We start from the raw sequence: 1,093,305 nt of genomic DNA, 5'->3' as shown, positions 1-1,093,305 counted from the left end.
AAGAGGAAGAGTTCACTCTCCCTAGGGCATCTGCCCACGTCCCCTCTTCGATCTCCTCTCCCAACTCCTCCTCCCACTTACCTTTCAACTCCACCACCGAGGCCTCCTCCTCCTCCTGCATCACCTGGTAAGTTTCCGAGATCTTCCCCACTCCAACCCACCCCCCTGAGAACACCCTATCCTGTACTGTGCGTGGCAGCAGCCGCGGGAATTCCACCACTTGCCGCCTGGCAAACACCCTTACCTGTAAATATCTGAATGTGTTCCCCGGGGGGAGCCCATACTTCTCCTCCAGCTCACCCAGGCTCGCGAACTTCCCGTCCACAAACAGGTCCCCCAACCTTCTTATCCCTGCCCTGTGCCACCCCGAAAACCCTCCATCTATTCTCCCTGGGACAAACCGGTGGTTCCCCTGTATTGGGGTCCACACCGAGGCCCCAACCTCCCCCCTGTGCCACCTCCACTGGCCCCAGATAGAATTTCATAGAATTTACAGTGCAGAAGGAGGCCATTCGGCCCGTCAAGTCTGCACCGGCTCTTGGAAAGAGCACCCTACCCAAGGCCAACACTTCCGCCCTATCCCCATAACCCAGTAACCCCACCCAACACTAAGGGAAATTTTGGGCACTAAGGGCAATTTATCATGGCCAATCCACCTAACCTGCACATCTTTGGACTGTGGGAGGAAACCGGAGTGCCCGGAGGAAACCCACGCACACATGGGGAGGATGTGCAGACTCCGCACAGACAGTGACCCAAGCCGGAATCGAACCTGGGACCCTGGAGCTGTGAAGCAATTGTGCTATCCACAATGCTACCGTGCTGCCCAATTGATTTTGAGGGTAGCCGCCACCACCGGGCTCGTGGTATACTTCTTTGGAGGGAACGGCAGCGTCGCTGTTGCCAGCGCCTCCAGACTCGTACCCTCACAAGACGCCGTCTCCAGCCTCTTCCATGCAGCCCCCTCCCCACCCATCACCCACTTACGCACCATCGCCGCATTGGCGGCCCAGTAGTACCCACAGAAGTTGGGCAGTGCCAGCCCCCCCCATCCTACTCCGCTCCAGGAACACCCTTCTCTCCCTCGGAGGTCCACGCGCCCACACAAACCCCGTTATGCTCCTGTTGACCCGCCCAAAGAAGGCCCTCGGGATAAAAATGGGGAGGCACTGGAACAGGAACAAAAACCTTGGGAGCACCGTCGTCTTGACTGACTGCACCCTACACGCCAGGGACAGCGGTAGCGTGTCCCACCTCTTGAACCCCTCCTCCATTTGCTCCACTAGCATCATGAAATTAAGTCTATGCAGGGCCCCCCAGCTCCTGGCCACCTGGACCCCCAAATACCTGAAGCTCCTCTCCGCCCTTTTTAGTGGGAGCTCGCCAATCCCCCTCTCCTGGTCCCCTGGGTGAACCACGAACAACTCGCTCTTCCCCATGTTGAGCTTGTACCCTGAGAAATCCCCGAACTCCCTGAGGATCCTCATTACCTCCGGCAATCCCCCCACCGGGTCCGCCACATATAGCAGCAAGTCGTCCGCATAGAGCGACACCCTATGCTCCTCCCCGCCCCGCACCAACCCCCTCCAGTTCCTCGACTCCCTCAGTGCCATAGCCAGGGGTTCAATCGCCAGTGCGAAGAGCAGGGGGGACAAGGGACACCCCGCCTCGTCTCTCGGTGCAACCGAAAGTACTCGGACCTCCTCTTGTTCGTGGCCACACTCGCCATCGGGACCTCGTACAACAACCTAACCCACCTAACAAACCCCTCCCCAAACCCAAACCTCTTCAGCACCTCCCACAAGTACCCCCACTCTAACCTATCGAAGGCTTTCTCAGTGTCCATCGCCACCACTATCTCCGCCTCCCCCTCCCTCGCCGGCATCATAATCACGTTCAGGAGCCTCCGCACATTCGCGTTCAACTGCCTCCCCTTCACAAACCCCGTCTGGTCTTCATGGATGATCTGCGGCACACAATCCTCAATTCTCGTGGCTAAGACCTTCGCCAGCACCTTGGCATCTACATTTAACAGTGAAATCGGCCTGTAAGACCCACACTGCAGGGGATCCTTGTCCCGCTTCAGGATCAAGGAGATCAGTGCCCTGGACATCGTCGGGGGCAAAGCCCCCACATCCCTTGCCTCATTGAAGGTCCTAACTAGCAATGGGCCCAACAGGTCCACATATGTCTTGTAGAATTCGACCAGGAAACCGTCCGGCCCCGGTGCCTTCCCTGACTGCATGCTCCCTATCCCTTTGGCCAGTTCTTCCAGCCCAATCGGGGCCCCCAATCCCACCGCCAGTCCCTCCTCCACCTTTGGAAACCTCAATTGGTCCAGAAAGCGGCCCATCCCTCCCTCCTCCCGTGGGGCCTCGGACCAATACAATTCCTCATAAAAGTCCCTGAAGACCCCATTGATGCCAACCCCACTCCGCACCACACTCCCTCCCCTGTCCTTAACTCCCCTGATCTCCCTTGCTGCGTCCCGCTTCCGAAGCTGATGCGCCAGCATCCGGCTTGCCTTTTCCCCATACTCATAAATCGCCCCCTGGGCCTTCCTCCACTGCACCTCCACCTTCCTGGTGGTCAACAGGTCGAATTCGGCCTGGAGGCTATGCCTCTTCCTCAGCAGTCGCTCCTCCGGCACCTCCGCATACCTCCTGTCTACCCTCACCATCTCCCCCACCAGCCTCTCCCTCTCCCTCTGTTCTCTCCTCTCCTTGTGGGCCCTAATGGAAATCAGCTCTCCCCTAACTACCGCCTTCAGCGCCTCCCATACCATCCCCACTCGGACCTCCCCGTTATCATTGGCCTCCAGGTATCTCTCTATGCTTCCTCGGACCCGCTCACTCACCTCCTCGTCCGCCAACAGCCCCACCTCCAAGCGCCACAACGGGCACTGGTCCCTCTCCTCCCCCAGCTCTAGGTCTACCCTATGCGGGGCGTGATCCGAAATGGCTATCGCCGAGTACTCGGTATCCTCTACTCTCGCTATCAGTGCCCTACTCATGATAAAGAAGTCGATCCGAGAGTAAGCCTTCTGGACATGTGAGAAGAATGAAAATTCCCTAGCCCCCGGCCTTGCAAATCTCTAAGGGTCCACCCCTCCCATCTGGTCCATAAACCCCCTCAGCACCCTAGCCGCCACCGGCTTCCTACCCGTCCGAGACCTGGAGCGAACCAGTGCCGGATCCTTCACCGTGTTAAAGTCCCCCCCCCCCCCATTATCATGCCCCCAAGTCCGGGATCCGACCCAACATGCGCCGCATAAAACCCGCATCGTCCCAGTTCGGGGCATACACATTGACCAGCACCACCCTCTCCCCTTGCAGCTTACCACTTACCATCACGTACCTGCCGCCATTGTCTGTCACAATGCTCGACGTCTCGAACTACACCCTCTTTCCCACCAAGGTCGCCACCCCCCGATTTTTGGCATCCAACCCTGAGTGAAACACCTGACCTACCCACCCCTTCCTCAATCTTACCTGGTCTGCCACCTTCAGGTGTGTCTCCTGGAGCATGACCACATCCGCCCTGAGCCCCTTCAGGTGCGCGAACACCCGGGCCCGCTTGACCGGCCCGTTCAGTCCCCTTACATTCCAGTTATCAGCTGGACCGGGGGGCCACCCGCCCCCCTACCCCGCCGACTAACCATAACCCCTCCTTGGCCAGCCACGCGCCCGCACCCCACGCCCGACCCGTTCCCCACGGCGGCAGACCCCCGTCCCAACCCCCTCTACTTGCTCCAGCTCCCCCTTGACCATAGCAGCAGCAATCCGGTTCCCCCCATCCACCCCACTCCCAACCCCCACCCCCCTCCCCCCCCCAGCTAGGACCCCTCCTAGCTGCTTTACTCCCCCCATTGCACTCCCACAAGTCAGCTGACTCCTGCTGACCCCGGCCACTCCCTGCCTCTCCTTCGACTCCTCCCATTGTGGGACATATCTTCCTCCTCCATTATCCATCCACAGGCTCGCCGCCTCCCCCTTCCATTCTAAGCGCGGGAAACAACCCTCGCTTCCCCGCCCTGGCCCCGCCCCCTACAGGCCTTCAGCGCGGGAAAAAGCCCGGCCTTTCCACCTGCCCGGCCCCGCCACCCCTGTCGCCGTTCCTTTTACAGGCCCAGTCCCCTCACCCCTGACTCGGGCCTCAGCGTCCCCCGCGGGCCGCATCCCCCCTACCGGCCATCCACCCCTACTCCACTACTTACCTCCCTCCAAGAGCCCTCCTGACAGACCCAACCAAAACAGTGCCCAACCCACCCTCACCACCCTCATCGAACCAAACAGAAATAAGGGCAAAGAACCCCCCCTCAAAGTATAACACACCAACAGCAATCCCCAACCACCTATCCTGACCCTCAGTCTGTGTCCAGCTTCTCGACCTGAACAAAGGCCCACGCCTCCTCCGGAGACTCAAAATAATGGTGCCGGTCCTTGTAGGTAACCCACAATCGCGCCGGCTGCAACATGCCAAACTTCACCCCCTTCCTGTGCAGCACTGCCTTCGCCCGGTTGTACCCGGTCCTCTTCTTCGCCACCTCCGCACTCCAGTCCTGAACCTCCGGGTTCTCCCACCTGCTGCTCCTCTCTTTCTTGGCCCACCTGAGCACGCACTCCCGAACAGCGAACCGATGGAACCGCACCAGCACCGCCCACAGCGGCTCGTTAGCCTTGGGCCTCCTCGCCAGCACTATTCCCTGGAAGGACCCCGCTCCCATCAGCGAGTTTAGCATGGTGACCACATAGGCCCCCACGTCCGACCCCTCCAGCCCCTCCGGGAGGTCCAGAATCCGCAAATTCTTCCGCCTCGACCGATTCTCCATCTCCTCAAACCGTTTCTGACATTTCTTGTGGAGCGCCTCGTGCGCCTCCACCTTTACCGCAAGGCCTAAGATCTCGTCCTCATTGTCGGAGACCTTTTGTCGGACCTCGCGGATCGCCACCCCCTGGGCCGTCTGTGTCTCTAGCAGCTTATCGATGGAAGCCTTCATCGGCTCCAGCAGGTCCGCTTTAATCTCCCTGAAGCAGCGCTGGATAACCTCCTGTTGCTCCTGCGCCCACTGCATCCACGCTGCCTGGTCCCCGCCCACCGCCATCTTGCTCTTCTTCCCTCGCACCTTCTTTGGGTCCACCACCACCTTTTTTAGTCGCCCCGCTCCTGGTCCAAGCCTTACACCGTCGGGGGAATGTTGCAATCTTCTTCCCACACCGGGAAACGTCGGAAAAGTGCCGTTGGGGGCCCTGAAAAGAACCCCAAAAGTCCATTTTTAGCGGGAGCTGCCGAATGTGCGACTTAGCTCCGCATAGCCGCAACCGGAAGTCCATGGCAGAACAGACTTGATAGGCTGAATGGCCTACTTCTGCTCCTATATCTTATGAACTTATGAAGAGATCCCTTTTGTCTCTAATGGGATCTAGTCCACCTCTTACTGCCCACTTATTCTTGACATGGCAGTATGTTCCAATGTGGCACATTCACAGAGAAACACCCCGTATCACTGAAAATTGCAGTAGAGGAAAAAACATTTCTATCTTTCTTAATATATATTTAATTCCCCACCCCCAATCTTATCCACCTTTCCTTCACCTTTCTCCTCTTTGCTTTCCACTTCCCCTCCCCCCACATCTACAGTTCACCCTCTGATGTTAGTTTCTCTGCTGTTTGGCCTTTCACATCTTTTGTTCTCTCTGGGGACTGCCATTAGCACTCATTCTGTCACCCTTGCTGTCTGTGGCTATTAGCACCCGGTTTTCCCTGGGTTTCTGTGGCTATGACTCATCTTTCATTCTCACTCCACAGTATAAATATTCCCCACTTTCTCTGTCTGTTAGCTTTGACAAAGGGTCATCGGACTCAAAACGTCAGCTCTTTTCTCTCCCTACAGATGCTGCTCTTTTCTCTCCCTACAGATGCTGCCAGACCTGCTGAGATTTTCCAGCATTTTCTCTTTCATTTCAGATTCCAGCATTCGCAGTAATTTGCTTTTATTTAGTTAGCTCAGTTGGTTGGACGTCTGGTTCGTGATTTGGAGCGTGGGTTCGATTACCATATTGACTGAATTTATTCATGAAGGCCCCACTGGCACAACCTTTTTAAAAATAAATTTAGAGTGCCCAATTCATTTTTTCCAATTAAGGGGCAATTTAGCCTGGTCAATCCACCTAACCTGCACATATTTGGGTTGTGGGGTGTCATGTGAGGGTACCTTTAAGACATGGATGTTTAAGCAATGTATCTTTAAGAAAACAGTGATGTCAGAGAGTGGGTGGGGCTGAGGTCAGGTCAGCCATTTTGCAGTTTAGTTTTGCAGTTTTCAGGAAGAAAGCAAGGCGCTGGAGCTGAAGTCAGCCAAGCTAATATATCTCTGCCATTCTACAGAAAATATATATATCCTTTAACCTGATGTGATACTGTTTAAAAGTGTTAAGTCTCTTGGAAGTTTGAAGGAACATTTTAAGGAGTCATTTACTGTTGCAATATTTTCTGAGTTATTTTTGAAGTAAGGGGTGTTAAGAGATCCAATGTTTATTTAAGATGTTAAGTTGAGTTAATGGAATAAACAGTGTTTTGTGTTTAAAAACCCACGTGTCCATAATTTAAATGCCACACCGAGGGAACAAGCCGTGTGCTTGGAAAAGCAACAAATCCATTAAAGGGAGAGGTTGCTTGAACTCCATGATACATTTTGGGGTTCTGAAAACAACTCACCCATAACAGGGGGTGAGACACACGCAAACACGGGGAGAATATGCAAACTCCACACGGACAGTGACCCAGAGCCGGGATCGGACCTGAGACCTCAGCGCCGTGAGGCAGCAGTGCTAACCACTGCGCCACCGTGCTGCCCTCCCAACGTCTCAAACTTGACCCTCACCTGAGGGGTATATTTTTTTAAAATTCATTTACGGGATGTGGGCGTCGCTGGTTAGCCCAGCATTTATTGCCCATCCCTAGTTGCCCTACAGAAGTTGGTGGTGAGCTGCCTTCTTGAGCCGCCACAGTCCTTGAGATGGTAGGTACACCCACTGTGCTGGTGGGAGGGAGTTCGAGGATTTTGACCCAGCGACAGTGAAAGGACGGCAATATATTTCCAAGTCAGAGTGGTGAGTGACTTGGAGGAGAACCTCCAGGTAGTGGGTTTCCCAGGTATCTGCTGCTGTCTGAGGAACCATGTGAGTTACTGCAGTGCATCTTGTAGATGGTACACTCGGCTGCCACTGTTCGTCTGTGGTGGAGCGTTTTAATGTTTGTGGAAGGGGGAGCAATCAAGCGGGGCTGCTTTGTCCTGGATGGTCGAGCTTCGTGAGTGTTGTTGGAGCTGCATTCATCCAGGCAAGTGGAGAGTATTCCATTACACATTTGACTTGTGCCTTGTAGATGTTGGACAGGCTTTGGGGAGTCAGGAGGTGAGTTACTCGCCCTAGGATTCCTAGCCTTTGATCCGCACTGGAACTACACTATTAATATGGCTAGTCCAGTTCATTTTCTGATCAATGGTAACCCCCAGGGTGTTGATTGTGAGGGATTCAGCAATGGTAATGGGTGGCACGATAACAGTGGTTAGCACTGTTGCATCGCAGCACCAGGGACCCGGGTTCGATTCCCAGCTTGGGTCACTGTGCGGAGTCTGCATGTTCTCCCCGTGTTTGCGTGGGTTTCCTCTGGGCACTCCGATTTCCTCCCACAAGTCTCAAAAGACGTGCTTGTTAGGTAAATTGGAGTTCTAAATTCTCCTTCAGTGTACCCGAACAGGCGCCGTAATGTGGTGACTAGGGGATTTTCATAGTAACCTCATTGCAGTGTTAATGTAAGCCTACAGAGGGCAGTAGAGCAGAGCTGCTGATTGGCTGTTGCGGGGGAAATTTGCATACGTCCGTGTGTTCACCCTAACTTGAAGGTGTACCTCAGCAAGAGACCCTAGCTGTTCAAGTGAAGACAAGCATCCAGCAGAGGGCAGTAGAGCGGAGTTGCTGATTGGCTGTTGCGGGGGAAATTTTCATACATCCGTGTGCTCACCCTAACTTGAAGGTGCACCTCAGCAAGTGACCCTAGCTGTTCGAGTGAAGCCAATCATCCAGCAGAGGGCAGCAGAGCGGAGCTGCTAATTGGCTGTTGCAGGGGAAATTTGCATACGTCCGTGTGCTCACCCTAACTTGAAGGTGGTTTGTGGAGGAGCTGTTGTCAAGTGACACTTAAACCCAAAACATTTCTTCAGTGTTTCCCTCCCTACCCCCTCCTCTAACCAAAAAAAAACAACAACCGCTGTTAAGATCAAGAGGAAGGCTCGAGGGCAGGTAGAAGTCGAAAGAAGTTGAACCGTGACATCACAGCCTGCAGGTAAGGGACTGGCTGGTGACTGGTAAGTAGTTTTTCTTTTATCTTCCCTCAGGTTCACTCCGCAGAGGTTGCGGAGTGAGTGCTTGCTGAGAAGGGGAGTGAATAACAGGTAAGCTCTTTCTTTCTTTTTCTTGTTCTATCTAGAGGGGATGGCAGGGAAGGTAGTGCAATGTTCCTCCTGCAGAATGTTTGAGGTGAGGGACGCCGTCATTGTCCCTGCTGATTTCATCTGTGGGAAGTGCACCCATCTCCAGCTCCTCAGAAACCGCGTTAGGGAACTGGAGCTGGAGCTGGATGTACTTCGGATCATTCGGGAGGCAGAGGTGGTCATAGATAGAAGCTTCAGTGATGTAGTTACTCCGAAGAATAAAGATAGATGGGTGATGGTGAGAGGGGCTGGGAGGAAGCAGTCAGTACAGGGATCCCCTGTGGTCGTTCCACTTAGTAACAAGTATACCGCTTTGGATACTGTTGGGGGGGGGGGACTTACCAGGGGTAAGCCATGGGGTACAGGTCTCTGGCACAGAGTCTGTCCCTGTTGCTCAGAAGGGAAGGGGGGAGAGGAGTAGAGCATTAGTCATTGGAGACTCCATAGTTAGGGGGATAGATAGGAGATTCTGTGGGAACGAGAGAGACTCGCGGTTGGTGTGTTGCCTCCCAGGTGCCAGGGTGCGTGATGTCTCACATCATGTTTTCGGGATCCTTAAGGGGGAGGGGGTGCAGCCCCAAGTCATGGTCCACATAGGTACCAACGACATAGGTAGGAAAAGGGATGGGGATGTAAAGCAGGAATTCAGGGAGCTAGGGTGGAAACTTAGATCTAGGACAAACAGAGTTATTATCTCTGGGTTGTTACCCGTGCCACGTGATAGCGAGATGAGGAATAGGGAGAGAGAGCAGTTGAACACATGGCTACATGGTGCAGGAGGAGGGTTTCAGCTTTCTGGATAATTGGGGCTCATTCTGGGGTTGGTGGGACCTCTACAAACGGGATGGTCTATACCTGGACCAGAGCGGTACCAATATCCTGGGGAGGAAATTTGCTAATGCTCTTCGGGAGAGTTTAAACTAGTTCAGCAGGGGCTTGGGAACCTGAATTGTAGCTCCCGTATACAGGAGGTTGAGAGTAGTGAGGTCATGAGTAAGGTTTCAAAGTTGCAGGAGTGTACCGGCAGGCAGGAACGTGGTTTAAAGTGTGTCTTCTTCAATGCCAGGAGCATCCAGAATAAGGTGGGTGAACTTGCTGCATGGGTTGGTACCTGGGACTTCGATATTGTGGCCATTTTGGAGACATGGATAGAGCAAGGACAGGAATGGTTGTTGCAGGTGCTGGGGTTTAGATATTTCAGTAAGCTCAGGGAAGGTGGTAAAAGAGGGGGAGGGGTGGCATTGTTAGTCAAGGACAGTATTACTGTGGCAGAAAGGATGTTTGATGAGGACTCGTCTATTGAGGTAGTATGGGCTGAGGTTAGAAACAGGAAAGCAGAGGTCACCCTGATAGGGGTTTTCTATAGGCCTCTGAAAAGTTCCAGAGATGTAGAGGAAAGGATTGCAAAGATGATTCTGGATAGGAGCGAAAGCAACACGGTAGTTGTTATGGGGGACTTTAACTTTCCAAATATTGACTGGAAACGCTATAGTTCGAGTACTTTAGATGGGTCTGTTTTTGTCCAATGTGTGCAGGAGCGTTTCCTGACACAGTATGTAGATAGGCCAACGAGAGGCGAGGCCATATTGGATTTGGTACTGGGTAATGAACCAGGACAGGTGTTAGATTTGGAGGTAGGTGAGCACTTTGGTGATAGTGACCACAATTCGATTAAGTTTACTTTAGTGATGGAAAGGGATAGGTATATACCGCAGGGCAAGAGTTATATCTGGGGGAAAGGCAATTATGATGCGATGAGGCAAGACTTAGGATGCATCGGATGGAGAGGAAAACTGCAGGGGATGGGCACAATGGAAATGTGGAGCTTGTTCAAGGAACAGCTACTGCGTGTCCTTGATAAGTATGTACCTGTCAGGCAGGAAGGAAGTGGTCGAGCAAGGGAACTGTGGTTTACTAAAGCAGTCGAAACACTTGTAAAGAGGAAGAAGGAGGCTTATGTAAAGATGAGACATGAAGGTTCAGTCAGGGCGTTCGAGAGTTACAAGTTAGCTAGGAAGGACCTAAAGAGAGAGCTAAGAAGAGCCAGGAGGAGACATGAGAAGTCTTTGGCAGGTAGGATCAATGATAACCCTAAAGCTTTCTATCGATATGTCAGGAATAAACGAATGACTCGGGTAAGAGTAGGGCCAGTCAAGGACAGTAGTGGGAAGTTGTGCTTGGAGTCCGAGGAGATAGGAGAGGTGCTAAATGAATATTTTTCGTCAGTATTCACACAGGAAAAATACAATGTTGTCGAGGAGAATACTGAGATTCAGGCTACTAGACTAGAAGGGCTTGAGGTTCATAAGGATGAGGTGTTAGCAATTCTGGAAAGTGTGAAAATAGATAAGTCCCCTGGGCCGGATGGGATTTATCCTAGAATTCTCTGGGAAGCTAGGGAGGAGATTGCTGAGCCTTTGGCTTTGATCTTTAAGTCATCTTTGTCTACAGGAATAGTGCCAGAAGACTGGAGGATAGCAAATGTTGTCCCCTTGTTCAAGAAGGGGAGTAGAGACAACCCTGGTAACTATAGACCAGTGAGCCTTACTTCTGTTGTGGGCAAAATCTTGGAAAGATTTATAAGAGATAGGATGTATAATCATCTGGAAAGGAATAATTTGATTAGAGATAGTCTACACGGTTTTTTGAAGGGTAGGTCGTGCCTCACAAACCTTATTGAGTTCTTTGAGAAGGTGACTAAACAGGTGGATGAGGGTAAAGCAGTTGATGTGGTGTATATGGATTTCAGTAAAACGTTTGATAAGGTTCCCCACGGTAGGCTACTGCAGAAAATATGGAGGCATGGGATTCAGGGTGATTTAGCAGTTTGGATCAGAAATTGGCTAGCTGGAAGAGACAAAGGGTGGTGGTTGATGGGAAATGTTCAGACTGGAGTCCAGTTACTAGTGGTGTACAACAAGGATCTGTTTTGGGGCCACTGCTGTTTGTCATTTTTATAAATGACCTGGAGGAGGGCGTAGAAGGATGGGTGAGTAAATTTGCAGATGACACTAAAGTCGGTGGAGTGGTGGACAGTGCGGAAGGACGTTACAAGTTACAGAGGGACATAGATAAGCTGCAGCGCTGGGCTGAGAGGTGGAAAATGGAGTTTAATGCAGAAAAGTGTGAGGTGATTCATTTTTGAAGGAATAACAGGAAGACAGAGTACTGGGCTAATGGTAAGATTCTTGGCAGTGTGGATGAGCAGAGAGATCTCGGTGTCCATGTACATAGATCCCTGAAAGTTGCCACCCAGGTTGAGAGGGTTGTTAAGACGGCGTACGGTGTGTTAGATTTTATTGGTAGAGGGATTGAGTTTCGGAGCCATGAGGTCATGTTGTAGCTGTACAAAACTCTGGTGCGGCCGCATTTGGAGTATTGCGTGCAATTCTGGTCGCCGCATTATAGGAAGGATGTGGAAGCATTGGAAAGGGTGCAGAGGAGATTTACCAGAATGTTGCCTGGTATGGAGGGAAGATCTTATGAGGAAAGGCTGAGGGACTTGAGGCTGTTTTTATTAGAGAGAAGAAGGTTAAGAGGTGACTTAATTGAGGCATACAAGATGATCAGAGGATTGGATAGGGTGGACAGTGAGAGCCTTTTTCCTCAGATGGTGCTGTCTGGCATGAGGGGACATAGCTTTAAATTGAGGGGAGATAGATATAGGACAGATGTCAGAGGTAGGTTCTTTACTCAGAGAGTAGTGAGCGCGTGGAATGCCCTGCCTGCAACAGTAGTGGACTCGCCAACACTAAGGGCATTCAAATGGTCATTGGATAGACATATGTGTGGTGTTGGGTGCTCTGAGGTACAGACGAACCAACACGGTTGTGATTGGTACAACGCAGTTTTATTCCAACTAGTTATTTACACATCTGACTTGGTACTCAGCACGTGGTGACTGTGTGAGTGTCTTGTTAATGAGGTCCTGGCCTTGTCCTGTCTCCAGATGGACTGGCCAGCAGGTGTCGTGTTTCTTGTCTTATACTGTGTCTGCTCTTGTCTGTGATTGGCTGTCGTGTTATGTGTGCTGATTGGTCTGTTGGTCTGTCTATCAAGATGTGTGTGTTGTGATGTGTGTTTGAATATCATGACAATATGGACAATAAGGGAATAGTGTAGATGGGCTTTAGAGTGGTTTCACAGGTCGGCGCAACATCGAGGGCTGAAGGGCCTGTACTGCGCTGTAATGTTCTATGTACAGATAACACTAATAAAGATTGATTGGATTTGGATTTTGTTTATTGTCACGTGTACCGAGGTACAGTGAAAAGTATTTTTCTGCGAGCAGTTCAACAGATCATTATGTACATGAAAAGAAAAGAAAATCAAAGAAAATACATAATAGGACAACACAATGTAACTGCATAACCATCGGCATCGGATGAAGCATACAGGGGTTGTGTTAATGAGGTCAGTCCATAAGAGGGTCATTTAGGAGTCTGGTAACAGTGGATTGATTGATTGAATGTCATGGGGTGGTGGTTAGATCCTCTCTTGTAGGAGATGGACATTGCCTGGCACTTGTGTGGCACGAATGTAACTTGCCACTCGTCAGCCCAAGCCTGGATATTGTCCAGGTCTTGCTGCATTTGGACACCGACTGCTTCACTATCTGAGGAGTCACGAATGGTGCTGAACATTTGTGCAGTCATCCGCAAACATCCCCACGTCTGACCTTATGATGGAAGGGAGGTCATTACTGAAGCAGCTGAAGATGGTTGGGCCTGGGATACAATCCTGAGGAATTCCTGCAGTGATATCCTGGAGCGGAGATGATTGATCTCCAACCACCACAACCAACTTCCTTTGTGCCGGGTATGACTCCAACCAGTGACTGCTTGTGTGGAGTCTGCATGTTCTCCCCGTGTCTGCGTGGGTTTCCTCCGGGTGCTCCGGTTTCCTCCCACAGTCCAAACATGTGCCGGTTAGGTGGAGTGGCCAGGATAGATTGCCCTTAGTGTCCTAAAGGTTAGATGGGGACAGTGGGTTGCGGGGATAAGGTGGAGGTGTGGGCTTGGGTAGGGTGCTCTTTCCAAGGGCCGGTGCAGACTCAATGAGCCAAATGGCCTCCTTCTGCACTGTAAATTCTATGATTCTATGATAACAGACACAAAAACAGACACAAAACTGGACAATCACCGCAGGTTTGACAGCATCTGTGGAGAGAGAAAGAAGGGAGCTAATGTTTCGAGTCCGGATGACTCTTTGTCAAAGCCAGGAACATTTCAACGGAAATGTCCGTAATCACATGAATTTTACATAGCTGCAAGCAGACTCGAGTTGGAGCATTCTCCCTCCTGCTCGCAGCACCACTGACCGGACTGATTAAGAGCACGTTGGATCAGCTCCATTGCAAACGGAAAATCAGAGATTTGCAACTAAAGACCAGCCCGAGGATCTTATATTATAGAATCATAGAATTTACACTGCAGAAGGAGGCCATTTGGCCCATCGAGTGTGCACCAGCCCTTAGGAAAGAGCACCCTATTTAAATCCACAGCTCCACCTTATTCCCGTAACCCAGCAAATCCACCCAACCTTTTTGACACGAAGGGCAATTTAGCATGGCCAATCCACCTAACTGCACATCTTTGGACTGTGGGAGGAAACCGGAGCACCCGGAGGAAACCCACGCACACACGGGGACAATGTGCAGACTCCACACAGACAGTGACCCAAGCCTGGAATTGAACCTGGGTCCCTGGAGCTGTGAAACAACTGTGCTAACCACTGTGCTACCCCACTGAAGGGGAGGGATCCATGGTTCCAGTAGCTCTGAACAATTAACAAAATTCACATTCTAATAAAACCCTGATTACATTAAGTTTCTTAAAATGCTTCGCCATTTCACAGAGCAGAGAAAAGACAGGAGCTCTACTAATCGCTTATTGCCACAAGTCGACTTCAATAAAGTTACTGTGAAAAACCCCTAGTCACCACATTCCGGCGCCTGTTCGGGGAGGCCGGTACGGTAATTGAACCCGCGCTGCTCGCCTTGTTCTCCATTACAGACCAGCTGTTTAGCCCAGCTCCATTCCCCATCAAAATTTACTTGCTGGAATGAAACAATGTCAAACCAACTGTGGGAGAACATCACTACAGTCCGTCAACGTGAGGATAAATACAAATATATCCAGAAGTGAACCAGATTCCTCATGCTCCACTGCTATCTTAAATAGTCGCACCTCCCAATGTGAAGCAATGCAATGTTTTCCCATTGCTCACTCCATATATCAATGTTGAGCTGAGTATAGTTTGCTCTGCCTTTAGATCCCATATAGCACAAGGCATGTTCTCCCCCAGTAATCCAGTCCAAGTAGCTATTATTTTATCTTAGGAGCTGCTTTATGAAGTTTACATTTTATTGTTACATTTCAGATGAGCCTCAATCCTCAGGTGAAATAAATTCCGCTCTTTAATTCCTCCTGGCCACAGACACTGAAGACAAACATTGTCAAGCTCAGGGGAAATGCAGAACGGTTCTGGGAGCACCCCAACCCCATGGCCACTGTGCTTATCATAGAATTTACAGTCCAGAAGGAGGCCATTCAGCCCATCGAGTCTGCACCGGCCCCTGGAAAGAGCACCCCACTTAAGCCCACACTTCCACCCTAGCCCCGCAACCCAGCAACCCCCCACCCCCAACCATTTTTTGGACACCCAAGGGCAATGCAGCCAGGCCGATCCACCCAACAGTGCTTCCTGCACTGCGGCGATTAGTCTTTCCCCAGCTCGCGGGCCCGCTTTGTTGCAGCTTCGACAGCATTCATTACAGTGCAGCGCAGGTTTCCCTTCTCCAGCTCATACAGGCCGTGGATGGTTGTCCCTCCTGGTGTGCAGACATCATTCTTCAGTTTTCCTGGGTGTTCCCCTGTCTCCAACATCATTTTCGCAGCTCCCTAAGGAAAAGATACCAGACAAATAGAAGAAAATAAACTATTAAACTATATTTTATCACAACTATACTTTATGGCTCTGTCTGTATTTTCAGTGGAAACTATGCAAACATATCACACTAGAATGATGGAATAATATTTCTAACAGAATATTATTTCAATGGAGATAGCCTATAGAATGCTGCAGTGCAGAGGGATCTGGGTGTCTGTGCTTAACACCTGCATATGGGCAGCTGATTTCAAACCTGCTGCACGTGCTGCTTTAAAAAAATGTTTTGTTCATTTACGGGATGTGGAACATAGAACAGTGCAGAAGGAGGCCATTTAGCCCAGCGAGTCTGCACCGACCCACTTAAGCCCTCACTTCCACCCTATCCCCGTAACCCAATAACCCCTCCTAACCTTTTTGGACACTAAGGGCAATTTATCACGGCCAATCCACCTAACCTGCACGTCTTTGGACTGTGGGAGGAAACCGGAGCACCCGGAGGAAACCCACGCAGACACGGGGAGAACGTGCGGACTCCGCACAGACAGTGACCCAGCGGATAATCGAACCTGGGACCCTGGCGCTGTGAAGCCACAGAGCTATCCACTTGTGCCACTGTGCTGCCCTTTAGGCCAGCATTTATTGCCCATCCCTGGTTGCCCGTCAGAAGGTGGTGGCGAACTGCCTTCTTGCAGTCCTTCAGGTATAGGTACACCCACTGTGCTGTTAGGGAGGGAGGTCCAGGATGTTGCCCCAGTGACAGTGAAGGAACGGCGATATATTTCCAATCCAGGGTGGTGAGAGGACCTCCAAGTGGTGGTGTTCCCAGGTATCTGCTCCACTTGTCCTTCTAGATGGTAGTGGTTGTGGGTTTGGAAGGTGCAGCTTAAGGAACCTTGGTGAGTTCCTGCAGTCCACCTGCCACTGTTCGTCGGTGGCGGAGAGATTGAATATTTGTGGAAGGGGGAAACAATCAAGCGGGGCTGATTTGTCCTGGTTGATTTCGAGCTTCTTGAGTGTTGTTGGAGCTGCACTCATCCAGGCAAGTGGAGAGTATTCCATTACACTCCTGACAACCTTGTAGATGGTTGATGGGGGGGGGGGGGGGGGGGGGGGGGAATCAGGAGGTGAATTGCTCGCTGTAGGATTCCTAGCCTTTGTCCTGCCCTGGTACCCACAGTATTAATGTGGCTGGCCCAGTTCAGTTTCTGATCAATGGTAACCCCCAGGATGTTGATTGTGGGGATTCAGCAATGGTAATGCTATTGAATATCAACGGGCGAGGGTTAGATCCTCTCTTGTAGGAGATGGTCATTGCCTGGCACTTGTGTGGCACGATTGTAACTTGCCACTTGCCAGCCCAAGCCTGGCTATTGTCCAGGACTTGCTGCATTGGGACACCGACTGCTTCATTATCTGAGGAGCGCAAATGTTGTTAAACATTGTGCAATCATCCGCACACACCCCCACTTCTGACCTTATGATGGAAAACAGGTCATAGAGGTTTACAGCATGGAAACAGGCCCTTCAGCCCAACTTGTCCATGCCGCCCAGTTTTTATCACTGTCATTGATGAAGCAGCTCAAGATGGTTGGGCCGAGGACACGCCCCTGAGGAACTCCTGGAGTGAAGTCCCGGAGCTGAGACGATTGATCTCCAACCACCACAACCATCTTCCTTTATTTTTCATAAAATCCCTACAATGCAGAAGGAGGCCATACGGCCCATCGAGTCCGCACCGACCCCTGAAATGAGCACTCTATTCATATCCAATTCCCCTCTATTCCCGTGCCCTAAACTGCACATCAAGGGGCAATCTATCATGGCCAGTCCACCTAACCTGCACAATTTTCGAATTTGGGAGGAAACCGGAGCACCCGGAGGAAACCCACGCAGACACGGGGGGAACGTGCAGATTCCACACAGTCACCTGAGGTGGGAATCGAACCCGGGTCCTTGGCGCTGTGCGGCAGCAGTGCTAACCGCTGTGCCGCTGTGACGTGTTTGGTCCTTGGCAAGACCACAATTGCAGTGCAAAGTACAATTCTGGTTGCCACATTATATTTTTTAAAATACAGGCTTTGGAGAGGCACATGAAAGATTTACAGAAATTGTGTGAAGAATGTGAGGTTCTGTCTTTCTGGAGAGGATTAATCGCTTAGGTGCCTTGTCTTAAGGAGAGAAGGCTGATAGAGGTGTTTAAAATTCTGGAAAGATTTGATCGAATGGAAACTGAGTATGGGGAAGAGCAAAACTAGAGACCATAAATAAAGGATAGTCACCCAGAAATCCAATAGGGGACTCAGAGTGGTGAGAATGTGAACTCGCTGCCGCAGGGTGTGACGGAGGTGAATAGTATAGATACGTTTAAGGGGGAATTGTGGGAGGAAACCGGAGCACCCGGAGGAAACCCACGCAGACACAGGGAGAACGTGCAGACTCCGCACAGACAGTGACCCGAGCCAGAATTGAACCCGGGTCCCTGTTGCTGTGAAGCAGCAGTGATAACCACTGCAGCTGGTTTAGCACACTGGGCTAAATCGCCGGCTTTGAAAGCAGTCCAAGGCAGGCCAGCAGCACGGTTCAGTTCCCGTACCAGCCTCCCCGAACAGGTGCCGGAATGTGGCGACTAGGGGCTTTTCACAGTAACTTCATTTGAAGCCTACTTGTGACAATAAGCCATTTTCATTTTCTTTTCCGTGCCGCCCTCCAAGCCGATAAGTTTATCGACATTTTGTTTCTCCCTTCAGGTTTTCTCCCCTCCTTTCCAAAAGTTAGAAACTCAAACTGGGGTAAAGTAAAGTCTTCACAGTGCCAGACAACTCACTCACTTCACATACCTTCTGCTGCCCCACCCAGCTGGACACTCTTTCTATGCAAGTCTGAAAGGTGAGTGATATTGGACTGCAGGGGCATCACAGTTTAAACCCCTTTCTGTCCTCCCAAGCTAAGGGGAATTGCATTTTGATCCGGAGCAACCGATATTCCATCCAAACCAAGGACCATTGAGACTATTGTAGCACCCGACCAGCGAGATCAAGTAACTCTGTACAGACTAATAACTGAACCCAGGCTGCTATCTTGTTTATGTAAGTCATAGCAAGCTATGAATATACTCACTAACTTGAGGGAGGAGTCAACTCAACTTCAAAAATGACTAAAGAAGTGTCACCTACCAGCAGCGTGTGTGCTACAAGTTTCTTTGACAAGTTATATGGCATTCCCATTTTGACACCTCCCTCTGCCAGAGCTTCAGCAAACAGGTAAACCTATGGAACGAGAAAGAGGAAACTTGCATGAATGTAGCACCTTTTACAACCTCATATCGTCCAATTGTTCTTTACAGCCAATGAAGTCACAACCACAAGAGTCCCAGAGGACCATAGGCTGTTCTCCCCTTTGAGAGAGAGCTGACGGGTGGTGGTTTAACCCGAGGGCCACCACACCTCAGGCGAAGGACCAGGTTGAGAAGGTGGGGCCTTCATGGTAACCTCAGCAGGTGGGGGAATTGAACCCACGCTGTTGCCGTCACTCTGCACCAGCTATCCAGTCAACGGAGGTAACCAACGTCCCAGCCAATGAAGTAGTCTTAAGTATAATGTAATGCAGGAAGTGCAGCAGCCAATTTGTGCACAGCAAGCTCCCACAAACAGCAATGTGATAATGACCAGATAATCTTTTTTTTTTGAAGATGTTGATCAAAGGATAAATATTTGCCAGGTATTTGAGGGAGCTCCCCTGCTGTGTGCTGAAATAGCGCTTCTGTAATGGGGAAGGGAGGAAAGAAATTGCTTGCAGTTATCTCTACCAAATAGCTGGCATAGGCGCAGTGGGCTGAATGGCCTCCTCCTGTTCTCCTTGTTCTGCTCCTTTCCCAAGACACCTTAATCTTCCTTGAATACGCTCTATACAAAGCTCGATCACCACATCACACCAAACAAGTGCCACCTGCAACCTCTTTCCATATCAGTGTCAATTATTGGATACTTAACATCAATGAGTCATCTAATTGGAATATCTCTCAACCCGTTCCTTAATAGTCTCCCTTGCTTGGAGAGAAAAAAAAATATTTGGTAAATATTGGTTTCCCCAGAAAAAAGAAAATTACAAGAAACTCAAATACACACACAATTTTCCCCCTTATTTTTTCATTTTTCTGGAAGGAAAAAAAAGTCACAGGAACAAGCACCCTTCGTGGCAATATCCCCTCTTTTCGTAAAACAATCGGACAATTGATAGCTACTGTCGACCCATTTAATTTTTGCTATCTCCCCTCTGTCCAACATCTGCTTCAAACGTGCGATGTCTATCCTTAACCTTTTCTCATTCACACTTTTGTCGAGTGCACATTTTCCCACAGGGATTTATTGTCAATGTGACACTCAATGGGTATGTTACCCAAATCCCAAAATTTCTGTCAATGTCTGGGATATATAAAAAGCCATATCCACCGCCTCTACAAGGCTTAATGTCTCAGCAGCCAAAGTGCTGTTAACCACTCTTTATTTTCTTTGTTTCCCACACAAGAGGGCAACATTTACCATTGTTCCCCAAAAGGAAAATTATAAAACCTCCTGTGCTTGAAACCCCATCACATAAATTTGCATAGGACGCATCACTATAAACTATGAGTTTCAAGTGCCTAAGATCACCTAAAACCGGTAACCTTAAAACACACTCCTGCATTTTTAGTTTGACCAACGCTTTATTTGCTCTCATTATGTCTTCCACTTTCGGATCGTTAATTTTTGTACTCAACTCTAAGACATCAAAACTAGCATTCAGTCTAGTCTGTCTACCTAACCAATTCAGTTGCCCAATTAAACTTTGCAGTTGCTCTTTTTCCATCTTTGAAACCATTGCGTTTTTTTGTGAAACTCGGCCATGACTAATTGATATTGCGCTGATGCTTTCCAAATAAGATTGCTGACATAAAGTTGCCCCTAACTTAGTCTGTCCGATTTCCAGTCCAATATATTTAAATGCTCCGGAAGCCTGACTTCCAACACTGAATTCTTTCCTCAACACAGAGATTAAAATAGCTTCGAAATCACTAGACCCAGCCCACAAAAAATCATCGACATGCATCATAAAGATGCCAGAAAGATTTCCTTTATAGTGCCAATAAAACATTGCCAGATCTGCTTTCAACTGGCAACAGCCTAACTTTAACAAAACTGACCTTACCGAAAAATACCAGACTCTAGATGCATCATTTAAACCACAGACACATTTGTTCAACTTCCAGAGTACCCCTTCTGTGTTAGCTGCCTCTTTAGTAGGATGGAGAAAAATGTCTCTCTGAAGCTGTGCCCCCGCAAAAAGGCAGCTTTTATATCTATAGATTTGCATTCCCATGCCTTTGTGGCTAATAGAGCCAAGAAGATCTTTAAAATAACCTTTCCTGCTGTAGGTGAATCTACCCTTAAATCCTGATCTTCTAAGTTTTCTTCAAATCCCCTTGCCACAAGCCTGCCCTTTGCCTTATAAGTTCCATCCGGAAGAACCTTTTCCGTGCAAATCCATCTGTCGGATAGAGCTCTTTGTCCCCTATCCGGTACTTCTGTGTACATAGAACATACAGTGCAGAAGGAGGCCATTCGGCCCATCAAGTCTGCACCGACCCACTTAAACCCACACTTCCACCCTATCCCCGTAAAATGAACGTGTTGCCGTGATTTCTGTTTATTTTCCAAGTCCTGCCGATTTTCCTTACAAAGGCATTTTTTAGAGAAATTGAAGGAATGATTACCTCGTTCATATGGGGAGGGAAGGTGGCCAGAGTTAGAAAGGTACTGCTACAGAGGGGAAGGCAGGCAGGGGGTTTGCGTCTTCCGAACCTGATGTGTTACTACTGGGCGGTGAATGTGGAGAAGGTGCGGAGCTGGGTCAGAGGGGTTGTTTCCCAGTGGGTCAGAATGGAGGAGAGTTTGTGCAGGGGGTCGGGATTGAAAGCACTAGCAACAGCGCCGCTCCCGATGGCCCTGGGGAAATACTCAGGGAGTCGGGTAATAATGGCTTCATTGAAAATCTAGAGGCAGTTTCGCCAACACTTCAAGTTGGGGGCAGGGTCAAGGGAAATGCCGATTCGGGCGTACCACAGATTTGAGCCAGAGAATTGGGAATGAAATTTTCGGAAATGGGAGGAGAAGGGGATTAAGACATTAAAAGATTTGTTTCTTTGGGGTCGGTTTGCAGGATTGAAGGAGCTTGGAGCGAAGTATGGACTGGAGTAGGGGGAAATGTTTATATAAATGGAGGTTCGAGACTTTGCCAGGAAGGAGATACATAGTGTCCCAGTAGAGCCGGCCTCCACATTGCTGGAGGAGGCGCTGACGACAGGGGGTCTGGAGAAGGGGGTAGTGTCAGCGGTTTATGGAGCTATGCTGGAAGAGGAGGAGGCACCACTGGAAGGGATCAAAGCAAAGTGGGAGGAAGAGTTGGGAGAGGATATGGAGGAGGGGTACTGGTGTGAGGTGCTCCGGATGCTCCAGAGAGTGAACGCCTCCACCTCGTGCATGAGGTTGGGGCTGATACAGCTGAAGGTGATATATAGAGCACACCTCACAAGGGCGAGGATGAGCCAGCTCTTTGAGGGGGTAGAAGATGTGTGTAAACGTTGCGGGAGGGGGGGCACAAATCACGTTCATATGTTTTGATCTTGTCCAAAGCTGGAGGATTACTGGAAGAAGGTTTTTAGGGTAATTTCTAAAGTGGTGCACGTGAAACTGGACCCGGGCCCGTGGGAGGCCATATTTGGGTTGTCGGACCAGCCGGGGTTGGAAACGGGTGCGGAAGCAGATATTGTAGCCTTCGCCTCATTAATCGCCCAAAGGCGGATCCTGTTGGGATGGAGATCAACCTCTCCACCCTGCGCCCTGGCATGGCGGGAGGACCTGCTGGAATTCTTGACTCTTGAGAAGGTCAAATTTGAACTGAGGGGAAGGATGGAGGGGTTCTACAATTCATGGGCGTTATTCATTATGCAATTTCAAGAATTGGATAACATTGAACATTAGTGGGGGGGGGGGGATTTGGAGGGTTGGGGAAGGGGGACTGTGTTATACGTTTTGCTGCTGTTGTATAAAGAGTCAAAGGTTCTGCTCCTTTTCCACAAACACCTTTAATTTACTTCAACAGACTCTGCACAAAACTCTAACATCACATCACCTGACACAAAGGCCACCTGAAGCCTCTTTACATATCAGTGTCAATTATTGGATACTTAACATAAACGAGACAACTAATTGGAATGTCTCTTAACCCATTTTTTTTCCCTTCCCCCCCCCAACCCATTTCTTAACAGTCTCCCCTTCCTTGGAGAAAAAAAAAAATTTGGTGAAAACAAAATTACAAGAAACTCAAAAACACACGTGCAATTTCCCCCTTTCTTTTTTTTTCATTTTTGAAGATTAAAAAAAACAGTCACAGAAACAGGCACCCTTCATTAACAATATCCAAAAGTTTCTGTGAGCTAGCCCCTCTTTTTGTAAAATAGTCTGACAATTGATAGCTACTGACGACCCATTTAATTTTTGCTATCTCCCCTCTGTCCAACATCAGCTTCAAACTTGTGATGTCTATCCTTAACCTTTTTTCATTGACACTTTTTGTAGAGTGCACATTTTCCCACAGGGATTTATTGTCAATGTGACATTCAATAGGTATATTACCCAAACCCACTAATGCCAAAATTTCTGTCGCTATCTGAGATATATAAAAGGCCATATCCACTGCCTCTACAAGGCTTAACATCTTAGCAGCCAAAGTGTTTTTGACCACTCTCATTATTTTCTTTGTTTCCCACACAAGAGTGCAACATTTACCATTGTTCCCCAAAAGGAAAATTCTAAAACCTCCTGCGCTTGAAACCCCATCACATAAATTTACATAGGGCGCATCACTATAAACTATGAGTTTCAAGTGCCTAAGGTCACCTAAAACCGGGAACCTCAAAACACACTCCTGCATTTTTAGTTTGACCAACGCTTTATTTGCTCTTATTAGGTCTTCCACTTTGGGATCATTCATTTTTGTACTCAACTCTAAGACACCAAAACTCACGTCCGGTCTAGCCTGTCTACCTAACCAATTCAGTTGCCCAATTAAACTTTGCAGTTGCTCTTTTTCCATCTTTGAAACCATTGCATTTTTTTGTGAAACCCGGCCACGACTAATTGATATTGGGCTGATGCTTTCCAAATAAGATTGCTGACGTAAAGTTGCCCCTAACTTAGTCTGTCCGATTTCCAGTCCAATATATTTAAATGCATCGGAAGCCTGACTTCCAACCCTGAATTCTTTCCTCAACCCAGAGATTACAATAGCTTCAAAATCACTAGTCCCACCCCACAAAAAATCATCGACATGCATCATAAAGATGCCAGAAAGATTTCCTTTGTAGTGCCAGTAAAACATTGCAGGATCTGCTTTCAACTGGCAACAGCCTAACTTTAACAAAACTGACCTGACCGAAAAATACCAGACTCTAGACGCATCATTCAATCCATATACACATTTGTTCAACTTCCAGAGTACCCCTTCTGTGTTAGCTGCCTCTTTAGTAGGATGGAGAAAAATGTCTCTCTGGAGCTAATTCCCCCTGCAAGAAGGCAGCTTTTATATCTATAGATTTGCATTCCCATGCCTTTGTGGCTAATAGAGCCAAGGAGATCTTTAAAATAACCTTTCCTGCTGTAGGTGAATCTACCCTTAAATCCTGATCTTCTAAGTTTTCTTCAAATCCCCTCGCCACAAGCCTGCCCTTTTGCCGTATAAGTTCCATCCGGAAGAACCTTTTCCGTGCAAATCCATCTGTGAGATAGAGCTCTTTGTCCCCTATCCGGTACTTCCATGTATACCCCAAATCCACTCCAACAATGCAGTTCTTGCTGTTTGGCATCTTTGATAACTTTTTCATCTAACTTATTGGAAGCCACCAAAATCTCACGTGCATGTGGGCTTCTACTCCTATTAGTCTTACTCATGTTCCGAGACTTGATAAACTACGTACCTTCTCCCGCCTGGTATCTTGTTCTGTACTGCTACTGCTTGATCTTTCCCTTCTGCTGTGGGATGTCCTTTCAATAGTTCTCGACCTTTTCCTGCGGACCTGTTCACTATCCGATGTACTATCTGAACTGGCACTGCGTTTCTGTGCCCTCCATTTTTGAACTTCGTGTTCCCAATCCATTGTCTTGACTCCCTCCCCTGAATGCTGTACATTCAACCAATGTTTATACTTTCCAGTGGCCTTCCCTGCTCTACTAATAACAGTTGCATCCTGCCATTGACGAGACCCTTCAGGCAAGTATGTCACTTTTGTACCAACTTTTGGCAGTTGTCCTTTCGGAAAAATGACCTGTTCTAAATCATCAGAAGTGTTGTGTTCCTCTACAGAAACCCTGTCTGTATCAGTTAACTGGTCCTCATAGTTCTGTAACACGTGCGTACCAGATGACCCTGGTTCCTCGTCATGTCTGTCTGTTCTGTCTAAATTTGAAAATTTGTAATCTGTACCCATTATCCTTGATGAATGTACTCTAACAGTCTGATTGCCATGTTGCAAAATAATTGTTTTGCCATCTATGCCTATGATCTTCCCTGGGCCTTTCCATTAATTAAAACTGTCTCTCTTATAGTATACTATGTCTCCTTGCTGAAAAACGGTATTTGATGGCTATACATTATGCCTTAAAGCTCTGCGAATTCTTTCAGAGGCGTCTGCTTCCAAAAAAGCTTTTCTACTGTAGAGCTAATTATAGTCCCTTCCCAAGCTGGAAGCTGGTCATCCAAAATGGACGGAATTTTAGGATTTCTACCAAACACGGATTGATAGAGACTATAGCCCCCAACCATCTGCAACAAATTCTTTGCATGTACCGCCCATGCTAAGGCTGAAATTGACTTGCAATTTCATCTATCTGCCAACATTTCCAGAGCATGTCATCTAGTACAGCATGGTTTCTTTCACACACACCATTACTAAATGGACTTTCCCCAACCATATTCATAACTGTGATATTCACGTTTTCACACATATCCCTAAACTCATCATTAGCAAATTCTCCCCTGTTGCCCATAAGGAATTTTGCCGGTGGGCCCATTCCTGTCCCTATCCATTTTTCCACAATCTGATCCAGGATTACTCTCTTGTTTTCACTTCGTACAATGGTTGATTGACTAAATCTGGTCGCTAAATCTACAAAATGCAAAATAAATATATTGTTAGCTTTATCCCAGATCTTAAGATTCATGGCCACAATGTCGTTAAAATCCCTGGCCAAAGGTAGGGTTACTAGCAGTCATGATGGTGTCCTTCTGTACTTCCTACAAACCTCACAGCGATCACTAACCTGTTCTATCAGTTTAGTATAGTCTTCATCCCTTACCCGTGCATCCTTCAATAAATTTTTCAGCCTCCGAGGAGACGGATGTGCAAATTGCCGATGCAGTTTTAATACAACAATCTTTTATCAGCTAAAGTCCCATTTCCAGCTGCCAATAACCCATCCTTAACAACTGCACCAGAAATATTATTTGTCAGTAATGGAATACAATAGTGTCCCGACTGTGTAAATTGTAAGTCCACCGTTTTTCAACAACAGTTGCCTTATCATGTTCCATATCCAGTTTAATGTGTGCTTTCTTCATCGACGGTCTGCTCAGAAGCAAAGGTATCTCATTTGATACATCTGTGCTAATGAAATGATTCACTCCGGCAATATTGCAAGGGATCACCACTCTTTTCAGCGACTTCAGAGTATTATCATCCCCAAACCTGAAACTTGTGGAACTTTCAAATTCCTTAACCTTGTTACGATTTTCAGCATTCAAAGAGTCCAGGTAACATTTTAACCAGTCAATTCCACACACAGTAGATGTGCAGCCACTGTCCAATACAGCACAATTTTCTTCTAAAATTTAGAGTACCCAATTATTTTTTTTCCAATTAAGGGCCAATTTAGCGTGGCCAATCCACCTACCCTGCACATCTTTGTGTTGTGGGGGCGAAACCCACGCAGACACGGGGAGAATGTGCAAACTCCACACGGACAGTGACCCAGGGCCGGGAGTCGAACCCGGGTCCTCAGCGCCGCAGTCCCAGTGCTAACCACTGCGCCACATGCCACCCAATACAGCACATTTGAAGGATTCGGCAACCAACACTCTCATTACCAGAGTAAAACTGCTCGTTAATAGGACAATGCCTTCTTACTGGTCACAAACTTTTTCTCTTCCAATTCTTCGATGTCATGTGCAGCTTCAAACACTCTATTATAACCTGTTGGACAGTTTATAGCAGAATGGTATTGAGAGTCACACTGAAAACATCAAATTATCGTACCCCGGGCATTTCTGGGGTTTATTTTCCTATTACCATTCTCCATGTCCCTCGTCCTGTTACAGGTTTTAAATGGGTTTCTGTCCTCAATTTCTGAGTCCCGATCTCCTTCCATTCTCTCGTAACCTGCTTGTCGCTGTACGATCTCACCATCCTGTCAGTAGTGTATCTTCCATAGTCTGCTTTATTGCTGACTGACCCATTTGTGTCATAAGAGCCAGAGGAATGAAATGTTTCCCCAGAAACTTCTTTAAGGCTTCTATCATCTGATCGAATAAGGTATGATTATCTGCAAACTTAATTCATGTCAAAACCAGGAGCCTATCCATATTGGTCACTCTAGCACAGACTTTTGTAGTCTGCTAAATTCCATTATATAGTCCTCAATCAGTGGGCAGCACGGTAGCACAAGTGGCTAGCACTGTGGCTTCACAGCGCCAGGGTCCCAGGTTCGATTCCCGGCTTGGGTTACTGTCTGTGCGGAGTCTGCCCGTTCTCCCCGTGTCTGCGTGGGTTTCCTCCGGGTGCTCCGGTTTCCTCCCACAGTCCAAAGACGTGCAGGTTAGGTGGATTGGCCATGCCCTTAGTGTCAAAAAACGTTGGGAGGGGTTATTGGGTTACGGGGATAGGGTGGAAGTGAGGGCTTAAGTGGGTCGGTGCAGACTCGATGGGCCGAATGGCCTCCTTCTGCACTGTATGTTCTCAGTTCGAATAGCGATATCCTCTGTTTTCCGAAATCTATCAAATTCTGACCAGGCTTCATACACACTTAACAAGTCATCTTTTCGATGAATCTTACCCTTAAAACGCAATAGGGTCTCCAGACCTTCTTCTGAGTCTAACTGTTCCAATTCCAGTTCAGAAAACACTTTGCTTTGGATTTACTCTCATAGGGTAGAGAAAGAGCCAATGCCATACCTTGTTTCCTCTTTCCCAAGGCCACGTAACAACTGCACTTCCCCATTGGTCATACCTTTCAGAAAATAATGGTGGATAGCCATATCAGGACATCTTTATTCTAGGTTCAGCCATCTGTATATTTTTTTCTTCTTCTGGAAAAGCTGTATCTTTCAACACTTTACATTTGCACAGTGACCATCCTCTGCTACCACTGTGAGCTTCTGGCTGCTGTTCAGTAAGGAGTCAAGAGTACTGCTCCTTTCCCAAGGCACCTCTATTTTCCTTGAACACTCTCTATACAAAGCTCGATCACCACATCACACCAAACAAGTGCCACCTGCAACCTCTTTACATATCAGTGTCAATTATTGGATACTTAACATCAATGAGACATCTAATTGGAATGTCTCTTAACCCATTTCTTAACACTCCTCATTCCATAGTTACAATTCCTGATCACCATCCAGCGAATGCAGATTTCAGATTAAAGCGATTTGGTATTGCTGTGACGCTTTTTGAAGGGTACTCAGCCGGTTGAGTCCTGTGTTTCTTCGCAGCCTTCAACACTGTAGTGATCTGTACATCTGTACATACATCTGCACATACACCAGGGACTACAGACAGATGTAACAGCCACAGCATCACTAGAGGGCAGCATCAGAGACGGGTACAAACAACAAAGAACACGGAACAAAGAAATGTACAGCACAGGAACAGGCCCTTCGTCCCTCCAAGCCCGTGCCGACCATGCTGCCCGACTAAACTACAATCTTCTACACTTCCTGGGTCCGTATCCCTCTATTCCCATCCTATTCATGTATTTGTAAAGATGCCCCTTAAATGTCACTATCGTCCCTGCTTCCACCAACTCCTCCGGTAGCGAGTTCCAGGCACCCACTACCCTCTGCGTAAAAAACTTGCCTCGTACATCTGCTCTAAACCTTGCCCCTCTCACCTTAAACCTATGCCCCCTCGTAATTGACCCCTCTACCCTGGGGAAAAGCCTCTGACTATCCACTCTTGTCTATGCCCCTCATACTTTTGAAGACCTCTATCAGGTCGCCCCTCAACCTCCGTCGTTCCAGTGAGAACAAACCGAGTTTATTCAACCGCTCCTCATAGCTAATGCCCTCCATACCAGGCAACATTCTGGTAAATCTCTTCTGCACCCTCTCTAAAGCCTCCACATCCTTCTGGTAGTGTGGCGACCAGAATTGAACACTATACTCCAAGTGTGGCCTAACTAAGGTTCTATGCAGCTGCAACATGACTTGCCAATTCTTATACTCAATGCCCCGGCCAATGAAGGCAAGCATGCCGTATGCCTTCTTGACTACCTTCTCCACCTGTGTTGCCCCTTTCAGTGACCTGTGGACCTGTACTCCTAGATCTCTCTGACTTTCAATACTCTTGAGGGTTCTACCATTCACTGTATATTCCCTACCTGCATTAGACATTCCAAAATGCATTACCTCACATTTGTCCGGATTAAACTCCATCTGCCATCTCTCCGCCCAAGTCTCCAAACAATCTAAATCCTGCTGTATCCTCTGACAGTCCTCATCGCTATCCACAATTCCACTAACCTTTGTGTCGTCTGCAAACTTACTAATCAGACCAGTTACATTTTCCTCCAAATCATTTATATATACTACAAACAGCAAAGGTCCCAGCACTGATCCCTGCGGAACACCACTAGTCATAGTCCTCCAATTAGAAAAGCACCCTTCCATTGCTACTCTCTGCCTTCTATGACCTAGCCAGTTCTGTATCCACCTTGCCAGCTCATCCCTGATCCCGTGTGACTTCATCTTTTGTACTAGTCTACCATGAGGGACCTTGTCAAAGGCCTTACTGAAGTCCATATAGACAACATCCACTGCCCTACCTGCATCAATCATCTTTGTGACCTCCTCGAAAAACTCTATCAAGTTAGTGAGACACGACCTCCCCTTCACAAAACCATGCTGCCTCTCACTAATACGTCCATTTGCTTCCAAATGGGAGTAGATCCTGTCTCGAAGAATTCTCTCCAGTAATTTCCCTACCACTGAAGAAAGGCTCACCGGCCTGTAGTTCCCTGGATTATCCTTGCTACTCTTCTTAAACAGATGAACAACATTGGCTATTCTCCAGTCCTCCGGGACATCACCTGAAGACAGTGAGGATACAAAGATTTCTGTCAAGGCCTCAGCAATTTCCTCTCCAGCCTCCTTCAGTATTCTGGGGTAGATCCCATCAAGCCCTGGGGACTTATCTACCGTAATATTTTTTAAGCCGCCCAACACCTCGTCTTTTTGGATCTCAATGTGACCCAGGCTATCTACACACCCTTCTCCAGACTCAACATCTACCAATTCCTTCTCTTCGGTGAATACTGATGCAAAGTATTCATTTAGTACCTCGCCCATTTCCTCTGTCTCCACACATAGATTCCCTTGCCTATCCTTCAGTGGGCCAACCCTTTCCCTGGCTACCCTCTTGCTTTTTATGTACGTGTAAAAAGCCTTGGGATTTTCCTTAACCCTATTTGCCAATGACTTTTCGTGACCCCTTCTAGCCCTCCTGACTCCTTGCTTAAGTTCCTTCCTACTTTCCTTATATTCCACACAGGCTAGGTTCTTCAGTTCCTGCCTAATATTGTTATAATTAGCCTTCCCCCAATTTAGCACATTCACCCTAGGACCACTCTTATCCTTGTCCAGCAACACTATAAAACTTACTGAATTGTGGTCACTGTTCCCGAAATGCTCCCCTACTGAAACTTCTACCACGTGGCTGGGCTCATTCCCCAATACCAGGTCCAGTACCGCCCCTTCCCTAGTTGGACTGTCTACATACTGTTTTAAGAAGCCCTCCTGGATGCTCCTTACAAACTCTGCCCCTTCTAAGCCCCTAGCACTAAGTGAGTCCCAGTCAATATTGGGGAAGTTGAAGTCTCCCATCACCACAACCCTGTTGTTTTTACTGTTTTCCAAAATCTGTCTACCTATCTGCTCCTCTATCTCCCGCTGGCTGTTGGGAGGCCTGTAGTAAACCCCCAACATTGTGACTGCACCCTTCTTATTCCTGATCTCTACCCATATAGCCTCACTGCCCTCTGAGGTGACCTCCCGTAGTACAGCTGTGATATCCTCCCTAACCAGTAGCGCAACTCCGCCACCCCTTTTACATCCCCCTCTATCCCACCTGAAACATCTAAATCCTGGAACGTTTAGCTGCCAATCCTGCCCTTCCCTCAACCAGGTCTCTGTCATGGCAACAACATCATAGTTCCGAGTACTAATCCAAGCTCTAAGTTCATCTGCCTTACCCGTAATGAGTCCTGTGTTTCTTCGCAGCCTTCAACACTGTAGTGATCTGTACATACATCTGCACATACACCAACTACAGACAGATGTAACAGCCACAGCATCACTAGAGGGCAGGTTCAGAGACGGGTATAAAGGGTCCAGTCCAAGGGAGGATCCGCCTCTTTCAGAAGCACAGGGTTAGTGAGCAGCAGCAGACAGAGACAGCTCAGCATAGGCAGTTTACATTAGCTTCACTGGTCATACCTCTTGACTGTATTATATCTAGTTAAGCTCTGGAAACAGAACGAACCTACTGAATAAAGTATTTGTGTCAACTGGAAGTCTACAATCTTTATTCAGACTTAGAGAATAACATAAACAACCGCGCAACCTCAAACAAACCATTGTTTGCAGCAAACTACCCAGCCTTCAGAACAGTGACCACGACACCACACAACCCTGCCATGGCAACCTCTGCAAGACGCGCCAGATCATCAACATGGATACCACCATTACACGTGAGAACACCACCCACCAGGTACGAGATACATACTCGTGCAACTCGGCCAACGTTGTCTACCTCATACGCTGCAGGAAAGGATGTCCCGAAGCGTGGTACAATGGCGAAACCATGCAGACGCTGCGACAAAGGATGGACAGACATCGCGTGACCATCGCCAGGCAGGAATGTTCCCTTCCAGTCGGGGAACACTTCAGCAGTCAAGGGCATTCAGCCTCTGACCTTCGGGTAAGCGTTCTCCAAGGTGGCCTTCAGGACGCGCGACAATTCAGAGTCGCCGAGCTGAGCAGAAACTGGTAGCCAAGTTCCACACGCATGAGTGCGGCCTCAACCGGGACCTTGGATTCATGTCTCATTACATTCACTCCCCCCACCATCTGGCCTGGGCTTGCGAAATCTTACCAACTGTCCTGGCTTGAGACAATTCACACCTCTTTAACCTGTGATTATCCCTCTCTCCAGTTGCTCCGTCTGGACCTGTAAAGACTTAATTACCTGCAAATACTCACATTCAAAGTATCGTCTGGCATCATTGACTTTGTCTATATATGTGGTTGTGCTCCAAAAGCTAGTGTTATCCTTTGCACACAGTGACCAGGCAATGTCACATCAGCTGCTGTGTTTAGCTGCAGCCCATTGAGGAGTACAAAAACAGATGTATTCCCTTATCTGCAATAATACCTACATATGCCACTCCGCTCCCACTGATCCCAGTGTGGATGTCCATGTAAGATTCCGGAGTTTCTTCACACAGTCCACAGGCAGCTAGAAGGCTTTTGAGGAAAGCGGCTTCCTGAGTGCCAGCGTTGCTTCCACGGCAGAACACCATTGAACCTTGCTGCACCGTGCACGGGAGGTTTGGCATCATTCGCAACACCTTGGTCCCAGCAGGCAGGAACTGAGAAGAGAGTCACAGGTCAGAGTATGAGAATTACTGCAAGCAAACAAAACGGGTTAAAGGGACATGGGGGACAGGTCAGGAGGGAGGTGGATGGGGCAGCACGGCGGCTCAGTGGTTAGCACTGCTGCCTCACGGCGCCAAGGTCCCAGGTTCGATCCCGGCTCTGGGTCACTGTCCGTGTGGAGTTTGCACATTCTCCCCGTGTTTGCGTGGGTTTCGCCCCCCACATGCCATAGATTTGCAGGGTAGGTAGATTGGCCGCGCTAAATTGCCCCTTAATTGGAAAAAAGTAATTGGGTACTCTAAATTTATTTTTAAAGAAGGAGGGAGGTGGATGCGAGACCAGGAAGAGATCAGCCGTGATCTGATTGAATGATGGAGCAGGCTCGAAGGGCTGAATTGCCGACTTCTGCTCCTAATTCCTCTCTTCCTATGAATGTAAAGTCATTACAGCAAGAGGATGCCATCCAGCCGATTGAGCCCATGCACTTTGTGGTTCGCAGTGTTGCTTCACAGCGCTAGGGTCCCAGGTTCGATTCCCGGCTTGGGTCACTGTCTGTGCGGAGTCTGCATGTTCTCCCCGTGTCTGCGTGGGTTTCCTCCGGGTGCTCCGGTTTCCTCCCAAACAACGGGCTCCTTAGGTGAATTGGACATTCTGAATTCTCCCTCTGTGTACCCGAACAGGCACCGGAGTGTGGCGACGAGGGGATTTTCACAGTAACTTCATTGCAGTGTTAATGTAAGCCAAAGATTATTAAATTATAAATAAATCCAAGAGTTTAATTCATATGTGTACATTTTATGAAGCTATTGTACATTTGCAGTGCAGGGTGTTTATGGGAGTTTGTTTTCTTAGTAATGGAAGTTGAAGGGGTTGAGGTAATATGCTGGTTCTGCAGAGATCAGATGGGTCTGAGATTCAGGTCTGTCGAATCATAGTCTTCAGTCATTCTTCTATTACAGGTGGAAGCCACATTTTTCTGACTGATACGTGACCTCCGGGTGAGGGTTGTAGGCAGAGTTTACACTGCAAACAGTAAAGGAAATAGCTGGTAGCAATGGTTAGTTGCACAGGCCTCATGCCATTCAGTGAGCAGGCGCAGCAAGCATTAGATCGGTGGCTTCAGATCTGTAAGGCCAGTCAGGGTATTTATGGTCTCTCAGACTATTGTTGTCAAGAACTGAATGTAGGGCAGTGACGAGAATGCCATCAAGACAGAATCAGGCGGAACGAAAGGAGGAGATATTCAAACAGGTGACCAAATATTTGGTCAATGAGGTAGACTTGAGGGAGCATCTTAAAGGAGATGATACGAGGGAGAAGAGGAGAGGCTTAGGGTGGAGATTCCAGAGCTTTGGGCCTGGATAGCTGGAGACCGGTCTGACGATGGTGGAGTAGCTGGAGTCCGGTCTGACGATGGAGGAGTAGCTGGAGTCCGGTCTGACGATGGAGGAGTAGCTGGAGTCTGGTCTGACGATGGAGGAGTAGCTGGAGTCCGGTCTGACGATGGAGGAGTAGCTGGAGTCCGGTCTGACGATGGAGGAGTAGCTGGAGTCTGGTCTGACGATGGTGAAGTAGCTGGAGTCCCGTCTGACGATGGAGGAGTAGCTGGAGTCCGGTCTGACGATGGTGGAGTAGCTGGAGTCTGGTCTGACGATGGTGGAGTAGCTGGAGTCCGGTCTGACGATGGTGGAGTAGCTGGAGTCTGGTCTGACGATGGTGGAGTAGCTGGAGACCGGTCTGACGATGGTGGAGTAGCTGGAGTCTGGTCTGACGATGGAGGAGTAGCTGGAGTCCGGTCTGACGATGGTGGAGTAGCTGGAGACCGGTCTGATGATGGAGGAGTAGCTGGAGTCCGGTCTGACGATGGAGGAGTAGCTGGAGTCCGGTCTGACGATGGAGGAGTAGCTGGAGACCGGTCTGACGATGGAGGAGTAGCTGGAGTCCGGTCTGACGATGGAGGAGTAGCTGGAGTCCGGTCTGACGATGGTGGAGTAGCTGGAGACCGGTCTGACGATGGTGGAGTAGCTGGAGTCCGGTCTGATGATGGTGGAGTAGCTGGAGTCCGGTCTGACGATGGTGGAGTAGCTGGAGACCGGTCTGACGATGGAGGAGTAGCTGGAGTCCGGTCTGACGATGGTGGAGTAGCTGGAGACCGGTCTGATGATGGAGGAGTAGCTGGAGTCCGGTCTGTCGATGGTGGAGTAGCTGGAGACCGGTCTGACGATGGAGGAGTAGCTGGAGTCCGGTCTGACGATGGTGGAGTAGCTGGAGTCTGGTCTGACGATGGAGGAGTAGCTGGAGTCCGGTCTGACGATGGAGGAGTAGCTGGAGACCGGTCTGACGATGGTGGAGTAGCTGGAGACCGGTCTGATGATGGAGGAGTAGCTGGAGTCCGGTCTGTCGATGGTGGAGTAGCTGGAGACCGGTCTGACGATGGAGGAGTAGCTGGAGTCCGGTCTGACGATGGTGGAGTAGCTGGAGTCTGGTCTGACGATGGAGGAGTAGCTGGAGTCCGGTCTGACGATGGTGGAGTAGCTGGAGACCGGTCTGACGATGGAGGAGTAGCTGGAGTCCGGTCTGATGATGGAGGAGTAGCTGGAGTCCCGTCTGACGATGGAGGAGTAGCTGGAGTCCGGTCTGACGATGGAGGAGTAGCTGGAGTCCGGTCTGACGATGGTGGAGTAGCTGGAGTCCGGTCTGACGATGGTGGAGTAGCTGGAGACCGGTCTGACGATGGTGGAGTAGCTGGAGTCCGGTCTGACGATGGTGGAGTAGCTGGAGTCCGGTCTGACGATGGAGGAGTAGCTGGAGTCCGGTCTGACGATGGAGGAGTAGCTGGAGTCCGGTCTGACGATGGAGGAGTAGCTGGAGTCCGGTCTGACGATGGAGGAGTAGCTGGAGTCCGGTCTGACGATGGAGGAGTAGCTGGAGTCCGGTCTGACGATGGTGCAGTAGCTGGAGTCCGGTCTGACGATGGTGGAGTAGCTGGAGTCCGGTCTGACGATGGAGGAGTAGCTGGAGTCCGGTCTGACGATGGAGGAGTAGCTGGAGTCCGGTCTGACGATGGAGGAGTAGCCGGAGTCCGGTCTGACGATGGAGGAGTAGCTGGAGTCCGGTCTGACGATGGTGGAGTAGCCGGAGTCCGGTCTGACGATGGTGGAGTAGCTGGGGTCCGGTCTGACGATGGTGGAGTAGCTGGAGACCGGTCTGACGATGGTGGAGTAGCTGGAGTCCGGTCTGACGATGGAGGAGTAGCTGGAGTCCGGTCTGACGATGGAGGAGTAGCTGGAGACCGGTCTGACGATGGAGGGGTAGCTGGAGTCCGGTCTGACGATGGAGGAGTAGCTGGAGTCCGGTCTGACGATGGAGGAGTAGCTGGAGTCCGGTCTGACGATGGAGGAGTAGCTGGAGTCCGGTCTGACGATGGAGGAGTAGCTGGAGACCGGTCTGACGATGGTGAAGTAGCTGGAGACCGGTCTGACGATGGAGGAGTAGCTGGAGTCCGGTCTGACGATGGTGGAGTAGCTGGAGTCCGGTCTGACGATGGAGGAGTAGCTGGAGTCCGGTCTGACGATGGTGGAGTAGCTGGAGTCCGGTCTGACGATGGAGGAGTAGCTGGAGTCTGGTCTGACGATGGAGGAGTAGCTGGAGACCGGTCTGACGATGGAGGAGTAGCTGGAGTCCGGTCTGACGATGGAGGAGTAGCTGGAGTCTGGTCTGACGATGGAGGAGTAGCTGGAGACCGGTCTGACGATGGTGGAGTAGCTGGAGACCGGTCTGACGATGGAGGAGTAGCTGGAGTCCGGTCTGACGATGGAGGAGTAGCTGGAGTCCGGTCTGACGATGGAGGAGTAGCTGGAGTCCGGTCTGACGATGGTGGAGTAGCTGGAGTCCGGTCTGACGATGGAGGAGTAGCTGGAGTCCGGTCTGACGATGGAGGAGTAGCTGGAGTCCGGTCTGACGATGGAGGGGTAGCTGGAGACCGGTCTGACGATGGAGGAGTAGCTGGAGTCCGGTCTGACGATGGTGGAGTAGCTGGAGTCCGGTCTGACGATGGAGGAGTAGCTGGAGTCCGGTCTGACGATGGTGGAGTAGCTGGAGTCCGGTCTGACGATGGTGCAGTAGCTGGAGACCGGTCTGACGATGGAGGAGTAGCTGGAGTCCGGTCTGACGATGGAGGAGTAGCTGGAGTCCGGTCTGACGATGGTGGAGTAGCTGGAGTCTGGTCTGACGATGGAGGGGTAGCTGGAGATCGGTCTGACGATGGAGGAGTAGCTGGAGTCCGGTCTGACGATGGAGGAGTAGCTGGAGACCGGTCTGACGATGGAGGAGTAGCTGGAGTCCCGTCTGACGATGGTGAAGTAGCTGGAGACCGGTCTGACGATGGAGGAGTAGCTGGAGTCCGGTCTGACGATGGAGGAGTAGCTGGAGTCCGGTCTGACGATGGAGGAGTAGCTGGAGACCGGTCTGACGATGGAGGAGTAGCTGGAGTCCCGTCTGACGATGGTGAAGTAGCTGGAGACCGGTCTGACGATGGTGGAGTAGCTGGAGTCTGGTCTGACGATGGAGGGGTAGCTGGAGACCGGTCTGACGATGGAGGAGTAGCTGGAGTCCGGTCTGACGATGGAGGAGTAGCTGGAGTCTGGTCTGACGATGGAGGAGTAGCTGGAGACCGGTCTGACGATGGTGGAGTAGCTGGAGTCCGGTCTGACGATGGAGGAGTAGCTGGAGTCCGGTCTGACGATGGAGGAGTAGCTGGAGTCCGGTCTGACGATGGAGGAGTAGCTGGAGTCCGCGGAGTCTGACGATGGTGGAGTAGCTGGAGACCGGTCTGACGATGGTGGAGTAGCTGGAGACCGGTCTGACGATGGTGAAGTAGCTGGAGACCGGTCTGACGATGGAGGAGTAGCTGGAGACCGGTCTGACGATGGTGGAGTAGCTGGAGTCCGGTCTGACGATGGTGGAGTAGCTGGAGTCAATCATTCGGTGGAGGGTTGAAGTAAAGGAGTAAGGGGGGGGGTTGGGGTACAGGAGTAAGGGGGGGTTGGGGTACAGGAGTAAAGGGGTTGGGGTACAGGAGTAAGGGGGAATTGGGGTACAGGAGTAAGGGGGGTTGGTGTACAGGAGTAAGGGGGGTTGGGGTACAGGGGTAAGGGGTTTGGAGGACAGGAGTAACGGGGTTGGAGGATGGGAGTAACGGGGCTGGGGTACAGGAGTAAGGGGGTTAGGATTTAGGAGTAAGGGGGTTGGAGGACGGGAATAACGGGGCTGGGGTACAGGAGTAAGGAGGTTGGGGTACAGGAGTAAGGGGGTTGGAGGACGGGAATAACGGGGCTGGGGTACAGGAGTAAGGAGGTTGGGGTACAGGAGTAAGGAGGTTGGGGTATAGGAGTAAGGGGGTTGGAGTGCAGGAGTGAGGGGGTTGGAGTACAGGAGTAAGGGGGTTGAGGTACAGGAGTAAGGGGGTTGAGGTACAGGAGTAAGGGGGTTGGGGTACAGGAGTAAGGGGGTTGGGGTACAGGAGTAAGGGGGTTGGGGTACAGGAGTAAGGGGGTTGGGGTACAGGAGTAAGGGGGTTGGGGTACAGGAGTAAGGGGGTTGGGATACAGGAGTAAGGAGGTTGGAGTACAGGAGTAATGGGGTTGCAGTACAGGAGTAACGGGGCTGGGGTGCAGGAGTAAGGGGGTTGGTTTGCAGGAGTAAGGGGGTTGGGGTACATGAGTAAGGAGGTTGGGGTACAGGAGTAAGGGGGTTGGGGTACAGTAGTAAGGAGGTTGGGGTACAGGAGTAAAGAGGTTGGGGTACAGGAGTAAGGAGGTTGGAGTACAGGTGTAACGGGGTTTGGAGCACAGGAGTAAGGGGGTTGAGGTACAGGAGTAAGGGGGTTGAGGTACAGGAGTAAGGGGGTTGAGGTACAGGAGTAAGGGGGCTGGGGTACAGGAGTAAGGGGGCTGGGGTACAGGAGTAAGGGGGCTGGGGTACAGGAGTAAGGGGGTTGGGGTACAGGAGTAACGGTGCTGGGGTACAGGAATAACGGGGCTGGGGTACAGGAGTAAGGGGGTTGGGGTACAGGAGTCAGGGGGTTGGAGTACAGGAGTAACGGTGCTGGGGTACAGGATTAAGGGGGTTGAGGTACAGGAGTAAGCGGGTTGGGGTACAGGAGTAACGGGTTTGGAGTACAGGAGTAAGGGGTTTGGAGTATAGCAGTAAGGGGATTGAGGTACAGGAGTAAGGGGATTGGAGTACAGCAGTAAGGGGGTTGGAGTACAGCAGTAAGGGGGTTGGGGTACAGGAGTAACGGTGCTGGGGTACAGGAGTAACGGGGTTTGGAGTACAGGAATAAGGGGTTTGGAGGACAGCAGTAAGGGGATTGAGGTACAGGAGTAAGGGGGATGGAGTACAGGAGTAAGGGGGTTGGAGTACAGGAGTAACGGGGCTGGGGTACAGATGTAAGGGGGTTGGGGTACAGGAGTAAGGGGGTAGGAGTACAGGAGTAAGGGGGTAGGAGTACAGGAGTAAGGGGGTAGGAGTACAGGAGTAATGGGGTTGGAGTACAGGAGTAACGGTGCTGGGGTACAGGAGTAAGGGGGGTTGGGGTACAGGAGTAAGGGGGGTTGGGGTACAGGAGTAAGGGGGGTTGGGGTACAGGAGTAAGGGGGGTTGGGGTACAGGAGTAAGGGGTTGGGGTACAGGAGTAACGGTGCTGGGGTACAGGAGTAACGGTGCTGGGGTACAGGAGTAAGGGGGTTGGAGCACAGGAGTAAGGGGGTTGGGGTACAGAAGTAAGGGGGTTGGGGTACAGGAGTAATTGGGTTGGAGTACAGGAGTAAGGGGGTTGGGGTACTGGAGTAAGGGGGTTGGGGTACTGGAGTAAGGGGGTTGGGGTACTGGAGTAAGGGGGCTGGGGTACAGGAGTAAGGGGTTTGGAGCACAGGAGTAAGGGGGTTGGGGTACAGGAGTAAGGGGGTTGGAGTTCAGGAGTAAGGGGTTTGGAGTATAGCAGTAAGGGGATTGAGGTACAGGAGTAAGGGGATTGGAGTACAGCAGTAAGGGGGTTGGAGTACAGCAGTAAGGGGGTTGGGGTACAGGAGTAACGGTGCTGGGGTACAGGAGTAACGGGGTTTGGAGTACAGGAATAAGGGGTTTGGAGGACAGCAGTAAGGGGATTGAGGTACAGGAGTAAGGGGGTTGGAGTACAGGAGTAAGGGGGTTGGAGTACAGGAGTAACGGGGCTGGGGTACAGATGTAAGGGGGTTGGGGTACAGGAGTAAGGGGGTAGGAGTACAGGAGTAAGGGGGTAGGAGTACAGGAGTAAGGGGGTAGGAGTACAGGAGTAATGGGGTTGGAGTACAGGAGTAACGGTGCTGGGGTACAGGAGTAAGGGGGGTTGGGGTACAGGAGTAAGGGGGGTTGGGGTACAGGAGTAAGGGGGGTTGGGGTACAGGAGTAAGGGGGGTTGGGGTACAGGAGTAAGGGGGTTGGGGTACAGGAGTAAGGGGGTTGGGGTACAGGAGTAACGGTGCTGGGGTACAGGAGTAAGGGGTTTGGAGCACAGGAGTAAGGGGGTTGGGGTACAGAAGTAAGGGGGTTGGGGTACAGGAGTAATTGGGTTGGAGTACAGGAGTAAGGGGGTTGGGGTACTGGAGTAAGGGGGTTGGGGTACTGGACTAAGGGGGTTGGGGTACAGGAGTAAGGGGGTTGGAGTACAGGTGTAACGGTGCTGGGGTACAGGAGTAAGGGGTTTGGAGCACAGGAGTAAGGGGGTTGGGGTACAGGAGTAAGGGGGTTGGAGTTCAGGAGTAAGGGGGGTTGGGGTACAGGAGTAAGGGGGGTTGGAGTACAGGAGTAAGGGGGTTGGGGTACAGGAGTAAGGGGGTTGGGGTACAGGAGTAAGGGGGTTGGAGTACAGGTGTAATGGTGCTGGGGTACAGGAGTAAGGGGTTTGGAGCACAGGAGTAAGGGGGTTGGGGTACAGGAGTAAGGGGGTAGGAGTACAGGAGTAATGGGGTTGGAGTTCAGGAGTAAGGGGGGTTGGGGTACAGGAGTAAGGGGGGTTGGGGTACAGGAGTAAGGGGGGTTGGAGTACAGGAGTAAGGGGGGTTGGGGTACAGGATTAAGGGGTTTGAGGTAGAGGAGTAAGGGGGGTTGGGGTACTGGAGTAAGGGGGCTTGGAGTACAGGAGTAAGGAGGGTTGGGGTACAGGATTAAGGGGGTTGAGGTAGAGGAGTAAGGGGGTTGGGGTACAGGATTAAGGGGGTTGAGGTAGAGGAGTAAGGGGGTTGGGGTACAGGAGTAAGGGGGCTTGGAGTACAGGAGTAAGGGGGCTTGGAGTACAGGAGTAAGGAGGGTTGGGGTACAGGATTAAGGGGGTTGAGGTAGAGGAGTAAGGGGGTTGGAGGACAGGAGTAAGGAAGCCTTGCTGCAATTATTCCGGGCTTTGATAAGACCACATACTGTTCTGTGTACTGTGAGCAATGTTGGTATCTGTTCCTTAGGAAGGATATACCTGCCTGAGAAGAGGTGCAGCAAAGGTTCACTACACCATGATTCCTGGTCTGAGAGGGTATTTCTATGAAGGGAGATTACAAAGAATGGACCTATACATTTTGGAGTTGAGAGGAACACGAGAATGAGGCCTCCAAGGAGGGACAGATGCCTCGAGGTTGTGTCCCTGGCTGGAAAATCTAGAAATAGGGCTTATAGCCTCAGGATAAAGGGACAGCCATTCAGGGCTGAGGTAATGAGAGGTGCCCCAGTGGGTAGCGAACGTTTGTAAATGTCCATTCCAGAGGAAAGTTCAATTGTTGAAAATATTCAGGATGCAGACTGATGGATAGAGGGGAAAACAAAATTGCACAGACTATTCCGTGTGTTGTCTTACTAAAGCTCTGAAGAACTGCAGCAAGGCCTCCTTAGCCTTGCACTCCAAACTCCTTGTAATAAATGTCAATGTACTATTTGCCTTCTTTGCTTGCTGTATGTAGGACAGCACGATGGCGCAGTGGGTTAGCCCTGTAGTCTCACGGCGCCGAGGTCGCATGGTCGATCCCGGCTCTGGGTCACTGTCCGTGTGGAGTTTGCACATTCTCCCCTCGTTTGCGTGGGTTTCACAACACAAACATGTGCAAGGTAGGTGGATTGAACATGCTAAATTGCCCCTTAATTGGAAAAAAATGAATTGGGTACTCTAAAAATGTATTTTTAAAAAATTGACTTGCTGTACATAAAACTCGCACGAAATTAAGAGATATGGTGAATGGACAGGAGGATGGAGTTGGGATCAAGGGTCAGCCATGATTGGACTGAATGATGGAGCAGGCTGAAAGAGCCTTATGGCTAATAGGCAGTTCTCTCAGAAACCGTGGTCCATTAATTAAGATGACACTCGTACAATAGATAAAAATCGTCTTAGCTGCCGACTTCCACCCTAGCAGAAATCTCCGCCTGGTGATCAATGAGGTGAAGGCCAGGGCATCCGCCCCCTTACCTGTCCAGAGTTCTGACACCCTGAAGACTGCCACAGAGGGCTCCATCTCGACCCCCACCACCCTGGACATAGCCTCAAAAAAAGCTGTCCAGAACTCCTAGAGTCTGGGGCAGGGCCGGAACTTGTGGGCATGATTGGCTGGGTTCCCCTGACACCTCTCGCCCTTGTCTTTCACCTCCGGGAAGAGCCTGCTCATAGTCTTGGCGAGGTCTGCTCTGTGCTCTACCTTTAGCGACACCAGGCTTGGCCCGGCCCAGGAGGAGGTGGAGTTGACTCTGTGCAGTGCCTCGATTCAGAGTCCTCCCCCTGTCCCCATTTCCTCCCCCCACTTCTGTCTGGTCTCGTCCTGTGTGGTCCTGACCTTTTCTATAAGTCATCTGTAGATGTCACCACATTTGTCGTCAACTAACCAGTCCAGCCCCATCATTGTGTCCAGGAATGTGTGTCTGGGTCTCTGGGGAAACATTTTTTTCTTACTTAATAAAGGATATGAATGTATTAGAAGCAGTTGAGAGAGCTCTTTCAGAGAGCCAGTGTAGACTTGATGGGCCGAATGGCCTCGGTCTGCATTGTAAAGATCCTGTGATTCTGAGACAAGGTTGACCTGAATGATAGCTGGGATGGGGAGCTTATTTTATGAGGAAAGTTTGGACAGGGTGGGCCTGTATTCATTGGAGTTTAGAAGAATGAGGGGTGACCTTATTGAAACATACAAGATCCTGAGGGAAGTTTACAGGTTGGTTGCTGAGAGGACCTTTCCCTGTGTGGGAGACTAGAACCAGGGGACACAGTTTAAAATAAGGGGCCTCCCATTAAAGACGGAGATTAGGAGAAACACTTTTTCCCCTCAGAAGATAATGAATCTTTGGAACGCTTGTCAATAATAATAATCTTTATTGTCACAAGTAGGCTTACATTAACACTGCAATGAAGTTACTGTGCAACGCCCCTAGTTTCCACATTCCGGCGCCTGTTCGGGTACACTTAGGGGAGAATTCAGAATGTCCAATTCACCTAACCAGTGACCCAAGCCAGGAATCGAGCCTGGGACTCTGGAGCTGTGAAGCAACAGTGCCAACCATTGTGCTACCTTGCTGCCCCAGGGAGCAGGGGAGGCAGGGCCAATGAACAATTTTAAAGCAGAGGTAGATAGATTCTTTTGTAACCAGCGAGTCAAAGATTATCGGGGTAGACGGTGCGTGGAATTGAGGCTACGATCAAATCAGCCACGATCTTATTAAATGGCAGACTTGAGGTCAAATGGCTTCTGCTCCTAATTCATACGTTCATATATACTCCTCTCAGACCTCATATAAAAGGGTCACATGAATAATTGCAGATGGTCAAGGTACTGGAGTGGGATTAGCTAACGCGACACCAGTAAAAAGTGCGCAGAGGTGAAAATCCTGGAAAAGCTCCCCTCGAAACAATCACTCGCAGCGCCTTCCTTCCTCCACCAGAGGCCCAGCGACTTACTTTTTCAAGTGTTTCTACGGTAACCCCAGCTGCCACAGAGACGATGAGGTGTGTTGGTGTGACAAAGGGAGAAATGTCACTCAGGACTTGAGTCAGGATGTGAGGCTTGACGCTGAGGAAGACGACCTTGCAGTTCTCCAGCACCGAGCTATTGCAGTGCGTCGTCTTCATCCCAGCTTCCTGTAGAGCAAGGCACAAGAGGGACTGGAGGAAATCCAGATCGAGGAAAGACCATTCGAAGAGCAATCCTGCATAACCCATTCTACTCTGGACTTTACCTCAGGAAATTGAAAAGAGAAAATGCTGAAAAACTCAGCGGATCAGGCAGCATCCGTGGAGAGAGAAAATAGGATTAATGTTTCGAGTCAGATATAACTCTTCAACTCTGATGTGGAGATGGATTGGATTGGATTGGATCTGTTTATTGTCACGTGTACCGAGGTACAGTGAAAAGTATTTTTCTGCGAGCAGCTCAACAGATCATTAAATACATGGGAAGAAAAGGGAATAAAAGAAAATACATAATAGGGCAACACTAGGTACACAATGTAACTACGTAAGCACTGGCATCGGATGAAGCATACAGGGTGTAGTGTTAATGAGGTCAGTCCATAAGAGGGTCATTTAGGAGTCTGGTGACAGTGGGGAAGAAGCTGTTTTTGAGTCTGTTCGTGTGTGTTCTCAGACTTTTGTATCTCCTGCCCGATGGAAGAAGTTGGAAGAGTGAGTAAGCCGGGTGGGAGGGATCTTTGATCATGCTGCCCGCTTTCCCCAGGCAGCGGGAGGTGTAGATGGAGTCAATGGATGGGAGGCAGGTTCGTGTGATGGACTGGGCTGTGTTCACGACTCTCTGAAGTTTCTTGTGGTCCTCGGCCGAGCAGTTGCCATACCAGGCTGTGATGCAGCCAGACAGGATGCTTTCTATGGTGCACCTGTAAAAGTTGGTAAGGTTCAATGTGGACATGCCGAATTTCCTTAGTTTCCTGAGGAAGTATAGGCGCTGTTGTGCTTTCTTGGTGGTAGCGTCGACGTGGGTGGACCAGGACAGATTTTGAGATGTGCACTCCTAGGAATTTGAAACTGCTAACCATCTCCACCTCGACCCCGTTGATGTGGACAGGGGTGTGTACAGTACTTTGCTTCCTTAAGTCAATGATCAGCTCTTTAGTTTTGCTGGCATTGAGGGAGGGATTGTTGTCGCTACACCACTCTACTAGGTTCTCTATCTCCCGCCTGTATTCTGACTCGTCGTTATTCGAGATCCAGCCCACTATAGTCGTATCGTCAGCAAACTTGTAGATGGAGTTGGAACCAAATTTTGCCACGCAGTCGTGTGTGTACAGGGAGTAGAGTAGGGGGCTAAGTACGCAGCCTTGCGGGGCCCCGGTGTTGAGGACTATTGTGGAGGAGGTGTTGTTGTTCATTCTTACTGATTGTGGTCTGTTGGTCAGAAAATCGAGGATCCAGTTGCAGAATGGGGAGCCAAGTCCTAAGTTTTGGAGCTTTGAAATGAGCTTGGCTGGGATTATGGTATTGAAGGCGGAGCTGTAGTCAATAAATAGGAGTCTGATGTAGGAATCCTTGTTGTCGAGATGCTCTAGGGATGAATGTAGGGCCAGAGAAATGGCGTCTGATGTGGACCGGTTGCAGCGGTATGCGAATTGCAGTGGATCAAGGCATTCTGGGAGAATGGAGGTGATGCGCTTCATGATCAACCTCTCGAAGCACTTCATTACGACTGAAGTCAGGGCCACTGGTTGGTAGTCATTGAGGCACGTTGCCTGGTTCTTCTTTGGTACCGGTATGATGGTGGTCTTCGTGAAGCAGGTGGGGACCTCGGAGTGGAGTAGGGACAGGTTAAAGATGTCCGCGAATACCTCTGCCAGCTGGTCCGCGCAGGCTCTGAGTGCACGACCAGGGATCCCGTCCGGGCCCGTCGCTTTCCGAGGGTTCACTTTCAGGCAGGCCGATCTGACTTCGGAAGCTGTGATGGTGGGTATGGGTGAATTATGGGCTGCTGGGGCACTCGCCAGCGGATTGTTGGTTACCTTCTCGAACCGAGCATACAATGCATTGAGTTCATCGGGGAGGGGTGCGCTGCTGCCAGAGATACTGTTCGGCTTTGCTTTGTAGCCCGTTATGTTGTTTAGTCCTTGCCACAACCGCCGAGAGTCTGTCTGTGACTCTAGCTTGGTTTGATATTCTCTCTTGGCATTCCGGATGGCTTTGCGGAGGTCGTACCTGGATTTCTTGTATAGAACATAGAACATAGAACAATACAGCGCAGTACAGGGCCTTCGGCCCACGATGTTGCACCGAAACAAAAGCCATCTAACCTACACTATGCCCTTATCATCCATATGTTTATCCAATAAACTTTTAAATGCCCTCAATGTTGGCGAGTTCACTACTGTAGTTCAGAATGGGGTTCAGTCACAAGTGGAGTACCACAAGGATCTGTTCTGGGGCCGTTGCTGTTTGTCATTTTTATCAATGACCTAGAGGAAGGCGCAGAAGGGTGGGTGAGTAAATTTGCAGACGATACTAAAGTCGGTGGTGTTGTCGATAGTGTGGAAGGAAGTAGCAGGTTACAGAGGGATATAGATAAGCTGCAGAGCTGGGCTGAGAGGTGGCAAATGGAGTTTAATGTAGAGAAGTGTGAGGTGATTCACTTTGGAACGAATAACAGGAATACGGAATATTTGGCGAATGGTAAAGTTCTTGGAAGTGTGGATGAGCAGAGGGATCTAGGTGTCCATGTACATAGATCCCTGAAAGTTGCCACCCAGGTTGATAGGGTGGTGAAGAAGGCCTATGGAGTGTTGGCCTTTATTGGTAGAGGGATTGAGTTCCGGAGTCAGGAGGTCATGTTGCAGCTGTACAGAACTCTGGTACGGCCGCATTTGGAGTATTGCGTACAGTTCTGGTCACCGCATTATAGGAAGGACGTGGAGGCTTTGGAGCGGGTGCAGAGGAGATTTACCAGGATGTTGCCTGGTATGGAGGGAAAATCTTATGAGGAAAGGCTGATGGACTTGAGGTTGTTTTCGTTGGAGAGAAGAAGGTTAAGAGGAGACTTAATAGAGGCATACAAAATGATCAGGGGGTTGGATAGGGTGGACAGTGAGAGCCTTCTCCCGCGGATGGAAATGGCTGGCACGAGGGGACATAACTTTAAACTGAGGGGTAATAGATATAGGACAGAGGTCAGAGGTAGGTTCTTTACGCAAAGAGTAGTGAGGCCGTGGAATGCCCTACCTGCTATAGGTCAGGGTCGTCTGCCTTGAACGCCTCAGACCTGTCATTCAGTAGGGAGTCAATCTCTCGATTGAGCCATGGTTTCCGGTTGGGGAACATACGTACTGCTTTCTTCGGCACGCAGTCGTCCACACATTTGCTGATGAAGTCTGTGACGGTGGTGGCATACTCATTTAAGTTGGTCGCTGAGTTCTTAAATATGGACCAGTCCACTGTCTCTAAGCAGTCACATGCTGGCGATGGACTGGGGTGAGCACAGTATGAAGTCTCACAACACCAGGTTAAAGTCCAACAGGTTTGCTTCAAACACTAGCTTTCGGAGCACTGCTCCTTCCTCAGGTGAATGAAGAGGTATGTTCCAGAAACATATATATATAGGCAGATTCAAAGATGCAAGGCATTGCCAGGGGATACCGAGGCCAATTTTTGCCAATAATTGTATCTGGAACCTAGTCTAATGATGACCAGGTAACTATTGTCGAACAAACCCAACTGGTTCCTTCACGGGGCAGCATGGGGGCGCAGTTATTAGCACTGCTGCCTGACAGCGCCAGGGATCCAGGTTCGATTCCGACATCGGATGACTGTCTGTTCGGAGTCTGCACGTTCTCCACGTGTCCGCGTGGGTTTCCTCCGGATGCTCCGGTTTCCTCCCACAGTCCAAAGATGTGCAGGTTAGGTGGATTGCCCATGATAAATTGCCCTTAGTGACCAAAAAGAGTAGGAGGGGTGATTGGGTTACAGGGATAGGGTGGAAGTGAGGGCTTAAGTGGGTCGGTGCAGACTCGATGGGCCGACTGGCCTCCTTCTGCACTGTATGTTCTCCCTGTGTCTGCGAGGGTTTCCTCCGGGTGCTCCGGTTTCCTACCACAGTCTAAAGACGTGCAGGTTAGGTGGATTGGCCATGCTAAATTGCCCCTTAGTGTCCAAAGGCTAAGAGGGGAGTGGGCCAAGGTACAGTGCTCCTTCAGAGGGCCGGTGTAGATTTGATGGGCCCAATGGCCTCCATCCTGCAATGAAGGGATTCTATTAAATCTGCCAACTTTTCCAGGTCTAGCCTACATGTGACTCCAGACCCACAACAGTGACTCTTAAATGCCACTAAGCTCAATGCAATCAGGAATGGAAAATATATGCTGACGCAATCATCAGCCACATACCACGAAGGAATAAAAACAATTCTGTGTTTTAAAAATTCATTTACGGGATGTGGGCGTCGCTGGTTAGGCCCAGCATTTAATGCCCATCCCTAGTTGCCCTTCAGAAGATGGTAGCGAGCTGCCTTCTTTAACCGTTGCAGTCTTGAGGGGTAGGTACAGCCACTGTGCTGTTAGGGAGGGAGTTCCAGGATTTTGACCCAGTGGAAGTGAAAGAACGGCGATATATTTCTCAGCCAGGCTGGTGAGTGACTAGGAGGGGAACCTCTAGTTGGTGGGGTTCCCAGGTATCTGCTACCCCTGTCCTTCTAGATGGTAGTGGTCACAGGTTTGGAAGGTGCTGCCTAAGGAACCTTGGTGAGTTACTGCAGTGCATCTTGTCGATGGGACACACATGGCTGCCACTGTGCGTCAGTGGTGGAGAGAATGTTTCCTTTTTTAAAAAATATATTTATTCAAATTTTTCAACAAATTTTCAACAAACCCCCCCCCCCCCAACAAAAAGAAAGAAACAAGAACACAACAATCAGAAATTATACATTGGATTTCCCCCATATACAATAACCCCCCATGTAACATTTAAAAACACAAATATGGAAAAAAACCTAGAACGGTCCAGTGCTGGGTCCAGCACCGTGTTGAAGTCCACCCCCATTATCAAGCTTCCTACCTCCAGATCCGGAATCCGACCCAGCATGCGTTTCATAATTCCGGCATCATCCCAAGTCGGGGCATATACGTTCACCAGTACCACCCGCACCCCCTGCAACCTACCACTCACCATCACATATCGACCTCCATTATCCACTACAATATTCAGTGCCTCGAACATCACCCGCTTCCCCACCAGTATTGCAACCCTTCTGTTCTTCACATCCAGCCCCGAATGAAAGACCTGCCCGACCCATCCCTTTCTCAGCCTAACCTGATCTGCCACCTTCAGATGTGTCTCCTGGAGCATGACCACGTCTGCCTTCAATCCCTTTAAGTGCGCGAACACCCGGGCCCTCTTGACCGGCCCGTTCAGGCCCCTCACATTCCAAGTTATCAGCGGATCGGGGGGCTACGCCCCCCCCCCCCCACCCCCCCAACCCCGACTAGCCATCTCCTTTTCTAGGCCAGCCACGTGCCGCACCTCCTGCACCCTCCAGTCCCCCAGGCGGCAGACCCCCGTCCCGACTACCTCTCTACTTCCAGCTCCCCTTTGGCCAATGCAGCAGCAACCCAGTTCACCCCCTCCCCCCCCCCCCCCCGCTAGATCCTCATATAGCCATTTTGCTCCCCCCATGACACTCCCGTAAGTCAGCTGACTCCTGCTGACCCCGGCCTCTCCCGCCATTCCATCAACCCCCCAGTGTGAGAATCCCCCCACCCCTTGGCAGCCAGTGCGCGCTCCTCTCCAGCACCACCCTTCCCCCCCCCCCCGGCCCTGCCCCAATCCTTCCCTAACGCGGGAAAAAGCCCGCGCTTCCCTGAGCCGGCCCCGCCCCCTCTGGCCTTACCTTTTTGCGGCCTTACCCCAACTCCCCATCCCCGGGCCTCCACCACCCCCCCCTCTTCCTCCGTGGGGGCCTGCCCCTCCCACACCGACGCCCACACTCTCCCACAGCCCCCACATCAAATCCATTCACCCATCCCCACCCAGCACTCAAACAAAAAGAACATTCCCCAACACAGTAAACACAGAAAACATCCCCCCCACGACAAACCCTCAATTTGAGTCCAACTTTTCAGTCTGTATAAAGTTCCATGCCTCATCAGGCGTTTCAAAATAGTGGTGCCGATCTTGGAACGTGACCCACAATCGCGCTGGCTGCAGCATCCCGAACCTCACCCCCTTCCGATGGAGCACCGCCTTAGCCCGGTTGAAACCAGCCCTCTTCTTAGCCACCTCCGCACTCCAGTCCTGGTAAATTCGGATCTCCGTGTTCTCCCACCTGCTGCTCCGTTCTTTTTTGGCCCATCTCAGGACACACTCTCTGTCCATAAAGCGGTGGAACCTCACCACTACAGCCCTTGGCGGCTCGTTGGCTTTGGGTCTCCTTGCCAGGACCCAATGAGCCCCATCCAGTTCCAGGGGCCTCGGGAAAGCTCCCGCGCCCATCAGCGAATTGAGCATCGTGCTCATATATGCCCCGGCATCGGGCGCCTCCACTCCTTCAGGGAGACCCAGAATCCGAAGATTCTTCCTCCTCGACCTATACTCCAGGTCCTCGAATTTGTCCGCCCACCTCTTGTGCAGCGCCTCGTGCGCCTCCACCTTCACCGCCAGACCCAAGATCTCGTCCTCGTTCTCCGAGGCTTTTTGCCGCACCTCCCGGATCGCCAACTCTTGGGCCTTCTGGGTCTCCACAAGCTTCTCAATCGCCGCCTTCATTGGCGCCAGCATTTCTGTCCTCAGCTCCTCAAAGCAGTGTTTAAGAAACTCCTGCTGCTCCTGCGACCACTGCGCCCACGCTGCTTGGTCTCCACCCGCCGCCATCTTGCTTTTCCTCCCTCGCACTTTTCACTGCACCAGGATCACTTTTTAACCGCTCCATTCCTGGTCCAGTCCATATAATGTCGGGGGAACGTTGCTGTCACCTTCCCACACTGGAAGCCGTCGAACAATTGCCGTTGGGGCCCCTCTGAAGAGCCCAAAAGTCCGTTCCCGGCGGGAGCTGCTGAACGTGCGACCTACCTAGGCATAGCCGCAACCGGAAGTCGGGGGGAACGTTTCTGGAAGCCGTAGCAATCAAGCGGGCTGTCTCTCCTGGATGGTGTTGAGCTTCTTGAGCTGCACTCATCCAGGCAAGTGGAGAGTATTCCATCACATGCCTGACTTGTGCATCGTAGATGGTGGACAGGCTTGGGGGGGGGGGGGGGGAAGAGTTACTCACTGCTCGATTCCATCTGCCAATCCTCTCTAACCTCGTTCTCTCGCCATCTAGATTCTCACAGCTATAATCCGGACACTGCACCTTACCTTGAATTTGTAAACATTGTTGTTTGATGGAGCTGAAGCCATTATTTTTTCAGGTTTCACATTTCCTAAGAAACAGAAAAGATATTTTGCTTTAGAATTGGGATTGTTGCCCCATTGAATTGTGCAGCTTACTCACCTCCTCCGAGCCCTGGTAACACACCAGGCTGCCAGCATGCTGCTGTTGTTATCTGGAGGAGCAGGGCAGAGACTGCACGCTCTTAATAACAGCAGGATAGACACAGGCTCGAAATAGGAACGGAGCTTTTCCTCCCGGTTCGATAGCACTGATGAAGGAGGCTGGTTTGGAAAATAATCACCAACATTGGCTGGTTGGGCCGAATGGCCTGTTCTTCTTTTTCCTTGTATTCTTTCCTGGGATGTGGGTGTCACTGGCACGGCCAGCATTTCTGTCCCATCCATTAACTGAGTGGCTTCCTCAGCCATTTCAGAGGGCAGTTAAGAGACAAGCAAGTCGGATGTAGGCCAGGCCGGGTAAGGCCGACATTAGTGAACGCCGGGGCATTGAGTACAGGAGTTGGGAAATTATGTTGCAGTTATATAAAACCTTGGTTAGGCCGCATTTGGAGTATTGCGTGCAGTTCTGGTCACCGCATTATCAGAAGGACGTGGAAGCTTTGGAGAGAGTGCAAAGAGGGTTCACCAGGATGTTGCCTGGTCTCGAGGGTGTTGGCTATGAGGAGAGGTTGAATAAACTAGGATTGTTTTCACTGGAAAGACGGAGGCTGAGGGGAAATCGGATAGAGGTCTACAAAATTATGAGAGACATAGACAGGGTGGATAGTCAGAGGCTTTATCCAAGGCAGGAAGTGACAATTACAAGGTTTAAGGTGACAGGGGGAATGATTAAGGGCGATTTGCCGGGTAAGTGGTTGGTGCAAGAAATGTGCTGCCAGAGGATGTGGTGGAAACAGGCACATTAGCAACATTTAAGAGGCATCTGGATGGGTACAATACGGACCGAGTAAGAGCAGAAGGGTTTCTTTTCCAGTTAGGGCATCATGATCAGCACAGGTTTGGAGGGCCGAAGGGCCTGTTCCTGTCCTGTACTTTTCTTGGTTCTTTGACACCCAGGTCTCGTTGCACTTCCCCTTTTCCTAAACTGCCACTATTCAGATAATAATCTGCCTTCCTCATATTTACCCACATTATATTGCATTTGCCAACAATTTGCCCACTGAGTCAGCCTGTCCAAGTCACCCTGCAGCCTCTTTGTATCCTCCTCACAGCACACACTGCCACCCAGCTTAGTGTGGTCTGTAAATTTGGAGATATTGCCTGCAATTCCTTCGTTCAAATCAGTAATGTATATTGTGAACGGCTGGGGTCGCAGTACTGAACCCTATGGTACCCTAGACACCGCATCGCAGCACCCCCCCCCCCCCCCCACCCCCGACCCACACTAAACCCAGCCTCCTGCCCCAGCCCAAACCCAGACATATTTCCCCCCCCCCCAAACCCACACATCCCCCCAAACCCAGACACATCCCACCAAACCCAGACACATTTCCTCCCCCCCCCCCCCCCCCCCCCACACCAAGACACATTCCCCTCACAATTGCCAGGCACCAATGTGTCTCTAACCCACTTTCCTGAGGAATCTAACAGAAGGCGGTGAGGGGTGTGAGGTTAGCAACGTCGCATCGGGGCCGCCGCCGTTACCTGACTCCAAGATGCCCACGGCAATTCCGAAAGCCATTTTCCCTCCGCCGATAAAGCCCACGCCTCCCTCTCCCTCCATGGCAGCAGGGTCAGCACAGGCTGATGTGGAGATGCCGGCGTTGGACTGGGGTGGGCTCAGTAAGAAGTCTCACACCAGGTTAAAGTCCAACAGGTTTATTTGGAGCCACCAGCTTTCCGAGCGCAGCTCCTTCCTCAGGTGAATGATGATGGCGAAAGTTAGTGATTCCAAATAAACCTGTTGGACTTTAACCTGGTCTGAGCTCTGACTGAGCACAGGCTGGAGCGGAGGTGGCCCACCATAAAACACCTGGAGTTCAGGCAGCTGGACAACCATGAAGCAGCGTCACCCTGGGGACAGAGTCAGGGGACAGAGAAGGGCTGGGGGGGGAGGGGGGGGGGGAAAGGACAGAGCCGGACTGGGGTCATGTTGGGTGTTCCGCTATACAGACGAACCAACACGGTTGCAGATGGTACAACTCTGTTTTATTACTATCAATAACAACATCTGTAAACTTATGACTGTGGTTCGTTCTTTACCCTTTAACCTGTGGACCCAGCCCTAACACTATCTTAGAGAGGCACTCAGCACATGGTGTATGTCTGAGTGGCTTGCTGTGAGCTCTGTGCCCTGAGCTGTCTCCTGCTGGAATGAGCGGGAACTGTGGTGTTCCCCGTTTTATAGTGCGTGTGCTCTTGCTTGTGATTGGCTGTGATGTTGGATGTGTGTTGATTGGTCCGTTGATCTGTCCATCAGTGTGTATGTGTGTTTGCACCATGATGTTTATCTGAATATCATGACACCCCCCTTTTTTACAAGAATATGTGCCTATGTGGTAATAAATATAGATGTGTACTGAGTGCAGCTGAATGTGTACGTGCAATATCTACATGTACATGAGGCTAAACTATATACATAGGAAGGTGTCAGATGCAACATAGCAACGAGGTTGTACCAAAAACAAAACAAGTGCAATCATCAAACATCAAAAACAAACTCCTGTAACGACAAAAAGAGAAACATATTACATTGTGGCATAACACTTTAGTGAGTCCAATGTTCAAACAGGCTCATAGGTCCAACCTAGTAGGTGGGCGACGAATTTGGGTTGACCGCCTCAAGGGTGGGTCAGGATCCACCGGCTGAGGAATGGGCCTGGCCACAGGCGACAGAGGAATAGGCATGGTGGCAGGAAGCTCCACAAAGTCGACATCAGGAACAGGAGGGCGTTGCACCGGTGTATGATCACGTAGCGAGCGCGGAAACAGGCGAAGAGCCCGGCGATTACGCCGGCGAATGGAGCCATCAGGCATGCGAACCAGGAACGAGCGGGGAGCCACGTGTCGGAGAACTTCGCCAGTTGCCAACCAGCCACACTCTGGTAGGTGGATGCGGACGTTGTCTCCAGGCGCCAAGGCAGGAAGATCAGTTGCCCTAGTGTCATGTGCCACATTCTGCTGAGCACGCTGCTGTTGCATCCTTTGTAGTACTGGAGCATGGTCGGGTGTAGGAACAAGAATGGATGGCACACTGGTCCTGAGGGCGCGACCCATCAACAGCTGGGCTGGTGAGAGGCCAGTGGATAGCGGGGCCGAGCGATAGGCCAGCAGGGCTAAGCAATCCGATCCGGCAGCAGCAGCCTTGCAGAGGAGCCGCTTGACAATATGGACGCCCTTTTCCGCCTTGCCATTTGACTGGGGATGCAGAGGGCTGGATGTCACGTGTGTGAAGCCATGCGAAGCAGCAAAAGAAGACCATTCTTGGCTTGCAAAACAGGGCCCATTGTCCGACATGACAGTAAGTGGAATGCCGTGGCGAGCGAAGGTTTCTCTGCATGTCCTGATGACAGCGGAAGATGTCAAATCGTGCAGGCGTATGATCTCCGGATAATTGGAAAAATAGTCAATTATGATGACGTAGTCCCTGCAGAGCGCATGAACGAGGTCCACACCCACCTTCGCCCAGGGGGACGTGACCAACTCATGGGGCTGAAGCGTCTCAGCGGGTTGCGCCGGCTGAAACCTTTGGCAGTTGGGCAGTTGAGCACCATGTTGGCAATGTCATCGCTGATGCCCGGCCAGTATACAGCTTCTCGGGCCCTCCGCCTCCACTTCTCAACCCCGAGATGGCCTTCGTGTAATTGTTCGAGGACCAGCCTGTGCATGCTGTGTGGAATCATAATCCGGTCCAACTTTAGGAGGACACCGTCAATGACGGCCAAGTCGTCCCGGACATTGTAGAATTGTGGGCCTGTCCTTTGAGCCACCCTCCCGTCATGTGGCGCATCACACGTTGTAGAAGGGGGTCAGCCGCAGTCTCCCGACGAATACGGGCCAGACTTGCATCATTAGCTGGCAGGTTGGCCGATGTGAAGGCCACATGCGCTTCGACCTGACATACGAACCCCTCCGAATCGGGCAGTGTGCTCACTGCTCTGGACAGGGCATCCGCGATGATGAGGTCTTTTCCCGGGGTGTAGACCAGTTGGAAGTCGTACCTCCGGAACTTGAGCAGAATGCGCTGGAGGCGAGGGGTCATCTCATTTAGGTCCTTTTGTATGATGCTGACCAGGGGGCGATGATCGGTTTCCACGGTGAACTGAGGGAGTCCATACATGTAGTCATGGAACTTATCTATGCCGGTTAACAAACCCAGGCACTCCTTCTCGATCTGCGCATAGCGCTGTTCTGTGGGGGTCATGGCCTGCGAGGCATAGGCGACCGGGGCCCATGACGCAGTGTCGTCTTGTTGCAGGAGTACCGCCCCAATGCCGGACTGGCTGGCATCAGTTGAGATCTTCGTATCCCGAGAGGTGTCGAAGAACGGCAATACCGGGGCTGTGGTGAGCTTAATCTTGAGCTCCTCCCATTCCTTCTGGTGTGCGGGCAGCCACTGGAACTCTGTGGTCTTCTTCACTAGGTGGCGAAGAGCCGTTGTGTGGGAGGCAAGGTTGGGAATGAACTTCCCCAGGAAGTTGACCATCCTGAGAAAGCGTAGCACTGCTTTCTTGTCTGCCGGCTGCGGCATGACTGTAATGGCGCTCACTTTGTCTGCATCCGGACGCACTCCTGACCGGGATATGTGGTCCCCCAGAAACTTTAGCTCAGTTTGGCCAAAGGAACACTTGGCTCGGTTGAGGTGCAGGCTGTGTTCTCGTATCCGCGCAAAGACACGCTGGAGACGACGGATGTGCCTACTGTGGTGTGGTGGACCAGATGATGAGGTCGTCAACATAGGCGCGCACCCCTTCGATGCCCTCCATCATCTGTTCCATGATTCTATGAAATACCTCGGATGCCGAGATGATGCCAAACGGCATTCTGTTCTAGCAGTACCTGCCGAAAGGAATGTTGAAGGTGCACAGCTTCCTGCTGGACTGATCCAGTTGAATCTGCCAAAAACCCTTTGAGGCATCAAGCTTTGTAAAAATTTTAGCCTGGGCCATTTCGCTCGTGATCTCTTCCCGTTTGGGTATGGGGTAGTGTTCCCTCATGATGTTGTTGTTCAGGTCTTTCGGGTCGATGCAGATCCCGAGTTCGCCAGAGGGCTTTTTAATGCACACCATGGAGCTGACCCATGGCGTGGGCTCCGTGACACGGGAAAGCACTCCTTGGTCCTGGAGATCCTGCAGCTGCATGCGGTCTTCGAGTGGTGCTGGGACTTTACGAGGTGCGTGAATAACCGGGATGGCGTCCGGTTTGAGCCATATTCTGTAAGTGTAGGGCAGTGTGCCCATGCCCTCGAAAGCCTCCTGGTTGTGGGCGAGGAGCGAGTGGAGCTGTGCCCTAAATTCTGCATCCGGGAAGTCGGACGTGCCTTCAGGAGACAGAGTGTGTACCTGCTGAACGAGGTGGAGGATCTTGCACGTCTGTGCGCCTAGCAGGGAGTCCTTCGATGATCCAACTATCTCAAAGGACAGTGTGGCTGTGTATGCATTGTGTGTGACCTCGAGCTGGCAGGATCCCATGGCCGGGATAACATTTCCGCTGTAATCGACCATTTGACAGCGGGATGGCCGAATCGGTGGTCTGACCTTCAAGGCGTAGAAGGCTGACCATGCTATAAGGTTGGTGGAGGCACCAGTGTCTAGACGGAATGTGATTGGTGACGGTTGACCGTTAGGGTGGCACACCATTCATCACCCGGATTAACGCTGTTCAGTGGCATCGGCTGGTGGGTCCTGCTTGGGGACATCTGGTTCCTGTCAATGACCGCGACGCAGAAGGCTTCCCGGTCGTCGGTATCACCGGTCTGTACATCGTCAGGGTATGACTCGGTGTATGGAGGCTGAATGGCCCGCACGTCCCTGCGAGGCTGGCAGAATTGGGGAGCATTGGCAGGTTGAGCTGCTCGATAGCAGGCAGCGTAGTGGCCCATCTTGCCACAGCGGAGGCATTGTCGATTCTTTGCTGGACATTGCCGCTTTAAAATGTGCGGATCCACAGTTGCCGCATGTCGTGACGTCATGGCGTTCGTTGCGCCACTGCGCATGCGCAGTATGGTCCTGCGTAGAGCGCGCCTGCGCATCACGTCCCTCTGCGTCGACGTCTCTTTTGGCGCGTACAAGCGCGGGAGGCCGCGGAAAGCGCGCGAAATGGCAGCCCTCGTCCGGGCCGCGGGCTGGGAGGAACTCGATCGACTGGACCCGCTCGGCCTCGTAGGACCCCTGCCGTGCCGATTCGGCCACCTGGAATTGGGAGTACCGGCTGGTCGCGTTTTCATGGAAGACGCAGGTCTCGATGGCGGTGGCTAAGGTGAGGCTCTTAATTTTGAGGAGCTGCTGGCGTAGGATGCCCGAGGTGACCCCAAAAATTATCTGGTCCCGAATCATGGAATCGAAGGTGGCCTCATAACCGCAGGACTGTGCGAGGATACGGAGGTGTCAGGAAAGATTGAAAAGGCTCATCCTTACCCTGCAGGCGCTGCTGGAAGAGGTACCTCTCGAAGCTCTCGTTCACCTCGATGCTGAAGTGCTGTTCGAGTAAGAAGGACCGTCTTGTACTTCGTCTTGTCCTCACCGTCTGCGAACACCAGGGAGTTGTAGATGTGGATGGCGTGTTGCCCCGCCGTGGAGAGGAGGAGGGCGATTTTCCTGGTGTCCGATGCATTCTCCCTTTCTGTGGCTTCTAGGAAGAACTGGAAGCGCTGTTTAAACAGCTTCCAGTTTGCGCCAAGATTTCCAGCGATTCGGAGCGTCTGCGGCGGGCTGGTGTCCATGGCGCAGGATGGTGGATCCCTGAAGATGTGCAGGTAGGTCTCACAGTTGCTGGGTTCCAATCCTGGTACTATGTCGTGTTGGGTGTTCCGCTATACAGATGAACCAACACGGTTGCAGATGGTACAACTCTGTTTTATTACTATCAATAACAACATCTGTAATCTTATGACTGTGGTTCGTTCTTAACCCTTTAACCTGTGGACCCAGCCCTAACACTATCTTAGAGAGGCACTCAGAACATGGTGTATGTCTGAGTGGCTTGCTGTGAGCTCTGTGCTCTGAGCTGTCTCCTGCTGGAATGAGCGGGAACTGTGGTGTTCCCCGTTTTATAGTGCGTGTGCTCTTGCTTGTGATTGGCTGTGATGTTGCGTGTGTGTTGATTGGTCCGTTGATCTGTCCATCAGTGTGTATGTGTGTTTGCACCATGATGTTTATCTGAATATCATGACAGGAGGGACAGAGCAGGGCTGGGGGGCAGAGCCAGGTTTGGGAGACGGGACGGACAGAGAAGGGCTGGGGGGGGGGGGTGAAAGAGAGACAGAGAGCAGCTGCAGGGGGGGGGGGGGGAGAGAAAAACAGAGCCGGGCTGGGGGAGGGGCAGAGCCGGGTTTTGAGGTTTTTTTTTTGGGGGGGGGAGGAGACGAGACGATGAAGGGGGACGACAGAGCAGGGCGAGGGGGACAGAGCCGGGTTTTGAGGTGGGGGGAACAGAGCAGGGTTGGGGAGGGCGGGGGAGGGGGGGGAAACAGAGCCGGGCTGGGAAAGGGGCTGAGCCGTGACCCGGCGGACACTGACCCGGCCAAGACCCGGCGGACACTGACCCGGCCGTGGCCCCGCGGACACTGACCCGGCCGTGGCCCCGCGGACTCGGGGACACAGGACCCTGGCCCCGCGGACACGGGACCCCGGCCCCGCGGACACGGGACCCCGGCCCCGCGGACACGGGACCCCGGCCCCGCGGACACGGACCCTGGCCCCGCGGACACGGACCCTGGCCCCGCGGACACGGGACCCCGGCCCCGCGGACACGGGACCCCGGCCCCGCGGACACGGACCCTGGCCCCGCAGACACGGACACTCGCACCCTCCTTTCAAGATGAGCACAGTTGACGAGAGGTGTTGCTGTTTATCTGGTTATGAACATGGCGGTCAATGTTGTCACCTTCCTTAATCCTAATTATGTTTATTTTAGAGTCGCCAGGTATCTCTCGATACCGCCACAAGTTTCAAACCCAAATACTGATCAAAGAGCCAATACACCAGTTAGTTCGTTCAAAGTCAATACTATTTATTTACACACACAGTAAGATCTACTCATGCACAACAATACTACAAACTAAACTATCTCTATCGCTAACGCCTATACTTAACTTTGGGTGTCCACTTAGTCAGAGGAACAATGGCCGTTGTTCGGATCGTAGGCTGTTGGGTTCGAAGAGATACAGAACAGCTAAGGTCGTCCGTCTGGTAGCGAGCGTTGACCTTGAACTTATTTGCTTCTGGTGATGCTGGTGGACGGGTCTCTCCGCTTTGAGAGCCAAATCCAAGAGAGCGAATCTCTCGTGGGGGGTTCCTTCTTATACTTGGAAGGGCTTCGCGCGCTTTTAGGCGGGCCTTAAACTTGGTTCCGACCCCGGGGATCACTGTTATCGATCTTGACCAATAAAGGGGTGGGTGCCCTGATGCCTGGGCGTGTCTCAGGTGGCCGTTGGCCTGGCTTTGTTTGTGCTTTTCGGTTGGGGAACTGGCGCCGGGGTGTCTGCAATAGTATCGGTTACCTGAGTGTCATTCCTTTGTTTCCCGGAGATGGGCCTTCAATATGCTCATTGACCCATAGTTTCAATTCAGTCTGGGAGCTGTTTCCCAAATATACATTCAGGCTCTGTGCCTGCTTGTTTTCTAGCATTGTCCACAGTTCCCTACATGCTTTGCGAGCGTCCATTTCGTATTCTGGAAGTGGCCATCCCAGATGGCTACACTGGTTTGTGTCGGAAGGCCGGAGGCTGGAGCCGTGTTTGCTGGACAGCTGTCACCAGGCGGTAAGGGGGAGCGGGCCCGGCATTTACAACTTGCACAAACTGTTCACCCAAGTCAAACTAGAAAGAAAATTCTTCAGCATTCCTTTATTTTATTTCAATTCAGCAAAAGATTTCAGCAACATGTCATATGGAAACAGAAAGTGGAAAAAAGGATGTGGTGAGTTTATCAATTGCAAATCCTACCAGCTCCTGTTAGGTGATGGGAGCCTCTCCCCAGTGCTTGCAGGGCTTGGAGTGGAGTGGCCACTCTCTGATGGTGAGTATTTTATACTCTCGGGAGTTCACCATGAACAACACAAGAGCAGTAATGGCACAAACCAATCTGCAGCAAATGGAATGGGACCTTCATTCGGAATCTTCAATCAACTTGAAACCAAATGATTTGGGGGGTGTCTTCCCTCCATTTTACAACAGATTCAACAGAAACAAAACCAGAAAATACTGGACAATCGCCACAGGTTTGACAGCATCTGTGGAGGGAGAAAGAAGAGAGCTAACGTAGAGTCTGGAGAGATTTGCAACTACAGACCAGCCCGAGGACTGCTACGCCGCAGACTTCAAATCTTGAATCGACTGAAGGGGAGGGGGACCCTGGTTCCCTAAACAATGAACAAAATTCACATTCTTATAACAGAAAAACCTCGAGTACGTTAAGTTTCTTAAAATGCTTTGACATTTCACAGAACAGCGAAAAGACAGAAGCTCCCTTCCCCATCAAAATTTGTTTGCTGGAATGAAACAATGTCAAACCAACTGTGGGGGAACATCACTACAGTCCGTCAACGTGAGGATAAATACAAATATATCCAGAAGTGAACCAGATTCCTCATGCTCCACTGCTATCTTCAATAGTCGCACCTCCCAATGTGAAAATTCAAACCCATTGCTCACTTGAATATAGTTTGCTCTGCCCATTGACGGTAAAGCACAAGGCATGTTCTCCCCCAGTAATCCAGTCCAAGTAGCTATTATTTTATCTCAGGAGCTGCTTTATGAAGTTTACATTTTATTGTTACATTTCAGATGAGCCCCAATCCTCAGGTGAAATAAATTCTGCTTGTTAATTCCTCCTGGCCACAGACACTGAAGACAAACATTGTCAAGCTCAGGGGAAATGCAGAACGGTTCTGGGAGCACCCCAACCCCATGGCCACTGTGCTTATCATAGAATTTACAGTGCAGAAGGAGGCCATTCAGCCCATCGAGTCTGCACCGGCCCCTGGAAAGAGCACCCCACACTTCCACCCAAGCCCCGCAACCCAGCAACCCCCCACCCCCAACCATTTTTTGGACACCCAAGGGCAATGCAGCCAGGCCGATCCACCCAACAGTGCTTCCTGCACTGCGGCGATTAGTCTTTCCCCAGCTCGCGGGCCCGCTTTGTTGCAGCTTCGACAGCATTCATTACAGTGCAGCGCAGGTTTCCCTTCTCCAGCTCATACAGGCCGTGGATGGTTGTCCCTCCTGGTGTGCAGACATCATTCTTCAGTTTTCCTGGGTGTTCCCCTGTCTCCAAGATCATTTTCGCAGCTCCCTAAGGAAAAGATACATGAAAAATTAAACTATATCTATCTCTCTCTCTGAAATGAAATGAAAATCGCTTATTGTCACAAGTAGGCTTCAAATGAAGTTACTGTGAAAAGCCCCTCGCTCGCTCTCTGCCTCTCTCGCTCTCTGCCTCTCTCGCTCTCTGCCTCTCTCGCTCTCTGCCTCTCTCGCTCTCTGCCTCTCTCGCTCTCTGCCTCTCTCGCTCTCTGCCTCTCTCGCTCTCTGCCTCTCTCGCTCTGCGTCTCGGCACGTTGGCGTCTCACAGATTTTCCCTCTCTGTTCTGATGGAGAGCCAAACAGACTCGAAGCTTTAACTCTCCCTACAGATGCTGCCAGACCTGCTGAGTTTTTGCAGCATTTTCGGTTTGTCTCTCTCGTCTGCAGCAAGGAGGGATTGTCTCTCTCAGCACTCCCTAGGGGTGTCCCTTTCCCTCTCGGCCCCCCGTCAGCTCTACAGTATTTTGCAGCTCCAAGCCGATACGTTTATCGACATTTTGTTTCTCCCTTCAGGTTTTCTCCCCTCCTTTCCAAAAGTTACAAACTCAAATTGGGGTAAAGTAAAGTCTCCACAGTGCCAGACAACTCACTCACTTCACATACCTTCTGCTGCCCCACCCAGCTGGACACTCTTTCTATGCAAGTCTGAAAGGTGAGTGATATTGGACTGCAGGGGCATCACAGTTTAAACCCCTTTCTGTCCTCCCAAGCTAAGGGGAATTGCATTTTGATCCGGAGCAACCGATATTCCATCCAAACCAAGGACCATTGAGACTATTGTAGCACCCGACCAGCGAGATCAAGTAACTCTGTACAGACTAATAACTGAACCCAGGCTGCTATCTTGTTTATGTAAGTCATAGCAAGCTATGAATATACTCACTAACTTGAGGGAGAAGTCAACTCAACTTCAAAAATGACTAAAGATGTCTCACCTACCAGCAGCGTGTGTGCTACAAGTTTCTTTGACAAGTCATATGGCATTCCCATTTTGACACCTCCCTCTGCCAGAGCTTCAGCAAACAGATAAACCTATGGAACGAGAAAGAGGAAACTTGCATGAACATAGCACCTTTTACAACCTCATATCCATAAGACCATAAGACATAGGAGCGGAAGGCCATTCGGCCCATCGAGTCCACTCCACCATTCAATCATGGCTGATTTCAACTCCATTTACCCGCTCTCTCTCCATAGCCCTCAATTCTTCGAGAAATCAAGAATTTATCAACTTCTGTCTTAAAGACACTCAACGTCCCGGCCTCCACCGCCCTCTGTGGCAATGAATTCCACAGACCCACCACTCTCTGGCTGAAGAAATTTCTCCTCATCTCTGTTCTAAAGTGACTCCCTTTTATCCTAAGGCTGTGCCCCCGGGTCCTAGTCTCCCCTGCTAATGGAAACAACTTCCCTACGTCCACCCTATCTAAGCCATTCATTATCTTGTAAGTTTCTATTAGATCTCCCCTCAACCTCCTAAACTCCAATGAATATAATCCCAGGATCCTCAGACGTTCATCGTATGTTAGGCCTACCACTCCTGGGATCATCCGTGTGAATCTCCGCTGGACCCGCTCCAGTGCCAGTATGTCCTTCCTGAGGTGGGGGGCCCAAAATTGCTCACAGTATTCTAAATGGGGCCTAACTAATGCTTTATAAAGCTTCAGAAGTACATCCCTGCTTTTATATTCCAAGCCTCTTGAGATGAATGACAACATTGCATTTGCTTTCTTAATTACGGACTCAACCTGCACGTTTACCTTTAGAGAATCCTGGACTAGGACTCCCAAGTCCCATTGCACTTCACCATTATGAATTTTGTCACCGTTTAGAAAATAGTCCATGCCTCTATTCTTTTTTCCAAAGTGCAAGACCTCGCACTTGCCCACGTTGAATTTCATCAACCATTTCTTGGGCCACTCTCCTAAACTGTCTAAATCTTTCTGCAGCCTCCCCACCTCCTCCATACTACCTGCCCCTCCACCTATCTTTGTATCATCGGCAAATTTAGCCAGAATGCCCCCAGTCCCGTCATCTAGATCGTTAATATATAAAGAGAACAGCTGTGGCCCCAACACTGAACCCTGCGGGACACCACTCGTCACCGGTTGCCATTCCGAAAAAGAACCTTTTATCCCAACTCTCGGCCTTCTGCTTGACAGCCAATCGTCAATCCATGTTAGTACCTTGCCTCGAATACCATGGGCCCTTATTTTACTCAGCAGTCTCCCGTGAGGCACCTTATCAAAGGCCTTTTGGAAGTCAAGATAGATAACATCCATTGGCTCTCCTTGGTCTAACCTATTTGTTATCTCTTCAAAGAACTCTAACAGGTTTGTCAGGCACGACCTCCCCTTACTAAATCCATGCTGACTTGTCCTAATCCAACCCTGCACTTCCAATTGTTCTTTACAGCCAATGAAGTCACAACCACAAGAGTCCCAGAGGACCACAGGCTGTTCTCCCCTTTGAGAGAGAGCTGACCGGTGGTGGTTTAACCCGAGGGCCACCACACCTCAGGCGAAGGACCAGGTTGAGAAGGTGGGGCCTTCATGGTAACCTCAGCAGGTGCGGGAATTGAACCCACGCTGTTGCCGTCACTCTGCACCAGCTATCCAGCCAGCACACTGGGCTAAATCGCTGGCTTTGAAAGCAGACCAAGGCAGGCCAGCAGCACGGTTCAATTCCCATACCAGCCGCCCCGAACAGGCGCCGGAATGTGGCGACTAGGTGCTTTTCACAGTAACTTCATTGAAGCCTACTTGTGACAATAAGCGATTTTCATTTCATTTCATTTCAACTGAGGTAACCAACGTCCCAGCCAATGAAGTATTCTTAAGTACAATGAAATGCAAGGGCAGCACGGTGGCACAATGGTTAGCACTGCAGTCTCATGGCGCCGAGGTCCCAGGTTCGAATCCCGGCCCTGGGTCACTGTCCATGTGGAGTTTGCACATTCTCCCCGTGTTTGCATGGGTTTCGCCCTCACAAAGCAAAGATGTGCAGGGTAGGTGCATTGGACACGCTAAATCGCCCCTTGATTGGAAAAAATGAATTGGGTACTCTAAATTTCAAAAAATTAGAAATAAAAGTATAATGTAATGCAGGAATTGCAACAGCCAATTTGTGCACAGCAAGCTCCCACAAACAGCAATGTGATAAATGACCAGATAATCTTTTTTTTGGTGAAGATGTTGGTCAGAGGATAAATATCTGCCAGGTATCTGTTGGGAGCTCCCCTGCTCTCTGTTGAAATTGCGCTCCTGTCATAAGGAAGGGAGGAAAGAAATCGCTTGCGGTTAGCTCTACCAAATAGCTGGCATAGGCGCACTGGGCCGAATGGCCCTCTCCTGTCCTCCTCATTTCATAGTTCCATTTCCCGATTACCATCCAAGCTCATTCAGATTGAAGTGATTTGGCTTTGCTGTGACGCTTCCTGAAGTTGAATTACTGGCACTCATTTTTAATACCAGAGGACATCCAGTCCTCTAGCAAAGGCTCAACAGTTTAAGGAGATGAGAAGCCCGAGTCATTGAGATTTTACAGCATGAAAGAAGCCTCCTCAGCCTTCTCTGCTCTAAGGAAAACTACGCCAGCCTAACCAGTCTCTCTCTCTTATCCTTTGCAGTGACCAGGCAATGTCACATCAGCTGCTGTGTTTAGCTGCAGCCCATTGAGGAGTACAAAAACAGATGTATTCCCTTGTCTGCAATAATACCTACATATGCCACTCCGCTCCCACTGATCCCAGTGTGGATGTCGATGTAAGATTCCGGAGTTTCTTCACACAGTCCACAGGCAGCTAGAAGGCTTTTGAGGAAAGCGGCTTCCTGAGTGCCAGCGTTGCTTCCACGGCAGAACACCATTGAACCTTGCTGCACCGTGCACGGGAGGTTTGGCATCATTCGCAACACCTTGGTCCCAGCAGGCAGGAACTGAGAAGAGAGTCACAGGTCAGAGTATGAGAATTACTGCAAGCAAACAAAACGGGTTAAAGGGACATGGGGGACAGGTCAGGAGGGAGGTGGATTTGAGACCAGGAAGAGATCAGCCATCATCTGATTGAATGGCGGAGCAGTCTCGAAGGGCTGAATTGCCGACTTCTGCACCTAATTCCTATGGATGTAAAGTCATTACACACAGGAGGATGCCATTCAGCCCATTGAGTCCATGCCCTTTGTTAAAATATATCCAAGATGGATGGATGGATTTGTTAATTGTCACGTGCACCGAGGTACAGTAAAAAGTATTTTTCTGCGAGCAGCCAAACAGATCATTTAGTACATGGAAAGAAAATTAAGGACAAAGAAAATACATAATAGGGCAACACATGGTCCGCAATGTAAAAACATAAGACACCGGCATCGGATGAAGCATACAGGAGGGAAATATTAATCAGGTCAGTCCATAAGAGGGCCGTTTAGGAGTCTGGTAACAGTGGGGAAGAAGCTGTTTTTGAGTCTGTTTGTGAGTGTTCTCAGACTTTTGTATCTGCTGTCCGATGGAAAAAGTTGGAAGAGTGAGTAAGCCGGGTGGGAGGGGTCTTTGATTGTGCTGCCTGCTTTATATTGATACGTGTATATTTTATGAAGCTATTGTACATTTGCAGTGCAGGGTGTTTATGGGAGTTTGTTTTCTTAGCAATGGAAGTTGAAGGGGTTGAGGTAATATGCTGGTTCTGCAGAGATCAGACGGATCTGTGATCAGGGTCTGTCTGTTCACAGTCAGGTTGATGACGGTGGTGGTGGAGTTGGGTCTGTAAGGCCAGTCAGGGTATTTATGGTCTCTCAGACTATTGTTGTCAAAAACAATGTAGGGACTTCCGGTTGCGGCGATGACCAGCTAAGCCGCACGTTTCGGCACCCCCCCGTCTCAACGGACTTTTGGGCTCTTATCGGGAGCCCCAACGGAAATTTTTTGCGACCAAACCCAGTGTGAGGTGACAAAGGAAGGAGTCCCCCCCGGGTGTGGATGGAAAGGAGCGGCAGTAGTGGCCAGATTGCGGAGGATCCTTTGGAGCAGCGGCAAAGAGAAGAGAAGGGAGAAGCAAGATGGCGGCCGAGGGAGCCCAGATGGTATGGGGCCCGGAACAACAGGAGTTCCTCCGCCGATGTGTGGAGGAGCTCAAGAAAGAGGTGCTGGCGCTGATGTTACTGGCAATCGAGGGACTAAAGGAAACACAAAAGGTCCAGGCGATGGAGCTCCGTGGAGTGAAGGCAAAGGCAGCCGAGAACGAAGACAAGATACAGGGCCTGGTGGTAAAAACGGAGACGCACGAGGCACTACACAAGAGGTGCATAGAAAGGCTGGAAGCCCTGGAGAACAGCGAGAGGAGGAAGAACCTACGGATTTTAGGTCTCCCCGAAGGACAGAGGGAGCTGATGGAGGGGCGTATGTGAGTACGATGCTCCATACTCTAATGGGAGCTGAGGCCCCAACGGGCCCCCTGGAAGTGGAGAGTGCGTACCAGGTCCTCGTGAGAAGACCAAAGGCAGGGGAAACACCAAGAGCAATAGTGGTGAAGTTCCATCGCTACAGGGACAGGGAGATGGTCCTGAGCTGGGCTAAGAAGACACGGAGTAGTAAGTGGGAGAACGCGGTGATACGAGTGTATCAAGACTGGAGTGTGGAGGTGGCGAGAAGGAGGGCGAGTTTCAACCGGGCCAAGGCGGTGCTCCATAGGAAGAAAGTCAAATTTGGGATGCTGCAAATGTAAAGTGGGGAGAGGGGAGGGCTAATGTATAACAATGTTGGACGGGGAATTTTTCTCCCCCCGATGGGGGGGGGGGAACATGAAGAAATGTGGGCGCCGGTGGAAAAGGGGACAGGGAAGGGGAATGAGGGAACTGCGCCACTAGGGGCGGGGCCGAGAGGAAGGCGCGGGTATTTTCCCGCGCTATGGAAACTATGGCGGAAAAAGGGCGCAGGAAGGAAGGGAGCCTCACACGCAGGGAGGTCAAAGGATGAACGGGGGAAGTCGAGGTCAGCCAGAGTTAGCTGACTTCCGGAAGCAATATGGGGGGAGTAATCAAACTAGAGGGGGATCGGGGGGGGGGGGGGGGGGGGGAGAATGGGGGGAAGGATTAACTGGGTTGCTGCTGCTGAGGGTAAGGGGGAGCTGATACGAGACAAGGTGGTCGGGATGGGAGGGCGCCGTCTGGGGGACAGACGGGTGCGTGAGACCTGGGTGAGGAGATGGGTTAAAAAAGGGGATGGCTAGTCGACGAGGGGTGGGGGGGTAAATGGCCCCCCCCAACCTGGCTGATCATGTGGAATGAGAGAGATTTAAATGGGCCGATTAAGTGTGCAAACACCCTTGCCCTCTTAAAGAGACTGAAGGCGGACGTAGTTATGCTCCAGGAGACGCACCTGAAGTTGGCGGATCAGGTTAGACTAAGGAAAGGATGGGTGGGACAGGTATTCCACTCAGGGTTGGACGCGAAAAACAGAGTGGTGGCAATACTGGTGGGGAAACGTGTATCGTTCGAGGCTAAGACCATAGTGGTGGATAGTGGGGGCAGGTATGTAATGGTGACTGGCAGATTGCAGGGTGAGGCGGTTGTGCTGGTGAACGTATATGCCCCGAACTGGGATGACGCGGGATTCATGAAGCAAATGCTGGGACGTATCCCGGACCTGGAGGTGGGAAACTTGTTAATGGGGTGGGGGGGGGACTTTAACACAGTGCTGGACCCAGGGCTGGACCGGTCCAGATCCAGGACCGGGAGAAGGCCGGCAGCGGCCAAGGTGCTTAAGGGATTCATGGAGCAAATGGGGGGAGTAGATCCGTGGAGATTCGCCAGACCGATGGGTAAAGAGTTTTCCTTTTTCTCCCACAACCACAAGGTATATTCCCGGATAGACTTTTTTGTTTTGGGAAGGGCACTGATCACGAAAGTGGCAGGAACGGAGTACTCGGCCATAGCCGTTTAAGATCACGCCCCGCATAACACCACTACTCGGGAAAGGAGGGAGAGAGAAAACAGGGAACTACAGGGAACTACAAGTCAGTTAGCCTAAAATCAGTTGTCAGTAATACACTAGAATCCATTATTAGGGAGTGGTTACAGAGCGGTTGGAAAGTCATAGTATAATGATAGTAAAATAGCTGCAAGTTTAGCTCAGTGGGCTAGACAGCTGGCCTGTGATGCAGAACAAGGCCAGCAGCGCGGGTTCAATTCCCGTACCAGCTGAGAATTCTGATTCTCCCTCTGTGTACCCGAACAGGTAACGGAATGTGGAGACTAGGGGCTTTTCAGAGTAACTTCATTGCAGTGTTAATGTAACACTGCCTACTTGTGACAATAAAAAAGGTTATTTATTTTAATCAGGCAAAGTTAACATAATGTAATTACAGGGAAATCATGTTGAACAAATCTATTCAGAGTTTTTTTTAAAGGATGTGTCTGGCTGTGTACGGAAACATGTAGACGCACTGTATTTGGATTTTGTTTTCAAATTTAAGAGTACCCAATTATTTTTTTTCCCAATTAAGGGGCAATTTAGCGTGTTACTGAGGGGAGTGTACCCTCTTTCTCCAACGCAAAATTAGTGTTTGTACCGTTTGGCCGTGTATATATTTTTTACTGTTTTAATAAAAAGATATGGTCAATCCGCCTCGAGTGGCGGCAGCTGCTCTCTCGGTCTCTGTCGCTGCTGCTCTTTCCAGTGCTGGTTGCTGCTGAATTGCCTGGAGGGAGAGAGGAGAGCAGGAAGGAAGGAAAAACACCAACAGGAAGGAGGCTGCAATAACAAGGTGGGAGTAAAGCCCCTTTGGGCGGTTTGTTTGCTGGCTCCCTCCCAGGCTGAGGGCCCGGTCCTGCCCAGTTCTCCCAACTGTCAGGCCTTCCTCGTTCCATCTGGTGAGCTTGTTCCGGGACGGGGAGAGAGAGTGATTGCTGGGCCCCTCCCGGGCTGAAGACCCCTTACACCAGCAGGGAGGAGATCGGTTCCATTGGGTGGTCGTTCCAGGGTAGCACAGACTGTATTTTGTTGAGCCCGACTTGGGCCGAAGATTTTTTTCAAACCAGCATCACTTCCCTCAGTGTGGTGACCCAGGGTGGGAGCACGGACTGTGTTTTTTGCTGGGCCCCCCCTTCTGGGCTGAAGATCCCCCACCCTCCAGCTTCACCCGTGGTCTCAGGAGTCTCTCATCTCAGGCACCATTCCATCTACGGTGCCCCACCCTCCTGTGTTGCTGACCTCCTCCAACAGGGCTCCTTGTTCTCTCTTCCCTTCCTTGCCTCACCCCCACGTATACCTTCCTATGGGGGGGGGGGTACGTCAGTCCACCTCGCTCTTCCCCTGACACCCCCATTCCCACCATCTATTTTGTCAATTAATTCCAGCGCGACCAAGCCCGCATTGGGGTGGGCGTGGCACTTGCCCTGTGGCCACTCCACCTACGGCAGTAGCGGGGCCGACCAGAGCCACCTATGCGGGGGTGGTAGCGTCCTCGGCCTCCACTACTCCCGCAGCCCCGCCACCTTTCCGGTTGCTGACCCGAAAGCTGAGCGTAAAGTGCTACGCTCACCCCACCGTCACCACAGAGGCGTGCGTTCGCGCGATGGCCGGGGCCGCCTGCCCCTCGGCCATTCTGGCCGCCTCGCGAATGTGCGGGAAAGTCATGTTCTTCCTGAGGGCCGTTCACCTCGACCTTGAAAAGGGGCTCGCAGTGGGCGGGACCTACGTGGCAGTGGACGCTCTTGAGGCCACCGCCGAGGGATATGCTCTCCAATGTCCCGCCCTGACTCCCTACGGGGCTCCTCCTCCCCCACCTCCAACTACTGGGGGAGGCTCGTTCTGAGGTAGCGGCGCTCCCTCTCGGCCTGAAGGGCGCCCCCCTCAGGCACATCTACGCCTTCCGGCGGCAGGCTTCCATCCACCTGGCCCGGGAGGGTGTATTAGAGGGGGGATTAGAGGTCTCCCATCTTCCCCCCCCCCCCCCCCAAACAGCACGGGCCAGGTCCAAGCGAGACCCCGGAGGGCTCGATCCGCCCAGCGCCATTTTGCACTCCAGAGGCGTTCCTTTTCGCAACGCCGGAGGGCTGTGGCGGCTCCCTGACCTCGGGGTTATTGGACGGTGGTGGCGAGGAGAGACCTCCCCCTCTCCATCCCAGCCTCCGACGCCGAGCATCCCCATCTCCAGTTTCTGGAACTGTTCCCGGGTCTATGCGGTGGCCCGGCGTTGCAAGAGGAGGGGGGGGGGATCTGAGCTGCCACCTCCCTCTGGCCTGATACGATTAGAGGAGTCTGTGAGGAACCCGCCTGTCGACGATCTGGGGGGTGAGATCGAGGCAGACCCGGGGCTGGTTGGCGGGACCACGCCGTCCGCCACATTCAATGTGGTGGAGGACTCGGTCCCAGACGGCGACCGGAGGATGACTGTTGCTCAGTGGGCGGCACGGGGGTTGATTTGGGGGTCCATCTGCAGCGAGACGGTGGACTCCCTCGTGGCCGACACCGAGTCCCCCCATATCCCGAGGGGAACTCCGGGATCTTCTGTGTGCAAACCACGATCGCCGAAAACCGAGTGCTGCTCGCCCTCGACCGGTGGTCAGGCTTGGCGCTGCTCATCCGGTCTTCCCTCGCCTACGTTAAAGAGGCGGGAGACGCGGACGCCTCCGAGTAGTGCTGGCAGAAATCTTTCCTCGTCGGACTCCTGAGGGAGCAGAGGGGCCTGCACTCCTCTGCTCCTTCCGAGCACCGAACGGTGAAGGTAGCACTTTACTACTGACATGGAGGTGACCATAGCCAGCCTCAACATTAACGCAGCAGGGACGTGCGGAACTTCTCGGTCCTCTGGGATGGGAAGTATGCGCCGTGCGTGCTGCAAGAAACCAACACCGCTTCGGGAGACAAAGCCACATGACTCCTGGAGTGGCGGGGGGGGGGGGGTCTACATGAGTCACCTAACCTCATCTTGGCATCATCGCCACGGGCGAGTGCATCACCCTGGGGGGGGTTACAAAGGACCGCCTTGGTACCCAGTGCAGCTCTCGTGCGGTGGTGAAGTTAAGGAACCTGGTCGGGTTCTTTGGCTCGGCGGACTCTCCATCCTGACTCCAGCGGCTTCACTTTTTGTGACGCCTGGGGTTGGAGTGTCTAGAACCGACCGCCTGTACATTTCAAGGGCGTACCTGCCCCTTGTCCCGTCAGCCTCTGTGCAGCAGGTGCCGTGCTCGGACCACCGTCTGGTGTGGGCGGGGCTCGCCCTGTCTCACGCTCAGTCGCGGTCCGCGTACTGGCATTTTAACAACCTGCTGCTGGAAGACGAGCGGTCCCTGGGCTCGTTTCGTCACTTCTGGACCGGCTGGAGGAGGAAGCAGGGAGGCTTCCCCTCCTTGAGGTTATGGTGGGACGTGGGCAAGACTCACGTGCGTACCTTCTGTCAGGAATATGCGAGGGGGTTGACAAAGAGGTGGAAATCCAGGGTTGAGGAGTTGGAGAAGGAGGTGCTCGACCTGAAGTCCCATCTCGGTTAGCCCGATGAGGACCCAGCCCTGTGGCTGGCAGAGAGAAGGGCGCGCTGCGGGACCTGCAACTTGTCGGGTCCCGGTGCGCGTAAGTGAGGTCGCGGATCCAGATCCTCATGGACATGGACCCTTCTTCTACTCGCTGGAAAAAAGGCGCGGGGTCAGTCAGCAGCTCCTTACGCTGCTCGCCGCCGTCGGGTCCCTTGTCTCGGATCTACAGGAGGTTCGGGCCCGAATTCAAAACAGCGCCCCCTTCTCTCCGGACCCGTCCAGCCAGGATGCTGGCAGAGTTTTGTGGCAGGACCTGCCGCAGGTTGGCCTGGAGGGCGCGGGGAAGCTTGATGCCCCTAGTAGCCTGGGCGAGCTGACCAGCGCCCTCGACAGCCTGTCCAGGGCTGGACGTGCTGTTCTTCAGGGCGTTCTAGGACGTCCTGGGGGGGTGACTATGCGAGGGTCTTGGGCGAAAGTATCACGACCGGGGAGATGCCCCTCTCATGGCTCAGAGCCACCATTACCTTGCTGCCAACGAGTGGGGAAGGATCTCCGCATCTTCAAAACTGGTGTCCAGTCTCCCTCAGCACGGATTACAATATTTTCGCCAAGGCGGTCTGTTAGCCCCTTGGCACCGTGCTGGACCACATGACCGGTCCTACATGGTCCCGGGCCACACGATCCACAACAACATCCATCTGGTTCGGGACTTGGGTCCATCATTCCCAGGGGGCTGGTATGTTGAGCGCCTTCCTGTCCCTTGATCAGGAGAAGGCGTTCGACAGGGTGGAGCACAAATATTTATTCAGGACTCTGCAACCATTCGGTTCGGGATGCAATTTTGTCGCTTGGATCCGACTTCAGTACACTGCCGCAGAGTGTCTCGCTAAGGTTAACGGGTTCCTGACAGCGCCCCTTCACTTGGGAGAGGAGTGCGTCAGGGCTGCCCCTTGTCTGGCCAACTTTATTCTGTTTGCGTGGAGTCTTTCCTGCGCCTCCTGCAGAGGAGGTCGTCCGTGCTGGTTCTGCGCGAGCCGGACGTGAGGGTGGTCCTCTCGGCGTACGCTGATGACGTGCTCCTCATGTTCACTGACCCCGGTGAGCTATGGAGGATGCGAGAGTGCCAAATATGTACTCCGACCCGTCCTCTGCCAGGATCAACTGGGCCAAATGTTCCGGACTCCTGGTCGGTCCGTGGCAGATGGACCCACTCCCAGAGGAGCTCAGGCCTTTTCACCTGGAGCAGGACCAGCCTCCTCTACTTGGGAGTCATCTTTGCCCGTCAGAGGAAGCCTGGCCACTGGCCACGAACTGGGAGGAGCTGGAGGCCAAGGTCACCGATTGCTTGAGACGCTGGACAGAACTGCTCCGAGTGCTGTCTTACAAGGGTCGAATTCTCGTCATAAACCAGCTGATAGCCTCCATGTTGTGGTACCGGCTGGTCACTTTGACCCCCCCCACTCCCCCCCCCCCTCCCCGACTTGTCACAAAGATCCAGAGAATGCCAGGCAATGGCCATCTCTGACAAGAGAGACTCTAACCACTGCCCCATGACATTCAATGGCATTCCCATTGCTGAATCCCCCACAAACAAAATCCTGGGGGTTACCATTGATCAGAAACTGAACTGGACTCGCCACATTAATACTGTGGCTACCAGGACAGGTCAAAGGCTAGGAATCCTTCGGCGACTAACTCACCTCTTGACCTCCCCCAAAGCCTGTCCACTATCTACAAGGCACAAGCCGGAATACTCTCCACTAACTTGGATGAGAGCAGCTTCAAAAACATTAAGACACTCGACACTGTCCAGGACAAAGCATCCCCGCTTGATTGCTCCCCCTTCCACAAACATTCAAACCCTCCACCGCAGACTAACAGTGGCAGCCGTGTGTACCATCTACAAGTTGCACTGCAGTATCTCACCAAGGTTCCTTAGACAGCACCTTCCAAACCCACAACTACTACCATCTAGAAGGACAAGAGCAGCAGATACCTGGGAACTCCACCACACGAGATTCCCCTCCAAGTCACTCACCAGTCTGACTTGGAAATATATCGCCGTTCCTTCACTGTGCCTGGGCAAAATCCTGGAACGCCCTCCCGAACAGCACAGTGGGTGTACCTACACCACATGGAGTCAAGAAGGCAACTCACCACCACCTTCTGAAGGGCAACTAGGGATGGGCAATAAATGCTGGCCTAACCAGCGACGCCCACATCCCGTGAATGAATTTTAAAAATTACTGCTACCTGTGAATTTACAGTAGATTTTCACAGAGTGCTACAGTGCAGAAGAGGCCCTTCGGCCCATCGAGTCTGCACCGACGCATGAAAGGCCCTGACCTGCCCACCTAATCCCACTTACAAGCACTTGGCCCATAGCCTTGAATGTTATGGTGTGCCAAGTATTCATCCAGGTACTTTTTAAAGGATGTGAGGCAACCTGCCTCTACCACCCCCCCAGGCAGTACATTGCAGACCCCCCCCCCGCCATTCAACTGCTTGTCTGGTCTCTGTGCAGAGATCCTGGCTGTATCTCGAAGAGAGTTCTCAAATTGGGCTTTTACTAGCCATTCAGACAGAGGATTAAACTATTACAGTCCTGGTGGGAGAATCTGATCGCAGCCTTTCACAGGTCTGGCTACTGCCTGCAGTCTTTTAAACAGGTCTGGCTGGGAGCCTCTTAGATACTTGGCAGAGAGAGATCCTTAAAGCTGCTTCAGGCCTGAATCTTTCACAGAACTGACATAATCCCTGTTGCCTCACGGCGCCGAGGTCCCAGGTTCGATCCCGGCTCTGGGTCACTGTCCGTGTGGAGTTTGCACATTCTCCCCCGTGTCTGCGTGGGTTTCGCCCCCACAACCCAAAAGATGTGCAGGGTAGGTCGATTGGCCACACTAAATTGCCCCTTCATTGGAAAAAATGAATTGGGTACTCTAAATTAAAAAAAAAGAACTGACAAAATGGGGCCTGCTTCTCCTGTTCCAGAAGTTTCTGAAAAGCTCCACCAATCCCAAACGAGAAGCCGAGGTCCGGATTTCAAACAAGCTGATTGGCTACTTGCCAAGTCCATCAACATGACATCACTGGCTACGCCAGAGCATACTGAGCCGGTGGGGAATCTGCTGGATCAGTCCACATAGAAGCTTGCAGCAGGGGTTTGCAGTTCAAAACCAAAAGTCGGTGATTTTAAAACCAGCCAGCAGGGCAGACATTAAACGAGAAACACGAAACAGATCAGGATTCAGAAAGTTCCTTACAATTGGTTAAATAACAGAAAACAGAGAATGGGAATAACTGTCAATTTGTTTATCAGGCTGTTACTAGTGGAATGATGCGAGGAACAGTGCTGGGGTCTCAGCTTTTTACAATCTATATTAATAATTTAGATGGAGAAGGGACTGAGTGGAATGTGTCTGGGTTTTCCTGTCTGTGAAATGATAGACAGGCTAAGTGAGTAGGCAACAAGCTGGCAGATGGGAATACAATGTTGTGAAATGTGAGGTTATTCGCTTTATTGGTAAGATTAGAATATCAGAATAAATGGTGAGATTTATGGGGTCCTGACCTTTTCTTTAAGTTGTCTGTAGATGTCACCACATTTGTCGTCACCTAACCAGTCCAGCCCCAACATTGCGTCCAGGAATGTGTGTCTGGGTCTCTCGGGAAACACTTTTGACTTACTTAATAATGGCTACGAATGTATTAGAAGCAGTTGAGAGCTCTTTCATAGAGCCAACGTAGACTTGATGGGCCGAATGGCCTCGGTCTGCATTGTAAAGATCCTGTGATTCTGAGAGAAGGTTGGCCTCAATGATAGCTGGGATGGGGAGCTTATTTTATGAGGAAAGGTTGGGCCTGTACCCAATGGGAGTTTAGAAGAATGAGGGGTGACCTTATGAGGACTGTCGGAGGATACAGCAAGATTTAGATTGTCTGGAGACTTGGGCGGAGAGATGGCAGATGGAGTTTAATCCGGACAAATGTGAGGTAATGCATTTTGGAAGGTCTAATGCAGGTAGGGAATATACAGTGAATGGTAGAACCCTCAAGAGTATTGAAAGCCAAAGAGATCTAGGAGTACAGGTCCACAGGTCATTGAAAGGGGCAACACAGGTGGAGAAGGTAGTCAAGAAGGCATACGGCGAAGGTAACAAGGGACTTTCGTTATTTGGGGATCCAGATAGCCAAGAATTGGGGCACATTGCATAGGTTAAATTTAACGCGGTTGGTGGAACGGATGGAGGAGGACTTTAAGAGATGGGACATGGTGTCCCTGTCATTGGCAGGGAGGGTGCAGGCGGTTAAAATGGTAGTCCTCCCAAGATTCCTCTTTGTGTTTCAGTGCCTCCCGGTGGTGATCACGAAGGCTTTTTTCAAAAGGATTGAGAAGAGTATCATGAGTTTTGTGTGGGCCGGGAAGACCCCAAGAGTGAGGAAGGGATTTTTGCAGCGTAGTAGGGATAGTGGGGGGCTGGCACTACCGAGCCTGAGTGAGTACTACTGGGCCGCCAATATCTCAATGGTATGTAAGTGGATGGGAGAAGAGGAGGGAGCGGCGTGGAAGAGATTGGAGAGGGCGTCCTGCAGGGGGACTAGCCTACAAGCTATGGTGACGGCGCCGTTGCCGTTCTCACCGAAGAAATACACCACAAGCCCGGTGGTGGTGGCTACTTTGAAAATTTGGGGGCAGTGGAGACGGCATAGGGGAAAGACGGGAGCCTTGGTGGGGTCCCCGATAAGAAATAATCATAGGTTTGCTCCGGGGAGAATGGATGGGGGATTTGGAATATGGCAAAGAGCAGGAGTAACACAATTGAAAGATCTGTTTGTGGATGGGAAGTTTGCAAGTCTGGGAGCGCTGACCGAGAAATATGGGTTGCCCCAAGGGAATGCATTCCGGTATATGCAACTGAGGGCTTTTGCGAGGCAACAGGTGAGGGAATTCCCGCAGCTCCCGACGCAGGAGGTGCAGGACAGAGTGATCTCAAAGACATGGGTGGGGGACGGTAAGGTGTCAGATATATACAGGGAGATGAGGGACGAGGGGGAGATCATGGTAGATGAGCTGAAAGAGAAATGGAAAGAAGAGCTGGGGGAGGAGATTGAGGAGGGGCTGTGGGCTGATGCCCTACATAGGGCAAACTCATCGTCCTCGTGTGCCAGGCTAAGCCTGATACAATTTAAGGTGTTACACAGGGCGCATATGACTGGAGCACGGCTCAGTAAATTTTTGGGGGTAGAAGATAGGTGTGCGAGATGCTCGAGAAGACCAGCGAATCACACCCACATGTTCTGGTCATGTCCGGCACTACAGGGGTTTTGGGTGGGGGTGACAAAGGTGCTTTCGAAAGTAGTGGGGGTCCGGGTCGAACCAAGCTGGGGGTTGGCTATATTTGGGGTTGCAGAAGAGCCGGGAGTGCAGGAGGCGAGAGAGGCTGATGTTTTGGCCTTTGCGTCCCTAGTAGCCCGGCGCAGGATACTGTTGATGTGGAAGGAAGCCAAGCCCCCGGGGGTGGAGACCTGGATAAATGACATGGCAGGGTTTATAAAGCTGGAAAGGATTAAGTTCGTCCTAAGGGGATCGGCTCAAGGGTTCACCAGGCGGTGGCAACCGTTCGTCGAATACCTCACAGAAAGATAGAGGGAGTGGAAAAGAAGACAGCAGCAGCAGCAGCCCCGGGGGGGGGGGGGGGGGGGGGGGGGGACCAGAAGGACTCTCAGGGTTGTTAATATATATGTATAATATGTATAGGTTGTTGTTATCGATAATTGTATATTGGACTGTTAAATCATATTTTTGGAGAGTGTATATCTGAGACAAGGCAGTTGCCATTTAGTTTTCGTTTTTGTTATATATTATTTATTTTTTGTTTATAAAACAGGCCATTGTTATTTGTACTGTTATATTACTGTGTAAAGGATACACAATGTACGGTGATAGTTGGCCAAAAATTTTCAATAAAATATTTTTTTTTTTTTAAAAAGGCATACGGCATGCTTGCCTTCATTGGCCGGGGCATTGAGTATAAGAATTGGCAAGTCATGTTGCAGCTGTATAGAACCTTAGTTAGGCCACACTTGGAGTATAGTGTTCAATTCTGGTCGCCACACTACCAGAAGGATGTGGAGGCTTTAGAGAGGGTGCAGAAGAGATTTACCAGAATGTTGCCTGGTATGGAGGGCATAAGCTATGAGGAGCGATTGAATAAACTCGGTTTGTTCTCACTGGAACGAAGGAGGTTGAGGGGAGACCTGATAGAGGTATACAAAATTATGAGGGGCATAGATAGAGTGGATAGTCAGAGGCTTTTCCCCAGGGTAGAGGGGTCAATTACTAGGGGGCATAGGTTTAAGGTGAGAGGGGCAAGGTTTAGAGTAGATGTACGAGGCAAGTTTTTTTACGCAGAGGGTAGTGGGTGCCTGGAACTCACTACCGGAGGTGGTGGTGGAAGCAGGGACGATAGGGACATTTAAGGGGCATCTTGACAAATACATGAATAGGATGGGAATAGAAGGATACGGACCCAGGAAGTGTAGAAGATTGTAGTTTAGTCGGGCAGCATGGTCGGCACGGGCTTGGAGGGCCGAAGGGCCTGTTCCTGTGCTGTACATTTCTTTGTTCTTTGTTATTGAAACATACAGGATACTGAGAGAACTTGACAGGGTGGATGCTGAGAGGACCTTGCCCTGTGTGGGAGAGACTAGAACCAGGGGGACACAGTTTAAAATAAGGGGCCTCCTGTTTAAGACGGAGATGAGAAGAAACATTTTTTCCTCTCAGAAGGCCATGAATCTTTGGAACTCTCTTCCCCAGGGAGCAGGGGAGGCAGGGCCAATGAAGAATTTTAAAGCAGAGGTAGATAGATTCTTTGGTAACCAGCGAGTCAAAGATTATCGGGGTAGACGGTGTGTGGAATTGAGGCTACGATCAGATCAGCCACGATCTTATTGAATGGCAGACTTGAGGTCAAATGGCTTCTGCTCCTAATTCATACGTTCATATATACTCCTCTCAGACCTTATATAAAAGGGTCACATGAATAATTGCAGATGGTCAAGGTACTGGAGTGGGATTAGCTAACGCGACACCAGTAAAAAGTGCGCAGAGGTGAAAATCCTGGAAAAGCTCCCCTCGAAACAATCACTCGCAGCGATTCCTCCACCAGAGGCCCAGCGACTTACTTTTTCAAGTGTTTCTACGGTAACCCCAGCTGCCACAGAGACGATGAGGTGTGCTGGTGTGACAAAGGGAGAAATGTCACTCAGGACTTGAGTCAGGATGTGAGGCTTGACGCTGAGGAAGACGACCTTGCAGTTCTCCAGCACCGAGCTATTGCAGTGCGTCGTCTTCATCCCAGCTTCCTGTAGAGCAAGGCACAAGAGGGACTGGAGGAAATCCAGATCGAGGAAAGACCATTCAAAGAGCAATCCTGCATAACCCATTCTACTCTGGACTTTACCTCAGGAAATCGAAAAGAGAAAATGCTGAAAAACTCAGCGGATCAGGCAGCATCCGTGGAGAGAGAAAATAGGATTAATGTTTCGAGTCAGATATAACTCTTCAGCTCTGAAGATGGATCATATGGACTCGAAACGTTACCTCTTGTTTTTCTCTCCACAGATGCTGCCAGACTCGTTGAGTTTATCCAGCATTTTCAGGTTTTATTCCAGTTTTCCAGCAACCGCAGTATTTTGCTTCTATTTTACCTCAGGGAATTCTGTTGAGTTTCTTGTTTCTGCTTTAGAAGCTGAAGGAAATCTCCCATTGGCAGGCTTTGTATTGTCACTGAATGTCTTCACTTCCTGCCCCCACGCCCCGACCCTCTCCCAGGTACATTTACAACTTGGGCAGAGTGAATGATGCTAGACTATTCAGCTGTGAGTCACTTCACAACCTGAGCATGATTAGATCCCCACGTCAAGAGATCCTGCTGGATGGCGATTAAAGGCAGGATTTTCTTTCTCTCTGGCCCAGGAGATGGCCCAAATATCCTGGGGGGGGGAAGATTTGTTAGTGCTCTTTGGGGGGGTTTAAACTAATGCAGCAGGGGCATGGGAACCTGGATTGTAGTTTTAGGGTAAGGGAGAATGAGAGTATAGAGGTCAGGAGCACAGATTTGACGTCGCAGGGGGGGGGGCCAGTGTTCAGGTAGGTGGTTTGAAGTGTGTCTACTTCAATGCCAGGAGTATACGAAACAAGGTAGGGGAACTGGCAGCATGGGTTGGTACCTGGGACTTCGATGTTGTGGCCATTTCGGAGACATGGATAGAGCAGGGACAGGAATGGATGTTGCAGGTTCCGGGGTTTAGGTGTTTTAGTAAGCTCAGAGAAGGAGGCAAAAGAGGGGGAGGTGTGGCGCTGCTAGTCAAGAGCAGTATTACGGTGGCGGAGAGGATGCTAGATGGGGACTCTTCTTCCGAGGTAGTATGGGCTGAAGTTAGAAACAGGAAAGGAGAGGTCACCCTGTTGGGAGTTTTTTATAGGCCTCCTAATAGTTCTAGGGATGTAGAGGAAAGGATGGCGAAGATGATTCTGGATAAGAGCGAAAGTAACAGGGTAGTTATTATGGGAGACTTTAACTTTCCAAATATTGACTGGAAAAGATATAGTTCGAGTGCAATAGATGGGTCGTTTTTTGTACAGTGTGTGCAGGAGGGTTTCCTGAAACAATATGTTGACAGGCCAACAAGAGGCGAGGCCACGTTGGATTTGGTTTTGGGTAATGAACCAGGCCAGGTGTTGGATTTGGAGGTAGAAGAGCACTTTGGGGACAGTGACCACAATTCGGTGACGTTTACGTTAATGATGGAAAGGGATAAGTATACACCGCAGGGCAAGAGTTATAGCTGGGGGAAGGGCAATTATGATGCCATTAGACGTGACTTGGGGGGGATAAGGTGGAGAAGTAGGCTGCAAGTGTTGGGCACACTGGATAAGTGGGGCTTGTTCAAGGATCAGCTACTGCGTGTTCTTGATAAGTATGTACCGGTCAGGCAGGGAGGAAGGCGTCGAGCGAGGGAACCGTGGTTTACCAAGGAAGTGGAATCTCTTGTTAAGAGGAAGAAGGAGGCCTATGTGAAGATGAGGTGTGAAGTTTCGGTTGGGGCGATGGATAGTTACAAGGTAGCGAGGAAGGATCTAAAGAGAGAGCTAAGATGAGCAAGGAGGGGACACGAGAAGTATTTGGCAGGAAGGATCAAGGAAAACCCAAAAGCTTTCTATAGGCATGTCAGGAATAAGCGAATGACTAGGGAAAGAGTAGGACCAGTCAAGGACAGGGATGGGAAATTGTGTGTGGAGTCTGAAGAGATAGGCGAGATACTAAATGAGTATTTTTCGTCAGTATTCACTCAGGAAAAAGATAATGTTGTGGAGGAGAATGCTGAGCCCCAGGCTAATAGAATAGATGGCATTGAGGTACGTAGGGAAGAGGTGTTGGCAATTCTGGACAGGCTGAAAATAGATAAGTCCCCGGGACCTGATGGGATTTATCCTAGGATTCTCTGGGAGGCCAGGGAAGAGATTGCTGGACCTTTGGCTTTGATTTTTATGTCATCATTGGCTACAGGAATAGTGCCAGAGGACTGGAGGACAGCAAATGTGGTCCCTTTGTTCAAAAAGGGGAGCAGAGACAACCCCGGCAACTATAGACCGGTGAGCCTCACGTCTGTAGTGGGTAAAGTCTTGGAGGGGATTATAAGAGAAAAGGTTTATAATCATCTAGATAGGAATAATATGATCAGGGATAGTCAGCATGGCTTTGTGAAGGGTAGGTCATGCCTCACAAACCTTATTGAGTTCTTTGAGAAGGTGACTGAACAGGTAGACGAGGGTAGAGCAGTTGATGTGGTGTATATGGATTTCAGCAAAGCGTTTGATAAGGTTCCCCACGGTAGGCTATTGCAGAAAACACGGAGGCTGGGGATTGAGGGTGATTTAGAGATGTGGATCAGAAATTGGCTAGCTGAAAGAAGTGGTGGTTGGTTGATGGGAAATGTTCAGAATGGAGTACAGTCACAAGTGGAGTACCACAAGGATCTGTTCTGGGGCCGTTGCTGTTTGTCATTTTTATCAATGACCTAGAGGAAGGCGCAGAAGGGTGGGTGAGTAAATTTGCAGACGATACTAAAGTCGGTGGTGTTGTCGATAGTGTGGAAGGATGTAGCAGGTTACAGAGGGATATAGATAAGCTGCAGAGCTGGGCTGAGAGGTGGCAAATGGAGTTTAATGTAGAGAAGTGTGAGGTGATTCACTTTGGAAGGAATAACAGGAATGCGGAATATTTGGCTCATGGTAAAGTTCTTGAAAGTGTGGATGAGCAGAGGGATCTAGGTGTCCATGTACATAGATCCCTGAAAGTTGCCACCCAGGTTGATAGGGTTGTGAAGAAGGCCTATGGAGTGTTGGCCTTTATTGGTAGAGGGACTGAGTTCCGGAGTCAGGAGGTCATGTTGCAGCTGTACAGAACTCTGGTTCGGCCGCATTTGGAGTATTGCGTACAGTTCTGGTCACCGCATTATAGGAAGGACGTGGAGGCTTTGGAGCGGGTGCAGAGGAGATTTACCAGGATGTTGCCTGGTATGGAGGGAAAATTTTATGAGGAAAGGCTGATGGACTTGAGGTTGTTTTCGTTGGAGAGAAGAAGGTTAAGAGGAGACTTAATAGAGGCATACAAAATGATCAGGGGGTTGGATAGGGTGGACAGTGAGAGCCTTCTCCCGCGGATGGAAATGGCTGGCACGAGGGGACATAGCTTTAAACTGAGGGGTAATAGATATAGGACAGAGGTCAGAGGTAGGTTCTTTACGCAAAGAGTAGTGAGGCCGTGGAATGCCCTACCTGCTACAGTAGTGAACTCGCCAACATTGAGGGCATTTAAAAGTTTATTGGATAAACATATGGATGATAATGGCATAGTGTAGGTTAGATGGCTTTTGTTTCGGTGCAACATGGTGGGCCGAAGGGCCTGTACTGCGCTGTATTGTGCTATGTTCTATACCGAGGCCGATTTTTGCCCACTAATTGTATCTGGAACCTACCTCCACCCCTGACAACAGAAGGTAACTGATGAAGCCAATCGGGGAGCAGGGACTCTGAGATATTCCTTTATCACTTAGGAGACTGGCTTGGTGGTATTGTCATTGGACTGGTGAGAGACACAGGCTAATGCTCTGGGAACCTGGTTTCGAATCCCACCATAACCGATGACAAAATTTGAATTCAATGAAAATCTGGAATTAAAAGTCTAATGATGACCAGGAAACCTTTGATGAATAAACCCAACTGGTTCACTAATGGGGCAGCACAGTGGCGCAGCGATTAGCACTGCTGCCTCACAGCGCCTAGCACTGCTGCCTTACAGTGCCAGGGACCCGGCTTGAGTCACTCTCTGTGTGGAGTTTGCACGTTCTCCCTGTGTGTTTACTCCGGGTGCTCCGGTTTCCTCCCACAGTCTAAAGATGTGCAGGTTAGGTGGATTGGCCGTGCTAAATTGCCCGTTAAGTGTCCAAAGGCTAGGAGGGGAGTGGGCCAAGGTACAGTGCTCCTTCAGAGGGCCAGTGCAGACTTCATGGGCTGAATGGCCTCCTTCTGCACGGTAATGATTCTATGAAATCTGTCAACATTTCCAGGTCTAGCCTACATGTGACTCCAGACCCACAACAATGACTCTTAAATGCCACTAAGCTCAATGCAATTAGGTATGGCAAATATGCTGACGCAGCCATCAGCGCCACATACCATGAATGAATAAAAACAATTCTGTGTTTTAAAAATTCATTTACGGCATATGGGCGTCGCTGGTTAGGCCAGCATTTATTGCCCATCCCTAGTTGCCCTTTAGAAGGTGATAGTGAGCTGCCTTAATGAGTACTTTGCACCGGTATTCACCAAGGAGAGGGACATGATGGATGTTAAGGCTAGGGATGGATGTTTAAATACTCTAGGTCAAGTTGACATAAGGAAGGGGGACGTTTTGGGTATTCTAAAAGGCATTAAGGTGGACAAGTCCCCATGTCCGGATGGGATCTATCCCAGGTTACTGAGGGAAGCGAGGGACGAAACAGCTGGGGCCTTAGCAGATATCTTTGCAGCATCCTTGAGCACGGGTGATGTCCCGGAGGACTGGAGAATTGCTAATGTTGTCCCTTTATTTAAGAAGGGTAGCAGGGATAATCCAGGGAATTATAGACCTGTGAGCTTGATGTTAGTGGTAGGCAAACTGTTGGAGAAGATACTGAGGGCTAGGATCTATTCACATTTGGAAGAAAATAGAGTTATCAGTGATAGGCAGCATGGTTTTGTGCAGGGAAGGTCATGTCTTACAAACCTAATAGAATTCTTTGAGGAAGTGACAAAGTTAATTGATGAGGGAAGGGCTGTAGATGTCATATACATGGACTGCAGTAAGGCGTTTGATAAAGTTTCCCATGGCAGGCTGATGGAAAAAGTGAAGTCATTTGGGGTTCAGGGTGTACTAGCTAGATGGATAAAGAACTGGCTGGGCAACAGGAGACAGAGAGTAGTGGTGGAAGGGAGTGTCTCAAAATGGAGAAAGGTGACCAGTGGTGTTCCACAAGGATCCGTGCTCGGACCACTGTTGTTTGTGATATACATAAATGATCTGGACGAAGGTATAGGTGGTCTGATTAGCAAGTTTGCAGATGATACGAAGATTGGTGGAGTTGCAGATAGCGAGGAGGACTGTCAGAGAATACAGCAAATTATAGATAGATTGGAGAGCTGGGCAGAGAAATGGCAGATGAAGTTCAATCCAGGCAAATGCGAGGTGATGCATTTTGGAAGATCTAATTCAAGAGAAGACTATACGGTCAATCGAAGAGTCCTGGGAAAAATTGATGTACAGAGAGATCTGGGAGTTCAAGTCCATTGTACCCTGAAGGTGGCAACGCAGGTCGATAGAGTGGTCAAGAAGGCATACACCATGCTTGCCTTCATTGGACGGGGTATTGAGTACAAGAGTCAGCAGGTCGTTACAGTTGTATAGGACTTTGGTTAGGCCACATTTGGAATACTGCGTGCAGTTCTGGTCGCCACATTATCAGACGGATGTGGATGCTTTGGAGAGGGTGCAGAGGAGGTTCACCAGGATATTGCCTGGTATGGAGGGTGCTAGCTATGAAGAAAGGTTGAGTAGATTAGGATTGTTTTCGTTGGAAAGAAGGAGGTTGAGGGGGGAGCTGATTGAGGTCTACAAAATCATGAGAGGTATGGACAGGGTGGATAGCAACAAGCTTTTTCCAAGAGTGGGGGTGTCAATTACAAGGGGTCATGATTTCAAGGTGAGAGGGGGAAAGTTTAAGGGAGATGTGCATGGAAAGTTTTTTTACGCAGAGGGTGGTGGGTGCCTGGAACGCTTTGCCAGCGGAGGTGGTAGAGGCGGGCACGATAGCATCATTTAAGATACATCTAGACAGATATATGAACGGGCGGGGAACAGAGGGAAGTAGACCCTTGGAAAATAGGCAACAGGTTTAGATAAAGGATCTGGATTGGCGCAGGCTGGGAGGGCCGAAAGGCCTGTTCCTGTGCTGTAAATTTTCTTTGTTCTTTAACCGCTGCAGTCTTGAGGGGTAGGTGCACCCACTGTGCTGTTAGGGAGGGAGTTCCAGGATTTTGAGCCACTGGCAGTGAAAGAATGGCGATATATTTCTAAGCCAGACTGGTGAGTGTCACAAGTAGACTTGCATTAACACTGCAATGATGTTATTGTGAAAAGCCCGTAGTCGCCATACTCTAGCGCCTGTTCGGGTACACTGAGGGAGAATTTAGAGTGTCCAATTCACCTAACAGCACATCTTTGGGGACTTGTGGGAGGAAACCGGAGCACCTGGAGGAAACCCTCGCAGACATGGGAGAACGTGCAGATTCCGCACAGACAGTAACCCAAACTGGGAATCGAACCTGGGTGGTGGGGTTCCAGGTAACTGCGGCCCTTGTCCTTCCAGATGGTAATGGTCACAGGTTTGGAAGATGCTGCCTAAGGAACCATGGCGAGTTACTGCAGTGCATCTTGTGAATGGGACACACATTGCTGCCACTGTGCGTCAGTGGTGGGGTGAGTGAATGTCTGTGGAAGCGATAGCAATCAAGCGGGGCTGCTCTGTCCTGGGTGGTGTTGAGCTTTTTGAGCGTTGTTGGAGCTGCGCTCATCCAGGCAAGTGGAGAGTATTCTATCACGCGCCCGAGTTGTGCCTCGTAGATGGTGGACAGGCGATTTTTTTGGGGGGGGGGGGGGGGGGGGTCAGGTTGTGAGTTACTCACTGCACAATTCCATCTGCCAATCCTCTCTAACCTCGTTCTCTCACCATCTAGATTCACACAGCTATAATCTGGACACTGCACCTTACCTTGAATTTGTAAACATTGTTGTTTGATGGAGCCGAAGCCATTATTTTTTCAGGTTTCACATTTCCTAAGAAACAGAAAAGATATTTTGCTTTAGAATTGGGATTGTTGCCCCATTGCATTGTGCAGCTTACTCACCTCCTCCGAGCCCTGGTAACACACCAGGCTGCCAGCATGCTGCTGTTGTTATCTGGAGGAGCAGGGCAGAGACTGCACGCTCTTAATAACAGCAGGATAGACACAGGCTCGAAATAGGAACGGAGCTTTTCCTCCCGGTTCGATAGCACGGATGAAGGAGGCTGGTTTGGAAAATAATCACCAACATTGGCTGGTTGGGCCGAATGGCCTGTTCTTCTTTATCCTTGTATTCTTTCCTGGGATGTGGGTGTCACTGGCACGGCCAGCATTTCTTTCCCATCCATTAACTGAGTGGCTTCCTCAGCCATTTCAGAGGGCAGTTAAGAGACAAGCAAGTCGGATGTAGGCCAGGCCGGGTAAGGCCGACATTAGTGAACGCCGGGGCATTGAGTACAGGAGTTGGGAAATTATGTTGTAGTTATATAAAACCTTGGTTAGGCCGCATTTGGAGTATTGCGTGCAGTTCTGGTCACCGCATTATCAGAAGGACGTGGAAGCTTTGGAGAGAGTGCAAAGAGGGTTCACCAGGATGTTGCCTGGTCTCGAGGGTGTTGGCTATGAGGAGAGGTTGAATAAACTAGGATTGTTTTCACTGGAAAGACAGAGGCTGAGGGGAGACCTGATAGAGGTCTACAAAATTATGAGAGACATAGACAGGGTGGATAGTCAGAGGCTTTATCCAAGGCAGGAAGTGACAATTACAAGGTTCAAGGTGACAGGGGGAAAGTTTAAGGGAGATGTGCGGGGTAAGTGGTGGGTGCCAGAGGACGTGGTGGAAACAGGCGTATTAGTAACATTTCAGAGGCATCTGGATGGGTACATGAATAGAGAGGAAATAGAGGGATACGGACCGAGTAAGGGCAGAAGTTTTTTTTTTCCAGTTACGGCACAGGTTTGGAGGGCCGAAGGGCCTGTTCCTGTCCTGTACTTTTCTTTGTTCTTTGACACCCAGGTCTCGTTGCACTTCCCCTTTTCGTAATCTGCCACTATTCAGATAATAATCTGCCATCCTATTTTTGCCACCAAAGTGGACAACCTCACATTTACCCACATTATATTGCATTTGCCAAGTATTTGCCCACTCAGCCAGCCTGTCCAAGTCACCCTGCAGCCTCTTTGCATCCTCCTCACAGCACACATTGCCACTCAGCTTAGTGCTGTCTGTAAATTTGGAGATATTGAAATGAAATGAAAATGAAAATCGCTTATTGTCACAAGTAGTCTTCAAATGAAGTTACTGTGAAAAGCCCCAGACATATCCCCCCCAACCCAGACACATCCCCCCCCCAACCCAGACACATCCCCCCCCCCAACCCAGACACATCCCCCCCCCCAACCCAGACACATCCCCCCCCCCAACCCAGACACATCCCCCCCCCAACCCAGACACATCCCCCCCCCCAAACCCAGACACATCCCCCCCCCAACCCAGACACACCCCCCCCCAACCCAGACACATTCCCCCACAACCCAGACACATTCCCCCACAACCCAGACACATTCCCCCACAACCCCCAAACACACACAACCCCCAGACCCAGACACATTCCCCTCCCCAAACCCAGACACATTCCCCTCCCCAAACCCAGATACATTCCCCTCCCAAACCCAGACACATTCCCCTCCCCTAACCCAGACACATTCCCCTCCCCTAACCCAGACACATTCCCCTCCCCTAACCCAGACACATTCCCTTCCCCCAAAAACCAGACATATTCCCCCCAAACCCAGACACACACAACCCCCAGACACATTCCCCTCCCCAAACCCAGACACATTCCCTTCCCCCAAAACCCAGACATATTCCCCCCAAACCCAGACACACACAACCCCCAAACCCAGACACACACAACCCCCAAACACACACAACCCCCAAACATTCCAAACCCAGACACACAACCCCCAAACCCAGACACATCCCCCCAAAACCCAGACACATTCCCCCAAAACCCAGACACATTCCCCCACAACCCCCAAACACACACAACCCCCAAACATTCCAAACCCAGACACATTCCCCCCCAAACCCAGACACACACAACCCCCAAACCCAGGCACATTCTCCCCCAAACCCAGACACCCCCCCCCCCCAAACCCAGACACCCCCCCCCCCCCCCAAACCCAGACACATTCCCCTCACAATTGCCAGGCACCAATGTGTCTCTAACCCACTTTCCTGAGGAATCTAACAGAAGGCGGTGAGGGGTGTGAGGTTTGCAACGTCGCATCGGGGCCGCCGCCCTTACCGGACTCCAAGATGCCCACGGCAATTCCGAAAGCCATTTTCCCTCCGCCGATAAAGCCCACGCCTCCCTCTCCCTCCATGGCAGCAGGGTCAGCACAGGCTGACGTGGAGGCGGCCCAGCAGAAAGCAGCCCGTGTTCCGGCAGCTGGACAACCATGAGGCACCCGGGGGCGGGGCGCTTCACAACGGGCGCGGCCTGGCTGCTGAACCCAAATAAGCTGCCATTATTGGTCAGGGGGGGGGTTGTCCCAGCTCAAACTCCCCAACATCAATCCTCCCACAGCAGGCGGGACGGGGTTTAAAACTCTTTAAAAATGGGGAGCACACAGTGTTCAGACACATCCCCTGGTGAAGGAGGTTTGAGAGCTGCCAGCAAGGGCTGGGCAATGTTGTGAGGATGTTAAACACGCATTTAAAACACAGGAGCTTCCTTTGGTGCTGGGGGAGGATGGCCCCCCAATTCAGACTCACCTTGGAGCAAAGTGGGAAAGATACAGAGCAGCAGGATTGGGAGGAAATGGCAGCGATGCTGGAATTGTCCCGTAGTTAATAATAATCTTTACTCGTGTCACAAGTCGGCTTACATTAACCCTGCAATGAAGTTACTGTGAAACGCCCCTCGTCGCCACACTCCGGCGCCTGTTCGGGGACACTTGAGGGAGAATTCAGAATGTCCAATTCACCTCACAGCGCGTCTTTCGGGACTTGTGGGAGGAAACCCACGCAGACACGGGGAGAACGTGCAGACTCCACACAGACCGTGACCCCCCCCCCCCCCCCCCCCCCCCAAAGCCAGAAATCGACCCTGCAGCTGTAAGACCATAAGACATAGGAGCAGAATTAGACCATCGGCCCAAAGAGTCTGCTCCGCCGTTCAATCACGGCTGATATTTTCTCATCCCCATTCTCCTGCCTTCTCCCCATAACCCCTGATCCCCTTATTAATCAAGAACCTATCTATCTCAGTGATTTGGCCTCCACAGCCTTCTGCGGCAAAGAGTTCCACAGATTCACCACCCTCTGGCTGAAGAAATTCCTCCTCATCTCTGTTTTAAAGTATTGTCCCTTTAGTCTGAGACTGTGTCCTCTGCTTCTAGTTTCTCCTACAAGTGGAAACATCCTCTCCATGTCCAGTAGGCCTCGCAGTATCTTGTAAGTTTCAATAAGAACCTCCTCATCCTTCTAAACTCCAACGAGTACAGACCCAGAGTCCTCGACTGTTCCTCTTACGACAAGCTGTTCATTCCAGGGATCATTCTTGTGAACTTCCTTTGGACCCTTTCCAAGGACAGAACATCCTTCCTTAGATACGGGGACCAATCTGCTCACTGTGAATCAACAGTGCTACCCACTGTGCTACTATGCTGCCCATGGTGCACCATTGCTAATGGTGGGCTTTAATAATGCAAAGTGGGCTGGGGGTTGAGCCGGGCCGGGCTGGGAAAGAGCCGGGCAGGCCTGGGGGCAGAGCCTGGACAGAGCCGGGTTGGGGGCAGAGCCGAGCCGGCTGGGGGCAGAGCTGGGCTGGGGGCAGAGCTGGGCTGTGGGCAGAGCCGGGCCGGGGACAGAGCCGGGCTGGGGGCAGAGCCGGGACAGAGCCAGGCTGGGGGCAGCGCCGGGCTGTGGGCAGAGCTGGGCTGGGGGCAGAGCTGGGCTGGGGGCAGAGCCGGGCTGGGGGCAGAGCCGGGCCGGGGGCAGCCTAGCCGGGTCGGGGGCAGAGCCGGGACAGAGCCAGGCTGTGGGCAGAGCCGGGCTGGGGGCAGAGCCGGGCTGGGGGCAGAGCCGGGCTGGGGGCAGAGCCGGGCTGGGGGCAGAGCCGGGTCGGGGGCAGAGCCGGGCTGGGGGCAGAGCTGGGCTGGGGGCAGAGCCGGGGTGGGGGCAGAGCCGGGCTGGGGACAGAGCCGGGCTGTGGGCAGAGCCGGGCTGGGGGCAGCGCCGGGCTGTGGGCAGAGCTGGGCTGGGGGCAGAGCCGGGGTGGGGGCAGAGCCGGGCTGGGGACAGAGCCGGGCTGGGGGCAGAGCCGGGCCGGGGACAGAGCTGGGCTGGGGGCAGAGCCGGGACAGAGCCGGGCCGGGGACAGTGCCGGGCTGGGGACAGTGCCGGGCTGGGGGCAGAGCCGGGCTGGGGGCAGAGCCGGGCTGGGGGCAGAGCCGGGACAGAGCCGGGCCGGGGACAGAGCCGGGCCGGGGGCAGAGCCGGGCTGGGGGCAGAGCTGGGCTGGGGGCAGAGCCGCGCTGGGGGCAGAGCTGGGCTGGGGGCAGAGCCGCGCTGGGGGCAGAGCCGGGCTGGGGGCAGAGCCGGGCTGGGGGCAGAGCTGGGCCGGGGGCAGAGCCGGGACAGAGCCGGGCCGGGGGCAGAGCCGGGCTGGGGGCAGAGCCGGGCTGGGGGCAGAGCTGGGCTGGGGGCAGAGCCGCGCTGGGGGCAGAGCCGGGCTGGGGGCAGAGCCGCGCTGGGGGCAGAGCTGGGCTGGGGGCAGAGCCGCGCTGGGGGCAGAGCCGCGCTGGGGGCAGAGCCGGGCTGGGGGCAGAGCCGGGTCGGGGACAGAGCCGGGCTGGGGGCAGAGCCGGGCTGGGGGCAGAGCCGGGCTGGGGGCAGAGCCGGGCTGGGGACAGAGCCGGGCTGGGGGCAGAGCCGGGCCGGGGGCAGAGCCGGGCTGGGGACAGAGCCGGGCTGTGGGCAGAGCCGGGCTGGGGACAGAGCCGGGCTGGGGGCAGAGCCGGGCTGGGGGCAGAGCCGGGACAGAGCCGGGCTGGGGGCAGAGCTGGGCTGTGGGCAGAGCCGGGCTGGGGACAGAGCCGGGCTGGGGGCAGAGCCGGGCTGGGGGCAGAGCCGGGACAGAGCCGGGCTGGGGGCAGAGCCGGGCTGGGGGCAGAGCCGGGCTGTGGGCAGAGCCGGGCTGGGGACAGAGCCGGGCTGGGGGCAGAGCCGGGCTGGGGGCAGAGCCGGGACAGAGCCGGGCTGGGGGCAGAGCCGGGCTGGGGGCAGAGCCGGGCTGGGGACAGAGCCGGGTCGGGGACAGAGCCGGGCCGGGGACAGAGCCGGGCCGGGGACAGAGCCGGGCTGGGGACAGAGCCGGGCTGGGGACAGAGCCGGGCTGGGGGCAGAGCCGGGACAGAGCCGGGCTGGGGACAGAGCCGGGCTGGGGACAGAGCCGGGCTGGGGGCAGAGCCGGGCCGGGGACAGAGCCGGGCTGGGGGCAGAGCTGGGCCGGGGGCAGAGCCGGGACAGAGCCGGGCCGGGGACAGAGCCGGGCCGGGGGCAGAGCCGGGCTGTGGGCAGAGCCGGGCCGGGGACAGAGCCGGGCCGGGGACAGAGCCGGGACAGAGCCGGGCCGGGGGCAGAGCCGGGCCGGGGACAGAGCCGGGCCGGGGACAGAGCCGGGCTGGGGGCAGAGCCGGGCTGGGGGCAGAGCCGGGCTGGGGGCAGAGCCGGGCTGGGGGCAGAGCCGGGCCGGGGACAGAGCCGCGCTGGGGGCTGAGCCGGGCTGGGGGCAGCCTAGCCGGGCTGGGGGCAGAGCCGGGCTGGGGGCAGAGCAGGGCTGGGGGCAGAGCCGGGCTGGGGGCAGAGCCGGGCTGGGGACAGAGCAGGGCTGGGGGCAGAGCCGGGCTGGGGGCAGAGCCGGGCTGGGGGCAGAGCAGGGCTGGGGGCAGAGCCGGGCTGGGGGCAGAGCTGGGCTGGGGGCAGAGCCGGGCCGGGGGCAGAGCCGGGCCGGGGACAGAGCCGGGACAGAGCCGGGCCGGGGACAGAGCCGGGCTGGGGGCAGAGCCGGGCCGGGGGCAGAGCCGGGCCGGGGACAGAGCCGGGCTGGGGGCAGAGCCGGGCTGGGGGCAGAGCCGCGCTGGGGGCAGAGCCGCGCTGGGGGCAGAGCTGGGCTGGGGGCTGAGCTGGGCCGGGGGCAGAGCCGGGCTGGGGGCAGAGCCGGGCTGGGGGCAGAGCCGGGCTGGGGGCAGAGCCGGGCCGGGGGCAGAGCCGGGCTGGGGGCAGAGCCGGGCTGGGGACAGAGCCGGGCTGGGGGCTGAGCCGGGTCGGGGACAGAGCCGGGCTGGGGGCAGAGCCGGGCCGGGGACAGAGCCGGGCTGGGGGCTGAGCCGGGCTGGGGGCAGAGCCGGGCTGGGGGCAGAGCCGGGCTGGGGGCAGAGCCGGGCTGGGGGCAGAGCCGGGCTGGGGGCAGAGCCGGGCTGGGGACAGAGCCGGGCTGGGGGCTGAGCCGGGCTGGGGGCTGAGCCGGGCTGGGGGCAGAGCCGGGCTGGGGGCAGAGCCGGGCTGGGGGCTGAGCCGGGCTGGGGGCTGAGCCGGGCTGGGGGCTGAGCCGGGCTGGGGGCTGAGCTGGGCCGGGGGCAGAGCCGGGCTGGGGACAGAGCCTAGCCGGGCCGGGGACAGAGCCGGGCTGGGGGCTGAGCCGGGCCGGGGGCAGAGCCGGGCTGGGGGCTGAGCTGGGCCGGGGGCAGCCTAGCCGGCTGGGGGCACAGCTGCTGATGGCCGTACATTATGCCTTCAAGCTCTGCGAATTCTTTCAGAGACTTCTGCTTCCAAAAAGGCTTTTCTACTGCTATGTAATGCATTTAAATGTTCAGCAAAACCAGAGCTAATTGTAGTCCCCTCCCAAGCTGGAGGCTGGTCATCCAAAATGGACGGAATTTTAGGATTTCTACCAAACACTAATTGATAGGGACTATAGCCCCCAACCATCTGCAATGAATTCTTTGCATGTACTGCCCATGCCAAAGCTGAATTTAGCCTGCAATTCGGTCTATCTGCCAAAATTTTCCGGAGCATGTCATCGATGACAGCATGGTTTCTTTCACAGACACCATTACTAAATGGGCTTTCCGCAGCCGTATTCATAACTCTGATATTCATGTTTTCACACATATCCCTAAACTCATCATTCGCAAATTCTCCTCCATTGGCCATAAGGAATTTTGCCGGTGGAATTACTCTCTTTTCTTTACTTCGTACAATGGTTGATTGACTAAATATGGTTGCTAAATCTCCAAAATGCAAATTAAATATATTATTGGCTTTATCCCAGATCTTAAGGTCCAGAGCCACAATGTCGTTAAAATCTCTGGCCAAAGGTAAAGTTACTATCGGTCATGCTGGTGTCCTTCCGTACTTCCTACAAACTTCACAGTGATCACTAACCTGTTCTATCAGTTTAGTATAGTCTTCATCCCTTACCCCTCCTTTAATAAATTTTTCAGCCTCCGAGGAGACGGATGTGCAAATTGCCTATGCAGTTTTAATACCGGTAGCACCATCGATCACACACGAGGCGAGACGTAAAGAACTTCAATCGAGGCTTTATTGAGCAGACTTGTTCAGGCTCGTTCCCCCAGCAGCTCACTCACAGAATGCAGCTGCGGGGATTAAACCCAGGTTCTTATACCCCTCCTATCTGGGTGGAGCCCAGTAGGTGGAGGATCCAATCGGGATCCAGCATCTGTCCTCCAATAGCTCCTCGGCATTCCTGGTGTACCGTATTACCCCTAATACATACCACCACATTCTCCCCTTGTTAAAAAAGAACCCGGCGGGGTGGTGGGTGGTATGGTGGGAGGGGTTTACAGGGTCGGTGCCTTAACCATTGAACTATATACAATCCTGCCGCTTTTACTGGGCCACCGAATTATTCACATTTTACCCGATTAGCAGCGTTAACTATTTACAACAATGCCGCTTTACTGGGCCACTGAATTATTTACATCTTAAGTCGATTCGATGAGTCGAGATGGTGCTCTGGTCGCCCTTTCCGATCGTCTCAGCCCGGGTGGTGGTGGTGCTGGCTCGGGTCCGGTCGACTCTGGGAGCATCGCGCTGTCCCCTTCTGTTTCCTTACTCCTGGACGGGCCTGGGGGGGAGGACCGATCCCCCCGGGAAGGGGGTGGCTGTGGGGTGCACCGGCGGGAGTGAGGGGGAGGTGATTTGTGTTGGGGGGGGGGGGCGGGGGGGAAGCTCCGGCGGGCGCCAGGTCCCACAGAGAGACCGTGTCCTGTCGGCCGTCTGGGTACGCCACGTAGGCGTACTGCGGGTTTGCGTGGAGTAGATGTACCTTTTCCACCAGTGGGTCTGATTTGTGCGCCCGCACATGTTTCCGGAGCAGGATGGGTCCCGGGGCCGCCAGCCAGGTCGGAAGTGACGTTCCAGAAGCGGACCTCCTAGAGAAGACAAGGAGGTGCTCGTGAGGCGTTTGGTTAGTGGTGGTACACAGCAGGGACCGGATAGAATGAAGTGCATCCGGGAGGAATTCCTGCCAGCGGGAAATTGGGAGACTCCTAGACCGTAGGGCCAGTAGGACGGTCTTCCAGACCGTTCCGTTCTCCCTCTCTACCTGCCCGTTCCCCCGGGGGTTGTAGCTGGTCGTCCTGCTCGAGGCTATGCCCTTGCTGAGCAGGAATTGACGCAGCTCGTCATTCATGAAGGAGGACCCCCTGTCGCTATGGATGTAGGCGGGGAAACTGAACAGGGTAAAGATGGTGCCGAGGGCTTTAATGACCGTGGCCGCGGTCATGTCGTGGCAGGGGATGGCGAAGGGGAAGCGGGAGTATTCGTCAACGATGTTAAGAAAGTACGTGTTGCGATCGGTGGAGGGGAGGGGGCCTTTGAAATCCAAACTGAGGCGTTCAAAGGGACGGGAAGCCTTTATCAGGTGCGCTCTATCTGGCCTGAAAAAATGCGGTGTGCATTCTGCGCAGATTTGGCAGTTCCTGGTGACTGTTCGGACGTCCTCGACGGAGTAAGGGAGGTTGTGAGCCTTTATGAAGTGGTAGAAACGAGTGACCCCCGGGTGGCAGAGGTCCTCGTGGAGGGCTTGGAGACGGTCCACTTGTGCGTTGGCACAAGTGCCGCGAGATAGGGCATCGGACGGCTCGTTCAGCTTTCCGGGACGGTACAAGATCTCGTAGTTGTAGGTGGAGAGTTCGATCCTCCACCGCAGGATCTTGTCGTTTTTTATCTTGCCCCGCTGTGCATTATCGAACATGAAGGCTACCGACCGTTGGTCAGTGAGGAGAGTGAATCTCCTACCGGCCAGGTAATGCCTCCAATGTCGCACAGCTTCCACTATGGCTTGGGCCTCCTTTTCTACTGAGGAGTGGCGAATTTCTGAAGCGTGTAGGGTCCGGGAGAAAAAGGCCACGGGTCTGCCTGCTTGGTTGAGCGTGGCCGCCAGAGCGACGTCGGACGCGTCGCTCTCGACTTGGAAGGGGAGGGACTCGTCGATGGCGCGCATCGTGGCCTTTGCGATATCCGCTTTGATGCTGCTGAAGGCCTGGCGGGCCTCTGTCGACAGGGGAAAAGTAGTGGACTGGATTAGTGGGCGGGCCTTGTCTGCATACTGGGGGACCCACTGGGCATAATAAGAAAAGAAGCCCAGGCAGCGTTTCAGGGCTTTGGTACAGTGGGGGAGAGGGAACTCCATGAGGGGGCGCATGCGTTCGGGGTCGGGGCCTATCACTCCATTACGCACTACGTAGCCCAGGATGGCTAGACGGTCGGTGCTAAACACGCATTTTTCCTCGTTGTAGGTGAGGTTGAGGGCATTAGCGGTCTGGAGGAATTTGCGGAGGTTGGCGTCGTGGTCCTGTTGGTCGTGGCTGCAGATGGTGACGTTGTCGAGATACGGGAACGTGGCCCGTAAACCGTGCTGGTCGACCATTCGGTCCGTCTCTCATTGGAAGACCGAGACTCCGTTCGTGACGCCGAATGGAACCCTTAAGAAGTGGTATAGCCGCCCGTCTGCTTCGAAGGCAGTGTACTTGCGGTCACCGGGGCGAATGGAGAGCTGGTGGTAGGCGGACTTAAGGTCCACGGTGGAGAAGACCTTGTACTGTGCAATCCGATTGACCATGTCGGATATGCGGGGAAGAGGGTACGCATCTAGCTGCGTGTACCTGTTGATGGTCTGACTGTAGTCTACGACCATCCTTTGCTTCTCCCCTGTCTTCACTACTACCACCTGGGCTCTCCAGGGACTATTGCTGGCCTGGATTATGCCTTCCTTCAGCAGCCGCTGTACTTCAGACCTGATAAACGTCCGGTCCTGGGTGCTGTACCGTCTGCTCCTAGTGGCGACGGGTTTGCAATCCGGGGTGAGGTTCGCAAACAGGGAGGGCGGTTCGACCTTGAGTGTCGCGAGGCCGCAGATAGTCAGTGGGGGTATAGGGCTGCCAAATTTGAATGTTAAGCTCTGGAGGTTGCATTGGAAGTCCAACCCCAGGAGGGTGGGAGGGCAGAGGTGGGGAAGGACATACAGCCGGTAATTTTTGAACTCTCTCCCCTGCACCGTTAGGTTTGCGATGCAGAACCCTTTGATTTCAACGGAGTGGGACCCGGCCGCCAGGAAAATGTTTTGGGTGCTTGGCCGGATTACAAGGGAACAGCGTTTTACCGTGTCCGGGTGAATAAAACTCTCCGTGCTCCCCGAGTCGATCAAACACGGCGTTTCGTGGCCGTTCACCAGCACCTTTGTCGTTGTCGTCTGGAGCGTCCGGGGCCGCGACTGGTCGAGGGTCACCAATGCCAAACGTGGTTGGTGTATCAGACCGTTGTCTTCAGGCAGTGTGGAGCCATCCACGCTGGGGTCCTTGCCTGTCAGCCAAGATGGCGGCGTCCATGGACCGCACGCGGTCGGGAGTGGACAAAATGGCCGCTCCCATGAGTCGCACGCGGCCGTGGGTGGCCAAAATGGCCGTTCCCATGAGTCGCACGCGGCCGGGGGTGGACAATATGGCCGCTCCCATGGATCGCACGCGGCCTGTGGGTAGGAAGATGGCGGCGCCCGTCCCCCCCTCGTGGTGTCCGGGGTCCAAAATGGCGGCGCCCGTTGGCCGCCCGTGGGTCGCTGGGAGAGTTGAGCATGTGGTCCCATTTGTTCCCCGGAGATAGCGGCGACCCCACGGGACTGGCACACCGCTGCGTAGTGCCCCTTTTTACCGCAGCTTTTGCAGGTGGCCGAGCGGGCCGGGCAGCCCTGGCGGGGGTGTTTTGACTGCCCACAAAAGTAGCAGCGGGGCCCCCCCGGGTGGTCTGGGATTCTGGCTGCGCACGCTTGCGGAGGGGTTGGGGTTGCCGGGGGGTCGGTCGCGGCGGGGGTCCACGGAGCCCAAGGGGCTGCAGCGCGGTCGGGGGCATAGGCGCGGGCGTTTTGGGAGGCCACGTCAAGGGAGGCTGCGAGGGCCTGTGCCTCTGAGTCCGAGAGAGTCTTTCTCTAAAAGTCTCTGGCGAATTTGCGACGATGCCAAACCTGCTACGTAAGCATCTCTGATCAGGAGGTCCGTATGTTCATTCGCCGTAACCGCTGGGCAGTTGCAGTTTCGTCCCAGGATCGTTAGAGCGTTGAAGAAATCGTCTAGCGATTCCCCGGGGATTTGTCGTCTCGACGCGAGCTGGTAGCGTGCGTACACCTGGTTGACGGGCTTAATGTAGATCTCCTTCAGCAAGTTGAGCGCTGCTGGGAATTCTTCCACGCCCTCGATGAGTGAGTAGATTTCGGGACTCACCCTGGAATGCAGGACCTGCATCTTCTGGCATTCTGTGAGTGAGCTGCTGGGGGAACGTGTCTGAACAAGTCTGCTCAATAAATTGTAGCACCATCGATCACACACGAGGCGAGACGTAAAGAACTTCAATCGAGGCTTTATTGAGCAGACTTGTTCAGACACGTTCCCCCAGCAGCTCACTCACAGAATGCAGCTGCGGGTATTAAACCCAGGTTCTTATACCCCTCCTATCTGTGTGGAGCCCAGTAGGTGGAGGATCCAATCGGGATCCAGCATCTGTCCTCCAATAGCTCCTCGTCATTCCTGGTGTACCGTATTACCCCTAATACATACCACCACATTACCACAAGCTTTTTATCAGCTAAAGTCCCATTTTCAACTGCCATTAACACATCCTTAACCACTCTACTTGAAATATTATTTGTCAGTAATGGAATACAATAGTGTATATCCAGTTTCATATGTGCTTTCTTCATCGACGGTCTGCTCAGAAGCAAAGGTATCTCACTTGATCCAACATCCGTGCTAATGAAATGATTCACTCCGGCAATATTGCAAGGGATCACCACTCTTTTCAGCGGCTTCAGAGTATTATCATCCCTAAACATGAAACTCGTGGAACTTTCAAATTCCTTAACCTTGATACGATTTTCAGCATTCAAGGATTCCAGGTAACATTTTAACCAGTCAATTCCACACACAGTAGATGTGCAGCCACTGTCCAATACAGCACAGTTGAAGGATTCTGCAACCAACACCCTCATTACCGGCGAAAAACTGTGTGTTAGAACATAAGAACATAAGAACTAGGAGCAGGAGTAGGCCATCTGGCCCCTCGAGCCTGCTCCGCCATTCAATGAGATCATGGCTGATATTTTGTGGACTCAGCTCCACTTTCCGGCCCGAACACCATAACCCTTAATCCCTTTATTCTTCAAAAAACTATCTATCTTTATCTTAAAAACATTTAATGAAGGAGCCTCTACTGCTTCACTGGGCAAGGAATTCCATAGATTCACAACCCTTTGGGTGAAGAAGTTCCTCCTAAACTCAGTCCTAAATCTACTTCCCCTTATTTTGAGGCTATGCCCCCTAGTTCTGCTTTCACCCGCCAGTGGAAACAACCTGCCCGCATCTATCCTATCTATTCCCTTCATAATCTTATATGTTTCTATAAGATCCCCCCTCATCCTCCTAAATTCCAACGAGTACAGTCCCAGTCTACTCAACCTCTCCTCGTAATCCAACCCCTTCAGCTCTGGGATTAACCTAGTGAATCTCCTCTGCACACCCTCCAGTGCCAGTACGTCCTTTCTCAAGTAAGGAGACCAAAACTGAACACAATACTCCAGGTGTGGCCTCACTAACACCTTATACAATTGCAGCATAACCTCCCTAGTCTTAAACTCCATCCCTCTAGTAATGAAGGACAAAATTCCATTTGCCTTCTTAATCACCTGTTGCACCTGAAAACCAACTTTCTGCGACTCATGCACGAGCACACCCAGGTCTCTCTGCACAGCAGCATGTTTTAATATTTTATCATTTAAATAATAATCCCTTTTGCCGTTATTCTTACCAAAATGGATAACCTCACATTTGTCAACATTGTATTCCATCTGCCAGACCCTAGCCCATTCACTTAGCCTGTCCAAATCCCTCTGCAGACTTCCAGTATCCTCTGCACTTTTTGCTTTACCACTTATCTTAGTGTCGTCTGCAAACTTGGACACATTGCCCTTGGTCCCCAACTCCAAATCATCTATGTAAATTGTGAACAGTTGTGGGCCCAACACTGATCCCTGAGGGACACCACTAGCTACTGATTGCCAACCAGAGAAACACCCATTAATCCCCACTCTTTGCTTTCTATTAATTAACCAATCCTCTATCCATGCTCCTACTTTCCCCTTAATGCCATGCATCTTTATCTTATGCAACAACCTTTTGTGTGGCACCTTGTCAAAGGCTTTCTGGAAATCCAGATATACCACATCCATTGGCTCCCCGTTATCTACCGCACTGTTAATGTCCTCAAAAAATTCCACTAAATTAGTTAGGCACGACCTGCCCTTTATGAACCCATGCTGCGCCTGTCCAATGGGACAATTTCCATCCAGATGCCTCGCTATTTCTTCCTTGATGATAGATTCCAGCATCTTCCCTACTACCGAAGTTAAGCTCACTGGCCTATCATTACCCACTTTCTGCCTACCTCCATTTTTAAACAGTGGTGTCACGTTTGCTAATTTCCAATTCGCCGGGACCACCCCAGAGTCTAGTGAATTTTGGTAAATTATCACTAGTGCATTTGCAATTTCCCACGCCATCTCTTTTAGCACTCTGGGATGCATTCCATCAGGGCCAGGAGACTTGTCTACCTTTAGCCCCATTAGCTTGCCCATCACTACCTCCTTGGTGATATCAATCCTCTCAAGGTCCTCACCTGTCATAGCCTCATTTCCATCAGTCACTGGCATGTTATTTGTGTCTTCCACTGTGAAGACCGACCCAAAAAACCTGTTCAGTTCCTCAGCCATTTCCTCATCTCCCATTATTAAATCTCCCTTCTCATCCTCTAAAGGACCAATATTTACCTTAGCCACTCTTTTTTGTTTTATGTATTTGTAGAAACTTTTACTATCTGTTTTTATATTCTGAGCAAGTTTACTCTCATAATCTATCTTACTCTTCTTTATAGCTTTTTTAGTAGCTTTCTGTTGCCCCCTAAAGATTTCCCAGTCCTCTAGTCTCCCACTGATCTTTGCTACTTTGTATGTTTTTTCCTTCAATTTGATACTCTCCCTTATTTCCTTCGATATCCACGGTCGATTTTCCCTCTTTTTAACCGTCCTTCCTTTTTGTTGGTATAAACCTTTGCTGGGCACTGTGAAAAATCACTTGGAAGGTTCTCCACTGTTCCTCAACTGTTTCACCATAAAGTCTTTGCTCCCAGTCTACCTTAGCTAGTTCTTCTCTCATCCCATTGTAATCTCCTTTGTTTAAGCACAAAACACTAGTGCTTGATTTTACCTTCTCACCCTCCATCTGTATTTTAAATTCCACCATATTGTGATCGCTCCTTCCGAGAGGATCCCTAACTATGAGATCCTGAATCAATCCTGTCTCATTACACAGGACCAGATCTAGGACCGCTTGTTCCCTCGTAGGTTCCATTACATACTGTTCGAGGAAACTATCGCGGATACATTCTATAAACTCCTCCTCAAGGCTGCCTTGACCGACCTGGTTAAACCAATCAACATGTAGATTAAAATCCCCCATGATAACTGCTGTACCATTTCTACATGCATCTGTTATTTCTTTGTTTATTGCCTGCCCCACCATAATGTTACTATTTGGTGGCCTATAGATTACTCCTATCAGTGACTTTTTCGCCTTACTATTCCTGATTTCCACCCAAATGGATTCAACCTTATCCTCCATAGCACCGATGTCATCCCTTACTGTTGCCCGGATGTCATCCTTAAATAACAGAGCTACACCACCTCCCTTACCATCCACTCTGTCCTTCCGAAAAGTTTGATACCCTCGGATATTTAACTCCCAGTCGTGACCATCCTTTAACCATGTTTCAGTAATGGCCACTAAATCATAGTCATTCACGATGATTTGCGCCATCAACTCATTTGCCTTATTCCGAATACTACGAGCATTCAGGTAAAGTACACTTATGTTGGCTTTTTTACCTCTGTTCTTAATCTTAACACCTCGATCAGTAACCTCTCCTAAGTTATATTTCCTCTTAACCTTTCTCCTAATTTTCCTTGTCGTCGAACCCACATCTTCCTGTAACAACCTGCCGCATCGCTTACCAATAATGTTTTCACTTCCCGTTTTATTTCTTTTAGTATTCCTGGTCCTATTCACTGAGCTCCCCTCAGTCACTGTACCTTGTACTGTCGCCCTTTTTGATTTTTGACTCTGGCTTCTCTGCCTTACACTTTCCCCCTTACTGCCTTTTATTTCTGTCCCTGTTTTACTACCTTCCAACTTCCTGCATCGGTTCCCATCCCCCTGCCACATTAGTTTAAACTCTCCCCAACAGCTCTAGCAAACACCCCCCCTAGGACATCGGTTCCAGTCCTGCCCAGGTGCAGACCGTCCGGTTTGTACTGGTCCCACCTCCCCCAGAATCGGTTCCAATGTCCCAGGAATTTGAATCCCTCCCTCTTGCACCATCTCTCGAGCCACGTATTCATCCTCTCTATCCTGACATTCCTACTCTGACTAGCTCGTGGCACTGGTAGCAATCCTGAGATTACTACCTTTGAGGTCCTACTTTTTAGTTAAACTCCTAGCTCCCTAAATTCAGCTTGTAGGACCTCGTCCCGTTTTTTACCTATATCGTTGGTGCCTACGTGCACCACGACAGCTGGCTGTTCACCCTCCCCCCCCCCAGAATGTTGATAGGACAATGCCTTCTTTCTGCTCACTATCGTTTTCCTCTTCTGACTCTTCCGTGTCATGTGTCTGGGGTGGAGTGGGGTGGGAGTTTGGGGGCGGGGGAGGTGAGGGGTGCGGGGGGGGGGGTTGGGAATGAGCCGGGTGTGGGTGTTGGGAGTCAGCCGGATGTGGATGTGGGTGTTGGGAATGAATCATGTGTGGATGTGGGTGTTGGAAATGAGCCGGATGTGGGTGTGCGTGTTGGGAATGAGCCAGGTGTGGGTGTAGATGACTTCCGGTTGCGGCTATGCCTAGGTAGGTCGCACATTCGGCAGCTCCCACCGGGAACGGACTTTTGGGCTCTTCAGAGGGGCCCCAATGGCAATTGTTCGACGGCTTCCAGTGTGGGAAGGTGACAGCAAGGTCCCCCCGACATTATATGGATTGGACCAGGAATGGAGCGGTTAAAAAAAGTGATCCTGGTGCAGCGAAAGGTGCGAGGGAGGAAAAGCAAGATGGTGGCGGGTGGAGACCAAGCAGCGTGGGCGCAGTGGTCGCAGGAGCAGCAGGAGTTTCTTAAACGCTGCTTTGAGGAGCTGAGGACAGAAATGCTGGCGCCAATGAAGGCGGCGATTGAGAAGCTTGTGGAGACCCAGAAGGGCCAAGGGGCGGCGATCCGGGAGGTGCGTCAAAAAGCCTCGGAGAACGAGGACGAGATCTTGGGCCTGGCGGTGATGGTGGAGGCGCACAAGGCGCTGCACAAGAGGTGGGCGGAAAAATTCGAGGACCTGGAGAATAGGTCGAGGAGGAAGAATCTTCGGATTCTGGGTCTCCCTGAAGGAGTGGAGGGGCCCGATGCCGAGGCATATATGAGCACGATGCTCAATTCGCTGATGGGCACAGGAGCTTTCCCGAGGCCCCAGGAGCTGGATGGGGCTCATCGGGTCCTGGCGAAGAGACCCAAAGCCAAGGGCTGTAGTGGTGAGGTTCCACCGCTTTATGGACAGAGAGTGTGTCATGAGATGGGCCAAAAAAGAGCAGAGCAGCAGGTGGGAGAACACGGAGGTCCAAATTTACCAGGACTGGAGTGCGGAGGTGGCTAAGAAGAAGGCTGGTTTCAACCGGGCTAAGGCAGTGCTCCATCGGAAGGGGGTGAGGTTCGGGATGCTGCAGCCAGCGCGATTGTGGGTCACGTTCCAAGATCGGCACCACTATTTTGAAACGCCTGAAGAGGCATGGAACTTTATACAGACTGAAAAGTTGGACTGAAATTGAGGGTTTGTCATGGGGGGGATGTTTACTGTGTTTACTGCGTTTGGGGAATGTTCTTTTTGTTTTGGTACTGGGTGGGGATGGGTGAATGGATTTGATGTGGGGGCTGTGGGAGAGTGTGGGCGTCGGTGTTGGAGGGGCAGGGCCCCACGGAGGAAGAGGGAGAGGTGAGGCCCAGGGATGGGGAGTTGGGGTAAGGCCGCAAAAAGGAGCTGCGCCAGAGGGGGTGGAGCCGGCTCAGGAAAGCGCGGGCTCTTTCCCACGTTAGGGAAGGATGGGGGTGGGGCCGGGGGGGGGGGGGGGGGCGCGGTGCTGGAGAGGAGCGCACACTGACTGCCAAGGGGTCGATGGAATGGCGGGAGAGGCCGGGGTCAGCAGGAGTCAGCTGACTTACGGGAGTGTCATGGGGGGAGCAAAATGGCTAGATGAGGATCTAGCGGGGTGGGGGGGGGGGGGGTGGGCAGGGGGGGAACTGGGTTGCTGCTGCATTGGCCAAAGGGGAGCTGGAAGTAGGAGAGCTAGTCGGGGCGGGGGTCCGCCGCCTGGGGGACTGGAGGCTCCGGGAGGCGCGGGCACGTGGCTGGCCTAGAAAAGGAGATGGCTAGTCGGCAGGGGGAGGGTGGGCGAGTAGCCCCCCAATCCGGCTGATAACTTGGAATGTGAGGGGCCTGAACGGGCCGGTCAAGAGGGCCCGGGTGTTCGCGCACTTAAAGGGACTGAAGGCAGACGTGGTCATGCTCCAGGAGACACATCTGAAGGTGGCAGATCAGGTTAGGCTGAGAAAGGGATGGGTCGGGCAGGTCTTTCATTCAGGGCTGGATGTGAAGAACAGAAGGGTTGCAATACTGGTGGGAAAACGGGTGTCGTTCGAGGCACTAAATATTGTAGTGGATAATAGAGGTCGATATGTGACGGTGAGTGGTAGGTTGCAGGGGGCACGGGTGGTACTGGTGAACGTATATGCCCCGAATTGGGATGATGCCGGATTTATGAAACGCATGCTGGGTCGGATTCCGGATCTGGAGGTAGGAAGCTTGATAATGGGGGTGGACTTCAACACGTTGCTGGACCCAGCACTGGACCGTTCTAGGTCCAGGACGGGTAAGAGGCCGGCTGCGGCCAAGGTGCTCAGGGGGTTTATGGACCAGATGGGGGGAGTGGATCCGTGGAGGTTTGCGAGGCCGCTGGCCAGGGAATTTTCCTTCTTTTCCCACGTCCATAGAGCCTACTCCCAGATAGATTTTTTCATTTTGAGTAGGGCGCTAATCCCGAAAGTGGAGGGAACGGAATATTCGTCCATAGCCATCTCGGACCACGCCCCGCGTTGGGTGGAGCTGGAGTTGGGGAGGAGAGGGACCAGCGTCCGCTGTGGCGCCTCGATGTGGGACTGTTGGCGGATGAAGGGGTGTGCGGGCGGGCGCAGGGGTGTATTGAAAGATATCTGGAGGCCAACGACAACGGGGAGGTACAGGTGGGGGTAGTCTGGGAGGCGTTGAAGGTGGTGGTCAGGGGAGAGCTAATCTCCATTAGGGCCCACAGGGAGAAGAGAGAGGGGAGGGAGAGGGAGAGGTTGGTGGGGGAGATTTTAAGGGTGGACAGGAGGTATGCAGAGGCCCCCGAGGAGGGGCTACTTGGGGAGCGACAGAACCTCCAGACGGAATTCGACCTGTTGACCACGGGGAAAGCAGAGGCACAGTGGAGGAAAGCGCAGGGGGCGACGTATGAGTATGGGGAGAGGGCGAGTCGGATACTGGCACATCGGCTTCGTGAGAAGGAGGCAGCGAGGGAGATTGGTGGAGTTAAGGATAGAGGGGGGAATACGGTGCGGAGTGCGGTGAGAATAAACTAGGTATTTAGGGACTTCTATGGGGATCTGTACAGGTCTGAGCCCCCAGCAGGGGAGGAGGGGATGCGACAATTCCTAGATCAGCTGAGGTTCCCGAGGGTGGAGGTGGAGGTGGCTGATTTGGGGGTGCCGATTGGGCTGAAGGAGCTGGTTAAAGGATTGGGGAGCATGCAGGCGGGGAAGGCCCCGGGGCCGGATGGGTTCCCGGTTGAATTCTACAGGAAATCCGTGGACCTGCTGGGCCCGTTGCTAGTGAGGACTTTTAATAAGGCGAGGGAGGGGGGGACCTTGCCCCCGACAACGTCTAGGGCGCTGATTTCTTTGATCTTGAAGCGGGACAAGGATCCATTGCAATGTGGGTCGTATAGACCGATCTCGCTCCTCAATGTTGACGCTACGTTGCTGGCGAAGGTGCTGGCTACGAGAATTGAGGACTGTGTCCCGGGGGTGATTCATGAGGACCAGACGGGATTTGTGAAGGGTAGGCAGCTAAATACAAATGTGCGGAGGCTCCTCAATGTGATTATGATGCCCTCGGTGGAGGGGGAAGCGGAGGTAGTGGCAGCTATGGACGCGGAGAAGGCCTTTGACCGGGTGGAGTGGGAGTATCTTTGGGAAGTGTTGCGGAGGTTTGGGTTCGGGGAGGGGTTCATCAGTTGGGTCAGGCTGCTATACAGAGCCCCAGTGGCGAGTGTGGCTACGAATCAGCGGAGGTCGGAGTACTTTCGGCTGTCCAGGGGGACGAGGCAGGGGTGCCCCTTGTCCCCCTTGTTGTTTGCACTGGCAATTGAGCCGCTGGCCATGGCACTGAGGGAGTCCAGGAAATGGAGGGGACTGGTCCATGGGGGAGCAGAACACTGGGTGTCATTGTATGCTGACGACCTATTGCTGTATGTGGCGGATCCAGTGGAGGGGATGGTGGAGGTCATGCGGATCCTTAGCGAGTTTGGGAACTTTTCGGGGTATAAACTCAACGTAGGGAAGAGTGAGCTCTTTGTGGTGCATTCAGGGGACCAGGGAAGGGGGATAGACGAGCTTCCGCTGAAGAGGGCGGAAAGGAGCTGTCGGTACCTTGGGATCCAAGTAGCGAGGAGTTGGGGGGCCCTGCACAAGCTCAATTTGACGCGGTTGGCGGAGCAGATGGAGGAGGATTTTAAAAGATGGGATATGCTGCCACTCTTGCTAGCGGGTAGGGTGCAGTCGGTCAAAATGACGGTCCTCCCGTGGTTTCATAGAACATAGAACATTACAGCGCAGTACAGGCCCTTCGGCCCTCGATGTTGCGCCGACCTGTGAAACCACTCTAAAGCCCATTTACACTATTCCCTTATCGTCCATATGTCTATCCAATGACCATTTGAATGCCCTTAGTGTTGGCGAGTCCACTACTGTTGCAGGCAGGGCATTCCACGCCCTTACTATTCTCTGAGTAAAGAACCGACCTCTGACATCTGTCTTATATCTATCTCCCCTCAATTTAAAGCTATGTCTCCTCGTGCTAGACATCACCATCCGAGGAAAAAGGCTCTCACTGTCCACCCTATCCAATTCTCTGATCATCTTGTATGCCTCAATTAAGTCACCTCTTAACCTTCTTCTCTCTAACGAAAACAGCCTCAAGTCCCTCAGCCTTTCCTCATAAGATCTTCCCTCCATACCAGGCAACATTCTGGTAAATCTCCTCTGCACCCTTTCCAATGCTTCCACATCCTTCCTATAATGCGGCGACCAGAATTGCACGCAATACTCCAAATGCAGCCGCACCAGAGTTTTGTACAGCTGCAGCATGACCTCATGGCTCCGAAAGTCGTTTCTCTTTGTGTTCCAGTGCCTTCCCATTATGATCCCCAAGGCCTTTTTCAAACAGGTAAGCAGGGATTTGTGTGGGCGAATAAGACCCCGAGGGTGAAGAGAGTGTTTCTGGAGCGTAGCAGGGACAGGGGGGGCTGGCGCTGCCGAATTTGTGCGGCTATTATTGGGCAGCCAATGTGACGATGATCCGTAAGAGGGTAATGGAGGGAGAGTGGGCGACGTGGAAGAGGCTAGAGATGGCGTCCTGTGTGGGCACGAGCCTGAGGGCGCTGGTGACGGCACCGCTGCCGCTCTCGCCGACAAGGTACACCACGAGTCTGGTGGTGGCGGCGACGCTGAAGATCTGGGGGCAGTGGAGGCGACACAGGGGCGAGGTGGGAGCCTCGGTTTGGTCCCCGATTCGGGAGAATCATCAGTTTGTCCCGGGAAGGATGGATGGGGGGTTTCGGAGCTGGCATCGGGCAGGGATTAGAAGAATGTGGGACGTGTTCATCGATGGGACGTTTGTGAGCCTAGGGGAGCTGGAGGAGAAGTTTGGGCTACCCCCGGGAAACGCTTTTAGGTACATGCAAGTGAGGGCGTTTGTGAGGCAGCAGGTGAGGGAATTACCGCTGCTTCCGGCACGTGGGATTCAGGACAGGGTGATTTTGGGTGTATGGGTTGGAGAAGGCAAGGTTTCGGCGATTTACCAGGAGCTGCAGGAAGAGGAGGAGGCCTCGGTGGAGGAGTTAAAGGGCAAGTGGGAGGAGGAGCTTGGGGAGGAGATAGATGAGGGTCTGTGGGCTGATGCCCTGAGTAGGGTTAATTCTTCCTCCTCTTGCGCCAGGCTCAGCCTAATACAGTTCAAAGTTACTCACAGAGCGCATATGACAGGGGCGAGGTTGAGTAGATTCTTTGGGGTGGAGGACAGATGTGGGAGGTGCTTGGGGAGCCCAGCAAATCACGTCCATATGTTCTGGTCGTGCCCTGCGCTGGATGGGTTTTGGAGGAGTTTTGCGAGGTCTATGTCCAAGGTAGTGAACGCCCGGGTCAAGCCGAGCTGGGGATTGGCATTATTTGGGGCAACGGACGAGCCGGGAGTGCAGGAGGCGAAAGAGGCTGGTATTCTGGCCTTTGCGTCCCTGGTAGCCCGGCGGGGGATTTTGCTACTATGGAAAGATGCGAAGCCCCCTAGTGTGGAAGCTTGGATCAATGACATGGCAGGGTTCATCAAGCTGGAGAGGATAAAGTTTGCCTTGTGAGGGTCTGTGCAAGGGTTCCTCAGGCGATGGCAACCGTACCTAGACTATCTCGCGGAGCGTTAGGAGGTCAGCAGCAGCCCAAGGGGAGGGGGAGGAGAGAGGGGGGTTTCTTTTGGGGTGGCGTTTGGGTGAAGGTGGTTTTTTTCCCCCTATTTGTGTTTTTAAATGTTATGTGGGGGGTTATTGTATATGGGGGAAATCCAATGTATAATTTCTGATTGTAGTGTTCTTGTTTCTTTCTTTTTGTTGGAGGGGGGTTTTGTTGAAAATTTGTTGAAAAATTTGAATAAATATATATATTTTTTAAAAGGTGTGGGTGTAGATGTTGGGAATGAGGCAGGTGTGAATGTGGGTGTTGGGAATGAGCCAGGTGTGGGTGTTGGGAATGAGCAGGGTGTGGTTGTGGGTGTTGGGAATGAGCCGGGTGTGGGTGTAGATGTTGGGAATGAGCCTGATGTGGGTGTTGGGAATGAGCCGGGTGTGGGTGTGGGTGTTGGGAATGAGCCGGGTGTGGGTGTAGATGTTGGGAATGAGCCAAGTGTTGGTGTGGAAGTTGGGAATGAGCTGGGTGTGGGTGTGGGAGTTGGGAATGAACCAGGTGTGGGTGTGCGTGTTGGGAATGAGCCAGGTGTGGGTGTGGATGTTGGGAATGAGCTGGGTGTGGGTGTGGGTATTGGGAATGAGCCGGGTGTGGGTGTGGGTATTGGGAATGAGCCGGGTGTGGGTGTGGGAGTTGGGAATGAGCTGGGTATGGATGTGGGTGTTGGGAATGAGCCGGGTGTGGATGTGGGAGTTGGGAATGAGCTGGGTATGGATGTGGGTGTTGGGAATGAGCCGGGTGTGGATGTGCATTTTGGGAATGAGCCAAGTGTTGGTGTTGGGAATGAACCAGGTGTGGGTGTGCGTGTTGGGAATGAGCTGGGTGTGGGTGTGGGTATTGGGAATGAGCCGGGTGTGGGTGTTGGGAATGAACCAGGTGTGGGTGTGCGTGTTGGGAATGAGCTGGGTGTGGGTGTGGGTATTGGGAATGAGCCGGGTGTGGGTGTAGATGTTGGGAATGAGCCAAGTGTTGGTGTGGAAGTTGGGAATGAGCTGGGTGTGGGTGTGGGAGTTGGGAATGAACCAGGTGTGGGTGTGCGTGTTGGGAATGAGCTGGGTGTGGGTGTGGGTATTGGGAATGAGCCGGGTGTGGGTGTGGGAGTTGGGAATGAGCCGGGTGTGGATGTGGGTGTTGGGAATGAGCCGGGTGTGGATGTAGATGTTGGGAATGAGCCGGGTGTGGGTGTGGGTGTTGGGAATGAGCCTGATGTGGGTGTGGATGTTGGGAATGAGCCAGGTGTGGGTGTTGGGAATGAGCCGTGTGTGGGTGTGGATGTTGGGAAGAGCCTGATGTGGGTGTGGATGTTGGGAATGAGCCAGGTGTGGGTGTGGATGTTGGGAATGAGCCAGGTGTGGGTGTTGGGAATGAGCCAGGTGTGGGTGTGGATGTTGGGAATGAGCCAGGTGTGGGTGTTGGGAATGAGCCATGTGTGGGTGTGCGTGTTGGGAATGAGCCGGGTGTGAGTGTGCGTGTTGGGAATGAGCCATGTGTGGGTGTGCGTGTTGGGAATGAGCCAGGTGTGGGTGTTGGGAATGAGCCTGATGTGGGTGTGCATGTTGGGAACGAGCTGTGTGTGGGTGTGCGTGTTGGGAATGAGCCGGGTGTGGGTGTAGATGTTGGGAATGAGCCGTGTGTGGGTGTGCGTGTTGGGAATGAGCCGTGTGTGGGTGTGCGTGTTGGGAATGAGCCGGGTGTGGGTGTAGATGTTGGGAATGAGCCTGATGTGGGTGTGCGTGTTGGGAATGAGCCGTGTGTGAGTGTGCGTGTTGGGAATGAGCCGGGTGTGGGTGTAGGTGTTGGGAATGAGCCGGGTATGGATGTTGGGAATGAAACGGGTGTTGGGAATGAGCCATGTGTGGGTGTTGGGAATGAGCCAGGCTGGGGGAGGAGCTGAGCCAGGGAGGGGGAGGGGTGGAGCCGTTGAGGGGGGAGGGGCTGAGCCAGGGAGGGGAGAGGGAGGGGCTGAGCTGGGGAGGGGTTGAGTTGAGGGGGAGGGGCTGAGTATGGGAGGGGGGGGCTGAGCCGTTGAGGGGGGAGGGGCTGAGCCAGGGAGGGGAGAGGGAGGGGCTGAGCTGGGGAGGGGCTGAGCCAGGGAGGGTGAGGGGCTGAGCCAGGTAGGGTGAGGGGCTGAGCCGGGGAGGGGGAGGGGCTGAGCCGGGGAGGGGCTGAGCCGGGGAGGGGGAGGGGCTGAGCCGGGGAGGGGGAGGGGCTGAGCCGGGGAGGGTTGAGGGGCTGAACCGGGGAGGGGGATGGGCTGAGCCTGGGAGGGGGGGATGGGCTGAGCCTGGGAGGGGCTGTGCCTGGGAGGGGGAGGGCCTGTGCCTGGGAGGGGGGAGGGCCTGTGCCTGGGAGGGGGGAGGGGCTGTGCCTGGGAGGGGGGAGGGGCTGTGCCTGGGAGGGGGGAGGGGCTGAGCCTGAGAGGGGGGAGGGGCTGAGCCTGGGAGGGGGGAGCCGCTGAGGGTGAGGGGCTGAGCCTGGGAGGGGTAGGGGCTGAGCCAGGGAGGGGTAGGGGCTGAGCCGGGGAGGGGGATGGGCTGCCCCTGGGAGGGGGATGGGCTGAGCCTGGGAGGGGGGAGGGGCTGAGCCTGGGAGGGGGGAGGGGCTGAGCCTGGGAGGGGCTGAGCCTGGGAGGGGGAGGGGCTGAGCCTGGGAGGGGGAGGGGCTGAGCCAGGGAGGGGCTTAGCCGGGGAGGGGGTGGGCTGAGACAGGGAGGGGGGGGCTGAGACAGGGAGGGGGGGGGCTGAGACAGGGAGGGGGGAGGGGCTGAGACAGGGAGGGGGGAGGGGCTGAGCCAGGGAGGGGGAGGGGCTGAGCCAGGGAGGGGGAGGGGCTGAACCAGGGAGGGGGATGGGCTGAGCCGGGGAGGGGGAGGGGCTGAGTCAGGGAGGGGGAAGGGCTGAGTCAGGGAGGGGCTGAGCTGGGGAGGGGGAGGGGCTGAGCTGGGAGGGGGAGGGGCTGAGTCAGGGAGGGGGAGGGGCTGAGTCAGGGAGGGAGAGGGGCTGAGTCGGGGAGGGGGCATGGGCTGAGCCTGGGAGGGGGGGATGGGCTGAGCTGGGGATGGGCTGAGCCTGGGAGGGTGGATGGGCTGAGCCTGGGAGGGGGAGGGGGAGGGGCTGAGCCTGGGAGGGGGGATGGGCTGAGCCTGGGAGGGGGGAGGGGCTGAGCCTGGGAGGGGGGAGGGGCTGAGCCTGGGAGGGGGGAGGGGCTGAGCCTGGGAGGGGGGAGGGGCTGAGCCAGAGGGGGGGAGGGGCTGATCCTGGGAGGGGCTGATCCTGGGAGGGGGGAGGGGCTGATCCTGGGAGGGGGGAGGGGCTGATCCTGGGAGGGGCTGAGCCTGGGTGGGGGGAGAGGCTGAGCCAGGGAGGGGGGAGAGGCTGAGCCAGGGAGGGTGGAGGGGCTGAGCCAGGGAGGGTGGAGGGGCTGAGCCTGGGAGGGGGGAGGGGCTGAGCCAGAGGGGGGGAGGGGCTGATCCTGGGAGGGGCTGATCCTGGGAGGGGGGAGGGGCTGATCCTGGGAGGGGGGAGGGGCTGATCCTGGGAGGGGCTGAGCCTGGGTGGGGGGAGAGGCTGAGCCAGGGAGGGGGGAGAGGCTGAGCCAGGGAGGGTGGAGGGGCTGAGCCAGGGAGGGTGGAGGGGCTGAGCCAGGGAGGGGGGAGGGGCTGAGCCAGGGAGGGGGGAGGTGACTGAGCCAGGGAGGGGGGGGGTGACTGAGCCAGGGAGGGGGAGGGGCTGAGCCGGGGACTGTTGGGGCTCAGTGACCGTTTCGGTCGCCGCTTTCCGGCCTCGGCAGCATTTTGCTTCAGTGGGCGGGGCTTGTCCTGAGCGCCCGGCCGAGCTGATTGGCCGCTTCCCTTAAACAGGGGAGTGCGCGCGGCGGATTCAAACCTGGAAACGGTGCAACCGCCAGAGACTGACCCGGCTGTGACCCCGAACCCGCGGACACTGAGCCCCCCGCGGACACTGACCCCCGGCCGCCCTCCGCCATGCCGGGCGGGCCCCGGCTCCTCCTGCTCCTCGCGGTCTCCTGCCTGGCCGCCGGCCGCTGCTGGGCTGTTTTCGGTTGGTTCCGCCGCCAGGAGGGAGCCGGGGCCCCGGGCAGCTGCCCCTCCCCGGGAGGCCGGCTCGCCGCCGCCGGGCCCTCGCACCCTCCTTTCGAGATGAGCGCGGTGGACGAGAGGTTTGTGTCGGAAGGCCGGAGGCTGGAGCTGAGTCTGCTGGACAGCTGTCACCAGGCGGTAAGGGGGAGCCGGCCGGCATTTCCAACTTGCACAAACTGTTGGCGACGTTTAAGAAAGTACTTGCATTTGTATAGCGCCTCTCAGAAGCTGGCGCCTAACTACAGGGACGAGGGCAGCAGATACCTGGGGACCCCACCACCTGGAGGTTCCCCTCCCAGTCACTCACTATCCTGACTTGCAAATACATCGCTGTTCCCTCACTGTCACTGAGTCAAAACCCTGGCACTCCCTCCCTGACAGCACAGTGGGTGTACCTACACCACATGGACTGCAGCGGTTCAAGATGACAACTCACCACCACCTTAAAGCTGCCTTCTTCATTGGTCATAGCTTCCAATTCTGACAAGTTGGACCATGCCTGAAGAATTCACTCCCCTGTGTCTCCACTGGCGCTTTTTGTGTTTGACATTTCCAGCATTGGTCGCCATTGCCTTTTTTCTGTTTGAACTGTGCTAATTTAGGAATGAGATTTCTGTGGTACAGGACCAGGGAATAATAATAATCTTTAATGTCACAATGTACGCTTACATTTACACTGTAATGAAGTTAGTGTGAAAATCCCCGAGTCGCCACACTCCGGCGCCTGTTCGGGTACACTGAGGCAGAATTCAGAATGTCCAAATTGCCTAACAGCACGCCTCTCGGGACTTGTGGGAGGAAACCGCAGCACCCGGAGACCCACGCAGACACGGGTAGAACGTGAAGATTCCGCACAGACAGTGACCCAAGCCGGGAATCGAACCTGGGACCCTGGAGCTGTGAAGCATCAGTGCTACCCAATGTGCTGCCCATGCAGTGCCTTACAATATTTCAATTAGATCACAGCAGATCTGTAACAAATTTGTCCTCCGCCATAAAATCATATTCCTCCTCTATGTCCTTAACTAACAAAAATCTAACCGTCTCTGTCTTGAAAGACCCAGCTCCCACGACTTTTTGTGCAGAATGAGTATAACTAAGGAGGTTGCAGGATCTAAGAGAAACCTGGGGGTATATGTGGATAAGTTATTGAAGTTGAAAGAACGGTGTTTGTGAGGGATTTCCTCCTGGTGACTCATAGAATCCCTACAGTGTACCCTACAGTGCTCTGCTTTCTTCCTACAGCCCAAAGATGTGCGGGTTAGGTGGGGTTACAGGGATAAGGCAGGGGAGTGGACCTAAGTGGAGAGCTCTTTTGGAGGATCGTACAGACTTGATGGGCCAAATGGCCGCCTCCTGCATTGTAGCGATGTATGGAAGAGGAGGGAGAGTGGTTCATGAAGTGTACTGTATCACACGCTTCATTAATAGGGACATAAATACTAAAGCAAGGGGGTTGTTGAACTTCTGCAAACACTGGTTTGGCCTGAGTATCATGGCCAGTTCTGGATGCCACACTTTAGGAAAGATATGAAGACATTAGAGACGGTGCAGAAAAGATTCATGAGAATGGTTCCAGGAATGAGCACTTTTAGTTACGGAGATTGGAGAAGTTGGCACTGCCTTCCCTAGAGAAAGTTGAGAGGAGATTTGACCAAGGTGTTCAAAATCCGAAGGAGCCCGGTCAGAGTAGATAGAGAGAAACTGTCCCCATTGATGGAAGGAAGGATGGATAAGGCACAGATTTAAGGTAATTAGCAAAAGAAGCAATGGTGAAATTAGGACATTTGTTTTCACAGCGAGTGTTTAGGATTTGGAATGTGCTGCCTGAGAGTGGTAAAGGCAAGATTAATCCAGGTATTCAAAAGGGAGTTGGTTTATTGTGTAAAGTGAGCATGTGCAGGGCTTATGGGGAGAAGGCAGGAGTATGGCACCATGTCTATTTCTCACTCTGAGAGCCAGTGTAGATACAATGGGCTGAACAGCCTGCTTCTCCACTAAAACAATTCTTTGAAAATGATCTTTCCGATTCCACTTCTAAATTGTTCAGCTCCAATTTTCAGATTCTAACCTCTTGTTCTGGATTCTTGTGAGATAAATTTGTTTCTCTCTATCTACCCATACTTAAATGATTTAAACACCTTGATTAAATCATCCCTCAACCTTTTAAAGCTTTCATACAAACGAAGATAAGAACTAATTGGATATTGCAGCAGATATAACATTGAATCTCTCTGTGGTAATGTGGGGTTGACTGTGTACATGATAATTTTGGCTCATTGTTCTTTCGGGAGAAATGAAATAGTAAAGGAAGCTTCACTCTAAATCTAACCACGCTACAGCTGATCTGTAAAACCGTTAGCTGGCATTAAATGGAAACTGTTCTTTTCCTCAAGGCTACCAGCCTGACCTTAAGTACAAAATAAAATCAAAATTGAAGCTGGAACCTACCTCTCATAACTGGTTACAACACAGAAGGTGTACATTTGGCCCTTTTGTGTATGTGCTAGCTCTCTGAAGAAGTAATCCGCCTAGTTCCACTTCTCCCCGTAGCCTGCACATTCTTATTTTTCAGATAAGTCTCATTCCCCTTTGAATGCTTTGATTGACCCAGGTTCCACCACATTGAGGCAGTGCATTCCAGATCCTAACCACAGGGGTTAGCTGATTTACCTCATTGCTTCTATTGGTAACCACCTTTAAACTTGTGCCACGTGGTTCTCAATTCATTGGATTTGGGTAACCTGCAACAACCAACTCCACCACTACAACTCCACCGACCTCCGTGCCATCGGCAAACTTACTAACCCACCCTTCCACTTCCTCATCCCAAGTCATTTATAAAAACCACAAAGAGCAGAGGTCCCAGAATAGATCCCTGTGGCACACCAACCTCCAGGCGATATACTTTCCATCCACTACCACTTGCTGTCTTTTTTCGGCAAGCCAATTCTGTATCCAGACAGCCAAATGTCCCTGTATCCCATGCCCCCTGACTTTCTGAATGAGCCTACCATGGGAAAAATTATCAAATGCCTTACTGAAATCCATATACACCACATCCACTGCCTGACCTTCATCAGTGTGTCTCGTCACATCCTCACATAACTCAATGAGGCTTGTGAGGCATGACCTGCCCCTCATAAAACCATGCTGACTACCATTTTTCTAAATAATCATAAATCACATCACAATCCTTTCCAGTATTTTGCTCACCACAGACGTAAGACTGACTGGTCTGTAATTCCCAGGGATTTCCCTATTCCCTTTCTTGAACAGGGGAACAACATTCGCCTCCCTCCAATCATCCTGTACTACTCCAGTGAAGATCATCGCCAACGACGCAGCAATCTCCTCTCTCGCTTTCCGGAGCAACCTTGGGTATATCCCGTCTGGCCCAGGGGACTTGTCTATCTTGATGATTTTCAGCACATCCTCCTTCTTAATGTTAACCTGTTCAAGCCTATTAACTTGGTTCACGCTGTTCTCACGAGCAACAAGATCCCTCTCTAGTGATTACTGAAGCAAAATATTATTTGGGGCTTCCCCTACGTCCTCAGACTCTCGGCACAAGTTCCCTCCACTATCCCTAATCGGCCCTACTCACTCTCATCATCCTCTTATTTCTCACATAAGTGTAGAACACCTTGGGGTTTTCCCTAATCCTTCCCGCCAGGGCTTCTTTATGTCCCCTTCTAGCTCTCCTAAGTCCATTTTTGAGTTCCTCCCTGGGTACCTTGTAACCCTCTGGAACTGTGCCAGATCCTTGCTTCCTCAACCTTACGTAAGCTTCCTTCTTCCTCTTGACTAGAAGCTCCACTTCTCTTGTCATCCAAGGCTCCTTCACCTTACCATTCCTTCCATGTCTCGGACAAAACTATCCAGCCCTCGCAGCAAGTGCTCCTTAAACAACCCCTACATTACTGTTGTGCATTTCCCTGAGAACATCTGTTCCCAATTTATGCTCCTCAGCTCCTGTCTAATAGCAGTATAATTTCCCCTCCCCCAATTAAATACCTTTCAATACTGTGTGTTCCAATCCCTCGCCATGACTATGGTCAAGGAGTTGTGGTCACTGTCACCAAAATGCTCTCCCATCGAGACATTTGGTTCGTTGCCAAGCACCAAATCCAATGTGGCCTATTGAGTCAGGAATCCTTCCTGGACACACCTGACAAAATCTGCTCCAACCAAATTATTTGCACTAAGGAGGTTCCAGTCAATATTAGGGAAGTTGAAGTCACCCATGACAACAACTCTGTTACTTCTGCACCTTTCCAAGATCTGTTGCTATGGGGGTGGGGGGTGGGGGGGGTCTATGGAAAACTCCCAATAAAGTGACTGCTCCTTTCTTGTTTCTGACTTCCACCCATACTGACTCAGTAGACAAACCATCCTCGACTACTTCCTTTTCTGCAGCTGTGATGCACTCTCTAATTAACCGTGCCACGCCCCCTCCTCTTTTACCTCCTTTCCTATTCTTAAAACATCTAAACCCCGGAACATCTAGCAACCATTCCTGCTCCTGTGAAATCCATGTCTCCGTAATGGCCACAGCATCGTAGTTCCAAGTACTCACCATGCTCTTAAGTTCATCTCCCTTATTCCTGACACTTCTTGCATTGAAACAGACACACTTTAACCCATCCCACTGAGTGCAACTTTGTCCTATCAACTGTCTATCCTTCCTCACAGACTCGCTGCATACTATTTCTGTCCGTTCAACAGCTATCCTATCCTCTGATCCGTAGCTCTGGTTCCCATACCCCTGCCAAACTAGTTTAAACCCTCCCGAAGAGTTCTAGAAAACCTCCCACCCAGGATATTGGTGCCCCTCCCGTTTAGGTGCAACCCATCCTTCATGTTCAGGTCCCACCTTCCCCAGAAGGTATCCCAATGATCTACATATCTGAAGCCTTCCCTCCTGCACCAGCCCTATAGTCATGTATTCAGCTGCACTCGCTCTCTGCTCCTTGCCTCACTAGCACGTGGCACCGGTAGCAATCCTGAGATTAGGGTTGGGGTTGGATAGGGTGGACAGTGAGAGCCTTCTCCCACGGATGGATATGGCTGGCACGAGGGGACATAACTTTAAACTGAGGGGTAATAGATATAGGACAGAGGTCAGAGGTAGGTTCTTTACGCAAAGAGTAGTGAGGCCGTGGAATGCCCTACCTGCTACAGTGGTGAACTCGCCAACATTGAGGGCATTTAAAAGTTTATTGGATAAACATATGGATGATAATGGCATAGTGTAGGTTGGATGGCTTTTGTTTCGGTGCAACATCGTGGGCCGAAGGGCCTGTACTGCGCTGTATTGTTCTATGTTCTATGTTCTATTACTACTCTGCTCTTCCAACCTAACTCCCTAAAATCAGTTTTTAGATCCTCATCCCTTTTCTTAGCTATGTCGTTGGTGCCAATGTGCACCACAACTTCTGGTTGCTCCCCTCCCCCTTAAGAATCCTGTAAAGTCGATCTGAGACATCCCTGACCTTGGCACCTGGGAGGCAACATACCTTCCGGGAGACTCGTTCGCGACCACAGAATCTCCTATCCGTTCCCCTAATCACTGAGTCTTCTATCACTATCGCTTTTCTATTCTTCCCCTTCCCTTCTGAACCACAGAGCCAGGCTCAGCGCCATTGACCTGGCAGGTCCCGTCCCCCCAACAGCATCCAAAATGGTATACTTGTTTTGTTTGGAAGGGGAACAGAGGGGATCCCTGTTAATTAATACATTATCTGGAACACCTTTATCCTACGCAGCAGCCTTTTGTGCAGCAGCTTGTCGAATGCCTTCTGGAAATCCAGATACAACATATCCACCGGTTCCCCGTTTTTCCCACGCTCGTAATGTCCTCAAAGAATCCCACTAAATGAGCCAAACATGACCTGCCTTTCATGAACCCATGCTGTGTCTGCCCAATGGGACAATTTCTATCCAGATGTCTTGCTATTTCTTCCTTAATGATAGATTCACACATTTACCCCACTACAGAAGTTAAGCTAACCAGCCTATAGTTGCCTGCCTTTTGTCCACCCTTTTTAAACAGTGGTGTCACATTTGCTGTTTACCAATCTGCCGAACCTCCCCAGAGTCCAGCGAATTTTGGTAAATTAACATGAGCACATTTACTATTTCCCCCGCCACCTTTTTTAGTACCCTGGGATACATTCCATCAGGGCCAGGAGACTTGTCTATCTTTTGCCCCATTAGTTTGCCCAACTCGTTCTATGTTCTACCTCCTTAGTGATAATGATCGTTTCTAGGTCCTCACCTGCCATGGCCTCCTTGCCAACAATTATTGGCATGTTATTTGTGTCCTTTAAAGATTTCCCAATCCTCTGGTTTCCCACTAATATCTGCCACTTTGTATGCATTTTCTTTCAATTTGATACCCTCCTTTATTTCCTTCGATATCCATGGCTGATTATACATTTTCCTACAGTCCTTCCTTTTTACTGGTGTACATACTTTTGCTGAGCACTGTGAAAACTCTCTTTTAAAATCCTCCACTGTTCCCCAATTGTCCTACCATAAAGTCTTTGCTCCTAGTCTACCCTAGCCAACTCCTCCCTCTGCCCAAACCCCAAAAGGTTTGGATTGGATTTGTTTATTGTCACGTGTACCGAAGTACAGTGAAAAGTATTTTTCTGCGAGCGGCTCAAACAGATCATTTAGTTCATGAAAATAAAATAAAAAGAAAAGACATAAAATACATAGAAACCGGTATTGGGTGATGCGTACAGGAATGTAGTATTAATCAGATCAGTCCATAAGAGGGTCGTTTAGGAGTCTGGTAACAGCTGGGGAAAAGCCGTTTTTGAACCAGTTCGAGCGTGTTCTCTGACTTTTGTATCCTGCCCGATGGAGGAAGTTGGCTGAGAGAGGTCTTTGATTATGCTGCCCGCTTTCCCCAGGCAGCAGGAGGTGTAGAGTGGAAACACTAAACAGCTGCCAAAACAATTTTTGCAATGAGGTACTCTGAAATTGGAAAATGACCGCTTGACAAATTATGATTTTTATAATAGAGTAAATTATAGAATCCCTAGAGTGCAAAAGGAGGCCATTCGGCCTATCGAGTCTGCACCCACCCTTCGAATGAGCACTCTGCCCATTTACATAGTCCATACCCACCTATCCCTGTAATCCCTTAATCTAACCTGCACATCCCTGGACACTAAGGGGCAATTTAGCATGGCCAATCCACCTAACCTGCACATCTTTGGACTGTGGGAGGAAACCCAGCACCTGAAGGAAACCCACGCTGACACGGGGAGAATGTGCAGACTCCGCACAGACAGTAACCCCAGGCTGGAATTGAACTCGGGTCCCTGGAGCTGTGAGGTGGCATTGCTAACCACTGTGCTGCCCATGTGTATTAAAATCACGAAACTAAAATAAAATTACACACAGACACAAACAATAGCTTCACACAGTTAACAGTACTTTAAAACCGTTCCAAAATTATCTTGGCTTAACCTACATTGGAGCTAACCCCGTCTTTTCTGATGGCAATGGTTCTTCTAGATTTTTAAATCTATAGTATTCCAGTAACTTTACCACACAATGGCCTGTTGCTCTTGAAGTGTTCTGAGGATGGTAGCACACTGGTTCTCCAGGTACGGCCTCTTCCATTCTGTCTTGGATATTACCAGCTTCCACACTGTCCTCTGGGAGAGCTGACCAGTTACTACACTGTCTTCTGGGAGATCTAGCAGCTACTCCCACTGAAGTTAAAAACTCACCACTATTCTTAGAAGTCCCCCTAAACCAAAAAGGGTCAATAAGACATTCTAAATGGTGAACAGGGATTCTCACTCCCTGACTCCTATGCAGACTTCGGTGGGTGCTATACAGGTCAAACTATATTTTCAAGTTATCCCCCGGTATAACCCATATCTTCATAGAAGATTTCATCTACTTACCACTTAGTCGCATCGATCCTGGGTCCCGCGTTGCTAACTAAGTAAAGTAGACTTTGTAACCCCTGGGAAATGCCTTTAGATATATGCAGGTGAGGGCTTTTGTGAGGCGACAGGTGAGGGAATTCCCATTGCTCCCGGCACAAGAAATTCAAGACAGGGTGATCTCGGGCGCATGGGTCGAGGAGGGCAAGGTGTCGGCAATACACCAGGAGATGAAAGAAGGGGAAGCGCTGGTAGAAGAGTTGAAGGGTAAATGGGAGGAGGAACTGGGGGAGGAGATCGAGGAAGGTCTGTGAGCTGATGCCCTGGGTAGGGTTAATTCCTCCTCCTCGTGTGCCAGGCTCAGCCTGATACAATTTAAGGTTGTTCACAGAGCTCACTTGACGGGGGCGAGGTTGAGCAGGTTCTTTGGGGTGGAGGACAGATGTGGAAGGTGCTGAGGGAGCCCGGCGAACCATGTCCATATGTTTTGGTCATGCCCGGCACTGGAGGGGTTCTGGAGAGGAGTGGCGGGAGCAATATCTCAGGTGGTGAAAGTCCGGGTCAAGCCAAGCTGGGGGCTAGCAATATTCAGTAGTGGACGAACCGGGAGTGCAGGAGGCGAAAGAGGCCGGTATCCTGGTCTTTGCGTCCCTAGTAGCCCGGCGAAGAATCTTGCTAATGTGGAAGGAGGCGAAGCCCCCCAGCGTGGAGGCCAGGATAAACGATATGGCTGGGTTCTGTGCAGGGGTTCTACAGGCGGTGGCAACCGTTCCTAGACTATCTCGCGGAGCGTTAGAGGAAGGTCGGTCAGCAGCAGCAGCAACCTGGTGGGGGTGGGGGGGGAGCTGCCTGGGGGGCTGGATGAGCAAGAAATAACATGTAGAGTCAGGGAAACTGGCACGTACGGGAGAGAGCCAGTGTACAAAGCTACGTAATTATACTATTTTGACATGTATATATCTTGCTCCGCTTGATTTCTCGTTTTTTTTTTTGTTACGGGGGGGGGGGTTATTGTTTGTAAGGGAGAAAAATTGTGTTAAAAACTTTAATAAATATATATTATTTTTAAAAAGTAGACTTTGTAATAACCACTATTTCAGGTTAAAACTTTTAAGTTATTTTATTATTATATTTTTTCTTTTAAAAGATGCAATCACTGTCTTTACAGAAAAGTAAAAAGATCTTGCTTCTGGATTCTCCTGGTTGGTTGAAGAGACCTTCAGGTCCACCTTGACAATCACTTTTCTTTAGCTTTTGGTCTTCCTCAGATGGATTCACTGTTCTGCTCGGTTGCTATGCTCTGTCTTTCCCATGTACCGAGCTATGTGAGCTGGCTCTGAGCTGACTCTACTGGCTGTCCCTTTTCTTAGGGTTTATATATCTTTCTAACTGTTATTAAGTTTTTATGACTTTATTGTAAAGTAACTTTTATTTTACTTCTGATTGTAAAAGGTACCTTTAATCTAAATTTTTCTAACACGACTAAGTATTCATTTTGAGCGTGACCTCATCTCATAGATCTTTGATTACACTGTATCCTTTGTGATGTTCAAAAATGCTTTGATTTCAAAGTGGTGTGATCTTTGATTCCTGTCATTTTTATAGTTTTATTATTATCAAATTGTGTCCCCAGCTCATAATTTTGACTTTGATTTGGGTCTAATTTGTGTTCTCATAGACACGTTGTCTCCAGCTTTTTTTTACTTTATCTGATGTCAGCAGAACTTCACACCTAAACATTTGTCACCTAATTCAACTGAAAACCTCATCCATTCTTTTCCATCTGCTTACTTACATAGAGCTAACTTCAAACGGAGGTGCGAAACATTGCTTTTAGCTGTATACTAAAATTCACTCGATTGTGTCCTGAAAGACCTGCTTGTTTTGTTTGCTAAGCCTGTTTGATAAAAGCTATCTGCATTTCACAGCCCTCTCCTGCAGCTGCTGTTAACCCTTTGTGGGATTTTTCCCTACATTCCCTCATGCACTCTTAGATCAGGTATTGCCAGACTTCCATGTTTCAAATGACATACCTTTTCATATTTTCAATTACACCACACACGGGCTTCAGTGTTTTCTTAAATGTGTTCCTTCCCTTTGATCTCTTTAGCCTTTATTGTTTCATACAATCTCAGCAGTTCAATTTTCTCAGAACTTACCAAACTCCTTTCTTTTACTTTATAGCTCCTATATTTCTTGCCCTATCTTTGCCTCACTGTGGGCAGCGCGGTAACACAGTGATTAGTACTATGGCTTCACAGCGCCAGGGTCCCAGGTTCGATTCCTGGCTTGGGTCACTCTCTGTCCACTTATCCAACCAACCTGTCTATGGCCCTTTGAAGTTCTGCGCTATCCTCTTCACAGTTCACAATGCTTCCACAAACATTGAAATTGTGCCCCTTTGACCAAGATCTAAGCCATTAATCATAGAATCTTCGAATTTGCAGTGCAGAAGGAGGCTGTTTGGCCCATTGAGTCGCACCGGCCCTTGGAAAGAGCCCCCCACCTAAGCCCACACCTCCTCCCTATCCCCACCTAAACGTTTTGGACACCAAGGGCAATTTTGCATGGCCAATCCATCTAACCTGCACATCTTTGGACTTGTGGGAGGAAACTGGAGCACCCGGAGGAAACCCACACAGACACGGGGAGAACGTGCAGAGTCCACACAGACAGTGACCCAAGCCGGGAATCGACTTGGGTCACTCTGTGCAGAGTCTGCACATTCCATATCGGGAAGAACAAGGGTCCCAACACTGACCCCCAGTGAGACTCTGCTATAAGCCTCCATCCAGTCTAGAAAAAAAAAGCATGTTCTCTTTTTCCATCGTATCCTTGGATGTGTCTCATGCAGTCTTTGTGCTTATCAATTTTAAGTACAGTCAGCCTTTTCAGTACCTCCTCCTTATCAGTTTTAAATCCTTTAAATGTCCTTTTTCTCCATGACCTGGGTAGCAGCATCTTCCCGAGTAAAGATTGGTGCAAAATATTCATTTAATACATCAGCTTTGCCCCTTGCCTCCATGTGCAAATTCCCTTTTGGATCTGACTCCGCCCCACTGCTCTTGCCACCTTTTACTATTTATATTCGTGGAGACTTTTGGGTTTCTTTTTTAGGTTTGGCTATAAATCTCCTCTTCTACTCTCTCTTGTTCCTCTTTTTGGCTTTTTCAATTGCATTGAATTTCAGTTCTATATTCAGTCTGCTTCTTGATTGCCTCATGCACCCTGTCATAAGCACACTTTTTATCTTCTTTCCCTTGCTCTCTTTTGTCATCCGGGGAGCTCTAGATTAGTTTGTCCTACCATTCCATTTTGTGGAAATATACTGTGACTGCTTGAACACACTCTCTTCTTTTAAAGACAGTCCATTGCTGAGTTCCAGTCATGCCTGCCAACCCTTGGTTCTGACTCAAATTGAAATAATTCTTAACACATTGAAGTTGGCTTTCCCCCACAGTTAATTATTCTCACTCTGGATTGTTTGTTGACCTTTTCCAAAGCCAACATAAACTTTATGACACAATGGTAGGTTATTCTAATTGTAATACCTGGTTTTTAAATAGTTTTTAAATTTGTGGTCTGGCAGGTTAGCTTGGACAAGTGGAATGTACATCCTATGGTATGTGGGAAGTCACGGACTCTCCGTTTGTCCAGCCGAGCACATCTGCAGGAAGTCTCACCACTTCAGAACCTTGAGCTCTGGGCTTTGGGAGTGGTGGCTAGAATCACCATTGTGCCTCATGAGACAAAGAGCCACGTAGATAGCACATGAGGGACGTGGTCACACTGCAGGTTAGAGCATATATGGAGAGAGGGATTGGGTGACAACCAGGCAGTCTGGAAAAAAACAGGCAGATAATTGGTTTTCTATTTTGGATACTGGGGAGGACGATGGTTCCTTGGGACAGTGCAGCCAGAGGCACGACTGTGGCATCACAAGTGGCTCAGTTGCACTGGCGAGGAGTCACAGGGCAATAAAGATCAGGATTTCATAGTCAAGGGATCAGACAAATGTTTTTGTGTCAGTAAACGTGACTCCAGAATGGTGTGGGTGCAGAACATCTTCTAGGGGAGGGTGAACAGCCAATGGTTTGGTCCACACTGGTACCAATAATATAGGTAGGAAGAGGAATGAGGTCCCGAGAGCACACGGAACAAACGCAGAGGAAACCCATGCCGCCACGGGGAGAACGTGCAAGCTCCACACACGTGGCCCAAGGCGGATATTGAACACGGGTCCCTGGCGCTGTGAGGCAACAGTGACAACCACTGGCATTGTGCCGCCCGGACGGACTGTGTGGAGTTTGCATGTTCTCCCCGTGTTTCGCGTGGGCTTCCTCCAGGAGCTCTGGTTTCCTCCCACAGTCCAAAGATATGCAGGTTAGGTGGTTTGGCCATGATTTTTATAAAAAGTGTCTCATTGTGTCCTGGGGTGTGCAGGAGAATGGGCCTAGTCAGAGGGTCGGTGCAGACTTTATGGGCTGAATGGCCTCCTTCTGCACTGTAGAAATTCTAAATTCGATTCTCAATCATTTGATGCAGTTTTAAAGTTAAATGAGGAGTTTGTTTTTGGTCAAATGTAGGATCCCTGTCCAATGACTGACTGTTGTATAAGGTAGTATTTACACATTGATCAGGTGCAATGAACTTAACCAGTCTGCTTCGGTATGTTCATATATTGATGGTAATGTGATCTAAGGTGAAAGTGATGCACCAGGCTACAGCACCTGCCTTTAGCTAAAGGTATCATATGGCGGAACATGAGCCTCACAAGTCAAGTGGTTAAAAGAGAAAAGTAAAGCTTGAATACTCGGGGAGTAAATAAACAGAGCATTTTGGAGAAGATCGGTTAACGTGTGGACCCTTTGTAAGATTTGGTTGCAGGGTTTTACTGCCTCTCCGCTGGGCCGGTATTTTAGGATTGCTAAAATTCCTTCTGGTGTCCTTGAGCTAGGAAGTGGGGAGAATCTGCGAACATTACAGTTCCTGATGACTTTAGCAAGTGCATGAACGGGATCTACTTGGTTGTGATACTCCTACAGGTGAAAGTCTGTTATCACTGGGTTCATTTGATTGCAGCAGTGCGAGAAAGGCCAATTGTATATGATGTGTTGCCCTATTATGTATTTTCTTTTATTCCCTTTTCTTCCCATGTATTTAATGATCTGTTGAGCTGCTCGCAGAAAAATACTTTTCACTGTACCTCGGTACACGTGACAAACAAATCCAGTCCAATCCAAATTGGCCCATGTTACCTGTGCCAGCTCTGAACAACAATTCCGGAATTGTACCCATCATAGCCCAGAATACAGGGACTGTTCGGAGTTTGTTGACGTGTTATCATGACTGGGCTCTGAATATTTAGAGATTGACTTTAGCAGGACTCCATTAGAGCCCTCTTCCCTCTGCTTCCAGTAACGTGATCTGACATCATTGATGAGAAAGAAAATAAAAATCCTGCTCCAGTGTCCAGTTTGAAATTCATCTTCCAGGCATTAACCATTATTTCTGCATGCCAGAAAGGCACTTGTGGCTCTGCCACTTCATACAAGAAGAATATGTCCTATTCAATATCAGGCATTTTTCGGACACTTGTAGATTGGAATGGTCTGTATGTCTTTACATTTTTGACCTGAAAATTGAACTTTCTGCTGCTGCAGCATAGTGTTTTAAAGTCTTGTGGCCAGAGCAGCACTTGGCATTAATGGCTGGACAGGCTTCGCATCAGAGATGTATTCCTACTCCAGATGGGACAATGGTACCAACCGTGTCCTCTTTAAACTGGCTCTGTTTTCTGGCAGGTGTGCTGATAGCCCTATGGTTTATGAATTGGACCAAGTCAGTGGCCTGCCCCCGAATTCAGAAGCCGCCCTGGTGTTCACTGAATCAGCGATGCCAGTTTCTCTAGTGCATGGCTTTTCTGAAGATCTCAACAAGGTTAAGGGACTCTGTATAAGGCCTTACCTGTTGATTCACTTATTTCCTATTTCTTAGCCATTATCATTTTTGACCCATGGATCTTTAATGAACATATTAAGTCGAACAGAGGAAGTTGCAAAAGCCTGAGTTCACTGTGCTATGAAGATTTAGATTTTGAATAGAAGAACTCCGACTTTATGGCACCCGAGAAATTGGAGGGATTTGGTTTGATTGGTTGGCTGGTAGCCAATGGGGGATGTGGTGGCATGGTGGTTTTGTCACTGGATTGGTAATCCACGACCTAGGATAATCTGGGGAGCCGGGTTTGAATCCCACCACGGCAGGTGATGGAATTTAAACTCAATAAAATATCCGGAATTAAAGGTGAATGATGACCATGAAACAATATTCCCGCAATAGTACTGAAAACTTGGGCTCCAGGACTTGCCGTACCCCTAGCCAAACTGTCCCAGTACAGCTACAACACTGGCATCTACCCGGCAATGTGGAAAATTGCCCAGGTGTGCCTGTACACAGGAAACCGGACAAATCCAACCCAGCCAATTACCGCCTCATCAGTCTACTCTCCATCATCAGCAAAGTGATGGAAGGAGTCATCAACAGTGCTATCAAGCGGCACTTACTCAGTAATAACCTGCTCACTGATGCTCAGTTTGGGTTCTGCCAGGGTCACTCAGCTCCTGACCTTATTACAGCCTTGGTTCAAACATGGACAAAAGAGCTGAATGCCAGAGGTGAGGTGAGAGTGACTGCCCTTGACATGAAATGAAAATCGCTTATTGTCACAAGTAGGCTTCAAATGAAGTTACTGTGAAAAGCCCCGAGTTGCCACATTCTGGTGTCTGTTCGGGGAGGGTGGCATGGGAATTGAACCCGCGCTGCTGGCCTTGTTCTGCTTTACAAGCCAGCTGTTTAGCCCACTGTGCTAAACCAGCCCCATCAGGGCAGCATTTGACCGAGCATGGCATCAAGGAGCCCTAGCTAAACTGGAGTCAATGGGAAGCAGGGGGGAAAACTCGCCGCTGGTAGGAGTCAAACTGGCAGTTGATAGTTGTGGTGGTTGGAGGTCAATCATCTCCGCTCCAGGACATCACGGTAGGATTTACTCAGGCCCAACCACCTTTAGCTGCTTCATCAATTACCTCCCTTCCATCATAAGGTCCGAAGTGGGGATGTTTGTGCAGTTGTTCAGCACCATTTGCGGCGACTCAGATAATGAAGCAGTCCATGTAAAATGTACCAAAATCCAGACTTGGGCTGACAAGTGGCAAGTTACATTCGCGTCATGCAAGTGCCAGGCAATGACCATCTCCTACAAGGGAGGATCTAACCACCACCCCTTGATATTCAATGGCATTACCATCGCTGAATTCCCCCACAATCAATATCATGGGGGTTACCATTGATCAGAAATTGAACTGGACCAGCCATATTAATACTATGGTTATCAGGGCAGGACAAAGGCTAGGAATCCTACGGCGAGTAATTCACCTCCTGACAACCCACCCCAAAAAAGCCTGTCAACCATCTACAAGACACAAGTCAGGAGTGTGATGGAATACTCTCCACTTGTCTGGATGAGTGCAGCTCCAACAACACCAAGAAGCTTACCACCATTCAGGACAAAGCAGCCCGCTTGATTTGCTCCTCACACAGACATTCAAACCCTCCACCACTGATGATCAGTGACAGCTGTGTGTACCATCTACAAGATGCACTGCAGTAACTCACCAAGGTTCCTTAGACAGCGCCTTCCAAACTAGAGGCCACCACCATCTAGAAGGACAAGAGCAGCAGATACCTGGGAACCCCACCTCCAAGTCACTCACCAACCTGACTTGGAAATATATTGCATTCCTTCATTGTGGCTTGGGCAACATCCTGGAACTCCCTCCCTAACAGCACAGTGGGTGTACCTACACCTCAAGGACTGCAGCAGTTCAAGAAGGAAGCTGACCACCACCTACTTAAGGGCAGCTATGGATGGGCAATTTTTAACTTTGTGTGTGTGTGTATGTATATAGAGGGTGGGTGAGTTAAAAGTGAGTATTTGCAGCCTATTTAATTATAATTATTGTTATTGATAAAAATTGCGTTTAAATTTACAAACCTGGTGACTAGCTATTGGTCAGCCAAAGATTTGGGGTCTTTTTTAAAGCAGTTGAGAGTTAATTTCAATGGTGTTGCAACTCCATGTCAACTGGGGCTGAAATTGACTGCACAGTAGGCCAGGGTGCAGTTACATTGAGCATAGGTTAGACTTTCTTCATAGCTCTGTGCACTTGTAGTCTGTTGTCATGGGACTCGGGTAGCAATTGCTGCTGTGGGTGTTCCTCAAGTGTGTTCAGCTGGGTGAATGACCTTCACTTTTCTTCCCTTTTGGGTCTACTGGGATCCCTAGAAAAGCTGTTTGCAGACTGCTGCCACCATGTGTTACCTGTATTATCACGATTGGTCTCTGGGTGCCTTTGATAGAGACCTGGAAACCATGTTGTTGTAAATAAGTGAATACATTGATTATTTCCAAAGAAGGACTCCATTTGAGCCTTCTTCCCTTGGGTTCTAGTTGGGTGTCATCTGACATCACTAATGATGCACTGTAACTATTGCTATTAACCTTTTATACTGCAGCAGGCACTCAAAAAAGAAATCCTGAATAATTCTCTTTTAGCGTGCCTTTCACCTGTCGGCAGTGCTGTTTTGAAGTGTTGCATGTGTGTGTGTCATGTCACAGCACTCGCTGATATCCAACATGAAGAACAGTATTAGTTACTCCTTTGGATTTGAAAACAGTAACTTTATTAAATTTTCCCTGCTCAACCAAATTGAGAGACATTTGGAGGACATTATTTGAAAACAAGTTGTGTTCCCACAGAGGCAGATGAAATTTTGATACCGGTCCTAGGTACTGGGGCTGGTTTAGCACAGCGGACTAAACAGCTGGCTTGTAATGCAGAACAAGCAGTGCGGGTTCAATTCCCGTACCGGCCTCCCCGAACAGGCGCCGGAATGTGGCGACTAGGGGCTTTTTGCAGCAACTTTATTGAAGCCTACTTGTGACAATAAGCGATTATTATAATGCACCTCGAAGGTAGGTTTCTTACGACAATATTTAAGATGAAATTGGGAGGAGTAGGCCATTTGGCCCATCAAATCCGCTCTGCCATTCAATTAGATTATGGCTGATGATCTACCTCAATAGTGTTTCCTGTGTTATCCCCATCCCTTGATGTCATTAGTATCCAGAAATCTATAATAATAATCTTTATTATTGTCACAAGTAGACTTACATTAACACTGAAATGAAGCTACTGTGAAAATTGCTTTATGTCTGAACATGCTCAATGGTTTGAGCTTCCACAGCCCTGTGGGGTAGCGAATCTCAAACATATCCCACTCTCTGAATGGAGAAATTCCTCCTCATCTCAGTCCTAAATAGCCTGACCCTTATTCTACAACTGTCACTCTATTCTAGACCCACCAGCCAGGGCAAACATCTACATCTACCCTGTCAGTAAGATCACCTCTCATTCTTTGGAACTCCTCTGGAGAATATATGCCTAGTTACCTCGATCTCTCATTCAAGACAGTTCAGGATCTCCTGAGCTAAAGTGCTGTGTGCAGGTGGAGATGCTTGAGCCGGTAAAGCAATATTTGTTTTTTCTCATGGGAGATGGCACTACAAGCTGTTTGCAGATTTGGCAGTCTACAGGAGGAATGGATATGACATTACTAAACCTAATTGAAGATGTGGACAAGTTTCTGTTCCTTGTAGTTCTGCTACCCTGTGATGCGGACATATTTACCTGGAAAGCAATCAGACAAACATAGAAATTAGAAGCAAGAGGATGCCATTCTGTCCTCGAGCCTGCTCCGCCATTGATTATGATCATAGCTGATCATCAAGTTCAATATCCTGATGCCGCCTTTCTCTCTCCCCTACCCCCCAATTTCCTTGATCCCTTTAGCCCCAAGAGCTATATCTAATTCCTTCTTGAAATTACGCAACGTTTTGGCCTCAACCACTTCCTGTGGTAGTGAATTCGACAGATTCACCATTCTCTGGGTTAAGAAATTTCTCCTCACCTCAGTCCAAACAGGTTTACCCCTTATTCTCAAACTATGATCCTAGTTCTGGACTCCCCCACCATCGGGAACATTCTTTCTGAATCTACTCTGTCTTCTCCTGAATTTTATACGGTATGATCAGATCCCCTTTCGCTCTTCTAGTCTCTCCTCATATGTCAGTCCCGCCATCCCAGGAATCCTGCACTCCTCCATAAGAACATCCTTCCTCAGAAAATCTTTAAACTGTGGAACCATCTTGATGGTTTCACTGTTTGCTTGGTATAAATTGAGAACACAACTTAGACAGCTTTAACTAGACAATAAGGCTCATAGATAATATTAATTATAATAATAATCACTTATTGTCACAAGTAGGCTTCAATTAAGTTAAAAAGCCTCTAGTCGCCACATTCCGGCGCCTGCTCGGGGAGGCCGGTACGGGCATTGCAAGCCAGCTATTTAGCCCGCTGTGCTAAACCAGCTCGAGCTGGTAAGATACAACAGCATACACCAGTGCGGAATACAGTGGCCGATGTAATTTCATGTAAAATCTTTGCAAATAACTCATTAGTAAAATCACGTGTATTGAATTAAACATGGGCTATTAGCAATCACACATGTTAAAACAACAAGCATTTAACATCCATTTCTGTAATAACCGATCACGGATCTAGAAATGTAGTAATTCTCTTGAGCCAAATTTGATGAATTGAAATCTGTTTTCCCAGTTCTAGAATTCTTTTATATTTACTAACTGTTCTATGGATGGTGGAATTATGCTTTAGAATAGAGTCCCTTTTGCAGCTTATGAATAGGAAATCCTCTCCAATGCTAGATGTCATACTGAGCCCTAAAGAGGACTACTGTCCTGGTTTGGTTTCCTGCCTGCTGACCTGCTTGCTCGCAGCCAGTTAAAAAAGCTGCAATTGATCTCTCAAGCTAGGGTACACAAGACAAAAACGATTTTAGCAGTCCTGTTAGGTTAAAAAGTGGGTGGTTGTTGAGGCTATTGTTTGAGAACTTTCAGCCCTTGTAGCGCCCATCCCCCGATGTGAGATGATGCCTTCAATGCATGTCTAATTAAGCCTCAATAATCATCATTATTAGTGTCACAAGGAGGCTTGCATAACACTGCAATGAAGTTACTGTGAAAACACCTGGTCACCTCATTCCGAACAGCCAACGGAGTGTGGCGACTAGGGAATTTTCACAGTAACTTCATTGCAGTGTTAATGAAAGCCTACTTGTGACACTAATAAAGGTTATTATATGCATTTCTAAGTAACTTGTATTGATTGAGGGATAAATATTGGCCAATACTTAGAATTCTCTATCCCAGAGGACCGATTGTAAGATGTTTGAGCATTTAAGGAATATAGAGAAAGGGAAATATAGAGATGTAGAAGTTTAGCCATGGTCTTATTGAATGGTGGAACAAGCTTGGTGGGTTGTATGGCCTGTACTCCTCTTATTTCTTGTCTTGCAGTAAGATGCAGGAGAACGTCTTACTCTTCTGCATTGGGATTTGTTTATCCACCTGAACCTCTGTTTAACATCTCATCGTCTCATGTGAAAGATGTTGCAAGTGTGGATGCTGTTTGTGCTACCTTCCTGTGAAGACATTATCAATCACTTCAACAATGAAGGGTGTCAACTGCTACCCGAGTACACCTTGGTCTTTGATAATGTTCAAAGGTAGAGAGCCATAATATGTTTTCCTCCTCCATCTCTATACTAGCCCTCGGAGTGGCTGTGGGGGGAATGAGACGGTCACACACCACCTTGTGGAATGTGCCTTTGCAAAGAAGGTCTGGAGAGAGATGCAGTGGTATGTGTCAAGGTTTATCCCGAACAGATCTGTGACACAGGACTCTGTGCTCTACGGACTGTTTCCAGGGACACACACCGAGACAAACATCAACTGCTGCTGGAAGGCCATCAACTCGGTGAAAGACGCGCTTTGGTCTGCCCGAAACTTGCTGATCTTCCAGTGCAAAGAATTGTCCTCGACTGAGTGTTGCAGACTGGCACATTCCAAGGTCCAGGCCTACGTGCTGAGGGACGCACTCAAGCTTGGGGCAGCTGCCGCCAAGGCGCAATGGAGAAAGACCACTGTGTAAGGTCTTGCCAGCAAATGTACACCGAGGGGCGTGAAACAGTGTAAACCCCCCTCGGTCTGGGCCACCAACACTCCACTGTATAAAACAAACATGACAATGTAAATATTTAAGAAGGAATTGGAATGTAAAGACTGATATGTGTATAATATCAAAATTAAATGGAGGAAAGTCAAGGCAATGTGTAACTCTGCCGGAAATGTACAGTCAAGACCATTTGAAATGTTGATATGATAAATTTTATGAATAAAGTATATTTTTTGAATAAAACAAAAAAAAATCTCTATACTAGCACTGCAGTCAGTGATACACCAATGTGAGGCTTTTAACTGCGATGTCTGAAGTCTATATAGCTTGCACTGTGTCATTATCAGAAGACCATTGTTGGAGCTTCTGTCTTACTCCTGTCCGCCTACAATGAAGGCAGTTGCTGAAATCTTTTTTCCCCCTCTTTCTTTAGGTAATTGCTCAGCTAAAGTCCTCTTGCATTGACCTTTCAGAAGAGGAGCTTGCCAAACTTGGGGTGACCTTATTCAACTGTCAAGCAGCTGCTGAACATCGTCTAACTTACCCATGCACTGCAGACATGGTAATTCTTTCGGTGATTTTTATTTCTCACGCGGTTGGGAGGAGGAAAAACGGCCATCAAAATAGTCTAGTCTGAGGGTGGCATGTGGCGCAGTGGTTAGCACTGGGTCAGCGGTGCTGAGGACCCAGGTTCGAATCCCGGCCCTGGGTCACTGTTTGTGTGGAGTTTGCACATTCTCCCCATGTCTGCATGGGTTTCACCCCCACAACCCAAAGATGTGCTGGGGGGGGGGCAGGCAGGACGGGGGAGGGGGGAGTCACCACTTAGTACCATAGAAATGATCTTTTTGTAGAATATGAGCTTAATTTTTTAATTAATTTATGAGACATGAGCAATGCTGGGCCAGCATTTATTGCCCATTCCAACTGCCTGGCATTTCAGAGAGCATTTGTGAGCCAACTCAATTGCTGTGGATCTGGAATCACATGTAGGCCAGACCAGGTAAGGAAGGCAGACTTTCTTCCCTAAAGGACATTAGAACCAGATGGGTTTTTATAACCATTGATGGTGATTTTGTGGTCATCATTAGACTTTTAATTCACCATCGCCATGGTGAGATTTGAAATGGGTCCCCAGATCTTCTGGGTCTCTGGATTACTAATCCAGTGACAATGCCACTGCCTCCCCTAAATGCTGTATTCAGCCCTCTTAAATGCTGCAGTCAGTCCTCAACCCTGACTTAATTTAGTGGTGGCCCCTGCAAATTTTGGTTATTTATCTTCATTTTGTTTTGCCAACCCTCCTTTGCAGCCTTGTATTTTGCAGACTTCCTGTGGCTTGTGTCTAGTCTTTTGTGAATAGCCAGGAGGGGCCTATTCTGTAATGTTAATTTTCCCTTCTCTTTGTGATGGCACAACACACACTACCTCAGTATTTTATGTACATTCAGATAAAATGGCTGAAGATGATTGGAGTATTTGATGCAGGAAAAGAGCCTGATTGTGTATGTCACATATATATCTGTTATTAATGTAATGCTTTATTCTTCCCCTCATGCCCCGTTGACCCCAAGACATTAGCTGAATGTACAGCAGATATGGACCCTGATACCTGGAATGCGTACCACATAGTCAGTAACCGGGCACGTTCTGTGTGCTATGCCACACGACAGCAGGATTTCAAACGGAGGACTGAGGTGACTGTGAATTCGCTGGTGGTTTCAGCTTCCAGTCAGTTGGAAGCCATGAAAATGCTGAAGGTAATTGTGTTCTCCCTGCACTCTCTGTAACCATTCCACAGCGAAGCATTTGGAGCATTTTTCTACCTCAGGTGGCATAATATTGGAATCAGAAGATTGATTTGAACCGGCTGTAACTGTTTTAAATCATTTGGCTCAATTGATTGAACTTTGGTAGATTTTTGGGCCTGTGGGAGAGTATCGCTCTGATTAGTTAAAATGCTAACCAATAGTTTCCCAGAAATGAATGGATCTTACTGGCTGTCTGTAACCACATATTATCCGGAGCCACGAAGACTGTACCCTTTACAGAGGAGTGACATCTCTTGTTGGCTATAACTCATACATCGAAAACACAGTGCAGAAGGAGGCCATTCAGCCCATCGAGTCTGCACTGACCCACTTAAGCCCTCACTTCCACCCTATCCCTGTAACCCAATAACCCCTCCTAACATTTTTGGACACTAAGGGCAATTTATCATGGCCAATCCACCTAACCTGCACGTCTTTGGACTGTGGGAGTAAACCGGAGCACCCGTGGGAAACCCACGCAGACACGGGGAGAATGTGCAGACGCTGCACAAAGTGACCCAGCAGGGAATCGAACCTGGGACCCTGGCGCTGTGAAGCCACAGTGCTATCCACTTGTGCTACTGTGCTGCCCTCATGGCCTGCCTCCTGCATTGTACTTTGCTAGTGACCTTCAATAATAAGAGTAGGAGGGGGGGGTGAGCATAGTGGCAATATCACTGACCATGGGTTCAAACCCCACCACAGTATCTAGAGGAACTTAAATTCAATTAAAGCTAGTCTCCGTGACCGTGACCATTGTTACCAATTGTAAAATTCTATCAGGATCACTTGTGTGCATCCATTAGGGAAGGGATTCCAGACCTACACTAATATGGCTGACTCTTAGCTATTCACATTTCATATTAATGATTTGGACAAGGGAACTAAATGTAATATCTCCACATTTGCAGATGATGCAAAGTTGGGTGGGAGGGCGAACTATGAGGCGCATGCAGAGATGCTTCAGCGGGATTTGGACAGATTGCATGAGTGGGCATATGTACGGCAGATGCAGTATAATGTGGATAAATGTGAGGTTGAGTAGGCATATGCATGGCAGATGCAGTATAACATGGATAAATGTGAAGTTATCCACTTTGGTAGTAAAAATAGGAAGGCAGATTATTATATGAATGGGTATAATTTGAGAGGGGTGGATACTCAGCGAGACCTTGGTGTCCCCGTGCATCAGTCGCTGAAAGTAAGCGTGCAGGTACAGCAGGCAGTAAAGAAGGCAAATGGGATGTTGGCCTTCATAGCGAGAGGATTTGAGTATAGGAACAGGGATGTTTTACTGCATTTGTATAGGGCATTGGCCAGACCACAGAGTATTGTGTGCAGTTTTGGTGTCCTTATCTGAGGAGGGAGTGCAGTGAAGGTTTATCAGACTGATTCCTGGGATGGTAGGATTGTCATGAGGAGAGATTGTCAGTTAAGAGTTTAGGAGAGTGAGAGGGGATCTCATAGAAACTTATAAAATTCTAACAGGATTAGATTCAGAAAGAATGTTCCTGCCCGATGGTGGGTATTTCCAGAACTAGGGTCATAGTTTGAGGATAAGGGGTAAACCTAGGACTGGGGTGAGGAGAAATGTCTTCACCCAGAGAGTGGTGAATCTGTGGAATTCATTATCACTGAAAGCAGTTGAGGCCAAAACATTGTGTAACTTCAAGAAAGAATTAGATATAGTTCTTGGGGCTAAAGGGATCAAGGGATATGGGGGAAGGCGAAATTAGGGTATAATCTTGATGATCAGCCATGATCATAATGAATGGCGGAGCAGGCTCGAAGGGCTGAATGGCCTCCTCCTATTATCTATGTATGTTTTGATGCATGTCTGCCACTCCGTTCAATGGCAGTTAGGGGTGGGCAACCCATACTGGCCTTGCCATGGGTGATGTCCACATTCAATGAAAGAACAAATAAAAAGTTCATCTTTTTCATAGAATGGACAAAAAGAACTACGAGATCTGACTGCTTCGTCACTGGAGAAGGTGGTCAAGAGTCAAAATGAGTTGCTGGAGCAGCAGGAGCAGCTTCAGGATGGGCAGCAAGATCTGGAGTCCTCCATTAATGGAAACCTGGAGAAGTTGGCCAAGGAAAAGGAGCTCATTGCTAGTGGACACCAGCAAGTTGCCAGATTGATTGAGGGCATCACGTTAACAATGGGTAAGATAACCCTTCTAACCTAGTTCACTCCCAACTATTACAGAGGACTATGGACGTTTAGCTGTTGAATATATTAAAATTTGTGCACTTGCATCTGTGGGATGTGAAGATAGGGCAGGAAAGTGAGTGCAGGTAGATTAGCTGTGATCTTTTTCATGCCAGAGGGTAGCTTTTCTTATCCAAAGATCTACTGTATTCAGAAAAAAAATTCCAGAGACACTCTGGTCAACAGCATCTTTGGAGAGAGAAATAGTTTCAATTTGTTGACCTTCATGTTTCATAATTTAGCTGAGCTCCTCGAGTGGAGGAAACAGTTTATTCAGAATTCCTAAACATTACTATTTTTTCTGAAAGGTTGAAAGTAACATATTTGTGTAAATTATACTGTAACCACGTTTATATTTGTTTGCAATTTTGATTTTGCTGTTATATCATTTTATATTAATGTCTTAAATAGCAAAGAACTGACATACAATTAACTGTGCAGAGTTGCATGATACAGCATAGTATCATTGACTCCCTACAGTGCAGAAGGAGGTCATTCGGCCCATCAAGTCCACACCAACCATTCGAATGAGCACTCAGACCATTTACAAGTCTCCACCCTGCCCTATCCCTGTAATCCCATAACCTAACCTGCACTTCATGGGGCAATTTAGCACGGCCAATCCACCTAACCCGCACGTCTCTTGGACTATGGGAGGAAACCAGAGCACCCGGAGAAAACCCACGCAGACACGGGAGAATGTACAAACTCCACCTGAGGCTGGAATTAAACCCATGTCCCTGGCACTGTGAGGCAGCAGTGCTAACCACTGGGCCACCGTGCTGCTGCATGTTTATATGGTGGTAGTAATTGAATTGTGCATATAGAACATAGAACAGTACAGCACAGCGTGGTAGTCACCACTAACTGTATTAGATGTATATTAGATGTAGTACGGTAAGACTCCTGTACTAGCGGTACAGGGGTAAATCCCTGCCTGCTGGCTCCGCCCAGTAGGTGGCGTATAAATGTGTGTGCTCGCCGGAGCTGCTCCCATTCTGGCAGCAGCTACAGGAGGCCACACATCTTTGCTCAATAAAGCCTCGATTATTCACTACTCTCGTCTTTGTAGTAATTGATAGTGCATCAATTTATTGAGCAAAGATTTTAAAACGATGGAACTTCGCATCAAGCCTGATCGTCCACAGCTGAACCCTCAAGCAGCCACCGCTACGTCCGCCTTTGACCACTGGCTAGCCTGCTTCGAAAGCTATCTCCGAACATCCGCTGAAGAACACTCGGACACACAGAAGCTCCAGGTCCTTTATTCACGGGTGAGCCCTGACATTTTTCCCCTCATCCGGGATGCGTCCACTTACTCTGCAGCAATGGAGCTCCTGAAAGGACATTACGTTCGGCCGGTCAACAAACTATACGCCAGGCACCTCCTGTCCATAGACAGCAACTCCCCGGTGCGTCCCTAGACGATGTGCCCTGCACATCCTGGCGAGGAACTGTGACTGCCAGGCAGTTTCGGCAATCGAGCATACAGAATTTTTAATCAGAGACGCTTTTGTTACGGGCATGGGGTCGGCATACATCCGCCAGCGCCTATTGGAGGGGGGTACGCTCGATCTTGCGGGGACCAGGCATCTCCTGAACTCGTTAGCAGTGGCCTCCCGTAACGTCCAGTCGTACGCCCCCGACCGCACGGCACACTCATGGGCATCGCGGGCCCCACCAGCTACCAACCCCAGTCCACCGCAAGCCTATGCCGCGTGGCAGCCAGCCAACCCCGGGGGGCCCAAATGCTACTTCTGCGGGCAGAACAAACGCCCCCGGCAGCGCCGCCCGGCGCGGAGTGCAACCTGCAACGGCTGCGGAAAGAAGGGATGTTTTGCTGCTGTGTGCCAGGCCCGGTCGGTTGCCACTATTCCTAGGCCCAGCGTTCCTACACTTCCCCCCCCCCCCCAAAACGTGCGGCCCGTGGGCGGCACCACCTTCTTTTCCGCAGCACACGTGCGGCCCGTGGGCGGCGCCATCTTCTCCGCAGACCACGTGCGGCCCGTGGGCACCGCCATCTTCCCCGCAGGCCACGTGCGGCCCGTGGGCACCGCCATCATTAAGGCTGCCCGCCATGTGCGCCCCATGGGTGCTGCCATCTTCGGCGCCATTTTGGACGGCGCCACAGGACCGTTGCTCATCGGGAAGTTCGTCTGGCCACTCATCGCCTACCACCACTGCTCGCCAGCCAGGGGCCTTCTAGCATCAGCCGCAGCTCGCCTCGATCACCCTCGCCCAGTCCCGGCCTCACAACCTCGTAACCGCAACGACAACGGTGAAAATCGATGGGCACAAGACTTCCTGCCTTTTTGACTCCGGGAGCACGGTGTCTCGGTCTCCCAACATGAGATGGACCGAATGGTTGATCGGTACGGACTGCGGGCCACCTTCCCGTACCTAGACAACGTCACCATCTGCGGCCACGATCAGCAGGACCACAACGCTAACCTTCGCAAACATGTGCTGACCCAGAAGTCGGCCCCGTTGGTCGAAAGAGTCCAACTATTGTACGTGAATCCGCAGTACGCCTACGTGGCGCACCCCGACGGGCGGCAGGATACAGTCTCCTTCCGGGACCTGGCACCGCTTGATCCCGCCCACCACCCGACCCCCCCCCCCCCCCCCCCCCCCCCCCCCCCCCCCGGTTGCCCCAGTGCCACTCGCCCTCCCCCAGCACACCTCACTGCAGCCCCCGCCCCAGGAGGATCCGTCATCCCACTGGTTCCACTCGGGGGCGATGAAGACGAGGACAACACGCTCCCAGGTGACCAAGTCGGCGCCTGCATTGCCAGCGGGACCAAGGCGATCACAGCAGAGGATCAAGGCCCCCGACAGACTGAACTTGTAAATTTTGACTGAACTTGTACATTTTTCAACCACCCCGGCAGGACTCTTTTTTTTTTTTTTTTTTTTTTTAACAGGGGGTGAATGTGGTAGTCACCACTAACTGTATTAGATGTATATTAGATGTAGTACAGTAAGACTCCTGGACTAGAGATACATGGGTAAATCGCTGCCTGCTGGTTCCGCCCAGTAGGCGGCGTATAAATGTGTGTGCTCGCCGGTGCTGCAGCCATTCTGGTAGCAGCTACAGGAGGCACCACATCTTTGCTCAATAAAGCCTCGATTATTCACTACTCTCGTCTTTGTAGTAATTGGTAGTGCATCACACAATACAGGCCCTTCAGCCCACGATGTTGTGCCGACCATTTATCCTAATCTAAGATCAACCTAACCTACACCCCTTCAATTTACTGCTGTCCATGTGTCTGTCTAAGAGTCGCTTAAATGTCCCTAATGACTCTGACTCCACCACCTCTGCTGGCAGTGCATTCCACGCACCCACCACTCTCTGTGTAAAGAACCTACCTCTGACATCTCCCCTATACCTTCCTCCAATCACCTTAAAATTATGTCCCCTCGTGACATTAGGTTTATGTATTATTTTTAAGTTTTGATTCAGTTCTTATGTCAGTGTATTAAAGTGAATAATTAGCAATAAAGTTTCATTTTCTACACTTCATGGTTAGTTGAAAAGGATGCAGCGAAAGGAAGAACTTGGATTTTTCAAAATCCTTGCTTCCTGACTTCTCCACAGCCAACAAGTTATGGGGCTAGGGTGGAGGTGTGGACCTTGGGTAGGGTGCTCTTTCCAAGAGCCGGTGCAGACTCGATGGGCCGAATGGCCTCCTCCTGCACTGTAAATTCTATGGAAACAAGTGCTGATCCATGTTACAGTTGTGTAGAGAAATGAGCTAGCCACTGCACAGGACATTTTCCATTTTCTTTTTGCAAAAAAAAATACTTTATTCATAAAATATCTAAATGAAACAAAATTACAAAACAGTTCAAATTGTCATGACAGGAAAGGGCAATGATATTCTCCTTCTCTACAGAGATCAAGATGCACTTTGGGGTGCTTCAATATAGTAATAAGAACATTCAATATTTTCTGTTCCATTTAAATACAATCTCTGTGAGGTGCTTCAACACAGTTACAATTTACATTATACAGTTAGGATTAAGCTTACAGTAAGAAGGGTTCTGCCGTTACCACCACCTCGATGTACGTTGGCTGAGAGGCCTTGCACAGTGACTGTTAATCTTTTTTTTGAATTCAATAAAAATCTGGAATTGGAAGTCCAGTGATGATCATGAAACCATTATCGATGTTTGTAAAAAAACTATCTGGTTCACTAATATCCTTCAGGGAGGGAAATCTGCCGTGCTTACCTGGTCTGGCCAACATGTGACTCCAGACCCACAGCAATGTGGTTGATTCTTAACTGCCCCTCAAGGGCAATTAGGGATGGGCAATAATGTCGGCACAGCCTGCGATGCCCACATCCCATGAACGAATAAAAAAAACAAAATAAAGTTACAAATCCAATGCACAGAGTGGACAAGGCAAGCCCTTAGTCCATCTCCTTGCTTGCTCCAAAAAACAATTCAAAGTGAAACCAATTCATGGTCTTCACAAGAGAGACATACAAGACCCAAGCTGATGAGAAAAGGAATCGCACCTCATCTTGGGCTTGATCGTAGCCAAAAGGCTGAGTGCTTTGACTGAAAAACGAATGGGAGGGATATTGGTTTAGACTTATTTGAAAGATGATACCTCTGATAGGCGGCATTCTCATCACTTTATAATCGGGTTGGCAGGGGGAGGGGTGTTGAGAAATTGTAATCAGAAGTGTAAATTCTTTTTAAAAGTTTCCAATTGGGCAATTTAGTGTGGCCAAACCACCACCCTGCACGTCTTTGGGTTGTGGGGGTGAGACCCACGCAGACACGGGGAATGTGCAAACTCCACACTGACAGTGACCCGGGGCCGGGATCGAACCCGGGTCCTTGGCACTGTAAGGCAGCAGTGCTAAATTGCCCCTTAATTGGAAATTAAAAAAAACTAATCAATCCAATAGGAATTCTGGCACAAATTTCCCAGTGGTGAAAATGTGGAGCTCACTACCACATGGTGTTGTTGAAGAGACTAGCACCGATACATTTCAGAGGAAGCTCATTAACCAGATAAAGGGAGTTGGGTGAGGATGAGTTCAATAAGCTTTGCTTTATCTATATATTTTAGAAAATGTCAGTAGCCAATTGGCGCATCAGAACTCTGAGCTGCAGGAAGGACATCGGGCAATTCTAACTGATCTGCTGGAGGTCCGGGCACGTGCTCATCAGGTGTACACCAAGCTGGGTAAGTTAGCTTTTGCTTTTGGACTGATGGAACCTGTGGATGATTACTCTACTGTCTTTCTAAAATGTTAGATATGGGGAAGATGTAGGACATTAAATGAGGGCAGTTGCAGATGTTCATTCAGTAGGCTGCTTTGTCAGATACTACATCAGTATTCACAGCATCAACTCGTTACTAAATCTGCCATTTCTACCTGGTCTGGCGTACCTGTGACTCCAGATCCAAGCTGTGAGATTCATTCTTAACTGCCTCTCTGAAGTGTCCTCTATTCCAGGGCGGTCAAAGATGGGAACCTAATGCTGGCCTTGCCTGTGATAATAAATACATTTCCCTGTCCAGCTGCCATTGCAGACTGTGAATGATAAAAGGAAAACTACAAATGGAATGTCAAATACACATAGAAAAAGTCACTCAGCAACTGGGAGCAAATGGGTTGACTTGAGACTTCAGTCTGTGTCTGCACCTTTTTGGTTTGAGATAAAAGAAACGGTTAAGCTCCACCCTCCCAAATATGGTCAAAAACCAGATCCGAGACAGATCTTGGAATTGCTGCAAGTCTCTAATTGCTGTTCCTTTCTGGAGTCTCCATTCAAGAGCACTTCTTTTAAAACTTATGCATGGTCTTAAAGTGCGAGTACTTTGCCTGCTTTAGCGAACAAAGTTACTGTCTGATCTTCAACAGCAAACACCCAATCAACTAAACAACTAGGTAAGAATATCAGTCATATGCTGATGTAAGACCGGGTAGTATCCCACTGCATGTGGGATGGGTCACTTTAAATATTAAAGTGCTGAAGAAACTAGGGAAATCTTTGAAGATTTCCGATTTGGCTGACAGCCCTCTTGTACATCAGTGCTATGTAATAGGTTCTAAAAATCTACAAAATGGGTCATGGTCCAGAGACTTCACTGTGCACCAATTCAGAAGCACTGGAGGAAGAAATGCTAATGGTCACGGACCTCTCATTGAATGATAGAACAGTATAGCACAGAAAGGGCCATTTGACACACGAGGCTGTATCAGTTTTTCCCGTGTTTTCCCCATTTGAGAATGGATCTAAAATGGAACAATATATTGCAGATTCGAACCTGGCGTTATTTTCCGCTCACCAGTCCCAGACTGCCATTTATTACGATCAGTTGATGGAAAAGCTGCAGAAGATGAACCAGACTGTGGGCATGGTGATGAACATGATTGATCACCTTGAATTAGGAGTAAGTCAGAGACTGAACAGCATTCAGCATTTCCTGAGTTGGACAGGTAAGGAGCTGATTGAAACTTTTTGTGGACTCTTTACTTCAGTAACCCTTGAGGGTGCAACTGCTCATGTGAAGATTTTTAATCTTATTTGTGTGAACAAAGGATGCGATTCTCCGTGGGTTTTACAGAGAGTTTCCCACTGACTCTGCTGGGGAGTTCCCCGCCGCCCCGCCGGCGAGTTCCCCGCCGCCCCGCCGGCGAGTTCCCCGCCGCCCCGCCGGCGAGTTCCCCGCCGCCCCGCCGGCGAGTGCCCCGCCGCCCCGCCGGCGAGTTCCCCGCCGCCCCGCCGGCGAGTTCCCCGCCGCCCCGCCGGCGAGTTCCCCGCCGCCCCGCCGGCGAGTTCCCCGCCGCCCCGCCGGCGAGTTCCCCGCCGCCCCGCCGGCGAGTTCCCCGCCGCCCCGCCGGCGAGTTCCCCGCCGCCCCGCCGGCGAGTGCCCCGCCGGCGAGTGCCCCGCCGGCGAGTGCCCCGCCGGCGAGTGCCCCGCCGGCGAGTGCCCCGCCGGCGAGTGCCCCGCCGGCGAGTGCCCCGCCGGCGAGTGCCCCGCCGGCGAGTGCCCCGCCGGCGAGTGCCCCGCCGGCGAGTGCCCCGCCGGCGAGTGCCCCGCCGGCGAGTGCCCCGCCGCCCCGCCGCCGAGTGCCCCGCCGCCGAGTGCCCCGCCGCCCCGCCGCCGAGTGCCCCGCCGCCGAGTGCCCCGCCGCCCCGCCGGCGAGTGCCCCGCCGGCGAGTGCCCCGCCGCCCCGCCGGCGAGTTCCCCGCCGCCGAGTGCCCCGCCGCCCCGCCGGCGAGTTCCCCGCCGCCCCGCCGGCGAGTTCCCCGCCGCCCCGCCGGCGAGTGCCCCGCCGCCCCGCCGGCGAGTGCCCCGCCGCCCCGCCGCCGAGTGCCCCGCCGCCGAGTGCCCCGCCGCCCCGCCGGCGAGTGCCCCGCCGCCGAGTGCCCCGCCGCCCCGCCGGCGAGTGCCCCGCCGCCGAGTGCCCCGCCGCCCCGCCGGCGAGTGCCCCGCCGGCGAGTGCCCCGCCGCCGAGTGCCCCGCCGCCGAGTGCCCCGCCGCCCCGCCGGCGAGTGCCCCGCCGCCCCGCCGGCGAGTTCCCCGCCGCCCCGCCGGCGAGCGCCCCGCCGGCGAGTTCCCCGCCGCCCCGCCGGCGAGTTCCCCGCCGCCCCGCCGGCGAGTTCCCCGCCGCCCCGCCGGCGAGTTCCCCGCCGGCGAGTGCCCCGCCGGCGAGTGCCCCGCCGGCGAGTTCCCCGCCGCCCCGCCGGCGAGTGCCCCGCCGGCGAGTGCCCCGCCGCCCCGCCGCCGAGTGCCCCGCCGCCCCGCCGGCGAGTGCCCCGCCGCCGAGTGCCCCGCCGCCCCGCCGGCGAGTGCCCCGCCGCCGAGTGCCCCGCCGCCCCGCCGGCGAGTGCCCCGCCGCCGAGTGCCCCGCCGCCCCGCCGCCGAGTGCCCCGCCGCCCCGCCGCCGAGTGCCCCGCCGCCGAGTGCCCCGCCGCCGAGTGCCCCGCCGCCCCGCCGCCGAGTGCCCCGCCGCCGAGTGCCCCGCCGCCCCGCCGCCGAGTGCCCCGCCGCCCCGCCGCCGAGTGCCCCGCCGCCCCGCCGCCGAGTGCCCCGCCGCCCCGCCGCCGAGTGCCCCGCCGCCCCGCCGCCGAGTGCCCCGCCGCCCCGCCGCCGAGTGCCCCGCCGCCCCGCCGCCGAGTGCCCCGCCGCCGAGTGCCCCGCCGCCCCGCCGCCGAGTGCCCCGCCGCCCCGCCGCCGAGTGCCCCGCCGCCCCGCCGCCGAGTGCCCCGCCGCCCCGCCGCCGAGTGCCCCGCCGCCCCGCCGCCGAGTGCCCCGCCGCCGAGTGCCCCGCCGCCCCGCCGCCGAGTGCCCCGCCGCCCCGCCGCCGAGTGCCCCGCCGCCCCTCCGCCCCGCCGCCGAGTGCCCCGCCGCCCCGCCGCCGAGTGCCCCGCCGCCCCGCCGCCGAGTGCCCCGCCGCCCCGCCGCCGAGTGCCCCGCCGCCCCGCCGCCGAGTGCCCCGCCGCCGAGTGCCCCGCCGCCCCGCCGCCGAGTGCCCCGCCGCCCCGCCGCCGAGTGCCCCGCCGCCCCGCCGCCGAGTGCCCCGCCGCCCCGCCGCCGAGTGCCCCGCCGCCCCGCCGCCGAGTGCCCCGCCGCCCCGCCGCCGAGTGCCCCGCCGCCGAGTGCCCCGCCGCCCCGCCGCCGAGTGCCCCGCCGCCGAGTGCCCCGCCGCCCCGCCGCCGAGTGCCCCGCCGCCGAGTGCCCCGCCGCCCCGCCGCCGAGTGCCCCGCCGCCCCGCCGCCGAGTGCCCCGCCGCCCCGCCGCCGAGTGCCCCGCCGCCCCGCCGCCGAGTGCCCCGCCGCCGAGTGCCCCGCCGCCCCGCCGCCGAGTGCCCCCGCCGCCCCGCCGCCGAGTGCCCCGCCGCCCCGCCGCCGAGTGCCCCGCCGCCCCGCCGCCGAGTGCCCCGCCGCCCCGCCGCCGAGTGCCCCGCCGCCCCGCCGCCGAGTGCCCCGCCGCCCCGCCGCCGAGTGCCCCGCCGCCCCGCCGCCGAGTGCCCCGCCGCCCCGCCGCCGAGTGCCCCGCCGCCCCGCCGCCGAGTGCCCCGCCGCCCCGCCGCCGAGTGCCCCGCCGCCCCGCCGCCGAGTGCCCCGCCGCCCCGCCGCCGAGTGCCCCGCCGCCCCGCCGCCGAGTGCCCCGCCGCCCCGCCGGCGAGTGCCCCGCCGGCGAGTGCCCCGCCGGCGAGTGCCCCGCCGGCGAGTGCCCCGCCGCCCCGCCGCCGAGTGCCCCGCCGGCGAGTGCCCCGCCGGCGAGTGCCCCGCCGGCGAGTGCCCCGCCGGCGAGTGCCCCGCCGGCGAGTGCCCCGCCGGCGAGTGCCCCGCCGGCGCGTGCCCCGCCGGCGCGTGCCCCGCCGGCGCGTGCCCCGCCGGCGCGTGCCCCGCCGGCGCGTGCCCCGCCGGCGCGTGCCCCGCCGGCGCGTGCCCCGCCGGCGCGTGCCCCGCCGGCGCGTGCCCCGCCGGCGCGTGCCCCGCCGGCGCGTGCCCCGCCGGCGCGTGCCCCGCCGGCGCGTGCCCCGCCGGCGCGTGCCCCGCCGGCGCGTGCCCCGCCGGCGCGTGCCCCGCCGGCGCGTGCCCCGCCGGCGCGTGCCCCGCCGGCGCGTGCCCCGCCGGCGCGTGCCCCGCCGGCGCGTGCCCCGCCGGCGCGTGCCCCGCCGGCGCGTGCCCCGCCGGCGCGTGCCCCGCCGGCGCGTGCCCCGCCGGCGCGTGCCCCGCCGGCGCGTGCCCCGCCGGCGCGTGCCCCGCCGGCGCGTGCCCCGCCGGCGCGTGCCCCGCCGGCGCGTGCCCCGCCGGCGCGTGCCCCGCCGGCGCGTGCCCCGCCGGCGCGTGCCCCGCCGGCGCGTGCCCCGCCGGCGCGTGCCCCGCCGGCGCGTGCCCCGCCGGCGCGTGCCCCGCCGGCGCGTGCCCCGCCGGCGCGTGCCCCGCCGGCGCGTGCCCCGCCGGCGCGTGCCCCGCCGGCGCGTGCCCCGCCGGCGCGTGCCCCGCCGGCGCGTGCCCCGCCGGCGCGTGCCCCGCCGGCGCGTGCCCCGCCGGCGCGTGCCCCGCCGGCGCGTGCCCCGCCGGCGCGTGCCCCGCCGGCGCGTGCCCCGCCGGCGCGTGCCCCGCCGGCGCGTGCCCCGCCGGCGCGTGCCCCGCCGGCGCGTGCCCCGCCGGCGCGTGCCCCGCCGGCGCGTGCCCCGCCGGCGCGTGCCCCGCCGGCGCGTGCCCCGCCGGCGCGTGCCCCGCCGGCGCGTGCCCCGCCGGCGCGTGCCCCGCCGCCATTCAATGACACTTTGTCACTTCTTTGAGCCCTGGGATGTTTCTCACCGGTTTAGCCCACACTTGGAATTTCTTTTAGCACTGGGGAGCTCAACTCCGAGATCGGGCTGCCATTTTGAAAGGGTGCCCTGATCTCTAAGTGAGCTTGTGGGACCCCAAGACCCCCCCCCCACCCATGGGCAATGTCACCCCCTGCACACGTGGACACTATCCCACAGCCCCCAAGTGAGGACACACTGCTATGGGGTGCCTGAGGGTCCTCCTCTCCAGGGTCCCCCCACACCCCCCCCCCCCAAAAGCTCCCGGCGGCCCCGATTTACCTGCTCTGCACTATCCCACCCTCATTTCATGGGCATGGCCCCCCCTTAGTCCCTGACCCTTAGCAGTACCACACTGGCACCCATGCAATGCTCCTGCCAGCTTGGCAGTGTCATGAAATGAAATGAAAAATGAAATGAAAATCGCTTATTGTCACAAGTAGGCTTCAAATGAAGTTACTGTGAAAAGCCCGTAGTCGCCACATTCCGGCGTCTGTCCGGGGAGGGTGGTACGGGAATTGAACCACGCTGCTGCCTGCCTTGGTCTGCTTTAAAAGCTAGCTATTTAGCCCTGTGCTAAACCAGCCCCAGTGGTCATCTGTCCACTGGCAGCACCAGGGTGCCAGCTGGGCAGTGCCAAGGTGCCTACGTTCCAGGAGGAGGGCCATAAAGACCTAGGGGTCTTCAATGGCCCAGGAGATCACCCCCCACCCCCGGGTGCCGTTCCGCGTGGTCCACGTTTGTGTGGACCGGCACTGATCGCCCGGCTGCAGCCTCCCTGGGGAGGCCGGAGAAGCGAGGGAGGCCGGTCGATCCTGGACAGGTTTACGACCTACTTCCCCAAGCGTCATTTGGTCCGGCCCTTTTTGAGAGGAGTTCTGACTCTGACATCTCGCGAGGAGTGGTGCCTGTCGGGAGTCCGCTGGAGACCTATCCTGGGATTCTCCGGCCGGGTTGTGCTCTCACTGAGCGCAACATGGCAAGAGAATCGCACCCAAAGTCTTATCAGAATAGCTCCATGAATAGAATTACTGATCATTTATCCCAATGTTGTTTGTGGAAGGGATGTACTGTTGCGCTTGCCTGCATAAGTTGTTTAAGATGTGATGGGGTATTATTCATATAAATTGGCTTCTGGTGGAGATGCATAATGGGATGTTTGAAGCCAAGTGAAGATGAATTAGTGGCCAATTGATATAAATTCCCTGAATAACACAGTTATAATTGGAGCTTGCACTTGTAATAAAAGTGAACCCTCAGGCCAGCAGTGGGACTCCACTTGGAGTGCCTATTGGGCTAAATTTACATAGGAAGCTTCTATTTTATAAATGTGAACATGAATTATTGTGGGAACATTTTCCAGAAAAATGTGTAACTGTAAAATGTCTAATTGTTTTATTTACTGTTGATTTGCAAATGGGGGAGTGTGTGTTTTGAATATTGCCAGTCTACATTCCCTAACCTGCAACATGCGCTATAGCTAGGGACCCAATTCCACACTTCGGATCCTCTGAGTCTGCTATCCTGAGGTATAAGGCACTCCACCACGCACATCCAGAAATAAGTTGTCGGATGTTTGTGTGTATGCATTTTGGAACGCTGGAAGCACCTAACAATTCTAGTCCCTCCTATACAGTCTGCCAGCTTCTTTTTTTTTTATTAAATATTTTATTGAAAATTTTTGGTCAACCAACACAGTACATTGTGCATCCTTTACACAATATTATAACAACACAAATAACAATGACCTATTTTATAAACAAAAAATGAATAAATAATAAATAACAAAAATGAAAACTAGCCCTAATTGGCAACTGCCTTGTCACAAGTAACACTCTCCAAAAATATAATTTAACAGTCCAATATATAATTATCTGTAGCAACGACCTATACATACTATACAGTATATATTAACAACCCTGAGAGTCCTTCTGGTTCCCCCTCCCCCTCCCCCCCCCCCCCCCCCCCCCCCCCCCCCCCCCCCCCCCGATCCTGGGCTGCTGCTGCCTTCTTTTTCCCATTCCGTCTATCTTTCTGCGAGGTATTCGACGAACGGTTGCCACCGCCTGGTGAACCCTTGAGCCGACCCCCTTAGGACGAACTTAATCCGCTCTAGCTTTATAAACCCCGCCATGTCATTTATCCAGGTCTCCACCCCCGGGGGCTTGGCTTCTTTCCACATTAGCAATATCCTGCGCCGGGCTACTAGGGACGCAAAGGCCAAAACATCGGCCTCTCTCGCCTCCTGCACTCCCGGCTCTTGTGCAACCCCAAATATAGGCAACCCCCAGCTTGGTTCGACCCGGACTCCTACTACTTTTGAAAGCACCTTTGTCACCCCCATCCAAAACCCCTGTAGTGCCGGGCATGACCAAAACATATGGGTATGATTCGCTGGGCTTCTCGAGCACCTCGCACACCTATCCTCCACCCCAAAAAATTTACTGAGCCGTGCTCCAGTCATATGTGCCCTGTGTAATACCTTAAACTGAATCAGGCTTAGCCTGGCACACGAGGACAACGAGTTTACCCTGCTTAGGGCATCTGCCCACAGCCCCTCCTCGATCTCCTCCCCCAGCTCTTCTTCCCATTTCCCTTTTAGTTCATCTACCATAGTCTCCCCTTCGTCCATCATTTCCCTATATATATCTGACACCTTACCATCCCCCACCCATGTCTTTGAGATCACTCTGTCCTGCACCTCTTGTGTCGGGAGCTGCGGGAATTCCCTCACCTGTTGCCTCGCAAAAGCCCTCAGTTGCATATACCTGAATGCATTCCCTTGGGGCAACCCATATTTCTCGGTCAGCGCTCCCAGACTCGCGAACTTCCCATCCACAAACAGATCTTTCAGTTGCGTTATTCCTGCTCTTTGCCACATTCCATATCCCCCATCCATTCCTCCCGGGGCAAACCTATGGTTGTTTCTTATCGGGGACCCCCCCAAGGATCCAGTCTTTCCCCTATGCCGCCTCCACTGTCCCCAAATCTTCAGTGTAGCCACCACCACCGGGCTTGTGGCGTAGTTCCTCGGTGAGAACGGCAATGGGGCTGTCACCATAGCCTGTAGGCTAGTCCCCCTACAGGACGCCCTCTCTAATCTCTTCCACGCCGCTCCCTCCTCCTCTCCCATCCACTTACTCACCATTGAAATATTAGCGGCCCAATAATACTCACTTAGGCTCGGTAGTGCCAGCCCCCCCCTATCCCTGCTACGCTGTAAGAATCCCTTCCTCACTCTCGGGGTCTTCCCGGCCCACACAAAACCCATGATGCTCTTTTCAATCCTTTTAAAAAAAGCCTTCGTGATCACCACCGGGAGGCACTGAAACACAAAGAGGAATCTCGGGAGGACCACCATCTTAACCGCCTGCACCCTCCCTGCCATTGACAGGGATACCATATCCCATCTCTTGAAATCCTCCTCCATCTGTTCCACCAACCGCGTTAAATTTAACCTATGCAATGTGCCCCAATTCTTAGCTATCTGGATCCCCAGGTAACGAAAGTCCCTTGTTACCTTCCTCAGCGGTAGGTCCTCTATTTCTCTACTCTGCTCCCCTGGATGCACCACAAACAACTCACTTTTCCCCATGTTCAATTTATACCCTGAAAAATCCCCAAACTCCCCAAGTATCCGCATTATTTCTGGCATCCCCTCCGCCGGGTCCGCCACATATAGTAGCAAATCGTCCGCATACAAAGATACCCGGTGCTCTTCTCCTCCCCTAAGTACTCCCCTCCACTTCTTGGAACCCCTCAACGCTATCGCCAGGGGCTCAATCGCCAGTGCAAACAATAATGGGGACAGAGGGCATCCCTGCCTTGTCCCTCTATGGAGCCGAAAATATGCAGATCCCCGTCCATTCGTGACCACGCTCGCCACTGGGGCCCTATACAACAGCTGCACCCATCTAACATACCCCTCTCCAAAACCAAATCTCCTCAACACCTCCCACAAATAATCCCACTCCACTCTATCAAATGCTTTCTCGGCATCCATCGCCACTACTATCTCCGTTTCTCCCTCTGGTGGGGCCATCATCATTACCCCTAACAACCTCCGTATATTCGTGTTCAGCTGTCTCCCCTTCACAAACACAGTTTGGTCCTCGTGGACCACCCCCGGGACACATTCCTCTATTCTCATTGCCATTACCTTGGCCAGGATCTTGGCATCTACATTTAGGAGGAAAATAGGTCTATAGGACCCGCATTGTAGCGGGTCCTTTTCCTTCTTTAAGAGAAGCGATATCGTTGCTTCAGACATAGTCGGGGGCAGTTGTCCCCTTTCCTTTGCCTCATTAAAGGTCCTCGTCAGTACCGGGGCGAGCAAGTCCACATATTTTCTATAGAATTCGACTGGGAATCCATCCGGTCCCGGGGCCTTTCCCGCCTGCATGCTCCTAATTCCTTTCACCACTTCTTCTACTTCGATCTGTGCTCCCAGTCCCACCCTTTCCTGCTCTTCCACCTTGGGAAATTCCAGCCGATCCAAAAAGCCCATCATTCTCTCCCTCCCATCCGGGGGTTGAGCTTCATATAATTTTTTATAAAATGTCTTGAACACTCCATTCACTCTCTCCGCTCCCCGCTCCATCTCTCCTTCCTCATCCCTCACTCCCCCTATTTCCCTCGCTGCTCCCCTTTTCCTCAATTGGTGTGCCAGCAACCTGCTCGCCTTCTCCCCATATTCGTACTGTACACCCTGTGCCTTCCTCCATTGTGCCTCTGCAGTGCCTGTAGTCAGCAAGTCAAATTCTACATGTAGCCTTTGCCTTTCCCTGTACAGTCCCTCCTCCGGTGCTTCCGCATATTGTCTGTCCACCCTCAAAAGTTCTTGCAGCAACCGCTCCCGTTCCTTACTCTCCTGCTTCCCTTTATGTGCCCTTATTGATATCAGCTCCCCTCTAACCACCGCCTTCAATGCCTCCCAGACCACTCCCACCTGGACCTCCCCATTATCATTGAGTTCCAAGTACTTTTCAATGCACCCCCCTCACCCTTAGACACACCCCCTCATCTGCCATTAGTCCCATGTTCATTCTCCAGGGTGGGCGCCCTCCTGTTTCCTCCCCTATCTCCAAGTCCACCCAGTGTGGAGCGTGATCCGAAATGGCTATAGCCGTATACTCCGTTCCCCTCACCTTCGGGATCAATGCCCTACCCAGCACAAAAAAGTCTATTCGCGAGTAGACTTTATGGACATAGGAGATAAACGAGAACTCCTTACTCCTAGGTCTGCTAAATCTCCACGGGTCTACCCCTCCCATCTGCTCCATAAAATCTTTAAGTACCTTGGCTGCTGCCGGCCTCCTTCCAGTCCTGGACTTCGACCTATCCAGCCCTGGTTCCAACACCGTATTAAAATCTCCCCCCATTATCAGCTTTCCCATCTCTAGGTCCGGGATGCGTCCTAGCATCCGCCTCATAAAATTGGCACATCCCAGTTCGGGGCATATACGTTTACCAAAACCACCGTCTCCCCCTGTAGTTTGCCACTCACCATCACGTATCTGCCCCCGTTATCCGCCACTATAGTCTTTGCCTCGAACATTACCCGCTTCCCCACTAATATAGCCACCCCCCTGTTTTTCGCATCTAGCCCCGAATGGAACACCTGCCCCACCCATCCTTTGCGTAGCCTAACCTGGTCTATCAGTTTCAGGTGCGTTTCCTGTAACATAACCACATCTGCCTTAAGTTTCTTAAGGTGTGCGAGTACCCGTGCCCTCTTTATCGGCCCGTTCAGCCCTCTCACGTTCCACGTGATCAGCCGAGTTTGGGGGCTTCCTACCCCCCCCCCCCCCCCCCCCCCCCTTGTCGATTAGCCATCACCTTTTTCCAGCTCCTCACCCGGTTCCCACGCAGCTGTATCTCCCCCAGGCGGTGCCCCCCCCGCCCATCCTCTCCCATACCAGCTCCCCCCTCTCCTCAGCAGCAGCAACCCAGTAATTCCCCCCTCCCACCCCCCCCCCCCCCCCCCGCTAGCGTAATTACTCCCCCCATATTGCTCCCAGAAGTCAGCAAACTCTGGCTGACCTCGGCTTCCCCCGTGACCTCGGCTCGCACCGTGCGACGCCCCCTCCTTCCTGCTTCTCTATTCCCGCCATGATTATCATAGCACGGGAACCAAGCCCGCGCTTCTCCCTTGGCCCCGCCCCCAATGGCCAACGCCCCATCTCCTCCACCTCCCCTCCTCCCCCCATCACCACCTGTGGGAGAGAGAAAAGTTACCACATCGCAGGATTAGTACATAAAACCCCTCTTTGCCCCCCACATTCGCCCCACCACTTTGTTCGAACGTTCTTTTTAATAACCCGCTCATTCCAGTTTTTCTTCCACAATAAAAGTCCACGCTTCATCCGCCGTCTCAAAGTAGTGGTGCCTCCCTCGATATGTGACCCACAGTCTTGCCGGTTGCAGCATTCCAAATTTTATCATCTTTTTAAGAAGCACCGCCTTGGCCCGATTAAAGCTCGCCCTCCTTCTCGCCACCTCCGCACTCCAGTCTTGATAAACGCGGATCACCGCGTTCTCCCATTTACTGCTCCGAGTTTTCTTCGCCCATCTAAGGACCATTTCTCTATCCTTAAAACGGAGGAATCTCACCACTATGGCTCTGGGAATTTCTCCTGCTCTCGGTCCTCGCGCCATCACTCGGTATGCTCCCTCCACCTCCAACGGACCCGCCGGGGCCTCCGCTCCCATTAACGAGTGCAGCATCGTGCTCACATATGCCCCGACGTCCGCTCCCTCCACACCTTCAGGAAGACCAAGAATCCTCAGGTTGTTCCTCCTTGCGTTGTTTTCCAGTGCCTCCAACCTTTCTCCACACCGTTTCTGATGTGCCTCCTGCGTCTCCGTCTTCACCACCAGGCCCTGTATATCGTCCTCATTCTCGGCTGCCTTTGCCTTCACGACCCGAAGCTCCCGCTCCTGGGTCTTTTGTTCCTCCTTTAGCCCTTCGATCGCCTGTAGTATCGGGGCCAACAGCTCTTTCTTCATTTCCTTTTTGATCTCTTCCACACAGCATTTCAAGAACTCTTGTTGTTCAGGGCCCCATGTTAAACTGCCACCTTCCGGCGCCATCTTGGTTTTTGCTTGCCTTCCTTGCCGCTGTTCTAAAGGATCCACTGCAATCTGGCCACTCTCTCCTCCTTTTTCCATCCGTATCCAGGGGGGATTCCCTTCTGGTTTACCGCAGTGTTTTTAGCCGTCAAAATTGCCGTTGGGGCTCTTATCAAGAGCCCAAAAGTCCGTTTCACAGGGAGCTGCCGAAACGTGCGACTCAGCTGGTCATCGCCGCACCCGGAAGTCTCAGTCTGCCAGCTTCTAATCAGTCAGTTGTATTAATCCAGCAAATACCAGGGACTGTTCATGGTCCCCATATTCTGCATGACTCTTATCTCTTTCCTTGATGCTCCAAATGAACAGCCCAGTGCTGTCATAAAAATGTTGCATGTGTGATTGTATTATGTTGCTCAGCTAAGATTGTAATTCTTTAGTTAGATTTTTGGATTGCAGTGACTTATTATAGACCAGTAAGTAACCTACTTTTTTAGTTGTAACGAATTTACTTTGCTGTACTGAATTTGTAATTGCAGGAAACAACCTTCATGTGATCTACACGTGTACAGTACATGTCAGCTATTTTCTGGTTGCTGCTCTCATCATGACATTCTTGCAAACTCCAGGTTTCTCCCGAGCTGTGTTGTTGATTCTGGTGGTGTTGAACGCTCTGTCTCAGTTTAACCACTGTGCCTCCATGGACTTCAAGTGTCTCAGTCTCTTTCTATTTATGACTGTAATTGGTAAGTTGGGGGGGGGGGGGGGTACAGACGGATAACCATTTATCACGTAAAAAACCTGAAAAGGAGATGGGATTGTGACTCTAGTTTGAAAATTCAACCCCATTTAATCTCGATGGATAATGCTTCCATTTCATGAACAGATGTAAATGTAAATTAGGGAAGTGGGGTTAGAATAATTGCGGCACGGTAGCACAGTGGTTAGCACTGCTGCTTCACAGCTCCGGGGACCCGGGTTCGATTCCCGGCTTGGGTCACTGCCTGTGCAGAGTCTGCACGTTCTCCCCCTGTCTGCGTGGGTTTCCTCTCACAAGTCCCGAAAGACGTGCTTGCTGGGTGAATTGGGCATTCTGAATTCTCCCTAGGGGCTTTTCACAGTAACTTCATTGCAGTGTTAATGTAAGCCTACTTGTGACACTAATAAAGATTATTATTATAATTACTTAATTCTATTGTTTATGTCTTTTAGTTTAAAACTTGAGGTCAGTTCACATACAAGAAATGAACTCTCTGCTCCAAAAGTAGGTACAAATGTGAGGGGGAAAGTGTTTCTCCATCAGTATTCCACTTGTTTTTAAAAGAAAAATAATCACGCATTTGTATTTGTTGGAATTGTGGCACAGTGGTTATCACAGCTGCATCACAGCACCAGGGACCTGGGTTTAATTCCAGCCTTGAGTGACTGTCCTGTGTGGAGTTTGTACTTTCTCCCCGTGTCTGCGTGGGTGTCCTCCGGGTGCTCCGGTTTCTTCCCACAGTCCAAAGATGTACAGGTTAGGTGGGGTTACGGGGTTAGGAGTCGGCCTAGGAAGGGTCCTCTTGACCTCCTGTTGCACTGCAGGGACTCTGTGGCAAATGGATCACTTCAGAATTCTGATAGTTACCTATTGAGAGGGAAGGTAAAGAGGAAAATAAAACTGGCAAAGAGAGAATATGAGAATTAAATGGCAATTAACATAAAAAGGAATCCAAGATTCTCCTACTAGCATGCAACTGTAAGGGGCAGATGGATTTTTCTTTTTCCTTTTTATAGTAGAATTTTGTTTGTTTAAAAAGGTGGTTCTTTCTATTTATCTTTTGTTTAGGTAACTGGATGTTGATTAACTACCTTAGTTTCTGGAAGAGAAAGGTTCTACAAGGTCGCCCATCTACTCCTGTTATTGTGCCGTCAAACTTCTACAACTCTCAGACTGGGTTTCGCACCTCCACACCCGAGAGGTATGGATTGGACTTTATCCCTTCCTTTTTCTCTCTCCTATACCACAGGCTTGCAAGAGCTTATCGTTGACCATCAGCTGCTAAGCCATTCAGATCAGGGTAGTCTCTGGTTTAGTCCTTGTCGATGACGTTAGTTAATCTGAGGTGGACAATAGCGGGAATACATTAAATATTCCTTTGTTAGGACTGGGGTAAAAAGGCTAGGATATTGTTGCTGTCTAGTGATTCTTGCTAGTTGGATTTGTTTATTGTCACGTGTACCGAAGTACAGTGAAAAGTATTTTTCTGCGAGCAGCTCAACAGATCACTAAGTACATGGGAAGAAAAGAAAAAGAAAACACGTAATGGGCAACACAAGGTATACAATGTAACTACACTGACATCGAGTGAAGCATACAGGGGTGTAGTGTTAATCAGGTCAGTCCATAAGGGGGTCATTTAAGAGTCCGCTAACAGCGGGGAAGAAGCTGTTTTTGAATCTGATCGTGCGTGTTCTCAGACTGTATCTCCTGCCCGTTGGAAGAGTGAGTAAGCCGGGTGGGAGGGATCTTTGATTATGCTGCCCGCTTTCCCCAGGCAGCCGGAGGTGTAGATGGAGTCAATGGATGGGAGGCAGGTTCATGTGATGGACTGGGCTGTGTTCACGACTCTCTGAAGTTTCTTGTAATCTTGAGCCGAGCAGTTGCCATACCAGGCTGTTTATGCTGACCTATGGGGGACTGGTTTTATATTTCTTTTGACTATTTAAATGAACTATGATCTGTGATCTATGAACTTGTGTTTGGTGACGTGCACAAGAATACTCAATAAGACGTTTGTTTTCCAGAAAGCATGACATCCTCAGCTTGGAGGAAGAACTTGAGAAACTAGAATGTGATGGCTTGCCAGGTAAATATTTGTTGCAAACAAGTTAGAAGTTTAAACCCGGAGGAAACCATGTGTTGTTTAGAAAGTGAAATTGTCACTTTATGTTGCCACTGAGGAGGAATATGAGAGCACTGGGTTTTTGGTGGTGATTTGAGAAGGAGAGTTATGTGTCAACAATGCAAGAATGAAAACTGACTTCCCCACCCAGGATTGCAAATGTTACTGAGGTCTCCCCATAGAGAGGAATAGAAAATGTCGACAGATGGATTCCTCAAAGGGTAGGTGGGAAGAGAAGCCATGGCAGAAGATGTGCTGGCTGTGATGGGATGGTATAAATGCAATCAAATAAGGGTGCTACAGAAGTGAACCTTTTACGGTGGAGTCATTGACTCAGGAGGGGAAAGGAGAATAATGCAGCAGTCATGGTGGATGTCATTGGTGACTTAACCGCTGTGATCTCTTTGTTCTTTGGACTAAGTGCAAACTGGGTGTAAGTGATGGGGAGGTGAACATAGCTAGGTGGTCACAACGTTCAAACATATTAGAGGAACAGCAGGTTCTGAGTAGCAGTTAGAATTAGGATTTAGAGGGTGGGTGGGGAAGCACTGACTGTTTTGAAAGATGGGTAACAGTGACTGGCTAAAGGGAAGAGTTACAAATTATTCAGATTTTGACCAAGAAAATATGTCATAGTTACAGTTCTAAACTGTTTGTGACTTGGGTTAAACCTGTTTGATTATGAGAGCTCGACAGGAGCCAGACCAGAGGGTTTAGTAATTACAGGAAGGATGCAAGGACATGCTTTGATGTAGCGCATACATCACATCGGTGCTTCACCCACGTGAATTTCTTGGGTACATGGTGACTGGACTATGTATTGTAAACGGGGAACTATCAGTTAATTGGCTCTGCCAATATTTGTAACTGGAAACTGAGATTAGGCTAACTTACGATAGGAGAGAACATGATTCAACAATTGTATTTCTCCTCCCTTAATTAAAAGTAAATAAGACTTGACTCGGTTTGAGGTACATGGCATAATTGATATTGAAATACTGGCTTTTTTTCACAGATTTAAATTTCCAGTAATATTTGCGTTTAATAATCACGCCACCAGGACAAAACCCGACACTTCTAAATTTAGAGTATACAATTATTTTTTTTCCAGTGACAATTTAGCGTGGCCAATCCACCTACCCTGTACATCTTTTGGGTTGTGGGGGTGAGACCCACGCAGACATGGGGAGAATATGCAAACTCCACACGGACAATGCCTGGAGCTGGAATCAAACCCGGGTCTTTGGCGGCGTGAGGCAGCAGTGCAAACCACTACGCCACCGTGCCGCCCTTAAAACCTGACACTCAGTAAGTGAATTTATAAAGGATTCCTTTCCCGCACCCCTCAGCATATCCATAAAAAAACGCATTGTAGGAGCTGCTTTATTGAAGGAGCTGCTTTATTTCGATAATGGATCTTCCATGGTTGCATATTCCAGGTTGGTAATTCCAGTCACATGCAGATCTAGCCCACAGTAGTTTGGTACCATTGGACCTGTCTGGTTTTATTTTAAAAAAACATAGCATTGTGTTATAACAGTGTTGTGCAAAGGTGCATAGTACCAGAGGCAAGGTTGTGTGTGGTGGGGGAATGGAAAATTTCAGTTGAATTAGTGGTTGTGATCCTAAGCTTGGGTTTTAAAGGCCTGAAGCTGCAAGAGATGAGGAGTTCCACAATCTTTGTGGGGGGATAAATGTGTAGAATCAATTATGGCCGTGTTCTTCAAACTCGGGGGCACGACCCGTGGGTGGGTCGCGGAGCCGTCCTTTGCGGCGATCCCGATCGCTCGAATCCCAGCGCAGCAGCCGGCTTTTAATAACGCCGGCTGCAAGCCACCTCTAAAATGGCCACGAACATGTAAAAACAAATTCAGCCGCATTGCGCATGCGCACAGATGATCGGGCGCGCATGCGCAGTGCGGCCGCTAATTTTTTAACAGGTCGCAGCTTTTTGTTTTCATAGATTATCATAGAATTTACAGTGCAGAAGGAGGCCATTCGACCTGCACCGGCTCTTGGAAAGAGCACCCTACCCAAGGTCAACACCTCCACCCTATCCCCATAACCCAGTAACCCCACCCAACACTAAGGGCAATTTTGGACACTAAGGGTAATTTATCATGGCCAATCCACCTAACCTGCACATCTTTGGACTCTAGGAGGAAACTGGAGCACCCGGAGGAAACCCACGCAGACACGGGGAGGATGTGCAGACTCCGCACAGACAGCGACCCAAGCCGGAATCGAACCTGGGACCCTGGAGCTGTGAAGCAATTGTGCTATCCACAATGCTACCGTGCTGGGTTTTATTCATTTCAGGGGGGGTTTTATTCATTTATTTTATTCATTTTATTTTTTTTTTTTACAAATTCCGGGGGGGGATTTTATTCATCATTTAATTTTTTTTTTCATTTATTTTATTCATTTAAAAAAAAATTGTTTTTTACAAGTTCGGGGGGGGTTTTATTTGCTAAAATTTTACGGAAGAAAATGCAGAACTTTGGACAGATGGAAACTCCATACTTTCCGACACCGGAAGGCTTCACCTTCATTCAACAGGTTCCAAGGTTCCATTGGAGGAGCGTGTACGAGGGCCAAAGGGACCCAAAACCATTTCCTCCATTTTTATCAGCAGCAATATACAGGGAGTCTGTTAATGATTTCTCCGCCCTCCTCATTGGGGAAGCGCATACTCCCACAGGATTGTGGGATTGTCATTAGTCCCCAGCCAATGGTAAGCAGGCAGGTTATAAAATCCTTCCCCCACAAAGTCCAAGGAATCCACCGAAGACCCTGGCGAAGGAGGGCGTCGGACTCGTTTTGCCGCAGGCCGGACACCATTTGCACGAGGCGCTGAATCGGGCGGCGTGTAACGAGACGGAGACCGGCGCTTCCGTGATGAACGGCGTAACGGTTGTACATCCACGGCCCATGGGTCTGAGGATTCCCCCTCTGATGCATCCTGTGTCTCCATCTCGGAGTCAGAGTCTGCTGCCTCTGTCATCTCGGCGTCTCTATCTCCACACGGTTCTGTAACGACCTGCGCAGGCTTTGAGTGAGGCACCAGAGGAAGATTGTGAGGACTACTTTCCATTGTCTCTGGTCTCTGCGGCTGTAGAAATGAACTCTGGGGGCGGGGAATCTCTGGAAGGGATAGTCTTCTGGACCGAACGTGGTCTACATGTTTGCGCTGGAGATGACCCTGTGCTTGCACCTGGTAAGATATAGGGCCCGTTTGGCGGAAGATTACACCAGGGACCCACTGGGCACCACCACCAAAATTGCGAACCAACACTGGGTCACCGGGCACAAACTGCCGAATCGGCCGATGCCGAGAAAACCCCTGTCCCTGCCGTTCTTGTGTGTGGCGTATTTTTGCGCCAATGTCCGGGAAAACCATACTAAGGCGGGTGCAAACTCTCCGGCCCATTAGGAGGTCTGCGGGAGCTACCCCAGTCACCGCATGGGGGGTGGTCCTATACGAAAACAAAAAGCGAGCCAGTCTCGTGTCCATTGACCCGGAAGACTGCTTCTTTAGGCCTCGTTTGATTGTCTGCACTGCGCGCTCCGCCAGCCCATTTGAAGCCGGGTGGTAAGGGGCAGTGCGGATATGGCGTATGACGTTCATCTTCATGAACCTCGCAAACTCCTCACTGGTGAATGGAATGCCGTTATCTGTGACCAGCACCTCGGGGAGGCCATGTATACTAAAAGACAAACTCATCTTCTCAATTGTTGCGCAGGACGTTGTGTCTAGCATCTTGTGCACCTCTAGCCATTTAGACTGGGCGTCGATTAATAAAAGGAACATGGATCCATGAAAGGGCCGGCGAAATCCGCATGCAAACGCGCCCAAGGCCGCCCTGGCCATTCCCAGTGATGTAGGGGCGTGGCCGGCGGAAGCTTCTGATGCTCCTGACAAATGGAGCAGTTTTGGGCCACCTTTTCAATATCGGCGTCGAGGCCTGGCCACCAAACATAACTCCGGGCCAACATTTTCATTTTGGTCACACCTGGATGCCCATTGTGCAAGTCTCTCAGTATCAGCTCCTGTCCTTTTTCCGGGACAATCACACGCGTCCCCCACAAGAGGATGCCGTCTTCCACGCTGAATTCTGACAGCTTGGAGGAAAATGCCCGCAACTCGCCTGGGAGCTGTCTATGCTGCCCACCATACAGGACTATGTGCCGAACCTTTGACAGGACTGGCTCCGTCTGGGTCCACTCACGGATCTGTGATGCCGTGACAGACAAGGTGTCCACAAGGTTTAGGGTTGCAACCACCTCACTGGTCGTGGGGGTCGACATGGGGCAGGTCGATAAAGGCAATCGGCTCAGTGCGGCTCAGTGCGTCGGCATTCACTATCTGCGTTCCTGGTTTGTGCTCCAGAGAATACTCATATGCAGCGAGCAACAAAGCCCAGTGCTGGATCCGTGCGGAAGCAATGGGTGGTATTGGCTTATCCTCTCTGAAAAGTCCCAGCAGAGGCTTATGATCAGTCACGATAGTGAAGTGGCGGCCATACACGTACTGGTGGAAACGTTTCACCACAAAGACCACTGCCAGGCCCTCCTTCTCGATCTGCGCGTACTTTTTTTCCGCTGCAATCAAATGTGCGAGAGGCGAAAGCTATCGGCCGCTCGGCCCCGTCCTCCATCTTGTGGGACAGGACAGCCCCAATACCATATGGGGATGCATCAAATGTGATGAGCAAAGGCTTTCCAGGATCATAGTGGGTTAGTAACCCAGACGACGACAATTGTTGTTTTACCCGCCGGAAAGCGGTTTCTTGCGGCTGACCCCAAACCCAGGTGTGATTTTTCTTTAGCAGAAGATGCAACGGGGCCAGCAAAGTTGCCAGATTGGGGAGGAACTTCCCATAATAGTTTACGAGGCCGAGAAAAGAACGAAGATGCGAAGTGTCAGTCGGGGCGGGGGCCTGTTGAATCGCGCGCACCTTCTCTGCGACGTGGTGCAAACCTTCGCGGTCCACCCGATAACCCAGGTAGACTACTTCCTTCGCCTGAAAGACGCACTTTGTGCGACGTAAACGGACTCCAGCCTCTGAAAAGCGTCTAAGGACAGCCTCCAGACTTTCCAAATGTTCCTGCTCCGACGTCCCTGTGATCAAAACGTCATCTAAGTAGACAGCGACACACGGTAAACCTCTCAAAATGCCCTCCATAACGCGTTGAAAAATAACGCAGGCAGAGGATACTCCAAAGAGCAAACGTGTATATTCATACAGGCCCCGGTGTGTATAATCATTACATATGGTCGGGAGGCAGGGTCCAGCTCCAACTGTAGGTAGGCGTGACTCATATCTAATTTTGTGAACGAGAGTCCACCTGCAAGCTTTGCGTAGAGATCCTCTATGCGAGGCATTGGATATCGGTCGAGTTGGGAAGCTGTATTCACTAAGTTTATAGTCGCCGCACAAGCGAACTGTGGCATCTGGCTTCATTACAGGTACAATTGGTGCTGCACAGTCAGTGAAATGGACGGGCCTGATAAAACCCAAAGTTTCCAAACGAGTGAGCTCCCCTTCTACCTTCTCGAGCAAAGCGCAAGGCGCGCTCGGAAATAGTGCGGCATGGCTCCTGGTTCGACTTGGATACGGGCTACGGCCCCTTTTATTTTCCCCAAACCGGGCTGGAATACATCTGGGTATCGCCCTAGCACCTCAGTCAACCCTCCAGAAACTGTTTGGGGGATGTGCTGCCACTGCAACCGCAAATGGCGCAACCAGTCCCAACCCAACAGGCTGGGTCCATGGCCGCGCACCACGATAAGTGGGAAACGCCCCTCCTGGCGTCCATAAACAACAGGGGTCATCGTAGTTCCTGCAATGTCCAATGGTTCCCCCGTGTAGGTGGCAAACCTGGCCTGTGTGTCAGTTAATGTAAGGGTCTGTATATCCTGCTTGATGCGGTCGAATGTCCTCTGGGCGATCACGGAGACCGCTGCGCCACTGTCCAACTCCATCTCAAGCGGGTGACCATTGACCCGTACGGTCACCTTAATGGGGGCCACACGGGGAGCTGCCATACAATGCAGCTGCAGGCAGTCGTCCTCCGTCTCCACGTCCTCAGGGGTAGTCACCGCAGATTCATCCACATGGAAGGTACGGGCCCTGGGCTGGTCCCAGTTTCGGTCGGAACGACGGCGCCTCTGGCGCCCCCAGGACCGGCGTCCGCGATGGGGTCGGCGCCTACAAGTCTGACACGGACATGGCTCCTCATCCATTGGTTCTGGAGAAGGCTCCCTTCGGGGTGGAATGTCCGACAGCCACTGGCGTCGATCCAGACATCGCCTCGCCCAAGGTACCGCAGGCGTGCGGGGGGACGTTTTCGGACGGAAGGGGTTGCGCCCCAAGACATGCACTTCCATTCCCTGTAGCTCCTGTACTCCTCGCTCTGCCCTCTCTCGGGACAATACTATTTGAATGGCCTGTTGAAAAGTCAATGTTGGCTCAGCTAACAACTTTCTCTGGGTGGCCGCATTGTTAATACCGCAAACGGTCGCGTAACATTTCTGACAAGGTCTCACCATAGTCATGGTACCCCGCAATCCTGCGTAGCCTGGATAGAAAGTCGGCAAGGGATTCTCCTGGGGTCCTCTCAGCCGTATTAAACCGGTAACGTTGGACTATCGTGGACGAGGTTGGGTTAAAATGCTGGCCCACTAAATTCACAAGTTCATCAAACGTTTTGGAGTCCGGCGCAGCTGGGTACGTAAGGCTTCTAATCACCCCAAACAGGTGAGCAATATGACCACCTGGCGCTCGTGTTCGGTGATATTGTTTACCCGGAAATAGTAACGCATCCGTTGTGCATACTGGTTCCAGCTTTCCAGCGCAGCATCAAAAACATCCAAACGTCCGTACAGAGGCATGGTATAATAGAAAACAACTTCCAACCTGTATCCAACAAAAATCCAGGGAGGTGGCTTCAGCAGTGTAGACAGCTATTCACTTTTACCTTCGTCGCCAGTTTTGTGAGTGCCATGAAGAATCCAGCACGAGTTTCAAGGATACAAAGAAATAACATTTATTTACAATAACATAATATATATATATATATATATATATATATATGTTATTGTAAATAAATGTTATTTCGTTGTATCCTTGAAACTCGTGCTGGATTCTTCATGGCACTCACAAAACTAGCGACGAAGGTTTAAAATATGTCTACTAGTTCACAATTCTTCTACAATTGTGAACGGTTTCTCCCAAAATTGTCTTTCTACACGCCTCAAGGCATTCAAAATCATGTCTATAATTTATTTAAAGAGAACAACCCCAGTTTCTCCAATCTGTCCAAGTGCCTCATCCCTGGAACTATTCTTCTAAATCTATTCTGCAGCCCCTCTAATATTTGTGCATCCTTCCAAAGCAGGCTGAGAGTGGATTCAAGCACTGCCTCAGCTGACTCTGCATCCTGTTGGTCAGTGGATGGTGTAGGCAGCAAGGTGCCTCAGTGAACACAGCACAACCTCTCTGGGACAATGCTTCGAGAACTTTCTTGAACTTTGGCCTTTCCGTCTGGAGTGTTCATTGATTGGAGTTGGAAACCGTATGAAATATGTATCTCTTGTATTCCCCCGAAACTACTTCAGACAGAGAAGGCAGGAACATGTTGAAGTTGGAAGGACTAACTTTTTTTTCTCCTGTTTCAGATAACTATGGTTTGAGGAATGCAGATTTTATCAGAAGTAGCCCTGTGATAGAGACTCCAGCCCAGGCATCATCTCACACTGCCACTCCATTGGAATATGTCTCCAAAACTCCGATAAGCTCCATGCCCATCTTGAAGAAAAGACTGGGATTGACCAACTCTGCTCGTTGGGAGGTCACTCAGCGAAATGTATGTTTATCTTTAAAAATCCATAAATCTAGCTGTTTGGGAGCAAGGTGTTTAGTTTACTCTATCCACACTTGCATCACCTAGAACCTGAATTTAAAATCTAACTCCAAATGATTAGAGGGACATTTCTGCCTCATGGTGATTGGGTTGTCTACCTCTCCCTTTACTGTTTGTCTAGATTCACAGAAAATGCTTGTTTTTTTTCCAGCTAAGGCCCCGAACTGTACTGATGCAATCTGATACATTGAGAGACTAAAAAAGGTTTTGCACTATCCAGCACAGGCTGTAACTGAATATGTCAATTTCAACGTCAATTTGCTGCAGCAAAATGTCTTCAGGTTCCTGCTTCCTGATGCTTACCTCTGCTACCCTGTTGAATGATCATTTAGACAACTTACCAAGCGAACTGTGGCACAAAGCAATTTCAGTTGTAGTTTTATGTTTCATCCCTGTCCCGACTGTTAGCAAGTCTCCATCAGCTCACATCTGTTAAAATCCATTATTAAGGAAGTAATAACAGGACGTTTAGAAAGTCAAACTGCGTTCCACCAAAGTTCTCTGAACTGATTCGCATTTATATTCTTTCTTAAAATAACCAGACCAAAACTGGATATGGTACTCCAGGCGTGATATCTTAGTTGTTCCTTACTCCAGTTTATTGATACATTTGTATTGTGTCTTTGATCCCTGGTTTAGATTGTTGTGGAAGGGGCTTCCCTGAATCCCAGTGCCTGCGTGTGTGAAGCTGAAACCTTCACTCTCAATCACTCTGCTGCCAGCAGTGGGTGAGTATCCCAGCGTGGAATGCAAAGTGCCATGGAGGAAAAGGGAGATTTCAAACCAGCAGCTAAGCAAAGTAGATGAAGTCAGAAAAATTAGAATGTGGCAAAACTACAGAGGGGAAGTAGAGAAAATTAATAGGGAATGTTAATAACTGATTTTAGTAGGTAATTGATGCACAAGATGGGAATACACTTGGTGCTAAGTGATGACAAGGCAAAGAAAGCAGTAGGGTCTTGGCAATAGGGACATGGGATACAAGAGGAGGTCCTTCGAACCTGTTCCCCATTCAGTAAGATCATGGCAGATCTGGTTATAGTCGCCACTCCACCTTTCGGTCCGCCTAACATAACCCTTAACTCCCTTCTCCAACTCTACCTTAATGACGCAGCCTCCATTGCTGTCTGGGAAGAAAATTCCAAAGACCAACAACCTTCAGAGAAAGAAAATTATTCCTCCTCTCTCTCTTTAAAGGGCTTATTCTTTTAAAAAAAAATGTCCCCTCGTCTCATCTCGCCGACAAGAGGAAACGTCCTCTTAGCTACCCTATCAAATCCCTCAGGATTTGAATCTTTCAATAAGATCACATATCATTTTTCTAAACTCCAATGGATATAGGCCCAGTCTGTTCAACCTTTCCTCATAAGGCAACCCGTCCATCCCAGGAATGAGTCGAGTGAACTGCTTCTAAAACAAATCTATTATTTTTCAACGAAGAAGGCCAAAATTGTAAACCGTATTCCAGATGTGGTCTCACTAAGGCCTTGTACATCTACAGCAAAACTTCCCTACTTTTATATTCCAGTTCCCTTGCAATAAATGCCAACAATCTATTTATCTTCTAATCACTTGCTGTAACTTTTTTGTGATTTCAAAGTGATAACCAGATACACTGGAACTGCAGTGGAGAAGATCAACAACATCTGGCCAGCTGCAGTGTTCAAAAACTCAATGCATTGTTCAACTTTTCTCATCACACACCTGTACAGTCCAAACCGGCTGTGAAGCACTCTGGGCTAACTTAGGTTCTGAAGGACACTGTATAAAAGTTATTATTTCTTTCCCTGACCTCTGCCCCCACCCCCAACACCACCACTTTTTTTTCTTCTACTGGAAACCATCTGTTCACCGTTCCAATTTTTTATCCAATTAAGGGACAATTTAGTGTGGCTAATCCACCTAACCTGCACATCTTTGGGTTGTGGGGGTGAAACCCACGCAAACATGGGGAGAATGTGCAAACGCCACACGGACAGTGAGCCAGGGTCGGGATTCGAACCCGGGTCCTCGGCGCCGCAGTCCCAGTGCTATCCACTGCGCAACATGCCACCCAGTGTTTGGATAATCCTGGGGGGAGAATAGAAAAGGTGCTTTGTAAATTCACTAGGATTTTGCTGTGGATATATTTGAGAAGCCATTGCAGCTGAAAAGTTGAGGGCTGACCTGAATGAGCTCTTCACAATTACAAGGCAAATATTGATCATAAGATATAGGAGCAGAATTAGGCCACTCGGCCCATCGAGTCTGCTCCGCCATTCAATCATGGCGATATTTTTCTCATCCACATTCTACTGCCTTCTCCCCATAACCCCTGATCCCTTTATTAATCAAGAACCTATCTATTTCTGTCTTAAAGACACTCAGTGATTTGGCCTCCACAGCCTTCTGCAGCAAAGAGCTCCACAGATTCACCACCCTCTGGCTGAAGAAATTCCTCTTCATCTCTGTTTTAAATGATCGTTCCTTTAGTCTGAGATGGTGTCCTCTGCTTCTCGTTTTATCTTCAAGTGGAAACATCCTCTCCACGTCCACTCTATCCAGGCCTCGCAGCATCTTGTAAGTTTCAATAAGATCCCCCCTCATCCTTCTAAATTCCCAACGAGTACAGATCCAGAGTCCTCAACCGTTCCTCATACGACAAACTCTTCATTCCAGGGATCATTCTTGTGAACCTCCTCTGGCCCCTTTCCAAGGCCAGCACACCCTTCCTTAGATACGGGGCCCAAAACTGCTCACAATACTCCAAAAGCGGTCTAACCAGAGCCCCAGCAGTACATCCCTCGTTTTGTATTCTAGCCCCCTCAACATGAATGATAACACTGCATTTGCCTTCCTAACTGCCGACTGAACCTGCACATTAACGTTATGATAATCGTGAACAAGGACTCCCAAGTCTCTTTGTGCTTCTGATTTCCTAAGCATCTCCCCGTTTAGAAAATAGTCTCTGCCTCCATTCCTTCCTTCCAAAGTGCATAATCTCACACTTTTCCACATTGTATTCCATCTGCCACTTCTTTACCCAGTCTCCCAGCCTGTCCAAATCCTTCTGCAGCCCCCTTACTGCCTCAATACTACCTGTCCCTCTACAGATCTTTGTATCATCTGCAAACTTAGCAACAGTGCCTTCAGTTATTTCCTCCAGATTATTAATGTATATTGTGAAAAGTTGTGGTCCCAGCACAGACCCCTGAGGCACACCACTAGTCGCAGGCTGCCATCCTGAAAAAGACCCCCTTATCCCCACTCTCTGCCTTCTGACAGTCAGCCAATCCTCTATCCATGCCAGGATCTTACCCTTAACACTATGGGCTCTTAACTTATTTAACAGTCTCCTATGCGGCACCTTGTCAAAGGCCTTCTGGAAATCTAAATAAACCACGTCCACTGGTTCTCCTTTGTCTAACTTCCTTGTTACCTACTGAAAGATCAGTTTGTTTGCCCTGGTTAATGAGGAGGTAATTTAGCATCGATTTAAGATCAACTCTGTTATAAGTGTTTACGATAAGACTGCCTGATTTGTTTAACCACTTCTGGTGAAGAGGGTCTATTTTAAAAGGCTGAAAATAGGTGTGAGTTGGGTTTTTTGAGGTGGAAGAAATAATTTATTTTTGTTTGAAAACCCCTATTCTGCTGTTTTATTCTGTGACAAGGACTATTCACGTCCAGATGTGATTGTGCCCAGATGAACAGGCTGCTGCTGTACTTGTAGGTCAGTGCCCTCTGGTGGCAAATGAGCATCACATAGACTGCATTTATTCCCAATCCCTTTCTGGTTTCCCCACTTTTGGACTTCTGATATCATGCCATGACGTGAGATCTGTGGTATCGTGGATACTGTACTATATTGTTAAATCAATTTCCCTTTCTCAACAAATGAATGGGCAATTAAAATGTAGTTAACAATGCAACTAACCTTTTTGTTTCCCCCCCCTTTCGATGTTAGATCTCTATCACAAAGGCAACCCTGTTGCGGCATCACAAAGACTGGTCAACCATGCCGAAATAAAGCAGTTACTGGTCAGGAATTCTGTCGAGTCCACAGTTCAGGGCAGACTTCATAACAGTTAAATCTACTTCAGTCTAAATCACTGTTGCTCAGTTAAGAGTATTGATGCTGTTTTAAATTTGGTTAATTTAATATTCCTGTATTTGTAACTACTTGGTTTTTAAACTGGTTTGGCATAAATGGGGAGAAATCTCTGACTCTGGGTACATGTGTCCGATTAGACACATTCCAGATTCTTCATGGTTCATTGTTCCATAACCCTGTCCAAATTGTGCAGATTCAGCACAACTGTTTGGAACCAGGCAACAGAAATATATATGGCTGTGTCACTTCATAGAGAGCTGGTAACTCGACCCGTCTGTTTCCAACTGAGTTTGACATTAGACTGTCCGCCCCCTCTCCGCCAGCAGACCAGCCGTGTGTTTTCAGCATTTTCGTTGATTTTAATCTTCTTTTTTATTGAAACATGAAATGGTTATTTTTCTTTAAGGTGTCATGTTGAATTGTGCATATGTGATGACTGATTCTTGCCCCTGGGAATGTGGTTACTAACAACAAGTGAGCTGCTGCCAGTATGTAATCCCGTTTGTATTTTGAAGGTATTTGGAAACCAGTGTTGTTGGATTCTGGCTGTGAACAAATACAGCTCCCAGTGAAATGAGAGTTGTAGAAGATCTGTACGAAACTCCCAGAAAGCCTGGGTCTTGGATAAGGGGTTTGGGATGAGAAAAGCAGCTGGGCAAGAGTGTGTGTTTACATGAACAGCCACTTCCGAGTTTTTATTTTGTATTCCTGTTTTACCATCGGACCCCTTCCTCTTTTTTTCTGAGGCCTCTGAGATTTATAGTAATTTGCACATTTGTGTGTGTTAGCAAAATGGACCTAGTTGGCACAGCAGGGTCCTTTTTGACGAGCAATTTATTTTGTGTAATCTTTTTTCCAGAACTCTGTCCGTTGGAACAGTGCAGTAACTGATCCTTTTGCTGCTAAACCAATTCTCTGCTCTGCTACCTGTTCTGTATTTAATGAAGACTGCTTGCTCTTGTAACATTCATTCCATTTGCTTTGACCATTATCTACCTCCAGTGTTACTTTCCTTTCCCGCACTCCTGATCATTCGTGTACTTGTGTCTGCAGCACTGGTGGGCATATTCAGTCTCCTCTGTAAATTTCTATCTGATTGTAGTCAGAATCCTCTGCGTGGATATTGGCAATGACATCTGACATGGATGGACGGGGGTGTTTTGTTATAATGTTGTGCAATAGCTCAATTTAAGGTAACATTGAGAATCAGGTTGGACTGGAAATACCTCCTTAAATACATAACTCGGTCTTCAGGCCGCCTCACCACTTGAGCACAATCTGAGTCTACGCTACAGAAAACCGTGTGGTTTAACCTTAGCAGCAGGCAGGTATTAAAGAGGAGGGCTTTGTACTCTTGCAATGCATTTTATTGAGTGTTTTGTTTAGGTAGTGGTCACCTAAAGAATGAAAGGTCATTGATATTCAAACGTGTGGACCAGTCCAGACCTGCAAGTCCTGGCAATTTGACCTATGATATGCAGGTTAACCTAGTTCTCTGACTTAATCAGGTCAAATAAGTTCCTTGGGGCTGGAAATGTATTCCTGCTCAGTAATCAAGATTAGCACTAAGATCTGATTGCATATTCAAATTGCTGATAGGATCATCTCGCTGCTAACCCCAGGCTGATGTTAAATGAGAACTTGATTTTAATCTTTTTTGTGAGCCATAAGATTCCTTGATGTTGAATCTTTTTTAAAAAGTTACAAATACACAAACTTGGCGTGCGCCGGTATTAAATCACTCCTACTCAAAATATGTAATATCCATTCAAGCTGAATCGTTTGCAAATGTGTTGTTTGCCGGTTTATGCAGTGGAACACTATCTGCTCACTAAATCTGTTCGGATGGATGTAATGAGTTATATACTGGCTGCCCACATTACTCTGGGATGGGCTGAACGCTCTATGCAATCTAGCTCTGCTGCCTTCTGCCCAGTTATAGGATGGTCAATTTTTTCAAGCTGAGGAAAGGATATTCGGAAGACGGGTGATCTGCAGGATAGATCTGCTTATGTAACTTTGATTTTGTCATGCTCCATTGACGCAGTCACCTACCTCTGGTGTAAAATCTGAACTTGTGACCTTGCACAGACACAAATGACTCATTTTGGTGTCTCTGGTTTCCTTTGGGTTTTCTGTGGTGTATTAACATCCAAGTCATTATTTGGACAGAAATGAAAGATTGTTTCGGCAATCGTGGGTAATCTGGTATTAATGTGAGGTTTTTTTATTCGAAAAAGCCAGTTTTCAGGTTTTGTTTACTTTTCCCAAGTAAATATGATGAACACTAATTGTTTTCTGAAGCATGTTACTGCACTGCATTGTGATATAATGTGAAGCCCCTTTTGAAATGATAGAACTCTGGTTTTTACCCCAACTATGTGAAGTTCAAGAATCCCACACCTTCCTGACGTGTTTTGTTTGGGTCTGCTGCTAGTTGCATCATAACACTAAATGTCTTATTTTGAATTGTTGGCTGAATAAATATCAATATTTCCCATGACTCCAACACTTTGGAAATATGGCCGTGACTAGAATTCCCTGCTGATGGTTACTGTTAATCACTGTTCTAATGTAATGTGTGTTTGGGGTCAGGGCATAACCAAGACTATTTAACATTTTAATCTTGTAAATTTTTTATTCAATAAATATATTTGGATTTCCAAAACTGGTTGATGGATTTAATTTCAGTCTCTCCCTTTACCTGACCGCTATTTGAAGGATGTCTTTCCACCATCTCCTTTGCTGGTCTTCATTTCAGTGCAGTTCCGGGGGAGTGCCGCACAGCTGCCGGGAGAAGTACGGCTGGCAGGGGGAGTGCTGCACGGTTGGAGGTGCCGGAAGGAGTGCTGCACGGTTGGAGGTTCCGGGAGGAGTGCTGCACGGTTGGAGGTTCCGGGAGGAGTGCTGCACGGTTGGCGGTGCCGGGAGATGTGCTGCACGGTTCGAGGTGCCGGGGGGTGTGCTGCACGGTTGGCGGTGCCGGGGGGAGTGCTGCACGGTTCGAGGTGCCGGGGGGTGTGCTGCACGGTTGGCGGTGCCCGGGGGGGGGGGGGGGGGGGGAGTGCTGCATGGTTGGAGGTGCTGGGGGGGAGTGCTGCACGGTTGGAGGTGCTGGGGGGAGTGCTGCACGGTTGGCGGTGCCCGGGGGGGGGGGGGGGGGGAGTGCTGCATGGTTGGAGGTGCTGGGGGGAGTGCTGCACGGTTGGAGGTGCTGGGGGGAGTGCTGCACGGTTCGAGGTGCCGGGAGATGTGCTGCACGGTTCGAGGTGCCGGGGGTGTGTGCTGCACGGTTGGAGGTGCTGGGGGGGGGGGGGGGAGTGCTGCATGGTTGGAGGTGCTGGGGGGAGTGCTGCACGGTTCGAGGTGCCGGGAGATGTGCTGCACGGTTCGAGGTGCCGGGGGGAGTGCTGCACGGTTGGAGGTGCTGGGGGGTGTGCTGCACGGTTCGAGGTGCTGGGGGGAGTGCTGCACGGTTGGAGGTGCTGGGGGGAGTGCTGTATGGTTCGAGGTGCCGGGAGATATGCTGCATGGTTGGAGGTGCTGGGGGGAGTGCTGCACGGTTCGAGGTGCCGGGGGGAGTGCTGCACGGTTGGAGGTGCTGGGGGGTGTGCTGCACGGTTGGAGGTGCCGGGGGGGTGTGCTGCACGGTTGGAGGTGCTGGGGGGGGAGTGCTGCACGGTTCGAGGTGCCGGGGGGAGTGCTGCACGGTTGGAGGTGCTGGGGGGTGTGCTGCACGGTTCGAGGTGCTGGGGGGAGTGCTGCACGGTTGGAGGTGCCGGGGGGAGTGCTGCACGGTTGGAGGTATCATTTGTCTGCCCCTGGATGGGAGGTTTTCTGACATTTACAAGGAACTCATGGAGTCAGAGGAGACGCAGACAGAGGAGTTAGGAGGAGAGATAGAGGCTGGGGAGTTTGTGACCTGGAGAATATTCATCTAAAAAAGGATAAATTGATCAAAATCTCATTCCTGTTTGTGGGAGCTAGTTGTGTGTAGTTTAAGCTTGGCAATTAAACAACAAATAATTACAGCTGTTTGTAGCACAGTAAGATTGTGTAATAACCGAGTTATAGTTGCGGAGGGCACTTTTTTTTTTTGTTCTGTTGCTACTCTTTATCCCCTATTTCTGAGGCCCAACCACCTTCAGCCGCTTCATCAATGATCTTTCCTCCTGATGAAGTGGGGACGGTTGCATGTTCAGCCCTAATCTCTGAAAAGAAATGGGGTGAGGTTCGGTGAACCAAAAGAGAAAATGCTGGAAAATCTTGGCAGGTCTGGCAGCATCTGTAAGGAGAGAAAAGAGCTAACGTTTCGAGTCCAGATGACCGTTTGTCAAGTCTAAAAGGTATAGAAAGTGGGAGACATTTATACTGCAGGGTGGGGGGGATGAAAGATGAATGATAGCCACAGAAACCAAGGGAAGAGAGTGCTAATGGCAGTCCCCAGAGAGAATGAAAGGTGCAAAAAGCCAAGCGGCAGAGACACTGAAATCAGAAGGTAAACTGTGACAGATGGAGATGGGGGGTGGGGGGGGACATGGGTGGGAGAGAGATAAAATGAGAAAAAGGGGGAAGTAAAGGTAAGATGGGGAAAAGAGTGGAAGGGAGCTAAAAAAACCCTATTGTTCGGTAAAACCTGGGCGGCTGCCCAGTACAGGCAGTTCCGTTTCTATAGTAACTGCCAGTCTAGGTTGAGATGCAGGTGTCGATAACTCAGAAAATGGGCAAGCGATGGTATGGGAAATTCACTACGATATATTTAAATACATATCTCTCTCAAATTGATGGACAGGCACTTTGGCCGAATTGAGTGAATTATAAATTAGTTAAAGCCAATCACAGATATAAAGAAGGCGAAACCTTAATCTTAATCACTTGGGATGGAAAAATCCATTCTGGAATCAATCGATCTCTTTCTGAAACCTATTTTCTTGGCTTGCTTTTGCTAAATCGGCATCTTTCTTTTTTTTAAATAAAGATTTTATTGAGGTATTTATGGTTTTACAACAACAACAAAATAAACAATGTACATGAAATTATAAACATAGTGCAAAAGCCATCTTCCTCCCTTACAGGTCCCACCTTTGCTCGTGTAGACATCTGGGATGGCCACTTCCAACTAGGTACAGAGAAAAAAATGAAATGAAATTAAAATTGCTTATTGTCCCAAGTAGGCTTCAAATGAAGTTACTGTGAAAAGCCCCTAGTAACCACATTCCGGCACCTGTTCGGGGAGGCTGGTACGGGAATTGAACCCTGCCTTAAAAGCTAGCGATTTAGCCCAGTGTGCTAAACCAGCCCCATAGAAACTCACAAAGCCTAGCGAGTAAAATGGACAAGCCAAGACTCGGGCAGGCTCTGAGCCCGAAATGCATATTTGTGAGCAAGAAGTCCAGACGGTATCGAAACTCCGTCCAATTAGCATTTTAATGGGGCCGATTAGCATTTGATGGCCCATCTTCACCAAGACAAAGGACTGGTACTCGAGCAACGTGGACAGTTCCATTTTGGCGCCACTCCCTGTTCAAGGGAAACACAAACAACGGGTTCAGTGACCGCTTGGGACACGCCCAGCCATCCAGATCCCCGCCCACTTATTGGTTAAGGAATCGAACAGAGTGATCAGGGATCACCCAATTAGTGGGACCCAAACCGGAGGACTGCCCAAAAGAGCGCGAAAACCCCCCAAGTATAAGAAGAAGAGTCCGCCACGTGTTCGCTCTCTCTTGGTCCTGGTCCCCGGTCACGGCCATCTCCAAGTGCAGCAACACCAGAAGCAAGTACAAGTTCAACGCTCGCTACCAGACGGATGAGCCCAGCTGAGCAGCAGTTACTCCTTCGAACCCGATAGATCCAGAATTGAACAGCGGCCACTGTTTCCTGACCTAAGCCGGGTGCTCGAAGTTAAGTACAGGCTGTCTTGGTCAATATGTGTAGTTAACTAGTAGTGTTTATGTTGCATGACTAATTGTGTGTAAAAGTACCCTTGAACTAACTAACTGGTGTTTGGCTCTTTGATCGATATCCGGTTGAAACTTGTGGTGGTATCATTCGATACCTGACGACTCTAAGCATTAGGACATAGATAACATAGAAAGTAGGGCAAATTCACTCATTGCCATAAGTGAAACAGAGCCACAGAAAGGACAGAGAAAAGAGTATAGGAAAGAAAGCACAACACTAACCCCCAACTCTAAACTAAGCTAACCCCACACCCCCCCCCCCTTCTGCTGACAGTTAATTTTCCCCAAAGAAGTCGACGAACGGCTGCCACCTCCGGGCGAACCCTAACATTGACCCTCTCGAGGCGAACTTGATTTTCTCCAGACAGAGAAAGCTAGCCATGTCAGATAGCCAGAAAACTGGCCAAATTCCCCCAGAATCCTCATAATTTCTTCCATCCCTTCTAGTGGGTCCGAAACATACAGGAGCAGGTCGTCTGTATAAAGCGAGACGCTATCCTCCCCGACCAGCCCCTTGAGGCTGTCAGCACAATTGCCAGCGGATCTATGGCCAACGCGAATAGCAGTGGGGAGAGGGGGCATCCCTGTCTCTTCCCCGATGCAGCCTGAAATAGCCCGATGTTGACCTGTTCGCCTGTACACTCGCCACGGGAGCCTGATGCAGCAACCTGACCCAGTCAATGAAGCCCCGTCCAAATCCGAACCGTCCCAGTACCTCCCACAGATATTCCCATTCCACCCGATCAAAAGCCTTCTTTGCGTCCATTGCGACCACTACCTCCACGTCCCCACCTTCTGGGGGCATCATAATCACATTTAACAACCTTCTTATGTTGTCCGCCAACTGCCTACCTTTAACAAATTCCGTCTGGTCCTCCCAATCACGTCCTGAACACAGTCTTCATTGATAGACGACAAGATTTTGGCCAACAGTTTGCCGTCTACATTTAGTAGGGAGTCGGCCTGTAGGACCCGCATAGCTCCGGGTCCTTATCCCGCTTCAGGATCAATGAGATAGTGGCCTGTGACATCGTCGGGGGAAGCACCCCACGTACCCTTGCCTCATTGAATGTCCTCATCAACAGCGGCCCCAATATCCCAGAGAACTTTTTATAGAACTCCACTGGGTACCCGTCCGGCCCGGGGCTTTACCCGACTGCATGGCCTTCAGACCGTCTGCTATTTCCTCCAACCCCCTATCCACCTTCGGGAACTTCAGCCCCCCTAAAAAGTGTCTCATCCCCTCCGGCCCAGCTGGGGGTTCCGACTCATGCAACCTACTGTAAAACTCCTTGAATGCCTTATTAACCCCTGCTGAGTCTCCGACCAGGTTCCTGTCCTTTACTTTCCCTATCTCCCTGGCTGCCTCTCTCTTGCTAAGCTGCTGCGCAAGCATTCTGCTGGCCTTCTCTCCATGCTCATAAATCGCCCCCCTCGCCTTCCTCAGCTGCTCCACCACCCTCCCTGTGGTTAACAAGCCAAACTCCGACTGTAGCTTCCGTCGCTCCCTTAGAAGACCTGCATCTGGGCCTCCGCATACCTCCTGTTGACCTGCAATATCTCCTTTATCAGTTGGTCCATCTCTGCTCTGTCTACCTTCTCCCTGTGGGCCCGCATTGAGATCAGCTCCTCTCTAACCACCGCCTTCAATGCCTCCCAGACCACCGCTGCCGAAACGTCACCTGTGTCGTTGACTTCCAGGTAGTTCTGGATACATTTCCTCAGCCGCCCACACACCTCTTCGTCAGCTAAAAGTCCCACGTCCAGCCTCCAGTGTGGGCACTGACTACTGTCCTTGCTAACCTGCAGGTCAATCCAGTGCGGGGCATGATCTGAGATTGTGATCGCCGAATACCCAGTGGCCACAACCCCGTCAGTAGAGCCCTGTTCAAAATTTAAAAAGTCAATCCGGGAGTACACTTTATGCACATGTGAGTAGAAGGAGAACTCCTTCACTCTCCACCGCCCAAATCTCCACGATCCACCCCCCCACCCCCAACCCATTTGCTCCATAAACCCCTTTAGCTCCTTCGCCATTGCTGGCACCCTGCCTGTCCTTGAGCTCGACCGGTCTAGCCCAGGGTCGATGACTGTGTTGAAGTCCCCTCCCATGACCAACGTATACGAATTCAGGTCCGGGATCTTCCCCAACATCCTCTTTATAAACTCCACATCATCCCAATTTGGCACATACATATTCACTAGTACCACCGACAGCCCCTCCAGTTTACCACTGACCATAATGAACCGCTCTCCCACATCCAAAACTATTCTTCCCGCCTCAAATACCACTCGCTTATTAATCAGGATCGCGACCCCTCTAGTCTTCGAGTCCAGCCCCGAGTGAAAAACCTGTCCGACCCATCCATTCCTTAATCTAATCTGATCAGTTACTTTAAGGTGCATCTCCTGTAACATTACCACATCCGCCTTCAGTCCCCTCAGATGCACGAACACGCATGCCCTCTTAGTCGGCCCATTAAGCCCTCTCACATTCCATGTGATCAGCCTAGTTGGAGGGCTTATCGCCGCCCCCCCCCCCCCCCCCCCCCCCTTCGCCGATCAGCCATCACCTTTCTTGGGCCAGTCTCCAGCCCAAGCCCCACGCATCCGCCGGCCCGCCCCCATGCAGCCTCTGCCCCCGACCTCCTTTCTGTCCCACAGCAAATGTCCCTCCCCGTCAGCAGAACATTCCCCCCAGTGTAACAGCACTATGTAAACCAACCCCTTCAACAAGCCTAACATCTGCTCACCCCCCCCCATGACACTTCCGTGAGCTAGCCTGCCCAGCCAGCTGGTGACTCCCGCCCATGGCGCCAGCCCTTCTCCCACCTATTGTTCCCTCCCCCTCTCGGACACATATTTAAAAGAAAAGCAATCCCAACACAATTGCCCGAAGAAAAACATGGAAAACAAAGAAAAGATCAAACGGAAGATCCAACATCTAACAACCACACTTCCATCCACCATCAGTGCAAATGTAAACTTTAACTCACTCAGCTCTGCAACCACGTGATAGCGAGGCTAGGAATAGGGAGAGAGTGCAGTTGAACACGTGGCTGCAGGAATGGTGTAGGAGGGAGGGCTTCAGGTATTTGGATAATTGGAGCGCATTCTGGGGAAGGTGGGACCTGTACAAGCAGGACGGGTTGCATCTGAACCAGAGGGGCACCAATATCCTGGGAGGGAGGTTTGCTAGTACTCTTCGGGAGGGTTTAAACGAACTTGGCAGGGGAATGGGAACCGGATTTGTAGTCCAGCAACTAAGGTAGCCGATATTCAGGACGCCAAAGCATGTAATGAGGCAGTGGGGAAGGGAACACTGACAAAGGAGAGTATTTGCAGGCACGGAGATGGGTTGAAGTGTGTATACTTCAACGCAAGAAGCATCAGGAATAAGGTGGGTGAACTTAAGGCATGGATCTGTACTTGGGACTACGATGTGGTGGCCATCACGGAAACTTGGATAGAAGAGGGGCAGAAATGGTTGTTGGAGGTCCCTGGGTATAGATGTTTCAATAAGATTAGGGAGGGTGGTAAAAGAGGTGGGGGGGTGGCATTATTAATTAGAGATAGTATAACAGCTGCAGAAAGGCAGTTCGAGGAGTATCACCCTATTGAGGTAGTATGGGTTGAAGTCAGAAATAGGAAAGGAGCAGTCACCTTGTTAGGAGTTTTCTATAGGCCCCCCAATAGTAGCAGAGATGTGGAGGAACAGATTGGGAAACAGATTTTGGAAAGGTGCAGAAGTCATAGGGTAGTAGTCATGGGCGACTTTAACTTCCCAAATATTGAGTGGAAACTCTTTAGATCAAATAGTTTGGATGGGGTGGTGTTTGTGCAGTGTGTCCAGGAAGCTTTTCTAACACAGTATGTAGATTGTCCAACCAGAGGAGGGGCAATATTAGATTTAGTACTGGGTAATGAACCAGGGCAAGTGATAGATTTGTTAGTGGGGGAGCATTTTGGAGATAGTGACCACAATTCTGTGACTTTCACTTTAGTAATGGAGAAGGATAGGTACGTGCAACAGGGCAAGGTTTACAATTGGGGGAAGGGTAAATACGATGTTGTCAGACAAGAATTGAAGTGCATAAGTTGGGAACATAGGCTGGCAGGGAAGGACACAAGTGAAATGTGGAACTTGTTCAAGGAACAGGTGCTACGTGTCCTTGATATGTATGTCCCTGTCAGGCAGGGAAGAGATGGTCGAGTGAGGGAACCATGGTTGACAAGAGAGGTTGAATGTCTTGTTAAGAGGAAAAAGGAGACTTATGTAAGGCTGAGGAAACAAGGTTCAGACAGGGCATTGGAGGGATACAAGATAGCCAGGAGGGAACTGAAGAAAGGGATTAGGAGAGCTAAGAGAGGGCATGAACAATCTTTGGCGGGTAGGATCAAGGAAAACCCTAAGGCCTTTTACACATATGTGAGAAATATGAGAATGACTAGAGCGAGGGTAGGTCCGATCAAGGACAGTAGCGGGAGATTGTGTATTGAGTCTGAAGAGATAGGAGAGGTCTTGAATGAGTACTTTTCTTCTGTATTTACAAGTGAGAGGGGTGATATTGTTGGAGAGGACAGTGTGAAACAGATTGGTAAGCTCGAGGAAATACTTGTTAGGAAGGAAGATGTGTTGGGCATTTTGAAAAACTTGAGGATAGACAAGAGCCCCGGGCCTGACGGGATATATCCAAGGATTCTATGGGAAGCAAGAGATGAAATTGCAGAGCCGTTGGCAATTATCTTTTCGTCCTCACTGTCAACAGGGGTGGTACCAGGGGATTGGAGAGTGGCGAATGTCGTGCCCCTGTTCAAAAAAGGAACTAGGGATAACCCTGGGAATTACAGGCCAGTTAGTCTTACTTCGGTGGTAGGCAAAGTAATGGAAAGGGTACTGAAGGATAGGATTTCTGAGCATCTGGAAAGACACTGCTTGATTAGGGATAGTCAGCACGGATTTGTGAGGGGTAGGTCTTGCCTTACAAATCTTATTGAATTCTTTGAGGAGGTGACCAAGCATGTGGATGAAGGTAAAGCAGTGGATGTAGTGTACATGGATTTTAGTAAGGCATTTGATAAAGTTCCCCATGGTAGGCTTCTGCACAAAGTAAGGAGGCATGGGATAGTGGGAAATTTGGCCAGTTGGATAACGAACTGGCTAACCGATAGAAGTCAGAGAGTGGTGGTGGATGGCAAATATTCAGCCTGGATCCCAGTTACCAGTGGTGTACCGCAGGGATCAGTTCTGGGTCCTCTGCTGTTTGTGATTTTTATTAATGACTTGGATGAGGGAGTTGAAGGGTGGGTCAGTAAATTTGCAGACGATACGAAGATTGGTGGAGTTGTGGATAGTAAGGAGGGCTGTTGTCGGCTGCAAAGAGACATAGATAGGATGCAGAGCTGGGCTGAGAAGTGGCAGATGGAGTTTAACCCTGAAAAGTGTGAGGTTGTCCATTTTGGAAGGACAAATATGAATGCGGAATACAGGGTTAACGGTAGAGTTCTTGGCATTGTGGAGGAGCAGAGAGACCTTGGGGTCTATGTTCATACATCTTTGAAAGTTGCCACTCAAGTGGATAGAGCTGTGAAGAAGGCCTATGGTGTGCTCGCGTTCATTAACAGAGGGATTGAATTTAAGAGCCGTGAGGTGATGATGCAGCTGTACAAAACTTTGGTAAGGCCACATTTGGAGTACTGTGTACAGTTCTGGTCGCCTCATTTTAGGAAGGATGTGGAAGCTCTGGAAAAGGTGCAAAGAAGATTTACCAGGATGTTGCCTGGAATGGAGAGTAGGTCTTACGAGGAAAGGTTGAGGGTGCTAGGCCTTTTCTCATTAGAGCGGAGAAGGATGAGGGGCGACTTGATAGAGGTTTATAAGATGATCAGGGGAATAGATAGAGTAGACAGTCAGAGACTTTTTCCCCAGGTGGAACACACCATTACAAGGGGACATAAATTTAAGGTGAAAGGTGGAAGATATAGGAGGGATATCAGAGGTAGGTTCTTTACCCAGAGAGTAGTGGGGGCATGGAATGCACTGCCTGTGGAAGTAGTTGAGTCGGAAACATTAGGGACCTTCAAGCAGCTGTTGGATAGGTACATGGATTATGGTAAAATGATATAGTGTAGATTTATTTGTTCTTAAGGGCAGCATTGTGGATAGCACAATTGCTTCACAGATCCATGGTCCCAGGTTCGATTCCGGCTTGGGTCATTGTCTGTGCGGAGTCTGCACGTCCTCCCCGTGTCTGCGTGGGTTTCCTCCGGGTGCTCCGGTTTCCTCCCACAGTCCAAAGATGTGCGGGTTAGGTGAATTGGCCAATGATAAATTGCCCTTAATGTCCAAATTGCCCTTGGTGTTGGGTGGAGGTGTTGAGTTTGGGTAGGGTGCTCTTTCCAAGAGCTGGTGCAGACTCGGGGGGCCGAATGGCCTCCTTCTGCACTGTAAATTCAATGATAATCTATGATTAATCTAGGACAAAGGTTCGGCACAACATCGTGGGCCGAAGGGCCTGTTCTGTGCTGTATTTTCTATGTTCTATGTTATGTTAAGCCCTAAATCAATAAGAAGGCATTCCAGATAACGTCCAAAAAAACAAGAAACTTTTTAAACATGAGCACTGCAGCAAAGTTCACAGACCTCAGTCCACCACCAGTCCTTTCCTTCTAGCGAAGTCCATCGCTTCCTCAGGCGATTCAAATTTAATTCAAAATTAAAATGTTGCTCCTCATACGTGACCCAAAGACTGGCCGGATCCAGCAGTCCAAACTTCACCTTTTTCCTGAAAAGGGTCGACTTTATCTGATTGAACCCTGCTCTTCTCCTGGTCACTCCGCATTCCCATCCTGATAGATCCGCAGGATACTGTGCTCCCATTTACACCTCCGTGTCTGCCTGGCCCACTGTAAAATACGCTCCTTGTCCAGGTACCTGTAGAATCTCACCACCATTGCCCTTGGGGAGTCCCCCACTCGCAGCTTTCTCGCGAGTGCTCTGTGAGTCCTATCCACCTCCAAGGGTCGGGAAAACGTCCCATCCCCCAGTAACTTCTCAAACATGCCCGTTATGTATGCCCCAGCGTCCGCTCCTTCGGACCCCTCTGGGAAACCAACGATCCTTGGGCTCTGCCGGCGGGACCTATTTGCTAGGTCCTCCACCTTCTCCAGGAGCCTTTTCTGCTGGTCTCTCAGCATCCCCACCTCCAACTCCACCGCTGTTTGATGTTCCTCCTGCTCATCCAGCGCCGCCTTTACTTTCTGGATCACCCGGTCTTGGGCATCCACTCTCAGTTCCAGCCGCGCAATCGATTCTTTAATCGTGTCCAAGCATTCCTGTTTCTGCTTGGCGGAACCCTCCTGAATAAACTACATCAGCGGCTCCGTCGACCGCTGGGTCGTCGAGCCAGGACTCCGGTCCTCCGCCATGCTTTCGCCCGCTGCAGCTTCCGCTCAAGCCTTCTCTGTTCGTCTATTTCTTCCTTTGCGAGCACTTCTAGTCCCCCTCTCCATGCACTGAAGTAGGAATCCAACTGCCTCCACCATCAATTTACTGAATCAAGTCCGATAAAAAAATCGGGGGGAAAAGGTCCAAAGGTCCGACCCGAGTGGGAGCCCCAAATGTGTGACCTACTCCTTCATCGCCGCCACCGGAGGTGCCATCTTTCTTTTGACTCAGTCTTTTTATGCTGTGTATTATGATTTGAATAATTACCACGATTTGTATTTTAAACTCGACCACTGTATTCGCTAAAGACAATCAATCTGACAAGCTTGCGGGCTGGTCGGAATTCTCTTAAAGTTGTATTGAAAATCAAGTTACCAGTGAGCACCACAAGCTGACAAATAAAGTTCCAGTGGACTTTGCCAAAAAGCACAGACTTGATCTCTGTTATTTGGGAACTGAGAAGGGATAACGGATATCCAGGGTTCCGAATAGACACACAGATCCATCAGAGAGTTAAAATAAAATGGAATTAAAACAAAGAGGTCGACGTGGGGTAGAGCTATTCATCTGAAGTTGTTGAATTCGATGTTGAAACCGGAAGGCTGTAGCGTGCCGAACCGGAAGATGAGAAGCCGTTCCTCCAGTTTGCGTTGAGCTTGGATTGGATTTGTTTATTGCCACATGTACCAAAGTACAGTGAAAAGTATTTTTCTGCGAGGAGCTCATAGATCATTAAGTACATGAAAATAAAATGAAAGAAAATACATAATAGGGCAACACATGGTATACAAATGTAAATATAGACACCGGCATCTGGTGAAGCATACAGGGGTGTAGTATTAATCAGGTCAGTCCATAAGAGGGTCATTTAGGAGTCTGGTAACCGCAGGGAAGAAGCTGTTTTTGAAACTGTTCGTGCGTGTTCTCAGACTTTTGTATCTCCTGCCCGATGGAAGAAGTTGGAAGAGTGAGTAAGTCGGGTGGGAGGGGTCTTTGATTATGCTGCCCGCTTTCCCCAGGCAGCGAGAGGTGTAGATGGAGTCAATGGATGGGAGGCAGGTTCGTGTGATGGACTGGGCGGGGTTCACGATTCTCTGAAGTTTCTTGCGGTCCTGGGCCGAGCAGTTGCCATACCAGGCTGTGATGCAGCCAGATAGGATGCTTTCTATGGTGCATCTGTAAAAGTTAGTAAGAGTTAATGTGGACATGACGAATTTCCTTAGTTTCCTGAGGAAGTATAGACGTTGTTGTGCTTTCTTGGTGGGCGTCGACGTGGGTGGACCAGGACAGATTTTTGGTGATGTGCACCCCTAGGAATTTGAAGCTGAAAACCATCTCCACCGTGGCCCCATTGATGCTGACAGGGGTGTGTACAGTACTTTGCTTCGTGAAGTCAATGACCAGCTCTTTAGTTTTGCTGGCATTGAGGGAGAGATTGTTGTCATTGCACCACTCTACTAGGTTCTCAATCGCCCTCCTGTATTCTGACTCGTCGTTATTCGAGATCCGGCTCACTATGGTCGTGTCATCAGCAAACATGTAGATGGAGTTGGAACCAAATTTTGCCACGCAATCGTGTGTGTACAGGGAGTAGAGTAGGGGGGTAAGTACGCAGCCTTGCGGGGCCCCGGTATTGAGGACTATTGTGGAGGAGGTGTTACAAAGAACAAAGAAAAGTACAGCACAGGAACCGGCTCTTTGGCCCTCCAAGCCTGTGCCGACCATGTTGCCCGTCTAGCATTGTAGGCAGCACGGTAGCATTGTGGATAGCACAATTGCTTCACAGCTCCAGGGTCCCAGGTTCGATTCCGGCTTGGGTCACTGTCTGTGCGGAGTCTGCACATCCTCTCCGTGTGTGCGTGGGTTTCCTCTGGGTGCTCCGGTTTCCTCCCACAGTCCAAAGATGTGCAGGTTAGGTGGATTGGCCATGCTAAAATTGCCCTTAGTGTCCAAAATTGCCCTTAGTGTTGGGTGGGGTTACTGGGTTATGGGGATAGGGTGGAGGTGTTGACCTTGGGTAGGGTGCTCTTTCCAAGAGCCGGTGCAGACTCGATGGGCCGAATGGCCTCCTTCTGCACTGTAAATTCTATGATCTATGATTCTAAACTAAAAACTTCTCCACTTCCTGGGTCCGTATCCCTCTATTCCCATCCTATTCATGTATTTGTCAAGATGCCCCTTAAATGTCACTATCGTCCCTGCTTCCACCACCTCCTCCGGCAGCGAGTTCAAAGAAACCAAAGTGTTCCTGTGCCAAAGTGTTGTTGTTTATTCTTGCTGATTGTGGTCTGTGGGTTAGAAAGTCGAGGATCCAATTGCAGAGTGAGGAGCCAAGTCCTAGGTTTTGGAGCTTTGATATGAGCTTGGCTGCCATTATGGTGTTGAAGGCGGAGCTGTAGTCAATAAATAGGAGTCCTTGTTGTCAAGATGCTCTAGGATGAGTGTAGGGCCAGGAAGATGGCGTCTGCTGTGGACCGGTTGCGGCGGTATGCGAATTGCAGTCGATCAAGGGAGTATGGAGTTGATGTGCTTCATAACCAACCCATCAAAGCACTTCATTCCGACTGATGTCAGGGCCACCGGATGGTAGTCATTGAGGCAAGTTGCCTGGTTCTTCTTTGGCACTGGTGTGATGGTGGTCTTCTTGAAGCAGGTGGGGATCTCGGAGCGGAGTAGGGACAGGTTAAAGATGTCCACAAACACATCTTCCAGCTGGTCCGTGCAGGCTCTGAGTGCACAACCAGGGATCCCTGGTCAAAGTTCAACAGGTTTGTTTGGAATCACTAGCTTTCGGAGTACAGCACCTTCCATCAGGTGAATGAAGAGATGGGTTCCACAACCACATATATAGACAAAGTCAATGATGCAAGACGATACTTTGAATGTGAGTCTTTGCAGGTAATGAAGTCTTTACAGGTCCAGACGGAGCGACTGGAGAGAGGGATAATCACAGGTTAAAGAGGTGTGAATTGTCTCAAGCCAGGACAGTTGGTAGAATTTCTCAAGCCAAGACCAGATGGTGGGGAGTGAATGTAATGAGAATGAATCCAAGGTCCCGGTTGAGGCCGTAGTTATGCTTGCGGAACTTGGCTATCAGTTTCTGCTCAGCGACTCTGCGTTGCTGCGAGTCCTGAAGGCCACCTTGGAGAACGCTTAGCCGGAGATCAGAGACTGAAGACCCTTGATTGCTGAAGTGTTCCCCAATTGGAAGGGAACATTCCTGCCTGGCAGTTCATAGACTTTACAGTGCAGATGGAGGCCATTCGGCTCATCGAGTCTTCACCGGCCCTTGGAAAGAGCACCCTACTCAAGCCCATGCCTCTACCCTATCTCTGTAACCCAGTTATCCCACTTAACCTTTTTGAACACTTAAGGGCAATTTAGCATGGCCAATCCATCTAACCTGCACATCTTTGGACTGTGGGAGGAAACCGGAGCATCCAGAGGAAAACCACGCAGACACGGAGAGAACGTGCAGACTCCGCACAGACAGTGACCCAGCGGGGAATCGAACCTGGAGCTGTGAAGCAACTGTGCTAACCACCGTGCTTCCCTATTGTTGTGCGATGTCCGTTCATCCATTATCGCAGCGCCTGCATTGGTCTCGCCAATGTACCATACCTTGGGACATCCTTTCCTGGTAGAGTAAATGGGTGCTGCTGGAACTTAGTGGTGCAGCTGAAGATTCAAAGTTTCTTAACCTCTCCTGCCCTCTGGTTTCCTCTCTCTCAAAGCTGTCCCTGTCCACAGTTTCATTTCGTCCTTCACATCATTCGTGCATTCAGGACCCCGACCTCAACGCTGCTTGCCATTTTAACAAAAGACCCTGCTCCCATGCCCACGTCTGTCCTTGGCCTGCTGCAATGTTCTATGAAACGTCAGCTCTTTTCTCTCCCTACAGATGCTGCCAGACCTGCTGAGATTTTCCAGCATTTTCTCTTTTGGTTTCAGATTCCAGCATCCACAGTACTTGGCTCGGGAGAGTCAGATCACCTATCTTGTTGAATGGAGGAGCAGACTCAAGGGCCAAGTGACCTACTCCTAATTTTTGATTTCCACTCTCACCTTCTCCTCGAGCAATGCGGGCTGGACTTGGGACCGGTTTAGCTCAGTGGGCTGGACAGCTGGTTTGTGATGCTGAGCAAGGCCAGCAGCGCAGGTTCAATTCCTGTACTGGCTGAGGTTATTCATGACCGGGGTGATCCTTGGGTTAAGTCACCCCCAAGGGGAAAATAGTCTGATTGTTTGGGACAGTGGCGACTTTACAGTTGCCTTATGATGCTCTCCACTCAGACTGACTGTCCCAAAATATTTCACCAGGTCAGAGTTGATGCTATTTAAACTCTTCCCACAATTTATATGTCAAAGTTTGTTGGAATATAGAGAGAAGGAAACCAGACGACAGGAGAGGTTAAGAAACTCTGAATCTGCAGCTGCATCAGTTCAGTTCCAATTCAGCAGCAAAGTAGAGATAATGGACAATAGATCAGTTCAGGATTGACACCTCATGTAGTCCTGCTGTGCCTTAAACAGGCAGGTCACCACCCCCCGCCTGTAAAATTGCGTCCTCTGCCTGAAGGCAGGTTGTTGGCTCAGCTCCCATAAGACATAGGAGCAGAATTAGGCCACTCGGCCCATTGAGTCTGCTCCGTCATTCAATCATGGCTGATATCGGGTAGCACAATTGCTTCACAGCACCAGGTCCGATTCCTGGCTTGGGTCACTGTCTGTGCAGAGTCAGTACGTTCTCCCCGTGTGTGCGTGGGTTTCCTCCCACAGTCCAAAGATGTGCAGGTTAGGTGGATTGGCCATGATAAATTGCCCTTTGTGTCCAAAATTGCCCTTAGTATTGGGTGGGGTTACTGGGTTATGGGAATGGGGTGAAGGTGTGGGCTTGGATAGGGTGCTCTTTTCAAGAGCCGGTGTAGACTCGATGAGCCGAATGGCCTTCTTCTGCGCTGTAAATTCTATGATCTATGATATTTTTCTCATCCCCATTCTCCTGCCTTCTCCCCTTATTGAAATGAAATGAAATGAAAATCACTTGTCACAAGTAGGCTTCAAATTAAGTTACTGTGAAAAGCCCCTAGTCGCCACATTCCGGCGCCTGTTCGGGGAGGCTGGTACGGGAATTGAACCGCGCTGCTGGCCTGCCTCGGTCTGCTTTAAAAGCCAGCGATTTAGCCCAGAGTGCTGAACCTATCTATCTCTGTCTTAAAAGACACTCAGTAATTTTGGCCTCCACAGCCTTCTGCGGCAAAGAGTTCCACAGGTTCACCACCCTCTGGTTGAAGAAATTCCTCATCTCCGTTTTAAAGGTTTGTCCCTTTAGTGTGAGATTATCATAGAATTTACAGTGCAGAAGGAGGCCATTCGGCCCATCAAGTCTGCACCGGCTCTTGGAAAGAACACCCTTCCCAAGCCCACACCTTCACCCTATCCCCATAACCCAGTAACCCGACCCAACACTAAGGGCAAAGACCTACTGTTACAATTCCAGCTGATGCTACTGGTCAGCTCCCAGAGTGTAACCTGGCGGGATCATCCATGGAGGAAAGTTACTGAACACATTCACAGGAGGCTGCTAGTGCACTTTTAAAACAAGGAAATGTTTATTAAGCAAGAATGAAGTACATTACACCAGACAAAAAGGTTGGAAACATTTTAATTAGTAAATTTGACTAATAAATAGTCAAATCACAATCTAATCTTGATGCTTGAAGAGCTCTGATAGATTACCGATTCATTGTTTTATTCATGGTTTTAGGTGTTAATAAGCTAAAGAGTGAAATTATTAGAAATGCCTCCTTGACTGATAATGAATCAACTATTTGAACTTTTAGTGTCTTGTCTGTGGAAATTTAGACATTGTTTAAATTGAATGTTTAATGTAATGAATAGACTATTGTATTTCAGTGCATTTAGCAATAAGAATGTATCAACTAATTAGTTACAGCAAGGTCTGTGGCCAGTGGTGGCATGAGAAACCTATTTCCATAAGACTGCATACGTAGATGCAGAACTAACTTTGATAGACATCAGTCAATCTTAAGTAATGGCCAATGTTTGATTAATAAATCATCTATTTGAACAAATCAGGTCTCAACTGAGAATTAGAAGCTGATGAAAGTAAATGAGGGATTAGACCATAGATAAGGATTCCCTTAAAAGTAAAACCTCGTGGGCGAGGTTCTGTTCCTGGATTCCTGCCTTCCAGAATCATCTATTTGTTTGTGTTTAAAGTAATTTCTTTATGCTTTTGTGTTTAATGCTTTTCTTTGCCAGGTATTTGATTAATAGAACAGTACAGCACAGTACAGGCCCTTCAGCCCACGACGTTGTGCCGACCATTTATCCTAATCTAAGATCAACCTAACCTACACCCCTTCAATTTACTGCTGTCCATGTGTCCGCATAAGAGTTGCTCAAATGTCCCAAATGACTGACTCCACCACCTCTGCTGGCCGTGCATTCCACACACCCACCACTCTGTGTAAAGAACCTTCCTCAAATCACCTTAAAATGATGTCCCCCTCGTGACATTAAGTTTATGTATTTTAAAGTTTTGATTCAGTTCTTACGTCAGTGTATTAAAGTGAATAATTAGCAATAAAGTTTCATTTTCTACACCTCCAATCAACCAAACAATCAATTTTTAGTAGAAGAAGGTAAAACAAGAATCCTGACAAACTCTCCTTGGAAGTCTTTTTCCAAATAATGCTTCACTCACTCTTCAAGAAGAATCCACCTGCCAGGGTTTCAATTTCTTTCTTTATATATAAATTTAGAGTAGCCAATTATTTTTTTTTCCTATTAAGGGGCAATTTAGCGCGGCCAATCCACCTGACCAGCTCATCTTTGGGTTGTGGGGGTGAAACCCACGCAGAGATGGGGAGAATGTGCAAACTCCACACGGACCCAGGGCCGGGATCCGAACCCGGGTCCTCAGCACGGCAGTCCCAATGCCAACCATTGTGCCACGTGCCACATTGTGTCACTCTGGCTGCCTCATGCAAAAGACCCCAAACTGGAAGCAGCACAAACTGCACATCCGGCCAATTTATGTCTGGCACAAACACCGAACCCTCGAGGCTTGCTGGCAGTTTCTGATTTAAAGGTATTTCTTTAGGGTTTGCCACACTCGCTCTTCCTGTGCCAATCTTTTCATTTGCCAAAATCTTCCTTCAATTTTCATGCCATCTGCCATTATTCTATTCCTCTTTAATCGTTCCCTGCAGTCCATTTCCTCTAAGATTTGCCTTGCCCAGCCTCTCTGCAGTTCAGCATTGGGCTGATGAGGGGTGAGGTAGCTTTTGCCAAGCCAGTTCCCTGGTCCCCCACCATCATTAGTTAACATTTTGTGAGATAACTTTCCCCGCTTGCTGCAGCAGTCTCTCAGTCCTTGTCAGCTACAGCACCACTCTGGCTGTACACAAATCATTATTCCTTACACGCAACAGCCCAAATCTGCCAAAAGACAATATACTGCAGAGCACAGGAGCTGAATTGCAGAATGATCCAACACAGGAGATGTTTCACCCCACCGGCTCCTATCCTGTTAATCTTACAACTCTTCCACTTTCATCTTCTCCAATTAAGGGACAATTTAGCATGGCCAATCCACCCTCCCCTGCATATCTTTTTGTGTTGTGGGGGTGAGACCGCAGCAGACACGGAGCGAATGTGCAAACTCCACATGGACAGTGACCCAGGGCCACGATCAAACCCAGGTCCTCGGTGCCGTGAGGCAGCAGGGCCCACCCTGTGTTTCCACTTTGATAAAGCTAGTTTTAGGAGACTCCCTTCCTGACCACCACATTCCCCCCTCCTCGCCACCAGCAAGTAAAGTGGAAAAAAACAGGTTTGATGTCAAACAGCTGTGTGTTTAATATTTAAATCACCCATTACAAAATAAAATCACCCGGTACAAAGTAATATTATACATCTTTTCATTATTTACCAAAGCTTATTTTCCCATTATGTAACTGAAAAACCCGCAGTGTCTGCTGATGCAATTGCGAAAATAGCCTCTTTTTAAAGAATCCTGCATCCACTCCCACTGGCCCTCAGCCTGGATTGCTCATTCCCCTGCGAGAAGCTGGAGGCTGGAATGGAAGGTAGTGTGGCACAGCGTGTTGCCCACATGGGGAGCCTCAGCACCAGGCTGGTAAGTGGCAAAGGTCCCTGGGAGAAGATGCAGGAGACACTGCTCGCCATCAGAGGTCAACAAAAAATAATCACTACCAACCAATGCCCCATAACCCACAAATGAAAACGTTTTTTTGAGTTAGAGAGTGGGGAAACAGTGTTTTAGAACATCGCAACCGACAATAATGTGGACATAGGACTCATCTGTTGTGACAAAAGAGTGGGTTTTAGCAAACTAAATGGGGAATGGCTGAGGGGGAATTCTTGTTTCCTGCCCGACGTCAAGACGATTGTGGACATAACCCACCGGGAGTTCACACACACAACCTACTCCAGCTTGCTGGGAATTGGTTCACTGCACTAGTATCTCAGCCCTACCACACGACAGGGACATCGGACACAGATCATTGAAAACATTCCGTTCAAGGACTGCAACGCACCAAATGGTGTCATTTGCCACTTTTTATTTTCTTTAACATTAGCCATAACGGATTTACTATTAACAGGAACTTCCAAACCCCAGCCAGACACAAATTATTTTGCAGCAATGAGTACAGTGTGGAGAGCGGGCCCGATGAGGGAACTAGCAAAAGATGTTCACGTGAGGGAGAGGATCCAGACACACTCACTGGCACATAAAACATGGTGACACCACACAAGATTGATCTCGGCGCAGCCGGCCTCTCCAACACCAGCGGGCTTGGTGTTCCTCAGTTAATAGGAATTCTACCGGGATATGTAGTGAATGGGGCTGTGACCTCTCTTGCAGTTGAATATCCAAAGTCATTCCATGTCTCGCACAAGGTAAGGTGGGCCTTTTGAGCCCACAAGACCACCTGAACAATCTCCACTGACACAGACACAGGGAGACAATCAGAAAATGCGGGGGGGGGAGGCGGCGTCGAGTGGGGGCTGGGGGGGCGGAAGTTGAATGAGAGATGGGGGTAAGGTTTTTTTGATTGGCGATTGACGCTGACAACCTGAGTAAGTTAATCACAGAGAAATCTATGGTGAACTGTCCCTCGGAGATGCACAACTGCAGCGAGATGGAGCAGGAGGATGAGGCACCCTGGACCACCTTGGAGGGTGGAGGTGGCTGCCTCAATTCAGCACAGCGAGCCCCTGCTGCAACCAGGCAGTGTGCTGAACAAGAGGCTCCCAGCAGCAGGGAGTGCCAAATCACAGGGTCAGGATGTGGGTTTGGCTTCTCCCTCTGAATTAGACCCGCAGACCCATTGCTACATTATATAACACATCTACTTCAAACCCATCAATCACCATGTGCACATGCTCGACCGTCCCACAGACTCATCGACAGCCCCTCGCCGCGCTCATTTCCTCGCCTGGTCAGAATTGGCCACAAACCAATCGCAGGTCTCCTTGACAGCTGAAACAAATTAAAACCTGACCTGTTATTCACTCTGTTTTTAAAATGCTAGTTCACAATCTGCCACTTTTGGGAGCGAGACAAGATTTTTTAAAATGTAGATTCGGCTGGTAAATATGCAGCTGTAAACCCACACAATGCAAAACAAGTGCGGAGCATTCAGCATTAATCTTCGGAAACACATCATATCCCAGGATCATCTGTAGACCTGACTGGGGTGACACATTAGTGAACCCAGTTGGGCTTTTGAGATACTCCTGCTGTTTTTAAAAAATAAATTTAAAGTATCCAGTTCGTTTTCCCCCCCCAATTAAGGAGCAATTTAGCGTGGCCAATCCACCTCCCCTACACATCTTTGGGTTGTGAGAGTGAGACCATATTGTGTGATCTCCTTATCGGAAAAAGGATGTTCTTACTCCAGAGGGAGTGAAGTGAAGGTTTACCAGTCTGATTCCTGGGACTGACGCACGAGGGGAGATTGAATCCGTTCGGATTATATTTGCTGGAGTTTATAAGAATAAGAAGGGATCTCATAGAAACCTAGAAAATTCTAACAGGATTAGACAGGGTAGATGCAGGAAGGACGTTCCCGATGATGGGGGAATTCCAGAACCAGGAGTCACGGCCTGAGGATACAGGGTAGACCATTTAGGACAGAGATGAGGAGAAATTTCTTCACCCAGAGAGTGGTCGACATGTGGAGCTCTCTACCACAGAAAGCAATTGAGGCCAAAATGTTTCCAAGGAGTTAGATATAGCACTTGGGGCAAAGGAAATCAAAGAATATGGGGGAAATCAGGAACAGGTTACTGAGTTGGATGATCAGCCATGATCATAATGAATGGCCAGGCGGGCTCGAAGGGCCGAATGGCCTCCTCCTGCTCCAATTTCTATGTTTAATAGGAGGAAGCTAACATGGTACCATTGTTCAAGAAGGAAAGTAGGGAAAAACAGGTCATTACAGATCAAAGAGTCCAACATCAATGGTAGGGAATTTATTGGAGAAAAACTGAAGGACAGAATCTGAGGGCTTGGAGAGGCATGGATTAATAAAGCTTAGTCAGCATGGCTTTGTCAAGGGGAGGTCATGTCTAACAAATTTGATTGAAGGTCCCGCATGGAAGACCGATCAAGAGGATAAGAGCCCATGGGATCCAGAGCAATTTGGCAAATTGGATCCAAAATGGACTTTGTGGCAGAAGACAGAGGGTGATGGTTGGAGGTTGTTTTCGAGCCTGGAAGCCTGTGTCCCGTGGTGTACCGCAGGGATCGGTGCTGGGTCCCTCGCTGTTTACGGTGTACATTAATGATCTGGATGAGACCGTGGCCGATATGATCAGTGAGTAAGTAGTGGTGTGGTAAGTAGCGAGGAGGAATAATAATAATCTTTATTGTCACAAGTAGGCTTACATTAACACTGCAATGAAGTTACTGTGAAAATCCCCTAGTCGCCACATTCCGGCGCCTGTTCGGGTGCACAGAGGGAGAATTCAGAATGTCCAAATTACCGAACCAAATTACAAGTCTTTCGGGACTTGTGGGAGGAAACCGGAGCACCCGGAGGAGACGCACGCAGACATGGGGAGAACGTGCAGACTCTGCACAGACAGTGACCCAAGCCGGGAATTGAACCTGGGACCCTGGCGCTGTGAAGCCATAGTGCTAAACACTAGGCTACCGTGCTGTCTTAGATTAGGCCTTATATTACAGAACGATATAGACAGGCTGGTGAGATGCACAGAACAATGGCAAATGGCACCCTGGAAAGGTAAGGATATACACAATGAACGGTAGTGTGCTAGGGAGTACAGAGGACCAGGGAACCTTTGTGCGTATGTCCATTGGTCCCTCACGGCAGCAGGACAGGTAGAAAAGGTGGTTAAGAAAGCTTATGGGGTACTTGCCTTTATTAGCCAAGGCATAGAATATAAGAGCAGGGAGGTTATGATGGAGCTGTATAAAACGCTGGTTAGGCCACTGCGAGAATACTGTGTGCAGTTCTGGTCACACTATAGGAAGGATGTGATTGCACTAGAAAGGGTGCAGAGGAGATTCACCAGGATGTAGCCTGGGTTGGAGCATATCTAGAGGAGTAACTACTTCTCCCAAAGGGTGGTGAATCTGTGGAATTCACTACCCCAGTGTGCAGTGGATGCTGGGACGGTGAGCAAATTTGAGGAGATAAGACAGGTTTTTAATTAGGAATGGGTTGAAGGGTTACGGAGGACGGGCAGGATGGTGGAGATGAGGCCAAGATGAGATCAGCCATGAACGCATTGAACGGTGGAGCGGGCTCGAGAGGCGAAATTACCTTCTCCTGCTCCAGGTTCTTATGTTCTAAGAAAGAACTATTCTGTCTAATTCCACCTTCCAGCTCTTGGTCTGTAGCCCTGTAGGTAACAAACACAAATCTGGTGTTCTTGATTAATAAGGGGAATTCTTGAACAATAAGGGGATCAGGGTTTATGGTGAGAAGGCAGGAGAATGGAGATGAGAAACATATCAGCCATGATCGAATGGTGGAGCAGACTCGATGGGCTGAATGGCCTAATTCTGCTCCTAGGGCTTATGGTCTTATAATAATAATCTTTATTGTCACAAGTAGGCTTATGTTAACACTGCAACAAAGTTACTGTGAAAAGCCACAAGTGTTGCCTCTAGTGGGAGAATCTAGAACTAGGGGTCACTGTTTAAAAGTAGGGTCGCCCAATTACGACAGAGATGAGGAGAATTATTTTTCTGAGGATTGAGTGTCTCTGGAACTCTCTTCCTCAAAGGGCAATGGAAGCAGAACCTTTGAATATTTTTAAGGCAGAGCTGGATAGATTCTTGATAACAAGGGGGGGTGAAAGGTTATCAGTGGGGGGGGGGGGGGGAGGGGAAGGCAGGATGTAATTTGAGGCTACAATCAGATTAGTCACGATCGTATCAAATGGCGGAGCAAGTTCGAGGGGCTGAATGGTCTACTGCTCCTTGATACGTTTGTAAATCTCCTTTTTAAAAAATATATATTTTTATTAAGGTAGTTTGTAAATGTCCTTAAAACAGCACCTTCCAAAACCACGACCATTGCCATCTAGAAGAGGAGCAGATACCTGGGAACCCCACCACCTGGAGGTTCCCCTCCCAGTCACTCCCCATCCTGACTTGGATAAATATCGACCGTTCCTTCACTGTCGCTGGGGCAACATCCTAGAACTCCCTCCCTAACAGCACAGCGGGTGGACCTACACCTCAGGGACTGCAGGGGTTCAGGAAGGCAGCTCACCACCACCATCTCAGGGGGCAATTAGAGATGGGCAATAAATGCTGGTCTAACCAGCGATGCCTACATCCCGTGAATGAATAAAACAAATGTCTGAAGTTGGCTGACTGCAGGAAGGTGGGGGTCAGTGCTGGGCATAATTGTACGGCCTGGGTTTGAGGAAGAAACCCGAATGGGAGGTTGGAGTGTGTAACGCACAGAGACTCACCTTGGCTGAAGGGAGTGAATTTGAAGTCTGGCAGGTATTTCCTCAACTTGCTGTTACTGGCCGTCTTCTTGTATTGCCCATCAGATTTACTTGTGTCAAACTTGATGCTCAATATTAAGGAAAGAGAGAGAGAGAGAGAGAGAGAGAGAGAGAAAGCTTGTACAACATCCTTGGCTGCAGGCAGCTTTAACGATCCTAATGGACATCCATCACTCTCTCACACATACACACTGACACATGTACAAACACACACACAGTGACACATACACATACGGACACGCACAGTGAGACACACACACAGTGAAACATTCACACATAGTGACATTGTGACTGACGCACGCACAGTGACTGACACACAGACAGACAGAGACACTCAAAGACAGACAGAGACACACATACCCAGGCATAGAGAGACACATACCCAGACATAGAGAGACACATACACAAAGAGAGACACACACACAGATAAAGAGAGACACACACACAGACAAAGAGAGACACACACACAGACAAAAAGAGAGACACACACACAGACAGACAGAGAGACACACACAGACAGACAGAGACACAGACAGACAGAGACACAGACAGACAGAGACACACCGACAGAGACACACCGACAGAGAGACACCGACAGAGAGACACCGACAGAGAGACACACTCACAGACAGAGACACACACAGACAGACAGAGACACATAGAACATAGAACAATACAGTGCAGTACAGGCCCTTCGGCCCACGATGTTGCACCGAAACAAAAGCCATCTAACCTACACTATGCCATTATCATCCATATGTTTATCCAATAAACTTTTAAATGCCCTCAATGTTGGCGATTTACACACACACACACACACACAGACAGAGACACACACACACAGACAGAGACACACACACACAGACACACCGACAGAGAGACACCGACAGAGAGACACACTCACAGACAGAGACACACACAGACAGACAGAGACACACACAGACAGACAGAGACACACACAGACACAGACAGGGACACACACACACACAGACAGGGACACACACACACACAGAGACACACACAGACAGACAGAGACACACACAGACAGACAGTGAGAGACACACACACAGACAGAGAGACACAGACAGAGACACACACACACACAGACAGACAGACACACACACAGACATAGACAGACACACACCCAGACATAGACAGACACATACCCAGACATAGAGACAGAGAGACACACACTCAGACAGAGACACACACACAGACAGAGACACATGCCCAGACATAGAAAGATACCCACCCAGACATAGAGACACACAGCCAGACATACAGAGACACCCACCCAGACATAGAGAGATGCATACCCAGACAGAGAGACACACAGACAGACAGAGACACACACGCAGACAGAGACACACACAGACAGACAGAGACACACACAGACAGACAGAGACACACACAGACAGACAGAGACACACACAGACAGACAGAGACACACACAGACAGACAGAGACACACACGCAGACAGAGACACACGCCCAGACATAGAAAGACACCCACCCAGACATAGAGACACACAGCCAGACATACAGAGACACACAGCCAGACATACAGAGACACCCACCCAGACATAGAGAGATGCATACCCAGACAGAGAGACACACACGCAGACAGAGACACACACGCAGACAGAGACACACACGCAGACAGAGACACACAGACAGACAGAGACACACACAGACAGACAGAGACACACACAGACAGACAGAGACACACACGCAGACAGAGACACACACTCAGACAGAGACACACACTCAGACAGAGACACACGCCCAGACATAGAAAGACACCCACCCAGACATAGAGACACACAGCCAGACATACAGAGACACCCACCCAGACATAGAGAGATGCATACCCAGACAGAGAGACACACAGACAGACAGAGACACACACGCAGACAGAGACACACACAGACAGACAGAGACACACACAGACAGACAGAGACACACACAGACAGACAGAGACACACACGCAGACAGAGACACACGCCCAGACATAGAAAGACACCCACCCAGACATAGAGACACACAGCCAGACATACAGAGACACACAGCCAGACATACAGAGACACCCACCCAGACATAGAGAGATGCATACCCAGACAGAGAGACACACAGACAGACAGAGACACACACGCAGACAGAGACACACACGCAGACAGAGACACACACGCAGACAGAGACACACAGACAGACAGAGACACACACAGACAGACAGAGACACACACAGACAGACAGAGACACACACGCAGACAGAGACACACACTCAGACAGAGACACACACTCAGACAGAGACACACGCCCAGACATAGAAAGACACCCACCCAGACATAGAGACACACAGCCAGACATACAGAGACACCCACCCAGACATAGAGAGATGCATACCCAGACAGAGAGAGAGACACACAGACAGAGACACACACAGACAGACAGAGACACACACGCAGACAGAGACACACACGCAGACAGAGACACACACGCAGACACAGACAGAGAGACACACACACACACACACAGAGACACACACACACACACACACAGACAGAGAGACACACACACAGATAGAGACAGAGACACATACAGACAGACAGAGATACACACAGACAGACTCAAACGCAGACAGAGACACACACGCAGACAGAGACACACGCATACAGAGACACACGCATACAGAGACACACGCATACAGAGACACACACAGACATAGAGAGACACACACAGACATAGAGAGACACACACAGACATAGAGAGACACACACAGACATAGAGAGACACAGACATAGAGAGAGACACACAAACATAGAGAGACACACACAAACATAGAGAGACACACAGACATAGAGAGACACACACAGACATAGAGAGACACACACAGACAGAGACACTCACAAAATACAGCGAGACCACTATTAGCTGCAGCCCTGGCTAAGTTGCAGTGGCCCAATGAGGAGTTCCCTGCAGCTGGGAACTCGCCAAAAGATTAATTTGCAGACCGTTGCATACGTGATGGGCACAGGCCGACGGGTGAAGGACACAGACCGTCACATGCGTGAAGGATACAGGCAGTCATACATGTGAAGGATACAGGCAGTCGTACATGTGAAGGATACAGACAATCATACATATGAAGGATTCAGACAGTCATACATGTGAAGGATACAACGAGCTCCCCTTTGAACCCCATGGCTGCCACAATGCTCTCTGCTGCCTCTTTAATGGACACTTCATCTTCCTCTCCCACTGAGGGCAGATAAAGAGAAACATTATCCTCACAGGAACCTGTGTGACACTGCCTCCACCACACTGTCAGACAGTGCATTCCAGACCCCAACCACTCGCTGTGTGACCCTGCCTCCAACACACTGTCAGACAGTGCATTCCAGACCCCAACCACTCGCTGTGTGACACTGCCTCCACCACACTCTCAGACAGTGCATTCCAGATCCTAACCACTCGCAGTGTGACCCTGCCTCCACCACACTGTCAGACAGTGCATTCCAGACCCCAACCACTCGCTGTGTGACACTGCCTCCACCACACTCTCAGACAGTGCATTCCAGACCCCAACCACTCGCTGTGTGACACTGCCTCCACCACACTCTCAGACAGTGCATTCCAGATCCTAACTACTCGCTGTGTGACCCTGCCTCCACCACACTGTCAGACAGTGCATTCCAGACCCGAACCACTCGCTGTGTGACCCTGCCTCCACCACACTCTCAGGCTGTGCATTCCAGACCCTAACCACTCGCTGTGTGAATGTGCCTCCACCACACTCTCAGACAGTGCATTCCAGACCCTAACCACTCGCTGTGTGACCCTGCCTCCACCACACTGTCAGACAGTGCATTCCAGACCCAAACCACTCGCTGTGTGACCCTGCCTCCACCACACTCTCAGACAGTGCATTCCAGATCGTAACCACTCGCTGTGTGAATCTGCCTCCACCACACTCTCAGACAGTGCATTCCAGATCCTAACCACTCACTGTGGTGACCCTGCCTCCACCACACTCTCAGACAGTGCATTCCAGACCCTAACCACTCGCTGTGTGAATCTGCCTCCACCACACTCTCAGACTGTGCGTTCCAGACCCTAACCACTCGCTGTGTGACCCTGCCTCCACCACACTGTCAGACTGTGCATTCCAGACCCTAACCACTCCCTGCGTGACCCTGCCTCCACCAGACTCTCAGACAGTGCATTCCAGATCCTAACCACTCGCTGTGTGAATCTGCCTCCACCAGACTCTCAGACAGTGCATTCCAGACCCTAACCACTCCCTGCGTGACCCTGCCTCCACCACAATGTCAGACAGTGCATTCCAGACCCTAACCACTCGCTGTGTGACCCTGCCTCCACCACACTCTCAGACAGTGCATTCCAGACCCTAACCACTCCCTGCGTGACCCTGCCTCCACCACAATGTCAGACAGCGCATTCCAGACCCTAACCACTCGCTGTGTGAATCTGCCTCCACCACACTCTCAGACAGTGCATTCCAGACCCTAACCACTCACTGCATGAAATCGTTTTTAAAATGGAGAAGAGGAGCTGGAAACATTCTCAAGAATGAGAATAGATACAGAGTAAAGCTCCCTCTTCACTGTCCCCATCAAACACTCCCAGGACAGGTACTGCACGGGGTTAGATACAGAGTAAAACTCCCTCTACACTGTCCCCATCAAACACTCCCAGGACAGGTACAGCACGGAGTTAGATACAGAGCAAAACTCCCTCTACACTGTCCCCATCAAACACTCCCAGGACAGGTACAGCACGGGGTTAGATACAGAGGAAAGCTCCCTCTACACTGTCCCCATCAAACACTCCCAGGACAGGTACAGTGCAGAGTTAGATACAGAGTAGACCTCTCTCTACACTGTCCCCATCAAACACTCCCAGGACAGGTACAGTGTAGAGTTAGATACAGAGTACACCTCTCTCTACACAGTCCCCATCAAATACTCCTGGGACAGTTACAGCACGGGGTTAGATACACAGTAAAGCTTCCCCTACACTGTCCCCATCAATCACTCCCAGGGCAGGTACACCACAGATTTAGATACGGAGTAAAGCTCCCTTTACACTGTCCCCATCAAACACTCCCAGGACAGGTTCAGCATGGGGTTAGATACAGAGTAAGCTCCCTCGGCACTGTCCCCATCAATCATTCCCAGGACAGAGCAAAGCTCCCTCTACACTGTCCCCATCAAACATTCCCAGGACAGGTACAGCACGGAGTTAGATACTGAGTAAAGCTCCCTCTACACTGTCCCCATCAAACATTCCCAGGACAGGTACAGCACGGAGTTAGATACTGAGTAAAGCTCCCTCTACACTGTCCCCATCAAACACTCCCAGGACAGGTACAGCACGGGGTTAGATACAGAGTAAAGCTCCCTCTATACATCCCCATCAAACACTCCCAGGACAGGTACTGCACGGGGTTAGATACAGAGTAAAGCTCCCTCTACACTGTCCCCATCAAACACTCCCAGGACAGGTACAGCACAGGGTTGGATACAGAGTAAAGCTCCCTCTACACTGTCCCCATCAAACACTCCCAGGACAGGTACAGCACGGGGTTAGATACAGAGTAAAGCTCCCTCTACACTGTCCCCATCAAACACTCCCAGGACAGGTACAGCACGGGGTTAGATACAGAGTAAAACTTCCTCTACACTGTCCCCATCCAGCACTCCCAGGACAGATACAGTGCAGAGTTAGATGCAGAGTTCACCTCTCTCTACACTGTCCCCATCAAATATTCCCAGGACAGGTACAGCATGGGGTTAGATACAGAGTAAAACTCCCTCTACACAGTCCCCATCAAATACTCCCGGGACAGTTACAGCACGGGGTTAGATACACAGTAAAGCTTCCCCTACACTGTCCCCATCAATCACTCCCAGGGCAGGTACACCACAGATTTAGATACAGAGTAAAGCTCCCTTTACACTGTCCCCATCAAACACTCCCAGGACAGGTTCAGCATGGGGTTAGATACAGAGTAAAGCACCATCTATTCTGTTCCCATCAAACATTCCCAGGACAGGTACAGCACGGGATTAGATACAGAGTTAGCTCCCTCGGCACTGTCCCCATCAATCATTCCGAGGACAGAGCAAAGCTCCCTCTACACTGTCCCCATCAAACATTCCCAGGACAGGTACAGCACGGAGTTAGATACTGAGTAAAGCTCCCTCTACACTGTCCCCATCAAACACTCCCAGGACAGGTACAGCACGGGGTTAGATACAGAGTCAAGCTCCCTCTACACTGTCCCCATCAAACACTCCCAGGACAGGTACAGCACGGGGTTAGATACAGAGTAAAACTCCCTCTACACTGTCCCCATCAAACACTCCCAGGACAGGTACAGCACGAGGTTAGATACAGAGTAAAACTCCCTCTACACTGTCCCCATCAAACACTCCCAGGACAAGTACAGCGCAGGGTTAGATACAGAGTAAAGCTCCCTCTACACTGTCCCCATCAAACACTCCCAGGACAGGTACAGCACAGGGTTAGATACAGAGTAAAGCTCCCTCTACACTGTCCCCATCAAACACTCCCAGGACAGGTACAGCACGGGGTAGATACAGAGTAAGCTCCCTCTACACTGTCCCCATCAAACGGACACCTTATTCACTGAGATAGGTAAAGCTGGTGGCAGAGGGAGGTGTGAGTTCAGAGGGGTTTTAAGTCAGTAACTGTCCCCCCTCCTCAAACACAATTAGCATTTATATAGTGCCACTGATGTAGTAAATCACCCAACAGGCTGTAACCAGACAAACAAACCATTCTCACCCGAGAGGATGATGGGTTCAATCTCCTTATATTCTCTCAACACCCAGATGAAAAGCCTGGCCAGATCCTGCAAAACAAAGTCAGTGTTATTAGGTCCAGTCACAAAGCTCTATTGTCTATGCCCTGTCTTGGCTGTTCCTCACGGCACGGTGGCACAGTGGTTAGCACTGCTGCATCACGGCACATTGGCAGTGGTTAGCACTACTGCCTCACGGCACGGTGGCACAGTGGTTAGCACTGCTGCCTCACGGCACAGTGACACAGTGGTTAGCATTGCTGCCTCACGGCACGTTGGCAGTGGTTAGCACTGCTGCCCCACAGCATGGTGGCACAGTGGTTAGCACTGCTGCAACACGGCACGTTGGCAGTGGTTAGCACTGCTGCCCCACAGCATGGTGGCACAGTGGTTAGCACTGTGGTTAGCACTGCTGCAACACGGCACGTTGGCAGTGGTTAGCACTGCTGTGGCACGGCACGGTGGCACAGTGGTTAGCACTGCTGCAACACGGCACGGTGGCACAGTGGTTAGCACTGCTGCATCATGGCGCGTTGACAGTGGTTAGCACTGCTGTCGCACGGCATGGCGGTCCAGTGGTTAGCACTAATACCTCATGGCACAGTGGTTAGCACTGCTGCCTCACAGCAGTGGTAAGCACCGCTGCCTCATGCACATCGGTTAGCACCGCTGCCCCACAGCATGGTGGCACAGTGGCTAGCACTGCTGCCTCAGCACAGTGGTTAGCACTACTGCATCACGGCACGGTGGCACAGTGGTTAGCACTGCTGCCTCACGGCACAGTGGTTAGCACTGCTGCCTCACGGCACAGTGGTTAGCACTGCTGCATCACAGCACAGTGGTTAGCACTGCTGCCTCGCGGCACAGTGGTTAGCACTGCTGCCTCGCGGCACGGTGGAATAGTGGCTAGCATTGTTGCCTCAGTCCAAAGATGTGCAAAGTCACTCACCACCCTGACTTATATCACGGTACCCCCTTCCTAACAGCACAGTGGGTGTACCTACACCTCAGGGACCGCAGCGGTTCAAGAAGGCAGCTCACCACCACCTTCGGAAGGGCAACTAGCGATGGGCAATAAATGCCGGCCTAACCAGCGACTCCCACATCCCGTAAATGAATAAAGAAAGAAAAAGGTTTGGTGGATTGGCCGTAATAAAATGCCCCTAGGTGGGATTGCCGGGATAGGGCAGGGGGGTCTGTGTAGGGTGCACTTTCAGAGGGTTGGTGCAGATTCGATTCTATGATACTTACCCTCATATCCTGGGAATGGGATGGTGCAATCCAGATCCGCCCCCCCCCCCCCCCCCCAAGCCCGTGAGCAGACCGAGGCAGGTCCAGCCCTGTGTCTGAGGTAACCACTGCCTCCACACAACTCAAAATGAAGTTGCCACTGGAGCAGTTCTGGATGGGGACAGGGATTATAGAAGATAAGAATCTTCAGAGAGAGGGGTCACATACCCGGTGATCTCCTGAACTGGGGGTGCCTGGCAGAGAAATTTTCCCCAAGTATTTTGACCCATATTCGGGAGGTAGATGTGTGGAGGCATGGGGAAGGGAGAGGGATAGGGATAGGGTGGATACTACGTCCAGTCCAGGCTTCTGGAGATCCAGCCAGCCCGGGCCTGCCGGCCTCCAGCCAGCCCGGGCCTGCCGGCCTCCAGCCAGCCCGGGCCTGCCGGCCTCCAGCCAGCCCGGGCCTGCCGGCCTCCAGCCAGCCCGGGCCTGCCGGCCTCCAGCCAGCCCGGGCCTGCCGGCCTCCAGCCAGCCCGGGCCTGCCGGCCTCCAGCCAGCCCGGGCCTGCCGGCCTCCAGCCAGCCCGGGCCTGCCGGCCTCCAGCCAGCCCGGGCCTGCCGGCCTCCAGCCAGCCCGGGCCTGCCGGCCTCCAGCCAGCCCGGGCCTGCCGACCTCCAGCCAGCCCGGCACTGCCGGCCACGCCAACCCGGGCCTGCCGACCTCCAGCCAGCCCGGCACTGCCGACCTCCAGCCAGCCCGGCACTGCCGACCTCCAGCCAGCCCGGCACTGCCGACCTCCAGCCAGCCCGGCACTGCCGACCTCCAGCCAGCCCGGGCCTGCCGACCTCCAGCCAGCCCGGCACTGCCGGCCACGCCAACCCGGGCCTGCCGACCTCCAGCCAGCCCGGGCCTGCCGACCTCCAGCCAGCCCGGGCCTGCCGACTTCCAGCCAGCCCGGCACTGCCGACCTCCAGCCAGCCCGGCACTGCCGACCTCCAGCCAGCCCGACACTGCCGACCTCCAGCCAGCCCGGGCCTGCCGACCTCCAGCCAGCCCGGCACTGCCAACCTCCAGCCAGCCCGGCACTGCAGATCTCCAGCCAGCCCGGCACTGCAGATCTCCAGCCAGCCCGGCACTGCAGACCTCCAGCCAGCCCGGCACTGCCGACCTCCAGCCAGCCCGGCACTGCCGACCTCCAGCCAGCCCGGCACTGCCGACCTCCAGCCAGCCCGGCACTGCCGACCTCCAGCCAGCCCGGCACTGCCGACCTCCAGCCAGCCCGGCACTGCCGACCTCCAGCCAGCCCGGCACTGCCGACCTCCAGCCAGCCCGGCACTGCCGACCTCCAGCCAGCCCGGCACTGCCGACCTCCAGCCAGCCCGGCACTGCCAGCCACTAGCCAGAGACTGGAGGTAGATTTGACAGTTCCAGATGAGCAGTGGCCACTCCACGATGGGATCCACAGCACAGAAACAAACCGAGTGCCAAGGATTAGCTGAGATACGTACCAGAGAGAAGATGAACTGTCTCCTGGGATTCCCCGATCCCCACACTGCCAGCGATGTGCCGTTTCCTGGGGGTAGGAATCAAGTGAAACGGAAAGAGGTCAGTAACTTAACTCTGAGTGAAGCTGCAACACATCCTACTTAATGACCTCAATGAGGGAGCACACCTCCGTTCACCTATCCCCCCCGCCCCCCCCCCCCCCCCCCCGGTGCTCACTAACCTGAACTGACTCCCAATCCCAATCAAACCCTGCTCCCTGATGCTGTGAGGCAGCAGTGCTAACAACTCTGTCACCCCAACTTGACTCTACCCCAGAAAGTAGGAGAGCTATTGTTGGCTGGGAGAGTGGTAGGCCGGCTGCGATACTCAAGGGGCACGCTTTATGAAAATGGGAGTTTTGTGAGAACTACGAAGAATTCAGCACAACTTTGTAGAGTCAGAAAGAAAATAACTTTATTTACAATAATATACACACAGCAGCAGTACTTCACACTGCTTCCTTCTCCAGCCGGCACCACACTGGCCAGCTCTATTTATACAGTGCAACTATTAATGATTTCCCCCCCCTCACCTCATTGGTGGTGCACGATTGGGCCTCGCTTCATAAATTAATTTGCACTAATCTGGTTGATAGTGTCAAATCAGACTGGGGGGGGGGGGATAACCTCCCCCTAACCATGGTGGGTAGCGTTCAGGTTATTATAATTAACGTGCTCCCGACATTTTTGTTTCTCTTTCAATGTCTCCCCATTTTTCTCCCCAAATCCTTTTTTGTTAAAGTCAACAAATTAACATCTTCCTTTATCTGGGCGGGTAGGAGCCCAAAGTCTGTGGGGCTTTGCTCCAAAGAGACAGACAGTCATGGGGCCTGGCCTGGCCAATAAACCAATTTATTGGTTTACTTTTGGGTAGCCAATATTCAGATATTGTTGTGGTTTACTGATCCTGGTTCCATACAGAGGCAAACTCCTGCTCGGTTTCTAGCTTTCACGCTATAGTAACCGCACCGTTGTCTTTCTCTTCAGTGGGATTTTCCTTGAACCCAGTGGTGTCTCCACCCCGACAATTAGCAGCAGTTCAGGCAGCATTTCAAGCTCCCCGTCTTTGCTGGGCCCCATCTGCAACAACCACCTTTTTCTGCCAGCAGGTTTGGACTGGACATTTAAGTCTCGGGAGGGGCAGGGTGTGGGGAGGTTTGGAGACCTGTTCGTGGAAGAGAGATTTGCCAGTTTTCAGGAGTTGGCTGAGAAATTCCAGCTGCCTGGTTCCAGCCTTATCAAAATCACAAAGCTTTGGGCAAGGCTTTCCCCTCCTTTCCCTTGGCGCCACCACCTTGAAGAAGATTTTGTCTTTGGCCGGGTCTGACAGGGGGACTATTTTGGACATACATGTCCGTATCCTCTCAGCAGAGCCAGCTCCATTGAGTGAGGTGAAGGCGAAATGGGAGGGTGAGTTGGGTCCCATTCTTGATGGTGAGGTGTGGAGTGCGGCCCTTCTCAGGGTCAACGCTACGTCTTCAAGTGCTCGACTAAGTTTGATTCAATTCAAGGTTTTTGCACAAGACGCACCTGACTAAAGCGAGGATGAGCCGGATTCTTCTCCGAGGTGGAGGATAAGCTGCTCTCGGGTGGCAGGCTAACCACACTCGTACGTTCTGGTCTTGTCCCAAGTTGTTAAGCTTCTGGGCCTCTTTCTTTAACACCATGTCGGAGATACTCTGTGTTGATTTGGATCCAGGTCCGTTGGTGGCCATATTTGGGGTGTCGGATTCTACCGGTGCTTCAGTCTGGGGTGAAGACGGATGTCCTCGCCTCCGCCTCGTTGATAGCCGGGAGGTAAGTCCTGCTTGGGTGGAGATTTCCACCCCGCCTGGTGCCGCGGCCTGGTTGGGTGACCTCGTGTCTTTTCTACATTTGAAGTCGGTCGAGTCCACAAGCAGAGGGTCGGTAGAAGGATTCGTCCCAACACGGCAGCCACTCATTTCCTTTTTTTTTAAGGAGATAGACCCGTCAGCTGCAGGGGGGTTAGTTTAGTTTTTGTATTAAAGTTAATTAGTGCCTTTTTGTCTAGTTCTTCCTTTGTGTTTTTCTGTTTGATTGTTTCGGGTGGTTTTGTTGAATATAAATTTTTTTAATAAACATATTTTTTTGAAAGGTACTGAAGCTGGCAGAGTAGATGTTGAGTACGTGTTTCTTCTTTTGGGGGAATCTAGCACGCAGTGGGGGGGAGGGGGGGGGGGAAGAGTTTAAAAACAAAGGGACAAAGGGTCTCCATTTATGATGGGGATGAGGATGAATTGCCTTCCTCAGGGAGTTGTTGTTACTCTCGGCCAATTCTCGGCCCCAGAGAGCAGTGGAAGTTTGGTCACTGAATATATTCAAGCTCGAGTTAGGCAGATTTTTGATCGACAAGAGAGTAAGGGATAACGGGAAAGAGACAGGAAAGTGGAATGACGACCAGAATCAGATCTGCCATGATTTTATTGAATGGCAGAGCAGCTCGATGGGCCGAATGGCCTACTCCTATTTCTCTTACAAATCTCGGGTTTTAATCGCTCCATCACCGGTGGCCATGCCTTCAAGCTGCCTACGTCCGAAGCTCTGGGAATTTCCTCCCTAAACCTCTTTAAACTCTACCCCATACCTGCTCCAATGTCACATGGCTCAGTGTCACTTAATCTTTTATAATTTTAGAGTACCCAATTCATTTTTTCCAATGAAGGGGCAATTTAGCGTGGCCAATCCACCTAGCCTGCCCATCTTTGGGCTGTGGGGGCGAAACCCACGCAAACACGGGGAGAATGTGCAAACTCCACACGGACAGTGACCCAGAGCCGGGATCGAACCTGGGACCTCGGCGCCATGAGGCAGCAGTGCTAACCACTGTGCCACCGTGCTGCCCTCAGTGTCACTGAGAAACACATCGAGTCAAATTAAAACTGGAAGAGGTTTCATGAGATCACGGGAAAAGGGCCTCGAGGAAATATTACAGGCACTAGATCATCACCCCCATCCACTACCTTTAACATTCAATCCCTCCACCACCAATGTACAGTAGCAGCCGTGTGTACCGCCTGCAAGATGCAGCAACTTCAACAGCACCTTCCAAATCCGCAGCCATCTTCCATCTAGAAGGAAAAAAGCAGCAGATACCTGGGAACCCCACCACCTGGAGTCACTCACAATCCGACTCGGAAATATATCGCCGTTCCTTCACTGTCACTGGGGCAAAATCCTGGAACTCCCTCCCTAACAGCACTGTGGGTGTGCCTACACCACATGGACTGCAGCGATTCAAGAAGGCAGCTCACCACCACCTTCTTTAGGGCAGCATGGTAGCACAGTGGTTAGCACTATTGCTTCACAGCTCCAGGGTCTCGGGTTCGATTCCCGTCTTGGGACACTGTCTGTGCGGAGTCTGCACGTTCTTCCAGTGTCTGTGTGTGTTTCCTCCGGGTGCTCCTGTTTCCTCCCACAGTCCAAGATGTGCAGGTTAGGTGGACTGCTATGCTAAATTGGTCTTAGTGTCCATAAAAAGGTTAGGTGGGATTACGGGGATAGGGTGGAGATGTGGGCTTGAATCGGGTGCTCTTTCCAAGGGCTGGTGCAGACTCGATGGGCCAAATGGCCTCCGTCTGCACTGTAAATTCTATGATTCTCAAGGACGTTTAGGGATCGGAAATAAAAATGCTGGCTTAGCCAGTGACACCCACATCCCGCATAATAACTTTTTAAAAAAGTGTTACAATTTAACACAGTCACTCGACCAAGAATGAAGAACAGGAGACTCAACTCTGCGCCAGGTACGTCTTGTGGATAAGTCCTGGCAAAACGTGCCCGTCCTCGATATTAAAATTATCGTGCATTCCAAACACATTGGTGGGAATTACCGCTGTGAACATCCGTCCATGTTGTTCAGAGTAAGCGCTGGGACAGAGAAGGAATGAGTTTAGTGACAAATCCACAGCCGAGATAAGGCAACACCACCTCCAGTTCTGCAGAGATTGAGGCTCCACATATGAAATGAAAATCACTTATTGTCACAAGTAGCCTTCAAATGAAGTTACATATGTCAGCACCTGCCATGGGAGGAGGAGGGGGAGGAAGAGGAGTGAAATGAAGTACAAACAAAGAGGATGCTCCGAGCATTTTAACAAAAGACCCTGCTCCCATGACCACATGTCTGTCCTTGGCCTGCTGCAATGTTCCACTGAAGCTCAATGCAAACTGAAGCAACAACATCTCATCTTCCGGTTAGGCACGCCACAGCCTTCCGGTCTCAACATCGAATTCAACAACTTCAGATGATCAGCTCGACCCCACCTCGACCCATTTGTTTTCATTTCATTTTAACTGTCTTTTACCATTTCTGTCTTTCTTAATATACATTTAATTCCCCCCCGCCCCCCAATCTTATCCACCTTTCCTTCACCTTTCTCCTCTTTGCTTTCCACTTCCCCTCCCCCACATCTACAGTTCACCCTCTGATGGTAGTTTCTCTGCGGTTTGGCCTTTCACATCTTTTGTTCTCTCTGGGGACTGCCATTAGCACTCTTTCCCCTTGGTTCCTGTGGCCATTAGCACCCGGTTTTCCCTGGGTTTCTGTGGCTATGACTCATCTTTCATTCTCACTCCACAGTATAAATATTTCCCACTTTCTCTGTCTGTTAGCTTTGACAAAGGGTCATCGGACTCGAAACGTTAGCTCTTTTCTCTCCCTACAGATGCTGCCAGACTTGCTGAGATTTTCCAGCATTTTCTCTTTCGTTTCAAGGAGGATGCTCACCGGTTCTGAATGTCGATCATTCGCTTTGCATACGAATACCCAAAGTTGGAACTGTGTGGGGGTCCGTTGTGGATCTACAAGAAACACAAGAGGATTCAAAAATATATTACATTTCTATCTCCCCTCCAAGTCCAAATCCTGGATGGAGTCGTCAGCAAGATTCTGTCTCTCGCTGTAATCATATCCCAGATAAATTCTGACTGCGGCACAGCTAGCTAGACTCTGAACATGGCGTAGACATTACCTGCCGTTTGAGTGCAGCTTTGTCGGCAGCCATGAGACAGAATCAGAGTTGTTAGAACACATTCAGTCCGCCACATTTGTACTTAATAACAACTGGCTGATCAAATCAAACAGCAATTTTCTTTTTTTGTTTTAATAGATTTAGAGTACCCAATTCATTTTTTTCCAATTAAGGGGCAATTTAGCGTGTTCAATCGACCTACCTTGCACATCTTTGGGTTGTGGGGGCGGAACCCACGCAAACACGGGGAGAACGTGCAAACTCCACACGGACAGTGACCCAGAGCCAGGATTGAACCTGGGACCTCAGCGCCGTGACAAACAGCAATTTTCTTAAGTAGTTTGTAACAGACTATACTCAACCAGCCCCCCGCTTGCAAAACCCAAAATAAAACGTCTACTGTTAAATGTCATTCTCCATGCGGCATGGTGGCGCAGTGGTTAGCACTGCATCCTCACAGCACTGAGGACCCGGGTTCAATCCCGGCCCCGGGTCACTGTCCGTGTGGAGTTTGCACATTCTCCCAGTGTCTGCATGGGTCTCACCCCCACAACCCAAAGGTGTGCAGGGCAGGTGGATTGGCCATGTTAAATTGCCCCTTAATTGGAAAGAAACTAAAATATGATTCTCTAATTGGGCAGCACTTGTTGAACAACCCTGAGTGCATTAATATCAACAGCCCATTTAAGGTAAAATCAAATTACTGCGGATGCTGGAATCTGAAACCAAAAGAGAAAATGCTGGAAAACCTCAGCAGGTCTGGCAGCATCTGTAGGGAGTCCAGGTGACTCAAAACGTTAGCTCTTTTCACTCCATACACATGCTGCCAGACCTGCTGACATTTTCCACCATTTTCTCTTTTGGCCCATTTAAGGTAATCAGTCCAGTTCATAACATGGCTCATTTACGCTTGCTAGAAACAACATCAAATCATGCAGAGAGACCCGTTCTCTGCAAACAAAAGGAACATGTTCAAGCCTTGTGCCTCTTTTGAATTATCAAAGAGCTTGGGGAACCTATAGTTTGCTATTGCTTTCTCCAAGGCGACACCTCAGCCAATCAGAGACGACTTGCTAACCAACTATTCTCCTTTTGTCCTGTCGTATATTGTGGTGATTGTTTGAAATTCGGCTTTCTTGTATTTGTCCTGGTGAGTGAGATGAAAAGCTTCACTGCTCTGTTTTCAGCAACACCTCGATTAAATCTCCCCTTAATCTTCAAAGCTCAAAGGAGAATAATTTCTGCTTCACCAATCTCTCCACACAAGACCTGTATAAATCCCAAAGTCCGGCTTGGAAATCCTGTCCGGCCACCACCTTCAGTGAAATGCTTCAGCCCCAAATCTGCGCCTCCCTGTACCTGGAGCACAATGTGAACCTGTAAACTCCTGACGGAACTGGATCAATCCCGGGGACAAAAGGTGGTGTCCTCGGAGGAGAGATAAGAGTAAAAAAGGCCGATACTCTCTGGAGTTTAGAATAACAGGAGGTAATTCCATTCAGGTTCTAATGGGGCTTGACAGAATAGACACAGGTCTATTCAGCTGGGACATCTAGAACTAGGGGTCAGCACCTTCAAATAAGGGGATGGCCGTGTTGGACTGAGGCGAGGAGAAATTTCTTTATTTAAAGGGGTGTGAATCTCGAGTTCCCGACCCCAGAGAGCTGTGAATGTTCAGTTATTAAATAACGAAAAGACTGAGATTGATAGATTTTTGAGTACAGAGAGAGTGAAGTTATATGTGGATTGTGCGGGAAGGTACTGATCTTACTGAATAGTGGGGCAGGTTTGATGGGCTGAATGGCCGACTGCTGTTCCTGCTTCTTTTGTCATTACAGAACAAAGAGCAAAGAAAAGTACAGCATAGGAACAGGCCCTTCGGCCCTCCAAGCCCGTGCCGACCATGCTGCCCGACTAAACTAAAATCTTTTACACTTCCTGGGTCCGTATCCCTCTATTCATGTATTTGTTAAGATGCCCCTTAAAGGACTTCCGGGTGCGGCGATGACCAGCTGAGTCGCACGTTTCGGCAGCTCCCGGTGAAACGGACTTTTGGGCTCTTGATAGGAGCCCCAACGGCAATTTTGACGGCTAAAAACACTGTGCGGTAAACCAGAAGGGAATCCCCCCTGGATACGGATGAAAAAAGGAGGAGAAAGTGGCCGGATTGCAGTGGATCCTTTAGAACAGCGGCAAGGAAGGCAAGCAAAAACCAAGATGGCGTCGGAAGGTGGCAGTTTAACATGGGGCCCTGAACAACAAGAGTTCTTGAAATGCTGTGTGGAAGAGCTCAAAAAGGAAATGAAGAAAGAGCTGTTGGCCCCGATACTACAGGCGATCGAAGGGCTAAAGGAGGAGCAAAAGACCCAGGAGCGGGAGCTTCGGGTCGTGAAGGCAAAGGCAGCCGAGAATGAGGACGACATACAGGGCCTGGTGGTGAAGACGGAGACGCATGAGGCACATCAGAAACGATGTGTGGAAAGGTTGGAGGCACTGGAGAACAACGCAAGGAGGAACAACCTGAGGATTCTTGGTCTTCCTGAAGGTGCGGAGGGAGGGGACGTCAGGGCATATGTGAGCACGATGCTGCACTCGTTAATGGGAGCGGAGGCCCCGGCGGGTCCGTTGGAGGTGGAGGGAGCATACCGAGTGATGGCGCGAGGACCGAGAGCAGGAGAAATTCCCAGAGCCATAGTGGTGAGATTCCTCCGGTTTAAGGATAGAGAAATGGTCCTTAGATGGGCAAAGAAAACTCGGAGCAGTAAATGGGAGAACGCGGTGATCCGCGTTTATCAAGACTGGAGTGCGGAGGTGGCGAGAAGGAGGGCGAGCTTTAATCGGGCCAAGGCGGTGCTTCATAAAAAGAAGATAAAATTTGGAATGCTGCAACCGGCAAGACTGTGGGTCACATATCGAGGGAGGCACCACTACTTTGAGACGGCGGATGAAGCGTGGACTTTTATTGTGGAAGAAAAACTGGAATGAGCGGGTTATTAAAAAGAACGTTTGAACAAAGTGGTGGGGCGAATGTGGGGGGCGAAGAGGGGGGTTAAAAAGGGGGGAAAGAGGAGTTTTATGTACTAATCCTGCGATGTGGTAACTTTTCTCTCTTCCACAGGTGGTGATGGGGGGAGGAGGGGAGGTGGAGGAGATGGGGCGTTGGCCATTGGGGGCGGGGCCAAGGGAGAAGCACGGGCTTGGTTCCCGCGCTATGATAATCATGGCGGGAATAGAGAAGCAGGAAGGAGGGGGCGTCGCACGGTGCGAGCCGAGGTCACGGGGGGAAGCCGAGGTCGGCCAGAGTTTGCTGACTTCTGGGAGCAACATGGGGGGAGTAATTACGCTAGCGGGGGATCTAGCGGGGGGGGGGTGGGAGGGGGGAATTACTGGGCTGCTGCTGCTGGGGAGAGGGGGGAGCTGGTATGGGAGGAGATGGGCGGGGGGGCACCGCCTGGGGGAGATACAGCTGCGTGGGAACCGGGTGAGGAGCTGGAAAAAGGGGATGGCTAATCGACAAGGGGGGGGGTGGTAGGAAGCCCCCCAACCCGGCTGATCACGTGGAATGTGAGAGGGCTGAACGGGCCAATAAAGAGGGCACGGGTACTCGCACACCTTAAGAAACTTAAGGCAGATGTGGTTATGTTACAGGAAACGCACCTGAAACTGATAGACCAGGTTAGGCTACGCAAAGGATGGGTGGGGCAGGTGTTCCATTCGGGGCTAGATGCGAAAAACAGGGGGGTGGCTATATTCGTGGGGAAGCGGGTAATGTTCGAGGCAAAGACTATAGTGGCGGATAACGGGGGCAGATACGTGATGGTGAGTGGCAAACTACAGGGGGAGACGGTGGTTTTGGTAAACGTATATGCCCCGAACTGGGATGATGCCAATTTTATGAGGCTGATGCTAGGACGCATTCCTAGCATCGGGCCTAGAGATGGGAAAGCTGATAATGGGGGGAGATTTTAATACGGTGTTGGAACCAGGGCTGGATAGGTCGAAGTCCAGGACTGGAAGGAGGCTGGCAGCAGCCAAGGTACTTAAAGATTTTATGGAGCAGATGGGAGGTGTAGACCCGTGGAGATTTAGCAGACCTAGGAGTAAGGAGTTCTCGTTTTTCTCCTATGTCCATAAAGTCTACTCGCGAATAGACTTTTTTGTGCTGGGAAGGGCGTTGATCCCGAAGGTGAGGGGAACGGAGTATACGGCTATAGCCATTTCGGATCACGCTCCACACTGGGTAGACTTGGAGATAGGGGAGGAAACAGGAGGGCGCCCACCCTGGAGAATGGACATGGGACTAATGGCAGATGAGGGGGTGTGTCTAAGGGTGAGGGGGTGCATTGAAAAGTACTTGGAACTCAATGATAATGGGGAGGTCCAGGTGGGAGTGGTCTGGGAGGCGTTGAAGGCGGTGGTTAGAGGGGAGCTGATATCAATAAGGGCACATAAAGGGAAGCAGGAGAGTAAGGAACGGGAGCGGTTGCTGCAAGAACTTTTGAGGGTGGACAGACAATATGCGGAAGCACCGGAGGAGGGACTGTACAGGGAAAGGCAAAGGCTACATGTAGAATTTGACTTGCTGACTACGGGCACTGCAGAGGCACAATGGAGGAAGGCACAGGGTGTACAGTACGAATATGGGGAGAAGGCGAGCAGGTTGCTGGCACACCAATTGAGGAAAAGGGGAGCAGCGAGGGAAATAGGGGGAGTGAGGGATGAGGAAGGAGAGATGGAGCGGGGAGCGGAGAGAGTGAATGGAGTGTTCAAGACATTTTATAAAAAATTATATGAAGCGCAACCCCCGGATGGGAGGGAGAGAATGATGGGCTTTTTGGATCGGCTGGAATTTCCCAAGGTGGAAGAGCAGGAAAGGGTGGGACTGGGAGCACAGATCGAGGTAGAAGAAGTGGTGAAAGGAATTAGGAGCATGCAGGCGGGAAAGGCCCCGGGACCGGATGGATTCCCAGTCGAATTCTATAGAAAATATGTGGACTTGCTCGCCCCGGTATTGACGAGGACCTTTAATGAGGCAAAGGAAAGGGGACAACTGCCCCCGACTAGGTCTGAAGCAACGATATCGCTTCTCTTAAAGAAGGAAAAGGACCCGCTACAATGTGGGTCCTATAGACCTATTTCCCTCCTAAATGTAGATGCCAAGATCCTGGCCAAGGTAATGGCAATGAGAATAGAGGAATGTGTCCCGGGGGTGGTCCACGAGGACCAAACTGGGTTTGTGAAGGGGAGACAGCTGAACACGAATATACGGAGGCTGTTAGGGGTAATGATGATGGCCCCACCAGAGGGGGAAACGGAGATAGTAGTGGCGATGGATGCCGAGAAAGCATTTGATAGAGTGGAGTGGGATTATTTGTGGGAGGTATTGAGGAGATTTGGTTTTGGAGAGGGGTATGTTAGATGGGTGCAGCTGTTGTATAGGGCCCCGATGGTGAGCGTGGTCACGAATGGACAGGGATCTGCATATTTTCGGCTCCATAGAGGGACAAGGCAGGGATGCCCTCTGTCCCCATTATTGTATGCACTGGCGATTGAGCCCCTGGCGATAGCGTTGAGGGGTTCCAAGAAGTGGAGGGGAGTACTTAGAGGAGGAGAAGAACACCGGGTATCTTTGTATGCGGACGATTTGCTACTATACGTGGCGAACCCGGCGGAGGGGATGCCAGAAATAATGCGGATACTTGGGGAGTTTGGGGATTTTTCAGGGTATAAATTGAACATGGGGAAAAGTGAGTTGTTGGTGGTGCATCCAGGGGAGCAGAGTAGAGAAATAGAGGACCTACCGTTGAGGAAGGTAACAAGGGACTTTCGTTACCTGGGGATCCAGATAGCCAAGAATTGGGGCACATTGCATAGGTTAAATTTAACGCGGTTGGTGGAACAAATGGAGGAGGATTTCAAGAGATGGGATATGGTATCCCTGTCACTGGCAGGGAGGGTGCAGGCGGTTAAGATGGTGGTCCTCCCGAGATTCCTCTTTGTGTTTCAGTGCCTCCCGGTGGTGATCACGAAGGCTTTTTTTAAAAGGATTGAAAAGAGCATCATGGGTTTTGTGTGGGCCGGGAAGACCCCGAGAGTGAGGAAGGGATTCTTACAGCGTAGCAGGGATAGGGGGGGGGCTGGCACTACCGAGCCTAAGTGAGTATTATTGGGCCGCTAATATTTCAATGGTGAGTAAGTGGATGGGAGAGGAGGAGGGAGCGGCGTGGAAGAGATTAGAGAGGGCGTCCTGTAGGGGGACTAGCCTACAGGCTATGGTGACAGCCCCATTGCCGTTCTCACCGAGGAACTACACCACAAGCCCGGTGGTGGTGGCTACACTGAAGATTTGGGGACAGTGGAGACGACATAGGGGAAAGACTGGAGCCTTGGGGGGGTCCCCGATAAGAAACAACCATAGGTTTGCCCCGGGGGGAATGGATGGGGGATATGGAATGTGGCAAAGAGCAGGAATAACGCAACTGAAAGATCTGTTTGTGGATGGGAAGTTCGCGAGTCTGGGAGCGCTGACCGAGAAATATGGGTTGCCCCAAGGGAATGCATTCAGGTATATGCAACTGAGGGCTTTTGCGAGGCAACAGGTGAGGGAATTCCCGCAGCTCCCGACACAAGAGGTGCAGGACAGAGTGATCTCAAAGACATGGGTGGGGGATGGTAAGGTGTCAGATATATATAGGGAAATGAGAGACGAAGGGGAGACTATGGTAGAAGAACTAAAAGGGAAATGGGAAGAAGAGCTGGGGGAGGAGATCGAGGAGGGGCTGTGGGCAGATGCCCTAAGCAGGGTAAATTCGTCGTCCTCATGTGCCAGGCTAAGCCTGATTCAGTTTAAGGTATTACACAGGGCGCATATGACTGGAGCACGGCTCAGTAAATTTTTTGGGGTGGAGGATAGGTGTGCGAGGTGCTCGAGAAGCCCAGCGAATCATACCCATATGTTTTGGTCATGCCCGGCACTACAGGGGTTTTGGATGGGGGTGACAAAGGTGCTTTCAAAAGTAGTGGGGGTCCGGGTCGAACCAAGCTGGGGGTTGGCTATATTTGGGGTTGCACAAGAGCCGGGAGTGCAGGAGGCGAGAGAGGCCGATGTTTTGGCCTTTGCGTCCCTAGTAGCCCGGCGCAGGACATTGTTAATGTGGAAAGAAGCCAAGCCCCCGGGGGTGGAGACCTGGATAAATGACATGGCAGGGTTTATAAAGCTAGAGCGGATTAAGTTCGTTCTAAGGGGGTCGGCTCAAGGGTTCACCAGGCGGTGGCAACCGTTCGTCGAATACCTCGCAGAAAGATAGATGGAATTGAAAAAAGAAGGCAGCAGCAGCAGCCCAGGATCGGGGTTGGGGGGGGGGGGGGGGGGGGGAAAGAGGAGGAACCAGAAGGACTCTCAGGGTTGTTAATATATACTGTATAATATGTATAGGTCGTTGCTACAGATAATTATATATTGGACTGTTAAATTATATTTTTGGAGAGTGTTACTTGTGATAAGGCAGTTGCCAATTAGGGTTAGTTTTCATTTTTGTTATTTATTATTTATTCATTTTTTTTTGTTTTTTGTTTATAAAATAGGTCATTGTTATTTGTGTTGTTATAATATTGTGTAAAGGATGCACAATGTACTGTGTTGGTTGACCAAAAATTTTCAATAAAATATTTGTAAAAAAAAAAAAAGATGCCCCTTAAACGTCACTATCGTCCCTGCTTCCACCACCTCCTCCGGCAGCGAGTTCCAGGCACCCACTACCCACTGTGTAAAAAAACTTGCCTCGTACATCTCCTTTAAACCTATGCCCCCTAGTAATTGACCCCTCTACCCTGGGGAAAAGCCTCTGACTATCCACTCTGTCTATGCGCCTCATAATTTTGTAGACCTTGTGCAAGGTAGGTGGAGTGAACACGCTAAATTGCCCCTTAATTGGAAAAAATGAATTGGGTACTCTAAATTTTTTTTTTTTTTTTTTTAATAAAATTTGTAGACCTCTATCAGGTCGCCCCTCAACCTCCGTCGTTCCAGTGAGAACAAACCGAGTTTATTCAACCGCTCTTCATAGCTAAAGCCTCCACATCCTTCTGGTAGTGTGGCAACCAGAATTGTGAGCAATATTCCAGGTGCGGCCGTACCAAGGTTCTATACAATTGCAGCATGATTTGCCAGTTTTTATACTCGATGTCCCGTCCAATGAAGGCAAGCATTCCGTATGCTTTCTTTACTACCTTGTCCACTTGTGTTGCCAACTTCAACGATCTGTGGACCTGCACACCCAGATCTCTCCGATGTTCTATATGAGTTTCGCCATTTACGGTATATTTCCCGTTAGACCTACCAAAATGCATGACCTCACATTCGTCCGGATTAAACACCATTTGCCATTTCTCTGCCCAAGTCTCCAACCTATCTATGTCCTGCTATATCCCCTGACAATCCTCAACATTATCTGCCACTCCACCAACTTGGGTGTCATCCGTGAACTTACTAATCAGACCGGCTACGCTTTCCTCCAGATCGTTTATGTACACTACAAACAACAGAGGCCCAATCCCTGTGGAACATCACTAGTCACAACCTTCCATTCAGAAAAACACAGCCTTGCATTCAGAAAAACCACAGCCAACCACATTGCTGTGAGTCGGGAGTCTCATGGAGGCCAGACCAGGTAAGGACGGCAGATTTCCTTCCCGAAGGGGTATGAGTGAACCTGATGGGTTTTACAATAATCGAGTCTCTTAATCCTTCTTCGGTGATCACTCGCTAACGAGTGTGACTGTCCACCTAAGAAACTCGGTGTTACTGGTCATGGGTTCTGTGAGTTCTTGCATGGTTGATCAGTCCGATCTTAGAGCTGCAACTTTGACCACACACTTGGCAGGAGTCTCCAGGAGGCAGGATCAGTCACTGAACTTTAGATCGCTGGCGTTCCCTTCTCAGACTCCATTTCCGGGCCTCCTCTTGATGTCGGGTGGCCTTGAAGAATTGTGTTCCTTCAGTCAGGAGGTTCTTCCAAATAGGCCTCTTCTGAGCAAGGGTCTCCCAGGCCTTGACATCTACGTTGCATTTCTTGCCTTCAGGGTGTCTTTGAAGCGCTTCCTTTGTCCTCCTCTTGTTCAGGATCGTTCCTGGGCTGATTTAGCACACTGGGCTAAATAGCTGGCTTTTAAAGCAGACCAGGGCAGGCCAACAGTACGGTTCAATTCCCGTACCAGCCTCCCCGAACAGGTGCCAGAATGTGGCGACGAGGGGCTTTTCACAGTAACTTCATTTGAATCCTACTTGTGACAATAAGCGATTTTCATTTCATTTTCATTCCTTGAGTTGGGCAAAGATGAAGTTCTTTGGCAGTCAGGGCTGTGACATCCTAACCACACAGCCGGCCCAGCGGAGTTGGTTTCATGGCCTCGACGCTGGTGCTATTGGCAGCTTCAAGGACACTGATGTCAGTACACCTCACAGCTGACGCGGGGACTCCGTCTCAATCAGCGTTGATGGTACCTCTCCAGGGTCTGGAGGTGGCGTCGGTACGTAGTCCAGGTTTCTGAGCTGTACAGAGTGGAACGCAGGGATGAAGCTTGAATCACTTTCATATTACAGCCAGTAAGTTGCAAAAAAACAACTAATATTCTGCAGGGAAGGAAATCTGCCATCATTACCTGGTCTGGCCGACATGTGACTCCAGTCTTATACAGGGAAACCGTGGTTGGGAAAGTAATACTGAACCTGCTAATAAACTGTACACCTCATGGTGGAGATACAACAGAGCTTGGTGTTTGATTTGGAATTCGGCAACAGTGTTGAAATGTTGCCATTCAGCCCCTCAAGCCTCTTCTGCCATTCAATCAGATCATGACTGATCTGTATTTTAGTTCTATATACCCACCTTTGAGGCATGTCATTTGAGGGGAAGGAAGGGGGAAACAGAGGAAAAATGAGGGGAAAAAGAGGAAGAGGGAGGGTCTCACCATAGTTTCATCCACAGGGTAGGTGGTCTTGTCTGGGAAGATGCAGGTGGAGAGGCAGGAGATGACCTTTGTGACCCCGTGCTCATGAGCGGAGTGCAGCACATTATCGTTAATGTGAACATTCTTCCTCTGAAAAACACAACACATAAATCACCAGCAACCACCCAACAAACTCTCCAAATTGAAATGAAATGAAAATCGCTTATTGTCACAAGTAGGCTTCAAATGAAGTTACTGTGAAAAGCCCCTAGTCGCCACATTCTGGCGCCTGTTCGGGGAGGCTGGTACGGGAATTGAACCGTGTTGCTGGCCTGCCTTGGTCTGCTTTCAAAGCCAGCTCTTTAGCCCTGTGCTAAACCACCCGTCTCACCGATTCCCCATCTCACTGATTCTCCCCCTGACAGTATCCTGTACCGACTGTCTCGGAACTCCCTGCCTCTCCCTCTCTGATTCCCGACAGTATCCTGTACCGACTGTATCCGAACTCCCCGTCTCTCCCTCACTGATTCCTGACAGTATCCTGTACCGACTGTATCCGAACTCCCTGTCGCTCCCTCTCTGATTCCCGACAGTATCCTGTACCGACTGTATCCGAACTCCCTGTCGCTCCCTCTCTGATTCCCGACAGTATCCTGTACCGACTGTATCCGAACTCCCTGTCGCTCCCTCTCTGATTCTCCCGACAGTATCCTGTACCGACTGTATCCAAACTCCCTGTCGCTCCCTCACTGATTCCCCGACAGTATCCTGTACCGACTGTATCCAAACTCCCTGTCGCTCCCTCACTGATTCCCCGACAGAATCCTGTACCGACTGTATCCGAACTCCTTGTCGCTCCCTCTCTGATTCTCCCGACAGTATCCTGTACCGACTGTCTCGGAACTCCCTGCCTCTCCCTCACTGATTCCCGACAGTATCCTGTACCGACTGTATCTGAACTCCCCGTCGCTCCCTCACTGATTCCCGACAGTATCCTGTACCGACTGTATCCGAACTCCTTGTCGCTCCCTCAATGATTCCCAACAGTATCCTGTACCCACTGTGTGCAAACTCCCTGCCTCTCCCTCACTGATTCTCCCCTGACAGTATCCTGTACCGACTGTCTCGGAACTCCCCGTCTCTCCCTCACTGATTCTCCCCTGACAGTATCCTGTACCGACTGTATCCGAACTCCCTGCCTCTCCCTCACTGATTCTCCCGACAGTATCCTGTACCGACTGTATCCGAACTCCCTGCCTCTCCCTCACTGATTCCCGACAGTATCCTGTACCGACTGTATCCGAACTCCCCGTCTCTCCCTCAATGATTCCCCGACAGTATCCTGTACCGACTGTATCCGAACTCCTTGTCGCTCCCTCAATGATTCCCAACAGTATCCTGTACCCACTGTGTGCAAACTCCCTGCCTCTCCCTCACTGATTCTCCAGACAGTACCCTGTACCGACTGTATCCGAACTCTCCGTCTCTCTCTCAATGATTCCCCGACAGTATCCTGTACCGACTGTATCCGAACTCCGCCTGTCCCTCACTGATTCTCCCGACAGTATCCTGTACCGACTGTCTCGGAACTCCCTGTCTCTCCCTCACTGATTCTCCGACAGTATCCTGTACCGACTGTATCCGAACTCCTTGTCGCTCCCTCAATGATTCCCAACAGTATCCTGTACCCACTGTGTGCAAACTCCCTGTCTCTCCCTCACTGATTCTCCGACAGTATCCTGTACCGACTGTATCCGAACTCTCCGTCTCTCTCTCAATGATTCCCCGACAGTATCCTGTACCGACTGTATCCGAACTGAGTCTGTCCCTCACTGATTCTCCCGACAGTATCCTGTACCGACTGTATCCAAACTCCCTGTCTCTCACTCACTGATTCCCCGACAGTATCCTGTACCGACTGTATCCGAACTTAGTCTGTCCCTCACTGATTCCCGACAGTATCCTGTACCGACTGTATCCGAACTCCCTGTCGATCCCTCACTGATTCCCCGACAGTATCCTGTACCGGCTGTATCCGAACTCTGTCTCTCCCTCACTGATTCTCCCGACAGTATCCTGTACCGACTGTATCCGAACTCCCCGTCGCTCCCTCACTGATTCCCCGACAGTATCCTGTACCGACTGTATCCGAACTCCCTGACTCTCCCTCACTGATTCTCCGACAGTATCCTGTACCGACTGTATCCGAACTCCCTGACTCTCCCTCACTGATTCCCCGACAGTATCCTGTACCGACTGTATCCGAACTCCCTGTCTCTCCCTCACTGATTCTCCGACAGTATCCTGTACCGACTGTATCCGAACTCCCTGACTCTCCCTCACTGATTCTCCGACAGTATCCTGTACCGACTGTATCCGAACACCGTCTCTCCCTCACTGATTCAAAGAACAAAGAAATGTACAGCACAGGAACAGGCCCTTCGGCCCTCCAAGCCCGTGCCGACCATACTGCCCGACTAAACTACAATCTTCTACACTTCCTGGGTCCGTATCCTTCTATTCCCATCCTATTCATATATTTGTCAAGATGCCCCTTAAATGTCCCTATCGTCCCTGCTTCCACTACCTCCTCCAGTAGTGAGTTCCAGGCACCCACTACCCTCTGCGTAAAAAACTTGCCCCGTACATCTACTCTAAACCTTGCCCCTCTCACCTTAAACCTATGCCCCCTAGTAATTGACCCCTCTACCCTGGGGAAAAGCCTCTGACTATCCACTCTGTCTATGCCCCTCATAATTTTGTATACCTCTATCAGGTCGCCCCTCAACCTCCTTCGTTCCAGTGAGAACAAACCGAGTTTATTCAATCGCTCCTCATAGCTTATGCCCTCCATACCAGGCAACATTCTGGTAAATCTCTTCTGCACCCTCTCTAAAGCCTCCACATCCTTCTGGTAGTGTGGCGACCAAAATTGAACACTATTCCCCGACAGTATCCTGTACCGACTGTCTCGGAACTCCCCGTCTCTCCCTCACTGATTCTCCCCTGACAGTATTCTGTACCGACTGTATCCGAACTCCGTCTCTCCCTCACTGATTCTCCCCTGACAGTATCCTGTACCGACTGTATCCGAATTCCGTCTCTCCCTCGCTGATTCTCCGACAGTATCCTGTACCGACTGTCTCGGAACTCCGTTGCTCCCTCACTGATTCTCCCGACAGTATCCTGTACCGACTGTATCGAACTCAGTCTGTCCCTCACTGATTCTCCCCTGACAGTATCCTGTACCGACTGTATCCGAACTCCGTCTGTCCCTCACCGATTCCCTGACAGTATCCTGTACCGACTGTATCGGAACTCCCATCTCTCCCTCACTGATTCCCCGACAGTATCCTGTACCGACTGTCTCGGAACTCCGTCTGTCCCTCACTGATTCTCCCCCGACAGTATCCTGTTCCGACTGTATCCGAACTCCCCCTCGCTCCCTCACTGATTCTCCCGACAGTGATCTGTACCGACTGTCTCGGAACTCACTGATTCTCCCTCACCGATTCCCTGACAGTATTCTGTACCGACTGTATCCAAACTCCCTGTCTCTCCCTCACTGATTCTCCCCCGACAGTATCCTGTACCCATTGTCTCGGAACTCCCTGTCGCTCCCTCACTGATTCTCCCCTGACAGTATCCTGTACCCACTGTGTGCAAACTCCAGTCTCTTCCTCACTGATTCCCTCCCGACAGTATCCTGTACCGACTGTCTCCCCCTCCAAACTCCCCCTCGCTCCCACACTCAGTATGCTGCACTAATTGTCTCTCCCTCGCTGGTTCTCCCCGGCCAGCACCATCTCCTCATTGAAGGGGAGTTTCGAGCAGTACTGTCCATTCCTCTTTGCTGCTTGCTGGTGAAACGGGGTTTGGAAACGGACCCAGTCACAGTTAAACTGAGCAGGCTGATAATTCATCCCCATAAGCCATCCCCATTTACATTAACCCGGAGATGGTTAAGCTGCAGTGATTCCCTCCAGACAGTATCCTGCCCATTCCGCAGCCCCCTGTAACACCCCCACTGCTTCCACAGCCTGGATTAGCTCATCAGAACAAGAATTCGATTCAGTCCATTCCAGAGTGCCTCAATCATAGAATAGTACATCACAGCTGACCTTTCAGTCCATCGAGTCTGTGCTGGCCCTTTTGAAGAGCAATCTAGTTAATCCCATTCCCCCACATTTACCCGACACTTTCTTCCTCTCGAGTATTTATCCAGTTCCTTTTTGAAAGCTTCTTTTAAATCTGTATCTACCGCCCTCTCAGGCTCTGCATTCCAAATCTTGACCACTGATTATGCAAAAAATATTTCCTGGAGCAGCCTTTGGCTCTTTTGACAATCGGTGTCCCTCTGTTTATTGACCGCCGAGCTGACTGAAATCAGTTTTTCTTATTTCATCCAGCTGAACTCTTCATGATTTCAAGCAGCTGAATGGAATGGCCCCTGCACCGTCGCTGTCTGAAGGAGTACAGCCCCGGCTACTCCAGTCTCGCCCGCATAACTAGAATCTTCATTCCCGGGAATCTCGCCACCCCCTTCTCCAAGGTCTTCACAAAGTGTGGTGCCCGCATTTGGCCACAGGTGCACCAAGCTGGGGCGGGAGGAAGTTCATTCGCACGCCATCAATCGTCTGTTATCCTGCCCACAGTATTCGATCAGACACCGTCACTCACCCAGAAATCCAGGTTGTACTTCATGTTCCGGAAGAGTCCGCCCACCATGGCTGCTAGGTGAATGACGTGGGTGGGCTGGTATCGGTCAAACACGGCTTTGGTTTCTGCAGCATCCCTGACAGGAAACAAAAGATTTTTCATTTCTATATCACCTCCCTCCTCCAGATATCTAAATGCTCTTTACAGTCAACGAGACTCCTTCGCGTTCTAAGTGTCCCCCCCGTTACAATGTAGGAAATGCGGTAGCCAATTTCCACACAGCAAGTTCCCACACACAGCACCTTTGAAAACATCTATTAAAAGGCAACTGAAGGCGGACGTGGCCATGTTGCAGGAGGCACATTTGAAGATGGGTGATCAGATTAGGTTAAGGGAGGGATGTGTTGGACAGATGTTCCATTCGGGGTTAGACTTTAAAAAGAGGGGTGTGGCGATCTTGGTTAAATAAGCGGGTGGCATTCGAGGTGGGGAATATAGAAGCGGACCCGGGGGTTATGGTTAGTGGGAAGCTGGAGGGAATGGCTGTGGTATTGGTAAATAAATGTGCCCCGAACCAGGATGACGTTGAGTTTGTGAGATGGGTACTGGGGAAGATCCTGGACCTAGATTCACATCGACTGATTAAGGGGACGATTTCAATACGGTCCTGGATCAAGGCTGGTCCGGTCGAGTTCTAGGTCTGGGAAGGTATCAGCTACGGCAAAGGAGCTTTGAGGGTTCATGGAGCGTATAGAGGGGGGTTGATCCGTAGAGATTCGGGAGGCAGAGGAGTAAGGAGTTTTTCTTCTACTCCCGTGTGAATAAGATGTATTTCGAGGAATTGGTGGAGGTTAGGGAGCCCCAATTGCGCTTGGGTAGGTTATAGACGGGTTGGGGCGATGCAATCATGCAAAGCCCCGGGACCTGACGGATACCCGGTTGAGTCCTATAAAAAGTTTTCCGGGATGCTGGGGTCACTACTGGTAAAGGCATTTAATGAGTCAAAGGAGCTGGGAGTGCTCCCCCCGATGTTATCGCAGGCATCGATCTCCCTTATTCTGTAACGGAATAAGGATCCGGAGAGCTGTGGGTCGTACAGACCAATCTCCCTGCTAAATGTGGATGCTGCTGGCAAAGATCTTGGCCACACATATAGAGGATTGTGCTCCGGGGGTAATAGGGGAGAACCAGACGGGATTTGTGAAGGGACGATACCTGACGTCCAACATTAGGCGGCTCTTTAATGTAATAATGATGCCTGCGGAGGGGCGCGAGGTCGAGGTGGTGGTGGCCATGGGTGCAGAGAAGGGCTTTGATCGGGTGGAATGGAAGTATTTGCGGGAGATCCTGGGAAGGTTTGGGTTTGGGCAGGGATTTGTGGATTGGGTCTGGTTGCTATATTAGGCGCCGGTTGCAAATGTAAGGACAAACTGGGTTCGATCAGTGTATTTTAGTCTGTGTCGGGGGACGAGACAGGGGTGTCCACTCTCCCCACTACTGTTTGCCCTGGCCAAAGAGCCTTTGGCAATGGCTCTTAGGGCATCAAACATTTGGAGGGGGATAGTGAGAGAGGGGGTGCAACTTAGGGTCTCACTCTACACGGATGATTTACTCCTTTATATAACAGACCCATTGGGGGGGAATTGCAGGAATTATGGGAATACTGGAGGAAATTGGCCAGTTCTCAGGTTACAAACTGAATATGGGCAAGAGTGAGGCTTTTGCGATCCAGGCAAGGGGGCAGGAGAGGAGACTGAGGGAGATACCGTTCAAAATGGAAGGAGTTTTAGGTACCTGAGGATTCAGGTGGCAAGGGACTGGGGTCAGCTTCATAAACTAAACTTGGGCATGGTGATTGAACCAATGAAAGGGGACTTCCGTAGGTGGGACGTGTGCCCGCTGTCATTGGCGGGGAGGGTACAGACTGTGAAAATGACAGTCCTCCCGAGATTGCTGTTCGTGTGTCAATCTACATTCCTAACGCATTTTTTAGGAAGATGAATGTGGCGATCTCGGGTTTTATATGGACCGGGAAAGCCCCGCGGGTGAAGAAGGTCCTACTTGAGCGGGGAGGGGGCCTTGGTCCTTCCAAACTTTATTAACTATTACTGGGCGGCTAATATATCGATGGGTAGTGAGGGAGGGGGAGTGGAGGCGGCATCTTGCAAGGGCACGAGTCTGAAGACATTGTTTTGCCAGCTCGGTACTTCACAAGCCATGTGGTAGTGGCAACCCTGAGAGTGTGGGGGCAATGGAGGCAGCACAGGAGACTGGAGGGGGCGTCGGTATGGTCACTGATCTGTGACAATCATCGGTTCACTCCAGGGGGCTGGACGGGGGCTTTAGGAGGTGGCACCGGGCAGGGATCGAGAGATTTGAGGATCTCTTCATTGAGGAGGGTTTCCCAAGCCTGGAGGAGCGAGGGTTGCCAGGGGGAATGGGTTCTGGTACTTGCAAGTGTGGGATTTTGTCCGGAGGCAGGCCCCAGGCTACCCTCGTCTCCCACTAAGGGGAGGCTACAGGATAAGGTGATGTCAAAAACAGGCGTTGGGGAGGGTCTCGGAAATATATAAGGAACTGATGGAGTGGGAAGGAATTCCAATCGGGGAGGTGACGAGGAAGTGGGAGGAAGAGTTGGGAGGGGAGTTGGAAGTCGGGCTATGGGCAAAGGCCCTGAGGAGAGTCAATGCACCATCGTCGTGTGCCAGGCTCAGCCTGATCCAGTTCAAGGTGGTCCACAGGGCTCGTATGACTGTGGCCCGGATGAGCAAGTTTTTTGAGGAGGTGGAGGACAGGTGTGGGCGGTGTGGGGGAGGCCCTGCGAACCATGTGCAGATGTTCTGGGCATTTCCGAGGCCGAGGGGATTTTGGCAGGGATTTTCAGATGTCATGTCAGAGGTCCTGGAAGGGAGGGTGACTCCGAGTCCAGAGGTGGCAATATTTGGAGTGTTGGAAGATCTGGGAGCCCTGGAGGCCCAGAGACAGATTTTGTTGGGGTAGAGGGACTCGGAGCCTCCAAAGTCGGGTGTTTGGGTCAGTGACATGGCAGGGTTTCTTAGGCTAGAGAAAGCAAAGGGATACGGCAGCATTGAAAGGCAGCTATTTGGGTAAACGATACCCTGAGATGACGGGAAGGGACAGTGTGTGCAAACATTTTTAAAAAGCAGAAAATAGCTTTGGAGGGTGAAATAACGGTAACAAGGCAAAATTAATTGGTCTTTACTTAAATACCTGCCGCATTTGATGCAAAAATGAATGAATTAACGGCACAAATTGAGTTGTTTGGGTTGGATCTTATAGTCATTACAGACATGGTTAAAAGGAGAACAAAGCAGGGAACTAAATAGTCAGGTGTCGGTGACTTTGTGTCAGGAAAGGGTGGTGGTAGTACGAGATGGGTGTAAGTACGATAGCAAGAAATGATCTTGGGTTGGAAGATATCGAATCCATACGGGTGGAGGTAAGAAATAACAATGGGATATAGACACTGCTGGGAGTAGTCTATTGGCCCATGAACAGTAGTTATACTGTAAGACGGAGAATAAATAAAGAGATAATAAAGGCATGTAAAAAAGACAGTACTTTAATCATGGGTGACTTCAATCTTCATGTGGATTGGGAAAATCAGATCGGCAGAGGTAACTATGAGGAAGAATTCATGGAGTGTATTCAGGACAGTTTCCGAGAACAATATGTTGTGGAAACAACTAGAAATCAGGCTATTTTGGATCTGGTAATGTTTATTGAGGCAGGTTTAATAAACAATCTCAGAGTAAAAGATCCCCTAGGAAACAGTGATCATAACATGGTAGAATTTAGCAATAAATACATAACAATCACTGGGGAAAAAGTACCAGGGAAACTAATGGGGCTAAAGGCTGATGTATCCTCTGGACCCGATGGGTTCCATCCCAGGATATTAAAGGAAGTAGCCACAGAGAGAGTGGATGCACTGGCAACAATCTTCTGAGAATCCTTAGATTCTGTAAAAGTCTCAGAGGATTGGAAAATTGCCAATTCAAATAGAGAGACAAAAACACAATTAGGCCAATTAGCTTTTCGTCGGTCATTGAGAAAATGTGAGGGTCCATTATAAAGTACGTAATAGCAGAGCATTTAGAAATGCATAATATAATCATGCAGACTCCATGAAGGGGAAATCAAGTCCGACCCACTGATTAGAATTCTTTGAGGCGGTAACGAGCAGGATAAAGGGGAACCAGTGGATATAATATATTCGGATTTACAAAAAGCATTCGATAAGGTACCACACAAAAGGCTACTTAACAAGGTAAAGAGCCCGTGGTGTTGGGGGTAATATATCAGCATGGAGAGAGGATTGGCTAACTGATAGAATGCAGAGAGTTGGAATATGAGGGGTATTTTCAGGATAGCAACCGATATCTAGTGGAGTTCCAACAGGGATGAGTGCTGGGGCCAGAATTATTTACAATATATATCAGTGACTTGGACGAGGGAAATGAATGCACTATTGCCAAGTTTGTGATTGATACAAAAGTAGATGGGAAAGCAAGGGGTGAGGATGACACAGTCTTCAGATGGATATAGACCGCTTAACCGAGTGGGCAAAAACTTGGCAGATATAATGTAGGAAAATGTAAAGTTTTGTACTTTGGTAGGAAGAATAAAAGAGCTGAATATTATCTGAATGGAATAAGGCTGCAGGAAGCTGCAGCACAGAGGGATCTGGGGGTCCTCATATGTATTTACAAAGGGAAGGCAAAGGGAACGTTAGTCTTTATTTCAAAGGGAATAGAGTATAAAAATCGGGAAGTCCTGCTAAAACTATACAAGACACTAGTTAGACGTCACCTGGAATACTGTGAACAGTTTGGGTCCCTTATCTAAGGAAAGATATACTGGCATTGGAGGCAGTCCAGAGAGGGTTCACTAGGTTGATGAAATGAAAATCGCTTATTGTCACAAGTAGGCTTCAAATGAAGTTACTTTGAAAAGCCCCTAGTTCGGGAAGGCTGGTAATCCCAGGTATGGAGGGATTTTCTTATGAGAGGGTGAGTAGGTAGCACAGTGGTTAGCACTATTATGTCACAGCGCCAGGGTCCTAGGTTCGATTCTTGGCTTGGGTCACTGTATGTGCAGAGTCTGCACGTTCTCCCCGGTGTCGGCGTGGGTTTCCTCCGGGTGCTCCGGTTTCCTCTCATAAGTCCTGAAAGACGTGCTGTTCGGTGAATTGGACATTCCGAATTCTCAGTGTACCCGAACAGGCGCCGGAATGTGGCGACTCGGGGCTTTTCACAGTAACTTCATTGCAGTGTTAATGTAAGCCTACTTGTGACAATAAAGATTATTTAAAAATTATTAGGTTAGGACTGTACTCATTGGAGTTTAGCAGAATGAGAGGTGACCTTATTGAGTGCTCGTCAGGGCCGGTGCAAACCCGATGGGCTGAATGGCCTCCTTCTGCATTGTAAATTCCATGATTCTATGAGACATATCGGATTCTCAGGGGGTTTGACAGGGTCGATGCTGAGAGGTCGTTTCCCCTTGTGGGAGAGTCTAGAACCAGAGGGCACAATCTCAGAGTAAAGGTTCACCCATTTAAGACAGAGATGAGGAGGAATTTCTTCTCTCAGAGGGGAGTGAGTCTGTGGAATTCTGTACCGCAGAGAGCTGTCGAGACTGGGATGTTAAGTATGTTCAAGGCATGATCAGCCATGATCTCACTGAATGGCAGAGCAGACTTGATGGGCTGAATGGCCTATTTCTGCTCCTGCATCTTATGGTCTTATGCTCCTTCAGTAGTGAAGCAACGATAATGCAGCACTCCCTGGGTACTGACCATCCATCAGTGCAACGGTCCTTCAGTAATCCATTGATAAGTAGAAAACAATTGGAAATAATTTTGGGAACCACAGACCGCGTACGAGGCGGCTAATCAGCTGCTGGAGGCTCGTCCACCATTCTGAGAACACTGGTCATCTGTAACCTATCTCTGTGTAACTGCCTTTCCACAGAGGGACTCACGTCAAATCAGCATCTTTTGAAGACAGGAAGATCCACTCCTCCTCGGCTTGGCCCGCACCCTCCTTCACCACCTGCTCAATGGCTCTGCCAACCAGCCCCGAGCCCCCGGTCACCAGGATCCGTTTGCTCTTGGCCCCCATCCTCGCACCGTCTGCCATCACTGCAATTCCAAAAACATGACTGAGTGTGAGTGTGAGAGTGAGTGTGAGTGTGAGTGAGCGTGTGTGTGTGTGAGAGAGTGTGTGTGTGAGAGAGTGAGAGTGTGTGTGTGTGTGGGTGTGAGAGTGTGTGTGTGTGTGTGAGAGTGTGTGAGTGTGTGTGTGTGAGAGTGAGTGGGTGTGAGAGTGAGTGAGTGAGTGAGTGTGTGTGTGGGTGTGAGAGTGTGTGTGTGTGAGTGTGAGAGAGTGTGAGTGAGTGTGTGTGAGAGTGAGTGAGTGAGAGTGAGTGAGTGAGTATGTGTGAGTGAATGTGTGTGTCTGTGAATGAGTGTGAGCGAATGTGTGTGAGTGAATGTGTGTGAGTGAATGTGTGTGTGTCTGTGAGTGAGTGTGAGCGAATGTGTGTGTGTGAGTGTGAGCGAATGTGAGTGACTGAGAGAGAGAGAGAGAGAGAGAGAGAGAGAGTGAGTGAGTGAGTGTGTCTGTGTGAGTAAGTGTGTGTCTGTGTGAGTGAGTGTGAGCTCACGGCTGCACAGATCACCCCGCCCCCCCCGGTCACCCACAACAGCACCAATTTAAACAGACCAGCATTCGATAACCATCGCCTCACAACATCCCAAACATCTTCCCAGACAATGAGGTGTTTTTGAGGGCTAGTCACTCTTGTAATGTGGGAAACGCTGCAGTTGCTTTGTGCAGAGTAAGATCCCAGCAACAGCAATGTGATAATGTCGAGAATTTATTTGTGTCATTGGTCAAGCGATAAATATCTGGACACCAAGCCTCCCCTCCCTTACTATCCCCTCCATGCTTCCTCATTCCTCCACCCTCCATCTCTCACATCCCCTCCCTTCACATCCCACCCTCCCTCCTCCATAGCCCCCTCACTCTCTCTCTTATACCATCCTCCTCCCTTCTTCATAGAATCTGTACATTGCAGGAGACCATTTGGCCCATCAAAACTGACCCTGAAACAGCACGCCACTCAGGCTCACTCCCCCACTCTAACCTTGTTACCTCACCTATCCTGTGAACACCAAAGGGCAATATATTTCTCATGGCCAATCCACCTAACCTGCACATCTTTGGACTGTGGGATGAAACCGGAGGACCCGGAGGAAACCCACACAGACACGGGGAGAACACAATCACCTAAGGTCAGAGTCGAGCCCGTGTCCCTGCCGCTGAGGCAAGAGTGCTAATCACTGTGCCAACGTGCCACCCAAACCCCCCCCTCCCTCAAACACCCCGCCCTCCCAACCTCCATCATCCTCCCTCCCAACCCCCTGCATCCCTCATACACCCCTCTTCCTCAAATGCCCCTCACTGCCTCATGCACCTTCCTTCATAGCCCCTCCTTCCATCCTATCTTCCCCCACCCAACTATCCTACATAGCACAGCATCCCTACAGTGCAAAATCAGCCCATCAAGTTGGCACCATCCCTCTGACAGAGCACCCTACCTAGATCCACTGCCCCACCCTATCCCTGTTACACCTAACCTTTGGGCACTAAGGGCAATTTATCACGACCAATCCACCTAACCTGCACATCTTTGGACTGTGGGAGGAAACCGGAGCACCCGGAGGAAACCCACGCACACACGGGGAGAAAGTGCAAACTCCACCCAATGTAGGAATTGAACCGGGATCCCCTGGTGCTGTGAGGTAGCAGTGCTAACCGCTGTGCCAGCTCAAAAGCCCTCATTGCCTCCCTCCCACATTCCCCCTCTGACCCTCACTCACAACCCCCATCTCCTCCCTCACCCCTCCTCCCTCACACCTCTCCCCCCACATCGCCTCCCTCACGCCTCCCACATCTCCTCCCTCACATCTCTCCCCATCTCCTCCCTCACCTCTCCTCCCTCACGCCCCTCATCTCCTGCCTCACCCCCCACATTTCCTCCCTCAGACCCCCATCCTTTCCTCCCTCCCATTCCCCTCACTCCCTTATCCCCCTCATTCCCTTCCCTCATCCAAAACCAATGCCCACCCTCCATCCCACCTCATTCGTGCCCTCCCCTCACTCACCTTCCATCCACCTCCCTCCCTCATCCCTTCTGTCTCCCTCTCCCTCATTCCCCTCATACCCTCTCTCCTCACCAACAGACCGCAATCTGTCAGGATAGGTAACAGCACCTCCTCCACAATAGTCCTCAACACCGAGGCCCCGCAAGGATGTGTGCTCAGTCCTCTACTGTACTCCCTATACGGCTGTGTGGAGAGATTTAACTCCAATTCAATCTATAAGCTTGCAGATGATACGACTGTGGTGGGTCTTATCTCAAACAATGACAAATCATACTACAGAAGGGAGATAGATCACTTGGTTGCATGGTGTACCGAAAACAACCTCTCTCTAAATGTTGGAAAGACTAAGGAACTGATCATCGACTTCAGGAAACATAGCACGAGTCGTCCCCCCCCCGCATCAATGGCTCCGAAGTGGAGATGGTCGACAGCTTTAAGTTCCTGGAGGTCACCGTCACCAACAGCCTGCCCTGTTCCACTCACGTTAATACAACAGTCAAGAAAGCCCAACAATGTCTCTACTTCCTACGGAAGCTAAAGAAATTTGTCACGTCTGCATCGACTCTCCCAAACTTCCACAGATGTGCCATAGAGATCATCCTATCCGGCATCGCAGCCTGGTATGGCAACTGCTCGGTCCAAGATCGCAAGAAACTGCAGAGTGTGATGAACTCAGCCCAATGCATCACACAAGCTTGCCATCCCCACATTGATTCTGTATACACCTCCCGCTGCCTCAGGAAGGCAGACTGCATTGTCAGAGACCCCTCCCACGCAGGCTTTGCCCTCTTCCGGACCCTTCCATCAGGCAGAAGGTACAGAAGTCTGAAGACCTGCACATTCAGACATAGGAACAGCTTCGTCCCCACAGCTACAAGACTCCTCAACGACTCCCCCTCGGACTGATCTGTTTCTTGTAAGAACACGATTCACAACGCTCTATGCTGCTCTTGTTTGGCCCCTTGTTCTGCACTGTAATCAATCACTATTTGTTGATGCACTACTGTCAATGTTCTGTCGATTATTGTTTTGTTTACTTTGTATGTTCCCTTGGCCGCCAAAAAATACTTTTCACGGGCAGCACGGTGGCGCAGTGGGTTAGCCCTGTTGCCTCACGGCACCAAGGCCCCAGGTTCGATTCCGGCTCTGGTTCACTGTCCGTGTTTGCGTGGGTTACGTCCCCACAACCCAAAGATGTGCAGGCTAGGTGGATTAGCCACACTAAATTGCCCATTAATTGGAGAAAATGAATTGGGTACTCTAAATTTATTTTAAAAATACTTTTCACTGTACTTCGGTACATGTGACAATAAATATCAATATATATATCGTACCCTCTCTCCTTCCCCTCCTACCCTCTCTCATCCCCCTCGTACCCTCTCCCCCCCTCCTACCCTCTCTCCTTCCCCCCCCCCTCCTACCCTCTCTCCTTCCCCCCCCCCTCCTACCCTCTCTCATCCCCCTCGTACCCTCTCCCCCCCCCCTCCTACCCTCTCTCCTTTCCCCCCCCCTCCTACCCTCTCTCATCCCCCTCGTACCCTCTCCCCCCCTCCCTCCTTCCCCCCCCCTCCTACCCTCTCTCCTTCCCCCCCCCTCCTCCTACCCCCCCCCTCCTACCCTCTCTCCTTCCCCCCCCCCTCCTACCCTCTCTCCATCCCCCCCCCTCCTACCCTCTCTCCACCCCCCCTACCCTCTCTCCACCCCCCCCTACCCTCTCTCCACCCCCCCCTACCCTCTCTCCACCCCCCCCTACCCTCTCTCCACCCCCCCCTACCCTCTCTCCACCCCCCCCTACCCTCTCTCCACCCCCCCCACCCTCTCTCCACCCCCCCCACCCTCTCTCCACCCCCCCTACCCTCTCTCCACCCCCCCCCCCACCCTCTCTCCACCCCCCCCTACCCTCTCTCCACCCCCCCCTCCTACCCTCTCTCCATCCCCCCCCCCTCCTACCCCCTCTCCTTCCCCCTCCTCCCCTCCTACCCTCTCTCCTTCCCCCTCCTCCCCTCCTACCCTCTCTCCTTCCCTCTCCCTCCTTCATACTCCATACCTCTCTCTGTCTCTGTCTGTCTGTCACCGAAGTCCGTTTTTCTTCCTCTTCCTCGGTTCCAGCGTGTCACGGATGAGCGTCCGGGTCAAAGGTGAGACTCGGTGCGCGCGGGGCGGGACGGGGGCGGGGCAGAGAGAGAGAGAGAGAGGGTCCGCGCATGCGCAACGACGCGGTGCCCCTTGGGAGTTGGAGTTTTCGGATTAGAAAATTACCACAGGAATTATCCCCCCCCAAAAAAACCACCAGCTCCTGACTGAGGATAAAGAGACAGGTTCAAAATATTATAAACTTACATTTCTATGTTCAAAATGTTATCATTTGAAAGTGGAAGATATTATTGACTGACAATGATTTGCCTTGAACAGGCCAGGGTGGGGATTTCTTGTCAGGATTTTCACACTGAGCCTCCCTCACTTCCACTGATTTGCCTCTTTACATTTTTCGGAGAAATGAAATAATTCTCTGTAAATCTGAACAAGACCTGCAAGTGGCAGTGTGGCTGCAATCAAACCAGGTCTCAGTCCTTCTTCCAGCGCAAGCTGTCGATTTACAAAGTGACCATGGACGACCCAGAGGCACTGACTCACATTCAGGCTCAGCCAAGCTCCGAATCGCAAAGCACAGGGGGCCATTCAGCCCATCGCTCCTGTGCTGGTTCTTTGAAAGAGCTATTGTATCAGTCCTCGTCAACTCAAATTTTGATTTAACATTTCTTTTCTTTAAATAAATTTAGAGTTCCCAATTCATTTTTCCCAATTAAGGGGCAATTTAGCGTGGCCAATCCACCTAGCCTGCACACCTGTGGGTTGGGGGGGGGGGGGATCGAAACCCACGCAACCACGGGGGATGTGCAAACTCCACACGGACAGTGGCCCAGAGCTGGGATCGAACCTGGGACCTCGGCGCCGTGAGGCAGCAGTGCTAACCACTGCACCACCGTACTGCCACGTGATTTAACATTTCTACTCACTCTGAGTCCACCCCCTTCTCAGTGTGTTCCAGATAGTCATCTAGCTTTTACAGCATGGAAAGAGGCCCTTCTGCCCATCCTGTCGGTGCCAGTCATCAAATACCTATCTAATCCCATTTTCCAGCACTCGACCCGTAGCTCTGTATGCTATGGCGTTTCAAGAGCTCATCTAAATATTCCTTAAATGTTGTGAGGGTTCTCTAAACCTCCTGTCCCTTACCTTAAATCTCTACCTCCCGGTTAGTGACTCCTTTGCTAAGGGGAAAAGTTCCTTCCTACCTACCCTATCTATGTCCTTCATAATCTTATACACCCCAATCAGGTCTCCCCCTCAACCTTCCCTGCTCTAAGGAAAACAGCCCCAGCCCTAACCAGTCTCTCTTGTCTTGATAGCTGAAATGCTGCAGCCCAGGCACATCCTGGTGAATCTTCTCTGCACTCTCTCCAGTGCAATCACATCCTCCCTGTAGTATGGTGACCAGAACTGTACACAGTATTCTAGCTGTGGCCTGAGTGTTTTATACAGCTCCATCATAACCGCATTGCTCTTATATTCTATGCCTCAGCTAATAAAGGCATGTAACCCATATGACTTCTTGACCGCCTTATCCATCTGTCCTGCTGCCTCCTGGGACCAATGGACACGCACCCCAAGGTCCCTGTGGTCCCCTGTACTTCCTCGGATCCTACCGTTCATTGTGTACTCCCTTGCCTTGTCAGTCCTCCCAAATACATTATCTCACACTTTTCAGGGTTAAATTCCATTTGCCACTGTTCTGCCCCTCTAACAAGCCCATCTATATCATCCTGTAATCTAAGGCCTTCATCCTTACTATTTACCATACCACCAATTTTTGTGTCATCTGCGAACTTGCTGATCATATCTCCTGTGGTGATTTGCATCAATGTAAATACATGTAGGCTAGCTAGAGGGAGCACCAGAAACATCACACACACACTCAACCAATAGATCAGTTAGATAGGACACAACCAATGGATATTCACGATACACACAGAGGTGACACCACCACAAGAGGGCATGACACTAACCCATATATAAAGGACACCACACACATGATCTGCCTCTTTCCAGTGGAGACAGTCAGTGAGTACAGAGACAGGGTTGATTCAATATCACTCCCACCATGTGGATTGCAGCAACTGGTTAGTCAGTCTGAGTAGCTATAGTAGGATTAGCAGTAGTGTCGAACCCGAGTAATAGAAGTGTAAATAGTTGAATAAACGTGTTGAAGTTATCTCCACGTCTGAACCTTTTTTGTCAAGTGCACCACAAGGAAGCCGCTTATGTTACACCTAGAACATAACAAATCATCTCCAACCATCTAGATCATTAGTGTACACTACAAACAGCAAGGGACCCAGCACTGATCCCTGCAGAACACCACTAGACACAGGCTTCCAGTCACAAAAACAACCATTGACCATCACCCTCTGCTTCCTGCCATATAGCCAATTTTGGATCCAATTTTCCAAGTTGCCCTGGATTCCCATGGGTTCTTATTTTCTTGATCAGTCTCCCGTGTGGTACTTTGTCAAAAGCCTTACTGAAGTCCATGTCGATTACATCAACTACACTGCCCTCATCTACACACCTAGTCTCCTCCTTGAGAAATTCAATCAAATTTGTAAGACATGGATGTCTCTCTGGCAAAGGCACGCTGACTACCCTTGATGAATCCTTGCCTCTCCAAGTGGAGATTAATTCTATCCCTCACAATTTTTAAACATACTTTCTGTCGTGGGAGTTCTCAAGACCTTTGAGGGGTTTCGGAAGCAGTGACCGATCAATCTTTATTGCACCAACGTTGGAAGAACTCACACTTTGGTCTTTCGCCCAAATGAGTTCTAAGTTATTGACAAGTTACACATGTTTTCGTACCTTCACAGTCCGTTGTGAACACACGAGATTGAATCAGTTCCATCATTTCATTATTGTATTATCGATATCTACGGGAAGGAAATGGCAGAGTGTGTTTTCGCAAGGAGGACCTTCTTACTCTATCTCAAGTTATCCAATCTGCAAACCACCATATATGGGAACTGTCCCAATCCCTGTTTCTGTCTGTTGCCATGGGTGTTGGAGTTATTGCCTGGCCTCCCCAGGTGTGCTTGCAAACTCAGAGCTTGCTGGACTTATTGTTGGACTTGGGTTTCATGATTAGAGCTGGACTGCTTGATGTAATCAATCCGTGTAATCTCATTAACCGCGTTGGTCATTCCACGCCTGAGGTTCCTGGCAGCATAACCTCGTTAACTGTTTTACTCCTTCCGGGTCTGCAGCCCGCAGCAAACTTTTAAACCAAGTGAGCTATAATGTCGAACTATGATCCATGATGTGCCTCGCGAATTGCAACATTTCCCCACCACCGATGTTAGACTCAGTGGCCTGTAATTACCTGTTTATTCCAACTTCTCTCCTTGAATAAAAGGTAAAGTTGCCATAGTCCCAGATGACCATAGGCTGCTTTCCCCTTTGAGGGGGAGAGCTTACTGGTGGTGACCACAGAATAATGGAATAATGGCACCAGATTAGCGGTCCTCCATCCTGAGTGCGAGGGTGAACTGGTTTGCTCGCTGTGTTCTAGGGTGGCTTTTAATCCTTCAGTTTCTAAGTTGCTGGCAGGGCGGACAAATCAGAGCCCCCCCCCCCCCCCCCCACCCCGCTGGCAGCGATATGTCGTGGGACCCATCGCTTAAAGTTTATTTTCCGAAGTCCCAGACTATAAGGCGGAGGAAGCTGCCACTGTCGTCGGCTGCTTCAACGCCTCTTTTCCCGCCCGACATCAGCCTTTGCTGATATTCGGGAAAGTCCCGGCCAATGTTCCACTTCAGTCACAATGGAGTGTTTTGAGGTTGTGGGAACTGGAAGCAGACTCAGCACACAGCAAGATCCCCAAAACAGCAATGAGCTAAAAGACCAGTCCATCTATGTTAACTGATCAAGACCATATCCGCAGAGAGAAGGGGAGCTAATGTTTTGACTCTGTATGACTCTTCATCAGAGCTACAGAGAGGGGGAAATGTGATGGGTTTTATACTGCTTAAGAGGGGTGGAGCACGTTGAACAACACAGGTCAGGGATAGGTGGGAGCTAGGAGAGAGTTGACAAAGAGAATGTTAAAGACTAAAGAAGGTGCTGATAGTGGCATAAAGGTTTAAGATAGCAGAACATGTCATTGGCAGAACAAGGGTCAGCTCTCTGTGAAAGCAAAACTTAGGAACAAGTGACAGACGGCCCAGTGGGGGAGTGGAGGAGATTGGGGCAAGGAAATTGGATTTTAAAATGGGGTCAAGGTGGAGGAAGGAGTTTATGGTCTGAAGTTGTTGCATTCAATGTTAACTCCGGAAGTCTGTAAAGTGCCTACTCGGAAGCTGAGGTGCTGTTCCTCCAGAGAATGGAGATGGATTGGTTTATCACTTCATTAACAACTGGTACTGAGGCCAGTCAAACATCCTGGGGGTTGATTCAGCACATGGCAGGGGCAGAGAATGGGATCGATTGTCATTATTTAGATAAACTACTGCAGCAAAACTGTAACATTGACTTCTGGCCTGTTTGGTTTGGAACACGTTTCCATGTGGTTTTATGAGAGTTGTGTAATCATCAACCTGCAATTGCATTTTAAAAAATGCTTAAAGTTACAAAGCCAATGTTCAGAGTGGATGGGGGAAACCCTTAGTCCATCTCATTATTTGCTCCAAAGAACAATTCAAGTTCAAATTGAATCCAATTCATGGTCTCCACAAGAGAGACATACAAGGTCACAGCTGACGAGAAAAGGAATCCTTTTTTTCATCTTGGGCTTGATCTGAGCCAAAGGGCAGAGAGTAACGGCAACTCGCTATTGTGTAGGACTTGCAAAATATGACCCATCCCGAGGTGTTCAGTAGGAGCATTATTAAACGTTTGACATTGAGAACAGAAGGATGTATTAGAATAGGCAGAACAACGACATCGGTTTCGAGAAACAACCTAAAGGAGGAGGGAGAGAAGGGGAGAAAGGAGGAGGGAGGGAGGGAGGGAAGGAGGGTGAAGGATGGAGGGAAGGATGGAGGGAGTAGGGAGAAGGAGGGTGTGAGGGAGAAAGAGATGAAGAGAGGGCTGGAGAAGGTGAGAGAGATAGGGAGAGTTGCCTGAAGGATGTTATAGAGATAGAATAGAATAGAATAGAATGTACAGTGCAGAAGGAGGCCATTCGGCCCATCGAGTCTGCACCGGCTCTTGGAAAGAGCACCCCACCCAAGGTCAACACCTCCACCCTATCCCCATAACCCAGTAACCCCACCCAACACTAAGGGCAATTTTGGATACTAAGGGCAATTTATCATGGCCAATCCACCTAACCTGCACATCTTTGGACTGTGGGAGGAAACCGGAGCACCCGGAGGAAACCCACGCACACACGGGGAGGATGTGCAGATTCCGCACAGACAGTGACTCAAGCCGGAATCGAACCGGGGACCCTGGAGCTGTGAAGCAATTGTGCTGTCCACAATGCTACCGTGCTGCGTGATAGGGAGGGTTGGAGGGGTTGAAGGATGTTACAGAGGTTACAGAGATAGGGAGAGTTGTAGGAGGTTACAGAGACAGGGAGGGTTGTAGGGGTTGGAGGAGGTTACAGAGATAGGGAGAGTTGTAGGGGTTGGAGGAGGTTACAGAGATAGGGAGGGTTGTAGGGGTTGGAGGAGGTTACAGAGATAGGGAGGGTTGTAGGAGTTTACAGAGATAGGGAGGGTTGTAGGGGTTGGAGGAGGTTACAGAGATAGGGAGGGTTGTAGGGGTTGGAGGAGGTTACAGAGATATGGAGGGTTGTATGGGCTGGAGGAGGTTACAGAGATAGGGAGGGTTGGAGGGGTTGGAGAAGGTTACAGAGATAGGGAGGGTTATCAGGCCAGTGAAGGTGAGAGAGGTAGGGAGGGTTGTCAGGCTGGTGGAGGTGACAGAGGTAAGGAGGGTTGTCAGGCTGGAGGAGGTTAGAGATGGAGAGGGTTATAGGGACTGAAGGAGGTTACAGAGGTAGGGAGGATTGTAGGTGCTGGAGGAGGTTACAGAAATAGGGAGGGTTATCAGGCTGGTGGAGGTGATAGAGCTAGGGAGGGTTGTAGCGAGAGGAGTGTGGGGGGGCAGTGGGGATGGTTACAGAGAGTGAGGGGAGAGGGAGTGATTGTTATCAGCCTTTGTGTCAGATTTCTAGCCTCTGGGTTATTTTACTCGGGTTATTAAGTCAATGTAATAGGGAGCTGATTTGAGGCAAATTGGTCGATTGTTTTGTTCATTATCCATGGGGGTTTGTGCAATCCAGGTTCGGAGATTGAGATTTGTGGTAGTACCAGGTATTGCGGTACCTGAGAGGCTGATGACCATTGGTTAGACCCAGGAGTCTACCATTGGCTGTATTATGTAGCTCCGCCCTGAAGGCGGGGTATAAGAGATGATGCCAGCCCAGCAGCCTTCACTTTCTGTATCGAAGCTGCTGGGGAAAAGGTTCTAGCAGATTAAAGCCTTCAGTTATGGAATCACTTCGTCTTGAGTGTAATTGATTGCGCATCAGTTTAATCTGCTACAACTTAAGTTGGAAGGATGGATCTCCGAATCAAACCGGAGTGCCTCCAGCTCAGCCCCCACGCGGATAACTCTGCTGCTATTTTTCAACACTGGCTGGCGTGCTTTAAGGGCTACCTCGACACGGCCGTAGGCAGCCCCACGGAAGGACAGAAGATGCATCTCCTGCGCTCCCGGGTCAGCCCTGGGATCTACCCACCTTATCGAGGAGGTGGAGAACTATGCTACCACTATCGAACTGCTAGAAGGACATTACATCCGTCTGCAAACCAGGTCTACGCTCGTCACCTGCTTGCGACTAGGCAGCAAAGCCCCGAGGAAACGTTGGAAGATTTCTACCGGGCGCTACTGGTGCTGTGCCGAAACTGTGGCTGCCCGCAAGTTTCGGGAAGCGAGCACACGGAACTTTTATTCAGGGATGCCTTCGTTGCAGGTATGAGCTCCCCCGATATCCGCCGAAGACTCCTAGAAAGGGACACTCTGGGACTTACAGAGGCACGGGCCCTGGCAGGGTCCATGGACGTTGCCTACAAAAACGTGCTGTCTTTTGCACCCGACCGCACGGCAGCCCCTTGGGCTGCGTGGCACCCCACAGCGGCAGCCCCTCAGACCTTCCCCCTGACCCCGCAAGCCTGCGCAGCGAGACGGCCCGCTAACGCCGCCGGGCCCCGCTGTTTCTTCTGCGGGCAGGCGAACCATCCCCGCTCGTGCTGCCCGGCCCGCACCGCCACCTGCAAGGGGTGCGGCAAGAAGGGCCACTTTGTGGGGGTCTGCCAGGCCCGCGCCGTGGCCGCGGTCTCCAGCGACTATGGACCACCGCGGCAACCCCCCCTTCAGTCCCTGACCGGCCAGCGCTCACCGCCACCCCCCTATCCTAGCGCCACGTGCGACCCACGGGCGCGGCCATCTTGCCCCCCGGACTCCACGCTGGACGGGTGGGCGCCGCCATTTTGTCCGTCGCCGCCGCCATCTTCTTCATCCCCAGACACCATGTGCGACCCATGGGTGACGCCATCTTGGTTGGGGCCCCAGGCCCCCAGCACGGCCGGCTACACGCTGCCCGATCAGAACTCGCAACTGCTTCATCTGGCCTCGGTGACACTGGACCAAAGTCGACCCCGGACACTCGCAACGGCTACAACGACGGTCCTCATCAACGGCCACGAGACATCGTGCCTGATTGACTCTGGGAGCACGGAAAGCTTTGTTCACCCTGACACGGTAAGGCGCTGTTCACTTGTAACCCACCCTGTAAATCAAAGGATCTCCCTGGCCTCCGGGTCACACTCAGTGGAGCTACAGGGGTTCTGCCTAGCAAACCTCACTGTCCAAGGCAGGAAATTCAACAATTTCCGCCTGTACGTCCTGCCGCACCTCTGCGCAGCCACCCTCCTTGGGCTGGATTTCCAGTGCCATTTGCAAAGCCTGACTTTTAAATTCGGCGGCCCTATACCCCCCCTTACTGTCTGCGGCCTCGCGACCCTTAAGGACGACCCGCCTTCCCTGTTTGCGAACCTTACCCCGGATTGCAAACCCGTCGCCACCAGGAGCAGACGGTACAGTGCCCAGGACCGGACCTTCAACAGGTCAGAGGTCCAAAGGCTGCTGGGGGAAGGGGTCATCGAATTGAGCAACAGTCCCTGGAGAGCTCAAGTAGTGGTGGTAAAGACCGGGGAGAAGCATAGGATGGTCATAGACTACAGCCAGGCCATCAACAGGTTTACGTAGCAAGATGTGTACCCTCTCCCCCGTATAACCGACCTGGTAAACAGGATCGCACAATACAAGGTCTTCTCCACGGTGGACCTCAAGTCTGCCTACCACCAGCTACCCCTCCGCACTAGTGACCGCAAGTACACTGCCTTCTAAGCAGATGGGCGGTTCCCTTTGGTGTCACTAATGGGGTCTCAGTCTTCCAGCGAGAGATGGACCGAATGGTTGACCGATACGGCTTACGCGCAGCGTTCCCGTATCTGGATAACGTCACCATCTGCAGCCATGACCAGCAGGGCCACGTCACCAACCTCCGCAAATTCCTCCAGACCGCGAAAATCCTTAACCTGACATACAATAAGGATAAATGCGTGTTTAGCACCGACCGTCTAGCCATTCTAGGCTACGTAGTGCGAAGTGGAGTCATAGGCCCCGACCCTGAGCGCATGCGCCCCCTTATGGAGTTCCCCCTCCCTCACTGCCCCAAGGCCCTGAAGAGCTGCCTCGGGTTCTTCAGCTATTATGCACAGTGGGTCCCCAATTACGCAGACAAAGCCCGACCCATGATCCAGTCCTCAACCTTCCCCCTGTCGACGGAGGCCCGCCAGGCCTTCTGCGACATCAAAGCAGACATTGCAAAGGCCACGATGCGTGGCATCGACAAGTCCTTCCCCTTCCAGGTCGAGAGCGATGCGTCCGACGTAGCTCTGGCCGCCACCCTCAACCAAGCGGGCAGGCCCGTGGCTTTCTTCTCCCGTACCCTCCATGCTTCCGAAATTCGCCACTCCTCGGTCGAAAAAGAAGCACAAGCCATAGTTGAAGCTGTGAGACATTGGAGGCATTACCTGGCCGGCTGGAGATTCACTCTCCTCACGGACCAACGGTCGGTTGCCTTCATGTTCGATAATGCACAGCGGGGCAAGATTAAAAACGACAAGATCTTGCGGTGGAGGATAGAACTCTCCACCTTCAACTACAAGATCTTGTACCGTCTGGGGAAGCTGAACGAGCCTCCTGATGCCACTGCACAAGTGGACCGCCTCCGAGCCCTCCACGAGGACCTCTGCCACCCGGGGGTCACTCGTTTTTTCCATTTCGTCAACACCCGCAACCTGCCCTACTCCATCGAGGAGGTCAGGTCCGTCACCAGGGACTGCCAAATCTGCACGGAGTGCAAACCGCACTTCTACCGGCCAGAGAGGGCGCACCTGATAAAGGCTTCCCGTCCCTTTGAATGCCTCAGCATGGACTTCAAAGGCCCCCTCCCCTCCACCGACCGCAACACGTACTTCCTGAACGTGATTGACGAATACTCCCGGTTCCCATTCGCCATCCCCTGCCCAGACATGACCACGACCACCGTCATCAAGGCCCTCCAGGGTATCTTTACACTGTTCGGGTTCCCCACGTACATACACAGTGATAGGGGGTCCTCCTTTATGAGCGACGAACTGCGTCAATTCCTGCTCAGCAAGGGCATTGCCTCGAGCAGGACGACCAGTTACAACCCCCGGGGAAACGGGCAGGTAGAGAGGGAGAACAGAACGGTCTGGAAGACGGTTCTACTGGCCCTACGGTCCAGGAATCTCCCGGTCTCCCGCTGGCAAGAGGTCCTCCCGATGGCCCTCCACGCCATCCGGTTGCTGCTCTGTCCAACCACAAATCAGACACCTCATGAACGTCTCCTTGTTTTCCCCAGTAAGTCCACCTCCGGGATTTTGCTCCCAACCTGGCTAGCGACACCCGGACCCATCCTGCTTCGGAAGCACATGCGGGCACACAAGTCGGACCCGTTGGTCGAGGGGGTCCACCTGCTGCACGCTAACCCCCAGTACGCCTACGTGGTATTCCCTGACGGCCGGCAAGACACAGTCTGCCTTCGGGACCTGGCGCCCGCCAGAACCCCACGCACCCGAACCACTGCCCCCACCCCCACCTCACCTCACTGGAGGGTCAGTACTCCCGCAGCTCCTGCCTAGGCCCGACCACCCACCGATGCCCCCTACAGGTGCCCCCCCTCCCTGTCAATCCTTTGCCCCTACCGCGCCACCTAGGGGTGACGAAGCTGCCAGGGAGGACGACACCACGCTCCCAGAGTCGCAACCGCCGGGACCCTCGTCAGAATCACCGCCGAAGCCCAGACGCTCCAGAAGGACGACCAGGCCGCCCGATCGACTGATTGCTGCACTATGAACACTTTGTACATATCCTCGTCATCACGGTACCTCCATACCTGGTCATACCATGCTAAAGGCGACTATTAACGCTGGCCACCACCACCACCGGGCTCTTTTTTAACAGGGGGTGAATGTGGTAGTACCAGGTATTGTGGTACCCGAGAGGCTGATGACCATTGGTTAGACCCAGGAGTCTACCATTGGCTGTATTACATAGCTCCGCCCTGAAGGCGGGGTATAAGAGATGGTGCCATCCCAGCAGCCTTCACTTTCTGTATCGAAGCTGCTGGGGAAAAGGTTCTAGTAGATTAAAGCCTTCAGTTATGGAATCACTTCGTCTTGAGTGTAATTGATTGCGCATCAAGATTAACTTTGATTTTCTGACTGCAGGTCGATGAGCTGCTGCCTGGTGTTTTCCAGTCAGCTTAAGGACAGAATAGGCTATTTTTCGGGGCACCTTTTCTCACCCTTTCCCCATGGTGGGTGAGCAGAGTGGATCCTGAGGAGGGCTGCTTGATCATGAAGAAAGTTGTCGAAACTCCTCTGTTGATGGAATCAATGATGGAATCAAACTCCACCGCCTATGTACTGGTCTGATGCTCAGGCCTTCCAGATCTTACGGCCCTGTCACCACTACCTCTCGCCGATCACTGCAGGGCTTGTCTGTGTGTGTGGGGGGGGGGGTTCCGTAGATACCTGGGGCGGGACATCTTTTAATGTGGGTTTGCCGTTGCACATCAGCAGGCGCCCCAGAGGGTGGGTCCAGTTCCAGTGGCCCAGGAATCTCGATAACTGGGAATCTCCCTATCCCTACCCCCAGGGTAGAGGGGTCAATTACTAGGGGGCATAGGTTTAGGGTGAGAGGGGCACGGTTTAGAGGAGATGTACGAGGCAAAAACTTTTTACACAGAGGGTAGTGGGTGCCTGGAACTCGCTACCGGAGGAGGTGGTGGAAGCAGGGACGAAAGTGACATTTAAGGGGCATCTTGACAAATACATGAATAGGATGGGAATAGAACATAGAACATAGAAAATACAGCACAGAACAGGCCCTTCGGCCCACGATGTTGCGCCGAACCTTTGTCCTAGATTAATCATAGATTATCATTGAATTTACAGTGCAGAAGGAGGCCATTCGGCCCTTTGAGTCTGCACCAGCTCTTGGAAAGAGCACCCTACCCAAACTCAACACCTCCACCCAACACCAAGGGCAATTTGGACATTAAGGGCAATTTATCATTGGCCAATTCACCTAACCCGCACATCTTTGGACTGTGGGAGGAAACCGGAGCACCCGGAGGAAACCCACGCAGACACGGGTAGGACGTGCAGACTCCGCACAGACAATGACCCAAGCCGGAATCGAACCTGGGACCATGGATCTGTGAAGCAATTGTGCTATCCACAATGCTACCGTGCTGCCCTTAAGAACAAATAAATCTACACTATATCATTTTCCCGTAATCCATGTACCTATCCAACAGCTGCTTGAAGGTCCCTAATGTTTCCGACTCAAGTACTTCCACAGGCAGTGCATTCCATGCCCCCACTACTCTCTGGGTAAAGAACCTACCTCTGATATCCCTCCTATATCTTCCACCTTTCACCTTAAATTTATGTCCCCTTGTAATGGTGTGTTCCACCTGGGGAAAAAGTCTCTAACTGTCTACTCTATCTATTCCCCTGATCATCTTATAAACCTCTATCAAGTCGCCCCTCATCCTTCTCCGCTCTAATGAGAAAAGGCCTAGCACCCTCAACCTTTCCTCGTAAGACCTACTCTCCATTCCAGGCAACATCCTGGTAAATCTTCTTTGCACCTTTTCCAGAGCTTCCACATCCTTCCTAAAATGAGGCGACCAGAACTGTACACAGTACTCCAAATGTGGCCTTACCAAAGTTTTGTACAGCTGCATCATCACCTCACGGCTCTTAAATTCAATCCCTCTGTTAATGAACGCGAGCACACCATAGGCCTTCTTCACAGCTCTATCCACTTGAGTGGCAACTTTCAAAGATGTATGAACATAGACCCCAAGGTCTCTCTGCTCCTCCACAATGCCAAGAACTCTACCGTTAACCCTGTATTCCGCATTCATATTTGTCCTTCCAAAATGGACAACCTCACACTTTTCAGGGTTAAACTCCATCTGCCACTTCTCAGCCCAGCTCTGCATCCTATCTATGTCTCTTTGCAGCCGACAACAGCCCTCCTTACTATCCACAACTCCACCAATCTTCGTATCGTCTGCAAATTTACTGACCCACCCTTCAACTCCCTCATCCAAGTCATTAATGAAAATCACAAACAGCAGAGGACCCAGAACTGATCCCTGCGGTACACCACTGGTAACTGGGATCCAGGCTGAATATTTGCCATCCACCACCACTCTCTGACTTCTATCAGTTAGCCAGTTCGTTATCCAACTGGCCAAATTTCCCACTATCCCATGCCTCCTTACTTTGTGCAGAAGCCTACCATGGGGAACTTTATCAAATGCCTTACTAAAATCCATGTACACTACATCCACTGCTTTACCTTCATCCACATGCTTGGTCACCTCCTCAAAGAATTCAATAAGATTTGTAAGGCAAGACCTACCCCTCACAAATCCGTGCTGACTATCCCTAATCAAGCAGTGTCTTTCCAGATGCTCAGAAATCCTATCCTTCAGTACCCTTTCCATTACTTTGCCTACCACCAAAGTAAGACTAACTGGCCTGTAATTCCCAGGGTTATCCCTAGTTCCTTTTTTGAACAGGGGCACGACATTCGCCACTCTCCAATCCCCTGGTACCACCCCTGTTGACAGTGAGGACGAAAAGATAATTGCCAACGGCTCTGCAATTTCATCTCTTGCTTCCCATAGAATCCTTGGACATATCCCGTCAGGCCCGGGGGACTTGTCTATCCTCAAGTTTTTCAAAATGCCCAACACATCTTCCTTCCTAACAAGTATTTCCTCGAGCTTACCAATCTGTTTCACACTGTCCTCTCCAACAATATTGCCCCTCTCATTTGTAAATACAGAAGAAAAGTACTCATTCAAGACCTCTCCTATCTCTTCAGACTCAATACACAATCTCCCGCTACTGTCCTTGATCGGACCTACCCTCGCTCTAGTCATTCTCATATTTCTCACATATGTGTAAAAGGCCTTGGGGTTTTCCTTGATCCTACCCGCCAAAGATTGTTCATGCCCTCTCTTAGCTCTCCTAATCCCTTTCTTCAGTTCCCTCCTGGCTATCTTGTATCCCTCCAATGCCCTGTCTGAACCTTGTTTCCTCAGCCTTACATAAGTCACCTTTTTTCTCTTAACAAGACATTCAACCTCTCTTGTCAACCATGGTTCCCTCACTCGACCATCTCTTCCCTACCTGACAGGGACATACATATCAAGGACACGTAGCACCTGTTCCTTGAACAAGTTCCACATTTCACTTGTGTCCTTCCCTGCCAGCCTATGTTCCCAACTTATGCACTTCAATTCTTGTCTGACAACATCGTATTTACCCTTCCCCCAATTGTAAACCTTGCCCTGTTGCACGTACCTATCCCTCTCCATTACTAAAGTGAAAGTCACAGAATTGTGGTCACTATCTCCAAAATGCTCCCCCACTAACAAATCTATCACTTGCCCTGGTTCATTACCCAGTACTAAATCCAATATTGCCCCTCCTCTGGTCGGACAATCTACATACTGTGTTAGAAAAGCTTCCTGGACACACTGCACAAACACCACCCCATCCAAACTATTTGATCTAAAGAGTTTCCACTCAATATTTGGGAAGTTAAAGTCACCCATGACTACTACCCTATGACTTCTGCACCTTTCCAAAATCTGTTTCCCAATCTGTTCCTCCACATCTCTGCTACTATTGGGGGGCCTATAGAAAACTCCTAACAAGGTGACTGCTCCTTTCCTATTTCTGACTTCAACCCATACTACCTCAATAGGGTGATACTTCTCGAACGGCCTTTCTGCAGCTGTTATACTATCTCTAATTAATAATGCCACCCCCCCACCTCTTTTACCACCCTCCCTAATCTTATTGAAACATCTATAACCAGGGACCTCCAACAACCATTTCTGCCCCTCTTCTCTCCAAGTTTCCGTGATGGCCACCACATCGTAGTCCCAAGTACCGATCCATGCCTTAAGTTCACCCACCTTATTCCTGATGCTTCTTGCGTTGAAGTATACACACTTCAACCCATCTCCGTGCCTGCAAATACTCTCCTTTGTCAGTGTTCCCTTCCCCACTGCCTCATTACATGCTTTGGCGTCCTGAATATCAGCTACCTTAGTTGCTGGACTACAAATCCGGTTCGCATTCCCCTGCCAAATTAGTTTAAACCCTCCCGAAGAGTACTAGCAAACCTCCCTCCCAGGATATTGGTGTCCCTCTGGTTCAGATGCAACCAGTCCTGCTTGTACAGGTCCCACCTTCCCCAGAATGCGCTCCAATTATCCAAATACCTGAATAGAGGGATACGGACCCAAGGAAGTGTAGAAGATTTTAGTTTAGACGGGCAGCATGGCTGGCACAGGCTTGGAGGGCCGAAGGGCCTGTTCCTGTGCTGTACATTTCTTTGTTCTTTGCCGCAGCCTTCATCTACCATCACAGCCGTCGATACCGTAGGACTATCTCCCACCTGATTCGCCATTGAAGACTTGTTTTGGGTTGTGCTTTGCTTGGTTCCTCCCCTCTGATCTGACCGTCATGGGGATCCTGCCAGCAGCTTTAGACTCCCAACGGTATTGTTCTCAGGGCCTAGGCTCTCCAGCATGGCAAAGCGGCAATCGAATGAAATACCCATAAGCAACACTGGGGTTAAATTGAACATGGGGACCTCACGGCCAACTGTGATGAAGTGTTCATCAGCGGTCAGCGAAACGGCCTTCATTTTCCATTGCCAATAGTTTTACATCCGATAAACAGAAACGTTGGCAGAAAGTTACACAAAGAGAACCACAATCTTTTATCACGTCCCAATGAGTTTTCTCCAGGGTTTGCACACAGCAAGTGTCCTGGAGATTGATCTTCAATTCCTGAAAATTCCAGGCCAACCCTGCAGGGATTCGACTCTGGCGCCAGGGGCTGACCTCTGACCTTGTTCAGCAGCCTATAGTCAGCGGGCAAATTAGATTCCTGGGATATGTGTGAGATGTGACACTGGAGCCCGGAGACAATTGCAACGTGCAGTTGACAACTTTACATTGAAGAGTTTGGGCCTTGAATCTTGTCTGCATCTTCACCCCTCTCTTCCTCTCCTAGATGGGTGTGGGGGGTTGGGGGGGGGGGGGAGGGAGTGTAGGAGAGGAGTGGAGCTAATAATAATAATATTTTGCTGTTTTCCTCCCATTTGCTCCCCTCCTGAGGCCATCACCTTCCTCCTGAGCTCGAGGAACATTCGCTGACTTTTCACACTCATAAATAACACCCAACTGAAGCTTGAAGAGATTTGAATCATTGAAAGAAAGTCACAGTCTGTGGAATAAACGGATCACTGATAGCACCGCCGTGAAGTCGGCTGAGTGACAGGAAACAGAGGCGGATGGTGGACTGTTGGTTTTGGTATAAAGTGGGATCTCCAGTGGTCGTTGCTGAGGCACCTTCTTCTCTCGATCCATATTAATGACCCAGACTTCCAGGGGCACAATGTCAATATTGCAAAGCACTGTGAACGGTGAGGAGGACAGCGAGAGACTTCAAGTGGAGACGGACAGGGTGGTGAAAGGGGCGGGCGCGTGGCAGAGTAAATTTAACACAAAGAAACGTGAAGAGATTCATCTTGATGGGAAGAATGAGGAGAAACAATAAAAACCAAAGGGGTTGCTGCAGCAGAGGGTGCTGGGGTATACCATCGAAGGTGGCACGACAGGGTGAGAAAGTGGTTTATGAGGGTCACAGGATCTTTGGCTTTGTCAGTAGAGTACAAAGACAAAGGAGTTAGGATGAACCTGTATAAAACACCAGTTTGACCCCAACTGGAGTATTGTGTCCAGTTCTCGGCGCCGCTCCTGCGGGAGAATGTGAAGGTAATGGAGAGAGTGGGGAAAAGATTCACCAAAATGGTTCCAGGGGTGAGAAACTTCAGTCGCTTAGATGGATTAGAGAAGCTGGTTGTGTTTTTCGGAGCGAAGAGAAGGTTGCGAGATTTGATAGAGGTGTTCAAAATTATGAAGGGTTTGGACACAGTAGTCAGAGAATCAATAGAATCCGCACAGTGCAGGAGGAGGCCATTTGGCCCATCGCATCTGCACCAACCATTTGAAAGACTACCCTACACAGACCCAATCTCCGCCCTATCCCTGCAACCCCACCTAATCTTTGGACACTGAGGGACAATTTAGCCTGGCCAATCCACCTAACCTGTACATCTTTGGACTGTGGGAGGAAACCGGAGCACCCGGTGGAAACCCACGCACACACGGGGATAACGTGCGAACTCCACACAGGTAGTCGGGGAGAAACTGTTCCCATTTGTGACAGGATTGAGTTCCAGAGGACAAGGATTAAAGTAATTGCCAAAAGAAGCAATGGTGGCATGAGGAGAGATGTATTTCCGCAGTGAGTGGTTAAGGTTTTGATGTAGTTCAGGTTGAGTTGCTTGGTACGTGTGAGGGTCAGAATCTGCGCTGGAGTCCCCACTGTAACACGAGGACAACCTTTCTTCAGGATGTTTTCATCCTTTTTGATCGACAACCTCCGCCGCCTTCATGTTTGGCATCCTCAAAGAATCTCTCGTATTCTTTGCTGATTTGGAAAGTCAGTTCCCTTGTCACACATGACAAGAAGGGAACCTGTCCATCAACCTCCTCGAACTGTAGCAAAGGACAAATACAGCAGACTTCCCCATTCCAGATTTAGCCTGATGTCCGCTCTGAGAATTGCCTGAGGAATCCTCTCATGTTGAACTTCTGAAAGAGAGCTGTGAATGGAGACATATGAACCCTTCACATCTTCCTTCGTAGAAGCTGCTGCTGGCTCTGCTGTGGTCTGGTTTTCATCATCCTCTTGGCATGTGAGAGTACCTTTAAGAAATGGGTGTTTATAAATGGGTGTGTATATAAGTATCTATAGTGAGAGTATCTATAAGAAATGGGTGTTTACTACTGCAGTGATGTCAGAGAGTGGGTGGAGCTGGGCTGCCTGTCAGCTTTTTACTTTCATTTTAGGCTGTTTGCTGCAGGGTGTGGTTTAGTTTTGTTTTCAGAGCTGGATAGCTGCAGTCACAGCCAGAAGATGTATTCGAGTCTCTCTCCGTAATCTAAAGACTGTAAATCGATCCTGGTGATTTAGAACTAATAACAGTAGTGACTTTAACCTGATGTGCTTCTGGTAAAAGGTGTTTTAAGTCTCATGGATGTTGAAAGGAAAGCTTAAACGTTTACTTAGTGTTGTATTATTTGGAGGTTGTATTTGAATTGATGGTTGCTAAGAGGTTCACTGAATGTTTTAAAAAGGTTAACTTGAGTTCATAGAATAAACATTGTTTTGCTTTAAAAAATACTTTTCCATTTCTGCTCTACCACACCTGTAGAGTGGGCCATGTGCTCCCCATACCACAATCTAGTAAAAGTTGAGGTTTAGGTGAACTCCATGATACACTTTGGGGTTCTCTAAACCCTGGCCCATAACACACTTCACAATCCAACAGCTCATTCCCAACATTGTTCTCTGCCACCTTGTCTGACTGCCGGCTCCTCTGCCGCTATGTTTGAATGTGCTGTCTGAGAGTGTGGTGGAGGCTTTCATTTGAAGCTTTCAAATTTCCGATGAGATAGGAGAGGTGCTAAATGAATATTTTTCGTCAGTATTCACACAGGAAAAAGACAATGTTGTCGAGGAGAATACTGAGATTCAGGCTACTAGACTAGAAGGGCTTGAGATTCATAAGGAGGAGGTGTTAACAATTCTGGAAAGTGTGAAAATAGATAAGTCCCCTGGGCCGGATGGGATTTATCCGAGGATTCTCTGGGAAGCTAGGGAGGAGATTGCTGAGCCTTTGGCTTTGATCTTTAAGTCATCTTTGCCTACAGGAATAGTGCCAGAAGACTGGAGGATAGCAAATGTTGTCCCCTTGTTCAAGAAAGGGAGTAGAGAAAACCCTGGTAACTATAGACCAGTGAGCCTTACTTCTGTTGTGGGCAAAATCTTGGAAAGGTTTATAAGAGATAGGGTGTATAATCATCTGGAAAGGAATAATTTGATTAGACATAGTCAACACGGTTTTGCGAAGGGTGGGTTGTGCCTCACAAACCTTATTGAGTTCTTTGAGAAGGTGACCAAACAGGTGGATGAGGGTAAAGCAGTTGATGTGGTGTATATGGATTTCAGTAAAGCATTTGATAAGGTTCCCCACGGTAGGCTACTGCAGAAAATACGAAGCATGGGATTCAGGGTGATTTCGCAGTTTGGATCAGAAATTGGCTAGCTGGAAGAAGACAAAGGGTGGTGGTTGATTGGAAGTGTTCAGACTGGAGTCCAGTTACTAGTGGTGTACCACAAGGATCTGTTTTGGGGCCACTGCTGTTTGTCATTTTTATAAATGACCTGGAGGAGGGCGTAGAAGGATGGGTGAGTAAATTTGCAGATGACACTAAAGTCGGTGGCGTTGTGGACAGTGCGGAAGGATGTTACAAGTTACAGAGGGACATAGATAAGCTGCAGCGCTGGGCTGAGAGGTGGCAAATGGAGTTTAATGCAGAAAAGTGTGAGGTGATTCATTTTGGAAAGAATAACAGGAAGACAGAGTACTGGGCTAATGGTAAGGGGCGTCATTCTCCGCCGGCGGGAGTCTCCGTTTTGCCGGCGCCGGGGGGTTTCCCGACGGCGTGGGGCTGCCCCACAATGGGAAACCCCATTGACCGGCCGGTGTTACGGAGACTCCCACCGGCCGGTCGGGGCAGAAATGTGGCGGGGCGGGTAGGAGAATTTCGCCCAAGATTCTTGGCAGTGTGGATGAGCAGAGAGATCTCGGTGTCCATGTACATAGATCCCTGAAAGTTGCCACTCAGGTTGAAAGGGTTGTTAAGAAGGCGTACGGTGTGTTCGCTTTTATTGGTAGAGGGATTGAGTTTCGGAGCCATGAGGTCATGTTGCAGCTGTACAAAACTCTGGTGCGGCCGCATTTGGAGTATTGCGTGCAATTCTGGTCGCCGCATTATAGGAAGGATGTGGAAGCATTGGCAAGGGTGCAGAGGAGATTTACCAGAATGTTGCCTGGTATGGAGGCAAGATCTTATGAGGAAAGGCTGAGGGACTTGAGGCTGTTTTCGTTAGAGAGAAGAAGGTTAAGAGGTGACTTAATTGAGGCATACAAGATGATCAGAGGATTGGATAGGGTGGACAGTGAGAGCCTTTTTCCTCGGATGGTGATGTCTAGCACGAGGGGACATAGCTTTAAATTGAGGGGAGATAGATATAAGACAGATGTCAGAGGTAGGTTCTTTACTCAGAGAGTAGTAAGGGCGTGGAATGCCCTGCCTGCAAGAATAGTGGACTCGCCAACACTAAGGGCATTCAAATGGTCATTGGATAGACGTATGGACGATAAGGGAATAGTGTAAATGGGCTTTAGAGTGGTTTCACAGGTCGGCGCAATATCGAGGGCCGAAGGGCCTGTACTGCGCTGTAATGTTCTATGTAAAAGAGAATTAGGTAACTGTCAGATGGGAACACATTTGAAAGGTTAAGAGGAAGTGGCACTTGGTGCATTGCTCATGCAGAGAACTGGCATGGGCTTGATGGGTTGAATAACCATTCTATAACGAGAGAGAGAGAGATAGGGAGAAAGAGAAAGAGAGAGAGAGAGAGAGTGTGTGTGTGTGTAAGGGAGAAAAAAACAGAAATAGATGGAAAAGGAGTGAGAGAGATGGAGAGATAGGGACAATAAAAGAGAGAACAAAGAAAGGGAAGTTGTGTGAAGTCTCACTCTAGGGCACATAATCCAGTTGTCCCTCCCAGGGTACTACTGAGGGAGTGCTGCACTGTCAAAAACGCTGACTTTTAGATGAATTGTAAAACAGAGGCCCTGTCTGCTCTCTCAGCTGGATGTACACAATCCCATGGTGGTATTTTAAAGAGCAGGAACGTTCTCCCCGTTGTCCAGGTCAGTATTTAGCCCTCAATCAAAATGACAAAAGCAGACTATTTACCATTTATCTCCTTGCTGCTGTGTGCTGTGCACAGGTTGATTGCTGCAATTCCTAAATGACAACTTCAGAAAAGTACATGCTTGGCTGTAAAGCACTTTGAATGTGATGTGTTGCTGAGGGTTACAGAAATACCAGTTGTTGCAATGTAAAGTTGCCCTGTTGACCAATCAATCACCAGAGATGTGAGCTAGTAAACCAGCAAGAGGTGCAAATGCAACCAGGCAAGTTCCGTAACACCCCACAGTGCCGGCGAGAATCGAGACTTCCCTCAGTTTGGGAATGAAAGCTGAGGTGTGAATTATTTTAATTATACTACATGTCTCACTAATCACTCCAACACTTAATTCATTGCAAAATCCACAGGACACGATGTTAAGCTTGCTGCCAAACGCCACAGTCCAAAGTTGTCATAATACCTCATTATCTATTCACAATATGTTAACATTGTTCCACAGATGTCTTGCCGGCCCATAGCACACAGCTATCATTACTTTTTCTTAAAATTTAGAGTACCCAATTATTTTTTTCCAATTAAGGGGCAATTTAGCGAGGCCAATCCACCTAACCTGCACATCTTTGGGTTGTGGGGGCGAAACCCACGCAAACAGAGAATGTGCAAACTCCACATGGCGGCACAGTTGCACAGTGGTTAGCACTGTTGCTTCTCAGCGCCAGGGTCCCAGGTTCGATTCCCGGCTTGGGTCACTGTCTGTGCGGAGTCTGCACGTTCTCCCCGTGTCGGCGTGGGTTTCCTCCGGGTGCTCCGGTTTCCTCCGACAAGTCCTGAAAGACGTGCTGTTAGGTGAATAGGACATTCTGAATTCTCCCTCTGTGTACCCGAACAGGCGCCGGAGTGTGGCGACTAGGGGCTTTTCACAGTAATTTCATTGCGGTGTTAATAGGATCATAGAATTTACAGTGCAGAAGGAGGCCATCTGGACCATCGAGTCTGCACCGGCTCTTGGAAAGAGCACCCTACCCAAGCCCACACTTCCAACCTATCCCCGTAACCCAGTAACCCCATCTAACACACTACGGGCAATTTATCATGGCCAATCCACCTAACCTGCACATCTTTGGACTGTGGGAGGAAACCGGAGCACCCGGAGGAAACCCACGCAGTCACGGGGTGAACATGCAGACTCCACACAGACAGTGACCCGAGCCGGGAATCGAACCTGGGACCTCAGCGCCGTGAGGCAGCAGTGCTAACCAGTGCACCACCGTGCAGCCCACCATGGAATCATTATTTGTCCAACACTTCAGTTTAGGAAAGTTGTGAAGGTCCCTGAGAGGGTGCAGAGGGATTTACCAGAATGGTTCCATGGATTGGAGGAGTTTGGGATGGGGTGTGTGGTTTGGCTACAAAGGTACGTTGGAGAAGTCGGAATTGAGGCTTCCGGTTGCGGCTATGCGGAGCTAAGTCGTACGTTCGGCAGCTCCTGCTAAAAACAGACTTTTGGGCTCATTTTAGGGCCCGTAACGGCGCTTGTTCGACGTTTCCCAGTGTGGGAAGGGGACAGCAACATTCCCCCGATAGTGTACGGATTGGACCAGGAGCGGGGCGATTAAAAAAGTGGCATTGAAGCAAAGAAAGGTGCGAGGGAGGAGGACCAAGATGGCGGCGGGCGGAGACCAGGCAGCGTGGAGGCAGTGGGCGCAAGAGCAGCAGGAGCTTCTCTGGCGCTGTTTTAAGGAACTGAAAGCAGAGCTGCTGGAGCCGATGAAGGCGTCAATCGATAAGCTGCTAGAGACCCAGACGGCCCAAGGGGCGGCGATCCGGGAGGTCCGGCAGAAGGTCTCGGAGAACGAGGACGAGATCCTGGGCCTGGCGGTGAAGGCGGAGGCACACGAGGCGCTCCACAAGAAATGGCAGGCGAGGTTCGAGGAGATGGAGAACCGGTCGAGGTGGAAAAACCTGCGGGTCCTGGGTCTTCCAGAGGGGCTGGAGGGATCGGACACGGGGGCCTACGTGGTCACCACGCTGAATTCGCTGATGGGAGCGGGGGCCTTTCAGGGGCCCTTGGAGCTGGAGGGGGCCCACCGGGTGCTGGCGAGGAGGCCCAAGCCCAGCGAGCCGCCGCGGGCGGTGCTGATGCAGTTCCACCGGTTTGCTGATCGAGAATGTGTGTTAAGGTGGGCCAAGAAGAAGCGGAGCAGCAGGTGGGAGAACGCGGAGGTCCGGATCTACCAGGATTGGAGCGCGGAGGTGACGAGGAAGAGGGCCGGTTACAACCGGGCGAAGGCAGTGCTGCACAGGAAGGGGGTGAAGTTCGGTATGCTGCAGCCGGCGCGTCTGTGGGTCACCTATAAGGACCGACACCACTATTTCGAGTCCCCGGAGGAGGCGTGGGCCTTTGTTCAGGCCAAAAAACTGGACTCAGACTAAGGGTCGGGGATGAGGGGCCGCGGTGGAGGAAGGGTTGGGGATTGTTGGGTTGTGTTTCGAGGGGGGGTTCTTTGTTTTTTGGGAGTTGATTGGGCATTGTTTTAATTAGGCCCGCCGGGCGGGCTCGTGGGGGGGGGATAGGTAAACTGCTTGGGGCGGTTAATGGTCGGTAGGGGAGATGGGGCCCCGCAAGGGGGGGGGGGGAGAGGCTTGAGTTGGGGGTAGTGGGACCGGGCGAGTGGAAAGCGTGAGCTTTTTTCTCCCGCGTTTAGGTCTGAAGGGGCGGGGCCAGAGCTGGGAAGCGCGGGCTTTTTCTCAAGCGCTGGGAGTGGAATGGATGAGATCCCGCTGGTGGACAGAGGGGGGGGGGGAAGTTCCACACTGGGGGGGGGTCGATGGAGCGGCAGGAGTGGCCGGGGTCAGCAGACTTACAGGAGTGAAATGGGGGGAGCAATGTAGCTAGGGGGACCTAGCTGGGGCGGGGGGAAGGGCCGGGTTGCTGCTGGAATGGCCAAGGGGGAGCTGGAGTTGGTAGAGGAGGTCGGGGCAGGGGTCTGCCTCTGTGGGGAACGGGTCGTGCAGGGGGCGCGGGCACATGGCTGGCCTAGGAAGGGTTATGGCTAGTCGGCGGGTTGAGCAGCCCCTGATCCGGCTGATAACTGGAATGTAAGGGGACTGAATGGGCCGGTCAAGCGGGCCGGGTGTTCGCGCACCTGAAGGGGCTGAAGGTGGATGTGGCTATGCTTCAGGAGACGCACCTGAGGGTGGCGGATCAGGCAAGGTTGAGAAAGGGGTGGGTAGGGCAGGTGTTTCATTCGGGTTTGGATGCAAAAAATCGGGGGGTGGCGATCTTGGTGGGGAAGAGAGTGTCGTTCGAGGCGTCGAGCATTGTGGCAGACAATGGCGGTAGGTATGTGATGGTAAGTGGCAGGCTGCAGGGGGAGCGGGTGGTGTTGGTCAATGTATACGCCCGAATTGGGACGATGCGGGGTTCATGCGGCGTATGCTGGGCCGGGTTCCGGACCTGGAGACAGGGGGCCTGATAATGGGGAGAGATTTCAACACGGTGCTGGACCCGGCATTGGATCGCTCTAGGTCTAGGACGGGCAGGAGGCCGGCGGCAGCCAAGGTGCTGAGGGGGTTCATGGACCAGATGGGAGGGGTGAATCCATGGAGGTTTGCGAGGCCGGGGGCCAGGGAATTTTCATTCTTCTCCCATGTTCACAAGGCCTACTCCCGGATTGACTTTTTTGTCATGAGCAGGGCGCTGATTCCGAGGGTGGAGGATACGGAGTACTCGGCGATAGCCATTTCTGATCATGCTCCGCACTGGGTGGACCTCGAGTTGGGGGAGGAGAGGGACCAGCGCCCGCTGTTGCGCCTAGAGGTGGGGTTGCTGACGGACGAGGAGGTGAGCGGGCGGGTCCGGAAGTGTATAGAGAGGTACCTGGAGGCTAATGACAATGGGGAGGTGCAAGTAGGGGTGGTCTGCGAGGCGCTGAAGGTGGTGGTCAGAGGAGAGCTGATCTCCATTAGGGAACACAAGGAGAGGGGGGGAGAAGAGGGGGAGAAGTTGGTGGTGGAGATGGTGAGGGTGGATAGGAGGTACACGGAGGCCCCGGAGGAGGGATTGCTTAGGGAGCGGCGTAGCCTCCAGGCTGAGTTCGATTTGTTGACCACCAGGAAGGCGGAGGCGCAGTGGTGGAAGGCGCAGGGGGCGGTATATGAATACGGAGAAAAGGCGAGTCGGATGCTGGCGCACCAGCTTCGGAAGCGAGAGGCAGCTAGGGAGATCGGGGGAGTTAGGGATGGAGGAGGGATCACGGTGCGAAGTGCGGTGGGTATCAATGGGATCTTCAGGGACTTCAACGAGGAACTGTACAGGTCAGAGCCCCCACTGGAAGAGGGAGGGATGGGTCGCTTCCTGGACTGGCTGAGGTTTCTGAGGGTGGAGGAGGGGCAGGTGGCAGGGTTGGGGGCGCCGGTTGGGTTGGAGGAGTTGGTCAAAGGGATAGGGAACATGCAGGCGGGGAAGGCACCGGGGCCGGATGGGTTCCCGGTTGAATTTTACAAGAAGTATGTGGACCTGCTGGGCCTGCTGTTGGTAAGGACCTTTAATGAGGCAAGGGAAGGGGGGGCACTGCCCCCAACGATGTCTAGAGCGCTGATTTCCCTGATCCTGAAGCAGGACAAGGATCCCCTACAGTGTGGGTCATACAGGCCGATCTCACTCTTAAATGTAGACGCGAAGTTACTGGCAAAGATTTTGGCCATGAGGATAGAGGACTGGGTGCCGCAGGTCATACACGAGGATCAGACGGGGTTCGTGAAAGGGAGGCAGTTGAACACCAATGTACGGAGGCTCTTGAATGTTATAATGATGCCGGCGATGGAAGGGGAGGCGGAGATAGTGGCGACGATGGATGCGGAGAAGGCCTTTGATAGGGTGGAGTGGGGGTACATGTGGGAGGTGTTGAAAAGGTTCGGGTTCGGGGAGGGGTTCGTCAGGTGGGTGAAGCTGCTGTATGAGGCCCCGGTGGCGAGTGTGGCCACGAACAGAAGGAGGTCAGAGTATTTCCGGCTACACCGGGGGACGAGGCAGGGGTGTCACCTGTCCCCCCTGCTCTTTGCACTGGTGATTGAACCCCTGGCCATGGCGTTGAGGGAGTCGAGGAACTGGAGGGGGCTGGTGCGGGGTGGGGAGGAGCATCGGGTGTCGCTCTATGCGGATGATTTGCTACTATATGTGGCAGACCCGGTGGGGGGAATGCCGGAGGTGATGAGGATCCTTAGGGAGTTTGGAGATTTCTCCGGGTACAAGCTTAATATGGGGAAGAGCGAGTTGTTCGTAGTGCACCCGGGGGACCAGGAGAGGGGGATTGGTGAGCTCCCGCTAAAAAGGGCGGCGAGGAGTTTCAGGTACCTGGGGGTCCAGGTGGCTAGGAGCTGGGGGGGGCCCTACATAAGCTTAACTTCACGAGGCTGGTGGAGCAGATGGAGGAGGAGTTTAAGAGGTGGGACGTGCTGCCACTCTCCCTGGCGGGTAGAGTGCAGTCAGTTAAAATGACGGTGCTCCCGAGGTTTTTGTTCCTGTTCCAATGCCTCCCCATCCTGATCCCCAGGGCCTTCTTCAGGCGGGTTAACAGGAGCGTTATGGGGTTTGTATGGGCGCAGAAGACCCCGAGGGTGAGAAGGGTGTTCCTGGAGCAGTGCAGGGATGGAGGGGGGGGGGGGGGGGGGGGGGGGGGGGTTGGCGCTGCCTAACCTCTGTGGGTATTATTGGGCCGCCAACGTGACAATGGTGCGTAAGTGGGTGATGGAGGGGGCTGAGGCAGCATGGAAGAGGCTGGAGATGGCGTCCTGTGTGGGCACGAGCCTGGAGGCACTGGTGACGGCGCCGCTGCCGCTTTCTCCAACGAGGTACACACGAGCCCGGTGGTGGCAGCTACCCTCAAAATTTGGGGGCAATGGAGACGTCACAGGGCGGAGGTGGGGGCCTCGGTGTGGTCCCCGATTCGGGGGAATCACCGGTTTGTCCCGGGGAGGATGGACGGAGGGTTTCTGAGCTGGCACAGGGTAGGTATTAGAAGGATGGGGGACCTGTTTGTGGACGGGAAGTTCTCGAGCCTGGGTGAGCTGGAGGAGAAGTTTGGGCACCCCTGGGGAACACCTTCAGATATATGCAGGTAAGGGCGTTTGTTCGGCGGCAGGTGGTGGAGTTCCCACGGCTGCCGCCACGCAGAGTCCAGGACAGGGTGCTGTCGGGGGGGTGGGTTGGAGAGGGAAGAATCTCGGCAATGTATCAGGTGATGCAGGAGGAGGAGGAGGCCTCGGTGGAGGAGCTAAAGGGTAAGTGGGAGAAGGAGTTGGGTGAGGAGATTGACAAGGGGATGTGGGCGGATGCCCTGGGGAGGGTGAACTCTTCCTCCTCTTGTGCGAGACTTAGCTTCATACAATTTAAGGTGCTGCATAGGGCTCACATGACCGGGGCAAGGATAAGCCGGTTCTTTGGGTGCGAGGACAGGTGTGTTAGGTGCTCAGGGAGCCCAGCAAACCACACCCACATGTTCTGGGCCTGCCCAGCACTGGAGGACTTTTGGAAGGGTGTCGCGAGGACGGTGTAGAGGGTGGTAGGTTCCAGGGTCAAGCCGGGCTGGGGGCTCGCAATATTTGGGGTGGCAGAGGAGCCGGGAGTGCAGGAGGCGAGAGGCCGGTATTCTGGCCTTTGCGTCCCTGGTAGCCCGGCGGAGGATTCTTCTTCAGTGGAAGGATGCGAGGCCCCCAAGCGTGGAATACTGGATCAGCGATATGGCGGGGTTTATTAAATTGGAGAGGGTGAAATTCGCCTTATGGGGATCGGTACAAGGGTTTTTCAGGCGGTGGCAACTGTTCCTAGACTTCCTGGCAGAACGTTAGAAGATGGTCAGCAGCGGCAGCAACTGGGGGGGGGGGTTGGTTCGTTTTTCTTGAGTGGGTGTGCATTTTTGCCTTTGTGTTGATGATGGCTGTTAATTTATTATTTATGTATTGGGGGGGGGGGGGGGGGTTCTTTTCTTTCTGTATTTTGTTGTTGATATTTTGTGAAAATTTGAATAAATATTTTTTTTAAAAATAGTCGGAATTGTAGTCCTTGTGGCGAAGGGGATTAGATTTCGATTTATTGTCACGTGTACCGAGGTACAGTGAAAAGTATTGTCCTGCGTACAGTCCATGCACATCGTTCCATACATAAAAAACATAAAACACACAATAAATACACAATGTAAATACATAGACATCGTGTGAAGCATACAGAGTGTAGTGCTACAACAGTAGAGAGGATGCGTAGAGAGATCAGTTCAGTCCACAAGGAGTCTGGTAACAGTGGGGAAGAAGCTGTTTTTGAATCTTTTGGTGCGTGTTCTCAGACTTCTGGATCTTCGGAGATTATAGAGGGGCACAAGATTGACCAATTTGAATAAGGTAGAATAAAATAAAATGCTGTCAGCATTAGCTGTGGCACAAGGTCTAAAGGACACAAATTTTATGTTTTGGGGAAGAGATGCAGGGAGAGTTTGGGGAAGAACCTTTTTTTCACAGTGAGTGGTAATGACCTGGAACTCGCTGCTGACCAGGGGAGTGGAAACAGAGATGATGAATGATTTCTGAAGGTAATTGGATGGGCCCTTGAAAGAAATTAACTTGCGGGTTGGTGAAGCTGAAACCGAAACACAGAGCTTTTCTTTAGTGAGAATTTATTGACCTGTTCAGCCTCTCAGCTCTCCTCACACACAGCCCAGTGTCCCAGCCACCCCCTATGTATAGGCTCTTTTGATAAAGCAAAAATCAATGAATTAGACAAAAGATGCAAAATTGAAATGTGTGGTGGGGCACTGTAACGTCTCTCTATTTGTACTCTATTAGTAAACAAATAACAATAAATTAAATTAAAAATTATTAATGAGAGGGGCTGGAAGCTCCTTGGTGGGCACTGGAACAAAAAAAATCAAACCTTCAAAGGAAGCGTAGTGGCGGACACTACGTGCACCCTCTCCAGGTCCACTGGCCACGGACAGAGCTACAGTAGAGGGGCAGACAATTGAGTCAGGCAGCCCCCCCTACTCCACCCGCTGCCAGGACCTGTTAATGTCCACCTTGGCCAGATCCCCCATTTATACTCTTTTGATCAGAATAAAAAACATATAAATTAAATAAAAATGACAGAGGGAGATAGCCCCTAGAGGACCCTGTAACTAAAACAAAGCATCAAAGGAAATTTAACTAATTAAACCAAAATGTCATTATCTGGGTGATGATGCACCTCAGCCCCTGCGGCACCCAGTGGTCATGGAAGGTTCTCCTATCTATATGTGCTCAGACAATTATCTCCATCACCTGTCTCTCTAAACCGTAGCAATGAAAGTGACATTGACCAACTTTAACAAAGTAATTGACAAGTGTGATGAAAATGTAATCATCTTAATATTCATGAGGATATTGTGTTGGTCTGTGGAAATGCCGTGTGTGTGTGTGCCCGTGGCCAATTTAATTAAGCTGGGGACTGCGTCTATGAAATTAAGAACATCAAAGGGGCTAGGTGTAAAAGCAAGCATTTGAAGTGGAGATGACCAAGTTAAGATGTGCGACAATAAATACATGGGTAAAAATTTTGCATGAGGGGGATAAGGAAGGTTTGTTTGCATTGAGCTGTTAACTTGCACTAAAAGGGAACTAAAAGGTTTTACAACTTAAAAAAAATAAATTTAGAGTATCCAATTTTTTCTTTCTAATTAAGGGGCAATTTAGTGTGGCCAATCTACCTACCCTGCTCGTCTTTGGCTTTGTGGGGTTGTGCAAACTCCACTTGGGACCCGGGCCGGGATCAAACCCGGGTCTTTGGCACTGTGAGGCAGCAGTGCCAACCACTGCGCCACTATGCCACCCAAAAGATTTTACAACTTGAGGAAAGGTCAGAAATAAACTTAGGAAAGGTTATTACATTTTATTTGACCCAAGATTGGGGGCAATAGAGAACAGGAAAGATTTTTATATTTTGAAGACAATTAAGTTCAGAGAGGTGTTGTCATGGTTTTCAAGACAAAAGTGAAAAAATATATTTTAAGAGAGGCTGGAAACCATGCTGGGGGGAGTGGCCATGTCAGATCCTGCAGTGTGTTGTGCTGGGACAGATCTCTGAAAAGAAGTACAGTGAGCAGTTTGCAGCCAACCCAGATAAGCTCCCGTTGTTTTCTAAAGCAGGATTTTGTTCTAAAGCTCTTGGAATCCTCTACAGCGGAGTGAGAGAAAGGGAGAAGCCCTGTGACATATCCTCCTATAGCAACAGTAGGCGCCTTGTAATAATATTACTGGAATCTTTATAAGTAAATATATTTTGGCAAAATGTTGCGTAAGACTAATTTTAACTGTGTAATTGTAATCTTGTGTGTTTAAGTTTTCTTGTATTAGTTTTAATTTACTATTTTAAATCTGCAAAAGAGTTCTAGGAATTTCTTTACTGTTGACTTCTGTACATATATCTTCTCGTAATAAAACACAAAATGAAAATTGTTGTGATAGTTTGCCAGGTTTACTTTTGGGATTTGGTTGGTACAGCACATCCCACATTCTAACATAAGATATTAACATGCAGAAGGGGGTTTATTGGAATATGGGAAACGGAGAGGAGAAAAAGAGAAATATAGGGGAAAGGGGGTTTCAGAGATACGAGAGAATCAAGGGGAAGGCACTTTGATTTGACCTTTTTTGGGGACCCGTATGATGAAAAAAAACAAGCCATGTTATATTGTTTGTTCACAGTGGTAACTGAGGGGCTCCCACCTGGAGTATGCTAGTATTACGAACATGGCTGTGTAAGCAGATGTTATGCGTGGTGGCACAGTGAACAGTGAAGTGTAAAGTGAATTGCTACATGAATTGCTCCCTCTGGAAGCTTCCCAGTCGATAAACCTGTGATCTTGGGCTCAGCACTTAGTGGCACTTAAAAAGTTTGTTTGCTTTACAAATCTTCACACTCTCGGTGAATGGTGTGGGGGGGGTGTTGGAAGCATGTTGCAGGAAGGTTAACAACCTTGTCTCAACACTGACTGCTCCGTCTGTAACCAACAAATCCTTGAGGGAGACTTGAATCAGAGACCTTTGAGTTCGCAGACAGGAATACGACCAACTGAGCTGCTCCAGAAGTGATAAAACTGGGATCTGGAATGTCCTCTCACCCTTTTCCATTCTAAGGATGAGAAATATAAAATCGATACAGAAATGAGACGGACCAGAATAAGGAAATGAGCAAAGTTTTCCATAACTTTTTTATTCATTATTCACACAACATGGAGTCTCTACATTTCCATGCGTTTTAATTACAGAGTTAGGCTGACATTGCACACCCTTTTATTCCCTGCAGCCCTTTCTAGCCTGGGCACTCAGGTAGAGCTGCAAAGGTTGAAGGTCAGAAATTTGTGTACAAACATCCGTCTCCGTCAACACAAAGGAAAACTGATGTTAATTGTGTTTTAAAACCTCTGGAGTCATTCATCCCACCTCCCTCTGTATCTGTGAACAGCTTCTCAAATCACCAGCCGATTTCTCACTGGTTCAATAAATAATAAATCTCAGTTCTTCAAAGTCAACATATAAAAACCAGAGAAACTTTACAGCAAAAAAGGAACAACAGGAAATTTACAAAGGTACGTGTATAATCTTGTTTAAAAATAAATTCCCTAACATGCAGGTCATTGTTTTCTGTGCTACATGAGGGTTAGAGCAAGGGATTCTCCCCCCCGCCCCAGCTGCCCTCACATTATTTAACGGGATTATTTGTAGTGTGTGCGATGGGCAGATGGTTTAGTTGTTTCAGTCAATGTGAAACCAAGAGGGGCCATTGATGTAATTTATAAAAAAAACAGCTGACACGTCACGGTACCCAGGAACCGCCCCTTCCATTCTGAGCTGGTCACCCCACACCAGAAAGATATTTTTAAAAAATCCCCATTGGCTATCTTTGTGCTGATGGCCATTTCGTTTTTCAGTGCACAGTGTATACAAAATGAATTGTTCACAGATTCAACGCCTGCACAGTTTACCTGTACAATAATCAGGTGAAAATTGGAAGTCGCCGCAGTCCCAGAGGGCCATAGGCTGCTTAGAGAGCGTGGACTGGTGGCGATTTAACCCGAGGGTCACCATACCTCAGGCGAGGGGCAAGGTTGAGAAGGCGGGGCATTCATGGATAACCTCAGCCGGTACGGGATTTGGACCCGTGCTGTTGGCGTTGCTCGGCATCCCGAACCAGCGGCCCAGCCAACTGAGCTAACCCACCGCCATCAAGTAGCGGGTGGCTGACAGCAGGTCGGGAGACATGAACTCAAACCTTCAGCGATCGTGGAAGGGGCCATCCCACCATGGTGAAATGTGAGCTGCTTACCATGGTCAAACAGGAGCCCGCCATCCCCTCCAACCACTTTAAAACACACACAAAAACATTCACACTTCAATGATAAAAGTTTTTTTTTTCCATCTTAAAAATAACATTCTTCAAACTTCCCTCACTGTTAGGAGGTCACAGCAGCACAGTTGAAAGGGTGATAAGCAACATCACGTGTTCAGTTACTGTAGCAAATGCCCCTTGTGCAATAAAACGTTTAAACATAGCATTTCTTTAACATCTTTTCAAATAAATCTTACTTCTGCACCCACTTGCTGTCAACGATTTTGGTGGTCATTTCCTGTGCCCACATTGATAATGGGAATTACTGATGTGAACCTGCCTTGCTGTAACTGTGTTCCTGCTGCAGGATCTGATTACAGCGATAAATTCACACCGGCTGTTTCCAATATCAATGTAGTCGTAGAAATTTGTAATGAAAATAGAATGGGGGGGGGGGGGGGGGGGGGGCGGAAGAAAAATGTGACAATGGGCTGGGGACGGAATTGTGTCTGCGTGGCTGGGCCAATTATCTCTCTCCCTAATCTATTTCACCCAAAGTCCACCCAAAGTTTGCCGCAGACAACTAATATTCTCCCTGGAAATTGTTTGTGAGAAACAATTGTTACAATTTGTGGATTCGGACAAAGTATCACATGTCGTGAAGATAGATTTCGCAAGATTGAGAGGCATTTCTCTAATCTCTTATCTTTCATTAGACCCCCATTAGATCCCAGAACTACAGGAATGATGGACATCGAGAGAACACAAAGCCACATAGAGAGTCGTCACTGGCTATTGTGTAGTCACCAGCAGAGTAACGTTTGCCTAGTGATTTGCAAGCAGTTACACATTGAGGGCACAATTTATTTTTTAAAAAATCAAGAGTCCATTCTGGGTGGGATTAGCAGGGTTCCCAGTGCCAGCTAACAGCACTTTGTTGCTATTTTGGCCGCAGGCAGGAATGCCGCCCCAAGGCCGCACTTAGCGTAATTTGCTGCCCTGACGAGCTGAGTTTCTCAGTGCAGGAAGAGATGGATCCCCCCCGCCCCACCCGATGCGACCGCCAGACCTCCCAACGCAGCTGAGAGGGTCCTCGGTCATCCACACCCCACCTCATGTGGGCATGGCATCCAGGGGCCCGATCTCCGGCGTGGGAATAATGCCAGTGTGGCACTGCCAACCTGGGCACTCTGGCAGTGCCATGGTGGCACCCTGGTGATACTGCCAGGGTTCCAGGCTGGCAGCGCTAAGGTGGCCTGGTGGCACTTGCAGTGCCAGCGTGCCAACCTGGCTAGAGGCGACCACCCGGGGGCCTCCGATCGCCTGGGAGATTGAACCTGCCCGGCTGGGGCATTCTCGATTGTTGATTGAAAAGGTTGCCTTTCTTTTCTACCAGCTCTCCCCCACCCCAATTCGTCCCCTTCAACAAATTCCATCCCCATTTGTAATATTTGGACTCAGCGAAACACAAGGTGGTTTTCTAGAAACTAGCATGTTTCCCCTGGCATTATGGTGAGCTAGAAATAATACAAGAACAGGATGTTAACTCAGGACAACGATGCCAGTCCAGGTACATGGATCAACTGGGAATGGGGAGCAGCCTGGGGTCTTGCAGGACTGCTACGGAGTCCCAGTAAATACTGAAAGAGACACTCTCGGGACATTCGGAATCGATTTGTGCGAAAGGAATTTTGAAATTTGGGGATAGGGAAGTTTCAAGATCTGGGAGCGCTGGGAGGCCAGCCACTGGGATCAGGGAAGAATGGGAAGGGATGTGGAATTAGTCAGTATGAGGGAGGAAATATTAAAATCTGGGGAGTGGCACTGCAGACTGATGGAAGGGGTGTTGGGGGCCGTAGGACCGGGCTGCTGCTTTCAGAGCATGAGGGGTGGACCAAGAATGGCACCCAAACATCTGTTGGTCCACTTTTGTTCCTTTTAGATCCTAACCCTGTTCTGTGTTTCCACCTGTTGCCCTCCCCCCCCTCCCCCCCCCCCCCCCCCCCCCCCCCCCCCCCCCCCTCCCCCACAACCCACACCATTCAGATTCTCTATTCAATACCTTTCCCCATCATCAGCCAGCTCCTACCCTACAGCATTTAAGTGTGAATATTTAAGTTTAAACTTGCCGCTTCTTAAAATGGAGGAATGGAATATCACAAGCAATTTCCTGACTGAGTCCTGGTCTGCTCTGGAAATAGTGTAAAGTTTATTGAAGCATTAGTGAGTTTACTGACTCAGACAGTTTTTAACAATCACCTAATAAAACACCCAAGAGTTCATAATCTACGGAGTTACTGAAGATTCAATCTTCAGACATGTTTCCGCGAAGATAATTTTGAACTGAATTTTCAATATTCCATTCACGCCAATCCACTGGCTGTGAACAGTCTCCCCTTCTTTCCAATCATCAACAAAGAAACCACAACTTGAGTTGTTTTGGTCCATACAGGCTGTTAATAAATTGATAGAAATGCTGGGCCTGATTGAAATAACAGTTCGAAAGACTCAATCTCCAGTTTGTACTGAGGTCATTCAGACAAAGCCATGAAACTGAAATACTCACAGTGAGGGAAGGAGGCCCCTCACACACTCTCATTAATGATGTCAGGGCCGTAAACTGAGATATTCTGTAAACTGTTGGTGCTTGGACCGCACAAGGGCGGGCGGAAGCTTTGTGCAACTTTCCTGAGCGAAACATTTCCAGTCAAAGCCCAGGCTTTTGAAGAATACCCAAAAACCTTCAAGTAAAAACATCAAGGAAGCACGTAGCAATTCATAGCCAATATGCAAGAGAAATATGTTTACGTTGGGAACTGTCATAAAGGTCAGTTCTCAGGGCATAAGCACTAAATATTAAATGGCAAACTTTCTTTTTTAAAGACTATTTTGTATTTGTAAAAAAAATGGAATTTTTGGAGTGTAAAAGGGGTTATGGTTAATACTGAGCAAGGCGAAAACAATATAATGTTAATAGTGTAAACAGCATTGATAAGTGTGCGGTGATGGAATTTGGTCAGAGGATACAGTTGTTAGAAATATAGATTTCCGATAGTGCAGAAGGAGGCCATTCGGGCCATCAAGTCTGCACTGACCCTCTGAAAGAGCACCCTATATAGGCTCACTCCCCTACACTATCCCCCATAACCCCACTTAACCTGCACACCTTTGGACCCTAAGGAGCAATTGATCATGGCCAATCCACCTAACCTGCACACCTTTGGACTGTGGGAGGAAACCAGAGCACCCGGAGGAAACCCACATAGATAGTCACCCAAGGCTGGAATCAAACTGGGTCTCTGGTGCTGTGAGGCAGCAGTGCAAACCACTGTGTCACCGTGCTGCCCTGAAGGAAGCTATTTACTCCCTCTGTAAAATAAGGTTAATTGGGGCAAAGGGATCTAGACTTACCAATCAGTCAAAGTAGCAACATAGGTTAACTGGGTCTTAAAAATACACAGCCCTGAAGTTCATTTTTAGAGAAATAGAATTGAAAAGCAGTAAAGTTATATTGTAGAAAACCTTGATTTGACTACACTTGGAGTACTTTCCAGAGTTCTAGTCTCCGTGTTACAAAAGGAACATAGAGGCTTTGGAGAAAGTACAAGAAAGATATACAAGGATGAAATGAAATGAAAATCGCTTATTGTCACAAGTAGGCTTCAAATGAATTTACTGTGAAAAGCCCCGAGTCGCCACATTCCGGCGCCTGTTCGGGGAGGGTGGCATGGGAATTGAACTGTGCTGCTGGCCTGCCTTGGTCTGCTTTCAAAGCCATCAATTTAGCCCTGTGCTAAACAGCCCCTGATACCAGAGCTGAGAGATTCTAAACATCAGGAAAGATTCAACAGGCAGACTTTCTTTTCTCTCGAAAAAAGAAGGTTGAGGGAGAGCCAAAAAGAGGTAATTAAAATTACGAAGGCTGTGGAGGTGGTGGTGGTGGTGGGGGTGGGGGGGGGGGGGGGGGCACAGCGGGGTTGACACACAGATGATATATCTACTTGCGCGGGAGTCTACAACTAGTTGTAATAAGATAGTCAATAATAAATTCAGGAGCAACCTCTTTATTTAGTGAATGTTTAGAAAGTGGAATTTGCTACCGTGAGGTGTGGTTGAGGCTAATACCAGAGGGAGGCGGTAGCACAGTGGTATTGTCACTACACTAGTGGTCCAGGGTAATGCTCCAGGGACCCGGGTTCAAATCCCACCACAGCAGATTCAATGAAAGTCTAATGAGGAACCATCTACATTTTAGCTTTTATTGGTAGAGGGATTGAGTTTCGGAGCCTTGAGGTCATGTTGCAGCTGTACAAAACTCTGGTGCGGCCGCATTTGGAGTATTGCGTACAGTTCTGGTCACCGCATTATAGGAAGGATGTGGAAGCATTGGAAAGGGTGCAGAGGAGATTTACCAGAATCTTGCCTGGTATGGAGGGAAGATCTCATGAGGAAAGGCTGAGGGACTTGAGGCTGTTTTCGTTAGAGAGAAGGTTAAGAGGTGACTTAATTGATGATCAGAGGATTAGATAGTGTGGACAGTGAGAGCCTTTTTCCTCGGATGGTGATGTCGAGCACGAGGGGACATAGCTTTAAATTGAGGGGTAATAGATATAGGACAGATGTCAGAGGTAGGTTCTTTACTTAGAGAGTAGTAAGGGCGTGGAATGCCCTGCCTGCAACAGTAGTGGACTCGCCAACATTAAGGGCATTTAAATGGTCATTGGATAAACATATGGATGATAAGGGAATAGTGTAGATGGGCTTTAGAGTGGTTTCAAAGGTCGGCGCAACATTGAGGGCCAAAGGGTCTGTACTGCGCTGTAATGTTCTACGTTCTATGTGACTCCAGTCCCACAGCAACTCTTAAACACACTCACTTGAAAGGGCAAAAAGGGATGGACAACCCATGAAAGGAAAAAAATACCATCGGCCCATTTAAGAGGAAGTTAGATTAAACGTAAAGGAGGCAGAATAGAAGGATCTACAGGCAGGATCAGATGAAGGAAGGTGGGAAGGTGCTTAATACAGAGCATAGAGGTGGAGCAAATAGTCTGTTTCTGTGCTGTAAATTCCAGATAAACTGTGTGCACCAGCGGTTTATAAGCAAAATACCGTGGATGCTGGAATCGGAAACAAGGGCAGAGGATTCACCCGTAAGGAGAGAAAGCAGCGTCAATCTTTCGAGTCCTTTTGGCTCCTCGTCAGAACATAGTTTATTTACTGTATCTGATATGAATCCTCAATCATTGTTACTTAATACGTTAAATAATTATTGACTGATTCATTTCCATGTCATTGAGTGTAATAATTCTGTTTTATGTCCTTTACCAGTTTAGAAAGCCACCACCTCTTTGTCCCATGTTAATCTTTAATCTTACTCTTTATAAAATATGTCATAGTAACATGCGCGTAGTCACACTACTGCGATTAATGATCAAGCTGTCGGGGTTCATACTGTGGAATGGTACTTTTAATCACTGAATCATGCATAGATGGTTTAAAAAATATCTGGACTATGTACAGAGGTGTAGTTTTCCTGCATTAGAACATCAACAACACTTTAAAAGTATTGCATTGACTGTAAGGTGCTTTGGGACATTGCAAGGTCTTTAAGATTGACTGAACAGATCCAATATTTACAGGTGGACAAGGAATGATGAGCCTTAATTTCCTTTGTAAAATATTTGATGCTTTCTCTCCTTTCAGACTTTCTCCAGATCTTGCAAACCATCTCAGTCTCGTGTCATGCCTTGCTGAGCGTGTCATGTTAGCACAGGAGCTTCTCCTTGGGCACCTTGTCAGCATTTTTCCCCATAACAGGATTGCCTCCTGTATTTATACGGTGCCTTCTGATGCTTGAAGATGTCCCAAAGTGCTTCCCGAACCCCCCCCTCCACACAAAAAAACACGTGCTGAGGCTAGGGTGCAGAATTTCATGTGTTGAACCCGTCCCTCATTTATCTGAAGCAAGAGCACTCTGATCCAGATGTTACCTCACCGGAGAAACATCTGGATTCCATACACGCCGTGCAAAAGGGATTGGGCAAAGTACAGTTAATGAACTTCTGCCATGCTGGACTGGAGTCACGAAAATATCTCCTAAAGCAGAATCTAGTCAACCTTTGACTGAAGCTCTCTCAAAGATACCTAGAACGAAGAAAAGATCTTCACTGGTATCACCAAAACTGTGCAGGTAACAAAAGACTCCAAACCGGCTTAACTTTTTCACATGGCTGAGCTTCAGAGAAAAAACAAAACACAGAGTTGGAGAAAATTGCCACACTAGAATTACAAAATGCTGCTTAAGACAATCTTCCTGATGAAGAATCTCACCTAAAGTGTAGTGCCTGAATGGAAGATGTCTCGACCACTAGATGCAAATGTGAAAACTCTCTTCATACCCTTAAATACTCACCTCAAATTTAAATTGACCCAAATTACATTGTGGGCAGCAAATTTCCTGAATTGTTAAACTTTATAATTGGGTTGAATCTTGCAACCCGGGGTTGCTGATTTTCAATCATGCAGTATTAACTTTTAAAAATCTGTGAAGCCTCTATGGTCAGTCAACCTAATTTGTCTGGTATTGTGTTCATCCATGAAGTGTTTATAAAAGGGCAGCACGGTAGCAGAGTGGATAGCACAATTGCTTCACAGCTCCAGGGTCCCAGGTTCGATTCCCCGCTGGGTCACTGTCTGTGTGGAGTCTGCACATTCTCCCCGTGTGTGCGTGGGTTTCCTCCGGGTGCCCCGGTTTCCTCCCACAGTCCAAAGATGTGCAGGTTAGGTGGGTTGGCCACGATAAATTGCCCTTGGTGTCCAAAATTGCCCTTAGTGTTGTGTGGCGTTACTGGGTTATGGGGATAGGGTGGAGGTGTTGACCTTGGGTAGGGTGCTCTTTCCAAGAGCCGGTGCAGACTCGATGGGCCAGATGGCCTCCTTCTGCACTGTAAATTCTATGGATTGTGGGAGTAATTACAGAGGGAAATAATCGCATTGAACGGTCCAGGCTGTCACCTGTAAGAGGAAAGCTTTAACCAATTATGATCTCACTTATATATAGAGAGAGAGAGAGAGAGAGTGGGAGAAAACATTATGCTGTAATTACTGTCAAGCATGTTTAAAAGAGAAACAAAACACACACGTGTGCAATTGGTGAATGAAAGGGACACATGCATTCTAATAGAATCTTCCCCCAAGTTTTTACTCTGAAGCTGCCACAGGTTTTAGCTCAACATTATTTGAATATGCTGCCAGTGGAAAAAATAATATTGAAAAAGATGCTGGCTGCTGCCTCGAGAATGAGAAGGTCGATTTTACAGCACAGAACACACTTCTATTCAGTGAAGGGTCGACTCCGGATTACACTTACTAAAGGAAAGCGAGGAGGATTGGGATGGGAGAGGAGATTAAACGATATCATTCCACCCCAGCCCTAATGGTCAGGAGAACAGCTGGGGTTGTTTGCCTTTACATCGGGTTTTCTGTCAAAGCTTCAGTGTGTTTAGAAAAGGCCAATTTGATACGGGTCAGGTTTCTGACCCTCTATTCCCACTCATGCCAAATGTGAACAGCCTGACTCTTGTGACCTTGGACCATGAGAAAGACTCAAATCCTCAAACATTAAACACACTCAAGGCGGCACAGAGCCCACTAGGTGCCAGCTGTGTAACTGCCCACAGCTGCACGGTCAGCAGGTCTAGTGGAGAGTTTCCTGGACGGGGATAGCTGGAAGTAATTTTGTGAAGATGAAGGATGAGTTATCAACAATCTTGCAACAAGGGGAAAACTCCTAAGATGTTACATTCTATCCCCTTTTCTGGTTCCGTCAGGAACCTGGACAATAAGTCAAGATTTGTGGAAGAAAATCGAGGCTGTTGAAATGTGGACGCTGAGATGTGAGCTGAAAGTTCACAGCAGACAAATGGAGAGGTGCGTGAAATTGCAGGAAAACGGGCAGCACGGTGGCGCAGTGGTTAGCACAGCTGCCTCACGGCGCCGAGATCCCAGGTTCGCTCCCGGCTCTGGGTTACTGTCCGTGTGGAGTTTGCACATTCTCCCCGTGTTTACGTGGGTTTTTCCCCCACAACCCAAAAGATGTGCAAGGTAGGTGGATTGGCCATGCTAAATTGCCCCTTAATTGGAAAAAATGAATTGGGTACTCTAAATTTATAAAAAGAAGAAAAAAAAAAAATTGCAGGAAATTCTAAAAATTGACATCCAGCCAAGAAAATGTCGGCATTTCAGCCATTTGATCTGAGCTGAGAAGATACAGAGATCTTTCCCAGAGGGCACAGTGGAGGGCAGCAGAAAGAGGGATCGGCCCAGGCGTAGTTGGATGAGGGACATCACAGAGCGGATGGAGACGAGCGATGGTGAATGTGTGAGGAAGGTGTAAGATAGACGAGTGTGACATACCATGACAGCTGATCTCCTGGCAGGAGCAGCAGCAGCAATTGTGCACTGCTATACCCCACAGAACACACTGAAATATTGATCAAAATGTAGGACAGAGAGGAGAACATGGGACAGGGATTATCCTTGCACGTCTCCAGTTGTGATTGTTCAGCTGTAGCGCAACCTGCACCTGTCGATTAAATCACTGCGTTGCTGCTTGCTTCTAATCAAAGACTATGGATCATGCATGTTGGGCTGAATGGTCTCCTCCTGTAGTCATAACTTGTGCACCTTTCAATGTGCATATGAATGTGCGTCATTCCCTCACAAACCCACAGAGTGTGAAGTGCTGGCGCTGTTATGTGATGGGGGAATGGAGCTGCCAATGGGGAAATCACTGGATGAGAAAGCTTGGAAGATAGGCAAATGATTTCACCATTAAATATATGAGTCAGATTTCCATGGAGCAATCGCCAATGTAATGTGCGCCTTTCTGATATGAAGGCTGAATGGTCACGCGTTACCCCAATGGACCCCAGAACACAGGGCGCCATTCAGAAAAATCCGAAGGAGAGTAAAATAACCCACTGCCTGAACCTGAGCGGTTATAAAAGAAACATTTGCTCAATTGAATTCACTTTCAGGTTTAGTGAAGGACATGGACAACTGGGCAAAGCTCACTGTGCAAAAAACAAAGAGGACTGAATGGATTTGGTAGGGTGGACACAGAGCCCTACCCTCATTGTTATACTTCCTCTGCACTCACTTTGCAGAACAGACACAGCCAGAGCCTAAATACACCAGATCCTAACTGGGTCTTTACAAATCCAGAATTAGTAGGTTTTATTTACAAGGTAAAAAGTTGTCAGACCATGCAGCACAGCCTTAGAAGGTCTAACAGGTGTGCTCATTAACAGCTGTCATCTGTGCAAGACCTTTAAGGTTAGGCCCACAAATCTCTGCATCACCATTAATCGATGGGAGTTGGTTGTCAAAGCAGCCATCAGGCTCTCTTGGAAAGACCAGTCATCGAGCCTGGATTGTGCACTGTAAACAAGACTAAACCTGACAAAATCAACTCAAAACAATGTCACCTGAGCTCAGGCTTAGTCACATGTCTTCCCAGCTGAGGCAGTTCACTATCAGCTCAAAGGAGAAACTGGAAGCTAATTGTAACATCCTGACGGCCACAGTGAAAAACAGGAGTCAACTCAGCTCAGGCTGGGGGGATGGAGGGGGGGGGGGGGGGGGATGGAGGGGGGGGGGGGGGGGGGGATGGAGGGGGGGGGGGGGGGGATGGAGGGGGGGGGGGGGGGGGGATGGAGGGGGGGGGGGGGGATGGAGGGGGGGGGGGGGGATGGAGGGGGGGGGGGGATGGAGGGGGGGGGGGATGGGGGGATGGAGGGGGGGGGGATGGGGGGATGGAGGGGGGGGGGGATGGAGGGGGGGGGGGATGGAGGGGGGGGGGATGGGGGGATGGAGGGGGGGGGGGATGGAGGGGGGGGGGATGGAGGGGGGGGGGATGGAGGGGGGGGGGATGGAGGGGGGGGGATGGAGGGGGGGGGGATGGAGGGGGGGGGAGATGGAGGGGGGGGAGATGGAGGGGGGGGGGATGGAGGGGGGGGGGATGGAGGGGGGGGGGATGGAGGGGGGGGGGGGGGATGGAGGGGGGGGGAGGGATGGAGGGGGGGGGGGAGGGATGGGGGGGGGGGAGATGGAGGGGGGGGGGGAGGATGGAGGGGGGGGGGGAGGATGGGGGGGGGGATGGAGGGGGGGGGATGGAGGGGGGGGGGGATGGAGGGGGGGGGGGATGGAGGGGGGGGGGATGGAGGGGGGGGGGGAGGATGGAGGGGGGGGGGAGGATGGAGGGGGGGGGGGGGATGGAGGGGGGGGGGGGATGGAGGGGGGGGGGGGATGGAGGGGGGGGGGGGGGATGGAGGGGGGGGGGGTGGATGGAGGGGGGGGGGATGGAGGGGGGGGGGATGGAGGGGGGGGGGGGATGGAGGGGGGGGGATGGAGGGGGGGGGGGGATGGAGGGGGGGGGGATGGGGATGGGGGGGGGGGGATGGAGGGGGGGGGATGGAGGGGGGGGGGGGATGGAGGGGGGGGGGGGATGGAGGGGGGGGGGGGGATGGAGGGGGGGGGGGATGATGGAGGAGGGGGGGGGGATGGAGGGGGGGGGGAGATGGAGGAGGGGGGGGAGATGGAGGAGGGGGGGATGGAGGGGGGGGGGATGGAGGAGGGGGGGGGATGGAGGAGGGGGGGGATGGGGGGGGATGGGGGGGGGAGATGGAGGGGGGGGGGGATGGAGGGGGGGGGGATGGAGGGGGGGGGGGGATGGAGGGGGGGGGGGGATGGAGGGGGGGGGGGGATGGAGGGGGGGGGGGGATGGAGGGGGGGGGGGGATGGAGGGGGGGGGGATGGAGGGGGGGGGATGGAGGGGGGGGGGGATGGAGGGGGGGGGGGATGGAGGGGGGGGGGGATGGAGGGGGGGGGATGGAGGGGGGGGGGATGGAGGGGGGGGGATGGGGGGGGGGATGGAGGGGGGGGGGATGGAGGGGGGGGGATGGAGGGGGGGATGGAGGGGGGGGGGATGGAGGGGGCATGAGGCAGAAAGGCAGGAATGGGGAGTGGGGGAGTGGGGGAAATGGGGAGTGGGGGAAATGGGGAGTGGGGGAAATGGGGATGGGGGAAATGGGGATGGGGGAAATGGGGATGGGGAGGGGGGGAAACGGGGATGGGGAGGGGGGGAAACGGGGATGGGGAGGGGGGGAAACGGGGATGGGGAGGGGGGGAAACGGGGATGGGGAGGGGGGGAAACGGGGATGGGGAGGGGGGGAAACGGGGATGGGGAGGGGGGGAAACGGGGATGGGGAGGGGGGGAAACGGGGATGGGGAGGGGGGGAAACGGGGATGGGGAGGGGGGGAAACGGGGATGGGGAGGGGGGGAAACGGGGATGGGGAGGGGGGGAAACGGGGATGGGGAGGGGGGGAAACGGGGATGGGGAGGGGGGGGAAACGGGGATGGGGAGGGGGGGAAACGGGGATGGGGAGGGGGGGAAACGGGGATGGGGAGGGGGGGGAAACGGGGATGGGGAGGGGGGGAAACGGGGATGGGGAGGGGGGGAAACGGGGATGGGGAGGGGGGGAAACGGGGATGGGGAGGGGGGGGAAACGGGGATGGGGAGGGGGGGAAACGGGGATGTGGAGGGGGGGAAACGGGGATGGGGGGGGGAAACGGGGATGGGGAGGGGGGGAAACGGGGATGGGGAGGGGGGGGAAACGGGGATGGGGAGGGGGGGGAAACGGGGATGGGGAGGGGGGGAAACGGGGATGGGGAGGGGGGGAAACGGGGATGGGGAGGGGGGGAAACGGGGATGGGGAGGGGGGGAACGGGGATGGGGAGGGGGGGAAACGGGGATGGGGGAAACGGGGATGGGGAGGGGGGGAAACGGGGATGGGGGAAACGGGGATGGGGAGGGGGGGAAACGGGGATGGGGAGGGGGGGAAACGGGGATGGGGAGGGGGGAAACGGGGATGGGGAGGGGGGAAACGGGGATGGGGAGGGGGGGAAACGGGGATGGGGAGGGGGGGAAACGGGGAGGGGGGGAAACGGGGATGGGGAGGGGGGGAAACGGGGATGGGGAGGGGGGGAAACGGGGATGGGGAGGGGGGGAAACGGGGATGGGGAGGGGGGAAACGGGGATGGGGAGGGGGGGAATCGGGGATGGGGAGGGGGGGAAACGGGGATGGGGAGGGGGGGAAACGGGGATGGGGAGGGGGGGAAACGGGGATGGGGAGGGGGGGAAACGGGGATGGGGAGGGGGGAAACGGGGATGGGGGGAAACGGGGATGGGGAGGGGGGGAAACGGGGATGGGGAGGGGGGGAAACGGGGATGGGGAGGGGGGGGAAACGGGGATGGGGAGGGGGGGAGATGGGGAGGGGGGGAAACGGGGATGGGGAGGGGAGGAAACGGGGATGGGGAGGGGGGGAAACGGGGATGGGGAGGGGGGGAAACGGGGATGGGGAGGGGGGGAAACGGGGATGGGGAGGGGGGGAAACGGGGATGGGGAGGGGGGGGAAACGGGGATGGGGAGGGGGGGAAACGGGGATGGGGAGGGGGGGAAACGGGGATGGGGAGGGGGGGGAAACGGGGATGGGGAGGGGGGGAAAGGGGGATGGGGAGGGGGGGAAACGGGGATGGGGAGGGGGGGAAACGGGGATGGGGAGGGGGGGAAACGGGGATGGGGAGGGGGGAAACGGGGATGGGGAGGGGGGGAAACGGGGATGGGGAGGGGGGGAAACGGGGATGGGGAGGGGGGGTAACGGGGATGGGGAGGGGGGGTAACGGGGATGGGGAGGGGGGGTAACGTGGATGGGGAGGGGGGGTAACGGGGATGGGGAGGGGGGTAACGGGGATGGGGAGGGGGGTAACGGGGATGGGGAGGGGGGTAACGGGGATGGGGAGGGGGGGTAACGGGGATGGGGAGGGGGGTAACGGGGATGGGGAGGGGGGTAACGGGGATGGGGAGGGGGGTAACGGGGATGGGGATAACGGGGATGGGGAGGGGGGGTAACGGGGATGGGGAGGGGGGGTAACGGGGATGGGGAGGGGGGTAACGGGGATGGGGAGGGGGGAAACGGGGATGGGGAGGGGGGGAAACGGGGATGGGGAGTGGGGTAACGGGGTGGGGAGTGGGGTAACGGGGTGGGGAGTGGGGTAACGGGGTGGGGAGTGGAGTAACAGGGTGGGGAGTGCGGTAACGGGGTGGGGAGTGGGGTAACGGGGTGGGGAGTGGGGAAACGGAGTGGGGTAACGGGGTGGGGATTGGGGGAAATGGGGATGGGAAGTGGGGTAACGGGTGGGGAGTGGGGTAACGGGGTGGGGAGTGGGGTAACGGGGTGGGGAGTGGGGTTATGGGGTGGGGAGGGAGGGGGGTGGGGAGTGGGGTAACGGGGTGGGGAGTGGGGTAACGGGGTGGGGAGTGGGGTAACGGGGTGGGGAGTGGGGAAACGGGGTGGGGAGTGGGGAAACGGGGTGGGGAAACGGGGGTGGGGAGTGGGGAAATGGGGTGGTGGGTACAGGTGGAAGGAATCACTTTACAAATCAAATATTTGGATGAAAGGGAAAACCTGTTCGTGGAGGTGGCACCGGGACTGAAAGCAAAAACAGAATAAAGTTACCCAATTAAATGTTTAAAAGCCTAAAACTTGTCTGAGGAAGGCAAAGCTGCGGATGTTTCACAGTCCAGAGGGTCCTGGACTAAGCCTGGAATTAAGGGGCAACCTCAGGATCAGTCCTGACGTCCGCATTGTGGACAGTGGGATTATGTATCAGCCAGGAATCAAGCACAACCTCACACCAATCTGTGGCACTGTCTCCAGTGTCGGGGCAATTCCATACCTTTACGTATACACACACACATCTTATTACGCTTAGATTGGCGAGCAGTCATCCTCCTGAAGTAGAACCTGTTCAGAGTGTGCGTTTAGGCTCCATGAAGGCTCTGGGCTTGCCCTTTATCCATTTAAGTCTATTCATGCTTTTACCAACTATCCAAGTCAATCTGTCAATTCTCAGTATCAGCCTCTGGTTGCAAGCTAGGGTGCTGCCTAATCTAGGATTTATTTAAAGTTAGGCAGTGATCCAGAATTGTCCAGGCAGGTTCTTGAGTTTATGTCAATTCGTATTTCAGGTCTTTTTAGCAAAGAGCTCGTTATGATTTGATACAGGGAGGAGATCGCAGTTCAGCATCTTTTAAAAAGAGAGTTCAGTATAGGTTACAGCAAGCTAATGAGTTAAACACCCACTTTTACAAAGTCAGATTCTGGGATTTTCCACCCAGCGCCTTGGGTCGGAGTAAAAAACATGCAGGCTCGCTCAAAAGGATTAACCTTGAAAACCCCTAAAGCGGGCAGCTGGATTAGAACACTCAATTCTAGGCAACCAGACTGATAAGAGTTAGCACCAAAGTGGGGCAATTCTACACTGCCCTCGGACACGGAAGGGAACTGAATTGGGAAAAACAAATTGCAGGTCACTTGGAGAGTCTAAAAACGGAGCCGTTCCTTTAAAAAAAAATAAAACGCAGATATACTGTGTGTCTTTCACGCAAAAATTAAAATGGTTCAGGTTTGGCGGAAGTTTGGTTAAAGTCCACAGCAAGGTACTGTAGAACGGTGAGGAGTGAGAGAAAAATAAACTGTTATGAGGATGTCTCGCCCAAATGGAGGGTGTCCTTTGTTTCGTTTTTTAATTTAGCCCTGTATAATTAAATGCTATAAAAATAAAGTTACTTTATAAACAGGTTTAAAAACCCAAGTACGCATGCTAAACGAAAAAAATAAACTATTAGTAAACTGTGCCACAGGTGGGGATGGACCTGGATGTGAATGTCGTTCAGAGCAGACAAAAAAGCAGCATCAAAATTTACATATAATACTTTTTTCTTGTTTTTTTTTTCCCTTCTTATTTTTTTTTTAGAATGTAGACAACACCAACCAGCAAGGGACTGGCAAAAAGATCTCAAATCGGTATAAACAAATGTAGACACAAAAGCTTCACTTTTTTTTTTGTACAAGGCTTATCTTTGTATTTTCTGTCCGTTAGATTCTTTCCTCCACTGCCTTTCAATTGTTTCCCGGGAAACTCTCCCTGGCTATAGCACGTCGTCCATGAAGCTGGTGTCCAGGTGCTGGATCAGCACTCGCAGGAAGGACATCTCTTTCCGCGTGTTCTCGAATATGATCCGGGGGTTATCAGACTGGCAGCGGAGGCAGTTGGGGGCCATGACCATGGCAAGGTTGTTGACGTCCATCTTGGTAACAGAGACGTTGGCTGGTTGGACGAAGATCTAATTGGAGGGGGTCAAAAAAAAAAAAAAGGAGAAAACGCAATGAACGTTTCTGTTCAACCCACGTGTCTCAGGGTGCACTTGGCCTCGATTAAGATGGGGGGGGGGGGGTTTGGGGGGTGAAGAGGAGGAAGTGGACTTTACATCGCAATTCTTTTCCTCTCTCCGATCCTCATCTAAGCACACTGACTGTGTAGACACAGGAGGAGGCTGGTCAGCCATTGCAGTCTACACTCCAGTGCAGGACTGAGGGTGTGCGGCACTGGTGGAGGTGCTGTTTTTAAGATATTAGATAGAAATCCGGGTCCTGGAGTAGGCCATTCCATCAGATCATGGATGATCTGCATCTCAACTCCATTTACTCATCCTGCTTCTGTAATCCTTAATGCCTTCCAGAAATCTATTAAACTCCAGATTTGGAATATTTAATTGAGCCCGAGTGTCAACAGCTTTTTAGGGGAACAGATTCCAAATTTCCATTACCCTATGTGGAAGAACGGCTTCCTGACATTGGGCGTGATTCTCCGGCTGCGTTGTGTTCTCGCTTGATCACAACGACAGACTCCGCGCCTCCCGGGATTCTCCGGAGTCCCGCGGAATGTCGGAATCGGAACCCCACCCCAAATGTGCGGGGCCAAATGACACGCGCAGAATTAGGTCGTAAACCTACTTGCGACCTCCCTGTGCAGGATCCACCGGCCTCCCTCGATTCTTCCCTGGCTGCAGCTGGGCGCCGATCAGTGCTGATCCACACAAACGTGGACCAGGCGGAACGGCACCCAGGGGCGGGGGGTCTCCCGGGCCATTGGAGACCGCAGGGTGGTCAGGGTAAGTGCAGGAAGGCTCCCTTCCCTTTCCCTGGAATGTGGGTTCCTTGGTACTGCCCAGCTGGTACCTTGGTACTGCCACCCAAGGTGCTCAAGCCAGCAGGAACACTTCCAAGCCAGCAGGAACACTGCCTCGGTGCCAAGGGCCAGGGGCGAGGGGGGCCATGCCCAAGAAATGAGGGTGGCGGGGGGGTTTGAGGGTGGGGAAGTGCAGGTCGGGTAAGTAGGGGCCTATGGGAGGTTGGGTGGGTGATGGGTGGGGATCTTAGAAGGGAGAGGGGGCTTGGGGGCACCTGAAGAGGAGGGACCCCCAGGGACCCCATAGCGGGGTATCCTCACTTGGGGGTTGTGGGATAGTGTCCATGTGTGTGGAAGATGACATTTCTCATGGGTTAGGGACCCACAAGCTCCCTTAGAGATTGGGGCACCCTTTCAAAATGGCAGCCTGATCTCAGACTTCAGCTCCCCAGTGCAAAAAAGTTTTTAAAGTGTGGGCTAAACCGGTGAGAAACTCCCCAGGGCCTAAAAAAGTGATGATGAAGTGTCATTGAATAGCGGTGGGGAACTCGCCGGCACAGCCGGCAGGAATCTCCCTGAAAGACCCGCCATAAATTAACTTGGAAAGTTTTGGGGGGATCGCGCCAATTATCTCTGAATGGCCGTGCTCTAATTTTAAGGTAACATCCTAGTGTTCTTGGTTCCTGAGCCAGAGGAAATATTTTAACTTAGCCTACCCCAGCAACTTGTTTAATCATCTGAAAGACCTCAATCACATCACCCCACAATCTCATCTCCACGCGAAGATACGAGCCTAGCCCATGCCTTTTTAGCTGCAGAGTCATTGTGGCGAATCTGCGCTGAATCTCTTCCAGATGTTCCCAATGGTGTCTGAGCAGTGCTGGGAATCGAACCTGGAGCTGTGAAGTAACAGTGCTAACCACTGTGCTACCGTGCTGCCCACACTTGGGAGGGTATCTGAAGAGTTTGAGGGCACAACAGGTCATTTGAACATTATTGAGGTGTTGTTAACTTATCTTTAATTTACAGCCCAGAAATAAACCATTCAGCACAACCCGTCAATGCTGGTGTTTATGCTACATGAGCCTCCCTTCCCAGACTTTATCTCACCCGAACATCACATCCATTCATTCACCAAAGTTTCCCTTAAATGCATCAACTTACGCTTGTGCTTGCCTTCAATGCATATTAATGAGATGCAAACGTGTGAGGCTTGCACGCACTTATTCGGCCGAAATAAACCGGGCACATCAAACGCTGATTGGCATCGCTGGAATTGACCGGAATGTAAATGGGAAATAGTTATGGCTTTCTGGTTGATACAAGAAGTGGGCATGGGAATAGTCTGTAGCAATGACTGTACCTGTAGAAAGCGGATGAGGTAGCCGAGTACCAGCCGGTTGAGCTTGGGTAGGGAGTGGACGACTGCGATCGCTGCCTCTGGATTTTCGTAATGGGTGATGGACTGCTCGTAAAACTCGTGAGGGATGAGTGGGTCCTCGAGCTCACGGTACCATAATTTCAACAACGAGGCTGTCAGGAGTGTGGAAAGCGGGAAAAGGAGAATGAGAAAAACATCCATTTTAATCTGATGACAATTAGCTGAATCCAAACTCTGGTCTTATGTATGGTGAGTTATCAACTTTTAAAACTTTGGGCATGATTTTCTGGTGATACAATCCAATCGGGAACTAATCATAAAATTTGAACATTGAAAAGAATACAAATTTGGTCAGGTCTAAATGGCCAAATAGGCCCAAGTTTGTTACAATGTGGGCTTGCTCCTAAATGCCCTCTCCTGCTCTCATGGCAAAATGTGATTCCACAGCTCAGTTTACAATTGCTGGGAGCTGGAACCAAAGTTCTGATGAGAAATTGACCTGAAACATTAACTCTGTTCCTCTCTTCACTGATCTTGTCTGACCTGCTCAGTATTTCCAGCATTCTCGGTTTGCAGTATTTTCTGTTTCTGTTATCCAACACTTTACCAACCTGAATTCTCTACTAGCCAGAATTTCTGTCCAGTCTGTTTTTTGACTGGTAATGCTTTCCCATCCCTCAGAAGCTGACGCCAGCGATTGTTCCCCGCCAGTCTCACTGACACTCAAACGCTAAAAGCTGTCAAACTCACGGGTAGTTGTTAACGGCAGCCTGCCCTCACTCTCATCTCATTCTCCCACAGCTCTGCAACACCATGTTCCCTTGGCGTCACTCTCTCGAATCGCGTGCTCCTCCACCTCTTGCGAGACCTCAACACCCACATCACAAGGTGGCACGGTGGCGCCATGGTTTGCACTGCTGCTTCATGGTGCTGAGGACCCAGGTTCGATCCCTGCCCCGGGTCACTGTCCGTGTAGAGTTTGCACATTCTCCCCGTTTTTGCGTGGGTCTCACCCCCACAACCCAAAGATGTGTAGGTGAATTGGCCATGCTAAATAATAATAATCTTTATTACTGTCACAAGTAGGCTTACATTAACACCACAATCAAGTTACTATGAAAATCCCCTAGTCGCCACATTCCGATGCCTGTTCGGGTACACAGAGGGGGAATTCGGAATGTCCAATTCACCTAACAAGCACGTCTTTCAGGACTTGTGGGAGGAAACCGGAGCACCCGGAGGAAACCCACGCAGACACGGGGAGAACGTGCAGACTCCGTACAGACAGTGACCCAAGCCGAGAATCGAACCTGGGACCCTGGAGCTGTGAAGCAACAGTGCTAACCACTGTGCTACCATGCTGCCCAATTGCCCCTTAATGGAGAAAAAAATAGAAATAATTGGGAACTCTAAGTTAAAAAAATTACCCACATCACCGTGATCACCCAAGAGCTTTCTGATTGGTTGAAAGCGTGGAACTCTCAGGTGACCAGCATTTCTCTTGCATGGTGGATAACAGAAATGTTATCACATTTGGCTTCGGAGATATAATATGATGAAGAGAAAACAATCCTCCCACTGATGCATACCGGATAGGACAAAAGATGCTTCTCACTTCAGAATAGGACTAAACATTCCACACACTTCCAAATCTAATAGTAATTTGTACAGCCTCTCTGAAGTTGTAAAATACATTCAGTTGCTTCACAGGAGTGTAGTCAGATAAATAATTGACACAAAGAAGCAGGCATTAGGGCAGTAACAGATTGCATTATTGTACAGAATTATTCACAAATAGAATTATTTCTAAAAAGAAAACGTTATATGATATTGACCAGCCTGGGGGATTTTAGCCTGCCCAACATTAACTCTAGTAGTCATAGTGTAAAACGTTTAGAGGGAGAGGAATTCTTAAAATGCATCCAGGAGAACTATTTTAGCCAGTACGTAGAAGGTCCTTCAAGAGAGAAGCTGGTCCTGGACTTAATTTTAGGAAACTAAGCCAGGCAAGTGGTTGAAGTATCAGTGGGGGAACATTTTGCAGACAGTGATCATGACTCGGTTAGATTCAAGATTGCTATGGAAAAGGACAAGGATGAACCTGAAATCAAAGTTCTAAACTGGGGGAAGGTCGATTTTAATAAGATCAGTTTTGATTTGGCCAGAGTGGACTGGAAGCAGACACTGTAAGGTAAATCTGTGACAGAACAGTGGGACACATTGGAGAAGGAAATAGGGACACTACAGGGCCAACATGTTACAATCAATAAAAAAGGTGGGGCCAACAAATCCAGTGAATCCTGGATATTGAGGGACATACAGAATTGGACAAGGAGAAAAAGGGAGGCTTATGGCAGATATCAAGGGCTCAAAACAGCAGACACCCAAGAGGCATATAGAATGTGTAAAAGGTAACTTAAAAGAGCCAAAGGGGCCATGAAAGGTTCCTGGCAGGTAAAATAAAGGAAAATCCAAAGTTGTTCTTCAAGTATAAGTTAAGGATAAAAGGATAACTAGGGAAAGAGTAGGGCGCCTTAAGGACCACGGTGGAAATTTGTGTGTGGATTGGAGGACGTATGTAGTGTTCTAAATGAATACTTTGTGTAAGTGTTCACTCGTGAAAGCGCCAATGTGGGTATAGAAATCAGGGAGAAGGACAGTGATAAAATTAAAGATATTAACATAGGACAGAGAGGAGCCTCGGAGTGGTCTGTCATGCTTAAAAGTAGGCAAATCTTCAGGGCCAGAAATGTATCCCAGGCTGCTGAGTGAGGCAGGGAGGAAATACCATGGGTGCTGGTAATAATTTTCAATTCCTCCCTGGCTACAGGAGAGACGCTGGCGGACTGGAGGATAGTCAATGTGGTACCATTATTCAAGAAGGGAGGAAGGGATAAAGCAGGAAACTACAGGCCAGTCAGTCTAACCTCAGCGGTGGGGAAACTATTGGAAGCAATTCAGAGAGACAGAATTAATCTGCGTTTGGAGAGGCAGCGATTAATCAAGATCAGCCAGGAAGGTTTTGTCTGACCAACTTGACTGAATTTTTCGGAGAGGTGACCAGGTGTATAGATGAGGGTATTTGATGTAGTCTACTTGGACTTCAGCCAGGCTTGTGATAAGGACCCACATGGGAGACTGATGGCGAAGGTAAGAGCCCATGGGATCCAAAGAAATTTGGCAAATTGGATCCAGAATTGGCTGAGGGGCAGGAAGCAGAGGGTGATGGTCGAGGGGTGTATTTCTGACTGGAAGCCCCTGTCCAGCCGGGTCCCGCAGGGATCAGTGTTGGGCCCTGGCTGTTTGTGATTTATATAAATAACTTAGGAATGAATAAAGGAGCGTTAATCAGTAAATTCGCGGGTGATACGGAAATTGGTGGGGTGGTAAATAGTGAGGTGGATAGCCTTCGATTACAAGAGAATTTTTAAAAATTCATTCATGGGACGCCAGGAAGACATTCAAGATCTGTGAAAACATCTTTGTAATCTGATCAGCAGGCCATTGCTTGGTGCCAAGTGAAACACAGCAAACCTTTTCTGTGAGGCTGAAGGTCACTACTCCAAGAGTTTTATGTGTTTCACCTGAGACGAGGGGATTTTGTTTCGTGTTGACTATCTGGAACTGTAGATCTTCTTTCTTCCTGTTGTAATGGCACTCAGCTCAGTTCATCCACTTGGAGTCAGCAACGCTCCATCACATGCTAATGAGCGGAGTGGGATCAGTGTTGAGGTCTTAACTATTTACAATCTTGGATGACAGGATCAAATGTGCAGCAGCTAAATTTGCTGATGACACAAAGATAGGAAGCAAAGAGTCCTGAAAGGGATGCGGTCAGGTTAAGTGAGTGGGCAAACGTTTGGCATATAGAGCATAAATTGGGAAAAGGGGAAATGCTGGAAAATCTCAGCAGGTCTGGCAGTATCTGGAGGGAGAGAAAAGAACTAACGTTTCGAGTCCAATTGACCCTTTGTCAAAGCAATTTAAAGAACGTTCACTTGACTGATTCCTGGAATGAGGGTGTTGTCTTGTGAGGAAAGGTTGGACAGGCAGCGCCTGTATCCTTTGGAGTTTAGAAGATCGAGAAGTGATTTTATTGAAACTATTCCAGATCGTGAGGGGACTTGATAGGATGGACGCTGAAAGGATGTTTTCCCTTGTGGAAGAGACAAGAATTTGGGGATACCATATAAAAACAAGGGGTGGCATTCTCCGTCGGCTAACGCCGAAATCGAGAAAGGCGATTGGGTGGAGAATCGGTTTTGACGCCAGAATCGTGGCGGACGGCGGGTTCACGCCAAATCGCAATTCTCCGGTTCGGCGACAGCGGCGTCAATGCAATCCACTCTGCAGGTACAGTAAACGGCGTTGGCATATCATTAGCAGGCCTGACCTGGTATTCTCCGGGGCCTCCGCGTTCCACCTCCTCCACCGGGGGGAATCCCGATGGAGAGGTTCACTGGTGCTTTCAAAAATCGCGAAACAGGCGCCGTGGCTGCTGAGGGGGAGAGAGGGGGTGCGTAAAGTGTCCAACATCGCCAGTTGTGCCACTGGTCAGGGGGTTTCTGCCAGGGTCCGGGGGAGTAGCGGGCGGTGGCCAGGAGTTGGGCTGTGGGATTGGGGTGGATGGGCACGGAACATCTTTGCCACAGCTGGCAAGGCAGCCATGTGGCTGCGCACGCTGCTGACTGCCCACTATGAGCTTAGTGCCATGGGTCCTATGGGTGCCCCCCTACGCCACCCCTCCTAGGTACCTTCTGGCCCCAGCCGACCCATCAACGGGATGGGCGCGCTCCAGTGTAACCAGTGCCATCTTGTTGGCTGGGATGTGTATGTGCGTGTGGGGAGTGGAGTGCTAATGTGTGGCTGCAGCTTGTCAATCTCTCGAGTGCCAATCCCAACCCCAGCGAATCCGACGGCATTTTCCACTGGAATGAATTATGTTGCACGCCGGTGCTAGCCCCTGAACGGTCAGTGAATTGGTCCAAGTGTGCCGCCTGTTTTGCTCTTCCAGAACTCCACAAATCCGGCAAAGGTATTTCCCATTTAAAATGGAGATGAAGGGAAATTCTCTCTCTCAAAGTGTTGTGAATCTGTGGAACTCTCTTCTATCCAATCTCTTCTCCAGAAAGTGGTGGCGGCAGGGTCATCAAATATTTAACGGCGGAATTAAGGCAAAATCTTGATTGACAAGGGAATCAAGAGCTTTTAAAAATGTTTTGATTGCCTTATGCTTTATACTCTGTACAATAGACAAGGGTAAGTGGGTCGGGTACAATAGACGAGGACCTTCCATTGGTATGCCCCCGCACCCCGGATCGAGAGTTACGGGGGAGGGATAGGAAAGTGGAATCAAGGCTACAATCAAATCAGCCAGGACCTGATTGGATGGCAGAGCAGGCCCGAGGGGCTGAATCGCCGACTCATGCTCCTAATTTCCATTGTACTCTTGTAACTGCTTGTATTTAAGTTTAAAACTCTCATCTTAGACTCACTCTTCTCACCCTCAAACTGATTGTCTTGTGCTGGGAAGGTTTGGACTGCCTCTCAGCACAGTGCAAACCCTCATCGATTCTCCCATCAGTGCGCCAGAGTTTTCTCACAGTCAAACAGATTTCTGGAGAATTAGTTTCGCTTCCCTCAGCAGATGTGTCCTCACAGCTGGACCTCTTGTTCTATCTGTGGTGCGATCATCCGTGTCGGATGGTCCAGTTCGACCTCTCAATGCAGTCAGCTACTGATCAATATTCTCCCCCTTTTCCTGAGAGCTGGTGTTGAACACAAACTGATCACAAATCTCATAATTCTGCCATTGAAACCTTTAGTTTATTCTCAAATTCCCTTTCAACTCCAGAGGAAGGGGTACTGGGATATTCAGAGTCACACTAAGTTACCCAGTAGTCGATGTGCTGTACAAAGTTGAGGACTGACGTTTTAATTGCTCTTTTAAAATCCACTCAATTTAAATGCGACGGAAGATTCTGGAAGAATCTGTTCCTTTGAAAGAGCAACACTGGTGACAGTGAGTGGTCTCCTCACAGAGGGGGTTGGGGAGGAGAAAGATAGCCAGGTGTGTGGGAGCGACTCTGCTCTGGCCTGGCCCAGGAGAGAACCCCCCCCCTCCCCCCCTCGGCTGGCCCGGGTCCCCGCTGGGCCGGGAAACCCCCCCCCCCCCACAACCAGGACGGGAGACACCCCATCCCCCCTGTGCCGGGAGAGACTCCCTCCTCTTGCTGGGCCGGGAGACACCCCTGCCCCCCCACCCCCCACCGGGACGGAGAGACTCGCTCCCCTCGCTGGGCTGGGAGACCCCCCCCCAAACCGGGACGGGAGACACCCCATCCCCCCTGTGCCGGGAGACACTCGCTCCCCTCGCTGGGCCGGGAGAGACTCGCTTCCCTCGCTGGGCCGGGAGAGACTCGCTCCCCTCGCTGGGCTGGGAGAGACTCGCTCCCCCCGCTGGGCCGGGAGATACTCGCACCCCTCGCTGGGTTGGGAGAGACTCGCTCCCCTCGCTGGGATGGGAGAGACTCGCTCCCCTCGCTGGGATGGGAGAGACTCGCTCCCCTCGCTGGGCCGGGAGAGACTCGCTCCCCTCGCTGGGCCGGGAGTGACTCGCTCCCCTCGCTGGGTTGGGAGAGACTCGCTCCCCTCGCTGGGTTGGGAGAGACTCGCTCCCCTCGCTGGGCCGGGAGGGATTCGCTCCCCTCGCTGGGCTGGGAGAGCCTCGCTCCCCTCGCTGGGCCGGGAGAGCCTCGCTCCCCTCGCTGGGCTGGCATGGCAGAGATTCGCCCCAGTGCTGGGCCGGGAGTGACTCAGCCCGAGCTGGGAGAGAAACTCGGCCACTGTTGGACTGGGAGAGATATTCGCAGATCCTGCTGGTCTGGAAGATACTGGGCCCGTGGCGGTCTGGAAGATACTCGCCCCCGAGCCGGTCTGGAAGATACTCGCCCCCGTGCCGGGCTGGAAGATACTCGCCCCCGTGCCGGGCTGGAAGATACTCGCCCCCGTGCCGGGCTGGAAGATACTCGCCCCCGTGCCGGGCTGGAAGATACTCGCCCCCGTGCCGGGCTGGAAGATACTCGCCCCCGTGCCGGGCTGGAAGATACTCGCCCCCGTGCCGGGCTGGAAGATACTCGCCCCCGTGCCGGGCTGGAAGATACTCGCCCCCCGTGCCGGGCTGGAAGATACTCGCCCCCGTGCCGGGCTGGAAGATACTCGCCCCCGTGCCGGTCTGGAAGATACTCGCCCCCGTGCCGGTCTGGAAGATACTCGCCCCCGTGCCGGTCTGGAAGATACCCGCCCCCGTGCCAGGCTGCAAGATACTCGCCCCTTGCCAGGCTGGAAGATACTCGCCCCATGCGGGACTGGAAGATACTCGCCCCGTGACGGGCTGGAAGATACTCGCCCCATGCGGAGTTGGAAGATACTCGCCCCCTGCGGAACTGGAAGATACTTGCCCCGTGCAGGGCTGGAAGATACTTGCCCTGTGCAGGGCTGGAAGATACTCGTCCCGTGCCAGGCTGGAAGATACACGCCCCGTGCGGGACTGCAAGATACTCGCCCCGTGCCAGGTGAGAAGATACTCGCACCGTGCTGGTCTGGAAGATACTCGCCCAGTGCCGGGCTGGTCCAGAGTCGGACAGGAAGATACTCGCCCCATGCAGGGCTGGAAGATAACCGGCCAATGCAGGGCTGGAAGATACCCGCCCCATGCAGGGCTGGAAGATAACCGGCCAATGCAGGGCTGGAAGATACCCGCCCCATGCAGGGCTGGAAGATACCCGCCCCATGCAGGGCTGGAAGATACCCGTCCCATGAAGGGTTGGAAGGTACTTTCCCCCTGCAGGGCTGCATGTACTGGGCTGGAAGATACTCGCCCTGTACTGGGCTGGAAGATACTCGCCCCGTGCCTGGCGGGAAGGGAAAGTACTCGCCACTGAACTGCCGGTCCTGGAGAGACTGGCCCGGTGCCGGTCCTGGAGAGACTGGCCCGGTGCCGGTCCGGGAGAGACTGGCCCGGTGCCGGTCCGGGAGAGACTGGCCCGGTGCCGGTCCGGGAGAGACTGGCCCGGTGCCGGTCCGGGAGTGACTGGCCCGGTGCCGGTCCGGGAGAGACTGGCCCGGTGCCGGTCCGGGAGTGACTGGCCCGGTGCCGGTCCGGGAGAGACTGGCCCGGTGCCGGTCCGGGAGAGACTGGCCCGGTGCCGGTCCGGGAGTGACTGGCCCGGTGCCGGTCCGGGAGAGACTGGCCCGGTGCCGGTCCGGGAGAGACTGGCCCGGTGCCGGTCCGGGAGAGACTGGCCCGGTGCCGGTCCGGGAGAGACTGGCCCGGTGCCGGTCCGGGAGAGACTGGCCCGGTGCCGGTCCGGGAGAGACTGGCCCGGTGCCGGTCCGGGAGAGACTGGCCCGGTGCCGGTCCGGGAGTGACTGGCCCGGTGCCGGTCCGGGAGAGACTGGCCCGGTGCCGGTCCGGGAGAGACTGGCCCGGTGCCGGTCCGGGAGAGACTGGCCCGGTGCCGGTCCGGGAGAGACTGGCCCGGTGCCGGTCCGGGAGAGACTGGCCCGGTGCCGGTCCGGGAGAGACTGGCCTGGTGCCGGTCCGGGAGAGACTGGCCCGGTGCCGGTCCGGGAGAGACTGGCCCGGTGCCGGTCCGGGAGTGACTGGCCCGGTGCCGGTCCGGGAGAGACTGGCCCGGTGCCGGTCCGGGAGTGACTGGCCCGGTGCCGGTCCGGGAGAGACTGGCCCGGTGCCGGTCCGGGAGAGACTGGCCCGGTGCCGGTCCGGGAGAGACTGGCCCGGTGCCGGTCCGGGAGTGACTGGCCCGGTGCCGGTCCGGGAGAGACTGGCCCGGTGCCGGTCCGGGAGAGACTGGCCCGGTGCCGGTCCGGGAGAGACTGGCCCGGTGCCGGTCCGGGAGAGACTGGCCCGGTGCCGGTCCGGGAGAGACTGGCCCGGTGCCGGTCCGGGAGTGACTGGCCCGGTGCCGGTCCGGGAGAGACTGGCCCGGTGCCGGTCCGGGAGAGACTGGCCCGGTGCCGGTCCGGGAGAGACTGGCCCGGTGCCGGTCCGGGAGAGACTGGCCCGGTGCCGGTCCGGGAGAGACTGGCCCGGTGCCGGTCCGGGAGAGACTGGCCAGGTGCCGGTCCGGGAGAGACTGGCCCGGTGCCGGTCCGGGAGAGACTGGCCCGGTGCCGGTCCGGGAGATACTGGCCCGGTGCCGGTCCGGGAGAGACTGGCCCGGTGCCGGTCCGGGAGTGACTGGCCCGGTGCCGGTCCGGGAGAGACTGGCCCGGTGCCGGTCCGGGAGAGACTGGCCCGGTGCCGGTCCGGGAGAGACTGGCCCGGTGCCGGTCCGGGAGAGACTGGCCCGGTGACGGTCCGGGAGAGACTGGCCCGGTGCCGGTCCGGGAGAGACTGGCCCGGTGCCGGTCCGGGAGAGACTGGCCCGGTGCCGGTCCGGGAGTGACTGGCCCGGTGCCGGTCCGGGAGAGACTGGCCCGGTGCCGGTCCGGGAGAGACTGGCCCGGTGCCGGTCCTGGAGAGACTGGCCCGGTGCCGGTCCGGGAGAGACTGGCCCGGTGCCGGTCCGGGAGAGACTGGCCCGGTGCCGGTCCTGGAGAGACTGGCCCGGTGCCGGTCCGGGAGAGACTGGCCCGGTGCCGGTCCGGGAGAGACTGGCCCGGTGCCGGTCCGGGAGAGACTGGCCCGGTGCCGGTCCGGGAGAGACTGGCCCGGTGCCGGTCCGGAAGTGACTGGCCCGGTGCCGGTCCGGGAGAGACTGACCCGGTGCCGGTCCGGGAGTGACTGGCCCGGTGCCGGTCCGGGAGAGACTGGCCCGGTGCCGGTCCGGGAGAGACTGGCCCGGTGCCGGTCCGGTAGTGACTGGCCCGGTGCCGGTCCGGGAGAGACTGGCCCGGTGCCGGTCCGGGAAAGACTGGCCCGGTGCCGGTCCGGGAGAGACTGGCCCGGTGCCGGTCCGGGAGAGACTGGCCCGGTGCCGGTCCGGGAGAGACCGGCCCGGTGCCGGTCCGGGAGAGACTGGCCCGGTGCCGGTCCGGGAGAGACTGGCCCGGTGCCGGTCCGGGAGAGACTGGCCCGGTGCCGGTCCGGGAGTGACTGGCCCGGTGCCGGTCCGGGAGAGACTGGCCCGGTGCCGGTCCGGGAGAGACTGGCCCGGTGCCGGTCCGGGAGAGACTGGCCCGGTGCCGGTCCGGGAGAGACTGGCCCGGTGCCGGTCCGGGAGAGACTGGCCCGGTGCCGGTCCGGGAGAGACTGGCCCGGTGCCGGTCCGGGAGAGACTGGCCCGGTGCCGGTCCGGGAGAGACTGGCCCGGTGCCGGTCCGGGAGAGACTGGCCCGGTGCCGGTCCGGGATAGAGGTTATTTTTCTTTTTTAAATAAATTTAGGGTACCCAATTCATTTTTTCCAATTAAGGGGCAATTTAGCGCGGCCAATCCACCCACCCTGCACAGCTTTGGGTGGTGGGGGTGAGACCCACGCAGACACGGGGAGAATGTGCAAACTCCACACGGACAGTGACCAGGAGCTGGGATCGAACCCTGGTCCTCGATGCCATGAGGCAGCAGTGCTAACCACTGCACCACCGAGCGCCCTGGGCCAGGCGAGAGTCAGGGAGTGACCCAAGCCATCACACTCTGGCCCACTCACACTCTAATGTTGGTATTAATTGCTCTTTTTGAAATTATGTATTACTTTGACGGGGTTTTATTTTTGCTCACCAAGTGGTTTATTTCCTTTGTACCTCAACTTTATTTTATGTTGTGCCCACCCTCAACTTTCTCAAATTTGCTTGTTGGCCCCGTGAGGGAGAAGGACATGGAAATGTGGCTCTCAAGTGAAAGGTTGGACAAGCCTGATCGAGAAGTTCAGACAATTCAACAATGCAACCAGGTACGAATAAGCAAATTGAACTGACATGCTCCTCATAAAAAGAATTACCAGGAAAAGTCCTTGAAGAGGAATAACTCCCAACAACTTTAGAGTCAAATTATGAACTGTTTTCCTTCAAAAAGGTGCTGTGGCAGCAAAACAGACAATTCAGATACCAAAAGCCCTGGGCGCGATTCACCGATCGCGGGACTAAGTGTCCGCACTGTCATGACGGCGCGAAACGAGCGCGGGCAGTAGCGATTCTGGCCCCCACAGGGTGTCAGCACGGCGCTGGAGTGGTTCATGCCGCTCCAGCCTTACATTGTGGCACGGACTGGGGGCGGCGCCAACCCGCGCATGCACAGTAGCGAAGCGGCAACCAACGCATGCGCGGTAGACTCACGGAACACTCTGGTCCCGGGATTCTGGGGCCGGAAGCGCAACAAAGTAGGCCAGTGGGGGGGGGGGGGGGGGGGGGGGGGGGGGAAGAGGCCGGCCCGCTGAACGCTGAGCCCCGATCGTGGGCCAGACCCCATCGGAGGCCCCCTGAGGACGGAGCCCCCCTCCCCCCCAAGCCACCTTCGCGCAGAGTTCCCGCCGGCAGCGATCAGGTGTGGACGGCGCCGGCGGGCCTCTGCTTTTTCCGCTCGGCCGCTCGGCACATCTGGGCCAGAGAATCGGCGGCCCGGCGGTGTGCAGCGGCCCTCGACCGGCGCCGCGCCAGAGCAAACAGCGCCGATTCTCCGCACCTCGGGGAATCGCGCGCCGGAGTCGGGGCGTGGTGATTCTCCGGCCCGGCGCGGGGCTGGGAGAATCCCGCCCCCTGACTTTTAACCAAGTTCCATTTTAAAACCACCATTTCAAACTAATGGTGGTTAGCACTGCTGCCTCACAGCGGCAGCTACCTGGGTTCGATCCCGGCCTTGGGTGACTGTGTGGTGTCTGCACTCTCTCCCCGTGTCTGCGTGGGTTTCCTCCGGGTACTCCGGTTTCCTCCCACAGTCCAAAGATGTGCGGGTTAGGTGGGGTTACGGGGTTAGGGGAGGGGGTAGGGGAGGGGGTCTGGGTGGGTGCGCGTTCAGGGGTCGATGCAGACCCGATGGGCTTCTTTGGCCATACTGTCTTTTGAGATGTTTTGTGATCAGAAAGGGATGCTTTATAAATGCAAGCTATTCTTTTTCCTCCCAGCCTGCTTGCTTTTCTGTCTCGAACCCAAAGTACTGATTCCAATTGTTTCAGTCCTACTCCCCCTACATCCCAGAGGACTAGCCGGTTTAGCTCAGTTGGCTAGACGGCTGGTTTGTGATGCGGAGAGATGCCAATGGCTGGTTCAATTCCTGAACCGGCTGAGGTTATTCCCCGCCTTCTCAACCTTGCCCCTCGCCTGAGGTGTGATGACACTCAGGTTAAATCACCACCAGTCAGCTCTCAAAGGGGAGAGTAGCCTCTGCTACAATTAGAATCAGTCAGAGATGGAAATACAAGCAGGCAGTCCTACTGCAGCCAGTTAACTCTGTCCGAGATGCACATGAACGATACAAACTCAGCAGAACGGGGAAGATAAATCTGCAGATTTGCTACACCGCAGCACTAGTACTGTCACCAGGAGACGTAACACAAAAGGGGGAGCCAATCTTTTCTGGCACCCAAAGGGTTATTTCGGAAGAGAGCACGAGTGGCACGGCAGGAAATCTAATCAGCTTCCGAACAAGTTGCAGCATTACAGTATGGCTGCCTCATCTCTTCTTGAAACTCCTGCTGCACTAATAATGTCTCACGGGACAGTGTGCGCCAAAAGGTGCTTTATATTAAATTTGTTACAATTACGGCAAAGAACAGCCCTTGTATATAGCGCATCACTTTGAGCAGAGGAATAGCAATATTATAATGCATCATTTCATCACAGCTCTCTGCTCTCATCTTCTGTCGGGTGACATGAAAGTGCACATCCCAATGGCCTTCTCGCTTTTAGAGCTGTTCCTGGCGTGTCGATGATTGTCAGCACTGCAGTCTATTCTTGAAGGCACAATCTGTTCTCTCTCGCTGCAATTTGCTCCCCTCCCCTGGTATCAATACAATGACTTTCTTGTTAAGACACAGACCCCATGGACATTCCAGTGCCACACTCAACTCGCTGCTCTTCTGGCAGGAAGCGCCTCCTGAGTGTCCGATTAAGGAGGCACCACAATTGAGCTCAGCTCTGCCCCTTATGCTGGGAGTCAGTGATCGGGAGTCAGAGGAGGGCTGGTTCAGCTCCCTTAAATCTGGGACCTTTCTGATCAGTTTGGTTAGACAGCAAGGGAAGCGGGAAGAAAACCTGATTGATTTAACTGACATTGCCAAAAGAAGAAGACAAATCTGTTGCGTTTAGTTCTGTGCCGGCTTCCAGAGTGGAGGGAAGCGACGTGAGGGGGAAAGAATGATGGTGGGAAGCCTTACTGTTCTGAGCCTAAGAGTCCTTAACCAAGCTAAACAAGATGCAATTGCACAGACCCAGAAGCTGGAGGTTTACTTCTCAGGAGTAATAAGGTGGGACGGGGAATGGGTAAGGCACAACAGCCCCCCTCGTGCAAAGCCAGGAAATCCCCATTCCAACATGCCAGTGAATACAGTGAAGGATGTCTGTACTGGGACAGTAAAACCTCTGACCAGCAAGTGGCATTACCTGGAACATGAGGGTCTGTCAGCCCTTCCGGGATGACCCACTGATCCACTTGAAGCTTGAGGGCGTTGACCTCGTCGATGTCCCCGGGGACTCTGCGGAGACACAGAAGGAGCACACAGCAGCAGTCAATGTTATTCAGGCTCATTTGTCAGCGGCCAGCCCAGTCCACTAACCTGTCTCTGTCTCCGTGCTGTGCTTCAAACTATCCATCTTGTAAGCAACTGACCCTCCTCCCTCCCCCTATTTCTGCCTGCCAAATGAAACAAGTTTCAGAGTCATGGCTTTGTGCGGCCATGATTAACAGGAGACTAATGAGGCCAATAGGCCAGGCCAGAGCTGAGCAATGTAAAGCTACAGACAAACAAACAGGACAACAGATGCACGTTTGAGGCAATTTTCCTTCTTTACAAACCTCCAATGCTGTGGGATTGAGCTGCCCAGCTTCTGGTACTGCAGACCTCCTGGATCTCCGGGAATTAAAGACCAAGCTCCAGGATTTTTCCGAGAGCAGCACTCAGGAGAAAAGGCACAGGAGCTTTAAGAAGTGATCCCTCCCTTTTTGTGAAAATTAAATGTCTTGCTTATAAAAAGCACTGGAGGTTGGGAAGAGGCCACCGTGTCAGGAAAAGGAAAGTCTGCTCCTTTTCCAGGGGATGAAAGATGCGGAGACAGGATGGACATATCGAGTGACCAAAGCTGGGAACCTGGGGGTGAGGAGGTTGGAGACAAGAATTCAGATGATGAAACCTTGGGAATACACTCAACCCCTGTTGACAATTGACCAAGAGACACTTCATTGCCTGAGAAAGATATTGGAACTTGTGGGATAAACAGAAATGGTTTGAAAATACATTTTCAAAGTTATTGGGAAAGTGTTAGATTGACAAATTGGACAACCAAGTACTCAATTTTCTTTATAAGTTCTGTCTGCCTGGATCTGTTCAATCAGTGGGCAGTATTCTTCACCTTGTGTAGTTGACCTCACAATTCGGGCCAATGGGTGACTGTTCTTTGTTTCCTCCGTCCCTTCTTAGTTTCCTATTCCCTCCCTCCTTTCCTGACTCTTTCTGCGGGACGGTTTCACGGCAGGCAGTAATCCTGAAAACCGGCAGTGAAGTGACATTAACTGTGAGCATGATTTCACCAAGGTTTATTAGATGATTAAAGAAACGGGATGTGTCCGCGCAGAAAGTATCAACTAAATAAGGTGGGAGTGGGGGAGAATCGTGATCGCAACCACAAATTCGGCAAGGCCAGATCTAGGTCAGCTGTCGGGAGGAGGATCTTTTCCCAGGGAATAGTGGAAGTCTCGAACAGGTTGCAAGTTTATGTGGCGAACGTTCATTCACTAAATTGCCTCAAGAGGGAACTGCAACAGTTTTTGGCAGAGGCTGGCATCACCGCATACTAACGGCATGTGCCATGTAACAGTAATCAGGACCAGGCTGAACTCTAGGCAAGCTTTCATTGCCCAAGGGGGTTTGGAGAGGAATTTTCACTGAAGCCAGAGCTTTGATATTGCTTTTCTAACAAGAATACACGGTTTTCAGATAAGGTTGGGCAGCATCTGGATTACACACAAGCCTCCAGAGTTGTGTGGGAGATGTGGGATGAAGCAGTCTGCCAGTATCATATGTTCCCACCAGGGTTCTCTATGCTCCATCGTTTAAGGCTGGGTTAGACAAACGTTTGGTCTGTTAGGGAATCAAGGGAGCAGCCAGGAACGTGGAGTTGAAGCCCAAGATCAACGGTCACCATATTGAATAGCGGTCGAGGGTTCTACCTTGGCTCCTATTCCTTGTGTTTTATGTTTGCCTGATCAATGAGCAGGGCCATCCTGGCCTGACCTGATTACACACAACATGCACACAGACATTCACACAAACTAACTTTTCATCAAGGACGAGAGGAATCAGCTTGGGCTGATAGGTGGTACGTAACATTTGCGGCACACAAGTGGCAGGCAATGACCATTGCCAACAGGAGCTATTTAAATAATCTTCCCATGACATTCAATGGCATTACCATCACTGAATCCTCCATTACCACCATCCTTGGGGTTACCATTGACCAGACGCTGAGCTGGCTAGCCATATAAATACTGTGGCTACAAGAGTAGGTCAGAGGCCGGGAATTCTGTGACGAGTAACTCACCTCCAGACTCCCCAAAGCCTGTCCACCATCTACAAGGCTCAAGAGTGTAAGTCATGACGGCACGGTAGCATAGTGGTTAGCACTGCTGCTTCACAGCGCCAGGGTCCCAGGTTTGATTTCCGGCTTGGGTCACTGTCTGTGCGGAGTCTGCATGTTCTCCCCGTGTCTGCGTGGGTTTCCTCCGGGTGCTCCGGTTTTCTCCCACAAGTCACAAAAGACGTGTTGGTAGGTGATTGGATATTCTGAATTCTCCCTCAGTGTATCCGGAAACAGGCGCCGGAATGTGGCGACTAGGGGATTTTCACAGTAACTTCATTGCAGTGTTAATGTAAGCCTACTTGTGACAATAATAAAGATTATTATTAATGGAATACTCTCCACTTGCCTGGATGAATGCAGCTTCAACAACACCCAAGGGGCTTGACACCATCCACGTCAAAGCAGCCCGCTGACTCGGCACCCCATCCACCACCTTCAACATCCATTCCCTCCACCACCGATGCACAGTAACAGCTGTGTGTAGCATCTACAAGAATCACTGTGGGAACTCACCAAGGCTCCTTCGACAGCACCTTCGGAGCCTGCGACCTCTACCATCTAGAAGGACAAGGGCAGCAGGCATGTGCAAACCACACCACCTGCAAGATCTCCCCCAAGCCACTCAATACCCTGACTGGGAAATAAATCGCAGTTCCTCCACTGTTGCTGGCCCCAAATCCTGAAACTCGCTCCCTCACAGCACTGTGGGTGTATCGACAGCGCATGGTCTGCAATAGTTTGGAGGCTGCTCACCACGACCTTCTCAAGGGCAATAAATGCTGGCCTAACCTGTGTTGCTCAAAACCCGTGAAAGGAAAAAAGCCTGGCTTATTGTTTAAACATTTTTCTACCTTTCCCCAATCCAGTCTTTAACATAGGGATAGTGAGGTCCATTACAAGTACAAAGACCTAGACGAGTTATGAGGATGAAAGATGATAAAAATGCATTTGGCATGATTTGAGAATGCAAGATTCCCTCTTATAAATCTTGACTTTTTCTATTATTTACTTGAACATTCACAAATCTTTTGATAAAGATCACAAGAAAGGCACAAAATGAGGACATAACATTGAAGGTGGATAAATAGATGTGGAAAATAACAGACAATAGAAGGTGGAAAGCCAATTTGATCGGTGCTGGGTGGAGTGCACTGATTGACCTCGATACAGAAGCCAATTATAAGCTTTCTAACACCAAAGGAGAGAAGGGACGATATCTGAGACAAAGGATGCAGCGATGGATTTAATGAAGATTGAGACTGATTACATGATTAGCAGGACAAATGACATTGAAAATTTAATGAGAAATGGAAAGTATTTTTTTCCATCAAGCTATTAAACTAAATTGAATGTCAAGAAATGGCAGACTTGCTAAATAATTACTTTGTAATAATAATCTTTATTATTGACACAAGTAGGCTTACATTAACACTGTGATGAGGTTACTGTGAAAAGCCCCTAGTCGCCACATTCCGGCGCCTGTACGGGTACAGAGGGAGAATTCAGAATGTCCAAATTACTTGACAAGCACGTCTTTCGGGACTTGTTGGAGGAAACCGGAGCACCCGGAGGAAACCCACGCAGGCACAGGGAGAAAGTGCAGATTCCGTACAGAGAGTGACCCGTTCCGGGAATCGAACCTGGGTCTCTAGCGCTGTGAAGCAAGAATGCTAACCACTGTGCTACCGTGTTGCAGTCTTCACAGTGGATGGAGAAGATAAATACCAGAGATGTGGGTAAAACTGGAAGGAAATCAAGGAGAGAATCCTACAAGATTGAATACAAGTTTAAAAAAGGTAGTGGAGAAAATAATCCGACTGATAATTGACAAGACCCCAGGACCTGATGGTGACTACCACAGGACATTAACGCAGGTGAGAAACTGTGGCTGTGTTAGTGCTGATCCACTAAGCTCTCTCGATTCAGGAATTCTCTCCTTGGATTCGGAAATCACTGATCACAGGGCGGCACGGTGGCGCAGTGGTTAGCACTGCTGCCTCAGGGTGATGAGGAGCCAGGTCCGATCCCAACCCCGGGTCACTGTCCATGTGGAGTTTGCACATTCTCCCATTGTCTGTGTGGGCTTCACCCCCACAACCCAATGATGGAAAGGAAAGGTGGATCGGCCACGCTAAATTGCCCTTAATTGGAAAAAAGAATTGGGCACTTTAAATTTATTTAAAAACAAGAAAAGCACAGATCACACTTTAAAAAATGATTTCATGGCATGTGGGCGTCACTGGCGAGGTCAGCATTTATTGCACATCTTTAAATAACCTGAATAGATTGGTGGTGAGCTGCCTTCTTGAACCGCTGCAGTCCATGTGGTGGAGGCACACCCAATGTGCTCTTAGGGAGTTCCAGGATTTTGACCCAACAACAGTGAAGGAACAGCCGATATATTTCCAAGTAAGGCTGGTGTTGTTCTGGAGGAGAACCTCCAGGTGGCAGTGTTCCCCCGCCTATCCCCTACCCCCAAGAACGTTGATAGTTTGGGATTTAGCAATGGTAATGTCACTGACTGTCAAGGGGAGATGATCATTGTTGTGTTGTGTGAATGTTATAAGCCACTGAACAGCCCAAGCCTGAATGTTGTCCAGGTCTTGCTGCATTTGGATACAGACTGCTTCAGTATGTGAGGAGTGGCGAATGCTGCTGAACATTGTGCAGTCATCAGCAAATATCCCCACTTCTGACCTGATGATGGAAGGGAGGTCACTAATCAAACAGCCTTTTACACTCCTGCAGTGATGCCCTGGGGCTGAGATGGTTGGCTTCCGACAACCACAACCATCTTCCTTTGTGCTAGGTATGACTCCAACCAGTTGAGGGATTTCCTTCAATTGTGTTGGGGCTCCGGGGTCAAATGATGCCTGGATGTCAGGGACTGTTGCTCTCACCTCACCTTGTTAATTCATCTCTATTGTCCATGTTTGGACCAAAGCTGTAATGAGTCGGAACTGAATGATCCTGCTGGAACCTAAAATGAGCATTTGCAAGTAGGTTATTGCTGTGCAAGTCCCACATAATAGCATTGTTGACCACAGCTTCTATCACTTTGCTCATGATTGTGTAGACTGACAGTAATTAGCCGAATGGACTTCTCCTGTTTTTTGTGGACAGGACATATTTGGTCAATTTTACACATTGTCAGGTAGATCATAGAATTTACAGTGCAGAAGGAGGCCATTTGGCCCATCGAGTCTGCCCAGGCCCTTGGAAAGAGCACCCTACCTAAGCCCATACCTCCACCCGATGCCCACACATCCACCCTATCCCCGTAAATTCACCTCACCATTTTTGGACACTAAGGGTAATTTAGCATAGCCAATCCACCTTAGCCGGCACGTCTTTGGACTGTGGGAGGAAACCGGAGCACCCGGAGGAAACCCACGCAGACTCGGGGAGAACGTGCAGACCCCTCACAGACAGTAACCCAAGCCGGGAATCGAACCTGGGACTCTGGAGCTGTGAAGCAACAGTGCTAACCACTGTGCTACCATGCTGCCCATGCCGGTGTTGTTCTTGTATTGGAACATTTTGGCTAGGGGCAGGGCTGGTTCTGGAGCAAATGTCTTCGGTACTTTGTTGGGATGTTATCAGGTTGCATAGCTTTTGTTTTACCCAATGCCTTCAGTTATTTCTTGATGTCAACTGGAGTGAATCAAATTGACATCTGTGGTACTGGGGACCTCAGAAGGTGGCTAAGATGGATCATCCACCCAGCACGTCTGACTGAAGGTGGTTGCAAATGCGTCAGCCTGCTCTTTTGCTCTCCTGTACTGGGCTCCCACACAATTGAGGACGGAGATGTTTGCGGAGCCTCCTCCTCCAGTTAGTTGTTTTCATGGCTGGGTGTGGCAGGACAGACAGCTTGGTGAGAGAAAGGAGCTTTGGTGTGCGACATAATATACATGCATAGTTCTGGTTAATATTGGGACCAGTAAGGAGAGCTTGGAGAAATCAAACCTTCAGATGACCAAGATGTGGCGGAGGGTTTCAGCTGCAGTGGAATGAGAAATGTTGAACAAAGATAATGGTGATTACGATGTGGGCTTTGAGATTCAGCTCTCAGGAGTCGAAAAAGATACCAAGTTCAGACTTGAGAAAGAATGGAGCACCTTTAACGAACGGCAAATAGGGTGGCTTCAATCTTGCTGACATTACATTGGAGAAGGGTTTTTAATGATGTTGGCCAAGTAGTGATTGTGGATTTAAGAAGGCAGGAAAGTAGCGCTCGGTGGCCTGAAAGCTGACTGACCATTGTTAAGTAATGGGTTAAGAGACATTCCAATTAGGCGGCGGGGGCGGGGCGGGGGGGTGGGGGTTCACCCAAGATGACTGAAGTGAAGGGGTCAAAAACAATTGTGGAAAATACCTTAGAACAGAATCCTGGGCAATGCCAAGAAGGTGGATCTCCCAGAGGGGAGAAGATGGGACAGAAGTCTGACTGACAATGAATGACTTTTGGAAGAGAAAGGTTTCAGGGGTGGGAGGAAATTTGCTTTGCAGGTGAAGAATTGTGGCCTTTGCAGTTGCCAAGGTCGTGGGGTTTGAAGTTCAGCTCAGGCTCTAACAGGATGATGTGGTTCAAAGCAGCTAGCTTTGTTGATGATTCACTGCGCTGGTGTCTCTCTCATGATGAACTGCCCCAATAATCCCTCCAGCATATTAATATTACATGTGGGTGCTTTAATGAAATGACACAGCTATAAATGAAAGTGAAAGCACACATTTTGCAATCCTATCAATCTGTCACCCACCAGTGGCTTTCTGACCCATCATTTGTGGAAAGGCACATTTGTTTTCTCTTCCCTGTCAGCTTGATTTAATTGGTAGCAAGAACTCCCGCCCTATAAACCAAGAATTCAAGGGATGTGCAGGGTGTGTCTGCGTGCCCAGGAATACCTCTGAAGTACAAGTTGCACTCTAACTGTTGAGCACATAACCTGGGCTGGAAATCATCACGGTCACTTTCAGCACAGAAAACGGCCTTTTCGTTCATTGTGCCAATGCCATCCCTTGAAAAGAGCTATCGAAGGAGCCCCCAATCTTGTCCTGCAAAAGTTAAGTTGAAAAGGCGTGTGTGCGGCACGCATGTGTGCGGCTGTGTGGTTTGACTAGCCTGAGAAAAGGGCTGCCGAAACTGTGCCTCTTGTAGTCTTCCATCATTTATAAAACAATGCGCTCTAAAGATAGTCATTGTGTGAAGCATGTTGAGACAACATATGCTGCCTATTATGCAGAACACAATGTCATCATAACTTCCTGAAATCAGAATTAGATTTGTTAAGCAGATCCGGGACATTTTGTACATCAGGGATCTGTCCGTGATGAATGCTTTGTTGGAAAGGGCAGTCACCGCTTGTGGTGCACTATGGGCTCTTCCTTACCCCATTCTCTCAATTGCTTCTAATCTCTGACAAGCTCAAGTCAATTCCAATTAATTTCTTCAATCAGTCAATGAATGTCTTCAGCTTTATCTACACCAATAGATGAAAAGGTGTTGGGAGGAGGCTTGTGTGGAATATAAATGATCAGTTGTGACTTAGGGTCTGTTCCTGTGCTGCAGACTTGGTGTTATTCATCAAAGCTTAACGACGTTTTTTTGGTATTGAAGAAAGGAGTTTCTGTAGCTCCACTTGGTGGGATCCAGAGGAGATTCACAAGAATGATCCCTGGAATGAAGAGCTTCTCATATGAGGAGTGGTTGAGAATTCTGGGTCTGTACTCGTTGGAGTTTAGAAGGATGAGGGGGATCCCACTGAAACTTGCAGGATACTGCGAGGCCTGGATAGAATGGACGTGGAGAGAATGTTTCCACGTGTAGGAAAAATTAGAACCAGTGGGCTCAGCCTCAGACTAAAAGGACGATCGTTTAAAACTGAGATGAGGAGGAATTTCTTCAGCCAGAGGATGGTGAATCTGTGGAACTCTTTGCCGCAGAAGGCTGAGGAGGCCAAATCACTGAGTGTCTTTAAGACAGAGATAGATAGGTTCTTGATTAAGAAGGGCAGGAGGATGGAGATGGGAAACATTATCAGCCATGATTGAATGGCGGAGCAGACATGATGGGCTGAATGGCCTAATTCTGCTCCGATATCTTATGGATTACCAAATTTGACCAGGGCCATTGCTCCGTTCCAGCCTACAATCCCTGCTGTGTGTGAGGAAGACATTGAGAACATTGTCACTGGAACGGCGGAAGTTGAGGGGTGAACCGATAGATGTCTACAAGATTACGAGGGGCATGGACAGAGTGGATAGTCAGAGGCTTTTTTGCTGGGTGGAAGAGTCAATTACTCGGGGGCATAGGTTTAAGGTGCGAGGGGCAAGGTTTAAAGAAGATGTACTAGGCAGGTTTTTTATACAGAAGGTGGTGGGAGCCTGGAACTCGCTGCCGGGGGAGGTAATGGAAGCAGATACGACAGTGACTTTTAAAGGGCGCCTTGACAAATACATGAATAGGATGGGAATAGAGGGATATGGTCCCTGGAAGGGGAGGGGGTTTACGTTCAGACGGGCAGCATGGTCGGTGCAGACTTGGAGGTTCCTGTGCTGTAATTTTCTTTGTTGTATGTATTTCATATGATGCCTCACATTGTCAGAGAGCCTGACTTTGCAGTCCACAGACACCAGGGTAGCCCAAGTCAAATTTGATACAGGTCACCCACGTACGGTGGGAAAAGCTCAAGGGACTCCTCCACCTGTTCCTAAGTTCCACTTGCCCAGTGTATTGGAATGTGGTATGTGTGAATCGTATCCAACCAAAGGATTGACAATAACCTGATTCAATAAACTGTCAGGTCAGCAAGTGTTACCTGAAGATGCCCTCAGTCTGTGCTCCATTGAGTTTCAACACTTCCTCCGAGAGTCTGGTTTGGACCCATGGCAACTGTCGGTCTGGATAGTGCTCATGTTGCATGTTCATGATCTCGTCCAGGGAGCTACCAAACATGGACGGGCAGAAAACAGCATTTGTGGCATGCCTGATCTCGTCTGTGCTGGGTTTCCGTAGTCCCTGTTTGGATAACAAGAGGAAAAGACATTGTTCCTTTGTCTCTTTCAATATACTCCTTCCATTCCAACACTCCAATTTGAAGCAATGACCACAAGGACAGGCAGCATCTGATCAAGGATCTCACCCTCAACTCACAATCAAATTGTCAGAACTGACAGCAGAGAGACAGATCATTCAACTCAACTAATCTCTCTTGATATTTATCCTCAACAAAAACCTCCTCTCAACATATTTCCCTCAACTTATTAGCATAACCTTCTATTCCTTTCTCTTTCATGTATTTATCTATCTACGTCCTCAATGCGTATGTGCTATTCATCTCAACTGCAGCATGTGGCTCTCATGTCTGGGTAGACTGGTTTCTTCTGAATTCTGTATTGCATTTTTTATTCCTACACCAATAGAAACAGGCACCCTGGGGCCGATTCTCCGAGCCCTGTGCCGGGCCGGAGAATCGCCGCAACCGCGCAACGACGCCGGTGCGCGATTCTCTGAGGAGCGGAGAATCGCCGCCATTTGCACCGGGGCGTTTGACGCGGCGCCGGAGGCCGCCGATTCTCCAGCCCGGATGGGCCGAGTGGCTGCGCAGATACGACAGCGTCCCGCCGGCGCCGTTCACCCCTGGTCACTGCCGGCGGGAACTCTGCGTGAAGGTCGGGGGGGGGGACGGGACTCCGTCCCGGGGGGTGGGGGCTCTGATGGAGTCTGGCCCGCGATCGGGGCCCACCGATCGGCGGGCCGGCCTCTCCCCCCCCTGGGGCCTACTTTCCTGCGCGGCCGGCCCCTGAACACCGAAGCCATGTTGAGTCGGGGCCGGCACGGGTAAGAAGTCCCCCGCGCATGCGCAGGTTGGCGCGGCGCCCATTTGGTGCCGGGAAGAGAGGCTGGAGCGGCGTGAACCGCTCCAGCGCCGTGCTGGACCCCTGTGGGAGCCAGAATCGGTCGTCCCCGTGCCCATTTTGAGTCATCGTGAAATGCGACGGCGTTCACGACGGCGCGAACACGTGGGCTCCATTTGGGAGAATCGCCCCCCCCCCATGTTAGCTAACCCACACCCAAGCTGTAACAAACTGGAACAGCAATGCTGCTGCCTCACTGTGCTGTAACAATCTGGAACAGCAATGCTGCTGCCTCACTGTGCTGTAACAAACTGGAACAGCAATGCTGCTGTCTCACTGTGCTGTAACAAACTGGAACAGCAATGCTGCTGTCTCACTGTGCTGTAACAAACTGGAACTGCAATGCTGCTGTCTCACTGTGCTGTAACAAACTGGAACAGCAATGCTGCTGTCTCACTGTGCTGTAACAAACTGGAACAGCAATGCTGCTGTCTCACTGCTGTAACAAACTGGAACAGCAATGCTGCTGCCTCACTGTGCTGTAACAATCTGGAACAGCAATGCTGCTGCCTCACTGTGCTGTAACAAACTGGAACAGCAATGCTGCCTCACTGTGCTGTAACAAACTGGAACAGCAATGCTGCCTCACTGTGCCGTAACAGACTGGGACAGCAATGCTGCTGTCTCACTGTGCTGTAACAAACTGGAATAGCAATGCTGCTGCCTCACTGTGCTGTAACAATCTGGAACAGCAATGCTGCTGCCTCACTGTGCTGTAACAAACTGGAACAGCAATGCTGCCTCACTGTGCTGTAACAAACTGGAACAGCAATGCTACCTCACTGCGCTGTAACAGACTGGGACAGCAATGCTGCTGTCTCACTGTGCTGTAACAAACTGGAACAGCAATGCTGCTGCCTCACTGTGCTGTAACAAACCGGAACAACAATGATGCTGTCTCACTGTGCTGTAACAAACTGGAACAGCAATGCTGCTGTCTCACTGTGCTGTAACAAACTGGAACAGCAATGCTGCTGTCTCACTGTGCTGTAACAAACTGGGACAGCAATGCTGCTGTCTCACTGTGCTGTAACAAACTGGAACAGCAATGCTGCTGTCTCACTGTGCTGTAACAAACTGGAACAGCAATGCTACTGTCTCACTGTGCTGTAACAAACTGGAACAGCAATGCTACTGTCTCACTGTGCTGTAACAAACTGGAACAGTAATGCTGCTGTCTCACTGTGCTGTACCAAACTGGAACAGCAATGCTGCTGTCTCACTGTGCTGTAACAAACTGGAACAGCAATGCTGCCGTCTCACTGTGCTGTACAAACTGGAACAGCAAAGCTGCTGCCTCACTGTGCTGTAACAAACTGGAACAGCAATGCTGCTGTCTCACTGTGCTGTAACAAACTGGAACAGCAATGCTGCTGTCTCACTGTGCTGTAACAAACTGGAACAGCAATGCTGCTGTCTCACTGTGCTGTAACAAACTGGAACAGCAATGCTGCTGTCTCACTGTGCTGTAACAAACTGGAACTGCAATGCTGCTGCCTCACTGTGCTGTAACAAACTGGAACAGCAATGCTGCTGTCTCGCTGTGCTGTAACAAACTGGAACAGCAATGCTGCTGTCTCACTGTGCTGTAACAAACTGGAACAGCAATGCTGCTGTGTCACTGTGCTGTAACAAACTGGAACAGCAATGCTGCTGCCTCACTGTGCTGTAACAAACTGGAACAGCAATGCTGCTGTCTCACTGTGCTGTAACAAACTGGAACAGCAATGCTGCTGTCTCACTGTGCTGTAACAAACTGGAACAGCAATGCTGCTGTCTCACTGTGCTGTAACAAACTGGAACTGCAATGCTGCTGTCTCACTGTGCTGTAACAAACTGGAACAGCAATGCTGCTGTCTCACTGTGCTGTAACAAACTGGAACAGCAATGCTGCTGTCTCACTGCTGTAACAAACTGGAACAGCAATGCTGCTGCCTCACTGTGCTGTAACAAACTGGAACTGCAATGCTGCTGTCTCACTGTGCTGTAACAAACTGGAACAACAATGCTGCTGTCTCACTGTGCTGTAACAAACTGAAACAGCAATGCTGCTGTCTCACTGTGCTGTAACAAACTGGAACAGCAATGCTGCTGTCTCACTGTGCTGCAGGGGCGGATCTACTATGAAACTAATGAAGCTTAAGCTTCAGGGCCCCTAATCCTGGAGGGGCCCCAGAAGCGACTTTAGTCCACATTGCTTAAAAATTTTGGGTCTACTGTCTGAGAAGGGGTTTTAAAAAAATAATAATGTTAATAATATAGCGTAATTCAATACAAAATAATAGCTAAAATAAAAATTTAAAGGTTTTTAAAGTATCATGTTGGCTAGCCGTAAAAGAAAAACATTCAAATTAAGGATGTTTCATTCTAAATATATTTAATATAAAATAATTATAAATAATTCAAAACACTATTAACATGTATGACAGAAATACAAACACTAGATGACGTGTCGTAACAAAAAAGGGGAGCCGTTGAAAAGGCAATCACATTGCTAACGTGGATTTTCAATGTGATAGCACTCATGATAGCGATCTAGACAAGAATTGTTTTCAATAAAGTGTTCATAAGGATACAATAAATGTTATATTTAGAAAAGGTAAGTAATAAAAGTGAAATAGTGTCAGATTACCCTAAGCCTATTGTTTTTATGAAGAGGTGAACGGAAGGTAGGCTACGACCACATAGCCTAGGCTAATACTATATTACAAGTATTTATTAAAAAGTAATAAAAGGGTGAATTTGTGTTAAATTACAGGTGTTTATTATGAAAAGTGTTCAAATAATGGTAAACTTGTGTTACATTACCTCAGCCTATGAGTTTTGGTGGCCTAGTCTTGCCTAACTTAGTCTAGCCTAGCGTAGGCTAGCTTGAACATAGCCTAGCTTAGCCTATTTAGCTTATTTATTATAAATCTTAAAAAATTGCGCTTTACTTTCTGAGAAGGGGTTTAAAATAAAACCTTTCTCAGAAAGTAGACCTAATTTTTTTTCCTTTCAAAGCATGCGACAACAGTCGCACAACTCAAATTGATTCATTTTTTGTTGCATATATTTCAACAACCCCAAAGTTTGAGAGTCAGCAGCACAGACGTTGTAAAGGTGGAGTGTCGCGGTAAGTTGGCTGTTCTGCTGTGGCGAATGTAATTTTTTCCCCTTTTTAACAGAGGTCAAGACCCTAGAGGAATAACAATGAGTTCACAAAAGTACTTAAGTGGATACCAAAAACGCAAACTCAATGAAAAGCGATCTGACAAAATTTCTAAATGTCAAAAACTAACAAACAATTTTACAATGTCAAGTTTGTCAACACCTACAGTTGAAACAAGGCTAACAAACACCATTGAAGCCAGTGATAGTGCACAAACCGTGGGAGCTCTTTCTAGCAATATTCAACACACTGTTGATGCTTTTGATACAGATGACGATCACAGTGGTCAACATGAAAGTACCGCGGAACAAGCAGAGACTGCGCAGAAACATGAACCAGGAAGCAAATTCAGTGATTCCAAAGAATACAGTGACCTCGAAAACTGGCCCATAACAGTTGATAATGATTTCATACAGAATTGTTTAATGCAAGACATAGGTTTTTTTTCAAAATAAAAAACCAGATGATGTATATACCGAATCAAGCAGGGTTTACAAGGAGCAAAACAGAAGTTTCTCAAACAAATATTTTGAAAGAAGATTGAAAAATGGCCAGACTGTGATGAGATCCTGGTTAATTTACTCAAAGAGCAAAGGCTGTATATACTGTTTTGTTTTTAAAATCTTTTCTAAATGCCAAACATCACTTGCAACAGGTGGGTTTTCTGACTGGATGAATGTACTCAGAACTCTGGAGAATCATGAAGACAGCATGGAACATAAGAGGTCGATGTTGTGTTGGAAAACAAGAAAGTCAAATAAAAATACTGTGGATCAGCAACTTGAAGAACAGATGAGAAAAACCATACAGTACTATTTTGAAGTACTGAAAAGAGTTGCCGCTGTTATAAAGTTTTAAAGTGAAAGAGGTCTGGCATTTAGAGGTCATGAGGAGAAGTGGGGCTCAGCAAATAATGGAAACTTCATGGGGGCCATTGAACTTATTCAACCCATTTTTACATGAACATTTTGAGAAATGTAAAAATGAAAAAGTAAATGCTACTTACCTATCCAAACCCGTGTATGAAGAATTGATAGAAATCATGGGAAAACATGTGCAAGGTGAAATTGTGAATCAAATCAACAACCTAGACACCAAATACTACTCTATTATTGTTGACCACGCCTGACCTGACACATGTTGACCAGCTGGTAATTGTGGTTTGATACTGCTATAATGGAAAACCCTGCGAGAGATTTTTTACATTTTTACCGGTAAAAAACCATTCATCCACAACCTTGTTCAACAAAATAGAACAAGTCCTGGGTGAACATAAGCTTTCACTTGAAAATATCCGTGGTCAGTTCTATGATGATGCATCTAACATGAAGGGCTCGGAGAAAGGACTGCAAGCACTTTTTAAGAACATTAACAGGTACGCAGACTATGTACCATGTGCAGTCCATTCACTTAACCTTGTTGGAGAAAAGGCAGTGTCTACTGTACCTGAAGTTGTTGACTATTTTGGTATTTTGCAGGAGCTGTATGTTTTCTTTTCTGGATCTCCACGAAGATGGGGGATTTTAAACACACAGGGCAATCTACATTTTTCTCTAAAGAACTCAAGTGTAATTAGATGGTCTGGACACTGTGAAGCAGTCCGGGCAATTAAAAATGGATATATGGGTATTTTACAAACTCTCAAACATATTTTTGAAGACTCAGAAGAGAAGCCTGAATGTAAACGAGATGCAAAGAATTTATACCACAAGTTGGTAAAGCTGGAATATGCTATTTCAACAGTTGTTTGGGAAGAAGTGCTGGAGCGTTTCAACAAAACAAGTAAGAAACTCCAAACCCCTGGTATTGATGTATTTGAAGGTTATCTTCTGCTATCATCTTTACTTTCGTTTGTTAAAGAACTCAGAGAAAATTCAGCCGATAGGATTGCACACTATGAATCAGAAGCAAAAGGTTTGTGTGAAGATATCACCTCAAGTTATTCTGATGCTTCCAAACGCATTGTTACAAGGACATTTTCAGAAGGAACAAGTGGTATTGCTTCTTTGAGAGGAGCTGACAAATTTAGGACAGAAGTTCTATATCAACTCTATGACTGATTGATAATCCAGGTACGCAAGTGGATTGACCCATATGAGCAGATTGCAAAAAAGTTCAAGTTCCTCTCAGAATTGGTGAACAATTCTGAAATTGATGAGGACAGTATTAAACTTATAATTTTGTATTACAAAGATGATATTGACCACAAATTAGTAAACGAGTGTTATCAGTTCAAAGAATATTTGCACCTTAGGAAATCCCAGGACACAGAAGAAAACACGCCCTCTAAAATGCAACGCGCAGAAGTTCTTCAGCTTATTTGTGAGCAACGCCAAATTGAAGTGTTCCCCAATATTACTACTGCGCTTAAGCTGTACTTGACAATGCCTATCACGAGCTGTGAAGCAGAAAGGAATTTTTCAAAGCTATCCTTTATAAAGAAGAAATTTCGGTCCACCATGACTGAAGAGCGCTTAAATTCTTTATGCATATTGTCTCTAGAAAATGACATTGCAAGGAAGGTCTCATATGACAAAACTGTACGTGAATATGTTGTTAGAAAAAACTGAAAAAAGAGTATTTTATAAAATGTGCTTCATGTAGTATGTATTCTCATAGGTTTCTAAAATAAAAGATTATATTGACTGTGGTTTTCTATGTTTTATTTCATCATTCTATGATGCATCATGCATGTATATAACATTTCCCGAATTTTCATCCCCCATAACTCGAAAACTATAAGGCAGAGGAAATTTTATTCACACCAGTGACTTTGACATGTGAGATAATCCAGTACAGCAATTTTAATCAAAATCTGAGATGTAGTGGTTAAATGTTTAAACAATTTGTGGTGATCTGTCGTGGATCAACCCCATTGAAGAAGATAACAGTGGTTACCCAGACCTCGTTGCTGGTTGCGAAGGGGCCACCGCAACAGTTCAAGCTTCAGGGCCACAAAAATGTAGGTCCGCCATTGCTGTGCTGTAACAAACTGGGACTGCAATGCTGCCGTCTCACTGTGCTGTAACAAACTGGAACTGCAATGCTGCTGTCTCACTGTGCTGTAACAAACTGGGACTGCAATGCTGCTGCCTCACTGTGCTGTAACAAACTGGAACAGCAATGCTGCTGTCTCACTGTGCTAACAAACTGGAACAGCAATGCTGCTGTCTCACTGTGCTGTAACAAACCGGAACAGCAATGCTGCTGCCTCACTGTGATGTAACAAACTGGAACAGGAATGCTGCTGTCTCACTGTGCTGTAACAAACTGGAACAGCAATGCTGCTGTCTCACTGTGATGTAACAAACTGGAACTGCAATGCTGTCTCACTGTGATGTAACAAACTGGAACAGCAATGCTGTCTCACTGTGCTGTAACAAACTGGAACAGAAATGCTGTCTCACTGTGCTGTAACAAACTGGAACAACAATGCTGCTGTCTCACTGTGATGTAACAAACTGGAACAGCAATGGTGCTGTCTCACTGTGCTGTAACAAACTGGAACAACAATGCTGTCTCACTGTGCTGTAACAAACTGGAACTGCAATGCTGCGGTCTCACTGTGCTGTAACAAACTTGGAACAGCAATGCTGTCTCACTGTGCTGTGACAAACTGGAACAGCAATGCTGCTGTCTCACTGTGCTGTAACAAACTGGAACAACAATGCTGTCTCGCTGTGCTGTAACAAACTGGAACTGCAATGCTGCTGCCTCACTGTGCTGTAACAAACTGGAACAACAATGCTGTCTCGCTGTGCTGTAACAAACTGGAACAGCAATGCTGCTGTCTCACTGTGCTGTAACAAACAGGGACAGCAATGCTGCTGTCTCACTGTGCTGTAACAAACTGGAACAGCAATGCTGCTGTCTAACTGTGCTGTAACAATCTGGAACAGCAATGCTGCTGTCTCACTGTGCTGTAACAAACTGGAACAGCAATGCTGCCGTCTCACTGTGCTCTAACAAACTGGAACAACAATGCTGTCTCACTGTGCTGTAACAAACTGGAACAGCAATGCTGCTGTCTCGCTGTACTGTAACAAACTGGAACAGCAATGCTGCTGCCTCACTGTGCTGTAACAAACTGGAACAGCAATGCTGCTGCCTCACTGTGCTGTAACAAACTGGAACAGCAATGATGCTGTCTCACTGTGCTGTAACAAACTGGGACAGCAATGCTGCTGTCTCACTGTGCTGTAACAAACTGGACCAACAATGCTGCTATCTCACTGTGCTGTAACAGACTGGAACAGCAATGCTGCTGTCTCACTGTGCTGTAACAAACTGGAACAGCAATGCTGCTGTCTCACTGTGCTGTAACAAACTGGAACAACAACGCTGTCTCACTGTGCTGTAACAAACTGGAACAACAATGCTGCTGTCTCACTGCGCTGTAACAAACTGGAACAGCAATGCTGCTGTCTCACTGTGCTGTAACAAACTGGAACAGCAATGCTGCTGTCTCACTGTGCTGTACCAAACTGGAACAGCAATGCTGCTGTCTCACTGTGCTGTAACAAACTGGAACAACAATGCTGCTGCCTCACTGTGCTGTAAAAAACTGAACAGCAATGCTGCTGCCTCACTGTGCTGTAACAAACTGGAACAGCAATGCTGCCGTCTCACTGTGCTGTAACAAACTGGAACTGCAATGCTGCTGTCTCACTGTGATGTAACAAACTGGAACAGCAATGCTGCTGTCTCACTGTGATGTAACAAACTGGAACAGCAATGCTGCTGTCTCACTGTGCTGTAACAAACTGGAACTGCAATGCTGCTGTCTCACTGTGCTGTAACAAACTACAACAGTAATGCTGCTGTCTCACTGTGATGTAACAAACTGGAACTGCAATGCTGCTATCTCAATCTGGTGTAACAAACTGGAACAGCAATGCTGCTGTCTCACTGTGCTGTAACAAACTACAACAGTAATGCTGCTGTCTCACTCTGGTGTAACAAACTGGAACAGCAAAGCTGCTGCCTCACTGTGCTGTAACAAACTGGAACAGCAATGCTGCTGCCTCACTGTGCTGTAACAAACTGGAACAGCAATGCTGCTGTTCGATTTCAGTCGATTTCGGCGGCGTGAGAACAGCTGGTGAGTGGTGAGTCAGTTTCAGCGGGAGCATTGCGGAAGGAGGTTGCTGGGAGGTAAGTCAACCTTTAAAAGCACTTGTCTTTGCAGGGGCAGGCCAGTCGATTTCAGCGGCGTGAGAACAGCTGGTGAGTGGTGAGTCAGTTTCAGCGGGAGCATTGCGGAAGGAGGTTGCTGGGAGGTAAGTCAACCTTTAAAAGCACTTGTCTTTGCAGGGGCAGGCCAGTCGATTTCGGCGGCGTGAGAACAGCTGGTGAGTGGTGAGTCAGTTTCAGCGGGAGCATTGCGGAAGGAGGTTGCTGGGAGGTAAGTCAACCTTTAAAAGCACTTGTCTTTGCAGGGGCAGGCCAGTCGATTTCGGTGGCGTGAGAACAGCTGGTGAGTGGTGAGTCAGTTTCAGCGGGAGCATTGCGGAAGGAGGTTGCTGGGAGGTAAGTCAACCTTTATAAGCACTTGTCTTTGCAGGGGCAGGCCAGTCGATTTCGGCGGCGTGAGAACAGCTGGTGAGTGGTGAGTCAGTTTCAGAGGGAGCATTGAGGAAGGAGGTTGCTGGGAGGTAAGTCAACCTTTAAAAGCACTTGTCTTTGCAGGGGCAGGCCAGTCGATTTCGGCGGCGTGAGAACAGCTGGTGAGTGGTGAGTCAGTTTCAGCGGGAGCATTGCGGAAGGAGGTTGCTGGGAGGTAAGTCAACCTTTAAAAGCACTTGTCTTTGCAGGGGCAGGCCAGTCGATTTCGGCGGCGTGAGAACAGCTGGTGAGTGGTGAGTCAGTTTCAGCGGGAGCATTGCGGAAGGAGGTTGCTGGGAGGTAAGTCAACCTTTAAAAACACTTGTCTTTGCAGGGGCAGGCCAGTCGATTTCGGCGGCGTGAGAACAGCTGGTGAGTGGTGAGTCAGTTTCAGCGGGAGCATTGCGGAAGGAGGTTGCTGGGAGGTAAGTCAACCTTTAAAAGCACTTGTCTTTGCAGGGGCAGGCCAGTCGATTTCGGCGGCGTGAGAACAGCTGGTGAGTGGTGAGTCAGTTTCAGCGGGAGCATTGCGGAAGGAGGTTGCTGGGAGGTAAGTCAACCTTTAAAAGCACTTGTCTTTGCAGGGGCAGGCCAGTCGATTTCGGCGGCGTGAGAACAGCTGGTGAGTGGTGAGTCAGTTTCAGAGGGAGCATTGAGGAAGGAGGTTGCTGGGAGGTAAGTCAACCTTTAAAAGCACTTGTCTTTGCAGGGGCAGGCCAGTCGATTTCGGCGGCGTGAGAACAGCTGGTGAGTGGTGAGTCAGTTTCAGCGGGAGCATTGCGGAAGGAGGTTGCTGGGAGGTAAGTCAACCTTTAAAAGCACTTGTCTTTGCAGGGGCAGGCCAGTCGATTTCAGCGGCGTGAGAACAGCTGGTGAGTGGTGAGTCAGTTTCAGCGGGAGCATTGCGGAAGGAGGTTGCTGGGAGGTAAGTCAACCTTTAAAAGCACTTGTCTTTGCAGGGGCAGGCCAGTCGATTTCGGCGGCGTGAGAACAGCTGGTGAGTGGTGAGTCAGTTTCAGCGGGAGCATTGCGGAAGGAGGTTGCTGGGAGGTAAGTCAACCTTTAAAAGCACTTGTCTTTGCAGGGGCAGGCCAGTCGATTTCGGCGGCGTGAGAACAGCTGGTGAGTGGTGAGTCAGTTTCAGCGGGAGCATTGCGGAAGGAGGTTGCTGGGAGGTAAGTCAACCTTTAAAAGCACTTGTCTTTGCAGGGGCAGGCCAGTCGATTTCGGCGGCGTGAGAACAGCTGGTGAGTGGTGAGTCAGTTTCAGCGGGAGCATTGCGGAAGGAGGTTGCTGGGAGGTAAGTCAACCTTTAAAAACACTTGTCTTTGCAGGGGCAGGCCAGTCGATTTCGGCGGCGTGAGAACAGCTGGTGAGTGGTGAGTCAGTTTCAGCGGGAGCATTGCGGAAGGAGGTTGCTGGGAGGTAAGTCAACCTTTAAAAGCACTTGTCTTTGCAGGGGCAGGCCAGTCGATTTCGGCGGCGTGAGAACAGCTGGTGAGTGGTGAGTCAGTTTCAGCGGGAGCATTGCGGAAGGAGGTTGCTGGGAGGTAAGTCAACCTTTAAAAACACTTGTCTTTGCAGGGGCAGGCCAGTCGATTTCGGCGGCGTGAGAACAGCTGGTGAGTGGTGAGTCAGTTTCAGCGGGAGCATTGCGGAAGGAGGTTGCTGGGAGGTAAGTCAACCTTTAAAAGCACTTGTCTTTGCAGGGGCAGGCCAGTCGATTTCGGCGGCGTGAGAACAGCTGGTGAGTGGTGAGTCAGTTTCAGCGGGAGCATTGCGGAAGGAGGTTGCTGGGAGGTAAGTCAACCTTTAAAAGCACTTGTCTTTGCAGGGGCAGGCCAGTCAATTTCGGCGGCGTGAGAACAGCTGGTGAGTGGTGAGTCAGTTTCAGCGGGAGCATTGCGGAAGGAGGTTGCTGGGAGGTAAGTCAACCTTTAAAAGCACTTGTCTTTGCAGGGGCAGGCCAGTCGATTTCGGCGGCGTGAGAACAGCTGGCTGGTTAGTCAATTTCAGCAGGAGCTGAGAATTTTTTATTTATTTTTTATTTTAAATTAGTTTTTTAGGTGGGAACAGGAAGTCGACCTGCGGACGTCTGGGAAGACCCTCCCCAATAAATTCTGGTGGAGAGGAAACCCGAGACACTACACGTGTAGTGTCTCCCACCCGCCCTCCTCCTCTAACCTAATAATAAAACCCATTGGTCTGAGGTAAGTGCCATATTTTATTATATTATTATTATTTTTTAGCCAGATCTTGGTAGAAAGTTAGAGGAATGGCAGGGAAGGGAGTGCAATGTTCCTCCTGCAGGATGTTTGAGGTGAGGGATGCAGTTAGTGTCCCTGCTGATTTTACCTGCAGGAAGTGCTGCCATCTCCAGCTCCTCCAAGACCGAGTTAGGGAACTGGAGCTGGAGTTGGAAGAACTTCGGATCATTCGGGAGGCAGAAGGGGTCATAGATAGCAGCTTCAGGGAATTAGTTACACCAAAGATTGGAGATAGGTGGGTAACTGTAAGAGGGACTGGGAAAAAACAGTCAGTGCAGGGATCCCCTGCGGTCGTACCCCTGAGAAACAAGTATACCGCTTTGGATACTTGTGGGGGGGACGACTTACCAGGGGTAAGCCATGGGGTACGGGCCTCTGGCACGGAGTCTGTCCCTGTTGCTCAGAAGGGAAGGGGGGAGAGGAGCAGAGCATTAGTAATTGGGGACTCTATAGTCAGGGGCACAGATAGGAGATTTTGTGGGAGCGTGAGAGACTCACGTTTGGTATGTTGCCTCCCAGGTGCAAGGGTACGTGATGTCTCGGATCGTGGTTTCCGGGTCCTTAGGGGGGAGGGGGAGCAGCCCCAAGTCGTGGTCCACATTGGCACCAACGACATAGGTAGGAAAGGGGACAAGGATGTCAGGCAGGCTTTCAGGGAGCTAGGATGGAAGCTCAGAACTAGAACAAACAGAGTTGTTGTCTCTGGGTTGTTGCCCGTGCCACGTGATAGTGAGATGAGGAATAAGGAGAGAGAGCATTTAAACACGTGGCTACAGGGATGGTGCAGGCGGGAGGGATTCAGATTTTTGGATAACTGGGGCTCTTTCTGGGGAAGGTGGGACCTCTACAGACAGGATGGTCTACATCTGAACCTGAGGGGCACAAATATCCTGGGGGGGAGATTTGTTAGTGCTCTTTGGGGGGGTTTAAACTAATGCAGCAGGGGCATGGGAACCTGGATTGTAGTTTTCGGGTAAGGGAGAATGAGAGTATAGAGGTCAGGAGCACAGATTTGACATCGCAGGAGGGGGCCAGTGTTCAGGTAGGTGGTTTGAAGTGTGTCTACTTCAATGCCAGGAGTATACGAAACAAGGTAGGGGAACTGGCAGCGTGGGTTGGTACCTGGGACTTCGATGTTGTGGCCATTTCGGAGACATGGATAGAGCAGGGACAGGAATGGATGTTGCAGGTTCCGGGGTTTAGGTGTTTTAGTAAGCTCAGAGAAGGAGGCAAAAGAGGGGGAGGTGTGGCGCTGCTAGTCAAGAGCAGTATTACGGTGGCGGAGAGGATGCTAGATGGGGACTCTTCTGCCGAGGTAGTATGGGCTGAAGTTAGAAACAGGAAAGGAGAGGTCACCCTGTTGGGAGTTTTTTATAGGCCTCCTAATAGTTCTAGGGATGTAGAGGAAAGGATGGCGAAGATGATTCTGGATATGAGCGAAAGTAACAGGGTAGTTATTATGGGAGATTTTAACTTTCCAAATATTGACTGGAAAAGATATAGTTTGAGTACAATAGATGGGTCGTTTTTTGTACAGTGTGTGCAGGAGGGTTTCCTGAAACAATATGTTGACAGGCCAACAAGAGGCGAGGCCACGTTGGATTTGGTTTTGGGTAATGAACCAGGCCAGGTGTTGGATTTGGAGGTAGGAGAGCACTTTGGGGACAGTGACCACAATTCGGTGACGTTTACGTTAATGATGGAAAGGGATAAGTATACACCGCAGGGCAAGAGTTATAGCTGGGGGAAGGGCAATTATGATGCCATTAGACGTGACTTGGGGGGGGATAAGGTGGAGAAGTAGGCTGCAAGTGTTGGGCACACTGGATAAGTGGGGCTTGTTCAAGGATCAGCTACTGCGTGTTCTTGATAAGTATGTACCGGTCAGACAGGGAGGAAGGCATCGAGCGAGGGAACCGTGGTTTACCAAGGAAGTGGAATCTCTTGTTAAGAGGAAGAAGGAGGCCTATGTGAAGATGAAGTGTGAAGTTTCGGTTGGGGCGATGGATAGTTACAAGGTAGCGAGGAAGGATCTAAAGAGAGAGCTAAGACGAGCAAGGAGGGGACATGAGAAGTATTTGGCAGGAAGGATCAAGGAAAACCCAAAAGCTTTCTATAGGTATGTCAGGAATAAGCGAATGACTAGGGAAAGAGTAGGACCAGTCAAGGACAGGGATGGGAAATTGTGTGTGGAGTCTGAAGAGATAGGCGAGATACTAAATGAATATTTTTCGTCAGTATTCACTCAGGAAAAAGATAATGTTGTGGAGGAGAATGCTGAGCCCCAGGCTAATAGAATAGATGGCATTGAGGTAGGTAGGGAAGAGGTGTTGGCAATTCTGGACAGGCTGAAAATAGATAAGTCCCCGGGACCTGATGGGATTTATCCTAGGATTCTATGGGAGGCCAGGGAAGAGATTGCTGGACCTTTGGCTTTGATTTTTATGTCATCATTGGCTACAGGAATAGTGCCAGAGGACTGGAGGACAGCAAATGTGGTCCCTTTGTTCAAAAAGGGGAGCAGAGACAACCCCGGCAACTATAGGCCGGTGAGCCTCACGTCTGTAGTGGGTAAAGTCTTGGAGGGGATTATAAGAGACAAGATTTAAAATCATCTAGATAGGAATAATATGATCAGGGATAGTCAGCATGGCTTTGTGAAGGGTAGGTCATGCCTCACAAACCTTATTGAGTTCTTTGCGAAGGTGACTGAACAGGTAGACGAGGGTAGAGCAGTTGATGTGGTGTATATGGATTTCAGCAAAGCGTTTGATAAGGTTCCCCACGGTAGGCTATTGCAAAAATACGGAGGCTGGGGATTGAGGGTGATTTAGAGATGTGGATCAGAAATTGGCTAGCTGAAAGAAGACAGAGGGTGGTGGTTGATGGGAAATGTTCAGAATGGAGTACAGTCACAAGTGGAGTACCACAAGGGTCTGTTCTGGGGCCGTTGCTGTTTGTCATTTTTATCAATGACCTAGAGGAAGGCGCAGAAGGGTGGGTGAGTAAATTTGCAGACGATACTAAAGTCGGTGGTGTTGTCGATAGTGTGGAAGGATGTAGCAGATTACAGAGGGATATAGATAAGCTGCAGAGCTGGGCCGAGAGGTGGCAAATGGAGTTTAATGTAGAGAAGTGTGAGGTGATTCACTTTGGAAGGAATAACAGGAATGCGGAATATTTGGCTAATGGTAAAGTTCTTGAAAGTGTGGATGAGCAGAGGGATCTAGGTGTCCATGTACATAGATCCCTGAAAGTTGCCACCCAGGTTGATAGGGTTGTGAAGAAGGCCTATGGAGTGTTGGCCTTTATTGGTAGAGGGATTGAGTTCCGGAGTCGGGAGGTCATGTTGCAGCTGTACAGAACTCTGGTACGGCCGCATTTGGAGTATTGCGTTCAGTTCTGGTCACCGCATTATAGGAAGGACGTGGAGGCTTTGGAGCGGGTGCAGAGGAGATTTACCAGGATGTTGCCTGGTATGGAGGGAAAATCTTATGAGGAAAGGCTGATGGACTTGAGGTTGTTTTCGTTGGAGAGAAGAAGGTTAAGAGGAGACTTAATAGAGGCATACAAAATGATCAGGGGGTTGGATAGGGTGGACAGTGAGAGCCTTCTCCCGCGGATGGATATGGCTGGCACGAGGGGACATAACTTTAAACTGAGGGGTAATAGATATAGGACAGAGGTCAGAGGTAGGTTCTTTACGCAAAGAGTAGTGAGGCCATGGAATGCCCTACCTGCTACAGTGGTGAACTCGCCAACATTGAGGGCATTTAAAAGTTTATTGGATAAACATATGGATGATAATGGCATAGTGTAGGTTGGATGGCTTTTGTTTCGGTGCAACATCGTGGGCCGAAGGGCCTGTACTGCGCTGTATTGTTCTATGTTCTATGTTCTATGGAACAGCAATGCTGCGGTCTCACTGTGCTGTAACAAACTGGAACAGCAATGCTGTCTCACTGTGCTGTAACAAACTGGAACAGCAATGCTGCTGTCTCACTGTGCTGTGACAAACTGGAACTGCAATGCTGCTGTCTCACTGTGCTGTAACAAACTGGAACAGCAATGCTGCCTCACTGTGCTGTAACAAACTGGAACAGCAATGCTGCTGTCTCACTGTGCTGTAACAAACTGGAACAGCAATGCTGCTGCCTCACTGTGCTGTAACAAACTGGGACAGCAATGCTGCTGGCTCACTGTGCTGTAACAAACTGGAACAGCAATGCTGCTGCCTCACTGTGCTGTAACAAACCGGAACAACAATGATGCTGTCTCACTGTGCTGTAACAAACTGGAACAGCAATGCTGCTGTCTCACTGTGCTGTAACAAACTGGAACAGCAATGCTGCTGTCTCACTGTGCTGTAACAAACTGGAACAGCAATGCTGCTGTCTCACTGTGCTGTAACAAACTGGAACAGCAATGCTGCTGTCTCGCTGTGCTGTAACAAACTGGAACAGCAATGCTGCCGTCTCACTGTGCTGTAACAAACTGGAACAGCAATGCTGCTGTCTCACTGTGCTGTAACAAACTGGAACTGCAATGCTGCTGTCTCACTGTGCTGTAACAAACTGGAACAACAATGCTGCCGTCTCACTGTGCTGTAACAAACTGGAACAGCAATGCTGCTGTCTCACTGTGCTGCAGGGGCGGATCTACTATGAAACTAATGAAGCTTAAGCTTCAGGGCCCCTAATCCTGGAGGGGCCCCAGAAGCGACTTTAGTCCACATTGCTTAAAAATTTTGGGTCTACTGTCTGAGAAGGGGTTTTAAAAAAATAATAATGTTAATAATATAGCGTAATTCAATACAAAATAATAGCTAAAATAAAAATTAAAAGGTTTTTAAAGTATCATGTTGGCTAGCCGTAAAAGAAAAACATTCAAATTAAGGATGTTTCATTCTAAATATATTTAATATAAAATAATTATAAATAATTCAAAACACTATTAACATGTATGACAGAAATACAAACACTAGATGACGTGTCGTAACAAAAAAGGGGAGCCGTTGAAAAGGCAATCACATTGCTAACGTGGATTTTCAATGTGATAGCACTCATGATAGCGATCTAGACAAGAATTGTTTTCAATAAAGTGTTCATAAGGATACAATAAATGTTATATTTAGAAAAGGTAAGTAATAAAAGTGAAATAGTGTCAGATTACCCTAAGCCTATTGTTTTTATGAAGAGGTGAACGGAAGGTAGGCTACGACCACATAGCCTAGGCTAATACTATATTACAAGTATTTATTAAAAAGTAATAAAAGGGTGAATTTGTGTTAAATTACAGGTGTTTATTATGAAAAGTGTTCAAATAATGGTAAACTTGTGTTACATTACCTCAGCCTATGAGTTTTGGTGGCCTAGTCTTGCCTAACTTAGTCTAGCCTAGCGTAGGCTAGCTTGAACATAGCCTAGCTTAGCCTATTTAGCTTATTTATTATAAATCTTAAAAAATTGCGCTTTACTTTCTGAGAAGGGGTTTAAAATAAAACCTTTCTCAGAAAGTAGACCTAATTTTTTTTCCTTTCAAAGCATGCGACAACAGTCGCACAACTCAAATTGATTCATTTTTTGTTGCATATATTTCAACAACCCCAAAGTTTGAGAGTCAGCAGCACAGACGTTGTAAAGGTGGAGTGTCGCGGTAAGTTGGCTGTTCTGCTGTGGCGAATGTAATTTTTTCCCCTTTTTAACAGAGGTCAAGACCCTAGAGGAATAACAATGAGTTCACAAAAGTACTTAAGTGGATACCAAAAACGCAAACTCAATGAAAAGCGATCTGACAAAATTTCTAAATGTCAAAAACTAACAAACAATTTTACAATGTCAAGTTTGTCAACACCTACAGTTGAAACAAGGCTAACAAACACCATTGAAGCCAGTGATAGTGCACAAACCGTGGGAGCTCTTTCTAGCAATATTCAACACACTGTTGATGCTTTTGATACAGATGACGATCACAGTGGTCAACATGAAAGTACCGCGGAACAAGCAGAGACTGCGCAGAAACATGAACCAGGAAGCAAATTCAGTGATTCCAAAGAATACAGTGACCTCGAAAACTGGCCCATAACAGTTGATAATGATTTCATACAGAATTGTTTAATGCAAGACATAGGTTTTTTTTCAAAATAAAAAACCAGATGATGTATATACCGAATCAAGCAGGGTTTACAAGGAGCAAAACAGAAGTTTCTCAAACAAATATTTTGAAAGAAGATTGAAAAATGGCCAGACTGTGATGAGATCCTGGTTAATTTACTCAAAGAGCAAAGGCTGTATATACTGTTTTGTTTTTAAAATCTTTTCTAAATGCCAAACATCACTTGCAACAGGTGGGTTTTCTGACTGGATGAATGTACTCAGAACTCTGGAGAATCATGAAGACAGCATGGAACATAAGAGGTCGATGTTGTGTTGGAAAACAAGAAAGTCAAATAAAAATACTGTGGATCAGCAACTTGAAGAACAGATGAGAAAAACCATACAGTACTATTTTGAAGTACTGAAAAGAGTTGCCGCTGTTATAAAGTTTTAAAGTGAAAGAGGTCTGGCATTTAGAGGTCATGAGGAGAAGTGGGGCTCAGCAAATAATGGAAACTTCATGGGGGCCATTGAACTTATTCAACCCATTTTTACATGAACATTTTGAGAAATGTAAAAATGAAAAAGTAAATGCTACTTACCTATCCAAACCCGTGTATGAAGAATTGATAGAAATCATGGGAAAACATGTGCAAGGTGAAATTGTGAATCAAATCAACAACCTAGACACCAAATACTACTCTATTATTGTTGACCACGCCTGACCTGACACATGTTGACCAGCTGGTAATTGTGGTTTGATACTGCTATAATGGAAAACCCTGCGAGAGATTTTTTACATTTTTACCGGTAAAAAACCATTCATCCACAACCTTGTTCAACAAAATAGAACAAGTCCTGGGTGAACATAAGCTTTCACTTGAAAATATCCGTGGTCAGTTCTATGATAATGCATCTAACATGAAGGGCTCGGAGAAAGGACTGCAAGCACTTTTTAAGAACATTAACAGGTACGCAGACTATGTACCATGTGCAGTCCATTCACTTAACCTTGTTGGAGAAAAGGCAGTGTCTACTGTACCTGAAGTTGTTGACTATTTTGGTATTTTGCAGGAGCTGTATGTTTTCTTTTCTGGATCTCCACGAAGATGGGGGATTTTAAACACACAGGGCAATCTACATTTTTCTCTAAAGAACTCAAGTGTAATTAGATGGTCTGGACACTGTGAAGCAGCCCGGGCAATTAAAAATGGATATATGGGTATTTTACAAACTCTCAAACATATTTTTGAAGACTCAGAAGAGAAGCCTGAATGTAAACGAGATGCAAAGAATTTATACCACCAGTTGGTGAAGCTGGAATATGCTATTTCAACAGTTGTTTGGGAAGAAGTGCTGGAGCGTTTCAACAAAACAAGTAAGAAACTCCAAACCCCTGGTATTGATGTATTTGAAGGTTATCTTCTGCTATCATCTTTACTTTCGTTTGTTAAAGAACTCAGAGAAAATTCAGCCGATAGGATTGCACACTATGAATCAGAAGCAAAAGGTTTGTGTGAAGATATCACCTCAAGTTATTCTGATGCTTCCAAACGCATTGTTACAAGGACATTTTCAGAAGGAACAAGTGGTATTGCTTCTTTGAGAGGAGCTGACAAATTTAGGACAGAAGTTCTATATCAACTCTATGACTGATTGATAATCCAGGTACGCAAGTGGATTGACCCATATGAGCAGATTGCAAAAAAGTTCAAGTTCCTCTCAGAATTGGTGAACAATTCTGAAATTGATGAGGACAGTATTAAACTTATAATTTTGTATTACAAAGATGATATTGACCACAAATTAGTAAACGAGTGTTATCAGTTCAAAGAATATTTGCACCTGAGGAAATCCCAGGACACAGAAGAAAACACGCCCTCTAAAATGCAACGCGCAGAAGTTCTTCAGCTTATTTGTGAGCAACGCCAAATTGAAGTGTTCCCCAATATTACTACTGCGCTTAAGCTGTACTTGACAATGCCTATCACGAGCTGTGAAGCAGAAAGGAATTTTTCAAAGCTATCCTTTATAAAGAAGAAATTTCGGTCCACCATGACTGAAGAGCGCTTAAATTCTTTATGCATATTGTCTCTAGAAAATGACATTGCAAGGAAGGTCTCATATGACAAAACTGTACGTGAATATGTTGCGAGAAAAAACAGAAAAAAGAGTATTTTATAAAATGTGCTTCATGTAGTATGTATTCTCATAGGTTTCTAAAATAAAAGATTATATTGACTGTGGTTTTCTATGTTTTATTTCATCATTCTATGATGCATCATGCATGTATATAACATTTCCCGAATTTTCATCCCCCCATAACTCTAAAACTATAAGGCAGAGGAAATTTTCATTCACACCAGTGACTTTGACATGTGAGATAATCCAGTACAGCAATTTTAATCAAAATCTGAGATGTAGTGGTTAAATGTTTAAACAATTTGTGGTGATCTGTCGTGGATCAACCCCATTGAAGAAGATAACAGTGGTTACCCAGACCTCGTTGCTGGTTGCGAAGGGGCCCCCGCAACAGTTCAAGCTTCAGGGCCACAAAAATGTAGGTCCGCCATTGCTGTGCTGTAACAAACTGGGACTGCAATGCTGCCGTCTCACTGTGCTGTAACAAACTGGAACTGCAATGCTGCTGTCTCACTGTGCTGTAACAAACTGGAACTGCAATGCTGCTGCCTCACTGTGCTGTAAAAAACTGGAACAGCAATGCTGCTGTCTCACTGTGCTAACAAACTGGAACAGCAATGCTGCTGTCTCACTGTGCTGTAACAAACTGGAACAGCAATGCTGCTGCCTCACTGTGCTGTAACAAACTGGAATAGCAATGCTGCTGTCTCACTGTGCTGTAACAAACTGGGACTGCAATGCTGCTGCCTCACTGAGCTGTAACAAACTGGAACAGCAATGCTGCTGTCTCACTGTGCTGTAACAAACTGGAACAGCAATGCTGCTGTCTCGCTGTGCTGTAACAAACTGGGACTGCAATGCTGCTGCCTCACTGTGCTGTAACAAACTGGAATAGCAATTCTGCTGTCTCACTGTGCTGTAACAAACTGGAACAGCAATGCTGCTGTCTCACTGTGCTGTAACAAACTGGAACAGCAATGCTGCTGTCTCACTGTGCTGTAACTAACTGGAACAGCAATGCTGCTGTCTCACTGTGCTGTAACAAACTGGGACTGGAATGGTGCTGTCTCACTGTGCTGTAACAAACTGGAACAGTAATGCTGCTGTCTCATTGTGCTGTAACAAACTGGGACAGCAATGCTGTCTCACTGTGCTGTAACAAACTGGAACAACAATGCTGTCTTACTGTGCAGCAACAAACTGGAACAGTAATGCTGCTGTCTCATTGTGCTGTAACAAACTGGGACAGCAATGCTGCTGTCTCGCTGTGCTGTAACAAACTGGAACAGCAATGCTGCCGTCTCACTGTGCTGTAACAAACTGGAACAGCAATGCTGTCTCGCTGTGTTGTAACAACTGGAACAGTATTGCTTTGTCCTCATGCTGTAACAAGGCTCGTGTTTTTATACTCTGCGGATCAAGAAATTTGATGTCATGATAAAAGCGTGGTATTATTGGTATTACGGTACCTGATCGGCTGAAGCACCATTGGTGGAAACTGTATGCTTTCTTTTGGTTAGAATGTATGATAGCTCCTCCCTGCTAGACGGGGTATAAGAGCTTGTGGTGCCCCAGCAGCCTTCATTCTGTACCTGAGCTGCTGGGGGAAACATTTAGCTTATTAAAGCCTTCAGTTGGACTACAACCTCGCTTTAGTGGTCATTGATCGTGCATCAATTTAATAAGCTAGTTTTTTTAAGAAGAAAGGATGGAGCTCCGAATCAAGCTCCGGAGTGTCTGCAACTAAGCCCCCACGCAGCGAACTCAGCGGCAATCTTTAAGCACTGGCTGGAGTGTTTTAAAGGGTATCTCGCGACGGCCGACAACACACCCAAGGGAGAGCAGAAACTGCACGTCCTGCACTCAAGGGTGAGCCCGGAGATTTACACCCTCATCAAGGAAGCGGAAGACTTCGATGCAGCAATAGAGCTGCTAAAAGGACACTATATTCGCCCGGTAAACCAGGTCTACACCCGGCACCTGCTTGTAACAAGGCGACAAACCCCTGGGGAATCGCTGGAGCAATTCTACCGTGCACTCCTGGTGTTGGGAAGAAGCTGCAGCTGCCCGCAAGGTTTGGTGAGCGATCACAAGGAACTCTTAGTCCGGGCCGCTTTCGTGGCAGGTATGCAATCTTCACAAATCCGCCAGCGTCTGTTAGAAAAGGACACCCTGGGTCTCAGGGAGGCACGGGTCCTTGCAGGCTCCCTGGACATGGTCTCCAGGAATGCCCGCGCTTACATTCCTGACCGCGCGGCAGCCCCCTGGGCAGCATGGAACCCCTCCGCGGCCGACCCCGAGACTTCCCCCATTCCCCCACAGGCCTGCGCTGCAAGGTGGCCTTGCAGCCCCAAGGGGCTCTGCTGCTACTTTTGCGGGCAGGCCAAGCATCCCCACCAGCGCTGCCCAGCCCGCGCTTCCAACTGCAAGGGATGCGGCAAATAGGGCCATTTCGAGGGGGTATGCCAGGCCCGTGCGGTTGCCGCGGTATCCGACGGCGAATGCGGACCGCAACCACAAACTTCTCCACGGGCCCCATGCGGCCAGCGGTCGACGCCATCTTCATATTCCGGGGCCACGTGCGGACCCCGGGCGCCGCCATCTTGTTCCGCGGACGCCACGTTGGAGGGATGGGCGCCACCATTTTGTGCACCCCCAGCCATGCGTGACCAATGGGAATCGCCATCTTGGATGAATCCCCAGGACCCCAGCTCGGCTGACCACGCACTGCCCGAAGAGAACTCTCAACTGCTGCGGTTAGCCTCGGTGACTCTGGATAAGTCTCGGCCTCGAACACTCTCAACTGCTACGACGACCGTATTCATCAACGAGCAGGAGACGTCCAGCTTAATCGACTCTGGGAGCACGGAGAGCTTCATACACCCTGACACGGTAAGGCTCTGTTCTCTCCTCATCCACCCCATTAATCAAAAAATCTCCCTGGCTTCCGGTTCCCACTCAGTGGAGATAAAGGGGTTTTGTGTAGCAAACCTCACAGTCCAGGGAAGGGTTCAAAAATTTCCGTCTCTACGTCCTTCCCCACCTCTGCGCGGCTACACTCCTGGGTTTAGACTTCCAGTGTAACCTTCAAAGTCTGACCTTCAAATTCGGCGGCCCTATACTCCCCCTTACTGTCTGCGGCCTCGTGACCCTTAAGGTCGACCCGCCTTCCCTGTTTGCGGACCTCACCCCGGATTGCAAACCCGTCACCACCAGGAGCAGACGCTACAGTGCCCAGGACCGAATCTTTATTACGTCAGAGGTCCAAAGGCTACTGAGGGAAGGGGTCATTGAAGCCAGTAACAGCCCCTGGAGAGCCCAAGTAGTGGTGGTAAAGACCGGGGAGAAGCATCGGATGGTCATCGACTACAGTCAGACCATCAACAGGTTTACGCAGCTGGATGCGTACCATCTCCCCCGTATATCCGACCTGGTAAACAGGATTGCGCATTATAAGGTGTTCTCCACGGTGGATCTCAAGTCCGCCTACTATCAGCTCCCCATCCGTACTAGTGACCGCAAATACACTGCCTTAGATGCAGATGGGCGGCTCTGTCAATTCTTAAGAGTTCCCTTCGGTGTCACCAACGGGGTCTCGGTCTTCCAGCGCGAGATGGACCGAATGGTTGACCGGTACGGTTTACGGGCAACATTCCCGTATCTCAATAATGTCACTATTTGCGGCCATGACCAGCAGGACCACGACACCAACCACCGAAAATTTCTCCAGACCGCTAAAATCCTTAACCTTACATACAACAAGGATAAATGCGTGTTTAGCACCGACCGCCTAGCCATCCTCGGCTACGTATTTGATGTAATGATAAAAGTGTGGTATTATAGGTATTACGGTACCTGATAGGCTAAAGCATCATTGGTGGAAACTGTATGCTTTCTATTGGTTAGAATGTATGATTGCTCCGCCCTGCTAGGCGGGGTATAAGAACCCGTGCCGCCCCAGCAGCCTTCATTCTGTACCTGAGCTGCTGGGGGAAACATCTAGCTTATTAAAGCCTTCAGTTGGAGTACAACCTCGCTTTAGTGGTCATTGACCGTGCATCAAAAAGTACATCTTTAAAATACACTGTCTGATGCACATCGCAATTGTTAGATATCTGTAAGTACACTTGAGACTAGAACCCAATCTCTATCAAAGAGCAAAAACCATTCTTTCTGATTTACGACTTTGTCACAAGGTCCTGACTTACTGTCTGGTAAAATACTGAAGTGATAAATCGGGGGGGGGGGGGGGGGTCACAGAGCCTGCAAAGAAATAAATGGTTTCTTCAGTTTATTAATCCACAGGAGCTGTCTGTGTCTCCCCACTACCCCTACTGTCTCCAAGGAAATACTGCAGTCCTTTATTAATCATTCCTCCTCTTTGCTGTGCATCAACGAAGGTCCCATCTTCCTGTAAACACCAGGGATGGTGCAAAGCAAACCAGGCTTAGTGATTAGATGACAAAGTATGGATTTTTAGAAAGGGAGGAATAAATATGGGAGGTGCGGAGTTCCAGAGATTTGAATTTCTAGGAAAGAATAAGAGTAGGAAGTTCAACGATTTTGGATTTGGACACAGTTAATGGAAGTGTGGGGGGGGGGCTGCTGTAGCTGATGAGGAAGAAGAACAGCAAATTCAGAAGATCAACGACCCTAGCATTTGGTTGATGTTTGCACATATCCTTCCAGCCTTTGACTGAATGATGGTTTTACTCCGCTGTTCCAGTGTTCACTGTGGGAGGAGTTTTGTTTTGTTTTTAAAATTCCTTTCGCGATGTGAGCATCGTTGGCTCGGCCAGCATTTATTGCCCGCCTCTAATTGCCCTTGAGAAGGTGGGGGTGAGCTGCCATTCTGAATCACCGCAGTCCCGGAGGTGTAGGTACAGCCACAGTGCTGTTAGGGAGGGTGTTCCAGGATGCGCGCCAGCCTCAATGGCAGCCTCCCCAAATCTGCTTCCTTCTCCAGGGTTTCACCAGAGAAATCCCACTCTTACTCCCATTCCATTTGTACCAAGCTTCCTCAGCAGCTCCATTATTCTCCCCACACGAGCCCGAGGGTCTGAAACGTATAGCAACAAGTCGTCCGCATAAAGGGACACCCTATGTTCCTTACCCCTCCTCTCCATATCCCTCCACCTGCCTGACGATGTAAGCAAAATGGCCAGTGGCTTAATCGCCAGTGCAAACAATAACAGGGACAGCGGATATCATTGCCTTGTGCCCCTATGCAACTGGAAGTACCCTGAACTCACCACGTTGGTTCAGACACTGCTGAGGGGCACTATATACACCAGTCTCACCCAGTAGATAAATGTTGGCGCAAACCCAAATCGCTTCACAATCTCGAAGAGGTACCTCCAACTCCACTCCACCCGATCAAATGCGTCCATGGAGATTACTGTGATGATAAGTAGATTGTCATCTGTATTATCATCTGCATGTAAATAATAATATATGTAATATAGGAACTTCCGGGTGCGGCGATGACCAGTTAAGTCGCACGTTTTGGCACCTCCCGTCATAATGGACTTTTGGGCTCTTTACCGGAGCCCCAACGGCAATTTTCGAAGGCTAGACCCACTGTGAGGCGACATAGAAGGGAGTCCCCCCCGGATGTGAATGGACAGAAGAGATAATAGTGGCCAGATTGCGGAGGATCCTCTGGAGCAGCGGCAAAGAAGGGAAGTGAGAAGCAAGATGGCGGCGGAGGGAGGCCAGTTGGTATGGGGCCTGGAACAGCAGGAGTTCCTCCGGCGATGTGTGGAGGAGCTCAAGAAGGATGTGCTGGCGCCGATGCTGCAGGCGATTGAGGGGTTAAAGGAGGCGCAGAAGACCCAAGAGATGGAGCTCCGTGGAGTGAAGGCAAAAGCTGCCGAAAATGAGGACGAGATACAGGGCTTGGTGGTGAAGACGGAGACGCACGAGGCACTGCATAAGAGGTGTATGGACAGACTGGAAGCCCTGGAAAATAGCTCGAGGAGGAAGAACTTAAGAATCTTGGGTCTTCCCGAAGGGGCAGAGGGAGCGGACGTTGGGGCGTACGTGAGCGTGATGCTCCATACCTTAATGGGAGCTGAGGCCCCGACGGGCCCCCTGGAAGTGGAGGTAGCGTATCGAATCCTCGTGAGAAGACCAAAGGCAGGAGAAATACCTCGAGCAATAGTGGTGAGGTTCCACCGCTACAAGGACAGGGAGATGGTCCTGAGATGGGCGAAAAAGACACGGAGCAGCAGGTGGGAGAACGTGACGATCCGCGTGTACCAGGATTGGAGTGCGGAGGTGGCGAGAATGAGGGCGAGTTTCAATCGGGCCAAGGCGGTGCTCCACAAGAGGAAAGTGAAGTTTGAAATGTTGCAGCCGGCAAGACTGTGGGTTACACACCAGGGTAAACACCACTACTTCGAGACGGCAGACGAGGCGTGGACATTTATTGAAGAGGAGAAGTTGGACTAGATTGGGGAAAGAGTGTTTGAAATGAAGTAGTGAGGTGGTGGCAAGGGACTGTGAATCAGATGGGGGAAAATTTTCTTTCCCCTCGAAGGGGGGGGGACACAAAGAAATGTGGGCACCGGTGGGGAAGGGGAGGGGGAAGGAGAGAGGGAGCTGCGCCATCAGGGGCGGGGCCGAGAGGGAAGCGCGGGCTTTGTCCCCGCGCTATGGAAATTGTGGCGGGAAAAGGGGGGGACAGGAAGGAGGGGGCCTCACATGATGGGAGGCTAAGGATAAACGGGGGAAGCCGAGGTCAGCCAGAGTTTGCTGACTTCCGGAAGCAATATGGGGGGAGCAACTAAGCTAGAGAGGGATCTAGCGGGGGGGGGGGGGGGGTTTAACTGGGTTGCTGCTGCTAAGGGGAAGGGGGAGCTGTTACGGGATGGGATTGTCCGGACGGGAGGGCGCCGTTGGGGGGATAAGCGGGTGCGTGGGAACCGGGTGAGGAGCTGGTCTAAAAAAGGGGATGGCTAGTCGACGAGGGGGGAAGGGTAAAGAGCCCCCCAACCCGGTTGATCACGTGGAACGTGAGAGGGTTGAATGGGCCGATTAAGAGGGCAAGGGTACTTGCGCACCTAAAGAAGCTAAAGGCAGACGTGGTCATGCTTCAGGAGACGCACCTGAAACTGGCGGATCAGGTCAGATTAAGGAAAGGATGGGTGGGACAGGTATTCCGCTCGGGCTTGGATGCGAAAAATAGAGGGGTGGCAATATTGGTGGGGAAACAGGTATTGTTTGAGGCGAAGAACATAGTGGCGGACAGTGGGGGTAGATACGTGATGGTGAGTGGCAGACTGCAAGGTGAGGCGGTGGTGCTGGTGAATGTATATGCCCCGAACTGGGATGACGCGAACTTTATGAAGCGTATGTTGGGGCGCATCCCGGACCTGGAGATGGGAAAGTTGGTAATGGGGCGGGGGGGACTTCAACACGGTGCTGGACCCAGGGCTGGACCGGTCCAGATCTAGGACCGGGAGGAGGCCGGCAGCGGCCAAGGTGCTTAAGGGATTTATGGAGCAGATGGGAGGAGTGGATCCCTGGAGATTTACTAGGCCAAGGAGTAAAGAGTTTTCCTTCTTCTCCCATGTCCACAAAGTGTACTCCCGGATAGACTTCTTTGTCCTGGGAAGGGCGCTGATCCCGAAGGTGGCAGGAACGGAGTATTCGGCTATAGCCATTTCAGATCATGCCCCACATTGGGTAGATCTGGAAGTAGGAGAGGAAAAGGAACAGCGCCCACTCTGGAGATTAGATATGGGACTGTTGGCAGACGAGGGGGTATGTGTAAGGGTGAGGGGATGTATTGAAAGGTACCTAGAGATTAATGATGACGGAGAGGTCCAGGTGGGAGAGGTCTGGGAGGCGCTGAAGGCGGTGGTTAGAGGGGAGTTGATCTCCATAAGGGCCCATAAAGGGAAACATGAGGGTAAAGAAAGGGAGAGATTGTTGAGGGAGATTTTGAGGGTGGATAGGCAATATGCGGAGGCTCCAGAGGAAGGGCTATACAGGGAAAGACGGAGATTGCACACGGACTTTGACTTGTTGACCACGGGTAAGGCGGAGGCACAATGGAGGAAGGTACAGGGAGTGCAGCATGAATATGGAGAGAAGGCGAGCCGGCTGCTGCCCCAACAACTTAGGCAGAGGGGGGTGGCGAGAGAGATCGGAGGGGTTAGAGACGAGGAGGGAAAGATGGAACGGGGAGCGGAGAGGATGAACGGGGTGTTTAAGGTATTTTACGAGAGGCTATATAAGGCTCAACCCCCGGAAGGGAAAGAGGGAATGATGCGTTTCCTAGACCAGCTGGAGTTCCCGAAGGTTGAGGAACAGGAGATGACAGGACTGGGAGCGCAGATTGAGGTGGAGGAGGTGGTAAAAGGAATTGGGAACATGCAGGCAGGGAAGGCCCCGGGACCAGATGGGTTCCCGGTGGAGTTCTATAGGAAATACGTGGACCTGCTGGCCCCACTTCTAACGAGAACCTTTAATGAGGCTAGGGAAAGGGGGACACTACCCCCGACGATGTCGGAGGCGACGATATAGCTGATCCTGAAAAGAGACAAAGACCCGCTGCAGTGTGGGTCATACAGGCCTATCTCCCTCTTGAACGTAGATGCCAAGCTTTTGGCCAAGGTGATGGCGACGAGGATAGAGGACTGTGTCCCTGGGGTGGTGCATGATGATCAAACGGGGTTTGTTAAAGGGAGGCAATTGAATTCTAATATACGGAGGCTGCTGGGGGTGATGATGATGCCCCCACCGGAGGGGGAGGCGGAGATAGTGGTGGCGATGGATGCAGAGAAAGCATTCGATAGAGTGGAGTGGGACTACCTGTGGGAAGTACTGAGGAGATTTGGATTTGGAGAGGGGTTCATTAGATGGGTTCAGCTCCTGTACAGGGCCCCGGTGGCAAGTGTGATTACAAATAGGCAACGATCTGACTACTTCCGACTGTATAGGGGTACGAGACAGGGATGTCCCCTGTCCCCGTTACTGTTTGCGTTGGCAATTGAGCCATTGGCCATAGCGCTGAGGGGCTCTAGGAAGTGGAGGGGGTACTTAGAGGAGGAGAAGAGCATCGGGTGTCATTATACGCAGATGATTTGTTGTTGTATGTCGCGGACGCAGTGGAGGGGATGCCTGAGATAATGCAGACTCTCAGGGAGTTTGGAGAATTTTCAGGATATAAATTGAATACGGGGAAGAGTGAACTGTTTGTGATGCACCCCGGGGAACAGGGCAGGGGAATAGACGATTTACCGTTGAGGAGGGTAACAAGGGATTTCCGGTATTTGGGGATCCAGGTGGCCAGGAACTGGGGAACCTTGCATAAGCTTAACTTGGCACGACTGGTAGAGCAGATGGAAGAGGACTTTAGGAGGTGGGACATGGCGCCCCTGTCATTGGTGGGCAGGGTGCAGGCGGTTAAAATGGTGGTCCTTCCGAGGTTTCTTTTTGTGTTCCAGTGCCTCCCTGTACTGATTACAAAGGCCTTTTTTAAGAAGGTGGACAAGAGTATTATGAGCTTTGTGTGGGCTGGAGGGACCCCAAGAGTAAAGAGGGGGTTCCTGCAGTGTAGTAGGGACTGAGGGGGACTGGCACTGCCGAGTCTAAGTGATTATTATTGGGCCGCCAACGTGTCAATGATATGTAAGTGGATGAGGGAGGGGCAAGGAGCGGCGTGGAAAAGACTGGAGTTGGCGTCCTGTAGGGGAACTAGCCTAAAAGCACTGGCGATAGCGCCGTTGTCGTTCTCCCCGAAAAAATACACCACAAACCCAGTGGTGGTGGCAACTCTGAAAATTTGGGGGCAGCGGAGACGACATAAGGGAGTGACGGGTGCCTCAGTGTGGTCCCCGATAAGGAACAACCATAGGTTCGTCCTGGGAAGGATAGATGGGGGATTTAAATCTTGGCAGCGAGCAGGAATTGTGAAATTGAAGGACTTGTTCTTAGACGGGACGTTCGCGAGTCTGGGAGCACTGACAGAAAAATATGGGTTGCCACCTGGGAATGCATTTCGCTATATGCAAGTGAGGGCATTTGTGAGGCAACAGGTGAGGGAATTTCCGCAGCTCCCGGCGCAAGAGATCCAGGACAGAGTGATTTCGGGGGCATGGATGGGTGATGGTAGGGTGTCAGATATATATAGGGAAATGAGAGACGAGGGGGAGACGATGGTAGAGGAGCTGAAGGAAAAATGGGAGGAGGAGCTGGGGGAAGAGATTGAGGAGGGGCTGGGGGCAGATGCCCTAAGTAGGGTAAACTCTTCGTCCTCATGTGCCAGGCTCAGCCTGATACAATTCAAGGTTCTACACAGGGCGCATATGACTGGAGCAAGGCTGAGTAGATTTTTTGGAGTGGAGGATAGGTGCGGGAGATGTGCGGGAAGCCCGGCGAACCACACCCACATGTTCTGGTCATGTCCGGTATTGCATGGGTTCTGGGTGGGTGTGGCAAAAGTGATTTCAAAGGTGGTGGGGGTCCGGGTCGAACCAGGCTGGGGGTTGGCTATATTTGGGGTTGCAGATGAGCCGGGAGTGCAGGAGGCGAGAGAGGCCGATGTTTTGGCCTTTGCCTCCCTAGTAGCCCAGCAAAGAATTCTACTTATGTGGAAAGAAGCTAAACCCCCGGGCGTGGAGGCCTGGATAAACGTCATGGCAGGGTTCATAAAATTGGAGCGGATAAAGTACGCACTAAGAGGTTCGGCTCAAGGGTTCACCAGGCGGTGGCAACCGTTCCTCGACTATCTCGCAGAGCGATAAGGGTAAATAGGAAAGGTAGCAGCAGCAACCCAGGGGGGGAGGGGGAGGACTCATTTTGGCCCTCAGGGGTTTTATGTGTGTGTTTATATATTAGTTATTTATATTAGATGTTACGAAGTTACTATTTTAGTTACTATTTTTGTTGTTTCTTATTTTGTTGTTGGCAGTTGCCGTTAGTTAGCATATTATTTATTTCAAAAACGATCAATGTATATATTATTACAAAGTTGTAAAATGGGAAATTTTTGTTTTTGTTTGATCGAAAAACTTTAATAAAATATATATTTTTAAAAAATGTAATATATGTATAACTGTTGTAGTTTCAGCATCCGGCCACCAGGTGGTGAGAGAGTATGCAATCACGTGACCCGGACACACCATGTGTTCCAGGAGAAGGTGTTGGTAAGGAGTTTGTAGCAGCGGCATATTAGAGTAGCTCTGTAGTTTCTTTGTGTAAGTTAGTGTTGGACCATTATTTTCAACTGTATTAATCTTAGAAATTTTAGTAATTTGTTTTTGTAGTTGATTCACCTGAGGAAGGAGCAGTGCTCCGAAAGCTAGTGATTTGAAACAAACCTGTTGGACTTTAATCTGGTGTTGTAGGACTTCTTACTGTGCTCACCCCAGTCCAACTCCGGCATCTCCATATCATGTTTTTGTAGTGTTAGTAATAAATAACTTTGTTTATAAAATAAAGTCTAATGTTCTTTGTTCACACTACAATATCAAGATTCAACATCAACCCAATCAAAGAACATTCAGATTACCTCTGGAACAGTCCCCAAGCAGGGCGACAGGACCACATTTAAAAGTCTCCTGATATTGGCTGACAACGGTCGGTCCTTGACAAACCCCCTCTCAGAGATCACCTTCGGCAAGCACCCTTCCCGACGCTGCGCCAACACCTTAGCTATACCTTTGCCTCGGTATTCAACAGTCAGATCGGCCAGTAAGACCCAAACTCCTTCTTCGCCAACGTGGCTGGCAACACCCCATGAGACAAAGAGTTATTAAACATCCCAATAAGCGTGGCGTCAACAAGGCCGCAAACTGTTTAGACAATTCCACCAGGAAACCATCCAGCCCCGGTGCCTTCCCCAACTGCATGGAACAAATACAGTCCATAATCTCCTCCAACCCCAGCGGTTTCCCTCAGCTCCTGCCTCCTCGCCCTGTACACTACCGGGAAGTCCAATCCTTCCAAAAACTGCTCCACCCCCAAGTCATCCTCCAAAGGAACAGATTTGTACAGCCTCCGGTAGAAAGCTTCAAACGCCCCATTAATCCTATCTGGAGCAGTAACCAGCCCTCCTTCTTCGTCCTTAACTTGGGCTATCTCCCACACAGCAACCTCAACTGGTGAGCTAATAACCGACTTGGGGCTCGACCTATTCATCCCTGGGTTGAATACACAATTGAAATCTCCCCCCATGATCAATTGATGCGAATCTAGCTCGGAATGGCCACCAACACCGTCTTAATAAAGTGCGCGTCATCCAAATTCTGTGCATATATGTTCATTAAGACCACCGGCCAACACACCACTCACTATCACGCATCTCCCCCCAGGGTCCGCCAAAATACTGGCTGCTAAAGGCATCCTGCTGTTAATCAACACTGTCACACCCTCATCCTCGCATTACAAATAGAGGGGAGAACTTGCCTTACCCATTCATTTAAAAAAAAAAAAAAATTATTCTCCTTTTTCATATTTTCTCCCAAATTTACACCCAACAATAAACAATACCGAATGCAATGTCAATCCCCATATCAATAGCAACGATCCCATTCTCCCACCAAACCCCCCAAAATTAGCCCGCATGTTCACATAAACAAATGACAAAAAGGAATCAGGAATCACCCATAGTCATCATTAACACATACAGTTCCCCTCCCACCAACCCTCCCCCCCCCCCCCCCCCCCCCCCCCCCCCCCACACTAATGTTCGATGTGATCCAATTCTCGAAAGTGCATAATGAATAACGCCCATGAATTGTAGAATCCCTCCATCCTTCCCCTCAGTTCAAATTTGACCTTTTCAAGAGTCAAGAATTCCAGCAGGTCCTCCCGCCATGCCAGGGCACAGGGTGGAGAGGTTGATCTCCACCCTAACAGGCGAATCGCCTTCGGGCGATCAACGAGGCGAAGGCTACAACATCTGCCTCCACACCTGTTTCCAACCCCGGCTTGTCCGACACCCCGAATATGGCCTCCCGAGGGCCCGGGTCCAGTTTCACATGCACCACTTTAGAGATTACCCTAATACCTCCTTCCAGTAATCCTCCAGCTTTGGACAGGACCAAAACTTATGAACGTGGTTTGCGGGGGCCCCCCCGCAACGTTCACGCACATCTTCTACTCCTTCAAAGAGCCGGCTCATCCTCGCCCTTGTAAGGTGCGCTCTCTCTACCATCTTCAGATTCATCAGCCCCAACCTTGCACACGAGGTGGAGGCATTCACCCTCCGGAGCACCTCACACCAGAACCCCTCCACCATACCCTCTCCCAACTCTTCCTCCCACTTTGTCTTGATCCCTTCCAGCGGGGCCTTCTCTTCTTCCAAAATAGCCCTGTAAACCTCCGATACTACCTCCTTCTCCAGTCCTCCTGTCGTCAGCACCTTCTCCAGCAATGTGAAAGCCGGCTCCACTGGGAGCTCTGTATCTCCTTTCTGGCAAAGGAACCTGTGGGTCCGTGCATGCGCGCAACGGCCGGCGCAGGTCTGTGCATGCACGTGACGGCCGTCTCCGCGCCGACACAAGCGCGTTGTTGCCATCTCCATGCTGCCGCGGAATGTTCTGACAAACTAATTTGTCAGGGGGATGGGAAAACGAGCTGTAGTCCAGAAGCCAGTGTTGAGAGTAGTGAGGTACTGAGGAGGGTAGCAAGGTCGCAGGCGTGCACCGGTAGACAGGAAGGTGGGTTAAAGTGTGTCTACTTCAATGCAAGGAGCATCCGGAATAAGGTAGGTGAACTTGGAGCGTGGATTGGTACCTGGGACTACGGTGTTGTGAGCATTACGGAGACATGGTTAGAACAGGGACAGGAATGGTTGTTGGAAGTTTCGGGGTATAGATGTTTCAGTAAGAGTAGGGAAGGTGGTAAAAGAGGTGGAGGAGTAGCATTGTTCATCAAGGATAGTTTAATAGCTGCAGAAAGGCAGTTCGAGGGGAATCTACCTACTGAGGTAATATGGGATGAAGTTAGAAATAGGAAAGGAGCGGTCACGTTGTTAGGAGTTTTCTATAGGCCCCCAAATAGTAATAGAGATGTGGAGGAAGAAATTGCAAAACAGATTATGGATAGGTGTGAGGTCTCAGGGTAGTTGTCATGGGTAACTTTAATTTTCCAAATATTGATTGGAACCTCTATATGTCGAACAGTTCAGATGGGGCAGTTTTTGTACAGTGTGTGCAGGAGGGTTAGGCCAACAAGAGGTGGGGCCACATTGGATTTGGTACTGGGTAATGAACCGGGCCAAGTGTTAGATTTGTTTGTGGGAGAGCACTTTGGAGATAGTGATCTCAATTTGGTGTCTTTCACTATTGCAATGGAGAGGGATAGGGCCATATGGCAGGGCAAGATTTATAATTGGGGGAGAGGTAAATATGATGCGATTAGGCAAGAATTAGGGAGCATAAGATGGGAACAGAAACTGTCAGGGAAAGGCACAAATGAAAAGTAGAGCTTGTTCAAGGAACAAATACTGCGTATCCTTGATAGATATGTCCCTGTCAGGCAGGGGGGAAATAGCCGTGTGAGGGAACCATGGTTCACAAAAGAGGTTTAATGTCTTGTCAAGAGGAAAATGGAAGCGTATGTAAGGATGAGAAAACAAAGTTCAGTTGGGTCGCTTGAGGGTTACAAGGTAGCAAGGAATGAGATTTTAAAAAGGGCTTAGGAGAGCTAGGAGGGGGCATGAGAAGTCCTTGGCGGGTCGGATAAAGGAAAACCCCAAGGCTTTTTACTCTTATGTGAGAAATAAAAGAATGACCAGGATGAGGGTAGGGCCGGTCAAGGACAGTAGTGGGAACTTGTGCATGGAGTCAGAAGAGATAGGAGAGGCGTTGAATGAATACTTTTCTTCAATGTTCACCAAGGAGAGGGGCCATGTTTTTGAGGATGAGAGTGTGATACAGGCGAGTAGGCTGGAGGAGGTAGATGTGCTGAGGAAGAATGTATTAGCAATTTTGAAAAACCTTAGGGTCGACAAGTCCCCTGGGCCAGATGGGATATATCCTAGGATTCTTTGGGAGGCAAAGGATGTGATTGCAGAGCTTTTGGCTTTGATCTTTGGGTCCTCACTGTCCACGGGGTTAGTGCCAGAGGACTGGAGAGTGGCGAATGTTGTTCCTCTGTTCAAGAAAGGGAATAGGAATGACCCTGGTAATTATAGGCCGGTTAGTCTTACTTCGGTGGTCGGTAAGTTAATGGAAAAGATCCTGAAGGATAGGATTTATGACCATTTGGAAAGATGCAGCTTAATCCGGGATAGTCAACGTGGATTCGTGAAGGGTAAGTCTTGCCTCACAAATTTGACTGAATTCTTTGAGGAGCTCACTAGGTGTGTAGATGAAGGTAGAGCAGTTGATGTCGTATACATGGATTTTAGTAAGGCGTTTGATAAGGTTCCCCATGGTCGGCTCATGAAGAAAATAAAGAGGTTTGTGGGATAGAGGGAAATTTGGCCAATTGGATAAGTAACTGGCTATCACATAGAAGACAGAGGGTGGTGGTGGATGGAAAATGTTCAGGCTGGAGCCCAGACACCAGCGGTGTACCACAGGGATCAGTGCTGGGTCCTCTGCTATTTGTGATTTTTATCAATGACTTGGAGGAGGGGGCTGAAGGGTGGGTCAGTAAATTTGCTGATGACACCAAGATTGGCGGAGTAATGGATGAGGTGGAGGGCTGTTGTAGGCTGCAAAGAGACATTGATAGGATGCAGAGCTGGGCCGAAAAATGGCAGATAAAGAGTTTAACCCTGATAAGTGCGAGGTGATTCATTTTGGTAGGAAAAATTTGAATGCGGATTACAGGGTCAACGGCAGGGTTCTGAGGAATGTGGAGGAACAGAGAGATCTTGGGGTTCGTGTCCACAGATCTCTGAAGGTTGCCACTCAAGTGGACAGAGCCGTGAAGAAGGCCTATAATGTGTTAGCATTTATTAACAGGGGGCTTGAGTTTAAGAGCCGTGGGGTTATGCTGCAACTGTACATGACCCTGGTGAGACCACATTTGGAGTATTGTGTGCCGTTCTGGTCACCTCACTATCGGAAGGATGTGGAAGCATTGGAAAGGGTGCAAAGGAGATTTACCAGGATGCTGCCTGGTTTGGAGGATAGGTCTTATGAGGAAAGGTTGAGGGAGCTAGGGCTTTTCTCTTTGGACCGGAGGAGGACAAGAGGCGACTTAATAGAGGTTTATAAGATAGATAGAGTGGAGGTTCAGAGACTATTTCCTCGGGTGGATGTAGCTGTTACAAGGGGGCATAACTATAAGGTTCATGGTGGAAGATATAGGAGTGATGTCCGAGGTAGGTTCTTTACTCAGAGAGTGGTTAGGGTGTGGAATGGACTGCCTGCTGTGATAGTGGAGTCGGACACTTTAGGAACTTTCAAGCGGTTATTGGATAGGCCAATGGAGCACACCAGAATGACAAGGAGTGGGATAGCTTGATCTTGGTTTCGGACAAGGCTCGGCACAACATCGAGGGCCGAAGGGCCTGTTCTGTGCTGTACTGTTCTATGTTACATGTCGGCGACCGAACAGTGGGCCCGTGCGGAATGAGGTAGGCCTCCTCCAGATCACGGCCGCCCGCCGATTGGAAGCCCCTGATCGCGGGCCTGGACCCAGTGGTTGCCCCCCCTCCGCCCCCCCGGAGTCAGATCCCCCCACCCTCCCACCAGGATGCCCACATCGGCTGCTGGTCCGGGCTCCCGCCAGGTGGTACCAGGTTCGAACCACGCCGACGGGACTCGGCAAGAGTTCGGCCCATCGCTCGCGGAGAATTGCCGCGGGGGCATATTTCAGCGACCGCATGGGTGCGATTGGCCGGAGAATCCCCCTACTGATTCTCCGGCCTGGCGCGGGCTCGGAGAATCCCGGCACTGAACTTTTAATTGCCATCCGATACCAGGGTGAAAATTAGGAAATGATACAAAAGATTCAGTTTGGCTGCATCAACATGTCAATCCATTTTCCGAAGCTCAGAAACACTCCCAGCCATCTGTTTGAAACGCGTTGTGGTGCAATGTTTAGTCTCAAATGCAGAAACACTTAGCCTAAGGTCAGGCAGAGCAGAAGCAGCAATCAGTTCACACATCAACAAGTAGGTGGGGATGCAAGTCTGCTGGGCTTTCTGCTGGTGGGGGATGCAAGGGGCCCACGGAGTGTCTTTCTGTGCTGCTGCATGAAGCAGGATTTAATAAGAAATTCCATACCAGTAGTTATGTTTCAAATGAAAGCCCCTCCGAAAGAGGGAAACGCTTCAAAAACCAGCAGGTGGTAAAGATCATTGAAAACCAAGCCAGGAGAGGTGATCACTGACTGAGATCAGCAGTTGGCAGAGTTGTGTGGAATCCTACCTCGAGTCTAGGGAGAACGCAGCCACCGAAGATGCTCCAGGCAATGTAGAAAACCTGCCCCTCATGGCAGAGCTGGATATTGAGGAGCGCAGCAAAGCTACTGACTTGCTTGCCACGGTCAAAGCTCCAGGTGTTGATACTACACCGCCTGAACTTATCAAGCACAGGAAACGGGCACTCCTGCAGCGTCTGGCAGGAGCTGCAAGAGAGCAAACAATCGATCTCAACCAGGCTTCAATCACGTGCCCAGAGGCAGTCTATTTCAGTCTGGGGAAAATTGTTCGCCTGCCGAAGTTGTTCAGTGTAACTTCCTCTTTCCATGTCAATATGATGGGCAAGTCAGCTGTGACGGGGCGACATCAGAACCATTTGAAATTGGCAGCGGGGTCAAACAGGGTCGTGTTCTGGCATAATCTGCCTTCAGGTCATCTAGGCAGGATGTCTGTTTACATACCAGAACTGTTGGAAAGCTGTCCAGCTTTTCTCACCTGAGATCCAAGACAAAGATATACCAAATACTGGTCAGAGAGTTGCTCTACGCTGACAGTGTGACACTAACTTTCCATACTGGGGAATGTCCGTTGCAGCAAATGGACAGACTCTCTCACACCTGGAAAGAGTTTTGTTTGTGCATCAGAATGAGGATGACAAATGCCATTGCCCAGGATGTTGCGAAAGCTGGTAGATGGCAGTATGGCAACGTGACACTGGGGGTTGCTGAGAGCTTCAAATATCTAGGCTCTGCAATTACCGGCAATCTGCCACTTGATGCTGAAATCAGCACATGCATCACAAAAGCTCCAGCTGTTATGTCCAAGCTGAGTAAGAGAGTGTGGAACAACAGCAAGAACATCAAACTGCCACTCTACCAAGTCTGTGTCCTCACCTACACTCATCTACAGACCTGACAACATGTGCTAGGCAGGAGAAAAGGCTGAACAATTTCCACCGTTGCAGATTCAGGTGTATCCCCAGCACCTCTTGGCAGGACAAGATCACTAACTCAGAGGTCCTGCACCGTGTTAATTCCATCCGCATTCACACGTTGCGAAGGCAAAATGTCTGTGCTGGCTCTGTGTCCCATCCCCCCTCCCCAAGGACATCAGTCCCAGTCCTGCCCAGGTGTAACCTGTCCAGTTTGTACACCTCTCACCTCCCCCAGAACCGGTCCCAATGCCCCAGTCGTGTTAAAATATGGGCGGTTGCCACAATATAAAAGACCAAATTCTCATTTGGATGAACTTGAATGTCTCAAATATTTGCAATGCATTTTCCAGTCTCCAGTTAAGCTGCCGGGATGTATAATGTGGGATTAAGTGAAGTTGTTCACTGAGGCAGGAAGAGTAAAAAAGCAGAGTATTACTTAACTGGAGAATGACGGCAGAATGCCGAGGTAGATTGACTCTCTTGCCTAACAAGATCCTAAGGCTCTTGTGGGCAGATAGAGAACGTGGAACTCAACACAAACAGATCAGCCCTGTCTTAATGAATGGTGGAAATGAGGGGCTGAATGGCCTACATCTGCTCCTTTTTCATATGTTCATATTAGTATGAAGTTTTTTTGTATGTTCATATTAGTATGAAGTTTTAATGGCAGGGATTAATCTCACAGGGTAATAGAAATATATATTTTCCAACCACAGGATAGGTGAACTGGCCATGCTAAACTGCCCCTCAATTGGAATAAAAGAATTGGCTACTCTAAATTTAAATATTTTTTTTAAATTCTGGCATTGACTGAGAAAGAGAGTTTTTGAGGACTAGGATCTGAAACCTGAGACTAAGGTCATGCTTTACAGGGAGCTGCCATTGCCACAGTTATGGAGGCTTCAGAGACGGGCTCTCTGTCAGCACCTCAAAGTGCTGGACAAATACTACCAGTGGTGTCTTCATAAGATCCAACAAACCCAACACTCAACAGCAGCATCCACTCCGGAGAAACTTGCCCAGCACAAAGTTGTGAAAAATTTAAAAAACAGCTCCGACACATCGTTTGTACGCAGAACACCAGACTCCTGAAGCAACCCTGTCCTGCTGTGGGATTGTTCACTCTGTGAACCCTGTCCCTGTCCTACTGTGGGACCCCTCACTCTGTGAGCCCTGTCCCTGTCCTACTGTGGGACTGCTCACTCTGTGAGCCCTGTCCCTGTCCTGTGGGACTGCTCACTCTGTGAACCCTGTCCCTGTCCTACTGTGGGACCCCTCACTCTGTGAGCCCTGTCCCTGTCCTACTGTGGGACTGCTCACTCTGTGAGCCCTGTCCCTGTCCCGCTGTGGGACTGCTCACTCTGTGAGCCCTGTCCCTGTCCTGTGGGACTGCTCACTCTGTGAGCCCTGTCCCTGTCCTACTGTGGGACCCCTCACTCTGTGAACCCTGTCCCTGTCCTACTGTGGGACTGCTCACTCTGTGAACCCTGTCCCTGTCCTACTGTGGGACCCCTCACTCTGTGAGCCCTGTCCCTGTCCTACTGTGGGACTGCTCACTCTGTGAGCCCTGTCCCTGTCCTGTGGGACTGCTCACTCTGTGAACCCTGTCCCTGTCCTACTGTGGGACCCCTCACTCTGTGAGCCCTGTCCCTGTCCTACTGTGGGACTGCCCACTCTGTGAGCCCTGTCCCTGTCCCGCTGTGGGACTGCTCACTCTGTGAGCCCTGTCCCTGTCCTGTGGGACTGCTCACTCTGTGAGCCCTGTCCCTATCCTACTGTGGGACCCCTCACTCTGTGAACCCTGTCCCTGTCCTACTGTGGGACTGCTCACTCTGTGAACCCTGTCCCTGTCCTACTGTGGGACCCCTCACTCTGTGAACCCTGTCCCTGTCCTACTGTGGGACTGCTCACTCTGTGAGCCCTGTCCCTGTCCTACTGTGGGACTGCTCACTCTGTGAGCCCTGTCCCTGTCCTACTGTGGGACTGCTCACTCTGTGAGCCCTGTCCCTGTCCTACTGTGGGACCCCTCACTCTGTGAACCCTGTCCCTGTCCTGCTGTGGGACTGCTCACTCTGTGAGCCCTGTCCCTGTCCTACTGTGGGACTGCTCACTCTGTGAGCCCTGTCCCTGTCCTACTGTGGGACTGTTCACTCTGTGAACCCTGTCCCTGTCCTACTGTGGGACTGCTCACTCTGTGAGCCCTGTCCCTGTCCTACTGTGGGACTGCTCACGCTATGAAACCTGTCCTGCTGTGGGACTGCTCACTCTGTGAACCCTGTCCCTGTCCCGCTGTGGGACTGCTCACTCTGTGAGCCCTGTCCCTGTCCTGCTGTGGGATTGTTCACTCTGTGAACCCTGTCCCTGTCCTACTGTGGGACCCCTCACTCTGTGAGCCCTGTCCCTGTCCTACTGTGGGACCCCTCACTCTGTGAGCCCTGTCCCTGTCCTACTGTGGGACTGCTCACTCTGTGAGCCCTGTCCCTGTCCTACTGTGGGACTGTTCACTCTGTGAACCCTGTCCCTGTCCTACTGTGGGACCCCTCACTCTGTGAACCCAGTCCCTGTCCTACTGTGGGACCCCTCACTCTGTGAGCCCTGTCCCTGTCCTGCTGTGGGACTGCTCACTCTGTGAGCCCTGTCCCTGTCCTACTGTCGGACTGCTCACTCTGTGAGCCCTGTCCCTGTCCTACTGTGGGACCCCTCACTCTGTGAGCCCTGTCCCTGTCCTACTGTGGGACTGCTCACTCTGTGAGCCCTGTCCCTGTCCTACTGTGGGACTGCTCACTCTGTGAGCCCTGTCCCTGTCCTGTGGGACTGTTCACTCTGTGAAACCTGCCCTACTGTGGGACTGCTCACTCTGTGAACCCTGTCCCTGTCCTACTGTGGGACCCCTCACTCTGTGAGCCCTGTCCCTGTCCTACTGTGGGACTGCTCACTCTGTGAGCCCTGTCCCTGTCCTGTGGGACTGTTCACTCTGTGAAACCTGCCCTACTGTGGGACTGCTCACTCTGTGAACCCTGTCCCTGTCCTACTGTGGGACCCCTCACTCTGTGAGCCCTGTCCCTGTCCTACTGTGGGACTGCTCACTCTGTGAGCCCTGTCCCTGTCCTGTGGGACTGTTCACTCTGTGAAACCTGCCCTACTGTGGGACTGCTCACTCTGTGAACCCTGTCCCTGTCCTACTGTCAGACTGCTCACTCTGTGAGCCCTGTCCCTGTCCTACTGTCAGACTGCTCACTCTGTGAAACCTGTCCTACTGTGGGACTGCTCACTCTGTGAGCCCTGTCCCTGTCCTACTGTGGGACTGCTCACTCTGTGAGCCCTGCCCTACTGTGGGACTGCTCACTCTGTCAGCCCTGTCCCTGTCCCGCTGTGGGACTGCTCACTCTGTGAGCCCTGTCCCTGTCCTACTGTGGGACTGCTCACTCTGTGAGCCCTGTCCCTGTCCTACTGTAGGACTGCTCACTCTGTGAGCCCTGTCCCTGTCCTACTGTGGGACCCCTCACTCTGTGAGCCCTGTCCCTGTCCTACTGTGGGGCTGCTCACTCTGTGAGCCCTGTCCCTGTCCTACTGTGGGACTGCTCACTCTGTGAGCCCTGTCCCTGTCCTGTGGGATTGCTCACTCTATGAAACCTGTCCTGCTGTGGGACTGCTCACTCTGTGAACCCTGTCCCTGTCCTGCTGTGGGACTGCTCACTCTGTGAACCCTGTCCCTGTCCCGCTGTGGGACTGCTCACTCTGTGAACCCTGTCCCTGTCCTATTGCTCACTCTGTGAGCCCTGTCCCTGTCCTGCTGTGGGACCCCTCACTCTGTGAACCCTGTCCCTGTCCTGTGGGACTGCTCACTCTGTCACCCCTGTCCGACTGTGGGACTGCTCACTGCGAACCTTGTCCCTGTCCTGCTGTGGGACTGCTCACTCTGTGAGCCCTGTCCCTGTCCTGCTGTGGGACCCCTCACTCTGTGAACCCTGTCCCTGTCCTGTGGGACTGCTCACTCTGTCACCCCTGTCCGACTGTGGGACTGCTCACTGTGAACCTTGTCCCTGTCCTGCTGTGGGACCCCTCACTCTGTGAGCCCTGTCCCTGTCCCGCTGTGGGACTGCTCACTCTGTGAGCCCTGTCCCTGTCCTGCTGTGAGCTCTGGGTCTGGGTTCACTGAGTGAGCAGTTCCACAGCGGGACAGGGACAGGGCTCACAGAGTGAGCAGTCCCACAGTAGGTAATGCTCTGGGGTCCCGGGTTCGAATCCCACCATGGGAAATGGTGGAATTTGAATTCAACAGAAATCTGGAATTAAAAGTCTAAAGATGACCATGAAACCATTGTCGATTGTTGTAAAAACCCACCTGGCTCACTCATGTCCTTTAGGGAAGGAAATCTGCCGTCCTTCCCTGGTCTGGCCTACATGTGACTCCAGTTGACTCTGAAATGCCCCCAGGGATGGACAAGAAATGCTGGCCCGGCCAGCGACTGCCCCGCCCCGGCCCCGCCCCGGCCAGCGACTGCCCCGCCCCGGCCAGCGACGGCCCTGCCCCGGCCAGCGACGGCCCCGCCCCGGCCAGCGACGGCCCCGCCCCGGCCAGCGACTGCCCCGCCCCGGCCCGCGACGGCCCCGCCCCGGCCAGCGACAGCCCCGCCCAGCGACGGCCCCGCCCCGGCCAGCGACGGCCCCGCCCCGGCCAGCGACGGCCCCGCCCCGGCCAGCGACGGCCCCGCCCCGGCCAGCGACTGCCCCGCCCCGGCCCGCGACGGCCCCGCCCCGGCCCGCGACGGCCCCGCCCCGGCCAGCGACGGCCCCGCCCCGGCCAGCGACGGCCCCACCCCGGCCAGCGACGGCCCCGCCCCGGCCAGCGACGGCCCCGCCCCGGCCAGCGACGGCCCCGCCCCGGCCAGCGACGGCCCCGCCCCGGCCAGCGACGGCCCCGCCCCGGCCAGCGATGGCCACATCCCGAGAACAATTGAAGAATTTGGATTTAAGGATTCTCATCCTTATTCTCAAACCCCTTCACGGCCTCGCCAATCCCAGGTCTGTAACCTCCCCCAAACCCACAACCCTCTGGGATTATGGTGCTCCTCTAATTCTGTCCTCTTGAGCAGCTCTGATTTTACTTGCTTCAGCGTTTGTGGCCATTCCTTCGTCTTCCCATCTTTGTTCTCTGGATATCTGAACCAAAGAGAATGTGGCTGTCTGTCCGGAAAGTACGGAATGATCCATCATTCATGTAAATGGCCATCCACGACTCATTTGGCTGCTGTGAATTGATCCTCCTTTGAAATGCTTTTATTAGAAAAATGACCCAGAGATGCCTATCTCTGGGCGACACGGTAGCACAGTGGTTAGCACTGTTGCTTCACAACGGGTTCGATTCCCGTCTTGGGTCACTGTCTGTGCGGAGTCTGCACATCCTCCCCATGTCTGCGTGCGTTTCCTCCGGGTGCTCCAGTTTCCTCCTACAAGAAGGTCGTGCAGTGCTGGTCCGAGGAAACAGAAGAGCTCTTACGTGACTGCTTAGAGACAGTGGACTGGTCCATATTTAAGAACTCAGCGACCAACTTAAATGAGTATGCCACCACCGTCACAGACTTCATCAGCAAATGTGTGGACGACTGCGTGCCAAAGAAAGCAGTACGTATGTTCCCCAACTGGAAACCATGGCTCAATCGTGAGATTGACTCCCTACTGAAGGACAGATACAAAGAACAAAGAACGGTACAGCACAGGAACAGGCCCGTCGGCCCTCCAAGCCCGTGCCGACCATGCTGCCCGACTAAACTACAATCTTCTACACTTCCTGGGTCCGTATCCTTCTATTCCCATCCTATTAATTAATTTGTCAAGTTGCCCCTTAAATGTCACTATCGTCCCTGCTTCCACCACCTCCTCCGGTAGCGGGTTCCAGGCACCCACTACCCTTTGCGTAAAAAACCTGCCTCGTACATCTACTCTAAACCTTGCCCCTCGCACCTTAAACCTATGCCCCCTAGTAATTGACCCCTCTACCCTGGGGAAAAGCCTCTGACTATCCACTCTGTCTATGCCCCTCATAATTTTGTAGACCTCTATCAGGTCACCCCTCAACCTCCGTCGTTCCAGTGAGAACAAACAGAGTTTATTCAACAGATCTGAGGCATTTAAGTCAGACGACCCTGACCTATACAAGAAATCCAGGTACGACCTCCGCAAAGCCATCCGAGATGCCAAGAGAGAATATCAAACCAAACTAGAGTCACAGACAGACTCTCGGCGGTTGTGGCAAGGACTAAACAACATAACGGCCTACAAAGCTAAGCCGAGCAGTATCTCCGGCAGCAGCGCACCCCTCCCCGATGAACTCAATGCATTCTATGCTCGGTTCGAGCAGGTAACCAACAGCGAGTGCCCCAGCAGCCAATAACTCACCCATACCCACCATCACAGCTTCCGAAGTCAGATCGGCCTTCCTGAAAGTGAACCCTCGGAAGACGACGGGCCCAGACAGGATCCCTGGTCGTGCACTCAAGAGCCTGGGCGGACCAGCTGGCAGAGGTATTCACGGACATCTCTAACCTGTCCCTACTCCACTCCGAGGTCCCCATCTGCTTCAAGAAGACCACCATCATACCGGTATCAAAGAAGAACCAGGCAACGTGCCTCAATGACCTCCGTCCGGTGGCCCTGACTTCAGTCGTAATGAAGTGCTTCGAGAGGTTGATCATGAAGCGCATCAACTCCATACTCCCAGAATGCCTTGATCCACTGCAATTCGCAGACCATCATAACCGGTCCACAGCAGACACCATTTCCCTGGCCCTACACTCATCCCTAGAGCATCTCGACGACAAGGACTCCTACATCAGATTCCTATTTATTGACTACAGCTCTGCCTTCAACACCATAATCCCAGCCAAGCTCATATCAAAGCTCCAAAACCTAGGACTTGGCTCCCCACTCTGCAACTGGATCCTCGATTTTCTGACCAACAGACCACAATCAGTAAGAATGAACAACAACACCTCCTCCACAATAGTCCTCAACACCGGGGCCCCGCAAGGCTGCGTACTTAGCCCCCTACTCTACTCACTGTACACACACGATTGCGTGGCAAAATTTGGCTCCAACTCCATCTACAAGTTTGCCGACGATACGGCGATAGTGGGCCGGATCTCGAATAACGACGAGTCAGAACCTAGATAGAGATAGAGAACCTAGTGGAGTGGTGCAGCGACAACAATCTCTCCCTCAATGCCAGCAAAACTAAAGAGCTGGTAATTGACTTCAGGAAGCAAAGTACTGTACACACCCCTGTCAGCATCAACGGGGCCGAGGTGGAGATGGTTTGCAGTTTCAAATTCCTAGGGGTGCACATCTCCAAAAATCTGTCCTGGTCCACCCACGTCGACGCGACCACCAAGAAAGCACAACAGCGCCTATACTTCCTCAGGAAACTAAGGAAATTCGGCATGTCCACATTAATCCTTACCAACTTTTACAGATGCGCCATAGAAAGCATCCTATCGGGCTGCATCACAGCCTGGTATGGCAACTGCTCTGCCCAGGACCGCAAGAAACTTCAGAGAGTCGTGAACCCCGCCCAGTCCATCACACAAACCTGCCTCCAATCCATTGACTCCATCTACACCTCCCGCTGCCTGGGGAAAGCGGGCAGCATAATCAAAGATCCCTCCCACCCGGCTTACTCACTCTTCCAACTTCTTCCATCAGGCAGGAGATACAGGAGTCTAGAACACGCATGAACAGACTCAAAAACAGCTTCTTCCCCACTGTTAGCAGACTCCTAAATGACCCTCTTATGGACAGACCTGATTAACACTACACCCTGTATGCTTCATCCGATGCCGGTGCTTATGTAGTTACATTGTGTACCTAGTGTTGCCCTATTATGTATTTTCTTTTATTCCCTTTTCTTCCCATGTACTTAATGATCTGTTGAGCTGCTCGCAGAAAAATACTTTTCACTGTACCTCGGTACACGTGACAATAAACAAAGCCAATCCAATCCAATCCAGTCCAAAGGTATGCCGGTTGGGTGGATTGGCCGTGCTAAATTGTCCTTGGTGTCCAAAAAAGGTTAGGTGGGGCTACGGGGATAGGGTTCTCTTTACAAGGGCTGGTGCCGACTCGCTGGGCCGAATGGCCTCCTTCCGCACTGTAAATTCTATGAGCTATCATTCCACCTCTGGATAAGTTCCATAGCTGCTGCAGCTCGGGAACAGTAATAGATGGGCCAAAGGAGTCAGGGGCGAATGGAAAGAACTGACAGGAATAAAAAGGCGCTCTGAAATAACCTGAATTGCACCAATCCCCAACACAGGAGGGATATTTACAGTGGCTGAGGAGAGGTCCGTGATTAAAGGCTGTCACAAGGAACCAGTGAGAACTGAAAATAAACCTGAAGGAAGGAAGGAAGTAACCTTTCCCCCAGCTCCATTAATTACCTCAAGGTATTCGGAACGGTGCGATGGATTGTGATTGCCTCAACCACTGTTTATGTACACAGTCACAAAGGTACCCCTCAGTTAACCTTCCCCACAAGGAGGAAAAGGCTGCGTCTGAAATCAGCCAAGCTCTACTCTCGGATGCAGTCATCTGGAGGCATGCACACATGAAAAATATTGTGTAGTTCTTGTACAACAAAGATCTCCCAAATTACCCAAGAGTGACATAATAGGTTTATAATGAGAACAATTTATGAAAAATTCTTTACTATTGGCAGGAGCTATGGATTCTATATATCATTTTCTGTAGCACAGCTGGCACTGATTAAATACTGAGTGCGCCACAATGACTGCCTTGTGATATATATACTCCCTGAGCAGTAATTCTAGGTGTAGTTGTGTATGAACACCAGTCTGGCTGCAGCAGAAATGTTTAAGCCGTACGACAGGACAGTGATTTCGACAGCGATGAGATATATTCCCTCTCTTACTGGGTTACAAGGGCGCTGATTGAAAAGGGATTTGAGCAGCTATAGAGATAGTGGGAAAAAGGACAACTTTGATATTCCATGTGGGGCACTTCATCAGAGCCGTTCTGAGGTCTGGCCAGGAGTTCCACCTGGAAGACTAATGCTTTCATTGACCCACTGGGCCTTTCTGGCAAGAGCGGTTTATGTTTTCATCTTTCCAGCAGTTTTTCTTTCCATCTCATTCCAGCTCCCAGCAGGTGCAAAACAAAATCTGGGACAAGACTGGCCATGTTACTGAGCAGCCTTGGCATCGCACGTGCACATCTAAATACTTCTTAAATGTTATGAGGGTCTCTGCCTCCAGCACCCTTTCCAGCAGCGAGTTCCAGACTCCCACCACCCTCTGGATGAAAAGGTTTCCCCTCACATCCTCTCTAAACCTCCTGCCTCTTCCCTAAAATCCCTGCCCCCTGGTCATTGATCCCTCCACCAAGGGGAAAAGTTTCTTCCTGTGTACTCTACCTATGTCCCTCATAATTTTATACACCTCAACCATGTCCCCCCTCAGTCTCCTCTGTTCCAAGGAAAATAACCCCAGTCTATCCAATCTTGCTTCATAGCTAACACTCTCCAGCCCAGACGACATCCTGATAAATCTCCTCTGCACCCTTTCCAGTGCTATCTGGTTTTATACAGGTCTAGCATAACCCTGCTCTTAAACTCTATGCCTCGGCTAATAAAGGCAAGTACACCATAGGCCTTCTTAATCACTTCGTCCACCTGCCCTTCTACCTTAAGGGACCGGTGTACATGCACACCAAGACCCCTCTGATCCTCGGTGCTTCCCAGGGTCCTGTCGTTGATCATGTATTCCCTTGCCTTGAAAAATGAAATGAAAATCGCTTGTCACATGTAGGCTTCAAATGAAGTTACTGTGAAAAGCCCCTAGTCGCCACATTCCGGCGCCTGTTCCTTGTTGTCCTGCCCAAGTGCATCACCTCACACTTATCCGGATTGAATTACATTTGCCGCTGATCAGCCCATCTGACCAGCCCGTCTATATCCTCCTGTAATCGAAGGCCATCCTCCTCACTATTTACCACCACACCAATTTTTGTATCACCCGCAGACTTACTGATCAACCCTCCTACATTCAAGTCTAAATCATTTCCATAAACCACAAACAGCCAGGGCTCGAACACTGATCCCTGCGGGACCCCACTGGACAGGGGCTTCCAGTCAGAAATCACCCTTTGACCCTCTGCTTCCTGCCACTCAGCCAATTCTGAATCCAATTTGACAAATTCCTTTGAACCCTTGGGCTCTTACCTTCGCCATGAGTCTCCCATGTGGGACCGAATGGGGGGCTAGCATCCCGGCAGCGTAGAGCTCCCAGCTCTAGTTGCCGATACGACCTGGAGCATTGCCAGGTCTGCGGCCTTGCATGCACACTGCAGCTGCCGTGCCGCGCTTCATGGCGGACGCAAACCCGGACCTCAAAATTAGTCCCCTCAACCCTTCGGCTGCTTGTGCGTCCCGGACCCCCCCCCCCCACCCCCCCCACAGTGCCCCCAGACCCGAATGAAGCCCACCCTGCCCGCGGATTGGTCGTCCTCTGACTGTGGCGGCGCTGGGCTGAGTCTGCAGCCACCATGCTGAGTTCATGACGGGTGAGACCACACGTGTCCCACGCCATCGGGAACTCGGCCGGTCGGGGACGGAGCATCGCAGGGCGGGCCTCAGGCAATGGCCTGAGGGCGTGGATACAGCGGCGGCGTACTCCTAGAGAATGCTGCTTTTCAGGGGGCGGAGCATCGGAAAAGCAGCGCCACTCCCGATTTTGGCGTCATCGGGGACTCTCCGCCCCCTCGCCGAACGCGATTTTGGGGTTCGGAGAATCCAGCCCCCTACCTCCATCCTCCAGATCCACACACAAGTTTCCACTGTGGTCCTTAAGGGTCCCGACTCTTTCCCTCGTTATCCTTTTACCTTTAATGTACTTGTAAAATTCGAGAAGCCCAGCGAATCACACCCACATGTTCTGGTCATGTCCGGCACTACAGGGGTTCTGGGTGGGGGTGACAAAGGTGCTTTCAAAAGTAGTGGGGGTCCAGGTCGAACCAAGCTGGGGGTTGGCTATATTTGGGGTTGCACAAGAGCCGGGAGTGCAGGAGGCGAGAGAGGCCGATGTTTTGGCCTTTGCGTCCCTAGTAGCCCGGCGCAGGATACTGTTGATGTGGAAGGAAGCCAAGCCCCCGGGGGTGGAGACCTGGATAAATGACATGGCAGGGTTTATAAAGCTGGAACGGATTAAGTTCGTCCTAAGGGGATCGGCTCAAGGGTTCACCAGGCGGTGGCAACCGTTCGTCGAATACCTCACAGAAAGATAGAGGGAATGGAAAAGGCGGCGGCAGCAGCAGCAGCCCGGGGGGGGGGGGGGAGGAACCAGAAGGACTCTCAGGGTTGTTAATATATATGTATAATATGTATAGGTCGTTGCTATAAATAATTGTATATTGGACTGTTTAATCATATTTTTGGAGAGTGTTTATCTGAGACAAGGCAGTTGCCATTTAGTTTTAGTTATATATTATTTATTCTTTGTTTATAAAACAGGTCATTGTTATTTATACTGTTATATTATTGTGTAAGGGATACACAATGTACTGTGATGGTTGACCAAAAATTTTCAATAAAATATTTTTTTAAAAAAAATGTTCTTGTAAAACAATTTAGGATTTATTTTATCCTTTCATGTCCCCTTTTTGCTCTCCTAATTTCCTTTTTAAGTTCCCTCTTGCACATTCCACACGCCTCTGGTGCATCTGCTGTTTTGAGCCCTCGATATCTGCCATAAGCCTTCCTTTTCCCCCTGATCCAATGCTGTATACCCCTCGATATCCAGGATTCACTGGATTTGTTGGTCACACGCTTTTTCTTTATTGGAACATGTTGGCCCTGCACTCTCCCTATTTCCGTCTTTAATGTGTCCCACTGATCTGTCACAGATTTACCTAAACGTGTCTGCTCCCAGTCCACTCTGGCCAAATCAGACCTGATCTTATTAAAATCGGCCTTCCCCAGTTTAGAACTTTGATCTCAGGCCCATCCTTTTCCATGACAATCTTGAATCTAACAGAGTTATGATCACTGTCTGCAAAACGCTGCCACATTGATATTTCTTTTTAAAAAAATGTATTTTATTGTAAACATGTATCAAAACAGGTTACAGCAAATAAACACGCCGGGAAGCATATTTCCCAGCAATCAACTATACTATTCCCCCCCGCGACGAACAGCTCCTCAAACACGGTCACAAACATCCCCCACCTTTTCTCAAGCCCAACTGCAGAGTCCCTGAACTCATACTTTATCTTCTCTAACCGCAGGAAGTCGCACAGGGTACCCAACCAAGCCGCTACCCCCGGTGGCGATGCCGGCCGCCACTCCAGTAAAATTCGCCCCTGTGCAATCAGAGAGGTGAAGGCCACGACATCGGTCTTCCTCCTCTCCATGAGCTCCGGCTTCTCTGATACCCCAAATATCGCCACCAAAGTGTCCAGGTCCACCTCCTCCTCCGCTATCCTGGCTAAGACCGCGAACACTCCCGCCCAGAATCTTCCCAATTTTTCGCAACCCCAAAACATGTGCGCGTGATTTGCTGACCCCCACCCACACCTCTCATCTGCTACCCCCTGGAAGAACCCACTCATTCTCGCCCGAGTCATATGCACCCTGTGCACCACCTTAAACTGTGTCAGGCTCATCCTTGCACAAGAGGAGGTCCCGTTTACCCTTCGCAGTGCCTCACTCCATACTCCCCAATTGATCTCCCCTCCCAACTCCGCTTCCCATTTCTCCTTGATCTTCCCTAACCACTCGCCTCCCAGCTCCCCCAGCACTTGTATATATCTCCAATTCTTCCCTCCCCTTCCACATCCTGAAGCTCCAGCAGGGTGTATCCCGGCAATCTAGGGAGCCTCCTCCAGAACTTTCGCGCAAAGACCCTAACCTGCAGATACCTGAACTCCCTCCCCTCGGCAGCTCAAACCTCTCCCTTAGCTCCTCCTGACTGGTGAACCCTTTCTCCAAATACAGATCCCTCACCTAGACCAGCCCCACTTTCCTCCACCTCCTGTACACACTATCCCCTTCACCTCCTGTAAATACTATCTCCCTCCACCTCCTGTATACACTCTCTTCCTCCACCTCCTGTATACACTCTCTTCCTCCACCTCTTGTACACACTATCTCTCACCTCCTGTATGTCATGATATTCAGGTAAACATCATAGCACATACATACATACATACTGATGGACAGATCAACGGACCAATCAACACACACAACACAACGGCCAATCACAGACAAGAGCATACACAGTACAAAACAGGGAACATGACACTTCCCGGGCACTCGAGCAGGAGACGGCTCAGGGCACAGAGCTCATTACAAGCCACTCAGACATCCACCATGTGCTGAGTGCCACTACACGATAGAATTAGGAATAGGTCCACAGAATCAAGGGTCATGATTGAACCTCAGTAAACAGTTTATCAGTGTAAATAGATGTTTGAAATAAAACTGCGTTGTACCATTCGCAACCGTGTTGGTTCGTCTATGTAGCAGAGCACCCAACACTTCATAGTACCAGGAGTGAATTTGGTACCTACCTACAAATCCTCCGGAATCTGCCATCCTGCACCATGGACACTGTCAACACACCGCAGCCGCTGCAAGTCGCTGGAAACCTCGGCGTTAATTGGAAGCTGTTCAAACAGTGCTTCCAGCTCTTTCTGGAAGCCAACGAAAAGGAAAGCGCCTCGGACACCAGAAAGATCGCCATCCTCCTCACCATGGCAGGTCAACACGCCATCCATGTATACAACTCCCTGGTGTTCGCGGAAGGCGAGGACAAGACCAAATACAAGACGGTCCTTCTCAAGCTCGACCAACACTTCAACGTCGAGGTCAAGACCATAAGACATAGGAGCGGAAAGCCATTCGGCCCACCGAGTCCACTCCACCATTCAATCATGGCTGATTTCAACTCCATTTATCCGCTCTCTCTCCATAGTCCTTAATTCCTCGAGAAATCAAGAATTTATCAACTTCTGTATTAAAGACACTCAACGTCCCGGCCTCCACCGCCCTCTGTGGCAATGAATTCCACAGACCCACCACTCTCTGGCTGAAGAAATTTCTCCTCATCTCTATTCTAAAGTGACTCCTTTTTATTCAAAGGCTGTGCCCCCGGGTCCTAGTCTCCCCTGTTAATGGAAACAACTTCCCTACATCCACCCTATCTAAGCCATTCATTATCTTGTAAGTTTCTATTAGATCTCCCCTCAACCTCCTAAACTCCAATGAATATAATCCCAGGATCCTCAGATGTTCATCGTATGTTAGGCCTACCATTCCTGGGATCATCCGTGTGAATCTCCGCTGGACCCGCTCCAGTGCCAGTATGTCCTTCCTGAGGTGTGGGGCCCAAAATTGCTCACAGTATTCTAAATGGGGCCTAACTAATGCTTTATAAAGCTTCAGAAGTACATCCCTGCTTTTATATTCCAAGCCTCTTGAGATGAATGACAACATTGCATTTGCTTTCTTAATTACGGACTCAACCTGCAAGTTTACCTTTAGAGAATTCTGGACTAGGACTCCCAAGTCCCTTTGCACTTCAGCATTATGAATTTTGTCACCGTTTAGAAAATAGTCCACGCCTCTATTCTTTTTTCCAAAGTGCAAGACCTCGCACTTGCCCACGTTGAATTTCATCAGCCATTTCTTGGACCACTCTCCTAAACTGTCTAAATCTTTCTGTAGCCTCCCCACCTCCTCCATACTACCTGCCCCTCCACCTATCTTTGTATCATCGGCAAACTTAGCCAGAATGCCCCCAGTCCCGTCATCTAGATCATTAATATATAAAGAGAACAGCTGTGGCCCCAACACTGAACCCTGCGGGACACCAGTCGTCACCGGTTGCCATTCCAAAAAAGAACCTTTTATCCCAACTCTCTGCCTTCTGCCTGACAGCCAATCGTCAATCCATGTTAGTACCTTGCCTCGAACACCATGTGCACTTATTTTACTCAGCAGTCTCCCGTGAGGCACCTTATCAAAGGCCTTTTGGAAGTCAAGGTAGATAACATCCATTGGCTCTCCTTGGTCTAACTTATTTGTTATCTCTTCAACGAGAGCTTCGAGAGGTATCTCTTCCAGCAGCGCCTGCAAGGTAAGGATGAGACCTTTCAGTCATTCCTTACGCATCTCCGCATCCTCGCGCAGTCCTGCGGTTACGACACCACCTCCGATTCCATGATTCGGGACCAGATCGTTTTTGGGGTCACCTCGGGCACCCTACGCCAGCTGCTCTTAAAAATAAAAGGCCTCACCTTAGCCTCCGCAATCGAAGCCTGTGTCCTGCACGAAAAAGCGACTCGCCGCTATACCCAATTTCAGGCGGCCGAATCGGCGCGGCAGGGGTCCTACGCGGCCAGATTGGCGAGGCAGGCGCCCTACGAGGCCGAACGGGTCCAGGCGATCGAGTTCCTCCCGGCCCGCGGCCCGGATGAGGGCGGCCATTTTGCACGCTTTTCGAGTCCTCCTGCACTTGTGCACGCCAAAAACTACAGCAACACTGAGGGACGTGATGCGTAGGCGCGCTCAACGCAAGACCGAACTGCGCATGCGCAGTGGCGGAACGAACGCCATGACGGCAACTGTGGATCCGCACATTTAAAGCGGCAATGTCCCACAAGGACCCGACAATGCCTCCCCTGTGGCAAGGTGGGCCACTATGCTGCTTGCTGTCGAGCAGCTCAACCTGTCAATGTTCCCCAACTCCGACAACCTCGCAGGGACGTGCGGACCATTCAGCCTCCTTATTACGAGCCGTGCCCAGACGATATCCAGACCAGTGACACAGACAACCGGGACGCCTTCCGTGTTGCGGTCATTGATGGGAACCGAATGTCTCCAGCCAGGACCCACCAGCCAGTGCCAGTTAACACGATCAATCCGGGTGATGAATGGTGTGCCACCCTAACGGTCAACCCGAATTCGTCGCCCACCTACTAGACTACACTTATGAGACTGATTGTACATTGAACTCATACTACCACTGTATTAATATGTTTCTGTTCTTATTGTTACAGGAATTTGTTTTGTCGTTCCACATTGCCCCGTTCTTTGTTTATGGTACAACCTCGTTGTTATGTCGCACCCGACATCGCCCCTTGTATATAGTTTAGCCCCATGTACATGCTGTAAATGTTGCACACACACACATTTAGCTACACTCAGTACACATCTCTATTTCTGACCACGTAGGCACATGTTCTTGTAAAAAAGGGGGGATGTCATGATATTCAGGTAAACATCATAGCACATACATACACATACTGATGGACAGATCAACAGACCAATCAACACACGCAACACAACAGCCAATCACAGACAAGAGCATACACAGTACAAAACAGGGAACACAACACTTCCTGGGCACTCGAGCAGGAGACGGATCAGGGCAGAGCTCATTATAAGCCACTCAGACATCCACCATGTGCTGAGTGCCACTACATGATAGAATTAGGAATAGGTCCACAGAATCAAGGGTCATGATTGAACTTCATTAAACAGTTTACCAGTGTAAATAGATGTTTGAAATAAAATTGCGTTGTACCATTCGCAACCGTGTTGGTTCGTCTGTGTAGCAGGTTCAGGTGCAAATGGTTGATTTTGTAAAGGTCCCACTCTCCCCAAAAACAGTCCCAATGTCCCGGAAATCTAAAGCCCTCTTTCCTGCACCACCTCTCCAGCCACACATTCATCTGGACTAACCTCCCATGTCTATACTCACAAGCATGGAGCACCGGAAGTAATCCAGAGATTACTTCCTGCTGGGTCCTGTTTTTTAATCTACTTCCTAGCTCTCTAAATTTTGCTTGCAGGACCTCATCCCTTTTTCTGTCTATATCGTGGGTATCAATGTGTAACACGATATCTGTCTGTTTGCCCTCCCCCTTCAGTATGCTCTGCAGGCGCTCAGTGACACCCCTAACCCTGGCACCAGGGAGGCAGTATACCATCCTGGAGTCTCTTTTGCAGTCATAGAAACACCTCTCTGTTCCCCTTACAATTAAATCCCAAACCACTACAGCCCTGCTGTTCTTTCTCCTCCCCTCTTGTGCAGCAAACCCACCCATGGTGCCAGGAAGTTGGCTGCCACTGCTTTTCCCGGCACAGTCATCTCTCCCAAAAGTATCCAACGCGGTATGCCTGTTAGAAAGGGGGATGGCCACAGGGGACTCCTGCACTACCTGCCTTCCTCTACTCTGCCTGCTGGTCACCCATGCCCTTTCTGCCTGTTCAATCCTCATCTGTGGTGTGACCACCTCACTGAGTGTGCTCTCCACAACTTGCTCAGCATCACGGATACTCCACAGTAAATCCACCCTCCGTTCCAGCTCCAAAATGCGGTTAACCAGTAGCTGCAGTTAGACACACTTCCTGCACACGTCACCAGGGACAACTGAAGCTTCCGTAGCGCAGGAGGAGCATATCACGGGTGCGAGCTCTCCTGCCACGACTACCCTTAAGCCCCTCAATTTAATCATTTAACAAAACCTAAGCTATATAAGAACACTATTTATTTACCTCCCCGAGGCCTACTTTGTTTACTTATATTACTTTAATATAATGACTGAGCACTGTTAGTAAAACTGGAGTAATGAGAATCAGGGGGAAACCTTTGGCTTTGGGACTTTGACTAGTTCACCTTGGACAGGCAAAGGTACATGGAGAAGACAAACCAATGGACTCTCCCACGGCTCAGCACCAACCCTGTTCAACTTGTACACAAATATTCTCCCAAAAACTACCTCCCAAAAATTTGTATTTGTCGATGACATCTGCCCCAAAGCTCAAGCTCCCACCTTCGATACCTTGGTCTGGACTCTAAACGAGCACTTGTCAAAACTTGAACAATACTGCAACACACGGCGACTCAAGTCAGGCCTTGCAAAAACAGTATCCAGCTTAACCCATCTTCACAAAGCAAAAGCCAATAACGAGCTTAACATCAAAACGAATGGCGACAAGTTAAAGCACCTCCTAATTCCAACATACCTCGGAGTGACCCTCGATAGGACACTGACCTTCCGGGAACATCGAAAAACAACTGCAGCCAAGCTCAAGCCCAGAAACAACTTGCCAAACTAGCCGACATTCATTCGCAGAATACTGCGTCCCCTCACCTACCCCTTCATGCTGATCTATTCAGTCCACCCAGAAGACTCCCACAAGAAGGCTGATGTGGAAAAACCCTCAGTGTAAATTCCACCTGGACAAACAAATGCTGCCTGGTTTCAACCTGCTAAGGAAAGAGTGGTCCACCCTTAACAGGAAACAGTTTGACTTAGGGACTTTGCATTCGCTAAATAAAATACTAGGAAACCTCTCCACTGATTGGAAACAAACCTGGCATAAAGGAAGATGGTTATGGTTGTTGGAAGCTAATCATCTCACCACTGCAGGAGTTCCTCAGGTTAGTGTCCTGAGCCCAACCATCTTCAGCTGCTTCATCAAACAAGCTCAGAAGTGGAGATGTCTGTTAGTGATCAACAATATTCAGGACCATTTGCGATTCCTCGGATACTGAAGCAGCCCACGTGCATATGCCGCAAGACCTGGAGAATATCAAGGCTTGGGCTGACAAATGGCAAGGTAACATTCGCGCCAAACAAGTGCCAGACGATACATCTTCAACTAGTGAAATATAACCATCTCCCCTTGACATTCAATGGCATTACCTTCACTGAATCCCCCACTATCAACGTCCTGGGGAGGGTTACCATTGACTACAAACTGAATTGGACTAGCCATATAAATACCGTGGCTACAAGAGCAGGTCGGAAGCGGGGAATTCTGACGAGAGTAGCTCCTGACTCCCCAATGTCTGTCCACTATCAACAAGTCACAAGTTAGGAGTGTGCTGAAATACTCTTCACTTCTCTGGATGAGTGCAGCTCCAACAATACCTTTGACGCCCTCCTGGACAAGGTAGCCCGCTTGACTGGCACACCTGACACCACCTTTACCATTCACTCCCCCCACCACTGACGCACAGTGGCAGCCGTGTGTACCATCTACAAGATGCACTGCAGGAACTCGGCAAGCCTCTTTGAACAGCATCTTCCAAACCCACGACCACTACCATCTAGAAGGACAAGAGTAGCAGACACCCCATACTGCAACTTCCTGTCCAAGAACACACCATCCTGACTTGGAAATATATTGCCACTGCTTCACTGTCATTGGGTTAAATCCTAGAATTCCCTCCCTAACAGCACTGAGGATGTACCTACACCACGTGGACTGGAGTGGTTCAAGAAGGCAGCTCACGCCACCTTCTTCAGGATAATTAGGAATGGGCAATAAATGCTGGCCGAGACAACGACACTCACGTCCCCTGAACGAATATAATCAAAAAGAGTCAATGAGGTACTTGTTAAAATATTAGTCATTGTCGTAATACAGGAAATGCTGCAGCTTATTTCTGCATAGCAAGATCCCGCAAACAGCAAATGATCATCATCTGCAAATTACATCCCTGTGAAACTGCAGAAGTGGCATGATGCTCGTTTATCCTACAGTGCGAATGTCATTGCTTATAAACAGCACCAAGTACACTGGCATTCAGCAAAATAACCCAAACCAAGTCCCAACGCTATCAGCTTGGCAAGAAGTCACCCGTTGACTGAAGTGCTAATAAGATGTGCAGAGTCCCAGGATGGATTAATCACGCAGCTGTTTTTGTGATGTTGACTGAGTGGCAGGAATACTGGGCCAGAACATTGGGAAGAAAACCCCGACACTTTGAAATAATACAGTCACCTCAGGGGGCAGGTAAGGCCTCAATTTAACACCTCATAGAAACTAGGAGTAGGAGTTGGCCATTCGGCCCTTCGAGCTTGCTCCGCCACTCAATGTGATCATCTGAAACGGTACAACGTTCCCCCGTACTGCACTGAAGTGTCAGCCTTGATTTTTGTACTCAAATCCTGGAGTGGGTCTTGGACCCACAACCTCCAGAGATGACTGTGCCACCAAGTGATTGTTCAATTAGACCGGGCTAATCTGTACCTCAATTCAATTTGCCCCATATTCCTGACACCATTACCGTACACAAATATAGAAATCTTAGTCTTGAATGCTCCAGCATCCATGTGGGGAGAATTGTGAAAAGTGCTTCCTGATTTAGCTCCATGGATAAAATTGTGACCCCTTATTCTCAATTCCTCCACTAAAAGAAAAGGTTTCTCTGAGGTTTCTCAAATCCGTTCAACATTTTAACAGCTCAATCGGTTAACTCTTGGAAGCTTCGCACCCAAAGGAAACACATGATACAACCTGTCCTCTGAATTTAACCCTCGAAGCCTGAATGGACCTTCTGCTTATGTTTCTCCTCCCAAGTGCCCTTAGTGTTGGGTCGGGTTATTGGGTTATGGGGATAGGGTGGAGGTGTGGACCTTGGGTTGGGTGCTCTTTCCAAGAGCCGGTGCAGACTCGATGGGCCGAATGACCTCCTTCTGCACTGTAAATTCTATGATTCTATGTAGGGGAACGGAGGTTCATTGCAGCAACCTAATTGTTGTTGAGCTGAGACCGTCACAAGTGATTAATCCATCCTGGGACTTCCTGCTCTGCACACCTTATTAGCACTTCAGTCAACGGGTGACTTCTTGCCAAGCTGATAGCGTTGGGACTTGGTTCGGGTTATTTCGCTGAATGCCAGTGTACTTGGTGCTGTTTATAAGCAATGACATTCGCACTGTAGGATAAATGAGCATCATGCCACTTCTGCAGTTTCACAGGGATGTAATTTGCAGCTGATTACAAGGAAATTGTGTGGCCGCTCAGACAACCTGCTTATTAGCAAACAGTCAGCACATCTGCCCCAGCCAGTGAAATGGTTGCAGTGCAAATAAGATACAGCTGGGATAACAGGAGGCTGCCCTCAAATCCATTTACATACCATGACCTATACTGACAGAGTAAAAACACAACATCCGCTAAATATTCCGTTCGGAGTACCACCTTCAGTGACGTGTGCTGCTTCTCTCTCAATCTACGGAACGGTGGCATGTCACCATCGTCAGCTTGAGGAACACACGTCAGGCTGATGTGCCGGGATCTGCTGCCCCCGAGTTAAGAATTAGGGGTGGGTGGAGTAGCCAGCCCATGATCCCAGTAGCTGCCCCGGAACAGTTTAATCGTGGGAGCCACCATGCTGTTTGAGGCCCGACACAACGCAAACATGCTGCTGACTTAATCTTAATATATTGTCGGGAAACTGAGCTTTTGGCTCTCACCTCACTCAGTCACCTCGCACGCCACGTTGCCCACACTCGCAGCCTCCATAAGATTCCCCCATGTCTCCATTTATAAATTCAACAATCTATATATTTTCACTGAACAATTCTCATCACTTGTCTTGCCACTTTCAGTGTCCATTTATACAATTAATTCCTCCTGCGATGTATTAAGTATATCCAGCGTATGGTTACATTGGGCGGGATTCTCTGACCCAGCGGGGGGTCGGAGAATCGCCAGGGGACGGTGTGAATCCTGCCCCGTCGCTCTGACGCCAGCTGCCAAATTCTCCGGCGCCAGTTTTTGGGCGGGGATCGCGCCGGTCAGGGGGCCCCCGGTGATTCTCCGGGCCCCGATGGGCCGAGCGGCTGCCCGTTTCCGGCCAGTCCCGCTGGCATGGATTAGACCAGGTCCGTACTGGCGGGACCTGACTTTGAGGGCGGCCTGCGGAGTCCTCGGGGGAGATCCGGCACCGGCGGGGGTGCCCCACGGTGGCTTGGTCCACGACTGGGGCCCACCGATCTGCGGGCGTGCCTGTGCCGTGGGGGCACTCTTTCCCTCCGCGCCGGCCTCTGTGAAGCTCCGCGATGCCCGGCGCGGAGAAGAAACCCCCAGCGCATGCGCAGGAAACACGCCAGCGGTTCTGCGCATGCGCCAGAACACGCTGGTGCTCCTGCGCATGCACCAACCCCCGCCGGCCGGCGGAGGCCCTTCGACGGCGGTTGACGCGGCGCCAACCACTCCAGCGCCGCCTAGCCCCCGGAGGTGCAGAGGATTCCGCACCTTCCGGGTGGCCCGACGCCGGAGTGGTTCACGACACTCCTTGACGCTGATACGGCCCGCCCCGCCGGTTCTCGGAGAATCCCGCCCATTAATTCTTGCTTGTAGAGGTGAACGGAGTGCGTTCGATGCATAAAAATCATTTATGTAATCTATGTAGCAAGAATCAAATCCACAACTTTCTGTAGTGTTGGATGACCAAGTTATTCTAGTTTGTACACACTGGACTTGCAGAATAAAGGAAGAACTTCACATTGTCAGTTTAGAAGCTTGACTTTCTGGACTGCCGCACTCTCTCGCTAGACCAGTATTTTTAAAACTTTATTTCCGGGGACCCATTTTTACCAACCGTCCAACCTTCGGGACCCAATCCGACTGACCTTTGCGACCCACGCCGGCCAACCTGCGCGACCCACGCCGGCCAACCTGCGCGACCCACGCCGGCCAACCTGCGCGACCCACGCCGGCCAACCTGCGCGACCCACGCCGGCCAATCTGCGCGACCCACGCCGGCCAATCTGCGCGACCCACCATTTTCTCTGACCTTGTTTGTTGCTGACAAAAATGGAAGAAATGGTTTTGGGTCCCTTTGGCCCCCCGAACTTGAAAAAAAAAGGCTGCGACCATATTTTTAAAAAATGCGGCCGTACTGCGCATGCGTACGGATGATCGGGCACGCATGCGCAGTACGGCCATGTTCTTTTAAAAAATCTGTTCCTGGCCATTTTGAAGGCCGCTCGCAGCTGGCCTTATTAAAAGCCGGCTGCTGCGGCTGTTGCGCACGGATTTGCGTGATCGGAATTGCTGCGGCAGACGGCTCCGCGACCCTCCCGACACCCCCCCCCCCCCGCCCCCCCGAGTTTGACAATGCCTGCCTAAATGCCTAAAGAATGGTCACACGAAATAACAAACAAGAGCAGCAGAACAGATTACACGTTCAAAAAGAAATCAAAGCCCAGATGAATCTCTCACTCTCCTCCCATTCCCACTACGTGAGATTAGGGATAGGATGTCAAATGACGTGTCACTGTCCTGGACAGTCTGTAGCCAGGTCTCCTCAATCACACCTGGCTACTTCCAGACTAAGTCCTTGCTCCATATCACCAATCTGATTTCTTTTTGAACGAGTGCGGAACAAATCAAAGCTTTTGACATCAAATTCCATTTTTGATTTTTCTGCTCAGTGTCACCAACTTGCATTTAAATGTTGGCGTGGTAATATAGAAGGTGAACATTGCTGAAAAGATACATCGTAAGAAGACCAATGTCAGGGGGAAACGTCAAAGCTTTTCGTCTTGCACACTGGCACGGAAATTCATTTGCCAAATTACTAATTGGTGGATAGGCAGAACGTCTTTTTGGGATTTCAATGCCAGTGTGATCCTGGGTCTGTAGGTCCTAAAGCCTGGTGCATAATATCAAACATCATGTCCTGGCCGCTGTTCGCGATAGGCAAAGCGCAGACCATTCCCAACCAGCCCGTGCTGGCAAAACTCAAAACGCAATGTCCAACATTAGATATGATTCTGCGATTGGTCGACATTTGCTAAATAATCCTGAGTGCAAAGAATTACACCGACAATCAATTTAAGATCATCAGTTGGGCCCACAGTGTGGTGCATTGGCATGCACTGGAAGCCACATATATTAATACACGGGGCCCTGTCCTTTTGAGACAGAAAGAACATGTACGCACATTACACCTGTTTCAGCTAAACAAAATTAAATGACAGCCATTCGCTGACCCCTAGAGCAATGCCTTGACCAATTATAGCCAAGTCGACTGGTTTAAATTTTGAACAAGGCTTAACGTTTACCTTACAGTCATCATAAACTGGTGCATTCTCCATGGCAATGGACTAAGCAGAGTCCACTTGCCAATCAATCAGCACTCTCTTCTCATACAGTACAAATTGTTGTTTTCCCCTGACATTTAGGGGCTCGTTTAGCACAGTGGGCTAAACAGCTGGCTTGTAATTCAGAACAAGGCCAGCAGCGCGGGTTCAATGCTCGTACCGGCCTCCCCGAATGTGGCGACTAGGGGCTTTTCACAGTAACTTCATTGAAGCTTACTTGTGACAATAAGCGATTATTATTATTATTACATTGGTCTTCTTATGCTGTATCCTGAAGTGTGCAAGACAAAAAGCTTGCCCATGTCTCTTTTTTAAGTGGAATGTAGTAAAACGTTGCGAGGTGCTTCACAGGAGCAGTATCAAATAAAAATAAAATTACACCAAGGCAAAGGAGATGACAATGGGATCAATGGCCAAAAGCTAGAGAAAAGAAATAGGTTTAAAGGATGACTTAAAGAAGGAGGGCAGCTCAGGGAAGGAATTTTAGGGGCTGCTGAAACTATGACTCCCAATAGTGGGAGAAGGAAATTGGGAATGTGCAAGTGGCTCCTTCAAAAGGAAACTGCCATTCGACGCTCGTTTAAACAGGCCACTAACTTCAATTCTGTCCTAATGATTTTATTGATCTTTTCTATCCTCCAACACTCCCTGGAAGCTGTTGGCTTCATGCTGCACTAATGTGATTGACTAGTTGGCATTTAATAAAAGGTGCAAAGTGGTGGCAATCTGAAATAAGAATACTGGAAATAAACAAGCCAGTTAGTATCTGTAAGGAGAAAAGACAGGCTCTTACATCGACGAGACCCTCCATCGCGTTGTGTGGCACTGCCACCGTGCTAAATGGGATATATTCATAACAGATCTAGCAACTGGGTATCCATGAGGTGCTGAGGGCCATCAGCAGCAGCAGAGTTGTATTCAACCACAATCTGTAACCTCAGGGCCCGCCATATTCCCCACGCTACCATTATCACCAAGCCAGGGGATCAACCCTGGTTCAATGAAGAATGTGGGAGAGCATGGCAGGAGCAGCACCAGGCATACCTAAATATGAGGTGTCAACCTGGTGAAGCTACAACACAGGACTACTTGTGTGTCACACAGCATAAGCAGCAAGTAATAGACAGAGCTAAGCGATTGCACAACAAACTTATTAGATCGAAGTTCTGCAGAGCTGCCACATCCAGACGTGAATGATGGTGGACAATTAAACAATGCACTGGAGGAGATTCGAAAAACATCCCTATCCTTAAATATGGGGATCCGAGCACATCAGTGCAAAGATAAGGTTGACTCATTTGCAACGGTCTGAAGTGCCGAGTGGGTGATCCAACTCGGCCTTCCCCAGCGGAGCCCAGCATCACAGACGTCACTCTTCTGCCAATTAGATTCAACCACAAAATCAAGAAAAGCCGACTGAAGCATTAGATACTGCAAAGGCTATGGGCTCTGAGAATATTCCGACAATAGTACTGAAGACTTGTGCTCCAGAACTTGCTACGCCGCTAGCCAATTACAACGGAAGCATCTACCCAGCAACTTTCCAGCTATGTCCTGTACATAAGAAACTGGACAAATCTAACCTGGTCAATTACTGCCCCATCAGTCTAAGCCCAATCATCAATGGAGTGATGCAATGCTATAACGGGTCACCTCTTAAGCAATAGCCTGCACACTGAACTCAGTTTGGGGATGCATTTCAGTTTTTCAGCTGACCTCCCATCTAGGACCGTGTGAGCCATGTCTCATGCTGTGGGCGAGAATTAATCCCTCTGCTACAGTGTGGGGCATTTTCTCTTTAGCTACACGGTAAACTACCATGTAAGAGGCTAATTGTGCTTTGTCACTCAATGTTACATTTCTGGTTAGGACTTCAGTTGACGATTTCAGTTCTCACTGTATCCTTTGGAAAAAAAAAATCAGGAGGTTTGTACTTGAACTCGCCATGTCTTCAAATGTCTTTGAAGTTTTGAGGGTTTTAAATTTTCATTTGCTAGTACTTCCCTGCATATAACACGGAGGGCGGTTTAGCTCAGTTGGTTAGACAGCTGGTTGTGATGCAGAGCGAGGCCAGCAGCGTGGGTTCAGTTCCCTGACCGGCTGAGGTTATTCATGAGGTTATCCACCTGGCACCTCACCTGAGGTGTGGTGATCCTCGGGTTAAATCAGCACCAGTCAGCTCTCTCCCCTCAAAGGGGAAAGCAGCCGATGGTCATCTGGGACTATGGTAACTTTAATTATTTTTACTTTTGCATATAACACATATGGGGCGTGATTCTCCGTCGGCGTGATTCTCCATTTTGCCTGCGCCCAGGGGGTTTCCGGACACCGTGGGGCTGCCCCACAATGGGAAACCCCATTGACTGGCCGGCGTAACGGAGAATCCCGCCGGCCGGTCGGGGCAGAAATGTGGCGGGGTGGAGAATCCAGCCCATGGGCTTTGCATCCTGATTTGCACTAGCACAATTAACAAAGCCATACCTCAAGAAATCATCTTTACACTGCTTTGTTCCTGATTTCAATGTCTTCTTAATCAGCTGTTCACCAGAGCGCTGGAGCTCTGTATACAGATCACACTAACAATATGCTGCCGTTGACTCTCCTGCGCAGCTCACACGAGCACTGGTTTGTCCTGCTGTGGACTCCCCTGAGCAACTCACACTAGCACTGCACTGTCCTGCATGAACTCCCCTGAGCCGTGGACTCCTCCAGTAGATTCAGTTGTGAGATCCTGGCCTGTTTGTGTCTCTGGCCTTCTCTTCCTTATAACAAAATGACCCATCCCTCAGTTCTTCAGTCTTGTTGCCTTGCTTGCTCACAGCTACAAAATGGAGGAATCTCCCCTCCGTGATTTTGTGCCAAAAGCACGGACATACAGGGTGTGGTGACGTCAGTGTACGTGTCGAGTGCATGACCTGTTGCCGCATCTGTACCTGAGCCACATGGACTGCAGAGGTTTAAGAAAGCAGCTCAGCACCACCTTCTCAAGGGCAATTAGGATGGGTAGAAAAATGCTGGCCTAGCCACATCCATGAATAAATAAAAAGGTCTCCGGGATTGTCCACATCTCTCATATACCAATAACTGCTCCTAACATTTGAAGGTCTGGACTTCAGTATGACCCCATCCTCACTTAGAAATACCATAATGGTAACAGCCCTGCTCTAAACTCAGACAAATAAAAAATGAATTCTGATTTCAACACGACAGATTGTCAAAAATCGGTTGTTATAAAGGCTGCTGATTCTAAAAGTATACAGCAGAATAGTGGGCTCCCAAGCCATACTAAGGAATTCATTTAGTCAATAAACTATATTACTAATCAAAGAACTAGATGTTCTGTGTGCATTATTACCACAGCCACAACACAGAACATAACACTGAGGAGCCACGAATGGGGCTGAACCTTGTGCAAGCGAACATTCCCACATTTGACCTTATGATGGAGGGAAGGTCATTGATGAAGCAGCTGAAGGTGGTTGGGCCGAGGACACTATCCTGAAGGACTGGGCAATTTGAAGGGTTCAAAATCTTGTTAAGTCAAGATAAAGATAGAAAAGCTGTTCCCACTGGTGAAAGGATGGAAAACCAGAGGATACTGACTTAAGGTGAATGACAAAGAACCAATGGTGACCTGTGTCATGTGAGTGCCCCTTTAAAAAAGGTTTGGTCTTACCACATGACCTGTAGCACGGCTTCAGTGATGTCATTTGTGGGTGGAGCTGGGCTGTGGCTGTCACAGGAGAGGAGGTTTAGTTCTTTGGGTTTCAGTTTCGGTTTGTTGCTTGGGCTGCAGAAGAAGAAAGCAGTGGTTTCCCTGTTTTATTTTAAAGCTGTTCCAGGGAACTGAAGGCATATTAGGTGGGGCAAACTGCCTTGGTAACTTTAAAGATAGAATTGCCTTCCGGAAGGAGTTTTGAATCTGCTGGTTGGAACTGGATCTGAATCTCAGGGAACGGATCCGTCCCATTCAAGTGAGATTACAGTGTGCTGGGCCACGCCCTTGAAAGGGTTTTGGTTTATTGGATTTTGTATTGAATTGGAACAGCTAAGGGGGAATTCATTAAGAGTTATACACCCAGATTACTGTAGCTGTTGTGTGTTGTTTCATGTTTGTAATTGACAACAAATTCTTGTTTTATATATGTTAACTACATTCTTATAATAAACTTTGTTTTGATAAAAGGGCCTAGGAAGTCTGATGAATCACACTAAAGTGAAGGCCTGTGCTCATCCTAGCCAAATTCAACATAAAAGGTATAGGTCAGATGAACTTCAGAATACACTTTGGAGTTTCTAAGCCCTGGCCGATAATACTGGAATAAAAGTTTTATTACACAGCGAGTGGTTAGGGTCTGGAATGCACTGTCTGAGAGTGTGGTGGAGGCAGGGTCACACAGCGAGTGGTTAGGATCTGGAATGCATTGCCTGAGAGTGTGGTGGAGGCAGATTCAATCGAGGGATTCAAAGGGATAAGCAACTGAAGAGAAATAAATTACAAGGCCACGGGGAAAGGGCAGAGACGTAGGACTCGATGAGTAGATCTTGCAGAGATCTGGCATGTACACATTGGATTGATTGGCCTCCTGTGCTGTACACATATTGTGATTGGAGTACTGGAATTTTGGAAAAACTGCAGCTGCAGAGGCAGTTAATTGAGGAAGCATTGAAACTAGCACAAAACTGTCCAAAGCCAAATCTTAGAAGCTGATAAATGGAACTGAAGTAACTGTGAACATATAGGGCGCGATTCTCCGAGTCCCGCGTCGGGCCGGAGAATTGGCACCATTTTCGCCGGTGCGTTTGATGTGGCGCCGGCCGCGGGCCACTGGAATCGGAGGGGCCGCCGAGGGATGGGCCGAGCGGAAAAAGCAGAGTCCTGCCGGTGCTGTTCATCCCTGGTCGCTGCCGGCGAGAACTCTGCGCGAAGGGTCGGGGGGCGGCCTGTGAGGCGGGGAAAAGCGCTCCTTCACTGGGGGGGGCCTCCGATGGGGTCTGGCCCGCGATCGAGGCCCATCGATCGGCGGGCCGGAACTCTCCCCCCCCCCCCGGGCCTACTTTGTTGCGCGGACAGCCCCATAACCCCTATGCCATGTTGCGTCGGGGCAGGCACGCTGAAGAAGTCCCCCGCGCATGCGCGGGTTGGTGTGGCGCCCATTTGGCGCCGGGAAGGGAGGCTGGAGCAGCGTGAACCGCTCCAGCGCCATGCTGGCCCCCTGTAGGGGACAGAATCAGTCGTTCCTGTGCCCTGTCCCTGTGCTCGTGAAACGCGACGGCGTTAACACATTGTCTCCATTTTGGAGAATCGCCCCCAATATCAAGACTAACAGGAAAACACTTTCAGAGGGCGGCAAAACCAGGGGCGGGATTCTTCACGATCGGCGCGATAGCCCCACGCCGGCGTCAAAAACGTGCAAATAAGTGCAAAGAGGGGACTATGCACGTTCGCTGTGCGGAGTCTGCACGTTCTCCCCGTGTCTGCGTGGGTTTCCTCCGGGTTCTCAAGTTTCCTCCCACGGTCCTAAGACGTGCAGGTGAGGTGGATTGGCCATGATAAATTGCCCTTAGTGACCAAAAAGGTTGGAGGTGTTATTGGGTTACGGGGATAGGGTGGAAGTGAGGGCTTAAGTGGGTTGGTGCATCCTCGATGGGCTGAATGGCCTCCCTCTGCACTGTATGTTCTATCTTTGGGTTGTGGGGTCAAACCCATGAAGGCATGGGGAGAATGTGCAAACTCCACACGGACAGTGACCCAGGGCTGGGATTCGAACCCGGGACCTCAGTGCCGTAGTCCCAGTGCTAACCACTGCACCACGTGCCGTCCCTCTTTGCACTTATTTGATGCAAATGTTACCCGCCTCCTCAACTCAAGCCTGAATGTTAACTAGACCTTGTTGCAAGATGCTATGGGCTTGTTCATTATCAGGGTTGCGAATGGAAGTGGTCACTGTAGAATAGTTGGCAAATAACCTTCTGATGAAGGGAAGTCATTGATGAAGCAGTTGAATGTGATTGAGCTGTGACTCTGCCCTGAGGCACCCCTGCTATGGCGCTCTATATTAATCATGAGCCCCTGTGCTTGGGAGCACAACATTAAACACCAAGTAAAACTTTTCATTTGTAGCAACATGTTATTTAGTCTAATGCCTCCGGGCAGAGTGTGAGTCCTATATTTAGCACAGCAGTGAAGCTGAACTAGAACCAGTAACAGGATGACAAGGAACAAAATCAGGCACAGATGTGGCACACTGCTAGCTTCCAGAAGAAACTCAACCCAGAAGATCAGAAAGCTAATTCGCCAAAGAACCAGGTTCTACCCAATTAACATTGTTTACTTGAATACGAACTATTGAGCTAGCCTTAACAAATCACGCAACAACCGTGAAACTTTAAATCGTTTTGCGAATAACTATAACCTTGCTGTGATGTAGCTGAGATACAGTGATATTCTTAAATTACTTTGGCATATGCAATGTGGACAATGATCTGAATACTTAACAAAAATGCCTGCTATAAACCAACGTTTATCTTTACTATGACATATTAGTCGTGTTAATTTGGACCTGTGAGTACATTAGTAGTAGCTGTAACATCTGTCTCTACCATTCTCATTGATATCTGTCAAAAAGGAGTTTTCACTGGGGCTGTACTCAGATTCTATGTTGATTGTCACAGAGTGTAACTATTAAACAACTTTGGTTACAGGTTCAGCACAAACACTGATCACTTTATGAGATTGGCAAAGTCATTGATGAAGTTGCCTCGAGTCTCAAGTACTTACCATAGGTACTCCTGCAGTGACAGAGCGATGGTTCAGGGCCAAGTTAAACTGGGTATTGTATAAACCATGGGGCGGGATTCCCCAGCCCAATGTTGCGGCAGGTTTGCATGTGGTGGGGCTAGCTTGCTGTCAGCAGGATCTTCCAGGCCTGCTGATGCTGTTGCCGTTTTACATTCCTTGCCAGTTCTGCCGTCAGGCAGAAAAGGGGCAGGAGAAGGCTATTTGGCCCTTTGAGCCTGCTCTGCCATTCATTATGATCATGGCTGACCATTCAACTCAATAGCCCAGTCCCGTTTTCCCCCATATCCTTTGATCACCTTCGCCCCAAGTGCTATATCTAACTGCTTCTTGAAAACATGCAATGTTCTGACCTCAACTACTTCCCGAGGTAAAGAATTCCACAGGCTCACCACTCTCTGGATGAAGAAATTTCTCCTCATCTCTGCCCTAAATGGTCTACCCCATATCCTCAGACTGTGACCCCTGGTTCTGGACACACCAACCATCGGGAACGTCCTTCCTGCATCTACCATGTCCAGTCCTGTTAGAATTTTCTTGGTTTCTACGAGATCCCCCCTCATTCTTCTGAACTCCAGCAAATAAATCCTAACCAGCTCAATCTGTCCTCAGACGTCCATCCTGCCATCTCAGGCAGTCTGGTAAACCTTGGCTGCAATCCCTCTGGTGTAAGAACATCTGTCCTCAGATAAGGAGACGAAAGCCGCACACAATATTCCAGGTGTGGCCTCACCAAGGCCCTGTATAATTGCAGCAACACATCCCTGCTCCTGCACTCAAATCCACTCGCTATAAAGGCCAACATACCATTTGCCTTCTTTACTGCCTACTGCACGTGCATGTTTACCTTCAGTGACTGATATAAGAGGACACCCAGGCCTCTTTGCACATACTCCTCTCCTAATTTATGGCCATTCAGATAATAGTCTGCCGTCCCCTTTTTGCTGCCCAAAGTGGATAACCTCGCATTTGTCCACATTATACTGCATCTGCCATTCATTTGCCCAATCACTCAACTTGTCCAAATCACGTTGAAGGATCTCTGTATCCTCCTCACAGCTCACGCTCCCACCCAACTTTGTATCATTTGCAAATTTGGAAATATTACATTTAAGTCATTAATATATATATACTGTGAATAGCTAGGGTCCAAGCACCGATCCCTGCGGTACCCCACTAGTCACTGCCTGCCAATTCGTAAAAGACCCATTAATTCCTACTGTTTCCTGTCTGCCAACCAGTTTTCGATCCATCTCAATACACTACCCCAATACCATGCGCTTTAATTTTACACACTAACCTCTTATGTGGGACTTTGTCGAAAGCCTTCTGAAAGTCCAAATAAACCACATCCACTGGCTCCTCCTCATCAATTCTGCTAGATACATACTCGCAGAATTCTAGTAGATTTCTCAAGCATGATTTCCCTTTCATAAATCCATGCTGACTCTGTCCGATCCTGCCACTGTTTTCCAACTGCTCTGCTATAAAATCTTTGAGAATGGATTCTATAATTTTCCCCACTGCCGACGGCTGAGCTTACTAGTCTATAATTCCCTGTTTTCTCTCTACCCTCTGTAGGAACTGTTCAGAGTCCATAGAATCTTCGAAGATGACCACCAATGCATTCACTATTTCTAGAGCCAGCTCCGTAAGAACTCTGGGATGTAGACTATCAGGCCTTGGGGATTTATCAGCCTTCAGTAGGAGGTGCCATCTTTCAGACGAGAGATGAAACTCCGTCAGTCCTTCAGAGAGGATTATAAAGATCCCATGACATTATTTCATAAAGTAGAGCAGGAATGTTTATCCTGGTGTCCTGGGCTCCCTCAACCAGCATCATTCAAACAGATGACCTGTTTGTGGGACCTTGATATTTGCAAATTAGCCACTGCATTTCCGACATAATAACTGACTATGCTGAAAAAAGTATTTAATTGGCTGTAAGGGTCATATATTTGTGTTGCTTTGGATATCGTGTTTTGGTGATGCGTGTCCATTTATAACCGGCACTGTTCCAGTTTGCAATATTGTGCTTGACCAGTCACATTCTCCAACGAGTTTTTAAACTTTAATTTTTTCTTTTTCTTTTCAAGGTATGCAAAACAGAAAGGGTAAAGATGCTCACAAATTATGATGTAACTACATGGAATATTGAAGGTTCCAAGAGCATATTGAATTTACACATGACATTGTCTACCGTCTACGCAGCTATCTTACAATAGAGATGGGTGACTGAATAATGGGCAGCAGGGCAGCACAGTGGTTAGCACTGTTGCTTCACAGCGCCAGAGACCCAAGTTCGATTCCGGCTTGGGTCACTGTCTGTGCGGAGTCTGCACATTCTCCTCGTGTCTCCGTGGGTTTCCTCCGGGTGCTCCGGTTTCCTCCCACAAGTCCCGAAAGTCGTGCTTGTTAGGTCAACTGAAGATTCTGAATTCTCCCTCTGTGTACCCAAACAGGCGCCTGTGTGGCGCGACTAGGGGCTTTTCACAGTAACTTCATTGCAGGGTTAATGTAAGCCTACTTGTGACACTAATAAAGATTATTACTGTGTCGTGTACCATGATTCAAATAAAGTGAAAGGTTAGGTTAGGTGTAGAGTGAGAGGGGTCAAGAAAAATATTGTAAACTGTAACAGTTGAGTTAGTCACTCGCGATGCCAATAATAAATGGGGCCCCATCGCCAAAATGTGAACTCCGAAGCAACCAGAATCCTGGGATGCAGTGATTGGGAAATTGGACTGAAATCAATCATGGTAAAACAGTGGGGACAATTACACAGGTACAGGTGATAGCGGATCCTGGGGCATAAACATATTTTTTACAAACACAGCAATAGAGCTAGTTAAAATATCAGTCCAGGGCTGTCAACGCTTCAGAATTGCCCTGAAGTCGGCAGGAATTGCAGACTGATCTCCTGGACAAGTTTGCAAGTAAATCTGGGAGGAAAAAAGGATATTAAAAAGATTGCATGCATTTTACTAGGATGCTACCGGGACTTGATGGTTTGAGTTATAAGGGGAGGCTGGATACACTGGGACTTTTTTCCCTGGAGCGTAGGCTTAGAGGTGATCTTATAGAGGTCTATGAAATAATGAGGGGCATAGAGGTAGATAGTCAACATCTTTTCCCAAAGGTAGGGGAGTCTAAAACAAGAGGGCATATGTTTAAATAGAGAGGGGAGAGATACAAAATGGGCCAGAGGGGCAATTGTTTCACACAGAAGGTGTCTAAAACGAGCTGCCAGAGGCAGTAGCAGAGGCGGGTGCAATTTTGTCTTTTAAAAGCATTTAGACAGTTATATGGGAAAGCTGGGTATAGAGGGATATGGGCCAAATGCAGGCAATTGGGACTAGCTTAGTGGTAAAAACTGGGTGGCATGGACAAGTTGGGGCGAAGGGCCTGTTTTCATGCTGTAAACCTCCATTGTACTTGTACAATTTTATGTATCAGTTACAAAAATCTATAGCAATGGTCGGGAGGATTTGATTTATTGTCACGCGTACCAAGGTACAGTGAAAAGTATCGTTCTGTGTATTGTCCAGACAGATCGTTCCAGACATGAAAAACATAGGACATACATAACTACACAATGTAAATACATAGACATCAGGTCAATACATATAGGGGCTGGTTTAGCACAGTGAGCTAAATCGCTGGCTTGTAATGCAAAACACAGCCAATAGCGCGGATTCAATTCCCGTACCAGCTTCCCCGAACAGGCGCCGGAATGTGGCGACTAGGGGCTTTTCACAGTAACTTCATTGAAGCCTACATGAAAATGAAATGAAAATGAAAATCGCTTATTGTCACAAGTCGGCTTCAAATGAAGTTACTGTGAAAAGCCCCTAGTCACCACATTCCGGCGCCTGTTCGGGGAGGCTGGTACGGGAATTGAACCATGCTGCTGGCCTGCCTTGGTCTGCTTTCAAAGCCAGCGATTTAGCCCTGTGCTAAACCAGCCCCTATGTGACATGTGACAATAAGTGATTATTATTATATTATTATACGGAGTGCAGTACTATTCAGTAGAGAAGATGTGTGAAGAGATCAGTTCAGTCCATATGAGAGTCACTCAGAAGTCTGGTAACAGCGGGGAACAAGCGTGTTCTCAGAGTTTTGTATCTCCTGTCCGATGGGAGAGGATGGAAAAGAGAATAACCCGGTGGTGTAGGCTGTTTGTCTGGGTGGGGTGTTAGAGATCTTGGGATGAACTCTCCATGATGAAAACACATCCTAGGGGCTGGTTTTGCACAGTGGGCTAAACAGCTGGCTTGTAATGCAGAACAAGGCCAGCAGCGCAGGTTCAATTCCCGTACCAGCCTCCCCGAACAGGCGCCGGAATGTGGCGACTAGGGGATTTTCACAGTAACTTTATCGAAGCCTTCTTGTGAGAATAAGCGATTATTGTTATTATTATTATTATTACATCCAGAGTTGGTGGCTATGTCAGTCTGCCAGGGCTACATTTCATTCATTAGAAAATAGTCCGTGGTTCATGGACATGCACAGTCTCCATTAGTCTGTACACTGGGAATGTGTTCTGTAAAGTCATCCATGGTGAGGCTCTTGTGTCCAGATTTTGAAGAGTGTGTAGCAGTGTAAGGCAGTGGGGAGAGGTCAGGGTAATGCCCTGGGCACCCAGATTCAAATCCCACGGAAGATCGAGAAATTTGAATTCAATAAAAAATCTGGAATTAAAATCCCATCTGTTTCATTAATGTCCTTGAGGGAAGGAAATCTGCCGTCCTCACCTGGTATACTTGTGACCCCAGACCCACAGCAATGTGGCTGTCTCGTAAATGACTTCTGAATGAATGAATGAAAATCGCTTATTGTCACAAGTAGGCTTCAATGAAGTTACTGTGAAAAGCCCCTAGTCGCCACATTCCGGCGCCTGTTCGGGGAGGCTGATATGGGAATTGAACCGTGCTGTTGGCCTGCCTTGGTCGGCTTTGAAAGCCAGCGATTTAGCCCTGTGCTAAACAGCCAAGGGGCCTATCAAACCACTCAGTTCAAGGGCAATTAGGGATGGGCAACAAGTGCTGGCCCAGCCAGCGACACCCACATCCCCCGAACCAATATATTCTTAAAAAGGCACAGCACAAACTTTCGACAATGCTAATCCCAAATGCCAATTGATAACGGGGCTTTGCTCAATTTAGCTTAAGCAGTGTGCGCATCAAACAGCTCATGGAGGTGCTGGACGACACATTCACACCAACAATCTGGGCCATATAAGAATTAATCCCCCAGTGTCGGGTTACAAGACACCAGTTTGAACAATTCAAATGCTGGAGGCCTCAGGTGAACATTGAGAACAAAACACTCAACCTGAAGCGTAGTTGCACTGCAATGTTGATCAACCATTCGCAGACTAACTTGACATCAGAATGTGGAGATGCCGGCGTTGGACTGGGGTGAGCACAGTATGAAGTCTGACAACACCAGGTTAAAGTCCAACAGGTTTGTTTCAAACACTAGCTTTCAGAGCACTGCTCCTTCCTCAGGTGAACCCGAGGAAGGAGCAGTGCTCCGAAAGCTAGTGTTTGAAACAAACCTGTTGGACTTTAACTTGGTTGATATACTTCAATTCACCGAGAGGCAGAGAGAGCGAGTGAACATTAGGCTTTATTAGTCATGAACTTGCCTAGCCAGAGTCGGTTGTACAGATGAATGCCGCCCACAGGCAGCCGGTCTATATATGGCCCCGGTGAGGGCGGAGCCAGAGGCGGAGCCCACCGGGGTTACAGTACGGTACCTGGAAGCAGCTCGTATTACCACTTCCAGGTCATGGGTCATAGGTTACAGTATCATGCATGCATTAGGTGAATACATTCACCACATTCACCCCCTGTTAAAAAATCAAGTCCAGCGGGGGTGACGTGGAATCATTACATATTCAGTCTATCTGGAGGCCAGATCGTTCTCTTCGACCTCCTGAGCTCTGGCGGTGCGGCGGGCACAGTTGTTGCAGGTGGTGATTCCAGGGGCGTTGTGTCTGGAGCTTGAGCCTCAGTCCGGCGTGTCGGAGGCGGTTGGGGTGTGGGGGTAGGCAGGGGGGGTGATGGGTAGCGACTGTGTCGGCGCGGGACAATACAGGAGACCCAGGGGAGTGTACGGGATGCTGAGGGTGGCGGCGGGCAGCGGGGCACGTTGGTAGGGGAACCAGCTGGCGCCAGGTCCCATAGGGAGTCCGTATCTTGCCGTCCGTCCTGGTGCGCAATGTAGGCGTACTGGGGGTTGGCGTGGAGCAGCTGGACCCTCTCGACCAGGGGGTCGGTCTTAAGGCTCATGTGCCTCCGGAGAAGGACTGGTCCTGGAGTTGTCAGCCAAGATGGAAGCGAGACCCCGGAGATGGACTTCCTAGGGAAGATAAAGAAACGATCGTGAGGGGTCTTGTTCTTGGCTGTGCAGAGGAGTGATCTGATGGAGTGGAGGGCGTCGGGGAGGACCTCCTGCCAGCGAGGGATCGGGAGACTTCTAGACCTGAGGGCCAGAAGAACGGCCTTCCATACCGTTGCGTTCTCCCTTTCTACCTGCCCGTTTCTCTGCGGGTTTTAATTCGAGGCGATGCCTTTGCTGAGCAGGTACTGACGTAGCTCATCGCTCATGAACGATGTGCCCCGGTCGCTGTGGACGTACGCAGGGAAACCGAACAGTGTGAAGATGCTGTGCAGTGCCTTTATTACAGTGGCCTAGGTCACGTCGGGGCAGGGGACAGCGAAGGGGAAGCGGGAGTACTCATCGATGATGGTGAGGAAGTATATATTACGGTTGGTGGAGAGGAGGGGCCCTTTGAAGTCAATGCTTAGGCGCTCAAAGGGCCGGGAGGCCTTACCAGGCGGGCCTTGTCTGACCGGTAGAAGTGCGGTTTGCACGCCACGCAGGCCTGGCAGTCCCTGGTCATTGCCTTGACCTCCTCGGTGGAGAAGGGCAGATTGTGGGCCTTAATGAAGTGGGTAAGCCGGGTGACCCTCGGGTGACAGAGGTCATTGTGGATAGCCCAAAGTCGGTCATCTTGCGCGCTGGCGCATGTGCCGCGGGACAGGGCATCTGGGGGCTCGTTGAGCTTCCCAGGACGATACTTGATATCGTAATTGTAGGTGGAGAGTTCGATCCTCCACCTCAAGATTTTGTCATTTTTTATTTTGCCCCGTTGTGCGTTGTCAAACATGAAGGCGACCGACCGCTGGTCGGTGACGAGGGTGAACCTCCTACCGGCTAGGTAGTGCCTCCAGTGCCGCACGGCTTCCACTATGGCTTGTGGTTCCTTCTCGACCGAGGGGTGTCGAATTTCAGAAGCGTGGAGGGTCCTAGAGAAGAATGCTACAGGTCTGCCCGCCTGGATGAGTGTGGCGGCCAGTGCGACGTCTGACGCATCGCTGTCTACCTGAAAGGGGATGGACTCATCCCCCGCATTGCAGCCTTGGTGATGTCGGCCTTGATGCGGCTGAAGGCCGAGCGGGCCTCATCCGTCAGGGGAAAAGTGGTGGTTTGAATAAGTGGGCGGGCTTTGTCCGCATAGTTGGGGACCCACTGGGCAGAGATGAGAACAGCCCCAGGCATCGTTTTAGGGCCTTGAGGCTGTGGGGAGGGGGGAGTTCTGTGAGGGGGCACAAAGGGTTGGGGTCGGGCCCTAGGACTCCCTTCTCCATGACGTAGCCGAGGATGGCCAGTTGGGTAGTGCGGAAGATGCACTTTCTTTGTTGTATGGAAGGTTGAGGGATTGGGCGGCCTGGAGCAAACTCTGAAGGTTGGCGTCATGGTCCTGCTGATCATGGCCGCAGATGGTCACATTGTCCAAGTACGGGTATGTAGCCCGCAAACCGTACTGGTCCACCATTCGGTCCATCATTCTCTGAAAGACCGAGACCCCATTAGTGACGCCGAAGGGGACCCTGAGGAAGTGAAAGAGTCGGCCGGCTGCTTCAAAGGCAGCGTAGTGGCGCTCTTCCGGGCGGATTGGGAGCTGGTGGTAGGCCGACTTCAGATCGACCATTGAGAACACACGGTACTGCGTGATCTGGTTGGCCATCTCCGCTATGCGGGGGAGGGGGTACGCATCCAGTTGCGTGAACCGGTTAATTGCCTGGCTGTAGTCCACAACCATCCGATTCTTTTCCCCAGTCCGGACGACCAACACTTGCGCTCTCCAGGGGCTGTTGCTGGCTTTTTTTACATAGATTACATAGAACATACAGTGCAGAAGGAGGCCATTCGGCCCATCGAGTCTGCACCGACCCACATTAATCCCTCACTTCCACCTTATCCCCGCAACCCAATAACCCCTCCCAACCCGTATGGACACTACGGGTAATTTAGCATGGCCAATCCACCTAACCTGCACGTCTTTGGACTGTGGGAGGAAACCGGAGCACCCGGAGGAAACCCACGTGGACACGGGGAGAACGTGCAAACTCCGCACAGACAGTGACCCAGCGGGGAATCGAACCTGGGACCCTGGCGCTGTGAAGCCACAGTGCTAATCACTTGTGCTACCGTGCTGCCCCTTTGATGATCCCTTCACTCAACAGTCACTGGACCTCTGACTTGATAAACATCATGTCTAGCGAACTGTACCGCCTGCTCCTGGTGGCGATGGGCTTACAGTCAGGAGTGAGGTTCGCAAAGAGTGAATGGGGGGAGGAGACCTTGAGGGTCGCGAGGCTGCACACCATGAGGGAGGGGGCAAGGGTCCGCCGAACTGTAAGGTCAGGCTTCGGTGATTACATTGAAAGTCCAATCCGAGCAATAGGGGGGGAGGACTTAGAGCTTAAAACGAGCGTACTCTGCGCCCTGCATCGCGAGATTGGCGATACAGTACCCCCGGATCTGAACCGAATGGGACCCGGAGGCAAGGGAGATTGTTTGGGAGGCTGGGTAGGTGTGGAAGGAGCAGCGCCTTACCGCGTCGGGGTGGACAAAGCTCTCCGTGCTCCCGGAGTCGAAAAGACAGGGGGTCTCGTGCCCTTTGACCCGGACGACCATCATGGAATTCTTCAGCTGTTTCGGCTGCGACTGGTCGAGAATGACTGCGCCCAGCTGCGGGTAGCCTGTGTGGTCGGTGGAATCACAAGGGGCGGCCCCCATGAGTCGCACGTGTCGGACTGGGGCGAAGATGTCGTGTCGGTGCCGGAGCCGAAGGCCAAGATGGCGGCCCCCATGAGTCGCACGTGTCGGTCGGTGTTGGGGCCGGCGACCAAGATGTCGGCCCCCACGAGTCTCACGATGCTGATGACGCATCTGACGGGGGCGTTCCGGGCTGGCACGCAGCCACATTGCGGGGTCTGTGGGGCTGCGAGTCCATGGGTCGGGCCTGGTGCGTTTTCGATTTCCGAGCCTTAGGTCGGCCCAAACAGACTCTAGCAAAGTGCCCCTTTCCCCCACAGTCGCTGCACCTCGTTGTGCGGGCTGGGCAATTCTGCCGGGGTGTTGTCCCTGGCCGCAGAAGTAGCACTGTGGTTCCCCGGGCTGGGCTGGCAGCCGCGCAGCCATGAGGGTCGCGATGAGGGTGTCCATGAGGGGTTCGCCAGGCCCACGGGGAACGCACTGAGGTTCTGGTAGGCCACCTCTAGCGAGGTAGCTAGCTTTACCGTGTCCCGCAGGTCGGAGGTCCCATTTTCCTGCAGGCGCTGCCTGATGTAGTTCAAGTGGACCCCCGCCACAAAGGTGTCCCATATCTGTGAGTTCATGTGTTCCACCGGCGTCACATCTCGATAGCTACAGTTCCTCGCGAGTAGAGTCAGGGTTTCCAGATACTCGTCCAGCGATTCTCCGGAGCGTTGACGGCGAGTGGTGAGGAGGTGTCTGACGAACACCTCATTTACGGGCTTCACGAAGTGTGCCTTGAGGGTTGCAACCACCGCCTCGTACGTGGCCACTTTCTCAATCATTACTGAAATTCGAAGGCTCACCCGAGCATGGAGGAGTCGCAGCTTGAGGGTCTCCGTGGGAGGCGTTGTGGAGGAGTCGAGGTAGGCTTTGAAGCATCAAAGCCAATGTTCGAATATGTCCTTGGCTTCGGACGCGCGGGCATAGAGTTCGAGCCTGTCTGGCTTTAGAGCGGCTTCCATAGTGCTGTCTATGACTAATAAATTGATATACCTTCAATTCACCAAGAGGCAGAGAGAGCGAGTGAACATTAGGCTTTATTAGTCATGAACTTGCCTAGCCAGAGTCAGTTGTACAGATGAATGCCGCCCACAGGCGGCCGGTCTATATATGGCCCCGGTGAGGACGGAGCCATATATAGACCGGCCGCCGGTACCTGGAAGCAGCTCGTATTACCACTTCCAGGTCATGGGTCATAGGTTACAGTATCATGCATGCATTAGGTGAATACATTCACCACACTGGTGTTGTAAGACTTCTTACTGTTGACATCAGAAAAAATAGGAATGTCCAAAATGGTGGCTGCCTCATTGTCATTTCAAACAAACCTGACACCCATGTTTAAACTCGGTCTCTTCAGATATCTTATAAAGATGTCACAACAGAATTTCTATTTTAAACACATTTTTTCCTCCTGCAAACTATCAGACGTTTAAAACCCAAACTGGAGTGGTAACCAAACATTATCCCCTGATATAATAATGGCTTTCCTGTAACCGTGGTGTCCATCACAGTCCTTTTCCTGGGCTTCAGAATTTAAACCAATGACTCCTTGACAAAATGTAGCCGACAATCTTCTATAGTTTACATTTCAATGTGCATTTTTCAGCATCCTTCGCGTCCAAAGGCCACCCCAGAACACTTTACAATTACTTCAGTATTGCTTAAAGTACAGCCACTGTTGTAACAGAGGAAATGTAGCCGCCAATTTTCACACAGCAAGCTCCCAGAAACAGATAATGACCAGGCAATCTGCTTATTTGCTGTTGTTGATTGTGGGTATTAGGCAGAATTTAAAGATCACACACCCAAGCCTTGACAGAGGTGAGAGTGTTACCCATTGAACTAAGGCTGACACCATGTGGACAACAGATGAATCGGAACAGTGCTGACATTGTTGACATTTAGAGGCCTTGTTATAATGTTTCACTAATTTCCAAATGTGGAGTGGTACTTGGGCACAGGGTCTTAGTCATGGATGATTTAAGAACAAGATTCTTTCTACCATTATAGTTCAGCACAGTGGACCCAAGAGCAATAAAACAGAATTTATGGACTAGGAGGAGTTTATTCAGCCTACTGTACCTGTGCCGTTTTCTGAAGGAGTTATCCAACTGGTCCCAATGTCCTGTCTCATAATCCTCACCATCTTTTGTATAATAATAATATTTATTGTCACAAGTAGGCTTACATTAACACTGCAAGGAAGAGGTTGTGGAAGGCGCTACAGGGGCCGATTTAGCACACTGGGCTAAATCGCTGGGTTTAAAGCAGGCCAGCAACACGGTTCAATTCCCGTACCAGCCTCCCCAAACAGGCACCGGAATGTGGCGACTAGGGGCTTTTCACAGTAACTTCATTGAAGCCTACTTGTGACAATAAGCGATTTTCATTTTTCAGTTACTGTGAAAAGCCCCTCGTCGCCTGTCCGGGTACACTGAGGGAGATTCAGAATGTACAATTCACCAAACAGCACGTCTTTTGGGACTTGTGGGAGGAAACCAGAGAACCCAGACATCTCAGTGTTGAACACTTCTATTCGATCTCCTCTCAATCTTCCTTGTTCTAATAAAAAGATCCCAGTATCTTTAGTTTTCACCTTGAATTAAAACCTTCCGACCTGCAAATTAACTGGTCGTTATCCGACTGAGTTCACGGGCCCTCACTGTGTACAAATGGACTGCCATGTTTGCCAACATAACAACATTGACTATTTTGCATTAAAATATAAACATAAGAAACGGGAGCTAGGATTTGACATGTGAGCCTGCTCTGCCATTTACCCAACTTCATGGCTGGCCTCAGCACTACTTTCCAATCCAGTCCCATTTACCTCAATTTTCCTCCAAGTTCAAACATGTATCAATCTCAGTCTTGAAAAAGTAAAAGTTGTAAAAAGTGGCATACAGCATGACAATGTCAATATTTCAGTCATTTGATCAGAGCTAAGAAACTACCGGGATCTCTCCTGGAGGACAAAGTGGAGGGCAGCAGAAAGCTGGACCGGCCGAGGCGTAGGTGGGTGATGGATGCCACAGAGTGGTTAAGACTATCTACAGTGGATGTGCGCAGATGCGGCAAGACAGACAAGTGTGACATACCATGACAGCTGACCTGGTTAGAGTAGCTACATGGAGCACCAGCAGCCTTGAATATACTCAATCACTGAGCATCCTTGTCTTCTCAGGCAGACAAATCCAAAGATATACGGTGAAGAAATTTCTCCTCATCTCAGTTCTAAATGACAGGTTCCTTACCCTGAGACTATTACTGCGAGTTTGTTACTGTGAGTTCTAGACTATTTAGTCAGGGGGGGAAACAACTCTCCGCATCTACCTTGCCAAATCCTCTCAGAAGCTTCTGTGTTTCAATGAGATTGCCTCTCACTCTTCTAAACTCCAGAGAGCATTGGCCAATCCTACTCAATCCCACTGCAAAAGAAACGCACAGTTAAAGATCATTGAGATTTACTAAGGATGTGAGAGTTACTGCATAAAAGGAATTTATATCTTTCCTTCCCCCAGTATTGATTTATTATGAAATGAGGCTGCATTAATTAGCTATGTTGTGGTTAGGAAGGCCACTTGGGTATATCCTGCTCCTTGAACTTCAATAGTGGGCGGCACGGTGGCACAGTGGTTAGCACTGCTGCCTCACAGCACCAGGGACCCGGGTTTGATTCCGGCCTCGGGTGACTGTCTGTGTGGAGTTTGCAGGTTCTCCCCGTGTCTGCGTAGGTTTCTTCCAGGTGCTCCGGTTTCCTCTGTTGCTAACTTTTGTCTTAGTTTAATTGCTCTGTTTTATTACCTTTGCTCGAGTCGCCAGGTATCTTTATGATACCGCCACGTGGTTCAAGTCCGAGTAATGATCAATAATCCAATACACCGCTTAGTAAGATTTAAATCAAAGCACATTTATTATACACAGTAATCGCTACTCATGTACAAATTCTACGTCTAAACTACTTCTACAGCTAACAGGCCAATACTTAACTTGGAACTGGCCCACCAGGTCAGGGAAACAAATGGCCTTTTGTTCGGGTTCTGATCCTGCGGGATTCGAAGTTGGTACAGATCGGTAGCTAGGAGCGCCTATCTCGTAGCGAACGTTGAAGTAAGACTTACTGGATATCGGCGGCGGCTGAACCGGTCACTGTCAAGGGTTGGTTCGTGTTGCTGAGTGACCCGGTCAAGAAGAATGATTTGAACTTGGGGCTTAATTCGTATAGTCCCCAGGGGCTTCCCGCCTTTCGGGGAAGACCCTGTACCTGGTTCCAAGTGATTGGACTTTGTCCCAATCACTTGGTTCGATTGTCTCCAATGCTGGAGCGGTTCCCTGATCGATGGGCGGTCCTGAGGTGGTCGTTCACCTCCCATTGTGTAGGCTTCTGCTGGCGCCGAAGAGTCTGGTTTTGCTTTATGTGTCTAAATGTTGCTTATTGTTCCCGGGGATTGCTCATTAATATGCAGATAGCTGGTGTTTTGTTATGCTGATGGTTGCTGGTATCAATCTTGTCTGGCCTTTCCAGAGGTAAATACACAGTCAACCTGCAGGTGCTCGTTTGTGTCCTGTTGGCTGACTTTCCCATCAGCCTTTGCCCTTCGCCATTTTAAATCGGGAGTTAGCCATTTTAACTGGCTACACCTCCCCAGTCCAAAGATGTGCAGGTGAGAGGGCAGCACGGTGGTTCAGTGGTTAACACTGCAGTCTCACAGCGACTAGGTCCCAGGTTCGATCCCGGCTCTAGGTCACTGTCCATGTGGAGTTTGCACATTCTCCCCGTGTCTGCGTGGGTTTCGCCCCCACAACACAAAGATGTGTAAGGTACGTGGATTGAACATGCAAAATTGCCCCTTAATTGGAAAAAATGAATTGGGTACTCTAAAATGGAAAAAAAAGATGTGCAGGTGAGGTGGATTGGCCATGCTAAATTGCCCCTTAGTGTCCAAAAGATATGCATGTTCGGTGGGGTTATGGGGTTAGTGGTGGGAGAGTGGCCCTTGGCATGGTGCTTTTTCAATGTAGGTATAGGCTCGATGGGCCGAATGGCCTCCTTATGCACTGTAGGAATTCTATGGAACATGCAGATTCAATCATGCTGGCGTGGGACTGGAGTCATATATTGGCCAGACTGGGTAAGGAGGGCAGATTTCCTTCCCTAAAAGATGAAAGGCACCAAGGACCATAGGCTTCTCCCCGCCCTTTGAGAGCGGGAGCTGACTGGTGGTGATTTAATATGAGGGTCACCACAGATTAGTCGAGGGGATGAGGTTGAGAAGGCGGGACCTTCATGGTAACTTCGGCTGGTACAGGAATTGAACCCGCGCTGCTGGCATCGCTCCGCGTCACAAACCAGTCGTCCAACCAACTGAGCTAACCATCATCCTCCCTATAAAATACTGGTGAGCTAGATGGATTTTTACAACAATCAAACACCTTCATGGGCACATTCACTGATACCAGTTTTGTTCTATTGCCAGGTTATTTAGAATTTGAATTGAGTTGTGTTCTCGGAGTTATTGCTCTCCTACGATAAACGGTAACCACCACAGTATTTCATCTTTTAGATGTGCATCATAAAGATAGTGAGCATGCCCAAGAAGTTGCAACAAGCAAAAGGAGGAAAATTAAACAGTAGAAATGAAACCTAATAAACAACTGTTTGGAAACCCTGGGCTACGGTGGGGGGAGGGTGTGTGTGAAATCCAGCCTCCTTTGACCCGGAGTCGCAACACAATTGAATCAACCAATAACTCTTAGAAAATACCCAAAGTCTTTGGCCCTTGGCTGCCCAATAATTACAGTCACCGGGTTTGTAAACGTGAACACAATTACTGTTTATTTATAACAAGAACTATGAAGAAATATGCAGCAAATACAACTGGTCAACTATTATCTATTTCCTAATCCCCCACTTTAACTTACTTACACGCACACACGCATGACAAACAAACACAGAAAAAATAATAAGCAGAAGTAAAACATTGTGAGAGTTACTGCATAAAAGGAATTTAGATCTTTCCTTCCCCCAGTATTGATTTATTATGAAATGAGGCTGCATTAATTAGCTATGTTGTGCTTAGGAAGGCCACTTGGGTATATCCTGCTCCTTGAACTTCAATAGTGGGCGGCATGGTGGCACAGTGGTTTGCACTGCTGCCTCATGGCGCCGAGGTCCCGGGTTTGATCCCGGCTCTGCGTCACTGTCTGTGTGGAGTTTGCACATTCTCCCCGTGTTTGCGTGGGTCTCGCCCCCACAACCCAAAGAAGTGCAGGTTAGGTGGATTGGCTAAAATTGCCTCTTAATTGGAAAAAAAGAATTGGGGGTTGTAATTTTTTATAAAAAAGATAAGAGTGTTTTTTTCAGATGGTTATTTCCAGCACACGGTCCTTCAAACCACGCTTTCAGGTCGCGATTTCTGCTTTAGAGAGAGAGAGAGAGAGAAAGATGCTATATAAACGTAATTTATTTCTCTAGAAATCATCCCAGCCAGACAAGATCCAATCACCACCTGTTACGGGGCAGAATACGGCCTTTTGGCCAATTCATTGGTCACTACCAACCAATCGAACCGAGTCCCACCCCTCTCTTTGGTGTCACAAAGTCTGAGTTTTGCTGTCCAAAGCTAGTAGAATGTTCTCTTTTGTAACATTTGATTTTCCAATTTCCCTTGCTCGACTTAAAGATACATGTCCATTCAGCATCCATGGATAAAAATGATAACAGCAAAACTAAAGAAGGGGGAAAAAAGGGAATCAACAGGAAGGGCCCCGACAAAATTCTTGCAGATTTCAGCTGGAACATTGGGCGGAATTCTCCCCCCCCCCACGCTGGATGGGAGAATCGTCAGGGCACTGCGCGAGTCCCGCCACGCCGCCCCGGCACCCGCACGCGATTCTCCCCCCCCCCCCCCCAACCGGTGCGGCGAGAATCACGACTGGCCGCTGGGAGAATCACCGCTCGCCGTTTGTAACGGGCGAGCGGCGATTCCCCGGCCCGGATGGGACGAGTGGCCTGCCCAACACGACGGCTTCCCACCGGCGCCGTCCACACCTGGTCGCTGCCGGCAGGAACAGCGCGGGAACGCTGGGGTGGGGGGGAGGAGTGGCCTGTGGGGGGGGGGGTGGTGTTCCTGCACCGGGGGCGGCCTCAAAAGGTGTGTGGCCGCGATCGGTGCCCACCGATCGGCGGGCCGACCCCTCTGAAGGAGGACCTCCTTTCCTCCGCCGCCCCGCAAGATCCATCTGACATCTTCTTGCGGGGCGGCCTCGGGGAGGACAGCAACCGTGCATGCGCGGGTTGGTGCCGCCCAATCTGCGCATGCGCGGGTGATGTCATTTACGCGGCGCCGGGCGCGTCATTTACACGGCGCCCCTTTTACGCGGCACCAAGGGGGTTGGGAGCGGCCTCCGACGCCGGAGTGAAACACTCCGGTTTTCAGTCCGGCGTCGGGACTTAGTCTCCCGACGGGAGAATTGCACCCATACTCTTTTAAGTAAAATAACAAAGCCCATTTCTTGAAACCTGCATCCTCATGGCTTCTCTGGGCGAACTAGTTCCAGCTGGAGCTGAAACTGAGGATAACTCTGTGGCGCTGGGAACAGATTAACAATGTCCGAAACTCATTTCACTTCAGACTCCAGTCAGCAGAAACAGAGAAGACTTTGATCCTCTCTGTGCAAGCTGATTTCTGAGGTGAAGTTTTCACAGGACTTCAACTGGGGGATAAATTAAAAACAGAACAAAGTATTTGGCTGGGAAAACACACCTGGCAGGCATTAAGCTGATAATGAAATGCACACACACACAGATCCTTGATCAATAATTCTTCTCAGCATAAATGCAACCTGGTCAAAAATACAATTACAGGTCATCGGAGAATTAATTTCACAGATTCACAGCAAACTCTGCTGGAGCCCAGATAAGAAAGTGGATCAGGCTCTCCACTGCCTGGTTTGCTGCAGTTTCCTCCGTCCCCATAGAGCTCATAAACTGGCCACTGCAGGAGAAGATGCTTCACTGGTGGGAGAGTTCAAAACTTGGGGTCTTAAATGTAAGACAGTCACTAATAAATCCAGTGAGGCATGCAGGGGAAATGTCTTCATGTAGAGACTGTCAAGAATGAGGAACACACTGCTACAGAGAGTAGTAGAGGCATGGAAGCATTTGAGAGGAAGCTAGATAAGCTGATCTTTAATCAGCAAAGGAATCAAGGGGATAAGGCATGATCCCATTGAATGGCGCAGCAGACGCGATGCGCCGAATGACCAACTTATGCTCCCACCTATCATCACAGAACCTTAAGTGCCGAAGGAGGCTATTCGACTTATCGAGTCTGTGCTGGCTTTCTGAAAATGCATTCTACCTAGTTCCACTGCCCAGCCTCGTCTCCGTAACCTTGCACATTCTCTCTTTTCAGATAACTATCCAATTCTCCTTTGAATACCTCGATCACATGTGCCCCCACCACCCTTTCAAAGGTTGTTCCAGACTCCAAAAACCCTCTGGGTGAAAATTGTTTTCTTCACATCACTTCTCATCTTTTTTGCCAATTACTGTGACTATGTACACTCTACTCCTTGATGCTGTCTTGCGTGGGAATATTTAACCATTTAACCTGTCCATACTCCTCAGGATATTGAATATCTTGTGGGTGAGTCCAGAACCAGAGGCTGGTAAATTTAAAATTAGGGGTCGCCCTTAAGGGCAGAGATGAAGAGAATGAATTTCTCTCAGGGGGTTTGTGCGGCTGTCTGCCTCAGAAGGCGAATGGTTTTATAAACACACACGGAGGAAAGAAACATGCTATGCTAATGGGGTTAAATGAAGAGAGGCTTAATGATGGAGCATAATCACCCTCATTGGACCTGGTTCCTGCGCTATGTTTTCTATTTGCATTAATACTGGATTATGCAAATGTGCGTGTGATACCTGTTGGAGTGGCATATCAATTACCGTGAAGAAAATATTATTTTTATATTTTGGGGTTTAGTGTGTTATTCTGTGAAGCAGGCTTGGTGGGGCTGTGTGCATGTGACTAATTTGATTAATCTGAAGACAGTTGGCCTGCAGGTTTTGAACATCAAACGGTCTAGGCGTGAAAGGCAGGCATTTGAAGTGAATAGCGCCGAGTTGGATATTCTGCAGGTAAATTTGATGGATGGAAATTTGCATTAGGAGATAAAGAAGGCCTGTTGTGTACAGGTGTTACATTTCAAAGGGAAGTAAAAATGTAAAACGGGGTTTACAACTGGGTAATGGCAATAAATAAATAAAGCAAAGTTATTCAATTTTACGTCACCTGCAAATGGTTGCCATAAGGAGAACAAAAAAGATTTTTAGATCTTGGGAAAGATAAATTTCAAAGAAGGATGAGGACAATGGGAATAGGTGAAAGAGAAAAGAAGTTAAAGAGAGGTTGAGCGGCCATGTAAGACCTCCTGGAGTGTTCTCTGTGTTGGGACAGAACTGTGAAAAGAAGCAAAGTGAAGCAGTTTCCGCAAAGTTTCTGTCTGTTGCTTTAGGAAACAGGTTAGGAGGGAGAGAAACCCTGGGATAACTCTTCCCGACAGCAACAATGGGTGCACCTTGTGGTAACATCACTGGATTTTTAATAGAATAAATATCTAAACGTTTGTTGCCTAAAGTGGTGTTTTTTAGTGAGTGTGACATGTGACTCCGCACTGTCTGTGCGGAGTCTGCACGTTCTCCCCGTGTCTGCGTGGGTTTCCTCCGGGTGCTCCGGTTTCCTCCCACAGTCCAAAGTTGTGCAGGTTAGGCAGATTACCCATGATAAATTGCCCTTAGTGTCCAAAAAGGTTAGGTGAGGTTATGGGGGTAGGGTGGAGGTGTGGGCTTAAGTAGGGTGCTCTTTCCAAGGGCCGGTGCTGACTTGGTGGGCCGAATGGTCTCCTTTTGCACTGTAAATTCTATGATTCTATGACCACCGAAATAGGAATCATTTGGGGAGAATGCCCTGTTAGGCTAATTTTAACAATGTAAATATAACATTGTGTGTCTAAATTTTTATTTTATTAATAAGTGGTTTAATTTGCTATTTAAAATCTCCAAAAGTATTACTGGAATTTGTGGCTTTTGGCTTCGTAGTACAATACATATAGAAAATAGTTGTGATAGCTTGCCAAGTTTCCTTTTGGGACTTGGTTTGCAGGCACTTAACGCCCGTTGGATCATAACATGACATATTAGATTTACAGGCTAAAATAGTCAAGATATTTATTTATAACGAAATAGAAATAGAAAGCACAAAGCTTGATGAATATTAACAGCACAAATGTAAACATATCGAGCAAGATTTTTGTTTTGGTCGGGGCCCTGGTATCGGGATCATTTCCAGGTTCCGGCTTCTCAGGGCATGGGCTGGTGTGATTTTTGTTAAGGTTGGCAAAATTAATGGCCGGAAGGTTTTCTCACTGTCCAATTAAGAATGGTGGGTGGGCTCCCAACTTTAGAGGGCCAATAGAAGACTCTTCAGCAGTGGGAAAGCTGCCGTCTGCCACTGAAGCTTCGGTGCAAGAGGGTGTCTCAAAGACTTTTAAATTCTTTGAGAATAACAATGGTCGCAGCTGCAGACATAGGCCGTCCTGTGAAAGAGTTTACAGCGATGACAGTGGGAATGGCGGGGGGCAGTAAAGTGCCTAAGGAGCACCTGTACCCCCAGGTCTACCCCAGGGACAGCACATCCTTTCGGTCCCCAGAACAGGAGAATTCCAGTCAGTATAGGAGAGGAACCTATATTGGTTACCTGTTGCTTGCGGGTGGCTGCACATCTCCTCCTGAAAAATGCCTGGAAGTGGGATTGTGCTGGGAAATTCTGGGCACATCCATTCCTGCCAGTGTCCCATGACTCCGCTTAGTTTCTAGTGAAGATGTCTAATTGTCCTGTCTGTTTCAAAACACAAAGTTCTGATTCCTGGAAGAGCAAATTCAGTGTCTTTCTCTTCTGATACCACTTTAGGAACCAGTGAATCATAATATAAACCATTAATTTTGCTCATTGGGAGAAGAAAATGAGCCTTCCAGCTGTTCAAAATTGTCAGCATTTTGTTTCAATGTCCCACTGTTAAGCGCTCAATGCCTTTCAAGATAAGGTTCCCAATGACAATACAATTCTTAACCACAGACCACATTCAACGACTCCAACATTTCAATAAGCAAAAGTGAGCTTGATTGGTTTCACAAGAACAATCAACAGGGAAACATTTGAGCCTGCGAGAATCACTCAATAAATAGGTTTTACATTTACAATAGATAAACCATTAACTCATTCAAGAATTACATTAATGCACCCATAAGCAATTTGAATTCACAAACTACTCTATTTAAGAACCTTTAAGCCACAGTCATTATATTTGAAGATGCTACCTATATTTTACCACGGGGGCCGGTTTAGCTCACTTGGCTGGACAGCTGGTTCGTGATGCAGAGTGAGGCGAACAGCGAGGGTTCAATTCCCGTACCGGCTGAGGTTATTCATGAAGGCCCCACCTTCTCAGCCTTGCCCCTTGCCTGAGGTGTGGTGACCCTCAGGTTAAATCACCACCAGTCAGCTCTCCCCCCTCAAAGGAGAAAACAGCCGATGGTTATCTGGGACTGTGGTGACTTTACTATATTCTATTTACGATATTCACAACAGGTACACTGACTCCAAAAACAACGTTTTGTCTATTTTTTACTGATACAGAATCTCTCAATGGACTTCACATGTCACGAAGGGCAGTTTTATACGTGTTGGAGCACAGGAGCAGGAGGGAGACATTGACCTCCTTCTATTCTGCCATTCAATTGAGACCACAAACTGATCTGTGACCTAATTCTGGTGCCTCATATCACCTTTGGCTAACAGTTTTAAAATTTATAATTCATCGAGCATCATTTGCAGGAGAGAGTTTCTAACTTCTATCACCCTATGTGTGAAGAAGAAAATTCTCCTTTCACTCTTGGAAGAGTTTGTTCCATTTTAATTCCTCTCTATCTACCTTATTTGTCCCCCTTGATACCGTGACAACTTCAATCAAATCACCTTTTAACCTCCTCCATTCTGGGCAGCTTGTTTAATTGCCTCCCGTATTTTGACCCTGCGCGTCCAGGCGTTACTTTAGTAAATTTACACCGCACTCCCTCCAAGGCCATTATAACCTTCTGAAGTTTTGGTTCCCAGAACTGCTCATAATATTCCCAGTGTGGTATGCAGGTACAGTTAGAAGTTATTATGAGAGAGGCTATGCTTCAGTTATACAGGGCATTGGTGAGATCACATCTGGATGAGATCACATCTGGAGAATTGTGTACAGAAATAGTCTCCTTATTTAAGGAAGAAAGTAAATGTATTGGAAGAAGTTCAGAGGTTTACTAGACTATTACTAGGAATGGGAGAGTTGTCTTATGACAAAAGGTTGGACAGGATAGCAGTATATCCGCTGGAGTTTAGAACATTAAGAGGCGATTTGAGTTTTTTAAATGACATTATTAGTGTCAAACGTAGGCTTACATTAACACTGCAATGAAGTTACTGTGAGGTTAGTCGCCACTCTTTGGCGCCTGTTCGGTTACACGGAGGGAGAATTCAGAATAAATTCACCTAACAAGCACGTTTTTCGGGACTTGTGGGAGGAAACCGGAGCATCCGGATGAAACCCACGCAGAGACGAGGAAAACGTGCAGACTCCGCACAGACAGTAACCAAAGCTGGGAATCGAACTCTGGTCCCTGGCGCTGTGAAGCAACAATGCTAACTACCGTGCCACCCAGAGATCCACTCGTCGATCAAAACCTTTCAGGATTTTAAATGCCTCTATTGGGTCACCCATCAGTCCGCTATTTTCAAGAGTGAAGAGACCCAGCATGACAATCCTTTTCCTGATGAGCACCCTTGTAAATCACTGCACCCTCTCCCGTGCCTCAATATCATTTTCGTAATATAGTGCCCTGAATTTAAATTGTTTTAAAGTCATTTATGGGGTGTGGGCGTCGCTGGTTAGGCCAGCATTTATTGCCCATCTCTAGTTGCCCTCCAGAAGGTGGTGGTGAGTTGCCTTCTTGAACCGATGTAGTCCCTGAAGTGTAGGCTGTTAGGGCTTCCTGGCGTGTTCCAGGATTTTGACCCAGTGACAGTGAAGGAACAGCGATATATTTCCAAGTCAGGATGGTGAGTGACTTGCAGGGAATCTCCAGGTGGTGGGGGTTCCCAGGTATCTGCTGCTCTTGTCCTTCCAGATGGTAGTGGTCGTGGGTTTGGAAGGTGCTGTCGAAGGAACCTTGGTGAGTTACTGCAACACCTCAACACCCAAAGGGTTGTGAATCTATGGAATTCCTTGCCCAGTGAAGCAGTAGAGGCTCCTTCATTAAATGTTTTTAAGATAAAGATAGATAGTTTTTTGAAGAATAAAGGGATTAAGGGTTATGGTGTTCGGGCCGGAAAGTGGAGCTGAGTCCACAAAAGATCAGCTATGATCTCATTGAATGGTGGAACAGGCTCGAGGGGCCAGATGGCCTACTCCTGCTCCTAGTTCTTATGTTCTTACAACAAGGATACTATTTAAATTGTGAGACTGCTGTTCATTGACTACAACAACGTCTTCAACAACATTATGCCGACAAGGCTAATAACCAAACTCTGTAATCTTGGACTTGACTTCCTCACCAACTGACCGCAATCTGTCAGGAAAAGGCAACAGCACCTCCTCCACAATAGTCCTCAACACTGGAGCCCCGCAAGGATGTGTGCTCAGTCCTCTACTGTACTCCCTATACACACACGGCTGTGTGGCAAGATTTAACCCCAACTCAATCTATAAGATGATACAACTGTGGTGGGTCGTATCTCAAACAACAACGAATCAGACTACAGGAGGGAGATAAATCTCTTGGTTGCATGGTGTACCAAAAACAACCTCTCTCTAAATGTCGGAAAGACCAAGGAACTGATCATCGACTTCAGGAAGCACAGCACGACACACACTCCCGTCTGCATCATTGGCTCTGAAGTGGAGATGGTTGATAGCTTTAAGTTCCCGGGGGTCACCATCGCCAACAGTCTGTCCTGGTCCACTCACGTTGATGCAACAGTCAAGAAAGCCCAACAACGTCTCTACTTCCTACGGAAGCTAAAGAAATTCAGCATTTCTGCATCGACTCTCTCAAACTTTGACAGATGTGCCATAGAGAGTATCCTATCCGGCTGCATCACTGCTTGGTATGGCAACTGCTCGGCCCAAGAAACTGCAGAATGTGGTGAACTCAGCCCCCACACAAGCTTGCCACCCGGACATTGATTCTGTCTACACCTCCCGCTGCCTCAGGAAGGCAGACAGCATTATCAGAGACCCCTCCCACCCAGGCTTTGCCTTCTTCCAGACCCTTCCAACAGGCAGAAGATACAGAAGTCTGAAGACCCGCACGTCCAGACATAGGAATAGCATCTTTCCCACAGCTACTAGACTCAACGACTCTCCCTCGGACTGATCTGTTCCCGGTAAGAACACTATTCATGACTTCATGAAATGCTCATGTATTTGCTTTGTTTGGCCCCTTGTTCCGCTCTGTAACCAATTACTGTTTGTCGATGTACCATTTGTCAATGTACTCTGTCGATTATTCTTTTTGTTGTCTACTATGTAAGTACTGTGTACATTCCCTTGGCCGCAGAAAAATGTTTTTCACTGTACTTCGGTACATGTGACAATAAATAAATCAAATCAAATCAATGCACCTTGTAGATGGTACACACAGCTACCACTGTTCGTCGGTGGTGGAGGGTTTGAATGTTTGTGGAAGGGGGAGCAATCGAGCGGGCTGCTTTGTCCTGGATGGTGTCGAGCTTCTTGCGTTGTTGGAGCTGCACTCATCAAGGCAAGTGGAGAGTATTCCATTACACTCCTGACTTGAGCCTTGTGAACAGGCATTGGGAGGTCAGGAGGCGAGTTACTTGCCGTGGCATTCCTAGTCTTTGACCTGCTCTGGTAGCCACAGTGTTAATGTGGCTAGTCCAGTTCAGTTTCTGATTAATGGTAATCCCCAGGATGCTGATTGTGGGGGAATCAGCGATGATAATGCCATTGAATATCAACATTAGTAAAGCTCGGGGCGGCACATGGCGCAGTGGTTAGCATTGCTGCCTACAGCGCTGAGGATCCGGGTTCGAATCCCGGCCCTGGGTCACTGTCTGTGTGGAGTTTGCACATTCTCCCCATGTCTGCGTGGGTTTCATCCCACAACCCAAAGATGTGCTGGTTAGGTGGATTGTCCAAGCTAAATTGCCCCTTAATTGGAAAAAAAAATAATTGGGTACTCTAAATTCATTAAAAAAACCATTAGTAAAGCTCCTGGATAGTGATGCTTATCGGGAGGTTGTTTGGGTATTGGAGGTGTTCATCGTCTAGCACAATGTGGCATGAGTGATCAGAGACAGTTGTCAATTCAAGACTGTGTGCTGGGCAGGCTGAAATGGGCTGTCCCATTATTGCGGCAGTTTTGAATGGAGCTGAACAATGTCGAATCACCAAGAGACAATCCCAATCTCGACAGGTGAAAGAAGACGAATATTTGAGGCTGTGATGATTTGTCTCTGCAAACCACCGCGATTCACCCCGTGCCAGCTGTGACTCCAGCCTTTGCTGGTTCTTCCTCCTGAACTCAAGCCTTGTTCGAGCTACTTGATGCCACTCAAGATGCCAGCCAATACCATCAAAACCAGATTCTCTGACCATTTGATTAATTTGCTATTTGTGTGGGCAAACTGGGAAGACATTTACTGACATTCCAACAGTGACTGCACAATAAAAGCAATCCATTGAAATGCTTTGTGACCCCTGAGAATGTGAAAGGCAATTATATTGTTTTATTTATTGTTTTACGGTCCTTTAGAAAGTAAGTAGTTAGTCTCCTGTGAAGCTGTTTGTCTCTTCACTCTTAAATCTGGCCGAGACTGAATATGCAAAGTTGCCTAATTCAATTTCTATTTCTGCTTTGATAAGGCAATTATACACCAGAGGTGCCGAGCACACTCTCATGCTCAATAAAACATTTCTGTTGAAAGGGACACTTGCTCTTCATTAATGTGGACCTTAACGGATGCAGATTAAAGGCTGGGAAGAAAAGGGTTCACATTCATTTTCTCTTGTTTGATGTGAGACAAATTAGCAGTCAAAAGGTAGAATGAAGGATGGCAGGATTAATATCTGCTGTAGGAGCTGGTAACCTTACATTGATTTCAATCGCCAGCTCGAATCCTCGGGAGCTGCACGCTCACCATTTGTTTCCAATTTGCAGCCAGTTCATATTCAGGGCTTTTGTTTAAACATTAAAAAAAAGTCCCCCCCCCCCCCCCCCCCCCCCCCCCCCCCCTCCCCCATAATAGGAGCAGGAGCAGATATCTGTCCCTTTGAGCCTGCACCACAATTGCCTCTGCGCCAGCATGCCCTATTGTGCACTGAACTAGCAGCTCATAGCCGAGGTGATTGACGCATGCTACTATTAGTCCGAATCCTGGTGCAAAAAGTGACCGCTCCCACCCATTGGAAATTTTAACTGGGCCCATTGAAATAAAAATGTAATCAAAATCGCTTATTGTCACAAGTAGGCTTAAAATGAAGTTGCTGTGAAAAGCCCCTCGGGGAAAAGCCCCATTGAGGGGGACAGGGATTTCCAAGGAGCAAAATCTAGTGATGTTGGAACAAGAGCAAGGCCATTCACCACCTCCCAAACTCCCCTCACTATTCAACTGGATAATGGCTGAATATTAATTGCACTACCTGCCTGGATTCCATATCCTTTAATACCCTTTCTGAACAAAAATATCAATCCCATTGGTGAAATTTTCAACCGTCGCCCAGCTTCAATAGTAGGGAGAGTTTCCTCTGTGTGAAGAATCAATTTTGGAACTTGGCTTTCATTTGCAGATTAAACCCCCTTTGTTCTGGTCTCCACCAGCAGGGAAATAGACTGCCTCTATCTAAACTATCAACTCCTTCTTAATCATATTAAACACCTCAATTAAATCTGTTTCTCTCCACAGATGCTGCCATTCCCTGCTGAGTATTTCTATCATTTTCTGTTTTTAATTTCAGATTTCAGCATCCACAATTTTCCGCTTTTCAATTAAATCACCCCTTAATCTCGACACTCATGGGAATGCAAGCTGATATGTCTTGTCCTCGTTATTTTACCCTTAAAACCCGAATGGGTTGTAGAATGATCCTCCGACTGGTTTCCACTGTGTGGGTTAGATTAGAATCAGGGCTAATATGTGTGGTTGGGCACTGGTGAGGAAAGAAACAGGCTTGTCGTCCGTAGTCACATTGTCTAACTTTATGTAATAATAATAATCTTTATTCTTGTCACAAGTAGGCTTACATTAACACTGCAATGAAGTTACTGTGAGAAGCCCCTCGTCGCCACACTCCGGTGGCTGTTCGGGTACACTGAAGGAGAATTCAGAATGTCCAATTCATCTAACAAGCAGGTCTTTCGGGGCTTGTGGGAGGAAACCGGAGCACCCGGAGGAAACCCACGCAGACACGGGGAGAACGTGCAGACTCCGCACAGACAGTGACCCAAGCGGGAATCGAACCTGGGACCCTGTATGCAGGAAGGCCACTTCAGTAAGATCCTGGTGTGTGTCCTGTGTTCCTGGAATGGCCCCACAGCAGAACACATTCAGGTGAAGACAATACATGTAAACTACTGTCACCCCAACGTGCTGCATCATGAGGTTCTGGGTATTGTATTCATCATTTGCCTCAACCAAACCACCCTGCTGCAATTTCTAATTTCATCTGAAACATCATCACAAAGTAACTGGGCGAGTTTCTTGACTTTGTTTTCTAACTGCCATGCCGAATCATGTAGGTCTTCCAAACTTTCTCAAAAAGCCTGAATTAACATACTGAGATTACTACAACACCAAAGCATTCCACTTTTGTAAATGTATCCCTATCAACATTAATATAGCCTCCTCAACAGTCCCTAGCCAGTGCCCGTGTGTTGCAGCTTCCACTGATGTGAAGCCAGTTGTCTGCAGTTAGGCTCAGTCGTTCGTATCTATGTTATATTTGTGGCTCATCCCCAGCCAGACCCCTTGTGTTACGATTGTCAGTGAAGCTCTCTCACTTCTTACTGGGCTGAGTACGTGAATCCTTTAGTCCAATTGTCATCGAACCAATCACTTTCTTATTCTAGTTATCAATCTTAGCTCAACAATCACAATGTTTCACCACAAGTGTGCTCATCTTCCCTCGCCCTCACAACATCATTCCTCCCAAAACATTGGGAGCTTTGTCCATTGGCATTTTGGGCTAGTGAAGGCCAGCACAAATGATCAAGCATGATTAGACAAATTCATATCAACACATCAGCGCAATTTATACTGGGAGAAAAAAAGAGAGAAACTCAGTTACCTTCTTCGCTCCAGTCAGAGCCGATTTCTGTAGCTTACGGTAGCAGTACTTAGCATACGTGCTAATCGCGACACCTATCAAAAGAGGAACAGAGAACCATTAGGCATGGGATGTATACCACGTGGGTGTGGGTGTACTCATGTACATTTTGTCTTTTTGCTAAAACATCACTGCTTTTCCGTGCAACTGCTCCTGGATTTAGCCTTGAAAAGCAATCTCAACATATTGATCTCGTCAAAAGGATGCTCAATTCATTTTATTGAGTGAGACTTACATTGAGGGTCTGACTATCTGTACATTGGCGAGGCATTAGCTGCTCTAGGGGTTTGGAGTCTCTTCTGGTTCACCTGGGCAGGACTCATCAAATGCTAGCATTTAAACAGTTATATGGGAAAGCTGGGTATAGAGGGTTATGGGCCAAATGCAGGCAATTGGGACTAGCTTAGTGGTAAAAACTGGGCGGCATGGACAAGTTGGGCCTGTTTTCATGCTGAAAACCTCTATGTTGGTTAAACACAAACTTTAGGTCAGTGGGATTAATCAAGGGAATCCTGGCTCCCTGTGTTATTGATTTGAGGAATCTGGTTTTGAGTCATGTGAGCTAGGAGAAAGGATATCTTGTGCATTCCCAAGTCCATATCAGCTGGGAAGCAATCTCTCTTTCCATTACAACCATTCTAATCTCCAGTGACACTACAGCCCATGTTCTTCTGAACTTTCATCTAGCCTTCTAAACTCTAAAATCCTACTGCCCACACTTTCTCCCCAAAGCTGTTCAGTTTTAGTATTATTATGTTGCCTCAGTCAAAAAGTCATTGTCCCCCCCCCCCCCCCCCCCCCCCCCACCCCCCACCAGGGACTTGATTGTCAGAATTCAGTCTGATCAGTTTGGCAGTGAGTGAGTGAGTGCTGGGTTATTAGGGGAGCTGTAAAATTCAGGCCTCTGGTGCAGAGATTGAAGATTGACTGATCTTACAGACAAGCAGCAAATATTCCTCCTCGTGTCTAATCCAACATTCTCCCCCATAAACCCGAAGATGGGCATTTATCGAATTCACAAGATCTTATATTGTGAAAATAAAGCTGTAACACTGGTCAACAGATAGTGACAACATTACAAAATACTCAGTTGGTTGTGATTCACATTGGGATGTCCTGAGGATAGAAAAGGAGCTATTATCAATGCAAGTTATATCGTTTCCTGAATTAAAATCAATCACACTGTTTCCTGGAATGCCCAAAACCTTGTCCGAGATAAAGCATTGCTCCTTTCCCATCTTCCTACTTTTATCCACTCTGAGGGGCTGGTTTAGCACACTGGGCTAAATAGCTGGCTTTTAAAGCAGACCAAGGCAGGCCAGCAGCACGGTTCAATTCCCATACCAGCCTCCCCGAACAGGCGCCGGAATGTGGCGACTATGGGCTTTTCACAGTAACTTCATATGAAGCAGACTTGTGACAATAAGCGATTTTCATTTTTCACAATGTCCATCCAGGAACACTGAACTGACCTGCTCCGAGACCTCAATAAAGACTACTCTCAGGGGCATGACACTCTCCCATCGAGTATCGATTTGATTGTTCTCTCACTCCCTGTTGGGAATCCTCATGTCCTTCACTTGAGTTGTCTTCACAGTGACACAGACCAACAACCCGTTCTGCCAACAGTCATGACAGCCAGTACAGATTGCTCAGCCCTAATCGGCAGCTAACCTATTGCACTATCTTTCAACAAGTAATTGAAGCAAAAAACACAGAGCAGTTAACATCCAGTCTAGTGACGGTGGCTGCACTTGCATTTCAAATAGCGAACATGCAACACATGATTTATTCTTGATGGTTCCAGTACAGAGATGCAAATATGGTATAGATCCAGTGTCTTGGTCAGACTGAATTAATGGCCCTACTTGAAGCAGTCGAGGGATTTTTCCAATGACCTCGTGAGTATCCTCTCTCAGCTAACATGCCGAGAATTAAGATGAACTATCATTGATTCTTGCAGTTATCTTGTTTGTTGCAATCAGCCTTTACTTAGGTACATAAAAACGGTGACTAACGCAAGTTTCACACTTTGTTTAAATTTTTATAAAGGAACAGGTGGCACAGTGCTGCCCCTTAGTGCCAGGGCCAGACCGTTCAAGAGAGATATTTGGGCAGCACGGTAGCACAAGTGGTTAGCACTGTGGCTTCACAGCGCCTGGGTTCCAGTTTCGATTCCCCGCTGGGTCACTGTCTGTGCGGACACGTTCTCCCCGTGTCTGCATGGGTTTCCTCCGGGTGCTCCGGTTTCTTCCCACAGTCCAAAGATGTGCAGGTTAGGTGGATTGGCCATGCTAAATTGCCCTTAGTGTCCAAAAAAAAAGGTTAGAAGGGGTTATTGGGTTACGGAGATAGGGTGGAAGTGAGGGCTTAAGTGGGTCGGTGCAGGATTGATCGGCCGAATGGCCTCCTTCTGCACTGTATGTTCTAGGAAGCACTTCCATATCCCCCGTTTTCTCCCCATACCCCTCGATGCCATTAAAATCTAAACCAATTATCTCTTTCTTGAATACATTCAGTGATTTGGCCTCCACAGCTTTTTGTGGTTTAGTGTTCCACAGGTTCACTACCCTTTGAGTGAAGACATTTTTCCTCATCTAGGTCCTTTTTTTGAAAGATATTTTTATGGAAGGCATTTCCATATGTACCACAGAATCAGAAGAACAAGCAAACAATTCAATAAACAACCCCCACTCCCCTGACACCAACCCCATCTCACATCCCACCATCCCATTATAACCCCCATAGCATTCCCCTCCCCCTCGCTGACCCTTCAAACCGCCTTAAAGAAATAATGAAATCAATAAACAGCTTCCACCTCTGGGTGAGCCCATCCACCGACCCCCTCAAGGCAACCGTCTTAAAAATAAATTTAGAGTACCCAATTATTTTTCTTCCAATGAAGGGGCAATTTAGCGTGGCCAATCCACCTAACCTACACATCTTTGGGTTGTGGGGGCTGAAACCCACGCAAACACGGGGAGAATGTGCAAACTCCTCACGGACAGTGACCCAGGGGCGGGATTCGAACCGGGTCCTCAGCGCCGTGTGGCACCAGTGATAACCACTACACCAAGTGCCACCCCTCCCTCAAGGCGAACTTGACCTTCTCCCGCCTGAGGAATTCTGCCGGGTCGCTCACCCACATTCCCGCTTTCAGCGGCTCCGAATCCCGCCACCCTAGCAAAATCCTTCTCTGGATTATCAGAGAGGCAAAGGCCAAAACATCGGCCTCTCTCACGCCCTGGACCCCTGGGTCTTCCGACACCCCAAATATCGCCACCTCTGGACTCGGGATCGCCTCTACACTCAGCAGCTCAGACATCACGTCCGAGAATCCTTGCCAGGACCCCCTCAACTTGGACATTCCCAGAACATGTGGATGTGATTCGCAGGCCCCCCCGCGTACTGCCCACACCTATCCCCTACCCCCTCGCAGAACCTACTCATCTTCCCCACTGTCATATAAGCCCTATGTACCACTAAACTGAATGAGGCTTAGCTTCGCACATGACAATGATGTGCTCACCATCTGCAAAGTCTCTGCCCATGTCTCAGCCCCCACCTCATCCCCCAGCTCCTACTCCCATTTATGCTTCATGTTCCCAACCAGGGCTCCCTCCCATTCCATCAGGGGCTGGTTTAGCACACTGGGCTAAATCGCTGGCTTTTAAAGCAGACCAAGGCAGGCCAGCAGCACGGTTTGATTCCCGTACCAGCCTCCCCGAACAGGCGCCGGAATGTGGTGACTAGGGGCTTTTCACAGTAACTTCATTGAAGCCTACTCGTGACAATAAGCGATTTTCATATCATTTTCATTTCATTTCAACTACTTATAGACACCTGACACCTTCCCCTCCCGTATTTCCTCCTTCGTTAGCACCTTATCCTGCAACGCCAGGGATGGCAGCCCAGGAAAGGATAGCATCCAAACCTGTCCAAAGTCCCAAACTTGCAGGTACCGAAAGCCATTTGCCCTGGACAACTGCTACTCTTCGTCCCGGTCCGCCACCTTTGCAAATCTGCCCCCTATAAACAGATCTCCAAAGTGCTCAATCCCTGCCTGCCGCCACCTCCGAAACCTCACGTCCAACTCCACCGGTGCAAACCTATGGTTTTTGCAAATTGGCACCCACACCGAGGTGATCTCCAGCCCCCGATGCTGCTGCCACTTCCCTCAAACCCTTCGGGCCACAATCACTACTGCGCACAACTCCACGTTACCTGGATACCCAAATATCTAAAATGTCCCCCTCCCCCCCATCCTAAATGACAACTCCCCATGTCTCCTGTCCTGTCCTCTCGTCTCAATCAGGAACACCTCGTTTTTTCCAATATTCAATTTGTATCTCGAGAACTGGCCACCTCCCTCAGGGTCTCCATGATGCCTCCGATGCTACGCACCAGGTCCAAAATATACAGTAGCAGGTCATCTGCATACAATGAGACCCTGTGCCCACTCAATACCACTTCATCCCTCGACGTCCGAAGCGCCATTGCCAGCGGCTCCATCGCCAAGGCGAAGAGCAATGGAGAGCACGGGAACCCCTGCCTCGTCCCATGAACTCACTCGGGTCGTCTGCATACTTGCAGCGGCAGCTTGTACAGCAGACGGACCCCATCCAGAAACCCCTGCCCGAACCCTTGAACACCCCATTCACCCCCTCTGGGTTCATCACCATCTTGCCCTTTTCATCCCTGTCGATCTCCCTCCCCCCTCTTGCTTTCTCAACTGATGGGCCAACATCCTACTCGCCCTTTCCCCATACTCATATACTGCCCCTCTGGCCCTCCGTAACTGCCCCACTGCCTTCCCCTTAGAAACTAGCCCAAACTCCATCTGGAGTCTTTGCCTCCTTCAACAGCCCTGCCTCGGCGCCTCCAAGTATCTCCTATCCACCCTCAAAATCTCATCCACCAATTTAGCCCTCTCCTCCCGCTCCATCTTCTCCTTAAGTGCCCGGATTGATATAAACTCCCCCTAAACTACAGCACAGGATTGGCATAGCCCCTCCTTCTCCTCAATTTGGGCATCTAATCCCATCCACCAGAAGTAGCTGCGTGCCAACTCCTTCATCCTCACCACACCAGAATGTCCTTCATGCAGCTGTTCAAGGATTCTGTTTCATACACATGGTGGAATAATCACTTGACTACCCCACAGCCGAACTGCTCACAACTACACCCATTAAGACACCAAGCCTTTTAGATCTAGTTGAATGGCAGAGAATGCTCGAGGGGCTGAATGGCCTCCTCCTGCTCTTATTTCCTATGTTCCTATTTCATCCAAAGCTGGTTCATCTGTCAAAAACATTTAGCCGTAACCTGTTAAAACCTTCAATATTTTCTCCCTCAGTATGTTTACCTCATCCAATATTTCACACTCTTTGGCTACAAGGGAAGATAAGCAACTGTAAATTGTGTGGCGGGTAATTCCCCAGAGTCTTTCTACCATCTACAAGGCACAAATCGGGAGTGTGACATGTTGTAGACAGAATGGGGGTTAATTTAAACAGTCCCAATTTCTCCTCTCACTACCCATCAGTAAACAGAAAGGTTTTTATTTGCTTCCCCCGTTATAAACAGTGGCGTCTTTCCAAACCCCTCAGTTTTGGTGTGATCCAATTTTCTATTAATAACCTCACAGCAAACTTGAGATGGGATGAACTTTGAGGGTTAGTTTTTTTTGTACACACTCAAAACGCTGGAGGGAGGTTGCTATGTGGTCCCTGTGCGTTCCTACAGTAAAAGAATGATAGAGAAAGATTAACAGGGCAAAGATGACGAAGAAAATAATTAGTGTGCCACGTGGGTTCAGAGTCCAGAATCAAAATCCAATAAGGTATCTCTTCATTGAGACCAGCAGGCTGAAAACTAATTCACTTTTCCATTGCAGTTGACTTCCTTGATGAGATAGGCATGCAGGGATGAATCGGTCTTGTAGACGATAGTACCTAAGTTCCATATAAACAGTGTAAATGGAGCCAGGTATTCGACCTGGACAGAGCCCTTTTGCTGTGCCATTGCTTGGGGATAGTAAAAATGGCAGTGAGCTTTGCAGAACAGCAGGACAACATAATAATCTTTATTAGTATCACAAGTAGGTTTACATTTACACTGCAATGAAGTTACTGTGAAAAGCCCCTAGTCGCCACATTCTGGCGCCTGCTCGGAGACAGAGGGAGAATTCAGAATGTCCACTTCACCTAAAAAGCACGTCTTTCGGGACTTGTGGGAGGAAACCGGAACACCCGGAATAAATCTACGCAGACATGGGGAGAACATGCAGACTCCGCACAAACAGTGACCCAAGTCAGGAATGTGGTGGTATATATTAGGGGTAATATGGTACCTGTGAAGCCGAGAGGCTATTGGCTGACAGGTCCCGGGTCCTGGTTGGATCTGCCGGCTTCTGGCTCCGCCCTGAAGGCGGAGTATAAGAGCTTGAGTTCTCCCAGCAGCCGCATTCTGTAACTGAGCTGCTGGGGAACAAGTCTTGCTTAATAAAGCCTCGATAGACTTCATCACTTCTCGACTTGTGTAAGTCATTGTGTGCTACAGGGAATCAGGTCTCACGAGGGTCATCTCAAATGACTGCCACCTCTTCAGTGTCTTTGGCAAAGAGGGTTCATCCCTGTCTGGGTTTCCGAGATAGTTAAATGTTCCAACCATTAAAGCTTGAAAGGAAGGTTGCGGGTCCTTTGTCCTAGCAGATTAATAGGCTCTGGTTGGCCAGGCGTGCCTTATGGAATGCAGATGGCCTTTGTATCGTTCTTGTCGAATTTGGTCTGTACTGAACATGGGAGTGGCCAGCATCTCTTTGGAGATTAGAAGATACCAGTTTCTGTGGTACTTTTGTTCAGGGTCACAGCTTTAGCCATTTAAAAATTTTACAAATTAGCCATGCGGAAATCTATATATATGTTTAATATATTATAATTAGTCCCCTGACAGATGGAATACTCTTCACTTGACTGGATATCTCTAACAACAGTTAAAAAACTTGACATCATCCAAACACTCAAGAAACTTGACATTATCCAGGATGAAGCAGGCCATTATTATTTGATCCGCACCCCATCCACCACCATAAACATTAATCCCTCCCTCATTGATGTAAAGTGGCTTCAAATGAAGTAACTGTGAAAAGCCCCTAGTCTCCACATTATGGCGCCTGTTCGGGGAGGCTGTTACAGGAATTGAACCGTGCTGCTGGCCTGCTTTCAAAGCCAGCGATTTAGATTTAGCCCTGTGCTAAACAGCCCCTAAGGATTAAGGGAGAGATGCATTTGTGTGAAGCGAATGGTGGAATAATGCAGGTTCGGGAGATTCACAACATGCCCCTCAAACCTCCGAACTTGCTGGCTGATTTGTAGCATGTATATCTATTTCCCATTTCAATTTTTCATTTCTTGGTGGATGACATAGATATCATAGAATTTACAGTGCAGGAAGCCATTCGGCCCATCAAGTCTGCACCGGCTCTTGGAAAGAGCACCCTACCCTAGCCCACACCTCCACCCTATTCCCATAACCCCCACCCAACACTAAGGGCAATTTTGGCCCCATGGGCAATTTAACATCGCCAATCCACCTAACCTGCACATCTTTGGACTGTCGGAGGAAACCGGAGCACCTGGAGGAAACCCACGCACACACGGGGAGGACGTGCAGACTATGCACAGGCAGTGACCCAAGCCGGGAATTGAACCTGGGACCCTGGCACTGTGAAGCAATTGTGCTGACCACCGTGCTACCGAGCTGCCCATGACATGAAGTGCGAACATATTTCAATTGCATGCAGCATGAGTGAGCAGCACATTCAGAGTGTGCAAGGACAGGCACAATCTGATCTGTAGACTGTGATTTCAACATCTTCCACCTCTATCTCTTCCTTGGGTTTTGCTTATTATTGCTTATGTTCCAGGTTTAATTTATTTAATGCAAGGATCATCTCAATCTCCTGCTTTGCTTTCCAGCAGGGAATTCCATGGGCAGTGTCTGGACCTCAGGAGAGAGGCTGGGGCAGTCTGATACTTTGTCTCCGTCCAGATTATCTTTGTCTTCCTTCTGACTCGATTAAAATGCTTCGGTATCATCTGTTGATTCTCTTTTCTGAAAAATGTTTTCCATTTTCTCTGTAGATATTAAGTGGCCAATTCTGTGGTTCTGTTTTTGTAGCAGTTTTACAGTATCTGGCATTCTAATTTATATATCGTGAAGGTCAGAGCGTTCTCCAAAAATGTTCTGTCAAGTATGATTCAAACATTTACCCGGTTCAAGGACCAATGTTTGCAATCTTGGTCATAGCCCACTGGCAGTAGATGGGGGCTTGGCAATACTCACATGGCTCTCTATGTCCTACTGCCAGACATGATTCACTTGGCAGCACTCTAGAGGGCCTCTGAAAGTTGGAGGTTCAAATCTCACTCTGGGGACTTAAACATTTAATCCAGGCTGACTATTCAATGCAGCATTGAGGGAGAGTGTTGGACAGCTGGAGATAACGTGTTGCATGTGAGATGTTAATCCTGAGGCCCTGTGAGGATGTGAATGATCCCACAGCACTATTTTGAAGAGAAGGGGACCCTAGTCAAACATTATCACTCAAGCAACATAGAAACATAGAAAACAGAAGCAGGAGGAGGCCATTCGGCCCCTCGAGCCTGCTCCGCCATTCATTATGATCATGGCTGATCATCAAGTTCAAAACCCTGATCCCGCCTTCTCCTCAAATCCTTTGATCCTTTAGCCCCAAGAGATCTATCTAATTCCTTCTTGAAATTACACAACTTTTTTGCCTCAACTACTTTCAGTGGTAGCAAATTCCACAGATTCAACCCTTTCTGGATGAAGAAATCTCTCATCTCAGTCCTAAAAGGTTTACTCCTTATCCTCAAACTATGACCCCTAGTTCTGGACTCCCCCACCATCGGGAACATTCTTTCTGAATCTACCCTGTCAAATCCTGTTAGAATTTTGTAAGTTTCTATGAGATCCCCTCTCACTCTCCTAAACTCCAATGATTATAATCCGAACCGACTTAGTCTCTCCTCATATGACAGTCGCGCCATCCCAGGAATCAGCCTGGTAAACCTTCGCTGCACTCCCTCCATAGCAAGAACATCCTTCCTCAGATAAGGACACCAAAACTGCCCACAATACTCCAGGTGTGGCCTCACCAATGCCCTACACAATTGTAGTAAAACATCTCTGTTCCTATACTCAAATCCTCTCGCTATGAAGGCCAACATACCATTTGTCTTCACTGCCTGTTGTACCTGCCGCTTACTTTCAGCGACTGATGCACGAGGACGTCAAGGTCTCGCTGAGTATCCACCTCTTTTTCACCAATTCAGATAATAATCTGCCTTCCTATTTTTGCCACCGAAGTGGGTGAATAAACAGTATGTTGGCTGTGGGAGCGTGCTGTGCACACATTGGCTGCCATGTTTCCTGTATTACAACAATGATTACAGATCAAAAGGTACCTAATTGATCGTAAAGCACTTTAGGATGTCTGGAGGTCATGAAAAGGTCGACAAAAACATACAGCCTTCTATTTCCACTTCCTACCTGGTATGATACTAGGCCTCTGCTTAAACTAGAGACAGAAAAAGATGCATTAGCACAGTTTGAAGAATCTTTCAGTGGGCATTAAGACAGACAAGGGAAGTCTTATTTTCCTCCCCTGAAAACATCAACTCCGGGCTGGGAGCATGGTTCCATGGGTGTTGCTCATCCTCCAAGTCCTCAGCCTTTACCATTCTTTAACTCTGCATTTTATGAGATCGAGTGTACCCCTTTCTAGTAGGCGCTGGCGGGTGTAATTTGTGTTCTGCCTGCAACTGCAGAGCTGAGTCCACAAAAGATCAGCCATGATCTCATTGAATGGCGGAGCAGGCTCGAGGGGCCAGTTGGCCTACTCCTGCTCCTAGTTCTTATTATGTTCTAACATAGGTGTCCCGGATCAACAACTCTGTGTGCTCGACAGGCGATTGCAGTTCCGGCCGAGTGCCCGCAATGCGCGCAGAAATTCAGCTTGAGATTCTCCGGGCAAGGAGATGCCTAGTGTACACCTCGTTGACTTTCCTGACATACTGTCCTTTCAACAGCGTTATCGCATCTGCGTACGAGTCAGCGTCCCTGATGATAAGGTATACTTGCGGGCTCACCCAGGAGTTGAAAATTCGCAGCTTGTGGGTCTCGATGACGGAGGATTAGATATAGGATTCGAAGCAGCGTAGCCAGTGTTCGAATGTGGTAGTGGCGTCGGCTGCTTGGGGGTCCAGCTCCAGGCGATCAGGTTTGAGTGAGTGGTTAATCTTAAAACTTTAAGCTAATTAAATTGGTGTGCCATCAACAATGACAGAGGACGAGTTGAGAGTGAAACTGTGGCTTTAATTAGCTTAAAGATACCTGCTGGCAGCCGGTCCCAGACTGAAGACAGGGCCAGAGGTAGGCCACCTTTATACCCGAACCCAAGGGGAGGAACACAGGCAGAGCCAGCAGAGGCAAGCCCAGGCATGTTATATACAGCAGGATAGTGACATTTAAGGGGCATCTTGACAAATACATGAATAGGCTGGGAATAGAGGGATATGGACGCAGGAAGTGTAGAAGATTTTAGTTTAGACGGGCAGCATGGTTGGCACGTCCTGCAGGGCCGAAGGGCCTGTTCCTCTGCTGTACTTTTCTTTGTATAATACAATACATTGGTTTACCACAATGGTGAAAGTAAACAAAATCTATATTCATGTTGCGGAAATCAGACTGCCCCAGTACCCTCACTGGAGGTCCAAACGCTGCCAGGAGGCAGTGCCTTTAGTAGCAGGAACCCTGGCCGAGTCTTTTCCTCTTTTAAACTGGGGAGCAAAAGGAGATAAAGAGAAAACCTTTAAATGCAACAAGTTGTTACAATCTGGTTTAGCACAGTGAGCTAAACAGCTGGCTTGTAAAGCAGAACAAGGCCAGCAGCGCGGGTTCAATTCCCGTTACGGCCTCCCCGAACAGGCGCCGGAATGTGGCGACTAGGGGCTTTTCACAGTAACTTCATTTGAAGCCTACTTGTGACAATAAACGATTTTAATTTCATTCATTCGAAAGGTACTGCCTGAAAGGGCGGTGGAAGCAGATTCAATAGTAATTTTCAAAAGGATAAATACTTGGAAGGGAAATAATTTGCAGGTGCTGTGGGGAAAGTGCAAGGTAGTGGGGCTAAGTGGATAGCTTTTTCAAAGAGCCAGCATTGGGTCAAATGATCTTCCTCTGCAATGTATGATTTCATAAGGCCTATTTTCAGCAGCACCTTCACTGAAATTAGTTAACCCAGTAACTAACCCAGGGCTGAGCATTGAATCTTCTAGCTATGTGTGGCCTTTGTCATCTGAGCCATATGTTAATACAGAAAAATTGGCTTCAATGTTCTGGGTTAAAGAGCATTGAACAAAAAGCACCGAGTGATATTTCCTGGACTCTTCTGGAATGTGCAGGTGAGAAGTGGATGAAGCTTGTTCTGTGGTTCCTACTGGCCAGTCGAGCATTGTTCAAGATTCACTTGAATGCTCACTCGGTGAGATCAGGGAAATTTGTTTGCCTTTGGAGATTCACTGTAGCATGAATTAATACCTTCAGAGGAGAAACCACTGATGGGAAGTGTGAAGAGGTCTTTTCTCCATCCTGTACTGTGCTACGTCACTCCTGAGCTGCACCAAGTTGCTTAAATTCCAGTACCCAGTGAAGAAAATACCCTTATTTAAAGAGTCAGTACGTGCGAATGTGTGTGTGTTCCTCAAAATGTTAAGGGGCTGGTTTAGCACACTGGGCTAAATCGCAGGCTTTTAAAGCAGACCAAGGCAGGCCAGCAGCACGGTTCAATTCCCGTACCAGCCTCCCCGAACAGGCGCCGCAATGTGGCGACTAGGAGCTTTTCACAGTAACTTCATTTGAAGCTTACTTGTGACAATAAGCGATTTTCATTTCATTTCACTGTCCCAGTCATAATAGCCTGGCACTTTATGAATTGTTCATTCAGAGAGCCAGTGCGGATATGATGGACCAAATGGCTTCCTTCTACACTGTAACAATTCTATGGTTCTGAGTATGTATAACATTAAACACTCTGCCGTACTGTCACATCACATGGAAAATGAGTTTAGTCATGTACAATACAGCCAGTGCAATCCTTATCAGAGATTCTGAATACATTCTGCAAATAACAATGTAATTTTTACAAATCACTTGTCAGAACCGATCTTCATTACACTCCTGCAGTGATTAAAAATCACCAAGCAGCCCAGTCTCCATGACCTTCTTCATCAGACTGATATTAGCACAACAAGATCCCATTAGTATCCCAGGGACAAATGACCACGAGCTGTTGGATACTTGGCTTAAACACTGACACACACAGTGCAACTTGAATAAGTCACGATAATTTATTCAATGTTAATGGCTGAGGGAGGTTTGGATCTTGATTATCAACTTTCCTAGAACACAGCTTTCCTCCAGAAAGGTCAAAGAGAATCGGCATGTGTAGCATTGAATGTAACAGTAAACTAGTATCCGATGCAATGTCTGAATGCCTTGCTTGTGCGTGATCCCAGGCCGTCAGCAATGCGTTTTAACTGCTCTCCAAAATAGCCTAGCAGGCCACCCAGTTGTGGAGAATTAGGAATGGGAGTCATTGTCAGTGACACCCACATCACCTGGATGTATTTTTTATTAATCTGCGTGGTCACAGAAAGAAACAACTTAAAAAAAAATTTTTTTTTAGAGTACCCAATTAATTTTTTCCAATTAAGGGGCAATTTAGCGTGGCCAATCCACCTACCCTGTACATCTTTGGGTTGTGAGGGTGAACCCCACGCAAACGCGGGGAGAATGTGCAAACTCCACACGGACAGTGACTCAGAGCTGGGATCGAACCTGGGACCTCGGCGCCGTGAGGCAGCAGGGCTAACCCACTGCGCCACCGTGCTGCCCTAGAAAGAAACATACTTTGGAAAATCTTTGAAAGTGCACAAATCCAATCCTCCCCCTTTATTCTATTCCCTACAGAATACACCTTTCATTGTCTCCGGTCTCCTTTGGGTGCCAGGCTAAGGGGTTGGGCACAAAGTAAAATGTCCCAGGGTGCTTTACAGGAGTTAATCAGATAAATACTGGCACCAAGCCAAAGGAGGAGTTATTAGGACAGGTGGTCAAAAGCTCAGCCCAAAATAGGCTTTGAGGAGTGTCTTTGAGGAGAAGAGGTGCGGGCCATGCTTACTTTTGCTCTTTTGGTGACGGTTATCACTAATCACCAATCCACCGCCCAGTGCAGATAGCATTTCCGGATTCATATTACCAAGGTACACTGCAACAGGTAAGTCACCTAATCTCTCAAAGATTCTCTATCGTATGATACAAATCAGGAATGTGACAGGATATATCACTCACTTGATGATGGTGGTCACATGCTGCCCTTGTCCTTCTCGGTGGCGAGGGTGACGGGTTTGGGACCCACAGCCTAAGGTTCCAAGTCAGTCCCGTTTTCAGCAATTGAATAAAGTTGAGATGATCAGATTTGGATATGGTCACCTTGCTTCATCACCCTCTATTCTTCCTTTCAAACCTGGCTGAAGGTCTCCAATCTTTTCCATGCACGGGCACCGTCGGGGAGGAGGAAGAGATGGAGGTCAACCTGCGGCTTGCCACCAAGGAGACGACAGTGGTCTCCAGTTCTCTCCCCCCCCCCCCCCCCCCCCCCCCCCCGCCCCCCCCCTCTTCTGACACCGGCACATCTCAAGGGCAGCAGGCAGAACAGGGTGGCACGGCGACATCTGTGACACCGGTAAGCTGGCTGGGGCCCTCCAGCTCCAGGCCCTCCAGAGGATGTCCGCCTAGGCATCAAGGCCACAGGGCTTGGAAAGCAGCAGGCTGCCTCCACTTCTGCGCTTCTGATGTGCATCCTGGGGACATGCCTAGACGTAACATTAGACCATGAAAGATCAAGGAGAGGATCACTGAGTAGGCACTATCTGCAGCTAGGGGGAATGGAAATGTCAAATGTTCACAATTAAAACATGTCAAACCCGATACCTGGAAGTGTCTGTCACATGAATCTTCACAGAGGGCCTGCCTGCACTCCCATTCCCTGCCGCCATCCGCTCCTCCCACCACCCAAGCACAGTGGTCGAAGATCAAACGCCCCCGATACAGACCCCATTCAGAGGATAGGTGTGAACTTGCTGTCAGCGGTAAGACAGGAATCAGACTTTGATATAAACTGAGGAGTACCAGAGTTTACCTCAAAGCAAGTTATCATCACTCTCCTGCCTTGTACATTGACCTGCTGACGGTGTTGACACAAGCCCATCACCCTGGGGTGATGTTACACAGACCCTTGGAAGGTGGAACAGGATAGTTGGGGTGGGGGGGGGGGGGGGTGGAAATTAGCAGGAAAGGAGGAAAATGGGTGGGAAGGAGGGAAATGGGTGGGAAGGAGGGGTATGGGGGGGTTTGGGGGGGGGGAGGGAAGGATCTGGAGGGGGGAGGAGGGAGGGGCTTAGCTGACGGACAAAGCCTGGTCCTATAGAATCAGGTGAGGATGAGGTCCTACGGGCTCTTCCCATCACCTGTCCTCCATCCTCCGGCTCCTCCTACAGGTCCTCCTCGGGCTAGTTCCCCATCCCTTCATGGTCCGTCTTCTCCTTCTTCTCAGACGAGGCCACATGTCCATCTTCCTCCAGCATGTCACCCTGCTGCTGTGCCAGGTTGTGGAGGGTACATCAGACCACCGCAAAGCGGGAGACAATCTCAGAATGGTGCTAGTAGAGTTAAACTAGTGGGGAGGAGACTAGGTTGGCACAGAGTCTGCTGTATTCATCGTGATCTCGAAGGTGCTCTGAGGTGTACTGCAGGGCACCACCACAGCCAGCAAGGCATCGGAATGGCATTTTGAGCTCCGATGCACCGCTCAATGACAGCACGGGTGGCAACACGAGCCTCGTTATCTCAGATCTCAGCCTCGGTCTCCACACTGACATCAACCAGGACCTCAGCGGATATTCCTTATCCTCAAGAGCCAACCTGTCATTCTGAGGTGGTCCATGAAGATGCCGGGAATCTCAGAGTGTCCCAGGATGTAGCTGTCATGCAAGCTCCCTGGGAAGCATGCACACACATGCATGATTCGGAGGTGGTGATCACACATGAGTTGAACGTTCAGTGAGTGGGACCCCTTCCTGTTAATGAAGGGCACTCCTTGATGCCCCGGTGCGGGCAAGGCGACATGCGTACCATTAATTACCCCCTGGACCTGGGGCATCTCAGCGTTGGCAGATAATCCTGCAGCCCGGGCTCCTTGGTGATCCTGGCCCAGCTCAAAGTTGATAAAGTCGGTGACCTCACGGATGCACTTGTGGGCTGTAGCTTGAGAAATGCTGCACAGGTTCTTGCTCGAGCCCTGGAATGATCTGGTCGCACAGAGGTTCAGGGCTGTGGTGACCTCCTCCTCCACGGGATCTGTGAGGATTACAGGGTGTGCGGGGGGGCCCTTGCACATGGGTGCTGCCTCCAGCCTGTGTTGACGCTGTTGCTTTCCCCGGCGTGTTGCCGCCTGGCTGCCACTAGCACCGCGGTGAGCAGCCTCTGTAGAACCGAAATAACCAACAATATTGTTATATCTGTAAGGAATTGAAGACTGACAATCAGTTAGAGCTTCCATCCCGAGACCCTCAAATCCCCCAAGCACCCCCCACCCTTATGTGTCCCATCTTCCCTCAGAGTGCCATCCACCGAGCCAGTTGTGCTGGAGAACCTTGCTCTGCACACTAAACCCCAGCCACAGCAGGGGCCCCTAGACCCTTGCCGGGAACATTCGGGAGACCGTGCTCAGGTGCCCTCCCCTGATCCACACACTTACCCTTTGGTCTCAAGGATATCCTCAGCGCTGAAGCCCAGCTCTTGAGTGTTTGATTCTTGGCTGCTGCCCCTACGGTGCTGATGCTTCTAGAGTTCAGTGACACTGTTCAGGCTTCTAAGTTTGATTGAAATGCAATGCAATAATCATCGTCTGAGACAACGTACATGTACCCACGAGAAACCACTTGAGTATGTTTTGTTTATTAAATGGTCAACGGCAACGAATATTTGAAAAGCAACTATGTAACACTAACCATTAAAAAACATGGAAACGTCACCATTCCATAGTCTATGTCAGCCCATTTTCACAAACACACGGTATCACCCCTCTCAGGTTCCTCAACAGACACGGAGGAATGTGTTATCCTGTCCAGAACTTTGTCGTAGAAATGATCTGCCATCAATGGGTGACTTGTTCCACGTATTCTCCGTCCAGGAGCGGCAGCTGTGCAGGCCCTACCATGCGGCCCAATCTCACAGCAATCAAATCCTGGCATCCACATATTCCACCAGCACTCAAGGTGCAGTTGAACATCCTTGACTTCCAGCGTGAATATGCAGAAGCATTTCTTCAACAGAGTCATCAGGTGGCCCATTTGGATCAATGTCGCGCACCAGGGTAGAATGTGGGAGGCCTGGCCTTACACTTCATTGCAGCACTTAAGGAGTATCAAACGGTCAGTAGTGCTGCCTTTGAGGTGAGGCAATAAACCGAGGTCACTTCTTCCCTTTCAAGTGGAATTATGGCACCATTCAAAGAGAAACAGGTGATTTCTCTCAGAGTCGTGGCCAACATTTTGAATATCTCAATTAAATCTTCCCTTAGATTTCTTGGTTTTGAGGAGAAAAATGCAAGATTGTCTAATCTCTGTACATAATTGAAGTCATTCAACTTAAGTATCAATCTGGTAAATCTTCTCCGCATCCTTTTCAATGCTCTTCCTGAAATGCCCAGAATTGGACATCATAATCCAGTTGAGGCAGACGCAGTAATTTATACCTTCCATACTCCTTCACACTAAGAGGGCAATAGCAAGGAATCAACTCCTTTTGGAAGAGGGAGGGGAAAAAGAAAAACAGTTAAGAAACCAAGGTCTAGCCTGACCTACCCCCCTACCGACAGGTCAGCCACGGAGACCAATGCAACACAATTCCTTCTATGTTCAACACAAAACCATTCAACACTTGCTGGACAAGTGTATCTCTCTACAGCTGGGCCAAATCTGCATTACGCGCCCTCCTGAAAGTGGTATAGGAACATTGGCAAAGGAGGCAGCTTCTCAGTGCACCATGACAGCTGCTAATTAATTAGGAGTAGGCCATCTACCCCTCGAGCCTTCTCCCCCATTCAAGAACATCATGGGGTGGCTTGGTGGCACAGTGGTTAGCACTGCTGCCTCACAGCGCCAGGGACCCGGGTTCAGTTCAGGCCTCAGGTGACTGTCTGTGCGCAGTCTGCACGTTCCCCCCGTGTCTACATGGGTTTCCTCCGGGTGCTCCGGTTTCCTACCACAGTCCAAAGAGGTGCAGGTTAATAATAATAATAATAATAATAATAACAATCACTTATTGTCACAAGTAGGCTTCAATGAAGTTACTGTGAAAAGCCCCTAGTTGCCACATTCCGGTGCAGGTTCGGGGAGGCCGGTACGGGAATTGAATCCGCGCTGCTGGCCTTGTTCTGCATTATAAGCTAGCTGTTTAGCCCACTGTGCTAAACCTGCCCCAGGTTAGGTGGATTGGCTGTGCTAAATTGCCCCTTAGAGCCCAAAAAGCTTGGTGGGATTACAGGGGGAGTGGACCGAGGGCCTTTCAGAGGGTCGGTGCAAACTCGATGGGCCAAACGGTCTCCTTCTGCACTCTAGTGATTCTATGACTGATTTTGATTGTGGCTTCAGCTCCTCATTCCACGCCCCCCCCCCCCCCCCAATTTCCTTTGATTCCCTTGTTAACTAAGAATCTATTTACCTCTGTATTAAAAATATTTAATGACCCTGCCTCCACCACTCTCTGGGAAGAGAGTTCCAAAGAATCACGACTCTTTACGAGTAAAAAAACATCTCATCTGACTTAAATGGGAAGCCCCTTATTGTTAAACTGTGCCCTCTAGTTCTAGTTTCCACAAGAGGAAACGTCCTTTCTGCATCCACCCTGTCAAGTTCTCTCAGGATCCTGTATGTTTCAATAAGATCAGCTCTCAATCTTCTAAACTCCAATGGGTACAGGCCCGGCCTGTCCAACCTTCACTCGTAAGATAACGACCCCCCATTCCAAGTATCGGTTGAGTGAACCTTCTCTGCACTGCTTCTAATGCATTTAGATATATTTTCTTAAATAAGGAGACCAAAACTATGCACAGCACGCATATGTGTACAACTGTAGCAAGACATCCCTACTTTCATAGAATGTGAAAACTCCACACGGACAATGACCCGGGGCTGGGATCGAACCCGGGTCCTCGGCGCGTGAGGCAGCAGTACTAACCATTGCGCTACTGTGACGCTCTATCCCTTTACATAATTACCAAACAAAAATTTATATCTATCTTGGGCTTGAAAGCCCCAATTGACCCAATGTCCACAAGCTTTTGGGGGAGTGAATTACAGGTCTTCTCAATGCTCTACATAAAAAGTGCTTCCAGATTCTATGATACCCCCTTGTTCTTGATTCCACCAGCAACACTCGTAGCTGCAGTCTACACGGACTGTGTGCACAATGGCAGCTTCAGAAGGGTGAAGGTCCGCTCCCATTACTGCATTCATGGCCCTAACCTGAGTTCTGAACACATAAACAATGGTTCCTCTCTGCAAGATATCGTCAAAAGAAGACGTGTTCCTCCAACATCAAGGTTCACCTCGTAAGGAAAGCCAGCAGCCATCCATCAGGCATTGTTCAGATTAAGTGGCAGCAAATTGGCTGGTTTCTGATAGAAGTGAAGAATAGCTGCCAGCTTAATATTAAAATGATCGCACTAGTTGCAAGATGAGCAGTGACTCCCATTAATAGCAAATGCTGTACTATCTACGGGCCAGATTCACTGGGCACGTCACATCGGTTTAAAATGACCAAACTCAACAATAGCGTTATGTTGTTTACAATATAATGCTGACGATGTTGGGAGTGAACCGTGAGATTGGGAAAACCCCACTGCTTTCAGATCGGGAAACTCTGAAAATTGCGAAGCTTCCATTTTCAGCTTGCCCAAAGCTAATTCTTTTGTGAGCGTTTTCTATTGATTCACCAAGAATAATGACCTTTGGAGACCAGAGTAATTTTCTGAACATAGGACTGGGGGTGGGAGAGCAATGTGAAGGGATCTTCACAGTTTGCAAGCTGAAGGCAAATCAAGGGCTTTACCTCCGGTGGCTCGTGGAATGGACTATTAGGAAGAGGAGCGGAAGAGGAAATGCTGGAATTATTGAGATATAATCCACTCTACAATGAGGGTTAGATGAGCAAGATGGGCCAAAAGGCTTTACTCACTCATAATTCTTTGCTATCTTGCGATAGGGTAAATGGTAAAACTGGTAACAATGACATTAAGGGATGCAGGGGATAGTGTAGGAAGATGGCGTTGAGGTAGGTGATCAGCAATGACTTAGTAAAATGACTGAGCGACTGCTCCTATGTTCCTTAACACTGATATTTCAATCTGCGTACATTCACAACAGACACGCAAGGACCAGCCAACTTATAGGTGAAAACAAAACTTTTCAACGGTTATTCATTTACCATCATGAGAAGAAACTTAAGATCCTGTATGCTTTTCAAATCCATTCACGGATGTGGGGGTCGCAGGCAAGGCCAGCATTTATTGCCCATCCCTAATTTTGTGCCATGTTAAGCCATTTCAGAGGGAAGCTGTGAAAGAGTCAACCACATTGCTGTGGGTCTGAAAGCCAGACCAAAGGATGGCAGGTCTCCATTCTTTATGCCGTGGGCAGCACGGTAGCACAAGTGGCTAACACTGTGGCTTCGCAGCGCCAGGGTCCCAGGTTCGATTCCCCGCTGGGTTACTGTCTTTGCGGAGTCTGCACGTTCTCCCCGTGCCTGCATGGGTTTCCTCCGGGTGCTCCGGTTTCCTCCCACAGTCCAAAGACATGCAGGTTAGGTGGATTGGCCATGCTAAATTGCCCTTAGTGTCCAAAAAGGTCAGGAGGGGTTATTGGGTTATGGCAATAGGGTGGAAGTGAGGGCTTAAGTGGGACAGCACAGACTCGATGGACCGAATGGCCTCCTTCTGCACTGTATGTTCTATGTAATGAACTCGATGGGCTTTTCAGACATTCCGTTAGTTTCACCAGAACCCTTAGGAGCATTGACATATAGAAGGATCTGGGCGTTCCGTTCAGGTCCGTAGTTCCATGAAAGTGGCAGTGCAGGTGGCTAAGGTGGTCAAGAAGGCATTTGGCATGCTTGCCTTCATCGGCCGGGGCATTGAGTACAAGAGTTGGCAGGTCATGTTACAGTTGTGTAAAACTTTAGTTAGGCCACATTTGGAATATTATGTGCAGTTCTGGTCACCACACTACCAGAAGGATGTGGATGCATTGGAGAGAGGGCAATGAAGGTTTACTAGGATGTTGCCTGGTCCGGAGAGGGTCAGCTATGAGGAGAGATTGAAAAAAACTTGGATTGTTTTCGTTGGAAAGGCGGAGGCTGAGGGGAGACCTGATTGAGGTCTACAAAATTACGAGAGGTATAGACAGGGTGAATGGTCATAAGCCTTTTCCCAGGATGAAAGACTTGATTACAAGGGGGCACAGGTTCAAGGTGAGAGGGGGAAAGTTTAGAGGACATAGACGGGGAAAGTTTTTGATGCAAAGGCTGGTGGGTGCCTGGAAACCAGTGGAGGCAGGCACGATAGCAATGTTTAAGATGTATCTTGATAGACATTGGAATGGGCGGGGAATGGAGGGATTCAGATTGTTTGGGCAATAAGTAGTAGGTCTAAATAAGGAATCTGGATCAGCGCAAGCTTGGTGGGCCGGATGGCCTGTTCCTGGGCTGTAATGTTCTTTGTTCGATAACTGATACTTACTTTTCATTCCAGGTTGATTTATTAACTGAATTTACACTTAGCAGCCGCCCTGGTCGGGGTTGGATTTGAGATGTCTTGGATTGTTGTTCCAGGCCTCTGGATTACTCGTCCAGTACTATAACCTCTACACTACTCTTCCCTAACCTGAAAATCAGCAGGGTTGATAAAATTACTCCAGTGGCAGAGAGGTAAAAGTTGTTTACTTTGGTCCAGATTTGGAAAAGTGACATATATACAGATTCTAAAATCTCTTTTAACTTCAATCATCAATTTAATTTCCGGAAACGTGGGCAGCACGGTGGTGCAGTGGGTTAGCCCTGCTGCCTCACAGCGCCGAGGTCCCAGGTTCGATCCCGATTTTGGGTCACTGTCCGTGTGGAGTTTGCACATTCTCACCGTGTTTGCGTGGGATTCGCTCCTACAACCCAAAAGATGTGCAGGCTAGGTGGATTGGCCACGCTAAATTGCCCCTTAATTGGAAAAAATGAATTGGGTACTCTAAATTTATTTAAAACAAATTCCGGACACGCAAATCCGATCTCCCAAGTCAAAGTGGGACAAAGTATCAGTGTAGACATGATGTTCCTCTCCGAGAGATTTGTGTTCCTTCCTTTTTCTGCACCTCTTGCTCTCATGACGGGGTTGGGATACAGTTCAGTGGTTAGCACTGCTGCCTCACACCGCCAAGGACCCGGATTAGATTCAGATCTTGGGCGACTGTCTGTGTGGAGTTCGCACTTTCTCCAGGTGCTCTGGTTTCCTCCCACAGTTGAAAGATACGTAGGTTAGGTGAATTGGCCATGCTAAATTGCACCTTACTGTCTGAGGGCTAGATGGGGTTATGGGGATAGGGCAGGGGAGTGGGCCTAGGTAGGGTGCTTTATCGGAGGGTCCGTGCAGACTGGATGAGCCGAATGGCTCCTTTTGCACTGAAGGGATTCTATGATTCTATTCTATGATAATATGAATATTGACTGGTAGACCTCTGGGTAAAAGGCAAGACCGACTGGAGCCAGACAGATGAAGGTGGGAAGGTAGGTAATCTTTGTGAGGCAAAAGAACAGCATCAAGATTGGGTAGTAGAAATAGCACTGATGGGGGAGTTGGGAAGTTTGGACACATGTCTGACATTAGATGCCATTCTGTGACTGGACAACATTTGGCGAACAATCCCAAGTTTAAAAAATATATATTTCATGGGATGAGGGCCTCGCCGGCTGGGCCAGCATTTGTTGCCCATCCCTAACTGCCCTTGAACTCAGTGGCTTGCTAGACCATTTCAGAGCGCAGTTAAGAATCAACTAAAGCACAATGGTGAGTCAGATGGGTTTATACAATCTATGATAGTTTCACAGTCACCATTACTGAGACTAACTTTTAATTCCAGATTTTATTAATTGAATTTGAATCCCACCAGGTGCCGTGGTGGGATTTGAACCCATGTCCCCGGATCATTAGCCGGGCCTCTGGATTACTAGTCCAGTGACATTACCACTACACTAGTGGTTAGCATGTTAAGGATTACACGAGCATCAATTTAGACTGTCAGTCACGCTTGCAATGTAGCTCACTCATGCTTGCCAGGAGCCCCACATATTCAGATGCAGGGAGTTGTCCTCTGCAGGCAAAAGGAATATGTCCAGACATTTCACCTTTTTTGAATAAATAAAAAGCATGGGGGACAATAGATCTTTGGTGCATCCACCATGGCAACGTCTCAGAGCGGACTTACCAACCAATCAGCACCTGCCCCACCCTTTTCTCATGCGGTTTAATTGCTGTTCCCTTTGAAATTTGGCATTCTTGCAAAACTGTCCTGTTGAGTCCAGGATGAAGAGTTTCAATAGCATTGCTCTTTTTTATCAGCAAATCGCAAAAATAAATTTGTAGTGACTCTAATTTTATGTAATTGCTTCACTATGAAGTGTACCAACCCTTAACTGAGGGATTCTGCCAGCATGCAGAGAAAAGAATAAAATACACGGCAAAGCATTAGAGATCAGACCAGTGTGCGGAAGAGAATTTCTGTCAATGGAATGCCTCTTTATATGTGCCTCAATCAGACTGCCTCAATCAAGACTCTGTCAACTGTAATAAAATGGAAACTGAAAAGGCCATTCACTGTGATTTGCTATATGCACTGAGCTCCCACTACTCTACACTGAGCTCCCACTACTCTACACCGAGCTCCCACTACTCTACACCGAGCTCCCACAACTCTACACCGAGCTCCCACTACTCTACACTGAGCTCCCACAACTCTACACTGAGCTCCCACAACTCTACACCGAGCTCCCACAACTCTACACTGAGCTCCCACCACTCTACACCGAGCTCCCACCACTCTACACCGAGCTCCCACTACTCTACACCGAGCTCCCACTACTCTACACCGAGCTCCCACAACTCTACACTGAGCTCCCACAACTCTACACTGAGCTCCCACAACTCTACACTGAGCTCCCACAACTCTACACCGAGCTCCCACAACTCTACACCGCGCTCCCACTACTCTACACTGAGCTCCCTCAACTCTACACCGCGCTCCCACAACTCTACACCGAGCTCCCACTACTCTACACTGAGCTCCCACTACTCTACACTGAGATCCCACAACTCTACACCGAGCTCCCACAACTCTACACTGAGCTCCCACTACTCTACACTGAGATCCCACTACTCTACACCGAGCTCCCACAACTCTACACTGAGCTCCCACAACTCTACACTGAGATCCCACAACTCTACACTGAGCTCCCACTACTCTACACTGAGCTCCCACAACTCTACACCGAGCTCCCACAACTCTACACCGAGCTCCCACTACTCTACACCGAGCTCCCACAACTCTACACCGAGCTCCCACTACTCTACACTGAGCTCCCACAACTCTACACTGAGCTCCCACAACTCTACACTGAGCTCCCACAACTCTACACCGAGCTCCCACAACTCTACACCGCGCTCCCACTACTCTACACTGAGCTCCCTCAACTCTACACCGCGCTCCCACAACTCTACACCGAGCTCCCACTACTCTACACTGAGCTCCCACTACTCTACACTGAGATCCCACAACTCTACACCGAGCTCCCACAACTCTACACTGAGCTCCCACTACTCTACACTGAGATCCCACTACTCTACACCGAGCTCCCACAACTCTACACTGAGCTCCCACAACTCTACACTGAGATCCCACAACTCTACACTGAGCTCCCACTACTCTACACTGAGCTCCCACAACTCTACACCGAGCTCCCACAACTCTACACCGAGCTCCCACAACTCTACACCGAGCTCCCACAACTCTACACCGAGCTCCCACAACTCTACACCGAGCTCCCACAACTCTACACTGAGCTCCCACAACTCTACACTGAGCTCCCACAACTCTACACTGAGCTCCCACAACTCTACACTGAGCTTCCACAACTCTACACTGAGCTCCCACAACTCTACACCGAGCTCCCACTACTCTACACTGAGCTCCCACTACTCTACACTGAGCTCCCACAACTCTATACCGAGCTCCCACAACTCTACACTGAGCTCCCACAACTCTACACTGAGCTCCCACAACTCTACACTGAGATCCCACAACTCTACACTGAGCTCCCACAACTCTACACCGAGCTCCCACAACTCTACACCGAGCTCCCACTACTCTACACCGAGCTCCCACAACTCTACACCGAGATCCCACAACTCTACACTGAGCTCCCACTACTCTACACTGAGCTCCCACTACTCTACACTGAGCTCCCACAACTCTACACTGAGCTCCCACTACTCTACACCGAGCTCCCACTACTCTACACCGAGCTCCCACTACTCTACACCGAGCTCCCACTACTCTACACTGAGCTCCCACTACTCTACACTGAGCTCCCACTACTCTACACTGAGCTCCCACTACTCTACACTGAGCTCCCACAACTCTACACTGAGCTCCCACAACTCTACACTGAGCTCCCACAACTCTACACTGAGCTCCCACTACTCTACGCTGAGCTCCCACTACTCTACACTGAGCTCCCACAACTTTACACTGAGCTCCCACAACTCTACACCGAGCTCCCACTACTCTACACCGAGCTCCCACTACTCTACACCGAGCTCCCACTACTCTACACTGAGCTCCCACTACTCTACACTGAGCTCCCACTACTCTACACTGAGCTCCCACTACTCTACACTGAGCTCCCACTACTCTACACTGAGCTCCCACTACTCTACACTGAGCTCCCACTACTCTACACCGAGCTCCCACAACTCTACACCGAGCTCCCACTACTCTACACCGAGCTCCCACAACTCTACACCGAGCTCCCACTACTCTACACCGAGCTCCCACTACTCTACACTGAGCTCCCACTACTCTACACTGAGCTCCCACAACTCTACACCGAGCTCCCACAACTCTACACCGAGCTCCCACAACTCTACACTGAGATCCCACAACTCTACACTGAGCTCCCACAACTCTACACCGAGCTCCCACAACTCTACACCGAGCTCCCACTACTCTACACCGAGCTCCCACAACTCTACACTGAGCTCCCACTACTCTACACTGAGCTCCCACTACTCTACACTGAGCTCCCACAACTCTACACTGAGCTCCCACAACTCTACACTGAGCTCCCACTACTCTACACCGAGCTCCCACTACTCTACACCGAGCTCCCACTACTCTACACCGAGCTCCCACTACTCTACACTGAGCTCCCACTACTCTACACTGAGCTCCCACTACTCTACACTGAGCTCCCACTACTCTACACTGAGCTCCCACAACTCTACACTGAGCTCCCACAACTCTACGCTGAGCTCCCACTACTCTACGCTGAGCTCCCACTACTCTACGCTGAGCTCCCACTACTCTACACTGAGCTCCCACTACTCTACACTGAGCTCCCACTACTCTACACTGAGCTCCCACAACTCTACACTGAGCTCCCACAACTCTACGCTGAGCTCCCACTACTCTACGCTGAGCTCCCACTACTCTACGCTGAGCTCCCACTACTCTACACTGAGCTCCCACTACTCTACACTGAGCTCCCACAACTCTACACTGAGCTCTCACACTCTACACTGAGCTCCCACTACTCTACACTGAGCTCCCACAACTCTACACTGAGCTCCCACAACTCTACACCGAGCTCCCACTACTCTACACTGAGCTCCCACTACTCTACACTGAGCTCCCACTACTCTACACTGAGCTCCCACTACTCTACACTGAGCTCCCACTACTCTACACTGAGCTCCCACTACTCTACACTGAGCTCTCACACTCTGCAATGATGTAAGAGCTAGCAAATGTATTTTGCCTCCAAGTAAGCAAGGAGTGTTCCTGAACAGATGAAATCCTCATCTTCTGAGCGCTGAGGGAAGATCGTTCAATCAATATTTTATTATTGAAATGAAATGGGACTTGTAAGGGGGAAGCTTCATTCCATGGAGAGCCTTTCTCACATTTACTCTGTTTATATGTGCGGCCAACATAAAGGTAACTCAAATCCAGAAAATCCATCAGCAATTACATTCGGGCCTACCTGTTATCCTTACACACTCAATGTAGGCATGGTAGGAATTGCAACAACATAAAGAGGAAAATAAAATTACAGAGATTATGCAGGAAGAATGACAGTTCAGGCATCTGGTGCATAAATCATTATTATGCAATGTGCGTGTTATCTTTCCATCAGATCAATACATTCAATCTGTGCATTTAAACAGTGATTCTCAACCAAAAGAAGATTTAAAATAAAAGATCTGATTTGCTAAACTACCCGAACATTATCTTTTCCCTCCTGTTTAATCATCGTGGCAAAGTGTTTGCCAAAAAATGAATCAGCAAAGTGCTACGCACCGTTAACACGTTAAACTGCGACAAACAAAGAGTGAATGGGAGCAATGGATAACGGAATCAGTGCATTTATTAATCCATTCTTTCACCACAGCTAAACCACCACAGATCTGAAAGCAGCAGACTTTGTAAAATGCAGCAACGGATGGATACAGACAGGTGAGCACAAAGGATTCGGATTTCCCACACAAGTAGTTTCACACGGAAGCTTGCTTTCCCAAAATTCGAAGAGAAGGCAAAACCTTCCTTATATTCTCGTTGAGTACAGGCTGACAGCCTCAGAAAGCAGCACGGGCCCTGCTGGAGGTGGGGAAAGCCGAGAGGAGAGGAGGGGAGGGAAGAAGAGCCACAAGGATAAGGAACTTTGCAATTTTGGTGTGCCAATGGAGGCTTTTTCCAACTGGTGAGTAACATGCTCTGTGGGTCACCGCATTGAATGACAACCCCTCTGCCGGATTCACTAAACTAGCAGCTGGGAAGTCAAAGTTTTTTTTTTAAAAGGCCTTCCTGACTATCGGCCTCATTGAATTTGGCAAGCTATTAAAGCAACTTTCCTGGCCAATACCCATCTCCATAGTAAGCCCTGAGAATCTGTTAAGACCCCTGCCAATTTCCATGGATCTTCAACAAACTCAATCTGAGATTTAATTTTTTTATTGATATATCTTTAGAGTACTTTAGTACTATATTTTAGCATGATTTGAAATTTCTTTCTCGTAGCTCCTCTTTGTTTTCTGTATCCCTCCCTCAGTAAGGACTCAATGGCTTCAGGTGTGGAAGGCCAGGTAAGCAAAGCCAAGGTTTAAAAAAAGGAATTAGAGGTGTGTGTGTCAGCAGGTGAAAATTCGCAACATGGGAAGATGATTTCAACTTGAAATGTGAATTGCATCTTCTCATCAGTGCTTTCCACAAATCAACTATAAACTTCAATATCCTTACTATATATTGTCCATTTCCAGGATTTAAAAATCAGAAGAGAACATTTGTTTCTACTTTTGTTTAAACGTAGACATGATAGATCTCGAATACGCATCTTTATGAATAGCCATTAACCTCACACTGCTGATTGAAACTAATGGCCTGGAGGATAAAAATTAAAATTGCATCTAGGCTTTTGGAAAAAGAGAGAGATGATGGTAAGATTTTCTACTTAAAGCAAGTTATGTATAAACATGGCAAACACCGCATCGAAGAGGAGGTAAAACCCGAGGTAAACCCTGAGCACCTGTCTCGGGAAATCCAAAACCTTTTCAACAATACCTTAAATTAGCCGGCCTGCTAATCAAGGTTTGCTTCGAACCTGGCTGCGGCTCTATGGAACAAACGGTTTCTCCATCTTATTGCCTTGTGGCCATTGCACTGCATCTTAGAACGGTGCCAAGCTGAAGGAGGAGCAGAGCAAGCACATGCAACTGGACACAAGGCCAAGACAGGCTGGCTCTCAGCATCAAACCCTACCATCAGCATCCGCAATACAAGGCTTTGCTTTCTTTCGCAATTTCAATTTCTTCTCATTTTTCCTTTCTTGGAGTTCTTTAATGTGCCGCGTCACTGGTAAAATAAATGAAAGTTTGAACAAAACGGAAAAAACGCCCCAAAAAACAGGCTCTGCTGTTTGAACACACCATCATAGAACGATACAATACAGGAGGCCATTTGGTCCATAAGAGCTGTCAAATTAGTCCCATTTCTCTGCTCTTCATCCACATAACTGCAAATTCCCAGTATCAGGATGTACCCAATTCCATTTGGAAAGTTAATATTGATCTGTTCCCACCCTTTCAGGTGGTGCATTCTAGATTACAACAACACGGGGTGCAAAACTTTTTCATCATATTTAATTGCTGATGATGGTTTTAAACTTGATTAATAAAGAAACATTCATTTGTTTTGACCCTTTGTGTGCATCACTTGCTGGCCAAGAGTGTAGCATTCTCTTGTGTGCTGTTACCACTCGCTCTCTGATTTCCCTTCCCTCATAATGGTATTGGGCTAGTAATCTAGAGGCTGGACTAATGCTCCAAAGATACGATTCAAATCCCACATCAGCTCAAGGAATTTAAATTCAGTTCATTAATAAAGCCGGAATAAAACTCTAGCCTCATTAATAATGACCATGAAACTACCAGGAAAGAACCCTCTGGCACATTAATGTCCTTCAGGGCAAGAAATCTGCCATTCCTACTTAGCCTTCCCACATCTGACTTCAGGTCCACAGCTATGACTGCCTCTGAAGTGGTCCAGCAATTATATCAAACCGTTATAGAAAGCAGCACTGTGGGTACACCTACACCACATAGACTGATGGTGGCTCAGGTAAGTGGCTCCCCACCACGTGGACAATTCGGGATGGGCAATAAATGCTGGACTTGCCAGCGGTGCTCACATCCCAAGAACAAAAAAAAACACATCCTGGAGGCCTTTCCCCAATGCTGCGAGAACCATAGAGGATAAATCTCGGTCGCCCAATACCACATTGCAGAATTTTATTGAATCAAAAAGTGGAAGCATGCCATTGTTTTCACGTACCCAGCTGCAGCAGTGTGGAGACAAGGATGGCAACTCACAAACACCACCCACGGCTAAAATCAACCGGGGTTGGGTGCTGCAGCACTCCCTGTGTAGGAGCTGCTGGTTCGCACTCCCAGTTCAGATAAATCAAGCTGCGAACATGACGGTAAACCACTCCAACGATGATAATAAAACATTCTGCATTGGACTGAGCAAAGTATTTAATTAATCCAAATAGGGTGCAGGTTCAGGGGATCACATGAGACGAAAGAGAAAATGCTGGAAAATCTCAGCAGGTCTGGCAGCATCTGTAGGGAGAGAAAAGAGCTAACATTTCGAGTCCGATGACTCTTTGTCAAAGCTGGGAGCTCCTGAGAGCTCTTCGCTTCTTTCTCGAAAAGAGGCCCGGACAATACCCATCCACCACCACTCTCCTCCGCCTGGCCAAACTCGCTCCTCACTTCTCTGGTCCATTCCCTCCCCACCTACATCCGGGATTCCTCTGATGCCCTGCGTCATATTGTCAGCTTCCAGTCCGCGGGCCCTAATCGCATACTGTTCACCATGGATGTGCAATCTCTCGACACCTCCATCCCACACCAGGATGGCCTGAGGGCTCTTCGCTTCTTTCTCGAAAAGAGGCCCGGACAATTCCCATCCACCACCACTGTCCTCCGCCTGGCTGAACTCATTGCCTACCCTCATGGGATCATATGGTCTAGTCCCGCTCCTATTTCTTTTGTTGATACCTTAATTGGGGAAATATGTCCAAGAAAGCAATGCTGTTTCATCAGGCCCAAGTTAACACTGAGCCTCGTAAGAGGATGCGAGGACAGGTGAGTAAAAGATTCTTCAAAGAGATAGGCTTTAGGCAGATCTTAAAGGTTAGCACGTCTTTCGGGACTGTGGGAGGAAACCCACGCAGACACAGAGAGAACGTGCAGACTCCACACAGACAGTGATCCAAGCTGGGAATCGAACTTGAGACCCTGGTGCTGTGAAGCAACCGTGCTACCCACTGCGCTACCGTGCCGCCCTGTAGGTAGGAAATTCCACAGCTTAGGGTGTAGGTAGCAGAAGGCAGCCCACCAATGGTGAATGAAGGATACTGGGGATGCACAAGAAATCAGAAATTGGGAAATGTCTGGGAGCACAGTAAGGCTGGAGGAAATTACAAAGATAGGGAAGGGTGTTGCTGGTCTAGGAGCCAGTTTCAGGAAGGGGGGATTCAGATTGGTTGGTCACTCGCAGGGTCTTCTGGGTAAAAGGCCGTGCGCTGTGCTCCAGCTGATCCTCCTCCCTCCAAGTGCTCGTGGATCCCTGGCTACTCCATAAGATGGAGGGACAGCTGGTGTGAGCTCCAGAAGCCTCAACCTCATATGGCACTACCAATCATGGAGGCCCACCATTGTCTGAAACATACAGTTGAAGCCTCAGCCATGGTCCTCAGGGACTGAGCCATGCTTCGGATTTCAGTCGTCATAGATCTGACTTCTTGCCTCAGGCTTTCCACTGTAGACACCACCCTGTTAAAGTGTTGGCCTGGGCGCCACGCATTGCCGGCACCATGTCTTGTGACAGACGGCTCTGGGTCTCCTCCATTTGGCCTTGCAGTCACAGGATTGTCCAGCTGCCAACTCCTGGTATTCCCGGTTCTGCCTTTGCACCTCAAGCAGCTGAGGGACGATTGAGTCTAGAGGCATGGCACTTGGCTTTGAGCTTTGTGCACGATCAATGGGAGAGAACACGTTCTGAGTGAGACACAGCCAGAGTGAGTGTGGGTATTGGGAATTCGGTGCAGAGGGGAAGGTAGTGCTCTTTTGCTTTTTAACTTTTTAAATCTTCAGAGAATGGTCTTGCCCTGTTGCAGCAGTAGAGGCTACAAGGGAGAGAGCTGATTGATAAATAGTGGGTAAGGTCTGGTAAGATTTACTACTTTTATCATTTGTAGTTCGTAAATTCTTTTCTTCAATATAAATTTAGAGTAGCCGATTATTTTATTTTCCAAGGGGCAATTTAGCGTGGCCAATCCACCTATCCTGCACATCTTTGGGTTGTGGGGGTGAGACCCACGCAGACACGGGGAGAGTGTGCAAACTCCACATAGACCTGGGATTGAACCCGGGTCCTCGGCGCGGTGAGGCAGCACGGCGCCACTCTGTCACCCGAAGTTTGTACATTTGTTTTGTGGTTTATAGTTTGTAGGGGCTATATTCTGCAATAATGAGGACCAGGGAAGAAGGGCCCAAGTGTAATTGATATTATCTGATATTAAATATCTTGTACAGGGGGAGGGCGGCACGTGGCACAGTGGTTAGCACTGGGACTACGGCACTGAGGACACAGGTTCGAATCCCGGGCCTGGGCCACTGACGGGGTGGAGTTTGCACATTCTCCCCGTGTCTACGTGGGTTTCACCCCCACAACCCAAAGATAAAATATTAAAACATGCTGCTGTGCAGAGAGACCTGGGTGTGCTAGTGCATGAGTCGCAAAAAGTTGGTTCACAGGTGCAACAGGTGATTAAGAAGGCAAATGGAGTTTTGTCCTTCATTGCTGGAGGGATGGAGTTTAAGACTAGGGAGGTTATGCTGCAATTGTATAAGGTGTTAAGTGAGGCCACACCTGGAGTATTGTGTTCAGTTTTGGTCTCCTTACTTGAGAAAGGACGTATTGGCACTGGAGGGTGTGCAGAGGAGATTCACTAGGTTAATCCCAGAGCTGAAGGGGTTGGATTACGAGGAGAGGTTGAGTAGACTGGGACTGTACTCGTTGGAATTCAGAAGGGTGAGGGGGGATCTTATAGAAACATATAAAATTATGAAGGGAATAGATAGGATAGATGCTGGCAGGGTGTTTCCACTGGCGGGTGAAAGCAGAACTAGGGGGCATAGCCTCAAAATAAGGGGAAGTAGATTTAGGACTGAGTTTAGGAGGAACTTCTTCACCCAAAGGGTTGTGAATCTATGGAATTCCTTGCCCAGTGAAGCAGTAGAGGCTCTTTCATTAAATGTTTTTAAGATAAAGATAGATCGTTTTTTGAAGAATAAAGGGATTAAGGGTTATGGTGTTCGGGCCGGAAAGTGGAGCTGAGTCCACAAAAGATCAGCCATGATCTCATTGAATGGCGGAGCAGGCTCGAGGGACCAGATGGCCTACTCCTGCTCCTAGTTCTTATGTTATGTGCTGGTTAGGTGGATTGGCCATGCTAAATTTCCCCTTAATTGGAAAAGAAAAATAATTGGGTACTCTAAATTTATCTTTAAAAATATATCTTCTAAAGGTTTAATTTAAAGGGGTAATTCATGATAGGAGAGTTCAAAGTTGTGGTGTGCTCCTTGTGCTCCATGTGGGAAGCCAGGATCATTTCCAGTGCCCGGGACAGCACGTGCACGTTGCACCTCCTGGAAGTCTGGATTTTGGAGCTGGAGCGCTGCCTGGGACACTATGGGGTATCTGTAAGGTGGAGAGTATTATGGCTAGCACGTATAGAGAGGTGGTCACACCACCGGCTCAGACTCCACAGGCAGGTAGGGAATGGGTGACGATGAGACAGAGCAAGAGGACTAGGCCGGCAATGCAGGAATCTCCCGTGGCCATTCCCCTGCAAAACAAATATACCGCTTTGGATACTGTTGAGTGGAATGGCTTCTCACGGGATACCAGCAACAATCAAATTTGTTGCACCACGTTTGACTCTGCTGCACAAGGGAGGAGCAAAAAGCGTGGGATTGCAATAGTTATAGGGGATTCAATTGTAAGGGCAACAGAGAGGTCTTTTTGTGGCCACAAACGAGACCTAGGATGCTATTTTGCCTCCCTAGTGTTAGTGACAAGTGTCATGTTAATGTCCCTTTAAGAAAGGTTTTTGTCTTATCATATGGCTTCAGTGACGTCATTGTGTGGGTGGATCTGGGCTGTGGCTGTGTGAGGCTTTTCATTTCGCTTTCATTTTGAGTTTGACTGCTGTGGACTACAGACAGAGAAAATAAACGTTTTGGCCTTTCCCTCTCTATTTTCATTTTAAAGAATTGTTCCAGGAAAAAAAAACATTGAATATAGCTACCTGCTTTTGTAACTTAAAAAATATAGTTTGCTTTCCGAAAGGGCTTAAACCTGCTGGTGAGACGGGGTCAGAATCTCAGGGAAAGCCAGTCTTATTCAAGTGAGAATGCAGAGTGCTGGGCCACGCCCTTGGAAACGGGGTTGGTTTATGGGATTTTGTTTTTTAATTGGAACAGTTAAGGGGGATTCATTAATTGATATACATAGATTACTATAGCTGTGGGGTATCTTTATATTTGTAACTCATAAAAATTCTTGCTGTGTGTTTATATAAAAGTTAACCAAGTTCTTAGAATAAAGCTTATTTTGATTAAAGTGTGTAGGAAGATTGTTGAATCGCACCTGAAGGGAAGGCTCTGGCGTTCATTCTAGCCAAATTCAACAAAAAATTATAGGTCAGTTGAACTCCATAATACATTTTGGAGTTTTTAAAACGCTGTCCTATACAAATTAGGGGCTCGTAGGATAAAAGTCTATCATTCGTGATTGGTTTGTTTAGTGAACTTAAAGACAGTGATCGGTGAGCATATGTGTTTGCTTTTCAGGTGTCGTATTCAAGTTTAAATGGGGAGTATGTTGTGGACAATGGCTCTTTCAGAGCCTCAGAAGTTTTTTGGGGTAGAGAAGATCACTCACATTACCTTACAAACAGTGACTAAAAAAAGGCTTTTAGATTTGGCAAAAACATTGCAGTTAACATTGCCTGACAAAATATGGAAAGAAGAGATAATTGTGGCGGTAGTTGAGCATTTAAAATTGCTGGAGACACAGTCAGAATCATTGGAAATGGCAAGAATTCAATTACAAATCAAGCAGCTTGAACATGAAAAAGAATTAAAGCAGCTTGAATTTCGAATTGAGGGAAAAACAACAAATAGCCCTAGCAGAACAAAATGCGAGAGGTACAGATCAGGGAAAAAGAAAAAGAGAGGAAAAAGAAAGATAGAGAGACTTTGAACTTCAGAAACTGGCCATGAAACGTGAACGTCAGTTAAAATTGGCAGAGGTAAAGAGAAACGCATAGTCTGAGGATAGTGATGAGGATGATGATCTCAAGATTACTACCAGTGCCACGTGCTAGTCAGTGAAGAAATAGCAAGATATATCGGATAAATACAAGGCTGGAAAGATGATGCAAGAGGGAAAGTTTCAGATTCCTGCAACATTGGGACCAGTTCTGGGGGAAGTGGGATGAGTACAAACTGAACAGGTTGCATCTGGGAAGGATGGGAACTGATGTCCTAGGGCGAGTATTTGCTAGTGTAATTCGGGAGGGTTTAAACTAGAATTGCAGAGGGGGATGGGAACTTAAGCAGGGTGACAAGGGAAAGAGGAACAAGGACAGTAATAAAAGAACAGTAAAATGCAAAAACCATAGACAGGGTCATCAAGGGTGAGACGCAAATAGGGCCACAGTACAAAAAAAGTTAAGATGATTACAAATGGCAAAAAGGCAAGCCTAAAGGCTTTGTATCTTAATGCATGAAGTATTCGGAATAAGGTAAACAAACTAACAGCGCAAATTGAGGTAAATGGATATGATCTCATCGGCATTACGGAAACATGGTTGCAAGGTGATCAAAACTGGGAACTTACTATTCAGGGATATTTGACATTTCAGAAGGACAGAAGGGAAGAAAAAGTGGTGGGGTGGCACTGTAATAAGAGATGAAATGAGGACAGTTGTGAGAGAGGATGTAGACTCGGATGATGTAGAGGCCATTTGGGTGGAAGTAAAAAACAGCGAGGGAAAGAAGACATCGGTATAAACCTCCAAAAAGTAGCCACTATGTAGGAAAGGATTTAAATCAACAAATAATAGGAGCATGTAAAAAGAATACAGCAATAATTATGGGTGATTTTAATCTTTATGTAGATTGGGTTAATGAAGTTGGAAAGGTAGCTACAACAACAAATTCATGGAGTACATTAAGAATAGTTTCCGAGAACAATATGTCATGGAGCATACCAGGGAACAGGCTATCTTGGCTCTGGTAAAGGGTAACGAAGCAGGTTTAATAAATAGCCTCAGGGTAAAAGATCCCCTAGGAACTAGTGATCAGACGGAGAGCACGGTGGCGCAGTGGTTAGCACTTCTGTCTCACGACACTGAGGACCCGGGTTCGATCCCAGCCCCGCGTTCAATCTCAGCCCCGGGTCCCTGTCTGTGTGGAGTTTACACATTTTCCTCGTGTCTGTATGGGTCTCATCCCCACAACCCTGGCTAGGTGGATTGGCCACGCTACACTACATTCCCCCTTAGTGGAAAAAAGAAACAACTGTGTTTAATTTAAATAAAGGGAATTACAACAAAATGAGAATAGAGTGAGCTAAAGTGGACTGGATGGATAGATTAACAGGAAAGACAATAAACAAGCAGTGACAGCCATTTAAGGAGCTAATTCACAACTTTCAGCAAAAACATATCCCAGTAAGGAAGAAAGATTCAAAGAGCGGGAGAAACCAACCACGGCTAGCCAAAGAAGTTAAGGAGAGCATTAAGTTGAAAGAAAAAGCCGATAATGAGGCAAAAGTCAATGATAGTCCTGAAGATTGGGATGAATACAGAATGCAACAAAGAATGACAAAAAAAGATAATAAAGAGAGAAAATAAACTAAATGGCAAGCTAGTGAGAAATATAAAAATTGACACTAAGAACTTCATCAATAATAATAATAATAATCACTTATTGTCACAAGTAGGCTTCAATGAAGTTACTGTGAAAAGGCCCTCGTCGCCACATTCCGGCGCCTGTTCGGGGAGGCTGGTACAGGAATTGAACCCGCGCTGCTGGCTGTGTTTTGCATTACAAGCCAGCGATTTAGCCCAGTGCTAAACCAGCCCCTATATAAAAGTATATAAAAAAGGAAGAAAGAGATCAAAGTGAACATTGCCTCCTTTAAAATGAATCTGGGAAGTTAGTTCTGGGGAACAAGGAAATGGCAGAGGAGGTAAACAGATATTTTCCATCAGTCTTTCCGGTGGAATTTACTTCAAACATCTCATTGATAATAAATAATAAGTGGGAAGAATTAAATACCATCACCATCACTAGAGATAGAGTATTGGACAAACTAATGGGGCTAAAGGCAGATATGTCCCCTGACCCTGATGGTTTGCTTCCTAGGATCCTAAAAGAAGTAGCTACAGAGATAGTGGATGCATTGGTTGTCATTTTCCAAACATATTATGGATTCCAGAGAAATACTGGAGGATTGGAAAACTTGCAGGGTGACACCCCTTTTCAGAAAGGGAGGGAGGCAAAAAGCCGATTAGCCGAACATATATTGTTGGAAAAATGTTGAAATCATTTATTAAGGAAGTAGAAGCAGCACATTTGGAAAATCATAATCTATACAAGCAGAGGCAGCATGGCCTCATGTGAGGGAAATCGTGGCTGACTAATTTGTTCGAGTTTTTCGAGGAAGTCTCAACCCGAGTGGATAGAGGGGAACCAGTAGATGTGCTGTATTTGGACTTCCACAAGGCGTTTGAGTTTGACAAGGTACCTCACAAAAGGTTAAGCCATAAAATAACAGCCCATGGTGTTGGAGGTAGCATATTGGCATGGATAGCGAATTGGCTAATGGGCAAGAAACAATGTTGTGTTGCCCTATTATGTATTTTCTTTTATTCCCTTTTCTTCTCATGTACTTAATGATCTGTTGAGCTGCTCGCAGAAAAATACTTTTCACTGTACCTCGGTACACGTGACAATAAACAAATCCAATCCAATGGAGAAAAACTGCAGAAAGCTTCAACACAAAGGGACTCGGGTGGAGGTGGGGGCTTGTGAACAAAACACAGAAAGCTCGCACACAGGTGCAGCAGGTAAGCAGGAAGGTTAATGGAATGTTGGCCCTTATTTCAAGGGGGTTGGAGTATAAGAGTCGGGAAGTCTTGCTGCAGCTGTACAAGGTGCTGGTGAGACCACATCTGGAGCACTGTGAGCAGTTTGGGTCCCCTTATTTAAGGAAAGATATTACATTGGAGGCGGTTCGCGGAAGGTTCACTAGGATGATCCCCGGTATGGAGGGATTGTCTTAGAGCAAAGGTTAAACAGGTTGGGACTCTACTCATTGGAGTTTAGAAGAATGAGAGGTGATCTCATTGAAACATGTGGGATTCTTAAGGGGCTTTGCAGGGTAAATGCTGAGAGGATGTTTCACCTCATGGGAGAGTCTAGGACCAGAGAGCACAGTCTCAGAATAAAGGGGTGCTGAGATGAGGAGAAATTTCTTCTCTCGGAGGGTTGTGAGTCTTTGGAATGCTTTTCCACTGAGAGCTGTGGGGGCAGAGTCCTTGTGTATATTTAAGGCTGCGATAGATTCTTGATCAGTAAGTGAATCAAGGGTTAAGGGGAAAGGGCAGGAAAGTGGACGTGAGGAACGTTGAATCAGCTATGGTCCTATTAATGGCAGAGAAGACTCGAGGGGCTGAATGACCTCCTATTGTTCCTATTTCGTATGATCTTAAGGCTGGGGCACAGCTGAGTCCTGGGATCCAACAGACCTGACTGTCCGATTACAGGAATGTCCCTGCCTCCAGCTGATGTGCAACAGAAGCAGTGTAGTGCTCACCAGATAGTGACTCCGGAGCCTGCCTTCTAAGGTCGCCCACTCAGGTGTGTGTCTCTGTGATCATGGATAGTGCGGGTGATAGCAGTTATGCTTCTTCAGTGTCCTCCTCCGACATCTCCTCTGAGGTGGTGCCGAGGTGGGACACTGCTGGTGGATGGGCCAGGCTGTTCAGGTGGTATTCCTGCAAGACAAGGAAGATGGCATTAGTACATGGCCTGGTCGAGGGTTTGGACTACACAGAGCTCACTTGAGTTTGGACATCTGGATGAGGATGCAGTGGCTCCTCACATTTCCCTCGCAGGCCCACCTTGCTCTCAGCACAGGCCCTCCTCCCCTGCAAGCTCCAGGGCTCTTTCCTCAAATGGAGTCAGGATCCTCAGCTTGGGTATCCTACCATTTGTCTTCCCTCGCTCACGACATTTGTGGTCAAGCCTATCCTGCAGGACAACAAATGTGGATGATGTGAGCTGGCTGCCTGGTGGGTCATCGATGATACCTGGCATATGTGGGTGCTGCGCGTAGGCAAGGAGGAGTGCCAGGCGGCTGTGAGGTAGCTTGTGAGAAGTCAGGTATTGGGGCCCAGCTAGGTGGCGGAATGTAGGGTTGAGGTGGCATTCTGAGGGGTGATGGCAAGGTGAGTACAGAGAGGAGACAGGGAGCACTTGCCCTGGCAGAATGTCTTGTGACACTGCACCCCTGTCCTCTTGTGCAGTCTGCTGGCATTAACCAATCACAGAATCACATAAACATACAATGCAGAAGAGGCCCTTCGGCCCGTCGAGTCTGCACCAACACATGAAAACACCTGACCTACCTATCTAATCCCATTTGCCAGCACTTGGCCCACAGTCTTGAATATTCTGACGTGCCAAGTGCTCATTCAGGTACGTTTTAAAGGATGTGAGGCTACCCGCCTCTCCCACCCTCCCAGGCAGCGCGTTCCAAACCGTCACCACCCTCTGGGTAAAAAGGATTTTCCTCAAATTCCCCCCAAAACCCCTGCCCCTCACCTTGAACTCGTGTCCCTTGTGACTGATCCTTCAACTAAGGGTTAACAGCTGCTTTCTATCCATCCTGTCCATGCCCCTCATAATCTTGTACACCTCGATCAAGTTGCCCCTCTGCTCCAATGAAAATAACCCAAGCCGAACCCAACTTCTCTTCATAACTTTAAATGTTCCACCCCAGGGAATATCCGGCTGCATCTCCTCTGCACCCCCTCCAGTACAATCACATCCTTCCTATAATGTGGCAACCAGAATTTCACACAATACTCCAGCTGTGGTCTCACCAAAGTTCTATACATATGCCTTTTACACCACCCCATTAACCTATCCTCCCGCCTTCAGAGATCTATGGACAAACATGCCAAGGTCCCTTTCTTCCTCAGAACTTCCCAATGTCATGCCGTTCATTAAATACTTCCTTGGCAAATAGCTCCTTCCAAAATTCATCATCTCACACTTTTCAGGGTTAAATTCCATCTGCCACTTATCTGCCCATTTGACCATCTCAACTATATCTTCCCAGAACCTCTGTTAACCACCCGGCCAGTCTTTGTGTCATCTGCAGACTTACTGATCCGATCACGCACGTAGTCATCAAAGTTATTTATATAAATGACGAATAATAGGAGACCCAGCACAGATCCCTGTGGTACGCCACTGGACACTGGCTTCCAGTCATTAAAGTAGCCGTTTGTCATCACCCTCTGTCTCCGACAACTACGCAACTTAAAAAAAAAAATTTTTTTAATTTTTTTTTTAAAAGAGTACCCAATTATTTTTCTTTTTTTCCAATTAAGGGGCAATTTAGCGTGGCCAATCCACCGAACGAGCACATATTTGGGTTGTGGGGACGAAACCCACGCAGACAAGGGGAGAATGTGCAAACTCCACACGGACAGTGACCCAGGGCCGGGATTCGAACCCGGGTCCTCAAAGCCATAGTCCCAGTGCTAACCACTGCGCCGCGCGAAGCCCCAACTAAGCCACTTTTCAGTCCACCGTATCAAATCACCCTGTATTCCATTTGCATTTGCCTTCTTTATAATTCTCCCACGTGGGACCTTGTCAAAGGCTTTGCTGAAATCCATGTAAACTGCATCAATTGCACTACCCTCATGTACACACCTGGTCTCTTCCTCAGAAAATTCAATCAAATTTGTCAGGCATGACCTCCTGACAAAGCCATGCTGACTATTCCTGATCAAACCTTGCCTCTCGAAGTGGAGATAGATTCTCGCCTTCAGAATTTTCTCCAATAGTTTCCCTACCACTGACATGAGACTCACTGGTCTGTAGCTCCCCGGCTTATCTCTACAACCCTTCTTAAATAGTGGAACCACATTAACTGTTCTCCAGTCTTCTGGCACCTCTCCTGTGGCCAGAGAGGAATTAAAAATGTGGGCCAGAGCCCCTGCAATCTCCTCCCTTGCTTCCCATAGCATCCTGGGATACAATTTATCCAGACCTGGGGATTTGTCCACTTTTAAGCTTGCCAATGCCTCCAATACCCTATTCCAATTTTCACTTGCTATGTCAATGACTGTTGTGACAGTTTTCCAGGTGGGATTTGTCAGCCTGCTGGAGGATCCCCCGCCATCTTGAGGGTATATTGCTGCCCCCCCCTCCTCCTCAGCATCCAGTACATGCGTGAGGGCCCCCTCCGTCAATAGAGAAGCAAGATTCCTCGCTGCCAGCCTCCTGGCTCAAATAACAGCAAGTGCTGTGGAACCATATAAATGCAGCGCCCCCTTCAATGAAGTGCTCAGATGACCCCCCCGGGCGGGCGAATCAGACACTTTGCCTCTCATGCGCGGTGTTTTCACGTGTGGAATTTTGTTTTCTAACTGCCTAAAAATTGTTGTCTAGTTTACACCGCCGGGGCCGGCAAGAATCATACAATCCCTACAATGCAGAAGGAGACCATTCGGGCCATTGAGTTTGCACTGACACTTCGAAAGAGCACCCTGTCTAGGGCCGCTCCCCCGCCCTATCCCCGTAACCCCACCCAACCGTTGGACACTTAGGGGCAATTTATCACGGCCAATCCACCTAACCTGCACATCTTTGGACCAGGGTGGAAAACCACGCAAAGACAGGGAGAACGTGCAAACTCCACAGTCAACCAAAGTCGGAATTCAGCCCGGTTCCTGGTGCTGTGAGGCAGCAGTGCTAACCACTGTGCCGCTTTGTCATACAAATTACATCAATTTTTACGCCACAAAGCGGGCAGCACGGTGGCACAGTGGTTAGCACTGAGGACCCGGGTTCGATCCCGGCCCCGGGTCACTGTCCGTGTGCAGTTTGCACATTCTCCCCATGTCTGCGTAGGTCTCACCCCCACAGCCCAACCAAAAGATGTGCAAGTTAGGTGGATTGGCCGCACTAAATTGCCCCTTAATTGGAAAAAAGTAATTGGGTACTCTAAATTTGAAAAATAAAATTTGCACCAAAAATGACACTTAAAAATTCCACCACATGGCTGCAGTGGAGTGTTGGGGTCCGACATTCGGGAGGATTTCAATGTCATGGAAAAAGTGCAGGAGAGATTCACTCAGGATGAAAATTTTAGTTCGGAGGATGGAACGAGAAACTGATACTCTTTTCATTACCATAAAGAATATCAAGAGGAAATTAGATGAAGAACATTTTTTAAAAGAGGTTTTGATAAATAAATCAGGAAAAAAAATATTTTCGCTGATCGTTAAGTCAGTAACCCAAGGGTACTTCCAGCAAAAAGAATAAAGGAAAGGTTATTTTTGTATAAAGAAGATGTAATACACTCCCAGAAACAGGAATGGAAGCTGAATGCATAATAGGCTTTAAAATGGAAATAAATACATTTGAAAAAGAATAAAAAGTATGCTTGTGACAAGGAAAAGAAATTAGACTCTTTTTCAAAGTGCCAGCACAGGTTTAACTATTCAACAAAACTCCATGGCCTTTCCTTTCAGGCGTGAAGGGACTGAGCTTGCATGAGCCAGACTGTGAAGGAATACTCTCCATTTGCCTGGATGTCTGCACTTCAGCTCGACACTACTACTACTAATAATCTTTTATTATTGTCACAAGTAGGCTTACATTAACACTGCAATGAAGTTACTGTGAAAATCCCCTAGTCGCCACACTCCGGCACCTGTTCGGGTACACAGAGGGAGAATTCAGAATGTCTAATTCACCTAACAAGCACGTCTTTCGGGGCTTGTGGGAGGAAACCGGAGCACCTGGAGGAAACCCACGCACACATGGGGAGGACGTACAGACTCCGCACAGACAGTGACCCAATCCGGGAATCGAACCTGGGACCCTGGCGCTGTGCAGCAACAGTGCTAACCAGTGTGCTACAGAAGATAAAGTACCTCACTTGATTGCCCAAAGGCCCCCCCCCCCCCCCCCACAACAACACCCCAACCACCAACTCAAACAGTCACTGTTCCCATAACCGGCACACAGTGGCAGCTGTGTACACCACCTAAAAGACACACTGCAACTACTTGCCAAGGCTCCTTCAACAACACCTTCTTAACCTGCGACCTCTACCACCGAGAAGGACAAGGGCAGCAGACACATGGGAGCACTACCACCTGGAATTTCCCCTCTGAGTCACTCATTCTCCTGACTTGGAAATATATCGGCCGTTCCTTCACTGTCGCTGGGTCACAATGCAGGAAATCCCTCCCTAACAGCAATGTGGGTGTACCTACCCTTCCGGGATGCAGCGATTCAAGAAGGCAGCTCATAATCACTCACCAAATTAGAGAGGGTCGGCAACTGCCAATGCTGCCAATTCCCAAAGAAAAGTTGGAAAATAATCCGTAGATGAGGGTGTTCAGGGATGGTCAATGGGGCTCAAAAAGAAACAGACAGGGTAGACCTCCTTTTAGTGGAGGATTCAGAGAGGGAGCATACTCTCAAAATGAGAAATAAGCTGATCAAAAGCAAATCTGAGAAAAATGCCTTTGTACAGACACGGATGAGAAAGTGAAATGCACTGTTGGGGGAATCCAGAGATCCGGAGAAGTGTGAGGGGTTTAAAAGGGTGGTAGAGGCTGAAGTGAATAGTAAGCGCACTGACGGATAAAAAGAACAAGCAGGGAGCAGTAATTAAAATGACAGAGCTGCTCTGACTATAGCACAGTGGCTATGCTGAGCACTGGACTAATGATCCAAGGGCATCCAAATCCCGCCACAACAGCTGGGGAGTTTAAATTTGGCCAATTAACTAAACAAATGTGGAATTCTGAGAGCCAGGAGCAGCAATGGCAACTGGGTTGCTGTAAAAACTCAGGTGGTCAGGAAATGCCCTCCCCTTACTCCGTACAGACCAACCACAATGTGTTTGGAGCTGGTCTGCCCACTGAAATGGCCCAGCAAAGCCACTCGGAAAATGTTAAGAAATCAGCCTCATCAGCAACAACCAAATTCCGCAAATTAATAAAAACGGGGGTGCAATTTGAAGAGGAAAATAAAAACAGCCCACTCCTGTTCGCATACAGATATAGCTGGGCAATCATCAGAATTTTACGGTTATGAATAAACATATCTGTAATGACACACTTTGACAGATTTTTGAGCGGAGTTCCCTGGCTGGGGAAGAAAAAAACAAAAGCTGGAGGCACATATTCTGATTAGCTTAACTGAAAAAAACTCATGCTTTTGTTAGTCAGCAAGTGTTCGAAAGCAAACCCCTTGAGGAGTTTAATCTGCCTAACATAATATCTGACAATGGAGAGGAGCTCAGCACATCACAGCATTACCTGAGTAAGTGGCAGTGGAGTTGCTGGAGGAATGAGGTGGTAGCGACTGCCATACTAATGGACAGCATCGCACAGGCCTGAGGGAGCAGGGAATTACAGATGGTAGCTGTCATTTCCATTCAGGCATACTGATGTCCAATGATCAGGACAGTAATACATTCAACAGTAACCATTTTTCATGTTACTGGGCCTACACTATAGTTAAGAAAGAGGATTTGTACTGTGCCGTTTACAATCAGTAAATAATAATTGCTCATTGTCACAAGTAGGCTTCAATGAAGTTATTGTGAGAAGCCCCCAGTTGACACATTCCGGTGCCTGTTCGGGGAGGCCGGTACGGGAATTGAACCCGCGCTGCTGGCCTGGTTCTGCATGGCAAGCCAGCTATTTAGCCCACTGTGCTAAACCAGCCCAAATACCAAAGCGCATTACAAACAATGGAGTATTTGAAAAATGCAGTGACTGTTGTAATATAGCAAACGCGGCAGTCAATTTATGTACAATTAGCTCCCACAAACAGCAATCTGATACTGAGCAAATAATCTGCCTTTTCTAACAGGGCAAGTTGGGCCTTGGTTTAATATCTCATTGGGCACTTCCAACACGGCACACTTGCTCAGAACTACACAGGCAGTACTAGCATAGAACCAGTGCCGCCAGCAGTGCCAGTGCATACCAGGCTGCACAGGCAGTGCCACTGCAAACGAGGCTGCACAGACAGTGCCAGTGCAAACAATGCTGCACAGACAGTGCCAGTGCAAACCAGGCTGCACAGGCAGTGCCACTGCAAACCGAGCTGCCCAGGCAGTGCTCGTGCAAACCAGACTACACAGTGCCAGTGCAAACCAGGCTGCACAGACAGTGCCAGTGCAAACCAGGCTGCACAGACAGTGCCAGTGCAAACCAGACTACACACTCAGTGCCAGTGCATACCGAGTTGCTCAGGCAGTGCCAGTGCAAACCAGGCTGCACTGACAGTGCCAGTGCAAACCAGGCTGCACAGACAGTGCCAGTGCAAACCAGGCTGCACAGGCAGTGTCAGTGCAATCCAGGCTGCACAGGCAGTGCCACTGCAAACCGAGCTGCCCAGGCAGTGCTAGTGCAAACCAGACTACACAGACAGTGCCAGTGCAAACCAGACTACACAGACAGTGCCAGTGCAAACCAGGCTGCACAGACAGTGCCAGTGCAAACCCGGCTGCACAGGCAGTGTCAGTGCAAACCAGGCTGCACAGACAGTGCCAGTGCAAACTGAGCTGCACAGGCAGTGCCAGTGGAAACAGAGCTACAAAGGCAGTGCCCGTGGAAACAGAGCTACAAAGGCAGTGCTGGGCAAACGAGACTGCAAAGAGAGTGCCAGTGCAAACCAGACTGCTCAGACAGTGCCAGTGCAAACCAGACTGCACAGACAGTGCCAGTGCAAACCAGGCTGCACAGACAGTGCCAGTGCAAACCAGGCTGCACAGACAGTGCCAGTGCAAACCAGGCTGCACAGGCAGTGCCAGTGCAAACCAGGCTGCACAGGCAGTGCCAGTGCAAGCTGCCCAGGCAGTGCCAGTGCAAACCAGGCTGCACAGGCAATGAAAGTGGAAACCGAGCTGCCCAGGCAGTGCTGTGCAAACAAAGCTGCCCAGGCAGTGCCACTGCAAACCGAGCTGCACAGGCAGTGCCAGTGCAAACCAAGCTGCCCAGGCAGTGCCACTGCAAACCGAGCTGCACAGGCAGTGCCAGTGCAAACCAAGCTGCCCAGGCAGTGCCACTGCAAACCGAGCTGCACGGGCAGTGCCAGTGCAAACCGAACTGCACAGGCAGAGCCAGTGCATACCGAGCTGCACAGGCAGTGCCAGTGCATACCGAGCTGCACAGAGTGCCAGTGCAAACCGAGCTGCACAAGCAGTGCCAGTGCAAACCGAGCTGCACAGGCAGTGCCAGTGCAAACCGAGCTGCACAGGCAGATCCCGTGCAAACCGAGCTGCACAGGCAGTGCCAGTGCAAACCGAGCTGCACAAGCAGTGCCAGTGCAAACCGAGCTGCACAGGCAGTGCCAGTGCAAACCGAGCTGCACAGGCAGATCCCGTGCAAACCGAGCTGCACAGGCAGTGCCAGTGCAAACCGAGCTGCACAGGCAGTGCCACGGCAAACCTAGCTGCACAGGCAGTGCCACGGCAAACCGAGCTGCACAGGCAGAGCCAGTGCATACCGAGCTGCACAGGCAGTGCCACTGCATACCAAGCTGCACAGGCAGTGCCAGTGCAAACCGAGCTGCACAGGCAGTGCCAGTGCAAACCGAGCAGCACAGGCAGTGCCAGTGCAAACCGAGCTGCACAGGCAGATCCCGTGCATACCGAGCTGCCCAGGCAGTGCCAGTGCAAACCGAGCTGCACAGGCAGTGCCACTGCAAACCGAGCTGCACAGGCAGTGCCACTGCAAACCGAGCTGCACAGGCAGTGCCACTGCAAACCGAGCTGCACAGGCAGTGCCAGTGCAAACCGAGCTGCACAGGCAGATCCCGTGCATACCGAGCTGCCCAGGCAGTGCCAGTGCAAACCGAGCTGCACAGGCAGTGCCACTGCAAATCGAGCTGCACAGGCAGTGCCAGTGCAAACCGAGCTGCACAGGCAGATCCCGTGCATACCGAGCTGCACAGGCAGTGCCAGTGCAAACCGAGCTGCACAGGCAGTGCCACTGCAAACCAAGCTGCACAGGCAGTGCCACTGCAAAACGAGCTGCCCAGGCAGTGCCAGTGCAAACCGAGCTGCACAGGCAGTGCCAGTGCAAACCGAGCTGCCCAGGCAGTGCCAGTGCCAACCGAGCTGCACAGGCAGTGCCACTGCAAACCGAGCTGCACAGGCAGTGCCAGTGCAAACCGAGCTGCCCAGGCAGTGCCAGTGCCAACCGAGCTGCACAGGCAGTGCCACTGCAAAACGAGCTGCCCAGGCAGTGCCAGTGCAAACCGAGCTGCACAGGTAGAGCCAGTGCAAACCGAGCTGCCCAGGCAGTGCCACTGCAAACCGAGCTGCCCAGGCAGTGCCACTGCAAACCGAGCTGCACAGGCAGTGCCACTGCAAACCGAGCTGCCCAGGCAGTGCCAGTGCCAACCGAGCTGCACAGGCAGTGCCAGTGCAAACCGAGCCGCACAGGCAGTGCCACGGCAAACCAAGCTGCCCAGGCAGTGCCACTGCAAACCGAGCTGCACAGGCAGTGCCAGTGCAAACCAAGCTGCCCAGGCAGTGCCACTGCAAACCGAGCTGCACAGGCAGTGCCAGTGCAAACCGAACTGCACAGGCAGAGCCAGTGCATACCGAGCTGCACAGCCAGTGCCAGTGCATACCGAGCTGCACAGGCAGTGCCAGTGCAAACCGAGCTGCACAAGCAGTGCCAGTGCAAACCGAGCTGCACAGGCAGTGCCAGTGCAAACCGAGCTGCACAGGCAGTGCCAGTGCAAACCGAGCTGCACAGGCAGATCCCGTGCAAACCGAGCTGCACAGGCAGTGCCAGTGCAAACCGAGCTGCACAAGCAGTGCCAGTGCAAACCGAGCTGCACAGGCAGTGCCAGTGCAAACCGAGCTGCACAGGCAGATCCCGTGCAAACCGAGCTGCACAGGCAGTGCCAGTGCAAACCGAGCTGCACAGGCAGTGCCACGGCAAACCTAGCTGCACAGGCAGTGCCAAAGCAAACCGAGCTGCACAGGCAGAGCCAGTGCAAACCGAGCTGCACAGGCAGAGCCAGTGCATACCGAGCAGCACAGGCAGTGCCAGTGCAAACCGAGCTGCACAGGCAGATCCCGTGCATACCGAGCTGCCCAGGCAGTGCCAGTGCAAACCGAGCTGCACAGGCAGTGCCACTGCAAACCGAGCTGCACAGGCAGTGCCACTGCAAACCGAGCTGCACAGGCAGTGCCAGTGCAAACCGAGCTGCACAGGCAGATCCCGTGCATACCGAGCTGCCCAGGCAGTGCCAGTGCAAACCGAGCTGCACAGGCAGTGCCACTGCAAATCGAGCTGCACAGGCAGTGCCAGTGCAAACCGAGCTGCACAGGCAGATCCCGTGCATACCGAGCTGCACAGGCAGTGCCAGTGCAAACCGAGCTGCACAGGCAGTGCGAGTGCAAACCGAGCTGCACAGGCAGTGCCACTGCAAACCAAGCTGCACAGGCAGTGCCACTGCAAAACGAGCTGCCCAGGCAGTGCCAGTGCAAACCGAGCTGCACAGGCAGAGCCAGTGCAAACCGAGCTGCCCAGGCAGTGCCAGTGCCAACCGAGCTGCACAGGCAGTGCCACTGCAAACCGAGCTGCACAGACAGTGCCAGTGCAAACCGAGCTGCCCAGGCAGTGCCAGTGCCAACCGAGCTGCACAGGCAGTGCCACTGCAAAACGAGCTGCCCAGGCAGTGCCAGTGCAAACCGAGCTGCACAGACAGTGCCAGTGCAAACCGAGCTGCCCAGGCAGTGCCACTGCAAACCGAGCTGCCCAGGCAGTGCCACTGCAAACCGAGCTGCACAGGCAGTGCCACTGCAAACCGAGCTGCCCAGGCAGTGCCAGTGCCAACCGAGCTGCAGAGGCAGTGCCAGTGCAAACCGAGCCGCACAGGCAGTGCCACGGCAAACCGAGCTGCACAGGCAGTGCCAGTGCAAACCGAGCCGCACAGGCAGTGCCAGTGCAAACCAAGCCACACAGGCTGTGCCACGGCAAACCGAGCTGCACAGGCAGTGCCAGTGCAAACCGAGCTGCACAGGCAGTGCCAGTGCAAACCGAGCTGCACAGGCAGTGCCAGTGCAAACCGAGCTGCACAGGCAGTGCCACTGCAAACCGAGCTGCACAGGCAGTGCCACGGCAAACCGAGCTGCACAGGCAGTGCCACGGCAAACCGAGCTGCCCAGGCAGTGCCACTGCAAACCGAGCTGCACAGGCAGTGCCAGTGCAAACCGAGCTGCACAGGAAGTGCCAGTGCAAACCGAGCTGCACAGGCAGGGCCAGTGCAAACCGAGCTGCACAGGCAGTGCCAGTGCAAACCGAGCTGCACAGGCAGTGCCAGTGCAAACCGAGCTGCACAGGGAGTGCCAGTGCAAACCGAGCTGCCCAGGCAGGGCCAGTGCAAACCGAGCTGCACAGGCAGTGCCAATGCAAACCGAGCTGCCCAGGCAGTGCAACTGCAAATCGAGCTGCACAGGCAGTGCCAGTGCAAACCGAGCTGCACAGGCAATGCCAGTGCAAACCGAGCTGCACAGGCAGAACCAGTGCATACCGTGCTGCACAGGCAGTGCCACTGCAAACCGAGCTGGTCAGGCAGTGCCAGTGCAAACCGAGCTGCCCAGGCAGTGCCACTGCAAACCGAGCTGCACAGGCAGTGCCAGTGCAAACCGAGCTGCACAGGCAGTGCCACTGCAAACCGAGCTGCCCAGGCAGTGCCACTGCAAACCGAGCTGCACAGGCAGTGCCAGTGCAAACCGAGCTGCACAGGCAGTGCCAGTGCAAACCGAGCTGCACAGGCAGTGCCACTGCAAACCGAGCGGCACAGGCAGTGCCACTGCAAACCGAGCGGCACTGGCAGTGCCACTGCAAACCGAGCTGCACAGGCAGAGCCAGTGCAAATCGAGCTGCACATGCAGGGCCACTGCAAACCGAGCTGCACAGGCAGTGCCACTGCAAACCGAGCTGCCCAGGCAGTGCCACTGCAAACCGAGCTGCACAGGCAGTGCCAGTGCAAACCGAGCTGCACAGGCAGTGCCAGTGCAAACCGAGCTGCACAGGCAGGGCCAGTGCAAACCGAGCTGCACAGGCAGTGCCAGTGCAAACCGAGCTGCACAGGCAGTGCCAGTGCAAACCGAGCTGCACAGGCAGTGCCACTGCAAACCGAGCTGCACAGGCAGTGCCACTGCAAAACGAGCTGCCCAGGCAGTGCCACTGCAAACCGAGCTGCACAGGCAGTGCCACTGCAAACCGAGCTGCACACGCAGAACCAGTGCTTACCGAGCTGCACAGGCAGTGCCAGTGCAAACCGAGCTGCACAGGCAGATCCCGTGCATACCGAGCTGCACAGGCAGTGCAAACCGAGCTGCACAGGCAGTGCCACTGCAAGCCGAGCTGCACAGCGAGTGCCAGTGCAAACCGAGCTCCACAGGTAGTGCCAGTGCAAACCGAGCTGCACAGGCAGTGCCAGTGCAAACCGAGCTGCACTGGCAGTGCCACTGCAAACCGAGCTGCACAGCGAGTGCCAGTGCAAACCGAGCTGCACAGGCAGTGCCACTGCAAACCGAGCTGCACAGGCAGTGCCACTGCAAACCGAGCTGCACAGACAGTGCCAGTGCAAACCGAGCTCCACAGGCAGTGCCAGTGCAAACCGAGCTGCACAGCGAGTGCCAGTGCAAACCGAGCTGCACAGGCAGTGCCACTGCAAACCGAGCTGCACAGGCAGTGCCAGTGCAAACCAGACTACACAGTGCCAGTGCAAACCGAGCTGCCCAGGCAGATCCAGTGCAAACCGAGCTGCACAGGCAGTGCCACTGCAAACCGAGCTGCACAGGCAGTGCCAGTGCAAACCGAGCTGTACAGGCAGTGCCAGTGCAAACCGAGCTGTACAGGCAGTGCCAGTGCAAACCGAGCTGCACAGGCAGTGCCAGTGCAAACCGAGCTGCACAGGCAGTGCCACTGCAAACCGAGCTGCACAGGCAGTGCCACTGCAAACCGAGCTGCACAGGCAGTGCCAGTGCAAACCGAGCTGTACAGGCAGTGCCAGTGCAAACCGAGCTGTACAGGCAGTGCCAGTGCAAACCGAGCTGCACAGGCAGTGCCAGTGCAAACCGAGCTGCACAGGCAGTGCCACTGCAAACCGAGCTGCACAGGCAGTGCCAGTGCAAACCGAGCTGCACAGGCAGTGCCAGTGCAAACCGAGCTGTACAGGCAGTGCCAGTGCATACTGAGCTGCACAGGCAGTGCCAGTGCAGAACTGACTCCCAAAATGTGACAGTCAAATTAAAGTTATCACTCTTTTTAGGGCAGTTTACACACAAGTTGCCCTTCAATATGGAACGGGAGCCCTCCTGTGGAACAACCTTCATGTGAACAAAGGAACAGGAAAGGCCATTCAGCCCCGTAAGCCAGTTCCGCCAATCAATTAGATCTTGGCTGTTCTGCATCTTAATTCAACTATCAACCGTGGTTTCTTAAACCTTAATACCATTGCCTAATGAAAATCTCAATTTCTGGGCTAATAAAAATGTCAAATTTGAGATGCATGGTGGCACAATGGTTAGCACTAATGCCTCACAGCTCCAGGGTCCCAGGTTCAATTCCAGCCTCGGGTCACTGTCTGTGTGGAGTCTGCACGTTCTCCCCGTGTGTGCGTGGGTTTCCTCCGGGTGCTCCGGTTTCCTCCCACAGTCCAAAGATGTGCAGGTTAGATGTTTTGGTCACGCTAAATTGTTCCTTAGTGTCCAAAAAGTTAGTTAGCTTTGTTGGGTTACGGGGATATGGTGGAGTCGTGGGCTTATGTAAGGTGCTCTTGGGGAGGCACGATGGTGCAGTGGTTAGCACTGCTGTCTCACAGCGCGGAGGTCCCGTGTTTGAATCCTGGCCCTGGGTCACTGTCCGTGTGGAGTTTGCACATTCTCCCCGTGTCTGCGTGGGTTTCACCCCCACAACCCAAAGATTTGCAGGTTAGGTGGATTGGCCATGCTAAATTGCCCCTTAATTGGGAAAAAAATAATTGGGTATTCTAAATTTATTTTAAAAAAAGTAAGGTGCTCTTTCCAAGGGCCTGACATCATCCCTCAAAAGCCCAGCTCCGATTTAATGTTGGGCAGATGTTGAAAACGTAAAGTGCGACTTACAACCAACCAGAAAATCTATTTCCATATTTTTGTGGTTTGCGACTGTGTTCGTTCTCAGCATTACTTAATTCTAGTGGAACGTCTCCCACAAAGAACATCAGGTAACATCAGCCATTACCACCCCACCCACCCCTGAATTTGAGGTCATTAGCTAGGTGTCAGTCACGGCTGAGTGGGTAACACTCTTGAACTCAAAACTAACTGACTCAGGAACAAGTCCCACTCCAGCAAATGAGCACAAACATTTGGGTTGAAACTCCAATGCGGTGCTGAGGCAGAGGTGCTCCCTGTCAGATGACATGTTAAACCAAGGCTGCATCTCCCCATATAGTTGGACTTTAAACAATTGCAAGGCCCGATTTCAAAGAAAAGCTGTGATGTTTCCCCGGTGTCCTGCCTAAGACCCAAAACATTTGATCTGAACATAGAACATAGTGCAGAAGGAGGCCATTCAGCCCATCGAGTCTGCACCGATCCACTTAAGACCTCACTTCCACCCAATCCCCGTAACCCAATCACCCCTCCTAACCTTTTTGGTCACTAAGGGCAATTTATCATGGCCAATCCACCTAACCTGCACGTCTTTGGACCGTGGGAGGAAACCGGAGCACCTGGAGGAAATCCACGCAGACACGGGGAGAAAGTGCAAACTCTGCACGGACAGTGACCCAGTGAGGAATCGAACCTGGGACCCTGGTGCTGTGAAGCCACAGTGCTACCCACTTGTGCTATCGTGTGGTCATTTAGTTCACTATTATTTGTGGGACGTTGCTGTTCGACATTGGCTGCCATGTTCTTTACATTATAAGAGGTCAATAACATTTGAAAAGTATCTGAGTGTCGAGCACTTTGGAGATCAGGTACTTTCCAAGGTTGTGAAAGCTCCTTTATAACTGGGAGTCTATTTATTGAATAAACTGCATTCCATGTTACTCCTTAATCTTTGACATTGTGGGCACAGCGGGTATAAAGTGGAAAGCAGCATACCGCTATGAGTTGGCATGTCAAGTCGGTACCAATTTCACAGATAGATCTCACAAGGACTGACCACACTGTAAAGAATACTAGCACTTTACAATATGACATTTTAATCTAGAAATGATTGCTACTGATATTAAACACAGACTTTCAGCAGCAAGGAGCACAGAGTGTAGAATGAGGACAATAACATACTCTATGCAAAACCCTGTCTTTATAGTCTGTGGGCAATACATCATTTCCTTAGCTCATAGCTAAAATTAAAATTTGGCAACTTTGAATCACTTTTGTAAATAACAAAAATAAGCTGCAATATTGAAAAAAATATTAAAATGGTCAAAAGGGCAATGACAAAAAGCTCATTTTGTGCCTGTTTACAACCTACTCCATATGGAACAGAACAAAAGTGGTCTTGTATTTCTTGGAAAAAGCGCCGATTTCGCATCGCGACTTATGATGTGGAACAATGTGGTCCTCATGTGGACAGCGTCTCTGACAGAACAGATATTGTGGAGGTGGTGAGCGAGGGCATTGGGGAAAGGGGTTCTGATGTACTGCAAGAATCTAGGCTCACAAGGGAGCAGCATAAAGCACAGGCATGTCAGCTCACTGTCAGCATCATGAAACACTTCTTGAAATACCTGGAGTGGGCTAATGGGCAGTGTTCTACAAAGCTGAGCCAGACAAAGATGCCATCTTTTGATCACATGTCTATGCTGTTAACCAACCTTGGCCTGATCAGAAACTACATTTGGGTAGTCCCTGGGAAAGGGAAGCCGGGTCCGATATCTGCTCAGTTACTCTTGCTGGAAAGTGTGCATCAACGGTGCACAGGCTCACCTATGATTTCCCCTTCAATCATGGCCAAGCAACCTGAACCATTAACTGGGGATCATTGGCCCAGGCTAGCACACATAGAGCAGACATGTGGTGGAATAGAGGAGGGTGTTCTAAGGTCACAGAACTGTATCCCAGTAGTAGTTAGCACAGGTGAGAACTGTGGAACAAACTGGGTCTTCAGTTAGATGTACTTAATTGTATCAAGATCAGTAGATCCCCAACTAAATGCACAGGAGTCCAACTCGTCCGCAAGGCATGAAACACCTGTGAAGACCATGAAGTTGCTGAAAATGGCAGCATCTACAGATTGGAACATTTTTTAGGCATACAGAAAGACCACTATAGCCAGTCCATTTGTTTCAGCCGCACATGTCCACCTCCTCATGATGTTGCTCAGTCTCTTCTCTTTCATCGGTCTCCTCAAATCATGAACCATTAAGGTCCTCTGCGTGTTACATCGCCAACCATGGCCTTTTGAAGAAAAAGTTCTGCTCAACCCCCATGCTCATTCTTAAGTTCTCATACTGAACTTGCATCCCCAAGCATTTGAGCCTTCCACCTGGATAAATGTTCAAACACCTGGATAAATGTCATCGATTCATTTTGTGGAAACTGCAAACTGAGCCACCTCAAAAATAAACTGGATTTTTCTCATCCGTTGGCATATCTGGCTATGGGCCAAGTGCTGACAAATGGGATTAGGTGGGCAGGTCAGGTGTCTTTCATGCGTCGGTGCAGACTCGATGGGCCGAAGGGCCTATTCTGCATTGTATTATTCTGTGATTCTGTGGAATCCACTTCCTAGTTTGCTCTATTCTCATGTACTCTGATCAAAGTACCAGGACTGGTACAACCATAATCCCATTTAGAAAATGCTGCTTTCCTGTATTTGCTGACTCTATACACCAACTCAGTTTACACCTTTTTTCTGTTCAGGCATTCAGCTTCTTCCACTCTATCATAGAGATTTTCTCCATCACAGAATATTCCTGAATTCAAGTGAATGAAAGACGGCCATAGTCTGCTCTAGCCCTTGGCGAGAGAGCTGACTGACAGGTGGCGATTTAATCTGAGGGCCACCACACCTCAGGCGAGGGGCAAGGTTGAGGTGGGGCCTTCATGGGTAACGTCAGCTGGTACGGAATTAAACCCGCGCTGTTGGCCTCGCTCCGCGTCGTGAACCAGCTGTCCAGCCAAATGAGCGAATTCTGCTAGACCTTTGTTACGATCACTCTGCAGAGGGTTGGCATGAAGGGGCTGTGCTGTCTTGTAAACTGGCCCTCTACAGGTGAAAGTGCTGGTGTTTCGGTGCAGGGAGCTCAGGACGGTTTCCAGATGTAAACTTTGCGCGATTCTCCGGCCTCATTGCGCTCGTGCTCAAGCGTAACGAGGCCGGTGAATAGCGGGGGAGGCCAAAAACGAGATCCGCGCCGGATGCCAAACAGTTTGCGATGCAGCTGGCCCGCTCCCGCAGGTGAAATCGGGATCTCGCCGCAGCTTGGCAAGAATCAAATATCACCACTTGAGCCCCATTATCATACAATTAATGAGACGACCCCCTATTCAACGGCCTCCCGTCATTCAGAGGTCTCCCCAGCAAGTGGTCGCGCTGGCGCCATTTTGAAAAACGTGAACCTGGTGGAAGGGCTTCCATGGGGAGCCGAGGAGGTGAGTAGCCATCTTTGTTCACAGGCAAAGAGACCGGGGACGCTGGATTTGCCACTCCAGTGCTCGGTGGGGGCCTCTCGGCTGGGGGAGGGGGACCCTACGCATGGTTGGGCCGCCATGGGGGGGGGGGGGGTTGGGAATGGGGTGGGAGGAGCCTGGGGAAGGGCGGGGGGGGGAAGAAAACCAGGGGGAAATCGCTCACGACACCATCATGCCAACCCTGGATCGTGTTACCCGTTCCTGGGGCAACACGTGTCCCTGCCTGTCTGCCCCATCGATCGTCCATAACCCCCACCAACTGCAGAGGCCTCTGGCTGAGCGGATGAAGGCTATTGCTGATAGGGAATTGGCAATCGTGGTTAAGTGAGCACTTCACACATGCCAAGTGGATTCTCATGGGTGGACGGGCCATGTAGCATGTGGGATTCATTGCCTAGCATCCCAATCAAACCTTGATGCCTGGACACTGCTCAAACACTGCGGGAGGCAACACCACACACGCAACATCCAAACACCCAGGGGATGCGACACAGCCCCGGGGACATGTCCACGGCCAAAGGGTGGATGAGTGCCACAGGGAGGGGTGGAAGCCTGGAGAGATGGGCAAAGGGTCCAGGGGTCAGATTGCATTGCAGAAGAAAGTGACAGGCATCATAACGGTTGTGTAAAAAGGAGTTGTACAAACCCCAATCCCATTGGTGCTGCCCCCACCTTCAACCCCACCCCCTACCTACACACCCAACTCCCCCTCCCCTGGTGTCCAATGATCCTCAACGTGCCTGGCTCTCCTACCACTACATCTAGGTGGTTCCCCAGGATGCACATCTGAGGTGGAGGCAGCCAGCTGCCTAACTCATTCCACGGCCTTCGATGCCCCTGGCAGGCGTCCTCTGGGGGCTCTGAGGCCGGAGGGCCCCGGCTCACTTGTGGGCGGCACATGGACAGCCGTGCCGCCCTGTCCCATGTGCTGATCCCGAGATGGGGCCACATTGGAGGGGTAGAATTCAGGAGTGCTAGTGCCACCGTCGCCACTCCATGTTACGGGTCCGGGTTGGCACAAATCCTCCTCCTGGTGGATGCCCAAAGGGCCCTGGGGTTCACCTTGGAACGGAGCCCCAGCTGCCCCTGCATCATCTGGCTCTGCCAGCCCTGGCGATTCCCCAATGTCTGCACCATCGCGTCGACACCCTCAGCGATGCTCCTCAGTGATTGGGGCAAGCTCTACAGTGCCTCGGTCATGCCCATCTGAGAGCGGGGCATGTCCCGCAGAACCTCATCAAGGTCAGCCTGGTACTGGGTCACATCCTCCAGCGAGGTGGACATTCTGCCAAGACCCTCAGCCATGGCCGTCACCAACTGCGCAACACCTTGGACACTTTCACTCATGGTGCTCTCCACTGTGATCGCCACCCTGGCTGTGTTGGCCTCGATGCCACTCATTGCCGGCACCATCTCCTGCACCCGTAGCCTCTGGGATTCCTCCAAGCGGTTAGGGATCTGCTGAAGCGAAGCTGACATTTCCCTCTGGACGTTCCGGCCGCTTTATTTGGCTCCATCAGTTCCGGGTAACTCATTTCCAGAGGCTCAGCATCAGGCTGGGGCCAAGCTGGGTCCTGGGATCCAGCAGCCCTCCGACTGCTGTCTTGCCTGGGGGTTCCTGTCTCCACCTGATTGCATCATCAGCAGTGTGGTGCTCACCAGATTGTGCCCCAGACGTTTGACCACTAGTATTTCACACCGAGGTGTGTGTATCTGCGCTGGTGGAGGGTGGGGATGACAGCTATTACGGTTGCGTCCTCGGAGCTCTCCTCTGAGGTGTTCTCCTGAGAGTCAGGAGGGTGGACCGCCCGGGATGGGCCGGCGCCGTCGGCTGCTGGACCTGCGGTAGAATGGACATGTGGTCAGTGGGAGGGATGGGTCAGTCAGTAAGACAATCATTATTCACGTTTGACAGGTCCTTCGGGTGGAGCCTGGTGGTTCCTCACCCCTGAGGCATCCGCCAGTCTCCGCGTTGGTGACCGCCCTGTCCTTGGCCACCACAGTCATCTCCAGGGCCCGCTCCTCGAAGGAGGTGAGAATTCTTATGTCCAGCACCCCACAGCCAGTCTGTGCCTGCGCCCGCCGATTGTGGGACAGCTTTTCCTGAGGACACAGAGGGGGCATCGTTAGCCACATGTGTGGTTCACAGTGGTGCGAAGGGGTGTGTGAAGGCGGTGTTGGGGGAGGTGGGGGGAGGGAGACTGGGGGTCGCCTGGGCGGTTGGGGAGGTGGATGCTCCTTTGGGGTGGTGAGTGGGTCATTGGTGTCTACTCACTTGTACCGCCCAGCACTGAAGGCCAGTCCTCCTGGTCACAGTTCCCGAGCTGACTGCTGACACCATCTCATCCAGCCAGTACTGGCAGCCTTGTGGCTTACCCTCCACAATCCTCGGGGGAACAGGACATCCCTCCTGGCCTCCACCGCGTTCAGGAGCTTCCCTAGGCCAACGTCCCCGAATCTTGGGGCGGTCTCCTTGGCGCCATTATTGCGAGCTGGCTGGGGTTGGCTGAGCAAGGGCAGCTTAAGTGCTGCTCGATCTAGTTAGTGGGGGGTTGGTGAGCGTGGTCCCGGAAAATCAGCTGGTGAGCCGTCATTTGCAGCGAGAAGCCTCCTTAAAAGGACCAATTAATGTTGAATTGCATTGCCGGCCTCACAGGGCTAAGCTCCGGGAATCTCGTGGCAATTCTCGCTCGCTATCACACTTAGAAATTTTTCCGGAGAATCGTGCCCTTTATCTCTGTTTCACTCTGGCACAACACAGTGATTATCCAGTGCTGTGAGCTACTTTACTGCCTCTTTCTATTTTTGGTTTCTTGTTCACGATCCGAGAGGGAAACCTTGCTCTAAGCTAAAGTGTTGCTTTTTTGTACTTTGAGAACTCAAGTTGCAATGCTGGATGGCCCTTGCTATTAGTTAGGGGTCACTACTTCCCTGAGCATGACTTTCCTGAGCATGATAGCTTCTACATCTTCAAGCTAAAAGGCACATATGTCTGTCGCAAATTCATATCATATTTTAATTACATCTGTAACAGATCTAAAGGTACACATTATTACAATCAAATTTTTACCTCAGGACATTCCACATGGCTTTACAACTAATGGAGTACTTGTGAAGCGCAGTAACTGTTGTAACAAGAAGCATAGCAGCCAATTTGCACACAGCAAAATTCCACAGGCTGCAATATGATGATGATAGGGATCATCTGTTTTAACGATGTTGGCCGAGAAGGAATATTGGCCAAGACACCTGGGGAGAATTCTCCTGCTCTTCTTCAGAATGGTCCAGGGCCTTGATTTAATATCACACCTCCTGGAAGACAGCAACTCCGACAGTGCAGCACCTCCTGAGTGCATCTGCACTGGCAAGGTTAACCTTGCATGCTCATATCCCTAGATGGGGAACTGGATCCACAATCTGCTGACTGAGCCAGGAATGCTACTGCTCAGCCACGGTGAACACAAAAGAAAAGCAATTGTCACAAACATTGAGTTAATTGCTCAAAGAAAGAAAGAGTCTGGGGAGCAACCACAGCCATTTTTAGCAACAAAATGGTTAAACTGCTAAGTGTGGCCTTGTTGTGTGTCACTGTGGCGAATGTTAGCAAAGATGTTGAACAAGGACTGTCTGAAAGGCTTTTCCTTCTTCAAGGGCAAACATCGCAATTGATTTTTAATGTTCATTCAAGGGGTCCCAGATTGCCAAAGCCTATTGATTTTCCATTGTTTTACAAATCAGGATTTCAATGAGAAAGACAAAACAGCAAGTATGAAAATTAGAACTCAGAACAAAGGAGAGGCAGAAAGCAGAAATGTTAGTGTCAGAATCATTGGATCCCCTTTAAATTCACTTTTGATTAACCTGGTGCAAAATTTACACTTTTAAAATGATAGTGTTGTGTATTCAGTGTTTTTCGTGTTTCCTCGCCTGCAGCGCTGTAGCTGAATAGGGGCATGATAGAAACATAGAAAATAGGTGGAGTAGACCATTCGGCCCTTCAATTCGGCCTGCACCACCATTCAATGTGGTGATGACTGATCATGCAAATTCAGTATCCCACTCCTGCTTTCCCTCCATACCCCTTGATTCCTTTAGCAGCAAGGGCCACCTCCAGTTCCCTCTTGAATATATCCAATGAACTGGACCCAAAAGCTTTCTGTGGGAGAGAATTCCACATTTTCACAACTCTCTGAGAGAAGAAGTTCTTCCTCATCTCAGTCCTGATTGGCTTACCCCTTATTCTTAGGCTGTGAACCCTAGTTCTGGACATCCCCAACATCGGGAACATTCTTCCTGCATCTAGCCTGTCCAGTCCCATCAGGATTTTATATGTTTCAATGAGATCCCCTCTCATTCTTCGAAACACCACTGAGTACAAGCCCAGTCGATCCAGTCTTTCTTCATATGCCAATCCTACCATCTCGGGAATTAGTCTGGTGAACCTTCACTGGACAACCTCAATAGCAAGAATGTCCTTCCCCAAACTAGAGACCAAAACTGCACACAATTAATATCATAGTAATGATTTGGATGAGGGAACAACATGTAACATCTCAAAGTTTGCAGATGATATCAAATTAGGTGGGAGGGTGAATTGTGACGAGGATGCAGGGATCCTACAGCAAGATCTGGACAGGTTGGGCGAGTGGGCAAACCAATGGCAGATGCAGTATAATTTGGATAAGTGTGAGGTTATTCATTTTGGAAGAAAAAACAGGAAGGCAGATTACTACCTGAATGGTTGTAGATTGGGAGAGGAGAGTGTGCAGCGGGACCTGGGTGTCCTTGTGCACCATTCGCTGAAGGTAAGCATGCAGGTACAGCAGGCGGTAAAGAAGGCTAATGGTATGTTGGCCTTCATTGCGAGAGGTTTTGAGTACAGGAGCAGGGATGTGTTGCTGCAATTGTACAGGGCCTGCGTGAGAGGCCACACTTGGAGTATTATGTGCAGTTTTGGTCTCCTTCTCTGAGAAAGGATGTTCTTGCTCTCGAGGGAGTGCAGCGAAGGCTTACCAGACTGATTCCAGGAATGGCGGGACTGTCATATGAGGAGAGATTAACTAGGTTGGGATTGTTCTCACTGGAGTTCAGAAGAATGAGCGGGGGGGGGGGGGATCTCATAGAGACTTATAAAATTCTAACAGGACTAGACAGGGTAGATGCAGGGAAGATGTTACCAATGATGGGTATGTCCAGAACCAGGGGTCACACCCTGGGGATTCAGGGTAAACCATTTCGGACAGAGATAAGGAGACATTTCATCACCCAAAGAGTGGTGAGCCTGTGGAATTCATTACCACAGGAAGTAGTTGATGCTAAAACTTTGAATACATTCAAGAGGTGGCTGGATATAGCACTTGGGGAGAATGGGATCAAAGGCTATGGGGAGAAAGCAGGATTAGGCTATTGAGTTGGATGGTCAGCCATGATCGTGATGAATGGCGGGGCAGGCTCGAAGGGCCAAAAGGCCTCCTGCTGCTCCTATCTTCTATGTATCTATATATGTGGCCTCACTAAGGCCCTGTATAATTGCAGCAAGACCATAAGACATAGGAGCAGAATTAGGCCATTCAGTCCATCGAGTCTGCTCCGCCATTCAATCTTGGATGATATGTTTCACATCCCCATTCTCCTGCCTTCTCCCCATAACCCCTGATCCCCTTATTGATCAAGAACCTATCTATCTCGGTCTTAAAGACACTCAGTGATTTGGCCTCCACAGCCTTCTGCGGCAAAGAGTTCCACAGATTCACCACCCTCTGGCTGAAGAAATTCCTCATCTCTGTTTTAAAGGATCGTCCCTTTAGTCTGAGATTGTGTCCTCTGCTTCTAGTTTTTCCTCCAAGTGGAAACATCCTCTCCACGTCCACTCTATCCAGGCCTCTCAGTATCCTGTAGGTTTCAATAAGATCCCCCCTCATCCTTTAAACTCCAACGAGTACAGACCCAGAGTTCTCAACCGTTCCTCATACGACAAGTTCTTCATTCCAGGAATCATTCTTGTGAACCTCCTCTGGACCCTTTCCAAGGCCAACACATCTTTCCTTAGATACGGGGCCCAAAACTGCTCACAATACTCCAAATGGGGTCTGACCAGAGCCTTATACAGCAACAGAAGTACATTCCTGGTCTTGTATTCTAGCCCTCTTGACATGAATGTTAACATTGCATTTGCCTTAACTGCCGACTGAACCTGCACGTTAACCTTAAGTGAATCATGAACAAGGACTCTAAGCCCTTTGTGCTTCTGATTTCCTAAGCATTTCCCCATTTAGAAAATAGTCTATGCCTAAATTCCTCCTTCCAAAGTGCATAACCTCACACTTTTCCACATGTTATCCATCTGCCACTTCAGTGCCCACTCTCCTAGCTTGTCCAAATCCTTCTGCAGTCCCCTTGCTTCCTCAATACTTCCTGTCCCTCTACAGATCTTTGTATCATCTGCAAACTTAGCAACAGTGGCTTCAGTACCTTCTTCCAGATCATAAGATCTTATACTCAAAATCCTCTCGCTATGAAGGCCAGCATGCCATTAGCTTTCCTCACCACCTGCTGTACCTGCATGCCAACCTTCAGCGGCTGTTCCACCATGATACCCAAGTCTCGTTGCACTTCCCCTTTTCCTAAACTGGGAGGTGAGTAGCGACGTTAAAACCACTTACCTTTACAGGAGCAGCCCTTTGGATTTCGGCGGCAGCGGTGCGCAGGGGCCTTCTGGGAGGTGAGTACTTACTTTAAAAAGCCTTGCCTTTACAGGAGCAGCCCTTTGGATTTCGGCCGCAGCGGTGTGCCGGGGCCTTCTGGGAGGTGAGTACTTACTTTAAAAAGCCTTGCCTTTACAGGAGCAGCCCTTTGGATTTCGGCGGCAGCGGTGCGCAGGGGCCTCTGGGAGGTGAGTAGCGACGTTAAAACCACTTATCTTTACAGGAGCAGCCCTTTGGATTTCGGCGGCAGCGGTGCGCAGGGGCCCTCTGGGAGGTGAGTACTTACTTTAACAAGCCTTACCTGGTCCCGTGTCTGTTCTTCTTTTCTGTTTTATTTGTTTTTATATTAGGCGGGAGCTGGAAGTTCGACCCGCGGACCTCTGGGAAGTCCCCCCGCCCCCCCCAACCAATAAATTCTGGTGGAGAGGAAACCCGAGACACTACACGTGTAGTGTCTCCCACCGTCCCTCCTCCTCTAACCTAATAATAAGACCCATTGGTGTAAGGTAACTGCCATATTATATTATTATTATATTATTAGCATTGTGCAGGTCAAGGTTCGGAGGTGGAGGAGCAGTCTCTGTCAGCGAGAGAACCTGAGAACATCTAAGACACTCAGAGGGTAAGAAGGTAAGTAAGTGATTTTTACTTATTTTTACTTTTATACCTTTTTTCAAATTGTGTGTGTCGGGGGGAAACTGAAGTGACATCACAGGAAAGCTGTGGCCAGAGTGGCTGGTTGGGATTCTACCCTAAATTTAAAAAAAATGTGAGTATTTGGTAACTAATTAAACATAATAACTTAATTATAATTTAGAGGGATATCTAAGCCAGAGATAGGAGAGTATTATAGTTAGCTATCGCATTTCTATTAGAAATCTAGTGCTAGGAAACAGATAGTTGACAGTAACTTTGAAATTTTTATAAAAATATTTTTTTAAAAAAGACAAATTTTAATTTTAATTAATTGACGCAATGTCAGTTAGAGGGGTGCTGTGCTCTGACTGTGAGATGTGGCAGGTCCGGGAGGCTTCCAGCATCCCGGATGGCTTCATCTGCAGAAAGTGCACCCAACTGGAGCTCCTCACAGACCGCATGGTTCGGTTGGAGCAGCAATTGGATGCACTTAGGAGCATGCAGGTGGCGGAAAGCGTCATAGATTGCAGTTATGTAAATGTGGTCACACCCAAGGTGCAGGCAGAGAAATGGGTGACCACCAGAAAGGGCAGGCAGTCAGTGCAGGAATCCCCTGTGGTTGTCCCCCTCTCGAACAGATATACCCCTTTGGATACTGTCGGGGGGGATAGCCTATCAGGGGAAAACAGCAGCAGCCAGAGCAGTGGCACCACGGCTGGCTCTGATGTTCAGAAGGGAGGGTCAAAGCGCAGAAGAGTAATAGTAATAGGGGACTCTATAGTCAGGGGCACAGATAGGCGCTTCTGTGGACGTGAAAGAGACTCCAGGATGGTATGTTGCCTCCCTGGTGCCAGGGTCCAGGATGTCTCCGAACGGGTAGAGGGAATCCTGAAGGGGGAGGGCAAACAGGCAGAGGTCGTTGTACATATTGGTACTAACGACATAGGCAGGAAGGGGCATGAGGTCCTGCAGCAGGAGTTCAGGGAGCTAGGCAGAAAGTTAAAAGACAGGACCTCGAGGGTTGTAATCTCGGGATTACTCCCTGTGCCACGTGCCAGTGAGGCTAGAAATAGGAAGATAGAGCAGATAAACACGTGGCTAAACAGCTGGTGTAGGAGGGAGGGTTTCCATTATCTGGACCACTGGGAGCTCTTCCGGGGCAGGTGTGACCTGTATAAGAAGGACGGGTTGCATCTAAACTGGAGAGGCATAAATATCCTGGCCGCGAGGTTTGCTAGTGTCACACGGGAGGGTTTAAACTAGTATGGCAGGGGGGTGGGCACGGGAGCAATAGGTCAGAAGGTGGGAGCATTGAGGGAGAACTAGGGAATAGGGACAGTGTGGCTCTGAGGCAGAGCAGACGGGGAGAAGCTGCTGAACACAGCGGGTCTGGTGGCCTGAAGTGCATATGTTTTAATGCAAGGAGCATTACGGGTAAGGCAGATGAACTTAGAGCTTGGATTAGTACTTGGAACTATGATGTTGTTGCCATTACAGAGACCTGATTGAGGGAAGGGCAGGATTGGCAGCTAAACGTTCCAGGATTTAGATGTTTCAGGCGGGATAGAGGGGGATGTAAAAGGGGAGGCGGAGTTGCGCTACTTGTTCGGGAGAATATCACAGCTGTACTGCGAGAGGACACCTCAGAGGGCAGTGAGGTTATATGGGTAGAGATCAGGAATAAGAAGGGTGCAGTCACAATGTTGGGGGTATACTACAGGCCTCCCAACAGCCAGCGGGAGATAGAGGAGCAGATAGGTAGACAGATTTTGGAAAAGAGTAAAAACAACAGGGTTGTGGTGATGGGAGACGTCAACTTCCCCAATATTGACTGGGACTCACTTAGTGCCAGGGGCTTAGACGTGGCGGAGTTTGTAAGGAGCATCCAGGAGGGCTTCTTAAAACAATATGTAGACAGTCCAACTAGGGAAGGGGCGGTACTGGACCTGGTATTGGGGAATGAGCCCGGCCAGGTGGTAGATGTTTCAGTAGGGGAGCATTTCGGTAACAGTGACCACAATTCAGTAAGTTTTAAAGTACTGGTGGACAAGGATAAGAGTGGTCCGAGGATGAATGTGCTAAATTGGGGGAAGGCTAATTATAACAATATTAGGCGGGAACTGAAGAACATAGATTGGGGGCGGATGTTTGAGGGCAAATCAACATCTGACATGTGGGAGGCTTTCAAGTGGCAGTTGAAAGGAATACAGGACCGGCATGTTCCTGTGAGGAAGAAAGATAAATACGGCAATTTTCGGGAACCTTGGATGACGAGTGATATTGTAGGCCTCGTCAAAAAGAAAAAGGAGGCATTTGTCAGGGCTAAAAGGCTGGGAACAGACGAAGCCTGCGTGGAATATAAGGAAAGTAGGAAGGAACTTAAGCAAGGAGTCAGGAGGGCTAGAAGCGGTCACGAAAAGTCATTGGCAAATAGGGTTAAGGAAAATCCCAAGGCTTTTTACACGTACATAAAAAGCAAGAGGGTAGCCAGGGAAAGGGTTGGCCCACTGAAGGATAGGCAAGGGAATCTATGTGTGGAGCCAGAGGAAATGGGCGAGGTACTAAATGAATACTTTGCATCAGTATTCACCAAAGAGAAGGAATTGGTAGATGTTGAGTCTGGAGAAGGGGGTGTAGATAGCCTGGGTCACATTGTGATCCAAAAAGACGAGGTGTTGGGTGTCTTAAAAGATATTAAGGTAGATAAGTCCCCAGGGCCTGATGGGATCTACCCCAGAATACTGAAGGAGGCTGGAGAGGAAATTGCTGAGGCCTTGACAGAAATCTTTGGATCCTCGCTGTCTTCAGGGGATGTCCCGGAGGACTGGAGAATAGCCAATGTTGTTCCTCTGTTTAAGAAGGGTAGCAAGGATAATCCAGGGAACTACAGGCCGGTGAGCCTTACTTCAGTGGTAGGGAAATTACTGGAGAGAATTCTTCGAGACAGGATCTACTCCCATTTGGAAGCAAATGGACGTATTAGTGAGAGGCAGCACGGTTTTGTGAAGGGGAGGTCGTGTCTCACTAACTTGATAGAGTTTTTCGAGGCGGTCACTAAGAGGATTGATGCAGGTAGGGCAGTAGATGTTGTCTATATGGACTTCAGTAAGGCCTTTGACAAGGTCCCTCATGGTAGACTAGTACAAAAGGTGAAGTCACACGGGATCAGGGGTGAGCTGGCAAGGTGGATACAGAACTGGCTAGGCCATAGAAGGCAGAGAGTAGCAATGGAGGGATGCCTTTCTAATTGGAGGGCTGTGACCAGTGGTGTTCCACAGGGAACAGTGCTGGGACCTTTGCTCTTTGTAAAATATATAAATGATTTGGAGGAAAATGTAACTGGTCTGATTAGTAAGTTTGCAGACGACACAAAGGTTGGTGGAATTGCGGATAGCGATGAGGACTGTCGGAGGATACAGCAGGATTTAGATTATCTGGAGACTTGGGCGGAGAGATGGCAGATGGAGTTTAATCTGGACAAATGTGAGGTAATGCATTTTGGAAGGTCTAATGCAGGTAGGGAATATACAGTGAATGGTAGAACCCTCAAGAGTATTGAAAGTCAAAGAGATCTAGGAGTACAGGTCCACAGGTCATTGAAAGGGGCAACACAGGTGGAGAAGGTAGTCAAGAAGGCATACGGCATGCTTGCCTTCATTGGCCGGGGCATTGAGTATACGAATTGGCAAGTCATGTTGCAGCTGTACAGAACCTTAGTTAGGCCACACTTGGAGTATAGTGTTCAATTCTGGTCGCCACACTACCAGAAGGATGTGGAGGCTTTAGAGAGGGTGCAGAAGAGATTTACCAGAATGTTGCCTGGTATGGAGGGCATTAGCTATGAGGAGCGATTGAATAAACTCGGTTTGTTCTCACTGGAACGAAGGAGGTTGAGGGGAGACCTGATGGAGGTATACAAAATTATGAGGGGCATAGACAGAGTGGATAGTCAAGAGGCTTTTCCCCAGGGTAGAGGGGTCAATTACTAGGGGGCATAGGTTTAAGATGAGAGGGGCAAGGTTTAGAGTAGATGTACGAGGCAAGTTTTTTACGCAGAGGGTAGTGGGTGCCTGGAACTCGCTACCGGAGGAGGTAGTGGAAGCAGGGACGATAGTGACATTTAAGGGGCATCTTGACAAATATATGAATAGGATGGGAATAGAAGGATACGGACCCAGGAAGTGTAGAAGATTGTAGTTTAGTCGGGCAGCATGGTCGGCACGGGCTTGGAGGGCCGAAGGGCCTGTTCCTGTGCTGTACATTTCTTTGTTCTTTGTTCTTATTATTCAGATAAGAATCTGCCTTCCTGTTTTTGCCACCAAAGTGGATAACCTCACATTTGCCCACATTATATTGCAGTTGCCAAGTATTTGCATCCTCCTCACAGCACACACTGCCACACAGCTTGGTGTCGCCTGCAAATTGGGAGATATTGCATGCAATTCCTTCGTCCAAATCAATAATGTATCGTGTGAACAGTTGGGGTCCCAGCACTGAACCCTGCGATACCCCACTAGTCACTGCCTGCCACTCTGAAAAGGACCTGTTTATTCCCACTCTGATTCCTGTCTGCCAACCAGTTCGCTATTCACGTCAATACATCATCACCAATACCATGAGCTTTAATTTTGCTCACTGATCTCTTGTGTAGGACCTTGTCAAAAGCCTTTTGAAAGTCCAGACACACAACATCCACTGGTTCACCCTTGTCCACTTTACTGGTCACATCCTCAAATAATTCCAGAAGATTTGTCAAGCATGATTTCCCATTAGTGAATCCATGCTAACTTGGACCGATCCTGTCCCCACTTTCCAAATGCTCAGTTATTTCATCCTTAATAATAGCATTTTCCCCACCACCGATGTCATGCTAACCAGTTTATAATTCACTGTTTCTCTCGCCCTCCTTTTTACAGCGATCGATGGCGTGACTTCATCAGGGGTAACATCATCGGCCGTTTGCGCGGGCAAACTGGCAGTGTAACTTTACAGTTCGTCATGTTAACATTGTCTAAATAAAGCTCCATGTTGTGGATGAACCTCCAAGGTCTGCAGACTCTATCTGAATCCGCTACATAAAGACTTGTGATGAGGCAGGTGAACAGCGTTTGTATCGCCAACTCAGCAAAATCCACCGCCGGGCCAGCAATAAGGCGAATGCCAGGGTATCCGCGCCCACCCCCGTCCTCAGCTCCAGCTAGTCCGACATCCCAAATTCACAGCACGGCTCCAGATCGAAATTCAGGGTGGTCGATATGGTGCTAAAAAAAGGCCCCCCCCCCCAAAACCCACCGGCTTAGGGCAGGACCAGAACGTGTGCAGCCACTCCCGAGCATCACTTACACATATCCTCGACCTCTTCAAAAAATCAACCCACCCTGGCTCTAGTGAGGTGAGCCCTAAACACCACCTTTAGCCGAATCAAACTCAACCTTGCGCAGGATGGCGTCGCATTCACTCTACGAAGGGCCAGACTCCAAATCTCCTGCTCCAAAATGGGTCTCAGTTCCTCCTCCCACCTGGCCTTCACTTCCTCCACCGAAACCTGCTCTTCCCCCACGATTGACTCATATTATCCGGACGTGCTGCCCTCCTCCGACCCTGCACAGGAGAGTATCCTTTCCAACGAGATAGACGGCGATGCCTCTGGAAATGTCGGGAATGCCGGGCGAACAAAATCCCGCATCTGAAAATACTGGAACGCATCCCATCCCCCAAGCCCCGCTTTCTCCTTCAACTCTTCTCAGTTGGCAAACCATCCCTCCAGAAACAAGTCTCTGACTCTCTCCAGCCCTTTGCTTTTCCATCCCCTAAATGTCACCAGCTTAACCAAATGGTTCCTACAGATAGGAAATGGTTCCTTGACACCGCCCTCAATTTAAAAGCAACGGAGTTGCTGCCATGTTTGTAACGTGGAGACCACCACCCAGTTCAAAGAATATTTTGCTGGAGCAAATGGCAGAGACGCCGTCACCAGTGCCTCCAAGCCTGTCCCTTTGCAGGATGCCAACTCAATCCTTACCCAAATACCTTCCCCACGCCACCCCAGCACCTTCTCCGCATTAGCTGCCCAATAATAATACATCAGATTCAGCAGCGCCAACCCCTCCATCAGCCTCTCCCTCCGTAGGACCCCCCCTCCGAATCCGAGGAGTTCTCCCCGCCCATGTGAAACCCGTTATGAGTGGCTCCATCTTCCAGACAAATTACTTTGGTAGAAAAACCGAGAGGCATTGAAACAAGGACACGAATCGTGGCAAGATAACTTAATAGATTGAACTTGGCCTGCCAACGACAATGGAAGGCTGTCCCATCTCTGTAGATCCACTCTAACCTTATTCACCAGGCTCATAAAATTTAACTTGCAAGGTCGCGCCCAGTCCTGGACCACCTGCACCCCCAAATAACAAAAAACAGTCCCCACCTGACGGAACGGCAGTCCCACCAGCCCAGCTCCTCTCCTAGAAGGGCTAACCACAAGATACTCACCTTCCCACATTCAGGTTATACCCTGAAAAGGAGCCGAGCCTCTTCAATATTCCCAATATATCCCCCATAACTGGCCCAGGATTCCTTACCGAGAGCAACAAATCATCTGCGTACATGAACACCGTGCTCTACCCCCCCCGCCTATCAATCCCTCTCCACTTATCCGAGGCCCTCAATGCGATCGCCAACGTGAGCAAAAAAGGTGACATAGGACTTCCCTGCCTCATCCCGCTGTACAACCTAAACAACCATGAACTCATGGTGTTCGTTCACACACTTGCAGATGGTGCTTCATATAACAGCCTAACCAATGACACAAACCCAGGACCGATCCCAAACTTCTCCAGAACCACGAAAAGGTAGCTCCATTCAACCCTGTCGAACATCCTTTCTGCATCCAGAGACATGGTTATTTCGGAGTCTGGCCCCAATGCCTCACATTAGTTGGCAGTTTTCTGCCCTTCACAATCCCGCCTAGTCTTCCCCCACTACCTCCGGAAAGCAGGATTCCAACCTCAACGTTAAGACTCTGGCCAAAACTTTTGCATCCACATTAAGTAGCAAAATTGGCTGGTCCGACTCACATTCTGTAGGGTCCTTGTTCTTCTTCAGAAGGAGGGAGATGGACGCCTGCCCCAGGTTCTCTGGGAGAGAACCCTGTGCCAATGAGCCGTTGGCATCCCCAGCACCAATTGGGGCCAGCTGATCCGTGACTTCTTCTAGAATTCTACCAGGAACTCATCTGGCCCCGGAGTCTTCCCCACCTGTATCTTTCCCAAGTCCCTGTGGACCTCCTCCAACCCCATCGACTCCTCCAATTCCTCCCGCAACACCTCCCCAATCTGAGGAAACTCCAAACCCTCCAAGAACTCCACCAACCCCTGCTCATCTGGTCAGATGGCTCTGACCTATAGAGCCCCTCATAAAAGGATTGAAACACCTCATTGACTTTTTCTGGGGGCAGAAACCAACGCATCCCCCCCGCACCTTCACAATCTCCCTGACAGCCTCCTGTCGCCTTAACGATAAGCAAACAGGCGGCTAGCCTTCTTCCCATCACCCGTTCCGTGGATGAACTGTATTTGCTGTTTCTTCCTGTGTTCCCAAGATTCTGCCGTTGGGTTATTCGCAAACTCCTTATTTGCACCCAAAATCTCGTCCACCACCTCCTGCGTTTTCTCTTGGTTTCCCTGTCCTTGTACAAGATGATCTTCCCCCAATTACCACTTTTAACGCCTCCCACACCACGGAGAGACTATCCCATTCATGTTCCATTCCACATAGTCCCCTACGGCCTTAGAAATCTTTGCACAAAACGCCAGATCTGATAAAAGACCCATGTGCATCCTCCAACCCGCACGTTGCACCTGCCCCGCCTCCAACCCCAGGACCACCAAATGCAGTGCGTAGTCGCAGATGACCACAGCTGAATACTCCACGCTCTTTACCCCGGGGAGTAGGGTCCTACCCATAACAAAAAAGTGGATCCTTGAATACACCTTGTACACCAGCGAAAAAGACCGAAAACTCCTTGCCCCCGGGTGCATAAACGTACACTGCGCGTCAAAAAAGTGATCATTTGAGTCCATTGTGACCCGTAGTCGCGTTGGGTACACCAGACCAAATCACGCGCCATTATAAAATGCTGCCTTCAGCGTGTTGAAGGCCGCAATGTCTTGGTACATCCTCACCCCATGTTCCCATTCCAGTCGATATTCCGAATCTCCTTCGCCCACTCGAAGACTTTCCTTTCATTGATAACTGTGAAAGCGGATTATCACCGCCTGCTATGGCTCATTCGGCCTTGTCTTTTGCCTGAGCGCCTGCTGTGCTCTATCCAGCACCGGAGAGGTGAACACTTCATTCCTTCCCACCAGTCGAGAAATCATTTTGGTGAAATACTGGGTCGGCTTCGAGTCCTCCACTCCCTCCGCATCCCCACCAACCGGAGGTTTAGCCGCCATGGCCTATTCTCAAGCTCCTCCACCTTGAACCTCAGGCCTTTATTACTCTCCACCACAGCAGGAACTCCACTTCTACTGAGGCAAGCCAGTCCTCGTGCCTTGACAAGGCCTCCTCCACCCCCTTCAATGTCTCACCTTGTACTTGCACCGCGTTCGTAATTCTCACCAACTGTTCACGGACCGGGCCCAAAGCCTCCTTGAAGGTGGCTTTAAAGATTCCTTAATCTCCAGGCCCTGCCGCTCAAACTGCCTGTCCGTCAGTTTGCCAAATTTTTCCAGCTTCTGCGCCATTACCACGGCTAACGTGTTTAGTGTAGTGGGCATGGCAGCCATCTTCCCTCCTCTGCCTTTCTTTGAGGAGCTAGCCTCCTGAGCCTTCTCAGTATTGGGCTTCTTCGTCAACGATTTTGGCATTGCACCATCGGGAAAGAGTCCACCCACTCAACAACCCTGGCTTGGACCCCAAAACCTCCTGAAAAAACGGGTAAAAGGGATCAAAAACAAAGACCCTGCCGGGGGCCACCTTTTGTGCATCTTGCTCTTACCGAAAGTCTCAAACAAAAGACTTGCTGAATATAGTGGGTTCAGATAATTCACAGGAAGGTTTAAATTAATTCCATTCTCTCAAGTTGAGATGATTTGGGAGAAGCACACTTTCACCAACTGATGCATTTAGTTCAATAAATACCCCTTAGCGCTAGATTGTTTTGTTAATTTAACCATGAGAGCAAAAGGTGATTTAAGAGTGACATTTTAATATAGATTATGCTCGGATTCTTCTATGGCAATAGTTAAAAAATGTGGTACATGAAGATAATGGATAGCCATGAATGAATTTCAGATTGGAATCTAATCAAAGGGTTCAGATGCTTTATATATAGAATAAGGGGGGCCGGTTTAGCTCAGTTGGCTGGACAACTGGTTTGTGATGCAGAGCGAGGCCAGCAGTTCAATTCCCGTACAGGCCAAGGTTATTCATAAAGGCCCGGCCTTCTCAACCTTGTTTCCTGCCTGAGGTGTGGTCCAAAGATGTGCAGGTTAGGTGGATTGGCCATGATAAATTGCCCTTGTCCAAAAAGGGTAGGTGGGGTTACCAGGATACGGGGATAGGGTGGAGGCGTGGGCTTAAATAGGGTGCTCTTTCCAAGAGCCGGTGCAAACCCGATGGGCCGAGTGGCCTCCTTCTGCCCTATAAATTCTATGATTCTATGATATTCAGGTTAAACCATCACCAGTCAGCTCTCCCCTTCAAAGGGGAAAGCAGCCTATGGTCGTCAGGGACTATGCCGATTTTACTTTCATAGAATAATGGATACCCAGCAGTGAGTTACAGACTGGAATTGTATTGAAGTATTCAAGATGGTTCATATGTAGAATAATGGTTACCGGAGTTACAGGCTAGAATCCAGAGGGTCCAGATGGTTTTTCTAAAATGAGTACATAAAATTAACATCCAACCTGTAAGTCAAGTGATTCAGCGTGTCTATAAATATAGTAAAGCATAACTGGAAACCAGTTACAGATTGAGGATCTAACCAAGTTTAGTTTAGTTTAAATATAGAAAAATGGGTGACGCAGTAGTTAGAGCAGTGGGATTTGAGTTTGTCGAATCTCTGCCACGTCACTTTGGGAAGGTATAGAACTATCAGGTGCCTCAAACTGAAATTCCACTGTTGTTTCACTGCAGCAGTTGCTTCTGACAGTTGGAATTGTGGAGGTAGCAGGAATCATTGGGAACATTTCAAACAGATGGCGTCAATCTGACAGTGCTCTCCTGATGGGCAAGTCTAGAAGCAGGGTTCACAGTTTCAAAGTAAGGGTCTCCCTTTGAAGATGGAGATGAGGAGTAGTTCTTTTCCCTCAGAGGGTCTGTGTAATTCTCCTCCCCAGAGGATGGAGGCTGCAACATTGAATATTTTTAAGGCTAGATTGACTCCCTTGCCAATGAAGAATCTGGGTGTCGGGGGTAGGCAGGAAAGAAGAGTTGAGGCCACATCAGATCAACCGTAATCTTATCAAATGGTACAGCAGGCTCAAAGAGCCAGGTGGCCTACTTCTAATTTGTGCATATGACAGATTTAGAAGTCACTTATTCATATAAAAAGAAAGTAAGTAGTGCTAATTGTTAGACGTTTTAGTTGTCTTCCACTTCAGGATCATTCATTTTTGTACTCAACTCTAAGACATCAAAACTCACGTCCGGTCTAGTCTGTCTACCTAACCAGTTCAGTTGCCCAATTAAACTTCGCAGTTGCTCTTTTTCTATCTTTGAAACCATTGCGTCTTTTTGTGAAACTCGGCCACGACTAATTGCTATTGGGGTGATGCTTTCCAAATAAGATTGCTGACGTAAAGTTGCCCCTAACTTAGTCTGTCCAATTTCCAGTCCAATATATTTAAATGCACCGGAAGCCTGACTTCCAACCCTGAATTCTTTCCTCAAACCAGAGATTACAATAGCTTCAAAATCACTAGTTCCACCCCACAAAAAATCATCGACATGCATCATAAAAATGCCAGAAAGATTTCCTTTATAGTGCCAGTAAAACATTGCAGTATCTGCTTTCAACTGGCAACTGCCTAACTTTAACAAAACTGACCTTACCGAAAAATATCAGACTCTAGATGCATCATTTAATCCATATACACATTTGTTCAACTTCCAGAGTACCCCTTCTGTGTTAGCTGCTTCTTTAGGAGGACGGAGAAAAATGTCTCTCTGGAGCTGATGTCCCTGCAAAAAGGCAGCTTTTATATCTATAGATTTGCATTCCCATGCCTTTGTGGCTAATAGAGCCAAGAAGATCTTTAAAATAACCTTTCCTGCTGTAGGTGAATCTACCCTTAAATCCTGATCTTCTAAGTTTTCTTCAAATCCCCTTGCCACAAGCCTGGCCTTTGCCTTATAAGTTGCATCCGGAAGAACCTTTTCTGTGCAAATCCATCTGTGGGATAGAGCTCTTTGTCCCCTATCCGGTACTTCTGTGTATACCCCAAATTCATTCCAACTATGCAATTCTTGCTGTTTAGCTTCTTTAATAACTTTTTCATCTAATTTATTTGAAGCCACCAAAATCTCACGTGCATGTGGGCTTCTACTCCTATTAGTATTCGTAGTCTTACTCATGTTCCGAGATCTTGTCAAACTACGTCCCCTCTCCCGCCTGGTATCTCGTTCTGTACTGCTACTGCTTGATCTTTCCCTTCTGCTGTGGGATGTCCTTTCAATAGTTCTCGACCTTTTCCTGCGGACCTGTTCGCTATCCGATGTACTATCTGAACTGGCACTGCGTTTCTGTGCCCTCCATTTTTGAACTTTGTTTTCCCAATCCATTGTCTTGACTCCTTCCCCTGAATGCTGTACATTCAACCAATGTTTATACTTTCCAGTGGCCTTCCCTGCTCTACTAATAACAGTTGCATCCTTCCATTGACTAGACCCTTCAGGCAAGTATGTCACTTTTGTACCAACTTTTGGCAGTTGCCCTTTCGGAAAAATGGCCTGTTTTAATTCACCAGAAGTGTTGTGTTCCGCCACAGAAACCCTGTCTATATCAGTTAATTGGTCCTCATAGTTCTGTAACACATGCGTACCAGATGACTCTGGTTCCTCGTCATGTCTGTCTGCTCTGTCTAAATTTGAAAATTTGTAATTTGTACCCATTATCCTTGATGAATGGACCCTAACAGTTTGATTACCATGTTGCAAAATAATTGTTTTGCCATCTATGCCTATGATCTTCCCTGGGCCTTTCCATTCATTAGAATTGTCTCTGTTATAGTATACCATGCCTCCTTGCTGAAAAATGGCAACTGATGGCCGTACGTTATGTCTTAAAGCTCTGCGAATTCTTTCAGAGACTTCTGCTTCCAAAAAAGCTTTTCTACTGCTATGTAATGCATTTAAATGTTCAGCAAAACCAGAGCTAATTGTAGTCCCCTCCCAAGCTGGAGGCTGGTCATCCAAAATGGACGGAATTTTAGGATTTCTACCAAACACTAATTGATAAGGACTATAGCCCCCAACCACCTGCAATGAATTCTTTGCATGTACTGCCCATGCTAAAGTTGAATTTAGCCTGCAATTTGGTCGATCTGCCAACATTTTCCGAAGCATGTCATCGACGACAGCATGATTTCGTTCACAGACACCATTACTAAATGGGCTTTCTGCAGCCGTATTCATAACTCTGATATTCATGTTTTCACACATATCCCTAAACTCATCATGAGCAAATTCTCCCCCATTGTCCGGAAGGAATTTTGCCGGTGGACCTATTTCTGTCCCTATCCATTTTTCCACGATTTGATCCAGAATTACTCTCTTTTCTTTACTTCGTACAATCGTTGACTGACTAAATCTGGTTGCTAAATCTACAAAATGCAAAATAAATATATTATTTGCTTTATCCCAGATCTTAAGGTCCATAGCCACAATGTTGTTAAAATCCCTGGCCAAAGGTAGGGTTACTATCGGTCGTGCTGGTGTCCTTCTGTACTTCCTACAAACTTCACAGCTGTCACTAACCTGATCTATTAGTTTAGTATAGTTGTCATCCCTTACCCCTGCATCCTTTAATAAAATTTTCAGCCTCCGAGGAGACGGATGTGCAAATTGCCTATGCAGTTTTAATACCACAAGCTTTTTATCAGCTAAAGTCCCATTTTCAACTGCCATTAACACATCCTTAACCACTCTTCTTGAAAAATTATTTGTCAGTAATGGAATACAATAGTGTCCCGACTATGCAAATTGTAAGTCCACCGTCTTTCCAAAAACTGTTGCCTTATCCTGTTCCATATCCAGTTTCATGCGTGCTTTCTTCATCGACGGTCTGCTCAGAAGCAAAGGTATCTCACTTGATCCAACATCCGTGCTAATGAAATGATTCACTCCGGCAATATTGCAAGGGATCACCACTCTTTTCAGCGACTTCAGAGTATTATCATCCCCAAACCTGAAACTTGTGGAACTTTCAAATTCCTTAACCTTGTTACGATTTTCAGCATTCAAAGAGTCCAGGTAACATTTTAACCAGTCAATTCCACACACAGTAGATGTGCAGCCACTGTCCAATACAGCACAGTTGAAGGATTCTGCAACCAACACCCTCATTACCGGCGTAAAACTGGTTGTCAATAGGACAATGCCTTCTTTCTGGTCACTATCTTTTCCCGCTTCAAACACTCTATCATAACGAGTTGGACAGTTGAAAGCATAATGGTATTGAGAGTCACATCGAAAACATCGATTTATCATGCCCCGTACATTTCTGGGGTTCATCTTCCTATTGTAGGTTCTAACTGGGTTTCTGTCTTCATAATTTCCTTGTCTCGGTCTCCGTCTATAGTCTTGAGCCCTGTTCGTAGCCATATGATTTCGCCATCCTGTTACTAGTGTATTTTCCATATTCTGCCTTATTGCAGGCTGACCTATTTGGGTCATCAGAGCCATCGGAATCAAATGTTTCCCCAGAAACGTTTGTAAAGCTTTTGTCATCTGTTCGAATAAGGTATCCTGATCAGTAAACTGAACTCCTGTCAAAAGCAGGAGCCTATCCATGTTGCTCACTCTAGCACAGTCAAGTAATTTAAAGGCCAACACAGAGTGTGGAAATTCCAGATTGTGTTTCTGCAACCTTTTATATAGTCTGCCAAATTCCATTATATAGTCTTCCATGGAGATATCCTCCATTTTCCGGAACTTATCAAAATCCGACCATGCTTCATACGCACTTAACAAGTCATCTTTCTTATAAATCTTATCCATATAATGTAATAAATTCTCCAGACCTTCTTCTGAGTCTAACTCTTCCAATTCCAGCTCAGAAAGCACTTTGTTTCGGATTTTACTGCCATATGGTAGAGAAAGAGCCAATGCCATACCTCGTTTTCTCTTTCCCAAAGCAGTTACTTTAGTCCACATAACTACTGCACTTCTCCATTGGTCGTACGATTCCCTTTCAGAAAATATGGGAGGATAGTCATATCCAGCCATCTTTATCCTGGGTTCAGCCATGTATCTTTTTTTTTTCTCCTTCTCACTCACTCCTTGGTTTGAACAGGAAAAGTTGTATCTTTCAAACCTTCACATTTGCACAGCTAACATCCTCTGCTACCATTGTTAGACGTTTTCGTTGCTGTGAAATGAAGAGTCTAAAGTTCTTGTCTCCTTTTCACCAAACACCATTTATTTCACTTCCACAGCCTCTGCACAACACTCTTAACAACACACCACCTGACAGAGGCCACCTGAAGCCCCTTTACATATCAGTGTCAATTAATGGATACTTAACATAAATGAGACAACTAATTGCAATGTCTCTTAACCCATTACTTAACACTAATTCTCATAACCTTACTGTTCAATGTAAGAGAATCTCCAAGATAATGTGGCCTGTGATCGAACTCGCACCAAGTCCTATTCACCTTGCGCTCACCGACCTGGATTGGTTCCTGCTCCAGCAATGCCTCAAGATTAGATCCTCATCCAGGGCCTCCCCCCTCCCCATTCCTGCAACACCCTCAGAGATCTCTGCATTCTTCCAGTTCTGGCCTCCTGTTCATCACCAATTTCAATCATTCCACCTTTGACTGTGCTTTCAGCTGTTTGGGCCCAAGGGTAAGAAATTCCCACGCTTTTTTCCCCCCATCGCCTCTCTCCACGCTTTTAAGACACTCCTTTACATCTTACTTGGGTCAAACTGTTGGTCACCCGTCCTCATTTCTCCTTTTGGACTGGGCATCACGTTATTTCTGATCATCTCTGGTGATAATCTCTCCCGTGAAGTGATTTAAGATGTTTTACTGTGCAAATCTAAGTTGTTGTTGCATTTGTGTGACAATCAGAATGGCCTCCTCGTGACTCTCACAAACAGGAATGCAAAGGTCATCCCCAAATATAAAGGAGACTCTGTGATAAACAACACAAAGGAGGAATTTATACAATGACCATGACATTAAATTCTGCATTCAGCACTTGGATTAAAAGTAAACTCTTTACTCCACCTGTGTTGTCTGCTAAAAGATTGTTTCAAATTTACTATCTATTTTAACTGCAAATTGTTTTGTTTCAGATGCTTTTATCTATCTCAGCTGAAGATGCCCCTTTGCTGAGGTACATTTCTACAGGCAGCGGTTTGTGAGCCCCCGTGGCAACAATCAACAAACTCTTGGGTTCATAGTGGGTGTCACAACTGAGCTCAGTCTCGTCCAATCTGAAGCCCACAAACTCATGCTGTTTCAGCAGGGGTTGCTGGAGAACGATGAGGAACATTGGGCCAGGAGCAGGCCATTCAGCCCCTGGAGCCTGTTCCACCATTCAATTAAATCATGGATAATCTTGAACCTGTCATTCAATTAGACCAGGATTCAAACATGTCTGAACATACACCTCACTGACTGCAGTGCTGCAAGATGGCTCAACAAGAATCTTCTGAAGAGTAATTAGGGGTGGGCAACCTTGTCAGTGAGGGTCACAAGAACAAATATAAAGAGGAACATAGTGATTCTCCTCTTCCTAACCCTGCAATGCAAAGTCCAGATGTGCTATTACTTCTATTAGCCCAGCTAATACCAACTCTGCCCACACTGTGGAATCAATCCAGGTCCTTCCTTCCTGTTCAGGCATTATCTCCCCACTCAATGCAAGTGGATGATCTGATCCTTACCTCCTTGCCTGTGCTATTTTTGGTGGGGTGCTGGGGGCAAATGCCCATTGTTTGTTCGTGCAGATGGGCTAACTATTCAACCCCGATTTCTGTTCACCATCTCAGATGCATGACTAAAGGATGGCAACGTAAGCTCTCTGGTGCTTTGTTTTTTATTCCTGTGAAAGAATGTTGGCCTGATCCTATTCAGTGTCTCCCAGTAGCAACACGGCAACTGGGCAGCACGGTAGCACAAGTGGACAGCACTGTGGCTTCACAGCGCCAGGGTCCCAGGTTCGATTCCCCGCTGGGTCACTATCTGTGCGGAGTCTGCACGTTCTCCCCATGTCTGCATGGGTTTCCTCCGGGTGCTCCGGTTTCCTCCCACAGTCCAAAGACATGCAGGTTAAGTGTATTGGCCGTGCTAAATTGCCCTTAGTGTCCAAAAAGGTTAGGAGGGGTTATTGGGTGACAGGGATAGGGTGGAAGTGAGGATTTAAGTGGGTTGCTGCAGACTCGATGGACCAAATGGCCTCCTTCTGCACTCTATGTTCTATCAGCAACTCAGAAGACCAGTGTGGGCACATGCATTCCTTTGTGTCAACACACAGCCCATTCTGGACACAGGCGTCTGATCATTAGACTCCACCTGCTGCAGAACCTTGGAGAACTTGTGAACAATTTGAATCCGGGTAATGATTAAACTGCATATTTCAAGCTGCAAATTTTAGTACCCTGGCTGAAGATTTACCTCAAATGCCAAAACTGAGCTTTCCAAATCTCCAGGACTTTGAAATTCAAACAATGAGTAGGAAGTGCAAAAGGAACAGAGTTTCCTGGGTCGCGAGGGCAGGATCTCCAAGGGTTGGGACTCAGATGTAGGGTTAGACAACCTACATTTAAATCTTAGAACATTGCAGGAACTGAGTTTCCTGTGTCGCGAGGGCTGGATTTTCAAGGAATGGAGCCCAGATTTAGATAACCTGGAAATAGGCTGCTGTAAACACAGGCCATTTAATGCCTCCCATGCCTTTACAGGGATTTAGATTTTCAAATAAGTAGGATCAGCTCCAAACAATATTCAAAGAACTGGTTACAGACCTTGTTTGTGGATCAGGTTTGTTACAGCGGGTGATCTCGTAAAGATGGACTCGATGTTCTAAGCTTGAAATTTTTTCTGCCTGCAAAGTTGCTCGAAGTGTGACCTTATAACAAACAGTATAAGCAAGGACAATTCAAACCACTTCACTACTTTCCAGTTAGCTGACGAACAAGGGTTGGTTATTGCACTGTTCCGTCATTCATCTCCATTCGGTGTTTCCTTTTCCTTAATTATTCCTTGTTGCTTCTTTACCCACTCACCCTGTAGACTTGTGAAAAGCAGTCAATGGAAATCAGATGTTATTTGCGTTGTTCCAAAGCCTGGAAGAATTGATCGCTCCACATTCTGCCATTTAAAGTGTCCTACATCCCTATACACAGTTTTCCATTCCCAGCCGTGCTGTTGTCTTTGCTGATGTCCTTTAGGGAACGGGAATCTGTTGTTTTTACCTGGTCTGGCCTATTTGTGACTCCAGACCCACAGCAATGTGGTTGACTCTTAAATACCCTCAGGGATGGGCAATAAATGCTGGCCCGGCCAGCGAGGCCCATATCCCATCAACAAATTTTTAAAAATCTTCACCTGAAACTATAACATTTGCACAAATAGAAGAGCCAGGAGAGTTGAGTGTCATGTTCGCATCACCATTTTGCTTCATTCTTTAGAACTGGTATAAATCAGCGAACACAAAGCAGCCCCAAGCACCTCATCTCAACTCCTTTTCCAAACTGGCCTGCTCCAGTTATGGAGATGTGACCAGGTCAGTCTATCTCCTTGTGGGTTAAGGTATAACCGGACAACAACGTTCTGGAATTTGGCACTAGTTGCCAGCATCATACCGAAGGATACCTGGTGAGGGGAATGTAAAGCACGCCCTGAGGTTGGTGCTGAGGTATGCTGGCGGGGATGGGTGGAATTGAGGCCAGGTTGCTCTATAACCAAAAGCTTGTTCATATTGGCGTCAGTGGTATGCTTGTGCTGTCAATTTTAAAAGTCCATGTCTCACACAACTGACACCAACCATAGAAACAGGAGGAGGCCATTCAGCCCCTTGAACCTATTTCACCATTTAATCAGATCACCGACTGATCTGTACGTCTGCTCACATTAATCCATAACACTGGATATCCTTACTGAATAAAAATCTGTTGATCTCAGACTTGAATATAATCATGCCAAAATTGCTTAGACCCATCTTTACACATTCTCAGATTGAATGTGACCTGATCTTTCGGAGCCAGTGGCACAAATCCCCATGGATCCCAACATAAAAGCACTTTAGTCGTGCTCCACTTGGTAGAGTAGGAGTGATAACTAGGAGCACCTTGGGTCCAAAATGGAAAGCATGCATTCCCCAGCACCAGCATTTCTCAATTTGGTGGACATAAAGTGCCAAATAGACAGATATATAGACCAGTGCCGAGATCAATTATTAAAACTGCTTTCTGCAGCATTAGCAGAGGTAAATTCTGAGGACGGAATAAAAAATTAGTCCTGCTTTATACACTTGAATAAATTATTAAAATGGTGACTGAACAAAAAAGTGTTTCAATATCTGCAGCTCTCCATGAGTGGTACCAGCAGAATGCGTATGAGAAACAGTGGGATGTGATTTATAGCTCAATAGTGCGCTGCCCTGTTAATTCATCACCAGTGAGTTATGGCTACTAATATGTGTGGGATCAGAATTCTAATAAATACAGTCCTATTTCTCCTTTCACGATACACTAGGTAAGCAATTAAAATGAAAAATGCTAATAGCTTGAGGCCAGAATTAGTTTTAAACAAGGACTAAACAGATGTTTTAACTGCAGACCTGTTCTGGCGAGGCTGCCGCAGAACTTCTTACTCCTATTGTCTATCTTCAATTGTAACATTGTCATCGGGTATTTACAGAGGCAACTCCTTTTCCTTAAGAAAAATCCAAGATTGATTAGAAGACCCAATAAGGGAAAGTTACGGCTATTACTTAGTGATGCTAGTAATCAAAACTAAACTCAATGTATATTACTCATTGTTAGTAGTCTGTTATTGCCCAACTATGAATTTGGAAATCTATTATACGTCCCAGTGCGCTGGCTGTCCCAAATTGGCTGAGATGGATTCAAGACCTGTCTCGTTGCCCTACCTGTGGCGGAAATTGCAAAGCTGTGGGTCAGACCTACCTTCAGGCAAAGAACTGAAGAAGAGAAGAAGAATGTATCCAAATATATGAATGCCAAAATGTATATTAAGACTCAAACGATTGTGGGGCTGATCTGCTTGAGATACTTCAGGTGATGGAAGAGATGAGGAGAAATGTTTTCTCTCAGAGTGTTATGTGACTTTGGAACGCTCTGCCTCAGTAGGTGGTGGAGGTGGGGCCACTGAATAATTTTAAGGTGGAGGTAGGTCGATTCTTGTTAGGCAAAGGAATGAAAGGTGATCTGGGGGTAGATGGGAATGTGCAATTTGAAACACACACAGATCAGTCACGATCTTATGGAATGGTGGAGCAGGCTCGAGGGGCCGAATGGCCTACTTCTGCTCTTATTTCATTATGATAGGGTAGAGAGGGAGTAACTATTGTCGCTAGTGAGACAGTCCAAAACAAAGGGGCATAATCTTTTCTTTATTATTAATTTAGAGTACCCAATTCATTTTTTCGAATTAAGGGGCAATTTAGCGTGGCCAATCCACCTACCCTGCACATCTGTGGGTTGTGGGGGCGAAACCCACGCAAACACGTGGAGAATGTGCAAACTCCACACGGACAGTGACCAGAGCCGGGATCGAACCTGGGACCTCGGCACCGTGAGGCAGCAGTGCTAACCACTGCGCCACCGTGCTGCCCCCTCAAAAGAGCATAATCTTAACAGCAAAGCTAGGTATTTCGGAGGGGATGTCAGAAAGCACTTCTTCATACACAGGTTTGTGGAAATCTCCACCAACCCACCCCCAATTGAAAATTTCAAACCTGAGATTGATAGATCTTTATTAGGTCAGGACATTAAGGGTTACAGTGGCAAGACTGATAGGTGGAGTTGATGGGTAATTGAAATGTAGGACAGGCCTATAAACATGAACGGCGTCCTCCTGTCCTACCTCCTCACACATTACACTCAGTATAACATGGAAACAAGGATGTCCCAATCAGTGCTTCAACAGTGTCCCTGCCTGGATTCCCTTCACTTAATTCTTCCCCTCCTATTTCTAGGCATTACATGGGACACCTGGACTGGGAGCAGCTACAGCTTTTATTGTGTGCAAAGACTCGATATCACAGAGAAAGAAAAAAATCATGACCAGCATCCCCAGCAACCAGTCTACAAAGTGTATAATAAATACTCAGGCAGAGGCGTTCAGAGTATGTGTGTATTTTGGGGGTGTATTTTGTACGTACACAATTAAACATTTTCAATGCAGTATCCATTTCAAATAGGGGGGAGGCAAAATAAGGGATTTCTTTGTCCTCTTGTGAAACATGGAAGTTATAGATTGCTCTCTTAGCTGCTTTTTCAATCATTAGAGGCTTACCTTTTGCATCATTCACGGGATCCATATGCCGGTAGATATAGCCTTCTAGGTATGAGTGGAATTTGGGTGTAGGAGGGAAGAAGGCCAGGCAGATGGCCATCAATTCCCAGCCCCTGGCAAGACTGTCATATCTAAAATTTTCAGTAGTCTGCCGGCACAGTTGGATGTACAGTTCGTCCCTCAGGCCCTGCATGCTCCAGCCCTTTGTGGCAATCTCCAGCGCCACGTTGAGTTGGTCCACCTTGGCCCGCCGGTCACCCATGTACATTTGGATCAATTTGAACACTTCGCACGCTTCCTTCTTGACATTGCGGTCGGCTGTCATTATCATGGGCTTCTTGATCGACTCGCTGCTCCAGGCGAGCATATTGGCGATGGAGACTTTGCGGCGGAAGATTCCCTGTGTATGCTTGTTGAAGTGTTTGGACGCCCAGTTCTCGATGTCCGTCTCGGAGGAGGGCTTTCGCAGCATGAATCCAGGGAAGACGCAGCTGGCGCTGGGCATCATACTCCGGCCCTGCCTTCCCATGTCGTACTGACTGCAAGTGCCCAAGTCTTCAGACTGCAGAAAGAGAAACGGGTCGTCAGTGTTTGGATAGTGTGATAGAATCCACTTGTACGAACCACATTCCCACTGAGAAACCGTTCTAGCATGACGGAAAAAAGGGAATAGAAAATAAAATTATGCAAAACACAGCAAGGCAGTCAGCGTCAGCAGAGAGAAAAGAGAGTTAACTTGCTGTTCTGATGACATGTTATGTCTAAAATATGAACATGCCTTTCTCTTAACAGATGACACTAGAGCTGATGAACATTCCTACCATTTTCTGAATTTGTTTCAGATTCCGAGCATTTACAAGCATTTTTACTTCGAAAGATTTGTGCTCCCATCTTTGTTTGTAATACACAAAATGCCACAAGTCGATTTCCTCCCACCTAAACATAAAAACACACCTCGAACTGCATTAACACACAAAATAAAATGATTCACAAATTATCTACTGAAAGAAACCATTCAAGATCTCCTCCTGATTTGGGTTGGTCTCTATTCAGCACTTAGTGGGCAGCACTAAATTGCATGGTTTGTTCAGAAAGGCCATAAAGTTTACTACCTCTCTCCCTGTGGGGAAAGGAATGGAGTTGAGAGGTTTCCATTGCCAATCCACAGATGCAATGCACCTCTTAACAGGCTTTAAATGCAAGTTAATTTTGAATCTCCTTGTGCTTGACTGAAGATGGTAATGGCAGTTCCAATCTAGTTTTCGGGAAGTCAACAATTTGCCGTAACTTGAACAGATAAGCATTCCTCACCACGAGCCCAACATTTGCATTTCCCACATCGTTAATTCTTGTGGCCTCTCTAAAGCTGCATTTAGATTGAGCCAAGGCACAAGCAACTGGCGATAGCTCCTCTAATGGGTTTTCCTAATTACCAGCCTCAGCGAATCCCGGAAACCTTGCTTCTGGTTTCACCTGAGATCCGAGCCAGGACCACTGACCTGCCACATGCACAAGGGCTTAAGAGAAATCACCAATTTTCCCCCAATCCCAGCCTTGTGTAACAAACTTGCACCAATTGGAAACCTGGTTGAAAGCATCCCAAGCTTAGCTTGTGTCGAGGTCAGAATCCGTCCTATTGGCTCAAGGTGCATTTCCACCTTGGGCCCAGAGATGAAACCTATTCGCTCACTTTCCTGATGTTCATTTCATTTTCAACTACAGACATTACCGTTTAACAAACAACAAATTTTCAACGAATTACATTCTATCATCACGGGCTTTCAAGTATGGCCAGGATTTTGTCATTGGACAGGTTAAATACAAATCCGTAAAAAGAATATCTCAGTGGCTTTTCAAACAATATTTTCATCAGCAACTAAAGAAAAATCTCATTGTTTTCTCATGTACAAGGTGGTAATGGCGCTGTTAGCGGGAGAGGATCTCAAAGAAATCACTCAACGCCCAGGGCTGCTGGTCCTCGCATCATACGGTTTATTTCGCCAGCGGGGAGATGGCGTCTGTTAAACTCTGTTCCACCGAACAAAGGAAAACATCCATTCTTATACATTTTTACAAAACAGCTACACAGCCCATTTCGGCTGGACCTTGTCCAATAATACTGATTATAGATTACATACACTTGTTACAGATCCAATTAAATTTGACATTACGTAAAGTGGGTTGGTAGCTTAGCAGTCCCTAACATCCTGAAGAAGTCACTCATACTAACTGTTAAAGTTATCTTCCTTGCCTGCATCGGCGACCTCGGGCTAGCGAGGAACATAGAACATTGAAAAATACAGCACAGAACAGGCCCTTTGGCCCACGATGTTGTGCGTGCCGAACCTTTGTCCTAGATTAATCATAGATTATCATAGAATTTACAGTGCAGAAGTAGGCCATTCGGCCCATTGAGTCTGAAAAGAGCACCCTACACAAGGTCAACACCTCCACCCAACAATAAGGGCAATTTTGGACACTAAGGGCAATTTATCATGGCCAATCCACCTAACTTGCACATCTTTGGACTGTGGGAGGAAACTGGAGCACCCGGAGGAAACCCACGCAGACACGGGGAGGATGTGCAGACGCCGCACAGACAGTGACCCAAGCCGGAATCGAACCTGGGACCCTGGAGCAATTGTGAAGCAATTGTGCTATCCACAATGCTACCGTGCTGCCCTTAAGAACAAATTAATCTACACTATATCATTCTACCGTAATCCATGTACCTATCCAATAGCTGCTTGAAGGTCCCTAATATTTCCGACTCAACTACTCCCACAGGCAGTGCATTCCATGCCCCCACTACTCTCTGGGTAAAGAACCTACCTCTGACATCCCCCCTATATCTTCCACCATTCACCTTAAATTTATGTCCCCTTGTAATGGTTTGTTCCACCCGGGGAAAAAGTCTCTGACTGTCTACTCTATCTATTCCCCTGATCATCTTATAAACCTCTATCAAGTCGCCCCTCATCCTTCTCCGTTCTAATGAGAAAAGGCCTAGCACCCTCAACCTTTCCTCGTAAGACCTACTCTCCATTCCAGGCAACATCCTGGTAAATCTCCTTTGCACCTTTTCCAAAGTTTCCACATCCTTCCTAAAATGAGGCGACCAGAACTGTACACAGTACTCCAAATGTGGCCTTACCAAAGTTTTGTACAGCTGCATCATCACCTCACGGCTCTTAAATTCAATCCCTCTGTTAATGAACGCTAGCACACCATAGGCCTTCTTCACAGCTCTATCCACTTGAGTGGCAACTTTCAAAGATGTATGAACATAGACCCCAAGATCTCTCTGCTCCTCCACATTGCCAAGAACTCTACCGTTAACCCTGTATTCCGCATTCATATTTGTCCTTCCAAAATGGACAACCTCACACTTTTCAGGGTTAAACTCCATCTGCCACATCTCAGCCCAGCTCTGCATCCTATCTATGTCTCTTTGCAGCCGACAACAGCCCTCCTCACTATCCACAACTCCACCAATCTTCGTATCGTCAGCAAATTTCCTGACCCACTCTTCAACTCCCTCATTGAAGTCATTAATGAAAATCACAAACAGCAGAGGACCCAGAACTGATCCCTGCGGTACGCCACTGGTAACTGAGATCCAGGCTGAATATTTGCCATCCACCACCACTCTCTGACTTCTATCGGTTAGCCAGTTCGTTATCCAACTGGCCAAATTTCCCACTATCCCATGCCTCCTTACTTTCTGCATAAGCCTACCGTGGGGAACCTTATCAAATGCCTTACTAAAATCCATGTACACTACATCCACTGCTTTACCTTCATCCACATGCTTGGTCACCTCCTCAAAGAATTCAATAAGACTTGTAAGGCAAGACCTACCCCTCACAAATCCGTGCTGACTATCCCTAATCAAGCAGTGTCTTTCCAGATGCTCAGAAATCCTATACTTCAGTACCCTTTCCATTACTTTGCCTACCACCAAAGTAAGACTAACTGGCCTGTAATTCCCAGGGTTAGCCCTAGTCCCTTTTTTGAACAGGGGCACGACATTCACCACTCTCCAATCCCCTGGTACCACCCCTGTTGACAGTGAGGACGAAAAGATCATTGCCAACAGCTCTGCAATTTCATCTCTTTCTTCCCATTGAATCCTTGGATATATCCCGTCAGGCCCGCGGGACTTGTCTATCCTCAAGTTTTTCAAAATACCCAACACATCTTCCTTCCTAACAAGTATTTCCTCGAGCTTACCAGTCTGTTTCACACTGTCCTCTCCAACAATGTGGCCCCTCTCATTTCTAAATGCAGAAGAAAAGTACTCGTTCAAGACCTCTCCTATCTCTTCAGACTCAATACACAATCTCCCGCTACTGTCCCCGATCGGATCTACCCTCGCTCTAGTCATTCTCATATTTCTCACATATGTGTAAAAGGCCTTGGGGTTTTCCTTGATCCTACCCGCCAAAAATTGTTCATGCCCTCTCTTAGCTCTCCTAATCACTTTCTTCAGTTCCCTCCTGGCTATCTTGTATCCCTCCAGCGCCTTGTCTGAACCTTGTTTTCTCAGCCTTACATAAGTCTCCTTTTTCCTCTTAACAAGACATTCAACCTCTCTCGTCAACCATGGTTCCCTCACTCGACCATGAGGATGAACAATGGTCCTTGTATTTCTCTGTGCCTGCCCCCCTTGCCTGCCTAGAATCTCTCATGTCTGTTTCCCATTCAATGTCTTATGTTATTTATACCAGTTTGCAACTTAACCCAGCTAATGGTTGTTCAGGAATGTGGCTAACTCAGCTAACAGCCATTTTGTGTAACTTCTTTTAATTGTAGTCTATCCTTTCTGATATTAGTAATTCTTAGGTGATAAAATCACACGCATTGTTAAATCACTATCTATTCCTACAAGTTGCCTCTTATACAGGCATCTAAGCCAGGGTACCTTTATCTAAAATCTTCTTTGTAAATCTGACTTCAACACACACATTTACTGCAGAGTAAATGGGAAACCAGGTCCTGGGCCTCTGCTTGCAAGTGATGTCCACTTGCTTGGCTGAGAAATCTTTGTTCAAATTTGTTGTCAGGGTGTCAATGAGTGCCAGTGGCAAGACCCAAGAGCCCCGAGGTAGTGGTGGACCTGTACTTTTGACTGCTGCAATTCATGCGGTGAAGGAACTCACATAATACCGCAACAACATTTTTAAAACTCTTCCAAGGGATGTGGGCATCGCTGGCTAGGTCAGCATTTATTGCCCATCCCAAATTACCCTTGTGAAGGTGGTGGTGAGCTGCCTTCTTGAACCTCTGCAGCCCCTGTGGTGTAGGTACACCCACAGTGCTGTTAGGGAGGGAGTTCTAGGATTTGACCCAGTGACATTCCAGGAACGGTGATATGTTTCCAAGCCAGGATAGTGAGTGACTTGGAGGAGAACCTCCAGGTGATGGTGTTCGCCATGTATCTGCTGCACTTGTCCTTCTACATGGTAGAGGTCACGGGTGTGCAAGATGCTCGGAAGAAGCCTTGGTGAGTTTCTGCATTGCATCTTCTAGATGGTACACCTGGCTGCTACTGCATCTTCTAGATGGCACACACTGCTGCTACTGCATCTTCTTGATGGTACACACTGCTGCTACTGCATCTTCTAGATGGTACACACTGCTGCTACTGCATCTTCTAGATGGTACACACTGCTGCTACTGCATCTTCTAGATGGTACACACTGCTGCTACTGCATCTTTTAGATGGTACATACTGCTGCTACTGCATCTTCTTGATGGTACATACTGCTGCTACTGCATCTTCTTGATGGTACACACTGCTGCTACTGCATCTTCTAGATGGTACACACTGCTGCTACAGCGTCAGTGGTGGAGAATAGATGTTGAAGGTGGTGGATAGGGTGCCAATCAAGCAGACTGCTTTGTCCTGGATGGTGTCAAACCTCGAGTGTTTCACTCATTCAGTTAAGTATTCCAGCACACTTCAGACCTTTGCCTTGTAGATGATGCACAAGTTTTGAAAAGTCAGGTGGTGAGTGACTCTCTGCAGTGCATTTGACCTGTTCTTGTAGCCACAGCACTTATATGGCTGGTCCAGTCAGTTTCTGGTCACCCCTCAGGATGTTGATCCAGGGATTTCAGTGAAGGTAATACCATTGAATGTCAAGGAGAGATGGTTAGATTCTCCCTCATTTGAGATGGTGATTGCCTGGCACCTATGCGATGTGACTGTTACTTGGCATTTATCAGCTCAAGCCTGCATAGTGTCCAGGTCTTGCAACATATGGATATGGACTACTTTAGTATCTAAGGAGTTGTGAGTGGTGCTGAACATTGTGCAATCCTCAGTAAACATCTCCACTTCTGACCTTAGGATAGAGGGAAGGTCATTGATGAAGCAGCGAAAGATTGTTGGGCCTAGGACACTACCCATAGACCATAAGACCATACGGCCCATCGAGTTTGCTCCGCCATTCAATCATGGCTGATACTTTCTCATCCCCATTCTCCTGCCTTCTCCCCATAACCCCTGATCCCCTTATTAATCAAGAACCTATCTATCTCTGTCTTAAAGACACTCGGTGAATTGGCCTCCACAGCCTTCTGCGGCAAAGAGTTCCACAGATTCGCCACTGAATGAAGAAATTCCTCCTCATCTCTGTTTTAAAGGTTCGTCCCGTTAATCTGAGATGGTGTCCTCTGGTTCTAGCTTTTCCTACAAGTGGAAACATCCTCTCCACGTCCACTCTATCCAGGTCTCGCAGCATCTTGTACGTTTCAATAAGATCCCCTTTCATCCTTCTGGACTCCAACGAGTACAGACCCAGAGTCCTCAAACGTTCCTCATACAACAAGTTCTTCATTCCAGGGATCATTCTTGTGAACCTCCTCTGGACCCTTTCCAAGGCCAGCACATCCTTCCTTAGATATGGGGCCCAAAACTGCTCACAATACTCCAAATGGGGTCTGACCAGAGACTTATTCAGCCTCAGAAGTACATCCCCGGTCTTGTATTCTAGCCCTCGCGACATGAATGCTAACATTGCATTTGCCTTTTTAACTGCAGATGGAACCTGCACATTAACCTGAAGAGAATCGTGAACAAGGACTCCCAAGTCCCTTTGTGCTTCTGCTTTCCGAAGCATTTCCCCATTTAGAAAATAGTCTATGCCTAGATTCCTCCTTCCGAAGTGCATAACCTCACACGTTTCATAGAACATAGAACATAGAACAATACAGCGCAGTACAGGCCCTTCGGCCCACGATGTTGCACCGAAACAAAAGCCATCTAGCCTACACTATGCCATTATCATCCATATGTTTATCCAATAAACTTTTAAATGCCCTCAATGTTGGCGAGTTCACTACTGTAGCAGGTAGGGCATTCCACGGCCTCACTACTCTTTGCGTAAAGAACCTACCTCTGACCTCTGTCCTATATCTATTACCCCTCAGTTTAAAGTTATGTCCCCTCGTGCCAGCCATATCCATCCGCGGGAGAAGGCTCTCACTGTCCACCCTATCCAACCCCCTGATCATTTTGTATGCCTCTATTAAGTCTCCTCTTAACCTTCTTCTCTCCAACGAAAACAACCTCAAGTCCATCAGCCTTTCCTCATAAGATTTTCCCTCCATACCAGGCAACATCCTGGTAAATCTCCTCTGCACACGCTCCAAAGCCTCCACGTCCTTCCTATAATGCGGTGACCAGAACTGTACGCAATACTCCAAATGCGGCCGTACCCGAGTTCTGTACAGCTGCAACATGACCTCCCGACTCCGGAACTCAATCCCTCTACCAATAAAGGCCAACACTCCATAGGCCTTCTTCACAACCCTATCAACCTGGGTGGCAACTTTCAGGGATCTATGTACATGGACACCTAGATCCCTCTGCTCATCCACACTTTCAAGAACTTTACCATTAGCCAAATATTCCGCATTCCTGTTATTCCTTCCAAAGTGAATCACCTCACACTTCTCTACATTAAACTCCATTTGCCACCTCTCAGCCCAGCTCTGCAGCTTATCTATATCCCTCTGTAACCTGCTACATCCTTCCACACTATCGACAACACCACCGACTTTAGTATCGTCTGCAAATTTACTCACCCACCCTTCTGCACCTTCCTCTAGGTCATTGATAAAAATGACAAACAGCAACGGCCCCAGAACAGATCCTTGTGGTACTCCACTTGTGACTGTACTCCATTCTGAACATTTCCCATCAACCACCACCCTCTGTCTTCTTTCAGCTAGCCAATTTCTGATCCACATCTCTAAATCACCCTCAATCCCCAGCCTCCGTATTTTTTGCAATAGCCTACCGTGGGGAACCTTATCAAACGCTTTGCTGAAATCCATATACACCACATCAACTGCTCTACCCTCGTCTACCTGTTCAGTCACCTTCTCAAAGAACTCAATAAGGTTTGTGAGGCATGACCGACCCTTCACAAAGCCATGCTGACTATCCCTGATCATATTATTATTAATTATTCCACATTGTATTTCATCTGCCACTTCATTGCCCACTCTCCCAGCTTGTCCAAGTCCTTCTGCAGCCCCCTTGCTTCCTCAATACTACCTGTCCCTCTATAGATCTTTGCACCATCTGCAAACTTAGCAACAGTGCCTTCAGTACCTTCTTCCAGATCATTAATGTATATTGTAAAAAGTTGTGGTCCCAGCACAGACCCCTGGGGCACACCACTAGTTACTGGCTGCCATCCTGAAAAAGACCCCTTTATCCCCACTCTCTGCCTTCTGCCAGTCAGCCAATCCTCTATCCATGCCAGGATCTTACCCTTAACACTATGGGCTCTTAACTTATTTAACAGTCTCCTATGCGGCACCTTGTCAAAGGCCTTCTGGAAATCTAAATAAATCATGTCCACTGGTTCTCCTTTGTCTAACATGCTTGTTCCCTCATCAAAGAACTCTTAACAGACAAGACTTCCCTTTGACGAAGCCGTGTTGACTCAGTCCTATTTTACCATGCACTTCCAAGTGCTTCGCGATCTCATCTTTAATAACAGACTCTAAAATCTGACCAATGACCGAAGTCAGGCTAACCGGTCTATAATGTCCCGTCTTCTGCCTCCCTCCCTTCTTAAACAGTGGTGTTACATTCGCCACCTTCCAGTCCTCTGGGACCCTCCCTGCTTCCAGTGATTCCTGAAAGATCACCACCAATGCCGCCACAATTTCCTCAGCTATCTCTTTTAGGACCCTGGGGTGTAGTCCATCCGGTCCAGGTGACTTATCCATCTTCAGACCTTTCAGTTTCCCCAGAACCTTCTCCTTAGTGATGACCACTGCACTCACCTCTGCCCCCTGGTTCTACTGGAGCTCTGGCATCCCGCTGGTGTCTTCCACCGTGAAGACTGATGCAAAGTAACTATTCAGTTCGTCTGCCATTTCTTTGTTTCCTATTATTGCTTCTCCAGCCACATTTTCTAGTGGTCCAATGTCTATTTTTGCCTCTCTCATACCTTATATATTGAAAAAATCTCTTCCTATCTTCCTTGATATTACTAGCTAGCTTGCACTCATACTTCATCTTCTCCCTCTTTATTGCTTTTTTAGTTGCCCTCTGCTTGCTTTTAAAGGCTTCCCAATCCTCTGGTTTCCCACAAATCTCACCACTTTGTATGCTTTCTCTTTAGCCTTTATGCTGTCCTTGACATTCGTCAGCCATGGATGCCTTGGCCTCACCTTCGCATGTTTCCTCCTCCTTGGGATGAATTTCTGTTGTGCCTCTGTAATAACCCCCAAAAACCCCTGCCATTGCTGTTCCACTGTCTTCCCTGCTAGGCTCCTTCTCCAATCAACTCTGGCCAGCTCCTCCCTCATGTCTTTGTAGTTACCCTTATTTAATTGTAATACTGTTACATCTGATTGTAGCTTCTCCCTCTCAAACTGCTGGGCAAATTCGATCATATTGTGGTCACTGCTCCCTAAGGATTCCTTCACCTTAAGTTCCCTAATCAAGTCAGCCTCATTACACATCACCAAATCCAGAATTGCCTATTCCCTAGTGGGCTCTGTCACAAGCTGCTCCAAAAAACCATCTCTTAGACATTCCACAAATTCCATTTCATGGGATCCACTACAAGCCTGATTTTCCCAGTCCACCTGCATATTGAAGTCCCCCATGATTATTGTAATATTGCCTTTTTTACATGCCTTTTCTATCTCCTGATTTATTTTTTTCTGCCCCACATCCTGACTACTGCTAGGGAGCCTGTACATAACTCCCATCAGAGTCTTTTTACCTTTGCGAGTCCTCAGCTCTACCCACAGAGATTCTATGCCTTCTGATCCTATATCGCTCCTTGCTATCGATTTAACTTCCTTACTAACAATGCAACCTCGCCCCCCCCTTTGCCCATCTGCATGTCCTTTCGATAGGACGTATATCCTTGGATATTTAGATCCCAGCCCTGATCCCCTTGCAGCTATGTCTCTGTGATACCCACAACATCGCACCGGCCAATTTCAATGTGCGCAACAAGCTCATTTACATTGTTCCGTATACTGCGCGCATTTAGATACAACACCCTTAATCCTGCATTGACCACCTCCCTTTTCACACTCTCCTTGGTCACTGTACCCTGTACTGTGGCCCTTTTTGATTTTTGACTATGGCTTCTCTGCCTTACACTTTCCCCCTTACTGCTTTTTGTTTCTGGCCCCGTTTTACTTCCCCCCCCGACTTCCTACATCAGATCTCATCCCCCTGCCACACTAGTTTAACCCCCCCCCCCTCGAGGGCATCGGTTCCAGTCCAGTCCAGGTGCAGACCGTCCAGTTTGTACTGGTCCCACCTCCCCCAGAACCGGTTCCAATGCCCAGGAGCTTCTGTAACTGAGATGATTGACCTCCAACAATCACTACATCTTCCTTTGTGCCAGGTATGCCTCCAACCAGTGGAGAGTTTTAGCGGATCCCCATTGACTCCAGTTTTGCTAGGGCTCCTTGATGCCATACTCGGCCAAATGCTGCCTTGATGTCAAGGGCAGTCACTCTCATTTCACAAGTTCAGTTCTTTTGTCCATTTTTGGACCAAGGCTTTAATTGTTGAACCAAGGTATCTCAGTCCAGTGCCTTCTTACCCTCCCAGACAGCTCATAAAATCCCCAACAGTGTAGGGCAAACCTTACTGCCCAGTGATTAGCACTGACCTGGCAATCTTCCATGTTCTCATATTGCTGCTGATCCACACGAGACAAGTATGAATCAAAACTGCTTTACATATGCATTTGGTTTGAGATTCTGGGAGGCAGCTGCTCATGACTGTTTCAAGAGTTCACAGTGTGGGGTTCCTTTTCCCCAATGGCAGAGTTGTAGGTTTATGAAAAATCGGGATCTGTGAGCATTTCCAAGGGACAAGTGAACTTGATTAAACTGTGCAAAGGATGGGAAGCTGCTCATGGTTTCCATAAAGCTGAAGATAAAGAGTCAAATCAAAGAGTTTACATCTGCCTCGTACCCGGGTTTGATTCCCGGCTTGGGCAACTGTCTGTGCGGAGTCTGCACGTTCTCCCCGTGTCTGTGTGGGTTTCCTCCGGGTGCTCCGGTTTCCTCCCACAAGCCCCGAAAGACGTGCTTGTTAGGTGAATTGGACATTCTGAATTCTCCTTCAGTGTACCTGAACAGCCACCGGAATGTGGTGACTAGGGGCTTTTCACAGTAACTTCATTGCAGTGTTAATTTGAGCCTACTTGTGACAATAAAGATTATTATTATTAAAACCATACATGCAACTTGAATGGTCCTTTCTCCCCGTCTCTCTTGAACAATGGGATACAGTTCCATGCATGCTGGTAACCCAACAACATCTCAGCAAACTCACACACTTCTGTATCAGTAGCCTTTTCACTTCTGGTAGTGTTGCACAATTGATGGTCATTTCATTTGTCCCTTACATTAGTAAAACCTAATTTAAGCTGAGCACAGCATACGGAATATCATAAATACTGCAATCACTCCTGCATGATAAACTATGTGGTCACAGTCAATAGGCAATGGGGTCAATCGACAATGGGGTACATATCAATTGTAAGATTTAAAAGCCCAATCTTTATCCAGTTCGCCTTCTGTCATGCTACAGTCATGTGATTCCATGATAATGTAGTTGTTCACCAGGCCAATCAATCTCTGTATTAGTCTGCGACAGATGCAGACACGAGGCAATGAAAACCTAGACATGGAAGGTTGAAAGTTACCCACTCCTAATAATAATAATCGTTATTGTCACAAGTAGGCTTACATTAACACCGCAATGAAGTTACTGTGAAAAGTCCCTATTCGCTACACTCCAGCGCGTGTTCAGGTACACAGAGGGAGAATTCAGAATGTCCAAATTACCTAATAACACGTCTTTCGGGAACTGTGGGAGGAAACCGGAGCACCCGGAGGAAATCCACGCAGACACGGGGAGTACGTGCAGACTCCACACAGACAGTGACTCAAGCCAGGAATCGAACCTGGGACCCTGGAGCTGTGAAGCGACAGTATTAACCACTAGAACAAAGAACAAAGGTACAGCACAGGAACAGGCCCTTTGGCCCTCCATGCCCGTGCCGACCATGCTGCCCGTCTAAACTAAAATCTTCTACACTTCCTGGATCCGAATCCCTCTATTCCTATCCTATTCATGTATTTGTCAAGATGCCCCTTAAATGTCACAATCGTCCCTGCTTCCACCACCTCCTCTGGCAGCGAGTTCCAGGCACCCACTACCCTCTGTGTAAAAACCTTGCCTTGCACCTTAAACCTATGCCCCCTAGCAATTGACCCCTCTACCCTGGGGAAAAGCCTCTGACTATCCACTCTGTCTATGCCCCTCATAATTTTGTAGACCTCTATCAGGTCGCCCCTCAACCTCCATCGTTCCAGTGAGAACAAACCGAGTTTATTCAACCGCTCCTCATAGCTAATGCCCTCCATGCCAGGCAACATTCTGGTAAATCTCTTCTGCACCCTCTAAAGCCTCCACATCCTTCTGGTACTGTGGCGACCAGAATTGAACACTATACTCCAAGTGTGGCCGAACTAAGGTTCTATACAGCTGCAACATGACTTGCCAATTCTTATACTCAATGCCGCGGCCAATGAAGGCAAGCATGCCGTATGCCTTCTTGACTACCTTCTCCACCTGTGTTGCCCCTTTCAGTGACCTGTGGACCTGTACACCTAGATCTCTCTGACGTTCAATACTCTTGAGAATTCTACCATTCACTGTATATCCCCTACCCGCATTAGACCTTCCAAAATGCATTACCTCACATTTGTCCGGATTAAACTCCTTCTGCCATCTCGCCGCCCAAGTCTCCAAACGATCTAAATCCAGCTGTATCCTCTGACAGTCCACATCGCTATCCGCAATTCCACCAACTTTTGTGTCGTCTGCAAACTTACTAATCAGACCAGTTACATTTTTCTCCAAATCATTTACATATAATACGAACAGCAACGGTCCCAGCACTGATCCCTGTGGAACACCACTAGTCACAGCCCTCCAATTAGAAAAGCATCCTTCCATTGCTACTCTCTGCCTTCTATGACCTAGCCAGTTCTGCATCCACCTTGCCAGCTCACCCCTGATCCCATGTGACTTCACCTTTTGTACCAGTCTACCATGAGGGACCTTGTCAAAGGCCTTACTGAAGTCCATATAGACAACATCCACTGCCCCACCTGCATCAATCATCCTTGTGACTTCTTCGAAAAACTCTATCAAGTTAGTGAGACACGACCTCCCCTTCACAAAACCATGCTGCCTCTCACTAATACGTCCATTTTCTTCCAAATGGGAGTAGATCTTGTCTCGAAGAATTCTCTCCAGTAATTTCCCTACCACTGACATAAGGCTCACCGGCCTATAGTTCCCTGGATTATCCTTGCTACCCTTCTTAAACAAAGGAACAACACTGGCTATTCTCCAGTCCTCTGGGACATCACCCAAAGACAGTGAGGATCCAAAGATTTCTGTCAAGGCCTCAGCAATTTCCTCGCTAGCCTCCTTCAGTATTCTGGGGTAGATCCCATCAGGCACTGGGGACTTATCTACCTTAATATTTTTCAAGACGCCTAACACCTCGTCTTTTTGGATCTCAATGTGACCCAGGCTATCTACACACCCTTCTCCAGACACAACATCCACCAATTCCTTCTCTTTGGTGAATACTGATGCAAAGTATTCATTTAGTACCTCACCCATTTCCTCTAGCTCCACACATAGATTCCCTTGCCTATCCTTCAGTGGGCCAACCCTTTCCCTGGCTACCCTCTTGCTTTTTATATCCGTGTAAAAAGCCTTGGGATTTTCCTTAATCCTATTTGTCAATGACTTTTCGTGACCCCTTCTAGCCCCCCTGACTCCTTGCTGAAGTTACTTCCTACCTTCTTTATATTCCACACTGGTTTTGTCTGTTCCCAGCCTTCTAGCCCTGACAGATGCCTCCCTTTTTCTTTTTGATGAGGCCTACAATATCTCTCGATTTCCAAGGTTCCCGAAATTTGCCGTATTTACCCTTCTTCCGCACAGGAAGATGCCGGTCCTGAATTCCTTTCAACTGACATTTGAAAGCCTCCCACATGTCAGATGTTGATTTACCCTCAAACATTCGCCCCCAATCTAGATTCTTCAGTTCCTGCCTAATATTGTTATAATTAGCCTGCCCCCAATTTAGCACATTCACCCTAGGACCACTCTTATCCTTGTCCACCAGCACTTTAAAACTTACTGAATTGTGGTCACTGTTCCCAAAATGCTCCTCCACTGAAACTTCTACCACCTGGCCGGGCTCATTCCCCAATACCAGGTCCAGTACAGTCCCTTCCCTAGTTGGACTGTCTACATATTGTTTTAAGAAGCCCTCCTGGATGCTCCTTACAAACTCTGCCCCGTCTAAGCCCCTAGCACTAAGTGAGTCCCAGTCAATATTGGGGTAGTTGAAGTCTCCCATCATAACACCCCTGTTGTTTTTACTCGTTTCCAAAATCTGTCTGCCTATCTGCTCCTCTATCTCCCGCTGGCTGTTGGGAGGCCTGTCGTAAACCCCCAACATTGTGACTGCACCCTTCTTATTCCTGATCTCTACCCATATAGCCTCGCTGCCCTCTGAGGTGTCCTCATGTAGTACAGATGTGATATTCTTCTTAACCAGTTGCGCAACTCCGCCACCCCTTTTACATCCCCCTCTATCCCACCTGAAACATCTAAATCCTGGAACGTTTAGCTGCCAATCCTGTCCTTCCCTCAACCAGGTCTCTGTAATGGCAACAATATGATAATTCCAAGTACTAATCCAAGCTCTAAGTTCATCTGCCTTACCCGTAATGCTCCTTGCATTAAAACATATGCACTTCAGGCCACCAGACCCGCTGCGTTCAGCAACTTCTCCCTGTCTGCTCTGCCTCAGAGCCATACTGACCCTGTTCCCTAGTTCTCCCTCAATGCTCTCACCTTCTGACCTACTGCTCCCGTTCCCACCCCCCTGCCATACTAGTTTAAACCCTCCCGTATGACACTAACAAACGTCGCGGCCAGGATATTTATGCCTCTCCAGTTTAGATGCAACCCGTCCTTCTTATACAAGTCACACCTGCCCCGGAAGAGCTACCAGTGGTCTAGATAATGAAAACCCTCCTTCCTACACCAGCTGTTTAGCCACGTGTTTAGCTGCTCTATCTCCCTATTTCTAGCCTCACTGGCATGTGGCACACGGAGTAATCCCGGGATTACAACCCTAGAGGTCCTGTCTTTTAACTTTCTGCCTAGTTCCCTGAACCCCTGCTGCAGGACCTCATGACTCTTCCTGCCTATGTTGTTAGTACCAATATGTCCAATGACCTCTGCCTGTTGCCCTCGCCCTTCAGGATGCCCGCTACCCGTTCGGAGACATCCTGGACCCTGGCACCAGGAAGGCAACATACCATCCTGGAGTCTCTTTCACGTCCACAGAAGCGCCTATCTGTGCCCCTGACTATAGAGTCCCCTATGACTATTGCTCTTCTGCGCTTTGACCCTCCCTGCTGAACATCAGAGCCAGCCATGGTGCCACTGCTCTGGCTGCTGCTGTTTTCCCCTGATAGGCTATCCCCCCCGACAGTATCCAGAGGGGTATACCTGTTCAAGAGGGGGACAACCACAGGGGATTCCTGCACTGACTGCCTGCCCTTTCTGGTGGTCACCCATTTCTCGGCCTGCACCTTGGGTGTGACCACATTTATATAACTGCTACCTACGACGCTTTCCGCCACCTGCATGCTCCTAAGTGCATCCAACTGCTGCTCCAACCGAACCATGCAGTCTGTGAGGAGCTCCAGTTGGGTGCACTTTCTGCAGATGAAGCCATCCGGTACGCTGGAAGCCTCCCAGACATTCCACATCTCACAGTCAGAGCACTGCACCTCTCTAATTGACATTGCGTCAATTAATTCGTAAATTAAATTTTAAAAATGTGTTTTTTTTTTAAAGTTACTGTCAACTATATGTTTCCTAGCACTAGATTTCTACTATAAATGTGAAAGCTAAATACAGTACTCTCCTATCTCAGGCTTAGATACCCCTCTAAGTTATAATTAAGTAATTATGTTTACTTCGTTTAACAGTGCTTAATTTTTAAATTTAGTGTAGATTCCCAACCAGCCAATCAGGTCACAGCTTTACTGTGATGTCACTTCAGTTCCCCCTCCCCCCCCACAGAATTCAAAAAGGTAATAAAACTAAAAATAAATAAAAATCACTTACCTTCCCAGGTTCTTAGATGCTCTCTGGTTCTCTCCCTGCAGATTAAAAGTTACAGGCCAGAAGAAAGAGAGAACACAAAACAATAGGGAAAAAGCACCTTCTCCCACTCTGCACCGAATTACCTCACTGCACCAAATTACCAAGTTCCAATTCCCACTCTGGATGTGTCTCATTCAGGCTGTGTCTCCTTCACCTGCGCAAAGCTTACTGAATGCGCTTTCTGTCTGTCTTTTATACAGACCTCAGCTAACCAGGGTGACTCACGCTACTTAAGCTTCAAAGAGAAGAATACAATGGGCACCTTTGCGCCACTAAACAGGCCTCAGGTGACTGACAGATAACGGCCTCTCAGCAATTAGGGTGGGGGCAGCTTCAGCCAATCAGACACTAAGCCACACACTGCACTTTTAACTGAAAAACAGCAGAATTAGACTTACCACTTACCTTTCCTGATTACCTCAGTGCACCAAATTACCAAGTTCCAATTCTCACTCTGGATGTGTCTCACTGAGGCTGTGTCTCCTTGACCTGCACAAAGCTGCCGTGCTGCCCATCCTTCCAAGCGGGGTGCATATTTGAATTTTCTTCAAATTTTAAAACTTAATATGTCATGAATTACATAACATAAGCAGATGACTGCCTCTTGTGTAGAAGAATTACATTTGTATAAAATGGTTAGTGACCGGTAGGTCACTGGGGACGAAATCGGAAAGTTCTCCCTCAAGCCGTCAAATTCTGAAGCTGATGCATGAAGACCAATGGAACTTAACCCACTGTTTGCCCTTGGGCTGCAGTTCGTGTGACCGGCTGAAAACCCAGGGATGTAAAGCAAAGGTCAGGGGTGAGAGTACATTAACTACACATTAACTGTAATTTATCTCTACTGCGAGATATTAAGAGGCACCGTGTCTTTAACCTCTCTTTCTCTTCCCCTCCCAATAATAGAGCTCTTTACCGCTTACCTCAATATTTGGGATGCACTCCTATGGGAATGGCAGACTGTTTCTCATGTACCCAGTACAGTAAGGAAACTACAGCCACAAGCCACCCGAACAAGGGCTCATTGCTTAGGCCTCAGCTGGAGTACTGAATCCAATTCTGTCGGGAGGGCTGGGCGGGGCAATCAGCCCCATGGCTGATCTTTTTGTGGACTCAGCTCCACTTACCCGCCCGCTCACGGTAACCTTTTATATTTTTACTGTTTAAAAATCTGTCTATCTTTGTCTTAAATACTTTTAACGAGGTAGCCTCAAATGCTTCACTGGACAGGGAATTGCACAGATTCACAACCCTTTGGGTGAAGAAGTTCCTCCTCAGCTCAGTCCTAAATCTGCTTCCCCTTATTTTGAGGCTATGCCCCCTAATTCTAGTTTCACCCACCAGTGGAAACAACCTCCCTGCTTCTATTCTAACTATTGGCTCCATAATTTGATATGTTTCTATCAGATTCCCTTCATTCTTCTGAATTCCAATGAGTATAGTACCGGTCTACTCGGTCTCTCCTCATAAGCCAATCCTCTCAACTCCGGAATCAACCTAGTGAATCTCCTCTGCACTCCCTCCAGTGCCAGCACATCCTTTCTCAAGTAAGGAGACCAAAACTGTACACTGTACTCCAGCTGTGGGCCTCACCTGCACCCTATTCAGCTGCAACATAACCTCCCTGCTTTTAAACTCCATCCCTCTGGCAATGAAGGACAAAATTCAATTTATCTTCTTAATTACCTGCTGCACCTGCAAACCAACTTTTTGCGATTCATGCACAAGGACACCCAGGTCCCTCTGCACAGCAGCATGCTGCAATTTTTTACCATTTCAACAATAGTATCAGGAAATATGTCAAGAATGTTAGATATGGTGCAGAGGCGATTTACTGGCATGAGGACGATCGGTTATGTGGAGTGATTAAAGAAGTTCAGGATTGTTCTATTAAAAGCAGATAAGGTTAAAGAGAAATTTAATAGAAATTTATTACGTAGAAAGAAACTGCTTCTATTGGTAGCTGGGTCAGCAACTAGAAAGCACACTTTTATGGGGAAAAGTCCAGAGGGAAAATAAGGCGAAATCTGGAATAAAGTGGCTATAAGGACGAAAAAGAAATTGAATAAAATTCAGCAATTTTCAGGAGGGAATTGGATAAATATTTGAAGTGAAATAATTTACAGGGCTATGTGGAAAGAATAAAGAGGTGCGGCCAACTAGATAGCTCACTGAAATAGTCAGCATAGATACAAAGTACCGAATGGCCTCCTTATGTGCTGCAAGATTCTATCATAATGTTCTGTGAATGTGACCAATGCTCAAGGAGGTGCCAGGGTTGTTTGGTACAACTCATCAGCTGTTTATCTGACTAAGTTCTTAAGCTTCTCTCTCCGTCAGATCTCGGTTTCAAGCTCTGGAATTCCATCACTAAACTTCTCAGCTGCTCTCTCTCCCTTTAAGACCAACTACTTTGACCACCTGTTACAATATCTCTTTGTTTAGTGCCAATTTTCATCTTCTAATGCTGCTGCGAGACAGTGTGGGACAGTTTACCACATTAAAGGCACACCATAAATGAAGCTGTTGTTCAACCCCAGCTTTAGGGGTCCATCTTCTACAGACATTTCCATTTCCCACACCAAGAATATGGACTGGTTTAGCACAGTGAGCTAAACAGCTGGCTTGTAATGCAGAACAATGCCAGCAGCACGGGTTCAATTCCCGTACCAGCCTCCCCGAACAGGCGCCGGAATGTGGCGACTAGGGGCTTTTCACAGTAACTTCATTGAAGTCTACTTGTGACAATAAGCGATTATTATTATTATTATTATTATTATTATTAAGAATTTGTTCAGTCTTGAATTCTGGGCATTTCCCTGCTCAAGCTGAAGAAACTATCTGAATTTACCTCAGCTCATTTTATGTTGAACCTTAAACTATCAGGAAGAGGAGTGTTTTTCGCTGGACAGCGCGATCTGGATGCAAACCCAAGTCCACAGGTGTGAAACAGCAGGCGAGTTCTTCGCCAGAGTATGGCAGTCAGTCAGTCAGTCACAAATTAATTTACCACAGGGGGCAGCTCTCATCATTTTAAACGATTGTGCAGTGCTGTGCTAAGCGGTGATCGTCGGATTACAGGGAGGAAATGCTCCTAATGAGAAAACATCACTTTTGCTTCAAAAAATTAAATTCAGCTCTGGTGGTGTGGCAGGGTAGAAGCTGTGTCCTTGATTGCTTGCCCAGTGAGTGTGATAGTTGGACCAGAGTGTGCACTACCCAGCAGCTGCTCATGGAGCAGCATTGACCCGCTTCCCTTCTTGGCTGACAGCGAGCCGAGAAAGGTCGCAGAAACAAAAACAAAATCATTTACATTTTCTTCAATAAAATGACTAGACCGAGAGCGTGGCGCAATCCTAATAATCACATGCTAGTGAGCTATTGCAGCATGAAAGCCCATGAGAAATTCCATGATTTAAAAAAAAAAAATCAACCATGACAAGTTGTGATTGTAAAGAAAGTAGCGTGACACCAGCCACAGGCAGCAACACAGACGTTGCAGAAGAGAGTTAAAATATCCAGCTCTTCATGCCGAGAGTCATGGAACCATACCCACCCAGAGTCCAAAACATTCCTTAAGTTTGAAAACAAAAATAATTCCGAGTGACACAAAGAAAAATAACTAAGGTGGAGATCCAATAAACCAGTCTCCAACCTTGAAAACAGCAGAAAAATGATCCATTAGTTTAGGGTATATTGAAACACTTAACAACAGAATTGGACATAACGCCATAACATTTCAGTAAGGTGCTGAGAAGGCGGTAGTGGCTAATTTTGCCACATAATATTTAACGTTAAAGCCTTTTTAGGGCAATATCCCTTTTTAAATGCGGCACCATCTGCAGTAACTATAGCAACTTAGCAGATTCCTAAGCAGTAATAAATTCCTCTCGTAATAAATGAGGTGACACGCAATGCGTGATTTCAAAGATTTAAAAAAAATCTCAAGTTATATTCGCTCCTGCAGAGAGGATTCAATCTCAAAATGTACAATGTTTTGCTTGGAAGTCTTGTTACCTGAAAGGAGCTTAAAGAGAACATAGGCAGTTCACTGGATTGGCCAGACAGATGTCAATTAAATTCAGCGCACAAATGTGAGGCAATTAATTCTAGATGCACATACACCTTAAAAAGGTGAAAAGGTGAAAAAGAGAGGAGCTCAGATACAGCAATATATAAAATAAACAAGGACAAATTGATACAGCTGTTTAATAAAAGGGATCTGAATTTATAAAGAGGAATTAAAGCCAAGAGGTAAAAACAAAGCAAAGAGGTAACAACAAAGAACGACTCTATATAGCACCTTTAATGTGGGGAAACAGCACTTCATATGAGCATTATTGAACAACATTCAACATCGAGCGACATAATATTTCATTTGGGTAGATGACTAAAAGCTTAACCAAAGATGTAACTTAAAAAGAGAAGCTTAAAAGGAGGAAAATGAGATGGAGGGGATTAGGGAAGGAATTCCAAAGCTTTGCACCAGGGCAACTTTTGTTCCTTCATTCTTTCATGGGAGTGTGGGTGCCTCTGGTAAGGTTGTCATTTATTGCCCATCCCTAATTGCCCTTGAACTGAGTGGTTTGCTCAGCCATCTCAGAGGGCATTTAAGAGTCAAACACATTGTTTTAAAATTTTTTAAAAAACATTTTTTATTTAAAACAAATTTGTAACATTTACAGAGAGAAAAAAAAGGCCCTATGCAAAGAGCCTAAACATAGTGAAAACGAACAGTGGGAAAGAATAAACATGCTAATAAGGCACTTCCCCTATCAGCTCTGTTTGCCCATGCCCCACGTGTTCAACTAAACTAACGTGGCTCTAACCCCCCCCCGGGTGCTGCTGCTGTCGGTTTCCCGCGCTGTTCCCTGAGAGTCTGCAAGCGACGTTCTCCCCCGGGAGATCCCTGGTCACCCCCCCTTGCCCTCTTAAGTCTCCTCTGCTCTACTTCTGAGCTGGCCCCCCCCCACCCCCACCCCCCGACCTCCCCTGCCTCCCGAGGCCTGACCTGCCAGGTCAGCCCTGCGCTTGGCCCTAGCCCGCCCCTCCTCCTACTCTCCCTGGTGCCCCCTGACCTACGCTAGGTACGCTGACCCCTGCCCTTGGTGCCTGACTGTCTCCCGCCCGAGCGCTCGGGCCCTCATCCCACACACCGAGGACCCATTAACATGATTGTATCTCCCCGTGCCCTTTCAAGTCCCTTAACCAGCCCCTAGCCCATCCCCCTATCAGAGGCCCTGACCTCCCACCAAAAGATACAATGCGCAGACCCCCCCCCACCTCGTTGCAATCTCCCAAAATCACCCTGAGCAGTGCACCCTCCAGACCCCACTCTCTGTCCAGGCTGAAAACAGTCTTAGATAAAACATTACAATACAGGATAATTTAACAAACCGCCGCCACACAAAAGCTCTGAGAGCCCAGAGTCCTTTAGTTCAAGTCCAGCTTCTTTGAATAAAAGTCCACTCCTAGTCAGAGCAAGTTAGGTTAACAGACCGCCGCCACTGTATAGCACTGAAAAAACTAAGTGCTCGTTAGTTCAAGTCCAGCTTCTTATCTTTAATGAAAGCCCAAACCTGTTCTGGTGTCTCAAAGTAGTAGTGGAGTTCCTCAAACGTAACCCAAAGCTTCGCAGGATACAGCATTCCAAACCTCACCTCCTTTTTGTAGAAGGCTGCCTTTACCTTGATGAATCCTGCACGCCTCCAGCTCCGTTCCCAAGTCCTGGTAAATGCGCACCTCGCAGTTCTCCCATCTGCTGCTCCTCTCCGCCTTGGCCCATCGCAGCACACGCTCCCTGTCAGCAAGCCGGTGAAAGCGGACCACAAAGGCCCTCAGTCGGTCGCCCGTCCTGGGCTTCCTTGCGGGGGCTCTATGCACCCCATCCAACTCCAGGGGTCGAGGGAAGGCCTCCGAGTCCCATCAGCGCCTCGAGCTTGCCTGTCACATATGCATCTACATCCAATCCCTCGCAGCCCTCGTGGAGGCCAACGATCCTCAAATTCTGCCTCCTGGCTCTGTTCCCCAGCTCTTCAAACAGATCCTGCATCCTCCTCTGGCGGGCGTTCAGCTCCTCCACCTCGTGCTCCAGCTCCGTTACCGTGTCCGCCTGGCTGGAGAGCTTCACCTTGATCTCCCTGAGCGCCTTCTCTTGGACCGCCTGTGTCTTGACCATTTGGTCCATTACCGCTCTCATCGGGTCCAACGTGTCCCTCTTCAGTTCGGCGAAGTAATTCCTGAAGAACTCCATCTGTTGCTCCCTTGGCCAGTGAGCCTCCGCTCCATGGTCCCTGCCGTCTGCCATGCTTCGCCATCCGGTCTGGGGTCCCCGCTGCTCCCGCTTCGATCCTTGCCGCTCCACTCGACCACTTCTGGTGCAGCTGGAAAAGGTCCGCTTACCCATCGCGGGCGGGAGCGATCCGACCTGCGACCTGCTTCCTCGAGGGCGCCACCGGAAGTCCGTCAACCACATTGCTGAGGGTCTGGAGCCACTTGTAGGCCACAGCAGGAAAGGACGTCAGATTTCCTTCCCGAAAAGAACATTAGTGGATTTATACAATCATCAATGAAAGTTTAAAGTTTCATGGCCAGCATTAGAGACGAGCTTTTACTGCCGGGATACCCCCTGCTGGAGCGACTGCTGCTTCCGGAAATGGAAGGGGAGGGAAGAACTGGGGATATTGGGAATTGGAACAGCAATGGCAGGGGTTTTTGGGGTTATTAGGGAGGCACAACAGAAATTCATCCCAAGGAGGAGGAAACATGCTAAGGGGAGGACAAGGCATCCATGGCTGACGAGGGATGTCAAGGATAGCATAAAGGTTAAAGAATAAACATACAAAGTGGCGAGGATTTGGGGGAAACCAGAGGATTGGGAAGCTTTTAAAAGCGAGCAGAGGACAACTAAAAAGCAATAAAGAGGGAGAAGATGAAGGATGAGTGCAAGCTAACTGGTAATATAAAGGAAGATAGGAAGAGATTTTTTTCAATATATAAAAGGTAAGGGAGAGGCAATAATACACATTGGACCACTAGAAAATGTGGCTGGAGAAGTAATAATAGGAAACAAAGAAATGGCAGACAAACTAAATAGTTACTTTGCATCAGTCTTCACGGTGGAAGACACCAGTGGGATGCCAGAGCTCCAGGAGAAGGGGGCAGAGGTCAGTGCAGTGGCCATTACTAAGGAGAAGGTTCTGGGGAAACTGAAAGGTCTGAAGATGGATAAGTCACCTGGACCGGATGGACTACACCCCAGGATCCTAAAAGAGATAGCTGAGGAAATTGTGGAGGTATTAGTGATGATCTTTCAGGAATCACTGGAGGCAGGGAGGGTCCCAGAGGACTGGAAAGTGGCTAATGTAACACCACTGTTTAAGAGGGGAGGGAGGGAAATTATAGGCCGGTTAGCCTGACCGATCATTGGTAAGATTTTAGAGTCTGTTATTAAAGATGAGATCGCAAAGCACTTGGAGGTGCATGGTAAAAAGGACTGAGTCAGCACGGCTTTGTCAAAGGAAGGTCGTGTCTGACAAATCTGTTTGAGTTCTTTGAGGAGGTAACAAGAAAGTTAGACAAAGGAGAACCAGTGGACGTGATTTATTTCGATTTCCAGAAGGCTTTTGACAAGGTGCCGCATAGGAGACTGATAAATAAGTTAAGAGTTCATGGTGTTCAGGGTAAGATTCTGGCATGGATAGAGGATTGGCTGACTGGCAGAAGGCAGAGAGTGGGGATAAAGGGTTTTTTTTCAGGATGGCAGCCGGTGACTAGTGGTGTGCCTCAGGGGTCTGTGCTGGGACCACAACTTTCACAATGTACATTAATGATCTGGAAGACGGTACTGAAGGCACTGTTGCTAAGTTTGCAGATGATACAAAGATCTGTAGAGGGACAGGTAGTATTGAGGAAGCAAGGGGGCTGCAGAAGGACTTGGACAAGCTAGGAGAGTGGGCAATGAAGTGGCAAATGAAATACAATGTGGAAAAGTGTGAGGTTGTGCATTTTGGAAGGAGGAATTTAGGCACAGACTATTTTCTAAATGGGGAAATGCTTCGGAAAGCAGAAGCATAAAGGGACTTGGGAGTCCTTGTTCATGGTTCTCTTCAGGTTAATGTGCAGGTTCAGTCAGCAGTTAAAAAGGCAAATACAATGTTAGCATTCATGTCAAGTGGGCTAGAATACAAGACCGGGGATGTATTTCTGAGGCTGTATAAGGCTCTGGTCAGACCCCATTTGGAGCATTGAGAGCAGTTTTGGGCCCCATATCTAAGGAAGGATGTGCTGGTCATAGAAAGAGTCCAGAGGAGGTTCACAAGAATGATCCCTGGAATGAAGAACTTGTCGTATGAGGACTCTGGGTCTGTACTCGTTGGAGTTTAGAAGGATGAGAGGGGACCTTATTGAAACTTTCAAGATACTGCGAGGCCTGGATAGAGTTGACGTGGAGAGGATGTTTCCACTTGTAGGGAAAACGAGAACCAGAGGACACCATCTCAGACTAAAGGAACGATCCTTTAAAACAGAGATGAGGAGGAATTTCTTCAGCCAGAGAGTGGTGAATCTGTGGAACTCTTTGCCGCAGAAGGCTGTGGAGGCCAATTCACTGAGTGTCTTTAAGACAGAGATAGATAGGTTCTTGATTAATAAGGGGATCAGGGGTTATGGGGAGAAGGCAGGAGAATGGGGATGAGAAAATATCAGCCATGATTGAATGGCGGAGCAGACTTGATGGGCCAAGTGTCCTAATTCTGCTCTGATGTCTTCTGGTCCTATATATACACAAGTGGCTGGGGGAGCAGGGAGGCGAAGATCAAGGAGAAATGGGAAGCGGAGTTGGGAGGGGCGATCAATTGGGGAGTATGGAGTGTGCACTGTGTAGGGTAAATGGGAACTCCTATTGTGCAAGGATGAGCCTGATACAGTTTAAAGTGGTGCACAGGGTGCATATAACTCGGGCGAGAATGAGTGGGTTCATTCAGGGGGTGGCAGATGAGTGTGAGAGGTGTGGGCGGCGGCCAGCGAATCACGCACACATATTTTGGGGTTGTGAAAAATTGGGAAGATTCTGGGCGGAGTGTTAGCGGTTTGTAGCCATCTGGGATGGCCACTTTGAGCATATAAAATGGACACTCGCAGAGCATACAGGGAAAAATGGACAATGCAAAGTAACAAGCAGGCACAGAGCCTGAATGTGTATTTAGAAGACAGACTGCAGGCAGAACCGAAACTCTTGGTCGATTTGCACACTGATGGCCCATCTCCGATAAAAAGACCAGGGAACTTGGGGAGGTTTAAACTAATGTGGCAGGGGGATGGGAACCGATGCAGGAAGTCGGAAGGTAGTAAAACACGGACAGAAACAAAAGGCAGTAAGGGGGAAAGTGTAAGGCAGCGAAGCCATAGTCAAAAATCAAAAAGGGCGACAGTACAAGGTACAGTGACTGAGGGGAGCTCAGTGAATAGGCCCAGTAATAACAAAAGGAATAGAATGGGAAGTAAAAACATAAATGGCAAGTGACGCGGCAGGTTATTACATGAAGATATGGGTTCAACGACAAGGAAAATTAGGAGAAAAGTTAAAAGGAAATATAACTTAGGAGAGGTTACTGATCAAGGTGTTAAGATTCAAAACAGAGGTATAAAAGCCAACATAAGTGTACTTTACCTGAATGCTCGTAGTATTCGGAATAAGGTAAATGAGTTGATGGCGCAAATCATCGTGAATGACTTATGATTTAGTGGTCATTACTGAAACATGGTTAAAGGATGACTACGAGTTAACCTGCGAGGTAACAAGCGGTCCTAGATCTGGTCCTGTGTAATGAGACAGGATTGATTAATGATCTCATAGTTAGGGATCCTCTCAGAAGGAGCGATCACAGTATGGTGGAATTTAAAATACAGATGGAGGGTGAGAAGGTAAAATCAAACATTAGTGTTTTGTGCTTAAACAAAGGAGATTAAAATGGGATGAGAGAAGAACTAGCTAAGGTAGACTGGGAGCAAAGACTTTATGGTGAAACAGTTGAGGAACAGTGGAGAACCTTCCAAGCGGTTTTTCACAGTGCCCAGCGAAGGTTTATACCAACAAAAAGGAAGGACGGTAGTAAGAGGGAAAATCGACCGTGGATATCTAAGGAAACAAGGGAGAGTATCAAATTGAAGGAAAAAGCAAACAAAGTGGCAAAGACTAGTGGGGGACTAGAGGATTGGGAAATCTTTAGGGGGCAACAGAAAGCTACTAAAAAAGCTGTAAAGAAGAGTAAGATAGATTATGAGAGTAAACTTGCTCAGAATATAAAAACAGATAGTAAAAGTTTCTACAAATATATAAAACAAAAAAAGAGTGGCTAAGGTAAATATTGGTCCTTTAGAGGATGAGAAGGGAGATTTAATAATGGGAGATGAGGAAATAGCTGAGGAACTGAACAGGTTTTTTGGGTCAGTCTTCACAGTGGAAGACACAAATAACATGCCAGTGACTGACAGAAATGAGGCTCTGACAGGTGAGGACCTTGAGATGATTGTTATCACTAAGGAGGTAGTGATGGGCAAGCTAATGGGGTGTCATGTGAGAGTACATTTAAGACATGGATGTTTAAGCAATGTACCTTTAAGAAAACAGTGATGTCAGAGAGTGGGTGGAGCTGAGGTCAGATCAGCCATTTTGCAGTTTAGTTTTGCAGTTTGAAAAAAAGCAGCTTGTGTGTGTCTGTGTTTCCAGAGAGCTGCAGTTTGCAGTTTGAAAAGAGCTTGGGGAGTGTCTGTGTTTGCAGTGAGCTGGATCTCTGCCATGAAAGACTATCTCTGGATCATTAAGGTGATTTAAACTCATAATAGTGAAGCCTTTAACCTGATGTGATTCTGTTTAAAGGTGTTAAGTCTCTTGGAAGTTTGAAGGAACATTATGAGGAATTATTTACTGTTGCAATATTTTCTGAGTTATCTTTGAAGTAAGGGGTGTTAAGAGATCCAATGTTTATTTAAGATGTTAAATTGAGTTCATGGAATAAACAGTTTTGTGTTTAAAAACCCACGTGTCCATAATTGTAATCCCACTCCGAGGGAACAAGCCGTGTGCTAGGAAAAGCAACAAATACATGAAAGGGAGAGGTTGGTTGAACTCCATGATACATTTTGGGGTTCTGAAAATGACTCGCCCATAACAGGGGCTAAAGGTAGTCTAGTCTCCTGGCCCTGATGGAATGCATCCCAGAGTGCTAAAAGAGATGGCTAGGGAAATTGCAAATGCACTAGTTATAATTTACTAAAATTCACTAGACTCTGGGGTGGTCCTGGCGGATTGGAAATTAGCAAACGTGACACCATTATTTAAAAAAGGAGGTAGGCAGAAAGCGGGTAATTATAGGCCAGTGAGCTTAACTTTGGTAGTAGGGAATTTGCTGGAATCTATCATCAAGGAAGAAATAGGGAGGCATCTGGATGGAAATTGTCCCATTGGGCAGACGCAGCATGGGTTCATAAAGGGCAGGTCGTGCCTAACTAATTTAGTGGAATTTTTTGAGGACATTACCAGTGCGGTAGATAACGGGGGGCCAATGGATGTGGTACATCTGGATTTACAGAAAGCCTTTGACAAGGTGCCACACAAAAGGTTGCTGCTTAAGATAAAGATGCATGGCATTAAGGGGAAAGTAGTAGCATGGATAGCGGATTGGTTAATTAATAGAAAGCAAAGAGTGGGGATTAATGGGTGTTTCTCTGGTTGGCAATCAGTAGCTAGTGGTGTCCCTCAGGGATCAGTGTTGGGCCCACAATTGTTCACAATTTACATAGATGATTTGGAGTTGGGGACCAAGGGCAATGTGTCCAAGTTTGCAGACGACACTGAGATGAGTGGTGAAGCAAAAAGTGCAGACGATACTGGAAGTCTGCAGAGGGATTTGGATAGGTTAAGTGAATGGGCTAGGGTCTGGCAGATGGAATACAATGTTGACAAATGTGAGGTTATCCATTTTGGTCGGAATAACAGCAAAAGGGATTATTATTTAAATGATAAAATATTAAAACATGCTGCTGTGCAGAGAGACATGGGTGTGCTAGTGCATGAGTCGCTAAAAGTTGGTTTGCAGGTGCAACAGGTGATTAAGGCAGCGAATGGAATTTTGTCCTTTATTGCTAGAGGTATGGAGTTTAAGACTAGGGAGGTTATGCTGCAATTGTATAAGATGTTAGTGAGGCCACACCTGGAGTATTGTGTTCAGTTTTGGTCTCCTTACCTGAGAAAGGACGTACTGGCGCTGGAGGGTGTGCAGAGGAGATTCAGAAGGTTAATCCCAGAGTTGAAGGGGTTGGATTATGAGGAGAGGTTGAGTAGACTGGAACTGTACTCGTTGGAACTTAGAAGGATGAGGGGGGATCTTATAGAAACATATAAAATTATGAAGGGAATAGATAGGATAAATGCGGACAGGTTGTTTCCACTGGCGGGTGAAAGCAGAACTAGGGGGCATAGCCTCAAAATAAGGGGAAGTAGATTTAGCACCGAGTTTAGGAGGAACTTCTTCACCCAAAGGGTTGTGAATCTATGGAATTCCTTGCCAAGTGAAGCAGTTGAGGCTCCTTCATTAAATGTTATAAAGACAAAGATAGATAGTTTTTTGAAGAATAAAGGGATTAAGGGTTATGGTGTTCGGGCCGGAAAGTGGAGCTGAGTCCACAAAAGATCAGCCATGATCTCATTGAATGGCGGAGCAGGCTTGAGGGGCCAGATGGCCTACTCCTGCTCCCAGTTCTTATGTTCTTATGGTCAGGTAGCCGATACCATCCCAGACATTCCGGCGCCACTACCTCTGCAAGAAGATAGAATCAAAGCAAGGCCAACGGCCACTTAGGACACGCCCAGCCATTAAGGCACCCGCCCCTTTATTGGCTCAGATCCATGGCGGTGATCGAGAAGCTGCCCAATTGATTGGGATCAAGTTTAAGGCCCGCCTAAAAGCGCGCAAAGCCCCCCCCCCTCCCCCGAGTATAAGAAGGAACCCCGCCATGTGTTCGCTCTCTTGGATTCGGCTCTCAACTGGAGAGACCCCTCCACCTGCACCACCAGAAGCAAGTTCAAGTTTAACGCTCGCTACCAGACGGACGACCATAGCTACACTCCTGTTACCTCTTCGAGCCCAACAGCCTCAGATCCGAACAACGGCCACTGTCCCTCTGACTTAAGCGGGCACCCGAAGTTAAGTATAGGTGTTAGTGATAGAAATAGTTTAGCCTGTAGTGCTAATGTGCATGAGTAAACCATACTGTGTGTAAATAAAGTACCATTGACTTTGATCTAACTAACTAATTGGCTCTTTGATCAATATTCGGTTGAACCTTGTGGCGGTATCAAGAGATACCTGGCGACTCTGAAAAGCATATTCATAATTAAGATTAAGAAAGGTGACCTTATTAACCGCCATATTTATAGCCACTAAAAGATAGCAACATTACTGGCGACTCTGGTGGGACTCGACCTAGAAGTGATTTTGTCACTCTGAGAGAACCGAACTTTGAATTAGAAACCCAATTGGAAAAAGTAAAAACCACAAGCGTAAGACCAGTATTGATCAAACCTCCAAGATTCGGAAGTGTGTAATTTGCATGCGTACAAACAAGGGATATAAGGTAACCTCGATAGATTTTGTTGCTTAAAACTGTCGGGAGTCTTGTAGACCAGAAATAGCTTAAGCCGTACCCGTGTTTGCATCACCGCTTTATTCCCCCTTGTTCCAAATTTACTGTAGAAGCCCAGAGATTACAGAAGGGATGGCAATGAAGGCAATGGAATGCCTGATGCATCCACAGGAGCTTGAGGTCGCAGCGACCAATAGAGCAGAGCAGTGTCCCATATGGGAAGAAGAGATTAGGAAGTATCTAAAAGGGAAAGGATGACCCTTTGGAACGAATTTTGCACAAATGAGGAAATAGGTCCCAGAAGTATAGGACAGACTTGGTTGGATAACCTGACCGAGATCCATAAAAAGAGTTTAGGAAAAGTTTCTAAGCCGATGGCAATCGTGACCTGCTTGGCACAATTGTGAGGCACAGAGGAGGTCGTGAAGATGCTCCGCAGAGAGATTCGAGACAGAGAGAAGAATAGTGAGGGAGACGTCACCGAATGCGAGAAAGTTAATAAGCAACTCAGAGAGCAGTTAGCGGCGAAGGACAAGGAGATGGCTGATGTCAAACAGGCACACCAATCTTGTCTCGCTCACCTAAGCAGCTTTCAGTCCCAGTACGATAAGGTCTACCAAGAAACTTAATGCGCGGTGTTGGTAAGAGAAGAGACAGAGCTTCAAGTCGAACAATTAAAGAAGCAATGTCAGGATTTAAAGGCAGCCCTACGAGCACTCCACAGTTCCACCACGGAATAAAGGCAGAGTTCAGTGGACCACGTCAAATGCTGAAAGCAAATTGCAGACCTGCAATCCCTGCTCTCAGTACAAAATGGTTTCCAAGATACATTTGAGTCCCAGCTAGATCAGGAAAATGGCCCCGATTGGCTGGAGCTAAATGAAACTGCCCATCGCTATGTGCATGGAGTATGTACTCAAGATAAAACCCAGAAAAGGAAAGCACCCCCACCCCCGACTGCACAGGCAGTGCACAATCCCATGAGCCCTGTCACCACACAGCACAGGGCCACAACAAATGGAGACCCCGATTTTCTGTACACCACCCCATTAACCGTCACCCAATTAAGGGACGCATGTGACAAAATCAAACCGTTCCAACCCACATCGGACCCACACCATTACTTTGCGAAAGTTAAACAATAGGCGACCATGTACGGCCTGGACGAAAAAAAGCAAGTTAAGCTCCCAGTTTTGAGCCTCGACCCCTCAGTCGTGGCAGCCCTTCCCAACCCACAAAATGTAGGAGGAGGTACCCTCCAAGAAATGCATGCAGCGATCCTAGATGCGATCGGCTACAATAAGGGAGATCCCGTAGAAGGACTCAATAAAGGCAGACAGAAAAAGACCGAGCACCCAACAGCGTTCGCTGGATGCCTTTGGACCCACTTTACTGCAGTATTTGGAGAGTTAGTCCGCGCCCATTTGACACCAGAAAATATGGCCAAATGGACTCGTATCCGCGTCTCCCACGCGACCGAAGCAGGACAGAGAGCTTGCGCCAATTATGACCCCTCAGACGACACACACAATGAGAATTGGGTATTAAAGAGATTATCCCGAGCTTGGGAACAGTCCCTTCAGGGAAGGTCACAACAAGGAAAAGTAGAGGAAGAGCTGGCAGATGCTAACATGTATCCAGTCAGGACACATCAAAACCCCGCATGGGTAAACGAGGGAAGAAACAGCCCCCAGCTGCCTAAATCACAAGAATGCTATAATTGTGGACAGTTAGGACATTACGCCTGAGAATGCAATACCCCCCAGAAACAGCAGCGAAACCAGCAGGCAAATGCCCCAAATAAGAACAAAGCCAAGCCCATTCACAGTGTTAGCGCCCGTTCCGAGAACGCAGACATGAACGGCACTGATTGACAGTGTTGGGACTCCCCAACTTGGGTCTGCGACACCCTTTGGGACAAGTTCGGAAGACCGGTAGTGGCAGGCACAGTTCGGGGACACCCCGTAGAATTTCTTTGGGACACAGGAGGGTCCCCGTACCACGTTAAATTCCTCCACAATGTTCCAATGGGATACATGGCCCACCACAGACACCATTACCCTTAGCGGCTTCACAGGACACTTACAGCAAGGACACATTATGGCCCCTGTGGCCACGCTCACAGTTGGAGACTGCGCACACAGGATTAGCGCAGTAGGAGACTTCTGGTTTGATCCACGAACCATTAGTCAAGACAAAGAAGTTAGAGACGTTTTACAGAAACACAAAGCATCTTTTGCCCAGCACAAGCACGACTGCGGCAGGATCGCAGGTTTAGTTAACGTCACAGGTCCCGATCCAAAACCCCAGAAACAGTACGGTTTCCCCCAACAAGCAGAGGGAGAAATTGCAAAAGTCATCCAAAGTTTACTTGACCAAGGCGTACTTTGTTCAGTAGCCTCAACTAACAATGCCCCAATTTGGCCCGTAAGGAAACCCGATGACTGACCATTGATTATAGGGAACTAAACAAAGTGACCCCATTAGCAGCACCTTCTGTGGCCACGAGTCCAGAGACAATGTTAAAACAGGGAATCCAGTCAAACTTTTTCACGGGTTTGGACATCAGCAATGGATATTGGTCCATTCTATTGGATAAAGCGTGCCAATACAAATTTGCTTTCACCTTCCAGGGACAGCAATACACGTGGACGTGCCACCACAAGACTTCCACAGGCAATTGGCAAATGGATTAGCTAAATTTTCCCGATCCGAATGCCTCGTTCAGTATGTAGCCGACTTACTCTTACAGAAGGACACAAAGGGAGAGCACATTTCGCTTCTCTCCGAATTATTAGGACTCCTTCACGAAATCGGGTGTAAAGTTAACCCCCAAAAAGCCCAGATTATTCAGGAAAAGGTAATTTATTTAGGCACAGTAATCACCCATGGCAAACTCGAGATCGAGGAGAAACACATTGACTCCATTATTAAATTACCCTTGCCCCATAATGTTACAGCCCTCCGGTCATTTCTAGGACTGGTTGGCTACTGCAGGAACCACATAGATGGTTTTGCCACAAAGGCAGACCCCCTTTCCGAGCTCCTAAAAAAGCATGCCCCATGGAAATGGCTTCCACAGCACACGGATGCCGTGGATGCATTGAAACGTGCCCCGAGCACAGCTCCCGCTTTCCAGGTACCAGGCACACTCGTCCCATACGCAATAGAGGTAGCATGCACCGACCGAACCCTTTCGGCCGTGCTCCTCCAGGAAAGACACGATAATTTAGGCCCTGTAGCCTACGCCTCACGAGTTCTCGATCCGGTAAAGCAAGGATTTTCTGCCTGCGAAAGGCACTTGCTCGCAGTTTTTTGGACTGATCAGTACTTTGCGTACATAACAGGACTCAACCCCGTAACCATTTTGACAGAGTCCACCCCAACCCAACTTCTACTAGACGGTAGACTAAAGGACGGCACAGTCAGCCAGATTCGCACAGCACGATGGACCCTACTCCTACAAGGACGGGGCATTACGGCTAAAAGGACTAAGACACACACTTCTCTAGCAGGCAATCTACAGTACGCAGGCACCCGACACGAGTGTGAGATCATTACCACCAAGCACAATACAGGACCCTTTGTCCCCAAATCAGCTCCCCCGAAACCACGTACTACACCCCAGAGACCCCAGCCCACAGACACAGACGCAGCTCTTAGGAATTATGTGGATGGCTCCTCCACAGTTTTAAATGGCAAAAGAATCACAGGTTGTGGTATCTATGCAGAGGACTCGCAGGGACGCGCATTAGAAGAAATCTCACTGAAATTGCCTGGACATCTAGGTTCGCAGGCAGCCGAATTAGCAGCCGTAGCCTACATTGTACAGCACCCCGACTCGTTCCCGACCCCAGCCGACATATACTCCGACAGCCTATATGTCTGCAATAGCTTAACTGAGTTCCTACCCCTGTGGGAATCTAGAGGTTTTGTTTCCGCAGACGGAAAACCCCTACCCTCAGCCCCATTTCTCCAGCATATCCTCAAGACAGCAAAAGGCCGTAAATACGGTATCGTTAAGGTTTGCAGCCACCATCATTCTTCCCCCCCATGTAACGTTAAGGCAGACGCCCTGGCAAAGGCAGGTTCCAGACATGGTCATTTTTGAAATCCCCCCCGAGAGTGCCCCAGTGCGGTCCAGGTCTCACAGACCAATATTCAAAATTTAGCCCAAGCACAGAAGGAAGACGAAAAGCTCAGGGAAGTTTTAAAAGGATCTTCCCAGCCCCCTATGATAAGTACAGAAACGCTTTAACAGCACACAATGGCATAATTTTAAAAGACAGTATTTATGTGGTCCCCACCCAAGATAGAAACCAGATTATGTGCCAATTAACAATCATGGACACCAAGGGACAGATTCAACCCTTGCCCACCTCAGACCGCTCTGCTGGTGGCCCGATTTAAAATCCAATGCGACTCATTACATTGAGAATTATTTGATTTGCGCCCAGAACAATCCAGACAGGTATGCGAGGAAAGGTCAACTCAGTCACACCCGCCCTGTTAATAGCCCCTGGATGAATTTACAGATAGATTATATAGGTCCCCTACCCCCCTGCAAAAATGGTTTCAAATCTGTGTTGGTAGTGATCAACACCTTCACAAAATGGGTGGAAGCTTTTCCATCTAGGACTAACACGGCTAAAACGACAGCCAAGATTCTAACACAGCAAATTTTCACATGATGGGGACTCCCCCGCAGTATTGGGTCAGACCAAGGCTCACACTTCACAGGACGCATCATGAAAAATGTCCTCACCATTTACGACAAAAAATTCATATAGCTTATCACCCCCAATCCAGCGGGATTGTAGAACGCATGAATCGAACCCTCAAAGCAACCCTTAGGAAAATGGTGCAGCAACATACTACGACATGGGACACAGTTCTCCCATTTGCACTCATGTTCATGAGGAACACGGTATCAACTCCGACAGGATACACCCCCCACACCCTCATGACCGGACGACCCGTGAAGGGAACAGAATACTTGTTAGGGCTTGATTTGGCCAGCCCCACGGTCACCGCCCTCACCCATGAGAAAGCAGTACAGCAAATCCTGGAAAACGTTAAAGCAGCCCAGCTCGCCACAGGTGTTAGGCTTGGCACACGGAAAAAACAGAGTAAAGCATGTTTTGATAAAACAGTACACCCGACGGAATTTTCAGTAGGACAGCAAGTTATGCTCTCCCTGTACAACCCCAGTTCATTTCTTTCCCCAAATTCGCAGGACCCTAACTCAATTTCAGACAAAGTCAGCCGCTCCGTTTATAAGATCATTTATCCTAATGGCAAGTCAGGATGGTTTCACATAAACCAGTTTAAGGCTTATGGCACACAGAACAACCACTCCCACCACATCTCACTCGCAGCAGCAGACGAACATGCCCCGCCCATGAACGACCTTTTCCTCCCCTCCCCCAACCAGTCCAGCCCGTCCACGACATCACTTTGACTCCATCCCCAGACACGCGACTCCGCCCCTCCCTTCATTCGATCAGCACCGACAGCGACAGCACTGATACGTTAGACCTCATGGAACCGCCACACGATTTAAATTCTGCACCAGGCCCCACTCCCAGCGATTCCAAACAGGAAAAGTTTGACCCCTATGAGACCACTTATGTAAAAGCCCCTGAACCGAACCCACCGCCCGATAACAATGGATTGCCCCCTACCGCCTCCAACCTAGACACTAAGCATTGGCACCGCAATAATTCCTACAGACTCACCCGTAACAATGAGATGGACCCCACATCGGCCCAGGCCGCCTTGGCACAGCTACTCCAGTCACGAGTTTGGCAACCGGGAAAAGATTATGACTCAGAGTCTGACTCCCACCACGGCAGCCCCTTTTCCGACTCTTTTTACAGTAGAACAATGAGGTGTCCAGATGATGGTTGAAAGGAACCGACTGAGATTTACGGTGTCCTTCTTTCTGATGGAGCCTGCCCGCTTTCTTGTTTCAGCTTGTTTTTTTAAATGTTGAATGTTTGTGTGTTGTTCGACTCACGATACAATTTATTCACGGCCCCACGCAAAATCTTGATACAGTCATAACTACTCTTCTGATTCGACGGTAATCATAAGAACCAGCTTATCCACGGTGAACACAAATTCTTTCCGTTCTTGTATGGTCACCCAGGCAGTGGAGTATGGCACTGATCCCCGCCCTGCCCGAGGACCCCCATCTGGTCAGCTAGGCACATACGGCACTGGTCACCGCCCTACCCAGGGATTCCACCCATTCTTGCCCCGCCGAGGCCCATACCCACCTTATTCGCAGCTTTTATTTTGAAACTCATTTACTGTTTCTTAGGATGTGATTTAAAGAATGCTCTTTGCCACAAGTATTGTTTGCTTTCCGGCGACTCTTAGGTCTCTATCCCCACATGCTATTTACATCTTCAAACACTTGGATGAAATGATTTGCCGCTGGACGGAGAGATTGACCGCCCACTAGCGCATCGACCACACAGGCTGTGAGACTGCGCGCACTGTGACAGTATTTTCTTTTTCAGATGTCTTGTCCCCAAAAATATTTGGTTTTAAAAAAAAATGAGGGAGTCACATATGGCGACAATTCTAATGGGCAATTGATGATAAAAGGAGAGAGACAGAGATGCGAGATCTTAAACAAGGTAATAACAGATATTATGCTTGTGTCCACAGGAAATCCAAAACACCAGAAGACAGAGGAAGACCAAGAGAAAAATGAAGACGGACATCATGACCTACATTTGGATCATCGTGGGATCACTACAGTTGCGCGCGGAAGCGACCCCCCTGACCCCCACCACACAGGCCATGAATGTTTCCGATCACTGCCATATACCACACCCAGAAACAGCCACTGACACACCCACCTGGTGCGACAACCTCATATAATGGTATTCCCTTTCATACATCGTAGAAGCCTGAGGGCTTTTGCGAGGCAACAGGTGAGGGAATTCCCGCAGCTCCCGACACAAGAGGTGCAGGACAGAGTGATCTCAAAGACATGGGTGGGGGATGGTAAGGTGTCAGATATATATAGGGAAATGAGGGACGAAGGGGAGACTATGGTAGATGAACTAAAAGGGAAATGGGAAGAAGAGCTGGGGGAGGAGATCGAGGAGGGGCTGTGGGCAGATGCCCTAAGCAGGGTAAACTCGTCGTCCTCGTGTGCCAGGCTAAGCCTGATTCAGTTTAAGGTATTACACAGGGCACATATGACTGGAGCACGGCTCAGTAAATTTTTTGGGGTGGAGGATAGGTGTGCGAGGTGCTCGAGAAGCCCAGCGAATCATACCCATATGTTCTGGTCATGCCCGGCACTACAGGGGTTTTGGATGGGGGTGACAAAGGTGCTTTCAAAGGTAGTAGGAGTCCGGGTCGAACCAAGCTGGGGGTTGGCTATATTTGGGGTTGCACAAGAGCCGGGAGTGCAGGAGGCGAGAGAGGCCGATGTTTTGGCCTTTGCGTCCCTAGTAGCCCGGCGCAGGATATTGCTAATGTGGAAAGAAGCCAAGCCCCCGGGGGTGGAGACCTGGATAAATGACATGGCGGGGTTTATAAAGCTAGAGCGGATTAAGTTCGTCCTAAGGGGGTCGGCTCAAGGGTTCACCAGGCGGTGGCAACCGTTCGTCGAATACCTCGCAGAAAGATAGACGGAATGGGAAAAAGAAGGCAGCAGCAGCAGCCCAGGATCGGGGGGGGGGGGGGGGGGGTGAGGAGGAACCAGAAGGACTCTCAGGGTTGTTAATATATGCTGTATAGTATGTATAGGTCGTTGCTACAGATAATTATATATTGGACTGTTAAATTATATTTTTGGAGAGTGTTACTTGTGACAAGGCAGTTGCCAATTAGGGCTAGTTTTCATTTTTGTTATTTATTATTTATTCATTTTTTGTTTATAAAATAGGTCATTGTTATTTGTGTGGTTATAATATTGTGTAAAGGATGCACAATGTACTGTGTTGGTTGACCAAAAATTTTCAATAAAATATTTAATTTTTAAAAAAATACATCGTAGAAGCCTTATTAGTGATAGCAATACTCTGCAGTGTCATCCAGACACTGAGACTTCGAAAATGGCAAAGGAAAGCCTCCCGCACTCTAGTATACACACCTAGACTTCCTATTTTCGGACTCCAGCAAACCCCCCACTCTCTCTAAATAAATAAAGTGCATCGATTTTTTTTTTTTGATTTGTTCTAATAAAAGAAAGGATTTGAATTTTCTGTACTTGACCGCGAAGATACAGAGAAATGTAACGCTGCTATTGTATAGTTTTATACTGTTTGTAAATTATTTTTATTGGCTAAACAGCCTGAATATAGTTCAGAGGAAGATAGTTAGAAGTCCCCGTGTTTGAACAAAGAAATGTAATGCATGTTTGAATGTTATAGTGCCCCTTAGGATTTTACAATGATATGATGTAAATAAAAGCAATTTCGGTAAAGATTCAAATCCATAGGACAGAGTGGGATAGAACCTGTCCTTGATTGCGGGTGCTCGACTTAGGTAGAGAACAAAGAAGATTCAGTAGTGTGATCCTTCACCCTTCGCGTTGAGGATCATAAGGAGGGTGTGTAGCCATGTGGGATGGCCATATAAGATGGACACTCGCAGAGCATACAGGGAAAAATGGACAATGCAAAGTAACAAGCAGGCACAGAGCCTGAATGTGTATTTAGAAGACAGACTGCAGACAGAACCGAAACTCTTGGCCGATTTGCACATTGATGGCCCGTCTCCGATGAACAAAGACTGGTGCTCAGGTAGCCGATACCGTCCCAGACATTCTGGCGCCACTACCACAGCAAGAAGATACAAACAAAGCAAGGCCAACGGCCACTCAGGACACGCCCAGCTATCAAGGCACCCGCCCCTTTATTGGCTCAGATCGATGGTGGTGATGGAAAAGCTGCCCAATTGATTGGGACCAAGTTTAAGGCCCGCCTAAAAGCGAGCGAAGCCCCCCCCCCCCGAGTATAAGAAGAAACCCAGCCATGTGTTCACTCTCTTGGATTCAGCTCTCAACTGGAGAGACCCCTCCACCTGCACCACCAGAAGCAAGTTCAAGTTCAATGCTCGCTACAGACGGAAGACCATAGCTACACTCCTGCTACCTCTTCGAGCCCAACAGTCTCAGATCCGAACAACGGCCACTGTTCCTCTGACCTAAGCGGGCACCCGAAGTTAAGTATAGGTGTTAGAGATAGACATAGTTTAGCCTGTAGTGTTATTGTGCATGAGTAAACCATACTGTGTGTAAATAAAGTCGCATTGACTTTGAACGAACTAACTAGTGTATTGGCTTTTTGATCGATATTTGGTTGAAATTTGTGGCGGTATCAAGAGATACCTGGCGACTCTGAAAAGCATATTCATAATTAAGATTAAGAAAGGCGACCTTATTAACTGCCATATTTATAGTCACTAAAAGATAGCAACAGGTCTTAGCCAGGACAGTGGAGGAGGAAGTGGACTCGGACCCTTTGGTGGCGATATTTGGGGTTTCAGACAAGCGGAGCTTATGGAGAGGAGGAAGGCCGATGTCTTGGCCTTCGCCTCTCCGATTGCACGGTGGCGAATTTTGCTGGAGTGGCAGTCGGCATGCCACCAAGGGTAGCGGCTTGGTTGGGTGACCTATACGACTTTCTGCGATTAGAGAGATAATGTATGAGTTAAGGGGCTCTTCAGGGGGGTTTGAGGAAAGGTGGGGGATGTTTGGCACCGTGTTTGAGGGGCTGTTCATCGCGGGGGAGGGTGAAAAAGGGGAAATATCTGTACAGTTGATTGGTGGGAAGTATGTTTCCCGGGGTGTTTATTTGCTGTCACCTGTTTTGATACATGTTTGTAATAAAAAACATTTAAATAAAAAGGGACTAGCTTTATATTCCAGATTTATTAACTGAATTTAAATTTAATCAGTTGCTGTGGTGGGATTTGAACCCGTGTCCCCAGAGTCTCTGGTTTACCAGTCCAGTGACATTGCCATTATACCTACTGCTACTGCACCAATGTAATAAAATTGGAGGAGCACAGATATAACGAGTGGATTGTGAGGCTGGGAATTACAGGAGATAGGGAACAGCAAACAAGTCCATTGAGAGATTTGAAAACCTTTGTAGCTCGTTGGTTAGGCTGCAGTTAAGAATATTGGGGAGTAGGTGATTCAGTGGTAATGTGGCTGGACTCGTAAGAGACCTAGGCTCCAGACCCACACCAATGTGTTTGACTCTTAACTGCCCTCTGCAATGGCCTAGCAAGCCAGTTAGTTTAAGGGCAATTAAGGATTGGAAACGAATGCTGGTCCAGCCAGCGACACCCACATCCCATGAAAGAATAAAGAAATAAAAATCATGCTCTACTTTGTATGGATAACAAGGGGGAGTTAGGTAAAGTGGCAGCACGGTAGCATAGTGGTTAGCACTATGGCTTCACAGCGTCAGGATCCCAGATTCGATTCCCGGCTTGGGTCAGTGCGTGTCTAGAGTCTGCACCTTCTTCCTGTGTCTGCGTGGGTTTCCCCCGGTTTCCTCCCACAGGGAGAGAATGGGGTTAGATTCAAAGTAGTGCTTTCTCTACACCATCACCATCAAATGCTCTGATGACAGATAGAACATGGACTTAGATCCAGATCAATGTTCCCGCCACACTGTCCCCGTTCATTGCAGTGTTAATGTAAGCCTACTTGTGACAATAAAGATTATTATTGTTGTAAATTACAAAGAGGATGTTAGGGGTCAGAGGCTTTAGTAATGAGACGAGACCTGGAAAAAAAAGTTGTTCTTTTCAGCGGTGGCTGAGATGTTAAAACTGACGAAAGGGACTTCCGGGTGCGGCGATGACCAGCTAAGTCGCACGTTTCGGCAGCTCCCGGTGGAACGGACTTTTGGGCTCTTAATAGGAGCCCCAACGGCAATTTTAACGGCTAAAAACACTGTGCGGTAAACCAGAAGGGAATCCCCCCTGGACACGGATGGAAAAAGGAGAGGAAAGTGGCCGGATTGCGGTGGATCCTTTAGAGCAGCGGCAAGGAAGGCAAGCACAAACCAAGATGGCGTCGGAAGGTGGCAGTTTCATATGGAGCCCTGAACAACACGAGTTCTTGAAGCGCTGAGTGGAAGAACTTAAAAAGGAGATGAAGAAGGAGCTGTTGGCCCCGATATTACAGGCGATTGAAGGGCTAAAGGAGGAGCAAAAGACCCAGAAGCAGGAGCTTCGGGTCGTGAAGGCAAAGGCTGCCGAGAACGAGGACGATATACAAGGCCTGGTGGTGAAGATGGAGATGCACGAGGCACACCATAAAAGGTGTGTGGAAAGGTTGGAGGTGCTGGAGAATAATGCGAGGAGGAAGAATTTAAGGATTCTTGGTCTTCCCGAGGGTGCAGAGGGGGCGGACGTCGGGGTATATGTGAGCACGATGCTGCACTCGTTAATGGGATCGGAGGCCCCGACGGGTCCGCTGGAGGTGGAGGGAGCCTATCGAGTTATGGCGCGAAGACCGAGGGCTGGAGAAATTCCTCGAGCCATAGTGGTGAGATTTCTCCGATATAAGGACAGAGAGATGGTCCTCAGATGGGCAAAGAAAACTCGGAGCAGGAGGTGGGGGAACGCGGTGATCTGCGTATATCAAGATTGGAGTGCGGAGGTGGCGAGAAGGAGGGCGGGCTTTGTTCCCGCGCTATGATAATTATGGCGGGAACAGGGAAGCAGGAAGGAGGGGGCGTCGCACAGTGCGAGCCGAGGTTACGGGGGGAAGCCGAGGTCGGCCAGAGTTTGCTGACTTCTGGGAGCAACATGGGGGGTGCAATTACGCTAGTGAGGGATCTAGCGGGGGGGGGGGGGGGGGGGGGGTTAACTGGGTTGCTGCTGCTGGGGAGAAGGGGGAGCTGGTATGGGGTGGGGTGGGCTGGGCGGGGGGGCGCCGCCTGAGGGGGACACAGCTAGTGGGAACCGGGTGAGGAGCTGGATTAAAAAAGGGGATGGCTAGTCGACAAGGGGGGGGGGGGGGGGGGGTAAAGAGCCCCCCAACCCGGCTGATCACGTGGAATGTGAGAGGGCTGAACGGGCCGATAAAGAGGGCACGGGTACTCGCACACCTAAAGAAACTTAAGGCAGATGTGGTTATACTGCAGGAGACGCATTTGAAACTGATAGACCAGGTCAGATTACGCAAAGGATGGGTGGGGCAGGTGTTTCATTCGGGGCTAGATGCAAAAAACAGGGGGGTGGCCATACTAGTGGGGAAGCGGGTAATGTTTGAGGCAAAGACCATAGTGGCGGATAGTGGGGGCAGATACGTGATGGTGAGTGGCAAATTACAAGGGGAGGCGGTGGTCTTAGTGAACGTATATGCCCCGAACTGGGATGATGCCAACTTTATGAGGCGCATGCTAGGACGTATCCCGGACCTAGAGGCGGGGAAGCTGGTAATGGGGGGAGATTTTAACACGGTGCTGGAACCAGGGCTGGACAGATCGAGGTCCAGGACCGGAAGGAGGCCGGCAGCAGCTAGGGTGCTTAAGGACTTTATGGAGCAGATGGGAGGAGTAGACCCCTGGAGATTTAGTAGACCTAGGAGCAAGGAGTTTTCGTTTTTCTCCTATGTCCACAAAGTTTATTCACGGATAGACTTTTTTGTTTTGGGAAGGGCGCTGATCCCGAAGGTGACGGGGACGGAATATACGGCTATAGCTATTTCGGATCACGCTCCACATTGGGTGGACTTGGAGATAGGGGAGGAAAAAGAACAGCGTCCACCCTGGAGAATGGACATGGGACTATTGGCGGACGAGGGGGTGTGCTTAAGGGTGAGGGGGTGTATTGAAAGGTACTTGGAACTCAATGATAATGGGGAGGTCCAGGTGGGAGTGGTCTGGGAGGCGCTGAAGGCAGTGGTTAGAGGGGAGCTGATATCAATCAGGGCACATGAAGGAAAGCAGGAGGGTAGGGAACGGGAACGGTTGCTGAAAGAACTTCTGAGGGTGGACAGGCAATATGCGGAGGCACCGGAGGAGGGACTGTACAGGGAAAGGCAAAGGCTACATGTAGAATTTGATTTGCTGACTACGGGTAATGCGGAGGCACAGTGGAGGAAGGCACAGGGTGTACAGTACGAATATGGGGAGAAGGCGAGCAGGTTGCTGGCCCACCAACTGAGGAAAAGGGGAGCAGCGAGGGAGATAGGTGGAGTGAGAGATGAGGAGGGAGAGATGGAGCGGGGAGCGGAGAGGGTGAATGGAGTGTTCAAGGCATTCTATGAAAGATTATATGAAGCTCAGCCCCCGGATGGGAAGGAGAGAATGATGTGTTTTCTGGACCAGCTGGAATTTCCTAAGGTGGAGGAGCAGGAGAGTGTGGGGCTGGGAGCACAGATTGAAATGGAGGAAGTAGTGAAAGGAATTCGGAGCATGCAGGCGGGGAAGGCCCCGGAACCAGACGGATTCCCAGTTGAATTTTATAGGAAATATGTGGACTTGCTGGCCCCGCTACTGATGAGAACCTTTAATGAGGCGAGGGAAAGGGGGCAGCTGCCCCCGACTATGTCAGAGGCAACGATATCGCTCCTCCTAAAGAAGGAAAAAGACCTGCTGCAATGCGGGTCCTATAGGCCTATTTCCCTCCTGAACGTGGACGCTAAGATTCTGGCCAAAGTAATGGCAATGAGGATAAAGGATTGTGTCCCGGGGGTGGTCCATGAGGACCAAACTGGGTTTGTGAAGGGGAGACAGCTGAATACGAATATACGGAGGCTGCTAGGGGTAATGATGATGCCCCCACCAGAGGGGGAAGCGGAGATAGTAGTGGTGATGGATGCCGAGAAAGCATTTGATAGAGTGGAGTGGGATTATTTGTGGGAGGTGCTGAGGAGATTTGGCTTTGTAGATGGGTATATAAGATGGGTACAGCTGCTGTATAGGGCCCCGATGGCGAGCGTGGTCACGAATGGACGGGGGTCTGAATATTTTCGGCTCCATAGAGGGACGAGGCAGGGATGTCCTCTGTCCCCATTATTGTTTGCACTGGCGATTGAGCCTCTGGCAATAGCATTGAGGGGTTCCAGGAAGTGGAGGGGAGTACTCAGGGGAGGAGAAGAACACCGGGTATCTCTGTATGCGGATGATTTGTTGTTATATGTGGCGGACCCGGCGGAGGGGATGCCAGAGATAATGCGGATACTTGGGGAGTTTGGAGATTTCTCAGGGTATAAATTGAACATGGGGAAAAGTGAGCTGTTTGTGGTGCATCCAGGGGAGCAGAGCAGAGAAATAGAGGACTTACCGTTGAGGAAGGTAACAAGGGACTTTCGGTACTTGGGGATCCAGATAGCCAAGAATTGGGGTACATTGCATAGGCTAAATTTAACGCGGTTGGTGGAACAGATGGAGGAGGACTTTAAGAGATGGGACATGGTGTCCCTGTCACTGGCAGGGAGGGTGCAGGCGGTTAAAATGGTGGTCCTCCCGAGATTCCTTTTTGTGTTTCAGTGCCTCCCGGTGGTGGTCACGAAGGCTTTTTTCAAAAGAATTGAGAAGAGTATTATGAGTTTTGTGTGGGCCGGGAAGACCCCGAGAGTGAGGAGGGGATTTTTGCAGCGTAGTAGGGACAGGGGGGGGGTTGGCACTACCGAGCCTAAGTGAGTACTACTGGGCCGCCAATATCTCAATGGTGTGTAACTGGATGGGAGAAGAGGAGGGAGCGGCGTGGAAGAGATTGGAGAGGGCGTCCTGCAGGGGGACTAGCCTACAAGCTATGGTGACGGCGCCGTTGCCGTTCTCACCGAAGAAATACACCACAAGCCCGGTGGTGGTGGCTACACTGAAAATCTGGGGGCAGTGGAGACGGCACAGGGGAAAGACGGGAGCCTTGGTGCGGTCCCCGATAAGAAATAACCATAGGTTTGTTCCGGGGAGAATGGATGGGGGATTTGGAGCATGGAAAAGAGCAGGGGTAACACAATTGAGAGATCTGTTCGTAGATGGGACATTTGCGAGTCTGGGAGCGCTGACGGAAAAATATGGGTTGCCCTAAGGGAATGCATTTCGGTATATGCAACTGAGGGCTTTTGCGGGGCGGCAGGTGAGAGAATTCCCGCAGCTCCCGACGCAGGAGGTGCAGGACAGAGTGATCTCAGAGACATGGGTGGGGGACGGTAAGGTGTCAGACATATATAGGGAAATGAGGGATGAGGGGCAGATCATGGTAGATGAGCTGAAAGGGAAATGGGAAGAAGAGCTGGGGGAGGAGATTGAGGAGGGGCTGTGGGCTGATGCCCTAAGTAGGGTAAACTCATCGTCCTCGTGTGCCAGGCTAAGCCTGATACAAGTTAAGGTGTTACACATGACTGGAGCACGGCTCAGTAAATTTTTGGGGGTAGAGGATAGGTGTGCGAGATGCTCGAGAAGCCCAGTGAATCATACCCACATGTTCTGGTCATGCCCGGCACTACAGGGGTTTTGGGTGGGGGTGGCAAAGGTGCTTTCGAAGGTGGTGGGGGTCCAGGTCGAACCAAGCTGGGGGTTGGCTATATTCGGGGTTGCAGAAGAGCCGGGAGTGCAGGAGGCGAGAGAGGCCGATGTTTTGGCCTTTGCGTCCCTAGTAGCCCGGCGCAGGATATTGTTAATGTGGAAGGAAGCCAAGCCCCCGGGTGTGGAGACCTGGATAAAGGACATGGCAGGGTTTATAAAGTTGGAACGGATTAAGTTCGTTCTAAGGGGGTCGGCTAAAGGGTTCACCAGGCGGTGGCAACCGTTCGTCGAATACCTCACAGAAAGATAGAGGGAATGGAAAAGAAGAAGACAGCAGCAGCAACCCGGGGGGGCGGGGGGGGGGGGGGGAAGAGGAATCAGAAGGACTCTCAGGGATGTTATTGTATATGTATAGGTATTTGGTATATGTAATTGTATATTGGATTGTTGGATTGTATTTTTGGAGAGTATTTATCGTGGACAAGGCAGTTGCCATTTAGTTTTATTTTTGATTTTGTTCATATATTATTTATTTACTTGTTTAAAACTGGCCATTGTTATTTATATTGTTTTATTGCTGTGTAAAGGAAACGCTATGTGCTGTTATGTTTGGCCAAGAAATCGTGAATAAAATATATATATTTTAAAAAACTGCCGAAAGGTTTTCATAATGTCAGTCAGGAAAAATGATGCCCACCTGTCAATGAGTTGATTGGCAGGGCAGCACGGTGGCACAGTGGTTAGCATTGCTGCCTACGGTGCCGAGCTCCCAGGTTCGATCCCTGCTCTGGGTCACTGTCCGTGTGGAGTTTGCACATTCTCCCCGTGTTTGTGTGGGTTTCACCCCCACAACCCAACTGCAGGTGAGGCGGATTGGCCACGCTAAATTGCCCCTTAATTGGAAAAAAATAATTGGGTACTCTAAATTTATAACTACAGCGCATAAATTTCAAGTTGTTTCTAAAGCTAAAGCACTAAGTTGGGAGAGTATTTTTTTTCATGTTTAAACATGACTTGCTCCATCAGAAACAATGATGAGGGCAGAAGCCATGAGAGCCTTTCAAACGGAAGTCCAGAATATTTGAAAAGGAAAAATTTGAAATGGTATGGGGAAAAGGATTTCAGGAATAGCTTTGTGAGCCAGCACAGATGTGATGGGCAGAACAGCCTCCTGCCGCTATTCATTCTATTGTTTTAGCATCTGTGCAATACTGTTTCTACTTTGCATCGTTATTAACCCGCATAATGTAAATCCAGAGCTGAAGTATGTCCTGACTCCAGGAAAAAGCACGGCTTATCCAAAGGAGCCTCACTCTTCTTCGCTCTGGTGCTGAGCTGAGGGCTTATTCCGGATTTAGACTGCATTTACAATTGGTACAAAGTGAAAGCCGAGAGGTTATTAACAGCCTCTGTAAAACTGTAACAGTACCTCACTTTGGGTAGTGTGCACAATCACACTGCACTGCAGGAAAGATATTGAGAATTTAAAGAAGATTCAATGTAAATTGACCCAGATGCTGGTCAGTTGGAGGAAATATAAGAACAAATAGACATGAAAAATGGAGTCCTTTTTAGTGACAACAAAGATTGTTAGGCAGGCGTGTGCGGATTATCTACCCCTATTATTCCACAGGTCATATCATTCGTTTAAAAGTTTAATTTACCCGCCAAAATGGCCAATTGTTTACCTTCATGACTGGTACCCAGAATAAAAGAGACTTGCACCAGGCCTCTTTCAATAATCTCAGAACCATTGGTTTTGTTTATTATAAAACAAAACTTTTTATCAAGTTGCAAGAACTGATTAAAAATTGTAATCCGAAAATATAACTATCTCTTCTTGAAACTTCCCCAGCGTACACACAACAAACAACGGACGCACAAGTAGTCTCTGCAGAGATGGGTGGTTAGGAAAAAAAATATAAGGATAAAGTTTGCAGGGTTCAATGCCGTCGACCTCCCGGAAGAACAAAAGAAAGTCCAGAAACCAGGGAGTTGGGACAAAAAGTACCTCTGAGGAAGACAGTTAAGTTAAAGGAACAAAGAACAAGACATTAAACAAGGACCTGTTGGGTGAAGTTAAAGTAGAGAAGGTGCTCTGAGTTAAACAGAAAGCTGCAGGAACCAAATTTAAAGTGAGAAGCCAGACATCAGAGGTAAATCAAAAGTTTGGTGACATCTTAATACAGCCTGTGAAGCGGTAGTGTTCTGTTGGCATGGCTGGGTACCTCAGAGTTGGTGCGGATGCTTGAATGCACACACCAATCCAAGGCAGAGGAACACCAAAAGGAGAGGCTGAAATCTTGGAAGTGGATCCTTGGTGATGAGATCCGAGAGAAAACATTGTGGGGGAGGAGATTCCACGGTTTGTTTTCCCGGAGAGTGGAGTTTGGAAACACTTGTGTGAAAGCCAGAGTTCCAGTGAAATGGTTCACAGTGTGACAAGCATCTGAAGGGATTTGATGAGAAATCCACTGAAGTTGGCGTCTGCCACTTGTTTTCAGAGTGTGGTGTGTCTGACCACATTCCACCTAACGGTTTACATGTACTAGGTACTGACTGAGAACATTAGAGTACAAGATATATTTTGTAACTTGTGTGTTATCATTAGAAATCTGTGTAAATGTGTAATGATATAGGGGAGGTGAAAGGCTATTGCATTGCAGTTGATCTTTTTGTGCTTAATAAATGTTTTATTATATTGTTAAAAGTTAATTTGCAGTTTGTAACTCTGTCCATCCACTTCTCTAAACAAAGAAATGAAAATTATGGGGCGGGATTCTCCTACCCTCCACGCCAGAATCGCGCCCGACACGGGGGCAGGGAATAGCCGTTCATGCCGGAAATCCGGCGCAACGGTGCTTCCGCGATTCTCCACGGACCTGAGAGTCGCGCACACGCGCGGTTGGCGCAGGGCGGTCAGGGGCCGTTAGAACAGGCCCCCATGCCGATTCTCCGCGGTCGACCTCCTGCTGCCGTGGTTTACTTCTGGTACTACCCGGCGGGAGCTGGGACCCGCGGCCGCGGTGGCAGTCCTGGTGGGGGCGGCGTGGGGGAATCGGACTCTGGGGAAGGGCCTCAAAAGTGGCCAGGCTCGCGATCGGGGACCACCGATTGTCGGGCCATCGCGATCTGGGGGGCGGGGACCTACTTTACTCCACGCGGGCCCGCTTTGTGGCTCCGCCATGTCAGCGGCGCCCGTGCCGAGGTGGGCTGCCGCGCGCATGCGCGGACCCGCTGGCATGCGCGGTCTGGACAGCAGGGCCCCGCCGGCAGCCAGAGCTGCGGGACGCAAACCGGGGCTCTGCTAGCCCCCTGGAAAACGGAGAATCACCCGGACTTTCGAGGAAAAAGTCTGGAGTGATTCGCGCCCGATTTCCGGCGGGAGTGCAGACTTAGTCCCCAAAAGGGCGAATCCCGGCCATGGTATATGGAGCCAGTATTCCATTTGGGACCGGACTGTCCACTGGTAACATCAACTGGGATCATAACAGTATTGAAGCCAGCTAGTGATGGATTCTACCACTTACCCCAATTCCACATTCTCTAACCTTACCCATTAGTCTATTGTGGGACACCTTATCGAAGGTCTTTTGTAAATCCAGATGAATTAAATCTATTGTGATTAAACTTAAGAGATTTAGTAAGCTGGGCAGGAGACATTTCTTTACAGAGAGTTGTGAAAACTGTCAATTCGCATCCAATGTTAGCCGTGGAGGCAAAAATTTGAATATTCAAAACTGACTGGATGTGTGGATAAAGGAGAATGGGTTGGAGCGATATGGGAACTGGATAGGTAATTGTGATGAGGATAATTGGCTCACATGGGAGATAAAATACCAAAATAAAATAGCTTGATCCTGTGTTAGAAATTTTATTTATTTCTATGATTTAAAAATGTTTCCAAATCCCTTCATGACCTTGCTCCTCCTTATCTCTGGAATCTCCGTTGGCCCCACAACCCTCCAGGGTATCTGCCCACATCTATTTCCAGCATCTTGAGCATTCCTGAGTTCAATCACTCCACCACTGGCAGCTATCTGAGCCCCAAGCTCTGGAATTGCTCACCTAAACCTCTCCATCTCGCTTTTCTCCTTTCTAAAAACCCCTTCAATCCTACATCTTTCATCACGCTTTAGCTCATCTGCCAACATATTTCTTTTTGTTACTTGCTGTCATATTTTGTTTATGAAGCCCCTGTGAAGCGTCTTGGGACATTCGATCACATTAAAGGCGCGATAAAAAAACAAGTTGTTGGAGCAGCTCAAATCGATGCTACCATCCTGTTGAAAAGGCCCCTTGAGTTTCAGAACGCGAAGGCTGATTTATAAATTACGAGAGGGAGTTTTCCAACACAATAAGCATGATTACGGCTGTGTACAGATAAATATGAGCTTATTCTATTAACAGGATGACACAACTACCAGGAGGAACAGGGTTAATTATTCTAAGTTTCAAAAATATAATCGAGTGTTTAGCTCAATTATCATGTTTGGCATTCCACATCTTTATTTTGAATTACGTTCCCCGAGATTGCAAAACCTATTGCGAATACAAGAAATTAGACACCACGTAAAAATAAAAACGCACCGATCTCGACCCGAAATGACAGTAAATGCCAAATCAGCTGCAAAATTAAAATTAATTTGCAGACGTTTTGTCATTGTTTAGATCATAATGGGCTATAGCAGAGGCTTCATCAATACAGATTCCCCCCCTCAATTAGTAGGATATTTAATGTGGAACCGTGCTTCGCTGGTATTTAATATTCAGTACAGCACAGCTACACATTTACACAATCATTCGAAGGCCACAACTGGAGAGTGCTGATGTTCACCTGCTTCCTACTCTCAATCAGTGTAAAGTATGGCTGCTTATGATGTCCAACGCTAATTAAAACAGTTGACAATTTTTCATCAGTGGCTCAGCTTAAAATTCCCCTTCCATCGCTTTGCTAATAAACATGGCAAATTTTTGTAAGCAAGCAAAAGGGACCCTCTTCTATTTCAGTTGTGCTGGACACTTTACTCTCATTACTCTGACAGTCTTCACTGAATTTTAGTTTGAGGACTGGGTTTCACGATCCCAGGAAGTCGAGATAGAGTAAGAATCTATTGAGGAAACCAAAACAAGTTGAGGAGGAGGAATTTCTTAGGAAAATACACAAGTTTTTTTCCTTTCTGCCGCATTAATTTATTCTTTGACCCTATAATAATAATCTTTATTATTGTCACAAGTAGGCTTACATTAACACTGCAATGAAGTTACTGTGAAAACCCCTAGTCGCCACACTAGGGCGCCTGTTCGGGTACACAGAGGGAGAACTCAGAATGTTCAATTCACCCAACAAGCACGTCTTTTGACTGTGGGAGAAAATATACTGACAACATAAATATGTGAATTTATTCCAAGACCATATATTTCCATTGTTACCATGTGAATGTATTGCTTTACCCTCCAGAGGCATTGACTGATGCTAGGGTACAGTGCTGGAGGTGGCAGAAGAGTTCCGTTACCTCTGTGGTATTTTCTTGAACTATTAACTTTGATGATGAGGATCATCACAATGGAACTGTACCCCATTCTCACCAGGCATCCATGTGCAAGTATTTGCATCTGGAGTCGCTCTAGGAGAATCCTTTCCGAATTGCTCTCCTCACTTTATTGTGCAAATACGGCCTCCACCATAAAACCATAAGTCATAGGAGTAGAATTAGGCCACTCGGCCCATCGAGTCTGCTCTGCCATTCAATATTTTCTCACCCCATTCTCCTGCCTTCTCCCTGATCCCCTTATTAATGAAGAACCTATCTATCTCTGTCTTAAAGACACTCAGTGATTTGGCCTCCACAGCCAGCTGCGGCAAGAATTCCAGAGATTCACCACCCTCTGGCTGAAGAAATTCCTCCTCATCTGTTTTAAAGCATCGTCCCTTTAGTCCGAGATGGTGTCCTATGGTTCTAGTTTTTCCTACAAGTGCAAACATCCTCTCCACGTTAACTCTATCCAAGACTCGCAGTATCTTGAAAGTTTCAATAAGGTCCCCTCTCGTCCTTCTAAACTCCAATGAGTACAGACCCAGAGTCCTTAAACGTTCCTCATACGACAAGTTCTTCATTCCAGGGATCATTCTTGTGAATCTCCTCTGGACCCTTTCCAAGGCCTTCCTGAGATACGGGGCCCAAAACTGCTCACAATACTCCAAATGGGGTCTGACCAGAGCCTTATACAGCCTCAGAAGTACATCCCTGGTCTTGTATCCTAGCCCTCTTGATATGAATGTTAACATTGCATTTGCCTTCTTAACTGCAGACTGAACCTGCACATTAACCTGAAGAGAATCGTGAACAAGGACTCCCAAGTCCCTTTGTGCTTCTGCTTTTCGAAGCATTTCCCCATTTAGAAAATAGTCTATGCCTAGATTCCTCCTTCCGAAGTGCATAACCTCACACTTTTCCACATTGTATTTCATTTGCCACTTCATTGCACACTCTCCCAGCTTGTCCAAGTCCTTCTGCAGCCCCCTTGCTTCCTTAATGCTACCTGTCCCTCCACAGATCTTTGTATCATCTGCAAACTTAGCAACAGTGCCTTCAGTACCTTCTTCCAGATCATTAATGTATATTGCAAAAAGTTGTGGTTCCAGCACAGACCTCTGAGATACACCACGGGTCACCGGCTGCCATCCTGAAAAAGACCCCTTTATCCCCACTCTCTGCCTTCTGCCAGTCAGCCAATCCTCTATCCATGCCAGGATCTTACCCTGAACACCATGGGCTCTTAACTTATTTAACAGTCTCCTATGCGGCATCTTGTAAAAGGCCTTCTGGAAATCTAAATAAATCACGTCCACGAGGATGATGAAAACTCTAACAGATTTGTCAGACGTGACCTCCCTTTGACAAAGCCGTGCTGACTCAGTCCTATTTTACCATGCACTGCCAAATGCTTCGCGATCTCATCTTTAATAACAGACTCTAAAATCTTACCAATGACCGGTCAGGCTAACCGGTCTGTAATTTCCCGTCTTCTGCCTCCCTCCCTTCTTAAACAGGGGTGTTACATTAGCCACCTTCCAGTCCTCTGGGACCCTTCCTGCCTCCAGTGATTCCTGAAAGATCATCACTAATGCCTCCACAATTTCCTCAGCTATGTCTTTTAGGACCCTGGGGTGTAATCCATCCGGTCCAGGTGACTTATCCACCTTCAGACCTTGCAGTTTCCCCAGAACTTTCTCCTTAGTAATGGTCATTGCACTCACCTCTATCCCCTGGTTCTCCTGGAGCTCTGGCATCCCACTAGTGTGGGACACAAAGACTGATGCAAAGTAACTATTCAGTTCGTCTGCCATTTCTTTGTTGCCTATTATTACTTCTCCAATCACATTTTCCAGTAGCCCAATGTCTATTTTTGCCTCTCTCTTACCTTTTATATATTGAAAAAAACTTTTCCTATCTTTCTTTGTGTTACTAGTTAGCTGGCACTCATACTTCATCTTCTCCCCCCTTATTGCTTTTTTATTCTCCTTTGCTCGCTTTTAATGGCTTCCCAATCCTCTGGTTTCCCACTAATCCTCGCCACATTGTATGCTTTTTCTTTAGCCTTTATGCTGTTCTTGACATCCCTCGCCAACCACGGATGCCTTGTCCTCCCCCTTAGCATGTTGACATTTCAGCTTAGGTCAAGGCAACTTATCACAGGCCTGAAAGCCCTTGATCTGTACAGTACAGTACCACACCAGGTACAGTACTGCAACATCGATTGCATATATACATACCGAAGGTCATGCCAACAATGAGTTACCAGGAGCAGAAATGAGGGGATGGGCAAACATTGCGGGCATCATAAGGTTCAGGTTAGTTACAGAAAAGGACAAAAAGCAATCCAAGGATTTGGATTTATTGTCACGTGTACAGAGGTACAGTGAAAAGTATTGTTCTGCGTGCAGTCCAGACAGATCGTTCCATACATGAAAAAAGATAGGACATAAATAAATACACAAAGTTAATACATAGACACAGACATCGGGTGAAGCATACAGAGTGGAGTACTACTCAGTAGATAAGATGCGTGGAGAGATCAGTTCAGTCCAAACGAGGGTCATTCAGGAGTCTGGTAACAGCGGGGAAGAAGCTGTTTTTGAATCTGTTAGTGCGCGTTGTCAGACTTTTGTATCTCCTGCCCGATGGAAATTAAACAGAATCCAAAGTCTTCGACAGGCATCTGTACCAGAAATGAACGTGGAGGAATCTAACCACCTCCCGTTGACATTCAATGGTGTTACCATTGGCAAAACCTACGCCATCAATATTTTTGGAAGGTTACTGATATCCAGTACCTGAACTGGATCAGCCACATAAAGGAGACCAGAGGGGCTGGGAATTCTGCAGCGAGAGACTCACCTTCTGAATCCACAAAGCATTTCCATAATCTTCAGAGCACAAGTGTGACGGAGTAATCTCTACTTGCCTGGATGGGTGCAGCTGAGATGACACTAGAGAAACTCAACATCATCAAGGACAAAGTAACCTGCCTGATTAACACCCTAAGCACACCCTTCCAACATTCAGTCCCTCCATCGCCAGTTGCAGCCACTGTGATGAATATCTAGTTCATGGTTCATGTTAATATTTTGGAAGTAATATTTCGTCCTGGGAAAAATTAAAACTTAACTGTAAGAAAATGGGATGAATGCAACTAAAGCAGCCTTGAGTCTATTACACTGAAAGGGCTGGAGCCATGTTGACTTAAGGGGTTAACAGCTGGAAAGGTAAGAGCCATAAACAGCAGGTGGGCTTATTTAGCTGGAGAAATTGTAATGGAAGGTTAATTGGCTTGGAGATCATTTGGAGGATAGACCAGAGCAGGCTACGCCATCATGGAGGTGGGTGGAGCTCAAGGTGGTTCTCTGGTTTCCATTCATCGGTATGTTTGCTTTGTTATGGGTCCAAGTTTACAGAACCCCAAAGTGTTTCATGGAGTTCAACCGACACACAACTTTTAATAGATTGTGGTGTGGGAAGCACACGGCGTACTCTCCAGGTGTGATACAGCAAAAATGGACAAATGGTTTTTAAAACAAAACAACGTTTATTCTATGAACTCAAGTTAACCCTTTTAAAACAAACATTGAATATCTTAACACCCATTACTTCAAAGATAACCCCAAAAGACTACAACACTAAATAATCCTTCAAACTGTTCCTTTAAACATCCAAAAGACTTCAAACCTTCAAAAATAGGAGCACATTAGGTTACATTCAATATATTTATAGTCTTTGGATTTGCAGAAATCAACAGGTCAGCTCTGTGTTTCTTCCTGCAGCTCACAGCAAAACACACACACTCCCAGCTGCCTCCTCAAAACTGAAACTCAAAAAAGCAGAAGTGAGCTCAGCTCTCCCCACCCTCTGACACCACTTCAGTAATATGATCAGCTCTATTTCTTAAAGGTACATTGCTTAAACATCCATTTCTTAAAGATACTCTCACATGACAGCTTAGTGTGAGGGTTTTCAGCAGCAGAAGAAACTGGATAATAAAAAATGCCCAGCTGTTAGCAGGCTCCAGGCAGTTAGGGCTGAGATGTCCCGTGGAGCTGAGAAGATGGCAGAAGGTCACTAGTTTCTTGTTGGAGATGGATCAGAGAAGCCTGGGAACCATCGAGAGCTCGGTGTGGCCGGCAGACTGGAGTTCAGAGAAACCCAGTGCTAACTGAGTGAAGCTAGCGGCCTGTGAAAGAGCTGGAATTATGTTTGTAATTAGCAGTGGGATCGCAGCTTTGTGAATCCTGTGGAACGCAGATTCAGGCGGAGAGACTGAACCATCAGGAGGTGAGCAGTTATTGAGATCGTTCGAGCGCAAGCAGCTTTCGAGGGAATTCAGAGGCTAGATATTCAAAAGTGAAGCTGAAATTCCTCGTAAGGGAGACAAGTTTTAACAAGTTTTTGTGACTCAGTGGTTACTGATGTCCGGAGGTGTTGCTGAGAAATCGGAGAGATCTATTTTGGTCATATCTGTGGTGTGTTGGACCACAGTTTGCCTATTAATTAATAAATACCGCATTAGGGGCTGTTTAGCACAGGGCTAAATTGCTGGCTTTGAAAGCAGACCAAGGCAGGCCAGCAGCACGGTTCAATTCCCGTACCAGCCTCCCCGAACAGGCGCTGGAATGTGGCGACTAGGGGCTTTTCACAGTAACTTCATTTGAAGCCTACTTGTGACAATAAGCGATTTTCATTTCATTTCATTTTTCATTTCATGTTAGTTCCGAATGTTAGAGTATAAGATGGATATGGTAAATAGTTTTACTTTTCCGAATTTGTATAGTAAAATTTATTTTGTTTGTTTTACTACCTAAGTAATTGGGATTTCAAACTTTGTCCACTTTAAACACAAAATTACAGGTCCCGAACTGGGTTGTAAACACAGCTACATTTGCAACAACTCATTAAGGATTTTTCAACATCACCTCCAAGGCCGCCTCTAGGTCACACACCATCCAGACTTGGAAAATACCACTGTTCTTTCATTGTCGCTGGATCAAAATCTTGAAACCCCTTCCTAACAGCGCTGTGTGAGTACCTACACCAAGTGGTGTGCAGCGGTTCAAGAAGGCAGCTCATCGTTACCTTATCAAGGTAATTAGGAATGGGCAATAGACACTGCCTCGTCAGCAATGCTCATTTCCTGACAATGGATGTAAAAAGATATTGTTGGGAGTAATTCAAACAGAACACAAAAATGGGTCGAAGATCTGCATTTAGATGGTGTCTTGTGCCACCTGCTCCTGGAAATGACAAGACTGGTGGTCAAGACCATCCTGTTTGCGTGGGCTCTTTTTGACCACCAGCCTGAGTGAAACCAACGATAATCTAGAAACTATGCAGTCTCCATTCAACAAGAGAAAACTTTCCCACCCATAATATGAGGATGTCAAAGTGGTCACAAGAATGGCACACATAAGTAATGGGCATATCACACTGGGGCAGCGGCGTACGCTCCTCTCCTGCAGGGCAGGATATTTTATTCTGCATTAATCTGGTCTTGCACCTGACCTGCTCAAATGGGTACAAAACAAATTGGAAAATGGTCCATCCCAACATTGAACACTGTGATGAGCACAAAAGATACCCTGTGGCTTTTACTTTTGTTAAACTTTACATTTCCTCTCTCACATTAACATTAATGCTGGTGGTATTGAGGACCTACCTGTGATGGGTGTAAATAAGGCTCTGGTGAAGCCAAATTAGTTTGTACAGAAACACTCTTTTCCAATAGCACTTGAGGAAAGCCAAGCTTTTCGAATGTGTTTCTTTTCCAGTGTTTGCTCTCCTGCTGAGCCAGTGCTTCATCCTCACTGAAAGCCCGAACCACAGGGCCTGGCATCGGTAGCGGAATGGCCCCATCACTCTCGTAACCGGACACTTCTTTCTGGGAATCCCAGCTACTTCGCTGCTTGATGTGGTGCAGCTGCTGTGCTTCCCGTGCAAGTCTTGCCTGTGTCGAGTGCACTTCAGGATATCCCCCCCGCAGCATCTCTGCGTCAGCGCCCTTGCTATCAGTCTGGCTCATTTGTGGCTTGTCAAGGGGCGAGTGCCGCTCCTCTGCCAGAAGTCGCTCAGGGACAGGGTTCATTTCTCCGCAGCTCTCCCCCACCACGCCGCACGTCTCTTGTGTCAGTGAGGGCTTCCTGCTTTTCCGTTTCCTCGTATTTGGAGAATAGCCTATTGAAGATAATGAGTCATGCTGGCTGGACCATGACATTGAGTCTTCGTGTATCAATTGGCTGCCTTGGTGACTATACCTGGCTTCGGATCCTTCCAGGCCATTGTAGTCAGTAGATCTCGTTTCAGAACATTGAAAGTCTCTCATCAACGAATGGCTGTGCTGTAAAGGGTAAGAAATGGTAGATGTAGCACTAGGTGAATACCGATGCTTTGTACTTGATTTGAACTTTGGGCTCGAGCCGGATTGTTCTACATACACCAGTTGCTTCACGAGTTCCTTGCCCACTGGACTGTATTCTAAACTCATGGATTTCTCTGGGCATTTTTGTTTTGTTAATACTAGATGCTGATAAGGAGAGTTCTGACCCTGTTTGGGAGAGTGAAGCATTGGATGCGGCTTCCGAACAGGGGACTTCTGTGGTGACCCTGCTTTGTAGAGGCTCATTCCCTCACGCTGTACCTCCATGGGTGGCTCATCATAAATAGGAGCCTGGTATTCTACAGGGGGCTCTTCGTAAAGAGGAGGTTCATAGCCGTAGCGAGGAGATGAGGGCTGGGACTCAAAGGAATACTTTCTATGCTGGTAATGGATTGGGGAATGATAGGGCTCCCCTCTTGATAGAACTGGGGAACAGCCACCAATGTGCTCTGCCCTTTTCAGGTAAGGGGACGGTTTGCGTTCAGTAAAGAAGATCTGGTTGTCACTGTCCGATGCAAAGCTGTGAGCGTGAGACAGCTGGTGTCCCGAAGGCCTACGAGACCGTGTCCCTGGCTGGCTCTCAGCATTCCCGTTACCCTGATGCAATAAGTAGCTTGGTTCCCGGTCTGTAACTTTAATCAACATTCGTTCCTTGGTGCCAGTCATCCACCGATGAGGTGATGTCCTGCAAAAGAAAAGGGAACAGGAAGAAAAACAAGAGTTAAAAATCAAGGGATCCAATAATGGAGACAGCAGCTAAAGAACGGAAAACTACTGGTGCACGGTGGGTCGGTGCAGACTGGATGGGCCGAATGGCCTCCTTCTGCACTGTATGTTCTTTGTTCTGTGTTCTACATTGGAAACTGCTCCCTTCAAGCACAACTGTGTTGAGAAAGTCAAATGGTGTAATTGTACGTGTCATTTCTTTACAAGTTCAACGTTTGAAGGTTGTGAGTGTTTTCTTTTGAAGGCACAATCTGGGTTGCTGTCGAGTAAAGGAGACAAGAGTTCTGCTTCTCCACAAAACACCTTAATTACTTTGATCCAACTTCACACACAAATCTCCACCAACAAAGAGTGCCACCTGCAACCCCTTTATATATCAGTGTCTTCTATTGAATAATTGACATCAAATTAGTATTTAATTGGAAAGTCTGTTAACCCATTCCGAACGCATGGACGCCTGTCTTTAACTCCATTGGTTAATCCATTTTGCGCCATTGCAATAAACATCTTGTTTTACAAAAATACATTTCTACAAAATGGATTTATTTTGTGTTGGATTTAGAACCAGCCAATCTGGCAGATCAGCTAATCCTGAGTGGGCAGCAGGCGATTGCTTCAAACACTTGTCAGCTTCTGCAGTCCAGCACAGTCCGAGAACATTCGGCATCATTAACTGGTAGCGAGCAAATTTCTGCCTAATTTCCTTGCTCCTCCTCGACCTTCACACAGCACCGATCAATTATTCAGCAATTCCCTCTGTGACCAGAAATTTAAATCTGGGTGAAAAATTGGTTTTATTTTTGAATGGTCAGTTGTAGTGTTTTAAAAGCAATTTGGAGAAAGCAACTTTGGATGGGTGGAGGAGGAATAAAAGGTTGGCAATAATATCTGGAAAAAAGTATGTTTCAAAAAGGAGCCGAATGTAACTGAGCTTCATGCTGAGAGACAATATAATGAAATTATCTTTCCTTTTGGTTAGAATCATAGAAATATTGCAGCATGATATTCTGCCCACTGAGTCTGTGCCAGCTCTTTTGAAGAGTGAACTAGTTAGCCTGACATAACCCTGCTATTTCTTTCAACTTTAAGTATTTTACCCAAATTCCTTTTGAAGGGTACTATTACATGGGTTTCCAGCACACCATGGGGCAGTGTTGCTTGGTCGCTGTCATCTCAGAAGCACATAAAATCAGGGAATGCTACAGGTTAGAAGGAGGCCACCTTTCAAAGAGCAATCCAATTAGGCCCACATCCTTGCTCTTTTCCCACAGCCTTGCACATTTTTTCCTTTTCAAGTTTTTCTCCATTTCCCTGATGAAAGTTATGACTGAAGCTGCTGTCATTGTCCTTTCAGGCAGCCCATTGCAGATCATCAGTCGTTGTGTAAAAACTCATTTCCTCTCTGGTTCCTTTGCCATTTATCTTAAATGGAAATTTTAAACCTCGACGAAAACAAATGTTAGTACACGCTTTGAAAGGCAGTTAACCCACAGGATTCAGAAATGCAATGCAGCTGATGTGAATGTATTAACCATTAATTCACTGATCACACAAGTGGCAGACCTGGAACCAATGGCACCGCAACACAGCTCAAATTGGGCCGCATGGTAGCACAAGTGGATAGCACTGTGGCTGCACAGCGCCAGGGTCCCAGGTTCGATTCCCGGCTGGGTCACTGTCTGTGTGGAGCCTGCACATTCTCCCAGTGTCTGCGTGGGTTTCCTCCGGGTGCTCCGGTTTCCTCCCACAGTCCAAAGACGTGCAGGTTAGGTGGATTCGCCATGCTAAATTGCCCGTAGTGTCCAAAAAGGTTAGGAGGGGTTATTGGGTTACGGAGATAGGGTGGAAGTGAGGGCTTAAGTGGCTCGGTGCAGACTGGATGGGCCGAATGGCCTCCTTCTGCACTGTATGTTCTTTGTTCTGTGTTCTACATTGGAAACTGCTCCCTTCAAGCACAACTGTGTTGAGAAAGTCAAATGGTGTAATTGTACGTGTCATTTCTTTACAAGTTCAACGTTTGAAGGTTGTGAGTGTTTTCTTTTGAAGGCACAATCTCAGGATAACGGGCCAATTGGTTCTGACTGAGAGGAGGAGACATTTCTTCACTCAAAGGGTTGTGAATCCTTGGAATTCTCTGTCCCAAAACGGTAAATGTGTGCGTTGCTGGCTAGGCCAACATCTATTGCCCATCCTAAATGCCCTCGAAAAGATAGTGGTGAGCTGACTTCTTGAACTGTTGCAGTCCATATAGGGATCAAGGGAAATGGGGAATGAATGGAAGAGGAATTGAAGCCAAATATCAGCCGTTGTATTGAATAGCGGAGCAGGCTCGAGGGGCCAAATCATCTACTCCTGCTCCCATTTCTTACTCCCACCTATTGTGGCTGACAACTGACAAGTAACATACGCGGCATACCAGTACCAGGCAATTACCATCTCCTATCAGAGAGGATCTAACCATCGCCTAATGACATTCAATGGCATTACCATCGCTGAAGTCCCCACAATCAACATCCTTGGGTTACCATTGACCAGAAACTGAACTGGACTAGCCATATTAATACTGTGGCTACAAGAGCAGATTAGAGGCCTGGAATCCTGCGACAAGTAACTCAACACCTGACCCCCTAAAGCCTGTCCACCATCTACAAGGCACAAGCCAGGGGTGTAATGCAATACTCTCCACTTGACTGGACGAGTGCAGCTCCAACAACACTCAAGAACCTCAACACCGCCCAGTATAAAGCCTGCTTGATTATTACTCCATCTACTAACATGTGCTCCCTCCACCACCGACACACGGTACCCTTAATTTCCTTCACTCCACCACCAATGACCACAGCCTTCAGCTGGTTAAGCCCTAAACTCCGGAGTTCCATCCCTAAACTTTTGTCTTTCCATTTATCTTTCCTGCTTTAAGATATCCTTGAAGGCCCACCTCTTTGGCCAAGCTCTTGCTCCCCTATCCTAACATCTCATGTAGTGCCAGATCAAATTTTGGTTGATAGCTGTTTGATGATTTGCCTTTGGGTTTTTTAATATGTTAATCGTGCTGTGTAGCAAAACGCAGGTTGTTGGTATTCATGAAGCGATTATGTTTTATAAACAACCTGTGCCGCTCAGTCGACTACTTCAGAGGGCATCAAGAGTCAACTCTTAATGTGTAACTGGGCAGATTGGATAGATTCCCTTCCCCGATGATACTGATACACCAGTTGGCTTTCATGATAATCTGGCAGCTGTCATGCTCAGTGTTTCGAGTACCAGATGTATTGCATTCAATGTCACAACTTGTTATATATAATGGGAATTATAACTCATGATGAGTCACTTATTACTCCTGTACCACAACCGCTGCATTAACTCGGGTTGCAGAGAACCTTTCAACCTATCTTATCGCATCCTTTCACAGCACCAACCCGACCATTTTCTTATTTCAACATTTGGATTTTTGTTTATTGTCACATGTACCGAGGTACAGTGAAAACCATTTTTCTGCGAGCAACTCAACAGATCATTAAGTACATGGAAAGAAAATGCACAATAGGGCAACACAAGGTACACAATGTAACTACATAAACACCGGCATTGGATGAAGCATACAGGCGTGTCGTGTTAATGAGGTCAGTCCGTAAGAGGGTCATTTAGGAGTCTGGTAACAGCGAGGAAGAAGCTGTTTTTCAATCTGTTTGTGCGTGTTCTCAGACTTTTATATCTCCTGCCCAATAGAAGAAGTTCGAAGAGTGAGTAAGCCGGGTGGGAGGGCGTCTTTGATTATGCTGCCCGCTTTCCCAAGTGATGCGACCATCAATTCACACGAGACGATTAGTAGAAGTGAACAGTGGTTTTAATAAGCTAGATCAGATCTCTGCCTGCCTGCGACTGCTCTGTACTGAGTGCCGCCTACAGGCTGCAGGTTTATATATCAGCCCCGGGGAGGCGGAGCCCACAGGGGCATCAACATAATACAATAGTGGTGAATTGCAGTAGCAATACGTTCATCACACCAAGGCAGCGGGAAGTATAGATAGAGTCAATGGATGGGAGGTGGGTTTTGTGATGGACTGGGCGGTGTTCACGACTCTCTGAAGTCTCTTGCGGTCTTGGGCCGAGCAGTTGCCATACCAGGCTGTGATGCAGTCAGATAGGATGCTTTCTATGGTACATCTGTAAAAGTTGGTAAGAGTTAATGTGGACATGCCGAATTTCCTTAGTTTCCTGAGCAAGTATAAGCGTTTTTGTGCTTTCTTGGTGGTAGCGTTGACGTGGGTGGACCAGGACAGATTTTTGGAGATGTGTACCCCTAGGAATTTGAAACTGCTAACCATCTCCATCTCGGCCCCGTTGATACTGACAGGGGTGTGTACAGTACTTTGCTTTCTGAAGTCAATGACCAGCTCTCCAGTTTTGCTGGCATTGAGGGGGAGATTGTTGTCGCTACACCACTCCACCAGGTTCTCTATCTCCCTCGTGTAGTCTGACTCGTCGTTATTCAAGATCCGGCCCACTATGGTCATATCGTCAGCAAACTTGTAGACGGAGTTGGAACCAAATTTTGCCACGCAGTCATATGTGTACAGGGAGTAGAGTAGGGGGCTGTTTAAATAGATTTAACATCTTGTCTTCAGCCATCCCCACTGCTTAGCATTTCCACTAATTATCAGGGCCACTTAAAAACATATCTGGTACCAGTGGAGACACTGCGGATAACGTGAACACACTTTGGAAGCGGTTTTCGCTCCTGATGTAAGTGTAGAACCGGTGATACTGGACTCTCCGGTGGTTTCTGGTTGCCTTTTTATTGAAGTCACCAACATCGGACTACGATAAAATGACCACAATTATGTGGCCATGGTTCACTGAACAGTTATACCCATTCCATTCCTGTTTGCTCCCACACTACAATCACCATCGCCCACACAAACACTACAACATGCTGTTTGATCATTCCAACCTCCAGCAATACCAACCTGCTTCTTCCCACCCTCTCAGAGATCAAGACTTTGTTCTCAAATTCCACAAACTATCTACTTTTCTATCAGTATATTTATATAAGAAAATAGGAGTTTCCACCATGCAGTTTTGAGCCTGCGCCGCTGTCTTTTGACCTCAGTTCCACTTTCCCACCCCATTTCCATATCTCTTGATTCTCTGAGCAGCCCAAAATCTATCAAAATCTCAGCCTAGAATATGTTCAGCCGCTGAGCATTCACATCCCTCTGGGTTGAAGAATTCCAAACATCATAACCCTTTGAGTGAAGAAATTTCTCCTCCCCTCAGTCTTCAGTGGCCAATCCTTTATCCTCAGACTCCGTCCCCGAGTCACTGCCTCTCCAAGCCAGAGGAAACATCCTCTTAGCATCAACCCTGTCAAACATCCCAGAATCTTGTTTATTTCAATGAGTTCAACTTATTCTACTAAACTCCAGAACAGAAGCCCATTCTACTCAACCGTCTCATCTTAGAAATCAGCCGAATGTACCTTTGCTGCACCATTTCCAATTAAATATATCCCTCTTTAGATAAAGAGACCAGAATTGTACACAGTATTCCAGGTGTGGTCTCACCAAAGCCCTGTACAATTCTAGTATGGCTTCTATTTTTGTATTACAACCCCTTTGCAATAAAGGTTAACATGTCATTTGCTTCCTTAATTGCTTGATGGACCTGCATGTTAACTTGCTGTGCTTCTTCAATAAAGTCTCCAAAAACAGAAAGTTAGTACGCAGGAACAACAAGCTTGCTCGCTAGGAGGGAGTTAATTTTAGCTCAGTCGGTAGAACAAAACAACCAGCCTTGAAGTGTTTTGGGGAAGGTGAGAAACAAGGACACCAAGCACAAACAAGTAATTAAAAAATGCTTCCTGCGTGCCCACCATCAGCTTTTAAGGTGTCAGCCGTTGCTGAGCTGGCAGCATTGCTGGTCTTTCAATTAGAAAGTCATGAGATTAAGTCCCACTCAAGATGTCCCACTCTCTTTAAATGTCAACAAAACCAATGAACTGATCATCGACTTCAGGAAGCGTAGCACGGCATACACCCCATCTACATCAATGACTCCAAAGTGGGGATGGTCGATAGCTTTAAGTTCCTGGGGATCGCCATCACCAACAGTCTGTCCTGGTCCACTCACTTTGATACAACAGTCGAGAAAGCCCAATAACGCCTCTACTTCCTACGGAAGCGAAAGCAATTTGGCCTGTCTGCATCGACTCACAAACTTCTACAGATGTGCCATAGAGAGCATCCTATCCGGCTGCATCGCAGCTTGGTATGGCAACTGCTCGGCCCAAGATCACAAGAAACTGCAGAGTGTGGTGAACTCAGCCCAACGCATCACACAAGCTTGCCATCCTCCCATTGATTCTGTCTACATCTCCCGCTGCTTCAGGAAGGCAGACAGCATTATCAGAGACCCCTCCCACCCAGGCTTTGCCCTCGTCCAGACCCTTCCATCAGGCAAAGAAAAAGAAGTCTGAAGACTCGCACATCCAGACATAGGAACAGCTTCTTCCCCACAGCTACAAGACTCCTCAACGACTCCCCCCTCGGACTGATCTGTTCCCTGTAAGAACACTATTCACGACGCCCTGTGCTGCTCTTGCTCATGTATTTTCTTTGTTTGGCCCTTGTTCCGCACTGTAACCAATCACTATCTGTCGACGTACTTAGTTGATTATTCTTTTTACCTACTGAGTAGGCACTGTGTACGTTTTCTTGGCCGCAGAAAAATACTTTTCACTGTACTTCAGTACATGTGACAATAAATCAATCAATCAATGAGCACACAGGTCAAATCTCCGGTCATCAGAGATGGGACGCACATTGGGAGATGCGTCTCAGGCCCCATGGAAGTCCTCATGCGCAGACATACAAGAGAATTGCCTGGGAAGTTTAAACATCCAATATGCTGATTCCGACTGCATGGGACCTTCCATGAATGTCTCCAATAATGAGTTTAGGACAGAGACTTGGGCTAGTTACACAGGTCACACTTGTGTTCTTCTCCTAGGAATGTTAGAAAATTTAAAAACTGGTCTAACAACAGCTGGATAACTCCACAATCAACTTCCCCACGAACCAACCGGAATAATCGCCCCCCCCCCCCCCCCACCAACCAGACCAGATCCCCGCCACCCAGATCCAATACCCCTAGACCCATCTACCCACTCACCCATGCGCACACATCCACATTCATTAATTAAGACTGGACCTTTAAAAATATAGCATGCTTCAACATCCATTCCCTCCACCATCATGTATTGAAGCAGAATGTACACAGTCTACAAGATGCACTGCAGGAACTTACCAAGGCTTCTTCGACAGCACCTCCCAAACCCGCATTATCGGGGAGGCGATGGCGCAGTGTTATTGTCCCTGGACTAATAATCCAGAAACCCAGGGTAATTCTCTGGGGCAAAAACAGAAAATACTAGGCAATCTCAACATGTCTGATAGTATATGTGGAGAGAGAAGGGAGCTAGCGTTTTGAGACTGGATGACTCTTTGTCAAGACCACGGCAGATGGTGAAATTTGAATTCAGTAAAAAAAAATCCTGGAATTAAAAGTAGAATAATGGCCATGAAACCATTGTCAATTGTTGTAAAAACCCATCTGGTTCACTAAGTCCTTTAAGGAAGGATATCTGCCGTCCTTACCTGGCCTGGCCTACAAGTGACTCCAGACCCACAGCAATGTGGTTGACTCTTAAAATGCCCTTAGTGTAGTGGCCTTATTAGTGGCCTAACAAGCCGCCCAGTTTGAGGGCAATTAGGGGTGGGCAATAATTGCTGACCCAGCCAGTGAAGCGCAGGTCCCATGAACGACTAAAAAAAAAAAACCTCTAACATCTAAGTCAGCAGGCACAGCGGAACACCACCACCTGGAAGTTGCCATCCAAGTCACTCACCATCCTGATTTGGAAATATATCGCTGTTCTTCACTGTCACTGGGTCAAAGCAACAGATCTGATCAATCACAGAACTCCCTCCCTAACAGCACAGTGGGTGTACCTACACGATAGGGACTGCAGCGGATCAAGAAGGCAGCTCACCACCACTTTTGCAAGAAAATTAGGGATGGACCATGAATGCTGGTCTAGCCAACGATGCCCACATGCTATTAATGAATCTGAAAAAGGCATGAGTTCTGGTGCAACATCATTAAATAACTCCCTGACTGCTTCTGTCTATCCTGGAGGTGTTAGTGAGATTGACATCTCGTACTAAAATGTCTTATGAATACAAGCCACGTTTTGGAGCGAGTTTGTTAGCAATTTCAGCAAGAATTAAATGTTACAAAAAGCAACAGATCTGATCAATCACAGAAAGAGAGCGAGAGACAGTGAATTCTGTGATTTTTCAATCCTGCATTTACAATTTAACAGATTGTTTAAAAGCAAATTACTGCGGATGCTGGAATCTGAAACAAAAGAGAAAATGCTGGAACATCTCAGCAGCTCTGGCAGCGCCTGTAGGGAGAGAAAAGAGCTAACGTTTCGAGTCTGATGACTCTTAGTCAAAGCTAACCGATGGAGAAAATGGGAAATATTTATACTGTGGAGTGAGAATGAAAGATGAGTCATAGCCACAGAAACCCAGGGGAACCGGGTGCTAATGGCCACAGGAACCAAGGGGAAAGAGTGTTAATGGCAGTCCCCAGAGAGAACAAAAGACGTGAAAAGCCAAACAGCAGAGAAACTAACATCAGAGGGTGAACTGTAGATGTGGGGGGAGGGGAAGTGGAAAGCAAAGAGGAGAAAGGTTAAGGAAAGGTGGATAAGATTAATTCCCCCCCCCCCCCCCCCACCAATCTTATTCACCTGAATTATCCATCATCTTTCATTCTCACTCCACAGTATCAATATTTCCCACTTTCTCTGTCTGTTAGCTTTGACTAAGAGTCATCAGACTCAAAACTTTGGCTCTTTTCTCTCCCTATAGATGCTGCCAGACCTGCTGAGATTTACCAGCATTTTCTTTTTCGTTATCAGATTGTTTAATCGTTATTGTGCATTCGCACAAAGTTGAGTTGTCACATTTTGTTTTAAACACTGTCTAAGTTTGTTCGTCAACTTTAGATGGTTTTCTATGTTCAGGTAGCCAACTCTGATATTCATGGAGGTTTCATCCAGGCCCGCCTGGTCAAGCAGTTTTATTTTTCACCCATTTCCAATATTTGATTGATTAATAAACAAAAATGAGAAAAGAAAATTTAAACGCCACCCACTATTTTCATGGTTTCTATGATTTTTCGCCTGGGTGCTGCTGAGAGGCGGGTCTAGCAGACTCTTTCACTTCTGAATAATGCTGGAGGGTTAGCAACCCGAAGTTTCCACGTATGATACTTTACTCAATGTAAGGCCAATCTGTACCACCCCCTCCACCTCCTGGTACCATGCTCTAAGACAGTGGTGGGGACCATGGGTTTCCATTGGATTTGTCCATGATTATACTTGGCAAAGTGCTGCAGTGGTTTTCTGTTGCCTCCTGCAGTGTGGCTGACCTGGAAACTCTCCTGCTCTTACCCCCCCTACCATTAGGCACATTGGAACGACTTACAGGCTAATGACCAACCTGTTTGGCCATCACGGTTTGGGAAGCACGGTAGCATTCTGGATAGCACAATTACTTCACAGCTCCAGGGTCCCAGGTTCGATTCCCGGCTTGGGTCACTGTCTGTGCGGAGTCTGCACATTCTCCCCGTGTGCGCGTGGGTTTCCTCCGGGTGCTCCGGTTTCCTCCCACAGTCCAAAGATGTGCGGGTTAGGTGGATTGGCCATGCTAAATTGCCCATAGTGTCCAAAATTGCCCTTAGTGTTGGGTGGGGTTACTGGGTTATGGGGTTAGGGTGGAGGTGTGTACCTTGGGTGGGGTGCTCTTTCCAAGAGCCGCTGCAGACTCGATGGGCCGAATGGCCTCCTTCTGCATTGTAAATTCTATGAATAAAACACACCCTCGATAACCATCATGTCCTCTCAAATGGGACTTGAACCCGAAGCTCCAGGCACAGTGGTCGGGATGTTACCCACTGCACCACAGGACCTCCTCTACTCTACACCAGACACTGATAAACCGAACAGTAAAACACTCCTCTTAAAATCAGAAGATTGAATTGGATGGGTTGGATGAAGGAAAATAAATTGAAGAGATTTGGGAACAGGGTTGCTAAATAGAATTAAGACTTTTTGCTTGCACAAGAGGTAAACTCCAACACAAATTAGTTGATTTGAATAGCTTGTTGCTACATTCGAATTTCTACATCCAGATTTGGACTGTGGTGTCATTCCTACTGCTCTGCTCCAGGTGGAGCACTGCGCGGAATTCCTCATTTTCACTTTTTAACTGTCGAATTCCCAGAGCTTACAGTTGTCCCCGTTCAATTTACACTTGAAATATAACAGATTTGCAAACTTGCAGAATTTCCTGAAACCTTACAATGATTATTCAGGATTCACAGCATTTGGTTTTGAATACATACACCATGCAAAGAACAAAGAAATGTACAGCACAGGAACAGGCCCTTCGGCCCTCCAAGCCCGTGCCGACCATGCTGCCCGACTAAACTACAATATTCTACACTTCCTGGGTCCGTATCCCTCTATTCCCATCCTATTCATGTATTTGTCAAGATGCCCCTTAAATGTCACAATCATCCCTGCTTCCACCACCTCCTCCGGTAGCGAGTTCCAGGCACCCACTACCCTCTGCGTAAAAAACTTGCCTCGTACATCTACTCTAAACCTTGCCCCTCTCATCTTAAACCTATGCCCCCTAGTAATTGACCCCTCTACCCTGGGGAAAAGCCTCTGACTATCCACTCTGTCTATGCCCCTCATAATTTTGTATACCTCTATCAGGTCTCCCCTCAACCTCCTTCGTTCCAGTGAGAACAAACCGAGTTTATTCAACCGCTCCTCATAGCTAATGCCCTCCATACCAGGCAACATTCTGGTAAATCTCTTCTGCACCCTCTCTAAAGCCTCCACATCCTTCTGGTAGTGTGGCGACCAGAATTGAACACTATACTCCAAGTGTGGCCTAACTAAGGTTCTATACAGCTGCAACATGACTTGCCAATTCTTATACTCAATGCCCCGGCCAATGAAGGCAAGCATGCCGTATGCCTTCTTGACTACCTTCTCCACCTGTGTTGCCCCTTTCAGTGACCTGTGGACCATGCAAGAGAAATTGTGCCAGTAATGGCTGTAGTGGTTGTCGTCTCTGTATATTAATTGCACAAAAGTTCGAAGGCATTGAGAATAAACTTATTCTTCGCTCTCATATGCTGTATCCAGCTGACCTGTTGCACTGGCTCTATCTCTGCAGTGTCCAGCTGACCTGTAGCACCGGCTCTATCTCTGCTGTGTCCAGCTGATCTGTAGCACTGGCTCCATCTCAGCTGTGTTGGATTGGATAGGATTTGTTTATTGTCACGTGTACCGAGGTACAGTGAAAAGTATTTTTCTGCGAGCAGCTCAACAGATCATTAAGTACATGAGAAGAAAAGGGAATAAAAGAAAATACATAATAGGGTAAGTAAAAAGTGGATCTGTTTGTGAGAGCTCGCAGAGTGTCGCCTCGCTCCGGCGCCATCTTGGTAAAGGTCCAGGTCCCCTGTAGCACTGTCTCTATCTCAGCTGTATCCAGCTGACCTGTAGCACTGGCTCTATCTCTGCTGTATCCAGCTGATCTGTAGCACTGGCTCTATCTCTGCTGTATCCAGCTGATCTGTAGCACTGGCTCTATCTCTGCTGTATCCAGCTGACCTGCAGCACTGGCTCTATCTCTGCTGTATCCAGCTGACCTGTAGCACTGGCTCTATCTCTGCTGTATCCAGCTGATCTGTAGCACTGGCTCTATCTCTGCTGTATCCAGCTGACCTGCAGCACTGGCTCTATCTCTGCTGTATCCAGCTGATCTGTAGCACTGGTTCTATCTCTGCTGTGTCCAGCTGACCTGTAGCACTGGCTCTATCTCTGCTGTATCCTGCTGAACTGTAGCACTGGCTCTATCTCTGCGGTATCCAAGTCCCCTGTAGCACTGGCTCTATCTCTGCTGTATCCAGCTGATCTATAGCACTGGCTCTATCTCTGCTGTATCCAGCTGACCTGTAGCACTGGCTCTATCTCTGCTGTATCCAGCTGATCTGTAGCACTGGCTCTATCTCTGCTGTGTCCAGGTCCCCTGTAGCACTGGCTCCATCTCTGCTGTATCCAGCTGACCTGTAGCACTGGCTCTATCTCTGCTGTATCCAGCTGACTTGTAGCACTGGCTCCATCTCTGCTGTGTCCAGCTGATCTGTAGCACTGTCTCTATCTCAGCTGTATCCAGCTGACTTGTAGCACTGGCTCCATCTCTGCTGTATCCAGCTGATCTGTAGCACTGGCTCTATCTCTGCTGTGTCCAGCTGATCTGTAGCACTGGCTCTGTCTCTGCTGTATCCAGCTGATCTGTAGCACTGGCTCTATCTCTGCTGTATCCAGCTGACCTGTAGCACTGGCTCTATCTCTGCTGTATCCAGCTGACCTGTAGCACTGGCTCTATCTCTGCTGTGTCCAGCTGATCTGTAGCACTGGCTCTGTCTCTGCTGTATCCAGCTGATCTGTAGCACTGGTTCTATCTCTGCTGTATCCAGCTGACCTGTAGCACTGGCTCTATCTCTGCTGTGTCCAGCTGACCTGTAGCACTGGCTCTATCTCTGCTGTGTCCAGCTGATCTGTAGCACAGGCTCTATCTCTGCCGTGTCCAGCTGACCTGTAGCACTGGCTCTATCTCTGCCGTGTCCAGCTGACCTGTAGCACAGGCTCTATCTCTGCCGTGTCCAGCTGACCTGTAGCACTGGCTCTATCTCTGCTGAGTCCAGCTGACCTGTAGCACTGGCTCTATCTCTGCTGTGTCCAGCTGACCTGTAGCACTGGCTCTATCTCTGCTGTGTCCAGCTGATCTGTAGCACTGGCTCTATCTCTGCTGTGTCCAGCTGACCTGCAGCACTGGCTCTATCTCTGCCGTGTCCAGCTGACCTGTAGCACTGGCTCTATCTCTGCTGTGTCAACTGACCTGTAGCACTGGCTCTATCACTGCGGTATCCAGGTCCCCTGTAGCACTGGCTCTATCTCTGCTGTATCCAGCTGACCTGTAGCACAGGCTCTATCTCTGCTGTATCCAGCTGACCTGTAGCACTGGCTCTATCTCTGCTGTGTCCAGGTCCCCTGTAGCACTGGCTCTATCTCTGCTGTATCCAGCTGACCTGTAGCACTGGCTCCATCTCTGCTGTGTCCAGCTGACCTGTAGCACTGGCTCTATCTCTGCGGTATCCAGGTCCCCTGTAGCACTGGCTCTATCTCTGCTGTGTCCAGCTGACCTGTAGCACTGGCTCTATCTCTGCCGTGTCCAGCTGACCTGTAGCACTGGCTCTATCTCTGCTGTGTCCAGCTGACCTGTAGCACTGGCTCTATCTCTGCTGTGTCCAGCTGACCTGTAGCACTGGCTCTATCTCTGCTGTGTCCAGCTGATCTGTAGCACTGGCTCTATCTCTGCTGTGTCCAGCTGATCTGTTGCACTGGCTCTATCTCTGCTGTGTCCAGCTGACCTGTAGCACTGGCTCTATCTCTGCTGTGTCCAGCTGATCTGTAGCACTGGCTCTAAGACTTTCAATTTCTCCTACATATATCTATATGCAGGGGCCTGTCCTCTGCTGGAAAACGCAATATGTCCAGCCGTTGCAGGTTTTTTGAATACACAAAAGCATAGGGGTAGGCAAAGCTCTTTGATACCTTCGCCATGGCAACATCTTAATCAATCTGAGCCGAGGTGCCAACCAAGCAATGCCTCTTTACCCATGCAGCATAAATTGTTGTTCCCTTCGAAATTTATAGTTCTCGGGCGGGATTCTCCGGTCTCCGACGGCAAAATCGTGCCGGGATTCTCCGATCCCGTGCCGGACCGGAGAATTGCCGGGGGGGGGGGTGTCACGAGAATCGAGTCATGCCGCTCCGACACTGGGCCGCTGACCGAAGAATCGCGGCAATCGCGCCCGCACGCTCGCCTCCGCGCTTGTCATGGGCTGTTGAAAGTGGCCCCCGTGGCGATTCTCCACCGAGTGCCCACCGAGTTCCGCCAGTGTGGGTTACGAATGGTCCCACCCGGGGGGACCTCGGAGTTTTGGCTGCTGGTGGGGTGGCGGGGGAATCCGACTCGTGGGGGGGCCTCCACGGTGGCTGGGCCCGCGATCGAGGCCTACCAATTGGCGGGCGGGCTAATTCCGGGGCCTATGTTCCTCCGCGCCGGGCCCCTGCAGGGCTCCGCCATATTGCCCGGGGGCTGGCGCGGAGATCGCAACCCAGACGCATGCGCGGACCCGCGGCGGCCGTGGCGCGAATGTGCAGACCCGCGCCGGCCATGTTGCGCCGGCTTTCGAGCGCCCAGCACTCCGGCGCCGTGCTAGCCCCTGAAGTAGGGGTGAATGCCTGGGCCTGGAGGCATGTTGACGCCAGCGTCGCTCGTGTTCGTCGATCGGCCGGAGAATCCCCGTTTGCACTGAAATGGGGGGGGGGGGGGGGGTGCCGCTTTTGCGATGCTCAGCCCCCTCAAAAACAGCAAACCCCAGTAGGCCACGTGCCATATGGAAGGCTTCAGGACGTCACCTGAGGCCTTCCCCCAATGTTCCGCTCCCGATGGCCCGAGTTCCCGATGGCGCAGAACACTTATGGTTGGGGGGGGAGCCATGCCACTGGCCGGGGGGGATCTTCGGCAAGGGCTGGGGGGACTGTTGGTGGGTGACCCAGGGGTGGCGAGGGGCGTTACCGGAGGCCATTATTTGGCAGGCTGGGTCCATGCGAAGCCGGGGCCAAGTTGCACGGCGCGGCCGTCACAGACCGCCACCGTGCGCATGCGCGGCCATGGACTCACCAATTCTCCGGCCATATCCGCAGGTAAAGCTGGTGGCTTTACGCTGCACGGCTGCTAGCCCCCCACACCGGACGGAGGATCGGAGCAGCTATTTCACCGTTTTTTCTGGCGTGAAACACCACTGTTCCCACGGCGGCATCAACACAGTCTGGAAATCGGAGAATCCAGCCCCTCGTGTCTGACTTGATGAGTGTAAGATGAAAAGCTTTGACAGATTTTGTCAGCAATATTCAAGTTTAATATTACCAAGCGACTATTAGTATCCAATTATTTAACCTCACCAAGAAAACAGTGCAACACCAACTAAAATAGAGGTTAAATAGGTCTTTCTTTTCTGGAGTTTAGGTGAGTAAGAGGTGATTTTATTGAAATATATAGAATGCCTAGACAACTTGACAGGGTAGATGTGGAAAGGCGGTTTCCCTGGCTAGAGAGGCTAGAATTGGGGATTTTACCTCAGGAGAAAGGGCTGAGATGGGGAAAATGTTCTTCCCTCAAATGGCTGTGAATCTTTGGAATTCGCAATCTGAAACGGCTGTGGGGTTTTAGGTTTTGAGCATATCTGAGACTGAGGAGTTCAAGCGAGATTGTAGTAGAAATGGGGAGACAGTATCGGCTATATAGTAGAAATGGGGAGATGGTATCGGGTACAGAGTAGAAATGGGGAGATGGTATCGGGTACAGAGTAGAAATGGGGAGACAGTATCGCCATTAGAGTAGAAATGGGGAGATGGTATCAGATACAGGGTAGAAATGGGGAGATGGTATCAGGTACAGAGTAGAAATGGGGAGATGGTATCAGATACAGAGTAGAAATGGGGAGATGGTATTGGGTACAGAGTAGAAATGGGGAGATGGTATCGGGTACAGAGTAGAAATTGGGAGACAGTATCGCCATTAGAGTAGAAATGGGGAGATGGTATCGGGTATAGAGTAGAAATGGGGAGATGGTATCGGGTACAGAGTAGAAATGGGGAGATGGTATCGGGTACAGAGTAGAAATGGGGAGATGGTATCGGGTACAGAGTAGAAATGGGGAGATGGTATTGGGTACAGAGTACCATCTCCCCATTTCTACTCTGTACCTGATTTCCCCATGTCTACCCTGTACCTGATTTTCAGATACAGGGTAGAAATGGGGAGATGGTACTGGGTACAGAGTAGAAATGGGGAGACTGTATCGGCTATAGAGTAGAAATAGGGAGATGATATTGGGTACAGGGTAGACATGGGGAAATCAGGTACAGAGTAGAAATGGGGAGATGGTATTGGGTACAGAGTAGAAATGGGGAGATGGTATCAGGTACAGAGTAGAAATGGGGAGATGGTATCAGGTACAGCGTAGACATGGGGAGATGGTATTGGGTACAGAGCAGAAATGGGGAGATGGTATCAGGTACAGAGTAGAAATGGGGAGATGGTATCGGGTACAGAGTAAAAATGGGGAGATGGTATTAGGTACAGAGTAGAAATGGGGAGATGGTATTGGGTACAGAGTAGAAATGGGGAGATGGTATCAGGTACAGAGTAGAAATGGGGAGATGGTATCAGGTACAGGGTAGAAATGGGGAGATGGTAACGGATACAGAGTAGAAATGGGGAGATGATATCGGGTACAGGGTAGAAATGGGGAGATGGTATTGGGTATAGAGTAGAAATGGGGAGATGGTATTGGGTACAGAGTAGAAATGGGGAGATGGTATCAGATACAGGGTAGAAATGGGGAGATGGTATTGGGCACAGAGTAGAAATGGGGAGACTGTATCGGCTATAGAGTAGAAATAGGGAGATGATATTGGGTACAGGGTAGACATGGGGAAATCAGGTACAGAGTAGAAATGGGGAGAAGGTATTGGGTATAGAGTAGAAATGGGGAGATGATATCGGGTACAGGTTAGAAATGGGGAGATGGTATTGGGTACAGAGTAGAAATGGGGAGATGGTATCAGATACAGGGTAGAAATGGGGAGATGGTATTGGGTACAGAGTAGAGATGGGGAGACTGTATCGGCTATAGAGTAGAAATAGGGAGATGATATTGGGTACAGGGTAGACATGGGGAAATCAGGTACAGAGTAGAAATGGGGAGATGGTATTGGGTACAGGGTAGAAATGGGGAGAGGGTATCAGGTACAGGGTAGAAATGGGGAGATGGTATTGGGTATAGAGTAGAAATGGGGAGATGGTATCAGGTACAGGGTAGAAATGGGGAGATGGTATCGGGTACAGAGTAGAAATGGGGAGATGATATCGGGTACAGGGTAGAAATGGGGAGATGGTATCAGGTACAGGGTAGAAATGGGGAGATGGTATCGGGTACAGAGTAGAAATGGGGAGATGGTATCGGGTACAGAGTAGAAATGGGGAGATGATATCGGGTACAGGTTAGAAATGGGGAGATGGTATTGGGTACAGAGTAGAAATGGGGAGATGGTATCAGATACAGGGTAGAAATGGGGAGATGGTATTGGGTACAGAGTAGAGATGGGGAGACTGTATCGGCTATAGAGTAGAAATAGGGAGATGATATTGGGTACAGGGTAGACATGGGGAAATCAGGTACAGAGTAGAAATGGGGAGATGGTATCAGATACAGAGTAGAAATGGGGAGATGGTATTGGGTACAGAGTAGAAATGGGGAGATGGTATCGGGTACAGAGTAGAAATTGGGAGACAGTATCGCCATTAGAGTAGAAATGGGGAGATGGTATCGGGTATAGAGTAGAAATGGGGAGATGGTATCGGGTACAGAGTAGAAATGGGGAGATGGTATCGGGTACAGAGTAGAAATGGGGAGATGGTATCGGGTACAGAGTAGAAATGGGGAGATGGTATTGGGTACAGAGTACCATCTCCCCATTTCTACTCTGTACCTGATTTCCCCATGTCTACCCTGTACCTGATTTTCAGATACAGGGTAGAAATGGGGAGATGGTACTGGGTACAGAGTAGAAATGGGGAGACTGTATCAGCTATAGAGTAGAAATAGGGAGATGATATTGGGTACAGGGTAGACATGGGGAAATCAGGTACAGAGTAGAAATGGGGAGATGGTATTGGGTACAGAGTAGAAATGGGGAGATGGTATCAGGTACAGAGTAGAAATGGGGAGATGGTATCAGGTACAGCGTAGACATGGGGAGATGGTATTGGGTACAGAGCAGAAATGGGGAGATGGTATCAGGTACAGAGTAGAAATGGGGAGATGGTATCGGGTACAGAGTAAAAATGGGGAGATGGTATTAGGTACAGAGTAGAAATGGGGAGATGGTATTGGGTACAGAGTAGAAATGGGGAGATGGTATCAGGTACAGAGTAGAAATGGGGAGATGGTATCAGGTACAGGGTAGAAATGGGGAGATGGTATCGGATACAGAGTAGAAATGGGGAGATGATATCGGGTACAGGGTAGAAATGGGGAGATGGTATTGGGTATAGAGTAGAAATGGGGAGATGGTATTGGGTACAGAGTAGAAATGGGGAGATGGTATCAGATACAGGGTAGAAATGGGGAGATGGTATTGGGTACAGAGTAGAAATGGGGAGACTGTATCGGCTATAGAGTAGAAATAGGGAGATGATATTGGGTACAGGGTAGACATGGGGAAATCAGGTACAGAGTAGAAATGGGGAGATGGTATTGGGTACAGGGTAGAAATGGGGAGATGGTATCAGGTACAGGGTAGAAATGGGGAGATGGTATTGGGTATAGAGTAGAAATGGGGAGATGGTATCAGGTACAGGGTAGAAATGGGGAGATGGTATCGGGTACAGAGTAGAAATGGGGAGATGATATCGGGTACAGGGTAGAAATGGGGAGATGGTATCAGGTACAGGGTAGAAATGGGGAGATGGTATTGGGTACAGAGTAGAGATGGGGAGACTGTATCGGCTATAGAGTAGAAATAGGGAGATGATATTGGGTACAGGGTAGACATGGGGAAATCAGGTACAGAGTAGAAATGGGGAGATGATATCGGGTACAGGGTAGAAATGGGGAGATGATATCAGGTACAGGGTAGAAATGGGGAGATGGTATCAGGTACAGAGTAGAAATGGGGAGATGGTATCAGGTACAGGGTAGAAATGGGGAGATGGTATCGGGTACAGAGTAGAAATGGGGAGATGGTATCAGGTACAGGGTAGAAATGGGGAGATGGTATTGGGTATAGAGTAGAAATGGGGAGATGGTATCAGGTACAGGGTAGAGATGGGGAGATGGTATCGGGTACAGAGTAGAAATGGGGAGATGATATCGGGTACAGGGTAGAAATGGGGAGATGGTATCAGGTACAGGGTAGAAATGGGGAGATGGTATTGGGTACAGAGTAGAAATGGGGAGATGGTATTGGGTACAGGGTAGAAATGGGGAGATTGTATCGGGTACAGAGTAGAAATGGGGAGATGGTATCAGGTACAGGGTAGAAATGGGGAGATGGTATTGGGTATAGAGTAGAAATGGGGAGATGGTATTGGGTACAGAGTAGAAATGGGGAGACTGTATCGGCTATAGAGTAGAAATAGGGAGGTGATATTGGGTACAGGGTAGACATGGGGAAATCAGGTACAGAGTAGAAATGGGGAGATGGTATTGGGTATAGAGTAGAAATGGGGAGATGATATCGGGTATAGGGTAGAAATGGGGAGATGGTATTGGGTATAGAGTAGAAATGGGGAGATGGTATTGGGTACAGAGTAGAAATGGGGAGATGGTATCAGATACAGGGTAGAAATGGGGAGATGGTATTGGGTACAGAGTAGAAATGGGGAGACTGTATCGGCTATAGAGTAGAAATAGGGAGATGATATTGGGTACAGGGTAGACATGGGGAAATCAGGTACAGAGTAGAAATGGGGAGATGGTATTGGGTATAGAGTAGAAATGGGGAGATGATATCGGGTACAGGGTAGAAATGGGGAGATGGTATCAGGTACAGGGTAGAAATGGGGAGATGGTATCGGGTACAGAGTAGAAATGGGGAGATGGTATTGGGTACAGAGTAGAAATGGGGAGATGGGATCAGGTACAGGGTAGAAATGGGGAGATGGTATTGGGTACAGAGTAGAAATGGGGAGATGGTATCAGGTACAGGGTAGAAATGGGGAAATCAGGTACAGAGTAGAAATGGGGAGATGGTATTGGGTACAGAGTAGAAATGGGGAGATAGTATCAGGTACAGGGTAGAAATGGGGAGATGGTATTGGGTACAGAGTAGAAATGGGGAGACAGTATCGGCTATAGAGTAGAAATAGGGAGATGATATTGGGTACAGGGTAGAAATGGGGAAATCAGGTACAGAGTAGAAATGGGGAGATGGTATCAGGTACAGGGTAGAAATGGTGAGATGGTATCAGGTACAGAGTAGAAATGGGGAGATGGTATCAGGTACAGCGTAGACATGGGGAGATGGTATTGGGTACAGAGCAGAAATGGGGAGATGGTATCAGGTACAGAGTAGAAATGGGGAGATGGTATCGGGTACAGAGTAAAAATGGGGAGATGGTATTAGGTACAGAGTAGAAATGGGGAGATGGTATTGGGTACAGAGTAGAAATGGGGAGATGGTATCAGGTACAGAGTAGAAATGGGGAGATGGTATCAGGTACAGGGTAGAAATGGGGAGATGGTATCGGATACAGAGTAGAAATGGGGAGATGATATCGGGTACAGGGTAGAAATGGAGAGATGGTATTGGGTATAGAGTAGAAATGGGGAGATGGTATTGGTACAGAGTAGAAATGGGGAGATGGTATCAGATACAGCGTAGAAATGGGGAGATGGTATTGGGTACAGAGTAGAAATGGGGAGACTGTATCGGCTATAGAGTAGAAATAGGGAGATGATATTGGGTACAGGGTAGACATGGGGAAATCAGGTACAGAGTAGAAATGGGGAGATGGTATTGGGTATAGAGTAGAAATGGGGAGATGATATCGGGTACAGGTTAGAAATGGGGAGATGGTATTGGGTACAGAGTAGAAATGGGGAGATGGTATCAGATACAGGGTAGAAATGGGGAGATGGTATTGGGTACAGAGTAGAGATGGGGAGACTGTATCGGCTATAGAGTAGAAATAGGGAGATGATATTGGGTACAGGGTAGACATGGGGAAATCAGGTACAGAGTAGAAATGGGGAGATGGTATTGGGTACAGGGTAGAAATGGGGAGATGGTATCAGGTACAGGGTAGAAATGGGGAGATGGTATTGGGTATAGAGTAGAAATGGGGAGATGGTATCAGGTACAGGGTAGAAATGGGGAGATGGTATCGGGTACAGAGTAGAAATGGGGAGATGATATCGGGTACAGGGTAGAAATGGGGAGATGGTATCAGGTACAGGGTAGAAATGGGGAGATGGTATCGGGTACAGAGTAGAAATGGGGAGATGATATCGGGTACAGGGTAGAAATGGGGAGATGATATCAGGTACAGGGTAGAAATGGGGAGATGGTATCAGGTACAGAGTAGAAATGGGGAGATGGTATCAGGTACAGGGTAGAAATGGGGAGATGGTATCGGGTACAGAGTAGAAATGGGGAGATGGTATCAGGTACAGGGTAGAAATGGGGAGATGGTATTGGGTAGAGAGTAGAAATGGGGAGATGGTATCAGGTACAGGGTAGAGATGGGGAGATGGTATCGGGTACAGAGTAGAAATGGGGAGATGATATCGGGTACAGGGTAGAAATGGGGAGATGGTATCAGGTACAGGGTAGAAATGGGGAGATGGTATTGGGTACAGAGTAGAAATGGGGAGATGGTATTGGGTACAGGGTAGAAATGGGGAGATTGTATCGGGTACAGAGTAGAAATGGGGAGATGGTATCAGGTACAGGGTAGAAATGGGGAGATGGTATTGGGTACAGAGTAGAAATGGGGAGATGGTATCAGGTACAGGGTAGAAATGGGGAGATGGTATCGGGTACAGAGTAGAAATGGGGAGATGGTATCGGGTACAGAGTAGAAATGGGGAGATGGTATCAGGTACAGAGTAGAAATGGGGAGATGGAATCAGGTACAGGGTAGAAATGGGGAGATGGAATCAGGTACAGGGTAGAAATGGGGAGATGGTATCAGGTACAGGGTAGAAATGGGGAGATGGTATCAGGTACAGGGTAGAAATGGGGAGATGGTATCGGGTACAGAGTAGAAATGGGGAGATGGTATTGGGTACAGGGTAGAAATGGGGAAATCAGGTACAGAGTAGAAATAGGGAGATGATATCGGGTACAGAGTAGAAATGGGGAGATGGTATCAGGTACAGGGTAGAAATGGGGAGATGGTATCGGGTACAGAGTAGAAATGGGGAGATTGTATCAGGTACAGGGTAGAAATGGGGTGATGGTATCGGGTATAGAGTAGAAATGGGGAGATGATATCGGGTACAGGGTAGAAATGGGGAGATGGTATTGGGTATAGAGTAGAAATGGGGAGATGGTATTGGGTACAGAGTAGAAATGGGGAGATGATATCGGGTACAGGGTAGAAATGGGGAGATGGTATTGGGTACAGAGTAGAAATGGGGAGATGGTATCAGGTACAGGGTAGAAATGGGGAGATGGTATCGGGTACAGAGTAGAAATGGGGAGATGGTATCAGGTACAGGGTAGAAAGGGGGAGATGGTATCGGGTCCAGAGTAGAAATGGGGAGATGGTATTGGGTACAGAGTAGAAATGGGGAGATGGTATCAGGTACAGGGTAGAAATGGGGAGATGGTATTGGGTACAGAGTAGAAATGGGGAGATGGTATCAGGTACAGGGTAGAAATGGAGAGATGGTATTGGGTACAGAGTAGAAATGGGGAGACAGTATCGGCTATAGAGTAGAAATAGGGGGATGATATTGGGTACAGAGTAGAAATGGGGAAATCAGGTACAGAGTAGAAATGGGGAGATGGTATTGGGTACAGAGTAGAAATGGGGAGATGATATCGGGTACAGGGTAGAAATGGGGAGATGGTATCAGGTACAGAGTAGAAATGGGGAGATGGTATCAGGTACAGGGTAGAAATGGGGAGATGGTATCGGGTACAGAGTAGAAATGGGGAGATGGTATCGGGTACAGGGTAGAAATGGGGAGATGGTATCGGGTACAGAGTAGAAATGGGGAGATGGTATTGGGTACAGAGTAGAAATGGGGAGATGGTATCAGGTGCAGGGTAGAAATGGGGAGATGGTATTGGGTACAGAGTAGAAATGGGGAGATGGTATCAGGTACAGGGTAGAAATGGAGAGATGGTATTGGGTACAGAGTAGAAATAGGGAGATGATATTGGGTACAGGGTAGAAATGGGGAAATCAGGTACAGAGTAGAAATGGGGAGATGGTATCAGGTACAGGGTAGAAATGGTGAGATGGTATTGGGTATAGAGTAGAAATGGGGAGATGGTATTGGGTACAGAGTAGAAATGGGGAGATGGTATCAGGTACAGGGTAGAAATGGTGAGATGGTATTGGGTATAAGAGTAGAAATGGGGAGATGGTATTGGGTACAGAGTAGAAATGGGGAGATGGTATCAGGTACAGGGTAGAAATGGGGAGATGGTATTGGGTACAGAGTAGAAATGGGGAGATGGTATCAGGTACAGGGTAGAAATGGGGAGATGGTATTGGGTACAGAGTAGAAATGGGGAGATGGTATCAGGTACAGGGTAGAAATGGGGAGATGGTATTGGGTATAAGAGTAGAAATGGGGAGATGGTATCGGGTACAGAGTAGAAATGGGGAGATGGTATCGGGTACAGAGTAGAAATGGGGAGATGGTATCAGGTACAGGGTATAAAGGGGAGATGGTATCAGGTACAGGGTAGAAATGGGGAGATGGTATCGGGTACAGAGTAGAAATGGGGAGATGGTATCGGGTACAGAGTAGAAATGGGGAGATGGTATCGGGTACAGAGTAGAAATGGGGAGATGGTATTGGGTACAGAGTAGAAATGGGGAGATGGTATCAGGTACAGGGTAGAAATGGGGAGATGGTATTGGGTACAGAGTAGAAATGGGGAGACTGTATCGGCTATAGAGTAGAAATAGGGAGATGATATTGGGTACAGGGTAGAAATGGGGAAATCAGGTACAGAGTAGAAGTAGGGAGATGATATCGGGTACAGAGTAGAAATGGGGAGATGGTATCAGGTACAGGGTAGAAATGGGGAGATGGTATCGGGTACAGAGTAGAAATGGGGAGATGGTATCAGGTACAGGGTAGAAATGGGGTGATGGTATCGGGTATAGAGTAGAAATGGGGAGATGATATCGGGTACAGGGTAGAAATGGGGAGATGGTATTGGGTATAGAGTAGAAATGGGGAGATGGTATTGGGTACAGAGTAGAAATGGGGAGATGGTATCAGATGCAGGGTAGAAATGGGGAGATGGTATTGGGTACAGAGTAGAAATGGGGAGACTGTATCGGCTATAGAGTAGAAATAGGGAGGTGATATTGGGTACAGGGTAGACATGGGGAAATCAGGTACAGAGTAGAAATGGGGAGATGGTATTGGGTATAGAGTAGAAATGGGGAGATGATATCGGGTATAGGGTAGAAATGGGGAGATGGTATTGGGTATAGAGTAGAAATGGAGAGATGGTATTGGGTACAGAGTAGAAATGGGGAGATGGTATCAGATACAGGGTAGAAATGGGGAGATGGTATTGGGTACAGAGTAGAAATGGGGAGATGGTATTGGGTACAGAGTAGAAATGGGGAGACAGTATCGGCTATAAGTAGAAATAGGGAGATGATATTGGGTACAGGGTAGAAATGGGGAGATGGTATCAGGTACAGGGTAGAAATGGGGAGATGGTATTGGGTACAGAGTAGAAATGGGGAGATGGTATTGGGTACAGAGTAGAAATGGGGAGATGATATCGGGTACAGGGTAGAAATGGGGAGATGGTATCAGGTACAGAGTAGAAATGGGGAGATGGTATCAGGTACAGGGTAGAAATGGGGAGATGGTATCGGGTACAGAGTAGAAATGGGGAGATGGTATCAGGTACAGGGTAGAAATGGGGAGATGGTATCGGGTACAGAGTAGAAATGGGGAGATGGTATTGGGTACAGAGTAGAAATGGGGAGATGGTATCAGGTGCAGGGTAGAAATGGGGAGATGGTATTGGGTATAGAGTAGAAATGGGGAGATGGTATCAGGTACAGGGTAGAAATGGAGAGATGGTATTGGGTACAGAGTAGAAATAGGGAGATGATATTGGGTACAGGGTAGAAATGGGGAAATCAGGTACAGAGTAGAAATGGGGAGATGGTATCAGGTACAGGGTAGAAATGGTGAGATGGTATTGGGTATAGAGTAGAAATGGGGAGATGGTATTGGGTACAGAGTAGAAATGGGGAGATGGTATCAGGTACAGGGTATTAATGGTGAGATGGTATTGGGTATAAGAGTAGAAATGGGGAGATGGTATTGGGTACAGAGTAGAAATGGGGAGATGGTATCAGGTACAGGGTAGAAATGGGGAGATGGTATTGGGTACAGAGTAGAAATGGGGAGATGGTATCAGGTACAGGGTAGAAATGGGGAGATGTTATTGGGTACAGAGTAGAAATGGGGAGATGGTATCAGGTACAGGGTAGAAATGGGGAGATGGTATTGGGTATAAGAGTAGAAATGGGGAGATGGTATCGGGTACAGAGTAGAAATGGGGAGATGGTATCGGGTACAGAGTAGAAATGGGGAGATGGTATCAGGTACAGGGTATAAATGGGGAGATGGTATCAGGTACAGGGTATAAATGGGGAGATGGTATCAGGTACAGGGTAGAAATGGGGAGATGGTATCGGGTACAGAGTAGAAATGGGGAGATGGTATCGGGTACAGAGTAGAAATGGGGAGATGGTATTGGGTACAGAGTAGAAATGGGGAGATGGTATCAGGTACAGGGTAGAAATGGGGAGATGGTATTGGGTACAGAGTAGAAATGGGGAGACTGTATCGGCTATAGAGTAGAAATAGGGAGATGATATTGGGTACAGGGTAGAAATGGGGAAATCAGGTACAGAGTAGAAGTAGGGAGATGATATCGGGTACAGAGTAGAAATGGGGAGATGGTATCACGTACAGGGTAGAAATGGGGAGATGGTATCGGGTACAGAGTAGAAATGGGGAGATGGTATCAGGTACAGGGTAGAAATGGGGTGATGGTATCGGGTATAGAGTAGAAATGGGGAGATGATATCGGGTACAGGGTAGAAATGGGGAGATGGTATTGGGTATAGATTAGAAATGGGGAGATGGTATTGGGTACTGAGTAGAAATGGGGAGATGGTATCAGATGCAGGGTAGAAATGGGGAGATGGTATTGGGTACAGAGTAGAAATGGGGAGACTGTATCGGCTATAGAGTAGAAATAGGGAGGTGATATTGGGTACAGGGTAGACATGGGGAAATCAGGTACAGAGTAGAAATGGGGAGATGGTATTGGGTATAGAGTAGAAATGGGGAGATGATATCGGGTATAGGGTAGAAATGGGAAGATGGTATTGGGTATAGAGTAGAAAAGGAGAGATGGTATTGGGTACAGAATAGAAATGGGGAGATGGTATCAGATACAGGGTAGAAATGGGGAGATGGTATTGGGTACAGAGTAGAAATGGGGAGATGGTATTGGGTACAGAGTAGAAATGGGGAGACAGTATCGGCTATAGAGTAGAAATAGGGAGATGATATTGGGTACAGGGTAGAAATGGGGAAATCAGGTACAGAGTAGAAATGGGGAGATGGTATTGGGTACAGAGTAGAAATGGGGAGATGATATCGGGTACAGGGTAGAAATGGGGAGATAGTATCAGGTACAGAGTAGAAATGGGGAGATGGTATCAGGTACAGGGTAGAAATGGGGAGATGGTATCGGGTACAGAGTAGAAATGGGGAGATGGTATCACGTACAGGGTAGAAATGGGGAGATGGTATCGGGTACAGAGTAGAAATGGGGAGATGGTATTGGGTAAAGAGTAGAAATGGGGAGATGGTATCAGGTGCAGGGTAGAAATGGGGAGATGGTACTGGGTACAGAGTAGAAATGGGGAGATGGTATCAGGTACAGGGTAGAAATGGAGAGATGGTATTGGGTACAGAGTAGAAATAGGGAGATGATATTGGGTACAGGGTAGAAATGGGGAAATCAGGTACAGAGTAGAAATGGGGAGATGGTATCAGGTACAGGGTAGAAATGGTGAGATGGCATTGGGTATAGAGTAGAAATGGGGAGATGGTATTGGGTACAGAGTAGAAATGGGGAGATGGTATCAGGAACAGGGTAGAAATGGTGAGATGGTATTGGGTATAGAGTAGAAATGGGGAGATGGTATTGGGTACAGAGTAGAAATGGGGAGATGGTATCAGGTACAGGGTAGAAATGGGGAGATGGTATTGGGTATAAGTGTAGAAATGGGGAGATGGTATTGGGTACAGAGTAGAAATGGGGAGATGGTATCAGGTACAGGGTATAAATGGGGAGATGGTATTGGGTATAAGAGTAGAAATGGGGAGATGGTATTGGGTACAGAGTAGAAATGGGGAGATGGTATCAGGTACAGGGTAGAAATGGGGAGATGGTATCAGGTACAGAGTAGAAATGGGGAGATGGTATTGGGTATAAGAGTAGAAATGGGGAGATGGTATCGGGTACAGAGTAGAAATGGGGAGATGGTATCGGGTACAGAGTAGAAATGGGGAGATGGTATCAGGTACAGGGTAGAAACGGTGAGATGGTATTGGGTATAGAGTAGAAATGGGGAGATGGTATTGGGTACAGAGTAGAAATGGGGAGATGGTATCAGGTACAGGGTAGAAATGGGGAGATGGTATTGGGTATAAGAGTAAAAATGGGGAGATGGTATTGGGTACAGAGTAGAAATGGGGAGATGGTATCAGGTACAGGGTAGAAATGGGGAGATGGTATCAGGTACAGGGTAGAAATGGGGAGATGGTATTGGGTATAGAGTAGAAATGGGGAGATGGTATCAGGTACAGGGTATAAATGCGGAGATGGTATCAGGTACAGGGTAGAAATGGGGAGATGGTATTGGGTATAAGAGTAGAAATGGGGAGATGGTATTGGGTACAGAGTAGAAATGGGGAGATGGTATCGGGTACAGAGTAGAAATGGGGAGATGGTATCAGGTACAGGGTATAAATGGGGAGATGGTATCAGGTACAGGGTAGAAATGGGGAGATGGTATCGGGTACAGAGTAGAAATGGGGAGATGGTATCGGGTACAGAGTAGAAATGGGGAGATGGTATTGGGTACAGAGTAGAAATGGGGAGATGGTATCAGATACAGGGTAGAAATGGGGAGATGGTATTGGGTACAGAGTAGAGATGGGGAGACTGTATCGGCTATAGAGTAGAAATAGGGAGATGATATTGGGTACAGGGTAGACATGGGGAAATCAGGTACAGAGTAGAAATGGGGAGATGGTATTGGGTACAGGGTAGAAATGGGGAGATGGTATCAGGTACAGGGTAGAAATGGGGAGATGGTATTGGGTATAGAGTAGAAATGGGGAGATGGTATCAGGTACAGGGTAGAAATGGGGAGATGGTATCGGGTACAGAGTAGAAATGGGGAGATGATATCGGGTACAGGGTAGAAATGGGGAGATGGTATCAGGTACAGGGTAGAAATGGGGAGATGGTATCGGGTACAGAGTAGAAATGGGGAGATGATATCGGGTACAGGGTAGAAATGGGGAGATGATATCAGGTACAGGGTAGAAATGGGGAGATGGTATCAGGTACAGGGTAGAAATGGGGAGATGGTATCGGGTACAGAGTAGAAATGGGGAGATGGTATCAGGTACAGGGTAGAAATGGGGAGATGGTATCGGGTATAGAGTAGAAATGGGGAGATGGTATCAGGTACAGGGTAGAAATGGGGAGATGGTATCAGGTACAGGGTAGAAATGGGGAGATGGTATTGGGTACAGAGTAGAAATGGGGAGATGGTATTGGGTACAGGGTAGAAATGGGGAGATTGTATCGGGTACAGAGTAGAAATGGGGAGATGGTATCAGGTACAGGGTAGAAATGGGGAGATGGTATTGGGTACAGAGTAGAAATGGGGAGATGGTATCAGGTACAGGGTAGAAATGGGGAGATGGTATCGGGTACAGAGTAGAAATGGGGAGATGGTATCGGGTACAGAGTAGAAATGGGGAGATGGTATCAGGTACAGAGTAGAAATGGGGAGATGGAATCAGGTACAGGGTAGAAATGGGGAGATGGTATCAGGTACAGGGTAGAAATGGGGAGATGGTATCAGGTACAGGGTAGAAATGGGGAGGTGGTATCGGGTACAGAGTAGAAATGGGGAGATGGTATTGGGTACAGAGTAGAAATGGGGAGATGGTATCAGGTACAGGGTAGAAATGGGGAGATGGTATTGGGTACAGAGTAGAAATGGGGAGATGGTATCAGGTACAGGGTAGAAATGGGGAGATGGTATTGGGTACAGAGTAGAAATGGGGTGACAGTATCGGCTATAGAGTAGAAATAGGGAGATGATATTGGGTACAGGGTAGAAATGGGGAAATCAGGTACAGAGTAGAAATAGGGAGATGATATCGGGTACAGAGTAGAAATGGGGAGATGGTATCAGGTACAGGGTAGAAATGGGGAGATGGTATCGGGTACAGAGTAGAAATGGGGAGATTGTATCAGGTACAGGGTAGAAATGGGGTGATGGTATCGGGTATAGAGTAGAAATGGGGAGATGATATCGGGTACAGGGTAGAAATGGGGAGATGGTATTGGGTATAGAGTAGAAATGGGGAGATGGTATTGGGTACAGAGTAGAAATGGGGAGATGATATCGGGTACAGGGTAGAAATGGGGAGATGGTATCAGGTACAGAGTAGAAATGGGGAGATGGTATCAGGTACAGGGTAGAAATGGGGAGATGGTATCGGGTACAGAGTAGAAATGGGGAGATGGTATCAGGTACAGGGTAGAAATGGGGAGATGGTATCGGGTACAGAGTAGAAATGGGGAGATGGTATTGGGTACAGAGTAGAAATGGGGAGATGGTATCAGGTACAGGGTAGAAATGGGGAGATGGTATTGGGTACAGAGTAGAAATGGGGAGATGGTATCAGGTACAGGGTAGAAATGGAGAGATGGTATTGGGTACAGAGTAGAAATGGGGAGACAGTATCGGCTATAGAGTAGAAATAGGGAGATGATATTGGGTACAGGGTAGAAATGGGGAAATCAGGTACAGAGTAGAAATGGGGAGATGGTATTGGGTACAGAGTAGAAATGGGGAGATGATATCGGGTACAGGGTAGAAATGGGGAGATGGTATCAGGTACAGAGTAGAAATGGGGAGATGGTATCAGGTACAGGGTAGAAATGGGGAGATGGTATCGGGTACAGAGTAGAAATGGGGAGATGGTATCAGGTACAGGGTAGAAATGGGGAGATGGTATCGGGTACAGAGTAGAAATGGGGAGATGGTATTGGGTACAGAGTAGAAATGGGGAGATGGTATCAGGTGCAGGGTAGAAATGGGGAGATGGTATTGGGTACAGAGTAGAAATGGGGAGATGGTATCAGGTACAGGGTAGAAATGGAGAGATGGTATTGGGTACAGAGTAGAAATAGGGAGATGATATTGGGTACAGGGTAGAAATGGGGAAATCAGGTACAGAGTAGAAATGGGGAGATGGTATCAGGTACAGGGTAGAAATGGTGAGATGCTATTGGGTATAGAGTAGAAATGGGATGATGGTATTGGGTACAGAGTAGAAATGGGGAGATGGTATCAGGTACAGGGTTGAAATGGGGAGATGGTATCGGATACAGAGTAGAAATGGGGAGATGGTATCAGGTACAGGGTAGAAATGGTGAGATGGTATTGGGTATAAGAGTAGAAATGGGGAGATGGTATTGGGTACAGAGTAGAAATGGGGAGATGGTATCAGGTACAGGGTAGAAATGGGGAGATGGTATTGGGTACAGAGTAGAAATGGGGAGATGGTATCAGGTACAGGGTAGAAATGGGGAGATGGTATTGGGTACAGAGTAGAAATGGGGAGATGGTATCAGGTAAAGGGTAGAAATGGGGAGATGGTATTGGGTATAAGAGTAGAAATGGGGAGATGGTATCGGGTACAGAGTAGAAATGGGGAGATGGTATCGGGTACAGAGTAGAAATGGGGAGATGGTATCAGGTACAGGGTATAAATGGGGAGATGGTATCAGGTACAGGGTAGAAATGGGGAGATGGTATCGGGTACAGAGTAGAAATGGGGAGATGGTATCGGGTACAGAGTAGAAATGGGGAGATGGTATTGGGTACAGAGTAGAAATGGGGAGATGGTATCAGGTACAGGGTAGAAATGGGGAGATGGTATTGGGTACAGAGTAGAAATGGGGAGACTGTATCGGCTATAGAGTAGAAATAGGGAGATGATATTGGGTACAGGGTAGAAATGGGGAAATCAGGTACAGAGTAGAAGTAGGGAGATGATATCGGGTACAGAGTAGAAATGGGGAGATGGTATCAGGTACAGGGTAGAAATGGGGAGATGGTATCGGGTACAGAGTAGAAATGGGGAGATGGTATCAGGTACAGGGTAGAAATGGGGTGATGGTATCGGGTATAGAGTAGAAATGGGGAGATGATATCGGGTACAGGGTAGAAATGGGGAGATGGTATTGGGTATAGAGTAGAAATGGGGAGATGGTATTGGGTACAGAGTAGAAATGGGGAGATGGTATCAGATGCAGGGTAGAAATGGGGAGATGGTATTGGGTACAGAGTAGAAATGGGGAGACTGTATCGGCTATAGAGTAGAAATAGGGAGGTGATATTGGGTACAGGGTAGACATGGGGAAATCAGGTACAGAGTAGAAATGGGGAGATGGTATTGGGTATAGAGTAGAAATGGGGAGATGATATCGGGTATAGGGTAGAAATGGGGAGATGGTATTGGGTATAGAGTAGAAATGGAGAGATGGTATTGGGTACAGAGTAGAAATGGGGAGATGGTATCAGGTACAGGGTAGAAATGGAGAGATGGTATTGGGTACAGAGTAGAAATAGGGAGATGATATTGGGTACAGGGTAGAAATGGGGAAATCAGGTACAGAGTAGAAATGGGGAGATGGTATCAGGTACAGGGTAGAAATGGTGAGATGGTATTGGGTATAGAGTAGAAATGGGGAGATGGTATTGGGTACAGAGTAGAAATGGGGAGATGGTATCAGGTACAGGGTAGAAATGGTGAGATGGTATTGGGTATAGAGTAGAAATGGGGAGATCTTATTGGGTACAGAGTAGAAATGGGGAGATGGTATCAGGTACAGGGTAGAAATGGGGAGATGGTATTGGGTATAAGAGTAGAAATGGGGAGATGGTATTGGGTACAGAGTAGAAATGGGGAGATGGTATCAGGTACAGGGTAGAAATGGGGAGATGGTATTGGGTATAAGTGTAGAAATGGGGAGATGGTATTGGGTACAGGGTAGAAATGGGGAGATGGTATTGGGTATAAGAGTAGAAATGGGGAGATGGTATCGGGTACAGAGTAGAAATGGGGAGATGGTATCGGGTACAGAGTAGAAATGGGGAGATGGTATCAGGTACAGGGTATAAATGGGGAGATGGTATCAGGTACAGGGTATAAATGGGGAGATGGTATCAGGTACAGGGTAGAAATGGGGAGATGGTATCGGGTACAGAGTAGAAATGGGGAGATGGTATCGGGTACAGAGTAGAAATGGGGAGATGGTATTGGGTACAGAGTAGAAATGGGGAGATGGTATCAGGTACAGGGTAGAAATGGGGAGATGGTATTGGGTACAGAGTAGAAATGGGGAGACTGTATCGGCTATAGAGTAGAAATAGGGAGATGATATTGGGTACAGGGTAGAAATGGGGAAATCAGGTACAGAGTAGAAGTAGGGAGATGATATCGGGTACAGAGTAGAAATGGGGAGATGGTATCAGGTACAGGGTAGAAATGGGGAGATGGTATCGGGTACAGAGTAGAAATGGGGAGATGGTATCAGGTACAGGGTAGAAATGGGGTGATGGTATCGGGTATAGAGTAGAAATGGGGAGATGATATCGGGTACAGGGTAGAAATGGGGAGATGGTATTGGGTATAGAGTAGAAATGGGGAGATGGTATTGGGTACAGAGTAGAAATGGGGAGATGGTATCAGATGCAGGGTAGAAATGGGGAGATGGTATTGGGTACAGAGTAGAAATGGGGAGACTGTATCGGCTATAGAGTAGAAATAGGGAGGTGATATTGGGTACAGGGTAGACATGGGGAAATCAGGTACAGAGTAGAAATGGGGAGATGGTATTGGGTATAGAGTAGAAATGGGGAGATGATATCGGGTATAGGGTAGAAATGGGGAGATGGTATTGGGTATAGAGTAGAAATGGAGAGATGGTATTGGGTACAGAGTAGAAATGGGGAGATGGTATCAGATACAGGGTAGAAATGGGGAGATGGTATCACGTACAGGGTAGAAATGGGGAGATGGTATCGGGTACAGAGTAGAAATGGGGAGATGGTATTGGGTAAAGAGTAGAAATGGGGAGATGGTATCAGGTGCAGGGTAGAAATGGGGAGATGGTATTGGGTACAGAGTAGAAATGGGGAGATGGTATCAGGTACAGGGTAGAAATGGAGAGATGGTATTGGGTACAGAGTAGAAATAGGGAGATGATATTGGGTACAGGGTAGAAATGGGGAAATCAGGTACAGAGTAGAAATGGGGAGATGGTATCAGGTACAGGGTAGAAATGGTGAGATGGTATTGGGTATAGAGTAGAAATGGGGAGATGGTATTGGGTACAGAGTAGAAATGGGGAGATGGTATCAGGTACAGGGTAGAAATGGTGAGATGGTATTGGGTATAGAGTAGAAATGGGGAGATCTTATTGGGTACAGAGTAGAAATGGGGAGATGGTATCAGGTACAGGGTAGAAATGGGGAGATGGTATTGGGTATAAGAGTAGAAATGGGGAGATGGTATTGGGTACAGAGTAGAAATGGGGAGATGGTATCAGGTACAGGGTAGAAATGGGGAGATGGTATTGGGTATAAGAGTAGAAATGGGGAGATGGTATTGGGTACAGAGTAGAAATGGGGAGATGGTATCAGGTACAGGGTAGAAATGGGGAGATGGTATCAGGTACAGAGTAGAAATGGGGAGATGGTATTGGGTATAAGAGTAGAAATGGGGAGATGGTATCGGGTACAGAGTAGAAATGGGGAGATGGTATCGGGTACAGAGTAGAAATGGGGAGATGGTATCAGGTACAGGGTAGAAATGGTGAGATGGTATTGGGTATAGAGTAGAAATGGGGAGATGGTATTGGGTACAGAGTAGAAATGGGGAGATGGTATCAGGTACAGGGTAGAAATGGGGAGATGGTATTGGGTATAAGAGTAGAAATGGGGAGATGGTATTGGGTACAGAGTAGAAATGGGGAGATGGTATCAGGTACAGGGTAGAAATGGGGAGATGGTATCAGGTACAGGGTAGAAATGGTGAGATGGTATTGGGTATAGAGTAGAAATGGGGAGATGGTATCAGGTACAGGGTATAAATGGGGAGATGGTATCAGGTACAGGGTAGAAATGGGGAGATGGTATTGGGTATAAGAGTAGAAATGGGGAGATGGTATTGGGTATAAGAGTAGAAATGGGGAGATGGTATCGGGTACAGAGTAGAAATGGGGAGATGGTATCGGGTACAGAGTAGAAATGGGGAGATGGTATCAGGTACAGGGTATAAATGGGGAGATGGTATCAGGTACAGGGTAGAAATGGGGAGATGGTATCGGGTACAGAGTAGAAATGGGGAGATGGTATCGGGTACAGAGTAGAAATGGGGAGATGGTATTGGGTACAGAGTAGAAATGGGGAGATGGTATCAGGTACAGGGTAGAAATGGGGAGATGGTATTGGGTACAGAGTAGAAATGGGGAGACTGTATCGGCTATAGAGTAGAAATACGGAGATGATATTGGGTACAGGGTAGAAATGGGGAAATCAGGTACAGAGTAGAAATAGGGAGATGATATCGGGTACAGAATAGAAATGGGGAGATGGTATCAGGTACAGGGTAGAAATGGGGTGATGGTATCGGGTATAGAGTAGAAATGGGGAGATGGTATTGGGTATAGAGTAGAAATGGGGAGATGGTATTGGGTACAGAGTAGAAATGGGGAGATGGTATCAGATGCAGGGTAGAAATGGGGAGATGGTATTGGGTACAGAGTAGAAATGGGGAGACTGTATCGGCTATAGAGTAGAAATAGGGAGGTGATATTGGGTACAGGGTAGACATGGGGAAATCAGGTACAGAGTAGAAATGGGGAGATGGTATTGGGTATAGAGTAGAAATGGGGAGATGATATCGGGTATAGGGTAGAAATGGGGAGATGGTATTGGGTATAGAGTAGAAATGGGGAGATGGTATTGGGTACAGGGTAGAAATGGGGAGATGGTATCAGATACAGGGTAGAAATGGGGAGATGGTATTGGGTACAGAGTAGAAATGGGGAGACTGTATCGTCTATAGAGTAGAAATAGGGAGATGATATTGGGTACAGGGTAGACATGGGGAAATCAGGTACAGAGTAGAAATGGGGAGATGGTATTGGGTATAGAGTAGAAATGGGGAGATGATATCAGGTACAGAGTAGAAATGGGGAGATGGTATCAGGTACAGGGTGGAAATGGGGAGATGGTATCGGGTACAGAGTAGAAATGGGGAGATGGTATCAGGTACAGGGTAGAAATGGGGAGATGGTATCGGGTACAGAGTAGAAATGGGGAGATGGTATTGGGTACAGAGTAGAAATGGGGAGATGGTATCAGGTACAGGGTAGAAATGGGGAGATGGTATTGGGTACAGAGGAGAAATGGGGAGATGGTATCAGGTACAGGGTAGAAATGGGGAAATCAGGTACAGAGTAGAAATGGGGAGATGGTATTGGGTACAGAGTAGAAATGGGGAGATGGTATCAGGTACAGGGTAGAAATGGGGAGATGGTATTGGGTACAGAGTAGAAATGGGGAGACAGTATCGGCTATAGAGTAGAAATAGGGAGATGATATTGGGTACAGGGTAGAAATGGGGAAGTCAGGTACAGAGTAGAAATGGGGAGATGGTATCAGGCACAGAGTAGAAATGGGGAGATGGTATCAGGCACAGGGTAGAAATGGTGAGACGATATTGGGGATAGAGTAGAAATGGGGAGATGGTATTGGGTACAGAGTAGAAATGGGGAGATGGTATCAGGTACAGGGTAGAAATGGGGAGATGGTATTGGGTATAAGAGTAGAAATGGGGAGATGGTATCGGGTACAGAGTGGAAATGGGGAGATGATATTGGGTACAGGGTAGAAATGGGGAAATCAGGTACAGAGTAGAAATGGGGAGATGGTATTGGGTACAGAGTAGAAATGGGGAGATGATATCGGGTACAGGGTAGAAATGGGGAGATGGTATCGGGTACAGAGTAGAAATGGGGAGATGGTATCAGGTACAGGGTAGAAATGGGGAGATGGTATCGGGTACAGAGTAGAGATGGTATTGGGTACAGAGTAGAAATGGGGAGATGGTATCAGGTACAGGGTAGAAATGGGGAGATGGTATTGGGTATAAGAGTAGAAATGGGGAGATGGTATTGGGTACAGAGTAGAAATGGGGAGATGGTATCAGGTACAGGGTAGAAATGGGGAGATGGTGTCGGGTACAGAGTAGAAATGGGGAGATGGTATCAGGTACAGGGTAGAAATGGGGAGATGGTGTCGGGTACAGAGTAGAAATAGGGAGATGATATTGGGTACAGGGTAGAAATGGGGAAATCAGGTACAGAGTAGAAATGGGGAGATGGTATCAGGTACAGGGTAGAAATGGTGAGATGGTATTGGGTATAGAGTAGAAATGGGGAGATGGTATTGGGTACAGAGTAGAAATGGGGAGATGGTATCAGGTACAGGGTAGAAATGGTGAGATGGTATTGGGTATAAGAGTAGAAATGGGGAGATGGTATTGGGTACAGAGTAGAAATGGGGCGATGGTATCAGGTACAGGGTAGAAATGGGGAGATGGTATTGGGTATAAGAGTAGAAATGGGGAGATGGTATTGGGTACAGAGTAGAAATGGGGAGATGGTATCAGGTACAGGGTAGAAATGGGGAGATGGTGTCGGGTACAGAGTAGAAATGGGGAGATGGTATCAGGTACTGGGTAGAAATGGGGAGATGGTATTGGGTATAAGAGTAGAAATGGGGAGATGGTATCGGGTACAGAGTAGAAATGGGGAGATGGTATCGGGTACAGAGTAGAAATGGGGAGATGTTATCAGGTACAGGGTATAAATGGGGAGATGGTATCAGGTACAGGGTAGAAATGGGGAGATGGTATCGGGTACAGAGTAGAAATGGGGAGATGGTATCGGGTACAGAGTAGAAATGGGGAGATGGTATTGGGTACAGAGTAGAAATGGGGAGATGGTATCAGGTACAGGGTAGAAATGGGGAGATGGTATTGGGTACAGAGTAGAAATGGGGAGACTGTATCGGCTATAGAGTAGAAATAGGGAGATGATATTGGGTACAGGGTAGAAATGGGGAAATCAGGTACAGAGTAGAAGTAGGGAGATGATATCGGGTACAGAGTAGAAATGGGGAGATGGTATCAGGTACAGGGTAGAAATGGGGAGATGGTATCGGGTACAGAGTAGAAATGGGGAGATGGTATCAGGTACAGGGTAGAAATGGGGTGATGGTATCGGGTATAGAGTAGAAATGGGGAGATGATATCGGGTACAGGGTAGAAATGGGGAGATGGTATTGGGTATAGAGTAGAAATGGGGAGATGGTATTGGGTACAGAGTAGAAATGGGGAGATGGTATCAGATGCAGGGTAGAAATGGGGAGATGGTATTGGGTACAGAGTAGAAATGGGGAGACTGTGTCGGCTATAGAGTAGAAATAGGGAGGTGATATTGGGTACAGGGTAGACATGGGGAAATCAGGTACAGAGTAGAAATGGGGAGATGGTATTGGGTATAGAGTAGAAATGGGGAGATGATATCGGGTATAGGGTAGAAATGGGGAGATGGTATTGGGTATAGAGTAGAAATGGAGAGATGGTATTGGGTACAGAGTAGAAATGGGGAGATGGTATCAGATACAGGGTAGAAATGGGGAGATGGTATTGGGTACAGAGTAGAAATGGGGAGATGGTATTGGGTACAGAGTAGAAATGGGGAGACAGTATCGGCTATAGAGTAGAAATAGGGAGATGATATTGGGTACAGGGTAGAAATGGGGAAATCAGGTACAGAGTAGAAATGGGGAGATGGTATTGGGTACAGAGTAGAAATGGGGAGATGATATCGGGTACAGGGTAGAAATGGGGAGATAGTATCAGGTACAGAGTAGAAATGGGGAGATGGTATCAGGTACAGGGTAGAAATGGGGAGATGGTATCGGGTACAGAGTAGAAATGGGGAGATGGTATCAGGTACAGGGTAGAAATGGGGAGATGGTATCGGGTACAGAGTAGAAATGGGGAGATGGTATTGGGTAAAGAGTAGAAATGGGGAGATGGTATCAGGTGCAGGGTAGAAATGGGGAGATGGTATTGGGTACAGAGTAGAAATGGGGAGATGGTATCAGGTACAGGGTAGAAATGGAGAGATGGTATTGGGTACAGAGTAGAAATAGGGAGATGATATTGGGTACAGGGTAGAAATGGGGAAATCAGGTACAGAGTAGAAATGGGGAGATGGTATCAGGTACAGGGTAGAAATGGTGAGATGGTATCAGGTACAGGGTAGAAATGGGGAGATGGTATTGGGTATAAGAGTAGAAATGGGGAGATGGTATTGGGTACAGAGTAGAAATGGGGAGATGGTATCAGGTACAGGGTAGAAATGGGGAGATGGTGTCGGGTACAGAGTAGAAATGGGGAGATGGTATCAGGTACTGGGTAGAAATGGGGAGATGGTATTGGGTATAAGAGTAGAAATGGGGAGATGGTATCGGGTACAGAGTAGAAATGGGGAGATGGTATCGGGTACAGAGTAGAAATGGGGAGATGGTATCAGGTACAGGGTATAAATGGGGAGATGGTATCAGGTACAGGGTAGAAATGGGGAGATGGTATCGGGTACAGAGTAGAAATGGGGAGATGGTATCGGGTACAGAGTAGAAATGGGGAGATGGTATTGGGTACAGAGTAGAAATGGGGAGATGGTATCAGGTACAGGGTAGAAATGGGGAGATGGTATTGGGTACAGAGTAGAAATGGGGAGACTGTATCGGCTATAGAGTAGAAATAGGGAGATAATATTGGGTACAGGGTAGAAATGGGGAAATCAGGTACAGAGTAGAAGTAGGGAGATGATATCGGGTACAGAGTAGAAATGGGGAGATGGTATCAGGTACAGGGTAGAAATGGGGAGATGGTATCGGGTACAGAGTAGAAATGGGGAGATGGTATCAGGTACAGGGTAGAAATGGGGTGATGGTATCGGGTATAGAGTAGAAATGGGGAGATGATATCGGGTACAGGGTAGAAATGGGGAGATGGTATTGGGTATAGAGTAGAAATGGGGAGATGGTATTGGGTACAGAGTAGAAATGGGGAGATGGTATCAGATGCAGGGTAGAAATGGGGAGATGGTATTGGGTACAGAGTAGAAATGGGGAGACTGTATCGGCTATAGAGTAGAAATAGGGAGGTGATATTGGGTACAGGGTAGACATGGGGAAATCAGGTACAGAGTAGAAATGGGGAGATGGTATTGGGTATAGAGTAGAAATGGGGAGATGATATCGGGTATAGGGTAGAAATGGGGAGATGGTATTGGGTATAGAGTAGAAATGGAGAGATGGTATTGGGTACAGAGTAGAAATGGGGAGATGGTATCAGATACAGGGTAGAAATGGGGAGATGGTATTGGGTACAGAGTAGAAATGGGGAGATGGTATTGGGTACAGAGTAGAAATGGGGAGACAGTATCGGCTATAGAGTAGAAATAGGGAGATGATATTGGGTACAGAGTAGAAATGGGGAGATGATATCGGGTACAGGGTAGAAATGGGGAGATAGTATCAGGTACAGAGTAGAAATGGGGAGATGGTATCAGGTACAGGGTAGAAATGGGGAGATGGTATCGGGTACAGAGTAGAAATGGGGAGATGGTATCAGGTACAGGGTAGAAATGGGGAGATGGTATCGGGTACAGAGTAGAAATGGGGAGATGGTATTGGGTAAAGAGTAGAAATGGGGAGATGGTATCAGGTGCAGGGTAGAAATGGGGAGATGGTATTGGGTACAGAGTAGAAATGGGGAGATGGTATCAGGTACAGGGTAGAAATGGAGAGATGGTATTGGGTACAGAGTAGAAATAGGGAGATGATATTGGGTACAGGGTAGAAATGGGGAAATCAGGTACAGAGTAGAAATGGGGAGATGGTATCAGGTACAGGGTAGAAATGGTGAGATGGTATTGGGTATAGAGTAGAAATGGGGAGATGGTATTGGGTACAGAGTAGAAATGGGGAGATGGTATCAGGTACAGGGTAGAAATGGTGAGATGGTATTGGGTATAGAGTAGAAATGGGGAGATGGTATTGGGTACAGAGTAGAAATGGGGAGATGGTATCAGGTACAGGGTAGAAATGGGGAGATGGTATTGGGTATAAGAGTAGAAATGGGGAGATGGTATTGGGTACAGAGTAGAAATGGTGAGATGGTATCAGGTACAGGGTAGAAATGGGGAGATGGTATTGGGTATAAGAGTAGAAATGGGGAGATGGTATTGGGTACAGAGTAGAAATGGGGAGATGGTATCAGGTACAGGGTAGAAATGGGGAGATGGTATCAGGTACAGAGTAGAAATGGGGAGATGGTATTGGGTATAAGAGTAGAAATGGGGAGATGGTATCGGGTACAGAGTAGAAATGGGGAGATGGTATCGGGTACAGAGTAGAAATGGGGAGATGGTATCAGGTACAGGGTAGAAATGGTGAGATGGTATTGGGTATAGAGTAGAAATGGGGAGATGGTATTGGGTACAGAGTAGAAATGGGGAGATGGTATCAGGTACAGGGTAGAAATGGGGAGATGGTATTGGGTATAAGAGTAGAAATGGGGAGATGGTATTGGGTACAGAGTAGAAATGGGGAGATGGTATCAGGTACAGGGTAGAAATGGGGAGATGGTATCAGGTACAGGGTAGAAATGGTGAGATGGTATTGGGTATAGAGTAGAAATGGGGAGATGGTATTGGGTACAGAGTAGAAATGGGGAGATGGTATCAGGTACAGGGTAGAAATGGGGAGATGGTATTGGGTATAAGAGTAGAAATGGGGAGATGGTATTGGGTACAGAGTAGAAATGGGGAGATGGTATCGGGTACAGAGTAGAAATGGGGAGATGGTATCAGGTACAGGGTATAAATGGGGAGATGGTATCAGCTACAGGGTAGAAATGGGGAGATGGTATCGGGTACAGAGTAGAAATGGGGAGATGGTATCGGGTACAGAGTAGAAATGGGGAGATGGTATTGGGTACAGAGTAGAAATGGGGAGATGGTATCAGGTACAGGGTAGAAATGGGGAGATGGTATTGGGTACAGAGTAGAAATGGGGAGACTGTATCGGCTATAGAGTAGAAATAGGGAGATGATATTGGGTACAGGGTAGAAATGGGGAAATCAGGTACAGAGTAGAAATAGGGAGATGATATCGGGTACAGAGTAGAAATGGGGAGATGGTATCAGGTACAGGGTAGAAATGGGGAGATGGTATCGGGTACAGAGTAGAAATGGGGAGATGGTATCAGGTACAGGGTAGAAATGGGGTGATGGTATTGGGTATAGAGTAGAAATGGGGAGATGATATCGGGTATAGGGTAGAAATGGGGAGATGGTATTGGGTATAGAGTAGAAATGGGGAGATGGTATTGGGTACAGAGTAGAAATGGGGAGATGGTATCAGATACAGGGTAGAAATGGGGAGATGGTATTGGGTACAGAGTAGAAATGGGGAGACTGTATCGGCTATAGAGTAGAAATAGGGAGATGATATTGGGTACAGGGTAGACATGGGGAAATCAGGTACAGAGTAGAAATGGGGAGATGGTATTGGGTATAGAGTAGAAATGGGGAGATGATATCAGGTACAGAGTAGAAATGGGGAGATGGTATCAGGTACAGGGTAGAAATGGGGAGATGGTATCGGGTACAGAGTAGAAATGGGGAGATGGTATCAGGTACAGGGTAGAAATGGGGAGATGGTATCAGGTACAGGGTAGAAATGGGGAGATGGTATCGGGTACAGAGTAGAAATGGGGAGATGGTATTGGGTACAGAGTAGAAATGGGGAGATGGTATCAGGTACAGGGTAGAAATGGGGAGATGGTATTGGGTACAGAGTAGAAATGGGGAGATGGTATCAGGTACAGGGTAGAAATGGGGAAATCAGGTACAGAGTAGAAATGGGGAGATGGTATTGGGTACAGAGTAGAAATGGGGAGATGGTATCAGGTACAGGGTAGAAATGGGGAGATGGTATTGGGTACAGAGTAGAAATGGGGAGACAGTATCGGGTACAGAGTAGAAATGGGGAGATGATATTGGGTACAGGGTAGAAATGGGGAAATCAGGTACAGAGTAGAAATGGGGAGATGGTATCAGGTACAGGGTAGAAATGGTGAGATGGTATTGGGTATAGAGTAGAAATGGGGAGATGGTATTGGGTACAGAGTAGAAATGGGGAGATGGTATCAGGTACAGGGTAGAAATGGGGAGATGGTATTGGGTACAGAGTAGAAATGGGGAGACAGTATCGGCTCTAGAGGAGAAATAGGGAGATGATATTGGGTACAGGGTAGAAATGGGGAAATCAGGTACAGAGTAGAAATGGGGAGATGGTATCAGGTACAGAGTAGAAATGGGGAGATGGTATCAGGTACAGGGTAGAAATGGGGAGATGGTATTGGGTATAGAGTAGAAATGGGGAGATGGTATTGGGTACAGAGTAGAAATGGGGAGATGGTATCAGGTACAGGGTAGAAATGGGGAGATGGTATTGGGTACAGAGTAGAAATGGGGAGACAGTATCGGCTATAGAGTAGAAGTAGGGAGATGATATTGGGTACAGGGTAGAAATGGGGAAATCAGGTACAGAGTAGAAATGGGGAGATGGTATCAGGTACAGGGTAGAAATGGTGAGATGGTATTGGGTATAGAGTAGAAATGGGGAGATGGTATTGGGTACAGAGTAGAAATGGGGAGATGGTATCAGGTACAGGGTAGAAATGGGGAGATGGTATTGGGTATAAGAGTAGAAATGGGGAGATGGTATCGGGTACAGAGTAGAAATGGGGAGATGATATTGGGTACAGGGTAGAAATGGGGAAATCAGGTACAGAGTAGAAATGGGGAGATGGTATCAGGTACAGGGTAGAAATGGTGAGATGGTATTGGGTATAGAGTAGAAATGGGGAGATGGTATTGGGTACAGAGTAGAAATGGGGAGATGGTATCAGGTACAGGGTAGAAATGGGGAGATGGTATTGGGTACAGATTAGAAATGGGGAGACAGTATCGGCTCTAGAGGAGAAATAGGGAGATGATATTGGGTACAGGGTAGAAATGGGGAAATCAGGTACAGAGTAGAAATGGGGAGATGGTATCAGGTACAGAGTAGAAATGGGGAGATGGTATTGGGTATAGAGTAGAAATGGGGAGATGGTATTGGGTACAGAGTAGAAATGGGGAGATGGTATCAGGTACAGGGTAGAAATGGAGAGATGGTATTGGGTACAGAGTAGAAATGGGGAGACAGTATCGGCTATAGAGTAGAAATAGGGAGATGATATTGGGTACAGGGTAGAAATGGGGAAATCAGGTACAGAGTAGAAATGGGGAGATGGTATTCCGTATAGAGTAGAAATGGGGAGAGGGACGTCCGGGATCACCGCACGGTTCGGCAGCTCCCGCGATTACGGACTTTTGGGCTCTCCAGAGGAGCCCCAACGGAAATCTTTTGAAGATGTCCCATGTGGGAAGGTAAGAGCAAGGTCCCCCTTCACAGTACATGGACCGGACAAGAAATGAAACGGCAAAAAAAATGGCTTTGGAGCAGCGAGGGAAAAAAACAAGATGGCGGCAGTCGGAGATAAAGAGGAATGTGGGCCAGAGCTGCAAGAGGTTATCAAGCGCTGTTTTGAGGAGCTGAAGAAAGAGATGCTGGCGCCAATGCTGTCGGGGATCGAAGGATTAGGGATGACCCAGAAGGCCCACGAGGTAAAGATCCGGGAGGTGCAGAAAAAAGTCGAAGGGAACAAGGATGAGGTCTTGGGCCTGGCGGTGAAGTTGGAGAGGCACGAGGCGCTGCACAAAAGGTGGGCGGAACGATTCGAGGACCTGGAGAATAGGTTGAGGCGAAAGAATCTTCAGATCCTGGGTCTCCCTGAAGGAGTGGAGGGGGCCGATGCCGGGGCATATGCGAGCACGATGCTCGAGTCGCTGGAGCTGGATGGGGCACATCGGGTGTTGGCGAGGAGGCCCAAAGCCAACGAGCCGCCAAGGGCGATTGTGGTGAGGTTTCACCGTTTCACGGACAGAGAGAGGGTCTTGAGATGGGCCAAGAAAGAGCGGAGCAGCAGCTGGGAGAATGCGGAGATCCGAATCTACCCGGACTGGAGCGCGGAGGTGGCAAAGAAGAGAGCTGGTTTTAACCGGGCCAAGGCGGTGCTACATCGGAAGGGAGTGAGATTCGGAATGCTGCAGCCAGCGCGATTGTGGGTCACATTCCAGGATCAACACCATTACTTTGAAACGCCTGAGGAGGCTTGGACCTTTATCCAGACTGAAAAGTTGGACTCAAACTGCGGGTTTGTGGGGATGATGGATGTTTGTTGTCCACAGGGTTTTAATCACGCGTAGGAAATGTTCCACGGGTTGGGCGATGGATGGGGATGTGGGCGCCGGTGCTGGAGGGAGGGGAGGCCCGGGGGATGGGGGAAATGAGATAAGGCCGAGATAAATGAGACAGGAGCTGCGCCAGAGGGGGCGGGGCTAGCTCAGGAAAGCGCGGGCTTTTTCCTGCGCTAGGGAAGGACAGGTGGAGGAGCGCACACTGATTGTTGGGAAGGAGGAGGGGGAGAGATTCCCACACGGGGGGTCAATGGGACGGCGGGGAAAGCCAGGGTCAGCTGACTTACGGGAGTGCTATGGGGGGAGCAAAAGAGCTAGACCGGGGTCTGGGGGGGGGGGGGGGGGGGAGAGAGAATAGGGTTGCTGCTGCACTGGCCGAGGGGGAATTGGACATAGAAGAGGTGGTCGGGGAGGGGGTCCCCCGTCTGGGGGACTGGAGGGTGAGGGTGGCGCGGGCACGGGACTGGCCTAGAAAAGGTGATGGCTAGTCGGCGGGGGGGGGGGGGCCAATCCGGCTGATAACGTGGAATGTGAGGGGCCTGAATGGGCCGGTAAAGAGAGCCCGAGTGTTCGCGCACTTGAAGGGACTGAAGGCAGACGTGGTCATGCTACAGGAGACACATTTGAAGTTGGCAGACCAGGTCAGGTGAAGAAAGGGATGGGTAGGACAGGTATTCCATTCGGGGCCCTGATGCAAAGAACAGAGGGGTGGCAATATTGGTGGGGAAGCGGGTGTCGTTTGAGGCCAAGACCATAGTAGTGGACAATGGAGGTCGATACGTGATGGTGAGCGGTAGGTTGCAGGGGACATGGGTGGTATTGGTAAATGTATACGCCCCGAACTGGGACGATGCTGGATTCATGAAGCGTATGTTGGGGCGCATTCCGGACCTGGAGGTAGGAAGCTTGATAATGGGTGGGGATTTCAACACGGTGTTGGACCCAGCACTGGATCGCTCCAGATCTAGGACCGGAAAGAGGCCGGCTGCGGCCAAGGTGCTGAGGGGGTTTATGGACCAGATGGGGGGGTGGGTGGATCCGTGAAGGTTTGCCAGGCCGCAGGCCAGGGAATTTTCTTTTTTCTCCCACGTGCACAAGGCCTACTCCCGGAGAGATTTTTTTGTTCTGGGCAGGGCGATTTCTGGAAAGTGGAGGGAACGGAGTATTCGGCCATAGCCATTTCAGATCACACCCCGCACTGGGTGGAACTGGAGCTGGGAGAGGAGAGGGACCAATGCCCGTTGTGGCGGTTGGATGTGGGACTGCTGGCAGACGAGTGGTGTGCGGGAGGGCGAGGGGGTGCATTGAAAGGTATCTGGAGGCTAACAACAACGGGGAGGTGCAGGTGGGAGTAGTATGGGAGGCGCTGAAGGCGGTGGTCAGGGGAGAGTTAATCTCCATCAGGGCTCATAGGGAGAAGAGAGGGGGCAGGGAAAGGGAGAGGTTAGTGGGGGAGATTTTAAGAGTGGATAGGAGATACGCAGAGGCCCCTGAAGAGGGACTACTCAGGGAGAGGCAAAGTCTCCAGACAGAGTTCGACCTGTTGACCACAGGGAAGGCAGAGGCACAGTGGAGGAAAGCGCAGGGGGCGACGTATGAGTATGGGGAGAAGGCGAGCTGGATGCTGGCACACCAGCTCCGTAAGAGGATGGCAGCGAGGGAGATAGGTGGAGTCAAGGATGGAAGGGGAACTACGGTGCGGAGTGCGATGAAAGTAAATGAGGCATTCAAGGCCTTCTATGAGGAGCTGTATAGATCCCAGCCCCCAGCGGGGGAAGGGGGGATGCGACGGTTCTTGGACCAACTGGGGTTCCCGAAGGTGGAGGAGCAGGAGGTGGCTGGTTTGGGGGCACCAATTGGGTTGGAGGAGCTGATTAAAGGACTGGGGAGCATGCAGGCAGGGAAGGCCCCGGGACCGGATGGGTTCCCGGTTGAGTTCTACAGGAAGTACGTAGACCTGTTAGCCCCTTTGCTGGTGAGGACCCTACCCCCGACAATGCCTGAGGCGACGATCTCTTTGATCCTGAAGCGGGATAAGGACCCACTGCAATGTGGGTCGTACAGGCCGATCTCGCTCCTCAACGTGGATGCTAAGTTGCTGGCAAAAGTGCTGGCTACAAGGATCGAGGACTGTGTCCCGGGGGTGATTCACGAGGACCAGGCGGGATTTGTAAAGGGCAGGCAGCTAAACACCAATGTGCGGAGGCTCCTAAACGTGATTATGATGCCATCGGTGGAGGGAGAGGTGGAGATAGTGGCAGCTATGGACGCGGAGAAGGCCTTTGACCGGGTGAAGTGGGAGTATCTCTGGGAAGTGTTGCGGAGGTTTGGGTTTGGGGAGGGTTTTATCAGTTGGGTTAAGCTCCTTTATAGAGCCCCGGTGGCGAGTGTGGTTACGAATTGGCGGAGGTCGGAGTATTTTCGGCTGTATCGAGGGACGAGGCAGGGGTTCCCCCCTGTCCCCCCTGTTGCTTGCATTAGCAATTGAGCCTTTGGCCATGGCATTAAGGGAGTCCAGGAAATGGAGGGGGGTGGTCCGAGGGGGAGAGGAGCATCGGGTGTCGCTGTATGCGGACGACCTGTTGCTGTATGTGGCAGATCCAGTGGAGGGGATGGTGGAGGTCATGCAAATCCTAAGGGAGTTTGGGGATTTTTCGGGCTATAAGCTCAATGTAGGGAAAAGTGAGCTCTTTGTAGTACAGTCAGGAGACCAGGAAAGGGGGATAGACGATCTACCGTTGTGGAGGGCGGAAAGGATCTTTCGGTACTTGGGGATCCAAATAGCTAGGAGTTGGGGGGCCCTACATAAACTTAATTTGACAAGGCTGGTGGAGCAGATGGAGGAGGACTTCAAACGATGGGACATGTTGCCGCTCTCGCTAGCGGGTAGAGTGCAGTCGGTCAAAATGGTGGTCCTCCCGAGGTTTCTTTTTGTGTTCCAGTGCCTTCCAATTGTGATCGCCGATGCCTTTTTTAAGAGGGTAGGCAGGAGCATTATGGGGTTTGTGTGGGCGAATAAGACCCCGAGGGTAAGGAGGGGGTTTCTGGAGCGCAGTAGGGACAGAGGAGGGTTAGTGTTGCCGAATCTGGGTGGCTACTACTGGGCAGCCAATGTGGCGATGATCCGTAAGTGGGTGATGGAGGGAGAGGGGGCGGCATTGAAGAGGTTGGAGAAGGCGTCCTGTAAAGGGACGAGCCTGGGGGCGCTGGTGACGGCACCGCTGCCGCTCTCGCCGACTAGGTACACCACGGGTCCGGTGGTGGCGGCAACGCTAAAGATCTGGGGCCAGTGGAGACGGCACAAGGGTGCAATGGGAGCTTCGGTGTGGTCCCAGGGAGGATGGACGGGGGGTTTCAGAGCTGGCATCGGGCAGGGATTAGAAGAATGGGGGACCTGTTCATTGATGGGACGTTTGCGAGCCTAGGGGCATTGGAGGAGAAGTTTGGGCTACCCCCGGGAAATGCTTTCAGGTACATGCAAGTGAGGGCGTGTGTGAGGCGACAGGTGAGGGAATTCCCGTTGCTCCCGGCACAGGAGATTCAAGACAGGGTGATCTCGGGGGTATGGGTCGAAGAGGGCAAGGTGTCGGCAATATACCAGGAGATGAAAGAAGAGGGCGAGGCTTTGGTAGAGGAGCTGAAGGGTAAATGGGAAGAGGAGCTGGGGGAGGAGATTGAGGAGGGTCTGTGGGCTGAAGCCCTAAGTAGGGTTAATTCCTCTTCCTCGTGTGCCAGGCTTAGCCTGATACAATTTAAGGTTGTTCACAGAGCGCATATGACGGGGACGAGGCTGAGCAGGTTCTTTGGGGTGGAGGACAGATGCGGGAGGTGCTCAGGAAGCCCGGCGAACCATGCCCATATGTTTTGGTCGTGCCCGGCACTGGATGGATTCTGGAGGGGAGTTGCGAGAACCATATCCAAGGTGGTGAAAGTCCGGGTCAAGCCAAGTTGGGGGCTAGCACTATTTGGAGTAGCGGACGAGCCGGGAGTGCAGGAGGCGAAAGAGGCCGGCATTCTGGCCTTTGCGTCCCTAGCAGCCCGGCGAAGGATCTTGCTAATGTGGAAGGAGGCGAAGCCCCCCAGCGTGGAGGCCTGGATAAATGATATGGCAGGGTTTATCAAGTTGGAGAGGATAAAGTTTGCCTTGAGAGGGTCTGCGCAGGGGTTCTACAGGCGGTGGCAACCGTTCCTAGACTATCTCGCGGAGCGTGAGATGAAGGTCGGATAGCAGCAGCAGCAACCCGGGGGGGGGGGGGGGGGGGTTTATTTGGGGGGCATTTGAGCAAGAAAACACATGAATGACCCGGATAACTGACATGTACGGGAGTAATCGAATGTACAAAGCTCTGTAATATATCGATTTGCCATGTTCATGTCTTGCTATGCGAGCTTTCTTTCTTTTTGTTACTGGGGGGGGGGGGGGGGCGTTGTTTGTAAGGTTGAAAAAAAATTTGTTGAAAAATTCTTAATAAATATATATATATTTTTTTAAAAATGGGGAGATGGTATTGGGTACAGGGTAGAAATGGAAGATAGTATTGGGTACAGAGTAGAAATGGGGAGGTGGTATTGGGTACAGAGTAGAAATGGGGAGACAGTATCGGCAATAGAGTAGAAATGGGGAGATGGTATTGGGTAGAGTAGAAATGGGGAGATGGTATTGGGTACAGAGTAGAAATGGGGAGACAGTATCGCCATTAGAGTAGAAATGGGGAGATGGTATCAGATACAGGGTAGAAATGAAGAGATGGTCTCGGGTACAGAGTAGAAATGAAGAGATGGTCTCGGGTACAGAGTAGAAATGAAGAGATGGTATCGGGTACAGAGTAGAAATGAAGAGATGGTATCGGGGACAGAGTAGAAATGAAGAGATGGTATCGGGTACAGAGTAGAAATGAAGAGATGGTATCGGGTACAGAGTAGGAATGAAGAGATGGTATCGGGTACAGAGTAGAAATGAAGAGATGGTATCGGGTACAGAGTAGGAATGAAGAGATGGTATCGGGTACAGAGTAGAAATGAAGAGATGGTATCGGGTACAGAGTAGGAATGAAGAGATGGTATCGGGTACAGAGTAGAAATGAAGAGATGGTCTCGGGTACAGAGTAGAAATGAAGAGATGGTATCGGGTACAGAGTAGAAATGAAGAGATGGTATCGGGTACAGAGTAGAAATGAAGAGATGGTATCGGGTACAGAGTAGAAATGAAGAGATGGTATCGGGTACAGAGTAGAAATGAAGAGATGGTATCGGGTACAGAGTAGAAATGAAGAGATGGTATCGGGTACAGAGTAGGAATGAAGAGATGGCATCGGGTACAGAGTAGAAATGAAGAGATGGTATCAGGTACAGGGTAGAAATGGGGAAAGAGTGCTGAGGACATTTCTGGAAACATTTGAAGAAATCTGAAGCAGGATCATACCGGGCCATTTGGTTTTGAATAAAACCTCCTCCAGTTCTCGGCTGCTGCTGTACACTGGCCCGCATGTTAATGGGAAACCATTCTATTACAACTGGTGCACCCACACAGGTTTAAAAATAAAGGCAGCTTTCGAGAGGATCGGGTTTATTATCAAAAGCAAGAGAATAAAACAACAGTGCTGCACTAAAACCGCAAATCAGTAACACTGATCAGAGCCAATCAAATTTGAAATTTATGCATCTGACATTACTGTAATTTTTAAAAATTGGATTTGTGTTTTCTACAGTGTGGTACTGGGAAGCAGCCAAGTTTAAAAATAAAACATCAGACCCAGGCCACTGCAACGCCTTCACGTCATTTAAACCCACAACCAAAAGCTTAATGAGTGCTCTCAGGAAACGAGTGTCTCCCGCTTTTAAGCTTTGTCAATGGCCACATTGTGTTTCTCTGAAAGGTTCTCATTACAGCATCCAAATCATTCTCGTGATGCACGGTTTGAGATCTGCTCATTAAAAATAAGCTCTTTTAAAAGGAAAACAATTTTATGAGGCTCTTTCAAAATCAGCTTTATTCATCAAATCCCACACATATAATTGCACTTGCAAACTAAAAAAAAACATGTGTTAAATGCAAAGCTCGCAATCGAAGTTTAAAGACAACTGCACTGGCCGAGGAACTGGACTGGAATCAATCACCAGCTGTAGTGCACTGCTGTGCCTGGTGACATCCTGCATGGAGCACAGAGTGAAGCTACAACGGAACTGCACCTCAAACATTGCAATGGCTGTCTCTCTCTCTGCCTCTGTGCAGAAGCTGAAAACTCTGTGTGTGTGTTGGTATTTTCAGCTCGTAGATATGCTACATACAGCATTCCATTCCAACACAGAGCCCCACCCAGGGTTTTCACAAGCACTTAACCAACTCTAACCACTACAATTACCTTGAATGGTTATGTTTACTGCACTAGCAATGCAGTGGCCTGATAATCAATCCAGAGAATGCGACGTTCATAATCTCACAAGGCTAATTAGAGAACGTGATCAAAAACTGGAAATAAAAAGAGCTGGTAGCAGGAAAAATGTTGGATTTTGCTAATTGGCTCCTGATTGTATTTTAGGGAAGGAAAGTCGCTAGTCTGGCCTATACGTGACTCAGGTACCACAACAATATGCTGTAGAGCGAAGTGGTCCAGCAAGTTACTCAGTTGTACCAAAACATTACCAGAGGTTCTCGGGGATGGTAACAAGCCTCATCTGTAAAAGTAATCAAAAACCTCAATGGTACGTGACCATAAGAGGGGAGTTTATATTCCATGTCAGACAAACTGAACATCCACAGTTATGGTTTTCTCAATTGCTTGGTTCGTGGGAGTGATTGCGAGTGCCAGAAATCTTCTTGATCACTTCTAGTCGGCTACTAAGGCTGGGCCTCAGCAATGCACTTAGCCTTGGAGGCCACACAACTAGGCTCAGGTTGGCCTGCAGAGGTGGATCAAAATGAAAAGTGGAGGCCAAGGTCAAATCAATCAATGTGAAAGACACGAAGCTTGGTTCTAATAAAACAACTAAAGGTTCAAAACTGGAGCTGCAGCTAATGCAACATCAGATTGCAGAGCACAAATGGACAAACAATTTTTAAAAATGCAGCATAGAACAACCATTCAGCCCAACTGACCTTTGCCCGTGTTCCACGCCACCCTCCATCACACCCTGGTACAGCTGCCACTTTTCCTTCTATTATTTTCCTCCTCATGCACTGGCCTAGCTTCCCCTTCAATACACCCGTGTAATTCACCTTAATCACTCCCTGTGGAAGAAAGTCCCACATTCGCACCATAACCTGGATAAAGTTCTCTTGCAATCCTTACAGAATTTATTTATCGTTGTTTATTATCGTATATTTAGGATTGCTAGTTTTGGACTTGCTGCTCATCTTCTCTATGTACACCCCATCAAACACCTTCATCATTTTAACAGACCAAAACAAGTTATTGCTTGGACTAATCTCTCTCTCGAAAAGAGCTGCAGCACGTTCGAAATTTTCCGATAGTTCTACCCTCTCAATCCCAGTATTAATTTTGGAAATCATTTTTTCGTGTACTTTTAGGAGGCTTTGTTATTTTTGAGCAAATTTTCAAAAACTTGGTTCGTAGAAGTTTGTAAGACTTAATAGCCACCATTATTTAGACAGAAAAGGATGAGAGGTTTTGCATGAGCAGAAACAACAATATCAATTACCGGATAACATTAATAGCTTGTGGCTCAGGTCCTTCTCTGGCCCGTAATCATAGATTATCATAGAATTTACAGTGCAGAAGGAAGCCATTCGGCCCATCGAGTCTGCACCGGCTCTTGGAAAGAGCACCCTACCCAAGGTCAACACCTGCACCCTATCCCCATAACCCAGTAACCCCACCCAACACTAAGGGCAATTTTGGACGCTAAGGGCAATTTATCATGGCCAATCCACCTAACCTGCACATCTTTGGACTGTGGGAGGAAACCGGAGCACCCGGAGGAAACCCACGCACACACGGGGAGGATGTGCAGACTCCACACAGACAGTGACCCAAGCCGGAATCAAACCTGGGACCCTGGAGCTGTGAAGCAATTGTGCTATCCACCATGCTACCGTGCTGCCCCAATGTAGTTCACAGTTACCACAGAGAACAGGATGAGCGTGTGTGCATGGATTGAGGGCCACATTATGCTCAGAAAGTAGAGAGGGGCTGGTTTAGCACAGGGCTAAATCGCTGGCTTTGAAAGCAGACCACGGCAGGCCAGCAGCACGGTTCAATTCCTGTACCAGCCTCCCCGAACAGGCGCCGGAATGTGGCAACTAGGGGCTTTTCACGATAACTGCATTTGAAGCCTACTTGTGGCAATAAGCGATTTTCATTTCGAGAGGACGGCACAGGACCCGGGTTCAATCTCGGCTATGGGTCACTGTGCGTGTGGAGTTTGCACATTCTCTCCGTGTTTGCGTGGGTCTCACCCCCACAACCCCCCAAAAAAATGTGCAAGGTAGGTGGATTGGCCAGGCTAACTTGACCCTTAATTGGAAAAAAAGAATTGGATACTCATAAATTTATCTTGAAAAAAGTGGAGGGGGTGGAAAAAGTGAGGGGACAAACTAATTTCCTTCTCCTCCTCCCCTCACTGCTCTGTGTTATTGAGTCATGAGCCCAGTTTATATCTTGTTGACTTCAGTGAAAGTCAAGGTGGAGAGAGAGATGTAAACAGGCTGTTTATTTGCTACCACATGCTCTAAACTACCACACAAAGTCAAAATGATCCCCCACAGAGTTCTGCCTCCTAAATAAAAAGTGCGGAGGCACAAATCCCAGCTTGAACCTTGTGACAATTCAATCTCTGAATTATGCATTCAAGGTGAAGCTAGAGAAACACACAAGGGAGGAAGGAATAGAAGGGTAAAATTTGATGGGGGGCCGGGGGGGGGGGGGGGGGGGTGGAGTGGATTACTCACACAATAGAGTAACTGGGCCAAGAAGTGTGTGCTACAGGTTCTACATAATCAATGCGAGATGGTGAGAGTTAGAACATAGAACAATACAGCGCAGTACAGGCCCTTCGGCCCACGATGTTGCACCGAAACAAAAGCCATCTAACCTACACTATGCCATTATCATCCATATGTTTATCCAATAAACTTTTAAATGCCCTCAATGTTGGCGAGTTCACTACTGTAGCAGGTAGGGCATTCCACGGCCTCACCACTCTTTGCGTAAAGAACCTACCTCTGACCTCTGTCCTATATCTATTACCCCTCAGTTTAAAGTTATGTCCCCTCGTGCCAGCCATATCCATCCGCGGGAGAAGGCTCTCACTGTCCACCCTATCCAACCCCCTGATCATTTTGTATGCCTCTATTAAGTCTCCTCTTAACCTTCTTCTCTCCAACGAAAACAACCTCAAGTCCATCAGCCTTTCCTCATAAGATTTTCCCTCCATACCAGGCAACATCCTGGTAAATCTCCTCTGCACCCGCTCCAAAGCCTCCACGTCCTTCCTATAATGCGGTGACCAGAACTGTACGCAATACTCCAAATGCGGCCGTACCAGAGTTCTGTACAGCTGCAACATGACCTACCGACTCCGGAACTCAATCCCTCTACCAATAAAGGCCAACACTCCATAGGCTTTCTTCACAACCCTATCAACCTGGGTGGCAACTTTCAGGGATCTATGTACATGGACACCTAGATCCCTCTGCTCATCCACACTTTCAAGAACTTTACCATTAGCCAAATATTCCGCATTCCTGTTATTCCTTCCAAAGTGAATCACCTCACACTTCTCTACATTAAACTCCATTTGCCACCTCTCAGCCCAGCTCTGCAGCTTATCTATATCCCTCTGTAACCTGCTACATCCTTCCACACTATCGACAACACCACCGACTTTAGTATCGTCTGCAAATTTACTCACCCACCCTTCTGCGCCTTCCTCTGGGTCATTGATAAAAATGACAAACAGCAACGGCCCCAGAACAGATCCTTGTGGCACTCCACTTGTGACTGTACTCCATTTTGAACATTTCCCATCAACCACCACCCTCTGTCTTCTTTCAGCTAGCCAATTTCTGATCCACATCTCTAAATCACCCTCAATCCCCAGCCTCCGTATTTTTTGCAATAGCCTACCGTGGGGAACCTTATCAAACGCTTTGCTGAAACTGTGCCAGGTTATTTTCGTCACGGGGAGACTGAATGTCTGCTTGTTCTTTAAGAATACATTGTATGAAGTTTTGTGAAATGTTGACTTGTAAAGATTCTATACATTCTCCCCTTGTTTGCATGGATCTCACCCCCACAACCCAAAGATGTGCAGGGTAGGTAAATTGGCCATGCTAAATTGCCCCTTAATTGGGAAAAAAAAGAATTGGATAGTTAAAATTTAAAGAACAAAATACAAACACTTGGTGTATGTGCGTAGGTGACTTCCTTATACAACCTAGCTGATCTTCTGTGGCATTGCTCCTGCATAGTACATTAAGGCTAATACAGCTTGGTAGTTGTGTGTGGTGCTTATCCCCTCATAAAAGCCATATTTTTCCACCGTTCACCTAATTATTTTCCTCACTCTTCTAATTTATGTCCTGTCCATTACATTTTTAAAAACATTTTCTTTGTCTCCAAAGCAAATCCTCATAGAATCATAACATTTACAGTGCAGAAGGAGGCCATTTGGCCCATCGAGTCTGCACCAGCCCTTGGAAAGGGCACCCTACTTAAACCCATACCTCCATCCTATCCCCGTAACCCAGCAACCCCACCTAACCGTCTTGGACACTAAGGGCAATTTATCACGGCCAATCCACCTAACCTGCACATCTTTGGACTGTGGGAGGAAACCGGAGCACCCGGAGGAAACCCACGCACACACGGGGAGAACGTGCAGACTCCACACAGACAGTGACCCAAGCCGGGAATTGAACATGGGACCCTGAAGCAACATTGCTAACCACTGTGCTACCGTGCCGCCCCTGCTTAAACTAACTGTCCAGTGATGTTGACAGTCATTGTAATATTGTGTGGTTACAAGAGGCCTGTAAGAAATCGTATCTACAATCCAATGTCATGAAACGCTCAATACTTTGGTATTAAAGACCAATTACAGTGCTCAGAACAAATGAGCACCTGTTAACACAGAAATGACCACACGGTAGCCAGTGTCCATTGCCTTATGGTAGCTGCCTCTCACAAACATTAAACTTTTCAACAATGGATTTCCCTCTGATGCACAATCAATACTTTCGAGACAAAGAGGAGTCATATCTAATCGGCTTTAATCAGCTAGAACTGTACCCAGCAGCGATGATACAGAAAGTGAAGGCTGTTGGGATGGCAACGGTTCTTATACCCCGCCTCTTAGGGCGGGGCTATGTACATTATCCAATGGTAGACCCCTAGGTCTAGCCAATGGTCATTCACCTCTCAGGTACTGCAATACCTGGTATTACCACACCCTCAAACCAGTTCCAGCACTCAGAAATACAACTATTCCAATGTGACATTGTCAGAAGCGCCATGATTTACAGTTGACCAATGAGATTGCTAGAAACTGACACTTTAACGAGCCACATGGCCAATGAGATTGCTCAAAAGGGACACATCAATTTATTTCGAGAAGAAATGGTCAAATTTACAAATGGGAGAATTGAACTTGAAATAAGTAACCCAGTATATCTACGTGGGCAGTTAATGAAAGCTTAACGGTTGGCTAGCTTAAAATAAAGGCTGTCACAGAATCTAACTGTGAACATTTCAGTCCTGTCAGGCTCTCTCACAGTTCGGAAGCCACGCTGCCCTTCAATTTACTGCAGTCCTAAATATTTAACAAGACAGAAGCACAGTCCCACACAGACCCAAATTGTTGATTGTTGTGGTTCACATTGGCCTCATAGGTTCACCCAAACGGTGGGCATGATTACACCATCTTGCAGCCTGTAAAGTATATGCCCTTGCTCAGAGCCCGAACGACGATCAGGTTAAACACAGTGAGAAAGCAATAAGATCACTCTCTAAATCAAGAGTCTCGTTGAATATCCCATTGTGATTTCTCAGAGAGCAATAATATGCTGGCTTGGTCGAGAGTACCAAAAGCTGAATGGCCAGATACTGGAATGACGAGGCATGTGCAAAGGCTTGACAAAGTTCCAATGGGGGCACAGGGAAAATAAATCTGAGCAAATGGATTGTACACATGCCAGAGGTAAATATTTACATTGAATTGACGCTAATTGTTAAATACAAGGCGTTGGCTTTGATAAATATTGGTTGTACATGTATTTATATTTCAAACGCCTTGGTTAATGATTAAGAGTAAATCCGCTTGCTTTAACACAGTGCATATGGTGGGGAAATTCGGCATGAGGCTTATTAATCGGATTTCAATTCCAACAATTGGTGTGCGCTGATTCGCCCAAGTCCTGTTAATTTCTGTGGATATTGCTAATTGGTGTCGCTGTACAGATAAGGCAGCAACAGCCACCTTCACGTCCCGGTTGTCCTTTGCAGTCAGGATTTTTTACAAGCCAGCCTGTGAAGATGGAAGAGAACGCTGTTGCACAATTCCTCATTGGTCGAGCACCAACTATAGCCCCGTGGAAACCCTATGGTGTCCTTTGAGTGTCCTGGTTTGTGTGTGGATTTTATTCTGAATGTTCCTGCAAGAGACCCTACAATAGATAAATGTCAAGCCACCTGCTGACAGGATATTTGAATAGCCGGTAGCACAGTAGTTAGCACTGTTGCTTCACAGCACCAGATTCAATTCCCAGCCTGGGCCACTGTCTGTGCGCAGTCGGCATGTTCTCCCCGGTGTCTGCGGGGGTTTACTCGGGTGCTCCGGTTTCCTCCCACAAGTCCCAAAGGACGTGCTGTTAGGTGAAATGGGTATTCTGAATTTTCCCACTGTGTACCAGAATAGGTGCCGGAATGTGGCGACTAGGGGCTTTTCACAGTAACTTCATTGCAGTGTTAATGTAAGCCTACTTGTGACAATAGAGATTATGGGTGGCACGGTAGCACAGTGGTTAGCACTGTTGTTTCACAGCGTCAGCATCCCAGGTTTGATTCCCGGCTTGGGTCACTGTGTGGAGTCTGCACGTTCTCCCCGTGTCTGCGTGGGTTTCCTCCGGGTGCTCCGGTTTCCTCCCACAAGTCCCGAAAGACGTGCTGTTAGATAATTTGGACATTCTGAATTCTCCCTCTGTGTATCCGAACAGGTGCCGGAGTGTGGCGACTAGGGACTTTTCACAGTAACAGTGTTAATGTAAGCCTACTTGTGACAATAAAGATTATCAAAATTAATTTGATTTCTAAATCTTACCTAGGGGCTGGTTTAGCACAGGGTTAAATCACTGGCTTTTAAAGCAGACCAAGGCAGGCCAGCAGCACGGTTCAATTCCCGTACCAGCCTCCCCGAACTGGCGCCGGAATGTAGCGACTAAGGGCTTTTCGCAGTAATTTAATTTGAAGCCTACTTGTGGCAATAAGCGACTTTCATTTCATTAAATTTCATCAAAGAAATTGTCTGAATCAAACAAAAAAGTGTAAAAGGAGAGTCTCGTGTTGCCAGTCTGAAGATTGGAGAGTTGACACATTCACCCCTCTGATGCATCACACTGAATAAGAAAAACATATTTCGCCTCAGAACTTTTATTTTGCTCATTTCCAAGGAAGAAATTGACGACAGGTTTATCAAAATGAAGGTGAATTCACTGAGTCAAAGTTAGTTTCAATCTTCCAAAAACGTGACATTTTACTTCCTTCATCCATCAAATCTCCTCCTGGTTGACAAGATAGTTGAGCTGCTATTTTATTGTCAATTGGAGGAAGCTCACTCAGGCTCAGTAACTAATAGCCACATTTAATTCTTATTCGTACAGCTGGTGTCAGCTGTGGCTCAGCTGGTAGTGCATTTCCCTCTGAGTCATGAGAAGGTGGGTTCAAATCCTATTCCAGAGGCCTCAGCGCAGAATCCAGGCTGCTGACAATCCCAGTTTAGCATCAAGTGCTGCAATGTGGGCGGTGCCATCTTTTGGACGAGCTGCTCAACCGAGGCCCTGTCTGTCCCCTCGCGTGAATGTCAAAAGGGTGTTCTTTTGTCGAGCAGCGGGAGCATTCTCCCAAACCTCCTAAACAATACTTATCCCCCTCAACTGACATCACGCTGAAATGGATCATCTGGTCAATAACCTAATGTTAGTGGGATTTCACTGCGTGCAAAGTGACTGCTGCATTTCCTACACCGCAACAATGACTGCATTTCAAAAGTACTTCACTGGCTGCGAGGCACTTTGGAACAGTCAGGGGATGTGAAAGGTGCTATAGAAATGCAAGTCCTTTCTTTCTCGCACCTTTGGTATGAATGGAAGATATTATAGTTTGGGGGTTGGAATGACACCATGAGCTCTGAGACCAGGGTCCAACTTTAGCTCAGGGTGAACTCATCCCCTTGCACCAAGCAGAGTCCCCCTATGGGAAACTGGCGCAGTCTCAGTACATGTTCAAAATGGAAGGCGGCCCAGAGAACAAACTGCTCTGAAATGGACAACTTCACTCAGTCTGCGCAGTGATGGCAGATGTAGGAAATGTAAAAAGACGACAATGGTGTGGCATGAGGAGCCTTTCTCCACCACTGGGGCCCAGGGCAATGGAGAGTAGCGAGAACATAACCTTGTAGCCAAACAGTGTCATGGCAGGACCCAAGAGCAGCTGACGTTGCCACGGGCGGTCCAAAGTTGACATGTCAGCAGGTCTGTTTATATCATGAGCTCACAATTCATGTAAATGAAATATATTGAAGTTGAAATGACTCTGTTATCTTTGCGGAACTATGCTTCAGTGTTTGGATCACTATCATTAAACACTCTGCGGCAAAAATGTCTGAACTCAACTTGTTCAGGCTCCAAGCAGATCCATACAAGGCCCTGGACAGATCCAGCTCCAGATCCGCACAACCCAAAAGCCGATTTTGAGCCATGTGCCACTGTGACAGCATGAAGCACATTTAAACAGGGTCTTCTCAAGTCTGTGGATTGTGCAGTCTCTGGATGGGAATACCGAAGGGAACACAGCTGGAATACATAGAATTTCATAGAATTTACAGTGCAGAAGGAGGCCATTTAACCATCAAGTCTGCACCGGCTCTTGGAAAGAGCACCCTACCCAAGGTCAACACCTCCACCATATACCCATAACCCAGTAACCCCACCCAACACTAAGGGCAATTTTAAACACTAAGGGCAATTTAGCATGGCCAGTCCACCTAACCTGCACATCTTTGGGAGGAAACCGGAGCACCCGGAGGAAACCCACGCAGACACGGGGAGAACGTGCAGACTCCGCACAGGCAGTGATCCAAGCCGGGAATCGAACCTGGGACCCTGGAACTGTGAAGCAATTGTGCTAACCACCATGCTACAGTGCTGCCCAATACGATCCTATCTTTCCCTTCCTGTTGCTGCTCCAGCTGCTGTGTGCACTTCCTGTTTTGGTTTCAGATTTACAGCATGAATGCATTTCTCTCCTTATCTGCATTTCCTACCCTGTCGTTACTGCCTGCTGAGTCTACCTCTGAATCATCAACTAAGAATGGATGTCACAGGAATAAAACAAAATACTGGAAACACTCAGCAGGTCTACGGAGAGCAAAACAGAGTTAACGTTTCAACTCGGAACAGAGTTAACGTTTCGTGTCAGATATGACTCTTTTAAAGATAATGCTGCCAGACCTGCTGCGTATTTCCAGCACTTTCACATTTCCAGCATCCGCAGTATTTTGCTTTTATTGTATGGATGTCACCGGCACTGTGAGACACTGCAATAATCATTAGTGCAGGGTGGAAATTTTCTCTTGACGTAGATGGATCAAACAGCAAAACACTAATTGACCCTTGTAGATTTTACAAAGTAGTACTGAGAACTCAAATTCCATTCAGACCCTGATCAGCAAATGTATTTCTGTCTTAATGGACATGACAATGAAATCAGCAACATTATCAAAACTCTACGTAATGTTCAGTGAACAGTTGAGCCTTACAGACCAGGGAGTTGGCCTCATATCCAGGAGTGGTGTGAAAGGTGCTTGATTTTATTTATTATTGTCACATGTATGAGTATGCAGTGAAAAGTACTGTTTCTTGCATATGATACAGACAATGCATATCGTAAATAGGAAGGAGAGACTGCAGAATGTAATGTTAAAGTCATAGCTAGGGTGTAGAGAAAAGATCCATTCATAAGTCTGATGGCAGTAGGGAAGAAGCTGTTCTTGAGTCGGTTGGTACATGACCTCAAACTTTTGTATCTTTTTCTTGACAGACGAAGGTGGAAAACGGTATGTCCAGTGCGTGTGGTCCTTAATTATGCTGGCTGCCTTTCTGAGGCAGCGGGAATTGGAGAGTCAATGGATAGGAGGCTGGTTTGCATGATGGACTGGGCTACATTCATAAGAACATAAGAACTAGGAGCAAGAGTGGGCCATCTGGCCCCTCAAGCCTGCTCCGCCATTCAATGAGATCATGGTTGATCTTAATTTCACAACCTTTTGTAGTTTCCTGCGGTCCAAGCTATACCAAGCTGTGATACAACCAGAAAGAATGCTTTCTATGGAGCATCTGTAGAAGTTGGTGAGAGTCACAGCTGACATGCCAAATGTCCTTAGACTTCTGAGAAAGTAGAGTCGTTGGTGGGCTTTCTTAATTATAGTGTTGGTATGGGGGACCAGGACAGGTTGTTGGTGATCTGGACACCTCAAAACTTGAAGCTCTCGGCCCTTTCTACTTCGTTCCCATTGATGTAGACAGGGGCATGTTCTCCACTACACTTCCTGAAGTCGATCATAATCTTCTTCGTTTTGTTGACATTGAGGGAGAGATTATTGTCGTAGCACCAGTTCACCAGATTCTCGATCTCATTCCTGTACTCTGTCTCATCATCATTTGAGATCCGACCCACTACAGTGGTGTCATCAGCAAACTTGAAAATCGAGTTGGAGGAGAATTTAGCCACACAGTCATAGGTGTATAAGGAATATAGTAGGGGGCTGAGGACACAGCCTTGGGGGGCATCGGTGTTGAGGATGATCGTGGAGGAGGTGTTGTTGCCTATCTTTACTGATTGTGGCCTGTGGGTTAGGAAGTTCAGGATCCAGTCGCAGAGGGAGGAGCCGAGGCCCAGGCCACGGAGTTTGGAGATGGGTTTTGTAGGAATAATTGTGTTGATGGGTGAGCTGTAGTCAATAAATAGGAGTCTGACATAAGTGTCTTTGTTATCTAGGTGTTCCAGGGTAGAGCGCAGGGCCATGGAGATGGTGTCTGCTGTGGACCTGTTGCAGCGGGAGGCGAACTGTAGTGGATCAAGGCAATCCGGGAGGCTGGAGTTGATTCGTTCCATGACTAACCTTTTGAAGCAATTCGTAATGATGGATGTCAGAGCCCCTGGACGATAGTCATTAAGGCACGCTGCTTGGCTTTTCTTTGGTGCAGGGATGATGGTTGTCTTCTTGAAGCAGATAGGGGCCCCAGATTGTTGTAAAATGCTCCGGGTGCTCCAGTTTCCTCCCACAAGTCCTGAAAGACGTGCTGTTAGGTGAATTGGACATTCTAAATTCTCCCTCAGTGTACCCAAACAGGCCCCGGAGTGTGGCGAACAGTGAATTTTCACAGTGACTTCATTGTAGTGTTAATGTAACCGTACTTAATAAAGATTATTATTATTAAGAGCCAACGTGGAGGTTTGTCGGGCAGTGGGGGCAGCAGGGAGTTAGGTGAAGGGAGGCTTAGAAATCTAAAGACAAAAGTCAAAGCAATAGAGCACTGTAGCTATTTACACAAAGGCAACAGTGAGACAGAAAGGAACAATGTTTAATTTTAATAGCGTGGGAGTGAATAAAGTCAATGCAAAGAACAGGAGTTAAGAAAAATAAATGAAAGACTCAAAATCTGAATACATGAAGTGTATGTCGTAAAATGGATTAACTAGCACCACATATAGAATATAGAGATCGGGGCCGGGATTGGGGCCTACCGGTTGGCAGGCGGGCTATTTCCGTGGGAGGCCAATGTTCCTCCGCGCCGGGCCCCTGTAGGGCTCCGCCATCTTGCCCGGGGGCCGGCATGGAGATGGGAACCCACCGCATGCGCGAACTCACGCTGGCAATGGCGCGCATGCGTAAACCCGCGCCGGCCGTGGCGCGTCGGCTTTCGAGCGCCGGAGCAGCGGACACCACTCCGGTGCCGTACTACCCCTCTACGAAGGGGTGAATACCTGGGCCTGGGGGCCCTTGACGTCGGAGTGGCTCACGCCGCTTTTGGTGCCGGCGTCAGAACTTGGCCATGGGAACGGAGAATCCCGGCACATAGGTTTACATTACAGAGGCATGGTTACAGGGTGACCAGGTTTGGGAATTAAATACTCCAGGTTACACAATGGAAAAGGAAGAGGAATAACCCTGATAGAAAAGGGTGATACAAGGGCAGGAACAAGAAAGGATTTTGGCTAATATTGTAAGCGTACTGTGCGCAGCTTTGATCTCCAGATTTAAGGAAGGTTTTACCTACATAACATAGACTGCAGTGGTTCAAGGAGGCAACTCACCACCAACTCTCCAGGGCAATTAGGGATGGGCAATAAATGCTGACCTGGTCAGCGACACCCACATCCATAAGCAGCTAAGAATCAGCTACGTTAATGTGGGGCGGGAGTCACATTTGTGCCAGGCCAGACAAGGGCAGCATGTTTCCCCTCCCAGAGGATATTTATGAACTGGATGCATTTAAAAAAATTGTTTTACAATAATGCAAGTGGCACAGCGGTTAGCACTGCTGCCTCGCAGTGCCAGGGACCCAGGTTCAATTCCGGTAACTGTCGGATAACTAATACATGCTCAGAAGTGGTTCAATGCAGAGAAGGGTGAGATGATGCATTTTGGAAGGAAGAACATGGAGTGACAAAATAAATTAAGGGGTAAAATTCTTAAAGAGTGCAGGAGCAGAGGGATCTAGGTGTATCTGTGCAGAGATCATTGAAGGTGTCACAAGAGATGGAGAGAGCAGTTAATAAAGCAAATAGTATTCTGGGATTTAGTAATAGGGGCACAGAGTAGAAGAGCAGGGAGGATATACTGAATTTATACACGACACTAGTTAGAACTCAACTGGAATATTGTGTACAGTTCTGGGAAGGATGTGAACACATTGGAGAGAGCGCAGAAGAGGTTTACAAGAATGGCTCCAAGGATGAGAAACTTCAGTTATGAGGATGGATTGGAGAGGTTGGGACTGTTCTCCTTGGAGAGAAGGCTGAGAGGAGATTTGATAGACATGTTCAAAACCATGAGGGGACTGGACAGAGTAAATAGGGAGAAACTGTTCCCGCTCGTAAAAGGATCAAGAACGAGAGTGCACAGATTTAAAATGATTTACAAAAGAAGCAAATGTGATGTGAGAAGAAACTTCTTCACCCAGCGAGTGGTTGGGGTCCGGAATGCACGGCCTGGAAGTGTGGTGGAGGCAGCTTCAAGAGAGGCGTTCAAGAGGGCATTCGAGGATTACTTGAATAGAAACGATGCGCAGGGTTGCGGGGAAAAGGCAGGGGAATGGGCACTAAGTCAGGACGCTCATTTGGAGAGCTGGTGCAGACAGGATGGGCCGAATGGCTTCCTTCGGCGCTGTAACAATTCTAAACAAAAAATTGTAAGCAGGATTCAAATTCAGCTGGAAGTCTGTATGGCCTCACGAGTTCACAGGAAAGGCCAACAGGAAAGAATTTCATTCCCGAAAGTTTGAAATGAACGTAAAGGTCACCTGGCTCCAACTTAAGGGTTTGGTCAAAAGGTCAGAGTTGTGCGGTTACCGCCCAGCCCCCGTGCAACCCTTCACCGCTTTCCCTCATCAATCTCTCCGTTTGCTTTCTTTTTCAGATAATTTTTGTAAATGAAAGGTCTACAGAGAGCTGCACAATGACTGCTCCACCCACATGCTCAGCAGACGTTACTTTAAGAGGCTGCAGGCAGCGGCAGGGAGAACATATTTACCACGCACAAGTCTGAGTGACCTTAAACAGCCAAGAGAGTCACAAATTCCAACAGAAAAAAATCTGTTCAATCCTTTTACAATAGTCAACAAAAGCTTCATTTATATAATGCTTTTAAGATAATAAAACGTCCCAAGGAGGTTCACGAGGGCAGCAGCAACAAAGTGTGTCACCAAGGCACGTAACGGAATAGACATACAGATGATCAAAGGTTTGGTCAATGTGGTAGGTTTAAGGATTCCCTCGGTGGAATAAAGAGAGGTGGAAATTTGGAGAGAGGGAATTCCAGAGCTTAGAGCCTTCAATGGTGGGAGGCCGTGGTGTCGTGGTATTGTCACTGGACTAGTAAACCAGAGACCCAGGATAATGCTCTGGGGACCCAGGTTCAAATTCCACCACTGCAGATGGTGGAATTTGAATTCAATAAAAATCTGGAATTAAAAGTCTAATGATGAACATGAAAACCTTGTTGATTGTCGTTAAAACCCATCTGGTTCACTGATGTTCCTTTAGGGAAGGAAATCTGCCGTACCTGGTCTGGCCCTCATGTGGCTCCAGACTCACAGCAATGTGGTTGACTCTTAACTACCCCCTCAAGGGCAATTAGAGATTGGTAATAAATATTGGCACAGCCTGCGACGCTCACGTCCCACGAACGAATAAAACAAAATGGCGTAACAATTACATTTGGGATGTTGAGTAAACTGGAAGTAGCAGAGCACAGATAACTCAGAAGGGTTGTAGGATTGAAGGAGATCACAGAAATGGGGAGGGGTGAAGCCATATAGCAACTCACTACTGTTACCCAAGAGGTGATGGAATGCATTCCCCCCCCCTTATGGTTTTGTAATGGTTTGTCAGGACGGATGAAAAAAGACAGCAGTGTACATGGTGGGAAAAGACAAATAGAAACAACCTCGTTGTCATTAGTCCGATTCTCTTCCTTTGGGCAAGACCTTCATTACATCTGCTCTCATTTCCTTTTTTTCCAAGGTTGAAAGGGTGACGTTTTTCTAGTTTATCCCCTCTTGCAGTCCTAATTTGAAAGGATATGACACAGAGGGACTGGAGGCTATGGGTGGCTAGATCATTGTGATTTGTGGCAATGAGCTGATGAAGGAGCTACGCTCCGAAAGCTAGTGATTCCAAATAAACCTGTTGGACTTTAACCTGGTGTAAGACTTCTCACTGTGCCCACCCCAACGCCAGCATCTCCACATCTCAAAAAGACTTGCCAGGGGATTGGAAAGGATGGAGCAAAGGATGGAGCATTGTTGGTTGGGACTCGACCTCTGAGTTTTCAGGAGAGCCTGTAGAAAATGGGAATGTATACTTTGAGGAATCAAGGCCAACCTTTCAGAACTCCCAGTGTGCCCTGATGACCAATTGTATCCCTCAACAAAAACATGCGTTTATCAACATTGCTGTTTGTGAGAGCCACTGTACACAAATCTGGGACCATCTTTCCTGCATTACTACGGTGACTATGCTACAAAAGTCATTTACTGACTTGTCGCAAGGTCATGGAAGGTGCTCTATAGTGCAATTTATTTTCTTAATTTAAGATCCTAAAGGGTGGAGACAAGATGCGTGTGACATGCGTGCGTGTGACATATCTAACATACAAGGATTGGTTAATATTAAATTTAGGAGGGAAGCGGGGGTGAGGGTTGAAAAAAAAAAAATAGATTTAACTAGCTCCCCCTCCCCCACCTTTGGGCACATCTTTTGTTTCTTTACTCGTCCAATGACTTCTGACCCCCTTATGCAATCACCTTTCTTGACTCCTGCGCGTCACCTTATCACAGACCTTCACTGTCCTTTCCATCTCCTTATCCGCACGTTTTGTCTCCTGACTCTACTTGCTTGAAAACTCTTGATCTCTAACAGTTCTGATGAAAAGTCACCGAGCTGCAACGTTAACAGTTTCTTTCCCCATAGATAGTGCTCGGCCTGCTGTTATTATTTAACTATTTTACACACAGGACGATGAATCTATGAGACAGATTGCTGAACCTTTGGCCCCACTTCTTAATCTTTCCTTCTTCGGTCTGGTGTCCTTTGGCCTTTTTAAATTGCCAAGGGATATTTTAGTACATTAAAAATATGAAACAAGCGTAAGGATGTCACTCAAGCCATCAGTATTGAACACAGATTATAGTAAGTAAAGTCGCCATAGCCCCAGATGACCATAGGCTGCTTCTCCCCTTTGAGGGGCAGAGCTGGCTGGTGGTGATTTAACCTGAGGGTCACCACACCTCAGGCGAGCGGCAAGGTAGAGAAGGTGGGGCCTTCATGAATAACCTCAGCTGGTGCAGGAATTGAACCCGCGCTGTTAGTCTCGCTCTACATCACGAACCAGCTGTCTAGCCAACTGAGCTAAACCGGCACCAGGTTTATATTGGATTATACTGGTAAATTCAAGGGAGATGTGAACCAGTAGCTGGAGAATATATTGGTTAGAGGGATAGGACAGTAATTATTATTATTCAGATACAATATACAATAAGTTGGAAGGCCACTGGATCTTCTGTGGTTCTGTCGTACATTCCTGCTCTGCTAAGTTTCAGCCTGGAATATATATTTTACCCGTGTGCGTTTTTCCACTCTAATTAATTTATGTGCACCTCCATGACATTTGTTCACATTCAAAGGTGAGGAGGAAAGAAATTTTCTAATTCTTCCACATGACCCAGACCTCAACAACAAGCTGAAATGTTTCCCTTGTGCTTTAGTGGCCACTAGTGAATACAGTATTTGAGGACTAGTCTGCCAATTAGCACTGTGCAGCTTCAGCACAATGTGCCCAGACATGGCATTTACCACTTTTCCCTTTATTGACACGGATAGTCCCTATACCTTGTGCTTTTCTCTCTTCCTCCACCCCCACCATGTTAATTTTATAAATTAAGATTAAAGTGTATACTTGTGGGAGGCACTCATCCACGTACATATAAAGAAGCAATTATTGACAATGGTGCTGAGTTGTGTAGAGTTAGGAGATTAACATTTGTAGTTTCTCACTTTGTGAATAGATCGGAAACTGAATAAAGATTGACTTCTGGTCTCCTCTTTCACTAACTGGCTGTTAGAAGAACAACCCAAGTTCTACAGAGATGAGGAGGAATTTCTTCAGCCAGAGGGTGGTGAATCTGTGGAACTCTGTGCCGCAGAAGGCTGTGGAGGCCAATTCACTGAGTGTCTTTAAGACCGAGATAGAAAGGTTCTTGATCAATAAGGGGATCAGGGGTTATGGGGAGAAGGCAGGAGAATGGGGATGAGAAAATATCAGCCATGATTGAATGGCGGAGCAGACTCGATGGGCTGAGTGGCATAATTCTGCTCCTATGTCTTAAGGTCTTATGGTCTATAAAGTGCCTTGGGATAGGTTCCATGTTAAAGGTACAAGTTTGTGCTGTACAAATGCAAATTGTTGGTATTGATTTTGTTAGGTAGTTCAGTCTGTTGCATTAATCCTGCTCAGCGATGACAGGGCACAATCAATGTAGAGCTCACTATCACTCATAGATCCTTTCTCTAGCTCCTCAAAGCTATTAAATTTGAATCCGTTTTTTCTCCCAATGCGCAGAAATGAATTTCTGTCCATTTGCAATTATTTTCTTGGTCTTCAGTCATCTTTTGGCTGCTTCATCAGATTGTGACTGTGGGGCACTCCCCTTCCTCAACCTCTCTGCAGCCTCCATTGCCGAGCTCAGCAGAACTGCCCTTGCTTGGAGCCAATCTTAACAACCTGATGAAATCCAGGGTATCTGCTTCAAAGGTTTCTTTTCTCATCCCCAGCACTGTTACAAAGTACCCCAAGAATCTAACCGTGACCTCTTCCCCCACTTGGTGCTAACAGCCACCGTCATAGGGTACACAATCTTAGAGACAGAATAACCGGATCGATGACATTTATATAGTAGCAGTAACATGTATTTATCTGGTTCTATTCTTTTGACCCATTCACTTCTGTGTGCTGTCCAACATCCAGCTTTGGAGGAACTGCAAACTCCCCAGTTAAACATTTGGAAGACCAAAACTCTTCTCCACAAATTCTCTTTTCTATTCACTGAATCCCACTCCAGCCACTATATCAGCTGAATCAGACTGTTCAAAAAGGAGTGGCCGAGGTCCCGAGTTCGATTCTGGCCCGGATCCCTGTCCTTACACATTCTCCCCTTGTCTGCATGGGTCTTACCTCCACAACCCAAAGATGTGCAGGGTAGGTGGAATGGCCACGTTAAATTGCCCTTAATCGAAAAAAAAGATTGGACATTTTAAATTTATTTTAAAAAAGCAATGGCCTATTACTCAAGCCCTCAGTTCTGCTGAGCTCGGTATTTTAGACTCAGAAGCACTCTTCCATTTGGCACTGACACACTCCTCTATTCCCAATATCTAAAGAGCACCGGAGGCTGAAGGGAGAGCTAAACTGGTGAGGAGCAACTGATCGGAGCGGCGGGAACACTTTAAAAAGTGCGGTGCAGCGAGGGCCAGAGGCACATAGCACCATTAGGGACTGACCCTAAATAGGATCTACCATTAGGCACTGACCCTAAATAGGATCTACCATTAGGCACTGACCCTAAATAGGATCTACCATTAGGGACTGACCCTAAATAACAGTAAATTAGGAAAGTGTGAATATTAAGAGATTAACTGAGAATCATCAGGGATAAGTAAAAGTCAAAGCAAGCAAAATAAAGTGACAAGGAATTATAATAAGTAACACAAGGATAAATAGGCAGAAGTCGAATTAGACAAAAGACTAAGTTAAGGTAAGAGTAGTATATTTTAAGACTAAATAATTGGAAAAGTTAGCAAGTAAAATGAATACGTTTAAGTCCAAATCATGGCAGGTGAGGTCAGCTGAGTGGAATGTGTGACCTGTCATATGTGGGAAATCATGGACCCGACTGGCATGCTAGATGACCACATGTGCAGGAAGTGCTCCCAACTGCAGAAACTTGAGTTCAGGGTTTCGGATAGGTTTGGGTTGTTTTACTTAGAGCAGGGAAGGCCGAGAGGGGAACCTGATTGAGGTGTATTAGATTATAAGAGGTATGGACAGGGTGGATAGGAAGTAGATGTTCCCCTTAGTTGAAGGATCAATAACCAGGGGCCATAATTTTAAGGTGAGGGGCAGGAGATTTTGAGGAGATTTGAGGAAAAATCTTTTCATCCAAACAGTGTCGGAAGTATGGAATGCACTGCCTGGAGGGTAGTAGAGGCAGGAAGCTTCGAAAAACATTTAAAAAGTACTTGGATGAGTGCTTGAAATGTCATAACATTAAAGGCTGTAGGCCAAGAGCTGGAAAGTGGAATTAGTTAGATTTAGTGCAGTTTTGTTGGTGCAAGCTCGCTGGACTGAAGGGCCTCTTGTGTACTGTGTGACTCTAAAGAATTGGAGCAACAGATGAAGCTAGTCATTGCATGCTGCTGCAACGCAGGGGTGTTTTTCATGACAACGGTGCTGTCATCAAGCCAAGGCAGCATTTTGCCTATTTAACAAATCAATAACGTGGTTTCTAAATTCCAGTGTCAGTGCGATTCCAGGGCATACATCCCAATGACTGGCAGCAGTGGATCGTACCCGTTTGGCTGTTGCCATGAACAGAGTACTGTCCGTACTCAACCAACGCGTGCTTACAAAACTCAGAATGCAATGACTAGCATTAGATGATCCACGATAGAGGTTCTTCACTAAATGCTGCCCAAATGTGATAAGTATCACACTAACAACCAATTTAAAATAATCAGTTAGTCTCACAATGTAGCTCACTTACATTTCCCGGAAATTACATATATTCATAAGCAGGGGCCTGTCCTCTGCAGCCAAAAGGAATATGTCCAGGTATTGCACCTTTTTTGAATAAACAAAAGCACGGGGGAAACAATAGCTCTCTACTGCACTCGCCATGGCAATATCTCAACCAATCAGAGTTGACTTGCAACCAATTCTCAAGCAGTACAAATTGTTGTTTGAAATTTGGCACCTTGTCCTGAAAAAAGCAAGCTGAAAAGCTTCCACAGGGGGGGGGGTTTGTTTGTAAGGTGGAAAATATTGTTATTGAAAAATTCTTAATAAAAACATATTAAAAACATTTTTTTTTTTTTAAAAGTAAGTTTGCCGATGACACAATGGTTGGGGGTGTTGTAGATAGTGTTGAGGGTTGTTGCAGGTTACAGGACATTGACAGGATGCAGAGCTGGGCTGAGAAGTGGCAGATGGAGTTCAACCTTGATAAATGTGAAGTGATTCATTTTGGAAGGTCGAATTTGAATGCTGAATACACAGTTAAAGGCAGGATTCTTGGTAATGTGGAGGAACAGAGGGATCTTGGGGTCCACCCAGGTTGATAGGGTTGTTAAGAAGGCGTATGGTGTGTTGGCTTTCATTAACAGGGGGATTGAGTTTGAGAGCCGTGAGGTTTTGGTGCAGCTTTATAAAACTCTAGTTCGACCACACTTCTAGTCGCCTCATTATAGGATGTGATACTTTGGAGAGGGTACAGAGGAGATTTACCAGGATGCTGCCTGGACTGGAGGGCATGTCTTATGAAGAAGGGTTGAGGGAGTTAGGGCTTTTCTCACTGGAGCGAAGAAGGCAGAGAGGTGACTTGATGGAGGTGTGCAAGGTGATGAGAGGCATAGATAGAGTGGATAGCCAGAGACTTTTCCCCAGGGTGGAAATGGCTGTCACGAGGGGACATAATTTGAAGGTGATTGGAGGAAGGTATAGGGGAGATGTCAGAGGTAGGTTCTTTACACATAGAGTGGTTGGTGTGTGGAATGCACTGCTAGCAGAGGTGGTGGAGTCAGAGTCATTAGGGACATTTAAGCGACTCTAAGACAGGCACATGGACAACAGTAAATTGAAGGGGTGTAGGTTAGGTTGATCTTAGATTAGGATAAATGGTCGGCACAACATCGTGGGCTGAAGAGCCTGTACTGTGCTGTACTGTTCTATGTTCTATGAAATGGCCTAGGTTCAAGGGCAATGAGGGATGGATGATAAATGCTGGCCTTGCCACTGACGCCCATATCCTGTGAAAGAATAAATAATGAATCCCTCCATAAACCCCAACTGTCCCACCCTACAGCCGACTACTGCTCCCTTAATAGGTCAAATTTAAAACTCTCAACTTGGTGTCTAGATCTTTTCATTGTCTCGCCCCTTCTCATCTCCACAAACACCTGCAGCCCAATAATCCCCAACTCAAATTCAATTACTCTGACTCTATCTTGGTGCACCCCACATCTGCTCCCGACCTTTGTCTTAATACTGATACCCATCCTTTTAGATTTCCTCATGGTCCAGAATTTGCTCATTAAACCCCTTCGCTAGCCTTTCCCCCCACTAAAACCCACATTTTTTGACCACCCTTTTGGTCACACGACCTTCTTTGGTTCAGTGACCTTTTTCTTTCAAATTACATCGCCGTGAAGCACTTTAGTGCTATCTAAATGCAAGATGCTGTTGTTTGCTCCTGATGTGAGAGACTAATGTGAGACAAATGGATCTAGTAGTTACCTGGTTTGCTTGAACACATTTAAGTACCATTTTGGCTCGTTTCCAATCCAGTAAAGCTGGTTCTTGATGACTACGAGGACTCCATGGTTCTCGCCACTTCCTGCCTGCTGGCATGTGGGGATTTATTAGTTTTGAGATCCTTTCTGCCTGTCATGGCTGCCCAGACAAGAAATACTGCAGTTATTTCGTACGGTTGTAAAATCTGTGATTGGCAAATTGCAACCAGAGTCCCCTGAAATGAACACTTCTCAAATATAATCATTGAGCATATCAACTATTTTTTGCTGATCCTCTCTCAACCCTATTGGCAACCTTTAAAAAGACATTTTTCCCATTCCCTGTGGCTGTTATTACATTGCAAAGATTTCTCACTGTTGGATTTGGTTCCTGCAGCTTTGTTCGTGTCCGCTTCCCTCCTCGTCCAGACCCACCCTCACCCCATAATGGCTGCATTTTTTCATCTGACTTTGTAGTGGTTCCCGTGTAATGAGCACCAAAATAACACATCAATTAACATTTCATTCTCTGGAAGAGTTCCTGCAGTTTTGACCAGAGCTGCAACACAGGGGAGGGACTGGATACAAAGGGGAAAACAGAGAATCTGATGAGTCACTTTGTTTTTCAGCTTCTTGAATGTTAGAAACAGCTCATCGGTTGGTGGGGACTGGGTTTGTCCCAAGTTTCATCCTAATAGGACAAGCATCCTGAGAAATGTATCCGCGGTCTCATTCTATCCCACTGTGTAGGAAAATGAATGGCGGAAATAGAGTCTCAAACTAATTTTCCATATACAGCTATCTTTAGCCAGGAGTAGAATGGATGATCGATCTTGGCCTCCTCAGAAGTCCCCAGCATCACAGTATTCAATTCTTATTATTCATTCCATGAGATAGATACAGCAAAGGCTATGGGCCCTGACAACATGCCATAGAATCCCGACAATGCAGGAGGCCATTCGACCCATCAAGCCTCCACCGACCCTCCGTCACAACACTCCACCCAAGCCCACTCCTCCGCCCTATTCCTGTAACTCCGCGCATGATCCGGGCCAATCCACCTAACCTGCACATCTTTGGATTGCGGGATAAAACCGGACCACCCGGAGGAAACCTATGCAGACATGGGGGGGTTCGATCAATCGGCCACGCCGTGCCCAAAAAGCAGAGCGCCGCGGCGCAACATGGCCGGTAAATGACGGGAGACCTCACTCTTGGGATATACCCGGCTTGCTACGTCTTGTGAGATCTAATGCGATCTCAAAGGGACGCTGTGATGTGAAGCCCACCCATTGTGGGCGTGATCACTGTTTGGCAAATCTGCATATTAGAGCGAGATAGCTAGTTTCACTCTAATATGCAGTTCCCGGAGTGTCGTGGAAATTATAATGAAGTCAAATTCTTCGAGGCTTCAATTCAGGAAATGTATTTGGCACAAATATTTGCGGAGAGGCCCATAGTCTGGCTGCATAACCATTCCACAGTACTCTGAGTTATACACTTGAAAACCATTATATTTATAGTGTGAAATAAACAAGTTTGAAGAGATAAACCTTGGGAACATGCGCAAGAGAAAATATAAATGTTTTGCCCTGGGTTTAAAAACAATTAGAGTACGTATTTTGTTGTCCTTCGGAAGAACAAGTTATTATCATATTAAGGCCGAGTCCAAAATAATAAGCAGTATTTTGTTTACGTTACCTGACCTACTTATTTTCGTTCAAAAGCAGTGTTAAAATATAGACAATATTCCCAGCATGCTTCTAAGTGGGCAACTCATTAATTTCCCTTCCACACTGAGGTAACCAAGGCATTGGGAGCTATCCCAACGGGTGAGCACTATTTATCGCTGGTCTTCATGGGGACCAGATGGAACGGCACTTGTGGGGGTCTCCCAGGGGATCTGAAGCCCCCCCCAGGTGTTTACCCTCTGGGCAGTGTGGTGCTGCTGGTGCTAATTAAGCACCCTGTGACACTGCCAGCCTGGCAGTTAAGGAATGGCAATATATTTCCAAGTCAGGATGATGAGTAACTTGGAGGGGAACTTTCAAGTGGCGGTTTTCAAATGTATCTGCTGCTCTTGTCCTTCTAGATGGTAGTAGTCGTGGGTTTGGAAGGTGCTGTCTAAGGAGCCATGGTAAATTTCTGCAGTGCATCTTGTAGGTGGTACATTGTTTCTACTGTGCGTCAGTGGTGGAGGGGGTGACTGTTTGTGGAAGGGGTGCCAATAAAGCGGGCTGCTTTGTCCTGGATTGTGTCGTGCTTTTTGACTGTTGTTGGAGATGCAAGTGGAGAGTATTCCATTACACCCCTGACTTGTACCTTGTTGATGTTGGACAGGCTTTGGGAGGGTCAGGAGGTGAGTTACTCGCCGCAGGATTCCCAGCCTCTGACCTGCTCTTTTGGCCACAACATTTATATGGCTAGTCTCCAGTTCAGTTTCTGGTCAATGGTAACCCCCAGGATACTGATAATGGGGTATTCAGAGATGGTAATGCCATTGAACATCAAGGGGCAATGGTTTGATTCTCTTTTATTGGGCATGGTCACTGCCTGGCACTTTTGTGGTGTGAATGTTACTTGTCACTTGTCAGCCCAAGCCTGGATATTGTCCAGGCCTTGCTGTATTTGCATGTGGGCTGCTTCAGTGCCTGAGCAATCGCGAATGGTGCTGAACATTGTGCAATCATCAGCGAACATCCCGACATCTGACCTTATGTTGGAAGGAAGGTCATTGATGAAGCAGCTGAAGATTGTTGGGCCTAGGACACTACCCTGAGGAACTCCTGCAGTGATGTACCGGGACTGAGATGGCTCGAAATACCACAACCATCTTCCTTTGTGCCAGGTAGGACTCCAACCAGTGTAGGGGTTTCACCACCACCACCACCACCCCCCCCCCCCGATTTCCATTGACTCCAGTTGTGCTCGAGTTCCTTGATGTCATATTCCATCAAATGCTGCGATGATGTCAAGGGCAGTCACTCTCACCTCACATCTGGATTCTCCGTTTGGGAGACTAAGTCCCCACTCCGGCATGAAAACGGTGGTGGTTTATGCCAGGAAAACTGGCGCAAAATGGCAACCGATTCCCGGCTCAGAGGGGGGTGGGGAAGGGGGGGGTGGCTAGCAGCCAGACAGCGTAGAGCTCCCAGCTGTAGCTACCGATACAGCCCGGAGCATTGCCGGGTCCGTGGCCGTGCACGGCGGCGGCTGCCGTGCTTCATGGCGATCGCAGCCCGCGGACCCAGCCTGCAAAAATAATCCCCCCTTTCGGCCGTTCGCGTGCTCCAGACCACTCCCTCGGTGCCCCAGCTCCGAATAAACCCACCCCTGCCTGCGGACCGGCCCTCCCCCAACTGTGGCAGCAATGGACGGAGTCCGCTGCCGCCACGCTGAGTTCCCGACAGGGGAGACCACACGTGTCCCACGCCGTCGGGAACTCGGCCAGTCGGGGATAGAGCATCGCAGGGTGGGCTTCTGGCAATGACCTAAGGCCGTGGATTCAGCGTGCGGTGTACTCTTAGAGTAAAGGGGCGGTGCCGCTTTTCAGGAGGCGGAGCATCGCAAAAGCAGCACCGCCCCCGATTCTGTCGTCATCGGGGATTTTGGGGTCGGGGATCGGAGAATCCACCCCCTGGAGTTCAGCTGTTTTGTCCATGTTTGAACCAAGGCTGTAATGAGGTCAGGAGCAGAGTGACCCTGGCAGAACCCAAACTGAGCATCTAAACTGAGGTTAGCGATAAATAAGGGCTGCTTGATAGCACTGTTGATAATATAATATAATCTTTATTATTGTCACAAGTAGTCTTACATTAACATTGCAATGACGTTACTGTGAAAAGCTCCTAGTTGCCACATTCTGGCACCTGTTCGGATACGCTGAGTGAGAATTCAGAATGTCCAATTCACTTAACAGCACATCTTTCGGGACTTGTGGGAGGAAACCGGAGCACCCGGAGGAAACTCACCCAGACACGGGGAGAACGAGCAGACTCCGCACAGTGACCCAAGTGGGAATCGAACCTGGGACTGGCCCTGTGAAGCAACAGTGCTAATTCCTTCCAACATTTTACTGATGATGAAGAGTAGGCGGTAATTGGCTGGGTTGGATTTGTCCTGTTTCTTGTGTACAGGCACACCTGGGCAATTTTCAAAAATGGGCAGGTAGATGCCACTGTTGTAGCTGTACTGGAACAGCTTGGCAAGGGGTGTGGCAAGTTCTGGAGCACAAGTCTTCAGAACTATTGCCGGAATATTGTCAGGGCCCAGAGCCTTTGTAGTATCCAGTGCTTCAACCGTTTCCTGATATCACTTGGGGTGAATCGATTTGGCTGAAGACTGGCATCTGTAATCCTGGGGACCTCCGGAGGAGACCGAGAGGGATCATCTACTCGGCACTTCTGGCTGATTATAGCGAATGCTTCAGCCTTGTTTTTTCTAACAGATGTGCTGGGCTCCTGCACTCTTTATTGAACTAATGTTGATCCCCATGTAATGGTAGAGTGGGGGATATGCCAGGCCATGGGGTTACAGATTGTGGTTGAACACAATTCCGCTGCTGCTGATGGTCCACAGCGCCTCATGGATGTCCAGTCTTGAGTTGCGAGATCTGTTCTGAGTGTATCCCATTTAGCACGGTGGTAGTGCCACACTACACAAGTGGACAGTATCTGCAATGTGAAGACAGGAGATCGTCTCCACAAGAACTGTGCGATGGTCATTCCTACCAATATGGTCATGGCATTTGTGGCAGGCAGGTTGGTGAGGATGAGACTTAGCGATGGCAATGCCATTTAATGTCATTTGATTTGATTTGTCACATGTACCAAGGTACAGTGAAAAGTATTGTTCTGCGTACAGTCCAGAAAGATCGTTCCACGCATGAAAAAAATATAAGCTATACAGAAATACACAATATAAATACATAGACATCGGGTGAAGCATACGGAGTGTAGAGAAGGTGTGTGAAGAAATCAGTTCAGTCCATAAGAGGGCTATACAGGAATCTGGTAACAGAGGGAAAGAAGCTGTTTTTGAATCTGTTAGTGCGTGTTCTCAGACTTTTGTATCTCCTGCCCATTAGAAGAGGTTGGAAGAGAGAATAACCTGGTTGAGAGAGGTCTTTGATTACACTGCCTGCATACCCAAGTCAGTGGGAGGTGTACACAGAGTCAATAGATGGGAGGTGGTTTCACGAGATGGACTGGGCTGTGATTCAGCCAGATAGGATACTTTCTATGGTACATCTGTATAAATTGCTAAGAACCAATGCAATGTGGACATGCTGAATTTCCTTAGTTTTTGAGGAAATAAAGGTGCTGTAGGGCTTTCTTGGTAGCGTCGACTTGAGGGCACCAGGACAGATTATTGGTGATGTGCACACCTAGGAATTTGAAGCTGTCAACCATCTCCACCTCGGCACCATTGATGCCGAAAGAGGTGTGTGCAATAGAGTTGGGGGTCAATTTTTTCCACACGGTCTGGTGTGTATAGGGAGTATAGCAGGGGGATAAATATGCAGCCTTGCGGGGCCAAAGTATTGAGGACTATCGTGGAGGAGGTGTTGCTTATCCTTACTGATTGTGGTCTATGGGTCAGGAAGTTGAGGATCCAGTTGCAGAGGGAGGAGCCAAGTCCTAGGTTTTGGAGTTTTGATATGAGTTTGGCTGGGATTATGGTGTTGAAGGCGGAGCTGTAATCAATGAATAGGAGTCTGGCGTAGGAGTCTTTGTTGTCGAGATGCTCTAGGGGTGAGTGTAGCGCCGGGATGTGGCGTCTGCTGTGGACCGATTGTGCGGTATGCGAATTGCAGTGGATCAGGAGAGTCTGGGAGTATGGAGTTAATGTGTCTCATGACCAACTTCTCGAAGCATGGAGAGGTGGTCAGATTTACCACCATCAGTTCAAGCCTGAATATTGTCCATGTCCTGCTGGGTGCAGACAGGTCTGCTTCATCATCTGAGGAGTTGTGAATGGATGCAGGTCCCTAGAAGCTGGAGATTAAGGTGCTTAAGGTCATAAATGTAAAGGGAATCCTGGAGTTTCAACAACAAATTGTTAAGGGCACTACTGAAGACCCGAGTGCTGGTTGGGTATTACAGGGACAAATTTAGTCATGGAAAAATGAATGAGGAGCTATAACTGCCAAAGATTCAAAAATGTGGGTCACTTTTCACTGGAACAGGGTTACGGGATTTTCAAAATCATGCTAGTTCTTTTTATTTTTAAAAATTTAAAGTACCCAATTCTTTATTTTTCCAGCTAAGGGGCAATTTAACGTGGCCAATCCACCTACCCTGCACATCTTTGGGTTGTGGGGGTGAGACCCACGCAGACACGGGGAGAATATGCAAACTCCACACGGACAGTGACCCAGAGCCGGGATCGAACCTGGGTCCTTAGCGCCGTGAGGCAGCAGTGCTAACTAATCATGCAAGGTTTTAAAGAGGATTGAATAGTTTCTGCAGTTTGGTGAATTAGAACAAAGAACAATACAGCACAGGAACAGGCCCTTCGGCCCTCCAAGCCTGCGCCGATCATGTGTCCTATCTAGACCAACCACCTGTATCCTTCTATACCCCGTCTGTTCATGTGCCTATCCAGATAAGACTTAAAGGTCGCCAACGTATCTACCTCAACCACCTCACTTGACAATGCATTCCAAGCCACCACCACCCTCTGTGTAAAAAAACTTACCCCGCACATCTGCAGTGAACCTTCCCCCCCTCACCTTGAACTTGTGCACCCTTGTAATTGTCATTTCCGCCCTGGGAAAAAGCCTCCAACTGTTCATCCTATCTATACCCCTAATAATTTTATAAACTTCGATCAGGTCGCCCCTCAGCCTCCGTCTCTCTAGGGAGAACAATCCCAGTTTACTCGGTCTCTCCTCATAGCCAAAACCCTCCATACCAGGCAACATCCTGGTAAACCTTTTCTGTACTCTCTCCAAAGCCTCCACGTCCTTCTGGTAGTGTGGCGACCAGAATTGGACACAGTATTCCAAATGTGGCCGAACGAACGTTCTATATAACTGTAACATCATTTTTGAGCTTTTACACTCGAAACCCCGTCCTTTGAAGGCAAGCATGCCATATGCTTCATTTACTACTGTTACGGGCCAGGGTTTAGAGAACCCCAAAGTTTATCATGGAGTTCACCTGACCCATAACTTTAGATAGATTTTGGTTATGGGGAGCACAAGGGCCCACTTTACAGGTGTGGTGCAAGAGAGAGCTAAAGTATGTTTAAAACAAAACAATGTTTATTCTTTGAATCCAGTTAACATTTTAAACACACACAGTAAACATCTTTGCAATGTCATGTGAGAGTGCCTTTAAGACATGGACGTTTAAGCAATGTACCTTTAAGAAAACAATGATGTCAGAGGGTGGAGCTGGGCTTTAGATCAGCCATTTTGCAGTTTTTAGTTTCAGTTTGAAAAAGAGCTTGTGTGTGTCTGTGTTTCCAGAGAGCTACAGTTTGAAAGGAGCTTGGGAGTGTCTGTGTTTGCAGTGAGCTGGATCTCTGCCATGAAAGACTATCTCTGGATCATTTGGGTGATTTAAACTCATAATAGTAAAGCCTTTAACCTGATGTGATTCTGTATAAAGGTGTTAAGTCTCTTGGAAGTTTGAAGGAACATTATGAGGAATTATTTACTGTTCCAATATTTTCGGAGTTATCTTTGAAGTAAGGGGTGTTAAGAGATCCAATGTTTACTTAAGATGTTAAGTTGAGTTCATTGAATAAACATTGTTTTGTGTTTAAAAGCCCACGTGTACATAACTGTAATCCCACACCTAGGGAACAAGCCGTGTGCTCGGAAAAGCAACAATACATTAAAGGGGGAGGTTGGTTGAACTCCATGATACATTTTGGGGTTCTGAAAATGCCTCGCCCATAACAATTGGGGGCTCGTCCGGGATAAAAGTCTATCTATTGGATTGGCTTTTGTGAACTTAAAGCCAGTGAAGGTTTGTTGCTTTTCCGGTGTGGTATTTTGATTTAGGTGGGGAGAGTATTGTGGACAATGGTTCTTTCAGAGGCTCAGAACTTTTTGGGGGTGGAGACTGTCACATGCAATACTTTACGGACAGAGACGAAAAGCAGACTGTTGGGTCCGGCAAAAACATTGCAGTTAACATTACCTGACAAAATGCGAAAAGATGAGGTGATTATGGCTGTGGATAAGCATTTAAAGTTGCCTGAGATAGAGTTTGACTCATTGGAAATGGCAAAAATTCTGTTGCAAATTGAACAAATGGAACATGAGAAAGATTTAAAGCGGTTTGAATATGAAAGAGAGAGAGAGAGAGGGGAAAAAGAAAAGGAGAGAGAAGATTAAGAAACAAAGAAAGAGATAGAGAGGAATGTGAAAAAGAGAGAGGGTTTGAACTTTGGAAAATGGCTCTGAAACATGAAAATCAGTTAAAATTGGCAGATGCAAAGGGACACGTACAGTTGGAGGAGATGGATGAGGATAATGAGACAGAGCGTCATAGTCGAAGACGTGGTAGGGATCTATTTAAATATGTCCAAGCATTGCCAAGGTTTGACGAGAAGGAGGGAGAAGCGTTTTTCATTTCATTTGAGAAGGTAGCTAAACAAATGCAATGGCCACAGGACATGTGGGTATTACTGAGTCAAACAAAGCTGGTAGGTAGAGCTAGTGAAGTGTTTGCATCACTACCGAAGGAGGTATCTGGATCGTATGAGGAAGTGAAGAAATCCATCTTAAGTGCATATGAGCTAGTGCCTGAAGCTTACAGACAAAGGTTTAGAAATTTAAGGAAAGAATTTGGTCAAACATACATGGAGTTTGAAAGGCTCAGAGTAATTTTGATAGGTGGATAAGGGCTTTGAAAATAGACCAAACGTATGAAGCTCTCAGAGAAATTATACTTTTGGAGGAGTTTAAAAATTCAATTCCTGATGTAGTGAGAACTCATGTGGAAGAACAGAGGGTTAAAACTGTGAGATTAGCAACGGAAATGGCAGATGATTATGAATTAGTTCATAAATCAAAGATTGGTTTCCGATATCAGTTTCAGCCGGTGGGGGATAGAAACTGGGGACAAGAGAAATACTCAAGTGGTAAAGATAAAGGTGATCTGATGGGAGACAATAAAGAGAGTGTACCTCAGATTAAAAAAGAAATCCAGGAGGGTGGAAAAGAAATGAAAAGTTTCAAATGTTTTCACTGTAATAAACTAGGCCATGTAAAGTCACAATGTTGGTGGTTGAAGAAAAGCACTGGGAAGGCTGGTTTGATAAAACAGGATAAGACAGTGGGGTTTGTTAGAGTGGTAAAGGAAGGCCCAAGGGAAGCGAAGGAGGTGCAAACGATTGTACAGCCTGTTCAAGAAGTAATTGTTAAGGAGGTACCAGATGTCTTTAAAGAATTTACTTGTGTGGGTAAAGTTTACTCATGTGTATCAGGAGGAGCAGGTAAAGAAGTCACAATTTTAAGAGATACAGGGGCTAGTCAATCTTTAATGGTAAGAGAAGAGGAATTATGTAGTTTGCGAAGAATGTTGCCAGAAAAGGTGGTGATATGTGGAATTCAGGGTGAGAGGAGTAGCGTTCCATTATATAAGGTAAGGTTGGAAAGTCCAGTGAAGAGTGGTGAAGTGGTAGTAGGAGTAATAGAGAAACTATCTTGTCCAGGAATACAGTTTATCTTGGGTAATGATATAGCTGGATCGCAGGTGGGAGTGATGCCTACTGTGGTTGATAAGCCACTGGAAAATCAGACAACTGAAGGGTTGAACGACGAATATCCTGGGATTTTTCCGGATTGTGTAGTAACAAGGTCACAAAGTCGCAGGTTAAGACAAGAGGAGAAATCAAAGAGTGAAGATGAAGTTGAAGTGCAATTATCAGAAACGATTTTTGATCAGATGGTTGAAAAAGAACAAGAACAGGTGGAGGGTGAGGCGGATATTTTTAGTTCAGGAAAATTGGCAGAGTTACAACAGAAAGATGTAGAAATAAAACGGATATATCAGAAAGCATATACGGAAGAGGAATCTGAGAGTATATCAGAGTGTTATTACCGTAAAAATGATGTCTTGATGAGAAAATGGAGACCTGTACATACGCAGGAGGATGAAAAGTGGGAGAAGTTCATCAAGTTGTATTGCCGGTAGGGTATAGAAAGGAGGTGTTACGAGTTGCACATGAGGTACCAGTGGGAGGTCATTTGGGAATAAGGAAAACTCAAGCTAAAATCCAGAAACATTTTTATTGGCCTGGACTACATAAAGATGCGGTTAAATTTTGTCAATCATGTCACACATGTCAAGTGATAGGGAAACCTCAAGCAGTGATAAAACCAGCGCCCTTAATACCCATTCCAGCATTTGAGGAACCTTTTACGAGGGTCATAATTGATTGTGTAGGAACGCTTCCTAAAATAAAAAGTGGGAATCAATATCTTTTGACTATAATAGATGTGTCTACTAGGTTTCCAGAGGCCATTCCAGTACATAATATTACAGCTAAAAGGATTGTGGAGGAGTTACTTAAATTCTTTACTAGATATGGACTACCCACAGAAATTCAATCGGATCAAGGATCAAATTTTACTTCAACGTTATTCAAAGAAGTTATGGACAGCTTAGGAATAAAACAATTTAAATCAACTGCATACCATCCAGAATCGTAGGGAGCGTTAGAAAGGTGGCATCAGACATTAAAGACAATGTTGAGGGCGTATTGTCAAGATTATCCAGAGGATTGGGATAAAGGAATTCCATTCGTATTGTTTACAATTAGGGATGCACCGAATGAGTCTACCAAATTTAGTCCTTTTGAACTAATTTTTGGTCATGAGGTAAGAGGACCACTTAAATTGATTCAGGAAAAATTGGTGGGTGAGAAATCGGAAATTACACTATTGGATTACGTGTCAAATTTTAGGGAACGATTAAATAGAGCAGGTGAATTGGCTAGACAAGATTTGAAAGTTGCACAAAATGTGATGAAACGGGTAGCGGACAAGAAATCCAAAGTTCGTAGTTTTGCCAATGGGGATAAAGTATTAGTGTTGTTACCAGTGGTAGGTGAGCCTTTAAAAGAAACGTTTTGTGGACCGTATCAGATTGAAAGGAAATTAAGTGAAGTGAATTATGTGGTAAACACACCAGATAGAAGGAAGACTCACCGAGTGTGTCATGTGAATATGCTTGAAAGGTACTTTGAAAGGGAAGGGGAGAACAAGGAGGTTTTAATGATTCTAACTCAAAGTGACGAACCAAATCCAGATGACTGTGAATTTGACATACCTCAAATTAAATTGGAAAATGAGGATGTTCTTAAAAATTGGGATGAATTGTTAAGTTACCTTGCAGAGGAAAAACAAACTGACCTGAAAGAGTTATTGATATCACATGGGCAAGTTTGTAGAGATAAATTGGGAAGTACTAAAATGGCTATACATGATGTAGATGTAGGAAATGCTGTTCCTATCAAACAACATCCATATCGACTTAATCCTTTAAAATTGGCACAGGTTAACAGAGAGATTGAGAGTATGCTGAAGAATGGCATAATTGAAGTGGGTTGCAGCCAATGGAGCTCACCCATAGTGATGGTACCTAAACCAGATAGTACCCAACAGTTGTGTGTGGACTACAGAAAGGTGAATGTAGTTACAAGAACAGACTCTTATCCTATCCCACGTTTGAAGGGTTGCATTGAGAAAGTGGGACAATCTGCTTTTATTTACAACTTCCAGACATGGAAAGAACATTTAAACCATCGTATGGAGTTCTTCGATCGACTTCAGGAGGCGGGTTTGGTGATGAACCTAGCTGAAAGTGAATTTGGAGAAGCCCGAATCATTTTCCTTGAGGAGTTTCCGATACCCTCAAGACGAAGGGAAATAATGCAATTTCTTAGCATGAGTGGATTTGATCGAACAGCTGTGCAAAGGTTTTGTGGTGTGATTACTCCACTGATGGACTTGCTAAAGAAACCTAAAAAATTTCAATGGACAGCGGACTTTCAACAGGCATTTGACTGCCTGAAAGCTGTGATCACCAATGCTCCTGCATTAGAGAATTGCAAGGTTCTCTGTGGTCAGATTGAACTAAAGTATCTGATTCTAAAGAGAAATGCCGAGGAGTAGAGGAATGGATGGATCGTGCAGAGACTTTGTTCAAAGAGACTGTCAATCGAGAAGGATTTCGGTAGGAGGAAGAAGAACAAAGAAAAATGGACTATATTATTATACCTGTTTGAGTGTGTTGTTTTCTTTAAATGAAAATGTATATTTACTGTGTGCATTTCTTAGTGGATGGTGCAAAAGTGAAAAATGAAACCATCTTGAAGTTGATGGTTTATCTTTTTTTCTTTGGGGGGGGGGGGTGTCATGTGAGAGTGCCTTTAAGAAATGGATGTTTACGCAATGTATCTTTAAGAAACTGCAATGATGTCAGAGTGTGGGTGGAGCTGGGATAATACTCCCCCCAAAGAATACAGTACTCTATAAGTAACCCTTAATCTTGCCATGCAACATCCATAAGACAAATACCCTCTTCAACACAGACATCAGGTTTAAATTCTCTACTGAGAGCAGTTATCACTTTTAAATTCGCAAGCGATTTGAAGACATTCCTTTCATGCAGAAAGAAATCAAAATTACACCTGGTTTTGCTGGATGCAGCTCCCAATCTGCAAAAAGAAACCAAACACACCCTGTAGCTGACAGCCCAAAGCGAAAGTAAAGCAGAGAGACAGCCCAGCTCCAACCACACTCTGACATCACTGCAGCTATTTGATAAACCCCATTTCTTAAACGTATATCCCCTACAGCTATTTGATAAACACCCATTTCTTTTTCCCCCCCCTTTTTTTTAAATAAACATTTCATTGAGGTATTTTTGGTTTTACAACAACAACAAAATAAACAATGTACATGAATCTATAAACATAGTGCAAAAGCCGTCTTCCTCCCTTACAGGTCCGACCTTTATTAACCCCCTACTCTGAGCTAAACTAACCCCCCCCCCCACCCCCACACAGCCCATTTGCTGACGATTAATTTTCCGCAAAGAAGTCGACGAACGGTTGCCACCTCCGGGCGAACCCTAACATTGAACTTGATTTTTTCCAAACAGAGAAAGTTAGCCATGTCAGATAGCCATGTCTCCGATTTCGGGGGCTTTGAGCCCCTCCAAGCTAATAATATCTGTCTCCGGGCTACCAGGGAAGCAAAGGCCAGAACGTCTCCTCCTGGATTCCCGGATCTTCCGACACACCAAAAATCGCCACCTCTGGACTCGGTGCCATCCTTGTTTTTAACACCGTGGACATGACATCTGCAAATCCCTGCCAAAATCCCCTAAGCTTTGGACATGTCCAGAACATGTGGACATGGTGCGCTGGCCCTCCCGCACACTTTGCACACCTATCTTCTACCCCAAAGAACCTGCTCATCCGGGCCACTGTGAGCCCGGTGAATGACCTTGAATTGTTATCAGGCTGAGCTTGGCACATGTTGTGGACGCATCGACTCTACTCAACTCGTCCGCCCTAGACCATCCTCTATCTCTCCTCCCAACTCCTCTTCCCACTTGCGCTTCAGCATCTCCTCTGACCCCATAAGTTCCTTGCAAATGTCAGAGAATCTCCCTTCCCCCACCCACCCTCTGGAAACTACCCTGTCCTGTATTCCCCCTTGGTGGTAGGAGCGGGAAGGTTGAAACCTGTTTACGTAGGAGGTCCCGCACCTGCAGATACCCGAATTTGTTTCCCCTCGCCAATCCAAATTTCTCCTCCAGCTCCCTCAAACTCAGAAAGCTCCCCTCTATAAACACATCCCCCATCCTCTCAATCCATACTCTCTGCCATATCCGGAAACCCCATTCATACTTCCCGGGGCAAACCGGTGATTATTACAGATTGGGGACCAGACCGATGCTCCCTCTGCTCCCACATGTCTCCTCCATTGCCCCCAGACTCTCAGGGCTGCCACCACCATGTGGCTGGTGGAGTACTGTGCCAGCAGGAACTGCAGAGGCACCGTTATCAACGCCCCTAAGCTGGTGCCCTTACATGAAGCCGCCCCATGCCGACCCTCCCCCCACCACCCACTTCCTGATCATGGCTATATTCGCCACCCAATAGTAGTTACTGAAGTTTGGCAGGGCCAGCCCGCCCTCTCCCTGGCTCTGCTCAAGCATCACCTTCCTCACTCGCGGGGTCTTGTCCACCCAGACAAAGCCAGTGATCACTTTGTTGACCCATTTAAAAAAGGACTGCAAAATAAAGATGGGGAGACACTGAAACACAAGCAGGAATCTCGGGAGGATGTCATCTTCACCGTCTGCACCCTCCCAGCTAACGACAATGGGAGCGCATCCCACCTCCGAAAATCGTCCTTCATTTGGTCTACTAGTCGGGCCAGATTTAGCTTGTGCAGCCGTTCCCATTCCCGTGCCATTTGGATGCCGAGATACCGAAAGCTTCCCCCTACCACTCTAAACGGCAGCTCCCCCAGTCGCCTCTCCTGTCCCCTCGCCTGGACCCCAAACATCTCACATTTCCCCATATTTAGTTTATACCCCGAAAACCGGCCAAATTCCCCCAGAATCCTCATGATTTCTTCCATTCCCTCTATTGGGTCCGATACATACAGCTGCAGGTCGTCTGCGTAAAGTGAGACTCTGTGCTCCACCTGCCCCCCCCCCCCCCCCCCCGCAATTGGCAATTGCCAGCGGCTCTATGGTTAACGCGAACAACAGTGGGGAGAGGGGGCATCCCTGTCTCGTCCCCCGATGCAGCATAAAATAGTCCGATGTTGTCCTATTCGTCTGTACACTTGCCACAGGAGCCTGATACAGCAACCTGACCCAGTCGATAAAGCCCCGCCCGAATCCAAACCGTCCCAGTATCTCCCACAGATATTCCCATTCTACTCGATCAAAGGCCTTCTCTGCGTCCATTGTGACCACTACCTCCACCTCCCTACCTTCCGGGGGCATCATGATCACATTTAATAACCTTCTTACGTTGACCACCAACTGCCTTCCCTTAACAAACCCCATCTGGTCCTCCCCAATAACATCCGGAACACAATCCTCAATCCTGGAGGACAAAATTTTGGCCAGCAGTTTGGCGTCCACATTCAACAGGGAGATTGGCCTGTAGGACCAACACAGCTCCGGGTTCTTGTCCCGCTTCAGAATCAGCGAGATCGTGGCCTGTGACATCATCGGGGGAAGCCCCCCTCTCTATCTTGCCTCATTGAATGGATTCATCAACAACGGCCCCAATATCCCAGAGAACTTTTTATAGAACTCCATTGGGTACCCATCCGGCCCCGGGGCTTTACCCGATTGCATGGCCTTCAGACCCTCCACTATCTCTTCCAACCCGATCAGGGCCCCCATCCCTTCTACCAGCTCCCTGTCCACCTTCGGGAACTTCAGCCCCCCGAGGAAGTGCCTCATCCCCTCCGGCCCCGTTGGGGGTTCTGACCTGTACAGCCTACTATAAAACTCCTTAAACGCCTTATTCACCCCTGCTGAGTCTCCGACCAAGTTCCAGTCTCCATCCTTTACTTTCGTTATCTCCCTGGCTGCCTCCCTCTTTCTAAGTTGCTGTGCAAGCATTCTGCTGGCCTTCTCTCCATGCTCATAGATCGCCCCCTCGTCTTCTTCAGCTGCTCTACTGCCCTCCCTGTGGTTAACAAGACAAATTCCGCCTGTAGCCCCACTGTGCCCTTAAAAGCCCTGCCTCTGGGGTCTCCGCATACCTCCTATCGATCTGTAATATCTCCTTTACCAGTCGGTCCGTCTTTGCCCTGTCTACCTTCTCCCTGTTGGCCCGTATCGAGATCACCTCCCGTCTAACCACCGCCTTCAATGATTCCCAGACTACAGTTGCTGAAATCTCCCCCGTGTCGTTGACCTCCAGGTAGTTCTGGATACATTTCCTCAGCCGCCCACACACCGCTTCGTCAGCCAAAAGACCCACATCTCACCTCCAGTGCGGGTGCTGGTTACTGTCTTTACTAACCTGTAGGTCAACCCAGTGCGGAGCATGGTCTGAGATTGTGATCGCCGAGTACACCGTGTCCACCACCCCCGTTAGTAAGGCCCTGCTCAGAATAAAGAAATCGATCCGGGAGTACACTTTATGCACGTGTGAGGAGGAGGAGAATTTCTTCACCCTCGGCTGCCCAAATCTCCACGGGTCCACCCCCTCCCCCTCAACTCCTCCATGAACCCTTTTAGCTCCTTAGCCATTGCTGGCACCCTGCCCGTTTTTGAGCTTGACCGGTCCAAGCCAGGGTCAATAACTGTATTGAAGTCCCCTCCCATGACCAACCTGTGCGAGTCCAGGTCCGGTATCTTCCCCAGCATCCTCTTTATAAACTCCACATCATCCCTATTTGGCGCATACACATTTACCAGTACCACCTGCAGCCCCTCCAATTTCTCACTGACCATAACGTACCGGCCTCCCACATCCAAAACTATTCTTCCCGCCTCAAACACCACCCGCTTGTTGATCAGGATCGCGACCCCTCTAGTCTTCGAGTCCAGTCCCGAGTGAAAGACCTGTCCGACCCAACCTTTCCTCAATTAATCTGGTCAGCTACTCTAAGGTGCGTCTCCTGCAGCATTACCACGTCCGCCTTCAGTCCTCTCAAATGCGCGAACATGCGTGCCCTCTTGACTGGCCCGTTGAGCCCTCGTACATTCCAGGTGATCAGTCTAGTTGGAGGGCTGATTGCCACCCCCTTCATCTCCGATCAGCCATCACCTTTCTTGGGCCAGCCTGCACCCCGCGCCACCACTGGCCAACTCCCAGGCAGCCTCCGCCCCCGACCTCTCGCTGTCCCTCAGCAACAGTCCCTCCCTCGTCAGCAGAACATTTTCCCCTCCTCCCCCCGCTAGTAACAGCACAATGTAAATCGACCCCTTTGATAAGCCTAACATCTGCTCACCCCCCCACTGCGCTTCCGTGAGCTAGCCCGCCCAGCAAGCTTGGTGGCCCCCACCCTTGGCGCCAGATATTCTCCCATGTATTGTTCCTCCTGACTCTCCTCCCCCCCCCCCTCATACATACATATTCAAATGACAAACAATTCCAACACAATTGCCTGACAGAAAAGAAAAACCAAAAAAAACCACCCGCGAAACAAAGAAAAGATCAAGCAAGTGGTCCAACATCGAAACAAACACACACACCTCCATCCCCCAACAGTGCAAATGTAAACTTTAAACTCACTCAGCTCCGCAACTGGCCCCAAATCAAGACAGAAGGCATTACAAATAGCGTCCACAAAACGAAAAACGAGAAACTTTTTAAAACATGAACGTTGCAGCAAAGTTCAAAAGTTCTCAGTCCGCCACCAGTCCTTTCCTTTTCACAAAGTCCAGCGCTTCCTCAGGCGACTCAAAATAAAAATGGTGCTCCTCGTACGACCTGATCTGCTTCAACCCCACTCTTCTCCTGGCTACCTCCGCACTCAGGTCCTGATAGATCTGCAGGATACTGTTCTCCCATTTACAGCTCCGTGTCTGCTTGGCCCCCACTGTAAAATACGCTCTTTATCCAAATACCTGTGGAATCTCACCACCATTGCCTTCGGGGGGTCTCCCGTTCACGGCTTCCTCGCGAGCACTCTGTGAGCCCTGTCCACCTCCAAGGGTCGGCAAACTGTCCCCTCCCCCAGCAGCTTCTCAAACATGCCCGTTATGTATGCCCCAGCGTCCGCTCCTTCGGACCCCTCTGGGAGCCCAACGATTCTCAAGTTCTGCCGGCAGGACCTATTCTCTAGGTCCTCCACCTTCTCCAGGAGCCTTTTCTGCTGGTCTCTCAGCATCCTCACTTCCAACTCCACCGCAGTTTGATGTTCCGCCTGCTCAGCCAGCGCCTTCTCTACTTTCTGGATCGCCCGATCTTGGCCATCCAATCTAAGCTCCAACTGCGCAATTTACTCTTTAATCGGGTCCAAGCAGTCCCGCTTCTGCTTGGCAAAGCCTTCCTGGATAACTTGCATAACTTAGGGGCTGGTTTAGCACACTGGGCTAAATAGCTGGCTTTTAAAGCAGACCAAGGCAGGCCAGCAGCACGGTTCAATTCCCGTACCAGCCTCCCCGAACAGGCGCCGGAATGTGGTGACGAGGGGCTTTTCACAGTAACTTCATTTGAAGCCTACTTGTGACAATAAGCGATTTTCATTTCATTTTTTCATTTCCTCAGCTGCTCCGTTGACCGCTGGGCCGACAAGCCAGAGGTCCGGTCCTCCGCCATGCTGTCTCCCACTGCAGCTTCAGCCCAAGCCCTCTCTGTTCTCCTGTTTCTGCCTTTGTGAACACTTCTAGTCCTCCTCTCCATGCACTGATGTGGGAGTCCAGTGCACAATTGCCCGTCATCAATTTTCCAATTCAAGTCTGGTAAAAAATCGGGGGAAAAGATCCAAAAGTCCGACCCGAGCGGGAGCCACCAAATGTGCGACTTACTCCTTCATAGCCGCCACCGGAACATAAACACCCATTTCGTAAAGGTACTCTCACATGACACTACCATTTCCACTTGTGCTGCCACTTTTAAGGATCTGTGGACCTGCACGCGCAGATCTCTGTGTGTGTCTATGCTCCTGATGGTTCTGCCATTTATTTTATAGCTCCCACCTGAATTGGATCTACTGAATTGGCCAGACTGCAAAGAACAAATTGGGAAACTGGAAGAAATATTTTCCCACATAGTTATTAGGGCACAAAATACTTCACCATAAATAACTATTGAAGCACAGGTGCCAGCATTTAGAAGGGAGTCGGTAGATATTCGAAAAGCAATATGAAAAGATAGAGTAAAAGGGAAAGTAAATGTGGCTGGAGTATATAGCTCCAATTGAAAATCTTGCATTGGCACAGTAGTAATGGGCCAAAAAGGCCGTTTATTGATCTGAGATCGGAGGTCTGTTAGCTCAGTTGGCCGGATGGCTGGTTTGTGATGTGAAGTGACGCCAACAGCACAGGTTCAATTCCAACACCCACCTTCTCAACCTTGCCCCTCGCCTGAGGGGGTGGTGGTCCTTAGGTTAAATCCTCACCAGTCAGCTCTTCCCTTCAAACAGGAGAGCAGCCTCTGGTCCTCGGGGATATCTTTACGGTTTTTAAGGTTACACGGACACTAGCACCTTCATGCGTACAGTGTGGTAAGAAGCTAAACATAATAATTCGAGCTGAAGGGTCTTAATTTCAGGAGCCAGTTCTGAAGTATGTGAACTCAGCCTTTTAGCAGAGCACAGTTCAATCACCACCACTTTCTGAAGGGTTGTAATTACTACTTCGGGTGTGATGAGCAAAAACCAGAGCTCCCTGAAAACTGGACAGTTTTGAAAATGGAAATGAGTGCTTCCCTCTGCGGGTGAGGTTGCAGCATTACGTAGGTTGGTAATTTCCCCTCAACACAGATGCCTGCTGTCAGGCGTATGTATCCTATACATGCCGGAACTGGCTTGTTTGAAAGGGCAGACCAGAATACTATATTTGTACACTGATCCTGAACAAGCAGGGGTAATTTGTGAAACACTGCCCTGAACGCGTGGCCCCAGGCACACTTCATCATCTGGAATGGAAATTAAGATTGGTTTGTGGACAGTGGCATGTGAAATCGTCCAGCGAGCTGCCCAAGGTAAAGACAGTGCCCTCTGGCTCGACCCCATTCTGACTAAGAGAGAGAGCCGAAAAACCGGAAACCGATTTTTGGCTTAATATTCTGCTGGTCCGTGTCCAAACTGCTCTCAACAACTGTTTGGGGAGATAGTGGTGTTGTGGTACTGTCGCTGGACTCGTAATCCAGAGACCCAGCGTCATGCTCTGTGGACCCGGGTTCGAATCCCGCCATGGCAGAAGGTGAAATTTGAATTCAATAAATATCTGGAATTAAAGGTCTAAAGGTGACCATGAAACCATTGCCGATTGTTGTAAAAACCCATCTGGTTCAGTGATGTTCCTTTCGGGAAGGAAATCTGCCGTCCTTACCTGGTCTGGCCTAGGTGTGACTCCAGACGCCCACAGCAATGTGGTTGACTCTTAACTGGCCTCAGGGGTGGGCAATAAATGCTGGCCCGGCCAGCGATGCTACACATCCCTGAGACTTTGACATCAAAAAGACTTTGAGGTGCATTCAACAGTGCCTGAAGCAGCTTAGTCTGACTTGGAGGAACATTCATGAGAAGTCTGAACTCATCGGATCTAACATGTCCTTGGGAAATGGGGTCACATTTTTCCAGTAAAAATGGTGCTTTTTTAAAAATTTAGAGTACCCAATTATTTTTTTCCAATTAAGGGGCAATTTAGCGTGGCCAATCCGCCCACCCTGCACATCTTTGGGTTGTGGGGGCGAAACCCACGCAAACACGGGGAGAATGTGCAAACTCCACACGGACAGTGACCCAGAGCAGGGATCGAACCTGGGACCTCGGTGCCGTGAGACAGCAGTGCTAACCACTGCGCCATCATACTGCCCAGTAAAAATGGTGCTTTGCCTGATTTTGTTGATCGGTCTTGGTCCTGAAGGTGCTGGTCATCATTCTGTCCTAGTGAATGACCTGCTTTGGATATGTCCCCATGTCTATTAGCGATCATTCCCGTGGACCATTTCCCCCTTACCAGCTCTTGTTCCATCTTCAGAAAGCCTCACTTCTGACAAGGGAAGTGTTTGCTTCCAGTTGCCCTGTGCCCATCATCCACTGCCCAATAAAGCACAGAGAAATCTGTCTCGGTATGTGAGCAATGCTGTCCACTTATCTGTTTATCTTTCTGCATTGCTGTGAATATATTTATACTGACCTTTATCTACAGTGTGAGATTCCTCAAGTCAGTTGTGGGCAAATACCCTTCAGTCCATTCGATTTAATCCTTTGATAGCACCAGATCTATGTACTCATCGCAGTCACTGGACTAAGGGATGTTCACTGCAACGGCATAGAAAACAACATTTCCCCTCAACTAATAAGATCACAAGGACCCCACTTGTTCAAGTGCTGAGAGTAATCAGTAATTGATTGATTGATATTTATTGTCACATGTACCGAAGTACAGTGAAAAGTATTTTTTTGCGGCCAAGGGAACGTACACAGTACGTACATAGTAAACAAAAGAATAATCGACAGAGAACATTGACAATGGTACATTAACAAATAGTGATTGGTTACAGTGCGGAACAAGACCAAACAAGAGCAGCATAGGGCGTCGTGAATAGTGTTCGTACAGGGAACAGATCAGTCCGAGGGGGGAGTCGTTGAGGAGTCTTGTAGTTGTGGGGAAGAAGCTGTTCCTATGTCTGGATGTGCGGGTCTTCAGACTTCTGTATCTTCTGCCTGATGGAAGGGTCTTGAAGAGGGCAAAGCCTGGGTGGGAGGGGTCTCTGATAATGCTGTCTGCCTTCCTGAGGCAGCGGGAGGTGTATACAGAATCAATGTGGGGATGGCAAGCTTGTGTGATGCATTGGGCTGAGTTCACCACACTCTGCAGCTTCTTGCGATCTTGGGCCGAGCAGTTGCCATACCAGGCTGTGTGCAGCCGGACAGGATGCTCTCCATGGCTCATCTGTAGAAGCTAGTGAGAGTCGATGCAGACATGCCAAATTTCTTTAGCTTCCGTAGGGAGTAGAGACATTGTTGGGCTTTCTTGACTGTTGCATCAACATGAGTGGAACAGGGCAGGCTGTTGGTGATGATGACCCCCAGGAACTTAAAGCTATCAACCATCTCTACTTCGGAGCCATTGATGCAAACGGGGGGGGGGGGGGGGGCGCAACATTTAGAGAGAGGTTGTTTTCGGTACACCATGCAACCAAGTGATCTACCTCCCTTCTGTAGTCTGATTCGTTGTTGTTTGAGATACTATCCACCACCGTCGTATCATCTGCAAACTTATAGATTGAATTGGAGTTGAATCTTGCCACACAGTCGTGTGTATATAGGGAGTGCGGTAGCGGACTGAGCACACATCTTTGCGGGGCCCTGGTGTTGAGGACTATTGTGGAGGAGGTGTTGTTACCTATCCTGACAGATTACGGTCTACTGGTGAGGAAGTCAAGGATCACGCTGGGGTCCAAGGTTGCAGAGTTTGGTTATTAGTCTTGTCGGGATAATGGGGTTGAAGGCGGAGCTGTAGTCTATGAACAGCAGTCCTTGGTCATCGAGATGTTTGAGAATTGATTGTAGGGCCAGAGAGATAGCATCTGCTGTGGATCAGTTGCCGCGATAGGCGAACTGCAATGGATCGAGACCATCTGGGAGGCTGGCGTTGATCCGTCTCATGACTAGCCGCTCAAAGCATTTCATAACAGGGCCACCGGTCGGTAGTCGTTGAGGCAGGCTACCTTGTTCTTCTTTGGTACTGGTATTATGGTGGTCTTCTCGAAGGAAGTAGGGACCTAGGAGCGGAGAAGTGAGGTGTTGAAGATATTTACGAATACACTCGCGAGCTGGTCAGCGCAGGCTCTGAGTGCTCGCCCAGGAACTCCGTCGGGGCCCGTCACTTTCCGCGGATTTACTTTCAAGAAGGCAGCTCAGAGACTGTAGTAGTGGGTATGGGTGTGTCCAAGGCTGTTGGGGCGGGTGGCACTGATGTATTGGCTGACTGTTCAAAGCAGGCATTGAACTTGTTCAGTTCATCGGGGAGGGATGCTCCAGCCCCAGAGTTTCTGCCTGGCCTTGCTTTGTAGCCTGTGATCTCATGTGAGCCCTACCATAGACATCTTGGGTTTGTCTCGTTGACCCGGACTCTGGTTTGATCCGGTAATGTCTTTTGCCGTCCCTAATGGCTTTCCGTGAATTGTACCTGGATTTCTTGTATAGGTCAGGGTCGTCAGATTTGAACGCCTCTGTCCGGGACTTTAGCAGGGATTGGATCTTTTGGTTGAGCCAGGGTTTTAAATAGGGGAACACCCGTATTGTCTTCTTTGGTACACAGTCCTCGACACATTTACTGATGAAGTCTGTGAGGGTGGTTGCGTACTCGTCGAGGTGAACTGCCACAGCCTTGAATATGGACCAGTTCACAGTCTCCAAGCAATCGCGGAGGATGTCCTCTGATGCCTCGGACCAGCACTGCACGGTTTTCGTGACTGGTTCAGCACGCTTGAGTTGCTGTTTGTAAGCCGGATGTAGGAGTACCGATTTGTGGTCGGATTTGTCAAAGTGTGGTCGTGGAATGGAACGGTAGGCACCTTTGATGCTTTGGTCCAGGATGTTTGCATCTCTGGTGGGGCAGGAGGTATATTGATGGAGTTTGGGTAGAACCTTCCTGAGGTTGGTCTGGTTGAAGTCTCCAGCCACGACTGTCAGGGCTTCAGGGTGATTTGTTTCTTGATTGTTGATGGTGGAGTGTAGTTCGTCAAGTGCTTTCTTCACTTCCGCCTGGGGTGGGATGTAGACTGTTATGATGAGTACACAGGTGAATTCTCGTGGGAGGTAGAAAGGGCAACACTTCACGGTCAGGTATTCTAGGTTTGGGGAGCAATGGCATGCCCGGGACACCATATCCGAGCACCAGGACGTGTTGATGAGGAGGCAAACACCCCCGCCCTTCGACTTGCCGGAGGCCATCGTGCGGCCCATCCGGTGGATCGAGAAGCCTTCAGGTTCGATGGCGCAGTCTGGTGAGGCTGGAGTAAGCCGTGTCTCGGTGAAGCAGAGCACACAGCAGTTCCTCACTTCCCTCTGGGAGGTAAGTCTAGCGTTGAGGTCATCCAGCTTGTTCTCAATCGCTTGAACATTCGCCAGGAGTATGCTGGGGAGAAGGGTCTTGAAGCCACATAATTTAAGTCTCACCTTCAGACCGGCGCAGTTTCCCCGCTTCCTGGGTCAGCAGCTGCCGTTAGATGGGAGGGCTGGATTTCCGTAAGGTAGGTGGTTACACCCGGAGGGGTCGACTTAACATCTCAATGTATATAGTATATGATTTAAGAAATAAACCCCATTAAATTGTAAATCCTTCATTACATAAATTGTGTTTCACATTCCCAGAGGAAGTAGCAGGCTCCTCTAGTAGTAATCAATTTCTTTAAGCTCAGTGGGGGTTTATTAGTCTGAATTGCCAGATGTAGGTCATCAATTGGGTGCAAGTTGCCACGGTAAACAGGCATGTGAAGAAACAGTCAGACTTACTGCCAGAGGATATAATGACTGAAAGAACAGACAGCAGGAGGGCACAATGGGGCATTGCATCGCCTACATGCTGTGCCAAAAAGTAAGATGTGATTTGAGTCTGCAACTACACACATTCCCAATATCAGTCATACCATTATCGGGCGATAACAAGCTTCAGCATGAGGAGGAGAAAGATCCATAGGGTAAAAGGCATTTGTGGATTCTTTTGCACCGCCAGGGTTGGTGCAGAGTAGCGCTGACTGAGACCTTGCAGCAAGTCATCTGGATAGTATTGATGGGGGTTTTAACTTTAATATAGATTGGGAGAGGCAGTCAAGCACCTGGTAGAGAGTGAATTTCTGGAGTCTGTCAGGGATAATTACCTGCAGCAATATGTCCTGGATGCAACAAGGGTCAAGCAATATTGGATTTAGTAACAAGCCGGATTTAATTATGAACCTAATTGTGAGTGAACATTTATCAAATAGTGATCATAACATTATCGAGCAATGTTTGAAAGTGAAAAGCACAAATCAGCTACTAGAATTTTAAATTTAGGTAAGGCCAATTTTAATGAACTGAGACAGAGACTGTCCACAGTAAACTGGGAAAATCTGCTAATAGGTTAAAGAACTGAAGAACAATGGAAGATGTTTAAAGAAACATTTAACCCAATATAGAACCAGTTTATACCCGAGAGAGAAAAGCTTCACTTCATAGAGCAAAGAGCCATGGACAACCAAAGAGATAAGGGACAGCATAAAACTAAAAGGGCGTAAGAAAATGCAAAAAACAGCACTGATCCTACCAAATGGGAAAGATCTAATGACCAGGAAAAGGCTAAAAAGCAGCTTATCAGAGCTACTGAAAGAGATTTTGAAAGGAAACTTGCAAGGGACATCAACATCAATAAGAAGTTTTACAGTTACATAAAGGGAAAACGGGTGGGCAGGAGGAATTCTTTCCGGATTTTCCGCCCGTTACGCCGCTCTCCCTGACAGCAATCATGGGCTGAATATCGCTCCTGGTGTTTTTGCAAATGCAGCACTCCCTCAGTATTGCACTGGAAAGTGAGCCGAGATTTTGTGCTCAAGTCCATCCGAGAATGGCAGAGCATGGTTTAATTGTCCTTTGCAGTGGACTTTTATTTACCTTTGTATTTAGTGCATGTTTCCAAACCAGTTTGGAGTGCAGATTGCCTCATGAAGTTCTGACATCATTTGAGCAGAATCTGGCCTCCCTATTTCCTATTCTTAGCCGTTTGGGTAAGATTATAGCAGTTTCCGTGTTTTTTTCTCCACCATTAAGCTCCCTACCATAAAATGACACTGAGCTGAATTTTCCCTGCCCTTTTGAGGTGATACATTTGCTCGCATTAGACCAGCTCCTGTGTGGAGAGACAGCCAGGTAGATAGATACTGGTGCCCCTGGGGGAGCGGGGGGTCAAGAACAAGGGGTCACAGACTCAGGATATGGGGATGAGGATCTTCACTCGGAGGTTGATGAACCTATGGAATACTCTTCTGCTGAAGGCTGAGGATGGCAAATCACTAAATATGTATAAGAAGGAAATAGATAGATTTCTAGACTCTAAAGGTGTTGAGGAGTATGGGGAGAGCGCTGGGGTTGAAACAGAGGACCAGCCATGATCATGTTGGCTGGCGAATCAGACTCGAAGGGCCGAAGAGCCGACTCCTGCTCCTATTTTCTAAGTTTCGAAACCGAAAGAACCTCTCTACAGGGAAGAGCTTTAGAAGTTGGGCATTATAAAATGAAGGAAAAGTTTGCTGGATATCGATGCTGTCAACTCTGGAGTTCCCTTATGTTGTCCCAATGGATGTTTGGAAGTTCTCACCACTGGGTTTCAGCTTTGCAGGTCCAAATGCAGACCAGTTACACGCCGATGTGGTTTCTCCGGCTACAGGTTAATAGCCACATAATGTTAGGCAAGGTAAAGAGATGGAGCCAGATAGGGTAGCTTCCTCTCCTCAGCTTTTTCCCCAACAAGACTGCCTTCAAATCTAACAGGTTCACAAAGGGTTTTCCTCTATCACACACGATTTCCAGCAAGTTACGAACAAACAACCAGCGCTGGGATTTTCCTGCCGTTGGAAGTCCCTATTCCCGGCGACAGCCAACCCCCTGCCGATGGGTTTCCTGGCAGCGTGGGGTGGCTTCAATGGGAAATCTCATTGACAAGATTAGTGCTGACTGGAACGAGTGATATCAGCCACCATGGTTGGCTGAAGCCTTCTTGATTATCTTCCAGGGTCAGAGGGGAATTTCCCTGACTGTTTTCCTACATTACCCTATGTAAAGGTGCACTTTCACAGAGTTCATTACAAAAAGGTATTTATTAATAAGAATTATACAAGAGTCGCATGGCTATAGCTCGCTCTCAAAATGACTCCACCTAGGAGCTTCTCTCACAATGGGGTGAGTCCACACCCTGAATCCCGATTGGTCATCCAGACCAGGTGATACTTACTCTGCTGTGTTGCACTTAAAGGGACAATCGTCACACTCTATATGGTTTTTTTCTTGTTTCTATAGCTTGGTTGGGTTAATGGTACACGGGAGTTGTACCATGCTAGGATGAGACTGGCATGATGGAAGATTTAGGGCTGGATTCTCCGCCATGCCGCGCCACATTTCTGCCCCGACCCGCCGGTGGGATGCTCCATTACACCGGCCGGTCAATGGGGTTTCCCATTGTGGGGCAGCCCCAGGTCGCCGGGAAACCCCTGGGTGCTGGCAAAACGAAGAATCCCGCCGGCGGAGAATCCCGCCCTTAGTCTTATTATTCTTCTTGTCCATATGTTTTTCCAAGATATTCATCAGCCTAAATAGTGAGTGATGACGGGCTACTTCACTTCAATGGCCTTGCAGATATGTTCCAGTCTGTCCTTACATGCAACAATCTGATGACTGCTACAGGACAACAGTAAAGAGCTGTGATTTTTAAAAAGTTCTTTCATGGGATGTGGGCATCGCTGGTTAGGCCAGGATTTGTAGCCCGTCCCTAATTGCCCTTGAGCTGAGTGGCTTACTAGGTCATTTTAAAGGGCACTTAAGAGTCAATCACATTGCTGTGGATATGGAGTCACATGTAGGCCAGACCAGGTAAGGACGGCAGATTTCCTTCCTTGAATGGCATTAGTCAGCTTGGGTCACTGGGGTCTGCACGTTCTCCCCGTGTCTGCGTGGGTTTCCTCCGGGTGCTCCAGTTTCCTCCCACAGTCCAAAGACGTGCTGTTAGGTGAACTGGACATTCTGAATTCTCCCGCTGTGTACCCGAACAGGCGCCGGAATGTGGCGACCAGCGGCTTTTCACAGTAACTTCATTGCAGTGTTAATGTAAGCCTACTTGTGACACTAATAAAAATCATTAATTATTATTAGTGAACCGAATGGGATTTTTACGATGTGGTCACTGTTACTGAGACTATCTTTAAATTCTAAATTTTATCAATTTAATTTAAATTCCACCAGCTTCCATGGTGGGATTTGAACCTGTGACCCCAGAGAATTAGTTTGGATCTCTGGACATTCCCACTATCTCCAGATACATTTCATGCTGCACTAGGAAGTAGAACTTGTTTATAATGCTCACAAATGAGTTTGTGTTGTACTAGAAAGTAACACTCACAATGCACTCTGTCCTACAGTGGGATCATAACATTCACAGCAGTAATGTTCACAATGCACTACAAGAGTGTAGCTTGCATGACAGTAGGGTAGCACAGTGGTTAGCACTGCTGCCTCACAGCGGCAGGTTTCAATTCCAACCTCGGGTGACTGCCTTTGTAGAGTTTGCACATTCTCTCCGTGTCTGCGTGGGTTTCCTCCGGATGCTCCGGTTTCCTCCACAGTCCAAAGATGTGCAGGTTAGGCCTTACTAAATTGCCCCTTCGTGTCCAAAGGTTAGCTGGGGTTACGGGGATAGGGTGGAGGAGTGGGTCTGGGTAGGGTAATCTTTCGGACGGTCAGTGCAGACTCGATGGGCCAAATGGTCTCCTTCGGCACTGTAGCGATTCTATGATCCGTCAAAGCCCGGTAGACCCTTGCTCAAAAGAGGCCTATTAGGCAGAATCTCCTCATTGAAGGGACACAATTCTTCGAGGCCACTCGATGGCAAGTGGAGGCCTGGAAAAGTCATCTGACAAAGGAATATCAGTGATCTAGAGTCCAGGGACTGATCCCCCCACCCCCCCGTAAACAACTGCCAAGTGTGCGGTCGAAGATGTGGCTCCAGGATAGTGTTCATCGGCCACACAACAACCCACAGAACCTATGACCAGTAACACAGTTTTTTCGGTGGACAATCATACAAATGATCTCTGAAGAATAAGGAGAAGAGTTTCAGTAGAATTATTCACTCAAGTGAATGTCAAGTGAAAACAGGCTCACTATTGATTGTAACGTTTCACATTGGACATCTGAGACAGCAGGATTATTTAGCAGCAGAGGCAGAGCTGTTAGCAACATCAACTGACCTGTGGGTAACTGACTGTTCAGCAAACGACATAGAAGAAAGGTGGGACACAAACTGCTTAGCCTGGCACATCAGATAAGATAGCAGGTAATCAGCAATGGCCATATCTATCAGAAGGCATCAAGTCACACATCTCAGGCAGAGAGAGACACACACAACGGAAGTGGGATGTGGGTCATGGGCACTGAGTGAGAAATTGGGTGGAAACGGTTACTTCCACTAGTCCGTTATGACACGAGTGAGCTGGTCACTCTCCCCAATTCAGTACGTGGTGGAGCAACAGAAAGGAGGGTGGACCCCTTGTCTTCTCCAAGAATCTTCATTCAGATAGTTTTCCAGCCTTTATTGTGGTGTTATTGCCACATTGTGATGGCATAATCAGTGAAATAGAAATCTGAGTCAAAATATTGCGTTTCCTCACTCTTGATGGCAAAGCAGCGTTGCAGAAACTGCCAAATATGCAACAATGCGGCTGTAATACAGAATCCAAACCCTAAAACACCAGGGAGAATATAATCATCACAGAACATCAAAGAAGGGGATGAAGAGAACAGAATGCTCAAGCAGATACGGCACAGACACTGCTGTCATCCAACCTACAGCAGAGACAGAACAAAAACCTTTGCCTTAATTCCCAAATACTTCCAAACCCGCTCACCGTTTCAAATCTTTTCTGCAGGGAATTGAAGGAAACTTACAAAAGGAATATTACTCAAGTGAAACGGAAGACATCTGCGCTCGCTTCCACCCCACACATACGGCAAAGCACACGCTCAGCTTAGTTCTGGAAGCTGAGATAAGAATAGATTTGCTGTCGTACAGTGCACACTAATCTTCTTAATAGAGAATGCATTCCTTTTGCTGGATTCAACAGGAGGGATTACAAGCTGCAGGAACCTGAGCTTTAGACAGTTTCCCTGGTTACAGTCAGAAACTTAAGAGGGAGGTGAGGAGGCAGAAGAGGGTTCAACATTTTACATTGTAGAGAGGAAGAAATAGGTATTTTTTTTCCCCTGCCCTCAAAAGAAAGAAGTGAACATCAGAATTAGGAGCACAAGTTGGCCATTTCGCCCCTTGCGCCTGTCCCATCATTTAATAAGAGCCTGGCTGTTCTGATTGTGACCTCAGTGACGCTATCCTGCCTACCAACCCCCCCCCCCCCCCCCCCCCCCCAATATCCTTTGAAGCGGATACAGTGCTTTGTAATTATCAACATAGATTTCCAATTCTTCACTCTGATTAATCACAGAGTGAGAATTGAGTGGGTGGGGGGTTAGGACAGAGAGAAGCAGTTCGTGCAATGGCTATAGAAACTGCACACTTAAAAATGAATCCCAACTGGAAGTTACATCTCTGTCAAATTGCACAGCATCATCTATTTCTTTAGTTTGCTGCCATACTCTCAAGAGGTGCAATGGCAGGTGGAAAGAACGAGAGATCATTTATGGGGGATTTCAATTTTCTAAAAGGGGAGGAAGGACACGGCTGGGTGCAAAGGCCTGGTTATCATGGATATCAGTTAAAGAACACCATCAAAACAACGTTCACTTGCCTCAAGTTAGTGCTACTACCGCCTCAGAATCACAAACAGTTAGCACTGGAATACAGCAAGCAATTAGGAAGGGCAGCACGGTAGCACAGTGGTTAGCACTGTTGCTTCACAGCGCCAGAGACTCGGATTTGATTCCCGGCTTGGATCACCGTCTGTGCGGAGTCTGCACGTTCTCCCCGTGTCTGCGTGGGTTTCCTCCGGGTGCTCCGGTTTCCTCACAAAAGTCCCGAAAGACGTGCTGTTAGGTAATTTGGACATTCTGAATTCTCCCTCTGTGTACCCGAACAGGCGCCGGCGTGTGGCAACTAGGGGATTTTCACAGTAACTTCATTGCAGTGTTAATGTAAGCCTACTTGTGACAATAATAAAGATTATTATTATTAAAAGAACAAATGGAATGTCGACCTATATTGCAAGAGGGAATGGGATACAAAGGTAGGGAATTCTTGCTACAACTGTCTTTCTGTGCTCGACAACACAAGGGAAGTTATGCTGAACCTTTCCAAATCACTGGTTAGGTCCAAGCTGGACAATATCTTAGCGAGGGTGGCAGAATTACTGAAATGGTACCAAGAGGAGACGGGAGAGCTAGCATTGTGCTCCCTGGAGCAGGGCAGGTTCCAGGGAGATTTAGCAGAGGTGTTCAAAATTCTGAGTGGTTTTACGAGGGCAGAAAGGGATAAATTATTTCCACTGGCAGGATGGTCAGCAACCAGAGGACACAAATTTAAGGTAACTGGCAAAAAGCCAGGGAGGAGCAGGAGAAGTTACCATTTTTACCCCACACAGCAAGTTGCTATGTTTAGAGAAAGCATTGTCTGGAAAGGCATGAAAGCAGATCTAATTGTAACTCTCAAAAAGAAAATGGTAGCTCTATCAAAGACCCAGCAAGACACGTTGGAACAAGTGCCCCCCTCTGTGCTGTATGATTCGTGATTCCTTTCAACGGGAGTTGTATCCCTGTAGCCTGACAACAGACTCTTGGCACAGCGGGCAGACCCAAAAGCACAGAAGGGAAGCCATTAGGCAACAACGACTGAAATCGATTCAGTCCTCTCCACAGAGCTAGTGTTACCCAAATCTCAGCAGGAAGCTTTCTTGTGCAAATTACACACTTGCATGCATTGTGTAGCAAATTCTGGGACCTGCTGGGGGTTTTACGCTTTGTTGCCGTGTATCACCCACCAAAATCACTTGAAAAGACCTTTTCTTCCATTAACTCAACATGGGCTAATGCCAAGTTAACCAGGTCTTTAAAATAAAAGCAAAATATGGAGGATGCAGGAAATCGGAAATAAGAACTGAAAATGCTGGAAAGTATCAGCAGGTCTGGCAGCATCTGTGGAGGAAGAAACATCTGGGGCTAGATTGCCCCCCCTCCCCCACGGCAAAATCGCTTTTGGCGTTAGGGCAGAGAATCAGTTTTGACGCCGAAATCGGGAGCAGTGCTGCTTTTCGGATTCTCCGCCCCCTGAAAAGTGTACGAGTACGCCGTGCAGGTATCCACTGAGGCCCTCCCCGCGATGCTCCTTCCCGACCGACCGACTTCCCAACGGCGTGGGTTGTGTGTGCTCACACCGTTCGGGGACCTCGCGTGGTGGCTGTGGACTCAATCCGGCGCCGCCACAGTTGGGGGGTGGCCGATCCGCGGGTGGGAAGGGGGCTTCATTTGGGTTGGGGGCAGTCCAGGGCGCGCGAGCACCCGAAGGGGGCTCTACTTTTGCGGTCCGGGTCCGCGGGCTGAGTCCGCCATGGAGCACGGCGCAGCCGCTGCAGGCCGCCGTCATGCACATGCGCGGCCATCGAACCTGAAATGCTCATTTTCGGCAGCTAGAGCTGTGAGTTCTACGCTGCCTTCCTGCCAGCCCCCAGCCAGACGGGGAATCGTGGCCGTTTTGCGCCAGTTTTCATGGCGTAACCACCACCGTTTTCACGCCGGGACGGGGACTTAGTCTCCCAAACGGAGAATCCAGCCCCTTGAGTCCGTATTACTCTTCATCAGAGCTCTGAAGAGTAATAGTCAACTTGAAACGTTAACTCTGTTTCTCTCTCCACAGATGCTGCCAGATCTGCGGAGTCTTTCCAGCATTTTCTGTTTGTTTTTGACCAGATCTTTGTTGTCCTTACATGAGGTTGTGGCTTTGTCCACCCAGAGTAGAAATGTTCCATCTGAAGGACTGACTGACTGGCTGCTCTGATCTATTTTAGAAAATTAGACATCTTGAATCAGCAAAACTAGTTTCAAAACTATTTTTAATTTTGAAATATTCTCTAACCTCAAGTACCATTTCCACCATTTTACTTTCTACCTGCATCCTCTCTATGTGAAAATCATTCTTTCCCCGAATGCTGACACTGTGGAACTTCCCTTACATTGGATTGCCCTTTCGCTCAGGCACTACCATCCTGTTTCATATGATCATTTCTTAACTGGTGTTTCTCACTGAAAAATGGATAGAACTGAATGGGCTGTCAGCCTCTGTGACTTTACGTGACAGTCTGGTTAGAATGTTAACTAAAGCAGCTGGTGTTTAGGAAGAAAAAAAACCTCTACATTGTTATAACTACACTTATGGCATCGCCAAGATCACAGAATCCCGACAATCGGGTAAATTACATTGGTAGCGCATCTGCCTGTCCACAAAGAGCAAATGAGGCGCATGATGACTCAGTCAATCTGTTCCTGGTACTCGCGAGAGAGTGAAATGTGAGATTGGCAGTGGTGGCCGGGGGAGAGGGTGGCGCAAACCACAAGACCTTGGAGCAGAAGTAGGCCATTCAGCCCATCAAGTCTGCTCCACCATTCAAAGATATCATGACTGATCTGATATAATCGTCAAATCCCTTTCCCACCTTAGCCCCATAACCCTCGAGTCCCTGACTGATTAAAATCTGTCTATCTCAGAATTAAACATATTTAGCGACCCAGCCTCTGTAACCCTCTGCGGTAAAGAATTCCACAGATTCGCTCCCCTCTGAGAGAAAAAAATCCTCCTCATCTCGGTCTTAAATGGGTGACACCTCACTCTGAGATTGTGCCCTCTGGTCCTAGACTCTCCCACAAGAGGAAGCATCCTCTCAGCATCAACCCTGTCAAACCCTCTGAGAATCCAATATGTCTCAATAAGGTCGCCTCTCATTCTTCTAAACTCCAATGAGCACAGGCCCTACCTATTCAATCTCACCTCATCAGAAAATCCCTCCCTACCCGGGATCAACCCAGTGAACCTTCTCTGGACTGCCTCCTAAGCCGGTATATCTTTCCTTAGATAAGGAGACCAAAACTATTCACAGTATTCCAGGTGTGGTGGAACAAGTGCCTCGGGCTTCACTATTTTTATTCCCCAACGGGCGTGTAATGTACAAACTAAATTAGGAAATGTAAAATGTACAGAATGGAATTGAAACAGGGAGACTTAGAAAGGAGCCTTGGAATAAGAGGATTCTGACTTTCAATATGCAGACAACGTGACAATGCAATCGTAGAAGATGAAGGATTGCTAGGGCAAATCAGAGAGACTACAAAAGTTGGTATGGCTTTACAATTCACAGACCACACACCGAAAATACCATGTTCAGTATTGGTCACCATGCTATGAAAAAGACACTGGCAAGAGAAGTATAAAGGACAGCAGGCTGAGTCTGAACGTAAATGGAATGATTTGAGAGATAGGATTATAGAAGCTTAAGGTTTACAGATTAGAGAGAAGACAGTGAAAGGGGGACCTTACTGAAGTAAGTAAAATTAAATCAAACCTGCAGTTCAGATAACCAGGGGCTGGTTTAGCACAGTGGGCTAAATAGCTGGCTTGCAATGCAGAATAATGCCAGCAGCGCGGATTCAATTCCCGTACCGGCCTCCCCAAACAGGCGCCGGAATGTGGCGACCAGGGGTTTTTCACAGTAACTTCATTGAAGCCTACTTGTGACAATAAGCAATTATTATTATTATTAGATACAGCCATATTGTGCAAGAGATCCATGATGTGTTCATACTCCACATAAGCCCCCTCCCACTATTCATCTCACCCTATCAGTGTCCTTCTAATCCTTTGTCACTCAGGTTTTTCGAGCTTCCTCCTGGAATGTGTCAATCACCAAGTAGATTCAGTCTATTGCTTTTGGGTAAACCATGAGTCAGGCTCAGAGGACGTGAATGTAAACAGGTGAAAAACTTATTCCGAAGAACAGATTTTCTCAGAGAACATTGTATGATTGCAAGATTCTGCTACGTATGCTAATGCTGGGGACATTGAGGGTAATATGGATGCTGGGATTGGTGCATCAGCACACCAGAGGATGATCTTCAATGAGATGAAGAGTCTTTGCTAATGCTGCTATAAAAGGAGCTTACCATATTTTAGCTCGATATAAAAGCAGGCCCTTTGACACCAGCTCCCTTTTCCACAAAGTACCACAAGCTAACACAACAATATTATCATTTCTACAGCATAATGTGAAGCTTCTTTTACATAAATCTTCTCAGCAAAGCTGGTTAATGCCAAGTGAAATTAAATCATTTTAAAATCAAATATATTTTTCAATTAAAACTGGATGTTCCAGATTAAAGAAACTAGGGCAAGAAAGCAAGGCAGCCCATGACAACCCGTCTCGTACACCTGGAAAATTATGACATCAGGTTCAATAAATGGAGCACCGACACCATGCTGACAGAGAGGTGGTTGTGTGTGTGTGTGTGGGGGGGGGAATGTTTTGTTGTTTCAAACTAAAAGATCAAATGAGTTCAAAGGCTGCTGCTCACTATAACCCCAATGGGTGGGATGTCCAACAGGTGTGTCAGAACGGGACCAAAGCAAACCATTACATGCATAATGACTACTGCCTCAGATATTAATGAGTACTGCCCCAGATATCTCGGGGACAGAGCATATGTTGTCTTGCTTGCAAATAAGGCATCAATTGGATATTCTTTTCAAACAGTCCACTATTGTGCCAATATTTAATTTCATGATCACTAAATCTCTTCAGTTGTTAAGTGCGGCTGCACTAACTTTTCAGTTTCATTTGTAAAGACCCCCTCGATTGTAGGATAATAGCTCATTCAAAATCAGAAGCCCCTTTCGTCCAGCCACCCTTAACATCCCCACTCCCATTAGACACTATCTATACAGTCCCCCGCTCCCATTATACACCATCTATGCAGTCCCCACTCCCATTGTATACTATCTATATAGTCCCCCACTCCCGTTATACACCATCTATACAGTCCCTCACTCCCGTTATACACCACCTATACAGTCCCTCACTCCCGTTATACACCACCTATACAGTCCCCTGCTCAAATTGTGCATTATCTATAGTCCCCCACTCCCATTATACACTATCTATACAGTCCCTCACTCCCATTGTACACTATCTATACAGGCCCCCGCTCCCATTGTACACTATCTATACAGGCCCCCGCTCAAATTGTCCACTATCTATACAGTTCCCCGCTCACATCTTCCACTGTCCACTATCTATACAATCCCCCACTCTTGTTATACACTATCTATACAGTTCCCCACTCCCATTGTATGCTATCTATACAGTCCCTCAATCCCGTTATACACTATCTATACAGTTCCCCACTCCCATTGCAAGCTATCTATACAGTCCCTCACTCCCGTTATACACTATCTACAGTCCCCCTCAAATTGTCCACTGTCAATACACTCCCCCGCTCGAATTATCCACTATCTATACACTCACCCACTCACATCTCCCATTGTCCACTATCTATACACTCCCCCGCTCACATCCCCCATTGTCCACTATCTGTACAGTCCCCCATTCCCATTGTCCACTATCTATACAGTCCCCGGCTCCCATTGTTCACTATCTATACAGTCACTTGCTCCCACTGTCCACTATCTGTACAGTCCCCGGCTCCCATGGTCCACTATCTGTACAGTCCCCCGCTCCCATTGTCCACTATCTGTGCAGTCCCCGGCTCCCATTGTATACTATCTGTACAGTCCCCGGCTCCCATTGTCCACTATCTGTACAGTCCCCGGCTCCCATTGTACACTATCTGTACAGTCCCCGGCTCCCATTGTACACTATCTGTACAGTCCCCGGCTCCCATTGTACACTATCTGTACAGTCCCCGGCTCCCATTGTACACTATCTGTACAGTCCCCGGCTCCCATTGTACACTATCTGTACAGTCCCCGGCTCCCATTGTACACTATCTGTACAGTCCCCGGCTCCCATTGTACACTATCTGTACAGTCCCCGGCTCCCATTGTACACTATCTGTACAGTCCCCCACTCCCATTGTCCACTATCTGTACTGTCCCCGGCTCCCATTGTACAGTAGATCTACATTTCCACCCCAGTGTACACAGTGAGAGGACAGAAAGGGAAACATCTCTGTGAAATATTTAACACAGAGAAAGGTCATTCACTTTAAATGGACAGGGATATCATCCAAAAGCACATTGCTAATTTTCACATGTACGTTGGCACCATGAAGCTCTACCTCACCACCACCTGGCCCGCCTCCACCATTGATGCTAAATTATCATTTTGCTGTTTATCCGGCATCTGCTTGATGACGTGAAATTTCGTCAAATTAAAATTTTTAAAGACACCGCTCCAAACTCTGTTCTCTACGTACAAACTCCATCCCTCCCCCGGCAACAGTCTGGGACCAAACCAGTGTAAGCGCAACCTTGGCATCAAGGTGAGCTGACAACCAGGTATTCTAGCAACAAGATCACTGGCAATTTCCAAGCTCCCCCTTGGTTACCTCGGCTCCAAATTCAGGAATTTCCTTCTTGCAACTCTCCGCATTCTGGGCACGATCCAATGGCCACGCTCCGCCGGAAAAGCAGCTCGCCGATAAAAGCCGGGAGAGCCCCGCTCCCGGTATCTACCCGGCTCGAAATGCCTCGCGAGAACCAACACAATCTCCCGAGACTTGTGATGTAAATCCTGCCCATTGTGAGTGGGTCACTTTTTGGAAAACCTGCACATTAGAGCGAGGCAGTTAGTCTCACTCTAATGTGCAGATTCCCGAGGTTTCCCCAGGCTTTGTGATTTATCTCCTTCGCCTCGAAGACCTTGGGCGAGCGCCATTCAGCACTGCTCCCGGGACCACTTGGGACAGCACTCATTGGGATCTCCCTGGGGATCGGAGGCCCCCAGCTGCATGCCCTTTGGGTAAGGTGGTGCCCTGGCACTGCTGATGCCACCTGGGCACCCTGGCAGTGCCACCTGTGTGCCAGCCTTTAAATTTAGAGTACTCCATTTTTTTTTCCAATTAAGGGGCAATTTAGCTACCCTGCACAACTTTGGGTTGTGGGGGTCAGACCCGAGCAGACACGGGGAGAGTGTGCAAACTCGACACAGACAGTGACCCGGGGCCGTAATCGTAACCGGGTGCTTGGTGCCGTGAGGCAGCAGTGCCAACCACTGTGCCACCGTGCCAAAGACAACCTCTTTTAACAAGACCATTAGACATAGGAACAAAATTAGGCCACTCGGCCCATCAAGTCTGCTCCACCATTCAATCATGGCTAATATTTTCTCATCCCCATTCTCCTGCCTTCTCCCCATAACCCCCTTATTGATCAAGAACCTATCTATGTCTGTCTTAAAGACACTCAGTGATTTGGCCTCCACAGCCTTCTGCGGCAAAGAGTTCCACAGATTCACCACCCTCTGGCTGAAGAAATTCCTCATCTCTGTTTTGAAGAATCGTCCCTTCAGTCTGTGGCTGTGCTCACTCACTCACCCACTCAACCGCCCACCCACTGCCCCCACTCACCCACCACCCCCACTCACCCCCCGCCCGCCCACCACCCCCATTCACCCACGCCCCCATTCACCCACCCACCGCCTCCACTCATCCATCCACCCACCGCCTCCTCACCCACCTACTGCTCCAACTCACCTGCTAAAATGTTAGTTGCTGCCTTATGTCATGATATTTATCCTCCACATGAGCCTACCCAACTCCATCTACCACATCTCAGCCTTTCTGCATAGCTTTCTCTGTCTGGATGGATCTCCAGGAGGTGACACAATCATTTTTTAAAAATAAATTTAGAGTACCCAATTCATTTTTCCAATTAAGGGGCAATTTAGCGTGGCCAATCCACCTACCCTGCACATCTTTGGGTTGTGGGGGTGAGACCCATACAAACATGGGGAGAATGTTCAAACCTCACACGGACAGTGACCAGAGCCGGGGACCTCGGCGCCATGAGGCAGCAGTGCTAACCACTGCACCACCGTGCTGCCCACACAAGCAATCATGATGGAATGCACATCACTACCCAATACTGTAACTGCATTGGAAGGAAGAGGTGATATGAGATTGAGGAATCATACTGTTATGCTACAAGCTCATCTCAGCAATATACTTAACTGGGTTTTAAACATGCCTGATAGACTTGTTATGTAAAGCTGCACCACCCACCATAAATTAACGTTACCATTTTGCGTCAATCTTTCGCATTAAACACATTTTAATTCTGCACAGAGGGGAGGCCAGCTGATGTTGCGTTAGCATGATACATTTAAACGGCCTCCTATCTGTGGGATTACTAATGTATAATGTACAATGTATAATTACAAATGTTAATAACATATGCCCTTATATTGTCTCTAATGATTATCCTTCAAATACCGTTAATCATGTTATCTGAAGTGCGCTAATAAAGAAATCCGACATATTCTTTAATGACTTTGGAAAACTCATTCACTCAATAATGCCCTAAACAAAGGGCTTGGTTTGCAAAACGATCAATGTATTTTGGACCAGTTAATGCAAGCTGGCTCAAGCTTGCTAAGTTGTAACTAATGAAGCATTGGCATGAATGGTAAATCTCTGGCTGATTCTCTCATCGCGAGTTAATGTAAAGGCGTTAAAGAGCCACCTGATGCCTTTTGATTAATATTTCTAATGTATCAGCTGTGGTTCAGTTCAGAACCCATTGACCCAGGCATCCTCCACCCTGAGGGACTGGTAACATTCTCATCACGGAGTCGCCAGATTCAGGGCTCATGTTCAGGGACCGAGCATAAAGCTTAATGGCAGCATTGCAGTGCTATACTGATGGAGTGCTGCAATGTCGCAGGTGCCGTCTTTTGGATGAGCCATTAAATGAGGCATCATAGATGTAAAGGATCCCATGGCATATTTTGAAGAAGAGCAGGTCCTGGCCAATATCTATCCCTCAATAAACACCACAAAGACAGATGATCAGGTCATTAACACATTGCTGTTCGTGCCATTTTGCTGTTATCACTGCTACGTTTTCAGGCTTACAACAATGACTACATTGGTTGTCGAGTTTTGGGAGATGTGCAGTGGACCTGAACTACTTCGTATCACTGATAGCCTTTTTTTCTGGTCACAGAGCTTTCCAACCACAAAATTCTTACCAAGGTGATTGCAGTTTAATTCTTTAAGATTATTTCAATGAATAACATGGTCTGTGAGATCTGCTGGACTGGTTTTCATCACAAGTGGGTTGGGCAGGAAGGCCGGAATATTATCTGGGCCGGCGGGGTCATGGCGGCGGAACTGGACGGTGAAACCCCTCTTGCTCCAATCTTCATTTGCGGAGCAATCTCATGCTGGATGGCAAATTAACAGCCGGTTGATGGGGCCACCTACATCTGGATGTGGGATTGAAAGCAGTGGCAATGTCGTTACCTGACACAGAAGAGGCACTGATGATATGTTCAAAATGTCACCAGTACCTATGGCCTGAAGGAGCCTGCAGTGATGTCACCTGCCTTCAGCCCGGGAGACCGGCCCCCTTCAGCCCGGGAGACCGGCCCCCTTCAGCCCGGGAGAACGGCCCCCTTCAGCCCGGGAGACCGGCCCCCTTCAGCCCGGGAGACCGGCCCCCTTCAGCCCGAGAGACCGGCCCCCTTCAGCCCGAGAGACCGGCCCCCTTCAGCCCGAGAGACCGGCCCCCTTCAGCCCGGGAGACCGGCCCCCTTCAGCCCGGGAGACCGGCCCCCTTCAGCCCGGGAGACCGGCCCCCTTCAGCCCGGGAGACCGGCCCCCTTCAGCCCGGGAGACCGGCCCCCTTCAGCCCGGGAGACCGGCCCCCTTCAGCCCGGGAGACCGGCCCCCTTCAGCCCGGGAGACCGGCCCCCTTCAGCCCGGGAGACCGGCCCCCTTCAGCCCGGGAGACCGGCCCCCTTCAGCCCGGGAGACCGGCCCCCTTCAGCCCGGGAGACCGGCCCCCTTCAGCCCGGGAGACCGGCCCCCTTCAGCCCGGGAGACCGGCCCCCTTCAGCCCGGGAGACCGGCCCCCTTCAGCCCGGGAGACCGGCCCCCTTCAGCCCGGGAGACCGGCCCCCTTCAGCCCGGGAGACCGGCCCCCTTCAGCCCGGGAGACCGGCCCCCTTCAGCCCGGGAGACCGGCCCCCTTCAGCCCGGGAGAACGGCCCCCTTCAGCCCGGGAGACCGGCCCCCTTCAGCCCGGGAGACCGGCCCCCTTCAGCCCGGGAGACCGGCCCCCTTCAGCCCGGGAGACCGGCCCCCTTCAGCCCGGGAGACCGGCCCCCTTCAGCCCGAGAGACCGGCCCCCTTCAGCCCGGGAGACCGGCCCCCTTCAGCCCGGGAGACCGGCCCCCTTCAGCCCGGGAGACCGGCCCCCTTCAGCCCGGGAGACCGGCCCCCTTCAGCCCGAGAGACCAGCCCTCTTCAGCCCGAGAGACCAGCCCCCTTCAGGCTGAGTGACCAGCCCCCTTCAGCCCGAGAGACCAGCCCTCTTCAGCCCGAGAGACCAGCCCCTTCAGCCCGAGCCAGCCCCATTTAACCCGAGACCAGCCCCCTTCAGCCCAGGAGGCCAGCCCCCTTCAACCCGAGAGACCAGCCCCCTTCAGGCTGAGAGACCAGCCCCTTCAGGCCGAGAGACCAGCCCCTTCAGGCCGAGAGACCAGCCCCTTCAGGCCGAGAGACTAGCCCTCTTCAGCCTAAGAGACCGGCCCCCTTCAGCCCGGGAGACCGGCCCCCTTCAGTCCGAGAGACCGGCCCCCTTCAGCCCGGGAGAACGGCCCCCTTCAGCCCGGGAGACCGGCCCCCTTCAGCCCGGGAGACCGGCCCCCTTCAGCCCGAGAGACCGGCCCCCTTCAGCCCGGGAGACCGGCCCCCTTCAGCCCGAGAGACCGGCCCCCTTCAGCCCGGGAGACCGGCCCCCTTCAGCCCGGGAGACCGGCCCCCTTCAGCCCGGGAGAACGGCCCCCTTCAGCCCGGGAGACCGGCCCCCTTCAGCCCGGGAGACCGGCCCCCTTCAGCCCAAGAGACCAGCCCCCTTCAGGCTGAGTGACCAGCCCCCTTCAGCCCGAGAGACCAGCCCTCTTCAGCCCGAGAGACCAGCCCCCTTCAGCCCGAGCCAGCCCCATTTAACCCGAGACCAGCCCCCTTCAGCCCAGGAGGCCAGCCCCCTTCAACCCGAGAGACCAGCCCCCTTCAGGCTGAGAGACCAGCCCCTTCAGGCCGAGAGACCAGCCCCTTCAGCCCGAGAGACCAGCCCCTTCAGCCCGAGAGACTAGCCCTCTTCAGCCTAAGAGACCGGCCCCCTTCAGCCCGAGAGACCAGCCCCCTTTAGCCAGAGAGCCCGGCCCCCTTCAGGCTGAGTGACCAGCCCCCTTCAGCCCGAGAGACCAGCCCCCTTCAGCCAGAGAGCCCGGCCCCCTTCAGCCAGAGAGCCCGGCCCCCTTCAGCCAGAGAGCCCGGCCCCCTTCAGGCTGAGTGACCAGCCCCGATTCAGCCTGAGAGACCAGCCCCCTTCAGCCCGAGAGGCCAGCCCCCTTCAGCCCGAGAGACCAGCCCCCTTCAGCCCAAGAGACCAGCCCCCTTCAGCCCGAGAGACCAGCCCCCTTCAGCCCGAGCCAGCCCCCTTTAACCCGAGACCAGCCCCCTTCAGCCCAGGAGGCCAGCCCCCTTCAACCCGAGAGACCAGCCTCCCTCAGGCTGAGAGACCAGCCCCTTCAGCCAGAGAGGCCAGCCCCCTTCAGCCCGAGAGACTAGCCCTCTTCAGCCTAAGAGACCGGCCCCCTTCAGCCCGAGAGACCGGCCCCCTTTAGCCAGAGAGCCCGGCCCCCTTCAGGCTGAGTGACCAGCCCCGATTCAGCCTGAGAGACCAGCCCCCTTCAGCCAGAGAGCCCGGCCCCCTTCAGGCTGAGTGACCAGCCCCCTTCAGCCCGGGAGACCGGCCCCCTTCAGCCCGGGAGACCGGCCCCCTTCAGCCCGAGAGACCGGCCCCCTTCAGCCCGAGAGACCAGCCCCCTTCAGCCAGAGAGCCCGGCCCCCTTCAGCCCGAGAGACCAGCCCCCTTCAGCCCGAGAGACCGGCTCCCTTCAGCCAGAGAGCCCGGCCCCCTCCAGCCCGAGAGACCAGCCCCCTTCAGGCTGAGTGACCAGCCCCGATTCAGCCTGAGAGACCGGCTCCCTTCAGCCAGAGAGCCCGGCCCCCTCCAGCCCGAGAGACCAGCCCCCTTCAGCCCGAGAGACCAGCCCCCTTCAGCCAGAGAGCCCGGCCCCCTTCAGGCTGAGTGACCAGCCCCAATTCAGCCTGAGACCCCGGCCCGCTTCAGCCTGAGAGACCGGCCCCCTTCAGCCAGAGAGGCCAGCCCCCTTCAGCCCGAGAGACCAGCCCCCTTCAGCCCGAGAGACCGGCCCCCTTCAGCCCGAGAGGCCGGCCCCCTTCAGCCCGAGAGACCGGCCCCCTTCAGCCCGAGAGAGCAGCCGCCTTCAGCCTGAGGGACCAGCCCCGATTCAGCCCAAGAGACCAGCCCCCTTCAGCCCGAGAGACCAGCCCCCTTCAGCCCGAGAGACCGGCCCCCTTCAGCCCGAGAGGCCAGCCCCCTTCAGCCCGAGAGAGCAGCCGCCTTCAGCCTGAGGGACCAGCCCCGATTCAGCCTGAGGGACCAGCCTCGATTCAGCCTTGGAGACCAGCTCGCTCCAGCCTCACACATGGCTCCCCCAACCTTCTAGACTGGTACTAGCATCTGCCAGTGATCCACAACCAGGATGTTGTTGGAACCCACTTGTAGGCAGAGGAAACTAGGACCCAGGTGGACCCACAGTTCCAGTGTTTCATCCCCCATGATGCTCCAGTGCAGGGCAGACGTGATGCAGGCAGTTGTCTTTTTCTGCCCTTAAACTTTGTGTGTTTGTCTACAAAAGCTGAACAGCAGCTACCTCTGATTGTGTAAACTCCGATCAGAAACATACTGAAGGCCTGCTGACATCGATGAAAGAAGAGCTGTGAGGGAATAAACAAGATGATTTACAAACCAAACACTGCTACAAATCTATTCAGCTGAAACCGGAGAGAACCATTTGAAGAAAGCACCGCTGGCATTTATATAGCACCTGTCACAACCCTGAGATGCTCCAAAATGTTTTGCTATCAAAGCGCGTTCACTGTTGCAATGTCGGAAATGGCTTAAAAATCAAAGAGCTCTCAGTAAGCCTCGACTTATCATTGACAGTTGAAGGCGAATCCTTGCAATAAAATACATCACTCAGTTCAGTGTTTTGTCAGAGAGACGGTACCTCGGACAGTGCAGCACTAGAGTGTCAGCGCACATGATGTGCTCAAGTCTCTGGTTTGAGGTACAAGAGGCGCTCTTTCAAAGGGTTTCAATCTGGGGTAGGTGAAAGGCATTTTAAAAGGCATTCTGCCACACGTAAAGGGGGTGATGGGGGTAAATAGCTATTTAATGTCGGACGAGTCCCATGTGAAAATCTTTTTTGTCAACTGTAGATGGTGGAAGTACAACGATGCCCACATACACCCTGGCTCCTTAAGTTGCTTTTAGCAATATCAGCTTGACCCTGGGGCACGGACTGAAAAACATCAGGACATTTAATACTAAAGAACACTCAAATCCCAAGGAGATTGCGGTTTAATCCTTTAATATTAGGCTGATAGTAGGGAGATGTCAGTTGGACGGAAAGATGAAGTCACAGGCAACTGCTTTAATTTCCGAGGCCCGGATATCTGTGAAGCCTCAGGACAAACTATCCCGACCGTTACAAGTAGGCTCTAATTGCAATGTTTAACCTTCTGGTCTTGACACTGTCTCCAGGTATCACTGCGTCTGTTTATAAATCTCACACCAATCATGCCATGTTATATACTGGAAGCATCAATCAAATCAGAAGTGTCAGAAACAATAAGCTGCCTGTAATAGATGGCTGGGTTTTACATCATTGGTGTGGCCTGCAAGAGCCATCGCACACAATCGCAGCATTTCTTTGTCAAATTGAGAAACCGGTCAATAGTGCAGGAGACCACAAAGATTGAAGACAACAGCAACAATAACTTATTTTCGATACTGTCTTTAAGACTGTGAAATAGCCCATGGTGCTTCACCAAGTGGGTGGGCGACACTGAGCAAGGGGTTTGGGGGACAAAGAAAAGGCTGAAAACTTCGATTTTGTGGGTGATACAAGGTCCTGGGAGGAAGGCAGGCTGAGATGATAGCCAGGAATGTGAAAGCTCTGCTGCTGATGGTGGAGGACAGAAAGGGAAGCACGTGATAGAACAAACTCGGAAAGCAGAAACTGTGGCTGCAGGTTTAAAGATTTTGGACCAAAGACGAGGGTTTTTAAACCTGATGGGACTTTTAAAATCATTAAATGGGAGACGGTTAAATAGACAGTTGGACAGATTGTTTGCCATGACCCAGCTGAGTAATAAAATGCAGATCAATCACTCATTCGCATTTTGAGCAATTCTTCACACTTGCCCAACGTTGAAAAACTAGCCAAATTAAAATGACTGCCAACCTTCAATGACTTATGTACATATACATCCAGATCCCTCTGCCCCTGCACCCACTCCATTGTCGCTCCATGTCCTTCCTATTTTTAAAAATAAACCCAATTCCTAAACCTAGCCTGAAACAGTCTATCAGGTGGATCATTCTTCTGTTAGCAAAAGCCTACAACACAAGAGGACTTGTGTCAGTTCCAGTCAGCCAATTATTAATAATAATAATAATAAAATTTGCTTATTGTCACAAGTAGGCTTCAATGGAGTTACTGTGAAAAGCCCCTAGTCGCCACATTCCGGCGCCTGTTCGGGGAGGCTGGTATGGGAATGGAAACCGCGCTGCCAGCATTGTTCTGCATTACAAGCCAGCTATGTAGCCCTCTGTGCTAAACCAGCCCCATTACATTCATGGGGATGGTCTGAGATTCGGGGGCTAGGCTAAGTTGCGGTTTAAAGTGCCAGTGAGGGACAAAATGATGTAAGGGAGGTAAAAACAAAAATAATTTAAAAAAGATATTTTTATTCAAGAATTTGTTTATAACAGACAAAATATTCAAACTATTCAAACAAACTTTTCATTATGACAAAAAAAAATCCCCTACACAACCCCATCCCATCCTCACCCAATTTCATACCCAGATTAACCCCTCCAAACCTTCCCCTTCCCCGGCAAATAGACTGACCAACCCCTCCCCCGCCAACTGGACTGACCAGCCCCTCCTCCCCTCTCCCCTAACAGCTCTCGGTAACCAGATCCTTAAAAGAGGTGTAGAACGGGTGCCACCTTGAGTGAAACCCATTCGCCGATCTTCTCATGGCATATTTGATCTTCTCTAGGTGCAGAAACTCCACCAGGTCCCCCATACCAAGCTGAAGTCTTAGATGGTGCCAGTCCACCCGAGCAAGACTCATGTCTGGTCTATTAGAGATGCGAAGGCCAAGACATCTACCTTCTTCCCCTCCTGCAGCACTGGCTAGATTCCAAAAATGGCCACCATCGGGCACGGCTCCACCTTAACACCCAGAATCCCTGAAAGTGGTTCAAAAAAGGAAACCCAAAAATCAACAAGCTTAGGGCAAGCCCAAATTTCCATTGGCCCCCTAGAAAACCCCAAGAACCCACTCATATGCACTCCTGGTCAAGTGCACCCTACACACCACCTTGAACTGTATCAAACTTAACCTTGCACAAGGGACGGCACGTGGCACAGTGGTTAGCACTGGGACTACGGCGCTGAAGACCTGGGATCGAATCCCGGTCCTAAGTCACTGTCCGTGTGGAGTTTGCACATTCTCCCCGTGTCTGTGTGGGTTTCACCCCCACAACCCAAAGATGAGCTGGTTAGGTGGATTGGCCACACTAAATTGCCCCTTATTTGGAAAAAAGAAAATTGGATACTCTAAATTTAAAAAAACAAAATCAAAAAAAACAACTTAACCTTGCACAAGAGGTGGTGAAGTTGACCCTATGACGAGCCACAGCCCTCCTCAAAGATCAAACCCAACTCGCCCTCCCACTTCCTCTTTACTCCCCGAGCTCAGGGTGTTGGTACGGACACTCGCAGTGGGGGCCCGATACAAAAGCCTCGTCCAGGATATAAATTTTGGCCAAAAACGGAATTGCCCCATAATCTTGAAAAGCTACATCCACTCAATCCGACCAAACGCCTTCGCCGCATCCGCGTTAATCACCTCTGGCTCGGCCACTGGGGAGGGTGACAGCACCACATTCAAGGGTCTCCTAATGTTGGCCGACAACTGCCGGCTCTTAACAAGCCCTGTCTGCTCCTCCGAAATCGCCCCCAGCAGCAGGGCCTAATGAGTTGCCAACACCTTAGCCAACAGCTTAGCGTGAGCATTTAACAGAGAAATAGGTCGGCACGACCCTGCATTCCATGGGATCCTTGTCCTCTTTCAAGATCAAGGAGATCGATGCCTGTATCAGCGTGGCTGGCAACACCTCCTGGGACAGAGAATCGTTGAACATATCCAACAGAAGTGGAACCAGCAGACCAGCAAACTGTTCATAAAACTCGATCGGGAATCCATCTGGACCTGGTGGTGCTTTACACGTCTGCATTTGACATATACAGTTCAAAATCTCCTCCTATCCAATCATGCCTCCTGCTGCTGCCTTCTATTCCATTCCACCTTTGGAAAGGTCGACTCATCCATAAATTATAACATCGTCGAAATTCTCCTCCGGAGGCTCAGATTTATACAGCCCACGGTAGAAATCTCAAACAATTCATTGACAGAAATCAACCCACCACCAGAGTCCCTGACCTGAACTACCTCCCAGGAGGCAGCCTGCCACCTCAGCTGGTGATCTATCAAGCGGCTGGCCTTCTCATAGCCTCGTTTGATCCCTAATTTGCAAATGGGTCGCCTGTAGAAAGACCACGTCCCAGCCCTTAAAGTTTTCAGATGGTCCATTTAACCTCCTCACATTCCATATAAATAACCAAACAGGGGGCCTCTACATTCCCCCCCCCCCCCACCACCCCAGGATCAGCCATATCCTCCCCATGAGGCAATCCGGCAAGGCCCCGACCTGCGCCTGCTCCAGGTCCACCCAAAATAGCCGCCATCATCCCCATCAAGCCAGTTCAAAAACAAAGGAACCTGTACCGTCAACAAACTACCCCTCCCCAACTCCTCCCCTACCCAAACCCCACCCCTGACACCAGACAAACACCCCGAGCAGCAAACCCCCTCCCCCCCCAGCAAGACAAACACATAAAACCCAAGCTTGTTACTATAAGAAACAAAAGGAAACCTCCATAAGTGATGCGACCATCAATTCACTCGAGACAAGAGTAAAAGTAAACCGTGGCTTTAATCAACTTAGAACAGTGCCTGCCTGCCACTGACACAATACTGTGCGCCGCCTACAGTTGACTGCTCTTTACACCCCCCAACCCCCTCTCAAGGGGAGAAGCCATGGGCGGAGCCCATACATGTCCCAACATGTTCCCCTATGGATGATGCCCTACAATGGCCCATAGGTGGAGCCCACAAGGGCAACAACATAGCATAGATGCAAATACAAAGGCAAAGCATGGTACTGATGCAATGGTGGATTATTGGTATAATACATTCACCACAATAAGGTAACCAGCTGCAGCCATCTCCCCCACTCTGCTCCCATTAACTAGCAAAACTTTTGGCAGGGTAACTGCCACCTAGGGTAAACATCAAAGTCTTTCACACACTGGATCAATAAACAGCCCCCCCAACCCATACCCAACTTTAATACCAAATATTATAGGAAGGAAACAGAGAACCACACCCAAATCCCCTCCCTCCAACAGTTCCAACAATACAATAAATTCACCCAGGTACAACCCCCATTAACAAATCCTATAACAACACGCCCTCCCCCACTTTACAACATCTCAGAAATATACAAATACAGAAGAACTCAAGAATGACCAAACAAATGACCTTTAGTTTCCCCCGCCAATACGTGTTTCTTAACAAAGTCATTTGCTTCCTCCGGCACATTGAAGTAGTAGTCTGTCCCGGAAGGTAACCCGAAGACGAGCCGGGTACACCATCCCAAAACGCACATTGCTCTTGTAGAGAGCCGTCTTGGCTTTGTTAAACTCCACGTGCCTTCTTGCCAACTATGTCCCCATATCTTGATATATTCGGATGGATGGCCCTCCCAACTGAATTGTCCTTTGCCTATCTCAGGACCTGTGGACAGCACGGTAGCACAGTGGTTAGCATTGTTGCTTCACAGCTCCAGGGTCCAAGGTGCGATACCTGGCTTGGGTCACGGTCTGTGTGGAGTCTGCACATTCTCTCCGTGTCTGCGTAGATTTCCTCCGGACGCTCCGGTTTCCTCCCGCAAGTCCCGAAAGACATGCTTGTTAGGTAATTTGGACATTCGGAATTCTCCCTGTGTACCCAAACAGGCGCCAGAATGTGGCGACTAGGGGCTTTTCACAGTAACTTCATTGCAGTGTTAATGTAAGCCTACTCGTGACAATAAATATTATTATTAGGATCCGCTCCTAATTGGATTTGGGTATGTCACGTGTACCGATGTAGTGTGAAAAGTATTGTTCTGCATACAGTCCAGACAGATCGTTACATACATGAAAAAAAACATACGATAAATACACAATGTAAATACATAGACACAGCCATCGGGTGAAGCATGCGGAGTGTAGAGAAGATGTGTGAAGAGATCAGATCAATCCATAAGTGGGTCATTCAGGAGTCTGGAAACAGCGGGGAAGAAGCTGTTCTTGAATCTGTTAGTGCGTGTTCTCAGACTTTTGAATCTCCTGCCCGATGGAAGAGATTGGAAGAGAGAATAGACAAGGTGGGAGGGGTCTTTGATTATGCTGCCCGCTTTCCCAGGGCAGCCGGAGGAGTGGACAGAGTTTTAAAAAATACATTTAGAGTACCCAATTCAATTTTTCTAATTAAGGGGCAATTTAGCGTGGCCAATCCACCTACCCTGCACATCTTTGGGTTGTGGGGTGAACCCACGCAAACACGGGGAGAATGTGCAAACTCCACACGGATAGTGACCCAGAACCGGGATAGAACCTGGGACCTCGGCGCCATGAGGCAGCAGTGCTAACCACTGCGCCATCGTGCTGCCCGTGTAGACAGAGTTAATGGATGGGAGGAGGTCTTGTGTGATGGACTGTGCTGTGTTCACGACTCTATATACAGGTATCTATGGAACCAGACAATAATCGCCTGTAGTGGCTCCCCTGATCTAAGTTTCTGTCTCAGCGATCGATGGGCCCGGTCCAACTCAGGAGGGGTCGAAAAGACCCCACCCCCCACAAACTTCCCAAACATCTCAGAAACCTAATCATTGGCTGGTACCTTCCAGGCCCTCAAAAAGCCCAACAATTCTTCGCCTGGAGTGATGATCCAGATCATCGACCTTGGCCCTCAACACTTTCCTCACCTCCAACAACAACATCATCTGTGTGTCCAAAGAGACAATCCGATTGCGGTGACCACTGAACACCTCCTCCACCATCTTAATTGTTGTCCCCTGTACCTCCACGCGCTGAGCCAACCTGTCCAAGGTTGGAGGAATAGGTGCCACAGTCCCTCAATCGCCTTCATCAGATCCTCCGCAACAGCTTGTCGCTGTTCCCTAAATTCACCCGACAAGAAGTCTGCCAATTCTCCGTCTTTCACTGAGGGGGCAACGACGTCAGAGACCTCCACCATTTTCTCCCCTTCTGAGATTCAAGAGACTTCTGAATCAGTGGAAGATCCTTTACCCGACTTAAGCGTTGTGCTGTACCCCCAGACATCACTCACCAGAGGGGATCTAATCCTGTCGAACTGTACCAATTTCTTCCCAAATTTCACCCGCAAATTGGGCAGAAAGGGCCAAAAAACCAAATCCCCAGGCTGGAGCCACCTCATGTGGGACTGTTCACCTCACAGCCGCCAACGGAAGTCGACAGAGGTTTACAAAATTATGGTTTTGGAGATCTTAGAGAATAAGGAATTTGAGTAGGAGACAGCATATTGAAGTCTTAATTTTAACACAATAAAGGTGAAGGAAGGAGAAAGCAGGAAACAATAGGCTAGTTAGTCTAACGTCTGTCATTGGGAACGGCCTGGACGGTTAGTTCATTAGTGGGTTGTTTAGCACAGTTGGGTGGACGACTGGTTCATGATGCAGAGCGATGCCAACAGTGCGGGTTCAATTCCCGTACCAGCTGAGGTTATTCATGAAAGCCCCACCTTCTCAACTGTGCCCCACGCCAGATGTGTGGAGGCCTTCGGATTAAATCACCACCCGTCAGCTCTCAAAGATAGGGCACAGCAGTCCTTTGGGACTGTGGCGACATTTACTTTTCTTTACACTTGTTGGAATCTTTTGTTCAGGAAGTATCAGCAGGACACTTAGACAATTATAATACAATCAGGCAGAGTCATGGTTCTGTAACAACCAGTTTTATTAGTGTTCTTAAGGGTGTAACAAGCAGGGTGGATACAGGGGAGCCAGTCTTGGACAAAAGGGCTGAACATGAGGCGAGAGTGACTGCCCTTGACATCAAGGCGGCATTTCACCAAATGTGGCATCAAGGAGCCAAAGCAAAAACTGGAATCCATTGGAATCAGGGTGAAAACTCTACTGGTTGGAGTTACACCTGGCACAAAGGAAGATGGTTGTGGTTGTTGGAGGCCAATCATCTCAGCTCCAGGAGATCTTGGGCCAGAAGTTCAGAGTTCAAGTCCCATGTCAGGACTTGCTGCCCACAAAGTGCATTCATAACTTGGATCAACAGACTGATAATCAGCCTGGAATCCTTCCACCCCCTCCTCACTATTCTCCAAATTGAAATGAATAGAGCGCAAGACGATACACCAAAAGAAATCTCAGACCCAGGACATTGCTCTAGGAGTTCCTCAGGGTCCAAGTCCCAACCAGCTGCTTCAACAATCCTTCATCAATCCCTTCATCATAAGGTCAGAAGTGGGAATAATGTTCACAGATAATTGCACAATGTTCAGCACCATTCATGACAGCTCAGATGCTGAAGCAGTTTGTGCCCATATGCAGCAAGGCCGAGACAACATCCAGACTTGGGCTGACAAGTGGCAAGTAACCTTTGTACAAGAGTGAATCTAACCATCTTCCCATGACATTCAATGGCATTACCATCGCTGAATGACCCACTATCAACATTCAGGGAGTTACCATTGACCAGAAACTGCACTGGACTAACCATATAAATACTGCGACTATAAGAATAGGTAAGAGGCTGGGAATCCTGCAGTGAGTAACTCGTCTCTTGAGCCCCCCAAAGCTTGTCCATCCACTACATGGCACAAGTCAGGAGTGTGATGGAATACACTCCACTTGTCTGAATGAGTATAGTTCCAACAACACTCAAGAAGCCAGACACCAGTCGCAACCGAGCTACCCCCTTAAACATTCATTTCCTCCAGCACCAATGCACAGTAGCAACAGTGTAAACCAACCACAAGAGGCACTGCTGCAACTCAACAAGGCTCCTTCAAAAGCACCTTTCAAATTATTGACCTCTGCCACCTAGAACAATAGCAGCAGGTGCATGAGAACACCACCACATGTAACTTCTCCTCCAATCACACAATATCCTGACTTGGAAATATATCGCATTCCTTCGCTGTCGCTGGGTCAAAAGCCTGGAACTCCCTCCCTCACAGCACTGTGGGTGTACCTACACCATGTAGACAGCAGTGGTTCAAGAAAGCAGATCCCAACCACCTCCTCAAGGGCAATTAGGGATGAGCAATAATACTGGCTGAGCCAGACACGCCCACATCTCACGAATGAATAAATGAAATAAATGTATATTTGGATATCCACTCGTTAAGGTTTCATATAAAAAGTTCCTGCACAAAGTGATGGACATGTCTTAGGGTGATATTCAGCATTGATAGAGGTTTGGCTAACTAACAGGAAATGGAGTTTTGGGATTAATAGGTTGTGTTCAAATTGGCAAGCTGTAATCAGTGGAATGCCACAGGGGCCAGTGCTGGGGTCTCAACTATTTACAATCTATATTAATGGCTTGGATGGGGGATAAATTGTAGCCAAATTCGCTGATAATACCAAAAAATAAAGCAAGTTGTGAGGATGATACAAAGGGCTGGATCCTCCGTCCCGCCGTACCAGATTTCTGGTTCAGCACTCCGGCGGATGCTCCGTTTCGCCGGCTGGTCAATGGGGTTTCCCATTGTGGGGCAGGACCACGCCGTCGGGAAACCCTCATGCTGCCGGCAAAACGGAGCCCCCGACGGTGGTGAATCCAGCCCAAAGAGTCTGCAAAGGGTTATGGATAAGTTAAGCAAATGGCAATGGCAGATGGAGTATAGCATGAGAAAATTCAAGTTTGTCGGCTGTAATAATTCCAGGAGGCACGGAGTGAAAGGCCAAACCGGTTTATTTTAAACTGAAAATAAAGCCGCTACCACAGCACCGAAAACAAACGTCCCAGCCCAGGTCCGGGTCTGGGAGCCACATTTAATGGTCCCACGAACAAGACCCAGCTGGGTGGACCTCTGCCCGCTCACCAGGGGAACACGTACTGTACGAAGTCCACGAGGAGGTGGACCAGCGATTCCATGTGGTATCTGTGAAGATTATCACATTTACTTTAGCAGAAAGAATAAAAAAGCTGAAAATTATTGAAATAGAGAGACTGCAGAATGTAGCAGTACAGAGGGATCTGGGTGTCCTCATATATGAATAACAAAAAGTTAGCATACAGGTGCAGCAAGTGAGTAGGAGTCGAATGGAATACAGGCCTTTATTATTAAGGGGGAGGGCGAAGTGTAAAAACTACTGTGCAGGACATTGGTCAGACAACATCTCAAGTATTTTGTGCAGTTTTAGTTTCCTTAACTAAGGATGGATATACCTGCATTGGAAGCAGTTCAGAGATGGTCCACTGGGCTGATTCCAGGATGAAGGAGTTGTGTTATGAGAAAAGGTTTCAATAATAATAATCGCTTATTGCCACAAGTAGGCTTCAAATGAAGTTACTGTGAAAAGTGCCTAGTCGCCACATTCCGGCGCCTGTTCGGGGAGGCCGGTACGGGCATTGAACCGTGCTGCTGGCCTTGTCCTGCATTACAAGCCAGCTGTTTAGCACACTGTGCCAAACCAGCCCCTGACCCACATTTATTGAAGTTTAGAAGAACGAGAGGTGATTTTAGTCAAACTTGATCGATTAATGTTGAGAGGAAACTTCCCCTCTTGGGGAATCTAGAAGCAGGGGCACAGTTTAGAAACAAGGGGGCTCCTATTTAAGGCAGAGATGAGGTGGAATTTCTTCTCTCTGAGGGTTGTTAGTTTTTGGAATTTTTTTCTTCCAAGAGCAGTGGAGGCTGGGTCATTGAATATATATTCAAGGTTGAGCTAGACAGATTTTTGATTGACAAGTCAATGAATTTTTTTATTCGTTCTGGGCTTGTGGGGGCCGCTGGTGGGGTCAGCATTTGTTGCCCCTCCCGAACTGCCCTTGTAGCTTGCTCGGCCATTTCAGTGGGGGGCATTTAAGAGTCAACCACATCACCGTGTGGGTCTGAAGTCACATGTAGGCCAGACCGGGTAAGGACGGCAGATTTCCTTCCCTGAAGGGCATCAGTGAACCATGTGGGTTTTTACGACAATCGGCAATGATTTCATGGTCACCATTAGACTTTTAATTCTAGATTTTGTTTATTGAATTCAAATTTGACCATTTGCTATGGTGGGATTTGAATCTGGAATCCTGAGACCCAGCATTACCCTAGGTCTCTGGATTGCTAGTCCAGTGACAATATAACTACACCACCACCTCCCCTTTATCAAAAGGGGGACAGGAAAGTGAAGTTAAGACACAATCGGATCAGTTGCAATCTGAGGCAGCCGTCGTTTGATCATGGTTGAATGAGGACAGTGATCCGGATAGTTCATATGTAGTTAAAAATGGGGTATAGTGCAGCCACCTGGGTTGGCCACTTCACGACTTAAAATGGAGAACCACAAAGACTAAAGGGAAATTCAGCCAACACAGGCAAAAACCAGCAAGTGCAGAAATCCTGTGTATTAGAACTTGCAAAAACCAGACAGCACTGAAACCAGCAGCCATCTGCATACTAATGAGCGATTCCAAGGCACAATCGCAACACTTAAGGTGAATAAAGCCAAGCCAGGCTCCTCGGCGCCAGCAGGAGCCAAGACAAAAGAAGGCCAACGGACATTTAGGGACCGCCCAGCGATCATGGAACAACTCCAGTATTGGAGAAATCGATCCAAGTGATCGGGACATTTGGAACCAGGTACGGGGTCCGCCCCGAAGGGCAGGAAGCCCCTGGGGACTATAAAGTAAAGCCTCCCAAGTTCGAATCGTCCTTCTTGGCAGGGTCACTCAACAACGCAAATCAAACCCCGAGAGTGAACTGCCCAAGCGGCCACATCATCCAAGTAAGTCTCCAGTCAACGCTCGCTACGAGATAGGCGCTCCGAGCTACAAGTCCATACCAGCTTTTGAATCCTGCAGACTCAGGACCTGAACGAAAGGCCATTTGTTCCCCTGACCTGGCGGGCCAATTCCGAAGCTAAGTATAGGTCTTTTAGTGATAGAAATAGTCTAGAAAGTAGAGTTATATGCATAAGTAGTGACTTACTGTATATAATAAATGTGTTTTGATTTGAATCTTACTAATTGGTGTGTTGAGTTATTGATCAGTACTTGAACTTGAACCTCGTGGTGGTATCATAAAGATACCTGGCGACTCTAGAGCAAAGGTTAAACAAACAGAGCAAATTACGAATTAAGAGCCAACCAAAAGTTAGCAACAATAGGATGCCTAACCACAGTACCATCAAAAAAATACAATGATCATTGTTGTGGTAGAGATAGATATTGGACGTTAAGTACGAGGAACAGTTGCTGGTCAGGTATTTTGACCAGGAGTGTGAGAGGGATCAGAAGGATTTTGTCAAATATGACAGCAGATGGATGTTGGCTCCATACAGATTGTTAAGACATGTTGACAGAAAAGAAGTGTTTTACATGCAACGGAAACCAACTTTCGTGGATGCAATGGAGGAATGTGTGGCAGCTCCTGTTGTTTTCAAGGATGTTATTACATGGAGAACTAGGGGTAGAGCCAAACAGTCAGAGATTACTACCTAGACTTTTGCAGTGTGCCTCTGTCCAAGTTTGACAAATTTCTGTTCGTGGGAGCTCATTGTAGAAAGGGGATTGTTGCCAATATTTGTGCTGAGCATATTTATGCCAGTTATTTCCTCAGAACACACATTCTTTTAACGTTGTGCAATTTATCACAACTTCAGTTGCTTTATTTTTAAAGCAGCTTCATTGTTTCAAACATTCGGAAGAAGAATCTCTCACAATGCCAAATGTGTCTCCAATCTGTCCCCAGCTTCTTTCAGTCGACCATCAGTTGATGACCTGAAGTCCAGATCTGAGATATTAGGGGAATATTTATGAACACTTTTGAAATCTCAGCCTTGTCTATTACAATCAGTCAATTATCTCAACAGGGCACTCAATGAAGGTCAACCACATGCTTCAAGGGAAGGGGAGCTTCCACCACCCACTCCAACCTACTTAACTGATTCTTTCTGCTGTTCAACTCCACAGTAACACTGATTGCAACAAATATTGCCCCAACATCATCCTACCCTTGTTTGACAATGAATGATCCACAAAAAAAAATTATGGCAGGCATTAAGTTAACATGATTTGGAAAATTGAGGTGGTCACTTGTTAGTTGGACTAAAGTAACTCTTCTGTGGTTTAATGACAAAAAATTTTTTTTAAATAGTCAATTAAGTGATACCCAAAACCACATAGTACTCTATAATAGTAATCATTATTGTCACAAGTAGGCTTACATTAACAGCCCCTAGTCGCCATATTCGTCTGTTTGGGTACACAGCGGGAGAATTTAGAATGTCCAATTCACCTAACAGCACATCTTTCGGGACTTGTGGGATGAAACCGGAGCACCCGGAGGAAACCCACGCTGACATGGGGAGGACGTGCAGACTCCGCACAGACAGTGACCCAAGCCGGGAATCGAACCTGGGACCATGGCGCTGTGGAGCGACAGTGCTAACCACTGTGCGACTGTGCCGCCCACGCAATTGCATTTCATTAATTTTATCCTTACTGCTTTGCTTTTACACTTTATGCCCCGATTTATAAAAGCAAAGAAAATGCTGTTGCCTTTTTTTGTGGTTTAATCTACCTGCGCTCTCATAATCAGGAAGCGTGACCTCCAGATGCCTCTGGACCTTTACACCCTTCCCACTGAGTTTATGCTCGCATAAGATGTGAGGATGCCCAAGCAGTAGCATTCGCAGTCTTCCTGCAGAAAGAAATGTCAATGTCAAATTGAAAACATATACATGATCTCCTGTAGCATTCCACAGCCCAATGCTTCTATGCTGCAATAGGGTGGATAGCTTTGTTCATGTAAATGAGATGCTTTTGACAGACCAAAAAGTATATAAATCCTGTCCTGTTTTATACCAATGCTAAAGGGATGTTGCACTGTCAACTGATCCATGCCATTCAATGTTGAATCAAGAATAGTTTAAAAGAAATTCATTCATGCAATAAAACCAGGCATAAATGTGTTATAGCTGCATTTCATGTCTATAAATACTGTCATATCAAGTGATATGTGGTGTGAGCAGCTAATATTCCAGATAATGTAGAATTACATGAGTGCTTTTCCAACGTGTTTCAATGGCACCTTTAATATCCCAAATTACTCAACAGAGGTACAAGGGGCGTGATTTGGTGAAGCGAAGGGACAGGGGGCACTAGGTAGAAGATATCACGAGGGCTAACCAGGAGCTTGGGTTTTAAGAAGGGTCCTCCAAAGGAGGAGAGGGATGGAGAGAAACAGAGCAGACTGGGGAAGGAAATTCCCATACATAGGGTTAGAGGCACGCCTGCCAACAGTGGGAGATGTGAACATTTAGCACTCCAAGATTCCACATGTAACCTCTAACTGCAAGGCAATATTCTGTTTAACTAGAGGCAAGAGATGAGGAGCTTCAGTTTCAGTCAAAGAAACGTTTCCTTTGATCAAAACTAAGAGCAGCAAGAAAAAGATTTACTGGACTGATGAAAGTGAATTGATGATTTAATCTTCTGTGTTGGGTTTCGTATCTTTTATCCAGTATTTTCTCTTCACCTTATTTACTATTGTAAACTTATAAAAATGTAATTTTGGCTTGTCACAACCAACTGCTAAGTATTTGGCTTTCCACCTTTTAAAAAAGATATATAGGATGCAATTTAACCAAACCACCCTCCCCCACCCCCGCCTGCCATGACAATACCTCGGGGGAGACCTGAGACTGCCACTGTCGATGCATCTCAGCTGTCATCCACATCCTTCACCAGTGCAGAGACCCCACCTCGGTGGGCAATGTTAGCGGCCAGGCTTCTGGGGCACAATCTGGTGAGCATCACATAGTTGCTGATGTACATCATCAGGTGAAGGCAGGAACCCCCAGGAGAATTAGCAGTCGGAGGTCTGCTGGAGTTCCAGTCAGATGCAGAGCCTGTGGAACAGGATTACCTGGAGCTGATGGAGACGTTAGGGTGCAGCCGTGAGATTTAGAGGGGGATGTCAGTGACCCTCCAGCAGGCCCATAGCCAATTGGAGGAGTTCCAGAGGCTATGGTGCTAGGGATGGCGCTGGCAATGCGTGGCACTGAGGCTAACACTGCCAGGGTGGTGACCACAGTGGTGAACCTTGTGCACAACATTAGCAGAATGAGTGGGGGAAGTCCCAGTCTCAGGTAGGAATTGCAGAGGCACTCCAGAGCACCACCCGGTCTCCAGGAAGGTCTCCCAGTCATACGTGGTCTCCCAGTCTTAGGTGAGCATAGCCGAGACCCTGTAGAGCATGTCCCAGTCGCAGGTGGGTATTTCCAGGGCACTCCAGAGTCCTGAGGTCATCTGAGGATCATCGCCAAGGGTTGACAGCAAGTTGCACACATTGGGGAGCTGCGAAGGCTGGCAGAGCCAGGTGATGCAGGGGCAGCTGGGGCTCGATCCAGGGGCCCCTCCATCCCGAAATGAACCCCAGTGCCTGATGGGCACCGACCGGGAGGAGATGCAGGTTGCCATCCCGGAGCCACCCTATAGAGTGGCGACAGCGGCCACCCGCTTCCCCGAGACCCACCCCACTGACAACGGTGCTTCTTGGAGTCAGCACCCCGGGACAAGGTAGCACGGCGGGGCATGTGCCACCGGAAAGTGTGCCGTGGCCTCCGGACCCAGAGGACGCCTGCCAGCGGCATCGAAGGCATGGAACGTGGTGGGCAGCAGGTTGTCTCCACCTCTTGTCATGTGAGAGTGCCTTTAAGAAATGGATGTTTAAGCAATGTACCTTTAAGAAATGCAGTGATGTCACAGTGTGGGTGGAGCTAGGCTTTAGCTCAGCCATTTTGAAGTTTTTAGTTTCAGTTTTGGGAGAGAGCAGCTAAAAGGTGCCTGGCTGGTTTGCTGTGAGATGCTTGAAAGGAAAAAGCCAGTTTAAGGAGAAAGCTGGGAGTGTCTGTGTGTTTCGCAAACAGCTGCAGGAAGAAAACACAGAGCTGGTCTGTGGATGTCTGCAAATCCAAAGACTATAAATATATTGAATGTAACCTCATGTCTGTTGTTACAGGTGAAGTCTTTTGGATGTTTGAAGGAACATTTTGAGGGATTATTTAGTGTTGTATTATTTTCGGGGTTTTCTTTGAAGTAAGGGGTGTTAAGCCGCGTGCTTCAAAAGCAACAATCCATTAAAGGGGGAGGTTGGTTGAACTCCATGATACATTTTGGGGTTCTGGAAACCCCTCTCCCACATCAATTGGGGGCTCGAGGGGGATAAAAGTCTATCTATTGGATTGGCTTTTGTGAACTTAGAGACAGTGAAGGATTGTTGCTTTTCCGGTGTGGTATTTTAGTTTAAGTGGGGAGAGTGTTGTGAACAATGGCTCTTTCGGAGGCACAGAAGATTTGGGGGTGGACACGGTAACACGTGATACCTTACTGACAGAGACTAAAAACAGACTGTTAGGTTTGGCAAAAGCATTGCAGTTAACACGGTCTAGCAAAATACGAAAAGATGAGGTACTTAACGCGGTATCTGTGCATTTACGTTTGCCTGTGATACATTCTAACTCATTAGATATGGCAAAGCTCCAGTAGCAGATTAAGCAATTTGAACATGAAAAAGAATTAAAGCAACTTGAACATGAAAAAGAATGAAAGCGGCTTGAATATGCAATGAAAGAAAAAGAAAGAGATAGAGATAGAGAGGAAAAAGAAAAGGAGAAGAAAGAAACAAAGAAAGAGATAGAGAGGAAAGGGAAAAAGAGAGTTTGAACTTCGGAAAATGGCTCTGAAACATGAAAATCAGTTAAAATATGCAGATGCAAAGGGTCACGTACAGTTGGAGGAGATGGATGAGGATAATGAGACAGAGCGTTATAGTCGAAGACGTGGTGGGGATCTATTTAAATATGTCCAAGCATGGCCAAGGTTTGACGAGAAGGAGTTGGAAGCCTTTTTCATTTCATTTGAGAAGGTAGCTAAACAAATGCAATGGCCACAGGACATGTGGGTATTACTGATTCAAACAAAGCTGGTAGATAAGGCTAGTGAAGTGCTTGCATCGGAGGAGGTATCTGGAACGTATGAGGAGGTAAAGAAATCCATCTTAAGTGCATATGAGCTAGTGCCTGAAGCTTACAGACAAAGGTTTAGAAATTTAAGGAAAGAATTTGGTCAAACATACATGGAGTTTGAAAGGCTCAAACAGAGTAATTTTGATAGGTGGATAAGGGCTTTGAAAATAGACTAAATGTATGAAGCTCTCAGAGAAATTATACTTTTGGAGGAGTTTAAAAATTCAATTCCTGATGTAGTGAGAACTCATGTGGAAGAACAGAGGGTTAAAACTGCGAAATTAGCAACGGAAATGGCAGATGATTATGAATTAGGAATTAGTTCATAAATCTAAGATTGGTTTCCGACATCAGTTTCAGCCGGTGAGGGATAGAAACTGGGGACATGAGAAATACTCAAGTGGTAAAGGTAAAGGTTATCTGATGGGAGACAATAAAGAGAGTGTATCTCAGATTAAAAAATAAATCCAGGGGGGTGGAAAAGAAATGAAAAGTTTCAGATGTTTTCACTGTAATAAACTAGGCCATGTAAAGTCACAATGTTGGTGGTTGAAGAAAAGCACTGGGAAGGCTGCTTTGATAAAACAGGATAAGACAGTGGGATTTGTCAGAGTGGTAAAGGAAAGCCCAAGGGAAGCGAAGGAGGTGCAAACGATTGTACAGCCTGTTCAAGAAGTAATTGTTAAGAAGGTGCCAGATGGCTTTAAAGAATTTACTTTGTGTGGGTAAAGTTTACTCATGTGTATCAGGAGGAGCAGGTAAAGAAGTCACAATTTTAAGAGATACAGGGGCTAGTCAATCTTTAATGGTAAGAGAAGAGGAATTATGTAGTTTGGGAAGAATGTTGCCAGAAAAGGTGGTGAGATGTGGAATTCAGGGTGAGAGGAGCAGCGTTCCATTATATAAGGTAAGGTTGGAAAGTCCAGTGAAGAGTGGTGAAGTGGTAGTAGGAGTAATAGAGAAACTATCTTGTCCAGGAATACAGTTTATCTTGGGTAATGAGATAGCTGGATCGCAGGTGGGAGTGATGCCTACTGTGGTTGATAAGCCAGTGGAAAATCAGACAACTGAAGGGTTGAAGGACGAATATCCTGGGATTTTTCCGGATTGTGTAGTAACAAGGTCGCAAACTCACAGGTTAAGACAAGAGGAGAAATCAAAGAGTGAAGATGAAGTTGAAGTGCAATTATCAGAAACGATTTTTGATCAGATGGTTGAAAAAGAACAAGAACAGGTGGAGGATGAGGCGGATATTTTTAGTTCAGGAAAATTGGCGCAGTTACAACAGAAAGATGTAAAAATAAAATGGATATATCAGAAAGCATATACGGAAGAGGAGTCTGAGAGTATACCAGAGTGTTATTACCGTAAAAGTGATGTCTTGATGAGAAAATGGAGACCTGTACATATGCAGGCGGATGAAAAGTGGGCAGAAGTTCATCAAGTAGTATTGCCGGTAGGGTATAGAAGGGAGGTGTTGCGAGTTGCACATGAGGTACCAGTGGGAGGTCATTTGGGAATAAGGAAAACTCAAGCTAAAATCCAGAAATATTTTTATTGGCCTGGACTACATAAAGATGTAGTTAAATTTTGTCAATCATGTCACACATGTCAAGTGATAGGGAAACCTCAAGCAGTGATAAAACCAGCGCCCTTAATACCCATTCCAGCATTTGAGGAACCTTTTACGAGGGTCCTAATCGATTGCGTAGGACCGCTTCCCAAAACAAAAAGTGGGAATCAATATCTTTTGACTGTAATGGATGTGTCTACTCGGTTTCCAGAGGCCATTCCAGTACGTAATATTACAGCTAAAAGGATTGTGGAGGAGTTACTTAAATTCTTTACTAGATATAGACTCCCCACAGAAATTCAATCGGATCAAGGATCGAATTTTACTTCAAACATATTTAAAGAAGTTATGGATAGCTTAGGAATAAAACAATTTAAATCAACTGCGTACCATCCAGAATCGCAGGGAGCGTTAGAAAGGTGGCATCAGACATTAAAGACAATGTTGAGGGCGTATTGTCAAGATTATCCAGAGGATTGGGATAAAGGAATCCCATTCATATTGTTTTCAATTAGGGATGCACCTAATGAGTCTACCAAATTTAGTCCTTTTGAACTAATTTTTGGTCATGAGGTAAGAGGACCACTTAAATTGATTAAGGAAAAATTGGTGGGTGAGAAATCGGAAATTACATTATTGGATTACGTGTCAAATTTTAGGGAACGATTAAATAGAGCAGGTGAATTGGCTAGACAGCATTTGAAAGTTGCACAAAATGTGATGAAACGGGTAGCGCTCCCATAACACTCGGATTTGCATTTTGGGGACACACCTAGGCACAGTGGTGGAGCACTGAAAGCTAAGAAGGTCAAGGATCACAGAGAGCATTTGGGGGGGAGGGGGGGGGGGGGGGGGGAGAGCAGGGCGGGAGGGAGAGCAGGGCAGAGTCATGGAGGGATTGGGGCAGATGTAAATTATTAAAAATCGTTGACGTCGACCAATATGACGCCTCTGGCATCAATCCCGTGCCCGATCTCCATGGAGGTCCTGATGTCTCTTTTCCCCCCTCATTGCTCCCCCTTCCCCCCATTGCAACCCCTCCGCCCCCATTCCTCCCCTTCCTCATTCCTCCTTGCTCTCCCCATTGCTCTCCCTCTCCCCAATTGCTCCCTTTCTCCCCATTCCTCTCATTGCTCTCCCTTCCCCAATCCCTCATTGCACCTGCCCCCAACATCCCCTGCCATCCGACATGCTCCGTCCATGCACCTCGGTCGCAATAGGGGCTCCTGTCTACCGGGCCCCACGCCCTATACCCCAGTGCTGGGACCCAGCCCTTTGGTGCTCGGATGTTGGCTGCTGTGTCTGTGGTGTTGCTTCCCGCAGTGTTCAGGCAATGTCCATGCATCAAGGTGTAATTGAGATGCTGGGCAATAATTCTCACATGCTACATGGCATTCCTACCCACGGGATACACTGGGAGATGGGAAGTATTCATTTAACTACGATTGCCAATTCCCAATTAGCAATAGGCTTCAGCCACGCGGCCCGAGGCGTCGGCGGTAATGAGAGTTATGGGTTGTCGGTGGGGCAGGGCTGGGTTTGTCCCAGGAACAGGAACACATGATCCGGGGGGGTGCCCTGGCAGACCCAGCAGCGCTTAGACACCCATCTCTACCTCCCTCCCCCCACGGCCCCCCAGCCGAGGCCATGCGGCCGCCCCCTGCTCTGCAACCAACCCCCATCGCCTCCCCCCCCCTCCCCACGGCCAGATGGCGGTTGGCCCCAACTGTCCCCGTCCCCCGTCCCCCGAAAAGTACCGAGGCAGCAACTCCAGTGCCCCTGGCCTCATTGCCTGGGAACGGAGATAGCTACTCACCTACTTGGAAAACCACATCAACCCTTCCGCCAGGAGTACTAATCAGCGCCCGCCTGACCACTTGAGGGCTGTTGGATCACAGGAAGCTGTTAGGTAGGGGGTCGCTCCCGTTAATTTGTATGGAAATTGGGTTTAAATGGGGATTATTGGTTTATCGCCATGCTATGGCGGGATCCTGATTTTGCCAATGTGTGTGCGTGTGTGTGTGTGTGTGTGTGTGTGGGGGGAGGGCAGTTAGATCGCAAACAGGTTGGCACCCAGCGCAGTTAGCGATTTTGGCCTCTCCTGCAATCTAAAAATGCTTATCGTGGGTGCCTGTGTTTTCTGGCAAGGCCCAGTCACTTACTCTGATGACACTTGCACTAACCAGTGCAATTACTTTGGACCAAATCACACACAGAGCAGGAACAGAAGAGTGATCTCTCCATCTGATATCACAGAAAATTTGAACGAGTGTTAATAATCAGGCAGGTAGTGACCCTCTACAATGCGAGGTTTAATTAGGTACCAAACTTTGAGCAAACATTTAAAAATTGCTCTGTAGGGCTGCGAAGATAAATTTTATCAGCTAATAATTTTAACTGAAGATTTCTTTGTCAAAATCTTTTATGTGGGGATACAGGAGATTTCAGGAACAAAAAAAGTAATTTAGTCAATCAACTACTTTCCCTTATACATCCAATCAGTCGCCTCATTTTCATTTCATTCATTTTTCATTTCATGTTTCCCCCATTTTGTGCCCATTTTGACAGCCTTCTCCAATAACTCTAAAAATAATCTAACAATCAAAATTCTTGTCACAAGTAGCCTTACATTAACACTGCAATGAAGTTACTGTGAAAAGCCCCCAACTCCACACTCAGGCACCTGTTCGGGACACGCAGGGAGAATTCAGAATGTCCAATTTACCTAAAAGCATGGCTTTCGGGACTTGTGGGAGGAAACCAGAGCACCTGGAGGAAACCCACACAGGCATGGAGAGAATGTGCAGACTCCGCACAGAGTGACCCAAGCCGGGAATCGAACCTGGGATCCTGGCGCTGTGAAGCGACAGTGCTAACCACTGTGCTACCGTGCCACATCTGATTTCACCTTTAACTCCTCAAGGTTTAACCTTGAATCTCAATTTCCATCTCAGTAATATTACTCATCTTTATTTTTATAAATTTAGACTACCCAATTCATTTTTCCCAATTAAGGGGCAATTGAGCATGGCCAATCCACCTAACCTGCACTTCTTTGGGTCGTGGGGACGAAACCCACGCAGACACGGGGAGAATGTGCAAACTCCACACGGACAGTGACCCAGATCCGGGATTGAACCTGGGACCTCGGCACCATGAGGCAGCAGTGCTAAACCCTATGCCGTCATGCTATCCTCAAAATTACCCATCTTTAACTCCACTTCAGCTCATCTATTGCTGAAACACTCATTTATTCTTTTGTCATCTCCAATCCGAACTATTCCAATGCTCCCAACTTCGAACCATCATAAACTTAATCGATACTCATCCAAAGTTCTGCTGCCATCTCCTGACTCACGCTGAGTCCCACTCACTCACTCACCGCCCCTGGGCCTGTTGGCCTACATTAGGCCCTGCTCTGGCAATACATGGATTTGAGACGTGTTCAGATCACTTCCCTGGCTCTCCCCACTCATCAACATAATCACCACCGGTCCGGCCACCGTCCAACTCTACCTTCCTTCAATTGTGGCCGCTTGTGCTTCAGCTGCTGACCCACTAGAAATTCCCTTTTTAACCTTTCTGCCTCTCTCCCCCAAATAATACCTACCTCTGAACAGGCTTTTCGTCAGCTGTCATGCTGCCTCCTTGTGGTCCATTAAATTTTGTTCGATTACAGCTCCTGTGAAGCACCTAGGGATGCTAAAAGTGCTATCTAAATGTAAATTGGTGCTGGTATTTGAACCTACTTCCAGTGTCCATTTTCAGCCAGTGCATTCCAAATTGTGTAAAAACAATTTCTCATCTCCCTCTGGCTTTCTCGTGCCAATTATTTTAAATCTGCGTCCTCGGATGACAGTGGAAGCAGTTACTCTTTATCTAATCAATCAAGACACCTCATAATTGTGAACACCTCTGTAACCACATGCCGCATTTACATTGTTACAGCTGCTGAGCACTGGGATGGTAGTTTTGCAGTTTGTCTCCAGGTCCTTCCTGACTAACCACTGCTCCAAACTCAAAGAACCATAACTTCAGAAAAGAACACCAGATCAAAATAATTCAGGGTGCCTTTTAATGTGCCTTAATTCAGGGGTAAGAAGGGGCAGTACGGTGGCGCAGTGGTTAGCACTGGGACTACGGCGCCGAGGACCCGGGTTCAAATCCTGGCCCTGGGTGACTGTCCGTGTGGAGTTTGCACATTCTCCCCGTGTCTGCGTGGGTTTCACTCCCACAACCCAAAAAGATGTGTTGGTTAGGTGGCTTGGCCACGCTAAATTGCCCCTTAATTGGAAAAGAAATAATTGGGTACTCTAAATTTATTTTTTAAAATTCAGAGGCAATTGGCATTATGAAGGTAAATTTGCAATGAAGTAGAAACCCTGACCCCATATACATCACTAGATATCCATTCCTACTGTTTTAATCTATTTGAAAATAATGGAAGAATTGCCAATATTCATCATATGATGGCACAGTGAAATTCTGGATGCAGGATCGAACAACATTTGTGCTTTTGTTCAGCGAGTATTTTAACAAACCGTTCGTGGCAGTTAGTCAGGACATGTGTGTTAATCCTTAAACACCGATCCTGACAGTGTTAGAGACCGATCAGGTTAGTGGGATTAGATACAAGTTACTCAGACAAGGCTGGATGCCAAGAAACAACAATTCATTATGTGAAGGATGGACCAAGATCCTGTCCAGCAATTTAGCCAAGGTTTTATTTTCAGAATCCGCAAATCAATATTGTTCAGATCTGGGAAACAGTTCTGTAGATTCTATGCATTTTCAGAGAGCACGAACAGTGAATTTTCAGAAGCAGTCATACACTCCACCACTGTGATCCTTCATTTTTAATCCATTAAAAAAAATAATTAATTTACGGGATGTGGGTGTGTCTGGTTAGTCAAGCATTTATTGCCTATTCCTAGTTGCCTTTCAGAAGGTGATGGTGACTTGCTTTCTAGAACCGCTGCAGTCCCGGAGGTGTAGGTACATCCACAGTGCTGTTAGGGAGATGTTTCCAGGATTTTGACCCAGCGACAGTGAAGGAATGGCAATATATTTCCAAGTCAGGGTAGTGAGTGACTTGGAGGGAACCTCCAGGTGGAGGGGAACCTAGGTATCGTTGCTCTTGTCCTTCTAGATGGTAGTGGTGTGGGTTTGGAAGATGTTGTCGCAGGAACCTTGGTGTGTTGCTGCAGTGCATCTTGTAGATGGTACACATGGCTGCCACTGTTTGTCGGTGGTGGAGAGTCTGAATGTTTGTGGAAGGGGGAGTAATCAAGCGAGCTGCTTTGTCCTGGATGGTGTCGAGCTTCTTGAGTGTTGTTGGAGCTGCACTCATCCAGGCAAGTGGAGAGTATTCCATTACAAACCTGCTTGGTGGGGGGGGGCGCCCTTTGACCTGTCCTGGTAGCCACAGTATTAATGTGGTTAGCCCAGTTCAGTTTCTGATCAATGGTAACCCTCAGGATGTTTTTTTTATTTATTTTATTTATAAATTTAGAGTACCCAATTCATTTTTTTCCAATTAAGGGGCAATTTAGCATGGCCAATCCACCTACCCTGCACATCTTTGGATTGTGGGAGCGAAACCCACGCAAACACGGGGAGAATGTGCGAACTCCACACGGACAGTGACCCAGAGCCGGGATCGAACCTGGGACCTCGGCGCCGTGAGGCAACAGGGCTAACCCACTGCACCACCATGCTGCCTTTACCCCCAGGATGTTGATTGTGGGGGATTCAGTGATTAAATGTCAAGGGACAATGGTTAGATCCACTCTTGTAGATGGTCATTGCCTGGCACTTGTGTGGCATGAATGTAACTTGCTACTTGTCAGCCCAAGCCTGGATGTTGTCCAGGTCTTGCTGAATTTGGACATGACTGCTTCATTATCTGAGGAGTCGCAAATGATGCTGAACATTGTGCAGTCATCCGCAAACATCCCCACTTCTGACCTTATGATGGAAGGGAGGTCATTGATGAAGTAGCTGAAGATGGTTGGGCCTAGGACACTAACCTATAATAATAATCTTTATTGTCACAAGTAGGCTTACATTAACACAGCAATGAAGTTATTGTGAAAATCCCCTAGTCGCCACATTCCAGCGCCTGTTCGGGCACACAGAGGGAGAATTCATAATGTTCAATTCACTTAACAGCATGTCTTTCGGGACTTGTGGGAGGAAACCGGAGGAAACTTACCCAGACACGAGGAGAACATGCAGAGCGGATCCGCACAGACAGTGACCCAAGCCGGGAATTGAACATGGGACCTTGGAGCTGTGAAGCAACAATGCTAACCACTGTGCAACCGTGCTGCCAACCGAACCTGAGGAACTCCTGCAGTGATGTCCTGGAGCTGAGATGATTGACCTCCAACCACCACAACCATCTTCCTTTGTGCCGGGTATGACTCCAACCAGTGGAGAGTTTTCCCCCTGATTCCCATTGAACAATAAGCTTGGGTTGACAAGTGGCAACCCACACAATTCACGCCACACAAGTGCCAGGCTCTCCTACAAGAGAGGATCTAACAATCGCTCCTTGACATTCAAAGGCATTACCATCGCTGAATACCCCACAATGAACATCCTGGGGGTTACCATTGATCAGAAACTGAACTGTGTGAGCTACATTAATACTGTGTCTACCAGTGCAGGTCAAAGGCTAGGAATCCTACGGCCAGTCACTCACCTCCTAACCCTCCCAAAGCCTGTCAACCATCTACAAGGCACAGATCAGGAGTGTAATGCAATAATATCCACTTGCCTGGGTGAGTGCAGTTCTAACAACACAAAAAGCCCGACACCATCCAGGACAAAGCCCGCTTGATTGCTCCTCCTTCCACAAACATTCAAACCCTCCACTACCGACGAACAGTGTACTATCTACATAATGCACTGCAGGAACTCACCAAGGTTCCTTAGTCAGCACCTTCCAAACCCATGACCACTACCATCTAGGAGGACAAGAACAGCAGATACCTGGGAACCCCACCACCTGGAGGTTCCCCTCCAAGTCACTCACCATCCTGGCTTGGAAATATATTGCCGCTTCTTCATTGTCGCTGGGACAAAATCTTGGAACTCCCTCCCTAACAGCACTGTGGATGTACCTATACCTCAGGGACTGCAGCGGTTCAAGGCAACTCACCACCACCTTCTGAAGGGCAACTATGGATGGGCAATAAACGCTGGTCTAACCAGCGACGCTCATATCCCGTAAATAAATAAAAAAATACATTTCTGTTGTGCCTCCCGAATAATCCCCCCAAACCCCTGCCATTGCTGTTCCACTGTCTTCCCTGTTAGGCTCCTGCTCCAATCAACTCTGGCCAGCTCCTCCCTCATGTCTTTGTAGTTACCTTTATTCAATTGTAATAACGTTACATCTGATTCCAGCTTCTCCCTCTCAAACTACAGGGTAAATTCCATCATATTGTGATCACTGCCCCGAAGGTAATCAAGAAGGCATCCAGCATGCTGGCCTTTATCAGTCGGGGCATGGAGTATAAAAATTGGCAAGTCATGCTGCAGCTATACAGAAGCTTAGTTCGGCCACATTTGGAATATTGCGTACAATTCTGGTCGCCACACTACCAGAAAGATGTGAATATTTTGGAGAGGATACTGAAGAACTTTACCAGGTTGTTGCCTGGTCTGGAGGGTATTAGCTATTGGGAAAGATTGAATAAATTTGGATTGTTTTCTTTGGAATGACGTACGTTGAAGGGACCTGATAAGAGGTTTACAAAATTATAAGTGGCATGGACAGAGTGGACATTTAGACGCTTTCTCCCAGGGTGGAAAAGTCAATTACGAGGGGACATGGGTTTAAGGTGGAAAGTTTAGAGAAGTGCGAGGCAAACGTTTTACACAGAGGGTTGTAAGTGCCTGGAACTTGCTGCCGGAGGAGATGGTGGATGCAGATACGATAGAGACGTTTAACAGGCATCTTGATGAATACATAAATAGGATGGGAATAGCGGGACATGGACCCCAGAAGTACAGAAGGTTTTAGTTAAGACAGGCATCAATGATCGGCTTACAGGGCTGAAGGGCCTGTTCCAGTGTTGTACTGTTCTTTGTTCTAGTTCTGGACTCCTTGGGCGGGATTCTCCGACCCCCCGCCAGGTTGGAGAATCGCCGGGGAGCGTCATGAATCCTGCCCCGCCGCTCCGATGCCGAATTCTATGGCGCTGGTTTTTGGGTGGGGGCGGGGATCGCGCCGCGCCGATTGGGGGCAGTTGGCAATGCCGCCCCCCCCCCCCCACCCCCCCCCCCCCCCCCCCCCCCCCCCCCCCCCCCCCCCCCCCCCCCCCCCCCCCGGCGATTCTCCGGGCCCCGATGGCCGAGCGGCCGCCCGTTTTCAGCCAGTCCTGCCGCCGTGGATTAGACAAAGTCCATACCGGCGGGACCTGGCTTGGGGGGGCGGCCTGCGGAGTCCTCAGGGAGGCAATGGCCAGGCCCGCGATCGGGGCCCACCAATCTGCAGGCGGGCCTGTGCCGTGGGGGCACTCTTTCCCTCCGCACCAGCCTGTGTAAGGCTCCGCGATGGCCGGCGCGGAGAAGAAACGCCCTGCGCATGCGCCAACTCGTGCCGGCCGGCAGAGACCCTTCGCCGCCGGTTGGCGCGGCGCCAACCACTCCAGCGCCGGCCTAGCCCCCGGAAGTGCGGGGGATTCCGCACCTTCCGGGCGGCCCAACGCCGGAGTGGTTCATGCCACTCTTTGGTGCCAGTACGACCCGCCCCGCCGATTGCGGGAGTATCCCGCCCCTAGTTCTTTGCTTCCTGTCTGCTGACGAGCTTTCTATTCATCTCAATACATTACCCGCAATCCAATGCGGTTTACTTTCATAGTACAGGATATAATCACAAGGAGCACTTGGTGTAAATAACAATATAATCCCAGGGTGTGCCAATTCTTCGGTACATGGGCACTAGTGTGATTCTTGATAACATTCTGGCCAAAGTATCATCTGGCTATCCCACCACACAGGGTTGCATAGCCAGCTTCAACCCTGCCCTCATCTAGTAATGTGTGCGTACTCCAGCACGGACAGAGATTAGGGACATGAACAGGAGTTTTTCTGATCGAATCCACTCAATGCCTCAGTTTCACTGATCCAATGGACAAACTGGGAAATGGGCGCAGTAGTGCTCCGTCCACCCCCAAACAAATCAAAAGGAAAAATGCATTAAAACACGAACTCGCTTGTGAGAAAGTATTACGTTCCTTTTTCATAAACAAATTGAAAATAAATTTAAGCAACTGTGCTCTATTATGAGATCACAAATTGTTCAGCTGTTACTTACTACTACAAAGCATTTTTCGAAGATATATTATTTCATGCCCTGTAGCATGTTCTTATGGTATCCATCTCATTGCATTTATAATTACATGGTGCAGGAGACTTTAACATTCTAAAGCACCTCTTTAGACTGCCCGTCTCAATAATGTTTGCGTAGCATTAGAATAATCCATAGCTCAAAACCCCTTCAAATTCATGAATGCAGCTGGATCAAAGCTTCAACAGTCTCCACTTGGAGCCATTTCCATTGCCCACTGCACAGCCATCGATCAAGCTGGTTGATGAAGATGGGATTAGAATAGTTAGGTGCTTGATGGCCAGCATGGGCCAAAAGGCCTCTTTCCGTGCTGTAAAAACTCTGACAATGACTGATATGAACGTAGGAGTTCAGACTGAGCAAAAACATTGCTGTCCCAGTCTGCTCAATCCCACTCATTATAGCTGCTGTTTACATTTCTCATCTGCTTTGCCGCAACCCTCAAAAATTCTAAACCACTGTAACAAGCTACATTTCTATAGTGACTTTAATGTGCCCATGCTCTTCAAAGGAGCTTTGTATCGACCCTTTAATTACATCTTTGGCTCATTGTACGTGGAACGTACCAGCGGCATGTTGCCGCATGAAATCAAAATTAGTGACCATCAGATTCCCTCAACTGCAAGCCGGGTTTTGCAGTATTAAAGGAGCACAACGCTGTGAGGATGAAGTTTAAACAGCAACAACTTGGGGCAGCACGGTGGCGCATTGGGCTAGCCCTGCAGCCTCACGGCGCCGAGTTCCCAGGTTCGATCCCGGCTCTGGGACACTGTCCGTGTGGAGTTTGCACATTCTCCCCGTGTTTGCGTGGGTTTCGCCCCCACAACCCAAAGATGTGCAGGCGAGGTGGATTGGCCATGCTAAATTGCCCCTTAATTGGAAAAAATGAATTGGGTACTTTAAATTTAAAAAAAAAATAAACAGCAACAACTTGTATTTATATTACACTTCTAACCGGCAATCCACAGAAGCGGACAGCAAACAATTTGCCACTGAGCCATGCAGAGAGCTGTTGGGACAGGTAACCAAAAGCTGAGTTAAAGAGGCTGCTTTTAAAAGATAAAGAAAGGAGGAAGAGATATAAAAGGTGGAAAGGTTTCAGGAGTGAATTCCAGAGCTTAGGGCCTAGGCAGCTGAAGGTCCAGCCACCAATGGCGAAACGATTAAAATGTGGGGTGCGCAAAAGGCCAGAACTGAAGCACAGGTAATTTGGAGCTGGGATCGTAGCACCAGAGGTGACAGCAAAGGCCTTGTTTGACTGTTCTGGCTGCTCATGTGCATGTTAAAAGTTCTTAGGGCATTTATTTGAATGAGAAATGGGAATTCCTGATGTCCTGGCCAAGGTTCCTTCTCGAACTGAACACCAGTAAAAAGATTGATCATTCATCTCATTGCTGTCTGGGGCCTTTCTGCATTCAAAATGGCTGCCATATCTGCTGTCATAGCAACAGTTTCATAGAAAGGCACTGTACATTTCTGAGATATTATAAGGTGCTGTATAAATACAAGTACTGTTTTTTTAAAAAAAAAAGGAAACTCATCTTTCAATTGGCAGCTAAATATATGTTAATGCACTTTCCAAGCCAGGTCTGGGTGGGAATTCCAGAAACGGAAAACTAAATAGGGCACAAATCATAAAATGCTATTTAGCCTGTCTATCTGTTCATGCACAAGACCAGCAGGGATAATTTACATCTCCTACCTCTCAATGCCAGCCAACATTCTTCACTCAGTATGGAACCTGGAATGTCTCCAAAAGCTTTGTACGCTTTGACGAAATCACCTATTCTTTAAGTTAATTCTACAGTTAAGTAATTAGCTTTTATCTTATATTTAGTTGATAATCGTGCTTCTTGGCTTACCGCAAAGACAGTCTCCACAGATACCTTACCAAGATTTTAATAAATATGAATTATGCTTCCCCCTTGGTCAATGTTTCCCACTGGAAATAGATTGACTACTTAGCTCTTTTCATAGCTCATTGATTTAACTAATTCTATTCTTGTTCTTTGAAGCCTTCCCAATACCTTTAAATCTTTGAATGAATGCAATGAAAAAAACTTCCAGGTAGAGTTTAACCAATAACTCAAGATGTCAGGATAACCCCCTATGGACCCATAAGCTCTTTGGATCTATTTATACGCCTAAATTGTATGTACCTTGGCAAAATTGTTTAAAACAACTTGAAGATATCTGATGTTTGGTTGAATCCATCGTTCAGATCTTTTCCCTGCTGCACTTTTACAAACTGCTTTGTTTAATTGTCATCATTATTTAACCTATGCATCACCGGTCTCAAGATTAAATGCCATTTTTGCTCTTCACCGGGCTAGTTTCACGGTCACTCTTCAGAAGGAATCATGTCCTACTTTCCAACAGATCAACTGAAACGAAATGCAGATAAGCCCCAATTTGGGAAAACAGCAACATCAGTAGCAAAGGGGAAATATTGAAAGTAACAGGTCGAAGAACCAAGGGAAAATGAGAAGAAATTGTTTAATGATTTGTTCTGGTCTGGAATGGACGATCTGAAAGCCTCAACAGGAAATTTTGCAGAGCAATGAGTAAAGAACCAGGGAGTTGGACTACTTGGAAAGCTCTTCCAAAAAGCCATTACAGGCACAAGGGTGTACCTACACCACACAGACGGCACCAGTTCAAGATTGCCGTAAAAGGGCAATTAGGGTAGGCAACAAATGCTGAACTTGCCTGTGATGCTCACATCCCAACCAACAAATAATCTTAAAAGCTTCCACATAGATTCAATCTAGGTTTTGATGACTGTGCTGGCCATAGCACAGACACACTGACTGCGGGAAAGGCTGACTTTCAGAAAGGTTCGAGAAAAGACTCACTTTTTTAATTTGCTTTGCTGCATAGAGAGCATTTCACGTTCAAAGACAGCAATGCTTCTTAAGTGTCTTTCTTAGTGTGAGGTCTTTCTTCTACTGATGTAATATGTCTACTTAGAGAGTGCATCATGGCAGAGGACGCATGGCTACAACAAGCCAGATAGGACATGTCGAGCTGTTGCATTTCAAAACCCAAACATTCCCCTGTTCATAATGCACAAAGACACAAACTGTGGGATAGGCCTGCATTTTGATTGGCTGGAAATTGCCATGTTGAGCGATCAAGAAACACCAATGGGGATGCTGTTCATCATTAAAACAAGAGTTTTCCTCCTTCCACTAAACAAGTGCAAAAGTATAGACTTTGAGAACTGTATATGCAATTAGGGTTGTGCATCAGGAAATATAGTGAAGGAGAGAGGTGCTCCTTAGTACAGCTAGGTTCAAGCTGTATGGTAGTCAGAGTCAAACTGTTTCATGCATCAACAACCACTTGCATTTACATCTGTTATGAACAGGAGAGGGTTTAATTTGACCCATTTGAATGTTTAATTTAAGCAATGCTGATTTCTCCTCTCGTCATCCTTCCATAAACAGAAAAGTATTTTTCGATTTTTGATTTCCCCCCTTTACATCTGTCCGTCCGTGTATTTTCCCAACCCCTCAGTTTTGATGTGAAACAATTTTCTAATAATAACGCCACAGCAAACTGGAGATTAGGATGAAGTCTCACACATATTGGGCGGGATTCTCCCCCCACCCCCCCGCCGGGTGGGAGAATCGGCGGGGTGCCGCGCGAATCGCGCCATGCCGCCCCGACACCCGCACGCGATTCTCCCACCCCCCCCCGAAACCAGCGCCGCATGAATCTCGCCGGGCCGCTCGGAGAATCGCCGCAAAGGGAGAGCGCCGATTCGCCGGCACGGATGAGCCGAGCGGCCGCGCGTAACCGGCGTAGTCCCGCCGGCACCGTCCACACCTGGTCGCTGCCAGTGGGTAATCGTCGCGAAGGCTTGAGGTGCGGCCTGTGGGGTGGGGGGGGGGGGGGGGGGGGGGGGCTCCATTCCCGGAGGGGGCCCTCCGATGGGGTCTGGCCCGCGATCAGGGCTGACCGATCGGCGGGCCGGCCTCTCGCCCCCCCACGGGCCTACTTCCTTGCGCGACCGGCCCCAGAACCCCCGTGCAATGTTGGTGAGGGGCCAGAGGGCTCCGCGAGGTTATCGCGCATGCGTCAGTTGGCACCGGCGCCACTGCGCATGTCATCGTTGGCGCCAGCACAACTGCGCATGCGTGGATCCCGCGGCGCCCAGATCTCGCCGGGATCTGCGGCTGGAGTGTCACAAACCACTTCAGCGCCGTGCTGGCCCCTTGTAGGGGCCAGAATTCGATGTGGGAGCGGCCTGTTCATGCCGTCGTAAAACTCGACGCCGTTTGCGACGGTGTGGAAATTCTGCCTCCATTTCGGAGAATCCCGCCCATTGTACACGCACACAAAATGAGGGAAGAGGGTTCGCAAAGTCCACTCTTTTTGCATTCACACAATAAAGGTTTAAAGGAAAGAAAGAGGAACAGGACAAAAATCACAGAGAAAGTACAAATTAATGTTTCACAAGAGTCCAGAATAAAAGTCCAGTGGTGTATTCTTTCAGAGTCCGGAGGTTGAAAACTGATGCTGGATAATTCACTTTTCCAGTAGAGATGACTTTTTCAATGAGATGCCTGTAGGGATGAATTAGTCGGCAGCGGGATGGACCAACCCTGCCGTTCTAAATGGGACCGGCGTCACTGCGCATGTCATCGTTGGTGCCGGCGCAACTGCGCATGCGTGGATCCTGCGGCGCCCAGATCTCGCCGGGATCGGCGGCTCGAGTGTCGCAAACCACTTGTAGGGGCCAGAATTCGACGTGGGAGCGGCCTGTTCACGCCGTCGTAAAACTCAACGCCGTTTGCGACGGTGTGGACACTCTGCCTCCATTTCGGAGAATCCCGCCCATTGTACACGCACTCAAAACAAGGGAAGAGGGTTCGCAAAGTCCACTCTTTTTGCATTCACACAATAAAGGGTTAAAGGAAAGAAAGAGGAACAGGACAAAGATCACAGAGAAAGTACGAATTAATGCTTCACAAGTCCAGAATAAAAGTCCAGTGGTGTATTCTTTCAGAGTCCGGAGGTTGAAAACTGATGCTGGATAATTCACTTTTCCAGTAGAGATGACGTTTTCAATGAGATGCCAGTAGGGATGAATTAGTCGGCAGCGGGATGGACCAACCCTGCCATTCTAAATGGGATTTCCCGGTGACAGCACCGGGAAATTCGTGTGCCAGAGTGGGAACGGAATTTCCCGCCGGTCTGAACAGCTGGTAAATCCTGCCCATAGAGTGAGGTCTTAGCTCCAGGACGCACAGCACTTGTCACTGAGCAACATGTTGGCAAGCGCTTAATAAGAACATTATCAATAAAAATTTGACAGTGAATCACAAAAGGAGATATTAGGACAAACATCCAAAAGCTTGGTCGACATCGTAGGTTTTTCAGACCATTTTAAAGGTGGAGAAAGAGAAGGAGAGAGGCTGAGGGTGGGAATTCCAGAGCTTAGGACCAAGGCAGCTGACACCACAAATGCCAAAAGTGGAGTGATTAAAATTGAGTACACACAAGTTCCAATATTGGATGAATACCAAGAGCTCGGAGGGTTAAAGGACGGGAGGAGAATTGAGAGAGAGAAATTGGCATGGACTGGAAGCCAGGATAAGTTAGTAGGCACAGGGCAGTCGGGATAATGAGACTTGGTGAGAGATTAGGTATGGACAGTAAAGTTTTGGAAGAGCACAAGTTTATGCAGGGTGGAAGATGGGGGGCTGGCCGGGAAATTGATGGAATGGGTTAGAGGTGACAAAACCCAGATAAGGGGTTTCATAGCAGATGAGATGATGCAGAATCAGAGTTGGACTATGTTACAAAGGTGGAAGTAGGTCGTTGTGATAAAGCGGATAGGTGGTCGGAAGCATATTTTGGGTTCAAATACAAAATAATAATAATAATTAATTAATAATCACTTACTGTCACAAGTAGGCTTCAGTGAAGTTACTGTGAAAGGCCCCTAGTCGCCACATTCCGGCGCCTGTTCGGGGAGGCTGGTACGGGAATTAAACCCGTGCTTACAAGCCAGCTGTTTAGCCCACTGAGCTAAACCAGCCCCTGGTTTAAATGAAGGTTGGGACTGGATTAATTTGTACCATCATAGCCAAGGAAATGTTCAGTAACATCAGGCGATCAAGCAAAATAGTGCCATCTTGATAAATGTGCTTACTCTTTCTCCATAGATGATAGAATCCCTACAGTGCAGAAGGAGGTAATTCAGCCCATCGGGTCTGCACCCACCCTCTGAAAGAGCCCCCTACCCAGGCCCACTCCCCCGCCCTACCCCTATAACCCTACCTAACCTGCACATCTTTGGACTGTGGGAGGAAACCCACACAAACATGGGGAGAACGTGCAAATTTCACACAGACAGTTACCCAAGGCCAGAACTGAACCCGGGTCCCTGGCACTGTGAGGTAGCAGTGCTAACCACTTGGGAACCGTGGTGTTAATCTCCTACACCCTCAGACAGGCAGTACTTAGGTACTCAGGCATGTTCTAGTAGAAGCAAAGACAGTGCAGGACCAGTGAGAGGAGACTTTGACAGGCAAGGAGAATGCTCTGGCCTATTTTTGCGTGAGTCTACGGAGAGCATTTTGGAGACCAGTCAATTATCCTTCTTTTACCATCATAGAATTAATTACACTGATTCACTTACCAGATCTTTAAAGCAGCTACATGAAACACTAAAGGGAATGAAGATCAGAAGTTGTTCCAAAGCATCCCTTCATTTAGGTTCTTACCAAGATAAAGAGGCCAGCATTCACTCACTGCTTAACTCCAGGACCAATACGAGAATCCTATAGCTTGCAGAGAGTTCCAGGAAAATGTACTGGGTGACTCAAGTGTCGCGGCGAAGGAAGAGGGAGAAAGGTCTATTCTGACAGAGCCCACAGGACATGACAGAGATAATCATATTCCATAGACCATAATAAGTTTAGTTTGATCGTAAGGCAGACTTCTGGACAAATGATATGAAAAAATTGTTGCCTCAGCAGCCTTATAGTAGGTTCAGTAACCAAGAGACATGGATCACACTGAGTGCGCAATCCATTTATACCTGGCGACCTCTGTCTGGGACGTCATTGACCATCGTGCAAGTAAAGCCAGCTGGATTTCACTGCACTAACCTTCCTCCACCACCAAAAATTGCAACATGCCAAAGGTATCACTACAGAACAGGGGTGGGAATGACGTGTCCAAGTCCATGGAGAGTAAACATGACTGGCCAGGTGTCGTAAGAGTGGGTCTGGAATATTTATAACTTTTCTTTTAAATGAAAATGAAATGAAAATCGCTTATTGTCACAAGTAGGCTTCAATGAAGTTACTGTGAAAAGCCCCTAGTTGCCACATTCCAGCGCCTGTTCGGGGAGGCTGGTACGGGAATTGAACCGTACTGCTGGCCTGCCTTGGTCTGCTTTAAAAGCCAGCGATTTAGCCCAGTGTGCTAAACCAGCCCAGGAAGGTCATTTGCATGAATAGCAGGATCCTAGAATGCATCTCGAGACACTGCAAAGCTGCCCAATTATAGCTGATAAACAAACCATGATTCAGTTTGTAAATATATCACGCTGTTAATGGAATAAAAAGCAGCGCAAAGCAATACTGGACGGTGTGCTGCATAAGCAAGATGAGCAAAAGTTTGGAGTGTCTTAAGCGAGGAGAGATAGATTGAGAGGGGAGAGGTTTACAGACGGAATTCCAGAGCTTAGAGCATGGGCAGCTGAAGGCATGACCACCAATGGCAGAGTGGTTAAAATCCAGTCAATTAGGGACCCAATTCAGAGTTTCAGCTTAGATCCCAGGAGCTTTCATTTCAAAATACAAGCCAATGCTTCCTTTAGTTTTTAATGCTTTGTGTGGCCTGTTCCTTTTAGTGTTTAGTACCGTTAAATTCTTGTTTGCGTTTCTGCGGCTTATCAGGGCAACTTGCGAGTGGCCTGCTGGGTTGCACATCCATGCACTTGCACACATTACGGGGAACACTGCCACAAATCCCCAATGAGGGATCTTCATCAAATGGTTTCTGCAAGCCAGATAATTTATAATTTAAAAAAATAATCTTTATTGTCACAAGTGGGCTTACATTAACCCTGCAATGAAGTTACTGTGAAAAAACTAGTTGCCACACTCCGGCGCCTGTTCAGGTACAGAGGGAGAATTCAGAATGTCCAATTCACCTAACAAGTACATCTTTTGGGACTTGGGGGAGGAAAGCGGAGTACCCGGAGGAAACCCACGCAGACACGGGGAGAATGTGCAGACTCAGCACAGACAGTGACCCAAGCCGGGAACCAAGCTGGAACCCTGGCGCTGTGAAGCAACAGAGCTATCCACTGTGCTACCGTGCAGCCCATAATGTTATATCCATTACTCTGTTGCATCTTCAAAGTATTCCAATAAATTTGTTCGGTATGATATGCCTTTCATAAATCCTCGTCAGCTTGGATTTAATATCCGCAACAGAATTAAGTCCTGTCACCATGTCAATGTTCAGATATACTGTTGTATGTGAAGCTGAGGAGATTATGTTACACAATGGCCACAGGCTCCACAGCGTGTTTTGTAAAGCCGTTTTGGTGATCGTGATGTGAATACAATTAGAACTCACTTGGCTTCTCTGTTACAGTCTCATTCCATTCATACACATTCAACTATAAAATGGAATCACCTCCATACACAAACTCCAATATAATGAAAGGCAGAATTAAATCAGGTGTATTCCAGACGATACAAAGAACAATGCAGCACAGGAACAGGCCCTTCGGCCCTCCACGCCTGCGCCGATCATGTGTCCTATCTAGACCAACTACCTGTATCCTTCTATACCCCGTCTGTTTATGTGCCTATCCAGATAAGTCTTAAAGGTCGCAAACGTATCTGCCTCAACCACCTCACTTGGCAGTGCATTCCAAGCCACCACCACCCTCTGTGTAAAAAAACTTACCCCGCACATCTCCAGTGAACCTTCCCCCCCTCACCTTGAACTTGTGCCCCCTTGTAATTGTCATTTCCGCCCTGGGAAAAAGTCTCCAACTGTTCACCCCATCTCTACCCCTAATAATTTTATAAACTTCGATCAGGTCGCCCCTCAGCCTCCATCTCTCTGGGGAGAACAATCCCAGTTTATTCAATCTCTCCTCATAGCTAAAAACCCTCCATACCAGGCAACATCCTGGTAAACCTTTTCTATACTCTCTCCAAAGTCCCCACGTCCTTCTGGTAGTGCGGTGATCAGAATTGGACACAGTATTCCAAATGAGGCCGAACCAACATTCTATATAACTGTAACATAATTTTCGAGCTTTTATACTCGATACCTCGTCCTATGAAGGCAAACATGCCATATGCTTTCTTTACTACCATTTCCACCTGTGCTACCACTTTTAAGGATCTGTGGACCTGCACACCCAGATCTCTGTGTCTCTATGCTCCTGATGGTTCTGCCATTTATTTTATAGCTCCCACCTGAATTTTGCAGCCTATCTATATCCTGTTGCATTCTCTTACAATCTTCATCACCATCCGCAACTCCTGCAATCTTAGTGTCATCCGCAAACTTGCTAATCAGACCTACTACGTTTTCTTCCAAGTCATTTTTATGGCAGAGGTCCCAGAACTGATCCCTGCGGAACACCACTAGTTACAGATCTCCATTCAGAAAAACACCCTTCCACTGCTACCCTCTGTCTTCTATGTCCAAGCCAGTCCTGGACCCATCCAGCTAGTTCACCCCTGACCTCATGTGATCTAATCTTTTGCACCAGCCCATGAGGGACCTTATCAAATGCTTTACTAAAGTCCATGTAGACAACATCCACAGCCTTTACCTCGTCAATCATTTTTGTCACATCCTCAAAAAATTCAATTAAATTAGTGAGACATGACCTCCCTCGTACAAAACCATGCTGCCTGTCACTAATAAGACCATTCACTTCCAAATGTGCATGCATCCTATCTCTGAGATTCTTTTCCAACAATTTCACTATCACTGACATCAAGCTCACTAGCCCATCATTACCCGGATTATCCTTGTACCCTTCTTAAATAACGGTACAATATTGGCTATCCTCCAATCCTCTGGGATCTCACCTGTGGCCAATTAGAACACAAAGATTTCTGTCAGAGGTCCAACGATTTAATCTCTTGCCTCCCTCGGTAATCTGGGATAGATGCCACCTGGCCCTGGGTATTTGTCTACGTTAATGCTTTTGAACACACCTAACACTTCCTCCTTTGTAATAACGACCTGTTCTAAAGTGTTTACACATCCCGGAGACAACACCAATCAGCATGTCCCTCTCCTTTGTGAATACCGATGCAAAATACTCATTAAGGATCTCACCTACTTCCTCTGGTTCTACACATTATTTCCCTCCTTTGTCCTTGAGTGGGTCAACTCTTTCTCTAGCTACCCTCTTGTTCCTAATATACGTATAAAATGCCTTGGGATTCTCCTTAAACCTGTCTGCCAAGGACATTTTGTGACCCCTTTTTGCCCTCCTAACTCTCTGCTTGAGCTCTTTTCTACTTTTCTTGTATTCTTCAAGTTCTTTATCTGTTTTTGAGCTGGGGTTTTGACAGATGCTAAGTTAACTAGTCTGTAGTTTCCTTTTTTGTTGTTTTTTTATATATTTAGAGTGCCCAATTCTTTTTCCCCCCCCCCCAATTAAGGGGCACTTTAGTGTGACCTACTCTGCACATCTTTGGTTGTGGGGGTGAGTCCCTGGCAGACACGGTACTATAATACTGCATGGTAATCCCCTAGCACGAGGGAACATAGCTTTAAATTGAGAGGTGATAGATATAAGACAGATGTCAGAGGTAGGTTCTTTACTCAGAGAGTAGTAAGGGTGTGGGATGCCCTGCCTGCAACAGTAGTGGACTCGCCAACACTAAGGGTATTCAAATGGTCATTGGATAGACATATGGACGATAAGGGAATAGTGTAGATGGGCTTTAGAGTGGTTTCACAGGTTGGCGCAACATCGAGGGCCGAAGGGCCTGTACTGCGCTGTAATGTTCTATGTTCTAATGAGGATCTTTCTAACAATGATGAGTCAGAGTACAGAAGGGAGATAGAGAACCTAGTGGCATGGTGCAATGACAACAATCTCTCCCTCAATGTCAGCAAAACTAAAGAGCTGGTCATTGCCTTCAGGAAGCAAAGTGTCATACACACCCCTGTCTGCATCAATGGTGCCGAGGTGGAGATGGTTGTCAGCTTCAAACTCCGAGGTGTGCATATCATCAACAATCTGTCCTGGTCCACCCAAGACGACACTACGACCAAGAAAGCACAACAGCGCCTATACTTCCTCAGAAGTGAAGGAAAATTGGCATCTCCACATTGACTCTTAGCAATTTTTACAGATGTACTGTAGAAAGCATCCTATCTGACAACTTGATATGGCGACTTTTTAAAAATTCATTCATGGGATGTGGGTGTCGCTGGCTGGGCCAGCATATATTACCCACCCCTGAGGGCATTTCAGAGTCAACCACATTGCTGTGGATCTGGAGTCACATGTAGGCCAGACCAGGTAAGGACGGCAGATTTCATTCCCTAAAGGGCATTAGTGAACCAGATGGGTTTTTACAACAATGGTTTCATAGTCATTAGACTTTTAATTCTAGATTTTTATTGAATTCAAATTCCACCACCTGCCCTGGTAGAATTTGAACCCGGGCGCCCAGAACATTACAGGTATGCGGTGTTTTCCCCTTCCCCTCCCTCCTTTGACGTTTGCATCCCCCCTCATCTCACTTTCAGTAATTCACTGCAGGAACTCACCGAGTATGCTTAGTCAGCATCTTCCAAAACCACGACCACTATTCCTGTTAGCTGATATTGCAAGGACTAGGGAACACATATTTTGGTTTTGGGCAAGAGGTACAGGCGGAATCGGAGAAAGAATGTTTTTGTACAGAAAATGAAAATGACCTGGAACTCACTGACCAAGAGGCTGGTGGAAGCAGAAACAATCAAAGATTTCAAAAGGAAATTGGACAAACACGCAGGGATACTGGGATCAAGCAGGGAGTAAGAGTGACTAGATTGCTCCATGGAACGCCAGCATGGACTTGATGGGTCTTATGGCCTCCTTCTGTGCCTAATGACTGTACTGTAATAATTAATTGAAGAAAATAGTTATTTGTTCCAGATATCAATGAGATGGATGTGCCTTCTTCAATAGTCAAAAAAAAAAGCTCCTGCCTCCAACAAGGCTGAACTCACCTGGCATCCACCACCAGCATTGCAAAGTGTAGGTCAACCTAGCGATATTTTATCTCTCTCGGCATTCCTCCATGCAAACTTCTCCGGTGAGACAGCTAGGCTACTCCATGCTGTAGGTGAGGCAGGATCTTCCCATTCCCACTTCCCGACTTACAAGTAGTCCATCTCTAATCACTGCTAATGTACTTACTTACATACTCCCAGAAAGGCTTTAGGAAACCCAGGTGCCTGCACACCAGAGTTTGAGAACCACTGGCGTAGCAATCCACTCAATTACACCAAACCCCAACATTATAATCAGTGCAGGAGTACCTTTGCCACACCAACTACAGTGGCCCAAGATGACTCCGCAACATGCTCTCAAGAGCAATTAGAGCTGGGTAATGCTAGCCTTGCCAGTTACACCCACATCCCTGTAGATTAATCAGAAAAGACCCGCATTGACACAGCAGCTTTAACGTAGTAAAATATGCCAAGGGACTTCACAGGAGTGTTATTGAATAACGAGGGAAGGTGAATATAGGTTAATGCGGAATGAGAAAGCTTAATTCTGCCAAGGCACAGTGGTTAGCGCCAGGGACCCAGTTTCGATTGCGGCCTTGGATGACTGTCTGTGTGGAGTTTGCACCTTCTCCCGTGTCTGTGTGGGTTTCCTCTGGGTGCTCCGGTTTCCTCCCAGTCTAAAGATGTGCAGGTTAGGTAGATTAGCCATTCTAAGTTGCCCCTTAGTGTCCAGGGATGTGTCTGTTACAGGGATAGGGCAGGGTGGACAGGGGGAGTGGACCTGGATTGAGTGCTCTTTTGGAGGGCTGGTGCAAATCCGATGGGCTGAACGGCCTCCTTCTGCGCTGTTGGGATTCTACAATTAAAACTGACTCTTACCCTATTCCCTAACGCCCCTTTCCTTTTGAATAGAACTGAACATAGATCCACCCAATTTATTTTATCTGATGAGAACAGTGTGCAGCAGAAACACAAGCAGAAAATATGTCCATTCTGCAGGTACATTCTTTGAAAAAGGTTCTGCTTCACTTTGCGCTGATTATTTTAAGTGGAGTTCTGGAGTATCTTTTTTGGGCAGGGGGCAGGCTAAAATTTTAAAAGATTGTTAAATTTGTTAAATCATGGATTATCCCACATTACTTTTCAAAAATCACTAGAGAAAGGTTCAATAATTTTAACACAAAAGATGAAGGTGCAAGTCAGCAATAATAAAAATAATTATTTTGAAGAGTAGATATTTTTGAATCCATTAATCCATTAATTGTAAAAGTCAGATTTTAAAAAATGAACACAGACGAAACATACGAAAGACATCATCATCCAGGGAATATGCAGGTAATATTTTGATCCAAAATTGAAAATCAGAAGTGCGCACAGTTATTAATGTCCTTAAATAGATATGTTCATAAATGGAATACTGTGATGAGTTTTAGTCCCCTTATCTAAGGAAAGATCTCCTGGCATTGGGGGCAGTCCAGAGAAGATTCACTAGGTTGATCCCGGGTATGGAGGGATTTTCTTATGAGGAGAGGTTCAGTAGGTTGGGCCTGTGCTCATTGGAGTTTCGAAGTGTGAGAGGCGACCTCATTGAGATATATAGGATTCTCAGGGGCTTAAGAGATTAGATGCTGAGGATATTTCCTCTTGCGCGGGGAGTCTAGGACCAGGGGGCATAATCTCAGAGTAAGGGTTCGCACATTTAAGACAGAGATGAGGAGGAATTTCCTCTCTGAGGTAGTTAATCTGCGGAATTCATACCGCAGGGTGCTGTCGAGGCTGCGTTGGTAAGTATGTTCAAGGCTAAGATTTTTAAACAGTGAGGTAATCAAGGGTTATAGGGATAAGGCGGGAAAGTTGAGTAGAGGATTATATCAGATCAGTCATGCTCTCATTGAATGGTGGAGTAGACTCGATGGGCCGAACGGCCTATTTCTGCTCCCATGTCTTATGGCCCTAATAATTTTTTTAAAGATACAATTTACTCTTTATTCATGATCCTTGTAAACTATAATTTAGTTCAGCAGAAGCACAAGTTAGGAGAGGACTTTTAGGCGCTAATTGCTGTGAGGGTTTTCAAGGAGGCTGGCGAATCCATAAGGCAGAGTGCCAATTCCCCAGCTCCATCAGGCTCTTAAGGCCACTTTCTTGCAGGTCTGATGAGGGGCACATCGCAGGGCTGCCTGACCACAAGTGGTGGGTCGGCAATTCAACTAATTAGTGTCCCTTTAATGCTTAATGTTGGAGCCAGACTTCCGTGGGGAGGAGGCAGCACTACTGATAGACTTAGAGGCTCTCCCTGCCTGCCTGGCTTCAACCAGGCGACCCTGAGGAGCAATCTCCATTTGAGGCTGAAAGAGCCATCCTGAAGCTATGGAAGAAAATCCTGCCCCTGAATTTTGTGCAATATATAAACAGCTCCATAAGTCTTCCAGTGTTCAGTATGACCAGCAGGCATCTCTTCCAGATCCTAATCCAACCCCAAAATTACCAACGTTATGCATGATTTGAGAGAAGATGGAAAACAATTAAACTGACCGCGCAATCAAAGCTGTAAATCAGGAATTGAGACGAGCAATTCACAAAAAAACCCAATCTATTAACAGCACAGTGCAGCCAAGAACAGACAAAATTAACATTTCCCTCTGTCAAAGAACTGATCCTAAACTCTCAGGGAATGCAACAGACAAAAGAGGAGTTCTCAGTCTGCTTGTACTGTAACAGACTATATTCTTGTGCATTTACTGTATTTAAAATGAAATGCTGCAAAGTGTAAGAGGAATCACTGGGCCGATTTCATGCGTTGATACCAATCTGAAATCACACTAAAGGTAATGACCCAGAATTTGTATCTGCAATGAGAGTGAGACAGTCTTTGCTCACTGTCATCACTCTGTAAAACTGACAACTATTGTGTTCCACACATGCACAGTAAGATATGTAAATCCATAAGCTGCCGTCAGTGAAACCATGTTCCCTCAGAGTGCACTGATACAAGTTATTGCAGATACAATTGAGGCAGGATTAATGATTTGATGCAAACTTCAACTTTGCGAACACTATTTGCGCTGCAAAAGTCAATTGTTCGCTCAGGGGTAATTGAGTTTTTAAATGCATTTTAAGTCACAATAAATGCTGAACAATTCTCCAGCATGGAAAAAATAATTTTACAATTGTGGAGTCCCATTCCCTCAGAAAAACATTTGAAAAATTGCATGATTTTAAAAATCGTAACCTTTTTAAAGTTAATTATATTTATCTTCATCATTAATCCCACGTGAATGGTCCAATCTCTATTTTATTTTTATACAATAAATTGAAATATGAATTATAATCTCTGCTTTTTACTCCCAGTTTAGTTGTCTGTGAGAATTCTTCAAATTTAATGGTTGATCAGCCTACAATGATGCTGGGTACTCTGATAGTTGCAAATTCAAAGTCATGGCAGAATGGAGCAAATCCACACTAGTCAGCCCACTAAATCTTTTTATCAAAGTCAGTGTCATCCATTCACCAGTGACTACAAAATCCAAGCCATCATATTTTAACCTTATGTGTTGCTTGGAATGAGAAGTTTTAAAAAGAACATAGCCAGTTACGATGTTCTGCAATGCACAACCTAAAAGGGTAGTGGAAACAGATTCACTGGTATATCACATGGGGAGATTCTACATATACACTGAGTTATGGGACAAGGGCAGGGAGAGTGGGATTAATTGCATAGCTCATTAAAAAGCTGGCGTAGCTACAATGTGCCAAATGACCATCTTCTGCACATATCAATCTTTAAATTCATCACCCATTCAAAACTCATCACTTTCTGAGCTCTTTTCACACTTCAGACAAACATGTTTTGAAAATGCTGCATTACACGTCTCTGAAATTCTAGTGTCAGTACTGTTTTAGAATCTGTTGGAACGTTGTAGAACATTCTCGTAGGAACTGAAAATGGTTTGTACATAGAGCCGTACAGGACAGAAACAGGCCCTTCGGCCCACCATGTCAACACCGACCATCACATTTCAACCTGTACTCACCTCATTCACCAGCACTTGATTCACCATTGCTGTTTAGGTTATGCTGTGGCGATTTAAATGCTTGTCCTGATGCTTCTTAAATGTTGCGAGAGTACCTGCCTCCACCACCCTCCCAGCGCATATGACTGGAGCACGGCTAAGTAAATTCTCCGAGCCTCCGTGCCGAAATCGCACTCAGCGCAGGGGCGGAGAATGTACGTCAAACCCGAGATCGGGTCCGACGTCGCTCCCGCGATTCTCCGGTCCTGGAGAATCACCGCCAATTGGGCAGGTGCGGTCGACGCTGTGCCGGTTGGGGCCATTGAAAGAGGCCCCGCAGCAATCCTCCAAGTCCAGCTGGCCAAGTTCCCGCCGGTGTGGTTCTCTCATGGTTCCACCCAGCGGGCACTCAGTGTGGCGGCTGCAGACTCAGTCCGCGGCCGCCCTGATGGAGGGCAGGGGATCATTCACCGGCGGGCGGGTGGGACCTGCAGGAAGGCCAGGCTATCGATCGGGGACCACCGATCCGCGGGCGCATGCGATCTGGGAGGGGGGCCTATCTTATTGGTGCCGGTCCGCGGTGTGGGTCGGCCATGTCACGCGGGGCAGCCAACACAGGCGGACCCCCAACCGGAAGTGCAGGGCCACGTATCGGCAGCCAGAGCTACGAGCAGCATGCCGAGGCCCAACTAGCCCCCTGCAAATTGGTGAATCACCCTGGACTTCCTTAAGTCCAGGGTGATGTTCGCGAGTTTGTTCGCGGGCATAGAGACATAGCCCCATCATTGGAAAATATCGCCCCATATTTCCACCACCCATGGGTTAAACAATGTTTCCGCAGGTCCCCCTTAAACCTCTCACTCCTCACCTTAAACCTGTGCCCTCGTCTTCGGCACCTCTGCCATGGGGAAAAGATTCTTACAATCTACTCTATCTATACCTCTCATAATTTTGAGTACCTCTATCAAAGCCCTCCTCAGCTCCAGGGAAAACAAACCCAGCCTATACAGTCCCTCCTCAAAACTTTTTTTAAATTGGTCATGGCGTCGCAGGCTGTGCCACCATTTATTGCCCGTCATTAATTGCCCTTGAGGCAGTTAAGAGTCAACCACATTGCTGTGGGTCTAGTGTCACATGTGGGCCAGACCAGGTAAGGGTGGCAGATTTCCTTCCCATAGGACATTAGTGAACCAGATTGGATGTTATGACAACCAACAATGGTCATCATTGAGAGCTTTTGCGAGGCAACAGGTGAGGGAATTCCCGCAGCTCCCGAAGCAGGAAGTGCAGGATAGAGTGATCTCAGAGACATGGGTGAGGGACGGTAAGGTGGCGGACATATACAGGGAGATGAGGGACGAGGGGGAGATCATGGTAGATGAGCTGAAAGGGAAATGGGAAGAAGAACTGGGGGAGGAGATTGAGGAGGGGCTGTGGGCTGATGCCCTACGTAGGGTAAACTCATCGTCCTCATGTGCCAGGCTAAGCCTGATAAAATTTAAGGTGCTACACAGGGCGCATATGACTGGAGCACGGCTTAGTAAATTTTTTAGGGTAGAGGATAGGTGTGCGAGATGCTCGAGAGGCCCAGCGAATCACACCCACATGTTCTGGTCATGCCCGGCACTACAGGGGTTCTGGGTGGGGGTGGCAAAGGTGCTTTCGAAGGTGGTGGGGGTCCGGGTCGAACCAAGCTGGGGGTTGGCTATATTTGGGGTTGCAGAAGAGCCGGGAGTGCAGGAGGCGAGAGAGGCTGACGTGTTGGCCGTTGCGTCCCTTGTAGCCCGGCGCAGGATATTGTTAATGTGGAAGGAAGCCAAACCCCCGGGGGTGGAGACCTGGATAAACGATATGGCAGGGTTCATAAAGTTAGAACGGATTAAGTTCATGTTAAGGGGTTCGGCTCAGGGGTTCACCAGGCGGTGGCAACCGTTCGTCTACCTCACAGAAAGATAGAGGGAATGGAAAAGAAGTAGATAACAGCAGCAACCCAGTGGGGAGGGTGGGGGGGAGGAATCGGACGGACTCTCAGGGATGTTATTGTATATGTATAGGTATTTGGTATATGTAATTGTATATTGGATTGTATTTTTGGAGAGTATTTATTTTGGACAAGGCAGTTGCCATTTAGTTTTGTTTTTTGTTTTGTTTATATATTACTTATTTATTTGTTTAAAACTGGCCACGGTTATTTATATTGCTTTATTGTTGTGTAAAAGAAACACTACGTATTGTTATGTTTGGCCAAAAAACTTGAATAAAATATATTTTTAAAAAAAAACAATGGTCATCATTAGACTTTCAATTACAGATTTTTATTTAATTCAAATTTCACCATCTGCAGTGGCGGGATTTGAACCTGGGTCCCCAGAGCATTACTCTGGTTCTCTGGTTAACTAGTCCAGTGACAATACCACAACGCCACTGCCTCCATCCCAGGCAACATCCTGGTGAATCTCCTCTGCACCCTCTCCAGTGAAATAACTTCCTTCCGATGATGCGACGACCAGAACTGCACACAGTATCCCAACTGTGGCCTAACCAACGTTTTATAAAGCTGTACCAAGATTTGCCTGCTCCTATATTCTATGCAGATAACCTTGTTTGAAGACTAATGCCATTTGCCTTGACAATTTAAAATGGCGGCTCAGAGAAAGGCCGAGTTGCGAATTAAATTATGTAGCATAGGTCATGATGAATCAGTCACAGTAGGTATCAGGGACTTACATTCTCTCATCCATTAGCATTCTGGGGGGGGGGCGTTGGAATTCACCATAGTAACTGATGTTACGGTTTCTTTGATTGACATCCCTTGGGAAGCAGTTCTTGGAATTGGGAATTGTTTGTATTCATTTATTGATGTGAGCACCATTTGCAAGGCCAGCATTTATTGCCCATTCCTAATTACCCTTACAAAGGTGGCAGTGAGTTGCCTTCCTGAATAAAACAGAGTGGCACACTGGCCATTTCAGAAGGTAGTTAAGAATCAGCCAATTTGCTGTGCTTGCACAGTCACAGAGGCCATCACAGGTAAAAATGGCAGATTTCCTTCCAAAATGGTTATGAGCCAGTGCTTAATGACAATCCTGGTAGCTTCAATGTTCCCATTACTGACCCTCATTTTTATTCCAGATGTATTTAATTAAGTGGTTCAGTTACTCGTGCTCTTATCTTACTTCAGGTCTTGAGCACAAAACATCAAAACAATCTGATACTTCAGTAGAGTACTGAAGTGGTGGAGGGCTGCTGTCTATCGAATAAGATATGAAACCGTGGCCCTCTCTGCCTTCTCAGCTTGATGTAAAATATCCTATGGTATTATTTCAAAGAGACGTTGGGGAACTCTCCCCAGTGCCCTGGACAATACTTATTCATTCATAAACCTAATAAAAACAGATTATCCGTTCATCATCATTGAACTCATTCATGCTTCTGGATTCTGAAGTCCAGGCCTCTAGATTACTAGTCTAATAACAAAGCCATTATTCCAACCCTCTTAAGAATTACCGACGTGAATTTTATTTTAATATATGATGCACTAAGAAACGGTGGAAGGCACAGGGTACAGAAAAGGCCATGAGTCCTGACAACTGTCATGGGAGTGTCCCTTTAAGAAATGTTTTTGTCTTAACACATGGCTTCAGTGATGTCATTGTATGGGTGGAGCTGGGCTGTGGCTCTGCGTTTTACTTTCGCTTTGAGTTTGAAAAGGCTTGTACAGCACAGGTTGAAAAAGAAAGTTTTTCCTCCATCTGCATTTTAAAAGTTGTTTCCAGACTGCTTGATAACTTAAAAAGAAATAATTGTTTTCTGGAAGAAATTCAAACTTGCTGTTTTGGAAAGTACACAAGAGCATCCAAACCAGGTCTCAGAGTGCTATGTGCTGGGCCACACCTTTGAAAACGGCTTTCTGGTTTATGGGATCTTGTTATTAAATTGGAACAGCTTAGGGGGAAATTTATTAAGGGTTACACATAAAGTACTGTAGCTGTATGGGGTATCTATGTTGGTAGTTGATAAAAATGCTTACTCTGTGTTTATAGAAATGTTAACTAAATACGTAGACTAATCTTTGTTTTGTCTAAAAGTGCTTAAGGCCTCTGTCGAATAACACCTGAAAGGCAGGCCCTTGTGCTCATCGTAACCAAAATCAATAAACAGGTGAACTTCATGGTATACTTTGGAGTTTTCTAAACCCTGGCCCATAACACAACATTCTGCCAGTGGTAATCCAAAACTATACGCACACCTAGCCATGCTGTTCCAGTACTGCTGCAGCACTAACACCTACACAACACGATGGGAGCTGGTAGTGTAGTGGTAATGTCACTGGGTTAGTGATCCAAGGCCCAGGCTAATGCCCTGGGGACAAGGGTTCAAATCCCATCATGGCAATCAATAATCTGGCTTGGATTTTGTTTATTGTCGCGTGCGCAGAGGTACAGTGAAAAGTATTTTTCTGCGAGCAGCTCAACAGATCATTAAGTACATGGAAAGAAAATAAGATAAAAGAAAATACATAATTGGGCAACACAAGATATACAATGTAACTACATAAACACCGGCATCAGATGAAGCATACAGGGGTGTAATGTTAACGAGATCAGTCCATAAGAGGATCATTTAGGAGTCTGGTGACAGTGGGGAAGAAGCTGTTTTTGAGTCTGTTCGTGTGTGTTCTCAGACTTCTGTATCTCCTGCCCGATGGAAGAAGTTGGAAGAGTGAGTAAGCCGGGTGGGAGGCGTCTTTGATTATGCTGCCCACTTTCCCCAGGCAGCGGGAGGTGTAGATGGAGTCAATGGATGTGAGGCAGGTTCGTGTGATGGACTGGACTGTGTTCACGCCTCTCTGAAGTTTCTTGCGGTCCTGGGCCGAGCAGTTGCCATACCAGGCTGTGATGCAGCCCGATAGGATGATTTCTGTGGTGCATCTGTAAAAGTTGGTAAGAGTCAATGTGGACATGCCGAATTTCCTTAGTTTCCTGAGGAAGTATAGGCGCTGTTGTGCTTTCTTAGTGAAATTGGGCATGGTGACCACGAAACTACCAATTCGATTTTTTTTCCTTTTAGGAAAAGGAAATTTGCCTTCTCAAGGTATGTAGGTTAGGTGGAGTGGCCATGCTAAATTGTCCCCTAGTGTCCAGGGATGTAATAATAATAATAATCGCTTATTGTCACAAGTAGGCTTCAATGAACTTACTGTGAAAAGCCCCTAGTCGCCACATTCCGGCACCTGTCCGGGGAGGCCGGTACAGGAATTGAACCCGCGCTGCTGGCATTGTTCTGTATTACAAACCAGCTGTTTAGTCCACTGTGCTAAACCAACCCCAATGCAGAGGTTAGGTTGCGAGGTTATGGGCATAGTGTGGGGTGGGCAAGGGAGTGGGCCTGGTAGAGTGCCCTATTGGAGGGTCAGTGCAGAGTTGATGGACTCAGTAGGGTCAGGTTCCACAGCCAGTGACTGCTCTTCTGTACTTGGCCAAGTAGCCCTCCTCTGTACATGAACCCGAACACAAGTATTAATCAGCCATTTGGCTTGTGTACTTGGGACATCACAGCTGAGTTCTCACCCAACATCCACACACCTATACCTTTCAACCTCAACTGGAGCCCTGGCTTAAGTGATATCTCTACAGGCAGCTAGTGAGGTAACGAACTGGAGCCCCTCGAATGGGCTCACCACAGCCAGAGGTATTGAGCTTGGGGACTGACCTGGTGTGCATTGCTCAGTGTCGCAGCACTGTGCTTACCAAATTGACACATTAGGGGAATTGCTATGGTTATTTAAAAGGAGAAAAACAATCTGCTCATTAAGAGTCAAGTACAGTACTGGACAGAGGACAGACACTGCGACAGCATGCAGTTAGCAGTACACATCAGATACTTGTCAATGAAGTGAGGAAATAACTGGTTAGATTAGATTGAAAAATACCTTTTCACATCTACTCCCCGAATTTGAATCCAACCCATATTTATGGGACCCTCTTCTCTGCCCAAGTGTGATCGTTTGCACTGAAAGCATGTGCAGTATTCTCAATCAAGTTCACCGAATGTGGGTCTAAGCATAAAATTGTCCATAATTCAGCAAAGAAATTGCCTCTCGATTGACAGCCTCACTCACAGCATAAGGATAGCTGGTGTAGGAAATGGAAATGTCACGCTACTGCAGCAGCAATGCTCTTCTGGAATTTACATAATATGAAAGGGAGATTTGGATAATATAAAAAAGAAAATACAGTCTGCATCTAACTGTGCCGTAATAGAAGTGGGCAAGCATTAGTTACCAAACCAGATAAGCACAAAGGTTCACCCCAAAAATAACAATCTATTTCACAAAGGCATAAACCAGAATGAGATGGGTCAGTGAAAACGAAGGGAGCTAAAACAATGAACAAAATGCACACTCTACGTTTATGTTTGTATATATTACACACATACACCACTCCAGGTTTGCTGGTTGATTGATTTCAAACGTGTGTAATTGACGAGAAAGCTGATTTAGAAAGGGCGATTGCAGTTGGTTTTAAAGCTGTTAAGTAAATACAAAACAAAAGGGATTGGGCCAAAATGTTAATCCTGCTCTGCGAGATGGTACCGTAAAAGATTCCATAAAAGGAATGACGTGATTGTACAATTACCCACTGACATCATTTAAGAGGGATAACACAGCATTAAGTCGAGGGAAATTGGGCTCCATCCTTCCTGCTGCTGTGCTCTGACAATCTGACACTTCTCAGACGCGATCGCTGCAGCGGCTAAAGCAGCAATAGTTCAGAAAACAGAAGCAGCTGACAGAGCCATAAACTACTCATACTACACGCTACAAAATGGCACACTTACAATCAGCAATAAGGTCAGCTTTTGTTTCCAGTTTCTATCTCTAGAATCAATGGAACCCTGCAGTGCAAGAGGCGGCCATTCGGCCCATCGAGTCTACCCTGACCCTCTGAAAGAGGACCTTGTCTAGGCCCACTCCCCTGCCTAACCACGGTGCGGCCTGTCCCAGGATTTGATTAGGCCCTGAACTGCTTGGGATTAAACTGTGGAGCACATGCGACTGACATTTCAATCCTTCATAGCACTTTCGTGAATAGAGAAGAGGAAAAGGGAAAGCTGGTTTCTATGTTGTAAGGCAGAATGAACATGTCCTTGCACTTCATCCATTACCTGGAACCCCAAAGCAATCAACGTGATGGCAAGATCCAAATTTGATGTGGCTTTCCTGAATAGGGGTCATGTGGAATCATTCTGGAAGTTTCAATTGGGTCATCAACACGCCACACTCTTAACTAATGCTTCTATAATTGGTCACAAGAATACACAGCAATTTTTATTTTTTACTTATTTATGGGATGTCAGCCCGGGGCCAGCATTCTTTGCCCATCCCTAATTGGCCTTGAACTGAGTGGTTTGTTTGGCCATTTCAGAGGGAAGTTCAGATTCAACCACATCGCTGTGAATCTGGACACACATATAGCAGGTAAGGACGGCAGATTTCCTTCCCTAAAGGACATTATTGAACCAGATGGGCTTTTACCACAATCGACAATGGTTTCATGGTCATCATTAAACTTCTAATTCCAGACTTCTATTAAATTCAAGTTTCACCATCAGCTGTGATGGGGTTTGAACCCAGGTCTCTGGGTCTTGGGATTAATGGTCCAGTGACAATACGACACCTCCTCCCCAGCTGAGAACTGCCATCCATCCTAACTTCAGTCAGCAATCCAGAATAGATATTTCCCCCATTGCAGCAACCATTTGTAGCTTTTTACTCCATCCAGACCCGAATCTATTGCCAGGTCTTGGTCACCGTGCGAAGAATTTTCTTTTAATGGTCTCAAAATTTATCTTTTCTTAATTTAAACTTCCCTACTCAAGTCCTTCAATTAAAACAAAAGCATTATTCTGGGTTCATTTTTCAAACCCATGACCTCTACCGCCCCGAAGGTCAAGAGCAGCAAGTGCATGGGAACACCTGGGGCGCGATTCTCCGATCGAGAGACAGAGTGTCCGTGCCGCGTGAACGCCGTCGCGTTTCACGACGGCGCAAAACAGGCGCGGGCACTAGCGATTCTGGCTCCCAGGTATTCTCCTGCAAGCCACACACTATTCTGACTTACAGCACTAGATTGGATTGGATTTGTTTATTGTCACGTGTACCGAGGTACAGTGAAAAGTATTTTTCTGCGAGCAGCTCAAACAGATCATTAAGTACATGAGAAGAAAAGGGAATAAAAGAAAATACATAATAGGGCAACACAACATGTACAATGTAACTACATAAGCACCGGCATCGGATGAAGCATACAGGGTGTAGTGTTAATGAAGTCAGTCCATAAGAGGGTCATTTAGGAGTCTGGTGACAGTGGGGAAGAAGCTGTTTTTGAGTCTGTTCATGCGTGTTCTCAGACTTCTGTATCTCCTGCCCGATGGAAGAAGTTGGAAAAGTGAGTAAGCCGGGTGGGAGGGATCTTTGATTATACTGCCCGCTTTCCCCAGGCAGCGGGAGGTGTAGATGGAGTCAATGGATGGGAGGCAGGTTTGTGTGATGGACTGGGCGGTGTTCACGACTCTCTGAAGTTTCTTGCGGTCCTGGGCCGAGCAGTTGCCATACCAGGCTGTGATGCACCCAGACAGGATGCTTTCTACGGTGCATCTGTAAAAGTTGGTAAGAGTCAATGTGGACATGCCGAATTTCCTTAGTTTCCTGAGGAAGTATAGGTGCTGTTGTGCTTTCTTGGTGGTAGCGTCGACGTGGGTGGACCAGGACAGATTTTTGGAGATGTGCAGCCCTAGGAATTTGAAACTGCTAACCATCTCCACCTGCGGGTGTATCTATACCACAGGGACTGCAGTTCTGGACATGGATTGAAGAATGCTGATCATCACCTTCTCAACGGGAATTAGCGATGAGCAATAAAAGCTGGCCTATCCAGTGACCCCCACATCGCAAGAATAAAACTTTTCCCATTTCCTTTATTTCCTTAATTATCTCCCCGTGTCGGCATGGGTCTCATCCCCATAACGCAAAAAGATGTGTAGGGTAGATGGCTTGGCCACGCTACATTGCCCCTTAATTGGAAAAATGAATCGGGTTCTCTGTTTTCCATAAAACAAACAGCAGGTGTCTCAACACTGAGCTTTCCATTTGCAAACACAGCCATCGGCCATCATCCTTTCTTTCTCATTACTAAGACAACTTTGGATCCAATTTGCCACATTATCCTGTATCTCATGGCCTTTTACTTCTTTGACCATGCTGCCATATGGGACCTTGTCAAATGCCTTACTAAAATCCATATAGACAACATCCACTGCACTAGAGTCATAGATGTTTACAGCATGGAAACAGGCCCTTCGGCCCAGCTTGTCCATTCCGCCCAGTTTCTATCACTAAGCTAGTCCCACTTGCCCGAATTTGGCTCAAATCCCTCTATACCCACCCTGCCCATGTAACTGCCCAACTGGTCACTGCACTCACCTCTGCCCCCTGGTTCTCCTGGAGCTCTGGCATCCCACTGGTGTCTTTCATAGAATTCACAATGGAGAAGGAGGCCATTCGGCCCATTGAGTGCTTCACTGGAATGTTAGAAAGCAACATTCAACACTGTGCCGATTAGCGTGTTATAAATGCAAATGGCCAAAAGCTGGGTCAAAGAGGTAGGTTTGAAGAAGCATCTTGAATGTGGAGAGAGAGAGATAGGGAGGTGGAGGGAGTTAGGGAGGAAATTCCAGATCCTGGGTCCACACCAGTGACAGGCACATCACCGATGGGGCAATAATCAAATCTGCAGTTGCTCAAGAGTCCAGAATGAGAGGAATCTGTGCATCTGACAGAGTTGTGGGGCTGGAGGAGGTTACAGAGAATGGGATGGCTGAGGCCATGGAGAGGTTTAAAAACAGGACAAGAATACAAAAATCAGCTGAAAATAGTCACTGAGGGATTAAGAGGAGAGAGTTTGTTTGTGCAGAAATCTGATGGGACAGAAGAATGTTTTGCTGCAGGGAGTGGTTAAGGCAGAGAGGCCACTGCATCTTTCATGGGAAAACTGAACATATATATTTTTTAAGTACACAAAGAGAGCAGGCTGCAGGGAGAGGGCAGACAGGGCACTGGGATTAGTGCAGCTTGCTTTCGCAGAGTTTCTCAGACACAATGGTTTCCTCCATGCTATAAACATTATGCTTTTATGCTTTAGAGAAAGATGTTGCCCTGCTTCCATTAACAAACAGATTAGGGCTAAAATAATGGTTAAAAAAGAACCTGAGTGCTGGATCAAAACAACGCTCATTGTGCAGCAGGCTCATCAGTTTCCTAACAAAGATAGCGAAGCTTTCACACGGGAAAACTATGCAATTCAGCACTGGTCATTCATTCAGTTAGATATTACTTCTCACCTTTGCACAACAGATTGGAGCAGTGAGTACAGGAGAGATATATCATGCTGCAGATCTCTTTATGTGTTTACTTCCATTATGTCAATTACACAGTGGAACATTTATGTGCCTTATTACAGCAAAACCAGTTTACAAAAAAAATTTAAATATTAGGTGCATCCCTGTACCAGTTACAGACCCCGAGGCAAAATCCAATTAAATCACAAAAAAGAAACCTGGTATCTAAAAAATAAACCTCAAGATTTGCAGTATTCAGCAAGGTCGTCACCATATCTGGTTTGATTTTTTTTCTTTAAAAGCACAATTTAGGACGTGTAACAATTTTGGAAAGTGAAAACACTCGTTGTCCTTTGGGACCTCAGCCATGTCGCTGTTCCGAATATTCAAACTTCAAATGCCAGGAGATTAAATGATTAAGGAAAGTCACATATGTTACATAATGCTTTTCGTACCCTTAGGACCTCTCAAAAGGCACCCGGGGGAGTTATTCTTTTTGAATTGTGAGCACTGCTACACAAAACATCTGGCAGCCAATTTGTGCACAGCAAGCTCCTACAGACAGCAATGGGGGAAATGACCAGATAACATACAAAGAAAATAGAAGGAGGCCATTCGGCCCCTCGAACCTGCTCCATCATTCATTATCGTGATCCTGCCTTCCCTCCATATCCCTCGACTCCTCTAGCCCCAACAGCTGTATCTAATTCCTTCTTCAAAATACACAACGTTTTGGCCTCAACTACTTTCTGTGGTAGCGAATTCCACAGATTCAACACTCTCTGGGCGAAGAAATTTCTCCTCACCTCAGTCCTAAAAGGTTTACCCCTTATCCTCAAAAATATTGGACAGGACAACGGGGTGAACACCCCTGCCCTTCCAAGTCTTTTTATGCTGACAAGGGCAGCATTGCAGCTGAGCCTCCTCCTACACTCACATATGCGAGCAGGCATAATTCCCATCAGATAAGTCACTGGAAATGGCTCAGATTCATTTCCTCCAGCTCATTCAAACACAAGAACTAGGAGCAGGAATAGGCAATTCAGCCCCTCGAGCACGCTCCACCATTGAATACAATCATAGCTGATCTCATCTCTCCCTCATCTCCACTTTCTTGCCTGTTCGCCATTACTAATTACAATCTGTCTCTCTCCTCCTTAATTTACTCAACATCCCAGCATCCACCGCCTCTGGGGTAGTGAATTCCATACAGTTTGGAAACAACTGTAGATCAGCAGAGGCATGTTGCAAGGTGGAAATAGGTAGTTTGGCTTTGATATTTTTAGGAAATTAATGCTTAGTCCTCCTCCCCTCCACGAAAAAAATCAATATAATGACTATTGACAATTGTACATTTGGTCACGTCCGTAACTAATGAATAAACAAATGCTTGCGCCATCTGGCTAATGCTATTTTAAGGTCAAGGCTTCACATTTTATCGTCTGAATTTCTCCACATGACTGTGCAATTGATCTCAGCTTCGTACTTTACAGTTAGGACATTAATTACTTGCCGATCTAATGAAATTACTGCAGTTTCCCAAAAAGATATTTCCAAGGGAAGTAGTATCATTCAATGATCAGGTGGCCACCGATTTAAATTCTTACTCATGGGCTTACGAATGTACACACAACAAGCAATACCCGTTTCACCACACTCCACCCCATCCAACACGGCACTGGACGGAGCTGAAGGGTACATTCTAGGGTGCAAATCAAAATTAAATTTACCAAGCTGGAAAACAGACCAGTTAGTTCAGAGTAGCAATGGCGTAGTGGTATTGTCACTGGACTAGTAACACAGAGACCCAGGGTAATGCTCTGGGGACAATGGTTCGAATCCCACAAGGCAGATGGTGGAATTTGAATTAAATTTAAAAATCTGGAATTAAAAGTCTAACGCGACCATGAAACCATTGTCGATTGTTGTAAAAACCCATCTCGTTCACTAATATCCTTTCGGGAAGGAAATTTGCCATCCTTACCTGGTCTACGTGTGACTTCAGATCCACAGTAATGTGGTTGACTCCTCAGGGGAAAGATGCTGGCCCAACCAGCAACGCCCACACCCCATAAACGAATAAAGAAAAATGTCATTGCAATTTATAAGTAAAACACAGATTCCTGTTTGCTTCAATCCTTCAAGGAACACCACCATTCAGGTACCATTGATGACTGCATCAATGATAGCATTAAAAATAATGGAAACTCTCACTTCTGTACCAGCTCCACATCATAATTATCTGCTCTGATCCTTCGCTGGTTTTCTTCAAGCTCTCATCTAATTCTCTGTTAAATTTCATGATTGAATCAGCATCAATAGCAGCTTGCAGTGAAAATAAAGAGCTGTATTTATGTAGCTTCAAGTGCTGAGATGTGCCAGGCTCGATATTAGGAACACGGGAATTAGGAGCAGAAGTCGGCAATTCAGCCCTTCGAGCCTGCTCCATCATTCAATCAGATAATGGCTGATCTCTTCCTGGTCTTATATCCACCTCCCCGCCTGTTCCCCACATCCCTTCAACCTGTTTTTATTATCAGAAATTAAGCTGATGGGTTACTCTTTGAACTGTCAGCACCATTTCTCAGGCAAATGTGAAATCCAATTGTGCACAGGTGGGTCCCACGAAGAGCATGGAGGCAATAGCCAGTTTTTGATTAGTGCTGAGAGAACTTTCAGGTCCAGCTTACTGGGTTAAATGTCTCATTGGAAAGATAGCCCCACCAACAATGCAGCATCCCTGTCAGTGTCACAAAATCACAGTGCGGCAGGAGGCCATTCGGCCCATTGAGTCTGCACTGGTTTTACTGAAAGAGTGTTCTATCTCGTTCCACTGCCCAGCCTTATCTCCGTAACCTTGCACATTTTCTTTCTTTTCAGATAACTATCAAATTCCCTTTTGAGTACCTCGATCGAACCTGCCCCACCACCCTTTCAAATTTGTTCCAGACTCCAACAACATAGAACATAGAAAATACAGCACAGAAACTCTGGGTGAGAATTGTTTTCCTCACATCACTGCTACTCCTTTTTGTCGATTATTGTAAACATGCACACTTTATTTTTTGATTCTGTCTTGAATGGGAACAGTTTCTCACTATTTACCCTGTCCATGCCCCTCTGGATCTTGAATATCTCGTGGGTGAGTCCAGAACTGGAGGCTCTTAAATTTAATATTAGGGGTCGCCCTTAAGGGCAGTGTTGAAGAGAATTATTTTCTCTCTGAGGGATGGGCGACATGACAACTCTCTGCCTCAGATTGCGGTGGAACCGGGGTCTCTGAACATTTTTAAGGCAGATAGATTCTTGTTAGACAAGGGAATCTAAGATTATGGGGGGTAGGTGGGGAACATGGAACTCAAACACAAACAAAGCAGCCATGATCGGATTGAATGGCAGAGCAGGCTCGAGGGGTCGAATGGCCTACTTCTGTAGCAATGGAGTTTGTAGTGGGGACCAAAGTCATTTTCCTGGACAAATCTGCTCATCAATTTCTGAATGTCGCATCAATAATGTGATGTATCTGTCAAGGGGTCAAAACTAGAGAGGCTGGTGGCACGAACAAGATGCATAAATTCAATTTTCAGTTTTTCATCTGCAGTAAACAAATGCATCAATCTTTAATGCATAAGTAGAAAGCTCATCAGCAATCTTGCAAATAGACCCTGAGCCATTTGCTCACTGTGCAAGCTTGACACCAAAATATGGTGCAAAGCTATCCTGCAGCATAATGGCTAGCTACCCTGATCAGATCATTGGTCGGTGTGTATCGCACACCCTCACCAATATGTCAAAGGCCGCCAGTTTCGGGTCTGAAAAGGACCCAGTTTACCTCAAATTACACTGGAAGGTTAAAGTATCTAAAAACATTTGAGCAACAGATGAAGCTAGTCATTAGGGGCTGTTTAGCACAGGGCTAAATCGCCGGCTTTGAAAGCAGACCAAGGCAGGCCAGCAGCACGGTTCAATTCCCGTACCAGCCTCCCCGAACAGGCGCCGGAATGTGGCGACTAGGGGCTTTTCACAGTAACTTCATTTGAAGCCTACTTGTGACAATAAGCGATTTTCATTTCATTTCATTGCATGCTGCTGTTACGCAGCGGTGTTTTTCATGAACACGAATCTGCCATCAAGCCAAGAAGACATCCTGCCTCTCAAACAAATCAGTAACGCGGTTTATGAATTTCTGTGTCAGTGCGATTCCAGGGCACGCATCCCAACGACTGGCGGTACTGGATCATATCAAACAGTACACGCCTTTGCCAAAAACAGAGACTGACTGTACTCAGCTAACCTGTGCTTGCAAATTCGGAATGCAATGTCTAACGTTAGGTGTCGGTTAGTGCTGTTGCCTCAAAGCTCCAGGAACCTGGGTTCAATTCCGGCCTCGGGTGACTGTCTGTGTGGAGTATGTACTTTCTCCCCACGTCTGCGTTGGTTTTCTCCGGGTGTTCCGGTTTCCTCCCACAGTCCAAAGATGTGCAGGTTAGGTAGAGTGGCCATGCTAAATTGCCCCTTCGTGTCCAAAAGGTTACGTGGAGATACGGGATTACAGGGATAGGGTGCAGGTGTGGGCTTAAGTAGGGTGCTCTTTCCAAGGACCAGTGCAGACTCGATGGGCCGAATGGCCTCCTTCTGCACTGTAGGAATTCTATGTCATTCCACAATTGGCACTTTTCAACAAATGCTGCCCAAATGTGATAAGGATCAATAACAACCAATTATACCATCAGTCAGTCTCACAATGTAGCTCACTTACACCTGCCAGAAGCTACATATATTCATAAGCAGCCAAAAGGAATATGTCTGGGCACTGTACACATTTTTAAAACCATAGGGAAACAATAACACTCTGGTGCATTGGTCATGGCAACGTCTCAACCAATCAGATGTGACTTGTGTCATGTGAGAGTACCTTTAAGAAATGGGTGTTTATAAATGGGTGTGTATAAAAATATCTGTAGTGAAAGTACCTTTAAGAATGGGTGTTTATAAATGGGTGTGTATATAAATATCTGTAGTGAGAGTACCTTTAAGAATGGGTGTTTATAAATGGGTGTGTATATAAATATCTGTAGTGGGTGTACCTTTAAGAAATGGGTGTTTATTACTGCAGTGATGTCAGAGAGTGGGTGGAGCTGGGCTGTGTCAGCTTTTTACTTTCGCTTTAGGCTTTTTGCTGCAGGGTGGGTTTGGTTTCATTTTAGTTTTGGAGAAGCCACAATCACAGCAGGATGTGTGTGAATCTCTGCAAGCTTATGAGTGTCCATTTGCTGATTTCAACGTGGTAACTGTTCTCAGTAGTGAAGTTAAGCCTGATGTCTTTCTGTAAAAAGGTGTTTTTAAGTCTTATGGATGTCAAAAGGAAAGCTTAAAGGATTACTTAGTGTTGTATTCTTTGGGGATTGTATTTGAATTAATGGTTGCCAAGATGTTCACTGTATGTTTTAAAAGGGTTAACTTGAGTTCAGAGAATAAACATTGTTTTGATTTAAAAAATACTTTTCCATTTCTGCTGTACCACACCTGTAGAGTGGGCCGTGTGCTCCCCATACCACAATCTAGTAAAAGTTGTGGGTCAGGTGAACTCCATGATACACTTTGGGGTTCTCTAAACACTGGCCCATAACACTTGCCAACCAATAGGACCGTAAGGTGCGGCAGTAGAAGTAGGCCATTTGGCCCATCAAGTCTGCTCAGCCATTCAACAGATCGTGACTGATCTGATATGATAATCCTCAAATCCACTTTACCTCCTTATCCCCACAACCCTCGATTTCCTTACTGATGAAAAATTTGTACCTCAGCCTTACATACTTAATGATCCAGTCTTTGATCACTGGTCCAGTGACATAGTCACTATAACACTGTACTCAACATAATGTCGCTTCATTCCTATTTTCTAACCTGTTGCGATTGCTAACATTTCTCCTTTTCTAGTTTGCTCCAATATTAAAAACAGAAAGCATAACACCAAACGGCTGGGTAAATGTAGCTTCCAGAGGGCGGATCTGACTGGGTATCCATGGCTTTGTGTACCAGGTACTCTTTTATCATGCTGCCCATTGAGTGTAATAAATATCGGTCAGAGGTTGTAGTGCTGTTGGCACAAATGACGTAAATAGAAATAGGGATGAGGTCCTGAGGAGAGATTACAGATAGCTAGGAAAAAGGTTAAGAAGCAGGACCTAGAGGGTGGTAATCTCTGGATTACTTCCAGTGCTACGTGCTATTTAGGGTAAGAACAGGAGATTATTGGAAGATGAATGCGTGGCTAAAGAATTGGTGCAGGGGCAGGAATTCAGATTCTTAGATCATTGGGATCTTTTCTGGGACAGAGGTGACCTCTTTAAGAGGGACGGGTTGCATCTGAACTGGAGGGGCACCAATATCCTGGGGGGCAGATTTGCTGCTGCTACAAGGGAGGGGTAAATACGGCAATTTTCGGGAACCTTGGATGACGAGTGATATTGTAGGCCTCGTCAAAAAGAAAAAGGAGGCATTTGTCAGGGCTAAAAGGCTGGGAACAGACGAAGCCTGTGTGGCATATAAGGAAAGTAGGAAGGAACTTAAGCAAGGAGTCAGGAGGGCTAGAAGGGGTCATGAAAAGTCATTGGCAAATAGGGTTAAGGAAAATCCCAAGGCTTTTTACACTTACATAAAAAGCAAGAGGGTAGCCAGGGAAAGGGTTGGCCCACTGAAGGATAGGCAAGGGAATCTATGTGTGGAGCCAGAGGAAATGGGCGAGGTACTAAATGAATACTTTGCATCAGTATTCACCAAAGAGAAGGAATTGGTAGATGTTGAGTCTGGAGAAGGGGGTGTAGATAGCCTGGGTCACATTGTGATCCAAAAAGACGAGGTGTTGGGTGTCTTAAAAAATATTAAGGTAGATAAGTCCCCAGGGCCGGATGGGATCTACCCCAGAATACTGAAGGAGGCTGGAGAGGAAATTGCTGAGGCCTTGACAGAAATCTTTGGATCCTCGCTGTCTTCAGGGGATGTCCCGGAGGACTGGAGAATAGCCAATGTTGTTCCTCTGTTTAAGAAGGGTGGCAGGGATAATCCCGGGAACTACAGGCCGGTGAGCCTTACTTCAGTGGTAGGGAAATTACTGGAGAGAATTCTTAGAGACAGGATCTACTCCCATTTGGAAGCAAATGGACGTATTAGTGAGAGGCAGCACGGTTTTGTGAAGGGGAGGTCGTGTCTCACTAACTTGATAGAGTTTTTCGAGGAGGTCACTAAGATGATTGATGCAGGTAGGGCAGTAGATGTTGTCTATATGGACTTCAGTAAGGCCTTTGACAAGGTCCCTCATGGTAGACTAGTACAAAAGGTGAAGTCACACGGGATCAGGGGTGAACTGGCAAGGTGGATACAGAACTGGCTAGGCCATAGAAGGCAGAGGGTAGCAATGGAGGGATGCTTTTCTAATTGGAGGGCTGTGACCAGTGGTGTTCCACAGGGATCAGTGCTGGGACCTTTGCTCTTTGTAGTATATATAAATGATTTGGAGGAAAATGTAACTGGTCTGATTAGTAAGTTTGCAGACGACACAAAGGTTGGTGGAATTGCGGATAGCGATGAGGACTGTCTGAGGATACAGCAGGATTTAGATTGTCTGGAGACTTGGGCGGAGAGATGGCAGATGGAGTTTAACCTGGACAAATGTGAGGTAATGCATTTTGGAAGGGCTAATGCAGGTAGGGAATATACAGTGAATGGTAGAACCCTCAAGAGTATTGAAAGTCAAAGAGATCTAGGAGTACAGGTCCACAGGTCATTGAAAGGGGCAACACAGGTGGAGAAGGTAGTCAAGAAGGCATACAGCATGCTTGCCTTCATTGGCCGGGGCATTGAGTATAAGAATTGGCAAGTCATGTTGCAGCTGTATAGAACCTTAGTTAGGCCACACTTGGAGTATAGTGTTCAATTCTGGTCGCCACACTACCAGAAGGATGTGGAGGCTTTAGAGAGGGTGCAGAAGAGATTTACCAGAATGTTGCCTGGTATGGAGGGCATAAGCTATGAGGAGCGATTGAATAAACTCGGTTTGTTCTCACTGGAACGAAGGAGGTTGAGGGGCGACCTGATAGAGGTATACAAAATTATGAGGGGCATAGACAGAGTGGATAGTCAGAGGCTTTTCCCCAGGGTAGAGGGGTCAATTACTAGGGGGCATAGGTTTAAGGTGAGAGGGGCAAAGTTTAGAGTAGATGTACGAGGCAAGTTTTTTACGCAGAGGGTAGTGGGTGCCTGGAACTCACTACCGGAGGAGGTAGTGGAGGCAGGGACGATAGGGACATTTAAGGGGCATCTTGACAAATATATGAATAGGATGGGAATAGAAGGATACGGACCCAGGAAGTGTAGAAGATTGTAGTTTAGTCGGGCAGTATGGTCGGCACGGGCTTGGAGGGCCGAAGGGCCTGTTCCTGTGCTGTACATTTCTTTGTTCTTTGTTGGGTTTAAACTAGATCAGCCGGGGAGTGGGACCCTCAGCAGCAGGGAAGCAAATGAGGGGCTGAAAGGAGATGCAGTACTCAGCAGCGGCAAGCTGGATAGACATGATAGGCAGGAGCATGGCAGGAAGCTGAATAGACATGATAGGCAGGAGCATGGCAGGGAGCTGAATAGACATGAAAGGCAGGAGCATGACAGGGAGCTGAATAGACATGATAGGCAGGAGCATGGCAGGAAGCAGGGAAAACCTGCTGGATTAAATTGCATCTACATCAATGTAAGAGGGCTGACAGGTAAGGCTGATGAACTCAGGGCTTGGATAGGTACATAGGACTGGGATATTATAGCCATAACTGAAACATGGCTGAGGGACAGGACTGGCAGCTTAACGTTCCAGGGATACAGGTGCCTCAGACGGGACAGAGGTGGAGGAAAGAGAGGAGGGGGAGTTGCATTTTTCATGATGTCTCGGATCGTGTTTTCCGGGTCCTTAGGGGGGAGGGGGAGCAGCCCCAAGTCGTGGTCCACATTGGCACCAACGACATAGGTAGGAAAGGGGACAAGGATGTCAGGCAGGCTTTCAGGGAGCTAGGATGGAAGCTCAGAACTAGAACAAACAGAGTTGTTATCTCTGGGTTGTTGCCCGTGCCACGTGATAGTGAGATGAGGAATAGGGAGAGAGAGCATTTAAACACGTGGCTACAGGGATGGTGCAGGCGGGAGGGTTTCAGATTTTTGGATAACTGGGGCTCTTTCTGGGGAAGGTGGGACCTCTACAGACAGGATGGTCTACATCTGAACCTGAGGGGCACAAATATCCTGGGGGGGAGATTTGTTAGTGCTCTTTGGGGGGGTTTAAACTAATGCAGCAGGGGCATGGGAACCTGGATTGTAGTTTTAGGGTAAGGGAGAATGAGAGTATAGAGGTCAGGAGCACAGATTTGACGTCGCAGGAGGGGGCCAGCGTTCAGGTAGGTGGTTTGAAGTGTGTCTACTTCAATGCCAGGAGTATACGAAACAAGGTAGGGGAACTGGCAGCGTGGGTTGGTACCTGGGACTTCGATGTTGTGGCCATTTCGGAGACATGGATAGAGCAGGGACAGGAATGGATGTTGCAGGTTCCGGGGTTTAGGTGTTTTAGTAAGCTCAGAGAAGGAGGCAAAAGAGGGGGAGGTGTGGCGCTGCTAGTCAAGAGCAGTATTACGGTGGCGGAGAGGATGCTAGATGGGGACTCTTCTTCCGAGGTAGTATTGGCTGAAGTTAGAAACAGGAAAGGAGAGGTCACCCTGTTGGGAGTTTTTTATAGGCCTCCTAATAGTTCTAGGGATGTAGAGGAAAGGATGGCGAAGATGATTCTGGATATGAGCGAAAGTAACAGGGTAGTTATTATGGGAGACTTTAACTTTCCAAATATTGACTGGAAAAGATATAGTTCGAGTACAATAGATGGGTCGTTTTTTGTACAGTGTGTGCAGGAGGGTTTCCTGAAACAATATGTTGACAGGCCAACAAGAGGCGAGGCCACGTTGGATTTGGTTTTGGGTAATGAACCAGGCCAGGTGTTGGATTTGGAGGTAGGAGAGCACTTTGGGGACAGTGACCACAATTCGGTGACGTTTACGTTAATGATGGAAAGGGATAAGTATACACCGCAGGGCAAGAGTTATAGCTGGGGGAAGGGCAATTATGATGCCATTAGACGTGACTTGGGGGGGATAAGGTGGAGAAGTAGGCTGCAAGTGTTGGGCACACTGGATAAGTGGGGCTTGTTCAAGGATCAGCTACTGCGTGTTCTTGATAAGTATGTACCGGTCAGACAGGGAGGAAGGCGTCGAGCGAGGGAACCGTGGTTTACCAGGGAAGTGGAATCTCTTGTTAAGAGGAAGAAGGAGGCCTATGTGAAGATGAAGTGTGAAGTTTCGGTTGGGGCGATGGATAGTTACAAGGTAGCGAGGAAGGATCTAAAGAGAGAGCTAAGACGAGCAAGGAGGGGACATGAGAAGTATTTGGCAGGAAGGATCAAGGAAAACCCAAAAGCTTTCTATAGGTATGTCAGGAATAAGCGAATGACTAGGGAAAGAGTAGGACCAGTCAAGGACAGGGATGGGAAAGTGTGTGTGGAGTCTGAAGAGATAGGCGAGATACTAAATGAATATTTTTCGTCAGTATTCACTCAGGAAAAAGATAATGTTGTGGAGGAGAATGCTGAGCCCCAGGCTAATAGAATAGATGGCATTGAGGTACGTAGGGAAGAGGTGTTGGCAATTCTGGACAGGCTGAAAATAGATAAGTCCCCGGGACCTGATGGGATTTATCCTAGGATTCTATGGGAGGCCAGGGAAGAGATTGCTGGACCTTTGGCTTTGATTTTTATGTCATCATTGGCTACAGGAATAGTGCCAGAGGACTGGAGGACAGCAAATGTGGTCCCTTTGTTCAAAAAGGGGAGCAGAGACAACCCCGGCAACTATAGACCGGTGAGCCTCACGTCTGTAGTGGGTAAAGTCTTGGAGGGGATTATAAGGGACAAGATTTATAATCATCTAGATAGGAATGATATGATCAGGGATAGTCAGCATGGCTTTGTGAAGGGTAGGTCATGCCTCACAAACCTTATGTTTGTCATTTTTATCAATGACCTAGAGGAAGGCGCAGAAGGGTGGGTGAGTAAATTTGCAGACGATACTAAAGTCGGTGGTGTTGTCGATAGTGTGGAAGGATGTAGCAGGTTACAGAGGGATATAGATAAGCTGCAGAGCTGGGCTGAGAGGTGGCAAATGGAGTTTAATGTAGAGAAGTGTGAGGTGATTCACTTTGGAAGGAATAACAGGAATGCGGAATATTTGGCTAATGGTAAAGTTCTTGAAAGTGTGGCTGAGCAGAGGGATCTAGGTGTCCATGTACATAGATCCCTGAAAGTTGCCACCCAGGTTGATAGGGTTGTGAAGAAGGCCTATGGAGTGTTGGCCTTTATTGGTAGAGGGATTGAGTTCCGGAGTCGGGAGGTCATGTTGCAGCTGTACAGAACTCTGGTCCGGCCGCATTTGGAGTATTGCGTACAGTTCTGGTCACCGCATTATAGGAAGGACGTGGAGGCTTTGGAGCGGGTGCAGAGGAGATTTACCAGGATGTTGCCTGGTATGGAGGGAAAATCTTATGAGGAAAGGCTGACGGACTTGAGGTTGTTTTCGTTGGAGAGAAGAAGGTTAAGAGGAGACTTAATAGAGGCATACAAAATGATCAGGGGGTTGGATAGGGTGGACAGTGAGAGCCTTCTCCCGCGGATGGATATGGCTGGCACGAGGGGACATAACTTTAAACTGAGGGGTAATAGATATAGGACAGAGGTCAGAGGTAGGTTCTTTACGCAAAGAGTAGTGAGGCCGTGGAATGCCCTACCTGCTACAGTAGTGAACTCGCCAACATTGAGGGCATTTAAAAGTTTATTGGATAAACATATGGATGATAATGGCATAGTGTAGGTTAGATGGCTTTTGTTTCGGTGCAACATCGTGGGCCGAAGGGCCTGTACTGCGCTGTATTGTTCTATGTTCTATTTTTGATTAAGGGGAGCATCACGGCAGTAGTCAGAGAGGAAATAACAATAATCGCTTATTGTCACAAGTAGGCTTCAATTAAGTTACTGTAAAATGCCCCTAGTCGCCACAATCCGGCGCCTCGTCGGGGAGGCCGGTACGGGAATTGAACCCTTGCTGCTGGTCTTGTTCTGCATTACAAGCCAGCTGTTTAGCCCACTGTGCTAAACCAGCCCCCATATCATCCAGCGAGGCGTTGTGGGTGGAACTAAGAAATAAGAAGGGAATGGTGACCTTATAGGGGTTGTACTATAGGCCCGCAAATAGTCAAAGGGAATTAGAAGAACAGATACGCAGGGAGATTGAGGAGACTGCAGGAGTAATACGGTTGTCATTGTGAGGGATTTTAATTTTCTTAACATAGACTGGGACGGCCATAGTGTTAAGGGCTTAGATGGGGTGGAATTTGTTAAGTGTGATCAGGAAGATTTCCTCAGTATGTGGAGGGCCCTATTCAGAAAAGGGCAAAACCTAACCTACTCTTGGGAGATACGGCAGGGCAGTTGAAGATAGTGGATCACTTTGGGACCAGTGACCATAGAATCCCTACAATGCGGGAGGCTATTCAGCCTCTCGAGTCTGCACCGACCCTTCAAATGTGCACTCTACGCATGTCCACCCTGCTCTATCCCCCAACCCCCCCCACCCTGGTAACCTAACCCACACATACCTGAACACTTTGGGGCAATTTAGCATGGCCTATCCACCGAACCTGCACATCTTTAGACTGTGGGAGGAAACTGGAGCAGGCTTGGGGAGAACATACAAACTCCACACATACAGTGACCCAAGGCCAAAAATGAACCCGGGTCCATGGCACTGTGAGGCAGCAGTGCTAACCACTGAGCCACCGTCCCGACCATAGTTCTATTAATTTAAAATAGTTGGGGCGGCACGGTGGCGCAGTGGTTTGCACTGCTGCCTATGATGTTGAGGACCCGGGATCGATCCCGGCCCTGGGTCACTGTCTGTGTGGAGCACATTCTCCCCAGGTCTGCATGAGTTTCACCCAAAGATGTGCAGATTAGGTGGATTGGCCACACTAAATTGTCCCTTATTTGGAAAAAAAAAAATTGGGCACTCTAAATTTAAATAGTTATGGAAAGGTCAAACAGGTGCAAGTTCTAAATTGAGGTGAAATGAATTTTGATGGAATTAGGCAGAACTTGAACGAGTTGATTGTAGGAGCGTGTTTGAGGGCAAAGGGATCTCCGGCAAGCGGGTCCGACAAGTGGGAGGCCTTTAAAAGTGAAATAGCTAGAGTTCAGGGTCTATATGTTCCTGTTAGGGTGAAGGGCAAGGCTGGCAGGTGTAGGGAACCCTGGATGACAAAACATATTGAGATTTTGGCCAGGAAACAGGAGGCATGGTTCGGGTACAAACAGCTGGATTCAAAGGATTCCCTGGAGGTGTACAGGGGATACAGCAGCCTACTCGAGAAGGAAATTAGGAGGGCAAAAAGGGAGCATGAGGTAGCTTGGCTGAGAGGATTAAGGTGAATCCAAAGGGATTCTTTAAGTATATCAAAGGAAAAAAAATAACTAAAGAATAGGACCCCTCAAGGAGCAAAGTGGACACATGGCACAGTGGTTGGGCGGCACGGTAGCACTGGTTAGCACAGTTGCTTCGCAGCTCCAGGGTCCCAGATTCAATTCCTGGCTTAGGTCACTGTCTGTGCGGAGTCTGCACGTTCTCCCCGTGTGTGCGTGGGTTTCCTCCGGGTGCTCCGGTTTCCTCCCACAGTCCAAAGATGTGCAGGTTAGATGGATGATAAATTGCCCTTACTGTCCAAAAAAGGTTAGGTGGGATTACGGGGATAGGGTGGAGGTGCTCCTTCCAAGGGTCGGTGCAGACTTGATCGGCCAAATGGCCTCCTTCTGCACTGTAAATTCTATGATTCTATATGTGTGGAACCGCAGGAGATGAGCAAAGTTTTCAATGAATATTTTCCCTCGTGTTTACTGTGGAGAAAGACATGAAGACTTGGGAACCTGGGAAAGGTTAGTGGCGATATATTGGGGACAGTTTGCATTATAGTAGAGGAGGTGATGGACGTATTAAAATGTATGAAGGTGGATAAATCTCCTGGCCCTGACCAGGTATATCCAAGAACAGTGAGAGGCTAGAGAAGAAATTGCAGGAGCCCTGGCTGAGATATCTGCATCATCGTTAGCTACGGGTGAGGTACCAGAAGACTGGAGGATAGCAAATGTTGTGCCCTTATTTATGAAGGGCTGCAAAGAAAAACCTGGGGATTATAGACCGGTAAGCCTAATATCTGTGGTGGGTAAGTTAGCAGAGAGGATTCTGAGGGTTAAGATAGACAGACATTTGGAAAGACAGGGTTTTATTAGCAGTAGTCAGCACGGCTTTGTGCATGGGAGGTCATGCCTTACAAATTTGTTAGAGTTCTTTGATGAAGTGACCAGGAAGGTTGATGAGGGCAGGGCGGTAGACGTAGTCTATATGGACTTCAGTAAGGCTTTTGATAAAATTCCACATGGTAGGCTGCTTGGAAGGTTAGATCACATGGATTCCAGGGAGAGCTGGCAAATTGGATATACAATTGGCTTGATGGTAGGAAGCAGAAGATAATGGTGGAAGGATGCTTGTAGGACTGAGGCCTGTGACTAATGGTGTGCCTCAGGGGTCAGTGCTGGGCCCAGTGATGTTTGTTATCTATATCAACGATTTGGATGAGAATGTACAAGGCATGATCAGCAAAGTTTGCAGATGACACTAAAATAGGTGGTATTGTAGATAGTGAGGAAAGTTATCAAAAATTGCAGCAGGATCTTGACCAGCTGGGGAAGTGAGCCGAGAAGGGACAAATGGAGTTCATTACAGGTAAGTGTGAGGTGTTGTATTTTGGAAAGTCAAATCAAGGTAGGACTTTCACGGTGAATGGTAGGACCTTAGGGAGTATCGTGCAATAGTGGAGTCATGGAGTTCAGGTGCACGGTTCTCTAAAGGTGGAGTCACAGGTAGATAGGGCAGTGAAGGCAGCTTTTGGCGTGCTGGCCTTCATCAGTCAGGGCATTGAGTATAGAAGTTGGGAAGTTATGTTGCAATTGTACAGGATGTTGGTGAGGCCGCATCTGCAGTATGGGTGTTCAGTTTTGGTAATCTTGCTGTCGGAAAGGTGTTATTAAACTGGAGAGAGTGCAGAAGAGATTTACAAGGATGTTGTCAGGACTCTAGGGACTGAGTCAGAGGGAGAGATTGGACAGGTTAGGACATTTTTTCTTTGAAGCGTAGGAGACTGTGGGGTGAACTTACAGAGGTGCAGAAGATCATGAGAGGCATGGATAGGGTGAATGCACTCAGCCTTTTTCCCCAGAGTTGGCATGGACCAGTTTGGGATGAAGGGTCTGTCACCGTGCTGTTGATTCTATGATTGGTCCCGTGTGCCTGAGTGTTTATATCTACACTTACCCCATAAGTAGAATAAATAAGCTATTCTGCAAATTCATGTGCAGTTTTTTATTTTGTCACTTAGTAGTACGGTATTTATAATACTAGTATTGCTAAAAAAATGGAGGCTTTTTTTTAATTCTGAAGATGTGAATGGTGCTTTGCCCATCCCTAATTGCACTCGAGCTGGTGGTGCTTCCTTGAACCACTGCAGTCCATGTGGTGTAGGTGCACCCACAGCACCGTTCGGGAGGGAGTTGCAGGATGACCCAGTGACAGTTTCAAGTGAGGATACTGAGAGACTTGGAGGGGAACCTCCAGGTGATGATGTCCCATGTCCCTTGTCTTTCTTGATGATAATGGTCATGGGTTTGGAAGGTTATATCTAAGGAGCCTTGGTGATTTACTGCAGTGCATCTTGTAGATGGTACACACCACTGCCACTGTGCATCACTGGTGAAGGGAGTGAATGTTCAGGATGGTGGAAGGGGTGCCAATCAAGCAGGGCTGCTTTGTCCTGGATGGTGTCGAGCTCCTGGAGTGTTGGAGCTGCACTCATCCAGGCAAGTGGAGAATCTTCCATACACTCCTGACTTGTGCCTGGTAGATGGTGGACAGGCTTTGGAGGGTCAGCAGGGGAGTTGCCCCCAGCAGGATCCCAAGCATCTGACCTGCTCCGGTAGCCCCACTTTTTATACGGCTGGTCCAGTTCAGTTTCTGGTCAATTATATCCCATGGGTTGTCGGTAGTGGTGGATTCAGTAATCAGAATGTCAAGAGTCAGTGCTTAGATTCTCTCTTGTTGGAGATGGCCAATGCCTGGCACTTCGGTGGTGTGAACGTTATCTGCCATTTGTCAGCCCAAACCTGGATACTGTCCAGGTCTTGCTGCATTTGTACACGGAGTGCTTCAGTATCTGAGTCGTGAATGGTGCTGAACATTGTGCAGTCATCAGTAAACATCCCCATTTCTGACCTTCTGATGGAGGGAAGGTCATGCATAAAGCAGCTGAAGATGGCTGGGCAGAGGACACTATCCTGAGGAACTCCTGCAGTGATGTCCAGGAGGTGAGATGATTGATCCCCTAATGACTGAGTTGCTGAGATGTTGACACAGCGCGAACCCAGTGTGATACTGAGAAAATGGGAATGTCGCTGGAAGATTGCAGTTAATTGCCTAATTATCCACTTTGAGGCAGTGGAGCGGTGGGGGAGGGGGGGGGGGGGGGGAGAAATCAAGTGGCCTGGTAAAAAGGGCCAATAACTCTACTTCTCTCTCTCCACGATTGCAATCTGACCTGCTGAGCATATCCGGCATGTTCTGCTTTTGTTTTAGATTTTCAACATTGCATCATTTTGCTGTAATGCTACTCATAAGGTTATAGGTTTGGTCTGCAGTGAGCTGGTCACTCCAGCAGAACACTGGGAGCACGAGGAGGAAAGAAGAAAAATATGGCCAATATGCCCATTTTAGGATTCAGTTGCTGACGTATCCGTTGATTGTGCAGGGGGGGGGGGGGGGGAAGGAAATCTGGCCAAGCTTTCCGGTGAAGACTCCCAATTATTACTTTAGTAGAATTGCATTTGCGACCTGTAGCGTCACCGGCACAGCCCACAGAACCATTCGGCAGCAGGAACGGTGCTGTCAAGAGAGGCAGGGAGTAGAGAGGAAAACAGGTAGTGAATTGTACACGGCGTCGTCACTGCTCACAAGTTACATAACCGAACAATGCAGCATTCTCCAGGTGAAACATTTACGGCTGGGATTGTGACCGCCAGTGTTGCTTTAGACACAGGTTCATTTAATAGGCTGCACAAGTTTCTGGGGAAAACTTCACTCCTGATGCCAGAACAAACTTGATTTTTTTTGGAATAAAAATGTACAGCTGTTCGCACAGCATCCAATCGACGGGCGGTTAGTAGAGATGTTGGGAGGGGCACCCCTCTGAGAGAGATTTAATGCGAGTTTCTTTTTATTAATTCTGAAGCTTGTAATTTTGATGCTCTTAAGAACATCCGCAAAGCATTTTGAAATCGGCTTCTTGGCAGTCTGGTTATCCACCCCATCTTCGGAGACAGTATTTTCGGAGACAGTATTTTCGGATCCAGTGATCAGACTGGCAGCACACAGGCACAAAGATCTCCAACAGATCCCCAAGAAATGTTATTTTTGAAGTTGGCCACAGCCACGTTGTAAAATGTAAATCCGCTTCACATTTTTAACAACGGTGTCCTATTATTCCGTGAGAAGTACTGTACCTACAAAAGATTATTGCGTCTCTTGGTGCAGTGTGTGTGTGCTTTAATACCAGATAGCAATGAAGGAGGACACTACAAGTCGACAAAGGTGCTCTGTTTGCATTTATTAACTAAGGCCATTTACAGATCAGGTCAGAAACATGCAGTGAAAGGCGTTTGCTGTCCTGGTACATTAGTCCATTAATAAACATGATGTTAACATGCATGTAGCTGACGATAAAACATATATTTGTACCACGCAGACAGTCTATCACTATACCTGCAGTTTACATCAGTCGAAGCTAGATCAATGTGGATGAACAATAAGTAATACATTGGTTAATAAAAGATTAAAGTAAGATTACCACAAAAATAGAAGGCCCTAACCCAGTTTCACAGAGAATTTACTAAAAGCCTGGCTCACATGAGAACCAGATTCTCAAAGAAGGAAAATTAGAGATCACACATCAAACCATAAGCATTTCAGCACAATCTGGTCTCAAGATCTGCCTCATAATTTAAACAAACTATTCTTTCAGATCATTTAGTCTTCAAGAACCTTTCTTCAAGAGGAAAGAGAGAACACTGCCAAACCTCAACCCATGACAAATGAAACCTCATCCCATCACTCCACAGTGACGGCTCTACAGTCTGCCCTGGAACTCTTTCAAAACGGAACAATGCATTCAGCTGCAGTCTCCAAGGGAACAGCAGCGCGACGCAGACTGTGAAAGGCCCACTTGAGGTAAGAGTGGGAGCACCCGCTTCACAGACACGCTGCACACAGTCAGTCAGTCACACCAGTGGGGCTGTTTAGAACACTGGGCTAAATCGCTGGCTTTGAAAGCAGACCAAGGCAGGCCAGCAGCACGGTTCAATTCCGGTACCAGCCTCCCCGAACAGGCGCCGGAATGTGACGACTAGGGGCTTTTCACAGTAACTTCATTGAAGCCTACTTGTGACAATAAGCGATTTTCATTTCATTTCTGGTACGGGACTAGCAATTCAGAGCTCAAATCCACCACGGCAGTTTGGATAAAACTGAATTCAGTAAATCTGGTATTGTTGGGCAGGCACAAGGTAAATAGCCCCCCAAAAAGCTGTGGTAATGGCCCACGTCATATATTAATGTCCTTCAAGGGACAGAAGCTGGTGTGATCCAGTCCCACACTGCACAGTTTACACCCCTCAGGTGCGAGCAATAAACACAGCCTTGCGAGCATAACCTACATCCCAGTGAAAATAACAGAAAGAGAGGAAAATTCAAATGGAAAAGAGAGTACAGTACATCTCATGCAGCCTTACCAGCAGAGCCTCGTCATATAACATCAGTGCAGAGAAGGGGGGGGGAGGGGGGGGGGGAGGAACGAAGACAATACAGGAACCATTCAGGCTCTCGAGCCCGACCCGCCATTTAATTAGATTATGGCTGATCTGCATTTTAGCTCCATTCATCTGCTTGGATCAGTATCCCTCAATAAGTTTACCTCACAAAAATCTATTATTTCCATTTTAAAGTTTTCAACACCAACACCACTTCCCTTGGTGTGAAAGACAAGAAATCAGGAACAGGAGTAGATCATACAGCCCAACAAACCATCAATACCATCATTCCATATGATCTTGGGCTTCAACCCCATTTTCCCCACCCATTTTCCTAAATCCCTCGATTCCCCGAAATCTATCGACCAGATGTCTATCCCCAACCTTGAATATATTCAACAATGGAGCATGCACAAGCCTCTGGGGCTAGAGAATTCCAAAAGAAAGAATAAAACGTGAAGTGTTTCCTGACATAACTCTTGAACTTAAAAACAGCTTATAAAAGAACGGAATGAATAACGGAAAATTAACAAGTAAATCTGGCTTAATTCAATCATCTAATATCTCTGAAATGTGAGACTAAGGATTAAGCACTCTGTAAAATGTCAGCAGAACTCGAAGACTGAATCACAGCCTGATTGCGTGTTACCGAATCATTATTTATTTTAAATTAACAAGCACTTAACCATTATTTGCGATGCTGTTTTAATGCTAGCTATCTTCAAAATAATCTCTAACAAATGAAAAAAAAAAATGAAATGAAAATCGCTTATTGTCACAAGTAGGCTTCAAATGAAATTACTGTGAAAAGCCCCTAGTCGCCACATTCCGGCGCCTGTTCGGGAGGCTGGGACGGGAACTGAACCGTGTTGCTGGCCTGCCTGGGTCTGCTTTCAAAGCCAGCGATTTAGCCCTGTGCTAAACAGCCCCATACAAGGAGCTGTATTTTTTAAAAAATATATATTTTTTAAATTATAAAACAAGCAGTTATATTTTCTTTAGTGGATGAAACAACAAAACTGAGCTGGGCTGGCTCTTCAGCACTGCTTTGAGTCCTGTCACTGTAGAAAATACGAGTTCAGAGGTCCAATTACCGAGCTTACTCGAGGGTACAATAACATACTTAGATCGATCTGCTTCAAGATCCATACAAACAAGTGTTAATAAATTAAAAAGAAAAAATAACTTGGCTTCTCATTCCCCCACTGTGAAATAAATTTCTTTAAAAGTGAATAAACAAAAAGCAGTAAAAATATTGGATTGCTCTCTGTGGCAAGGGGTCCTGTTAAATAATGAATTCATTTTTATTAGCCTCTAGTTAGATAGAGTACATGAACATCTCGAACAGGATGCAGACCATTACAGTACAATTAGAGGGGCAATTCTCAATTTTGAAAACATTGATTGACTAAAGATTTGGTGCTGTAATAGTTTTGATTGTGAAAAATAATGATTAGTCTGACTCTGAAGCTATGCAGTGTTAGGAGTAGTTGGAGAAATTTTGTCAAGTTAGCTGAACTTTTCTGAAGCAAGACTACTTCACTCCTCACCTGTACCCAGAAATAAAATTCACTTCAATCCCTCGCTGCAGGGGCAGCAGGCTGACTAAAATACAACCAGAGCAGCTACTCATTTTCATTTGAGTTTTAATGGATTTTCCCCTTCTTTCTCCTCACACGCTGCCACTTTTGGCAATTTTATCCAAAAAACCATGATGGCAATGTATCTTGGGCTATGATATTTTCAACAGGCAGCCAAAGATACTGGGCTGGATTCACCGGAGAATCCCTTCTGATGCCCAAATCAGGGGCGACGCTGGTTTGGCGACAGTTTTCTAACCTCCGCCCCCTCCAAAATTGGCGTAATCATGTCGGACGGCGTTGCTGTGTCACCTGAAGGCCCTCCCGCAATGCTCTGCCCCCAATGGACTGGGTCCCTGATCGCGAGGGACACGTGTGGTCTCAGCCGTCGTGAACCTGGCGTGGCGGCTGCGGATCATGTCCAGCGCCGCCACAGCCGAATGGGAGCCATGCTGCTGATCGAGGAGGGGGGGGCGGGGTCTGCAAGGGCTGGGGGGACTGGTGGGGGTGGCTATTTGGCAGGTCGGGTCCACGCACGGCCGGCGGCATGTTTTACGGCGCAACCGCTGCAGGTTGTCGCCGTGCGCATACGCGGCCACAGACCCAGCCATTCTCCAGGCGTTTGTGTCGTGGGAGCCGAGAGTTTTACTTGGCGTGGCTGCTAGCCCCTCACCGGTCCCAGGCTCAGTGAGGATTCGGCGCCGATTTTGCTGCTGTAAAACGCCACAGTTCCCACATTAGCGTCGACACATAGCCTCCAAAACGGTAAATCCAGCCCATACCTGTGGGTGAAGGAGGGTAACAAATATCATACCTCCAACCCAGCAGAATCCTCTAATTTCGCTGGCAAATGATTCCATCACCTTTGATTTGGCCCCTTGCATGTATTAATTCAAATGCACAGCTCGCAGAACACAGTCATTTTAAGATTCATTAGGCCAGAAAGCTGCGACCTCACTTACTGACAACCAGCATTAACTCTCTAGTTATACAATATCTGTCAATTGTCCATCACTTAATTCTGGCATCCAACAGCCCAACAGAAACCAACACCTCACCCACCAAATGACAGGTAGATTTTCCTGGTAATGGAGTGCAGGGGAGTAAACACACAGGCTATGCACTGATACGATGGAGAGCATGCAGGAGCTTGAAACCTTACCTCTCTGGTTCATCTTTTCCAATGATCTGCTGGGCTTGTTTTGGTCGTGCCTGTTCTTGTGTCCTATCAGCTTCCAGTTCTTGTTCTAGGGAAGAGCTGGTGCTCCCTTCTCTACTCATGTTACTGCTACGGCCCGGACTGTTGTCAGCCGAAGCTCGACTCGGCGAGTCAGTGTTCTGTTTCAATGTCTGCAATTTGGCCAGGGGGATGATATCACAGTTTTGAGGCCGATGCCAAACAGTCCTCTGTGTGGTGGCATTGTAATAGTAAAACCTAGAGGTGTTGGGGTCAAAGAGCTCCCACCACTGATTTTCATTGGTGCGTTTTATCCGGACACCAGAAGGCGGATCCCAGACACATTCTCCAGTGGTAAGGTTAGCGTACATACGCTCCCGCGTTCGAGGCTCAATGATCTCCACCCATTCCAGCCTTGAAAAAAGAAAGATAAGAGCTTATAAAAGTATATACCGATGTATAATATATACATGTGCATACTCATAGACACACACACTGGCCCTTTAGAAATCAGAGTATCCCTGGCCGTAGTTTCAACATTTCAGCACTTGCCAACTAACAGCTCCCCATTCGGTAGGACTGAGACATTTAAAACCCATTTTCCTTGTCAGGTACCCAGGGATGGATGACACCTAGACCAGGTATCTCACTGCAAAGACTCTGCCCTGAATGATTACCTGAGACCAGATAGTAACTTGCAATCTCGGCCACCAACTGGAGACAAGTGCTAAGTGGATTATCCTTCACAGCCTCCTCCTCCGGAGGTGCCGAGCGTCACAGATGCCAGTTTTCAGCCACTTCAATTCACTCCACGCGATATCAAGAAACGGCTGATGGCACTGGACACTGCAGCTGTGGGCCCTGACAACATTCCAGTAACATTACCAAAGACCTGTGCTCCACAACTAGCCGTACCCCTAGGCAAACTGTTGCCGTACAGCTACAACACTGCCACTACCCGGCAATGTGGAAAATTGCCCAGGATTGCAGGACATTGCCAATCCACCAATTACCGCCCCACCAGTATACTCTCAATCTTCAGCAAAGTGATCGAAGGGGTCATCAACAATGCCATCAAGTGCACTTACACAGCTATAACCTGCCCACTGACATTCATTTTGGTTTCTGCCAGGGCCACTCAGCTCCTGACCTCAGTACAGCCTTAGGCAAAAGAGCTGCACTCCAGAGGTGCGGTGAGAGTGACATCAAGGCAGCACTTGACCAAGTATGGCATCAAGGAGCGCTAGCAAACCTGGACTCAATGGGAATCGGGGAGAAACGGAGTAGGTGAAACATTTGGTGCAGTGGAGGAGACAGTATTACACTTTGTGCAGTTTATATGCTGTTACTTCTCAAGCTGGTTAAGAGAGCACATTTCTCTTTCCTTTCCTCATTCAAAATTCTGTTTCTTTACCTTTACTGGAGTTCCTAACTATGCTAAAAAAGGAACATGTGTTTCAAGAGCCTTTTGCATTTATATTCCTCCATAACATACAAAAACATCTTTATATGTTAGAATCATAGAATCATGATTATATTGCCCGAGAATATTATCAGACATAATATGACAACGATCCACTTCATTGGGCATTAGGTCAAGTTGTCAAAGAGGTAATTTAAAAAGCATCCTAATGGGCAGCACAGTGGCGCAGTGGTTGGCACTGCTGCCTCACGGCGCCGAGGACCCGTGTTCGATCCCGGCCTCGAGTCACTGTCAGTGTGGAGTTTGCACATTCTCCCTGTGTCGGCGTGGGTCTCACCCCCACAACCCAAAGATATGCAGGGTGGGTGGATTGGTCACAATAAAATACCTCTTAATTGGAAAAACAAAAAAATGTTTTTTTTAAAAAGCATCTTAATTAAGGGAGAAGAGAGAAGGAGAGGCATCGGGGTTTAGGGAGGGAATTCCAGAACTTCTAGCTGAAAGCCATGGACAAATGCAAGTAACCAAAACTGGGGATATACAAAAATCCAGAACAGAATTTACAGAAAGGAGGGGAGTACCCATTTGGCTGAAAATATTCACATTGATGCAAGGGCAATTACACAGGACAAAGGAAGGTCCTCACTCTGGCTGAAGACAGCTATTTTGCTGCAGATTGACACACTGTGGGTTCACTTCAATAACAGTGAAAGTCAGCTGTTCATTTCAGTCAAAAGCAATGGACCTCCTCAATAGCAACTCCCTCCACTCAATAAATTTCTATTTGACTTTATCTTGTAGATCCTCGTGTGAAAGGGGGGGGGGGGGGAATTAAAACTTTTGTCACTATTTCAAAGGGTGGAAACCATATAAAACAAAATAAAACTTGACTGCAATCTCAGGATTTAAACATACAAAATCTACCGTCGGACACACGCAGCACCGATTGGCGACTCCTAGCCGGTGCGTCCCGAGAGTCTTGGCAACTTGACCACCATGATCGTGTTCAACTCTGATCAGTTGTTTCATAGACTTTGACAGTATAGTAACACGCCATTCTGCCCTGCCAGTCCATACCTTTGCCTCCTCCCAACCAACTCCATCACCATATTCTTCTATTCCATCCTTTAGATACTTATGGAATGCGTGCCTTCATTGGACAAGGCATCAAGTATAAAAACTGGCAAATCATGATACAGTTGTGTACAACCTTGGTAAGGCCGCACTTGGAATATTTCGCACAATTCTGGTCGCCGCACTACCAGAAGGATGTGGAGGCTTTGGAGAGGGTGCAGAGGAAGTTTATCAGGATGTTCCTGTCTGGAGGATGTTAGCTAAGCGGAGAGGCTGAATAGATTTGGACTGTTTACATTAGAAAGACAGAGGTTGAGGAATGACCTGATGGAGGTCTACAAGATTATGAAGGACATGAATAGAGTGGATGGGCAGGCACTCTTTCTGAGGGTGGAGGGGTCAGTCACCAGGGGGCATAGGTTCAAGGTCCGTGGGGCAAAGTTTAGGGGAGATGTGTGAGGCAGGTATTTTACGCAGAGGGTGGTGAGTGCCTTGAACGTGTTGCCAGGGGAGGTTGTGGAAGCAGATATATTAACGGCGTTCAAAAGGCATCTGACAAACACATGGATAGGATGGGTATAGAGGGATACGGCACAAGGAAGTGCTGAGGGTTTTGGCAAAGATTGGTATCATGACCGATGCAGGCATGGAGGGACAAAGGGCCTGTTCCTGTATTTTTCTTTATCTGCTATTTGCCTCAATCTCTCGTGTGTTGGCGAGTTCCACATTCATACCAGTCTCTGGGTGAAGTAGTTTCTCCTGAATTCCTTATTTGAGTTACGAGTGACTAATGCTATACTGATGGCCCCCGAGGTTTAGGCCTACTGCCAAGCGGAACCCTCTCCTCAACATCTACTCTATAGAACACTTGCTCCCTTCTCGTCACCCCTCAGTGTCCTCCTTTCTAGAGAAAGTAGAGGGATGAGTTTTCATTGCACTGTAGCGTGGAGGAGGACTAGACTGGCCTCCCGCTACATCCCCTGGCTTTGTCGGATTAGCTAGTAAGAGGAAAGGAATGGCATCACTGAGTGTAGAAGGACTGGAGAGGTTGGAGGTGAGGTTGGGGGGGGGAGAGGGGTGGAATCCATAGACAGCCAGCTGAAATCAAGGATGAAACAATGTCAAAAGATTTACCATAGTTAAGTAATATAAGTGGTGCTCGCGGGGCCAATTTGGAGGAGTTTGATTTAAGGGGATTTTATAATCCACTGCAGCACAGGGAATTGTTATCTGAACAAAGTGCATCCTTTATACACTCACACTTTAAAATCCTCCAGAGTTTTCCCAGCCAAGACAAATCAGACAGGACATTGGCACATCAGTGAAACAGCATGAGGAAATGTATCACAAATGACTAAAAATGGTTTGTCGAGTACAAATATTCACTAAGATAAATTACAACATCAACAACAAATTCTATTCATATAGTGCCTTTAATGTAATCAAAAGTCTCGAGGTGCTTCACAAGATAAAACAAGATATGCCACCAAGCCAAATAAAGAGATATTCAGTCATATGATAAACAAATTGAGTTACAGAATGTCTAAAAGGTAGAGACGTGGAAAGGTGTGGGTGGGGTAGAATCCCTACAATGCAGGAGGCCATTCGGCCTTTCAAGTCTGCACCGGCCCTTGGAAAGAGCATCCTACTTAAGCCCACGCCTCCACCCTTTCCCTACCCAGTAACTCCACGTGACCTTTTGGACACTAAGGGGCAATTCATCCTGGCCAATCCACCTAATCTGCACACCTTTGGACTGTGGGAGGAAACCGGAGCACCCAGAGGAAAACCACGCAGACACGGGGAGAAAGTGCAAACTTCACACAGTCACCCGAGCCCGGAATTGAACCCGGGTCCCTGAAGCTGTGAGGCAGCAGTGCAAACCACTGTATCACCGTGCCGTGGATAGGTGTTCTAAAGTTTGAGGTCCAGGCAACTGAAGGCATGACAACCAACAGTGGAACAATTAAACTTGGGGATTCTCAAAATGCAAGAGAAGTGCGAATATCGCAGGAGGTTGTGGGGCTTGGTGGTGATTACAGAGATACCGAGTGGCGAGGCCAAGAAGGGATTTGTTAGCTAGAATGAGAATTTTAAAATTAAGTAATTGTTTGATTATAAGCCAATTTAAGTCACTGAGTATAAGGGTGGTGTGTAAAGGTATATATTGAGTCATACAGCACAGAAGGGGGGCATTAGGTCCATTATGCCCATGTGTCGATGATGGATCTATCGTTTTAGTCCAGCCACTTTCCCCACAGCCCTGTCCTTTTCAAGTAAATAATCAATTCCCTTTTGAAAGTTATTACTGAATCTGTTTCCATCACATCCCTGACTTGTGTTTTCTAGACGGTGGACAAGCTTTGAAGAGTCAGAAGGGGAGTTTCAACACAGAATTCACAGACTTTGACTGACATAAGAAATAAAAGCAGGACCAGACCTTACGGTCTGCCATTTGTTGCAAAAATGTCTAACTTAATTGTTCAAATGGTTTGGGAGAATAACTTTTATTTTGGGGGTTGACGTTTGGAGAAGATCAGGAGGCACCTGGTTTGGCGAGTGGGTAAACAGACAGGAATTAATTGCCATTCAAAGGGATGGCCAGTGTTTATTTCATATGAACGTAATTGGAAGTGGGAAAAATTAAACAATGGGAGGCCCCTTTCTGGGTTTCTTGGTTGAGGCGATGGGCTGGATTCTCCACTGCCCCGCGCCGAAATGGCGTTTGGCATGGGGGCGGAGAATCAAATTTCCCGACGGAATCAGGCTCGGCGCCGCTCCGGCGATTCTCCAGGCCCCGAATATCCGTGGAACAACATATGTGTGGCGGCTGCGGTTGGGCTTCGGACACTCCCCTGAGGAAGTGCAGCATTGATTTCCTGAGCTGAGATAACTGGTCTCCACAACTATAACCATCTTCCTTTGTGTTTGGTACAACTCAAACCAGCGGAGAGTTTTTTTGCCATTGCTGCTATCACCCTCATCTCTGCAATTCAGTTCTTTCCTCCACATTTGGACCAAAGCTGTAGAGATCTGGAGCTGAGTGGTCTTGGCGGAACCCAATCTGGGCACTGCAGGGTGTTGCTGTGCAATTGTCACTTGACTGTTGATGACACCTTCTATCACTTTGTTGACGATCAAGAGTAGACTGATGGGGTCATTGATTGGATTGGATTTGTCCTGCTTTTCATGGACAAACCTGGGCAATTTTCCACATTACTGGGTAGATATTAGTGCTGGGTAGACATTAGAGTTGTAGCTGTATTTGAACAGCTTGATCCGAAGTGTAGCTCATTCTGCAATGCAAACCTTCAGTCTTACTCCCAGCATAATCTCACGTACCAAACCGTTGCCATATCCAGTGCCTTCGGTTGTTTCTTCATCAAGTGGAATGAATCTAATTTGTTGAAAACTGGCATCTGAATATTGAGGTCCTCAGGATAAGGCTGAGGTAGATCATCCACCTGACACTTATGGTAAAAGATGTTTGGAAATACATACATAGATACATAAAAGATAGGAGCAGGAGGAGGCCTTTTGGCCCTTCGAGCCTGCTCCGCCATTTATCACGATCATGGCTGATCATCCAACTCAATAGCCTAATCCTGCTTTCTCCCCAAGTGCTATATCCAGCCGCCTCTTGAATATATTCAAAGTTTTAGCATCAACTACTTCCTGTGGTATTGAATTCCACAGGCTCACCACTCTTCGTGTGACGAAATGTCTCCTTATCTCTGTCTGAAATGGGTTACCCTGAATCCTCAGCCTGTGACCCTGGTTCTGGGCACACCCATCATTGGTAACATCTTCCCTGCATTTACCTTGTCTGGTCCTGTTAGAATTTTATACGTCTCTATGAGATCCTCCCTCATTCTTCTGAACTCCAGCGAGAACAATTCCAACCTAGTCAATCTCTCCTCGTAGGGCAGTCCTGCCATCACTGGAATCAGTCTGGTAAACCTTCGCTGCACTCCCTCGAGAGCAAAAACGTGCTTCCTCAGAGGAGACCAAAACTGCACACAATACTCCAAGTGTGGCCTCACGAAGGCCCTGTACAATTGCAGCAACACGTCCCTGCTTCTATACTCGAAACCTCTCGCAATGAAGGCCAACATACCACTAGCCTTCTTTACCGCCTGCTGCACCTGCATGCTTACCTTCAGCGAATGGTGCACAAGGACACTCGGGTCCCGCTGCACACTCCCCTCTCCCAATTTACAACCATTCAGGTAGTAATCTGCCTTCCTGTTTTTTCTTCCTAATTATACTGCATCTGCCATTGATTTGCCCACTCGCCCAACCTGTCCGGATCTTGCTGTAGGATCCCTGCATCCTCATCACATTTCATTCTCCCACCTAATTTGGTATCATCTGCAAACTTTGAGATGTTACATTTTGTTCCCCCATCCAAATGATTAATATATATTGTGAATAGTTGGGGTCCCAGCACCAATCGCTACGGTACCCCAATGGTTACTGCCTGCCAATTTGAAAAGGACCTATTCATCCCTACTCTTTGTTTCCTCTCTGCCAACCAGTTTTCTATCCATCTCAATATATTTCCCCCAATCCCATGCACTTTAATTTTGCACAATAATCTCTTATGCGGGACTTCGTCAAACGCCTTCTGAAAGTCCAAATATACCACATCGACTGGCTCTCTTTTGTCAACTGTACTGGTTACCTCTTCAAAGAATTCCAACAGGTTTGTCGAGCATGATTTTCCCTTCATAAATCCATGCTGACTCTGACTGATCCTGCCACTGCTTCCTAAATGATCCGCTATAAAGTTCTTGGTAATGGATTCAAGCATTTTCCCCACTACCGATGTTAGGCTTACTGGTCTATAATTCCCTGCTTTCTCTCTACCTCCCTTCTTGAATATCGGAGTGACGTGAGCTACCCTCCAATCTGCAGGGACAGTTCCAGAGTCTATAGAATCCCGGAAGGTGACCACTACTATTTCCAGAGCCGCCTCCTCGAGCACTCTGGGATGCAGATTCTCAGGCCCTGGGGATTTATCCGCCTTCAATCCCATCAGTTTTCCCAGCACCATTTCTCTACTAATGTTGATCTCCCTCAGTTCTTCCCTCTCACTAAACCTTTCATTCTCCAACATTTCTGGGATATGATTTGTCCTCATTTGTGAAGACAGAACCAAAGTATGTGTTCAATTGCTCAGCCATTTCTTTGTCCCTTATTATTCATTCCCCTGTTTTTGTTTGTAGGGGGACTACATTTCTCTTTACCAATCTCTTTCTCTTCACATATCTATAGAAACTCTTAGTCTCAGTCTTTATGTTCCCTGCAAGCTTCCTTTCATACTGTACTTCAACCTAATACTGCATCTATTTTTGCACTAACATGCTGATCACCAGCTTTGAAGATAATGATGTTTGGTTAGTTATTCAATTGGCCATCATCAGTCACAAATACCCGTAACAGGACTGCCGAGCTTAGGTTTGATCTGTTCGTTGTGGGATTGCTTAACCCCGTCTGGAGCATGTTGTTTTCACTGTGTGACATGCATGTAGCCTTGGATTGTTGCTGCAACAGCTTGGCATCTCATTAATTTACTGCCCATCCCTAATTAGTTTTGGGAAAGCAGTGGCAGGCCCCTTTCTGGAATTGCTGCAGACGGTCCACGTGGTTTTGATCTGACTGGGTAGTTTTCTAGGCCATTTCAGAAGACACTTCAGAGCCAATTCAAATCTGACATCATACATAGGTCAGACCTATAAGGATAAGGATGGCAGATTTATTTTCCTAAAAAGGTATTGGTGAACCAGATGGATTTTTGGCAATGATCTGATAGTTTAATCACCACTGTCAGGAAGCAGAGGTCGTTGTAACCTATGTTTGGATTACAAATTAGGCATACATTTAAATTTAGTTTTTGTGGAACAAAGGGTAAAATTCCAGTCAGATTAATGTTAAACAAAGGTGTTTGCACATATGGGGGGTTTGGTTTCAGTTTAAACTGTATCGGCATTGTGCTTAGAGAGTTTACAACATGAAAAGTAACAAACGCATTGGAGAAATAATCTGTTGCTTAGCAGGAATCTGTTGCTTCAGGGCAGGAAGGCTTTTTGAGTTGTTTTATCATCTGAATTCATAACAGTTGGAGCTTAGCAGTGAGAGAGAAGGTAGCTCTCACAGCCCTGCTAGAGCAGGAAATAATGGGCAAGAAAGCTAGTTCCATAAACTACAAAATGAAAAGAGAGGTTTCCATTAAGACTGAAGTAAAAAGCAAACAGGAACTGGAGTTTGAGCAGGTGCTGCTCATTGAAGTTAAAGGCAGAACAGGGAAGAGCAGAGCTAATGAGATTGGCTCAAGAAATGGCAGATATCTGAAGCAGACGCAAGGTTTGGTGTCCTTATTTCCAATTTTTGAAACAATAGTATTCTGTTAGGGACTGAGTACCTGAGGAATTGTGTGAAAGTTTGTGCCTATTCGAGACAAAGGAATACTGAATGGAGAGTTGGAAATCCTGGAGGTTGGAGATCCTTGCTGAAATCAGCTGAGGGAAAGCACTGTTTGTAAGAAGATTCTAAAGCACATGTTTTGAGTGGAGTTTGGAAACACTCATGTGACAATCATCTGGGGTACGGGAGGGGAGATTTGAGGAGAAATCCACAGAGGATTGCGCACTCAGTTTCAGAGTGGGGTGCATCTGACCACAATTAGCCTGTTAGTACAGGGAAAGAACAGGGACTGTGTGTTCACTGAAAAACTCATAGCAAAAGATATATTTTGTAACCTGTGTTATTTTTAAACTCTGTGTACATTTGTGAAGATAAGTGGGAATGGAGTAGTATTGTATTGTAGTCATCGCTTTATGTCTAATAAATGTTTTTTGTTGTTGTTTTTGGCCTGTGTTTCTCTTCATCCATATTTTCGAGGGGAAAAAAAAAGAGAAAATCTTATGGTCATTTGAGCCAGGGTTCCATTCTGCAACCTTCCCGACAAGAAGTAACATCAACTGGGATTGTAACACCACCATTACAGATGTTTGTTTTTCTCAGCCAAGACGCCAGGAGAATTTTCTTGTGCGTTTTGGATTCGTGCTGTGGGATCATTTCCTTCCATCCGAGAAGGCAAGTTGTTTCATCTCTAATCTGAAAAGCAGTACCTTCAACTGCAGAGTACATCTTCAGTCCTGCACCGCATCTATATTCTGTGCTGAGGGCAAGGGAGTGCGGCGTGAAACCACACCGTCTGTATCAGACTGCTTCCGACTCAGGCGAGGCAAGGCCAGCGGTAAGCCCAATTAGAATAATTCAGCCTCCAAAATGAAACAACCTGTTTATTACATCCGAGCCACTGATAACACAATTCGAGTTTAAGATTCTGTGATACTACAGTGGCTCTGGACCCCCCACACAGGGGAAAGGGACGGCAGTGGCTCTGGGCTCCCCACACCGGGGAAAGGGACGGCAGTGGCTCTGGTCTCTCACACAGGAGAAAGGGACTGCAGCGACTCTGGTCTCTCACACAGGGGAAAGGGACAGCAGTGGCTCTGGTCTCTCCACACAGGGGAAAGGAACTGCAGTGGCTCTGGTCTCTCACACAGGAGAAAGGGACTGCAGTGGCTCTGGTCTCTCCACACAGGGGAAAGGGACTGCAGTGACTCTGGTCTCACACACAGGGGAAAGGGACGGCAGTGGCTCGGGACTCTCACACAGGGGAAAGGGACTGCAGTGACTCTGGTCTCTCACACAGGGGAACGGGACGGCAATGGCCCTGGACTCAAAGGGGAAGGGACGGCAGTGGCTCTGGACTCACACAGGGGAAAGGGACGGCAGTGGCTCTCGACTCTCACACAGGGGAAAGGGACGGCAGTGGCTCTGGACTCCCCACACAGGGGAAAGGGATTGCAGTGGCTCTGGACTCTCACACAGGGGAAAGGGACGGCAGTGGTTCTGGTCTCTCACACAGGGGAAAGGGACTGCAGTGGTTCTGGTCTCTCACACAGGGGAAAGTGACTGCAGTGGTCTGGACTCTCACACAGGGGAAAGGGACGGCAGTGGCTCTTGTCTCTCACACGGGGGAAAGGGACTGCAGTGGTTCTGGTCTCTCACACAGGGGAAAGGGACTGCAGTGACTCTGGTCTCTCACACGGGGGAAAAGGACTGCAGTGGTTCTGGTCTCTCACACGGGGGAAAGGGACTGCAGTGGTTCTGGTCTCTCACACAGGGGAAAGGGACTGCAGTGACTCTGGTCTCTCACACGGGGGAAAAGGGCTGCAGTGGTTCTGGTCTCTCACACAGGGGAAAGGGATGGCAGTGACTCTGGTCTCTCACACAGGGGAAAGGGACGGCAGTGACTCTGGACTCTCACACAGGAGAAAGGGACGGCAGTGACTCTGGTCTCTCACACAGGGGAAAGGGACGGCAGTGGCTCTGGACTCACACACAGGGGAAAGGGACGGCAGTGGCTCTGGTCTCTCACACAGGGGAAAGGGACGGCAGTGGCTCTGGTCTCTCACACAGGGGAAAGGGACTGCAGTGGCTCTGGACTCCCCGCACCGGGGAAAGGGACGGCAGTGGCTCTGGTCTCTCACACAGGGGAAAGGGACGGCAGTGGCTCTGGACTCTCACACAGGGGAAAGGGACGGCAGTGGCTCTGGACTCTCCACACCGGGGAAAGGGACGGCAGTGGCTCTGGTCTCTCACACAGGGGAAAGGGACGGCAGTGGCTCTGGACTCTCCACACCGGGGAAAGGGACGGCAGTGGCTCTGGTCTCTCACACCGGGGAAAGGGACGGCAGTGGCTCTGGTCTCTCACACAGGGGAAAGGGACGGCAGTGGCTCTGGACTCTCACACAGGGGAAAGGGACGGCAGTGGCTCTGGACTCTCACACAGGGGAAAGGGACGGCAGTGGCTCTGGTCTCTCACACAGGGGAAAGGGACTGCGGTGGCTCTGGTCTCTCACACAGGAGAAAGGGACTGCAGCGACTCTGGACTCTCACACAAGGGAAAGGGACGGCAGTGGCTCTGGTCTCTCACACAGGGGAAAGGGACGGCAGTGACTCTGGTCTCCCCACTCAGGGGAAAGGGTCGGGCACTGGCTCTGGACTCTCACACAGGAGAAAGGGACGGCAGTGACTCTGGTCTCTCACACAGGGGAAAGGGAGGGCAGTGGCTCTGGTCTCTCGCACGGGGGAAAGGGACGGCAGTGGCTCTGGACTCTCACACAGGGGAAAGGGACGGCAGTGGCTCTGGACTCACACACAGGGGAAAGGGACGGCAGTGGCTCTGGTCTCTCACACAGGGGAAAGGGACGGCAGTGGCTCTGGTCTCTCACACAGGGGAAAGGGATTGCAGTGCCTCTGGTCTCTCACACAGGGGAAATGGACTGCAGTGACTCTGGACTCCCCGCACCGGGGAAAGGGACGGCAGTGGCTCTGGACTCTCACACAGGGGAAAGGGACGGCAGTGGCTCTGGACTCTCACACAGGGGAAAGGGATGGCAGTGGCTCTGGTCTCTCACACAGGGGAAAGGGACTGCGGTGGCTCTGGTCTCTCACACAGGAGAAAGGGACTGCAGCGACTCTGGACTCTCACACAAGGGAAAGGGACGGCAGTGGCTCTGGTCTCTCACACAGGGGAAAGGGACTGCAGTGGCTCTGGTCTCTCACACAGGGGAAAGGGACTGCAGTGACTCTGGTCTCTCACACGGGGGAAAAGGACTGCAGTGGTTCTGGTCTCTCACACAGGGGAAAGGGATGGCAGTGACCCAGGTCTCTCACACAGGGGAAAGGGACGGCAGTGACTCTGGACTCTCACACAGGAGAAAGGGACGGCAGTGACTCTGGTCTCTCACACAGGGGAAAGGGACGGCAGTGGCTCTGGACTCTCACACAGGAGAAAGGGACGGCAGTGACTCTGGTCTCTCACACAGGGGAAAGGGACGGCAGTGGCTCTGGTCTCTCACACAGGGGAAAGGGACGGCAGTGGCTCTGGTCTCTCACACAGGGGAAAGGGACTGCAGTGACTCTGGACTCACACAGGGGAAAGGGACGGCAGTGGCTCAGGACTCTCCACACCGGGGAAAGGGACGGCAGTGGCTCTGGTCTCTCACACAGGGGAAAGGGACGGCAGTGGCTCTGGACTCTCCACACCGGGGAAAGGGACGGCAGTGGCTCTGGTCTCTCACACCGGGGAAAGGGACGGCAGTGGCTCTGGTCTCTCACACAGGGGAAAGGGATGGCAGTGGCTCTGGTCTCTCACACCGGGGAAAGGGACGGCAGTGGCTCTGGTCTCTCACACCGGGGAAAGGGACGGCAGTGGCTCTGGACTCACACAGGGGAAAGGGACGGCAGTGGCTCTGGACTCTCCACACCGGGGAAAGGGACGGCAGTGGCTCTGGTCTCTCACACAGGGGAAAGGGACGGCAGTGGCTCTGGACTCTCCACACCGGGGAAAGGGACGGCAGTGGCTCTGGTCTCTCACACCGGGGAAAGGGACGGCAGTGGCTCTGGTCTCTCACACAGGGGAAAGGGATGGCAGTGGCTCTGGACTCTCACACAGGGGAAAGTGACGGCAGTGGCTCTGGACTCTCACACAGGGGAAAGGGACGGCAGTGGCTCTGGTCTCTCACACAGGGGAAAGGGACTGCGGTGGCTCTGGTCTCTCACACAGGAGAAAGGGACTGCAGCGACTCTGGACTCTCACACAAGGGAAAGGGACGGCAGTGGCTCTGGTCTCTCACACAGGGGAAAGGGACGGCAGTGACTCTGGTCTCCCCACTCAGGGGAAAGGGACGGGCAGTGGCTCTGGACTCTCACACAGGAGAAAGGGACGGCAGTGACTCTGGTCTCTCACACAGGGGAAAGGGAGGGCAGTGGCTCTGGTCTCTCGCACGGGGGAAAGGGACGGCAGTGGCTCTGGACTCTCACACAGGGGAAAGGGACGGCAGTGGCTCTGGACTCACACACAGGGGAAAGGGACGGCAGTGGCTCTGGTCTCTCACACAGGGGAAAGGGACAGCAGTGGCTCTGGTCTCTCACACAGGGGAAAGGGATTGCAGTGGCTCTGGTCTCTCACACAGGGGAAATGGACTGCAGTGACTCTGGACTCCCCACAAAGGGGAAAGGGACGGCAGTGGCTCTGGACTCACACAGGGGAAAGGGACGGCAGTGGCTCTGGACTCTCACACAGGGGAAAGGGACGGCAGTGGCTCTGGACTCTCACACAGGGGAAAGGGATGGCAGTGGCTCTGGTCTCTCACACAGGGGAAAGGGACTGCGGTGGCTCTGGTCTCTCACACAGGAGAAAGGGACTGCAGCGACTCTGGACTCTCACACAAGGGAAAGGGACGGCAGTGGCTCTGGTCTCTCACACAGGGGAAAGGGACTGTAGTGGCTCTGGACTCACACAGGGGAAAGGGACGGCAGTGGCTCTGGTCTCTCACACAGGGGAAAGGGACGGCAGTGGCTCTGGTCTCTCACACAGGGGAAAAGGACAGCAGTGACTCTGGACTCCCCACAAAGGGGAAAGGGACGGCAGTGGCTCTGGTCTCTCACACAGGGGATAGGGACTGCAGTGGCTCTGGTCTCCCCAAACAGGGGAATGGGACGGCAGTGACACTGGTCTCTCACACATGGGAAAGGGACGGCAGTGACTCTGGTCTCTCACACATGGGAAAGGGACGGCAGTGACTCTGGTCTCCCCAAACAGGGGAAAGGGACGGCAGTGGCTCTGGTCTCCAAACATAGGGGAAAGTGACTGCAGTGGCACTGGTCTCTCACACAGGGGAAAGGGACGGCAGTGACTCTGGACTCCCCACACAGGGGATAGGGACGGCAGTGGCTCTGGTCTCCCCAAACAGGGGAAAGGGACGGCAGTGGCTCTGGTCTCTCACACAGGGGAAAGGGACGGCATTGGCTCTGGTCTCTCACACAGGGGAAAGGGACGGCAGTGACTCTGGACTCCCCATACAGGGTAAAGGGACTGCAGTGACTCTGGTCTCTCACACAGGGGAAAGGGACTGCAGTGACTCTGGTCTCTCACACGGGGGAAAAGGACTTCAGTGGTTCTGGTCTCTCACACAGGGGAAAGGGATGGCAGTGACTCTGGTCTCTCACACAGGGGAAAGGGACTGCAGTGACTCTGGTCTCTCACACGGGGGAAAGGGACTGCAGTGGTTCTGGTCTCTCACACAGGGGAAAGGGACTGCAGTGACTCTGGTCTCTCACACGGGGTAAAGGGACTGCTGTGGTTCTGGTCTCTCACACAGGGGAAAGGGACAGCAGTGACTCAGGTCTCTCACACGGGGGAAAGGGACTGCAGTGGTTCTGGACTCTCACACAGGGGAAAGGGATGGCAGTGACTCTGGTCTCTCACACAGGGGAAAGGGACGGCAGTGGCTCTGGTCTCTCACACAGGGGAAAGGGACGGCAGTGGCTCTGGTCTCTCACACAGGGGAAAGGGATTGCAGTGGCTCTGGACTCACACAGGGGAAAGGGACGGCAGTGGCTCTGGACTCTCACACAGGGGAAAGGGACGGCAGTGGCTCTGGACTCTCACACAGGGGAAAGGGACGGCAGTGGCTCTGGTCTCTCACACAGGGGAAAGGGACTGCGGTGGCTCTGGTCTCTCACACAGGAGAAAGGGACTGCAGCGACTCTGGACTCTCACACAAGGGAAAGGGACGGGAGTGGCTCTGGTCTCTCACACAGGGGAAAGGGACTGCAGTGGCTCTGGACTCACACAGGGGAAAGGGACGGCAGTGGCTCTGGTCTCTCACACAGGGGAAAGGGACGGCAGTGGCTCTGGTCTCTCACACAGGGGAAAAGGACAGCAGTGACTCTGGACTCCCCACAAAGGGGAAAGGGACGGCAGTGGCTCTGGTCTCTCACACAGGGGATAGGGACTGCAGTGGCTCTGGTCTCCCCAAACAGGGGAATGGGACGGCAGTGACACTGGTCTCTCACACATGGGAAAGGGACGGCAGTGACTCTGGTCTCTCACACATGGGAAAGGGACGGCAGTGACTCTGGTCTCCCCAAACAGGGGAAAGGGACGGCAGTGGCTCTGGTCTCCAAACATAGGGGAAAGTGACTGCAGTGGCACTGGTCTCTCACACAGGGGAAAGGGACGGCAGTGACTCTGGACTCCCCACACAGGGGATAGGGACGGCAGTGGCTCTGGTCTCCCCAAACAGGGGAAAGGGACGGCAGTGGCTCTGGTCTCTCACACAGGGGAAAGGGACGGCATTGGCTCTGGTCTCTCACACAGGGGAAAGGGACGGCAGTGACTCTGGACTCCCCATACAGGGTAAAGGGACTGCAGTGACTCTGGTCTCTCACACAGGGGAAAGGGACTGCAGTGACTCTGGTCTCTCACACGGGGGAAAAGGACTTCAGTGGTTCTGGTCTCTCACACAGGGGAAAGGGATGGCAGTGACTCTGGTCTCTCACACAGGGGAAAGGGACTGCAGTGACTCTGGTCTCTCACACGGGGGAAAGGGACTGCAGTGGTTCTGGTCTCTCACACAGGGGAAAGGGACTGCAGTGACTCTGGTCTCTCACACGGGGTAAAGGGACTGCTGTGGTTCTGGTCTCTCACACAGGGGAAAGGGACAGCAGTGACTCAGGTCTCTCACACGGGGGAAAGGGACTGCAGTGGTTCTGGACTCTCACACAGGGGAAAGGGATGGCAGTGACTCTGGTCTCTCACACAGGGGAAAGGGACGGCAGTGGCTCTGGACTCTCACACAGGAGAAAGGGACGGCAGTGGCTCTGGTCTCCCCAAACAGGGGAAAGGGACAGCAGTGGCTCTGGTCTCCCCAAACAGGGGAATGGGACGGCAGTGACTCTGGTCTCTCACACATGGGAAAGGGACGGCAGTGGCTCTCGTCTCCCCATACAGGGGAAAGGGACGGCAGTGGCTCTAGACTCTCACACAGGGGAAATGGACTGCAGTGGCTCTGGTCTCTCACACAGGGGAAAGGGACGGCAGTGGCTCTGGTCTCCACACACAGGGGAAAGTGACTGCAGTGGCTCTGGTCTCTCACACAGGAGAAAGGGACGGCAGTGGCTCTGGTCACCCCACACAGGGGAAAGGGACTGCAGTGGCTCTGGTCTCTCCACACAGGGGAAAGGGACAGCAGTGGCTCTGGTCTCTCACACAGGGGAAAGGGACGGCAGTGACTCTGGACTCTCACACCTGGGAAAGGGACTGCAGTGGCTCTGGACTCTCACACAGGAGAAAGGGACTGCAGTGGCTCTGGTCTCTCCACACAGGGGAAAGGGACGGCAGTGGCTCTGGTCTCTCACACAGGGGAAAGGGACGGCAGTGGCTCTGGTCTCTCACACAGGGGAAAGGGACGGCAGTGACTCTGGACTCCCCACACAGGGGAAAGGGACTGCAGTGGCTCTGGACTCGCACACAGGGGAAAGGGACTGCAGTGACTCTGGTCTCTCACACAGGGGAAAGGGACGGCAGTGGCTCTGGACTCTCACACAGGAGAAAGGGACGGCAGTGGCTCTGGTCTCCCCAAACAGGGGAAAGGGACAGCAGTGGCTCTGGTCTCCCCAAACAGGGGAATGGGACGGCAGTGACTCTGGTCTCTCACACATGGGAAAGGGACGGCAGTGGCTCTCGTCTCCCCATACAGGGGAAAGGGACGGCAGTGGCTCTAGACTCTCACACAGGGGAAATGGACTGCAGTGGCTCTGGTCTCTCACACAGGGGAAAGGGACGGCAGTGGCTCTGGTCTCCACACACAGGGGAAAGTGACTGCAGTGGCTCTGGTCTCTCACACAGGAGAAAGGGACGGCAGTGGCTCTGGTCACCCCACACAGGGGAAAGGGACTGCAGTGGCTCTGGTCTCTCCACACAGGGGAAAGGGACAGCAGTGGCTCTGGTCTCTCACACAGGGGAAAGGGACGGCAGTGACTCTGGACTCTCACACCTGGGAAAGGGACTGCAGTGGCTCTGGACTCTCACACAGGAGAAAGGGACTGCAGTGGCTCTGGTCTCTCCACACAGGGGAAAGGGACGGCAGTGGCTCTGGTCTCTCACACAGGGGAAAGGGACGGCAGTGGCTCTGGTCTCTCACATAGGGGAAAGGGACGGCAGTGACTCTAGACTCCCCACACAGGGGAAAGGGACTGCAGTGGCTCTGGACTCGCACACAGGGGAAAGGGACTGCAGTGACTCTGGTCTCTCACATAGGGGAAAGTGACGGCAGTGGCTCTGGTCTCTCACACAGGGGAAAGTGACGGCAGTGGCTCTGGTCTCTCACACAGGGGAAAGGGACGGCAGTGACTCTGGACTCTCACACAGGGGAAAGGGACTGCAGTGGCTCTTGTCTCTCACACAGGAGAAAGGGACTGCAGTGACTCTGGTCTCTCACACAGGGGAAAGGGACTGTAGTGACTCTGGTCTCTCACACGGGGGAAAAGGACTTCAGTGGTTCTGGTCTCTCACACAGGGGAAAGGGATGGCAGTGACTCTGGTCTCTCACACAGGGGAAAGGGACTGCAGTGACTCAGGTCTCTCACACGGGGGAAAGGGACTGTAGTGGTTCTGGACTCTCGCACAGGGGAAAGGGATGGCAGTGACTCTGGTCTCTCACACAGGGGAAAGGGACGGCAGTGGCTCTGGACTCTCACACAGGAGAAAGGGACGGCAGTGGCTCTGGTCTCTCACACAGGGGAAAGGGACGGCAGTGACTCTGGACTCTCACACAGGAGGAAGGGACGGCAGTGACTCTGGTCTCTCACACAGGGGAAAGGGACGGCAGTGGCTCTGGTCTCCCCACTCAGGGGAAAGGGACGGGCAGTGGCTCTGGACTCTCACACAGGGCACAGGGATGGCAGTGGCTCTGGACTGTCACACAGGAGAAAGGGACTGCAGTGACTCTGGTCTCTCACACAGGGGAAAGGGACAGCAGTGGCTCTGGTCTCTCACACAGGGGAAAGGGACGGCAGTGACTCTGGTCTCCCCACTCAGGGGAAAGGGACGGGCAGTGGCTCCGGACTCTCACACAGGGGAAAGGGACGGCAGTGGCTCTGGTCTCTCACACGGGGGAAAGGGACGGCAGTGGCTCTGGACTCACACACAGGGGAAAGGGACGGCAGTGGCTCTGGTCTCCCCACACAGGGGAAAGGGACGGCAGTGGCTCTGGTCTCCCCACACAGGGGAAAGGGACGGCAGTGGCTCTGGACTCTCACACAGGGGAAAGGGACGGCAGTGGCTCTGGACTCTCACACAGGGGAAAGGAACGGCAGTGGCTCTGGTCTCTCACACAGGGGAAAGGGTCGGCAGTGGCTCTGGTCTCTCACACAGGGGAAAGGGACGGCAGTGACTCTGGATTCTCACACAGGGGAAAGGGACGGCAGTGGCTCTGGTCTCTCACACAGGGGAAAGGGACGGCAGTGGCTCTGGTCTCTCACACAGGGGAAAAGGACAGCAGTGACTCTGGACTCCCCACAAAGGGGAAAGGGACGGCAGTGGCTCTGGTCTCTCACACAGGGGAAAGGGACGGCAGTGACTCTGGACTCCCCACACAGGGGATAGGGACGGCAGTGGCTCTGGTCTCCCCAAACAGGGGAAAGAGACGGCAGTGGCTCTGGTCTCCCCAAACAGGGGAATGGGACGGCAGTGACTCTGGTCTCTCACACATGGGAAAGGGACGGCAGTGACTCTGGTCTCTCACACAGGAGAAAGGGACGGCAGTGGCTCTGGTCTCCCCACACAGGGGTAAGGGACTGCAGTGGCTCTGGTCTCTCCACACAGGGGAAAGGGACAGCAGTGGCTCTGGTCTCTCACACAGGGGAAAGGGACGGCAGTGGCTCTGGTCTCTCACACAGGGGAAAGGGACGGCAGTGGCTCTGGTCTCTCACACAGGGGAAAGGGACGGCAGTGACTCTGGACTCCCACACACAGGGGAAAGGGACGGCAGTAACTCTGGTCTCTCACATAGGGGATAGTGACGGCAGTGGCTCTGGTCTCTCACACAGGGGAAAGGGACTGCAGTGGCTCTGGACTCCCCGCACCGGGGAAAGGGACGGCAGTGGCTCTGGTCTCTCACACAGGGGAAAGGGACTGCAGTGACTCTGGACTCCCCGCACCGGGGAAAGGGACGGCAGTGGCTCTGGACTCACACAGGGGAAAGGGACGGCAGTGGCTCTGGACTCTCCACACCGGGGAAAGGGACGGCAGTGGCTCTGGTCTCTCACACAGGGGAAAGGGACGGCAGTGGCTCTGGACTCTCCACACCGGGGAAAGGGACGGCAGTGGCTCTGGTGTCTCACACAGGGGAAAGGGACTGCGGTGGCTCTGGTCTCTCACACAGGAGAAAGGGACTGCAGCGACTCTGGACTCTCACACAAGGGAAAGGGACGGCAGTGGCTCTGGTCTCTCACACAGGGGAAAGGGACGGCAGTGACTCTGGTCTCCCCACTCAGGGGAAAGGGTCGGGCAGTGGCTCTGGACTCTCACACAGGAGAAAGGGACGGCAGTGACTCTGGTCTCTCGCACGGGGGAAAGGGACGGCAGTGGCTCTGGACTCTCACACAGGGGAAAGGGAGGGCAGTGGCTCTGGTCTCTCGCACGGGGGAAAGGGACGGCAGTGGCTCTGGACTCTCACACAGGGGAAAGGGACGGCAGTGGCTCTGGACTCACACACAGGGGAAAGGGACGGCAGTGGCTCTGGTCTCTCACACAGGGGAAAGGGACGGCAGTGGCTCTGGTCTCTCACACAGGGGAAAGGGATTGCAGTGGCTCTGGTCTCTCACACAGGGGAAAGGGATTGCAGTGGCTCTGGTCTCTCACACAGGGGAAAGGGACGGCAGTGGCTCTGGACTCTCACACAGGGGAAAGGGACGGCAGTGGCTCTGGACTCTCCACACCGGGGAAAGGGACGGCAGTGGCTCTGGACTCTCACACAGGGGAAAGGGACGGCAGTGGCTCTGGACTCTCACACAGGGGAAAGGGATGGCAGTGGCTCTGGTCTCTCACACAGGAGAAAGGGACTGCAGCGACTCTGGACTCTCACACAAGGGAAAGGGACGGCTGTGACTCTGGTCTCTCACACAGGGGAAAGGGAGAGCAGTGGCTCTGGTCTCTCACACAGGGGAAAGGGACTGCAGTGGCTCTGGTCTCTCACACAGGGGAAAGGGACTGCAGTGACTCTGGTCTCTCACACGGGGGAAAAGGACTGCAGTGGTTCTGGTCTCTCACACAGGGGAAAGGGACGGCAGTGACTCTGGACTCTCACACAGGAGAAAGGGACGGCAGTGACTCTGGTCTCTCACACAGGGGAAAGGGACGGCAGTGGCTCTGGACTCACACACAGGGGAAAGGGACGGCAGTGGCTCTGGTCTCTCACACAGGGGAAAGGGACGGCAGTGGCTCTGGTCTCTCACACAGCGGAAAGGGACTGCAGTGGCTCTGGACTCCCCGCACCGGGGAAAGGGACGGCAGTGGCTCTGGTCTCTCACACAGGGGAAAGGGACGGCAGTGGCTCTGGTCTCTCACACAGGGGAAAGGGACGGCAGTGACTCTGGACTCCCCGCACCGGGGAAAGGGACGGCAGTGGCTCTGGACTCACACAGGGGAAAGGGACGGCAGTGGCTCTGGACTCTCCACACCGGGGAAAGGGACGGCAGTGGCTCTGGTCTCTCACACAGGGGAAAGGGACGGCAGTGGCTCTGGACTCTCCACACCGGGGAAAGGGACGGCAGTGGCTCTGGTCTCTCACACCGGGGAAAGGGACGGCAGTGGCTCTGGTCTCTCACACAGGGGAAAGGGACGGCAGTGGCTCTGGACTCTCACAGAGGGGAAAGGGACGGCAGTGGCTCTGGACTCTCACACAGGGGAAAGGGACGGCAGTGGCTCTGGTCTCTCACACAGGGGAAAGGGACTGCGGTGGCTCTGGTCTCTCACACAGGAGAAAGGGACTGCAGCGACTCTGGACTCTCACACAAGGGAAAGGGACGGCAGTGGCTCTGGTCTCTCACACAGGGGAAAGGGACGGCAGTGACTCTGGTCTCCCCACTCAGGGGAAAGGGACGGGCAGTGGCTCTGGACTCTCACACAGGAGAAAGGGACGGCAGTGACTCTGGTCTCTCACACAGGGGAAAGGGAGGGCAGTGGCTCTGGTCTCTCGCACGGGGGAAAGGGACGGCAGTGGCTCTGGACTCTCACACAGGGGAAAGGGACGGCAGTGGCTCTGGACTCACACACAGGGGAAAGGGACGGCAGTGGCTCTGGTCTCTCACACAGGGGAAAGGGACGGCAGTGGCTCTGGTCTCTCACACAGGGGAAAGGGATTGCAGTGGCTCTGGTCTCTCACACAGGGGAAATGGACTGCAGTGACTCTGGACTCCCCACAAAGGGGAAAGGGACGGCAGTGGCTCTGGACTCACACAGGGGAAAGGGACGGCAGTGGCTCTGGACTCTCACACAGGGGAAAGGGACGGCAGTGGCTCTGGACTCTCACACAGGGGAAAGGGATGGCAGTGGCTCTGGTCTCTCACACAGGGGAAAGGGACTGCGGTGGCTCTGGTCTCTCACACAGGAGAAAGGGACTGCAGCGACTCTGGACACTCACACAAGGGAAAGGGACGGCAGTGGCTCTGGTCTCTCACACAGGGGAAAGGGACTGTAGTGGCTCTGGACTCACACAGGGGAAAGGGACGGCAGTGGCTCTGGTCTCTCACACAGGGGAAAGGGACGGCAGTGGCTCTGGTCTCTCACACAGGGGAAAAGGACAGCAGTGACTCTGGACTCCCCACAAAGGGGAAAGGGACGGCAGTGGCTCTGGTCTCTCACACAGGGGATAGGGACTGCAGTGGCTCTGGTCTCCCCAAACAGGGGAATGGGACGGCAGTGACACTGGTCTCTCACACATGGGAAAGGGACGGCAGTGACTCTGGTCTCTCACACATGGGAAAGGGACGGCAGTGACTCTGGTCTCCCCAAACAGGGGAAAGGGACGGCAGTGGCTCTGGTCTCCAAACATAGGGGAAAGTGACTGCAGTGGCACTGGTCTCTCACACAGGGGAAAGGGACGGCAGTGGCTCTGGTCTCCCCACATAGGGGAAAGGGACTGCAGTGGCTCTGGTCTCTCACACAGGGGAAAGGGACGGCAGTGACTCTGGACTCCCCACACAGGGGATAGGGACGGCAGTGGCTCTGGTCTCCCCAAACAGGGGAAAGGGACGGCAGTGGCTCTGGTCTCTCACACAGGGGAAAGGGACGGCATTGGCTCTGGTCTCTCACACAGGGGAAAGGGACGGCAGTGACTCTGGACTCCCCATACAGGGTAAAGGGACTGCAGTGACTCTGGTCTCTCACACAGGGGAAAGGGACTGCAGTGACTCTGGTCTCTCACACGGGGGAAAAGGACTTCAGTGGTTCTGGTCTCTCACACAGGGGAAAGGGATGGCAGTGACTCTGGTCTCTCACACAGGGGAAAGGGACTGCAGTGACTCTGGTCTCTCACACGTGGGAAAGGGACTGCAGTGGTTCTGGTCTCTCACACAGGGGAAAGGGACTGCAGTGACTCTGGTCTCTCACACGGGGTAAAGGGACTGCTGTGGTTCTGGTCTCTCACACAGGGGAAAGGGACAGCAGTGACTCAGGTCTCTCACACGGGGGAAAGGGACTGCAGTGGTTCTGGACTCTCACACAGGGGAAAGGGATGGCAGTGACTCTGGTCTCTCACACAGGGGAAAGGGACGGCAGTGGCTCTGGTCTCTCACACCGGGGAAAGGGACGGCAGTGGCTCTGGTCTCTCACACAGGGGAAAGGGACGGCAGTGGCTCTGGACTCTCACACAGGGGAAAGGGACGGCAGTGGCTCTGGACTCTCACACAGGGGAAAGGGACGGCAGTGGCTCTGGTCTCTCACACAGGGGAAAGGGACTGCGGTGGCTCTGGTCTCTCACACAGGAGAAAGGGACTGCAGCGACTCTGGACTCTCACACAAGGGAAAGGGACGGCAGTGGCTCTGGTCTCTCACACAGGGGAAAGGGACGGCAGTGACTCTGGTCTCCCCACTCAGGGGAAAGGGACGGGCAGTGGCTCTGGACTCTCACACAGGAGAAAGGGACGGCAGTGACTCTGGTCTCTCACACAGGGGAAAGGGAGGGCAGTGGCTCTGGACTCTCACACAGGGGAAAGGGATGGCAGTGGCTCTGGTCTCTCACACAGGAGAAAGGGACTGCAGCGACTCTGGACTCTCACACAAGGGAAAGGGACGGCTGTGACTCTGGTCTCTCACACAGGGGAAAGGGAGAGCAGTGGCTCTGGTCTCTCACACAGGGGAAAGGGACTGCAGTGGCTCTGGTCTCTCACACAGGGGAAAGGGACTGCAGTGACTCTGGTCTCTCACACGGGGGAAAAGGACTGCAGTGGTTCTGGTCTCTCACACAGGGGAAAGGGACGGCAGTGACTCTGGACTCTCACACAGGAGAAAGGGACGGCAGTGACTCTGGTCTCTCACACAGGGGAAAGGGACGGCAGTGGCTCTGGACTCACACACAGGGGAAAGGGACGGCAGTGGCTCTGGTCTCTCACACAGGGGAAAGGGACGGCAGTGGCTCTGGTCTCTCACACAGCGGAAAGGGACTGCAGTGGCTCTGGACTCCCCGCACCGGGGAAAGGGACGGCAGTGGCTCTGGTCTCTCACACAGGGGAAAGGGACGGCAGTGGCTCTGGTCTCTCACACAGGGGAAAGGGACGGCAGTGACTCTGGACTCCCCGCACCGGGGAAAGGGACGGCAGTGGCTCTGGACTCACACAGGGGAAAGGGACGGCAGTGGCTCTGGACTCTCCACACCGGGGAAAGGGACGGCAGTGGCTCTGGTCTCTCACACAGGGGAAAGGGACGGCAGTGGCTCTGGACTCTCCACACCGGGGAAAGGGACGGCAGTGGCTCTGGTCTCTCACACCGGGGAAAGGGACGGCAGTGGCTCTGGTCTCTCACACAGGGGAAAGGGACGGCAGTGGCTCTGGACTCTCACAGAGGGGAAAGGGACGGCAGTGGCTCTGGACTCTCACACAGGGGAAAGGGACGGCAGTGGCTCTGGTCTCTCACACAGGGGAAAGGGACTGCGGTGGCTCTGGTCTCTCACACAGGAGAAAGGGACTGCAGCGACTCTGGACTCTCACACAAGGGAAAGGGACGGCAGTGGCTCTGGTCTCTCACACAGGGGAAAGGGACGGCAGTGACTCTGGTCTCCCCACTCAGGGGAAAGGGACGGGCAGTGGCTCTGGACTCTCACACAGGAGAAAGGGACGGCAGTGACTCTGGTCTCTCACACAGGGGAAAGGGAGGGCAGTGGCTCTGGTCTCTCGCACGGGGGAAAGGGACGGCAGTGGCTCTGGACTCTCACACAGGGGAAAGGGACGGCAGTGGCTCTGGACTCACACACAGGGGAAAGGGACGGCAGTGGCTCTGGTCTCTCACACAGGGGAAAGGGACGGCAGTGGCTCTGGTCTCTCACACAGGGGAAAGGGATTGCAGTGGCTCTGGTCTCTCACACAGGGGAAATGGACTGCAGTGACTCTGGACTCCCCACAAAGGGGAAAGGGACGGCAGTGGCTCTGGACTCACACAGGGGAAAGGGACGGCAGTGGCTCTGGACTCTCACACAGGGGAAAGGGACGGCAGTGGCTCTGGACTCTCACACAGGGGAAAGGGATGGCAGTGGCTCTGGTCTCTCACACAGGGGAAAGGGACTGCGGTGGCTCTGGTCTCTCACACAGGAGAAAGGGACTGCAGCGACTCTGGACTCTCACACAAGGGAAAGGGACGGCAGTGGCTCTGGTCTCTCACACAGGGGAAAGGGACTGTAGTGGCTCTGGACTCACACAGGGGAAAGGGACGGCAGTGGCTCTGGTCTCTCACACAGGGGAAAGGGACGGCAGTGGCTCTGGTCTCTCACACAGGGGAAAAGGACAGCAGTGACTCTGGACTCCCCACAAAGGGGAAAGGGACGGCAGTGGCTCTGGTCTCTCACACAGGGGATAGGGACTGCAGTGGCTCTGGTCTCCCCAAACAGGGGAATGGGACGGCAGTGACACTGGTCTCTCACACATGGGAAAGGGACGGCAGTGACTCTGGTCTCTCACACATGGGAAAGGGACGGCAGTGACTCTGGTCTCCCCAAACAGGGGAAAGGGACGGCAGTGGCTCTGGTCTCCAAACATAGGGGAAAGTGACTGCAGTGGCACTGGTCTCTCACACAGGGGAAAGGGACGGCAGTGGCTCTGGTCTCCCCACATAGGGGAAAGGGACTGCAGTGGCTCTGGTCTCTCACACAGGGGAAAGGGACGGCAGTGACTCTGGACTCCCCACACAGGGGATAGGGACGGCAGTGGCTCTGGTCTCCCCAAACAGGGGAAAGGGACGGCAGTGGCTCTGGTCTCTCACACAGGGGAAAGGGACGGCATTGGCTCTGGTCTCTCACACAGGGGAAAGGGACGGCAGTGACTCTGGACTCCCCATACAGGGTAAAGGGACTGCAGTGACTCTGGTCTCTCACACAGGGGAAAGGGACTGCAGTGACTCTGGTCTCTCACACGGGGGAAAAGGACTTCAGTGGTTCTGGTCTCTCACACAGGGGAAAGGGATGGCAGTGACTCTGGTCTCTCACACAGGGGAAAGGGACTGCAGTGACTCTGGTCTCTCACACGTGGGAAAGGGACTGCAGTGGTTCTGGTCTCTCACACAGGGGAAAGGGACTGCAGTGACTCTGGTCTCTCACACGGGGTAAAGGGACTGCTGTGGTTCTGGTCTCTCACACAGGGGAAAGGGACAGCAGTGACTCAGGTCTCTCACACGGGGGAAAGGGACTGCAGTGGTTCTGGACTCTCACACAGGGGAAAGGGATGGCAGTGACTCTGGTCTCTCACACAGGGGAAAGGGACGGCAGTGGCTCTGGTCTCTCACACCGGGGAAAGGGACGGCAGTGGCTCTGGTCTCTCACACAGGGGAAAGGGACGGCAGTGGCTCTGGACTCTCACACAGGGGAAAGGGACGGCAGTGGCTCTGGACTCTCACACAGGGGAAAGGGACGGCAGTGGCTCTGGTCTCTCACACAGGGGAAAGGGACTGCGGTGGCTCTGGTCTCTCACACAGGAGAAAGGGACTGCAGCGACTCTGGACTCTCACACAAGGGAAAGGGACGGCAGTGGCTCTGGTCTCTCACACAGGGGAAAGGGACGGCAGTGACTCTGGTCTCCCCACTCAGGGGAAAGGGACGGGCAGTGGCTCTGGACTCTCACACAGGAGAAAGGGACGGCAGTGACTCTGGTCTCTCACACAGGGGAAAGGGAGGGCAGTGGCTCTGGTCTCTCGCACGGGGGAAAGGGACGGCAGTGGCTCTGGACTCTCACACAGGGGAAAGGGACGGCAGTGGCTCTGGACTCACACACAGGGGAAAGGGACGGCAGTGGCTCTGGTCTCTCACACAGGGGAAAGGGACGGCAGTGGCTCTGGTCTCTCACACAGGGGAAAGGGATTGCAGTGGCTCTGGTCTCTCACACAGGGGAAATGGACTGCAGTGACTCTGGACTCCCCACAAAGGGGAAAGGGACGGCAGTGGCTCTGGACTCACACAGGGGAAAGGGACGGCAGTGGCTCTGGACTCTCACACAGGGGAAAGGGACGGCAGTGGCTCTGGACTCTCACACAGGGGAAAGGGATGGCAGTGGCTCTGGTCTCTCACACAGGGGAAAGGGACTGCGGTGGCTCTGGTCTCTCACACAGGAGAAAGGGACTGCAGCGACTCTGGACTCTCACACAAGGGAAAGGGACGGCAGTGGCTCTGGTCTCTCACACAGGGGAAAGGGACTGTAGTGGCTCTGGACTCACACAGGGGAAAGGGACGGCAGTGGCTCTGGTCTCTCACACAGGGGAAAGGGACGGCAGTGGCTCTGGTCTCTCACACAGGGGAAAAGGACAGCAGTGACTCTGGACTCCCCACAAAGGGGAAAGGGACGGCAGTGGCTCTGGTCTCTCACACAGGGGATAGGGACTGCAGTGGCTCTGGTCTCCCCAAACAGGGGAATGGGACGGCAGTGACACTGGTCTCTCACACATGGGAAAGGGACGGCAGTGACTCTGGTCTCTCACACATGGGAAAGGGACGGCAGTGACTCTGGACTCCCCATACAGGGTAAAGGGACTGCAGTGACTCTGGTCTCTCACACAGGGGAAAGGGACTGCAGTGACTCTGGTCTCTCACACGGGGGAAAAGGACTTCAGTGGTTCTGGTCTCTCACACAGGGGAAAGGGATGGCAGTGACTCTGGTCTCTCACACAGGGGAAAGGGACTGCAGTGACTCTGGTCTCTCACACGTGGGAAAGGGACTGCAGTGGTTCTGGTCTCTCACACAGGGGAAAGGGACTGCAGTGACTCTGGTCTCTCACACGGGGTAAAGGGACTGCTGTGGTTCTGGTCTCTCACACAGGGGAAAGGGACAGCAGTGACTCAGGTCTCTCACACGGGGGAAAGGGACTGCAGTGGTTCTGGACTCTCACACAGGGGAAAGGGATGGCAGTGACTCTGGTCTCTCACACAGGGGAAAGGGACGGCAGTGGCTCTGGTCTCTCACACCGGGGAAAGGGACGGCAGTGGCTCTGGTCTCTCACACAGGGGAAAGGGACGGCAGTGGCTCTGGACTCTCACACAGGGGAAAGGGACGGCAGTGGCTCTGGACTCTCACACAGGGGAAAGGGACGGCAGTGGCTCTGGTCTCTCACACAGGGGAAAGGGACTGCGGTGGCTCTGGTCTCTCACACAGGAGAAAGGGACTGCAGCGACTCTGGACTCTCACACAAGGGAAAGGGACGGCAGTGGCTCTGGTCTCTCACACAGGGGAAAGGGACGGCAGTGACTCTGGTCTCCCCACTCAGGGGAAAGGGACGGGCAGTGGCTCTGGACTCTCACACAGGAGAAAGGGACGGCAGTGACTCTGGTCTCTCACACAGGGGAAAGGGAGGGCAGTGGCTCTGGTCTCTCGCACGGGGGAAAGGGACGGCAGTGGCTCTGGACTCTCACACAGGGGAAAGGGACGGCAGTGGCTCTGGACTCACACACAGGGGAAAGGGACGGCAGTGGCTCTGGTCTCTCACACAGGGGAAAGGGACGGCAGTGGCTCTGGTCTCTCACACAGGGGAAAGGGATTGCAGTGGCTCTGGTCTCTCACACAGGGGAAATGGACTGCAGTGACTCTGGACTCCCCACAAAGGGGAAAGGGACGGCAGTGGCTCTGGACTCACACAGGGGAAAGGGACGGCAGTGGCTCTGGACTCTCACACAGGGGAAAGGGACGGCAGTGGCTCTGGACTCTCACACAGGGGAAAGGGATGGCAGTGGCTCTGGTCTCTCACACAGGGGAAAGGGACTGCGGTGGCTCTGGTCTCTCACACAGGAGAAAGGGACTGCAGCGACTCTGGACTCTCACACAAGGGAAAGGGACGGCAGTGGCTCTGGTCTCTCACACAGGGGAAAGGGACTGTAGTGGCTCTGGACTCACACAGGGGAAAGGGACGGCAGTGGCTCTGGTCTCTCACACAGGGGAAAGGGACGGCAGTGGCTCTGGTCTCTCACACAGGGGAAAAGGACAGCAGTGACTCTGGACTCCCCACAAAGGGGAAAGGGACGGCAGTGGCTCTGGTCTCTCACACAGGGGATAGGGACTGCAGTGGCTCTGGTCTCCCCAAACAGGGGAATGGGACGGCAGTGACACTGGTCTCTCACACATGGGAAAGGGACGGCAGTGACTCTGGTCTCTCACACATGGGAAAGGGACGGCAGTGACTCTGGTCTCCCCAAACAGGGGAAAGGGATGGCAGTGACTCTGGTCTCCCCAAACAGGGGAAAGGGACGGCAGTGGCTCTGGTCTCCAAACATAGGGGAAAGTGACTGCAGTGGCACTGGTCTCTCACACAGGGGAAAGGGACGGCAGTGGCTCTGGTCTCCCCACATAGGGGAAAGTGACTGCAGTGGCTCTCGTCTCTCACACAGGGGAAAGGGACGGCAGTGACTCTGGACTTCCCACACAGGGGATAGGGACGGCAGTGGCTCTGGTCTCCCCAAACAGGGGAAAGGGACGGCAGTGGCTCTGGTCTCTCACACAGCGGAAAGGGACGGCATTGGCTCTGGTCTCTCACACAGGGGAAAGGGACGGCAGTGACTCTGGACTCCCCATACAGGGTAAAGGGACTGCAGTGACTCTGGTCTCTCACACAGGGGAAAGGGACTGCAGTGACTCTGGTCTCTCACAGGGGGGAAAAGGACTTCAGTGGTTCTGGTCTCTCACACAGGGGAAAGGGATGGCAGTGACTCTGGTCTCTCACACAGGGGAAAGGGACTGCAGTGACTCTGGTCTCTCACACGGGGGAAAGGGACTGCAGTGGTTCTGGTCTCTCACACAGGGGAAAGGGACTGCAGTGACTCTGGTCTCTCACACGGGGTAAAGGGACTGCTGTGGTTCTGGTCTCTCACACAGGGGAAAGGGACAGCAGTGACTCAGGTCTCTCACACGGGGGAAAGGGACTGCAGTGGTTCTGGACTCTCACACAGGGGAAAGGGATGGCAGTGACTCTGGTCTCTCACACAGGGGAAAGGGACGGCAGTGGCTCTGGTCTCTCACACAGGGGAAAGGGACGGCAGTGGCTCTGGTCTCTCACACAGGGGAAAGGGATTGCAGTGGCTCTGGACTCACACAGGGGAAAGGGACGGCAGTGGCTCTGGACTCTCACACAGGGGAAAGGGACGGCAGTGGCTCTGGACTCTCACACAGGGGAAAGGGACGGCAGTGGCTCTGGTCTCTCACACAGGGGAAAGGGACTGCGGTGGCTCTGGTCTCTCACACAGGAGAAAGGGACTGCAGCGACTCTGGACTCTCACACAAGGGAAAGGGACGGCAGTGGCTCTGGTCTCTCACACAGGGGAAAGGGACTGCAGTGGCTCTGGACTCACACAGGGGAAAGGGACGGCAGTGGCTCTGGTCTCTCACACAGGGGAAAGGGACGGCAGTGGCTCTGGTCTCTCACACAGGGGAAAAGGACAGCAGTGACTCTGGACTCCCCACAAAGGGGAAAGGGACGGCAGTGGCTCTGGTCTCTCACACAGGGGATAGGGACTGCAGTGGCTCTGGTCTCCCCAAACAGGGGAATGGGACGGCAGTGACACTGGTCTCTCACACATGGGAAAGGGACGGCAGTGACTCTGGTCTCTCACACATGGGAAAGGGACGGCAGTGACTCTGGTCTCCACAAACAGGGGAAAGGGACGGCAGTGGCTCTGGTCTCCAAACATAGGGGAAAGTGACAGCAGTGGCACTGGTCTCTCACACAGGGGAAAGGGACGGCAGTGACTCTGGACTCCCCACACAGGGGATAGGGACGGCAGTGGCTCTGGTCTCCCCAAACAGGGGAAAGGGACGGCAGTGGCTCTGGTCTCTCACACAGGGGAAAGGGACGGCATTGGCTCTGGTCTCTCACACAGGGGAAAGGGACGGCAGTGACTCTGGACTCCCCATACAGGGTAAAGGGACTGCAGTGACTCTGGTCTCTCACACAGGGGAAAGGGACTGCAGTGACTCTGGTCTCTCACACGGGGGAAAAGGACTTCAGTGGTTCTGGTCTCTCACACAGGGGAAAGGGATGGCAGTGACTCTGGTCTCTCACACAGGGGAAAGGGACTGCAGTGACTCGGGTCTCTCACACGGGGGAAAGGGACTGCAGTGGTTCTGGTCTCTCACACAGGGGAAAGGGACTGCAGTGACTCTGGTCTCTCACACGGGGTAAAGGGACTGCTGTGGTTCTGGTCTCTCACACAGGGGAAACGGACAGCAGTGACTCAGGTCTCTCACACGGGGGAAAGGGACTGCAGTGGTTCTGGACTCTCACACAGGGGAAAGGGATGGCAGTGACTCTCGTCTCTCACACAGGGGAAAGGGACGGCAGTGGCTCTGGACTCTCACACAGGAGAAAGGGACGGCAGTGGCTCTGGTCTCCCCAAACAGGGGAAAGGGACAGCAGTGGCTCTGGTCTCCCCAAACAGGGGAATGGGACGGCAGTGACTCTGGTCTCTCACACATGGGAAAGGGACGGCAGTGGCTCTCGTCTCCCCATACAGGGGAAAGGGACGGCAGTGGCTCTAGACTCTCACACAGGGGAAATGGACTGCAGTGGCTCTGGTCTCTCACACAGGGGAAAGGGACGGCAGTGGCTCTGGTCTCCACACACAGGGGAAAGTGACTGCAGTGGCTCTGGTCTCTCACACAGGAGAAAGGGACGGCAGTGGCTCTGGTCACCCCACACAGGGGAAAGGGACTGCAGTGGCTCTGGTCTCTCCACACAGGGGAAAGGGACAGCAGTGGCTCTGGTCTCTCACACAGGGGAAAGGGACGGCAGTGACTCTGGACTCTCACACCTGGGAAAGGGACTGCAGTGGCTCTGGACTCTCACACAGGAGAAAGGGACTGCAGTGGCTCTGGTCTCTCCACACAGGGGAAAGGGACGGCAGTGGCTCTGGTCTCTCACACAGGGGAAAGGGACGGCAGTGGCTCTGGTCTCTCACACAGGGGAAAGGGACGGCAGTGACTCTGGACTCCCCACACAGGGGAAAGTGACTGCAGTGGCTCTGGTCTCTCACACAGGAGAAAGGGACGGCAGTGGCTCTGGTCACCCCACACAGGGGAAAGGGACTGCAGTGGCTCTGGTCTCTCCACACAGGGGAAAGGGACAGCAGTGGCTCTGGTCTCTCACACAGGGGAAAGGGACGGCAGTGACTCTGGACTCTCACACCTGGGAAAGGGACTGCAGTGGCTCTGGACTCTCACACAGGAGAAAGGGACTGCAGTGGCTCTGGTCTCTCCACACAGGGGAAAGGGACGGCAGTGGCTCTGGTCTCTCACACAGGGGAAAGGGACGGCAGTGGCTCTGGTCTCTCACACAGGGGAAAGGGACGGCAGTGACTCTGGACTCCCCACACAGGGGAAAGGGACTGCAGTGGCTCTGGACTCGCACACAGGGGAAAGGGACTGCAGTGACTCTGGTCTCTCACACAGGGGAAAGGGACGGCAGTGGCTCTGGACTCTCACACAGGAGAAAGGGACGGCAGTGGCTCTGGTCTCCCCAAACAGGGGAAAGGGACAGCAGTGGCTCTGGTCTCCCCAAACAGGGGAATGGGACGGCAGTGACTCTGGTCTCTCACACATGGGAAAGGGACGGCAGTGGCTCTCGTCTCCCCATACAGGGGAAAGGGACGGCAGTGGCTCTAGACTCTCACACAGGGGAAATGGACTGCAGTGGCTCTGGTCTCTCACACAGGGGAAAGGGACGGCAGTGGCTCTGGTCTCCACACACAGGGGAAAGTGACTGCAGTGGCTCTGGTCTCTCACACAGGAGAAAGGGACGGCAGTGGCTCTGGTCACCCCACACAGGGGAAAGAGGCTGCAGTGACTCTGGTCTCTCCACACAGGGGAAAGGGACAGCAGTGGCTCTGGTCTCTCACACAGGGGAAAGGGACGGCAGTGACTCTGGACTCTCACACCTGGGAAAGGGACTGCAGTGGCTCTGGACTCTCACACAGGAGAAAGGGACTGCAGTGGCTCTGGTCTCTCCACACAGGGGAAAGGGACGGCAGTGGCTCTGGTCTCTCACACAGGGGAAAGGGACGGCAGTGGCTCTGGTCTCTCACACAGGGGAAAGGGACGGCAGTGACTCTGGACTCCCCACACAGGGGAAAGGGACTGCAGTGGCTCTGGACTCGTACACAGGGGAAAGGGACTGCAGTGACTCTGGTCTCTCACATAGGGGAAAGTGACGGCAGTGGCTCTGGTCTCTCACACAGGGGAAAGTGACGGCAGTGGCTCTGGTCTCTCACACAGGGGAAAGGGACGGCAGTGACTCTGGACTCTCACACAGGGGAAAGGGACTGCAGTGGCTCTTGTCTCTCACACAGGAGAAAGGGACTGCAGTGACTCTGGTCTCTCACACAGGGGAAAGGGACTGTAGTGACTCTGGTCTCTCACACGGGGGAAAAGGACTTCAGTGGTTCTGGTCTCTCACACAGGGGAAAGGGATGGCAGTGACTCTGGTCTCTCACACAGGGGAAAGGGACTGCAGTGACTCAGGTCTCTCACACGGGGGAAAGGGACTGTAGTGGTTCTGGACTCTCGCACAGGGGAAAGGGATGGCAGTGACTCTGGTCTCTCACACAGGGGAAAGGGACGGCAGTGGCTCTGGACTCTCACACAGGAGAAAGGGACGGCAGTGGCTCTGGTCTCTCACACAGGGGAAAGGGACGGCAGTGACTCTGGACTCTCACACAGGAGGAAGGGACGGCAGTGACTCTGGTCTCTCACACAGGGGAAAGGGACGGCAGTGGCTCTGGTCTCCCCACTCAGGGGAAAGGGATGGGCAGTGGCTCTGGACTCTCACACAGGGCACAGGGATGGCAGTGGCTCTGGACTGTCACACAGGAGAAAGGGACTGCAGTGACTCTGGTCTCTCACACAGGGGAAAGGGACAGCAGTGGCTGTGGTCTCTCACACAGGGGAAAGGGACGGCAGTGACTCTGGTCTCCCCACTCAGGGGAAAGGGACGGGCAGTGGCTCCGGACTCTCACACAGGGGAAAGGGACGGCAGTGGCTCTGGTCTCTCACACGGGGGAAAGGGACGGCAGTGGCTCTGGACTCTCACACAGGGGAAAGGGACGGCAGTGGCTCTGGACTCACACACAGGGGAAAGGGACGGCAGTGGCTCTGGTCTCCCCACACAGGGGAAAGGGACGGCAGTGGCTCTGGTCTCCCCACACAGGGGAAAGGGACGGCAGTGGCTCTGGACTCTCACACAGGGGAAAGGGACGGCAGTGGCTCTGGACTCTCACACAGGGGAAAGGAACGGCAGTGGCTCTGGTCTCTCACACAGGGGAAAGGGACGGCAGTGGCTCTGGTCTCTCACACAGGGGAAAGGGACGGCAGTGGCTCTGGACTCTCACACAGGGGAAAGGGACGGCAGTGACTCTGGTCTCTCACACAGGGGAAAGGGACAGCAGGTGCTCTGGACTCTCACACAGGGGAAAGGGACGGCAGTGGCTCTGGTCTCTCACACAGGGGAAAGGGACGGCAGTGGCTCTGGTCTCTCACACAGGGGAAAGGGACGGCAGTGACTCTGGATTCTCACACAGGGGAAAGGGACGGCAGTGGCTCTGGTCTCTCACACAGGGGAAAGGGACGGCAGTGGCTCTGGTCTCTCACACAGGGGAAAAGGACAGCAGTGACTCTGGACTCCCCACAAAGGGGAAAGGGACGGCAGTGGCTCTGGTCTCTCACACAGGGGAAAGGGACGGCAGTGACTCTGGACTCCCCACACAGGGGATAGGGACGGCAGTGGCTCTGGTCTCCCCAAACAGGGGATAGAGACGGCAGTGGCTCTGGTCTCCCCAAACAGGGGAATGGGACGGCAGTGACTCTGGTCTCTCACACATGGGAAAGGGACGGCAGTGACTCTGGTCTCTCACACAGGAGAAAGGGACGGCAGTGGCTCTGGTCTCCCCACACAGGGGTAAGGGACTGCAGTGGCTCTGGTCTCTCCACACAGGGGAAAGGGACAGCAGTGGCTCTGGTCTCTCACCCAGGGGAAAGGGACGGCAGTGGCTCTGGTCTCTCACACAGGGGAAAGGGACGGCAGTGGCTCTGGTCTCTCACACAGGGGAAAGGGACGGCAGTGACTCTGGACTCCCACACACAGGGGAAAGGGACGGCAGTAACTCTGGTCTCTCACATAGGGGATAGTGACGGCAGTGGCTCTGGTCTCTCACACAGGGGAAAGGGACGGCAGTGACTCTGGACTCCCCACACAGGGGAAAGGTACTGCAGTGACTCTGGTCTCTCACATAGGGGAAAGGGATGGCAGTGGCTCTGGTCTCTCACACAGGGGAAATGGACGGCAGTTGCTCTGGACTCTCCACACAGGGGGAAGGGACGGCAGTGGCTCTGGTCTCTCACACAGGGGAAAGGGACGGCAGTGACTCTGGACTCTCACACCTGGGAAAGGGACTGCAGTGGCTCTGGACTCTCACACAGGAGAAAGGGACTGCAGTGGCTCTGGTCTCTCCACACAGGGGAAAGGGACGGCAGTGGCTCTGGTCTCTCACACAGGGGAAAGGGACGGCAGTGGCTCTGGTCTCTCACACAGGGGAAAGGGACGGCAGTGACTCTGGACTCCCCACACAGGGGAAAGGGACTGCAGTGACTCTGGTCTCTCACATAGGGGAAAGTAACGGCAGTGGCTCTGGTCTCTCACACAGGGGAAAGGGACGGCAGTGACTCTGGACTCTCACACAGGAGGCAGGGACGGCAGTGACTCTGGTCTCTCACACAGGGGAAAGGGACGGCAGTGGCTCTGGTCTCCCCACTCAGGGGAAAGGGACGGGCAGTGGCTCTGGACTCTCACACAGGGCACAGGGATGGCAGTGGCTCTGGACTGTCACACAGGAGAAAGGGACTGCAGTGACTCTGGTCTCTCACACAGGGGAAAGGGACAGCAGTGGCTCTGGTCTCTCACACAGGGGAAAGGGACGGCAGTGACTCTGGTCTCCCCACTCAGGGGAAAGGGACGGGCAGTGGCTCCGGACTCTCACACAGGGGAAAGGGACGGCAGTGGCTCTGGTCTCTCACACGGGGGAAAGGGACGGCAGTGGCTCTGGACTCTCACACAGGGGAAAGGGACGGCAGTGGCTCTGGACTCACACACAGGGGAAAGGGACGGCAGTGGCTCTGGTCTCCCCACACAGGGGAAAGGGACGGCAGTGGCTCTGGTCTCCCCACACAGGGGAAAGGGACGGCAGTGGCTCTGGACTCTCACACAGGGGAAAGGGACGGCAGTGGCTCTGGACTCTCACACAGGGGAAAGGAACGGCAGTGGCTCTGGTCTCTCACACAGGGGAAAGGGACGGCAGTGGCTCTGGTCTCTCACACAGGGGAAAGGGACGGCAGTGGCTCTGGACTCTCACACAGGGGAAAGGGACGGCAGTGACTCTGGTCTCTCACACAGGGGAAAGGGACAGCAGGTGCTCTGGACTCTCACACAGGGGAAAGGGACGGCAGTGGCTCTGGTCTCTCACACAGGGGAAAGGGACGGCAGTGGCTCTGGTCTCTCACACAGGGGAAAGGGACGGCAGTGACTCTGGATTCTCACACAGGGGAAAGGGACGGCAGTGGCTCTGGTCTCTCACACAGGGGAAAGGGACGGCAGTGGCTCTGGTCTCTCACACAGGGGAAAAGGACAGCAGTGACTCTGGACTCCCCACAAAGGGGAAAGGGACGGCAGTGGCTCTGGTCTCTCACACAGGGGAAAGGGACGGCAGTGACTCTGGACTCCCCACACAGGGGATAGGGACGGCAGTGGCTCTGGTCTCCCCAAACAGGGGAAAGAGACGGCAGTGGCTCTGGTCTCCCCAAACAGGGGAATGGGACGGCAGTGACTCTGGTCTCTCACACATGGGAAAGGGACGGCAGTGACTCTGGTCTCTCACACAGGAGAAAGGGACGGCAGTGGCTCTGGTCTCCCCACACAGGGGTAAGGGACTGCAGTGGCTCTGGTCTCTCCACACAGGGGAAAGGGACAGCAGTGGCTCTGGTCTCTCACCCAGGGGAAAGGGACGGCAGTGGCTCTGGTCTCTCACACAGGGGAAAGGGACGGCAGTGGCTCTGGTCTCTCACACAGGGGAAAGGGACGGCAGTGACTCTGGACTCCCACACACAGGGGAAAGGGACGGCAGTAACTCTGGTCTCTCACATAGGGGATAGTGACGGCAGTGGCTCTGGTCTCTCACACAGGGGAAAGGGACGGCAGTGACTCTGGACTCCCCACACAGGGGAAAGGTACTGCAGTGACTCTGGTCTCTCACATAGGGGAAAGGGATGGCAGTGGCTCTGGTCTCTCACACAGGGGAAATGGACGGCAGTTGCTCTGGACTCTCCACACAGGGGGAAGGGACGGCAGTGGCTCTGGTCTCTCACACAGGGGAAAGGGACGGCAGTGACTCTGGACTCTCACACCTGGGAAAGGGACTGCAGTGGCTCTGGACTCTCACACAGGAGAAAGGGACTGCAGTGGCTCTGGTCTCTCCACACAGGGGAAAGGGACGGCAGTGGCTCTGGTCTCTCACACAGGGGAAAGGGACGGCAGTGGCTCTGGTCTCTCACACAGGGGAAAGGGACGGCAGTGACTCTGGACTCCCCACACAGGGGAAAGGGACTGCAGTGACTCTGGTCTCTCACATAGGGGAAAGTAACGGCAGTGGCTCTGGTCTCTCACACAGGGGAAAGGGACTGCAGTGACTCTGGTCTCTCACATAGGGGAAAGTGACGGCAGTGGCTCTGGTCTCTCACACAGGGGAAAGGGACTGCAGTGACTCTGGTCTCTCACACAGGAGAAAGGGACGGCAGTGGCTCTGGTCTCTCACATAGGGGAAAGTGACGGCAGTGACTCTGGGCTCCCCACACGGGGGAAAGGGACTGCAGTGACTCTGGTCTCTCACATAGGGGAAAGTAACGGCAGTGGCTCTGGTCTCTCACACAGGGGAAAGGGACTGCAGTGACTCTGGTCTCTCACATAGGGGAAAGTGACGGCAGTGGCTCTGGTCTCTCACACAGGGGAAAGGGACTGCAGTGGCTCTTGTCTCTCACACAGGAGAAAGGGACTGCAGTGACTCTGGTCTCTCACACAGGGGAAAGGGACTGTAGTGACTCTGGTCTCTCACACGGGGGAAAAGGACTTCAGTGGTTCTGGTCTCTCACACAGGGGAAAGGGATGGCAGTGACTCTGGTCTCTCACACAGGGGAAAGGGACTGCAGTGACTCAGGTCTCTCACACGGGGGAAAGGGACTGTAGTGGTTCTGGACTCTCGCACAGGGGAAAGGGATGGCAGTGACTCTGGTCTCTCACACAGGGGAAAGGGACGGCAGTGGCTCTGGACTCTCACACAGGGGAAAGGGACGGCAGTGACTCTGGACTCTCACACAGGAGGAAGGGACGGCAGTGACTCTGGTCTCTCACACAGGGGAAAGGGACGGCAGTGGCTCTGGTCTCCCCACTCAGGGGAAAGGGACGGGCAGTGGCTCTGGACTCTCACACAGGGCACAGGGATGGCAGTGGCTCTGGACTGTCACACAGGAGAAAGGGACTGCAGTGACTCTGGTCTCTCACACAGGGGAAAGGGACAGCAGTGGCTCTGGTCTCTCACACAGGGGAAAGAGACGGCAGTGACTCTGGTCTCCCCACTCAGGGGAAAGGGACGGGCAGTGGCTCCGGACTCTCACACAGGGGAAAGGGACGGCAGTGGCTCTGGTCTCTCACACGGGGGAAAGGGACGGCAGTGGCTCTGGACTCTCACACAGGGGAAAGGGACGGCAGTGGCTCTGGACTCACACACAGGGGAAAGGGACGGCAGTGGCTCTGGTCTCCCCACACAGGGGAAAGGGACGGCAGTGGCTCTGGTCTCCCCACACAGGGGAAAGGGACGGCAGTGGCTCTGGACTCTCACACAGGGGAAAGGGACGGCAGTGGCTCTGGACTCTCACACAGGGGAAAGGAACGGCAGTGGCTCTGGTCTCTCACACAGGGGAAAGGGACGGCAGTGGCTCTGGTCTCTCACACAGGGGAAAGGGACGGCAGTGGCTCTGGACTCTCACACAGGGGAAAGGGACGGCAGTGACTCTGGTCTCTCACACAGGGGAAAGGGACAGCAGGTGCTCTGGACTCTCACACAGGGGAAAGGGACGGCAGTGGCTCTGGTCTCTCACACAGGGGAAAGGGACGGCAGTGGCTCTGGTCTCTCACACAGGGGAAAGGGACGGCAGTGACTCTGGATTCTCACACAGGGGAAAGGGACGGCAGTGGCTCTGGTCTCTCACACAGGGGAAAGGGACGGCAGTGGCTCTGGTCTCTCACACAGGGGAAAAGGACAGCAGTGACTCTGGACTCCCCACAAAGGGGAAAGGGACGGCAGTGGCTCTGGTCTCTCACACAGGGGAAAGGGACGGCAGTGACTCTGGACTCCCCACACAGGGGATAGGGACGGCAGTGGCTCTGGTCTCCCCAAACAGGGGAAAGAGACGGCAGTGGCTCTGGTCTCCCCAAACAGGGGAATGGGACGGCAGTGACTCTGGTCTCTCACACATGGGAAAGGGACGGCAGTGACTCTGATCTCTCACACAGGAGAAAGGGACGGCAGTGGCTCTGGTCTCCCCACACAGGGGTAAGGGACTGCAGTGGCTCTGGTCTCTCCACACAGGGGAAAGGGACAGCAGTGGCTCTGGTCTCTCACCCAGGGGAAAGGGACGGCAGTGGCTCTGGTCTCTCACACAGGGGAAAGGGACGGCAGTGGCTCTGGTCTCTCACACAGGGGAAAGGGACGGCAGTGACTCTGGACTCCCACACACAGGGGAAAGGGACGGCAGTAACTCTGGTCTCTCACATAGGGGATAGTGACGGCAGTGGCTCTGGTCTCTCACACAGGGGAAAGGGACGGCAGTGACTCTGGACTCCCCACACAGGGGAAAGGTACTGCAGTGACTCTGGTCTCTCACATAGGGGAAAGGGACGGCAGTGGCTCTGGTCTCTCACACAGGGGAAATGGACGGCAGTTGCTCTGGACTCTCACACCTGGGAAAGGGACTGCAGTGGCTCTGGACTCTCACACAGGAGAAAGGGACTGCAGTGGCTCTGGTCTCTCCACACAGGGGAAAGGGACGGCAGTGGCTCTGGTCTCTCACACAGGGGAAAGGGACGGCAGTGGCTCTGGTCTCTCACACAGGGGAAAGGGACGGCAGTGACTCTGGACTCCCCACACAGGGGAAAGGGACTGCAGTGACTCTGGTCTCTCACATAGGGGAAAGTAACGGCAGTGGCTCTGGTCTCTCACACAGGGGAAAGGGACTGCAGTGACTCTGGTCTCTCACATAGGGGAAAGTGACGGCAGTGGCTCTGGTCTCTCACACAGGGGAAAGGGACTGCAGTGACTCTGGTCTCTCACACAGGAGAAAGGGACGGCAGTGGCTCTGGTCTCTCACATAGGGGAAAGTGACGGCAGTGACTCTGGACTCCCCACACAGGGGAAAGGGACTGCAGTGACTCTGGTCTCTCACACAAGGGATAGGGATGGCAGTGGCTCTGGACTCTCACACAGGGGAAAGGGACTGCAGTGACTCTGGTCTCTCACATAGGGGAAAGGGACGGCAGTGGCTCTGGTCTCTCACACAGAGGAAAGGGACTGCAGTGGCTCTGGTCTCTCACACAAGGGAAAGGGACTGCAGTGGCTCGTCTCTCACACAGGAGAAAGGGACTGCAGCGACTATGGACTCTCACACAAGGGAAAGGGACGGCAGTGGCTCTGGTCACTCACACAGGGGAAAGGGACGGCAGTGGCTCTGGTCTCTCACACAGGGGAAAGGGACGGCAGTGGCTCTGGTCTCTCACACAGGGGAAAGGGACGGCAGTGGTTCTGGACTCTCACACAGGGCAAAGGGACGGCAGTGGCTCTGGTCTCTCACACAGGGGAAAGGGACGGCAGTGGCTCTGGACTCTCACACAGGGCAAAGGGACGGCAGTGGCTCTGGACTCTCACACAGGGGAAAGGGATGGCAGTGGCTCTGGTCTGTCTCACAGGGGAAAGGGACGGCAGTGGCTCTGGACTCTCACACAGGGCAAAGGGACGGCAGTGGCTCTGGACTCTCACACAGGGGAAAGGGATGGCAGTGGCTCTGGTCTCTCACACAGGGGAAAGGGACGGCAGTGGCTCTGGTCTCTCACACAGGGGAAAGGGACAGCAGTGGCTCTGGTCGGTCTCACAGGGGAAAGGGACGGCAGTGGCTCTGGTCTCTCACACAGGGGAAAGGGACGGCAGTGGCTCTGGTCTCTCACACAGGGGAAAGGGACGGCAGTGACTCTGGATTCTCACGCAGGGGAAAGGGACGGCAGTGGCTCTGGTCTCTCACACAGGGGAAAGGGACGGCAGTGGCTCTGGTCTCTCACACAGGGGAAAAGGACAGCAGTGACTCTGGACTCCCCACAAAGGGGAAAGGGACGGCAGTGGCTCTGGTCTCTCACACAGGGGAAAGGGACGGCAGTGACTCTGGACTCCCCACACAGGGGATAGGGACGGCAGTGGCTCTGGTCTCCCCAAACAGGGGAAAGAGACGGCAGTGGCTCTGGTCTCCCCAAACAGGGGAATGGGACGGCAGTGACTCTGGTCTCTCACACATGGGAAAGGGACGGCAGTGACTCTGGTCTCTCACACAGGAGAAAGGGACGGCAGTGGCTCTGGTCTCCCCACACAGGGGTAAGGGACTGCAGTGGCTCTGGTCTCTCCACACAGGGGAAAGGGACAGCAGTGGCTCTGGTCTCTCACCCAGGGGAAAGGGACGGCAGTGGCTCTGGTCTCTCACACAGGGGAAAGGGACGGCAGTGGCTCTGGTCTCTCACACAGGGGAAAGGGACGGCAGTGACTCTGGACTCCCACACACAGGGGAAAGGGACGGCAGTAACTCTGGTCTCTCACATAGGGGATAGTGACGGCAGTGGCTCTGGTCTCTCACACAGGGGAAAGGGACGGCAGTGACTCTGGACTCCCCACACAGGGGAAAGGTACTGCAGTGACTCTGGTCTCTCACATAGGGGAAAGGGATGGCAGTGGCTCTGGTCTCTCACACAGGGGAAATGGACGGCAGTTGCTCTGGACTCTCCACACAGGGGGAAGGGACGGCAGTGGCTCTGGTCTCTCACACAGGGGAAAGGGACGGCAGTGACTCTGGACTCTCACACCTGGGAAAGGGACTGCAGTGGCTCTGGACTCTCACACAGGAGAAAGGGACTGCAGTGGCTCTGGTCTCTCCACACAGGGGAAAGGGACGGCAGTGGCTCTGGTCTCTCACACAGGGGAAAGGGACGGCAGTGGCTCTGGTCTCTCACACAGGGGAAAGGGACGGCAGTGACTCTGGACTCCCCACACAGGGGAAAGGGACTGCAGTGACTCTGGTCTCTCACATAGGGGAAAGTAACGGCAGTGGCTCTGGTCTCTCACACAGGGGAAAGGGACTGCAGTGACTCTGGTCTCTCACATAGGGGAAAGTGACGGCAGTGGCTCTGGTCTCTCACACAGGGGAAAGGGACTGCAGTGACTCTGGTCTCTCACACAGGAGAAAGGGACGGCAGTGGCTCTGGTCTCTCACATAGGGGAAAGTGACGGCAGTGACTCTGGACTCCCCACACGGGGGAAAGGGACTGCAGTGACTCTGGTCTCTCACATAGGGGAAAGTAACGGCAGTGGCTCTGGTCTCTCACACAGGGGAAAGGGACTGCAGTGACTCTGGTCTCTCACATAGGGGAAAGTGACGGCAGTGGCTCTGGTCTCTCACACAGGGGAAAGGGACTGCAGTGGCTCTTGTCTCTCACACAGGAGAAAGGGACTGCAGTGACTCTGGTCTCTCACACAGGGGAAAGGGACTGTAGTGACTCTGGTCTCTCACACGGGGGAAAAGGACTTCAGTGGTTCTGGTCTCTCACACAGGGGAAAGGGATGGCAGTGACTCTGGTCTCTCACACAGGGGAAAGGGACTGCAGTGACTCAGGTCTCTCACACGGGGGAAAGGGACTGTAGTGGTTCTGGACTCTCGCACAGGGGAAAGGGATGGCAGTGACTCTGGTCTCTCACACAGGGGAAAGGGACGGCAGTGGCTCTGGACTCTCACACAGGGGAAAGGGACGGCAGTGACTCTGGACTCTCACACAGGAGGAAGGGACGGCAGTGACTCTGGTCTCTCACACAGGGGAAAGGGACGCCAGTGGCTCTGGTCTCCCCACTCAGGGGAAAGGGACGGGCAGTGGCTCTGGACTCTCACACAGGGCACAGGGATGGCAGTGGCTCTGGACTGTCACACAGGAGAAAGGGACTGCAGTGACTCTGGTCTCTCACACAGGGGAAAGGGACAGCAGTGGCTCTGGTCTCTCACACAGGGGAAAGGGACGGCAGTGACTCTGGTCTCCCCACTCAGGGGAAAGGGACGGGCAGTGGCTCCGGACTCTCACACAGGGGAAAGGGACGGCAGTGGCTCTGGTCTCTCACACGGGGGAAAGGGACGGCAGTGGCTCTGGACTCTCACACAGGGGAAAGGGACGGCAGTGGCTCTGGACTCACACACAGGGGAAAGGGACGGCAGTGGCTCTGGTCTCCCCACACAGGGGAAAGGGACGGCAGTGGCTCTGGTCTCCCCACACAGGGGAAAGGGACGGCAGTGGCTCTGGACTCTCACACAGGGGAAAGGGACGGCAGTGGCTCTGGACTCTCACACAGGGGAAAGGAACGGCAGTGGCTCTGGTCTCTCACACAGGGGAAAGGGACGGCAGTGGCTCTGGTCTCTCACACAGGGGAAAGGGACGGCAGTGGCTCTGGACTCTCACACAGGGGAAAGGGACGGCAGTGACTCTGGTCTCTCACACAGGGGAAAGGGACAGCAGGTGCTCTGGACTCTCACACAGGGGAAAGGGACGGCAGTGGCTCTGGTCTCTCACACAGGGGAAAGGGACGGCAGTGGCTCTGGTCTCTCACACAGGGGAAAGGGACGGCAGTGACTCTGGATTCTCACACAGGGGAAAGGGACGGCAGTGGCTCTGGTCTCTCACACAGGGGAAAGGGACGGCAGTGGCTCTGGTCTCTCACACAGGGGAAAAGGACAGCAGTGACTCTGGACTCCCCACAAAGGGGAAAGGGACGGCAGTGGCTCTGGTCTCTCACACAGGGGAAAGGGACGGCAGTGACTCTGGACTCCCCACACAGGGGATAGGGACGGCAGTGGCTCTGGTCTCCCCAAACAGGGGAAAGAGACGGCAGTGGCTCTGGTCTCCCCAAACAGGGGAATGGGACGGCAGTGACTCTGGTCTCTCACACATGGGAAAGGGACGGCAGTGACTCTGGTCTCTCACACAGGAGAAAGGGACGGCAGTGGCTCTGGTCTCCCCACACAGGGGTAAGGGACTGCAGTGGCTCTGGTCTCTCCACACAGGGGAAAGGGACAGCAGTGGCTCTGGTCTCTCACCCAGGGGAAAGGGACGGCAGTGGCTCTGGTCTCTCACACAGGGGAAAGGGACGGCAGTGGCTCTGGTCTCTCACACAGGGGAAAGGGACGGCAGTGACTCTGGACTCCCACACACAGGGGAAAGGGACGGCAGTAACTCTGGTCTCTCACATAGGGGATAGTGACGGCAGTGGCTCTGGTCTCTCACACAGGGGAAAGGGACGGCAGTGACTCTGGACTCCCCACACAGGGGAAAGGTACTGCAGTGACTCTGGTCTCTCACATAGGGGAAAGGGACGGCAGTGGCTCTGGTCTCTCACACAGGGGAAATGGACGGCAGTTGCTCTGGACTCTCCACACAGGGGGAAGGGACGGCAGTGGCTCTGGTCTCTCACACAGGGGAAAGGGACGGCAGTGACTCTGGACTCTCACACCTGGGAAAGGGACTGCAGTGGCTCTGGACTCTCACACAGGAGAAAGGGACTGCAGTGGCTCTGGTCTCTCCACACAGGGGAAAGGGACGGCAGTGGCTCTGGTCTCTCACACAGGGGAAAGGGACGGCAGTGGCTCTGGTCTCTCACACAGGGGAAAGGGACGGCAGTGACTCTGGACTCCCCACACAGGGGAAAGGGACTGCAGTGACTCTGGTCTCTCACATAGGGGAAAGTAACGGCAGTGGCTCTGGTCTCTCACACAGGGGAAAGGGACTGCAGTGACTCTGGTCTCTCACATAGGGGAAAGTGACGGCAGTGGCTCTGGTCTCTCACACAGGGGAAAGGGACTGCAGTGACTCTGGTCTCTCACACAGGAGAAAGGGACGGCAGTGGCTCTGGTCTCTCACATAGGGGAAAGTGACGGCAGTGACTCTGGACTCCCCACACAGGGGAAAGGGACTGCAGTGACTCTGGTCTCTCACATAAGGGAAAGGGACGGCAGTGGCTCTGGTCTCTCACACAGGGGAAAGGGACGGCAGTGGCTCTGGTCTCTCACACAGGGGAAAGGGACGGCAGTGGTTCTGGTCTCTCACACAGGGGAAAGGGACTGCAGTGACTCTGGTCTCTCACACAGGAGAAAGGGACGGCAGTGGCTCTGGTCTCTCACATAGGGGAAAAGGACAGCAGTGGCTCTGGACTCCCCACAAAGGGGAAAGGGACGGCAGTGGCTCTGGTCTCTCACACAAGGGATAGGGATGGCAGTGGCTCTGGACTCTCACACAGGGGAAAGGGACTGCAGTGACTCTGGTCTCTCACATAGGGGAAAGGGACGGCAGTGGCTCTGGTCTCTCACACAGAGGAAAGGGACTGCAGTGGCTCTGGTCTCTCACACAAGGGAAAGGGACTGCAGTGGCTCGTCTCTCACACAGGAGAAAGGGACTGCAGCGACTCTGGACTCTCACACAAGGGAAAGGGACGGCAGTGGCTCTGGTCACTCACACAGGGGAAAGGGACGGCAGTGGCTCTGGTCTCTCACACAGGGGAAAGGGACGGCAGTGGCTCTGGTCTCTCACACAGGGGAAAGGGACGGCAGTGGTTCTGAACTCTCACACAGGGCAAAGGGACGGCAGTGGCTCTGGTCTCTCACACAGGGGAAAGGGACGGCAGTGGCTCTGGACTCTCACACAGGGCAAAGGGACGGCAGTGGCTCTGGACTCTCACACAGGGGAAAGGGATGGCAGTGGCTCTGGTCTGTCTCACAGGGGAAAGGGACGTCAGTGGCTCTGGACTCTCACACAGGGCAAAGGGACGGCAGTGGCTCTGGACTCTCACACAGGGGAAAGGGATGGCAGTGGCTCTGGTCTCTCACACAGGGGAAAGGGACGGCAGTGGCTCTGGTCTCTCACACAGGGGAAAGGGACAGCAGTGGCTCTGGTCGGTCTCACAGGGGAAAGGGACGGCAGTGGCTCTGGTCTCTCCACACAGAAGACAAACATGATATCAGGGCAGTGAGTCACCCTCATGGCTCTTACCTCCAGCTCAATCATTTAAAGGATTATAAGAAAATGGCACACAGATCATCTCATACGCAAAGGAGTAAGAGCACAAAGATGTTCGTAAAAACAGCGTGAGGCCAGGAACTCCTGAATAACTGCAATTAAATGGTGACCTCCAAGTCAATAACAATGCTAATTCACCCACAATCAATCTCCCCTCTCACGGAACATCAGCTAACATTAAAGAGCTTAATCATGACAATACATGATGTTGGCAAATCATCTTTACACAAAAAAAGAAACAAATAATTTGAGGCAAGGGATTTACAAATGAAAGAATAGGTGGAATCTATTAATGGCCCAGTTAAGGTAGGCAGTACAGGCCAGGAAAAAGGGTTCCAGGTTAGAGGATTTTCAACAGGGCAAGCAGTACAGGGCTGCAATTTGCCTCAGTGTCCAGATTAGATGGGGAAATATTAACCAGGGTTCCCATTCAGGTTATCATTCAGGGCACATGTCGAAGTGTAACTGTGAGGATGATGGGAGCAGAGTTCGCCTCCTACTGTCAAACAGCCCTTGCTATTCACTTCCTGTAGCACCGTCAATATGACGTGAGGCAGGTTGAGGTAATGTCAATTGAAGGCTTTATTAAGCAGAACTTTATCCCCAGCAGCGTGGTTACAGAATGCAGCTGCTGAGGGAAATGGAGGGAAAAACTGGGTTCTTATACCGGCATTTCCGGGTGGAGTCCAGTAGGTGGCAGATCCTATCAGGACCTGGCATCCCTCCACCAATAGCCCGTCGACACGTGGTGTACCGTATTACCCCTAATACATACCACCACACTTCCAATACTCAATAATTAAATAATGGCCACAGCTGAGGTTCCCAGAAGGCATGTGTGTGGGGAAAAAAAGGAGTCAAAGGGCTGGATTTTCCCAGGTGTGCCGTGATCCCAATTTGGGTTGGGAACCCAGAAGGGATTGTGGTGGGAAATTGCTCGAAATCTTCCTGGAGGCAACCAATTAAGCAGCACCTCTGGGAGCCCAGTGAAGTGGGTGGCACAATACAAGAGTTTGCAGAAATGTTCAGCTGGCAGCTCTACTGGAGCGAGGTGGATGATGCTGCAAATCGGCAGGAGACACAGGATAGATTCAACACCAAGATAAACATCTTGTGACTGAGGGGGGTGTCAAGGGTTATGGTGAGTTGGGACCAATGTCAGATCAGCCATGACCATACTGAATGGCGATGGATCAGGCTGGAGGGGCCTACTCCTGCTTTTATTTTGAATGTTCTTTTGTTGAGACAGCGAGGGTCGCTCAAAATGCTGCAGCATTGTGAAAAGTGCAAAATCCCTCATGGCCACAGTTGTCAGATCCCCCCAGAGTGGAGTGGGAATTTAGGTTCAGAGGAACATTCTTGGGCAGCACGGTAGCACAGTGGTTAGCACTGTTGCTTCACAGCGCCAGGATCACAGGTTCGATTCCCACTCGGGTCACTGTCCGTGCGGAGTCTGCACGTTCTCCCCTTGTCTGCGTGGGTTTCCTCTGGGTGCTCCGGTTTTCTCCCACAAGTCCCGAAAGACGTGCTTATTAGGTGAGTTGGACATTCTGAATTCTCCCTCTGTGTACCCGAACAGGTGCCGGAGTGTAGCAACTAGGGAATTTTCGCAGCACCTACATTGCAGTGTTAACGTAAGCCTACTTGTGACAATAATAAAGATTATTATTAATGGTCGGCCATTCAGCCCCACAAGCCTGTTTTCAATTAGATGACTGATCTGTACTTAGACTCCATTGAGGTTAACTCCCTTGATACCCAATAAAAAACTATCAATACAGGAATATACTTGTAACAGTTCCAATGAGAATTTCCTTGTCATTCATTGGTATACTCGTCGCTTAACTCACGAATAAATCAATCTTGCCAGAAATGCCTAAAGATTAGAGGGCAGCAACCGGAGGTTAGATTGAACGTATGCGGCACTGATTTAAAAATGACAATATGGTGGTCAGCTGCATTGGGCTGGTAAATGTTAAGCAGCGAATAAACGTACGGCTTTAGCAGGAGGGTTGTCTTGGGCGGGGCCTGAAGGGAGCTCTTTAGGAAATGAAGCTGCGGGGAACTCAGACCAGATACTTCAGCTATCATACACGTGTGTTTTTTTTCCACTCGTTGACTGATGACTGACATTTTGTATGGCGGATGGGGGAGTGGGGAGGGCAAACAACTAAACTCAAAAGCAATTCATAACAGAGTGTTTAATGTAAGTGGATTGAATGTGATGAAATTTGCTGGCAGTGGAGGGAATAACAGGTATGTTGCGTTTCAAATCATACAGTCTATATATTTTTAATATCAATTGATGAGAAAGAGGCTAGTAATTTTAAATTCTATTACTGCCTGTTGCGAGCTGTCCAGCTGCTCGTCTCCCAGCTGATTTGTTCTTGCTTGGTTGAAGACGATACACAGCGCTGTCTAGTATGCAAAATGGCACTTCAAAGGCATTCTTCTTTTGCACTTATGGCAAAGCATGTGGAAGCTCCTCACAGACCACTTGCTTTGCTTTAAATTGATTGATTCCAGGACAAGGGTTCAAATCACATGTTTCAACGGGCTTTGGTCTGGTATTTGGTTGTAATTCAGGAATGATTGCATGAGCTTCAATTAAGGAAGACACCCTGTCAGCTCCCTGTATTCCAGTTTTGAACTTCAGGAAAGGTACAAAGGATAAATCACAAGATGATGAGTTTCAGATGAAGTATCCCTCTTTGGCTCATCCACTCGGGAATATGTGAATTTTCACCCCATTCCAGCATCTAATTAGTTCTCAAACTCCAGAGTTTCTTCCTCCACTGAGAGCTATTCACTGTCATTCATTGTGGTAAAAACTTCCTGACTTTAGTCTGAAATTTGCTTTTTATTCATTTGAACCCATGTTCACCGTTCTTGCTCTCAATTTAACACAATTTTCCACAGAATTTCCAATCCCATCTGCCTCTGCGATCGCACATGTGCGGCAGAACACTGCCAGTTCTTCCCCACCTGTTCCCATGTGGATTTGGACACAAGAACAACCCTTTCAAGCCTCTTGTATAAGTTTCATGTCAGATTGGTCTAGGTTTGTATTAACAAAATAATTGCTACAGTTTCACAACCATTATTCTTGTACGTAAAGAGGTGTAGATACACATTCTTAATCAAATGAATCATGCAGTATTGATTTCTTGGTCCTGTCCGATTCTGCTTTTGATAAACCCGATGCTTAGTTTATATCCCAGCTAATGCAGTCTCACAGCTATGTTTACTATTTCATCACCTGAACAGTAGGAGGATACAAGGGGGCTTGTCAATGAAGTGAGTTAATTACAGTATGAAAGGTTCATATTTGACCCCTGGTATTGCACACAGGACCATAGAAGAAGGTCCCTTGAGCCTGCTTTGTCATTCAATTAGATCATATCCATCTGTGCCTCAACCCAATTTACCCACATTTTCCCCACTGCCTGATATTTTTACTCAAGCAGTGGTGGCTGGGTTATTTAACCGTCGCCTGGTACTCAGCAATGACCAATCACAGGTGGTAAATATCCGTGCTTGCGAGAGTAGGATTGAACACCTGACCCAATTCCAGCCTACGGTCATTATAGCTAAAGGCATCATTCCAGCCAAGGTCAGATAACTCACACAGCCAACACTGTCTATACATTGCACCATTACACTTAACAATAACCTGCTGATCAAAAGAGATCATTCCAAGCATTGTGAATTGTAATATACAGTTCATTCCTGGAAGTTGGGGGAGGGGGGGGGGGGATTTTCTCTTACCATGTCGAAGCACTTTCTGTTTCAGTTTCCAGTTGCATGTCGTAAGACCTGAAAGAACATTAATTTCATAAAGTTATTAAGTTATTAATTGCCACGACATTTTTTCCGCAACTATTACAATTAATCCTTTCATCAGATGCAAAGACTTTTTACCTTTGACTAAATACAGTAATATACCAAATATGGCCACACGTGACATGGAATTCCCCACCTAACTCCACAGTGGGAGCACCATCGGCCATTCAAGAAGGCCCAGTACCATTACTTTCGGACAGACAACAAAGTCAGCTTTGCCAACATCATCCTCAGCACCGTATGACCATATGACATAGGAACAAAAGTAGGCCATTCGGCCCATCAAGCCTGTTCTGCCATTCAATGAGATTATGACTGATCTGATATAATAGTCAACACAGGAACTACTTTGATTTCATTCTGTTCTTTAACTGAAGGTGAATGTATTGAGATTTGTTCTTGATTTATCAGAATCAGAACTCCTATTCTCAAGTGGGTTCATGTTGGTGAGAGGCAATACATAGATACATAGAAGATAGGAGCAGGAGGAGGCCTTTTGGCCCTTCGAGCCTGCTCCGCCATTCGTCACGATCATGGCTGACCATCCAACTCAATAGCCTAATCCTGCTTTCTCCCCATAGCCTTTGGTCCCATTCTCCCCAAGTGCTATATCCAGCCGCCTCTTGAATATATTCAAAGTTTTAGCATCAATTACGTCCTGTGGTAAAGAATTCCACAGGCTCACCACTCTTTGGGTGAAGAAATGTCTCCTTATCTCTGTCTGAAATGGTTTACCCTGAATCCTCAGGCTGTGACCCCTGGTTCTGGACACACCCATCATTGGTAACATCTTCCCTGCATCCACCCTGTCTAGCGAGAACAATTCCAACCTAGTCAATCTCTCCTCGTAGGGCAGTCCCGCCATCCCTGGGATCAGTCTGGTAAACCTTCGCGGCACTCCCTCGAGAGCAAGAACATCCTTCCTCAGGGAAGGAGACTAAAACTGCACACAATACTCCAAGTGTGGCCTCACGAAGGCCCTGTACAACACATCCCTGCTTCTATACTCAAAACCTCTCGCAATGAAGGCCAACATACCATTAGCCTTCGTTACCATTGGCTGCACCTGCATGCTTACCTTCAGCGAATGGTGCACAAGGACACCCATGTCCCGCTGCACACTCCCCTCTCCCAATTTACAACCATTCAGGTAGTAATCTGCCTTCCTGATTTTGCTTCCAAAATGAATAACCTCACACATATCCAAATTATACCGCATCTGCCATTGGTTTGCCCACTCGCCCAACCTGTCCAGATCTTGCTGTAGGATCCCTGCATCCTCGTAACAATTCACCCTCCCACCTAATTTGGTATCATCTGCAAACTTTGAGATGTTACATTTTGTTCCCTCATCCAAATCATTAATATATATTGTGAATAAAGAAGGAACTTTCCCCTTCTTAACCAATCCCTTTGCCCTTCTTTGCTGAATTCTAAACTGCTCCCAATCCTTAGACCTATTATTTTTCTTGGCCAATCTGTTTGCTTCTTCCTTGTATCAAATACTATTTCTAATTTCCTTTGTAAGCCATGGATTGGCCCTCTTACCCCCTTTGCTTTTGCATCAGACAGGATTAGGGGTCCTCCATGCGTTCCTTGAATGTTTGCCATTGTCTATCCACAATGGTAAGGTGTAATGTCAATGTAGGGAGTGGAAGGGGGAAATGAGAAAAAGAGTTGCCTTTCATGGTCACTGGAGGTCACAAAGCACTTCACAGCCCAAAAAGTACTTTGAAGTGTAGTCACTGCTATAGTGTAGGAAATACAGCAGCCAATTTGCACACAGCAAGATCCCACAAACACCAATGTGGTAATTGCCAGATAATCTGTTCTTTTTGTGGTATGGATTGAGGGCTAAGTATTGGCCAGGGCCCTGGGAGGACCCCCTGCTCTTCTGCGAAACAATGCGATAGGATCTTTTACATCCAGCCAAGCAGGCAATGGAATTCTCGGTTTAACGTTTCATCTGAAAGACAACACCTCAGACAGTGAAGCACTCCGTCATTACTGCACTGCAGTGTCAACACAGATTGTGCTGCTCAAACCCTGGAGTAGGGATTCAAACCCAGGCCTGTTCCAATTTCCTGGCAAGTGTTTTCTCAACTCACCCACAGATGACAAAGGACAAAACCAAACCGGATAGGTGACACAACACATTAAACAGTACTGGTAAAGTCCTGGGAGAACTTTCCCATTGCGCAAAGGCTAAACACAAAATATGGTAGATTACAAGGCAGTAATCTATAAGGAGTTCAAACTGCATAGGTTCATTGGTCACCTGAACCTCAAGGCTGACTGACTGGCGTGAAAAGACCTCCATGTATATAATGCCTCTCGTGACCTTAGAACATCCCAAAGCATTTTTCAGCCAATGAAGTACTTGTGAAATTTAGTCACTGTTGCAATTTAGGATACGGCACGGCCAAAGAGCGCAGCAAGATGCCACAACAGCGATGAGATTGATGCATTGATAATCTGTTTTAGGTGTTAATTCAAGGATAAGAGCAGGCAGAGCATTGGGATCGTTACATAATAACATCTCGAGACCTTCTGTGTCCACCCGAGGAGGCAAACATCCAGACTGACAGACTTCTGACAATTCAGGACTCCCTCGGCACTAAGAGCGTCAGACTGGAATTTTAGATCTCTGAAGTGGGGCTTGTTCAATCTTCCATCACGCAATATTTTTCTTTGAAAAACTTCTGCAGAGTAATATTGTGACAGATGTTGAAACTCAGTCAGATTAAGGTAGTTCAACAAGAAAAGTCATCAGGAATAATATTAAGTGCACAAATTTCAAATTCATGCCAACTGGATACAATGGATGAAAGTAAAGTAAGTCCTCATTTAAAGTTGTTTCGCTTAAACACCGGTAAGGCCTGTAATCTCATTGAGTGTTCTAAGTTTTGTTTTAATATTCTTTCCCATGTAAGAATATAATAACAATCTTTATTGTCACAAGTAGACTTACATTAACACTGCAATGAAGTTACCTGGAAAATCCCCTAGTTGCCACACTCCGGCGCCTGTTGGGGTACACAGAGGGAGAATTCAGAATGTCCAATTCACCTAACCTGCACGTTTTTCGGAACTTGTGAGGGGGAAACCGGAGCGCCCGCAGGAAACCCGGAGCAGACACGGGGAGAACAGACACTGGCCCAAGACGGGAATTGAACCCGAGACTCTGGCGCTGTGAAGCAACAGTGCTAACCACTGTGCTACTGTGCCGCCCAATTGGCGCCATTTTAGAGCAGCATCTTCCTGCTGGCCAACTTCAGAGTTGTGGCCTCTGCACACCTCACCGGTCCACCCTCTCATCACAGCTCCCAATCTCGAACCCACCCTCTCGTCGCTTCCCTCTTCCCAGACCTGGGTTCCCATTGAAGATCCAGATGTGATTTAAAGGAGGAGGAAGCCGTAACCCGGGGATAGGGGAGAAGGAGGCCGAAACCTAGAGTCTGGGGTGAAGCCTCTCCCCATTTTTAAACTTACTTTAAGAGTTATTTTGTTTACCAATGTAGCATATAGAACATAGAAAATACAGCACAGAACAGGCCCTTCGGCCCACGATGTTGTGCCGAACCTTTGTCCTAGATTAATCATAGATTATCATTGAATTTACAGTGCAGAAGGAGGCCATTCGGCCCTTTGAGTCTGCACCGGCTCTTGGAAAGAGCCCCCTACCCAAACTCAACACCTCCACCCAACACCAAGGGCAATTTTGGACACTAAGGGCAATTTATCATGGCCAATCCACCTAACCTGCACATCTTTGGACTGTGGGAGGAAACCGGAGCACCCGGAGGAAACCCACGCAGACACGGGGAGGATGTGCAGACTCCGCACAGACAGTGATCCAAGCCGGAATCGAACCTGGGACCCTGGAGCTGTGAAGCAATTGTGCTATCCACAATGCTACCGTGCTGCCCTGAAGAACAAATAAATCTACACTATATCATTTTACCGTAATCCATGTACTTATCCAATAGCTGCTAATGTCCCTAATGTTTCTGACTCAACTACTTCCACAGGCAGTGCATTCCATGCCCCCACTACTCTCTGGGTAAAGAACCTACCTCTGATATCCCTCCTATATCTTCCACCTTTCACCTTAAATTTATGTCCCCTCGTAATGGTTTGTTCCACCCGGGGAAAAAGTCTCTGACTGTCTACTCTATCTATTCCCCTGATCATCTTATAAACCTCTATCAAGTCGCCCCTCATCCTTCTCCGTTCTAATGAAAAAAGGCCTAGCACCCTCAACCTTTCCTCGTAAGACCTACTCTCCATTCCAGGCAACATCCTGGTAAATCTCCTTTGCACCTTTTCCAAAGCTTCCACATCCTTTCTAAAATGAGGCGACCAGAACTGTACACAGTACTCCAAATGTGGCCTTACCAAAGTTTTGTACAGCTGCATCATCACCTCACGGCTCTTAAATTCAATCCCTCTGTTAATGAACGCGAGCACACCATAGGCCTTCTTCACAGCTCTATCCACTTGAGTGGCAACTTTCAAAGATGAATGAACATAGACCCCAAGATCTCTCTGCTCCTCCACATTGCCAAGAACTCTACCGTTAACCCTGTATTCCGCATTCATATTTGTCCTTCCAAAATGGACAACCTCACACTTTTCAGGGTTAAACTCCATCTGCCACTTCTCAGCCCAGCTCTGCATCCTATCTATGTCTCTTTGCAGCCGACAACAGCCCTCCTTACCATCCACAACTCCACCAATCTTCGTATCGTCTGCAAATTTACTGACCCACCCTTCAACTCCCTCATCCAAGTCATTAATGAAAATCACAAACAGCAGAGGACCCAGAACTGATCCCTGCGGTACGCCACTGGTAACTGGGATCCAGGCTGAATATTTGCCATCCACCACCACTCTCTGACTTCTATCGGTTAGCCAGTTCGTTATCCAACTGGCCAAATTTCCCACTATCCCATGCCTCCTTACTTTCTGCAGAAGCCTACCATGGGGAACCTTATCAAATGCCTTACTAAAATCCATGTACACTACATCCACTGCTTTACCTTCATCCACATGCTTGGTCACCTCCTCAAAGAATTCAATAAGACTTGTAAGGCAAGACCTACCCCTCAGAAATCCGTGCTGACTATCCCTAATCAAGCAGTGTCTTTCCAGATGCTCAGAAATCCTATCCTTCAGTACCCTTTCCATTACTTTGCCTACCACCGAAGTAAGACTAACTGGCCTGTAATTCCCAGGGTTATCCCAAGTCCCTTTTTTGAACAGGGGCACAACATTCGCCACTCTCCAATCCCCTGGTACCACCCCTGTTGACAGTGAGGACGAAAAGATAATTGCCAACGGCTCTGCAATTTCATCTCTTGCTTCCCATAGAATCCTTGGATATATCCCGTCAGGCCCGGGGGACTTGTCTATCCTCAAGTTTTTCAAAATGCCCAACACATCTTCCTTCCTAACAAGTATTTCCTCGAGCTTACCAATCTGTTTCACACTGTCCTCTCCAACAATAGCATTGCAATATATTTCAATTAGGAAGGTATCATGTTTTAATATTGGTTTCTTTCTGAAAAGGAATGCCCTACAGAACTGAACTACAGTTTAACATCAATTTCCATGGGAATTTTTCAGTTAAAGTCATTTCACTCAAAGTTGTGGTTTTCAGGAATACAACCACAACTTCAAGTGAGGACCAACTGGGAGGATGTTGGTGAATCTGAATCTCCTGAATCAGACACAATGTTAACTTGCACCCATATTACAAATGGTCGCAAAATCTGATCAAATATGTCACAACATTATTCTAGTGAGAGGGAAGAAAAATCATTTATTTCAAAAATATTTTGTTCCCCCACCAGCTCAGCAAGTCTTAGCCAGGAGTTTCTGGGACAGGCTGGTTAAAAAGGTTTACAGTCAGTGCTTAGTTGCTTCATCTCAGCCAAGGTGACAGTGTGCACACTGCATATGTTGAGGGGTGACAGAGAACCTGCCATCGTTCCCACACCCTACTGCTGTTCAGTGACGTGCTCTCACCCGGCTGAAAAGTGCACTTGCAATGGCGAACGAAAATGCTAGACACCAAGTGAGGGCAAGATCAGCTTTGGCAGTATTGCTGCTTGGGTGGAACGGCCCACCAACACACACTGTGCCTTCACAGGGATAACACTGAGGTACCTTAAGCGGGAAGCCTGAACCTGTCAAATCGGACCCCAGTAGAGGTCAATGCCCTCTGAAGCAGCCCTGAGGGGAGAAAATTAGCAAATAAAAAACATTTCAAAGGAAGGACCATCCCTGCTAGCAGTGAGAATTATGCTTCCCCTCCCGCAGTGAAGTCACACTGCATCCAACATAAGTGTTGATGTGTTGGGTGCTTTGGATCCGTGGAACACATACAGGCTACCAACACTTAAAACAGAACAACACTATTTTATTAAGCTAGAAACTGTTGAACATACTTTCACTGTGGGTTAACACGATGTTAGATTAAACTAAAGACCCATGCCTATCCTAACCAGTCAATGCACTCAGCACATGGTGAAGATCTGTGCTGTAAGCTGTAAAGCTCTATCCTTCTGAGAGGCTGCATCCCGAATGAGCGGGAAAACTAGTGCCCTCTGTCTTTATAGTGAGTGTGCTCTAACTGGTGATTGGCTGTGGTGTTGATTGGTCTTGCTGGTGTCCATCAGTGTGTGTGTCTGCACCATGATATGCTGGTGTGTATTATGACATCCCCCTTTTATAAAAAAATGTATGTGTGTGGCAATAAATAATGTGTGGTGATAATGTTCTGAACTACGTGTGGGATGCGAAGACATATTTACAGGACTATGTACATGAGAACTAAGCTATTTACATGGGAAGGTGCCTGGTGCAGAGAAGCAGTATGCAACAAGAGTAACAAGATCAACACTATATACAAACCAGGGAAATGATCAAACAAAGCAACGAAACAATTCAGAGAGTCCATAAATTCGAAAAGTTCATAAATTTAGTCTCTGAGGTGGGTGACAAATTCTGGTTGACCGCCTCAAGGGTGGGTCGAGAGCCGCCGGTTCAGGAGCAGGCTGGACTGCGTCAAAGTCAGGGGGAGGCAGAGTGACAGGGAGCTCTGCATAGTCCTTGGCAGGGTCAGCAGGGGGGCGAGGCGACACTGGAGGATCATGTGGTGAGCGTGGAACGAGACGAAGGGCGTGTCAATTGCGGCGCAGAATAGGGCCATCCGGTAGACGAACCAGGAACGAGCGGGGGGGCGACCTGCCGAAGGACAACAGCGGTTGCAGACCAGCCCCCATCCGGAAGATGGACGTGGACGTTGTCATCTGGAGCCAGAGCAGGGAGATCAGCTGCATGGGAGTCATGAGCCGCCTTGTGCTGTGCACAAGACAGCTGCATCCGGCGAAAGACCGGAACGTGGTCGAGATCTGGGACATGGATGGACTGCACCGTCGTCCTCCGGGTGCGACTCATGAGTAATTGGGCAGGCGACAGGCCAGTGGACATGGGGCGGAGCGACAGGCCAGCAAGGCAAGGTAGAAATCAGACCCAGCATCGGCAGCCTTGCATAGGAGCCGTTTGATGATATGTACTCCCTTCTCTGCTTTGCCGTTGGATTGGGGGTACAAGGGAGTGGACGTCACATGGGCAAAATTGTACTGCCTGGCAAAGTTAGACCATTCTTGGCTGGCGAAGCAGGGGCCATTATCCGACATAACGGTGAGCGGGATGCCGTGTCGAGCAAAAGTTTCTTTACATGCACGAATGACTGCAGCCGAGGTGAGGTCGTGCAACCATATCACCTCCGGGTAATTCGAAAAGTAGTCCACGATCAGGACATAGTCTCTACCCAGCGCGTGGAACAGGTCGATGCCCACCTTGGTCCATGGTGACGTGACCAACTCATGGGGCTGCAAGGTCTCACATGGTTGGGCCGGCTGGAAACGCTGACAAGTGGGGCAGTTGAGCACTGTGTTGGCTATGTCCTCATTAATGCCGGGCCAGTACACTGCCTCTCGGGTCCGTCGGCGGCACTTTTCCACGCCAAGGTGGCCCTCGTGTAGTTGTTCCTTGACAAGTGGCGCATGCTATGCGGGATGACAATGCGGTCCAGTTTTAGAAGAACCCAGTCTACTACCGCCAGATCATCTCTGACATTATAGAATTGAGGGCATTGGCCCTTGAGCCACCCGTCTGTTAGGTGGCGCATGACACGCTGTAGCAAGGGGTCAGCCGCCGTCTCGCGGCGAATTTGGACGAGGCGTTCATCCGAGGCAGATAGATTGGAGGCCGCGAATGCCACATGGGCGTCAACCTGGCAGACAAATCCCGCTGGGTCACACGGAGTGTTGACTGCCCTGGAGAGAGCGTCAGCAATGATGAGGTCCTTGCCTGGGGTGTACACCAGCTGGAAGTCGTATCGCCGGAGCTTGAGAAGAATACGCTGGAGGCGAGGCGTCATGTCGTTCAAGTCTTTCTGTATTATAGTGACCAGCGGGCAATGGTCAGTCTCGACGGTGAATTGAGGAAGTCCGTAGACATAATCGTGAAATTTAACAACAGCGGTCAGAAGGCCCAGGCACTCCTTTTCTACCTGCGCGTAGCGCTGCTCCGTGGGGGTCATCGCACGCGACGCATATGCAAAGGGGGCCCATGATGAGGCCTCATCACGTTGAAGGAGCACTGCCCCAATGTCGGATTGACTGGCATCGGTCAAAATTTTGGTCTCCTTTGCTGGATCAAAGAAGACCGGGGCCGTGGTCAGTTTTGTCTCGAGTTCCCTCCATTCGCGTTCGCGGGCAGGGAGCCATTGGAAGTCTGTCGTCTTCCTGACCAGGTTCCTGAGAGCCGTGGTATGAGAGGCGAGGTTAGGGATGAATTTCCCTAAAAAATTGACCATGCCCAGAAATCAGAGGACCGCCTTCTTGTCCTCTGGTGTTTTCATAGCTGTGATGGCAGCTACCTTGTCCGCATCCGGCTGCACACCCAATTGGGAGATGTGGTCCCCGAGGAACTTAAGTTCTGTCTGATCAAAAGAGCATTTGGCCCTGTTGAGGCAGAGGCCATGCTCATGTATACGTCTGAATACGCGCTGGAGGCGACTAACATGCTCCTGCGGGGTGGTGGACCAAATGATTATGTCATCGACATAGACGCTAACACCTTCAATACCTTCCATCATTTGTTCTATAATCCTATGGAACACTTCTGATGCAGAGATGATCCCAAACGGCATCCTGTTGTAACAATATCTTTGAAAGGGGGTGTTAAACGTGCAGAGTTTCCTGCTGGATTTATCGAGTTGGATTTGCCAGAATCCTTTTGAGGCGGAGAGTTTGGTAAAGAGCTTGGCGCAAGCCATCTCACATGTGAGCTCTTCGCGCTTGGGAATTGGAGTGTTCTCTCATAATATTACGATTTAGATCCTTTGGATCAATGCAAATTTTCAATTCGCCGGAAGGCTTTTTTACACATACCATGGAACTGACCCAGTCGGTCGGTTCCGTGACTTTGGAAATCACTCCTTGGTTCTGGAGGTCCTGCAGCTGCTGCTTGAGGCGGTCCTTAAGGGGTACTGGGACCCTGCGAGGTGCGTGCACCACAGGCATGGCATTCGGTTTTAATAAAATCTTGTAGGTGTACGGTAGCGTGCCCATGCCCTCGAAGACGTTGTGGTGCTGGTTGATAATGGCGTCGAGCTGCGCCCTGAAGTCAGTGTCTTGAAAGGCAGACGCGTCAGCAGGAGAGAGAGTGAACTCTCTGAACTAGGTTCAACAGCTTGCATGCCTGCGCGCCAAGCAGGGAGGCTTTCGAGGAGCCCACGATTTCAAAGGGAAGGATGGCTTTGCGTGACCTGTGCGTCACTTCAAGTTGGCATGAGCCGCTGGCAGCAATAGCATTGCCATTATAATCTAATAGCTGGCAGGCTGATGGCAGGATGGCTGGTTTGACACAAAGGCTTTGGAGGTCAGACCGCGCAATGAGATTGGCGGAGGCACCAATGTCCAGGCGGAATCGTATTTGGGACCGGTTGACCATAAGGGTGGCACATCACTCATCGTCCGGATCGATGCTGTATACCGATAGAGGCTGGATTCTTTGCTCCGGGGACACCCTGTTTTTTGTAATGATACCAACTGGAAAAGGCGCCTTCGGGTCCTTGGTGTCAATATCGGGTAGCAGGTCCGAATCGGGCTCGGTGACCGTGGGTTGAATGGCCCGGACATTCCTACGAGGCTGGCTGGAGCGACGAGAGTTGGCAGGCTGAGCTGATCTGCATGAAGCAGCATAGTGGCCAAGTTTGCCACATTGCAGGCATCGTCGGGATTTGGCAGGACATTGCAGATTTAATTGGGCGGAGCCACAGTTGCCGCACGTTGTAGCGTCAGTACGTTCGCCGCGCCACCGCGCGGTGCGGTCGTACGTGGAGCGCACCTGCGAGTAAGTTTGTCGACGTCGCCGTCCCCTTGTTCGGTGCGCACAAGCGCGTGAGTCCGCGAAAAGCGCGCGAGATGGCCGCCCTCATCCAGGCTGAGGCCCTGGAGTTGCTCGATTGCTTGGACCCGTTCTGCCTCGTGGGGACCTTGCCGCGTCGTTTCAGCCGCTTGGATGTGGGAATACCGACTAGTGGCGTGTTCATGTAGCACGCAGGTTTCGATGGCGGTCGCTAGGGTGAGCTGCTTTACTTGAGGAGCTGCTGGCGTAGGAGGTCCGACTGAACATCGAAAACGATCTCGTCGCGTATCGTGGAGTCGGAGGTGGACCCGTAATTACAGGACTGCGCAAGGATGCGGAGGTGGGTGAGAAAGAACTGGAAAGGTTCATCCTTACCCTGCAAACGCTGTTGGAATACATAGCGCTCAAAACTTTCATTCACCTCGATGACGCAGTGACTGTCAAACTTAAGGAGGACCGTCTTGAATTTTGATTTATCTTCACCATCAGCAAAGGCGAGAGAGAAAATGTGGATGGCATGGTCCCCGGCCGTGGATAGGAAGAGAGCGATCTTCCTGGTGTCTGAGGCAGCTTCCCGGTCTGTGGTTCAAGGTAGAGCTGGAAGCGTTGTTTGAATATCTTCCAGTTGGCCCCCAGGTTACCGGTGATGCGGAGCGGCGGCGGTGGGCGGACGCTGTCCATTTCGCAGGATGGCTGTGTGCTGGTGGAAGGCAGATCTAAGAAGTCTAAGAAGTTCTAACATCCCTCAACTACCAACTACTGGTACCATGATGTGTTGGGTGCTTTGGATCCGTGGAACACATACAGGCTACCAACACTTAAAATAGAACAACACTATTTTATTAAGCTAGAAACTGTTGAACATACTTTCATTGTGGGTTAACACGATGTTAGATTAAACTAAAGACCCATGCCTATCCTAACCAGTCAATGCACTCAGCACATGGTGAAGATCTGTGCTGTAAGCTGTAAAGCTCTATCCTTCTGAGAGGCTGCGTCCCGAATGAGCGGGAAAACTGGTGCCCTCTGTCTTTATAGTGAGTGTGCTCTAACTGGTGATTGGCTGCGGTGTTGTGTGTGTTGATTGGTCTTGCTGTGTGTCCATCAGTGTGTGTGTCTGCATCATGATATGCTGGTGTATATTATGACAAGTGTGAATTAAACCACTGTGGAATAAATATATATGGCACTCAGTACATTAGGTACAGTCTCTATTTAGAACTGAAAACATAACATAGGAAAGAGGAGATCGAGTAAGCCCACTGAGCTTTCTCTGCCATGTAATATGATCATGTTGATGCTCCTAGATCAATTCTACGTTCCCACACTATTCACAGGATCCTTCAGTGCAGAAGGAGGTCATTCAACCCAACTCTGAAAATGCATTCCACCTCATCCCACTCCCCTGCCTTATCCCTGTAACCTTGCACATTCTCTCTTTTCAGATAGCAACCCAATTCCCTTTGAATGGCACAATCGAATCTGCCTTCAGCACCATCTCAGGAAGTTCGTTCCAGACTTCAATTACCCTCGGCGCGAAAAAATGTTTCCTCGCAGCATTTTTACTCCTTTTGCCTATTATTTTGAACCTCTGCTTCTTGTTGTTCTCGAATGGAAACAGTTTCTCATGATTTACCTAGTGGACATACCCAGCGTCCTTTTCTTGGATTGCCACCATGTCATATTGAAGAGGCTTCAACCCTCCCTTGAACCCGAATGTAATGCCGTCGGGTGTCTTAAACTCCTGGCAGGGTCACGCATGACGATAATGTCGGTGGGAGGAACCAAATAAAGCACAATCCAAAACAAGTCCGCAACAGTGGACCAGGAGGAAGATGCTCATTGTGATGGCGGATTACAGCTGCAGCAGCTGAAAAATCTCCAGGTGTCGAAGTTCCCTTGCCACAGGAATTGGGCCCACCTTCTGTCAAGTACCGTGTGTCCACCCATGTGCAATGGCATTCCCACATTAACCGAAGTCCCGCACAATGCTCCTACGTAGAGGGAAACCAACACACAAATAAGCCCTGCAGTGATAGGTCCGAGAGATCTGGAAGTCCCTAGCTTCGGACCAGCACGTAGGTGTGGAGTTTGATTCAGTCGTATCACTCTTTTAATAGGAACAGGAGGGGTTTCGACAGCTTTCCTCATGACTGAGCAACATTCTTCAGGATCCATTCTGCTCACTCTGCATGGAGAAGGGATTAGAAAAGGAGCCTGAAAAACTGCCTGTTGCATCTCCAGCCTGGCTGGAAAACTGCATCTAGCAGCTCATCGACCTGCAGTCAGAAAATCAGAGTTAATCTCAATCTCGGAACCTGGAATGCACAAACCCTCATGGATAATGGGCAAAACAGTTGACCAGAACGGAGAACTACCCTTGAGCTCAGGCACTTTAAAGGTTGACGTTGCTGCCCTGCAAAAGACCCAAAGAGCAGGAAAAGGGCAGCTGAAGGTAGACGGCAGTGGTTGCACCTACATCTGGAGTGGAAATTCCGAGGATCAGCCCAGGGCACATGGAATTGGATTCACCATCAAAAACAAACTCGGCAACCGACTTTCGGAGCTCCCTCTCGGCATCAATGACCGCCTCATGACTCTCTGCTATAACGTACCAAGAACCAGCAGGCAACGATCGCGAGTGTCTACACCTCAACCCTTGATGCAAATGACGAGTCCAAAGAAAACTCCTACTCCTCCCTGGACACCTTACTTTCCAACATTCTTAAGAGGCTGAGATCATGTTCCTAGGGGACTTCAACGCCAGGGTTGGAAAGTACTTCCAAATCTAGAAAGGAACCATGAGAAAGGAAGGAGTTGGGGACTGCAACTCCAACGGATTTCTCCTGCTCACCAAATGTGCAGAACACCAGCTTGTCATTACTAACACACTGTTCCACAAAAAAGACAAGTTCAAGACTTCCTGGAGATAGCCACGATAAAAGCACTGGCACATGATTGACTCCATCATCGTCCAATCTAGTGACCAAAAGGATGCCCTCATCACCACAGCGATGACCAGTGGTGATGACTGCTGGACAGATCAGCTGCTCATCTGCTCCTCTATGTCCAAATTCCACCAGAAGCAGCGGAAGATGAAGAAACAGCTCAGAAAGAAGATCAACATTGAGTGGCTTCAAGAGCCATGCATGCTAGTGAACCTCCAACAATGTCTTCGCCTAAATCTCCAAAGTGTCCATTCGAATGGAGTGGAGGAAAACTGGGAAAGGCTGAAGACAGTCATTATGTCAGGGTGTGAAGAAACCATCAGCAACAAGACCAGCAAACACCAAGATTGGTTCAACGACAAGGACCACACCATCCAAGGCCTCATCGACATGAAGAGAAAACCTCTCCACACCTGGCAAAAATAACATAACCTGCAAGGCAAAGAGGAGAGCTCATCAAACAGCCAAGACGGAGCTACAAAGAAGAACCACTGAAATCAAAAAACAATGGTGGACTGAGAAAGCTAAGGAGTTGCAACTCCTCGCCGACGAGCCCGACACGAGGGGTTTCCTCAGTGCCACCAAGGCAACAAAGGACCCAACAACCTAGACTTCAACCCAGTATGGAGTAAGGTTGGAACCCTTTTGAGAGACAGACTTCGATGGAGAGAACACTTCAAAGAACTCCTAAACCATGAGACAATCATAGTTGAGGACGTATTCAAAGAAATCCCCCAACTCCACATCAATGGGCTGGCTTTTAAAGCAGACCAAGGCAGGCCAGCAACACGGTTCAATTCCCATACCAGCCTCCCCGAACAGGCGCCGGAATGTGGCGACTAGGGGCTTTTCACAGTAACTTCATTTGAAGCCTACTTGTGACAATAAGCGATTTTCATTTCATTCAAGGCTGAGTGAGAACTACAAGGAATCAAGGATTATATGGCAGGAATGTGGATTTGAGGTCACGATTAGATCAGCCATTATCTTACTGAATGGCGGCGCAGGCTCAAGCGGCCAAATAGCTTACTTCCCTCCTTGTTCTTGTCTCTGCCTTTAAAGGGATCCATATTTATTTCACAAATTTCTTCCTTTTACATACCTGTCATGATATACATCAGCATATCATGGTGCAATCACACACACACTGATGGACATACAGTAGGACCAACCGGCATACACAACATCGCAGCCAATCACCAGTGAGAGCACAAGCACTATAAAGACAGGGGGCATCAGAGTTCCCGCTCATTCTAACAGCAGCCAGCTCAGAGCACAGAGCTCACAGCCTGCCTCTCAGACATTCACCATGTGCTGAGTGCCTCACCTAGATAGTGATAGGACAGGGTCCACAGATAAGCTGGTAATGCACGTACCCAAAGTTACAGTATGTTATTACAGTTGAGTTGTAAATAAAATAGAGTTACACCATCTCCAGCCGTGTTGACCTGTTTGTAGACCAGAACACCCAACATGACAATACCTATAAAAAACTTCTGTAATCTGTTTTTTTAATGTCTCCGGCTCGTTTACTCTCACATTCTAATTAATCTGTCAATTTTTGGTCACTATTTTCATGGAATCCTAAAACCCTCCCAATCCTCAGGTTTGGGAAAGTGTCAAGGATTCTGAACTCTCTTCCTGGAGGCCTATATCCCCTTCCTCCCTTCACAAATATGACACAATGGCCCCGATTCTCTAGCCGCTTTGCACTCGAGCAAGAGTACAACGTGGCCGGAGAACCCTGGAAGAGCCCTCCAGCGGACCTCCCGACAGCCTCCATGCCTCGCGGGATTTACCCACGTCCCGTGAGGAATGGGAGTTGGAACTTGCCCCAAAAGGGGTGGGGCCAAAAGACGCTCATGGAAGTCAGTCTTAAACCTACTTCCGATCTACCCGCCTAGGATCTACAGGCCTACCTCAATTCTCTGGCCTCCCCAGGGAGACTGCAGCCAGGCATCGTTGAGCACTGGTCCACACCAAAAGACATAGGAGCAGAATTCAGCCACTCGGCCCATCGAGTCTGGTCCGCCATTCAATCATGGTTGATATTTTTCTCATTCCTATTCTCGTGCCTTCTCCCCATAACCCCTGATCCCCTTATTGATCAAGAACCTATCTATCTCTGTCTTAAAGACACTCAGTGATTTGGCCTCCACAGCCTTCTGCGGCAAAGAGTTCCACAGATTCACCACCCTCTGGCTGAAGAAATTCCTCCTCATCTCTGTTTTGAAGGACCGTTCCTTTTAGTCTGAGATTGTGTCTTTTGGTTCTAGTGGAACATGTGGAACAGCACCCATGGGGTCTCCAGGGCCATCGGAGACCCCTGGGTGGTCAGGTTAAGTGCAGGGTGGCTCCCTGGCCCTCCCCCTGCAAGGTGCCTGAATGGCACTGCCAAGCCAGCAGGAGCACTGCTTGCGTACCAGGATGGCAGTGTAAGGGGCCGAGGGAGGCCATGCCTATGAAATGAGGATGGAGGGGAGGTTTGAAGGGCAGCTAAGTAGGGGCCTCCGGGAGGTTGGAAGGGATAGGGTGCTGAAAGGAGGCTTGGAGGGGCCTGAAGAAGGGGGGAGGGGGGTCATAGCAGGGTGTGCTCACTTGGGGGATGTGGAGTAGTGCCCAAGAGTGTGGGGGTGACATTGCCTATGGATGGGGGGCACCGGCGGACCCACAAACTCACTTAGAGATCGGGGCACACTTTCAAAATGGCAGCCCGATCTCGGAGTTCATCTCCCCGGTGCTAAAATAAATTCTAAGTGCGGGCTAAACCGGTGAGAAACTCCCCTGGGCCCAGAAAAATAACTAAGTGTCATTGAATAGCAAGGGGGGGGGGGAAACTCGCCAGCAGGGCCGGCGGGAAACTCCTTGAAAAACCTGCCACAAATGAACATAGAACATACAGTGCAGAAGGAGGCCATTCAGCCCATCGAGTCTGCACCGACCCACTTAAGCCCTCACTTCCACCCTATCCCTGTACCCCAATAACCCCTCCTCACCTTTTTGGTCACTGAGGGCCATTGTCATGGCCAATCCACCTGCACGTCTTTAGACTGTGGGAGGAAACCGGAGCACCCGGGGGAAACCCACGCAGACATGGGGAGAACGTGCAGACTCCACACAGACAGTGACCCAGCGGGAAATCGGACCTGGGACCCTGGCGCTGTGAAGCCACAGTGCTAGCCACTTGTGCTACCGTGCTGAACTCAGAAATTGTTCCGGAGAATCGCGCCCAATAAAACTCCACTTAGGGACATGCAGAAAACTGAAGAGCATCGGCATCCTTTTCCCTGCTTTTCTGAAAAGTGGCTCAACATTGTCAAGTAGATGCTCTCTGTGACCACTCATGCAATAGGGTGACCAATCTGTTAGGTCAACTAGCTGCCCAAATACGCATAGCTCGGCCTCTGAAGTACCACACTGTTAAAAGCTATCTGAAGAAAATGCCCAACTAAGTAATATGTAAAGCAAATATGTACACCACGATGATATTCCTCTGAAGGATTTTCAGAACATGTTTATAAAATGTCAGCTTTTCTGTCGGAAGCAGTACTGACATTAAAATATAACGAAGGGTAAAAAGAACTCCCATGTCGCTTTGAAGAATTGAGGTGTACTTCATCTGAAGGCAAAGTTACAATGCGAGTCTAGTTATAATGCACGACTGAGGATGTGACTGACACATGGCTTTGTAAAGCAATTTCACTGTCCTTAATTTGTGGGATTCTCGATCAGGTAAATCCAAAGGTAAAAAGCACCTCAGCCAGCTGCCACTCTGGAGATGTGTGAAAACTCCTTCTGCTCTGAGACAGTTATTCTGTAGCTAACATGCACAGGTAATTGGCTGCCTGGTATCCGGCAGTCATTGTATTGAATGGGACATCAGTCCTAAATGAGATTTCAGTGTTGTTTCAATCTCTGTCTGACCAACGAAAACACAGCCCATTCCCTGTATACATTCCAACTGTGAGAGTTTCTCTTGGCAATAGCCATCACAAAATGTAATTTCTTCTGTCGCTGAGTGTCGCAGATATGAACATCACTAAGAGAGACAGTTTCTGAACCGTGCCTACTGCGATAGCACTATTTCCCAGAACTGTTTTAAAAAAAAGGAACCACTTCCACATCAAAAGAAGGGACAGCCTCAGAATCCAAGGACTCTCATCAGTTGTTGATTCTTTTGAATACCCCATGTGCAAGAGAAGGAAACTGCAGTCCCACAAGAAACAAAAAGCAATGCGCATAGAATCTACAGTGCAGGAGGCCATTCGGCCCATCGAGTCTGCATCGGCTCTTTGAAAGAGCACCCTACCCAAGCCCACACCTCCACCTTATCCCCATAACCCAGTAACCCCACCCAACACTAAGGGCAATTTTGAACACTCAGGGCAATTTAGCATGGCCAATCCACCTAACCTGCACATCTTTGGACTGTGGGAGGAAACCGGAGCACCCGGAGGAAACCCACGCACACACGGGGAGGATGTGCAGACTCCGCACAGACAGTGACCCAAGCCGGGAATCGAACCTGGGACCCTGGAGCTGTGAAGCAAGTGTGCTAACCACCATGCTGCCGTGCTGCCCCACGCTGCCGCATCTACCACCAGAGATTGTATTTCTTAAAATATGAAAAGAAGATCGACAAGATTCATGATGGGTCAACTCAGTTTGAATTAGTGTCAGATTGATTAGTGTCGTTAACACCTTGGCAATCACACATCCATAAATCTAAACAAGCAGCCTTGTTTGGTCCATGCAATCTATGGATGAGTAGTAAGCTGCTTATGTGCTCTCTGGAGTGACAGGAAAGTATGGCAAATGTCCTCCATATTCTCCGGTTAGTGACAAATCAGGAAATAGAGCTGTGTTAAAGCTGGGGTTCAGCAGTTCATGCCCAGCAGAGAACAAAAATACAGGTTTTCGTTTGAGACAGACTCGGACGATTATCAAATTATACTAGACAATAGACACAGTAAAGTGTTGGGAGGGAAAGAAACAAAAACGGGCACTGTCACACTGCAGAAACAACACCGTATAAGGATTTTGAGATAACGTACAGAACTGAATTACTGTACCTATAGATTGCTCATTACCGGTGTAATTAAAAAAAAAAATGTTGCTCATGTTGCAGAGTTTGCCGCGATACAGATTATTCGTTCTCTCCAAGTGCAACCATTTAGTTTCCAGTGATTGAAGAGAGATTACAATTTGCTGGGAATGATTAAGACGGACGTGCCCTGCTAATTAAAGAGATTCCCTCGGAGATCTTCATTTGCCCAGTGTGTTAAATTCTTTCACACATCCAGTACATTTCTGATACTTTGACAACAGCCAATGGTGTCAAAATGAGAAATAGGAGAATTAAGGGAGGATTATGCAGCATGTGTTCAGAACAGACACCGGCTCAGGCAGCTTCACTATTGTGTTAAACAACAGCTGCAGAGATTTGCTTCATCTCCGGTTTGGCTGGCGTTGCTGACAAGGCCAGCACTTACTGCCTGTCCCAAACTGCCTCGAGAAGGTGCTGGTGGAGCATCTTCTTCAACTGATCAGTGGTTTGGATGCAGCAAAGTGGTTTTCCAAGTCACTTCAGAGGAGTTGAGTATAACATGGTATTTTGGGACTGCAGTCACACATGGGGTCAGACGAGGTACAGCAAGGTCAGCAGGTCTCCTTCCCTAAAGAACATTAATGAACCTGTTGGGTTTTAACAACAATCCAACAGTTTCTTGTCAGACATTATTAACATAGAAAATAGGACCAGAAGGTGGCCATTCGACTCTTCGACCCTGCTTTGCCATTTAAGATCATGGCTGATAGTTCAACTCAGAAACCTGTTCCTACTTTCCCCCTATATTCTTTGATCCCTTTAGCCCCAAGTGCTGGGGCTAAAGTGTGGGCAGCAGCACAGTAGCACAGTGGTTAGCACAGTTGATTCACAGCTCCAGGGTCCCAGGTTCGATTCCCGGCTTGGGTCACTGTCTGTGCGGAGTCTGCACGTTCTCCCCGTGTTTGTTTGGGTTTCCTCGGGATGCTCCAGTCCAAAAGATGTGCAGATTAGGTGGATTGGCCATGCTAAATTGCTCTTACTGTCCAAAAATGGTTAGGTGGGGTTACGGGGATAGGGTGGATGTGTGGGGATAGGATGGAGGTATGGCCTTAGGTAGGGTGCTCTTTCCAAGGGCCGGTGCAAACTCGATGGGCTGAATGGCCTCCTTCTGCACTGTAAATTCCATGATTCTATGCTACATCAAACTCCTTCTTGAAAACATACAGGGTGGGATTCTCTGATCGCCGAAATCGCATTTGGAAGTAACAGATTCCACAGGCTCATCAGCAAATTTGGTAATGGTACATTTAGTTCCCTCATCTAAATCAGTTAGATATATTGTGAATAGCTGGGGTCCTAGCACTGATCCCTGTGGTACTCCTGTAGTCACTGTCTGAGATTCGGAAAAAGACCAGTTCATTCCTACTCTTGGATTCCTGTCTGCCAAGCAGTTTTCTATCCATCTCAATACACTAGCCAATTCCATGCACTTTAATTTTACACGCTAATCTCTTATGTGGGACTTTGTCGAAAGCCTTCTGAAAGTCCAAATACACTACATCCACTGGCTCCCCTCATCAACCCTACTAGTTACATCCTCGAAGATTTCCAGTAGATTTCTCAAGCATGATTTCCCTTTAGTAAATCAACGCTGACTCTGTCCGATCCTGCCACTGTTTTCCAAGTGCTCTGCTATTAAATCTTTGAATATAGACTCCAGAATTTTCCCCACTACCAGCATCAGGCTGACTGGCTTATAATTCCCTGTTTTCTCTCTACCTCTCTTTTTAAATAGTGAGGTGACATTAGCCACCCTCCAATCTGTGGGAACTGCTCCAGAGTCTGTAGAACCTGGAAGGTGACCACTAAATGGATGCACTATTTCCAGGGCCACTTCTTTAAGTACTCTGGGATGTAGATTATCAGGGATTGGCGATTTATTGCCCATCAATTTCCCCAACATCTTTTCCCTCCAAATACTGATTTCCTTCAGTTCCCCCTTCTCACTAAACCCTGCATTTCCCAACATTTCTGGTACACTATTTGTGTCTTCCTTTGTGAAGACAGAATCAATGTATTTAGTTGCTCAGCCATTTCTTTTTCCCCTATTATAAATTCCCGTTTCTGACTGTAAGGGACCTACATTGTCTTCACCAATCCTTTACTCTTCAGTTAGTTTTTATGTTCCCCGCAAGCTTACTCTCATGGTCTATTTTCCCCTTCTTATTCAATCCCTTGGTCCTCCTTTGCTGAATTCTAAACTGTTCCCAACCATCAGGTCTGTTGTTTTACTTGGCTGATTTATATGCTGCTATCTTGGATCTAACCCTTTTTGTTTTTAATTAAAAATATATATTTAGAGTACCCAATTCATTTTTTCCAATTAAGGGGCAATTTAGCGTGGCCAATTCACCTACCCGGCACATCTTTTTGGGTTGTGGGGGTGAGACCCACGCAGACACAGGGGGAATGTGCAAATTCCACATGGACAGTGACCCAGGGCCGGGATCGAACCCAGGTTCTCGGCGCCGTGAGGCAGTAGTGCTAACCACTGCGCCACCGTGCCACCCCAACTTGGATCTAACTCTATCTCTAATTTCCCTTGTAAACCATGCTTCGGTCATGTCTCCCATTTTACTTTTGCGCCAGACAGGAATAAAAATTATTGCAGTTCACCCATGCAGTGCGGTAGCACAGTGGGTAGCACTGTTGCTTCACAGCTCCAAAGTCCCAGGTTCGATTCCTGGCTTGGGTCACTGTCTGTGCGGAGTCTGCATGTTCTCAGTGTCTGCGTGGGTTTCCACCGGGTGCTCTAGTCGCGAAAGACGTGCTGTTAGGTGAATTGGACATTCTGAATTCTCCCTCTGTGTACCCGAACAGGCGCTGGAATGTGGCGACTCGGGGCTTTTCACAGTAACTTCATTACAGCGTTAATTTAAGCCTACTTGTGACAATAAAGATTATTATTATGCGGTCTTTGAATGTTTCTGGAATAGTCATACCAGAGGGTGGTCACCCCACATCATGAAAGGCAGGCAAAGAGGAGTGTGGGGATAGCAGGTGACTATTTATCAAAAGAAAGAGACAGCAGGAGCAGGGAAAAAGAAATGACTGGAGTATAAAGGTAGAGAAAAGTTATTGCAATTGTACAGGGTGTGTGGCGAGACCACACCTGGTGGGCGGGATTCTCACATTCGGCGGCAGTGTCAACGCCGTCGGAAACGCCGTCACGTTTCACAACGGCGTGAATGGGTCGTTGGAGTACCGATTCTGGCCCCTATAGGGGGCCAGCACGGCGCTGGAGCGATTCACGCATCCCATCGCGGCATGAACTTTCGGCAGCATGGGCACAGTGCCCCCCCCCCCCCCCCCAGGCCACCCCCCGACCCTTCGCGCAGAGTTCCCGCCGGCTGCGACCAGGTGTGGACGGCGCCGGCGGGACTCTGCCTTTTTAGAGTGGCCGCTCGGCCCATGTGGGCCGGAGAATTGGCGGCCCGGCCTTCGTAGAGTGGCTGGCACCGCGCCAAACGTGCCGGCGCCAATTCTCCACTCCACTGAGAACCACGTGCCGGGGCGGCGTGGCGCGGTTGCGGAGATTCTCCGGCCCGGCGAAGGGCTGGGAGAATCCCGCCCGGAGTATGGTGTTCAGTTTTGGTCTCCTTATTTGAGGAAGGATGTGGTGGCATTGGAGGTAATTCAGAGGAGGTTCACCAGATTGATTCCAGGGATGAAAAGCTTGACATATGAGGAGAGATTAAACAGATTGGGCTTATAATCGCTGGAGTTTAGGAGGATGAGAGGAGAATTGATCGAGGTGTATAACATATTAAAAGGGATTGATAAAGTAAATGTAGACACAAAGTAGAATGAGTGGTCACAGATGTAGGTTGAGAGGCGGTAGATTTAGAACGGAGATGAGGATGAACTACTTCTCGGAGCAAGAGGTGAATTTGTGGAACTCGCTGCCCCACAGTGGAATTGGAATCATTAAATGGTTTCAAGAAGGTTCTGATTTTAAAAAATAGATTAAAGGTTTATTGGGAACAGGTGGATTTGAGACGAGGAAGATATCAGCCATGATCTGATTGAATGGCGGAGCAGGGCTGAATTGCCTACTTCTGCTCCTAATTTCTATGTTCCTATGATTCCTTGGAGTTGTAGAACAGGTATGAAACTATAGATATCCATGAAGTGAGCAACTGAGTCCGGGGCAGATGACTCAAGAAAAACCACAGTATCCTGGTGCCCAAGACTACTCTGGGAAAAGCGAGGGAGGCTGATAGGCAGATTAGACAGCTGGTAGTAGTGGGTGACTGTATAGTTGGAGGGGTAGACAGTCTAGTTTGCAGTCGAGATCCTGAGTTCCGCCGTATGGTCTGCTGCCTCCCGGGTGCAAGAGTTCGGGACATATCAGATCGGCTGGATAAACGTCTGGAAAGGGAGGGTGAACAACCAGGGGTTGTTGTTCATTTGGGAACCAACAACACGGGGAGGAACGGCTTGGAGGTCTTGCAGGATCAGTTACAGGAGTTAGGGAGTAGGATTGCTCCCGCCGCATTGACACTTGTATTTGTGGTCGAGTGCGTCGGACAGCTGGTTAACCAGTGGCCCTCGGTAGTGCCGATGCTTTCTGTTGACCCCAACCTTCCTGTCGCGTGCCATTTTAACTCAGCATCTTGCTCTCATGCCCATATGTCCGTCCTTGAGCTGCTGCAATGTTCCAGTGAAGCCCATCACAAGCTGGATCGGCAGCATCTCATCCTCCGATTAAGCATGTCACAACCTCAACATTGAGTTCCACAACTTTAGACGGTAACCTCTCTCCTCCATCTTAAACTCCTATTTTAAATATCCTATACATTTATTGTCGCAAAAATGCTCCATCCCACCGGCTTTAAAACCGGGCCAGCCGTCTCTTGTTTTTAAGGTTGCTACATCTTGTTGCAATCTCTTCCAGATGCGGTTTAATATCCAATACATTTTCCCTCTCTTTTGTTCTGGTGAATAGTCAAACGGACCATTAACCCTGTTTCCTTCGCTACAGATGCTGTCAGACCTGCTGAGTTTTTCCAGAGTTCTCTGTTCTCGTTTCAGATTCCAGCATCCACAGTATTTTACTTATTCATGTTAAAGTGAGATCTATTCACGAAGAGGAACAGATTGCACGGTCCTTTTCGAAACAAATACGCTACTACTATCACTGAAAGGGGCAACACAGGTGGAGAAGGTAGTCAAGAAGGCATACGGCATGCTTGCCTTCATTGGCCGGGGCATTGAGTATAAGAATTGGCAAGTCATGTTGCAGCTGTATAGAACCTCAGTTCGGCCACACTTGGAGTATAGTGTTCAATTCTGGTCGCCACACTACCAGAAGGATGTGGAGGCTTTCGAGAGGGTGCAAAAGAGATTTACCAGGATGATGCCTGGTATGGAGGGCATTAGCTATGAGGAACGGTTGCCTAAACTCGGTTTGTTCTCACTGGAACGACGGAGGTTGAGGGGCAACCTGATAGAGGTCTACAAAATTTTGAGGGGCATAGACAGAGTGGATAGTCAGAGGCATTTCCCCAGGGTAGAGGGGTCAATTACTAGGGGGCTTAGGTTTAAGGTGCAAGGGGCAAGGTTTAGAGGAGATGTATGAGGCAAGTTTTTTTTACACAGAGGGTAGTGGGTACCTGGAACTCGCTGCCGGAGGAGGTGGTGGAAGCAGGGACGATAGTGACATTTAAGGGGCATCTTGCCAAATACATGAATAGGCTGGGAATAGAGGGATACGGACCCAGGAAGATTTTAGTTTAGACGGGCAGCATGGTCGACACGGGCTTGGAGGGCCGAAGGGTCTGTTCCTGTGCTGTACATTTCTTTGTACTTGACAGTTCTTCCCGTCAGTGAGAACAGTCGGAAATGTTTAAAGAAACAATTCAAAATACATTCCACTGAAAAACAAAAGCTCAACGATGAGCAAGACTTCCTGTTGGAAGTTAAGGATGGTACAAGTTTAAAAGACAATTTTGCCAAAAAAAACAGTAGCAAGTTTGAGGGTTGGGAGTGTTTTAGAAACCAGAAGGCCACCAAACGTTCATAAAAAGGGGGAAAAAATAGGATGAGAATAAACTTGCCAGAAATACAAAAACAGATTTTAAGTATATGTTAAGGAAAAGTGGAGCTGAGATAAACATTGCTCCCCCCCTTTCGAAGCAAAGACAGGAGAATTTATCACGAGGTATGAGGAAATGGCAGAGACATTGAACAAATATCTTGTGTCCATGTTCACAGTAGAAGACACAAGTTTAATTCCAGAAATAGAGAGTAGGAGACATAGACAGTAGTTTCAGAAGTAGACAGGGGTTAAAAGGAGTGAGGAAATTAATATCAGCAGAGAAAAGGCATTGGTGAAACTTGAGGGACAAATCCCTGTGGCCTGATGACCTGCACCCTGGGGTTCGAAAAGAGGAGATAGCGGCAGAGATGGTGGATGTGCGGCCTTTGATTTTCCAAAATTCCTTAAATTTAAGAATGGTCCCATTGGATTGGAAGTTGACACATGTTACACCACTTTCGAGAAAGGAGGGGGGAGAGAAAATAGCTAACAGCATAGCATCCGTTGTTGGGAGCCTGCTGGAATCTATTATTCAGGATGTCTTAATGCATTTAGAAAAACACAATATGATTAGTTCTAGTCAACATGGTTTTACTTCAGGGAAATTCTTCTGAATAAGCTTAGGGTTTTTGAGCATGTAGGGTAGATGAAGGGGAACCAGTAGATGCAGTATACTTGTATTTACAAAAGGTATTTGACAAGGTGTACAGTGGTTAGCACTCTTGCTTAACAGCGCCAGGGACCCGGGTTTGATTCCTGGCTTGGGTCACTGTCTGTGCGGAGTCTGCACGTTTTCCCAGTGTCTCCCAGGGTTTCCTGCGGGTGCTCCGGTTTCCTCCCACAAGTCCCAAAAGACATGCTTGTTAGGTGAATTGACATTCTGAATTTTCCCTCTGTGTACCCGAACAGGCGCTGGAATGTGGGGATCAGGGGATTTTCACAGTAATCCCATTGCACTGTTAATGTAAGCCTACTTGTGACACTAATAAAAAATTATTATTAAAAGGTTAATAGGCATGATAAGGGCTCATGGATTTGGCGGTAATATTGTTTAATAAATAGAAAGCAGTGAATAGTGCAGTGCCATAAGGATCAGTGTTGGGGGACTCAGATATTTGCAATGCCTTGGCATGAAGGATGCCATTCAGTCCATCGAGTTGGCACTAACCCTCCGAAAGAGTACTCCATCCAGCTCCATGCCTCCATATCTTTTAACCCAACCTGTACATCACTGGACACAAGGGGCAATTTTAGCATGGCCAATCCACCTAAAGTTGGTAACGTTGCCATAGTCCCAGATGTCCAAATGCTGCTTTCCTGTTTGAGAGAGAGAGCTGACTGGTGGTGATTTAACCTGAGGGTCACCACACCTCAGGTGAGGGGCAAGGTTGAGGGGCGGGCCTTCATGAATAACCTCAGCCAATACAGGAATTGAACCCGCGCTGCTGGCCTTGTTCTGTATCACAAACCAGCTGTCTAGCCCACTGAGCTAAACCAGTCCCCAATCCACCTAACCTGCACATCTTTGGACTGTGGGATGAAACTAGAACACCCGGAGGAAACCCATGCAGATACGAGAAGTGCAAACTCCACACAGTCACCCAAGGCCAGAATTGAACCCAGGTCCTTGGCGCTGTGAGCAGTGCTAATCACAGTGCCACTGTGTTGTCCCAGGAGAGACAGCGAGCAATGTATCAAAGTTTGCTATGATGCCAAGGTAGGTGAAAAGGTAAGCTGTGAGGAGGACACAAAGGTTGCAAAGAGATATGGACAGTTAAGTGAGTGGGCAACATGATGGCAGATGAAGTATAATGTCAGGGTGTGCGAAGTTATTTGTTTTGATAATTTATAAAAAAGCAGAATATTGTTTAGAAGGAGATAAATTTGCAAGTGTTGATGTTCCAAGACATTTGGGTGTTCTTATATGAGACATGCAGAAAGTTAGCATGCAGCTGCAACAAGCAATAAGGAAGGAAAATGGCATGTTTGCATTTATTGCAAGGGGTTTGGAGTACAGAGATAAAGAAGTCTCGATAACAGCGTTTTGGTGAGACCATATCTGGAATTGTGCGTACAACTTTGGTCTCCACATTTAAGAAAGAATATTCGTACACAGCAAAGGTTCACTAGATTGGTGTCTGGGATGAGGAAGTTGTCCTTTGATTAAAGTCGAAGTAAAGACAATTATTTTTGAATATATTTTTTATTAGCTTTTTTCATAATAATCAACACAAACGAGAATGAAAGAATGTAAAAAAATCACAAGCCACCATGAAGGTTGAAAATTCAATAATTAACTTAAATACCAAAACAAAACAAAACCCTCTTTCGCCTCCTGCACTCCCGGCTCCTCTGCCACCCCAAATATTGCGAGCCCCCAGCCCGGTTTGACTCTGGGTCCCACCACCCTCGACACCGTCCTCGCTACGCCCTTCCAAAATTCCTCCAGCACTGGGCATGCCCAGAACATACGGGAGTGGTTTGCTGGGCTCCCTGAGCACCTAACACACCTGTCCTCACCCCCCAAAAAACGGCTCATCCTTGTCCTGGTCATGTGTGCCCTGTGCAGCACCTTAAACTGTATGAGGCTGAGCCTCGCGCACGATGAGGAAGAGTTCACCCTCTCCAGGGCATCTGCCCACGTCCCTTCCTCAATTTCCTCTCCCAACTCCTCCTCCCACTTACCTTTTACCTCCACCACTGAGGCCTCCACCTCCTCCTGCATCACCTGGTAAGTTTCCGAGATCTTCCCCACTCCCACCCACCTCCCCGAGAGCACCCTGTCCTGTACTGTGTGCGGCAGTAGCCGCGGGAATTCCACCACCTGCCGTCTGGCAAACACCCTTACCTGTAAGTACCTGAAGGTGTTCCCTGGGGGAGCCCGTACTTCTCCTCTAGCTCACCCAGGCTCGCGAACTTCCCGTCCACAAACAGGTCCCCAAACTTTTGTATTCCTGCCTGTGCCACCCCACAAACCCGCCACCTGTTCTTCCGGGGGTGAACCGGTGGTTCCCCCGTAATGGGGTCCACGCCGAGGCTCCAACTTCCCCCCTGTGCCACCTCCACTGCCCCCAGATTTTGAGGGCAGCCACCACCACCGGGCTCGTGGTATACCTCCTTGGAGGGAGCCGCTGCCAGCGCCCCCAGGCTCGTACCCACGCAAGACGCCGTCTCCAGCCTCTTCCATGCAGCCCCCTCCCCCTCCATCACCCACTTGCGCACCATTGTTGCATTGGCGGCCCAGTAGTACCCACAGAGGTTGGGCAGCGCCAGCCCCCCCTATCTCTACTCCGCTCCAGGAACACCCTTCTCACCCTCGGAGTCCCTCGCGCCCACACAAACCCCATTATACTCCTGTTAACCCGCCTGAAAAAAGCCTTCGGGATAAACACGGGGAGGCACTGGAACAGGAACAAAAACCTTGGAAGCACCGTCATTTTGATTGACTGCACCCTACCCGCCAAGGACAGCGGCAACGCGTCCCATCTCTTGAACTCCTCCTCCATTTGCTCCACCAGCCTTGTGAAATTAAGCCTATGCAGGGCCCCCCAGCTCCTGGCCACCTGGACCCCCAAATACCTGAAGCTCCTCTCCGCCCTTTTTAGTGGGAGCTCACCAATCCCCCTCTCCTGGTCCCCTGGATGAACTACGAACAGCTCACTCTTCCCCATGTTGAGCTTGTACCCCGAAAAGTCCCCGAATTCCCTAAGGCATTCCCCCCACTGGGTCCGCCACATACAGCAGCAGGTCGTCCGCATAAAGTGACACACTATGCTCCTCCCCACCCCGCACCAACCCCCTCCAGTTCCTTGACTCCCTCAGTGCCATAGCCAGGGGTTCAATCGCCAGTGCGAAGAGCAGGGGGGACAAGGGACACCCCTGTCTCATCCCTCGGTCCAACCAAAAGTACTCGGACCTCCTCCTGTTTGTGGCCACACTCGCCATCGGAACCTCATACAACAGCCTAACCCACCTGACAAATCGCTCCCCAAACCCAAACCTCTTCAGCACCTCCCACAGGTACCCCCACTCTACCCTATCGAAGGCTTTCTCAGCGTCCATCACCACCACTATCTCCGCCTCCCCCTCCCTCGCCGGCATCATGATAACGTTCAAAAGCCTCCGCACATTCGCGTTCAACTGTCTCCCCTTCACAAACCCCGTCTGGTCTTCATGGATGATCTGCGGCACACAATCCTCAATCCTCGTGGCTAAGACCTTCGCCAGCACCTTGGCATCTACATTTAGCAAGGAAATCGGTCTGTAAGACCCACATTGCAGGGGATCCTTGTCCCGCTTCAGGATCAAGGAGATCAGTGCCCGGGACATCGTCGGGGGCAAAGCCCCCCCCCCTCCCTTGCCTCATTAAAGGTCCTGACTAAGTGCGGGCCCAACAGGTCCATATATTTTTTATAGAATTCGACCGGGAAACCGTCCAGCCCCGGTGCCTTCCCCACCTGCATGCTTCCTATCCCTTTGATCAGCTCCTCCAGCCAAATCGGGGCCCCCAATCCCGCCACCAGTCCCTCTTCCACCTTTGGAAACCTCAACTGGTCCAAGAAGCGGCCCATCCCTCCCTCCGCCCGTGGGGGCTCGGATCGGTACAATTCCTCGTAAAAGTCCCTGAAGACCCCATTGATGCCAACCCCACTCCGCACCACACTCCCTCCCGTGTCCTTAACGCCCCCGATCTCCCTAGCTGCGTCCCGCTTCCGAAGCTGATGCGCCAGCATCCGGCTTGCCTTTTCCCCATACTCGTAAATCGCCCTCTGGGCCTTCCTCCACTGCACCTCCGCCTTCCTGGTGGTCACCAAGTCGAATTCGGCCTGGAGGCTACGCCTCTTCCTCAACAATAATTCCTTGGGCTCCTTCGCATACCTCCTGTCTACCCTCACCGTCTACCCTCACCATCTCCCCCACCAGTCTCTCCCTCTCCCCCCGCTCCCTGTGGGCCCTAATGGAAATCAGCTCTCCCCTCACCACCGCCTTCAGTGCCTCCCATAGCATCCCCACTCGGACCTCCCCGTTGTCGTTGGACTCCAAGTACCTCTCTATACTTCCTCGGACCCACTCGCTCACCTCCTCGTCCGCCAACAGCCCCACCTCCAAGCGCCACAGCAGGCGCTGGTCCGTCTCCTCCCCCAGCTCCAAGTCCACCCAATGCGGGGCGTGGTCCGAAATGGCTATTGCCGAATACTCAGTATCCTCTACTCTCGCTATCAGCGCCCTACTCAAAACGAAAAAGTCGATTCGGGAATAAGCCTTATGGACATGTGAGAAGAATGAAAATTCCCTAGCCCTCGGCGTTGCAAATCTCCAAGGGTCCACCCCTCCCATCTGGTCCATAAACCCCCTCAACACTCTAGCCGCCGCCGGCTTCCTACCAGTCCTAGACCTGGAGCGATCCAGTGCCGGATCCAGCACCGTGTCAAAGTCTCCCCCCATTATCAGGCCCCCCACTTCCAAGTCTGGGATCCGACCCAACATACGCCACATAAAACCCGTATCGTCCCAGTTCGGGGCATACACATTGACCAGTACCACCCTCTCTCCCTGCAACTTACCACTTACCATTATGTACCTACCGCCATTACCTGCCACAATGCTCGACGCCTCGAATGATACCTTCTTTCCCACCAAGATCACCACCCCTCGATTTTTGGCATCTAGCCCCGAGTGAAACACCTGACCTACCCACCCTTTCCTCAATCTTACCTGGTCTTCCACCTTCAGGTGCGTCTCCTGAAGCATAACCACATCCGCCTTGAGCCCCTTCAGGTGTGCAAACACGCGGGCCCGCTTAACCGGCCCATTCAGTCCCCTTACATTCCAGGTTATCAGCTGGATCAGGGGGCTACCCGCCCCGCTCTCCGCCGACTAGCCATGGCCCCTCCTCGGCCAGCCAGGCGCCCGCACCCCACACCCGGCCCGTTCACCACAGCGGCATACCCCCGTCTCGACCCCCCCCCACTAGCTCCAGCTCCTCCTTGACCATAGCAGCAGCAGCTCGATTCCCCCACACCCAGCCCCCCACCCACCCCCGGCTAGGACCCATCTTAGCTGATTTACTCCCCCATTGCACTTCCACAAGTCAGCTGACTCCTGCTGACCCCGGCCACTCGCGCCTCTCCTTCGACTCCTCCCATTGTGTGGCACACCCTCCTCTCCCATTCCCCATCCATAGGCTCTCCCTCCTCCCCTTCCGTTCTAGGCACGGGAAACAACCCTCACTTCCCCGCCCCGCCAATCTTCAGCGCGGGAAAAAGCCCGCGCTTTCCACCTACCCGGCCCCGCCACCTCTGACGCAGCTCCTTTTACAGGCCCAGTCCCCTCACCCCTGACTCTGGCCTTCCCCTCCTCCGCGGGGCCCCATCTCACCGCCAGCCACCACCCCTGTTCCGTTTACCTACCCCCCTCCAAGAGCCCCCGACCAACCCAACCAAAACAGTGCCCAACCCGCCCCAGCCACCCTCACCAACCCGAAATAGAAAAGCACAGAGAAAAAGAAACCTGGAGCAATACAAAGGCCCCCCTCCCCCCCGCTTCGAGAAAAAAAACCATAACATATCAACCGCAGTCCCCAATCGCCCATCCCGACCCTCAATCTGTGTCCAACTTCTCGGCCTGAACAAAGGCCCGCGCCTCCTCCGGAGACTCAAAATAATGGTGCCGGTCTTTGTACGTAACCCACAGTCACGCCAGCTGCAGCATGCCAAACTTCACCCCCTTCCTGTGCAGCGCCGCCTTCCCTCTATTGTACCCGGCCCTCCTCTTCGCCACCTCCGCACTCCAGTCCTGGTATATTCGAACCTCCGCGTTCTCCCACCTGCTACTCCTCTCCTTCTTGGCCCACCTGAGCACACACCCCCGATCAACGAACCGATGGAACCTCACCAGCACCGCCCACGGAGGCTCATTAGCCTTGGGCCTCCTCGCCAGCACTCTATGGGCCCCTTCCAGCTCCAGGGGCCCCTGGAAGGACCCCGCTCCCATCAGCGAGTTCAACATGGTGATCACATAGGCCCCCACGTCCGGCCCCTCCAGGAGACCCAGAATCCGCAGATTCTTCCGCCTCGACCGATTCTCCATCTCCTCGAACCGCTCCTGCCAGTTCTTGTGGAGCGTCTCGTGCGCCTCCACCTTTACCGTCAGGCCTAAGATCTCGTCGTCATTGTCAGAGATCTTTTGTCGAGCCTCTTGGATCGCCACCCCCGGGCCGTCTGTGTCTCCAGCAGCTTATCAATAGAAGCCTTCATCGGCTCTAACAAGTCCGTTTTAATCTCTCTGAAGCAGCGCTGGATACCCTCCTGCTGCTCCTCCGCCCACTGCAGCCGCGCTGCCTGGTCTCCGCCCGCCGCCATTTTGTCCTTCTTCCCTCGCACCTTCTTTGGGTCCACCACCACCTTTTTTGTCGCCCCGCTCCTAGTTGAAGCCATATACTGACGGGGAGCTGTTGTAGACTCCTTCCCACACCGGGAAACGTCAAAAAGGTACCGTTGGGGGCCCTGAAAAGAGCCCAAAAGTCCGTTCCAAGCGGGAGCTGCCGAACGTGCGGCTTAGCTCCGCATAGCCGCAACCGGAAGTCGACACCCTAAATATGACCACCAGCGGACATGGGTCCAAATCCAAATGGGGTATCTCCGACATGGTGCGAAAGAAGGAGGCCCAGAGGTCTCGGTGCAGACTCGATGGGCCGAATGGCCTCCTTCTGCACTGTATGTTCTAAATTCCTACGAGTTTGGGGCAGGACCAGAACATATGTGTGTGGCTAGCCAGGCCAAGAGCACAGCGATCACACCTATCCTCAACATTTGGGGAAAACCCACTCATCCTTGCCCTATTCAAGTGCGCCCTGTGTGACACCTTAAACTGAATTAGGTTCAACCGAGCTCATGAGGGATGTGGAGTTGACCCTGTGAAGGGCCTCCCTCATTAGTAAGTATCGGGCCCAATTCACTTTCCCATTTCGCCCTCACCCCACTTAGCGGGGAGGGATTTGACAAGAGAATCTGGTCTGAAATAGACGCCTTGCCAGGGACAGAATCCTCGTCAGGAAGTAGGTGGTGCCAAAGGAAAGGAAAGAAGAGCCAAATGCGTGAAATGGCAAACTTGAAAATACCGAAAAAGGCTGGAGTTGGGTAGCTGAAATTTATCAGCTAACTCGCTAAAACTGACAAACCTCCCCTCCACAAACAAGTCCACAAGATATTCCTGACACTTCACTTCCCAAGATTTAAATGTTGGGTCCAAGCCAGAAGGCATGCAACGGTGATTGTTACAAATAGGCGCAAATGAAAACAGGGAAAGGCGCTTAAAGTGCTGTCTAAGCTGTTTCCAAATCCTAAAATAGGGAGCCCCCACTGGGTTTGAGGAAAATTTAGCAGGGGGAACAGGGCAATGATGCAGCGACAATGGCAAGAGGGGCAGAGGCGATGCAGGAGCGAGCCTCCGTTTGACCCCAAATGGAATCGGGGTCTCTGATGCAGAACAGAATTTATTCTGATGTTAGTAGCCCAGTAATAGAACAATAAATGGGGGGGGGGGGGCAAGTCCCCCCCGTCGGTTTATCCCTTTGGAGTAGGACACTACGAATTCTGCGATTATTATCCACCCAAATAAAAGCAGATATCAATTTATTCACCCTGGACTTCCGGGTGCGGCGATGACCAGCTGAGTCGCACGTTTCGGCAGCTCCCGGTGAAACGGACTTTTGGGCTCTTGATAGGAGCCCCAACGGCAATTTTGACGGCTAAAAACACTGTGCAGTAAACCAGAAGGGAATCCCCCCTGGATACGGATGAAAAAAGGAGAAAGTGGCCGGATTGCAGTGGATCCTTTAGAAAAGCGGCAAGGAAGGCAAGCAAAAACCAAGATGGCGTCGGAAGGTGGCAGTTTAACATGGGGCCCTGAACAACAAGAGTTCTTGAAATGCTGTGTGGAAGAGCTCAAAAAGGAAATGAAGAAAGAGCTGTTGGCCCCAATACTACAGGCGATCGAAGGGCTAAAGGAGGAACAAAAGACCCAGGAGCGGGAGCTTCGGGTCGTGAAGGCAAAGGCAGCCGAGAATGAGGACGACATACAGGGCCTGGTGGTGAAGACGGAGACGCATGAGGCACATCAGAAACGATGTGTGGAAAGGTTGGAGGCACTGGAGAACAACGCAAGGAGGAACAACCAGAGGATTTTTGGTCTTCCTGAAGGTGCAGAGGGAGCGGACGTCGGGGCATATGTGAGCACGATGCTGCACTCGTTAATGGGAGCGGAGGCCCCGGCGGGTCCGTTGGAGGTGGAGGGAGCATACCGAGTGATGGCGCGAGGACCGAGAGCAGGAGAAATTCCCAGAGCCATAGTGGTGAGATTCCTCCGTTTTAAGGATAGAGAAATGGTCCTTAGATGGGCAAAGAAAACTCGGAGCAGTAAATGGGAGAACGCGGTGATCCGCGTTTATCAAGACTGGAGTGCGGAGGTGGCGAGAAGGAGGGCGAGCTTTAATCGGGCCAAGGCGGTGCTTCATAAAAATTTGGAATGCTGCAACCGGCAAGACTGTGGATCACATATCGAGGGAGGCACCACTACTTTGAGACGGCGGATGAAGCGTGGACTTTTATTGTGGAAGAAAAACTGGAATGAGCGGGTTATTAAAAAGAACATTTGAACAAAGTGGTGGGGCGAATGTGGGGGCGAAGAGGGGGGTTAAAAAGGGGGGAAAGAGGAGTTTAATGTACTAATCCTGCGATGTGGTAACTTTTCTTTCTTCCACAGGTGGTGATGGGGGGAGGAGGGGAGGTGGAGGAGATGGGGCGTTAGCCATTGCGGGCGGGGCCAAGGGAGAAGCGCGGGCTTGGTTCCCGCACTATGATAATCATGGCGGGAATAGAGAAGCAGGAAGGAGGGGGCGTCACACGGTGCGAGCCGAGGTCACGGGGGGAAGCCGAGGTCGGCCAGAGTTTGCTGACTTCTGGGAGCAACATGGGGGGAGTAATTACGCTAGCGGGGGATCTAGCAGGGGGGTGGGGGGTGGGAGGGGGGAATTACTGGGTTGCTGCTGCTGGGGAGAGGGGGGAGCTGGTATGGGAGGGGATGGGCGGGGGGGCACCGCCTGGGGGAGATACAGCTGCGTGGGAACCGGGTGAGGAGCTGGAAAAAGGGGATGGCTAATCGACAAGGGGGGGGGGTAGGAAGCCCCCCAACCCGGCTGATCACGTGGAACGTGAGAGGGCTGAACGGGCCGATAAAGAGGGCACGGGTACTCGCACACCTTAAGAAACTTAAGGCAGATGTGGTTATGTTACAGGAAACGCACCTGAAACTGATAGAGCAGGTTAGGCTACGCAAAGGATGGGTGGGGCAGGTGTTCCATTCGGGGCTAGATGCGAAAAACAGGGGGGTGGCTATATTAGTGGGGAAGCGGGTAATGTTCGAGGCAAAGACTATAATGGCGGATAACGGGGGCAGTGTAAGGTTTTCGGGCAATTCGGCCCTTTTGGAGAAACTCAGAGACTGTAAACCGACTTTCCAGCCAAGGGAACAGAACCAGTTTTCCCAGCAGGCTTGGCCCGCTGAGCTGAGTAGGGACATAGAGAGAGAATATTCACAAACACCCCCCCCTAGGAGCTACAAGGAAGAAGGAGCCAGACAACAAGATAACATCAAGACACAGACAAAGGGGCACGGGAATACACAGGAGGCTTGCATGCAAGCAGGACAATGGGATGGTCATAGCCCCATGCAAATGTAAATGACCTGGCCTCCACCAGAGCAGAATCCAATTAACACCCCATCAACATAGCGAGGTGAGAATAGCAGCCATCTCCGGAGCAGCTGGAAGACACTGAAATTCTCCACAGAAGAGCCTAACCTCATTAAACTAGAAATCAGACTGTCTGAGTCCAGCATATTGCGCTGGAAAAGCCCCTAGAGAATCAGCGGTAGAGAAAACCCAAGTTGGAGGCGGACCTGGGGGAGGTACTCCAATCTTGACAGGAGCTACCGGCAGAAACTCACTGGGAGAAGGGGGGCGGAGCCAGCGCCAAATTCAAATCGCGCAGGTCTGAAAAAAACCAAGTTGGAGGCGGACCTGGGGGAGGTACTCCAAGCTTGACAGAAGCTGCCGGCAGAAAAACCAAGTTGGAGGCGGACCTGGGGGAGGTACTCCAAGCTTGACAGAAGCTGCCGGCAGAAACTCACTGAAGGAAGGGGCGGAGCCAGCGCCAAATTCAAATCGCGCAGGTCTGCCTAGCTGGAAGAAGCGGACCTGCAAGGAATACCCGGAAACATACAGCTCTGACCGGCAAAGGGGGCGGGACCAGCGGGAACTTTAAAAACTTACCTTTTCAATGCAAAAGGGGCTGGCCGATCACAGAACAAAGCCAGGTATAACTATATAAAAGGGGCTGTGTTTTCGAGAGGGGTCTCTTCGTTCTTGGCTCGACCTCTGCACCCCTGACTTGACCTCTGCAGCCTGTGACCGTAAGTAACCCGCAGCAGCTTGCGAAACTCCCTTGATTTTAATAGTGGTTGAGGCTTTGGGGAAGGGAACTTGTTTTGTGCCTTGTGATTTTGCTAAAACCTGTGTAACCATAAGAATTTTCGTTGTGTCCGCTATATTACCTTTTGAATAGACTTAGTTGTATTAGAGCATAAGATTTTATTGTGTTTCTTCTGTTGATGATTTTGACCTGGGTTTTACAATAAATCTTGATTTGATGCTAATTGGAGTCGTTTAAATTCTTCAATCCTTCACCAGCGATCTCTGACCAAGTCATTGTTAAAAATACTCCTCACCTTAATTCCGGGTTCAAGAATCGAGGGTCATCTTGAGCGATTCACTCAGGACAGACTGCTGGTTAGGAAATAAACAGCGGTGTCCTATTCTCTCTCTTGGGAAAGCTACTCTAGTGGAGTAGGAACCGGGTGGGCGTTGTACCACCGGCAAGAGAGAGAATCACCTGGGTATTGGTAGGGGTCTGGAGATCTGTGTGATATAAGTCTCAGGCTGTCGGTTAGGAATAAACGGCAGGCCTGAATCAGTGCTCTCTTCAGTGGAAGTGTCCCAGTGCGACATCCCCTGGCCTCTGAAGTTTCAGTGCCGGCTGGAGAGAGACACACACAGATATTCAAACCCCAGATATCGGCCCAGTAGTGGAGTAGCGGAGATGGCACCCTCTACAGCAGATACGTGATGGTGAGTGGCAAACTACAGGGGGAGACGGTGGTTTTGGTCAACGTATATGCCCCGAACTGGGATGATGCCAATTTTATGAGGCGGATGCTAGGACGCATTCCGGACCTAGAGATGGGAAAGCTGATAATGGGGGGAGATTTTAATACGGTGTTGGAACCAGGGCTGGATAGGTCGAAGTCCAGGACTGGAAGGAGGCCGGCAGCAGCCAAGGTACTTAAACATTTTATGGAGCAGATGGGAGGTGTAGACCCGTGGAGATTTAGCAGACCTAGGAGTAAGGAGTACTCGTTTTTCTCCTATGTCCATAAAGTCTACTCGCGAATAGACTTTTTTGTGCTGGGAAGGGCGTTGATCCCGAAGGTGAGGGGAACGGAGTATACGGCTATAGCCATTTCGGATCACGCTCCACACTGGGTAGACTTGGAGATAGGGGAGGAAACAGGAGGGCGCCCACCCTGGAGAATGGACATGGGACTAATGGCAGATTTGGGGGTGTGTCTAAGGGTGAGGGGGTGCATTGAAAAGTACTTGGAACTCAATGATAATGGGGAGGTCTAGGTGGGAGTGGTCTGGGAGGCGTTGAAGGCGGTGGTTAGAGGGGAGCTGATATCAATAAGGGCACATAAAGGGAAGCTGGAGAGTAAGGAACGGGAGCGGTTGCTGCAAGAACTTTTGAGGGTAGACAGACAATATGCGGAAGCACCGGAGGAGGGACTGTACAGGGAAAGGCAAAGGCTACATGTAGAATTTGACTTGCTGACTACGGGCACTGCAGAGGCACAATGGAGGAAGGCACAGGGTGTACAGTACGAATATGGGGAGAAGGCGAGCAGGTTGCTGGCACACCAATTGAGGAAAAGGGGAGCAGCGAGGGAAATAGGGGAGTGAGGGATGAGGAAGGAGAGATGGAGCGGGGAGCGGAGAGAGTGAATGGAGTGTTCAAGACATTTTATAAAAAATTATATGAAGCTCAACCCCCGGATGGGAGGGAGAGAATGATGGGCTTCTTGGATCGGCTGGAATTTCCCAAGGTGGAAGAGCAGGAAAGGGTGGGACTGGGAGCACAGATCGAGGTAGAAGAAGTGGTGAAAGGAATTAGGAGCATGCAGGCGGGAAAGGCCCCGGGACCGGATGGATTCCCAGTCGAATTCTATAGAAAATATGTGGACTTGCTCGCCCCGGTATTGACGAGGACCTTTAATGAGGCAAAGGAAAGGGGACAACTGCCCCCGACTATGTCTGAAGCAACGATATCGCTTCTCTTAAAGAAGGAAAAGGACCCGCTACAATGCGGGTCCTATAGACTTATTTCCCTCCTAAATGTAGATGCCAAGATCCTGGCCAAGGTAATGGCAATGAGAATGGAGGAATGTGTCCCGGGGGTGGTCCACGAGGACCAAACTGGGTTTGTGAAGGGGAGACAGCTGAACACGAATATACGGAGGCTGTTAGGGGTAATGATGATGGCCCCACCAGAGGGGGAAACGGAGATAGTAGTGGCGATGGATGCCGAGAAAGCATTTGATAGAGTGGAGTGGGATTATTTGTGGGAGGTGTTGAGGAGATTTGGTTTTGGAGAGGGGTATGTTAGGTGGGTGCAGCTGTAGTATAGGGCCCCGATGGCGAGCGTGGTCACGAATGGACGGGGATCTGCATATTTTCGGCTCCATAGAGGGACAAGGCAGGGATGCCCTCTGTCCCCATTATTGTTTGCACTGGCGATTGAGCCCCTGGCGATAGCGTTGAGGGGTTCCAAGAAGTGGAGGGGAGTACTTAGAGGAGGAGAAGAGCACCAGGTATCTTTGTATGCGGACGATTTGCTACTATACGTGGCAGACCCGGCGGAGGGGATGCCAGAAATAATGCGGATACTTGGGGAGTTTGGGGATTTTTCAGGGTATAAATTGAACATGGGGAAAAGTGAGTTGTTTGTGGTGCATCCAGGGGAGCAGAGTAGAGAAATAGAGGACCTACCGTTGAGGAAGGTAACAAGGGACTTTCGTTACCTGGGGATCCAGACAGCCAAGAATTGGGGCACATTGCATAGGTTAAATTTAACGCGGTTGGTGGAACAAATGGAGGAGGATTTCAAGAGATGGGATATGGTATCCCTGTCACTGGCAGGGAGGGTGCAGGCGGTTAAGATGGTGGTCCTCCCGAGATTCCTCTTTGTGTTTCAGTGCCTCCCGGTGGTGATCACGAAGGCTTTTTTTAAAAGGATTGAAAAGAGCATCATGGGTTTTGTGTGGGCCGGGAAGACCCCGAGAGTGAGGAAGGGATTCTTACAGCGTAGGAGGGATAGGGGGGGCTGGCACTACCGAGCCTAAGTGAGTATTATTGGGCCGCTAATATTTCAATGGTGAGTAAGTGGATGGGAGAGGAGGAGGGAGCGGCGTGGAAGAGATTAGAGAGGGCGTCCTGTAGGGGGACTAGCCTACAGGCTATGGTGACAGCCCCATTGCCGTTCTCACCGAGGAACTACACCACAAGCCCGGTGGTGGTGGCTACACTGAAGATTTGGGGACAGTGGAGACGGCATAGGGGAAAGACTGGAGCCTTGGGGGGGTCCCCGATAAGAAACAACCATAGGTTTGCCCCGGGGGGAATGGATGGGGGATATGGAATGTGGCAAAGAGCAGGAATAACGCAACTGAAAGATCTGTTTGTGGATGGGAAGTTCGCGAGTCTGGGAGCGCTGACCGAGAAATATGGGTTGCCCCAAGGGAATGCATTCAGGTATATGCAACTGAGGGCTTTTGCGAGGCAACAGGTGAGGGAATTCCCGCAGCTCCCGACACAAGAGGTGCAGGACAGAGTGATCTCAAAGACATGGGTGGGGGATGGTAAGGTGTCAGATATATATAGGGAAATGAGGGACGAAGGGGAGACTATGGTAGATGAACTAAAAGGGAAATGGGAAGAAGAGCTGGGGGAGGAGATCGAGGAGGGGCTGTGGGCAGATGCCCTAAGCAGGGTAAACTCGTCGTCCTCGTGTGCCAGGCTAAGCCTGATTCAGTTTAAGGTATTACACAGGGCGCATATGACTGGAGCACGGCTCAGTAAATTTTTTGGGGTGGAGGATAGGTGTGCGAGGTGCTCGAGAAGCCCAGCGAATCATACCCATATGTTTTGGTCATGCCCGGCACTACAGGGGTTTTGGATGGGGTGACAAAGGTGCTTTCAAAAGTAGTGTGGGTCCGGGTCGAACCAAGCTGGGGGTTGGCTATATTTGGGGTTGCACAAGAGCCGGGAGTGCAGGAGGCGAGAGAGGCCGATGTTTTGGCCTTTGCGTCCCTAGTAGCCCGGCGCAGGATATTGTTAAAATGTGGGAAGAAGCCAAGCCCCCGGGGGTGGAGACCTGGATAAATGACATGGCAGGGTTTATAAAGCTAGAGCGGATTAAGTTCGTTCTAAGGGGGTCGGCTCAAGGGTTCACCAGGCGGTGGCAACCGTTCGTCGAATACCTCGCAGAAAGATAAATGGAATGGAAAAAAGAAGGCAGCAGCAGCAGCCCAGGATCGGGGGGGGGGGGGGGGGGGGGTGGAGGAACCAGAAGGACTCTCAGGGTTGTTAATATATACTGTATAATATGTATAGGTCGTTGCGACAGATAATTATATATTGGACTGTTAAATTATATTTTTGGAGAGTGTTACTTGTGATAAGGCAGTTGCCAATTAGGGTTAGTTTTCATTTTTGTTATTTATTATTTATTCATTTTTTGTTTATAAAATAGGTCATTGTTATTTGTGTTGTTATAATATTGTGTAAAGGATGCACAATGTACTGTGTTGGTTGACCAAAAATTTTCAATAAAATATTTATTAAAAAAAAAATTTATTCACCCTGGTACAAAAGGATTTAGGCAGAAAAATGGGGAGTCATTGAAGGAAAAATAAAAACCTCGGGAGCACGTTAATTTTAATTGTTTGAATCCTCTCCGCCAAAGGTAGCGGAAGGTTGTTCCACCTCTGTAAATCTGCTCTAACACCACAAATCAGGTTTATGTAATTCAACAAATGAAGTAAGGCCCAGCTGTGGGCCACCGGATAATGAAAGCTTGCATTAGAGAGGCGGAAAGGTAACATCCCCAATTGGGTTCGCCTCCCAGGGGGGTTGACCGGGAAGGATTCACTCTTGCCCAAGTTCAATTTATACCCAGGGAAGGAGCTAAAGTTGTTACGCAACTTTGTTCTGCCTGCGATGGAGGGAGTTGAGCAGTGGGAAGTCAGAAGGTTGGGAAGGCTACAAAAACAAACAAAGGATAACAAAGAGAGAAATAAGGAAAGAGAGGATCAAATATGAAGGTAGGCTAGCCAGTAACATTAGGAATGATAGTAAAAGTTTCTTTAAATACATTAAAAACAAACGGGAGGCAAAAGTTGACATTGGGCCGCTCCAAAATGACGCTGGTAATTTTGTGATGGGAGACAAGGAAATAGCTGAGGAACTAAATAAGTACTTTGCGTCAGTCTTCACAGTAGAAGACATGAGTAATATCCCAACAATTCTGGAGAGTCAGGGGGCAGAGTTGAATATGGTAGCCATCACAAAGGAGAAAGTGCTAGAGAAACTAAGAGGTCTAAAAATTGATAAATCTCCGGGCCCAGATGGACTACATCCTAGAGTTCTAAAGGAGATAGCTGAAGAAATAGTGGAGGCGTTAGTTATGATCTTTCAAAAGTCACTGGAGTCCGGGAAAGTCCCAGAGGATTGGAAAATCGCTGTTGTAACCCCCCTGTTCAAGAAGGGAACAAGGAAAAAGATGGAAAATTATAGGCCAATTAGCCTAACCTCGGTTGTTGGCAAGATTCTAGAATCCATTGTTAAGGATGAGATTTCTAAATTCTTGGAAGTGCAGGGTCAGATTAGGACAAGTCAGCATGGATTTAGTAAGGGGAGGTCGTGCCTGACAAACCTGTTAGAGTTCTTTGAAGAGATAACAAATAGGTTAGACCAAGGCGAGCCAATGGATGTTATCTATCTTGACTTCCAAAAGGCCTTTGATAAGGTGCCTCACGGGAGACTGCTGAGTAAAATAAGGGCCCATGGTATTCGAGGCAAGGTACTAACATGGATTGATGATTGGCTGTCAGGCAGAAGGCAGAGAGTTGGGATAAAAGGTTCTTTTTCGGAATGGCAACCGGTGACGAGTGGTGTCCCGCAGGGTTCAGTGTTGGGGCCACAGCTGTTCTCTTTATATATTAACGATCTAGATGACGGGACTGGGGGCATTCTGGCTAAGTTTGCCGATGATACAAAGATAGGTGGAGGGGCTGGTAGTATGGAGGAGGTGGGGAGGCTGCAGAAAGATTTAGACAGTTTAGGAGAGTGGTCCAAGAAATGGCTGATGAAATTCAACGTGGGCAAGTGCGAGGTCTTGCACTTTGGAAAAAAGAATAGAGGCATGGACTATTTTCTAAACGGTGACAAAATTCATAATGCTGAAGTGCAAAGGGACTTGGGAGTCCTAGTCGGATTCTCTAAAGGTAAACTTGCAGGTTGAGTCCGTAATTAAGAAATCAAATGCAATGTTGTCATTCACCTCAAGAGGCTTGGAATATAAAAGCAGGGGTGTACTTCTGAAGCTTTATAAAGCATTAGTTAGCCCCCATTTAGAATACTGTGAGCAATTTTGGGCCCCACACCTCAGGAAGGACATACTGGCACTGGAGCGGGTCCAGCGGAGATTCACACGGATGATCCCAGGAATGATAGGCCTAACATACGATGAACGTCTGAGAATCCTGGGATTATATTCATTGGAGTTTAGGAGGTTGAGGGGAGATCTAATAGAAACTTACAAGATAATGAATGGCTTAGATAGGGTGGACGTAGGGAAGTTGTTTCCATTAGCAGGGGAGACTAGGACCCGGGGGCACAGCCTTAGAATAAAAGGGAGTCACTTTAGAACAGAGATGAGGAGAAATTTCTTCAGCCAGAGAGTGGTGGGTCTGTGGAATTCATTGCCACAGAGGGCGGTGGAGGCCGGGGCGTTGAGTGTCTTTAAGACAGAAGTTGATAAATTCTTGATTTCTCGAGGAATTAAGGGCTATGGAGAGAGAGCGGGTAAATGGAGTTGAAATCAGCCATGATTGAATGGCGGAGTGGACTCGATGGGCCGAATGGCTTTACTTACGCTCCTATGTCTTATGGTCTTATATACACCCGCATTGAGAGACACCCGATGCTCCAACCCATCACGCGAACCCGTCTCCCATCCATTGACTCCGTCAACAGCTCCCGCTGCCTTGGGAAAGGGGGCAGCATAATCAAAGACCCCTCCCACCCGGGTATTCTCTCTTCCAACCTCTTCCATCGGACAGGAGATACAAAAGTCTGAGAACACGCACTAATAAATTCAAAAACAGCTTCTTCCCCACTGTTACCAGACTCCTGACTGACCCTCTTATGGACTGAACTGATCTCCCCACGCATCTTCTTTACCAAGTAGTACTGCACTCCGTATCCTTCACCCGATGTCTATGTCTATGTATTTACATTGTGTATTTATTGTACGTCCTATGTTTTTCATGTATGTAACGATCTGCCTGGACTGTACGCAGGACAATACTTTTCACTGTATCTCGGTACACGTGACAATAAACCCAAATCCATCTCAACTAGTGCCCTCCATTGACGCGAGGACCTCAATGCTATAGAGAGCGGCTCCATAGCCAGGGCGAACAAAGTGTAAAAAGTGGGCAGCCCTTCCTACTGCCCTATTCAAGGGAAAATAATCAGAGTACAAAGCGTTCTTATGAACACTGGCCGTAGGGAAATTATATGACTGGCGAATCCAAGAAGCAAATTAATGAGCGAGGTAGCTGAAGTCCCGCCCTGCTAGTAGACAGTAGCTCAAACTGGGTCTGCCATTCTTTCCTGTTTGCCAATAGCTCTGGAGTAGAATCAAACAAGGACTAGTATTACACCTCTAGAATGGAATCCATCATCCTCTGCTGCTCCAACTTCATTATTTTTAACATATACAATCATTAGGAGATCATTTCTCCCACTAAGGATTGCCTTAAGAGCCTCTCACAGTGTGGAAGGTGAGAATGAGTCAGACCTGTTTGATTTTATGTAGTCGTCTATAGGGGTGGACAAGTGTTCACAAAATTTATCAGCCAACAGTGCGTTAACTAATCTCCCAAAGTGGACATTGGGTGGGGCCAGACTCGCGCAACAAATCAATAAAGTACGGGTCGGGGTCAGAAATTACAAATGTTGAGTACGCAGCCGCCTCCACAAATGGAGGAGAACTCTGTCCAAAATGAAAAAATCAATGCGAGAATACACATGGTGGATGTGAATAAAAGAGAAGTCCCTGTCCACCCCCTCCCACATCTGTGTCATAAAAGAAGGTAAAGCCCTGGCCATCTCTGATGGAACAAGAGATTTAGGTTTGGAACGATCCAAACTAGGGTTCAAAACACAGTTCAGGTTACCACCTAAAGTAAGCTGATGTGAGTCAAGGGAGGCCAACAGGAAATTAATACAATTAGTATCGTCCCAGTTGAGGGCATACACGTTGATCATGACTACCGGGATGTTCGAGAGGGAGCCTCAAACAATAACACGTCGACCATTAGGTTCGGCTGTAATCTGAGGAGAAAGAAAACTGAACTCTTTATCAATCAAAACCGCTGTACCCTGGCCCTGCCATCAAAACCGGAATGAAAAACCTGCCCAACCCACCCCTTGCACAACCTGGTCTCATCCCTGATACGAAAACAACATTGGAGTTTAAGCTCTTAAAATGGGCTAATGCGAGGGGTGGCATGTGACGCAGTGGTTAGCACTGGGACTGCAGCGCTGAGGACCCGGGTTCGAATCCCGGCCCTGGGTCACTGTCCGTGTGGAGTTTGCACATTCTCCCATGTCTGCGTGGGTTTCACCCCCACAACCCAAAGATGTGTCGGTTAGGTGGATTGGCCACGCTAAATTGACTCTTAATTTGAAAAAAAATAAATAATTGGGTACTCTAAATTTATATTTAAAAAAATGGGCAAATGCCCTTGACCGTTTTAATGGGCCGTTCAAACCTCCAACATTCTATATGACCAAACGGATTGGAGGTTTCTTACAAACACTTACTCCGGAGTCAACCATTCCCGCCAATTGAAATCAACCAAGGGACACTGAAAAGATAAATCAAAAAGATCCACCCAAGGGGATAGCCATCAAGCCACGTCAGAAGACTTGGAAAACCAGCAGAGATAGTCAGCAAACTAACCCAACCCCCACCCCCCCCCTCCCCCTCCCCATTCTAAAAACACCATCACCATTCAATGTAACCACACCCAAAAACAAATAAAACCATAGCAAACAAAGACTTCTCCTCAAACTAAAACCTACATTTAACAGAACCACACCAAACAAAAACTCTTAAGCTCATTTTCTATTTTAATGAGCTGCAGCGAACCCACCAAAACCACTCCCATTAACTAACTCCCTGGTTTTACGATCCTAGACCAGACCCCATCAGTGGCTAGGATACTGGACCGAAACCCCAATATTTTAGCTTATTTTGTCGGACCGTGCGGAAGAATGATTTACTCCAGGAGTGATCGCACGAAGAAATAGGGATCTGGTACTTTAGGACAAAAGTTTGTGAACACAATATTAAATCTTTAACATCATACCCCAAAATAGCTTACAATTAAATCTTAAACAATACTACTCAATACAGTAAATATGGTATCTGTAATTACAATCATTATTCCTAATTAAACAAGAAATAAAAAACATACAGCTCAATCCATCCTACATCCCAAGTGATACTTGCTTTCCAGAACAGGTTTTGCTCCTTTTAGAACCCCTTCAGACTCTGGCTGAAAGTCTTTAAAAAGCTGTTTCAACTGGTTTGATTCAGCTTTCCCCTTGTCCTCAGACAAGTCTGTACTGCGTGAAAAGCTATTAATATTTTTTTAAAACGATCCTATTGTGACTGCAAAAGACTTTGGGCGGGATTCTGCGACCCCCCGCTGGGCCGGAGAATCGGCGAGGGGGGGCGGCGCGAATCCCGCTCCCGCAGGCTGCCGAATTCTCCGGCGCCGGGTTATTGTTGGGGGCGGGAATCGTGCCGCGCCGGTTGGCGGCTGCTGGCAGCGACCCCCCCCGGCGATTCTCCGGCCCGCGACGGGCCGAGCAGCCGCCTGTTTTAGGCCGGCCACGCCTGCGTAAATTGGACCTGGTACTTACCGGCGGGACCGAGCTCTGCGGGCGGCCTCCGGGGTCCTCGGGGGGTGCCCCCATGGGCGCAGGGGGATCTGGCCCCGGGGGGTGCCCCCATGGTGGCCTGGCCCCGGGGGGTGCCCCCATGGTGGCCTGGCCCGCGATTGGGGCCCACAGATCCGTGGGCGGGCCTGTGCCGTGGGGGCACTCTTTCCCTCCACACCGGCTGCTGTGGACCTCCGCCATGGCCGGTGCAGAGACGAACCCCCTTGCGCATGCGCTGGGATGACGCCAGCACTCGCTGGCACTCCCGCGCATGCGCCAACTTGTGCCGGTCGGCGGAGGCCCTTCGCCGCCGGTTGGCGCGGCGCCAAGCCCCTTCCGTGACAGTTGGCGCCGTGCCAACCCTGCCGGCGCAGCCTCTGAAGGTGCGGAGGATTCCCCACCTTCCGGGCGGCCCGACGCCGGAGTGGCCTGCCCCGCCGGGTAGGGGAGAATCCCACCCTTTACTTATGGTCGAAAGGGTAGCCTGATCAGACCTCAACTCAAAACCTCTCTCAAAATGTGTGAATACCTTACCTCTGCCCAGCAATGATATCATCTCCCCAAGCTGAAAACACATGGGCAGCACGGTAGCACAGTGATTAGCAAAGTTGCTTCACAGCTCCAGGGTCCCAGGTTCGAATCCCGGCTTGGGTCACTGTCTGTGCGGAGTCTGCACGTTCTCCCCGTGTCTGCGTGGGTTTCCTCCGGGTGCTCCGGTTTCCTCATACAAGTCCGAAAGATGTGCTGTTAGGTCATTTGGACATTCTGATTTCTCCCTCTGTGTACCCGAACAGGTGCCAGAGTGTGGCAATTAGGGGCTTTCCACAGTAACTTCATTGCAGTGTTGATGTAAGCCTACTTGTGACACTAATAAAGATTATTACTATTAAATTCCCCAGAAATTTAAGAGGGTCAGGATGACAATCAGGAATGGAAAGCCTGATTTACTTTCTTAAATTCTGGCCTTTACTATTTATGTTTTTCTATCTTCTCATCATCCTCTCAGTGGTTCCTTTGATTTCTAGTATCTCCTTTAGGCCATTTTTCCTGATTTAAGAACATAACATTTTTTTTTAAAAAAAGAGTTGAACATTTTCTGCTTGTTGTCTACCTAAGTTTCTTTGTCTATTCACCAGGTACAGATACAATCCATCAAGAATTCTACACAGTTTTACTTACTGTAACTGCATACTTGGTAATCTGTCGTTGCTTTGCGAGTCAGTAATCTTTATCTTTCCTTTGACACCCTTAAGCCTCTCAATGAGCTCAGCCTTGTATTCCCACACGTATCTTTTCAATATTTGGCACAGTTCATCACAGACATAAAGAAAGGTAATTTTCTTCTCTAAAATCCAAACCTGACTAACCTGTAATAGTTGTGTATATAAAGTATCATCTCTCACTGTTTTATGTCTGCACTTTCAAAATATCTCAGCCATATTAATATTTCTGATTTCCCGCATATGCAGTATTTTGCATTGATTTTAATGACACCCCACCTTAGTTGAAAAATGGTATGCAATACTGAGAACCTCTCAAAAAATGTAGGGTTTTTTTTCAATAAAAGGAGCAAATATTTGCTACCTACTATGACGTAAGACTTCACGAGAAGGGGCAATACGTGATTGAAAGCATTCACTTGGACAAACCCCAGAATATAGACCACTCGCTTACCATCCTTACGCAGGCCAATGACTGAGGACATTAGAGGTTAACATATCCTCAGTGAGAGGCACACAGGGACAGAATGCAGCATACTGCTTGGACTCCCAACACCAGACTATTCAAAACCCTTCAGATAAGACATTAAAATCCAGGCCCTGTCTGCCCTCTTGAGTGACTGTAAAAGATGCCTTTTGGCACTGTTTTTTTAATGGGATGTGGGCATCACTAACTAGGCCAGCATTTATTTCCCACCCTAGTTACCCCTCAGAAGGTGGTGGTGAGCTGTCTTCTTGAACCGTTGCAGTCTTTGAGGTACTCCCACAGTGCTATTAGAGAAGGGGTTCCTGGATTTTGACCCAGCGACAGTGAAGGAATGGCGATATATTTCCAAGTCAGGATGGTAAGTGACTTTGAGGGGAACCTCAAAGTGGTTGTGTTGCCAGCATTGCTGCTCTTGTCCTTCTAGATGGTAGTGAACGTGGGTTTGGAAGGTGCAGCTTAAGGAACCTTCGTGAGTTACTGCAGTGCATCTTGTAGATGATACACATGGCTGCCACTGTTCATTGGTGGTGGAGGGAGTGAATGTTCGTGGAAGGAGGATCAAACAAGTGGGCTGCTTTGTCCTGGATGTTTTCAAGCTTTGCGTGTTGTTGGAGCTGCACTCATCCAGGCAAATGGAGAATAGTCCATTACACTCCTGACTTGTGCCTTGTAGATGTTGGACAGGCTTTGGTGGGGTCAGGAGAGGAGTTACTCACCACAGGATTCCTAGCCCTTGACCTGCTCTGGTAGCCACAGCATTTATATGGCTATTCCAGTTCAGTTTCTATCAATGGTAAGCCCCAAGATGTTGATAGTGGAGGAAATTAACTTTGAAGAGCTTAAGAATTCTCCAAACTCTTGTAAAATGTACCCTCAACTAACTATGCTGTGTAAATATTGGCTGCGTTTCCCAGATTATATCAGTAACTATACTTTCAAAGTATTCCGCAGGCTGTAAGGTGCTCTGGGGTGCCCCCAGGTTGCGAAAGATGCCAGACAAATGTAAGTCAGCTCTTTCTTCCACTTTTAAAAGGAAGGAGATCATTAAAAGCAAGTCTAGATTGGGAGGATTACAAGGTTTCTTCCCACTGTCTGTGCTCCTCAATAACTGCACTCAAGGAGATGCCTTCCTCCAAAACAGTTTCCTGTGGATCCTGCAGTTAACTCCAAATAGTATCTTCAGAGAAATAACTACCCTACAACAACAACCCATGCTCAGGAGAAAACTGCACCTTCACATGTGAGTCAATAAGGTACAACACACAGGAAGAACCATGACACGCTCAAATGTCTCAATTTGAATCTGATGACAAAGATATGCTGATAACCTATATTCACAAAAGTAAAGTGGTGACAGAACTGCAAATATCAAACTTGAATGCACCTTATTCATTGCACAAGATGAGCCTTTCACACCATGTTCACCTGACCATGTGTAGCACTGTTACTTCACAGCTCCAGGGTCCCAGGTTCGATTCCTGGCTTGGGTCACTGTCTGCGTGGGTTTCCTCCGGGTGCTCCGGTTTCTTCCCACAAGTCCCGAAAGACGTGCTGTTTGGTAATTTGGACATTCTGAATTATCCCTCTGTGTACCCGAACACGTGCCGGAATGTTACGACTAGGGGCTTTTCACAGTAACTTCATTGCAGTGTAAATGTAAGCCTATTTGTAACAATTATTTTTTTAAAGTTCAAATCAGAAAAAAAAATCTTGGGAGGGATTCTCCGCAATCGGCGCGATGTCCACCTACCAGCGCCAAAAACGGCGCAAATCAGTCCAGCATCATGCCGCCCCAAAAGTGCGGAATTCTCCGCATCTTGAGGGGCCGAGCCCTCACCTTGAGGGGCTAGGCCCGCGCCGGACTGATTTCCGCCCCGCCATCTGGCAGGAAAGGCCTTTGGGTGCCCCGCCAGCTGGCGTGGAAATGACTTTGCCGTGCGGCGCATGCGCGGGAGCGTCAGCGGTAGCTCACGGCATCCCCGCGCATGCGCAGTTGAGGGGGTCTCTTCCGCCTCTGCCATAGTGGAGACCATGGCGAAGGCGGAAGGAAAAGAGTGCCCCCAGGGCACAGGCCCGCCCGCGGATCGGTGGGCCCCGATCACGGGCCAGGCCACCGTGGGGGCACGCCCCGGGGCCAGATCGCCCCACGCCCCCCCCCCAGGACCCCGGAGCCCGCTCGCGCCACCTTGTCCCGCCGGTAAGAGAGGTGGTTTGATTCTCGCCGGCGGGACAGTCATTCCAGCAGCGGGACTTCGGCCCATCGCGGGCCGGAGAATCGCCGGGGGGTGGGGGGGCCCGCCAACCAGCGTGGCGCGATTCCCACCCCCGCTGAATATCCGGTGCCGGAGAATTCGGCAACCGGCGGGGGCGGGATTCATGCCAGCCCCCAGCGATTCTCCGACCCGGCGGGGGTCGGAGAATCCCGCCCCTTATTTCTGATCATATTAGCAAAACCACAATGGAATAGAAATTAATCTTCACACTTAACAAAAAGGAGACCATATGCATTTAAACCCAAAGCCTTAAAGTCCCTTCCTACCTTCAAAGCAATATCAACATAACCTAACGCCTGTGTTAATACAAATTCAGCTCAAGATAATGCCCCTGTGAAGCATGCAGGGATGCAGCAGCATCTCCTGAATACAGCGCAAGATGAAAGATGGCAACATTTTTGTTCCGAGTAACCTGAAAGTACTTATGGTCTATTATTTGAAGGCAACATATCCAAGCCTTTCCCACATATGCACAATTCCAATAGGAGTAATTGGGAGGATTCTAGCATGACAGACCAAATGATAGCTGGTACTTACCACAAACTCAGCTGAGACGAGGATATTTCAGTTATACTACTGCAGCAAAGGGACATTGGATGTTTTACGGATTTATAGAATCATACAACACAGAGGAAGCCACCATTCAGCCCACCATATATGTGCTGACTTTTAAACAGTACTATCCAATTAGATACACTTCACTGAGCTTTGCTGCAAACATTTCCCTTACAAGTATGTATCCAACAGGTAGAGTGCTTTTTCAGAAGGTTGGTGCAGACTCAATGGGGCGAACGTCCTCCTTCTGCACTGTAGGGATCCTATGATTCTTTCAATTCCATTTTGAAAGTTACTACTTAATCTGATTCCACCACATTCTGAACCACAACTACGCATTGTGAAAAGCAATTGCTTCTCATTTCCCCTTGGACTTTTGCCAATTACTTTCAGTCTGTCTGCTGCAGTTGCAGAGTCTTTTATCACGGGAAACAGTTTCTCCATGACTATTCCACCAACACTTTGAACAGCTCTAGTACTTCTCCCCTTAACTCCTCTGCTCTAAGGAGAACAATTTGAGCTTCTCACATCCCACCGCATAACTGAAGTCCACCTCCTCTGGTGCAATTCTGATCGTTCTCCTTTCCAGTCTCTCCTTTTTGTCCTTCCTCAAGTTAGGTGTGCAGAATTGGACCCAATAGCTGAAGCCCTGTAGCTAGTTATAAACGTTCACCATTACTTTCTTACCAAGGATCCTGCAGACCTTTAAAAACAAAGTTTTGTCGACTTGTCCAGCCACCCTGAAAGATTTGTGTCTGCAACTCCTGGGTCCCTCTGTTCCTGCTTGCGCTTTAAAACTTCCATTTATTGCCCATCCTCATTTCTACTTCTAAAATGCATCCACTTGACAAGGAACCTTACAGCACGAGAGGGCAGCCATTTGTCACGCCTGTGCCATCTCTTTGACAGAGCTGTCCAATTTATTCCCAGTCCCAGCTTTTTGCCAACATAACATAACATCAGGCAATAGAAAGACAAAAACGAAGGTATATCATATTGCAAAGGCCAGTGGCAGGCTGAAAGATTGGGAAACTTTAAAACATAAGCAAAGGAAACTAAAAAAGTAATAAAAGAGCTACGGTAAATTTCGAAAGAAAACTAGCAGAATGTGGGAAATTACAGACCAGTTAGTTTAACATCTGTTGTTGGGAATCAATTATCAAGAAAGTAAAATTAGGACATTTGAAAAGTCAAAATGCTATCCATCGTAGTCAGCATCAGGAGGTCAAATCATGTTTGACTAATTTGCTACAGTTCTTCGAAGATGTATCACGCAAAGTGGATAATGGGGATCCTGCAGATGTGGTACATCTGGACTTCCGGAAGGCGTTTGATAAGATGCAGCACAGAAGATTAATTCACAAGGTTAGATCACAGGGGATATAGGTAATTTATTAGCTTGGATAGAAGATTGGCTGACAGACAGAAGACAAGAGAGTCGAGATAAATGGGTCTTTTTCTGGATGGCAAGGTGTAACTGGTAGAGTGGCACAGGGTGCAATCCTTGGGCCCCAACTATTTACAATCTATATTAATGACTTGGATACAGGAATAGAACGTTCTATAGCCAAATTTGCAGATGACACAAAAATAGATGGGACAGTGAGGCAATGTAAGGCAATGAGGAAGTAAGAACCTTACAAATGGATATTGATAGGCTAGGAGAGTGGGCCAAAATGTGGCAGATGGAGTTTAACGTGGATAAGTGTGAGGTCATGCATTTTAATCGGATAAAGGGGAAGGCAAATTATCTGAATGGGGAGAGACTTCGGGGTGCTCCGTTGCAGAAGGATCTGGGGGTCCTCGTTCATGACAAAAACCAAGCATTCAGTTACAGCAGATAATAAAGAAAGTGAATGGAATGTTGGCATTTATAGCTAAAGGAATTGAGTATAAAGGGAAGGAAGTGTTGTTGCAACTATACAAGGCATTGGTGAGACTGCACCTGGAGTATTGTTTTGGCCTCCTTATTTAAGGAAAGATGTAGTGACATTGGAGGCAGTTCAGAGGAGGTTCATTCAGTTGATTCGAGAGTTGAGGGACCTATATTCTCTAGAAGAATGAAGGGCGATCAAATTGAGGTATACCAGGTGATAAAAGGTATGGATAAAATAAACATGGAGAGGATGCTTCCTCTTATGGGACATTCTAGAACGAGAGGTCATAGTCTTAGGATAATAGGTAGTAAATTTAAAACAGAGCTGAGGAGAAATTATTTCTCCCAAAGGGTTGTGAATCTGTTGAATTTGCTGCCCCAGAGTGCGGTGGATGCTGGGACAGTGAATAAATTTAAGGAGTTCGACAGATTTTTAATTGGTAATGGGCTTAAGGGTTATGGAGAACGGGCAAGACGGTGGAGTTGAGGCCAGGATGAGATAAGCCATGATCGAATGGCGGAGCAGGCCCAAAAGTCTCTGCTTTCACCATCCTTCAGACAGTGTGCTCCACATCATAACGATCATCTGTGATAACATTTCTCCCTTCTGTTCCTCTTGGATTTCTGCCAATGACCTCTGGTAATGATCCACTTCCCAGAGGAAACAGTTTCTCCCTCCTTGCTCCACCATGACCCATAATAATTTTCAATACCTCTATTGGATATTTCCTCAACTCTCTCTGCTCTAAGGAAAGCATTGGCAGTTTCTCCAATCTCTGCATGTAACTGAAATCTCCCATCGCTGGTACATCTCCTTTGCACCCTCTCCAAGGCCAATTGGCATCTTTCTTAGAGTAAAGTGCCCAGAATTGTACACATTACTCCAGCTAAGTGATTTGTGAAGGTTTAGCACAGCTTCTCTTTATGTATTCAATGCCTGTATTTACAAAGCCAAGTCTCCTATGTGCTATTACTAACTTGTCCTGCCACATTCAGAGATGCATTCTCTGGTTCTCCTGTTCTTGTGCTGCACTCAAAATAGTACATTTAGAGGATACTGCATCTCAATATTATTTCTGCCAAAGTGCAGCGCTTCACACTATCTCCATTAAATTGCATCTGCCATGCATCTGTCCATTTCACCAGTCTGTCTTTCTCCTCCTGATGCCGCATAAAATACCCATGGCTTTTATCAGCAAAAAAAATATTAAAAAGTTGCACTTGGAATATTGCGCACAATTCTGGTTGCCACACTACCAGAGGCTTTGGAGACAGCGCAGAGAAGGTTTATCAGATGTCGCCTGGTCTGGAGGGGGTTAGCTATGTGGAGAGGCTGATTTGACTCAAACTGTTTTCATTAGAACGACGGAGGTTGAGGGGTGACCTGATAGGTCTACAAGATTATGAGGGGCATGGATAGAGTGGATAGGCAGGAACACTTTCCCAGGATCAGTCACCAGGGGACAGAGGTTTAAGGTCCGCGGGGCAAAATTTGGAGGAGATGTGCAAGGCAGGTTTTTTTTTTTTTTAAAACACAGGGTGTGGTGAGTGCCTGGAACGCGTTGCCAGAGAAGGCAGGTACATTAAGGCCTTCAAAACGCTTCTCGACAAATACATGGATAGGATGGGTATAAAGGGATACAGCACTAAGAGGTGCTGAGGGTTTGGATCAAGTGTGGTATCATGACCAAGTCAGGCTTGGAGGACCGAAGGGCCTGTTCCTTCGGCCCTTCGGAGGGGCTGGTTTAGCACACTGGGCTAAATCGCTGGCAGACCAAGGCAGGCCAGCAGCACGGTTCAATTCCCGTACCAGCCTCCCTGAACAGGCGCCGGAATATGGCGACTAGGAGCTTTTCACAGTAACTTTGTTTGAAGCCTACTTGTGACAATAAGCGATTTTCATTTCATTTCATTCCTGTGCTGTATTGTTCTTTGCTCTTTGAAATCGCACTCTCTGTTCCCAAGTCCTGGGGCGGGATTCTCCCTTCTGGCGACTTAGTCCCTATGCCCGCTGGAAAACGGGCGGGAATCACTCCGATCTTTCTCCTGGAAAATCCAGAGTGAGTCTCCAGCTTCAGGGGGCTAGCAGGGCACCGGCGCTCGTCCCACCGCTCGGGCTGTCGGCGGGGCCCTGCAGTTACGCCCGCATGGCTGGTCATGCAATGACCCCCGACCGGCACCGCATCGATCGCGCGGCCGCAACTGGCGGCGATTCTCCGGAGAATCGCGTGCCGGCGTGGGAGGCTATTTTGGGTAATTCTCCGCCACCGCGCTGAGCGCGATTTCGGCACGGAGGGTCGGAGAATCCGCCCCATGTCATTTGTATATAACAAGAAACGGCAATTGCCCTAATATAGAAATCAAAACAGAAAATGCTGTAAATACTCAGCGGGTCTGGCAGCATCTGTGGAGAAACAAACAGAGTTAATGTTTCAAGATCTGAAGAAGTCATATAGACTCAAAACATTAACTTGGTTTCTCTCTCCACACATGCGGCCAGATCTGCTGGGACTTTCCAGCATCCACAGTATTTTGCTTTATTCCTGATTGACTATCCTTTCACTCTTTACATATTAAATATGTTAATGTTCCCTTTTATGCTACCCACTAATCTTTTTCATGGATCTTTTTTTTTCCTTTCATTTCATTTCTCAGTTCTCTTCTGCACTTCCTGGAAACAGATATTTAATCCAAAAGAGAGAAAGAAAGAGATAGGTGCTTTCAATGATTTGTATTATGACAGAGCTATTCCACTGTTCAACGCAAAAGCAGAAACGATTGCTTTTGTTCCAATTCATATCGCAGCTTTAATTTTACAAGACCGTACGAGTGCCATGGTGGACAATCCTGCAAAATGAGCCCAAGTCTAAAGACACCATGGGCTTCTTGAGAAGGGATTTTGCCTGCTCTATATTGGCAGTGGAAAACATACACATCAGCAATTTGGCCCAGTTACTCATTCTTGGGTGTTGACTGCAGGCCAGCAATCTGTGTCTGGTATTTGGAGATCCCGCCAGCATTGGCAAGGTCCCAGCCTGAGTGGCAAACACACTTTGGCATGAACCACATATGTAGTACCTGTGGCAATGTTTGTACAGCTACTACAGTCACATTTGCACCTTCAAGGAAAAATGCACACAAAACACATACATCTCACACAGTGTTGGTGCTAAATGTCCCTCCCCGGACAATGCAAAGGAAGAGGCATGGAGAGAAATCAGATTATATCCCAGCGCCACAACTAATGAAAGAGACTGTGCAATATTAACATGGTGAAGAGAGGCAGGTTAGGTGGGGCGGGAGCTACTACATCACACCTACATGTTGAGATGCTGTGAATAACGAACAAGTTGCAAACGAAACTTCTCAAATTGAAGCTTTATCACATCACTGGTTCATTTCCTTACTTAAATTCAGTAAGATTAAAAAGAAAATCACCGTCAGGGACCTGGGTTTAATCCAATCCAGACTGATATTCTCTCTCTGCAGTTTATAATGACACTAAATAAAATTAATTTAGGCTGTGGGAATAAAAGCTGTCCCACAATACAGAACTAAATGGGCAACATCTCTCAGAGGCCACAGGAATGTGAGCAATGGAAAAATATGGTGTAATAGAGAACAGTCACTATCATCCGTGGCTCAGTGCTGATACTCTCGCCTGACTCAAGGTTGTGGGTTTGAGCTCCACTTCAAGGATTTGAGCACATAATCTAGGCCGACACTCCAGTATAGCGAGGGAGTGCTGCACTATTAAAGGTTGAGGCATTAAATTGAGGATCTATGTGCCCTCTCAGATGAGCATAAAAGATCACATAGCCCTATTTTGGAGGACAGCCAGGGACTTATGGGCAGGACGGTAGCACAGTGGTTTGCACTGTTGCTTCACAATTCCAGGGTCCCAGCTTCGATTCCAGGCTTGGGTTGCTGTCTGTGCGGAGTCTGCACGTTCACTGGTGTCTGCGTGGGTTTCCTTCGGTGCTCCGGTTTCCTCCCACAGTCCAAAGATGTGGAGGTTAGGTAGATTGACCATGCTAAATTGCCCTCAGTGTCCAAAAAGGTTAGGTGGGGTTACTGAGTTATAGGGATAGGGAGAAGGTGTGGGCTTAATAGGGTGCTCTTTCCAAGAGCCGGTGCAGACTCGATACGCTGAATGGCCTCCTTGTGCACTGTAAATTCTATGATCTATGATCTAATCGCCAGCTTTCAGGCCAAATCACTAAAACAGATTATATGCCATTCAGGTTGTTGGGAGTTAGCTCTGCACAACCTGGCTGCCACGCGTTTGTGCGCGGACGCTGATGCAGAGAGGTATGGGTGGAGGGGAGCCATGGCACAGGACCCGACAGGAAGGGGGTGCCTAGTTGAAGGGGGGATAGCATTCGAAAACTGGGGGAGGGGAGGAAAGACAGTAGGGGAAGGGGATGGAGATGGGGGGAAACAAGACGGAAGGAGAGACCCAAGGAGTGGAATACTCCACAATTGTAATCTCAAACCACTCTCTACACCACGTGGATGTGATGTTGGAGACAGGCCAGGCTCCACGCCCCCCATGGAGGCAGGACATGGCCCTCCTCGCCAACAAGACATTTTGCGAACCGGTATCACAGGCCATAAAGGCGATATGCCATAGGCTGGTATGTAACCAACTAAAGATTTGCACCAGCACTGACCCCGCACTTGTGGGAGATGTTGGCAGAGTCGCTAGTAAGGAGCACCCTGCCACCAACACTGACCCAAGTCTCAATATCGCTTTGTCCAAAAAGGACAAAGGCCCGACGAATTGTGGGACCTACAGGACCATCTCACTACTTAATGCGGACGCAAAGATCCTGGCGAAGGTCCTGGCGAGGAAGCTGCGTGCCAAAGGTAATCGCGAAGGACCAGACCAATTTTGTCAAGGGCAGGCAGCTAACATCGAACATCAGGCGCCTGCTGAACATGCTAATGACCACATCCGGGAGAGAAAACGATAGTAACCCCATCCGGGGAGAGAACACCAGAAGTACCTTATAGAGGTACTAGAACGGTTTAGGTACGAGCCAGGGTTCACCTCCTGGTTAAAAGTACTGTGCAGCGCTCCTATGGCGAGCAGGAAGGACAAACACCACCAGCTCCAGATACTTCTGGCTGCACAGAGACACAAGGCAGGGATGCCCATTGCATCGGCTGCTGTTTGCCCTAGCAATTGAGCCACTGGCGATCGCCTTAGAGAAGCGAAGGGGGTGGAGAGTATTCCAAAGCGGGGGGGACAGAGAGCATAGAGTCTCCCTCTATGCGGAAGACCAGCTCCTCTGCATCTTAAACCCTGGGACCAACATGGAAGGGATAATGAAACTCCTAAAGGAGTTCGGAGCTTATTGAGGTCACAACCTTAACCTGAGCAAGAGTGAGATCTTCCCTGTGAACCCGCAGGGCGGAGGGACAGAGCTGAGGGGACTGCTATTTAAACAAGCCCAGAGCAAATTCCACTACCTGGGGATTCAAATAGCCCACGACTGGACACAGATCGACAAATGGAACATGAAAAGTCTGGTGGAGGAGTTCAAAAAGGACTTGCAGAAGTGGGGCCCACTCCCACTCGCTGGGAGAATACAGATAAAATGTATGTGCTGCCCAGTTTCCTCTTCAGATCTCTCCCGCTCTTCATCCCCAAGGCCTTTTTCAACACAGTTGACAAGCTAATCATGTTCGTGTGGGGGAAGAAGCGCCCGAGACTCCAAAAGATGGACCTACAAAGGAGAAGAAACGTGGGAGGCCAGCCCTTCCGAACCTATGGTTCTACCACTGGGCGGCCGCCACAGAAGAGCATGGGGATGGATTAAGGAACAGAGAGCAGACCGGGTGAAGGTCCGGAGACAGGGTGAGGGGACACTGACAGTTAGGGACATGTACACGGACGGTAGAGGAGCGACCCTAGGGGAACTCACGGAGAGGATCTAGCTACCAAAAGGAAGCAAACCGAGATACATTCAGGTCAAAAACTTCCTCCATGAAGAAACAACAATATACCCCCAGATACCAGGATACGGGTGACCTAGGGAAGGGGAATTATGTGGACATGTATGAATGACTGCTGGTGGAGGTACGCTCCTCCCCTGGACGAGACAAGGAAAAAATGGGAAGAGGAACTAGGGATAGATAGAGGGGAAGGATTCTGGATTGAAGCACTGCACAGGGCAAACGTAACCTCCACGTATGCAGGGCTGCGCCTAACGCAGCTAAAAGTGGTGCACAGAGCTGACCTAACCAGAACCCAAATGAGTTGGTTCTTCCCAGAGGAGGACGACAAATGTGAACGGTGCCAGGGAGGCCCGGCCAACCACATCCACGTGTTCTGGGGGTGTCCCAGACTTGTCGGGTACTGGACGACCTTTTCCGAGGCCATGTCCAGGGTTGTGGGAATGAGGATGGAGCCATGTGCAAAAGTGGCGGTCTTCGGGGTATCAGATCAACCAGAACTCTTCATTGGGGGGGGGGAGGGGGGGGGGGCGGTGGGGGGGGGGGGCGGCGACGCCCTCTCCCTGATCGCCGATGGAGAATCCTGTTCAGCTGGCGATTGGCAGAACCACCCAAGGCTGCAGACTGGCTGTCCGACCTGGGGGAATTTCGCAGGCTGGAAAAATCAGCCATCCATGGATCGGAAGAAGGTTTCCACAGGATGTGGAAGCCGGTCACCAACTTGTTTCAAGGCCTGTTCGCCGCCAGCAACCAGTAACGCGAGGGACAAGCAGGGGGGATAAAGCCGCAAGGGACCAGTCCGAGGGCAAGCTAAGGCCCAAACCAAATTGTAAAAAATGCCTGTAAATACCTGTTTTGGCCATATTGGGGAATGTAAAATATGTCTAACGATTAAGGGAGTAGAGGGGTGGGAGGGGTCATGGCCACATTTGTTGTAAAGTTGCTTGCTTGTGAATATATGTGTTGGTTTTTGGCGTGGTTTTGTAGCTTATAAATTGTTCGATATAAAATATGAATCGTTTTCGAAAAAAACAATGATGACACTCCAAAACTATTTCATTGATGGCAAAGCACTTTGGCACATCACAAGGAATGGTGAAAGGCATTATATAAAGACAAGTCTGTCTTTTCTTCTGAGTCTGGGCCTGAGGCAGAGCAAAATGAACTTATACATTTTACATCAAACCAATGATGTATCAGACTCGGGCAGAAATAATTACCGACTGCAGCTTCGTATACGTCGCATGGATAAAGTCCTGGCTTTTACTGGTTAAGTGCAGGGAAATTGGATTTGGCAAGGCATCCATTTGGATTAAAGTTGAATAAATAAATAGATTTTAGGTTGATTTGTTCAGAGAAGGAAGTCTTCAGAAGGTGGACAACTCTGAGAAAATGAACACCTTGCATAAGCCAAGATCCAATAATATCGTCACATTAATGCACCGTCAGAAAGGACAATTTTCTTCTATCAACATCTGCCCAGATCAGATTTTGTTCCCTCTGGCTGTTCAAATGTGAATGTGTGTATTGGGACCACATTAAGCCTCTGGTCCTCTTGCAGAACCTCAGTGGCTATTTTTAAAAGCGTATTTGTTGTATTCAAACACCATAAAGATTGAAATGCACAAAAAAGCCTCTTTTATCAATATTTACAGTCGGCAGCAAACAAACAGCATTCAACATTCAACACTTGCACTCAGGGGCAGCACGGTGGCAGAATGGTTAGCACTGCTGCCTCACGGCACCAAGGACCCTGGTTCGATCCCGGCCGTGTAGAGTTTGCGCTTTCTCCCCGTATCTGCACTCATCCAGGGAAGTGGAGAGTATTCTATCACACTCCTGACTTGTGCCTTGTAGATGGGCAACAGTCAGGAGGTGAGTTATCCACCACAGGGTTCCGAGCCTCTAACCTGTCTTGTAGCCACAGTATTTATATGGCTCGTCTAGTTCAGTTTCTCGTCAATGGTAACCCCCCAGGATGTTGATGGTTGAATGCCACTGAATGTTAAATCCTCTCTTGTAGGAGATGGTCATTGCCTGGCATTTATGTGGCCAAGGTCACTACGCTGAGGACATCCCGAAACTGAAATGATTGCTCTCCAACCACCCAACCATCTTCCTCTGTGCTAGGTATGACTCCAACCAGTGGAAAATGTTCTCCGATCCCATTGATTCCAGTTTACCTTGGGCTCCTTTATGCCACACTTGGTCAAATGCATCCTTGATGTCAAGGGCCGTCACTCTCACCTCACTTCTATGATGTGCGGGGTGTGGATCAGTTCTCATTATTTTTTTAAATAATTTTTTTTTTTTTAAAACTGTGCGGAGTCTGCATGTCCTCCCAGTGTGTGCGTGGGTTTCCTCCGGGTGCTCCGGTTTCCTCCCACAGTCCAAAGATGTGCAGGTTAGGTGGATTGGCCATGATAAATTACCCTTAGTGTCCAAAATTGCCCTTAGTGTTGGGTGGGGTTACTGGGTTATGGGGATAGGACGGAGGTGTTGACCTTGGGTAGGGTGCTCTCTCCAAGAGCCGGTGCAGACTCGATGGGCCGAATGGCCTCCTTCTGCACTGTAAATTCTATGACAATCTATGACTTCTGTAGTTCAGCTCATTTGTCCACGTTTGAGCCAAGAATGCAATGAGGTCAAGAGCTGAGTGACCCTGGCGGAACCGGAGCGGGTTATTGCCGAGTAAGTGCCGCTTGATAGCACTGTTGACTCCTTCCACTTTGCTAATGATGTAGAGTAGACTGATAGGGTGGTAATTGGCTGGGTTGGATTTGTCCTGCTTTGTGCACAGGGTATAGTGGGCAATATTCCACATTGCCGGGTAGATGCCAGTGTTGTAACTGTACTGGAACAGCTTGGCGAGGGGCGCGGTTAGTTCTGGAGCAAAGTCTTCACTATTATTGCTGTAATATTGTTAGGGTCCATAATCTTTGCAGTATCCAGTACGTTCAGCCGTTTCTTTTTTAAAAATAAATTTAGAGAACCCAAAATTATTTTTTCCAATTAAGGGGCAATTTATCGTGGTCAATCCACCTACCCTGCACATCTTTGGGTTGTGGAGGTGAAACCCAAGCAGACACAGGGAAAATGTGCAAACTCCACAAAGAAGTGACCCGGGGCCGTAGGCAGCCACCATGCTGCCCCCTTTCAGCCGTTTCTTGATATCATGTGTAATGAATAGAATTGGCTGAAGGCTGACATCTGCGATGCTGGGCACCTCTAGAGGGGACTGAGATGGATCAACCACTCGGCACTTCTGGCTGAAGGTTGTTGCAAATGCTTCAGCCTAGAATTTTACACAGATGTGTTGGGCTCCTCCATCATTGAGGATGGGGATATTTGTGGAGCCTCCTCCTCCAGTGAGTGTCCAACACCAATCACCATTGGATGTGGCAGGACTGCAGAGCTTAGATCTGATCTGTTGGTTGATGAATCGCTTAGCCCTATCGATCACATGCGATTAATATTGTTTGGCGCAAGGTATGTTGTAGCTTCACCAGGTTGACATCTCATTTTTTGGTATGCCTGTTGCTGCTCTTGACATGCCTTGCTGCACTCTTCATTGAACCAGGGTTTCCCTGGATTGGTGGTGGGGTTGCCAGGTCTTGAGGTTCCAGATTGTGGTTGAGCAGGTTGTGATTTACCTCTGAAGTCTGCATTCCCACTTTAGCTCTGGTTACTGCAGCTGTCTCTTTCACTCGCAACACTTTGTCTGCTTCTCCCCTGAATTCTACTGAACAATATCTTGGTCTCTGTTTTCTTGACGCCAGTCTTCTTAAGACATTCTTTATGTCCCAATTCCCTTGTTACTGGACTGTATATGGTTCTTTGGGAACTCTGCCTCTTTGCAGCTCCCTTCTCCTGTCCAGTTTCTCCTGGCAGAGTTGAGAGATTTCATTCCCCAGTGTTTTATCTTCAACTGCCCTGGCTTCCAGTTAAACTAAGAACAAAAATATGTCCTATTTTAAACATCCCCCAGCTGCTAAGCAACAACTTCGGTCAGTCTAGATTTACTCTTCACACTGTAACCCTCTCGAAGTACAATAGAAGCAAGTTGGAACTGAACCAACACACACATGTAAACACCTTTATCCAGCATGAATCCAACTATAGGTTTTACCCTTCCTTACACAGAAACATTAAATTAAACCCACTTAGAACTATATTTTATTTCTAATCTTTACCAATACAAACATAAATCCTTTAAAACTACCTTTGTTTTTCTAACACACCTACTGACACTGTCATGGACAGATGCATCGGTGGCCGGCAGACTGGTGAGGATGAGGCCAGGTATGCTTTTCCCCCATGTTGGTTCCCTCACCACCTTCCGTAGACCCAATCTAGCAGCTATGTCCTTTAGGATTCATGAGGTGTTTCACTCACCTGATGAAGGAGCTACGCTCCGAAAGCTAGTGATTCCAAATAAACCTGTGGACTTTAACCTGGTGTTGTAAGACTTCTTACAATAATTAAAATCTCAAGGAAACAGCCAAGCGGCTCTAACGGAATTCCTGTCTATCGTTTCACTAAGATATGTGAAAAAGATACATGTATAGATATACAATATCTATAGAATATATAATGCCTGATTACATCGCTCAGAAATAATTTAATAACATCACAAGATGCCCAGAGTTATGAGAAAACAGCTTGATACATAGCAAGATCGCACAAATAACATTTATTCTATTTTGTCAGTGTCAGTTGAGGGAGAAATCTTGGCCAACAAAATTCCCTAGATTCCCAAAGATGAGCAGCTTAGGTGGATTGGCCATGCTAAATTGCCCCTTAGTGTCCAAAGATGTGCAGTTTAGGTGGGATTAGGGGGGTTATGGGGATAGGGCAGGGGAGTGGGCCTAGGCGGGGTGCTTTTTCAGAGGGTTGGTGCAGACTCAATGGGCCGAAAGCCTCCATCTGCACTGTAGGAATTCGATGATTCTATGATTTCCTTTGAATATCGCAATGGAATCTTTAAACCATTGATCTGAAGATTCAGACTTGGTTTCACCTCCAACAATGCAACACTCGCACATGCACTCTCTGTTGCTGAGGTTCAGATGTGGGGCTTGAATCCTCGATCGTCTAACTTGAGACACAATGTAATGTAAGCCACGCTAACACACAATGTAGTTACAATACAGAGAGAGCTGCATTAGCAGAGTCTACACAACAGTCCGCCTATCCTTACCCTCAGCCAGAGCAGAGGAAGCAGAGACATAATTTAAAACATTCATTTAAAAAGAATTGTGTGTAAGCACAGAATGATACGCCACAGTTGCCCGCTATATATTCTGTCTGTTGACACAGAACAAAGGTGTCTGAGACATCAAAGAGCATGCTGTGGTGATATACATCACTAAGTACACAAAGGGTTAATGTACATACACTACACCTAGCTAGACACTAGACAGAGCACCAGAGGCATGACACAGACAATCAACCAATAGGTCAGTAAGATAGGATACGACCAATGGGTCACGATACACAGAGGTGACACTACCACAGGAGGGCATTACACCAACCCATATAAAAGGACACATCACACATGCTCAGTCTCTTTCCAGTGGAGACTCTGTGAGTACAGACACAGGGTTGATTGAACATCACTCCCACCACCTGGATTGTAGCAGACTGGTTTGTCAGTCTGAGTAGCTATAGCAGGATTAACAGTAGCATCAAATCCAAGTAGGAGAATTGTTAATAGTTTAATAAATGTATTAAAGCTATCTCCAAGTCTGAACCTTCCTTTGTCAGAGTGCACATCAAGGAAGCAGCTTATGCTATGACAAGAGCATAACAAAACACATGCAAGGTCATTTAGCTCATCAAGGGGTTAACACAAAGAGGAAAGGAGGGGAGAAAATGCTGGATTCAAACTATTGTGCCTTGTGGTACTTAAGACAAAATGTCTTCTTTGCAAACAGAGCCATTAGAACTCTACACAGGACAGCAGCACTCTCCAATTTCAACAACGTTTTCAATTACATCTCTTAAAGCATTTAAAACGAAATATCCACATTCACAAGAAAAACAAACTCTGAGTTCAAAGACAGCAGTCTCTGAAGATAATTTCTTTTAACCAGTCCAAGATGGATACAATTGAGGTTTAGCAAGTGATTTCCATTGGCTGCTTCTTACAGCACATGCTCAAAAACAGCTTCTTCCCCGCTGTTACCAGACTCCTAAATGACCCTCTTATGGACTGACCTCATTAACACTACACCCTGTATGCTTCATCCGATGCCGGTGCTTATGTAATTACATTGTATACCTTGTGTTGCCCCATTATGTATTTTCTTTTATTCCCTTTTCTTCCCATGTACTTAATGATCTGTTGAGCTGCTCGCAGAAAAATACTTTTCACTGTACCTCGGTACACGTGACAATAAACAAATCCAATCCAATCCAATCCAAATTATCCTCACGCACCCTCATGTTACTTTCCATGGATGGGAACTATCAAATAAGTGGGACAAGACTGACCGCTGTAATAAAACAAAGACCAGTATTTCCTCTCACTTTCACCCACTCGCAACAGTTACACAGATTGTTTTTTCTCCTTTAACTGGGTAGCTCTGGAGCTCCAGACTTGAAAGGGAATGCAGAAAGGTACATAAGAAACGATGGGCTGGATTCTCCGCCGGCGGAATGCTCCGTTTTGCCGGCAGCCCAGGGGTTTCACGACGGCGTGGGGCTGCCCCACAATGGGAAACCCCATTGACCGGCCGGCGTAACGGAGCATCCCCGCTGGCGTGCTGAAACAGAAATGTGGTGGGGCGGAGAATCCAGCCCCAATGCTCTAGTTAACGCCACATCCCAATTCTTTGTGCACCCTCAGAAGTTATTATCTCCACCAGACCTGAGAGCATAATGCAGCTGTGGATCTTGGGGCCCCCCCGTTATGTTGTTTACTGAACAGCCATAGATGCGAGGGGGAGGGGGGGGGGGGGGGCAGCATTTCACACCACAAATAAATGTGCCCCCTGCATAGCCAACATGGCACCAACAGACTGCTTAACCTCAAGGTGCCATGACAAAAAATACTATGGTGCACCCAAACGTAATAGTTAATAATGAATGTTCCAAGTTCTACTGAACTGGCAAGAATGAGTAGATCAGTTAGGTTTTTGAAGAAAAATCTATTTTAAAAATACTAGGCCTTAAAATTTCTAGTTTCACTCGCTAGTCTCCAAGAACCATAAGCAACGAAGCTGTGAAATCAGCACATAACAAGGTACAAAGACATTCCTTAGCGTTAAATTACTCAAGTGTGCTAAAGTGGCACATAAGTTAATTATGGGTGAAAGTAGGTTAGTAAGCCAACGGAGTGAAAACTAGAAAAATTCAATATTATTTCCCGCCCCCCCCATTGAAAGGAATCTGCACGGTTTAACTGGAGAACGGCCGACTCAATTCCGACTGCAATCAGTCTGGATTCACTTTAATTAAAAACAGCCTTTGGTAATGAGGTTAGGAATCCAAATTGAACAGCTTTACCATCCCTTGAACTTTCTCTATGAAAGGAAAGAACGGGGCTGTAAGCATTTTAGGAAATTAACCCCGCTCGGGTAACGAACAGGCTGACAGTCACTTTAAACAAAACTATATTTTTGGAGCTGTATTTCTGTCCCAATCATAATAACTGCCGCTTGCTGCTGTGAACAGAATATTTTTCCAGTTTCTGGCACTTTTGTTGGCATCACACATACACTAGCTGCTGAGTATAGCTTTCGGTCCACAATTTATTACAACATGATAAGACTCCATCCACACTGCACCACTTAACATTTCAATTTCCTGAACCAGCTCTCTGAGTGACTGACAATTTTGCAAAACAATTATGGGCACAATACGAGAAAGATACTGAGAAATCTAATTATGTTCAGCCGTCACAAATGCTCCTCAGAGCTACAAAAGCAAGCAAACTTTTATTCCAGCAACCTCGCAGTAAAGCTTCTTGCTGCCCCAAGCCTAAAAACTACAGATCAAATTCTATGGAAATTTACAATTCTGTAAGTTTGTTCACATCCCAAATATTGTTCCTCACCTTCATCTAGCTCACCTTAAATTCAGTCAAGAAACCACCTACGTGCTGACCAACGTTTGATAAGCAAACTAAAGTGATTTTAAAATATTAACACCAATAAATTCTGACAGTAATGAATTATAAAAATATCACTGGATATTGGCTATTTATCTGCCTCTGTTGGATGATTCACTGATGGTGTGAATCTCAGGTATGCTCTTTGCATATTCATCCAAACAAAACAACATGACCATAATTTATATAGCACTTTTCAAATCTACCAGATATCCTAATGTGCCCTAAAGCCCATTAAATACTTACAAAATGTAGTTACTTCTGTAACCTAGGAAACGTGGCAGCCAATTTACACATAGCAAGCACTCGAAGAGCAATGTGATAATGACTAGATAGCTCGCTTTTTGTGATGTTGATGAACGGATAAATGTTGGCAAAGAACAAAGAAAAGTACAACACTGGAACAGGCCCTTCGGCCCTCCAAGCCTGTGCTGACCATGCTGCCCGTCTTAACTAAAATCTTCTACACTTCCGGGGCCCGTATCCCTCTATTCCCATCCTATTCATGTATATCATAGGGGCTGGTTTATCCCTCTATTCCCATCCTATCCTGTATATTGTAGGGGCTGGTTTAGCACACTGGGCTAAATAGCTGGCTTTTAAAGCAGACCAAGGCAGGTCAGCAGCATGGTTCAATTCCTGTACCAGCCTCCCCGAACAGGCGCCGGAATGTGGCGACTAGAGGCTTTTCACAGTAACTTCATTGAAGCCTACTTGTGACAATAAGCGATTTTCATTTCATTTTCATTCATATCCCTCTATTCCCATCCTATTCATGTACCAGGACAGGGGGGGTAATACCCCTGCTCTTCTTTGAAATAATACCATATTTTCATTTACCTGAGCAGGAAGATGGTACCTTGGTTTCATGTTTAATTGGGAAGGTGGCACCTCTGACAGTGCAGCAATCCCTCAGTACTGCACAGGGAATGTCAGCCGGGATTTGTGCGCTCAACTCCTATGATTCTATGGGCAGCACAGTGGTTAGCACTGTTGCTTCACAGCTCCAGGGTCCCAGGTTCAATTCCCGGCTTGGGTCACTGTCTGTGTGGAGTCTGCACGTTCTCCTGTGTCTGCGTGAGTTTCCTCCGGGTGCTCCGGTTTCCTCCCACAAGTCCTGAAAGACGTGCTTGTTAGGTAATTTGGACACTCAAAATTCTCACCCGAAGCGTGGGGCTTTTCACAGTAATTTCATTGCAGTGTTAATATAAGCCTACTTGTGACAATAAAGATTATTATTATTAACCCACAGTCAGATGTGACAGTGCTACCCGCTGACATACTAGCGAGAAAACACAGAAGGATACTTTTCCACAAACATTACAGAGAGATCACGACACAGAGGCAGGCTGTTCGGGCCAAGCAGCCTGTGCTAATGTTTAGTCTCCACTTTCAATGGTATTATGCTCATCCTATTCCCTTATCCCTTCCCTTCCAATGCCTAATTGACCTATTCTTACATGTTGACATGGTCACTGTTGTGTACATTCCACAGCCTTAAAATCCTTAGCATAAAACATCTTCTTGCACCTAAAATTAATGATGCTTGGATCTGGCCCCTCAACCACCGGAAGCATGTCTGTTCCTATCCATTCTGTCCTACCCTTTCCTAATTTTAATCTCCTTTAGCAAATCACTCAATCTCTTTTTCCGCAATTTTGGCAGCCAGGATTATATCACAGTCAATGTCGCCTCTAAGGTCTCTCACTCAGGTGCTGTGGCATCAAGTGAAATATTCACACACGCCCACTCAGATTGTTAAAAATATTCAATGATCCTATTATAGGTTTTATTCTGCCAAGCTAGAGTTTTGTTTGTGGAGAGTATTTAGAGCTGTATAACACTAGAGAGAGACTGGAAGCGATTGCATTGGTGAGTGTGATTTAGTGGTGTTAAATTAGAATCATCACTCAAGTAGAGTGTTGGCAAAAACCAAGTGTTTAACCTTATGATTTTACATTATGTCTGGCGATAACAAATAACCAAAAGCTCGAGACAAATCTTCAATGTTAGGTAGAAACAACTGACAGCCAAAACCCACAAACATACATACAATAAAAATAAAGTCAACAGCACATCTTGGGAGGGCAGAAGCCATTTTCTACTCTTATGAAAAGATCATTAAACTTGCCACAACTTACTCCCTGTATAGTGCAATGTATCAACTGGACTGAATCCAGTGCTAGGGTCCTGAGTGGCATTATGTGATCCACAAGAAGTTAGACCACTGTAGCCATCTATCAGCAATACATCAAAGAAGAAAGGAGAGACCACAGATAGACAATGATCAGCACTGCTGGTTAGTTACTGCTGAATATTGATAGAGCAACTATTCAAGCACCAGCCAATTGTTAGCTGCTTCCACAATCTAACACTGCAGGCCCCAGATTAGGAAGATCAAACTGATGTCTCTACAAACAACAAGGCCTCAAAATGGATATTGGACATCAGGCCATAGGGAGAGATGGAGCAGCCCTTAGTTAAATCATCCAGATTTTACAGAACGTCAAGAAATATGTGCACTCAGACGACTGTGCATGATAAAAAATGGTTTGAAAAAAACAATGCGGGATTGATACTTTACATAGTTGCACCATTGTCAACACCATCTGGGTGTACAAGGGAAACTAGAATCCAGATCAGGCATCATGCTGCAATCCCAGGGTTCAGCAAAATAATGAGTACCCAATTCATTTTTTCCAATTAAGGGGCAATTTAGTGTGTTCAATCCACCTAGCCTGCACATCTTTGGGTAGTGGGGGCGAAACCCACGCAAACACGGGGAGAATGTGCAAACTCCACACGGACCGTGACCCAGAGCCGGGATCGAACCTGGGACCTTGGCGCCGTGAGACTGCAGTGCCACCAGGCTGCCCTTAAATAAGCAACTTAAGCAGCAAAGCTAAGTTCAGATAAAGGGGGCATTAAAGCAGAGCATTAGGCTGTCCGAACATTTCAACCGTTTGCTACATACTTCTCACACTTTCCATTTTTGCAGTCACTGGAAGATGGATTTTTTTTCAATCCAACAACTGAATGGCTTTTTCAGCCACAGTAATTTGCTGGAAAATTTGTGCAATTTGTATGCACGCAGGAGACAGTGGGGGCAACAGCTGGAAGAGTTGACATGTCTGAAGAGGCTGCCTTCACGCGCACAATTCGGCACACAGTAAGGAGGCTGTTTCACAGCTCACTGCACACGTTTTATATTTACTTTGTGTCACTTACATGCACACTGGGATCCGTTTCCTGTGTGAAAAGATCGAACAAAATAATAACAAACATTTTACAGATGCTGCAGCACTTAAAGCAGTCGGTAAATAATCCATTTCATTCTTGAATTAAGAATCTAATCTAGAGATGTGTTTTTAATATCACCAAAGAACATCCAGATGTGGTTACTTTGAGAAGGTTTCCTATTGTACGCCAAACTCTGGTTGCGTGATCGGAAAATACTTCAGAAGTGTCAGTGGAATAAATGGAGCTGGAGTGGACCATTTGGCTCTTCCGGCCTGTTCCACCATTCATCCCAGTCATGGTTAATTTTCTACCTCAACTCCGCCTTCCTGCACTGTCCACACCCATAGTTTATATTTATTTATTGGATAATGTGGGTGTCGCTGGTTAGAGCAACATATATTACTCATCCTTAATTGCCCTGGGACGGTGGTGAGCCACCTTCTTGGAACTGCTGCAGTCCATGTGGTGTAGGTACACCCACAGTGCTGTTAGGAGTTTCAAATTTCACTTGCGCTGCTGTAGCCCTCCAGGGCCATGGGCCAAGTGCTGGAAAATGGGATTCAAGTGCTGGAAAATCCAGGATTCGGTTCCAGTGTGACAAAATATTACATTTTTCAATATTTTCCTACCATCACTGTGAAACAGGCTCATGTGAGAGAGTTTGAATAACTCAATTAAACTCAAGGCAGTAGACTGCAGGGTTTAGATCAAAGGAGGGGTTAGGTGTGACGGCAAATAGTTTGAAGCAGGGCTGAGATGGAATACAATTGGGCAGCATGATAAGGTATTTTCATTAGGAAGGTAAGGGAAGTGACTTGAAGTTAACCATTGTATTTCAAAAGGAACATGTACAATTGACATAGATAGTAAACGGGAGGAATAGAATGGTAAGTTTCCTTTTACCTAAAAAGTAGAGGCCATAACATGACATGAAAGGCCTGTAAATTCTTAGAAAGGGAACTTCAAAGGGAATGCATAACAGTAGAGTGAAGAGAAGCAGAAAGCTATAGGTAGGTGTGGTTATGAGATCCTGAGGAAGTATGTGCTGGAAAAAGACCTGTGGAAAAGCAGCTGTTGCTACTTCAGAGAAAAGCGTTCATGTCGGAGAGATTTTCACACAAGCTCTGGCTCTCAGTATTGGATGAGAGAGAGAGAAAAAAGACTGTGTAAGATTTCCCCTGGGGGGCAGCACGGTGGTGCAGTGGTTAGCACTGCTGCCTCACGGCGCTGAGGTCCCAGGTTCAATCCCGGCTCTGGGCCACTGTCCGTGTGGAGTTTGCACATTCTCCCCATGTTTGCGTGGGTTTTGCCCCACAATCCAAAGATGTGCAGGGTAGGTGGATTGGCCACGCTAAATTGTCCCTTAATTGGAAAAAATGAATTGGGTACTCTAAAATTTAAAAAAAAGATTTCCCCTATACCAACAGTGGATTTGTGGTAATATTACTTGATTTTATTATAGATTTAAAATCTACGAGGATTGTTGCCTATTAGAGATATTGAGCTCTGAGTTAATTAAGCCAGAAGCCTTTGGGAAATCAAATGTTTGTAGAAGTACTGTGAACACCGTAAATGAAATTTGGTGTATTTTTCCCCTTTTAAAAAAATAATTGCTGAAAATTAGTTTTTAAAGTTTTGCAAGCAGTTTGAAATTTTCCTCCTGACGTCAGATACCTTTACATAAAATACAAATTGCAAATTGGTGTGATAGCCTGTTCAAGTTTCCATTTGGGATGCAGGCGGCCTGACACCTGCCATATCTTAACACCCAAGTGATAGTGAGGAATGTCAAAGTCAGGATGGTGTGTGACTTGGAAGGGAACTTGCAGGTAGCGGTGTTCCCATGCATCCACTGTCCTTGTCCTTCTAGGTGGTAGAGCTTGCAGGTTTGAAAGGCGCTGTCAAAGGAACCTTGGTGAGTTGCTACAGTAGATCTCAAAGGTAGCACACACCAATGCCACTGTGCGTCGGTGGTAGAGGGAATGAATATTGAAGATGGTGGGTGGAGTGCCAATCAAGCGGGCTGCTCTGTCCTGGACCGTCTCGCTGATTGTTGTTGGAGTTGCATCCAGGCAAGTGGGAAGTATTCCCATTACACTCCTGACTTGTAGATGGTACACAGGCTTTGGAGAGTCAGGAGGAGAGTTACTCCCCGCAGGATTCCTAGCCTCTGACCTGCTCTTGTAGCCACAGTATTTATATGAAAATGAAATGAAAATCACTTGTCACAAGTAGGCTTCAAATGAAGTTACTGTGAAAAGCCCCTAGTCGCCACATTCCGGCGCCTGTTCGGGGAGGCTGTTAGGGGAATTGAACCGTGCTGCTGGCCTGCCTTGGTCTGCTTTCAAAGCCAGCGATTTAGCCCTGAACTGGCGAGTCCAGTTCAGTTTCTGGTCAATGGTAACCACCAGAATGTTTATTAAGGGGGAATTAGTGATGGTAATACCATTTAACGTCTTGGAGAGATGGTTAGAATCTCTCTTGTTGGAGATTGCCTGGTATTTGTGTGTAACAAATGGTACTTGCCACTTATCAGCCCAAGTCAGAATGTTGTCCAGGTCTTGCTGTATAGGACCATGGACTGCTTCAACTTCTGCTCCTACTGCAAAGTTCTGGGACTGAGATGATTGACCTCCAACAACCATAACCATCTTCCTTTGTGCTAGGTATGGCTCCAACCATTGGAGGGTTTTCCCCCTGATTCTCGTTGACTTCAGTTCTTCTAAGGATCTTTGATGCCACACTTGCTCAACTGCTGCCTTGATGTCAAGGGCAGCTGCTCTCACCTCATCGAGTTCAGCTCTTTAGTCCATACGAACATATGAATTAAGAGCGGGAGTAGGCTAATTGACTCCTCAAGCCTGCTTTGTCATTCATTAAGATCATGGCTGATCTGATTGTGGCCTCAAATCCATATCCCGCCTACTCCCAAAATCAAAAACTAAAGCTGCAATGGGGTTAGGAGCTGGGTGGCCCTGGTGGAACCCAGACTCGATGTCAATGAGCAAGTTACTGCTGAGTGAGTACCACTTATAGTTCTGTCGATGACCCCTTCCATCATGTGGCTGATAATCAACAGTAGGCAGATGGCGTGATAATTGGTCGGGTAAAATTGGTACTGCTTTTTGTGGACATGAGACACAGCTGGCAATTCTTCACATTGTGGGCTAGATGCGAGTGCTGCAGCTGTTCTGGAACAGCTTGGGGAGGGGCACAGCTAGTACTGGAGCACAAGTCTTCAGTATTATTACCGGCATGTTATCAGGGCCCATAGCCTTTGCAGTATCCAGTGCAGGATGTCGTGCAGTTTGAGCTCAGTTGAATTTCCTCAAGTGCTTTCAAAATGGCAATTGCTGAATCCGAGGACTTTCTCTACCTCCATTGATATTAATTCAATTCACTCTTACCTGACACTTACATCAGTTTAATCCTTCCAATAATGTTATCAGCCCATCCGGCCTTCCAATTATACATGGTCAAGATTGGGAGGGAAGGCATGGTGTAGGCAGAAACAATCACTAACAGCACTCTAACATATCCCACCATGTAAAACTTATTATTTCCTACATTACTGCAGTGACTACACTTGAAAAGTACTTCTTTCGTGAAAAAGAGCTCGAGGGCATCCCGAGGTTGTGAAAGGCGCTGTCTTTCTTTTTCTCTGGATATCTTTTCCTCTTAGAACACTTGACCAACAGTTTATTTTAATCAGGATTTAACAGAAAGCTGCACAAGATGATGTTAAAATTACTTTTAGCATCTTCCCTTTTTTCACATTACTCCCCCTCAAAAAGAGGGAATGTGTTTATAATTAATATACACGTTGATCAATATAGAATATCAATGCTCAATTATTTAAGTCTGACATTTGGAATGACAGCACCTTGTACGCGTTTTGAAGCATCACAGAACAAACAAAGAACAATACAGCACAGGACAGGCCCTTCGGCCCTCCAAGCCGGTGCCGATCACGTGTCCTATCTAGACCAACCGCCTGTATCCTGCTATACCCCGACTATTCACGTGTCTATTTAGACAAGTCTTAAAGGTCGCAAACTTATATCTGCCTCAACCACCTCACTTGGCAGTGCATTCCAGGCCACCACCACTTGGTGTAAAAAAACTTCCCCCAAACATCCCCACTGAACCTGTCTCCCCTCACTGTGAACTTGTGCCCCTTGGTAATTGTCATTTCCGCCCTGGGAAAAAGCCTCCAACTGTTCACCCTATCTATACCCCTAATAATTTGAGAAACTTCTATCAGGTCGCCCCTCAGCCTCCGCCTCTCTAGGGAGAACAATCCCAGTTGATTCAATCTCTCCTCATAGCTAATACCCTCCATACCCCATCCTGGTAAACCTTTTCAGCACTTCAATCTGATCCATGTGCGTGGATGCGAATTACTGCTGGGCTCCACACACAGTAGCCTCTAAATAAAGTCTATTTAATATGTTTTGTGCTACACGGCACAACAGATGATCGCGGAGAACATGTGAAACTAATATTGCAGCACCCTAATCACACCATTTCATAAAGCTCTGTGTCCTGCTCTCCAGGTTCAGGACCTCACCGGCATCCAGCGATGTATTACTGCCTGAAACACACTCATTCATCTTACTTTCTTGACTATTTTGCAGCTCAGACGGTGAGCTGTTATTATTGATAGTGCTAGGTCACATTACCATTATCTCTTTAATAGGATACAAGGGCTACTGAACTTGAATTTGTCAACTGCTGTAGATGTGAAAGATCACAAACAGAAACACTGCCGACCCTCCGAGTTGCCTTTCAGGTTTTGATAGAATGTTTTGGGAGCAGTAATGGAAACTGTAATGCAACAAAGGCATTCAGCTCGCAAGACTATTACACCATCAATTTTTAAAAAAAATTCTATATCTACCTCCACAGTCACCCCAACCCCATCAAAAATCTAATATAGAGGGTAAGGCAACCTTGCATCAGGGATGGATGATGGTACAAGTATCCACTTGTCCTTTGCAATACAGATAAACAATGGTGTGACCTGATTATTGATGGTAACAGAGTGCTGACTCAGTGTATCACATGCTGCTAAACGACTCCTCCTTTCTCTACAAACAGTGGACTCAATAAGCACTATTTCAAGTTTAGATACAGGTTTTTAAACCAATTAATTGTTTTTTTTTATTTCTCAAGGTATGTACTTCCCTATACTAATTGACAAATAAAAAAAGAGACATGGCTTATTTTCTCACTAAAACGGAGCTTAAATGGTAAATATCCTTTCGATCAACTGGCCCTGATTTCAGATAGCTTACTGGCTATATAAATCAGTCTTTCTCTTTCACACTTAATTCACTCTCTCGCTGACTGTGGGCAGCCAATTATCAATCACAGGGAATCATGGCTGTGCCCATTATCAATGATCTCAAAAAACCTTCAAAGTCATGGTCCCAGGTAGTGGCCGATTGTTGAACCATAACAAGGATTCACCTGAGGAAAGAGCAGTGCTCCGAAAGCTAGAGATTTGAAACAAACCTGTTGGACTTTAACCTGGTGTTGTAAGACTTCTAACTGTAACAAGAAAGAATAGGATCCACCACCTACAGGCCCCAGATTAATATCTGAAACTTTATACTATGAATATTTATGATATTTATGAGACTGGGACAGACATTTCCCTTTGAGAAATACAAATGTGATGTTGTTCCAACCCCTTAATCAGGCTGATTCCAGCAATACAAAAATATAAGTTTATAAAAATTCAACATGGCCAGAAAGCCATTTTGGTCATGAGGCTACTACCAACCCAGAGGGATACTTGCCAGGGATTGTAACTTACCAGAGATTTTCTCATGAATTCTGGCAACTTTGCTTTCAGCTTACAGTGATCTTTCGAGACCGACACCAATCAGCATGGATCGCAGCATACTGTGATAGTAGTGTAACATTCTTGTAATAATGTTGACACAACCCAAGTTGAACATGCTATACTTTCAAAACATACGGCCAGCTGTCTAACCTGTAAACGTGAGGGTTTTTTTTTTTTTTTTATAAACTGGCCCAGAAACTAAAACAAGCAGTTCACAAGTCGGGTTTGTGCCAGAAATATTCTCAAAGTAACAGGTAATACAATTAAGGTGCCTCGGAATACAAAGCAGGATTTATCACATTCCAGAATTACACCAGTTTGAGTTTTCCCATTTGAGGAATTGACAGTTGTCAATTTATCCTCAGCAACATCAATAAGCACTTGCAGGATTTTCTGTGCTGCATTGCAAAAGGGTTTTAGTTCTGAACTGGAATTGTACATTTTTCTCAGTAATAAGGTGAGTACATCTTTTATTGAATCATATACATTGTGATACAGGAGGAAACCTTGATGGCTGTTGAGGTGAATACATCACAAGACCATAGATATTGGAGCAGAATTAGGCCATTCGGCCCATAGTCTGCTCTGCCATTCAAATACGTGTCTCATCCCCATTCTCCCCATAACCCCTGATCACCTTATTAATCAAGAACCTATCTATCTCTGTCTTAAAGACACTCAGTGATTTGGCCTCCACAGCCTTCTGCGGCAATGAGTTCCGCAGATTCACCACCCTCTGGCTGAAGAAATTCCTCCTCATCTGTTTTAAAGGATCGTCCCTTCAGTCTAAGGCTGTGTCCTCAGGTTCTAGTCTCTCCTTTTAAAAAAAAAAATTTGGAGTACCCAATTCATTTTTTCCAATTAAGGGACAATTTAGCGTGGCAAATCCACCTACCCGGCACATCTTTGGGTTGTGGGGGCAAAACCCACACAGACACGGGGAGAATGTGCAAACTCCACATGGACAGTGACCCAGAGCCGGGATTGAACCTGGGACCTTGGCGCCGAGGTTCTAGTCTCTCCTACTAGTAGAAACATCTTTTCCAGGTCCACTCTATCCAGGCCTCGCAGTACCCTGTAGGTTTTAATGAGATCCCCCCTCATCCATCTAAACTCCAGCGAGTACAGACGCAGTCCTCAACCGCTCCTCATATAACAAGCTCTTCATTCCAGGGATCATTCTTGTGAACCTCCTCTGGACCCTTTCCAAAGCCAGCACATCCTTCCTTAGATACGGGGCCCAAAACTGCTCACAGTACTCCAAATGGGGGTCTGAACAGAGCTTTCAACAGCCTCAGAAGTACAGCCCTGGTCTTGCATTCTAGCCCTCTCGACATGAATGCAAACACTGCATTTGCGAGGACTTCCGGTGGCAGGGATGTGCTGAGCAGTCGCATGAAAGGTGGCTCTCCCGCTAGAGACTCCAACCTAGGTACTTGTGACCCGATCGGACACGAAGCGAACAAACCCACCCCGCACCCTGAAACATAAAACATCCGAAGAAATGCCCTCAAACACCAAGGGGCCAAAAGGACAACAAAAACAGCAAGAGCCAGGAGAGGAAGGCTGAGGCCAGACATGAGAAGCGAGGCAGAGCGGTACATGGCAGTTCGAGCGGAGTCACCGACGCAACTGCCGGCGCTACCGCCGACAGGGCAATGGATGGAGCTCCTGAGGACTCCTAAAACTTAGGGACTTCATTAAACAGGACCTCATGGCAATGGTGAAGTCGGCAGTAGCAGATGCCTTTCTCCCCTTCAAGGAGACACTGGAGAGGGCGGAACGGCGATTGGAGATGCAGGAGGCGACGGTGCAGGAACTTCAGAAGGCGGCCACAGACCAAAGTGAACGGATCACCTCACTCGAAGCAGAGGTGGCGAGGTTGGTGGAGGCCCAGGGTAAGCTCAAAGGGAACATGTAAGACTAGGAAAACAGGTCTCACCGCCAAAACCTTAGGACTGTCAGACTGCCGGAGGGCACGGAGAGTAGAAACCCAATGAACTACACGACGCAGATGTTAGGAAAGCTGGTCGGGGAAGAAAACTTCCACAGGTCACTCCGGCAGAGCTCCACCAATTCCAGGACAGGGAACAGATCCTGAACTGGGCAAGTGGGAGGGGCATACGATCCGAATTTACCAAGACATTGGGACTGACTTGGCCAAGCGACAGTCCGAGTTATACGGAGCCAAGGCTGCTCTATTCAGACAGTATGGTTCAGGATGCTGTACCCAGCAAGATGTTAGATGACCTATGGAAATAGGGACCACTACTTCATCTGTCGGGAGAAGCAGAGGAGTTTATCCGCAAGAACGGGCTGGGAAAACAGAAATGGACACGTATGGACTATTGATAATGATAATGTTCCTTCACTCACTAACAACGAGAGGCAGGGAGAGGAACCCCCTCAGAATAGTCACCTGGAATATCAGGGGACTTAACGGCCCAGTGCAACGATCCAGAGTCTTAGCCCATCAGAAAAGCTTGGGGGCCGACATAGTTTTCCTCCAAGAGACACACCTGAGGAGAAGGACCGATTGAGGGCAAGAAATAGTTGGATAGGACAGACGTACCAGATGTGCTACAGGACGAGGGCTTGGTTTGGGGAGGGGGGTGGCCATACTGTTCAGTAAGAGGACGACATTTACCGCGATGAAGACAGTGACGGACCAGGGGGACGGTATGTAATGGTCAGCGGTGTCCTGGAAGGGGTACTGGTGGTACTTGTGAATATATATGCCCCTAACTGGGACGACACAGACTTTATTAAAAAGACCATGAAAGAAATCTCCGACCTAGACTCCCAGTGAGTCATCATGTGGGAGACTTCAACTGTGTACAGGGCAGACTTACAGACAAATCCAGCCCCAAAGTGGGGAACCAATCGGCCATGGTGTGAGAACTGAGCGCCTTTATGGAGCACAAAGGGAGAGTGGACCCATGGAGATTCACACATCCGAAGGAGTTCTCCTTCTCCCAGGTCCACACAGTCTACGTCCGAATTGATTTCTTCATAGTGGGAAAAATTGGTGCTTCCAGGGGTGGCAGGGGCAGAATACTCCGCAATAGCCATCCCCAACCATGCTCCACGCTACGTGGATGTGAGGTTGGAGATGGGCCGGGCCCAACTCCCTCCATGGAGGCTAGACACAGCTTTCCTCGCCAGTAAGGCATTCTGTGACAAACTGTCACAAGTCATCAACGGGTGCGTATCCTGCAACCAGAATGGGGAGGTCTCACCATCCACATTTTGGGAGGCACGCAAGGCGATGATATGGGGGAGGGGATAACTGCACATTGGGCACTCAGGGACAGGGAGAGAGGGCGGCTAGGCAGCAGCTGGTCGACTCCATATTGGTGGAGGACCGGCGATACTCCATGGCCCCAACCATAGAACTACTGGTGAAGAGGAAACAATTACAAATGGAGCTTGACCTGCTCTCTACCAGGAAAGCAATGAACCAGCTCCACCAGACACAGGGGACATTTTATGAGCATGGAGAGAAGGCCAGCTGCCTACTGGCACACTAGCTAAGAAAGCAGGCAGCCACAAGGGTAATAGCACAGGTAAAATGCTCTTTCCTAGGATAGGAGAGTCAATTACTAGGTTTAAAGTGCGTGGGGAAAAATTTAGAACAGATGTGCGAGGCAAGGTTTTTTAAACAGAGGGTGGTAAATATATGGAACGTGCTGTATGGGGAGGGGGTGGGAGCAGGTACGATAGCGGCATTTAAGAGACATCTAGACAATGAGATGAACAGGGTGGGAATGGAAGGATACAGACTCCGTAGTGCAGACGGTTTTAGTTTAGGCAGGTACCATGGTTGGCGCAGGCTTGGAGGGTCGAAGGGCCTGTTCCTGTGCTGTATTGTTCTTTGTAAGGGACAGGAGAGGCAAGCTAGTTGCAACGCCACACGAGATCAATGAGGCCTTTGTTTTTTTTTTATAAATGTATTTTATTACAAACATGTATCGAAACAGGTTACAGCAAATAAACACCCTGGGAAATATACTTCCCAGCAATCAACTCTACAGTCTGTACAGATTTTCCCCTTTTTCACCCCGCCGCCCCACCCCCCCATGACGAACAGCTCCTCAAACACAGTAACAAACATCCCCCACCTTTTCTCAAACCTCCTTGCAGGGCCCCTTAACTCATACTTTATCTTCTCCAACCGCAGGAAGTCGCACAGGTTACCCAACCATGATGCTACCCCCGGTGACGATGCCGACCACCACTCCAGTAATATTTTCCGCCGTGCAATCAGAGAGGCGAAGGTCACGACATCGGCCTTCCTCCTCTCCATGAGCTCTGGCTTCTCTGAAACCCCAAATATCGCCACCAAAGGGTCCGGGTCCACTCCCTCCTCCACTATCCCAGCTAAGACCGCGAACACTCCCGCCCAGAATCTTCCCAATTTTGCACAGCCCCAAAACATGTGCGCGTGATTCGCTGGCGCCCCCGCCTCTCACACTCATCTGCTACCCCCTGAAAGAACCCACTCATTCTCGCCCGAGTCATTTGAACCCTGTGCACCACCTTAAGCTGCATCAGGCTCATCCTTGCACAAGAGAAGGTTCCGTTTACCCTACGCAATGCCTCACTCCATACTCCCCAATTGATCTCCCCTCCCAACTCCGCTTCCCATTTCTCCTTGATCTTCACCACCTGCTCACCTTCCTGCTCCCGCAGCCACTTGTATATATCCCCAATTCTTCCCTCCCCTTCCACATCCGGAAGCAGCAGTCATTCCAGCAGGGGGTATCCCGGCAACATAGGGAACCACCTCCAAACCTTTCGCGCAAAGTCCCTAACCTGCAGATACCTGGACTCACTCCCCCTCTGCAGCTCTACCCTCTCTCTTAGCTCCCACAGGCTGGCGAACCCTTCCTCCAAATATAAATCCCTCACCTTGACCAGCCCCACTTCCCTCCACCTCCTGTATACACTATCCATTCCCCCCGGCTCAAACCCATGATTCTCGCACAGCGGCGTTAACACTGCATCCCTTCCACCCTAACTTGCCTCCTCAACTAATTCCACATCTTCACCGTGGACTGCACCACTGGGATCCAGGGCAGCACGGTAGCACAGTGATTAGCAAAGTTGCTTCACAGCACCAGGGTCCCAGGTTCAATTTCCGGCTTGGGTCACTGTCTGTGCGGAGTCTGCACGTTCTCCACGTGTCTGTGTGGGTTTCCTCCGGGTGCTCCGGTTTCCTCCCATAGTCCAAAGGTGTGCAGGTTAGGTGGATTGGTCATGTTAAATTGCCCTTAGTATCCAAAAAGATTAGGTGGAGTTGCTTGGTTACGGGGATTGGGTGGGGGTGTGGGCTTGGGTAGGGTGCTCTTTCCAAGGACCGGTGCAGGCTCGATGGGCCGAATAGCCTCCTTCTGCACTGTAAATTCTATGATTCTATGGTCACTGAATATCTACTCGGAGCCATTGGCAACGCTGCATCACCATAGCCCTCAAACTAGACCCCTTGCAAGATTCCTTCTCCATCCTAACCCACTCTACCCCTTCTCCTTCCCACTACCACCGCACCTTGTCCACATTTGCCATCCAATAATAATGAAGCAAGTTCGGCATCGCCAACCCCCCCCCTTGCTGCCTCTGCCTCTGGCACCCTCCCCTCCCATACAAAGTCCGAAATGATCGTGTCCACTTTCTGAAAAAAGGCCTTTGGTATAAAGATCGGGTGGACCTGAAAAATAAACAAGAACCTCGGCAGAATATTCATTTTCACCACTGTGACCCTCCCCGCCAACGTTAAGTGCAGTGTATCCCACCTCTTAAGATCCTCCCTGGCCTCCCCCACCAGCTTTGTTAAGTTCCACTTATGGAGCCCTGTCCATTCCCTCGCTACCCGAATCCCCAAATACCTAAACCTATCCCTCGCTACCGTAAATGACATCCCGCTAAATTAACCCGCTGTGCCAGCTCATTCACCGGGAAAACCTCACTTTTCCTTACCATAGACCATAAGACATAGGAGCGGAAGTAAGGCCATTCGGCCCATCGAGTCCACTCCACCATTCAATCATGGCTGATTTCAACTCCATTTACCCGCGCTCTCTCCATAGCCCTTAATTCCTCGAGAAATCAAGAATTTATCAACTTCTGTCTTAAAGACACTCAACGTCCCGGCCTCCACCGCCCTCTGTGGCAATGAATTCCACAGACCCACCACTCTCTGGCTGAAGAAATTTCTCCTCATCTCTGTTCTAAAGTGACTCCCTTTTATTCTAAGGCTGTGCCCCCGGGTCCTAGTCTCCCCTGCTACTGGAAACAACTTCCCTACATCCACCCTATCTAAGCCATTCATTATATTGTAAGTTTCTATTAGATCTCCCCTCAACCTCCTAAACTCCAATGAATATAATCCCAGGATCCTCAGACGTTCATCGTATGTTAGGCCTTCCATTCCTGGGATCATCCGTGTGAATCTCCGCTGGACCCGCTCCAGTGCCATTATGTCCTTCCTGAGGTGTGGGGCCCAAAATTGCTCACAGTATTCTAAATGGGGCCTAACTAATGCTTTATAAAGCTTCAGAAGTACATCCCTGCTTTTATATTCCAAGCCTCTTGAGATGAATGACAACATTGCATTTGCTTTCTTAATTACGGACTCAACCTGCAAGTTTACCTTTAGAGAATCCTGGACTAGGACTCCCAAGTCCCTTTGCACTTCAGCATTATGAATTTTGTCACCGTTTAGAAAATAGTCCATGCCTCTATTCTTTTTTCCAAAGTGCAAGACCTCGCACTTGCCCACGTTGAATTTCATCAGCCATTTCTTGGACCACTCTCCTAAACTGTCTAAATCTTTCTGCAGCCTCCCCACCTCCTCCATACTACCTGCCCCTCCACCTATCTTTGTATCATCGGCAAATTTCGCCAGAATGCCCCCAGTCCCGCCATCTAGATCGTTAATATATAAAGAGAACAGCTGTGGCCCCAACACTGAACCCTGCGGGACACCACTCGTCACCAGTTGCCATTCCGAAAAAGAACCTTTTATCCCAACTCTCTGCCTTCTGCCTGACAGCCAATCGTCAATCCATGTTAGTACCTTGCCTCGAATACCATGGGCCCTTATTTTACTCAGCAGTCTCCCGTGAAGCACCTTATCAAAGGCCTTTTGGAAGTCAAGATAGATAACATCCATTGGCTCTCCTTGGTCTAACCTATTTGTTATGTCTTCAAAGAACTCTAACAGGTTTGTCAGGCACGACCTCCCCTTACTAAATCCATGCTGACTTGTCCTAATCCGACCCTGCACTTCCAAGAATTTAGAAATCTCATCCTTAACAATGGATTCTAGAATCTTGCCAACAACCGAGGTTAGGCTAATTGGCCTATAATTTTCCATCTTTTTCCTTGTTCCCTTCTTGAACAGGGGGGTTACAACAGCGATTTTCCAATCCACTGGGACTTTCCCTGACTCCAGTGACTTTTGAAAGATCATAACTAACGCCTCCACTATTTCTTCAGCTATCTCCTTTAGAACTCTAGAATGTAGCCCATCTGGGCCCGGAGATTTATCAATTTTTAGACCTCTTAGTTTCTCTAGCACTTTCTCCTTTGTGATGGCTACCATATTCAACTCTGCCCCCTGACTCTCCGGAATTGTTGGGATATTACTCATGTCTTCTACTGTGAAGACTGACGCAAAGTACTTATTTAGTTCCTCAGCTATTTCCTTGTCTCCCATCACAAAATTACCAGCGTCATTTTGGAGCGGCCCAATGTCAACTTTTGCCTCCTGTTTGTTTTTAATGTATTTAAAGAAACTTTTACTATCATTCCTAATGTTACTGGCTAGCCTACCTTCATATTTGATCCTCTCTTTCCTTATTTCTCTCTTTGTTATCCTCTGTTTGTTTTTGGAGCCTTCCCAATCTTCTGACTTCCCACTACTCTTTGCCACATTATAGGCTTTCTCTTTTTCTTTGATGCATTCCCTAACTTCCTTTGTCAGCCATGGCTGCCTAATACCCCCTCTGATAACCTTTCTTTTCTTTGGGATGAACCTCTGTACTGTGTCCTCAATTACTCCCAGAAACTCCTGCCATTGCTGTTCTACTGTCTTTCCCACTAGGCTCTGCTCCCAGTCGATTTTCGTCAGTTCCTCCCTCATGCCCCTGTAGTTACCTTTATTTAACTGTAACACCTTTACATCTCATTCTACCTTCTTTCTTTCAAATTGGAGATTGAATTCTACCATATTATGATCACTGCCTCCTAAGTGCTCCCTTACTTTAAGATCTTTAATCAAGTCTGGCTCATTAAATAACACTAAGTCCAGAATGGCCTGTTCCCTCATGGGCTCCATCACAAGCTGTTCCAAAAAGCCCTCCTGTAAACATTCAATGAATTCCCTTTCCTTGGGTCCACTGGCAGCATTATTTACCCAGTCCACCTGCATATTGAAGTCCCCCATGATCACTGTGACCTTGCCTTTCTGACATGCACTTTCTATTTCGTAGTGCATTTTGTGCCCCCGGTCCTGACCACTGTTTGGAGGCCTGTACATAACTCCCATTATGGTTTTTTTGCCTTTGTGGTTCCTCAACTCTACCCACACAGACTCCACATCATCTGACTCTATGTCGTTTAGTGCTATTGATTTAATTTCATTCCTAATTAACAAGGCAACCCCGCCCCCTCTGCCCACCTCCCTGTCTTTTCGATAGGTTGTGAATCCCTGAATGTTTAAATGCCAGTCCTGAACCCCCTGCAACCATGTCTCTGTGATGCCTACCACATCATACCTGCCAGTCACAATCTGGGCCACAAGCTCATTTACCTTGTTCCGTACACTGCGCGCATTTAAATATAGCACCTTTAATTCTCTATTGACCGTCCCTTTTTGTTTTCTTAGTGTGGTGGACCTTGATTTACTGAGCCTTTCCATACACTGTCATATTTTGTGGGATGGGGACTATCGTAACCTCTCCTGAGTTTTGTCTTTTCGTGCTTTTTTGTATTCCTAAGCAGCTACGCTTCCCACTGATTACTTCACCTCTTGGTTCCCTGACTTTCCCTTCCCCCCCAATCTTTAGTTTAAAGTCCTATTGACCACCCTATTTACTCTTTTCGCCAGAACACTGGTCCCAGCTCGGTTCAGGTGGAGACCATCCCAACGGTATAGGTCCCCCCTGTCCCAAAACTGATGCCAGTGTCCCATGAAAAGGAACCCCTCTTTCCCACACCACTCTTTCAGCCACGTGTTAACTTCCCTTATTCTTGCCTCCCTATGCCAATTTGCACGTGGCTCGGGCAGTAATCCGGAGATTATGACCCTAGAGGACATGTTTTTTTAATTTGAATCCTAGCTCTTTATAATCTCTAAACAGGTCCTCTTTCCTAGACTTGCCTATGTTGTTGGTACCGACATGGACCACAACAACTGGATCCTCCCCCTCCCTCTCCATTATCCTTCCAAGCCGGTCAGAGATGTCCCGCACCCTAGCACCGGGCAGGCAACATACCATGCGGGACTCTTTATCCTGCTCACAAAGGATACTATCTAGCCCCCTGATAATAGAATCCCCTACAACTACAACTTGCCTATTTACTCCCTCCGCTTGAATGGCCTGCTGAACCATGGTGCCTTGGTCAGCTGACTCATCCTTCCTGCAGCCCTGTTTACCATCCACACAGGGAGCAAGTGCCTCATACCTGTTGGACAGAGTCAAGGGCTGAGGCTCCTGAGTTCCTGACTGCTGGTTCCCTTTACCTGCCTGACTTGCAGTCACACCCTGCTGTCCCTGGCCACTGGCAGGATTTAAACTACTTACTCTGACAGGTGTGACTGTCTCCTGAAACACAGTGTCCAGGTAAGTCTCCCCCTCCCGGATGTGCCTCAGTGTTTGAAGCTCAGACTCCAGCTCATCAACTATGAGCCGGAGCTCTTCGAGCAGCCAACACTTACTGCAGATGTGGTCGCTGCAGCTTGTACCCAGAGAACCCTCCAAACCTCCCCAGCAGGCCCATAATCCTTCCCATACTCTCCAACGGATCCGAAACATACAGCACAACAGCATATAGCGACACCCGATGCTCCCTCTGTCCCCTCATTATCCCCAATGAGGCCCTTGTGACTGACCCAGAGCTGTACACCTCCAAGCCCCCGGAGAGGTCTCGAAGATGAAAAGGTTCTTCGATGGGCTGGAGGTGTACAGTCGTGGGGGGAGGAAAAGAAGCAGCGATTGGAAGTACCTCTAGAACTGAGGGAAGTCATGGGAAGTATCAACTCCATGCAGTCGGGAAGGCACCGGGACCGGACGTATTTACGGTGGACTTCTATAAGAGATTTGTGACAGCACTGGCCTTGCACCTCTGGGAGATGTTCAACGACTCGCGATCGAGAGGATCCCTGTCACCCACGCCGGCACAGGCGTTGATATCAGTGATCGCTAAGAGGGACAAAGACTTGACAAAGTGCAGGTCATACAGACCCACCTCACTCCTAAACACTGATGCCAAAGTTCTGGCGAAGGCCCTGGTGAGGCGACTGGAGAGTTGGGTGCCAGAGGTAGTCGCGGAGGATCAGACAGGCTTTGTCAAGGGCAGACAACAGTGAACATCAGGCACCTGCTGAACTTGATCAAGACCCCACCCAGGGAGGAAACACCATAAATGATCATGTCCCTGGACGCAGAGACGGCCTTCGATAAGTCGAATGGAGGGACTGGAACGGTTTGAGTTTGGGCCAGGGTTCACCTAGTGGGTGAAACTATTGTACAACACTTCCGAAGTGAGCATACGGACAAACGCCACCAATTCTTGAATACTACCGGCTGAACAGAGGCACGAGGCAGGGATGCCGCTTATCATCGCTGCTGTTTGCCTTGACAGTCGAGCCACTGACTATCGCTCTCAGGTCGGCGAAGGGGTGGAGAGGCATCCAGAGGGGAGACAGGGAGCACAGAGTCGTCTCACTCTATGCAGATGACCTGCTCCTCTAAGACTTGAACCCCCTAGCCAGCATAGGAGTTCGGAGCCTTCTCAAGCTTACATTAACATTGCTTCAAAAACAGCTTCTTCCCCAGGGTTACCAGACTCCTAAACGACCCTCTTATGGACTGACCTCACTAACACTACATCCCTGTGTGCTTCACCCAATGCCGATGTTATGTAGTTAGATTGTGTACCTTGTGTTGCCCTATTATTTATTTTCTTTTATTTCCTTTTCTTCTCATGTACTTAATGATCTGTTGAGCTGCTCGTAGAAAAATACTTTTCACTGTACCTCGGTACACGTGACAATAAACAAAATCCAATCCAATCCAATCCGATGAAGTTACTGAGAAAATCCCCTAGTGGCCACACTCCGGCGCCTGTTCGGTTACACTGAGGGATAATTCAGGATGTTCAATTCACCTAACAAGCACGTCTTTCTGGACCTGTGGGAGGAAAGCAGAGTGCCCGGAGGAAACCCGCAGACACGGGAAAAACGTGCAGACTGCGCACAGACAGTGACCCAACCCAGGAATCAAACCCGGGACCCTGCGCTGTGAAACAACAGTGTGTTTTAATAAATTTAGAGTACCCAATTCATTTTTTCCAATTAAGGGGCAGAACGGTAGCACAGTGGGTAGCATTGGACATTCTGCATTCACCCTCTGTGTACCGGAACAGGCACAGGAATGTGGCGACCAGGTGCTTTTCCCGGTAACTACATTGCAGTGTTAATGTAAGCCTACTTGTGACAATAAAGATTATTAAATTAAATTTAGAGTGGACAATCAACCTACCCTGCACATGGACAGTGACCCACAGCCGGGATCGAACCGGGAATCGGCATCGTGAGGCAGCAGTGCTAACTACTGCGCCACCGTGCTGCCTTTGAAGGAACAGGGTTAACCACTATCTACCAGGGCTGAACCGTACGCAATTAAAGGGAGTGCACAGAGCGAACTTAACCAGAGCAGGCATGAATGGGTTCTTCCCGGAGGTGGAGGACAAATGTGAATGGGTGGCAGAGAGGCCTGGCCAACCACACCCACATGTTTTGGTCTTGCCCCAGACTCATCGAGTACTGGACAGTCTATATCGGAGTGAGTTTTAAAAAATTCGTGGTCAGTATTTAAAAACTCTGCGACCAGCCTGAACGAGTACGCCACTACGGTAACTGACTTCACTAGTAAGTGTGTAGAAGACTGTGTGCCAAAGAAGCAAATCCGCATGTTTCCCAACCGGAAACCCTGGATGAACAGGGATATCCACTGCTTGCTGAAGTCTAGGTCTGAGGAGTTCAAGACAGGCGACCCTGACCTATGCAAGAAAGCCAGATTGCCTTGATCCACTACAGTTCGCCTACCGCTGCAACAGGTCCACAGCAGACGCCATCTCCCTGACCCTGCACTCAACACTGGAACACGTAGATAACAAAGACACCTGTGTCAGACTCCTATTTATTGACTACAGCTCAGCCTTCAACACCATCATTCCGATGAAACTCATCTCCAAACTCCGTGGCCTGGGGCTCGGCTCCTCCCTCTGAGACTGGATCCTGAACTTTCTAACCCACAGCTCACATTCAATAAGGATAGGCAACAACACCTCCTCCACGATCATCCTCAACACCGGTGCCCCACAATGCGGTGTCCTCAGCCCCCTACTATACTCGGGCTGTTAAGCACAGGGCTATATCGCTGGCTTTGAAAGCAGACCAAGGCAGGCCAGCAGCACGGTTCAATTCCCGTAACAGCCTTCCCGAACAGACACTGGAATGTGGCGACTAGGGGCTTTTCACAGTAACTTCATTTGAAGCCTACTTGTTACAATAAGCAATTTACATTTCATTTCACTGTGTGGCCAAATTCCCTTCCAACTCGATTTTCAAATTTGCTGATGACCCCACAAGTAATGGGTCGGATTTCAAACAATGAAGAGACAGAGTACAGGAATGAGATAGAGAATCTGGTGAACTGGTGCGACGACAATAATCTCTCCCTCAATGTCAACAAAATGAAGGAGATTGTCATCGACTTCAGGAAGTGTAGAGGAGAACATGCCCCTGTTTACGTCAATGGGAACGAAGTAGAAAGGGTCGAGAGCTTCAAGTTTTTAGGTGTCCAGATCACCAACAGCCTGTCCTGGTCCCCCCATGCCGACACTATAGTTAAGAAAGCCCACCAACGACTCTACTTTCTCAGAAGACGAAGGAAATTTGGCATGTCAGCTGTGACTCTCACCAACTTTTACAGATGCATCATAGAAAGCATTCTTTCTGGTTGTATCACAGCTTGCTATGGATCCTGCTCTGCCCAAGACAGCAGGAAACTACAAAAGGTTGTGAATGTAACTCAATCCATCACGCAAACTAGCCTCCCATCCATTGACTCTATCTATAATTCCCGCTTGGAAAGGCAACCAGCATAATTAAGGACCCCATGCACCCCGAACATACTCTCTTCCATCTTTTTCTGCACTGTAATATTCTGTTATTCTGTCAAGCATGACCTCCCTTTGACAAAGTCATGCTGACTCAGTCCTAGTTTCCCATGCACTTCCAAGTACTCTGCATCTCATCCTTAATAATGGTCTCTAAAATCTTACCAAGACTGAAGTCAGGCTAACCAGCCTATAATTTCCCATCTTCTGCTTCCCTCCCCTCTTAAACAGCAGTGTTACATTAGACATTTTCCAGTCCTCTGGGACCCTTCCTGCCTCCAGTGATTCCTGAAAGATCACCACCAATGCCTCCACAATATCCTCAGCTATCTCCTTCAGAATCCTGGGGTGTAGTCCACCCGGTCCAGGTGATTTATCCACCTTCAGACCTTTCTGCTTCTCCAGCATTTTCTCCCGAGCGATGGCCACTGCACTCACCTCTGCCCCCTGATTCTCTTGAGGTTCTGGTGTGCCACTGTGAAGACTGATGCAAGATACCTGCTCAGTTCCTCTGCCATTTCTTTGTTCCCCATTACTACTTCTCTAGCCTCATTTTGCAGTGTCCAATGTCCATTCTTGCCTCCCTCACCTTTATATATCAAAAATATTCTTTTATATTACCGGCTAGCTTAGTCATATTTCTTCTTCTCTTCCCCTCCCCCCCCCCCCCCCCCCACCCCACTTATTGCTTTTTTAGTTGTCCTCTGCTCGCTTTTAAAGGCTTCCCGTCCTCTTTTTCCCAATAATCCTCACCACATTGTCTGTTTTTTTGATTGCTTTTATGGTGTATTTGACTTTCCTCGTAAGCAATGAATGCCTCATCCTCCTTTAACATATTCATCCTCCTTGGGATGAATTTCTGTTGTGCCTCCCGAATAACCCCAAAAGACTCTTGCCATTGCTGTTCCACCTCCTTCCCTGCTAGGCAACCTTGCAATCAGCTCCTTCCTCATGTCTTTGTAGTTACCCTTATTTAATTGTAATACCGTTACATCTGATTGCAGCTTCTCCCTCTCAAACTGCAGGGTAAATTCAATCATATTGTGGTCACTGCCTCCCTAAGGGTTCCTTCTCCTTAAGTTCCCTAATCAAGTCTATCTCATTACACATCACCAAATCCAGAATTGCCTGTTCCCTGGTGGGCTCTACCACAAGCTGCTCCAAAAAAACATTCCACAAATTTTCTTGGGATCCACAACCTGATTTTCCCAAACCATCTGCATATTGAAGTCCTCCACGATTATTGTAATATTGCCTTTCTTATATGCCTTTTCTATCGCCTGATTTATTTTCTGCCCCACATTCGGAGTATTGCTTGGGGGTCTGTACATAACTCCCATCAGGGTATTTTTTCCTTGGCGATTCCTCAACTCTACCCATGCAGATTTAATTTACAGGACATGGAAGTTGCTGGTTAGGCCAGCATTTATTGCCCAGCCCTAGCTGCCCTTCACAAGATGGTGGTGAGTTGCCTTCTTGAACCGTTGCTGTCATTGAGGTGTAGGTACACCCACACATTGCTGTTTGGGAGGGAGATCCAGGATTTTGCCCCAATGACCATGAAAGAACGGCAATATATTTCCAAGTCAGGGTGGTGAGTGACTTGGAGGGGAACCTCGAGGTGGTGGGTTCCCAGGTGTCTGCTGTTCTTGTCCTTCTAGATGCCAGTTTGGAAGGTGCTGTCTGAGAAATCAGGGTAGGTTACTGCAGTGCATCGTGTAGATGGTACATACGACTGCCACTGTTTATCGGTGGTGGAGGGCTTGAACATTTGTTTGGGGGGGGGGGCACAGTATCAATACTCGGTTTGATTGATTGGGCCGGTGGCCAATGAATTGGCCTGAAAGGCTGTGGTAGCTCATTAACAGGTGGTGATTGGATCCCTCTGGAATTTCTTTTAGAGTCACAAGGCTCCATTTTAGTTTTACTTTTGATTCTGGCAGGTAAGAAAAAGATCCAGCTAAATCCTCTGGCAATAAATGTTGCTGTGCCTCTCCAAAGAATATCCAGCTAACTCTCGCTCTCTCTCCAATAAGCCAGTGGGTGTTGGATTTCTGAAAACAGAGCCTGAAGACAGACCACAAATTGAGAGAAAAGTCTGATGAAACAGTCTCCAGAGAAATTGAGAGTATAGGTTGCAAAACAAGGACAGTGATTACACAGCTTACTGTGGCGAAAGCCTGCAAGGACCCATCATCTGAAGCAAAGACTCTTATCTTATATTTACATGTTTCCTCCTTTATCACCCTTCTGTGTTTGTCGGTCTTATGTGTCGGCAGAGGGTGGGAGGCAAGTTGCAGAAGGAATTGGGTACTTATTAATATTTAACAAACTGCATCTGCTGCGTAATTCACCATTAACCTTGTTATAAATAAACAGTAATTGTGTTAACTTACAAACCTGGTGGCTGTAATTATTGGGCAGCCAAGGACCAACGATTTTGGGAATTTCTAGAAGACCTATTGGCTAATTCACTATTGTGACTCTGGGGCACTTGGGGCTGGAAATGCCCGCGCAATTGCCCAGGGTAGGGTAACAAGAGTCAAAAGATACGGCTTTTAGCCGTCAAATAATAAAATACAGGAATTTGCAAGAATGGAATTCAAGTTCTAGAGTGAGCCAGGAGTGGAATATATCTGATATCACAATATGCCTCTTTATAGCATGCATTAAAAATTAAAAGCATAAAATAGGATTAAAGTCAATTAGGTAGAGGTAGTAAAAGATATTTAATAAAGCACTGCATTCCCACAGGATTGCTTACATTAAAATGGAGGCAGCGAAAATGTGAATTTTACTCTACAGTGTATATCATAGAATTTACAGTGTAGAAGGAGCCATTTAGCCCATCGAGTTTGCACCGGCTCTTGGAAAGAGCACCCTACTTAAGCCCATGCCTCCACCCTATCCCTGTAACCACACCTAATCTTTTTGGACACTAAGGGGCAATTTAGCAATCCACCAATCCACCTAACCTACACATTTTTGGACTGTGGGTGGAAACTGGAGCACCTGGAGGAAACCCACGCAGACACGGGGAGAACGTGCAGACTCCGCACAGACAGTGACCCAAGCCGGGAATCGAACCTGGGACCCTGGAGCTGTGAAGCAACTGTGATAACCACTGTCTTACCGTGCTGCCCACATACAGTGCTGTGCGTTTGAATATTTTCTATTTTGAACACTTCTATTTGAATTTTCACAAGAAAGGTCAAGGTCAGTTCCAACAGATTTAAAAAGCACTTTATGACAGTTCCACATTTCAAACGAACCATCTCTTCCATTTACCCTGACTGGCCCTGCTGCTTCTTATAAAATCCTCACTTAAACAAAAATCCCCCACTTGTACAACTTTTGATGTTCACGGCACTGAACAGATTTGATCCATCATTAACTTCCACCTTTACAAGTCTAGTCACGCTTTGCCAAAATTATCAACCGTTACTGTTCAGAGGGAATAACAACAATGCCTAATTTATGAAGCTGTGATCTAAAAGATTCGCCAACGGACTAACTAAATAAATAGAGAAAGGTACAGCGCCAGAGCTGTCACAGATGGAAAATTTCCTGCCTGCCACTCAATTCACCACAGCACCAATTGGATGGATTTGAGCTGGTACCTGGTGTGGCAACAGAGCAAGGGAGACAAAAGGTGAAATCGTGAGGGGGTAGGTGGGGGGAGTAGAAACATTAAATAAAAGGAAGAAAAAAAAACATTGGCAACAATTCACCTCCAACTAGTTATCGGATTGTGGTTATAACAGGCTCTCTATTCACCAGGTGCTGACCACTGATAGGTGTCAGACTCCAGTAGACTGTGGCTACATCAAACCGCTGGTTAAGCAAATGTAAATGTGTTGGTCACCAGTGTAAACCCTCCCATCCCCTTCTACCCCCTCACAGTTTCACCTTTTCATGATTCAGCAGATTTAGGCAGTGAGTAGCAAAGGCACATACACCAGAAAGTAGCAGGCTGATCCTCCAACTGTCCCAGTGAGCTCATTTCAACTAAGGCAACAGCAAAAAGTCCAAACAATTCATCATTAATTAGAAGAGGGGGTAATTGATCGCTACTCAGTACATCTGTTAGAATTTTACACGTGGTCGGGGGATGAGGACAGGACGAGGCTCAACTGGACTTGGGTGAAAGAGCAGTCAACATTATTGTTCAGACTCCCACGTGAAGGATAGCTACATGGTACCAGAGAGAGAAAGTGGTCAACAAGGAACAGAAAACAAAGATGTCCAAAAAATTCGAGAAAATTGGCTCTCTTTGTAAAACAAAAATGTAGTTTATTATTGACATTACAGTCAGAAAAGAACAAACCAAGTACATAGAAACATACATAGCAAATAGAAGCAGAGGAGGTATTTGGCCCTTCAAGCCTGTTCCGCCATTCATTCTGATCATGGTTGATTACAAAGTTCAATACTCTGATCTCGCCTTGAAATGAAATGAAATGGAAATTGCTTATTGTCACAAGTAGGCTTCAAATGAAGTTACTGTGAAAAGCCCCTAGTCGCCACATTCCGGCGCCTGTTCAGGGGGGCTGGTACGGGAATTGAGCCATGCTGCTGGCCTGCCTTGGTCTGCTTTCAAAGCCAGCGATTTAGCCCTGTGCTAAACCAGCCCATATCCCTTTAGCCCCAAGAGCTATATCTACTTCCTTCTTGAATTAACACAAAGTTTTGGCCTCAACTACTTTCTGTGGTAGTTAATTCCAGGTTTCATCACTCGCTGGGTGAAGAAATTTCTCCTCACCTCAGTCCCAAAACGTTTACCCCTTATCCTCAAACTATGACCCCTAGGTCTGGACACAGCCACCATTGGGAACATTCTTTCTGAATCTACCCTGTCCAATCCTGTTAGAATTTTATATGTTTCTGTAAGAGCTCCTCTCACTCTTCTAAACTCCAATAAATATAATCCTAATCGACTTTCCTCATATGACAGTCCTGCTATCCCAAGAATCAGCCTGGTAAGTGGTAAACCTTCATTGCACTCCTTCCATCTGAAGAACATCCTTCCTCAGATAAGGACAGCAGAACTGCCCACAATACTCCAGGTGTGGCCTCACCAATGCCCGATATAATTGCATAAAACATCCCTATACCTATATTCAAATCCTCTCACTGTGAAGGCCAACATACCATTTGCCTTCTTCACAGTCAGCGACTGATGCACGAGGACACCAAGGTCTCACTTAGTATCCACCTCTCTCAATTTACACCCATTCAAATAACAATCTGCCTTACTATTTTTGCTACCGAAGCAGATAACCTCACATTTATCCACATTATACTGCATCTGTCATGCATATGCCCACTCGCTCAGCCTGTCCAAATCTCACTGAAGCATCTCTGCATCCTCCTTGCAGCTCATCCTCCCAACTTTATATCATGTCTAAATTTGGAGATAATACATTTAGTTCCTTCGTCCACATCATTAATATATAATGTGAATAGTTGGGGTCCAAGCACAGATCCCTGCTCTACCCCATTAGTCACTGCCTGCCAATCGGAAAAAGACCCATTTATTCCAACTTTTTGCTCCTGTCTACTAACCAGTTTTTTATCCATCTCAAGATACTTCCCGCAATCCCATACTTTACATAGTAATCTGCTATGTGAGACCTTGTCGAAAGCCTTCTGAAAGTCTAAATAAACCACATCCACAAAGGTCTCCCTGGTCAACTCTACTAGTTACATTTTCAAAGAACTCCAGTCGATTTGTCAAGCATGATTTCCCTTTCGTAAATCCCTGCTGACATTGTCTGCTTACACCACTGCTTTCCAAATGCTGTGCTATGAAATCCTTGATAATGGACTCTAGCAACTTGCCTACTACGGACGTTAGGCTCACTGGTTTGTATTTCCCTGTTGTCCCTCCCTTTCTGAATAGCCGGGTTATATAATAGTTTCATGCAGCACAGGAGAGCAGTCGGCCCATCCTGTCTGTACATGCTATTTGAAAGAGCTATGTAATTAGTCCCACTCACCTGTCCCTTTCCCCAGTGTTCTATAACTTTATTCTTTTTCAATTAAATATCAAATTCCCTTCTCAACATTAATATTCAATCTGTTTGCAGCAGCCTCTCAGATCATACGTTCTAGATCCTAACAGCTCGACAAAAAAAGCTGATTGATGCACTTTGAGCGAGCAACAAGTGGATGGTAAAATGAGACTGGTAAACGGAAAAAGGACAAGTGGGGAATGCAAGACAGATACCAGCAACTTCCAGAAACGACTTGAACTGCATGTGTATTGCCTGGAATTTGCTGCAATCTTGCATTAGATACCGTCTCTCACCCTCAGCTCATAACCGTTTTGCCCTGTACGTTCAAGCTGATAATGAGTCTTTGGTGAACAGTGGCACCAATTATCCAATGAGAATTAAAGTGTGAGAATGAAAGAGGGACGATGGAAGGAAATCAGGTCAATCAGAAGTTAAATCAGGTATAGAAAGAGAAACTAAAAGTAGAAAGATCGGTCTGTGAATGTGTGTGCAAAAGAAATTGAGATAACAGACAGAAAGAAAATACTCTAATGAATTTTTGAAATCTCAAATAATAATTTACCATCTGCAGGAGTGAAACATAACAGTTTTAATAGTTTGCTTGGTGTTGCAAGTTGCACACCATCCTGATTTGGACAGTTATTATTTTTGCTGGTTCTTAATGCTGCCACTCCTTGTACAGAAGGAGCATCTTCATCTTGTGCACTGTAACACTCCAAGGGGGCCCAGTGTCAGATTCTGAAGGGAAAAAGGAAAAGGCCAATGGCACCCACAGCCCAAGAATTAATCAAAGGAAGTTGTTGACAAGCAAAAACCCCTTTTACGACGACGTTGAGTTATAATTGCATCCATAAAAGAAAATCCTGGACTTAGAAAAATACAGTAACTACGAATCGGCTAGTGTTGCCTGCACACTGAGTGCCCCAAGGGGACAGACAGAAATTTATTAAGTCTATTCATTGGTCTACACCAGTGAGGGCTGTAAAATGCAGACAGATCTCCTGGCACCTCAACTTACAAAGGTCAGGCCCTAGATAGTTCACAAACGCACAGACACACACATGGAGACACACACACACGCACACACCCACACGGAGACCCACACACGGAGACCCACACACGGAGACCCACACACAACATTGTTGATCTCTTGCTAAGTAACCCTGCCTAAGCAGCTAATGTTACCTTAAGTCTACTAAACCTGAACATGTGCAAACTTAATCCAAAAGTAGTCTGATTGCTGACCCTGGGAAAGGCTTTGATGGATCATTAAGGATCAAGCTGATGAGAAGTTTCATTCAGAGAATTTCAGAGACCATTACTTTCATTGCTAAGAAGAATCTGGAGACATTAAGTTTGCACTCATTTGTCACATGAAACGGAATCATATTTATGACAGGCTTGTTTGCCTTTAAAGAGTAGAAATCAAGAAACAAATGACCCCAAAATGCTGTTTGCTCTAGAGTTGTTTTTTTTACATTCTCCTGTAACCAGCCAACAAAAACAAGCTGCCGCAACTACAGCAGAAGCAAGCAGAGGTTGATGTCACGGTGCACCTCAGGATTGATGGGAAGAAGAGGAGGTAACTTCATAATCTGAGCTGTGCTGCCAGAGGAAATAGCCCAGGGCAGATCAGCCACTGTTACCAAGTGGGCAAGGAAAGTTAAGTGACTCCAGGATGCTTCTGTGAGCCAGTCACACAACATCTCAAATCGAGATTAAGCACCTGGTCATCTATAAAATGTTTCTCTAACAAGGCCTTCCTTTCCTTGAAGCCTTTGCCAGCTATATGGCTCGGTACCATATTACACTGAATATTTATATACACGGAGAACAACAGTACATCGAGAGAAATTCTTTCAGCTTACAAAAGAAATTCAAATGCTTCACCAATTTTTAGGTGATTGTAGCGCTGTAATGTGGGTAGCACAGTGGGTAGCACTGTTGCTTCACAGTTCCAGGGTCCGAGATTCGATTCCTGGCTTGAATCACGGTCTGTGAGGAGTCTGCACGTTCTCACTGTGTCTGCGTGGGTTTCCTCCGGGTGCTCCGGTTTCTTCCCACAAGTCCCGAAAGACGTGCTTGTTAGGTGAATTGGATATTCTGCATTCTCCCTCTATGTACCCGGACAAGCGCCGGACAGTGGCCACTAGGGGATTTTCACAGTAACTTCATTGCCGTGTTAATGTAAGCCTACTTGTGACAATAAGAAAGATTATGATTATTATAGCAATTACATAGATACATCATATATAAAGTGCCACAACAACAATAAGAAGGTTTCTGCTTTTTGAACGGATGTGAGAAACATGACTAAAATTCAAGAGTTAAAACCATTTTCACAGTGGGCTTTTCACAGTAACTTCATTTGAAGCCTACTTGTGACAATAAGCGATTTTCATTTCATTTAGTTTTGTCTCTAGGTAAGTGAACTATGGTGCCTTCACTAATTTTTCAATCCTCTTTTCCTCTCCCAAGTTAGGATGCACCAGCTAATGGTGATTTACTCCTAAACTCTGTCAGTCACATTCTTTGCCCAGCCTTACCAGTAATTACACAAATTTGGTTGTGGTTTCTCCTTGTTCCAACACAGCGCGCGGGGTCAGGTTGGGACTTCAGCACAGTGGGTATATCTTGGGATTGAAACCACAATGATATGTTGCACTATGGAGAAAGGAGATCGTTTTTGTTCAATGAATTGTTATTCTGAAAGGAGATGATGTCTTGAAGAAAACAAACAACAATAGAATCTTTTACATCCATCCATCCATCCATCTTAGGGGGGCAGCCAGGGCTACTTGCTTGCTTCTAAAGTGGGACTTAAACCTATAACCTTCTGACTCAGAAGTAAGACTGCTTCTGATCGAGCTGTGACTGACACCGTAAAAGAAATCTTTAGAATAAAGTGAGTAGTATTTTCCTCGCCCTTGCATCACCAATATGCAGAATTGGGGCCGAGATCCATCATAATGAAATGGGCTCATTGGATTTTTTGTTCTGAAACCATTTAATTGTGTTGGGACTCACTCCTCACCTTAACCAAAACGCTACTCTATTCTTTTATTAAAGCTGTCGGAATAGTTTGGGAGCAAATATTAGTCAGTTGCAATCTGCCACAATTTTGAGGAAAAAAGATGGGATTTTTAAAGTGGTTTTTCAGAATTGTAATCACAGACTAATTCGAAGTAAAAGTCAAAAATTCAGTTGTAAATCAAAATAATGTCTTTGATTAAGAAAGCAACAGAGGAGACATCGTTATACAGGGGATTAGCAGTCTGCAATATATTTCAATATCTCTATCAACTTCTAAAATTAATAATGTATTTTACCCATTGCTGTTTGAAGTTAAACCTAATTCAATACATCCTATTCACTCTTGGACATCATAATTTATTTGCTAGACCAGCTACTGTAAAATATCTGGCAGCGCATTTTCACCCAGCTGGATTTCAATAGATCATAATTATACACTTTGAATAGCTCAAGTCTAAAAGGAAAGATTAGAGAATAAGTTACTTTTTATACACTTCTTTTGAAAGCTATCTAAGTCCATTGTAAAAAAAAAAATGACATTCAATTAGCATGGGAATGCGAGCTGGCCATTCAGTCCTTTTGAGCTTGTTCTGCCATTCAGTCGACGAATGGCTGATCTCTATCTCAACTCCATTTTACCGCACAATACCCTCGCGTAATAAAAATCTCTCAATCTCAAATCTTGAAAATTTAAATGAACCCACAATCTGCAGCCTTTTTGCTGGGGAGAGGGGAGGGGATTCCATACAGGCTTATCATTTGTGTGAAGAAGCACTTCCTGAACTTAATTGTGCCCCATTGTTCCGGGTTCCTCTTAAACAGGTGACAGCCTCACACAGGGACTGCTGGCATAGGAAATGGAAAGGTATTACTGCCCCGTAAAGAACGATTCCTTTGGGGGCTTTCCCAGGCCCACTGCCAGGACTGAGCAGAGGATAGTCGCTGCTCTCACTGGCTTTGTACGGCAGACACTGGGCTATAAAACAAAGTATTTTCTCCACAAGAGATCATTAAACAAAAATAAATAAATTGCTTCATTGAAACAAAATATATTGCAAAGAATTATGTTTGAGGGAGGTACTCTTTTGATAATGGTTTTGTTGAAATAATAAATTTTGATTTGGAAGAGGTACTCAAGTCTGTCAGGATGAAGAAGCTAAATTAATTTTACATATGCTCCCCCAGAATGAAGTATCCGGAAATTATTTTGGCTGCAGTTTGATTAATCATACCCACATTGTCAGGCAGGATAACACCTCCAAACCATTTCATTCAAAGAAACATTTGAAGAGGATAGCAATATCTACATGCATTAACGTGAACTGACAAAATAGGATGCTGAAAATTCTGACAAGTTTTTTAAATTCATCTGGCGGTTTGGCTAGTATTTATTGCCCATTTCAATTTTGCCCTTGTAAAGGACTATCTGTGCAGCTTAACAAGTTTCATTTCTGCAAGAGGCACTGATAGAGCTTTTCCTTCACATCTAAGTGCAACACAGGTTTCCCACCACCTCATTCCACATCGTAATCACAGCTTACAGAGGTGATTAAGGATTGTCGTATCAGACAGAAAACAAACATGTCTAGACAGACACAGGGAAGAAAGACTTAAATTTGTATAGCACCTTTCATAACCTCAGGCCATCCCAAAGCATTCTACAGCCAATGAAGTGCTTTTTGAAGTACAGTTGTTCTTTTTTTTATTTAAAGTACCCAAATCAATTTTTTTCCCCAATGGACAATTTAGCGTGGCCCATCCACCAATCCATCTTTGCTTTGGGTTGTGGGGGTGAGACCCACGCAGACACGGGGGGAATGTGCAAACTCCACGCCGACAGTGACCCAGGGCCGGGATCAAACCTGGGACCTCGGCGGCATGAGGCAGCAGTGCTAACCACTGCGCCACCGTGCCACCCCATACAGTTGTTGGATGTCAATCTAGAATTCAGAACTGGAGTTAGAGTCTCCACTTGCTCGGAATTGCATGAAATGGAGTTCAAACTGCCTCACGGGCAGGAATACCGCCACTAATCCAACAGTTCACTCCAACAATAACCTCATTGTGCAAGATCAAACGGGGGGAGAAACGTGGCAGCCAATTTGTGCACAGAAAGCTCCCACAAACAGCTATGTGATAATGACCAGATAACCTGATATTTGTGATGCTGATTGGGGATAAATCTTTGTCAGGACACCAGGTTGACTCACATGCTCTTTTTAAAAATAGTTTCATAGGAGTTTTTACATTCAACCAAGAGAGCAGACAGGCCTTGGTTTAACCTCTCAAGCAAAAGACGATACTTTCAACAATGCAGCATTCCCTCAGTATTGCACTGGAGTGTCAGTCTTGACTTTAGTGGTGAAGTCTGGAGTCAACTAGCAATGTGGCGACAAAATAAAACTGATGCCATTCTTGGCAGGACACCTAAATTCCAAATAGCTAAAATCTGTATCATGATCACGACTCGCTCCACAACAGTTATGAATAGAGAGCCATGAATACGATTCCCACAAGCACATGCATGATTGTTTGACTGAATAATTGCTACAGTCAAAAGGTTAGTCATAGTTCTGCAGTGTTCAACAGAAAATGCCAACAATTCAGGAGGCCATTCCACCCATCGAGTCTGCACCGACCCTCCAAAGGACCATCCCACCGAGGCTCACTCACCCACCACACACCGGTAACCCCGATCATGGTCAATCCACCTAACCTGCACATCATTGGACTGTGAAACCGGAGCACCCGGAAGAAACCCACGCAGACACGGGGAGAACGTGCAAACTCCACAGAGTCACCCAAGGTTGCAATCGAACCCTGGACCCTGGTGCTGTGAGGCAGCAGTGCTAACCACTGTGCCACCTTTGTTGTAAAATGTGAACTATTTTATGCATATAAAACAAGCCATTTGTTGTTTCCACATCCTAATTTTCTTCCCCTGGAAAACAGTGTGAAGTAACAGAAAGATTTGCAGGCTAATTAACAGTCAGACCAGTCCTATTGGGCAGTGAGGGGTTCAGAGGGATTCCATGGATTTCCACAAACCCCATACAATGAGGCACGGAGAGTGACCTACACTGACTGGACACGAGTATCTTGCTGGATGTCAATCTAGAATTCAGAGCTGGAGTTAGAGTCTCCACTTGCTCGGAATTGCATGAAATGGAGTTCAAACTGCCTCACGGGCAGGAATACCGCCACTAATCCAACAGCTCACTCCAACAATAATCTCATTGTGCAAGATCAAACGGGGAGAGAAAGACAATTCAGGCATTTATGGTTGCTGCATCCAGATTATTCTATCGCAAACCATGCCTCGCACCCTTCCACTCTGCCCACTTAATGGACCTAATGCTGTAGCCGTGCTCTTATTGATTCAGCAAAATGGGAGACAAATTTTCATTCCATGCCCACTTCAATTATGGAAAAATTAGCAGAACAATTATCCCCTGTCCCTGGAAACTTTGGTTATGTCTCAAGAGCATTCAAGAGCGTAAAACTTGGGTAAAAGAGTAGCAGAAGTAAGATTAGTCTAATCAGTAACATACAGGCAGAATGTTAGAATGGACCAGTCCCCTGCAGAACAATAATCACTGTAGAAAAGTAAGATTAATTCAACTGGTAAATAAAATCAAGAGAATTTTTTAGGACCACAAACTGCAAAATTAAAATACTGACTGTTCAAAGCAATTTCGGAACGTCCCTCATACACCCTGCCAAAAGGTTACAGGTTAGTCATTGGATTTATTCAGCAACCACGGCATCAACGGAATACACAGTGAATCTCACCACCCATTACCCACCACCTGATGCCAAGCAACAGGTAGCGGTTATGGGTCAGGGTTTAGAAAATCCTAAAATGTATCATGGAGGTCACCTGACCCACAACTTTTAATAGATTGTGGTATGGGGAGCACACGGCCCACTCTACAGGTGTGGTACAGCAGAAATGGACCAGTATTTTTAAAAACAGCACAATGTTTATTCTATGAACTCAAGTTAACCTTTTTAAAACAAACAATGAATATCTTGGCAACCATTATTTCAAAGATGACCCCCAAAGAATACAACACTAAGTAACCCGTATGCTGTCCTTTTACACCCAAAAGACTTAACAAACCTTTAAACAGAAACACATCAGAGTTTACATTCAATACTGAAAACATTTATAATTCTGAATTCACCAAATGATTAAGAGATAGTCCTTCATGGCAGAGAGCTCAACGGTACAGCTGCTTTGGCTGACTTCAGCTGCAACACACTGAAAAACGAAACCAAAAAGACAGACACACCCAAGCTTTTCTCAAAGTGAAACTAAAAAGCAGAACCAGAGTTCAGCTCCACCCACATTCTGACATCACTGCAGTAACATGAGCAGCCAAATATTTCTTAAAGGTACCTTTCTTAAACACCCATTTCTTAAAGGTACTCTCACATGACAGTAGCCAACGCTGTCTGTGTAAAATCCAGCTTTCATTTAGCAAATAAAATTATTGAATTGAATGAACTAACAAGTGTTACATCACAAATGCTAACAGAACACACCATTATCTTCTGTGGCTTGTGTCAAATTTTATTTGACAACACTCGTGTGAAGCACCTTGGCCGTTTAACATTCCAAGGTGCTTCACATGAGTGTTATCACATAAACTTTGACACAGACCACATAAGAATGCAGCAGATGATCATTAGCTTGGTTGGGGAGATAGATTTTAAGTAGTGTCTTAAAGGAGGAAGGTGAGGTAGGGTTAGAGGGGTTCAAGGAGGAAAATCCAAAGGTTAGGACCAGGCAGCTTTTTAAAAAAGCATTCTTGGGAAGTGGGCCTTGCTAGCTAGGCCAGCATTTATTACTCATCCCTAATTGCCCCTCGAGGAGGTGGTGGTGGTCTGCTTTCTTGAACAGCTGCTGTCCCTGTGGTGCAGGTACAGCCACAGTGCTATGAGAGAGGGGTTTTTAACCCAGTGATTTTTACCCAGTGATGGTGACGGACCGACGATATATTCTCTCTCAGGGTGGTGAAGCTGAAAACACGGCCACCAACAGTGGAGTGATAAAAATCAGGGATGCTCAAGAGACCAGAATTAGAGAAACACAGACATCTTGAGAGTTGAAGTTGGAGGAGTTTACAGGGAAAAGGAAGAGGGCTAAACATTTGCATATAAACATAGAAAATAGGTGCAGGAATAGGCCATTCGGCCCTTCGAGCCTGCATCACCATTCAATATGATCATGGCCTATAATGCAAATTCAGTGTCCCACTCCCGCTTTCTCTACATACCTCTTGTCCCTTGAGCCGGATGGGCCATGTCCAGCTCCCTCTCCGAACTGGACCCAACAGCTTTCTGTGGCAGAGAATTCCACATTTTCACAACTCTGAGAAGAAGTTCTTCCTCATCTCAGTCCTGAATGGCTTACCCCTTATTCTTAGGCTGTGACCCTTAGTTCCGGATGTCCCCAACATCGGGAAGCTTCTTCCCGCATATAGCCTGTCCAGTCCCACTAGGATTCTATATGTTTCTATGAGATGCTCTCTCATTCTTCTAAACTCCAGTGATACAAACCCAGTCGATCCAGTCTTTCTTCATATGTCAGTCCTGCCATCCCGGGAATTGGTCTGATGAACCTTCGCTAGACACCCTCAATAGCAAGAACGTTCTTCCTCAAACTAGAAGGCCAAAACTGCACACAATACTCAAGGCATGGCCTCAGCAAGGCCCTGTATAATTGCTGCAAGCCATCCCTACTCTGATACTCCCATCCTCTCGCTGTGAAGGCCAGAATGCCATTAGCTTTCCTCACCACCTGCTGTACCTGCATGCCAACCTTCAGCGACTGTTCCACCATGACACCCAGGTCTCATTGCACTTCCCCTTTTCCTAAACTGCCACCATTCAGATAATAATCCTGTTTTTGCCACCAAAGTGGAGAACCTCACATTTACTCACATTATATTGCATTTGCCAAGTATTTGCCCACTCAGTCAGCCTGTCCAAGTCATCCTGCAGCCTCTTTGCATCCCCCTCACAGCACACACTGCCACCGAGCTTAGTGCTGTCTGCAAATTTGGAGATATTACATGCAATTCCTTCGACCAAATCGTGAACATATATTATGAATAGCTGGGGTCCCAGCACTGCACCGTGATACCCCACTAGTCACTGCCTGCCACTTCGAAAAGGACCCATTTATTCCCACTCTGCTTCCTGTCTGCCAACCAGTTCTCTATCCACGTCAATACATTACCCCCAGAACAATGAGCTTTCATTTTGCTCACTAACCGTTTGTGTGGAAACTTGTCAAAAGCCTTTTGAAAGTTCAGATACACAATACCTACTGGTTTCACCCTTGTGCACTCTACTGGTCACCTCCTCAAAAAATTCCAGAAGATTTGTCAAGCATGATTTCCCATTAGCAGGGTGGCACGGTGACGCAGTGGTTAGCACTGCTGCCTATGGCGCTGAGGACCCGGGTTCGATCCCGGTACCGGGTCATTGTCTGTGTGTCTGCATGGGTTTTACCCCACAACCTAAAGATGTGCAGGTTAGGTGGATTGGCCATGCTAAATTGCCCCTTAATTGGAAAAAAAAATAATTGGGTACTCCAAATGTTTTTAAAACATTATTTCCCCTCAGTGAATCCATGCTGACTTGGACTGATTCTGTCCCCGCTTTCCAAATGCTCAGCTATTTCATCCTTAATAATTGACTCCAGCACTTCCCTAATCCTGATGTCAGGCTAACCGGTCTATAATCCCCTGCTTTCTCTCTCCCTCCTTTTTAAAAAAGTGGGGTTCCATCAGTTACTCTCCAATCCATTGGAACACTCCCAGAATCTATAGAATGCTGGAAAATGATCAGCAATGCATCCATTATTTCTAGGGCCACTTCTTTAAGTACTCTGGGATGCAGAGCATCAAGCCCTGGGGACTTATTGGGTATTAATCCCATCAATTTCCCCAATATAATTTCTTGACTAATAAGGATTTCCTTCAGTTTCCCGAGGGTGGAGGAGCAGGAGGTGGAAGGCCTGGGGGCACCGATTGGGGTGGACGAGGTTATTAAGGGGCTGGGGAACATGCAAGCAGGGAAGGCTCCGGGCCCGGACGGGTTCCCGGTGGAATTTTATAGAAAATATGTGGACTTGTTGGCCCCGTTGTTGGTGAGGACGTTCAATGAGGCCAGGGAAGGAGGGACTTTACCCCGACAATGTCGGAGGCGACGATATCGCTAATTTTGAAGAGGGATAAAGATCCGTTGCAGTGCGGGTCCTATAGACCTATTTCATTATTGAATGTGGACGCCAAATTGCTGGCAAAGGTACTGGCATCGAGGATAGAGGACTGTGTCCCGAGGGTGGTGCACGAAGACCAGACAGGGTTCGTAAAAGGGAGACAACTGAATGTTAACGTGCGACAACTATTAGGGGTGATAATGATGCCCCCAGTGGAGGGGGAGGCAGAGATAGTGGCGGCAATGGATGCAGTGAAGGCATTTGATAGGGTGGAGTGGGAGTATCTATGGGAGGTGTTAAGGAGGTTTGGGTTCGGGAACGGGTTTATTAGCTGGGTCAAACTTCTTTATGGGGCCCCAACGGCAAATGTAGTCACGGGTCGGCAAAGATTGGAGCATTTCCAATTATATAGGGGAACAAGACAGGGATGCCCGCTGTCTCCACTGTTGTTCGCATTGGCAATTGAACCTCTGGCCATGGCGTTGAGAGACTCCAGGAAATGGAGAGGGGTGATTAGAGGGGGAGAAGAACACCGAGTCTCGCTATACGCGGATGACCTACTGTTGTATGTGTCGGACCCAGCGGGGGGGATGATAGAGGTTATGCGGACGTTGAGGGAGTTCGGAGATTTCTCAGGATATAGGCTCAACATGGGGAAGAGTGAACTATTTGTGATACATCCAGGGGACCAGAGTAGAGAGATAGAAGGCTTGCCGCTAAGGAAAGTGGAAAGAAACTTCCGATACCTGGGGATTCAGATCGCTAGGAGCTGGGGAACCTTGCACAGACTTAATCTGACACGATTGGTAGAACAAATGGAGGAGGACTTCAAGAGGTGGGACATGCAGCCTCTGTCGTTGGCGGGCAGAGTGCAGGCAATTAAGATGATGGTCCTCCCAAGGTTCTTATTTGTATTTCAATGTCTCCCTATACTAATCACGAAGACCTTTTTCAAAAAAATAGACAGGAGCATCACGAGCTTCGTGTGGGCAGGGAAAGTCCCGAGGGTAAGGAGGGGGTTCCTACAACGTAGCAGGGACAGAGGAGGATTGGCGCTACCGAATTTGGGCGACTACTATTGGGCCACCAATGTGGCGATGATTCGTAAATGGATGATGGAGGGTGTGGGAGCGGCGTGGAAAAGACTGGAGAGAAAGTCCTGTAAAGGGACGAGCTTAGAGGCGCTGGTGACGGCGCCGCTACCGTTCTCACGAACCCAGTGGCGGCGGCAACATTGAATATCTGGGGACAATGGAGGCGACAGGGAGGTGTGCGGGGAGCCCTGGTGGGGTCCCCAATCAGGAACAACCATAGGTTTGCCCCAGGAAGAATGCATGGAGGGTTTCAGAGCTGGCACCAGTTGGGAATTAGGAGGGTGGGAGATTTATTTATAGATGGGACGTTTGCGAGCTTGGGAGCATTGGAGGAAAAGTATAAGTTGCCCCGGGGAAACTTCCTTAGATTTATGCAGGTGAGGGCGTTCACTGGACGACAGGTGAGGGAATTTCCGCTGCTCCCAGTACAGGGGATTCAGGACAGAGTGCTTTCGGGGGTGTGGGTCGGAGAGGGCAAGGTGTCAGAGATATACCGAGAGATGAGGGAAGAGGGGGAGGAGTTGGTGGGCGAACTAAAAGGAAAGTGGGAAGAAGAGCTAGGGGAGGAGATAGAGGAGGGTATGTGGGCTGATGCCCTAAGCAGGGTAAATTCCTCTTCCTCGTGCGCCAGGCTTAGCCTGATTCAATTCAAGGTGCTACATAGAGCACACATAACGGGAGCAAGACTGAGCAGGTTCTTTGGAGTGGAGGACAAGTGTGGGGGGTGCGGCGGAAGCCCGGCAAACCACGCACATATGTTTTGGTCGTGCCCGGCACTGGAGGGGTATTGGAAGGGAGTGACGGGAGTGATTTCTAAGGTGGTGAAGGCCTGGGTCAAACCAGGCTGGGGGCTAGCTCTATTTGGAGTTGCGGATGAGCCGGGAGTGCAGGAGGCGAAAGAGGCCGACGTTGTGGCCTTTGCGTCCCTAGTAGCCCGGCGTAGGATTCTACTCATGTGGAAAGAGGCGAAACCCCCCGGACTGGAGGCCTGGGTAAACGATATGGCGGGGTTCATAAAACTGGAGCGGATAAAGTTTGCCCTGAGAGGATCGGCTCAAGGGTTCACCAGGCGGTGGCAGCCATTCCTCGACTACCTAGAGAAACGTTAGAGGGAAGACAGATGACCAGCAGCAGCAACCCAGGGGGGAGGGGGGGGGTGGAAGTTATGTTAAATGATTAGATTACCATGTTGATTAGCCATTTGTTTATTGTTAAACTTTCTTTACTGTTAAGTTTGTTCTGTAAGGGGAAAAATTTTTGATCGAAAACATTTCAATAAAACATATTTTTTTTTAAAAAAAGGATTTCCTACAGTTTCTCCTTATGCTAGACCCTCGGTCCCCGAGTATTTCTAGGCGGTTATTTGTGTCCTGTTTAGTGAAGACCGATCCAAAGTAGTTGATCAACTGGTCTGCCATATCATTGTTGCCCATTATGAATTCACCCGATTCTAACTCTAAGGGACCTACCAGTCTTTACCAGTCCATTTCTCTTCAGGTGAGACCATGAGGGATTTGAAAACAAAGGCGATAATTTTAAAAGCAAGAGGCGCAACTCCCAAAAGGGAACAAAGTTCCCGAGCGAGCAAGTTTAGCCGTGTGTTTTCCAGTGCTCGCAGTGCCGAGAAACACATGGCTATTCCAACGTAACTCGTGTTGAATAATGGGCCTGAACAGGGAACACGTGGCCAGGGCCGCACATAGTCCCATCTTGTACAGTAAGAGAGTGTCGCAAGAGATCGGACGCCATTTTTCACAGAGCCATAGAATTTACAGTGCAGAAGGCGGCCATTCGGCCCATCGAGTCTGCACCGGCCCTTAGAAAGAGCACCCTACCTAAGCCCACACCGCCACCCTATCCCTGTAACCCAGTAACCCCACCCAATCTTTTTTCGACACTAAGGGCAATTTAGCATGGCCAATCCACTTAACAAGCACATCTTTGGACTGTGGGAGGAAACTGGAGCCCCCGGAGGAAACCCACGCAGACACAGGGAGAACGTGCAGACTCCGCACAGACAGTGACTCAAGCCGGGAATCGAACCACGGACCCTGGAGCTGTGAAGCAACCGTGGTAGCCACTACCCTGTGCTACTGTGCTTAAGTGGCGCCCCAATCTCCAAGGCCCCCCAAACAAACCCCAACCTCTTCCCCAGCCCGAATGCACTACGGGAGAGTCCCCCGGCCCCACCCTTCCCCCGCACCTCCCAACACCCACCCCGGCCCAATCACACATAACAAAATGCCAGCTTGGCACCCTGGCAGTGCCCATGCCAGTGGCAATGGGTGCCACCTTGGCAGTGCCAGGATGGCACACAAAGGGCATGCAGCTGGAGACTACCAATGTTCTAGGCGACCCCCACGATTGCCGTTCCGTCTGATCCCCGTTTGTGGGGACCAGTGCTGAACAGCACTCGCCCGAGGTCTCTGAGGCAAAGGGGTTGAATCCCAAAGCCTCGGGTTCCTCGGGAATCTGCACATTAGAGTGAGGCGAACTGGATTGCTCTGATGTGCAGATTTGCCAAAATGTGAACCCGCCCATTGTGGGTGGCCGTTGGATCGCACCTACTGTGTCCCTTAGCCAGGAGCCAATGTAGGTCAATGAGCACAGGGATGATAGGTGAATAGAACTTGGGGCAGCACGGTAGCCTTGTGGATAGCACAATTGCTTCACAGCTCCAGGGTCCCAGGTTCGATTCCAGCTTGGGTCACTGTCTGTGCGGAGTCTGCACATCCTCCCCGTGTGTGCGTGGGTTTCCTCCGGGTGCTCCGGTTTCCTCCCACAGTCCAAAGATGTGCTGGTTAGGTGGATTGGCCATGATAAATTGCCCTTAGTTTCCAAAATTGCCCTTAGTGTTGGGTGGGGTTACTGGGTTATGGGGATAGGGTGGCGGTGTTGACCTTGGGTAGGGTGCTCTTTCCAAGAGCCGGTGCAGACTCGATGGGCCGAATGGCCTCCTTCTGCACTGTAAATTCTATGATAATCTATGAAACTTAACAAACCAAGACCTGGTGACAAGCTTCGGATAAACTCAAATTTACAGAGGTTGGAAGATGACAGGCCCATTGTGAGTAGACTGAAATAATCTGAGGTGTCAAAGGCATGGAGAAAGGTTTCAGCAGCAACTGAGCTGAGCTAGAGTTGGGTGATGTTACAGAAGGGAAGAGAATTGATCTTCCTGATGGGGTGATATGTGATCAGAAGCTCAACGCAGGGTCAAATACAACAACAAGGCTTCAAACAGTCTATTTCAGCCTCAGGCAGTTTCCTTAGAGTTGGAATGGAGTCAGTACGTCAGGAACAGAGTTTGTGACAATGGCTTCGCTCTTCCCAATATTTAGTTGGGGGTAATTTCCACTCGTCCAGAGTGACAGACAAGTGGTTTGGCAGTTTAGTGGAAGTCTGGAGAGGCGATACTAAGCTAGAGAAAGGAGTCAATGATAGTCATGGAAAAGGATACTAACAGTTTCAATCTTCAAAAAGGACAATACAGCAGAACCAGGTAGCATTAGCTTCATGTTCCAAATTGGTGAGATTAAAGAAACATTAGCAGGCTGCTGGAAAAGAAAGTGGTGTCGTAAACCTAATTGAATGCTTTGGAAAAATTAGCAGGTTAGTGCAGGACATTATTTATGTGAATTTTCAGAAAGCTTTCGACAAATGTGTCTCCCTGGAGACAAAATTGGTCAGAATTATATTCACTGGAGATTAGAAGAATAAGAGGGGATCTCATAGAAATTTACAAAATTCTAACAGGATTAGACAGGGTAGATTCAGAAAGAATGTTCCCGATGGTGGGGGAGTCCAGAACCTCTGATATCCTCTTATCATATAAGGGACCTTCTAGGACTGAGGTGAGGAGAAATTTCTTCACCCCGAGTGTGGTGAATCTATGCAATTCACTGCCACAGAAAGTAGTTGTGGCGAAAACATGGTGTAATTTTAAGAAATTAGATATAGCTCTTGTGACTAAATGGATCAAGGGATATGGGGAGTAGGTGGCATCAGGATACTGAATTTGATGGTCAGCCATGATCATAATGAATGGTGGAGCAGGCTCTAAGGGCCGAATGGCCTCCTCCTCCTTCTCCTATTTCCTATGTATGTTTCAAGGAGTCTCTCTACTCGGTCATGTCTTGTGGAATTAGAGGGAAATTAGTGTTTGATTAGAAAATCAGTGCCCTGCAGGGATCTGTGTTAAAGACTTTTACTCTTTCCTATTTTCATAGTGACCTGGATGTTTGAATGATCCAAAAGATTTCGGACAAAGTCAAGTTGTGGGCAAGTGTTTGGACTGTGGAGGGTGTTCAACTACTACAAACACATCTTAATGTGGAGGAAGGAATGGGCCCATGATTGGCAAATGATGCTTTAAATTAGAAAGGTGCACGGTTATGAATAGTGTAGCAATAGCATGGAGTTACAGCTATAGCAAACATAGTTAAAGGTAGTATTCATCGGACAATTCACAAGGTCACATGAACAACAATGAAAAATAAGTGAGAAGATATTCTGTTTTGATGGTATTGGGCAAAGGGTAATTATTGGCCAGGTTACTGGGCGAACTGCCCTACCTTCTTCAGATAGTGCCATGGGATTTTTTCCATCCACATGAACAGCAGCGGAACTCAATACAACAGCCTCAGACAAAGTCGCCTCAATAAAACAGCGTAGTGCCCACCCAGATTTTGTGCTGAAATCCCCTAGTGTGGCTTCAGCCTACAACCTTCTGGTCCAGAGACCTCAGTCAATCTGCCACTATTTAATATAAAGTAATAATGCAACCATAATCATTATACCTTCTTTAAAAATGGATCAACAGGTAGCAGATACAATTTAAATATAACTGGATTGCTATGTGAGCAAGGAACTGAAAGGAGTAGGTTTTAAATGACTGACTGAATTGACCAAACACCCAACAAATTGTTCACTATTGAACGGATCTAATACAAGGAAACTTTTTTTTTTAAATTTAGAGCACCCAATAATTTTTTTCCAAATGAGGGGCAATTTAGCGTGGCCAATCCACCTACATGGCACATCTTTTGGATTGTGGGGCGAAACCCACGCAAACACGTGGAGAATGTGCAAACTCCACACAGACAGTCACCCAGAGCCGGGATCGAACCTGGGACCTCGGCGCCGTGAGGCAGCAATGCTAACCACTGTGCCACCGTGCTGCCCTAATGCAAGGAAACTTAAGTTAAATATTATGACATGAAAGGGCTGCGCAGTGGTTAGCACTGCTGCCTTACGGCACCGAAGACCCGGGTTCGATACCAGCCCTGGGTCAATGTCAATGTGGAGTTTGCACATTCTCCCAGTGTCTGCGTCGGTCTCACCCCCACAACCCATAGATGTGCAGAGTAATATATAATATGAGAGTAGATGGGTTGGCCATGCTAAATTGCCCCTGAATTGGAAAAATTTTGAAATTAGGAGTAAAGAGGAAAGCTAAATGGAATAAAAGCAGTCTTGCAAGGAGCAAAGGAAGTTAGCATGCAGGGCAGCAGCAATCAGGAAGGTGGTCTGTATTACAGGGGGACAAGAACAAAGCTTGCTAAAAATTCTAGGCCTGGAGTTGTATGTGCAGTTTTGGTCTTGATATCTAAGAATGGAAACATTTGTCTTGAAGATGGTGCAGTGAAGGTTGATCAGATTGGTCTCAATAATTGAGACTTGTTCTATGATGAGAAGCTGAGTAAACCGAGCCTATACACTCTGGCGTTTCGAAGAATGAGAGGCAATCTCTTGCAGCATGCAATGTTCTTAAGGGGGATTGACAGGTTAGGGGCTCAATAGGTTTGACACAGAGGTTTTTCCCCCTGGCTGAGGAATTGAAAATACGGAGGCACAGACTCAGGTTAAAAAATCCAATCGTTCAGAACGGAGAGGAGGAGAATGTTCTTCACTCAGCTGAATCTTTGGAATTCTCTGTCTCAGAGTTGTAGATGCTTCATTGCTGGGATCATAGATTATCATAGAATTTACAGTGCAGAAGGAGGCCATTCGGCCCATCGGGTCTGCACCGGTTCTTGGAAAGAGCACCCCACCCAAGGTCAACACCTCTACCCTATCCCCACAACCCAGTAACCCCACCCAACACTAAGGGCAATTTTGGACACTAAGGGCAATTTATCACGGCCAATCCACCTAACCCGCATATCTTTGGACTGTGGGAGGAAACCGGAGCACCCGGAGGAAACCCACGCACACACAGGGGGGGGATGTGCAGACTCCGCACAGATTGTGACCCAAGCCGGAATCGAACCTGGGACCCTGGAGCAGTGAAGCAATTGTGCTATCCACAATGCTACCGTGCTGCCCTAAATGATGATTCTATGATAATCTATGAGTAATCCCCCCGCTCCCCACCAGGACAGCTGTGACGCCGAGCTCCCGCCGGGTGGAACCATACGAGAACCAAGCTGGCGGGAACTCGGCCAGTCGACCGCGGAGAATCGGCGCGGGGGCCTCTTTCAACGGTCGCTGCGTCGACCGTGCGGCACAGCTGGCGGCGATTCTCCCGATCGCCGGAGTTTCATGTCCCAGCGTCAGACCCTATTGCGGGTCCGACGCCCCATTCTCCGCCCCCGTGTCGAGCGCGATCGCGGTGCGGGGGCTCGGAGATTCCTGAATCCTGAAGAGACTGAATGAGATGGTGATAAGGAAGAATCGCTGAGTCTAATGTACTGAAGTACAGTTCAACACTTCCCTTCAGGGATAGAGAGTTGACATGAAATGAAATGAAAATGAAATGAAAACCGCTTATTGTCACAAGTAGGCTTCAAATGAAGTTACTATGAAAAGCCCCGAGTCACCACATTCCGGCGCCTGTTCAGGGAGGCTGTTACGGGAATCGAACCGTGCTGCTGGCTTGCCTTGGTCTGCTTTCAAAGCCAGCGATTTAGCCCTGTGCTAAACAGCCCCTAAACATCAAGGGAATAAGACACTTCTGAGACAATCACAAGCTACAGAAGCCAGAGATTGAAGTGCTGCAATAGATATGCCACCAAATCTTGGTTATTTGTTCATAATAGGTGGGATATTCAGCTGATAAATGAATTCCAACATAAGTTCTCTCGCACACAAACATAGCTGAAACCCAATCATCAGCTGACCACTTCTCACCTGCTGACATGAGAAAGAGAAACATGCAAAAATAGTGAGCTACAATAATACTTGATTGAAGTATAAAAACATACACTCATGAGTGCAAATTAGAAAACAACAAGGCTCTTGGATTAAAAATGGCTGTGATACATGTTGGGAGGTCTAGAAGTTATGAGAGGTGCTTTATAATGCAAATCTTTCTTTTTGAAATGTGCAGAAGTTGCTCATCAATATCAGCTCATGAAGAGTTACTGCACTGCAGCAGAACTTGAGAACAAAGAAACTGAAGGTTTACGCTGCTAAGCAATAGTCAAATGCAAGGGGCTGGAGTCTCCGTTAGCTGACGGTGAAATCGGGAAACGCGATCAGGCGGAGAATAGCTCCTGACGCGGAAATCGAGCCTGATGCCAGTTTCACGTCAAATCCACATTCTCCGGCCCCCCAAAAAAATCGCGGAGCCTGCCGCATGGCCTGAAAGTACAGTAGGCATATTAGCGGTCCTGGCGACCGATTCTCCGGGGCCTCCGCAATTCAGTGCCTCGGATGGGCTGAATTTCCGACGGCGTGTTTTCTAATGTGCCAGAACATTTCGGGAACCTGGCGTGCTGGCTGCGGTGGGGTAGAAAATGGCATGGGGTGACAGCGGGCTTCTGGATCGGACACCGGCCGTGCTTTCTGTGGGGGAGGGGTGTCTGCAGGGCCGGGGGAAGGGGGGAGGGGACAGGCCGAGTAGCCGGAGAGCCCCCCAACAGGACAGAGGCGGTGCCCAACGACAGGCCATCTTGCTCAGCATCCACCCCGGCACCTGGGTGCACGCAGTTACAACGGCCGTATGGATGGGCTCAACACCGCCCCCAGGGCCACACCGACATCAGCCCCCTGCCGGGACTGGGGGCACCGACGGGGCCGGGGGGGCCGGAGTGGGTGGCATGCGTGGTTGGGGCGCGCGGTGACAACCGGGGCCACCGTGTAGCCCATGGTACCTGGTTGGGCATAGGTGTATGTGCCATGATAACATGTTTGCCTTTCACCCCCTGCAGGACGTTATGGCTTTTGCACATCAGCTTGCGATGTTGGCTGCCGTGCAATGGCCGATGCCCTGCATGAAGCCCTGGGCTGAATGTTCGTGACCATGGAGCACAGGGAGTGGGCCACCTCTGTCTGGTACTGCACCACATCACTATGCGACTGTGCCACCACCCTGAGGGTCTATGCCACATCAGCCAGTGAATGGGCTGCGTCCCTCAGGGTCTGGGTCACCTCTCTCCGTGTCTGCGCCACGCCAGCCTGCACCTGGACAAAGCCGCCAACGCTCTCAGCAATGGCCTGCTGTGACTGGGCCACGCTGAGAGAGCCACAGCAATCTCCAGCTGGCTCTGGCACATGGTTGCCTGTGAGAGGGCAGCCCTGTCCTGGACCATGGCCCCTGGCTGCACAGAATGCCCCAGGCCTTGCACACGCTGAACCACGTCCGACATCATTGTCTCCATTGCCTCCACCGCGGACGCCACCAGTGCGGTTTCGGCCTGGGTGGCACGCATGGCTGGCACCACTCCCTGCTCCTGCACGCGGATGGACTCCTCCACCTGCGCCTGCCGTCATCTCCTCCTGTAGTCCCTGGGTCTCTGACTGCACCTGCACTGTGGGTGGGACTGGATGTTCCAGGAGCCCAGGATCCATCTGGGCGGCGGCTGGTTCCTGGGGCCGGGCTGCCCTCCGACGGTCCGGCCCTTCGGCTGCTTCTACTTCCACCTGCAGTATCGGGCCGACTGTGTGGTGCGCACCAGATTGTGTCCCAGGAGCCTCCTCACTAATTTGCCCAACCGAGGTGATAAGTCTCGGAAACAGTGGAGGGTGTCGGAGACAGCTGTGATGGAAAGTCAGTATCCTCCTCCGACCCGAACCCTGGGATCTCCTGAGTCTCAAGCAGAGGGCTAGTGTTCTTGCTGCTCTCTACATCGGTGCTCTGCCGTCCGGGTGGCTCTGGCACTGGCTGGGGTGCTGGGCACTGGCTTGGGGGCCAGGTCACCTGTGGGGATAGGGGGGTTGGTGCCAGGGGCACAGCGCTGCCTACTCACCCTGGCCACCCTGAAGAGGTCGTGCCGTTTTTTTTCTGCACTGGGTGCCAGTCCGGTCGACTTCGCTGATGGCGACTGCCACCTCCGACCAGGCAAGGGCAAATGGCACTGCCTGAGGACCTTCCTCCCGGGCTGGGATACAGCACCATCCGCCTCTCCTCCACGGCATCCATGAGGGTCTCCAACTCAGCATCTCTGAAGCGCAGTGTTGGCTGAATACATGTACCTGTCGCGCCGTTTTTGCCGTCGTGAAACACCGCGGTTTTCACAACGGCGTCAGCGCTTAGTCACAGAAACAGAGAATCCAGCCCATGGTTTCTCATTTTCAATATAGAAATTTATTGGTACTCTTCTAGGAGTGAATTACCAAACTAAAAAATAATATAACAAAAACTTTAAAATGTAAAGCTTTGGGGAATTTAATATTTGGGTGTTTTATCGCCCCTTTGTTTATAGCAAGTGCACCATCTCCCCTGACTCCTCTGACAACTGCATTACACATATGACCTGGCCGAGAACATGGCAACAACTTCACCTGCTTCGAGGACAGTATCAATGCCTGCCGACAACCAACCACTGAATGACTGCAAAGTACTTCACTCTCTGCTTAAAAGTCTCTCGTGCCCACTAGCATTGCTGCAGTAACCTTGAAATATTACGCAAATTGTGCCGGATACTGGTCAGTTTTGATCACACGCTTCGTCAGCAAGCTATTTATTCTATTGGCGTACTCAAGTGCTTTTCAGGTCACTCATCAGACTGAGACACATAGCACCAAAATTCAAGCAAGCTCGATAGGCCGAATGGCCTACCTCTGCTCTTGCATCACAGCCTGGTATGGCAACTGCTCGGCCCAAGACCGTAAGAAACTACAGAGAATCGTGAACACCGCCCAGTCTATCACACAACATTGCCTACCATCCACTGACTCTGCCTACACCTTGGTTGAGTGGTCAATCGCAGGGGGGGGGGGGGGGGGGGGTAGTTTTAGGGTGAGGTGCGGGAGATTCCAAGGGGATTTGAGAGAAAGAAAATTCACTCAGAGGGTGGTGAGAACCTGGACTGCACTGCCTTCTTTTCTACTGACTAGTACTACACTCTGTGTGCTTCACCCAATGCCCATGTCTAGGTATTTACATTGTCTATTTATGTGCATCTATGTATAGAACATTACAGCACAGTACAGGCCCTTCGGCCCTCGATGTTGCGCCGACCTGTGAAACCACGCTAAAGCCCATCTACACTATTCCCTTATCGTCCATATGTCTATCCAATGACCATTTGAATGCCCTTAGTGTTGGCGAGTCCACTACTGTTGCAGGCAGGGCATTCCACGCCCTTACTACTCTCCGAGTAAAGAATCTACCTCTGACATCTGTCTTATATCTATCACCTCTCAATTTAAAGCTATGTCCCCTTGTGCTGGACATCACCATCCGAGGAAAAAGGCTCTCACTGTCCACCCTATCTAATCCTCTGATCATCTTGTATGCCTCAATTAAGTCACCTCTTAACCTTCTTCTCTCTAACAAAAACAGCCTCAAGTCCCTCAGCCTTTCCTCATAAGATCTTCCCTCCATACCAGGCAACATTCTGGTAAATCTCCTCTGCACCCTTTCCAATGTTTCCACATCCTTCCTATAATGCGGCGACCAGAATTGCACGCAATACTCCAAATGCGGCCGCACCAGAGTTTTGTACAGCTGCAACATGACCTCATGGCTCCTAAACTCAATCCCTCTACCAATAAAAGCTAACACACTGTACGCCTTCTTAACAACCCTCTCAACCTGAGTGGCAACTTTCAGGGATCTATGCACATGGACACAGAGATCTCTCTGCTCATCCACACTACCAAAAATCTTACCATTAGCCCAGTACTCCGTCTTCCTGTTATTCCTTCAAAAATGAATCACCTCACACTTTTCTGCATTAAACTCCATTTGTCACCTCTCAGCCATGCGTTGCAGCTTATCTATGTCCCTCTGTAACTTGTAATATCCTTCCGCACTGTCCACAACTCCACCGACTTTAGTGTCGTCTGCAAATTTACTCACCCATCCTTCTACGCCCTCCTCCAGGTCATTTATAAAATGACAAACAGCAGTGGCCCCAAAACAGATCCTTGTGGTACACCACTAGTAACTGGACTCCAGTCTGAACATTTCCCATCAACCACCACCCTTTGTCTTCTTCCAGCTAGCCAATGTCTGATCCAAACTGCTAAATCACCCTGAGTCCCATGCCTCCGTATTTTCTGCAGTAGCCTACCGTGGGGAACCTAATCAAACGCTTTACTGAAATCCATATACACCACATCAACTGCTTTACCCTCATCCACCTGTTTGGTCACCTTCTCAAAGAACTCAATAAGGTTTGTGAGGCACGACCTACCCTTCGCAAAACAGTGTTGACTATCTCTAATCAAATTATGCCTTTCCAGATGATTGTACATCCTATCTCTTATAAAACTTTCCAAGATTTTGCCCACAACAGAAGTAAGGCTCACTGGTCTATAGTTACCGGGGTTGTCTCTACTCCCCTTCTTGAACAAGGGGGCAACATTTGCTATCCTCCAGGCTTCTGGCACTATTCCTGTCGACAAAGATGACTTAAAGATCAAAGCCAAAGGCTCAGCAATCTCCTCCTTAGCTTCCCAGAGAATCCTAGGATAAATCCCATCCGGCCCAGGGGACTTATCTATTTTCACACTTTCCGGAATTGCTAACACCTCCTCCTTATGAACCTCAAGCCCTTCTAGTCTAGTAGCCTGAATCTCAGCATTCTCCTCGACAACATTGTCTTTTTCCTGTGTGAATACTGACAAAAAATATTCATTTAGCACCTCTCCCATCTCCTCGGACTCCACGCACAACTTCCTACTACTGTCCTTGACTGGCCCTACTCTTACCCTAGTCATTCTTTTATTCCTGACATATCTATTGAAAGCTTTAGGGTTATCCTTGATCCTACCTGCCAAAGACTTCTCATGTCCCCTCCTGCCTCTTCTTAGCTTAGTATGTGTATCTAGGTACGTGCATCTATGTATGTGCATTTATGTGTGTCCTATGTTTCTCATGCATGGAACGATCTTTCTGGAGTATACCCAGAACAATACTTTTCACTGTACCGAGGTACACGTGACAATAAATCAAATCTAATCAATGCAAACGGGGCAGAAAATCCCTGCCAATGACTCGACGCACAGAAACTCTGCTGCAATACAGTCATCTTTCTTTACATTGCTTTGACAGGCTGCTCCACACCCCCTCCATCATTCAACAATAGCTTGTTTTCACTCTTGCTTCAAGCACAGAAGAAATTGCCAAGAGAACACGGCAGTACTCCAGCTAGAGTTAATGCACCTCGAACACAAAATGTTGGTTTTAAGAGATTGAGACCATAAAGAAAATGGAATGTCTAAAATGGGTGAACTACAGCCAAAAGCACAAGGTTCAAATGCGAGGTCACAAACATCAGTTTGTTGTGGGCACAACTCAATTATGCAGGCTGTACATATAGACAATGCATATTCAGTCTCAGCATGTTAAACTCTGCCAACATCACTGGATACGTCTAACCTTTCCCTGTTTTCAGGTTGTGGTGAATTTTCCCTGATTAAATTTTGAAGTTTACAGTGACAAGCCTATGTTTTTCTTGAAACTAAGACAAAATCTACTAAAGGGCATTAAACTTTCCTACCTGCTGGATACTGTGTGTGGTCATTACTATGAGCCAACCCTCTGGTGCGTCCCAAAAGTGCTTCTATGAGTTACCATGGAGGCACATAAAGGATAACATAATAGTCTGGTGGCGGGGGCGAGAAGCAAGAGTGGAGAAACCAGGAGGGTGAAGTGTGGGCGGCACTGTAGCACAGTGGGTAGCACTGTTGCTTCACAGCGCCAGGGTCCCAGGTTCGATTCCCGGCTTGGGTCACTTGCTGGGTCTGCTCTGGGTGCTCCGGTTTCCTCCCACAAGTCCCGAAAGACGTGCTGTTAGGTGAATTGGACATTCTGAATTCTCCCTCTGTGTACCCAAACAGGCGCCGGAGTGTGGCGACTAGGGGGTTTTCACAGTAACTTCATTACAGTGTTAATGTAAGCCTACTTGGGACAATAAAGATTATTATAAAAATGATAGTGAAAATGAAAACAAGTGAGAGACAGCTACTGGGGCACTCTTTTCGTGAATGCAGTCCCTAAACCCAAGCAGTTTCTTCCAGTCCTGCTGTGTTGAGTGCGGATAGGCCTCCGCTGAGTCTGTGGATTGACACAGTTTGCTCTCGTCCACAGGCACATAGGGAGGGGCTGGCACGAGGGGCTGGCACGAATTCCCCATCTGTGGAGGTCCGTCAGGCAGGAGCCGGGGCTGAGTCTGAACATATTAAGGGTGGACCACTCTGTCCTTAGAAGGTTGAAACCAGGCAGCTTTTGGGTTGGACAATGCCCAGGTCAGTATGTATCCAAATAAATATCTGCATCAGGAAAAGAGTCCTTCAATAAATTAAAAAGCGGAAAAATGTTCAACATCTTGTTTTCAAATGTTATTTGTTCTGTCGCTCCAAAGTGGTAGAAATCCAATACACAACGATGTATGGATGTGTTGGGGTGGGCGGTGGGAGAGGGGAGAGGCAGACTGTAGATACATACCAAGTCCTAAATTCATTTTTCACTGGTAGTTTGATAAAAGAAAGCATTGGGAATCAAAGCGCAGAAAGGGGCATCACGGTGGCGCAGTGGTTAGCACTGCTGCCTCACGGCGCCGAGGTCCCAGGTTCAATCCCAGTCCTGGGTCACTGTCCGTGTGGAGTTTGCACATTCTCCCCGTGTTTGCGTGGTTTTCGCCCCCACAACCCAAAAGATGTGCAGGTTAGGTGGATTGGCCACACTAAATTGCCCCTTAATTGGAAAAAATGAATTGGGTACTCTAAATTTATTTGAAAAAAGAGGGAATGAAAGCGCAGAAACTGATGAGAGGGGGGAAGGTGGGGAAGGAAGGAAAGGAGAAGAGGAGAGAGGAAACATTTAAATGCAAGTTGATTTCTCTGGAATGTAATTACACGCCCACAACATTGTCTTTTTTCTCTTCACCTGCCATTCCTCACATGAATTTTTTAAAAACTGTCAGAGGAATAAAAAAAATGACACATTACCCACATAAAAGCAATGAAAGAAATGATAAGGCACGTTTAAGAAATGCTTCATCTGTCAGTTTCCAAATAGAACCCACCAGACTATTTGCACACCAGACCTCCGATATGTATTGTCTTTGATGAATTATTTAATAATTTGTGTCCATAATACAGATTGTTTAAAAAAACGTAACACTGCACTTGACTTTTTCCATTTCTTAGAGTGTCAATCACAGGCTAAGTCTACAATAGTAGACTGGACTATCACTCTGACACATCCCAATGCGCCTCCTATAGGCCGCAGCACAACATTGCCATACATGGAAAAGTAAGAGTGGGGGAGAGGCTGCATTAAAATATCCGTCACAATGCTGAACTAAAAAGGAAAACAGTTGGAGAGGGGTTGAAATAGGCATGATCAAGAAGTCAAAACAAACAATCAGGAGTTTTGAGACTGATTGTTTATTGATTAAAGCTGGTCATTTTGACAAACCGCCCCAAATGCTGCAACTTGCTTTTAAAAAGGGGACTAGGTAGTGAATTGTGGACAGGTCTCAAGTAATACCTAGTTCTTAAACTCTGGCCCGGGAGGTCTTCAATGCTTCAGAATTCTCACAATGGAGTGGGGTAGTTGGGTGTAATTACTTTCACATTTATTTTTTTTAAAACGGTTTACTATACCTCTGACATAAGGACATTTTACAGACATAGTCCATGCCACAACCATACAAAATTGGCATGCTTCTAGCCTGATACTGAAGCGTGAACGTCTTTGTATTCAATCGCGTTCACCTTTGCCCTTTTCTCCTCGTTGCAGAATAATTTCACAGGCACCAGCAGCCTTCCCCACACCTCAAAAGAGTGGCCGTTTCCCTCTGTACACAAACCAATATAGAAAGCAGCATCAGGCTAATCAATAATGTGTGGCTTCCAGGAACAGTTCCTTAGCATGGGGTCACTGCAATAAATTGCATGCCCCTGTGTCTAACCTGGCTGAGATTGGAGCAGGAATTGAACCATAAGCCTTCCCAATTGGAATTACTGAATGCGTCGCTGTTTACCCAGGGAATAAACGATGAACCCCCTTGTAACTTAAATCCTGGGTTTTAAAGCATACCAATTATTTTAGTGCAAACCGTGGCTCTTTTATCTTTTGAATCCACACATTATTAAAGTACCAGGTCACCTTCTCAGGTGGGTGTAAAGAATCTACAGCATCATTCTGAAGTGCAGGCGAGTCCACTCCATTGCCCTTGTCAATATTTATTCCTCATTACTTAGAAAATTACTAGGTCATTATCTCATTACCATTTGTGAGACTATGCTGTGCATAGAGCAGCTGCCACAATTGCACCAATAAATACATTTCAAAACAACTTCACTGGTTGTAAAGATGCTATACAAATAAAAGTTTCCATTTGTAAAAGAGGAAAAAGGATCCGGACAACCCCCCCACAAAGGTCTGGCCACAAGGCACAAATCAGGAGGGTGATGGCATACTCTGCACTCACCTGGATGAATGCAGCTCCAACAGCACTCGAGAAGCTCGGCACCATCCAGGACAAAGCAGCCCCGCTTGATTGATACCCCAGCCAGCACCTTCAACATCCACTCCCTCGATCAGAAACACAACATGGCAACAGCACCATCTACAAGGTGCACTGCAGCAACTCGCCAAACCTCCTTAGGCAGCTCCTTCCAAACCCACGAGACTTACCATCAAGAAAGGGCAAGGGCAGCAGATATCTGGGAACCCCACCTCCTGGAGGTTCCCCTCCGAGTCACTCACCATCATGGATTGGAAATATATTGCTGCTCCTTCACTGTCACTGTGTCAAAATCCCGGATCGCCCTCCCTAACACAGCTCGGAGTGTGCCTACAACAGAGAGGCTGCAGTGGTTCAAGAAGGCAGCTCAACACCTCCTACAAAGATAATTGAAGGGCAACAAATGCTGGCCGAGTCAGCGACGCCCACACCCCATGACTGAAGAAATAAAAACACAGACAAAAGTGCCATATGTACCTTAAGTAAGACCATCTGCCTCGAAAATACTGCAGCGATGTTGGTGTGTGAATAAAGCTCAAGCTCTACACCAGCTACTATAAAGCTAACATTATTCATCCTGCTGATATACTGCTAGTACTTAAACACTTGGAACCAGGCCCATAACCACAAGACATGTCTGGCCACCAAGGCTCTCAAATAAGTTTAAGTCTGCTTATACTCAGTGGATTAAAGCTAGTTTTTTTTTTCAAAATGGCAAAATCTGAAACCTGACAGGGGTGGTATGATGTGGTGGCAGGACAATAACCTTTTTGTTCTTCCTCGCCACCCCCCAGCAACTTTTCCCTCCTTCTGTCTCTTTAAGGGACAGTTGCAAAGGGTACAAATTATCTCACATAGCTCCACCTATGGCCTTTATTCATGTGCGATCCTCTGGTCACAGAGCCATCTGGCTGTTTAACCATTTATGAATCACAGCCAAACACTTCCGTCTTCACGCAAACTCAAATGTCAGCATGTTCCAGGAGAGACTGTCGCAACTACATCAGGAGCAGGAATCCTGGCCAATTTTCCCCCATCATGAACCCAAGGGGCAGAGGCTAATTTTAACTTTGCCACGGCAGTCCCAAGAGAGAGATCCTGGAGATCAGCAACACAGAAATGCTGGGAAAACTCAGCAGGTGCAGCAGCATGTGTGGAGAGAGAAAATAGTTAATGCTTTGAGTGTGTATGCCTCTTCTCCAGAACTCTAACCAGCCAGTTACTGTACATTTCAGTTACTGGATAAACACAATTAAGCATTGGATGACCATTTTCTCAGCCTTCTTTGGCATAGGTCACCCCAATCTTCCATCCACAGAGAATCTGGTCATCGTGTCATGTGAGACCCTTTCCTAAAGGGTCATGTCATGTCCCTTTAAGAAATGTGTTCTATTATCACATGACTTCAGCGATGTCATTGCGTGGGTGGAGCTGGGCTGTGGCTCTGGGTTGTATTTTCGGTTTGAGTTGGGAGCTGGTTGTGGCTCCGAGTTTCACTTTCGGTTTACACTGTTGGAAGCTGGATTCAGAAAAAGGCTTCTCTTCTCTCTCTCTCTGTACGTTAAAAGGTGTCCAGATCACTTGATAATTTAAAAGTGACAACTGTTTTCTGGAAAGAATTCAAACCTACTGTTTTGTAAAAAGGGTTTTTTCCAGGTTTAGTGGATGTTGTTATCAAATTGAAACAGTTGAAAGGTAAGTTATTAAGGGTTATATATATATATATATATATATATATGAGAGAGAGAGAGAGATATATATATATATATATATATATATATAGAGAGAGAGAGAGAGAGAAAACTTTAGCTGTGTGGGAAATTAGTGTTTGTAGTTGATAAAATGCTTAGTGTGTGTGTTTATAAAATATTAACTAAATACGTAGACTAAACTTTGTTTTTGATTCAAAGTGCTTAAGGCCTCTGTTGACTAACACCTGAAAGATAGGCCCCTTGTGCTCATCGTAACCAAAATCAATAAACAGGTGAACTCCAAGATATCCCTGAAAGTTGCCACCCAGGTTGATAGGGTTGTGAAGAAGGCCTATGGAGTGTTGGCCTTTATTGGTAGAGGGATTGAGTTCCGGAATCGGGAGGTCATGTTGCAGCTGTACAGAACTCTGGTACGGCCGCATTTGGAGTATTGCGTACAGTTCTGGTCACCGCATTATAGGAAGGACGTGGAGGCTTTGGAGCGGGTGCAGAGGAGATTTACCAGGATGTTGCCTGGTATGGAGGGAAAATCTTATGAGGAAAGGCTGATGGACTTGAGGTTGTTTTCGTTGGAGAGAAGAAGGTTAAGAGGAGACTTAATAGAGGCATACAAAATGATCAGGGGGTTAGATAGGGTGGACAGTGAGAGCCTTCTCCCGCGGATGGATATGGCTGGCACGAGGGGACATAGCTTTAAACTGAGGGGTAATAGATATAGGACAGAGGTCAGAGGTAAGTTCTTTACGCAAAGAGTAGTGAGGCCGTGGAATGCCCTACCTGCTACAGTAGTGAACTCGCCAACATTGAGGGCATTTAAAAGTTTATTGGATAAACATATGGATGATAATGGTATAGTGTAGGTTAGATGGCTTTTGTTTCGGTGCAACATCGTGGGCCGAAGGGCCTGTACTGCGCTGTATTGTTCTATGTTCTATATACTTTGGTGTTCTCTAAACCCTGGCCAATAGAACACACAAGAATTAAAAGCAGTAGTCCATTCAGCCCCTCGAGAATGCACTGCCATTCGATAAGGTCATGATCTGATTGTGGCCTCAGTTCCACCATCCTGCCCGTCCCCACAACCCCGACTTCCCTCGGAGCCAAAAATCTATTGGACTCGGCCTTGAATATATTCAACAGTCAACAGGAGTGGGTCATTCAGTCCCTTGATCCTCCTCTGCCATTCCATCCATCATGTCTTGGCTGATCTGTTACTTAACTACATTTATCCACCTTTGTTTCATAATTTTCATAACTCTAAGTAACTAATACGCATGGAATTAGATCTTCAAAGCTCCAATTATCATGCCATCAATTGTCTGGGGTGGGGGTTCCAGATTTCCACTACCATGTATGAAAAGGTTTTAAGATTGTTTTCTCTAAAACTCCTATACAACGCTCCCATGGCGAGCGTACGGACCAATAACACCAACTCCCAATACTTCCAGCTGCACAGGGGCACCAGATAAGGATGCCCGCTGTCCCCGCTGCTGTTCGCTCTAGCGATCGAACCATTAGCAATTGCTCTCAGAGCAGCAAAAAGCTGGAGCGGGATCCAAAGGGGCGGCAGAGAGCACAGAGTCTCACTCTATGCAGATGACCTGCTCCTCTACATTTCGGACCCACAAAGCAGCATGGACGGAATCATCGCGCTCCTGAAAGAGTTTGGCGTCTTCTTGGGCTACAAACTCAACATGAGCAAAAGCGAGATCTTCCCGGTACATCCACAAGGTGGGGGGGGTAGCACTCACGGGACTGCCGTCTAAACAAGCCCGACACAAATTCCGCTACCTGGGGATCCAAATAGCCCATGACTGGAAAGAGATCCACAAATGGAACCTCACCAGTCTGACAGAGGAAGTAAAAAAAGGACCTGCACAGATGGAACACACTCCCACTCTCCCTCATGGGGAGAGTCCAGACGACCAAAATGAACGTGCTGCCCAGGTACCTCTTCCTACTTGGATCCATCCCGATCTACATCCCCCATCCCCACCCAAAAAACACTCCAGCAGCCCGGTGTTGATAGCCATCCTCCAGTCCTGGAACCAACTACGGCAGCAATTTGGCCTGACCAAAATGTCGGACAAGGCCCATCTGCAACAACCATAGGTTCGCACCAGCGCTGACTGATGCCACCTTTAAAAAGTGGGGACAGGACGGAGGGACACTGACAGTCAGGGACCTATACACGGATGGCAGGGTCGCAACAATAGACAAACTGACAGAGAAATTCCAGCTAGCCAGTGGGAACGAGCTAAGGTACCTGCAACTCAAAAATTTCCTACAAAAGGAGACAAGGACGTATCCACAACCGCCACAACAGACGTTACTGGAAGAGTTACTGGACGCAAGCATCCTAGATAAAGGGAACTGTAGCGACATGTATGACCGACTGGTAGAAAGGGCCGACACCGTACTGGACGCAACAAGAAAGAAAATGGGAGGAGGACCTGGGGATTGAAATAGGGTGGGGACTCTGGAGCGAAGCACTGCATAGGGTCAACTCCACCTCCACGTGCGCAAGGCTCAGCCTGACGCAACTAAAAGTGGTACATAGAGCCCACTTAACAAGAACCCGTATGAGTAGGTTCTTCCCCGGAGGTGGAGGATAGATGTGAACGGTGCCAAGGAGGCCCGGCCAACCACGCCCACATGTTCTGGTCTTGCCCCAGACTTGCTGGGTACTGGACAGCCTTCTTCGAGGCAATGTCCAAAGTGGTGAGGATGAGGGTGGAGCCATGCCTGAAAGTGGCGGTCTTAGTGGTATCAGACCAACCAGATCTATTCCTGGGGACGAGGGGTACGCCCTTGCCTTTGCATCCCTGATCACCCGCCGTTGAATCCTGTTCGGCTGGAAGTCAGCAGCACCACCCAAAGCTGCAGATTGGCTGTTCGACTTCTCAGATTCTCTCCAAATGGAGTAAATCAAATTTGCCATCCAAGGGTCAGACGACGGCTTCCACAGAACGTGGGAGCCATCCACCCAATTGTTCTGGGACCTGTTTGCGGCCAGCGAACAAGCAGAAGAATAGCCAGGTAGCCAAAAATCAGGGGAAAGTAGCCGAGGTGGGGGAGGGAGGGATAGAGCGGGGGGATAGCAGCTATACCTAAAGGAAAAGAAAGGCGGACCACAGGAGAAGGGGAGGAAGAGGGAGGAGACAGGGAACAATAGAGCGGACCAGTGAGGTGCGGGAGAGGCAAGGGAATGATAGCCGGAGGGAGGGCACGGAAACAATAACAAACGTCATCTACAGGAGCAGAGAACAAGGAAAATCCGGGCGAAAGACGGGACGAACGGCTGAAGCGGAGGGGACCACAAGACGACAACGGCAGCGAAAACTGTCCGGGAGAAGCAAGCGGCAACACCAACACCAGATCCATTCGCGTATTGCCCTCTGTAATTGTTCTGTAATTGTTTCCCTGGCGGCCAAATGTATATGTACCCCCCCAGTTTTCCCCCCACAAACAGATGCATACTTATGTGCTGAAAACAATACTGCCAATTGTACAGAGCTGCTGTTGTTGAACCAGCACAAAATACCCTACCAGTTACTTTAGTCTAACTTTTTTTTTCTTTATTTGTTTGTTGTTGCTTGTGAAAAAATGAAAAATGAAAATCACTTATTGTCACAAGTAGGCTTCAAATGAAGTTACTGTGAAAAGCCCCTAGTCGCCACATTCCGGCGCCTGTTCGGGGAGGCTGGTACGGGAATTGAACCGTGCTGCTGGCCTGCCTTGGTCTGCTTTCAAAGCCAGCGATTTAGCCCTGTGCTAAACCAGCCCCTCTGTTTTGTTTTTTGTGTGCCTGTTACCTTCTCTTCTATGTATATATACATGTATTCTATTTTGTGTACATTACGGTAAATATACTTTATTCAAAAACCCAATAAAAAACATTTATATTAAAAAAAAGAAAGATTGTTTTCTCATTGTTGATTACCCCAGTTCGGTGTTAGGTTAGCCGGAGTACATCTCAGTGACACAGTTGTCTATAAAAACAGGCTAACTGGAGATGTGAGAATTAGTTCATTGCCGATTTATTTGCAAAAGAGAGTAAAAGGAGAGAGTTTAAGTGCATGTACGTGGTGCATAACGGGATGTTCGGTTTTGTAGGTAGCACCCCTACACCTAGGCTGATTCAAATGCCACCCCAGGAGTGGTCATGATGCGGGGCACTTCTCCAACACACTCATGGCAGGCAAGAAGGGGGAGGGAGATTACTGTCCAGCCATGTGTTGTGCAGAGTGGTGCCCCTCAAGCTATAACCACTCGTCTCTCTCTAAAGAGAGAGATGCCTACATTCCCTCGCAGACTCTGGCGGTTATATTGCTGGACCAGTAATCCAGAAAACGAGTGTTCAAATCTCATCATGATGATGTAAAATGTAAATTCAGTTTATATCTGGAAATAAAACACCTGTATCAGTGAGTGATTGCAAAGCTGTCGGACAAAAACCCAAACAGTTCATGAATAGGAGTTAAGGGAAAGAAACTTAAATGGTTCCAGTGCCACATCAGTCTGAAGTGGCCTAGAGCAAGCCTCTCAGTTATACAGGAAGCTAGGGATAAGCAAATAGATGCTCGACTTTGCCAGCAGCAGACACATGCTGAAAATGAAATCATAAGATCATACAATCCCGACAGATCAAGTCTGCACCGACCCTCCAAAAGAACACTCTCCCGAGGCCCATGGCCCCACCCTATCCCTTAACCCCACCTAACCTTCGGACACTGAGCAGCAATTTATCATGGCCATTCCACATAACCTGCACATCTTTGGACTGTGGGTGGAAACCAGAGCACCCGGAGGAAACCCACGCAGACACAGGAAGAACATACAAATCCCACACAGTCGCCCAGAGTCGGAATTGAATCCGGGTCCCTGGTGCTGTGAGGCTGCATTGCTAAGCACTGTGCCACTCCTAATATTTCCATTTAATGTGTCATGTGAGAGTACCTTTAAGACATGGATGTTGAAGCAATGTACCTTCAAGAAAACAGTGATGTCAGAGAGTGGGTGGGGCTGAGCTCAGGTCAGCCATTTTGCAGTTTGGAGGAAAAGAGCTGGGTGTGTGTCTGTGTTTTGCAGTGAGCTGGATCTCTGCCATGAAAGACTATCTCTGGATCATTTGGGTGATTTAAACTTATAGTAGTGAAGCCTTTAACCTGATGTGATTTTGTTTAAAGGTGTTAAGTCTCTTGGAAATTTGAAGGACCATTTTAAGGAATTATTTACTGTTGCAATATTTTCTGAGTTATCTTTGAAGTAAGGGGTGTTAAGAGATCCAATGTTTATTTAAGATGTTAAATTGAGTTCATGGAATAAACAGTGTTTTGTGTTTAAAAACCTACGTGTCCATAATTGTAATCACACACCTAGGGAAAAAGCCGTGTGCTCGGAAAAGCAACAAATCCATTAAAGGGAGAGGTTGGTTGAACTCCATGATACATTTTGGGCTTCTCAAAATGCCTCGCCCATAACAAATGGTTTTCATTATCAGGATGACCATCGCTCAGATCACGACTGGTTTAGCTCCAACCACCCATATAAATGTTGGCAGAATGCAGATACTAGTCTGTCATGCCGACACAACTAAAGCAGAGGGGAATGATCATTTTTTTAAAAACTGCTCAATAGTTAGACATTATTTACAGAAGATCTCCAAACTTAAACCTAGCTCTCTTTCTGGTTACACTCCAGTATTGGTAATACATGGTCAATGCACCACAGGACTTTCCACTACACCTCAATGACACCTATTAAATGCTAAATATGTCAAAACAATTTACGCAGTGGATTATTATTCTTTGAAGTATAATGACTGCTGAGCGTAAGCAAATACAGCTGTTTACACACTAGATCTCACAAACACTAATGATTAGAATGATTAGTTAATTTAGTTTTGGATGGCGGTGCTGAGGGAGCAGCATCAAATAATTCACCCAGATTTTAACAATGCCCACGAGCCACCAATTTAGACAGCTTTTTAAAAATAGTCTTTTCATGTGGCTCTTATTGCCAAAGCCAGCATGCTGGGTGGCACAGTAGCACAGTGGTTAGCACTGTTGCTTCATAGTGGCAGAGACCCGGGTTAAATTCCCGCTTGAGTCACTGTCTGTGTGGAGTTTGCACGTTCTCCCCATGTCTGCGTGGATTTCCTCTGGGTGCTCCGATTTCCTCCCACAAGTCTCGAAAGGCCTGCTTGTTAAGTGAATTGTACATTCTGAATTCTCCCTTGTGTCCCAGAACAAGCACTGGTGTGGGGTGACTGGGGGCTTTTCACAGTAGCTGCAGTGTAGTGTTAATGTAAGCCTACTTGTGACAATAATAAAATTATTGTATTTTTTAATTCATTCATGCGATGTGGGTAACACTGTCTGGCCCAGCATTTATTGCCCCATCGCTTATTGCTCTTGAACTGAGGGTATTTAAGTGTCAACGACATTGCTGTGGATCTGGAGTCATATGTAGGCCAGGCTAGGTAAGGACAGCAGATTTCCACAGTGAACCGGATAGGCCTTTCTGACAACCAACAATGGTTTCATGATCCCCATTAGACAAATTTTACCATCTGCCATGGTGGTATGCAAACCCAGGTCCCTGGGTCTCTAGTCCAAACACAGGGCCACTATGCTACCATGTCCCCATCGTCCTCAGTTGCCCTTATAACCAAGAGGCTTGCAAGGTTACTTCAGTGAACAGTTGAAAGTCAATTACGTTGAATTTTCAGAAAACAATTTTCCAATTCTGATTAACTTGAAATGTTAACTCTGTTTCTCTCTTTACAGTTGCTGCCTGACCGGAGTATTACCCGTGTTATGGGCCAGGGTTTAGAGAACCCCGAAGTGTATCATGGAGTTCACCTGACCCACAACTTTTAATAGATTGTGGCATGGGGAGCACACGGCCCACTCTACAAGTGTGGTATTTCAGAAATGGAAAAGTTCATTTTTTAAAGCAAAACAATGTTTATTCTATGAACTCAAGTTAACCTTTCTAAAACAAAGGGAACATCTTATTAACCAGTAAATCAAATACACCTCCCAAAGAATACAACACTAAGTAACCCTGTAAGCTGTCCTTTTAACATCCAAAAGACTTAACAAACCTTCAAACAGGAGCACATTAGGTTTACATTCAATATGGAGACCTTTTACAATTCTGGGTGCACCAAATGATCCATAGATAGTCTTTGGATGGCAGAGATCAACATTACATCTCTTTGTTTAAACTTCAGATGCAGCTGAATGAAAAACAGACACACCCAAGCTTTTCTCAAACTGAAACTAAAAAGCAGAAGTAGAGCTCAGCTCCACCCACACTCTGACATCACTCCAGTAACATGAGCAGCTCCATTTCTTAAAGGTACATTTCTTAAACACCCATTTCTTAAAGGCACTCTCACATGACACCCGAATGTTCTGTTTTTTTAAAATATTTTTTTTATAGGCACACAAAGCCTTGGTTTAAGGCATCTTAAGCTGAGTCACTTTTTAAAAAAAATCTTAGTCAATCAATCACCGCAATCAAAATAGTCTCTGCCCGCAAAAAAAGTCAGAATAAGTGTTTTTTGCATCCCAAGAGTCTTGTTTCTGAATGTTTCTTGGATTTCCACAGCAGAGTGGAAGTTGGTTTGAGAGGTTGTATGTTACACCTTATTAACACAACAGTAGCTTTGCTTTGGGGTAATATTATTGGGTTTTTATAATTAAACAATTATACGGGAGTGTTGCCTGCAAGGTGCTTACTTGTGGGTCTGACCAAATACACAGTCTTTTGTGGGGAATGTTTCGTAAAACGAATTTTTACTGTGTAACTGTAATCTTATGTTCTTTTCTTCTTGTTGAATAAACATTTTAGTTTGAATTTTTAAATTCCCAAAAGGGTTACTGGACTTTTTGTTGCTGATATTAATACATTTTCTTCTAATTTTCAGAATACAAAAAAAAAGTAAGCCAGGTTTCTCTATGGGATTTTGTTTGCTCAGCAATTAAGAACTGCTGTGGTCATAACACTTAACAAGGAGGCCAGAGTAGGTCAACAAGAACAGGGGGGGGTGGCAGGGGAATCAGTCTTGGTGTGTGTTATGGCATGGGTAACAGAATCCGACAGAGACTAGAATATGGATGATCAGCCAAGAGTGCATTGGAATAGTCCAGTGGTAATGAATAAGGGTTTCAGCAGCAGATGAGCTGAGAACGGTCAAAGTCAGGCAATGTCATGGAGGCGGAAATAGGCAGCTTTAATATTCACACAGAGAAAGAGGTCAAAAGCTCACCTTGGATCGAATGGGACACCAAGGTTTGCCAGAGAGGGGGATGGTGGTGGTAGCGAGGGAGGCGGGGTTGGAGCGGAGATTGAAAACAGTGGCTTCAGTCTTCCCAATATTTAATAGGGAGGAAATTTCCACTCATCCAATGCTGGATGTCAGATAATTTAGCAACAGTGCAGGAGTCGAGAGGGGTGGTGGTGAGGTATAACGGAATGTCAACATGTACCTGTGAAAACTAGCACTGTGCTTTCAGATGATGTCACTGAGGGGCAGCAGGTAGACGAAAAATAGGAGCGGGCCACGGATAAATCCTTGGGGACACTAAAGTTAACATAAAACATTACAGCACAGTACAGGCCCTTCGGCCCTCGATGTTGTGCCGGCCTATGAAACCACTCTAAAGCCCATCTACACTATTCCCTTATCGTCCATATGTCTATCCAATGACCATTTGAATGCCCTTAGTGTTGGCGAGTCCACCACTGTTGCAAGCAGGGCATTCCACGTCCTTACTACTCTCGGAGTAAAGAACCTACCTCTGACATCTGTCCTATATCTATCTCCCCTCAATTTAAAGCTATGTCCCCTCGTGCTAGACATCACCATCTGAGGAAAAAGGCTCTCGAACGAAAACAGCCTCAAGTCCCTCAGCCTTCCCTCATAAGATCTTCCCTCCATACCAGGCAACATTCTGGTAAATCTCCTCTGCATCCTTTCCAATGCTTCCACATCCTTCCTATAATGCGGCGACCAGAATTGGACGCAATACTCCAAATGCGGCCGCACCAGAGTTTTGTACAGCTGCAACATGACCTCATGGCTCCGGAACGCAATCCCTCTACCAATAAAAGCTAACACGCCGTACGCCTTAACAACCCTCTCAACCTGGGTGGCAACTTTCAGGGATCTATGTACATGGACATCGAGGTCTCTCTGCTCATCCACACTGCCAAGAATCTTACCATTAGCCCAGTGCTCTGTCTTCCTGTTATTCCTTCCAAAATGAATCACCTCACACTTTTCTGCATTAAACTCCATTTGCCATCTCTCAGCCCAGCGCTGCAGCTTATCTATGTCCCTCTGTAACTTGTAATATCCTTCCGCACTGTCTACAACTCCACCGACTTTAGTGTCATCTGCAAATTTACTCACCCATCCTTCTACGCCCTCCTTCAGGTCATTTATAAAAATGACAAACAGCAGTGGCCCCAAAACAGATCCTTGTGGTACACCACTAGTAACTGGACTCCAGTCTGAACATTTCCCATCAACCACCACCCTTTGTCTTCTTCCAGCTAGCCAATGTCTGATCCAAACTGCTAAATCACCCTGAATTCCATGCCTCCGTATTTTCTGCAGTAGCCTACCGTGGGGAACCTAATCAAACGCTTTACTGAAATCCATATACACCACATCAACTGCTTTACCCTCATCCACCTGTTTGGTCACCTTCTCAAAGAACTCAATAAGGTTTGTGAGGCATGACCTACCCTTCACAAAACGGAACAGAAGCCATTGCAAATGATTCTCTGACTATGAGTAAATAAGACTGGATCCACTGGAGAGCAGTCCCACCCAACTGGGGGACAGTCGAGGGGCTTTGCAGGGTGGTGGTGTGGCCAACAATGTCAAAGGTTTGGCGATTTCTCTGAGAATTTCAACCAAGATTAATTGTTTATTGATTTATATCTGGCAGTAAATGACTGAAAGAGAAAATAGAAAAGAATTTTGATTGGTTTTGTCAGGCTAGATCATATTGATAAACAGTGAGCTGGTTTTGTCAGGCTAGATCATATTGATAAACAGTGAGCTGCATTTATAATGTAACTACAAAAGGTTAAAGCTGAGGAAGCTAAATCTTTCTCTCCGTTTTCACCCTCCTCTCTCTCTCTCATGCTTAATTCAATCTGCTGCTGCCACTTTGTCGTGCCTTCATGCCTCAGTTCAGAGATTTTGCAAATCTTGGATAGGAAAATCCATTTTCTTTTAATTATTCATGGGATTTGACAAGGTCAACATTTATTGCTCATCCTTATACAACTGATTGGCCTACCAGGCCATGACAGAGGGCACATTGCTGTGGGTCTGGGGTCATATATAAATCGGACAAGCTAAAGATGGCAGACTTCCTTCCTTAAAGATTCCAGATGGTGGACTTTACAACAATCCGGTAGTTTCATGGCGGACTACTGCTGCCAGATCCAAATGAATTTTAAAAGGTAAGATCTGAACTCGTGGCTCAGGATGATTAATTCAGGCTTCTGCATCATTCGTCCAATGTCTAGGATTGATGTTCATTCATCAATTCTTTGCCTATTCTGCAAGTTTATTAACGTCCTCCTGTAATTTGTTGCAGTCCTCCTCGGTATTGGCACACGCCAATTTGATGTCATCTGCAAATTTAGAATTTGATTCCAAAGTCCAAACCATAGATGTAAACTGTGAGCCTTCTGCCATTCTGAATAACTACCCTAATATGGGATTCCCCTTTTCCTCTGCCACCTCTCTTTCACCATCAGGTGACCTGTGGACTACACCGATGAGCGTGCTGGATCTTTTATTATCTTTCACCTCCATCCATTTGGATTGAACATTTGGGTTGCGGTTATATCTAGAAACGTTTAGCATTATTTCATTCCCAGTCCAGATTTTTCTGTTGCCATTTCTCAGTAATCCTTAAACGTCACTATTGTCCCTGCTTCCACCACCTCTTCCGGCAGCGAGTTCCAGGCACCCACTACCCGCTGTGGAAAAACGTTGCTGCGTACATCTCCTCTAAACCTTGCCCCTCGCACCTTAAACCTATGCCCCCTAGTAATTGACACATCGACCCTGGGGAAAAGCCTCTGACTATCCACTCTGTCTATGCCCCTCATAGTTTTGTAGACCTCTATCAGGTCATCCCTCAACCTCCGTCGTTCCAGTGAGAACAAACCGAGTTTATTCAACCGCTCCTCATAGCTAATGCCCTCCATACCAGGCAAATATCCTGGTAAATCTCTTCTGCACCCTCTCTAAAGCCTCCACATCCTTCTGGTAGTGTGGCGACCAGAATTGAACACTATACTCCAAGTGTGGCCTAACTAAGGTTCTATACAGCTGCAACATGACTTGCCAATTCTTATACTCAATGCCCTGGCCAATGAAGGCAAGCATGCCGTATGCCTTCTTGACTACCTTCTCCACCTGTGTTGCCCCTTTCAGTGACCTGTGGACCTGTACACCTAGATCTCTTTGGCTTTCAATACTCTTGAGGGTTCTACCATTCACTGTATATTCCCTACCTGCATTAGACCTTCCAAAATGCATCACCTCACATTTGTCCGGATTAAACTCCATCTGCCATCTCTCCGCCCAAGTCTCCAAACAATCTAAATCCTGCTGTATCCTCTGACAGTCCTCATTGCTTTCCGCAATTCCACCAACCTTTGTGTCGTCTGCAAACTTACTAATCAGACCAGTTAGATTTTCCTCCAAATCATTTATATATATTACAAACAGCAAAGGTTCCAGCACTGATCCCTGCGGAACATCACTAGTCACAGCCCTCCAATTAGAAAAGCACCCTTCCATTGCTACTCTCTGCCTTCTATGACCTAGCCAGTTCTGTATCCACCTTGCCAGCTCACCCCTGATACCTTGTGACTTCACCTTTTGTACCAGTCTACCATGAGGGACCTTGTCAAAGGCCTTACTGAAGTCCATATAGACAACATCCACTGCTCTACCTGCATCAATCATCTTTGTGACCTCTTCGAAAAACTCTATCAAGTTAGTGAGACACAACCTCCCCTTCACAAAACCATGCTTCCTCTCACTAATATGTCCATTTGCTTCCAAATGAGTGTAGATCCGGTCTCATAAGAACATCAGAACTAGGAGCAAGAGTAGGCCATCTGGCCCCTTGAGCCTGCTCCGCCATTCAATGAGATCATGGCTGATGTTTTGTGGACTCAGCTCCACTTTCCGGCCCGAACACCATAACCCTTAATTCCTTTATTCTTCAAAAAAACTATCTATCTTTATCTTAAAAACATTTAATGAAGGACCTCGACTGCATCCCTGGTCAAGGAATTCCATAGATTCACAACCCTATGGGTGAAGAAGTTCCTCCAAAACTCAATCCTAAATCTACTTCCCCTTATTTTGTGGCTATGCCCCCTAGTTCTGCTTTCACCCGCCAGTGGAAACAACCTGCCCGCATCTATCCTATTTATTCCCTTCATAGTTTTATATGTTTCTATAAGATCCCCCCTCATCCTTCTAAATTCGAACGAGTACAGTCCCACCCAGTCTACTCAACCTCTCCTCGTAATCCAATCCCTTCAGCTCTGGGATTAAACTAGTGAATCTCCTCTGCACACCCTCCAGTGCCAGTACGTCCTTTCTCAAGTAAGGAGACCAAAACTGAACACAATACTCCAGGTGTGGCCTCACTAACACCTTATACAATTGCAGCATAACCTCCCTAGTCTTAAACTCCATCCCTCTAGCAATGAAGGACAAAATTCCATTTGCCTTCTTAATCATCTGTTGCATCTGTAAACCAACTTTTTGCGACTCATGCACTAGCACACCCAGGTCTCTCTGCACAGCAGCATGTTTTAATATTTTATCATTTAAATAATAATCCCTATTGCTGTTATTCCTACCAAAATGGATAACCTCACATTTGTCAACATTGTATTCCATCTGCCAGAGCTTAGCCCATTCACTTAGCCTATCCAAATCCCTCTGCAGACTTCCAGTATCCTCTGCACATTTTGCTTTACCACTCATCTCAGTGTCGTCTGCAAACTTGGACACATTGCCCTTGGTCCCCAACTCCAAATCATCTATGTAAATTGTGAACAATTGTGGGCCCAACACTGATCCCCGAGGGACACCACTAGCTACTGATTACCAACCAGAGAAACACACATTAATCCCCACTCTTTGCTTTCTATTAATTAACCAATCCTCTATCCATGCTACTACTTTACTCTTAATGCCATACATCTTTATCTTATGCAGCAACCTTTTGTGTGGCATCTTGTCAAAGGCTTTCTGGAAATCCAGAAATACCGCATCCATTGGCTCCCCATTAACTACCGCACTGGTAATGTCCTCAAAAAATTCCACTAAATTAGTCAGGCACGACCTGCCCTTTATGAACCCATGCTGCGTCTGCCCACTGGGACAATTTCCATCCAGATGCCTCCCTATTTCTTCCTTGATGATAAATTCCAGCATCTTCCCTACTACCGAAGTTAAGCTCACTGGCCTATAATTACCCGCTTTCTGCCTACCTCCTTTTTTAAACAGTGGTGTCGCGTTTGCTAATTTCCAATCCGCCGGGACCACCCCAGTCTAGTGAATTTTGGTAAATTATCACAAGTGCATTTGAAATTTCATAGTCATCTCTTTTAGCACTCTGGGATGCATTCCATCAGGGCCAGGAGACTTGTCTACCTTTAGCCCCATTAGCTTGCCCATCACTACCTCCTTAGTGATAACAACCCTCTCAAGGTCCTCACCTGTCATAGCTTCATTTCTATCAGTCATTGGCATGTTATTTGCGTCTTCCACTGTGAAGACCGACCCAAAAAACCCTGTTCAGTTCCTCAGCCATTTCCTCATCTCCCATTATTAAATCTCCCTTCTCATCCCCTAAAGGACCAATATTTACCTTAGCCACTCTTTTTTGTTTTTATATCTGTAGAAACTTTACTATCAGTTTTTATATTCTGAGCAAGTTTACTCTCATAATCTATCTTACTCTTCTTTATAGCTTTTTTAGTAGCTTTCTGTTGCCCCCTAAAGATTTCCCAGTCCTCTAGTCTCCCACTAATCTTTGCCACTTTGTATGCTTTTTTTTTTTCCTCGAAGAATTCTCTCCAGTAATTTCCCTACCACTGACGTAAGGCTCACCGCCTGTAGTTCCCTGGATTATCCTTGCTACCCTTCTTAAACAAAGGAACAACATTGGCTACTCTCCAGTCCTCCCGGATATCACCTGAAATCAGTGAATATCCAAAGATTTCTGTCAAGGCCTCAGCAATTTCCTCTCTAGCCTCCTTCAGTATTCTGGAGTAGATCCCATCAGCTCTGGGGACTTATCTACCGTAATATTTTTCAAGAGGCCCAACACCTCGTCTTTTTGGATCTCAATGTGACCCAGGCTATCTACACACCCTTCTCCAGACTCAACATCCACCAATTCCTTCTCTTTGGTGAATACTGATGCAAAGTATTCATTTAGTACCTCACCCATTTCCTCTGGCTCCACACATAGATTTCCTTGCCTACCCTTCAGTGGGCCAACCCTTTCCCTGGCTACCCTCTTGCTTTTTATGTACGTGTAAAAAGCCTTGGGATTTTCCTTAACCCTATTTGCCAATGACTTTTCGTGACATCTTCTAGCCCTCCTGACTCCTTGCTTAAGTACCATCCTACTTTCCTGATATTCCACACAGGCTTAGTCTGTTCCCAGCCTTCCAGCCCTGACAAATGCCTCCTTTTTCTTTCTGACGAGGCCTACAATATCTCTCATTATCCAAGGTTCCCGAAATTTGCTGTATTTATCCTTCTTCTGCACAGGAACATGCCGGTCCTGAATTCCTTTCAACTGACATTTGAAAGCCTCCCACATGTCAGATGTTGATTTACCCTCAAACATTCGCCCCCAATCTAGGTTCTTCAGTTCCCGCCTAATATTGTTATAATTAGCCTTCCCCCAATTTAGCACATTCATCCTAGGATCACTCTTATCCTTGTCCACCAGCACTTTAAAACTTACTGAATTGTGGTCACTGTTCCCAAAATGCTCCCCTACTGAAACTTCTACCACCTGGCCGGGCTCATTCCCCAATACCAGGTCCAGTACAGCCCCTTTCCTAGTTGGACTGTCTACATATTGTTTTAAGAAGCCCTCTTGGATGCTCCTTACAAACTTTGCCCCGTCTACGCCCCTAGCACTAAGTGAGTCCCAGTCAATATTGGGGAAGTTGAAGTCTCCCATCACAACATCCCTGTTGTTTTTACTCGTTTCCAAAATCTGTCTACCTATCTGCTCCTCTATCTCCCGCTGGCTGTTGGGGGGCCTGTAGTAAACCGCCAACATTGTGACTGCACCCTTCTTATTACTGATCTCTACCCATAAAGCCTCGCTGCCCTCCGAGGTGTCCTCCCACAGTACAGCTGTGCTATTCTCCCTAGCCAGTAGCGCAACTCCGCCACCCCTTTTACATCCCCCTCTATCCCGCCTGAAACATCTAAATCCTGGAACGTTTAGCTGCCAATCCTGTCCTTCCCTCAACCAGGTCTCTGTAATGGCAACAACATCATAGCTCCAAGTACGAATCCAAGCTCTAAGTTCATCTGCCTTACCCGTAATACTTCTTGCATTAAAACATACGTACTTTAGGCCACCAGACCCGCTGTTTTCAGCAACATCTCCCTGTCTGTTCTTCCTCAGAGCCATACTGGCCCTATCCCCTAGTTCTCCCTCAATGCTTTCACCTTCTGACCTATTGCTCCAGTACCCACACCCCTGCCATACTAGTTTAAACCCTCCCGTGTGACACTAGCAAACCTCGCGGCCAGGATATTTATGCCTCTCCAGTTTAGATGCAACCCGTCCTTCTTATACAGGTCACACCTGCCCCGGAAGAGCTCCCAGTGGTCCAGATAACGGAAACCCTCCCTCCTACACCAGCTGTTTAGCCACGTATTTAGCTGCTCTATCTTCCATTTCTAGCCTCACTGGCACGTGGCACAGGGAGTAATCCCGAGATTACAACCCTAGAGGTCCTGTCTTTTAACTTTCTGCCTAGCTCCCGCAACTCCTGCTGCAGGGCCTCATGCCCCTTCCTGCCTATGTCGTTAGTTCCAATATGTACAACGACCTCTGCCTGTTTGCCCTCCCCTTTCAGGATTCCCGCTACCTGGTCAGAGACATCCTGGACCCTGGCACCAGGGAGGCAACATACCATCCTGGAGTCTCTTTCACGTCCACAGAAGTGCCTATCTGTGCCCCTGACTATAGAGTCCCCGATGACTATTGCTCTTCTGCGCTTTGACCCTCCCTGCTGAACATCAGAGCCAACCGTGGTGCCACTGCTCTGGCTGCTGCTGTTTTCCCCTGATAGGCTTACCCCCCCGACAGTATCCAGTATCTGTTCGAGAGGGGGACAACCACAGGGGATTCCTGCACTGACTGCCTGTCCTTTCTGGTGGTCACCCATTTCTCTGCCTGCACCTTGGATGTGACCACATTCATATAACTGCAATCTAAGACGCTCCTAAGTGCATCCAACTGCTGTTCCAACCGAACCATGCAGTCTGTGATAAGCTCTAGTTGGGTGCACTTTCTGAAGAAAGCCATCCGGGACGCTGGAAGCCTCCAAGACCTGCCACATCTCACAGTTAGAGCACTGCACCCCTCTAATTGACATTGCGTCAATTCATTAGTAAATTAAATTTTAAACTTTTTTTGAAAAAAAGTTACTGTTAACGATACATTTCCTAGCACTAGATTTCTACTATAAATGTGAAAGCTAAATACAGTACTCTCCAATCTCTGGCTTAGATACCCCTCTAAATTATAATTAAGTAATTATGTTTAATTAGTTTAACAATGCTTAATTTTTAGATTTAGTGCAGATTCCCAACCAGCCAATCAGGTCACAGCTTTACTGTGATGTCACTTCACTTCCCCCCCCCCCCCCCCCACACACACACACAATTCGAAAAGGTAATAAAAATTAAAATAAATAAAAATCACTTACCTTCCCAGGTTCTCAGATGCTCTCTGGTTCTCTCCCTGCAGATTAAAAGTTACAGGCCAGAAGAAAGAGAGAGAACAAAACAGTAGGGAAAAAGCACCTTCTCCCACTCTGCACCGAATTACCTCACTGCACCAAATTACCAAGTTCCAATTCCCACTCTGGATTTGTCTCATTCACTCAGGCTGTGTCTCTCCTTGACCTGCGCAAAGCCCCCGGGCCTCCCACTCAACAATAAGGCAAGTCTGATCTCCTAACGCCTTGCCATCAACATGGTCTCTTACTTTCTGTCCTACATTCCTTCTGTCCTACATTCCCCTTTCATATTTTTCTTGTTGATCCCTCTCCCACAATTGAAGTTTTTGCCACCTCCTAATTTACCCTCTTATGCAAGATTTCATCCTGATTGAGGCTATCCCTCCTTCACACAGCAGCCCTTTAGTTACATGCTAGTTCTCCTAAACAGTCTGTTCCAATGCTAATTTACATGTGGCTCGCTAGGGAGATTATTACTCTCGTGGTTCTGTCTCTTAATTTTGAGCTTAACTCCCGATACTCTTTCAACAGGATCAACAGGACCTCCTTCATGCTTCTACCTATATCATTTGTTCCGACAAACAGTACAACACTCCCGCCCTTTCCAAGTTCTTCTTCAGCCGTTATGAGCTGTCCCTCACCCTCACACTGAGCAGGCGACACACCTCTTGGATTCTCATTCTTGGCAGCACAGGGCGATGTCTATCTCTCTAATGACAGAGTCCCTTTATATTACCACAGTTGTATTCTGCTCTTTTCTCCCACCAACTGTGGATCAGCTGCTGAACCATGGTGCCTTTGTCCGCATTGTGGCCGTCTTTCATGTAGTCCTTGTCCTGACAGGTAGTAAGTACTTTATAGCTATTGGAAATGACCAGCGCCAAGGGATCTCTCTTCACCCTCACCCAGATCCCCACTATCCAGCTGCCTGTCAGTTACACCCTCCTTTTCCTTGGGTCGTGACTGTGCTATGGATAAAACTGTCCAGAGACTCTTCCCCCTCCCTTCCACGGCATAGTCTCTTCAACTCTCACTGTAGCCCAATGATTAGGAGACTGACAGATTCAAGATGACATATTTCCTCAGGGCAGTGTCGCTGTCCACAAACTCTCACATTCTGCAATTCAGACACACGATCTGCTCTCCGATTCATGAGGAAATGGTGGTATAGTGGGAATGTCACTCAGCTAAGTAAGCAGAGGCCCAAGCTAATGCTCTGGAGGGATGGCATGAAGATGAAAGGCACGGAAACTGATGAAATTTGAATTCAATTCACAAATTTGGAAAATAAAGCTGCTCTCATGACAACTATCATTGATTGTTAGAAAAACCCATCTGGTTTATAATGTCCTTTAGGGAAATAAAATTGCCATCCTCATCTGGTCTGGCCTACATGTGACTCAAGATCCACAGTAATGTGGTTGACTCTTAAATGCCCTCTGAAGTGGCCGAGCAGGATATTCGGTTCAAGGGGCAACTAGGGATGGGCAACAAATGCTGGCCCAGCGAAGGAATAAAGACAAGATCTGCAATTAGCCTCATGTATTTAGTTTTTATTCAATTATCATTTGCTGTCACATCAAGTAGTTTAATGAGTATACTGCAGCTGTAGCTTAACTCGTTAAACTACAAAATGAATACATGACTTACATTTTCTTGGCCTCAGTTTAAACTACTGCCCTAGTTTAGAGAGAAAAATCTGGCAATCTGATGATGATCCCATTTCTGTTTATGGGACCTTTCTATGTCTTGGATGGCACATTTTCCACATTATAACAGTGACTGGACTTCAAAAGCATTTCACTGGTTGGGGCGTCTTGGGGTTATGTCTTCTTCCCTCTTCCCTTATCACAACTTCCCATGTTACCTGGGTCAGTAGGATGTGTTGAAGAGGCTACTGCCATTCTTAGAGGTCTCAATATATCCCTGAGCACTGTGCTATGTGTATCATCTATTTACTGCTGGATGGTATTCCAGCCAAGACTAGACCTGGTTCAGACTAACCAAATTGATCCGAGTGTCTGTGCCTTTGAAGCTGGGGCTTGAACTTGAATAAACTCAGGCAAAACACATCAATACCACTTAAGACAACGCAGCAGTTGAGTGACATGAATTGCTCCCAAGTAACAAATATGACTTTAAAAGGAATAATGAATATGCAACCTTGAGTCAGTGGAGGAGAACCAGAGAACAGAGGATTATGGATTTTTTCCCTACCAGAAGAGCACCATCTTTGTGAAAACCATCTTTATGTAGCCAGTAAGCATGATACATTTATATAGAAACAGCATTTGGATTTGGATTTGTTTATTGTCACGTGTATCGCGGTACAGTGAAAAGTATTTTTCTGCGAGCAGCTCAAATAGCTAATTTAGTACATGAAAATAAAATAAAAAGAAAATGCACAGTAGGGCAACACAAGATCCACAATGTAAATACAAAGACACCGCATCGGGGGAAGCATACAGGAGTGTAGTATTAATGAAACACAGAGCGATATGTTTTAATAGTGTTAGATGAGAAAGGGTTGGTGGAGGCTTGTGCAGTGCTTGGGCTTTTTGGTCCGAAAGGTCTGTTTTTGGGCTGCAAATATTGCATAACACCTTCTAAAAATAACACCTCAATAAAAAGGCTATTTTATAGTCGCCCAGATCTGCTACATTCGCACGGGTCCCACTGAGTCTGTGAAAAAGAAGCCTTTTCCAATTAAACAAAAGCTTGGGAGACAGCCATTCCCTGGTTCATTCCCCATGGCAATGTCTTGACCTGACAGAGGGGACCTGCCTTATTTGAATTTGAATGAAAGCTTGGCAGTTAATTGCTGCATTCTCCATGGCAATGCAGCTACCAGAGTCCACTTGCCAACCAATCGATATAGACAAAAAACAATACAGCACAGGAACAAGCCCTTCGGCCCTCCAAGCCTGTACCGGTCATGATACCAACCTTTGCCAAAACCCTCAGCACTTCCTTGTGCCGTATCCCTCTATACCCATCCTATCCATGTGTTTGTCGAGATGCCTTTTGAACACCGTTAATGTATCTGCTTCCACAACCTCCCCTGGCAATGCGTTCCAGGCATTCACCAGCCTCTGCGTAAAAACCCTGCCTCGCACATCTCCTCGAAACTTTGCCCCATGGATCTTAAAACCTATGCCTCCTGGTGACTGACCTCTCCACCCTGGGAAAGAGTGCCTGCCAATCTCTCTATCCATGCCCCTCATAATCTTGTAGACCTCGATCAGGTCACCCCTCAACCTCCATCTTTCTAATTAAAACAGTCCAACTCTATACAGCCTCCCCACATAGCTAACACCCTCCAGACCAGGCAACATCCTGGTAAACCACCTCTGCACACTCTCCAAAGCCTCCACATCCTTCTGGTAGTGTGGCGACCAGAATTGTATGCAATATTCTAAGTGCGGCCTTACCAAGGTTCTATACAACTCTAGCATGACTTGCTAGTTTTTACACACGATGCCCCGTCCAATGAAGGCAAGCATTCCGTGTGCTTTCTTGACTACCTTGTCCACTTGTGTTGCCACCTTCAAAGATCCGTGGACATGCACACCCAGATCTCTCTGACTTTTGCCATTTACGGTATGTTTCCCCTCTATGCATTACCTCACATTTGTCTGGATTAAACTCCATTTGCCATTTCTCTGCCCAAGTCTCCAACCTGTCTATGTCCTGCTGCATCTTCTGATAATCCTCACACTATCTGCCACTCCCACCAATCTCGGTGTCAACTGCAAACTTACTAATCAGACCAGCTACATTTTCCTCCAAATCGCTTTATGTACACCACAAACAACAGAGGCCCAAGCACAGATCCCTGTGGAACACCACTAGTCACCCTTCCACTGCTACCCTCAGCCTTCTCTGACAGAGCCAGTTCTGCATCTCCCATGGCTCAGTGTTGAATTTTGTTTGATCATCACTCCCATGAAGCACCTTAGAGAAAAGTACTACTATATAAATGCACATTCTTCATTAGTGTGGGTGTTAGGACTCCCATACGTGAATCCCAACGATTTGCAATTTGTGACTGAGAGGGAAGACTATTAAGCAACAGGAGGGACACACTCGCCAAACTTGAATTTAAACACAGAATCAATCACATTAATAGATTTACTATTAACAGTTAAGAGTTCTTAAATAAATTTTAAAAAGAGGGGAAAAAACGAACTCCATATCTATACCTGCCACGATATATTCCAATTCAGCAACTCAATATTCAAATGCCAGTTAAAAATCAAGGTTAAAGTGGTAGCACTGCAGTCTCACGGCGCCCAGGTCCCAGGTTCGATCCCGGCTCTGGGTCACTGTCCGTGTGGAGTTTCCACATGTTTGCGTGGGTTTCGCCCCCACAACCCAAAGATGTGCAAGGTAGGTGGATTGAACACGCTAAATTGCCCCTTAATTAGAGAAAAAATGAATTGGGTATTCTAAATTTAAAAAAAAAAATGTTTTTTGAAAAACAATCAAGGTTACTTGCGTCGCTATGCAGACCTTTGAAGAGAGACCCTTTCAGGAACAACCTGAACATCCTTCAGTCTTGTCAAGACAAAAATCCTATGGCAAAACTGCCAAAACTATAGATGGACCTGGCTCCTCCCATTAATTACATCACATAAGGCATTCTCCAGTCTTCTCCCAGTAAGATGAGCCATGACGTGCTTAGCTAGGACTAAACATAATCCCTCATAAGTTATCTACACCCCAGTGATCCTCCAACGTCTAAACAGTGTTCCATTAGCCATTTCTTTGTTTAAAAAACAAGTAAATAGTTAAAATCAATGATTTCCTCTCCTTTATGACCCCTTAATCACAGCTTTAGCAGACACACTGCCTCCATGTATTTGAACCCCCCAGGGTTCTTAATAGCATTACATCAACAAAATTCAATATATAACAATTTCCTAAACCCATCACAGTGGGAAGACACTAGTGCGATACAGGGAAAGGGATGTTGGCAATCTAATGGAGGAGTGGCAGGGCGGTAGGGAACAGAAGGTGGGAGTGACAAAACCTCTGCCAATACATCTAACCAGGAGTTGGCAACCTTGGAGAGGGCAGCCGAGAGTGGAGACTCTGTACCAGACCCAAAAAATAAACTTCACAAAAGGTTTGCCAGCAACAGGGGTCATTCAGCCCCTTGAGCTTGGCCTGCCATCCAACAAGATGTCGAGTGGTCTGCATCTCAACCCTGGCAATTATTTATCACTCTATCAACATCGCTTATATAAAAAAAAGGATTGTCTGGTCATTTACCTCAGCATTCTCTTCTCATGCAGTACAAATTGTTGTTCCTTTTCTGTCTAGTTTATCTTGCAAGCGGTCTTGATGAGAACATGATGAAAAGCTTTGATAGCATCTCTTTTTTCAGCAATGCTCGGGTTCTGTGCTACCCAACAAATATTACAAGGTAACAGTTAATAGCGGATACCCAATGCACCCTGAAATGTGTTGACATGGAAAAATAAAACACTCAAGACTGCATGTTAGCACATTTCTGAAAGCATATATCAGAACTCTCAATGGCCTAGTCAACAAAATGCAAGACTTTCCTGATCGTAAAAGTTTGAAGCACACACAAGCGCACAGTAGTAAATAACCTGGCAATATTTTAAATCAGGATTGATTTTTCCTGCTTTGGTTAATTAAATTTTTCCTATTCACTGTCGGAGGAGACTGAACTTTCCATATACACGTTGCACAAAGGGGACTATAAGGAAGTGCAGTTATCATGAGCTTTTGGCTTACAGGTCCAAAATCATCTCCTGTAAAGCAAGCCAATTTGGAAAAAAACAACGCTGTACCAGATGGCTTTAAGATACCCGAGTCCAAGTGAAGAGAGAGAGGGAGTAAAGCTAGAACATTAAATTAAAATGCAGGAATAGAACGAGGGGTTCACAGCTTCAAACCAGTAAAAGGAAAACAAAGGCAAAATACTGCGGATGTTAGAAATCGGAAATGAGAACAGGAAATGCTGGAAATACTCGATATCTGTGGAGAGAGAAAGAGAATTCATGTTTCAGGTTGATGGCATTTCACACATGAAGCATGAACTCTGTTTCTCTCTCTCTCCACAGATGTGGCCTGATCTGCTGAGTGTTCCCAGCATTTATGGATTCTATTTTTTAAATATGTTATGGGATGTGGTGGAGCATCGCTTCTTCCCCATTCCCAATTGCCTTTGAACTTTATGACTCGCCACATCATTTCAGAATGCAGTTAAGTCAACCACATTGTTATGGATCCAGAGTAACTTGAAGGACAGATAGGGCAAGGACGGCAGATTTCATTCGCTAAAGGACATTAGTGAATCAGATGGGAACCAAATTGATGATAATTACCAAGGTCCATCATGGAGATTGGCTTTACATTTCAGATTTATTAATTGAATTTAAATTCCACCGTCTGCCGTGGTGGGATTTGAACCAAAATTAACCTGGGCCACTGGATTACTAGTTCAGTAACGTTACCACTACACCCCCCACCATTGCCCCAATTATATTCTTGGATCTCCTGGTCAGGTTCGCCAAATTTGTCGACCCAGGCGAGAGCCCTCAATTCGTTACATCCTGGCTGGGATACCAAATTGTTATGCCCCCAGGTGAAGGGGGACGAACTGGCTTCATTCCTTCACGGATCCCTTTTTGCAATCCCAATATTTACGTTTTAAAAGGAGCCAATTTAGTCAGATTTTCTTCAGATAGTGAGTTTATTAACTACGAACGGCAAGAAAAAGGTAAACCACATGCATATTAGGGCAGCACGGTAGCACAAGTTGATAGCACTGTGGCTTCACAGCTCCAGGGTCCCAGGTTCGATTCCCGGCTGGGTCACTGTCTGTGCGGAGCCTGCACGTTCTGCCCGTGTCTGCGTGGGTTTCCTCCGGGTGCTCCGGTTTCCTCCCACAGTCCAAAGACGTGCAGGTTAAGGTGGATTGGCTATGCTAAATTGCCCTTAGTGACCAAAAAGGTTAGGAGGGGTAATTGGGTTACAGGGATAGGGTGGAAGTGAGAGCTTAAGTGGGTCGGTGCAGACTCAATAGGCCGAATGGCCTCCTTCTGCACTGTATGTTTTATGTTCATATATTGTAACGATCCTCCTGTTCAAACCCTGTTTGTTTCCCGTTTTCCCCTTTCTTTTATTTTTTGCTATTACAATTTTGACCCTTGCTGGATGATTTATGGACATGTGTCTTGAACGCAACCTGCACCTTTAACTCAACAGAAGCAGTGACCTGTGACTTTAAGAAAGCAGTCTGCATGAAGCAGCCTTTAATTCAAACAAGCAGATTCCAGAATGATTTGACTGACTTGGCCTGCGGCTCAAAATGCTGGGTCTCTGCCGACAAAAGTCCATGGTGATTGGTTCGGATTTCTTTGGAATGTCTTTCCCCAGTAAGGCTGGGTTGTAGTTTCACTGTCAGTTCAGAAGCTGGAAGAAGCTTCTCGGATCTGATTAAATCTCTCTAAAAAATCCAGTGCAAGAACTTTCTTTCCACAGTAAGGCTGGAGGGTTTTAGTGAAACTGCAAAGGATTGAGATTAAAACCTTGGGCTGGAAACTGGGTTTGATTGGAGACCAAGAGTCTTATGAGGGAAGTAGTCTCAAAGGTGGACCTTTGAGTGAAGACCCAGTTTAATAAATAAAGTGCCTGTCCAGAATAGATCCTACTGCCTGTGCGTACTGAATGAATGTTTCCGCAAGTCGACCATCACCAACTGCACACCGGTGGTTTTGATCACTCAGTGTACTGGGAGGAAAGCCTGCGGCAAAGAATTGGAGCGGCACGGTGGCAGTGGTTAGCACTGCTGCCTCACAGCTCCAGGGATCCAGGTACAATTACGGCCTCGGGCGACTGTGTGGAGTTTTTAAACATTCTCCGCGTGTCTGCGTAGGCTTCCCCCGGTTGATCCGGTTTCCTCCCACAGTCCAAAAATGTGCAGGTTAGGTGGATTGGCCGTGCTAAATTGGCCCTTAGGCTGGGGAATTAGCTCAAGTGGGTGGTCTTTCAAAGGGTTGGTACAGACTCAATGGGCCTTCTGCACTGTTGGGATTTTATGATGAGGAATGCCATTAAATTGGGAAGATAGTTGGATTCTTTCTTGTCGGAAGTAGTCATTGTCTGGGACATGAATGTTACTTGCCACGTATCAACCCATGTCTATATGTTGCCCACGTTTTGTTGCGTATGTACATACACTGCTTCAGTACTGAACCTTGTGCCCACTATTGTGGGAATATTCCCAATTCTGACTTTACGTTGAAGGGAAGATAACTGAAAAAGCGGTGTCCTGAGGAACTCCTGCAGAAGTGCCTTGGGACCGAGATGATCGGCCTCAAACAAACAAACAAAGAACAAAGAAATGTACAGCACAGGAACAGGCCCTTCGGCCCTCCAAGCCCGCGCCGACCATACTGCCCGACTAAACTACAATCTTCTACACTTCCTGGGTCCGTATCCTTCTATTCCCATCCTATTCATATATTTGTCAAGATGCCCCTTAAATGTCCCTATCGTCCCTGCTTCCACTACCTCCTCCGGTAGCGAGTTCCAGGCACCCACTACCCTCTGCGTAAAAAACTTGCCTCGTACATCTACTCTAAACCTTGCCCCTCTCACCTTAAACCTATGCCCCCTAGTAATTGACCCCTCTACCCTGGGGAAAAGCCTCTGACTATCCACTCTGTCTATGCCCCTCATAATTTTGTAGACCTCTATCAGGTCGCCCCTCAACCTCCTTCGTTCCAGAGAGAACAAACCGAGTTTATTCAATCGCTCCTCATAGCTTATGCCCTCCATACCAGGCAACATTCTGGTAAATCTCTTCTGCACCCTCTCTAAAGCCTCCACATCCTTCTGGTAGTGTGGCGACCAGAATTGAACACTATACTCCAAGTGTGGCCTAACTAAGGTCCTATACAGCTGCAACATGACTTGCCAATTCTTATACTCAATGCCCCGTCCAATGAAGGCAAGCATGCCGTATGCCTTCTTGACTACCTTCTCCACCTGTGTTGCCCCTTTCAATGACCTGTGGACCTGTACTCCTAGATCTCTTTGACTTTCAATACTCTTGAGGGTTCTACCATTTACTGTATATTCCCTACCTGCATTAGCCCTTCCAAAATGCATTACCTCACATTTGTCCGGATTAAACTCCATCTGCCATCTCTCCGCCCAAGTCTCCAGACAATCTAAATCCTGCTGTATCCTCAGACAGTCCTCATCGCTATCCGCAATTCCACCAACCTTTGTGTCGTCTGCAAACTTACTAATCAGACCAGTTACATTTTCCTCCAAATCATTTATATATACTACAAACAGCAAAGGTCCCAGCACTGATCCCTGTGGAACACCACTGGTCACAGCCCTCCAATTAGAAAAGCATCCCTCCATTGCTACCCTCTGCCTTCTATGGCCTAGCCAGTTCTGAATCCACCTTGCCAGCTCACCCCTGATCCCGTGTGACTTCACCTTTTGTACTAGTCTACCATGAGGGACCTTGTCAAAGGCCTTACTGAAGTCCATGTAGACAACATCCACTGCCCTACCTGCATCAATCATCTTAGTGACCTCCTCGAAAAACTCTATCAAGTTAGTGAGACACGACCTCCCCTTCACAAAACCGTGCTGCCTCTCACTAATACGTCCATTTGCTTCCAAATGGGAGTAGATCCTGTCTCGAAGAATTCTCTCCAGTAATTTCCCTACCACTGAAGTAAGGCTCACCGGCCTGTAGTTCCCGGGATTATCCTTGCTACCCTTCTTAAACAGAGGAACAACATTGGCTATTCTCCAGTCCTCCGGGACATCCCCTGAAGACAGCGAGGATCCAAAGATTTCTGTCAAGGCCTCAGCAATTTCCTCTCCAGCCTCCTTCAGTATTCTGGGGTAGATCCCATCAGGCCCTGGGGACTTATCTACCTTAATATTTTTTAAGACACCCAACACCTCGTCTTTTTGGATCACAATGTGACCCAGGCTATCTACACCCCCTTCTCCAGACTCAACATCTACCAATTCCTTCTCTTTGGTGAATACTGATGCAAAGTATTCATTTAGTACCTCGCCCATTTCCTCTGGCTCCACACATAGATTCCCTTGCCTATCCTTCAGTGGGCCAACCCTTTCCCTGGCTACCCTCTTGCTTTTTATGTATGTGTAAAAAGCCTTGGGATTTTCCTTAACCCTATTTGCCAATGACTTTTCATGACCCCTTCTAGCCCTCCTGACTCCTTGCTTAAGTTCCTTCCTACTTTCCTTATATGCCACACAGGCTTCGTCTGTTCCCAGCCTTTTAGCCCTGACAAATGCCTCCTTTTTCTTTTTGACGAGGCCTACAATATCACTCGTCATCCAAGGTTCCCGAAAATTGCCGTATTTATCTTTCTTCCTCACAGGAACATGCCTGTCCTGTATTCCCTTCAACTGACACTTGAAAGCCTCCCACATGTCAGATGTTGATTTGCCCTCAAACATCCGCCCCCAATCTATGTTCTTCAGTTCCCACCTAATATTGTCATAATTAGCCTTCCCCCAATTTAGCACATTCATCCTCGGACCACTCTTATCCTTGTCCACCAGTACTTTAAAACTTACTGAATTGTGGTCACTGTTACCGAAATGCTCCCCTACTGAAACATCTACCACCTGGCCGGGCTCATTCCCCAATACCAGGTCCAGTACCGCCCCTTCCCTAGTTGGACTGTCTACATATTGTTTTAAGAAGCCCTCCTGGATGCTCCTTACAAACTCCGCCCCGTCTAAGCCCCTGGCACTAAGTGAGTCCCAGTCAATATTGGGGAAGTTGAAGTCTCCCATCACCACAACCCTGTTGTTTTTACTCTTTTCCAAAATCTGTCTACCTATCTGCTCCTCTATCTCCCGCTGGCTGTTGGGAGGCCTGTAGTATACCCCCAACATTGTGACTGCACCCTTCTTATTCCTGATCTCTACCCATATAGCCTCACTGCCCTCTGAGGTGTCCTCTCGCAGTATAGCTGTGATATTCTCCCGAACAAGTAGCGCAACTCCGCCTCCCCTTTTACATCCCCCTCTATCCCGCCTGAAACATCTAAATCCTGGAACGTTTAGCTGCCAATCCTGCCCTTCCCTCAACCAGGTCTCTGTAATGGCAATAACATCATAGTTCCAAGTAGTAATCCAAGCTCTAAGTTCATCTGCCTTACCCGTAATGCTCCTTGCATTAAAACATAGGCACTTCAGGCCACCAGACCCGCTGTGTTCAGCAACTTTTCCCCGTCTGCTCTGCCTCAGAGCCACACTGTCCCTATTCCCTAGTTCTCCCTCAATGCTCTCACCTTCTGACCTATTGCTCCCGTACCCACCCCCCTGCCATACTAGTTTAAACCCTCCCGTGTGACACTAGCAAACCTCGCGGCCAGGATATTTATGCCTCTCCGGTTTAGATGCAACCCGTCCATCTTATACAGGTCACACCTGCCCCGGAAGAGCTCCCAGTGGTCCAGAAAACGGAAACCCTCCCTCCTACACCAGCTGTTTAGCCACGTGTTTGTCTGCTCTATCTTCCTATTTCTAGCCTCACTGGCACGTGGCACAGGGAGTAATCCCGAGATTACAACCCTCGAGGTCCTGTCTTTTAACTTTCTGAGGTCCTGTCTTTTAACTTTCTGTGACAACCATCTTTTTTAGCACTAGGTAGGACCTCAATCAATGGATTAGGTGTATTTCCTGCGTTTCAGGGTTAACGGGGATATGGTAGAGGCGTGGGTCTTAAATTGGGTGCTCTTTTCAAGGGCCGGTGCTGACTCGATGGGACGAATGGCCTCCTTCTGCACTGTAAATTCTATAATTCTGAGTGGAAATCTAATCACCCTGATCCCCATTGATTTGAATTTTGATAGGGCCCCTTGATGCCACACTCGGTCAAATGTTGCCTTGATGGCAAGGGCAGTAACTCTCACCTCACCACTGGAATTGAGCTCTTTTGCCAGTGTTTGGATCAAGGCTGCAGTGAGGTTTGGTGCAGAGTGGCCCCAGTGGAGCCGAAACGGAGTATGTCATAACCCCACAGATTAGGTATACAGGCCCCCGATTTCCCAAAGATCTCCCTCGCCCCAATTTTGGCAAGCAACCCCGACTATGCGGGCGACATTTTCTTGCCCATCTACGAGATGTATTTTTCTTTGCACTTGTTTGCATGGAACATTAATTCATGTCCTTAACTGGTCTGTTTCAGTGGTTCAGATGAAAATGAGCAAGTTCTCAATATCCCAGCCAATATCTCTCCATGCTGCTACCATCTGGGGCTGGTTTAGCACAGTGGGCTAGACAGCTGGCTTGTAATGCAGGGCAAGACCAGCAGCGCGGGTTCAATTCCCGTACCGTCCTACCCGAACAGGCGCCGGAATGTGGTGACTAGGGGTTTTTCACAGCAACTTCATTGAAGCCTACTTGTGACAATAAGCGATTATATTATCTCCAAAATCATTTCAATTTGTCATGGAATCTCCTTGCTGTTAACAGAAATTTGCCATGTACAAAATGGCTGCCTGTGAGTCATGTCTAGGAGGAATTGAGGTAGACCAGAATTCTAGTTCTCTTTGTTTATTCAGCTGAATCTGTTTCCAGAAGATCTTCATAGCCTGCAGAGAAAGGGAGAGCACTTCAACTTCACTTCAAAGGGTATTGGCGTAAAGTGCTCCGAGATGTCACCACATAAATGCGAGTTCCGTTAAATGCGGATTGGAAACAGAGCTCCATGCAAGTAGAAACAAATTGCAGCCCAAACTTTATTCTTAGATATTTCATATCTCCAGGTGTGCTGCCTTTTCCAATAAAGAGGAAATAGCCCCTCCACTTTAGTTAGCAAGCTGCCTGTTTAGCCTCTCCATGAGACTGGTGGAAGAGATCCACTGGCTTTAAACATAAGAGTGAAGCCCAGAGATTTTCAATGCTTTTTAATACATATTAAGAACCTCACGCAAACTAGCACTGGAAAGGTGTGGACCTGGCTAGGGCACCCACACTAATTTGGGAAAGATCATCGAGAATAAATGATAGAATTTTCTTTTCTTTTTTTTAAAAAGTGTTCTTTAATGTACAAGTCCTAATAATAACCTCTCTCTTAATCGCTGAGGGCCACATGTTCTAATGTCTCTTTCTTTGGCTCACGGTCAATTTTTGTCTGACACTGCTCCTGTGAAGCACAGTGGGATGCCTTACTGTATTAAAAGTGCTATATGAATGCATGTTGTTGTTGTAACATCTAATGCCTCCCTATTGGTATTAATTTTTCATGTGTAAAAATGTGGAGCTGACAAGTCACCCCTCCCCCTCCCTTCTGTTCATCAGCCTTGTGCATTTTTAATAAAAAACATCAACTATTCGAGATGCCATCTGCTGCAATCTAATAAATTGGTGTATTCCCAGCAATAATATAGGTGCTGACAAAAAGGAGTAAATCACTGCCACTCTTCCATTCCATTTCAGGTAGGAGGCTCCAGCTGTAAGAAAATCACCAACTGGCTGAAGCAACATTGGAAAACAGGTGACCGCTCTTTCACTGCCAATTGTGTCCCTTTCGTCCCCTTCCTTACAGTAAGCAGAGTTACAGTACCCCATCAGAGTAATAATCCCGACTTCTTAGAAGGCATCACAAATCCAATCCCATCTTCAGTCAAGATCCACATATGTTCATACATAACCCACGTGGATGTCGGGCAGCGGCCTGCTGATGCCCAAAAGGACCAGAACCTGGATCTCTGGCTAATTTTAGGCTCCATCCATAACTCATTGGCATTGGGACGCCCTTAACAAGTTGAGATCAGATAACTGAGTCCAGACCGAAGATCAAACTTTATATCAGCGCATTCAGTCACCATGATCACCAGAGGCTAGGATTTCTGTCAGCCATTTCAATGGACTTGGATAATTATCTGCAGAAAAATTTGATGGAAGTGAATGAAATGCATTAAAAATATGATATGTTTTATAGACTGAAACCATTCCAATAAACAGTCAACCACTGGGTGATCTCAAAGTTAAAGCAAATGGCCTCACTTGTTCTTACTAGGTCACGTTGGCACATGGCGCCGAGCGGGGCGACTTTGTGCAAGCTGTGCCCAGCATACGCTCTAATTCTATCTTTTACACTCGTTCTACGCTTCTAAAACTTCATTCTAACTCTTTTAAACTCTCTAACAATGTTCTGATTCAATTACTTACAGATTCAACGATCTTTCGGACCCTGGAGACACCTGAAACTGACGACCAGAAATCGACCCGGACCAGCCGACCACGTGTGAGCAGCTGCCGGAGCTGCAGTCCCAGGCCTGGGAATTCCCCTACAGCGGCTTCCAGAGACCAGGAAAACGCCCAGGAAGCCAGGGCCTTCACTCTACAAGCTCCCAGAGACCTGGAAAACACCGTAGAAGCCGGGACCTCCACTCTGCTGCTCTCCAACGACCAGACCAGCATTGCAGCAGCTGCAGCCCCCCCCCTCCCCTCAGCTTCCAACCCCACTGACCCAGAGAGCTGCGACCCTCTGCAGACCCCAAGCACTCCTTCCACTCCCTCCACTCCCCCCCCCCCTATACAGTCGCCCCACACTCCTAAAAATCAACTCCCACAGCCTGACAATCATCAATACTGCTCTTTTAAATTTACTTGTCGACCAGAGTGAATGACCTCATTGGACACAATTATTCCCTTAACACTGCATACTCTCACCGTCTCCCAGGCTCGAAAAGAAGCAGTCACTCCAGGAAGCATGGAAAACGTGCAGGCCTGCAGGTGAGAGTGAAACAACGCGGCCCCAAAGCCCCTCTGCCTTGCTTACTCCTACTTAATGTCCAATCTCTAGAAAACAAGCTTTACGACCGTCAAGCCAAAGCTTTTCAAAGAGAACTAAGGGACTGCTGTGCGCTCTGTTTCACGGAGACATGGCTCACTCCTGCTTCACCGGACTGTGCCCTACAACCAGAGGGCTTCTCAATCCACAGAATGGACCGTACGGCGGCCTCAGGCAAGGGGAAGTGGGATCTGCCTCCTAATGCCTAAATGTAGTTAACACTGGCAAGTTTCTGCTCCCCGGACCGAGAATACCCGACGCCAAAATGCCGCCCCCTACTACCTTCCGCGGGAGTTCAGCTCCGTTATCCTGACGGCAGTTTACATCCCACCACATGCGAACGTGAAAATCGCACTGGACGAAATATTCACCACCACAAATAGCCTTGAAACAAAATATCCTGAGGCCTTGTTCATTGTACCTTGGGACTTCAATCAGGCCAAGCTCAAGAGCGAAATACCAAGTTACCACCAACACGTCACCTGTTCCACCAGAGGCCCAAACATCCTGGAGCACGGCTACACAAATATTAAACATGCCAACCGCTCTATCGCCCGCCCACACTTTGGCAAATCTGACCTCAAGGCTGTGCTTCTGCTCCCGGCTTATAAGCAAAAACTGAAGCGGGCGAATCCGTCAAAGAACGTCGTGCATTGTTGGTCTGAGGAATCGGATGATCTCCGACGGGACTGCTTAGAGTCAGTGGACTGGTCAGTATTTAAAAACTCTGCAACCAGCCTGAACGAGTACGCCACTACGGTAACTGACTTCATTAGTAAGTGTGTAGAAGACTGTGTACCAAAGAAGGAAATTTGCTTGTTTCCCAACCGGAAACCCTAGATGAACAGGGATATCCACTGCTTGCTGAAGTCTAGGTCTGAGGTGTTCAAGTCAGGCGACTCTGACCTCTACAAGAAAGCCAGATATGATCTAAAGAAATCCATCAAAGGTGCCAAAAGACAGTACCGGACCAAGCTCGAGTCCCAGGCTAGCCATACGGATCCCCGCCGTCTATGGCAAGGTCTGCAAGACATAATGGGCTACACGATGAAGGCATGTAAAATAGTCAGCTCCAACGCACCCCTCCCTGATGAGCTCAACTGATTCTATGCCCGCTTTGAGCAAGAGGTCAGCGAGAGCGAGCACTCCACCCAGGAGTCAGGTGACTCCACCCAGGAGTCAGGTGAACTTGTATCTGAGATCACCACTGCAGACGTCAGAGCAGCCTTCCCGAAGGTCAACCCACGGAAAGCCACTGGCCCGGATGGGGTACCCGGACGAGCACTCAGGTCTTGCGCGGATCAGCTGGCGGGGGTATTCGCAGACATCTTCAAACTCTTTACAACAATCTGAGGTCCCTATCTGCTTCAACAAGACGACCATCATCCCTGTACCAAAAAAAAGTCAAGCAGCGTGCCTTCATGACTATCGTCCAGTGGCTCTGACATCCATCATCATGAAGTGCTTCGAAAGGTTAGTCATGGCACGAATCAACTCCAGCCTCCCGGTTTGCCTTGATCCACTACAGTTCGCCTACCGCTACAACAGGTCCACAGCAGACGCCATCTCCATGGCCCTGCACTCTACCCTGGAACACCTAGATAACAAAGACACTTATGTCAGACTCCTATTTATTGACTACAGCTCAGCCTTCAACACCATCATTCCTACGTGTAAGAATGTCGCTTTAAGAAATGTTTGGCTGCTCATATGACTACAGTGATGTCAGAGTGTGGGTGGAGCTGGGCTGTTTGTCAGCTTTTTACTTTTGTTTTTGGCTATTTGCTGCAGGGTGTGTTTTAATTTCGTTTTCAGTGTTGGAGCTGAATGAAATGAAAATCGCTTATTGTCAGTGTTGAAGCCAGGCAGAGCAGGTGTACTGTTGTTCTCTCTGCCATGAAAGACTATCTCTTGATCATTTGGTGAATTCAGAATTATAAATGTTTTCAGTAGTGAATGTAAACCTAATGTGCTTCTGTTTAAAGGCTTTTTTTCTCAGTCTTCTGGGTGTTAAAAGGACAGCTTACGGATAACTTAATGTTGTATTCTTTGGGGGTTGTATTTGAATTGATGGTTGCTAAGATGTTCACTATGTTTTAAAAAGGTTAACTTGAGTTCATAGAATAAATATAGTTTTGTTTTTTAATAATACTTTTCCATTCCTGCTGGACCACACCTGTAAAGTGGGCCGTGTGCTCCCCATACTATAATCTATTAAAAGTTGTGGATCAGGTGAACTCCATTGTACACTTTGGTGTTCTCTAAACCCGGGCCCATAACACTACGAAACTCATCTCCAGACTCCGTGGCCTTGGCCTCGGCTCTTCCCTCTGCGACTGGATCCTGAACTTTCTAATCCACAGGCCACAATCAGTAAGGATAGGCAACAACACCTCCTTCACGATCATCCTCAACACCGGTGCCCCATAAGGCTGTGTCCTCAGCCCCCTACTATACTCCTTATAGACCTATGACTGCGTGGCCAAATTCCCCTCCAACTCGATTTTCAAAATTGCTGATGACGCCACTGTAGTGGGTCGAATTTCAAACAATGACGAGACAGAGTACTGGAATGAGAGAGAATCTGGTGAACTGGTGCGACGACAATAATATCTCCCTCAATGTCAACAAAACAAAGGAGATTGTCATCGACTTCAGGAAGCGTAGTGGAGAACATGCCCCTGTCTACATCAATGGGAACGAAGTAGGAATGTCGAGAGCTTCAAGTTTTTAGGCGTACAGATCACCAACAGCCTGCCCTGGTCCCCCCATGCCGACACTATAGTTAAGAAAGCCCACCAACAACTCTACTTTCTCATAAGACTAAGGAAATTTGGCATGTCAGCTATGACCCTCACCAACTTCTACAGATGTACCTTTGAAAGCATTCTTTCTGGTTGTATCACAGCTTACTATAGAGCCTGCTCTGCCCAAGACTGCAGGAAACTACAAAAGGTTGTGAATGTAGCCCAGTCCATCACTCAAACCGGCCTCCCATCCATTGACTCTATCTACAATTCCCGCTGCCTCAGAAAGGTAGCGAGCATAATTAAGGACCCCACGCACCCCGGACATACTCTCTTCCACCTTCTTCTGTCAGGAAAAAGATACCAAAGTTTGAGGTCACGTACCAACCGACTCAAGAACAGCTTCTTCTCTACTACCATCAGACTTTTGAATGGACCTACCTCGTATTAAGTTGATCTTTTCTCTATACCTTGCTAAAACCTTGCTTATAGATAGTTTTTTGAAGAATAAAGGGATTAAGGGTTATGGTGTTCGGGCGGGAAAGTGGAGCGGAGTCCACAAAAGAACAGCCATGATCTCATTGAATGGTGGAGCAGGCTCCAGGGGCCAGATGGCCTACTCCTGCTCCTAGTTCTTATGTTCTTATAACTGTAACATTACATTCTGCAGTCTCTCCTTCCTTCCCTATGTACGGTGTGCATTGTTTGTACAGCATGCAAGAAACAATACTTTTCACTGTATCCTAATACATGTGACAATAATAAATCAAATCAAATAGGTGAATAGAAGCTTCAGAAAGAATTCTTGCATTTTTCAGTGAAATAGAGTCTTGCGGACTTGAAATATTAACTTGTTTTTCTCTCTGCAGTTGGACCTGCTGAGTTTTTCCAGCATTTCACGTTTTATTTCAGATTTCCAGCACTCACAGCATATTCCTTTAATCACATTTTCATGTGTCCGCTATGGCTCACTTAGTCACTCTCTCACTTGGAAGTCAAAGGCTGGGGGTCCAAGTCCCGCCCCAGGACCTGTGCACAAAAATCCTGACCGAGACTCCAGTGCAGTATTGAAGGAGTGCTAAACTGTCAGAGGTGCTATCTTTCAGAGGAAGTGTTAAATTAAAGTCCCATCCGCTCCCTCAAGTGAAGACAAAAGATTATGTAGCACTGTTTTTGAGGGGGGGGGGGGGGGGGGGGAAGGAATGAGTTAACTCAGGTGTCCTGGCCGATCGCTCAACAAACGTTATCGAAACAGGTGTTCTGATCATTGCTGTTTGTCGGAGTTTGCTACGAGTAAGGAGATCAATATTAGTAGCGAAATGGTGTTGGGGAAATTGATGGGATTGAAGGCTGAAAAATACCCAGGGTCTGATAATCTACATCCCAGAGTATTTACCTTGAGCACCTTGTGTAAGGTTACCTTACGTATTTTCTTTTCATGTACTAAATGATCTGTTTGAGCTGCACGCAGAAAAATACTTTTCCCTGTACCTCGGTACATGTGACAATAAACAAATCCAAATACTTAAGTGGCTCTAGAAATAGTGGAAGGATGCATTGGTGATCATCTTCCAGGATTCTATAGATTCTGTGACAGTTCCTATAGATTGGAGGATAGCTAATGGGACTCCACTATTTAAAAAAGGAGGTCGAGAGAGAAAACAGGGAACAGCAAATCTGACGTCAGTAGTGGGGAAAATTCTAGAATCCATTATCAAAGATTTGAGAGCAGAGCACTTAGAAAACAGTGGCAAAATCTGGCAGTGTCAGTGTGGATTTATGAAGGGGGAATCATGCTTGACAAATCTACTGGAATTCTTTGAGAATGTAACTAGTAGAATTGATGAGGGGGAGACAGTAGATGTGGTTTATTTTGACTTTCAAAAGGCTTTTGACAAAGTCCCACATAAGAGGTTCGTGTTTAAAATTAGAGTATGGGATTGGGGGAAGTGTACTGAAATGGATAGAAAACTGGTTGGCAGACAGGAAACAAAGTAGGAATTAATATTGGCAGCCTTTCTACTTCGTTCCCATTGATGTAGACAGGGGCATGTTCTCCTCTATGCTTCCTGAAGTCAATGATAATCTCCTTTGATTGGATTTATTATTGTCACGTGTATTAGTATACAGTGAAAAGTGCTGTTTCTTGCATGCTATACAGAGAATGTATACCATACATAGGGAAGGAAGGAGAGACTGCAGAATATAATGTTACAGTCATAGCTAGGGTGTCGAGAATAGATCAACTTAATACGAGGTAGGTCCATTCAAAAGTCTGGTGGCAGCAGGAAAGAAGCTGTTCCCGAGTTGGTTGGTACGTGACCGCAAACCTTTGTATCTTTTTCCTGACGGAAGAACGTGGAAGAGACTATGTCCAGGGTGCGTGGGGTCCTTAATTATGCTGGCTGCCTTTCTGAGGCAGTGGGAATTATAGATAGAGTCAATGGATGGGAGACTGGTTTGCGTGATGGACTGGGCTACATTGACGACCTTTTGTAGTTTCCTGCGATCTTGGGCAGAGCAGGAACCATACCAAGCTGTGATACAACCAGAAAGAATGCTTTCAATGGTGCATCTGTAAAAGTTGGAGAGAGTCGGAGCTGACATGCCAAATTTCCTTAGTCTTCTGAGAAAGTAGTCGTTGGTGGGCTTTCCTAACTATACTATCGGCATGGGGAGACCAGGACACGTTGTTGGTAATCTGGACACCTCAAAACTTGAAGCTCACGACTCTTTCTACTTCATTACCATTGATGTAGACAGGGGCATAGGACATAGAACATAGAACGATACAGCGCAGTACAGGCCCTTCGGCCCACGATGTTGCACTGAAACAAAAGCCATCTAACCTACACTATGCCATTATCATCCATATGTTTATCCAATAAACTTTTAAATGCCCTCAATGTTGGCGAGTTCACCACTGTAGCAGGTAGGGCATTCCACGGCCTCACTACTCTTTGCGTAAAGAACCTACCTCTGACCTCTGTCCTATATCTATTACCCCTCAGTTTAAAGCGATGTCCCCTCGTGCCAGCCATTTCCATCCGCGGGAGAAGGCTCTCACTGTCCACCCTATCTAACCCCCTGATCATTTTGTATGCCTCTATTAAGTCTCCTCTTAAACTTCTTCTCTCCAACGAAAACAACCTCAAGTCCATCAGCCTTTCCTCATAAGATTTTCCCTCCATACCAGGCAACATCCTGGTAAATCTCCTCTGCACCTGCTCCAAAGCCTCCACGTCCTTCCTATAATGCGGTGACCAGAACTGTACGCAATACTCCAAATGCGGCCGTACCAGAGTTCTGTACAGCTGCAACATGACCTCCCGACTCCGGAACTCAATCCCTCTACCAATAAAGGCCAACACTCCATAGGCCTTCTTCACAACCCTATCAACCTGGGTGGCAACTTTCAGGGATCTATGTACATGGACACCTAGATCCCTCTGCTCATCCACACTTCCAAGAACTTTACCATTAGCCAAATATTCCGCATTCCTGTTATTCCTTCCAAAGTGAATCACCTCACACTTCTCTACATTAAACTCCATTTGCCACCTCTCAGCCCAGCTCTGCAGCTTATCTATATCCCTCTGTAACCTGCTACATCCTTCCACACTATCGATAACACCACCGACTTTAGTATCGTCTGCAAATTTACTCACCCACCCTTCTGCGCCTTCCTCTAGGTCATTGATAAAAACGACAAACAGCAACGGCCCCAGAACAGATCCTTGTGGTACTCCACTTGTAACTGAACTCCATTCTGAACATTTCCCATCAACCACCACCCTCTGTCTTCTTTCAGCTAGCCAATTTCTGATCCACATCTCTATATCACCCTCAATCCCCAGCCTCCGTATTTTCTGCAATAGCCTACCGTGGGGAACCTTATCAAACGCTTTGCTGAAATCCATATACACATCAACTGCTCTACCCTCGTCTACCTGTTCAGTCACCTTCTCAAAGAACTCGATAAGGTTTGTGAGGCATGACCTACCCTTCACAAAGCCATGCTGACTATCCCTGATCATATTATTCCTATCTAGATGATTATAAATCTTGTCCCTTATAATCCCCTCCAAGACTTTACCCACTACAGACATGAGGCTCACCGGTCTATAGTTGCCGGGGTTGTCTCTGCTCCCCTTTTTGAACAAAGGGACCACATTTGCTATCCTCCAGTCCTCTGGCACTATTCCTGTAGCCAATGATGACATAAAAATCAAAGCCAAAGGTCCAGCAATCTCTTCCCTGGCCTCCCAGAGAATCCTAGGATAAATCCCATCAGGACCCGGGGACTTATCTATTTTCAGCCTGTCTAGAATTGCCAACACCTCTTCTCTACGTACCTCAATGCCATCTATTCTATTAGCCTGGGTCTCAGCATTCTCCTCCACAACATTATCTTTTTCCTGAGTGAATACTGACGAAAAATATTCATTTAGTATCTCGCCTATCTCTTCAGACTCCACACACAACTTCCCATCCCTGTCCTTGACTGGTCCTACTCTTTCCCTAGTCATTCGCTTATTCCTGACATACCTATAGAAAGCTTTTGGGTTTTCCTTGATCCTACCTGCCAAATACTTCTCATGTCCCCGCCTTGCTCGTCTTAGCTCTCTCTTTAGATCCTTCCTCGCTACCTTGTAACTATCCATCGCCCCAACTGAAACTTCACACCTCATCTTCAGGCATGTTCTCCTCTACGCTTCCTGAAGTCAATGATAATCTCCTTTGTTCTGTTGACATTGAGGGAGAGATTATTGTAGTCGCACCAGTTCACCAGATTCTCTGTCTCATTCCTGTACTCTTAGTCTCGTCATCGTTTGAAATACGACCCACTACTATGGTGTCATCAGCAAATTTGAGAATCGAGTTGGAGGGGAATTTAGCCACACAGTCATAGGTGTATAGGGCAGCACAGTAGCACAAGTGGATAGCACTGTGGCTTCACAGCGCCAGGGTCCCAGGTTCGATTCCCCGCTGGGTCACTCTCTGTGCGGAGTCTGCACGTTCTCCCCGTGTCTGGGTGGGTTTCCTCCGGGTGCTCCGGTTTCCTCCCACAATCCAAAGATGTGCATATTAGGTGGATTGGCCATGATAAATTGACGTTAGTGACCAAAACAAAAAGGTCAGGAGGGGTTAGTGGGTTACCGGGATAGGGTGTGTGAGGGCTTAAGTGGGTCGGTGCAGACTCGATGGGCCGAATGGCCTCCTTCTGCACTGTACGTTCTATGTATAAAGGAGTATAGTAGGGTACTGAGGACACAGCCTTGTGGGGAACTGGTGTTGAGGATGCTCGTGAAGGTAGTGCTGTTGCCTATCCTTACTGATTGTGGTCTGTGGGTTAGGAAGTTCAGGATCAATCACAGAGGGAGGAGCCGAGTGGGGTACTGTAGGGATCAGTGTTGGGACCCCAGCTATTCACAATATATGTTAATGATTTAGATGAGGGAACAAAATGTAATATCTCCAAATTCACAGATAACACAAAGGTGGGTGGAAAGGTGTGCTGTGAGGAGAATGCAGAGGTCCTTCAATGTGATGTGGACAAGTTGAGTGAGTAGGCAAATGAATGGCAGATGCAGTATAATTTGGATTAATGTCAGGTTGTCCACTTTGGTTGCAAAAACAGGAAGGTAGATTATCTGAATGGCCATAAATTAGGAGAGAGGGGAGCAGCACAGTGGCAAGCACTGCTACCTCACGGCGCCGAGGACCCGGGTTCGATCCTAGCCACAGCTCAATTCCTGTGTGGAGTTTGCACATTCTTCCCGTCTCTGCATGTACCACACCCCCACAACCCAAAGGTGGGCAGGGTAGCTGGATTGGCCACGCTAAATTGCCCTTTAATTGGGGAAAAAAAAAAAGAATTGGACACTTTAAATTAAAAAAATAAAAATAAATTAAGAGAGGGGAGTGTGCGACGAGATCTGGGTCGTCCCCGTACACCTGCCATTGAAGGCAAGCATGCAGGAGTGCAGCAAAGGTTTACCAGACTAATTCCTGGGATAGCTGGACTGACGTATGGGGCGAGATTGAATCGGTTAGGATTGTATTCGCTGGAGTTCAGATGAAGGAAGGGGGGGGGGGGGATCTCATAGAAACCTATAAAATTCTAACAGGACTGGACAGGGTAGATGCAGGAAGTATGTCCCCGATGGTGGGCGTGGCCAGAACCAGGGGTCACAGTCTGAGGATATGGGGTGTACAAAAGTACTTCATCGAGTCGAGTGAGTGGGCAAATGAATGGCAGATGCAGTATAATTTAGGACAGAGATGAGGAGAAGTCTCTTCACCCAGAGTGGTCAGCCTGTGGAATTCATTACCACAGGAAGTAGTAGAGTCCAAAACATTGTATGGTTTCAAGAAGCAGTTAGATATAGCACTTAGGGTGAAGGGGGTCAACAGATATGGGGGAAAGCGGGATTAGGCTATTAAGGTGGATGATCAGCCATGATCATAATGAATGGTGGAACGGGCTTGAAGGGCCAAATGGCCTCCTCCTGCTCCGGAATTTTTCTATGTTTCTAGGTACAGCAGGCGGCAAAGAAAGCAAATGATATGCTGGTCTTCATTGCAAGAGGTTTTGAGTACAAGAGCAGGGATGTCTTGCTGCAATTATACAAGGCCTTGGTCAGGCCACACCTGGAATATTGTGTGCAGTTTCGGCCTTGTTATCTGAGGAAGGAGGTTCTTGCTATAGAGGGAGTGCAGCAAACGCTTACCAGGCTGATTCTTGGGATGGCAGGGTGGACGAATGAGGAGAGTTGAGTCGGTTAGAATTGTATTTGCGGGAGTTCAGAAAAATAGAGGGGGGGGGGTCTCATAGAAACTTGTAAAACAGGACTAGACTGGGTAGATGCAAGAAGGATGTTCCTGATGTTGGGGGTTCCAGAACCAGAGGTCACAGTCTGAAGATACGGCGTACACTGTCCTTTCCCTACAGTCCTGTAACCTATCCTGCACATCCCTGGACACTAAGGGGCAATTTAGAATGGCCAATCCACCGCATCTGCACACCTTTGGGCTGTGGCACCAAACCTGAGCACCTGGAGGAAACCCACGCAGACACAGGGAGAACGTACAAACTCCACACAGACAGTCACCCAAGGCTGAAATCGAACCCGTGTCCCTGGCGCTGTGAGGCAGCAGTGCTAACCACTGTGCCACCATGCCACCCTTCAAAAGTACTTCATTGGTTTTTGATATCCTGAGATTGTGCAAGGTGCTGTATAAATATGTATTTTTCTCAAATAAATAGGATGTAATGGCACAATGCTAATATTTTACGGTGGTAATTTATTTGCTATATAAAAATAATGATCGAGATGTAACTCTGATATCATAATGCTCATGGATTGCATGAAAGGTATGCTCACCACATTCAGCCGGAACACAAGAGTAATCCCATGACACACTACTGTCCACTTCAACTGAAGTGTTACTAATTACTCAGGACAATGCTCTTTTTATGCTGACATCTTTCTCCATTTGTTCCTTTTAAGCTCCAAGTAAGTCATCCTATTCCACTCTGCCCCCTCTCGCAGCATCTCTCTTCAAACCAAAACTGAATATACCATTTCTTACTTCAAATTCTTCACTGTGATCTCTCATCTTCCTCAGTCTTTCCTCCTCTAGTCTTTTTAAAACCTGTAAATGTTCTCATATCAACTTGTTTAAACTTTTGTGGTGGTCCTCTTCTGAAGTCCCCAAAGTCCTGCATTACAGGTCTTGGCTTTGAGCGCTAGCTATCTTTATTGTACTATCGGAAGAAAATTTATATTGGTCTCTCCCACTTCTTCAGCAGTTTTTGTTTTGTTAGGCAAGGTTATTGATAGCTCAGGAACAAACACATGAAATTTGAGTTACGGTACAGATCACCGTGATCTAACCAAATGGCAGAACAGGCAGACAGGGGCCGAATGGTCTTCTTTTTTTTTAAAATTAAATATTTTATTGAAAATTTTTGGTCAACCAACACAGTACATTGTGCATCCTTTACACAATATTATAACAACACAAATAACAATGACCTATTTTATAAACAAAAAATGAATAAATAATAAATAACAAAAATGAAAACTAGCCCTAATTGGCAACTGCCTTGTCACAAGTAACACTCTCCAAAAATATAATTTAACAGTCCAATATATAATTATCTGTAGCAACGACCTATACATACTATACAGTATATATTAACAACCCTGAGAGTCCTTCTGGTTCCTCCTCCCCCTCCCCCCCCCCCCCCCCCCCCCCCCCCACACCCCCCCACCCCCCCCACCCCCCCCGATCCTGGGCTGCTGCTGCTGCCTTCTTTTTCCCATTCCGTCTATCTTTCTGCGAGGTATTCGACGAACGGTTGCCACCGCCTGGTGAACCCTTGAGCCGACCCCCTTAGGACGAACTTAATCCGCTCTAGCTTTATAAACCCCGCCATGTCATTTATCCAGGTCTCCACCCCCGGGGGCTTGGCTTCTTTCCACATTAGCAATATCCTGCGCCGGGCTACTAGGGACGCAAAGGCCAAAACATCGGCCTCTCTCGCCTCCTGCACTCCCGGCTCTTGTGCAACCCCAAATATAGCCAACCCCCAGCTTGGTTCGACCCGGACCCCCACTACTTTTGAAAGCACCTTTGTCACCCCCATCCAAAACCCCTGTAGTGCCGGGCATGACCAAAACATATGGGTATGATTCGCTGGGCTTCTCGAGCACCTCGCACACCTATCCTCCACCCCAAAAAATTTACTGAGCCGTGCTCCAGTCATATGTGCCCTGTGTAATACCTTAAACTGAATCAGGCTTAGCCTGGCACACGAGGACGACGAGTTTACCCTGCTTAGGGCATCTGCCCACAGCCCCTCCTCGATCTCCTCCCCCAGCTCTTCGTCCCATTTCTCTTTTAGTTCATCTACCATAGTCTCCCCTTCGTCCCTCATTTCCCTATATATATCTGACACCTTACCATCCCCCACCCATGTCTTTGAGATCACTCTGTCCTGCACCTCGTGTGTCGGCAGCTGCGGGAATTCCCTCACCTGTTGCCTCGCAAAAGCCCTCAGTTGCATATACCTGAATGCATTCCCTTGGGGCAACCCATATTTCTCGGTCAGCGCTCCCAGACTCGCAAACTTCCCATCCACAAACAGATCTTTCAGTTGCGTTATTCCTGCTCTTTGCCACATTCCATATCCCCCATCCATTCCCCCCGGGGCAAACCTATGGTTGTTTCTTATCGGGGACCCCCCCAAGGATCCAGTCTTTCCCCTATGCCGCCTCCACTGTCCCCAAATCTTCAGTGTAGCCACCACCACCGGGCTTGTGGTGTAGTTCCTCGGTGAGAACGGCAATGGGGCTGTCACCATAGCCTGTAGGCTAGTCCCCCTACAGGACGCCCTCTCTAATCTCTTCCACGCCGCTCCCTCCTCCTCTCCCATCCACTTACTCACCATTGAAATATTAGCGGCCCAACAATACTCACTTAGGCTCGGTAGTGCCAGACCCCCCATCCCTGCTACGCTGTAAGAATCCCTTCCTCACTCTCGGGGTCTTCCCGGCCCACACAAAACCCATGATGCTCTTTTCAATCCTTTTAAAAAAAGCCTTCGTGATCACCACCGGGAGGCACTGAAACACAAAGAGGAATCTCGGGAGGACCACCATCTTAACCGCCTGCACCCTCCCTGCCATTGACAGGGATACCATATCCCATCTCTTGAAATCCTCCTCCATCTGTTCCACCAACCGCGTTAAATTTAACCTATGCAATGTGCCCCAATTCTTAGCTATCTGGATCCCCAGGTAACGAAAGTCCCTCGTTACCTTCCTCAACGGTAGGTCCTCTATTTCTCTACTCTGCTCCCCTGGATGCACCACAAACAACTCACTTTTCCCCATGTTCAATTTATACCCTGAAAAATCCCCAAACTCCCCAAGTATCCGCATTATTTCTGGCATCCCCTCCGCCGGGTCCGCCACGTATAGTAGCAAATCGTCCGCATACAAAGATACCCGGTGCTCTTCTCCTCCCCTAAGTACTCCCCTCCACTTCTTGGAACCCCTCAACGCTATCGCCAGGGGCTCAATCGCCAGTGCAAACAATAATGGGGACAGAGGGCATCCCTGCCTTGTCCCTCTATGGAGCCGAAAATATGCAGATCCCCGTCCATTCGTGACCACGCTCGCCACTGGGGCCCTATACAACAGCTGCACCCATCTAACATACCCCTCTCCAAAACCAAATCTCCTCAACACCTCCCACAAATAATCCCACTCCACTCTATCAAATGCTTTCTCGGCATCCATCGCCACTACTATCTCCGTTTCTCCCTCTGGTGGGGCCATCATCATTACCCCTAACAACCTCCGTATATTCGTGTTCAGCTGTCTCCCCTTCACAAACACAGTTTGGTCCTCGTGGACCACCCCCGGGACACATTCCTCTATTCTCATTGCCATTACCTTGGCCAGGACCTTGGCATCTACATTTAGGAGGGAAATAGGTCTATAGGACCCGCATTGTAGCGGGTCCTTTTCCTTCTTTAAGAGAAGCGATATCGTTGCTTCAGACATAGTCAGGGGCAGTTGTCCCCTTTCCTTTGCCTCATTAAAGGTCCTCGTCAGTACCGGGGCGAGCAAGTCCACATATTTTCTATAGAATTCGACTGGGAATCCATCCGGTCCCGGGGCCTTTCCCGCCTGCATGCTCCTAATTCCTTTCACCACTTCTTCTACCTCGATCTGTGCTCCCAGTCCCACCCTTTCCTGCTCTTCCACCGTGGGAAATTCCAGCCGATCCAAGAAGCCCATCATTCTCTCCCTCCCATCCGGGGGTTGAGCTTCATATAATTTTTTATAAAATGTCTTGAACACTCCATTCACTCTCTCCGCTCCATCTCTCCTTCCTCATCCCTCACTCCCCCTATTTCCCTCGCTGCTCCCCTTTTCCTCAATTGGTGTGCCAGCAACCTGCTCGCCTTCTCCCCATATTCGTACTGTACACCCTGTGCCTTCCTCCATTGGGCCTCTGCAGTGCCTGTAGTCAGCAAGTCAAATTCTACATGTAGCCTTTGCCTTTCCCTGTACAGTCCCTCCTCCGGTGCTTCCGCATATTGTCTGTCCACCCTCAAAAGTTCTTGCAGCAACCGCTCCCGTTCCTTACTCCCCTGCTTCCCTTTATGTGCCCTTATTGATATCAGCTCCCCTCTAACCACCGCCTTCAACGCCTCCCAGACCACTCCCACCTGGACCTCCCCATTATCATTGAGTTCCAAGTACTTTTCAATGCACCCCCTCACCCTTAGACACACCCCCTCATCTGCCATTAGTCCCATGTCCATTCTCCAGGGTGGGCGCCCTCCTGTTTCCTCCCCTATCTCCAAGTCCACCCAGTGTGGAGCGTGATCCGAAATGGCTATAGCCGTATACTCCATTCCCCTCACCTTCGGGATCAATGCCCTACCCAGCACAAAAAAGTCTATTCGCGAGTAGACTTTATGGACATAGGAGAAAAACGAGAACTCCTTACTCCTAGGTCTGCTAAATCTCCACGGGTCTACACCTCCCATCTGCTCCATAAAATCTTTAAGTACCTTGGCTGCTGCCGGCCTCCTTCCAGTCCTGGACTTCGACCTATCCAGCCCTGGTTCCAACACCGTATTAAAATCTCCCCCCATTATCAGCTTTCCCATCTCTAGGTCCGGAATGCGTCCTAGCATCCGCCTCATAAAATTGGCATCATCCCAGTTCGGGGCATATACGTTTACCAAAACCACCGTCTCCCCCTGTAGTTTGCCACTCACCATCACGTATCTGCCCCCGTTATCCGCCACTATAGTCTTTGCCTCGAACATTACCTGCTTCCCCACTGTTTTTCGCATCTAGCCCTGAATGGAACACCTGCCCCACCCATCCTTTGCGTAGTCTAACCTGGTCTATCAGTTTCAGGTGCGTTTCCTGTAACATAACCACATCTGCCTTAAGTTTCTTAAGGTGTGCGAGTACCCGTGCCCTCTTTATCGGCCCGTTCAGCCCTCTCACGTTCCACGTGATCAGCCGGGTTGGGGGGCTTCCTACCCCCCCCCCCCCCTTGTCGATTAGCCATCACCTTTTTCCAGCTCCTCACCCGGTTCCCTAGCAGCTGTATCTCCCCCAGGCGGTGCCCCCCCGCCCATCCTCTCCCATACCAGCTCCCCCCTCTCCCCAGCAGCAGCAACCCAGTAATTCCCCCCTCCCACCCCCCCCGCTAGATCCCCCGCTAGCGTAATTACTCCCCCCATGTTGCTCCCAGAAGTCAGCAAACTCTGGCTGACCTCGGCTTCCCCCCGTGACCTCGGCTCGCACCGTGCGACGCCCCCTCCTTCCTGCTTCTCTATTCCCGCCATGATTATCATAGCGCGGGAACCAAGCCCGCGCTTCTCCCTTGGCCCCGCCCCTAATGGCCAACGCCCCATCTCCTCCACCTCCCCTCCTCCCCCCATCACCACCTGTGGGAGAGAGAAAAGTTACCACATCGCAGGATTAGTACATTAAACTCCTCTTTCCCCCCTTTTTAACCCCCCTCTTCGCCCCCCACATTCGCCCCACCACTTTGTTCAAATGTTCTTTTTAATAACCCGCTCATTCCAGTTTTTCTTCCACAATAAAAGTCCACGCTTCATCCGCCGTCTCAAAGTAGTGGTGCCTCCCTCGATATGTGACCCACAGTCTTGCCGGTTGCAGCATTCCAAATTTTATCTTCTTTTTATGAAGCACCGCCTTGGCCCGATTAAAGCTCGCCCTCCTTCTCGCCACCTCCGCACTCCAGTCTTGATAAACGCGGATCACCGCGTTCTCCCATTTACCGCTCCGAGTTTTCTTCGCCCATCTAAGGACCATTTCTCTATCCTTAAAACGGAGGAATCTCACCACTATGGCTCTGGGAATTTCTCCTGCTCTCGGTCCTCGCGCCATCACTCGGTATGCTCCCTCCACCTCCAACGGACCCGCCGGGGCCTCCGCTCCCATTAACGAGTGCAGCATCGTGCTCACATATGCCCCGACGTCCGCTCCCTCCGCACCTTCAGGAAGACCAAGAATCCTCAGGTTGTTCCTCCTTGCGTTGTTTTCCAGTGCCTCCAACCTTTCCACACATCGTTTCTGATGTGCCTCCTGCGTCTCCGTCTTCACCACCAGGCCCTGTATATCGTCCTCATTCTCGGCTGCCTTTGCCTTCACGACCCGAAGCTCCCGCTCCTGGGTCTTTTGTTCCTCCTTTAGCCCTTCGATCGCCTGTAGTATCGGGGCCAACAGCTCTTTCTTCATTTCCTTTTTGATCTCTTCCACACAGCATTTCAAGAACTCTTGTTGTTCAGGGCCCCATGTTAAACTGCCACCTTCCGACGCCATCTTGGTTTTTGCTTGCCTTCCTTGCCGCTGTTCTAAAGGATCCACTGCAATCTGGCCACTCTCTCCTCCTTTTTCCATCCGTATCCAGGGGGGATTCCCTTCTGGTTTACCGCACAGTGTTTTTAGCCGTCAAAATTGCCGTTGGGGCTCCTATCAAAGAGCCCAAAAGTCCGTTTCACAGGGAGCTGCCGAAATGTGCGACTCAGCTGGTCATCGCCGCACCCGGAAGTCCCGAATGGTCTTCTGTTCCAAAGCCCTGGCACGCCAGAGTGTATTGCAGCAGAACCGAGCCATTCCTCATATGTAAACCTAGTCAGTAAATGTCAACAATCTATTTGATCAAGAGAGAAAGAGGCTTCATATCCAAACTTGACCTCTCCAGACATCCGCCCCGGTGGAATGTCAGGAGCAGGGAACTTCAATTGCAAAGCGTGTATCTTCTCCTAACTAGTCACATCAATTTCCTTTAGGTGGATTGGCCATGCTAAATGGGTTGGGGGGGGTTGGGGGATTACCATTCTGGTGGATCATTTTCACCATAGAATCCTAGAATTTAGAGTGCAGCAGGAGTCCATTCGGCCCATCAGGTCTGCACCGACCCTACTTAAGCCCACACCTCCATCCTATCACCATAACCCAGTAACCCCACCTAACCTTTTTGACATTATGGGGCAATTTAGCATGGCCAATCCACCTAACCTGCACATCTTTGTACTGTTGGAAGAAACCGGAGCACCCGGAGGAAACCCACGCAGACATAGGTGAGAACATGCAAACTCCACATAGTCACCCGAGGCTGGAATTTAACCCGGGACCCTGGAGCTGTGAGGCAGCAGTGCTAACCACTGTGCCACCATGCCACCCTTCATAAAAGCCCAACACTATCCAATGAGATCTGCAAACACTCTATATAACAGAAACTGCATTTCCTAAGCTTTTATATTGTGATGAAACCGGCCATTCATTAGCTTTTTAAAATTACTTTCTGCACCTATAATGGCAGATTCATGGACACCCGAATTGCTTTGTTCAAGCTTGCCATCGCCATCATTTACTTTCTCAATACTTCCCCCATGACTTGTGTCCAAGAAACGTTTTTGGTCAATGTGGCAGAATTTCACCCAGAAATTTTGCACATAAGAGTTATACAGCACAGAAACAGGCTCTTCGGCCCACCATATTTATGCCATCAAATACCAATCTATACTAACCCTATTTACCAGCACTTGGTTCATAGTCTGCCATGCCGTGCCGATTTAAATGCTCGTCCAGCTGCTTCTTAAATGTTGCGAGAATACCTGCCCCCACCACCCTCTCAGGCAGCGTATCCAGTCTCTCCTCATAGCTGAAACTTTCTATCCCAGGCAACATCCTGGTGAATCCCCTCTGCACCCTCTCCAATGCTATCAAGTTCTTCTGATGGTACGCGACCAGAAATGCATACAGTATCCCAACTGTGGCCTAACCAACGTTTTATAAAGCTGTACCAAGATTTGCCTGCTCCTATATTCTATGCAGATAACCTTGTTTGAAGACAAATGCCATTTGCTTTGACAATTTAAAATGGCTGTTCAGAGAAAGGCCGAGTTGCAAATTAAATTATGTAGCATAGGTCATGATGAATCAGTCACAGTAGGTATCAGGGACTTACATTCTCTCATCCATTAGCATTCCGGGAGGGCGTTGGAATTCACCATAGTAACTGGTGTTACGGTTCCTTTGATCAGCATTGATTGACATCCCTATGTTCAAAGAAATTAAAAAGTATAAAATTCAAGAATCCTTCAACAGCCGGTAGCTCTGGCACAGTTTCCAAAATACGTCCAGGACCACAGTGAATATTAAAGCCAATATGTTCGACCTCGACCCGGAGGGCACACCACAAAGCTACATTTTATGTATCAAGAAAAGAGAAGGAAAAAAATGGGGAAGAGGTATTATCGGATCGGCCCATCTATAAACAGCTGTAGGAAGGATAAAACAGGCTTCTTGAAGACAGTTCCTACAACTTTCATATGCTTTTACTGTACCGTGCAGTATTCCTATGGTACTTTAGATTACTCATTAGTAAATAAATTGGATTAAGAGTGCCCAGGTCCTCAGTGTGCTAGTTTCTACCTTACAGATTACATTGCGACATGGTGTGAATACTCTGCAATTTCCAGTGCAGTGTGGTGCTGCTAAATGGGGTAATTGTTAGCTCTGGGCTATTCAATCCATAGATTGCCAATTCTTAACAAGCGCAGCCCACTCAAGTAGAAATTATTGCAACCATTAGCGTGCAGTGTTTAAGAAGCTTAAACCGTTACACCTTTATTATTTTTATAGTGTCACTTTTAGTGATGCAAGAAAAGATGGGAGCATTACAGGCATGTTACCTCGGCTCCAAACTCTGGAATACTCTCCTTACATATCAACACCTCTCCGACATGCTTTCCTCCTTTGAGACACTCCCCAAAGCCTGCTTCTTTGAACCAAGCTTTTGGCCATCTGATCAATATCTCATTTTGTGTCTCAATCTCATATTTTATCCTAAGAAGCAAATTTAAATTTTTTTTGATTTTTTTTTTGAGTGGATATTGAATCGTAGAATTTACAGTGCAGAAGGAGGCCATTTTGCCCATCGGGTCTGCACCCTAACTAAGCCCACACGTCCACCATATCCCCATAACCTCACCCAACCTTTTTGGACACGGAGGGCAATTTAGTGTGGTCAATCCACCTAACCTGCACATCTTTGGACTGTGGGAGGAAACCAGAGCACCCGGAGGAAACCCACGCAGACACGGGAGAACATGCAGATTCCATAGACAGTGACCCAAGCCAGGAATCAAACCTGGGACCCTGGAGCTGTGAACCAACTGTGCTAACCACTGTGCTAACTTGGTTACATTAGATTCGGGAAGCCTAATTCAACCCTCTGCTTAAACTGTTTGACTTTGTCTGGGACATGCAATGTTTTCCAGTCCGTCTCTGGAAACCGGACTACCATTCCTTCGGAACTTGGAGCAGCAATAAGTTATTCAGCCTGTCAAGCCTGTTCCACTATTCAATTAGAACATGGCTGATCATCTACCTCAATTCCACTTTCCTGCACTATCGCCAAATCTCTTGATATCATTCGTCTCCGGAAACCTATCAATTTCTGTTTTGAACACCCCCAATGATTGAGCTTCCATAGCCCTCTGGAGTAGAGAATTCCCAAGATCCCTCCACGCCTCGGTCTTAAATGGCATATCCCTTATTCCGAGATTCCGTCCCCTGATTTAGACTCACCAGCCAGGGGAAACATTTTATCTATATCCAACCCTGTACAAATTTTGTAAATTTCAATTAGATGGCCCCTTATTATTTGAATTTCCAGGGCATATGGATCCAGCCTCCTTTATCTCTCCTCACAAGACAATCCTACCATCCCTGGGATTAGTCTGGTCAACCTTTGTTGTACGCCCTCTATGGCAAGTCCTTCCATAAATTAGGCAACCAAAACAGTAACACAATACTCCAGGTGAGGTCTCAGCAAGGTGCTATTTAACTGCAGCAAGAACATCCTTACTCCTATACTCAAATCCCCTTGCAGCGAAGACCAACATACATTTTAGTTGCCCAATTGCTCACTGCACATGCTAGCGTTTAGTGAAACCAGGTCCCTTTGGACACCAACATTATCCAACCTCCTATTATTTAAGAAATATTGGGTGGGATTTACCGACGAACCTGCCACGTCTTGCTCGGTGGCCCGCCAGCGGAATATACCGATGCCGCCGTTGTCACCAGAAAACTCATGCGCTGGCGTGCGACCGGAATATCCGGCTGGCGTAAACAACCGGGAGATCGCGTTCATTAAGTCTTGTTTTTTCAGCCAAATTGAATAACCTCACACTGCTTCACATTATATTCCATCGGCCATGTTCCAGGCCATTCATTTAGCTTGTCCACGTCCTCTTAAAGCCTCCTTGCACCCGCCTCACAACTTGCGTTCCCACCCAGCTTGGTGTCAGCAGCAAATGTGGAAATCTTACAACTGGTCCCCCACATCAAATCATTTATATAGATTGTGAACAGCTGTGGATCCTTCTGGTATCACACTCGTAACGGCCTGCCATCCTGAGAATGATCCATTTATTCCTATTCTCTGCTTGCTGTCGGTTAACCAATTCTCGATCCATACTAGTATATTTCCCCCAATCCCATGTGCTCTAATTTAATATTTATCAACCCCCTGTGTGGGGCCTTATCAAAAGCCTACTGAAAATCTACATACACCACATTCACTGGTTCTCCTTTATCTATCCTACAAGTAATAACCTCCTCAAAAAACACCAAGTTTGTTATGAATACATAAATTCACATTGACTGCCCAATTTTACCTTTTTTTCTTAAATATTCAATTACCACAACCTTTACAATAATTAAAAAATGTCTCTACTTCTACTTATGTCAGACTCTCAGCGCTGTAGTTCTCCTTTCTCCCTCTTTGCTTAAATAGTGGGGTTATATTTGCTACTTTCCAGTCCGCAGGAACCTTTCTAGAATCCGCACAATTTAGAAAAATAACTACAAATGCATCCACTATCTCTACAGCCACCTCCTTCAACACACTGGGATGAAGTTGGAACATTAGGTTCATTTTATTAATTTGTTAAGTTCATTTGGTTCTTGGGATTTATTAACTACCTCTTCATTAATATTCTATTCTTTTACTTCCTCTGTTTCACAGGTCTCTCGGTTGCCGTCTACTCTTTTCTCTCTCTGCAGAACAAACGTTGTTTTAAAGGTTCAGCATGCTGTGATTTTGGCTTCGAGAATGCAAGCAGAATGGGTCCTGGCATCAGGGTCGGCCAGTGGTGCAGAATGTGTGACAACATCGGGTAGGAATCTGCAAAAGTGCACTGATCTCCGTGGTTGAAACCAATTTTGTGTTCTGCTAACGCAGGATAAACCAGGAATGTGCCCAAATTGCCTTCAATCTCTACTGACTCTCTCCTGATGCGAGAGAGGTGATCAGATTGCAGCGCTACAGGTAGAACGCGACTTGAATTGTCATTTTCATCTGCTAATCAACACTGTCGGCTTACTATTGCTGCCACCATATTGTATTATCTCCTTCTCGATTAATACAAAAGGTTGAAGGATAGACAGAGAGGTTGAACACAGAGCTTCATTGGAAATTTATTGCTGTGTCAGTTTACATGTGCTAACAGACTGTGCCAAGGGATTAGAATCACACGATATTGCATCACTTCTCGTAATAACATACATATTAGCATAAACATTGTTAAATGATTATATTTAGCATACCACCCACTATCACAAGGAAAGAATTAATTGCAATATATGATCAAAACTAAAATCTATGAAAATTAGGATTACATGGATAGTTTTGCATGAATTATTACAACTCAACAATGCTCAGAATTTGGCTTTTTGCAAAATAACAGAGTACATATCATTCCCCATAGTCCAATGACAGGACTGAGGCCTTTGTGGAACAATCAATCCCTGGCTCATGTGTCAGCTATTAATCAGTTTGAAGCACTCTTACTTCTGAGTCAGAAGGTTTGAGTCCCACCCGAGGAACCGGAGTACAAAACAACAAACAGGTTGGCATGCCCAGTGCTGGACTGAGAGAGAGCTGCACTTTGGCATCTTTAGATGAGATACTAAACTGAGGCCTCATTTTCCCCCTCTGGTGGATGTAAAGATGCCACGGCACTATGCTGAAGAAAATGGAAGTTCGCCCTGGTCTCCTATTTATCTCTCATTTAACACCTCATCACAGAGGTGTGTGTGGGAGCTTGCTGCGCTCATGTTGGCTGCCACGTTTCCCATTTTACATAACTACATTTCAAAAGATAGTACAGGAGAAATGGTTATAGATCCCTGGGATATTGGGACCATTTGACCAATACCGATGTTCTTTTAAGGCAATATAACAGTGCTGTGGGAGCGGGTTGAAACTGATTTTACAGGTTTTCGGAATCAGGATATAGCATTAGAAAGAATTGGCACAGACAGATAGAACAAGAGTAAGAAATAGTAAGATATTATCTGGGGTCAGGGTAAAGAGGGAATACAGTAGAATCTCTTTCAGATTTGCTGTGCAAAATGTAAACACAAAAAGTGTGGTAAATCAGGTTGGTGAGCTGGATGCACAAATAGGCACATATGCTGTGTGATAACAGAGACCTGGATTTAAAAAAGCAGGGAACTGGTTCATAAATATTCCTGGACAAGGTATACAGGAAAGATAGAGAAGGAAAGAAAGGAGAAGGTCCCAAAGGTTGGCCGGTTCGTAAAAATGGGTCCCCGGAAAAAAAGTTGAAAAACACTGCTTTAGTCTGTAGGCCACCAACTAGTGGGAAAGATATAAATTGCAAGGAAATTACTGTGAGGTGCAAGATCTAAACAGCAGTGATAATGCAAGACTTTAATTATCCTAACATTGACTGTGATAATAAAAATAATGCAAAGAGCAGAAAAGCAGAAAGGGCTCGGAAGTAACATTTCCAACCTCATGAAGTGACCCCATTTCCGATCCGGTTCTGGGAAATGAGGTTGGTCAAGTGGATTACGAGTCAGTCAGAGAACATTTAGGGAACAGTGATCAAAGTATTACAAGATTTAGGCTGCTAACAGAAAAGGACAGAGCAATTGGGACCGATTTCAGTAAGCTCAGTCATAGATGACAGAGGATAGAGATGGAAGGGTGCTTTTCTGAATGAAAGGTTGGGACTGGTGGTGTTCCAGAGATCTGTGCTGGGACCTTTGTTGTTCGTAGTATATATAAATGATTTGGAGGAAAACGTGGATGGTCTGATTAGCACGCTTGGGGACAACACAAAGGTTGGTGGAGTTGCGGATAGTGTAGAGAATTGTCAGAGGATACAGCAGGATATAGATTGGTTGGAGACTTGGGCGGAGAAATGGCAGATGGAATTTAATCCAGACAAATGTGAGGTAATGCATTTTGAAAGATCTAATACAGACTGGAATTATACGGTAAATGGCAGACCCTTTAGGAGTATTGACAGGCCGAGAAATCTGGGTGTACAGGTCCACAGATCCTGAAATTGGCAACGCATGTGGATAAAGTAGTCAAGAAGGCATACAACATGCTTGCCTTCAACGGTCGTGGCATTGAGTATAAAAATTGGCAAGTCATACTACAGCTGTACAAAATCTTAGGCCGCATTTGGAATATTGCGTACAATTCTGGTCACCACATGCCAGAACGATGTACGTTTTGGAGAGGGTACAGATGAGGTTTAACAGTATGTTGCTGGTCTGGAGGGTATTAGCTATGAGAGGTTGGATAAACTCGGATTGTTTTCACTGGAACAACGGAGGTAGAGGGACGCCCTGATAGAGATTTACAAAATTGTGAGCGGCATGGACAGAGTGGTTAGTCAGAAGCTTTTACACAGGGTGGAAAAGTCATTTACTAGGGGACATAGGTTTAAGGTATGAGGAGCAAAGTTTTGAGGAGATGTGCGAGGCAAGTTTTTTTTTGTTTTTTTTTAAACACAGAGGGTGGCGAGTGCCTGGAACGGGCTGCCAGGGGAGGCTGTGGAAGCCGGTACGATAGCAACTTTTAAGAGGCATTGTGACAAACACAGGAATAGGATGGGAATAGAGGGATACGGACCCCGGAAATGCAGATGGTTTTAGTTTAGATAGGTATCATGATCGACGCAAGCTTGGAGGGCCGAAGGGTCTGTTCCTGTGCTGTACTGTTCTTTGTTCTATGACACCTATTCCAATTCACCGGTGACAGATCCAAAGATTGGCAAGAATAATGGGCTGCCTTCAAAGAGGAGATGGTTTGGATACAGTTTTTTTTAGAATAAATTTAGAGTTCCCAATTCATATGAGCTGGTTTAGCTTAGTGGGCTAAGACACCTGGTTTGTGATGCAGAACAAGACCAGCAGTGCAGGTTCAATTCCCATACCAGCTTACCTGAACAGGCGCCGGAATGTGGCGACTAGGGGCTTTTCACAGTGACTTCATAACTTGTGACAATAAAAGATTATTATTATTTCCAATTAAGGGGCAATGTAGCGTGACCAACCCACCTAACCTGTACATCTTTGGGTTTTGGGGCGAAACCCATGCAAACACGGGAACTCCACGGACAGTGACCCAGAGCCGGGATTGAACCTGGGACCTCGGCGTCGTGAGGCAGCAGTGCTAACCACTGGTTTGGATACAGCTGAGATATATTCGCACAATAGGGAAAGATAGGGGAGCCCATCCAGAACTCCCTGGATGACAAGAGGTAGAGTGCAAGACGAAGTGGAAATGATTGCATATGAGAATTGGCAGGTTGATAAATCGTGCTGAATGTCCAAAGTTCAGGGCGTGGGGTGGGCGACAAAGGAAATCTGATGCAAGGAGACAGGGTACAAAAACACAGGAATAGTAGGCCATTCAGCCCTTCAAACTGTGGTTTCAACTATACTTTGCTGCCTGCACCCCCGTCAAATAACCCTGGGACTTCCTTGCCTATCAAAGATTTGTCTAACTCTGCCTTGAATTAATAAATTCAATGTCTCAGCCTCCACTGCTTTCTGGGCAAGAGGATTCCACATGCTAACGATCCTCAGAAAGAATTTATTCCCCATCTCAATTTTAGATAGCAGACCTCTTGTATTTCAACTGTGCCTCCTGGTTCTCGTCTCTCACACAAGTGGAAACATCCTACTGGTATCTACCTTGTCAAATCACCTGAAGATCTTGCGTTTCAACATATTCTAATTCCTCTAAACTTCAATGAGTGCAGGCCCAACCTGTTCAACGTTTCAGTGACGAACAGGAAACATAAAAGGGAATCCAAAAGTTTGCTACATACAAATAATGAAAGGGCTGCCTTACGGCGCTGAGGACCTGGATTCAATCCCAGCCCCGGGTCACTGTCCGTGTGCAGTTTCCACATTCTCCCTGTGTCTGCGTGGGTCTCACCCCCCACAACCCAAAAAGGTGAGCAGGGTAGACGGGTTGCCCCTTAATTGGGAGAAAAAGAAATTGGATACTCCGAAACAAATAATTTTTTTTTTTAAAGCAAATAATGAAAGGGTTTAAGTGCAGGGGGTGTGGGGGACAATTAGGGATTAGAAAATGGGGATTTATGCATGTCGGGTGTACAGGACAAAATTTCAATATTTGAAAATGACACAAGATCTGGAAGCATTGTGAACTGTGAGGAGGATAGTGATAAACTGTGAGAGGTCAGATTGGCTGGTGAAAGGGAGGACACCTGGCAGATGCATTCAGTGCAGAGAAGTGTGAGGTGATACATTTTGGTACAAAGAAGAAAGACAGGCAACATAAACTAAAGGGTATTTTAAACAGGGTTCAAGAAGGGAGACCTTGGGGTATATGTGCACAAACCATTGATGGTGTCAGCACAGGTCGAGGAAAGTGATTAAAAAGGGATTTTGGCTTTATAATTAGACGCATAGGGAATAAAAGTAAAGATGAGCTATTGTAAAATGCTGGTTCAGCCGCAACTGGGATATTGTGTCCAATTCTAGGACCTTAGGAAGGATGTGAAGCTTTTGAGAGGGTGCAGAAAATATTACAAGGCCGAGTCAACATGGTTTTATAAAAGGGAAATCATATTTAACCATTTTTTTTTTTGTTCATGTGACGTGGGCATTGCAGGCTGTGCCAACATTTATTACCGATCCTTAATTGACCTTGAGGGGGCATTTAAGAGTCAACCACATTGCTGTGGGTCTGGAGTTACATGTAGGCCAGACCAGGTAATGACGGCAGATTTCCTTCCCTAAAGGAAGTTAGTGAACCAGATGGATTTTTGTGACAATCGACAATGGTTTAATGGTCATCATTAGGCTTTTAATTCCAGATTTTATTGAATTCAAATTTCACCATCTGCCGTGGTAGAATTTTAACCTGGGTCCCTAGAGCATTACTGTGGGTCTCTGGTTTACTAGTCCAGTGCCAATACCACTACACCACGTCCTTCTTTTAGGAAGTAACAAGGTGAATGAAGGAGAACCTGCAGATGTCGTGCATTTTGGATTTCCAAAGGGCATTTGATAAGGTACCAAATCAAAGGATACTACACCAGAGCACAAGATGGGTTGACATATTGGCATGAATAAGGGATTGGTTAGCTAACAGGGAAAAGAGTAGGCATTAATGGGTCATTTTCAGGTGGCAAGTTGTAACCAGTGGAGAGCTACAGTGATCTGTGCTGGGGCTTCAACTATTTACAATCTATATTAAGGGGCTGGTTTAGCACAGTGGGCTAAACAGCTGGCTTGTAATGCAGAACCAGCCTCCCCGAACAGGAGCCGGAATGTGGCGACTGGGGGCTTTTCACAGTAACTTCATTGAAGCCTACTTGTAACAATAACCGATTATTATTATTATTATTAATGATTTGGGTGAAGGGGCCGAATGTATGGGAACTAAATTTGCCGATGACACCAAGATAGGTAGGAAAGTAAGTTGTCAAGTGGGTAAAGAGTCTACAAAGCAGTATTGATAGGTTCAGTGAATGAGCAAAAACTTGACAGATGGAGTAAAATGTAGGAAAATGTGAACATACCTACTATAACAGGAAGAATTGAAAAGCAGCATATTATTGAAATTGAGATTGATTGCACAACTCGGGATTGGGTGCCCTGGCACACAAATCACAAAAGTTAGTATGCAGGTACAGCAAGTAATTAGAAAGACAAATGGAACGTTGGCATATATTACAAGAGGAATGGAATATGAAAATAGGGAAGTTTAACTGCAGGTGTCCAGAGCCTTGGTGAGACCATACCTAGAGTACTATATATAGTTTTGGTTTCCTTGTTGGAAAAGCATATAACTGTATTAGAAGCAATTCATAGAAGGTTTACTCTACTCATTCGTGGCATGAAGAGCTTATCTAATGAAGAAATGTTGAACAGGTTGGGTCTATACCCATTGGAGTTCAGAAATGTTTTCTCAAGAGGGTCGATCGCCTGAAACTCTCTTCCACAGAAGGCAGTGAAGACTGTATTAGGCCGAGTTGGATAGATTTTTGAGACAATGTCGTCATGGGCGGCACGGTAGCACAGTGGTTAGCACCGATGCTTCACAGCTCCAGGGTCCCAGGTTTGATCCCCGGCTTGGGTCACTGTCTGTGCAGAGTCTGCACGTTCTCCCCGTGTCTGCGTGGGTTTCCTCCGGGTGCTCCGGTTTCCTCCCACAGTCCAAAGATGTGCAGGTTAGGTGGACTGGCCATGCTAAATTTGCCCTTGGTGTCCAAAAAGGTGGGGTGGGGTTGCTGGGTTATGGGGATAGGGTGGAGCTGTGGGATTAGGTAGGGTGCTCTTTCCAAGGGCTGGTGCAGACTCAATGGCCTCCTTCCGCATTGTAAATTTTATGATTCTATAGTTCTATAAAAATTCTATACTTCAAAAATTATTTGGGGGGGGGCAGGAAAGTGATATTGAGACAATATCCAGATCAGCCATGGTCTTATTGAATGAAGGAGCAGGCTCAAAAATCCGAATGGCTCACTCCCAAGCCCTATGTTCCTATAAGGGACTCAAGTCAATGGATAGATTAGAGAACCTGGGATCATTCTCCTTGAGAGGAGAGAATGTTGCGAGGACATTTGTTAGAGGTATTCTAAATGATGAGGGGACCAGACAGGGTAGAGAGGGAGAAACTATTCCCATTATCAGAAGGGCACAAGATGACACAAATTTAAGACAAATAACAAAAAAAACAAAGATGACATGAAAGGAAAGTTTTGGTTTTTTTTTTTACACATTAAGTGGTTAGGACTGCCTGAGAATGTACTGGAGGCAGATTGAATTTCAAAAGGAAATTGGATAAGCGCCTGAAGGAAAAGAAAATGTAGGGTTACAGGGAAAGGGTCAGGGTGAGTGGCCAGCTAAATTAGTCTTACAGAAAACTGGAATGGAAGCAATGGGCCAAATTCCGATCCCCTCTAACCAATTTACTATCTCAGTCGCTGTAACACACTTTGGGCCATCCTGCAGTCATGGAAGGTGTTATAGAAAGGCAAATCTTTCTTTCTGGACAAAGACCTTTGTCTGAAGGTGCATCTCCTGAGTTGGCAACTGTGAAATAATTGAGGACATAGGAATTTTAAAAAAACAATGCATGACATGTAGTAAAATAGAAATAACTTTGATTTGGACAGAGAGGAATAGGAAATGTGTGCTAGGGTGGCTTATCACACTATCCTTCCAGATATAAGACTTGTATTCATTTTCAACTCCGACTAACAAAAAGAAACACACCTCATTGGCTGCCACTTTTTCCCCACATTACAGTGATTGCGCTTTTAAAGTACTTTATTCGTTATAAAGCCCACTTAGATCAACAATGGCCATGCAATAAATGTAGATTGATCTTTTCTTTCCCTGTCTACTGGTTGTAAGTGTTTGCTGACTGACTTAGTGGACAGTTGCATGATAAAGGCGCAGAACTAAGTTACAAAGACCACAAGAATTCATAAACACAAGAAGCAGGGGTAGGCATTCAGTCCCTCGAGTGTGCTCTGCCATTCCGTAAGATTAAAGCTGATCTGATTGTGGCCTAAAATTCATCTTCCCACCTGTCCCCACAACCTCAGGCTCCCCCATTAACCAAAACTCTATCCAACTCAATCTTGAATATATTCAACAACCCTGCCTCCACCACTTTCTGGGGAGGAGAATTCCACAGACCAACAACCCAGAGAGGAAAACACTCTCCTCATCTTCATCTTAAGTGGGAGAGCCATTAAATTTAAACTGTGTCGCCTAGTTCTTGTCTCTCCCAAAGCGGAAACATCCTCCCAGCATCCATACTGTCGAAACATCTGAAGGAGAGGGAGAGGAAAGCGAAGATTCAACTGGAAGCATTAACTGTTTTTCCCTCCCTCGATGCTGACAGACCTGCTGGGTTTTTCCAGCACATTCTCTTTACACTGTCTAAACACTATACACCAAACATGTTTTATTCTAAACGACAGAAAATATGCCCTATCTAACTTTTAAAACATCAAAAAATCCCCCTTCCCCGGTTATACTTCGTTCCTTAAGTAGATATTTCATTTCCCAGGAGTGAGTCCAAAATTATTCTCAGCTCCTGACGGCTTGCTTTTTTCCCCCATTTTCCAGCCAGGTATCTTCTAATCCCCAAACTGACTTTCCGAGTCAAGTTTACCCTGGAGATTTCTCCCTCTAACCAAAGCTAGGTAAATCTTCCAGTTTCATTTAAATCCTCATGATCCTCAACGCAAGCATAAGCTCCCATCCACATTCCCTCCATCTCTTTCACGCTCCTCTGATTCTTGCAGACTCACTGACTCTGTCAGGTTCAGTGATATCTGAGAAATCCCTGGAAGATGACATGCAATGATTTGTTATGGACTCTTCCACTTTCCAGGCCCATCTCCATGGCAATTTAAATCACATGGGCGTTGTATCCAGGTAGACATGCTAATTAGCTACCTTCCAGACCCCCAATTCCATTCTATCTAAACCACTTTAAATGGTTTAAAGTACAACCATTTACAAAAACTGACATTCCTAGTACCTCCCACAGGACTCCAAAACAAAATATGTATCCACTGTCAGCACAGCTGCTCTGGTCATTTAAAAAAAACATACAGGTGGCAATATCTTACACTTTCTTCCCAGCAAGACAACCTGGGGCCCCACTTTGAGAACCGATCCACAGAAGTTTGCTGCCAGGTAGAATTCAGCACAGATCACATGGCCTCCTTCATTCCTCCATTTTACCCTAAGTTAAAGGAACAGCCCCTAAATATAACAATCTTACCAATTTAAATAAAATAAAAGCAAATTACGGATGCTGGAATCTGGAATCATACCAACTTCACATTTGTAACAATTGAAATAAAAGCATCCAAGTTTTGTTGCAGGGTCCCAGAATAATAATCAGCACATTTGGGTGGGTGATCCGGCCCGAATTTAGTCATCTCCTCCAGCTGTACCACATAAAGCACTTTGGTGAAAAGTGGATCTATTGAAGTAGGGACCAAAGGAACTAACAAGTTGCAGATTAAAGTACTTCCAATTCTAAGCTCAACAAGTTGCTGTTACCTTTATCCTAATAATGGACGTCTCAAGTGACAAACTGCCCACTCATTAGGCATATCACAGAAAACCATCAGATCTTAATCTTGCCTCCTCTTTAAAATATGTAGAAATGTAAAATAATTCCAGGTTATAGAGCTCTTTAATGTGTAGCTAGCTAACAGAATGTATTTTCCCCACTCATAGTCTGAGGGGAAAGATTCAATTTTCTTACTTGGCCAGCAGACCTAATGGCGGCCCACATCCTTTGAGTGATACATTAACAAAAGGGAGGCGCGTGCAACTGAAATATGTGGCCTTTTGCAAGTAGCTAGTCATAGCAACACAAGCTGGCATCCTTCCCAATCCTTGATATCAGGCCCAGACCTCAGAAGCAATTTACAAACTCGGTAACAAGTCTGGGACTTTTGATAAATTTGTTCCCATTGAAATTAGAGGATTAAAATCACTAGCTTTCAAAAGTTGCGATTATTTCTGTTTAATTAGGTACTGCCCAATTAAAGAGATTCATCACGACAGCATGCGGGCAGTCTGGATAAATTCAGCCCATCTTAAATGGTCTGTTTTGCCGTGCGACAACGAAAGAACGATAATATATTCCAAGTCAAGATGAAGAGTGACCTGGAGGTGAACTTGTATCCCTATGCATCTGTGCCCTCGTTCTTCTTGGCATTAACGATCATGGGTTTGGGAGCTGTCGAGGAAGCCTCAAGAAGTTGCTGCAATGCAGCTTATAGATTGTTGCCTGGGAGTGCTGTACTCAGTACTTCCTCTCTCTTCCCCCCCCCCCCCCCCCCCACCCCACCGGTGTCAACTCTTCTAACCAGAATCTGTTGTATTCTGATCTTCAGCCGGTTGGTTTAGCCCAAATCCCCACTGGTTTGAGTTTGACTGAGCTCCTGATGGGAGAGTTTTCTTTGAGACTTTGCAAAAAGGTAAGACTTCCTTCCGCATTAAGGGTCCAAGTTATTCAAGGGTCTCAAGTTACATTACCACAAAAATCCCCCTCGAGAATTTTCTTACTTCAGTAGGCTGAAAGTGCTGCTTTTTAAATTACTGTGATGTGGAGTGGATGTCCCGAAGGGTGGTACATTGGCGAGACCATGCAGACGCTGCGACAACGAATGAACGGACATCGTGCGACAATCACCAGGCAGGAATGTTCCCTTCCAGTCGGGGAACACTTCAGCAGTCAAGGGCATTCAGCCTCTGATCTCCGGGGAAGCGTTCTCCAAGGCGGCCTTCACGACGCGCGACAACGCAGAATTGCCAAGCAGAAACGTATAGCCAAGTTCCGCACACGAGTGCGGCCTCAACCGGGACCTGGGATTCATGTCGCATTACATTCATCCCCCACCATCTGGCCTGGGCTTGCAAAATCCTACCAACTGTCCTGGCTTGGGACAATTCACACTTCTTTAACCTGGGATTACCCCTATCTCTGGATCTGTAAACACTTAATTAACTGCAAATGCTCGCATTCTAAGCATTGTCTTGCATCTTTGAATTGGTCTACATATATGTTTCTGGAACATACCTCTTCATTCACCTGAGGAAGGAGCAGTGCTCCGAAAGCTAGTGTTTGAAACAAACCTGTTGGACTTTAACCTAGTGTTGTAGGACTTCTTACTGTTTTAAATTACTGATAGTGGATAATATTTGTTATCCAGTTTCAACATCACTTCACAATGCCACTTGGATTGTGACATATTGAAATATAACTGACCTCAATTTATAAACAGAACATTCGGAAAAAAGCAACAGGATAAATTCTAAAAAAGTAAAATACAGATCCATGTTTTGGAATAAAGACCGTTCATCACAGCTTGTAAAACCTGTTGAAGAAAGTTAATACTGAAGTTTGTGTCATTTTTTTTCCAATTAAGGGTCAATTTAGTGTGGCCAATCCACCTACCCTGCACATCTTTGGGTTGTGGGGGTGAGACCCACGCAGACACGGGGAGAATGTGCAAACTCCACAGTGAACCGGCAGCTTGTGTAAATTTTGTTTAGTTCTTACAAAAGAAAAGAGACTGAGAAGCTTAATTTCAGGTAGGCATGTACCGCTACACAAATCTTCAGGTGAGGGACTGAAATGTGTACTGCAAGCTAATGTAAATAGTGTTATTATTGTCCATTAGTCCTATTTTGTATTCTGTTCTACATTCTCCTGGAAGTTTTCGGAAACAGAATGCCACCTTAACTCTTGACCTCAGCCTGAACGTGACATTGAAAGAATTGTGAGACAAAGGGTTTCTCAATGTACTCGCGTCGCATCTTCCAAATGTTAATAATACCTTGTACAGCATTCTAGCCAATTGCAACACTGGACAATTACAGTTTACACCAATAATGGAAATGACATACTAATTGCTACAACCAGATCTCTGCTACATATGCCAAGATCCACTCTCATTCAATCTGCATCAATTGCCAGTTTCCACACACGACCTGGCGTGGGCAGCGTGCCTCATCATTTTAACTTTGCTCTTCCGCCTGGCTCCTTTCTCGGGATGGAACATAATTCATCGCTTTCCAAGGTTGTCACAACTTATTGAGAATATCTTTTAGTTTGCAATAATATTAAATGAAGACAACATCACAAATCATGGAAAACACGCTCTGTCTGCAGATATTCTTCTACTTCCTGTTCGATTCGGAACACATTCTGGTGTAAAATATTCCTGAGGAATTTATTTTGTTATATGAAATAATATTCTGGTCAATAAAAATTAGACCAGACTTTTTAAACAGACTCATTTTCAATGTGACAGCTTCTAGTAATTTATCTCCACGCAATAAACAATGAACAAATCCAATCCAATGACAACCATGAAACTAATTTTCTTTACTGAAGGAGGAAGGCAGAAGGTGCTGTTGAACTTCAGGTTTACAAACCTGAAGTTCTTCTAATAGATAATTCTCACTCGTGGAACTAAGCGCCATTGGCTAAGCCTGCATTTCTTGCCCCATCTCTAATTGCCCTTGAAGGTGGTGGTGAGCTGCCTTCTTGAGCTGCTGCACTCCATACACCCAGATGCTGTGAGGGAGTTCGAGAATTTTGACCCAGCGACACAGCTCCAAATCAGATGGTGTTTAACATGGAGGGGAATTTGTAGGTGATGGTGTTCCCATGGTATTCAATGCCTCTGCTGCCCTAGTCTTCCCAGGTAGTAGAAATACAGGTTTGTAAGGTGCTGTCAAAGGAAACTTGCTGGGTTACTGCAGTGCACTTTGTCGACACTGCTGGAACCGTGCGCCAATGGTGAAGGAGCGGATGTCGAAGGTGGTGGATGGGGAGCCAATCAAGCGGCCTTTGTCCTGGATGGTATTAAACACTGCACTCATCCAGACAAATTGAGTGCATTCCATCACACTCCATGTCGATGGTGGACAGGCTTTGGGTAATCAGGAGAAGAGTTACTCACCACAGAATTCCCAACGTCTTGACCTGTTCTTGTAGCCATAGAATTTATATGGTTAGCCCTGTTCAGTTTCTGGTCAATGGTAACCCCCTGGGTGCTGGTCGTGGGGATTCAGTGATGGTAATTCCACTGAATATCAAAGTGAGACAGTTAGATTCTCCTTTGTTTAATGGTGGTTATATCCCGGTTTGTGTAATGTGAATGTTACTTTCCATTCATCAGCCAAGCCTGAATGTTGTTCAGGTCTTGCTGCATTTGGACATGGATGCTTCAGTATCTGGAGAGTTGCAAATGGTGAACACTGTGCAATCATTTGTGAATATCCACACTTCTCTGACCTTATGATGGAAAGGAGGTCATTGATGAAGCAGCTGAAGGTGGTTGGGCCTAGGAAACTAGCCTGAGGAATTCCTTCAGTGATGTCCTGGAGTCGAGATTATTGATCTCCAACCACAACAACCATCTTCCTTTACACCAGGTACAACTCCAACCAGTGGAAAGATTTCCCCTGGATTCCCATTGACTCCGGTTTTGCTCGGACTCCTTGATGTCACACTTGGTCAAATGCTGTCTTGGTGTCAACTGCAATCACTCTCATCTCACCTCACCTCCTGAGTTCAGCTCTATTGTCCATGTTTGAGCTAAGGTTGTAATGAGGTCAGGTGTTGAGTAACCTTGGAGGAATCCAAACTGGGCATCAGTGAGCAGGTTATTGCTGAGTAAGTGCTGCTTGATACACAGCCATTGACTCATTTCCATGAATTTGCTCATGTTCAACAGTAGACTGATTGGGTGGTAACTGGCTGGGGTTGAATTGCCCTGCTTTGTGTGTGCAGGACATAGCTGGGCAATTTTACACATTGCTGGGTAGATGCCAGTGTTGGAGCCGTACTGGAACAGCTTGGTTAGTTCTGAAGCACATCTTCAGGCTCATTCAGGCCATTGCTGTATTCAGCCATTTCGTGTTGTCACGTGGAGTGAATTGAATTGGACGAAGATGAGCATCTGAGATTCTGTGGACTTCTTGAGGAGGCTGAGATGTAGCATCCATTTGGCACTTTTGGCTGAAGATTTTAGCCAATGCTTCAGCCTGGCCTTTTGCACTGGTGTGCTGGGATCCTCCATCATCGAGGATGGGTGTATCTGTGGGCCGCCTCCAGTGTGTGGCTTAATTGTCCACCACCATTCACGGCTGGATGTGGCAGGACTGCAGAACTGAAATCTGATCAGTCGGTCTACGACATGCCGTTTGGCATGTAAGTAGTCCTACGTTGTCGCTTCACCACGTTGGCACCTCATTTTTCGGTATGCCTGGTGTTGCCCCTGGCAAGTCCGCCTGCATTATTCATTGAACCAGGGTTGATCCCTTGGCTTGGTGGCAATTGTAGAGTGGGAGATATGCTGGCCATGAGGTTAGGGTAGAGTATAATTCTGCTGCTAAGGGCCTACAGCGCCACATGGATGCCCATTCTTGAGCTGCTAGATCTGTTCAAAATAATCCAATTTAACAAGATAGTAGCACCGCACAACTTGGAAGGTATCTTTAATTGGAAGGTGAAACTTAGTCTTCACAAGGACGGAGCGTTGGTCACTCCTACCAATATTGTCATGGGCAGATGCATCTGTGAAAGGGAGATTGGTACGGATGAGGTCAAGTATATTTTCCACTTTTGTTGGTTTCCTCACCACCCGCAGACCCTGTCTAGCAGCTATGTTGTTTAGGACTTGGCCAGCTTGGTCAGTATTGATGCCATCCAAGCCTTCCTCAATGGGCTGAAACTCCAGAACATTCAGAAAAAACAGGCCCGTCAAGTCACTTTCATTTTGATTAAAATTTGGTGTCAAAATCCAATCTATTAATTCCTCAAAATGTATCCATCTGCCATGCCGAGACACTTTTTCCTGATCCTATTAATGAGCCATCTGCAGCAAAATGATGTTTTAAGCATTATTGTCAAATAATTTTTCTTTAACATTGCTGTAAGACATCTCACCATCTGTATGAACAGAATTTTACATGCTGCTTTTGAACTGAAATTGACATGAAATAAGCTCCACGTGTTAATGGAAGATCCAAGCTTGAGTATATATTATACTTCAATGTCAGGCCTGATAATGTCACTGGGTACATGAGCAGATCGCAAATCATTGTCAAGACACTCGGTTTATGTTTAAAAAAGTGATGGAATTCAGGTAGAAGTTGGAGAATATTTTGACTTTCTTTTCAGCTTTCCCCTTATTAAGGCAGTAATGGAAACTGAGGTACTAGTTTAATTAAATCTGCAGCTAGTGGGATTGGGTAACAAATAGACGGGCTGTAACTGGACGAGTAGATCATTTTGGTTTAAAATAAAAACATCCTCTTTGTAGCATTGTTGCTGTGCCACTGCAGGAATGGTATTACCTGCAGACATGCAACCTAGCAGCAACAGTATCGGTACACTGGGACGGTAAGAAGTTCTTGCTGTGCCTTCAGGTACCCGGTCAAAGTATTTAATTATGTATTTATTATGTATTAGAATTATGTATGCAGTGTTCATTGTGGACGTTTCAAAATCAAAGCAAGACGAGAAGTGTTCAATGCCAGAGTTCAGTCAATTTGATGAATTGGCAATAACAAATAAGTTCCACACAAACGTCTGAAGGTGCAGACTTAAGACTTGATCTTACTCAATAACCTGAAAATGTTAGCAATGTTTAACCACATAATTAAAAATCACAGGCCATTCCATTCATGGTCAATTCTAAAGTTCGAGTACTTTGCTTCACATTCAACTAGTACATCTTCGAGTTACAAACATGTATTTATATAGCTCTGAGCCACTTCACAAGAGTGACAAAAAAAGATAGATCAAAGGAAGAGACAGTTAACTAGAAAATTGTGCAGAGAAATAGGACGTCGAGAGAGAGAGAGAGAGAGAGAGAGAGAGAGTGTTCAGGGAAACTATTCCTGAGGCAAGGGGCGATATAGCTGCCTCTAGTGGGCTGAAGATAGTCAGGTATGCACACATGGCCAAAGTTAAAGTATGCAGACATCTCTAAGGTTTGTAGGGCTGGAGGAAGCGACAAATAAAGAAGGGAGAAACCATGAGGTGGATGGTGAGAGTCAATGTCTGGGTGGCAGAACTTTGAATAACTTCAAATTGTCATGTTTATAGCCTTGGTTCAAACATGGACAAAAAGAGGTGAAGTCAAGGGGTGAGGTGAGAGTGACTGCCCTTGACATCAAGATAGCATTTGATCGAGTGTGGCATCAAGGAGCCCGAACAAAATTGAAATCAATGGGAATTAAACCCTTCATTGGTTGGAGCCAGACCGACCACAAAGCAAGATATTGTGGTTGTTGGAGGCCAGTCATCTCAGCCCTGGGACATCACTGCAGGAGTTCCTCAGGGTAGTGTCCAAAGCCCATCCATCTTCAGTTGCTTCATCATTCACCTTCCTTCCATCCATCACAAGGTCAGAAGTGAGGATGTTCGCTAATGATTGCACAATGTTCAGCACTATTTTCAACTCCTCAGATAGTGAAGTAGTTCATGTGCAAATGCAGCGACACCTGCTCTATCCATCCTTGGGCTGACAAGTGACAAGTAATGTTCATGTGTCAGGCAATGACCTCCAATAAGGGAGCATCTAACCATCACCGCTTGACATTCAATGGCATTACTGTTACCGAATCCCCCACTATCAACATCCTGGGGACTACCATTGACCAGAAACTGAACTGGACTAGCCACATTAATACTGTGGCTACAAGAGGAGGCCAAGGATCAGACATTCTGGAGTGAGTAACCTGACTCCCCAAACTTTGCCAACTATCTACAAGGCACAAATCAGGAGTGTGATGGAATATTTTCCACTTCCCTGGATGAGTGCAACCCCAACAACACTCAACGAGCTCAACACTATCAAGGACATTAAAGTCCATTTGGTTGGCACCCCATCCATCACATTAAATGTTCATTTCCTCCATCACCGATGTACAGTGGCAGCAGTGTGTACCATCTATAAGAATTAATGCATCAACTCACCAAGGCTCCATCAACAGCACCTTGCAATCCCCAAAACCTTGATCACCGAGAAGGATATGGGTAGCAGATCCACAGGAACACCAGTACCTACACGTGCACCATCACGTTTCACACTATCCTGACTTGGAAATATAAATGTTCTTTTTTTTTTTTTTAAATGTCGCTGGTGCTAGTGTTACGACATCCTGGGCAAGTACACAGGTCATTTCCAGCCCCACGTGTCTTGGAGTCACAACATCAGCGAATTAACCAATAATTTTTATCAAAATTCCCGAAGTCTTTGGCCGTTGGCTGCCCAATAATTACAGTCACCAGGTGTGTAAGAAGAAACATAATTACTGTTTATAAGAATAATGATGATGGAAATATGGTAGTAGTCGCTGGTTGGAAGGTGCTGCCCAAGGAGACTTGGTGAGTTTCTGCAGTGCATCTTGGAGGTAATACATCGGTACATTGCTACTGTGCATCGGTGGTGGAGGGAGTGAACATTTGTGGAAGGGATGCAAATCAAGTGGGCTGCTTCATCCGTCACACTTCTTGATTGTTGTTGGATCTGCACTCATCCAGGCAAGCGGGGAATATTCCATCACACTCCTGACTTGTGCCCTGTCGATGGTGGACAGGTTTTGGGGAGTCAGGAGATGAGTTACATGCCACAGGATGGCTAGCCTCTGGCCTGCTCTTGCAGCGACAGTATTTATATGGCTACTGTAGTTCAGTTTCTGGTCAATGGTATCCTCCAGGACCTCGCACATCCCCACATGAAACTTTGTCTGCAACCCTGTTGCCCACTCCTGTTTTGCAGCCTCTTTGTGTTCTCCTCATGGTTTGCATTCCCATCTAACTTTATATTGTCAGTAAACTTGGATAACATGACTATGTCTCTTCATTTGGAGCATTAATGTAGATTGCAAATCACACCTGGAGCAGTGTGTGCAGTTTTGGTCTCCTTATCGAAGGAAGGATACACTTACCATAGAGGGTGTGCACAGTGAAGGTTCACCAGACTGATCCCTGGGATGGCAGGAGAGATTGGGCCTGTATTCACTGGAATTTGGATGAATGATAGGGGATCTAATTGGAAAGCATAAAATTCTGACAGGGCTAGGCAGACTGGATGGAGGGACAAAAACAGAAAATGCTGGATAATCTCAGCAGGTCTGACAGCATCTGCGGAGTCTGGATGATCAAAGCTCTAGGGATGTCATTTTCTCTGGCTGGGTGGGGCATAGAGAACAAGAGGTCAGGGTCTCAGGATACGGGGTCGGCTATTTAGGACTGAGATTAGGAGAAATTTCTTCACTCGGGGGGTGGTGAACCTGCGGAATTCTCTACCACAGAAGGTTGTGGGGGTCAAGTTACTGAATGTATTTGAGGAAATAGATCAATTTCTAGATGCTAAAAAGGTGTAATGGGATATCGGGAGAGCACTGGAGTATGGCACTGAGATAGAGTTTCAGTCATGGTCATGTCAAATGGCAGAGCAAGCTCAAGGCTGAATGGCCTGCTCTATGTTTCTATTAAAGAGCAGAAGCCCCAGCATTGATCCTTGCAGCACTCCACTAGTCACAGCCGGCCAACTTGGAAGTGCCCCGTTTATCTCTATTCTCCACTTCCTAACCAATCCTATATCCATGCTAACTCCAGGAACCCTAACCTTATGCGGCCCCTTTGTGGCCCCATACTTACATTATTCTCTGTAACATTATACGCCGCTTCTTTTAATCTAATCCTCTTTAATAAGCCATGGCTGGATCTTTCTCGCCGAGTTTTATTTAATGGTATATATCTTTATTGAGCGTTTTGAATTGTTTCTTCAAGTGTTTCCCATTATTTATTTACCGCTATCACTTTTAGTCTATTTAACCAATCAACCTTAACCAGCCTTCCCCTCATAGCTATGTAATGTAATTAAGCTTAGTTTGAGATAGTTTGTTATTGGGACTATGTCGCTTGTGAACATAATATGGATTTCATTTCCTACTAGATATTTTACTATGATATTAATTAACAGTGCCTCATCGCACAATACTAGATCGAAAACAGCTTTATCCCTGGTTGGGTCCACAACATATAGCTGCAGGAAACAGTCACAAAATCATTCCACTAACTCACTTCCACACTACTTTTGCCAATTTGATTGGTCCAATCTTCATGAAGATTAAATTCCACACATATTCCCATTGTTACAACCTCCAGCAATTTGTTTAATGCTTTGTCCAATCGTATAACCACTGTTTGGGGTCTATAAATTAATCTCATTAGCGTTTTCTGACCCTGTGATAAGTAGTGGCAAACAGTGAATATGATTTGATTTATTGTCACATGTACCGAAGTACAGTGAAAGTATTTTTCTGCGGCCAAGGGAACGTACACAGAGCGTACAATGGAGAAGGAGGCCATTCGGCCCATCGCGTAAACCCTCACTTCCACCTTATCCCCCTAACCCAATAACCCCTCCTAACCTTTTTGGACACTACGGGCAATTTAGCATGGCCAATCCACCTAACCTGCACATCTTTGGACTGTGGGAGGAAACCGGAGCACCCGGAGGAAACCCACGCAGACACGGGGAGAACGTGCAGACTCCACAGACAGAGGCCCATCGTGGAATCGAACCTGGGACTCTGGCGCTGTGAAGCCACAGTGCTGACCACTATGCTACCGTGCTGCCCATACTATGTACACAGTAGACAAAAAAAAAAAATCAACAGAGTACATTGACAAATGGTGCATCGACAAACAGTGATTGATTGTAGTGCGGAACAAGGGGCCAAATAAAGCAATTACATGAGCAGGGGCCAACAAAGCAATTACATGAGCAAGAGCAGCATAGGGCGTCGTGAATACTGTTCTTACAGGGAACAGATCAGTCCGAGGGGGAGTCATTGAGGAGTCTAGTAGATGTGAGGAAGAAGCTGTTCCTATGTCTGGAAGTGCAGGTCTTCAGACTTCTGTACCTTCTGCCTGATGGAAGGGTCTGGAAGAAGATAAGCGTGGGTGGGAGGGGTCTCTGATAATGCTGTCTGTCTTCCTGAGGCAGCGGGAGGTGTAGACAGAATCAACGTGAGGGTGGCAAGCTTGTATGATGCATTGGGCGGAGTTCACCACACTCTAGCGATCTTAGGCCGAGCAGTTGCCATACCAAGCTGTGATGCAGCTGGATAGGATGCTCGCTATGGCACATCTGTAGAGGCTTGAGAGAATCGATGTAGACATGCCGAATTTCTTTGGCTTCCGTAGGAAGTAGAGACGTGAGACGTTGTTGGGCTTTCTTGACTGTTGCATCAACATGAGTGGACCAGGACAGACTGTTGGTGATGGTGATCCCCAGGAACTTAAGGCTATTGATCATCTCCACTTCGCAGCCGTTGATGCAGACCGGGGGGGGGGGGGGGGTCAAGTACACCATGTAACCAGATGATCTATCTCCCTTCTGTAGTCTGATTCATCGTTGTTTGAGATACGTCCCACCACAGTCGTATCATCCGCAAGCTTATAGATTGAGTTGAGTTAAATCTTGCCACACAGTCGTGTGTGTACAGGGAGTACAGTAGAGGACTGAGCACACATGCTTGCGGGGCCCCAATGTTGAGGACTATTGTGGAGGAGGTGCTGTTGCCTATCCTGACAGATTGCGGTCTGTTGGTGAGGAAGTCCAGGATCCAGCTGCACAAGGAGGGGTCAAGTCCAAGATGGCAGAGTTTGGTTATAAGTCTTGTCGGGATAATGGTGTTGAAGGTGGAGCTGTAGTCTATAACAGCAGTCTCACGTAGGTGTCCTTGTTGTCACGATGTTCGAGAGTTGATTGTAGAGTCAAGGAGATAGCATCTGCTGTGGCCCGGTTGCAGTGATAGGCGAACTGCAATGGATCGAGACCGTCTGGGAGGCTGTCGTTGATCTGTCAAGAGGCATAGAGTACAATGCAGGGGATATGCTGAACCTTTATAAACCTCTCACTTATCCAACGAGTGTTGCATCCAAATTTGGTCACCACACTTCTGGAAGGCTGTCAAAGTCCTTGAGAAGGTGCAAAGTACAATTCCAGGGTCAGGGGATTTTAGGTACAAGGTTAGATTGAAAAGGGTGGGATATTCTCCTAGGAGCAGAGGTGATTGAGCGGAAATTTGATAAAGGTGTGGAAGATTATGATAGGTATGGATATGGTAGACAAAAGTAAACCCCGTCTAGCTGGTATCAAGGACTAAGGGACACTGATGGAAGGTTTGGAAGCAAATGGCATATTAGCGAGAGGCAGCATGGTTTTGTGAAGGTGAGGTCATGTCTCACTAACTTGATCGAATTTTTCGAGGAAAATGATGATGATTGATGAGGGTTGGGCAGTGGATGCTGTCTACATGGGACTTCAGTCAGGCCTTTGACAGGCTCATGGCAGACTGGTAAAGAAGGTGAAGTCGCACGGGATCAAAGGTGAGCTGGCAAGATGGATACAGAATTGGCTTGGTCGTAGAAGACAGAGTGTAGCAGTGGAAGGGTGCTTTTCTGAATGGACGGCTAGGACTAGTGGTGTTCCGCAGGGATCAGTGCTGAGACATTGCGGTTTTATATACATAATATATATATATATATATATATATATAAAATGATTTGGAGGAAAATATAACGGTCTGATTAGTAAATTTGCGGATGACACAAAGGTTGGCGGAATTGCGGATAGTGATAAGGACTGTCAGAGGATACAGCAGAATATAGATCAGTTGGAAACTTGGGCGGAGAGACGGCACATGGAGTTTAATCCGGACAAATGTGAGGTAATGCAATTTGGAAAGTCTAATACAGGTGGGATATATGCATTAAATGGCAGAACCTTAAGAGTACTGACAGGCAGAGGGATCTGGGTGTACAGGTCCACAGGTCACTGAAAGTGGCAACGCAGGTGGAGAAGGTATCAAGAAGGCATGCATGCTTGCCTTCATCAGCCGGGGCATTGAGTATAAAAATTAGCAAGTAATGCTGCAGTTGTATAGAACCTTATTTCGGCCACACTTGGGATATAGTGTTCAATTCTGGTCGCCAAACTACCGGAAGGATGTGGAGGCTTTAGAGAGGGTGCAGAAGAGGTTTATCAGGATGTTCCCTGGTATGGAGGGCATTAGCTATGAGGAGAGGCTGGATAAACTCGATTTGTTCTCACTGGAACGACGGAGGTTGAGGGGCGACCTGATAGAAGTCTACAAAATGATAAAGGGCATGGACAGAGTGGGTAGTCAGAAGCTTTTTCCCAGGCAGGAAGAGTTAATCACTAGGGGACATAGGTTCAAGATGCAAGTGGGGAACTTCAGAGGAGATGTGCAAGGGAAGTTTTAGGTTTTTTTTGTTTGTTTTTTTTAAAAAAAACATACAGTTGGATGCCTGCAACCCGCTGCCGGAGGAGATGGAGCTACGATAGTGACGTTTAAGGGGTTTCTTGACAAATACATGTATAGGATGGGGATGGAGGGACACAGTGGATATTACCCGGGAGAACCCCAACAGCACTGCCCTGGGACTGATATGATTGCCTTCCACCATCCTAGATATGATTCCAGCCAATGGAGTTTCCCCCTGATCCATATAGACGTAAACGTTTACTAGGGCTCCTTGAAGACGCACTCAATCAAATTCTGCCTTCATAAGACCATAAGACATAGGAGCGGAAGTAAGGCCATTCAGCCCATCGAGTCCACTCCACCATTCAATCATGGCTGATTTCAACTCCATTTACCCGCTCTCTCTCCATAGCCCTTAATTCCTCGAGAAATCAAGAATTTATCAACTTCTGTCTTAAAGACACTCAACGTCCCGGCCTCCACCGCCCTCTGTGGCAATGAATTCATGTCAAGGATAGCCACGCAACTCTAGAATTCAGCTCTTCATCCATGTTTGGTGAAAGACTGTAATGAGATCTGGACTCTGGCAAATCTCAAATTGAGTGTCAAATGGCAAGTGCCACTCATTTACAATGTCAAAGATTGATGATAAACAGTAGACCATCAATGACATAACCCTGAAGGCTGTAGATAATTTCACCAATCTTGGAAGTTTAACCTGCAGAAATATATGCATTGGTAGCAAGATGGCAAATAGAATTGCTAGAGCAAGCCCAGCATTTGCCTGTTTACGCAAGAGACTGTGGAGGAAATAAATGATCAGAATTACAACAAAACATGCTGTGTACAAAGCTGCCGATACAGACCCTCCTACGTGCCTGCGAGACATGGACAACGTGCTCCAGACAGTAATTGATAGCAGACAAGCAGTTGGGAAGGGCGTACCATACAAGATGCATTCAGAACATCGGTGATATCAATTGAGGACAAATTGACCAACACTGAGGCACAGCAGAAATATTTGGAACTGGCACACTCAGAAGAGCTCAGCTCAGATGGAATGCACAGTGTGATGAATGCAAGAAATTATTATATATATTGTATTTTATATACATTGCAGTAATGTTATTAAAAGCCTGGGTTATAGTATATATTTGTTGCAGTAATATTAAAGAACCTAGGTTAAAGTACCCAGACTGTGTGTCTGCTCAAGCTGTAAGTAAGGAGTCGTAAATGGTAATGATTGGTTTTAACCATTTACTTGTTTACAGAGAGATGGCTAATGGGATGTTGGTTAATTGCTGGAGATTCCCTGGAGATTAGAGAATTTATGCGGGATTAAATTTAGTCCTAGCTAAGCAGGTGATTGGACATTTTAGTGGGATACAGATGATGTAATTAATGGTAGGAGCCAGGTGTAGTTTTCAGTTTTGCTCAATGCTGTTGGTTGAGCAGAAGTGTCTGACAAGATGAGGAGAGATTTAGAACAGAGATGAGGAGAAATTTCTTCAGCCAGAGAGTGGTGGGTCTGTGTAATTCATTGCCAGAGGGCGGTGGAGGCCGGGACGTTGAGTGTCTTTAAGACAGAAGTTGATAATTCCTCGAGAAATCAATAATTTAAGGGCTATGGAGAGAGAGCGGATAAATGGAGTTGGAATCAGCCATGATTGAATGGTGGAGTGGACTCGATGGGCTGAATGGCCTTACTTCCGCTCCTATGTCTTATGGTATTAAGACAAAAGACTGTTCCTGGAAAAGGATCTCTCTCTCCCCCAAGGTCTGGACAGATAAGTAACCCGTTTGTCAACTTTATTTATAAGTGGCATTTGAACTGTATTGTGTTGCCTAATTGGAATTAGTGGCAGGTGTGGCGAGTAAGTTGAAGTGTTTCCTGTATTTAAGAACTGTTTAACTGATAATTGTAAAGCTATTTATTTGACATGGTTAATTCTATGTTTAAATTAAAGTTTGTTTTAACATAAAGATACCTATTGGTCAGAGTCATCACCCCTGGGGTGAAGTATCCTTTCCTCAGTTTTATAAATTGAAAAATTATTTGGGGCGGTCTGGTATCCGAACAAAAGTTGGGGACTGGCCTAACATCATGTAGTACAAATGACTGATGCTAAAATCCACAAAACAGTCATATATTCATAACTTAAATTTGGACACCACTTATTTGAAGCCTACTTGTGACAATAAGTGATTCTCATTTCATTTTCATTTCTACACATGCAAGAAACAAGAAATCGACAATGAAGGGCAGATTAATGGGGAGGTAACGGACCAGAGTGTATATGTCCTGCTTTATCTGGTAAATTTCCACATTCTCAGGTGGATGTCATTGCTCCAGCTGTACTGGGACAGATTGACTAGGAGGTGCAGACTTGACTAGAATTCCAAACAAAAGACTTCAGGGATGTTGTTGGGTCCAACAAACGTATAGACTGTGCACACAGCCTTTTGTTAAAAGTTGAGCCCATGACCATCCAGCAATTGTATGCTCCTCAGTGACTGCAACAACATTGGTACAAATCACTTCACTACAAGACCAACAATCTTACAGGTAGTCAGAGAACATAACTGTTTGTCAAAGCCTCCACTCAATAGCTTTTAATCTTCTAGTGGAAGAGCTTGCAACATGTATTCTTCTAAGATCATAAAGAAATAGGTACAGAGGTAGGCTTTAGTCCCATCAAGCCTGCTGTGCCATCCTTCCAAGGAGTGGCCGATGAGTGCGAGGAGTGTGGACAAGGGCCAGCGAATCACGCACACACATTCTGGGCTTGTGAGACGTTGGAGATGTACTGAGAAGCAGTGTTTGGGACGCTATCTAAAATTCTGGGGGTGGAGGCCAGATCGGACCCAATGGTGGCGTTCTTTGGAAGTGCCAGAGCTGCTGGAGGGAGGTGGGGCCCGACATTGTGGCCTTCACCTCTTCCAATTGCCCACTGAAGGACCTTGCTAAATTGAAGGTCGGAAACGCGTGCTGGGGTGGCGGCCTGGCTGGGGGTCTTGTACTATTTTCTCTGGTTGGAAAAGATTAAATTTGAGTTGAGGGGGTCGGCAGAGGGCTTCAAGACACAATGGGGATGGTTCATGACAATGTTTGAGGAATTGTTCGTCGGGGGGGCGGGGGGTAATAGGGAAAAGAATTTGTGCAAATTGTGGACTGAAGAGTTTGTGGAGTGTGTTTTTGTATATGTTGCGGTTTTGTTTTACACATGTTTGGAATAAAATACACTTTTTTAAAAACGTACTCTGCCATTCAATAAGATCATGACCTCAACTCGTGCCTGCCGCTATACTGTCAACTCCATAGTAGATCAAAAATCTAACTCAGCCAAGAATAGATTTAATCTCCATTGCTCACTGTGAAAGAGAATTCCAAATACAAATAACCACCAGAGGGGAAATTCCTCCATGGCTCTCCTAAATGGGAGACCACGTTTTTTTTGTCCCACGGTGCTGGGTTTCCCCACAAGGGGAAACATCCTTTCAGCACCTACCCTGTCAAGCCCCCTCAGAATCTTCAGTAAGGTTACTGCTCATTATTCTAAACACTAATGAACATGGGCCCAATCTGCTCAACCTCTCATCTTGAGGCAAACCTCTCATCCAAATCAGGCATGGTTCGTGAACAAAGAACAAAGAAAAGTACAGCATGGGAACAGGCCCTTCGGCCCTCCAAGCCATGCTGCCCATCTAAACTAAAATCTTCTACACTTCCGGGGTCCGTATCCCTCTATTCCTATCTTATTCATGTATTTGTCAAGATGCCCCTTAAATGTCACTATCGTCCCTGCCTCCACCACCTCCTCCGGTATCGAGTTCCAGGCACCCACTACCCTCGGTGTAAAAAACTTGCCTCGTACATCTCGTCTAAACCTTGCCCCTTCTCACCTTGAACCTATGCCCCCTAGTAATTGACCCCTCTACCCTGGGAAAAAGTCTCTTGACTATCCACCCTATCTATGCCCCTGAACAGTGAACCTTCTGAACTATCCATTTATGAACCTTCTCCGAACTGCTTCCAATGCAAATATGTCTTCCACCGCCCCCTTAAGCAGAGTGACGAAGACTGTACGCAGTTATGTACGTAACTGCATACAAACCCAATGATACCTTGCAAAGGCAGTTTTAATGGCAGTTCTTAGCAGTGCTGCACTCTGGATGAGACACGAAACCAAAGCCTCGCTGCTCTCAAGTAAATGTAAAAAGGTTCCGGTATTATTCAAAGAACAGATAACTTACATTTATATAGCACCTTTAATGTACTAAAACATCCCAAAATGCTTCACAGGAACATTACCAAACAAAGTAAAACACTGAACCACATAATGAGATATTGGTCAGATGAGCAAAAGCTTGGTCAAAGAGTTAAGTTTAAAGTAGTATCTTCAAGGAGGGAAGTGAGGTAAAGAGGCAGGGAGGTGTAGGAAGGGTACTCCAGAACTTGGGGCCGAGGCAGCTGAAGACAGCTGTAAATCGTGGAGCAACTAAAAAACAGGGATGCTCATTGAATCATAGAATTTACAGTGCAGAAGGAGGCCATTCAGCCCATTGAGTTTGCACCAGCCCTTGGAAAAAGCACCCTACCTAAGCCCACACCTCCACCCTATCCACATAACCCAGTAACCCCATCTAAGGGCAATTTAGCATGGCCAATAAACATAACCTGCACATCTTTGGACTGTGGAAGGAAACCGGAGCACCCGGAGGAAACCCACGCAGACACGGGGAGAACGGGCAGATTTCGCACAGACAGTGACCCAAGCCGGGAATCGAACCTGGGACCCTGGAGCTGTGAAGCAACTGTGCAAGAGGCCAGAATTAAAGGAATACATATCTCGGAGGGCTCTGGGGCTGGAGAGACGAGACCATGGCGGGAATTGGAAACAAGGATAAGATCTTAAAAGTCAAGACATCGCTTGACTGGGAACCAGTGTAGGTCATTAGGCACAGGGGCAATGAGTGAATGGAATATGCTGGAAATTAAAATGTGGGCAGCAGAGTTTCGATTGATTTCAAGTTTGTGGGGGTTAGAAAGTGAGAGGACAGCCAGGGGAACATTGATGCAATCAACTCGAAATTGTTAGTGGGATCTTGTTGTGCATCAGTTAGCTGTCAAATGTCCCACATTACAAGGGTCCCCACACTTCAAAAAATGTTTTGGAACATCCGGAAATATGAAAAGTACAAAAGAAATTCTAGTGAGTCTTTTTCCTCCTCATTTAGGTTTGATCTTCAACTCCCAAGCTTTAAAGCTAAACAATGAGGTTAGATAAATCTTTTAAATAACAAGAACTCATCAAGTATCCTCAGACAGCACCTTCAAAGCCCATAGCTGCCAATATCTAGAAGGACAAGGGCAGCTGACACATGGGAACACCAACACCTGGAAATTCCCCTCCAAGCCACTCACCATCCTGGCTTGGAAATATATCTCCATTCCTGCACTGTCGCTGGGTCAGAATCCTGGAACGCCCTCCCTAACGGCACGGTGAGTGTACCTACACCACATGAACTATAGCGATTCAAGGCAGCAGCTCACCATCACCTTCCCAAGGGCAATTAGGGATGGTAATAAATGTTGGCCTAGGCAGCAAATCCTCTGAATGAATAAAGGATAAATAATTGCAGTTGCTCTGAGAAACAAGAATCTATTAAAATGCAAATTCAGCATTTATGGTCTTTCCTTTCTATCAAAGTGCTAATTAAAATCAAAGCGCAGGGGCTTTGCGCATAAAGGACACAAACCTGCACAGAAGAGTAAAGAATAGTTCAGAAATGGGAGGAGTCAGGCAGGGAAAAGGCAAGTGAGATTAAAATGGGTTTGGAGAGCATGCGTCTAAATAAGGTCGGTGAGTTGCAGGTGCAAGTAACCACATGTAGCAGTAATGGAGACCTGGTTCCAATAAGGAAGGAATAGCAACGTACAATTTCTGGCTACAAAATTGGGGAAGGAATGAAAAAGAGAGGGATGGTAATGCTGGTCAAAGATAGCTGTGCAACAACTTCAGGATGATCCAGCGGAGGATTGACCAATTTATCTGGTTAGAATTCAATTACAACAGGGGAGCTAATGCACTGCTAGGTGCGCACAATCAGCCACCAGATAATGGGATGTGATAAGGGAGAAAATTTTGTAATAAAAAAGATGGAAGAAGTTGAATAATGATAACAGACTTTAATTTGCTTACCATAAACTAGGAAAATAGCACTGCTGAGGAGAAAGGAGGGGGAATTCCCAAAATATGGAAGTTTCTTGATCAGAAGGACGCATATCTAGGGACAAATAGAATGTATTTCAGTAGAAGAACATTTGGGAGGCACGTTAGCACAGTTGCTTCACAGCTCCAGGGTCCCAGATTCGATTCCCGGCTTGGGTCACTGTCTGTGCGGAGTTTGCATGTTCTCCCTGTGCGGGTTTCCTCCGGGTGCTCCGGTTTCCTCCCAAAATGTGCAGGTTGGGTGGATTGGCCAAGCTAAATTGCCCTTAAGTGTCCAAAAATGTTAGTTGGGGTTACTGGGTTACAGGGATAGGGTGGAGGTGTGGACTTAAGTAGGGTGTTCTTTCTGAGGTCTGGTGTAGACTCAATGGGCTGAATGGTCTCCTTCTTCTGCACTATGATTCTATGATCAATATCGTTGTGTTATGGAAAAGGACAAGAAACAATCAAGTGAAAATATTCAACTGGAAGGGAGCTAATTTCAATGGCTTTAAATCAAAGATAAAGCAGCAAATCTGTATATAAGCAAAGAGGAGTTATTTTGTGGTACAGACTGAACACGTTCCCATGAGAGGGAAAGGAAGGCCATCCAAAGGGACAGCTTCCTGGATGACTAAAGATACAGAATCTAAAATTAAATAGAAAGAGGAGACTTTTGATAAATGCCAGGTTCATAATTCAGTAGAGGTGGCACAGTGGTTAGCACTGCTGCTTCATGGCACTGAGAACCCGGGTTCGATCCCGGCCCCGGGTCACTATCCGTGAAGTTTTCACATTCTCACCGTGTCTGCATGGGTCGCACCCCCACAACCTAAAGATGTGCAGCGTAGATGAATTGACCACGCTAAATTGCCCCTTAATTGGGTGCTCTAAATGTTTAAAAAATAATTCAATAGCGAACCAATCTAAAATGAGTGTCAAAGAGAGAGTTTGAGAGAGAATTGATTAGCAGGTAACATAGCGGGGAACGCAAAGATTTTTTATAAACACAAATTCCAAAAGGATGGTCAAAGGTGGGCCAATGAGGAATAAAAAGGAGAGAATAGAGAGGTAGGCATTGTGAGGTACCCAATGAGTATCCATATTCACTAGAGAAGATACTGTCAACGTCAGTAAAGGAGGACGAGGTAGAGAAATGGGATGGGATAAAAGTGGATGCATAATAGGTAACGGTACCGCATCCCACATCCCAAAGGGCCCAAAAACCGGGTTCTGCCCTTGAAACGACAATCCCCATCAGGCATTGATATCAGTCATAGCTGGATTACAGACTGCTGATCCTCTGCTCTCTAGATCCAGGATTCCCAGCGGAAGCCAGTTTAGGTCTGTCCTTCATCCTTTCCTTTCCTCATCCTGGCTGGGTTCAGCTTCACAGAGAATCAGCCCAGCTTTAAGCTATCCTATTCCCCACCACCCCCAGCCCAGGACCAAAAATCCTGAAAATCCTTGTATTCAGTATATATCCAGTCCCAAGCTTCCCAGATACGGGGACCAATAGCTTGGCAGCACTATATAAAGTAGAATACATCCACGGTTGCTGAGGGAACCAAGGTTGGAAATTGTGAAGGCTCTGGCCACAATCATCCAATCCATTTAGATAAGGGAATGTTGCAAGGGAATTGGAGGACTGCTAATGTTACACCCTTGTCCAAGTAATATGCTAACGTCAGTGGTGGTAAACTTCGAATGTTAATAATCCAGGCCAAAATTTACTGGTATTTGAAAAAATATAGGTTAATAAGTGAAAGCCAGCACGGATTTGTTAAAAGCAAATTGATTGACTAACTTGAATTGAGTTCTATGATCAGAGATCATAGAATTATAAAACTAGTTAGGCACTTATTATCTGAATGGAAAGCAGATTCAAAATGCATCTGGGCAAAGGGATCTGTGAGCCTTTGTTCATGAATCGCAGAAAGTCTATACGCAGGTACAAAATGTAATAAGAAAGGCAAATGGAATGTTAGTTTTTATGCAAAAAGAACTGGAGTACAAAAGTTGAGAAGTATTGTTGCAATTGTATAGGGTGTTGGTGAGACCAATCTTGGGAGTATTGTGTCCAGTTTTGGTCTCTTTATTTGAGGAAGGATGTGGTGGTATTGGAGGCAGTTCAGAGGAGGTTCACCAGATTGATTCCAGGTATGAAGGGCTTATACTCGCTGGAGTTTAGACGGATGAGAGGGGATCTGATTGAGATATATAAAATACTAAAAGGGATTGATAAAGTAAACGTAAACTAAATGTTACCCCCTGTGGTGCAAATCTAGAACAAGAAGTCACAGATACAGGTTGTGAGGCAGTAGATTTAAAACAGACTGAGGAGGCACTACTTCTCAGAGGGTGATGAATTTGTGAAACTTGCTGTCCCATAGTGAGGTGGAGTCCGAAATCCCATTCAGCCTACTGAATCCATACAGGCTCTCTAGTCGCACTGACCCGCTCTTTCCTCATACCCCTGTAGTTTTACTCTTCTATTTTTATCCCATTCCCTTTTGAAAGCTCCAATTGAATCTGCCTCCACCACACTCTCAGACAGTGCATTCCAGAGCCTAACCACTCGCTGTGTGAATCTGCCTCCACCACACTCTCAGACAGTACATTCCAGATCCTAACCATTCGCTGCGTGACCCTGCCTCCACCACACTGTCAGACAGTGCAGTCCAGACCCTAACCACTCGCTGTGTGACCCTGCCTCCACCACACACTCAGACAGTGCATTCCAGATTCTAACCACTCGCTTCTCTCATGCCGTCTTTGGTCCTTTTGCTGTTCAAGTGTCCTCTTCCTCCCGGCTCTTCCACCAAAACGAACCATTTTTCTCTCACCAGGCACCTCATGATTTTCAGCACCTTTATAAAATCTCCTCTCAAGCTTCTCTTCCCCAAGAAAAAAACGCAGCTTCTCCCATTTATCCATGCTGAGGTCCCTTGATGAGGATAGTGCAGTTGATGTTGTGCAAACGAACTTTCAAAAAAGTGTTTGATAAAGCATTATGTAATAGGCTTATTATCAAGTCAATGGGATAAAAAGGGTGGAAGCAGTGTGGATACCTAATTAGGGGCGGCACAGTAGCATAGTGGTTAGCACTGTTGTTTCACAGCGCCAGGGTCGATTCTTGGCTTGGGTCACTGTGCGGAGTCTGCACGTTCCCCCGTGTCTGCGTGGGTTTCCTCCAGGTGTTCCGGTTTCCTCCCGCAAGTCCCAAAAGACGTGCTGATCGGCGCCTGTACGGATGCGCAGGTCCCTGAGTGTGGCGACTAGGGGATTTTCACAGTAACTTCATTGCAGTGTTAATGTAAGTCTACTTGTCACAATAAAGATTATGAAGAAGAGGTGATGGTTTTACTGCACCTCACCTGACAGCATGGAAAAACACACAGATTTTGATTGAGGCAAGGGGCAGATAGAAGGGAGGGGGAAAAAGAGAGAGAGAGAGAGAGAGAGAGTGAGAGAGAGAGAGAGAGAGAGAGATTGAGAAAGAGAGATTGGAATCCAGTTAAAAAAAAATCACAACAGAGAAGTGATTAAATTTAATTGCTTCAAGACAAAAAAATTGCAATTATCTTTTAACTCCATTTATAGAGCCACTTTAAACTTCTATTCCACTCTCTCCCAATCACAGTGAAATGTTTTTTAGACCTCGATTGGACATGTAACCTATTTCCACCATTCATCAACCCTGTTCAAAAGCAGCCAGACACCAGGGGAGGACTGTATGTATCATCCTGGGATGACTTTTCCCTCAGATTTTCCCTCTCTATCCTTATGGCGAGGTTTGAGAATACTGAACTTGCATTTCCAAATCTCAAATCTGTGAGCTGCTCTCCTGCACATCGCACAGTGTGGCTCCCTACCAAAACCACATTTATATATCCCAGCAACTCCACCCTATCCTCAAAAAAACATCTTCGCTGAAATGCATAATGGATAATTAAACAATTAGACACTTACTCGAAAATTTGCTTTACCATTGGCAGATCACATATATAAAAAGAATTAAACAGCGTCCTTCTCTGAATTTTTTTTTTGAAGAGTAAAAGGAATACAAGGGCTTGAAATAATGGATGTAGCACAAAATCCTGTGCCTGCAGTCACAGCACTATGCAATATTCAGGACTGAAATCACTGCCACACTATTGCAATCTGTTACATCTGCCCGAGACTGATTACAGCAATCTTGAAAAAACAAAAATCCATCAACTGCTAATCAGTTTTCCATTTACAGTATTTACAGATTGAAAATACTTTACCAGGGTGCGCAGCTGAGATGCCACATCTCATTTACTGGGTGGTGACAGCATGGAGCTCTTCCAGAGAGCAGGCACGCACGCATACTACCCACATTCACACAAAAGGTGGTTATGGAGCTGCACAATCCGAAAACCTGTGCGCTTGTCAAGTACCATAAAATGCAGTAGATACATCGCATACTTATATACAAAACATCCTTTCGAAGAACAATTCGACGGCCGGGATTTTTCAGTTTAAACCTACATCACTATACTGTATAGACGATGCCTGAAATAGTGGGACAAACTGCTGGGATTTAAAAGGGCGGGACTATGCTCTTGTAGGAATGATAAAGAAATAACAGTACATATGCAGGTTATGGTCAGGAAGGGGAAATTAATCGGTTTGTTTCTTTTTGTAATCATTTAAAAAGATCAGGAAATTCACAAAGATAATAGCGCAATCTCCACTACTTGCACTCATACAGTCAGCAAATGCTTCAACGTCAGGAATAATCCGAATGGACCACCGGAGTGGCACTCGGCCAACCCAAAACTCAATCACCAGTGTCGCCTCAGGAGGAGCGTATCACTGACTCACCACTTCACAGATGAGCTTGTCCAAACTAACATGCAAACAATAAGCCAAACTAAATCATGAGCATCTCCGGCAGTATATCCCTTAGTACTGCACTCAAGTTCCAGCCTGGATTATACACTCCACAAATTCTGGAGTGGGGCTTGAACTTTCAATTTCCAACTCAAGCAGAAAAATACGATAACAGAGGCAAACTGACTGAATTCACGGTGGAATATGAACTCAGCTCCTCTGGGGTTTCAGTTCAATACGGATAGTCAGCAGGCGGCCATACCAAATCGCAGCAGTTATACAAACAGTCAAGTTTCCTAGACCCTGTCCTAATGGGCATGTCTCTATTTCAATTTCAGCAGATTCAATGCCACTTCAGTTTCCCACACCAGTCAACAAAAGAAACATTATTCAACAGTCGGAACCCATTTTGCTCCACAGAGCCTGTAGTGGTGACACCAAAGCAATCTGTTCTAACCCCAAACTTCTCAACATCTTTTCACGAGTGTTTGATTTATCTTTATATAAAGAACCCTGTGCCAAGTGCCCAAAACTTACATACAGATGTTTTACTTCAGTCGATCAAAATACAATCATTTCCCAGTGCTTTTGCTCAATAACTGGACATCTCCCAAAGACCAACAGGCAGGAATTGATCAGCAGCTGAAGAAACCTCCAGTTACGTACCCCCAGGATGTGCCCACCACAGGGAAAACTTAGGCAGTCGTCATAAATTTTTTTACAGCTAATGTCACAACTATGCTCCAGAATTCTGTAAGCTGTCCCTCAGGAGTGCAGCTGATCTGGTTTCAAGTCACTTACAGTACTGTTCTTCACATGAGCGGCAGCAAGTACAGCCCACATGAGCGACAGCAAGTACAGCCAGAATGTATCATAATCTATTGTTCTAAAAAAAGTACTTATTTTTCGACTTCAGGCAAAGACCCATATTTTAAAATCATGATCCATCTCCTCTTAAATCCTTCATTAACTTTGAACACTCCTCCTGGATTCTAGCTTTCATTTATTACTCCAAAATATAGTGCGCTTCACATTTGAATACTCAAGTTATGCTGCACCTTTTCCAGGTCTCAAAACTGCACAATAGGCTAACTGTGCTTTAAATAATCTCTCACACCTTTTATACTCCGCTTTTCCCCAGGCATTTTTCATCCACACTTCCTCCACTCCTGTGTGTGAATTATACCATTCCAGGCACATTTCTGCTGAACTCTTTATCCCCTCCACAGAACCAAGAGGTAATATTTCACATTTATCCATAAATGTTTAGGGAGGTGTGATAAAATATTAAGAATATGAGAAATTAACTGACAGACTGAGAATGGTAAGCAATAAAGCCCTGGTAGATTACGCATTAAAGTGCTGACGGAAGAATCTAGTGAAGTAGGCAGCATCAGATATAAGACATACACTCTGCAGGTAAACTGTCAAAATACTGAGGCAGGTGGATTTCCCAGGTCATTCTCCTGCTGGAATGTGGAGCAGTTTCCAACATACAAGATATTTTTTAAATTAGACCAATTTACGTAGCCCTTCCGTTACCACATTGCTATTCGAGAGAGTTTGCTGCGCGCAATTGGCTGCCACATTTCCCAACAGTGACTGCACTTCAAAGAAAAAACACAACATTGGCTGTAAAGCATTTTGAAAGGTCTGGTGGTTGTAAAGTGCACTATAATAATAATCTTTATTGTCACAAGTAGGCTTACATTAACACTGCAATGACGTTAAAAGTGAAAAGCCCCTAGTCGCCACACTCCGGCATCTGTTCGGGTACACAGAGGGAGAATTCAGAATGTCCAAATTACCTAACAAGCACGTCTTTCAGGACCTGTGGGAGGAAACAGGAGGTCACCTATACCTTCATCCAGATCATTTATTTTTAACACAAACAACAGTGGTCCGAGCACGGATCCCTGTGGAACACCACTAGTCACCTTTCTCCATTTTGAGACACTCCCTTCCACCACTACTCTCCGTCTCCTGTTGCCCAGCCAGTTCTTTATCCATCTAGCTAGTACACCCTGAACCCCATACGACTTCACTTTTTCCATCAACCTGCCATGGGAAACTTTATCAAACGGATATTAATGGATGGGGCAGTCAGAAATAAGATGGGTGTGTTCTGAATGTTTCTTATTAAATTCTAGAGTTCAAGATACAGATGCATGCTGAAAATTGCAGCCTAGAACTTTGCTGATTTTCTTAATTGTTAATTCACAGAGGGAAGCCATGTATTCCATTAACTCCCCTGAAATAATCACTACAACATCAAATTGATCTTTAAATGATTCCAAGGTTGTCACCCTGGCGATCCTATCTGGAAAGCAACCCTTTGGATTAGTGCTCACATTCCTGCCTCTGTATCAAAGGGGCAGGGATAGGACAGAAACCCTTCCAGAAAGCCCCAGTGACTGGAGACCAGAGCTGCGGCTTGGAATTCTAGGATGCCATCTGGTGGGGCACTTGCGCCCAATGGGTGTGGGTTGTGCCCGTACACTACACACCCGCCTCAACCTCGTACGTGTTGTGGGGGCCCTTAAAAACTCCCCAACCTTGCAAGTCAAACAACCCTATTAACCTGTATAAAGATGGGTGTGATCATAGCAGTGTTCACATTGTACAGCAGTCACCTCAAATCCTTGGAGATATCACCAACACTGCCCACATCCCCACCAACACGTGGGAATCGTTTGCCTTAGAACACACAAGCTGGAGAAAAAGCATCTGTGAAGGCGGCAATCAGTTCAAGCCTCGTAAGGTGGAGCCAAGCGTAAACAGTGGAAGGAGAGCGCAGAATCCAGAGCGTCCCACCCACCCACCTCATTGAACACCACCTGTCAAACCGGTGGCAGAATCTGCGGATCCAGGATGGGACTTGTCAGCCACCGCAGAACCCACCCCCCCGGAGTGGAAGCACATCATCCTCTACCCTGAGGGACTGCCCAAGAGTTCATATTGCAGCCTGTCAATCCTGCCACTGTTTCACACTGTTTTCAAAGGGAGACACAGGGAAGATGCAAATACTGTTTTCAAAGGGAGACACAGGGAAGATGCAAATACTCCGGAGACATCCCATCACGTCAGCTGATGGAATTTAAACTCAATTGGGCTGGAATTAAAAGTTAGTCTCCCTCAGTAATGGTGATCACGAAACCATTGTCGATTGCCATAAAAATCCATCTGGTTCACTAATGTCCTTCAGGGAAGGAAATCTGCCGTCCTTTACCCGGTCTGGCCAACATGTGACTCCAGACCCACAGCAATGTGGTTGATTCCTAACTGTCCTCTGAAGTAATCCAGCAAGCCACTCAGAGAAAAGGTATTGAGGGCTTTCCTCTTCTCCCCCCTCCTCATCTGACCACAATAGAATTTATTTGGAAAAGTATTTAGTGAATACTTAACTGTTTATGGCTGTGATTATAAACTAACTAATTAAATAGGTTTTCTTGAGTTTAGCAAAGTTAAACTAATCTATGTAAACTGGTAAAATACACAGACTTTGACTCGAACGTGCGCGAGGTTCACACCCAAGTATATGGAGTGGGGAAGGATAGGTTGATCAAATTAGAGTGAATAAAAAGTAAAAAGAATACACATATATAGAAAATACTAGGCCATTCAGCCCTTCAAGCCTGCTCCGCCATTGATTATGATCACGGCTGAGCATCAAGTTCAATACCCTGATCCTGCCTTCCCCCCATATCCCTTGATCCCTTCAGCCCCAAGAGCTGTATCTAATTCCTTCTTGAAATTACACAACATTTTGGCCTCAAATACTTCCTGTGGTAGCAAATTCCACAGATTCACCACTCTCTGGGTGAAGAAATTTCTTCTCACCTCAGTTCCTAACAGGTTTATCCCTTATTCTCAAACTATGACCACTAGTTCTGGACACACCCACCATCTGGAACATTCTTTCTGAATCTATCCTGTTAGAATTTTGCAAGTTTCTATGAGATTCCCCCTCACTCTTCTAAGCTCCAATGAATATAATCCTTTCTTTTATAAAATATTTTTATTAAACTTTTATCCTTTTATACAAATCACAACCACAATAACACATAACAATAGCAATGAAAAAACCATAAAAGAAATGCCGCCCTCCCCCCACCATTAACAGCCAACAGTGACCAGCTCCTAAAAGTGCAATATGAATGGCTGCCGTCTACAATAGAACCCATCGATCGACCCCTTCACCATAAGCTTAAGAAAAAAATATTTTATTTGGTTATTTGCAGTTTTTATAACAATAACAGCGACATAAACATGGTACAATAAACATTCCCACCCCCATCACACCAATGAATATAATCCTAACCGACTTAGTCTCTCCGCATATGACAATCCTGCTGTCCCAGGGATCAGCCTGGCAAACCATTGCTGCACTCCCTCCATAGCAAGAAACTCATAGCTGAAGGCAGCGCAGTGGTTAGCACTGCTGTTTCACAGCCCTTGGAACCTGGATTAAATTCCGGCTTTGGGTAACTGTCTGTGTGGAGTTTGCACGTTCTCCCAGTGTCTGTGGGGGTTTCCTCCGGGTGCTCCGGTTTCCTCCCACAGTCCAAATATGTGCAGGTTAGGTGGATTGACTATGCCGAATTGCCCCTTAGTGTCCAAAGGTGTGCAGGTTAGTTTATGGGGTTACGGAGATAGGGCTGATTGGGCAGGGTTTGGGCCTAGGTCGGGCGCTCTTTCAGTGGATCGATGAAATCTCGATGGGCTGAATGGTCTCCTTCTGCATTGTAGGGATTCTATGATCCTTCCTCAGATAAGGACACCAAAACTGCACACAATACTCCAGGTGTGGCCTCACCAATGCCATATTGCCCTTGGTGTTGGGTGGAGGAATTGAGTTTGGGGGGGGTGCTCTTTCCGGGAGCCGGTGCGGGCTCAGGGGGCCGAGTGGCCTTCTTCTCTGCACTGTAAATTCAATGATAATCTATGATTAATCTAGGACAAAGGTTCGGCACAACATCGTGGGCCAAAGGGCCTGTTCTGTGCTGTATTTTCTATGTTCTATATGCAATTGCAGTAAAATATCTCTGTTCCTATACTTAAATCCTCTCGCTATTAAGGCCAACATACCTTTTGCCTTCTTTACTGTCTGCTGTACCTGCGCGCTTACTTTCAGCGACTGATGCACGGGGACACCAAGGTCTCGCTGAGTATCCACCCCTCTCAAATTATACCCATTCAAATAATAATCTGCCTTCCTATTTTTACTACAAAAGTGGATAACCTCACATTTATCCACATTATACTGCATCTGCCTTGCATATATGCCCATTCGCTCAATCCTGTCCAAAACCAGCTGGTGTATCTCTGCATCCTCCTCACAGCTCACCCAACTTTGTATCAGCTGCAAATTTGGAGATAATACATTTAGCTCCCTCGTCCAAATCAATAATATATAATGTGAACAGATGGGGCCATAGCACATATCCCTGCTCTACCCCACTAGTCACTGCCTGCCAATCGGAAAAAGGCCCATTTATTCCACCTGTTTGTTTCCTGTCTGCTAACCAGTTTTCTATCTATCTCAAGACACTACCCACAACCGCATGTGCTTTAGCTTTATATAGTAATCTGCTATGTGAAACTTTGTCGAAAGCCTTCTGGGAGTCTATATAAAACACATCCACCATTCTCCCTAGTCAACTTTGCCAGTTACATCTTCAAAGAATTCCAGTAGATTGGTCAAGCACGATTTCCCTTTCGTAATTCCCTGCTGACTTTCCCTGATTATATCACTGCTTTACAAATGCTGTGCTATGAAATCCTTGATAATGGACTAGCAACTTCCCTACTACTGACGTTAGACTCACTGGTTTATAGTTCCCTCTACCTCCTCTTTTTGAATACTGTTCAGTTTGGTGACTTGACTGGCTTCAGGGAGAATTCTGTGATCTTGCGACTCTCCTCTGGTGGTCCCAATCCTTCAGATTTAAAGATGTAGACAGCGGAGTTGGTTCTTCTTGAGGTGGTAGTGCTGGGTTGAATTTTTAAAGAAATTTCTGTCTGCAGCATGGACATCCCCAGCTGGTCACAGTCAGCAAATTGGGATTAAGCCTCGTCACCAGGTGGGTTGGAGTGAGAGGGTAGTAGATGGGGCCACACTTGCTCTCCTCTCTCAGAATCTCAGCTAACTGCCCCCAGTTCTGCAGAGAAAACATGGGCTTAAAACATACAAAGGGTTGGCTTGTCAAGTGACCTTCCCTCTCCAGCTGTCCAGGGGATTCAAATAAGCTCAATGCCCATGTTCCAAGGGTTATTTGATTAGGCTGTGCCTGGAAATCCCTTTTAGCCAGAGTCCACTGTCCAAGTGATTAGGCTTACTGTATCATCCCCAACAGTTGAATACTATGGTGATTGCCATAGTGCCATTTAATGGGACAGGAGCGATGGATCAGTCACATTCTCCAGTAGGTCTTATCTTTGGTGCACTTTGGAGGCATGCTGTCCGAATTCCAGTGAATTGGCATATGAATGTATAACACTGCAAATTGGGGTTAGACGTCTTGTGTGAGTGACTTTCGTGTCTGTTTTTGAAAGTTCAGTTCACATTTCCAGCCAGTGGATTAAAAATCATGTTTTGGTTTTTTTCAAACATAAAGCACATTTTCAGGTACAATCTAACTGAATGCAGTGACTGAATGGCTTACTCCTGCTCCTAATGTTGGATACATTTTAAGCTTAACAGCTTTATTGATAATATACTTTACTGCTTTCATTGTGGAAAAATTAAACTAATTTCTGATTTAGGTCTCACTTTTTAATCTACATGTCGATAGAGAGATAGTTTTTGATAAAGATAGATAGTTTTTTGAAGAATAAAGGGATTAAGGGTTATGGTGTTCGGGCCGGAAAGTGGAGCTGAGTCCACAAAAGATCAGCCATGATCTCATTGAATGGCGGAGCAGGCTCGAGGGGCCAGATGGCCTACTCCTGCTCCTAGTTCTTATGGTCAAATCAGGCTGGTCAGGGCAGCCTTGAGGAGGAGTTCATAGAATGTATCCGTGATAGTTTCCTCGAACAGTATGTAATGGAACCTACGAGGAAGCAAAGCTCTCCTACATCTGGTCCTGTGTAATGAGACAGGAATAATTAATGATCTTATAGTTAGGAATTCTCTTGGAAGGAGCGATCATAGTATGGTTGAATTTAAAATACAGGGGTGTAAAGAACCTACCTCTGACCTCTGTCCTATATCTATTACCCCTCAGTTTAAAGCTATGTCCCCTCGTGCCAGCCATTTCCATCCGCGGGAGAAGGCTCTCACTGTCCACCATATCTAACCCCCTGATCATTTTGTATGCCTCTATTAAGTCTCCTCTTAACCTTCTTCTCTCTAACGAAAACAACCTCAAGTCCATCAGCCTTTCCTCATAAGATTTTCCCTCCATACCAGGCAACATCCTGGTAAATCTCCTCTGCACCCGCTCCAAAGCTTCCACGTCCTTCCTATAATGCGGTGACCAGAACTGTACGCAATACTCCAAATGCGGCCGTACCAGAGTTTTGTACAGCTGCAACATGACCTCATGACTCCGGAACTCAATCCCTCTACCAATAAAGGCCAACACTCCATCGGCCTTCTTCACAACCCTATCAACCTGGGTGGCAACTTTCAGGGATCTATGTACATGGACACCTAGATCCCTCTGCTCATCCACACTTCCAAGAACTTTACCATTAGCCAAATATTCCGCATTCCTGTTATTCCTTCCAAAGTGAATCACCTCACACTTCTCTACATTAAACTCCATTTGCCACCTCTCAGCCCAGCTCTGCAGCTTATCTATATCCCTCTGTAACCTGCTACATCCTTCCACACTATCGACAACACCACCGACTTTAGTATCGTCTGCAAATTTACTCACCCACCCTTCTGCGCCTTCCTCTAGGTCATTGATAAAAATGACAAACAGCAACGGCCCCAGAACAGATCCTTGTGGTACTCCACTTGTAACTGAACTCCATTCTGAACATTTCCCATCAACCACCACCCTCTGTCTTCTTTCAGCTAGCCAATTTCTGATCCACATCTCTAAATCGCCCTCAATCCCCAGCCTCTGTATTTTCTGCAATAGCCTACCGTGGGGAACCTTATCAAAGGCTTTGCTGAAATCCATATACACCACATCAACTGCTCTACCCTAGTCTACCTGTTCAGTCACCTTCTCAAAGAACTCGATAAGGTTTGTGAGGCATGACCTACCCATCACAAAGCCATGCTGACTATCCCTGATCATATTATTCCTATCCAGATGATTATAAATCTTGTCTCTTATAATCCCCTCCAAGACTTTACCCACTACAGACGTGAGGCTCACCGGTCTATAGTTGCCGGGGTTGTCTCTGCCCCCCTTTTTGAACAAAGGGACCACATTTGCTATCCTCCAGTCCTCTGGCACTATTCATGTAGCCAATGATGACATGAAAATCAAAGCCAAAGGTCCAGCAATCTCTTCCCTGGCCTCCCAGAGAATCCTAGGATAAATCCCATCAGGACCCGGGGACTTATCTATTTTCAGCCTGTCCAGAATTGCCAACACCTCTTCCCTACGTACCTCAATGCCATCTATTCTATTAGCCTGGGTCTCAGCATTCTCCTCCACAACATTATCTTTTTCCTGAGTGAATACTGACGAAAAATATTAATTTAGTATCTCGCCTATCTCTTCAGACTCCACACACAACTTCCCATCCCTGTCCTTGACTGGTCCTACTCTTTCCCTAGTCATTCGCTTATTCCTGACATACCTATAGAAAGCTTTTGGGTTTTCCTTGATCCTACCTGCCAAATACTTCTCATGTCCCCTCCTTGCTCGTCTTAGCTCTCTCTTTAGATCCTTCCTCGCTACCTTGTAACTATCCATCGCCCAACTGAAACTTCACACCTCATCTTCACATAGGCCTCCTTCTTCCTCTTAACAAGAGATTCCACTTCTTTGGTAAACCACGGTTCCCTCGCTCGACGCCTTCCTCCCTGCCTGACCGGTACATACTTATCAAGAACACGCAATAGCTGATCCTTGAACAAGCTCCACTTATCCAGTGTGCCCAACACTTGCAGCCTACTTCTCCACCTTATCCCCCCCAAGTCATGTCTAATGGCATCATAATTGCCCTTCCCCCAGCTATAACTCTTGCCCTGCGGTGTATACTTATCCCTTTCCATCATTAACGTAAACGTCACCGAATTGTGGTCACTGTCCCCAAAGTGCTCTCCTACCTCCAAATCCAACACCTGGCCTGGTTCATTACCCAAAACCAAATCCAACGTGACCTCGCCTCTTGTTGGCCTGTCAACATATTGTGTCAGGAAACCCTCCTGCACACACTGTACAAAAAACGACCCATCTAATGTACTCGAACTATATCTTTTCCAGTCAATATTTGGAAAGTTAAAGTCTCCCATAATAACTACCCCGTTACTTTCGCTCTTATCCAGGATCATCCTCGCCATCCTTTCCTCTACATCCCTAGAACTATTTGGAGGCCTATTGAAGACTCTCAACAGTGTGACCTCTCCTTTCATGTTTCTAACCTCAGCCCATACTACCTCGGAAGATGAGTCCCCATCTAGCATCCTCTCCGCTACCGTAATACTGCTCTTGACTAGCAGTGCCACACCTCCCCCTCTTTTGCCTCCTTCTCTGAGCTTACTAAAACACCTAAACCCCGGAACCTGCAACATCCATTCCTGTCCCTGCTCTATCCACGTCTCCGAAATGGCCACAACATCAAAGTCCCAGGTACCAACCCATGCTGCCAGTTCCCCTACCTTATTTCGTATACTCCTGGCATTGAAGTAGACACACTTCAAACCACCTACCTGAACACTGGCCCCCTCCTGCGACGTCAAATCTGTGCTCCTGACCTCTATACTCTCATTCTCCCTTACCCTAAAACTACAATCCAGGTTCCCATGCCCCTGCTGCATTAGTTTAAACCCCCCCAAAGAGCACTAACAAATCTCCCCCCCAGGATATTTGTGCCCCTCAGGTTCAGATGTAGACCATCCTGTCTGTAGAGGTCCCACCTTCCCCAGAAAGGGTGTGAGAGAAGGTAAAATCCAGTACCAGTGTCTTGTGCTTAAACAAAGGAGACTACAATGGGATGAGGGACGAGTTGGCGAGGGTAGATTGGGAGCAAAGACTTTGTGGTGGACAATTGAGGAACAGTGGAGACATTTCAAATAGATTTTTTCCACAGTGCTCAGAAAAAGTATATACCAGCGAAAAGGACTGTAGGAAAAGGGATATCAGCCATGAATATCCAAGGAAATAACAGAGCATCAAATTGAAAGAAAAGGCATACAAAGTGGCAAAGATTACTGGGAAAATGGAAGATTGGGAAATCGTTAAAGGTCAACAGAAAGCCACAAAAAAAGCTATAAAGAAAAGGAAGATAGATTATGAGAGTAAACTAGCTCAGAATATAAAAAGATAGCAAAAGTTTCCACAAATATATAAAACGAAAAAGAGTAGCTACGGTAAACATTGGTTCTTTAGAGGATGAGAAAGGTGATTTAACGGCAAATGAGGAAATGGCTGAGGTGTTAACAGGTATTTTGTGTCAGTCTTCACAATAGAAGGCACAAATAACATGCCAATAATTGTTGGCAAGAGTGCTATGGCAGGTAAGGACCTACAAACGATTATCACTACGGAGGTAGTATTGGGCAAGCTAATAGGGCTAAAGGGAGACAAGTCGCCTGGCCCTGATGGAATACATCCCAGGGTGCTAAGAGAGGTGGCAGGGCAAATGTGCTTGTGGTCATTTCCAAAATTCGCTGGACTCTGGGGTGGTTCCAGCAGATTGGTAAACAGCAAATGTGATGCCACTGTTTAAAAAAAGGAGGTAGACAAAAGGCAGGTAAGTATAGGCCGGTTAGCTTGACTTCTGTAATGGGGAAAATGCTTGAATCCAAATGACCGGTACAGTCTTGGAGGGCTGAAGGGCCTGTTCCTGGTCTGTATTGTTCTTTGTTCCATCGTCAAGGAAGAAATAGCGAGATATCTGGAAAGAAATTGTCCCACTGGGCAGCCGCAGCATGGGTTCACGAAAGGCAGGTCATGTTTGACTAATTTAGCGGAGTTCTTTGAGGACATTATGAGCGTGGTGGACAACAGGGAACCGGTGAATGTGGTGTATCTGGATTTCCAAAAGGCAGCTACATAAGATAAAGGCACATGGCGTCACAGGCAATGTATTAGCATGGATAGAGGATTGGTTAACTGACAGACAGCAAAGACTGGGGATATGTGGGTGTTTTTCTGGTTGGCGAAAAGTGGCTAGTGGTGTGCCTCAGGGATCAGTGTTGGATCTGCAATTGTTCACAATTTACATAGATGATCTGGAGTTGGGGATCAAGTGCAATGTGTCAAAGTTCGCAGATGAGCACAATGGGCAGCACAGTAGCAAGCACTGTTGCTTCACAGCGCCACAGTCCCAGGTTCAATTCCCGCTTGGGTCACTGTCTATGCGGGGTCTGCACGTTCTCCCCGTGTCTGCGTAGTGTTGCTCGTTTTAGCCTTAGTTTAATTGCTCTTGTTCTATCACCTTTGCTCGAGTCGCCAGGTATCTTTCTGATACCGCCACGTAGTTCAAGTCCGAATAATGATCAATAATCCAACACACCGCTTAGTAAGAGTTAAATCAACACACATTTATTAAATACAGTAATCAGTACTTATACATTAATTCTACTTCTAAGCTACTTCCTACAACTAACAGGCCAATACTTAACTTTGGAAATGGCCCACCAGGTCAGGGAAACAAATGGCCTTTCGGATGGGTTCTGAGCCTGCAGGATTCAAAGCGGGTACAGGTCGATAGTCAGGAGTGCCTATCTCGTAGCGAGCGTTGGAGTAAGACTTACGGTTCTCGCGGCTGTTGTAGAAGGTCAGCAGAAGGGTCTCGAAGGGTGGAGGGAGAAGGGGCGAAGAAGGGGCAATTTGAACTTGGACTCTATTCTTATAGTGCCCAGGGGCTTCCTCCCGCCTTTCGGGCGGACCCTGTACCTGGTTCCAAGTGATTGGACTTCGTCCCAATCACTTGGTTCGATATTCTCCAATGCTGGAGCGATTCCTTTATCCATGGGCGGTTTTGGGGTGGTCATTCACCTCTCTTTGTGTAGGCTCCTGCTGGCGCCGAAAAGTCTGGGTTGGCTTTGTGTGTCTAATTTGTTGCACATTGTTCCCGGGGATTGCTAATTTATATTCAGATGGCTGGTGTGTTATGTTGATGGCTGCAGGTATCGATTCTGTCTGGCCTCCCCAGAGGCGAATACAGTTTTACCTGCAGCTGCCTGTTTGAGTCCTGTTGGCTAATTTTCCCATCAGCCTCTTCCGTTTGCCATTTTAAATCGGGGTTTGAACTGAAATGAAAATCGCTTGTCACAAATAGGCTTCAATGAAGTTACTGTGAAAAGCCCCTAGTCGCCACATTCCTGCGCCTGTTCGGGGAGGCTGGTACGGGAATTGAACCGTGCTGCTGGCCTGCTTGAAAAGCCAGCGATTTAGCCCAGTGTGCTAAACCAGCCCCATTCTAATCGGGGGTTAGCCATTTTAACTGGCTACAGTCGGTTTCCTCCGGGTGCTCCGGTTTCCTCCCACAAGTCCCAAAAGACGTGCTGTTAGGTGAATTAGACATTCCGAATTCTCCGTGTATCTGTACAGGTGCCGGAGTGTGGCGACTAGGGGATTTTCACAGTAAGTTCATTGCAATGTTAATGTAAGCCTACTTGTGACAATAATAAAGATTATTATTATGAGTGGTAGAGCAAAGTATGCACAGGAGACTGAAAGTTTGCAGAGGGATATAGATAGTTTAAGTGAGTGGGCAAGGGTCTGGCAGATGGAGTATAATATTGGTAAATGTGAGCTCATCCATATCGGTAGGAATTTCAGCAAAATGGACTATTATTTAAATGGGAAAAAAATTGCAACATTCTGCTGTGCAGAGGGACCTGGGTGTCCTTGTGCATGAATTGCAAAAAGTTGGTTTGCAGGTGCAGCAGATAATTAAGGCATCAAATTGAATTTTGTCCTTCATTGCTAGAAGGATGGAGTTTAAAAGCAGGGAGGTTATGTTGCAGCTGTATAGGGTGCTGGTGAGGCCATAGCTGGAGTACTGTGTAGTTTGGTCTCCTTACTTGAGAACGGAAGTAGGCACTGGAGGGGTACAGAGGAGATTCACTCGGTTGGTTCCGGAGTTTAGAGGATTAGGTTATGAGGAGAGACTAAGTAGACTGGGACTATACTCATTGGAATTTAGAAGAATATGGGAGGATCTTGTAGAAACATATAAAATTATGAAGGGAATAGGTAGGATAGAAGCAGGGACAGAGAAAATGCTGGAAAATCTCAGCAAGTCGAGCAGCATCTGTAGGGAGAGAAAAGAGCTAACGTTAGCTCTTTTTTCTCCCAACCGTTGCTGCCAGACCTGCTGAGATTTTCCAGCATTTTCTCTTTTGTTTCAGATTCCAGCATCCACAGTAAATTGCTTTTATATAGAAGCAGGGAGGTTGTTCCCACTGGCGGGTGAAACTAGAACTAGGGGGCATAGCCTCAAAATAAGGGGGAGCAGATTTAGGGCTGAGTTGAGGAGGAACTTCTTCACCCAAAGGCTCGTGGAATTCCCTGCCCCCCAATGAAGTAGTTGACCCTACCTCATTAAATGTTTTTAAGGCAAAGGTTTAAAGGAATAAAAGGTTACAGTCAGCGGGTGGTTAAGTGGAGCCGAGTCCACAAAATGATCAGCCATAATCTTACTGCACCAGTTTAAAGTCCAACAGGTTTGCTTCAAATCACTAGCTTTTGGAGCACTGCTCCTTCCTCAGATGAAGGAGGAAGCCTGAGGAAGGAGCTGTACTCCGAAAGCTAGTGATTCGAAACAAACCTGTTGGACTTTAACCTGGTGTTGTAAGACTTCTTACTGTGCTCACCCCAGTCCAACGCCGGCATCTCCACATCACAATCTTATTGAATGGCAGAGCACGCTCGAGGGGGCCAGATGGCCGACTCCTACAGCTTATGTTTTGGAGGAAGGCAAGATGGTGATCAGTGACACCATTTTATTGAGTGACATAGTGACATCATCCTCCTTTTATTCGTAGAGCATGTTGAAAGTGCATGATTTATTTATTTTCATATGTTATCACTCCTTCATCCATGAGCTCACATTAGATTAATCTTCCTTACTCCAATAGCAACTTACTGCTTCATGAATATGAAACGTGAGTGGTTAAGTATTTCAATATCGAATTATGATGGTGGTGGCAATGTAACACAAAAGACAGCATGAAGTACTGCTTGGTCCACCCAACTTGGTGTACGTAATAAGTCCACAGAGGCAGGTCCTTTCACCAGAATCCCTTTTATTTATAAAACCAACAGCAGTACAACCATGTGCGTTCAGCTTGCTGGCTACACTGGGAATGCAGAGGATCTGACACTCCCTGTTATATACAAAGAAGAGGTTTCCCGATTGTCCCACTAATCAGGGAACTCGTATTCCAATTGACCAATCTCCAAGGCCTAATCCAAGTCATTACAGTGTACCAGCCACATTACAGCAGTGGAAACTCCCTGGCTTCCAGAACTGGTACAGGGCAGGTCTAAAGAAGCAAATGTGGGGAATCCTGTAAGTCAACTACAAGGAAAAGGGGACCTGTGAAGGTTTACACAGAAGAAAACGCGGTTCAAGGGAAATCTTATTGAGTTTTCAGGATTTAAAACAAGTACAGGTAAATTAAACCCTCAAAACTGTCCACGTCAGTCACAGTATTGACTGAGGTTCACAGGCAGGAAGCTGGGCAGATGTTTTAAGTTCACTACTTTACACAAGATACCTAGTGCACAGAACAAATTCCCATTCATAGAATGGAGGTAGATGGCTTCAACATATTTAAGTTGGAGTATCGTTCCGCTAAAAGGGATACAAGCAATATGATTTATTTTAAATGTACCTTGGGAAGCGAGCTAGCTGAGTATGGTGCAATGAGGTTCCGGTTATGCCGAGACAAAAGTAAAATTCTACGCATGCTGGAAATCTGAAGAAAGAAAAAGCTGGAAAACCTCAGCAGGACAGGCAGCATCTGTGGAGAGAAACAGAGTCTATGATTTTTTAAAATAAATCTTAAGAATACCCAATTCCTTTTTTTTTCCAATGAAGGGGCAATTTAGCATGGCCAACCACCTACCATGCACATCTTTGGGTTGTGGGGGTGAGGCCCGTGCAAACACGGGGAGAATGTGCAAACTCCACACGGACAGTGACCCGGAGCCAGTATCGAACCCGGGTCCTCAGAGAAACAGAGTCAATACTTCAGGTCGAGAATCTTCCAGTTCTTTTTGTCCTCGCCTTTGTCAAATATCTGCCCGCTCTCTTAACAGGTCACCTTTTCATCTATGAAAGAGAACATACATGCAGCATGCACCATGGGTGTCTTGATATGTGCACTGTTGCTTATTGTGCTTGAACAGTTTGGCTGGGGTTCCATCCTTGCCAGATTGCCTGTTTGCCAAGCAGTTTATGGCCTTCTCCAGCTCAAGTGATGAGGGTTCTTCATCTAACTCATCCATGACAGGAAGCTGTGAGAGAGCGCCAAACGTGGACCAGTAGAGCCTGCGGTCAATCACATTCTCCCTCTTTGATATGCTCTCTAATTTGCCATCATCCAAATTTTGAGATCATACTTTCTGCACGCATGTCCAAAACACTTCTGTACTTGGGAGAACAAGAGGTCCCAGCACTGGCCCCGAGCCAACTATTAATCGAAACCTTGCCAATCGAAGGTACGGTTTCTTCAGTCTCTGCTTCCCCCCACCCCCACCCCCATCTGACCCTCTGAAATGTAGCATTGCTTCTTGGTATTTCAAGTGTTAACAAGGAGTTACATTATCTTGAATAAAAACTCCTCAGATGCTACATTCCATCTACTTTCCTGTCTCCCTCAGAAACCTGGACAAGAAGTCAAGATCTTTGGAAGAAAATAGAGGCCTTCAAATGTGGATGTTAAGAAGTGTGCTAAAAATTCCATTTACAGAGGAGACAAATGAAAAGGTGCTCGAAATCGCAGGAACAAAAAAAACAAACTATAAAATGTGACACCCAGAAAAAAAGTCAGCCGTTTGATCGAAGCTGAGAAGCTACAGTGCTCTCTCCTAGAGGACAAAGTGAGAGCAGCAGAAAGAGGGATCGTCTACGGCACAGTTAGATGATGCACGTCACAGCAGACGAGCTACAGTGAATGTGGGAGGCTGGCCCAAGACACAAGTGTGACATCCGGTGACACAGATCTCCTGATGGGATTAGCTACAAGCAGCAGCAGAACAGAAACTATGAGAAGACTAATTTGATCAAAGGTAAAAGACTGACTCGACAGGTTTCTTTCGATGCCAAATATGGAATGCATATTGCTAATACTGAAACCTAAAGAGAGAGTAAACACAACACAATTTAAGTATTTGTCTAACAACGCTCAGCTTGGCACAATTAGCTCAATAATCATATTCCAGGCTGTGTGGTAATTTATTTAGTGATTGTTGGAGCAAGGGTTTCCTTTGTTTTGGTGGATGAATGAGAAACAGTCCTGGGTTGACTTCCAGTTCGTGCAGAGTAATCTGTGAAGATAGAATTGATTTCACTGACCCAGGCTGGAGAAGGAAGAGACAGAATTGGGATATCAAAATGGCAACAACTAGCTCAACAGTATTTCATGGCCTCCCTACAAACATACGGGCAGCACGGCAGCATTGTGGATAGCACAATTGCTTCACAGCTCCAGGGTCCCAGGTTCGATTCCGGCTTGGGTCACTGTCTGTGTGGAGTCTGTTGCTTTACTCGAGCAGGCTCTTCAAATATTGACCGCACTCATAGATAGGATACAAAAAAAAACGTTTGTTGTCCTTGCGTTCATCTCTAGCATTCAGCCTCTCTTTGCTGTAACCATAGAATCCTGACAATGCAGAAGGAGGCCATTTGGCCCATCAAGACTGCACCAACCCTTCAAAAGACCGCGCTATTCCCATATCCATATCAGGCAAGCACGGTAGCACAGTGGTTAGCACAGTGGCTTCACAGCGCCAGGGTCCCAGGTTCGATTCCCGGCTTGGGTCACTGTCTGTGCGGAGTCTGCACGTTCTCCCAGTGTCTGCGTGGGTTTCCTCCAGGTGCTCCGGTTTCCTCCCACTAGTCCCGAAAGACGAGCTGTTAGGTAATTTGGACATTCTGAATTCTCCCTCGTGTACCCGAACATGCGCCGGAATGTGGAGACTAGGAGCTTTTCACAGTAACTTCATTGCAATGTAAGCCTACTTGTGACAACAAAGAACAATACAGCACAGGAACAGGCCCTTCGGTCCTCCAAGCCTGCGCCGATCACGTGTCCTATCTAGACCAAACGCCTGTATCCTTCTATAACCCGTCTGTTCTTGTGTCTATCTCGATAAGTCTTAAAGGTCGCTAACATATCTGCCTCAACCACCTCACGTGGCAGTGTATTCCAGGCCACCACCACCCTCTGTATAAAAAAACCTCCCCCAAGGAGGCGCTGGTGACGCACTGCTGTCGCTCTCGCCTGTGGGCGCTGGTGACGGCACCGCTGCTGCTCTCGCCGACAAGGTACACCACGAGCCCGGTGGTGGCGGCAACGCTAAAGATCTGGGGGCAGTGGAGACGGCACAGGGGTGCGACGGGAGCCTCGGTGTGGTCCCCGATCAGAGACAACCATCGGTTTGTCCCAGGAAGGATGGATGGGGGATTTCAGAGCTGGCATCAGGTAGGGATTAGAAGAATGGGGGACCTGCTCATTGACGGGACGTTCGCGAGCTTAGGGGCGCTGGAGGAGAAGTTTGGGCTACCCCGGGAAACGCTTTCAGGTACATGCAAGTGAGGGCGTTTGTGAGGTGGCAGGTGAGGGAATTTCCGCTACTCCCGGCACAGGGGATTCAAGATTTCGGGAGTATGGGTCGGAGAGGGCAAGGTGTCGGCGATATACCATGAGATAAAAGAAGAGGGGGAGGATTTGGTAGAGGAGCTGAAGGGTAAATGGGAAGAGGAGTTGGGGGAGGAGATTGAGGAGGGGCTATGGGCTGATGCCCTAAGTAGGGTTAATTCCTCTTCCTCATGTGCCAGGCTTAGCCTGATACAATTTAAGGTGGTTCATAGAGCACATATGACGGGGGCGAGGTTGAGTAGGTTCTTTGGGGTGGAGGACAGATGTGGGAGGTGCTCAGGAAGTCCGACGAACCATGTCCATATGTTTTGGTCATGTCCGTCACTGGAGGGGTTCTGGAGGGGAGTTGCGGGAATAGTATCTAAGGTGGTGAAAGTCCGGGTCAAGCCAAGCTGGGGGTTAGCACTATTTGGAGTAGTGGACGAGCCGGGAGTGAAGGAGGCGAAAGAGGCCGGCATTCTGGCCTTTGCGTCCCTAGCAGCCCGGCGAAGGATCTTGCTAATGTGGAAGGAGGCGAAGCCCCCCAGCGTGGAGGCCTGGATAAATGATATGGCTGGGTTTATCAAGTTGGAAAGGATAAAGTTTGCCTTGAGAGGGTCTGCGCAGGGGTTCTACAGGCGGTGGCAACCGTTCCTAAACCATCTCGCGGTGGCGTTAGATGAAGGTCGGGCAGCAGCAGCAACCCAGGGGGGGTGGAGGGGAGGGGGGGACATCGTTCGTGGGGGGAGAGGGGGGTTCCTGTGGGGGGGCATGTGAGCAAGAAAGCATATGAATGATCCGGAAACTGACATGTACAGGAAGAATCCAATGTACAAAGTTTTGTATTTTATTGACTTGCCATGTTCATGTCTTGCCACGCGAGTTCTTTTCTTTGTTACGGGGGGGGGGGGGGGGGTGTTGTTTGTAAGGTGGAAAATATTGTTATTGAAAAATTCTTATTAAAAATATATTTTAAAAATTTTAAAAACCTCCCCCACACATCTCCACTGAACCTATTCCCTCACCTTGAACGTATGCCCCTTTGTAATTGTCATTACTGCCCTGGGAAAAAACCTCCAACTGTTCACCCCATCTATACCCCTCATAATTTTATAAAATGTTATCAGGTCGACCCTTAGCCTCTGTCTTTCTAGGGAGAACAATCCCAATTTATTCAATCTCTCCTCATAGCTAATACCCTCCATACCAGGCAATATCCTGGTAAACCTTTTCTGTACTCTCTCCAAAGCCTTCACGTCCTTCTGAGGCAATTCTGCACATCCACAAGGGCAGCATGGTGGCGCAGTGGTTAGCACTGCTGCCCCATAGCATCGAGATCCCAGGTTTGATCCCGGCCCCGGGTCACTGTCTGTGGTTTCTCCCCATGTCTGCGTGGGCCTCACCCCCACAACTCGAAGATGTGCAGGGTAGGTGGATTGGCCACACTAAATTACCCCTTAATTGGGAATAAAAGATGTTGGTACTTTATTTTTAGAAAGATATTGATACGATATTGTGGAAAGATATCACCAGAGACGATGTGGAATCTGTATGGGTCGAGTTAAGAAACGCCAAAGGGCAAAAAACATTCGTAGGGGTGGTATACCGACCAAATTGGAGTGGTAATGTTGGGAATAGCAGTCTGGAAATCAGAGATGCATGTGGTAATGGAACATCTGTGATTATGGGTGACTTTAATCTGCATATAGATTGGATGGCTCAAATTAGTCACGATATAATGCAGGTGGTTTTCTGGACCAATACGTTGAAGAACCAACTAGGGAACAGGCCATCTTGAACTGGATGTTGTGCAGTGAAAATACCATAATATGGTAGAATTCTTTAATAATAATAATCTTCATTGTCACAAGTAGGCTTACATTAACACTGCAATGAAGTTACTGTGAAAAGCCCCTAGTCGCCACATTCCGCCGCCTGTTCGGGTACACAGAGGGAGAATTCAGAATGTCCAAATTAGGGACCTGTGGGAGGAAACCGGAGCACCGGAGGAAACCCACACAGACACAGGGAGAACGTGCAGACTCAACACAGACAGTGACCCAAGCCAGGAATCAAACCTGGGACCCTGGAGCTGTGAAGCAACAGTGCTAACCACTGTGCTACCCATAACAAGGTGGATAGTGAAGTAATTGATTCTGAGACCAGGGTCCTGAATCTCAAAGGTAACGATGATGGTATGAGGCATGAGCTGGCTACGATGGACTGGGAAGCGTTACTGAAAGGAAGGACAGTGGATAGGCAAGGGCAGGCATTCAAGGAACGAATAGGTGAACACCAAAAATTATTTATTCTTATTTGGCGCAAGAGTAAAAGGGAACTGTGGCTAAACCATAGCTTACAAGGGAAATTAGAGATAGTATTAGATTCAAAGAAGAGGCATACAAATTAGCAAGAAAAAGCAATAGAACTGAGGATTGGGAACAGTTTAAAATTCAGCAAAGGCAGACCAAGGAATTGATTAAGAAGGGGAAAAAACAATAAGTAAGCTAGCTGGGAACATAAAAACTTATTGTAAACGGTTTATAGGTATGTAAAGAGAAAAAGATTGATAAAAATGAATGCAGGCCCCTTACACTCAGAAACGGGGGAATTCATTTTTTTTTTTAAAACAACATTTTATTAAGGCACTTATGATTTTATAACAACAAAAGATACAAATACAGACGTAAACATAATTTAGTACGTAATACCCCCCCCACCAACAACCATACCCAGCCAACATAGCTTATACACACACAATTCCCAAGTCCCTCCATCTCCTTTCGCTGATCCTGCCCAAACTAAACTAAACTAACCCCCCTTTACCCCCGCCTTATTGTATCTGCTAACAGTTTAATTTTCACCGAAGTCGATAAACGCCTGCCACCTCCGGACGAACCCTAACATTGATCCTCTCAGGGCGAACTTAATTTTCTCAAGCCTGAGAAACCCGGCCATGTCGCTAACCCATACTCCCGATTTTCGGGGCACCAAGTCCCTCCACGCTAATAAAATCCGTCTCCGGGCTAGCAAGGAGGTAAAGGCCAAAAGGTCAGGGGTCTTCCGACACTCCAAAGATCACCACTGGACTCTGCACCAGCCTTGTTTTTAGCACCCTGGACATGACATCCGCAAATCCCTGCCAATAACCCCCAAGCTTCGGACATGCCCAGAGCATGTGGACATGATCACGGGCCTCCCGCACACCTCACCTCCACCCCAAAAAACCTCTCACACGGGTCACCGTCACGTGTGCCCGGTGACCAACTTGAATTGCATCAGGCTGAGTCTGGCACATGATGAGGACGTGTTGACTACTCCGAGCATCCTCCCACAGACCCACCTCTAACTCCCCTGCCAGCTCATCTTCCCACTTACGCTTCACCTCCCCTATCTGGGTTCCCTCCCACTCCACAAGCTCTTTATAAATTTCCAAGACTTTCCCCTCCACAACCCCCTTTTTGAAACTACCTTATCCTGTATCCCCTGTGGCGGTAGAAGCGGAAAGGTCAAAACCTGTCTTCGTACAAAGTCCCTCATCTGCAGATCGCGAAACCCATTCCCACCCGGCAATTCAAACTCCTCCTCCAAACAAGGAAAGCTCCCATCGATAAGCAGATCGCCCAGCCTCTCAATACCTGCTCTCTGCCACCTCCGAAACCCCCCACCCAACCTCCCGGGACAAACCGGTGATTGCCACAAATTGGAGCCCACACCGAACCCACTCCACTCCCATATGCTTCCGCCACTGCCCCAAACTCTCAGCCGCCACTACCACCGGGCTTGTGGAGTACCGGGCCGGCGAGAATGGCAGAGGTGCCGTTACCAGTGCCCCTGAGCTTGTGCCCCTACATGATGCCACCTCCACCCGCTCCCATACGGACCCCTCCCCCACTACCCACTTCCTGATCATGGCTATATTTGCCGCCCAGTAGTAATTCCTAAAGTTCGGCAGGGCCAACTTTTCTTCTCCCTCGGCTCCGCTCCAACAGCACTTGCCTTATTCGCAGGGTTTTACCCGCCCACACAAACCTGCATTAACCCGCTTAAAAAAGGCCATCGGTATAAAAATAGGGAGACACTGGAAAACAAACATAAATCTCGGGAGAACCGTCATCTTTACGGTCTGTACCCTCCCCGCCAGTGACAGCAGGAGCGTGTCCCACCTCCAAAAGTCCTCCTTAATTTGCTCAACTAAGCAGGCCAGATTTAATTTATGCAACTGCTCCCATGCCCATGCCACCTGAATTCCCAAATAACGGAAGTTTCTTCCCACCACTTTAAACGGCAACTCCCCCAGCCTCCTCTCCTGCCCCCTTGCCTGGATCACAAAAACCTCACTTTTACCCATATACCCAGAGAACCGGCCAAATTCCCCATAGCTCCGCATAATCTCTTCCATCCCCCTTAGCGGGTCAGAAATATACAGGAGTAGGTCGTCCGCATATAACGAGACCCTGTGCTCCACACCCCCCCACCCCCCCCTCCCACCCTGGACTAGCCCCTTCCATTTCTTTTGAGGCTCTCAGCGCCATCGCCAATGGCTCTTATAGCCAAGGCAAACAACAGTGGGAGAGTGGACAATCCTCCCTCATCTCCCAGCTCAATCTAAAATAGTCCAAGCTCACTCGGTTGGTCCGCACACTCGCCACCAGAGCATAGTACAGCAACTGGACACAGTCTACAAAGCCCTGCCCAAACCCAAACCATCCCATGACCTCCCACAAATACTTTGACAAAGAATCGGACTCGAAACGTTAGCTCTTTTCTCTCCCTCCAGATGCTGTCAGACTTGCTGAGATTTTCCAGCATTTTCTCTTTCGTCCCACAAATACTTCCACTCCACCCAGTCGAAGGCCTTCTCCTCATCCATAGTGACCACTACCTCCACCTCCCTCCCCTCGGAGGGCATCATGATTACATTTAAGAGCCTTCTAATGTTGGCCGTTAACTGCCTCCCTTTGACAAATCCAGTCTGGTCCTCCCCGATCACCCCCGGTACACAATCCTCTATTCTGAAGGCCAAAATCTTGGCCAGCAATTTGGCGTCTACATTTAGTAGGGAGATTGGTCAAGATGACAAGCATTGTTCTGGGTCCTTCTCCCGCTTCAGAATCAATTTGATCTACTGTGACATAGTTGGGAACGAACACCCCGCTCCCTAGCCTCATTAAATGCCCTCACCAGTAACAGACCCAGCACCCCAGAAAACTTCTTATAGAATTTCATTGGTTATTCATCCCCCCCCCCCCACAGGCTTTGCCCGATTGCATGGCCTCCAATCCCTCCACTACATCAACAATCCCGATCGGGGCTCCCAGGCTCTCCACCAACCTTTCCCCCACCTTCGGAAACTCCAAACCGTCCAAGAATTGCCTCATCCCCTCCACCGCAGCTGGGGGCTCCAACTCATACAGCCGAATGTAAAATTTCTTGCACACCCCGTTCACCCCCGCTGGGTCCAAAATAGTGTTTCCCCCCTCTATCCTTTACTCTTCTTATCTCCCTGGCCGCCTCCCTTTTCCTGAGCTGGTGTGCTAGCATCCTACTGGCCTTCTCCCCATATTCATACACCACCCCTCGTCTTCTTCAACTGCCCCACCGCCTTACTGTGGATATCAGACCAAACTCCATCTGCAGCTTCTGCCACTCCTTCAACAACCACGCCTCCGGGGCTTCCGAGTACCTTCTATCCACCTGGAGAATCTCCCTAACCAGCCTATCCATCTCTGCCTGCTTAGAAACAGGGGAATTCATAACAAGGAACAAGAAATGGCTAAGGAACTAAATTCAAACTTGGCTTTTGTCTTCACCAAGGGAGACATGAATAATGTACCGGGAAATTCTGAGAAACACTAGTTTCAGCAAGGAGCTGAAGGAAATTAGTAATGGTAGAGAAATGGTTTGGGGGAAATTAATGAGGTTGAAGGCGGATAAATCTCCGGGCCAGATAATCTTCATCCCAGAATACTTCAGCAAGTGGCCCTAGTCAATCCATTGGTGGTCATTTTCCAAAATTGTTTTGGAATGGTTCCTGCAGATTGGAGGGTAGCGAATGTAAACCCGCTATTCAAAAAGGGAGCACTTACCAATAACAAGAAAATGGGGAACTATAGACCAGTGAACCTAACATCAGTAGTAGGGAAGTTGCTGGAGTCCATTCTCAAGGATTTCATAGCACAGCATTTGGAAAGTAGTGGTATAATCAGGCAAAGTCGGCAGGGATTTATGAAAGGGAGATCATGCTTAACAAATCTACTGGAATTCTTTGAAGATGTAACCAGTAGAGTTAACCAGGGAGAACCGGTGGATATGGTTTATTTAGACTTTATTTTTTATTTTTAGAGTATCCAATTAATTTGTTCCAATTAAGGGGAAATTTAGCCTGGCCAATCCACCTACCCTGCACATCTTTTGCGTTGTGAGGGCGAAACCCACAAGAGGGGGTGTGCAAACTCCACAAGGAGAGTGACCCAGAACCGGGATCGAACCTGGGACCTCGGCGCCATGAGGCAGCAGCACTAACCACTGCGCCACAATGCTGCCCCTTATTTAGGCTTTCAGAAGGCTTTCGTCATGGTCTCACATAGCAGATTAATGTGTAAAGTTAAAGAGCATGGGATTACAAGTAGTGTCTTGAGATGGATAAAAAACTAGTTAGCAGACAGGAAGCAAAAAGTTGGAATAAATGGGTCTTTTTCCGATTGGCAGGCAGTGACTAGTGGGGTACCACAGGGATCTGTGCTAGGACCCCAACTGTTCACATTATATATTAATGATTTGGACCAGGGAACTAAATGTATTATCTCCAAATTTGTAGATGATACAAAGTTGGGTGGGAGAGTGAGCTGTGAGGAGGATTCAGAGATGCTTCAACGGGATTTGGACAGGCTGGGTGAGTGGACACATGCATGGCAGATGCAGTAAAATGTGGATACATATGAAGTTATCAGCTTCAGTAGCACAAATAGGAAGGCAGATTATTATTTGAATGGGTGTAAATTGAGAGAGGTGGATACTCAGCAAGATTTTGGTGTCCTTGTGCATCAGTCGCTGAAAGTAAGCGCGTAGGTACAGCTGGCAGTAAAGAACGCAAATGGTATATTGGCCTTCAGAGAGGATTGGAGTACAGGAAAAGGGATGTTTTACTGCAATAACATGGGGCATTGGTGAGGCCACACCTGAAGTAGTGTGTGCAGTTTTGGTGTCCTTTTTTAAAAAATAATAATTTTTCAAAAATAATCTTTGTCACATGTAGGCTTACATTAACACTACAATGAAGTTACTGTGGAAAGCTCCTAGTCGCCACATTCCGCTGCCTGTTTGGGTACACAGAGGGAGAATTCAGAATATCCAAATGACCTAATAGCACATCTTTCGGGACTTGTAAAAGGAAACCGGAGCACCCGGAGGAAACCCACGCAGACACGGGTTGAACACGCAGACTCCACACAGACAGTGACCCACGCCGGGAATCGAACCGCAGACCCTGGAGCTGTGAAGCATCAGTGCTACCATGCTTCCCTTATCTGAGGAAGGATGTTCTTGCTATGGAAAGAGTACAGCGAAGGTTTACCACTTACCAGGCCGATTCCTGGGATGGCAGGACTGTCATGAGGAGAGACTAAATCATAGAACAGTACAGCACAGTACAGGCCCTTCGGCCCACGATGTTAACCGACACCCCTTCAATTTACTACCATTGATGCAGACAGGGGTGTGTACGATACTTTGCTTCCTGAATGACCAGCTCTTTAGTTTGGCTGAGGGAGAGATTGATGTCGTTCCACCACTCCACAAGGTTCTCTATCTCCCTCCTGTACTCTGGCTCATCGTTGTTCGAGATCCAACCCACTACGGTTATGTCATCAGCAAACGTGTAGATGGAGTTGGAGCCAAATTTTGCCACACAGTTGTGTGTGTATAGGGAGTATAGATGGGGCCAGGTATGCAGCCTTGCAGGGCTTATTGTGGAGGAGGTGTTGTTGTTTATCCTTACTGATTGTGGTCTATGGGTCAGGAAATCGAAGATCCAGTTGCAGGAGGAGGAGCCAAATCCTAGATTTTGACGTGAGCTTGATTGGGATTATGGTGTTGACGATGGAGCTGTAGTCAATGAATAGGAGTTTGACGTAGGAGTCCTTGTTGTCGAGGTGCTCCAGGGATGAATTAGGGCCAGGGAGATGGCGTCCACTGTGGACTGGTTGTGGCGGTATGGAATTGCAGTGGATCAAGGAATTCTGGGGGAATGGAGTTGATAGGTCTCATGACCAACCTTTCCAATCACTTCACAATGATCGATGTCAAGGCCACGGACTGTAGTCATTGAGGCACGTTGTCTGGGTCTTTTTGGCACCGGTATGATGATCATCTTCTTGAAGCAAGTGGGAACCTCGGAACCAAGTAGGGAGAGCTTGACGACGTCGGCGAACACATCCACCAGTCGGTCAGTGCAGGAACTGAGTGCACGACCAGGGAGCCTGTCAGATCGGTTAGGATTATATTCATTGGAGTTGAGAAGAGTGAGAGGGGATCTCATAGAAACTTATAAAGTTCTAACAGGATTGGACAGGGTAGATTCAGAAAGAATGTTCCCGATGGCGGGGGTTGTCCAGAACTTGGGGTCATAGTTTGAGATGGGGTAAACCTTTTAGGACTGAGGTGAGGAGAAATTTCTTCGCCCATGGAGAATCTGCGAATTCACTACCACAGAAAGCAGTTGAGGCCAAAACATGTGTAATTTCAAGGAGGAATTAGATACAGCTCTTGGGGCTAAAGGGATCAGATATGGTGGGGGGGGGGGGGAAGAGAGAGAGAGAGAGAGAGAGAGAGAGAGAGAGAGAGAGAGAGAGAGAGAGAGAGAGAGAGAGAGAGAGAGAGAGAGAGAGAGAGAGAGAGAGAGAGAAATCAGGGTATTAAACTTGATGATGAGCCATGAATGGCGTAGCAGGCTCAAAGGGCTGAATGGCCTCCTCCTCCTTCCATTTTCTATATATGTTTCCTCCTGCAGGCTTTGAACCACAACTTAGAGGTCACTGACCTGCTTGTTCCTCAAGTTACCTCACCTTCACTCCGATATTTTCAACTTCAGTGTCTTATACCTGACCCTTCAGTCAGTTTTTTCAATTTCTCTAAAGAAAATCTGCAAGGAAAAGACCAGTAAAGGAGAAATGTTTGGAAGGATGAAGCTGCCGAGTCAAACCAAGGACAACTGTTTGACCACCTTTGTATACATCAAGATTCTAACAGTCATCCAGAGCCTTAAGTGAAGTTGCTTTATTCAAATCGATAAGTGTCGGAGGAATTGGAGCAGTTGATGTACATCTGCATCACTCCCAGGTCAATGCATGCGCCAATGACATGACTGGTGCCACCATCAGATTCCAGAGAGCATACAAATACTCTCACTGGACTGTTCACATACAGATTAGTAAATCCACAATTCTCTTAACTTCAAACTGTCACTGAATCTGAAGCCAACAGTTGACCATGTTGACAAAATATGAAACCTGTAATTCAGTTTATTGGCCATGCAAGCAACAGCTCGTTGGGATACAACCCTCAAAAAGAAAATTAAAAATAGGGAAACATCTTCCAATTCCCCCACATCAATTTTCCACATTTGTTGCCGTCTCCCTGGTGCTGGACCCCACGGGATATTTCTGTAGGAGCATTCATGAAATACACACAACTGTCTAGCTAAGTCGTCAATATTTGAACTCTTGAAAATTTAATAAAAGGCTATGTGTATTTTGCATGCAACACCAGGCTCTCTGTTCAAAGGATTACTGTTAACTCATTGCTCAGTCAGCTGTACATGACAACAGAAAAGAAAGGAAGAATATAGACCATAGCACATTATTCCGGTCACCTTGACAAAATAAAACAGGGGAAAAAAGGCAAGCATTATTAGGAGAACAGCAGGACAGAACATACTCCCTCCTATTTGCTTAAAAAGTCCTTGAAATTTGTAGTCTGTGAAACGAGACGGAAGATATTAACAGCAAAAAGAAAATATGGAAATTAACAACAGGCTGGAGTCAAGGCTGAGAGCCACTCTAAGAGAAGGAACTTTTGATTAGTAATTTAATCTTACACATTCTAATTAGTGAATTACTGTTACACAAATTACAAAGCCAGCTGGGAGAAGAGGAGTTAGCACCTGAAAGGATGTTCTAAAAGTAATATTTCAAAGGTATTAAAGTAATGACGAAAGTTCAGACATGTATTACCTTAATCTATACAGTGGGACATTTAATTAGATACCCAGTCTCCAGTAGGAACCTAGCATTAGACTCCAAGGGTTTTTAAGTAAAGAGTGATCTTTGTCATGCCATGTTCAATTAAAAGAACTACGCGCTATAATTAAACAAAACGGTAGCAACTTGAAATCCACATCTTGCGTCAATCAACAAAAAAGGTTTCTAAACAGAATTATTTCACTGACCCACTGTCCACCCCCCGCCCCCCCCCCCCCCCCCCCAATCACCAGGCAGACTGCCTTGTAATCCAAATGACTAGACTCTCCGCATCACACAGTTCCCATTTCAAGGAGGTTAACTACTACACACATGAAAGCAAAAATATCCTCAGTGGAAACTGAGGGACATAGCTGGTTAATATCACATCACAAGACTCCATCTCTGTAACCCTCATCCACACCCTTATCACCTCTAGACTGGACCATTCAAAGGCCTTTCTGGCTGGCCTCCCAAATCCTTCCATAAACTTGAGGTCATCTAAATCTCGAGTGCCTGCGCTCGAACTCACACCAAATCCCTTTCACTCAATTATATCTGCTCACTGGTTCTTGTTTAAGCAACAATTGAATTTTAAAATGTTCTCAATTTACAAATCCTTCCCTGGCATTGCCCCTCCCTACCTTTGTGATGAAATGAAATGAAATGAAAATCGCTTGTCACGAGTAGGCTTCAATTAAGTTACTGTGAAAAGCCCCTAGTCGCCACATTCCGGCGCCTGTTCGGGGAGGCTGGTACGGGATCTCCTCCAGTCCCACAGCCCTGAGATATCTGGTAATCCTTGCCTCTCGGATATCCCCAATTTTAATTGCTTCAGCAGTGGTGGTTGTGCCTTCAGTTCTTTGGACCCTGAAGCTCTAATTCCTGCCACAAAACACTAGTGATATTAAAATCTGACCAGCAACATTTAGTGTTGAAGCTTTTTAATATTTTTCTAGAAAGATGGATCATAAAACAGTCAGCTCCTTAATAGGAGTAATTTTATTCCTTAATAGGAGCAATGTCATTTCCATATCCTTTATTCCGACTTGTTCTTCCTCTTCAAATACTGACCCTGGATTTATCCAACACCCTTTTAAATTATGTTATTGTCTCTATTTCAACAGAAATCCTCAAATCATCTTGAATCAACTCATGTTGATCTTTGTTACTGAGTCACCAACCTATCTTTATTGATCGTCCGAAATTTTGAAAACCCCTGCTATGTTCTCACTTCTCAACCTTGCAGGTTCCAGTAAATAAATCACTAACGGTCTCTTTGTAACTGCACTCTCACATTCCTGTGCAGTTCTAGGGAATCTTTATCCTGACTGTAATGTCCTTCCTATCGCAGGTACACACCACTCAAATGGAGAGAATCAGTCAATCAGCAGCAACCCTCTTCCCTCAGGATCTGACTCAAAAGTCCAACTGCAGGGACTGGAGTGCGTACTATAGGCCGACACTGACCCTAGCAGCGGTAATGTCTTTTACATGGACCGTTGAACCAGCTCCCTGCTTTTTTCTTCTCCGGTAGATGTAAAGGATTCCACCCCACTTTCGAAGAGCGGCAGCATGCTGGCCAATATTCATCCCTCAACTAAACAGGTTAAATGGTCATTATTCCCCTGCAGTTTGTGGGAGTTTGCTATCTGTAAATTAGTTGGTGCATTTCCTGAAGTAAATCACTTCAAAAAGTACTTAATTGGCTGCAATGCACTCGATGACATTCTGCAATTGTGACCGATATATTTATCAAAATATAAATGCAAATTTTTTTTTTTTGTTACCGGGTATAAATTCTACATTTTTTTTGTTTTTATATTCAATGCCCCCTCAGTATAAAATCCAGAATCCCAGTTATCTTTTTATGCCATTACATACCTGCAAGTGTCCATCGATGTACTGGAAGGTCTGATGAAGGCTTAACCTGCACAATTCTACAGTAAATGTTCTGTTTTTTCACAAGGTTCATACACAAGCTTGAACTTTAACAGGTGGGTTAGAACAGATGATAAAATTTGAACCATGACTCCTAACCCATCTACTTCTGGGGACAAAAGAGTAGATAACCAACCCACTCCCAGGTAGCAGGTTGGAAATTTCCACATTTCAATGAGAATGTGGCTGAAGAATTTGGAACATTGGCAGCTAAAGGGAGGCGCTCACAGATTGGAGTAGTTGATAAGCATCTTCAACAGCACTGCTTGTGGGCCAAGAGGAGCGGAAATGGGTCCCCCACCCCCAAAGAGACCTCAGACAGCGATGCCCAGGGACATATCTGTTTACGAGCCTACACCAGAGTGCTCCCTGCCTGACTGGAAGGCGAGCCTGCCAATCAGGCTGACTCCCGGGTGGGGAACCTTGCAACAACAGAAGGCACAAGCTGTGGAGTTAAAATTCTACAGGGTGTGGGGAGCTCAGAAATTCCCCTTCAAAACTCTGCCCTTACCAATACCGTAACCTCACAAGAGACGCAAGCAGATCTTATCGGTGATCGTGGGGTTTTCCGCCATGATCAGCTATGCTTTCCTTAGCGGGATTCTGTCCATTCAGCGGGTAACGACTCACAATGCACTGAGACAGCCCTCCCCACTGGAAGATGATGATGTTGATGAGGGACAGTGAGGGCGTGGAGTGGAGTGGGGGGGGACACAGTGAGAGAGAGAGAGAGAGACGGGGCAGTGAAGGGGTGGGCTATGAGGTGCTGGGTAGGGGGCTCTGACCAGTTGGGACCATTTCTGTGAGCGTACTGCCCCAGGGCAGCACGGTAGCATTGTGAATAGCACAATTGCTTCACAGCTCCAGGGTCCCAGGTTCGATTCCGGCTTGGGTCACTGTCTGTGCGGAGTCTGCACATCCTCCCAGTGTGTGCGTGGGTTTCCTCCGGGTGCTCCGGTTTCCTCCCACAGTCCAAAGATGTGCAGGTTAGGTGGATTGGCCATGATAAATTGCCCTTAGTGTCCAAAATTGCCCTTAGTGTTGGGTGGGGTTACTGGGTTATGGGGATAGGGTGGAGGTGTTGCCCTTGGGTAGGGTGCTCTTTCCAAGAGCCGGTGCAGACTTGATGGGCCGAATGGCCTCCTTCTGCACTGTAAATTCTATGATAATCTATGGTAACCTACCCAATAACAGCCCGCCATAATTTCCACAAAAAGCAATAGCAGCGTAGATACAAATGTCATTCTTCTCTTTGAAAGATGTATTTTGACTTCCTGACAACATTCCTGTCATTTGTCAGTAGAAGCCAGCAGCAGAATAGTCGGCAATAATTGTCCTAACCAACACCCACTTTAGAAATTTGCAGAGGCTACATCGAACAAAGGACACTCCCACTGAAGGAAGAGTATTCTGTCCTCAATTACACTTCAAACATATATCTAATTATAATTTCAAAATTAGTGATGAAGAACCATTCACTAATACTTTCACACTGGGTTCTCAAAATAACCTACTGTAGGTGATTTGCTCATTGCACTGGAGGTCAGCGTTCCACAGTTTCTAAACTTGCACAAATTCAGCACTGAAGGAACACCGAAAACAAAACTGTATAATCGCAAACGCTTATGGAAATAAATCACCTGGACAATACATTTGAGTGGTGTGTACCTACGATAGGACAATGCCTTTGACTGAAGGCAACAACTTGCAATACAAGTGATCGAGACGAGTGCTGCACTGGCATGTTGCAAAAATACATTATTTTCATCAATCCTCCACCAGTATCAGGGCCGCGCATGAAAACCCAACACGGATCTCAGTGCTAGGATACACACATCGTAAGCACGATTTAACTGTGCACAAATTATTAATTCAAAGAGGTTACGGTCCATGGTGAGGTGCAGTGGATCAAGCATTGTCCAATCAATTTGCACCTTCTAGTTGGAGAACTGGATAAATAAATTGGCATCCTCTACAGCTACAGACTCTGGGACAGTTTGGCACTAGAAACGCACTCATTGAACCTTCCAGCAAGATGCTTTCGCCACTGGTTATATCAGACATTTGATCCTCCGTCTGGATACAAGAAAAGTCAACAAGTGCTCTTCTGCCCAGCAAACCCATTGGAATACAAAGTGTTTTTCAAAGCGACATTTGTATAACAGCACATAACATTTAAATGAATAAAAGAGCAGTATTGCATCACTGGAGAAAGACAGAGAATCTCATCCAGCTTGCTATGGTGCGACACAGCACAGTCCAAAATTCAGAAGAAGCCAGGAGAAGAATATAGCACAAGAGATACAGGGCATATGAAACATTCTTTTATTTTACCAATATTTAAAGTCCCTTTAATAATGATAGAAGATTAAATTTATACTACATTAAATAATTAACTACTGAAATGTGACATTTATAAAGCTACTTATGAGTTAACTTCAAAACAATATATCTGAACTTCACAATACATCTGTACATGGGTGAAAATGAAAAGCTTTGCAATTAAACTGAGTTCTAAGGCAAATAGCCCAAAAAGGCTGAAATCTGCCCCATGCCCGTGGGATCAGAGAGCTAAACTCCAACACGTAAGCACCATCAGCAAAGTACGATTAAAAAATTTCAAAGTAAAAGTAAAAATAAAACATGCGTTTGATATTTTAAATATTTTTATTGTCGTTGCATATTTTTCATTTGCTCTTTAACTTAGCACACAATATTTCTATATCTATTTAATACACAATGGAACACAATTCTAGACACTGCGGGGGAAAATGCTGGCTGGAACTTCATGCATCGATCAGTTGTACACGACATTGAACTTGAAACTGTGCTACAATTACACAGAATATTTTACCAGACGGATGATAGTGGAGGGGAAGGGAATGGCATCCCGAATCAGAACTCCGAAAACTCAAGTCACATCAGGTGGTAACACCAACGCCTCTCAAGTCAGAGCATCCCAGTTCAGTCCAAGCGACAGCAAATGTTTAATGGCATGCTGAGAAAGTGGGGCATTATCTTTTGGACCTGTCCAGTTGATCCTGAAAAGTGGCACTATCTGAAAAGCAAGACTGTCCGGGCCAACGTTCCTCCCTCAGCAAACAACATAATCAGCCTTTCGTTAACGCCATTACTGTTGCAAACAAAAGGCTTCCATGTTTGCCACGTAACTGCACGTTCGTGCCTAAGAAACACTCGGGAGACATCAGGGAGAGATGGTGAGGCACCATATAAATGCAAATGCAATACTCGTCTTCCTTTTGAGATTAGGCAGATCACAGAATGGGGAGACAAGCAGGAAGTTAACAAGAACATTATGTGCAAAGCCGTGTGGTTACAATTGTAACATAAATGCTTAAAGTACTCAACAATAATGACTTTGGCCACAAGAAAACAATTAACAAAAAACATTCCCATCCAGCTAGAATAAATTGGATGAAAATCAAACTCATGCCATGCAAGGTACAATTAGAACCATCAATCACCAGGAATAACCCGGAATTTACCCATTAAGAGCTATATAAAGTAATATATTTTATAATAGGGAGCCATGAATGGGTAAGAGGAGCATAGGGACCTCCATGTGTAAATATACAGCTCATTAACAGCAAAAGCACAAGTATATGAGGCCAGGAAAAGGCAAAATACAAAGACACCCTCAGCATCACATGAAAAGACAGTGTCAGCAATGAATCAGTCCCTTCTGGAGCAATCATGCTGGCACTCATAAAACAAAGAAGGCTTCACTGGTATGAGCATGTGCACAGGATAGAAGATGATTGGTTACATCCCCCAAGGATATATTATATGGGGGACTAGCACAACACCATAGCTCCAATTCAAGGACACTCTCAAAAGGCACAATAAAGCCCTCAACAACTACTGACAAGTGGGAACCTCTGGGTGATAACCAACATCAATGGCCACACCAGCTTTGAGCAGAAATTTGGTAACATGATGACACGTGGCTCCAAAACAGACATCAGACAGCCCTGCAAGCACGATGTCAGCAAAAATGTCAAACTGCACCACCAGCAACAGATAGCTTCATGCACGGCACTCGTGGCAGACATTGCCTTTCCTGAATCAGCCATCAAAAGAAGTGCAGCAGATCAGCTCGCCTGACCATACCAAAGTTCTGAGGCTACATTCCCATCATCTCTCACAGATGCCAATCAAGTAGGCAAAATTAATCATTGGTTTTGTGTCTTGGTCCGAAAAGCAAGGAGATAATGAAGTGAGGCTGGACTATTTTTCTGCCATTTTGAACATCCATTATGTACACATTTTGAATTGACAATGTGCAGATCTGACCAGAGATGACAGCTACAGAGGCTTGGTGAATTCAGGCTTCTTTTTGCGTTCTTCCCCCCACCACCCCCCCCTCCCCTCTCAGAGCAGAGAAGATTTGCAGGTTAACCTGATAGAGGCCTTCAGGTTTAGGAACGTTTATTATCAGACAAATCGTGACAGATGGTTTGCATCGATCAGGGTAACGGGAACAAAAGGGTACGAATCAAAGATAATCACACAAAAAAACTAAAATCTTTCACATTGATGGTTAAAAAGTTGAATTCTCTTCGAGAAGGGTGAAGAGGTTGCATTATGCAGAAGCGATTAGGATAGAGCAGTGGTTAGCACTGCTGCCTCACAGTGCCAAGGACCCGGGTTCAATTCTGACCTCAGGTGACTGTCTGTGCAGTCTGCACACTCTCCCAGTGTCTGCGTGAGTTTCCTCCCACAGTCCAAAGATGCGCAGGTTAGGTGAATTGGCCATGATCAATTGCCCCTTAGTGTCCAAAGATGTGCAGGTTAGGTTAGGTGGGGTTATGGAGATAAGGAGGGGGCACAGGTAGGGCGTTCTTTCACAGAGTCGGTGCACTCGATGGGTCAAATGGCCTCCTGCTATACTGTAAGGAATTCTATGGATGCGATAGAGTACTGGGAATCTAAAAGGATCGGATAATATTGACAATGAAGGCTGCCAGGCCAGCCAAAGCAGAGGACAAGCCTTACACTTGAGAATTCAAAACTAATCTGCAGGCTCCCTCAGCAGTTGGCAGTATTGATGCACTTATTTCATTTTGGGATACATGAGCAATTTGGGACATGATGTGTCGAGTAAAGAGTGCATGAGAGGAACAGCTAACTTTGGACATGGGATCCCAAAGCTCTCCACAGGAGTGTATTTCTTCCCCCTCAGTCTGGGTTTGTTGCAGAACAATGGGCCAAGAGATTGGTTGCGAAGACGAGTGAATATTCCCATTATCAATACATCACCATCAGATAGCTTGTGGACTTTGATCAGAGTCTTTTGGGCTTTCCAAATTGCAATGCCATAACTGGGATTATGCTAGGTGAAACCACAGAGGGTACATTGGGCTGTTTCTGCACTGTGAACGTTCCTGACAGGCTTGGGTTGCTGTAACCAGGAGGTACAGCTGGTGATAGTAGAGGCTCCAAAGTGCTCTCCATCACACAGTTGAGCAGGTCTCTCCCCACCCGCTCTTCCCACCTGTGCTGAAAGGATTTGCAGGGGTAACCAACCTGTTGGGCCACATTACTGGTGTGCCCTGCTCAGTCCTGGGTAGGACTCGATCCTGGACGCTCTGGCTCAGACAGCTGCAGGGGGTGCTAGCCGCTGCGCCACAACACCCCCAGGCTCACGCCCAGCAAAACAATCCCATTCATAAGCAGCAGAAGCCCTGGCGCACGCGCACCCCAGTGCACCTGTTGCCGGGCCGCGCACACTCCGTGGGAGAGAGGGAGCAGTATTTGGCAAGCCCGCGCCTGCGTACTGCCTCTCCCGCAGGCTGTTGGCTGCACCGCTCGGGCTCACTATTGAGCAGCGGGCACCGACTCCCAGCATCGCCGGCAATCCGAGAGCTGCGGGGGGCTCTCCATCCCCACAACACTGATTCACTGGCAATATACAGAACAAAAATATACCCGGCTCAGATCGCCTCAAAGGTCAGTCAGAAAACACATACACAGAAGAAAAAAATTAAATCACCTCACAGGGGAGTGAAAAAATATAACATTCAATAAAAAAATATTTTCGGTAGAATAAGAGAGTTTATTTTGAATTGAAATTAACCGACCTCTCTGCCATCTTGTGAGGGGGACAACTCAGCGTGTGTAAGATTGAACGCTAACCAGCAACGGCTCCATCCGATGCAAACCGCTCGCCGGCTCGAGCATCATTAATATTGGAGCCGCGTTTAGCCGCCGTCCCCTCAACCACATGACGTCAGTGCGGCTGCCCCGCCCTCTCCTGCCGACGTCAACGCGCCGGCCCCGGCCCCGCCCCCGCCCCCTCCTGCTGTCGTCGGCTCGCTTACCCCGCCCCCTCCCGTTAAACGTCAGTGCGCCTGCACCTCCTGCTGTCGTCAGCTCGCCTGCCCGGACCCCTCCCGCCCGACGTCAGCGCGCCTGCCCGGACCCCTCCCGCCCGACGTCAGCGCGCCTGCCCGGACCCCTCCCGCCCGACGTCAGCGCGCCTGCCCGGCCCGGTCCCGACCGGTGGACGTCAACGTGCCGCCCGCCATCATGACATCAGTAAACCGCCACGCCACTGCGCCTGACGTCGCTCCCCCCCCCCTCCCTCTCCGGCGTCCCGCAGCCCCACCTTGCGCCACCAGATCCCGGGGCCACGCCGGGAATTGTAGTCTGGCCGCTGTGCGCTCATCAGCGCGCTCTGCAGGCCAACAGGCGCATTACACCCAGCGACCTCACTCACCCAGATAGACAATTGGTTACCAAATCGATGGGACGACCACCTGAGTTGGAACTTGATTTAGATTTCGTTTTATTGTCACGTGTACCCAGGGACAGTGAAAAGTATTGTTCTGCGTACAGTCCAGACAGATTGCTCCATACAGGAAAACAGATAACATTCAATAAATAGATGAGGATAGCCAGCGGGTGAAGAGTACAGTATATAGTACTACAACTGCAGAGACGATGCATAGAAAGATCAGTTCAGTCCATAGGAGGGGCGTTTAGGAGTGTGGTAGCAGCGGGGAAGAAGCTGTGTTTGAGTCTGTTCGTGCATGTTCTCAGACTTCTGTATCTCCTGCCCGATGGAAGAGGTTGGAAGAGTGAGTAACCCGGGTGGGAGGGGTCTTTGATTATGCTTTCCCAAGACAGCGGGAGGTGTAGCCTGAGTCAATAATAATAATAATCTTTATTGTCATGAGTAGGCGGCGTGGGGAACTCAGCCCATCCGGGGGCGGAGCAGCGCGGGGTGGGCCGGCCGATTCGGCCCCGACGATGATGACGTCGGTTTGGAGGGGCCGGAGAATCAGACGCCGGCGTCAGCACCAATTCCGGCGGCGGAATCGATTCTCCGCCCGATCGCCGATTACGATTTGTAAAATAAATTTACAGTGCCCAATTCATTTTTTTTTTCCCCAACGAAGGGGCAATTTAGCGCGGCCAATCCGCCTAGCCGGCACATTTTTTTGGGGGGTTGTGGGGGCGAGACCCACGCAAACACGGGGAGAATGTGCAAACTCCACACGGACAGTGACCCGGGGCCGGGATCGAACCTGGGACCTCGGCGCCGTGAGGCAGCAGGGGCTAACCGCTGCTCCATCGTGCTGCCCTGCCGATGACGATTTTGACGGCAGGCAACGGTGAATCCCGCCCAGGGTGTCTCTGTACGTGGATAATTTATTATTATATGTTTTAGAGCCGGGGAAGGGAGAGGGGGGCTATTGGGGGGGGGGGGGGGGGGGCTTGAGCACATTGTTTATGGATGGCCGTTGATTCGTTTCTGGTCTTTTTGTTGTATTTGGAATGTAGGGGTGATGATTGGGTTTGTATGTTGAAGGGGATGCTGGTTGGGGGACTGATATTGTATTTGTTGTTGTTGGTTATCTTTTGTTGTGCATTTGATGAAAATGTGGAAAATGAGGAGAATAAAGAAAATGTTTTAAAAAATATTCCCTTCATTTAAAAAAAAATAGTTTTATTCTCCTCCTTTTTCACATTTTCATCCAAATTTATACCCACCAACAAACAATCACCAATAACAAATACAATGTCAAACCCCTGGTCAACAATCCCCTCCTCCCACCGACCCCCAAACAGCCCCCAACATTTTGAATACAAACATCAAAGAAGAGGAATCAGGAATCCACCATCAACTATTCCCTTCATAATTTGATAAGTTTCTAGAAGATCCCCCTCATTCTTCTAAATTCCAATGCATATAGTCCCAGTCTACTCAGTCATCCCTCATACGCTAATCCTCTCAACTGTGGAATCAACCTACTGAATCTCCTCTGCACCCCCTCCAGTGCCAGAACGTCCTTTCTCAAATAAGGAGACCAAAACTGTACACAGTACTCCAGGTGTGGCCTGACCAGCACCCGATACAGCTCAACATGACATCCCTGCTTTTAAACTCCATCCCTCTAGCAATGAAGGACAAAATTCCATTTGCCTTATTAATTACCTGTTGCACCTGCAAACCAACGTTTTGCGATTCATACACAAAGACACCCAGGTCCCTCTGTACAACAGTAAACTGTAATTTTTTACCATTTAAATAATAGTCCATTTTGCTGTTATCCCTACCAAAATGGATGACTTCACATCTACCAACATTGTACTCCATCTGCCAGACCCTTGCCCACTCACTTAAACTATCTATATCCCTCTGCAGACTTTGTGTCCTCTGCACACTTGGCTCTACCACTCATCTTAGTGTAATTTGCAAACTTTGACACGTTACACTTGGTCCCCAACTCCAGATCATCTATGTAAATTGTGAACAAATGTGGACCCAACACTGATCTCTGAGGCACACCACTAGTCACTGATCGCCAACTAGAAAAACACCCATTTACCCCATTTGCTTTCTGTCAGTTAACCAATCCTCTATCCATGCTAATACATTACCGGTAACACCGTGCACCTTTATCTTATGCAGCAGCCTTTTGTGTGGCACCTTGTTGAATGCCTTCTGGAAATCCAGATACACCTCATCCACCGGTTCCCCGTTTTCCCCATGCTCGTAATGTGCTCAAAGACTTCCAATCAATTTGTAAAACATGACCTGCATTTCATGAACCCATGACGTAGAACAAAGAACAAAGAAAGGTACAGCACAGGAACAGGCCCTTCGGCCCTCCAAGCCCATGCCGACCATGCTGCCCAACTAAACTACAATCTTCTACACTTCCTGGGTCCGTATCCCTCTATTTCCATCCTATTCATGTTTTGTCAAGATGCCCCTTAAATGTCACTATCGTCCCTGCTTCCACCACCTCCTCCGGTAGCGAGGTCCAGACACCCACTACCCTCTGTGTAAAAAACTTGCCTCGTACATCGACTCTAAACATTGCCCCTCGCACCTTAAACCTATGCCCCCTAGTAATTGACCCCTCTACCCTGGGGAAAAGCCTCTGACTATCCACTCTGTCTATGCCCCTCATAATTTTGTATACCTCTATCAGGTCACCCCTCATCCTCCATCGTTCCAGTAAGAACAAACCGAGTTTATTCAACCGCTCCTCATAGCTAATGCCCTCCATACCAGGCAACATCCTGGTAAATCTCTTCTGCACCCTCTCTAGAGCCTCCACATCCTTCTGGTAGTGTGGCGACCAGAATTGAACACTATACTCCAAGTGTGGCCTAACTAAGGTTCTATACAGCTGCAACATGACTTGCCAGTTCTTATACTCAATGCCCCGGCCAATGAAGGCAAGCATGTCGTATGCCTTCTTGACTACCTTCTCCACCTGTGTTGCCCCTTTCAATGACCTGTGGACCTGTACACCTAGATCTCTCTGACTTTCAACACTCTTGAGGGTTCTACCATTCACTGTATATTTCCTACCTGCATTAGACCTTCCAAAATGCATCACCCCACATTTGTCCGGATTAAACTCCATCTGCCATCTCTCCGCCCAATTCTCCAGACAATCTAAATCCTGCTGTATCCTCTGACAGTCCTCATCGCTATCCGCAATTCCACCAACCTTTGTGTCACCTGCAAACTTACTAATCAGACCAGTTACATTTTCCTCCAAATCATTTATATATATTACAAACAGCAAAGGTCCCAGCACTGATCCCTGTGGAACACCACTATTCACAGCCCTCCAATTAGAAAAGCATCCTTCCATTGCTACTCTCTGCCTTCTATGACCTAGTCAGTTCTGTATCCACCTTGCCAGCTCACCCCTGATCCCGTGTGACTTCACCTTTTGTACTAGTCTACCATGAGGGACCTTGTCAAAGGCCTTACTGAAGTCCATATAGACAACATCCACTGCCCTACCTGCATCAATCATCTTTGTGACCTCCTCGAAAAACTCCATCAACTTATCTACCTTAATATTTTTTAAGACACCCAACACCTTGTCTTTTTGGATCTCAGTGTGACCCAGGCTATCTACACACCCTTCTCCAGACTCAACATCTACCAATTCCTTCTCTTTGGTGAATACTGATGCAAAGTATTCATTTAGTACCTCGTCCATTTCCTCTGGCTCCACACATAGATTCAATTGCCTATCCTTTCAGTGGGCCAACCCTTTCCCTGGCTACCCTTTTGCTTTTTATGTACGTGTAAAAAGCCTTGGGATTTTCCTTAACCCTATTTGCCAATGACTTTTCGTGACCCCTTCTAGCCCTCCTGACTCCTTGCTTAAGTTCCTTCCTACTTTCCTTATATTCCACACAGGCTTTGCCTGTTCCCAGCCTTTTAGCCCTGACAAATGCCTCCTTTTTCTTTTTAATGAGGCCTACAAGATCTCTCGTTATCCAAGGTTCCCGAAAATTGCCGTATTTATCCTTCTTCCTCACAGGAACATGCCGGTCCTGAATTCCTTCCAACTGACACTTGAAAGCCTCCCACATGTCAGATGTTGATTTACCCTCAAACATCCGCCCCAATCTAGGTTCTTCAGTTCCCGCCTAATATTGTTATAATTAGCCTTCCCCCAATTTAGCACATTCACCCTAGGACCACTCTTATCCTTGTCCACCAGCACTTTAAAACTTACTGAATAGTGGTCACTGTTCCCGAAATGCTCCCCTACTGAAACTTCTACCACCTGGCCGGGCTCATTCCCCAATACCAGGTCCAGTACAGCCCCTTCCCTAGTTGGACTGTCTACATATTGTTTTAAGAAGCCCTCCTGGATGCTCCTTACAAACTCTGCCCCGACTAAGCCCCTGGCACTAAGTGAGTCCCAGTCAATATTGAGGAAGTTGAAGTCTCCCATCCCCACAACCCTGTTGTTTTTACTCTTTTCCAAAATCTGTCTACATATCTGCTCCTCTATCTCCTGCTGGCTGTTGGGAGGCCTGTAATAAACCCCCAACATTGTGACTGCACCCTTCTTATTCCTGATCTCTACCCATATAGCCTCACTGCCCTCTGAGGTGTCCTCCCGTAGTACAGCTGTGATATTCTTCCTAACCAGTAGCGCAACTCCGCCACCCCTTTTACATCCCCCTCTATCCCGCCTTAAACATCTAAATCCCGGAACGTTTAGCTGCCAATCCCGCCCTTCCCTCAACCAGGTCTCTGTAATGGCAACAACATCATAGTTCCAAGTACTAATCCAAGCTCTAAGTTCATCTGCCTTACCCGTAATACTTCTTGCATTAAAACATAGGCACTTCAGGCCACCAGACCCGCTGTGTTCAGCAACTTCATCCTGTCTGCTCTGCCTCAGAGCCATACTGTCCCTATTCCCTAGTTCTCCCTCAATGCTCTCACCTTCTGACCTATTGCTCCCGTGCCCACCCCCCGCCATACTAGTTTAAACCCTCCCGTGTGACACTAGCAAACCTCGCGGCCAGGATATTTATGCCTCTCCAGTTTAGATGCAACCCGTCCTTATATAGGTCACACCTGCCCCGGAAGAGCTCCCAGTGGTCCAGATAACGGAAACCCTCCCTCCTACACCAGCTGTTTAGCCACGTGTTTAGCTGCTCTATCTTCCTATTTCTAGCCTCACTGGCACGTGGCACAGGGAGTAATCCCGAGATTACAACCCTAGAGGTCCTGTCTTTTAACTTTCTGCCTAGCTCCCTGAACTCCTGCTGCAGGACCTCATGCCCCTTCCTGCCTATGTCGTTAGTACCAATATGTACAACGACCTCTGCCTGTTTGCCCTCCCCCTTCAGGGTGCCCTCTACCCGTTCGGAGACATCCTGGACCCTGGCAACATACCATCCTGGAGTCTCTTTCACATCCACAGAAGCGTCTATCTGTGCCCCTGACTATAGAGTCCCCTATGACTATTGCTCTTCTGCGCTTTGACCCTCCCTTCTGAACATCAGAGCGAGCCGTGGTGCCACTGATCTGGCTGCTGCTGTTTTCCCCTGATAGGCTATCCCCCCCCGACAGTATCCAAAGGGGTATACCTGTTCGAGAGGGGGACAACCACAGGGGATTCCTGCACTGACTGCCTGCCCTTTCTGGCGGTCACCCATTTCTCTGCCTGCACCTTAGGTGTGACCACATTTATATAACTGCTATCTATGACGCTTTCTGCCACCTGCATGCTCCTAAGTGCATCCAATTGCTGCTCCAACTGAACCATGCGGTCTGCGAGGAGCTCCAGTTGGGTGCACTTTCTGCAGATGAAGCCACCCGGGACGCTGGAAGCCTCCCGGACCTGCCACATCTCACAGTCAGAGCACTGCACCCCTCTAACTGACATTGCGTCAATTAATTAGTAAATTAAAGTTAAAAGTTTTTTTTTAAAGTTACTGTTAACTATCTGTTTCCTAGCACTAGATTTCGACGAAAAATGTGAAAGCTAAATACAGTACTCTCCGATCTCTGGCTTAGATACCCCTCTAAATTATAATTAAGTAATTATGTTTAATTAGTTTACCAATGCTTAATTTTTTTAATTTAGTGTAGATTCTGAGGGTCTCAGATGCTCTCAGGTTCTCTCCCTGCTGATTAAAAGTTACAGGCCAGAAGAAAGAGAGAGAACAAAACAGTAGGGAAAAAGCACCTTCTGCCACTCTGCGCCAAATTACCTCACTGCACCAAATTACCAAGTTTTACATTCCCAAAGAGAAGAATACAATGTGTACCTTTGTGCCCCTAAACAGGCCTCAGGTGACTGCCAGATAACTGCCTCTCAGCAATGAGGGTGGGGCAGCTTCCACCAATAAGACACTACCCTGCACTTTTAACTGAAAAACAGCAGAATTAGATTTACCACTTACCTTTCCTGGTTACCTCACTGCACCAAATTACCAAGTTTCAAATTCCCACTCTGGATGTGTCTCACTCACTTAGGCTGTGTCTCTTTGACCTGTGCAATGCAACGTGTCTGCCCAATGGGACAATTTCTATCCAGATGTCTCGCTATTTCTTCCTTGGTGAGAGATTCAAACATTTTCCCCAATACAGAAGTTAAGCTAACCGGCCTCCAGTTGCCCGCCTTTTGTCCACCTCCTTTTATAAACTGGCGTCATATTTACTGCTTTCCAATCTGCCGGAACCGCCCCAGAGTCCAGCGAATTTCAATTGGATTGGATTAGTTTATTGTCACGTGTACCGAGGTGCAGTGAAAAGAATTGTTCTGCGAGCAGCTCAAACAGATCATTCTGTACATGGAAAGAAAATAAATAATCGGGCAAACATGAAATACACAACGTAAATACATAGACATGGGGTGAAGATGTGTGAAGAGATCAGATCAGTCCAGAAGTCCATCAGTCCATAAGAGGGTCGTTTAGGAGTCTGGTAACAGCGGGGAAGAAGCTGTTTTTGAGTCTGTTCATGCGTGTTCTCAGACTTTTGTCTCTCCTGCCCGATGGACCAAGTTGGAAGAGTGAGTAAGCCAGGTGGGAGGGATCTTTGATTATGCTGCCCGCTTTCCCCAGGCAGCGGGAGGTGTAGATGGAGTCAATGGATGGGAGGCAGGTTCGTGTGATGGACTGGGTGGTGTTCACGACTCTCTGAAGTTTCTTGCGGTCCTGTGCCGAGCAGTTGCCATACCAGGCTGTGATGCAGCCCGATAGGATGCTTTCTATGGCGCATCTGTAAAAGTTGGTAAGAGTTAATGTGGACATGCCGAATTTCCTTAGTTTCCTGAGGAAGTATAGGCGCTGTTGTGTTTTCTTGGTGGTCGCGTCGACGTGGGTGGACCACGACAGATTTTTGGAGATGTGCACCCCTAGGAATTTGAAACTGCTAACCACCTCCACCTCGGCCCCATTGATGCTGACAGGGGTGCATAAGAACAGAAGAACTAGGAGCAGGAGTAGGCCATCTGGCCCCTCGAGCCTGCTCCACCATTCAATGAGATCATGGCTGATCCTTTGTGGACTCAGCTCCACTTTCCGGCCCAAACACCATAACCCTTATTCCCTTTATTCTTCAAAAAACTATCTATCTTTATAAGACCATAAGACATAGGAGCGGAAGTAAGGCCATTTGGCCCATCGAGTCCACTCCACCATTCAATCATGGCTGATTTCAACTCCATTTACCCGCTCTCCCTCCATAGCCCTTAATTCCTCGAGAAATCAAGAATTTATCAACTTCTGTTTTAAAGACATTCAACGTCCCGGCCTCCACCGCCCTCTGTGGCAATGAATTCCACAGACCCACCACTCTCTGGCTGAAGAAATTTCTCCTCATCTCTGTTCTAAAGTGACTCCCTTTTATTCGAAGGCTGTGCCCCCGGGTCCTAGTCTCCCCTGCTAATGGAAACAACTTCCCTACATCCACCCTATCTAAGCCATTCATTATCTTGTAAGTTTCTATTAGATCTCCCCTCAACCTCCTAAACTCCAATGAATATAATCCCAGGATCCTCAGACGTTCATCGTATGTTAGGCCTACCATTCCTGGGATCATCCGTGTGAATCTCCGCTGGACCCGCTCCAGTGCCAGTATGTCCTTCCTGAGGTGTGGGGCCCAAAATTGCTCACAGTATTCTAAATGGGGCCTAACTAATGCTTTATAAAGCTTCAGAAGTACATCCCTGCTTTTATATTCCAAGCCTCTTGAGATGAATGACAACATTGCATTTGCTTTCTTAATTACGGACTCAACCTGCAAGTTTACCTTTAGAGAATCCTGGACTAGGACTCCCAAGTCCCTTTGCACTTCAGCATTATGAATTTTGTCACCGTTTAGAAAATAGTCCATGCCTCTATTCTTTTTTCCAAAGTGCAAGACCTCGCACTTGCCCACGTTGAATTATCAGCCATTTCTTGGACCACTTTCCTAAACTGTCTAAATCTTTTTGCAGCCTCCCCACCTCCTCAATACTACCTGCCCCTCCACCTATCTTTGTATCATCGGCAAACTTAGCCAGAATGCCCCCAGTCCCGTCATCTAGATCGTTAATATATAAAGAGAACAGCTGTGGCCCCAACACTGAACCCTGCGGGACACCACTCGTCACCGGTTGCCATTCCGAAAAAGAACCTTTTATCCCAACTCTCTGCCTTCTGCCTGACAGCCAATCGTCAATCCATGTTAGTACCTTGCCTCGAATACCATGGGCCCTTATTTTACTTTTATCTTCAAAACATTTAATGAAGGAGCCTCTACTGCTTCACTGGGCAAGGAAGTCCATAGATTCACAACCCTTTGGGTGAAGAAGTTCCTCCTAATCTCAGTCCTAAATCTACTTCCCCTTATTTTGAGGCTATGCCCCCTAGTTCTGCTTTCACCCGCCAGTGGAAACAACCTGTCCGCATCTATCCTATCTATTTCCTTCATAGTTTTATAGGCTCCTACAAGATCCCCCCTCATCCTTCTAAATTCCAACGAGTACAGCCCCAGTCTACTCAACCTCTCCTCGTAATCCAACCCTTTCAGATCTGGGATTAACCTAGTGAATCTCCTCTGCACACCCTCCAGTGCCAGTACATCCTTTCTCAAGTAAGGAGACCAAAACTGAACACAATACTCCAGGTGTGGCCTCACTAACACCTTATACAATTGCAGCACAACCTCCCTAGTCTTAAACTCCATCCCTTTAGCAATGAAGGACAAAATTCCATTCGCCTTCTTAATCACCTGCTGCACCTGTAAACCAACTTTTTGCGACTCATGCTCTAGCACACCCAAGTCTCTCTGCACAGCAGCATGTTTTAATATTTTATCATTTAAATAATAATCCCTTTTGCTGTTATTCCTACCAAAATGGATAACCTCACATTTGTCAACATTGTATTCCATCTGCCAGACCCTAGCCCATTCACTTAGCCTATCCAAATCCCTCTGCAGACTTCCAGTATCCTCTGCATTTTTTGCTTTACCACTTATCTTAGTGTCGTCTGCAGTACTTTGCTTCCCGAAGTCAATGACCAATTCTTTAGTTTTGCTGGCATTGAGGGATAGATTGTTGTTGTTGTACCACTCCACTAGGTTCTCTATCTCTATGGGTCGATCTGCGTCTGTGTGATCCACATTCCATCGGGTCTTTTTCTTTTTTGGGTATCAGTGAAATTGTGGCCTGCGCTAGCATGGGGGGCAGATTGCCCTTTGCCAGCGAGTCCGCGAACATGTCCCTTAGGTGTGGCGCCAGGAATGGCGCAAAGTTTTTGTAGAAGTCCACTGGGAACCCGTCGGGTCCCAGTACTTTTCTGCCTGCATGGAGCTGATGATCTCCATGATTTCTCCCAGGTCTATTGGTGCTTCCAGCACCACCCGTCTGTCTTCCCCCACAACTGGTAGTTCCAGTCCGTCTAGGAACAGTTTCATCCCCCGTCCCCGTTGGGGCGCTCGGAGGTGTACAGTCGCCGGTAGAAGGCCTCAAATACCCGATTGACCTCCTTTGGTTCTGTTACCAGTCTGCCTCTGCCATCCTTTACCTGCACTATTTCCCTTGTGGCTGCCTGCTTTCTCAGCTGGTGAGCCAATAGGCGGCCAGCATTGTCTCCGTGTTCGTAGAAGGTCCCCCGTGTCTGGCGGAGTTGGTACACTGCTTTCCTAGTGGATAGCAGGTTAAAGTCCATTTGCAGCTTTTCCCTCTCCGCCAGCAGCTCTCCGGTCGGGGCCTCGGAGTATTTTCTGTCGACTTCCAGAATGGAGCCCACTAGTCGTTGCCTGGCCACCCTCTCTTCCCTATCTCGTGTGTTGGGGGGGGGGGTTGGGATAGTTGTGTGTGTGTATAAATCATAGTAAATCATAGAATTTACGGTGCAGAAGGAGGCCATTCAACCCAACGAGTCTGCACCGGCTCTTGGAAAGAGCACCCGACCCAAGGTCAACACCTCCACCCTATCCCCATAACCCAGTAACCCAGTAACCCCACCCAACACTAAGGGCAATTTTGGACACTAAGGGCAATTTATCATGGCCAATCCACCTAACCTGCACATCTTTGGACTGTGGGAGGAAACTGGAGCACCCGGAGGAAACCCACGCAGACACGGGGAGGATGTGCAGACTCCGCTGTTGGGATAGTTGTGTGTGTGTGTGTAGGGGGGGTTTGGGATAGTTGTGTGTGTGTAGGGGGGGTTTGGGGTAGTTCTGTGTGTGTGTGTGCGTGCAGGGGGGTTTGGGGTAATTGTGTGTGTGTGTTTGGGATAGAACATAGAACAGTACAGCACAATACAGGCCCTTCAGCCCACGATGTTGTGCCGACCATTTATCCTAATCTAAGATCAACCTAACCTACACCCCTTCAATTTACTGCTGTCCATGTGCCTGTCCAAGAGTTGCTTAAATGTCTCTAACTACTCTGACTCCAAATTCCACACACCCACCACTCTGTGTGTAAAGAATCGACCTCTGACATCTCCCCTATACCTTCCTCCAATCACCTTAAAATTATGTCCCCTCGTGACAGCCATTTCCGCCCTGGGGAAAAGTCTCTGGCTATCCACTCTATCCATGCCTCTCATCACCTTGTACACCTCCATCAAGTCACCTCTCTTCCTTCTTCGCTCCAGTGAGAAAAGCCCTAGCTCCCTCAACCTTTCTTCATTAGGCATGCCCTCCAGTCCAGGCAGCATCCTGGTAAATCTCCTCTGTACAAAGCAGCCACATCCTTCCTATAATGAGGCGAGCAGAACTGGACACAATATTCCAAGTGTGGTCTAACCAGGGTTTTATAAAGCTGCAGCAAAACCTCGCGGCTCTTAAACTCAATCCCCCTGTTAATGAAAACCAACACACCATACGCCTTCTTAACAACCCTATCAACCTGGGTGGCAACTTTGAGGGATCTATGTACGTGGACCCCAAGATCTCTCTGTTCCTTCACACTTCCAAGAATCCTGCCTTTCACCCCGTATTCAGCATTCAAATTCGACCTTCCAAAATGAATCACTTCACATTTATCAAGGTTGAACTCCATCTGCCACTTCTCAGCCCAGCTCTGCATCCTGTCAATGTCCTGTTGTAACCTGCAACAACCCTCAACACTATCTACAACTCCCCCAACCTTTGTGGCATCGGCAAACTTACTAACCCACCCTTCCACTTCCTCATCCAAGTCATTTATAAAAACCACAAAGAGCAGAGGTCCCAGAATAGATCCTTGCGGGACACCACTGGTCACCGACCTCCAGGCGGAATACTTTCCATCCACTACCACTCGCTGTCTTCTTTCGGCCAGCCATTCTGTATCCAGACAGCCAAATTTCCCTGTATCCCATGCCTCCTAACTTTCTGAATGAGCCTACCATGGGGAACCTTATCAAATGCCTTACTGAAATCCATATAGAACATAGAAAAATACAGCACAGAACAGGCCCTTCGGCCCACGATGTTGTGCCGAACCTTTGTCCTAGATTAATCATGGATTATTATAGAATTTACAGTGCAGAAGGAGGCCACTCGGCCCATCGAGTCTGCACCGGCTCTTGGAAAGAGCACCCTACCCAAGGTCAACACCTCCACCCAATCCCCACAACCCAGCAACCCCACCCAACACTAAGGGCAATTTTAGACACTAAGGGCAATTAATCATGGCCAATCCACCTAACCTGCACATCTTTGGGCTGTGGGAGGAAATCGGAGCACCCGGAGGAAACCCACGCCACACGGGGAGGATGTGCAGACTCCGCACAGACAGTGACTCAAGCCGGAATCGAACCTGGGACCCTGGAGCTGTGAAGCAATTGTGCTATCCACAATGCTACCGTGCTGCCCTTAAGAACAAATTAATCTACACTATATCATTCTACCGTAATCCAAGTACCTATCCAATAGCTGCTTGAAGGTCCCTAATGTTTCCGACTCAACTAATTCCACAGGCAGTGCATTCCATGCCCCCACGACTCTCTGGGTAAAGAACCTACCTCTGACATCCCCCCTATATCTTCCACCATTCACCTTAAATTTATGTCCCCTTGTAATGGTTTGTTCCACCCGGGGAAAAAGTCTCTGACTGTCTACTCTATCTATTCCCCTGATCATCTTATAAACCTCTATCAAGTCGCCCCTCATCCTTCTCCGTTCTAATGAGAAAAGGCCTAGCACCCTCAACCTTTCCTCGTAAGACCTACTCTCCATTCCAGGCAACATCCTGGTAAATCTCCTTTGCATCTTTTCCAAAGCTTCCACATCCTTCCTAAAATGAGGCGACCAGAACTGTACACAGTACTCCAAATGTGGCCTTACCAAAGTTTTGTACAGCTGCAACATCACCTCGCGGCTCTTAAATTCAATCCCTCTGTTAATGAACGCTAGCACACCATAGGCCTTCTTCACAGCTTTAGCCACTTGAGTGGCAACTTTCAAAGATCTATGAACATAGACCCCAAGATCTCTCTGCTCCTCCACATTGCCAAGAACTCGACCGTTAACCCTGTATTCCGCATTCATATTTGTCCTTCCAAAATGGACAACCTCACACATTTCAGGGTTAAACTTCATCTGCCACTTCTCAGCCCAGCTCTGCATCCTATCTATGTCTCTTTGCAGCCGACAACAGCCCTCCTCACTATCCAGAACTCCATCAAATCTTTATATCGTCTGCAAATTTACTGACCCACCCTTCAACTTCCTCATCCAAGTCATTAATGAAAATCACAAACAGCAGAGGACCCAGAACTGATCCCTGCGGTACGCCACTGGTAACTGGGCTCCAGGATGAATATTTGCCATCCACCACCACTCTCTGACTTCTATCGGTTAGCCAGTTTGTTATCCAACTGGCCAAATTTCCCACTATCCCATGCCTCCTTACTTTCTGCATAAGCCTACCATGGGGAACCATATCAAATGCCTTACTAAAATCCATGTACACTACATCCACTGCTTTACCTTCATCCACATGCTTGGTCACCTCCTCAAAGAATTCAATAAGACTTGTGAGGCAAGACCTACCCCTCACAAATCCGTGCTGACTATCCCGAATCAAGCAGTGTCTTTTCAGATGCTCAGAAATCCTATCCTTCAGTACCCTTTCCATTACTTTGCCTACCACCGAAGTAAGACGAACTGGCCTGTCATTCCCAAGGTTATCCCTAGTCCCTTTTTTGAACAGGGGCACGACATTCGCCACTCTCCAATCCCCTGGTACCACCCCTGTTGACAGTGAGGACGAAAAGATCATTGCCAAATGCTCTGCAATTTCATCTCTTGCTTCCCATAGAATCCTTGGATATATACCGTCAGGCCCGGCGGACTTGTCTATCCTCAAGTTTTTCAAAATGCCCAACACATCTTCCTTCCTAACAAGTATTTCCTCGAGCTTACCAGTCTGTTTCACACTGTCCTCTCCAACAATATGGCCCCTCGCATTTGTAAATACAGAAGAAAAGTACTCGTTCAAGACCTCTCCTATCTCTTCAGACTCAATACTCAATCTCCCGCTCCTGTCCTTGATCGGACCTACCCTCGCTCTAGTCATTCTCATATTTCTCACATAGGTGTAAAAGGCCTTGAGGTTTTCCTTGATCCTACCCGCCAAAGATTGTTCATGCCCTCTTTTAGCTCTCATCCCTTTCTTCAGTTCCCTCCTGGCTATCTTGTATCCCTCCAATGCCCTGTCTGAACCTTGTTTACTCAGCCTTACATAAGTCTCCTTTTTCCTCTTAACAAGACATTCAACCTCTCTTGTCAACCATGGTTCCCTCACTCGACCAACTCTTCCCTGCCTGACAGGGACATATATATCAAGGACACGTAGTATCTGTTCCTTGAACAAGTTCCACATTTCAATTGTGTCCTTCCCTGACAGCCTATGTTCCCAACTTATGCACTTCAATTCTTGTCTGACAACATCGTATTTACCCTTCCCCCAATTGTAAACCTTGCCCTGTTGCACGCACCTATCCCTCTCCATTACTAAAGTGAAAATCACAGAATTGTGGTCACTATCTCCAAAATGCTCCCCCACTAACAAATCTATCACTTGCCCTGGCTCATTACCAAGTACTAAATCCAATATTGCCTCCCCTCTGGTCGGACAATCGACATACTGTGTTAGAAAAGCTTCCTGGACACACTGCACAAACGCCACCCCATCCAAACTATTTGATCTAAAGTGTTTCCACTCAATGTTTGGGAAGTTGAAGTCACCCATGACTACTACCCTGTGACTTCTGCACCTTTCCAAAATCTGTTTCCCAATCTGTTCCTCCACATCTCTGCTACTATTGGGGGGCCTATAGAAAACTCCTAACAAGGTGACTGCTCCTTTCCTATTTCTGACTTCAACCCATACTACCTTAGTAGGCAGATACTCCTCAAACTGCCTTTCTGCAGCTGTTATACTATCTCTAATTAACAATGTCACCCCCCACCTCTTTTACCACCCTCCCTAATCTTATTGAAACATCTATAACCAGGGACTTCCAACAACCATTTCTGCCCCTCTTCTATCCAAGTTTCCGTGATGGCCACCACATCGTAGTCCCAAGTACCGATCCATGCCTTAAGTTCACCCACCTTATTCCTGATGCTTCTTGCGTTGAAGTATACACACTTCAACCCATCTCCGTGCCTGCAAGTACTCTCCTTTGTCAGTGTTCCCTTCCCCACTGCCTCACTACACGCTTTGGCGTCCTGAATATCGGCTACCTTAGTTGCTGGACTACAAATCTGGTTCCCATTCCCCAGCCAAATTAGTTTAACCGTCCCGAAGAATACTAGAAAACCTCCCTCCCAGGATATTGGTGCCCCTCTGGTTCAGATGCAACCCGTCCTGCTTGTACAGGTCCCACCTTCCCCAGAATGCGCTCCAATTATCCAAATATCTGAAGCCCTCCCTCCTACACCATTCCTGCAGCCACGTGTTCAGCTGCACTCTCTCCCTATTCCTAGCCTCGCTATCACGTGGCACCAGCAACAAACCAGAGATGACAACTCTGTCTGTCCTGGCTTTTAACTTCCAGCCTAACTCCCTAAACTTGTTTATTACCTCCACACCCCTTTTCCTACATACGTCGTTGGTACCAATGTGCACCATGACTTCTGGCTGCTCCCCCTCCCCCTTAAGGATCCTGAAGACACGATCCGAGACATCCCTGGCCCTGGCACCCGGCGGCAACGGAGTCTCGCTCGCGACCACAGAATCTCCTATCTGTTCCCCTAACCATTGAATCTCCTACTACTATTGCTTTTCTATTCTCCCCCCTTCCCTTCTGAGCCCCTGAGCCATTGGGATAGTTGTGCGTGTGTGTGTGTGCAGAGGGTTCGGGATAGTTGTGTGTGTGTGTGTGTGTAGGGGGTTTGGGATAGTTGTGCGTGTGTATGTGTGTGTGTGCAGAGGGCTTGGGATAGTTGTGTGTGTGTGTGTGTGTGTGTGTAAGGGGTTTGGGATAGTTGTGTGTGTGTGTGTAGGGGGTTTGAGATAGTTGTGTGTGTGTGTGTGTTTACGGGATTTGAGATCGTGTGTGTGTGTAGAGGGCTTGGGATAGTTTTGTGTGTGTGTGTGTAGGGGGTTTGGAATAGGTGTGTGTAGAGGGTTTGAGATAGTTGTGTGTGTGTATAGGGTTTGGGATAGTTTGATGTGTGTGTGTGTAGAGGGTTTCGGATAGCTGTGTGTGTGTGTGTGTACAGGGTTTGGGATAGTTGTGTGTGTGTGTGTGTACAGGGTTTGGGATAGTTGTGTTTGTAGAGGGTTTGGGATAATTTTGCGTGTGTGTGTGTGTGTGTAGGGGGTTTGGGATAGTTGTGTGTGTGTGTAATGGGTTTGGGATAGTTGTGTGTGTGTAGGGGGTTTGGGGTAGTTTGTGTGTGTGTGTAGCGGGTTGGGATAGTTGGGTGTGTGTGTGTAGGGGGTTTGGGATAGTTGTGTGTGTGTGTAGAGGGTTCGGGATAGTTGTGTGTGTGTGTGTAGGGGGTTTGGGTTAGGTGTGTGTGTGTGTGTGTGTGTAGAGGGTATGGGATAGTTGTGTGTGTGTGTGTGTGTGTAGGTAGGGGGTTTGAGATAGGTGTGTGTGTGTGTAGGTAGGGGGTTTGAGATAGTTGTGTGTGTGTGTGTGTGTGTGCAGAGGGTTCAGGATAGTTGTGTGTGTGTGGGGGGGGAGGGGTTGGGATAGTTGTGTGTGTGTGTGTAGGGGGGTTGTGGTAGTTATGTGTGTGCTTGTGTAGGGGGTGTGGGATAGTTGTGTGTGTATGTAGGGGGTTTGGGGTAGTTGCGTGTGTGTGTGTGTAGCGGGGTGGGATAGTTGTGTGTGTGTGTGTAGGGGGTTTGGGATAGTTGTGCGTGGGTGTGTGTAGAGGGGTTTGGGATAGTTGTGTGTGTGTGTAGGGGGTTTGGGATAGGTGTGTGTGTGTGTGTAGAGGGTATGGGATAGTTGTGTGTGTGTGTGTGTGTGTGTAGGTAGGGGGTTTGGGATAGTAGTGTGTGTGTGTATAGAGGTTTTGGGATAGTTGTGCGTGTGTGTCTGTGTGTGTGTGTAGAGGGTTTGGGATAGTTGTGTGTGTGTGTGTTTGTAGAGGGTTTGGGATAGTTTTGCGTGTGTGTGTGTGTGTAGGGGGTTTGGGATAGTTGTGTGTGTGTGTGGGGGGAGGGGTTGTGGTAGTTGTGTGTGTGTGTGTGTGTAGTGGGTTTGGGATAGTTGTGTGTGTGTGTGTGTCTAGCAGGTTGGCATAATTGGGTGTGTGTGTGTAGGGGGTTTGGGATAGTTGTGTGTGTGTGTGTGTGTAGAGGGTTCGGGATAGTTGTGTGTGTAGGGTGTTTGGGATAGGTGTGTGTGTGTATAGAGTGTTTGGGATAGTTGTGTGTGTGTTTGTGGAGGGTTTGGGGTAGTTGTGCGTGTGTGAGGGGGGTTTGGGATAGTTGTGTGTGTGTGGGGGGGGAGGGGTTGGGATAGTTTGTGTGTGTGTGTGTAGGGGGGTTGTGTTAGTTGTGTGTGTGTGTAGGGCGTTTGGGGTAGTTGTGTGTGTGTGTGTGTAGGGGGTTTGGGTTCTGTGTGTGCATGTGCGTGTGTGTGTGTAGAGGGGTTTGGGATAGTTGTGCGTGTGTGTGTGTAGGGTGATTTGGGATAGTTGTGTGTGTGTGTGTGTGTGTGTGTGTAGAGGGTTCAGGATAGTTGTGTGTGTCTGTAGGGGGTATGGGATAGTTGTGTGTGTGTGTGTAGGTAGGGGGTTTGGGATAGTTTGTGTGTCTGTGTGTGTATAGATGTTTTGGGATAGTTGTGCGTGTGTGTGTGTGTGTGTATAGAGGGTTTGGGATAGTTGCGTGTGTGTGTATGTGTGTCGGGGTTTGGGATAGGTGTGTGTGTGTGTAGCGGGTTGGGATAGTTGTGTGTGTGTGTGTTTGTAGGGGGTTTGGGATAGTTGTGTGTGTGTGTGTGTAGGGGGTTTGGGATTGTGTGTGTGTGTTGTGTGTAGGGGGGGTTGGGATAATTGTGTGTGTGTGTGTGTGCAGGGAGGATGGTTGTGTGTGTGTGTGGGGGGGGTTGGGATAGTTGTGTGTGTGTGTGTAGGGGTGTTGGGATAGGTGTGCATGTGTGTGTGTGTGTGTGTGATGTAGGGGGGTTTGGGATAGTTGTGTGTGTGTATGTGTGGGGGGTGTTGGGAAATTTGTGTGTGTGTACACTAACCTTTACCACTTTGTTTGCATGTTCTTTCAATTTGATACCCTCCTTAATTTTCTCAGATACCCATGGCTGATGATCCTTTTTCCTACAGCAACTATCCCAAACCCCTGACACACACACACAGACACACACAACTACCCCAAACCCTCAGCACACACACACGCACAACTATCCCAAAACCTCTATACACACACACACACACACAACTATCCCAAACCCCCTACCTACACACACACACAAACTATCCCATACCCTCTACACACACACACACCTATCCCAAACCCCCTACACACACACACACAACTATCCCGAACCCTCTACACACACACACACACACAACTATCCCAAACTACCTACACACACACACCCAACTATCCCAACCCGCTACACACACACACACACACACACAACTATCCCAAACCCACTACACACACACACACACAACTACCACAACCCCCCTACACACACACACACAACTATCCCAACCCCTCCCCCCTCACACACACAACTATCCCAAACCCCCTACACACACACACACGCACAACTATCCCAAACCCTCTATAAACACACACACACACACAACTATCCCAAACCCTCTACACACACACACAGACACACACAACTATCCCAAACCCTCTACACACATACACACACAACTATCCCAAACCCTCTACCACACACACACACGCACAACTATCCCAAACCCTCTATAAACACACACACACACACAACTATCCCAAACCCTCTACACACACACACAGACACACACAACTATCCCAAACCCTCTACACACATACACACACAACTATCCCAAACCCTCTACCACACACACACATACAACCATCCTAAACCCTCTGCACACACACAACTATCCCAAACACTCAACACACACACACACAACTATCCCAAACCCACTACACACACACATACAACTAACCCAACCCCTTACACACGCACACACAAACTATCCCAACCCCCGACACACACACACACAACTAACCCAAACCCTCTACACACACAAACTATCCCAACCCCCTACACACACACATCTACCCCAAACCCCCTACACACACACACAACTATCCCAAACCCCCTACACACACACAACTATCACAACTCCCCTACACACACACAACTATCCCAACCCCTCCCCTCCCACACAAACTATCCCAAACCCTCGACACACACACATACACAACTATCCCAAACCCCCTACACACACACATGCACAACTACCCCAAACGTTCTACACACACACACACACACACAACTATCCCAAACCCTCTATACACACACACACACAACTATCCCAAACCCTCTGCACACACAACTATCCCAAACCCTCTACACACACACACACACACAACTATCCCAACCCCTCTACACACACACTCACACAATTATCTCAAACCCCCTACACACACACACACACACAACAATCCCAAACCCTCTACACACACACAAACAATCCCAAACCCTCTACACACACACACACACACAACTATCCCAAACCCTCTATACACACACACACACAACTATCCCAAACCCTCTACACACACACACATACACACACCTATCCCAAACCCACTACCTACACACACAACTATCCCAACCGCCCTACCTACACACACACACACACACAACTACCCCAAACCCTCTATACACACACACACACACACAACTATCCCAAACCCTCTACACACACACACACACAACTATCCCAAACCCTCTATATACACACACACATACACACACCTATCCCAAACCCACTACCTACACACACAACTATCCCAACCGCCCTACCTACACACACACTCACACAACTATCTCAAACCCCCTACACACACACACACACACAACAATCCCAAACCCTCTACACACACACAAACAAACCCAAACCCTCTACACACACACACACAATTATCCCAAACCCTCTATATACACACACACATACACACACCTATCCCAAACCCACTACCTACACACACAACTATCCCAACCGCCCTACCTACACACACACACACAAAACTATCCCAATCCCTCGACACACACACACACACAACAATCCCAAACCCTCTACACACACACATGCACACACACAACTATCCCAAAACCTCTACACACACATACACACAAACTATCCCAAACCCCCTACACACACACACACAACTATCCCGAACCCTTTGCACACACACACGCACACAACTATCCCAAACCCTCTACACACACACACACACACACAAACTATCCCAAACCCTCGTTACACACACACGCACACACACCAATCCCAAACCCCCTATATAGAACATAGAACATAGAACAATACAGCGCAGTACAGGCCCTTCGGCCCACGATGTTGCACCGAAACAAAAGCCATCTAACCTACACTATGCCATTATCATCCATATGATTATCCAATAAACTTTTAAATGCCCTCAATGTTGGCGAGTTCACTACTGTAGCAGGTAGGGCATTCCACGGCCTCACTACTCTTTGCGTAAAGAACCTACCTCTGACCTCTGTCCTATATCTATTACCCCTCAGTTTAAAGTTATGTCCCCTCGTGCCAGCCATATCCATCCGCGGGAGAAGGCTCTCACTGTCCACCCTATCCAACCCCCTGATCATTTTGTATGCCTCTATTAAGTCTCCTCTTAACCTTCTTCTCTCCAACGAAAACAACCTCAAGTCCGTCAGCCTTTCCTCATAAGATTTTCCCTCCATACCAGGCAACATCCTGGTAAATCTCCTCTGCACCCGCTCCAAAGCCTCCACGTCCTTCCTATAATGCGGTGACCAGAACTGTACGCAATACTCCAAATGCGGCCGTACCAGAGTTCTGTACAGCTGCAACATGACCTCCTGACTCCGGAACTCAATCCCTCTACCAATAAAGGCCAACACTCCATAGGCCTTCTTCACAACCCTATCAACCTGGGTGGCAACTTTCAGGGATCTATGTACATGGACACCTAGATCCCTCTGCTCATCCACACTTTCAAGAACTTTACCATTAGCCAAATATTCCGCATTCCTGTTATTCCTTCCAAAGTGAATCACCTCACACTTCTCTACATTAAACTCCATTTGCCACCTCTCAGCCCAGCTCTGCAGCTTATCTATATCCCTCTGTAACCTGCTACATCCTTCCACACTATCGACAACACCACCGACTTTAGTATCGTCTGCAAATTTACTCACCCACCCTTCTGCGCCTTCCTCTAGGTCATTGATAAAAATGACAAACAGCAACGGCCCCAGAACAGATCCTTGTGGTACTCCACTTGTGACTGTACTCCATTCTGAACATTTCCCATCAACCACCACCCTCTGTCTTCTTTCAGCTAGCCAATTTCTGATCCACATCTCTAAATCACCCTCAATCCCCAGCCTCCGTATTTTTTGCAATAGCCTACCGTGGGGAACCTTATCAAACGCTTTGCTGAAATCCATATACACCACATCAACTGCTCTACCCTCGTCTACCTGTTCAGTCACCTTCTCAAAGAACTCAATAAGGTTTGTGAGGCATGACCTACCCTTCACAAAGCCATGCTGACTATCCCTGATCATATTATTCCTATCTAGATGATTATAAATCTTGTCCCTTATAATCCCCTCCAAGACTTTACCCACTACAGACGTGAGGCTCACCGGTCTATAGTTGCCGGGGTTGTCTCTGCTCCCCTTTTTGAACAAAGGGACCACATTTGCTGTCCTCCAGTCCTCTGGCACTATTCCTGTAGCCAATGATGACATAAAAATCAAAGCCAAAGGTCCAGCAATCTCTTCCCTGGCCTCCCATAGAATCCTAGGATAAATCCCATCAGGTCCCGGGGACTTATCTATTTTCAGCCTGTCCAGAATTGCCAACACCTCTTCCCTACGTACCTCAATGCCATCTATTCTATTAGCCTGGGGCTCAGCATTCTCCTCCACAACATTATCTTTTTCCTGAGTGAATACTGACGAAAAATATTCATTTAGTATCTCGCCTATCTCTTCAGACTCCACACACAATTTCCCATCCCTGTCCTTGACTGGTCCTACTCTTTCCCTAGTCATTCGTTTATTCCTGACATACCTATAGAAAGCTTTTGGGTTTTCCTTGATCCTTCCTGCCAAATACTTCTCATGTCCCCTCCTTGCTCGTCTTAGCTCTCTCTTTAGATCCTTCCTCGCTACCTTGTAACTATCCATCGCCCCAACCGAAACTTCACACTTCATCTTCACATAGGCCTTCTTCTTCCTCTTAACAAGAGATTACCCTTCCTTGGTAAACCACGGTTCCCTCGCTCGACGCCTTCCTCCCTGTCTGACCGGTACATACTTATCAAGAACACGCAGTAGCTGATCCTTGAACAAGCCCCACTTATCCAGTGTGCCCAACACTTGCAGCCTACTTCTCCACCTTATCCCCCCCAAGTCACGTCTAATGGCATCATAATTGCCCTTCCCCCAGCTATAACTCTTGCCCTGCGGTGTATACTTATCCCTTTCCATCATTAACGTAAACGTCACCGAATTGTGGTCACTGTCCCCAAAGTGCTCTCCTACCTCCAAATCCAACACCTGGCCTGGTTCATTACCCAAAACCAAATCCAACGTGGCCTCGCCTCTTGTTGGCCTGTCAACATATTGTTTCAGGAAACCCTCCTGCACACACTGTACAAAAAACGACCCATCTATTGTACTCGAACTATATATTTTCCAGTCAATATTTGGAAAGTTAAAGTCTCCCATAATAACTACCCTGTTACTTTCGCTCATATCCAGAATCATCTTCGCCATCCTTTCCTCTACATCCCTAGAACTATTAGGAGGCCTATAAAAAACTCCCAACAGGGTGACCTCTCCTTTCCTGTTTCTAACTTCAGCCAATACTACCTCAGAAGAAGAGTCCCCATCTAGCATCCTCTCCGCCACCGTAATACTGCTCTTGACTAGCAGCGCCACACCTCCCCCTCTTTTGCCTCCTTCTCTGAGCTTACTAAAACACCTAAACCCTGGAACCTGCAACATCCATTCCTGTCCCTGCTCTATCCATGTCTCCGAAATGGCCACAACATCGAAGTCCCAGGTACCAACCCACGCTGCCAGTTCCCCTACCTTGTTTCGTATACTCCTGGCATTGAAGTAGACACACTTCAAACCACCTACCTGAACGCTGGCCCCCTCCTGCGACGTCAAATCTGTGCTCCTGACCTCTATACTCTCATTCTCCCTTACCCTAAAACTACAATCCAGGTTCCCATGCCCCTGCTGCATTAGTTTAAACCCCCCCAAAGAGCACTAACAAATCTCCCCCCCAGGATATTTGTGCCCCTCAGGTTCAGATGTAGACCATCCTGTCTGTAGAGGTCCCACCTTCCCCAGAAAGAGCCCCAGTTATCCAAAAATCTGAATCCCTCCCGCCTGCACCATCCCTGTAGCCACGTGTTTAAATGCTCTCTCTCCCTATTCCTCATCTCACTATCACGTGGCACGGGCAACAACCCAGAGATAACAACTCTGTTTGTTCTAGTTCTGAGCTTCCATCCTAGCTCCCTGAAAGCCTGCCTGACATCCTTGTCCCCTTTCCTACCTATGTCGTTGGTGCCAATGTGGACCACGACTTGGGGCTGCTCCCCCTCCCCCCTAAGGACCCGGAAAACACGATCCGAGACATCACGTACCCTTGCACCTGGGAGGCAACATACCAAACGTGAGTCTCTCACGCTCCCACAAAATCTCCTATCTGTGCCCCTGACTATAGAGTCCCCAATTACTAATGCTCTGCTCCTCTCCCCCCTTCCCTTCTGAGCAACAGGGACAGACTCCGTGCCAGAGGCCCGTACCCCATGGCTTACCCCTGGTAAGTCGTCCCCCCCACAAGTATCCAAAGCGGTATACTTGTTTCTCAGGGGAACGACCGCAGGGGATCCCTGCACTGACTGTTTTTTCCCAGTCCCTCTTACAGTTACCCACCTATCTCCAATCTTTGGTGTAACTAATTCCCTGAAGCTGCTATCTATGACCCCTTCTGCCTCCCGAATGATCCGAAGTTCTTCCAACTCCAGCTCCAGTTCCCTAACTCGGTCTTGGAGGAGCTGGAGATGGCAGCACTTCCTGCAGGTAAAATCAGCAGGGACACTAACTGCATCCCTCACCTCAAACATCCTGCAGGAGGAACATTGCACTCCCTTCCCTGCCATTCCTCTAACTTTCTACCAAGATCTGGCTAACAACTAAATTAAATTTTTATAAAAAATAATAATAATATAATAAAAATATGGTACTTACCTCAGACCAAAGGGTTTTATTATTAGGTTAGAGGAGGAGGGCGGGTGGGAGACACTACACGTGTAGTGTCTCGGATCTCCTCTCCACCAGAATTTATTGGTGAGGGTCTTCCCAGACGTCCGCGGGTCGACTTCCTGTTCCCGCCTAAAAAACTAATTTAAAAAAAAAGAAAAATTCTCAGCTCCTGCTGAAATTGACTAACCAGCCAGCTCCACTCCCGCCAAAATCGACTGGCCTGCCCCTGCAAAGACAAGTGCTTTTAAAGGTTGACTTACCTCCCAGCAACCTCCTTCCGCAATGCTCCCGCTGAAACTGACTAACCAGCTGCTCTCACGCCGCCGAAATCGACTGGCCTGCCCCTGCAAAGAGAAGTGCTTTTAAAGGTTGACTTACCTCCCAGCAACCTCCTTCCGCAATGCTCCCGCTGAAACTGACACACACACACAACTATCCCGAATCCTCCGCACTTCCGGGGGCTACGCCGGCGCTGGAGGGGTTGGCGCCGCGGCAACTGGTGCCGAAGGGCCGCCGCCGGCCGGCGCGAGTTGGCACATGCGCAGGACTGTCAGTGTGTTCTGCCACGTGCGCAGAACCGCCGGCGTGTTTCCTGCGCGCGCGCAGGGGGTTTCGTCTCTGTGCCGGCCATGGTGGAGCCTTACAAAGGCCGGCGCGGAGGGAAAGAGTGCCCCAACGGCACAGGCCTGCCCGCAGATTGCTGGGGCCCGATCGTGGGCCAGGCCACCGTGGGGGCCCCCCCCGGGGGCCGGATCCCCCCGCGCCAACCCCCCCCTCCCCCACCCCCCCCCCCCCCCCCCCCCCGAGGACCCCACAAGACGGCCGACAATTCATGTCCGGCCGGGATGGACCATGGACCATGTCCATTTCACGCTGGCGGGACTGGCCGAAAACGGGCGGCCGCTCGGTCCATGGAGAATTGCCGGGGGGGCCCCCACCCGAAAACCGGCACCGGAGAATTCGGCAGCCGGCATCGGAGCGGCGGGGCGGGATTCAGGCCGCCTTCCCGGCGATTCCCCGACCCCTCCTGCCCCAGGTTCCAATTTCCAGCCCCATGAGAATATTTCTACGATCAGTGTGATTGTTGGTGAGATCTGGGGCTGGATTCTCCGCTGTCAGCCACCGGCGGCGAGAATTGCGATTGGGCGGAGAATAGTGGGTGTAGCAAAAGTTGGAATTTGCGCCTGCCGTCGATTCCTTCGCGACGATCCGTTCCTGCGCTGGCAGCATCAGTGAGTTTCGCGCCCTGCCCCAGCGGGCCTATGCAAATCCCTCATTTGCATGGATTTGAATGTCATTAGCGGGTGGGACACCTCACGCTCAACCCCCTCTCAGGCGGGAGTCACGCGGGCGTGAATTGGTGCAAATATTTACAAGTGGGGCCTCACTGAGTGAGAAGACCCACAGTAGGGGAAACAGGACAGGGGCCACAGAGCCTATTGCTAAGACGGGTTGGGGCAGCCCCCTGTATCCCTGTGGACAGGGACGGGTGGTGAGGATAGAGGCTCCCCACATCACAGGCCCCGTGCCACTCACTGGTGGGGACAGGGGTGCAGTACAAACGATAACATATCGAGGGGGCTGGGTGAGAGGAGGGTAGGGTGGGGGTGGGGGGGCGTGTTGAGGCTGGTGCAGCAGCACAACTCAGGGTGAAAGTTCACAAAGTGGGATGTGAGTGAAGAGATAGCTACCGGCAGTCGAGCAAAAGCACACCGACCGCAAACAAGAAGCTGGAGCTGCAGCAATAGGAAGTTCAGGGGAAAGTTTTATCGGGTTGAAGAATGTGAAAGGACTAAGAAGGGGGTGAGGCCATTGAAGTCTTCATATAAACTAAAAGAAAAATGCGAGACCAGCTCCCTGCCCCAGAAAGGGAAGTTGAGCAAAATCGAAGCCTTGCAATCCAGGCAGCGTAGCCCAGGGCAGCCGCCTTCCTTGACGTCGATTTTCAAAGGCCGAGCATCTCAGGAATCATCACTCACGTTATATTTGGCCGACACATAAACTGGCTCACTGGTCGAATACTTATCTCAGTGCTGAAGACCCACTCTACCGACGTGAGTACAAATCCAGACTGACCCCTGGGTGCACGACAGAGGAGGTGCTGGATTGTTGGAGGTGCTGTATTTCGGATGGGATGTGAAACTGAGATCCTCACCTGGCCTCTCAGGCATGTGACCAATATTTCTCCCTCAACCATCTTTACTAAGACAACAGAAGAATGAGGGGGGATCGCATAGAGACTTATAAAATTCTAACATGACTGGACAGGGTGGATGCAGGGAAGATGTTACCAATGAGGGGTGTGTCCAGAACCAGGGGTCACAGCCTGAGGATTCAGGGTAAACCATTTGGACAGAGATAAGGAGAAACTTCTTCACCCAAAGAGTGGTGAGCCTGTGGAATTCATTACCACAGGAAGTAGTTGATGCTAAAACATTGAATATATTCAAGTGGCAGCTGGATATAGCACTTGGGGAGAATGGGATCAAAGGCTATGGGGAGAAAGCAGGATTTGGCTATTGAGTTGGATGATCAGCCATGATCGTGATAAATGGCGGAGCAGGCTCGAAGGGCCAAAAGGCCTCCTCCTGCTCCTATCTTCTATGTATCTATGTGTCTATGTAACAGATCATCTCTTTTTTTAGAAAATATTTTATTGAAGCATTTGTAATTTTCACAGTTTAACACATTAACATTTTGTAAACAACCCTGCGGGCCGACACATGCAGAACACCTAAACGAACAAAAAACAGAAAACAACATCCCCTACTACCCTCGCCCTATTCCTTAATTACCCGTATACTAAGTTCCCTGCCCTTATCTAACATTGCCATGCCTCCTGTTTTCCTCGCCCCACTTTTTCCCCTCCCCCCTTACTGCTGGCGTTCAATTTTCCTTGAAGAAATCAATGAACGGTCGCCATCTCCGGGCGAATCCCTGTATTGATCCTCTCAGAGCGAACTTGATTTTCTCCAGATTGAGAAACCCTACCATATCGCTGACCCACACGCCTGCCTTCGGAGGCTCCGAGTGCCTCCATCTCAGCAAGATCCATCTCCGGGCCACCAGGGAGAAGGCCAGGACATCGGCCTCCCTCCCACCCTTTGCCCCCGGATCTTCCGATACCCCGAATATTGCCAGTTCTGGACTCGGAGTTACCCTCCCTTCCAGGACTTCTGACATAATGTCCACAAATCCCTGCCAGAGTTCCCTCAACTTCGGACATGCCCAGAACATATGTACATGGTTCGCCGGGCTACCCCCACACCGTCCACATCTGTCCTCCACCTCCTCAAAGAACCTGCTCATCCGGGCCGCTGTCATGTGGGCATTGTGGACCACCTGAACTGGATCAAGCGAAGTCTAGCACACGAGGATGAATTGACTCTCTTCAAGGCTTTTTCCCACAGTTCAATTTCCAGCTCTCCTCTCAGCTCCTCTTCCCATTTCCTCTTCACCTCTCTGATATGGGCCCCTTCCCACCCCAAGTCAACAAATCACCTCGGTCATTATTCCATAGCTGCTGATGGGAGCCGTGTGCAATCTGTCTACCCTGTTCCCTACATTACAACTTCAAAAGGACTTCATTGTCCGTAACTCGCTTTGGCGTGTCCTGAGGCTGTATATCGAACATTTGAAAAAAGGAGCAGGAGTAGGCCATTCAGTCCTTCAAGCTTGCTCCACCATTTGATGCACGATCAAAGACACAAAGGCGAGAGTAGGATGTAATCGAGGCTTTGTTACACTGAGGTGTGTGGCCTCCTACAGCAGCTGATTTAATGGCTGCTGTACTGGGAGCACACATATTTATACTCCGCCTACTGGGCGGAGCCAGCGATGTCCGCTACCCGGCGCCAAAAACTGCGTGGATCAGTCCGGCGTCGGTCCGCCCCAAAGGTGCGGAATTCTCCACACCTTTAGGGGCCAAGCCCTCATCTTGAGGGGCTAGGCCCGCGCCGGAGCGGTTTCCGTCCCGCCGGCTGGCGGGAAAAGCCTTTGGCGCCACGCCAGCCGGCGCCGAAAGGACTTCGCCGGGCGACGCATGCGCGGGATCATCAGCTGCCGCTCACGGCATCCCCGCGCATGCGCAGTGGAGGGGGTCTCTTCCACCTCCGCCATAGTGAAGACCATGGCGAAGGCGGAAGAAAAAGAGTGCCCCCAAGGCACAGGTCCGCCCGCGGGTCGGTGGGCCCTGATCGCAGGCCAGGCCACCGTGGGGGCACCCCCCGTGGCCAGATTTTGCGCGCCGCCTTGTCCCGCCGTTCAAAAGGAGGTCTAATCCACGCCGGCTGGTGAGGGTTGACAGCGGCGGGTCTTCGGCCCATCGCGGCTCGGAGAATCGCCAGGGGTGGGCCCGCCGACCGGCGCGATTCCCGCCCCCGCCGAATCTCTAGTGGCGGAGAATTCGGGACACGGCAGGGGCGGGATTCACACCAGCCGCCGGCGTTTCTCTGACCCGGTGGGGGGTCGGAGAATCGCGCCCAATATATACATCAGTGGTGACTACCACATTGACCCTCTGTTAAAAAAATGAGTCCGGCGGGGGTGGTGGAGAACTATATACAGAAAGTTGTGTTTTAAAAGTACAGATAATATTACAAATTCAGGCGGTCCGGAGCCTTGATCTGTCGGTGAGAGGCCGCTGTGCTGGCGGCGGCTTGGTCTTCGGTGACTCCGGGAGCGTGACAAAATCCTCTTCATCCCCTGGTGTGAGCAAGGGGAGGACGGATTGTCCCGGAGCGGGGGCTGCGGTGGGGTGCGCCGGGGGGGGGGGGGGGTCCAGCTGGTGCCAGGTCCCTGAGGGCGACTGTGTCTTGGCAGCCGTCGGTGTACGCTACGTAGGCGTACTGCGGGTTAGCGTGGAGTGGCTGGACCAACGTGTCCGCCTTGTGGAGTCGAACGTGTCTACGGAGGAGAATGGGTCCTGGGGCTGCCAGCCATGTCGGGAGCGAAACTCCGGAGGTGGACTTTCTGGGGAAGGCAAAGAGACGTTCATGGGGTGTGTCATTAGTCGCAGTTCATAGGAGCGACCGAATGGAGTGAAGTACGTCGGGGAGGACCTCCTGCCAGCGGGAGGCCGGGAGATTTCTGGACCGTAGGGCCAGCTGGACGGCCCTCCAGACCGTCCCATTCTCCCTCTCCACCTGCCCGTTTCCCCAGGGGTTGTAGCTGGTCGTCCTGCTCGAGGCAATGCCCCTGTTGAGCAGTAACTGACGCAGCTCATCGCTCATGAAGGAGGATCCCCTGTCGCTGTGGACGTAGGCGGGGAAGCCGAACAGAGCGAAGATGGTGTTGAGGGCTTTGATGACGGTGGCAGACGTCATGTTGGGGCATGGGACGGCAAAGGGGAATCTGGAATACTCATCATCCACACTGAGAAAGTACATGTTGCGGTCGGTGGAGGGGAGGGGCCCTTTGAAGTCCACGCTGAGACGTTCAAAGGGGCAGGAGCCCTTCACCAGGCGCGCACAGCCTGGTAGAAGTGCGGTTTGCACTCCGTGCAGACCTGGCAGTCTCTGGTGATCGCCCTGACTTCCTCAATGGAGTAGGGCAGGTTGCAGGCCTTAATGAAATGGTAAAAATGTGTGACCCCTGGGTGACAGGTTGTCGTGTAGGGTCCGGAGTCGGTCCACTTGTGCGCTGGACATGTACCTTGGGATAGGGCATCGGGGAGCTCGTTGAGCTTACCGGGGCGATACAAAATCTCATAATTGTAGGTGGAGAGCTCGATCCTCCACCTCAAGATTTTATTGTTTTTGATCTTGCCCTGCTATGTGTTATTAAACATGAAGGCAACCGACCGTTGGTCAGTGAGGAGAGTGAATCTCCTGCCGGCCAGGTAATGCCTCCAATGTCGCACAGCTTCAACGATGGCTTGGGCCTCTTTTTCGACGGAGGAGTGCCGAATTTTGGAGGCATGGAGGGTGCGGGAAAAGAATGCCACGGGCCTGCCTGCCTGGTTGAGGGTGGCGGCCAGAGCGACATCTGATGCATCGCTCTAGACTTGGAAGGGGAGCATCTCGTCGACCGCATGCATCGCGATGTCGGCCTTGATACGGTTAACGGCCTGGTGAGCCTTGTTATACGTGAGGTTGAGGAGAGTGGTGGTGTGGAGAAATTTGGCAAGGTTGGCGTCATGGTCCTGCTGGTCGTGGCCACAGATGGGGACGTTATCCAAGTATGGGGAAGTGGCCCGCAGCCCGTGCCGGTCAACCATTCGGTCCATCTCCCGTTGGAAGACCGAGACCCCGTTGGTGACGCCGAAGGGAACCCTTAGAAAGTGGTAAAGGCGGCCGTCTGCCTCGAACGCAGTGTAGGGCGGTCCGCCTTGCGGATGGGGAGCTGTTGGTAGGCCGATTTCAGGTCTACTGTCGAGAAGACCCGGTACTGTGCAATCTGATTGACCATATCAGACATGCGTGGGAGGGGGTACGCGTCGAGCTGCGTGTACCTATTGATGGTCTGACTGTAGTCAACGACCATCCTGTTTTTCTCCCCAGTTTTGACCACGACCACTTGGGCTCTCCAGAAACTGTTGCTGGCCTCGATGATGCCTTCCCGAAGCAGCCGCTGGACTTCAGACCTGATGAAGGTCCTGTCCTGGGCGCTGTACCGTCTGCTCCTGGTGGCGACGGGTTTGCAATCCGGGGTGAGGTTTGCAAAAAGGGAAGGTGGGTCGGCCTTAAGGGTCGCGAGGCCGCACACAGTAAGGGGTGGTAGGCGTCTGCCGAATTTCAGGGTTTGGCTCTATAGGTTGCACTGGAAATCCAGGCCGAGTTGCAAGGCAGCGCAGAGGTTGGGGAGGACATAGAGGCGGAAGCCGCTGAACTCCACGCCATGGACAGTGAGAGTGGCGATTCAGTACCCCCGGATAGCCACGGAATGGGACTCGGAGGCCAGGGAGATTCTCTGGTTAGCGGGGTGTACCGCGAGGGAGCAGCGCCTTACCGTATCGGGGTGAATGAAGTTCTCAGTGCTCCCGGAGTCCAGCAGGCAGGAGATCTCGTGCCCGTTGACCTTCACTTTAGTTGAAGCAGTCGCGAGGTTGTGTGGTCGAGACTGGTCAATCGTGACCGAGGCGAGACGTGACTGGTCGTTGGCGGTTGTAGGCGATGAGCGGCCGGATGAGGTGCCCGACGAGCATGGGTCCTGAGTCGGGTAAGATGGAGGTTCCCACGGGCCGCACGTGTCGTGGGGGAAGCAAGATGGCAGCGCCCGTTGATCCTGGGAGGAACAAGATGGCGGCGCTCACGGGCCGCACGTGTTGCGAGTCGGGCAGGATGGCGGCTTCCACTGGCCGCACGTGGTCCCAGGAGGGGGAGATGGCGGCGCCCACTGGCTGCACGTGAGGGGTGCCGGGTCAATAGTGGTGATTGAGCGGGCCTGGCACACTGCAGCAAAATGTTCCTTCTTGCCACAGGCCTCGCAGAGGGCGCTCCACGCCGGGCAGCGCTGTCGGGGGTGTTTTGACTGCCCACAGAAGTAGCATTTGGGCCCCCCGGGGTTGGTTGGCTGCCGCGCGGCACAGGCGTGGGATTGGCTGAGGGCGGTCGCTGATGGGGTCCACGATGGGGCGACCGTCTGCGGAGTCCACGATGCACAGGGGGGGTGGGCCGCGTGGTCAGGGGCATAGGCCGGAATGTTGCGTGATGCGACCGTAAGTGAAAGCGCTAGTTATTTGGTCGCCGCAAGGTCGGGCGTGGCCCCCTCTAAGAGGCGCTGGCGGATGTAGTCAGGCCCTATGCCCATAACAAATGCGTCTCTCATTAGCAAATTCGAGTGTTCCGTGGCCGAAACGGCCTGACAGTCACCGTCTCTAACTAGGGGGAGCAGGGCGCACCAGACATCTTTGGGGACTCACCGGGAAGTTGGCGCCGCGTGGAGAGGAGGTGCCTGGCATCGAATGTGTTAGTCCGCTGAGCATAGTTTTCCTTCAGTAGCGCCATGGCCTCTGCGTAGGTCGGCACGTCCTGGACAAGTGGAAAGACGTTGGAGCTCAGCCGCGTGTAAAGGATCTGAATCTTCTGGAGTTTTGTCTGGCGCAGACCCGATGTACGCTTCAAAACCGGCTAGCCAATGTTCAAAGTCCTTTTTGGCGTTGCCTGATTGCGGATCCAGCTGCAGGCGATCCGGCTTGATGCGGAGGTCCATCTTCTGAAAAACTCAGTGCAATAAATTGATGCACGATCAATTACACAAAGCCGAGAGAGTAGGATGTAATCGAAGCTTTATTACACTGAGATATGTGGCCTCCCACAGCAGCTGATGAAATGGCTGCTGTATTGGGAGCACACATATTTATACTCCGCCTACTGGGTGGAGCCAGCAGGCAGGGATCAACCCCCGTACCTGTAGTACAGGGGCCTTACCGTAAAGAACCTATATCAGCATCCTTTCTATACAATATATACATCAGTGGTGACTACCACACCATTCAACATGATCCTGGTTGATCATCTATCTCAATGTTATACTCCTGTGCTCTCCCCACACCCCTTAACACCTTTAGCGCCTGGAAATGTGTCTATTTCCTTCTTAAATATATTCAGTGGCATGGCCTCCAGAGGATTCCATAGGTTCACCACCCTCTGAGTGAAGAGGTTTCTCCTCATCTCAGTCCCAAATGGCCTACCCCATATCCTGAGACTGTGACTCCTTGTTCTGGACCCCCAGCCAGAGGAAACAACATCCCTGTAGCCACTCTGTCCAACCCTGTCAGAATTTTCTCCACTTCAATGTGATCCTCTCTCATTCTTCGAAATCCCAGTGAATGTAGGCCCAGTCGACCCAATCTCTCCTCCTGCGACAGTCCTGCCGTCCCAGAGGTTAGTCTGGCGAACCTTCGCTGCACTCCCTCCTTGCCAAGTTTAATAAAGGTGTGGGAGTCCAAACCAAGTAAAAATAAGAACAAGGTTGTATTTACAAATCGTATATTTACTCTCCCCGGAAGAACCCTACCAGGTACCTCTCAGGTCGGTAGCTGACTGGCCGAACGGGGGAGCTCGCATTCCGCAAGGAGCTTGGGGAAGACGAGCATTCCCGCCCCGGGCCCTGTGTGGGAGGTTTTTTAAAAAAGTATGTCTATTCAAATTTTAGCATTTTAACATTTTACAAAACAAATCGAGGCAAAAACATTACACCTTCAAATACAGTAAACCCGGCACCAACCATCACCCCCAACCGCCCCCCACCCCAACCCCCGACCCCCCCCCAACAATTAATGGTACTAGCTCTCCGAAATGCAAAATGAACAAACCCCATCTCTTGTGGAACCCCACATCTGACCTCCTGAGGGCAAATTTCACCTTCTCAAGATGTAAGAACTCCATGAGATCCCCCAGCCACGTCGAGGGACAGGGTGGAGAAGCTGACCTCCACCCCAACAGAACCCCCCCCCCCCCCTGTGAGCCTACTTGTGACACTAATAAAGATTATTATTATTATATCCTAGGGGTGCCATGGTGGCGCAGTGGTTAGCACTGCTGCCTCACGGCGCTGAGGACCCGGGTTCCGATCCCAGCCCCGGGTCACTGTCCGTGTGGAGTTTGCACATTCCCCCCGTGTCTGCGTGGGTCTCACCCCCACAACCCAAAAAGATGTGCAGGGTAGGTGGATTGGCCACGCTAAATTGCCCTTAATTGGAAAAAAAAAGAATTGGGTACTCTAAATTTTTTTTAAAACTTATTATTATTATATACTTAATCTTCAAGTGCGAGAAAACTCTCGCTCTCTTCCCCCCCCCCCCCCCCTCCATCCAGGTATTTTGAAAGACATTCACACAGCAGTAATCACTTATCTGGGAGTCTGTTGTCCATTGCCACAATGCTGCGAGAATGAATACCTATCATTTCTCGTCTTGCTTGAGGGTTTATTAGATTTTGTTCTCCACTCCAGTGCTGACAGTCCAGTTGGAAAGAAGCTCCTTCAAAATATGTTACCCGCCCCCTTCTGAATGTTTTAAAAACTTGCAGCCACTAAATCTTCAATTAAAATAACTTCTCTGAGCTTTCTTCTCTCAGCTCTCTCCAATGCCTCACTGTCCTTCCGAAGATCAGATGCCCAAAATTGCTCACTTGCATTTCCAGTGCTGCGTTAACACAGGAAGACATCGTAACGCATCTTCCCGGAGAGTCCTACTCCTCCTCCAGGTATCATGCCCTAAGACGGCGTTGGGGACCATGGGATTCCACAGCATTGGTCCATGACTATACTTGGCAAAGCACTGCAGTGGTTTGCCGTTGCTCCTGCAGTGTGGCTGACCAGGAAACCCTCCTGCTCTTACCGCCTGTCATCAGGTGTAACTGAAGGATTTACAGACTGTTAAACAATCTCTTCGGCCACATTATGAACGCACTGTGGTGGGCCGTATCTCAAACAACGACGAATCAGACGAAAGACGGGAATAAATCACTTGGTTGCATGTTGTACTGAAAACAACCTCTCTCTCTAAATGTCGGAAAGACCAAGGGACTGATCATCGAATTCAGGAAGCGCAGCGCGACACACACTCCAGTCTGCATCAATGGCTCCGAAGTGGAGATGGTCGATAGCTTTAAGTTCCTGGGGGTCACCATCACCAACAGTCTGTCCTGGTCCACTCACATTGGTGCAACAGTCAAGAAAGCTCAACAACGTCTCTACTTCCTATGGAAGCTAAAGAAATTCGGCATGTCTGCATCGACTCTCACAAACGTTTACAGATGTGCCACAGAGAGCATCCTATCCGGCTGCACCACAGCCTGGTATGGTAACTGCTCGGCTCAAGATCGCAAGAAACTGCAGAGTGTGGTGAACTCAGCCCAACGCATCATACAAGCTTGCCATCCTCCCATTGATTCTGTCTACACCTCCCGCTGCCTCAGGAAGGCAGACAGCATTGTCAGGACCCCTCACACCCAGGTTTTGCCTTCTTCCAGACCCTTCCATCAGGCAGAAGATACAGAACATTGAACATAGAAAAATACAGCACACAACAGGCCCTTCGGCCGAACTTTTGTCCGAGATTAAGAACAAATTAATCTACGCCCCATCATTCTACCATAATCCATGTAACTATCCAATAGCCGCTTGAAGGTCCCTAATGTTTCCGACTCAACTACTTCCACAGGCAGTGCATTCCATGCCCCCACTACTCTCTGGGTAAAGAACCTACCTCAGACATCCCCCTATATCTTCCACCATTCACCTTAAATTTATGCCCCCTTGTAATGGTTTGTTCCACCCGGGGAAAAAGTCTCTGACTGTCTACTCTATCTATTCCCCTGATCATCTTATAAACCTCTATCAAGTCGCCCCTCATCCTTCTCCGTTCTAATGAGAAAAGGCCTAGCACCCTCAACCTTTCCTTGTAAGACCTACTCTCCATTCCAGGCAACATCCTGGTAAATCTCCTTTGCACCTTTTCCAAAGCTTCCACATCCTTCCTAAAATGAGGCGACCAGGACTGCACACAGTACTCCAAATGTGGCCTTACCAAGGTTTTGTACAGCTGCTTCATCACCTCACGGCTCTTAAATTCAATCCCTCTGTTAATGAACGCTAGCACACCATAGGTCTTCTTCACAGCTCTATCCACTTGAGTGGCAACTTTCAAAGATCTATGAACATAGACCCCAAGATCTCTCTGCTCCTCCACATTGCCAAGAACCCTACCGTTAACCCTGTATTCCGCATTCATATTTGTCCTTCCAAAATGGACAACCTCAAACTTTTCAGGGTTAAACTCCATTTGCCACTTCTCAGCCCAGCTCTGCATCCTATCTATGTCTCTTTGCAGCCAACAACAGCCCTCCTCACTATCCACAACTCCACCAATCTTCATATCGTCTGCAAATTTACTGACCCACCCTTCAACTCCCTCATCCAAGTCATTAATGAAAATCACAAACAGCAGAGGACCCAGAACTGATCCCTGAGGTATGCCACTGGTAACTGGGCTCCAGGCTGAATATTTGCCATCCACCACCACTCTCTGACTTCTATCGGTTAGCCAGTTCGTTATCCAACTGGCCAAATTTCCCACTATCCCATGCCTCCTTACTTTCTGCATAAGCCTACCATGGGGAACCATATCAAATGCCTTACTAAAATCCATGTACACTACATCCACTGCTTTACCTTCATCCACGTGCTTGGTCACCTCCTCAAAGAATTCAATAAGACTTGTGAGGCAAGACCTACCCCTCACAAATCCGTGCTGACTATCCCTAATCAAGCAGTGTCTTTCCACAGGCTCAGAAATCCAATACTTCAGTACCCTTTCCATTACTTTGCCTACCACCGAAGTAAGACAAACTAGCCTGTAATTCCCAGGGTTATCCCTATTCCCTTTTTTGAACAGAGACACGACATTCGCCAGTCTCCAATCCCCTGGTACCACCCCTGTTGACAGTGAGGACGAAAAGATCATTGCCAGCGGCTCTGCAATTTCATCTCTTGCTTCCCATAGAATCCTTGGATATATCCTGTCAGGCCCGGGGGACTTGTCGATCCTCAAATTTTCCAAAATGCCCAACACATCTTCCTTCCTAACAAGTATTTCCTCGAGCTTACCAGTCTGTTTCACACTGTCCTCTCCAACAATATGGCCTCTCTCATTCGTAAATACTGAAGAAAAGTACTCGTTCAAGACCTCTCCTATCTCTTCAGACTCAATACACAATCTCCCGCTACTGTCCTTGATCAGACCTACCCTAGCTCTAGTCATTCTCATATTTCTCACATATGTGTAAAAGGCCTTGGGGTTTTCCTTGATCCTACCCGCCAAAGATTTCTCATGCCCTCTCTTAGCTCTCCTAATCCCTTTCTTCAGTTCCCTCCTGGCTATCTTGAATCCCTCCAGCGCCCTGTCTGAACCTTGTTTCCTCAGCCTTATATAAGTATCCCTCTTTCTCTTAACAAGACATTCAACCTCTCTTGTCAACCATGGTTCCCTCACTCAACCATCTCTTCCCTGCCTGACAGGGACATACATATCAAGGACACGTAGTATCTGTTCCTTGAACAAGTTCCACATTTCAATTGTGTCCTTCCCTGACAGCCTTTGTTCCCAACTTATGCACTTCAATTCTTGTCTGACAGCATCATATTTATCCTTCCCCCAATTGTAAACCTTGCCCTGTTGCACGCATCTATCCCTCTCCATTACTAAAGTGAAAATCACAGAATTGTGGTCACTATCTCCAAAATGCTCCCCCACTAACAAATCTATCACTTGCCCTGGTTCATTACCAAGTACCAAATCCAATATGGCCTCCCCTCTGGTCGGACAATCTACATACTGTGTTAGGAAAGCTTCCTGGAAACACTGCACAAACACCATCCATCCAAACTATTTGATCTAAAGAGTTTCCACTCAATATTTGGGAAGTTAAAGTCACCCATGACTACTACCCTGTGACTTCTGCACCTTTCCAAAATCTGTTTCCCAATCTGTTCCTCCACATCTCTGCTACTATTGGGGGGCCTATAGAAAACTCCCAACAAGGTGACTACTCCTTTCCTATTTCTGACTTCAACCCATACTACCTCAGTAGGCAGATCCTCCTCGAACTGCCTTTCTGCAGCTGTTATACTATCTCTAATTAACAATGCAACCCCCACCTCTTTTACCACTCTCCCTAATCTTATTGAAACATCTATAACCAGGAGCTTCCAACAACCATTTCTGCCCCCCTTCTATCCAAGTTTCCGTGATGGCCACCACATTGTAGTCCCAAGTACCGATCCATGCCTTAAGCTCACCCACCTTATTCCTGATACTTCTTGTGTTGAAGTATACACACTTCAGCCCATCTCCGTGCCTGCAAGTACTCTCCTTTGTCAGTGTTCCCTTCCCCACTGCCTCATTACACGCTTTGGCGTCCTGAATATCGGCTACCTTAGTTTCTGGACTACAAATCCGCTTCCCATTCCCCTGCCAAATTAGTTTAAACCCTCCCGAAGAGTACTAGAAAACCTCTCTCCCAGGATATTGGTGCCTCTCTGGTTCGGATGCAACCCGTCCTGCTTGTACAGGTCTCACCTTCCCCAGAATGCGCTCCAATTATCCAAATACCTAAGCCCTCCCTCCTACACCATTCCTGTAGCCACGTGTTCAACTGCACTCTCTCCCTATTCCTAGCCTTGCTATCACGTGGCACCGGCAACAAACCAGAGATGACAACTCTGTCTGTCCTGGCTTTTAACTTCCAGCCTAACTCCCTAAACTCGTTTATTACATCCACACCCCTTTTCCTACCTACGTCGTTGGTACCAATGTGCACCACGACTTCTGGTTGATCCCCCTCCCCCTTAAGGATCCTGAAGGCACGATCCGAGACATCCCTGGCCTTGGCCCCCAGGAGGCCACATACCTTCCGGGAGTCTCGCTCGCGACCACAGAATCTCCTGTCTATTCCCCTAAACATTGAGTCTCCTATCACTGTTGCTTTTCTATTCTCCCCCCTTCCCTTCTGAAGTCTGAAGACCCGCACATCCAGACATAGGAACAGCTTCTTCCCCACAGCTACGAGACTCCTCAACGACTCCCCCTCGGACTGATCTGTTCCCTGTAAGAACACTATTCACGACGCCCTATGCTGCTCTTGCTCATGTATTTGCTTTGTTTGGCCCCTTGTTCCGCGCTGTAACCAATCACTAGTTGTCAATGTGCTCTGTCGATTATTCTTTTTTTTTCTACTATGTAAGTATTGTGTACGTTCCCTTGTCCACAGGAAAATACTTTTCACTGTACTTCGGTGCATGTGACAATAAAACAAATCATATCAAATCACCATCCATACGGCCATCAAGTCCTGAAGTGGGGATTGAACCCAGAGCTTCTGGCCCAGAGTTCGGGATGTTACCCACAAGACTTCAGTAGTGTAGTCAGGCAAAAAGCGACCCTAAAGGCGGGCATATTGTGAGGGGTGACTATAAGTAGGTTTTCACGAGAAAAGAATGGTGGATGGGACTTAGGAAAGAATTTCATTACGTAGGATGCCAAGACCCTCGGGTCACACCGGCTCGGAGTCGCCGGTCGGTGCTGCGTGTGTCCGACGGGGGGTACGCGGCTTCCCTCCCGACAGGGACTCGGGTACCGGGTTCAACTCCGAAATACGGTGCAAGGCCACAATCCCACCACGGTGGATGGAGAAATTTGAATTCGAGAAAAATCTGGAATTAGAAACCTAATGATATTCATGAAATAAACCATTGTCGATTGTCGTGAAAACCCCATCAGTTTCACTAATACCCTTCAGGGACGGAAATCTGCTGTCCTGACCTGGTCTGGCCTACATGTGACTCCAGGCCCGCAACAATGTGGTCGACTCTTAAGTGCCCCCCACTGAAATGGTCCAGCTAGCCACTCAGTCCAAGGGCAATTAGGGACGGGCAACAAATGCTGGTCCAGCCGGCGACACCCACATCCCAAGAACGGATTTAAAAAAAAATCATGGTTTTGGAAGTGGTGATTAGAGAAGGAGAGGCCAGTGAGTAGAACATTGGAATTGCTTGGATAATTGTTTCAGCAGCAGAAAGGCGAAGGCCGGGGTGGGGGCAGGTTATATGGCAATGGTGGAGCCATGGTGGAAGTCTTTGCGATGAAGAGGATATGGAGTCGGAAGTCAAATAGGCACGGTTAGAATACATTTCCAGTGCTCTTGTGATAGACGTTGATATTTGTGATTAACTTTATCCATAGAATCCATACAGTGCAGAACGGGCCATTCGGCCCATCGAGTCTGCACCAATCCACTGAAAGAGCACCCGCCCCCCCCCCCCCCGTCCAATAGCACAGTGGTTAGCACTGTTGCTTCACAGCGCCAGGGTCCCAGGTTCGATTCCCGGCTTGGGTCACTGTCTGTGCGGAGTCTACACATTCTCGCCGTGTCTGCGTGGGTTTCCTCCGGGTGCTCCGGTTTCCTCCCACAAGTCCCGAAAGACGTGCTTGTTCGGTGAATTGGACATTCTGAATTCTCCCTCTGTGTACCCGAACAGGCGCCGGAATGTGGCGACTAGGGGCATTTCACAGCAACTTCATTGCAGTGTTAATGTAAGCCTACTTGTGACACGAATAAAGATTATTATTATTATCCCTGAAACCTCGTAACAGGTTCGATTCCCGGCCTGGTTCACTGTCTATGCGGAGTCTGCACGTTCTCCCCGTGTGTGCGTGGGTTTCCTCCGGGTGCTCCCGTTTCCTCCCACAGTCCAAAGATGTGCCGGTTAGATGGATTGGCCATGATAAATTGCCCTTAGTGTCCAAAATTGCCCTGAGTATTGGGTGAGGTTGCTGGGTTATGGGGATAGGGTGGAGGTGTGGGCTTGGGTAGGGTGCTCTTTCCCAGAGCCGGTGCAGACTCGATGGGCCGAATGGCCTCCTTCTGCACTATAACTTCTATGATTCTATGAACACCACCTAACCTGCACACCTTTGGACTGTGAGAGGAAACCGGAGCACCCGGAGGAAACCCACGCAGACACGGGGAGAAGGTGCAAACTCCGCACAATCACCCGAGGCCGGAATTGAACCCTGGTCTCTGGCGCTGTTAGGCAGCTGTGCTAACCACTGTGCCGCCGTGCCGCCCATATTGTTAAAGGTCTCACATTGACTGGAACTTCCAACGGCTGTTCAGTGGTTGTATCAGTACCCTTTTCCGTGGATCACTCTGCCCGTCTGCCAGAAGATTGGACACTTGATGGGTCACCCCATTCACCGCTCCAGCCTTCCCTGGCCTGTCGGATAGATGGCAGCTACTACAGAGCAAAACCTGAAATTGAGACAACACATTGAGGATTGACGGAGGGGGTGGGGGGGGGGGGGGGGGGGGGGGGGGGGGTCATTGGAAAAGCGGAGCAGTGTCAACAAGTAATCAGTAAGAGAGAGAAAGCCAGAGATTCATTCCTATTCCCAGTTAGTGCAGGGAGATGCTGCATGGCTAATGTAACAAGCTTTGACTGTCATTTAAATCGGTGCATTATTTAATTGCCTTTGACAAGCTGACAGATATTTTCTTTGCAAAAGCTCACACCCTTAATATTTCAGCGTGAGCTCCGATTAAACCCATCGTCGGAATGTGAATACAATTTAGATGCAAATGAGTTGCTCAGGTGTAGCTCGCTACTTGTCACCGAGCGGGGGGTGAAAGCGGTGGGAGGGGGGGGGGGGGGGGGGGGTCGGAACGCATGAAACTGACACCTAGGATAATAGGCAGTGTGATTGACACCGAGATGGTGAAGGAAATGGACAGGAAGGAAAATTTTTAGTCGGTTCTCAAGGGTTTGGCATTAATTATAGAGAGCTTTTCACAACCAACATCATTAAAAAAGCAGCTTTATCCGGTCATTATTGTTGTGTGATGCTGCTCCAGATAACACGGGCTGCTACTTGATGCAGTCTTAACTAAAGGATGCTCCAGACTCTGAAATGAGTTCAACGTGTTTATTGAACTATTAACACGGTTCTCAAATGAGTTTGACTCTCTGCTAATCTAACTGTAGTAACTCAGTCTAACTGTACCAGCTTGCTCGAAGCCACGTGCTGGGTGTGATGCTGCTGATCAACCCTGTCTAACTCCCTCGATGTCTGTCTGTGGAAAGAGGCAGGGTGTGAGTGCCTCATCCCTTTTATAGTGTTTATGTCATGCCCCCTTGTGGTGATGCCACCTCTGAGTGTCCTGACTGCCCATTGGTTGTGTCCTATTTTGAGTGTTCATTGGTTGCATGTTTGCATATACAAAGAACAAAGAAATGTACAGCACAAGAACAGGCCCTTCGGCCCTCCAAGCCCGTGCTGACCATGCTGCCCGACTAAACTACAATCTTCTACACTTCCTGAGTCCGTATCCCTCTATTCCCATCCTATTCATGTATTTGTCAAGATGCCCCTTAAATGTCACTATCGTCCCTGCTTCCACCACCTCCTCCGGTAGCGGGTTCCAGGCACCCACTACCCTCTGCGTAAAAAACTTGCCTCGTACATCTACTCTAAACCTTGCCCCTCTCACCTTAAACCTATGCCCCCTAGTAATTGACCCCTCTACCCCGGGGAAAAGCCTCTGACTATCCACTCTGTCTATGCCCCTCATAATTTTGTAGACCTCTATCAGGTCGGCCCTCAACCTCCTTCGTTCCAGTGAGAACAAACCGAGTTTATTCAACCGCTCCTCATAGCTAATGCCCTCCATACCAGGCAACATCCTGGTAAATCTCTTCTGCACCCTCTCTAAAGCCTCCACATCCTTCTGGTAGTGTGGCGACCAGAATTGAACACTATACTCCAATTATGACAATTATCACATGGCTTTTTGTGGGAGGTTGTTGGACACACAATTGTCTACCACGTCTCCTACATCACAGCCATTGTTTGAGCAACAATCTCCAACAGACAGTGTGATAATACCAAAAAGAGAAAATACTGGGCAATCTCAGCAGGTCTGACATCATCTGTGGAGAGAGAAGGGAGATAACATTTCGGGTCTGGATGATTGTCAGCGGTGGAGAGAACAAAGACAAAGATGTCCCTTTGTCTTTCTGTCCACAACATCTTTGTCAATCTCCACCATCGGTGACCCTCTGTCCAGCTCCACTGCTCCACATCACCCCCCCCCCCCCCCCAACAACTGTACAACTCCGACCCTATTTCCAGCTCTGACGAACAATCACATAGATTCGAAACGTGAGCTCCCTTCTCTCTCCATAGATGCTGTCAGACCTGCTGAGAAGGCCCAGCATTTTGTTTCCCATTCCAGCATCCACAGTCATTTGCTTTTATAGCCATGTAATAATGGTCTGAGAATCAGTCCTTTTTGCGATGTTGGCTGAGTCATTACGATTGGCCAGGACTCTCCCCTGAATTCATAGAATCCATAAGATCCCTATAGTGCAGCAGGACACCATTCTGCCCATCAAGTCTGCTCCGACCCTCTGAAAGAACACCCTCGCTCGGCCCACTTCCACACCCTATCCCCGTAACCCCACCTAACCTTCACGGGCGTGATTCTCTCAGCCCGGGGCCGGGCCGGAGAATCCCCGTGACCGGCGCGAATCGCGCCACGCCGCCCCAGCGCTGGCACGCGATTCTCGCCGCCATTGGCGCCGGCATGGTTGGCGTGGCGCCGGTCGGGGGCCGCGCTGAATCTCAGCCCATGATGGGCCGAGCGGCCTTCGTAAAAATACCGAGTCCCGCCGTCGCCGTTCACACCTGCTCTTAGACGGCGGGACCTCGGCGTGGAAGGGTCCGGGGGAGGCCTGTGGGGCAGGGGAGGGGGGTCCGACCCCGGGGGGGGGGGGGCATCCGATGTGGTCTGGCCTGCGATCGGCTCCCACCGATCGGCAGGCCGGCCTCTCTGGCTGGGGGCCTCCTTTCTTCGCGCCGGCCCCTGTAGCCATGTGCCATGTTACGTCGGGGCCGGCGCGGAGAAGGGAGACACTGCGCATTGGTGCCGGTGCCACGCAACGCAACGGCGTTTCCGACGGCGCCAACACTTAGCCTCAGGATCACAGAATCCCGCCCCACATCTTTGAACATTGAGCGATGATTTTATCGTGGCCAATCCACCTAACCTGCACACTTTGGACTGTGGGAGGAAACTGGAGCACCCGGAGGAAACCCACGCACACACGGGGAAAGAGTGCAGACTCCACACAGACACCTCAAGGCTGGGAATCATGCCGCCCTGCTCTTTGTCAAAATTGCCCCAATTAATCCTTTACGTCATCCAAAAAGACAGATGGGGCTTTGATGGGGCAGAGGATACCGGAAGTCTGCAGAAGGATTTGGATAGGTTAGGTGAATGGGCTAGGGTCTGGCAGATGGATTTCAATGTTGCCAAGTGTGAGGCTATCCATTTAGGGAGGAATAACAGCAAAATGGATTATTATTTAAACGGTAAGATGTTAAAACATGCTGCTGTGCAGAGGGACCTGGGTGTGCTGGTGCACGAGTCGCAAAAAGTTGGTGTGCAGGTGCAACAGGTGATTAAGAAGGCTAATCGAGTTTTGTCTTTCATTGCTGGAGGGATGGAGTTCAAGACTAGGGAGGTTATGCTGCAGTTGTATAGGGTGTTGGTGAGGCCACACCTGGAGTATTGTGTTCAGTTTTGGTCTCCTTACCTGAGAAAGGACATATTGGCACTGGAGGGAGTGCAGAGGAGATTCACTAGGTTGATCCCAGAGTTGAGAGGATTAGATTATGACGAAAGGTTGAGTAGACTGGGACTGTACTCATTGGAGTTTAGAAGGATGCGGGGGATCTTATTGAGACATATAAAATTATGAAGGGAATAGATAGGATAGATGTGGGCAGGTTGTTTCCACTGGTCGGGTATGAAGCACTAGGGGGCATAGCCTCAAAATAAGGGGAGGTAGATTAAGGACGGAGTGTAGGAGGAACTTCTTCACCCAAAGAGTTGTGAATCTCTGGAATTCCTTGCCCAGTGAAGCAGTAGAGGCTCCTTCATTAAATGTTTTTAAGATAAAGATAGATAGTTTTTTGAAGAATAAAGGGATTAAGGGTTATGGTGGTCGGGCCGGAAAGTGGAGCTGAGTCCACAAAGATCAGCCATGATCTCATTAAATGGCGGAGCAGGCTCGAGGGGCCAGATGGCCTACTCCTGCTCCTAGTTCTTATGTTCTTATGATTTACCATTTCCCTTGGTTGGAGTCATACCTGGCACAAAGCAGGATGGTTGTGGTGGTTGGAGGTCAGTCATCTCAGTCTTGGGACATCACTGCAAGTGTTCCTCTTGGTAGTGTCCTCGGCCCAACCATCTCCAGCTGCTTCATCAATGTCCTCCCTTCCTGTTCGCAGATAACTACACAATGTTCAGCACCATTCACGACTCCTCAGACACTGAACTAGTCCATGTGAAAATGCAGCAAGACCTGGACAGTATCCAGGCTTGGGCTGACAAGTGGCAAGTTACACTCGCGCCACACAAGTGCCAGGTAATGACCATCTCCTACAAGAGAGGATCCAACCATCGCCCCTTGACATTCAATGGCATTCCCATCGCTGAATCCCCACAATCAACATCCTGGGGGTGACCTTGACCACAAACTGAACTGAACAAGTCATATTAATACTGTGGCTACAAAAGCAGGGGCTAGGAATCCTGCGGTGAGGAACTCACCTCCTGACTCCCTACTTGGCTCTCCACCCTCACACACCGACCCACCCTCACACACACAGACACTGCTCCCCACCCTCACACACCCACATACACACACACACTGCTCCCCACCCTCACACACCCACACACACTGCTCCCCACCCTCACACACCCACATACACACACACACACTGCTCCTCACCCTCACACACCCACACACACACACCCAGACACTGCTCCCCACCCTCACACACCCACACACACAGACACTGCTCCCACCCTCACACATGCACATACCTTCACACACAGAGGCACACACACAGTTTGTTATCACCCTCACACAGAGACACTGTTACACACCCTCACCATCACACAGACACACACACACTGTTACACACCCTGACCAAAACACACCCACCCACACTATTACTCACCCACACACACACAGACACTGCTACTCACCCTCACACATGCACACAGACACTGTTACACACCCTCACCAACACACACACACACATAGGCACTGCTCCCCACCCTCACACACCCACACACCCTCACACACAGAGACACACACACAGATTGTTATCACCCTCACGCACAGACACTGTTACACACCCTCACACACCCTCACCATCACACAGATACACACACTGTTACACACCCTCACACACCCTCACCATCACACAGACACACACACACACTGTTACACACCCTCACCAAAACACACCCACCCACACTGTTACTCACCCACCCACACACAGACACTGTTACTCACCCACACACACACACACTGTTACTCACCCACACACACACCCACACCCACACACACTGTTACTCACCCACACACACACACTGTTACTCACCCACACACACAGCCACACTGTTACTCACCCACACACACACACCCACACTGTTACTCACCCACACACACACACACACACTGTTACTCACCCACACACACACACACACTGTTACACACCCTCACAACACACACACACCTACACTGTTACTCACCCACACACACACAGACACTGTTACTCACCCTCACAACACACACACACCCACACTGTTACTCACCCACACACACACAGACACTGTTACTCACCCACACACACACACTGTTACACACCCTCACCAACACACACACACACTGTTACTCACCCACACACACACACACTGTTACACACCCTCACAACACACACACACCCACACTGTTACTCACCCACACACACACAGACACTGTTACTCACCCACACACACACTGTTACACACCCTCACAACACACCCACACCCACACTGTTACTCACCCACACACACACAGACACTGTTACTCACCCACACACAGACACTGTTACACACCCTCACAACACACACACACACCCACACTGTTACTCACCCACCCACACACAGACACTGTTACACACCCACACACAGACACTGTTACACACCCTCACAACACACACACACACACTGTTACTCACCCACACACACACAGACACTGTTACTCACCCACACACACACACACACTGTTACTCACCCACACACACACACACACTGTTACACACCCTCACAACACACACACACCTACACTGTTACTCACCCACACACACACAGACACTGTTACACACCCTCACAACACACACACACCCACACTGTTACTCACCCACACACACACAGACACTGTTACTCACCCACACACACACACTGTTACACACCCTCACCAACACACACACACACTGTTACTCACCCACACACACACACACTGTTACACACCCTCACAACACCCACACACCCACACTGTTACTCACCCACACACACACAGACACTGTTACTCACACACACACACACTGTTACACACCCTCACAACACACACACACCCACACAGTTACTCACCCACACACACACAGACACTGTTACTCACCCACACACAGACACTGTTACACACCCTCACAACACACACACACCCACACTGTTACTCACCCACCCACACACAGACACTGTTACTCACCCACACACACACACACTGTTACACACCCTCACAACACCCACACACCCACACTGTTACTCATCCACACACACACAGACACTGTTACTCACCCACACACACACACACACTGTTACACATCCTCACAACACACACACACCCACACTGTTACTCACCCACACACACACAGACACTGTTACTCACCCACACACACACACTGTTACTCACCCACACACACACCCACACTGTTACTCACCCACACACACACACACACACCATTACTCACCCACACACACACACACACTGTTACACACCCTCACAACACACACACACCTACACTGTTACTCACCCACACACACACAGACACTGTTACACACCCTCACAACACACACACACCCACACTGTTACTCACCCACACACACACAGACACTGTTACTCACCCACACACACACACTGTTACACACCCTCACCAACACACACACACTGTTACTCACCCACACACACACACACTGTTACACACCCTCACAACACACACACACCCACACTGTTACTCACCCACACACACACAGACACTGTTACACACCCTCACAACACACACACACCCACACTGTTACTCACCCACACACACACAGACACTGTTACTCACCCACACACACACTGTTACACACCCTCACAACACACACACACCCACACTGTTACTCACCCACACACACACAGACACTGTTACTCACCCACACACTGACACTGTTACAACCCTCACAACACACACACACCCACACTGTTACTCACCCACCCACACACAGACACTGTTACTCACCCACACACACACACACTGTTACACACCCTCACAACACCCACACACCCACACTGTTACTCACCCACACACACACAGACACTGTTACTCACCCACACACACACACACACTGTTACACACCCTCACAACACACACACACCCACACTGTTACTCACCCACACACACACAGACACTGTTACTCACCCACACACACACAGACACTGTTACTCACCCTCACCAACACACACACACCCACACTGTTACACACCCACACACATACCCACACTGTTACTCACCTACCCACACACAGACACTGTTACTCACCCACACACACGCACACACTGTTACACACCCTCACAACACACCCACACCCACACTGTTACTCACCCACACACACACAGACACTGTTACACACCCTCACAACACACACACACCCACACTGTTACTCACCCACACACACACAGACACTGTTACTCACCCACACACACACACTGTTACACACCCTCACCAACACACACACACACTGTTACTCACCCACACACACACACACTGTTACACACCCTCACAACACACACACACCCACACTGTTACTCACCCACACACACACAGACACTGTTACTCACCCACACACACACACTGTTACACACCCTCACCAACACACACACACACTGTTACTCACCCACACACACACACACTGTTACACACCCTCACAACACACACACACCCACACTGTTACTCACCCACACACACACAGACACTGTTACTCACCCACACACACACTGTTAAACACCCTCACAACACACACACACCCACACTGTTACTCACCCACACACACACAGACACTGTTACTCACCCACACACAGACACTGTTACACACCCTCACAACACACACACACCCACACTGTTACTCACCCACACACACACAGACACTGTTACTCACCCACACACACACAGACACTGTTACTCACCCTCACCAACACACACACACCCACACTGTTACACACCCTCACACATACCCACACTGTTACTCACCTACCCACACACAGACACTGTTACTCACCCACACACACACACACACTGTTACACACCCTCACAACACACCCACACCCACACTGTTACTCACCCACACACACACAGACACTGTTACACACCCTCACAACACACTCACACCCACACTGTTACTCACCCACACACACACAGACACTGTCACTCACCCACACACACACACTGTTACACACCCTCACACACACACACTGTTACACACCCTCACAACACACACACACCCACACTGTTACTCACCCACACACACACAGACACTGTTACTCACCCACACACACACTGTTAAACACCCTCACACACACACACACCCACACTGTTACTCACCCACACACACACAGACACTGTTACTCACCCACACGCAGACACTGTTACACACCCTCACAACACACACACCCACACTGTTACTCACCCACCCACACACAGACACTGTTACACACCCACACACAGACACTGTTACACACCCTCACAACACACACACACACACAGTTACTCACCCACACACACACAGACACTGTTACTCACCCACACACACACACACACTGTTACTCACCCACACACACACACACACTGTTACACACCCTCACAACACACATACACCTACACTGTTACTCACCCACACACACACAGACACTGTTACACACCCTCACAACACACACACACCCACACTGTTACTCACCCACACACACACAGACACTGTTACTCACCCACACACACACAATGTTACACACCCTCACCAACACACACACACACTGTTACTCACCCACACACACACACACTGTTACACACCCTCACAACACCCACACACCCACACTGTTACTCACCCACACACACACAGACACTGTTACTCACCAACACACACACTGTTACACACCCTCACAACACACACACACCCACACTGTTACTCACCCACACACACACAGACACTGTTACTCACCCACACACAGACACTGTTACACACCCTCACAACACACACACACCCACACTGTTACTCACCCACCCACACACAGACACTGTTACTCACCCACACACACACACACTGTTACGCACCCTCACAACACCCACACACCCACACTGTTACTCATCCACACACACACAGTCACTGTTACTCACCCACACACACACACACACTGTTACACACCCTCACAACACACACACACCCACACTGTTACTCACCCACACACACACAGACACTGTTACTCACCCACACACACACACTGTTACTCACCCACACACACACCCACACTGTTACTCACCCACACACACACACACACTGTTACTCACCCACACACACACACACACACTGTTACACACCCTCACAACACACACACACCTACACTGTTACTCACCCACACACACAGACACTGTTACACACCCTCACAACACACACACACCCACACTGTTACTCACCCACACACACACACACTGTTACTCACCCACACACACACACTGTTACACACCCTCACCAACACACACACACTGTTACTCACCCACACACACACACACTGTTACACACCCTCACAACACACACACACCCACACTGTTACTCACCCACACACACACAGACACTGTTACACACCCTCACAACACACACACACCCACACTGTTACTCACCCACACACACACAGACACTGTTACTCACCCACACACACACTGTTACACACCTCACAACACACACACACCCACACTGTTACTCACCCACACACACACAGACACTGTTACTCACCCACACACAGACACTGTTACACACCCTCACAACACACACACACCCACACTGTTACTCACCCACCCACACACAGACACTGTTACTCACCCACACACACACACACTGTTACTCACCCTCACAACACCCACACACCCACACTGTTACTCACCCACACACACACAGACACTGTTACTCACCCACACACACACACACACTGTTACACACCCTCACAACACACACACACCCACACTGTTACTCACCCACACAGACACTGTTACTCACCCACACACACACAGACACTGTTACTCACCCTCACCAACACACACACACCCACACTGTTACACACCCTCACACATACCCACACTGTTACTCACCTACCCACACACAGACACTGTTACTCACCCACACACACACACACACACTGTTACACACCCTCACTACACACCCACACCCACACTGTTACTCACCCACACACACACAGACACTGTTACTCACCCACACACACACACTGTTACACACCCTCCCAACACACACACACCCACAGTGTTACTCACCCACACACACACACCCACACTGTTACTCACCCACACACACACAGGCACTGTTACTCACCCACACAGAGGCACTGTTACACACCCTCACAACACACACGCACCCACACTGTTACTCACCCATCCACACACAGACACTGTTACTCACCCACCCACCCACACACACTGTTACTCACCCACACACACACACACTGTTACTCACCCACACACACACACTGTTACACACCCTCACAACGCACACACACCCACACTGTTACTCACCCACACACACACACACACTGTTACTCACCCACACACACACACACTGTTACACACCCTCACAACACCCACACACCCACACTGTTACTCACCCACACACACAGACACTGTTACTCACCAACACACACACTGTTACACACTCTCACAACACACACACACCCACACTGTTACTCACCCACACACACACAGACACTGTTACTCACCCACACACAGACACTGTTACACACCCTCACAACACACACCCACCCACACTGTTACTCACCCACCCACACACAGACACTGTTACTCACCCACACACACACACACTGTTACACACCCTCACAACACCCACACACCCACACTGTTACTCACCCACACACACACAGACACTGTTACTCACCCACACACACACACACACTGTTACACACCCTCACAACACACACACACCCACACTGTTACTCACCCACACAGACACTGTTACTCACCCACACACACACAGACACTGTTACTCACCCACACACACACACACACTGTTACACACCCTCACAACACACTCACACCCACACTGTTACTCACCCACACACACACAGACACTGTTACTCACCCACACACACACACTGTTACACACCCTCACCAACACACACACACTGTTACTCACCCACACACACACACACTGTTACACACCCTCACAACACACACACACCCACACTGTTACTCACCCACACACACACAGACACTGTTACTCACCCACACACACACACTGTTACACACCCTCACCAACACACACACACACTGTTACTCACCCACACACACACACACTGTTACACACCCTCACAACACACACACACCCACACTGTTACTCACCCACACACACACAGACACTGTTACTCACCCACACACACACTGTTAAACACCCTCACACACACACACACACCCACACTGTTACTCACCCACACACACACAGACACTGTTACTCACCCACACACAGACACTGTTACACACCCTCACAACACACACACCCACACTGTTACTCACCCACCCACACACAGACACTGTTACACACCCACACACAGACACTGTTACACACCCTCACAACACACACACACACACAGTTACTCACCCACACACACACAGACACTGTTACTCACCCACACACACACACTGTTACTCACCCACACACACACACACACTGTTACACACCCTCACAACACACATACACCTACACTGTTACTCACCCACACACACACAGACACTGTTACACACCCTCACAACACACACACACCCACACTGTTACTCACCCACACACACACAGACACTGTTACTCACCCACACACACACAATGTTACACACCCTCACCAACACACACACACACTGTTACTCACCCACACACACACACACTGTTACACACCCTCACAACACCCACACACCCACACTGTTACTCACCCACACACACACAGACACTGTTACTCACCAACACACACACTGTTACACACCCTCACAACACACACACACCCACACTGTTACTCACCCACACACACACAGACACTGTTACTCACCCACACACAGACACTGTTACACACCCTCACAACACACACACACCCACACTGTTACTCACCCACCCACACACAGACACTGTTACTCACCCACACACACACACACTGTTACACACCCTCACAACACCCACACACCCACACTGTTACTCATCCACACACACACAGTCACTGTTACTCACCCACACACACACACACACTGTTACACACCCTCACAACACACACACACCCACACTGTTACTCACCCACACACACACAGACACTGTTACTCACCCACACACACACACTGTTACTCACCCACACACACACCCACACTGTTACTCACCCACACACACACACACACTGTTACTCACCCACACACACACACACACACTGTTACACACCCTCACAACACACACACACCTACACTGTTACTCACCCACACACACAGACACTGTTACACACCCTCACAACACACACACACCCACACTGTTACTCACCCACACACACACACACTGTTACTCACCCACACACACACACTGTTACACACCCTCACCAACACACACACACTGTTACTCACCCACACACACACACACTGTTACACACCCTCACAACACACACACACCCACACTGTTACTCACCCACACACACACAGACACTGTTACACACCCTCACAACACACACACACCCACACTGTTACTCACCCACACACACACAGACACTGTTACTCACCCACACACACACTGTTACACACCTCACAACACACACACACCCACACTGTTACTCACCCACACACACACAGACACTGTTACTCACCCACACACAGACACTGTTACACACCCTCACAACACACACACACCCACACTGTTACTCACCCACCCACACACAGACACTGTTACTCACCCACACACACACACACTGTTACTCACCCTCACAACACCCACACACCCACACTGTTACTCACCCACACACACACAGACACTGTTACTCACCCACACACACACACACACTGTTACACACCCTCACAACACACACACACCCACACTGTTACTCACCCACACAGACACTGTTACTCACCCACACACACACAGACACTGTTACTCACCCTCACCAACACACACACACCCACACTGTTACACACCCTCACACATACCCACACTGTTACTCACCTACCCACACACAGACACTGTTACTCACCCACACACACACACACACACTGTTACACACCCTCACTACACACCCACACCCACACTGTTACTCACCCACACACACACAGACACTGTTACTCACCCACACACACACACTGTTACACACCCTCCCAACACACACACACCCACAGTGTTACTCACCCACACACACACACCCACACTGTTACTCACCCACACACACACAGGCACTGTTACTCACCCACACAGAGGCACTGTTACACACCCTCACAACACACACGCACCCACACTGTTACTCACCCATCCACACACAGACACTGTTACTCACCCACCCACCCACACACACTGTTACTCACCCACACACACACACACTGTTACTCACCCACACACACACACTGTTACACACCCTCACAACACACACACACCCACACTGTTACTCACCCACACACACACACACACTGTTACTCACCCACACACACACACACTGTTACACACCCTCACAACACCCACACACCCACACTGTTACTCACCCACACACACAGACACTGTTACTCACCAACACACACACTGTTACACACTCTCACAGCACACACACACCCACACTGTTACTCACCCACACACACACAGACACTGTTACTCACCCACACACAGACACTGTTACACACCCTCACAACACACACCCACCCACACTGTTACTCACCCACCCACACACAGACACTGTTACTCACCCACACACACACACACTGTTACACACCCTCACAACACCCACACACCCACACTGTTACTCACCCACACACACACAGACACTGTTACTCACCCACACACACACACACACTGTTACACACCCTCACAACACACACACACCCACACTGTTACTCACCCACACAGACACTGTTACTCACCCACACACACACAGACACTGTTACTCACCCTCACCAACACACACACACCCACACTGTTACACACCCTCACACATACCCACACTGTTACTCACCTACCCACACACAGACACTGTTACTCACCCACACACACACACACACACTGTTACACACCCTCACTACACACCCACACCCACACTGTTACTCACCCACACACACACAGACACTGTTACTCACCCACACACACACACTGTTACACACCCTCCCAACACACACACACCCACACTGTTACTCACCCACACACACACACCCACACTGTTACTCACCCACACACACACAGGCACTGTTACTCACCCACACAGAGGCACTGTTACACACCCTCACAACACACACGCACCCACACTGTTACTCACCCATCCACACACAGACACTGTTACTCACCCACCCACCCACACACACTGTTACTCACCCACACACACACACACTGTTACTCACCCACACACACACACTGTTACACACCCTCACAACACACACACACCCACACTGTTACTCACCCACACACACACACACACTGTTACTCACCCACACACACACACACTGTTACACACCCTCACAACACCCACACACCCACACTGTTACTCACCCACACACACACAGACACTGTTACTCACCAACACACACACTGTTACACACCCTCACAACACACACACACCCACACTGTTACTCACCCACACACACACAGACACTGTTACTCACCCACACACAGACACTGTTACACACCCTCACAACACACACACACCCACACTGTTACTCACCCACCCACACACAGACACTGTTACTCACCCACACACACACACACTGTTACACACCCTCACAACACCCACACACCCACACTGTTACTCATCCACACACACACAGACACTGTTACTCACCCACACACACACACACACTGTTACACACCCTCACAACACACACACACCCACACTGTTACTCACCCACACACACACAGACACTGTTACTCACCCACACACACACACTGTTACTCACCCACACACACACCCACACTGTTACTCACCCACACACACACACACACTGTTACTCACCCACACACACACACACACACTGTTACACACCCTCACAACACACACACACCTACACTGTTACTCACCCACACACACACAGACACTGTTACACACCCTCACAACACACCCACACCCACACTGTTACTCACCCACACACACACAGACACTGTTACTCAGCCACACACACACACTGTTACACACCCTCACCAACACACACACACACTGTTACTCACCCACACACACACACTGTTACACACCCTCACAACACACACACACCCACACTGTTACTCACCCACACACACACAGACACTGTTACACACCCTCACAACACACACACACCCACACTGTTACTCACCCACACACACACAGACACTGTTACTCACCCACACACACACACACTGTTACACACCCTCACAACACCCACACACCCACACTGTTACTCACCCCCACACACACAGACACTGTTACTCACCCCCACACACACACACACTGTTACACACCCTCACAACACACACACACCCACACTGTTACTCACCCACACACACACAGACACTGTTACTCACCCTCACCAACACACACACACACACACTGTTACACACCCTCACACATACCCACACTGTTACTCACCTACCCACACACAGACACTGTTACTCACCCACACACACACACACACACTGTTACACACCCTCACTACACATCCACACCCACACTGTTACTCACCCACACACACACAGACACTGTTACTCACCCACACACACACACTGTTACACACCCTCACAACACACACACACCCACACTGTTACTCACCCACACACACACACCCACACTGTTACTCACCCACACACACACAGGCACTGTTACTCACCCACACAGAGGCACTGTTACACACCCTCACAACACACACGCACCCACACTGTTACTCACCCATCCACACACAGACACTGTTACTCACCCACCCACCCACACACACTGTTACTCACCCACACACACACACACTGTTACTCACCCACACACACACACACACTGTTACACACCCTCACAACACACACACACCCACACTGTTACTCACCCACACACACACAGACACTGTTACTCACCCACACACACACACACGCTGTTACACACCCTCACAACACACACACACACACACACTGTTACTCACCCACACACACACAGACACTGTTACTCACCCACACACACACTGTTACACACCCTCACAACACACACAAACCCACACTGTTACTCACCCACACACACACAGACACTGTTACTCACCCACACACACAGACACTGTTACTCACCCACACACACACACACTGTTACTCACCCCCCCACACACACACACTGTTACACACCCTCACAACACACACACACCTACACTGTTACTCACCCACACACACACAGACACTGTTACACACCCTCACAACACACACACACCCACACTGTTACTCACCCACACACACACAGACACTGTTACTCACCCACACACACACACTGTTACACACCCTCACCAACGCACACACACACTGTTACTCACCCACACACACACACAGTGTTACACACCCTCACAACACACACACGCCCACACTGTTACTCACCCACACACACACAGACACTGTTACTCACCCACACACACACTGTTACACACCCTCACAACACACACACACCCACACTGTTACTCACCCACACACACACAGACACTGTTACTCACCCACACACAGACACTGTTACACACCCTCACAACACACCCCCACCCCCACTGTTACTCACCCACCCACACACAGACACTGTTACTCACCCACACACACACACTGTTACACACCCTCACAACACCCACACACCCACACTGTTACTCATCCACACACACACAGACACTGTTACTCACCCACACACACACACACACACTGTTACACACCCTCACAACACACACACACCCACACTGTTACTCACCCACACACACACAGACACTGTTACTCACCCACACACACACAGACACTGTTACTCACCCTCACCAACACACACACACCCACACTGTTACACACCCTCACACATACCCACACTGTTACTCACCTACCCACACACAGACACTGT

General features: G+C 48.7%; 5 protein-coding genes across 13 annotated transcripts; 1 reads left to right on the top strand and 4 right to left on the bottom strand.

Annotated features, from left to right (window-relative positions):
* Positions 1-14,045: 14,045 nt before the first annotated feature.
* LOC140424720 (pyrroline-5-carboxylate reductase 3-like) lies at positions 14,046-52,611 on the bottom strand. Of its 2 annotated transcripts, XM_072508039.1 has the most exons (6): positions 52,368-52,611; positions 50,688-50,752; positions 43,308-43,487; positions 32,125-32,337; positions 18,559-18,651; positions 14,047-15,396 (listed from the first exon to the last, which is right to left on the bottom strand). In XM_072508039.1, exons 1-6 carry the CDS (start codon positions 52,444-52,446, stop codon positions 15,214-15,216), a joined length of 813 nt encoding a protein of 270 aa, XP_072364140.1. In that variant the 5' UTR covers positions 52,447-52,611; the 3' UTR covers positions 14,047-15,213. The 2 variants fall into 2 exon arrangements, with proteins under 2 accessions (XP_072364141.1, XP_072364140.1); XM_072508040.1 differs by lacking the exon at positions 18,559-18,651 and having other exon boundaries at positions 14,046-15,396; positions 52,368-52,610.
* A 7,090-nt stretch (positions 52,612-59,701) lies between these two features.
* On the bottom strand, positions 59,702-97,947 carry LOC140424719 (pyrroline-5-carboxylate reductase 3-like). Of its 4 annotated transcripts, none has more exons than XM_072508035.1 (6): positions 97,656-97,947; positions 86,031-86,095; positions 78,843-79,022; positions 64,911-65,123; positions 62,128-62,220; positions 59,702-61,177 (listed from the first exon to the last, which is right to left on the bottom strand). In XM_072508035.1, exons 1-6 carry the CDS (start codon positions 97,930-97,932, stop codon positions 60,995-60,997), a joined length of 1,011 nt encoding a protein of 336 aa, XP_072364136.1. In that variant the 5' UTR covers positions 97,933-97,947; the 3' UTR covers positions 59,702-60,994. The 4 variants fall into 4 exon arrangements, with proteins under 4 accessions (XP_072364136.1, XP_072364137.1, XP_072364139.1 ...); XM_072508036.1 differs by lacking the exon at positions 97,656-97,947 and adding an exon at positions 88,413-88,772; XM_072508038.1 differs by lacking the exon at positions 97,656-97,947 and adding an exon at positions 88,339-88,362.
* A 14,443-nt stretch (positions 97,948-112,390) lies between these two features.
* On the top strand, positions 112,391-171,720 carry bmb (brambleberry). The gene is made up of 12 exons (XM_072508034.1): positions 112,391-112,823; positions 133,187-133,315; positions 134,328-134,513; positions 136,511-136,733; positions 141,869-141,985; positions 143,067-143,246; positions 154,688-154,894; positions 155,977-156,109; positions 156,936-156,997; positions 164,715-164,902; positions 165,599-165,687; positions 168,906-171,720. The coding sequence occupies exons 1-12, from the start codon at positions 112,572-112,574 to the stop codon at positions 169,021-169,023; spliced, it is 1,884 nt and encodes a 627-aa protein (XP_072364135.1). The 5' UTR covers positions 112,391-112,571; the 3' UTR covers positions 169,024-171,720.
* An 18,604-nt stretch (positions 171,721-190,324) lies between these two features.
* Positions 190,325-235,077, bottom strand: gfus.1 (GDP-L-fucose synthase, tandem duplicate 1). Of its 2 annotated transcripts, XM_072508031.1 has the most exons (11): positions 234,972-235,077; positions 230,737-230,896; positions 224,752-224,866; positions 220,093-220,221; positions 209,880-209,953; positions 208,887-209,020; positions 205,097-205,161; positions 202,340-202,406; positions 198,687-198,766; positions 195,471-195,570; positions 190,325-191,997 (listed from the first exon to the last, which is right to left on the bottom strand). In XM_072508031.1, exons 2-11 carry the CDS (start codon positions 230,892-230,894, stop codon positions 191,942-191,944), a joined length of 978 nt encoding a protein of 325 aa, XP_072364132.1. In that variant the 5' UTR covers positions 230,895-230,896; positions 234,972-235,077; the 3' UTR covers positions 190,325-191,941. The 2 variants fall into 2 exon arrangements, with proteins under 2 accessions (XP_072364132.1, XP_072364133.1); XM_072508032.1 differs by lacking the exons at positions 195,471-195,570; positions 198,687-198,766; positions 234,972-235,077.
* A 45,242-nt stretch (positions 235,078-280,319) lies between these two features.
* On the bottom strand, positions 280,320-1,034,129 carry arhgap39 (Rho GTPase activating protein 39). 4 transcript variants are annotated; one of them, XM_072508029.1, is made up of 12 exons: positions 1,033,986-1,034,114; positions 1,012,736-1,012,864; positions 961,467-961,557; positions 787,784-787,831; positions 737,451-737,879; positions 544,127-545,528; positions 487,019-487,580; positions 403,823-403,896; positions 306,941-307,140; positions 297,927-298,018; positions 284,351-284,520; positions 280,320-282,142 (listed from the first exon to the last, which is right to left on the bottom strand). In XM_072508029.1, exons 3-12 carry the CDS (start codon positions 961,553-961,555, stop codon positions 281,948-281,950), a joined length of 3,261 nt encoding a protein of 1,086 aa, XP_072364130.1. In that variant the 5' UTR covers positions 961,556-961,557; positions 1,012,736-1,012,864; positions 1,033,986-1,034,114; the 3' UTR covers positions 280,320-281,947. The 4 variants fall into 4 exon arrangements, with proteins under 4 accessions (XP_072364130.1, XP_072364129.1, XP_072364128.1 ...); XM_072508028.1 differs by lacking the exon at positions 1,012,736-1,012,864 and having other exon boundaries at positions 1,033,986-1,034,129; XM_072508027.1 differs by lacking the exons at positions 1,012,736-1,012,864; positions 1,033,986-1,034,114 and adding an exon at positions 997,167-997,260.
* Between the last annotated feature and the right edge of the window lie 59,176 nt (positions 1,034,130-1,093,305).

This window comes from Scyliorhinus torazame, chromosome 6, assembly GCF_047496885.1.
Source record: "Scyliorhinus torazame isolate Kashiwa2021f chromosome 6, sScyTor2.1, whole genome shotgun sequence".
Lineage (NCBI taxonomy): Eukaryota > Metazoa > Chordata > Chondrichthyes > Carcharhiniformes > Scyliorhinidae > Scyliorhinus > Scyliorhinus torazame.
Note: the sequence above shows the minus strand (reverse complement) of the source record. Positions and strands in the feature narration are given on the sequence as shown.

What these genes read in the sequence shown, in the direction of transcription:
- LOC140424720 (XM_072508039.1), bottom strand. Translation starts at nt 52,446, where the DNA reads ATGGAGGGAGAGGGAGGCGTGGGCTTTATCGGCGGAGGGAAAATGGCT. An exon ending in GTGGGAGCGGAGTGGCATAT is followed by an intron (nt 18,652 to 32,124) that starts GTAGGTATTATT and finishes CTCGTTCCATAG; the next exon opens with GTTTACCTGTTTGCTGAAGC. An exon ending in TTGTAGCACACACGCTGCTG is followed by an intron (nt 15,397 to 18,558) that starts GTAGGTGACACT and finishes TCTTTTCCTTAG; the next exon opens with GGAGCTGCGAAAATGATGTT.
- gfus.1 (XM_072508031.1), bottom strand. Translation starts at nt 230,894, where the DNA reads ATGGCAGACGGTGCGAGGATGGGGGCCAAGAGCAAACGGATCCTGGTG. An exon ending in ACCCTGTGGATGAAACTATG is followed by an intron (nt 209,954 to 220,092) that starts GTGAGACCCTCC and finishes TGTTTCTTGTAG; the next exon opens with ATCCACAACGGACCCCCACA. An exon ending in ATGATCGACATTCAGAACCG is followed by an intron (nt 209,021 to 209,879) that starts GTGAGCATCCTC and finishes TCTCTGTCCCAG; the next exon opens with CGCTTACTCTGAACAACATG.
- LOC140424719 (XM_072508035.1), bottom strand. Translation starts at nt 97,932, where the DNA reads ATGCAGGTCCTGCATTCCAGGGTGAGTCCCGAAATCTACTCACTCATC. An exon ending in CCGTAGAAACACTTGAAAAA is followed by an intron (nt 65,124 to 78,842) that starts GTAAGTCGCTGG and finishes CTCTCTTCTCAG; the next exon opens with TTCCTGCCTGCTGGGACCAA. An exon ending in TTGTAGCACACACGCTGCTG is followed by an intron (nt 61,178 to 62,127) that starts GTAGGTGAGACA and finishes TCTTTTCCTTAG; the next exon opens with GGAGCTGCGAAAATGATCTT.
- bmb (XM_072508034.1), top strand. Translation starts at nt 112,572, where the DNA reads ATGCCGGGCGGGCCCCGGCTCCTCCTGCTCCTCGCGGTCTCCTGCCTG. An exon ending in TGGACAGCTGTCACCAGGCG is followed by an intron (nt 112,824 to 133,186) that starts GTAAGGGGGAGC and finishes CTCTTTCTTTAG; the next exon opens with GTAATTGCTCAGCTAAAGTC. An exon ending in CGCACCTCCACACCCGAGAG is followed by an intron (nt 156,110 to 156,935) that starts GTATGGATTGGA and finishes TTTGTTTTCCAG; the next exon opens with AAAGCATGACATCCTCAGCT.
- arhgap39 (XM_072508027.1), bottom strand. Translation starts at nt 997,197, where the DNA reads ATGAGATGTGGCATCTCAGCTGCGCACCCTG. An exon ending in CAGACTGAGGGCATCTTCAG is followed by an intron (nt 298,019 to 306,940) that starts GTAACACTTGCT and finishes GTGTCTCCGCAG; the next exon opens with AGTCCCCGGGGACATCGACG. An exon ending in ACCTCATCCGCTTTCTACAG is followed by an intron (nt 282,143 to 284,350) that starts GTACAGTCATTG and finishes CCCTCCAATTAG; the next exon opens with ATCTTCGTCCAACCAGCCAA.